The sequence below is a fragment of the Heterocephalus glaber genome, unplaced genomic scaffold, assembly GCF_053883595.1.
Source record: "Heterocephalus glaber isolate CG9 unplaced genomic scaffold, H.glaber_assembly_v1.0 deba00000071, whole genome shotgun sequence".
In the NCBI taxonomy this organism is placed as follows: Eukaryota; Metazoa; Chordata; class Mammalia; order Rodentia; family Bathyergidae; genus Heterocephalus; species Heterocephalus glaber.
This window is the reverse complement of record NW_028258137.1, coordinates 31,419,519-32,324,538: the sequence shown is the minus strand read 5'-3', so window position 1 is coordinate 32,324,538 and position 905,020 is coordinate 31,419,519. Positions and strand designations below refer to the sequence as shown.

Below are 905,020 nucleotides of genomic sequence, written 5' to 3'. Positions count from 1 at the left end.
CATATATCATGACTAAGTAGCTTTCATCCCAGGGATGGGATGGTTCAACATGTGCAAGTCAATAAACGTAACACATCACATAAACAGAAGCAAGGACAACAAGCACATGATTATCTCAATAAACACAGAAAAACCTTTGACAAAATCCAACATCCTTTCATGATAAAAAGCATTGAAGAAAATATGGATTTATGACAAACCTACTGCCAACATCATATTAAATGGGGAAAAACAGAAAGCTTTCCCTGTAAAATCAGGAAGGCTTCCCCCCAAATTTCAGAAGAGGGCCTAGAAGGCCAGGGAGTGTGCTCCTGTGAGAGCAGTATGTGAGCAACCTGGATGCCGAAACTTTGTTTGAGGAATGTTAATGTCAAGTATTGTTTAACCTCTTAAGGTTAAAAACAAAAAGTTTTGTGTTAAAGTCTTGGTACCTGATGCAGTGTTTAGGGGCAGGTCTTTGGAAGGTTGTGGATCATGAGGAGTCTGACGTTGTGAATGAGGTAGGGGATGTGTCACCCTACAACTTGGTGATTTAAAACAATTACAATCACTTTTTCTTTTCTCCACAAATTTCAATTGCTTGCAATTTGGGCAGGGAGGGCTCAGTGGGAAAATTCAACTCCACTGCACACAGCATCAGTGGGTCCGACTGACTGAAGGCAGAGGGTCTGCTTCTAAACTGGCCTATTCATCATAACTGGGACCTTGGGTCCTATCTACATGGTGAGAACTGCAGACTCCTTCCACACATCTGCACTAAGAGACCACCAAACTCTGTCTGCTTCTAGCAGTTTAAGGTTCAATCTCTAGAAGGACCCCAGGCCCCAACACCCATTAAAAAGTTTTCCTAAGAGAGCACCACACTACTACTGCAATATTCAAATTTAACTCCAGAATTCCCTTTCTTAGAACAGTTAGTACAAGGGACTTACAATTTTGTTTTGTTTTGTTTTTTTGGTACTGGGGATCGAACCCGGGTCCTTGGGCTTGCACAGCAGGCAGCAGAACCACTGAGCTAAATCCCCGGCCAGGGACTTACAATTTTGAATTCTTCCTCAGTCCCCTTGACATGTATATGTACCTCTTAAAAAGCAGGAGATGCCGGGGATTTAGCTCAGTGGTTCCATCGCCTGCCTTGCAAGCAGAAGGACCCGAGCTTGATCCCCGGTACCAAAAAAAAAAAAAAAAGCAGGAGAATCTCTCTTAAGGATCTGGAAACCTTTGCCTTGAAATGTAATCATTAGGAAGGATAGGGGCTCAGTCCTTTGTTTTGTTTTTTTTTTTGTACCTGGGATCAAACTCGGGTCTTTGCGCTTTCGAGGCAGGTGGCAGAACCATTGAGCTAAATCCCCGGCCCTGTCCTCTGGTTTTTACAGAATGATACAATACTGATATTCATAATTTCCAGCTAGCAGAAGACCCAACTGACCGAATGATATTAAAATGGATCAGCCTTTTGTAATGTTTCACTTGAACTGGCTCTCTCCTCACCTCTCCTTCAGTCTCCTTTTAAAATACCCAGTCATCTCTGCATAAGTAGGAATGGAACTTACTCTTTCCCTTACTGTCAATAACTACTGAATAAAAGCAGTTTTATGCTCCAATATTGAGGTTTGTTCATCTTTGACAATAGGCTTCTTCCTGTGACCCGGGCCTCTGTCCTATTGTCATAGACTGCTGGATTCAAAGGGTTAATGGGGGGTGGGGCAGAAATGTGCACCACCAGGGGAAAGATCTGATGCATTTTATGCCTATGCAAATCTAACTCCAGGAACATTGCTAATTTCTATGAATTGTATCGAAGATTTCATTGTCTCAAAATTGCTCCTGAGATAATGTGTTGCTAGTCTCTGCCTCCTCTCCTACCTGCTCTCTCTCCCCACTGCTGTTACATCTTTCATAAACTCTGCTGCTGTCCCTGAACTCAGTCCTCTCAGTTTACATACCCCACTGAACAAAACAAAAATAGTCAAACAGCAATGTTGTGCAGTTCCTCCAGCATGAAAATGTTTTATACTACAACTATGCATACATTAAAGAGGATTGGCTATTTAAAAATATTTTAAAGTTAAAAAAAAAAAGATTGGGAATAAAGTGATTGAAGTATACTAGAAACATGAAAGTATAAAGTAAAATAATAAAAATTTAAAAAGGAATAAAGTTAAACCAATCGGGTGTTTGAGAATAGTACAAATACATGGCAGTTAATGTAAAATTGCCCCATGGGGGAGGCGGGGAAGAACTATTGCATTTTTAAAAATCCAATGATTACTCGGAAGGCTCACATAACATTAAAACATTGGAAAGAACTAGAAATTAGGAGCGGGGCCGAGATTTGAATTTAAGCAGGTTAAGCCCTTGCTATTATATTTTTCTGGATAAGGACATACAAGAGATGGGACTGTAATATTTCAGGGAACTGCTTGGCTACTAAACCTTCACATGTTGTGTTTCTAGGACTTTTCTCTTCAGAACTGCCTTCGGAATGGTCTCACCATGGGGAGATCTTAAAATGCGGAGGAATTTTTACTTTTTCATAAATGAGGGAACGTGAGCGGATTGTTTTCCTTTCATGATTTTTGGGCCCCATGGGCTCCCGGCCTAGACTACGTTTCCCAGCATGCCGGGCCCAGAGCTACGGGTGCCTACATGAGATCAAGCGCCAGAGGCGGCGGCGCAGTCGCGGTGCAGGCGGCTGGCGGGCGGGCGCTTCGCGGTTTGAATGGCTGAGGGCCCGGTCCCTCAGCTCAGTTGAGGACCAGCCGCCCAGGGAGTGCTATGCCGTCTGGAGGCGACCAGTCGCCGCCTCCCCCGCCTCCTCCTCCTCCTCCGGCGGCTGGAGCCTCGGAGGAGGAGGAGGATGACGACGGCGAAGCCGAGGACGCCGCGCAGCCGGCCGGGTCGCCGACCCCTCAGATCCGGCAGCGGTTTGACGAACTGTGCAGCCGACTTAACATGGACGAGGCGGCGCGGGCCGAGGCCTGGGACAGCTACCGGAGCATGAGCGAGAGCTACACGCTGGAGGTGCGCACGGGGATGGAGAGTAGGGGTTTTTGGGGCCTGGTTGGCGAGCTTCGCGGCGCAGCGGGGTGCCCTGCGCCCCGCGGAAGCCGGGTCCGGGGCTCCCAGCCTGGGGAGGCATGGGGTCCCCTGAGTGCACCGCTGCCTTGGAAACTCGGCTTTGACAGGCTCGCAGCACCTGTGAGGGTGAACGCGGGCTCGCTGCTTTTCCCCCTCGGGCTCAGCATGGTGTACGCCTTTTGCCCTAACGTAGCACAGCGAGGCTGAGATCGTGTTGGGGTCACAGTTACAAAAATGGATCCGTGAGACCCGTTTGATCTCCCACCCACCCTACTAATAGAATGAACGGGTATAGCTGTCTAGCTCGCACGGAGACTGGGCCATAGCAGCGCAGCGATTGACCGGATTTGAGTGCTCGGGTCTCTAGCCGTCTCCTTCAGTTGTTTTCAACTTTGCTTCCTCCAACTTGACTTTGCCCAGGCATTGCATCCATTTGAGTAAACGCGTTAATATTCGCGCTGTGTTTATGTATAAGTAAACAATTTAATGTTCCCCGGGCTAAATGGACCTTCTGCTTGCCTTGATACAGACACAAGCTCCCACTTGTTACTAAGAATTTGCATTGCCCTTGTGGAATCAGGACTAAAACTACCTTATTGGTTGTCGCCGCGATACAGGCGTGTTAAATCCCCTTTTTCGGATGAGGCTTGCAGATGAGAAAAATAACCATTCTACCAGTGACTGTCAACTCTGCAGGCACCTCCCCTTCATGGGCCAATGGGAAGTGACACGGAAGTCCAGATTGTTTATTAGCTGTTTGACCGCCTGTGTGTGTGGCTTTTAAACATTAGGCCATTTGATTTTCTCAATAGTTTTATATATAGTTTGTGAAAAGAGTAGGACAAATAGGCTCAGGATGTGAAGGGTTAACCAAGGTATTAACTATAATATGGTGTTTTTTTCTCATGTCTTTAGGTTGACTAGGGTTTTTAAAAATCCTTGCATCAAAAGAAATTTTAATTCAGTTACAAGTTCCATCTCTCCATTGTTATATCTACCAAAAAATAGTAATATGATGGCTTTAGAACCTAACATCTTGGTAACTTTGGACTTATTACTTAACCACTGGAAAACTCACTTTTGTTATGTGTAAACTGGGGCTGTTATTTGTACTTACCTCACAGAACTGCCCTGAAGGTGAACTAAGATAATGTGTAGTTGTTAGCACGTAAAGCACTCAAATAGTGCCTCACACTTAGCTAAGCTCAGTTACTGAGGGTTCTGGCTGAAGAGGCCAAGCTCCTCTTTATCTCTGTGTTTCCCTACATGTCAGATAAAAAGAAGGACTCTCTTTGGTTTTGAAGAGTATAAGTGCTTCCAAACAAGCTCTTAGGTGCTTATTTTACCTTCAGAAGACACATATAAAATAGAACAAGCATTATCACCATACAGTTGAACTATTTCAACTCAGGTTAAGTCATGTGAAGTCTAGTGTTACATAAGCAAGTGACACACAGTAGATGGCTAGTAAATTACTTTTGAAGGTACATTTGATTACTTGATTTTTTATTAGTAGGGTTTTTTTTCTTGGTATCAGGCATTGAACTCAGGACCTTTCGCTTTCGAGGCAGGCCACTCAGCTAAACCTCTGGCCCCTATTAGTAGGATTTTAATCCCTGCTTCTTAGCCCAGTTTACCCAATAAATGCATGAATATTTGTTCACTTAACAATTACTTATTTATGTTGCCATACTGGGAATTAAATCCAGGGAATACTGAGCTACATCTTCAACACTTTTTATTTTTTGTTTTGAGACAGGGTCTCAGTTGCTCAGGCTGGCCTGAATTTGCAGTCCTACTGCCTCAGCCTGCTGAGTAGCTGGAATTACAGGGATATGCCTACCACATTTATCAATTTTTTTTTTTTTTTTAACAAGGTTTTACTATGTAGTCCAGACTGGCCTTCAACTTGTGGTGATCTTCCTGCCTTGGCCTCCTGAGTGCTGGGATTGCAGGTGTACTATACCACACCCAGATTAAATATAAAATATTTCTTGACTAATTATTATTTGCCACAGTATATTCTTGGTGCTGGGGATAAAGCAATGAACAAAACCTAAAACTCCCTGCCTTGATGGAGCTTATAATCAGGTGTACCATAGAAAAATGTTGGGATGGCAGTCTTGTGGTGTGTACAATGGAAAATAAAGCTGAGATCATATTTAATGCAGAGTAGCGGTTATAGAATTTTATCTTTTAATTTTCTTTTGCTTTTTGGTTGAATCTTATTTAATTTTCATGGCCCTTAGCTAAGAAAATGGAGTTTCTGAGACTAATTTGCCCATAATGTTATAGCTAACATATGATGCAGTGAAAATTTGAAAATAGATCTAGCCCTTATAGGTGTATGATCATGAGTTGTTAATTTTGAGGATGACTGTTTTTAGTATTAAGGGTTATTTCAACAAATATTTTTTGATATAGTAGAGAAACTCAGTAGTTATAAAGTTAAATTTACTTGAGATTTTTTAAATCAAGAATATTATGAATCTTGGGGGTTAGAGCTATATAGAGCACTTGCCTACCATACATGAAGTCTTCAGTTGAGTCCTCACCACACACACACACACACACACACACACACACACACACACACACACACCATATTACAGGCATGTGTTTAATATACACCTCTATTATTTTTTTTTAAATAGGAAAATCTGTGCTAAGCTGGGCATGGTGGTGCATGCCTGTAATCCCAGCTACTCAGAAGGCTGACTGAGGGAGGAGGATCATAAGTTCAAGGCCAGCTTGGGCAATTTAGCAAGCTCTTGTCTCAAAACACAATTAATTTAAAAAATTTATAAAAGGACTGAGGGTATAGCTCAGTGCTTCCTGGGTTCAATCCCCAATATTGGTGTTGGTGGGAGGAGTGGGGGAGAAAGAAAAAAATCTATGCTATAATAAGTATGATTGAGTTTTAAGATAGACTATTTATAAAGATAAAAATGGAAGAGGTAGTTTCTTTTATTTTTACTTAGACTGGCACTGGATACAGTGAAACTAAAGGACATCTTCCAGTTCAGCCCTTATATGGAAAGAAAAATTAGTCACTTGAAAAGTATTATACAGATGATGTTTTAGAAGTAATGTCTTAAAAATTATTTCCTTTGAGCAGGGTGTGGTGGCACATGCCTGTAATTCTAGTACTCAAAAGGCTGAGGCAAGAGGATTCAGAATTTGAGGCCAGCTTGTGCTGTATAGATAATTCAAGGCTGGCCTTGGACTACATAGCAAGATCCTGTCACACATAAACAAACCAAAATCCTTTAAATGGTATTGTATGTGGTAATGCATCCACAATAGTTCATATGGTTACAAGTTTTACATATTTATGTATGTGTTTTGATTAGGTTTAAAGTTAATGATTGCATATACATTCAAGCTTAATTTTACAATTGTTTCAGTGCTCTAGGTTGAACCAAAAAAAAAATTAATAATATTGTTTCAGTTAAAAATCACTATGTAACAAATTATCCTAGGAGTCAGAGGCATAAAACAATGTACTTTTGCTCACAGGTTCTGTGGGTGGAGCATTGAGACAGGGCTGATTGAGAAGCTGATGTTTCTTATTCACTAGGAAGACTTGGGCAGCTAGGGATTGGCATCACTGGTCCTCCTTGGACATCTCTGTGTGACTCACCTTTCCCAATGGTTTCTCTCCAACATGGTGCAAGACTTCTTACATGTCAGACTAGGACTCCCAAGGTCCATGTGGAATCTGGAATATTCCCTTTTATATTTCCGTGTGGAATATTCCTTTTTATGATCTTTGAAATCACCTAACACCATTTCTACCAATAATATTATTTGAGACAGTTAATCAATGTAAGGGAACATAGACCCCTGTCCAGCTTCAAGGTGAAGGAACACAGACCCTCCCACCACTCATGGGAAAATGTTTGTGTCACATTGTAAGAAAAGCACATGAGCTGGGCATGGTGTCCCATGCCTGTAATGCCAGCACTTGGGAGGCTGAGGCAGAGGGATTGCAAGTTTGAGGCCAGCTTGGGCTGCATAGTGAGTTTAGGACCAGCCTGGACTACATAGTGAGACCCTGTCTGAAAAAACAAAAAACAGAAACAAGCAAATAAACAAAAAAAGAAAACAAAAAGTGTGTGAGATAGGGCCATGACTGGAAAATACAGTTTCCATACACATATAAACAACACTTTTAATTTAAACATAAAAATTTTCTATATTGAAGTATATGTAGCTTATTAGCCAAAATTCTATTTTGTTTTACAGGGAAATGATCTTCACTGGTTAGCATGTGCCTTATATGTGGCTTGCAGAAAATCTGTTCCAACTGTAAGCAAAGGGACTGTTGAAGGAAACTATGTATCCCTAACTAGAATCCTACGATGTTCACAGCAGAGGTAACTATCTTACAGCCTGAAAAGTAGAGTTGGTCATTTTAAAAGCTCATAAATCATAGTGACAACAAGAAATGTCTGTGTTCATTATTTTCTGAGTAGTTATACCTATGGAGTGTTGTATTTAGAAGCCAGGTCATGGTTTTCCATGATGTTTTACTAATTTGGTGAAAATATTTGTATTTTATGTATAGGCACCTGTGTGGAAGAATTTACCTTTTTTGTTTTGTATTGTTTCTTTTTTTTGGAAGAATTTACTTTTAAAGGTTATACTCATAGTATAATATTGAGAGAAATCTAAAAAAGGATCTTGAGAAACTTTAAGAAACACTCTGGATTGAAAGGTAAATAAAATATTAATGATATGGTACTATGGTTACAGTTATATGCACAAGACTAAAATCTTTTTTTTTTTTTTTTTGGTACCAGGGATTGAACTTGGGTCCATGTGCTTGCGAGGCAGGCACCAGAACCACTGAGCTAAATCCCTGGGCCGAGACTAAAGTCTTAATACACATAGAATGTATGATAAAATAGAAAGCATACATTCTCTGACTCTACTTCTTGGGATAGTCCATAAAGAAACTCCTGCGCACATGAGGATGTGTTTATTACAGAATTTTTTGTTGTGAAACATTAAAAATAACCTAAAATTCCATTGGCCTGGAAATGAATGTAAAATGTAATGGTATGTTCATATGAGGGAATGTTTAGCAATTAAATGAATGAATTATGTATCAAAATTTACGAATTTCAAACACATAGAAAGCAAGTTGCAGAATGCTTCTTGAGATACCTTTTGTATAAAATGTAAAAACAAATGCAGAAGATACTGCTTATTGTTTATAGATACATGTGTATGTGTACAGGTATTAAAGATGGATGGGAAGAAATCTAACTTCAGAATGGTGATTATTTTGGGGAAAGAGTGGTGAATGGGATTAGGAAGGAGTACATAGGGAATTTTGGCTGTTTCTGTTGTGTTTTTAGGTCTTAAATCCAAGGCCAAATATGGCAATATTTAGTGAATATATTAATATTTGCTAATCCTGGAAGTTGGGTACATGTGTTATGCTACTCCTATTAATTTTAGTTTGTATTTAAACATATTTCATAATTTAAAAAAATGAACCTGAGGTAGTCACAAAAGAAAGAAACGAAGGAAGAAACGAAGGAAGGAAGAAGGAAAGAGAGAGAGAGAAGAAAAGAAGAGAAAGAGGACCAGAGTAATAAACCAATCTCTTGAGATTATTTAAACTAGTCAAATACATGTGTTGGTATTTTACATTACTGTTTGAAAATAATACCATTAAATGAGATACTTTTGATTTACTTTTAGTTGTTTATATTAGTATACTTATGTTATGAGAACATCTTTTTTATCTTTAATATCAGCTTGATTGAATTTTTTAACAAAATGAAGAAGTGGGAAGACATGGCAAACCTACCCCCCCATTTCAGAGAGCGTACTGAGAGGTTGGAAAGAAACTTCACTGTTTCTGCTGTAATTTTTAAGAAATATGAACCCATTTTTCAAGATATTTTTAAATATCCCCAAGAGGAACAACCTCGTCAACAAAGAGGAAGAAAACAGAGGTATGTTTTTATAATTGTTATTTGGGAATAAACATTTGTCTATCTGTGCTACAGTTTTGATTCCCCAGCTTATTTTGTTAATCTTAAAAAAGCAATATAATTTCCAAAATAATTTTTTCCCCAAGTATTTTCTTTTTTTATTTTTATTTTTTGCTTTTCATTATTTGTTAGCCATAAAGGCTGTGTCTTCTTTTATATTGCAGAATGTATGAGGTCTTTGTTTATATAAACTTTCTCTTTTTATTTAAGTGACAGGAATTCAGACTGCACAAAGTTAGACTGTAGCGATTTTCACTGTCTGCTATCCTGAGTAGAGACCACATATTGATCATTAAATTTTGGGTTATTTCTATTATTTGGTTCTTATGGCAAACAGAGTAATAAGTCATCTCCCTGTAATGACTTCTCTACATATATTTATAACGAAGAATAGAGAAACAAGATTGGGAGAGGATAGGGAACTGAAACGATTATTAGTTTGCACCTTCTGATCTGGTCTGCAAAGTCGGTAACTTCCTCTGGCTCACTGTTTTCTTTCTTTATAGCTCAGAGCAGTTACAGGATACAAATTATCCTTTAATGTGCAAGTTTTTAAAATTTTTTTTTCATAAAATGGAGATCTGTTCTTAAAATAGAATGTGAAAAGTATTGATGAGAAAAGTACAGGCAGGGGCAGGGATGTAGCTCAGTGGCGCTGGGTCTGCTTGCCAAGCGCAAGGTCCTGAGTTCGATCCCCAGTACCAGAAAAAAAGAAAAGAAAAGTACAGGTAAAGGAGTTGTAATTCTTTAACTAGAATGAATATTTGCTTTTCTTTAGCTGTAAAAGTTTGTCAGGTTGTGAAGGATGCTTACAATAATGGTAAAGTTAACAATTAAAACAAACCAGTTACAGCAATTTATAGTTAACCACAGACATGGACCCAGTAGTCTAGTTTTGTTGAAGTTTTGGGGAACTGACTGCTTACAATTAGATATTCTAAAATTTGGATGCAAACTTTTTTGAGTCTCTGCAAGGCCACTGAGATCATTTATGGAAAGACAGAAAATCTCAGTCTCTTTTTTTTTTCTGAGTTGATACTTGCCTGCAATTCCAGCGATTCTGGAGGCTGAGTCAGAAGGATTACGGCTGGAGGCCAGCCTGGAAACCCGAACCCAGACCAAAAATAAAACCACAGATGGAGGGAGTGCTGGAGAGGTAGCCCAGTAGCAGAGTACTTGCCTAGCGTGCCTGAAGCCCTGAGTTAAAATCCCCAGTACTAATATTTTTCCCTCTTGGAGTATCTAGAAAACAATTTTATAGTGTACTGTTTTCAGATTTATTTAGGTATAAAATATACCTAATTTTAGGTCTACAGATGTGGCTTAGTGCTAGAGCACTTGCCTAGTATGTGTAAGGGCCTCAATCCTATTGGTAGCAGTGCAAAATAAATTTATGAAATTATATATATATTTACATAATATATATATTTACATTATATATATATATATGTATAATGTAAATACATAGTTCAAGGTACATAGTTCAAGGCCAGCCTAAACTACACAGTGAGATCCTGTCTCAAGGGGGAAAAAAAAAAGAGCAAATCAAAAAATGAAACAAAAACACTCATAATATATACCATTTACTGAGACTTTATTTTGGGGCAAGGGTCTTGTAAGATTGAAGCATTGAATTTAGTTAATTTTTTTTTTTTGGTACCGGGGATTGAACTCCGGTCCTTGCAGTTGTGAGGCAGGTGGCAGAACCAGTGAGCTAAATCCTAAGCCCTACTTTAGTTAATCTTTATGACAACCTTATAAGACTAGTACTGTTGTTAGAGCTAGGAAAATAAGCCCCTAGAAGAGTAAGTAATTTGGCCAAATCCACACAACTGATGACTGTGCAATTATTATTGAACCTAAGGCAGTCAGGCTGTAGAACCCATGGGCTCTACCACTGTATAATGCAGCTCACACTAAAATTTGAAAATTTGTCACTGAATATTTTTTGAGCACTTATCCACAGGAAGTACTTGGTTAGGTACTGTGTGGGATACCAGTATTCAAAAACAAAACCTTCACAGTTTCTGTCTTTTGAGGATTTATCATTTAGACAGGGAAAAAAGACAGATATGAAGTTTGTACAGTGCAGCACATTATAAAAGGCACACGAATGCAAATATATAGAAATAGGGTTCCTGAGACAAAAAAGAAATCTGGGTAAGCTGGGTTATGGTTACATGGAATAAGTAGAAATAGGGCTTAAAGGATGGGCACGATTTTGACAGGGAAAATTGGAAATGTTAGAGCATTCTTTTTTTCTCCCCTGGTATTGGGGATTGAACCACAGCCTGTTTCATTTTTTATTTTGAGACAGGGTCTGGGTAACTTACTAAATTGCCCTGGCTGGCTCAAACTGGATTTTCCTGCTTCAGCCTCTTGGAGTGCTGGGGTTATAGGTGTGAGCCATTTTACCTGGCTAGGAAATAATAGAGCTTCCTGTGTAGAGGATATCATAAGAATAGAGACGTAAGCAAGCGGAAATTTTGGACCAAAAAGGTTAGTTAGGTTTCCTCTAGAGTTCTCAATTTATAAAGCCAGAATTTAGAGTGGCGTAAATATCGAGCTAAAACATTTGAATTTTCTCTTGGTACACAATCAAAATTAAAAATAGTCTGTCTAGGGCCAGGGATTTAGCTCAGTGGTTCCGGTGCCTGCCTCGCAAGCGCAAGGTCACAAGTTCGATCCCCGGTACCCAAAAACCCCCCCCAAAAAACAAAAAACAGTCTGTCTTGTGCTATATGGTAGGAAGGCTGCTTTATAGAGTATGTACTAAATTAAGTACAGTCAATTAAGTACTGGTGAATTAAGGAGAATAATCTTTTGATGGATGAAAGAGTAAAGCCCAGGGGGAGCAAGTAAACTTGCTAATGATTGTGCTGGAACTAAGCTCAATCCCCTGATCTGCTCCAGAGTGTTTTGCTCTTCTTGGCACCTTATTAGAATGAGGCTGTTGGAACATGGAGACTACAGATGCCTTGTGTAAACACTGGCAGAGGTTTTGGTAAGAAAAGCCAAGGTTAAAGCAGGTCTAAAACTTCCTTTAGCAGAAAAGTTGGAAAAATACAGCAGGTACTTTTAATGAGTAGAAGTAAAAGGGATTATAGGAAGGCCAGAACTGATATGAAATGGCCTTTTTTGATTTTACATATTCTGCAATATTTTAGGAAGAGAGGGTTAAAGTTCACCAGCTATGATAGAGGGGGAAATGGGGAAATACCTGACAGCTGATGTCATCAGAAGAACTATTGTTTTTCATTTTATTTTCCACTTTTGGTATCTTGGCCTCAAAACTTTAAGAATTCTTCAGAATTTTTTTCTTTCTGTGATGAATTTTTTCCCTGGCTTACAGCTGTTACCTTCCAATATTTGTCTGAGGCAGAGGCACACCATGGGCATTTTCCTTGTGAAGCTGAATCTGGTATTATGCCTCTAACTGTGGATTTTGTTTCCTACTTAATTTGTTATCATTTGGGGTGTCTACTTTTTTTATTGTCTCATGACTGTCTTTTCCTCTCCCAAAGGCGACAGCCCTGTACTGTGTCTGAAATCTTCCATTTTTGTTGGGTGCTTTTTATATATGCAAAAGGTAAGAAAAGGGTAATATTTAGATATTAATTAATTTACATTTTCAGGTACTAATTTTATCAACCTGTAATATTATCAAAAAGAAATTCTCACTGGGAATTTTCTCAAGGTTTTTGTTTGTTCATTTTTAAAAATTCATTAAGTTTATTGGTACATTTTAGGTATACAATATGATGACATTCATCATTGGGAATTTGTACCTTTACATGATGTATCTTGGCTCTTATTTTTTTCCCTATTCCCCTGCCCTCCCTTCAACCCCTCTACCCCTCCCTATTTACAAAGACTTTGTTTCCTTTTTTTTCTTTTCTCATATTTATTCCTTTCCCTTCTTTCCTTTTCCCTACCCCTCCCACTTCCCCTTCCCCTTTGGACCTTTTCTTCCTATTTCACTATCTATTATACATTTTGATCCTTCACATTGAGGCCATACTCTTAAGTGAAATAAATAGGACACACATGTGTAAATACCAAATAGTTTCTCTGGTGTGAGAAACTGAAAGTGTAAATAAGGATCTCATGGGGTTTTTAATCCTAGATTCTATTTATTTATTTATTTATTTATATTTTTTTGTACCAGGGATCGAACTCGGGACCTTGCACTTGCGAGGCAGGCGCCAGAACCACTGAGCTAAACCCCTGGCCCCTAGATTCTTTTTAAAGTGTCACCTCTTTGTAAAAGGGTCTTTTGAATTTCTTTACAATGTCCAAATCTTTCTTAGTAAATGGAGAATCTTTTTGTTCTTAGCATCTTTTTCACCCAAAGCTTTTCTTTTTTTTTTTTTTTTGTACCAGGGATCGAACTCAGGTCCTTGTGCTTGCGCAGCAGGTGGCGAAACCACTGAGCTAAATCCCAGGCCCGAATGATGAACTAAAAACACCTTAAATTATGTTTATGCTTGTATTTTGAGATGTATTTTTCATGATACATGTCTTGTTCAACTAAGTGGGGACTAATCATCCCCAGAGTAGTTCAGATTACTTTTTGCGTCTTATTCCGATAAATATACTTAATCAAATGCCTTAGACACTGCTTGTTTTCTCTCCCTTTCTTATTGCATTTAACCTAAGATCTACATTTGCTTAAATACATCTCCATTTTTTGGGTCTCTGTATTTCTATATAAAAAGAATTCTTAGTAATCTGAAGGAGAAAGAACAGTTGTATTAGTTACATAGCTTTTTACCTATAGTATATGTGGCATACCTTTGCCACTAAGATAGCCCAATAAAACACAAAGTTAAAAATAAAATATCTAGAAATGGAGTCTGCAAATATGGTATTGTCCCCTTATCAGTGGGGGATACAGTCCAAGATCCTCAGTGGATGCCTGAAACCAGGGATATTTCTGAATTCCATGTATGCTGTGTTTGTTCTTATACATACTTACACAAAGTTTAATTTATAAATTAGGTACAATAAGAGATTAACAAAAATAATGTATAATATGTAAAACAGAACAATTAGAATTACTATAATGAAAGTCTTTTAAAATATTTTCTTGTAGTTTAGATCTTAGCAACCTCAGCATTTTTTTCCTTATGAAGTCAAGAATTTTTGCCTTTTGCTTAAAGAAAGCACTTTAGGGCTTCTCTTTGGCATAACCAAGTTGTTGGCATCATTATTTTTGCCCTTGGGATTCATTATTAAGAAAAGTAACAGGTATTTGAACAAAAGTATGGTTATATTATGACAATAGATCTGATGACCAGGAAGTCTGCTCAGTGACTGATGGATGGAGGGGTAGTATAGTCAGTGTTGAAACACTGGATCAAGGATGAGTCCTGTCCTGGGTAGGGCAGAGCTGCACAGAGCAGAACAATGAGAGATTTCATCATACTACTCAAAACAGCACACAATTTAAACCCTATAAATTGTTTATTTCTGGAGTTTTCCATTTAACATTTTCAGACCACAGTTGACTGAATGTAACCAAAACCACAGAAGGCAAAACCATGGACATTACTGTATAGGAGACTCTCATTATGAGATTTAATCTCAATTTATTAATTTTAAAGATTAGGCACCTGACACCTGAATGAATGTATCAGGACTTGAGGTAGGATGTGAACTCAGACTCCTGGCTCCTGGTTTCCTGCTGAACGTGAAGGCCTCTGGCAAGAATGTGTCAGGCCACTGGTCTCCAGGTGTAATTTGATTGATTACTGCTGTTCTCTCTAACTAGTAGAGAGTCATCCTTCTTTTCTGAGCTCTGTCCTTGATTGAAAAGAAAAACTTTTCCTCTGTCACACATGAGCTGTTCGGTTATGCTTTTCATCACACAGGCAGCTTTCTTTAGTGAAGACAAAGTGGCATGATCAGGAGCATGAAACAAAGAAAGGTCTGGGAGTACATAAACCATTTTTATAGCAGCTGCAACAAGTTTTAGCTTGTGTGGCTGGTATTATATATAATAGTAATCTTCTCGTGATTGCGTTTGGCAGGTATGTTTAACTTCTAGGATTTTATTTTTTTATTTTGTATATGTTTAGGAATAATTTTATTTGATAATATATTAAACTATTTAAAAATAATTTTACAGTTCTTATTTTGTTTTTACTTGATCAACTGGGGTGGCATATTTTCTACCTTGGAAATTAACTCAGTGGTTTTTTTTGTTTTGTTTTGTTTTTTGGTACCGGGGATTGAACTCTGGACCTTGTGCTTTCGAGGCAGGCGGTGGAACTGCTGAGCTAAATCCCCGGCCCTAGCTCAGTGTTTTGAATGCTATCTTATGCAGTCTATAGTTGATCTGAAAAACCTTTATTTAAAAAAAATTTTTGAGTGGGGATCTCACTGTATTACTCAGGCAGGCCTCAAACTTATGATCTTCCTCAGCCTCACAAGTAGCTGGAACACATCTCCATTATGATCTTTTATGACGCATCAGGATCTTTTTTTGAGTAGCTTAATTGGTTTTATTCTTTTCTTGATTTATTTTGGAGGAAGGTAGACTCTTTCTAGCCACCTTTCTCATATCTGCAGCATACGAACATCCCAGAATATCTTATTCCTAATAAATAAACTCACTCTGCCTGATACCTTTGTTGACTTTAATGACAAGTTTGGGCTTGTCAAATGAAGGGTTTTGTGGCCTGAAGACCAATAGGGACCACTTCCTGTTTTACATGAAATGTCAAATCTTCTCATTCCTAATAAGCCAAGTCTAGAGGTTAAACAGCTTCCTTTTTACCTGTTATATTTGGTGATTGAAAGATAAAATACCTCACAGAGTGAGATTTATAAGGTCAGGACTTGAAATAGAAAGTAAACCATACTGAGACTGTCCTGGAATTTAAATTAGAACTTGATCTTCAGGAGCATTTCAGTTTTTTGTTTGAAGTTACAGTGCTGCTGATTTTTCTATGGCAAGTACACATCAGAGACAAGTTTAGGCTTGTCAGTGTGATGGGCTTTGTAGCTTGAAACTGGTGGGTACTACTTCCTATTTTATATATGAGGAATTGAGTGTATTTTAATACTAAACCTCTTTAGAGTAGAACCACACAAGTTAGTTTGTTTATATAGTGTAAAATTTAATCTATTAATAACCATTTGCTTTTCTGGCAGCAGAAGGATTTTTTTTCTATTTAATTCATTAAAGTTGATTTGTTGAATATTTCTATCTATACAAAAAAGTAAAAAAAGAATTGCATACCTGATAAGCTGAGGTAAGTGGTAACTGTTTGGAAGAAACGGGGGGAAGACCTTGAAACAAAGTCGAAGGAGTTGGTTGTGTGTTTGGGTTGGGGGGAAGATTTTGGGTGTGTGTACATGCATGCATTTGGGTAAGGCAGTAAGTATGAAATGCCAAGTTTTGAATAATTTTTCAACTTTATGTTACCTATTTAAATTGCATTTATCTGATATAAGAATATAAAATCAACATGAAGCATATATGTGCAGTATTTTAATTAAAAAGGGACAGTCCTGAAGTTATTAAAATACCTTAGAAATACTTCTTAATTTCTAAAATTAGTAAAACTAACTATGTAAAAACTGCTTTTAGTGTCAGGGCTTCAAACAACACTGCAGAAAGGAAATGCTTTTGTAGGTTTAGGTTTAGGTTTAGGTTTGTTATATCTTTGTTACCAGGCATTGACAATTATCCTTGGAATAGCAGCCCTAGAATTTACGTATCGCTAGTTAATAATATAATTATTAATTTATATTATTTATATGAGCTTATATAGTATTACTATGTATTAATTTATATGAGCTTATATAGTATTACTATGTAAAAAAGTATTAGAAATGTTACTGTTATGGCTGTGATTAAGGGTTCTGGTCTAAGTTTGTATATGAGAAAAATAATTACATGAATTTTAATTCAGCTGTCCCCTTCTGAGTATTTCTACTAATTTTCTTTTTTAATTTAATAATTTTAATTTATATCATTGTACATGTATTTTCATGAACTTGTGATAGTATCTCTGATTAGTAGTTTACTAAAAGTTTGTGTAAAACTATTTTGTATATTTTGAGATAATTTATAAATCTTTTTTTGTGTTCAGAATTTTCAAAGAAAAGATCAGTGATAAAATTTTAGTCAGCTACTAAGTATTTAATAAATATCGAATGAATGCATACCATTTTTATTAAGGTTTCAGTTTTCATTAAACTCATAGGAGTTTATTAAAATATAAAACTAATGTTTCAAAGTGTATATTTGCCAAAACACTTAATGTAACTCTTGAGTCAACATTGTACAATGTTGTATAATGTGATTATAATTAAAGGAAGAAATTACAGTATTTTTAAAAGATTGTAAAGTTGATGGTAATTTAACTATAACTCTTCATAATCTATAGGTAATTTTCCTATGATTAGTGATGATTTGGTCAATTCTTACCATCTTCTGCTGTGTGCTTTGGACTTAGTTTATGGAAATGCTCTACAGTGTTCCAATCGTAAAGAACTTGTGAACCCTAACTTTAAAGGTAAGCCTACATATCAAAAATTTTTGGATAATTCATATTTCTGCATTATGTTTACTCTTGGGAACTGCATATAATACAGGCTTTCCAGCATTGGAGGACATGAGTATTTGAAAGGCTTCCATCATCGCAGTTACCGAGGGCATTTATAATGAGCAGTCAAACTCTGTATAGTTTTTTTTTTTTTTTTTTACAAAAAAGCAAAGTTTAAAGTCTTCAATGACAACTTTAGAAGTATCTGAAATATATATACAATTAAATATAGAGAAAGGATTTAGAAACTCAGAGTAGCAAAGATGACATTGAACCTGCTAGTATTTTTTAGTATCGGCAAGCTTTGTGCATGACACACACTGTAGGAAGCAAGAAAAGATTTATTAAAAAAATCTTCAGTTCAAACTTATTGCTGAGCTTCAGACAAATTATTTATAGCTATATGGATGGACCTTGAGACCATGATCTTAAGTGAAATAAATAGGACACACATGTTTAAAACAAAAAAACCCAAACTTTTTGCTGTAGAGAGTAGTTATAGTTTTGAAAGTATTAAAATGAACTTTGATCTCCTAAATTGACAGATGTATAGAAATAATAATTATTCTACAAATGGTATTAAATTCAGTGCCCAAATTATGATTTATGAAACAAATATTGAAAAATATTTGTAGAGCTGATATATAATACTGCTGGTATTTGGTAAGATTGTCAGTTTTGGCATGGTACCAGTTAGAATTTAAACTTGTCTTTCTATCCAAGTAGATTTTTTTTTTTTTGGTACCAGGGATTGAACTCAGGAACTTGTGCTTGCAAGGCAGGCACAGTGCCACTGAGCTAAGTCCCTGGCCCCAGGTAGATTTTTTTTTCCTCAGGTAGATTTTAATATTAGTAGATTTAGTTTCTTCAGTTGCTTCTGGTTTGATAAATTAATGTTCCTTGTATAGGTTGAGCATCCCTAATCCAAAATCTGAAAATTTTCAAAATCTGAAATTTTTTTTTCTGGTACTGGGGATTGAACTCAGAACCTTGTGCTTGCAAGGCAGGAGCTGGAACCACTGAGCTAAATCCCTGACCCAAAGTCTGAAAGTTTTGAATGTCAATATGATACTCAAAAGTTTCAAATTTAGGGCTATGGGTGCAGGTCAGAAGTCTCAGATTTTAAAAAAAATTTTAGATTTCAGATTTTTGGATTATGAATGCAAATCCAGTAAAATCTATGCAGATACTCCAAAATCTAAAAAGCTCTGAAATCTGAAACACTTCTAGTTGAAAGCATTTTAGGTAAAGGCTACTCAACCTGTCCTTTCTCTTATTCCTTCTTAGCTCTCTTTTATATTTCTTTTCATGTATATGTAGTTTGAGTGAACCAAGGGCTTCACACATCTGTGCTCTCCCGTGAGCTGTACCTGCAGCCAGCCTTTTATATTTCTGTATGGTTGTTTCCTCTTGTTTTTAACTTCTTTTTATTTTTTTGACCTTTTCTTTCTTTTTTTTTTCCTCTTGTGGTAAGCCTATGGCAAGAATAAACTAAATACATCTAGTATAATTAAATCAAAGTATATAATCTTTGAACTCTGTAATTTATTAAAATTTTTATTTTTATTAGTATATGTTTGTAGTAATGATTACATTCATGATGGCAGTTGGTATATGTACATATCAAATCTCAATTCTGTTTACGTCCCCTTCCTCTCCTTTCCTTCCCTTTGAACTATAATTTTTGAAATGTTTTTGTTTGAATGTAAGGCTGGTTTGCAAAACTATTTTATTTTTATAATTTTTAAATCATGGAGCAATATGCTACAATTAATTTTTTAGTTTTCTCTTTTAACCATCTCCAGATGATTGAATAATTGAAATCTTTTGAGTGGTGATATGTTTTGCCTCTATTTCCATTTTTTGAGGTATGTTTAAGTACATTTCAATTAGGCTCATATATGCTACTTTCTGTACTTATGCTATCATATTTTGAACAGGCTCTATTATTTATATTTTTAGTTTATTACAGTGTGGTTTATCGAGTACCAACTGATTTCCATTTTGTAATTCTATACATCATAGGCCTATCTGAAGATTTTCACACCAAGGATTCTAAACCTTCCTCTGACCCACCTTGTGTCATTGAGAAACTCTGTTCTTTACATGATGGCCTAGTTTTGGAAGCAAAGGGAATAAAGGAACATTTTTGGAAACCTTATATTAGGAAACTTTATGAAAAAAAGGTTTGTAAGTAACAGAAATAATATGAAAATATTTTCTGGACAAAGTCTTGATTTCATATGACAATTAAAGATCTCTTCTTTTAGCTCCTCAAAGGAAAAGAAGAAAATCTTACTGGCTTTCTAGAACCTGGGAATTTCGGAGAGAGTTTGTGAGTACTTATGTTATAAAAGTGTTTTTAACATTTTAAATTGTGTACCTAGAAAATTTCAGAGTTTAGTGGGTTTTTTTTTATTGATTGTACTCTGAAAATTTAGAATGTTTTATAGGAAGATAAAGGAAACAAATGCCAACTTCTGTAAGCACATTTAAAATTCAGTGAAAATTGTTTGACTCTTCTTAAAAGCTTTATTGGTCAAGCTTTTGGATTATACATTTGGAAACAAAGCAGTCCTTTTGGAATTATAGTGAGAAACGATGTAGAATGGAAATATTGAGGTCTGCAGAGGTGCCTAGAACACCTGGGAAAGAAAGCTACACTTACTGGGTGGTGAATGCACATAATGTTGCAAGCTTACATCTTAATCCTTGGCTTTTTGTGATTAACAGTTATCCCACTGAAATGTAACTTTCAAAATATTATTAGAACTTTTAATAAAAATGAAATAATTAAATGAACTGAAACATAACTGAAGTGACAGTATATGTTGTCTGTATTTTTTTTCCTTGTAGTAAAGCCATCAATAATGCCTATGAGGAGTATGTTTTATCTGTTGGGAATTTAGATGAACGGATATTTCTTGGAGAGGATGCTGAGGAAGAAATTGGGACTCTCTCACGATGTTTGAACACTGGTTCAGGAACAGAGAGTGCTGAAAGAGTGCAGATGAAAAACATCTTGCAGCAGCATTTTGACAAGGTAGTTGAGCTGTGCCAGATGAGTGGAAATAGAAGAGCAGATAAGCTGGGGGTTCTGTTTTATTTTCATGATACTGTATGTTTCAAAATACTGTGCTTTGCTTGTAATATGAAGAAGAAAATCTCCATCTTATGTCTCTCCCTTGAAAATCTCCAACATATGTCTTACCTTATTGACTTACTTTTTGCTGACATTACCTTTCAAAGGTTTTAATTAGGTTTGAGAAAAAGAAAATTTGCTATAAATTTAAACAAATGTGTCATGCTGGTAAGTTTTGATTTTGAAAATGTAGGTCAGTAGTATGTATCCTTTTGCATGAGAAATATAGTGGGCATTTAGAAACTTTAATTAACTTGAATTGGGGCCTTCATTTAAGAGACTGGAGACTTTCTGTGTGACAGAAAGAGAAAATAAGGATAATTGTTGGGTGAATAGTACAGAAGCCAAAGTCCTTACACATGCCTTGTAAAGTCTCAAGTGAGCTGATCTGTTACCTCTCTGAATTCATCTCCTGCTGCTTTCCTTCTCACCCATTCTACTCACCTACACTTTCTCTTTCACTCTTTAGATATGTTAGGCATGCTGCCAAATCTAAGGATTTGCCCTTGCCATTTCCTCTGTCTAAAAAATGCTTCTTCAAAATACCCATATGGCATACTTCCTTGCTTCTCACTTCCTTCTGGTCTTGGATAACCTGACTACTATATAAAATAATAACCACCAGTATCTCCTAACCTTCAGGACTTGCTTTCCCCTTACTTGGTGTTAATGTCCTCTTAGTGTTTGCAGCTTTCTGACAATAAGCAGGTAGGTAGGTAGGAAGAAGTTTTTGTTATCTGTCTCCCTGCATTAGAGTACAAGCTTCATGAGGGCTGTGACCAGTGTTTTATGCATTGTTTGTTGTATAGTAGGCAGTTAAAAAATATTTACTGTTGACATTTATTGAAGAAAAAGTCTAAGGAGAAAAATCAACAGTTACAATTATCAGCATAGTTGACTTGAGATGTCTTTTAGACATCCTACTAGAGTCCTTGAGTTGAGAAATTTAACATTGGTGTTCAGAGCAGAGGTTAGGCTCATGTGTATAGTCCTGGTGTCATCAGGGTATGGTTAGCTTTGAAAGTCACGGAATGAAGAGAGATGACCCAGAGGTATGGATTGCTAAAGAGAATGAGAAAGGTCTAAGGACAGATCTCTTGAGGCACTCCAAATTTTATTGAGTCTTCTTGTGGAGAAGGAATGTTCTGATATTTTTAACATCAACTTTCTATTTATACCGGAGTTGAAGAAAGACTCCTCTTAGTCAAAATGCACAGGAAGCTTTAATCTAAGCACGTTTAACAGTGCTACTGTTGTGCCCAGATCGCGAAGTCCCCAAAGACCACCAAGGAGCCGATTCCGATGTAAACACACGAGGATCATTTATTCAAGCTCGAGCAGGGGCACTCAACCGTCACCGACGCAGCGGATCAGGATTGAGAGCCCCGAATTCCAAATCAGCAGGGTTTTTATTGTGGCTACCGCAAGGTTTGGGGATGTTCCATTTAGCAGTTACATGATTGGTTGATATTTAGCAAGCATGGGGGGTTGAGGGGTGGCTACATGTAGAGTTTATGGGAAAAAGGAACAATCAGCACATTGACAGAATGTTCTATAGATAATGGGCCCGGGAGCATCTGTTTTCTGGGCAGACAGAGGATTGAGTTAGGAGCTGTGTCCTTTTTTTATCTGTTGTCCCACAGCAAGGACATTTTATCATTATTCTATGGGCACAAAGGAGACTAGGGGAATAGTTGACTTCAGTGAAGTGGAATTTATGTCAAGGCCACTTCACTGTCTTATTTTAAGATGGAGTCAAACTTTAAAATGGAGTTAGTTAGGTCTCACACTACCAAGAAGCTACGGGCTGACCTTGAGGACTCTGGGCAGGAAGCTGTTTGTGGTTGTCACACCTAGTTTCCTCCACGAAGCCAGTCCTGCCTGTGGGTGACGTGGTTATGTGCTGCTGGGTACTGCATATTCTTTACCTGTCCTATACAAGGTGTTTTTATCTCTCAGTGCAGGGACTGGTTCACATAAAGAAGTTGGCTGCAAGAAACCTAAGGCAAGGAGCAACCTTTTGAGTGTAGTTAAACTATCCAATTTTATTGACTTGATAGAATATTTTACTTTTGAAATTTTTATTTTCATTATTTCTTTTACTATTTTGCTTTTTTTTTTCCCATTAAGTTTATTGGTACCTTTTAGGTTTAAAATACAGTTAAATTCATCATTGGGATCTTGTACTTTACATGATGTATCTTGGTTCTTATTTTTTTCCCCTTTCCCTGCCCTCCCTTCACTCCCTCCACCCTTCCCTATTTGCAAAGACTTTGTTTCCACTTTTTTCTTCTTTTCTCATATTTTTTCTTTTTCCTTCTTTCCTTTCCCCTACCCCTCCCATTTTCCCTACTCCTTTAGACCTTTTCTTCCTATTAAACAATATCAATTATACATTTTTAAAATTACAATATCAAAATTTAGAGGATATTACCATAGATTTTACAGAATTTAAAAGGATATAGAAAGCATATTACAAAAATCTTTTTTGAAATAAATTTGACAACTTCTAAGAAGTACCTTGGAAGACAAATTAATGAAACTAACTCTGGAGGAAATATAAAATTTGAATAGCACCTATTAAAGTATATTCCTAGCTTGAAAACCTAGCTATATCACAACAACAAGCTCATATACATTTTAATTGATAAATTATATCAAACATTTAAAGCAGAAAAAAGGAACACTTCTCCCCTCATTTTAGGAAATCAATATTGTGCTAATACTAAAACTAGATAAAGATAAGAGAAAAGTATAAACATAAATAAAAATTTGTTTAACAAAACAATTAGAAGTCAGATCTGGCAGTATGTAGTAAGTGGTTTTATTATAGGGATGGCAGTATTGGTTCAGCATTGGAAGATCCACCCCCATAAGTCATCATTTTAACAGAGGAAAGGAAAGAGCCATATGATCCTGTCAGTAGTTGCAGAAAAAATATTGGACTAAATTCTATAGCTGTTCATGGTAAAAGCTATCAGGAGACTAGAAGTAGAACAGAACCTTCTCAACAGATAAGCCATGTACTCCATACTTCCAGCAAAAACACCTTATATGAGTGGAAAAGATACAATGCTTTCTCCCTAAGGTGAGGAACAAGGGCAAGATATGCCTACTCTTCATCTGTCCACTAAACTTTGAAACATAGGCCCAAACCAAAATAGTCTGGCAATAAAAATACAATTAGCATAGGATTGGCAAGGTAGAAGTAAAATCTTCGTATATAGATGAAATGACCATCTATAGAGAAAATACTAAGAAATCTCTAGGAGCCCCTAGAACTTGTGTTTGAATTTGGCAGGATTAGAAAACACAAGGCATATATAAAAATTCAGATCTGTGTATACTTGCTATAAATGAAGAAGTGGCTATTGAAATTTACAAGTTATATAGGAGTACAAAGGACCTAGAAAAGTAAAAAGAAAAAAACGTGTTGGAAGACATTTAGTACCTAATTTTAAGACTTCCTCTAAAACTACAATAATCAAGGCAGTGTTGGCATAAGGAAAGACATATAGATCATTGGAATAAAACAGAGAATCTCGAAATAGAACCACACGTATATATATATATATATATGGCCTACTGAGTTTTGAAGGATTATTTAACATTACCATTTTATAGAACATAAACTCAACTCAAGAGCAGAGGAAAAGATAATCTTTTCAACAAAACTGGTAGTAGAACACCTGGTATCCGTATGTAAAAAAAAATTAACCTCAACCCTTTATTTCCATACATAAAAATAACTTAAAAGGACCTATTAACCTAAATATGAAAGACTAAAACTATAAAACTTTAAGAAGAAATTATAAGGGAAAATGTTCATGAATTTAGGGCAGGCAAGAATTTCCTAGGATGTAAAAAACATGCTGTATAAAAGAAAAAAATTGATAAATGAGATTCCATCAAAATTTAGAATTTTAAATGACATCGTTAAAATGAAACGTCCTTAAACAGACCATATTTATAATACATATAAAGAACTCTTACAGCTCCTTAATAGACAACCAAGTTAAAAAGTAGACACAAGAAGATGATAAATAGCCAGTACAGCACAAGGAAAGGTGTGCAACAGTAGAATCAGAAAAATACTAATCAGTACAATAACAAGATTGAAAAAAAAATGATTGAATTATACACTCATTAGGGAGATGAAGTTAAAAGTTTTAAAAGAACAAATGTCAGCCTAGGTGTGAGCCAGTTAGAACTTTCTAATACTGCTAATGTGAATGTAAAATGATAAAACCATTTTGGAAAACAATACAGAAATTTCTTGTATTACTGTTAAGAACCAACAGTTCTGTTCTTAAGTTTTTACTTAAGAGGAATGAAAACACATGTTCAAAATAGATTTGTACATACAGGTTGACTGTCCTTTACCTGAAATTCTTGGGACCAGAAGTGTTTCAGATTTTGAAATCCACTTGATCTGCAAAGAGGATAGCTACTCCTGCCTTTTTTCGGGTTCCTGTCACATGGAGTATTGTTTTCCACCCTTTAACCTTCAGTCTGTGAGTTTCTTTTTAAATTAAGTGTGTTTCTTGTATGCAGCATATTGTTGGATCTTGCTTCTTGACCCATTCTGCCAGTCGATTTCTTTTGATTGGTGAATTGAGACCATTAACATTGATAGTTATAATTGATACATATTGGCTTATCATTGTCATGACTTTTTCTGTTGTTTGGATTCTCCCCCTTTGCGTTTAATTTCTTGTCATGCCCGACGGATTCATTCTGCTGGGCTTCCTGGAGTTGTGATCCTCGTTGTCGTCCTAGGATATTGTCTAAAATTTTTTGGAGTGCTGGTTTGGTAGTCATGAAGTTCCCAAGGTGCTCTTTGTCATGAAAGTATCTTATTTCTCCATCCATTTTGAAAGATAGTTTTGCAGGGTACATCAATCTTGGTTGGAGGCTGTTTTCCTTTAGGGCTTGAAATATGTCACTCCACACTCTTGCCTTGTGGGTTTGTGTTGAGAAGTCTGCTGTGATTCTGATGGGCTTTCCTTTGTATGTGATTTGTTTCTTTTTTCTCACTGCTTGTAGAATTTTGTTCTTCTGTTGGTTTTCCAGAATCTTAACTATTGTATGCCTATGTGTAGATTTTTTTGATCAAGGCTGGTTGGAGTCCTATATACCTCCCTTATCTGTATGTCAAGTTCTTTTCCCCTGCTTGGGAAGTTTTCTGCCATCACTTCTGTGAACAGTTTTTTTGTCATCTACACTGTCTCCTGTTTCTTCATTGACTCCTATCAGTCTTATGTTCTTCTTTGCATCATCTAGCAGGTGCTGGATTGATTTCTCATGGTCCCTTACAATTTTAAAGAAATTTTTCTTTTCCTGGTCACTAATTGCAATATTATCTTCTGTATATGAAATTCTGTCCTCACATTGGTTCATTCTGCTGCATAGACTTTCAGTGGAGTTTCTAATATCCTGGAAATCTGTTTGCATGTGTTTTATAGATCCCATTTGTTTCCTATGTTGGGATTCCATCATGTTCTTCAGCTCCTCTATTTTTTTTTCTGTGTCCTCTCTAGATTTATTAATCATGTCTTGCACTATGGGCACAATCTCTGCTGTTATCTGAGAAATTATTTATGATTTCATTTTTTCCAGATCCTCTTTTTTTGTCAGTTCAGGGAATCCAGGTGGTTGAGTATCACAGTGTTCCATCTCATTTCCCTTTGGGGTTGTTTTAGGTGATCTGGAAGTCTGGTTTTGAAACTTGTTTACATGTCTTCTCATTTCAGGGGGGGATGTGCTGCTGGCGCCTGTGTGTCTCACCTCCTCTGTGCTGGGGGGGTGGGGGTGGTGGTATGGTGGCCCAGAAGCCTCCTCTTGTGCGCTGGGAGCAGCTCAGCTCTGTGCTGTGGGTGGGAGGGTGGTATGGTGGGCCTGGAAGCCTCCTCCTGTGCACTGGGAGTGGCTCACCTCCTCTGTCCGGGGGGTGGGGGTGGTATGGCCGCCTGGAAGCCTTCTCCTATGCACTGGGAGTGGCTCCTTTTTTGTTTTTTGAGACAGGTTCTTGCTCTGTATTCTAGGATAGTCTTGAACTTGCCATCCTCAGGTGTATGCCACCATGCCTGGCTTTAGATGAATTCTCTTGAAAAAAAGTGAATATCTTTACTGCTGTTTGAAACCTGAAGAAAACATATAGATTTAATGTGGAAAGTATAGATATTTATTTCTGTGTGATAAATTTCTCCGCTGTTGTCCTAGATGTTTTTAAACATTTAACACTTAGAGTAGTGTGGCTTCTCTTGAATATTAAAAGATAGTATCATGGGGCCGGGGATTTAGCTCAATGGTTTCGCCACCTGCTGCACAAGCACAAGGACCCAAGTTTGATCCCCGGCACCAAAAAAAAAAAAAAAGATAGTATTACATATTCCTAGCCTTTCAGAGTTTGAAAAATTAGAAAAGATGTTTTGTTATTAGCATATGTACTCATTCTTAAATTCCTTGACCCTAAGTCGTATCTTTTTCATGTTTATATTCAAGAATGCTTATTTTGCTAAGACCTGTCTACTGTGGGGAAATAAACTATGATAGATTCTAGGAACTAAAGATAGAGAAGGGGCAAGAAGACTGAAGAAGACTGTATCAGGATGGCTTTTGGGAGATGTTTGTTTTCTATCTGCAGCAAATTTGATACTTTAGATGAATTTTTCTTAAATTATAGGTTTTATTTGGGTTGATTCAATTCACAGCTTTAATTTGTTAATCTTTGAGTATTTGCAAAAATAGTGGTGGATGGGAGCTGTGAAATTCTGTTTCTTAGAAGTGAGAGTGACATTCTTAATTTTTTCAAGTGTAATACTATCTTTGCTTTGAGCTTAAATTCTGAAGGAGCAGTAATAGGGAGATATACCTTATTTTAAAGTTTAACTTTTAAGAGACAAACTTTCATTTGGCCAAAATTCATATTGCCCTTTCATACATTCTTACATAGAATTTCTACTTCTGAAGTAATTTAAAGTCTTTCTGACCTTAAGCACTTTTTAAATTTAATCTACTTAAATTTCCTCTTTTAGTCTAAAGCACTTACAATCTCCACACCACTCAGTGGTGTGAGGTACATTAAGGAGAACAGCCCTTGTGTGACCCCAGTTTCTACAACTACACACAGCTTGAGTCGTCTTCACACGATGCTGACAGGCCTCAGGAATGCACCGAGTGAGAAACTGGAACAAATTCTCAGGTGAGTTTGACCCCTCTCTACCGTCCAAGATTTGGTTGTTGACCATTTTCCAACTTCCTCTTTTAATTTTTACTACTAGTGCCTTAACTTACCCACTAATTTTATATGAATTACATGTTCAGTCTTGCTCTTAAGTGTAGGAAATAGCGTTAGAAATATAAGTAGACCATCTTTGCTTGGATTTCTTTAATGTGATACAGGAGATAGTAACTAACAACACTAAACCCTGTATAATATAGCACCAAACTGTCTTATTACCAATTGTTCTATCTAAGAGTTTAGGGAAGGTGGTAGCAGGGTGGTTAGTGAAGATACAAGTTGGAATAGGACTTCATGAAGAGGATTGGATCTGAACAAAGTTCTGAACAGAGGATCAGATTTGAAAAGTTTGACAGAGTTCCATGTGTTGATAAAGTAAGAGCAAAACAACTGCCTGTCAGTTTTGTAACCTGTATAAAACACTGTTAGCCTGCAAAGGAAGTTAGCTATTTTGAGTTCCTTTGATCTGCCTGAGACTGGTAGGAACATCAGTGTGTTTTAGTGACAAGCACAGTAGACTTGTGTATAATTTTGTGTAGATTTTAAAAAACTGACTCAAAGACTCTTCCTAAAACTCTAGGATTTGATAACATAAACCTTGTGCATCCCCAGTTTATTTCTGGTAGTATGGAATCAAGAAGACCCATATCCATTTCAGTAGTTTCTCCCTTATAGCTAGGCTCATGGAATTTCAAGGATGACTACTTTTCCTTTTCATTTCCATGAAGTCTACTTTAGTCATAAATTTGATTGTATGTAACACTCAACCAGGTATGTTGTATATATGGTCTCTTTTTAAGTCATATTTTTCAGGTGGGCCACATTTGCCTTGAATTTAGAAGTATTTTATAAATATATTTTTAAGCCTAAGCTCTAGATATCTTTCAGTTCTCTTTATAATCTCTAACCAAGCCTGATTTAAAAAATTATTATTTTAATTAGTACATATTTGCAGTACACAGTGATTACATTTGTCCTGAAGATTTGGTACATGTACATAACATATTGGAAATTTACTTACATCCCCCTTCATCTCCTCTCCCCCTGCCCCACCATGCCTTGGTTTTCCAAGAATAATAACTTTAATCTTAAATACCATTAGTGAGGTTAAATATTACAAATGAATGCAATAGTAGGTAAAACCAAAAGGTCTTGTTTTTAAAAAAGGTGCATGTTTTCATAAAAAAAATCTTGCCTGTGTTATATTCAGTAATTCTCTCTAGTAGGAGTATAATGATTTTAATTTTCTTTATAATTTGTTTTTAAAAAATTTTAACTTTTTGGGCCAGGGATTTAGCTCAGTGGTTTTGTCACCTGCTGCATAAGCGCAAGGACCCGAGTTCGATCTCTGGTACCGAAAAAAAAAAAAAAAATTTTAAATTTTTATTAGTACATGTTTGCACTACATAATGATTACATCATGAAGAGTTGGTACATGTACCTAAGACATCTTAATTTTTAGTTCACTCCCTCCTTCCCTCAATTTTCTAAACTTTTTACATTTTTACACTGAATTTGTATATTTATTATAAAAATGAAAACATAGTTATTAACAAAAGCCCACGTGGTCATAATTTGTATAATACTTTTGTATTGAACATGTACTGCTTTCTAATTTAAAAAAAAATCAATGAAATATACCTCATTTGAGGGGGGAAATGCCAAAACAAAAACAATAAAAGATGCTAGTAACAGTTTATGTGAGTCTAAGTTATATAAGTTATATAGCATAAGTTATACACCTCTTTATTTTATTTCTTCTGGTAGTTCTTATTGGGCATTTTACTGCTCTATTAGGGAAGCAGTTGAGGGTAATTTTAGTACTCGTCAGTGCTGGGAATATATAAGATGAGTGGAGGCCAGTTACAGCATCACATGGGCCAAGCTAAAGCTAAGGCTGCTAAACTTACTACCCAAACAAGAAATATTTTTCTTCACTCAAAATAGTAATTATCACCTTTGAAAAGGAAATATGGGACCTCCTGGATTACTGTGGGAAGTATGTGGCATCTCCTGGAATATTTGGGAAGTATATATTATCTGTTTAAAGTATTTTATTCTTGCATGTTAATGGAATTATAGGGGTGTGAACATTGTATCAATTTGTGACTTGACAAGACTTTTACATTAGATAATTTATTACTTTTGAGGACATGTTCCAGAGATCCATCCCAGGCTATTGCTAACAGATTGAAAGAAATGTATGAAATATATTCCCAGCATTCCCAGCCAGATGAAGAATTCAATAATTGTGCTAAAGGTAAGGTTTAATGTTGTCTATTCTGCTCTCACCTTTGATGTTTAATTACATGGAGTCCTTTCTTGGTAACTGAATCGGAAACATGGGGAAAAGATTTATGATTTTAGACTGAAAGCTAGAGTATAGCTGTCCATTTTCTTCTCTCACACAAGTAATTTCTGGGCCCTTGGAAAGAAATTTTAGACTAATATCTTTATTGTGTTGGCCTTCTGGTACTTTTGTACTTTTAAATTCTTCAGTTTTCACTTGTAAACTGAAAATTAAATAGAAGTATAGTGCTTCTTCAACATAGTAAGAACAAGGACAGGAGATATACAGTTTAAGTGTTCCTTATCTGAAATGGTTGGGACCAAAAGTGTTACAAATTTTAGATGTTTTTGGATTTTGAAATATTGCATTAAGACAATGAAATATTTTGGAAATAGTACCCAAATCTAAATAAAAAATTCATTTAGTAATTTTACACAATATTTTCATTTATTTATTTATTGTGGTGCTCGAGGTGGAACCCAAGACCTTACATATACTAGATATGTGCTCTACTACTGAACTACACACCCAGTCCTATATAATACTTTTAGCATTTTAACTATGACCCATCGTCTGAGGTCAAGTGTGGAATTTTCAATTTGTGGCATTATGCTGGTGCTCAAAAAGTTTCAGAGTTTGGAACATTTTGAATTTTGGATTTCCACACTAGGGATGCTCCCCCTGTAGCTGGTACGTGACCAAATCTGGCTTGGGAATTGTCTGATGTTATGGATTGGAACTAAGTATGTATGTAATAGTAAACCAATGGCATATCTCAGCACGTGTATTAGTCACTTTCCCATTACAATAAGAAAATCATTGAAATGATTAACATAGAAGAGGTTTATTTAGTTTATTGTTGTAGAGGTTCCAGTGCATGATAGAGTAGCTCCATTGTGTTGGGCTTCTGGTGGGAGTACAGATGGCAATCAATGGTGGGAATGTGTGGTGGAGCAAACTTACATCATGGGTCAGGAAGCCAAGATCCAGGGTCCCGCAGTCCCCATCAAGGGCAAACCTCTACTGACTTTACCTCCCGGGGACCAAGCCTTAACACTTGGCCCTTTGAGGGACATGTAGCATCCAGTATAGAAGTGTAGAGCGATTTTGTTCAAATACAGGGAAAAAAGGTTTTGACTCTTAGTAGAATGATATTACAGTTCTTTATATGCAAGTTTCTTCTTTTTTTCTTTGGTACCGGGGATCGAACTCGGGTCCTTGCGCTTGCACAATGCAAGTTTCATAATTTTAGAAAAAAGTGAATATTACCATGAAGAATATTAAGGAATCTAAGGGATAATTGAAACTGCAATTGTAGGAAGAATATATATCTGAAGTCTGTGCTTGGCTTTTAAGTTTTACTTTGTGGGTAGAGATGGAGCAGTGGGCCTTCATTTTCCACAATGTTTATTTTCTTTGTATTTGATTTTTGTGTTGTTTCATTGTTTCTACAGAAATTGCCAGCAAACACTTTCGTTTTGCAGAGATACTTTACTATAAAGTATTAGAGTCTATTATCGAGCAGGAACAAAGGAGACTGGGAGCCACAGATTTGTCTGTGAGTAAAATAATCTGTTGATCAACACAATAAAACACAGCCACACCCCCTGCCCCGTGAGGAACAAATCCTGTGTGGCTTTAGGGAATAAGTCTGGCACCTAATGTAGCTCACCTTCTGAGCCTTCTTACCTTCCACCCCTGCTCAGAGCTTCTCACTGTAGCAGGCCATGTATTATAACTTAGAGTGTCTGGGGCAGGGAGACTCTATAGTCAATGATAAAAACACTCACACTTTACCTAATTGAGTTGTTAAATATCATAGAGGTTTTATTTAGGTCTTATATGAAAAAATAATTGAGTATTGACCAGATGGAGTGTTGACATAAATATTCAACTGTTCTTCTTTGGCTAAGATAATTATTTTTCCTAGATGATATTATTATTATTATTATTATTATTATTATTATTATTATTATTTTGGTACCAGCGATCAAACTCTGGTCCTTGCGCTTGAGCAGCAGTTGGCAGAACCACTGAGCTAAATCCCCGGCCCTTTGTAGATATTATTAGTCAAGAAGTATAAATAGATTTTTCTATAAATGACCCTTAGTTTTGATAATATCAATAAATATTTTAAAGTTTTTCTATAATTGTTTACAATTTTTATGTGTTAATTAAAAAACATTTAAAAAATGACTATTCTATGAAGATGAAACTCCAGTGAAAACTGGAAGAGATCAATTTGTGAATTCAGGCCAGGAACATAAAACATGTGCAATTTGATACATGTGTGGAAATATATTTATGTACTAATATTACATTATAATTGAAAATGAAATTGTAAAAAATTAAAAATTATTTCTAAGATAACATTTTGGAAAAAATTGTAAAATTGACCAATAATTATTCTAATTCCTTAATGTTCTATATTCATATATATGTATATATATGTGGCTATATGAATTTAAAGGGTTGTTTTATGACTTATTTTTTTGTGAAAGAAAGACGGATACATAAAACATAGCTACAGTTTGGAAGCTAATGTTAAGTGTATTCCTATATATCCTTCCAAGTAATTTACTTGTTTAAAAATCCCTCTCCCCCCTTTTCCTGTGGTAAATATGCTTAACAAAACAGCATTTTTGCCATCCTTAAATTTATAACTAGGTAGCATTAAGTACATTAACAACATGTGTAACCATCACCAGCCTCCATCTCCAGAACTTTTTCAACCTTCCCAAGCTGAGTCTGAGCCCATTAAACCCTAACTCCCTGCTCCCCCTCCCCTCCAGTCCCTGGTAACCTCTATGTCTACTTTGTGTGTCTACCAGCTATTTTTTTTTTAGATGAATTTACCTATTCTGGGTATCTCATATAAGTAGAGTAATAAAATATTCATCCTTTTGTGTCTGGTTTATATCATATTTTGGGGTTCATCCTCTTTGTAGTATGTATCACAGGTACTTTCCTTTTGTTTAAACATTTTGTTTACCTGTTCCACTGCTGAAGAACATTTGAATTGTTTGTACCTTTTGGCTACTATGAATATAGCTTCTGTGAATATTACTGTACAAGTATTTGAATTCCTGTTTTCAGTTCTTTTGAGGTCTTATACCTAGAAGTAGAATTGCTAGATCATAAGGTAATTTTTTTTTTTCTGTGCCAGAGATTGAACCTAGAGCTTCATGCTTAGTAGGCAAGTGCTCTGAGGGCAAGCTCAGCCCCATATGGTAATTTTATATCTAATTTTTTGAGGAACTGCCATGCTGTTTTCCATAGCAGTTGTAACATTTTAATTCCCACCAATAGTACATAAGAGCTTCACTTTTCTTATATCTGCAAATCATTTGTTATTTTCCATTTTAAAAATAATATCTATTTTAGCCAGGTGCACACCTGTAATCCCAGCACTTGGGAGACTGAGGCAGGAGGATTGCTATGAGTTCGAGGCCAGCCTGTGATACATAGTGAGTTCAAGGCCAGCCTGGACTACATAAAAATACCTTGTCTCAAAAAAAAAGAGAAAGAAAGAAAAGAAAAAAAGAAACCCATGAGTATGAGGTGGTATCTCATAGTGTTTTTTGATATGTATTTCCTTAATTACCAGTGATGTTGAGTATTTTCCCCTGTTCCTGTTGGCCCTTTGTGTATTATTTTTGGAAAAACATCTACTCAGATCTTTTGTACATTTGTGAATTGGTTTGATTACTTATTTGTTGTCAAATTGTAGGAGTTTTTAAAATTAATTTTGGATATTAATCTTTTATCAGATATATGATTTGCAAATATTTTCTCCCATTCTGTGATTTTTTTTCACTCTGATAGTCTTAATGGACAACTTTTTAATTTTGATGAAGTCTAATTTTTTCTTTTGTTGCCTGTACTCTTCATGCCTCGGTAAGTTTTAAATTCATAAATAATAAATGTTTATATGGAAAATTAATAAACAAAAAGGAGAAAGTAAAAATCATCTGTGATTATGTTACCCTGTAATAAACATAATGACTTTGGTACATGGTCACATAGCCAGTCACCTGCATACTTGCCTTTTTATAACAGTGTCCTGTTACTGTAAAATTTGTTTTATAACATCTTTACACATCAGTATTCTGTGCATGAGGGTGTGTGTATTTTGGCTAGGGATATAATCTTCTATTGGATGTACTTTGAAATATATTTTAAAACATTAAATATTTTAAAGAATCTCACATTAATTTATATTTTTGATAAAGAATGAGCTTAAAAAATTAAAAGTGTTAAAGCAAGCACATGTTATCACTAACTCAGAAACCAAGTCTTTTTTTTATTTAACTGATTGGTTATGAAAAAACAAAAAATAGTAGACTAATGTTTCTAAATGTTGCTAACTTTGTTTTATAGGGTATTCTGGAACAAGATGCATTCCATAGATCACTTTTGGCTTGCTGTCTTGAAGTCATCACTTTTTCTTATAAGCCTCCGGGGAATTTTCCATTTATTACTGAAATATTTGATGTACCACTTTATCATTTTTATAAGGTATTTTTAAAAATATGAACTGATGATTGTGGATGGGACATACTTCTTTTAAAGTCATCTAGTTCATAATAACATCCAAATATATGTATTTTTAATTACACATTTAATAATATCTGTTTAGGGACCAGTGAAGAAACAGGAGAATCTTCAGACTTACATAAATTCTTTTAGTATATAATAGTGTGAAAGCTCTTTTTTGGGTAAAAGCTTCATTTGATTCTCACCCTTTTATCTAGTATTTACTATACTAAATAAACTTGTATAGCTGTGTTTTTTATTTTATAAAAGTTTAATAACATTGAAAGTGTCTTTTAGGAAAAAATAAAATATCACATTTTATAGAGAAATGCAGAGGTGCAGCATTGATTTTTGTAGTGTTTTTTGTCTTGATATTGACTTAGCACGTGGGCCAAACTAACTTCTGTAGTTTCACAGATTTTTAGAAGATTTAATATGAAAATTATTTATTTATTTATTTTACTTTTTTTTGGTGCTAAGAATTGATCCCAGGGTTTCATGCATGCAGAGCATGTGCTCTATTACTGAGCTATACAGCAGCCCTTTAATATAAATTTTAAGAGTACTATTTTCTTTTTCTCCTTTTTTTCCCCTTGGCACTGGGGATCGAACTCAGGACCTTGTGCTTGCAAGGCAGGCATAGTGCCACTGAGCTAAATCCCTGGCCCTAAGAGTACTATTTTCAAACGATAATAAGGCATATTTTTCATTTTAAAATATCGCTACATATTTTATATTCATATATATAAGCTAAATATTTACAAAGTAAAAGGAAAGCAGCTATTTCAAAATAGTTCTGAGGGCTGGGGATTTAGCCCAGTGGTCCCACTGCCTGCCTTGCAAGCGCAAGGACCAGAGTTCGATTCCCGGTTCCAAAAAAAAAAACCAAAACAGTACTAAATTATAATATTTGAATAAATTATTTGTTTAAATATTTTAAAATTAAATAAATAATACTTATTTTACTTTTACATTTGTTAATTTTTTTTGTGAAAAAGCATAGTAATTATAATTAAATTAATTTTCTTCCAGGTAATAGAAGTATTTATTAGAGCAGAAGACGGGCTTTGTAGAGAGGTGGTAAAACACCTTAACCAGATTGAAGAACAGATCTTAGATCATTTGGCATGGAAACCAGAGTCCCCACTCTGGGATAAAATTAGAGATAATGACAATAGAGTTCCTACATGTGAAGAGGTTTGTGAAAATATTTTAACATCTTTCTGTAAAAAAGTACATCAATATCAATTCCATTTATAATCCCTTTTAACAGATAACAATTAAACTTCTGTCAGCAGGTAGGAGATTGGTAGTTGGGTTTAATGTTGTACCCCTATATCAAAGAGAAAACAAGGGTCAGAAGTAATTTGTAAATGTTCCAACATTGCAGCAACAGTAAAAATCCAGTGTTTTTTCTTTATTTCCTGATCACGTTTCTGTTCCTTAGTGTGGTTACTATTCTAATTTGCCAAATAAGTAATGAAGGTTGATTCATATTTAGAATCTGATTATCAGGATTGGAGTTTTAAAAATTTTTTTTGTTGTCAGATGAAAGTGGAAAAGACAGCTGATTTTATGAAGGCAGGGTTTCTAATGAGCCATGATAGTTTTCTATTGCCTTAGATTATTACTGTATTTCTTTGGTACCAGGGATCGAACTTGGGACCTTGGGCTTGTGAGGCAGGTGGCGGAACCACTGAACTAAATCCCCGGCGATTATTACTGTATTTCTAATGAAAATGCTTTTTTGGATATTGCCATTTTATGTAAATAATTATTTATAGGTCATGCCACCTCAGAACTTGGAAAGAGCAGATGAAATTTCTATTGCTGGCTCCCCTTTGACTCCTAGAAGGGTGAGTGAAGTTCGTGCTGATACTGGAGGACTTGGAAGAAGTAAGTCTAAAATATTAGGAGGAATATTTTGGAGACTTGTATCTGGAAATTAAAATTTCATCTAAACCTACAAATGAAATAAGTATATATATGGAGAAGAAAATATTCTATGCACTTTAGCATCACATGGATCATTTAAAAATACAGCTTTTAAAGAAAAAAACCAAAATATATGATAAACACTATTGTGTATGTGTCTAAGGGAGAGAGAGAGAGAGAGAGGGAGAGAAAGGGAGGCACTTTTACCACCAAGCCAAATCTCCAGATCAGAGCAAGCGTCATTTTGAAAGGATAAAATATCGTATCTTAAATGTGATCCTTATTTTTTAAGTGTATTTTTACCTATGAACATACAAAAGGGTAGGGATGGAAAAACCAGACTGTTAGGAATTATTTGGGGCGATAGAATTCCTGGTGATTTGGGTAATGTTTTAGAGGCAAATATATACTACTTTCTAATCAGAGGTAGAAAAGCCTTCTTAAAGATAGAGCTGCATGATCTAACTAGCTGCGGACAAATCAGTGATGTAAGAGAACTCAGTGGGTTGAGTATGTTCAGCTTTGTCAGTTGAGCAGTGACAGTAGTGCTGGCCCGTGTATAGAAAGGGCTAGGTTTGCTATGCATTTGGTTTATATTTTAAACAGTTCCTCAAATCTTTGACCAGATACAAGGTTTCAACATATACAACTCCTTTTATATTTCTCTTTTTTTGGTGCTGCTAATCAAACCCAGGGCCTTACAGGTGCTAAGTGCTAAACATGCATCTACCATTGAACCACACCTCCAGCCCCATAACTGCTTTTTAAAGAAAACTTATAAGGGCTGGGGATTTAGCTCAGTGGTTCCACCGCCTGCCTCACAAGCGCAAGGTCCTAAATTTGATCCCTGTTACCCCCCCCCCCCAAAATCACCATTAGAGAATAGTTATATAAATCCAGACAGTTCTGAATTGTTGGATGCCATTAGAATATTCTTGTTTCTAGATCAGTTTTGTAATGTATGTGATAAACAGTTGCTAAAGAAGAATCTGTTTTAAAGAAAAAATCACTCTAAGTAATGCATAATAAATATAAATGAATGATCCATATGAAAATGTACTCATTTTTGAAAGAGGAGTCATAATGGTTTAACTGTTTTTCTGCTTCTTGTCTACTTAGAATTGTTCACAGACCTGACAACTAGTCTTTCTCAGATCCTAACCTATGGATCATGATTTGACATTAAATTTCATTTTCTTTCTTTTTTGCTGGTAGTGTTGTTGGTGTGATGAGTCTTGAACCCTTGAGCACTGAGCTACATCCTCAGCCTATTTTTTTAGTTTTATTTTGAGACAGGGTCTTACTAAGTTACTCAAACTGATCTGAAACTTGTGGTCCTCTTGCCTCAGCCTTCAGAGTAGCTAGGAAGCTAGGATTACAGGCATCGAACACTACTTCCTGCTTGGTTTTTTGTTTTTTGTTTGGGAAAATTAAAATGTTTTAGAAATAGGAAGTGTTGTTTTTTTTTTTTTTTTTTTTTTTTGGTACCGGGGATTGAACTCGGGTCCTTGCGCTTGCATTGCGCAGCAGGTGGCGAAACCCCTGAGCTAAATCCCTAGCCCAGAAATAGGTAGTGTTGATGGTTACACAGTGTTATAGATGCTACAGAGTTACTCACTTAAAATGGTTAAAATGTCTAGTTTTATGATATATTACTATAATTTTAAAGAATAATGTAATGTACCAAACACCTTGGAATTATACAACTTAGATGGATAAGTGAACTATATGTCAGTAAAGCTGCTTTTAAAAACTATGGGCTGGGCATGGTGATACACACCTATAATTTCAGGTACTTAGGAGGCTGAGGCAAGAGGATCTTAGCTCAGACTGGGTAACTTAGCAAGACCTTGCCTCAAAATAAAATTTTAAAAAGGGGTAGGGATGTGGCTCCAGATAGAATACTTGCCTAGCATGAACAAAGCACTGGTTCAATCTCCAGTACTACAAAACAAAGCAAAATAAAAAGACTAAGATTTTAGCTCAGTGGTGCCGCGTGTGCCTTTCAAGTGCAAGGTCCTGAGTTCAATCTCCGGTACCTAGGAAAATAAATAAATAAAAATAAAAAGACTTAAGATTTATTAAACCTAAACCATATGTGTCTGCCTTGCAAAGGAACATTATTGAATTTTAATAATTTTCTCTATGTGGAAAAAGACAAAGATGAAATTTCATTAAAAACCAGAGGAATATGCTGCCCTGTGATATACAGTGGTACCTCGGTTCACAAACTTAATTTGTTCTATGATTTTGGAAAAGCTGGCCATATTTATGTTTGTGTGGGAAAGATTGCCACAGTTGTGTTACTTGTTGCAGAGTTTGCAAATAAAAACAACATTTTGCCAAATGCTTCTTTTTTTTTGGTACTGGGGATCTAACTCAGGATCTTGGCTTGCGAGGCAGGCTCAGTGCCTCTGAGCTAAATCCCCAGGCCCTGCTTCTTTTTTTTTTTTGCAAACAAAAGTGTTCATGAACTGAGGTACCACTGTATGACCATTATGTCTCCTTATAAATAGTAGTTTTACAGGGAAATCATATCATCGATGAAGTTAGAATTTGACCATGGTAAAAAAAAATATCATAGAGTTGTTTGTGCTTGCTGCTTGCTGTTTTATGCTGCCATGAACTGTTTCTCAGCGATGCTCCTCTGCCATGCCACCCAGTCTTGGAGCCAACCAACTATGAACTTAAACCTCTCCAGACTGTGAGCCAAATAAACCTTTCACCCTTTAACCTTGGGTATTGGGTATTTTGTCTCAGCAATGAAAAAAGTAAGATAGTTAGAAAACACTGTGTGATGTGATCCTCATGGTCCAGGAGAGAAAAATACCTGCTCATTGTGGTGTCCTTGCTGCAGCCAGTCATTTTTTTAACTTAATGTTCACAACTAACGTGCTTGAATCAAAGTCTTTTGAAGTGGAACTCAAAGATGCTGAACCAGATATTATTGAACAACTTGTGGAATTTGCTTATACTGCTAGAATTTCTATGAATAGCAACAACGTTCAGTCTTTGTTAGATGCAGCAAACCGTATCAGATTGAACCTGTGAAGAAAACGTGTGTTGATTTTTTGAAAGAATAAGTTGATGCTTCAAATTGTTTTGGGCTTAAAGAAAAGGGAAGATTAGAACACTAGGAAAGCAAGGAGCAAAGAAAAGTAGAATCAAGGAAATAAGAGAGGCCTGGGGATCTAGTCAAGGCTAAGACTTTTCACCCAACAGCAAGTTGAGTGTTGAAGACATAAAAGCACAGGCTGGTCAAAGGCGCCTAGAGATACTTGAGAACTTTGCAGGCCTCCTGTCTCTGCTTTGCATGCTGTACTCTGTCCTGTGCACACTGTCACTTTTGAGCACATAGAGAACCTGGAAGGCAGGTGAAAAGGAAGGAAAGAATTTCAGAGAAGAATTAGGCAGCCAAAAGGGTTAAAATGAGACTTGTTCTAGTTTTCAGAGAAGGAATTAGACTAGATGGAACAGGAAGGGGAACAGCTATGCATGTGACCATATGGAGGTAGTTTTTTTTTTTTTTTTTGGTACTGGGGATCGAACTAGGGACTTCCCGTTTGCAAGGCAGGCGGTGGAACCACTGAGCTAATCCCTGGCCCTTGGAGGTAATTTTTAAAAGGTAGCCAAGGGTCAACTTAGTGAAAAGAGCACCATACATCTTAGGCACTTTCTTGTTGCTGGGACACAATCCCCAACCCCACAAGCTACAGAGAGGTTTATTTTGGCTCACAGCTTTAAAAGTTTCAGTCTATGTTCAGCATGTTTAAGAAAATAGCATAGTGGAAGGGGCTTGGTGGAGGAAAGCCACTCGTGTTCTGGCAGCCAAGAAGCAGAGAACAAAGGCAGGAGCCAGAGAGGGAGATGCATGTATCTTTCCAGGTCATGCTCACAGTGGCCACCTCCCCCAGCCAGGTCCCACCTCCCAACAGTAGGTCAGCTGTAGTGCCCCATTGTCCATTCCTCTTTCAAACGCACCTTCTCTGAGTACATGAGGCCCTTGAAAGCCAGTCCTTTATCCCATCTAGGTAACAGAGACAATCTGGGAGGAGACTCCATCTCTCTGGGTTGTAGTTTCGGGTTCATCAGTAAGCTTTCTATTTCAGATATTTGATTTTCCCTTCATAAATATTCTCATATAATGTATATAAAGGAAGGAATAATTTTAAAGAAATTTTTGGAAGATGATGGGTTAGGTATATTTTCCTAACTCCCTAGCCCTCTAAATGTCCTACTGAACTGATTGATCTACAAAGAAAAGTGGATAAAAAACAGACTAGATGTGATGGGATAAAGCATAGTACACAGCCTGGAATGAGTTTGTGCTAAGCCCATCTTAGGCTTTGGGCTTCTGAGAATATTTTGGAGTTTTGCCTCCAGATACTTTGTCATCTTTGTTTACATTGGGAAAGGGAGGATGATAGCTCAGTAGCCAAGAAAGGACTATGGTCCTGTGGCTAAGCATGGGATAAAAACCGAAGCTCAGACTAGTTGAGCCAAGTGCAATGCCTCAGGAACTATGAAACTGTTTCTACCTGGTTTCTGTGTATCCCCAAGCATGACTGTCACTACAGGTCACTTGGAAAACTGTCTTAATTTTCACCACCTCTCAATTTTCTGTTGCCCAAAAAATCCCAACAATCTGACTTCCACAACTGCTAGTGGAACCCATGGAAGCTGGCTGAATTGAGCAAAGAAAGACTAAAAGTTCAAGGAAATTTAATAGTTTATGGAATAAAGTCAAGTTGGCCAAAATGAATGGCTTCTGTGGGCTAATTTAATGTAAGAAATGGCTTGCCCTAGTGGTAGGGAACTTAAAAATAGAAAAAAGATGTATTTGAGAGAGGAAAAGAAAACATGATTTTCTATTTTTTAAAATATTTAATCAGATGGAAAAACAGTAAATACTTCTAAAATTCAAACTAAAGAATATTAAACAGGGGAAACGTCCTGAAAAAAATGCAAAGAAAAGAAAGCCATTCAATGAAACAATAAAAGACAAGAGATGCAGATACAGCAGTACTAAAATGAAGTCAGACTTCCAGAAGGAACAGGTAGAGGAAAAGCAGGAATCAAAGAGTAACAGAAGAAAACTTATTTGAGCTTTAAAAAAAAGGTTAACTTTCAGATTTAGTTATAGTGAGTGCCAAGCCTGCTTAATGCACTAAGATTTTCTTCCCTTAGATATATCTTAGTGATATTTAAAGTGTTCTGGAACTAGATAGTGATGATGGTGGCACACAGTATTGTGAATGTGCTAAATGTTACCAATGGTAAATTTTATGTGCATTTTACCACAATAAAATCAAAATATAAGAAAAGAATGTAACAAAAAATATAGAAAAATAGAATAATTCCTTATTTGTTTTATGGTGCAGGCCCTCAGGATGCTAGGCAAGTGCAAGCTACTGCTGAACCACACCCTCAGCCCTAGAATAATTCCATAAATTGCTCCTATATTATGAAGTCCTTGTAGTAATCAACAACAAAGCCTAGGACAAGGAGGAGTGGAGAAAGTAGCACTGTGAGACAAATAGAAATTACAAAATTTTGCTCAGTGTTCATTTGAATATTAGTTGAATACAGGTATACTCTAACCTATATATCTGTAATTTGTGCTTTGCTTTTTAAGTCATGAACTATTTTGAATACTGTAGTTAGTTTTGAACATAAGACCTTGGAGGGAGATATGTTGTCTTGTGTTAAATGGTTTGTACAATCTGTTTTGATCCTAGGTATAACATCTCCAACTACACTATATGATAGATACAGCTCCCCAACAGTCAGCACTACCAGAAGGCGGCTGTTTGAGAATGACAGCCCCTCTGATGGAGGAACACCTGGGCGCATTCCCCCACAACCCTTGGTCAATGCTGTCCCTGTGCAGAGTGTATCTGGGGAGGCAGTTTCTGTCACACCAGTTCCTGGACAGACCTTGGTCACCATGGCAACAGCCACTGTCACAGCCAACAATGGACAAACAGTGACCATTCCTGTACAAGGTAAGGAAGATAGAATTGGGTGAGTTCTCTGGCATTTATTGGAAAGTCATTGAAGATTTGGTTGACATGACGATATGGGATGGAGTGATGGGGAGAGGGGACTTGAGAGAGATGGAAACTTCTCCCAGGAAAGCCTCATGATTGTATTTTCTGCAAACCCTCCCTCTCCCCCCTCCCCCCGGCCCGGAATGAACTGTAGGTATTGCCAATGAAAATGGAGGGATAACATTCTTCCCAGTCCAAGTCAACGTTGGAGGGCAGGCACAAGCTGTGACAGGCTCCATTCAGCCCCTCAGTGCTCAGGCCCTGGCTGGAAGCCTGAGTTCTCAACAGGTCACAGGAACAACCTTGCAAGTCTCTGGTCAAGTGGCCATTCAACAGATTTCCCCATGTGGACAACAACAGAAACAAGGCCAGGCTTTAACCAGCGGCAGTATTAGACCCAAGATGACCAGCTCTTTATCACTGTTCTTTAGAAAGGTAATTTTTCACATACCTTTGACAGAGCAGGAACATGGGAAAAGTAATTGTTAAGCAAAGTAAGAAATGTTTGTGTTTATCTGTTAGGTTTACCACTTAGCAGGTGTCCGCCTTCGGGATCTTTGTGCTAAACTGGATATTTCAGATGAACTAAGGAAAAAAATCTGGACCTGCTTTGAGTTCTCCATGATTCAGTGTCCTGAAATTATGATGGACAGACATCTGGACCAGTTGTTAATGTGTGCCATTTATGTCATGGCAAAGGTGAGTACCATTCAGGTCTAAAAAGATAAAAGCAAAGATGCTATTTCATTACTCAGAATATTTTTGTTTTGTTTTATGGTAATGAGGATTGAACCTCAGGCCTTCACGCTGAGCTACATCCTCCATCCCTTTTTTGTGACAAGACCTTGCTAAGTTGCCCAGAATGGGTTTGAACTTGTGATCATCCTGCCTCAGTCACCTCAGTCAGGAATTACAGATGTGTGCCAGTATACCTAGTCCACTCAGAAAATTTTAAAACAGCTTTACTGAAATATAATCCATCTATTTAAAATGTGCAACCTAAATGTGTCTTAGTATGTAACATTCCCTTGTATAGTACTTTTATCTATTCTTCAGTTGATGGACACTAGAATTGTTTCTGTTTTTTGGCTATTCTGAATAACACTGCTATTAGATTTGTATATGAGTTTTTGTGTAGACATATGCTTTCATTTTTTAGGGTGTATACTGGGGAATGGATCCACAGATCACTGGTAGCTCTATGTTTATTTGAGGAATTGTAAGTCTGTTTTGTAAAGTATTTTACCATTTCACATTCCCACCAACTAATATAGGACAGTCTTAAATTCTCCACTTTCTCAATACATTTTATTATCTTTTTTAAAAAAATTAATTTATTGTAGTGAAGCTCACATAACAAAGTTAACCATTTTAAAGTGAGCATTTGGTACATTTGCAGTGTTGTATGCTCAGCACCTCTTTCTAGTTCCAAAACATTTCCATCCTTGCAAAGTAAAGCCCTTTGTACATTCAGTGGTTTCTTCCTATTCTTCTCACAGCCCCTGGCTACCAGCAATCTGTGTTCTGACTCTATGGATTTATCTATTCTGAATATTCGTATAAACAGGATGGTACAATATGTGACCTTTTGTGTATGGTTTCTTTCACTGAGGATGTTTTCAAGGTGTAGCCATGTTGCAGTATGTATCAGTACTTCATTCCTCTTTATGGCTGAATGATAGTCTACTGTATGGATATATCACAATCTGTATGTCCATTTATCCAATGATGGACATCTGGGCAGTTTCCAACCTTTGGCTATTATAAATAGTGCTTTTGTGAATATGTGCGTATTATGTACTTGTTTGGGTGCTTGCTTTCAGTTTTCTTGAGTTTATACCTAGGAGGGGAACTGTAGGGTCATATGGTAATACTTTATATATGATGTTTTGAGGAACCATCATTTACATTACTATCAGTAATGCAATAAATAGTGTTTCAATTTCTCTGTATCTTTGCGAACTTAGTTTACATGTTGTTATCGTTTTTTAAGTTGTAGCCATACAGCTTTAACAATTGAGTGGTATCTTGTGGTTTTGATGTTTTTGCTTAATGACTAGTGATGTTGAACATCTTTTATTGTTGGCTCTTTTATTTGTTGGCTTTTATTATCTGAGTTGGGTGTTTTGTTTTGCTTTGCAGTACTGGGGACAGAATCCAGGGTCTCATACTGAGCTACATCCCCAACATATATTTGGGACAGAGTACTACTAAATTGTCCAAGCTGGCCTTCACCTTGCAATCCTCCTGCTTCAGTCCCCCAAGTAGCTGGGATTCCAGGTGTGCACCACCACACCCGACCTGTTTTCTGAGTTTTTGATTCTATTGAGTGTGAAGTGCTCTCTCGTTGTAGTTTTGATTTGCCTAATGATGTATCATCTTTTCATTTCCTTAGTGTCCATTTGTGTACCTTTGGAGAAATACCTGTTAAAATCTTTTGCTTTTTTTTTTTGTACTAGGGATCGAACTCAGATCCTTCCGCTTGCAAGGCAGGTGGCGGAACTACTTAGCTAAATCCCCGGCCCCTTGCTTTTTAAATTGGGTTATTCATCTGTTTTTGAGTTGCTGGAGTTCTTTATATATTTTGAATACAACTACCTTGCAAGATACAGGATTTGAAAATATTTCTTATATTCCGTGTGTTTTCACTTGATAGTAGCATTTGAAGCATAAAGGTTTTTAATTTTGATTGTCTAATTACATATTTTCTGGTTTGTTGCTCACCCTTTTCGCGTCATATCTAAGAATCCATTGCTAGATCCGAGAGATCATAAAGTTTTATTCCTGTGCTTTCTTAGTATTACCTCTTATATTTGTGTCTTTGACCAATTTTGAGTAAATTTTTTATATGGTATGAGATAGAAATCTAGTTTCTTTTTTATGTAGCTTTCCAGTTGACCCAGAACTACTGTTAAAAGAACTATCATTTCCCTATTGAATGGTCTTAACACTGTTGTGGAAAACTCAGTTCCCCCTTGACACATGGGTTGTTTATTTTTATTTTTTTGAGACAGGAAATGATTCAGGTTGACCTTAAACTTCCTATGTAGTGCAGGCTGGCCTCAAACTTGTGGCAATTCTGCCTCAGCCTCCTAGTGCTGGGATTATAGGCATGTGCCACCATGCCCTACCACATGGTTTTTTTAATCCAGTGTGATGTCATTGATATAACTGGATGTATTTCTGTGATTTTGCTTTGTTTTTTATGTCTTGTTCTTTTATTTCAGCTTTCTTTTGCATTAGGTAAATATTTTTAAAGGTAGAATTTTAGTAATAATTTAACTTGTTTCCTTTGTATTTGATCTAGCTTCAGAGCGATACTAATTTCTACTGAGATATAGAAGTGTTATGTTTATTTTCCTTTCATCTTTTTTTGTGGTGTATTGTTATACATGTTCCAACCATAAGTACTACAAATCCAACAGTACTTTGTTATAGCTACTTGATATAATTTTATAACTTTAAAAGAGCTGAAAGGAATATGTTTATAGCTTTTGCTAACCTTATTTATCATTTTTGCTTCTCTTAATGATTCCTGTGGATTCAAGTTGCCATCTCTTAGTTTTTCCTTTGCCCAATACAGTTTTGCTCCTGTCTACCTCTTCTGTATTATTTTTGGCAAATACACTACTATTGCTTTGTATAATAAATATGATTTATTGTAAACACTTTTAAATAAATACTAAATATAATACTTTTAAAAAATTATACTTATTGGTACATATTAATTGAATAATTTAGTGGGTCAGTGGCATTTTCATACATGCATATGCCATACTTTGATTATATCTTCCCTCCTTAATGTCCTCTATATATTATTGCTGTTATAGTTCCAACATTGCCTCATATACAAACATACTTGACTTGTATAGTTTCTGACGAGAAGTCAACTTTTATTAGAGTTTCTCTGAAAATGAAAAGTTATTTTTCTATTTGCTTTCAAGATTTTGGCTTTCAGCATTTTTTCAATGGCATATACGTGGGTATGGATCAGAGTTTCTTCTATTTGGAGTTTGTTGAGCTTCCTTTGAATGTATGCACATTACTGTTTTAAATTACCTTAGGGACCTTTCAGTCTATTTCTTTGAACATTTTTTTCTGCTTCTCTGTTCTCTCCTGATAATCCTGTTACACATATGTTCATGTGCTTAATGGTTGCCACTTTTCTCTGAGGCTCTATTTTTGTTTTTCGCTCTTCCTCACATCATGCACTCTCTTTATTCAACTGCTAATTTGTTTTTCACTTATAGCTCAAATCTGTTTTCCTCCTCTGATGAATTTTTCATTTCAGTTATTATACTTTTTTATTCTAGGTCTTGGTTCATATACCATGCTCTCTGCTTTTACTGAACTTTATTTTCTTGAATAGATAGTTCTTGATTTTTGTATGTCTGTAGGACCATTTTCAGAGGCTTTAAATTACTGTTTTTTAAAATATAATTTCTGCCACTTTCAGTGGAGAGCAGGTTCACTGAGAGCCTCACACTATTATGCTAGAAGTTTATCACGGATCCTCCCATTTTTTGCCAGGTCACAAAGGAAGACAAGTCCTTCCAGAACATCATGCGATGTTACAGGACTCAGCCACAGGCCAGAAGCCAGGTAACTACATTTTTTCAGGAATGAAAATAGAGCTTAAAGTCCGTGATGAATACAAAAAAATTATCCACAGTTAATTCTGCAGACTTTTTTTTAGGATAAACAACTAAGATTCTACAGAAGTTGCTAATTTAATCTTTCATCATTAACAAATAACTTCTTGCTGTGTCACTTTTCAGTTTAGCAAATGCAGTACTGTACATTTAACCAAGGTAATGTTAAATTAAAATTATAAATTCACTTTAACTTTAATGTCATTCATCTCTGAAAGGCAAGAATGCTAGACATTTGAATCTGACTTGATTTTATAGTTGGGTACTACTCCTGTTCTGTAGTATTTTAGGTAGTACATAAAGCTAGATAGGCTCTAGTGTAAATCCCAGGTCAGTTATTTAATAGCTGTTATGACTTTGGCTGCATTTAATGGCTTCTGAGGAGGACAACTATCACTACATGGGATTGTTGTAAGAATCCAGTAACATGTCAAGGCCTGTCATCTAGGATGTATCCAATAAATATTAGCTTCTGTCACCTTCTCACTATCTCTTTTAAGGTATATAGAAGTGTTTTGATAAAAGGGAAAAGAAAAAGAAGAAATTCTGGCAGCAGTGATAGCAGAAGCCATCAGAATTCGCCAACAGAACTAAACAAAGATAGAAGTAAGCGAGATCTTTATGAACTCTTATAAAACAAAATTAGCTTTAAAAAAATTTTAAGGCCTAAACCACTATACATTATTAAATGAGATAACCACTACATGAAGTGGTTTATTGGCAAAGGCTTTGCTGGAGCAATAAATCCAATTCTAAATTTAGTGGCAAAGCTGGCCTTCATTCCATAGCTTTGAGGCACAGAGTGCATAACATTTTCTCCAGAGGAATCAGAGAAGTTCAGGCAGGAATCTGCTGGCCTGAGTTCCAGAAAGAGCTGGCATGTCAACTGGAGCCATGATGTGGAAATGCCATCCCTAGTTGCTGCACATAGTGCAGGGCTCAGGTTCCAGAAAACATGGTGTAACTTATTAACGGGAACTACTCAGTAAACCCTTGCTTTGATTATAGCATAGAAGTAAAGTTATTAATATCCTGTCTGATCTCTGACTAGTATAAAGACAAGAGTGCCTACTTACTGCAATTAATTAGTCCAGATAGTTTTTCTTACTGAATTTTCTTTTTTTAAAATAATCCGAATGGCAGTTTTTGCAACTTAACATGCTTTTTCCACCGGCTGCAGCCAGTCGAGACTCTAGTCCTGTCATGAGGTCCAGCAGCACCTTGCCAGTTCCACAGCCTAGCAGCGCCCCTCCTACACCTACTCGTCTCACAGGTGCCAACAGTGACATGGAGGAGGAGGAGAGAGGCGACCTTATTCAGTTCTACAACAACATCTACATAAAACAAATCAAAACATTTGCCCTAAAGTACTCACAAGCAAACATAGTAAGTTTAACAGGGATTATTTCATTCTTTTTCATTTCTGAGGGATGAGGAATCGATTATATTTGTCATGTTCTATATATAAACTAGATTTACAAATAATTGTTCGATTAAAACTAAGGAAGTTTCTAACTGAAATAACTTGCATAATAATTTCTATTGTTGCTAAGCATTAAGAGTAAAGTTATATTTAGATTCCCTACAAAGTATAGTACCAGAGACAGCTACATTAGTTCACATCATAAGAATGGTGGTGACACTGCAAACTATTTAACTTTCTCTTCTTGATTTCTCATATATAAAATGGGAACAGAAGTAGTTATCTAGCTTATGGGACTGTAGTGAGGATTAAATGACATTAGAAAATGCTTAAAACAGTGACTGATATACACTAAGCACTTAATGTTTATTTATTAGTATGATTTTGGGGGGGTTGATCATTATTGCTAATGTATCACTGTTTACCTTTCATAAAACTACTGATTTATCATACCTCTTAAAAATACTAATTTTTCAATGAAAATACCTTTCTAGAAATTTTTTTCTTAGAATGACTGATTTTTGTTTTTAACAGATGGATGCTCCTCCACTCTCTCCATATCCATTTGTAAGAACAGGCTCCCCTCGCCGAATACAGTTGTCTCAAAATCATCCTGTCTACATTTCCCCACATAAAAATGAAACGATCCTTTCTCCTCGAGAAAAGATTTTTTACTACTTCAGCAACAGTCCATCAAAGGTGAGACTAACATAAATTTTGGCCTGTACTCCTCCTAAAATGCTTTCGGATGGTAGAAATAGGCTTTATGCTAAGCCTAGGCACACACGAGAGTGGTAGGAACTGCAGTGGAGCAGGGGCCACTAAGTCCCAATGAAGCAAAAAGCAGGGCTGATTGGCGTGATTTTTTGAGAACCTTGGAGTTGGAAATAGGGTAAGGAATTTGGATTTACTTTTATTCCCTCATTTTCTGTTTGTGCATTTTGAACATTCTGCTGTAAATCTGGAGAGTTGTGCTTTTTATTTATAGAATTTAACTTTTCTAAAGCAACAGAAAATTTGGATCCCTAAACAGATTACCAGGTTGCTGTTTGTGGGATAGGCAGTGGTTCTGTCCTATGGACTCTTTATCTAAAGGGAGAATTGGAGATTGCAGTGTGATAATCATAGAAGCATAGGTTTATTAGTAGCATCTATGTCACCCTGAGAAGAAGGGTGGGAAGCTTGAATCAGGCTGTGAAAAGTTGAAAACTTAGAAACTTGGTAAGCTGTGTGGGTGGTATACACTTGTAATCGCGATTACTTGGGAGGTTGAGACATAAGGATTGATGCCACTCTGGGCAACTTAGACCCTGTCTCAAAATAAAAAGGGTTGAAGATATAGCTAAGTACAAATACTCTGGGTTCAATCCCCAGGGGGAAAAAAAAAAGCTGAAAAGTGAGAGTGTATCCAAGAAGCAGCAGATAAGAAAACCTTCTTGTGACAGTTAAGGTTGAAGCAATAGAGGATGGAGGAAGTACTGCATAGGAGAATATAGAGAGACATGATCTTTGATTGGAATCTTGCACAGGAAAACACTGCTACATGGGACATTATTGGGATAATTTGGAAAATTAAAAATTTCTCTTAAATTTTTTAGCATTAATGCTACTGGATTATGTGGGAGACTATGGTTAAAGTATTCAAAGAGGAAATGTCCCAGTGTCAACAATTTACATCCAGATGGTTCAGCTAGAAAAATATATGTAAGAAGAACAAATATAGTAAAACATTAATGCTTGAAAATGGGAATTTAATGTACTATTCTTTTTTTGGTACCGGGGATTGAACTTGGGACCTTGCGCTTGTGAGGCAGGCGCTGGAACCACAGAGCTAAATCCCCAGCCCTAATGTACCATTCTTTGAACTTTTCTTTAGGCTTGGAATCTTTTGAATAAAAGACTGAAAAAAACAAGTAAAACGAGCAGTAAAAATCTGTTGAAAAACATAAGGAAAAACTTTTCCTACAGTATTTATTACATGTCTTAAACAAATATCTTATAGTAATTTAACCTTAGTTTTTGGGGTTTTTTTTTGACAGATTGAGGGGAGAGGTGCTAGGGACTGAAGCCAGGGCCTTGAACATGGAAAGACAAGCACTCGATTGCTGAATTAGAGATTTTTAAAGACTGGAATAAATGAAGCTATACCAATCTTTCTAAATAGGAAGCCTAAATATTAAAAATATAATATTTTCCATTACATAAATTTAGTTTAATTCCAGTGATATTCCCAGTGGAATTAATCGTAAAGCCTAGAAACAAATTGGCAAGAATACTCCAAAACAAAGTGGGAGGAAATGGCTAATGTTTCTTATAAAATTAAACTTTTAACCTATAACTAAACTGCAAATTGATTAAAGAGTTAAATGGAAAAAAGGAATCATAAAACTGGAAGGTAATATATATTGCTGTTTGACCATACAGCAAGAAAAGACTAAATATAAAAGCATAGAGGTATTAGACAAAAGAGATGAACTGGAATCATAATAATTCAGAAGGTAAGAGCCAGGTATGGTAGTGCACATCACATACAGTCCCAGCATTTGCGAGGCCGAGGGCAGGACGATGGTGAGTTAGAGGCCAGCCACTCTGAACTATGTTCTAAGACCCTGTCTCAAAAAAAGGAAAACAGTAAACTAATAATGAAATGTAAGTGGTCTGAATACACCAACTTAAAGACAGAATTGTCACCTTGGATAAAAAATCAAGATCAACCTTTATGCTGTTTCTAAATAGTTTTAAATGTAAAGACACAAATAATTTAAAAGACAACATCCCAAATGCCCATTAACTGATGAATAAATATCCACACAATGGAATATTGGATGACAATAAAAAGGAATGAAATACTGATAAATGCTTCAATGTGGATGGACCTATATGTTAAGTGAAAGAAGCCAATCATAAAAAAACTACATATGATCCCATTTATGTAAATGTCCAGAATGGGGTAAATATATAGAGGCAGAAAGATTAATACAGGTTTCCTAGGGGAGAAGACAGTTTTTGCTAATGGGCAAAAGTTGAGGAGTCCTAAAATTGAATGTGGCAATGGTTGCTTAACTCTGGAAACACACCAAAAGCCATGTAGTTGTACATTTTAAATGAGTGAATTGTGTGGACTGTGATTAAATGTCAACACTGCTTTTTAAAAAGTTAAAAGGATGGGACAGGCATGATGGCACATGCCTGTAATCCCAGCACTCTGGGAGGTGGAAGCAGGAGGATTGTGAGTTTGAGTCCAGCCTGGGCAATGTAATAAGACCTTGTCTCAAAAAATAAGGAGGGCTGGGAAGTAGCTCATGCAAAGGGTCATAGGTTCAATACCTAGTAACCCCTCCCTACACACACACACAAGTTAAAGGATGGAAAAGTTAGACCATACTAATCCTAAAAGTTGGAGTAGCTGTATTAATATCAAAACATTTCAGAGCAAAGAATATTATCAGTGATAATTCATTTCCTAATGATAAGGATATATAATCAAAGTTCATAGAAGATTCAACATAACTGATAGAATAGAGAAAATCAGTAATGATACAAAATATGTGGACATTATCAAGCAGACTAATTGACATTTATAGAACACATCAATAGCATCAATTGCACATGGACTATTTACAAACAGACCACATTCTGGGACCCTAAGACAAATCTCAATTTAAAAAAAAAAATTTTTGGTAGTGTTGAGGATGAAACCTAGGGCCTTCCACATATAGACAAGAACTGTACCACTGAGCTATAGCTCCTGCCTGCTCAAGATATTTTAAAGAATTCAAATAATGCATTTTATTTTCTGGCTGCAATGGCATTAAATCAGAAATCATTAACAGAAATAACATCTGGGAAATCTCCTAATTTTTGGAAACTGATTTACAGATTTCTTTGGGTGAAGAACAAAATCATAAGAGAAATTAGAGGGCTGGGGATTTAGCTCAGTGGTTCTGGCTCCTGCCTTGCAAGCGCAAGGACCTGAGTTTGATCCCTGGTACCAAAAAAAAAAAAAAAAAACCAAGAGAAATTAAGTATTTTGGACTAAGTAAAAAGGAAAGCCCAAAATATTAAAACATGGATGCAGCAAAAGTAGTGCTAAAAAAGAAATGTATAGCCCTAAGCATCTGTATGAGAAAGACAGTCTCAAATTAGTGGCCTCAGCTATCAGCTTAAGAAGCTAGGGGGAAAAAAGGTAGGAATCACTGATACACACACACAAAAAAAGAAGAACCCACCAAGGTAATCAAACTCCAATTACATTGGAGAAAATGTAAAAAAAATTGATACATCTCTGTCTAAACTTAACAGGAAAATGAAAGAAATAATACATTACCAATATACAATAAAAGTATGATGAGAGTTAAGGAACAACTTTATGCCAATAAATATATGACAGCACTGGGCCGGGGATTTAGCTTAGTGGTTCCGCCGCCTGCTTCGCAAGCATAAGGTTCCGAGTTCGATCCCTGGTACCAAAAAAAACCCCAGACACACACACACACACACACACACACACACACACACGCGCGCGCGCGCACACACACACACTGCAGCATAGATGAAATGGACAAATTCCCTGAAAGACCTAAAGTCATAAAACTCAAGAAGAAGTAGCCCCAATTGCTCTGTATGAAAGAAATTACATAGTTTAAAAAAACCCCAGACACACACACACACACACACACACGCACACACACACACACACTGCAGCATAGATGAAATGGACAAATTCCCTGAAAGACCTAAAGTCATAAAACTCAAGAAGAAGTAGCCCCAATTGCTCTGTATGAAAGAAATTACATAGTTTAAAAATCACCCCTCAAATAAAACTATTTGGTCCAGTTGGCTTTACTGGTAAATTCTGCTGAGCAATTAAGGAAGAAATTAATGGCAGTTCTCTATACAAACTCTTAGAAAAGTGAAGACTGGGCTGGGGATTTAGCTCAGTGGTTCCACCGCTTGCCCCACAAGCGCAAGGATCCAAGTTCCATCCTCGGTACCAAAAAAAAAAAAGTGAAGATGATAGATCATCTTAACAGTTGAAAGAAAAACATGTGACAGGATCCAATATTCATCACATACAAACTCTAAGAACTTCGTAAGAGAAGTTGCTAATGAACATTTGCCAAAATATCTACCGTATCCCTAATGGTAAAGACTGAATGGCTTCCCCCTAAAATCAGGAGTAAGGGAAGGATGTTCACTTGCTTCCTTTCAACATTGTAATCGGAGTTCTTACTGTGTGCAATAAGACAAGCTAAAGAAAGCATACAGACTGGACGGTGTACACAGAGAAATTACAAAGAATCTACAAAAAGTTACTGGAACTAATAGAGACAACAGGGAAAATACTTTGTGTATAAATTGCTAGCACCCAGGTCAGTGGTTTTCAATCCTGCCTCTACAGTATTGCCACCTGGGAAGATTTCAAAAGAATTTCTGCTACAAAGTTGTGAATTTCTCCAGTAAATGATGAGCAATTACTAGACTGTTGATAGGATATCATGATTTAATAAGCGATAACTGAGACCAAGGAGATTCTTACAAAGAAGTGGATTTGGGCTATAGCCAACCTAAAATAAACTAACATTCATACCATCAGGACAAAAGAATCATCAAGTATATCACACATGGTTAATTAAGATGACTCGCCATTGGTGACACTTGTAAGATCAATTTCAGTGGATTTGTACAGCTTGTTGAAAAATAAATTATAGTAGTATTGATTATGGCATTGAACAGTTGGGAGGAAATAATACATCAGTGGGTATAAGCCTACCATGGAGACATACTATAAAAACTGTAGCAGTTAAGAGATTTTGATAGACCCACATAGGCTGATATGGCAAGACCTCAGACAATTGACTGTACAGATTTTCCAAACAGAGCATAAGTTTATCTATTTTTCTTCAGTACTGAGTATTGAACCCAGGACCTGGTATTTGGCTATATCCCCAGGCCTCTTCATTTTTAAAGAAAGGGTCTAAGTTGTCCAGACTTGCTTTGAACTTATAATCCTGAGGAGCTACGATTAAAGATAGGTCTAGCTATCCCATTTTTTTAAAAAAACCCAATCAAAATAGTATTAGCAGAAGGATACATACAAACAAGCCTTTGTTCAGTGGAAGAATAAGACTAGTATGTATCCCTGGGGATTGCAGCTAGAGTCTAGGCACATGCTATATGATTTTTTTTTTTTTTGGAATAGGAATTTATGAATGTTTAAACTATTGTGTATATATATCTTGTTTAATTGAATTACATGCAAAATATTGCATACTGTATACATTTGTATATACATAATAAACACCCCAATGTGCTATATATAGGTGTACTTACATGTTAAAAGGTATCTGATTAGATACTGCATATTAACACGTTGTATAATTTGTTATTTACAATTAACATTTATACAATTAATGGATTCATAGTGAATAATATAAGGAACATTCAGACTGAGAGACTAGAGAGACTGCAAATGTAGACCAGACTTCTGGCAAGGCAAAGTAGAAAATTTTTGTTTTTATGATGTTGGGGATTAGACCCAAGGCCTCATGCATGGTAGGCAAGGGCTCTTACATCCCCAGTGGAAGCTTTCTTATGATGTTTAAGATTATGGAAAGTCCATATGCTGACAAAACTGAACATTGGCGATTTTACTTAAAACCCAAGAGCTGTTTACTATTTCAAAGTAAAGAATAAAAATGACAAGTAATACGAATAAAACACATCTACAGTATGTTTAAAATAATTTAGGGGCTGGGAAATGGAGTATGTAGATCAATAAGACTCCCAAAATTGGTCAAGTGGGGTGATTAGCATATGGATTCATTATACCTGATTCTCTACCTTTGTTTGTTTGAAATTTCCTAAACTAAATATATGTGAATATTCTTTTTATGAGGAAGCATGGATAATGAAGTAGCACATGAAATCAAAATTTTAACCAACAAGCTATAAGAAAACGTGAGCAAAGACTTTTGGGACTCTGGAGAAAACACAATGATGAAGGCACTGAGGAGCTCAGTCTCTTGCTTCTGGAAAAGGGTTTCTCCACTGGGGTTCTTCATCTGAGCCACAGAACTCAGAAAATAATCTGAGCAACTTTCCTCAGTTCTCCCAATGATAACACATAACTAGCTAATACCACTCTAGAGCTTAGTAATTTATTATCTATGGTGGATGCATTAGCAAATTAAGGCTTATTTCTCTAATGAAATCCCAGTTGAGAAGGGTTGCTAAAAACACAAGTAACACTATCCTGAATAAAATAGTACTAAAAATCATGAAGTTTAAAAAAAAAAAAGAGAAGATGGGCATGTTATCTAAATGATTAATTATAGCATAGCAGTGTGGTGCTGTATAGCAGTTATGAAAAATATCTACCAATGTGTGAACCCACACATTGTAGAAATGTGTGTATCAAAATCATCTGTGAAGCTTAATAAGTCTGGAAATATTCTGGCCCTACCCCAAGAGTCATCATTCTTAACCATCTGAGATAATGCAGAATTATGTCACTGTTTCTCTGTAAAAGTGTCCAGGCAAACTGATGAACTCATTTGAGATTAATACATACTGAGCTATGTGCATTAGCATTTTAAAGTTTTTATATCTATTTTTTCCCATCATAGAGACTGAGAGAAATTAACAGTATGATACGGACAGGAGAAACTCCAACTAAAAAGAGAGGGATTATTTTGGAAGATGGAAGTGAATCACCTGCAAAAAGAATTTGTCCTGAAAATCATTCTGCCTTATTACGCCGTCTCCAAGACGTAGCTAATGACCGAGGTTCCCACTGAGGTTAGTTTCTGGTATTGAAACTGTCTTTTCACAAACTCTGTTTAGCAGCATCATTTAATGCATGCTAGATTATGCAGCCCTTTTCCTTAATCTAGCCAGTTATTTAGAGCCTGTTAGAAACAGGAAGAGACATTTTTATGAGTACTTACTCCTTCCAATATCCTTAGGATATTTTTATTCACCCCAACTGCCTTTTCCTCTGCTAGTTAGTGCTTACCATCAACACTTCTCAGAACCCCTGATCTCTTAACTCTGGCAAAGCGTTTATAAGTAGAGAACAAAATGCACTCAAATAGGAGATCTGTTGACATGTTTCAGCAGAGGAGCTGTATTTCACATTTATTCCTACCTGTCCATGGTCAGCTGTAGCTGTTAATGAAAAGCAAAACAAAATTTAGGTATTTTGTCCTAAAACACTTGGTAGGAGTGTGAGTTTTTGCTTTCACAAAAATAGGAGGGTAGCCTAGATTTGGAGGTCCCAAGTCACTAGCCTATCTCCTGTTTCCTCTGCACTTCCTTCCTTTTCCCCAGTAGGTGAGGCGTGGTGTGAAAAGTGCTGATTCATCAGCTGTGCAATGTCTGAAGGAACCTATAGAAGTGGCAGCACTTTAGGGCTGTAAAATGCTTGATTTTGTAACCCAAATTTTGCTGTATATTTGTGACGGCACTTTCTACAATGTGAAGTTTATGAAGTACAGAACTTCTAGGCTAAACAGCCAATATTTTCTTTAATACTTTTGTACTTTTTAAAAACTGTTAATGCCCTGGTAGCCAAACTTTGGGCATGTGGTTTAAATTCTCCAGTTTTTGTTGTTGTTATATAGGAATCAGCTGGCAAAGTAAAAGATTTTTAAATCAGGTTGAATTGAGGGGATTAATATGACCTTTTTAGGAGGTATAAAAAAGACATGTGAAGTATCTTTGGGTGTATTCCTGGCAGTTTAAAAAAATAGGTGGGAGAATATAGGTCTTTATTAGTACATAGTACCATTTATATAAATTAGAAAATGTTATTTAACAGCTATTGAATTATCTATATATACCTTTATTAATCACTATTGTTCCAGCAGTTTTAAAATTGAATTAATAATCTTATTAGGGAGAAAATTTAACTGTAAATTGAATCAGTATAAACAAAGTTACTAGGTAACTTCATATTGCTCTAAAAGAAACATGGATCTTACACTATTCAATTAGAATAGTGTTCTGCAAAAATATTTATAAAACCTCTGAAGATACTTACTGCTACTGTAATTTTATATGAAAATAAATGTATTTTTCAATAAAGCATTTATAAATTAGTCTTTGTTTAGTTATATTGAGAAATGGTATTTAGTTTCCTACATACATAAATGACAAAGAACAATCATTTATTGGTTTATTTTGTCTCTACTAAGCACATTAGTCATTCATCATTTAAATATCTGACTTCATTAGAAACCATTTTAACACTTTTTCCTCCCTCCTGCCATAAAAATACAGTTAAGTAGTTTGCTTTAAAAAGAAAAACCAACTATGAACAAGCATTCTGGTTTCCTCTCACTCTTCTGTTGCTCAGACAGCAGTTTGTAAATCAGTGAGACAGTAGGCTGGAGACTGAAATTCAAACAATCTTCCACTTGAAAGTGCTAAGCTCTGGAATCTGCTCTCTCTATACCTGTCCTCTTCATTAAGTACAACTGAAACCACTGATTTAAAAACTGTTAAATAGTGCTGATTTCGGTCTGCTCTATTAGTGTAAGTGAATGCAACTTACCTTTAGCATTATATTCAGAAAAATACTTAACCCTCAGGGTCCCCAATAATTTGGAGTACTGATCTAGACAACCACCCTAAGACACTTCTGACAGAAGTAACTCATTACACTTAAAGAAAGTTTCTGAAACCTGCTGTTAGAACCTATGCACACATGGGAAACACTGATAACCAGTCATTGTTCACACCGTTTACTCTTCAGGCAGTCCTTTGCCATCAGTCAGCTTTGACTAGGCCAGAGTCCAGCAGGAAAGTGCATGGTGCACCAGATTCATCATCTCTTAAGTTGTTACTGTTTTTTCTTCTTTACTGAAAGGTTGTACTGAGCCAGGCTTTACCCATGACAGGCCAGCAACATGAACACTTTTATTGTGCTGTTCTTCAGGCTTCTAGGCATAATCAAAAACAGACATTAAAAAAAAAAAAAAAGGTAGGTGAGATCAGCATTGTACAGACTTTTTTCCCAAAAACTTATTTGTATATAACAAGTGGGCTCCATGAAGACATCTTAGAAAAAAAATGATGAGTTAAATATTTCAAAGATGGTTGTCTACTTACTTTCTGAGTCAGCATCTTCTCTCTGGCTTCATCGTGTACAGAAGGATTCCATGGAGAAAAGCTTAAGAGACAGAAAAATATTAAAAAGTTAGGCTTTGTAAGTTGCTTTTAACTTCCATTATGCAATAATTAAGCCCATCAATTAGCAATATATATGTTTTAAATGTTACCTAAATTACTTTCTCACGTTTTAACTATCCCTTTTATATTTAAGCCTGAAATACTATTATTTAAAGATGAAGGAAGCAAGGCAGAGTAAAATTAAATAATTGCTCTGGGTCACCAAAGCTAAAAAGTACAAAAGCCAACCGATCTACCTGGTGATCCCACACTCTTAATTACAACATGCTGCCCTCAGCAGTATTAATGTCATCAAAGAACCAAATCACCAGTTCTTCAAGATGTTCTTCCCCGTGATCAAGTATCAAGTGCTGTAGGTCCCACTGTTCTCACACTACCCAGCTTCTCTTTCACCACATCTGAATGTCAACAGGATATGGCAGTTTCAGAGAGTAGCAGCTAAAGCTGCCAAGTGAAAAGTCCTCACATGTGGAAGAATGAGCACATTACAAGGATCCTTAGGTGTCACTAAATATCCTGCCTTTGGCACAGTGTGTAGACAGTGTAAAACTTTTCCCCAAGAGCCATCAGAAACTGAGCTGACACGAACACATAAAGGCTGTAGGCTAACAGATTATACACATTTCTTTAAAATCCTCATTCTTAGGCCACCTGGAAAATGGAAGTCCATAATGCAAAGGACAGTTCATCTATACAATGTGCCACTTACCTAATTGCATAAGGGTCTTCTATTTTAGGTTGTTCGAACAAACGAGAAGTGCACATCTTAACACTGTCGACCACTTTGCTTTTAAAAAGATGAACATCTTTTTCATACCTGTATTAAAAGTTTAAGTCAAAGTTACCAACTTAATCTACTTTGGGGCATTTCAAAATTTGTCTTAACAAAGTAAAAGTTACATACAGTACTGCAGCCTCTGAATTTAAGGGGCTTGCTGTATCAATCTTGTAGAAAACTCTCCTTGCATACATTAATACTTGGCAAATATGATTATGGTTCCGCCTACAGGGAAACACAGCATGAGTACCGAGACTTGTTCTTGCCATCTTGTGTCATAAGAAGACGCACTGATTTACTAACCTCCATTTTGCAAATGCTCTCTTCACATCTAGTTCACCTGAGGTGGGATCAACTAGCGGGTGAAAGACGGGAATATCAAACACCAAGCGCTATATTTAAAGAAAGACATGTACTTTAAAAGGAGCAGTGGAGCTTATTAGACCTGTAGAGACAGTCATAAAAGGAACTTCAGGATAACATAGCAGTCATGTTGTCTGGTCACAGAACTGCCACAAGACAGCTACTTAGCAACTTTTATAAAAATTTTCCTGTAACACTAAATTTTTCAATGAGGGGGAAAAAGGTCACTCTGTTCTACTACAACACACACATCACCATTCATACAGAAAGTGCTGCACTAGAGCTTTCAGCCTCAATGGCACACCTTGAACAGAAAAAAAGAATGAAGCTAGCTATAGGCAGAGGGCAGCTTGACAGAAAATACAACAAAACACCAGAATTCTTTGAAAGACTATTGGGAAGACAAATGTTTTGGGAAACCAAAACTATTAAACCTATTAGGTCAGGAAAAGAAGAAATCTGTAAGCTCTTTAATTTCTCCTCAGTGAATGAAGCCCCACAAATGAAGCCAGACAAAGTCTCCTACTTACTGGACAGTCACCATCTGGATAGTTATCAGGGATGTAAACTGTAAACTTGAACACACCATCTTGATAAAGCCCATGCCGTATGAATATCACTCCAAACCACACTGCAGCAAAAAAATAAACATGGTTAAGACCTCAATTTTTGTAAGAGGAACAGAACATGCCATTAAGACTGATTCCTTATCTTACTTAATGCAGAGCGGTAAGATGGCTGCACATAGACTCCGGGTAACTTCTGCTTCACAACCAAGGTACTAAAATAAAAACAGTATAATCATTAATGTGTATAGATGTCAGTGACACACACGACCAAACCATCCTACATTCATTTTCTGGGACAAGTAAATCGTCCCTCACTGGGCAGCTGATGCCCAAACCAGTAAACCGAGTCATCAGTCTCATCTGGCCCAATTCTAAGCATCACCCTCATCACTCTACTCACTGGCTTCATCATGATGTTCACAGAGAAATGGACAAGGCAGCCAAGGCCCCAGATTAAGAAGAACAAACAAGAATACAAAAAGAATCAAGTAGTAAAATGCACCAGACTCTTAAAACATCTTGGAAAACAGTTTGTAGGTAGTTCTGAACAATGCAACCTAGTGTAAGTATGGGACATAAATTTGAAGTAAATGAAGAGTATTCATAAAATTATTGTTTTGTGACTGTAGATGATAGGTCTCTCATATATACGTACAAAAACTGTTTTTACTGTTAAACATATAATATTGGCAGAGTGGGACATTAATCCCACCACTGGGAAGAGTGAGGCAGAAGGATAAGAGGATCCCAAATGCAGGGCCAGTGAGTTCCAGGTTAGTGTAGTCTACAAGTCTCTCTCTGTCTCTCTGTCCCTCTATGTCTCTGTGTCTGTCTCTCTCTCCAAAAAAAAACAAACAAACAAGAGACACAGTGGTGCATGCCTGTAATCCCAGCATTTTGGAAGGTGATGCAGAAGGATCTTAAGTTCAAGTCCTGCCTGGGCAACTTTCGTCCCTCAGAAACTAAAAAGGGGGCTGGCAACATAGCTCAGCGGCAGAGGACTCATGGGTTTGATCCTTAGTACCACCAAAAATAAATAAAATAAAAATGTCCTGGGCTGGGGATTTAGCTCAGTGGTTCCGCCGCCTGCCTCGCAAGCAGAAGGACCCGAGTTCGATCCCCGGTACCAAAAAAAAAAAAAAAAATAGTATCATTTACTGAAGCTCAGGATATTAACAAATAAGGTACATTATAATAAAATGTGAAATAAAAACAAAGTTTAAAAACTTCTAAAATGCGGGGCGGGGATTTAGCTCAGTGGTTCTGGCGCCAGCCTCGCAAGTGCAAGGTCCCGAGTTTGATCCCCAGTACCAAAGAACAAAACAAAACAAACAAAAAAAACTTCTAAAATGCAATTTTAGTTAATTATAGTAAGATTCCATGGATTGGCCATCACTTAGTTATCCTTTTGAGTTTGAGTCACCAGATCACATGGCGGAGGGCAGTGCTTCAATGTGAAGGCAGCCATTGTGAGCTCTCACACTGTGTACTCTGTCCCCAGATAACATCCTAAACTCAGACACTTGAACCCTGTCGGCTTTGCTAGGGAGTGGGAAAGAGTTTGAGTGCTGAAAAGAAGGAAAGACAGATAAACAAAGGCTTCACTGGTTTTTCCTGGACCCTAAGTGACCCATCAACAGCCATTCTGCTCTGCTCTTTGCAACTGTATTTACGAGCTATGATCCAACCTTGAGGCCTTAAAACACATACACCTGCCAATCTTGAATTGTACCAGGAAGTAATTTATTGGGCCCTGGTTCATTGTTTCTATTACCTAACTGCCATCACATTTAATCATTTTCTAAATCATCTATTTCATTTTTAAGTCACTAAAATTCAGCATGTCAGCAGCAGCATGGTAGATGATGTATCTACCACGATGAGGTTTGTCAGAAAAAGTTTTGTGTATGAATACCCAGCAGATTTAATCAACACAATAGGAGCCTGTCCAACTCACAGTCCAGCCTCAATCACAAGGCTTCCATTATAAAGCTAAAGAAACCATTGCACTGACCAATCACACCCGGCCCATTACACTGGGGCCTCAGACCGTCTGACCATTACCACATTAGTACTCTGAGGAAAGAACTAAGGATGCTTTTAAAATAACTATATATAGAGAGGAATTTTTAAATGATGGATATTAGGAATTGTCCAAATTTTCTACCCTTTTAACAAATTATCAAAACAAATGCCATCTGAATCCACGTGCTAATTGAGTCCCTTTATGTGCCAAGCATTGTGTCATCACTACTAGCACTCTGCCCAAGTACAGCTCCTTGCACACTGCAGGCACATAAAATTTCAGAGCGAGGGCAGACTTCAGTGACTAACCAAGTTCTTACCTATCTGGATTTGGAGCCCAAATCTTCCAATGCCTTATAAACACCAAGCCTGCACTTGGGGGGGGGGTCATACAAAATAAGTTAAATCCCTTCTAATAACAGACCTTCACCTCTGTGAAGATAACTCTAACAAGTACTTCTTAAGGTTACTGTTCTCTAAGCCAGCAGTTCCAGTTCCTTCACTTGCTGATAACTAAAGTCTTCCAGATTTCTACCAGGACTAGTCTGTCAGGATGCCTCCTTCAGGGTGATCACCAAATTGGAATACAATCTTCAAGATGGCTCTGACACAAGGAAGAAAAGACTGCCACTGCCCACCCTCTACAGAAACCTCTTAAGGCAAGGCATGGTAGTACATGCTTGTAATCCCAGATACTCAGCAGGTTGAGACAGGAAGAATGGCAATTTTGAGGCAAGCTGAGGCCAAGTTAGTGAGACCCTGTCTCAAAAATAACAGAAAGGGCTAAGGATGTAGCTTAGTAGCCCTGGGTTCAACCTCTAGTACCACACACACACAGTTTCTAAGTTCTTGATTACTGTAAGTTCTTCATAAATCTTAGTTTCTTCCTCTTCTTGCTCTCTAAGAAAGTAAAAGGGGGATAAATTTGAGCTTTAAGATTGAACTAATTTACTAGTCCATTAGAATAAATTTCATTTTCCAACTCAATGATCATTCATAACCGAACAAAGTAGTCTGTTAAGAACTTACAATTCTGCAAGCAGAGAGTATTCCAGGTAGAAGGGTCCATAAGAAGCATGCGTGCCATTTGTTGACTGTGCCGCTGGGGTGGGAGATGTAGGCTTAGTTATGGGTAAAGCATTTTTGGGAATAGAAGGCAGCTGTTTTTTTGGTGCAGTTCGTGGAGGACTGGTTTTCATGTCCCCTGTTAATGTCTTCTCTTCACCATCAGAACGCTATTCAAGATGAAGTTGTGAGAATGTTAGGATGATTATTCAATAACAAGATTACAATATTAGCTCCAAGACCTAAAAGCTAGAATTGCTCTTTTACATGGACATTCTGACACCATCATCAAGATGACTTTAAAATCTTTCCAGCAGACAGGTCACAGAAAGAGCAGACAAGGCTGAAATAAGGCTAAAGCATTAGAAAAGTGTCATTAGTAGCATCCTGTAAGGACAATACAATCAGTATCTAGAGGATTAAGTGAAACAAAGAAAGAAATGGTTTCTCCTGGTAGCCTCAAGACGCAAGGCATTACTAAACCACTAGACAACTGAAGATGACTAGAAAACTCCTTTTGTAGTATAGAAGGGCAAGCACTAAAAAGATGCTGTAGAAGGGCAGGTGGTAAGTAAAGTTCAAAGTAAATGCTGTGGATGACTGAAATTAGTCACTCCCTGATGTCAGCATCTGGATAAAAACAAGGAATGAACTATTCTCATTTGTCTGATTTTGATCTTGCCCTTAATGGATGTCTCCACATTCGGAGCAACACCAGCATAAACTGTCATCCTTAGTCAAAGAAAAAGTCAAAATGAGCTAGAAACTAAACTACCAGTACTTCCCTTGGCTTGAGTACAGCCTACTTAATAAGCTATATAAAAATGTATAGAAAAAAGTAATCACTGTGTTCTCTGACAGAATTATGGGTTATTTTTCTTATTGTTTCCATAGTTAAAGCATTCCTAAGATGAAAATATATTTTTAAAGAAATTTTATTTAGAAAAATTAAATTAGTGCCCCTCAAAAGTCTGAGTTGACCATAGCTTTCCCAAAGTTTCTCTAACCACTGAATTCTAAAGTTTAACAAAAACTATTACAATGATGTGTCACAAATTTCAGTATGTATAAATATAATCTTAATGAAAAAATCTTAAAATTGTGATATCCAAAGTGCCTTCTATTTGCCATGCAATCTCAGCCTTAGAAACTGACCTTAATGGATAAAGTAATTATTTCTCAAAAATAAAACCTAAACTAGACCATTTTATTAAGATTATAAGTGAATAGGGCCGGGGATTTAGCTCAGTGGTTTCGCTGCCTGCTGTGCAAGAGCAAGGAGCCAAGTTTGATCCCCGGTACCGGGGGGTGGGGTGGGGGGTAGATTATAAGTGAACTTGGTATAGATTTTTGTTTCCTGTGGTTCTGGGGATTAAATCTAGGGCTTTCATACTTAGCTACATCCGTAGCCTTTTTATTTTTTGAGACAGGGTCTCACTCAATTGCCCATGCTAGACTCAAACTTGTGATCCTCTTGCCTCATGCTCCTAGAGTACTGGAATTACAGGTGTGCATTAGCATCCCTAGCTGGTGTCTACTATTTTAGCCTTCAATTTGACCGTCTCTTCTGACAAAGAAGCAAACAGGTTTGCTTACATTTATTGACTATACCTACTTTGCGTACAGAGCTTGTAGACATGCTCCAGAAAGGGTTCATAATGTGTGCTCCAAACAAAGAAATTCACTGGCCTGTGTCATCCGATTCTTCTGTCCTCAGCATTCACTTTACCTTAAAAAAACCAAAAATATAAATATACCAACACCAGTTAAGACTTCTGAAATGGTTAGAAACTAAATCTAATACCCTGAAGATACAGTATAACACTGCATAATATATAGTTACAAAAGCCTAGGCTATGTCTTTAGGCAGCTTCAGAAATAATTTCCTTCTATATTCATTCCTCCTTAGGCTCCAGTTTTTCTGGCACCTTTAGATGTCTGCAAAAATCTGTGCACTAGGTCCCTGGCTAGGATTCAGGATATTTGGTGACACAGTTCAGCTTTAGTGCCAAAAATTCTGAAGATAACAGACCACAATAGTTGCTACTAGCTTGATACCTAGGTGTTTAACTAAGGGGAAAGCTTTTGCCAGATTCAGAATGTACTGTCCTTATCTCTGCAAATGTCCTATCAATGTTCCTCCCGTCATGATAAAGGAACAAATGATAAAGATCTAAGGTGGCTGAGTTAAGAGTGTCTTAAATGAGTTGTCTCAAGTACAAATAGAGTCATCCTGGCAAAAACTGTTAGCCAGAGAAATAAGAAAAAAACAAGGAAAGCATATCAATGTCAGAAAGAAGAGAGGGGGAATAAACTGCTAAAAGTAGGGAAATTCTGCAGGATCCGGCATTTAAAGGGTTGTCAAATGATACAGATGCAAGAAGTGCAAAAGAGACATTTTACAAACAGATCTACTCAAGGCTTCAAGTAGTGGATAAGAAAACATGTTTCAAAGGTCACAAAGTCAGTGGGTCATTTACTAAAAATATGAAGAAGCAAAGGAAAAAGCAGCCCAACCCAGCTGTAAGAAAAGCAACTTCGCTGTGGTGACTGCCCTCCAGCTCAGCAGTGTTTAAAGCAGAGCTCCTGTGAACTTCTATTTATACCAGTCAAGATGCTGAATGGGAAAAGGGTCAAAACTAAGCAACATTTTTCTCTAAATTCCCAAAAAGCAAATCGTGTACAAAATGTCACTTATCAGCACTCATTTGCTTTCTTTCCGATTTGCATGTGAGATCACCAGTGAGTACTAGGTCTATCATACCCAGCCAGTGCCTATTACTGCTGTTTTGCTTTCCAAGAGATAAACGCCACCCATTAATTAAAACAGAACCAGAGGGAGAGGATCCCAGTTCTTCCACAAACATGCTGTTTATATCCAATAACTAGCAACAGCTCTCTGCAAATCCCTTTAAAAGAGACTATGACACATGAAAATAGCTGGGACATCAAAAATGTGGGAGAGCATGTTCCTGTTTGGCCCACTATGACTGGGCCAAAATCAACAACACTGATTTACCCCACTGCCCTTTAGGACATACCTGATTGAACAGTACCCCCACCCCCCACCCCTATGCAGTGGTGCTCCTAGACTTGCAAATGTCCTGGGATGGAGCAGTTACCTATAAAGTCCCTCTCAAGTCTACTACGTTATTATCCTATGATTTTGCCTTTATGAGTCCAATAAAACTTGCCCCTAGTTCTTCCTATCTTCAAGAAGAGGTATTATTAGGGCCGGAGATTTAGCTCAGTGGTTCCGGCGCCTGCCTCAAAAGTGCAAGGTCCCAAGTTCGATTCCTGGTACCAAAAAAAAAAAAGAAAAAAAAGAAGAGGTATTATTTTCTGTCCGGCGTTGTGATGGATTTAACCCAATGGTTCCAGCAGCAACACAATCACGACAAACCCTAGCACGTTTCAGGTGTCAACAACACCATTTATTACATGCCTAGTCTGCGACCGGCATAGTATGACATGGTCCAATAGGCATGACATAGATGAAAATCGCAGGCAACATCCTTGTAATTAGTAAACAGTTTTAGAATTTGTTAGTTTGGCTCTGAGAACAAAACATGATTGCTTTCTGATCAGACAGCTAAGTCAGTCTCTTGGGCCTGTGCGAATGATCTGTACCTGGCAGAGGCCAAATAGAAGCCGCCGCTGCTGTTCCTCCTAGGTGCCTTATTGCCTTCATAGTTGATAACTTAATACATCACCCTGAAAAGGGCTTAAGAAATTCCACATCAAGAGGTGACGGAGCAGAGCTCAGAAAAAAGACGACAGCCCCGGCCCCGGTCAGGCTCGCTGGGCACAGCCGTGACTAGCAGCAGGCTAGGACTGGCACCCTCGCCCGGGGCGAGCACGCAGAGAATCTGGGCAAACCTGTCTACAGGTGATGCGAGGCCGAGGCCTGTCCTGGCCACCCAGGTGGCTCAAGGCCGATCAGGGCCCGCCGCTGGGGTCCAGACCCTCCCAACTCGTTGCCTCTCAGCTAGGGTAGGGGCCCAGGGCCGGGACCTGGGAGGGCGGGCCCCCCGCAGGGTCCAGCTAACTGTGCCCGCCTCCTCCCTCAGGCCCGCCTGGTCCAGCTGTAGCAACAACCTGGGACTGAAGACTGCGGCCGGGGACGGCTGCGCAGCAGGTGCCTGCAAGAGTGCACGGGTGCCCGGCCCCGCCCCCGTGTCCCAGGCTGGCCGTCGCTGTGGAGTAGAGAGCGTTGGGGAGGGCATACAGATGCCAGGCCCGAGGACACAGGCGGCCCGGGCTAGTGGACTCCTCGGTCCTCGCGTACCTACAACCGACTGGGCAGTCCGCCTTACCCTGGTGTCTTCAATGCAGAGCTCCCGGCTGCCGAGCGCGGTCGGTCCTACAGCATCTTTAGCTGTAGCTCCAGCCCTGCCCCTACCCGGCTCCTGCCCGCGCCCGGCCCCGCCCTGCCCTGCTCATTGTCGGGCTCCTCCCCCTACCCACGCCCGCTGGCCCCGGATGCTTCCACGCATCTGCCAGCCGCCAAGTGGCTCCCACACCTGTCAATCAAAGACGTCCTTCCGGAGGCGTTGAGGCGACACCACTGCTTTCTGCCAATCAAATCAGTTTCGCTCGGGTGGGACCGCACTTGACCCTCCCCTTACGTAACAGGGCCTGGCGAACCTTCTGTCTAGGAAGTGTCAGCCCCTAGGGAGGACTGGGCGGAAACAAACAAGAGCCGGGAAACCATTGGTCGCTGCTTCCGCCAGTCACCCTCGAGACTCACCCAGAGTCTGCAGGCCAGCAGCCAACTCGGCCTTTCTGGGCTGTGACTGCGGGTTGTCTTCACCCTGCACCAGGCTGGTCTCTGCGAGGAGCCTGGGCGGGGCCGGCCGCACACCGTCCTCCACTCCGCAGCGCAAGGAGGCCGAGGCGTCGGGTCGGGCCCATCTGGGTCCCCAACTGCTGGAACGGGAAGGGCTAGGACTGCTGTGGGTTGGGAAGGACGCTTTCCGTAAAGTTGAGAAACACTCTGGTCCACATCAGAGGTGGGGGAGCTAACGAAGGGCTGCACAGCTGAATTGTCATCCCTTGGCACAAGAGTGGCCGGGGAGCTTCAAAAAATGAATGTGTCAGCCCAACTGGTAGAATTTGATGGGGGCGGGAGGCGTACCAGGAACTGCTATTGTCACCCCTGGTGGTTCTACTGTGCTCTGAAGTTTGAGACCCTCTCTCTCAGGTGACGTAGCTCCTGGGCTCCCCCACCAGACACAAGCCTGCGCTTTGACCAGAAATAACCCTTTACCCCTGTGACTCTTGACTGCTCAGTAGCTTCCCCTTTAGCATTTGAGACACACTATTCTGGCTTCCTTCCCATAGTCCCATCTGCCTAATACAGTAAACAGCGCCATTGGTTTTAATAGCTCTAGGCCTTTTTTTATAATGGTGCCTCCCCATGGGATGTCTGTCCAGTCCCTGACATCACACCCCCTGGCCACCCTGCACCCAAGTTTCAGCATCTTCCCTGGACACCAGTGGAGTTGACTTGTGTTTCTGGTGCCGTCCAATTCCGTACCTTACACACTTACTCGCAAGTCATATTATCTAACCAGTTTATTCCACTTTTGGTTGCCTCTGAGATTCTGGTAAAGGACTTACTTATTAAATGGCAGGAAGCCAGGCTTTCCTGATGTTAATCCCATGGGTTGGTTCTGAAATCCAGCTTCCTCCCCCAGCTAAAAACTTTACTCCAGTTTGGACACATTCAGAAATATTTTAATATTGGTCTTAATATAAAAGGAAGGGAAGCCAAAGTCCTTTTTCTCTGGCCATAGGGGAGGAAAAGAACAGGTTCCTTTGACACCTCTTGGGCCCACTTACTCCCAGCCTTCTCTGCAGGCTCACTGTTCTCCCTCAGAGTTTTTTGGTTTTTAATCTCATCCCTTCCCCAACCTTCAGTTTTCACCAAGGACTCATGTACATATTTTTCCAGCTCAGACCTCTGCACTGAGCTCAGGTACAGTAACTACCTGTCCGTTACGCACTGGATGCCTCGGATACAGGCCAATATCAGGCTATTCATGGCTGCAAGCTCGCTCCAGAAAACACACCCTGGCTTACATAGCAAGGAAATCTCTCCCATGAAGAGGCAGGTTTCCGGGGTGGCAGTGCTCTTCAAGCACTGCTGTTTGCTTTGCAGTGTGGAGTTCCCCTTTTGAGCTGGTAGCACATTGGGCACATCCAGTGTCTATAGAATAAAATGTTTCCCTTTCTTCTGAGCTATAAGAATAGAAACCCAGAAACATGCTTACATGTTTCAATGACCAGAAATGCATCACCAGGTCTCTGCTTACAACTGAATCAGTCAAAGGTCTGCCATGTTTGGCTTGGCTAATCAAAATTGACCTTGGATTCCTGGACTTTAGCCAGAGGATTTGCAGTTTGAAAACTTCACTTTGTGCGGAGAACAGGTTATAGGGGCACAATGTCTCAGGCAAGAGGTGATTATATTAGTTTACAGAGATGGGGAACTTAATGAGTTACAGAGATATTTAAGAGGTAGACTGGACAGAATTTGGCCGTAGATTCAATTTGGAGGGAGGAGGATAAATGGAGGTATCAGCTGGCTGCAGTTTGCATGCCTGTAATCCCCATGCTCTTGGAGATTGATGCAGGAAGATCACAAGCTGGATGGAGCCAACCCTGGGCAACTTGGCAAGACCCTGTCTTGAAGGCAGGAGGGGGCTGGGCATGTAGCCCAGTGCAGAGGCCCTGGGTTCAATCTCCAATACTGGGAAAAACAGAAGAAAGGCATAACGGATGGGTTGAGCTACTATCAGTGATGGCAAACCTTTCAGAGCTTTCAATGATACAAAGAGCTTGTTGTGGTACGAGTGCCATGGGTTCACCACCACTGTACTAGATAGTGGAATCATGAAGTGAGTTGGGAAATCATGAACCATAAGCAGGTATGGGAAGGTGGGAAATGAGAAAACAATAGTTCTGTTTTGGATAGGTGCAGTTTGGCAAGTTTCTGTAAGCACTGTAGCTCTGAACCTGATACTCATTTCTCCCCTTCATTGCTGTCAGAGCATTGATTTTGAGATTTTCAAGCCCTTCTATGGTTCTCCACTGGTTCCCTTGTAGGCAAAGACCAAACTCTGTACAATGGCGGAGTCCAGCCCTACTGGTTCCAGACTTAGCCACTCAAGCATTTTTTTCAATACTCAGAAGTGTAATGTTCCCCCACCCTGCCCCAGCGCAAGATGGAGCTTTTGTTCGGATTATTCTCTCCTCCCCACAGCTCTCAACTCAAACACCACTTCCTCAGGGAAATGTGGTATTTGGGGGTGGGGGGATGACTCGATTAGTACCCATCTCCCATACTAGTCTGTGAGAGAAAGACAATGTCTGTTTGACTTTTCAGTTTCCCCTGCATCCAGCCTTATGCCTGGATGAAATAAGGATGCAAAATATACTTTGCAAATGAAGGGAAAAAATAAATATTTATTTATTTATTTTTGGTACCGGGGATCGAACTCGGATCCTTGCGCTTGTGAGGCAGGTGCTGGAACCACTGAGCTAAATCCCCGGCCCAGAAAAACTAAATATTTGAAGCAGCAGCCTGTGTATATTTGAAATGGCAGTATTTGTACACCCCCAGCTCTGTGCCGAGAAAGTAGCTTGCTATTGTTGTAAAATGGTTTGTTCCCTCTGAAACTCATGATGAAATTTGATTTCCAGTGCAATAGCATTAAACAGTGGTGGGACTTTAAAGGGTAATTAGGTAATAGAGAAGGATTAGTACAATTCTTGCAGGACTGGTTTAATGAGCTTGATAGTGGATTGTTATAAAGTGAGGCCATGGATTTTGTTTTCCCTCTTCCAAGCCCCCTTTCTGCCATTAGATGAAACTGCACAGTGCTTTGACAAACATTGGCACCATATTTGTGAACTTCCTAGCCTCTGGAACCACGAACTAAATCAACCTTTTGTCAGTCACCTTTCTGTTGGTGGGACAAAATACCTAACATCCACAACTTGGAGGAGGAGAGGTTTATTTTAGCTCAGGGTTTTCAGTCCATGGTTGGCTGGCTCCAAGGCAGAAACAGCATGTGAGAAGGATATGGTGGAGGAAAGCTGCTCAACCCATGGCAGCCAGGTAACAGAGACAGGGAGAGCCACAGAGAGACACACACCTTCCAGAGGGACACCCCAGTGACCCATCTTCCCATCTTCTCCAGCCAGGCACTACCTGCCTTGTAACAGCACATTCAGCTATGAACTCATCAATGGATTCTCCCACTGATGAGATTAGAGACCCCCAAATCCAATCACCTTCCACAGCCCCACCTCTGAACATGGTATCCTTTGGGGGACATTTTAGATCCAAGCCATAGCACCTCAATTCTTTAGAGCAGATACCCTGTTATAGTAACAGAAAACAGCTAAGCTATAGCTCACTAAGAAAATCAAGATGATTTATTTGAAAGGAAATGGTGCCTTAAAGAATTGTTTCTTTAGGACTAAAATATAAAGTGCTGAGAAAAAAACCAAATGACCTTAATCTTTATCTATAAAAACTTTTAAATTGCTTCATATTATATTTGCTATTTTAAATTTTTGGAACATATCTGATATTTATGTCAAAAGGTTCTTTTTGCACTAGATCTTCACAGATGTGTGATCTCCATGAGTATTCAAGATTCCTGGTCATGTTTTAATTAGAAGAATATTCACTGAATCCATTCTTTTGGTCTCTAGAAAATTAATGTACAAAGCTAACTCACTGATTTACTACAAAGGCCTTAATGAAAAGAAGGGGAAAAACAATAAAAGTTAATGAAAATGTGTATGTTGTATACATTTGCACACACAGAGCCAATGCTTTACCTTAATCTATTTGCTCCTAAATCTTTTTCTGATTCCTGTATATGTATCATTAGATGTATCTCATTTACAGTAGATTCTTATATATATATTTCACAGATTACACATATTGCTCAACATATGAGCCAATTAGCTATACATTTATTTTTATATATCTTAGAAAAATATAATTAGCACATCAAAGCCTTGGTTTTATGGATAGTAATATTTAGGATGAGACCAAAATAGGCATTTAAATTTTTTAAATGAATGAATTTAAGGGAGGATATTAAATAAGTAATATTCCATTACTTGATAATGATCTTCAGATAACAGAAATCATGGATTTTTTAGAATTATTGAAATTTGAGAAACTGCTGTAGAGGGATGATGTGAATTTTGTCCTTCCTACATCCTCGGTGATGATTACAATTCTTGTCACCTCACAAATATGCTTCCAGGTTTGGGTTATCTCGTATTTTCTTCCCTGCCTATTCTCCATAACTCCCAGCTTTGACTGAGTGGGTGAATGGATGGATGGCTAAAGGGATCAAATTTACAGACAGATTACAGCATTTCAAAATAATGTCAGAGTACCTGATGGATCACTGGGAAGATTTATTCTTAAGGAAAAGCAACCAGTATATAGTGCATTACTCATACAGGCTGGGAGAGAATTAATTTCCTTTTATAATCAAACAGCATCTTGAACATGGCACAGTGCTACAAATAGCCACCCGCTCTCTCGCGCTGATGACGGTACCGCCAGGCACAAGAGCAATGTGCTCTTAGAAAAACCACACACTTTGTTGTTGAAAGCATGTGGAAAGATGGCAAAAGCTTAAGGTCAGTTTGAATTCAGGTGGCAGACTCAAAACAGATAATGGGGGGTATTCACTTGTAGGTGAATAACAGGGTCTGCAGGTCTGCACGGGAGAGGCATTTCTAGGCATTGCCGCCTCCCTTCTTGTACTAGGTGGGGACAGGGTACTCCTAGTGTTTTAAGAGTTACCCCCAGCAAGCAAATGATACTGTTACTATCCCATATTCCAACATTTTATTGTGAGAAGTATCTGCAATACAGAAAAAGTGCAATAAAGACCCTCACACTCATTTCCTATTGTTTTTCCTTCTGAGTTCATTTAAAAATACCTTGCAGTCACCATGCCCTTCACCTCTAAGTATTTGTGTGTATTTGCTAAGAGCAAGGACATTCCCTTACACTACTACAGAGCCACAGTCGCACGTAAACAAGTTCACTCTAAATTCCTGGCCTTGTCACACACCTAGACCAACTTAAATAGTCCTACTTATCACATAGCAAGAAAAAGTTTTTATAGCTGTTGTTATGAACTGATGTTAACGTGCCCCTTCTAAATCATATTTTATAACCTTAGTCCCTGATGGGATGGTATTAGGATGGGGGGGGGTGTTGAGAGGTGACTAGCTCATGAAGAGAGAGCCCTAATGCATAGAATTAGCATCTTTATTTAAAAAAAATTTTTGATTGGGGCTGGGGATTTAGCTCAGTGGTTTCGCCACCTGCTGTGCAAGCGCAAGGACCTGAGTTCGATCCCCAGTACCAAAAAAAAAAAAAAAAAATTTTGGTACCAGGGATTGAACACAGGACCTTGCACTTTTGAGGCAGGCTCGGTGTCATTGAGCTAAATCCCTGGCCCTTTACTTTTATTTTTTGAGATAGAGTCTCACTATGTAGCCCAGGCTGGCCTTGAACCCACAGCAATCCTCCTGCCTCTGCCTCCCCAGTGCTGGGATTACAGGTGTGCGCCACCACACCCCGCCAGAATTAGTGTCTTTATTGAAGGGGCCTCAGTGCTCACCTGGAGCAGGAAGATTACAAGTTCAATGCCAGCTGGACAACTTAGTGAGATCTTGTCTCAAAAATAAAAAGGGCTGGGCCGGGGATTAGCTCAGTGGCACCGAATCTGCCTCACAAGCGCAAGGTCCTAAGATTGATCCCTGGTACCAGAAAAATAAATAAATAAAAAGGGCTAGAGCTCTTGCCCAGCATGTGGGAGACCTTCAGTTCAATCTCCAGTATAATAATCTTTTTTTTTTTTTTTGGTACCGGGGATCGAACTTGGGTCCTTGCACTTGTGAGGCAGGTGGCGGAACCACTGAGCTAGATCCCTGGACCTATCCAATATAATAAATAAATACATGAATAAATAAGAAGGGCCCCAGAGAGCTGACTCCCTCCCTTCTACCAAGGGAGGACACAGCAGGAGTCTATCAACCAGGAAGCAGGCTTTCCTGGGCACCAAATCTGTTGGCACTTTGATCTTAGTCTTCCCAACCATAAAACTGAGAAATTTCTATTGTTTATAAGTTGCCCAATTTGTAGTATTTTGCTATACCAGCCAAAATAGACTACAATAGGTATCATTTCTTGGAATCAGGATCCAATCAAAATTTAGTCATACTAGGCATGGTGGTGCACATCTGTAATCCCAGCAGGCTGAGGCAGGAGTATTGCAAATTTAAGCCAAGCCTGGGCAACTTAGCAAGACCCTGCCTCAAAAATTGAAAAGAATTTTTTTTTAAATGTAGCTCAGTGTGAAGGCCCTGGGTTTAATCCACACACACACACACACAGATTTAGTCACTGCATTTGATGTTATCATGGGTCCCTGTGTTTTTTATAAACTGTAAGGTTTGAAGGCTTGATTCAGCATGTTTGGCAGCAGGTCTTCATGGATGAAGATTATTATGATTCTGAGCTCTGATTTAGTAGAAACTCCATCCAACAGTTATGTAGGAACCAACAATTAAAAACAGAATTATACTCTGTGCTGACAGAAGTTTCTTAATTGCCTGGTACTATACATATTAGTGAATTTTGAAGCTTTCAGCTAGGTATCGTGGTCATTCCTACTCCTCACTTTTAAGGCTAATTTACTGTCAATAACTTAGTTGTAAAGTCTTTGTAAATAGGGAGGGGTGGAGGGGTTAAAGGGAGGCCAGGGGATTGGGGAAAAATAAGAACCAAGATATATCATGTAAAGGTACAAATTTCCAATGATAAATGTCATTGTATTGAATACCTAAAATGTACCAATAAACTTAATGAATAAAAAAAACTTAGTTGTCACAAATATCACTGGGTCCATGAGTCAGACTTGCTCTTGTGGCCACAGCTGGGTACATAATGCTCACTAGTCAAGCTGAATCTGGTTAAAAACATACTGATCCTGGTGCCAGGGATGTAGTTCTGTGGCACTGTGCCTACCTCGAAAGGTCCTGAGTTTGATCCTTGGTACCAGGAAAAAAAAGTACTGATCATGCTTCAGGAGACATTAGGTGGCAAAATGTAGTTGCTGTGATAATAGTGACAGAGCAGCAGGAATTTAAAGGCAGGTGTTCATGCATTCTGCATGCAGACATTTGCCACATTCTGCCTGTGATCAAGCCAAGGCTCAGGTCCCTGGTAACTGGCACACTGTGAACTCTTTGTTGTTTTTATTTTGGTACCTGAGATCGAACTCAGGACCTTGTGCTTGTGAGGGAGGCAGCAGAACTACTGAGCTAAATCCCCAGGCCCACACTGTGAACTCTTTAAGAATGTCCACACTTCTTTCCTCTCTGATGTGAAAAATACAAAATATTCCTTCATGTGTCCCAAAACAGGAAATACAGACTGCTGGGCCCTTATTATTTATTTGTTTTGGCACCAGGGATTGAACTTGGATCCTTGCACTTCTAGGGCATGGGGTGGCACCACTTAGCTAAATCCCCAGCCATATTTATTTATACTAGGGATTGAACCTAGGGCCTTTGTACTGAGCTTCATCTCCAGCCTGTTTTTATATTTTATTTTGAGAGAGGGTCTTATTAAGCCACTAAGTTGCCCAGGCTGGGCTCAAACTTGTTATACTCCTGCCTCAGCCTCCCAGAGTGCTGGGACTACAGACATGTGATACTATGCCTGGCTTTGAAGGAATGTTAAAGCATCATTTTACTCAGACTCCATTTTACCTCAGAAAGAATGCCCATAATCAAGGAATCAAATAATAACTCCTGGTGAGGCTGCAGGGAAAAAGGAACCCTTCTACATTGTTGGTGGGAATGTAAACTAGCACAACCACTATGGAAATCAGTATGAAGATTCCTCAAAAAATTGAAACTAGAAGGGCCATTTGACCCAGCTAGTCCCCTTCTATGCCTCTTCTCAAAAGAGTTAAAGAAATCATATTGTAGGGACACATGCATACCCATGTTTACAGCAGCACAACTCAAACAGATAAATGGATAAAGAAAATGTGGTATTTACATACAATGGTGTACTATGGTGCCATAAAGGATAAACTTGAGTTATTTGTAGGAAAAGATGCATTTTGAGACCAAAATGTTAAGTGAAGTAAATCAGACATGTGAGCTTAAATATCACATGGTTTCTCTTATATGAGAAAACACCTTACACCCAAAGTATAAATTAAAGTGCAGCAAAATAAAAGACAGATAATAGGCAATAGGGAGACAGATCTTTCTCAAATGGAATGGGGATCAGAGATGAGGGAGGGAAAGGGATGAAAAAGGAATTAAAATGAGTTATGTACACGTACCGACCCCACACAAGAACCGTAACCATTACTTAATGCAAACGCGTACCAATAAAACAGCAGCAGCAACAACAGGCTGGTTGCTTCTTCTAGCAGAGATAGATGCTGTACATCCTAATGGCTTCCCACAAATGACATTTGGACTTTCCCCAGTAACAGGTAGCAGCTTCTCCTGACACTGTTTATACTCCCCCCTCCCCTTTTGCAGGTGACCCCTAACAGGTAAAGTTTATCCTAGCAGCCCGAGCTTCACGCCTGGGAAGGTGTTGGATTAAGGTAACCCAAGCAGAATGCACCCTGGCTCCTCTTGGTGGGTGGTCGAGTGCCCTCTGGTGGACACCAGGAAGAATGCAAGCAGCAAAGCAGAAATTAATTTGTCCAAGTGTATCTCAAGGAATATTATACGTATATTTAAAAACAAATCCATGCTCTTAAAAAATCCTGAGCTGACATTTGAATTTCTGAAAAACTTCATGCTTAAAAGAGTCTTCTCCTTTCTTTAAAGACAGGGCTTAATCGTCTCAAGCAGGGTAACATCTTCACTGAGGGCTCAAGTACACAGGGGTGAGGGATGTACTCAGTATTTTTACTGAGCCTTTCATCTGAGATGCTCTAAACATCTATGAGTTTTCTCTCATGAATCTTCTCTCATGACCATCGGAGCTAAGAAAATTCAAACCTTTAGCCCCCAAACCTCCCTGCACACAAGTACAGATTCCTTCTACTCCCACCAAAGCTAAATTCCCTTGGGATCTTCATTCCCCAAACTTCAATGGCTGTGGCATTGAACCTTTCCACTCACACTAGGGCCCGAAGTCAAAAGTTAAAGCGAAGACGCACTAATGTGGAGTTGGGGGTAGTGAGGAATTCTGTGCTCCGTGTGCGTGTGTGTGTGTGTAAACTGAGGGGCTGGGAATGACTGAAACCGGGTGTGGTGCTCTGGCCAGGTCTTGTATGTGGAATTGTGGCCTGGAGCCATCACCTGGAGGGGCAGCACCCTAGACAAGTAAGTCATAGTCACATAAGCGGCCGTCATCCCAAGGTTACATGACCGGGCTGCTCAAGGCAACTGCTTCCTTTAATCACCAGCTAGGTAGATCTGCACTGGTCACACTGGTTTGGGGTTTGGTGGTGTCGGCCGACTCATGGGGGCGGAGGTGGGGAGCCAGTTAACCCAGGGTGAGCACTTTGGGAAGTCCCAGCCACCCCAAGGCCCTGGAAGAAATCATCCACCCACAGCCTCACAGTGGGTATCAGGGCAGCTGGGGTCTTTCCACCCTGAATCCCGTAGTGGCGGTGAGGAAGGAGGCCTCACTTAACCTCTGACCTGCTTCTCCTTTGGAGCAGCCAAGGTCCTATAATCTTGAGCCTGCTCTACCAGTGGCCATCGCTGATTAGAAGGTGTGTGCTGAGCAGAAATATCAGCAGTATAAAGCAATGTCACCCAGAAAGGGGGAGGAGCGAAGGATCACCTGGGAAGAAGAAGTCAATCCCCACATCATTCATAGCTCCATGGGCCACTGCCCTGGGTCAGCTACCACGACCTCTTACCTCCCCCACTTCCCCTCAAGCAGTGAGAATGCTAAGCCTCCGGGTCAGGTCATGCCACTGCCTGCTCATCCCCTGCCCTCTGGTTTTCCAGCTCACATAGACCAAAGGCGCATGAGGTCCCAAAAAAGGTAACCACACCACTTGGTCATCTGTCTCCAGGTACCTTTCTGACCCCATTCCATACCACTCTTCCCCCTCTAGCCACCATAGACTCTGCTGTTCCTGGACATTCCCAGGCAACTCCAGCCCCAGGGCCTTTGCACTTGCTGTACCCTCTGCCTGGAATGAATTGCTCTCAGATATCAGCACAGTTCAACTCCCTTGAGCCCTCAAGAGTTCTGCTTGAAAGCCCCTAATGTGTGAGCTTTCCTGTCTTCATCTTCTAGTACCTGCTTCACTTTGTTCCATAGCACTTACCACCATTAAGCACCCTAAATAGCCATGTTTATTTAGGGCCCATCTCCCCCATCCAGCCCCATCCACAAGCTATATGAAGCCAGAGAAGGCAGGGATGTTATATTTCTGTCCATTCTGGACACTTCTACAACCCCTGTGGCACTTCTATGGCATCCATCTCTCTACTGTCATCATTGTGCAGTCACATTCCCAGAGTAAGCAGGAGGGCACCTGCTTTTAGTATTCGTTCAAGCAGCACCTAAGATTCACAGTGCATGCATGACAGACACATCATGGGTTGAACTGTACCCTCATCCCAAATCAACAGGATGAAGCCCTGACCCCTCAAGAAAGCGGTTGTATTTGGAGACGTTTCAGTGCAGTCAGCTGGGAGGGCCCAATACAGTCTGACATCCTCATAAGAGAAGGAAATCCAGGCACACAAGTGACACCAGAGCTCCACTCTCACAGAGGGACAATGGTGCAAAGAGGAGAAAGGGTAGCTGCAAGCCAAGGAGAGGACTCAGAGGAAACCCACCCTGCCGGTGCCTTGATCTTAGACTCCAGGCTCCAGAACCCTAATACATTTTGCTGTGCTATTTGTGACATGGCACTGGGCGAAGCCACACAGCCCTCAAGAGTTGACCAAATGCTGCCTTTGGGAGACTGGAAATGGCAGCTTCCTCTGCTACTGCAGATCGGCCCCTTCCCATATGAAGAAGTGCTGGGGATATAGCTCAGTGGTTTCGCCGTCTGCTGCCTAAGTGCAAGGACCCGAGTTCGATCCCCGGTACCAAAAAAAAAAAATGCTGCCTATATGAAAAAGTGTGGCCCACCCTCCTGGGAGAGCCAGCCTGAGACGCTGCTTTCCCCACACTCTGTCTACACGGAGGTCTCAGCGCATGACGATGCCAGGGAACTCCTAACTGGTAGCCTCATGGTGGCAGAGCCGGCTGTTGTCTACATTGATTCCAACCTCACTCAGGATCAGAAAACCCCACAACCAGAAGGAACCGTAAAGGTCACTGTCCCAGCAGCAGCAGTAATCACAGCAACAGTGACCCAAGCTAACATGTGCCATACCCTGACTCTGGCCGCTGCTGAGCCCTGATCCATGTCAGCTCCTAGGTCCTCTGTGTGCCAGACAGGAGCTGCTCCTGCCCTACATGTAAGAGGAAACTGAGGCTCAGAGAAGATGGCTTCAGCCTGGAAGTAGAACCAGAAATGGAATCTGGTTTTGCTTTCCCCTCTCAGCAAAGTGTGCCCCTCCGTATTCTCCCCGGGGACCCCTGTTTCCTAACTTGTTCTTTGTCTCAGTTCAGATGGGACCCACTCCACCCCACCCAGAACCCCACTTCCAAGAGAACCAGGACTGACCAATCAAGAGTTGTCCATTCCTCTCCATCCTTCATACCCCACACTGGTTTGAAGATTCTCAGGTAATACAAACCCCTCGACTTACAATGGGATTTGGTCCTAATAAGGAAATGAAAATATCATATGTGGAAAATACAGTCCACACACCCAAGCTTCCAAGTATCCGGGCTCAGCAGCACGGCCCCCTGTACACCCTGTTCTTCCCCTGTGCGTACAAGGCTGGCTGGGGACTGTGGTTAATCCCATCACCCAGCATCACATGAGACGACTGTACTGGATATTTCGAGCCTTGGAAAAGATTAAAATTCAAATACCGTTTCTACTGAATGTGTTTTGCTTTCATACTGTCCTTAAGTTGAAAAAATATAGGTTGAATCATCATTAAGTTGGGGACCACCTGGAGTATAAAGAGTCTCCATCGTGCAGTTCTGGACTCTGGCAAAGTCCTAGATCAGGAGCTTCCTGTGCTTAAACTGAGAGAACCCTGGTCCCGACACCACCTCAGCTCTCGTGTCTGTCAGGTGTGTGGTCCTGGTGCGCAGTGGTGGGGCTTTCTGGCCCAGGACCGGTCAGGCCTCCACTCTGAGCAGCTGTCTACAGCTTATTCTCTCAGCGGTGGGCACGAGGTAGCTGTCCACAGAGCCCCGAAGACAATGTGACTGTGTGGACCCAGGCAGCTAGATCTAAAACTGCCTGGCTCTGTGGTCACATGGCTTCTAAAACAACACAGGCCAAAGAACAAATATAAAATAGCTGTCAGTTTGCAACCCTTGCCTCTCAATATTACCAATCTGGGCTGGAAACCGGTGTTCCTAGGAGGGAATCAGGGCAATTAATCAGCCAGCCATCCACGTACACTTTGGCAGTGGCACCAAGGAAACAGAAGTAGAAATCCTGTCCTTTCCATGTCAGGAATGAATAAACAAAGAATGGATGTGGTATTTTGACTTCAAAAAGCTTGCACTTCATTCAAAGAGAAGTGACAAATGCAAGAGAAAGCAGTTGTTGCCCCAGACCCTCCTTGGATGGGTCCAGGTACATGGGGAGGCTGAAGCAGTGGCTCAGGCCACTTCGTAATTTGATGTGTGAGTTTTGTACTGGTGAGAAATACACGGCAGGAGAGAGGCAGCTCTTCAATTCCAAAAAACACCATCCCCCACAATCCTCTCGGTTTGGCTGAGTGGCCCCCAAAGGTATCCGTGACCTCTGTCTCCTTTATTCCAGAGAAGAACTATGTCTATTGTTTAGCACTCTGCAAACAAACCCCTGGGCAAAGCGCCACTGTCAGTATTTAAAACCAACTTATAAAAAATGAGAGAACAGCCGATGAGGAATAAGGGGACCTGCCAATGAGTGGTGGTCTCTGCATTTGTAAGCAACACCCACACCTGATCTGAGGGGAGTCTCCATGAGCGCTGCCCTCGGGGCCGCTACTGCAGGGAGTCCATGGGAGGGTGGGGGCCCCTTGGAGGAAACCAGAGCCCTGAGGAGGCCTCCACCTGCATGAGGCACAGCTCTTATCTCTGTCTGTGTGTGGGGCATCCAGCTGCACACTGCAAAAGGGAGCTGCAAGAAGATGGATGTAAGCACATGATCATCTGTGTAACAAGTACCTCTCTGTGACCCCCGGTCTGGTTTGACAGCCATGGGGATGACGTGAGGAGAATCTCTAGGGACAGCAAATCCCTCTGCATTGCCCCTCCCTTCTGCAAATTACACACTCAAGAACCCAATAGTGGAAGAAAAGACAGAGACAGGAATCAAGGGAGCAGCCCTGCTGAAAATAAGAGAATTTAAGATGTCACACATTTTCTCTCCACCCCCCCACCCCCCCCAGCGTGCCAAGCAGGAAGTCGTGATCCATCTCTACAGAATGCGGGGGTAATCTGGGCCAGGGTAGCAAGTTATTAACTGTGCAATTTGGACCCAAAGAGGGGTGGGAACATGAGGAACAGAAGCATGGTGTTACTCAGCTTTCTGGTGCTGTGACAAAACACCTGAGAAAATCAGCTTAAAACAAAGAAAGGTTCATTCTGGCTTCTGGTTTCACAAGTTTCATTCCATGGTTGCTTCTAGGCCTGCAGTGAGGCAGTGTGTTGTGGCAAAAGCACACAGCAGAGGAAAGATCCTCACCTCCTGGCAGCCAGAAGGGGGTAGGATAGAGGGAGAAATCCCTTAGGACCCCCCACAGTGACCAACTTTCTCCAACTAGGCACCACCACCCAATAGCCCATTCAGCCATGAGTCCCTCAACTGATTAATCTACTGGTGACATTAAAGCCCTCTTAATCTGGTCACTTCTCAAGGCCTCACCTCTGAACACTGCTGTGCTGGTGACCAAGCCTCCGGCACATGAGCATTGTGAGGATGTTCTGATCAGGACCATCCACCTCTATGCAGACCTTCGTGCCCCATAGGCTGGCCTTGCACTGTGACCCCACCATACTTGATCCCTCCATGCCCAGCAGCTTCCTGCACCCGGGCGAGCTGGTGTCCTGCTCAGGTTTCCCTGTGTAACACCCTCCATGAGTGCACACACAGTTGCTGAGGTGGATTAACTACTGGTCAATTTGGAATGCCCAGCTGAACTGAGTCAGTGCGGTTCTGGGTGTAGAAGACCCACCTGATGATTGTTGCCAGTGGCAAAAAAAAAAAAAAAACTTGGGCGGGGGGGTTGTTTGCTGTTGATTTTCTTGGAGAAGCTTGCCACAGCTGGTTTTCCTGATATGAACTTGGGTGTTCTCATTGTCAGAGAGCTCTGGTCTTCACCTTGAGCATGGCTTTCTGGCTCCAGTGCAGATCCCCCAGTCTGGCGGCACAGACCCTTCACACCACTGGTGGAGGTTTTCTGGATTCCACCACTGGCCTTTGGGTCTTCCCAGGGCAGATCCTTGATATGGACTTGCATGAGACATTGGCGTGGGCTCTAGGCCTCTAGCAGGACTTGTGCAGGACATTGCCATGGGATCCAGGCCCTTGGATGGATTCTTTGGGTCTCTAGCATGTGGACAGATCTCTTGCGGTCCTCTGTATTTGACTTTTTGGGTGAATATTATAAAATAATCCTATAAATTATGTGTCTTATTTTAAATCTATTCCCTTGCAAACCCTGTCTACAACAGTTGCTTACATTCTCCATGTGCTTACATTGTTTTTCTGACATTCTCCTCATTCAGGGTCTCTGTACCAACCTAGCACCCCAGCAACCATGGAAGAACCCTCCCACAGGCCAGTTTGCTGGAGCACCTCAGAGAAAGTTCTCTGCCTCCACAACTTCAAACCTTTCTGCTGAGAAACAGAGAAGAATCTCAGGCTGCAGGAAGGGGCATGGCAGGCAAGAAATGCATCACAATCACTGTCTTGCTGTGGTTGTCACAATGATCTAGGACTGGGTCCCTTTACTTGCAGGAAGAGTCTCAGGTTCCAGACAGTGGAAGGGGGAGATTGGTCTGGATTCTCTCATTTCTTCCAACTCTACCCACTTTAACTCTAAAGATCTAATGTTAGAGGGCCGGGGATTTAGCTCAGTGGTTTCATCGCCTGCTGCGCAAGCGCAAAGACCCAAGTTCGATCCCCAGTACCAGAAAAAAAAAAAAGATCTAATGTTAGAAAGGATTTTAAAGACAGTGCAATGCTGAGATTTTGCAGAAGTGAAGGTTCAGGAAAAAGAAGAGCGGTTTTGACAGTTCATGGATAACTAGCTGCCAGTTTTGAGGGGGAGGCTGTGTGTGCAGTGCATGTGTGTATGAGTGTGTGGATGGGTAGGCAGTGGGAGGCAGCGAGAGGCGCACCCAGAGAATGTCTCTCTCCTTTTGCAGATCACCCCAGGGATTTTCTCCACTTTACAGGTGGAACAGAAGATAAATGGATTAGCCAGGTAAATAAACCTGTATTAAAAACTTTCTGAAAAATCAATTTGGGAGAGAAGATCTGGGAAAATAAAATATGATCAGCTGTGTCAGATGGCTTGAATAAATCGATGCCTGCAAGTCTGGCAAACTATTTCTGATCTACAGCTCTGACTGGTGATAGTTACCTCAGTAACTGGACCGTGGGGTGAGGCCAAGCCAGAGTGAAAGGCATTAAAAATGCTGTTTCAAGTGAAAATTAATTTATTTGCTGATCAACAAAGACCAAAGTAATTTCAGAATTTTAAGGCTGGTGAGACATGGTAAAATTGTATACACTTTTTCACCCCCTCCATAAATTAGACATGGAAATGAAAAAGAGCCAGGTCTGTCCATCCTGTGCATGGTACACTGGGCACAGAGACATTGCACAAATCGTTAGCGGAGCCCGGAATCCCCAGGTCTCCAACTTCAGGCATAGAAAGGAGGCAAGGGCAGGTTCCTGGGCCCCGAGACACACAACCTGTGCCCACGCAGCGCCAGAGGGAAACAAGATCAACATGGCAAGCAGAGGGGTTTTCTTTTCTGCTCTCGACTTTCTCCATTCAACAGCATGAGAAGTTAAAAAGAAGTAGTTCTTGGCACTGGAATAAATCAGCCTCAAAAAAAGATCAATGTTGTAGTCAAGGTTTTGGCAAGAGAATACATTTACTATAGGACACATAGTTTATAGGATTATTTTAGGATAAGTACCCAAAAAGTCAAATGCAAAGGAGTGCAAGAGATTAACTGCTCACTAGGGGCCCAAAGGATCCAGCTGAGGGCCTGGATCCCAGTAGTTTCCCGCACAAGTCCAGCTAAAGGCTGAGTCCAATGCAATGTCCTCCAGGAGAGTCCAGCCAGTGGCCTAGAGCCCACAGCAATGTCTCATGTTTGTTCGTATGGATCTGCACCTGGAGGGCCCAAAGGCCAGTGGTGGAAGCCAGAAAACCTACGCCAGTCAGATGAAGGATTTGTGCCACCAAGCTGAGGGATCCACATTGGAGCCAGGAAGTGATGCTTATGGTGAAGACCAGAGCTCCCCTGACGAAAACAGCAGCCATTCCCAGTGACAGCGAGGTCCTAAGCTCCTCTTCTGACAAGAACAGCCTAGTTCACATCAGGAAAACCATCCACAGTCAGCTTCTCCTAGAAAATCAACAGCCCACGATCTTCCCCTCTAGTTCCCTCTTTATGGCTACAATCCTCAGGTGGATCCTCCACGCCCAACCATGCTGATTGAGTTCAGCTGGGCGTTACAAATTGACCATTAGTTAATCCACCACAATCCACCCCTGCTCAACTTGACAACCAGACACATTTCCTTAAACCATAGTCTCTAGTGGCAGATTCGTGAAAATTTAACATACCCTGATTTCTTCAGATTTACATTAATACCACAATACATATATAGAATTCTCTTTGTACTCATTTCCACATTATGGCTTCAAATTTTAAAACTCTTTGGGTTTCCATTTATATACATAATTTAACAACCCTTAAAAACAGTCTTATGTACATCAACATATCACTACATTAAAATAATGAGAGAGCTATTAAAATCACAATCCTTGCTTCTCATTAATTTTGACAATAGGTACAGCAACACTAAGACAGCCCAAGGAATCTCCTACATCCCAAATACATTCTTCCCTTCTGACAAAAGGTCTCAGGTCATTTTTCCATTGTCCTGTTCCTTCTCAACAACCATGTTCTCCTCTGTTTCATCCTTGCAATCCACAGCTCTACTGGAGTCTCTCCTCTGGCCAAATGCTTCAAATCACCCTGCTGGTTCTTGGCTCTTAAGTTCCAACATAGATCCAGCCAAAAGCCCTCAACAGCCACCATGCTACCATCCCAATAATATACTGCATTGAAATTTCTTCTGCCACCCAGGCAATGTTTCCAAACACAAGCAAAATGCAGACCTACTCCTTACCGAAGCACAACATACACTGCCAGGGATCCAGCAGTCAATGCAGTCCCCAGCAGAGGCCTCCAACCCCCATCCCAACCAGCAGCAGCATTATTCTGATTTTCTGGGCTCTGACCAGAGTCTGCCATGTAGTTTAGAGCACACAAGAGCTGCCTCTTTGGTCGGTCTCTCAAAACCTTTCCAAACTGGTTCCCAAGGCTTTTAGGCTTAAGCAACATGGCCAGGCAACATCACAGCAAGAATCCACTCTGTCTGTGTGGGTTTGTTCCTGACTCTCGGTACCAAATTTCTGTGTTAGTTACTTTTCTCTCATTGCTGAGACAAAATACCTGACTCCCAAAGTTAAACAGGAAGGGGTTTATTTGGCTTACAGTTCATAGAGGTTTCAGTCCATAATTGGCTGGCTCCGAAGCTGGGATAGCAAACAAGCATCGCAGAGGAGAAACAACATGGTGCCCACACAGTAGCAAAGGCAACAAGAAAGTTTAACAACCTCTTTCTACCCCTTTTATCTTATTCAGGCTACCGGGATTAGGGTGGCGCCAAACCAATCACTCACATGTAGTGGTTTAGTAATCACACGCCCTTAACCCCAGCATCGCACATTCCAGATTCAACTACCTCCGAAAAAGAAAGTCCCACCTCAACCACATGAAGCTTTGGGGGGACATCCAAACACACACCATAGCAATCGAGTTCACTGGTGAACTGAAATGAAGACCTGAGGCTATGGTATGCACCTTAGCAGGAAAGTCAGGCAGGATATGGATGGAAATGACATGCTCTCTCTGCTGAAGGTGCTGAAGACACCTAGGGACTGGAAGGACTCAACAAGGTCCACGTTTTAACAACTTGGGGGTACAAAATGCCTTGAAAATGTGCCAAGAAAATAATAATTACAGTGAAGATGAGGGGAATCATCACTTCAGTCACTGTATAGCTCATCACATGGTGGCCCCTGGGGGCTTTGCTAGCTAAAGGTGCAGCTCAGCCCTAGAGTGTGTGCTTAGCACGTACAAGGCCCTGGATTCAATCTGCAGCATCTCCACACACCAAAATCTCCACACATCGGCCAGGAGGACTAAGCAGTGCATTATTGTAGTTGCTGAATTGAATGAATGAATAGCCCAGAGCCCATGGAGGAGTCCTCCTTATTGGGTATTGCTCCTCCATTTCTGTTTTAAAGGAAACAATCTAAAGGAATGTCCCACTTATACTAAACCCCTTGAGGGAATAAACTTTTCTGTTTCCTCCTGGACAAAGGGGGACAGAAGAGTGTGGGGGCATGAAAAGAGACCAAGCAGAGAAAAGAGCACAAAATACAAAGGTTGTTCCTGTCACCCTCCTGCTCAGTGTCAACGTCTGGAGGCAACTTCACCTGTAAGGTGAGAAACAATCTAGAATTGCATTGTTTAAAATGCCCCGGTGGAAAAGACAAAGAAACATTGGTTAGAAAATGTATGAAAACAAACACATTTTAAATTGCCAGAGCTTAAGTTGTACCTCCTTGGTGACATCTATTAAAAATTCAAATGTATACATTCTTTGGCCTAAGAATTCCACTTCTAGCAATTTACCCAACAGATTTATACGCAGACGGGTGTTCAAGGTCATTAATTACAGCAAAAGATTGGAAGCAATGTAAATGTTCCTTGGGGAGGAGCTGAGTAGGAGAATTTCAGCACATCTGAAAATGGAATACAGGAAAAAGACAGTGAAGAAATTTTTCCATGTGCTAATATGGAATGGTCTTCAAGATGAATTAAATGAACCAGGCATGGTGGCCCACGCCTGTCATCCCAGCATTTTGGGAGGCCGAGGTAGAAGGATCACAAATTCAAGCACAGCCTGCATCACTTAATGACTTAGCAAGAACCTGTCTTAAAATGAAAAATAAAAAAGGGCTGGAGATGTAGCTCGGTGTGAATCCCCAGTGCTGGAAAAACAAAGTTAAGTGAGCAGTATGGATATGTTACATTTGCCCATTTGTGGAAAAGCGAGAGAAGAGACAGGGTTTGTACACACACGTGCCCACACCCATAGTTATGTAGCACACAGTACTTCAGTCAGTAATGGCCCACATGCACGTGGCAGTCCATGGGACTGCAATGGAGATGAAGACTGCCTCTTGCCTAGTGACATCATAGCCACTGTGACACTGTAGCACAACACTTTGTTCCTAGGTGTGTGGAGATGCTATATGAACAATCCTCATGAGCTACCACTCATATAAAAGAACAGCACATGCAATTATATCCAGAAGGTAATACTTGCTAACAATGATAAATGACTATGTTACTATTGTATATATCTACTATACTATGCTTTTTATTGTTTTAGGGTGTGTTCTTATATAAAAATAGTTTACTGGGGAGATGCACAGGGGGCAACCCTCAGATCCAGCCCTACCCCCACAGCAGGGCAGCAGTATGACAGTTGGTACCTGCGGGCCATGTTGCAGCTGGCCAGGCAGCCATGTTTTTGGAGATCCCCCACCGTGGACCCTTGATGCCCCAGGCAATGACAGAGCAGGTGCTTTAAAAAATGTTTGCTTTCAGCTATACCACCACCCCCAGTGCCAAGGAGCAGAGCCATCCCCAGATCTGAGGAGCAGAGCCACCCCCAGTGCTGAGGAGGAGCCCTCTGGGCCACTGTACCACTCGCCCCAGTGCTGAGCAGGTGAGCTGCATGGGTGCCAGCAGCACACACACCCCTCCTTGAAATGAGAAGACACGTAAACAAATCTCAAAACCAGACTTCCAGATCACCTAAAGCAACTCCAAAGGGAAATGAGATGGAACATTCTGATACACAAACACCTGGAGTCCCTGAACTGGCAACAGAAGAGGATCTGGAAAAAACGAAATCAGAAATAATTTCTCAAATAACAGCAGAGATTGTGCCCATAGTGCAAGACACGATTAATAAATCTAGAGAGGACACAGATAAGAAAACAGAGGAGCTGAGTAACATGACGAAATCTCAATATAGGAAACAAATGAGATCCATAAAACAGATACACACAGATTTCCAGGAGGTTAAAAACTCCATTGAAAGTTGACACAGTAGAACAAACCAATGTGAGGACAGAATTTCAGATATAGAAGATAAGATTCGAATTAGTGACCAGGAAAAGAAAAATTTGTTTGAAATAGTAAGGGACCACAAGAAATCAATCCAGCAGCTGCTAGATGATGCAAAGAAAAATAATGTAAGACTGATCAGAGTCAATGAAGAAACAGGAGAGAGTGCAGATGACATAAAAAACTGTTCACAGAAGTGATGGCAGAAAAGAACTTGACATATAGATAAGTGAGGCATATAGGACTTGACATACAGATAAGTGAGGCATATAGGACTCCAACTAGCCTTTATCAAAAAAAATCTACAAATAGGCATATAATTGTTAAGATTCCAGAATCCCAACAGAAGAACAAAATTCTACAAGCAGTTAGAGAAAAGAAACAAATCACAAATCACATCCAAATAAAGCCCATCAGAATCACAGCAAACTTCTCAACACAAACCCTCAAGGCAAGAAGAGCTTGGAGTGACCTATTTCAAGCCCTAAAGGAAAACAGCCTCCAACCCAGATTGATGTACCCTGCAAAACTCTCTTTCATAATTGATGGAGAAATAAGATACTTTCATGAAAGAGAGCACTTTAGGAACTTCATGAATACCAAACCACTACTCCAAAAAATTTTAGACAATATCATAGGAAAAGACAACAAGGATCAGAACCCCAGGAAGCCCAGCAGAATGAATCCATTGGGTACGACAAGAAATTAAAGCAGAGGGGGAGAATCCAACAAAAAGAAAAAGTCATGATGATGATAAGTCAATATGGATCCATTATAACTATCAATGTTAGTGGTCTCAATTCACCAATCAAAAAAAATAGACTGGCAGAATGGGTCAAGAAGCAAGATCCAACAATATGCTGCATATAAGAAACACACTTAATTTAAAAAGAAACTCATGGACTGAAAGTTAAAGGGTGGAAAACAATACTCCATGTGACAGGAATGCCCCAAAAAACAGGAGAAGCTGTCCTCTCTGCAGATCAAGTGGATTTCAAACCAAAACTGATAGAGACAAAGAGGGACACTACATCCTTGTAAAGGGAACAATCCAAGAGGAAGAGATGACAATCATAAATATATATGCACCAAACATTAGTGCACCCAACTATATAAAACAAATACTAATGGACATTAAAAATCAAATAAGCACTAATACAATAGTAGTGGGGGACTTCAATACCCCACTATCACAAATAGATCAACTAGACAAAAATAAGCAATGAAATACTAGAACTCAATCAAACTCTTGATCAAATGAACTTAAAAGATGTTTGCAGAGTATTCCAACCCACAAAATCAGAATACACATTCTTTTCAGCTGCACACAGGTTATTCTCCAAAATAGACAACATACTTGCTCCTAGAACATGTTTAAGTAAGTGCAAAGAAATTGAAGTTATCCCTTGTATATTATCAGACCATAGTGGGATGAAATTGGAGATCCATAGCAAAAGAAACCTCAATAATTTCATAAACACATGGAAATTGAACAACACTCTTCTGAATAACCAATGGGTCACAGAGGAAATTAAAGAAGAAATCAGACAGTTTTTACAATTAAATGACAATGACAATACAACATTATTGGAATCGATGGGACACAATGAAAGCAGTCTCATGAGGGAAATTCATAGCAGTGAATACTCATATTAGGAAAACAGAGCAAGCCCAATTAAATGACCTGATGCTGAACCTCAAGCTTCTAGAAAAAGAAGAGCAGAACAAACCCAAAGCTCATACAAGGGAGGAAATTATAAAGATCAGAGCAGAAATTAATGCAATAGAGACTAAGAGAATGATACAAAAAAAAAATCAATGAAGCCAAGAGTTGGTTCTTTGAAAGAATAAACAAAATTGACAAACCCTTAGACAACCTTATTAGAAAAAGGAAAGAAAAGGCCTAAATCCATGTAATTAAAAATGAAAAGGATGAAATTATAATGGACCCAGGAGAAACCCAGAGGATCATCAATAGCTACCTTGAGAACCTATATGCCAATAACATGGAAAACACAGAAGAAATGGACAGATTCCTAGATACATATGAATTACCAAAGTTGAATGAAGACCTAAAAATTCTAAACAACCCAATATCAATCAATGAAATTGAAAATGTAATTAAAAACTTATCAACTAAGAAAAGCCCGGGTCCTGATGGCTTCACTGCTGGATTCTACAAGACATTTAGAGAGGAACTACTGCCACTACTCTTTAAACTCTTCAATGAAATTGAAAGGGAAGCAATACTCCTGAATTCATTCCTGGAAGCATGATCCCCAAAGCAGAGAAAGATCCAACGGAAAAAGAGAACTATAGGCCAATCTCACCAATGAACATAGATGCAAAAATCCTTAATAAGATACTGGCAAAGAGAATGGAGATCATCAAGAAGATCATACACCTGACCAAATGGGATTCATCCCAGGGATGCAGGGATGGTTCAACATACACAAATCAATCAATGTAATACACTATATCAATAGAGCTAAGGACAAAATACATATGATCATCTCAACAGATGCAGAAAAAGCATTTGACAAAATCCAACACACATTTATGATAAAAATTGCACAAAAAATTGGAATAGATGGTCTCTACCTCAATCTGATAAAGCCATCCATGAAAAACCAACAGCCTATATCATACTAAATGGTCAAAAACTGAAATCTTTTACACTAAAATCAGGAACAAGACAAGGATGTCCAGTATCACCACTGTTCAATATAGTTTTGGAAACATTAGCCACAGCAATTAGACAAGAGAAAGAAATAAAAAGAATAAAGATAGGAAATGAAGAAGTCAAATTGTCATTATTTGCAGATGATACGATACTCTATAGAGAAGACCCCAAGAACTCCACCAAAGCCTTCTAGACTTAATCACCAAATTCAGTAAAGTAGCTGGATACAAGGTCAATACACAAAAATCAATAGCTTTCCTTCACATGAATAACAGACTCACTGAGACAGAAATAGGGCAAATGATTCCTTTCACAATAGCATTAAAAAAACCTGAAATATCTAGGAATCAACCCAACAAAAGAAATCAAAGACCTCTTCTCTGAAAACTATCGCACTTTGAAAAAGAGATTGAAAGGGATATCAAAAAATGGAAAGACATCCCTTGCTCCTGGGTAGGAAGGATCAACATAGTGAAAATGGCCATACTTCCAAAATTGCTATCTATATTCAATGCAATCCCAATTGAAATCCCAGCAGTGTACTTCACGGACCTTGAGAAAACAATTTAAAAATTCATTTGGAACAAGAAGAGACCTAGAAGTGCAAGGACCCGAGTTTGATCCCTGGTACCAAAAAAAAAAAAAAAAAGAAGAGACCTAGAAGGCCAGGGATTTAGCTCAGTGGTTTCGCAGCCTGCTGCGCAAGCACAAGGAGCCAAATTCGATCCCTGGTACCAAAAAAAAAAAGACCTAGAATAGCAAAAGCAATTCGATGCAACAGAGATATGGCAGGGCATATCATCCCCAACTTGAAACTATACTACAAAGCTACTGTGATAAAAACAGTGTGGTACAGGCAAAGAAACAGACCTGAGGACCAGTGGGACAGATTAGAAGATACAGAAACAACTCCAGACACACTCAGCCACCCCATCTTTGACAAAAAAGCTAAACAGCCTCACTGGAGGAAAGATAGCCTCTCTAATAAATGGTGCGGGAAAAATTGGGTTTCAACTTGCCAAAGATTAAAGCTAGACCCATACCCATCACCATGTACTAAACTAAGATCAAAGTGGATTAAAGATCTAAATATTAAGACCAAAACACTAAACTTGGTGGAAGATAAGTTAGGTAGAACTCTTGAAGACATTGGCATAGGAAAAGACTTTATGAACAAAACCTCAGTAGCATGAGAACTAGCACAAAGAATCAACAACTGGGATCTCATCTTATTAAAAAGCTTCTGCACTGTAAGAGACACCACCAACAGAGCAAAGAGACAACCTACAAAGTGGGAAAAAATTTTTAGCAGCTGCACCTCAGACAAAGATCTACTATCTAGAATCTATAAAGAACTTAAAAAAATCAGACCTCCCAAATTTAAAGACTCAATCCAAAAATGGGCATCTGAAATGAACAGACATTTCTCAGACAAAGAAGTAGAAATAGCAAATAAACACATGAAAAAATGTTCAACATCACTGGTCCTTTGAGAGATGCAAATGAAAACAATGCTGAGATTCCACCTCACCCCAGAGAGAATGGCTGCTATCATGAAATCAACCAATAACAAATGCTGGCGGGGCTGTGGGGAAAGAGGAACCCTGCTCCACTGCTGGTGGGAGTGTAGATTGGTGCAACCACTGTGGAAATCAGTATGGAGAGCCCTCAAAGAACTAGGACTGGAAGTCCCATTTGATCCAGCTATCCCCCTGCTGGGGATCTTCCCCAAAGAATTAAAAGAATCATACCACAGTGATATATGTGCACCCATGTTCATAGCAGCATAATTTGTAATAGCTAAAACTTGGAAGCAGCCAAATTGCCCATCACCTGGAGACTGGATAAAGAAAATGTGGTTTTTAATAAAATGGAATACTACTCAGCCATAAAAAATGAGAAATTAGAGACATTATGACTCAACAAATGCACATTGAGGCGATACTCTTAAGTGAAATAAATAGGACACACGTGTAAATACTGAATAGTTTCTCTAGTGTGAGAAACTGAAAGTGTAAATAAGGACTAAAAGGTATAACAGATAATGTGAAGTGGGAAGAAAAGGGGCAAAGGGGAAGTGGGAGGGCTAGGGAAAAGGAAAGAAGGGAATGGAATAAATATGAGAAAATGAAAAAATGTAAACAAAGTCTTTGCAAATAGGGACGGATGGAGGGGTTGAAGGGAGGGCAGGGGAAGGGGGAAAAAACAAGAACCAAGAGAGATTATGTAAAGGTGCAAATTTCCAATGATGAATGTCATTATATTGTATACCTAAAATGTACCAATACAATTCATTAAAAAAAATAAAAATAGTTTACTGTGAAACAGGTAACACTGCCATGTTACACCAGCAACAGCCTCACACAGCGCAGGTTTCCTGCATATTTTGACTGTATTGAGGCCACAGAAAGTGCTTGACCTAGACTGCCTAGGTTTGCATAAGTGCACTCTAGGATTTTTGCACAATGATGAAAGCAACTAACGATGCATTTCTCAGAATGTGTCCCCATTGTTAGGTCGCAGGTGTGTGTAGACACTTAGAACACCTCTAGAGGAATGGACCAGAAACTGGAGTCCTGGTTGACCCTGGGTAAGGAGTCAGGTGGCTGAGGGACAAGAATAAAAGAAAGATTATTACTGTGCCATTTGGTTTTGAGCAATGTTATTAACTTATCTTCTATACAAAATAAATAATTGAAAAAAGTTTAAGCTCTAGATTTTGCACCAGACTGTTAAGGGAGAGGAAATTCTGTATTTTAGTTTAGTCATGTAAATAAGTCAGGAGAATGGGGTTTTTTTACCCAACTTTCCTACTTATAGAACATCAATTAAGCCCAGCATGGTGGCACATGCCTGTAATCCCAGCTACTCAGGAGGCTGAGGCAGGAGGATCACAAGTTTGAGGCCAGGCTGAACAACTTGGTGAGACCCTGTCTCAAAATAAAAAACAGAAAGGGCTGAGGGTACAGCTCAGTGGTAGAGCACTTACCTAGTATGTATGAAGCCCTAGGTTCAAGCCCTACTCTGGCAAAACAACAAGGGAGCACCTTCTAAGCCAGGTGGCACTGGCCTGCTGCTGTCTTCATTGCTGAGGTCTCCACATGTCCCTGGCCTCAGTGTTGGTGATCCCAGCATTCAGTGTGGGGCTTCTTTCCTGTCTACCTGAACACACAGACTACACACTGACAGCCCCAGCCTGGGTCTCCAGCTGAAACTTCCCTCCAGAACCCCTAGCTCCCATCACCAACTGCTCATTCAACCTGCTCCCTTGGGCGAGTCATCTCAGAGGCATCTGCCTCAGTTCCCCAGGTTTAAACAGCAATGCTACCCTTCCAGTTGCTCCAGTCCCTAACCTTAGCGTCATCTTCTCAGCCCACATTTAATTTGCCAGCAAATGCAGGTCAGCCCTGCCTTCAGCTACATCCAGAACCCATCTCCACTCAGCACCTCCCTGGCTCCATCCTGCTCTACCCTGCTCTAGTTGCTCACCTGGAGGCTGTAGCAGCCTCATGATTGGTCTCACACTTGTTCTGCAAACCCAGCCAATAGGACCCTGTGAAAAATGTAACCTGGATCACTAAAGTTTGCTGTTCAGACTCCTGGCACTTCTTGTCTCACAGTAAAACCCAAAGCTGCAGTTCTTGCGATGGGCCTCACTGCGGAACAGTGTGCACTGAGAGAGCTCAGTAAATGCTTGCGGAATGCACCAGTCATCCACCAACTTGGCTCCCTGGGAAGCCCCATTTCCTGCTCAGTCCTCTCTTCCTGCATAACCGAGTCTCCAGCTGCGGCCTGTTCCCACACAGCTGGCAGCACCCTTGAGATTCCCAACTCCTGCCCTCTTTAGGGGCTGTTGAGGTTGTTGAGGTTGCCCTAGAACCTGGCCCAGAAGTGGCACAGAGCTGGGGTTTGGGGAGCCACAGCTGGGTGAGGAACAGACCCAGCCCAAGGGACAACTGCTGCTCAGCTCCTGCCAGCTGGTGCCAGGCACAGATGTAGGTTACTGTTGCCAGGACTTTCGGTTTTTTGAGGGAGATCAGGAATTGCTTTTGGTTTATGTTTTTAAATGGCAGACTTCCTAACTTTTAAAAGAAAAAGAATTAAAAATGTCTTCAAACACTAAGGTCTTAAATTTACTACATCCTTTATATGTGCACCCATGTTCATAGCAGCACAGTTTGTGATAGCTAAAACTTGGAAACAGCCCAAATGCCCATCAACTGGAGACTGGATAAAGAAAATGTGTGTGTGTTTTTTATAAAATGGAGTACTACTCAGCCATAAAGAATGAGAAACCAAAGACATTTATAGCTAAGTAGATGCACATTGAGACCATACTCTTTTTTTTTTTTTTTTTTTTTTTTTTTTGGTACTGGAGATAGAACTCAGGACCTTGCGCTTGCAAGGCAGGTGCTGGAACCACTGAGCTAAATCCCAGGCGAGGCCATACTCTTCAGTGAAATAAACAGGAAACACATGTGTAAATACTGAATAGTTTCTCTGGTGTGAGAAATGGAAAGTGTAAATAAGGATCAAAAGGCATAATAGATAATGTGAAATAGGAAGAAAAGGGGCAAAGGGGAAGGGGAAGTGGGAGGGGTAGGGGAAAGGAAAGAGGGGAATGGAATTAATATGAGAAAATGAAAAAATGGAAGCATCTTTGTAATTAGGAGGGGTGGAGGGGTTGAAGGGAGGGGAAGGGAATGGGGAGAAAATAAGAACCAAGAGAGATTATGTGAAGATGCAAACTTCCAATGATGAATGTCATTATATTGTATACCTAAAATGTACCAATAAAATTAATTTTAAAAATGTACTACATCCTAAAGTGGTGGTGGCGAACCTATGGCACGCATGCCGCAGTGAGCGCACGGAGCCCTCTCTGCTGGCATATGAGCCAAGTCGCCCCAGCATAGCCCCAGTAGCGGAGCATGGATAACAGCACACAAAAGCACTCCAAACACAAACTTTTACCTTTTAATAAAAAGCAGTTTGTATCTTTGAAAGCTCTGTTACTGTGCTTTTCATTTAAGACCAAAGTTGTTAATTAATGGGTCAATTTTTTCTAAACATTATGCAGGTTTAATTGCAGTGTTGGCACTTTTTATAAAGAGTTTTCGGTGCAGTTTGGGCACTTGGTCTCTAAAAGCTTTGCATTCACTCTTTTACGGTTGATAGTTCCTGACCCTACAGAACGCTGACCCCTCCTGCCTCAAGAGGAGACATCCATGAGACAGAATCTACCAGCAGCTGTAATATGGAGGGAAAAATCAGACCTTCTATTCCGTTGTTTTCTAAGGAAGGAGGATCCTGGCAACTGGAGAATCTTGCACACAGTCAGGGTTACCTGTGATAATGGCCTTCAGGGCTCTTTCCTCTGCTCAGAGACAGCAGCACAAGTGCATGTGGGTGCACAAGCTTGGGGAGCCAGAGGGAGCCCTGGTGCATCTGAAAGAAGCAAAACCAGGAGTGAAGATTCAGAGGCAGGTAGAGGACGGGCTGAGGCACAGGAGAAGAGAGATTGAAAATGAAGGGATTCAAAGGGGATTTAAAAAATTGATTGATTGTGTGGTATTGAACGTGGGCACTGAACCTGGGGCCTTTGCACTGAGCTATATCCTCAGTCCTTTTTTATTTTTCATTTTGTGTCAGGGTTTCTCTAAGTTGCCCAGGCCCTAGTTCAAAAGCACAGGGGGAGCCCCCTAAAAGCCCGGGAAGGAGTGAAGGGTAATGAAGAGTGTTCTGGCAATGGGCTACTGTGGGTCCACTGAAAGGAACGTGGTTCTGACACAGGCTGCACCTTGAGAACCTCACGCCAGGGGGAAGAAGCTGGTCCCCAAAGGCCACATAGTACACGGTTTCTCTGAATTGTCCCCAGTAGGCAAATCTATTGGAACAGAAAGGAAGTGAATGGTTGCATACGGCAGAGGGGGCCTCAGGTATGAGAGTTTTTGAGGCAGAGAAAAACATTTTCAAATCGACTATAGTGATGGTTGTGCAACTCTGAATACACAAACATCCACAGACTTGTACACTTTTATTTATTTTTTATAAGTCTATGTCTACATGTAACATATCTTGATTAAATGGGAGGGTCTGTATGTGACTCACATCTCAGTAAAGCTCCTCAGGCATTTCAAGGTTGGTGGTCACCTATGGGTGAGGCACAGGGCACCGACTGCCCCCCAACCACTGCCCGAGCCACACTCAGGCATGGGACGGCCGGCATTGGGAGCTCCTCTAGGGATGCCCACTCACCCCAGCTCATGAAACCTGGGAAAACGCCACCAGCCACTTGGGCATGCCAAAGCAAAGAAGGGACAGAGCAGCAAAGAGCCACCCTCTCCCTGCCACAGGGTCAGGGAAGACCCTGGCAGCCTTCTCAGCCATATAGGAGCTTCTGTGACATACTTTATCAACTCAAGCTGGGGCCCAAGGCAGTGTGTGTGGTTTAGAATTAAGACTCTTTAACTGTGTGTGTGTAGGGGGGGGGGGCGTTGGGGACTGAATCCAGGGCTTTTCCACGGAGCTATCTATCTAGTTTGTTTTATTTTTTAACTTTGAGAAAGGGTCTTGCTAAGTCACTTAGTTACCAAGTTGAGCTTGAATTTGCAATCCTCCTGCCCAAGCCTCCTGGACTGCTGGAATTACAGGCCTGTGCCACTAGTATTGATTTAGAATTAAGGCCCTTTTAATATCAGAAATCAGGGAGGGATCTGCCAAAGGAGGAAGAGGAGGGACACTAACGCTCCTTTATTTATTTGTTTGGTTGGTTGGTAGGTTGGTTTTTTTGAGACAGGGTCTCACTATGTAGTCCAGGCTGGTCTTGAACTCACTATGTAGCCCAGGCTGGCCTAAAATTCACAGTGATCCTCATGCCTTGGCCTCTCAAGGCCGGGATTATAAGTGTGCACGACCACACCCAGCTATTCCCTCTTTTTGCCCTGTGTTGTGACTTGAAACCTGGGAACTCATGTCAAAGTGGGCATAGCTGTGGGTCTGTCCAGGAAGGTCCAGCTTAGGGACTGATGGGGCACAGGACTCAGGTACCCTCAGTGCCTTCTTCTAAGCACTGACACTTTTTAACAGGGGCATAGAAAGTACCTCGTATTCACTCCTGGAGTCTGGCTGCATGCCTTAAAATGTACCTAACTGGGCGATGGCAGGAGCTCTCCTGGGGTGGGTCCGTCCCTGGCCCTTTGAACCCTGACCTTCTTAGAGCGAACCTGGAGGCAAGATTCTGGTCTCGAAGCTGCTGGAGACTGCCTCTTTCCCACAGCTGTGGCTCACTCTTGAGGCCTCGTCCTGTCCAAGTGTCTTAGTCACTTCCGCATTGCTGGGACGCAATGCCCAACATCGCAACTTAAAGGAGAGGTTTCTTTTGGTTTACATTTCAGAAGTTTCATTCTGTGGTCAGCTGGCTCCAAGGCAGAAATGGCACGGTGGAAGGACACATCCCGTCCATCTGCTCAGCTTCTGAGCTCATTGGTGGATGAATCCACTGATTAGGACAGCCCCCCCCCCCCCCCCCCCCCCCCCGCCATCCAAACACCTTCCAAAACACGCGGTTTGCTGGGACAGCTCAGACCTAAACCATCACACCCAGCTCTTGCCCTTTGCCCTCTTTTGGACGAGGCCAGCAGCTTCCGGAGCCTTCATCATTCCAGCCTCAAGTCTCTGCGCTTTCGATTTTCCCCAGCGAGACAAGCTTGCGCCAACGGTGGTCTCCACGGCTCTTTAATGAGCTCGATGCCCCATTGCCCTGCTGTGCAGCCTTGGGTGGGAAGCTGCGTTCCCCGAGTTCACTGCTGCCTGCGTGACCAGGCTCTTGCTCAGCTAGCAGGATCACGAGGAGGTGACGCTGAAGATCATCTGCTCCCTCTGTGGGGACACCAAAGCGTACCCACAAAGAACTTTGAAGTTAACCTGCTTTCTCCCCAGGCTCCTGTGAGCTCCACAGCATCCAGTCACGCAGGTTCTGAGTTGCCTGGCCGTTCGCTCCGCCGGCTGGGATCCCTGGGCGAGGCGGGCAGCCGGGTCCCCACCTGCCTCTGAGCCCGGCAGGTGCTGAGCGGGCCCTGAGCGCAGCCCCGGGCTCTGCGGCCACCTGCATGCCCCTCCCGCTCCGCGCCAGCCCGGGTGTCCGGCCACCATCAAGGTGATTAGGAAGTGCAGAGGCTCTACGCTTTCCTTCCCGCGAAATATAATCACCGGGAGCCCCTTTGATTTCCAGGGAAATTGGGGCTTCTTGCTGCACTTCCTGTCAGGCTGGCCCTTTGAACAAGCTCACTCCATAATTTAGAGTTTGAATCTCGTTTTAAATGGCAGTTAAAAATTGTATGTGGCAGTTCACAATGAAATTTAGCTTGACAGCTTGGACATAAAACTAAAAATAAATGACTTCACATCCAAATAATAAGTAATAACAATGTTAGCCTGCATAAGAATAGCAGGGCTGGATTCAAATACAATATTAATTTTAGGAATATGAGTGACTGGGGAGAGACAGAGGCAAAGAAACAAATCCTTCATATAGCAATCGTCTCCTCTTATCCCCCAGGCAACTGGCTGCCTTTCACCTCCGCGGCACAGCAATTATGTGGTGTAATGGAGGCAGCGCAAATAAGCAGAAAGATTTTATTAAACCAAATGAGCAAATCATCTGCGTATTATTGCGATTTGATTGACACTGACAAGTGTCGAGCAGACGTGGATGTGAATATGATAAAGAAGCTTGCAGGAAAGCTCTTGATAATGTTACTCTTGATAAAGTTGCCTGGGCACCCTCTCTAAGTAAATAAAGAGGAGAGGAATATGACGCATATTAATTCACCCAGTTTGCAGCCCACTGGAGGGACAGGAAGGGGGAAAAAAAGTTGCAGCGGGTTCAGCATGTGGCATTTGATATGAATACCAAAATTGCATTCATGATTCACATAGACTTTACGATAATATATTAATATTAAAACTAAAGGTCATTCCACATAACAGTTAAGCTGCCTGAGCTTCAACCTTTATACCAATAACAGACTCTGGGAAGTCAGTGAGAAATATTTGAATACTCTAAAAATGATTTTTTTTTTATTTGGGAGGATTGCTGGTTACCATCTGCTCAGGTGGCCCCTCACCCACCTGCCCTCTCCGGGGACAATTAAAGGGCTACCTCAGGATGGCTGCATCTGAGACAGCTGGTGCTGCTGAGAAAGGTGATTAATTGCCACAGGCCTTCGGGCCCTCGTATACTGCTGCGTTTCACTAATGATTCCCTTATGAGCCGGTGGAGCCAGTGCTGCCATCGTTGGGCGGTGTCAGCACAAAACTTTACTGGGCTGCTGGGGTGCTCCGAGCCAAGGGCCCAGCATGGGGAAGGCTGTGTCCAGGATGATTTGGGGGAGTCCTGCCCAGAGGGAGGGGGCCGCCACTGTGACCTGTGAAGCCCCCTTCAGGGGGTGGTTTGCTCTGATTCTGTCATCTGGGCTGGCTCAGACACAGGAGCCTGTCCTGGGTGGGTGAGACCTCAGCATCGTCCTGGAAGAGAAGCTCAGAGAAGAAAATGGGGACAGACGAGGTCTGCTGGTCCCTATGAAGGGTAAAGAGCCATTTTCACAATTAAAGTGGCAGCTAGAGAAAAGCATCTTTAGTCCTGGAGAGTTTCAGGGGCCTCGGTCAAAGATGCCCAGCACCGAGTTGGGCTGTGAGAGCAGGCTGGGCCCGGCAGCCAGTGCAGCCACCAGAGCCCTGCGGGGTCAGAGTGAAGATCCGTTTGCCTTCAGTGGTCTCACTGGTGGCCTGAAGTTGGCCATGGTGGGCATTCTCACACCATGAACATTGGCAAACACTGTAAAATAGAAAAACAGATTATCGGATCATCTGTTCCATCCCCAGTGGAAGCATTTTAGTCAGAGCTTCCCACCAGCCCACTCACCAGCATAAGGGGAAATTTCACTTTCACCAAGTTGCTGGTACCAGTACCTCCCCAGGGTGCCAAACCATGGCAGATTTTATCTAGACCCGAGCGAGTGTTCCTGTACCTCCAGTTGGCACAAACTACGAGGGAAGAAAAAGGATAGACTAAGTCCAACCTAATACCACAATTCTAACAACATCTTGGTAACCTTCTGCCTCTTTTGGGAAAAGAATTTGGGCTCTGATTTCTGTTTTCTGCCTGCCCAGTCAGCTCCTCTCCCCCATAGCACTGAAGCAAATGGAGCTCTTCCTGAACGCCTGGGTCTCCCTGAGGGTGGCCTCTCCTTCAGCGCCCTAAAGAGGCAGACTCATGACCTGGCCTCCCACGGTCCTGGCCGTGCTTCCTGAATGGCTCAGCCTCTCCTTGTCAGGTGGGTGAAGAGGCAGGAGCACCTCCTTCCAGGGTCCACGGGAGACTGGGGCAGAAATGCCTCTTCCTTGGCCTCCTCCATCCCTCTTGTCACAGCTTTTTCTCTCTGGGCCAAGAGATGGGGCAGGAGGTCAGGACACAAGTCCAACTGCCTCCCTTCCCCTCCCACATCTGCCAAGGTCGTGGCCTCAGCCTCCGTGGCTTCCAAACTGTGAGTCATGACCCATTCCTGGGGAGGAAATAACCTTACTGGGTCATGACCAGCACTGATTAAAAAGCAAACAATTTTTAAAATGAGGAAATAGCACATCTAACAAGGTTAAGAACTGTTTTCCGAAATTCGCTCTGTACATTTGCATGTGTGTGCTTTTGCCCACGGGTCTCTCTGTGCGTGAGGGAATGACAGGTCTGAAAGCCACTCTTCCGCATGGTACTCTGCAACAGAGCAATACACCCCATACCCCTGGAGGACCCCGGGATATTCTCTCCACTTGGGGAGGTCGCTAAGCCTGAGGCTTCCTAGTGTTTTTCTCTTGATATGCTGAAGAACTTTTTAAAAATCGAGACAATCTTCAAGCAAATCTGGCTTCCCATGCAAAAGTCAAATTGTGAATATCACGAACTGACCATAATGCGTTCCCTTGCATTCCTTCTATAAGCACCGTGCCCTCTCCCTACTCCCCAAGGCAGCCTGATACCTCCAGCCAAATGGTGAGGCTCATACTCAAAAGGCCAAGGAAAGAAGGGGATGAATAGCTTCTCTGGGGACTTCTCCCATCACACCCGCAGGGCTGTTCTGCTGAGCCCTCTACCTCCCTTCTCCCTGACTCCCCTCCCTGCTCCACCGCCGCTCTCAGCGACAGTCACTGGGCTGCGCTTCCCCCGGAGCTACTCAGAGGCCTGCTGATGCTTCCGAGAGGACTCACTCCTGACGCCTGCAGGAGGGAGCCACACTTGGATGGATGAGAAAACCCGGGAGACAGCGAAGAAGCCCATCAAACAGCTCAGAGGTCTCTGCCACCAGGGGGCAGGTTGGGACTGTCCTCACCGCTGCTGTCGCTGCTCCCCTCCCCTCCAGACCGAGCTTCAGGAGGACAGAGGGGGTGTCCACTGCTCTCCCAGCTCCTCCCCCGTCCCAGCAGAGAGTGCGGCAGCGCTCGGGACCAAGTCACGCGGGAGGAACTCGGCTCCCGTGCATTTCTCTAGAGTATCTCTGTACTAGTTGCAGGGAATGCTGTTAACATCAGGACCCCACCGTGTCGTGTCATTATATTAAATACATCCAAAACACCTTCTGTGAGTTCTTTGGTGAATTTGCTGACAGAAACCTGAGAAGCAAATTAAGTGGCTTCTGATTTGTCTGTTACTTTCGATAAAATGTTCTCACTTTCGTTTGTTAGTATTTCAGGAACCCATCACTTAAAATAAATGTGCCGCTCACACTGTGATACAGCAGGGAAATACGAGTTCTTTATTACGCCTTTCTGTACATTCCACTACTGCTAGTAAAAGAGAGACACACACTTGTTAATACACTTTATACCCATCTGTTTAAGAATATACACAACAATAACACTATTCCCTATTTAATTTTTTTGGTACCGGAATAGAACTCAGAACCTTTCTCTTGCGAGGCAGGAGGCAGACCCTATTTAATTTTTAATACTAGTCTGAGAGGAAAACAAATGAGGTCGCATATATATATATATACTATTTTAAAGGTTATCTGCCATTTCCCTGTGTTCTTATCAACTGGAAACCACAATTGTAGAATATTCAATGTCTATAAGATGTGTGTATCCTAATCCTGGCTTTATGGCCTGGTGTAACCAAAGCTTTATTTTGAATGAACAGGCTATTTTCCTAAGGTGCCCTTTTCAACAAGATTTTCCCGCTGGCTAAGCACAGCACAAACTTTGTAACCTGGCACTCACGACTTAATGGAAGCTGAACCTAAGTTACTTTTCTGGTCGTGCTCATCTGTTCCATTAGAAAAATATCTGTTAAGTACTGAGCACTTGCTAAGATTTTGGCAAAACATATTAGACTTCTCCTCCTGGAATTTATATCCCAGGAGAGAAGAGATCAAAACAAATAAAACATGACAGATGGCTATAGGTGCTTTGAGGATAGACACATGGTGAGGGGAGGGGAGAGGGAGCATCTAATGTGGAGGCTCTCTGGGGAGAGGTGGCAGGGACAGGCCCGAGGAGGTAGCACCAGAACCAAGCCAGCTAAGAAAAGAGCCAGGCCACAGCTGAGGGAACTGGGGGCTATGCCCAGAGGTAGGTTTGAAGCCGCCCCCTGGGAAAAGCAGGAGTGGTCAACCATAGCAAGCAGCTCAGACTGGCTTATAGAGTCCCAAGGAGAAAGATCAATTTTATGTTGAAAACTGAAGTTAAATCCATGTCATGGCTTTTTTTCATGATTCCCAACAGATCAAGGAAAACTTAAATGCTCCTGAACTGGTGAGCAGGTTAGCCAGCTGTGCAGACCACTGGCCAATAAAAGGAATTGCTTGTGGTGGCTATGCCTGTAATCCCAGCTCTCTGGGAGGCTGAGGCAGGAGGATCGTAAATTTGAGCCAGCCTAGGCAACTTAGTGACTCAGCAAGACTCTGGCTCAAAATAAAAAATAAAAAAGGGCTTGGGATATAGCTCAGTGCAAAAGACCTGGGTTCAATTCCCAGAACTGCAAAAAGAAAGAAAGAAAGAAAGAAAGAAAGAAAGAAAGAAAGAAAGAAAGAAACTGCTGATCTGTGCAGCAGTGCAGTGAATTTCAAACAGTTTCTGACAAGTGACCAAAACCAAACTTTGTGGCTGGAGATGTCGCTCAGTGGTAGAGCACTTTCTTTGCATGCACAAAGCCCTAGGTTTCATCCCAACACTGCAGAAGGAAAAAAAAAGCCAGACTTTATGTTAGTTACATTTTTTTTTTTTTTTTTTTTTTGGCGACCAGGTCTCGCTATGTAGTTCAGGCTGGTCTTAAAGTCGCTATGTTCCCCAGCCTGGCCTCAAACTTGCAGTGATTGTCCTGCCTCAGCCTCCCAAGTGCTGGGATTACAGGCATGTGCCACCATGCTCTGCTAGTTACCTGTTGTTGCATGACAAGTCATCCTCAAACATAATAAAGGCAGGAAGTACAAGCTACCACTTATCCGGAAGGAAATCTTGGGGCTGGGTGTGTAGCTCAGTGGTAGAGTACTTACCCAGCAAGCCCGTGGCCCTGGGTTCCATCCCCAGCTCTGCCAGAAAAAAAAGGCTGCAAGGTAAACTTGAAGAGCAGCACCATAGCCACTTGTAGAAATCGCAACTAGGTTGCTGTCTTACTTTTAGGGAAGAAGAAAGTTCTGTGATTCTTCCCAAGTGAGCCCATCCCCAGAGCTCTTTGAAGTCAGAGAGACAGAGCCAAGGGATTCACACTGCTCATTATTCACATTACTGGCAGCAAAATGTACAATCACATTGAGTCAGCTGGGAACAGTGAAGTGCCCTGTGACACACGAGCTGGGATATGTGACAAGATCGCTTTGCAGAGGATGCACAGCCATGGAGCCCAGTGCTGCTTTCCCTGGTGACACCCACAGGTTCTCAGCATCGCACCTCAGTTTTACTCCTCTGTCAAAAGTGGCCAGGACCTGGTCTCTAAGGTCCCTTCCAGCCATAAATCCTTAGCTATCATTCTGTGAGTTAATGACAAACAAGCTAGGGGTTCCTGCAGCCCCTGAAGCCCACCACATGTGCTTCTCAGGGACATTTGGGTGCCACCTGTCCCCTTCCTGCCACATCTGTGCACCACCTGCTCACTGTAGACTCAGTCTTTTCCTCCAAGTAAATTCACATTTTAAAACTTAGATTGAAAAGTGTATATCTTAAAAGTAAACTTTGTATCACAATGGTGAAGTGGGAGGAAAATCAGCAAGACTAGCAACTAGAAGACAACTGTAAAATAAATACAATGAAAGCAAAGCAATGTTGCCAGTTTCTGGTTCAATACTGTTGCAGTTGGAGGCTTGGGTTTCCATTGTGTATTTTTTTTTTTTTTTTTGTAACAGGGATTGAACTCGGGACCTTACGCTTGTGAGGCAGGCATTGTGCCTTTTTTAAGGAAGTATGATTGAAGAGAGGCGTTACAGACCTATTAGCATCAAGCTGAGATGTTCTCCTTGTTTTATCCAAAGGCTTAAAAGATAATTGAAAAGGGAATAGCGTTGTCCTTTGGTGATTTAGTGTTATTTAATGCCCTGTCTACGTGCTCCCCAAAACCATTTCCCATTTTATATTGATATGCCTCCCGCACTTTGAGAAATGTGGAATGCGGCACGCATTATAATAATTTAGGAATTGGTTCCTTTGCTTCCCTTGAGTAAGCCTAGGTCCAAGTGGCTCTTGGTTAGCCATCTCTGCATTCCTACCAGATGTTCCTTCTGATCCAGAAGAGCTCACCAGCGACTACAACAGGCCAAACCACAGGGAGGTGTGGCAAGAATGAGGGGGGGCTGAGACCAGGCAGCCACCTTCATGGCTAGGCATGAAGTTTTGGCCCTGTTTACTGTTGACTTGGGGAGGATTCAGTTGGGGGTGGTGGCTAAAGGGCATGGGGTTTCCCTTCGAAGTGATGAAAGTGTTCTAAAATTGATCGTGATGATGGCTGAAAAACTCTAAATGTATTAAAAACCCCTGAACGGTATGTTCAAATGGGTGACTTGTATGGGATGTAAATTACAGCAATAGAGCTGTTAAAAAACAACAACACTTTGCAAAACAGCTGTGCCTGGGCCTGGGTAGGTGGTGGCCACCACACCCCAGTGAGTTTGTGTAGCGCAGTGGTTCCCAGCCCTGGCTATGTGGAAGTCACCTGGTCTGGCCTGGGCCACTCCTGTTGGAAGCTCTGGGTTGCTACTGGCCGCCCCAGGTTTAGAGTCTCCCCAGGTGATTCAACAATTTCCTGGGTCAGGAAACTCACAGATAAGGAGGTAAACTTTACTCTTTACTAGATCAACCCCCTTTGTACTGGATAACTCCTTGGTTACCCAATGCTTCTTCACCATTTTTGTGACCTTTGAATATAAGTCAGGTACATGAAAAGCTACATGCTCAATATCACTACTCATTGAGGAAATACAAATCCAAACCACAAGAAGATACTTAATACCCAGTAGAATGGCCATAATCAAAAAATGAAAACTAAATGTTGACAAGGATGTGGAAAAATTGGAACTCATGTGCACTGCTGATGAGAATGTCAAGTGGTACAGCCACAGCTGAAAACTGTATGAGTGCCTCAAAAAAGTCAACCATAGAATTACTGTATGATTGTGCTTTGACCCCTAGGTATATATCCAAGAGAACTGAAAAACAGGAGCTAGGTGTGGTCATGCACACCTGTAATCCCAGTACTCCGACAGGCCAGGGCAGGAGGATCACAAGTTCAAGCTCAGCCTGAGCAACTTAGCAAATTAGGGAGATGCTGTCTCAAAATGAGAAGTAAAAAAGGGCTGGGGATGTAGCAAAGGCCCTGAGTTTAATCCCCAGTATCACAAAACAAAACACACATGCACACAATACAAACAAAACCAAACAAAAAAATGCAGAAAGAAACCAAAACAGATACTCAAGTAAGTACACCATACATACACAATAGCCAAAGTGCAAAAAATTTGTGTCCATTGACAAGTGAATGCATAAACAAAACATCGTATATACATACATTTATCCAACCACAAAAGAAACAGAATCCTGATATACATACAACAAAATAAGTGAAACTTGAAAACATGCTAAGGGAAATAAGCCAAACACAGAAAGACAAATATTGTATGATTCTACTTATGAGGTAACAATAATCAAATACCTATAGAAACTTAACTAGGACTAGTACTAGTCTGCTTTTCCTCACTATAATAAATTATTCCATACAGTTACTTATGAAGAAAAAGGGTTTATTTAGCTCATAGTTTTGGAGGCTGAAAATCCAAACAGCATAGCATTGACTCTAGTGAGGGGTCCCTTCAGTTGTGTCACCTCATGGTGGACAGCAATGGCAGAAGTGTGTGTGGGAGCCCATGATCACATCTTAAGATAGGAAGTCAGAGAAGCCAGGGCCCGGAAGTCCTTCCAAGGACAGCATCGCCAGTGACCCAAGGACCTCCCACTAGGCCCCACCTCTTCTTCTTAAAGGTTTCATACTATCTCCCCATCCTACCACCCTGGGGACCAAACTTGAGCCATGTAAACCCTTGGTAGAAAAACCACATCCATACCACAGCAGTTACCAAGGGCCAGAGGGAGGTGGGATGGGAGTTAGTGTTTAATGAGTACAGAATATCAGTTTAGGATGACAGAAATTTCTGGCAATGAGTATAGCAATGGTTGTATAATACTCTAAGTGCACTTACTGCTGCTGAGTTGTTCACTTAAAGATATTTGAGCCAGGAGTGGCAGCACATGCCTGTAATCTCAGCATTCTGGGAGGATGAGGCAGGAGGAATGCAAGTTCAAGCCCAGCCTGGGTGACTTAGCAACTTAGCAAGATCCTGTCTCAAAGTAAAAAGAAACAGGGCTGGGGAAGTAGCTCAGAGTGAAGACCTTAGGTCCAGTCCCACACACCACACACACACACACAAAGATAATTATGTAGATTTTGCCACAATTAAAAAAGAACTTCATGAACTGAGAAAAGAAAAAATCAGCTACCGTATCCCACCTAGGTGTAGGGAGATGTTTCCAGACTCCACAGGGCAGACCTGTCAGACTCAGTGGAGAGGTAACTGCCCGTCACCTGGGATCTAATCCAGAGGACAGCGACAGGGTGCTCAATCTTTCTGCACCCTGTCTCCCTCAATAACCTGCTGATAACAATACTGTGCACCCATCTGGGTGTGGTGTAGACCGAAGTCTGTATTCATATTTCATGAATGTGCCTGTGTGCGTGCACAGACGTGCAGCACACTCAGCAGACAGAGCAGCTGCCAGATAGCCAGGGCTCAGGGCTCGCTCCTGGTGCCACTCTCTTCAACACTGTGACTACAGGGAGGGCTACCCCGACTCTGGTCTCCATTCAAAAGGCAGGGAGTGTTTTGGGCATGAAAGCCAGTTCTGCAGTTAGCCACAGCCTTCGGAGTATACTAAAACCCCCGGGGTTGGACACTTTAAGAGGGAGGATTTTATGAGACATGAATTATATATTTAAACAAAAGGTAGGGTGTGTAGTCGTGGAAAGTGTTCCGCAATGTGGATACACAACTGAGAGAGAGAGGGAGGGAGAGAGAGCGCGAGCCAGCGAGCGAGCGCAGGGCCACCGTGCTTGTTAGGCAGCAAAGTCAAGGCCGGCCGGCCGGCCGTGCTCAAGGCCTTCTCCGCTCCACAGTCCTAAAGGCCCGGGTGCTGTCAGAGCGCCCCCTGGTGGTAGTGGGTAGCCAGGGCGGACACCCTGTGAGCCCCGTCACCTCTAGTCTCTGAGGGCAACCAGAAGTCTCTACAGAGACCCAGCCTCTTGCAACGCCTACGATAACCTGCTGTCAGCCACTCATGAGGCCAGTACTGCCACAGGTGTGAAAGCTGGGGTGTGGCCAACCGAGGCTAAGGTCTCTCCCACACCCCCAGCATTGAGACCTGAGGAGTGTCAACATCTGCCTGCTGACGGGCATCTCGCAGGCAGATGACCCCTTTCTAAAAACAAAGCCCACAGATCTGGGACCGGCCATCTCTTCTCAGGCCACCCTCACCTCAGGCTGCAGCCAGCAAGTCTGGCTCTTTGGCTGCATCCTGACCAGGAAAGGTAGAGCCTAGAATTTTCTGACAACAAAATCCAACAAATCTCCCTGGGGAATGTGGGCTCATGATGGAACAGACTTAGGCTCATTAACATCCACATGTCCATAATCGCCACCCCCAACATGTACCATGTCCAGCTCTGCTGCTGCCTCCTCCATGGAAGCCCTCTTCCCCTTGGGGCTGGACCCACCTGACTGCAGAGCAAAAAGGAGGGGGGAAGATGGCCACTAACCAGATCTCCCTGCCTCAGTTTCCTTACTTTGAACCAAGGAATGCTGGCCTTGAAGAGCAGCAGGAGGAGGCGGTGAGATATACATATCACCTTAGGGTGGGGGCCATTAAGTGAATGCTCAGAAGTGCCACCTGCTCCATGGCATGGAGGAGAAGGGCACCTGCCTCTGTTAGGCACAGCTCCTGGAAGTGTTTCAGGCCTGGGGTTAATGCTGAGCGCCCAGTGGGTCAGTGGAGGGCTGGGTGCAGGATGAAGCACTGGCAGGTGGTATGGAAGAGAGGAACCCTGAGCAGAGGGTGGATTCTAAGCTTCTGAAAATGCAGTGACTCCTGGATCCTACATATGAGTTCCAGCAGTTTCCTCCTGGGCCAGGAGAGATCATCCTTACCCACCATGATAGTGAAGTGGGGAGGAAATCCAGCAACACCCAACATGATTCCAGCAAGGGATTGAATAGTGGATGATAAAAAATAGGAGGGGACTCAGTAAAGAGAGAGAAAAGACCAACCAACTGAGCTGTCTGGAGTATAATCTCAGAGGCCCTGATACAGGAACTCAGGGAAAAAATTGCCCAAAGCAATGGAAATGTCACTGCTATTAGGATTATTGAGGAAGGATATTGTGCTTTAAATATTCACAGTTATTGTATGCCAATCATATCTCAAAAAAGTGCTTGAATAAGCCACCTGCCCCTTGTAGTTTACACTGCACGTCTTCTTTACTTGGCAAAACAGGGAGAAAGGGTAGGTGTATCCCAAAGGACAGGTGGAGGTCACACGGCAGAGGGGTGGAGCTGACTTCTGATTGTAGCCCCTGGGAAGTTTTATGAATATTTATGAGCCTTTGGTCAGCTGGATGGTAGGGAAAGTGTCAGGGAAAAATTACAGGTATTGTGAGGAGAGGGTTCTCATTTGAGCTTTGCCTCTGTTTGCTGTGGAACTTACCAGTTGACTTCTCTCTGGGTCTTAGTTTCTCTATTTATAAAATGGGGCTGAGAAAGGTCTCCAAGGCCCCTTTTTGTTCTGGGAACCCTTGGATGATTTGTAAACCTATATTTTTAAATTTCAAAGACAATGCGGCCTCTCCTCATCCGAATATTAGGGAAAAAACTCACTCCCTTTCCAAGGTAAGCAGTTCTTTCCTGCCTAATTAGAACTTCGATTCAGCTTCCATTTTCTTTTACTTTGGATTCTAAAGTTATGAGTTTTCTAATTTCAGTGACTTAGCCATGTGAGTACTGATGAATTATGTTGATAGGAATCAAAGTACGCTTTCAACTTTAAGACTTAAAAGATTTGAGTATCTGGGTTTTGTGCGAATGTGTGTGTGAAGAAAAATGATGAATATCAGCCCTTAAAAAAATCAGCTCACTTCAAGACCTCCATGGCATTATTGCTTCCTTTAATATTGCTGACAGCTTCTTGCAAATGTATCACAAGTTGGCATTTATTAGTGCGAGGCACAAGTAAGGGGCATGTTATTTGATTTGAATAACAGCTTGGAGCTACAGTTTGAGTCCAGAAATATATTAGTCAGAAACAATCTCATTTAATAACACAGAAACTAATAAAAGAAAAGTATTCCAACTGATTCAGAATTGAATTTATGAATATTGCTTTAGCAGGATTAATGATCAAAACCCCAACCTGTTTGTCACGTTATAACTGACTTTTCTATTTAAATGCAAAACCAGAAGTCAATGAGTCCAGAAGATTGTATACTGCTTTGAAGAAAACCAGTTCATTTTACATGTAGGCTTCCAAATTGGCAATAAACTTTAATTACAGGGTCAGATAATCAAATTATAATCAAATAGCTTCACATAAAAATCTATGTTGGAAATTAATGAGACACAAGCCTGCCACTTGGTATCATTGCACCTCTGTAACTTACTAACCGACATTTCGTTTTCATTTAGAAGTCACCTTAAGGACTTTCTCTTCCATTTCCACTGTGTAGTTTAATTGGATTTAACAAACATTTCATTCTTAGACCATACAGCCGAGACTTTCATATTTCTCTCTACATCACCCTCTCCTCCCACCTCAGGGAGGCCTGCCTGATAACTGACCATGGGATTTCCAAATTGGTGCTACTGAAAACCTTTGCAGCCAAGAGGCCTGGGCATCCTGCCTGTGTTGGGGGACCCATTGGCCTGGTCACCAGACAGAAGCAACATCCACGCTGTGGGGCTGAGTGGCCGGAGGAAAAAGATGCACCTAGCTTAGAAATTCTTAAATAAAAGATTGTGAAATCAACAGACATATTGGTAAGCAAATGGTATTAACCCCTGTACCTGTCTCACTGTCTTGTTAGCTATGAACAAACAGAACACTATGCTGTGCTCTGTATTTTATCTTTAAAATGATTTTGTTGTCTTTTGCAGTAACAGTTGTTTGGGCTTTGTTTTTTGTCAGAATGATGAAGGTGAGGGTGGTGATCACAGAAGAAGTGATGAGCCAGAGGCTCCCAGAGGGGAATCTAAACTGGGCAACCCCTGCCATTGACACATTCTTTTTATAAAGATTAGATTGTGTGCCAGGTACCCAAAGTCCCAGCTACTCAGGAGGCTGAAGCAGGAGAATGATTTGAGCTTGTGAGTTTAAAACTAGCCTGGGCAACAAAAAGAAAAAAAAAGATTGCACTTTGCTTTAGCTTTTCCTTGTCATAAAATAAATGGGGCGCAAAAGCATCTGCCAAGGATGACAGACAAATTAAGCTTTTGGTAAAAGCATGTCCCAGACACTGCATAGGATATACTTTTATTAAAGAATCCTTTGTTTATCTGAAGTTCAAATTTACATGACCATTCTGTATTTTTATTTGCTAAACCAGCAACCTTGCCAGAATAATGATAATAAAGGCTCTTTGGCGTGTTCAGAGCTTGATGGCTTCTGAAACATTAAAGGATTTCATGGTTATTAACTTAATTGTTTCCCAAACTTGCCAGATCACCCAACCATAAGAATCAGCTGGGAACTTTATAAGCTGCAGAAGCACAGGCTCCTCCTTCAACTGCTGATTCAGCCAGCCCAGGGTTTTCCCTGGGAGTTTGTAGTTTCACAGGTTCCCTAGGTGATTCTTGGCACTGAACAGCTTTGGAAAACACTGCAAGTATCTCTTGTCACTACATCCCCAGGAACTAGGTTGTAACGGAGTCTGGGAGGTCAGGTGAAATTGTTAACTTGCATTTCCAGCTGGGAAAATCACAGCCCAGGGTAGGAGCTCAGCTGTACGTATGTATAACATGGAACTTACTGCAGTATTTTATGACATTTTATGTCATTGCCGATATAAGCAGTCACACAGACCTGTGGTGATGGACAGGTTGAAGGTATCTGAGCATGGAAGTTATTCCTGACTTTGCTGTTTCCTCCAGCATCCTCCAGGGTCCCACTGGGTGTCACTTAGCATGTGTGCTGCTCCTCTCTGCCTTGAGCGTTTCTCCTGCAACGGGGAGATCCTCCCTATCTCCAGCCTTCTCCAGAAAGAGATAGGCTGAAAACTTGAGAAGTTCCATTCATCAGGGGCTTGAAGAGTGGAGAGCAGGTGTCCTGCAGGTTAGCGACTCTGTCTTCCATAGCCCCAGGTCTCCAGAGACACATGCAAGACATGGGACAAGTAGGTAAACACCGAAGCCCAAGACAGTGGTATGCACTCAGCAAGATACATATGCATTCAAGGGAGATGGCCAGGTGTCAGTGAGATAAGAATATTCAGTCAAATCAGGGAGGCCTTTGGGTTATGCCAGCCTCCCCTTCTCTGTGCAGTTCCACCAGGGCCAGAGTTGAAGGCTTGAGGTCCACCCCTCAACTCCTTCTCCCAGGAGCCAGGGGTGTGAGTCAGAGCAGAGCAGGTCTGGCTCATCCCCCATGCTTCAGAGCACCCTAGCCAAGCACGCAGAAGAAAGCTATTTCTTTGCAAGAATTCTCCAGGAGTCCCATTCCTGATTCCCTTGGTCTACCCCTTTTGGGGTCAACAACTAAGGCAGTCACATTTTACATCCTTAGTAAAGTCACTCCCTTTGGAAAGATCACTCCAGCCATTACCATGACCCGACCAAGACACCTCTGCCTCAGTTTCCACATAGGTAGTTACACATGGCTCAAACATTCTGGGATTCTTTGTTATATTCTTCCTGTTCTTTTGTTTGTTTTGTCATGGTGTTTGAATGACTGATGATAGTCAATAAAGGCATACACTAAAATAAAAGAAATAGTTTCTCCTTTTCACCAGAAGCCAGTTCCTTCTGCCCCTTCTTTCTCAAAAATTAACCTTGAAATGACTTTTGCTGTACAATCCTACTCTTCTAAGATCTGCTTTTCACTACAGCTTGAGTTGTAATCACAACTCTGTGTGAACCTAATAACCAAAGGGATAATATGGAAAATGTTTCAACTCCAAGTTGTCAGGCCTTCTTTGAGCCAGTGCACTGAGTCCTTAGATCACACCTCACTTTCAAGACGAGCCTGGATTTTTTCAGAGCCCTAATGAACGTGGAGTCGGCTCTCATATCCGTGAGTTCCCCATCTGCGAATTCAACCAACTATGGATGGAAAATATTTGCAAAATATTGTGCCCGTACTGAACATACACAGATTTTTTCTTGTCATTATTCCCTAAACAATAGAGTTGAACTACTTACATAGTGCTTACATTGTCCAACCTAAAGATGATTTAAAGTACATGGGAGGAGTGCATAGGTTATATGCAAATACTATGCCATTTTATACAAGGGACTTGTGCATTCTGGATGAATAAATCCCTCACAGATACCAAGGGACAACTGGAGTTGCTTCTTATACTGCTCTGAGGCCTCCAGAGGAGCTCAGATTAACCCTGTGAGGCAAAGTATCCACGGGAACGAACTGTAGACAGGACGTGAGGAATGATGCTACTGGTCATTGGCAACTGGTGAGGTTTGGGTGATAAAATTATACTAGCTCGCTTTCTTCTCTTTTTTAAATTTTCAGTCCTGGAGATTGAACCAGGCCTCTGTACTGAGCTACATCCCCACCCCTTTTTATTTTGAGACAAGTACTCACTAAATTGCTACGTTACCCAGGCTGGGCTCCAGCTTTGATCCTCCTGCCTCACCCTCCTAGAGTGCTGGGATTACAGGCTTGTATTAACTGGCCCAGTTTATCCTATTTTTCTTAAATCTCCTGAGGCATTGTTAATGCTCTATTGACTAAATAATTTATCAGAAACCATTCTCAGCTGCTGTTACGCCACCCTGCCCTGTTCTGGGGGAGAAATGACTTTCGTGGTCAGACATCTCTTACCTGTCGTCTGTAAACCTTGTGTCCTTGCTACCTTAGGAGTCAAGGAAATCCTGCTAGGATGCCCTACACAGCTCCCCTGACCACTGAGGAGCACCCCTCACCATGGTAGTGAAGCCTTCCAGGGAGGTAAATTCTCCCATCCAAGTACTAACCAGGCCTGACCCTGCTTAGCTTCCAAGATCAGACGAGATCGGGCACGTTCAGGGTGGTATGGCCGTAGACAGGGTGGTACGGCCGTAGACCCAGGGAGGTAAATTCTCAGGGCTCCTGAAAGCAGATTTTAGTTCAGATATTGTCTTAGTCACTTTACTCCTCATTGACATAAAAATACCCTGCACCTGCAACTTAAAGGAGGTGGGGCTTATTTTGGTTCATGTTTTACAAGTTTCACTTCATGTCTGGCATCCTTGAAGCGGCATAGCATAAAGGTCTGGCAGAGAGAGCTGCTCACTGTGAGCCCATGCTGGACTTGAACTTTTGATCCTCCTGCCTCAGCCTCCCGGAGCGCTGGGATCACAGTGTGTACCATGGGGTCCAGCAGTTGATAGGATTTTGAATGACAGATTATTCCTTTTTGTCCTGTTTTCCAAGTTTTCTGTACAAAGCAAATAGTTACTATTTTTGTATTACTTTTTTATTTAGGAAAAGCTAATATCGTTTCTTTTTTTTTTTTTTTTTTCTGGTTTCAGGGATCGAACTCACGACCTTGCACTTGCAAGGCAGGTGCTGATGACACTGAGCTAAATCCCAGGCCCTAAACTAATATCATTTCTGAGGAAAAAAATAATAGAACAGGATGGAAATCTTCCTGGCCTTTTTGAGACTGACTTCCAGCTTCCATTCTGTCCTAAGTCAAAGGCTCCCATATCCACTGTTTTTTAAGTTGTCGCAAACTCTTTGATTACTTTGGTCTTTCTCCCTTTTTTCACCAGCCAACAAGAGGAAGTAGTCAAAATATTCTGACGAGTTAATAATGTGAGATTTCAGACGTGACTTATTGTACTTCACATGCTACTAGCCATATAGTAGGTGCTAATTGAATGTTTGTTGAGCAAATGAAAGAAAATGCAATGTTGGTACTTTCAGGGATTTTATGTGTTCCATTGTCACAATAAGGAAAACAAAGTGGTAACAACAATAACAATAAAAGACCAATTTAACTCAACTCATAACAAACTGGTTTAAAATAGAGATTCTGGACCAATTTTGGCTCAAAGCGTTCTGGTATATTCTGAACAGCTGCTGTTGTAGACACAGCCTGAAATAACTCGCAGCGCGGTGCCAAGTCTGCGCTGGGGGAAGAGCGCGCGCGGGAAGGGCCGGGTGTGATGTTGAGCATTAACTGAGCAGCCTGGGCTGCTCCTCTGCAGACCCAGCAAGGCGCTGTGCTCCAGCTGTAGATGGAGCCCTAACCTTACTAAATATGATCCCCGCCTGCGCCCCGAGGTGGGGTGTCCGGTGCGGAGCAGCCAGCCATGGGGACGCCTTCCAGCTTCAGTCTGAGTGTGAACAGACAGAAAACTCAGACTTTTTTATTTTTTCCAAGCTGACTGGGCTTGTGGGGCCGGGAGACTCGCTGAGTGGCTTCGGGTTCCACCCCCAGGCTCATCGTGGCCCTCACCTGCTTCTCTGATGACTTCTCCGCTTCAGGGCATCCCCAGGCTGTCAGTCCCACCTGGGCTGGTGAATTTGTTTAGAAACTCAGGCCCCATCCGGCCTGTCTTCTCATTCTCTTTCCTTCTTTTCACAAGAGCCTGGGACTCCCCTGGCTTTCTGGGTCAGTGCTGTGTTGGGGGGGAGGGTCCACATCCACAGGTGGGGGCTTCCTTCAGAACCTCCTGGACTTGGTTGGTCTTTAACCTTCTTCTGTCCCCTTTGTCTCTTCCTTCTTTTCTAAGGCAGAGTTTTTGCTATGTAGCCCAGGCCGGCCTCGGACTTGTGATCCTCCTGCCTCAGCCTCCTGAGTGCTGGGATTACAGGTGTGCAGCACCTCACCTGGCTCTAATTTTCTTTTGCTTTTACCTCTTGTCTTCTCCCTCTGTATTCTTCTTTCCTCCATCTGATTTTCTTTCTCCCTCTTCTTCATTCTTCCTCTCCCCCTTCTCTACCTGCCTCTCCTCCCCCTCCCCTTCCCTTTCTCTACCCCCTCTCTTCCCACACACAGATCCTTATAGCCGGAGTCCTGACACAATGGCCACTGCCCATTCATCTCACTGTGCCTCCCGCCTGGCCTGGGACCTTTATCACGTCACTCTGTCCTCCAATATCCTGGGGGTCCTCCCTGCCCTCGCTCTGAGCCATCCAACCTTGGGCTGACTTTCCAGGGTGCAGGTCGCCCCTCTCCTGCCCCAGCCTAAATGTCCTGAGCCCAAGCCAGCCAATGCTCCCCTTGTTTCTGGTTCCCCCTGCACTGAGATTTACTCATCCTTCAAGGCCAGGCCCCATGCCCCCACCTCCACGCAGCCTTTTTGCTTGTCTCCAGTGAGACTTTCCCTCTCCTTGGAAAGACTTCAGGACATGCTCTGTACTCACCCTGTGTGCCAGCTGCATGGCTGCACATCTGTCTGTGCATCTGGTCACATTTGATGGGTCCCTCGCATCTCCTTGCCTGCTGGGGCCTTTCCCACTCCTTCACCACACTCTTCTCAGGCTCCTTGTTGCGGGGGAGTGAGGGGTGTCCCAAGGACAAAGGGTTGTTTTCCTGGCACTGGAGCTGCCAAAGTGCTCCCTATGCCCTTTGGGGATGGGGAAGTTGCTGGCCAGAACAAAAGTAGGAGGTGACCATGAGCTGAGAGACTGGAAGTCTTCACATAGCTGGGGTGAGACCCAGCCCTCAGTCTGGTTTGGAGAGGGCAGAAGGAGGGTTGGAGAGGGCAGATGTGTAGATGCTGGAAGGTCCCAGAGAAGGAGCCCTGTCCCTGCTCCATGGACCTAACCTTGGGGCAGTAGGGTGGGAAGCCACTGACCTCCAAGATTCTGTCAGATCTGAGCACCCCCAAACCTGGATCCTGGGCAGCATGTGGACAGGTAAGAGGCCTTCCCTGGTGGGGCCTGGGAAGCAGAGGCCTGGCATGGGTGGGACATTTCCAGGCTCCTGTGGTGGCACAGAGGCACTCAGGGCACAGGGTCTGGCTTGCAGCAGAGGCAGTGGGTGCCCCTAGTCCCCCGGACTGCACTTTCTCCTTGCCTGCTGGTCTGACATCCAGCTGCCAGCACCAGAGGGTTTCCCCAGTTCCCAGAGCTAGCTCTGCCCTTGCACTGGGCAGGCCAGAGTGCTGGGGATGGATGCTGCCATAGCACCAGCCTCATGATAGATGGGGATTGGTACAAATGTTGGCTCTCTTGGCCCTCCTGGGAAGGGCTGCAGGCGCAGGCATACCTAGCTGCACATCACGTTACCTGGGGTCCTCCCGAGACTGAGCTCTGGGCACCCACGCGGTGACTTGCTTGTAATGCAGTTTGCTTCCTTCCTCCCCTTGCCCTTCTCTAATGGTTTAGGGGTCACTTTCAAAGCAACCATCCTGAGTTGTGACTGAGAGGACCCCAAATAATTCAACCCCAAAAGGAGGCTCTTTGAGAGATGCAAGGTGGGATGCAATAGGAACCCCTGGTGTCTGACAATGGGGGGCGACTCTCGCTGCTGATTTCATCACAGACAGGTCCTGAAGTCTTCAGCACAGCCAGAGAGAAAGGTGGTAGTGCTTGAGCTGTGAATTTGGTTGCTTTATCAGGAGGGAAAAATGCCTGGTTTTTCCATCTCATTTTGTGGGCGCGTTCTCCATCGGTATTCCTTCACACCCCCTCAGCTGCTGAAGGTCAGGGAATGGGCTTATCTCAGTGTGTGGCCTCACATACATCTGAATCTCCCACAAAAGTGGCTCATTGAGCCAAACTCAGTCTTCTTGAGGATGTGACCAGACATGCAAATGGCCTTATGGTGCTCAGCAGCCCCACTGACAGCCGCAGGGAACCAGGAGCTTCTTATACTAGGCAGACACTATAGCCTGCCAGCCACCTGAATCGGCTTGGGAATGGATTCTCCCTGGGATCTCCAGATAAGAACCAGCCTGGCCAGCACTTTGCTTTTGGCTGCAGAGAGCCTGAACAGAGGAACCAGTCAAGCCCACCCAGAATTCTGACCTCCAGAACTGTGAGATGACAAATTTGGGCTTGGTTTGGAGTAATTTATTACAGCAGCCATGGGAAACTAATAAATAGTTGGTCAGGGCCAGCAAGGCCCATATTTATGGCCATTTTGATTAAGTGCTGAAGAACAAGCTCCAGAGAATGCCCCTTCGGGTTCTCTGCATCCCACAAAGGGTGCAGTCAGCTGTGGCGAACTTCTCCACAGGATGGCTTGTTAAGAAAGGTGAAGAAAGGACTGGGATTTAGCTCAGTGGCACTGCTCCTGCCTCACAAGTGCAAGGTCCTGAGTTCGATCTCTGGTACCAAGAAAAACAAAACAAAACAAAACAAAAAGGTAAAGGAAGGAAGAAGGTTGGTTCCTTTGGCGAGAGATGGCTATAGGTTCTAGTGGCTTTAGGCAGCATTGCTGTGATCTGGAGGTAACAGATGTTGGTCAGATTTTCATTGTTTGGACAAATTACCTGAGATAATTAATTTATAAGGAGGAAAGTTCTATTCTGGCTCATTGTTTCAGAGGTTTCAGTCCATGGTCATTGACTCTGTTGCTTTGGGCCCGTGGGGAGGTGGAATGTCATGGTGGGGAGCAAATGGTATAGCCAAGTTGCTCACTTCATGGAGGGCAGGAAGCAGGGCCAGGGTCCTCCAAGGCCTCACTTCTTTCCACTAGGTCCCACCTCTTAATGGCTTCACCACCTCCCAATAGCACTGAGTGCTGGGGACCAAGCCTTTTGCACAAGGCCGTTTGGGGAACATTCCAGGTCCACACTCCAGTATGAGGATGAGGGGACCTCTGGAATGGTTGTGCATCACAGAACTTGAGGGCTCCTCACTGCCCTGACTGTTGGCCCGTGGCATTTGGCAGATATACCCTCGCACCTGTGGGCCATCTGGCTGTGTGCACATGCACTGCATTCCATGCACGTGGCTGATAGTGCCCCACCACTTGCTTCTATTATAGACAGCCAAGTTAGATTAAAGTGTTACAGGCAGAAGATAGGGCTAGGCCCTCTGGGAGAGTCAGGGCAAAGGTAAAACACATCGCAACTGTGGCCAGAGACACATGTGCTAGAGGCCAGGCCTCAAGATAAAGACTGAGATGACCAGGCCTGCATTACAATCTTCCTCAAAGGACAAACACTGGGCCTAATGAAGTCTAGATAGACATCAGTCACCCGGGTGGGTGACCAGAGACCTCCGGACCCACCACTTCCTAGAAGTCCTTGTTCTTTCCATCCATGCTTGTTATGTGACTTGTTTCCCAATTGGATCACTATTACCTCAGCTACTATACTTGTACTCTTATTGGTTAATTGTCACTGTAACCCATGTTGTACCCATGTAGATTTTGCTCTATAAAATTTCCCTGTAAAGTGGGGTCCCAAGCCTCCTGTTTAAGGCCCCTCCTGCCTCTCAGGAGCTATCCTATCACTAAGTATTTTCCTACTCTTAACGTCTGTTGTTGCTAGAATTTATTCTTCAATTTTTAGAGAACACGAGTTCAGTGTATCAGACATCTAACAGGTTGGGAGATATAATATTCTCATATTTCTTGTATCATATGATCTCCTGTATCATATCCTGTAGCACTTCCAGGGCCATGAGGTACAGGGGGCTGCTGAGTATAACTCAGGTTTGTTTGAACTCTGCTGTTCCTCTTTCAAGCAAAGGCTTGGAATTTGCTCTTCTTCCTCAATTAAATATTTGTTGCAACAGATTTCAAGCTATCAGTAACCAGAGATACCCACGGAGCTGTTCCTGTGTGTCCTGGGGGCTGTGGACTTTAGCCTGGCTTTCATTCCTCTCACCTACCAGGGTAAAAAGACTCCGAAGTGGGAAGTAATCAAGGATTTCCTTTTCTGCGTGGACAATTCCAAACATATATACATGCAAAGCATACGAAACAACAAACTCCCACATACCCATCACTCAGCTTCAGCAGTTGTCAGTGTTCAGCCTGTCTTGCTCCATCTGTATCCACCTCCACTCCAAGACACATGCAGCACTTTTATATTTAGAAATGAAAACAATTACCTGACTCATTCTGGGACTAAATGCTTCATACTGTCCTGTAAAACACCAGCATGGGCTGGAAATAAAACAAGCTAACTCTTAGTCTTTGGGAGATGTGGAAGATACATGTTTTCTACCCATAACTGTTAACAAGGGTTAATCCAAAGGAAAGGCTGTCTAACAGTGGGATGTTTAATATCTAGGGAAGAGGTTGTGTTGTGGGGCAGGGAATATGGTCAGCTACCTCACTGTGCATGGAAAGGAAATTGCTGTTCACCCACCCAATCCTTCTTGCACCTCATGTTCCAAGTCCCTTAGTAAGTGTTCAAAAAATTATTTTGAATCATCTCTCATCAAACAATAGGCAGTGTTAGACCTCCGTGGGGTACAGTGGGCCATGCCCACCATTGAACTGTGCTTACTAAATGCCACTGCACTCCGAGTTCTGCCTGCTGCCCACTGGGTCTCTCTGTGAATCAACACCAGGTGTGCCTCACTTTCTTGCCTTGTTCCTTCGGATTAGAAACCCCCTGACATCCAACTGGGCTTACATGGTTTTTCTTTTCTTTTTTGAAACAAAAAGCTGTTTTGGAGGGATTCTGGACTGCCTTAGATGGTCATTTCCAACTTCCATGTGAGATATATGGAAAGACTCACCACCACTCATAGCTTGTTACCTGAGCCTGGCCGACTCACAGGGATCACTACAAAATGGAAAGTCCTTCGGGGCAGTCGGCTCCAGCATGCTTCCCATCTTGTCCTGCACTGACCTTAGCACCCAACACCACTCGAAAGAATGCAGGACTTCACTGAGGATCCATACCATGGAAACCATGAGTCCTGGGCTTTCTTCCTCCACATGAAGCCCAGCTCACAAAACTGTAAAGCAAGGTTGGAAGCTAGGCAGGGTGCCCCATGCCTGTTATCCCACCAGTCTGGGAGGCTGAGGCAGGAGGATTGCAAGTTCGAGCCCTGCTTGGGCAACTTATCAACTTAGCGAGACCCTGTATAAAAAAGGGGGGTGGGGGCTTGGAATATGGCTCAGTTCAAAGGCCCTGGGCTCAATCCCCAGTACAAAAAAAAAAAAAAAAAGCAGGGTGTGAGGTTCCTGGGAATGGAGAGGGCTGGGTGCTCCTTGTTTTCTTTTCTTTGCTTATTTTTTTTTTTTTTAGATTTGGTAATTCCTTGTCTCTTTTTTTTTTAAATTAAATTCTTTTATTGGTACATTGTAGGTATACAACACAATTACATTTCTCATTGGGAATTGTACCTTTACATAATGCATCTTGGTTCTTATTTTTTCCCCATTTCCTAGCCCTCCCTTCACGCCCTCCACCCTTCCCTATTTACAAAGACTTTATTTCCATTTTTTCCATTTCTCAGCATTTTTCCTTTCCCTTCTTTCCTTTCCCTTGCCCCTCCCACTACCCCTACCCCTTTGGACCTTTTCTTCCTATTTTGCATTATTGCTTATTCATTCTAATCATTGGTACATTTTAGGTATACAATATAATGACATTCATCATTGGAAATCTGCAGCTTTACATAGTCTATCTTGGTTCTTATTTTTCTTCCTTGCCCAGCCCTCCCTTCAACCCCTCCATTCCTATTTACAAAGACTTTGTTCCTATTTTTCCATTTTCTCATATTAATCCCATTCCCTTCTATCCTTTCCCCTAGCCCTCCCACTTCCTTCCCCTTTGCCCCTTTTCTTCCTATTTCACATTACCTATTATACATTTGAGTCCTTATTTACACTTTCAGTTTCTCACACCAGAGAAACTATTCAGTATTTATACATGTGTGTCCTATTTATTTCACTTAAGAGTATTGCCTCAATGTGCATCCACTTAGGTATAAATGTCTCTAATTTCTCGTTTTTTATAGCTGAGTAGTACTCCATTTTATAAAAAAAACACATTTTCTTTATGCAGTCTCCAGTTGATGGGCATTTGGGCTGTTTCCAAGTTTTAGCTATTACTAACTGTGCTGCTATGAACATGGGTGTACATATATCACTGTGGTATGATCCTTTTAATTCTTTGGGGAAGATCCCCAGCAGGGGAATAGTTGGGTCAAATGGGACTTCCAGTTCTAGTTCTTTGAGGTATCTCCATACTGATTTCCACAGTGGTTGCATCAGTCTACACTCCCATCAGCAGTGGAGCAGGGTTCCTCTTTCCCCACAGCCCCGCCAGCATGTGTTATTGGTGGATTTCATGATAGCAGCCATTCTTTCTGGAGTGAGGTAGAATCTCAGCATTGTTTTCATTTGCATCTCTCGAATGACCAGTGATGTTGAACATTTTTCCATGTATTTATTTGCTATTTCTACTTCTTTGCCTGAGAAATGTCTGTTCATTTCAGATGCCCATTTTTGGATTGGGTCTTTAAATTTGGGAGGTCTCATCTTTTTAAGTTTTTTATAGATTGGAGATAGTAGACCTTTGTTTGAGGAAGAGCAGGTGAAGATTTTTTCCCACATTGTGGGTTGTCTCTTCACACTACTGGTGGCTTCTCTTGCTGTGCAGAAGCCTTTTAATAAGAAGAGATCCCACTTGTTGATTGTTTGTGCTAGTTCATGGGCAACTGAGGTTTTGTTCATAAAATCTTTTCCTACACTGATGTCTTCAAGGGTTCTACCTAACCTCTGTTCCAACTGGTTCAGAGTTTCTATTTTAATATTTAGATCTTTAATCCATTTTGATTTTATTTGAGTGCATGGTGAGAGATACAGGTCTAGTTTTAATTTTTGGCAAGTTGAAGCCCAATTTTTCCAGCACTATTTATTAAAGAGGCTATCTTTCCTCCAGTGAGGGTGTTTGGCTCCTTTCTCAAAGATGAGATGGCTGAGTGTGTCTGGTGCTGTTTCTGCATCTTCTGATGTGTTCCACTGGTCCTCAGGTCTGTTTCTTTGCCAGTACCATGCTGTTTTTATCACAGTAGCTTTGTAGTAGAGTTGCAAGTTGGGGATTGTGATACCCCCTGCCATGTCTCTGTTACCTAGAATTGCTTTTGCTATTCTGGGTCTCTTCTTGTTCCAAATGAATTTTTGGATTGTTTTCTCAAGGTCCATGAAGTATGCTGCTGGGATCTCAACTGGAATTGCATTAAATCTATATAGCAGTTTTGGAAGTATGGCCATTTTCACTATATTAATCCTTCCTACCCAGGAGCATGGGATGCCTGTCCATTTTCTGATATCATCTTCAATCTCTCTTTTCAGAGTGTCATAGTTTTCAGAGAAGAGGTCTTTGATTTCTTTTGTTAGGTTGATTCCTAGGTATTTCAGGTTTTTGGATGCTATTGTGAAAGGAATTATTTGCCCTATTTCTCTCTCAGTGAGTCTGTCATTTGTGTAGAGGAAAGCTATTGATTTTTGTGTGTTGACCTTGTATCCAGCTACTTTACTGAATTTGGTTATTAAGTCCAGAAGGTTTTTGGTGGAGTTCTTGGGGTCTTCTATATAGAGTATCATGTCATCTGCAAATAATGACAATTTGACTTCTTCATTACCTATCTTTATTCCTTTTATTTCTTTCTCTTGTCTAATTGCCATGGCTAATGTTTCCAGAACTATATTGAACAAGAGTGGTGATAGTGGACATCCCTGTCTTGTTCCTGATTTTAGTGTGAAGGATTTCAGTTTCTGACCATTTAGTATGATATTGGCTGTTGGTTTTTCATAGATGGCTTCTATCAGTTTGAGGTAGAGACCATCTATTCCAATTTTTTGTAGGGTTTTTATCATAAATGCATGTTGAATTTTGTCAAATGCTTTTTCTGCATCTATGGAGATAATCATATGGTTTTTGTCCTTGGCTCTATTGATACAGTGTATTACATTGATTGATTTTCATATATTGAACCATCCCAGCATCCCTGGGATGAATCCCACTTGATCAGGGTGTGTGATCTTCTTGATGATCTTCTGCATTCTGTTTGACATTATCTTATTAAGGATTTTTGCATCTAGGTTCATTAGTGAGATTGGCCTATGGTTCTCTTTTTCAGTTGGGTCTTTCTCTGCTTTGGAGATCAAGGTGATGCTTGCTTCCAGGAATGAATTTGGGAGTATTGCTTCCCTTTCAATTTCATTGAAGAGTTTAAACAGTAGTGGCAGCAGTTTCTCTCTAAATGTCTTGTAGAATTCAGCAGTGAAGCCAACAGGGCCCGGGCTTTTCTTAGTTGATAAGGTTTTAATTACATTTTCAATTTCATTGGTTGATATTGGGTTGTTCAGAATTTTTAGGTCTTCTTCGTTCAACTTTGGTAATTCGTATGTATCTAGGAATCTGTCCATTTCTTCTGTGTTGTCCATTTTATTGGGGTATAGGTTCTGGAAGTAGGTATTGATGATCCTCTGGATTTCTGCTGGGTCTGTTGTAATTTCACCCTTTTCATTCCTAATTGCATGGATTTGGGCCTTTTCTTTCCTTTTTCTGACAAGGTTGGCTAAGGGTTTGTCAATTTTGTTGATTCTTTCAAAGAACCAACTCTTGGGTTCATTGATTTTTTGTATCGTTTTCTTAGTCTCCATTGCATTGATTTCTCCTCTGATCTTTATAATTTCCTCCCTTGTATAAGCTCTGGGGTTGTCCTGTTCTTCTTTTTCTAGAAGCTTGAGGTTCAGCATCAGGTTGTTTAATTGGGCTCGCTCTGTTTTCCTAACATGCATATTCACTGCTATGAATTTCCCTTGTAAGACTGCTTTCATTGTGTCCCATAGATTCCGATATGTTGTATTGTCATTGTCGTTTAATTGAAGGAACTGTCTGATTTCTTCTTTAATTTCCTCTGTGACCCACTGGTTATTCAGGAGTGTGTTGTTCAATTTCCATGTGTTTATGAAATTTCTTGAGTTTCTTTTGCTATGGATCTCCAATTTCATCGCACTATGGTCTGATAATATACATGGGATAACTTCAATTCCTTTGCACTTACTTAAACATGTTCTATGTGTATGTGGTCTATTTTGGAGAATGACCCATGTGCAGCTGAGAAGAATGTGTATTCTGATTTTGTGGGGTGGAAGACTCTGTGAACCTCTGTTAAGTTCATTTCTTCAAGAATTCGATTGAGTTCTAGTATTTCATTACTTATTTTTTGTCTAGTTGATCTATGTATTTGTGACAGTGGGGTGTTCAGGTCCCCACTACAATTGTATTAGTGCATATATGACTTTTCATGTCCGTTAGTATTTGTTTTATATAGTTGGGCACACTAGTGTTTGGTGCATAGATATTTATGATTGTCATGTCTTCCTCTTGGATTGTTCCCTTTACAAGGATGTAGCGTCCTTCTTCGTCTCTCTTAATCAGTGTTGGTTTGAAATCTACTTGATCTGCCAAGAGGATAGCTACTCCTGCTTTTTTTTGGGTTCCTGTTGCATGGAGTATTGTTTTCCACACTTTAACTTTCAGTCTATGAGTTTCCTTTTGAATGAAGTGTGTTTCTTGTATGCAGCATATTGTTGGATTTTGCTTCTTGACCCATTCTGCCAGTCTATTTCTTTTGATTGGTGAATTGAGACCATTAACATTGATGGTTATAACTGAAACATATTGACTTGTCATTACCATGAGTTTTTCTTTTTGTTGGGTTCTCCCCCTTTACATTTAATTTCTTGTCATGCCAGATGGGTTCATTCCACTTTGCTTCCTGGGGTTGTGATCCTCAATATCTGTTCCTAGGATATTGTGTAAAATTCTTTGGAGTGCTGGTTTGGTATTCACGAAGTTCCTAAGGTGTTCTTTGTCATGAAAGTATCTTATTTCTCCATCCATTTTGAAAGATAGTTTTGCAGGGTACATCAATCTGGGTTGGAGGCTATTTTCTTTTAGGGCTTGGAATATGTCATTCCAAGCTCTTCTTGCCTTGATGGTTTGTGTTGAGAAGTCTGCTGTGATTCTGATGGGCTTTCCTTTGTATGTGATTTGTTTCTTTTCTCTGACTGCTTGGAGAACTTGATTCTTCTGTTGAGTTTCTGGAATCTTAACAATTATATGCCTATGTGTAGATTTTTTTTGATCAAGGCTATTTGGAGTCCTATATGCCTCACTTATCTGTATGTCAAGTTCTTTTCCCCTGCTTGTGAAGTTTTCTGCCATTACTTCTGTGAAGAGCTTTTTTAGGTCATCTGCACTCCTGTTTCTCCATTGACTGCAATCAGTCTTACGTTATTCTTCTTTGCATCGTCTAGCAGGTGCTGGATTGATTTCTCGTGTTCTCTTATAATTTTGAAGCAATTTTTCTTTTCCTGGTCACTATTTGCAATCCTGTCTTCTATATCTGAAATTCTGTCCTCACACTGGCTCATTCTGCTGTGCAGACTTTCAATGGAGTTTTTCATTTCCTGGAAATCTATTTGCATCTGTTTTATGGATTCCATTTGTTTCTTATGTTGGGATCCCATCATGTTCCTGAGCTCCTCTCTAGATTTATTAATCGTGTCTTGCACTAGGGGCACAATTTCTCCTGTTATCTGAGAAATTATTTCTGATTTCATTTTTTCCGGATCCCCTTTTGTTGCCAGTTCAGTGGGTCCAGGTGATTGAGTATCAGAGTGTTCCATTTCATTTCCCTTTGGGGTTGCTGTAGGTGATCTGGAAGTCTGGTTTTGAAACTTATTTACGTGATTTCTCATTTTGACTGGGGGGCCTCTTAGCGCCTGCATGGATTACCTCCTCCAAGCTGCGAGAGGTGGGACAGGGGCTGGGAGTAGTGGTAGGGATGGTGGCCCCAAAGTCCTTTCCTGTGGGCTGGGAGAAGAGGGAGGGATGTTGGCCGGGAAGCCCCTTCCACTGCGCCATGAGCAGTGGGATGGCGGCTAAGAAGCCCCTTCCTCTGGGCCAGGAGCAGCGGGACAGAAGGTGACCCAAAAGCGCTTTCCTCTGCTCTGGTAGCAGCGTGAGGGTTGGTGACTGGGAAGCCCCTACCTCTGGGCCGGGAGCAGCGGGACTCAGTACCGTGGTCTGGTGGTCCGGTGTCCTCGGCGTCTTTGTAGTGTGGAACCAGGTGGCTGTACAGAGGAGCGGGGGGTCCAGTGGATTGCTGCCGGGGCATGGGCTGATTCAGCGTGTTCTGCGCGACTCAGGACCTCGGGAGGGCGTGGGCAGACCTACCTGTCTGCAGCGGGCTGATTCGGCATGTTCTGTGTGACTCGGAACCTAGGTAGGGCATGGGCAGACCTGCCTGTCTGAGGGGGGGTGATTCGGTGTCTTCCTCACAACTCGGGACCTCGGTAGGGCATGCACAGACCTGCCTGTCTGCAGCAGGGAGATTCGGTGTCTTCCGCGTGACTCAGGACCTCGGTAGGGCGTGCAAAGACCTGCCTGTCTGCAGCAGGCTGATTTGGTGTGTTCCGCATGACTCGGGACATCGGTAGGGCGTGCGTTCCTTGTTTTCTTTGAAGGAGGAAGAAAGACTGTTATCTGTGGATTTCTTTTTTTGCCTACTTTGGTTGGGAAAAGCCATTAAATTCTGTCTTCCCCAGATAGCCTGTTTTCCTTGCAAACACAAATATAAATAACTCTGGCCCAGAGTTTTAAAGGCTGAGTGAATGTTTGACCTACAGTAAGACCCCAGAATGGAGGTGTTTGCCTCGTTAAAAAACACACGTTTGCACGGGACAAGTTAAGGCGAGACATAAGTAAAGTCAGATGGGGCCATTCACATGGAAGGGGGATCTCAGGGTCAGAACCAGGAATATGTGGTTGGTGTGTGATTAGCATCAGCCGCAGAAGAGCCTGTGGGAGGGAGATGCTGAGGGAAAGACTCCCCTGGTGGAAGGAAAGACCAGATCCAAGGAAGCACCTGCTGCTCTCTGGCCAGGAAGGGTGAGAAGTTTTGAAGGTAGAGAGATGTAGAAATATTTTGGAATTTAGAATTGGGGGAAAGACTGAGGGGAGAGAGATATAAGAATAAACCATGCCATTGACAGGCCCAGAATCGCATTGGGTGTTTTCCAAGAACCTCCTGCTCACATCCTGCTTTCTTCTCCATTGCTCTTGGTTGAGACACTGATTGAGGGTGACGGTGTTAGAAGCTGGGGTCTTAAGGTGTCCAGATATATTTGGGTTACAGAAGTTCTAATGGCTCCCCCTTCTGGAAGAAGAGGAGAACAAAACCAAGTGTGTGTGTGTGAGGCCTCCAAAACATTCTCACTGAGAAATGGACTTGCCCTTTGGTTGGTAGAGTAGACCTCCCTTTCCTTTTTTTGAGGAGCAGGTCATAGGATGGCTGCTTCTTGTGTACCTCCTGGCAATACGGGCACCTGCCCAGCCTGGAGCCGATGTCCCGGCCCCTTGCAAGGGTTGCGTGGCCTCAGCCTGCTGGGAAGGGAGGGGACAGAGCAATGAAGGACACAGGCACAGGTCAGCAAGTCCTCCATCCCCTCTGGCTGGGGAGTTGGAGGGCCAGCTCAAGTTTCCTGGCCTTGGGTTGTGAAGTGAGTCAGGCCAGCTGGCTCAGGAGAGTTCTGTGAAGCTTATGTCAGCCTGCATCTTGGGGTCTTGTTTGCTGCGAGGGAGGTGATACTGCTGCTGGCCAAGGCCCAGCAGTTCCTCTGGGGTGCATGTGGAGGCTCTTGCCTGGAGTAGGATTTTCAAGCCAGTAAAGGATGGGGGACAGGAAGGTGGTCTAGGGATAGAACACAGGGTTGGTCTCACAGCCAGAGCTGGTCTCTGGGGCTTCAGCTCATCATCAGCCATTTCAGGAAAGAATTCCTGCTGACCTGCAGGACAGATGGAGCATTTCTCCTTCCCTCCTGCTGGGAAGTATTCTGTGTGAACCTCGGCCTCCCTGGGGGGGCTCTTCCATGTGGGATGGGAAGCATGCTTTGAAAGGCATCTGTGACCCAGTACACCCACAAAGCCTTCTTCTCTGGAAACAAAAAAAATGCTCTAAAGCCAAAATTTACACAAACATGTGAAGAGGCAGTCTTCCTGTCTCTTGGATGACTATAACTTTGACCCGCTCCACTCTGGCTGGTCTTGGGGGGGGAATTTGGCCTTGTCTCTGAAGCCAGGGCGCCATTGCCAGGGATGTTTTTGAACACTTGATCCTCACAGCTCAGGGCTTAAAGGTCATTTGAACCTGTGGGTTCTCCTTTAGAGGAAGGATCTTTTTTTGCCCAAAGCTTCCTACTCCCTGTAATGCTACCAGGAATGAAAACACCCAGGGCAACCAAGAATGAAGGGGGAGCATCCTCAGGCCAGTGTCTCTAGCACATCGTGGTGACCAGCGGCTCTGTCTGCCCTTTCTTCCCTGCAGAATGAACTTTCTACAGGCTGGGAGGGAGTGAGAATGGCTGGTGTCTGCTTGATGCACATTGTGTGCCAGGTGCTTTGCTAGCTGCTTAGTGTGTCCCGTCATCAATTCTTCATAATGATAACGGCTGCAGGAAGCAGTATTCAGGATCTGATTGTGCAGAAGAGAAAACAGGTCTGGAGAGACTGTGTCTCACACACACAAACACACATGGTTAAGCAGCAAGGGAACAAGGACTCCACCCCATGCTCTTCTCTCTCCACCTTGGCAAACTCTGGGGCTTGGAACAGGGAGTTATGCATGTTCTGGGGAGGAGTCTCAGTGGAGGTGGAGCATCCATATTCAGAGAGAAGAGGACAGAGCTAAATCATTCCTGGAAGCCCCTAGGGCTCTGAACCAAAGAACCCAGAATGCGCAATCTTGGCATGCCCATTACTTCCCACTCCCCTAACATCCCGGGTCACCCCACACTCCCCTGGTAGTGATGGGTATGATGGCCTGGCATTTGCTCAGTGCCAGGCCCAGCTCTTGGGGCTGAGGATAGAGAGGAAAATGACACAGGTGACTGCAAGGCCTGTGCACAGGTGATTCCATCCTGTAAGTGACCAAGAGGGACAGAAGAGCTGTTGTACCAGGTGCTGCAGTGGCAGCCAGGTGGCCTCATGGCACCAGTCCTGTATTTGAAGAGCCCTCTTTGGTGGGTTTGCTTGACAAGAACAGGACCTGTCCACTGGACATGACCCAGAGGAAAAGCTTCCATTGTGCATCTGAGAAGGGGCTTTTGGAGTTACCTGCTGGGGCCTTGGAGGGTTGGAGGCAGGCACTGGCTACTGAGATCTAGGAGAAATGGGGACTAGAAACTTCTTTCTGAAAGCTATTTCTCGCCAGCATAGGAATTATTTGACTCTTAATACTCCGCTCCTCACCAAGCCCCATCCCCATGACCTTAATTAAGCACCAGTCATGGAAAGATGGTGGAATTCCAGACAGTGCTGTGCCTGAGGTAGAGCCAGGGTCAGGAGATGAACAGCAATAAAGGAAAAGGCTGTAATGTTAAATGTCTGGGCAACAGATTTGTAACAAACCCTGTTTTCCTCCTCCTTTCTGGAAAGGTGAATCTTGACAGTGTGGATGTAGAGGGGAACTTAAATCCCATTACTGCCCCATGTGAGGTTCAGGCTGTGACTAGGGCCCTCGCCTTGGACGCAACATTTCAGGATGTGCCCAAGACGTACCCTTAAGACAAATCATATTTTAATGCAAGATTTTAAAAAATAATACAAAAATTAATTTTAAAACTCCACAATGAAAAAAATCAACATTTTAAATAAAGGCAGGATCAGCATTACCGATTTTTCCTTTTGCCTCAGGTTCTGACATAGCTGAGCAATGCTGTTATTATAGATCCTATATTTATTTAAAATTTTGATTGTTTACTCATTGTATTTTTTTGCATTAATTTTGATTTTTGGAATAGGTCACATGGAAACATGATTTCTCTTGGTTGTTGAGCTTTGAGGCTCACCCCTCAGTGTTAGGCATGGCTTGTCTTACCCTAGGCCTGTACCAATGGTGGTAAAGAGTAATCCAGGAGCCTGTGGGTTTGTGGGGGAAGGGCAGATGCTGGGAAATACACACTTGTGGTTTTTTTTGTTGTTGTTTTTTGTTTTTTGATTTTTTGAGACAGGGTCTCTCTATGTAGCTCAGGCTGGCCTTGAACTCACTATGTACCCCAGGCTGGCCTTCAATTTGTGGCAATCCTCCTGCCTCTGCCTCCTAAGTCCTGGGATTACAGGCATGCACCACCACACCTGGCTGTGAAATACACACTCTTGCAGAATACTGTTGGGGCACAGAAAATGCTACTTCAAAATGTGATTCTCTGACCTGCTACATGCTCAACTGAAGAAGCAGCTACAGGGTCTCTCTGACTTTCTGTCCTGTCTCTTGTTCCTCTTTCTTTCCTGAAGCACAAGGAGGGGCTTTCTCTGAAGTTTTCCTCATCTGACTAAAGAAAATTTCTCTAGAAGGACTGTGACTGTTGATGCTCTCGGATCCCCTCCCCAGAATTGACATTAATCAGTGAGGACTGACTGGTGAAAAAGAAACTGAAGGCCACACACCACACCCAGATCCTGGGAGACCTTTGTCCCAGGCTGTCATCTGCTCTTTGGGCCACTTTATCTCTCTTAAAACTCAATTACCCTTCCTCTAAAATTGCTTACATCCTGGACTTTTCTCTCCCTTTGGAAGAGAGTATTTAAGTTTCAAACATCTGGCCCTTTGTATTAGTTTGTTTTCTGCTAAGTATAATGAAACGCCTGCTTCTGAGTACTTTGTAAAGAAAAGAGGTTCATTTAGCTCACAGTTCTGGAGGTTGGAAGGCATGGCGCCAGCATCAGCTCTGTTCTGCTGGGTGACATCATGGCAGGAGGGTGCAAAGAGGAGGATGAGAGGGTGAGACCAGAAGCTAGAGAGATATGGGAGGAGCCAGGCCTGCTCTTTTAAGATAACTTTAGGGGTGCTAAGGAGAACTGCATAGATTCCTGCAAGGGCCGGGCTCTCCTAACTGAATCCCCACCACCACCATTAAACCCCCATCTCTTAAAGGCTCCATCAGCTCCCACTTTGACACACTATCAACCAAGCTCCCAGTGCATGAAACTCTGGGGGTATATATGCAAACCATGTCAAAATCATAGTACCTTTTTTTGAATTTCATACTTTGTGTGACTTTTGTGCATGGATTTTTTAATAAATGCATATATCTTTTCTCCTGTTAATCTCTTGTCAGTTTATTTCTGCAGATACAATTATGGATCCTTCAGGGAGTGGAGGGAAGTTTCAGTTATTTCTATAAACCTTTGAGACCCTGAGTCACCATCAACCAAAAATGTCTTTCCAGATGTCTGTTAGTGGCCCCGGCTGGGGTGAGCCCCATGTTCACACATCGCCGCAGGGAGTGGCCCTGGGGCTCACAGGCTGTGGACCCAATGGTGAGCACAGAGCCAAGAGGCCCCTTGATCCAAGGGGGAGGCATTTGGGGGCGGTGAGTTGATTTGATTTTATTTCAATGGGAACTTTCTTTGGATCTCTTTCCCTGACTCCACTGCACATTTCAAAACAACATTCTTTTATGAACAAGCACCAGGACATCAAATACTTCCACACCCTATGCTAGAAGCGCTTCGGGCCATGTTGCTCTTTTCTTTTCAAGAGCTCCATGTAAAATCAGATGTTAACTCTCTGAATAAACCCAAGTGGAAAGGTTTTTTTCTTCTCCTTTAATAATACCAATGACAATCAGAACAGGTTGCAAGAATATGTGCCCCTTGCTGAACAGCACACAATAGTTTAAAAGAAGAACACTAAATTGTTACATATGTAACTAACTTCTTGTTTATTGATGGTGAGAAAAGTGAATAACAAAGCTTCAAGGGAAACTATACAGGAAATATATTAGCAGGAAGGAAGATTTATTTCTTTGAACAGGGCAATTTCTTTTTTAAATGGATTTTATTTGTATCTTGGTCAATTCCAGCGTCTTCCACTTTTTACATATTAATTTGTGGTGGCTTGTTCATGTATTACAGCTGGCTAACCTCGAACTAGACAGAAGGACCAGGATTTGGTTTTTAAGAGATGTGCAGTATCCCTGAATCTTGCCATTAGAGAATGCTGGAACCGGGTGGGATTCTGGAAGTTGACGAGTTCAGTGTTCATATTGCCTACTTTGATTGTGCGTATGCTTCACATTTTACTGTAAGGAAGGAAAATGATAGTACAAAGGGAAAAGATTTAAGCTAGAATTATAAGGTTGGCTGACAGATTTATTTTTTTTTGTTGTGGTACTGAGGACTGAACCCAGGCCTTCCCATGAGGTACATTTCCACCCGTTTTTGAGACAAGGTCTGGCTAAATTGTTCAATTGCCCAGGCTGGGCTTAAACTCGCAATTCTCCTGCCTCAGCCTCGTCCAGTGCTGGGATTGCAGATGTGGATCATTTTTTAAAGAGATGTTTTATAGGGAGACCCAGAGTTCCAGACTTTGTTTCTTTCTCTCTCTCTCTCTTTTTTTTTTTTAGGTTTTCCTAAAGTACAATACTAAAGCACGATGTGATTAGTTGTTATTGACTAGCATACAAGTGGCTTTGATAATCACTCATAAAATACCCAGGAGCATTCAAATACTTCCACAAAGTGCCTCACTCATGTTAGTGTCATAATGTACTTGCAAACACTTGAACTTCCCAAAGAGGGCTGCAAGGAGCCTTAGCAAGACCTTAATTGTTGCCAATGGTGATCAAAGTGAAGGTTAAAATATACCTGCTCCTACAGGGCAAGATAAGGCAGGAAGATGATCTCCCTGTCTACAGCCCTGGGCCTGACAGCTCCAAAATGTTTGTGTTGAACATTATTGAGTCTGGAAAATTTCACACTAAGTAACTACATCTTGTTGCAATAACACAGACTCTTCTCTTGGCAAAATAGCAAGGAGAGAAGGAAAAGTCCTTCACTGCATTCTTGGAGAATTCTGCCATGCTCTGAGGGGTGGCCTTCGGTTTCCTGCAGGTGATTCAACACATTGGCTTTGTGCCCTTTGTCCTAGATGGTGTTTACTTGATTCCTGAGTTTCCAGCCTTGTTCCTTCCTAACTTTTATTGCTGTGGTGATCATTTATTTGTTCTAAGAACTTTTTTTCTTTGAGACAAGGTCTCACTATGCAATAGAGGCTGGTCTTGAACTTGTTGTGTAACTCAAGCCTGCCTCAAACTTGTGATCCTTCTGCCTCAGCCTTCCAAGTGCTGGGATTGCAGGTGAGTGCTGTCATGCCCAGCCAAATTACAACTTTTATTTCACAAATATTCTGTATTTATGTTAGAATCAGAAAGTACAGATATGGGGGGAAATAAATAGGAATTATCCACAATCTCAAGTAGCCAACTATGGACAGTTTGGAATATATATCCTTTTGATATAAATCTGCACACAGTCAAGTCTTTGAATAACATATCATGTAGATGTGCAGCTGTTTTTTTTTTCACATGCTGCATCCTTCTTTTAGAACTCATGGATGTTGGCAATGATTCTCTGGGCTTGGTCCTTGTTTGAACTCTTATTGATTCAAAGAGAAAGCAGTTTCAGGATCTGCAAGTCGGGGATCCATCAAGTGAATTTTTCCCACTCTTCATACTCTGTCCATGATTAGCCGAAGCACTGCTCCTGGCCTTTTGCTGGAAGTGGTATTCTTTCCAGCTTTCAAGAAGGATAGGTACAGTTGGCTCTCTGGATCTGTGGATTCCACACTGGACCATTCAACCAGCTACAGATCACAAATTGTTAGGGGAAAATTGCATCTATACTAAACTGAACATGTATATTGACTTCTTTTCCTTGTCATCAGTCCCTAAATAGTATGCCAATGTAGCTTGACATTATATTACACATGATAAGTAACCTAGAAATGATTTAATGTCTATAGGACAGTGGTGGTGAACCTATGGCACATATGCCACAGCGGGTTGTTTGTTATCACTGAAAGCTCAAAAAGGTTCGCCATCACTGCTATGGGAGAATGTGAATAGTTACGAGGGATGATTGAAATATATGGTGAATGTTTAAATTTTTAAAATTTATTACAATGTGTTCATCAACAGATTAATGGATAAATAAAATGTGATATTTATACACAAAGGAGTACTACCGTGCCTTAAAGATAAACTTGAGGCCTTCACAGGTAAGTGCATGCAGCTTGAGAACATATGTAATGTCAGGTGAAATAAGTCAGACACACAGCTTAAATGTTGCATGGATGCTCTTATATGAGCAACTAAAAAAATATATATGTATATACAAATAGAAGAAGATAGATAAATAGGAAGTAGGCAGTTCATATAATTCCCTAAATTACCTATTTTGCTGTATCAAAAATATTTTAATATATATGCTAATTTATTTCATTCATACTACTAGTTTTTCTTAGTACATTGAAAAGAAAAATTTGTGCTATCATCTGTTCTTTGTAAGATTCTTTTTTGTCTGAGTAACTATTTTGAAGATACATATACAGTGTATTACACACAGTTAATACACAGTGTATTAACTATTGCTATTCATTTATTTTGCTATGAAATTTTATTTTTTTCATAAAATAAAAAAAGAAAAACATTTATTACAGTGAAAGACACATTGCCATTAATCCCCCTCAAAATACTCCCCCTCATTTTGAACGCACTTATCCCATCATTCTTGTCACTTTTTTTTGGTACTGGGGATCAAACTTGGGACCTTGTGCTTGCTAACCAGGCGCCAGAACCACTGAGCTAAATCTCCAGCCCCTTCTTGTCAGTTTTTGAAGCAGTTCTGGCAGTCTTTGTATGTGAATGTCTTTATGAGGTGTGATAAAAAATATGGTGAATACTGCTGCTAAGGGCCATCAGTGGTAAGGCAGGCTGATCAAAGCATTACGGTGTGTCCTCATCCACCTTATTCAATGGATCTGGCACCGTGTGACTTCATGCTGTTCCCCAAAGTCAAAATGACCTTGAAAGAGAAATGTTTTGAATCCACTCAGGGCATGGATGCAGCCACAACAGTGCAACTAAAGACACTCAAGAAAGAAGACTTCCAGAACTGCTTCAGAAAGTACCAAGAGTGATGGGATAAGTGTGTTTAAAGTGAGAGGGAGCATTTTCAGGGAAATTAATGGCAATGTATCTTTTACTGGAATACATTTTGATTTAAATTCATCATATTTTCTGATGACATTTCATATACACAAATTCTACACCATTTAATATAAATGGACTTGGAGATTGGTGGATTTTTTTGAATCCTCAGGGTTCCTGGAACCAATCCCCCATGAATAACAAAGGACAACTGGATTCAGGCAGTCCCCACCTGTCTCACTGCATTGGTACTAAAGGAAAACTTGAGGAATCTGCCCCCCATCCACAGCCACACTCTGGGGTAAAAGACCTTGGGGGAGGCTGTAGTGCTTCTTTTATTGTTAGAATTGGTTAGCTGCTGCAGCAGCAACAAACCCCAAATCTCAGTATCTTCAAAAAGGCTGTTTTCTCATGTCAGTCTGTGTTCTACCCACCTTACTTTTGGAACACATGCTGTCAGCACACTCACTCTCTCAAACATTGCCTATTGGTTTCCATGTCAGAAGGGAAAAGAGTTTTCACTGGATAAATTTTCTCCCTTCCTTTTACCTAGAAATTATCACCTTCAAGGTTTACCAACTTCCCATGGCAAACCTGAGTTATCAGCCTTCTAGACACCCATGTAACAGCTTCTAGGCAGCTGAATGGCTGCCCCTGAGCCCACACCATACATTTCTTTTTGTTGCAATTGTTATGATTTTCTAGGTACGAATTGTTGTACCAGTCAGTGTAGGCTAGGTTCTGCTGTGATAAGAAACAGCCCCCCAAAACTCACTCAAACTATATGTTCACTATAGGTTAGCTGTGGTCTATGCCACCTCAGTGGTTTCATAGTTTGTTTGTTTTTTTAATTATCAGTACATGTTTGCAATACATAATGAATATATTCATCGTTGGTACCAACACATATTGCATCTTAGTCCTTTTTACTTTGTTTTCCCCTCCTCTCCCTCCCCTCTCCTTTCATACCTAAATCCCCTTCATATCTGCAAAAAGTCTACCTCCTTGTTTCTTATCATCTTGTGTTTTCATAATTATGATGGTTAATTTCATGTGCCTACTTAACTAAGCTATGGGGTGACCAGATTAAACATTATTCCTGGGTGTTTCTATGAAGATGCTTCTGGGATAAAATTAACATCCAGTTGTCCTCCCCAACATGGGTGGGTGTGATGGTTAATTTTAGGCATTGATATGATTGGATTAAGAATCATTTAAGAAAAAAAAATAAAAAGAAACAATCATCTAAGAAATGGTAAAGCATTATTTATGGGTAAGTCTGTGCAGGAGTTTCCAAAGGACACTGGCTTGTAAATTGGTGATGGATTGAGTGAGGAAGATCAGGCCTCAATCGGACACTATGCTGATGACTTAAACTCAGAAACCCTTGGTCTAAGAGGTATGAGTGATAAGAGGGGTTTAGGGTGACCTCAGGATCTAGAAAGCAGAAGGAGGGGAAAATATAAAAGAGATGCACAGAAGGGGAGCCTGGGAGTCAGAATATACATCTTGCTCCAATCTCTAGCTACTTTATGATCTGCACATACTTAAGGAAAATTTCAAGAAGTTTAGCTATAGATAAAGGAATAGAACTGAGATATTAGTTGCGGCCCAGAAAAGACAGAATTTAGACTTTGAGTTCACTGGAGTTGACAACTCATCAAATAAATAAAATCAATAAACTTCAGTGGAATATAATGAATCCAGGGTCGTTACAACATATCATTCATAATATGCAGGATATTATCCAGAATTGCTAGATATAGACAAATCTAGGAAAGTGTGATCCATATTCAACAGAGAAGATAACTGAAGGAGACTAATTTCAAGATAACCCAGACATTGGAAATGGAAGACAAAATCTTAAAGCAGCTTTTATAACAATGCTGAATAATGTAAAGAAAATATACTTATAATGAATGAGCAAATAAGAAATCTCAGCAGAGAAATGAAACAAAAAGAACCAAGTAACATTTTAGAATCAAAATAGAAATTGTCTGAAATTAAAAATGCATAGCTGATTAAGTGAAATTGAAGATGTACCAATAGAAACTATCTAATCTAAGGAACAGAGATTAAAAAGGGTCTGCAAAAGCCATCTTCCTATTTTTCCAGTACAAGTCCACTGCCTGACTTCCAAAGTCATGTTCTCTGTAGAATAAGTGGGTCCCTTGTGACAGGGCCCTGGAAGCTTATTACTCACTATGAAAGTTAAAAATAAAAGTGTGACATTTTCAGGGTGTGGGTGGCATTAGAATCATCTCTTCCAACATTCTCCTGCTAGCACTGAGGTGTGAGATCCAAGGAATCTGGCCGAATTATGTGCATGCAGTCAGGAGTGGAAGCAGGGCACCCCAGGCTGGGGACTCTGCTGTCTGAGATTCTTTTTTTTTTTTTTAAGAGTCATTTTTATTTTTATTTATTTTTATTTTTAAATTTTGTTTGGCACCGGGGATTGAACTCGGTTCTTTGCGCTTGCGCAGCAGGTGGTGAAACCACTGAGGTAAATCCCCGGCCCTGCCTGAGATTCTTTCATACAGTTTGAAGCTATATTTTAATGTACTTTGAAGCTATATTTTTCTACTGTTACCCAAGAATCTTATATGAAGGAGCCTTTTAACATACAAACAACTTTAGGACTTCAAAGAGGAAGCCCATGAGGACAAATGTAAAGGTTCTTTTGTAGTGTTTCTTTCTTTTTTTTAATAGACTTTATTTTTTAGAGCAGTTTTAGGTTCCCAGCAAAAGTGGGCAGAAAGTACAGAGTTCCCGTAAACTTCCTGCCCCGGCCCCATATAGCTTCCTCCACTACAAACGTGCAGTTTGAGAGTGATGATCTATTTATTGTTATCGGTAATAAATTGACACATCATTATCAAAGCCTGTAGTGTTCACTTGGTGGACACTGTACCTGTATCCACCATTATAATATCATTCAGAAGAGTTTCACTGTTCTAAAAATCTATGCTCCACGTATTTGTCCCTTTTCACCCTAACCCTGACAACCACTCATCTTTTTACTGTCTCTATAGGTTGGCCTTTTTCTGAAGTTCATATAGTTGGAACCATATAGTACGTAGCATTTTTGGACTAGTTTCTTCACTTAGCAATATGCATTTAAAGTTCGTTCGTGTATTTTCATGGCTTGACAACTCATGTCTTTTTAGTGCTAATATGCCTCTGTCCAGCTGTACCACAGTCATTCCATTCACCAGCCAAAGGACTTCCTGGTTCTTCCAAGGTCTGGCAATTATGGATAAAGTTGCTATGAACACCTTGTGCAGGTTTTTGTGTGGATGTAAGTTCTCAACTTCTTTGGGTAAATACCAAGGCACGTGATTGTGGGATTGCATGGTAAGGGTATGTTTAGTTTTGCAAGAAACTGTCCAACTGTCTTCCAAAGTGGTCATTACATTTTGTATTCTCACCAATGATGGTTTCTGTTGGTCCACATTCTCACTAGCATTTGGTGTGTCAGTGTTCGGGATTTGGAATTTTGGCTATTCTAGTAGATGTATAGTAGCATCTCACTTTTTGTTTTTGTATTTTTCTTTGTTGATGGAAGCCAGGGCCATGCAAATGTTAGCCACACACTTTACCATTGTGTTATACACCTAGCCTCCTTGTTGTTGCTTTAATTTGCAATTCCCTAATGACATATGATTGTTGAGCATCTTTTCATATGCTTATTTGCCATCTGGATAGCTTCTTTGGTGAGTGTCTGTTTGGGTCTTTTGCTTATAAATTAGGTTGTTCATCTTATTTTTGAGTTTTAACAGTTTTTTTGTGTATGTTGGATAATAATAGAGCTTTATCAGATATCCGTTTTGCAAATATTTTTTCCTTGTCTCTGGCTTGTCTATTCCTTTGATGATGACTTTCACAGAGAAGTTTTTAATTTTAATGAAGTCCAGCTTATTATTTCTTTCATGAATCATGGCTTTGGTGTTGTGCAGTTGGTTTTAATAACAAACAATGACAATAACAAGGCTGAACCAAAATGGGACATTAATTGCCATAAAAGCAATCATTCGGCATGAACTCAAGTTCAGTGGTGATGTTTTATTTGATATTTAAGGATCCTTTCATGCAAATCATTTCCGTGAACATGTAATGTGAAAACATGAATATTTACAATTACGCTGTGTATCGGTGGAGCGATCCTAGTGAAATGTCTGCAGTAGAAACAGACCAGGCTGCATATGTCAGTTCTGACTTGGGATGAGCAGGCAGTAACCGAGGTAAGCTGATCATCCTAACATCTTGTTTGACTTAAGACCGGGTATTATTAACAGAGGTGCTGTTCCACCCACAGGGTAGTGTTCCATAGAAGAGCGCTCTCCTCTACTATTCTTGGTAGCAGAGACTACTGCTGCTAATGATTGTACTTTGTAGACATTTTGAACATCAAGATTTGCACTAGGAGTTGATATGCCAAAGCAAGAAATTACAATGATACTAAGACAGTCACTCTGTGAAGGAATGGCAGGTCTCTGAGATGGCTGGCACCACATGAAGGACTCAGTGTTGGTCCATGTTCCGGCAGGCTGAGCATTCAGTGGTGTGGTAGCTAGAATGAGCCTTGGTGAGGAGTCCACCTGAGGTGTCCACCACATTGAGCCCATGCACAGCCTCTATCCCTGCTACCACGAGGATTCCATTCACAGGCTTGTTCAGTTACATAGAAATACTGGCACCAGTCATCCCACCTAATGGACTGTTGAGGGTCTACTTTGTGGTAGATACTTTCTGGTGGGCATTGGCTCTAGACACAAAGATAGGTACTCTTTGTGCCAATTCCATGCTTCTGCTTCAGGCCTCTGCTTATCAATCTGTCCATTTGTTTCATATTGTGCATCTGTAGTGTGGCAGCAATTCATTTTCAGCTCACACCTACAAATTGAGCTTGCTGATCAATATGCCAAGCTTGAGATTTTTTTCTTCCTCTGATATTTGATCATAGCAAACACTCTTCTTGTCCTATGAGATCATACGTGTGAGTTGAGGAAGAGGCATTCAGGTGGCAGTGATGTTTGAGCCATCTGTTTGGGATCTTACCAGTACTCTGTATTTTTCTCTGGATTTTAGACCTGAACGTACTGTTTTCATCATGTAATAGCTTGCTGTGGCATGTGTATAGGCTCAGTAAACTCCTACTGGTGAGCACAACTTCACAGAAGTTCTAGAGCAGGAGGCAAAAAACACAGCAAGAACTGGAGGCAGGGCACTATTAGGGTGAAGTGGCTTGAAGTCTTCCCATATTTGGCCACCAAAGCCATAGCGAGAATCTGAATTGTGGCAGAGTGGACATGAGACAGGGCCTTCATGTATAGCCCATCTGATTCAATTCTATTACCAAAGCAGGTTTAGATTCCCCACCTCTGATTCTCTTTTAGGTTTTGGAGGAAAGACAATGATCAGAATGTGAATGTTGAGCAAGAGACCAAGGAGAGTCTATCTGTAGCCACTGAGAAACCATGTGGCAACCATTATACATTTCCAAAGGTAAAGCCCTCTGTGAAAACACTTCATGTCAAATTTTGCTTGTTTGTGGCTCCTTACTTGTAAGGTTATCCTTTTGGTGCATATGCCCAATTTTATCCCTTTCTGTATCCCTGTAAGATGATTTTGGGTCTTCAAGGTATATACTCTATGCAGTTCTTGTTGAATTTTTCAAAGTTGAGAATTTGTTCTCAGTTTACTGGGTATCATTATATTTACTGAATATCATTGTATTTATCAATATAGATCCAAAGACATTCAGTGAGTTTTTGGGTTTTTTTTTGCTTAAATTCTTTTTTTTTTTGGTATTAAATTCTTTTATTTGTACATTTTAGGTATATGATACGTTTACATTTATCAGTGGGTGCTTGTATCTGTACATGATGTATCTTGGTTCTTATTTTTTCCCCATTACCTGTGCACCCTTCACCCCTCCACCCATCCCTATTTACATAGACTTCATTTCCATGTTTTTTCTTTTCTCATAATTTTTCCTTTCCATTCTTTCCTTTCCCCATCTCCTCCCACCACCCCTACCCCTTTGGACCTTTTCCTATTTCAAAGTATCAATTATTAGTTATTAATCCTTTTAATCCTTATTTGCACTCTCAGTTTCTCACACTAGAGAAACTATTCGGTATTTACACATGTGTGTCCTATTTATTTCACTTAAGAGTATGGCCTCAATATGCATCCATTTAGCTATAAATGACTCTGGTTTCTCTTTCTTTATGGATGAGTAGTACTCCATTTTATTAAAAAACCATATCTTCTTTATCCAGTTTCCAGTTGATGGGCACTTCGGCTGTTTCCAAGCTTTAGCTATAACAAACATTCAGTGGGTTTCTGATATCAGTGTCCAAGTTTACAATTTCTCATTCTGAAGAAACTGATGATAATGCTAAACAAGTTATGGAGAGATTGGTTATCCATCTACCTTTAGAGTTTCCCACATGGGTCTACAATGTATGCCAGAATGTGCCCTGGTTTCCTGGTTTCAAGGCTTAATTGCTGAGTCCTTAGTTGTTCCTTAATTAATGCACCAATATCCCTCCAACTCCATCTTTTCCTTCTCTGCTTCTAAATTATTACTGACACTCTTAGGTGCATCTTTCCATACACCTCTCCTTGCTTATACAATTATCCTTGATTTGTGTGTACATGGTGTCAGTGTTTCCATTTTTCCTTGCTAGCAGAATACTGATTTTATTTGCAATACAATGTGCTTATCTCCAACAATACATGATACATACAATGATAACTCTTTCCCCATATTCCCTAGACTACCTTGCAGATAGAGGTACCCAGATGATCCAGTTTTGGCCAATGAGATGTTAGTGGAAGTTAGATGGGTAGGGCTTCTAGCACATTTGCTCCCTCTAGACCCAACCCAAAAAGAGAACTACAGACCAATCTCCCTAATGAACATAGATGCAAAAGTCCTCAATAAGATACTGGCAAACAGAATACAGAGGTTCATCAAGAAGATCATATACCCTGACCAAGTTGGATTTATCCCAGGGATGCAAGGATGGTTCAACATTCATAAATCAATAAGTGTAATACACTGTATTAACAGAGTCAAGGACAAAAACCATATGATCATCTCAATAGATACAGAAAAGGCATTCGACAAAATCCAACACCCATTCATGATAAAAATGCTACAGAAAATTGGAATAGAAGGTCTTTATTTCAACCTGATTAAGGCTATGAAAAACCAACAGCCAATGTCATACTAAATGGTCAAAAACTGAAAACTTTCACACTAAAATCAGGAAAAAGACAAAAAGGATGCCCACTATCACCACTCCTGTTCAATATAGTTCTGGAAACATTAGCCACAGCAATTAGAAAAGAGAAGGAAATAAAAGGAATAAAGATAGGAAAGGAAGAAGTGAAACTGTCATTATTTGCTGATGATATGATACTTTACATAGAAGACCCAAAAAACTTGGTCAAAAGACTTCTAGACCTAATTGACAGATTCAGTAGAGTAGCTGGATATAAGGTCAACACTCAAAAAACAATAGCCTTCTTATACACAAATAGCAGACTCACTGAGAGAGAAATTAGGGAAACAATTCCTTTTACAATAACATCCAAAAAAATGAAATATCTAGGAATCAAACTAACAAAGGAAGCAAAAGACCTCTACACTGAAAACTACAGTACTCTGAAAAAGGAGATCATGGAGGATATAAGAAAATGGAAATACATCCCTTGTTCCTGGGTAGGAAGAACCAATATAGTGAAACTAGTCATACTTCCAAAGCTATTATATAGATTTAATGCAATACCAATTGAAATTCCAACAATATACTCCACAGAACTAGAGAAAACAATCCAAAAATTCATTTGGAACCAGAAGAGATCTAGAATAGCAAAAGCAATTCTAGGCAACAGAGACATGGCTGGGGGTATCACAGTACCCAACTTGAAACTATACTACAAAGCTACTGTGATAAAACCAGCATGGTACTGGCAAAGAAACAGACCTGAGGATCAATGGAATAGATTAGAAGATACAGAAACAACTTCAGACATACTCAGCCACCTCATCTTTGACAAAGGAGCCAACCACCATCATTGGAGGAAAGATAGCCTGTTCATAAATGGTGTTGGAAAAACTGGATTTCAACCTTCCAAAGATTAAAACTAGACCCATACCTATCACCATGCACTAAACTAAGATCAAAGTGGATTAAAGATATAAATATTAAGACAGAAGCACTAAAGTTGCTGGAAGATAAGTTAGGTAGAACTCTTGAAGACATTGGCATAGGAAAAGACTTTATGAACAAAACCTCAGTAGCATGGGAACTAGCAGAAAGAAGCAACAACTGGGATCTCATCTGATTAATAAGCTTCTGCACTGCAAGAGAAACCACCAACAGAGCTAACAGACAACCTACAATGTGGGAAAAAATTTTTTAGCAGCTGTAACTCAGACAAAGGGCTACTATCTAGAATATACAAAGGACTGAAAAAAAATCAGAACCCCCAAATTTAAGGACCCAATTCAAAAATGGGCATCTGAAATGAACAGATATTTCTCAGACAAAGAAGTGAAAGCAGCAAATAAACACATGAAAAAATGTTCAACATCACTGATCATTTGAGAGATGCAGATGAAAACAACACTTAGATTCCATCTCACCCCAGAAAGAATGGCTGCTATCATGAAATCAACCAATAACAAATGCTGGTGGGACGTGGGGAGAAAGGAACCTTTCTCCATTGTTGGTGGGAGTGCAGACTGGTGCAACCACTGTGGAAATCAGTATGGAGATACCTCAAAGAACTAGGGCTAGAGGTCCCATTTGACTCAGCTATTCCCCTGCTGGGTATCTTCTGAAAAGAATTAAAAGAATCATACCACAGTGATATGTGCACCCATGTTTATAGCGACACAGTTTGTAATAGCTAGAGCTTGGAAACAGCCCACGTGCCCATCAACTGGAAACTGGATAAAGAAGATGTGTTTTTTTTTGTTTTTTTTTTAATAAAAAGGAGTACTTCTCAGCCATAAAGAATGAGAAACTAGAGACATCTATAGCTAAATGGAGGTACATTGAGGCCATACTCTTAAGTGAAATAAATAGGACACACATGTAAATACCGAATAGTTTCTCTAGTGTGAGAAACTGAGAGTGTAAATAAGGATTAAAATGATTACAATGAATAGCTGATAATTTGAAATAGGAAAAGGTCAAAAGTTGTAGGGGTAGTGGGAGGGGAAGGGAAAAAGAAAGAAGGGAAAGGAAAAATTATGAGAAAAGAAAAAAAAAGGAAACAAAATCTATGTAAATAGGGAAGGGCCCACAGGTAATGGGAATAAAATAAGACCCAAGATATATCATGTACAGGTACAAGCACCCAATGATAAATGTAAACATATTGTATACCTAAACTGTTCCAATAAAAGAATTAAAAAAGAGACATTTGTTGGCTCTTTGAGTAGGGTCTTTGTTTGTTCGTTTTGCAGTACCAGGGATCAAACTCAGGACCTTGCACTTGCCAGGCAGGCACTGCACCACTGAGCCACATCCCCGGGCCTGAGTAGGGTCTTTGGCTCTGCCCTTCTTCCTTCAAAGGATGCACACATATAGCCTTAGGTGCTGTAGGCATCTTGTGGTCACAAAATGACAATCCAACATTAAGGATGGTGGAGCAGGAACATAAAAAGGCTGAGTCTTTCAGGATCCTATTGAGTTGCTGTACCAATGCTAGGAATTATCTTCAGACTATCAATTATAGTAAAAAAAAGTCCTGTTTGTTTAAACCACTATTAGTGTAGATTACTGTTTTCTTCCATCCAGAAGCATTTATAACATATAATTTACTTATTTTAGTTTACAAAAGTACATTATTAGTATTATTATTATTTGTCACATATTGGCATTTCAGTGATGAACTACATTTGTAACAGTGACTCTGTTAGATTATATTGCCTATTAATGTAGCCATGTTAATTTCTATAAGTATATTCTGTGACGTTCACATGATAGGTAATCACCTAACTGTGCATTTCTTAGAATGTGTCCTCATCATTAAGTGACCCATGATGGTGTTTCTCTTACTCGACAGTATCTTGCTTTAGATCATAATCTAAATGGAAATAGTGAGAATCTCTCCAAGTTAATGCTTATAGCTGTAATTTACTACTTTAAAAATATTTTACTGATTGTCTTGAATAGGTAATACTAGCACTTGGTATAAAACTCAAAATGTGTAAATGGAAAACGACGTAGCAACTTTGGAAATCTGTTCAGTAGCTCCTCAAAAAGTTAAACATAGAGTTATTACATAACCCAGAGATTTCACTCCTACATATATCCGCAAGAGTAATGAAAACACATTACTTGTGCAGAAAACTTGCACACAAATGTTCATATCAACTTTAGTCATAATGGCCAAAAAGTAGAAAAGGAAACTAATCATCTATAAACTAAAGAATGTTTAAATAATGGTGTATTCATATAATGCAACATTATTAGGTAACAGAAAAGAATTAAATACTGATGCATAGTAAACTATGAACAAACTTTGAAAACACTGCTGTACTATGTGAAAGCCCACATATTATATGATTCATTTATGTAACATGTTCAGAGTGCGCAGATCCATTAGAAACAGAAATAGATTAGTGATTATCTGGGGCTGGGTTTGGGGATCTGGATAAAGAGAATGACTGCTAACATATATGTGCTGTTTTTAGGGGGGCAGGGGGGTTGAAAATGTTCTAAAACTAGACTTTGGTTGCAGAATCTGTGAATACATTAAAAAATCAATGAGCTGTACTTATTAAGTGGATAAGTTTTATGATATGTGTAATACAACTCAGATAAAATATAAAACACACTTTTAAATAGAGTAAAATGTTTCTCTCCTTCACCTACTGAGTCCTCTTTCCTGGAAGCTACAACTTAGCAACTTTTGGGATGTTTTCAAAGATATTTATGTTCAAGTCTTTGTACATATGTATTTTCAACATAATTTATTGCACACACCCCATATTATTCTTTACCTTACTTTTTCACTTACAAATGTATTTTAAAGACACAGATTGGAGAATGCTCTGTGAAGATGGAGGCAGAAGGAAGTGAAAGGTGTATGTAGGAACCAGCCTACGAGCTCGAACCTGACCAAGGGGTGACGAGGATGAACAGTAAAGAGACACAGAATCAGGTTAAATTCTGGGGGACCAGGGAGCTCTTCTCTCCCCTTTGACAGAGAGCCCCGTGTGATGGGCACACCTAGGCTTTATTCTCTCAGATACCAGTACAAGCAATTAGAGTTACACAGGCTTCATCTGTCTCCCTCCCTCCAAGATACTTGTCTGGGTAAACAACAGAATCTCAGCTGTTTTTACTTTTCCATGCAAGCCGCTTTTCTTCATAGTGCTCACCGAGAGGCCAATTAGACCTCAATCTTTCTAGGCCTGGTCTCCCACAGGTGTAGAAGGTAGTGGAGGCCAAGGACTTACCAGCCACCACCACAAGCTAGGAGAGAGGCTTGGGACAGACCCTTCTCTGGAGCATTCAGAGGGAAAGTGGTCCTGCTGACACTTTGATTTAGGACTCCTAGCATCCAGAGCCATGAAAGAATGCAACTCTGTTGTTTCAAGCCCAAAACCAAACAGACACAAATGAATGTTGGTGATTATTCTATACAGCACATTTCAGTTTGCGTATTTTAAATAGCTGCATATTATTAAGATTCGTGACTTACATGATGCGTTGACAAGTTCCCTATTGGATATGTAGAGTTTTCAATTTTTACTTTTTCAAAAAATTCTGCACTAACAACCTTCATTTCTTTGGAAATGCATCTTCAGTGTTGATTTACAAGTGGAATTGCTGATTAAAAGATGACTGTATTTTTAATTTTAATAGAATTGAAAACTGGTCTCCATAATGTTAGTAGGAAACTATCCTCCCACTAGCAGTGCATGTACACAGCCCTACAAACACCATGTATTATAACATTTTTAATCCCATTAATTAGGTAGTTGAAAATTATATATCACTGTGGATTGATTTTTATTTTTTAAATTGAGAAAGTTTGTGTGTGTGTGTGTGTGTGTGTGTGTAACTAGCAATTACATCTAGGGCTCTTGTACTGACTGAGCTATATCTCCAGCCTTTTTATTTTTTATTTATTTTTATTTAGTTTTTTTGCCTTTTTTATTTTTTGAGGCAGATTCTCACTAAGTTGCCCAGGCTGGGGTTAATTTTGTAATCCTTCTGCCTCAGCTTCCTAGAATGCTGGGATTATAGGTATGTATAACTACAGCCCAGCCTTTTTTCCATATTTAATATCTTCAATCAATATCACCCTATTCAATAATAGTAATGTCATATACACTTCATTAAGTCATTTGAATTTTTTGTAACTAGGTTTTCAAATCCTTTACCCATTTTTCTGTGGGTCACTGGTCTTTTTCTTTAAGATCTCTTTATGTATTAAAAACATTAGCTTTGCTTCATTTTTAGCAAATATTTTTTCAAGTTTTTAATTTGTCTTATGATTTTATGATTTTTTTTTTGCCATGAGGAAATTTTCATTTGTGTAAAGTTCTTGCTACTTTCATAGATCCTTGATTTTGTATCATGTGTAGACAATTACCACTTGACATTGTAATTTTGTTTTTTACTTCTAGTGCTCTAGTTTCTGTCTTTACATATAAATTTTTATAAAATTTATTTTGAGTTATGAGATAAGGATCCAATTTATTGTTTTTTCTAGATGATTTTTCAATGATTCCAGCACCATTATTGAGTAGTTTATTTCTCCTCTCTACTTTGCCATGTCACCTCTGATGTGCCAACTTCTTGTATGAATCTGGGTCTGCTTCTGGATTGGAGCCACACCATTTGCATTCCTGAAATAAACACCTCTTAGTCATGATGAATTATATTTTTTAATGTGATTTTCAAGTCTACTTGCTATTATTTTACTTAGGATATTTTGCTTCAGTATTCATAAGTGAGATTAGTCTATAGGGCAGTTTTCTTTTGTGTATGTGGGCAGTGTTTATTGGGCTTGCAAATCAATGACATATTTATTAAAAGATTATGAAAATTTTCTTTTTCTTTATTTCTCTGGAACAGTTTGAATCACATTAAAATGATCTACTCTTTGGAGGTCTTTTAGGATCCCCCCCTAAAGCCATCTGCTCCTATTGTTTTTTGAGATTAGCTTGTTAATAACTATCTTGCATGGAAATCATTTTTTTAAAAATTTGGAGACAGAGTCTAAGTTGCCAAGTTACTCAGGCTGTGCTTGAACCTGTGATCCTCCTACCTCAGTCACCCGGAGTGCTGGGATTATAGGTGTGCACCACTGGTTCCAGTTCAAACGGAAATTGATTTTTAAACTTTATCTCTCCCCTAGACTCTATTTCATTTAGGTTTTCAAACGTATTTGCACAGAATTATACAAGTTAGACACATGCTATTTCAGAATGTAATTTGATTCAATAGTTAACTTCCCATTGTTGTATTTTAATTTGTATGTATGCTTTCTCCTTTTTATAAAGATTTGATCTATTTGGATGATTATTTCAAGAATTATCTTTTTAGCTATTAGTTCTATTAACTGTTTTTTTAACTTTTAAAATTTAAGATAATTTCTGCTTTATCATTATTTTCTTCTCTCTATTTTCATTAGATTTATTTTTTGTTTCTTTTCTGGATTTTGAGATAGGTATTTAACTTAGTATTACCTTTTGTTTCATTTGTGCATTTAATCTAGGGAACTTCTTTCAACCTTTGCTTTAATTATATCTCAAAGATTCTGATATATAATATTTTCATAATCATTGTTTAAAACACATTGTGCAATTTCAATTAATATATATCCTTTGACTGAAGAGTTGCTTGATACTTTTTAGAATTTGCAGATGAAATGGACCTTCCACCTTTTTTTTTCCCATTTAGTTCCACCTTTTGTTTTATTGCATTCTGATAAGAAATTTATTTTTTCTTAACCCTTCAATGCCTACTGATCCATTTTTGGAGTGGAACATAATGAAATGCATTCTCTTCAAATTCTTGTTCTTTGATTTTTTCTAGGTAACATTTTCATTTCATGAAAAAATTCAAAAAATTTCAATCTTTGGCATAATAAGTAGGTTAATGGAATTTATTGATGTTTTCTAGGTGACCTCACATATGGCCAATTTCCATTAATGTTCCCTGTATTTGAAAATAAGATATGTTCTCTTTGATAAGAGAGTTCAATATGAGGTGTGATCAGAAAATACTGTGAATGTTTAAATTTTTTTAAAATGCTGTAAAAGATATACTGCCATTAATCCCTCTCAAAATACTTCCTCTTGCTTATCCCATTGTTTTTATCACTTTCTGAAGCAGTTCTAGAGTCCTCTTTTGTGAATGTCTTTACGTGTCTATCCCTGGTGTAGTGTTGCCCATTCTGTTTCTCAAGTGTGCCTTACAGTATAGAGGTGAGTTTTGCCTTGTAAGCCAATCTGAAAATGTTTTTTCTTTTCATAAGTTGGTTAAGATCATTTATATTTATGACTACAAATTAAAGGTTTGGTCTTAGTTCTATTCTATTATTTTGTGTTATACTTACTGTGCATGTTATATTTATCTCATGTCTTTTACTCTGTAGTCTGTTTTCTTTGCTTCTTTCAATTAAAAATAATTTTTGATAATTGGAATAATTTGTGGTTTTGTTTCAGTAGTTATCTTTTCACTAATATATAAAGCTGACATTTTTCTTTACTTAGGCTTCTATTATATGGTTTTTCTGTGTTAAGTGATACCTTTGAGCCACTTATCATGTTGAAATTAATGAGCATTTTCTACTCTCCCATTTCTTTTTTCCTTTCTTCTAATAATTAAAAAAAACAGGTGGGCTTGGTGGCTCATGTCGGTAATCTCAGTTATTTGTGAGGCTGAGAGGAGTGTTACAAGTTGGAGTCTGTAACTTAGTGAAACTTGTCTCAAAACAAAATATAAAAAGGGATAAGGTATAGCTTAGTGGTACTGTTTTACCAGACAGACAGACAGACACACACACACACAACTTATACTTTGTCAGAATACACATCAACTACAATCTTTTCTTCTACACTTAATCCCACCTTTGGTTTGCTTAAACTCTATAGCTAAATATGCTCAATGCTCCCAACAGTCTCCCCCCCACCCCATTAACTTTATTGGTACATTTTAGGTATAAAATACAGTTACATTCATCATTGGGATCTTGTACCATTACATGAGTGTCTTGGTTCTTATTTTTTTCCCCTTCCCTTGCTCTCCCTTCACCCCCTCCATCCTTCCCTATTTGCAAAGACCTTGTTTCCATTTTTTTCCTCTTCTCATATTTTTTCCTTTCCCTTTTATCCCTTCCCCTACCCCTCCCAATTCCCCTGGTCTTTTAGACCTTTTCTTCCTGTTACACAATATCAGTTATACATTTTTTAAATTACAATATTAAGATCTAGGAGACATTACCACAGATTTTACAGAATTTAAAAGGATATAGAAAGCATATTACAAAAATCTTTTTTGAAATAAATTTGACAACTTCTAAGAAGTACCTTGGAAGACAAATTAATGAAACTAACTCTGGAAGAAATATAAAATTTGAATAGCACCTATTAAAGAAAGTATATTCCTAGCTTGAAAACCTACCTATATGACAACAGCAGGCTCATAAACATTTTAACTGATAAATTATATCAAACAATTAAAGCAGAAAAAAGAAGGAACACTTCTCCCCTCATTTTAGGAACTCAACATTGTGCTAATCCTAAAACTGGATAAAGATAATAGAAGAAAAAAGTATGAACATAGATAGAAATTTGTTTAACAAAACAAACTCTTAGAAGTCAGATCTGGCAGGGTGTAGAAAGTGGTTTAATTATAAGGATGGCAGTGTTGGTTCAGCATTGGAAGATCCACCCCCAAAAGTCATCATTTTCTCAGAGGAAAGGAAAAAGCCATATGATCCTGTCAGTAGTTGGAGAAAAAGTATTGGACTAAATTCTATAGCTGTTCATGGTAAAAGCTATCAGGAGACTAGAAGTAGAACAGAAACTTCTCAACAGATTAAAGACATGTACTCCATACTCCCAGCGAGAACACCTTATATGGATGGAGAAGATAACAATGCTTTCTCCTTAAGGTGGGGAACAAGGGCAGATATGCTTACTCTTTATCTGCCCATTAAACTTTGAAACCTAGTCCCCACCAAAATAGTCTGGCAATGAAATGACACAACTAGGATAGGATTGGCATGGCAGAAGCAAAATCATTTTTTTTTTTTTTTTTTTTGGTACCGGGGATTGAACTCGGGTTCTTGCACTTGCGAGGCAGGCGGCGGAACCACTGAGCTAAATCCCTGGCCCTGCAGAATCTTTATATGTAGATGAAATGATCATCTACAGAGAAAATACTAAGAAATCTCTAGGATCCCCTAGAACTTGTACTTGAATTTAGCAGGATTAGAAAACACAAGGTATATATAAAAATTCAGGTCTGTGTATACATGCTATAAATGAAGAATTGGATATTGAAATTTAAAAAGTTATGTAGGAGTACAAAGGACCTAGAAAAGTTAAAATCAAAAACAAAAACAGTGTTGGAAGATGTTTAGTACCTAATTTTAAGACTTCTTCTAAAGCTACAGTAATCAATGCAGTGTTGGTGTAAGGAAAGACATATAGATCATTGGAATAAAACAGAGAATCTAGAAATAGAACCACACATATATGGTCCACTGAGTTTTGAAAGATTATTTAACATTAGCATTTTATAGAATATAAACTCAATTCAAGAGCCAAGGAAGAGATATTGTTTTCAGCATATGGCACTAGAACACCTGGTATCCGTATATAAAAAATTAACCTCAACCCTTTATTTCCATACATGAAAATAACTTGAAGGGATCTATGAACCTAAATAAGAAAGCCTAAAAGTATGAAACTTTAAGAAGAAATTATAAGGGAAAATATTTTTGAATTCAGGGTAGGCAAGAACTACCTAGGATACAAAAGACATGATGTATAAAAGAAAAAAATTGATAAATGAGATTCCATCAATATTTAGAACTTTAAATGACATCATTAAAATGAAAAGTAGTCCTTAAATAGACCATATTTACAATGCATATACCCTATGACCAGAATATATAAAGAATTCTTACAGCTCATTAATAGACAACCCAATTAAAATGTAGACATAAGAAGATGATAAATAGCCAGTATAGCACAAGGAAAGGTGTGCAACTCTAGAGTCAGAAAAATACTAATCAGTACAATAATAAGATTGAATTATACACTCATTAGGGAGATGAAGTTAAAAGTTTTAAAAGCCTTGTCATGACTTTTTCTTTTTGTTGGATTCTCCCCCTTTGCATTTAATTTGTCACGCCCAATGGATTCATTCTGCTGGGCTTCCTGGGGTTGTGATCCTCATTGTCTTTTCCTAGGGTATTGTCTAAAATTTTTTGGAGTGCTGGTTTGATATTCATGAAGTTCCTGAGGTGCTCTTTATCATGAAAGTATCTTATTTCTCCATCAATTTTGAAAGATAGTTTTGTAGGGTACATCAATCTGGGTTGGAGGCTGTTTTCCTTTAGGGCTTTAAATGCATCACTCCAAGCTCTTCTTGCCTTGAGGGTTTGCATTGGAAGTCTGCTGTAATTCTGATGGGCTTTCCTTTGTATGTGATTTGTTTCTTTGCTCTCACTGCTTGTAGAATTTTGTTCTTCTGTTGGATTTCTGGAATCCTAACTATTATATGCCTATGTGTAGATTTTTTTGGATCAATGCTAGCTGGAGTCCTATATGCCTCACTTATCTGTATGTCAAGTTCTTTCCCCCTCCTTGGTAAGTTTTCTGCCATCACTTCTGTGAACAGTTTTTTTATGTCATCTGCACTCTCTCCTCTTTCTTCATTGACTCCAATCAGTCTTATGTTATTCTTTTTTGCATCGTCTAGCAGCTGCTGGATTGATTTCTCTTGTTCCCTTACAATTTTAAAGCAATTTTTCTTTTCCTCCTCACTAATTGCAATCTTATCTTCTATATGTGAAATTCTATCCTCACATTGGTTCATTCTGCTGCACAGACTTTCGATGGAGTTTTTAATCTCTTGGAAATCTGTTTGTATCTGTTTTATGGATTCCATTTATTTTCTAGGTTGAGATTCCATCATGTTCCTCAGATCCTCTATTTTTTAATCTGTGTCCTCTCTAGATTTATTAATCATGTCTTACACCATGAGCACAATCTTTGCTGTTATCTGAGTAATTATTTCTGATTTCATTTTTCCCAGATCCTCTTTTGTTGCCAGTTCAGAGAGTCCAGGTGGTTGAGTATCAGATTGTTTCATCTCATTTCCCTTTGGGGTTGCTGTAGGTGATCTGGAAGTCTGTTTTTGAGGCTTGTTTATGTGTTTTCTCATTTCCACGGGGGGCGGGGTGCTTCTGGAGCCCATGCGGCTCACCTTCTCTGCCCTAGGAGCCTGGGAGGGCATCGGGGGAGCTTCCTCCCGGGTTCTGGGACTGGCTGAGCTTCTTTGCCCTAGGAGCCTGGGATGGAGGTGGGGGAGCTTCCTTCCTGGTGCTGGGACTGGCTGAGCTTCCCCAACAGTCTTTTTAACTTCTCATTCATCTTTTCTCTTGGATGAGGGTTGTCTTCTACTAAATTTCTCAGAAAGGACTCATCAGTACAGTAGTCCCCCAAGTTTTTCATGTTTAAAGTTTTCTATAAAGAATATGAAAAGATGCTTAGCCTCCTTAGTCATTGGGGAACTTTGGGAGATGTTGCTTCATACTCATAACCAGTAAGTAAGTGTTGCAAGGATGTGGAGAAATCAGAACACTTGAACACTTGTGGTGATGTGAAATGATTCAGTTGTTGTGAAGAATATCTTAGTGGTTCCTCTAAAAGTGAAACAGAATTATGACATATTTCAGCAATTCTACTTCTAGATATATCTACAAAAAAGTAGAAAACGTGTTCAAATAAATCTTTTTACACAAGCGTTCATCACAGCATTATTCATAATAGCCAAAAAGCATAAACAACTCAGGTGTCCAGAAACTGATAAATGGATAAGAAACTGTAGTATAGCCATACAGCAGAGTATTATTCAGTCATAAAAAGGAATTAAGTACCAATACTAATACCAATGGCAATATTGCCCAAACCAATACCAGTACTACAACATGGACAAATTTTGAAAACATTATGTTAAATGAAGAAACCAGACACATGTATCATGTAATTCAATTTGTATTAAAATCCAAAATAGATAAATTCATAGAGATAAAATGCAGGTTGCTCAAGGGATGAGAGTGGGGTTTTATTTTAGAGCACTTGAAATGATTCAGAAGTAGATAGAGATAATAGTATATAATATTTTGAATGAATTTAATGCTATAAATTGTTCACTTTAAAATAGTAAATTTTGTGTTATGCGAATTTCACTGCATTAAAATTATTTTTCTATACCTTTGATATTGGAAGGATAGTTGAGTTAGATAAAAAATCATTGGTTCTTGAGTTTTTTAAAGATCATTTCATTACTGTCTTGTTTTGTAAATTATTCATTTTTTTCTGTTACATTCTTTTATTGGTACATTTTAGATATACAACACAATTACATTTCTTACTGGGAATTGTACCTTTACATAATTCACCTTGGTTCTTATTTTTTCCCCATTCCTAGCCCTCCCTTCAACCCCTCCACCCTTCCCTATTTACAAAGACTTTATTTCCATTTTTTCCATTTCTCAGCATTTTTCCTTTCCCTTCTTTCCTTTCCCCTGCCCCTCCCACTACCCCTACCCCTTTGGACCTTTTCTTCCTATTTTGCATTATTGCTTATTCGTTCTAATCATTGGTACATTTTAGGTATACAATATAATGACGTTCATCATTGGAAATTTGCACCTTTACATAGTCTCTCTTGGTTCTTATTTTTCACCCTTGCCCAGCCCTCCCTTCAACCCCTCCATTCCTATTTACAAAGACTTTGTTCCTATTTTTCCATTTTCTCATATTAATCCCATTCCCTTCTATCCTTTCCCCTAGCCCTCCCACTTCCTTCCCCTTTGCCCCTTTTCTTCCTATTTCACATTACCTATTATACATTTGAGTCCTTATTTACACTTTCAGTTTCTCACACCAGAGAAACTATTCAGTATTTATACATGTGTGTCCTATTTATTTCACTTAAGAGTATTGCCTCAATGTGCATCCACTCAGGTATAAATGTCTCTAATTTCTCATTTTTTATGGCTGAGTAGTACTTCATTTTATAAAAAAAACACATTTTCTTTATCCAGTCTCCAGGTGATGGGCATTTGGGCTGTTTCCAAGTTTTAGCTATCACAAACTGTGCTGCTATGAACATGGGCACACATATATCACTGTGGTATGATTCTTTTAATTCTTTGGGGAAGATCCCCAGCAGGGGAATAGCGGGGTCAAATGGGATTTCCAGTCCTAGTTCTTTGAGGTATCCCCATACTGATTTCCACAGTGGTTGCATCAGTCTACACTCCCATCAGCAGTGGAGAAGGGTTCCTCTTTTCCCACAGCCCCGCCAGCATTTGTTATTGGTTGATTTCATGATAGCAGCCATTCTTTCTGGGGTGAGGTGGAATCTCAGTGTTGTTTTCATTTGCATCTCTTGAATGACCAGTGATGTTGAACATTTTTTCATGTATTTATTTGCTATTTCTACTTCTTTGCCTGAGAAATGTCTGTTCATTTCAGATGCCCATTTTTGGATTGGGTCTTTAAATTTGGGAGGTCTCATCTTTTTAAGTTCTTTATAGATTCGAGATTAGTAGACCTTTGTCTGAGGAAAAGCAGGTGAAGATTTTTTTCTCACATTGTGGGTTGTCTGTTCACACTGCTGGTGGTTTCTCTTGCTGTGCAGAAGCTTTTCAATAAGAAGAGATCCCACTTGTTGATTGTTTGTGCTAGTTCATGGGCAACTGAGGTTTTGTTCATAAAATCTTTTCCTACACCAATGTCTTCAAGAGTTCTACCTAACCTCTGTTCCAACTGGTTCAGAGTTTCTATTTTAATATTTAGATCTTTAATCCATTTTGATTTTAGTTTAGTGCATGGTGAGAGATATAGGTCTAGTTTTAATCTTTGGCAAGTTGAAGCCCAATTTTTCCAGCACCATTTATTAAAGAGGGTATCTTTCCTCCAGTGAGGGTGTTTGGCTCCTTTATTGAAGATGAGATGGCTGAGTGTGTCTGGTGCTGTTTCTGCATCTTCTGATGTGTTCCACTGGTCCTCAGGTCTGTTTCTTTGCCAGTACCATGCTGTTTTTATCACAGTATCTTTGTAGTAGAGTTGCAGGTTGGGGATTGTGATACCCCCTGCCATGTTTCTGTTACCTAGAATTGTTCTTGCTATTCTGGGTCTCTTCTTGTTCCAAATGAATTTTTGGATTGTTTTCTCAAGGTCCATGAAGTATGCTGCTGGGATCTCAATTGGAATTGCATTAAATCTATATAGCAGTTTTGGAAGTATGGCCATTTTCACTATATTAATCCTTCCTACCCAGGAGCAGGGGATGTCTGTCCATTTTCTGATATCATCTTCAATCTCTCTTTTCAGAGTGTCATAGTTTTCAGAGAAGAGGTCTTTGATTTCTTTTGTTAGGTTGATTCCTAGGTATTTCAGGTTTTTGGATGCTATTGTGAAAGGAATTATTTGCCCTATTTCTCTCTCAGTGAGTCTGTCATTTGTGTAGAGGAAAGCTATTGATTTTTGTGTGTTGACCTTGTATCCAGCTACTTGACTGAATTTGGTTATTAAGTCTAGAAGACTTTTGGTGGAGTTCTTGGGGTCTTCTTTATAGAGTATCACGTCATCTGCAAATAATGACAATTTGACTTCTTCATTTCCTATCTTTATTCTTTTTATTTCTTTCTCTTGTCTAATTGTTGTGGCTAATGTTTCCAGAACTATATTGAACAAGAGTGGTGACAGTGGACATCCTTGTCTTGTTCCTGATTTTAGTGTGAAGGATTTCAGTTTTTGACCATTTAGTATGATATTGGCTGTTGGTTTTTCATAGATGGCTTCTATCAGTTTGAGGTAGAGACCATCTATTCCAATTTTTTGTAGGGTTTTTATCATAAATGCATGTTGAATTTTGTCAAATGCTTTTTCTGCATCTGTGGAGATAATCATATGGTTTTTGTCCTTGGCTCTATTGATATAGTGTATTACATTGATTGATTTGCATATGTTAAACCATCCCAGCATCCCTGGGATGAATCCCACTTGATCAGGGTGTATGATCTTCTTGATGATCTTCTGCATTCTGTTTGCCAGTATCTTATTAAGGATTTTTTCATCTATGTTCATTAGTGAGATTGGCCTATAGTTCTCCTTTTCGGTTGGGTCTTTCTCTGCTTTGGGGATCAAGGTGATGCTTGCTTCCAGGAATGAATTTGAGAGTATTGCTTCCCTTTCAATTTCATTGAAGAGTTTAAACAGTAGTGGCAGCAGTTTCTCTCTAAATGTCTTGTAGAATTCAGCAGTGAAGCCAACAGGGCCTGGGCTTTTCTTAGTTGATAAGTTTTTAATTACATTTTCAATTTCATTGATTGATATTGAGTTGTTTAGAATTTTTAGGTCTTCTTCGTTCAACTTTGGTAATTCATATGTATGTAGCAATCTGTCTATTTCTTCTGTGTTGTCCATTTTATTGGCATATAGGTTCTGGAAGTAAGTATTGATGATCCTCTGGATTTCTGCTGGGTCTGTTGTAATTTCACCCTTTTCATTCCTAATTGCATGGATTTGGGCCATTTCTTTCCTTTTTCTGACAAGGTTGGCTAAGGGTTTGTCAATTTTGTTGATTCTTTCGAAGAACCAACTCTTGGCTTCATTGATTTTTTGTATCATTCTCTTAGTCTCCATTCCATTGATTTCTGCTCTGATCTTTATAATTTCCTCCCTTGTATGAGCTCTGGGGTTGTCCTGCTGTTCTTTTTCTAGAAGCTTGAGGTTCAGCATCAGCTTGTTTAATTGGGCTTACTCTGTTTTCCTAATATGCGTATTCACTGCTATGAATTTCCCTTGTAAGACTGCTTTCATTGTGTCCCATAGATTCCAATATGTTGTATTGTCATTGTTATTTAATTGAAGGAACTGTCTGATTTCTTTTCTAATTTCCTCTGTGACCCATTGGTTATTCAGAAGTGTGTTGTTCAATTTCCACATGTTTATGAAATTTCTTAAGTTTCTTTTGCTATGGATCTCCAATTTCATCCCACTATGGTCTGATAATATACACGGGATAACTTCAATTCCTTTGCACTTCCTTAAACATGTTCTATGTGTGATATGTGGTCTATTTTGGAGAATGACCCATGTGCAGCTGAGAAGAATGTTTATTCTGATTTTGTGGGGTGGAAGACTCTGTGAACATCTGTTAAGTTCATTTGTTCAAGAGTTCGATTGAGTTCTAGTATTTCATTACTTATTTTTTGTCTAGTTGATCTATGTATTTGTGGCAGAGGGGTGTTGAGATCCCCCACTACAATGGTATTAGTGCATATATGATTTTTCATGTCTGTTAGTATTTGTTTTATATAGTTGGGCACCTTAGTGTTTGGTGCATGGATATTTATGATTGTCATGTCTTCCTCTTGGATTGTTCTCTTTACAAGGATGTAGTGCCCTTCTTCATCTCTCTTAGTGTTGATTTGAAATCTACTTGACCTGCAAAGAGGATAGCTACTCCTGCTTTTTTTTTGGGTTCCCGTTGCATGGAGTATTGTTTTCCACCCTTTAACTTTCAGTCTATGAGTTTCCTTTTGAATGAAGTGTGTTTCTTGTATGCAGCATATTGTTGGATTTTGCTTCTTGACCCATTCTGCCAGTCTATTTCTTTTGATTGGTGAATTGAGACCATTAACATTGATGGTTATAACTGAAACATATTGACTTGTCATTGTCATGACTTTTTCTTTTTGTTGGGTTCTCCCCCTCTACATTTAATTTCTTGTCATGTCAGATGGGTTCATTCTGATTTGCTTCTTGGGGTTGTGATCCTCAATATCTGTTCCTAGGATATCGTGTAAAAGTTTTTGGAGTGCTGGTTTGGTATTCATGAAGTTCCCAAGGTGTTCTTTGTCATGAAAGTATCTTATTTCTCCATCCATTTTGAAAGATAGTTTTGCAGGGTACATCAATCTGGATTGGAGGCTGTTTTCTTTTAGGGCTTGGGATATGTCATTTCAAGGTCTTCTTGCCTTGATGGTTTGTGTTGAGAAGTCTGCTGTGATTCTGATGGGCTTTCCTTTGTATGTGATTTGTTTCTTTCTCTAACTGCTTGTAGCACTTTGCTCTTCTGTTGAGTTTCTGGAATCTTAACAATTATATGCCTATGTGTAGATTTTTTTGATCAAGGCTATTTGGAGTCCTATATGCCTCACTTATCTGTATGTCAAGTTCTTTTCCCCTGCTTGTGAAGTTTTCTGCCATTACTTCTGTGAAGAGCTTTTTTAGGTCATCTGCACTCCTGTTTCTCCATTGACTGCAATCAGTCTTACGTTATTCTTCTTTGCATCGTCTAGCAGGTGCTGGATTGATTTCTTGTGTTCTCTTATAATTTTGAAGCAATTTTTCTTTTCCTGGTCACTATTTGCAATCCTGTCTTCTATATCTGAAATTCTGTCCTCACACTGGCTCATTCTGCTGTGTAGACTTTCAATGGAGTTTTTCATGTCCTGGAAATCTATTTGCATCTGTTTTATGGATTCCATTTGTTTCCTATGTTGGGATCCCATCATGTTCCTGAGCTCCTCTTTAGATTTATTAATCATGTCTTGCACTAGGGGCACAATTTCTCCTGTTATCTGACAAATTTGGTGTGTTCCACATGACTCGAGACCTCAGTAGGGCATCCGCAGACCTGCCTGTCTGCAGTGGGCTGACCTGGCGTGTTCCCCGTGACTCACGACCCTGGTAGGGTGTCTGCAGACCTGCCTGTCTCTTGTAAATTATTCTTGATAAAGTCGATGTCAACTTCACTTTATTTTCTTTAGAAATGCCTTGTTCAACCCCCACCCCAGAGCCTGCTAGGCAAGCATTCCATCACTGAGCTATATCCCTTGATTTTTTTTTCTTTTTTCTTTTTCTTTTGGTACTGGGGATCAAACTCAGGACCTTGTGCTTTTGAGGCAAGTGGCAGAACAACTGAGCTAAATCCCCAGCCCTCCCTTGACATTTTTATTTTTTTTTGTTTCTTTTTTTAATTTAAATTTTGCTTAAATTCTTTTATTGGTACATTTTAGGTATACAATACATTTACATTTATCACTGGGTGCTTGTACCTGTACATGATGTATCTTGGTTCTTATTTTTTCCCCATTACCTGTGCACCCTTCACCCCCTCCACCATTCCCTATTTACATACTTTGTTTCCATTTTTTTTAACTTTTCTCATAATTTTTCCTTTCCATTCCTGCCTTTCCTCATCTCCTCCGACTCCCTACCCCTTTGGACCTTTTCCTATTTCAAAGTATCAATTATTAGTTATTAATCCTTTTAATCCTTATTACACTCTCAGTTTCTCACACTAGAGAAACTATTTGGTATTTACATGTGTGTCTTATTTATTTCACTTAAGAGTATGGCCTCAATATGTATCCATTTAGCTATACATGACTCTAGTTTCTCATTCTTTATGGCTGAGTAGTACTCCATTTTATAAAAAAACCCACATCTTCTTTATCCAGTTTCCAGTTGATGGGCACTTGGGCTGTTTCCAAGGTTTAGGTATTAAAAACTGTGCAGCTATAAACATGGGTGCACATATATTGCTGTGGTATGATTCTTTTAATTCTTTTGGGAAAATACCCAGCAGGGAGATAGCTGGGTCAAATGGGACCTCTAGCCCTAGTTCTTTGAGGTATCTCCACATTGATTTCCATAGTGGTTGCACCAGTCTGGACTCCCACCAACAATGGAGAAGGGTTCCTTTCTCTCCACACCCCTGCCAGCATTTGTCATTGGTTGATTTCTTCATAGCAGCCATTCTTTCTGGGGTGAGGTGGAATCTCAGTGTTGTTTTCATCTGCATCTCTCAAATGACCAGTGATGTTGAACATTTTTTCATATGTTTATTTGCTGCTTTTACTTCTTTGTCTGAGAAATGTCTGTTCATTTCAGATGCCCATTTTTGAATAGGGTCTTTGAATTTGGGGGGGGGGTCTGATTTTTTTTCAGTTCTTTATATATTCTAGATAGTAGCCATTTGTCTGAGTTACAGATGTTAAAATTTTTTCCCACATTGTAGGTTGTCTGTTAGCTCTGTTGGTGGTTTCTCTTGCAGTGCAGAAGCTTATTAATCAGATGAGATCCCAGTTGTTGATTCTTTCTGCTAGTTCCTGTGCTATTGAGGTTTTGTTCATAAAGTCTTTTCCTATGTCAATATCTTCAGGAGTTCTACCTAATTTATCTTCCAGCAACTTTAGTGTTTCTGTCTTAATATGTAGATCTTTAATCCACTTTGATCTTAGTTTAGTGCATGGTGATAGATATGGGTCTAGTTTTAATCTCTGACAGGTTGAAATCCAGTTTTTCCAACACCATTTATTAAATAGGCTATCTTTCCTCCAAGGAGGGTGTTTGGCTCATTTGTCAAAGATGAGGTGGCTGAGTGTGTCTGGAATTGTTTCTGTATCTTCTATTCTATTCCACTGATCCTTGGGTTGGTTTCTTTGCCAGTACTGTTCTGTTTTTGTCACAGTAGCTTTGTAGTATAGCTTTAAGTTGGGTATTGTGATACCCCCAGCCATATCTCTGTTGCCTAGAATTGCTTTCGCTATTCTAGGTCTCTTCTGGTTCCAAATGAATTTTTGGATTATTTTCTCTAGTTCTGTGAAGTATATTGTTGGAATTTCAATTGGCATTGCATTAAATCTATATAGCAGTTTTGGAACTATGGCCATTTTCACTATATTGATTCTTCCTATCCAGGAACAAGGGATGTCTTTCCATTTTCTAATATCCTCTTCGATTTCCTTTTTCAGGATGCTGTAGTTTTCAGTGTAGAGGTCTTTTGCTTCCTTTGTTAGATTGATTCCTAGATATTTCATTTTTTTGGATGCTATTGTAAAAGGAATTGTTTCCTGAATTTCTCTCTCAGTGAGTCTGCTATTTGTGTATAAGAAGGCTATTGTTTTTTGAGTGTTGACCTTATATCCAGCTACTCTACTGAGTCTGTCAATTAGATCTAGAAGTCTTTTGGCCAAGTTTTTTGGGTCTTCTATGTAAAATATCATATCATCAGCAAATAATGACAGTTTCACTTCTTCCTTTCCTATCTTTATTCCTTTTATTTCCTTCTCTTTTCTAATTGCTGTGGCTAATGTTTCCAGAACTATATTGAACAGGAGTGGTGATAGTGGGCATCCTTTTTGTTTTTTTCTTGATTTTAGCATGAAAGTTTTCAGTTTTTGACCATTTAGTATGATGTTGGCTGTTGATTTTTCATAGATAGCCTTATTCAGGTTGAAATAAAGACCTTCTATTCCAATTTTCTGTAGCATTTTTATCATGAATGGGTGTTGGATTTTGTCGAATGCCTTTTCTGTATCTATTGAGATAATCATATGGTTTTTGTCCTTGACTCTGTTAATACAGTGTATTACATTTATTGATTTATGAATGTTGAACCATCCTTTCATCCCTGGGATAAATTCAACTTGGTCAGGGTATAGGATCTTCTTGATGAACCTCTGTATTCTGTTTGCCAGTATCTTGTTGAGGATTTTTGCATCTATGTTCATTAGGGAGATTGGTCTGTAGTTCTCTTTTTGGGTTGGGTCTTTCCCTGGTTTTGGAATCAAAGTAACACTTGCTTCCAGGAATAAGTTTGGAAGCCTTGCTTCCCTTTCAATTTCCTTGATGAGTTTAAGGAGTAACGGCAATAGTTCTTCTTTAAATGTCTTGTAGAATTCAGCAGGACCTGGGTTTTTCTTTGTTGGTAAATATTTTATTACATTTTCAATTTCACTCATTGTAATTGGGGTGTTTAGAATTTCTATATCTTCTTCATTTAACTTTGGCAATTCATATGTATCTAGGAATCTATCCATTTCTTCTGTGTTTTCCATTTTATTAGAGTACAGGTTTTTGAAGTAGGTATTGATGATCCTCTGGATTTCTGCTGGTTCTTTTGTGACTTCCCCTTTTTCATTCTTAATTGCATGGATTTGAGCCTTTTCTTTCCTTTTTTTGATAAGGTTGGCTAAAGGTTTATTGATTTTATTTATTCTTTCAAAAAACCAGCTCTTCAATTCATTGATTTTTTGTATTCTCTTAGTCTCCATTGCATTGATTTCTGCTCGGATCTTTATAATTTCGTCTCTTGTGCGAGCTTTGGGTTTGTTATGCTCTTCTTTTTCTAGGAGCTTGAGGTTCTGCATTAGGTTATTTAACTGAGTTCTCTGTTTTCCTAATATGGGCATCTACTGCTATGAATTTCCCGCATAGAATTGCTTTCACTGTGTCCCACAGATTCCTCTATGTTGTACTGGCATTATCATTTACTTGTAGAAACTGTCTAATTTCTTCTTTAATTTCCTCTATGACCCATTGGTTGTTCAGGATAGTGTTATTCAATTTCCATGTGTTTGTGGGTGTTTTGTGGTTTCTTATGTTATTGATCTCCGATTTTATTGCACTATGGTCTGATAATATACAGGGGATAACTTGAATTCTTTTACATTTACTTAGATTTGCCCTATGGGATAGCATGTGATCTATTTTGGAGAATGACCCGTGTACAGCTGAAAAGAATGTGTATTCTGATTTTGTGAGGTGGAACACTCTATAAACATCTATTAAGTCCATTTGTTCAATAGCTTAGTTCAGTTCTAGAATTTCATTGTTAAGTTTTTTCCTAGATGATCTGTCTATTTGTGATAGAGGGGTGTTGAGGTCCCCCACTACAATTATGTTATTGTTTACTTGGTTTTTCATGTCCATTAATATTTGTTTTCTATAGCTGGGGGCATTCGTATTTGGTGCATAAATATTTAGGATTGTCATCTCTTCCTCTTGGATTGTTCCCTTCACAAGGATGTAGTGACATCTTTGTCTGTCTTAATTAGTTTTGGTTTGAAATCTACTTTGTGTGCAAATAAGATTGCTACCCCTGCATTTTTCTGGGTTCCTGTCACATGGAGAACTGTTTTCCATCCTTTTACTTTCAGTCTATGAATTTACTTTTGAGTTAGGTGTGTTTCTTGTATACAGCATATTGCTGGGTTTTGCTTCTTAATCCATTCTGTCAGTCTGTTTCTTTTGATTGGTGAATTGAGGCCATTAACATTGATAGTTATAATTGAGAGATATTGACTCATTCTTACCATGATGTTTTATTGTTGTTGGCTTTTTTCTTATTTTTCCCCCTTTCCCTTTAGTGCCTTACCTTGCATGGTGTCTTCTCTCTGTTGGCCCTCATGGAGTTGTGACTTTCATTGTCTTTTTCTAGGATATTGCATAAAATTGTTTGGAGTGCTGGTTTGGTGTTCATGAAATTTCTCAGGTGTTCTTTGTCGTGAAAGTATCTAATTTCTCCATCAATTTTGAAAGATAATTTTGCAGGATACAACAGTCTAGGTTGGAAGTTATTTTCTTTTAGGGCTCTAAATATTTCACTCCAGGCTCTCCTTGATTTGAGTGTTTGTGTTGAGAAGTCTGCCATGATTCTGATGGGCTTTCCTTTGTAAGTGATTTGTTTCTTTTCTCTAACTGCCTGTAGAATTTTATTCTTTTGTTGGGTTTCTGGGATCTTGACTATTATATGTCTAGGTGCAGACTTTTTTTTGATCATGGCTGGGTGGAGTTCTATATGCCTCACTTATCTGTGTGTCCAATTCTCCACCTCTGTCTGGGAAGTTTTCTACTATTACTTCTGTGAACAGTTTTTTTTTTATGTCAATTCTTCTTTCTCCTGTTTTCTCGTGGACTCCTATCAGTCTTATGTTATTCTTTGCATCATCTAGCAGCTGTTGGATTGATTTCTCATGGTCCCTTACTATCTTTAAGAAATCTCTGTTTTCATGGTCCTTAACTGCGATCCTGTCTTCTATATCTGATATTCTGTCTTCAGATTCTCTTAGTCTGCTCTGCATCCTTTCAATGGAGTTTTTAATCTCCTGAATATCTGTTTGAATCTGTTTCATGGATTCCATTTCTTTCTTATGTTGGGTGATCATGGTTTCCATTTCTTTCTTATGCTGGGCATTCATGGGTTCCAGCATGTTTCTGATCTCATCTATTTTCTTATGTGTTTCTGCTCTAGAGCCTCTAATCATGTCTTTCACTCTACTCACCATCTCTGTATTTATCTGGGAGATTATTTCTGCTTTGAATTTTTCTAGAGACTCATGTATCTGCTTTGTTACCTCCTGTGCTATCAGTTCAGGGTGTCCAGGTGGTTGATTATATGACTTTTCCACCTCATTTCCCCCAGAATTTCCTTTTTGTGGCATGGAAGCCTGCGTTTGTGCCTTCCTTAAATGTCTTCTCATTTTTGTTTTTGCTACTGTCCTTGGTTTAATTCCTGGGTTGATATTTCAAAATTGCTTAATGCAGGTATCTTTGTTGCTTGTGTTTAAAACCCTTGTGAAATGATTGCTTTTCAGAGGTGTCTTCCGGATATGGCTTGTGTTTAGGTTTTGAGGCTCTAATGACTCTGAGGCTATTTTATTTTCCTTATACCAGGAAGGAAAACTGATTAGATCAATCACAACATGTTAGGCCAAATGTTACAATCAGCAATACCATAGCATCAAGCACAGCTTAGAAATGACAATTTGTGGTAGTTATTAATCTATCACATTTAACTATGTGACGTGTAATCCCCTGTGCCTCTGTAGTGTGGGACCAGGTAACAGAAGAGTCAGAAGGTTCTGGAGGTGAGACAGTATGGGAAGGCATTGTGCTGATCACAGGAACTAGGAACCTAGGAACGCTCCAAGGAACTAGGTTGATATATCACATCCACAGGGTTAATAGTACTTTTAGCAATCTGTGGCAATACAGTGCAGTGTTTAATTGATTCTACCATGATTTTTGTTGTCTCCTTGAGAGTTTCAATTTTCTTTCTCTGTTCATTATCTTTACAGTTTTGAAGCTTGTTGTCAAAAAGCTTTAGTTGTTCTATCAAGATCTGTAGGTAAGCATCAGCCTCTGTCAGTTTCTTGTGAAAGTCTGGGACACTAGGAACAAATCCTGAATTTAAACCTTGAAGCTGGAGAGTGTAGCGAAGAATTGTTTCTTCTAAGGCATGGATCCACTTCTCTCACTCGTCAGCATCATGAACTTTCCACTAAGAACAACCACAAAGCTGGACTGATTATTAAAAAAACAACCCATTCCATCAAAGAATAGATTTTTTAAATGTAGTCTATATACACAATGGAATGCTATTCAGCCATTAAAAACAAAAGCAATGAAATTATGTCATTTGGACCAACATGGGTAGTACTAAAGACTGTTGTCTTAAGTGAAATAAGCCAGGCACAGAAACCTTCCTGGTTTTCCCTCATGATATTGTTCTCTGTAAGTTTCCACAGCCTAGGTGGCTGGTGGGCATTTTGATGTTTTCAAATAATATATATGTATGTACACATATGTACACACACAGAGTCCAATTTTTGTAGTTGTTCTCAATAGGAAAGATGGTTCAAACCATCAAATTCTTTACTGGGGTAGAACTGTATATCCTATTAAAAGAGATTTCTCTTTTTCTTACCAAGGACTAGTTTATTGTAACAACTGGGAACATTAGGTACATTTCAAAAACATAGTTAAAAATTATTTAAAAATTATGTGAAAAAAGCAACTGTATAAACAATGTCTGTAGTTTGACATTTACTGAAGCAAATAATTTTATACATATTGTGTACAAGTATATGTACAGCATACATACAAATGAAAAGCAGCAGACTGGATTAGAGGTGGTATGTTGCAAGAGGATTTTAACCATCCATATTATTGACAGGCTGTCACTATTGTTATTGTTACAGTTTATATTTAGATGTTTCTCTAAAGACTCATGAGATTATAGACAGGACCTTTGGAAGATGTCTGGATCACAGAGGCATCAGAGCTAACTTGCTGTTAGGAAATGGGTCTGGTTGGAGGTAGGTCACTATGAGCTTCACCCAGGAGGTTATTTCTCCTTCCCAGCTCTTCCTCCACTACTTCCTATCTGCCATGATTTGAGGAGCTTTCTTCTGCCATGCTGTCCTGCCTTTGAGCCAGTGGATTGTGGACTGAAACCTCTAAAACTATGAGCCAAAATAAGCATCTCCTCCTTTAAGTTCCAAGTGTCAGGTATTGTGTTTCAGCAATAAAGGAAGTGACTAAGACAGCTGCTAGTCCAGGCTGACATTGAACTTGTGATTCTTCCACCTCAGCTTACAAGTGTTGGCATTACAGGCATGTGGCACCACGCCTGGCTTGTATTCTTTTTTAGTGAAAATATAGATGTTACTTGTGTTAATCTCAAAAATTTTATGCATTAAAAAGACATGAAACAAATATGCTAGATGTTAATGGTTAATGCTAGGTGGTGGGATAATGGATAGTTATCTTTCTTCTGTTTCTTCTCCAGTTTTAAGTATAATTGAAAAGAACTGAAGTTTTATTCTTCATTTTGTTTTCTTATGGAAAATGGATGCATTTTCAATTAAAACTGCTTTGGATTTCCCTGGACCAACCAGGACAAATAATCACGTGGGTGGAAGAGGGCTGTGTGGTTTGCAAATTCCTTAGCTCAATGGTGTCTTTTGTTGTTACAGCAAAGTGCAGTTTCTTAATAAATGCTTTTTATTGATATTGATGTTATTTAATATTATCTTGTTTCACTGGGGCCCAGTTTCAGCTGTTTCTTTTATTTCTCTACCATGTCTCCAAGAGGTATCTCTCTCTTCCAAAATGTCCCCTTCTCTTCCAGCAGTGCCTTTCCAAAGCTACCACCTCTGGTCTTGTGGACTCTGAAGCCCCTTCCATTTACTTTTCCAATAGCCAATGCTCTGAGTCACCAGGTATGTTAGTCAGCTTTCCACTGCTGTGACAAAATATCCAAAACAGTTTAAAAAGAGGAAAGATTTGTTTTGGCTTAAAGTTTCAGCCCATGGTTCTCCTGTCCTGTTACCTTGGCCCTGTAGTAACATGGTACATTATGGGGGTGGGGGGAGTGTGTGGTAATACAAAGCTGCTGACTTCATGGCAACTGCAAAGCAGAGAGGGGAAGGGGCCAGGGTTCCAATATCCCCTTCAAGGATGTGTCCCCAGTGACCTACCTTCCTCCCTCTGGTCCCACATCCAAAAGGTTCCACCACCTCCCAGTAGTTCCCAGTAGTGCTGGTAGCACCTGAGCCTCTGGAAGACATCCAGATCCAAACACCGGGCCTCAGACCAGCTCTTGGCGTTTCCCCTGAGGGTGGCCTTTCTCCTTCTGTGGGGACCTGCACTGGTATAACCTGCATTTTGCCATCACTAGAATCCTGCCACATTCTTCTCTGTTCTGCTCAACCCTTGCCATGCTCCCCTGTAGTGTGGGCTTCTGAGCTGGTGTTCATTTCCCCTACCAACACATAAAGTACAGTTTGTGCAATTTGCACTATCCTCATTATGCTTCAAGAGTGGGTTATTTCTTTTTCTATTAAAAGCCAGGATAATAACATATCCATAAATGTATATAACTTTTGTCGATTATAAATACATATTCATAATTTTTAGAAAGGATTCTTTCTTCTGGCTATCTTTTTTGTTACTGACTTCTGATTTCATTGCATTTTGCTTAGGGAAATACAGTTTGTAATACAGATTTCAGTTCTTTGGAAATTGAGATTTCCCTTGTGGTTGAGTACACAGTTGATTTTTCTTTGAATGCTTCACATGAATTCTATATCCCTTTGAGTGTAGTAATCAAGCTAAGCAAATCTTGACTTTAAGTTTTTAATCTATCCCCCTCTGTCAGTTAAAACCTACTACTGAAATTGAAGAAGCCATAATATTTTCCACAGTTCTATCAGTTTGTGCTTCATGTATTTTGAGGCTATACTCCTTGGTGGATATGTATTTAAGTTCATATTATCTTTGAGCTGTTATTCTTCCCTTTAACAGTACAAAATATCCTTTGTCCTTTGTTTTCTACCTTGAACTGTAACAGTCTGATATGAAAACTGTCACTGTGCCTTAATGTTCACACTCAAGATGTCTGTCTTGTTTTACTGCTGCGAAGTCTTCCCAGCTTCTAGGTATAGATACAATCACTTGTAGTTTTTATTTTGTTGTTGTTAATAACATATGTAACTGTTGGGCATGGTAGCACATGATTGTAATCCCAGCACTTGGGAGGCTGAGGCAGGAGGATTACCACGAGTTCCAGGCCAGCCTGGGCTACATAGTGAGTTTAAGACCAGCCTGACCTACATAATGAGACCCTATCTCAAAAAACAAAACAAAATAACATGTATAACTCTGATAAAACATAACTATACAAAGAAAGTTTAATTTTAATTAAATATTTCTTTAAAGTCTTTTTTCCCTAAACTTTCATATGGTTTAGTTCCCTGCCAGTGATTCCTGAGAACTTTTTGAGATCCTGGCCCTGTGATTTGTAAAAAAGACACAAAAAGCAAAGAAACAAAAATTAGCTTGTGTTTCTTGTTTTATAATGGCTAAGAGTACACTATCATGTTAAATTAAGTCAAGTCTATTTGTTCGTGGTGTGGTGCTGCATGTCTGTGATCCCAGCTGTTTGGGAAGCTGAGGCAGGAGGATGGCCAGATGAAGACCAGCTTGGACAACATAGCAGCACACTGTCTGAAAGAATAAAAATAAACAAAGATGTCTTAACACAAAAGAATGTTTTGGCAAGGCCCCCGGACCTGTCACAGATGCCAGTATCTTTTTTTATTTTTGAGACAAAGTCTTGCTATACAGCTCAAGCTGGCCTTGAATTCATCATCCACGCCTGGCTAGACATTGACATCAAAAGCTGTGGCACCAAGAAGTGGTAAAAAGGAAGAGAAGTGCTGGAGGTGTAGCTTGGTGGTAGAACACCTGCCTCACATGTATAAGGTCCTCGGTTCAATCCCTATCACCACAGAACACACACACACTCACACACACACACACACACACACACACACACACGCAGAGGAAGAGAAAGAAATGTGCTCTAATTTACTTTAAAAATGAGAAGGATAGACAGCTGGGAGATATTCAGCTAATACAGATGTGAAAAATCAAGATGCTAAATTTTATTTAAAAAGAAAACCAATGGTGTTCAGGGAAGACAGAGCTACAGGGATGAGAACATGAATCTCTAGACTGAGAAGTGGAAAAATGCAGAAGCATCTGCCTCTGAAAACAAGTCATATTCTGTCTAGGAGTTTCAGATTTCATTTCCAAAAGCCTGAAGGAGAAACAGGCTTCACACCTTAGTGAATGTCATGTGGAAAAGGAAGAGCAAGAACAAAAGGCAGCCAATACCTCTAAGATGGGCCCAATTTCCAGGCGGTCACACTGTAAGATACAGTCCACTAGTGGCACTTTGAAATGAAAATGAAAATTCTAGCTTGCAAGATAAAAGAGATTAGCATGAGGAGATGTTTTCTAATTTTATATTTTTAGTTTTTAAAACACTTGTTTCTATTGCTTTGATATTTTTGAGCTTTCTGGTTGACCCAGAGGTTGTTTTTGTTCTGAACAAAGGGGATGTAAAGCTGTGTTTGCTCCCATTCATGGATTTAATTAGGCACGTTGCCCAATCTATAATAAATCACGGGTTTAGTTTTTCTTTGTTAAGGTAGTCAGAGGCCTTCAGGCATGAGTGACTTATTAAAACGTACTCTCATCGTTGGCGAAGAATTATCATCCAGATATTGTCAATCATTCAATAATTTTATATCTCCAAAGCTCTCCCTTGGTTGTTTTGTATTACACAAAGATGACATTTTATTCTCATATTTGTTCACAGACATGATTCACATTTTGCTATTTAGTACATAAGGAAATCATTCTAAATTCGGCAACAGAGCCAGTTTGACTAAAAAAAGTTATTTTCCATATCCACAAAAATGTTAATCAGATTCTTGTTAGAACATGTGTAAGAACTGGTTTTCATTGTCACAGCTCTTGATGTAAGATTACTAAAATAATTTATGTTTTGTTGTGGGAACATGAGTGCATGCAGAACCTCCCAAATCACATGACCACTTCTCAGCCCACACTTCTTCATAACACATAGAAATTATTTGTGTTTTGTGGTAACAAATGAATGGCAGGAACAGCAGAATTTCAATGTGGCCTTTCTTTATTTGATTAAATATATTCCCTATTTATTCTTAAAAAAACTAATTTAAGTTAAATGGCAACAAACCATGATAATTTAGAAAACATGTTGAAACTGAGAGTGAAGAGAAATGTTCTCTATGTAAACCACACTGTAAACCATAAAACTTATTTTTGTCAACTGCTTCTCATGACAGTGGCTGGGAATTTGACATTTCTACTACAGTAGGCAAAAAACCATGTAAAATATACTCTCCCACATAGCACATCACATCTCTATTTATATTTCTAAACTAAAAGCATTACAGTTCAAAAAAGTGCTGAGTTTACTGTCACACTGAGGGCTGTAAGTTCACAAGCCTCACCTTCAGCTGCTGTCTCTGAGTAGCAAGGCCCTGTGGCAGCCCCTGTAGCCCAGGCAGGTGTAGTGAATCAACGACAGCACACTGAGAGAAGAGCATTGCTCTTAATCCAAAAGGTGAGGAACTTTTCAATGTACTCTGATTAATGCAAGACAAAACAAAGAAATATTTAAGACTTCCACGTGAGAGCATGCAATACCATGTACACACTTCAACATTTGTCAGTAGCCATTTTGTGTGAAAACGAGTTGTTGTGAAAATCTGAAAGAATTTGAAGCTGAGTATTTTAAAACTAGAAAAAGAATCTTTAATATAGTAAACATTAATGTGATGGAAACAGGGCTAATTTTCTAATCTTACTGAGGTATATGTTCTATGCAGTTGAGTAGCTCCCAGAAGTTTTCTAATAGAAACTTTCCCTCTCCACTTAAAGATCATAAGAAGCCAGTGCAATCTAGTTCTTCTCCCTGCAGAAAGGGTATTTACTTTGGGATGTAACATTTTAAAACAATAATCCAAACCTCCTGGGAGAATACCACAATAAATGTCTCAAAAACCACTCAGTTAATCCCAGGGTATAATCTGGCTGTTTTAAATTACTGCAGGGAATCTTATGGGCCTTAATGACACTGTAACTGCATAAAGCCAAAGAAAGCTAGAAAGAGAGGCCAAAAAGATGAGCTCAGAGCCAGCTGAAGTGACAACTAACATGTGGTTGTTTACTAGGATTGGAGAGGTTTTGTCTGCAGATGTTTGTGGTCTCTAGAAGGTTCCAGAGGAATGAGTTGTTATGAAGATTTGCAGAGTTTGATGAGAGCAACTTCTCCTCGAGATGGCAGGCCCCAGGACAGGAAGGCCCAATGGTACAGACAGAATTTATAGATTTCTGTGGTCAGATCATACTCTACTGGTCCCACAATGTACATCAACAAATTAATATTGTACGGATGTCATTTCAAAGCCTCCTAAAGACGAGAGTCATTATTGAAGCCATTAGAGCACAGATGGTTCAAACTATATGCAGATATTCATACTTGCATTTTTGCATTATAGCTGCTTTTTTTTTTCTGTTGAACTGTAATGAATTGTCTCATAATCTATTCCATCTTCTTGCCATTAGCAGGCTTTGAATGTTCACAAATAGGAGCAAAGAACTCATTTTCCAGAGCTTTAATCACACAAAGAGGGAATGCCTAATTCTCTAAATGAAATGGTCTGTGATCACTGAAGCAGAGATTTAATATATCACGGCAAATTAGGTAGATTTTAATAAATTACTTATCTCCCTGAATACTTTACATATGCTTAAGAAGGAACATAGCCTGTTTGCAAACAGTGAAAACCCACAGCCTATAAAAATCCTTTGAAGAAAATGACAAATAAAAAAGTAAATTAAAAAATGAAATGCATTATATCCTAGACCTCTAGAGACAATTCCTTTGCAGCATTGATTCACAGCTCCATTAAAAATATCAATTAAATCCTTCAGTAAGATTGGGTAAAAGCTAGAAAATTAACTTTCTGAGCTGCTTTTTGAGGATCTGGTTATCCAGATACATCCCAGCATTGTATAAGCTTGATGTAAATTTTGAAAAAAATGATAAAAAGATACTCCTTTCAAGTCTAACTAAGCATATCAGAATTTGAGTCACAGTTTAAATATTTTTTTCCATGTCCTAAGCTAAGTTTTCAAAGTGTAAATTTCACATCTATCCATTCATCTGTCCATCTCCCCTTTACATACACACATCCCTGGATCCCACATTGTCATTACAAATACATGAAAATACAAATAAGAAGTTCTATGATTTTTAAGAAGGAAAAACAAAGAACTTGCAGTAATTTAATAAGTTGGTGCCAAGTCTCCTTCTTTATTTTTGAAAGAATCTGCATGCATCAAAGAAAATGCATACTGAGCTTTAATGTGCATAAATGGATATTAGCATTTTAAAGAGGAAGATTAACACATTAATCCAAGTAATTTTAATATATTGCTTCTAATAAAATCTTCACAGTATAAAACTCTTAATGAGGCTAATCATAGGCATTCCATTTAGTGGGATGATTAGGGACAACATAAAAGTATTTCTTTTTCATAGGTTGTCTAAGATTTATGCTTTTGCTTATTAAAAATAAAAATGGGAATTGCATTTCAGTTCTTCATAAGAAAATGTTGAAAATGCAAATAGGCTTTCTATTGCTATCATGTAGGTATAAATTATTGAGAAGGTACTGCCCATTCCGGGGAACTTGAGGCCTGAGGGTTAGCAGTCATGGGAGGGAGGGAATAGAAAAATAAACAAATGAAAAACTATACAAAACTTGAACATTTCAAACCCAGGTCTCCCCCTCCCAGCTCACCATGAATTATAGATTATATACACCAGAGTAATTACACAAGATCTCACGGCGGAGCTTTCCTGTGTGTGTTTACTCAGAAGAACCGTAGGACAGGCCTCTGAAGCAGTTTCTTTCAAACCTCTAAGTCCTCTCTGTACTGCTCGTAGACAGACTGGAGGGCATGGAGAGCTTCAACTGTTACCTTGAGCTTGCCAATACTTTCACCATCTGCTCGTGCATCAAAAACTAGGGAGAAAATATCATGGAAGTGTTAGTACTGGTCATCTGATCTTTCTTGAGATAGGCTAGGTGAAATAGTAGTTGAGAAGATAAAAATAGCTTTGGCAAAGCCCCAAATTTACTGGCATCTCAGAGATTTAAAAAGTGAGCCTATCATATGTGCATGAAGTTGTACACTTTAGATATATTGTTTATGAAGCTGAAACTAGTGACCTAATTCTGAAGTTAACCTAGAGAAAGGACAGGATAATGATTCCCACAGGAATCAGGATTTCTAACCTAGCAAGAAATAAAAACTTTAAAAAGAAATTTCTGAACACAAACCAATGTAAAGACCTTACAACGTCATAAATTTGGATTGGTTGTTTATCTTTCTAAGTGAAATATTCCATTTAAATATTCTATGTGAAATTAGAAACACTTAGAATGGCAGACATGGGAATCTTAAGGTCTATGGATTGGCTTTGAGGGTCCTTGAACTTTTTAAGTGTGTATGGAGTTTTCTTGGGAGAGTGGTGTCCCACAGGTTGACTATTTGACTGAAGCCCAGGGCTCTCCAAGGCTGCCTGTTAATTCCCATTTAACACCTGAGACTCCAGCCCCTGTGGACAGTGATACTTGCTAGTGACTCAAGGCTACCATCCTGGACTTTGTAAGTCTGATAGTTTCTATGAGTCTGTAGTTTCCTGTTTATATTACTTGTGGTTTTTCCTTGACCTTAAATAATATTTGTGCTTGTATGTATGTGTTTGAAGAGATGGGGTCTCACTATATTGCACAGCCTGGCTTCAAATTCTTGGGTTCAAGCAATTCTCCTGCCTCAGCCTCCTGAGTAGCCAAAGGCACAGACCAGTGCACCCAGGCCTGTGATTTTTAACTGTAAGAAAGTTTGTAAGAGTACTGTCAAGGGGCCGGGGATTTAGCTCAGTGGTTCTGCCGCCTGCCTTGCAAATGCAAGGACCGGAATTTGATCCCCAGTACCAAAAAAAGAGACAGAAGCAAGAGTACTGTCAAACAAAACTTGGTATAGAAAAACCTAGGCAGAGAAATCAGTAATGAGAAAAGTGAAATGGCAAAATAGTATTATTCCTCTGAGTTTTTACCTCTCCTTTGGGACTGCTCACTTCTATGTGCCAAGTAACAAAGAATTAACATCCTGGCCTGATCAGTGCCTAATCTTTTGACTCACTCCCCAAATATGGCCGTAATAGCTGTCTGTGTCAGCTCTGTGTGATCTCACGGGAAAAAAAGATTGGTTGCTAGTCAGAACTGACAAGAATACAAAGTAGAGATAATTGTGATCATTTTTATCAGGTTCTCTTGGTCCTGAGAATCTTTAATAGGGCTTTAAAAAAAATTTGTGGTACTTGGGATGAGCCCAGGGTTTTCAAACTGAGCTATATCCCCACTCCTTTTTCATTTTTTATTTTAAAACAGGGTCTTGCTAAATTGCTAAATTTCCCAGGCTGGACTCAAACTTGTAATCCTCATGCCTCAACCTCCCAGAATGCTGGGATTACAAGTGTGTACTGGTTTCTAATAACATTTAGATCAACATTTTAATATATTCATATTTTTCTTCTGTATGAATCAAAGTTGTCACAAAGATAGAGATACTTTATAAAGATTTCCCAATTTGGTTATTTGGTCTAATTTGGTCAATTATTTGGCTTGATCCTGACTTTTTAGCACCTGACAAAGATCCATTATAAGCAGTATATAAGAATTTAAGTAAAGTATGATACTTAAGAGATGTTCAATGAAGTGTGTGTTGAATGCATGAATGAATAATAAGCCACAGACATCTTTCCAGAGATGGCTCTGCTAATTTAACAAACGAGATTAGAAATAGCCACGTCCTCCATTTAATGTAAATAGCCCAGGTCTTCTTCTGATTATGATTGTAAAAAGTCTGATTCAGAAAATATAATTCCTCCAGGATGTGCTACATATGTTATACAAGGACAGAATGTAGAAATTAAACATTGCTTGGAATCACACCTGGTGAAATAAGAATTGAAAACAGCACTTTTTGTCAGGAATCCCCTACTCCTGATGAAATCCTAGTGGGAAATGCGAGACCCAAACTACCCAGAGTCACTTGAATGGCCATATCATCGTACTGTAACAATGAATTAACAAGAAGCCATGTGAGAGACACTACAATAATCATTCAGAATAGCATGCTGAAGACTAAGTGCTTGAGCTGAAATGAGCCTTCTATAAACATAAACAGAATAACATACTTAAGGCTAAGTGCCTGTGCTGAAATGAGGCTTTCATAAACATCTAAAAAAAAAATTCCACCCCCTACCAATACTAAAAAATGCATAATTCCTTGTGAAGCTCTATTAATTATTTTAAAATTTCTCTCAGCTCAAAGGAAGGCAGAGGGAGAGGACAGGGGAGGGATGCAGGGAGAGGCTTCCAGCTTCAACAGAAGTTAGCTGGAGCTGCAAAGGATCTCACTGATGTGTGACTCAACTCCCTCAGAGCCAGCGAAAAGAAGGTTTCAATAAAGAGTTCTGACTTTAGCAATTGTTGCTTGTACAAACTGAGCAACACTTCCACTCATACCATCGATATTTTGCTCAATGATGTCTCTTCCTTCCCGAAACAAGTCCGCAAGGTCGACACGGGCGACGCCAATGTCCTCACACTCCAGATCTTGCTCATCTTCCGGAGGGTCACTGACCACGGTGAAGCGAACACTGAGGAGGTGCGAGGACAGAGCAAATCATCACCAAGTAAGAAGAGATCACCACAAAACAAAACTCCCATGTGGGTTTTTTATCACTATGTATGAAATTTTGACATAAGAAAGTTACTGTAGTGTAGACAAGTTCTTACATGAACTATTAGAACTGTTACAGCACACTCAACCTTCAAATAAACATTGATCCACTTTTTCCTATCCATTGACTGGCATTTACCTCTAGAATCAAACAAAATGATGAGGGCAGGAGAATGACCAGTTCACTCTGCTACACACTATCTGATGACAGTCTGATACCTCCACTTTCAAGACTAAAAGTACGAAGTGAATAAAGACCATGCAGGTTATATGGTCAGCAATTTCTATAGAAGGTATCATTTTCTTTAGCAATGTACAGCTCTGGGTTGGAACTAGACAATTTAGCCAACTGTATGTGTTCTACAAAATGTAGAGATCATGCTCTTTGGGCAACATTCTGAGTCATGTTAGATAAATGCTGTAGCTTTGCCCAATAGCTATATCAAATGTTTGTATTACTTCAGCAATCTTTTAACTTACAATCATAGAATCCAAGTTTTATTTTACTTTTAGACACATAATTATAGGTTCTGATGGAACTGATTTGAATTAGTGGCTTGTGTTGAGGCCAAACACACTTGGATTGACCAAATGACAGGAATTTACAGTTAAGTACTCTTTTGATATGTCTTGGCAGCATAGCTTAAACCACGAATGCTTGTAAACTTTACCATTTCAAACTTTTCAAAATGTATCTATCCCAAATCAAAAACAAAACAAGAAACATAAAAATTTAAGTCTCTGAGAAATCATGCCTTGAAAAATATAAATAAAATCCTTTCCAAATATTTATAGGTAAACATGACAATGTTTTTAACCAACTCAGTGAAAATAAACATTGAGCATTTCATTCCTTTACCAAATCCCTGTTTCTAGCTAACAGTAAGTTTTGATTAGAAAATAGAAATCTCTTAAGTCAAGATAAAAATACTTACATAATAATTACGAAGAGTGCACATCCTGGCCTTCACATGGATGAAATGGGTATTTTATATGATGTATAAGATGAAGGGATCAAGATGGAGCAGTTTAGAGCATCGTTAGCTGTGTGACCTTGGATACCTTACTTCACCACTCTGATGTCAGTTTCTCTATCTATGTAATGAGGTAATTATACCTATTTCAGAGGGCTCTTGTGAGGATCAGATGAGATGATACAAGTAAGTAGTAAGAAGAATATAAGCACTAAGTAAATGTTTGCTCTTTTATCACTAGTTTAAATCTAGGCAAAGCAGTTTAAAGGGAGAGAAAAACTTGTCATGGGAAAGTTTTGTTTCAACTGAAAACCTAGATTTGCAAATTATACATTGATTGTATCACTCAATTAGACAAAATGCTGATGGAAGAGGTTTTCCTAAATGAATGTGCTTGGAAGAAGAGGAAGTAAAAGTGATACGTGATGCACATTTTACAACATAAGCACTAAAGAAAACTTAAAGGCTATCCATATTGTAATAGTGATGTATAATTTTCATGAATTTATGCATCTTTTTATATTTTTACATATTTTTATGTCATATGTAAGGATTGGAGCTGCATCACTTTATAAACAAAGGCCATTGCCTCCATCGAATGAATATGAGACAATTCTGAGACCAAATGAGAAGAAAAAAAAAAATCTTCCAAGTTCCAGAGAAAGGGCTAGAAATATAAAAAGGCAGTATTTCTGGCTTTAAATTTTGCAGACAGCAAAATGAGATATCAAAAATTAACTTATAAAACTATAAGCTCAAAAGGGAGGAGAATTCACTAGAATAAAAACTAAAAAATTTGGACGAGGTCAAACTGCACCCACGCACACAGACACACACACAGCTCCTGTCTTACCTTTAACCCTGCTAGAACAAGAGCTGAAACCTTGTCACGCATCCTGAAGAGTATATGGTCTGGTCTGAGGGCCTGGATGGAAACCTGGACCGGTGCCAAGGGCTCCCAACCTGCTCCTGCCTCCTCTCCTCTCCTGCTGTGTTCCACTTCTCTGAAACCAGCCTTGTGATCCTCCCTGGCTGGCCTGGAACACTCGCTATGTATTCTTTCACATGGGCAATTCCTTCTGCCTGCAAAGACTTTCCTTGGGCTCTTGGGACTTGATTGGGTTCTCCCATAAATTAGCTTAAATGTCCCCTTCTCAGATTTGCCTTGGTTTTTTTTTTTTTTTTTTTTTTGCACATTTAACTTGCTTAATTTTCTGTTACTAATTATCGCAATATGTAATGGGTTTACTTGTTATTATAATGCTCTGTCTTCCTCAGGGGCGAATCTGCTCAATAGAACACTGCTAAAGAAAGAGAAAGAAAGAAACTCTGAGTCAGTGTTGAAACTATAACTTCAAGTAGTTTTTAAAGTCCCTTTTCAAGGTGTTACCTACCTTTTAAAGTGACATGTTTCTAAGTACAGCATGGGGTGGAATGCATAGACACTATAAATAATTCACTAGGCAATGTGGATAACTTTAGACCTGTCAGGTGAAGATGGGCCAGACTGGCTTATAAGTTACCGCCACTACTGAACAGGGTTGCTGTTTGAGAAAAAGAATTCTTAGAAGCTAGGAGCTACTCTAAGTAACGTGAAGGAATGTAACCTCTGAGGTCTTAAAAAAGGTGAGACAGCCTGAGGGAATAACAGAGGCCGTTGCCTATGGAAAGTGGTGTAAATGAAACTCTTCTTCCCTCAGGGAAAGTAACCCTCTCCCATGGAGGTCAGCACTCAGCAGCCCTAAGCCCTGGGCCAGTCACTTCACACCTGTGGTTTTCCGAAACACTGACAGAACATTTGTGTTTCGATGGGGTGTTTGGGCATTTTCAGAGAAACAAAGATGGCAGCATGGGAGCCATTATAGTTACTCTGAACTTTTAAAATTTTTTACCTATTCTGGTAAAAATGCATGTATCTTCTGAGGAAAGGCAGGTCTAAAAGGAAAGCAGAATCTGAATTTCAATTAAAAACCCCCACTTTTGAGAAAACAAAACTGTCTTCTCTCAAGGAGAAACATTACTTATACTATGTTCTGCCACACCAGGAACAAAGAGCACACAGAAGGAGACAGAGGACTGCACAGACTACTGAGTTCCAGCCCAGGACCTGAGCATGGGACCACAGCACATCTTGGATGGCGGTGACCTGGCTGGTTGTGGGGAGCTGATGCTGCGGCCAGCCTGGGGTCACCCTGGGGGCTGGTGGTTTCTGAGAAGGCCACGAAAGAAGCTGAAGAATATGAGGTATATAAGGAAAGCTTGAGTGACTACCACCTTGGGAAAGCAGAACCTGAGGCTCATTAATAGGGGTTTCCCATTCCTTTTTCTGAAGCAAAAACTGAGATCCAAAGAAATGATATGTGTATTTCAACAAGCTGATGAAAAGCCACTCTCAGATCTCAAGAGCTAAGAATTGCAGTCTTCTTGAAATGGAAGAGAAAATGCATGTTTGGAAGCAACTTTGAAACATTCACCTCATGGCCTCTTGGAAGAAAGGAGCTTGAGTCAAGGAGAGCGCCAATTTTAAATCAATGAGAGGCTGTGTCATCCCTAGGTCACAAAGGCCAGGAGAGGAGGACAGTGGAGAGATCAGTGCCTACCCAGCCGCTTGGGCAGCAGTGGGTGGGCGTCGGAGAACTCAGCTCAGGCTGACACACACGCAGCTCACACAGAGGTACTAATTTCTTAAGAACAGTGTTTCTCCCTTCGGAAAGATTTTCTCTACTGAACCAGAACTGCAAAATGTCCTATTCAAATTTGGAAAAGAAATGTGTTCAAAAATGATATGAAATGAATTAGTAAGCAGTGATGGTAAGTTAGTCTGAAAGGTTGTTGAACCACTCCAAAGATCACTGTTTCAGTGATTGCGATGAACCTGGGATGTCTCAGGTGCTATTCTATCTGTGCTGTGTATATTACCTAATTCAATCTTCATAATAGCCCTATGCAGCATTATCATCTCCATTTTACAGATGAAGAAAATTAAGCACAGAGAGGTTATGTAATTTGTCCAAGGTCAGAAAGCCAGTTGGTAATGGAGCAAGAATCTATACCCAAGCACGTGACTCTTCCTTTTAACTTGTTTTATTCTTTTTTTTTTTTTTTTTTTTGGTACCGGGGATCGAACTCGGGACCTTGCGCTTGCGAGGCAGGCTGTGGAACCACTGAGCTAAAGCCCCGGCCGCAACCTGTTTTATTCTTTGCAGCTACATTTGGCACAGTGATATTTTCTATATGCTGCAGTTTTTTGGTCTTCCCGTTACTACAGGATTATCACAGTTACTCTGTGGTAGGTAGGACCACTATATTCCCAGGGGTGAGCGGGTGGGCGAGAACCACAGAGGTCACGAACTCAATCGAGGATAGTGAGTCTGCGAACCCATGTGTTCTGAGTCCTCATCTTGTGGCCCCTTCCCTTTCCTAAACCACACCATGCCACAGATACCTACTTATATAAACTGTTAGACTATTTATACTGCTTAAATGTACCTTCTATTAGGCATTTCTTGTTTCTGTAGTACAGCTTTTAAGACGTCTCTCTTTTCTTGGTTGTTTTCTTTATCCATGTAGATCACTATACCAAGAGAAAAAAATCCACAAAAGGAAGTCACTCAGGAATATGCTACATTAGGACCATTCTGTATTTTTATAAATAACTGTTTTAAAGGCACAAGTCATGCCACCTCACTCATATGCCTGGGAAAAGAAAACAGCTCCAGGAACCAGAATCAAATCTGAACAGTCATGTGATCTAATGTCATGTCACTGGCAGGTTTATGTGCACACTGTCAGAAAAGATACAAGTAACATCTAAGAGTGCCGCATCACTGTCACTGCCTGTTAATGGCACAGGCAGTCACGACAGTAAAAGCCAGCAGTCTTTATTGTTTTGTATTTGAGGGATTTACTGCATCTTCTTTCACCGGAGAAGTGAGTGATAATGATAATGTATGGCAGAGTGCTTGTCCTTCCTGACAACCTTAGTAATTTAATCCTCCTCTCCTGCCACAACATGAAATAAAAGAAGCATTGAGTGTATTGGGCTGAGGAAATCCATGGCTGATGTCTGTTGGTGTAGGGTGGAGAGTAAGGGAGAGGAGCGTGGAGGAAGGGAGACAGCTTTTTAGGGTGTGAAGTTTGTCTTTGGTTTTTTGCAGAATGTACACGCTGGCATTCAAGAATGTAGACGGACTCCACTTAGCTGAAATGCCAGAAGATAACTTATCCTAAGCCCCATGGGAAGAAGATGGTAAACATGTGATATTGCAAGTGGGTGTCTGCACTTTGGGAAATGGCATCTCAGAACGTGAACAGGCCAATTTTCATCCTGATTTTTCTCAGCTCGGGAGACTTTCAGACATACCTCAGCTTCTGAAGACATTTTCTTTTTCAGATACTATTTTGGATGTACAGGTTTCCCTGAGACTAGATCTCAGTTTAGAGGTTATCGTTGATCAAAAGTGCACACAGAATGAGAGATACCCTGGCAATTCTATGACCAGTTCTCAGGCTCTGCTGGGAGCTAATTTCATATTGAAAGTGTTTTCCTGGACAATTATACAATAATTCCAAATAATGATGCTATCAACTCATTCATTGGTTTGGGTCAGTTGAGCAAAAATAAACTGAAGGCTAAAGATGTAACTGAGTACTGAGAGGCACACGAAGTGGCAGATAAAGTTGTCGTGATGGGGTGGGTTGGTGTTTTAAGAGAAATAAGAATCACTGAAGACATAAACAAGTTCATAACCACCTCTGGAGAACCAAGATTGAATAGCAACTTCTGGCTTATTACTTTATGCATGATACTGTATTAATAAATGTGACCTATATAATTACATAACTCAATGAGATTAATGAAAGTCAATAAAGTTCAAGGGATTAGGGTATTCTGTTTTTCTTGTCAATGCCAAAGAGCCATGTTAATAGATGAGTTCCACTAATGCTGGAAGGTAAATATCTCATTTTTAGAGGGTGCCACTATACCAAGCTAAATGGGAACTTTTGTTTTTTCAAATGGGATTTTTTTGGGGGGCTGTTAACTAGTAATTCAAGATGTGGTACGCCATATCCTTTTTTATTTGAGTTCTGAGGCTTTTATGCCATAGTGGTTCACATCATTTGAAAACAAGGGGTAACTGCAGTGACTTAAAACAAAAATTTCAAATTCCAGCATTCAAATAAAAATTTTCAATTAAACCTAGATCATTTTTTGATCAATTGTGATAGTTTAAAAATTTAAAAATTGTAGGGCTGGGGATTTAGCTCAGTGGTGCCGCTGCCTGCCTCGCAAATGCAAGGTCCTGAGTTCCATCTCTGATACAAAAAAAAATTAAAAACTGTAGTAAAATATACATAATTTAAAGTTTACCATTTTAACCATTTTTAGGCATATAGTTCAGTGGCATTAGGTACATTCACACTGTTGTTGCAGCCATCACCACCACCAATCTCCAGAATATTTTCAACATCTACAACTGAGACCCTGTATTACACATTAACTTCTATTCCTCTCTCCTCAGTCCCTGATAACCTTTATACTACTTTCTCTCTCAAGGAATTTGAGCATCCTAGGTACCTCATATAAGCAACTGTCCTCTTGATCTGGCTTATTTCACTTAGCATTGATGTTTTCAATGATCATTTTGTGACATATATCAAACTTCACTTCTTTTTGAGGCTTAATATTATCCCATTACATGTATGTATGTACACATTGGTTATCTACTCATTCTGTGATGAACATTTGGATTGTTTCTATCTTTGGCTACCATGAATAGTGCTGCTGTGAACAGGGTGTACAAATATCTGTTGCATTCTTGCTTTCAATTCTCTTTGGTCAGAAGTCAAATTGTTAACCCACACAGCAATTGTATGTTTAACCTCTATTTATTTATTTACTTGTGAGACAGGGTCTTGCTCTGTAGTTCAGGCTGGCCTTGAACTCATTAGGTAGCCCATGCAGGCCTCCAGCTAGTGGTGATCCTCCTATATCAGCCTCCTGAGTGCTGGGATTACAGGTGTGTGCCACCACCCCTGGCTTAACCTCTTTTTTTTTTTTAAAAACTTCATCACTGAAATTAGTTAAAAGAAATGCTCCCCCCAATAAAAACCTCCACAAACTTTGTGCTTCTGCTTCATCTACTTTGCCAGTACACTGGATCGTGTATTTTCTTAGATAATGATAGCCGCATTTACTGAGTGATGTTTATGTAGTAGGCCCTACACTCTATACTTTTACTGTGATCACATTTAAGAACCAGGTTGACCCACATTTTATAGATGATTATACAGACCCAGAGAAGATAAGACATTCGTCCAAGAGGACCTAGTTAGAAAGCGGCAGAGTCAGAACTTGAATCCAACAAGGTTGGTTTGCAGAGCCTGCCCTCTTTAACCTCCATGCTCTAACTCCTCTTTCCAAACAAAGCCCAAACTCTTCCTGCCCTTTATGCTTCAGGGGTTTTGTTAGTACAAGGCTGGAGGGTGTGAGAGAGCTCCATAACTGTACCAAGGGAAGCCACCTCATTTCCCTTTCACCCTTTCACAAAGGGATATTGATTAGAGACACCTAGTCTACCTAGGTGAGTTAAGTCCAATCTTTCAGCTGAAAAATTCTAAAAATTTCTTTTTGAAAAAATTCTAGCTCCTTACCAGTAAACTTTAGTTTTACAAAGTAGACCAAAATAGAATTACAACTCTCCTGCTTGTATAAACACAGACTACATTGGGCATCTTAAGCTAGCCCACTGGTTCTCAGTTTTTAATTTGCATCACAATCCCTTGGAGGGTTTAAAATGCAGATTGCTAAACTGTACCCTCTGAGTTTCTAAATCAGGAGGTCTAGGGTAGAGCCTGAGAATTTGCAATTTTAACACCTTCTTGGGTGTTGCTGCTGGTCAGGGTGCCATATACTGTATTGTGAAACACTGTTTAGCCCAATATTCCTTTGATTAATTTTTTTCTTTTATCAGTTCCTATTTTTTTTTCCGGTACTGGGAATTGAACTCAGGACCTTGCACTTGCCAGGCAGGCACAGCACCACTGAGCTACGTACCTGGACCCTTCAGTGCATATTAATTTTGCAAGACACTAGGTTTCACGGTGGCATTTTCATACATGTACAAAACATATTTTGATTGTATCCATCCCCTCAATACTCTCCTTTACAGCCTCCTTCCTTGCCCCTCTTTGATCAATTTGTAAATGAGACCAAGAACTACTCAACACTTTGTGTTAAATAGGGACATTTTGGCCACCTATGATTAAGTCATGATCCTATGAATACCATGACTCATTTGGTGTCCTGAAACTCATGGTTAATTTTTTTTCTTAAATTTCAAGATTTCAAGTCCATCCTTAAAAAAAGTGATTCTGGTAATTACTGAAAGTATCAGAAATTTCCAAAAGTTAAGATATTTAATGTTTGTTTTGTTTTGAGAGAGGGTCTCACTATGCAGTTCAGGCTGGCCTTGAACTCACTATGTAGCCCAAGCTGGCCTTGAACTTGTAGCAATTCTCCTGCCTCAGCCTCCTGAGTACTGGGATTAGAGGCATGCGCCAAATATTGGCTATGGTATTTAACTTTCATTTCAATCAGAAATCATAGTTGTTTAAGATTTGCTAGAGTTTTGATGTAAACTTAATAAAAGAATATGTCTCAAAAAAGATATAAGCAAGTGGTCCAAATACTTGAGTTGATCTTCCATTGTCTACCATTAAAAATATTCTTCTTACACAGTGAAATACTATTTAGCCATAAAAATGATGAAATCTTTTCATTTATGACAGCATGGATGGATCATTATGTTAAGTGAAATAAGTCAGGAATGAAAAGATAAACATTCACGATCTCACTTATATGTGGACTCTAAAAATGTTGATCATACACTGCACCTGCCTCGCAAGTGCAAGGTCCTGAGTTCGATCCCCGGCACCAAAAAACCACCCCCAAAACCAAAAAAAAACATTGATCCTAGAAGTTGAGTATAGAATAGTGGTACCAGAGGTTAGAGAAAGTAGGAGAGAGTGGTGGGGAAAGTTTGATCAATGTGTACTAAGTTATAGTTAGAGAAAAGAAGCAAGTTCTGGTGTTCTATTGTACAGCAGAGTGACTACAGATAATGTAAGGTACTGTATATTTCATAAAAGCTAGAGGGAAGGATTTTGAATGCTTTCACCACAGGAAATAATAAGTGCTTAAAAAGACAGGCTTACCTTGGTTTGAACATTACTCAATGAATACATGTATAGAAATATCACATGATATCCCATAAAGACATATAATTATTTCACTGATTAAATATATAGAGTCCCTCCAAAAATGTATATACATTTCAGCCAAAGAAAAATATGTTTTTTTCAGCAGATGGTGTTACCCTCAGATGGGGGACCCTAGAAGATGTCATATATCACAGAAAACCCACTATACTGCTAGCCCTTAGAGAAGAAATTGAAAATGCATGTGCAGCAATCTCAATGACCAAGGTTACCCAAGCAGCAGTTCACTGACTAAATAAATGTCTAGGAGCTAATGGCCACCACTTTGAGCACCTCTTATAATTTTAGAGGCCAAAGATAACCTACATTAATTTCATGATGCCTCAATAAATTTAGTATTAAAATTTTTATACAAATTTTTCTTTTCTTGATGTGTGTATATGCTTTTTTGACAGGCTGTATATACTTAAAAAGTCCCTTACTTCTGCAGGTTAGAGAAATCCTTGTTTCTCTATCAATGTCATATGCCAGAGGAAATGCAGATGGTTTAATTATAAAAGGTTGATAATCTTGAATCTTCAATAATTTCTCTATTATAGTATTATCATCCCTGTAATCCTTATCTTTGCCAAATTTCTTCTCCCATTAATAACAAAATCTGATGTTCTACATCCTTTTTATCTTCTGAATTAAACTTTAATTGTTCCAAGAGATAGACTGTTCTGTCCACAGAGGCTCAGGGCCCTGATCTGTATAAGTCTCATAAAAACTTCGGATGATTTCATTAATCTTTTTTCTTCCCACCGTCAGCTCCCTAGAAAGCTTTATTCAGCCCAGACAACATTTTTCAAACCTGCCATTAATCTTTTTCCCCAAAACTATTTTCTTGCTTTCTCATCATTCTCTGAGCAAATATTTTCAAGCCCAATAAAATACAAATGTTGTGTTCTTGCTACCAACTGAATGTCCAGCAAATGGGTTCAAATTCAGTTTTTTTCAGTAAGAACAGCCCTGAGAAAATGTATTTTTGTGTAGGTAGAACTGTTATTAACACCTTTAATATTGAATTCAATTATGAATAATCCTGGGGATCACTAGTCTACACCTCTCATCTTATTTACCTAATTTAGGCCTCAGCATTCAAATTCTTTTTGCATAGAATCAGGTCATAATGCAGGGTAAAATCAGGGCTAGGTTCAGCTAACCTTGTTACCAGCATGATGATCAAAGAGGAGATAGCATGTACTAATTGTCCTCTAAATTTTCCATTTGAATTAAAAAGTCAGTTTGGAAATAAAATTACTTTCATTAACATTTAATGAGATTTGGAAGATGTAAGGTTTTTACTGAATTAACCTTCTATATCAAGTAATAAGTGAATGGCAAATCATTACAATAATTAGATGAAATAGTTGCTTATTAACCAAAGATTCAAGGACATCTTCTTGTAATAGGGACGCAAATATAATAATTTAAAAACATTTCCACTACATTATACTGAAATGAAAAATACAGCCTTTAACAAGGTTAATATTCTCAAATTTGCTAATTACATACTTCATTTTTCAGATATAGTAGATATAAAACAACATTAATTTGCTTCTGAGTACATTCCTTGCTCCTTCCTCTAGATAAATAACATTAAAATTCTTTCCAATTAATCTGCAAATTCTATGTAGTCAAATCTTACTAGTTAGGAATAGAAGTTGAAGAAAAGTATAGTAAATATTTCTATTGAGTTCATTCCTAATAGGTTATTGTTTTTCTTGTTATCAAATAGCTAATTCATTAGAAACATAAACAACTCTTAAAATATCAATTACATAGTATGGTACCTTGCTCTAAAGGAAACAAATTGAAAACAACCAATCAACAACAAAAAACTCCAAATAGACTTAGGTAACCATGTGAGAATGTACTAAATATTAGGCACTTGAGCACGTATCTGCAGCCTTGATCCAAAGAAGGATTTGCATTGCTCTTTAAGCAAATGGAAACATATGTTCTGCTACATGGCCAAGTTTCTCAAAGTACAATCAATTTTTAAAAACAATTTTGTTGCCAGTCCAACTAAACATTCAACTGCTGACCTTTATAAAGAATAATACAAAAGGCAAAGAAGTTTCTTTCTTTTCTTTGGATATGTTCATTAAAATAATTAACTGAATGGTTCTTTCTTTAGTGAGAGTATTTTGATATGGTTTGCTTTTCTATTTGCAGCTACAGATCTCTAGGAAGCTTGAGAAAATATTTTTGGAAACGCTTATTTTATATCAAGTGAATGAAAGGAAGGAGGAACCAAGGATTCTTGTCCTGACCACACTACTTACTTACCATGTTCTTCTCAAGCCACCTGTTATTATAGAATTACGGAATTTGAGCTACAAAGGACCTCAGAAAGGACTTTATTTTTCTGATAAGTAGACAAGGAATCATGAAACTTAAATATCTTGTCTAAATTCATATAATTAGTAAGAACTGTGGTTATGGAGAAGACTAGACTAGATCTCTGGATGCTTAAGATTACTGCTTCAAGTAATGAGCACATTTCTAAAAATGCCAGTTGTAAACAAAGCAAAACAAAAAACAGGTAACCACAAGCATTTGTAATTCTGCTGATACAGCAGAATGATTATACTTGTTTCTTAAAATGCAATTTTTCTAAAACTGGTAAGAAAAAATATTAGTGTTCAACTAGCATGAGATGGTCTGTTTTGCTGAAGATAACGCAATACTCCATCACTATGATTTGTTTTAATACAGGGCTCTAGGAGCACTTACTAAGCAATTTTAACTTACGGGTATGGCATCTTGATATGATTTTTTTTATTCCTCTCTGATGACAATGTAGTATTCTCTAAAACTCCTTAATATTGATTGGTCTAAGAATTTGCAGGGTGCCCATTGGATCTGTGCTGGCCCAGGAGACTTACATGTCAAGTGGGTGATACATCAAGCACTAAAAGAGAAAACCTGCCTGCTGCAAGAAATGGATGTCTGGGCTAGCTGATGCAAAGGCAGTGCAGGAGCTCAGCTTCTTCCCAATTACAGTCTTGAATATCTAGGCACTGGGAGAGATATGCACATGTATTCTAAGATTATCTATGCAATGACATTGATCCAAAAGGTAGACAAAAATTAGGCCACTGAATTATTTGAATGATACTGATTCAAATCCTACTAGTTTTTTCCCCATTGAAATACCATGTTTTTCAATTAAATTCAACTACAGACTTAGGTGGCATTTTTCTATAGATAATATCTGATAGCTGGAATAGCTGGACACACACCCTGTTTTCCCATTGTTTTTGTTTTCTCTTAACTTTAGCATTATTTCAATTTTTTTTCTCAATCCTTATGCTACAGGTTTGACTTTCATTAATCTAGTCTAAGACTTCCATGAGGTTATGTAATTAGAGAATTAAATTTTCTGCTTGTTTCTTCAGCCTCCTTCATAGATCAAAAACGACAAACACAAAAGTCTGTTTTACAAATGAATCATACATACCATTGCTATAGTTATAGTAGACCCATTGTCCATTTCTGGGCTTTGGAAGTGACACAGGTGTCTCTTCAGCAGGAAAGCTGTAGAATCGGCACTCAATGAACAGCCGTTGGATGGTGTCATCCATAGAGATTCGAGAATCATTAAGGTTGAGAGCTATGATTTCAATCCGAATTTTCTCTGCTGGCTATTTAAAGAGCAAAACAGAAAAACAAAAAAGAAACAAAACTACCAAGCAAAAGGCTTTATTCTTTTCCACTATCAATTTAGTATAAAGAACGCAGGCCAATGGGTTTCTTTCCTGGAATGTAGGGTACACTACTGTATGTTACACATGATAGATTATTCACGACAGAGAGAGAGAATGAGATTCTAATGCCCCAGGGTTTGAAGTTAACAGTGTCATGCAATAGTCTCCTGATTTACATTTGAGGCTATAAATACTCCACTAGTAGTCTATCAGGAGTGAAGATTATGAGATCTTCATCTCAGCTTTCAGAATGACAAGCATCAGTTGGCCTTATTTCAAACTATGCAGTGAAGTACATGTTTATCACTGCTCTTATTTTATCTACAGTACCTGAGAAAGTTTCAATTATTCAGATATCAAAGCCTGTTGAATGTTTTATCACTATTATGCCAATAGTTTATGTAGCTATATGAATCTATATTAACTAGAGCAGAAACTATAGCTCATTCTCATATGTTCTGCCACAACATATTTCATTCAGTAAATAATACATTTTCAAACAAAAGAGGCAGAATTTCATATCTAATATAACACATGTAGTCTCTTACAATTTACTTTTATTTTGCATTTTCAGAATTAACTAAAATGATATTTAAATTGCACTTTCATCCTGTTTAATAGTTAGGTGTCAGACATTATTGTGAGTCACAAAGGTTTCCTGGAGTAATGATTTCCAATAAAAGACTATGATTTAAAAATCAGATCACATCAAAATAATTCCTTAAATTCATTTTTTACAATCTAAAATTTGTTCTTTATTGTCAAAATGCCTCTTTACTAAGTTCTGAGACATGCCACTGTAAATTATATAACTTCAATAATAATTAGCAAAGTGTAAAAATAAAACTTGTTTATATGACCTGCTTTGGGGAATTCACTGTTAAATGTACATCAGTGTGCAAATATACCATGATGATTATGTAGATATTTCAGAGTATATAATTAATCAAATTGAAAAGCCTAAGTATCCTATTGTAAAATTATCCCCATAAAGAACAATTTCCATTGCTGTCAAACCCCCTCAATATTTGATGAAGTAATTTTACCCCTTTCTTTCAAAAGACATTTTCTTTTATTATGTATTCTAAGACACTTTAACTAAAAACTCAAATCTGAATATTTCAATAAGGTTATTTTATTATTCAGTAGATTCATGGAAATTTTACTAGGATGATAGAGAAAATTCCACACTATTCTGTCTCCACTAATACAGGTACAAGGCTGCAGCTGGCAATATTACTAGGATTAGCATAGTATGATGAAATATTTAAAGGAAAATTTTTTCTAAAACCTAATAAATCAAATGACTGCCAAATGTCATTAAAGTGATGGTCTTTGACTAGAATATGCTTTTCATATTCAAATTTGAAAAGAAAGAGATGAAAGGCTGGAAAGGTTACTCGGTTTCAACTAATAACCTCAAGTCCTCTCCGTTCACGTGCATAAAAAATGAAGTTGGCTCTATTGTCTAATCTCACTTCAGCAAAGCCCTTCTCCACTTGCTGAAGACTACATGGTAAAGAAAATATGTTAAATGATATTATTTTTTCCTTAAAATGTATTGTAGTAATGAAAAATACTGCACACACATATATTTTATAATTTCAGTCCAAGTGTAGCACAATGCATAATTAAGTCTTTTACATGACTTGGAAATTTGACAAACTTAAGAGTTGTTATAACAAGGATATCTTACAAAACATTCATGCTTCTGCACAAAAGATTAAAGGAAAATAGCTATAAAAAGGAAAAAAGAGTTATATACTTATTTCTACCTTGTAAAGATAGAAATTTAAAGTTGTTTAATACAGAATCTAATGAAGAGACAAATGAAGTTTAAAGTACAATAATCAAGCTTATTTAAGTGGTTATTTTATTAATAATATATTAACTATATAGTCCCTATATGAAAGCTTTCATTATTGTAAGAATTAATGTAGGCTGTCAAAATAAGACTATATGCAACTCTTTAAGGTTTAAAATATAATTCTAGATAAAAGTAGATACCTGAATCCTAGCCCCAAAAAACCGAATAACAAAAACAAAAAGTAAAATTAAAAACACTCAAAACAACAACAAAAAATAAATCTACCATACTATCCAAAGAAATAAAAGAACTTACAAAGTTTTATGCTGGTCTAGTTTTATCTTTTCCTCCATCCCTATTGTTTCTATTACATGACCTTTTCAATTCTCTGACCAATATTAATGACAAAAGTTATGTTATCATTTCTTCATTCATTTGATGCTACATGAAGCAACTTAAATCCAAAAAGGGATGTTTCAAGAAGTATATCTAGGAAAGCAAGTTCTCAATAAAGAATTTTCCTAACATTATAAATTTTGACTAATGAGACTAGACAATTTATCTTTCAATACTGAAACAATTCTGGTTGTATTCAAGCCCTTGTGAATCAAAAGTTCAACTGGATCATATCTGATGATTTGAAGATTAGGAGGCACATAACTTCATAGTAGACAACTCCAACTCAACATGTCAGAAATGAATTCATTATTTCTCCTCTCACTACTCCTCTCTCCCAGTCTCACTCATCCTCTAATATTTCCCTACCTCAGCTGGTGAAATTGCGTTTTAGTTGTTGTCACCCTCAACCAAAAGAACTGGAGCCATTCTTGCCATTTCCAGTGTTTTCACACACACTATATCCTACGGCCACCCACTTCTGTTCATCGTACTTCCTATATATCTCTATGAGTCACTGAATTGTTGAGAGCGTATGGTATTTCAAACGTTGTGCCAGCTAGTGGGGAAGTAAAAAATGCAAGGTATGTTTTCTCATTAGAGGTAACCAATACAACCGCTTTCTAGCTATTAAAAGTGGAAATCTGACAGAATAAGGAGAAACTAGAATGAATTAACATATAAGATAACTGGTTGATAACTGAAGCTGATGGATGGATAGTATAAGGCTATCAGTTCAGTGATGGTAGGGATGATTCTATTGATTACTGTATCACAGGTGTGGGATGCAGCTCACACCCAGTGAGTGGATTTACTCTTATGATTGTGAGAGAGATGAGGCACTCCTATCTTTAATTTCTTGCCTGCAATCCCAACCATTCTCCTTATTGTGGTAGAATTTGGTCCTTAAAAACCAGTCAGGTATCACCTTTCTGCTTGAACACTCTAGCAATTCCCTCAACATGTGGTGTGCTGTTTATATTGCTTGGTTTTTGCATCTGTTGCTTATTGTCTGAAATTATCTTTTCCATCAGACTGAATTTAGGTATCCGAGGCCCTGACCCACACATACTCTCCTTTATGGAAGCATTATTAATTTCCAAAAGCAAGTTACTTGGTTGTTTCCACTCTTGGGCCCTCAATGCACTTCTCAGTCACATTGTACTGCATGAATTTGTTTACCCATTTGCCTCTCTCCACACATGTGAGCTCCAGTGGGGCAGCACTGCATTTTACTCTATTTAACATGCTCCCAGCATCTGGCACATAGTACACTCTCAATAAATATTTAGTGAAATAGAGGAGGTTGAATATGTTCTGTATATTACTTTTTATATATTGTCAGAACTATGTGAAGCTGCAGTTACTACTGCTTTATCATTTAAAAAATATGTGTCTGTTATGTTTTGGGAAGTGGGTGATTAACTACTGGCAAAGTACATAGAAATTTTACTGCTCTAGATTTTTTTCACTGAGTAAGACTATCTCAAAACAGTGTTGAATCTAGATGATAGGGTACTGTTATTTGAACTTTTCTGTATGTATGAAATTTTCACAATAAAAATGGAAACAAGACAATTCAATTAGGAAAATTAGAATGGGTAGTAAATCCTCTACTGATTTTAAGGCAGTGATTGAACCACTCTTTTCAGATACATGCTTTATATGTCTGTTTAGAATTACTAGAGCAAAATGTCAGGTCATATCTTTAAAAGGTATTAGCACCCTTCACATGCAGCAAGTTGGGCAGGTAGCAGAGGCATTAGGATTTTCCAGTTCTGTTTCCTGTCTCTGTGTGTGGACCTTTATTACTAGGGAAGATGCTTTGTCTCAGTAGTCTGTCTTGTTCACCAGATGCTCCATAAGTTTCCTAAGTAGCAAGATGTCAACATCAGCATGTAAAAGAGCATTTATAAATTTTGACTGTTTTGACTGAACAGAAGTAATAGAGAGGATGCAAATAAGAACTACATGCAACTTATTTTTAGTTGCCTATATAGATGGTCACTACACATTACGTGACTGAATAATATAGAAATGTGATGACAGTCTGTATTACTCACAGAGAAAAGTAAATTATAGCACTCATGATTTTGGCTCAATTCCACTGTTGCTTCCTGACTGATGCTAATTCATATTTTAGGTCATATTTTTCTATAGTATTTACTTAGGCTTAATATTGGCAAGCTGAAAATTTTTGTTTTATATCAGATGATTATGTGCTCGCTTTGGCAGCACATATACTAAAATATATCAGATGATTACGCTGAATTCTTTCTCTAGTTTCAGCCATCACAGCAGCCACACTAGTACTGGATTGTTGAGCTTCTAAAATCTAATTCAACCTGACAACCCTTAAATACAGTATTGCATAACTCAGAATGGCCTATGATAAAGGTTTTGCAATTTGTCTCAGTAAGATTTAAATTTAACTGATGAGATTATGGGCAAGTTTAATTTTACTCAATTTCTGTAATGAACAAGCATTTCTTTAATTTTTAATTATAAAACACTTGAAACTGAAAGTACAGAAAATTACTTGATATATTCAAGTACTCACGGTCTTACACAGATGTTACCATTTTGCTGAATCTGATTCAAATCTTTCTGTTGTTGAAGAGATAAAATATTTCAGATCCAGGTAAAGCTTCAGCTGTCAAGTCTTTTTCCTTCCTTTCTCAATCCCGAGAGGTAACCACTATACTGAAGCTGGCTCCAACATGTTTTTATATTTTCTAGTAAATATATATATATATATATATATATACGTATCTTCTAAATATACATACATATATTTCTCCTAAACAATATTTATCTATCCTATATCTCTCTCTCTCTCTATATATATATCCTAAACAATATGTATATCTCCTAAATATATATATATATATCTCCTAAACAATATATAGTATTCGTTTCTGTTCTTAGATTTTATATTAGTGGCATCATATTCTAGTTATCATTCTGCAATTTGTTTCTCACTCAATACTGTTTCTGGTATTTATAATTCAAATTCATTCATATTAGCTTCTATAGAATTCCACATATAATCTGTAGTCCATTTGTTCATTTACCTACTGACAAATAATTAAATGTTTACAGTTTCTATTACAAATAGTGTTGTGCTGAATATCTTTTTATGTTTTCTTGTATATATCCATGATTCTCTTAGGAGTTGGCATTAAACCTGTTCCCTAGGTGACTCTAACGTGCAACAAAGGGTGAGAAGTGCTGCTTTTCCCTAAAGCTCTGGTTCTGACACTTTAGCACACCCCAGACTCATATGATAAATCAGCGTTAGTTCATTAGGGCTGGAGTAGGACCCAAGAATTTGCATCTCTTACAAATTCTCAGATGCTGTTGATGCTGCTGGTTTAGGGATCATACTAAACCAAAGAAAGATTCATCCCACATCTACTGGCCCTTTAAAGATATTTATAGATGAGCTCCCACAGTACAAAAATTAGAATTAGCTAACAAATTATTTCCTTTTTAGAGGCAATCTACATTCATTGTGAAAAATAACTCAGTATATAAATTATAAAAAGTAAAATATAAAAAGCTTTGTTTCATATGTCAAAAGGAAAATTCCTTAGACATTAAACATAGTAGGATTTATTTGAGCAAAGCAAATCAAAACTGATTGGTGATTTAGGCAGTTCCTAGCACCACAGAAGATTCTAAGAACTTCAGCCAACAATGTGACCAGCCAGCATTTATAGAAAACAATTTAACTGGCTATAGTCTAGTCAACCAGTCAACTGGTGACAGCCTGACTAGTTCATTGTTTATAACTTAAATAGCTAACTGGTTATAAAGTCTTGTGCAACTAACCAAAACTCAGGTACTGTGATTAAACTCTATACTGTTTTGTTCTCTTCAGCCCAGTTCAGTTTCCTAGTCCAAATCTATGGTCTCCTACAAAATGTTACTTAGCACATCCTATTCCCTGAGGGCTGGCAACTTTCTTCCATAAAAACCCAGGCAGTAAATATTTTTGGCAATGTAGGTTACATAGTCTCTGTTGCAAGTACTCTGCCCTTGTAGACTGAAAGCAGCTATAGACAAAATGTAACTGTATGGGTGTGGCTGAGTTCCAATAAAACAGGGCTGATTTGGCACATGAGCCATTACTTGCCGATTGGCCTAAAAATATTCAATCCTAAACTGTTGGGCATGTATCCTTCCAGACTTTTTTTTGCTTATATTTTAGCTTATAAATGTTGCATCTGTATGCTCATATAAAATGTATGTACGTAATGTGTATATGAATATACTTTTTATTTCTTTTTAAGTGGAATCACTAGTGAGGTGTAATTTCTTATCCACTAGTTTGGCAAAGTGTGATAGAAGGAAACAGGAATTTTCACACATTTTTATGTACATTTTTGACTAGGAGTGTTTGCATTAGGAAAAACTGATAGAAATGTAAGGGTCCATCACGAGGGATTGTTTAAATAAATGTGGAATACATTTAATGAAATATTGTACATATGCTAAAAGAAATAGGATGCTTTTATGGAAAGATGATCCTAGTATACTTGTAAGAGATAATTAAGTTGTGAAACATAAAAATAGCTCAAAAAGCATTATTATCAGGAGAGTAATTTGAACTTTTGGTTTTATATATTTTAAAACCTACTATATATAGCCTAAGTTTACACATGTAAAACAGTGAGAAGAGTTTATTATCCACTGATAGGATATGTTTGATTCTTAAGTGATTTATAATTTTTCATACATGAATGTACATGCAAAATGCTTTTTGAATTTTGACTTTCAAAGTTTAAAATATTTTGCTGAATGTCATTATTGGAATCACCTGGGAATGTCAGCCTAATGTTCAGAGAATCTGGATACCAGGTGCAATTGCAATTTAGTACAATTGAAGATGGCAGCTTTTACAAAACTGCTATTAGTAGGAACAGCAAGAGAGAATGATGTAAATATGTACTGCACAGAAGTCTCTATTGCTCTTTCAGCCTGTGATTTCCCATTCTCACCTGTGGGCGAATTTTAAGAAATCTGTGAGTTGATGGCAATATATTTTGTTGTGGAAAATGAATGCATTATTTAAATTATAGAATTGGAATTAATGGAAAAGAAGAATCGTTAATGTTTTTAATGCCATGGCAACTGCAAATGTTCATTTTTGATGTCTATTTTGAGGACCTGAAACAAGGCTTTTAATCAATGTATTATACATCAAGTTGATACTGTTAACTTCTGATTATTCAAATTAATAAAATATTCATAGAGAAATGTCCAAAGTTTTATATTTCTCAGACTCCTGCTCCCCCCACCCCCATTAATTATCATGCCTAGAAGCTTTTTAGTAAAAGCAGCAGTCATCAGGCTGACGGAATCTGACAGGCCAGCAAGGCCCAATTACACTTGCGCTCTGTGGCACTTTGATGTCCGGGAAACGAAGAGAGATAGGGGCAAATTGGGTAGCACATTATGTTAATGGCTTGATTTAATCCAGTCACTAAACTTTATGTAGCCTGTTAAAAAAGATGCTAACACTAATTATACCACTTTGGAAAGGAAAGGAGGGGACAAGCATTTCATACTGACAAAGTGAAGCTCATAAATGTTGTAAATGAAATGAAACAAAATGAAGTAATCTGTGATTAATTATAGATCATAGTCGTGAAGAAAAGAGAAAGAACCAAGTAATATGCTGAAGTCCTGAGAAATCTATGACATTCCTTTTAAGGATCAACATTTCTAAGATATAATTATGAGCTGTCAGATTCTGTAACACATACACACAGAAGCTGAATGACCTTAAACTGCTTACACAGTATATTAGATAATTCAAATTCTATAGCATAATTGGCATAAATGGTATCTATCTAAGATACATTTAGTCCTAATTTTGCAACATTGTAGGATGGAGGCAATTTTTAAAAAGTCTATAAAGTGGGGGTAACTATGGAGTAGGTTCATCTAATTATTTTTTAACTTTGTGTCTTTAATCTATTCTTTACACTATTTACAGCATCATTTAAAATGCACTGGAAGACTACAAAGTCCCTAAGAACAGGGGTATATTTCTCTTATTCATTGTTCTATTCCCAATCCTTAGAATAAGGCTTGGAACACTGCAAGTAAATATCGGTTAATCTTCCTCCATTTATTAAAATAACTCAGAGGTGACACAGTAGTCCCACCTCCTTGGGAAGTGGAGGCAGGAGAATTACTTGAGCCCAGGAGTTTGAGGCAGCCTGGGCAAAACAGCAAAATCTTGTCTCAAAAATATTTAAAAATACTGAAAGGCCTCAATGTTAAGGACTGTGCTCATTTTTTAAGCCTATTTTCCTGGGGCACCTCATGTGGACCACAATTGTCTCAGCCCATCCTAACATCTTTCTGGATCCCAGAACAATCCATGCTTTATGTTCTCTCAAATTCTCCTGAGGTTTTTTGTTGTTGTTATTGTTCTTTTGGCCTCTAAAGATCCTTCTCCATTTTTTCCTGACTCCTACTCATCAGAATTTGGTTCAGGCTTTACTAATTCTAGGAAGTCATCCTTGATCAAGGTCCCCAAAGAGGGCACTCCAGTGGCACAATCAGTTAGTCCACGGTACTTATAGGTCCCCAAAGCTGCCTTTGCCACCCCCCACCTGCTTAGTGCTCCCATCATGACTCTGTTTTCCCTTTGCCTAGTGCCAGGACCACTTCCTCTCCTCAGCTACTCAAGTCCCTAATATAAAATGGGGCAACATTTCACACACCCTACACATATTCTCCTACGCATATTGTCTCTAGATAAATGCTATGTAAATAGTTGTTACAATATATCATCTAAGGAACAATGATAATAAAAATAAGTGAAAGTTCAGTTGAGATGTCGCTGGGTGATGAATTTAGTGGATATAACCTAGGCTCTTGTGTGTAACAAGCAATAAATTGCAAGATAGATGTACAGAACCTGTGGATATGGAAGGCAACTGTTAAGGGTGTTTCCTCCACAGACTGTGAGTTCCTTGAGGGAAGGAGCTCCTTCTTTTATGTCTGCCCAGTGTACAGAATATCCACATGAATGAGGAATTGCTGTGAGGAGATATTAGGCAGAATGTGATTAACACATATTAGGCATTCGGTAACATGTTCTGATATAATCTGGATTTGAAATGTCCCCGAAAGGCTTGGTTTCCAGCTTGGTACTACTTTAAGAGGCAGAGCTTACCAGAAGAAAATTGGTTCATTGGTAGCATGTCCTTATAGGGGATATTAGGACCCCAAATACCTCTCTTCATTCATCCCCAATCATGAGACGAATGGGCTTCCTCTGCCTTGTGTTCCTGCTATAATGTGCTGCTTTGTGACAGGCCCAAAATCAACAGGACCAATCTTCCCTGGACTAAACAGACACTAAACCAGAACTATAAGACAAAACAACCTTTTTTTCTCTGTAAGTTGATTATCTCAGGTACTTTGTTAGAGTAATGGAAGCTGACCTACATACCTTCCTTCTTATAAAGACTATGTATCATTGTCTGAGATTTTGGCCCAATGTAGTTTCAAAAGAGACAAATAATCTAATGAGTTACAGGTATTTTTAGGCTTAAAAAAGGGTTTGTGACATAATAATTCAATGAAAATTGATACCATCAGTAATTGGACAAAATGACATTCTGTTCCTTTTTTTTTGGTACCGGGGATTGAACTCAGGACCTTGTGCTTTCGAGGCAGGCGCTGGAACCACTGAGCCAAACCACTGAGCCAAATCCCTGGCCCTCTGTTCCTTTTGATATGATGCAGTGAAAAAGACACAGAAGGGGGCTGGGGATTTAGCTCAGTGGCCCTGCGCCTACCTTGCAAGTGCAAGGTCCTGAGGTTGATCCCCGGTACTGGAGAGGGAAAAAAACCCATAGTATTGTTTTTGTACTATTCCTACCAAAATCTGATCTTGAGGAAACACCAGATGAATCCAAATTGAAGGATATTCTATAATATTAATAAATGGCCTATATATCAGTATTAGGAAAGACCAAAACAAATGCTGAGGAATAATTACAGATTAAGGGAGGTTAAAGGGACATGAAAAAAAATGCAATATGTGATCCGGATTGGATCTTAGACTAGATCAAAATATTATAAATTATACTATTGAGGTAGTTGGCAAAGTTTTAATGAGAACTATAGGTTGCTATGATATTGTGAAATACTGTGTATGTTTGGTCTTTGCCCAGTATCCTGGCATACAGCTAGCTCCTAAAACCTTGGATGGAGCCTCTAGAGTGAGAACAATTCTTTTGTATGCTAAGAACATGACTGACTCCCTGGAAAGATCAGTGTAAGATGAAAGGGTTGGGACTTTCAGCTCAAACCCCTAACCTCCAGGGAGGGGAGAGGGGCTAAAGGTTAAGTAGATCATTAATGGCCAATGACTTAATCAATCATGCCTACCTAATGAAGTATCCATAAAAACCCCAAAGGAATGGGATTGGAAAGCTCTGAGATAGCTGAATATGGGGAGGTGCCCAGAGGGTGATGCACTGTATCCCTTCTCACCCACCTTGTCCTGTGCATTTTTTCATCTGTATCCTTTGTAGTAACCTTCATAGTAAACCAGTGAAAGTAGATAAGTGTTTCTCTTAGTTCTGTAAGCCTCTTTTGCAAATTAATTGAACCCAAGGTAAGGGTCATGGAAACCTTAATGTGCAGCTTGCTGGCTGGCCAGAAGCACAGGTTAAACTACTTGGGGTTGTCACTGGCATCTGAAGGGGAGGCAATCTTGTGGGATTGAGCCCTTCCTTACCAAGGATCTGACATTACTACCTCTAGGTAGATAATGTCAGAATTGAAGTGAAATTAGAGATCACCATCCTTGGTGTATGAGGGAAAAATCTCACATATATCTTGTCACAGAAGTGGTGTGAGAGTGTTATATAATGGGAATATAGCAGGATAAATGGAGTTTTTTTTCCTATATTCTCAGAATTACCTAACAATATTGTATCATTAGTCTTCAGAATTTAGACATAAAGGGGCATGATTTATGCAATTCTCAAATGCTTCATAGCACTTGTGTAAGAATGTGTTTATAAATAAGTACATAGGTGCAGGCATATATACAAAAATAAAAGAGAGACTGGAAATGGATAAGACAAATGTAGCAAAATGTTAACAATTTGTGAAGTTGGGTAAATAATATATAAGAGATCTTTGTATGACTTTTGCAATCTTTAAAGAAAAAGATGTCCTCCACATGGCAGAGGAGCAGAAGATCAAGACAACTCTCCTTTCAACATCATGCTCTATTATGAGGGAGCCAATCTCATTTATGATCATGGTGCCAGCACCATTTAATCACCTGCTAACAGCCAAAGCTCTTAATACTGCTGCACTGGGGATCAAGTTTCAGCATGAAGTTTGGAGAGGACAAACTCATCAAACCACAGCAGGCACTATTATGTTGATTTCTTTAGTTTTTCCCCTCAATGCTTACAGATTATAGCATTTTACTATATTTGCTATACATAATTTAACAAAACTAAATTTCACCTGTTAACATAAGATATTGGCCAGTACATGCTACTGTAAGAACTTTTAAAAGTACATAGAAACTGATTAATGGCTACTGAGGCATGAAGAACTGTTAGCTTTAAATGATGTTCACACTTTGGGGACAGCATCTGAAAAACTATTACAAGAATTCACATTTTAGACAGGAAATGAAGACTGTATTAGGCTGTAGCAAAGTAACACACATTACTTTCCCAGAAATAACAATAAAAAAAGCCTTGGTTTATTACAAAGAGATAATACATGTGCATCAGAATTAGCTGAATATTTTAGAGAACCAGTTCCTACTAATCATGCATCTTTGTTCTACTTTAGGTAAGAGCAATGTACAACTTCACTGAGATGCTAGCAACATTGCCAGCATGGACATGGTTCTATTGTAGGTCTAAGGCAAGATTTCTCAACCTCTGAACCATTAATGTTTCCAGTTAGATAGTTCTTATTCTGGGTTCTGAACACTGCAATGTGTTGAGTGGCAACCTTGATCTCTGTCCATTGGATGCTAGTAACACTTTCTCCTAATGTGACAACCAAACATGTCTGCAGACATGGTCAAATGTCCCTTGGGCAACAAGACTGTTCCCAGCTAGAATCACTGGTCTGAGAGTGTATGATTTAAAATTTTCCATACGTTCAATGTTGAATTTAGATAATGAGTAAAGTGTTTAGAAAATAAAATCGGATATTGCATTGTCTTTTAGTATCTACTAAAGGATAAAATTCAAACTATAGCTGGCTGTACTGTAACTGAAGCCTTCCACATCTTCCCACAGAAAGGTTGCCCTGCTTAGTGCCTTCTGGACTTCTGAAACACACAGTGTACACTCCCTCCCTATATGAGAAGTGCACATGACTTTCTCCACATCTTTGACATGTCATAGTTGTAGCAGGACATGCCCTGTTTCGTGTAACTTGATGAATGGTGCACACCTGGATTCAATCCAGAAGCTAGCTGTAGCTAATTATGTCTCTCTCCTTGGGGCTGGGCATTTTCTCATGACTATCTTTGGGCATTAAGCATGCAGAGAAATTCAGCTCAAAATGATTAAAAGAAAAGCAGCCCATGAGAAAGGGAACGAGAAGGGCAGGCCGGCTCATGGGCATAACTTCCATGATGTCTCTTACAAAAAATCACTCCAAATTTCTCCTTCCCCTTAATTTCCTTAATCAGTAGAATAATTGTAAGCAAGTCACTTTTTCTCTCAAGATCTATCTTATTTTACTAATCTGGAAAAAATGAGGAGATAGGCCACATATTAGCTAAATCTTCTTTATGCTTTATTAATATGATACTAATTATTGACATTGTTGTTATGACAAGAGGTCTGAGTGCTGATTGTAGACTGACAAGATAAATGTATCCCTGGATAACTCATTATAGACTTCTAGCCTGATTTAGTATGTCATTTCTCATATCCTTGTGTTCGAAAGGCTAAATCGTATTTGTAACCAAAAAACTTGCAGAAAAACTATTGATGCATAAGAAGGCAATGTCTGAGTCAAATATGCAGACTTATGATGAATGGGGGGAGGATTGCTAGTAAAATGGTGTGACTGTTAATTTTCTTTGTCAACCTGACTAGGTGCTCAGACATTTGGTCCAATATTATTCTGGGCATCTGTGAGGAGGTTTCTCGTAAAACTGATATTTGAATCACCATAGATCAAGTCAAGCAGACTTCTCTCCCTCATGTAGGTAGGTCAAATCCAATAAGTTGAAGACTTCACTAGGACAAAAAGTCTAGGTAAGAGGGAATTTCTCCTTCCTGACTTTCTTGAACTGGGTCATGGGTCTTTTTCTGTCTTCAAATGTGGATTGGCTCTTCATGGTTCTTGAGTCTGCTGGCTTTCTCACACCATTGACTCTGGTTCTATTAGGCCTGCGGGCTCAGTTTGTCACGGCGCCACCAGTTCTCCACCGGCTTGCTGACTGTAGATCTTAGGACCTCTCAGTCTCTAAAATTACAGGAGCCAATTTCTTTATTCTCCTCTGAGGACTGTCTATCTTTCCTGTGAGTTTTGTTTATGGCTACAAAACTAAGCTCACAAACATATTCCCACTGACACTATTAAAGAATTGTTCTAATGAGAATTGTTCTAATGAGGGTGGAGAATTTCATTCACTGGGTTGATAAAATTACTTAACAATTTAAGATTTGTTTTGTTTTGTTTTTTGGTACTGGGGATTGAACTCGGGACCTTACGCTTGAGAGGCAGGCGGCAGAACCACTGAGCTAAATCCCCAGCCCTAGCAATTTAAAATTTAACTAAGGAAAAAAATAAATTTAATTGAACTGAGTGCTATAATTAAGTTTTTAGGCAACTGTATATATAATTCCTTCCTTATCAATTTTGAACAATGGGAACTACATATATTAGGTTGCCAGCTTAGACAATATTATTATAAATAATAAGTATATAATGATATTGATAAAACTTTGGACAGATGGAATGTTCATCAGGTACATACACAATATCTCTATTTCATGGAGGCACCTGTGACAAAGTTCTGTGCTATGGTTTTTGTTTTTGAGAGATATTAAGACAAGAATGTGTGAAAGAAGAGTTAAAAGAAGTATTGCAATTGTTACCAATAAAGTAGAAATTCTTAAAAAAGGTATATTAATCACTTCAGGAAAATGAGTGCAGATGAACAGAAAAAGCTAAGGTTTTTAACTTTACCTACATTTAAATTACAGAAGCTTTCCCCTCTCTACAATACAAAGTGCTCTGGTAGACATATAGTATGCTTGCCATATATATTTAAAATACATACTCTTCTCAAAATTTCAATTTACATGCTACTTTATAATAATGTGTACAAAACAAGGCAAGGAATACCTGTACAAGATTAATTATTAGCCAATAAGGTTTAATTTTTTTGTCAGAAATGAAATAACCTTAAGTTTATCAGCAGACATTCTTAGTTATGAATAGACTAAGAATTCATATTAGGCAAGCTATCATAGTTTTGAATGCAATACCATATTTTGAATTTTTAAAAGTTGAGATCTGGCCAGGCACTGTGGTGCATGACTGTAATCCTAGCACTCAGGAGGCTGAGGTAGGAGGATCACTACAAGTTCAAGGGAAGCATGGGTTACACAGTGAGTTCAAGACCAGCCTAAACTACATAAAGAGATCCAGTCTCAAAAAACAAAAAAACAAAAAAATAAAATTCAGATCTGACTCAATACATCTCTATACACTGCTCCTGAAAAGGATTCAGAGAAATTGGCTGGTTTTAGCAAGTAACTATCTAAGCTATTGGTGTTAGGTACTTTTGGCAAAAACAATGTTTATATGTTACAGTCCATCACATAATGAAACGATACATGAAATGTCTTGTACTAGAGAATTACTTGGCTGAGATTATGAAAATACATTAAATTTTTCCAGAAATATTTTTGCCTAACTTAAGATTTTCATTTATGAAGACTGATAATACTATGAACAAAAGAGAGCCTTATTTCAGAGCATTCCTAGTTGTTGGCATCAAGATACTGACCTGCTTGACATGCTTGGAGAGAGGACCTGGAATAATACAGTCATCACTGTCAGAAGCTGATCTGTCCTCTTCATCTGTTAAAAAAGTAAAAAGGCAACACTTATCCAAGCTACCAAGTATTTCTTGTGAAACACAAACAAGCACACATCACAGGATAAACCATAAAAGAACAATATGATCGTTATGGCTAGATCTTTTTATGACAGCAATTTGTTCACAAATACATTTTGGAAAATAAAAGATGATTGGAAATTTGAAGATTAGTTTTGGTAAATACAAAGAAAATAAAAAATAAATATACACAGTGATCAAAATATACCGTGAATGTTTAGATTTTAAAAATATTACAATAAAAGACACCTTGCCATTAATTTCCTTCAAAATACTCCCCCTCTCTTCAAACACACTTCTCCTATTCTTCTTTTTTTTTTTAAGGAACCGGGATTGAACTCAGGACCTCACCCTTGCCAGGCAGGCGCAGTGCCACTGAGCTACACCCCGGCCCACTATTATTCTTGCCACTTTCTGAAGCAGTTCTGGAAGTCCTCTTTTGTGTCTGTATGAGGGGTCAAAAATACAGTGAATGGTGCTGCCAAGTGCTTTCTGTGGAAAGGTAGGCTCTAAAAACAGTTAGGTGTGCCTTCATCCACCTTAGTCACAAGATCTGGCACTCTATGACTTCTGGTTCTTCCCCAAAGTCACAATGACCATGGAAGGTAAATGTTCTGAATCAATTCATGATATTGAGGCAGCCACAACAGAGCAACTAAAGATACTCAGGAAAGACAACTTTTAGACCTGCTTCAGAAAGTAGCAAGAACTATGGGATAAGAGTGTCTGACGCGGGGAGAATTTTGAGGGGCAATGTATATTTTGTAATAATGTTTTAAAAATTTAAACACAGACTGTATTTTTCAATCACACCTCATATAGGTTATAGTGTGAAATTTAAAAACTTTAAAGAGAAGTATAAATAGGCTTTAAAGAGAAGCCTAACCAATAACATTGTATCAAAGTCAATGTTATTCTTACTGCTTAAAAGTCTAAAAATTTTTATAGGTTTATTGAGGCAAAACTGACACACAACTAACCATATACATTTAGGCTGCAACATTTGATATTTGACATATATTTAATTCTGTGAAACCATCATTACAGTTAAGAAAGTGAACATATCCATCACTCCCAAAAGTTTCCTTAAGCTTCTTTGTAGTCTCTTCCTTTCTGCCCTTCCCTGTTCTCATAATTTCTTCATCCCTGCCTGCTTTTTGTCACTATGTATTACTTTGCTTTTTCTAAATTTTTATAAAAAAGAAACCCTACAGTAATCTTTGTTTTTGGGTCAGGATTCCTAGTTTTAATTTTTTTTTTTTGGTACTGGGGATCAAACTCAGGACCTTGTGCTTGCAATCTCAATTTTAATTTTTAAAAAGTCAAGCCTGGGGCCGGGGATTTAGCTCAGTGGTACCGCGCCTGCCTCACAAGCCCAAGCTCCTGAGTTTGATCTCTGGTACCAGAAAAAAAAAAGTCAAGACTGTAGAATATTTCAATTGATAACACTGAATCCAAAGAATAAAAAACTATTTACATTATAAATTGGGAAGAAGGTTAGCAATGATAGTTGTACTGTATTCTATTGTGGAGCTGAAAGCTGCCATTAGAAGAGATAAAATTCTTCCTAACCATAGCTAAGCAGAATGAATGAACCATAGACCATCATTTCTGTCAAGAAATAAGTACCATAAGGTACATCCTACTATTAAATGAAGATGTTCTATGTGCATACTGTAGAAGACAAAACAAAACAAAGAGTTGATTAAAAATATGTTGATTTAAAAAAGAAAGTCACCTTCTGGTTCTATTTCTTCTGTTATTTCTGTTTCATCTTCAGAAGAAGCCAAGCTTTGTTCTGCAAGTTGGCCCTCAGATAGTAAAGATATATCCTCTTCTTTTCCTTGGTGTGTTTTCTCAGCATTGTCTTTTACCTTAGCTATAATGCTTTCTTGTGAAATCTGTAGAAATATCACATAGCTATATTTATTATTGCTTAGGTCACATTTTATAGTATTCTTGTTGCAGCACTTGAATAATAAAGCATGTACATGTGAGACAAATACACAGAAATACATTATATATAAGAGCCATATTAGAGAAAACAGAAAACCATTCAAATTGTATAGATAAATGAAAATCTGAATATATATCAAGAATGAGAAAAGCAGTAATCTCAAAATGAGTTTTACATTAAGACTTTAATTGCATTTCTATATATTACTTGCCAATATCAGTATAATTGTAGTTGATCCACTTGTCAAATTTTGATTTTCTGTTGCCAAGAAGTCATATGAAAAAATGGTATATGTGCATGACTTCCTGAGTCACAAGACAAAGTCTTTAAGAACCAAATTAAACCTTCCAAAACAATTTTAATACAAACGCATACCTTGGGAATATGTGAAATAGCTGGTATATTATTATCTATTTCTGGTGTACACTCCACATCTGGTGAAATTTCCTTCATATCTTCAGGAGGGATACAAATCTCCTTATATTAATGTGAAAATGAATGCATATTATTTTATACTTATTAGTAAATACAAAATCATCCTAAGACTTTTACACATGTATGTACATATGTACTAGTAAAAATTGGCAGCAAATATAATAGTTACCCATGTGACACTGAATTTAATTAGTATATATACTTCAATAAAATGATGGATATGCTTTTTTTTTGATGGTGCTGGGGATTGAACCCAGGACTTCATGCATGCTAATCACATGTGCCACTACTGAGCTACATTCCCAGATAGATATTCCTTAAAGTATATGTATATGCAATTGAATAATTGCAAGTATAGTTCATTTAAGCACTGTTTATTATAAAAAAAATGAAAAGCATTGCAAATGTCTAACATTAGGACATTAGTTAAAATATGGTTCATTCAAATACCTGAGTTCTGTATGACCATGAAAAAAACAATGATGTAGATCTGTTCTTACTGACATTACAGAGTATATTATATGCTGTTAAATAGAAGAGGTAGTTATAGAACATGATATACATGATATATACAGTGGTTTCAAGTTTTGTTAAAAAAAAACTTGTGGGGGCCGGGGATTTAGCTCAGTGGTTTCGCTGCCTGCTGCGCAAGCGCAAGGACTCAAGTTCGATCCCCGGTACCTAAAAAAAACAAAAACAAAAACAAAAACAAACTTGTGATCAAATATATGTATGTGCATATTTTCATGGGAAAAAGTATGGAAAGAAACTCGCTAAAACTCTGAGTTATAAGTTTGGGAAATCTTATTTTTTATTAGTTTTTATTATTTACATTTTCTAATTTATCTATGATGATGATATATTACTTTGGAACTTAAGAAATTATACATGCTTGAATAGGTATGTGCTTCTTATGACCAATATTATCCTTTTACTGTATCAAATATCAACTTATTTCAGTTCCTGGTGCATAATAAGCACTCAATAAATGTTAAGGATAAGATGTCCTCTGAGTTATAATTATTAACTTCATTTATTTAGTATACATATATTAAATTTTTTGTATATGCAAAGCATTTTTTGTGGTACTGTGGACTGAACTCAGGGCCCTGTGCATGCTAAGGAAACACTCTAGTGCTAGACTAACCCCTACCCCTTTTCATTTTATTTTTTGAGACAGGGTTTTGCTAAATTGCCTAGGCTAGACTTGAACTTGTGATCCTTCTGTGCCAGGCATTTTAAGTCTTGTGAACACAAAACAGTATTTTGATGGGAGGGGGTGGTTATATAAGACATATATGTAAAAATTTGTCAATCTACACATTTAAAATTTGTGTCCTTTACTATATAATTGTTGAGTATGTAGAAAACGTATTTCTAAAGTCTACAAGATATGATGGTGATGTGAGTGGTAACAGTGCAGTTTATACAAATACAGCATGTATTTTGAAAGTGTATGCAGTTGATAACTTATGGATGAACTGTATGTGGGGTGTGAGAAAGGAAGAAGTCAAGGGGATACCTCTAAAATTTTATGCCTAAGCAGCTGAGCAAATGGTTATGTCAGTTACTGAGGTGGCAGACAGTGGAAGAGGAAAACATTTTGGAAGAGGACTGGTGTAATCAGGAGTCTGGTTTTTGACATATAAAGTTTACATTTCTATTAGATGTCCACTGCATATGAAATACACAGTAACAAAATAAACAGAATTTAGCAGTAAGGCTGAGGCTAGAGATTATAAATATGGGATCATCTACATATAAATGCTTTTTAAAGCCATAAGACTGGATAAGATCTCTTAATGTGAATACAGCTTGAGAAGAGAAGAGGTTTTAGGATTAAGTAGTGAAGCACTTTAACATTCAGAGATCTGGTTCAGAAGAGTGAGAACTGTAACTGTTAAAGTTAGAGGAAAACTAGCAAGGCATGGTATCCAGGGGTCACGAGAAGAGGGAGTATTCCACATATCAGATGTATTGGGAGAGTAAGATGGTAATGAGAATTGACGACTGGATAGGGCAAACATAGTCACTGTGATCTCAGCAAGAGTGCTTTTAATGAAGCTTACTGGAGTGAGTTCATGAAACAGTGTGAGAAAAGTGAGAAAGAAATTAGACAACTTTTTTGAAGACTTTTTTGTAAATGGGAGCAGAGGACTAGGACAATACCTAGAGAGAGATATAGGGCCATAAAGACTTAGATAAAAGAATATGAAGTTAACTTTTATACATAGTGCTAAATTACAAACCTATCATTTTAAATAGAAAGGATATATTTTATTCATCTGTTTCCATTTAACTCAGCTAGGGTATATCTCTATTTTTTAATTTAAAATATTTGTTAACAGAGAAATGCCAGTATTCTGAATGTTTACTACTTACAGAATTGTGATGTGGCATAGTATCCACAAAAGACACCTTCTTATCTATAGGTCTTAAACGTTGTCTTGGTTTAGCTCTTGGTGCCTAAGATAAACCAATATGTCAGACTAAGTTTGATTATTATATTTAAGTAAGTCCAGCTATTTTTTTCTCAGAAGTATTTGGCTATTAAGTTTATATATAAAGTTTTACATTTGAAAGAAATTTTTAAGTCACATTTACTCACTACAACTGGTATGCTATCAGAGGACGTTGGAGGTAATCTTTGAATAATTTCTGGCTCTTTTCTGTGTATGAAATTTCCTAAGTCTTCAGGAGTTACTGATCCACTTGGTGGAAGGTAAGCAAATTTCCATTTCAATATAACATGGATGGTGCCTGCAGGATGTTTTTGATGATCTGTTAACTCAAATATTCCTGTCAGATTACAAAAATAATTTTAATTAATTCTAGTGTAAAGTTTCATTACCACGTGAATTAAAGAGAAACAAAGATTTACCCTTCAACTTTAAAAACAATTTTGACTTCTACTTATAATTCAAATGTCTTAGAGAATAAAATAAAGACAAAGGGTTCTATGACAGGTTCATCTCTTAAACAGATTTTTTTCAGAAGTTAAGACCTCAAAGATTACACTGGTTCAACAATGAGAACATTAATTTATAAATATTTTAATTCACTGAAATTAAATTGAGAGATTATTCAGAATTCCTAGCCTTCTCCAAGACATTATATTTGTGGTATGGCTCATGTATCAATATTCATTTTGACTCGAATAATCTTGTTTCTAAAAAAAATAATACTAAAAATTTCAAATAATCTATGTGTCTAAAGGAGTCTTTATATTATGTCATATTTTAAATGTATTTTATTGGTATTTATTAAATTATTCTAAAGCAAGAGCAGAACAGCAAAAAGTTCAAGAAATTAGACAACCCAGAACAAAGAGCAGTAACAAAAAGTATAACCTAGCTGAATCTAATATTGAGTCACGAATTTTAATCACTGCACTAGATTTTGAGGTATGAAAAACCAGTAACTAACAAACTTCAAGCATAACTTTTGTTTAAGGGTATCCTTTTTTTCGGTCCTTGAGTGATAACATTTCTTTTAATGGCTACCTGGGAAAACAGTGAAAATTCCTAAACACCGAAAACTCGGCTAGCTGGCTTTCTTTCTTTCTTTTTGTTTTTTTGAGATAGGGTCTCATTGTGTAGCCCAGGCTGGCCCTGAACTCCCAGCAATCCTCCTGCCTCAGCCTACCCGAGTGCTGGGATTACGGGCGTGCACCACTATGCCTGGCAGCCCAAAACACTAGGCTTTAGGGAGAACAAAAAGATGTAGGTGGAAACAGAGGTGATAAAGTTCTGTTATAGGCACGAGGAAGACTTTCAAAATGGCTGAATGAATAGTTCAGTAAATACTCTTCCCAAATAGCAATGATAAAAGTGACAAAATGGTAAAAAACAACCATCTAAGGACTCTGGAAATTGATCAAAACTGTTCAACAAATCAAGAACCATTTACTCAAGAAAATATACTGAGCCTTAGTAAAAGCCTTTGTGTGGAACTGCTCTTCTCCTCCCTTCCCTCCTTAAGCTCTATGGTACAGAAGGTCTATCAGCATTGGGTAGACTAGGAGGACTGGCAGCCTCTGTTGGAAGGGGCATACTTTATATGGAACAGGATGTTGATAATTTCATGCCTAAGGGCCCTGTTAAAAATAATAGCAATCTCTGTGCCAAACAGTCAGGGAAGGCCAACATCATAGCCAGTCTTAATTCCGATGGGGTAAGAAAAAGACCAGGAAGTAAGGCAACAATTTAAAATGAATAAGACATCCAAAGTGTAGCTTGATAGGATCCTATTTATGTCTCCTGGCATGGAAGGCTGTGGGCATGTACAAAGCTATGTGCAAGCTCAGAAGGAACCCAGGAGGATTCTACCAAAGTATTTGCCCTTGGTTGAATGATCGGCCTCACACTAGCAAATGCTGAAAGTAAAAGCTAAAGCAGACTTGAAGATTGCCAGAACTTTGAACACATTCCCTAAGCTACAAACTGACCTGCAGGCAAAAACTGAAGCCTGCAAGCTCCAGGTATTTATGTATATCTTTGAACAATTACTGGCAGACCACTAAGATATTCTGACCTGTGCTTAAAAATAAAACAAGAATAAAACAACCAGAACTTAGCAGAGACATCAATGGCTACACACAGTGGGTGAAGCAGACTCTGTAGAATTAATTAGTCCAGGTAAGTCACCAAACAAACAAAAACAATGACAGTAACCACCTGGGGATATTGTATACTGCAATATATTACCCAAAATGTCCAGTTTAAAAAAAAAAAATCATGCATTGTGGCCTGGGGACATAGCTCAAGTGTAAAGCATTTGCCTAGGCAAGGTTCTGAGTTTGATCTCCAATGTGCTCCTCCCACCCCAAACAAGCAAAAGAAAAAAGGAAATGAGAAAGAAATTCTGGAGTTGTAAAGTATAATACTGAAATGAAAAATACTCCAGAGAGGAGCTGAGAAGAAGATTTGAATTGGCACAAGAAAAGATCAACAGACTTGAACGATCTGAAAGATTATCCAATCTGAAGAATGGGAGGAAAAATGAAGAAGAATGGGAGGAAAAATGAAGAAAAATGAACAGAATCTGAGAAACCTGTGGGACACTATTAATTCTACCAACACATGTATAACAGGAGTCCAAGGAGAAGAAAGGGCAGAAACAATAATTGAATAAATGGCAGAAATCTCCCCAAATTTGGTGTATAACAATATGCTGCACATATAAGAAGCTTCATGAATTCCAAGTAGGATAAATACAATGGGATCCACATCTACTCATATCAATTGAAGTGTTCAAAATGAAAAACAAAAATCTTGCAAATAGCATCAAATATAAACCAAAATAAAACAAATAGCTGACTTACTAGAAACAGTAGATGCAACAGTTAATAGTCTGATATAATAAAAGTGATGGAAGGAAAAACAAACAACTAAAAATATATCTTGCCAGACTATCCTTCAAAAAATAAAAGCAAAATAAGAGTATTCTCAAATCGTGATGATCAAGAGGATTTACTAACAGCAGACCTGACTTACAACATATATAATAAGTTCTTCAGCATAAAAAAAAGATAGGAGATGGTGACACAAATCCACATGTAAGACCAGCGAGGGTGATTACATAGGTAACTATAAAAGACAATAAAAATATACACTGTTCGTTTTCTCCTCTTAATTGATTTAAGACAATTGCATAAGTTATAAGATTATATTGTTAGGCTTATAACAAAACACACATGACAGTAATAAGACAAAGAAGGAGGAGAAAGTAAAGTAATTGGAGTAAGAAAATGACATCAGAGTAGGGAAATGACATCAAATCCACAGAAAGAAATAAAGAATACCAGACATACTATGTAGGTAAATATCACAGTCTCTTAAATTATATTATATTCCCTTTTCTCTTAACCTCATTAAAGGAATAAAATTACACTATATAAAGGAATAATTATAACATTGTATTTTTGGGTTTATTTTATATAGTCATACTGTATACATGTATATGACAACAGCATGATTGAGGAGAGAGAATGAAATGTTAGACAGACTTTCTACATTTTAATGGAATTGAGCTAGTATTAATTTTAAGTAGGCTATGATAAAATGCACAATCCCTAGAGCAACTGCTAAGGAAATAACTAAAAACGGTACTGATATAGGACCAAAGCTTAAAGGTTGCTTGAGAAGGGTAGGAAAATTAGTTATAAACAAATCATAGACATAACAATGAGGTATAATTTAGGTTTTTTATAATTTCATAAAATCAAGGACATAGGCTTACCTGAGATGCACCTGTCATGTGCCAGTGAAATCAGAGGCACATTGACTTTTCCTATGTAAATATTCTCCTGGGTATCACTATCATCAAACACATAAAAACCCAGAGACTCTGACTTAAGGTATCGATCCAAATCCATATTCATTGGCACTGGGAAACACATATAGTCATCAAATTGTGGATCACTGCTACTGGGAATGATGGCTGTATCATGGTCTGCAAAATCAAAAAACTTGTACACAACATATGGGTGTGGTTGCAGGTGGCTTGCTCGGGACTGCAGGTGGCTGCAACATCTTATTGTAATGTGAAGTTCATTTAAGTTCCCATCTGTGGAATCTGCTGAACTGAGCTGAGCAGTTTTGGGTACTTGCTGACTTAACTGGAAAAACATACATATTTAAATTATAGAAAAAGTACAGTTAAGAGATAAACAGCAGCTGCCAACCCCCAAACAAAGTAATTTTATAAAATGACAAAAGCTGGATATTTTCACTTGAAGGTTAATTTCTCAGTTAAAAAAAATCTTTGATTCTTCTTTAAAACCAATATTCCTTAGAACATGTGTGATTAGATGATTCTGAGCTATTAGCAATAAACATGGGAGACCGAAGATACATGTAAAAATTGGCACTAAAACCAAATAAAACCAAGAAAGAGTTAACCTGAGTTCATTAGTTTTATTTAGTATCAAAAAAGTAAAGTGAGCAATGCATCTAAGGAAGAATGACTTGACTAAAGGAGATTCATATGGTCACCCCAAGGGATGACTGATTATTTTGTTATATTTGGGTGGCCCTCTTCTTCCACCACTGGGGTTTGAAGAAGCAGATGCAATATCTGAATCCAGCTGCTATAAGAACAGGAGAACAGAGTCACAAATAAACCTGGAAGGGATAAAAAGCTAGGATTGGGAGGCCATTTCAGAAAAGAGATGAGCGAAAGGAGTTAGGAGGCAGAGATGGAAGCTACTCTATGGTCCCTTTCAGAAATGTTACTAGAATGGCCAGCACACAAGAAAAAAATTGCACTAAATGGTAAATCTTCTATAGCTGATAAAATCTGGGACAAAAAATAGTAGTGTGCTGGGTGCAGTGGTGCATGCCTGTAATCCTACTAGGGAGGCTGAGGCAGGAGGACCACCATGAATTCAAGCCCAACCTGGACTACCTAGTGAGTTCAAGGCCAGCCTGAACTACACAGAGAGACCTTGTCTCAAAAAAAAAAAAAAAAAAGTTAGCACTTCAGTGGCTTGTTTAGTTTAGTGCTGGGAAAGTCTCTACTTTTCCACAAAGAAACCCCTCTGCATTTCTGAATCTGGATTGAACAATTAGGACCCTTGACTCCAGAAGTTTATTAGAGAGGGAAAAACAGAGCTGCTGTTGTAAATCTCCTTAGTGGAGACATCTGGTGGTGTGGAGTGGGGAAACCCGGAAAGGAAATCACAATACTGCTTTCCCAGGGTTAGTTTGCTATGAAAGGCTGAATATGATTACTTAAAAGTACCTCCTCTACAAATCTAACCACAAAAGCTGAAATTGTAGCAGTAAATGACTTATGCAAGCCATAATCTGGGGGCATAAAAGTCTTAAAGCTACAAAACCAAACAAACAATGTGGTACTCTAATTTCTAATTCCCATTTCCCAAAGTATGTTGTGAAGCATATTAACCAAAAAGATGATCTATGGGAAGCAGGTGCCATTGTTTCTTAAGTTTGGGAACCAATGTTATGTAAGTCATGGTTGTTTAAGTGAAACTCACAGAAACCAATCTATCTAGCAAAAACAACAGGAAGAGGACTTTAACATAAGGTTATAAGGAGAATTCATGGAGTTCTACAGCAGAAATATGACTGTGCCTTAGAAAGCTAACAAGACTGGAAAACCGCCAGAATTTCTGGTCTCGATTGTTCATTATTCTCTTCAGATCCATGTTTTTTTTCCTTTTGCTGACTAATGTGGTAGAAGCAGCCAAAACTCCCAATTTTACAAGTTTCAGGTAAGAAGAGTTTTGTTTTCTCTTGATCTCAGAAGGTAGACTTTGACTGGTCCAATTGGAAACAGGTGAATATTCTTGAACCCTTAGTTATAGTTGGGTGGTGTGTGGGAGAAAACATGACATAAACCTGGCCAGAGGGGTCAGGGCCCATGGATTGGGGGCGGGTGCAGCTCTAAGGGAAACAAATTATGACCTGGATAGACACCAAAATGTTTCTTCTGTATGCGGTCTGTCACTAAGCATAGGTGCATACTTCATGCCTTTGGGTGAGGCATTATACATAAGAAAGCATTACACACATGAAATACTAAAGTCAAGGATCCTATTTAACTCTGCTCAATTCAGTATTTTCTGCATTCATTAGATCATGGAATTTGTGTGGAAATATGGTAATTAAGATTCCACAAAACATGGTTTGGGGAATGATGTCATGTAAACTCCCAGTTCTCAACAAGAAAATATTTATTTTGGATTCTACTTTGTCTTTCAGAAATCTAACATGAGGAAAGAGTTTGAAAGAAGGACAGTAAGTGTTAGTCAAATATTAGTTGTTTGGCCTTTAATAGTAGAAATTGTTAATGAAAGACTTTTGATATGTGCTTAAATAATACTTCAATTATGTTTTTTCAAACGTTTCCTTACTAAGACAAGGGAGTTCCTTTGTGTTGATGGAACAGGTCTGTATCTTGATTGTAGTGGTGGTCATATGAATCTATTCACATGATAAAACTGCATAGAAGTGCACCACACACAAATGAGTGCATGTAAAACCTGATGAAATCTGAGTAACGTCTATAGCTGAGATATTGTATCAATGTCAATTCCCTGGTTTTATGTCATACTACAGTTATATGTTACAACTTGGGTGAAGCATACCTGGGACCTCTCTGTACTGTTTTTGCTACTTCCTGTGAGTTTACATATTCCAAAATAAAAAGTGTTAAAAAAGCCACTGGACGGCTATGGAAGAAAGTGATTTCAGTTTAAAGCATGAGATACAAGGAAATATTTTAAGATTTCTTTGTCATAAAAGAGTTTTAAACTCAACAAGCTTACTGATTGCATTTGCTCTGGCTCCTTAAAAGTTGATGTTATATATCCCAGAGCCTTTGCTCGTTCTTGATAAAGTCGAATTGCTTGATCCATGGGAACTCTTAATTGGAACCAGTACTCTACTGTGCCAAAATTTGGGATGTCTCCTTTAGTTCCTACAAATGAATACATAACCACTGTTAAAACAGTCTCATAAATGAAAAAAAATATATATATATACCAAGTAAAAAATACATCAATGGTATTATGCATTAAATTACGGATTTTACACTAAAATAATATGACTTGCACAAATGACACATGGCAAATAACAAATGAAGAAAATAGTTACTTCTAAAGTGTGAGTTTCATTGTATATTAAATATTAGTAAAGTGCTGTGTCAAACTATGAGATATTCCAATTCATACTATTTCAATTCTTCTGAAATATAAAGAAAAATCTAAACACTGAATTAGATACTCCACATTCTTTTTGATGGTATAGTACTTTTAAAAAAACAAGTTACACTCAATCTAGTTTGATATTTACAATATGCAACCTCAAAATTATAAACATGACATTCCATAGTCTAATTCAAGTTTCAAGAAATCTTTGGCATCTTCTCAATTCTTGCAAAAAAATAATATAATAACACTCAAGTATAGGGGAGAATGGCATAGGAATGTTAAATTCAGTCTGCCAAAAAATGTATACACACTTCAGCAGTTCACCATACTAATAAATGACTGGCAGCTACTGGCCACCACTTTGAGCACCTTTTGTAATTGTAGAGGCCAAAGGTAACTTGGATTAATCTCATGATGTCTCAATAAATTTAGTATTAAAATATTTATGCAAGATTTTCTTTTCCTGATGTATACATTTTTGGGGCATATTCTATATACCATATTCAGTATACCCTTGCCTGATATCTGCACTCCATGCTCTTGGCATTCCTCTCAACTCAGGCAGCTTTTCTTTTTCTCTGTGAAGACTTCTCTTAACAGCCCTGTGCTTCCTTCACAGACCTTGTATGTCCTTGTTAGAGCACTGACTGCTTTAGCCTGTTCTCTCACAAGTATGCAGCCTGCACACCAACCACATGGAAAGTTTCTGAAGGGGAAGGGCTGAAGTTTCCATTCATATATTTCTACCAGAGGGACTAGTACACTACATTTCAATATTTGTCAAATAGGGACTATTCTTTACACAAACTTTTCTGAACATTCCATTTTATTAAAATATTGACCCTTCATCAGTTTCTTTCTAAGCATCATTCTTAAAGCATACTAACAAAATTTAATACCTGCCATCATTATTTATTTATTTTTTAAAAGGTAGCAGGATTTTACGTTTATTAAAGGTAGGGAAAGAAATACGCTCTGCACAGCGAGTTTCGGCCAAGTAAAAGAAGGGAAAAAGCATGCTCTACAGTGTGAGAGCAGACCACTGTGAAAGAAAGAACACAGTGGTGAGCCATCATTTTTTTTAAAAGTCCTAAAAGAAGACTATTAACATACACATATATTTGCTTATATATGGGTAAAATATCTTTGCATAAATTTGTAGTCTCTGGAGCTGGTGATGGCTAGAGAACAGGAAAGGGAGAAGACATTTACACCTAAATGATTTTTTGAGTCATGAACATATTATATACGCAATCACTCAACCAGCATAATAAAAACACTCCCTAGACTTTAAATCACCCTGCTTCCTTCTTGAAATAGTTCACTTGGCTTCTGGGATACCATATATTCTTAGTTTTCCTAGTATAACTCTGGCCACTCCTTAGTTTCCTTTACTTGTTTTTCTTCCTCTTCCTGAACCTAAATGTTGGAGTTTCCCAAGACTTAGTCCTTGGCCACCTTCTGTTGTTTAGCTGTATTCAATGTCTATGTGATATTATCTAGGTGTGTGGCTTAAAATATATTCTATATGTGTGATGGGTAATCTCGATTGTCAACATGATCACCCTGAGACTCACAGGATATTACTAAAGCACACTTCTATGCTTGTTGGGATGGGTCATGGGGGTGTGACCTTGGGGACAATGTTTGGTCCCTGGTTCCCTTTCTTTCTGACTCTTCCCTTACTCTCTGCTTCCATAAGTTGAGTAGCTCCCTCTGTCACGCCCTTTCTCCATGAGCTTTCTGCCTGAGAGACAGCTGACCATGGGCTGAAACCTCTGAAACCATGAGCCAAAATAAACCTCTCCTGTTTTGTTGCAGGTGTCAGGTATTTTGTCCCAGCAGTGGGAAAGCTGATTAATACCATATGCTTTGCTGCCATCCCAAGCTCCTAGGGCAGAGAAGGTGAGCCGGTCCCAGCACCCAGAAGGAAGCTCCCCTGCCGCCATCCTGAGCTCCTAGGGTAGAGAAGCCGAGCTGGTCCCAGAACCAAGAAGGAAGCTCCCTGCCACCATCCCAAGCTCCTAGGGCAGAGAAGCTGAGCTGGTCCCAGCACCCAGAAGGAAGCTCCCCCATCACCATCCCAAGCTCCTAGGGCAGAGAAGCTGAGCCAGTCCAAGCACCCAGAAGGAAGCTCCCCCGCCACCATCCCAAGCTCCTAGGGCAGAGAAGCTGAGCCGGTCCAAGCACCCAGAAGGAAGCTCCCCTGCCACCATGCCAAGCTCCTAGGGCAGAGAAGCTGAGCCAGTCCCAGCACCCAGAAGGAAGCTCCCCTACCACCATTCCAAGCCGCTTGGGCACCAGAAGCACCCCCCCCCCCCGTAGAAATGAGAAGACACGTAAACAAGCCTCAAAAACAGACTCCTTGATCACCTACAGTAACCCCAAAGAGAAATGAGATGGAACAATCTGATCCTCAACTACCTAAATGTCTTCCAACACTGTTTTTGTTTTTGTTTTAAACTTTTCTAGGTCCTTTGTACTCCTACATAACTTTTAAATTTCAATATCCAATTCTTCATTTATAGCAAGTATACACAGACCTGAATTTTTACATATACCTTGTTTTCTAATCCTGCTAAATTTTAATACAAGTTCTAGGGGCTCCTAGACATTTCTTAGTATTTTCTCTGTAGATGATCATTTTATCTACATATAAAGATTTTGCTTCTACCTTGCCAATCCTATCCTAATTGTGTCATTTTATTGCCAGACTATTTTGGTGGGGCCTAGGTTTCAAAGTTTAATGGACAAATAAAGAGTAAGCATATCTGCCCTTGTTCCCCACCTTAAGGAGAAAGCATTGTATCTTCTCCATTCATATAAGGCATTCTTGCTGGAAGTATAGAGTACATGTCTTTAATCTGTTGAGAAGGTTCTGTTCTACTTCTAGGCTCCTGATAGCTTTTACCATGAACAGCTGTAGAATTTAGTGCAATACTTTTTCTCCAACTAGTGACAGGATCATATGGCTTTTTCCTTTTCTCTGTTAAAATGATGACTTTTGGGGGTTGATCTTCCAATGCTGAACCAACACTGCCATCCTTATAGTTAAACCACTTTCTAGATCCTGCCAGATCTGACTTCTAAGAGTTTGTTTTGTTAAACAAATTTCTATCTATGTTCATACTTTTTTCTTCTATTATCTTCATCCAGTTTTAGGATTAGCACAATGTTGAGTTCCTAAAATGAGGGGAGAAGTGTTCCTTCTTTTTTCTGCTTTAATTGTTTGATATAATTTATCAGTTAAAATGTTTATGAGCCTGCTGTTGTCGTATAGGTAGATTTTCAAGCTAGGAGTATACTTTCTTTAATAGGTGCTATTCAAATTTTATATTTCCTCCAGAGTTAGTTTCATTAATTTGTCTTCCAAGGTACTTCTTAGAAGTTGTCAAATTTATTTCAAAAAAGATTTTTGTAATATGCTTTCTATATCCTTTTAAATTCTGTAAAATCTATGGTAATGTCTCCTAGATCTTGATATTGTAATTTAAAAAATGTATAATTGATATTGTGTAACAGGAAGAAAAGGTCTAAAGAAGCAGGGGAAGTGGGAGGGGTAGGGGAAGGGAAAAAAGGGAAAAGAAAAAATATGAGAAGAGGAAAAAAATGGAAACAAGGTCTTTGCAAATAGGGAAGGATGGAGGGGGTGAAGGGAGAGCAAGGGAAGGGGAAAAAAAAATAAGAACCAAGATACTCACGTAATGGTACAAGATCCCAATGATGAATGTAACTGTATTTTATACCTGAAATGTACCAATAAACTTAATGGGAAAAAAAATACCATATGCAAATGACTCTTAGGTTTATGTCTCCATCTCAGCCTTCAGACTAGTTTATCCAATGGCCTACCTGACATCTCCACTTGGATATCTAATAGACATGTCAATCTTAATTTGTCCAAACAGAATTCTTGATTTTCTTCCTTGGATTTTTCTCCTTTTGTAATCTTCCCTTTTTTGGTAAATGATATCACTGTTCTCTTAGTTATTCATGCTATAAATTCTTGCCTCCTTGGATTCCCTCAATACCCCACATTTAACTGATAGGCAAATCTTGAAGAAAGAATAACAAAATATATACTAAATATGACCATCTTATCCTTTTTACTTATCATCTCAATCCAAGCCATCATTACCTTCCCATAGATAATGCAAATAGCTGGAGAATGGTCCTATTTTCCCTCTTGCCCACTAAAAACTATTCTTGACACAATACTCAGGCTGAATTTTCTAAAACCTAAAAGAAATCCAAACTCCTCACTGTGATGCACAAAGCTCTACAAGATGATCTGGTTCCTGTTTACTGGTTTAATTTTATTTTTGCTCAAGTTACTGGCCCTCTTATTCCAACATTCAGGTTTGTTCTTCCCTAAGATCTTTGCTTTTTGCTATTTCCTCTGCCTGAAACATTCCTGTCCTATATGCTGCCATGAATCTTCATCTAGGTCTTTATCAATGTCAACCTCTCAGGGAAGCCCTTACCTTAATCAGCAACCTTCCAACTCTCTCTTTACCCTCTGGCTTTAACTTTTTGTCATATCTGACAATACACATAAGCTAGTCTTTTTACCACTGAACAGCATTCCTAATATTTAGTACTAAAGATAACATGTCTTAAAAAGAATCTGATGAATGTGGTACAATTAATGTTTAAACAAGGGTATCAATATGGTAAATAAACACCTGAATTTATACTGTCCAAACCCAAAGGGCACTTTTAATGTATGAGAAGATACTAAAGTAAAACACCAATATATAGAGTAAATTAGTGATTTAAACATCCAAAACTTATAAACTATACTTACCAACCAAACTTGCTGTGTAAAATATTCGACCACTTTTTTCTAGAATTTTATGGAATCTCAATTGACATGCTGCGATTGTTTCATAATCTGTGCTGTAAGCTTGGTGGACCTCAAGGGTGACAGTATTCTTCTGAATATATTGCAAAAATAAGTCATTAACATGAACAAGGTATTGGGAAGTGAAGTTATATTTTGGGTGAAGGCCTCGCACTATGGGAGTTGTCTGTAGTTCAAAATCATAGAAGGCATAGGTACAGAAAGTGATAGGCTCTTTATCTCCAGATGCCTGTAAAACTTCTGAAGAAAAGGTTATTTTGTTGATATGGATTTCAAATAGATTTTCGCCTCGCTCTAGGTGGATAGTCTCATCAAATTCATCGACAGAGTCATCCGGCATGATTTCTGGTTTAAATTTGTACTGCTTCGTGCCATAGGCAATATCCTTTAACTGGGCTGCAAGAGGAGACATACAGTTTAGATTTAAAATATTGACATGTGCAAAGGCAAACTGGTCTTTGAAGTGTTAGGAAGCCTGAGTGCTTTTAGTGAATAGTCTCAAACTTAAATTCACTGTTTTTCTGTAAGTTACGCTTTATTAAACAGAAATTCATCATTTGTTTTCACATCACTTATTAAATGACCAAACACTACTCCTTCAAACTATATACAACTATAATTTTTCAATGTAAAATTTAAAAAATAACAACTTCAGTTGTAATATAGCCTAAACCAGGATAAAGTAAAGAAGGAAATGGAGGCCTCTGAATGGACAGGTAAGTTCAGTATTTGGATTTCACCTGATCCTCTGCTGTATTATATTTTGCCCTATAAAGTCAATTGCTCTTTTCACAGGCTCATTCCTTGTAGCTTGATAAGGCATATGAAGTATGATTAAGAAAATACAGTGAATGTTTAAAATTTTATTACAGTAAAAGACCATTGCAATTAATCTCTGCCTCACTTTGAACATTTGTACCATCATTCTTGCCACTATCTGAAGTTCTGGAAGCTCTCTTTCATGACTGTCTTTAGTTGCACTGTTGTGGCTGCCTCAGTGTCATCAGTAGATTGAAAACATTTGCTTTAATGGTCATTTTGACTTTAGGGAAGAGCCAGAAGTGACACAGTGCCCAATCCAGTGAATCAGGTGGATGAGGGCACACTGTAATGTTTTTACAAACCCCTCTTTCTGTTGGATGGCACTTGGCAACCACATTTGCTTTTTTTTTTTTTTGGTACCCGGGATCGAACCTGGGTCCTTGCGCTTGTGCAGCAGGTGGCGAAACTACTGAGCTAAATCCCCGGCCCTATTCGCTGTTTTTGCTCATACTTTATAAAGACATTCAAGAAAGGGAACTTTCAGAACTGCATCAGAAAGTGGCAAGAATGATGAATAAGCGTCTCTGAAGTGAAGGATAGTTTTTCGAGGCAGGTTAATGACATTGTGGCTTTCACATTAATATATTAAAAACATTTAAACAGTCACTGTATATTTTGATGACACACTGTATGGGAGGGGGTGTTATTATCTTTACAGTAGCCTAAGTGCCAGTTAGTCGAATCTACAATGCAGCTTCTCAATTGTACTGCAATACTTTACAGTTGGGGCATTTTTACTTGTCCTACTATCTGGAATACCCTCATTACTTTCACTTAGAGGTAAATTTTGTTTTTTTTGTGGGGGGAGTCATTTTTAAAGATTCCCATATTTACTGTGTGAAGTCTTCCCTGAAACCGGAAGTAGGAATAGCCATTCTCTTATCGGTGTTTCCTAGATACTTGTTGTGATTTAAATGTGTCTCCTAAAAGTTCCTGTATTGGAAACTTAATTCCCAGTGCAACAGAGTTGAGAGGTAAGGCTTTTAAGGGGCAATCAATTCATGTGGGCTCTGTCCTTATGGATTAGAGTTGTTTATCACTGGAGTGAGTCTGTTATCTTGACAGTGGTTTTACTATGAAAGCGAGTTCAGTCCCCTCATGCTTTCTCTGGTACATGTTCTTTTGTCCTTCTGCCTTCTGCCATACCATGAGGTAGTGTAAAGGTGGTTTTCAGAAACAGGACCTTCAACTTGGACTTTCCAGACTCCAGAATGGTAAGAAGCAAATCTCTGGGGCTGGGGGTATAGCTTAGTGTTAGAGAACATGTTTCACATGTGTGAGACCCTGGACTCAATCCCCAGAATCAAAAACCAAACAAAAGCAAAATAAAAGAAAAAACAAAAACAAATCTTTGTTCTTTAGTAATACCTAGTCTCAAATATTCTATTATGGCAGCACAAATGGACTAAGACAATACCTTCTGCATTTTCTTACCTTCACATTCTTTATAGTACAGTATAACCATCTATTTATTTGCCCACATCTTCAAAGCTCCCTGAGGGTGATGCCTCAGTTTTTTTCCAATTCATACTCTTGCTGGCTAGCAGAAGGCATTAGGGGCTTGATCATGTTTATGGAATGAATCAATGAATTTAGGGGACAGATTTGGTAAGACTTGAAAAGGAGGAAAATTCTTAACTCTGTGACCTCCCTTTTAAAAAAGAAAATTCTATTAAGCAAATTTTTATTGAGTACTACTTGGAATAAAAGGTACACACTGCTCCTTGACTTTTGGAAAGCCCTATTCAGTCAGATAAAAATATTTATTTCATCCTTCTTCATATAGCAGTTTCTCAAAGTGTGGCCTGGGAACCCGAGACTGTAATACTGTGTTAGAGCTCTGTGAGCTCAAACAACTTTTATAATAATACTAAGATGTTATGCGCCTTTTTCATTTTTATCCTCCTACAAGTGATATAATGGAGTTTTTCAGAGGCTACATGATGCACAATATCACAAGAGATTAAATGCAGAAACAGATGTAATAATACAGCTATTTTCTATTAAGCCAGGCCCTAACAAGACTCACAAAGATGTTAAAAAAATCTAAAATAATTTTTAAAAATTTAAAATGATGCTACTCACTCTTTTCACAAGTTTTTTGGGCGATTCTAGTAGGGAAGCACAGCTGCTTGTATACTGTTGCCTGAAGGACAGAATTCCTTGTCTGAGGTCTAACATACATGGAGCAGTGAGGCAGGAAGGGGTCACTTGCCTAGCCAGCCAGATCAGCCCAATCAACCCTGGTGATCGAAGAGGTGACTGATGTCACAGCCCAATCATCCTTATATCCTTCACAGTTTTTTGGAAGATATTACTTTTAAAAAATAAATACTACAATTTATGTTAACATATAATAGGTTTATTTAATTGTTTAATATTAATTTAATTTTAATTATGTTAACATGAATTATAAATATTTAAAAAATTTTTCAATTAATATGATAAATATCAGTAAGTACGTCTGTGACAAGAGGCCTTTGGGACCCTCCGTAGTTTTAAAGAATGTAAAATTACTGCTGATATAGATGACTGAATTAAGTATTGCCTGGGAGTGGAAATGAGTCTAGTACTTATCACTGGGGAAGTTATATTATGGTTACACAGGAAATGCAAGGCTCAAACAGCTGAAGATCACTTATATACTCTCCAAACATATTTTCTGAGTACACTAGAGGAAAATGCGTAAGTACCAAGCTAGTGTTTTTAATGTATAGTCTTAAGCCTGTATTTGAATAACTTGCATTTATTTTTAAATATACAGTCATGGGCCCCAGAGCCTCTAGAGGAGGAGCCCATAAGCCATATCCTGAATAAGGTCCTCAGGTGATCTTTGCACTTAAGTTCGAGAATCACTGCAAGGGCATTTTAGGTAGAGGGATGGTTAAGAGTTTTCAGAGGCAGGTTCCTGGCATGGGTGAACAATGAGTCTGAGTTATATTCTGAAGACAAGGGTATATCTGGAGGTCAAGGTAGAAAGAAGGTTGAGGCAAAGCAAACAGCAATAACAGAAGCAGGATAGTGGGACAGAGCAAGACGAAGTTGACAAAAGCAAGCAGTCCTATTTGGCTGAGGTGTGCAGGTTGCTGAGAAGAAAAGTCAAAAAGGTGGTGGTAAATTTGAGCCTGTGGTACTTTGTGAAATTCTTTGAAATCTTGCCTGCAACACTGAATTCAAAAGGCAGCGGGTACTTAACTAAAAATTTTTGAGTAGGAAAGAATCAGATGAAACCACTCTTTCCAGTAACTTATAACTATAAATTGGGAAAACATACAGCAAAAAGATATTGTGAGTGAAGATTTGGATGACATTTCTTACTTTTATAAACCTACTCCTTTAGTTACTGTGGATAAAAAATTGTGCATGCTGTACCTTCTAGTTTCTGGATGCGTGCAGCCCTGATATCAAGGAGATGAACGTATTGTTCTACTTTGAATTCATAATCTTGCTGCAAATTTTCCATTTTATGGGTCACTGCCTCCACTTCCATCTAAAAAATAAAAGATCATAAATTTTGATATTTATGATTAGTTTCATTTTCATTTTCCAAAGCTACTACAATTTAAGCATTTTCTAGATCCTAGAAGATCAAGAGTTATAATCCATGGCTTCCTGACCTCAAATAGCTTATAGTTTAGAATGTTATGTGTGGCAGTGTTCAAAAACCAGAAGTAAACTAAACAAAACTCTAGATTCCTTTTTATTAAGATGAGTTTCCATTTCATTAAAGGCTAACTAAAGGTACTTGTGGCAGGACTGCAGAATAACTGCAACTCCTTTGCAGAATATGCTAACACTATAGAGGTGAGTTCATTGCTACTATTCATTCCCCTAATTTAAAATAAATTATTTGTTTTTAAATTGCTTATTCTACTTAGTTACAGGTCTAATTTCCAGGGATGTGGTAATACATGATAATAGGTGATAAGATAACAGATGATAACACATGATAGTTCTGAAAAAATAAATCATAGTATAATGTGATAGAAGTCCTACCCCCTCAATTTAGTGTATTACATTACCTGATAATCTTTATTAATTTTATGTTGCATAATTAGCATGTTTCTTGTCTTTTCAAGTTCTTGCACTGTTTCTGCATGAGTTGCTTGTAGTTTTCTTATGGAGCATTCTAGATCTTTATTAATTTTACTGTCAATTTTTTCTAAAAAGAAAAGATCACCATTTTTTTGTTCTTTTTGAGCCTAAAATAGAAACATGTTATATTACTTCAACAAGAATTTCTAAAATGTGGTCATATGAATTAATGTAGATATAGCAAGAAACAATCATTGATTAAAAACATATATTTCTCTTTTTCATCAGGAATAAAGCAGTCCTAATACATACTTTTGGATAAACATTTGGAACAGTTACAGAGAAATAAAACAGTTCATTACTTCATGACATGAAAAGAATCGTGTACATTTATTTCTATTTCATTTGATTAAAATGTACAATTCAATCTAAAAAGGAAAGAAGTATGTTCTTTTTTTTTTGTCTTCTTGGAAATAACAGAATATTCCAGAACTAGAAAATATCTTCTTATTATAATTCAATATTTTACTTAAGACCTTGAAAGCCAAAGCCTCTTAGGGCAGAAAATTGTTGATTAGTTTTATAATGAGGCAAGTTAAAGTAAAATGCTTGTTAGAATTAAAGAAAATGCTTCAAATAATATTTTTTGAAGCCTAATTTCATGTAGTCTTGATGTCATTTGAAATATGCATATGCTGTAACCAAGTATCACCTGACCACTTTCCTGAGTCTTAGTAGAGATATGTGATAAGACACACGCACACACAAACACACACACACACTCATTTGTAAAAGATGTACTAAATTTCAGAAGCCATGCACATAATTCACTTTTCAAACATAATGGTTTCACATAAAGGTCATCATTATGTTGAAACAGCTATCCGTAGAGAGCAAATCCACGATGAAGTTCAGAAAGTTACCTTTATAAGCAGGAGAGCTTCACTCAGTTCATCAGCATTAATATCACTCTCCTGCAATAGATTAAGTAACAGCTCAAAATGAGATATTAATGGAAAGTATAAGAGACATTCCAACTATTCAGATTATCCTGTTGGAACATAAGGTGTCTAATAGTATGGATTAATAAACTAAATATAAGAGACATTCTAACTATTCATAATACCCACACAAAACATGAATTTCCTGATACTATGAATTACAGTATCCTTTTGTTTTGCAGAATGATGTTTTCTCTATTATAAAATATGTAAATAAAATTTTTGAGTTTACTTCCTAAATAAGAAAGTAGTTCACCTGGTTGAAAAACTTCATGCAGTTTTTAAGTTCATCAAGTTGCTGCTTTTGTTCCAGATACTGTAATTGTAGATCTCTATTCTCTTGAATGAGTTTCTCATTTTGGTCTTAAAAATAAAATCAATACAATTAGAAAGGTAAGTGAGAATTAGGTCTAAGAACACATTTTAAATTAATTTAATTCCTGGTACACACCAAGCTTGAGCTAGTATTGTTCAGGTCAGAGAGGTAATTGAGCTAGCACCTAAACAAAGGCAGCAGGGAAATGAGGAACAAATGAACACTATCATGTGTCTACCATATGATTCACTTGCTTATCAAAAACTTAAGACTTAAGCTCATAGTATTAATATAAGGAAATTGTGGTCTCTGGGACTTCAAAGGAACAATCTATTTAAAATGCCTAAGATTGCTAAATCTATGATTTTTACTTACGTATTAAGGGTCCTGTAAAGCATGCAAAAAAAAATTGTCTTTTAGTTTTCTAATTGACTGCTTTGAATTTTCTTTTTTGAACTTAGCATAAAGTCTTTGCATTAAAAATAATTTATCTGATAAACTGTCAATCTACAATTTAATCAATCATACTTCTAAAAATCTATTCCAATAGATGAAACAGATTCTCATCCAGTGTAAGGCAGTATCAATAATAATTCATGTGTGTTCTTTATTATGTCAGTTCATACTATTAATTAATAGGACCTAGACTTATTGATATCATTAAGGGAGGGATGACTTTCTTCTGCCTAGGTACTCATTCATCATGACCCACAATCAGAGGTATAAAACAGAGGTACAGAAGACAGCAAATTCATAAAAAGACTAAGCTTAATTTTTACTCTGTATTAAACATATTTAACATTTTTTTTAAAAAAGCACAATAGCTAGATAACAAATGTACTGCATTCTTTAGTCTCATGTTCTTAAGTGTACTCTTCACTTGGGTTCATCATGGCAGCCAGTTATCCTTCTTTGTTGCCTCCCTGTGGACTAACTCTAAACCCTGTCATCCAAAGTGTCTCCGCTAATTTCATTCTGCTCTCAATGATTTATGTTTATCATAAGTCCTCAATTTAAGTTGTACATTTTTGTTTCCTTTTCGTAAAAAAAAAGAAATCAACACATTTGCCAAGAATTCTTTCCGTGAATGCATTTGCATTCTAACTGCATTTTATACAAAAATATGTTTTTGACTTTTGTAAGGCTTTGTGTTCCCAAGCTATAAATATCACATACAAGTAAAAATGTTAAATTATACGGTTAAGAAATGGAATAAAGTTGGATGGTTTGCATGTCACATATTTCCTGACAATCTGAAAAGTTTAAAAAAATGCAACCCAAGGGTATACTGAGATACAGAGACATTTTAATATCAAACATATAAACACTTATTGATAGAAAGTTAAAAGGTTAGCTTACAGTACAAGTTGCTTATATCTGGTGAACTAAAAGAATTTTCAAATGTGTAGAATACTTGGAAGATCTGAAGATTAATATCAAACAGTTTTCTTTAAACTAAAAACTAGGATTAATAAAAATATAAATTCTTATGAGATAAGCTTTTTTTGGTTAGGGAATAGAATAAGAATATAGGGCTTATTATTAAATCAGCAGCTAGATAGAATGATTAGGCAACAAAAACAGTAGATTCAGAAGGATGTAAAACCAGAAATACTGAGGATAATATAATTTCACCCTATGGCCAACAAAATATAGGAGTAAATGCCTAACATAAGAGTAAGCTCAAGTATAAAGTACAAAGTAAAGGTAATTATTTAATCTTAGCTCAAACACAGTGTGTATTCTGATTGTTACTTTTATGCTCCAGTTTTCTATCCTTTGAATTTTTTACATCAGAGTTCCTAAGAATGATGTACTAATAGGTACAAATGAACTTATTTAAACATTTCCATCCTTCACTCATTTCTGTTTCAACAACTATGTTTTTAAACATCTGATATTTTAAAAACTAGGGTATTATTAATGGGCAAATAATTTAATGGGAGAAGACATCGCTGAGTACCAGTAACTGTCTCTCTACTGAATTTATATAGAATTATACACTGTACTTCTCCTTTCTCAAAATGTTTATTGAGGATATAATTCTTGGGTCTTAAAAAGTACTGAAATGTTACAGTTCAAAGAGGAAATAGACTTGCTGAATTATAATATGAAAAATCAAAGTGCTCTATACAAGATGAAAAACAACCTCCTTACGTTATGATTTGACAAAAAGCAGGTTAAGCTAAACAGCATTTTATTCAAATGAGATAACATTTCACTCTTTTAAACTTATGTTCTTCTAGCACACCATTAATAAGCAGAGTGCAGAGACCAATTCAACTAAACAATTTTCAGAGCTCCTTTGTGTTAATATCTTCAGCTGTGATCAATATAACCATATGCATTATGCTGAATTATGCATTTCAGCTAAAGATAGAAAGGAACTTTCAAAAGCAAGCCCTTAAACACATGCAGTTAATTTAAGCATTAACCAAATGCAAGCAGCATTTACATATTCTTCCCCCACATATTCACACAATCTGAAACTAATTTGTACCTTGAATAAAGAGGTGAATATTCTTTAAAAATAATTTGCCAGGTAGATGAATGACTACAAGAAGCAGGGAAACATCTTCTGGCAAAGAACATTTGATACATGAAAAGGTAAATGTGTGAGAAGACTTCAAAGTAAAATTAAACAATTTCAAAATCTGTAACAGAGAGGAACTTTCTCAATATTAAAAGATTTCCTTAGGTAGACAGTTTCAGTTTTTTATTTATTATACCCTTGGAAAAATGGTTAAAGCCTGTAATATTTTTCTTATAATCTATTGTAATTTTTTTTTTTACAAAAAACCAAAAACTTAAGTCTTTGGAATTCTAAGTCCAAATTTTTCAAATAAAAATAACTGGAAAGTAACAAATTTAGCAATTTTTCTTTAGAAAATAATTGGACACACCTGTAAAGATTTGTGTAAAAAGATGTTGCTTATGGTACTTACAATGAAGTTACTTAAATAATCTATGGTACATCCACACACTGAAAAACTGTAACAGCCATTATAAATGATAATGATGCAGATATAAATTTATACTCAAAGTATGAATTTTGCAATACAGTAAATAAAAAGCCCATTATTTAACTGTATCTATACATACAAAAACAGCTCTGAAAAGAGATTCACCAAATATTAGCAGAGATTATCTTGAGAGTTATGAAATTGAGTGATTAGAATTTTTTGTTTACTGGACTTTTTGCATAGTATACATGAATTGTATTTATTAGCCAAAAATCCCCAAAAGATACAAGTCTTTAAAAAGATGAAGATGGAGTAGTTAAATTAAAATACCTTAGCAACTATAATACTTAATGATTAAAAGGGCCTCTCAGAATTATTTTAGTAACAATAAACTGGTTTAGTACAATAAACAGGTTTAGCAAACAAAACAGATCCTACTCCCTTCAGAAGAGATTCGTAGGCTGGGGACATAGCTAAGTGGGACAGCACTTGCTTAGCATATGCAAAGCCTAGGTTCAATCCCCAGCACAACCAAGAAAAAGAAGAATTTGTTTTCCGAAATCAATTCAGATGCCTAGAAGATAATAGTTTTGGAATTCTTGATATCTAAGGAAATACAGAAAGCATAGAAATATTTAATTTCCCTTTCCTTGAAGAATGAGCAATTTATCTGTTTTTGGAAAAGAGAAAAAGAATATGGAGCACTTTCATTCCCTTCAGCAAACAAGAATTTATTGAGCTACTGTTAAAGCATTCTGTTAGGTATTTGATACTGTACAAAAACATTCTCTAGGTCAGAAAACATACAACCATTTTACTGCACTCATAATCTTTTTAGGAAAATTCATACTCTCATCAAATTTAATCACTTGGTGAATAAATACTGACTGTCTTTCCCTGAAATTAAGACTCCATTGATTATAAGATGTGTCTATTTTAGACTTGTTAAAATGTGAAAAATATGGCCATATTTTTAAGATGCTGTCACTTATAAGATGCATTACAATTTTAGCAATATTAAAAGGTAAAAAAATAAGGTCCCCTTTAGTCAGTAAAATATGGCACTATGACCTAAATCAACAAATAAGAGTTCTGGCTACAAATACAATTTTTAAACTGAGTCTATATTAAACTTTTAAACATTCTCATGCAACTGAATTGTCAATATTTCAAAGAAGCAACTTTATCATCACAGTACTTGGTTTATCTAGTGCTTGAGCAAACAGATACAAGACTTCAACCAAATACTGTACTGTATATGTATGTGCAGATATCTTTAAAGATATGTTCAGATGTGTTTAATTATAATCATTTTATTTTTATGAGACAAGAAGGGTGAGCTCTGTAACTCATAACATGATACCTACTGATGACTATTATTTTGGCAGGGGTGTTTTCACAAAGTTTCCTAGTATTTAAGTTCATGATCACAGAACAGAAGTAGACATCTCACAGAGAAGTCTTCCTTGTCCAACCTATCAGAAACAGCAAGCAGTTCCTACCACTCTGTCATCTTAGTTACACTGCTTTTTTTCCCCCATTGCATTTGCCACCACCTGGCATATTCCATACTTATTTAATTACTATCAGTTTCTTTCTGTTAATTTTGTTTTATGAGGGCAAATACCTTTTTCTATTCATTGCTGTAGTCCCATTACTTAGAACACTGCCTACAACATACTGGTGTTCAATAAACATTTGTTGACTGTTGAATAAAGAAAGGCTCAGAATTCAGGAAAATTAAACAAATTTAGGACAACTTGAATAAAAGTAAATCTGAGAGAGACTCCCTCCCCGCCACTCCTTTTTTTGCTTAGTAAGGGAAATTTTGAGCACATGATAAATCCCTGGAAGTGGGTCCCTGGTACATGGCAAGGTAACTGGCAAACAGCAGGCACCACAAGTACTAACTGATTCATAGAATAAACATCAGATGTATGAAATGATAAATAGTTGCATTATATGTACCTCTTTCAGTTTTTAATCTGTCAAGGATTTCAGTTTTGTCTGTTAAATCAGATTTTAAGGCAGTCTCGAGCTGAGCAATGTGCACTTTCAGCTGCTGTTCCTTTAACATCCATTGCTCTTCATGGGCAGCACTGAAGGCACTGCAAAACACACGTGACAGGCAAAGAAAGCTTGGAAATCAGCTTCAACCGAAAATAATAAAGAGAAAAGCTTTTAGTGGCAGAGACCACTGTCATCATGTCTTAGGAATTAAGTAAACATATGCTGGTCTGCTGCTGTTGAAACCGAGGCGCCTTTCTCAGGCTGCGGTTAGGGAACATGAAAGAGTTTGTGGGATGAGCAAAGGAACTGGCCTTAATTTAGAGCTCTAAAGTCAGAAAAGTTGGCAGTGTGTAACTTTTGTGGGACTAGTAAAGGAATTCAGATACTGTACATACTCCAGAGAAATCCACAATTCCAAACCTCAGCAACTGACATTGGATAAAACCATTCTCTCCCATTTACAAACCCTCTTAAGACTGAGAAAATGGTCTTTCCACCTGATCTGTAATTCTGTGAAATTTTTAGAGTCTGTGATAATAACATATTCACAGAATACTGGCCACAAAATTATAGCATACTGAACCACAGGACAGCAATTCTGATACTGATTAAAAAGTAGTGATAATGCACTTTTGTCCTAAAAATCCAAAAGCAATAAGCTCAGGACAAATAATTTTACTTGTAGCACATGACTGGGATGAAAATGAATGCCCTGTGCCTAATAAGAATGATGCAGATAGAATTACTATTCCTCAGTAAAAGTGCAGTAGTTTCAATTTTTGTTAAAATTTGCTAATAATCAAGGCCTAGCATATTATAAGAACCAGATAAAACATATCTGAATGGTACACAGAAGGTATACAATAAACATTTGTTTATTTACTGCTTCCTGAGTGCTGATCTAAACAATGGTGCTTCATCAGTGGTCCTGACACTTAGGGAGATTTAAAAATGGAGGTCCTAGGGCCCAAGGATTCATATTTTCATAAAGCTCCCCAGGTGATAGCCAGGTTTTGGAAAAACTGATCTTGATCTGCATTTCAGCAGAAAACCATTATCTGTGAAGCTTGATATGGCTGAATAATCATCAGCAGCTTTGACCCATCTGCTTAAACCCAGGAATTAAAACAAAAATTTATAACACCAGGTTTTGTGCTGATAATGAAATAAATGGAAGAAAAACACATCATTGAAAATTGTCCTTAATGTTGCTCTCAGCTAATCTTGAGGTTTTATTCCAAAAGAGATACTTTTCTGGGAGGCATAGCTGTGCATTTATTTCACATTTTGAATATTTTTATTGCATTTAAAATAATATAACCTTGAAAATAAGTGGAATTCTAGAAGCTCCTCTAAATATGACATCTGTTTCTCCTATCGATGTTCTCATTTCACATATGGAACCTTAAAAAATGCATGGATCTGATATACCAATATTTTAAGTTAATTTTATCAAAAGTACAATTTACCTAGACTTAAGTGAAATCCAAATGAAATACATATTTAAATACTAATCCCCTTACAAGTTCATTTTAAAATAAAAAACAAATACAGTTTCTGTGTTGGGCCAAATTATATACACCAAACATACATATATACAAATGTGAGTAAATATATGTGTATATATGTGTGTAGGTATGTGTGTCCTGTATTATTGAAAACATGTACCACCCAGAAAAAAATTAGCATGATGAAACAGGCAGTATACATTATATCGGATGCCAAAAATGAGAAACAGTAGTGTTCCAATAGCATTAGTACCAGCAAAAAGATCACCGACAGCTAATCTGGCAGAAACATCAGAAGCTGTATGTGTTTAAATTAAGAACAATTTAGCAGCCTGGTTTTTCCAAACCCACAAAATACTAGTGTAAATCAGCATAAGTCAATCTGAATTTAGTGCACCGCTATCTTCCCTCTAAATTTAGGATTACATTCCAGTGGAGTTTCATGAGGAATTCCTTTTGAATTTACTGTATTCCTCTATGCTTGGAGCCATCTGTGTAACTATAAATGGTGAACCACATCTGGCTCCATTTTCTTTGTAAGAGCTATATACATGATTAAATCTGCATATGAGAACAGTCTTTGAGAACCTCTTATTCAGGAAAATGTTTTCGTATATTGCCAATAGTGATGACTGAAGGAGGATGATAGTTAAGTCTCTGTGCCCATTTTACTGTCACCTTATGTTGCAAAAGTGAGAAAATGTCAGTCTGTAGTGGAATGCCCTTGGTGCCTGTGGTCACTGGTATGTCCACAGGCAGCCAAGGGTCTCAGCATACTGTTAACAAACACTCTTGATCAAAAGCATGATAAGATCAAAATAGAAGCCAAAGAATTCCTCTCTACCTCAGGTCTTTTTTTTTCTGATAAGAAATTCCATTTATTCTAACACTCAAGGGAATCCTAATGTGAGAGATGAGGAAGAATAAATTCTGAATCATCTATAAAAAATCCATACGTACTTTAGATAGGAAGATTGCAAGGGACAGGTGTTTGCTTTACAGAAACAGAGCTCAGAAAGTCTGTGGGTGGTCAGCAGTGCTCTTTTAAATTTTGAATATTGGATAACTATGTATCACAACATAGAAACTTGATCCATCCAATTCTTAAAAAGGTTACTGTCATGAAATACATGAAAACGTTAAAAACAGGCATTAGATCACTGTCTCTCAAGAAGTTAGTGCCTTAAAATCACCAACAAATTCTCTGGACCTAACTTCAAATTGACCAAACTGGAATTGGGTAGTGGTAGTGGTGGAGTGTGTGTGTGTGTGTGTGTGTGTGTGTGTGTGTGTGTGTGCAATGCATATGTGCAGAGGCTCTGCTGGTGTGGTGAAATTTATATTTCAGTAAGTTTTCTAGGTTATTTGCATACATTACAGTCGAAGGATCATTGCATTCACTAGTCACATGGCCCCAAAACTATAAAACTTCAAAAATGGAACCAGCTTTACCATATTATTGTACAGAATTTCTCTCTGACCAAATACGAAGATTTAATTGACAAAAATTTATTCTGAACTTTTAAATCAAACATTTCTTAAAGTTCTTATTTCTTGGCATTGTATCAAAAATGTTTTAACATATTAAAAAAGACTCATACCAAATACTAACAAGAGGGTTTTATCTTACCACATGATTCTCTAATATGTCATATGTCAAGTAATAAACACATTCAACATTTCATTTGAGAAAGGAAGATGAGAATGCAGTCTGTGAATCATATTTTTCTCCTGAAAACTAGCCAAGTTTGAATAGCAAATAAATGCTCTCCTCTTAAAAGCATGCTATCATTATGATTAACAAAGCAAGGAATATATGTAGTTTTTGATGAACATAAGTTGTTCATAATGATGAATAACAGTGCACTGAAACAAAGGAGCTGTAAAAAATCTTAGAGATGGTGTTGACTTTTGTACTTTTTCCAACTATACTTGTGAGAATATTTTTAAAAAATCATTCGAGAATTTTGTAGTTCTATTTACTATATACATGTATTTGTTGGGTTTTGAGTGTGACAATATTTTTGACATTAAATGTTTTGACACTCATTACACATATTTATTTCCATATACCTCATATAAAACTCAAGTGTAAGTAGCATAATGAAGTCTGTTTTTAGTGTGACAGGAAAAAAATGTAGCTTAAGCATAAAACATTTAAAAAAACCCTTCAAAGCCAGATTTACATTCTTAGATCATTTTCTAATATGGAAAGGTAAAGTTTTATGGTGGTTAAGTAAATATGAGAAAAATATGCCTGTCAAAATTCCATTTTTGGATTATTCCCAGCTAAGTTTGATGGCTTTTATTCCAAGAAAGTATGCTCAGTTAATTCTCAGATTGAAGAAGAGTAGAAAATCTATAAGTAATGGCCAAATGGCATTTATTTTCTTCTATCTAGAACATGTCAAGTTATTTGAAATTTTAAGTTGCTTAAGATAAATGTAAATCAGTGAGAATTTCTGAATGTATGAAAGTTCCATTACTTCATGAATGTTTCCCTTTCACATAAACAATTTTCCAATGCAATTACAATTAGAGTGAAACATAGTGGAAAAAATTCAAATTCTAGTGTCAAAAGAATTGTGTTTCAATCCTATAGTTCAGTCTCACAATGCTGTGTGGCTACACAAGTCACTTCATTTTTCTGGAATCTTAATTCTCTCATTTATAAAACAGAGGATAATATTGTCTTTACCGCCATTTAATAAAGTTGTGCAAACTGTATAATAACATTTTCAAACATAATTACTGCATATCTAGATATATACTGATATAAACCTATGCATTATTCTATAGAGATGAAATATAAAACAGAAGGCATAATAAATTCATTAGGTAAAATTAATCAGAGATGATGAAAAAGAGACTGGAATAAAACCCTGGGGCCAAAAGATCTGGAAGGAGGTCACAGCAAATCCCACATAAAGCTTTTTAGCCAGCACACCCTTGGCTGGAGGGCCCTGAGTATTATTTTAACTGATGTTCTATTATTGGTAACCCTTAATATACTGAGCCACTGTCTGAGGCAACATTAGTAGGTAAATGAGATGAGTGATGCAAACCACTGGAATAATGCCTAACATTAATTTAAGTAACTTTTCAAAGTAAACCAAAATAAAAGTCTATCTGCATATTCTCTAGGTATAATTTTTAAAATGTAAATTTAATTTATAAAACATGAAACACAGCTAAAAAGTTAAAGATGTCTTTGCAGTTCAGATGACTGTTTTCTAAGATTTCTATAAATGATTAATAGAAACTGTTGAATATACAGTTTTAAATATATATTAAATTTACTTTCACATAAACCTGTATTTATGATTTATCGGTATAAATTAGAAAGACTTTAAAAATTACATACACACAGAGAAATATGTATGTCATTCAACTTAGGTATGGAGGAGAATTTTGTTTCTAACATTACCAGAAGGGTAATTTCTAAAATACCATAATTATGAAGCAGATTAAGAAAATTGATGCAGTCTTTTAAAATTTATCTTGAGCCTATGTTTGTTATATGCCTATGTTTGTCTTTTAAGGAAAAATGATAGTTGTTAAGTAAACACCCCACCTTTATTTCTGCCATCACAGTCACTGTCAGCTAATAAGCTGAACAGCCCAGTGGAGAGACCAACAGAGGTTCAAATACAAGCTCTATTACTTCATATCTTTAAGAGTATGAAATACCTCTCAGTTACTTAGTTCTGGTTTGTCTATAAACTGGGCATTTATAATACCTATATTCCAAGGTGTTATGAGGAATTTGTAAAACTGAATGTGTTCAACAAATGACAGTGCTTGTTACTGGTAACAAACAGCATGGTTTTCTGAGTAGTTACAGACTATTATTGAGTAATGGTAAGTTAAAAAACTTATTTTTTAAAGGTCTTTAAAAAACCTATCTTTTACAGGTCTTTAAAAAACTTATTTTTCTTTTGTAAATATATTTTTGCTATCCACTGTTGCTAATTCTTTAATCAGTATTATATATTATGACAACAAATGCTTTGATATAAAAGAGCTCAAACAAGAGAATCAAAACCATGGAATCATGATTTACCTGTTATAAAGTTTATCATAGTTTTCCTTTAAAAGTTCCCGTTCCTTTTCTAAATCATTAATTCTATCTTGAAGCTAAAGTGAAAAGAAAGTACACATTAGGTAATTGTGATATAAAACTACATGGAGTAAAAATACCATATGAGAGGAAGATAAAATGTTTCAGCCTTGATTTCTAAACTGCAGCTGCTAACTAGACCACTTATATTGTCTGTATTTAATTCAGCATTGATTTTTTCCAAGTTGTTAAGTAAACATGAAATTAATATTCCTGTTTTAATTTTGTAGTGACATAGGCACTGCTTTATGACAACATGTGGCAGTACTCAATAAAGAATGTGTTAAGAGCTTGCTGTTAAGTCCTGGGAACCATAGCATTTTTTACTTTCTACGATGATGAATTCCATCATTATATTCATTTTGTATTAACTTCCAAATTGGCCCATAAAAAAGAAAAGGATTAACTTTGCCTTAAGTTCAGGGTTTAAATAAATTTTGTCAATCACTATTTGCTTTGAAGACACAATTTGTTGTATTATTTGGAATTTGCAAATAGCCATTAGCACATCTTCTGACTAAACAAAATTAAATACCTAGTTTTAAACCAATGAATATTTTCAAAAATAAACTTGAATAAGTATATCCTTATGACTAAAATATGTATTTTTGCATTTTAGTATTTAAAGTTTTATTTGTAAGTATATTCTATAGTCACAACTTTCCTCCATGGATCAGAGTCCTCTTACAATTCACCTCCATTCTCAAAATTCTTTTTTTTTTTTTTTTTGGTACCAGGGATCGAACTCGGATCCTTGCACTTGCCCAGCAGGCGATGAAACCACTGAGCTAAATCCCCGGCCCCCTCAAAATTCTTTTTTGATGATAGTAAAAGATTCTACGAAGGTCTAAATCAAATGTAAGCATTTCTTTCATATCTGTTCTCCTTAGGAACAAGTTTAAGAGACTACAGAAAAAGATTATACTAGTTGGAGATGTAAGCAGCAACAATAATAGACAAGTTTTCAAACATCTTCATGGGGAAAAAAGTGGTAATTTCACAAAATTGCTCATATTGCAGATATATTCCTATAATTTTGTTTTGGTATCTCAAATGACTAACAAACTGTCAAAGTTGAGAAAGTTAAGTTCCACAAGTAATCTGGCATCAGATGTTATGTTTTCATTTAACTCAAGGATCTTTAATCCGTTACGTAAACAGTGGATCTCAGCACATTTGCAAGTGTTGTTGAACACTGATTTGCCATTCATTTACTGTTATTATATACTATGCTTTGCTGGGCTCAAAATACCCTGTATGTAGCTTAGAGTTTAAAAATAAATACAGTGTTTGAAATGTCTCTGTTTTACTTTTTCAAAAACAGCTACAGAGAAGTTTTAGTATATGTGCTGCAGAAGCAAGCACAGTTACAGAGAAGTTTTAATGTAACAGATTTCTAAACTCTTTGGGAGCTTACCTCTTCTATTCTTCTTTCAGAAAATGTCATGGAATGTAATTGTTTCTCAAGACTGCAGCATTTTAAACGTTGCTCTTTAAGTTGCATATTTAGTTCATCTCCATTTGCCATCAAAGCATCATGGCTGATCCTGAGAGTTCTTTGTTTCTAAAGATCAAAAAAAAAAACTTTTTTAAACATTTTTGCATTGTGCTTTGAATAAATTATTACAATTGTTTGAATGAATTTACTCCTGAAATTGACATTGTACAGCTTATTCTCCACATCATAAACGATTAGGAGATCCTCTTAACCTAAGTGTAACATGAGGAAGAAAATAAAGGGTTATCTCAGTACAAAGTCATACAAGTGAGGCAAGCTCTTCTTGTCCTTTACTTACTCCTAGTTTTTGACTTGTTGATAGTAACCAGTAAGTAAATTGGTATTACCAATGAAATTTTTTCTTTTTACTATGGTTACAGTGGTTGGACACGCTGTCTAAAAATGCTGACCACGGACATTCAAATTGAAAGGATTTGCCACCACACCATATAAACAGACGGGGGTAGTTAGTTTAATACAATTAAATTAAAATTTGCAATTCAGTAAAATTGTTAACTCTTCTTAAGTTTTTAAAAAATATTCTATTTATGAACATACTTTGTTCAGTTTTATAAATTCAAATGCCACACAACTCTTTTATAAATAAAGATAATTATATTCAAGTTTTTTCACAGAGAACATATCATAACATGTAATGCCCCACTTTCTAATTAAAGCCACTTAAGTCTAATAAAATTTTTCTTAGATTATTTGAAAGAAACATGATTATTGGGCCACCTCATGTTAATTTTCAATCTTGGTATTATTAGAAAACATTATTATTAGCCTGTTTTCTCTGGGCTTCCCACTTCATTGAGGCTATTGGCCTTAACCTGTCAAATCTTTAAGTCATTTCCCAAGAGAGACCTGTACTATAACAGACACTTGTTACTGCTGGTATTTAAACAAATACCTGGGGTCACTGTTGAATGGAAATCAAAATAGTCGAAGAGAGAAGAGAATGTAAAATCATTTTTCAATTACTTTCTTAATTCCTCATTTTAGAAATTGCTTTTAACTCCATGTATTTTTAATTTCCCCTATCTATCTTCAGACAGTGCTGTCATTCCCCCTTGCTAATTAGTCTCCTCCCATCCAAACTGTGTGCCAGGGAAGGTAGTTATTAGTTTGCATTTAAGGAGGCTCCTAAAGGATGGAAAACACTAACCAGAGTATGGATGAAAATATTTAACTATTTAATTCAGTAGTGAATTTGGGCTTCAGATGACCCTATGCTTTACATCAATTAACTGCTTTTTTTGTCTCAGTACTTCAAAGAAGGTACTGGTTAATATAAATTCTGCTCATCTGGAATGTTTTGGAGTTCATTAATTCCAGAACCTATGTTAATTATGCAGTGCCAATAAACAGGAACGTTTTGATGGCACATTCTCGTGGAACCACCGTCATTGTTAAAACAACTATGGGCATGAAGAATCCTAAGTACTGTTAAACTGAATTGTTAAGGTTTAAAAGCAGACATCACTGGTATTCACATATTTTCTGATAATGGTGGTGATCAACAAAAGCAAACCAAATCCATATCAAAGAAAGATTTCACAGCATAAGTACTGACCAATTCATAATTCTGGCCTAGTTCTAACATTTTATAAATTCTTACAGTTGAAGATGTATGGAAATATAGTAAATTCTTCAGTGCTATGAGGCCATAATGACTCAGAGAAAGGAGTTAAAAATAAAATTCATGGCATGAGATGGTTTATGACAAAATGTTTATTATTTTAAGACACATTTATATAGTCTAAGAAGTTAATTATTTCTTTAGTAATAAAGTTATTAATAACAATATATGCAGAGAAATTACACACGTTTGAGAATTTTAAAGAGCCAGCTTTCAAAATAACTTTTTAGTGTTATGATGACCATTCTACTTCAAAATACAACTAGGACAATATTTTTGAATACTTTGCATCATCTAAGTGTCATAACAGAATATCAGAGTACCTCTTGAAGCTGAATAAATTTTCCTTCCATTACTGAAAGAGCATTGCTTTTTTCCACGAGTTGTTTATGAAGCTTAATCATTTCTACATTGTCTCGAATATTTGATCTTCAAAATTTAAGAAAAAGAATAAAAGTGTTAAAAGAAAAAAAAAGATTTGAATCAGACTTTTTCAATTCATGTTGCTTAGGAAATATTTATACATTTGCATATCAGTCATCAAGGTTTTTAGATTATTTAAAACTGAACCAATAAACATTTGTGAGCTCACATAAACAAACTCTTAGAATTTGAAAGGAAGCCCTAAACTTGATGACGATATCACCTGTACAACAACTGATAATAAATCATTTTAGAGTGTCCTGAAAGATCAGTTTTTAGCACAGCTATGGTTCTACCACCACACTTGACATTTATTTGAAGAAGTACTATCATGCTACTTTTCCCTAAAGGAAAAATATGTAATACAAGTATTCATCTTCATACCACTCCCTCAAAGCAAATGGTATCATAAGATTACCATTTATTGGAGTTTCCTCTTGGAGTTTAAACTTTTCAAAATATTTCCAAAAAAAGTGACTTAGCATTTTATACCAATAATGCCCAAAGCTGGCATTTAAATATGTTGCAGATGTGCCTTTAGCTAATGTCCACAGGGTATATAGAAACCCTATATTCTGCAATACTATTTTGTATCTTTTCCTACTGAGATTAAAGCAAATTATAGAATTTAACAGGAAGATCTTGTTAAAGGTTAATCATAGATCTAAATGAATACCTGTTTGAAAAGGCACTTATTTTTCTCACAGAAAACGGTTTCTCAATTTAATGTTTTACATTTTAAAATATTTTTAAAGTGATGAAGCTTGGTTTTAGACTCCATTTTTAAAAGAAAAATCAATGTAAAAATTTTAAATTCAGAAAATTATTTCAGTATTAAAGTAAGTGATTTTACTTTCAAACCTTATCTAGCATACACATATTGGAAAAATTGTCACAATGCCCTACTGAAACCAGAAAATGGACTACAAAGCTCACACATCTGTAAACCAGCTGAAGACTTGAAATACTTAATTTTCCTCTTTGATATTTGAAAGTTCATTGTATTTTGGCATTGGATAGTTAGTTGTCCTCACACAGAAGATAAACAAGTCCAAGAGTCTGGATCTTGCCCAGGGTACAGTCTTAACACAATGTTAAAATAATTATGAGTCTAAAACACATTATCTAGCGGTTCTGGGTACATATTTGACAGTATGCTTATTGTTATTCCTCTCCATGTTACCTTTGTTTACCAATATATACATATATATTTATAATATGAAGAAAATTTTAAATAAAATATAAAGAAAACATTCATCTTTTTCATATTTAGAAGCCAAAATATAATTTACCTATTTTCCCTCAAACTACTTGGTTCAATAAGTGAATAACATTTATTGATATGGAAATATGGAATACATTTCAAATAATTTAAAATCTTTCCTTATATTTTATGTTGTTGTTGATTTTTTTCCCTGGTGTTGCTGGGGATTAAAAACCTAGGACCTTATGCATGGTAGGCAATGTCTCTAATATTTTGTTTTAAAACAGATTAATACTTTCAAGAAGAACCATATATATTTGAAAAATAACTATTGCTTAATATTAGTAACAAATACTTAAAATCTCAATTCATTCATCCATATAAGGTCATAGAAACATTTTAATTTTAAAATTTCTCCATAAGGCAAAAGAGAGGAAGCATACTTCAAAAAAATTTCAGTTGTTTAATTGGTAGATGCTTTCTGGAATATTTTCCTAAACTCTTTGGAGTTTAGATTCATTATAATATTGGCAAGAATAATGATGCCCAACAGTGAACATAAACAGTATTTAGAAAACAGCAATAGTAATATGGTACTTTAAAAAGTTGGTTTGCCACAGAATACACCCATTTACGGACAAGGTAAAAACCTGCAAGTCTTTAATAATTATTTTAAAGTGTTAGTTTGAGGGGCTTTATATGTAACATTTATTATTATATCTTTTTTTTTGAGGATAACAATGAGAAGAAAAGGATACTTGTTAAATGATAGTCAGAGATATATAACATACATATAAGTTCAAATTAGTAATGAGATGAATGTGGACTGGCTTTTAAGAAGATGTACAATGAAATCACCTCAAACCTGACAATCATTCAATATTGTTACATAGATGAAAAATGGGAAATAATGGTACAAATAATAAAGAGAGTGGGAAGTACATGTCACAAAAAGATGACAAGGAATATGAGAAGGATGACAGGAAAGAGGGAGCTAGAGTCATTTTTAAGTGGCCAGTTATAAATTTTGATGCCTGTCAAGCAAGGCCTCAGGTTGGCCTCTTGTGAAGAAGAGATGTAGGGCTATTATAGGCAATATTTTAAGTGACCTGGACATAATATTTTTTCTCTCTTCTTCCGTTCTGATAGGAACACCAAATATTCAAAATGATGAAATTTGAACAGAAAGAACAATGCATGGTAAAAACAGTCAGATGAACTCTGATAGTTGTGCACCAATCTGTACATGCCTATTACACATAGAGAAATGATTTGCAGAGTTATCTCAAACACAGTAATTAAGTGTAAAAATAAATTCCTCAAAATTTTCAAGAATTTTGAAAAAAACAACAAAACAAAACCATAAATGATTAAGCTAGAAACTGCAGTTTCTTTTTGTTTTCACTCTTTTCTTTATACAGATGTATGATTCATAATTACACTCAAATCTTCTCAAACTATGAGAAGAGCTGTTGGCCCATCTCTAGATTAAAAACAAACTGAAATAAATTAGATTTTATGTTGAAAAAGTAATCCAGCTCAAAAAGCTGTGTGCCAAGTTTCTCTCATATAATTTGAAACAGTCAAGCAATAAACTCTGAAAAAGGAATTTCTAATGGAAGCCTTGAAAACACTTGACTCCAGCTTTGCTACTGGGTGCCATAATAAATCCAGAAACTTAAAACCTCAGATACACTGGAGAAGGAAAAACTTTCAGTGGACCTATGTAATGTATAGTCTAGTATGAAAGCTTAAGCAGCAAAAATCTTTGCTTCAGTGAAAGTTTCATATATTTCATTCTCCAGGCACTCAACTCCCCTCCTCCACCTCACCAACCTTTCATTCTTTGCTACAGTAAGGATTATGAAAGCTAAAAAAAGGCCTCTTGATTTTTGAGACTAAAATATTATAGTTTTTAATATCATTTAGAAGAGCAGGCTCTAAAACACAAGCTAGGCTATGAAATACTGGGAAGTACTCAGGTCAAATATTTACGAGGTAGAATGCAGAGGATCTTTTGAGTAACAGTTTCAGGTTAAACTAAATCTGGGGGATACAGGTATAAACAACATCAGGGTTAAAAATTAACTTTCATTTTTTCAAACAGTGGCAGATTCTTGAAAGAAGTTTAGGTCATTCATAGTTCTTACTAGAGTTATATACATAACATCACTAGCAATGGTACTACTTTTGAATAGGACTACAGAAGGCTGCCAGGAAAATGAGTGGAATGAGCTTCACAAAGATAGCCAAGGAGTTTATTTGAAAGGTAATGGTTTTGCTCAAAACTGTGATTTGAGATTATGGGTTAAAACAGAGCTTCCTGATTTAGAATAGTGCAAAGGGAAAAATTTGTGTATGTTTATTTGCCTCAGGATCACAGCTTTCCTGTGGTACTGGGTCAAAGTACAAATATGTGCTCAATATTCTGTTACTGCCACCACTCACAGGAATGGAGGGTACAAACCTGTTGGGCTCTCTATATGCATATAATCATACTCATGAAAATGGAGAGGTCACTCCCAAAGACTGGTTGGGGATAGGAGTAACCCAAATCCTTGCTTATTTTCTTAAGATGACCATGTTTAGGATCAAGTTTAATGTATTTCAACTAGAGATTTACAGTAATAGGAAAAGGGAATCTGGAACTATTAGTCAATATTTCAAAAAGCCCAATGGGAAATGTAGATTTATCAGCAATTAAGTTGCAAAAGTAGACAAAAGGATTATGCCAATCTAGTGCAATAGCACAGGTTATTTCATATTATCAGAAAGAATGATTGGCATGATTTACATTTTTCATGAATACAAAATGAAAAATTAATTAAGAAATATAGATTATTGAGTAGGCAAAATCTTTCAGAAATATCAAGTTCTCTTAGATAGAAATGACTATTGTTTACAGAGCAAAGAACCATTCACCCACTTCAATATATTCATTTTACAGTTCAGGTTGCTAACTGAGGTTCACAGAGTAAAGAATTTAGCTAGAGTCCTTAAGTGAGGGAGGCAACATTCAAATGTAGTTTTTGGTTTTTTTTGGTACCGGGGATCGAACTCGGGTCCTTGCACTTGTGCAGCAGGCGGCGAAACCACTAAGCTAAATCTCCGGCCCTCAAATGTAGTTTTAAGGACTAAATCCTTCTTATTCTTTTTAAGTTGCTTCTTTCTTCTAAGATGTTCCTAAGTTTTAACATTCCCTCCACAAACGTGTATGGCAATGATAAACTATTTACTATAAATTGTGACAATTTTTGCAGTTTATATAAAATGTTGGAAAATATGTCAAGCTGCTCTCTAGAAAAATCTTAGATTTTATTTATAATAAAAAACACAGGGATAAAATAAATGGTATTGGGGTGCAATAGTTGTGACTGGACAAATTCTAAGATATTCAAAACAACAGTAAGAGCTTGGTGAATATATTTTTAAAAAATGACAGATCATCCCTCTGTGTAATAATATTTGCAAGGTTATCCCTGGCCCCAGTTATCCTTCCATCAGAGAACCAGATGTGCCCTCTAAATTAGAGGGCTGGGCAATCAGGCAAATCCAAATTGAGGGACATTCTGCAAACAACTGGTCAATGTACCGGAAAAGAGTAGGGAACCACTGTAGAATAAAGGAAAAGTAAAGGACTTGACAATTTAATGTGACACACGACCCTCACTGGATCCTAAATCAAAACCAAAAGATGTTACTAAAAGAAAAAAAAACAAAACAAAACGGTTGGAAAGGACATTACTGAAACAACAGGGGAAATTTGAATATAGACTGTGTATTAGACAATGCTACTGCATCATTCATTGTTAAATGATCTGCATAGCTGTTACAAAAGAGGATGTCCTTGTTCCTTGAAGATACATAAGGTACAGAGGGTGAAGTAACATATGAACTTAAATGGGAGAGAGAGAAAGGGAGAGAAGAAAAGAAGAGAGGGGGACGGAGGTGGGCGATGAGGAAGAGGAGAGGAGGGTAAGGGTTAGAGAGGAGAGCAGAGAGGAGGGGAGGAGAGGAAGAAGTGCTAGTGCAAAAGCATGAAGAATACAGAAACAGGCTGCTATGCCATACACAGATATGCTAAAGGGGTACAAGGTATGTGAGTGCTCACACTACTATTCTTTCCACTTTCCTATAGGTTTGATCTCTTCCAAATTGAAAAGCTGAGGAAGAACTTAAGTGTGCAAGGAGGTAATCCTTTTTTTGTGCAAAGGGGAAAGCGTGAGCCCCTAAAGTCAAGCTGTTTCTTATAGTGCATGGCTGCAAAAGGCCTCTCAGTTGTAAGATTTGACAGTTTGCTGTCTGCCAAAGAGAAAAAGGCAAGTTGGAGTGTCTGAAATATGTATGCGTTAAATTTCCTCCACTGAGACATTATGGAACTTACATGATTTTTAATTAAGAAGGTAAACACTCTAACATTTGCTTAAAAAAACTTGCACAAACATTCAAGTTTCACATTTGGTAAGAGTATAAATATTTTTGGAGTTGAAAAAGTCAATAAAAGGTAAAATCGTTCTGATTTTAATGTTCATGTACATATGTTCACTGGTTACTGCTTTGCATTTAATTTAAGACAGCCTTTTTAATAAGCAGAAAATGTGCATTTTTATATTGTTTAAATTTATTATGGATTTTTGTTAAAAACAACACAGACATTCAGGCTACTTGTAAATGATACAAGATTTTTTGCTAATGAGGCATTATGTAGAACATATGCAAAAATCACAACTCAGTCTTCCAAAATAGACCACAACAACAGGAAAAAACATGATTTTAATAAAAAAGAGCAGCACTGGGCTTTTACTTCAAAGCAATTAAGGGCTTTGGATAACCAAAAGTTTATGTCAAGCTGATGCCAAACCAAACTGGTCTATTAAACACATACTATGAAGAGTTTCTGTAATATTCTATGAAAAGGCTCTTTGCCATAAATATCAAGCACTGCCACTCTGAAGATTACAACTATGTTAGGTTCATGTTTGAGAACAAGGGGTCCAACATCCAGATCAGACTTCTAGAATTTCAAATCTGAAATAATGTATCCGTGAAAGAGAAGTTTAAATATGTTTTCCATTTTGTGATTTTTTTCCTCTATAGTAAATTATACCAAGTTTTATATTCTCTTCAACATTTTTTTCAAGTTTTCCATTAGTCTCAAAAATTGCTGTTATACATAAAATTTTGAACTATGTGTAAACATATTTTTAAAAAAGACTTGAGCTTATTGTAAGTTATTTCTTCAATCTCAAAAACTATTTCAAAAAATAATATGCTTTTCACTAAGCAAATTAACATGTAAACTTTTACTTTTATAAAATCAGTGAGGCTGGCTACAAACTCTTTATTTCTTTGGCCTATGTAACAAAAATTCCTCTACCTACACACTAATTTGTTTCTGCTTCTAATTCTTGATGTCACAAAAAGATTGCTTTTTGTTTATGTGAAAATATAGCTCCCTGAGGAAGGCCTTAGTTTAGTTGACAAGGTTAAACTCTTCTATATATTATATGTATATATGTTGGTCTCTCTTGCTGGTAATATTTATAGTTGCAAAGTATGTGTCCTTGTCTATCACTCTATTTCTGCTGTTGCTCTAGTCCTAGGATTGAGAGACTTTTAGATCTTCCTTTCAACTAACACTGAAAGTGTAGCTCCAAGATAATCACATCCATCTTGGAAAGGAAACAGCTAATATACACAGTCTATCTTACTGTCTGGGAACTTGCAAAGTGTAATAGGGAAAGCAGTCCCTGATAACGTAATGGTTTAAAAAAGCTGATAGGGATGAGCCCCAACTTGAGCTTGGCCCATGTGAATTTCTATATTTAGATAAGTTCTTAAATATGGATGCTGGCAATTAGACTAAGATCACCATATTCAGTGTTGGAGTTTGGTCCTCTGGCACTGTTCCTTACAAGGAACCATTTTTTGATTTTCTAAGAAGGCTGAGTCTAAATCAGTTCTTCCTAAGGGAATGTGACTAACTCCTAAGTATTTGAGCTGTTTTAAAGCCAGGTTTCAAATTAAATCCCCTTATTTTAATATAATTCTCAAAAATATTCACGTTTCTTTTACTCTGTACCTTTTAGGGTATATAATATTATTAGACACTGTATTTGAATTTCCTTATATAATTTAGTTTTACACATACCTTTTTAGAAACAGATATTAGAGATTGTACTAATCTTTTAAGTCTTTTACATATAAAGCGTTCATATTTTTTAGCCCACTTTTTTAAAAAAAAGAAGTCTCAGATTATGCATCTTTTCTTAGCTTCTGCATATATTACTATGCAAGGTTAGTTTATTTTGAGAGGATTAAACTCTGAATCTGCACAGCTAGGAAACCCTGGTCTTTCTATATAAGACCTTGGCCAGATATGTATAATATAATTGGAAAGGGGGAAAATAAGTAAAGGAACTATATCTGATTTTTAAAAAATTAAGAAAGGTAGAGGCAAGAGATACAGTAAATAAATACATTGCATAGGCCTTATTTAGATTATTATTTGGATTCCTGAAAGATATCTTCAGGAATATTCAAATAAAACTAGTTATTAGATGATATCAAAGAATGAGTATTAGTTTTGTTAGGTGTTATAGTGGCATAGTGGCTATGTTAAAAAAACTTATCAGACAGAGATTCATACTGAAGTATTTATGAGTGACAGGCTATCTGGTTGGGGCTAATTACTATAGTTGAAGAGAACAAAGATGAAGGGATAGATGAAATAAGATTGCTAAGATGTTATTAATTATTAAAGCTAGAAGATGGGTAAATGGTTCAATGTATATTACTTGCTCTGGTTTTGGGTATGCCAGGTTAAAAAAAAAAAGGGAAAGAAAGGGAAAGAGGGATGTGGCTTAGGGGGAGAGCATGTGCATGAGGCCCTGAGTTCAAACCCTAGCATTAGAAAAAAGAAAGGAAAAAAGGGGAATAAATAAATAAATCAATAAAAAGCAAACAAAAAACCCCCAGAAGAATAAGCCATAAAGGGAAGAGGAGAATTCAAGAAAGAATATGGTAAAAAGATAGTCTTGATGAAAATATAATATCAAAGCACAAAGCAAGTGAATGGGAATCAGGAACCCAAACATAACAAAAAAGGATATGAATGAAAAAAAATGCAAAGGTGGCAAGGAAATTGCTAATAGATTTCATCATAATCCAAAACAATGATGTATTTTAACGCAAATTTTGACTATTAGGAGACATAACTTCTTTTTGAGATCACAAACTGCTACCATATTATGTAATTTACTACTTTTTAAGGTTGAAAAAAACCTTCCATAAGCATGACTTATATAGAAAGTATGCCAATGGCTGAGTTCTTGGTAACCATACTTCTCTCAGTAGCTATGATAAATTGGTATCAACTTCCTGCAGTCTTGGCAAATGGTGCAAATAACAGAGGAAACAAGATGAAGGTGTTTGCACCTATCAGACGCTGCTTAAAAACTCAACTTGAGGGTAGGCTAGAGAAAACTGCCTTACACAGGAGTTGTGGGCAGCAGTGAGTAGGTCTAAAGCAGGTCTATATGAAGAATATTAAAGAATAACATAATTTTTAAATAAACTAGATGAACTTATCTTTTTATGGCACATGATAAATTATTTTAAACTAATTTTGACCTTATCAAAGTGATTGTTCTAACATACCTTTGATCTGTAGCTTGTTGTTCTCGAATCTGAAGGAGAGATAACTCAATTTCATTTTCTTTTCTTTTCAACTGAGTTTTCAGGATATCAACCAAATGCTCTAACTCTTCTATCTGGGCTCTCTGTGACTGAGTAACATTTTCTCTGAAATGAAGAGCCTTTATAAGAATTTGAAGTTTGAGCAAAAATTTGTGGTATTTAAGATCGGTGCAAAGATAGTTCTTCATAATAGAAGGCAAGCAAAAGTTCAAAATTTCAGCTACTGTCTCTGCACATAGTGAAATAGTACCAGTTTGAATGTAACAGTTTGGAAATATATATGGAACAATTCAAGATATTACTTTTTTTTTTACAAGATAATTCCCTAGTCAATGGATTGGTCTTTGATAAATTCAATGGTGTAAGTATTCATCACCTGAGTGTGTACTCTACGATCTGGTCTTCAGATAATGCGTATGCCTTTGTTCTCATACAGTATATGCACATCTGCCTATAATACCCAAATTAACACTTCAGAGGAAGAGGGCAGGAAATTTGCCAGACATAACTTAGTGATCTCTGGCATGCATTTATCTCTTCCATTTCTGGCAGTATCCCAGTGCAATGAGCCTCAGGAAACTGGTATGAACCCTGGTTTTCAGTTGATTATCAGGTAACAAGATTATATCTAGTCTTTTATTTTCTCACAGGCTAATCATTACTGTAACTGATATTTAAAATATCCAAAAGGAAACATTTTGAGCTCATATTATTCTAAAGAAACTATCTAAAGTATGGTAGTCTTTGTGTCATGTTCCCTTTCCTCATTCAGTGTTGTTACTTTGTGATGATCCAGGTGAAGGCCTATAGATAAGGTGGAACCTTATTTTTTTTTTGTGACTCACAGACCCTGAAATCATGAGGCTTTGATTAACTGCAAAAGAAAGATAAATGTTGCAGAAATAACTTTTTTGAAACCATGATATCACGTAGAATGCAATACTGTAGAAACATGGAGAAACAAAATCTGAAATCCATATGCATCTGATGAGCCACTCCTTTCAATTTTTTAAATTTAAACTACAAAAAGGGCTAACTGATTCAGATTCTTTTTTGTTTTTTTTGGTACCGGGGATCGAACTCGGGTCCTTGCGCTTGCACAGCAGGCGGTGAAACCACGGAGCTAAATCCCTGGCCCCGATTCAGATTCTTTAAAAGAATTATCTGTAATTTTCTGGGGATGAAAATACTGCTTCTAAAGCTTATACTATGTTAAATAATTTGATTTTATGTCATTCCTTTGGGGTAAAATTATAATGAGGACTAGTCTATAAACCCTTCCATCTATGCCATGGGATGTTATTCACTTCCTTTATTTTACTGAAAACATGTCATCTAATACCTGTTATTACCCCACAGAACTAGCTGTATTTTAGTGAAGCAAATTATTTATACATACTTCAATTTTGTTTACAATAAAGGAAAGGGAGGGATTAAAACAAGACATGATCAATAAACAAAGTTCTAAAGTGACCATGAAAAGGAATACATACAAATTTCTTATTTCTCCTCTGGCTTCTTCAAGTAAACTTTTGCCATATTTTGTAAGGATGGGTTGCGCAGTTTCTGGTACATCTATATCTTGGAATCTTATACCTAAAAATAAAGTAATAAAATATGATTACAGAAGTTAAGTTGGAAAGGACCCTTGATTTGCTATCTTAAGAATATTTATAATACAACAAAATTTCTTATTAATACATGTGTTTCACAGTACAGAGAATTAATTAGAAATACACTGGCCCCCAGGAATATTAGATGTTAGTCATCAGTAGACATTAAATAAAATGTAGTAATACGTACGGTCCATTTAACAAATTCTATGGAAACCAAATTTCCTAGAAATAACTGGACTCAACTCAAGATTTAGAACTCCTGCAGTAATTCTGAAAGAACCACAGTGTTTAATTTACAATGTAAGCTGAAGTATGAACAAAATTTTCAAAAACTCGATTTAGTGTTTTTGATAATTTTTAAATTTTACAATTAATTATTCATATTACTTGACCCTACATGGTTAAGTCAAAATGTTTCCTGTACCTTGTTATTCCACCTCAGTGATAAAATCCATATTTAACCAAAGGTGATCAATAGATTTCTTTTAAATAAAACAGTTCCATTCTGAGATTAAAATATAATTTTTATTATAAAAATAGTTATAAGGGCCGGGGATGTAGCTCAGTGGTGCCGTGCAAGGTCCTGAGTCTGATCACTGGTACTGGAACAATAAAAAAGTTGTCTGTGCTGGGCATGGTGGTATTCCCCTGTAGTCCCAACTTTTTGGGAGGTGGGGACAGGAGGATTTCTTGAGCCCAGGAGTTTGAAGCTAGGCTAGGCAACATAATGAGACTTTGCCTCTTAAAAAAAAAAATAAAAAAAAGCTTTATGCAACTTTATAAGGATAGTCCCACTGTGAAAAATGAGACATACTTTTAATTTATGTAAACTACTTTACATTTGTAGAAAATCTGAATTATTAGAGTTTAAGGTAAACAATGACACATTTTTTTCAATGGAGAATAGCTCCAGATAAAAAAGTGTAGAATAGATTCTTTGTCTTAAGAAAAAATTTTTAAAAGTGAGAATTTATTTTTTAATTGCCAGATAAAATTGCATTTACCATATATAGAGCATAATGTTTGAAGCAGAAATTGTTAAAAATAAGAACTTTAATTAGAATAATGGGACTACTTCTTACTCTTTCCAATATGTTTAATATCTATTGCTGTGATCTCTATTAAAGGATAAATATTCAAATAATTCACAAAAATATTCAAATAATTCACTGTTAGAATTTGCCAATTATATTATTCAGGAAGTAATGCTAATTCTTTAGCCTTTTTCTACATCAATCATTGAAAAAAATCTATATTAGCAGAATTAAAAGTACTCAAGACATATCTTAAAACATAGTCTTATGGTGATTCACTAACGGTTATATTTTAAAGCATATACACTTTACAAAAATCTTTGTTCCACAGGTTCTTGGAACTAGGTCTGTGTAACATTGATTACACCTAAGCCAGTGCTTTCCATTCTTTATCCCATGGTACAAATATAAAACAACAGTATCTGTAAAGCAGCTTGGGGGTAAAAGCTCCCTGTGGTTGGAGAGGGTTTGGGGTTCTCACCCAGCCCCCTCAGGCCAAAGCTCCCTCTAGCCAAAGTCCTGGCCTCAAGAGCAGTCCAGAAGAGTCTACTAAGATTACCAGGATATCATCTTTCGTCATTTTGCTCAGGTTCACTCAGAAATACATTATTAAAAGTTTCCAGCACTGTTTAGCTTTGTGCAACTTCCATGCCCTGAACTCTATGAAGTGCAAAAGGTATGAATCACTAAAAGCACAAAAGTAAGGAGCTTTGTAGTTATTTAAAATTTTAAAAAAATTTTTATTTTGACACATGGTCTCACTAATTTGCCCAAGCTGGACTCAAACTTGTGATTCTCCTGCCTTAATCTCCAAGAATGCTTGGAGTACAGGTATGCATCACTACGCCTAGCCATGTAGTCATATGTTTAAAGACTGCTGCTCTGTGGCTTTTTTAACTGTAGGGAGAAACTTCATAGATTTCTTCTATTTAAATAGAAATTTTAATTGCTTCTTGGCCTTTTGGCTAAGATCAAGTGTAAATAGCAATTTAAACACTTGATTCATTTGCCATTTTAGTCTAAAATTTAGGTGTTATTTTTATTCAGTATAAAAAACTGCAGATCTTAGTGATCACCTTGTCCACTTATGTTCTCAGAGGGCAAAAGTAAGGTTCAGGGAAGATAACTGATTAAATTAAAAATATATTATTATGGAGCTACAATATCCTGACCTCTTATCTGGTATTATTATCAGTTGATGTTATAGATGGGGAAAATGAGGTTGAGAGGTCAAATGTTCTCTTCCATATTAAAAAAGTTAATTAATGGCAGAATGTATTTTCTGATTTATATTTCATTATGCTTACTTTGGTTCTATTCACAGTCTACTGCAATCCCACATAGCTAGCAACAGTCAAGCCCTTTCATCCTGCAGCTGCCTCCTGCCTGTGTAGAGGCCTTATTGACTTCAAAGGATCTCTATCTAGGGAACAGATAAGTGTTAACAGTTTGGTTTGGAGAGAAAACGAAAACAAATTTTTCTCCCTTTCTGTTCATATGGTATCTTTTTCTTTCTTAATGAATTGAAACTAATGTTCTACAGGATTTTTTTATATTTCTAAAGGTGTTTGATCTTTACATGAAGCATATTCCAAACAAAAATCAATTAGAGCTAACACTTTACTTTCCCACTAGTTGAAAATATAAAAACTTAAAATATTTACTTTTAGTTCCAGTATAATGATGTTGTCTGTGGGTGGAAAGAACTAATTTTTATTATAAATATTTAGATTTGATGTTGAGTCCTTTCTGTGCAATTCACTTGCTTTGTAACTGGGGTAGGTTGTAGGTTACATGCTTTCAAAATGAAGAAGGTGATTTGACTATGATTATTTTTACATGGAAGAGAACTTTTGGTGACTTGCTTCAATATTTTTTTGTATGTAAGAATAACTAAGGTTCCCAATGATTAGGTGATTAGCAAGAACCCAACTTTTTAAAAACCCTGTATATGCACATTCCATTGTCATGCTGTCTCCACATAATGGGAGAGACTGCAACCATTTTGCAAATTTTATAAAAGGTCTCTGGGTGAAGAACTTAAATGTGATCTTTCAAAATAGGTGTGATCGCATATAAACAAACTAGCTGGTCTTCTGGCTTGCCTGAGTCAATGTGATTTCCATCTGTAATATAAAAACTAAGTCAAATTCAGCTCAGCTCCAATTTTACTTAGTTCTGTGTCTCATATCAGCATGAATCGTTGAGTGTTTTACTAAACAAATTTGAGAATAAGCTAGTGATCTTTTTTCCCCCCAATGCTGGGGATTGAACACAGGGCCTCAGGCATGTTAGGCAGGCACTCTCTACCATTCTGCCAGATTTGCAGCCCAATCTAGTGATTCTTAAATAAAATGATCTTCATGATAATATGATTTTATCAGAAAGCAAGCTAAAAAATGATTTTTCTATTTTTTTGAGACACTTACAATATGAAAATTTTAGAAAGAAATCTGTGTGTGCCTGTGTAAAATTATATAAGACTTAAGTTTATAGCCTTGCTTTACCTTTCTTGGAACACTCCTGTAAGCTTGCATTTTCATTCACTTTTCTACGCCCAGTGTTAATGCGAGATTGTACATAATTATATGGAGTTTGCCTGTAACCCTGGATTTGAAGTTGCTGTTTGGCTGAAATTAGTCTGTTTTTGAGGACTTCATTTTGTCTTTCAAGCTCGTGAACTTTCTCTTGCAGCTGCTCAATCATTTCTTCCATTTCCACATCTCGTCCCAGCCGCTTGGGGCCGCCACCAACCCGCTCATATCTTTTCTTGTCATTAACTAGCCGTATTAACTTGGTGGCCATTCTAGGGAAATAATAAAAAGATGAAAAGGAATGTGAGAAGTCAGCATAAAATGCATTCTGTTGAAAGGAACATAATCACTGTGAAGACTTCAGTGCAGAACCTGAATAATAAATTTCAGGTTTTGATGTAACTATTACTGCCTGTGAAGAATCCTTTGATGATAATTGAAACCACTGGGCAACAATCTGCTTTATAGCACTGACAAATAACAGTTTCCTAAGGCTTATCATTTAAGGTTAGTAGAGAGAGGACACATATTTACTCCATATGTTCCTGAAATGCAATTTTTAACACATGACCTTATATAGGAATGCTATATGCACTTAAATATAGTTACAGATTGTGGATGTGGTGGATTATATCTGCAATCTACAGTATGTTAAAACTTGAAAAGTGTATTAAGACTATACAGCACCTAGGTAATACACAGTTTTCAGTTTCTGTAGGATTAAGACAAATTATAAATATAAACTTGTTAGAATGCATAGATGCACACATGTAAAGTACAAATGAAACTTTTGAACGAAAACAAAATGTGCTGTTAAATACTGCTTAGTGCTGAAGAAACAAATATTTAATGGAAGAAAATAATTAGATACAAGTATTAGTATCATTTTAATGCTACTTTAAAATTTAGACATAAATAGTGTTTCTGATACCTCAGGAGTTTATATCTTTGAGTCTTTCAAGTTTTGATAAAAACTGGTTAGACAGAACAAAAAAGACAGAAAGGGCACATGGGGGTGATGTAATATACACGTACAGAAAACATGCCTGACAGTGAATGGAAAAATCTTGGCAGGACAAGAAAGAAAAGGTGGCTTTGATGAGAGACACAAGTTCAAGACTTTACAAAATTGGTCGCACATCTTCAATAGTTGATTCTAGTTTATAGTGAATCTATTTTTATAAAGATCCAGGCAGGAGAGTGAAAATAAAAACACACTTCATTTTTCTTTAAATGGGGTTTGCTGTATTTTAGTATGGTTATGGGCAGAAGCTTTTACTTAAGAGAACAAAAGTGAAACAAAAAAATCCTTAATAGCTTTGGGATGTTACATAACAAACTTTTTTCTTTTCTTTCTTTTTTGCCATAAGCAGAGTCCTCTGTAAAAGCGGTAGTAATACATGTCTATCTACACTTTTGGCTACTCGGCCTACAGCATGTGGTATCAGGGAGAGCTATGCATAACATAATCAGTTAAGATTGTTTTCTCTTTCCCTTGAGGCATATCCATTAAGCATGCTTTATAAAGGATACAGGATAATAAAAACCAAGATCTAAGGGTACTACAAACATTCTAGTAAAATAATCAATGGATTAGTTCCTTTTCCACCTAATTCAGAGAATGATATATCACTGGGAAATCTGGCCAGGTATTATAGTCCAACAATGCCATGTTCTACCTTGCTCTTTAGTGAGGTTCTGAGGCTCTCTCAATGTAATACCCATAAAAATAAGGTAGTGATCCAAATGAGTTAGTTGAATCTATCTCAGAGTTTAATCTCTTACAGAGAGACTATCACACAGAAATGTAGATTAAATTCAAAACAACGGTACAAATTTAATATGAAAAGGTAGTCAATATCTAAACAAAGAGAAATAATCCTAATTTTCAAGGCAAGAGAAACACATCAGCATTGTCTTTAAATTCATTACATGGCATTCAAATAAACTTCGTTAGGAAAAGTAAGATTGAATCTGTTTTTGTCCAGTAATAATAAAAATATTTGTCATTTGAGTATTTTATGATATTAATGAATCATAAGTGACCTGATAAAGGTTGAGTACTTAAAGTGGTGGTTTATACTATCTACATTTATATAAAAGAAAGTGATGCTATTTACATCTTAGGGATAAATTTAAAGACAGTTCTACGCATGTATGTAGGGCACTGTCAGTGGTGTAAGACTGAGAAGGAATTCAGAGTTTTGGGTCAAAGGGTTCAAGGGATTGCTACTCTCATAGCTGAATAAAATAAAATCCCAGGAAGTTCACTGGCTTGAATATAGTTAGTGATAGAGAGGACTAGGACACATACATACAGCTTGACTTCTTGCCCAGTTCTTTTCCCACTACATAGCTCATTATTAAGTTGTTTTTTATTTTCTGGCTAGGACAAATTACTAATGAGGTCAAAGTTGTTAATTCAATTCTTTTACTGAACAACTAGGCTTACATAGAAAAAAAACCTGTTTGGTGGTCACAGAATACATGCCTCATTCTGCCTAGTTGACATGGGTGTGCTGTTGGTGAAAGGAATTCATGCCAATCTTGAAAATGGCTATTTTCATGACCCCCAAACCAGCTCAAAGGACTGAACTCAACAGATCAGTAGACTGTTAAAACAAAGTCCACAGAGTAGAAAGTGCACTGGAATCACCTCTTTGGAAGAACTCTAAGCAGAAAAAACCCTATCTTCTTTCTTCAACGGCCATCTCACCTTTTCTGAATATGAATACAGCCTTGCTCATGCTTACAAATATGAAAACACTTGTGTTTTTAAAGCTATACATCCAGAAGATAGGCACAGTATTTCTCAATAATAAAGAATATCTATTCTTGATATTCCTGCATAATTTGTTTTTGCCTATAAATCAAAAGTGATTAATTTTTTTTTTCAGAAACAGTAAAGATCCTTTGAAATAAATACAAAATCCAGACTGACCCAAGCAAAGATATATAAATTCCAGAGATTAGTGATGTTTTCAGCCAGGTTTGGGGGCACATGACTGTAATCTCATCACTTGGGAGGCTGAGGCAGGAAGATTGCTGTGAATTTGAGACCAGATTGGGATACACAGTGAGTTCAAGGCCAGCCTGAACTACATAGTGAAGTCTTGTCTTAACAAAACAAAACAAAACAAGACAAAACAGTGATGTTTCCAATAGTTTAAGGAAAGATGCATTCTAACAAGTTGGAATAGTTAATTACTTTTTGAAACTTTCATTTTAAAATTATGACATTTAAGATACATATACTTGGGCTGGGGATTTAGTTCAGTGGTTCTGCCGCCTGCCTCGCAAGCGCAAGGTCCCAAGTTCGATCCCTGGTACCAAAAAAAAGAAAAAAAAGAAGCAGATGCTTTGGCTATTTACTTATTAAACTATAAATATTAAACCAAAAGTTATTTAGAGGTATGATATACCCATGGCACTGTTCATGATTAGCTCTTTTCTTTCAAATAACAACTTCAGACATAATAAACATTCACAATCTTTTTTGGTTTATTATTCTACTTCGTAAGATTTTCCATTTTTAAAAATTCTATTTATTTACAACCTCCCTGTTCCAGAAAAGACTGAAGGTGGGGTTTTCAATTAAGTTTATAAAGAAGCATATCCTCCAAACATTACAGAGTCAAAAAAAAAAAGCTAAAAGCTTTTTATCATAACCTTTTAATTTTATCCTCTTGCTTGCGGGCATGCTGCTTAAGTAAAATGTTCTCCTCATGCAAACGCAAAAATCTGTCTTCCAGTTCCTCACGACTGACACGTGATACTGCCTGGCGAGACTTCATTGTCCGTGATGTTGAAGTTTCTGAAAAAATGAAAAGGTAATCAATTGTAGGATTACTTAGAATAGTCTCTAAAAATGATAACTGTTGTTAATAAAATAGTCTGATGCACTCAGATTTTTCTCCTTGGTGATCTAAAATTAAGATTCTTTTAGCAAATATTATTTACATCAATGAATTGAGGTGAGAATAAAAATCTTTGTGATTAATACAGTTATCTGAGATTTATGCAGTAATAGTATTGATTGAAAAATGCATTTAAGTAATCATTCTTTCAGAGTATAAGGCAGAACTCTGATTCAATGGACTTTCCAATATATATGTTGAATGTTGTAAAAACTAAAGTCTGAAAAGTCAGTGTATCTAAGCTGGGAATCTGGTTCAGTGGCAGAGTGCTTGCCTAACATGCATGAAGCCCTGGGTTCAATCTCAAGGAATTCAAGAAAGGAAGGAAGGAAGAAAAAGAAAGAAAGAAAACAAGAAAGAAAGAAAGAAAGAAAGTATCTAAAAACAGTCATCTTTATCAAGGGAAGAGTTAGAATAATTTGGTGAACCAAATATGATTTTTCTGAACTATGGATGTTATAGAAAATAAACAGCAAGATTTACAAGACTACCCTCCAGAAAAATCCTCAAATTTAAAAACTGTCATCTGAAAGCTTAACGACCATTTCTCTTTAAGTTGCTTCATATATTTTTAAATGTCTTCTATGCCTTTTTAGCATGTGTATACAGTATCTTCTTACAGATACTTCAATTCGGTACTTTCATATTATTGTGAAATACATCAATTTTCAATAATCCTCCAATAAAAACAAAGAACAAACTGACAGAGACTAAAGTCCTATGGTGATTCCTGAGGACAACAATTGAACTCAATAACAAAATCTAATGCCAAGTTTATACATACTTTTTACTTCCAACAATAAAATCCGTATAGTAGTATTTATCTGTTTTAATGAACAAATATATTGATCACTTCTCTAAGGTAGTCAATGTGGCTACTTATGCTATTCTAAAGAAGATTCCTTATTGGCATGTATTTTAAATCACCAACCTTTTCAATGGGATGAGAGTATGGCTGATGTACTGCTTGTACACACAAAGATAAAGAGAGCTCTCTATTTTAAACTATCCTTTAAAGCAGTGCTTTTCTTTTGTAATTTGAATGTGCTCTTTAGCTCTACAGCAGCCACTGAGAAAATAAAACCTTTAATGTATATTAATTTGATAAAAAAAGTCATTATCATTTGCATAAACAAGCCATTGAGAGATACTCTACTTGAAAGGCAAATTTTTAAAAATATGGCATTTCCTCCCATATAAAATTTAAACACAAAGAAATGTTTTAATGGTGAATGTGATTTAAACCAGGAAATTCAGTTTGAAGGCTTGATACATTCTATGTAGTTTCAACTGATGTGTGTAATTTTAAAAAGATGATTTATAACAATTCCTTATCAAAACAGAGGGGGATCTTGCATTTGCTATGAGCTGTTGATAATTAACGCATGCAGTAAAAAATACCTTATGTGTTCTAACTTTCCATCTTGTTTAGTCCAATCAAGAGCTATATAGTTACTTAAATAGTTTGGTTTGTATGAATATTAGAAAATACTTTAAATTAAAAGTAAAGAAATCATAGATCAAAGTTCATGACTATAATAAATAACAGCTGGCTGTACCTTGTAATCCTCCCACTCCAAAGAGGTTTAGACCTATATCTTTCACAGGCAGGTCTCCTGCAGTCTCATCAGCTGGACCAGACATGGCCTATATCTGTGGAGAAAAGAAAACTCAAATAAACTCTTTTCAAGTTATTACATTAACTATGCAATGGAATGAACCAAATAAAATGAATAAGGGACTAAAACTATAATGGACATCTTATAGCCCACATGTGCTGCTTGAAGAAGATGAAAGCTTCTATTCTAAAAGTAATACTAGATTCAATCATGGAGACAGTGTTTCTTTCAACAGTGTATTTCCTATAGGTGGCTTAGGAAATGAGGTAAGATTATCATTCTTCCTTTTCTTATTCCTCGATGTGAAACAAAAACAAACTATTTCAAATTGAAAAAAAAAGTACTTCTTTTCCATCTCCCTCTTCTCCACAAAGCAAGCAGGTATCTTGGGAAAAAGTCAGGAATTTGATTCAAATCATTGTCCTATCATTTTACAGCTGGTCATGTCACACAACCCCTTTGAATATTAGTTCCTTAATTTAAAAGATGGAGCAAATGATATCTAGCTGAAAGAGTTTTCCTAAAAGTAAGTGAGATGGTAAATTAAAACCATTTAGCTCATGTGCCTGGATTGTCAATAGTACTGGAATATTAATTATTTGTTTGGTGAACAAGTTTTGTGAAAAAGATTTCATAAACTCACCAACAGGTTTTGTTTTTGTTGTGTCTTGCTTTTGTCATCATAATGCCTAGGTCTCAGGGGTTACTTACCTCAATATATAAGCTGCCCAGGTAATTGTAATTTTAGTTTCTATTCTTTACAGAGATGCACCACAGTAAATCTATTTTGTACATGGATATTGTCTACACAATGTTCAGTATGCAAAAATAAATACAAAATTTTACAGTTTAATTTCCATCTATCGAAAAAGTGACGTGCAAACTGCTAATGAAAATACTCTAAGGCAGAGGTTCTCAAGTTCTAGAATGTTGGTCCTTGAAGGTGAAGACTAAGAAAGCTGGAAGTTTGTTATTAACCCTCTGTATTCTTGGAGGTTGGCAGGGCTTGGTGCATTCAGAGAGCAGGTATTCACTAAATATTTGACTAAATGAAAGGAATTAGAATCTGAAAATCCAGAGATCATTTACAAAAATGTGTATATACATGTGTATACTGTGAGAGGGCCTGGGAGATTGACCACTCCTTTTGGAAATACTACTACAGAAAAGGTCAATTTTAAGATTCAAATTATCAAGTTTAAACACAGGTCACCTGTGAAAATGACTGTTTTCCGTTAACCTTTAGGTTTATAATAATGATAATGATGTTAACATTTAGCGAATACTTTCTGTTGAGATTGGGCACGTTCAAAGTGGTATGGCCATAGACTTACTGAATGTTTTCTATGCTTACAACGGGCACTTGTAAGTGCTGTACTTAATTAATTAACATGAGTTAATTAAATAACCTTACAATATCCTTGTGAAACTGTTACTCAAATGATTCCTGCTTTACAAATGAGGAAACCGAGACACAGGTAACTTGCCCAAGGATATTCACCTAGAAATTAGTTGTCTGGGGATATTTTTGGTTGTCACAACTGGAAAGGGGAAGTGTTATGGGCATCTATTGAGTAGATGATAGGAATGAGGATAAACCTTCTACAGTTTGTACAATCTATGACAATTAATTATCTGGCCCAAAATGTTAATAGTGTAGTTGAGACAGCCTGCACAATATGGCAATGCCTAACACCATCTCCCTCCTTGCTCATTATTCTCCACTTACACTTTCTCCTTTCCTCAAAGCCATCATACTGTTGTTTTGCTCAAGGCCTTTGCATTGGCAGATCTTCATTGTTTGGAGCTCAGCTCAAAAGGCTTTTCCCGATCATCTTATGTTATAACAGCCTTCTTCCTAATTTCTTCACGGTTTATTTCTTTTATAGCAATGGCCTCTATCTAAAATTATCTCATTTATTAACTAGTATATTGTCTCCACTAATAAAGTATAAACATCATAAGATGGGTATTAGTCTTGTTCAGAGTTGGTCGGAAACAAGTGTCTGCAACACGGTGAGCGGCAACGTTACTGCTTACTTAATGAGTAAATGAATACAAGAAACTGAAACTAGAACTGTAAACAAAATTTTTGCTTTTAAGACATTAACAGGTTTCGGATAGTAGACGATAAATAATTAGGTAACAATAGGTAACTAGGGAGGCTGAGGATCTACCAATCAATTCTGAACCCTGGGTAAATGACCGAGTTGTGTTTGTGACCTACTTGAAGAATCTGGTTAGGGATGTCAAATCTCACCAGTAATGGTTTATGGTTGGGGTTTAACACTTCAAATCGGTCCAGGGCGTGGGGAAAAGGGCGGGCGGTGATGCAGGCCTGAGAAAGGGGAGAGGCTGCTTTTCACGCAAGAACTCCAAGGCCTTCTCCAGGTGCAGAGCGAACCCCATGGCCCTGGCCCATGCTGCAGCAGGAGGGCCCGCCAACCTCCATTTACCCCCATCCTCCCCCACAGTACTCACCTCCACTCTTCCCCGGCCTCTAGCTAGCTACCGTTGCTATGGCGCCGACCGCATGTGTGTCAGCTGGCCGAGAGGAGCATGGAAGAAACATGGCCGGACCCGTTGCCCTTTGGGAAATGTAGTTCTCATTGGGCGCTAGGCTATCCGCTCGAGGCGCTGTAGACTACGCTCACACAGCTATGGGACTTGGGAAATTCTTCGGCTCTCAAGCCCGAGGAGCTTTCGGGTGTCTCGCGGTGCATCCTGGGAATCGTAGTTCTTGAGGCTCTGAGGGAGAATAGCGCGGCGTAGGAGCAGAGAGATGAGAGAACTACATACAGGGGGCGGGGTCCAAGGCGAAGAATTTACGCGGCTCTCTGTGGCGAAGGCGACTTTAGTGGCAGCATGAAGCGCACTCAGACGTCTGAGGAACAAGAACGCGAAGCTAAGGTATGTTGAGCATTTTGGGGTCGGAGTTCTTCGAGCTCCTGGAGCGGAGGAAAAGAGACTGGAAGGGCCTCCCTTGATGGTGAGCGGATGCACGGTGTTGAGTCAAGGGATGACATGGCCTTGTCTGCAAGAGACCTGGAGACTGATGTGTGTATGTGCGTGTGTGTTTGTGTTGCAAATTCGTGTTGCTGGGGATGCAGGCCGAGTCCTGTTGGACCAGCTCAGAAATGAAACTCATGACACCCCTCTCCTTGTCCTACTTCTCCACCTATTCCTTAGTAAAATTTGTATCCACCTTTGTGCCTCAGTTTCCTGGGCTTTTACATGGCTGTGATCATACAAGCTGTGCTTTCTCGTTTTATAATGGTCTCTAAGGATTGAGATCTGCTTAGATGAAATATCTGTTGGGTCAGGTATTTCTATTTGGAATAATTGTCTCAGTGACCAGTTGATAATGGTCTGTCTTCAGCACTGTGAAGAGACTTTACTATATTCTTGTTCTCTGCCTCTGATGTTCAGCTCTGCTAGCTGCCAAAACATGCGATGACCATAACAGCAAAAGCGATTTATTTTCTTCCAACATTTATTGTGTCAGGCACCTGAGTTAGGTGCATATTTACATTATTTCATATTGTTATCGCAGCAGATTGCAAGATATATTATATAGATGGAATGTCAACAGTCCTGTTGCACAGATGAATTAATGAGGCTAAGAGAATTGAGTGTTTTCCTCCCCTCACCCCCATTCCTGAAGTTGTGTCCTGTTGATTTGTCTGAATGTATTGAGACTCTCTTCACTTTTTTCATTTCCAGTACCTTTTCCCAAACTAGATTATGTCTGCAATGGACTGTTGAAACAGCCTCCCACTGGACTACACCAACCCTCTAAAGTTCTGTTTCCTTCACTTTCCCCAACAATCAGTCTCTTCTGTGCCATAAAGAAAGCGATTGTTTTTCAACATTCAAACTGAGTTTTGTTGCTTTCTTCCCTCCTTACTGTGCTTACCACCTGCTTAAAAATCTTCTGTGTACATCACCTGCCTTGCAAAGCGCAAGGACCTGAGTTCAATCCCCGGTACCAAAAAAACAAAAACACACAAACAAAAAAACCCAAAAACTTCTCTGGCTTTCTGTTACTTTTAGGATAAAGACAAAACTTTACCTATCCTGAAGGATCTGCATTGTCTGGGCCCTATTTGTTTTCATAATCTTATTGGACATGACACTGTGCTCTGCTTATCAGCCACTTTAACCTTCTCAAGAGTCCCTTTTGTTTGTAGTTTATCTGGTCACAAGGCCTTTGCACATACTTTCTGATGTCTACTCTATGTTAGACAAATATTGCCATGGAGAATTAGTGGTACATAAAATAGGAATAGTTCTTGCTCTCATAGCAATTAGTTTTTTGAGTGAGTCTGTCTTTGGCCAATACATCTAGGGATTTTAAGATGTAAAATCTGGCCTATAATAACCCAAATTATAACATTTCACAAGGGACCTGAAGTTTCTATGCTTGAGTCTGCATATGATGTGGGTAATACACTATAGATGAGTACAAAGAGAGATAACCCTGCTATGTTAGCCTACATTGTGCAAAGAAACAATTAATGTAACCCAACAGCACTGTGCATTATATCTTTCAGGTTTATTTTTAAAGTTATTTATTCTCTAGATTTATTGAGCACTTATTACTGTATTTGCTCATTGAGAAGATAATTTTAGTTAAGATAGAAACCTGCTCCAAAGAACTCTTATGTCATTGAAGCCATACTGGTCACTTGTGAGGTAGTTATTAATGTTGTCCACATTTTAGGGATGTGGAAAGTGAGGCTTGCAGAAGTCCTAACTTGCTCACGGTAAAATGGTTGCTAGGTCGAACTAGGGGTCAGAACCAGGTCTTCTAACTCTAACTTCAAATGTTTTTGCCATTTTCTGCTTGTGAAACACGTTAAGTTGATAGAGCCTGTTGTCTTTTTTATTTATTTACTGGTACTAGGGATCAAACTCAGGTCCTTGCACTTGCGCAGCAGGCGGCGAAACCACTGGGCTAAATCCCCGGCCCTAGCCTGTTGTCTCTCTATTGCTTTTTTTTTTTTGAGATAGTATGTAGTCCAGACTGGCTTGGAACTTGCTCTGTAGCTCAGACTGGGCTTGAAGAGATCTTTCTGCCTCAGCATCCTGAATGCTGGGGTTACAGTTAAGCGCCATCACCATACCTGGGTTTATTTGCTTTTAAAAATTTCTTTGATCTTTATTTAAAGTTAACTCACTTAGGAATTATTGGTTAGAACAAAGTGCTACATTTTAAATAGAAAATGTGCAATTACTCATGAATTATTCTGTTTTTTTCTAATCAACTTTATTGAGGTATAATTTGTATACAATAACTTACAACCATTTGTAGTGCACAGTTTGATAAATTTTGACACATGTATATCTGGAAAACCATCACAGTTGGCGTAGAGAACATTTCTGCACTTTCGAAAACTTTCCTCTTTCTCATCTGCAACCCCCACCTCGGTCCCAAGACGATCACCGATATGTTTTCTGTCACTGTGGATAAGCTGTATTTTCTAGAATTTCAAATAAATGGAAGAATATGAATTCCATATAATGGAAGTATTGTGATTTATAATAGTGTCTTCTTGTGGGTCTTTTTTCACTCAGCAAAATGATTTTTGAGATTTATCCATGTTATTGTATGTATCTATCTATATACATTTAATTACTAACAATCCACTGTGAGGATATATCACATATTTAGTCATTCACCTCTTTGTTGCTGGATGTTTGGATTGTTTCTGCTTTTAGGTTATTACAAGAAGAGTTGCTAGGATTATTCATGTTTGAGTCTGTTTTCCTTTTTATTGTGTATTGTCTTCATTTACAGTTATTTTCCTCCTCATCCATAGGGAATCTCTTTGTTCTTTAGATTTACCTTTTCTGAACATTTTAATGTAAATTGAATCATACAGTGTGAGGTCTTTTATGCATCCACAGGAAGGGGTCTTAGAATATATCTGCTGCAGATACAGGAAGACTACTGTATTTTAGAGTATGAGGCTTTAGAAGCCTGGAATTGAATTCTGCTATATTACTAACTTTCTTAAACTTCTCTCAGCCTCAGGTTTCTTCTACAAAATTCTACAAAATTGAGGTAACATAGTTGAGGATGAAATGAGATACAGGACATTCCTGGCATATTGTAAAAATAAACATTATTTTTATCATTATGTTATTATCATCATCCTTATCACCTTTACCATCTCCTGTCTGATTTTAGTAGATACTTAGTTTAAGTTCAGAACATACATTCTGGAACCTTGTATTGGGTGTCAGCATAGGCAGGTGTTTTCCCCTGGGCTTTGGTTAACTTCTCTACTATGTGTCTAAAATGCTACCTTGGATACCCCTCTTTGGAAAATGGAAAGAAAATAAAACGTTGCTGAAGCAATGCGTCTGTGGTTCAGATGAGAATCTTGGTTAAGTTCTTCATGTTAAGGCTGGAAACATATGAGTAAAGATAGTGGCTATTGTCCCATGGAACTGGCTGTCTTTCCATGGAAGACAGATAATTAAGAATATACTAACAACAGAGTGGTAACGTTTAACTTGAGAAAGGACATGGTAACAAGGAATATCTAACATGGTTTATGGTTTAGACCAGTGGTGGCAAACCTATGGCACATGCGCTGCAGGGGGCACGTGAGCCAAGGGTATGATTTGTTTTTTCTAAACTAACACCTCAGTACTCGGGTTTAATTGCAGTGTTGGCACTTTATGATAAATAAGTGGGTTTTGGGTTGCAGTTTGATCACTCAGTCTCTAAAAGATTTGCCTTTGCTGGTCTAGACTAAAATTACAGAATTCCTTCCTTAGGGTGATCTGTTTAACCTGGTGGTGGTGCTGGCGGTGGGAAGAGGTTATAGAATCTTTGCTAATGTTTAAGATGTATGACATGTCTGGAACTGATGCTTTTAAGAAACATTAGAACTGTCATTAGTCATGAAATAAAGACGTGTGAATGTTACATTCCAAATTAACTTCAATGATTCTTAGGCTGATTTACAATACATTATCTTTTAAAACACTGAAAATAGCAATAGTTCACTATTGAAATGGTTATACACTTAAGAACATTAATTAATTTTATTTAAATAATATATATTTTTATCAGTGAAGGAAAATACTTAGAATAAATTATTTTTTATATATTTTAAATTTTATTAAATTTTAATTTTTTTATTTGTACATGTTTGCAATACATAATAATTACATTCCTTGTGGGGAGTTGATACAAGTACATAACACATCTTAATTATTTTCTTTCATTCCCTTTCCCTTCCCTCCCTGCCCCTTCACTCCATGTCTTGATCCTCTTTCCTTTTGCAAAAGATCTAGCTCCCTGTTTCTAATTATCTTTTATTTTGCTCTTTATTTATAGTTTGAGTTTCTCATATAAGAGAAATCATGCAATACTTAATCTTGTGTGTCTGATTTATTTCATTTAACATTATGGCCTCATGGTGCATCCATTTTTGTACAGATGACTCAAGTTTATCCTTCTTTATGGCAGAGTACTATTCCATTGTGTATAAATACCACATTTTCATTATCTACTCCGGTGATGGACATATAGGCCATTTTCATGATTTAGCTGTTATAAATTGTGCTGCTATAAACATAGGTATGCATGTATCACTGCAATATGCTGTCTTTAACTTTTGGGAAGATACTTAGGAGGGTAATAGCTAGGTTAAATGGAATTTCTATTTTTAATTTTTTGAGTAATCTTTATACAGATTTTCATAGTGGTTGTACTAGTTTACATTCTCGCCAACAATGTAGAAAGGTTCCTTTTCAAGCCCAGCCTCCCTGGCATTTGTTATTGGTTGATTTCTTTTTCTTTTTCTTTTTCTTTTCTTTTCTTTTTTTTTTTGGTACTGGGGATCGAACTCGGGACCTTGCGCTTATGAGGCAGGCAGCGGAACCACTGAGCTAAATCCCCAGCCTCTTTTTTTTAAAATTAATTTTATTGGTACATTTTATGTATACAATATAATGACATTCATCATTGGAAATTTGCACCTTTACATAATCTCTCTTGGTTCTTACTTTTTGCCCCTTCCCCTGCCCTCCCTTCAACCCCTCCATCCCTCCCTATTTACAAAGACTTTGTTTCCATTTTTTCATTTTCTCATATTAATTCCATTCCTTTCTTTTTTCCCCCTACCCCTCTCACTTTCCCTTCCCCTTTGCCCCTTTCCTTCCTATTTCACATTATCTATTATACCTTTTAGTCCTTATTTATACTTTCAGTTTCTCACACTAGAGAAACTATTCGGTATTTACACATATGTGTCCTATTTATTTCACTTAAGAGTATTGCCTCAATGTGCATCCATTTAGCCATAAATATCTCTAATTTCTTGTTTTTTATGGCTGAGTGGTACTCCATTTTATAAAAAAACCACATTTTCTTTATCCAGTCTCCAGTTGATGGGCAATTGAGCTACTTCCAAGTTTTAGCTATTACAAATTGTGCTGCTATGAACATGGGTGGACATATATCACTGTGGTATGATTCTTTTAATTCTTTGGGGAAGATACCCAGCAGGGGAATAGCTGGGTCAAATGGGACTTCCAGTCCTAGTTCTTTGAGGTATCTCCATACTAATTTCTATAGTGGTTGCACCAGTCTACACTCCCATAAGGAGTGGAGCAGTGTTCCTCTTTCCCTACAGCCCTGCCAGCATTTGTTATTGGTCGATTTCATGATAGCAGACATTCTTTCCGGGGTGAGGTGGAATTTCAGTGTTGTTTTCATTGGCATCTCTGGAAGGACCAGGGATGTTGAACATTTTTTCATATGTTTATTTGGTATTTCTACTTCTTTGTCTGAGAAATGTCTGTTCATTTCAGATGCCCATTTTTGGATTGGGTCTTTAAATTTGGGAGGTCTCATCTTTTCAAGTTCTTTATAGATTCGAGATAGTAGACCTTTGTCTGAGGAAGAACAGGTGAAGATTTTTTCCCACATTGTGGGTTGTCTCTTCACACTGCTGGTGGGTTCTCTTGCTGTGCAGAAGCTTTTTAATAAGAAGAGATCCCATTTGTTGATTGTTTGTGCTAGTTCACGGGCAACTGAGGTTTTGTTCATAAAATCTTTTCCTACACCCATGTCTTCAAGGGTTCTACCTAACCTCTGTTCCAACTGGTTCAGAGTTTCTATTTTAATATTTAGATATTTAATCCATTTTGATTTTGGTTTAGTGCGTGGTGAGAGATATAGGTCTAGTTTGAATCTTTGGCAAGTTGAAGCCCAGTTTTTCCAGCACCATTTATTAAAGAGGCTATCTTTCCTCCAGTGAGGGTGTTTGGCTCCTTTGTCGAAGATGAGATGGCTGAGTGTGTCTGGTGTTGTTTCTGCATCTTCTAATCTGTTCCACTCGTCTTCAAGTCTGTTTCTTTGCCAGTACCATGCTGTTTTTATCACAGTAGCGTTGTAGTAGAGTTGCAGGTTGGGGATTGTGATACCCCCTCCCATGTCTCTGTTACCTAGAATTGCTTTTGCTATTCTGGGTCTCTTCTTGTTCCAAATGAATTTTTGGATTGTTTTCTCAAGGTCCATGAAGTATGCTGCTGGGATCTCAATTGGAATTACATTAAATCTATATAGCAATTTTGGAAGTATGGCCATTTTCACTATATTAATCCTTCCTACCCAGGAGCAAGGGATGTCTGTCCATTTTCTGATATCATCTTCAATCTCTCTTTTCAGAGTGCTATAGTTTTCAGAGAAGAGGTCTTTGATTTCTTTTGTTAGGTTGATTCCTAGGTATTTCAGTTTTTAGGATGCTATTGTGAAAGGAATCATTTGCGCTATTTCTCTCTCAGTGAGTCTGTCATTCATATAGAGGAAAGCTATTGATTTTTGTGTGTTGACCTTGTAACCAGCTACTTGACTGAATTTGGTTATTAAGTCTAGAAGACTTTTGGTGGAGTTCTTGGGGTCTTCTATATAGAGTATCACGTCATCTGCAAATAATGACAATTCGACTTCTTCATTTCCTATCTTTATTCCTTTTATTTCTTTCTCTTGTCTAATTGCTGTGGCTAATGTTTCCAGAACTATATTGAACAAGAGTGGTGATAGTGGACATCCTTGTCTTGTTCCTGATTTTAGTGTGAAGGGTTTCAGTTTTTGATCATTTAGTATGATACTGGCTGTTGGTTTTTCAGAGATGGCTTTTATCAGTTTGAGGTAGAGACCATCTATTCCAATTTTTTGTAGGGTTTTTATCATAAATGCATGTTGGATTTTGTCAAATGCTTTTTCTGCGTCTATGGAGTTAATCATATGGTTTTTGACCTTGGCTGTATTGATATAGTGTATTACATTGATTGATTTTCATATATTGAACCATCCCTGCATCCCTGGAATGAATCCCACTTGATCAGGGTGTGTGATCTTCTTGATGATCTTCTGCATTCTGTTTGCCAGTATCTTAGTAAGGATTTTTGCATCTATGTTCATTAGTGAGATGGGCCTATAGTTCTCTGTTTCAGTTGGGTTTTTCTCTGCTTTGGGGATCAAGGTGATGCTTGCTTCCAGGAATGAATTTGGGAGTATTGCTTCCCTTTCAATTTCATTGACGAGTTTAAACAGTAGTGGCAGCAGTTCCTCTCTAAATGTGTTGTAGAATTCAGCAGTGAAGCCATCAGGGCCCGGGCTTTTCTTAGCTGATAAGTTTTGAATTACATTTTCAATTTCATTGGTTGATATTGGGTTGTTCAGAATTTTTAGATCTTCTTCGCTCAACTTTGTTAATTCATATGTATCTAGGAATCTGTCCATTTCTTCTGTGTTGTCCATCTTATTGACGTATAGGTTCTGGAAGTAGGTATTGATGATCCTCTGGATTTCTGCTGGGTCGGTTGTAATTTCACCCTTTTCATTCCTAATTGCATGGATTTGGGCCATTTCTTTCCTTTTTCTGACAAGGTTGGCTAAAGGTTTGTCAATTTTGTTGATTCTTTCAAAGAACGAATTCTTGGCTTCATTGATTTTTTGTATGGTTCTCTTAGTCTCCATTGCATTGATTTCTCCTCTGATCTTTATAATTTCCTCCCTTGTGTGAGCTCTGAGGTTGTCCTGCTCTTCTTTTTCTAGAAGCTTGAGGTTCAGCATCAGGTTGTTTAATTGGGCTCGTTCTGTTTTCCTAATATGCATATTCACTGCTGTGAATTTCCCTTGTAAGACTGCTTTCATTGTGTCCCATAGATTCCGATATGTTGTATTGTCATTGTCATTTAATTGAAGGAACTGTCTGATTTCTTCTTTAATTTCCTCTGTGACCCATTGGTTATTCAGAAGTGTGTTTTTCAATTTCCACGTGTTTATGAAATTTTTTGAGTTCTTTTTGCTATGGATCTCCAATTTCATTGCACTATGGTCTGATAATGTACACGGGATAACTTCAATTCCTTTGCACTTCCTTAAACATGTTCTATGTGTGAGTATGTGGTCTGTTTTGGAGAATGACCCATGTACAGCTGAGAAGAATATGTATTCTGATTTTGTGGGGTGGAAGACTGTAAACATCTGTTAAGTTCATTTGTTCAAGAGTTCGATTGAGTTCTAGTATTTCATCACTTATTTTTTGTCTAGTTGATCTATCTATTTGTGACAGTGGGGTGTTGAGGTCCCCCACTACAATTGTTTTAGTGCATATATGACTTTTCATGTCCATTAGTATTTGTTTTATATAGTTGGGTGCACTAGTGTTTGGTGCATGGATATTTATGATTGTCATGTCTTCCTCTTGGATTGTTCCCTTTACAAGGATGTAGTGTCCTTCTTTGTCTCTCTTAATCAGTGTTGGTTTGAAATCTACTTGATCTGCAAAGAGGATAGCTACTCCTTCCTTTTTTTTGAGTTCCTGTCACATGGAGTATTGTTTTCCACCCTTTAACTTTCAGTCTATGAGTTTCCTTTTGAATTAAGTGTGTTTCTTGTATGCAGCATATTGTTGGATTTTGCTTCTTGACCCATTCTGCCAGTCTATTTGTGTTGATTGGTGAATTGAGTCCATTAACGTTGATGGTTTTAACTGAAACGTATTGACTTGTCATTGCCATGACTTTTTCTTTTTGTTGGGTTCTCCCCCTTTACATTTAATTTCTTGTCATGCCAGATGGGTTCATTCTGCTTTGCTTCCTGGGGTTGTGATCCTTAATGTCTGTTCCTAGGATATTGTGTAAAATTCTTTGGAGTGCTGGTTTGGTATTCACGAAGTTCCTAAGGTGTTCTTTGTCATGAAAGTATCTTATTTCTCCATCAATTTTGAAAGATAGTTTTGCAGGGTCCATCAATCTGGGTTGGAGGCTGTTTTCTTTTAGGGCTTGGAATATGTCACTCCAAGCTCTTCTTGCCTTGATGGTTTGTGTTGAGAAGTCTGGTGTGATTCTGATGGGCTTTCCTTTGTATGTGATTTGTTTCTTTTCTCTGACTGCTTGGAGAACTTTGTTCTTCTGTTGTGTTTCTGGAATCTTAACAATTATATGACTATGTGTAGATTTTTTTTGATCAAGGCTATTTGGAGTCCTATATGCCTCACTTATCTGTATGCCAAGCTCTTTCCCCCTGCTTGGGAAGTTTTCTGCCATTATTTCTGTGAAGAGATTTTTGATGTCATCTCCACTCTCTCCTGTTTCTTCATTGAGCCCAGTCAGTCTTATATTATTCTTCTTTACGTCATCTAGCAGCTGCTGAATTGATTTCTCATGTTCCCTTATAATTTTGAAGCAATTTTTCTTTTCCTGGTGAATAATTGCAATCTTATCTTCTATATCTGAAATTCTGTTCTCACATTGGCTCATTCTGCTGTGTAGACTTTCAATGGAGTTTTTCATTTCCTGGAAATCTATTTGCATCTGTTTTATGGATTCCATTTGTTTCTTATGTTGGGATTCCATCATGTTCCTCAGCTCCTCTCTAGATTTATCAATCATGTCTTGCACTAGCGGCACAATTTCTCCTGTTATCTGAGAAATTATTTCTGATTTCATTTTTTCCAGATCCCCTTTTGTTGCCAGTTCAGTGGGTGCAGGTGGTTGAGTATCAGAGTGTTCCATCTCATTTCCCTTTGGGGTTGCTGTAGGTGATCTGGAAGTCTGGTTTTGAGACTTATTTACGTCTTTTGTCATTTCAACTGGGCCAGGGGGCTGTTAGCGCCTGCATGGATTACCTCCTCTGTGCTGGGTGAGTTGGGACAGGAGCCACGAGCAGCAGTAGGGATGGTGACCCAGAAGCCCTTTCCTGTGGGCTGGGAGCAACGTCAGGGATGGTGGCCGGGAAGCCCCTTCCTCTGGACCAGGAGCAGTAGGCTGGCGGCTCAGAAGCCCCTCCCTTTGGGCTGGGAGTGGTGGGAGGGATGGTGGCCTGGAAGCCCCTTCCTCTGGGCCAGGAGCAGTGGGGCAGAAGGTTTCCCAAAAGCCCTTTCCTCTGGGCTGGCAGCAGCGGGAGGGATGGTGGCCGGGAAGCCCCTTCCTCTGGACCAGGAGCAGTGGGACGGCAGCTCAGAAACCCCTACCTCTGGGCCGTGGCGGGACTCAGTACCATGGTCTGGTGGTCCAGTGTCCTCTGCATCTTTGTAGTGTGGAGCCAGGTGGCTGCCTGTCTGCAGCGGGCTGATTCAGTGTGTTCCACGCGACTCACGACCTCAGTTGGTGTATGTATATTTATGATTGTCATCTCTTCCTGTTGGATTGTTCCCTTTACAAGGATGTAGTGACCTTCTTTGTCTCTCTTAAATAGTGTTGATTTGAAATCCACTTGGTCTGCAAAGAGGATGTCCACCCCTGCTTTTTTTCGTGCTCCTGTCACATGGAGTATTGTTTTCCACCCTTTAACTTTCAGTGTATGAGTTTCTTTTTGATTTAAGTGTTTCTTGTATGCAGCATATTGTTGGATCTTGTTTCTTGACCCATTGTGCCAGTCTATTTCTTTTGATTGGTGAATTGAGACCTTTAACATTGATAGTTATAACTGATACATATTGACTTATCATTGTCATAACTTTTTCTGTTTTGTTGGATTCTCCCCCTTTGTGTTTAATTTCTTGTCAAGCCCGACCAATTCATTCTGCTGGGCTTCCTGGGGTTGTGGTCCTTGTTTTCTTTTCCTAGGATATTGTCTAAAATTTTTTGGAGTGCTGGTTTGGCATTCATGAAGTTCCTAAGGTGCTCTTTGTCATGAAAGTATCTTATTTCTCCATCAGTTTTCCATGATAGCTTTGCAATGCAAATCAGTCTGGGTTGGGGGCTGTTTTCCTTTGGGCCTTGAAATATGTCACTTCAAGCTCTTCTTGCCTTGAGGGCTTGTGTTGAGAAATCTGCTTTGATTCTGATTGGCTTTCCTTTGTATGTGAATTGTTTCTTTTTTCTAACTGCTTGCAGAATTTTGTTCATCTGTTGGGATTCTGGAATCTTAACAATTATATGCCTATGTGTACATTTTTTTTCATCAAGGCTAGTTGGAGTCCTATATGCGTCACTTATCTGTATGTCAGGTTCTTTTCTCTTGCTTGGGAAGTTTTCTGCCATCATTTCTCTCAACAGTTTTTTTATGTCATCTACACTCTCACCTGTTTCTTCATTGACTCTGATCAGCCTTATGTTATTCTTCTTTGCATTGTCTAGCTTCTGCTGGATTGATTTCTTGTCATTCCTTACAATTTTAAATCAATTTTTCTTTTCCTGGTCACTAATTGCAGTCTTATCTTCTATATCTGAAATTCTGTCCTCACATTGTCTCATTTTGCTGCATAAATTTTCAATAGAGTTTTTAATCTCCTTGAAATCTGTTTGCATCTCTTTAATGAATTCCAGTTTTTTCCTGTATTTGGATTTGATCGAGTTCCTCAGCTGCTGCATTTTTTTATCTGTGTCCTCTCTATATTTATTAATCATGTCTTGCACTATGGGCACAATCTCTGCTGTTATTGGAGAAATTATTTCTGAGTTCATTCTTTCCAGATCTACTTTCGTTGCCAGTTCAGGGAGTCCAGTTGGTTGTGCATCAGATTTTTCTATCTTGTTTCTCTTTTGTGTTGCTTCAGGTGATCTGAGTCTGGTTTTGAGACTTGTTTAAGTGTCTTCTCATTTCAATGGGGTTGGGGGATGTGTGCTGCTGGCACCCATGCAGCTCACGTCTATGGTGCTGGGGGCAGTGGCATGGCGGCCCAGAAGGTTCACCACCTCTGGGCTGGGGGCTGTTCTCCCCAGTGCTGGGAGCGGTGTTACCACAGCTCAGAAGGTTCACTTCCTCTGCGCTGGGGGCAGCTCTGTTCCTTGGCTCTAGTGGTCCTGGTCTGGTGGCCCGGAAGGTTCTCTTCCTCTCTGGTGGGTGCAGCTCTGTTCCTCAGCAACTTTGTAAAGGTTGCAGTCCATAATCACCTGGCTATAAGGCAGGGTGGATGTCAGAGGGGCATTGCAGAGGAGAAATAGTTTGTTGCAGGCAGAAGGCAGGAAAATTATCCAAGCAAAAAGTGAGTGACAAGAGACACACATTGAACTGCTTGATTTCTTGATGATAACCATTTTTTCTAGAATAAGAGGATCTCTGTATTGTTTTAATTTTCTAATGGCCAGTGATATTGAACATTTTTTCATGTTTTATTGGTCATTTGTACTTCTTCATAAAAAGTGTCTGTTCATATCTGTTGTTCTTTTGAGTTCTTTTTGTATTCTAGATGTTAATCTTTTGTCTGAGGAATAGCTGGAAAAAATTTTTTCCCATTCTGTAGGTTGTCTCCTCACTCTGTTGGTTGTTTCCTTTGCTATGTAGAAGGTTTTTATTTGATATAATCCCATTTGTTGATTTTTGATGCTATTTCTTGTCCAACTATGTCTTCAAGATTTTTACATTTTATCTTTTAGCAGATTGTTTCTGTTTTCATATTTATATCCTTGATCCATTTTGATTTTAGTTTAGTACATAGTGAGAGGTATGGACGTAAATTCAGTCTTCTGCACACTAGATTTTCATTTGGTTCCTTTGTCAAAGACCAAATAGTTGAATGTGCTTGAGGTTGTTTCTCGATCTCTTTTGTGTTCCACTGATACACAAGTCTGGTTTTTTTTTTGGTGCTGGGGATCAACCTTAGATCTTGCTTGTGAGGGAGGCAGCAGAACCACTGAGCTAAATCCCCAGCTCCACATGTCTGTTTTTGTGCCTGCCCCATGCTGTTTTTTTTTATTGCCATGGATTTGTAATATACCTGAAAATCTAGGATTGTGATGCCTTCTGCTTTGGTCTTTTTGCCCAGGATTGCTTTTGTAGTTTTCATATGAATTTTAGTATTTTTTTCTCTAGTTTTGTTGGAATGCTATTGGTATTTTGATTGGGATTGAGTGAAATAGATATACTGTAGTAATTTTGCAAGTATAGCCATTTTTACAATATTGATTCTGCTTATCCTGGTACAGTGGATTTTTTTCCATTTTCTGATTTCCTCTTCAATCTTCTTTTTCAGAGTGCTGTAGTATTTGTAGTAGAGGGCTTTTACTTCTGTGTGGTTAGGTTAATTCCTATGTATTTAATTTTTCTTGATGGTATTGTGAATGGTATTGCTTTCCTAATTTCTTTCTTGGTGATTTCATTATTGGTGTACAGGAATATTGATTTTGTATCTTTCTATAGTATGAATTTGGTTGTTAATTCTAGTCTTTTTGTAAATTATTTGGGTCTTCTATGTAGAGGATCTGCAAATAATGATAATTTGACTTCTTCCTTTTGTATACATATCCCTTTTATTTCTTTCTTGCCTGATTGCTCTCATTAACGTTTAGAGTACTGTGTTAAATAGGAGTGGAGATAGTAGACATCCTTGTCTTATTCCTGACTTTAGAGGGAAAGCTTTCAGCTTTTCCCATTTAATGTGATGTTAGCTTTTATCAGATTGCCATAAGGCCCTTCTATACAGCTTTTCTTCAGGGTTTTTGTCATGAGTGGATGTTGGACTTTGCTAGAGGCTTTTTCTGTGTCTATGGTGATGATCATATAAGGTGTTTGTCCTTGCCTCTGTTTATGTGATGTACAATATTTATTGATTTGCACACGTTAAACCATCCTTGCATTCCTGAGATGAATCTACTTGATCTTGATGTATGAACTTTTTGAATATTTGTTGCATTCTGTTTGCCAGTATCTTGAGGATTTTTGCAATTATGTTCATGAAGGTTTGGTCTGTAGTTCTCTTTTCTGGTTGTGTCCTGATTTTGGAGCCCAGGTAAAGTCAGCTTCCAGGAATGACTTTGAGAGTATTCCTTCCCTTTCAGTTTCATTGAAGAGTTTGAAGAATATTGTCGTTAAATCTTCCCTGAAATTTTTGTAGAATTCAATGGTAAATCCACTGGATCTCAGGCTTTCCTTGGTAGGTTTTTAAATACTGCTTCAGTTTCATTGCCTGTTATTGGATTACTCAGGGCTTTAAAATTATTTAGTTTTGACAAGTTATATGTATTTAGGAATTTATCCATCTTTTTCCTCTGAATTCTCCAATTTATTGGAGTATAGGTCTTTGAAGTAGTTACTAAGAATCCTTTGGATTTTGTCTTTTGTTATTTCTCCTTTTCCATTTCTAAGTGCATTGATTTGGGTCTTTATTTGGTAAGACTGTCTAAGGTTCTTTCAAAGAACCAACTCCTGATTTATTGATTCTTTGTATTTTTTTTTTTTTTGGTCGAAGGGTTTTTAAAAATCTATTCTGCCAATCTGTTTCTTTTGATTAGGGAATTGAGTCCATTCATTGAGAGTTATTACTGAAAGGTATTGACTTATTCCTGTCACTCTACTGTTTTCCTGTTGCTGATTCCCTTGGCTCCCCTTCTGCTTAACTGCTCACTCTGCCTGGTATTTTCCTTCTATTAGACCTTTTGGCATTGTTGGCTTCACTGTCTCTTTCAGAATTATCGTTGAGAATTTTTTAGAGTGCTGGTTTTGTGATCATGAATTTCTTAAAGTGCTCTCTGTCATGGAAGGACCTTATTTCTTGATCATTTTTGAAAACTAGTTTTACAGAATATATCAGTCTGGGTTGGCAGTTGTTTTCTTTTAGGGGTTAAAACTCTTCCCTCCAAACTCTCCTGGTCTTTTACATTTGTGTTTAGAAGTCTGCTGTAATTTTAATGGGCTTATTAACTTTATAGGTGAGTTGTTGCTTTTCTCTAACAGTTTTAAAGATTTTGACCTGGTTGGACTTCAGGAATTTTAACTGTGGTGTGTCAAGGAGAAGTTCTTTTGTGAAAGAGCTTGAGGTTCATATGTCATAAATATCTATACGTTAAATTCTTTTATTTGGAATATTTTCTGCTATTGTTTCTGCAATTTGTTCCATCTTCTAATTATTTACTAATTCCAGTGCATCACTGATTAGTCTTCTTTGCATCATTTAGCATTTGTTTGATCTATTTTTCATCTTCTCTTATTGTTTTTAAGATCTGGCTAAGTAATTGGTTACTGACATCAGCTCTGTCATCTCTTTCTGACACTATGTCCTTACATCAGTCACTTCTGTTGCCCATACTTTCAATAGAAATTTTAATCATCTTGATTTCTTTTTGGTACCTTCTCTTGGAGTCTTAATTCTTTCCTGAACTGATCATTCATGTTTTGTTTTGTTTAGCCCAGCTAGTTTTTTATTTGTGTCTTTTGTAAACTCATTGATCATTTTATTAAGTCCATTATCTGTTTAGTTATATCTTCTTTGAGCTTGCTGATCACTTATGATGTACTTTTTTCTCCTTCTTTAACATGTCAAATAATTAAGCCATGCAGGTTTTGATTTCTTCCCTCTGATATGCCCCATGTATCAGATTTAGGGGAGTTGGGAACTTTTGGAGGTGTTTTAGTGCCTTGTCTTTTCATGTTTGTATTTTGTGTGGGTGCTGAGGTTTGTAAGTCAGTTACAGTGGAGTTTTTCCACTAGTATGACTATCTTTTTATTTAGTTTAGTTACCCTGGGAGTGGGTAATTATAGGCCTTTCCCTCTGTCCCAGGATCCAATGACCTCAATTAATTTTGTGGGAGAGGATGCAGTGTAATTGGTCCAGCAATCAGTTCTCTGGAAATGGACCACAGTGTTGTTAATGACACAAAGGCATTCCAGATATGGCATACAGAGAAAACCAATGAATAACAACTATGCCACCCTGACAATAGCAACAAAATCAGCAACAGTAATAGGGTCAACAGCAAACTGGCTATTGACATACCATGAGAACCAATAATGTACCACCCTTAACAGTAGAAAAGAGATCTAGAATTGTAGTGTAAACACTAAGACAAACTATTGATTACAGTAAATATTTTAAAAATACAACTATACTTCCACGAACAGTGGAAAAGAATTCAACAGTGAAAGCATAGAGGTAATTAGCTATCTAAATATTAATGAAACCTTATGATTATACTAATAAAGAGAGTTGGGTTAGGGAACACGAGAATGAAAGAAACAAAATTTGAAAAATTAAGCAATGAAATATAAGAAAAGTGAGATAAAGGAGACTATTCAGGAGTAAATGGAAATTAACACATTCCCACCAGTTTGTGGTGATACATGCATGACTCTGCTATCAGGTAGCTTGTACCACTGGTGGTACAAATAGATCTAATCACTTTTATTGGTCTTTTTACTAATACAGTGGACTCTTGACTTACGAACTCGATTGGTTCCTGAGGGCTGGTTGTAACTAAATCAGTACAGGTGAGATCTGGATGTTTACCTGGGTACATGCTATAGCTAACAAGAGGCAGATGAATCTTCATTAACCTAATTAATCCAGGTTATGTCAGGCTGGTTGTTATTTGAGGGTCCACTGTGAAATTAATAAAAAGTCTATAAATGGACCAAATCTACTTAGTTGCTTGAATTTGAATAATTACTGCCCAAATATAAAAATTAACACTAATCATACTAATTAAAATATTATAATAGTGAACAAATTTATTTCATTAAATTAAAAGAAGTTTATATTGTGAATTTCTTTAAAACATATATAGGTGGCTGATTTGTGCAAAACTTCATAATGTGTTTTGCTTTTTTGTGGCCACAGTTGCACCTGTTTTTTTAGATAATTTTCAATAACATTCTGTACATTACTTGTGTGCATTTCTTGCTGATTCTAAATAAGCTTCTATAAAATGATTTTTTTTTGAGTAATTTGTGCCTGTGGCATTTCTTCACTGGTTAGTAGTTTATCAATAACTAATTCTCTAAATTTTAACATGGAAATCTGATGAGCACCCCATTGCTGGTTTACCACAAATTAGCTGTATTACAGTTTTTTATATCATTTTAATGGTTTCCTTGAAGAACTGTAATATGACATCTGACTGCTAAATCAATGCCTTCTTTTTGCATTATTGTAATCAAAGAGAAGATCAGGTTTTATGTTTTCAGGTTTTCCTTTGATCAGTGTGTATGTATGACTTTTTACAAGTCATTAACAGACATATGGTTCTTTTATCAGTTCATTTAACAAATTTTATACCAGTTTGATTTTCAAAATTTATGATTTTGCTGTGCTTTTGCTTTGTCTTTGCTTGTACTGCTAAAAAATTTTCAATTTGGCTGTATTGTGCTGCAATAATAATTTCTTTTTGTAAAAGTTCTTGTGCTAATGTTATATGGTGCTTGAATAATAACTACATGTATATATGTGCAGTGTCCAAATAATAAGCTGTTCATTAATTTCAAAACAACATAATAAGAATGCTCATGCATTGAAGAGTTTGCACTCTTTCCAGTAAAGATATCTAAATCATAGGTATAACCATTAGGCAAACATAATTTATATAATTTTGTCCCATATTTGTGCCATTTTCCTTTGATGTATTGATGAAAACTTAGATGTCCTCTCCATAAAATCATGCTTTCATCTACTGTTATGTTTCTTCCAGGTTTTACTGCATTCTTGAGTGAACTTATAATTTTTTCCATGATTTTTCTAAATTTATTCAAGGGATCCTCAGTTTTGCATCTGGTGTTGTCAGAGAAATGTAGACAGTTTTAAAATAGCCAAAAAAAAAATCACATTGCATGGCATTCTTTAGATGTCCTTTGGCATAAATATTACTTCCAGATCAATACAATCTAATATCAGGTAATGGTACTATCCTTGTAATTAATAATATACCTATAAAATTTTCATCTCTAATGGTAACAGCTTCCCAGCATTGCTAGTATTTTCTTCTTTTTGCTCTTAAGCTGCATTGTACAGCATATCTGCTTGTTTCTACAACTATAATTTTGAGTATATTATTGGATATGAATAATTTATACACACAAAAGAATCACTGCAATTAGTATTTCTTATTAGAAGTTCCTTGTTTCGAAGTTTCATATGTTCAGGTTCTGTAACATTTCTGTTATCAGTTTTGTTATCTTCCTCTTGATCTTCATTCATACCCAAATCTGAACTATTCATTGAATGTATTGGCTACAAGATTACATTCATCTAACTGTAATTTATCTTCATCTGAAGATTAATAGATGGGTCATGACCTTTTCCTCTGGTAAGATATAATTACAAATTCATCTAGTCCATTTTCTGTATTTGACACTCTAAATGAGGAAAAAAATTTTACAAAATTGAAATACTCTTAAAGTTGAAAAATGAATAGGTTATAATATGCATGTATGTATATAAAAATTATATGTTACTTACAAACAACCCCAAATGAAGATAAGGACCACCAAGGAACAAGAAATGAATAATAAAAGAAAAATTTACCACTGAGCTTTATAATAATCTAGCTGTGAAATTGTAATGATGCTTTTTGTTTTAGTGTCTTATATTAATAAAACAATATACACGGGATAGCCGTATAACATCAGATGATCAAGTTCAAATCAGAGCCTTCCAGTGAGACATATGAGTTATGGCCCCATCATGAATGTGTTAATACAAGTAATAGAAAAGAACAAACAAGAAAAAGAAGGAAAAAGAAAAAAAATTAAAAGAAAAAGAAAATTAAAAGGAAAAAATATCCCCCCTCCTCAAAAAAAGGAACTGGTTCCATCAAAATGTGTTCTTTATTTTTGAATGAGGGTCTGCAGTCTTGGAATCCAGCAAGTCATAGTTTTGTCTAACTTTATGACATGTGAATTTGTCATCCCTTCTCCCCTGCCTGTCTTTACACCCCAGGCTGTGGCAACTGTCCAAGCTGAGGTGTGTCCTTGCTCATGTTGGTAGATGGAGAAAGCATGAAGAGATCACTGAGCTCTGTGCTGGATGTAGGTGGATGTAAGCAGATTGCTGGGTTTAATGCCAGGACTTTCAGACTCATCCACCTCTGAAAGCCTTACATGCTGGTCCTGGCTTCTCACCATGGAGAGCAGGGCCCCATGTTCCTCTGGGCCTGAGCTTGAACTTTCACGTCTAGCTTGCACCCTCTCTGTCTCTGTCTCTTGTGGCCATCCATCATTCCTGTAACTGTGATAGGGTAACAATGGAAACCCTGAAGTGAAATTGTTCCGTGGCTCAGTCTTAAAGCAGCCCCTTCCCAACATTGCTCCAGATTAAACCCTCTAACATAGAGCAGGTGCTGCACTTGGTTTCTTCTCTAGGTGTAGCCTGATGTACAAAAGGAGTCACTTTTGGAGTAAAACCCCATGCTGTTTTTGTAGTTTATGATAATCTTGGCTTGTTTGTTGTTTCTCCTGGGAGATACTGACTCCACAGCCATACCTTATGTCATTAAGACAGATCCCCCACCCCAGGAGCCAGGGTGAAGTTCCAGACTGCTTTGTTCTTTTCTCTGCATTGTGCTCTGTTTGTCCAGCTTCTCTGTAGTTTTTAGTTTTCGTATCAACTCCCTCCCAATTCCTGGAGATTTTTTGTTTTTCTTAATCAAATTGTTGTGTTGCAGGTGTCTTGATTCCAAGTCCCAGAAAGCCTGTATTTTTCTGATTCCTACTCCTCCATTTTTTTTTTTTTTGCCCTGACCTAGTTGTTTTAAATAAAATTATTAAAAATATCTTCTAGTTTTGATAATAGTTGTCTTAATATCATTTAATAAAACAAATCTCAAATTATAAGATTTGTTGAGTTATAAAATAACAAGCCAATAAAAGTTTATTATGTGCCCATTAAGTGATTTAACCTTATTTTCTGTGATTTGTAACTTTATTATTTTTATTTTTATTTTTTTATTGTTTAATTGATTTTAATAACATGACATAAAGCCCCTAGAATTGATATAATCATTATGCAAAATACATAGATGAATACTGTCCTCTTTAAATAAAAAATAAATAAGCAAGACGTGAAAATAGGCAAGTTTCCACTAAATAAATGAAAACTTTAAAAAAAGAAAGTTTTCCTTTCCACGTCATTTGAAGGGAAATTATCATTTTAAACAATATTCAAGTTTATTAAACAAATTTAAAAAGGTATTATAAAATGTTTAACTTTCATCAGCTTCAAAGTTTATGTTGCTGCCGAATTTTGCATATAACTGAACTTTCAAATCTGCTAACACCCACTGAATTGATTCTACTCTGGATTTTAAGGCATCAGTTTCTTCCTGCAAATTTTTCTTTGCTTCTTCTAACATGTCTTGTGTTTCTTCTTGAGAATGGCTAATGAAAAGGTCACCAATCTGGTAAGGTATCATTAAGCTGTCATCATCTGCGAGCATGATGTCATCACAAGCATCTTCTAAATTCTGGAGTTGTTTCTTTTTTACTTTTATTTCTTCCTTTAGCTCTGTGATTCTACTCGCATTCCGCACAAATTTTTTTATCTTTTGTTGATCTTTGAAAGTAACATTGACCTCTTCTGTAGCCGCCTTCTTCATGGTGGCCACCATCTTCTGTAACTTTATTTTTATTTAAATGTTTATTTTTATTAGTACATTTACAGTACATAATGATTACATTGATCTGGGAAGTTGGTACATAACACATCTTAATTCTTTTTATTTCCTTTTCCTCTCCCTTCCCTCCATCTCTTGGTCCCCTTCTCATTTGCAAAATATCTGTTTCCTGTTATCTTTTAATTTGCTCTTTTTTATTTATTTATGCTTTGATTTGGTATTTTTTTGAGGTCCTTTATCATGGGCAGGGTTATATAATGCCATTAGTTCATCTGATGGTAAATTAGGAAACTAAATGGAGGATATTTTTGGTAGTAGGCCAGTGTAAGAATGGAAAAATAAAGTCAGTGTCTTCTGTGCCCTCACAGAACACGTTTTTTTTTTTTGGTACTGGGGATTGAACTTGGGTCCTTGCGCTTGCGCAGCAGGCAGCGAAACCACTGAGCTAAATCCCCGGCCCTACACAGAACACTTTTGTAACCAAATGTGTAGGATTTTTTCCTCACACATCAAGAAAGCCATCAGTTCTTCAGTAGTCATGACTGACTGTTTTAATTCAATTAAATTTTGACACTATCAGAGAGTGTCAGATCCCATAGGTTGAAAGATTATCCCCATAACGCTGATGTCCATTTTATTGTTGATTTTTTTTTTTGTTTTTTTTGGTTTTTTTGGTACTTGGGATCGAACTTGGGACCTTGCGCTTGTGAGGCAGGTGCCGGAACCACTGAGCTAAATCCCCATCCCTTGATGCCCATTTTAGATGTTGATTACAATTACAAGCCCACGTTATTAGCCCGGTGACTCTGACTAACTTGCTACCATTTGGGATTTTCATGACTTCCTCTTTGGTTTCCATGAATTTGCTGCAATGGTTCACAGAACTTGGGGAAACACAAATATTTATTGGTTTATTACAAAGGATACTGCCAACAATACAGATAAACATCTGAGCCTGAAGGAAGAGATTCATAGGGTAAAGTATGGGACAGGGCAGAGCCTCCAAGTCCTGTCCAAGTGTGTCACTTTCCAGGAACCTTAACAGGTTCAGCTATCTGGAAGCTTCCTAGACCTACTCCTTTTGGGTTTTTGTGGAAGCTTCATTACATATGCGTAATTGATTGTATCACTGGCCATTGGCTATCAGCTTACTTTACAGTCCCCTTCCCCTCTTTTGAGGTTGATGGGTGGCTCAGAAAATCCCAGCTCTTTAATCATGACTTAGTCTTAGTCTTAGTCTTTCCTGAGGTCAGCTTTTATCCTGAAGTTACTGTAGGGAAAGAAAGAGGTAAAACTTTTCCTTTCTCATTATAATGGCCACAGCCAACAACTCTGTGTAGCAAAAGACAGGTTAACAAGAGAAAAGCATAATAAATTTATATTTAATCATAGTTGTATCTTATCTGGGAGCCTTCAGGATGAAGACCCATAGGTCTAGGAAAAGCTATCCATTCTTATGGTTAGGTTGGATGAAGAATGGACAGCCTTTTAGAAATATGATTGGACAAAACAATGTGATCTAATGTAATACAGTGAAGAGGGGAGAAATTTATCAAGGTCTGTCCAGATTCTTCTTGGCTTCTCTGTGTAGCATTCTTTCTTACCAGGTGTGGGTCAGGACCCCTTCTGAAATGATGGTTTTAATGATCTCTTATCAGACTAGGTAAGTCAGAGAATTTCTTTATGACTTGCTCTTACACAGAAAAGTAGGGCAAGTTTAGAGTAATATTTTTAGGTTTTATGGTTTGTCTTGGGTAAAGGGGTTCAAGTTACTGAGACCCACCTTGGGGAAGAGTAATTGAGGGTTTTGATTTGCTTCAGGGTAGAAGGAAGGACAAACGATAGGGCAGGAGATCAGAGACATCTTGGTTCCAGGTTTGTAGTCTTTTGGTATACTTTCTTTTTTTTTTTTCAGAATACTCAGCATGACAAAAAATTCTACTTTGGGGTATTATTTTCTATGTCCCAACGTTATTAGGGGCTTCTAGACACCAGTCATTTTATTAATATGCAAAAGACTTCCCTTATCACTCCTGTGATCCTAAGGGTTTAGCAGCTGTTCAAGTCTGGAAACAGGTCTGAGCACCAAAAGTACATTTCACAATCTTATGCCCAATGACCAAAAGACTTAAAAAAAATTAAAACCTCACCTGAAGGACTCTACTGTGCCTGTCTCTACCAATCTATCTTTATCTTTTGCTTAATCTCTCCTCTAGTGTAGTAAGAGTCTTTAATCACTATTTTGTAGGTTTTACTGCCTTCTGTAAATGGAAGAAAGGTTAGCTTATTTGACCATAGACTCTTAACTACTTTAAATGCCTTCCTTGAAAATTAATTAGCTAAACCACAGAGTAAAGGTGTATTCTTACTACTTTGTATTATCACTAGGTCTGTTTCTTTACTATGCTAGTGGTGGTTTTGAAAACTAAACTTGACATTCAAAAAAAGTCTTAGACACTTTGAACAAACATTAGCTTCCCCAGGACAGCATTTGTGTCTAATTCATCCTTTTATCTCTCCAGTGTACCTGGTGGAGTGTCTTCCACACAGGAGACATTAATAAGTATCTGTTGGAAGAAAGATTGAGTGATTGAGACCCTCCAGTATTGATACATGATACATGTGACCCTTAATAATGATGATACTGGCTCCCTGGCTACTGGTTAGATTTATTGTAGTAGAGTTTTGCAATGCAGGTTTGGCATTTAGATTATATGCTCAAAAAAATCAGAGATTGTGGGTTTTGAGGTTTTTTTTTTTAAAGTTTTATCATTTACCATTCTATTCCTAGCATTTAACTTTTTGGTAGGCACATTGATATTTCATAAATATTTATCAAATGAATGAATGCTTAAAAGGATATCATTTAATACTGGTAAATAGGCTCTCTAATAAAAATGGAACTGAAAGTTGAAAGAAATAATGGAAAATGGTTGGGTACTTGTGGGTTTTAAATTACTTAACATACACATACTTTGGCAACAGTCAACAATTCTTTCTGTTTAAAACTCTTGTTTAGCTTCTAGGTTTAGTGTATTTTGTTGTTATTTATGGTAGTTTTTTTTTTTAAGTGTGACTTTCTGACTTCTAGAAGAATTTTATCATTAAAATGGTATTTTTGGAACTTCAAGGAAAAGACACAGTTTAGAGAACATGAATATAGAGTTCTAAGTTAATTGATTTACTCTATTATAAACTAGCTTTGTATTATTTTATCAAATTGTCTAACAGGTTGATTTCACAAGGTAAGCTGGGAGGAATCTTGAGAACTCCTGGGTTGGGTCAGGACCTGTTCAGGAGATGAAGATTTGCATTGGTAGGGACTTGTTTCCAAACATTTGTTCCTGGCATGTTTGCAAGGCTAAGCACATGTTTGAAAGCCAAGCTTTGAGTAGGTGATCTAGGCTTGCAGTTTGAAAAATTATTTTATTGTAGTATAAGCACATTTAACATGAGCTCTACTCTCAACACATTTTTAAGAAGGTATCATTAACTATAGACACTATGTTGTTCAGCAGATCTTTTAGCACTTAGCTTGCATGCCAGTTGATTGGCAATTTCCCATTTCTTCCTCCTCAACCTCTAGTAATCACCATTCTATTCTGATTCTACAAGTTTAACTATTAGGCTTGCATTTTTGTTTATGTAATAAGCATCTGTCCTGTTGCTAATCTGCTCATTTTTAGTCTGTAGTTTTGTCAGTGACCTGTCTGAAAAATGACCTTGCTTTCCATTTTGTTCAAGAACTGGCCTTCATAGCTGGTAGAAATCAAGTGAAAAACTCAGTTTGAAGGACTAAATTGGGTTGTGTCTGGTCTGAGGAGGAGATTTGTTGCCACTGCATGAGGGTTTTCCTAAGTGTTTGTGATCAGAAAACTCAGCGCTCTGATTTCTGTTAGTCCTAAGTCTGCCCTTTGGCACCCTCATTTAGTGTCTGGATCATTTAAGGCTAAGCCTCAAGGGCCAGCATTTCTCTGATAATAATATAAAACGGGTTGATGTCGCAACCTTAACTCACTCTGCTGATTTGGGCATGATTAAAGTCCCGGGGTTGCATTAATATGGATTTTCTATTTCTAGGTACAGCAGCCCATTATCTCACTGTTTTCCAGTTTGCTGTTTTTTGAAATAGAGATGGAAAATTATATTGATGAATTTTTTTTTTTGTTAGTATGAACATTTTTTTTTTTCTTGAGAATATGAGACCAGCACCAGGCAAACGAATGCAAACATTACAGTTCATGTGGACTGTAGCCTGTTGTCACGTCAATCTTGTTATTTAGGTAAATAGTGTGCAGTTTTTTACCACTTCAGCAGCCAATGTGCTGCGAGCTATTTTTGTTTTAGTCACATTATTGGCTGGTAACACTATTAATGAGACAATAATTGGGAAATAGTGGTCATTGTTCTCATAAAACATGATCATTGTATTGGAATTACAGCCAGGCAGGGGAGTTGCATATGCAGACTGAAAGGGAGGAAAGGATGAGTGGCCAGTGTTCCCAGCATCTAAATTCATCAGACCCCTGCTGCTTAAATTGTCCCAGCTGTTAATGCTGGAACCATTACAGTAATGGACTCGGCAAATGAAGGAGAACGAAGACACGCACACTTTATTACCAGAGGGGCAATTTTCTCTTCATCTATAATAGCAGCGGTGCCTCATATTGATCAGACCATCAAGATACTAATCCTCTGTAAAATTACTTGTTATAACTGAAAATGTGTTAATCCAAATCAGTCTGTGTCCTGACTGTCTACTTACTATTGAATACAAACTATTAGATGGTTTATTTTTCATGATTTAGAGCCTTTGCCCTGAAAATGGCTGGCGTTTCCTTTGCAACACTGAGTGCTTAATCTTAGCTATGGCCCAGGGTTGTCTTTTTGTTTTAAGCAGAACATCACCCACTTAATTAAGGAGTGAGTGTCTATCTTGCTGTCTGAGTTATGCTGGTGTTTTATGTTCCTCTGGATTTATTAAGCAACTTGTTTTACAATCAGTCTGTGGTTTGTGCTGTAAATAAAAATAGGCCCACCTTGCACATATTAGAAATTTGTAGGTAGCAAATGTCAATAAGTACCAGGGATGTAAGGTTCTTTGATTTATATTTCAGGCACCAGGTTGTGCTTTGTTGATTGAGCTCATAGGCAGGATGCATCCTGGTGTCTTCTGTGTAGCAGATGTGCTTTTGCATCGTTGTCTGAGAAAGTTTATGGTTATTTCTGCATCCGTGCTTCAGTAGATTGCTTTGTAGACAATGAGGCGTATCTACTCCCCCCTTGTGTTTTGTGAGAAATGACTACACATGGACATTATTTTAAGAAGACCTGTTAAAAACTGATTTCTATCTTCCTTCCTATTGAGAGAATTTTTGGAACTGCTCCATAAAATTTCCTCTCATTTTCATTGTAGTCTCTTTGCAAATACCTTTTCTGCTCATTTGTTTATAGTCTCAGATGCCCTTGTGGCAGGATTTTTATTTATTTTAATATACTGACATTGCTGAAAGCATTTGTATGGCATTCACTGTAGAATTTATTCAGGAGTGCTTATTAGTACTTTTTGTGTGCCATGACTTGTGTTATGGGTTGGAGACTCAAGGATAAATAAAACATAACCTTTGCTATAAGAACCTCAGTTCAGTAGCAAGATAGTAATGTAAACAAATAATTATGGTAATGCAGTATAGTAAATGGTAAAATCCACTGTGAATATCTTTTGGGTGCCATAGTAAAATCAGTTTGTGTTGCTGTGTTTCCAAAATCATGCCTTAAGCAAGGCTTCAGAATGACTTCTAGCTACTTGAAAGAAATCTCTTCTTTCTTCCTAGGAGACGTGCTTACTACCCGCTGGGGACAGTCAAAGGAAGGATTTCCAAAATATTTTGATCAGTGACCACCTTTGGCTATGTATAGGTTTTCCCAAGGAGACTGCTTTAAAGAGGATATTCATTATTTTATTGTATATGGCATTTATATTATAAACCTGTGTTATTGCTTTAGAGGGTAATTTATCAGAAGAAACAGTAACCTGTGGTGCTTAAGCGCCTGGATTTTGGAGCCAGGAGCCCTGTTTTTTCTCTAGCTCTGCTACTTATTAGCTGAGTAGTCTTGGGCAAGTCACCTGATCTCCTTAAACCTCACTCTTTATCTTTGAAATGAAGATAATAATAATAGTGAAAATTAAATGATTTAATATATGTAAAGCATTTAGAATAGTGATAGACTTATGTAAATGTTAACTATTATTACCATGGATATGACTGTAAAGTAATGAAATTATTTTTCACATGTGAATTGAACCAGCTTTATAAATGTATAACCCCAGTGTGTATGGTATAAGGTAGTAAAGCATTTCTTACCTACAATATTTTTTCTGGTTATATAATAATCTATTTTAGAAAAAACCAGAAAAATACCAAACAGAAAAAAAGTTTTTGATAATTCTTCAGAGATAACCATGGTTACTTTATATTTGTGTCCTGTTTAGAATATTGTTATTATGTTTGTTATATGTAGCTGTGTATATATACAACATGCAGTGTGATTCCTATTTTATTTGAAATATTTTTATGATCTACATTTATACAAAATATATTTTAGGCAAAAATTGGAATTGTATATATTTTCTACTTTGCTTTTTAAAAACTTAAAACAGTATACAGTATGTTGCGAATGTTTTTTCATGTTTTTACAATAAATAATATTTTATCATATGGATTTTCCTCCCCTGTTATAGATTATCATTTAGTAAACTTCTTTTGTTTTTTGTGGTACTCACAATGATGAGCTATATCTTACCCACCCTCCTTTTTAAAAAAATTGTGAGATAGGATCTTGCTGAATTTCCCAGGCTGGCCTGGCACTTGCAATTCTCCTGCCTCAGCCTCCTGAGTAGCAGAGATTATAGGTATGTGTCACCACGCCCAGCTAGTGAATATTTTGCACACAAATCTCTGAAATTTTCCATAATTAAATAAAAAGAAAGCAAATTATATGAATTAACAACCATAAAGCTATTTGCCCTCATTGGCATAACCTTCATGGTTGGCATTTGACAGTCTAAAAAGTAATATATGAGAATTTTTTTGGTACATCCTTTCTAAAATAGGGAATTACTGTATCATAAAACAAAAAATATTTGCCAAATTGGAGAAATAGGAGCTTATTGTAAGACCAATTTGTATTTTCTTAATTATTATACTTGGATGAATTTCCTATAGTGTTTATTGGCCAAATATAGTTCTTGTGGATTTACAGCATTTGTTTGGCCTGGCTTTGTGGTGCCTGCTGTGATCTCAGCATTTTTGCAAGGTTGTTGCAGAAAAATCAGGCTTTCTAGGCCAGCTTATTTTACACAGTGAGTTCGAGACTAGCCAGGGTTACATAGTGAGACCCTGTCTCACAAAAACAAAACAAAACAATGAAAACATATAGTCTTTGTTCATTTTGCTATCATGTTTGTCTTTTCTTACTGATTTATAAGACTATTGATATCGGCTTTTGTTAATCATATAATGAAAGTACTTTTCCCAGTTTGATTATTCTCTTTTACTCTTCTGTATTTTATTCAAAAGTTTTGTTCATGTATCATTTATGTATAGGAATGCTTTTACTGCCTCAACATTAGATGAATGGTGGGCTGGGATTTAGCTCAGTGGTTCTGCTGCCTGCCTCGCAAGCACAAGGTCCCGAGTTCAATCCCTGCTACCCCCAAACGCCCCCAAAACAAAAAACAAAACAAAATAAACAAACAAAAAACCCAAAACATTAGATCAATGGTCATTTATATCTGTTTTTCTAGTTATTTTATGTTTTAATTTTTTCATGTAATTTTTATAATGCATCTGGAATTTAGTTGGTATTTGGTGTAGAAGAGATCTGTTCCCTCCCAAATGCTTCGCCAGTTATCTCTGCTACATTACTGACTAATATTTACAGACTGATTTGAATACTCAAATACTCGGATCAACTTTTTATTTTGTTTATTGTTCTTGACACACTTTTTAATTACCATAGTTTATGATACCTTTCAATATCTGGCAATACAAGGCCATAGAATTATTCTGTTTCCAAACATTCCTTAGTTCTTTTCTTGCCAAGACAACAATTTTTTCCATATAAATTTAAAAATCACCTTTTCAAGCTTTCCCATGTGCCTCATCATACCTTTGGTATTATAATTGTTATTTCAGTAAATTTATAAATTAATTTGGAAAGGACTGAAATATTTATAGCAAGTAGTTTCTCTTATACCACCTGCCTTTACATTTATTTCAGTTTTCTTTTATGGTCTTCAGAAAGCTTTGTAATTTTATTTCTTTAGGCATTATTTTATTACTTTTTGAGTTTATTCCTTTTTACATTTTTTATTTTTTTGGTTACTATTACAAATGGGATATTTAAAAGTTATATTTTTATTTATTTTATTTAATTTTTTTTGGTTATTGGGGATCTAACTCAGGACCTTGTGCTTGTGAGGCAGGCGCTGGAACCACTGAGCTAAATCCCTGGGCCTAAAAGTACTGTTTTTAAATTGATATGTAAGAAGGGTTTGTGTGTGTGCTCTTTTTATACTTGGCCACCATACACAATGCATTCTTTTTTAATTTATAATTTTTAACTAGTACATGTTTGCAGTACATCATGATTACATTTCACTGTGGGTAATTGGTACATGTACATAGCACATCTCAATTCTTTTTTTTCCTTTTCCCTTCCATCTCCCTCTTTTTTTTGCCAGTATCAGATTTATTTATTTATAAGTCCTTATAAAGTTAATTATTATACATATAGATTAACAACCAGACTAACAGGCCGAAAAACATAAAACACATAAGACAATTATACTAAATCAAAGTACACTTTTAGATACATTGTCCATGCCGGATTACAATAACTTGTTTTTCCCTGCTGTCTTTTATTTTACACTTTATTTATATATTGAGTTTCTCATATAAGAGGAACCATGTGATATTTAAGCTTGTATGTCTGATTTACTTCACTTAACATTCTGGTCTCAAGATGCATCCATTTTCTGATGGATGACTCAAGCTTCTTTTCCATCGTGTATAAATACCACATTTTCTTTATCTGTTCATCTATTGATGGACATACAGATTGCTTCCAAGATTTACCTATTATGAATTGTTTTTCTATAAACATGGGTATCCATACATCATTGTAGTGTGATGTCCTTAACTCTTTTGGAGAGATGCCTAGAACAATAGCTAGATTAAATGGAATTTCTATTTTTAGTTTTTTGAGGAATCTCCATACTGATTTCCATAGTGGTTGTGCCAGTTTATTCTCCCACCAGCAACGTGGAAGGATTCCTTCTCTCCAGAACCCCCACCCCTAGCCTCCTCAGCGTTTGTTATTGGTTGATTTCATGATAGCAGCCATTCTTTCTGGAGTGAGATGGAATCTTAGTGTTGTTTTAATTTGCATTTCTCGAATGGCCAGTGATGTTGAACATTTTTTCATGTATTTATTGGCCATTTGTACTTCATCTGAGATGTATTCACAGAATGCATTCTTATAATTCTAATATTTTGGTTGATTTTCTTTGGCTTCTAAAATATATATTAGGTAATCCACTCTTTTGTAAAGATAATTTGGCCTTTCCCTTTTCAGTAGTTATTCTCTCTCTCCTTAACGTTTTATATTGTTTAAAACTTCTAAACGGCAATGGCAATAACAGCCATACCTTTAATAGTTACATTTTGGGATCCTTGAATTTAATATATTCATAGCTGTTGGTAGTAATCTCTGATTCTTTAGTTTACTTTTAAAACTTTTTTTAAGGGACTGACATTGAATTTTATTATTTTTTGACATCTGTTTACAGGATAACATCTTTATTTCTACTAACAGACTGTCATTTATTTAACCAAGGATTTTTTTTTTTTTTTTTTTTTTGGTACCAGGGATCGAACTTGGGTCCTTGTGCTTGCATAGCAGGTGGCGAAACCTCTGAGCTAAATCCCTGGCCGTAATTTATTTAATAGAGTTTCTAATAATGGTTCCTTGGGGTAAATCCTACTTGGTTACATTAACATACTGCTGAATTCAATCTTTTTAGTATTTTATTTAGCAAAGTAAAATGAGTCTGTAGTGGTGATTCTTTTAGAAGCTAAAGGTGATACCTCCTGGGGGTATACCTGAATCTTAGAATAAGGTATATTTAACACGTGTGTTGTGGTCATAATTCAAACTGTAGTTGCTAAAGCCCAGTAAAGCTCTTTAAAGGATAGGCTAACAGTAGAGGGCAGTAAAGTAAATACAGTGGACCCTTGACTTATGAACTCGATCAGTTCCTGAGGGCTGGTTGTAACTCAAGTTGGTTTTAAGTCAATACAGCTGAGATCTGGATGTTTACCTAGGTACACACTATAGATAACAAGAGCCAGATGAATCTTCCATTAATCTAATTAACCCAAGTTGTTCGTTTGTCAGGGCAGTCTTGAGGGTCCACTGTAAAGCATTCTTTTTGTAAAAAACATTCCTTTTGTGCCTTCTTATGTCAGGTTTTGGTATCATAAAATGAATTGCAGTTTTCCTTCTCATTTTGAGCCTGAAACCATTACAGTGTATTAGAAATGTTTGTCTCCTGGAAGTTTGAAATATCTTGTAAAAGTCTTCATATAATGTTGAAGAAGATAATTTTTGGATGACTTTTCTAATATCATTTCTATTTAGATTTTTTTTTGTTGCTTTGAGGGGGTGGTGCTGGGGATTGACCCAGGGCCTCCTGCATGCTTAGCAGGCACTAAACCTTTGAACTACATTCTTCAGCCTTATTTAGTTTTCATCTTGACTAGTACACTTTGGCCCTTATAGTTTCTCAGAAATGAAGATCTGCAGATATGTTGATATGACATAACATTTTCTGGTTTACTAGTATAGAATTGTGCATAGTTTTACAATTAGAAATTTCACAGCTGAGCATGGTGGTGTACAGCTATCATTCCAGCCTTATGGGAGACTGAGGGAGAAGGATCACGTTTGAGCTCAGCTGGGGCATTTTAGTGACTTAGTGAGACCTTGTCTCAAAATTTAAAGATAGATAGATAGATAGGCTAGATATGTAACTCAGTGTGAATCCCCAGTACTGCCAAAATGTACCCCCATTACATTTTATACTTCCTTTTAAATTGTATCCACTTTTAAATTAGAACTCTCTCTATTTAAGTCTCCTTTTAAAAAGTGGTTTATATTTGGCTATGTGTGATGGCGAATGCCTTGAGTCCCAGCACCCTGGGAGTCTGAGGCAGGACAATTGCAAGTTCCACCCCAGCCCAGGCAACTTAAGTGGCTTAGTGAGACCCTGTCTCAAAGTAAAAAAATAAAATAGTGCTGGGAGTATAGCTTAGTGTGAAGGCCCTGGTTCAACCTCCAATACCTCTCTCCCTAAAAGATTATATTTATTGGTAGTTTATTTAAGTTCTTTAAACTAGGTCTTTAATTTGTGTTCTCATTCATTCATTTCTACTTTATTTTTGTTGTTTTGCCTTGATGTGTTTAAGCTTCTTTTGATAACTTCTTGAGATGAATACTTTGTTTTCATTCTTTTTTGTTTGTATAGATAATATTTCAAAATCTTAAAATCTTATTTTTGGAGTTCCTGGAGCAATTTGCAGCACTTGTCACTCAGTATTGTAATGATTTTTTCCTTATCTTTATCCCTTGTTAGTTATACTGACTGTATTTTATTTATCTTTCTACCCCAGTACATGGACAGTTTTGAACACAATAGGCAGAACTAATGTTTCTTGAGTGAATTCCACATATTAACAGGTGTGGCTTGCTGTGGTGGAAGGAACATGTCACTGGCAGTCAGGACACTGACACTCAGGAATGCCACTTTCAAATCATCACTTTGGATGAGCCCTTTAATCTCTGTGATATTTCATCTGTAAAATGGGGATCATTATCAACTTCCCTCTCTGCTTGATCTGATTTGTTGTTAACAAAAGATAAGGAATGTAAAAGAACTTTGAATACTAAGATTGTTATGTAGATATAAGTGTGATTTAAGGGGCTGGAGGCATAGCTAAGGGTTAAGAGCTCGTGTCTATCATGCACAAGGCCCTGTGTAAAAACAATATGAAGGCTTTTAGTATTCTTGTTAAATCCATCAACTAGCAACTTCTTAAGAGCAGAAACTATTAAAAAAAACTTGTGTCCTCTGAAATATTTAGCACAGAACTTTGTTGACGGATACGCAGTATTTGTTGATTGAATGTTTTCTAAGACCTACTTTTTAAAGGCCCATGACCGAGTGATCCCTGAGTGTACTGAGACCCAGCCCCCTAGCCCCCAACCATATTGCTAGGACTGTGTTGCTTAGAGGTGACCTAGACAGATAGATCAACACACAGTTAGTGTGTTACATGCTTAGCCTATGATATAAACCTTGAGGTGCAATTGAATTTCTTCCATAGAAGAAAGCTGGAGACATACTCTTGTTCCCAAAGTATAGGCTGATAAGCTACTGTAATTGATATAAATTGATTGATACAACTTCATTTCCCATTTTGTAATTCTTAGAGCAGCTATTTTAATTTTATTTTTGTTTGGAGAAAAAAATATGATTATTCTTTCCCTTTATAATTACATTTTCATTGCTTCTCTTGCACTGAGTTTTATTTTTACTTTTATTTTGTTTGTTGGTACGGAGGGGTGGTATTGTATCAAATATCTTCTACTTGAGATTTCCCAAGTTCTCTGGGAAAATGAATGCTATCTAAGAAGTTAGAATAACAAGGTTTTTGAGAATTGCTAAACTATATCCAAATGCAGAACGATAATGTTTGCCTGTGTATTTAACATTCTCTTTCAGAATATTGTTCACTGAAGGATTTCACATGACTGTTGACATTTTAGCATTGTGACTTTGGGTAGAGCGTATGAATGTGCAACACCCCTCTTACCCTACTAAACTATTCACTGCAGCAGGAAGAACTGTAACTTTTTGAAAATAAAGATATTGCTTTTCAAGATTTCTATTAGACTTTATATTTCAGATATTTGTTGGTTAAATTTGATGGTTAAATTTTGATGGTTAAATTCTGCTACTTTTTTTGGGTGTGGTATTGGGGCTGGTACTAGGGCCTTCACCCTGAGCTACATGCCCAGTCCTTTTTCTGTTTTTTAATTTTGATTTTAATTTTAATTTTGAAACAGGATCTTGCTAAGTTGCTCAGGCAGGGCTTGAATTTGTGATCTTCCTGGCTCAGCCTCCCAGAGTGCTCTACTACATTATTTAAAGCTCAAACTCCAAAGATTTACAAAGAGTTTCATCAGAGAAAAACTAATTTGATGGTATTGTGTTAGATCCACCAATCTTTGAGGACTTTTCTCAAGTCTCTCCACATTTATGAAGCTTTTCAGGATTTTCCCCTTCATTTGTCCTAGCAATCTTACTTCTTTTATCAAAATGTTTGGGAATGGAATTAATGTGAGAAAATTAAAAAATGGAAACAAAGTCTTTGTAAATAGGAAGGGATGGAGGGGTTGATGGGAGGGCAGGGGAAAGGGGAAAAATAAGAACCAAAAGAGATTATGTAAAGGTGCAAATTTCCAATGATGCATGTCATTATATTGTATACCTAAAATGAACCAATAAAATAATATTTAAAAAAATGTTTGGTACAAACGGTAGATATGTATGGTTGACTTAGTGGTATATAGTACCATTTGTCTTGCCATTTGGTCATATTAAATTTGACATTTTATTATTGCTTATGTCTATTAGTTTTTAATGTAATTCTCTTTTCCCTAGGGGGATTATAAGATCCCTGTGGTAAAATACACATTGTAAATTTATTCTTTGTGTCTAGCAATATGCTGAAAACATGGTTGGCTCTCAATATTTCTTGTCAAAAAGAAGCATATGTAGACTAGAAGTTGAGAATTTTTTCTTTTGTTTTACTTCAGAGAATACTTATTTAACCTTGATTCTTGCTATGTTCTTTATTGACAGTAGAAAATATTTTGATCAGAAATGTTTTCAGTAAAACCATATGACAGAATAGGTCTCAGGGAACTGAGAAACTGTTTCTGTAGCCATAAGAAAACCTTATATTTTGGCGGCCCATTACCTATCACTGTGTTTTTTAAGAGTTATGTTTGAACCACCTAGTGTCCCGATTCATTTTGCCATTTCATCTACTGCTCTTCCTCCTGTTTTTATTTAAGACTATAAAGTTACTTTAGTGTAACTGCTGCTGTCACCTTTGCCCTTAGCTAATCAAATAGTTTACCTTGAGGGAAGCATTTATCTCCCACTTTCATTATTATTATTTTTGTAGCTGTAAAGATATATATTTTATGTCTGCAGAAGGCTGTAACAGTGAAACGAGGTATTGATCTGCTGTATTTAGCAATTTCTTTCCACCTTGCCATCAATAGCATGTCAGCATCTGTCTGTACCGTGGTTGACCTCACAAATAGCTCTTTATGCTCCCATTGGATCCAAATGATATAGTATGCTGAAAACTAAATCAATGAATGATTATAAAGTTTTTAGTATTATTTCATGACCTGGAGGCAACTGGTACTTCTTGCACTGAATAGTTCCCTGTACAATGAATATGGTAAAATGAGTGTGTCTGGCCTTTGTTCAGCTGAAAGGAGGAAACCAGGGCACCTATTTAGGTTACTCATACTTAGAAACTAATGGTCTCCAAGCACGCAGGCGCTTCATTCAGTGAAGCATCTTGCCTTACACAACCAGACACAGCAGAGCAGGGCCCTCATTCAGCTTCTTTCCTTGCTCCCCACCACAAGTATTCAGGAACAGTTTCTACAATTATTAGAGCTATAATCACATGAGCTCTTCCTTTCATTTACAAAAGAAAGTCAAAAAAACAAAACAATGATATGGCTTTGTTACCATATTGCTGAGGGCCTAACAAAAAAGCACAAGGAAAATCAAAGGAGAGTAACTGTGGTATAGTAACTGATGGGATTCCTGGAGGCTCAGCACCTGGAACAAATACTACGACACAGTTGTTGAGGCCATAGTTGCTGCTGTCCTCCACTGATACAGCAAACACTGAAATAGCACATGTTACTAATTTGCTTGCTTTTGAATGTTGCTGAATCCAGCAGCTTCTTTCGACTTTTGTTGAATCATACATTCACATGAAAGAACCTCCTAGATATTAAAATTGACATCTGGGGTATGTAGAAAGGTGGGAGGGTGAGAGTGGTTGAATGGGGAGGATAGAGAGAGCACAGTGGTTGGCAAGCTTATTTTTTGAGGATCTTAATCATATGTATTTTTCTTTGACAGACGCCATTTGGATGCATTGCTTTGTTGGTCAGCTCAGTAGAAAGTTTGCTAAGGAGCACTGGGGAGTTCACATATTGATTCACACTGAGTACCATCTTTGTCCTGGCTTAGAGAGATGAGATGTCAGGAATAGCCCTTTTACTTGAATGTCATGAAAAACTTTTATGCTCAGCTTTATCAAATCTAAAATATATCTACCTGTATTATTCCTCAGTTGCCCTCCTCCCTCCCCCAGTAAGATATTTGAATAAGTGATATAGAAAATTGGTTTTATGATCACAGGCTTATGTCCAGTCAGTTTCTCATCCTGTATGTCATCTCTGTGATAGAATGAAATGAGGACCCCTTCATATAAAGCCACAGAGCAGGAAACCTAGAGGAAGGAATTTAGCTTGACCCTCTGCATTTGGTTTTGAGAACAAACTCAGGCACCACACCTTCTTTTTCTTGTTGTGTAGCCTTTACTGGTCATTAATAATTTGAGCATTGATTTTGTCCATAAAGTAGGTTTTTTTTGGGGGGGAGGGGTTTGGTAAGGGACCTACCTCTCCTAAATTCATGGTTTTCTTTCGTTATTATAGATTTGTGACTAATTTGTGATTAATCAACTAAACTGTTTTCAAAGTACAGTAATTTAAATTTTTGTTGTGTACTATCCTTCAGGAATATGGGTACCATTAGTTGACTGCTGTCTAAAGGAGACTTCCTTTTATTTGCCTTGTATCAGTTTACATTAAACTTGGAGGTTCATGACTCAGTTACAGAACACCAGGATTTGGAGACAAAGTTCCTATCTTTGAATTCAGTCTTTGTGCTTTACTTATAATATATTACTTAAAATAACTTATCTTGTTGCTAAAAAATAGGATAATTAGTTGGCCTTTGGCCATACAAGCTTTAATGATGGGATGTCTTGGGTTGGATCTTTATAAATAATGGGTTATTGCCTCTTTCCAGGCTCATTTAAGGAAGAGTGGGTGCTAGTGATCAGAGTTGACTCTAGTGACACAGTTGGTATAGACCAACCCTTAGATATAATGTTCATTTCAAGTTCATATCACTTGAGGCTGTCTCTGATGAGGGTTACTTAGGGCTTTATTTGTGGTTGGAAATCCTAACGTTGGTGAAAAAGATAAAAAAAGATCTACCCACCTTAATTCTTGATTCTAGTCAGTCATTTTTGGTGGCAGTACTATGGTAGCTAAATAAGATAAGACATTTCTTTTTGCTCAATAAATATGAAGAAGAAATTTCTTTGCATGTTATATGTTAGTACATATACATCAGAGTAGTATCGTGTAATTCTAGTATATGTCTATGTAGATATATGTAGCACTCTAACTTAGAATTGGATACTTGTGTCAAATGCTGATTCTGAATCATTTGTGCACTATGATTTCTATAATGGACTAAAAATTATAAAGTATGTTGAAGAACTAACTAGGTACTAAAATTATATTATTTTCATTAAGATCCTGTATGTAGTTATATTCTTAGTTGTTGTAGTATGATAATATGAAATTACTCCTTTTTAAAAATTATTTTCTTTTGTAGACATATATGAACTTTTCTAAATTGATATGTGGGTTTTCTTGTGTGATTTGGAATTATATAACTTACTAGAAACTTCCTAAAGAAGAATAAGTTAATTTTGTATTTTTTTTCTGTTTTTAGGTTCTGAGAATGCGTATGTGTCTGAGGCTATGTATGTGTCTAAAAGCATAGCATGCCTAAAACCATGGCTGAAGAGTTATGCTTAACTGTATACTTTGCATGCATTTGTGATTTGAAATAGGAAAAAAGTCAAATTTGAGACAGCTTGAATGGCATGCTGTCAGTTTGGAGCTTTGTGAATTGGCAATGGTCTCATTTAGGACCTTCAGATGTGTCTCTGCCTGGACAGAATGAGAACGTTTTGCATGTTCTGGTGGAGACAGCCACTCTTTGCTGCTTCACAATAGGCAGTGGTGCATGACAGTTGCCCTTCACTGCTGGCTTCTTGGAGCTTAACCTCTGACCCTCCACTTAGTCGCTGCACAGCAGTTGGAGCAGGTTGGAGATGTTGGTGAATGACGGGCAGTGGCCTGCAACGTGCTTGTCATTATTTGACTGTCAAAAGGAGCCTGCCATTGGTTTCCATCAAGGTTTGAAACCTCTGTGCAGCAGTCCATATTACTTAACTTCCAAGGCTGTCAACAGGATGATCAAGTGTGCATAAAAAATCAGAGTGCTGAATATATCTTCAATCAGGAGCTAGAAGTTTTTCCCTCTTTCTTTTTCTTTTTTTTCTTTCTCTCTTTTTATTTTTCTTTTGGTTAAATATATTCAGATGACTCTCACAGGGGCAAAAGGTTGAATCTGTTGCCACGGTGAGGAAAGTGAACTGTTGTCTCAAGTGGTCTGAGTTTCAGATAGCACAGTTTAGATGTGAGCAGCTCTGCCAGTTAAACTCCCTGACTTGTCTTGCATATTCTATCAGTTTTTGACTATTGGTTTAAGGGACTAGATGCTCGCACATGGGTGCCTGGGGTTAGCTCACAGGATAGAACATTTACTTTGGTCTTCATGTAATGTTGCAAAAGGGTGGAAAGGCTACTTTATGTGATTGTGAAGCAGGAATCAAAACTTAAATAAGTTATATTTAACTTTAAATAACTAAAAAAACTTAAATAATAGTATCTTATTTAAGGTATTTTTCCTTTCATAGAAATTTCAAACATAGAAAAGTTTAACTTATTAGCAATCAATTCTAAGAAAGTTAAGAGGTCAGTCTTACCTTATGTATTTGTGTAGTTTTTATATATAAAAAAATGACTGTGAAAGCCATCTGTGTCAGTCAACTTTCTGTCACTGTAACATACCTGAGATAATCAGTCAGCTTTTAAGAAAAAGGTTTCTTTTGTTTCAGTTTTGAAGGTTCCTTCTTTTGGGTCTGTGTCGCAGCAGCACATCCTGGCAGCAGCCTGAGGTGGAGCAAAGCTGCTTACCTCATGACTGGGAAGCAGAGAGAGAACAAGAGAAAGGTGCTGGGGTCACACTGTTTCTTTCACAGGCACATCCCCAATGATCTAAAGACCTCTCATTAGACCCCCTCTTAAAGTTTCCGCCACATTCCAATTGCATCTCCCTGGGGACCAAGCTTCCAACAGTGGGCCTTTTGAGGGGCCCACTGTCCCCAAAATAGTCTTATCTTTCCTTTTAAATTTGAGAATTAGAGTTGAGAAGCATCCTGAGGTAGAGGGGGCTGAGGGATAAACCTAACAGTATTCCTCAACTGTATGAAAAGTTCTGGTAAATAAACTAGATTTGCTTCTAGCATTGTATAATGGGTGGGGTAGGAGTTGTATAATCTGAGTTTTAGTTTTGCTTCTGCCCTTTCTCAGCTCTGTCACCATGGATAAATCCATTAACCCCTCAGTCTGTTTCCTCATCTGCAAAGTAGAGATGCTACTGTGGTGAAGATGAAAGGAGATACTGTTTATGAAATACTTTGTGAAGTTCTATAGGCTCCCGGGGGTACCCCCGATCACCTTTTTGTCCTTTTATTTTACACCAAATATTGAGTACAAAAGATTTATTAAATAATCATAAGACAATGCTTAAACTGAAAAAAATACTGAAGAACTCAATATAATCTTTGTATTTTGACTTTTTTCCCTCCTATATAACTGAGTTTTGCTTATGACATCAGGTTTTAAGTTAAGCACTCAAACTACAAATCTGAGGCTAGTTTGTGTGTCTTCTCATTTCCACGGGGGGGGGGAGTGGGTGCTTCTGGCACCCACGCGGCTCACCTTCTCTGCCCTAGGAGCTTGGGATGGCAGTGGGGGAGCTTCCTTCTGGGTGCTGGGACCGGCTGAGCTTCTCTTCCCTAGGAGCCTGGGATGGAGGTGGGGAACTTCCTTCCGGGTGCTGGGACCAGCTGAGCTTCACTGCCCTAGGAGCCTGGGATGGAGGCGGGGGAGCTTCCTTCTGGGTGGCGGGACCGGCTCAACTTCTTGGCCCTAGAAGCCTGGGATGGCAGCGGGGGAGCTTCCTTCTGGGTGCTGGGACCGGCTCAGCTTCTCTGCCCTAGGAGCCTGGGATGGACGCAGGGAGCTTCCTTCTGGGTGGCGGGACCGGCTCAACTTCTTGGCCCTAGGAGCCTGGGATGGCAGCGGGGGAGCTTCCTTCTGGGTGCTGGGACCGGCTGAGCTTCTCTGCCCTAGGAGAGACAAACTACAAATCTGAGTAGCCTACCTGTCTTCCTTTTCTCTCTTGCATTCATTCACTTACTCATTAACTTAGCAAGTATTTATTGAGCTCCTACTATGTGTTAGGCCCTGGTTTAAGTTTTGGAATACAAATATAAAACGGACAAGCAATACCTGTCATTATGGGGCTCACATTCTGGAAGAAAGGATAGAAAATAAACAAGTGAACACATACCTACTTTTTGGTAGTTCTAAATACTATTTAGAAAAGTAAAGCAGGTGAGAAGGAAAGGAGTGATTTGAATGGTCAAGAAAGAGTTTTGAAGGAAGACCCTTTCCAGCAGAGAACTGACTGAGGGCAGGAAAGAGGCCTTTATCCTAAAGCCTTTCCTTCTTTTATCTCTTCATCTTCATGCCACTGCTGTGCTCAGATCCCTTTTATTTCCCTAAGCTCTCATCCTATGATTTTCATTTCAAGTTCTTCTTTGTCATTTTTAAAAATGTAAAGTAGGGGCTGGAAGTGTAGCTCAGTGGTGGAGCTTGTACTTAGCATGCAGGAGACCTGCACTTCAATCCCCAGTACAGCAAAAGGAAAAAAATAATAAACGTGTCTAGGTCACCCCACTGTTTATTGTTTCTCAGAGATTTGCTACTGGCTGCATATTAAAATTCATCCTCCTGGGCTTGGCATTTGGTGTTTCTGTTGTTTCATTCTCGACTTTTGTGGCCAACCTTCTTTTCAACCTTCTCACTCCTATAACTTCATAGCTTATACTCGTGCTGTAAAAAAGTTGTACCTCCTGGAACATACTGTACATATATCTGTGCTTTTCACACATGAGTTTTTCTTCCTGCAGTGTTCTCCTGCCTTTTCCTCTGCGTCTACAAAAAGACATTTCTTTCAACAATTTTCTCAAATGCCACTTTTGAGACATCTCTGATTCTGCCATCCTCAATTTTATATACATTTCCTTAGCTCATTCCTCGCTGTTTCTTTGTCCATGTATTTGTCTAGTGCCTGAGTTCCTTAAAGACAAGAAGTGTGCTTTTATTCATCTCTTGTCTTTTTAATATCTGGTGTAGTGTCTGGCACAAAACAGGCACTCAAGTAGTTGTCACTTGTTACAGAATAATCTACAGAAATATTTAGGGCCAGATTTATCAGGGAGTTTCAGTACAATCTAATGTGAATTATCAGTCAGTGCTTACTAGAGAAACAGATTTAATGAAAGATATACAAATATATAAGGATTTACAAAGTAGGCTTACTGTGGCCACCCACAGTCATGTGTGGAAGAGTGCAAAAGGACTATCTACACCACACCGAAGATTCAAAGGATCCAGCTGAAACCTTGGAGCTCACTGTAGTGTCCCGTAAAAGTCTGTATCAAGAGGCTGAAGGGTATGTGAGGGAAGCCAGAGGACCATGTTCAAGGTGAAGGTAAAGACTGGAGCTCCTTCAAAGAAACAGAAGCAAGGCTTCCTCCTTCATTTCCCTTTTGTTCTATTCAAGCAACAGGCCTATTGGTTGGTGCCACTCAAAACCAGGGGGGTATTCTTTCTTCAGTAAATCCCTTCAGCCACACCCAGAACTATAGTGTTCCAATTTAGTTGGGCATTTCTTACTCATGTCAACACAATCAGTTTATTATCATAGGGAACTTTGAAGAGCTCCTCAGTTACCATAATTCATTATTGTTAGTAGGACTTCTTCCTATAGACCTAGCTCAGATTACTAACAACATATTAAAAGGAAAGGAAAGTGATAGATGACGCTAGGAAATAAAAATATTATGTTAAAATGAATTAACTTCCCAGTAATAATAATAGCACCGGGATGTTATGTCATTGAGCATGTAAGCGTCACATAAACATTTATGTTGCCTTTTTTAGCCCAATATATAATTTGTCTTTTGCAAAAGAGGAAGTGTTAAATTTGGTATTCCAATTCAATAAGTAAATTTTGTAACTTGTACAACCATCTCTTTGTATTTTTCTGATTATACTGTATAGCGTTGTCCTGATTTTTGCATTTTAAATTAAACTTGAAGTATTTTAGTGCCAAACCATAATAGACTTATTTTATGGAATAATAATTTACTTAAAGAGTTCCAAATTGCTGGCCACTTAGTTTTTTTTCTTTTATTAGTACAAATAATGCTCTGTTGAACTGGTGTTATTATTTTTTATTAATAAATTCCTAGATGTAGAATAACAGGATCAAAAGGTAGGAATGTTTTTTATGACTTTTGTGTATTATTAGATTACCTCTAGGAAAGGTGTATAAATCTGTGTTGTTAGGTTGTGAAGAGGATCTTGATCTATCATGTGTTTCCTAGATTATCAGTGAGTGAATTTGGGATTAATTGCAGATTTTAAGTGTGAGAGGTGATCTAGAGAACAGTTCAGTCATGGATACAAAGAGAAGAAGATAGAAGAAAAGAAAGAACAATAGAATCTCAAGTTTTGAACTGCTCAAGTGGTATGTACTCTGTGGTTTAGTGATTTTTTTCAAACAGCTACACCCAGGGTACTCTTAGGGCATTGTTGCTGGAGGTATGAACCTGAGCTTCTGTTAATTTGTTTATGGTTTTGGTAAGATTTCTTTCATATTAATGATTGGAGGCTTGAAAATTTGAAAACCATTGAACAGGTTTCCAAATTTACTACTAACATTTTTGAACATATGATTCAAAATGGAATTCTCTTGTTCATGCCTCTGCTGTTTGAGAAATTAATGGCCTACTTCAGTGGTGGCGAACCTAGGGCACGCATACTACAGCAGGCAGCTTGTGTCACTGAAAGCTTGAAAAGGTTTGCCGTCACTGGCCTAATTCATTGTTGTCTCCTTAAAAAATTCATGTTGCTAACCAAAATGACAGGAGTAATCTGAATTTTGTGCCTCTACTGTGCTTTACAAATATCCTCATACCTGGTTGAGATCTGTGTGGGTAATGTAGTTTGGTTTCAACTCTGGTGCAGGAACTGTGAAGTATCTTTTAGGCAAAGTAGAAGTTAAGGCACCTTAAGGGCAGTCACTTCTTATCTCGCTTTTATTAGCAGCGGTGTCAACATGAACTAAAATGTGATGACCCACTCTCGTTTCTGATAAAAGAAGAATGACCTGCCTGGCATGGATGGAGAGAGGTGCCTGAGGCAGATTACATTGTCACCTCTCATAATAACAGCAGGCACTGGGGGAAAAAAAAAAGGCCAGCAGATTTCTGTTTACCCATGGAAATGTTTGACATTTTTGGCTCCTGATGAAATGTACTGGGCAGAGGGGAATAAGGAGCACTGTATCAGGGGAAGGAATGAATGAGTAAGGAAAACAAGGAGTCTGACTTCATGTGAGAGATGGAAGACACATCCCGGACTAGAACAGTGTATTGGCAGAGCTTTAAGACTTCAAACCCTAGAGGGAGCCCCACTTTCAGCCTGCTTTTTATTTAACCTATGTTTGTTAAGAGCCAGGATCTCTGACATGGCTTGGCTGAATTTCTAAAGGTGAAACAAACACAAGAGCTACCTGTAGAATTTATAGTCTCCAAGGAGATGCCAGTGTGGAAAATTAGAGACATAATTACCCTCTCTTTAATGAAGGAGAATTTTCTAACTTGGTTTTGAGGACTCTTGGAAAAAGTTGTGGTTATTTTGAGATTTTTGGTATAATTTAAGGCTTTCTTTAGACAGTAATTGTGTGATTTAACCTGTCATCTTGAAGTATGAATTATAAAGAAAAAAACATTAACAAAAAGTTATACATGACACATTAAGGTATCTCAGAAGAAGGTTTGAATTTGTCTCCTGTATACCATGGCAATATTTTTGAATAATTATACAGAAAGTTGTGTAAGGATTTACTCTAGAAATTGTAAATCTTAAAATGTAATGTATGTTAGCCAAAATAAAAGTTTTTTTAAATGAAGAATTGACTTTAAAAAGTTTTAAAAAGTAATAATGACAAGAATACAAATGCTATACTAAAGCACAAAATTCTTCAATTTGTGCACACAAGTTCTACAAACTGAAAGTATTTTTTGAATTTTAATTTCCTCATATGAATCAACTCAGTACAAAACATTTTTAAAAAGTGTACTGAGTCATAGCATTTCTAAATGTTAATAGTGAGCTATCTGAGAAAAAAATCAGGAACAGTTCCATTTGCAATGGCTAAAAAGAAAAAAAAAGCCTCAGAATAAATTTAGCTAAAGAGGTGAAAGATCTCTACAATAAAAACTATAAAGCGTTAGTGAAAGGAACTGAAGAAGATACAAATAAATGGAAAGATATTATGTGTTCATGGATTAGGAAAATTAATATTGGTAATATGTCTTTACTACTGAAAGTAGCCTATAGATTCAGTGTAGTCCTCCCGCAAAATCCAAGGTCATTCTTCTTAGAATTAGAAAAAAAATCCATCTTTTTGAATCCATATGGAATCAAGAAAGACCCCTCAAATAAACAAAGCAATCATAAACAGAAAGAATAAAACTGAAGGTAACATACTGTTAGTAATACCAAAATATACTACAAACCTATAATCAAAACAGCATGGTATTGTTATAGAAACAAACATACCCATCAATGGAACAGAAAAACCCAGAAAAAACTGTATGCATTTATAGCCAACCTTTTTTTGTTTCTTTCCAGTTTTTGGAGACAGAGTTTCTCTGGATAGTCCAGACTACCTTTAAATTCACTATATTGCCCAGGCTGGCCTTGAACTCATGGCAGTCCTCAGCCTCCTGAATGCTAGGATTATACAGGCATGTGCCACCATGCCTGGCTAGCCACCTTATTTTTGACAAAGGAACCAAGAGCACACATTGGGAAAGGGCAATAAGTGGTGCTGTGAAAACTCGTATTACCATGCAGAGGATAAAACTAGACCTTCGGTCTCTCACCAGTTATTAATATCAACTTAAAATAGATTAAAGACTTAAATAAAAACTTTAAACTATAGAACTACTTGAAGAAAACATAGGGGAAACATGTCAGGATATTGCCTGGCCAATAAGTTTTTTGATATCCCCAAAAGCACAGGCAACAAAATAAAAAATTGACAGATAGGGCGACATCAATTAAAACACTTCTGTACAGCAAAGAAAGCAGTCCACAAAGCAAAGAGACAACCTACAGAATGGGAGAAATACTAATGTCATTAATCATTAGGGAAATATAAATCAAAACTATAGTGAGATAACACCTCGTCACAGTTAGAATGGTTTTTATTATAAAGACAAAAAAATAACAAATTCTGGTTTGGATTTGGAGAAAGAGGAACTCATATGCTTTTGGTGGAAATGTAAATTAATACAGGGATTATAGAGACAAAAATCTAAGAGTAGAATTACATAGTATCCAGCAGTCTTATTACAGGTTATATACCCAAAGGGAATGAAATCAACATGTAGAAAAGAAACTTACACTCCCACTTTTATTATGCTGTTTATGCAGCACTATTTATAATGGCCAGGATATAGAATCAGCCAAAATGTCCTTCACTGGACAAATATAAAGAAAATATGGTATGTATACCCAGTGAAATACTTCAGCCATAAAAAACCATGAAGTTCTATTATTATATGCAACAACACAGATGGACCCAGAGGAAGTTAAAGTTAAGTCAAGTAAGTTAGGCACAGAAAGACAAACACTATGTGATCTCATTCATAAGTGGAATCTAAAACCTTTGATGTCATAGAGATTGAGAGTAGAATAGTAGTTACTGGAGACTATGATAAACAAGGGAGTGGGAAGAGGAGTAGTCAGTCAACTAGAACAGTGTAATTTGTTGAGAGGAGTAAATTCTGGTATTCTGTGGCATAGCAAGGTGAATATAATTTAACAATCCATTGATATATTTCAAAATAGTTTAAATTGAGTTTGAATATACCCACCATAAAAAAATGATAAAAGTTTCAGGTGATGGGTGTGTAATTACTCTGAGTTGCTTAAAACATATATATATGTATATATATATACATATATATATATATACATATATATATATGTATATATATATACATATATATATATACATATATATATGAATCAAAACATTGCATGTACAAATATTGTGTGTCAATGAAGAAATGTACAAAATGGAAAAATACTAAGAAAGTATTTCTTGGTTTAGTAGTATTATCCAGGTCAAATCCAACAATGAACTTCTTTGCTTCTTTTCTTTTTCCTAAATACATGAAGTTTTATACTTGTTAACATAATTTGGAAGAGGTAAAAAGGCTAAGTAATACTGCAACTCCAGATTCTGGATTTCTGGTCTACTATTTCACTTTCTTATGAGTAAGAGATTCATTCTCTTCTTTTTGTTTTGGCATCGGGGATTGAACTCGGGACCTTGTGCTTGCAGAACCACTGAGCTAATAAATCCCCGGCCCCCATTCTCTTCTTTTTAAAAGGAAGTTATTTAGATTCCTAGTGCTGTTGATTCTGTCCTGCCTGTTAGGAACCTTTTGTACAAAATTTGAGAGGAACAAATGTGCTATGGTGATGTAGGGATTCTTTTATGCTTCCAAAATAACTGTTCTTTCCTCCTAGAATAGAGAAGTATAGTATTCACTTGGTTGCAAATCTTAAGTGCCTACAGTTCAGGCTTGGGTGGCCAATACCAGATTAGAATGTGCATTAAAGTGTTTTGTGCCTTCATTCAGTATGTAAGTTTGAAAAATGTTGGCTGCAAATAACAATTTACTATTTCCATACAATAAACTGTCTGAAAGAACCAGGGGCTTCATGATACAATCAACTGCTGGTATTTTCTAGTTTTCTACTTTGGCTTTTTTAGCCTGTGGGCTCTTTGGCTCTTTAACTTGTAACCAAGTAATCACAAGACAGCTGCAGTGGTGCCAACTATCATGTCCTCATGTAACTGTGTTCAAGGCAGAAAAAAAGGATGCAAAGATACAAGAGTTTTATATTAGGATGAGAATCTTTTCCACACATCCCTTCCTCATTATGTCCCATTGGCCATATCAACATTAGTTGACCATTCCTAGTTACAAGTGGACTAGTAGAAGAAATCTGAGAGAAAGCAATGAGATTTCCATGCGTAACTCAGACAGCTCCTGATTCCGTCCTTGAATTGGGCTTATTGTCACCCTTTTTAGCACAGAGGGAGAAAGAATAGCTGTTGAGTGGGCAGTCAGTGTATGACTGGAAATGGGATTTTAATCTATTATTTCAAAGTGGCCAAGGGATGTGACTTTTGTTACCATGTAATATAATGCTTTGAGATAGATACTTTAGGGCCAGGATTAGGATTTTGAATCGTCTATTTAGCATACTTAATTAGTACTTACTGTCTTCTAGTTTGTCTCTAGAAGCTGGAGTTATTACTGTGAATAAATAGGATAGTCTTTGGGTTTCATAGAGCATATAGTCTAGGAGGACAGAGAGATTAGGAAATAGTTTCAGAATATTGTGATAAATGGAAGGGGGAAAGCACAGTGCTGTGCAGGGAGTACAAGTCAGCCAACACCGTCTCACATGGATTCAGGGAAGGGCTCTTGGAGGAGGTCACATCCTTTCCAAGTCCTGAGGCAGGACTCAACTCACTGCAGAAAATAATGAAGTAGCCTCTATTTTTGGAAATCAAGGCAAAACAAATCTGCTCTTCATGTGGAAACTGGCATCTTGAGGATTTCATGTGCTTCATGGAGTGGGTAATTCAATCAACTGTTCAGAAAGCAGCACAGCATGGTGTAAATAGCATCATCTTTGAAGCTATACAAATAAGGTTTTTCTGTGTAAGTAAAAGGATTTCACTGAGCCTCAGTTTCTTATACTATCAATGGAGATAACACATTGTTGTGTAGATGCCATGGTAGAAGTCATAGGCACTATGTGCAAGGCCCTCTTCTAATTGGGTTATCTCATTTAATATCATGATGACCCTATGAAATAGGTTCTATTGTTATCTCCATTTTACAGACAAAGAAACTGGGACCAGGGAAATAATTAATGTGCTCAGAGTTTTCCAGCTCGTAGCTGGTAGAGCTGGGGTCTGAAATCTGTGTATTGAGAAACCTCCACATTGTACTGAGATAAGTTGTCATTCTGTACTCTGCTATCTGAGGATAAGCCAGGTAAAACTCCTAGTCTTTGAAAGACTCCACTATTAATTAATAGTTTCTATTCATGCCATAAGTCAATTTCCAGTCCTCTCTGGAAATCTTGAGGTCCTTCTTCCTTTTTCTCACCTTTTTTCTTCAACCACTCACCAATTCTCTTGGTTTGTCAGGGGCTGAAAAACTGGACCCCACCTTCTCATTCCTACTGGCTCGGCTTCAGTTTAGGTTAGCTCATAATTCCTCCTTCCGATAAAACTACAAGTCTCCTTACTTCTGCCCCTATTTTTCTCTTGTCCAAAATGTCTTCTTTTTTGGGCAATCCATCTTTCACTTTGACGTCAGAGTGTTTTTCTTATTAACTCTGGTTGGACTTCAATTCAGTGTAGGTCTTAATTAAATGTATCTTTATTTGCTTAGGATAAAGTCCAAGTGCCACAGGTTTCCAGAGTACTATCTAGCTTAACTAGCATCTTTTCCCGGTTCTGATCCTCCCTCCCGCCCCTCTTCCAGCCCTACCTGTTTACTGTCTCTTTTGTCAGATATCTTCTTCAACTTCCCTTTCAACACTCATCCCCCGAAGTCTCCTTTTCTCCAATTTATGTGAATGAAATTCAAGCTCCTTCTTAAGATTCACCTTTAAAGTTTTTACCTCTGTAAATCCTTCGCTTCCATAGAGCCCATTTATTACTTTCCTCAGTTTTGGGTCACTTTGTACTTGACGGTTTATCTCATTGGTGTACTTGGTGTCTGATGGTCCATTCCTGGAAGGCAAGAACCCTGCCCACCACATCTTTTCCACGGAGCACAGTGCAGTGTTTGCCAACAGAAAACCTGTCATAATACTTATGGAAGGGTTGACTGATGTCCTGAGACTATGCTTTTAATTTTGCATGGTGGATGTATTTTATTTATTTCTTTTGCAGAGAGAGATTCCTGAATAAATATGTATCTTTATTTGTGGGTCTATATCCATGCATATATAGGAAGGTTGCTTCTTGTTACCCAGAAGCAATATGAGCTTTCATTTATTTTGCCTGAGTGGTACCTTCTAGCGAAACAGATTGGCTGCTTCCCTTAGATTAACTTTTATTAAAAATGAATGTGTACTCTATGATATCTATATTGTTTCGCATGTACTTCTTCAAATAAATTTTTTCATCACATGAATGACATTCACATGTTATAAATTATCAGAAAAAATGTACAGGAAAGGGGCTGGGGATTTAGCTCAGGGGTTTCGCCACCTGCTGCGCAAGTGCGAGGACCCGAGTTGGATTCCCCGGTACCAAAAAAAAAAATGTACAGGAAAATTATAATGGAAAATAACAACCCTCCTCCAACTTTTCCCAGTCTCATCTACTAGAGATGATCATTTTTTCTAACAGCTTCATAGAAATGTAATTTATGTAACATGCAGTTCACCTATTTGAGGTACGCAGTTCAGTGTTTTATATGGTATATTCACAGATTGTACGCCTGTCAGTATTAAAATATTTTTAAAGTATCCTCATCCCTTCCGAAAGAAGTCCTGTACCCATAAATTGTCACTCACCTAGGGGCTGGGGATTTAGCTCAGTGGCAGTGCGCCTGCCTTTCAAGCGCAAGGTCCTGAATTCGATCTCTGGAACCAAAAAAAAAAAAAAGAGTGACTAACAATAAATTGTCACTCACCATTCTCTCTCATCCATCGCCCTCTTCAACCCTAATGAATTATTTACTGTCTGTATTTATAGATTTGTCTATTATAGACATTTCATATAAGTGGAATCATACCATATATGGTATTTGTGACTGGCTTCTTTCACTTAGCATAATGTTTTCAAGGTTCATCTGTGTTGTAGAATATACAAGTACTTTATTTTTATGGCTGACTAATATTCCATTATATGAATACACTACACTTTATTATTCATTAGTTGATGAACTTTTGAGTTATTTTCACTTTTGAGCTATTATGAAAAAAATTTTAAAGGGGCATTAAAAAAAGAGGTTTATTAGGCAGAATTTAAAGTACACATTGAAAGAAAATAAGAGTGAAGCCCCTCAAAAGAGAGGTGCCTGCATAGTGCTTCCTTAACCATTCATAAATACATTTTTTTGGTGGGCATATGTTTTCATTTCTTTTGGTTCATCGCTAAGAGTGGAATTGCTAGATCATACGATTACTCTATGCTTACCTTTTGGAGGGACTGCCAAACTGTCTTCCAGAGTGACCATATCAAATCATATTCTAACTAACAACAAATGAGAGTTCCAGTTTTCCTGCATCTGTGCCAGTACTTGTTATTGCCCATATTTTTACCTCTCTCATTGATTCTCTTATTTCTATGAGTTAGCCAAAGAAAAATATTCCTAACTTTATTTTTTTATATGAACACTGCCAAGTCAACCACCAGATTTAACGAGATGCCATATATATATATACATACACACACACATATGAAAAAAAGAAAAAAAGAAAGGAAGAAGTGGTGTGGGTGGTTCAAAACAACAGATGATCCAAATTTAGAAGTTTTTGAATCAGAGAATATTGGATGTTGGAGATTGTATCTTGTTTCTTGCCCATATTTTAAAAAATCAGTGGGCCAGGGATTTAGCTCAGTGGTTTTGCCGCCTGCTGCGCAAGTGTAAGGACCCGAGTTCGATCCCCGGTACCAAAAAAAAAAAATCAGTATGACTTATCTTTTTCCTGTATTTTCTTTATCATTATGATGTAATTCACCTAAAAATACTAATTTTGAAGGTGTACATGATGATTACTCTGATCATGCCAATTTCCTAGTGCTTATAATAGTGATATTATTTTAAAAAATATTTATATGCACTTAGAAATACTTCTTTAAAAATAATAATGACGGGCCGGGGATTTAGCTCAGTGGCATTGCACCTGCCTCACAAGCACAAGGTCCTGAGTTCAATCCCTGGTACCAAAAAAAAAAGTATATGTATGTGTGTGTATATATATATATATATATACATATACACACACACACACACATACACACACACATATATATATACACACACATATATATACACACACACACACACACACATATATATATAAATAATAATGAAAAAGAAAAATGAAGTTTTTTTCTCCCAGTGAGCCCTCATAGATCTGTAGTGGGAACAAGATTATAAAGACCATAAGGCAAGCCAGAAGTCACTTGTTTTAGGGTAAATAAGATTAACTCTTGAGTTTTCTCTATAGTATAGTAGGTATAACATTTTCAAAATTAGAAGGATATGTCTTCCTTGTTACTGTGACATGAATATTTAGCAGTGCCATAGCTAAGCCGAGGATCATACAGTAAATGTTAACAAGAAGCACCAGAACTTGTGTTTTCCCTGTACTGTTGTTTTTCTACAAGAATGCTGACAGCTAGAATGGCTTTATGACATTGTGCCTACAAAGCTGAATATTACATGTGTAGTTACCTGGCTAGGTGTACAGTATATATATATTTTTTAAGAGCTGGACATAGTGACTGGATGTCATCAGTTACATCTGTTTTATAGTATGAAGAATTTTGTGTATATTTTGAAAACAATTGCAAATTAAAATTGCTTAGTAAATTTTAGCTCCATGATGTATTTCTGCATAGTAAAGAGAATATTTTCTGAGAGTAGAAACTTTCTAATGTTCACATAGGATTGAAGATGTGCTTTATGTAATATTTTTAGGTCTTTTTTTTTTTGCCTTTCTACTCAGTATGTCATAGTTTATTTTCCAAGGAAAAGTATGTATCCTGTAGCAGACCCTTTCAGTTCTCCATCTCATAATGTCCCTTAGAGCTACATGGTTTGTTTCTACTTTGGAGGATTATTTAGGGGCACTCAAAATGTTATCTTGGGCGTGAATGATAGATTTTATTGCTGATCTGGTGGGAACCAAGTCTGTTGTTTTTTAAGTGCATTTAAAAGTCCCAATGTCTCTTTAAACTTTTTTCTCCCTCCCTTTCCCACCTGAAATAAATAAAACTTTACTGTATATTTTCATTATAAGACACATTATCATAAATTAAAATAATACTGGAAGATTTAAAGAAGAAAGTGTAAAAGTCAGCCTTAATCTTGGTTGCCAGACATAATCACTGTGAACATTATGGTCTGTAACTGGGGTTGACCAGCTGTCACCTGTGAGCCAAATCCAGCCTGTTGCTTCTGGATGGCCTGTGAGCTAAGAATGGTATTTGCATTTTTAAATAGTTGAAAAAAAATCAAAAGAAGACTATTTTATGATGTGAAAAATATATATTAAATTCAAAATTTAGTTTCTGTAAGTAAAATTTTATTGGAACATAGCTATGGTCATTTATTTGCAGATTGTATCTGACTGCTTTCATATGAAAATGATAGAGTTGAGTAGCTGTGACAGTAAGCCTCCAAAGCCTGTTCACACCATTTACTGTCTGGGCTTTTACAGAAAAGCCTTTTTCTGTAAATGTGTATATATATATGTATATTTTTAAACAATGGGGTTATTCTATATGGTTTTGTAATCTACCAGATTTATAATATTGTTTATTAATAACTGTGTTCTTTTTTATTTCATTGAAATAAAATTTGAGTCAGTACATTGTTCTTTTTATATTATTATTATTATTATTTGGTACTGGGGATCGAACTCGGGACCTTGTGCTTGTGAGGCAGGAGGTGGAACCACTGAGCTAAATCACAGGCCCACTGCATTTGTATTATTAAACCTGTCAGATATTACCTGGGAACAGTAATAAAATTACTCTATTTGTTTGAATTGATTTTTTTTTTTTTTTTTTGGTACCAGGGATTGAACTTAGGTCCTTGGGCTTGCGCAGCAGGTGGCAAAACCACTGAGCTAAATCCCCGGCCATGTTTGAATTGATTTTAATTACTTAATGAAATGAAGTTTTATTTTTCTTACATAACCTGAATCATGAGACAGGTAGTGGTCAAGGTGTCCAACAAAGTGTTTGAGGAACCAAAATTTTTCTAGCATTCTGTTCTGACATTGTGTGCATGTAATTTCATTGAAAGATGCTGACTAAACTGTCATTGCTGTGTGGTAGACCACACAAAACCTAGCAATTTGAAACAACAAATATTTATTATTCACAGTTTCTGTGGATTAGGAATCAAAAAAGAAACAGCAGTTATCTCTGGCTGGTTATAATCTCTTTTTGAAGTTGCTAAAGATGTTGGCTGAAAGTTAACTTCTTTAAGGATCTGACTGTGATAGAAGGGCAGTTTCCAAGCTCCCTCATGTGCTGTTGGTGGACTACACAGATCCTCACTGGCCCTTGGTTGGAGTCACCAGTTCCTTACACATGGCCACACCATAGGACACCTCACAGCATGTATGTCAGCTTCCTTCCTAGTGTCTCTCTCTCTCTCTCACAGATGTATGTCTTTTTTTCCCTGTTATAACAATAGTTGTGTTTCTTCTTCTTTTTTTATTAGTATATGTTTTCAATTCATAATAAATGCAGTCATAGATTTACATTTCCATTATATCAACTAGAACAGTACATCATTTCCAGCTTTGGATAGCCTCTTGTTATTACTCCAGCATGCAGTGAAAATATAATTTTTTATATTCTCCATGATGTGGAAAATATTAAAGCGTATTGCTGGATTGACAGGTAGATGGTAGAATTTGAATTTGAACCTTGGTATGTATGTAAGCCTATCTTCCTCCCACTACTAGGTTCCTTCTAGTCTCTAGAAAGAGTAAATTTTAGTTAGGCTAAAAGAGGAGTTAAATTCACTATTTAATGCATATATTATATTTGTTTTATATTCATATTTTTCTCATTTTTTTAATAGACATAAGACATCTTGGATTATAATTTAATATTTCTGGCTCAGTTATAATCTGAGTGGAAATTTACGTGGCCACTAGGTGTCTCCCTTTGGTTCTCTCCTTTGTCCTGTGCCACACTCTTGGTGGGAAACTCAAATGGATATAAGAGATTAGACAGCAGAGATATGTAAAAATGGATAAGATGAACACTGATGATTCCAGTTGTCTTTTCCATCCTATATTCTCCACTTCTGTTGCTCCTTTGTTCACAAACTGATGGTTCGATGTAGATCAATTCTTTAGAATCTTAGATGAGTCTTTGATATCTTTTTCATTTGTAAAAATGGGAAAGTTGAAGGGAGAGAACTTTGGTGCTCATCTAGATATGTTACTTATGAAATAATTGCAGTATGTTTGCAGAGAATTTTAAGCACAACTTTTAATATAGTTTATTATCATGGGAATATTTGTGTTGCTAGGACAGATAATAATTGCATTTATTACTATTAATTTCCCTGTTCCTTAATATAATAATACTGGTTGTAATTTACATGTATTATCTCTTATAATCCTCATAGGAACCTTGCTTGTATAGTTACCATTTTCCTCCCCTGATTTTAAGATGAGGAAATTGAAACTTACAGAGGGGAGTTAATTTGTTCCAAGATTAATAGAGTTTATTTGCTTTCAGGTCGTCCCCCCCCCCCCCCCCGCATCATTTGGAAGTTCATTGTAGTGATGGGGAGAGTTTGACTTAAGTTAATAGATTTAAGTATTCTTATGAAAGAACTTGGAAAGTGCTTGTGGAACACAGACTTCTATTTTCTGCAGTTGTCTTGTAGAAGTGAGCAGTGTGCTCTGGATGTGGGCTCCCTTCAGGAAGGCTACAGGCTCTTTGCAGAATTACAAATTGTGTACACTCAGGGATCACTTCCTTTTACTTGCTTACAAATGCAGCACCCCTTATCATAGAAACTGCCGGGCATTTGACAGCTCGAGTTCAGACCTGGAGCTTCATAGAATGGAACATTCTTCTTTTTCAATTAGAGGCACACTAAAAAGATGGGAAGGCAGCTAGGCCTAGGGTTTCCTTTGAGACTGCTGACTGGTATGTTCTCTTTTATCTGAATTTAGAATTTGCATTAATTTCCAGGTTTTTTCAATCATCTTAAAAAAATAGATCAGCTCACTGTAGGTTTTCTTTAGTCACAGATAATTTAATTGCACTAAGTATCTCTCCAGTTGACTCCCCAGGTGTGGTGGTGATTTCTGCAGACCATAGGAAAATGTCTGACAAATGTGAGATAACAGCATTGTCAGGCAGGGAGCACTTTCTCTGGGAAGTCAGAGCTGGCAGTGGGAGCAAGCCCCAGCACTAACAGGCACACCCACAAGATCTGCCTCCAACACTGTCACTTCTACCTCTTTGTTCCCCTTTCTGACTCACTTCCTGCCAGTGATTTGTGACATATTTCCTAACAGATCAAATGCACCCCTGACACCTGATTGCCGAGTGCTTCTTGTTTACAGTTGCTTTCCAAGGTACACCTAGACAAGATGGAAAGCTTAACGTGCAGCAATTAAATTTGCATCTTCTCAGTGACAGGACTCAAAGACCCCCCCCCCCCCCCACATATGAATCTCATTGTAGAGCTCCCACTGTCTTTGACCGTAAGGGATCTACAAAAGGCAAGATGTGGACAGGTAAACAAACATTGGTTCAGTCTACTGCCTGTCATTAAATGATGAATATTAAATAAGATTGCTGATATCCCTTTCTTATTTGACTTTCTTCTCTTCACCTACTTGTTTAGCCAGGTTTATAACTGATTTTAAAAACAAGAACTGTAGCTTGGAGGTGATTTTTTTATTTCAATCTTTTTAAAAGAAAACAAACATTGCCAAACAATCTGGATTGGTTTAACACCCTTTGGATTGTACATTTCTCACAAATGCTAATGAATAATTCAGCAAAGCCAAACACAATCTGCTGGTGGCATCTAGTGTTATTCACACTTGCTAATGAATAATTCCCTTTGGCTTTTATAGGGCAGCTCTAAGGAGTGACTTCTGAGACTCAGATGGGTTATTATTGGGCTATTTGTCAGTGTCCTTGGGGCATTGTGCGCCAAAGCCCAACTTGGCTACTGGCTCCACATACCTTCTCCAATTCTTCTGGGAAACATGCAGCTCTCTCTGTCCCAGCTTTTCAGCCCTAGAATGTTGCTATGAAAGAAACTGTAGCAGGACTCAGTTCCATGTATAATTTCATTGATTCAGTTCCTTCATTGTTTTATTCAAATAAAGAAGTATTTATTGAGCTCCTTAGGAGTTACAAAGTACAGAGCATAGCATTGTGTATATACAGAGATAAGAGCAGTTTTGTGGATATGTCCTCAGAGAAAGTATAGGTTATAGGGTCCTGGTGGTGGACACTCAGGGTTTATTTATTTATTTTTTGTCAAAATAATTAGTTACCATTTTCTCACTGTGTTTTCAAATATGCATTTGCGTGCCTATTTACTGTTGATGGTGTTAGGTAAGGTTTATGTTACTTTGGTTGAGCTTAAAATTTTATTAATCTTAGAACCGCATACAGGATGAACCCTATAGTGGTGGTTTCAGGATGGGATAAGTGATATTTGTTCATTCTGCTGCATTGAATTTAGAAATGTAGTATGACTATTTTCTGTTTTGGAGAGTCCGGATGGCAAATGTGGATTTATGTATGCCTGAGTAGTTTACATACCTTAGCAATCACACTGCATAATGTATAACTCCAACATCAGTAAGGTGCACTCAGCTTTGGTGAGTTTTCTTTTTTTTTTTTTCCTGGCAGCCTGTATCTGCTTCAACTTTTTCAATTCAGCTCTTCTTTTTTTTTTTTTTTTTTTGGCACCAGGGATTGAACTCGGGACCTTGTGCTTGCGAGGCAGGTGATGGAACCACTGAGCTAAATCCCCGGCCCTACTGTTCTTTTTAAACATTTTGAAAAATTATAATGATAGGTTCCATACAGTTAGGTGGGAATCATGTGATTAGTTCTAGCCAATGAAACCAAGTAGAAATGATGGGTATCCTTTCCTTGTCATCATATGTAAGAGCTAGACTGCCATTGTGTGCTTTACTTTTCCTTGCTACCTTGAGGCCATGAGTTCCAGGTGGCGACGTCTCCCTTAGACGCAAATGAATGATTATGTGGAGCACCCTCCCTACTTTGATCCATACTCGAACAAGAAAAAGGTCCTTATTGCATTAAGCCCCTGAGATTGGGGGTTTGTTTGTTTCTTACACAGTATATAACCTGATAAACTAGTGCAGAGGGATTAGAGGGTTAGCAAGGGCCTGTTGTTCAACAAGATTTCAGCTAGCTTTGCAGAATATAATTCCTTTTATTAAAAATAATTTTTAATTGCAAATTGACAAATTATAGTTGTAAGTATTTATGAGGCACAGATAATGAAATACTTATGAATATATTATTAAATAATTAACTCAAGCAAGTTACCATATCCATTACCTCAAATAATTATCATTGTTTGTAGTGAGAATATTTGAAATTTATTCTGAGATTTTGAAATGTTCATTATTTACAGTGTTCACCATGCTGTGCAATAGTTAGCAAAATGAAACAAAAATAAGGAAATAAAGGAATATGTGAGACCCTTTCCTTAAGTAAGGGCAGCAAAAACATATTCTTTCTGTCTAATTGAGGCTTTGATGATTTTGATCATCATTTAACCATTCTCTTTCAATGTGTTGTACCCACTATTCTGCTCTGCTTCTTTGTGTTCTTGTTTTAGATTCTACATGTAAGTGAAAGTATGTGATACATGTCTTTATGTGCCTGACCTGTTTCATTTTACATAATGTTCTCCACTTTCATCCACATTGGTACAAATGACAAAATTTCTTTTTCTAGGCTGACTAGTATTCCACTATGTATTTTTGACATTTTCTTTATCTGTTCATCTCTCTATGAACATAACTGGGCTGTTGTAAATAGTACTGCAATGAGCACAGTAGTGCAGACATCTCTTTGACATACTGATTTCACATCTTTTGGTAGATACTCAGAAGTGGAATTGATAGATTGAATGTTAATTGTATTTTTAGTCTTTTGAGGAACATTCATAGTTTTCCATAATGACTGAACCAAGTTACATTCTCACCAGCAGTAAACAGACAGTCCCCTTTCTCCATGTTCTTGCCAGTGCTTGCTATACTTTGTCTTTTCAAAGTGACCATTCTGACAGGTTTGAGGTGATATGTCTTTGTAATTTTAATTTTGATTCCCTTAATTATTAGTGCTGTTGAGCATTTTCCCATGTATCTGTTATCTTCTTTTGAGTACTATCCATTCAGGTCCTCTGCCCACTTTTTAATTGCATTATTTGTTTCTTTTCTATAGAGTTGCCTGAGTTCCTTATACATTTTGAATATTAAATCCTTATCAGATGTATGGTTTGCAAATATTTTCTTCTAATCCATAATAGATCGTCTATTCACACTGCTATATCCTTTGTTGTTTTTTTTGTTTGTTTGATTTTTTTTTGTTTTTTCTTGTTTTTTGAGACAGGGTCTGCCTATGTAGTTCTGGCTGGCCTTGAACTCACTATGTAGCTCAGACTGGCCTTGAACTCATGGTGATCCTTCTGCCTCAACCTCTCAAGTGCTGAGTTTACAGGCATGCACTATCATGGCTATCTGTTTCTTTTGTTATACAAAAGTATTTTTCTTTTTAATTTTGATGTAATACCATTTGTCTATATTTGTTTTCTTTGCCGGTGCTTTTGAGGTCAAATCTAAAAAAAAAAATTGTCCAGACTGTTATCATGTGGTTTTTCTCACTATGTTTTCTTATAATAGTTTTGTGGTTTCAGGTCTAATGTTTACGTTTTTAATCCATTTTGAATTCATTTGTATATGGTATGAAGTAAGTGTTCACTTTCATTCTTTTCCAAGTAGATATCTAATTTTTCTTGCAGTGCTTACGGAAGGGACTGTTCTTTTTTCCAGGTGTATACTTAACATCTTTGTTGAAATCAGTTACCCACAGATGCATGGGTTCATTTTTAAGTGCTCTATTCTGTTCCATTGGTTAATGAGTCTGATTTTTATGTCAGTACTATGCTGTTTTATTTACTATCAATTTATAGTATAGTTTGAAAAAGAGTAATGTGCTGCTTCCACCTTTGTTCTTTTGCCTTGGCTATTCAGATTTTTATGATTTTTTTTCTATTTCTATGAAAAATGGTACTGGAATTTTGATAGAGATTGCACTGAATCTAAATTGCTTTGGATAATATGGATTTTCAGGCGCCTGCTTCAAAAGCACAAGGTCCCGAGTTCGATCCCCAGTACCAAAAAAATAAAAAAATTAAAAACGAAATACGGATTTTCACCAAATTAATTTTTATAACTTATGAACATGAGATATCTTTTTATTTATTTGTGTCTTTTAAAAGTCTTATAGTTTTGTTAATGGCTTATGGTTTTCATTGTACAAGTCTTTTACCTCTTTGGTTAAATTTTTGAGTTACTTTATTTTAAAAATTATTTAATTTTTACATTTTTATAATTAAGATTATCCCCTTGATTTCTTTTGGGGATAGTTTATTATTGGTGTATTGTGTGTTGATTTTGTATCCTACAACTTTACTGTATTCATTTATGTATTAGTTCTAACAGTTTTGGTGGACTCTTCAGGGTTTTCTTTTATATGATAATGTCATCAGCAAAACCAGCAATTTCATTTCTTCCTTTTTGAGTCTCTTATTTTTACTCTCTTGACTGGTTGCTCTGCCTACTGCTTCCAGTACTGTGTTGAAAAGAAGTGGAAAGATTGGACATTTCTGTCATGGTCTGGATTTTAGAGCAATGGTTTCAGTTTTTCACCATTGACTATAATGTTGGTTGTGGCATATCATATTTGGCCTTTATTGTATTTAGGTACATTCCTTATGTATCTATTTTGTTAGTCTTTTTTTTAAATCATGGAATGATGTTGAATTTTGGTAAATACTCTTTCTCCATCTAGAGAAATGATCATATGGTATTTGTCCTTTATGCAGAATATTGTTTACATTGGGATTTTTTAGTTTGTTTTTTTTTGGTACTGGGATCGAACTCAGGACCTGCGCTTGCTTAGAGTCAATGGAAATAAAAGAATAATTAGTAAGTAGAGACAGAGTTGAGTTGAGGCCATCAAAACTAATATTCATGGATTTTGAATTATATCCATCATGTTAATTGGTAAGAATGTGAACCTATAATTTTCCTCTTTGCTCATAGCTTATATGAGGGTCTAGAGAGCCCTTAAACTAAGGATAGTTTTTACATTTTAAAAGATTATAATGAAAAAGGAATATTTAATAGGGGAAATATGTGACCCACAGAGCTATTTCCTGGCCCTTTATAAAAAAAGTTTTACTGACTGGGCATTTACACCCTGGGGATCTTTATAAACTATTACCAAGAAATATGAGTTTTTGCTGGATTCGGAAGTCAAAGGTTTTATTAGTCTTTGTATCTTTTGGTCTAGCATTGGCCATGACAATAAAATATAAACTCAGAACAAGTTTATTGAATTGCACACAGAATATGGAAGATGTGGATGATATTTCAGAGGATGAGAAATGAGAAGAAGTCATGAAAGGTCATAGATTTGAAGGAATAGAACTTTTCTTCCTCTTGTGGGTGTTGACAGTTCTGGATTTGCTTAAGGCTAATAAACATGGGCATTTATTTAATCTTCATATTCACTTTTAAATCAGTATCATATTTTGGAAGGTTTTAAAAATATGAACTTGTACTCCAGTATTGAAGTATTATCAGATTCTTCTTCCTTATTTGTTAGATGTTGGTATTTTGTTTTCTCTTCTTCCCCTGGCAACACTTTTTTTTTTTTTTTGGTAACTTAGGTAAGTTGCTGTCTGTTTACACATTCATTGTCCATTTATTTATAGGTATATATATCCAGGATAAGTGAAAACATATGTTCTATAAAAACTTGTTCTTCGTGGAATTATTAACAATAGCCAAAACAATAGAAATAAGCCCAAATGTCCATCAATTAAGAAGTAGATAAAATGTGGTATGTCTCTATAATAGAATATTATTCTGCAAAAAAGAATGAAGTACTGATTCATGCTGCAGCCTGGATAAAGATTGAAAACGTAGTAAGTGAAAGCCAAGCACAAAAGACTACATACTGTATGATTCCATTTTTATAAAATGTCTACAGCAGGAATATTTATGAAGACAGAAAATGGGTGAATAATTACCAAGGGCTGGGGACAGGGTAGGGTGGAAATCAAGACTGAGTCATAGGCACAAGAGTTTCTTTTTAGGAGGTTAACAAAGTTTTATACTTTATAGTACTTACTCCACAACTCTGAATATATTAAACTATTGAATTGTACACTTGCAGTGGGTAAATCCTATATTATATGAATTATATCTCAAATATATTAATAAAAATAATTATGTAGTAGATTTCTTATTTTTCAGTAATACAGATGATTTTACATCCTCTTATTCAAAAAATATCCAGGATTTGAATCTGTTACACAGTATTTTACATTCTCTAAGATCTTCTAAAAACAACATACAGTCAAATTCTCTTTGATCCATCTGTTCGGCTTACTTTATCTGCTGGCATATGTGCACAAATATATAAGCATACTCATTGTGATATTATTTGCAGTGGCAAACATAATAAACAACCTAAACATCCATCAATGGGGACATAGTAAGTTAACAAAGATGAAGCCAATGGGAACACAAAACAATCTTCAAGATATTTAAATTTAAAAAGAAAGGTGCAGAGTACTATGTGTAAATGTTTGTGTATAATTATGGAGTATGCTGGAAAGATTCAACAATAATTAACTCTTTGGTAAAATTTGAGGGAAAATTTGAGTTGGTGTGGACAACCTTTTCCAGGATTGGAACTTACTGTATTTTTTAAAGTGGCATTATTCATAGTAGCCAAATAGTGAAAGTAACACAGATGTCCATCAATTAATGAATAAATAAACAAACAAAATGTGGCATATTCATACATATCCATATAAGTAGGATCAAAGGGAATTTGAAAATAAGTCAGTTTTATTTTGAGGAACTCTTACTTCAAAAAGATAGTTAAGTGTTCAAGTATTATCTTTAAACTTTTAAAAGTTGTTTTTTATATTGCAGCTCAGCAACTCGATCTTGCATGTTTGTGCATACCCCTTTTCAGTGTATGTGGAATAATTTGTTTTAGGACTCATCCCTCTTCACCCCCAGCCCCTGACCACTAATGGTACAGCAATTATGTGGTTCCACAGTAATTTTAACACTGTCTTCTGACCTAGCTGTGTAGTGGTGTATCTACAGGGCAGGAATGTGGCTTGCAAGGGACAATATCAAACTGCCCACAATTATTTTAATGTCTCCCCTGAAATGGTAAAGTTTATAGTTATCATAAAAAACCCATTTCCCCAAGGTATAAAGTGTGTGTAAGTAATTCACATACCCAAATGTGACTGTTTTTCCCTTTGAAAAAAGAATCTTTCTTTGAGGATTTAAAAAAAAAAAAAATCAGGGATATTTCCAATGTGAGCATTTATTTAATCCAGCCCAAGAAAGATGAATAAAATAAAATATGAATTATGCTCCTCTAGAAACTTACTCTTTTTTGTTATTGAAAAAACTTTCTAAGTTGCATCAGTGTCACTCATTTTGTAAGCACAGAAACAATTTACAAAACTTCATGTAATTTACAAAATATTTGTTGCTATTTTTTCTGGTTCTAGGAGGATCCATAATTGGGTTGTAATTCCTACTTTTTATTCTTTAATGCCACTTTTGGTTTGGGTCCTTCCTAGTTAATGTAAATCCTCCAGCCTGCCTGCACATTCACTGTGAGCAGTGGCTGTTCATAGTATATATCAGGGTGCCCACCATTAAAATTTAGATATCTCTTTGAAAAAGAGCTCATCATTTCCTCACTTCAAAAGTGTGGGTTGTGGAAGCAGTACATCTGAATATTTCTCCTATCACATGAAGGCAGTATTTCCACGCTGTCTTTCCAACTGTAGGAGATCTTGCTGCTTCCAGGGACTGCGTTTTCTCTTAGAGATATTCCACTTTCTTCATGCTCCTGCTGCTTGCTACCACTGACCCACAGTCAGAGACTGCCCTTGCTGCGGATTCTGTTTTGCATAACATGGCACCTGGCTCTGTGTAATTGAAACTTTTGTTTCATTTTTATATCTTGTGTGTATCCTTAGAGACCTGGGTTTGGAGGAATCCTTTTATAACTAGTCTTTCTCTCAGCTAGGCGCTATTTATGAATTTTGGAAGATCAATTATTGTGATTATTATTAGGTGATATAAACCCATTCATCTGAACTGTTAAAGCTGTAAAGTATCACATGGCATGTTTTGAATCAGACTTTCTTCCATCATACAGCTGAGTTCAGTGAGTCCCAGAGAGCTTTTTGGTTTCTTCAAGACTACGGAGCTATGTTATTTCAGAACTAAGTCTGTAATTTAGAATTCCAGGTGTAGAGTTTTTTTTTTTTTCCTATAAACTGAGTTAAAAGCTTGAAGATGTCTGGGAGTGTAGCTTAGTGATAGACTCCTTGCCTAACATGAACCCCATGAGTTCAGTCGCCAGCACTGCAAAATAAAAAATAACAACCAAAAAGCTCAAAGATACTGTGAATTTAAGGATACATTAATGAATTAGGAGAGGAGGGCCACACAGTTGGAACACAATACTGCATTAAAATACCTCAGCAGTGCTGGCCTTGTTGGCACATGCCTGTAATTCCAGATACTAGGGAGGCTAAGGCAAGAGGATCACAAGTTCAAGGCCAGCCTGAGCAATTTACTGAGACTTTGTCTGAAAATTAAAAAATAAAAAGGATGGGCATGTAGTTCAATGGAAGAGCACCCCTAGTACCACAAACAAACAAAATTCCTCAACTGTGAAATAACTTTATAATGCTGAGATGTTTAACTTTTTGCTCATTTCTCTTTTAATCAAAGGAAATAACTCTTCCTGTTTTTGACTACAGGCTATTGATAGTCTGATAATGGTGGTAGTTATTTTTTGTTTTGCTATCAGAGTTAGAGAAGACAGACCATACAGAACTGATGAGATGTTTGTGCTAGCACAGCTGTGCAGACAGTATTTAGGATGGCTGTAGGAAAGCCACAAGTCACAACTTTCCTAGGTAAAAGGGCTGACCTGTTACTATTCCTGGTTGTGTGTACAACATGTGTTAGAAGAAGTAATTATTTTTAGCCGACTGACTATGACCAAGATTAATAGCTCTTGAAAGGGCTGTAATGAAAGGCTGCCCCAACTGACTTCTACATTTTTCTTTATTTATCCTGCTCTCATCCCTGTCACCTTTGGGCATCAGCCAAATGTCATTTATGTGAGATTTGCCCCTTGGATGTGAAAGGCTTCTCTTTCTTAATGATGGGAGGCGATTGGGCTGCAGGGCTTAGGAACTTGGACAGTTGATGTGACCCAGAGGTGAGTTCCTTCAGGTCTGTGGATGTCACAAGAACAGGATACTTGCTCCTGAGGGAGAAAGAACATGAGAATATTCAGCTGTCTAATCCAGGTTATTGAGGTGTACTTGAGGTTTAACAGAGAAAGGATCAAGGGCTGTGTTGTCAAGTCCATGTATTTCACTGGCTCTTCTGTTTGGACCATTTGAAAGTTTCTTATTCTGAAGAGGATGTGTTGACTGAATTGTCAACTCTTTTTAGTTTTATAAAACTTGGGAGTCTTCATATGCTACTCTGCAAGTTAACTCCCAGTTCCCTCTCACTCTTTGTCATGGACTTTTCAGGGCACATAACTACCCAAAATGCAGATTGTGTTTCCCAGCCTCCTCTCCAGCAAGGTGTGGCCATGTGACATGGGGGAGAGGGCTTGTCCTATGCTAGTTTCTAGGAAGTTTCCTTAAGAGAAAGCTAGTTTGTGCTCTCTGCCTTTTTCTTCCAGACCCTTCCTTTAATCTGGCTGCCTAGAATGGAAATACAGCATTTGGATGCTGAAAGTGAGGGCCAGTCTTTCAAGTGGTGAGCTAGAAGGGGATTGAGTCTTTAAGGACTTCAGGAGAGCACCATTTCAGCCAGGTTAAGCCACTGCTATTTTGGATTTTGTGGCAGTCTAGGGAAACCTAAACATAGATAATATACTATTTCTATGCATTGCACAAGAAGAATAAAAATCTCTAGCCCTTAGATTTCCCTTTTTCATCTTAAATATTAACACAAAAATTTAAACAGATTCTTTTCTCCTCCTTTCATCTCCTACAAATTAAATCAACCTACAAAGAAGATAATGCAGTAATTTAACAACTGGAGACATTAGAGATATATTAGCATGTGAGGGGGATTAGCAAGAGGCTAGAATAGAAAACAACACATTGAGGAGAATGATAGCCAGGACTGCTCTTAATGGTGCCTGTAATAGGTCAGGGAGCCCTCATCACCTTCCAGTGTTGGTGGCAACAACAGCGTCTTTTCTTAGATTTTTAGAGGGCCTCAGGGACTCAACTTCATCTGCTTTCTTAAGGCCTTGGGGAGCTTTTTTAAATTGTAGGTTTCAAATGTCAAGTCTCTATTCAGGGCTTTTAGGTCCCTCACATGATACTGCTGTTTCTATTTTGCCTGACCATCTTTGCATGTGGCCGTCTTTCCTCTAGTATTATCTGTATTAGATAATATGTACTGTATTAGCTATAGTGGGTCACAAACTATTATCAGCACAACCTTTTAAAAAGAAATGCTGAGATGTGTTATTATTTTTCACAATTTTGAAAAACTTTTGACAAGAAAAGCAGCTCTTTGGTCCACTGTTCTCATTAGCATTTATAAAGTGAACCAGGAGAGAGGTATTCTTTGCAATGTTTTTCCTTGCTGTTTCTTGCCTTTTAATTTGAAGAATAGCAGGATCTTGTCTTTTATTCACACCAGCGAAAGTCCATTCAGCTGGAAAAAGAACAGTGTGCTCTTTGTGTACTCAGAGCATTTGAATGCTTTTGGTCACACACTAGTTGCTGTTTAACTACAATAAAATTGTGACCAAAGGAGATAAACATTTAAAGCATAAATGACAGGGCTGTTAATCTGAAAGCAAGTTTTGTAGCATTGTTGTTTTTAGTTAGCAGGTATGTAGTCAGCAGTCACGGAGATAACTTTTAAATCTGAAACTGAATGAAGTCTACATTTCCACACAGTTAAAAAATGTTATCAGTAGACATTTTCTAAAACTTATTTTTTAAAATTGATAAAGGAAAACTGTATGTATTTATGGTATACAACATGTTTTAATGATATGTATGCCATACTGTAGAATGGCCAAACTCAGTTAATTAACATATGGATTCTTACCATATTTTTGTGGTGAGAACACTTAAAATTTACTCTCCTAGCAATTTTCAAGTATGCTCATGTTGTACAATAGATCTGTGGAATGTCACTGGACATTTTTAATGGCTAATCATTTTGTGTTTTAAAAAATCATTTAAACATATCTAAATTATCTTTGGAAACATTTAAGAATTTCCTTGATGTATTTTCTTAGCTTAGTCATGTAATATATGTATATATATATGTGTGTGTGTATCTTTGTGTTTGTGCGTGTGTATGACTGTATAGATACATGAATATATGTATTCATAATAAGTGTGTGTATATAAAATACCCAAGTATATTATCTAAAAAGAGAGCTTTTGGGGCTTTTATAAGCCTGTAATTCAGCATCCGATCTATCTTTAACCTTATAAAGGATTATAATTTGGGTGCCCTTTGGTTGAGGGGAAAGTACTTCTGAGAATTTCCTTTCTTTATGGAAATGCAAATGACAAATTCCTTTCTCTTTCCTTTTATTTTCTTCTTTCCATTTTGTATATCTAAAATCTTCCATATGACTCCTTGAGCAGAGCTGGTTGTAAGGTTGCTTAGATATTGGAATGCTATTTATTTTTTGAGGTATGAAATATATGAAGTTTTACTTGTCTGTGTCACAGTATGTTGGGGTGCATTTTGCCTTATGTGACTGTTGCATTGGATTATTCAGCCTTTTTCCAGGATAACAAAAAAATGAATTAACTAATTACAAAATTACAAAATTTTTTTATTTATGTAGTCACCTCTTATTATACAACAGGAGCCTTAACCTTTTCCTGCCTATCACCTACGCATAAGATGAATGAAAGCTGAAGCTGTGTCTCAACTTAGTTATACCACAGGGACTAGTGATGCCAATGGTGAAATAAGAAGAACGTATGCTACCTATTATGGACCCAGTGTTCTTAGATACTCTAATTTATCAAAAGAAGCTGAAAATTGTGGTTTTTATTTTGAAAGGACCTTATTTTAAGGAGCTGTCTACTTATTGAAATTTAAAACCCATGTGCTTCAGATATGTCATATTTATAATCTGGAAGAAGAGGAGATTCTTTTTTTTTTTTTTTTGCAACCTGTATACTTGGAGAGGTTATGTAATGCCAGTATTCAGAGATGGAAAAATTGGGATTCCTCTTGAAGGCAAGCTTACCAGTCTAATGCAAAATATATAGGTTGACATTTGGTAATATCTAAAGGGTTGGTTTTCATGTGATCATCCATGGTGAGGCCCACCAGTTGACAAATTAAACTATTGCACATTTAGGTTTCAATAGATTTTGTGTTACTTCACTTTAAGTTAGGAACTCACAATCAGTGCCCATCAAATATTGAGGAATGCCTGAGACAGAAATGACAGAATACAAAGCAAAGACACAAAGGAATCCAGAGAAGTAGGACAGCATGGGGAATAGAAAACAATTTCAAAGCTCAAAATGATGATAATATTCTCAGGGAGACAAAAGAAGATATTAAATGTAAGAAACAGTGTTAACTTTTTTAGTTATGATAATGTATAGTCATATATTTTAAAAAACTGTATATATTAGACATAATATGATAAAGAATTACAGTTGAAACATTATGATGTCAGTGGGTTACTTTGAAATAATGCATCAGAAATGGTAGATTGGGGAAGAATAGTTGAAATAAGATTGGCAAAATGTTGATAGTTATTGAAGCTGTTTAATGTGTACCTAGAAGTTACACAGTTCTCTTGGCTTTTGTGTGTTTGAAATTTTCTGCTATAAAATGTTAAAAAGGGGAACATTTAGGGCCGGGGATTTAGCTCAGTGGTTTCTGCTGCCTGCCTCGAAAGCGCAAGGTCCCAAGTTCAATCCCCGGTACCACCAAAAAAAAAAACACCAAAAAGGGGAACATTTAGAAAGCAAAAGTTTTGAAAATTAAAAGTATCATAGCAGAAATAAAAATTTCAATAAAAATGTTAGAAAATAAAGTTGAGACACTTTGCAAGAAAGTAGTGGCAAGGAAGAGACAAAGAATTGAAAATAAGGGAGTAATTTCTGAGCCTTTCTGAAGATGGTGACATAAACAAGCTCACTTCTTATTGGTCTTCCCCATTTTCCCCTTAATCCTTGTCCTGTGAGTAGGCTTCAGCTTTCTCTGTCCTGTTAATATTAGTTATTGTTCCCTTTGCATCCTAAATATGGAGAAGTGTTTCTCATTTGCTGTCAACTTCTGTCCCATTCCTTTTGCCCCAGATTTTGTTTTAATTTCTTGACAGGCATTTCAGTAATGTTTTAGGAAAGAGTCAAGGGCATGTTTTGAATCCTTCATGTTTAAATGGAAGTTAATTTGTTGTGTTAATCATTAATTTGGATATCAGTTTATTTTCAGAGTTTTTTTTTTTTTGGTATCGGGGATCAAACTCGGGACCTTGTGCTTGCAAGGCAGGCATCGGAACCACTAAGCTAAATCCCTGGCCCTTTCAGATTTTTTTTTTTTTTTTGGTACTGGGGATCGAACTAGGGTCCTTGTGCTTTAGATTTTTTTTAAAATCAAATCAAGAAAACAGTTCAATATGTAGACATTTATTCCTTCTATCTTAAAGTCTTACTTGCTTACCACTGTTCAAATTGGTTTGTTGCTATGGTCTGTCAAATACTATGACCATTGAAGACTCCCACTCAGTTTAGTAATGAGTTTTGTGCTACTTTGGAATTTACTCTCCAAGCACTTGATGGCTGCTTTGCTACCCAGCTAGATTATGTAGATTCTGTGAAGGTGGAGCCTTAGTTTGTTTGTGTATTCCCTGTGGTTTCTGATGAGTTCAATAAATACTTGCTGATCAAACTGTACAACTTGAACTTTTATTGTTTTTTTTTTTTTAAGTATGTGTTATGTGTGATTCTGTGTCACTATCAGTCTGTTCCTTAGAAATCAGTAGGTAGGAATAGGTATAACTAGTAGACTTTGAGGGGAACATTGATGTTGAAAATGTCATTGGTCTTCAACAAAAGTCTTTTATTGACATTGTAAATTTTTTGTTGTATTTAGAAAAGAGAAATGGAGACCTGAATAATTATTGTCCTGAGAGGGGAAATCTGAGACTTGAGTTACGATTTTAGACTTCCTTCAGTGGCCTATTATTTCACAGTGGGTTTGCTTAATGACTTACCTGTAAACAGCCACTCCCTGTTTATTTTAGCTCTTGCCTTTTAGCACACAGCATAGCTTCAGTTGTTCAGAGTATGCCTCTCTTGTATAAGTAATCATGGTATCATTTTTTCACAAGTCACCCTTTTTATTAAAGAAACTCTTTAATAGTTTCACATATTCTGTAGTTATGCATTTCTGTGAGTGCTTACCAATCCCAGCACAGTGTTTAATAAATTATTGAACTTTGAAGAACCTTTGAGAAGCAAGGGCTTTATGTGACTGAGCAGCAGACATGAAAAAACATTATCCTCCAGAGTATCTAACAGACAGAAATAGAGGCTTGATCAGACAATATAAGCACCGAGTGAATGATGGTAATACCATGAAATATTTACACCCCCAGAGCATGCGAGGGTGGGGAGAAGAGCGTGTGGATTTTTATCGTTTTGGGTTGAACCTGGCACCATACAACTCACCACTGTATGATCTTAAAAGCAAAACAGAAAGAAAGAAAAAGAAATGAGAAAGAAAAGAAGAAAGGAATAGGAAAATAAAGAAGGGAATGAAAAATATTGATTTGGTGATATTTTATTGTTTGTGGTATCTTATCATAAAAGCAAGGCTCCTTTTGTACATAGTAACCTTACCCAGGGTTAGGTTTAAATCAGTCCTTACATAGAGACCAAAAGTATTAGAAAGGGTTTCTTGCCACTAAAAGTTTAAAGTTTTAATTTAATCGATATCTCATTATTTAAAAGCTGTCATTTTATTATCTGTAAAAACAGAAAGTTGAAAAGCAAAGAAATTAATAGCCTAATATGACCATACTTTCAAACAGAATATGCAATTTATTTGTTTTCTCATGTAATGCTATTTTAGATTGGGTTATGATGTATTTCTTTAATAATGATCCCCAGAGAATATTAACATAACAGAAATGGTGTCTCAAATACTTAAGAAAGGTTTGGAAGATACTTATCCAAGCTAATAGATTTAGATAATTTCTAATATCTTCCAAGGCTAAAGTAAGCAGGCTAGGCCAATTCATTTTGCCCCTCTTGCCAGTACTTTGTGTGTTATTTTTCTCATAGTGATGAACCTTTTATGATTTTATGATGTTACACTTCCTTTCTTAAGTTTAATTCATGATTTAACTAAAAAACCCATAAATCTGTTTGGGAGGTGTTTTAAAGTGGTGTTTCTGATTTTTGCTTTTTAGTTGTGGAAGAAAGAATTGAATCTTATATTAATAAGAAAATCGAGATTGACCATAGGTCTTTCAGTGGGATCATCTGGCCCTGGGAGTTTTCATTTTTGTCATGAGCATCCTGGAAGATTGATATAAATTATGCTAAACTAGGTCACTTGTCCCTATTATCATGTCGACTTGAGTTGGCAAGTTTCTGTCACTTTTCAAGGCAGTAATGTTGGAAGGGAAACTTTAGTAAGATTGTCCTTTGTAACTATAATATTTTGTCAGTAAATTGTAAAAGTATGGGAACTTTTAAAGGACTTTGCTATTTTTAATGCAAGAACTCATTGCATTTGAAGAAGTTTCCAGTTTAAGAACCTCATTAGCAATGACATATGATATAGATCTGTTTGTGAAAGGACATATCAAATTGAAACAACAAAAGGAAGATATTTGATTTTTTTAGACAGGGTTTCCCTATGTTGCTCATGCTGGCCTTGAACTCACCATGTAGCTCAAGCTGGCCTTGAATTTGTGGCGATCCTGCCTCTGGAGTGCTGGCCCTACAGGTGTATGCCACCACGCCAGCTACAAAAGCAAGATTTATTTGTATATTTTATTATTTTGGTTGCTAAAATGATATCCTAGAGAGAAGTGGGCTTTTAGAGTTTGAATGATGTGGATTTCAATCCCATCTGTGCCTTTTAGTTGACAAGTCATAGACCTAATACTCAGTTTCCTTATCTAAAAATGGCGCTAATGATAATTTATTTCTCTGATTTACTAAAGTTTCTAAGCATATAGCACAGTCCCCTGAATGTGGGAGGCACTCAGTAAATATCAGTTCTTTTTCTCTTTTCTTTTAAGCCAAAAAGGCTTTATCTAGAAGTTGAGACTTTTAGAAGCTCTTGGTGGAGGGAATGAGTCAGTGAACTGGAAGAAAGACACTCAAAGCCTGTGACCAATTGTGAGAAGGTGAGAAGTGGGGTGTTGTGTTGGAGGACAGGAGGGTGTGAACAGACAGACAGATAAAGGATAGACTGAATTCACTGACTCTAGGCAGATCAGTATTGATGGTTTGAGATATCTGAAATTTCAGTTACAATTTGCTTTTTAGAATTAGAGTTAAGAGCATCTGAAAGGTTGAGTATCTGTCTCTTTTTGTCCCTATGTTAAACATCTCACTCTTTTTTAAGGGTAAAATGTTAGAGAAGTTTAATCTTGTAGGGCAAATCAAACAAAGGTTTATCTGTTCTCAAGTTCTATCTCTGGTCCTAATACTTTGCTAATACTTTTAACAATACTGGTAGCAATACCAGATTTCCAGGCGCTTCTCCTGTATTTGTTTTGCAGATGTTAACTGAGTCCTACATATGCTAAGTGCTGTACTGTTCTCTGGGGCTTCTGTGGGGACAGAAAGACCGGAGCCCCTCTTCTCAAGGAGGTTAACATTTTCTGTTTAGGAAAGCAAGGCTAATCAGTAGTAAACAATATGAAGGCAATAAATAAGACCATGTGTCATACTGGTGAATATGGTATGTTCATGACTGAAGAGACAGGATTATGTTATACTGGTCTTAAGTGGCCTTTGATGTGAAATTGAAAGGATGACAAGGACTTTCATTCCAGCCACAGGGACAACACAGGGACAGCTCCAAGGTGCTGATAATCTTTGCATATAGGAAGAAAAGAGGTATAGTCAGTAGCTAGAATAAGGAGAAAGAGACAAAATGGAACGAGGCTAAGTCACAGTAGGGCCTTTAGGCTGGGATAGAGGTTTAGGTTTTATTCTACTTCCACTGGGAAACCATTGGAGGGCTTTAGGGTGGGAAGTGGGTGGTCTGATTTGCATTTTGTAATGCTTGCTCTAGCTGCTGTGTGTGGAATATTGGAAAGCCAGGGTAGAGTTAGGGAGACACATCAGGAGAGAGGTGTGCTGATGGCGTGACCTCAGGCGATGGTCATGAAAGTGGATTGCGTGAGCAGGATCTAGGTATGGTTTGCAGGCAGAGTTGCTAGGGTTTACTCTGAGACTGGATAAGGAAAGAAAAGAAGACTAAAGGATAATGTCAGGTTTTTAGTTCAAACAATTAGGTTGTGGCCATTTACTGAGGTCGGAAGACTGAGGGAGGAGCAGGTCTGGGGTGAAATCAGGTGCTTCCCTTTGGGCAGTCACCTATCCTGTGACTGGCTAGCAGTCAGAGGGCTGTCAAAGAGGCTGTTAGGAAGGAAGAATCTGAAGGTCAATGTTGGAGGTTAAGCATATAACCAATAGAGAAAAGCCTCAGAACGCCTCTTTTCAGGAATCATTGTTCTTTAGCTTGTAATGAACTTCTAGGCCTCAGCTTTCCCGAGATGACTTGTATTCCTTCACCTTTTCCCTTCTTTGGGCTGCATTGCCAGACTGTCTCCAAGCTTAACAAGCATGTTCCTTCCAGGCAAAAGCAAAAGATGACATATACCATGAGCCAGATTTTCCATGACAGACTTGTAAGGAACAAGATAATCTCATTGTTCCTCCTGCTACTTAAAATAAAGGTAATATTGATTTTATAGTAGCAGTTTAGGTCCTAAGGCATGATATTGATTAAGCGTCTGATGAGAATTTGCAGGGTAGCCTTCTAGACCTGCAGCTACAGGGCATCTCTTCACTGGGCCAGGCCTCTTTGCTGACCTCCACTGTTAGAAGTGGTATTTTTCTTAGGAGTTCTTGGCCCTGTTTAGTCTAGGCACTGTCCAGAGCATTTATTTTACCTGATGGATGGCTTAATCTAGCCCGTTACCTTAATCTGACCTTAAAGATGGGAACCTAACTCTTTGGTGTTTACTAAATGTAAAGACTAATTTTTACACTGTTTAAAATTATCAGTAGCAGTAGATTTCATAGTGAATCTTCGGCTGTGAAAATTCCTCTTAAAATGCTATAATGTGATCTGCCTCTGCCTCTCTCTCTGTCTCTCTGTCTCTCTCTTCCCTCTTTCCCTTCCTCCCTCTGTCCATCCCTTCTTCCTTCTCTCTCGAATGCGGCTTTGGAGTAAGATTTACTTTATGGATTTTTTTTTTTTTTAACCAGGAGAAGATATCATTTAAAGATTTCATTATTAAGCCCGTGAGACTCCTCAATTTTAATGTTACATCAAGGAGAGTAATTTCCTTGTGGTTATTGTGATATGATGCATTCAACATTATCAGTCAGGCTTTATGACATTTATAGATCATGTGCTGTGGATATCTTGAACAATTTTATAACAAGGGGTAAATTGTTCACTATTCTAAGTCTAGAAAGAGTTTCCAGAAATCATCTAAAAATAATAGTTTCATATAAAAAGTTTTGACTTTCTACTCTAATAAATTCATGCGTTTTTCTCCTATGTCTAGTAATTCTGACTGGAGTGTTCATAGGATTAATGTGATAATTAAGTGAGCTACTACTATAGGCTAAAGCAGTTAATGTTTTGCCTGACACGTAATAAATGCTTAATCAATATCAGCTCTTATTAGCTGCTATAGTGTAATGTTAGCTGCAGCCTCCTTTTATGTCATCCACTATTCCTAGTCCAGGCCTGGGCACATAGTATATTTTGGTAGTGACTGATGTCTCCAACATTAGGATTTCCTTCCATACTTGCAATATCATAGCTTACTTCATATCTTTTCTAAAATGGTGTAGGTACCTGACATCTTTCGATTCTTCAGATGGGTTGCTCTCAGAAGGAGCCATATGAATCTGTTTCCACATCTGCCTGTCTTCTTTGGTAGCTGCCAAAGAGAGCTCAAGTTTTAAATCTTTTGCAGTTAAAGCAGACATTCCTAGCACATGTTAACATTCCTAGTACAGTGCCTGGCCTAAAATAGCTAAATGTATTTGACTTAGTGTCACTGATGCTGGTCAGTCCTATCTTTAGGGAGACGATGCTGGGGCCTGAGCTTGTGGGTTCTTTTAAAGAAGGAGGTGAAATAGTTGTTATTTTCTCAGTAGATGATGATGGGAAAGAAATCCAGTGCTGCTTTTCAATTTTCCTGTTGGTGCACAACAGGTAGCTCTGTGTGTGTAGCAGGACTTGGTGGAAATGATAGGCAGCTGTGTGTAAGTGGAGAAATGGCCTCTGGCTCATAGCACAGAGTCATTTTGGGGGTGGTTTATGAGTCATCTGAAATATGCATTTAATCTAGACTTGTGGCCTGCTGGTGAAGCTGCTGCTTTTATATGATCTCAAATGTCTTGTCCATGTCAAAACTTGCCTTGTTTCTGTGTTTACTTTGAATCAGGGAAATGTTCACAACCACACTTGGAATTCCTTCTCAAGTGTGTATTTGGTCACATCACCCCTGGCTACCACCAGTACATGACTGTTTATTTTGGATGTCCTTTTTTGATGTTCAGCTAATTTAACCCACAATGAAGTTAATCCTTGCTTCTTTGGAAAGTACAGATTTACCTATTAGCTGCTTTCAGAGACATTTGCATTTTCGAGAAAGTGAGTGGGCCCATCTCCCCACATATGCTGTGGATGGCTTTTTGAAATCAGGATTCAGAGAAAATCAAAACTTTCTTGAGTTATCTGAAGTTCTCTTTTAGGTTAATAATAAACATGTATTTGATAAACATGTGGAGGTGTATTGCATATTTTGTTAGGTCTATTTATATTGCCTTTTTTATGGGTGAGAGAGAAGAAAATAAAGCCGCTTTTGAGTAGAGGTTTTCACTTGTTCCTTTACTTTTATAGCGTACTCATTAAATGCATGGATGCCAAAGCAATAGGACTTGGGCTTGAATACTGGCTCTGCCACTTAACTGCTTGTGTAACCTTGGACAGGTCTTGTAATTTCTTTGTATATTAGTTTCATTATCTGTCAAATAGGGATAATTATAGTAACTACCACTGAGGATTGTTTTGAAGATCAAATGAGTTAATTTAGGGAAAGCATACAGTACCTAGTACATAGTAACTGCTATCCAAGTGTTAGCTATTATTTTTATTAATAATTAGTAATTGCACAAATGAAAAAGATGAAGGTGTGAATTATTAACCCACATGACTTGTCTGTGAGTCACTAAATGTACTGGGTCTAGCGCTATGGATTTATATTAGTTGGGGAAGCTCCTTAATGTCACAAAAATCATATTAAAATATTATACTATAATGGCTTGAATATAATAAAAATTATTTCTTGGTATGTAACAAGAATGATTATGGTGGTGGGACATTTTCCAATATGGATTCGTTTAGGGATGTAAGTTAAGGAGGCTCTGCCATCTTCAATGCATGGCTCCAAAGGTTGCCTTAGATTATGTGCATTCTAGCCAGTAAGAAGGAAAAGGAGCATGCGGAGATGTATTTAAGAGTTTTTAATGGGCCAGACCTGGAAGTGGCACTCATCACTTTAGTTCACATTTCATTGGTAGACCTCAGCAGGAAGAGAGGAAAACAGCAGCTATTGGTCTTTCCAGGGTGTTTCAGGGATCTGTAAGATTGTGTGAGATCGGAAAAAAATGTATTAACTCCAAACATAAAATTACAGAATTGAATAATTCTTTTATTAAATGTTTATAAAATGTAGGCTTATATAAGCTTTGTAAAATGTCATATTTTGTAAACCAAAAATACTTTTACATTATGCTGGATGTGGTGGTGTATGCCTGTAATCCCACCACTGGAGAGGCTGAGTGTGGGAGGATCACAGTGAGTTCAAGATCAGCTGAACTACATAGGGAGACATAGAAGAAATAAAAAGACTAAAAAATGTTTTTACATTTGGAAATAATTTGTGTGGGTTTTTTCTTTCTTTCTTTTTTTGAGACAGCGTCTCTCTATGTAGTTCAGGCCAACCTTGAATTTACTGTGTAGTCCAAGCTGGCCCACCTCCCAGCATTCCTCCTGCCTCAGCTTCCCTAGTGCTAGGATTACAGCCACGCCTAATCATTTGAAAATAATTTGTAAATAGGATTTTCTAGTTTCCAGGAATTGTCATGTTTGCCCAGTAGTTGCTGGGAAGTGATAGTTAATCATAAATAAAAGGCCAAATACAGTCTAAAGTAAAATTATAAAAGTTACTGGCTCAATTTAATTTATAGAGAAACTTCAATGTGAAACGTGGGTACATATGTTTATTTTGATGGTGAGTGGGAATAGTCAGCAGGATTGTGGTTATTTTGATTGCTTTTAAAAGATGTGCGATAAAGGTAACTAAAAACTTCTTGTTCTTTAAGCTCAGGTATTTCCTCACTTAGGCTCCTCTTTTTCTTTTTAAGTTACTACTAAAATATTTGCTGCTATGAAATCCAAGAACATGAATTATATTGCATTTAATAACACAGGTGCTTGGTCTGGTAGGTGCCAGTGCCAGAGACGAAAAGTGCTCTGTCTTTTCAATTATCGTGTTTCAGGGCTAGGCTTTTGTCTTCCTTCTGAGTCATTCCTGGTTTCCTGGACTCTGATTTTTTTCCCTAAATTCTCCTGTTCTTCAAAAACAACGCACCACAGAGTCAATATTTGGGAGATAAAACCACTTTTTATGATGGATCTTGTGAAGGGTTACAAAGTTACAGTAGCTTTTCATTCTTTTATTTTTTGCTCATTGGTAGTTTTAGCAATAGTCCTGCTGATTGGTATTTGGTTGGTTCATTACAAAAGTAAACTGTCCAGGATGGTTCCAAAAGGACTTTGATGCAAGTTGGGCCAATGAGATACTTATTTTTTCTGTGGTACTGGAGACTGAACCTAGGGCCTTCACACTGAGCTACATCTCCGGACTTTAAAAAACAATTTTTTTTGTGACAGAGTTTTGCTAAGTTGCCCAGACTGGGCTTGGACTTGTGATCCTCCTGTCTCAGCTTCCCAAAGTGCTGGGATTACAGGTGTGCACCACCAAGGCCAACTGAGAGACTTTTTTTGAAAGAGTTTGGCCAATAAGAAATGTGGGAGTTGCTTATAATAATCAGCATTGCAGAGATCTCTCAAACTGTAGTGTGGGGAACCTTAAGAGATGGAAATGAGTGGGGAAGAAATGAATATTGATTGTTCCTTCTGTTGTCATCTTTGCCTCAGTATATAGCAACTTCACCTACGCTCAGGCCAAAAATCTTAGAGACATCCTTGGCTCTTTCCTATTCCACATCTCATCCATCAGCAATTTCTGTTGCCTCTGTTTTCAAAATATATCCTGGTATCCTTCTCTAGGCTACTAGCTTCTTTCTCTTGCATCAGTGCAATTTCTTCATAACTAGGCTCCCTGCTTTTTTCTTGCCTTTCTCTACAAAACAACCAAAGTAAGTCTTAAAAAAAAAAAACAACTATGATCATGTCTCTCCTCTGTTGCAAATATTTCTTCCAAATGTTAAACTGAGTTACCACACAATCCAGCAGTTCCACTTCTGGTTACCCAAGAGAAATGAAAACATATGTTCATATAAAACATGCCCACTACAGTACACAGCATCCCGATTCATAATGGCCAAAAAGTTGGGAAAAGCTAGTGTTCATTAAGTGATGACTAGATAATAAAATGTGGTATATCCATACAATGGAGTATTATTTGGCAATAATGCTGCAACCACATTAAGTAAATGAAGCCAATGACAAAATACCATATATTATGTGATTCCATATGCAGTCTAGGCAAACCCACAGAGATGGAAATAGAATAGTAGTTGCCAGGAGCTGGGGAGAGAAGACGGTGAGGGACTGTAATAGGTGCAGAGTTTCTTTTTGGAGTAATGAACATGTTTGGGAATTAAATAACGGTGAAGATTCAGTGATTCGGTGAATATATTTTCTGATTTGTATACTTTAGAAAGGTAAATTGTTTGGTATGTGAATTTAAAAAATGCTGCAAAACCTTGTCTTTCTCTCTAATCTATTTGTCATATCATCTCTGACCTGTTCTCCCTTTCTTTTCTTCCTTCCTAATCCACTCAGACTGGCTTCCATTCTGTTTCTCAAACAGGGCAATTACTTCCTGCCTCACTTCCTTTTTACTTGCTGTTCTTTCCTGTTTGATTTTTCTTCCCTGACATACCTGCATGGCTGATTCTGTAGTCTCCTTTGGAGGCTTGGGAGATTTTCTCCGAGTACCCCTAAAATAGCACTTCCCATCTCATTGACTGCTGGCATTCTCTGTCCCCTCTTCCCTGGTTTATTTTTCTCTGTATCACTTACCATCATCAAATACACTACCTGTTTTCTTATTTTTTTTTCTTTTTACTGTCTTTCTCCTGTAAAGTATAAGTTGCACAAGGCAGTGAATTTACTTTGTTTATTACTGGTAATGTAGACCAGATCTCTTTTCATCAAATCATTAGCATGAGAAGACATGATTTTCCTGGCATGGGTGCCACTCTGAAGATACACTGTATTTTCACAGAACGTTCAGTGTATCCGTCCAATGCTACCTTAGAAACCAATAACTTGGAAACACTGTCTGTGGGAAAAGTAATTCTCTGAGGTTACGTAATTCTTTATTGTCAGATACCTTTTGCTATAGAGATGGGGGAATTTTCCTACTTTTTAAATCATTTGCATTTGTATTAGGTAAAGTTTGTTGCTTTTCATATTTGTCTTGTACCTTCAAAAACTTTGATTCTGTTCAATCTTAACTCAGCATCCCTGTGCTGCCTTTTGCTCCTTAATTTTGAAGATTAAAAAGATTCTTGGCAAAATAAAGATAAAATAAAAAGATGCTTGGCAAAATAAAATATATTTCTGGAAAATGGCTGATTTACTTTGGGCTTTTGAATTGATTTTGGAGTTTGTGTTCGGACATACTTCCATAGGAAGGCTGAGATGGGGAAAAAAGGAAAGAAGAGATATTATATATGCTTTGAAAAGCAAGTATTTAGTTTGAAGAGCTCTCAAAACGTGATTTCTTTTTTTGGTTGGTGCTAAGGACCAAACCCAGGGCCTTTTGCATGCTAAGCATGCACTGTACCATCCAACTACATCCTCAGCCCCTCAGAATGTGATTTCTTCTAGCCCCATTTCCTTTTCCTACTTCCAGGCTTATGTTGAAGAGCCTCACAGTCGCCCTGAGTGCCGCTCTTTAAAACGTGCAAGTCACTAGGTGGCACTGAAGCATCGTTCTTCACACAGCCAACCATAGCACACTTTTATCTTGCTCCAGCTGACTGGATTTCTAGGTGTCAGGGAAATTGTTTTATTGGTAAAGGGCATAGTGTAATATATTCCTCTCTCCTCTATGCAGCTATTTAATGTCTTGAAACATGCCCCTCTTGTGGCCATGGCCTGTTAACTATGCTTATTTGGTGTAATAATTAGCAGAATTTCTCACTAACAGGGGTACTTACCAACACCTCACATCTTCACTGTGTTTTTGTACGTGATGGATTGTACATTCTATGGAAAAAATTGAGAAGGTCACAGCTTAACCTCTGTCTAACAGAGCAACTTTCTGAACATTTGTTCAAAGTAGGTTTATATTAACTTGCTTCTGAGTGTCTTCAAACCAGAGTTGTATGTAATATAAACATTTTTGAGCTTTTATGTAAGGGCCTAGTGAAGGTTTGTAAACATACCACTGTTAATTTTCCAACTCATAGAATGATAGAAAAGTAAAGGAATAGTTGTCTGAATAACTGAATGACATTTGCTACTCAGAATTGTGTGTTTGGAAGTGTATGATGGGAACAGTGGGCCTGCCACAAGCACCACATTTTAGGTAAAATTGGAGAAGAAAGTTGCCAAGAGAATTTTAATTTTTTTTCCACGATTGTAAGTTAGGCCCCATTTAATTCTTTGTGGTTTTACAAACCCTGTTAGGCTCCTAATATTTCTACACCAACAATTTTAACATTTGCTTTAGAACATTGTCAGAATTAATTGACAGAAGACCAAACTGGAAAAAATAAGTTAAAACAGGAAATGCTTTAGTTGGACCCTCACTTATCCTCTGTGACCTTAGGCAAACTGTTGACTTTCTCTGAAGCTATGATTCTCTCATATCTTAAAACTGAGATATTAAATACTCACCCTTTTGGTCTCCTATGCCCGGTAAAAATGAAAGGAGATCTCTTCAAAATACCTTTGCTTATGCTTATATTCACAGTTCTAGATAGATGTAAGATATTGTTATAATCACTTAAGATGAATAAGAGGATATTTTTTCTGTTCCAGGAGGAATTGTAGAGATTTTAGAGAATAGATTAATATAGTCTGGGATCTCAGACTTCTGTATGTGTGCAGGTAGTGCCTATTTGCTGTGGCCTGTCTTTGTTTCCAAGTTCTAGTTCCTTTCTTTTAAATATGTATCAAATGTTTTTACTTGGCAAGTTCTGTCTCTACTTAAACCCCATTATGTATGTCTGAATTTAGCTACAGGGAACAGAACTATGTAAGCTGGGAAATAGATTCCTGTCAAGTCTGCAGGAGGACCAGGGGCTGAGCCAGTAAAGGTGGGCTTCTAAAACAGCATTGCAGATCAGCTTGCTAGGTGAGCTACAGATCTGTCACACAAAGGAAGGATTGGAATCAGGAAGCCATTGTTAGAACTGTTGATTTATTAGAACATAGAACTGTAGCTGCAACTGGGGATCAGGACAGTACCACCATGACAGCTGGTATTTGATAACTACAAAGTTAACGGCCAGATTCTGGAATGTTGTGGAAAACCCAGTGTTTCCCATGACTGTGTTGTCTGCAGAAAAAAGTCAAAACACCAGGATGTTGGCCTTCATTTGATTTCTTGCCTTCTAAATCTCACACAGGGTAGATTAATCAGTGGAGCCTAATCCTTGTGTAGAACCCTTGCTGCAAAGGTGACTGGGAAATGAACCTCTTATCTTTCCATTCTATGCAGCATAGGAATGTGCAGTAATAGGAAATTTTAACAGTGCTGAGTGCTAGTCCATCTCATGTACCTTTTTCCTCCAGCATGTTTAAAGTGACATCTTTAGGGCACATGTGGTGGTACAGGTCTATAATCCCAGCACGTTGGGAGGCTGAGGCAGTAAGATTGCAAATTTAAGCTCAGCCTGGGCCACTTAGTGACTTAGTGAGACCCTATCTTAAATTAAAAAGGCTAGGAATGTAGGTCAGTGTGAAGACCCTGCGTTCATTCTCCAGCATTGCAAAACAAAATGAAAAACAACTCACATCTTTGCCTCCAAAAGTCAGTATTATATTTTTATTTACTGTCCTGCAGAGTTATTAGCTTAGTAGGCTTTCTGTAGTTGTGTTGTTAGTAACATCGATTTCCTTATTTTTGTGTATCGCCTCACTGCTCCTACTCCTTGACTTGGCATCATGTTAGATTTCACATCTGTTTACCACCCTATAACTTTTGATTCTGTTTCAAATCCATTGCCATCTCCTTGTTCAGGTCTAGCTCATGCCTTTCTAGGTGTTTTTCAGTAGTTTTCTGATCTGGCCCTCTGACCTCCAGTCTTGGTTTCTTTTAACTCAGTCATATTATAAATAGGTTCGTGTTTAAAAAACAGGACAACAAATTAAAAAACATGCTCTCATTGTGTTCCTGCTCTTCTCAAAAGCCTTTTGTAGCTCCTTATTACATTCAGGATACAATCCAGACTACTTAGCTTGACTTTCAGGCCCTTCCACAATCACAGTACAATCTATCATTCTATCCTTATCTTCCATTTTCCCCCTGCTGGAACTGAATTTTAGCCAAAAGGTATAATCACTGATGTTTGATCACTAACTTTGATTACTAACTTTTTACCTTTGCAACCCTTATTACTTGCTTTAAATTTTTCTCTTTCTTCTTGTTTATTCATACCCTCAATCACTTTGACCCATAGTTCTTTTCTCTTTTGTTCATACTTTTTATTGCACTATTTACAAAGACATTTTATTTTATTACCTGGATTGTTAGTTTTCTTTTTATGACTATATATCCTCTTTTTTCATGTAGGCAGTATAAATATTTGTTATGAATTGATTGATCTGTTGATTCTTCATGGCTTAGACATCCACTTGCTAGGGAAAAAGGGGATAGCGGAGGGTCAGTTTTGGGGCTGAAGCAATACTCTAGCTGTGTGATTTTTGTCCTTTGGATTTCTAATGAAAGGACAAATTAACTATTTGCTTTGAGCAAACTAATGCTGTGTTTTGTGGATTTAGTATTTGAAAAGGACCCAGGGAGGAAAACCCTGGAGTTGAGCTCCTTATCCTTGTTTGTCAGGCTGGATGAGCTCCATGTCTATACCACTGCATTGCAGTTTGCTTAAGTGCGGGTTGTGAAATAGCAATGGAATTTGTCTGTGGTTTCTTGCCAGAGAAGAGGAGGAAGAAAGGATTGTGAGTAAATCAGACATGCAAATTAGCAAGGCCCATGGGCTTTAAGCAAATTACACAATAAAGTTCACAGAAATTCAGTTATGTTCTCTCTGGCTTTTGTTTTTACAGGAGTTGTGTGAGAAGGTAGCTGTTAGATATTTGGTTTAGGCCAGAGGTTCTCAAATTTTTTGGCTTCAGGACCCTTTTATACGCCTAAAAATCATTGAGGACCTCAAGATCTTTTATTTCTATGAGGTTATGACTATTGATAACTACTAGTGCATTAGGAACTAATACAGAGGAATTAAAAATAATCCTATTTACTTAAGAATAGCAAAAATATCCATCACATGTTAACTTATTTTGAGAAATATTTTCCAATACCAAAAAATTAACATTGTTTTTCCTTTTCCAAATTTCTTTAATGTCTTACCTTAATAGAAGCTGATTCTCATGCCCACTTTTGCATTCAGGCATTGTAATACATTGTTTTGGTTGAAGTATATGAGCAAAATCAAGTCTTACACAGATGCTAATTGAAAATAGAAGTATTTTAGTTGATTCTCCAGCAATTAAACATGAATATTCTTGTTTGATACTATATTAAAACTTGACAACTTAGTTTTAAAAAGTTATTTTACATTGACAAATATTTTATGTATTTATGAGGTACAGTGTGGTGTTATGGTACGTGTATACATTGTGGGATGATTAAAAGGGACTGATTAGCATATCAATAACTCACATACTAATAATTTGTTGTGATTTAAAATCTATTCTTTCAACAGTTTTGAAATATACATTAACTGTAGTCAACATGCTGTGCAATAGATCATCAGAACTTATTTCTTCTAACTCAACGTTAATACCCTTTGACTAACATTTTCTCTTTCTTTGTTCCTTCTCCCCACCCCTAGCTTCTGATAGCTGCCTTCCTCTAGTACTTTTGTGAGTTTAACCCCTGCACTCCACATGTAAATGAGATCATGCAATATTAGTCCTTCTGTGGTTGACTTATTTTACTTATCATACTATCACCTAGATTCATCCATGTTGATAAAAATGATACTACTTTCTTCTTTTTATAGGCTGAATAGTATTAAGTTGTATATACTTGCTACAATTTTTTTTGGACAAGTGATAGTTTCTTAAGGGTTAGTTGCAAGGTGGACTCTGGAACTGTATCCAATAACTTTACCTACTCTGGTATATTAAAATCTGATTTATTTTTCATGATGAGTGGATCTCCTACCCATGCATGAGTTTATAAAATCATATTTTTGGTCATTTGGAAAATGATTGGATCATTGAGTTATGCAAATCTTCCAAATGTTGATGTGTCTTGTTATACAATGCAAAACAAGAATGACACTCATTAATATCACTATGAGTCTCCCAGAGAAGTCTTTATTGTAGAGCTGACAAATTCAAGGTGGCAAATACAAATTTTCCAAATTTCTGATCTTTGCTTGAAACTTGAATTTTATCATTGGCAATAAATATGGTCTTTTTTCCCCCCTCAAAATAAAAGGTTCACTTTATTAATTTTGAGAAAATATCTACTGAATATTGAAGTCTGATTAATTAGAAACATTAACAGACATGTTTCCAAGTAAAAATGGTATTCTGAGGGGGTTACAGCCCACAGCTAAAATAATAAATGTGCTTTGCTTTGAGATGACAACCATTCTATTTTCTTATTTATTAGAAGTGCTTATGTATATTTCCTCTTTTATCACACAGAATAGTAAAAAAGATAAAGTCAGATGTTTAAAAGATTAGTATTTCTTAATACTTCACAATGAAAATGAAACTTTCATTTTCTTTTTTTCTTGTTTTACTTGAATGCCTGGGAAATAATACAGGAATAGCTGTGTTTCTGAGACCTTTTGCACAGGATGGTGATTGTTGTTTATAATATATATTTCACGGTCCTGGGGGTGTAGCTCAGTGGTACAGTGGTCATTCCCTAACACCAAAAACGAAACAAAACAAAACAAAATGAAATATATATATATCTCAAAACTATTAAAAGAAGGTTAAGATAGGTTAGGTAGCTTGTTTTAATTATTCTACAATATATCCATATATCAAAACATCACATTGCACTCCATAAACATGTATGTAGTTATTGTTTGTCAGTTAAAAATAAAAATAAAAAAGAATACCATTAATATAACTTAACGTCTGTGCCTTGATTTGTGCCAAGGCTCCTGCAATTTTATCATCTTCTTTTTAAATTGTTAATAGAAATGTCAACTTTGTGAAAAAAAATGAATAGTAATAGTATTATTAAAAAAATAGTATTGATTATCTGGATCCTTTGCCAAACCACTGCACTAGACCAATTAGGAAAATTTAATAGTTCAAATTTCAGAGTAGAATAGGAGTTTCAGTAGGTATTTTTTGAAGGCCAATTCCTTCTTTGACCTAGATTTAGGCAATCTCGGGGAGAAAATTTCCCTCCTATTCTGGGATTGCCAAGTGTCTGAATTCTTGGGGCTCAATTTTTGAGCTTAAGAACACAGGCAGGCTTTTCTTTTTACACTTGCCTTTGGTGATAATTAATGTTTAACTTAAATCAATATAGTTGTGGTTTTGTCACTGTTTTCATTGTTCATGTTAGCAAAATAAGGAGGGACAAGTGCTACAGAGATCAGTTATTGATGTGATGACTGACCCTGCCATACATCTGTAAGGAAAGCCTCTAAAAAAGGACCTATTTTGGGTAACAGATTCTTTCAGTCACTTGGCCTCATCGACAAGCCTTTTTTTGTTTGTTTTGTTTTTTTTTAATTTGCTTGCTTATTTTATTTATATTTGGCAGTCTTTCTGCCTCTCCAATTGATGTTAGATCTCCAAATAGCATCTCTTCACTGCTGTGAATAGAGCCCAGATTTAAGGCAACAATTAACTAATCATGTAATAGAAGAATCCCAATTTTCCAGTTCTTTTTTTAACTTCTTGGTGGGTGGTTGGAGCAACATGATTGAAACAATTATTACATTTACTCAAGAGTTTGTCTTTTCTATTAAAAAAAAAAATTCCAGCCAAATGACTTATGGTGAAGAGGAGGGGATTGTGTAACTGGAGTCTCCTCTTAACTGGTCTTTATTGTTCAAGAAGACTGATCCTTTGTGTTTCACCTTGGCACACAGAATAGGTTTTAATTTAACAGGCCAGCTCCTTTAATAGATCAGTTCTTTATTGTGTTTTGAATTTGGTGCACTACAGTTTACTCTCTAAATGATGAGCTTCTTTGGGGAAGTTATGGCTGGGGCTTCAGAGGTTCACTCATTTGGATATGATTTATAGCTGTATCTCAAAACTCATATTCATTAATCTTCTCCAGGGAAGGTATCTCATATGTGTAAATGCCTGCTGTGTAGTGGATGTGATGTTCGGTATACTATACACCCTCTTCTATGGTCATGGTGACTTTCTGATAGAGGTTTCCTTTCCTCACTTTTACTACTACTACAGGCCATATCACACTTATTTCTTGCCTGGGATTAGGTTTGCCTGCCTCAACTTTTCAAACCTCTTCTCACTCATAATCTATTCAGCTGGATTTATGTTTTCAAAATGTAAATCAAATTATGTCAGTCTCCTGCTTAAGGCCCTTCAGTGACTTGGTATTGCACACAGAATGAGGTCTTTCTCCTGATCTAGCTGACAAGTTCTACATGGTCTGGCTTTTTATCTTTAAGAGCCCACCTGCCAGCCCTCACTGGCCTTCTTTCTGACCCTCAGGAAGCTGGTCTTTGTACTAGCTATTCTTCCTACTTGGAATACTCCTTCCCTAGTTCTTTACCCTAAGCTTGGCTGCTTGTGATTTGTCTTACCCAAAGGGGCATCTGCTCAGTGTGCTTCTTTAACCAGCCAAGGATCTGCAACTTCCCTCCATGGAACCATTAGATTCTACTTTCATTAAATCACTGGAGGTAATATAAAGTGAGGGTTTGCAATGAGATTATCTGGCCTCCTACCATGGCCCTGCCACTTACTGGCTGTTTGACTTTGGATGAGTTATCTGACCTTTCAGGGCTCTAGTTTCTCATGTTTAAAATAGAAATAACATGTCTCCCCATTGTGAAAATTAAATACATAGAGTTTCTTACAATAGCTTCTGACATATTATACATGACCAAGAACTGTTAGCCATTATTATTTTAATGTAATCAGTGTTATTAAAATCCATTTTGTATTTTACTGGTTATTTACAGTTTTTGGCTACTTTTTTTCTGTATAGAACATAAGCTTATAAAGGAAGGAACCTTATTTATCTGATTCACATTTGTACCCCTAGACCTTGATACAGTTAAGTACTCTTAAATCTTCATTGATTATTAAAATATGAAATATCATCATCTTTTTACAAATGAGCAGTTAGGGCTCAGAAAGGTAAAAATTTACTCAAAGTTACACAGCTACTAAATGGTAGTAGCCCAGAGATTTAGACTAGTTCCTGATTCCAAACACCGTGTCCTTTCCATTATGCCACAGCATTTAAGTGGAAATTAATTTATTTCAGTTTCCATCATGTTTGGAATATGATTTTCAGATTGCCTTTTTATGTAAATGACTCATGAAATAGAAATAGTCACTTGTGTGAATATGAGAGGACAAGGCCAAGAGTTAGGCCCAGAGGCAAGTTAAGAGAGTGAGATCCAGGCATACTCACCAAATTCAAGGCGTACAATAAAAGTTACCCTTCCTCTTGCCTTGGGGATTTGCAGGATAGAGACCTTGGGTTTGGACTGGCTGAGCAGACCCCTGTGCTTTGCCTTGAGAAAGGAAAGGACCCCTAAAGTCATATCTTAGTTTGGGCCCTCATATTTCTTCTTATTCTAGTGAACAGAGGCAGAAGCTGAAAAACAGATGTTGGTTCCTGCAGCCTCTAGAAAATAGTAGGCTTGGGTTTGCCTTGTCACTAACAGCACATAATTATGGCCCCTTGTCCATGGTGGCTTCTCTTACTCATTCTTTTAAATGATTTTTTTTTTCCTTTGTAAGTGATCATAGCATGGAGGAAATAAAATAGGCTTTGGAGACTGGCAGATCAAGGTTTAAATTTCTGCTAATGCCACTTTGTGTTTTATAATACTGGGATGGAACCCAGGGCCTCATGCATGTTAGGCAAGAGCTCTACCATGAGCTACCCCCTTATCCCCTTGCTGTGTCATTTCTTGGTTATGTCTTGGCATGCTGCATGACTTCTCTAAACCTTAGTTGACTTGTTTATGTAAAGGGGATTCATATGAGAAAAAGAGCTTGTCTAAAGTGTATTGTGTAGTGTCCCTGGATTGACCCTTTTAAGAATCTGATGAAAGCTGTAGACTCTGTCCCTATGAATATCCCTGTATACACCAAGCTTTGCATTTACTTTCATGAAGCTTCTGAAAGCCAGTTTAATGACTGTATGCATCAGACCAAGGTCCTTAAGGGAGAAGCCTGTATTTTTTTTTTATTACCCTCCCCACTAATGCCTGGGTTATTACAGTCTCTTAATAATGTTTATTGAATGAGGGAGGGAAGTTGACTAATTTCTGGATTCCTTCATCACTTTGAACTCAACATTTGGTTTCCTTGCCCTAGGACTTGTGGCAGTGCCACCTTTCTAATCCAGTCTGGGTGTGCCAGTAGCCATTGCTCTGTGGCAACAAATATCTGAGCCTGTGGTTTGTCCTTAGGTAAACTGTAGAGGTGGACTCATGAAATGGTTGGAAAATGTTTTCAATTTATAATAATGTGTAGATGTCAAGAGCTAACCTGAGAGGAATTGCATCTCAAAGTACTTGGGCATTGTGGATTGGGCATGTTCATCATACTTTATGCAGTTTTACTAATGTATCTTTCCTAGAATATATCAGATCTTAAAGCTAGAGACTCTTAGAGATCATTTAATCACACTCCTCTAGATTGATTTAGTGATTTGTTCAAGGTCTCTTAATTGTTATGGTGGCAGAGCTCAGGGTATTTAGCTCTTGACACCTCTCATTTTCCCCACCCCCAGTCAGGTGAATATGTTTTTCAGTTCCTTTTAAACCAATACCTTTCACTAACATTGGTGTGGCTTAAACACCTTTGAGATAAAATGTAGCTATTTTCATGCTGAATGAATTTATTTATGAATGTTTATTCCTGTCTGGCCCCATCCTTCAAAAATGTAAATTCCCACAGGCCAGGATCTTGTTTGTCTTATTCAGCTTAGTCTTTAGAGCCCTGTGTAGTGTAGGTTTGTAATAACTTTGATTGAATAAATGAATGAATGAGGAGTTTCTTGTCAGAGAGTTGGGAGTTCATTCTATCGTTATCAGTAATTTAACTTCAATTGAACCTATTGTGCCTCAGCTACTATAGGCACAGAAATAAATGAGATATGATGCCCAGCTAAATACAGAGTCTAAATACAAACAAAACAAAAGAAAAAACCAAAACAAAGTCAAGAAGAACAGAGGAAATTGAGACCATAGTATTTTTAAAACTTTAATTTGAATGCACACTTTATTACTTCATAAGGCTTTTGCCCACCTGCTTTGCTCATTTAACTGCCTGACCCCTGTGGCATTAGGCATCAGTGATTTCTGAACATGAGGATCACCACTTCACTTGGGGCTTTAGGAGAACACACACACAGGCATCCAGACCTTACTCTTTGACATTCTCAATCAGTTGGGCTGGGATAGCCTTGGCAGCTGTACTGAAAAACGATAACTCAGTAGGCAATTATAAAGAGCAACCAAATCTTCCTAGATATCACTGCCCTATAGGTGAGTACCGGTCATGAGTATTTGATCTTAGAACTTGGGGCTGATAATCTATATTAATAGCATCTTTCTCTTCCTCAAATATTTTATGTATTTTTCAATACATGGTTTTGCAAAGCCAAACAGTGTACTTGATGTCTGTATATTTACACTCTGAAAACTTCCTGAAATATATAGATAAATGAATCTAAACATCAAACTAATAATACCTGAATTGGTAATATTCCCGTGTGGCTCTCCTTGTGTCGTTTCACATGTGTGGATTAGCTCTTTAACTAGATTTAATGTATAAATTGAGTATGGATCGGTTACATGGGGACTTTCCAGAGTGAATACTTTTTGTGGAACAAAAGAGATGATTTGTGGTTTTCCAGGATTTCTCTTCCTTAGTTTGGAAGAAAGATAGCCAGGTACCTATCAGCACACTTGCAAATAGGCGAGCTGTCAAGGTGTTGGTAGTGATAGGCTCCTCTGGGTGGAACTTAGGGCATCCTACCAGCGGAAGGAGACTACACTTAAGTGATCGCACATTTGGGCTTTACTTATTATAATTGCTGAAGTGCTTAACTGGGCACTGTGACAAATCTTACAGGTAATTGCAAATAGGTCTTTGAATAGATAAAGGAGGTTCCTTGTGCTAAAACTATAGAACAAAATTAGACTGTACAGTATTTGGAGTTAGAATTCATACACTGCAGATGTATTCACAATATATCCACACTATTTCAATGTATCTGTTAACTCAGTTCTTTTGCCTCTGTCAGGGTGGTATGTGGGGATGCAGACAGGGTAGAAATGTATGAGGGTGTTGTGATTGGTGAGAAACTACAAAGGAATTTAAGATTTGGAAGCAAAGCTTTTTTCTTATCCAAGTGGTATTAAGTAGCCTCTAAATTGCTGTGTTAGACCTAAGCTTTTGGCAGTATCACAGCTTAAATATTGCTTATGAGACCAGACTCAGTAGATTTCATTCATTTGTGACTTGAATGGTTTAATGAAAATTATTTTCAAAAGTCATACTGAAGCACAGTCAAACCTAAAGCTCATGGGCTGGGGATTTAGCTCGGTGGTGCTGCCACCTGCCTTGCAAGTGCAAGGTCTTGAGTTTGATCCCTGGTACCAAAAACGAAAACAAAGACAAAACCCTAAAGATCACATCACTGTCTAGGAGGGATTTCTGCCTCCTGGGTTCACTACTGAACCCCAGTAACTAAAAGATGATGCCTTGCATAAAGTAGATGCAAAATATTATTGAATGAAAGAAGAATGAAATATGTACTAAGTCTCTGCTTTTGTGGAACTTATATCCTACTGGGAGAAATAGATGAATGCTAAGTACAAATAAAGAAACAGGATATATGATAGTCTATGATGTAGGTGAAGGTCTGCTATATTTTTGACAGCATGACTGGGATTAGGCCAGTTTGGAAATGAGTAGATAAGAAAGAAAAAAAAGTTGTGCAAAGTTGGGGAGAAAGGTCTTATATGAGGAACAGAAAGAAGGCCTGTGTGACTAGAAACTGGTGAATGAGAAGAAAATTCACTATGTTTAGGAAAGACAGTCATGATAAAGCATGTGGATTTTATTGTTTGCAGTGTGAACTTGTTAAAAAAGTGAAAGGTTTTAAGCAAGGAAATAGTGTGGTTTGGTATATTTTTAAATTAATTAACTACTATTATTATTTTTTTGTGTGCCAGGGATGGAACCTAGGACCTCGTGCATGCTAGATAAGCACTTATCACTCATCTACACTCCCAGCTGTTGATCTACTTTTTAAAAAGAGATTGTTCTGATTTTTATGGAGAACAGACCGTGGCAGGGGGAAAGAGAAATACTAGGAGGAAACTGTTGGAGTGTTGTAGGAGACAGGTGATGGTGGCATGCCCCAGGAGGGTGGCAGTCGGGATGAGGAGAAGTGGATGGATTTGGAAAGTATTTTGGAATAGAGAATATTGTTTGGTGGTCTCAGAGGGATGCATAAGATGGTTGATATACATCTGTATGTGCACACACATTCTTTTTTCATGATAAACCTTTTAAAAAAAGTATTTATTAGTTATGAAATTATTGATCATAAAAAAGAAAACTGCTCTTTTTGAACTACAGAGAATAAATAGTAGGAGCGGAGAAAGCGAGTTCTATGTGCTGTTCAAGGTGGCAGGCTGTTATGGTTCTTTGGTTCCAGGCATTTTTGACAATGTACATTCAAGACAGAATAGTCTGTGTATCTTTTGGCAGATCAGAGCATAATGAAAATAAAATCAGAAAATTCAATTCTGACTTTCGAGAAGTAGGATTCTATAGACATTATCTCAAATCTAGTTTATGAGGTAATATGCGTTCTTATAAACACAAACACCAGGTATGCATTTAGAATGTCTGAATTATTCTAGATTCCTTTTGACTGCTGTGAATTCAATGATCCATTTGGATAGTCTCTGTTACTATGAACATTTAATAGGTTTCAGTCAGAAATGGAGTGGAAGAACATAAAAGGAAACTGAAATGCTAATCTCTGATACTCTCAAACCATTAACTCTAAGCCTGTAATTCTTGACCTAGTGTTAGAACATGACAGAGAAGCTAAGTATGACTTGAGCAGTGGTTCTTTAGAAGCATCATCCTTGTAAGAAGCATACACCTTCAATTTCTAGGGCAGCAGCTTTTGCCTTACAACCTGCATGCCTTGATTAGGCGTGTTTGCTTTCTATACCGTCACTGTGTGAACCAAAGGGACAAAGTCAGGTGAAAATGGCTTGAGTGTTGTTGGAAGAATCTGATTGTTTATTTTGAACTGACTTATATAGTTACAGCAGATTAAATTTGAGATCTGATGGTGAACAGAGAGGGAACTGACAGTGGTACAAATGAATGAGTTTAACATGATGTTGACATGTGAAAATTTCCCCTAAACTTTCAAGTCCTTCCCCGTATTTTATCTCCTTTGCAGAGTCTGGTATATTGAACTCACCATATAAACATCTTTCATCTTAGACTGTATGGTGTGTCCCTAGCAAAATAGGTGAGTCAAATGAAATTATAGTTAAATCAAGCCAATAAGTATAATATGAAAGAGAAGGCAAATGAGTCTGTACACCAGTCGTGGAAGTTCAGACCAGTCAGGGACAGTGAATTATTCACTGTGGCTGGTTTATGGAAAAACAAATCCAGAGATATGATTTGCTGATTCTGTGTGATTGGTTTATGTTAGGGCTGGCCTCTTATCTTTCTGTCTCACTCAAACCACTTTCCTTCATTTAACCACAGTTGTGGATATTCAGAAGTGCCATGCTTTTGTTTAGAGACTGGTGTGAAGATCAACAAGAAGAAGCAAAAAAAGCTATATTTCTTTCCCACAAAGTGATATTCTATCAACATTTGTAGAATATGCCCCCTATATGCCTAAAAAGTACAGATTTCTGAGTTTAGAAAATTATAGTGTGGGTCTTCAGATTCTGTCATTACTAAAGTGTATAAACTCTTTCATCTGTGCTTTTTATCTACTCTTAACTCCCCCCCCTTGCTATATATTATTCTGCATTTGATACAAAATTGACCATATTTGTGTTCTAATCTACCTATCTCCATTACTTTCTCTTGTTGGAAAGTAGTTGTTACTGGAACCCCCAATCCTCTTTTCTTTTACCTGTGTGGTGTTTTATGGTCTCACGGGGACAGTTACTTCCAGGGGTATAGGGAGACCTTGGGTGTGTGACCTTTACCATATATACTTTGTTCTGCTAGTAAGCATGCAGATACATTGTATAGTATTTTCTCATTCAAGCATATTGTGTAAGTAATAAGAACCAGCTATTGAAAAAATTAATCACATGCCAATTTCACTTTGGAAATTAAATCATACTGTATAAGACTGTAGTACATTGATAAGGTTGAAATATATTGCAAAGTGACAGCTTTGTAATAGCTTAAAATCTTTTATTAATATATACCTTAAAGTTATTCATTATTGCCTATCCAAATATGCTCATAAACACACATGCAAACAGAAAAGATACTCTGTGAAGTGAGGATTTCACATACCAAATTTTAGTCCCTGATTGAATTTTATGGATGAGAGATACCCTGAAAATAGAACCATTGGCATAACCTTGTATATACTGTAACTAGCAGCCAGCACTATAACAAACTGCAACATGAGCTCAGAGCTGTAAAATATTTGGAGAACATAGCCAGCCCTCCGCCTCCCAACTATGTTTTCTCCAAAAGCAACAAGTAGTACTTGTCTTTTCAGAAAGCTGTCATGGAGCTGTAAGACTCTTGTGGTTGGTTTAGACTTAATGTGAATAAGATTTCTATGCACCCTCAGCATGGAAAAACTTTACAGTTCTCTTAGGATTTGATGAAAATTTCCAAACTTTGAAGATAGAGAAGACTCTCATTTCTGACCTGGCAGTTGTTAACATTTGTTTCTGCTCTAGTTCCACAATGCTAAAAATTCATGTATTAATTGTCTGAGACTTCTGTGATGTACTAAGTTCCATGAAGACAGGGATCATGTTTATCAATCACTGTTGATCCCTTGAGGCTTAGCTCTCAGTAAAGGTATAGCTTAAATGTACACCTTTACGTTAAAATAACCGTTCCCCATGTACTGTAATGGACAGCCTGGACCTTGTAGATAGGAGGTGAATTCAAATCTTAGCTCTGATACTTATTGGCTCTGTGATCTTGAACCAAATATTTTATGTCTAGATCTTGGTTTTCACCTCTGTAAATGGAAATAATGATACATGTTTCATCCTTATAAGATTTTTTTGTAAGGATTAAAAGAATTAGCAAGCTGGGCGTGGTGGTACATACTTGTAATCTTAGCCCTCAGGAGGCTGAGGCAGGAGCTTAGTGAGTTTGAGGCAAGCCTGGACTACATTGTGAGACTATCTTAAATCCATATAAGACTACAGAGCAAGGGTGCCCCCTCTCCCTCATTTTTGGCTGGCTCCCGTACCTCAATCACTTCCTTCAGGTCATGAAAATATTTAGGAGTTAAAAATTACATGTGGCACACACCTGTCATTCCAGCCTCTAAGAGGCTAAGGTAGGAGGGTCCAAATCCAATCCTAGTTTGGGCAATTTAGGAACTTAATGAGAACCTGTCTCAGTAAAAAAAAAAAAATTCAGAAACACAGCATAGATTAAAAAAAAGTGCCTTCTTGTGGTTAATAAAAATGAGTGAAATGAAGGAGAAGGCGCAGGGGATGGAACTCCAACATTTGTAGTCTGGTTGGTGATGACATTAAGATTAAAAACAGAAGAAACAGATTTAAGAAAGTCAGGAAAGGAATACGTTGACTTTGATTTTGGTCTTATTGAATCTCAGGTGGCATTGGGAATTTTCATGATGTGATATCCTGGAGACAGTTTCAGATATAGGTTTGGGCCACAGATGAAGATTTGAGATTTATTTGTAATGAACTCATTTTAAGAAGATGAGATTGCCTAAAGGAAGAGTGTTTTATAGAGCAAGAAGAAGGAGAAGGATAGAGAATGTCTATCAAGGGCCAAAGAAGAAAGACTTGAAACAGGTACAGAAGTGAGCTTATACTGGAGTAACAAACTAAAGAAAAGAAGATTTTGTGAAAGAGATGCAGGTAACTGGCCATTGTTTCTCTAATGACTGAAAAGGTAATGCTGGGTTTTAGCAAGTAGGGTTGGCCATTGACTTTGGGAAGAATTGTTTTGGAGAGTTGGCAGTGGTAGAAGTCCCATCATAATGGAGACCAGAGTACAAAGAGGCATTTATCTTAAAGTGCCGTTCAAGAAGTTTGGTAGGAAAAAAAGGATGCAGATAGGGAAACTGAGGTACATGTAGTTTAAATAAATTGCTCAAGGTCACACAGCTAGTAAGAGGCAGAGGTAGGATTTAAACTGATAAGGTCTGATTCTGAAGATTGTTCTCTTCGCCATTATTTAGGCTTTAGCCTTGTACCTTTCCTTCTTGTGTTTGAGGCTACTAAAGAAACACCTGTAATTTACAGTTAAAATCCAAATAACTCAGTGGAAAGCCTGGTTCTCCGGTTGTTACATTTCAGATTAGAGTTTTATATTTTACAGCATAATGAAATTGCACAAGTGATTGTTAAGTGGCAAACCTTGGCGTATTGGCAGAAGAATAACTTTATTAGAATTATTCACCTTTTATCACACAACATGGTAATGGTAATTTTTCATTGGTGGTGTAATTGGAAGAAAGAATTTGAGAACATAAAATGCACATATTGAAATAAGATTTAATACATGTTGATGAAATTACAGAGTTTTACATAATACAATCAAGAAATGGTAGAGTATGTATTGACTTTGGAATGAATAAATGAATAAAAGAAACATCTATGTTGTATTATAAACATCTAAAATAGTTATTAAATAAGTTACTCTTTCAGATATTTTTCTTTTAACTTTTCATCACACTTAGACAAAACTAATAGTTGATAAAGCTGTATCAGCAGCCAAGGGATTTGTTGTTGTTACAGTGTTATATCATGTCTTGTATAACTCAGTTGCATCCACACAAGGGGAAGTATTTAATGTCTGATTATGCAGCACTTGCTTTGGAAACAGTAGAAAGCCTGAGAGGGTCAGTAAATAACAAAGAATTATTAAATGGACAGTCACTGAGGCCACTTACTGATGACTTTGCTACAATATCACATGCATCTGCTTTCCCATGGCAAGTTGTTTGAGCATAGTTTAATGATTAAAGCTTTGTAAAATTACAAAGAAATCAGAAGTCCTAATGGTCTCAAGTGTGACTGCTAGCAGGAAAGTGCTAAGCTTGATCAAACTAATGCTATGTGGGGCAAGGCACATGGTGAAAGCTTATGGGGCTTTGTGCTCTGACCTTTGAGTAGACTGCCAAGGTATAAGGATCCTGAAATACAACTGAGAGAATTTGGTTTTTTCATCTGAACAGGTATGCCCAAGAGGAGGGATTTCTCCTTTTGGAAATATCAAGGGATGTATTACTAGGTTTTTGGAGCTAGAATGTAAGTAGAATGGCATTGAAGGAGTTTTATTTAATTCTGTTATCTCTCTTTCATGGTTTAATCATGTATTCACTTACAGTATTAAGAGCAATATTTGACTGTGAGAAAGACTTGGGTATGTGGTATCTCTGTTTTCAGTAGAATTCAGTAGAAATGGCTTGAGGAAGTTATAGATTGCTAGGCAGTTATAATGAATGGGATCAAAGGAAGTCACAATTGTTCTGAGTCATTCCCCTTAGGAAAGAATCTAACATTTTCTTTTGTTTTTACTTAGGCTTTCATATTGATATTATATTCTTCATATATATATAAACTGTCTTTCCCTAATGTTCTACACCAGTGGTGGTGAACCTGCGGCATGTGGGCTGTAGCGAGCTATTTGTTAATCATGAAAGCTCCAAAAGGTTCACCATCACTATTGTAGTCCTTTCCACAATCTTTTCCCAACCACTATTTCTCTTTTGATCAAGTTCAATTACTTTTCATCACAGAATTTTTTCTCTTCAGGAGACCTTCTTTGCCCTTTTGAAACATGTATTACATTCTTAAAATTGATGACTATAGATGAGAATTTAAAACCAAGTTTTGAGACAAAGTCATTTTGATATTCAAGTTATCTGAAGAGCTAAAGTATTATTTTTATATCTGTGATTTTTATTTTTTAAAATTCTCCTTAAAGAGTACTTTTTGAGATCAAGATAACTTTGGAGAATCCTTAGTAAAGTTTGCATTTCAGTGAAAGGTGCTGTCTTCCGGAGAACATCTAAAAAGTATTGGAAAATGTAACATTATGGCTTGGTACAAGCAACGTAAGGTCTGATAAAAGAGACTCTTACTTTTGAATGGTGTTCATTAAAAACAGAGAGGAGGGCGGAGGATTTAGCTCATTGGTTTCGCTGCCTGCTGTGCAGGCACAAGGACCCGAGTTCGATCCCCTCCCAGTACGGTACCAAAAACAAAACAAAACAAAACACCAGAGAGGAGCCAGGTGTGGTGCATAGGCCTGTAGTCCTAACACTGGGAGGTAGAGGCAGGAGGATCACAAGTTTGAGCTTAGTCTGGACAATTTAGCAACTTAACAAGAATTTGTCTTAAATTAAAAAAAAAATACACAAAGGGAGGTATGAAGAAAATTCTAACAAAATTGTGTAAAACCTAGATTCAGTGTTTTTACATGACAAAATATAGATTCTTAGATTTAGAATAGGTAAAGATAAATATCCTATGAAAAAATAGACAAAACAGGTGAGCAGATATTTTAAAAAAAAGCTACTACAAATGTCAGTAAACATATGAAAAGTTACTCAACAAGACTAACAATCAAAGAAATAGAAATTATAGTGAGAGAACTTGTGCTTTCATTTGTCAACTCGCCAGAGATTTAAAAGTTTGGTAATAACTGGTGTTTGAATAAATGAAGAAATGGGTATTATCTACTGACCGCATGTAAATTGATAGTATGTTTCTGGAGGGCAGTTTCACAATGTGGACCAGAACCCTCAAAAGAGCATAACTTTTGACCTAGTGAATCTCTAAAAATGTTTATCTTAAAGAAATCTGTGCATTCTTGTCAAGTTGATGTGGTCTGTGCATACCCTCTGCTCCAAATATGTAGCAATGTCAGATAAATTCATTAAAAGAATAGAAGAAAAGAGAAAAAGTCATAGCTGGGCAAAGTCTCCATGGAAACAGAAAATTGAAATTTAGCACTGATAGGGTAATAGAGAGTCAGTGTTTACTACTTGAGATGGGCCCAGAGCTAGGGTCACTCCTTGAAGCTAGGGCCTGGGGTGAATTGTCTCATAAAAGGAGACCAAAAGAACCCCACAGGACAGCTACAGTTTATATGGTGCCAAGGTATTAAGGAGCAGGAGAAGACAGATGCAGTATAGAAACTGCATCAAGTTGTGGGTTAAAGGGGAGAGAATGTGGTGCTACATCAGACCATCACTTTAGGCCTGGTCCTACATGGTGGTATAGGGGTCCTGTTGGAGGAGACTGAAGAACCAGGCTGGAGGAAAAGTGAGCATGGATGAATAGATTTCCATAGTGATTGTACTAGTATACATTCTCACAAACAGTTGAGAAGGATCCCCCCCCCCCAGCCACTCACCAACATTTGTTATTATATAATTTCTTTTATTTTTTGGTACTGGGGATTGATCTCGGGTCCTTGAGCTTGCACAGCAGGGGGCAAAACCACTGAGCTAAATCCCTGGCCCTATTATTTGATTTCTTGATGATTGCCTTTCTTTCTGTAGTAAGATAGTGTCTCAGTGTTGTATTAATTTCCATTTCACTAATGGCCAGTGGTGTTGAACTTTTTTTCATGTATTTATTTGCCATTTGTACTTCTGAAAAGTGTCTCTTCATTTTGGTTCCCTATTATTTTGATTGAATCTTTTATTTGGGGAGGCCTAATTAAAATAAATATATACTCTACTCTTGTAAATGTTATGAGACCCAGATATGGGTCAGTTGTGCTATGAGTTCTTTATTTATTTGGAACAAATGTGGCTTTTGCTGTTGTTTGGTGTAGCATTATATGTATGCATGTCAATTAGATTGGTTGAAAGTGTTGTTCAAGTCTTCTATATTCTTACCAAGTTTTTAACTACTTGTTCTATCAATTATTGAGGCAGGGATTTTGAAATCTTTTTCTATAACTATGGAATTATCTATTTTTTTATGCTCTTTCATTTTTTTGCTGAATGTATTTTGAATATCTTATTAAGTGCATAGATGTTTAGGATTATGTCCTCTTGAATTGATTTTTAAAAATCATTACTATGAAATTCCTTTATCTTGTAATATTCATTGTTCTGAATGCACTTTTGTAATATTCTTTGTTCTGAATGCCTTTTTGTCTGATATCAGTGTAGGCACTTCAGCTTTCTTTTGGTTGTTACTACTGGGTAAATATTTTCCTTTTTCTCTTTATAAAAAACATTTTATTGTGATAAAACAGGTATAACATATAATTTATTTAAAAAAACATTTTTAAGTATACAGTTCTGTGACGTTAAATACTGTCACATTGTTATATCTTTTTGCCTTTATCCAGTTTGTTTTTTATATTTAAAGTGGGTTTCTTATAGGCAGCATGGAGTTATGTATTGTTTTTTTAAAAATACAATCTGACAGTCTCTGAATTTTGATCGATTGTTTAGACCTTTGCACTTAATGTGATTATTTTTATGATTGGATTACATTGTATTATTTTGCTGTCTGTTCTTTGTTCCCTTTTTTTCCTCTTGATTTCGTTCCTGTAAAATTTTTTTGTGATTCTGTTTTATCTTCTTTATTGCCTTATTACTTGTAACTCTTCATGATTTTATGGTTGTGTTAGAATTTTTACAAACACCTTTTATCTTAATGTCTTTTATTGTATTTCACATATAAGAATCTTAGAATATACTTCTCTTTCTCTTTGACCTTTGTGCTGTTATTGTCACATTTTACTTCTAGATATATTATAAATTTCACAAGGTACTATTATTTTTGCTTTCAATTGTCAGTAGTCAATTTTCTTTTATAAAAATCTAAACAGTGAAGAATACAGTCTTTTTTCCTATTTGGTTACTTTTTCTCATACTCTTCATTTCTTATGTAGATTCAGATTTTACCTAGTATCATTTTCTTTCTGCCTGATAGTCTTCCTTTATCACATCTTAACAGTGATGGTTTCTTGGTGTTGAACTCTTTCTGCTTTTTTATATCTGAAGTGTTTGTTTTTCCATTGTTTTTCAAAGATACGGCATTTCTCTACCATTTTCTGTCAAATGTTCTTTCCAGAAAATATTTAGGTATTATTCTTATGGTTTGGTCCTGTGTAAATAGTGTATCTTTTTCTCTGTCTGCTTTTAAAATTTTTTCTTTTTCATTGGCTTTAAGTAATTTCATATTCATGTACTTTGGTTTATATCCTTATTTTTTTTGTGCTTAGGATTCATTGACTTTGTGAATCAATAGATTTTTATCAAATTTGGAAAATATTTGGCCACTATTTTTTCTTTCTCTTATTATATCTCTCCTGTGCTTTGGTGACTATAATTATATGTATTAAAGTCGTCCCACAGTTCACTGGTGCTTTGTTAATTTCTTTTCCTGACCTTTTCTTTTCTGTATTTCATTTGCATAATTTTCCTTAACATGTTTTTGGGTTTACTATTCTTTTCTTTTTTTTTTTCCCGTATGGTAACCAATCTTTGAATCCTATCTAGTGTTCTCTCATCTCATTGTGATTTTTTTCTCTAGAAACTAGACTTAATTTTATTTCTTCTGTTTCTTTACTTACCATGCCCAACTTTTCCCCAACTTTATGCATTTATGAACTGTAGTTATAATCACTGTTTTAATGGACTTATCTACTAATTGTCATCTGTGCCATTTTTTGAGCCAGTTTCAATTTGTTGATTTTTTTTCATATATTCTTGCCTTATATTCTCTTATATTTTATGCCTCATACTTTTGATTTGATGATAAACATTGTCAATATTAATATTTGAGTCCTAGATTTTGTTCTCTTAAATCTTCCCAGCCTTTGTTAAGTAAGTAATTCATTTAAATTACTTAGAAACAGTTTGATCAGGTCTTGCTTTTCATCTTTGTTAGGAAAGAGCAGAACAGAACATTAGTTAGTCTAGGGCTAATTTTAGGTCAAATCCTTCTAAATCCTGATGTTGTATGAATTATGAGGTTTTGTATTCTGACTGGGTGTTTGGTAGTGTAGGCTCTTATTATTGGAAATAGAAGGAGGCATGCTAAATAATAATAAAAGCGATCCCTCTTGGAAGCAGTGTGGAGCTATCAAAGCAGCCAGGGACTTTTGACCGTCCAAGAGCAATGGCTATAAGCTTTGACTTTAAAACTTTAAAAGTAGCATTGAGTTTAATTAAACTTCTAAAAATATCTTGTTATATATTCTTTTAAAGTTAAAAATCAAGCAATTTTTGACAGGTAATTTCTCTTGCCATAAGGATAGAATGATGATGTATAGTGTGAATGACCATATACAATGCAGTATTTGAGAGATGAGAATATAAATTGTGATTCTCTCGGGACCAGTAGAATAATCTCTTGCTGGGTCTGAATGGGTCTTAACTTCTTCATCTGTTCTAAAACTTTAGTTTTGTTATATTTAAATTTAGATGATCACTACAGTGCAGTTAATTGAGGCTAAATATGTATTATATTATATATATACTATCTAAACTTTTAAGAACAATGTTTGTAACTTTTCCTCGTAGTTCATTCAGGCAGTTAATATCTGGATTTGTCAAGTAACATTGATCTATGGCCTGAAATATAATTATATGGGTTTCACATAAATTGCTTTATAGATAATTTATAACAAGCAATTAAAACTATTTAGTCATGAATTAATAGTGGCAAATGTTTGAGGGCTTTTTATGTGCCAGACACTCTTAGATCATTATGTGTTACTTCCTTTGCAGCTCATAGAAAAATAAGAAACTAATGCCAATCTTGTAACTAAACTGGCAGAACTGGCATTTGAACTCTTTGAGTTTGGCTCCTTAGTGTTTGCTTTGTTATACAGAACCCTCCACTTTGAATGCCATTTGCCTAATATTTGCATAGTTCATATTTTTCGAAGTATACTAGTATATATGATAAATTTTATCTCTCCACAAAAAATCATATGAAACTTTTTTTTAAAGATTAGGAAACTGACGTTGAGAGACATTGATTCAGGTATGGCATGATACATAAGAGTAATAGAGTCTGTACTCAACAGTTCACTCTTACCTTCCAATCCTGTTTGTGCCATATTTTTATGGAGAATAGGACAGGAAATGCTAAGTTTATTGAAATGGTTGAGATACTTGAAAAATTTTTTATTCAAAATAAATACACATTATATTATATATAAAATATTTATCTATACTTATTTAGACTTAGCTACTTCTTATGGATCTTTCTAGTGTTAATTTGGAGGTGTCTTCCTTATCTAATCATGCCCTATTTAAGGATTAGGTCAGTCTTACCATGTGCTTGAAACTTTTACAAGATCACATTTTTATGGTCACAGTGAACATTCACTTGCCTTTGTGATTATATTTTGAAAAGACTCAGATAACAAAATTAAATTTTTATTGAACTTGACAGAATGTGATGCATTTAAAAACTATTATGTGGAGAATAAAAAAAGGAGAAAGAATAAGAATTGTTAGCATTGTGTAATGAGGCTGAAGAGACAGAAGTGGGACAAGATTACACTTCATTTGTAGGTGAACTATACCCTGATTATGATTCATAATCCAGTTAACCTTTCAAAATAATTACTGTAAGACTCTCAAACTATGTCTTGTTTGGCAAGATACATAAGCTCAGATATACTTCCACTTTTCGCATTGAAAACAGAGGGTTAGGCCCAGAGTAAAGTTCTGTCATTTGACGTCAAACCTTTATGGTTTTGATCTCCCACCGTATTTTATGTAATCTCTCATGTCCTGTTTACTGGCTAGAGCTCTGGAAATGAATGGGCAATGACACATGGAAAACTCTCCATATCTCCCTCCTGCCAGGTGGGAGAGCTGAGGCTTTGCACTCTCTTTGGCTTTCTGTGTGGCATTTGTGAGCAGCTTGATGCATTTGACACGAGTGTGGCAGAAAAGAAGTTTGTAGGCAGAGCAGTGTGCTGCAGGGCCCAGCTGTGTGGATTTATCTGTACATCAGGCCAAGGAGCAGCGGTTAGCCAGATCTGACAATCAAGTGTGAGCCCTTCCACCTTCAGCACAGAGTGCATTTTAATGTTGTGTGTGTTTGTTTGCTGGCTGGCATTTGACTCAAAGGAATTGTCAGAGCTGCTTTCAACTCTCTTCAGTCTTTAGTATGTTAGTCTACGATGGTTTCCTGAATAAATACTTTATTGTACGTGGATGAAAGTATGTACTTTTAAAAATGGAGCAAAAAATTCATAACCTCTTCAATTTTGTATTGAATTGCATTAAAGAATTAATATGTAATATGTTTGAATCAGTAATAGACAATGTATTGAATAGCTAATATGTTTACATTGAAAATTTAAAAAATAGAATATTTTGAAGAGGTTGCTCTCCTATCTGCCCCCTTCTAGTCATTTCCTGCCTAATTTTAACAGATGCACTTTAATAGTTTGTCTCATATCCTATATTTTTTTATGTGAATTCAAGCAGATGTTGTATCTTTTTTTTTTTTTTTGTAACTTTCCAGTAACTCCTGGAGAACTTTTTATTTCATGAACAGGGAGGTTTTTGTTTTGTTCTTGTTTACTGTTGCATTGTTTTATGATGTGAATGAATCTTAGTTTATTTCACTATCCTCTGTGGATGAACAGTTCATTGTTTCTAATCTTTGTGCTTTATTGAGATGATCCACATACCATAAAATTCACCCTTTTAAAGTGTTCAACTCAGTGGTTTTCAATATTTCCAAGCCTTATTCTACAAATAATCATGTAATGAGTCACCCTGTACATTTCATCTGAACCATGTTACAAGTATATCTGTAGGATAAATCCTCAGAAGCATGATTCTGGGTCAAAAGGTAAAAAAGCATTTGAATTTTGAAAGGAATTGTAAGTTGCCTTCCCAGGTGCTTATACTGCTTTATACTTTCCATAGCAAAGTGTGAGAGGACTCATTTCATTTAACCTTACAGTGACTTTGCTTTTTTAAAAGCAATATTTAATTTTATAAAGCAATCGCAATTTTAAATTTTGATGTTCATAAATTACCAGTGTAAGTTAACATTGATTTCTGATTGATTTCACCATGTGATCATGAGCCAAACTTCTTTTTAAGTTCATCAATATTGTTATTTGTAATTGATCTTGTCAGTTAAATGGTGAAATTGCAAGTAGTGGAGGACGTACAGAGAAGATTTCATCTGTGTGGTCTTAAGTTGAGTGGTTTCCTGACCCCCATTCTCCCTTGTCATGTAGATATAACGATCATCGCAGCCTTAAAATTCCTAGTGGAGGAAAGCCATTTATATTCTCCTTGCTCTACAGTGGGAACATTCTTGTAGAATTTTTTTCTTTTGATACATCCTTCCAAGTTACAATGTTTTATACTTGTTTCATGCTCTGAACCTCATTTGAACTGAGAAGTGGTTGATTTCACAATAATTTAGATGAAATGTTAATTATAAAAAGTTAAGCCTCCATCAACACTTGTTGATCTATGGGTCAGATCTGCTGGTGTTTTATCTGATTTAGATGGAGAATGTAATTTCTTTTGGGAGTCTATACCTTTGTGCTCCTCCTTATACACAAATTAGCTTTATTGATAGACTCTCATGAAGAGATTTTAAGGTGGTATTTATAGAGTCTTTGAATTATTCAAGGCTTACATTTTTTGGTGACATTTATAAATATTCTAGCACTTAATATTTATAAAAGTTTCTAAGAACTGGTAAAAGGTACCTAGGAAAATGCAGGCTTTTCTGAGCTCAAAATAAAAATTGAAGTATAGGTTTTTGATTGAATTAGCAGTGGTGTGCATAAATGTGCAAGTTCAGTGTATGCATGGAAATATCTTTAATTCTTTTTATGCTGCCCAAAAGGGTTGATACTGAAAGCAGATAAACAAATTAACCAATTAGTGAGTTACCCAGACTATGGTTTGTGCTGTTAGTGTTATGATGGTCCTTAATAAGGGAAAACTGTTCAGAGTTTAACAGAAAGAATTTGAGTTTTACAGAACCAAAATGATTTGTTCTGGACTACTCTGATTATGGTGCATTTGTGGTGGAAGAGGACAGGACTTTGTTCTTGGTTGAGAGATTGTGTACTGTGTAGACAATGGCTACGGGCATGAGGGAGGCTGAGATGCAATTAGTGTTTACCAAGCTGTATTCTATCAGGTGGGGCTACACTGGCCCAGAGTAGGTATGCAGCTTTGTAATTCTTAGAATGATACCTTACTGGCTAAGAAGAGCCTTGATGATACATTGTTTGGGTAGTTTTATTTGAAAACTGTTGTTGTTTCTGCCATTTTTGTTTTTGATACAAGAAATTAGTATGTATATGTCTATCCACATTTGTTTGTATATACACACATATATACCACACACATACACAGAGACTCCATATATACTTGAATGTAAAATTAGGTATCATTTTAAAAAATCTCTCAGAAAAAGAGAGTGACCTTATATGTATTTGATTCTTTATAAGGTGCCTTATAATATGGGGCTCTCTCAGTTAGTTTGTTTGAACAGAAAAGAACTGTTTGAGGAAGACATAGTTTTCTGAAACAGTCTCAGACAGCACTAGCTATGGATGTTTAAGTATACGTCATAAAACTGGAAAAGAAGGGAAGCAAAGAGGCAGATTGAACCCAGATTTAGAAATTCTTATAGAGATGAAAGGTCATTTTAAAAAAGAGGTACTATAAGTGGGCATGATAAAATAAATGATTACAGGGTGAATAAATATTCCAAATATCCTGAGGTTATACAAATAGATAGTGGTGGCTTAGTTTGGTATTTTAATCTATAGCATCATGGTAGGGATGATAAATACTGTATCTGAAGCAGATTGTACAGGCAGATGATTGTTCTGGAAAACTGTATTGGATGACTCAAAAAGGGACCCCAGCAATGAAAAAGACCCTGATAACAAATATATATATGAAGAATCAGTTGTGTTGTTTCATGAAATGGGAATGAGAATAAAAACTAGTGCTTTATACAATGTGTAACCTAAAATGTGTATAATTCAATTAATACATTTCATAATTGGTGTTTGACCAATTTCTAGTGCTAAAAGTTTATACATTCAAGTTTGGCATACATTTTTGTATTCTGTTATTGGGAAAATAAGATATTATCTTATATTTTTGGTCTTTTTATATTCAATCACATATATTATTATTATTTTAAATCAGAAACTGAGGCTTCTTGAGGAGCTTGAAGATACTTGGCTTCCTTATCTGACCCCCAAAGATGATGAATTCTATCAGCAGGTAAGACATTTTAATATTTTTGCCATTTTGTAGTGATGTGTTCTGATTTCCCTTCTTTTACCTGTAAGTCTACTGGTTTAGTGAGGTTAAAGAATGGGTGAGACTGAACTGATCACCAAGTGACTGCTGGTCCATACCAAGTGTACAAATTCCTTCACAGTCTGCTTTCTCTGTGAACTAACTAGTGCTTTAGCACAGTGCACTGTTATAATTTCCCCCAAACATTGCATGGTTTTCCCTGCTTCCTTGTCTCTGCTCATGCTTTTTTTTAATGGATAGAATAAACTTTCTTCCTTATGCTGTTGCTGGATGGCTAATTCTTTTAAGAGATGAGGTAAACATTGCCTTTTTTGTGAAAATTTCCCCCACCTACCTTATCTACAAGTTGAATTGACTTGCATTCTCCTCTGTGTTACTTATATTTTATCAATAACTCTGTTGTACCACCACATTGTGTAGCAATTACAGGATTCTGTGTCTCTGTCCTTGAATTCATTAGCACTTTTTCCATTACAAGTGACAGGAATGCAAATCAAATTCATTGTGGCAAAAATAAAAAGTGTGGTTTCACTTAGAAATCTGGGAGTACGTGGCTAAATCCATCCGTCCTCTAAAAAATTGTCACTCGATCACTGTTTTTTTTTTTTTTTCTTTCAGTTTCTTGAGTTGGTTTTTCTCTGTTACTTACCTGATAGCATAGTAGCACTTGGACAGCTCACTGGATGTGTGGTCTTTAGCGTCTGGTATCTTAGAAGAAGGTAGTGAGTTAAATAGCAGTAAGCATGCTAGGCTAGCCAAGCTAATAAATTTTCATGTATCTTTTCTTATTAGGCTAGATGCTCTTAACATATAGGAATAGGACTGTATCACATCTATAGTACCTGCTTATATGTAGCAGACCTTGAGGAAACAAGAAAGGAAGATAGGAAAGGAGTTTACCCACCTAGAATCCAGGTGTTTTGACTTCTAGTTCATTGTCATTTCTAAGATATGGTCTCTCTCTCTCTCTTTTTTTTTTTTTTTTTTTGGTATCGGGGATTGAACTCAGGACCCTGAGCTTGCAAGGCAGGCGGCGGAAAAGATATGGTCTCATTCCTATTCACATTAGATTTTCACTATCTTTTACCTCTTCTGTCTCCTTATAGATCACTCTAGTTTTCCTCTCTGCCCCTCTCAGACCTTCAAGTCACTGTACAGTGGACCCTCAAGTTACGACCAGCCTAACATATGAACAACTTGGGTTAATTAGGCTAATGGAAGACTCATCTTTTTCTTGTTATCTGTAGTGTGTCAGGTAAACCGCCAGATCTCAGCTGTAATGACTAACAACCAATTGAGTTACAAGGAACCAGTTGAGTTCGTAAGTCAAGGGTTCACTGTATTTTCCGAGCAGGACATAACTCGGAGTGTGTCAAGCCCTTGGTTCACATCCACAGTGGATGCTCATTGCTTAACTCTTATATTTCCAGCCTCATCTCCCCTGCTCTTCTACCTTTTTGTCCACATTTAATTTTTGCACTACCTCCAAGAAGCTATGTAGTTTCATACTTGGGGCCTTCTTGCTATGTCCTCTGACAAAGTGTGTCCTTTCTTGTTGAACTTCTGTGCTTCCTGTTAGTAACAGCCCATATGTCATCTCTTGTAGAAAGCATCCCTGACACCTTGGTGGCCCAGAGTTGTCTGTACTCCTTTTGTCATACTTTGTATTGGTCAGCTTTCCATTGTTCTGATAAGATGTATGGCACCTCTAATTTAAAGGAGGAAAGGTTTATTTTAGCTCATAGATTCAGAGGTTTCAGTTTATGGGTGATTGGCACCAAGGCAGGAACATCATGGCAGAGGAAAGCCACACAACTCATGATATCTGGTGTTATGACTTGTATCTAGATGTCCTACCAAAGCTTCATGTGCTCATAGGTGCAGGCCCACTCCCAATATGCAGCAACCCTACCCTAACACAAACAAGCAGTTCCACTCTGGAAGAGCAGTCCCCTGTCTCCCACTGCAAGGACTAACCAAGTCACTTTATCCTGGACAAAGATAGTGCCTAGGAACAGAAGGGAACAACCACACCCAGTGACCATTTATGTTAAGTCCAACAACTGCACCCCCACCACATGGTCCACATCCAACAGAAACCAGAGGGCTGATTGCATTTCCCATCTGCCATCAGGAATGAAGGATCTGCCTTGGTTTGGATAACCACAGTCTAGGGGGAACAGACAAAGGGACCTCTGGTGCAGGGAAGGTGCCTCAAAAACTCGTTGGCCTGAAAACTAGGTGGAGAAAATTGTAACCAGCTTGATTCCAAGAAAAGAAACTATTCATACAGGAATTTTTTTCTTTTATTCCATCTTTTTTCATTTCACTGGTTTTTTTTTTTCCACTACTTTTTTATTTCCTTCTTTGGGTTTTTTGGGGGTTGGAGTTTTTTCTCCTCTTTTGGGGGACTTTTTTTTTTTCAGTGCCAGGATCAAACTTGGGACCTTGCTCTTGTGAGGCAGAGCTAAATCCCTGCCCCGGGGGACTCTTTTAGTTTCTTTTCTGTCCTTTTCTCTTTTTCCCTTTGAGTTTTTTTCTTCCTTTTTATCTTTATAGTATTTCCTATATTTTGCTGCAGGTTTTTGCTTCTTTTTCTTGTTTGTTCTTTCATGCTACTGTTCTCTAACATTATTAATTTCCTTTTATCCTCCTTAGGACCCTCACATCTCACTTTTCTCTCCTTATATTCCATTGATGAATTTCTCAATTTTCTTTCATTCCACAGTTCCTCACCATCTTGACCTTTGCTGGTATATCTACTAAGTTTATGACTCACTAGATAGGTAATTGACTTACACTATTGCTATTGAATACTGTTCTATTGTTAGTAGAGGTAAAGTCCATTTAGTACATATTTACTGGAGGTCAATAGTAGGTCAATATTTGGTTTGTTTTAGTATTCATACTATAATTACAGATCTCTTTTCTATGGTTAAGGGTAGAACATTATGGGTCCTTAGTATTTATCAATACTTAGTTTGTAATTGACATTATAATTGATGCTGATTTTATTGCTATAGTAAAGGTGACATAGCTGTTGCTATTAAATGGTTTTCTTGGGAGGCTAATATCTGGATTATTTTGGGGTCATTAACAGTATTGTGGCCCATTCCTGGAGAACTGGGTACTAGGCCAAATATGCTATAACTTCCCATCCCAAGTAAATGAAGATGGTTGGATCCTAGGACAAAGACAAAGGCCAATAGTTAGCCATGACCGGAGGACACCACTGAAAAGTAGACATTAACTAAAGAGGTCTGCAAACTAGAAACAAGGCTTTATATTACAACTCAAACTCACAAACCTCAACACAAAAACAAACAAACAAAAATAGAGACGAGAAGACAAGCTAACAAAATTCATCCAAAAATTGATCCACAAGGCACTAAAGGAGAGGGAAGCAAAAGCCATATACGCAGGTTATTTGAAATAATATCAAGGGAGATAACCAAAACAGATCAATAAGGCATTTGACTAGCTCACAGAAGATCTAAATAATAAGTTATTAGGCTAAATAAAATGATCAGTGAGTCTACTAGTAAAAAGGTAGCAGAGCTAAACAAAGCAATCAAAGCATGAATGACCAACATAAAAGAGTTTTAAGAGTCTACGGAAAGGCTCCAATTAGAAATTCAGAAGATTAAAAATTCTGTCAAACATATAGGCAGCAGAAGTGACCAGAGAGAAGACAAATTATCAGAACTAGAAGGTAGGGCTATTGTCATGACTAGTTAATGAGAGAAACCTTAAAAAAAAAGCAAGAGAACATGAAAAATAGATCCAGCAGCTCCTAGATGACACAGACTAATCTAAGATTAATTGGAATTATTGAAAAATCAGAAGATGGTGCAAGTGACAGCAAGTGAACTAACAGCGGAAAACTTCCCGAATAAGGGACACGAATTTAACATATGGATGAATGAGGCATATAGAACCCCTAATAGCCACCATCAGAAAATAACTTCTCTGTGGCCCATTATAGTAAAAATCCCAGCAGTCCAGTACAAGAACAGAATCTTAAAAGTGGTTAGAGAAAAACAATGAATAATTTATAAAGGTAAGCCCATTAGAATTATAGCAGGCTTCTCAACACAAACCTTCAAGGCAAGGAGCTTGGAGTGAAGTGTTTCAATCCCCAAAAGAAAATAATTTCCAACCCAGGCTGATAGATTCTGCAGAACTTTTAGATTGATGGAGAAATAAGATATTTTCATGATAAAGACCACCTAAAGAAATTCATGACCACTAAACCAGCACTCCAAAAATTCTGAAGGATGTCTTACAAAAACACAATGAAGCTAACAATGACAAAAGGTCTAACAGAATGAATACACCAGGTAGAGTGAACAGTTAAGTAGAGGGGAAAGATAGGAAATCAACAATAGGAAAATAAGGTAATGACAGGAATAAGTCAGTGCCTCTCAGTAATAATTCTCAATGTTAACGGGCTCAATTCCCCAGTCAAAAGACAAATTAGTGGGATAGATCAAGAAACAAAATCCAATAATATGCTGTATACAAGAAACACATGTAATCCAAAAAGAACCAAAGGCTGGGTAACAATATGCAATGGAGAACCCCTCAAAAAAGCAAGTATAGGTACCTGTATTCAAAGTGGACTTCAAGCCAAAACTGATCAAAAAAGCAAAAAAGATCACTACAGTACTTACTGACCAACTGAACAATCTAACAGGAAGAAGTAGCAATTACTAACATATATGCACTAAACTATGGCCTACCCAACTTCATAAAATAGCTACTACTGGACATAAAAGAGCAGATAAAAATAAACACAATGATAATGAGTGACTTCAATACCACAGTGTCACAAATAGATCAACTAGACAAAAATCAACAAAGAAATATCAGTGTTGAATAAAACCTTTGAACAAATAGATTTAATGCTAGGTATCTACAGTGTCCACCCAACAAGAGAGTAGTCTTCTCAGCAGCACATGGAACTTACTCCAAAACAGACTGCCTGTTAGCCATTAAAGTAAGCTTAAATAAATGTAAAAGAATTAAAACTATACCATGCATATATCAAATCATAGCACAATGAAAGTAGAAATCAATGACAAAAGAAAACACAGAAATTATGCAAATGTGTTGAGACTAAACAATATACAGTATACGCCCGCGAAGTTGTGGTTCAGAGTTCATGGTGTCAGTTGTTTGTGGTCTCAGTTGTTCATGGATTTTTCCTTAGAACCTAACTAACAATTGTTCACAGAACCCCCTGCGATTTCCCTGGCAACCGCAAATATATTCCACAATTGTCTTTTTGGCGGAAGTTTTGCAAGTAGCCAATCTGAGAGTGGTATTCAGTTCTCCTTACTGGTGATTGGCTGCTGCCCTGTAACCCATCCCTGGCAGATGCACCAGCATTCCTGCATCAAGATAGGTTGCTGTACCACTTGTAGCTATCTGGAATGTTCTCAGTTTTGTTGTTCTTAAAGCCCTAAGATCCCTAAGATGCCACAAAAATATCCTGCATCTTCTGAGGCTTCTGGCTATGAACCTAAGCACCAGAAGAAGTTTGACACTCCAAGAGAAGGCTGAACTACTGTATAGCATTTTCATTAAATTAAATTATTACAGCATTGTTTACAGTATTTTATTAAATTACATAACTGTGGGGGATTTAGCATATTTAGAGTTTAAACTGCAAAAGTAGGCATTTATAGGCATTTTTCTGACCATATCTGAAATTTGCATTTTTTCACAATTCTCAGGTGCTCTAGGAGTCTACTGTAATGTAGCAGAACACAGAAATCAGTAGCATGCCTATACACTAATAATGAACCCACTGAGAAATAAATTAGGAAAAAACACTTACAATAGCACCAAAAAATGAAGTACTTAGGCATTAACCTAACTAAGGAATAAAAGACCTCTGCAACAAAAACTATACTACACTGAAAAGAGAAATAGAAGGGGACATCAGAAAATGGAACCATATCCCCTGTTCCTTGATAAACAGAACCATTATAGTAAAAATGGCCATAGTTCCAAAATTGGTATACAGATTTAATGCAATCCCAATTAAAATACTAACAGCCTTCTTCAGAGAACTGGAGAAAACAATTCTAAAATTCATCTGGAACCACAGGAGACCCAGAATAGGGAAAGGAATCCTGGCTAAAGAGAGCAAAGTGGGAGGTATCACAATCCTGGACTTGAAGTTATATTATAAAGCTACAATGATAGAAGCAGCAAGGTATTGGCACAAAAACAGATACATGGATAAATGGAACAGAACAGAGGGTATAGAAACAACCTCAGTCAAATTCAGCTATCTGACCTGTGACAAATAGTCCAAAGACCTACTCTGGAGGAAAGACAGCCTCTTTAATAAACAGTGCTTGGAAAACTGGCTATCTATATGCAGAAATGAACCTAGACCAATGATGATGAATCTTTTGGAGCTTTCAGTGATGTAAACAGCTTGCTGCAACACGTGTGCCATAGGTTTACCACCACTGATAGACCCATATCTCTAACCATGTACTAAATTAAAGTCAAATGGATCAAAGATCTAAATGTTAAAACAGAAACACTTAATCTGCTGAAGATAAAATAGGTAAAACTCTTGAAGACATAGATGTAGGCAAGGACTTTCTGAAGAGAAACCTAGTTAAACATGAAATAGCACCAAGAATCAACAAATAGCATCACATCAATTCAAAAAACTTCTGCACAGCAAAGAAAACAATCAACAGAGAGAAGAGACAACTTACAGATTGGCAAAATTTTTTTTTGCCAGCTATGCCTTGGACAGAGGACTAGTGTCTAGAATATAAAAAATTAGATCCCCAAGTCATAAAATGGGCCACCGAAATGAATAGACACTTTTCAGAAGAAGTACAAATTGCCAGTAAATACATGAAAAAATGTTCAATATTGCCAGCCATTAGAGAAATGCAAATTAAAACAACACTGAGATACCATGTTATTCTAGAAGGAATGCTATCACCAAGATATCAAATAATAACAAATGCTGGCAAGGTTGTGGGGAAAAAGGAATGCTTCTACACTATTGATGGGAATGTGAACTAGTACACCCATATGGATTCTTCAGAAAAGTGAAACTAGAAATTCCATTTGACTCAACTATACCCCTTCTAGGTATGTTCCTGAAAGAGTTAAAGACATCATATTATAGGGATACATGTATACTCACGTTTATGGCAGCACAGCACATAATGGCTAAATCTTGGAAGTGACCTATGTGTCTGTAAACAGATGAATATATAAAGCAAATGTGGTATTTGTGCACAATGGAATACCACTCTGCCATAAAGAAAAATAAACTCAAGTTATTTCTAGAAAAATGATTGTACCCTCCTACCATAGTGTTAAGTGAAATACATTAGACACAGAGATTTAAAGATCACATGACTTCTCTTATATGAAAAACCTTAAATATAAAGAACAAAAGATAGAAAATAGAAATAGGGAGATAGATCTTTTGTAAAAGAGGACCAAGAATTAGAGAGTGCCGGGAAGGAGGGGAGAAGAAGGGGATGAAAAAAGAATTAAGATGCGTTATGTAACTATACCAACTTTCCACAAGGAATGTAATCATTAGGGACTCCAAACATGTGTGAATAAAAAATGAAAATAGAAAAAAAAAAAGCTCAGTGTTTTTGGGCTCTAAAGTCCCATGCACTTTCTGCTCTACTGTTCTGTTCCCCATATACTGTACCATGCTTCATTCAGAGTATCTGCAGGGAAGTTTTGCAGTTTCTTTTGATAAGACCATAGAACAAAAAAAGAAAAAGGAAAACAGTAACAAGAGGTTGATACATAAAAACGGAGATTTCTGTCCGTTAGCTTGCCATGGAGCACAGGAGATGAGCAGTGAAATTGTCAGAGGAGGAACTCTGGTGGCCACAATATGAATGCGCTTTCTCTTATCTAGAGAAAATGCGGTTCTGCTCACCATTTCCCCTTGGTTTCATTTGTTGTGCACTTTCTACCTGCTATGTTTTCTGGCACTGTTCTAAGTGAATTAGCTCATTTAAATATTACCATAGTCTTCCGAGGTGTGTGTTGCTAGAGATGGGCAAACTGAGGCATAGAGAGCTTTAAAAATTTGTGCAAAAAATTTAGGAAAGAAGTATCAGGCATAGGATTGAGCCCACACCAGGTGGTTTATTCGTCTAGGCTCTTAATATTTTATTGCCATGCTTTCCTGTACTCCAAATCCTTCTAAGAATGCTGTGCCCTTATCCCCATGACCCCAAACTCTGTCTCCATCCTGTTTTTCCTTGTGACCTCTGTTGCTCTAATCCTTATTGCCTACTGGGTAGCTCTACCTGAAAGTTTTTCAGGTATATCTAAAACAATATAATCTACATTAATTACTTAATTAAATAAATGTATTTAGGTTCCACATTCAGTGCCAGGTTAAAGTTTTATGTATGAAATTGTGGAAAATGACAAGTTTCTTTGAGCTTATTTCCTGTGGGTGGACAGTACAGAAGTGCCTATGTCTCATAGAAATCTAGGAGCAAACCATGTACACACTTAGGGTAGAATGTTCTGCAACAGCAAATCCTCAGATATGTTTGAAATGAAAAGCCCCTGAGGCTGACATAACTCATATCTAAAGGTGAGTGAGAGAGATGGAAAGAGTAGGAGATGAGATCGGACAGCCAAAGGTTTGATTATACTAGAACTTGCAGTCTATTGCAAGAATGTTGGCTGTTTTCCCAAGTGAGATGAGGTGACAGGAGAGGAATGAGAACACAAGTATGACAGGATGTGACTTACATTTTAGTAAGAATCTATGTCACTTGATGCCTTCCTTTCATTCTCTTCTCAGTGGGTTCTTATGCCATTCTTCAGGTAATGAACCTTGTTATCCTCACCTTCTATCCAGTGCTTCTATCCCTTGGTCAGTCTTTGGGTTATGACAATTTTACTTCTTCAGAATCTCTTGAATTGTTGTTTTTTTTTTTTTTCAGCCTCACTGGCGTTAGGTATTTCAGAGCCCCCACAAAGCAAGCACCTTCCTCCCCTTTCCCCCTGCCCCACTCCAGCTACAGAGAATAGGGAACTTCTGCATAACTAAGGCATGACCTCTTTTTGTTAGTGACTCTCTGCCTAGTTAGAGACTTTCTGCCCCACCGGTTTCATGGTCAGATGTTCCCGTAAGATAGGGGTTTCCTGGAAACGGTTACTCCATCCCCCCAACCGAAACTTGTTGCTACATGCCCCAGCCTCAATCACCCATCCTCACCAATGAACTAGTGCTCTCCCACCTGCAAAACCCCATATAAGCCTCCAGCTCAGCTCATGCTGCTGCTGGTCTCCCTTCTGTAAGTCAGCCCGGCAGGCTGCAGACTGTTGCCCCAGTAAAGGCTTGCTGCTTGAACATTCATGTGTGCCCATTCTTCGGCACTTTTCATTCTGGTGCCGAAACCCGGGGAGGTGGCGCTATTGGGACCTGCAGGCTCTGGAGCTGCACTCCCTATCACCCCTTCCCGGACCTGCAGCTGCCGAACCGGGGCACACACCTCCAGGGCTTTCAGTCCTTTGCCATTGCTGATGCCACATCCAACACCGGCCTGATTCTTTCAACGGGTGAGTCAAGGGTCTCCCTTTTGGGTCTCCTGTAGTTTGGGCTCTGGTAGCCTCATGGAAAATCCTAGCACTAGGTCAGGAGCATCCGGGTGGCCTTTCGGATACCGGACAGACCGAACAGTCCGTACCTTCTCCACCTCGGAGACATCTGACTGGTGAACGGTTCACCCCTGGGCTGGGTTAGCCCTCAGTTGTGGAAAGGGATTAAGGAATGAGGATGCTCCTTCCCTACCCCCTTTTCTTAGGAACCTTTGTCCTCACTCTTTCAATTTGCAGACACCTAATGGGGACCACTCAGTCATGGCCTCCTTGGGACACCCCCCTGGGTTGTCTTTTAAAACACATTAAGACCCTCGGCCTTGGGGACTCGGTTAAGCCAAAATGGCTAATCTTTTACTGTAACACTGCCTGGCCTCACTATTGCTTAGATAACGGGTCCCAATGGCCCGAGAATGGCACTTTTGATTTTATCACGCTCCGCAATCTGGACAATTTTTGTCACTGCAATGGCAAATGGTCTGAAATCCCTTATGTTCAAGCCTTCTTCGCTCTCTGCTCTTGCCCCTCCTTGTGTTCCTCCTGTCCCACCTCTCAAATTCTCTTAGCCCATTCCAAGCCTCCTCTCTGCCCAGATCCCAAACCTTCTTTTGACCCTGCCACCAATCCCCATACCCCTGACCTTCCCTCTCCTCTGCATACTTGGTCTCGGGGTGGCCGGCTCCCTCCCTCACCCCCATCCTGCCTCTCCGTGAAGTGGCGGGAGCTGAAGGTGTTATTAGGGCCCATGTCCCTTTCTCCCTCACCTATCTGTCCCAACTTGAAAAATGCTTAGGTTTTTTCTCTACAGACCCCGATACATACCTTAAGAAATTCAGATATCTGACCCAATCCTATGATCTCACCTGGCATGATTTCTATGTTATTCTCTCCTCCACTCTCCTCCCAGAAGAGAAAGAGAGGGTCTGGCTGGTGGCCCAGGCACACACAGATGAGGTCCACGAGGCAGATAATACCAATCCTGTGGGCACTACTGCCATCCCCTGGGAGGACCCCAATTGGAATTATTAGGTGGGCCACACAGCCCAGTTTTTGGCCCACTTAACTGAGGCCCTCCAAAAATTCACCAAAGTTGATCCTGCATTGGCTGAGGGAACTTTAATTATGGCTTTTAAAATTTTCAGTGTTCACGAGGATCAGGCAAAGGCAGAAAAAGCCCAGCATGATCGGGCTAAATACCAGCTACTGGCTGCTGCCCTACAAGGCTCCCCAGACCAGTTGGCGGGGACCTACAAAGATCCCTTCAGGTCCCTGTTTTAAATGTGGGAAATCCGGCCCCTGGGGTAGGGACTGCCAGTCCCCAAAACCACCGTCAGGACCCTGCTCTCTGTGCAAACAGAAGGGACACTGGAAGGTAGACTGTCCTCCCTCCCCTCAGTGTGGAAGGCCAGTCCCCTCCTCCCCAAGAGGAAATCCAGTCCAGCTCTGCCTGACCTGTTGGACCTAGCCATGGAAGAGTGACGGTGCCCTGGGACATTGGCCCCTTCGCCCATCACATCAAAGGAGCCCAGGGTAACTATCCATGTGGCAGGTAAGCCAATCTCATTTCTTATTGACTGGGGCCACTTATTCTGCCTTTCCTGAATGCCCCGGACCTACGCATCCCTCAGGGGTCTCGATTGAGGGAGTTGACAGACTTGTTTTCTCCCCGCTAGCCCCTGAGCCTTTGTCTTGCCACATACAGGGTCTCCCTTTCTCCCAGTCATTTCTCCTTTTACCTCGTTGCCCCGTCCTCATTCTGGGAAGGGATCTGCTCTCCAAATTTAAGGCAGCCGTTTCTTTCCAATTACCCATAGCTGAGTCTGCTTTCATCCTGGTCCTCCCCCAGCCAGACCTGCATAGCCATAACCTCCCACTGCTGCCTGATGTGATAGATCCAATAGTGTGGGATAACTCCTCCCCCTCAGTCGCAGCCCTGCAGCCCAGAGCAAGTGGCAGCGGCTGGGACAGCCCAGCTCGTGAGGAGGGTGTGGTGCGGCAGGGAGGAGCCAGGGCTGGGCTGGGGGTGGAGATGCCAGGGTCCCAGAGGCTGGGGCAGTACAGAGGTGGGGTGCGCCGAGCTCCCACTGAGGTGCCTGTGATGCCCCGGCATGGCTAGGGTGCAGAGCGCTGGAGGACACCAGGGCGGCAGTGGGCAGGCGGCGACCTGAGCAAGCCCCATGCCCCACGCGGGCTGAACCAGGCCGACAGGTCCTGCTGGAGCGACATGATGGTGGAATCAGCCTTAGAGACAATCAGATCGGCTCTGTCTGGACAGAAAGGCATGGGCAGCCTCTCTGGGCAGGCAGATGGCGGTGGCAGGACTGGGGCTACTGGCACCACTGCAAGTGGCCCAGGCAGGGACAGTGCTGGCAGTAGGAAGGCAGTGGCTGGAGCAGATGAGCCCTTCGGAGCTTCTACACTTCCAGCAGCAACAGGCCCTTGTCCCTGATTTAACATCCCTCTCCCTGACCACCAGCTCTGTCCTCCAACATGTTGATGATCTCCTCTGCAGCCCGTCTCTCGAACTCTCATGCCGACATCTCCTGAGAAAACATGCAGACTCTTGTCTTCCTAAATCTCTCCCTACCACTCCTGCAGTTTTTTTGTTCTCTAGGACCTACCCGGCTTAAGCTGACCAGGACTGCAGAACATCCTTCTCCCACGGCTGAAACCTCACGATAGGCTGTCATACATGAGGCTGAGTAACTGTGCCCCTTTATTAACTATATCTTTCCCTGCTTCATTTGTTTTGATATTAATTCTGTGTGCCCTTTTGATATTTGGTATTTGTCTGACACCTGCTAACAAAAAGGAAAAACACTGTCTTTTCATGTGTTATCTAGGTGCACAGGGTTTTCTGATCTTATCCTGTCTAGAGTAGGTTTTTTCCGCCCTCTCCTACTCTTTTCCTTCCCATGTCCTCTGCCCCTTCTGGCCACCAGTCATTGGACCTTTGAGTTATATGTCTATAAGCCAAAGGATGACAGGTTTGATGCCCAAAAATGCTTGATTAAAGCAGTGAGATGGGAACCCAAAGGGCACCCCCTCTCAATTACCATTGATGCCTGCCCCTGCCAACATTATGGCTGGCCGGGGGTCATCGATTGTGGGGGGCAGTCAAAAGAACGACACTGGTGTTCTGAACCATACCGCCTACTTTCCCAACCTGTTGGCCAGGGAGCCTTCATTTTTGCCCTAGACTTTCTAGCTCAAACTCAAAAGATAAGAAGAAAAATGATTACCCCTCCCAATTGTCAGTCATGTCCCCAAGGACAATGCAATCCTTTAAAATTCACCATTCTGGATCCTTGGGCCCCCAAATGGTTACAGGGTCAAACTGTTTCAGTACAACAGTTTAAATTCCTGCAAAAATCTTCCTCCTTGGGCCTCTAAACCTTTATAGCAAATGGTCCTCAGTGGGTGCTCTATATCCAAAAGACCTGGGCCATCCCCCAACCAAAGCTTGGCGACAGTCCCCGGATTCCCAAAGGGACGCCAATTCCCCCTTTTGTGGCTAACACCTTCCGAGTGGAACTTACTGAATTCTCCCCTCGCAACCTCCGGCCGCCCTCACAGTGGTCCTGCTGTCCACAGACCTTTTACCCTCCTCTCACCAATCCTCTCTCCCTGTTAGATTTGGCCACCCTGACTGTCATCGCTGCTCCTAAAGAACTGGCACTCTGGGAGTACCATGTCCACCAAGAGTGGCAACATCTACGAAAGCGTGGCCAACAAGAGCGCCGCAGAGGCTCCCGCGCTGTGCCAACTTCCCGACCACCTCCCACTCCCCCCACAACTTCGTCCCCGATCAGCAGAAAGTAGATACGGAAGAAGAGACCGCCACCCCAGTTCCATAACAAATCAAAGGCTGGGATGTTAGGTATTTCAGAGCCCCCACAAAGCAAGCCCCTTCCTCCCCTTTCCCCCTGCCCCACTCCAGCTACAGAGAATAGGGAACTTCTGCATAACTAAGGCATGACCTCTCTTTGTTAGTGACTCTCTGCCTAGTTAGAGACTTTCTGCCCCACCGGTTTCATGGTCAGATGTTCCCCGTAAGATAGGGGCTTCCTGGAAACGGTTACTCCATCCCCCCAACCGAAACTTGTTGCTACATGCCCCAGCCGAAATCACCAACCCCCACCAAGGAACTAGTGCTCTCCCACCTGCAAAACCCCATATAAGCCTCCAGCTCAGCTCATGCTGCTGCTGGTCTCCCTTCTGTGAGTCAGCCTGGCAGACTGCAGACTGCTGCCCCAATAAAGGCTTGCTGCTTGAACATTCCTGTGTGCCCCTTCTTCGGCGACCCTTTCAACTGGCACCATTGTAGTTCAGACCTACATTTACCTTCTACTTAGTTTTAATTCTCCTTATTGATGTTTCTTATGCCCTCTCAATGCCATTAGATCTTTGCTCCTATAAATATATGTGAAATACACCTCTTTACTCTATAAATTTTGCTGAGTCGGGCCGGGGATTTAGCTCAGTGGTTCTGCTGCCTGCCTCGCAAGTGGAAGGACCGAAGTTCGATCACCGGTACCAAAAAAAAAAAAAAAAAAAATTTTGCTGAGTCTTTCTTGTCTCCAAGGTAAAGTTGAAACTCTCCAGCATATCCGTCCTATAAGCCATTAACTCTATGACCCCAAAGATTTCCCTGGCCTAATGTCTGCCTACCCATGGTCTGAGATGACATCCAACCTTAAGCTCTTGTCAGAGGGTAGCTTTCTCCATTCTGACTCAATGTCCCCTGTAGCTCTTCTTACCTTTGTGCCTACTACCACCCTGTTCTGCTTTTCTTTTTTTTTTCTTTACACCTACTTACTCTAAGATTGTTATTTAAATACTACACATTCTACAAATATACCAGGAAATCCCACTTGTTCTAAATATATTACAAATCTGACTACTTTCAAAATATATTAAAATTTTGACTACTTGTCATCGCCTCTTCTGCTTATTCTGATGTCCAAATTATGATGATCTCTGTTGCAATTGCCTCCTACCTTCTCCCTCCCTCCCTGTCTACTCTATTTTAACATAACATCTGGAGTTGTCTTTTAAAAACATATCAGCTGGTGGGCCGGGGATTTAGCTCAGTGGCACCGTGCCTGCCTTGCAAGGTCCTAAGTTCCATCCTCAGTACAAAAAAAAAAAAAATCAGCTGTTAAACTCTTTCTTGTTCCCATCCTTTCTATAAATAGCTTCCAGTCTTATTCAGAGCAAAAGCCTAAAGCCTAGGACCATGCTTTCATCTAAAAAGCCTTGTATACTCTGGCTCCTAACTGCTTCCCTCCTCTCCTTTCCCACCTCTTCTTACTCCTGCTATCCTCATTTTGCTCTTCCCATTCTGGCATTCTTACTCTTCTTATGATAAGCCAAACACATTCCAACCCAAGGGCCTTTGCACTGAATGTTCCTTCCCTCTGCCTGGAACTCTTTCCCTCAGGTTCCTACAGGGCTTGTATTCTCCTTACATTCTTCTGACCCATGTCTCCTCATTAGAGGCCTTCCTTGATCACCCTTGAAAAAGCAGGATAGTTCTCACCCTAGCAATCCTTATTTTACTTATTTGGCTTTACTTTTTTCCCCATAGAACTTACTACATATAAAATAATTGTATGTTATTGACTTATATATGTCAGGCTCTTCTTACCAAAATATAAGCTTTCAGAGAGTAGACAGACATTTTTTTGTATTCCTGACACTTAGTTCTTTGCAAACAATATGTGCTTGATAGATATATATTACATAAATGAGGATTTTACATATTTTCCTTCTTAGATTATTCCCTGTTCCCATAGCAGTGTACTCATACTAGTGAGTGCATGATTGAGCAATCTTTTGGTCACCATGAAGTGTAGATATTTCTCGAACCTGGTTGCCACAGCTAGCCTAAGCAGTGACTTAAGAAGTGTGCCTCCTCTGGGCTACTTATTATCCAGCAGGTAGAGATTATGCCAAGTAAGTGGTAGGCCTTCTAGTCTTGCGATTACTGTCAAACTGGAATCATTTTACAACAAAAAAATATAGAAAATATTATGACTGATGGTATACAAGTTGGTTTTATAAGAGTGCAAAATATAAAGTGTTACCTGCAAAATATAATAATAGCCAAATTAGAAATATACTCCACTGAAATCAGAGTATTCTAACACTTTGAAGTGAAGGGCATTTTTCTCAAGTCATTTTGAGATTGTAAATTTTATTTCACTTTTCCAAAGGTGGAATTCTATTGGGCTTCATATAAGTGAGATTCCTATAAACTAGTATCTTATTCATTTAGCACCATGTCTGACTTATTTTGTGTGAAAAATGTCTTTCAGAAGTATCCCCTATATGAGAGGGAAATGTAGAGTTTTTTATTTCTTTTTTTTTATTAAATTATTTTATTGGTACATTTTAGGTATACAACACATTTACATTTCTCATTGGGAACTTGTACCTTTACATGATGCATCTTGGTTCTTATTTTTTCCCCATTCCTAGCCCTCCCTTCACCCCCTCCACCCTTCCCTATTTACAAAGACTTCCTTTCCGTTTTTTCCATTTCTCATAATTTTTCCTTTTCCTTTTTTCCTTTCCCCTGCCCCTCCCACTACCACTACCTCTTTGGACCTTTTCTTCCTATTTCACATTATCAATTATTCATTCTAAACATTGGTACATTTTAGGTATACAGTAAAATGACATTCATCATTGGAAATTTGCACCTTTACATAATTTCTCTTGGCTCTTATTTTTCAGCATTGCCCTGCCCTCCCTTCAACCCCTCCATCCCTCTCTATTTACAAAGACTTTGTTTCCATTTTTCCATTTTCTCATATTCCATTCCCTTCTTTCCTTTCCCCTGCCCCTCCCACTTCCCCTTCCCCTTTGCCCCGTTCTTCCTATTTCACATTATCTAGTATACCTTTTAGTCCTTATTTACATTTTCAGTTTCTCACACTAGAGAAACTATTCAGTATTTATACATGTGTGTCCTATTTATTTCACTTAAGAGTATCGCCTCGATGTGCATCCATTTAGCTATAAATGTCTTTAATTCCCCTTTTTTAGGGCTGAGTAGTACTCCATGTTATAAAAAAAACCACATTTTCTTTATCCAGTCTCCACTTGATGTGCATTTAGTCTGTTTCCAAGTTTTAGCTATTACAAATTGTGCTGCTATGAACATGGGTGGACATATATCACTGTGGTATGATTCTTTTAATTATTTGGGGAAGATCCCCAGCAGGGGAATAGCTGGGTCAAATGGGACCTTTAGCCCTAGTTCTTTGAGGTATCTCCATACTGATTTCCACAGTGGTTTCACCAGTCTGCATTCCCACCAGCAGTGGAGCAGGGTTCCTCTTTCCCCACAGCCCCACCAGCATTTGTTATTTGTCATTGGACCCTCTTGAGGGAGACCTGGAACCCTGGAAAGCACCGACTTTTAAAGAAAGAAAAGGAGACAGCCTGGGGGATGAACAGCAGTTTAATTCCTCTGGCACTATTCGACAATCACAAAGGAAAGAAGCAAGGCTTATATACATGTAGGAAAGCAGCTTAGTTATTCTGGCTATTATCTTTTTGATTTTCACCTCTGATGATAACCAGTGACTTTAAGTGACTCATAAAAGCTACAGGAGAATTCACGAGTCCCCTGTTTCTATTCACCAATCCCATACATCAAAGAGCACACCACAGCCCTCTTCTTATCAGATAGTATCAAGAAAGCAGAATGACTTTAGCCAAAAATCAAGCCCGCCGACCCACCATAAACATCACAGATGTGCATAGTGAGTCATGTATCTCTCTTACCACCCGTAGAGTCATTGGGTCGTGGTCCTCTGATCCTGGAAAATGGTAAATAAGAAAACTAGGAAAACCTGTTTTTCTCCTGTGAGACTTTTACAAGGTCTCAAAGTTTTCTGGCATTGTTTTAACAAACAGACTTGTGGAATTTCCCAGAAATGACTTAATTCTCTTAGTTAACAAACTTGTTGTGATCTATTCTTACAACTAGATAGCTGAATTCTACCATTTCCCACAGTTATTGGTTGATTTCATGATAGCAGCCATTCTCTCTGCAGTGAGGTGGAATCTCAGTGTTGTTTTCATTTGCATGTCTTGAATGACCAGTGATGTTGAACATTTTTTTCATGTATTTATTTGCTATTTCTACTTCTTTGTCTGAGAAATGTCTGTTCATTTCAGATGCCCATTTTCAGATTGGGTCTTTAAATTTGGAAGGTCTGATCTTTATAAGTTCTTTATAGATTCAAGATAGTAGACCTTTGTCTGAGAAAGAGCAGGTGAAAATTTTTTCCCACATTGTGGGTTATCTCTTCACACTGCTGGTGGTTTCCCTTGCTGTGCAGAAGCTTTTTAATAATAAGAGATCCCACTTGTTGATTGTGCTAGTTCACGGACAACTGAGGTTTTGTTCATAAAATCTTTTCCTACACTTATGTCTTCAAGAGTTCTACCTAACCTCTGTTCCAGCTGGTTCAGCGTTTCTATTTTGATATTTAGATCTTTAATCCATTTCGATTTTAGTTTAGTGCATGCTGAGAGATATAGGTCTAGTTGTAATCTTTGGCAATTTGCAACCCAATTTTTCCAGGACCATTTATTAAAGTGAGTATCTTTCCTCCAGTGAGGGTGTTTGGCTCCTTTATCGAAGATGAGATGGCTGAGTGTGTCTGGTGTTGTTTCTGCATCTTCTAATCTGTTCTACTGGTCCTCAGGTTTGTTTCTTCGCCAGTACCATGCTGTTTTTCTCACAGTAGCTTTGTAGTATAGTTGCAAGTTGGGGATTGTGATACCCCCTCCCATGTCTCTGTTACCTAGAATTGCTTTTGCTATTCTGGGTCTCTTCTTGTTCCAAATTAAATTTTGGATTGTTTTCTCAAGATCCATGAAGTGTGCTGCTGGGATCTCAATTGGAATTCCATTGAACCTATATAGCAGTTTTGGAAGTATGGCCATTTTCACTATATTGATCCTTCCTACCCAGGAGCAGGGGATGTCTGTCCATTTTCTGATATCATCTTCAATCTCTCTTTTCAGAGTGCTATAGTTTTCAGAGAAGAGGTCTTTGATTTCTTTTGTTAGGTTGATTCCTAGGTATTTCAGTTTTTTGGATGCTATCGTGAAAGGAATCATTTGCGCTATCTCTCTCTCAGTGAGTCTGTCATTCATATAGAGGAAAGCTATTGATTTTTGTGTGTTGACCTTGTAAGCAGCTGCTTGACTGAATTTGGTTATTAAGTCTAGAAGACTTTTGGTGGAGTTCTTGGGGTCTTCTATATAGAGTATCACGTCATCTGCAAATAATGACAATTTGACTTCTTCATTTCCTATCTTTATTCCTTTTATTTCTTTTTCTTGTCTAATTGCCATGGCTAATGTTTCCAGAACTATATTGAACAAGAGTGGTGATAGTGGACATCCCTGTCTTGTTCCTGATTTTAGTGTGAAGGATTTCAGTTTTTGATCATTTAGTATGATATTGGCTGTTGGTTTTTCAGAGATTGCTTTTATCAGTTTGAGGTAGAGACCATCTATTCCAATTTTTTGTAGGGTTTTTATCATAAATGCATGTTGGATTTTGTCAAATGCTTTTTCTGCGTCTATGGAGATAATCATATGGTTTTTGTCCTTGGCTGTATTGATATAGTGTATTACATTGATTGATTTGCATATGTTGAACCATCCCTACATCCGTGGGGTGAACCCCACTTGGTCAGGGTGTATGATCTTCTGCATTCTATTTGCCAGTATCTTATTAAGGATTTTTGCATCTAGGTTCATTAGTGAGATTGACCTATAGTTCTCTTTTTCGGTTGGGTCTTTCTCTGCTTTGGGGATCAAGGTGATGCTTGCTTCCAGGAATGAATTTGGGAGTATTGCTTCCCTTTCAATTTCATTGAAGAGTTTAAACAGTAGTGGCAATAGTTCCTCACTAAATGTCTTGTAGAATTCAGCAGTGAAGCCATCAGAACCTGAGCTTCTCTTAGTTGATAAGTTTTTAATTATGTTTTCAATTCGTTTGGTTGATATTGGGTTGTTTAGAATTTTTAGATCTTCTTCGTTCAACTTTGGTAATTCATGTATCTAGGAATCTGTCTATTTCTTCTGTGTTGTCCATCTTATTGGCGTATAGGTTCTGGAAGTAGGTATTGATGATCCTCTGGATTTCTGCTGGGTCTGTTGTAATTTCACCTTTTTCATTCCTAATTGCATGGATTTGGGCCTTTTCTTTCCTTTTTCTGATAAGGTTGGCTAAGGGTTTGTCAATTTTGTTGATGCTTTCGAAGAACCAACTCTTAGCTTCATTGATTTTTTGTATCCTTCTCTTAGTCTCCATTGCATTGATTTCTCCTCTGATCTTTATAATTTCCTCCCTTGTATGAACTTTGGGTTTGTCCTGCTCTTCTTTTCTAGAAGCTTGAGGTGCAGTATCAGGTTGTTTAATTGGGCTCGTTCTGTTTTCCTAATATGCATATTCACTGCTATGAATTTCCCTTGTAAGACTGCTTTCATTGTGTCCCATAGATTCCAATATGTTGTATTGTCATTGTCATTTAATTGAAGGAACTGTCTGATTTCTTCTTTAATTTCCTCTGTGACCCATTGGTTATTCAGAAGTGTGTTGTTCAATTTCCACGTGAAATTTATGAAATTTTTCCAGTTTCTTTTGCTATGGATGTCCAATTTCATTGCATTATGGTCTGATAATATAGAAGGGATAACTTCGATTCCTTTGTACTTACTTAAACATGTTCTATGGGCGAGTATGTGGTCTATTTTGGAGAACAACCCATGTGCCTCTGAGAAGAATGTGTATTCTGATTTTGTGGGGTGGAGCACTCTGTAAACATCCTTTAAGTTCATTTGTTCAAGAGTTTGATTGAGTTCTGGTATTTCATTACTTATTTTTTGTCTAGTTGATCTATTTGTGACAGTGGGGTATTGAGGTCCCCCACTGCAATGGTATTAGTGAATATATGACTTTTCATGTCCATTAGTATTTGTTTTATATAGTTGGGTGCACTAGTGTTTGGTGCATAGATATTTATGATTGTCATCCTTCCTGCTGGATTGTTCTTTTTACCAGGATGTAGTGTCCTTCTTTGTCTCTCTTAATCAGTGTTGGTTTGAAATCTACTTGATCTGCCAAGAGGATAGCTGTTCCTGCTTTTTTTTTTGGTTCTCATTGCATGGAGTATTATTTTCCTCCCTTTAACTTTCAATCTATGAGTTTCCTTTTGAATGAAGTGTATTTCTTCTATGAAGCATATTGTTGGATCTTGCTTCTTTACCCTGTCTGCCAGTCCATTTCTTTTGATTGGTGAATTGAGACCATTAACATTGATGGTTATAACTGAAACATATTGACTTTTCATTGTCATGACTTTTTCTTTTTGTTGGCTTCTCCCCCTTTGCTTTTAATTTCTTGTTGCGCCCGATGGGTTCATTCTGCTTTGCTTCCTGGGGTTGTGATCCCCATTGTCTGTTCCTAGGATATTGATTAAAATTTTTTGGAGTGCTAGTTTGGTATTCACGAAGTTCCTAAGGTACTCTTTGTCATGAAAGTATCTTATTTCTCCATCCATTTTGAAAGATAATTTTGCAGGGTACATAAGTCTGGGTTGGAGGCTGTTTTCCTTTAGGGCTTGGAATATGTCACTCTAAGCTCTTCTTGCCTTGATGGTTTGTGTTGAGAAGTCTGCTGTGATTCTGATGGGCTTTCCTTTGTATGTGATTTGTTTCTTTTCTCTAACTGCTTGTAGCACTTTGTTCTTCTTTTGAGTTTCTGGAATCTTAACAATTATATGCCTATGTGTAGATCTTTTTTGACCAAGGCTAGTTGGAGTCCTATCTGTATGTCAAGTTCTTTTCCCCTGCTTGGGACGTTTTCTGCCATTACTTCTGTGAACAGTTTTTTTATGTCATCTGCATTCTCTCTTGTTTCTTCTTTGACTCCAATCAGTCTTTTGTCATTCTTTTTTGCATCATCTAACAGCTGCTGGATTTATTTCTCCTGGTCCTTTACAATTTTGAAGCAATTTTTCTTTTCCTGGTCACTAATTGCAATCTTATCTTCTATATCTGAAATTCTGTCCTTACATTGGCTCATTCTGCTGAGTAGACTTTCAGTGGAGTTTTTGATCTCCTAAAAATCTGTTTGCATCTGTTTTATGGATTCCATTTGTTTCCTATGTTGGGATTCCATCACGTTCCTCAGCTCCTCTCTAGATTTATTAACCATGTCTTGCACTATGAGTACAATCTCTGCTGTTATATGAGAAATTATTTCTGATTTCATTTTTTCCAGATCCTCTTTTGTTGCCAGTTCAGTGGGTCCAGGTGGTTGAGTATCTCAGAGTGTTGCATCTCCTTTCCCATTGGGGTTGCTGTAGGTGATCTGGAAATCTGGTTTTGAGACTTATTTATGTGTCTTCTCATTTTGACCCATGTTGGGGGGTGCTTTTGCCTCCCACGTGGCCTATATCCTCTGAGTTGGGAGCAGTGGGACAGTGGCTTAGAAGTCCCTTCCTCTATGCCGGGAGTGGTGGGACGGATGGTGGCCCAGAAGCCCCTTCCTCCCGGAAATGTAGAGTTTTTGTGTAATGGTTTAAAATAGCAGAATGAAAATTAAGCCTAATCTCCAGAGAGTTTAGCATTCCACATCTTTCAGCCATTGATTAGGGCCTGGCTTATTGACACTTTATATCTAACATACTTTTCCAGTTATTTATTAAAGTATATAATCATAATTTCTGCCATAGAATCATTTGTAAATCTCAAGAAATATAGCATATGACCAGACAACTATTAATATAATTTCATGACTGTATATGCTCTGGAAAACTTTAGTATGTTTAAATTAAAAAAACAAAAATTCTGAAATATTTGAAAATCTGCCAACAGCTCTTCCAAATTATTTTGTGATATCTGACATTCTGCATGTAGCTGTCCAAACTTGAAAGTGAACTTATTTGAAAGAATGAACTAATATTATGTTATTTAATGTATAATTCTTCAAAGTTACTTCTTATTCTCTTTAAAGAGAAAAAGTGCTACATAACACTTTTATGCCCAGTGCTATTTTCATCACTATAAATAATAAAAGAGGGCATTTAGGGTGGGGGCTTTGTCTCTTGCATTTTCTTTGAGATAGTGACAATATTAGCCAATTACTATTTTCATTGTGATAAAATTTCCAAGAGCTTTGAACATCAGATTCAAAGAGTAGCAGAAGTTCTCTTGAGAATTTTTGATAATTCAGGAGCATCAAGAAGAATTTCCTGATAAATGTAAGAAATGTCATGAAGATCAAGAATTTTAGAGTGCTGTATCCTTTTCTTGATTTTTCTCCCTACGTTTATTTTGGAAAAATGTGAAAATGATATAGATATTAAAAAAGAATATTATAAGTGCCTCCAAGTACACTGTCCAGAGATAATCACAACTTTTGACCACATTTCCTCCAAGTTTTTTTATCTGTATTTGTATATACACATTTCTTTTTCCTTTTATGAAACCAGAATCCTCTTGTCTAATTATCTTGTTACTAATTTCACATTTAACCATAGATTTTTGCTTCTTTTTTTCATCAAACAGTATAAAAATCCTAAAATTTGTTACTTTAGTATTTCTTTACATAGATATTCTATATTTTCCCTGTAATCCCCTTTTGGACATTTGCTGGTTTTCAGTTTTAATTATTACAAATAAAATTATTTGAACAGTCATAACTCTGTGTATGTCTGATTACTTCTTTATAATAAATTCTTAGAAATAGAATAACTGGATAAAAAGATAAATGTATATATTCAGCTTCTGAATATGTAATCTTGCCCAGTTGGCTTTAAGTGAGGTGGTAATATTTTCCATTTCTAATTATACACTATCAAAACACTTAACTTTACTCTCATCAATAATGTAAATTACTACTATGGAATTTTCTTTTTTGCAGATTTGATAGCCAATAATTAAGTATAAATTAATACAGATTATATTAATTTGTATTTTTTCTTACTCTAGTATATTTTTTCCTATATTTTAAGAGACTTCTTTGTTAAATTTACTTGTGAATTTTTCCATTGTGTACATACTTATATGTGTATATGTATAGTTTTTATATATATTTAAGTTTATAATGGCTCAGCATTAAGACTGTTAAGTCCATTTTTGCCATATAGGTTGCAAATACTTTTTTCCAGTTAGTGTTTGCCTTTTAATTTTGCTTATGATTCATATTATACAAAAATTTAAATTTTATATATTCAGATTTCTCAATCTTCCTTTTAAAAAGTATTAATAAACTATATACATGTATGTATAATTTATATAATGTAAAATAGACCTCTTAATATTGCACAGTTCAATGTATAGCTGTGCAACCATCATTATAGTGTTTTTTTCAATTTTTAAAGTTCTTTAATTATTCGTACATATTTGCAGTACATAATGATTAAATTCCTCATGGATAGTTGGTACATGTACATAACACATCTTAAATTCTGTTTTCATCCTCTTCCCCTCCCCTATTGTTTTAGAATGTTTTCAGCATCTCAGAAAGACCCTTCATGTCTCTTTGTACTGTCTTCTTTTCTGTCTGCAGCCCAGGCATCCACTAATCTGCTATCTGTAAGCTTTTCATTCTTTATTTTTTGGAGATGGGGTCATACTGTGTTGCCCTGGCTGTTCTTGAACTTGTAGGCTCAAATGATCCTCCCTGTCTCAGCTTCCCAAATAGCTGTGATACTCTTTTATTCTTAAGAATTTTGATCAGTTACAGTAAACCACGTGCTTGCGATATAATGGGGTATGAGATTGCCACCACTTTCTTCTAGAAGCTTGTGGTCATGCAGGACAAATTATTAAATAATATTTCAAATAAATATATAGTTACTAACTGGTAAGTACTATAACAGAAAAATGAAGTGTGTGATGAATGATAATGGAGGGATACCTGCTTGGCAATGGCACTTCAGGGAAGGTTTTCTTGAGAAAGTGACACTTTGTGAAAGAGACTTGGAGACTAGGAAGGACCAGTCAGGTGTGGGACAGGGAAAAGAGCTGGCTTTGCAGGGGAGGCACTGAAGTGTCGCCCTGGAGGACTGTGGGAAAAGAAGAAGATGTTGTTAGGGGAAAGGGACATGAGAGATCAGTGGAAAAATGTTTTTAAAAGTTTCCTATGTTATTATTATTATTTTCTCGTTATTATGCTGCTTTAAACATCAAAGTATTTGTGTGTAATATTCATATGGTTGTGTGGATTGTCTAGATTGTTAGGGTTATATTTGGCTGGGTTAAGTATGTCTTCTGTAGTCTAGCATCTATGTGTATTGAACAGAGCAGCAAGTTGTGTGTGTGTGTGTGTGGGTGGGTGGGTGTGTGTGTGAATGTGCACACATTATTTTTGGTGTTCTCCTCTTTCTCAGTCCTAGAGGGAATGTGTTGAAAAATAAAGTTTTTAGAAATTATATAACTTCCTTTAATATTCTGTACTTAGGACCTTTCAAAGAAAACTGGCATTGTTAAGAAAATATGAAGGAATTTCCTTCTTAATCACTGCTGCTAATTAGGTGTATGAGTTTACTGATGCCTCAGGGACTTGCTCAGGAAATGCCAGTTAGTGATAAAATTAGAGTTACTGCTCATGGCTCCAGAATGTTCAGTCTCTGCTTACACCATTGTATTGGTCTCTTCATTGACTGTGTAAATAGAAAGTATGATATCACTGTTTTGTTTGCCATTTGGGATAAATGAAGTCTAGAAACTATAAATCCTAATGGATCCCTGACAGTCTCAATGACAGTCCATAATGGTATGCCACATGTCTCTGATCTTTTCATTTTCAATTCTTGAACACACATGTCAGCACTGTGAAAAGCAGGGCACTCCTACTATGCTTACTTAGCGAAGTCATTTTCCACATTCAGACTTAACTACTTCATTTTTCTTTGCACGTCTTCCAATTTCCTAATGGCCTTTTGTTTCTTGTACGTGGAGAAAGCAGAATAGGCTAGATTATGCTGTAGTAATAAACAATCCTCAAATCTCAGTGGCTTTGCACACCAGTATTTCTTGCTCACTTTGCATATCATTTGTGGGTTGGCAGAGAGGTACTGCTCATTAATGTAATTCAAGGATCCAAGAGCAGCTACTAGATGGTACTGTGCCAAAAGGAAAAGGTGTTCTGGAGGGTCTTGGCCTGGCAATGAAATGCACCAGGCTGGCAGTGACAGCCATCATCTCTCATTGTACAGAAGCAATCACGTGCCTCATCCATCATGGGTGGGCCAGGAAGTGAAATTCTACATTGTGCCCAAATATCTGGTGGTAGCGAAAGATTCTGCAACTATTTGGCAAACAGCTTTGATGACTAAAACACACTCACAGCTAGAGATCCATTTGTATTTCATTGAGAAAACTAAAGTGCTCTCCAGTCACCAAAACAACACAACGATAAAGCCACACCAAAACAAAACAAAACCAAAACTCATGGAAGTTATTCATGTTACAATTGTCAAGTTAACCATCCTGCCTGAATTTATATCTTTTTAGCCTATTGCAATATAGAAAGTATCTTTTCTTATATCCAAATGTTTGGATTGCATTTTTGTGTCAGTAACAAATTTTGAACACACGCAGTGGTGTCCCACTAAATGTTTACCAACTGACTGTCTGTGGGGGAAAAAAAAAAGCTTTGCTTTTTAGTGTTTTCTGATTTTTGTAGTCTGAACACTATCACTGTGGCCAGTTTCAAGGTATCAGCATGGTGTAACTGAATGAGTAACTGGGAAACATGTACACAGAAGGCTGTCAAGAGTGGGTGTGAAGAAACTCCTGCAGAGTCTTTTTTATGATGTTACTTATACTAATCATATATGTATATGCATATATATTTTTAGGAGATCTTGAAAAACCCATCTTAGATGAAAACCCCACAAAACAACAAGTTTTATTATTTATTCCCTTCCCTTTCTCTGAATTTTAATAGCAAATCCCTGCATGACCCACATGGCAGATTGCTCCTCTAGATACTTTTGAGCTTAGGTCCTTCAGTTATTTACCCTCTCTTCTGCATCACCAGGCTCTTCCTCTTGTTTATCATATTGACAAGCTGTATTGTACACTAGAGTCTTCCACTATTAAAGATGGACCCTTGATGTAGCATTCCCCTTTATCCTTAGCTCTGTTTTTGTATTCCCTGTCATAGCAAAAACACTGAAAGACATCTGTTCATGGCATCTTCACTTCTTCCTCTTGATCCTACTCTAATCTAACTTCTATCCATAGTACTTTGCTGAAAGTGCCTTGTCACTGTCATCAGTGAATTGCATCTTGCTGAATCAAATGGGTGATTTCTGTCCTCATCTCACTTAACCTCATCTCAGTAGATATAACTGACTACTGCATTCTTCTTGAAATAGTCTTTTCATGTGGCTTCTGCTTTGATACATTCTTCTGGTTTTCTAATTGGTCTTGTGCTGAACCTTTTACAACTCTGGAAATAATGTTGGTCCCTCTTTTGTATTTTGACTGTTTCCCTTGGTGATTCATCCATTTCTAGGCCTTTATGAATCAGCTGATGGTTCCCATAGTGAGCTCCTGGCCCCACCTTCTCCTCTGGGCTCTGTGTATATCCAGTTCCCCTTCCTGAGATTTCATAGGTAGATAGCTTAATGGTGACAGCTCCAAAATGAAACTTTTCATTCCTCCTATTCTTGTCCCTACTTTTTGTCTCAGTCTTATTTATTTCAAAAAAAGTAGTTCAGTTATTGAATCCACAAATCTGGAAGTCATTCTTAACTTCTTTGTTTACTTCTCACATCCAATCCATAACTACGTCTCCTCCCTATAAAATACACATTATATCAGTGCTTCCACCTTAATCCAGACTCTCAATATTATTATCATGGATGGTTAAATAGAACCTTGTAGGATTTTCTACATTGTCATTTGCCTCTTTCCAATCCATGCTTTATATAATAACTAAAAGTGATTTTTGTAAAATATAAATCAAATATTCTTCTCCCCTTGAAACTCCTCAAGTGTACCGAGAGATTTCTTAATGTGACTTTCAAGGCTGTGTGTGTTCTGCCTCTGCCTGCCTCTTTATCCTCATCACATATGATTTTCCCTTTGGCCCATATACTTTAGTAAAACTGGCTTTCTTTTTGGCCTTAGAACTGGCAGATAATTTTCTTCAGTGCCTTCACATTTTTGGTCTGCCTTCCTGTATCTCTTTTTGAAGTTTGTCACATGGCTAGTTCCTTCTTTTTCTGAAGATCTCATCTTAAATGTCATCTCTGAAGAGATTCCCTCCTATCCTTATGGCAGGTTTCCTGCTGGTTTGTTTCTGTCCTAATACCTAACACAATTTGGTTTTTTTTCCCCTTATTTATTGACTTGATTTGGTAGAAAGCTATGTGAAGGCAAGAACCTTATTTCTGTCTGCTAGCCATAAAATTTACCATTTTTGCTTTGGTTTTGTTTCAGTGGCAGCTGAAATATCCTAAGCTGGTTCTCCGAGAAGCAGGCAGTGTGTCTGAGGAACTCCATAAAGAGGTTCAGGAAGCCTTTCTCACACTGCACAAGCATGGCTGCTTATTTCGGGACCTGGTGAGGATCCAAGGCAAAGATTTGCTCACTCCAGTGTCTCGAATCCTCATTGGGAATCCTGGCTGCACCTACAAGTACCTGAACACCAGGCTCTTTACGGTACCCTGGCCTGTTAAGGGTTCTAATGTAAGCTACACCGAGGCTGAGATTGCTGCTGCTTGTCAGACCTTCCTTAAGCTCAATGACTATCTGCAGATAGAAACCACCCAGGCTTTGGAAGAACTTGCTGTCAAAGAGAAGGCCAATGAAGATGCTGTGCCAGTGTGTATGTCTGAGTTCCCTAGTGTTGGGATGGGTTCATCCAGTGATGAAGTGGACATGAAGAGCAGAGCAGCCTACAATGTAACTTTGCTGAATTTCATGGATCCTCAGAAGATGCCATATTTGAAAGAGGAGCCTTACTTTGGCATGGGGAAATTGGCAGTGAGCTGGCACCATGATGAAAACCTGGTGGACAGGTCAGCGGTGGCAGTGTACAATTATAGCTGTGAAGGTACAGTCTGCTCAGGGAAAAGCAGCCCTAATTGTAATATGACCAGAGTTGTTTAAACTCTTTAAAAACAAACAAAACAAATACATATGCCTCTGTGTGTGTGTGTGTGTGTGTGTGTGTATTTGTGTGTTGTGTGTCTTTTTGAGGCATGTCTCACTTATGTGTCTGCAGAATATATCTCTTTCTCATCTAGCTATGCTATCTGGCTCATTGCTATACTGCACTCAGTATATTTTTGCATACAAGCACTACGGTCACTTTGTCTTTCCCATGCTCAGGAGAGCAGCATCTTGGATTCATAGAGCCAACTGCCTTTCTCTAAAGCTCAGAGTAGATTGTACAGTTGCTATAATTAACTTGCTGATCAAGGGCCAGGAAAACAGAAATCTGTCAAATCTTTCCAGGTTCTCACAGGTGCACATTTCTTGTCTTGCCAAAATATTTTATTATGGTTGACATCACTATCTTGATGGGCGTTATTTGTCAAGTATGGACTTGTTCTTGGTTTCATATCTTATTTACCACTATATCCTTCCTTACCAGAAGCAGTTGAGGTGATTTTTATAAGCAGACATTCCTCTTTTTCCACAAAACTCTCTAGCCCTCTGCATAGTTCTGCAGTTTTAGATGGCATAGGGTCGCTGTGGCAAACTTGATCTTCTTTTTCTAAAATCTTACTGCTTTAGAATACAGATTATAGGCCAATCTTTCATGGCCTACCTAAGTTTTCCTTCTTCTGTTGTTCAGTTTCCGTGTGTTTGCAGGGTTGGCGAACCTTTTAGAGCTTTCAGTGATACAAACAGCCTGCTGTGGCATGTGTGCCACCACTGGTTTAGGGTTTCCATAATTCCTCAGAACAGGATTACACAAAAGGCACTCAGATATTTAAAGGCCAGCCTGGCCATCACTTTCTTCTTTGTCTGATTATTTGACAGAGGAATATAAGATATGGTATTAACTCTTCTGTTTTATTGATAGATATTTGAAAAACTGGAGTTTTAGATGTCCATCCAGGTCATTATTTTTGGACTGCTCTAGTTTTTTTTAATTGGATTTTTATTGTTACTTTTAGTGTTTTTTGTTTAATAAAGTTAATTGTTTTTTGAAAAGAGATATTAGAGAAAATATTTCATGGTACTGTTAAATTTCTTAGTCTCAAACTTTTCTCCAGGATAACTAGTGTCTTTACTTTATATTTTCAGTTCAAAACAACGTGCTAGTTTAGAGCTTGGAAATTTCACCAGTATCCCTGGCCTCTCACATAAGTAACACTGACCCAAGAAAATCCCTTGAAGAGATTCAATGCTGTCCTAATGGAATGAACTGAGATCCTCTGATCTTTAGTAAAGCTTTACCAGGGATTTAAGAACTATCACATCCAAGAACTCTGAAGTGAAGGAACAATTGAGTTTGTTACTTTCTTATGGAGGCCGCTTTTAGAAACTCTAGTAGTGGCATGTGATAGCACGAACTGCCACAAAGGTGTCTTTGTACTCCCATTTCTTCTCAGTCCAGCAGTTTAATAGTTCTATTGTACTCCTTTCACGTGGGTGATCAAATTGATTTTGAAATCTAGAATATCTTTCAGAAAGGAATTTAAATTTTTGACAATAGCTTCTATAGTTGAGAGTAGTCAAGACTGATAAAATATTCAATTATAAATTATATCTAAATATAAATATGTTTATGCTTGCAGTCATCACCTGAAAGAAGGAACTACAGAATTCAAATCTGTAAGAGCAATGTAATTCCTTTGTTTTCTTAACCTCTAAGATTCCCAGAATTATAATAATAAGGATAGTACTGGGAGCTCCTGTTGTTTGAGTACCTACTATATGGGAAGCACTCAATTATAAGCACTTTACCTGTTAACTCATTTTATCTTTTTCACAACAACTCAATGAGTGAAGTAATAATGAAGAATAGTTGTGCTCTGCATAATGATATTTTGGTCAGTGAGGTACTGCATATACTGTTGGTAGTTCCATAAGACTATAATGGAGCTAAAAAATTTCTATTGCCTAATGGCTTTTTAATATCGTAGAACTATGAATTACTATGAATTTTGGTGATGCTGGTATAAACAGGCCTCTGGTGCTTCCAGCCGTATAAAATAATAGCATATACAATTATATAATAGTGGATAGTGAGCATACAACTGTGTTATTGGTTTATATATTTACTGTACTATACTTTTGTTATTTTACAGTGTACTCTTTATATTTATTTAAAAAGTTTACTGTGAAACACTGCTGTGTTAAGTAAAAAGTAGCATCATACATCTGATGTTTATCTTGTCTCTTGATTGGATCAAGAGGCCATGCTGAGTGACTATCCTGTACCATCTAGGTTTGGGTAAGTACATTCTGATATTCACACGGTGATAAATATCCAATAACACATTACTCAGAACATATGCTTGATGTTAAGTGTTGCATGACTGTACTAATATTCTCATTTTACAGATGAGGAAACTGAGGCACAGAAGGATGATTAACTCCTTCACGGTTATACAGTTAGTAATTAGCAGAGGTAGGATTTAAACCTAGACCTTCTGGTCTCAGAGTCTTAACATCTAAGCTTGTATACCTTTTGAGTTGGTATCCAAGTGGTGGAACTGTCTTTGGGATTTGAGTTTTTAAAATGTCTACTTTCCAGAAAGATTAAGGGGATCTATTTGTCCTCCTTCAAAGTCCTGACACCTTTCTTTCTTTCATTCATTTATTTATTTATTTATTTATTTATTTATTTTGGTACCGGGGATTGAACTCCCGTCCTTCCACTTGCGAGGCAGGCGGAGGCTAAATCCCCTAAATCTTTCTGCTTTGAACTTCATTTCTCCCCTACATCTACTATAACTTTCTAGTACATACTCTCAGGTCATTAGAATCTATTAAATTAGCTTATTCTATGAAATGGAACCTTTTTCCTGGTCTCTATTTATGTGATTTTGGGCCAGATGTTACACAAATTAGGTGCCTGGAAACTTTCTGGTGGATGCCTTTCTTCTAAAAGACAAGATGTTCAGTTCTCTGGCCTTATATTCCTTCCAGAACTATGGTAAGGGTGGACCTGAAGAGAGCCCTTTGGGTTAAAATCCTGGTCAGGGTTGAATACAGATTAAAAGGGTTGCACAGAGTGGAAACTTAAGAAACTCAACTGTTTTTCATATCCTTAAACATGTTTGTTGAGCAATTGCTAAGGGAAGTTTTCAGTTAGCTGTTCTAGATAGTATATATGTCCAAAGACAAATTAAGTGCACACCTTGCCATGAGAAAACATGTGATGTGGGGTGATCTTGTGATTATAATTATGAAATGGTGAACCTTTAGATCTGGAGAAGACTTTTTAAATCACCTGGTTCTAGCCTCTGAGGGGAGCAGGAAAGTAGCTTGTCCAAGGTCCTGTAGTTACTTAGTGACAAGATCGGGCATGTCAATTAGAAAGTGTTGCTTGCCACTGGAAAAGCTCACATCATATGCATTGGGAGTTTAGATTCAGAAGTGATTACCTTCTGCTGAAATTAAATTCAGTTGAAGCTTTAGCTCTTTCAGGACTTTGCTCTCAATACCTTTTCCCAGAGAAATCTTCTCATAGATTTATAATGAGCCAATCGTCTCCCTTTGGCTTATTTTCATGAGTAAAGGTCATTGAGAAGTAATTTGTATAGGATATGTGTAATTATATACTAAATTCGTTGGCTTTCCCATGCATTTCTAGTTAATAGATATCTCCAGAAGGAAGATTGAAATGGTACAATTTTTAATCAGGAATGGCTTCAGGGAACCATATGTAAATATGCAGAGTATTTGATTTTTCTATTCCAGCTTTGCTGGCAATTGCTTGCTACTCCTAGCTGTAAAAAATGGATTTCAGCAAGAAATGCATTAAAAGCCCATTGTTTAATATGGTCCAATACCTTGTTCTTTAACTGGGATACCTTCAAAAACATCACTTAGACAAGAACTGATAGTTAACATTTTTGTTTATTTGTATTGAAGGAAACATTTTCTAGGCCATTATCTTTATTATAGCAAAAGTAGTTTTAAAAAATTTTAAGTAGTGCCTTGTATTACAGATTCTCTTCATTATTTTCCAGATCTCCTGTAAAGGGCAAAGGAGGCTCATAAAATGTGTCCTGTTGAATACAGTATAACCTATAAAGTTGGAACTTGGCAATGATTTTCCTGGAACTCGAGGATTTCTGATCTTGTCTCTGATGTGGGAAAAGTAGAATCCTCTTAAGGATAGAAATTTGTTTCTATAATTCTTGAGTGTCAATTTAGAAATGAGTTTCTCTGTATTCTTTAGTTTGTCATTGAGATCATGAAACAACACTAGATTGTAATTGCAGCTAGGTTTTTTTTTTTTTTACCCACTGTCAGCATCACTGTCTCAAAGCTCATTTGACCTTTTTTTGTTTTATTTTATCATGCCGGGTCTTGACAGTCACATTTTTAAAAGTCACATTTACTACCCAGTAAAACTCATTCGGTCCTACAAGTCACTTTCTTTTTGCTCCTCTATGAAATTATTCATGTAACAATTCACATCTCCTATTTGACAACCACTCTTCTAAAAGTTGAGCACATAACTGAAAGTAACACAGACATCCTTGCCCTCATTGAGTTTACATTTCAACATGAGACAGAAAATTAAAAAGTAGGTTGTGTAACAAGAGTGAGGGGCAAGCTTGCAGCCATCTATTGTGATGTTATATGAGGCCTTATTCAGAAGGTAGCATCTGAGCAGAGGCTAGAAAGGATGAATCATTTGGAAATGTAAGGGAGAACAGTCTAGTAAGGAACATGGAGTGCAAGTGGAACTTCATGGAACATGATTGAGATGTTCCACAAGCAACAAGTGTGGATGGAATAGAGTAAGAGAAAGGGGAAAAAGCAGCCAAAGTGAGGACAGAGAGGCAAGGATGTGGAGGGCAGAAGATAGAGTTGTGTGATACTGTGATACAAAGTTCTGGGCTCATAGTTGGAATGTGATTGGGAGCCATAGCAGAATTTTGAGTAGAAGAGAAGCTGCACTGCAGTCAGGGGAGTTGAGCGAGGGTGACACAGTAGTCCAGATAATGGACCAGATTAGGAGAGGCAGAGGTGGTGCAAAATGTGTAAGTGCAGTCCCAGTTGTTTTCACCAAAAAAAACGAGAGTTGGCCGAATTTCAGTGCCAGCGAGAAAGGAAGACCAGAAGTATTACCCTACATTTGTCAAGAAAGACTAAGCCAATAAGAATGGGTGAATTCTTTTCTTCTCTCAGTAATAGCTTTATCCAGGTATAATTGGTATATAGGAAGCGGCATACTGCATACTGACATTTACAGTTTCCTGCATTTAAACACATCTGTGAAATTATCCCCACAATCAAGATAGTGCATATATCCAGGAACCAGCAGTTTCCTTGTGCCCCCTTTGCTGTCCCTCTTTCCTGTACTCAGGCAACCGCTGATCTGCTGTCACCACTTGGCAATTTTCTAGTATTTTATATAAATTTTATGTATAATTCTAGAATTATATATAGGCACTGGTTATTTTGGTCTGGCTTCTTTCACTTAGCATAATTATTTTGAGATTCATCCATATTGTGTGTATCAATAGTTTATGTCCCTTTTTACTCTTTATTGTGGTAAAAATAGTTTATATGTAAAATTTACTATTATAATCATTTGAAATATATAGTTCAGTAGCATTAAGTACATTCATGTTTCAGCCATCACAACTGTTTATCTCCAGAGTATTTTCATCATCTCATATGGAAGTTCTGTCCCCATTAAACAGTGGTTCCCATTCCCCTTCCTTATCTTCTCATGACCACTTTTCTACATTCCATCTTTGCATATATGACTACTCTGGTACCTAATGTAAGTGGAATCATACATTTTTTTGTCTTTGTGTTTGTCTCATTTCACTGAATATATTGTCCTCATGGTTTGTCCATAGCATGTATCAGAATTTCATTCTTTTTAAAGACTTAATAATATTCCATTGCATGTGTGTACTGTATTTTGTTTATCCATCTATCATATGGATATATGAGGTTTTTTTTGTCTTTTGTTATTGTTAATAATGCTCTGATTAAGTTATCTGTTTTAGTCTTTGCTTTCACTTCTTTTGTCCTTCGGTGGAATTGCTGGATTAAATGGTAATTCAGTATTGACCATTTTGAGGGACTGTTTTCCACAGCAACAACACTATTGTACATACCCATCAGCAATGCACAAGGATTCTTTTTTCTCCACATGTATGTTAAAATGTCTTATATTCTGGTGTTTGATAATAGCTGTGCTAATGGGTGTGTGATTTTGATTTACATTTACTTATTGATTAATGATATTGGTCATCTTTTCATATTCTTATTGACCATTTATATATCTTCTCTGGAAAATGTTCATTCAAATCCTTTGCCCATTTTTGAGTTGGGGTTTTTATGAATTCTTTACATATTCTAGGTATTAATCCTTTATCAGATATGTGGTTTGCCAATATTTTCTCTAAAAATGGCTATTTTTTTTTTTTTTTTTGGTACTGGTGATCGAACTTGAGACCTTGCACTTGCGAGGCAGGCAGTGGCACCATTGAGCTAAATCCCCGGCCCAAATGGCTGAATTTTTAATGTCTTGATGTGATGAGTCAGGGATAACAGGCAAATTGGAGTAGAACAGTTTTTATTGTTTATGACATCAGGCATTTTAATTCTGTACTATTGTTTGACATAATTTATATTGATATTAATTATTTGTAGGACCTTAAACAAATTACTTGATTCTTTATGACTTTTTTTATTTGTAAAATAATGATAAGAACAGTACCTGTCTCAGGATTGTGAGAATTAAACATGTGAAGTGCTTAGATTATAACTACAATAGTTAGTACATACTAAGCATTCAAAAATTGTTACTTTTAGTTTTAATTAAAACTAGTACATTGGTATACTTTCAAAAATTAAAAAGTTTCTATAAAGTTTGTTAAAACAGTAGCTATCTGTGCCTTTTCTCCCTATTTTCATTTCCCCAGAGGCAGTTATTTCTAATCTTTCAGTCAGTGCTCCTAGGAGGTAATAAAATACTGTTTTGAGCATTTTTTGTGGCTTTCTGATATGTAAGTTAAGGATTTACTTAACTTTCTTCTCTCTGCCTGTTTGTCTACACATGCATACTCTTCTGATTTCCCTATATTCCTATTATAGATGTGTTATAAGTTTGATTATATTTGTATTCAGCCTTTGTAGTTATCATGTCCATGAAAATGAAGTTCAGAGCTTATACTCATTTGTGGTCAGTTTACCTTTTCTTTGTTTTTTTTAAAATGAACTTTATTGGTATATTTTAGGTATACATTATGATCATATTCATCATTGGGAATTTGTACTTGTACATGACATATCTTAGTTCTTGTTTTTTTCCCATTCCACTCCCCTCCCTTCTACCCCTTCCTATTTACAAAAGCTTTGTTTCCATTTTTTCCTTCTTCCCCCCCCCCCGCCCCGAACCTTTGTTTCTTATGTCACATTATCTATTATACATTTTGGTCCTCATTTACACTTTCAGTTTCTCACACCAGAGAGGTAATTCAGTATTTACACATGTGTCCTATTTATTTCACTTTAGTGTGTGGCCTCAATATGTATCCATTTAGCTATAAATGTCTCTACTTTATCATTCTTTTTTTTTTTTGGTACTGGGTACGAACTCCGGTCCTTGTGCTTGCAAGGCAGGTGGCAGAACCACTGAGCTAAATCCCCGGCCCTCTACTTTATCATTCTTTATGGCTGAATGATACTCCATTTTCTGTGGTTTTAACAAAACCACATCTTCTTTATCCAGTCTCCAGTTGACGGACATTTGGGTTGTTTCCAAGCTTTAGCTATTACAAACTGTGCTGCTATAAACATGGGTGTGCATATATCACTGTGGTATGATGCTTTTAATTCTTTGGGGATGCTACCCAGCAGGGGATTAGCTGTGTCAAATGGGACTTCTAATCCTAGCTTTTTGAGGAATCTCCACACTATTTTCAACAGTGGTTGCACCAGTCTGCACTTCCACCAACAGTTGAGAAGGGTTTCTCCTTTTCTTTTAACTTATAATTTTTATTTTAATACTGGTCTTGGTTTTTGTATGTTTGGATAGCTTTCTGTGCACTTACCACCAATTAAATCCCAAACTCTCTACTGGTTGCCTAGCTGTCCTCTCGAGCTTCAGAACCATCAGATATTGTGTCAGTTTCTTGCCTTGGAGAAATCTCTTCCAGAGACTTCTTATGTCCTCTTATCAGAACTGGTTGCCTTCTATGCATGTTATATGGCTTTCTTATTTTGTATTATATCTTCATCATAATCCAGAGGATTCTTTTCACCTCTTTTGTCTACTCTTCATATTCCTGCAACCTATATCTCTGTTTCCTTATTTGAAAAAGTTACTAAGAGGTTAATTTTTGTGACTTTGAATGCCTTAAATTATCTTTATTGTACCTTGAAAGATGTATCAGCTAGCTTTTTGTTGCTGGGACAAAAAACCCTGAACACACAACTTAAAGGAAGAAGGATTTATTTTGGCTCACACTTTCAGAGGTTTTTAACATGTTTGTCTGGCTCCCAAGCAGAAACATAATGGTGGAAGGGAGTGGAGAAGGAAAGGTGCTCATCTCATGACAGCCAGGAAGTAGAGAGGGTTGGAAAAGAGCCAGAGAGAAGACATACCCTTCAAAGTCACTCCTCTAGTGACTTCAACCAGGCCCTACCTCCTAATAGCACATTCAGCTCTGAACTCATCAACGGATTGATGAGGTTAATATCCTCCTGATCTGTCACCTTCTGAAAACATGAGAATATTTTTCTAAGAGAGATGAGAGATTTCCTTGACTTTGTCTTCCAACCTATCTTTTCAAAAGTTATTAACATAAATGTCATGAATAATGTATTTTAATGAATTGCCACTAGGTATGTCTGTATACCTACCACCCCAACAAAGAATGAAACATATGCACATCCTAGAAACAATCTTTTCCATTGTCTACTTTTCCACCCCCAAAAGTAAACACTGTCCTGACTTCTGAAGCTATAGACTCATTTTATGCATGCTTGAATTAAATTAGTTAGCTTCTTAAAGGGATGATTTATGTATTGATCCTTTGTATCTTCAAATAACGGAAAATGAGCATTTGTTGCCCCAAATCAGTATTTGTTGTTCTTTTTCTTCTCAGTTTTTTTATGAGTACATATGCTTGTGATGCAATAGTAAATACATTCACCATGGAGGAATTGGTACATGTTCATGCACATGAGCCTTTGTATTTCCTCTTTCCCTTACCTCCCTACCATCTACCCCTTGTCCCCAACTCTTTGATCCATTAATTTTTTGTATTGTTTTTTTAGTCCAATTTTCACTAATTTCCATTCTGATTTTTATGAATTGTTGTTCTTGAGAAGTATTTGCTCTTGTGTAACAGTGTGGCCACTGACCAAAAACTTGACTTCTACAGCTTCAGTCTCTGTGCAGTATTAGCATTCTTTTGATAGCAGACAACCATTATTTTGGTAGCAAGTCTACTTACTGGACCAAACAGGCTTAATTTTAAATGGTAAGGAGTTATCTCAGTGCCAAGACCAGAGATCTCACTGACTCCAGGTGGACCTTGTTTCAGTAATGTGGTGTGATAAATGTCCAATGTCTTTCCCTTCAGTTTTTGCCTTTTATCTCATAGCTTCCAAATACCTGGCCCTACCTTTTGTGGCCAGAGTCATCCTTTTTTATAAGGATTGGGAAAGAGGGAAACTGGTTTATGAATATGTATTTTTAACCCTGGATAAAACTTTACTCGAAACTGGATGAACAAATAATTATCTTTCGATTAACCTAGTTTGGTTCTAGTCTTCTCTATTCTTTACAATATAAAAGTTTTCTGTAAATCTCCATGACTCTCTCTGCATCTCCCTGAGTTTGCCCAGGAATTGTATCCTCTTGTTATAAGCTCAGGTTTGGAGACTGTATTTTTGAGAAGTGTCTTGCTTCCTTTCCTTATTTTATATTTTATTTCACATAATGTCATGATTTTGAAGGTTTAGTCAAGGGCCCCCAAAGCAATTTTTCTCTCCCTTTCTCCCTTTCACTTTCCCCCTAAGTCCATGAAACATAATGTAATGAGATTCTCCTATATATTTGAATATTTTTAGCTTGAATTTTTTTTTCCCAAATCCTTAATCTGAAAGCTGACAGAGCCAGACAGCGTGTTGAAGGGCTTTAGATTTCCCCATAAAGAGTTCTCAGTATTTCGCCTGAAATCCCAGAAAACTTGTAATTAATTTTACAATTTATCTCTGTCAAGGGACTTCATTTTCCTAAATTGTCTGTTTCGAGGCACATGGGCACAGCTTCTTGTTATAGATTCTTAGCTGAGATTGATTGGTTTTTTCTCCTTTCGAACTTTTCTAAATTCTTTATTTCTTCAGACTATTCATTCCTCAGCAGCTGAGAAAGGAGTATGCTCTGTGTCGGCAGCAGGCTCAACATCTTGTTCCTAGCAGACAATCAAGGGAAGCATTTGCCACTACTTTAAGAACTTGTCCAGAAAAAGTATATGAAGTCTGCACAGAGAAGCTTATATCTTCCAGAGGGATCATTCTGAAGAACAGGTCTGACCTATGAGAAAGTCTTCAGTGTCTGTCACTAGCCCATAGTCTAAGAGGTACTTTTCTAGCCTCTTTTCTTCCATGTCGATAGGATTCATGTGACATTCCTGTAGCCAGAACTGATTGTGTTCTTACACTTACACACACACACACACACACACATACACACACACACAAAACCATGTCATTTCCCTTCAAGAAAGTGTCTTCTCTGTACTTTCCCCTTTCACCTTTTGCCTCCCTCCAGTTTAAAAAAAAACAGATTCTCATCCCAGACACAAGAATGTCATAGATCACCACTGGCCAGATAAGACAGCATTACCAACGGGCCATATTTAACTTTTGAATTTCTTCTGCCTCAAGATCTGTGACATGGTAGGAAAGGATCTGCTACTATAGGACCCTCTAGATGTAGGGGTCAAGGGAATAGAGAAAATAATTAGCTTCAGTGGAAGTCTTAGAACTCTTACCTTTTGGCCCAAAGGGAATAGAGGCTAAGAAATGGACCCATTTTTTATTTTGTGGAGATGAATGTGTAGTTACATCTGTTGAAAATTATTCACATATAATATTAATTATGTATCTTATTTAATATGGTATAATTTTTGCAATATGTTTTATCTGATTAACACTAATTTCATTGTCATACTAAGGCTTCTGTCTTTGTTTCTTTTATAACAGTGGTTGCATATAGCTTTAAAAATGTAAACAAAAATATTTGATGGCATTACTCTTTAATAGAAAATTTTTTCCTCAAAAATAATTAGCATAAAAATTAAACTGATTAATTATTTTGAAGTTTTGGACATTTTAAACTTGACTTTCAAACAGCATTCTTTTGTATTTTTGTTGCATCATTTACTTTTTCTTTTTTTCAACAGTTTGGATAGTGGGAGCGCACCAAATACACTGAGAAACTTTAAAATCTTTCCAATTTTACTGACGCTTAAAGGCAAGCAGGAACCCATTGCCTCTGCTTGTTTCCAAAATAACATGGGGCAAAAGTAATAAGTTACAGTTGCTGTAGATAATTACAAGTTGACTTTACTGAGAAAGTGAGCAAAATTATGCTTAAGCAATAAAATATTTATCAGACATACAACTTCTCTCCTCCTTCTGCAGCCCAAGGGGGGAAAACCCTCAACAAAATATCATTTTAATGAGCACATTTCAAAGGTGCTGGATTTATGGGAGACATAAGGAAACACTGATTGCAATTGCTGTCTCTTGTTGTTTTCAGGACTTTATTGGTGCCAGATTGAGAAAAGTGCCAGGACGAAAGTTAGACAGGAAAGTAGCCAACCAGCCTGTTAACTTATAAAGAGATTGCCACTTACTAGAAGGTCCAAACTCAGGGGTGTTTCAAGCGTCTGAGAAGCATTGTACTTTTAATTTAAAAATCATTTCTTTTTAAAGTTACTGTTGATTTGAACAAGACAGGGACACATAAAAAACCTTGAAATATTTGTTTGCTTTTCTTGTGTTATTTGTTACATCTCTTGTCAGTAGGATCCATTGGATGAAGCATTCTGGAAGGCTTGGGATAGTAGAAATAGAAACCTATGATTTCTTATATCATAATTCTTTTGCTAATTGATATGGATATCAACTAATCTAGCATTAATTATTATTCTTATGCTATTATTAGTCATGTTACATTATTAGGTATTAGTCATATTACATCATTATTTCATGTTGTCTCAGCTTCTTCATTAATATGTACAGTAAACATCTCTATCAAATAACAACTATCAATACTTTAGAGAAGGGATTGGTGTTTTCTATGAATTTGGATTTTTTTGCAAAGTGCTTTTGTCAGTTGCCAACTAATTTAGATTTGTTAAAATAATACAGTGCAAGTGACGTTACATGCCTTTGAGAATTCTTTTCTGTTTCATAAGCCATAGTTTAGTGAATTCTGGTATTTTCAAGTGTGAGTATATATTATGTATAAAGGAGAAGTGCCATCAGACATGGAAAGCAGCTCTCTGGTGCCACTAACCCTCCTAATACCCTGACAGACATCAGTAATTGATTATGCCACTTTTCCCCCTAAGCCTGGAGAACATTTTGGAATTCTTCTCTACCAGGACTCAAGCCACAACAAATCAGCCATGTCCTCTGATATGTAAGATATTTATCGTCCCTATTCCAGAGGATTCTTTTAAAATGTTTTTGGGATTAACTGAAGAAATGGCTTTGGACTTTTTATTATATGATATTATTCTCAAATCTCCTAAAAGATACTTTTAACCAAAAAGTAATTGAGAGAACATGTATTAGAAGAACAAAGTAGAAAGGTGATACAATTTTGTTAATACTGCAGTATTGGATTTTAGATTATAAATTTAGTGAATTGAAGAATATCTGAAGTTGGATGTATCTTTAATGGTTATTCAGTAGTGTTTCTTTCTTGCAGAGATCGTAAACTTGGATTTTTGGTTGGTTCCTTTTCATTATACATACTTAGTGCAAAGTAATGTGAATGAATAGTCGTAAGGGGAAGTTTTTTTTTTCTGCTTTTTGTTTTATTGCTTTTGACCATTTGTGTATGGTTATTGTAGAGTAGGATGTTTAGAATTTGGTGATTCTGTGTATAGGTACATGCGATCTGGAATGAATATATTTTAGATTATTCACATGCTGTGTACATAATGTAGCTTAAGTAAAATATGCTTTAATGTCCAGTTTGATTGCATACAACGTTGCATCTTCTTGCCTTCTCTCATTACTTCTACTCTCTGCCAATTTAAATCTTACTGTCTTTTAAATTGCACCTTCTCCAGGAGAGCTTTCTCTTCCCTAATCCTTGTTAGTGTTGAGGGCTGTACTAGTTTAGGATTGTTATGATTTATTACGTTCTTTGATTTAATTTGAGGTAGTTTTACTTTTTCTTCATAATTAACATCTTGCCATGCTGTTGATCATGGTATGGACTGTGAATAGCGTGAACCAGAAAGAACATTTTATTTAAGCAAGCAGTTTAGTACAGGTGTTTATTGAGTGCCTTCTCGGTGCCAGTCACTAGGGCTTTACACGGGGATGAAACAGAGAAATGGACCTTGTCCTGGTAAGACCAGAGTCTAGTAGAGCAGTTTATGGTCTGATGGAATTTAAATTTAAAATGCCCCCTTAATAGTAATCAGTGAGCTCATGAACAGTTCCACTAGGAAGAATGCTGCACTAGGGTACAGTTCTTCATTTCAGTAAGATATATTCAAAGCACCTGGTACAGTGCTTAATATATAGAAAGTGCTCAATAAATATTTCTTTAAAAATTTTTAAAATTTTTTATGTAGGGCCATGCTTGCAAGACTGTGAGTGTATGTGAATCATAGTGTATACCTTCTGCTTCCTTTATGTGCCTCTTCTGCTCTTACATCCTCCAAAATCAGTCTTGATTATTCTCCCATGAATATTACATGTACTGCATTTTTGTACAAATTTTAACCTATTAGTTTTTTCTCTCAAAGGCAAATCAGATAGTTCCATATCAGTACGTATAGTTAATGGCTACATATTTTATTGCCTAGATTTTATTTAACCAGAACCCTATAAATGGACTTTTATTTCTGATCTTTTTCTTTTATAAACTTCTATAATAAACAGTATGGCAATAAATATGTTTGCTCATAGTCATTTTGTATCTTTTGCACATAGGGATTTTAGTCTACTTTTCTAAAAGTGGAATTGTTGATAAGGGTAAAAGGGTTTATGCAGCTGTAATTTTGATAGAGAATAGTGACAAATTAACCTTCCTCTACAGAGATTATTAAGATGCCATCTGCTATACTCTTACTAATACTGTTTTTTTTTCTAAATATCTGTAAAAACACACAAAAACAAGTATATTTTCTAATTTCACAGATGAAAAATACCTCTTGTGACTTTAATTTGCATTTCTTTTATGTGAATAAATTGGACATCTTATGTTTATGAGCTTGTTCTCTCTCTCTCTCTCTCTCTCTCTCTCTCTCTCTCTCTCTCTCTCGTAATGTTGGGGATCAACCCAGGCCTTGTGTGTGCTAGGCAAGCATTCTGCCGCTGAGCTAGAGCTACAGCCTGATCCCTAGTTTTGTTGTCTTTTATGTGTTCTGTCTATATAACATTTGCCCATTATTCTCTTTAGCTATTGATTCTAATCATATTGGTGTATGGGAGCTCTTTATGGAGCTGGGGATTTAGCTCAGTGGCACCGCGCCTGCCTCACAAGCGCAAGGTCCTGAGTTCAATCCCTGGTACCAGAAAAAAAAATAATAAAAAATAATAAGAGCTCTTTATATATTAAGACAAACATTTCTTCTTTTTTGTATTTTCCTGTATACAGTAGTCCTTCCTTATCTTTGACCTCAATGTTTGCAGTTTCAGTTACCTATGGTGAACTGCAGTTCAAAACTATTAAATGGCAAATTCCAGAAATAAATCATAAGTTTTACATTTCATGCCCCCTCTCTGAATAGTGTGAGGAAATGTTATGGCATTCTATTTCTTCCCACCAAGGATGTAAGTCATCCCTTTGTCCAGCATATCCATGCCACAGTATGCTTCCTGCTTCTTAGTCACTTAGCCCTTTTAGTTATCAGATCAGTTGTTATATTGCAGCGTTTGTATTCAAGTAGTCCATATTTTGCTTAATGTCCCCAAAGCACAAGAGTAGCGATGTTGGTAATTTGGATAGGGTGAAGAGGTATAAAGTGCTTCCTTTAAGTGAAAAGGTGAATGATAAGATATTTTAAGATATTGCTTTATTTTTATGTTATTGTTAATCTCTTATGATGTTATTGTTAATCTCTTTAAAAATTAAATTTTATCATAGGTACATAGGTATAGGAAGAAGCATAACTTATAGGATTCAGTAATTTCCCTAATTTCTGCCATCTACTGGGGGTCTTGGAATGTATCTCCAACAACTTAGGCAGAAGAGGGCACTGCTGTAATATAGCATCAAGTTGTTCAGTTGCCAACACCACTTACTCACCTAAAACACAATCTTGTTGATCTTTGTTTTATTAAGTCAAATTTATGAGTAAATTTAGGAATCCATGATGTTCCATCTTCTTTTCCAAGAACATAGTTATGTTTTCACATCTGTTATAACCTTCTTTTGTGCCCTATAATATAATTATAAAGATTTTTTTCTATAAATTAGGTGTTTGTTTATATTTTTAGAAGTTATTAATTACTGTGATTTAATTTTGCAGCTAGCATTTTAAACTTTGCCTATTGGATGGAATGTATTTTCATCATTGATTTGCAGATAAATAATGATATCATCTGCAAATTTTTTTTCATTTAAACATTTTTGTATCTCTTATTTTTCTAAGTTGGGTCACTCTAGTAGTCATCTCCAGAGGGTACCTTCAGGAAGGCTGTTCCTTCCAGAATAAGGATAAATCATTGTGGTGCCACATCCTTTCCTAATTCTTAACTATGGGAATGTTTTTAATGTTTCCCTATTAAAATATGATGCTGGCTTTGGGATTGAAATGGGTCTGTATTTTATCATGTTGAGAACATATTTATTTGTTCTTATTTTGTTGAGATTTTTCTCATGAAAGGACTAGTTAGGACTCATAGCCTTTTTATTTTGTTTTATGAATATGATGAGTTTAATGAATATGATGAGTTTTGGATATTGAGCTACCCTTGCATTCTCACAATAAATTTTATTTGGTAATAGAATGTGTTCTTTTAATATGCAGCTACATTGGATTCTATTTTCTTATATGTGTGTGCTTTCTTTTTTGAGTTTTGATACATAGTATTTTCATAAAAGGAATTTGGAATTTTGAAATTTGAATTTGGAAATTTCTGTGCTCTTAAAAGATTTAAAGTACATCGAAAATGTCTACTCTTTAATTGTTTGGTAGTGAATTCTTTGAAGCTCTCTGTGTCTGTGTTTTTCTGTGACGGAATTCTTTGACAATTTCTTCTGTACTCTCTGTGGTTTGTTTAGCTCTTCTACTTCTTCCTAGGTTGCTTTTGATAATTAATATCATCCTTAAAAGCTGTCCATTTAATTCAGAATATCTAATTTATTTGCTTAGAATTGAACAAAATAATTTTTTATCTTCTTTGGTATCAGTGGTTATTTTCTCATCATTTTAATTAATACTTTTTGATGAGAATATACATGACGTGTTAAAATAGTTAATCTTTTTAAAAACATGACATGAAAGGAGGAAATACTCTTAATATTTATACTTTATTAAAATATCAATTATTTCTTAGAAAACAATTGTTGTACTCAGAGATTTAGTTTATACATTCTTTTCCTGATCACTTTATTCTCTTTTGACAGATTCTGAAGAAGAAAGAGAGGATGATTCTCATCTTGAAGGCAGAGATCCAGATACCTGGCATGTTGGTTTTAAGATCTCGTGGGATATAGAGACGCCTGGTTTGGCAATACCCCTTCACCAAGGAGACTGCTATTTTATGCTTGGTAATGTCAGGAAGATCAAAATTATATTAATGCTCTAGTATCTATATTTAGATTATTGAGAACATATTTTTAATATGTCTTTTGAAATAAGCTTTTTGAGCATTCTGTATTAATAATGGATATTCTGTATGAAAACAGATAACTAGTTGTTTTTTGTTTTTTTAAGATACTGCTAAATTTTAAAAAGTTGCTTTTCTTTTCATTCTAAATGTTTAGCACATTTGGAGTTCCCACATAAACTATTTTCATGATTCCTCATCAGAGCTAAGTCTTCCAGCTCAACTTATCAGTTTAACTTTGAAAAATATTTCCTTGTCTGTATAAGTTTTAGTAGTGAGAACATTTTTTTCTAGGCCACCCCCCCCCCTCCCCGCCACACACACTTTGGCAGTAGTAGGAATTAATCAGGATCAGGGTCTTGCTAAAATACTTGAGGTGGCCTCAACTTCCTTAGCCTCTTGCAGCTACTTTTGAAATTAGTTTCCTCTCAGAAACATTGACCTGAGGACAGGATCTTTCTACTTGTCATTTATTTGTTTGGTAAACAGTGTTTCAGTTGTGATTAACCTAACTGCAGCATGGAGTATAGGGGCTACACTTGTGCTTTGCACTGTAACATTTTTGTTTTGTTTTGGGACTCTCTACTTGTTAACCAGTGCAATGTACAAGCAGTATCCTTTTTTTCCCTCACAAAGCTCCTTAGAATTTGTTCTATCCTTTGGCTCTAGTGTCTGATTATCCAAGGTTTATCTCATTCTGATCTGTCTGGGGAAATCGACTGATATGTTGGTTTTGGAGCCAGGAAGAACCAGGCCTCAGCCCAGTGTTTATGACAAGTACTAATTCCTAGTTAATTGAGTATTCATATAGAGCTCTGTATTCCAGGTACTGGCTAAGATCCTGGGAGAGATATTGAAAGTATGTAAATCTTAGTCCTTTCCTTGAAGGAATTTACCATATGCAAAGCTCTTTGACATTTTCCAATTTTTATTTCTTTGTACATCAGTTTTCAGATTCTTGCTATATCTACCTACCTGTACTATTTTTTTTCTGTACTGTTTCTCTCTAAATAAACTTACTCTTTTTTCTTTCACTGATATAAATACATTTATTTATTTATACATTTATTGTGGTGGGGATCAAACCCAGGGCTGTATACTTGCTAGATAAGTGCTCTACCATTTAGCTACAAACGCAGGTTATTTTATTTATTAACTTTTAAATTTTGAGACAGGATCTTGCTAAATTGCCCAGTCTAGACTTGAACTTATGATCCTCCTACTTCAGCCTCCTGATTAGCTGGTGTTTCAGGCATGTGCCACTCTTGGCTGGAATAAATTTATTTTAAAAGGAGATTTACTATCACTACTTTAAGTGGAAAACCAGTATCACTTGGGCATAGCCAAAAGGGTTTTAGAAATATAAACATAGAGAGACTAAAACAGCATTAAGTTCTTGTTACTTTCTTTGCTAGTGATCTCTGCATTTAAAAAAAAAAGAGAGAGATTAGTAACTATTAGAGAAGTGTTAACTATGTAATGGTACCATTCTTATTAATGTCTGCAGGAGGATTGTAAGGTGATTATGTGGAGACTTTCACATAGTGATTTAGTGGTACTTAATGCTGTGTCCCTTTACCTCTTAAATTCTTCTCATGGGGTGATGATTCCTACTTTTGTTGAACACTGATCTTAATCTGTTGCTTCCATCTGCATGTTGCTTTACAGTGTACAGATGATTTACTTAAGCAATCTTAATCGCCAAACAATCTTCTGAGGGAGATGGCAGTGATTGTTCTTAAGTAATTTGTCCAAGGTCACTCCATTAGTATGAAGCAGAGCAGAGGGCAGAATGGATTGCAGGCTCCATATACAATGCTTTTTCCACTCTAAATGGAACCATTTCACCTGGATCCCAATAGACTGACATTGCTATCTGGAATGTTCTTAGTGTTAGGAACATTCAGGAGTTTCCATTAGTAATTTGCAACTCTATAAGAGATGAGAACCCAGGTGTGTTGGCACATACCTGCAATCCCAGCACACTGACAGGCTGAGGAAGGAGAATTTCAAGTTCCAGCCCAGCCAGGACAGCTTAGCAGCTTAGTGAGACCTTGTCTCAAAATAAAAAATATTAAAAAAGCACAGGGTTTGTAGTTCAGTGTGAAGGCCCTGGGATCAACCCCCAGAAATAGGGAAAAATAAAAATAAAGAAGGCCAGAATGATGCCTTTAAAATGGGTTTATTACTTTTTGTCTATAAAAAAAAAGATATGCATTATAAAAGTTCATCTATCTTCTATATATTTAATAACATCTTATGTGTTTTCTTCTGATTAAAAAAGCAGTATGTGTTCATTATAGAGAAGGGAAACTCTGAAAGTGTAACATGAAAGAAAAATATGTAAATTATTCATGATTAGTGTATTCCTTTTCAGTCTTTTTTGGTGTGTGTGTATATGTGCAATTGTAGTAATATGAATAAGAACCACATTTATTGAGGACTAACAAGTCAAACATTCTTTTTATGTGTGTGTATGCAGTACTGGGGATTGACCCTAGGGCCTTTGTACTGAGTTATATTTCCAGTCTTTTGTTTTGAAACAGAGTCTCACTAAGAGACCAAGTTGCCCAGGCTGATCTTAAACTTGAGGTCCTCCTGCCTCAGCTTCCCAGAATACTGGGATTACAGGCATGCTGGAAAAGTTAAGCATTCTTTTAATGTGCCCAGCAGCAAATACTAAACAAATATTAAAACTGTTTTTGCAAAAGAAGAAATTGAGTTAAGACTGATGCACTTAGCTGTGGTTACACAGCTAGTAAGAAGCATGAATTGGAACTTGTCATTTTAATCCCACTCAGGGTCTGGCACCCCACATCAGCCCTTGCCCCTAGATGGATGCATCCATCACCCTCACCCCACTCAAGTACTGACCCTTGGTCTGGGCTTTTGTGCCTCCCTCCCACCTGAGCAAGATGCCTCTGGCTCACCTAATGGCTTTTCAGGAAGGGGAGAAAAGATGATGGTTTTCTCTTTGTTTCTTCTGTTCTTTTTAAAGTTATGTTTTTCCCAGAGTTTAAGAACTGGATTAATAATGAAAACATTTAATAATTTCATTATTCTTTTGAAATATATAAGGAATATACATTTAAAATAGACATTGGGTCCCTTAATTCATGGTAGGTGGTAAATAGAAGAAATTTATGTTATCACTTTTTAGGACCTTATATACAAGATATGAAATCTCTTGCATTCTTAACTCCTGCCTTCAGATGGAGGTGAAATAGTTCCAAACCTAGCTGTGATAGGTATAGGATAGTGTATCCCAAGTGTGCATTTAGAATATATTTTTTTACAAAGATGTCATATGTAATTTCTAAAATGAACCTTCCTCTATCTCCTATTAAAAAACAAAAATAAAAGCAAATATAGTCTAATGCTACCTTCTTTGTTTATTTTTTAAAAATCCAAATAACAAGGAGCCCCATGGAAGGACCCCAGCCCTGTGTTGATACCTGAACTTCATAGCACTTATGAAAAAGAAACAGTTTAGCTCAATTTGTAATAATATATTGGTCTGCAGAGGAAGTGCAGACTGAACCCTGCTGTCTCAAGTAAATACTCCAGGGGTGTCTGATGGGGAGCGAGTCGGGTACCCGTAATAAATCCACTACCCGTGGAAGTGAGTGAAGGCCCTGCTGGCAGTGCCTGAGGACACGCTTAACTGGGGTTGTCACGGTTTTACTTTTAAATTGAAATCTTTGCCCTAATCTCAGAGTTAGACATGACCAGATTTGCAAACAGATTTACAATTTTCACTAATTTTCCAACCAGGACTTCAAAACACACTTAAAGAAAAAAAAATACACTGTGGTCTTTCTCAGGGTAGGATGATTTACTTTGCCACAGCTGTTTTCCATAGACTGCATGTAACCAGGGAGTTAGGGACTTAAAAGTAGCTTGGAGACAAACTGGGTTTGTTTTTGTGGAGCAGATTATACAGTTCAGGAGACATCAACCAAATTATGTTCAATAACCTGAAGCTGGGTGTGGAGTGGGATGTTTCAGGACAAAGGTGAGTGTAGTAGGTAAATATCTGGGGCAACCCCCTGTGGGTCCCCTTAATTTATTATTGCTATTTTTTTCTGTATTACTATTGATGAAATCTCTGTGGTCTCTTTTATTTTTTTAAACCCAGTTGAATCTCACATTCATGTATCTGTAGTTATTATCACAATCAGCTATTTCAAAGCTTTAGTTGCCAAGCAAAAATTCCACTGTAAAAACAGAAACAAAAAGGAATATAAACTGAAATGCATAGCATTTCTTGTTTTGACTTTGCTTAATCTTATGAGTGATTTAGAGTAATAAAAAGTCTGTAGGACTTTCTTTGAGGTGGACAGGTTCCAGACTCCCTGCATTATATATTGGCTCTGCATTGTGAGCACCTCTGTAAGTCTCTGCCTCCACTGTAAAATGGGGCTTCATGATGCTTCCTAACCAATGTTATTGTGAGTCCCTTGAAAATATATAGGACTGTGCTTTACAAGCTACATTTGAACATGGGGACTTACTACAAAGATTGGGACCAGGGCCATGGCATATTGGAGAACCAGGGAGTTGAGTAGGTGATATAAGAGTGCTGAATGTTAAATTCTTATCCCGCTTCATACCCTGAGTTTTGTCAGCTTTGTAGCTGAATGTTCCATACATGTATTTCCATAGCCACATAAAGCAACTACAAGAAAGGGAAATCTCGCCAAGTGGTTCTTGTGGGTGAGAAGAGTTAACATCTGGTCGCTGTTGATTCAGAGCTCTGTGGTGACCAGTCTTTGGTTGAGGCTGACTTTACTTACAGTATGCGGTCAATAATTTGTTATAGATTAGTTTCACCTTCCATGAAATACCATTGGCTTAGAGGCAGCAAGACTCAGAGCACTGTGAACGTTTGATGTAGTATAGCCTGAATCTATGCTGTGCTTCTAGTTTTCAAGTCAACATGGGTACTCTAGTTGGAATCTTAGCCCTGTTATCAGAAAGAATAGAGGCTTCAAGTTTAAAGTCTCTGAACCTGGGCCTCCTTTGGGACTTAGCTTGGACACTGTGGCATCTTTGTAAATCTTCCCTGTGTTCCTCGATCTTGTAGCAATTTAGACATTTTATTCATAGGAAAAGGCTTTTGTCAGGCTTTCCTCTCGCCCCATTCCCTTCCTCCCCCAACCTGTGCCTGACCAACTGAAGTCAAAAGTACATGTAATTTATGGCTTAATCATAAACTGAAAATAATTATACTTTATTACCTCTCATGGGTCTTAAAATGTAGGTGCTGTGTTCTGCTTTCTGCCGAGGCAAGGGAATAACGCCGCAACAGTAATAAATTATAACTTCAGGCTGCAGTCGGTAAGCTTGAGGAATTGCCATTTAAGTGGAAAGTGCTTGAACAGCCAAATGAGCACCTGTCATGTTTATTCTCACTTTGAAAAGTACAAACATGACAGTATAGTTTCGACTGCTTGTCCAAAATGAACTTTCGGTGTTTTTAATTTCTCAGTAACTGCGAAATTTGCTTCTTGCTACTCAGATTTCTGTAGGGGTGAGGATGTAACTCTCCTCCTGAAACTTTCACACTGAAATATGTCCTCAAATGCTGACACTTTTGAACTTGTGCTTTTTGACTTCTTACCTATGGGGGATTTTTTTGGATTCAGTAGAACTCAGGAGAGGGGTATGACTTGTGGAACATGCTTTGAGGATAGGAATCTGGGTACTTGAAAGGATTTACTTCTTATACTTTTTTACATTTTGCTCATTTCTGTGTTATTTATGTCATGAAATTTACCCAAAATGCATGTGATATGTAGCTAGTGATGGCCATGCACTGTTTTGGAAGCTTTCATGTGTATTTACTACTCATTAAAAGATTGTCAGGTAATAGTCATCTTACTGTGATAATCCATTTATTTTTCAGAATTGATATTGTTGGAGATTGACTGCTAGTGGGTAGAGGGTTACTTTTGAAGGGTATAAGAATGCTCGAAAGTTAGTTTGTGGGGATGGTTGCGCAACAATGTGAACACACCAAAATATGTTGAATTATATGCTTTGAATGAGTGAAGTGTATGGTATGCGAGTTAGAATTCAGTATAGCTCTTTAAGAAATAGAAATGAGGGTTAGAAAGGAATAATACCTATTGAATAATACCTGTTGAAGTTTCTATTTGAATCCAAGTTTTTCTGAGACCACAGTTGTTCTTTCTTCCATTGACCTATGCAATCTCTACTAATTATGTAGTCAAGTATCACTTTTCTTTAAATATGTGGGCAAGAAAATTAAATAAATAATAGAACATACATATATATTTTCATTCAGACAATTGGAACTTTTTCAACTAAAACAGGGAAGTTCCTTTTACCTTGCTCTCCCATGTGGTCTGTTTTTAAGCATTAACACAAATGTACAGTTTGAATATCCCTTATCTGAAATGATTGGGAACAGAACTTTCAGATTCCAGAGATTTACAGATTTTTGGATATTTGCTTCTACTTGATGAACTGAGAATTCCTAATCTGCAGATCCAAAATCCAATACTCCAAAATCTGAAATATTTAAACACTATTAATATATGTACACTTATGTGGGTTCTTCTTTTTTTTTTTTTAAGCATAAAAGGGACTCTATTATACACATTACTGTAGTAGTGCTTTTTAAAAACTTAATAACATGGCCTGGACATGTTTTTGTGTCAGTACCTAATTCATGCTATTATTGTCTTATAAAAGTAATAATACACATACTAAGAAATACAAATTCAAAAAGTTGAGGAAGATTTGAACTGCAAAGTGAAAATCTTGCCACTTACCTCCAAGTTCTATTTCTTACAGGTAACCACTTCTGCATTTGTATTTTGTTTTTGGATTATCTCTATCCCTCTTAAACATGTGTTTATACTTTATTTCTTTCCATAACAAATTTAAGCATTTTGGTTGTTTATCCATTGAGAAAAATGGAAGTAGCTGTTTTATACCATCATTTTTATTGTTTTGATAGGTAACACATACTTTTGTTTTCTTAATTGTTTACCTTTAGAACTAATTTATAGATGTCTTGACTTTTGGTGTGTTAGATAGGTAATTAAAGTTCTCCTTCAGCAATATCATTACTTTGATGTTGTGGTTTATAACCTTTCATATGAATCTATAATTTTGATAAAACTAGCATACTGTCTCTATAAGTTGATTCTGAAATTGGAATACCACTGCATTATGATGCTACTGCCTGTGTTATTTATTGCAGACTAGATAATGATTGGATCCTTAAATGGAAAGTGTAATCCACTGAAATCACCAAATCTATATCAATTGAAGGGAATTTTGCCAATGTCAGTTCAAGATTTTATACATCATAAAATGCTCACATTTAAACCACATTTTTGCTTCCCTTGTATTTGAACCATGACTTTTAGGGTAACTTTTCTTCTTCCCCTGGAGTTTATAATTTATTTTCTTATTCTCATTGATAGGAGATGCATGTATCTCTAAATGTCACAAGATATTTTGTTATATGACTTCTTTAATGTTTGCTAAATCCTAGTTTCTTCAAACTCCACAGCCATAATAGGATTTCTTCTCATCTAGCTCCTTTGAAAGTTCCACTTTTTAATTTGGCTCTTTTTGTGTTCCTCTTTCTTGGGATTTTATATAGACTCCATTATATTTTAGATTCCTCTGCAGCACCTAATATAATACTTTAAAAATGATAGGTGCTTAGTAAGGAATTATTGAATAGACAAGTGAATGAATAAACCAAAGATCTACTTTTGTTTCATCTCATGGCAGTATGTCTTGGCCACATTGGAAAATGGGAATATTGTATTTATTTTGTCCTTGAAAGCTCCTGGCTGGGAAAATATTTGAAGTTTCTTCCAAACAAATGTTCTTTCACCTAATAGTTGGAGATCATTAGAGACAGAGTTAGAGTCTTTCATGGTAACCTATTCCTTTATGTAGTAATCTATACTTATTTCCTTCTATCTAGTCTAAATAACAATGTGGAATCACAGAATTTTTTTAACACTGTCCAGGTCAGTCTGTAAATTCTCTTTTAAATCTTCTTTAGGAAAATCACCATAGGTAAAAGTAATGTATTGGTTTTTTAAAGGATGGATATATTATTAGGAATTATGAAATTTTCTTGTTCCCTTGTATTTCATTCCCTCAGAGTTACACAGTCAGTTGGGGGTAATTCTGCATCTGGGCTGGGTTAGTGAAATTTTTCCCATTGGCTAGCAGTCTTAGTATACTCTCTTTGGCTGTCTCTGTAACATAATTCTCAAAAGCATGAGTTTTAGCAAAGTTTTTCAGGATTATAGTTAGATTGTATATGCTGTGAGTATTAATTTCCACACTGTAAAGACAGAAGAAAAATGGCTATAAGGGTAGCATTGTTTTTTTGTTTTGTTTTCAGTTGATCCTCATTGAAGTTTTGAATTGACGACTTGATTAGGAATTGAGTTTGACTTTCCTGTTTCGTTCAGTCCCTGTGGCTGGTTGCAATGCTGGAAGATTCTTTGGACTTTTAGACTTGCCATCTAGGCCCAATAAACATCTTCATTTTTTTAGAGATATAAATTATAGTCCTTGGTCAATTCATTATGTGATTTTGTTGTTTGTCCTAAAACTAATAGTGACACAAGCCATTTTTCTTTTCTTTGTTCATACTGTTATCTTGTCATGTTTTTTCACACATGTATGTATATGTATGACTCAATTATTCAGGAGTGATGTTAAAAAAATTAGTACCTACAGAAACAGGGAACCAACTAATCAGTGTGAATGCCATGATTCTCTTCTCTGGATTATAGTTATTGATAACCAAGTTTTATCTCACCTTCTATGGCTAAGCTTTTTGAGAACCATTACACACACACACACACACACACACACGCACACACACATATATATTTGTACTGCATAACACTTTGAGCTTTCTACATAATAGGAACTTATCATCTATCTGGACAGAGCATATTTTTTTCCTTCCCCGGGTATTAGACAGAAACCATAGCCATTCTCCTCAACTGCTATTGAAAAATTGGATGTGCAATAAGAGTTAGTTAAAAGGAAAGTCAGAAGGTACACGAAGGACCAGAAATTAGAAGTGTAAGTGACTGCTGCTGTTTCGTTCATTAATTTTATTTGGGAAGTTCTGGTCTCTCCATTTTGTTGAAGCTGTAGGCAGATGTGATGGCTCTGTTTATACAAAGGGAAAAAAGAAGAAAACTACTCCATTCAGCTTTTGGTTAACTTTTGTCACTTTTATCTTGTCATTTCCCTAACCCCCATGACCTGCAGTTTCTTGGGGAGAGTTGCAACCTTGAAGACTAAGGAGGAAGGTAGTCCTTCCAAAAGTGAGATTAAAGATGTTTTTGCATATTAGAAAGTGAAAATGAATTATTAACTTCAAGACTTCATTCTCTTTATAACACAAACACAACCTAAGCATTTCATAAAAGTTAATTTTAAAAGAAAGATGAGGGAAAGGAAGCAGTCTACTCTGAGGTCATTGTCTCTATACTGTGTGTGTGTGTGTGTGTGCGCGCGCGTGTGCATGTGTGTGTGTGTGCGCGCGCGTGTGCGTGTTGAGATTGAACCCAGGACCTTGTTCATGCTAGGCAAGTGCTCAACTGCTGAGTTACACTTCCATCCCTGTACTTACTTTCATAAAACATTTTTTACCCCCATATTTGGGCATGGTGTTGCATGCCTGTAATCCCAGCACTTGAGAGGCTGAGGCAGAAGGATTGAAGGGAGATTGAGGCCAGCCTGGGCTATATAGAGAGTTCAGGCCTGCAGTACATAGTCTGTATGTACTACATAGTCTCTCTGCACTACATTGTCTCTAAAAACAGACAAAGAACAAACAAATTTTTTACTCTAATGGAAAATTGTATTTGGGGGAAGATTTAAAAACTAACCAAAGCTTTTACTCCCTTCCCTGATGGCTATATACCATCCATTTATTTGCTGAATGAATATCTCTTTTCTAAGATTCTCTTCATTGAACATTTCCATTTGTATCTTTAAAGCACAATATTTATTGTTTTTGTTACTAAGTCTAATGGTACAAAATAATAGTGTATTGTTTAGTCAAAGATGCCATCAGTTTTAAGATATATTTGAATTTCAGAGATGTTACATGTGAAGAAAAATGTCTGTTTTGATAAAATATGGTCCATGCTTATTGTAGAGAATTTACAAACTATAGGAAAATGTAAAAAAGAGATAATATATGTAGTTAGTTGGTCAAATTTCTTCCATTTCTTTCTATGCTTGGTAACATGTTTATTTTTAAAAATTAATATAATGTTTTGCATATTGTTTATCCAGTGCTTTTGTATACAGAGCATTTTTCTTGTTAAAATTTCTTGAAAATGTAATTGATTTAAGGGGCTGGAGGTATAGCTCAGAGAGAGAGCACTTACATAGCATGTGTGAGGCCCTGGGTTCAATCACTAGCACCATGAAAGTACAAACAAACAAATAGAAAAAAACTCATCTGGCTTAAAAATTAATCCTCTGCTTTCAAGGATTATAGTAAAATAGATATCCCAGCACCTGTCTCTTCTTAGAAACATCAATTTGAGCAATTATGCATGAATGAGAATACCTTCCTAGGAACTAATAAATCCAGATGTGAAATTACAACATCTGGGTGGAACACAGGAATAAAATATGCATTGAAGAGGGTAGAGAAGGTAGTAAAGACAGTTTCAATTACCATTCTCTACTTCAAGGCTGGGTCGCACAGAACTGAGAGGGATACCCAGTATATGGATGAAGGAAAGTGAAGTGAGTACTCTACCTGACTATTTGGAGGATGTGGGAACAGGTGAACCCTGGTGACTGGCTGGCCTCTACAGACTGTATGTCAAGGCGGCCCCCACAGGTCTAGGCTCCAAGCTCACCAGTACTCTAGTGTTAGGCCCACCTCTCCTGATTCAAGATCCAGGCTGATCTGTGGGTATCCAGATACTAGGCTGGCTCCCAAGGGTTCAGTATCCTGGCTTGCCCCTGTGGACTCAGTTTCTAGGTAAGTCCTAGTGGCAGGCTAGTGTTCAGTGGACACAGGGGCCAGGTCTGGTCCAGTGGACCCAAGGTCTAGAACTGTCCCTGTAGACTCTGGCTCTGGAGTGGTGAATGTGGACCCAGGCTTCAATCCCATTCCTACAGACCGAATTTCCAGGCTTCTTCCCATAAATCAAGGACAAAGGCCTGCCCTAGTGAAAACAAGGTCCAGTCTTGCCTCTGAGAACTGAGGAGCCAGGCCTGTCCACCCTCTAGCCCCAGCATCAGGTCAGTTTGCTTGAAGAATCCAGCAGCAAGTTGTGAGGCCAGCCTGTAATTTCTAGATAGACTGATTAGTGAAGGGATTTTCCTGCTAACACCAGTCTGTAAGATTAGAAGAAGTGTCTATGTTTTTAAATGTGCAGATATCAAAACACAGCCCCAGGGACCACAAATAATCTAGGAAACATGACACCACCGAAGGCACAAAATAAAATGTCAGTAATTGACCCTAAAGGAATGGAATTTATGAGCTATCTGACAAAGAATTTAAAATAATCATCTTAAAATTCATTGAGCTAGAAGAAATTACTGATAACCAAACTAGACAAAGATAATATAAGAACAAATTAAAAACTTCAACAAAGTAATATACACCATAAAAATCAAACAAATTCTAAAGCTGAAGAACATGAATTATAGAACTGAAAAATTCCTTAGTTTTGACATCTGACTTGCTTAAGCAGAAGAGTAAGCAAGCTTGAAGACAGATCGATTAAAATTACTTAGTCAAAGACATAAAAAGAGGGAAAGAACCTGTGGAACTGAATGGAACATCATCAAGTAATTTAGTATATACATTACAGAAGTTCCAAAAGAAGCAGAGAGAGAAAATGGAGCAAAAAGCTTAATTTATAAAAAACAGTGATAGAACAGTTCCCAAACATAGAGAGAAATGAACATTCAGATTCAGGGACAATAAACAACAATTCAATAAAGAACATTCAGATCCAGGAACAATAAAGGTTAAAGATATATTCACCAAGACACATTATAATTTAGTTTTCTAAAGTCAGAGACAAGAAAAATTTGAAAGTAGCAAGAGAAAAGCAAATTAGCCTATATAAGGGAACTTTTATAAGGCTATAGTCAAATTCCTCAGCAGATAACTCATAGACCTGGAGAAAGTGGGTTGAAATATTCAAGGTGGTGTAAGAAAAAACTGCTAACCAAGAATGCTGGCTGTTATTCAGAAATTAAGAAAAGATAAAGACTTTCCTAGGTAAACATAAGCAGTAGAAGTTCATCACCACCAAACATGTCTACAAGAATTGCTAAAAGGAGTTCTTCAAGTTGAAATGAAAGCAGACTTTATAAACTTAAGCTATAAAATCAATAGTAAATTCAAAATATTGTAGTGTGTTAAAAATACAGTGAATGTTTAAATTTTTAAAATTATTACAATAAAACGTATATTGTCATTAATCCCCTCAAAATCTTACCCCTCACTTTGAAAACTTCCCCCTTGTTCTTGCCACATTGTGAAGCAGTTCTGGAAATCCTTTTTCATGAGTATCTTTTCATGCCTGCCTCAATGTCCTGAATCCATTCAAAACATTTACCTATGTTGACTTTGGGGAAGAGCTGAAAGTCATATGCTACCAGATCCACTAATAAGGGGAATGAGGACACACCATAATATTTTTATTCGACAACAATGACTGAGAACATTTTGAACAAATTCAGGACACTCAAGACAGTCCTGAAAGAAGACTTGCAGAACTGCTTCACAAAGTTACAAGAATAATGAGATAAGTGTGTTTGAAGCAAGAGGGAGTAGTTTAAGGGGGATCAATGGCAATGTGTCTTTTGTTGTAATTAAAAAATATCGCCATATTTTTAGTCACATAATTGTCTTGCATGAATGCTTTTAATTCGCATATAAAAGTTAACAGACAAAATATAGTATTAAAATACAATAGCTGAAATACTTCGACATATCAGCAATATATAAAAGATATAAATTGTGATATAAATTACTTAAAATATGAGAGGAAAAGTTAAAAATGTAGAGTTTTTATTTGCAAAGTTAAGTTATTATTAGATTAAAGTAGGCTATTACTAGATATTTTATGTAGGCTTCATAGTAACCACAAATAAAAAACTTGTAGTAGATTCACAAAAGGTGAAGAGAAAGGAATCAGAGTACACCATTACAAAAAGTCATCAAATCACAAGAGAGGAGAAAAGGAATCAGGGAACTATAAAACTGCCAGAAAACAATGAAGAAATGGGCAATAGCAAGTTCTTATTAATAATTACTTTAAATGTACATCGATTAAATTTCCTAATCAGAAGTCATAAAAAGCTGAATAGTGGATTTTTATCTTTAGAGAATGCATGCTAAGCTCTCCAGTGGATGCCTGAAGCCACAGATAGTACAGAACCATATTTATATGCATTAAAACCATGGAAAGTGAAACTGCAGGTAGGGAAAGATGACTGTATATGTTGCCTAAAGAGACTCATTTCAGTGAAGAACACGCGTACACTGAAAAGGAAGGGATAGGAAAAGATGTTCAGTGTATATGGTAACCAAAGAGCAAAGGTGGCTATACTCCTATCAGATGTGTAAGACTTTAAAGTAAAAAACTATCACAAGATACAAAGAACATCAGAGTATAATGCTAAATAAGTCAATTCATCAAGAAAATATAAGTTATAAATACATTCTCAACACTAGAGCTTCTAAATATATAAAGCAAATATTGTTAGAACTGCAATGAAAACTGACAATGTAATAGTTCAGTACCTACTTTCAATAATAGGTAGACAGAAAATCAGTGACGCAACAATAAATTTGAACAATACTATATGTAGACCAAATGGACTTAATACTGATAGACTATTTTATCCAATAGCAGAGAGTATACATTCTTTTCAAGTGTACATGCAACATTCTCCACATTAGTTATATTAGGCCACAAAATAAGTACTAATTTCAGAAGCTTGAAAACATATCTAGTATTTAAAAAAAACTGCAGTGATAAAATCCTAGAAATCAATAATAGGAAAATTATAAAATTCACAGATATATGAGAATTTAAGAAATCCTGAACAATAAGTTTGATAAAAAAGAAATTAAAAGAGAAATCAAAATGTTATTGAGAGAAGTGAAAATGGAATGCATCATACAAAATCTTTGGGGATTTAACAAAGTATTTCTCAGAGGGAAGGTTTTAGCAATAAATGCCTACATTAATGGAAAAACACCTCAAATGAACAGTCTATATACTTCAGGGAATTAGAAAAAGTAGAATAAATCAATTGCAAAGTTAGAAGGAGCAAGGAAATAACTTAAAAAACCCAGCAGAAATAAGTAAAATAGAGGCTGGAAAAATAATAGAAATGTAAATAAAAGTAAAATTTGGGGTTTTAAAAGATAAACAAACTTGATAAACCTTTATCTGGTTTAAGAAAAGTAAAGAGAAGTATTGTAACCGAAAGCAAAAGTGTCATGACTTATACCCCAAAGAAATAAAGGATCGTAAGAGACTGTGAACAGTTTATGACAATGAATTTGATAGCCCAGCATAAATGGATAAATTTCTAGACAAATGCAGTCTACCAAGACTGAATCATGGTGAAAAAGAAAATCTAAGGAAACAAAGAATGAGTAATGATATTTAGTCAGTGATCAAAAATTGCTCAACAAGGAAAAGCCTAGGTTCTTATATTCTTACTGGCTTCAATACCATACATTTAAAGAAGTAACACTAGGCCTTCTGAAATTCTTCCAAAAAATTTAAAGGTAAAGAATACTTCCAAATTTCTCAGGCCATCATTACCCTCAGACCGTAGCAGAGAAGGACATGGTGGAAAAGATAATTACAAGCCCTATATCTGATGAACATAGATGCAAAAATTCTCCACAAAGTATTAAGAAATGATATTCAATAGCACAGATACCATGAGTCGTATGATGCAAGATGGTTTAACATATGCACAGTCATCATTTTTGTGTACCACACTAACAGAATGTAAAACAGAAATCATTATGGTTGAAGCAGATCCTTTATCTATTAACAAATCTTTGTCTAAACTAAGAATACATTTAATAACATTCAGCATCCTTCATGACAAAAATTCAACCAATTTAATATGCTCATAGAGGAAATGCACCTACCTTAGTGTAATACAGGCCACATATGGGAAGCCTAAATGACCCTTATAGTCAAGATGAGGAACATGACAAAGATACCATTCCTATTCAACACAGTACTAAAAGTCCTAGGTAAAACAATTATACAAGGTAAGGAATGAAAAATTATACAATATGAAAAGCTAGGAGTAAAACTCTGTTTACATATGACATGATGTTAGATATAGAAAACTAAAGATTCCACCAAAAATCTGTTATAACTGATAAAAGTAGTAGATGCAGGATATAAGATCAACATTAAAAAAACCAGTTGCAGATCTACATACTAGCAACACACAGTTCAAAAGAAATTACTTAGGAATAAATTTAACCAACGAGGTGAAAAACCTATACACTGAGAGCCATAAAACACTGATGAAAGAAACTGAAGAAAATACAAATATATGGAAAAATATCCTATGTTCATGGACTGGAAGAATCATGTTCATTTAACCCCAAGAAATCTATAATCTATAATTATGTCAAAATTGCAGTGACTTTTCTTTTACAGAATTAAAAAAAAGTTACTAAAGTTCCAGTAGAAACCACAGAAGACCCCATATAGCAAAAAGAATCTTGAGAAAGAATAGTAGAGCTAGAGATATAATGCCTCAAAATACCCTTCAAAACTATAGTAATCAAATCACCATCTTTTTTGGCATAGGAAGAGATATATAGGCCAAGGGAACAGAGTAGAGAATCCAGGCGTAAATACACACACACTTATATCCTAGTGATCTTTGAAAAAGTGACAAAGATTCCAATAACACAAAATGGGAGAAAGGACAGTTTCTTAAATAATAATTGTTAAGGAAACTAGCTATCTACTTGCAGCAGAATGAAATGGGATCCTTACTTCATACTATATATAAAAATCAACTCAAATGGATTAAAAATTTAAACCTAAGACCCAATGACATAGAACTACTAGAAGAAAACATAGGGAAAAAAGTTTCTTAATGTTCAAATGGGAATAGAAACTAGGAAGGGGGGAAGGGGAAAGGAAGGAAGGGAAAAGAAAAAAGAATAGAAGAAAAAATGGAAACAAAGTTTTTGTAAATAAGGAGGGGAAGGAGGGTTGAAGGGAGGGGAGGAGGATGGGGAAAAAAAGAATTAAGATATATCAAGTACAGGTTCAAATTGGTACATGACGCATGTTATGCATATCTAAAATATGTCAATAAAATTAATTTAAAAAATACATAATCAAAGAAAAAATGTTGATTTGGGTGATTTTGGGGGTGGGGTGGGGATATAAAAGCACAGGCAGCAGGCATAAATAGCCAAATGGGATTGTGTCAGATTAAAAAGCTTATGTACAGCGAAAGAAACATCAATAAAGTGAAGAGACAGCCTATGGAATGGGAGAAAATATTTGCAAACTGTACAACTGATAAGGGATTCATATTCAAAAATATATAAGGCACTCAATAGCAAAATAAATAACCTGATAAAAGAGTGGGCCAAGGACCTGAACAGTCATTTCTCAAAGAAGACACACAGATAACCAACAGGTAAATGAAAATATACTTGCTATCACCAATGATCACTGAAATATAAATAAAAGCCACAATGAGATATCACCTCATACTTGCTAGAATGAGTATTATCAAAAAGCCAATAAGTAGATAACAAGTGTTGGCCAGAGTGTGGAGAAAAGGGAACTCGTTGACTGTTGGTGGGACTATAAGTTGGTACAGCCATATGGAAAACAATATGGAGATTCCTCAAAAAGTTAAAAACTTCCATAAGATTCAGCAGTTCCACTTTTAGGTATATACAGAGTCCACCAAAAAAAAATGTATACACACTTAAGGAGTTTGCCATACTAATAAATATCTTGAAGCTAATGGCTATTACTTTGAGCACCTCTGTAATTGTAGAGGCCTAAGGCAACTTGTATTGATCTCATGATGTCTCAATGAATTTAGTATTAAAATATTTATACAAGTTTTTCTTTTCTTGATGTATACATTTTTGGCAGACTCTGTTTATATCCAAAGGAAATAAAATTAGTATATTGAAGGAGATATCTGTGTGCTCATGTTCATGGCATCATTTATTCAATGTTCAAGATAAAGGAGCAACCTAAAGGTCAACAGAAAAATGGATAAAGGAGATGTGGCATGCTCTATATGTAAAATAAAATATTAATCAGCCTTAAAAAAGGAAGGAAATCGTCATTTGTGACAACTTGGAAAAATTATACTAAGTGAAATAAGGCAGGCACAGAAAGATAAATATTGCATCATGTTACTTACGTGTGGAATCTTAAACAGTATCGTAGAAGCACAGGGCACCATAATGAGTGCATTCATTATGTATCACAAACATATACCAATTTAAAAAATCAATAAAAAAGAGCACAGTGCAGAATTGTGGCTGCCAGGGATTGGGGGAGAGAAATAAGGAAATGTTAGTCAAAAGGAGGGAAATTTCAGTTATGTAGAATGAATAAATTCTGGTGACCTAATGTATAGAATGATGATTATAGCTAATAGTAATGTATTACATCTATGAAATTAGATAAGATAGTTCTTAAATGTTCTCGACACACACACAAAAGGTAGCTATGAGATGATACATTTGTTAATTAGCTTGATTCTGGGAATCTTTAGAATATATATATATTAAAATGTCTTACTATATATCATAAATATATAAAATTTTAATTTATCAATTATACCTCAGTAAAGCTTGGTAAAAATTTTAAATAACAAAAATGAATCCTCTGTGTTTCGTTTTCATTTCTAGCTTTTGATACCATGTATATTGCTATAATAAACATCTATGTATGTGTGTCTGTCTTTCTGTTTGAAAGATTACTAGAAGTGGAATGCCTTGGTGAGGAATGAGAGTGTGATCTTTTAAGAACTCTACATATTTTACTGTCAGTCTGTTATTCAGAAAGATTGTTTTCAGTTTTCATTTCTTCATGTAATATATAAAATGTGATCATTGACTCCTTTCACCAGCCTACTTTACCTTGGTCTAAACAATGCTGGGCATTACAATTTTAAGTATTTTGCTAATTTGATGAGTAAAAATAACATGTTTTTAAAATTTTTACTCCTTTATATATTCATGAGATTGAATTTGTATACTTCTATTTTAATTCATTGGTTCATCAACTTTTGCCCATATTTTTGTGGTAATATTAGTACTTTTCTTAACATACACTTTATCCAATTCCTTTGCCCACTTTCCTGGTATTTTTTTAATATATGGTTTTCGGTTTCTTAGCTTTTTAATATATATTTTAGGTGAATCATCTTTACTCAAGTATTATTTTCAAAACATGCATTAAAGTAAATAACCTTTTAATTTAAGAGGATGTAATGGTTAATAATTGCAATGACTTATGTTCTCTTATACTTGTTGCCCTTCTTTGTATACTGGATGTTCTTATTTGTTTTGTTTTTCTTGCTCTCTTGGTCAGCTACAATATAGTTTTTTGCAAATTTCATGAAGACTAATGGCAGGGGATTGGTGGTGACATATTAGCTGGCTCTTTGCATTACCTGTGAGTGACTTCCTGTACATTCATGTGTTGCTATCTCCTTGAATGGTAATAGGATTCTTGGGTAATAAATTTTTCCCTTAAAACTCTATAGATATTGTTCCCATGGCCTGTGATATTTTATATTTGGATCTGTGTGAGGTTATCTTCATGTTGTTTTCATTTTGGAAAGCAACAGTCCACTTTGGACATGTGTAGTATGTCACATTTAATTTTTAAGCAAAATAAGTTTATATACTTGGCCAAATCATTTTGTAGTGCAGACTCAAGTCTTTTCACCACTTGGGGAACTATTCTTTTATTTGATTGTTCTTTCACCACTTTATATTCTGCTTTCTGTCCAAGATTCTTGTTATATGTACTTTGCCGTCCAGAATCTGCCCTTCATGCTCTGTCTTTCCTTGACTAAGTTTTCATTTTCTGAGTTCTAGTATTTCTTGAGCTCATTTATCTAATTCAGTATTTTGATTTTTCTGCAGCATGCTTCTGCCGTTTACTCCATCATTTTTTTTTCTTATAAATCAATCTATCTATCTATCTATCTATCTATCTATTTATTGGTACAGGGGATTGAACTCGGGTCCCTGCAACTTGCAAGGCAGCCGACAGAACCACTGAGCTAAATCCCCGGCCCACTCCATCATTGTTTTAAATGAAGCAATTCTGTTGAAACACACCAACTCCAAGCTGTGTTTCCTGATCTTGTACTCTTCCAACTTCATGTCTACTTGTGCCATTTTGACAGATGCAGTGTCTTCTTGAGTCATGTCTTCTTGCAAAATTGAGAATTTTCTTAATTTTTGTTGTCATTTCAAAGGTGCCTTTTTCTAGTCAACATGGTTCCATTCCATTGAACTGTAGCATTTTTCATAAGTATGGTGATTTCTCTTTATACAGTATAATGTGATCAAAAAATATAGTGTAGGTTTAAATTTTAAAAGATTATTAGATTTAAAGATACATTGTCATTAATTCCTCTCAAAATATTCTCCCTAGCTTCAAACATATTTATCCCACTGTTCTTGTCACTTTCTAAAGTAGTTCTATAAGTACTCTTTTGTGAGTATCTTTTATTGCACTGTTGTGACTGTCTCAATATCCTGAATAGATTAAAAACATTTACTTTTTATGGTCATTTTGACTTTGGGGAAGAGCATGAAGTCACATGGTGCCAGATTCATAAATAGGTGAATGAGGATACACTGTAACCTTTTTGCCAGCCTGCTTTTCTGTTGGATGGCACTCACTAGCAGCATTCACTGTATTTTTTTATTACACCTTGTAAAGACATAAAGGAGGACCTCTAGAATTTCACGAGAAAGTGACAGGAAAAATGGATAAATATTCAAAGTGAGGGGGAATATTTTGAGAGGGACTAATGGCACTGTGTCCTTTACCATGATAAATTTTTAAAAATTTAAACATTCACCATATTTTTGATCACTTCTTTTCTAATGCAGAATAGTTGTGCCTCAAGGGCAGATAGCTGAGATTGGTTCTATGGAAGATTAATATGAATTCCTGGCAGAATTCTTCCCTTGAAGAAGGAAGGAAGAAAATGTATTCTTACATTGCCAGATGAGAGATTGGATAAATTGAAGTGTGCTTGATAACTTGCCTGTCTTTACATGAAATGGATACTTGCAATATAAGCAGACAGTGATAGGTTTTGGTGCACTTCAGCATAGCTGCTTGGTCCAGTTCCTCACCTCAGCCATGTCTATTTCCCTTCTCAGAGTGGCAGCTTGTAATGGCAACCCAACCCGACCCGTGAGCTCCATGGATTATGGGTATATAATGCTGCCCTATAGGAGCAAGACTCCTGCCTGTGAGTGCCCTGTAGTATTCCTTGTTCTTTTGCTCTCCACTGTCTTAGAATGTGAATCCTTTTCTCTGTATCTGATTATGTATTTATTGAGCATGCTGCTTTTCAGAGAGACAGCCATGTGTCTTCTTTGTCCTTTCATCTAATTCCACCTATATTATATGAAGCACAATTCCTTACCTCTTTGGCATGGGAACACCTTTTCTTAATATTTAGCACTACCAGGAGGGTTGCGATCTATTTTTAATCTTCCATTGAACATTGAACATGTCTTTGACAATCTAGGAATGGGGAAGGTAGCGTCTGATCTAGCATCTTGCCAGGAGCTTCTCCTTTCATTGGCTATTAAATTCTGAAAATATCCTCACTCATGGATGTCTCCAGATCTAGGAAAAATAAGGTCATAAATATTAAGATTGAGAAATGAGAACGGACAGGTGAGTAAGAATGAAAAGGTTCAGTGATTATTTGATGCTGGGGAGATTGGATTTCAGTATTGGACTTACTTACCTCAAGAGTGCCTTTAGCAAAGCTCCTGATTGTTACTTCAAGAAATTTGGGTGAAATAGCCTTGGTGACACACTGGACCACAAAACCAAGGAGATCAGTGTGGGAGTAAATTTAGGGTGACCACCTGTCCTGATTTCTCTGTGGGAGGGGGAAATTGCGGGATGTAACAATTTTAGTATTAAAACCAGGAAAGTCTTCCATGTGAATTGGTTACCCTGTTTAATTGTGCTTTTGCACCTGTGGTCTTTCATATGCGAGATGAGATTTCATGCTACAATGAATGTTCAGAGCTTTCTTCACCGACTTCCATGGCGTGCTGCTGTTAGCCAGCAAAGACTGAGAGTTTATTTATGTTTTTTATGTTTTCTTGAATACTTTACTAACTGTAATTCCAGCAGCAGGTAGTCAGTTTTTAGTTGAATTCTGATTGGTTTGACAGACATTCTTTAATGTATTTTTATGTAAAAATCCTGAAGAATAGTCTTCCAAAGCTGGGAATGTCTTTAGTATATCTTTTTTTTTTTGTACCAGGGATTGAACTTGGGTCCTTGTGCTTGCGCAGCAGGTGGCAAAACCACTGAGCTAAATCCCCGGCCCAAAAAGTACATTTTCTTTTTTGTTTTTGGTACCGGGGAACAAACTCGGGACCTTGAGCTTGCGAGGCAGGCGGCGGAACCACTGAGCTAAATCCTTGGCCCTTTTTAGTATATCTTTTAAGGTATGCAATCCATGAAGCTTGAGCACTTTTATAGACTTGAAGTTTTAGATAAATTAGAAACTCTTAAATGAAAATTACAGTGTTTCCCTAAAAGTCATGAAGGATTAGAGACAGAAACAATTTCAAAAGAATTGTTTGGTTACAGAGTTTGCCAAGGATTTAAATGAAGGTGCAAGCCCCAAAGTATTAATGATAATGTTATGTTTACCAGCTGACCTACATCACTTTATCACTCAGTGGAATAAAAGCTCTTAATAAATATACTCATTAAGATGATTTTTTCCCTCATGATGTCTGTGAATTCTGATACTAGTAGCATAAAAGTAATAATGCTTTTATTTTGGTAACTGAGATTGGCATTTGTGTATTTCCTAGAAATTGTTCCAACTGTTTATGGGAATCTGGCCTGGAAAAATCTCTTCTAATTACTGCTTTTACTTTTTTGATTTATTCTGAAACCCCCTTTAGGCAAAATAGTTGTAATCACTCAGAAATACTGAGGGGTGTCTTTAGCCAAATTCCTCAGAGAATACAAGGTGGTAGAAATACGTAATGGTCAATCAGCCTTATCAGACAAGATTGGGCACGTTCAGCTTGGTGTGGCTGTATTTATATTTTCATTTAAAGCTCCAAATATTTTCCTCTTTACCTCATGTTGCATTTTGTAGTATTATTTATATAGTGACTTGAAGTTTGTTACTTAATTCACCTTTAATCACCTTTCACAGGAAAAGCTGCTCTTGATCCAATTCTTTCTTCCACTTTGATTATTCAGTCTATTTAAAAGGTCCTATTGGCTTTCCAGAAAACATTCTGAATCTAATCACTCCTCCTCATTGCCTGTGTCATTGCAGTCCAAGTCACTATCAATTCCTACATGACCTACTGCGATAGCTTTCTGACTGGTCTTCCTGTGTCAACTCTTAATTGCCTGCAGTCCTCTCTTGTATTAGTCAGCTTTCATTACTCTAATGAACTACCAGAGGCAGGCTAACTTCACAAAGCAAAAAAATTATTTCTATTATGGCTCTCATGGTTCAAGGTCAAATTCAAGCCTTCTGTGGCATTGTCAACTGGAAGACACTGGAGGAGACCAGGAGTGGCTACAGGTGGAGTCATCTGAGATTTGGCCATGCTTCAGGTTTGCTGCCCTCAAGGCTGATACCTCCTGAAGCAGCTGGGGCCTCTAAGATAGCTGCAGCAGTAGCTGTCAGAGGATGCTCCCTCTGGCTGTCAGAGGGAAAGGGAAGGGCTGGTCCATTTCTTGTTTTTATTAGCACCACATGGCAAGAGACAGGGAGTGTCTTTGTGCATGTATATGTGTGCCTGGTTTCTCTCCTTCTTATAAAGCTACCAGGATTCATGCATGGGATTCTATCCTAATAATCTTACCTAATCCCAGTAATTTCCCCAAAGCCCCGCCCTCTAAGTACCCAAGTTAGATTAAGTTTCTGTGCTCTTAATTACTTAACAATGAGGATTAAATTTCAACACATGAAGCTGTGAGGGACACTGAGATCATCTCCACACCACAGCATCTCTCTTTGCTGTAAAGCTACATATACACTCCATATACTTACGTAACTACATATTATTGTTCTCAGGATACTGAGCTAGACAGTCTTAAAGAATTTGCCAAATGCTTTCAGTTCATATATGTATATTTTAAAGTAGAGGTATGTGTTTATTTTAGAACAATTTCAGATTGCAGCAAAAGTAAGCAAAGAGAAAAGCGTTCCCATAAATGCCTGGCTCCAGGCATGCACAGCCTCCCCAACTAGCAACCCCACACTGGAATGATAGGTTTATTACAATTGATGAACCCATATTAACATGTCACTATCACCCAAAGTCTATAGTTTTTTGAAGGTTTACTCTTGTTTTATATTCTATGGATTTTAAAAAATGTATAATGATATGTATCTACCACTATAGTATTATACATAACAGGTTCACTACGCTTAAATTGCTTTGTTCTACCTGTTCATGCCTTTCTCCCTATAACCCCTGTCGACCATTGAAGTTTTTTTAAAGATTAATTTTATTGGTACATTTAAGGTATACAATATGACATTCATCATTGGAAATTTGCACCTTTACATAATCTCTCTTCGTTTTTACTTTTTCCCCATTCCCCTGCCCTCCCTTCAACCCCTCCAACCCTCCCTATTTACAAAGACTGTTTCCATTTTTTTATTTTCTCATATTAATTCCATTCTCTTCTTTCCTTTCCCCTACCCCTCCCATTTCCCCTTCCCCTTTGCCCCTTTTCTTCCTATTTCACATTGTCTATTATACTTTTTAGTCCTTATTTACATTTTCAGTTTCTCACACTAGAGAAACTATTCGGTATTTACACGTGTGTGTCCTATTTATTTCAATTAAGAGTATTGCCTCAATGTGCATCCATTTAGCTATAAATGACACTAATCTCTCATTTTTTATGGCTGTGTACTACTCCATTTTATTAAAAAACCCTGCATTTTCGTTATCCAGTCTCCAATTGATGGGCAATTTGGATGCTTCCAAGTTTTAGCTATTACAAATTGTGCTGCTATGAACATGGGTGGACATATATCACTGTGGTATGATTCTTTTAATTCTTTGGGGAAGATACCCAGCAGAGGAATAGCTGGATCAAATGGGACTTCCAGTCCTAGTTCTTTGAGGTATCTCCATACTGATTTCCACAGTGGATGCACCATTCTGCACTCCCATAAGCAGTGGAGCAGTATTCCTCTTTCCCCAGAGACCCTCCAGCATTTGTTATTAGTTGATTTCATGTTACCAGCCATCCTCTCCGGGGTGAGGTGGAATCTCAGTATTGTTTTCATTTACATCTCTCAAAGGACCAGTGATTTTGAACATTTTTTCATATGTTTATTTGCTATTTCTATCTCTTTGTCTGAGAAATGTCTGTTCATTTCAGATGCCCATTTTCAGATTGGGTCTTTAAATTTGGAAAGTCTGACTTTTTTAAGTTTTCTTTTTTTTTTTTTTTTGGTACCAGGGATCGAACTCAGGTCCTTGTGTTTGCACAGCAGGCGGCGAAACCACTGACCTAAATCCCCAGCCCTTAAGTTCTTTATAGATTCTAGACAGTAGACCTTTGAGGAACAACAGGTGAAAATTTTTTCCCACATTGTGGGTTGTCTCTTCATACTGTTGGTGGTTTCCCTTGCTGTGCAGAAGCTTTTTAATAAGACGAGATCCTACTTGTTGATTATTTGTGCTAGTTCATGGCAACTGAAGTTTTGTTCATAAAATCTTTTGCCACACCAGTGTCTTCAGGAGTTCTACCTAACCTCTGTTCTAGCCGGTTCACTGTTTCTGTTTTAATATTTAGATCTTTAATCCATTTTGATTTTAGTTTAGTGCAAGGTGAGAGATACAGGTTTAGTTTTACTCTTTGGCAAGTTGAAACCCAGTTTTTCCAGCACCATTTATTAAAGAGGCTGTCTTTCCTCCAGTGAGGGTATTTGGCTCCTTTGTCGAAGATGAGATGGCTGAGTGTGTTTGGAGTTGTTTCTGTATCTTCTAATCCATTCCACTGCTCCTCAGGTTTGTTTTTATGCCAGTACCATGCTGTTTTTTTTTTTTCCCAGTTTGGTGATAATTTTTTTTAAATTTTATTTTATTGGTACATTTTAGGTTTACAATATAATAATATTTATCATTGGAAATTTGCACCTTTACATAATCTCTCTTAGTTCTTAGTACCATGCCATTTTTGTAACAGTAGCTTTGTAGTATAGTTTCAAGTTGGGTGTTATGATACTCCCAGCCATGTCTCTGTTGCATAGAATTGCTTTTGGTATTCTAGGTCTCTTCTTGTTTCAAATGAATTGTTGAACTGTTTTCTCAAGGGCCATGAAGTATGCTATTGGGATTTCAATTGGGATTGCATTGAATCTACGTAGCAGTTTTGGAAGTATGGCCATTTTCAATATGTTGATCCTTCCTGCCCAGGAGCAGGGGATGTCTTTCCATTTCCTGATATCATCTTCAATCTCTTTTTTCAGAGTGGAATAGTTTTCAGAAAAGAGGTCTTTGATTTCATTTGTTATGTTGATTCCAAAGTATTTCAGCTTTTTGGATGCTATTGTGAAAGGAATTGTTTGCCCTATTTCTCTCTCAGTGAGTCTGTTGTTCGTGTAGAGGAAACCTATTGATTTTTGTGTGTTGACTTTGTATCTAGCTACTTTACTGAATTTAGTTATTAAGTCTAGAAGGCTTTTGGTGGAGTTCTTGGGGTCTTCTATATAGAGTATCACGTCATCTGCAAATAATGACAATTTGACTTCTTCATTTCCTATCTTTATTCCTTTTATTTCTTTCTCCTGTCTAATTTCTGTGGTTAATGTCTTCAAGACTATATTGAACAAGAGTGGTGATAGTGGACATCTTTGTCTTGTTCCTAATTTTAGTGTGAAGGATTTCAGTTTTTGACCACTTAGTATGATATTGGCTGTTCATTTTTCATAGATGACTTTTATCAGATTGAGGTAGAGACCATCTATTCCAATTTTTTGTAGGGATTTTATCATAAATGTGTGTTGGATTTTGTCAAATGCTTTTTCTGCATCTATTGTGATGATCATTTTTTTTGTCCTTGGCTGTATTGACATAGTGTATTACATTGATCAATTTGCGATTTGCATATGTTGAACCATCCCTGCATCCCTGGGGCAAATCCCACTTGGTCAGTGTGTATGATCTTCTTGATGATCTTCTGCATTCTATTTGCCAGTATCTTATTAAGGATTTTTGCATCTATGTTCATTAGTGAGATTGACCTATAGTTCTCCTTTTCAGTTGGGTCTTTCTCTGCTTTGGGGATCAAGGTGATGCTTGCTTCCAGGAATGAATTTGGGAGTATTGCTTCCCTTTCAATTTCACTGTAGAGTTTAAACAGTAGTGGCAGTAGTTCCTCTATAAATGTCTTGTAGAATTCAGCCATGAAACCATCAGGACCCAGGGTTGTCTTAGTTGGTAAGTTTTTAATTACGTTTTCAGTTTCATTGATTGATATTGGGTTGTTTAGAACTTCTAGGTCTTCTTTGTTCAACTTTGGTAATTCATACATATCTAGGAATCTGTCCATTTCTTCTGTGTTTTCCATCTTGTTGACCTATAGGTTCTTGAAGTAGATATTGATGATCTTCTGGATTTTGTTGGGTCTGTTCTAATTTCATCCTTTTCATTTTTAATTGTATGGATATGGGCCTTTTCTTTCCTTTTTCTGATAAGGTTGGCTAAGGGTTTGTCAATTTTGTTGATTCTTTCAAAGAACCAACTCTTGACTTCATTGAATTTTTTGTATTGTTCTCCTAGTCTCCATTGAATTGATTTCTGCTCTGATCTTTATAATTTCCTCCCTTATATGAGCTTTAGGTTTGTCCTGCTCTTCCTTTTCTAGAAGTTTGAGGTTCAGCATCAGGTCATTTAGTTGGGCTTGCTCTGTTTTCCTAATATGAGCATTCACTGCTATGAATTTCCCTCGAAAGACAGCTTTTATTATGTCCCATAGATTCCAATATGTTGTACTGTCATTGTCATTTAATTGAAGGAACTGTCTGTGTTCTTCTTTAATTTCCTCTGTGACCCATTGGTTATTCAGAGGTGTGTTTTTCAATTTCCATGTGTTTATGAAATTCTTGTGCTTTCTTTTGCTATTGATCCCCAATTTTTTTGCACTATTGTCTAATAATATACAGGGGATAACTTCACTTCCTTTGCACTTAGTTAAACATGTTCTATGAGTGATTATGTGGTCTATTTTGGAGAACAACCTGTGTGCAGCTGAAAAGAATGTGTATTCTGATTTTGTAGGGTGGAACACTATAAACATCCTTTAAGTTCATTTGTTCAAGAATTTGATTTAGTTCTAGTATTTCATTACTTATTTTTTGTCTAGTTGATCTATCTATTTGTGACAGTGGGATATTGAGGTCCTCTACTACTATTGTATTAGTGCTTATTTGATTTTTCATGTCCGTAGTATTTCTTTTATATAGTCAGGCACACTAGTGTTTAGTGCATATATATTTATGATGGTCATCTCTTCCTTTTGGATTGTTCCCTTTACAAGGATGTAGTGCCCTTCTTTGTCTCTCTTAATCAGTGTTGGTTTGAAATCTACTTGATCTGCAAAGAGGATAGCTACTCCTGCTTTTTTTTTGGTTCCTTTCACATGGAGTATTGTTTTCCACCCTTTAACTTTCAGTGTATGTGTTTCTTTTTGATTTAAGTGTGTTTCTTGTAAGTAGCATATTGTTGAATCTTGCTTCTTGATCCATTCTGCCAGTCTGTTTGTTCTGATTGGTGAATTGAGACTGTTAACATTGATGGTTATAACTGATATGTATTGACTTATTATTGTCATGACTTTTTCTTTTTGTTGGATTCTCCCCCTTTGCCTTTAATTTCTTGTTGTATCTGATAGATTCATTCTGCTGGGCTTCCTGGGGTTGTGATTCTCATTCTATTTTCCTAGGATATTGTCTAAAATTTTCTCAAGTGCTGGTTTGGTATTCATGAAGTTCCTAAGTTGCTCTTTGTTATGAAAGTATCTTATTTCTCCATCGATTTTGAAAGATAGTTTTGCAGGGTACATCAATCTTGGTTGGAAGCTGTTTTCCTTTAGGGTTTGAAATACGTCACACTCCAAGCTCTTTTTTGCCTTGAGGGCTTGTGTTGAGAAGTCTGCTGTGATTCTGATAGGCTTTCCTTTGTATGTGATTTGTTTCTCTTGTCTAACTGCTTGTAGAATTTTGTTCTTCGGTTGAGTTTCTGGAATCTTAACAATTATATGCCTATGTGTAAATTTTTTTTTATCAAGGCTGATTGAAGTCCTATATGCCTCACTTATCTGTATATCAAGTTCTTTTCCCCTGCTTGGGAAGTTGTCTGTCATCACTTCTGTGAACAGTTTTTTTATGTTGTCTGTACTGTGTCCTGTTTCTTCATTGACTCTGATCAGTCTTATGTTATTCTTCTTTGCATCATCTAGAAGCTGCTAGATTGATTTGTCTTAATCCCTTACTATTTTAAAGAAATTTTTCTTTTCCTAGTCAGTAATTGCAATCTTACCTTCTATATCTGAAATTCTGTCCTCACTTTGGTTCATTCTGCTGCACAGACTCTCACTGGAGTTTTTAATCTCCTTGAAATCTGTTTCCATTCGTTTTATGGATTCCATTTGTTTCCTATGTTGGCATTCCATCATGTTCCTTAGCTTCTGTGTTTTCTTATCTGTGTCCTCTCTAGATTTATTAATCATGTCTTGCACTATGAGCCCAATCTCTGCTGTTATCTGAGAAAGTATTTCTGCATTCATTTTTTTCCTGGTCTTCTTTTGTTGTCAGTTCAGGGAGTCCAGGTGGTTATCAGATTGTTCTATCTTGTTTCCCTTTGGGGTTGTCTTAGGTGATCTGGAAGTCTGGTTTTGAGATTTGTTTATGTGACTTCTCATTTCAAAGGTCTGGGGGAGGTGTGCTGCTGGTGCCCATGCAGCTCACCTCCTTGGCGCTGGGGGCAGCTCTGCTCCTTGGCACTGGGAACCATTGAAGTTTTATTGTGTTAATAATTCTGTCTCTTTAGGAATGTCATGTCATTGCAGCAGTACAGGATGTAGCCTTTTCAGATTGGCTTCTTCACTTAGTCACGTGCATTTTAAGGTTCTTCTATGTCTTTCCATGGCTCAATGGTTCATTTCTTTTCAGTCTGAGTAATAGTCCATTGTATAGATATACCACAACTTATCCATTCACCTACTAAAGGATACTTAGTTTTCTTTCAGGTTTTATCAGTTATAGACAAAGTTGCTATAAAAATTCCTATGCTGCTTTTTACATGAACATGTGCTTAGCTCTTTTGGGTAAGTACCAAGGAGCACTACTGATGTCTTGAATAATAACAGCACACTTCCTTTTGTAAGAAACTACCGAACAGTCTTCCAGAGCGGCTGCACATTTTCTTTTTCCTCCAGCAATTAATGAGAGTTCTCATTCTTGATAAAACCTCTCAACATACTAGAAATAGAGAAAATTTTCCTCAGTGTGATAAAACATGCCTTAAAAATCCTACAATTAGTATCATATTTAAGGAGGAGGATCAAGAACAAGGCAAAAATATCTCTTCTCCTCTCTTCTTTTTGATATTATAATGGAAGCCTTGACTAATTCAATATGCAGCTAAAGGAAATGGACATAGATTGGAGAGAAAGAAATAAAACTGTCTTTTTGTACAGGTGATATGCCTGTTTATGCATAAAATGTAAAAAATCAACAAGGCTAAGGTTAATATTAAAAAGTCACTCTCCCATATACCAGCAATGAACAGATGAAATTTGAAATTAAAAACATAGTATCATTTACACTGGCATGCCTCAAACTAAATGGGTGTTGTATTTTTTTTCAGATAGTTTTCAGCATCTCTTGGTGTGATCATGAGGTTTTTCTTCTTTTAATTCTTGCTTTGGTGGATTACATGAATTGATTTTCAAATGTTGAGCCAGTCTTGCACACCTGGAATAAATTCCACTTCATTGCAGTGTATAATTCCTGTGTACATTGTAATGAATTCAGTATGCTAATATTTTGTTGAGGATTTTTTCATCTGTGTTTATGAGATATGTTGGACTTAGGTTTTCTGGTAATGTTGCTGTCTGATTTTGGTATTAGGTAATGTTAGCTTTGTAGATTGAATTTCAGTATATTCCCAATGCTTTAATTTTTTGGTTGAGATTGTAAAGTATTGGGTACAATTTCTTCCCTAAATGTTTAGTAGAACTCAATAGTGAATATTGTCTGGGCCTGGTGCTTTCAATTTTGATTCAATTTGTTTAATAGAGACAGGACAATTTAAATTGTCTATTTTTTCTGGTGTGAGATTTAATGTGTTGTATGTTTCAAAGAACTGGTCCATTTAACCTGCATTATAAAATTTGGATGCATAAAGCTAGTTGTAATATTTACTTATTATCCTTTTAATGTCCATGTTATCTGTATTGATGTTATCTCTTCCTTTCTGGTATTAGTTATTAATATCTTGTTTTTTTATAGTCTAGCCAGAGGCTTATTGATTTTATTGATCTTTTCCATGAACCAGCTTTAGGTTTCATTGATCTTCTCTAATAGGTTTTTGTTTTTTATTTTATTGATTTGTCTTAATTTTTTTTCTTGTGCCTACTTGATTGATTTGCTCTTCTTTTTCTAATCTCCTAAAGTAGACATTTATATTAGATTTTAGATCTTTCTTATTTTCTAATATATATGCATTTGATTATATAAAATTTTTTCTAAGTATTCCTTACACTATATCCAACACATTTTGATGACTTGTGTTTTCATTTAGTTCGAAATACATTGTAATTTTTCTTGAGATTTCTTTTTTGACCTATGCATTGTTTATAAATATATTGTATGGTATCTACATATTTTGGGATTTTTTTAGACACCTTTCTGTTTTTGATTTCTGGTTTATTTCCATTGTAGTCTGTCCATTGTTTCAAATTTGGTAATGTGTCTATCTTGGTGGTATATCTTGGTGACTGCTCCATGTGAGCTTAATAAAATATGTATTCTGCCATTATTGAAGTAGCTGTTGATATCAATTATAGTTAGTTGTTTGGTGGTGCTGATTTCAAATATATCCTTACTGAACTTTCAACTGTTGCATCTCTCCCTTTCTGTGACAAGAATGTTTAAATTTCCAACTATAAATCATGGATTTGTCCATTTTCTCTTTGTTCTTCTACTATCTTTTGCCTTAAAATTTTTCTGCTTTGTTGTTAAGCACATACACATTAAATATTGTTATATTTTCTAGGAAACTTGACTTCTTTGTCATTATGCATTACCTCTCTATTTGTGACACTTTTTTTTGTTCTGAAGTTTTTTTTCTCTAAAATTAATATAGGTACTCCAACTTTTTTTTGATTAGTGTTGATATGGTGTATCTTTCTCCATCCCTTTACTTTCAGTCTCTGTTTCTATATTTAAATTTAGTTGCTTATAAACAGCATAGCGTTAGGCCTTGCTTTTTAACCTATCGATCTTAGCTTCCCAGAGTGTTGGGATTGCAGGTGTGTGCTGTCGTACTTAGCTTTTCTTTCATTTCTTATCATTTCAGTGATGCTTTTTAAAAATTTGTTTTTGGTTGTGTCCTAGAGTTTACAGGGTATGTTTATAACTAATCCAAGCCTACTTTAAGATTCCGCTATATCAGTTCTCAGATTATGCAAGTGCATTAAAGTAACAAAGTGTTCCTAATTTTTCTCTCTACATAAACATATATATTCATTTATACCTAAATATACATAAGCACATATAGTGTATGTGCATATACAATTGAATACATTGCTCCTAACATTACTTGAACAAATTGTTAGATCAATTAAGGGTAATGGATTTTATTTCATCTTTACTTGTTCCTTCTCTAATGCTTTTTCTTTCCTTATATAGATCCAAGTTTCTGACCTCTGCCATTGTCCTTCTGCCTTGCAATGCAGGTCTGCTGGTAACCATTCCCTCAAGTTTTCTTTAGCTCAGAAAGTCTTTATTTCTCTTTTACTTTTGAAGAATAATTTCTCAGGGTACTGAATTTGAGGTTATGTGGTTTTTTGTTCATCAACACTTAATATTTCACTTTACACTTTTGTATTTCTTAAGGCAGGGCCTTGCTATATTGCCCAGGCTGGTCTCTAATTCTTGCACACAAGTGATCCTCTTCCCTCAGCCTCCAGAGTATCTAGAACTAAAGTGTGCACCACCCCACCTGTCTCACTTTACACTCTTTTTGCTTGCATGGTTTCTAGAGAAACCAAATTTAACTTTTTAATTTTGTTCCCTTACAGATAATTTTTTTCTGGCTTTGTTCAAGGCATTTTATATTTGATTTTCTGCAGTTTGAATATGATACTCCTAGGTGTTGGACATAATTAGTAGTAGCAGTATTTACTTTGGTTGTTGTTCTCTGAATTTCCTAGGTCTGTGGTTTGGTGTCTGACATTAATTGATGGAAATTCTTAATAATTTTCTTCTGCCCTTTTCTGTCATGTCCTTCTAGTTTTCCCATTATACATATATTCCACCTTCTAGAGTTGCTCCATAGTTCTCAGATATTCTGTTCTTTCTATTTTTTTACTCTTTTTTTTTTCCTTTTCAATTTTCTGTTTTAGAAGTTTCTATTAACATATCCTCAAGCTCAGAGATCTTTCCTCTGGCATGTTCTGTTTGCTAATGTGTCCATCAAAGGCATTCTTTATTTCTACTACAGTATTTTTGATCTCTAGCATTTCTTTTTGATTTTTAGAACTCTATTTTGCTTGCATTACCCATCTGTTCTTACATGTTTTCTACTTTGTCCTTTAGAGCCCTTAGCATATTAATCACAGTTTTTAAAGATTTATGGTCTGATAATTCTAACATTCCTGTCATATCTGACTCTGGTTCTGAGTTTTGTTCAAGTTTTTCAGGCTGTATTCTTTGCCTTTTGGAATACCTTGTAAGTTTTTTTTGATGGGCAGACATGATATACTTATAAATGGAACAGCAACAAGTAGACCTTTAGTGATGTGGTGGTGCCGTATGTGGGAAGGGGAAGAAGTCTATAATTTTATGATCAGGTCTCAGTCTGTTCATTATACTGTGCCACTGGAATGGTGAAGTTCATGAGTGATTCTCAGTTTTTTTCTCATTCTTGGTTAGGATAGGATAGATAGTGGAGATTCAAGGTATATATTTCTCTTCTTCCACATTGAAGGGTAATAGGAGCTGAAGTTTCTATTCTTCCACATGGGTGGCTAGATCTAGCTGGACTAGGTAGATATTTTCCCTCCCCAAGTCAGCTGGGCACTGATAAACCTCAGTAGGTTAAACTCTGATAAATAATTTCTCTTGAGGGCAGTCCTTGTTAAGAAGAGCAGAATGCTCTGGTATAGTTCATAATAATTAATTTCCAGTTCTCTTGGTGAGGAAATTTTTCTCTTACCTTCACTCTGAGAATCTGGCTGAACTTCTGGAAATAAAACTCATAAAAATATGGGAGGGCTGGGCATTTAGCTCAGTGGTTTCGCCACCTGCTGCACAAGCACAAGGACTCGAGTTTGATCCCTGGTACCCAAAAAAAAAAAAAAAAAAAAAATATATATATATATATATTATAACTAGATCCCCTTGCAGTTTTTAACTGTGTGTATTGTCCTTTTTGAATCTTAAGGGTTTATTAATGCTTCAAGATTTCGTACTTTGTTATTTGTTCCCACAGATGTCTCTTCTTGTTGGGTTTCTAGCTGTGAACTTGTGATTGTCAGTTTCAAGCCTGTCTGTCTCTCCCATGTTTTGGGGCAATGGCTTACATTACATTCTTCTTTAATGGGTCATAGGAGAGTTGTTTTATTACTGTTGGCAGACTGGAGTGATGACTCCTAAGCTCCATATGTGCCAGACCAGAAACAGGAAGTCCTGGCAATTTTTTTTGTTTTTTTTTTTGGTATTGGGGACTGAACTTGGGCCCTTGCGCTTGCAAGGCAGGTGGCAAAACCACTGAGCGAAATCCCCAGCCCTTGGCAATTTTTAAATTGTCTTTATTGAGGTTTAATTTAGATGATTAACATGTAGGGATGTCCACCAATTTAAACTCTACAATTAGATTAGTCTTAAATATGTGCCTTTATGTAGCTACTACAGCAATCATTCATATAGAAAATATTTTTCAGCCCTAGAAAGTTCTTTTTTGTTCCTTTTGAGTACTTTGGCCTGATACATTTAGATATATCATCACCTTTGAGTGACCAGGATAATTTTCCTCTTATAAAATAATTTGTGAGATATTTCCTCTGCCTCTATTTTCTATAAGAATTAGGGTAGGCCTTATAGTACTTTTTCCTTAAGTATTTGTTAAAATTCCACAGTGGTGTTGTCTCAGCCTGAAGTCTTCTTTGTGGAAAGATTTTTAATTATAAATTTTGTTTCTTTTATAAAATAGGGAACTATTCTTGTTTGCTTCTTGTTCAGTGAGATTTGATAGTTTATCTTTCAAGGAATTTGTCAGTTGCATTTAGGTTGTTGAATTTATTGTCATTAAATTGTTCACTATATTCTCTTATCATCCTTTTGTCTATAGGAACTATGGTGATCTTCCTTTGATGCCTGATATTGATAATTAAGATCTCTTTTCCTGATTAATGTAGACAGAGGTTACTCTATTTTATAACATCTTCCTATCTATTTTTTATGGTTTTATATATTCTTTCCTTTTCCCTTCTTTTCCTGCTTCTTTTGGATTTAGATATTTTTCTTATTCCTTTGTATTTCACTTTTGCCTTATTAGATATACTTCTTTGATTGATGGATGGATTGATTGATTCTGTTAGTAGTTTCCTTGGGATAGGATTTCTTAACCTCAGCACTATTGATGTGTAGGCTAGATAGTTTTTGTTGTTGTGTTATCCTATGAATTGTAGAATGTAGCCTCTATGAGATTTCACTAGAATCTCTGTTCCCTCTCAATTGTGACATCTAAAAGTATATCTCCATACACTGCCAAAGGCCCCTGGAAGACTGAGAGGGAGGTGGTAATGACAAAATTACATTGATTGGGAACTGCTACTCTTGTTTATAGTATGCATCTTTAACTTACCACAATTATCATCACGTTATTTTACTACCTTTCCTATAGTGTCAGAATCTTTAAATAGTATAGTTTTATTATTTTCCTCATGGCCTTTGTGCTATTTACATGCATTTTACCTCTATTTTATGTTAAACTTTAGAATACGGTCTTATTATTTTGGCTCTAAATAATTTATTGTAGTGAATTTTTTATTGATGGCACTTTTATTCCTTTGAGCGGGTCTAAATTCTGATTTTTTTATTTGCTTGAAGAATTTCAGTCTATTGAATGCAAATTCTTTTAGCTTTTTCTGAAGTCTTTATTTCACTTTCATTTTGGACTGCTATTTTCATTTGGGACCAAATTTAGATTGACAGTTGTTTTCTTTGAGTATTTTGAATATGTCACCAGATTGTCTTCTGATTGAGAAGTCTGCAGTCATTCTTGTCTTTGACCCACTGTATTGAATATGTTTCCTTTTCTGCTTTCTGTTAACATTTTTCTTTATCATCAATGTTGAAAATTTCAATATACATTAGTTTGGTCTTGTTTATTTTATTTTGCTTCATGTATTTTGAACTTTTGAGTCATTGAGCTTGTAATTTTCATCAAACTTGCAATTTGGGGAATATTATTTCTTCAACAATAATTTTTTGGGTAACTCAAGTTACATTTATATTAAACTACTTAATATTGTTTAATAGGTCATAAACTGTCTTTAATTTTTTGTTAGTATTTTTTCTGTTTCCTTTATTTTGGATGCTTTCTATTTTTGTATATTCTAGTTCACTTATCTTTTTTTTCTGTAGTACCTAAATTTCTGTTAATTTCAATGTAATTTTAATTTCAGATTCTATACATTTTAGATGCTTCAATATATATAGAGGATGAAAGATATACACACATATATTTATATATATATATAAAATGTGTGAATATGTGCATATGGATGTGTTCATTTCTGTCTTTTACTTTTTCAGTGAATGCTAGATATTGCAGAATGTATTTTTTGGGTGCCTGATTTTGTTGTGTCCTTTTAATTATTCCTGGATTTTTTTTCTAATGAATAATTAAAGTTATCACTAAATTGAATCCTTTTGAACCTTTGTTTTAAGTTTTGCTAGGTGGTCTAGAACAACCTTTAATCTAGTATTAATGTGGCCTAACTATTAAGGTGATGTTTTTTCTAAGGATTACCTAGGATCTCGTAGTAGAAACATTCTGGCTACTGGAAACACAAAGTATTCTGGTCCTGGGTGAGGTCTGAGATTTGTTCAGTCTACTGCTTTCTGCTGCTTGCTTTTGACTGTTGGGAATTTTCATTCATGCATACACACATCAGTGCTTAGCTAAAGACTGGAGGAAACCCTTCAGTAGATCTCTACTTGCTCTCTTTCTGTACAAGTTCTACTGTTCCTATAGCCTGCTTTGCAAAGCTTGCTGCTTTTGCCTTCCTATCTCTGTTCTTTCAATTGACTTCCCTTCTCCTACTCAGGCTTTGAAACTGTTTCTAGTCAGTAAGTAATGGCAGTGCTAGGCCCCCCTATTTTGTTTCTTTTTTCGCTGGTATCCCATCTTCCTGTTTCTTGTTAGAAATCTTTGATTCGTATTTTTGCTTTGTTTTGTAGTTGTTTAAAGCTGAGAGTAAACTGTGTCACCATTACTCCATAATCTGGAAGTGGAAGTCCTTCAGTTGTCATTTTGCATTTCCTTTCTGTAATTGGAGATTACATTATAGATTGTTTCTGCTGACATGCATGGGGACTGGTTGCCTTTGATTCATAGTTTAAATCATTATCTTTCTCAGTATCTTGGTAAGGGGCTTGTGTTGCCTATAAAGGAAATTGTGTGCTGGGGAACATACTGTTTATCTATATTCTTTGTAATAGAGGAAGTAATGCAGTAGGCAAAGGTGGTACTAATTTTGCCTAATGTATACCATAAGTTCTTAGAATATGCAACAACTTGGTCATTGATATTTCTCCCGCTGCTTGTGGTTTTAGGAGTATTCTTTAAGTGATAAATTCACCATCTACTTCATTCTTGAATCATGAATCTCTATGCTCAGATTCTATTTTGAGAGCCAGACATTCAACATGCTGAGTTTGTTGGTTTGTTGCCTGGAAAATTGTTAGGGCAAAATTGATACTTTGATTATGGAGAGAAAGAGGCAGATTTCAGATGAAAATGTTCATCTCTGACTTACTGTATAAAAAAGACATACTGGGGCTGGGGATTTAGCTCAGTGGTTCTGGCGCCTGCCTTGCAAGCGCAAGATCCCAAGTTCAATCCCTGGTACCAAAAAAAAAAAAAAGAAGACATACCTAGAAGTATGCCATATGAAAGAGAAAGAAGCATAAGGTATAAATAGTAAACTTTGCATTACTATCAGTAGGTAGACATCATAAGACTGCATAAGAAGGGTGATTATATATCATGTTGGCTGAGGTTAATCCAGGTTTACATTTGTTGTTCTGGAATAATTTAAGGACATCCCCTTTCACTTTTGAAAATGACTTGATTTGGATGATATATACATATGTATGTGTAAACATATAATCTATATATTCATCCTTATAAGGAATGGATTAAAGTAATCATTGGAAATTCATCACTGGAATCATTGGAATTTCCAATGATGAATGTCATATTGTATACCTAAAATGTACCAATAAAATTAATTAAAAAAATAAAGAATGTAAGGTAAATGTTAATTCTTTGGTTACTGTTGTTCCTTGAGTGATAGATTTACTGTTTACTTTGTATTTTAGTTAAATAGTAGATAATATGTACTGACTAGTACATGTGTTTAAAAATTTGTTTTGGTATTTTTGCTGCAGATGATCTCAATGCCACCCACCAACACTGTGTTTTGGCTGGTTCACAACCTCGGTTTAGTTCCACCCACCGAGTGGCAGAGGTAAGTATAAATAAAAATGTGATTCACACTTAATTGGATGTGACAGAAGTGGTTGACTGAGCAATTTATCATAGAGCTTTGGAAAAGTATTTGATAGGAAAATTGCTTGACTGTAGTCTCTATCTATTTCTCTTTTTAGCTTTGGGGTTGTATTGGTTGCACTTTTAAAGTGTGTTCACAGCATGGGATAGTATATTTTGTTTTGGGGGTTATTTCTTGGAGAAGGTAAACACCATCGGTAGGTGCCACTAGTTTGAGATTTTCTTAGGTGTTGTATCTGCCAGATCAAGGGCAAGAGTTGGCCAGAGGAAAGGGAGTGAATATGTGAGCTTGTTCATTTGTCAGCTGTGGGTGGGTTCAAACGAACATTTCCCTGAACTTTTTGTTGAGGCTTTGGGCATGTGAGTATAAACGTAGGAGAAACTTAGAGTGGTCTAAAGGGATTTCTGAATATCCGAATTGTGTTTATAGCCCAAATTTTATTGCTAAATTCTGCCACCATTTGGCAGTAGCTACTGGCCAGCTGATCAGACTAGCTCAGAAGGCAAAGTTAGTAAATGAGGAAAAGCCATACTAGTCACTTTAGGGTTCCAAATGGATTCCAAAGAGAAGACAATAATTATGAGAAGACTCAAGATGACTTCCAAGTCAAGCTTGACTATTATGTACATGTAAATGGAGATGGGGATAGCAATCCTACCTAATTCATAGGGTTATTATAATGATTAAATAAGTTAATGCATAGAAATCTTTTAGAACAGTGTATAGACAGGCTTGCAATAAAAAATAAAAATAAGTTTAGGTGGCAGGATTATTCTTTTATCTTATTTAAAATTCATCTTATGTTATTGTTTCAAATAGTTGGAAGGGGGAAATGATTTTCCTCAATACTGAAGTTATTATTTTATGCAAAATTATTTGATTTGTAATATAATTTATTTAATGTATTTATAATAATTACTACTGTATTCTTGCATAATTATTTTTTGAATAGCTAGTTACTCAGATGGTTTAAAATTCAAAACCTAAACTAACCTAAACTAACTTAGTCTCTTTTTCCTCAAGCCAACTAACTTCTACTTCCCAGAGATAATCAATGTTGTCATTCTTATTATCTTTTAGTGACATTACTCATACACAATGATAGCTACCCTGTACACTATTTTGTACTTTTTGCTTTGTTTCAGAAACTTTGATGATAATTACTCATCAATCCGTAATTATTTTCTTGGCATGGACAATGGCTAAAGTTGGTTTTTTGTTTGTTTGTTTGTTTGTTTGGTACTGGGGATCAAACTCGGGACCTTCTGCTTGCGAGGCAGGCAGTGGAACCACTGAGTTCAATCCCTGGCCCTAAAGTTAGTTTTTGTTGTTACTATTTTTCATGGTTTTTGGCATAAGGGATTGAACCCAGGGCATTATGCGTGGATCTCTTGCACACAAGGCAAGAACTGTACCACTGAAGTACATCCCCAACCTGAAAAAGGCTGTTTAGATAGGACACCTAAAGCACAAACAAACCAAGAAAAAATTGAAAAACTGGACTTCATCAAAATTAAAACCTTTTGTGCTTCAAAGGATACCATCAAGAAAGTGAAAAGAAAACTAGTGAATCGGAGAAAATATTTGCAAATCATGTATTTTGTAAGGTCTTTATGTTTAGAATAAAGAATTCTTAGAACTCAGTCATTAAAATGAGAAATAATTCTGGTTAAAACGGTGGGCTGGAGATTTCTCTCAGTGGTGTCACCACCTGCCTCACAAGTGCAAGGTCCTGAGTTTGATCCCCAGTACCAGAAAGAAAAATTTTAAAAAATGGTGAAGGATCTGCATAGGCATGTCCCAGAGAAGGTATACAGATGACCAAGAAGCACATGAAAAGTGCACAGCATCATAGAGAAATACAAATGGAAACCATGATGAGATACCACTTTACTCCCACTAGGATGGTTAGAGTAAAAAAGATAACACATATTGGTGAGGCTGTGCATAAAGAGGAACCCTGTGCACTGCTGGTAAGAGTATATAAAGATACAGCCACTTTGAGAAGTAGTTGGGCCCATCCTCAGAATGTTAAATGTAAAGTTACCCTACGACACAGCAATTCCATGCCTAGGTATATGCCCAAGAGAAATTACAACTTGTACAGCATTGTTTACAGTAGCTTGATTTACCTAGCCAAAAAGTGGACACAATCCAAATGTTCACCACTTACTGAGTAAGTGGATGAATAAAATGTGATATAGCCATACAATCAAATATTTGACAATACAAAGGACTGAAGTACTGATATATGCTGCAACATGGATGGACCATGAAAGCATGCTAAGTCCAAGAAGCTAGTCACAAAAGATCATGTCGTGTATGATGTCATTTATCTGAATGTCCATAATAGACATATATATGGGTATAGAAAGTAGATTAGTGGTTGCCCAGGACAGGAAAGGTTGGTGGAAGTGGGAAAGAGTGACTGCTAAAGTACACAGTTTCATTTTGGGGTAATAAAATTATTGTAAAATTAATTGTAGTTACAGTTGCACAGCTCTGTGAATATATGAACACACATTGAATTGTGAGCTTTAAATTGTTGAATTTTATGATATGTGAATGATATTTCAATAAAGTTGTAGCAAAATAACAAAGAAAAAAACCTTAGCAGCAAACCCAAGTCTGATCCTAGGTTCTTTACAAAATAGTACTCTATATATCCAGAAAAAATTTCACTTTCCCCTTTCCCTTTTATTGGCAGCAAGTAAGGTTAAACTGTAGTTCATTTAACTGGTTTGCTAATCATGGGAAATTTAGATTGTTTCTCATCTTTAGCTATGATAAGTGGCCACACAATTAATAACCTCTTACATACTTGGGGAAAAAAAGATTCAAGAAGGACAACTTTCTAGGCAGATTGTCATTTAAAAATATGTTGTAGGAGGGGCTGTGGGACTAAAGTGAGTGATAATTGACCTCTGTTCTTTGTTTTCTCTTTGCAACAAATTGGAGTTGCCTGCCCTTGTGCTCTCCATATCCTGGGGTCATCATATTAAAGTACATATCAGTCAAGCTTCTGGTTTTGTGGCACAGAAACTTTGTTTTTCCTCGCTTGTAGATGTCACATTGTATAAATAGGCAATAACTATGCAAAGAATTTCTATACCAGAGGTTGTTTCCAAGGGCTGAGTTGAAGTTATAAATATGAAAATAAAAATATCTTAGAGATATATTTCCCTCATTGTTTCTTAAGGAAATAGATAGATAAATAGATAGATAGATAGATATTGCTTTTTATCATTCTAGAAAATCATTTAATGATGGAAACAAATGGATGCATGCTTCATCTGTATCTTCTTTTCTGACATATGATCGTTCCAAAGAGTTTGTCCATTTAACCTCTGTTTTGTTTCCACAGACTGAGAGGGGGATTAACTAGTTACCTTTGTGCTCCTGATACCCAAGTACTAAGTTATACCTTTGAATGTGCTTTGAGGGCATGAGCCACATATTCTTTATTATTTGAAGAATTTATTATGCCAGTGATTACAACCGCCTAGTGAACTTTTTTTTTTTTGCGGTAAAAAGAAAAACATTTTTTGCCTTGTTTATAAAGTTTAACCCCCTACCCCCACCCTGGCCATTGCTGTTCTGTTTTGAGTGTTTTTACACTCAGGTTCTACAGCTTGGCTACCTTTCTCTTCCGTGGTTAAGTTCATGGCACTTGATATAAAATCAGTGTCCTTCATTCTTGGTTAATGTTATTTATCATGTAATCTCTCTCTCTCTCTCTCTCTCTCACACACACACACACACACACACATCCACACTCATACACACACCAGGCCTTGGTCTCATGTTGCTTATTTTGGTTTCAAATAGGAGGTCCACATAATAAAAGAATACCAGCAAGCTGAGTGGCCCAGGTGAGGCTGAGCTGGCAGCACAGAATCCAGTGAGCAGGCCACTGTAGTAATTGCTGCGCTAAGGAGTATGGGCTGTGGGGACAGAGGTGAATGTGGAAAGCCATAAGAAGAGTGGCACAGTTGAGTATGGATTTTGCTCTTAATCTTGATTGCTGTTGTGTCTTGGCAGTGCTCTTCGGGAACCTTGGATTATATTTTACATCGCTGCCAGTTGGCTGTGCAGAATGTCCATGATAATGTGGATAATGGTGATGTCTCTTTGAAATCCTTTGAGCCTGCAGTTTTGAAACAAGGAGAAGAAATTCACAATGAGGTGAGAACTGTGAAGAATGAGATTCTACCCTACTTTCAAACTAACAAGTTAATCTGCCCTAGTTTCATGCTGGTCTAAGATATAAGACTCCAAAGTCAGAGGTGAAGGACAGGTTATTACAACAGTGGCAGTAGACAGAGCCTCAGCTCTTTGTGCTAATTCTCTGTTGTGGTCCTTTTGAAGTACTGTAACAAAATATAGCATCCCAGGGAGCATCTAGACAACAGGAATTTATTCTTACAGTCCCGGAGGTGAGATAAAGATCAAGGTGTTAGCAGGCTTAGGTCCCTGGTGAGAGTGTTTCCTAATTCATAGATGGCACCTTCTTATTGTGTCTTACATGATTGAAAGGGACAAATAAGCACGCTTGGCCCTTTTTCCTATGTGTACTAAGTCCTCCCAACTCACTGTCACTTCCCAAATGCCTCACCTCTTATTAGTATCACTTGGGGATTAGAATTTCAACACAAGAATTTTAGGGGACACCAGCATTCAGACCACAGCCTTCTCCAAGCTTCTGTTTCCACAGGGTGATGCAAAATGGGCTAGGTAACTTGTGACATCAAAGGAATTACCTTGTAGGAGAGGGACCTTGAGCTAAGGTAGTTTGTGTCTAAGGTAGTAAGCATGGCTGTCCTTTGTTCCAGACGAAGATACTGTTTTAACATTCTGAGTTCTTAAAGCAAACCTGCCCTCTATCCCGGAGGAAGAAACTTATTTTCCAAGGGTATTTGTTATATAAACATCCCTGCAATGAGCATGTGAAACATGGGGCCATCAGTGCCACTTACAACCCATTCAGAAAAACAAACCAGTCAGAAAGAATAGTCTTCCACCAAAGACTGAGGATGAGCCCAGAGATCAAGTGACAATAGTTTACTTTTTATTTAGGTAATTAGTTGCATTTCTGTAGTCTGTAAATTCAGCAGGAGTGCTAGATTACATGAGTTAATGTGTTTCCCAAGCTTTACTATTCTTGTTAACACTCTTTCAAACTTAATATATCTTTGAGCTACATGTATTGATAACTATTTTACCTTTTTTTTTAACCTCCTCTTTTTTTTGCTGTTGTTTGAGACAGTGTCTTGCTATGTAGCCCAGGCTGGCCTTGAACTCATTGTGTAGCCCAAACTGGCCTTGAACTTGTGGTGAGCCTCCTGCCTTAGCCTTCCAAGTGCTGGGATTATAGGCCTGTGCTACCACACCTGGCCTAAACCATCTCACTTTTTACATAAATTAATTTCTTTAAAAAGGAAACTTTATATTGTTTCTTTTAAGTGGAAATCCAGAATTACTATCCAAAAGAAAAAGTAGCCAGAAAAATATACCCAGTGAAACTAGAGCAATGTTATGACCATGTAGCAGATCCCTGGCCTGGAGAAGGCTCTGATTAGGCAGTCTCCTTTCTTGGTGTTTAGAGAGATTACTGGTAATGGTTACACAACTTTGTAATTTAAAAAAAAAATTGTTGAATTCTCTAGTTCAAAGGAATAGATTTTATGGTTGGTAAATTATACCTTTAAAAAAATTAATTTTTTTTAGATCAGCAAGATTGACAAAAGGCAGAAAAGTATTGAAGAGTGTCACCAGTGGAGACTTTTTCTTTGATATAATCAAAATGATTGAGAGACACTTTGGAATATAAAAATGTTCTTATTCATCTCTTCAACAAATAATTACTGAGCATGTGCCTGCACTCTTCTGGGTGAATTATGATATGTTATTCCAGTCCAGGGAGGTGATGATAATTAATAAATATAATACATTGGTGAAGTATATAGTATGTTCGAAGTTGCTAAATGCCGAAGAAAAAAAGCAACCAAACAGAGCAAGGAAATGGAGATTGAGAGGATTAGAGAGTATCCCTGTTGAAAAAAAATGTCTTTTGAACAGATTGGAAGAAGATGAAGGAGTGAGCCGTGTAGATATCTGGGGAAGAGCATTTTGAACAGAAGGACAAGCAGTGCAAAGGCCATGAGGTTGAAAGTACCTGGTGTTCACAGAGTGGTTCAGGGACAGATTGCATGGAGGGAATGAGGCTTCGAGGTTAGGAGATGAGATCACAGAGAGTATCAGGAGACCGGGATGGGCAGAATTTATTGGTCCTTGGAGACTTCCATAAGGACAGGGACTTTCCTTTTTACTGTGAAGGAAATAGAGAGTGGTTGAAGAATAAATAATTTCTACATTATTTTTTTAATATCCCTTAAAAATTAATAGCTTGTGAGTATGCTTTACATTTTTGATACACTGTCAAAATTTCTAGAACAAAGCCAAAGAAATTCTACTTTTAGGGGGAATAGTAACCTCCCATAATGCTGAGCTGAACCCAGGGCTCTTTTCTTCGTTGTGCCTAGTAAGTTCCTATGTTCTTGATCATCAGTCTCTTTGAAGACATTGCTGATAGGTAGGATTGCAGGAAAAATACACAGTTATGGGCCTGATGACCTCACTGAATTATACCTAAAAGGAAAATTGTATCTTCCCCCATATTTGTGGTATAGAAATTCTAATCTGGAAATTTAGTTATTTCCTGCTCTAAAAACCTCACAATTTTAAGAGTCAGATTAGCAGATTAGGTGCTGTCTTTAGCATGCATATGAGCTATTTTATTTTGCTATGCTTTCTGATCTTCTGTGACTGATGTTTTGTTATCATCAGAGGACAAGAGAAATCTGTAAAATTATACTGCTTATCTAAGAGAGGAATACTGTCATCCAAATCCACATTGAGAAAGTGGCTGGCTGCTTTTGATATTGTATACCTTAGGAGAGGGGGAAGACATGCATCAGAAGCCTTAGCCCTTTGAGGCTAATCTGGGGTTGAGAGAGAGAGAGAGAGAGAGAGAGAGAGAGAGAGAGAGAGAGAGAGAGAGAGAGATCTTGAATCTAAATAGCATGTGTGGCAGTCTTCATCACCATCCGCCATCTTTGATTTTTCAAGGTCATCTTGTTACTTAAGAATTATTTCCATATGTCAGGGCACATCATCAAATATTGTCCTCTTGCCATATTACTGGCCTAGGGTCAATCACTTACATGCTTACTTTGTTGTGTTCTATTGTTAGATGAAAACATGAATATCCATAGTAGATACCCCAGTTTCTTGTTTGCTTTCCTCTGTCTCCAAGGCCATTATGCTTTTGCTGAACTAATTTAATTATAGGATGAAGCACTTGGTTTTCAGTACTGTAAAGTTTCAGGCTGTCTGGGTTTAGGCGTGGCTTGTTTTTCTTGTCTAGAATGGTTTCTAACTAAGCATTTTGGGAACTTTAGACATAGAAACTGAATACCATTTAAAGTATTTCTTTTCCAATGAAAGATGCTTAGAAAAAAATTTATGTTTGTTCATAAGCAGAATCTTCCTCTGTGTTACTAAATTGTTTTCTTTTTAAAAAATAGTAAAATGTGGAATCTGAATCTTTTGTGTATTTCACCTGGAAGAATGTACTGTTTGATAATATTGTCTGGTCTTATTTGCCTTTGATCAGATCTGTATCTTCCTATGGGTCCATAAAAGGGTCTTCATAGAGCATCTCTTTATAGATTGAGTCTTAGCATCTTCCCCTGGTCTAATTTTTCAGTGAAATAAGTGAATTCAGTTACTATAGTGAGAGATCAATTCTAAGGGACATGTTCACATATCTCTTGAAGGAATTATGTGGCTGACCTGGGACCAAAGTAAGAGCCAAAACAAATGTGGCAGAAAAAAAGGAGGTGTTATTTGCTTACCTGGAGGAGTAATAGAAATGATGTACAACTATGTGGTCATATAGCCAGTGTCTTAGAAATATATGTTGGAATCATATATGCTTTTTTTCCACATTACCTGAGCACCTAGTGACTTAGATTCAGCTGGTAGATGGATCCTGTTTCTTCCACCTCTTCAGATGTTCAGTAGGTATTTCTGGGAGGAAAGGTTTTCATGGTTGATCACTCTTTTGACTGTTCCATCAAGAAAGGAGATACAGGGAAGAAGGTTACAGAGATGGTTTTCTGGGTCACCACTATGAACCTAAAACTACGCTGACCATGCGTTCATCTTTCTCTGACAATGCAGAGGGTCCTTTAAGATCCAGTATGGTCTGTTGACTGTCAGTGTGCCTTTTGATGCCTGTGGACCTAAATTCTCTTTGGGTTGTAATTTGCTCAAAAGATTGGATGATGGTGAATTTTCATTATGTGCACATTAGTTATCAAGGAGTTTGGTTTATAAATATAAAGAAGACTGAGAGAACCTCAAAAGAGCTCTTCCATGTTGTTTCCTGTTGTTCTTGTCTTCAGGGACCTGCAGCTCCCATGGAGTGTTTTCTGGCTTCTACTCTCTGTCTGTTTGCGATTCTGATGGCTTGTCTCTTATTTCTGCTCTGTTAGCTGTGAGGCTCCCTGGGGGGACCTCACTCTGGGAAAGGGATGAAGACCCAGTCCTTGTCATACTTAGAACTTTATCAGTCAGATATTGTGGTGGGGCTTTTTTTAAAGCTCTAAAGTAATAAGGCTTCCATTATATTCTGAGTGCTGACCCTCAGGTTTTTCTACAAAGTCCACCCTGCAGCTTTTTTTCCTATCCTCCCAGAGTTTAGGAGGAAACAAAATTTTCTTTTAATCTCAATCTCGAATCAAACAGCTGGAAATATTTTTTGCTTCCTTTCTTAATGCTTCTTTTGGCAGTGGAGTGAACTGGTAAGGGTAGCGTTTGATTAAAAAAACTCTAATTTTCCCCCCCATAGTGTAGAAGTGAAAGAGTCAGGTCATGGAGTTGAATAAAATGCATGTTAGTGGATTTGATGTCCACAAAGATTGCATGTCATGGGCCATGCTTCAACTCATGGACAAATTGAACTAGGAGTAGATTCTCAGTGTTAACAGGTTTTTGGGTGGCGCTAGTGGGCAAGGGTGGGTATGAGTTGACATGGTTGTTAAAACTTTCCCTGCTCAGAAAATTTCATAACATTGTGAGATGCTTGTAGACATAGTTCTAGGGCTTGCAGTCTTGGCTAGTTTCTCTTCCCACCTAACAAGTATGTATACTGAATAGCTTACTACTTACAAAGCTATGTAGCTAATATGTATTATCCCAGTTTCGCACTGACTCCAGAGCCCTGTTTTGTTGTTGTTGCTGATTTGAAACAGGGTCTCTGTGTACTTCAGGCTGGCCTCTAGCTTGCAGTGATTCTCCTGCCTCAGCCTCTCCAGTGCTGGCATTACAGGTGTGTGCCAGCATGCTCAACTTAGAGCTATTATTCTTAAGCATGACAGCGTCTGCCTCAAAAGATAGCATCTGGGGAGGAAGATGAAGGCAGTATCTATTAAAATGGATAAAGCTCTTTATTTGCTCTCTTGTCCAGTGGCAGAGTCCCCAGATATGTCCTTCTCCTTGCTGCTCAGTTTTAATTTACTGAAATCTGGAGTCTAGTGTACCCTGATAGGTTGAATGAGCTCATTACATATGATAATCTGTTTTAGTTCCTGGGATACCATGGCTGCCAAAGTTTGTGCATTTTGTCCTCTTCAATGGAAATAACCAACCCAAAGGTTGGAAAATCTTTTAAACTCTCCTTAATATAGGGCTTGATGCTTTACTGACAGGCCATTCTAAAAGTGTGAACAAAATTCGAGTGAAATCCACGAAAAAGAATTCATTGTTTTCTTGAAATAAATGTTGTTAGACCTGAATCTTCCCCTAAGTTTAACTATGTTTATGTTCATTCTCCTTTCAAAATATCTAAGTTTATTTCTGTTAACCACTGTCTTTTAATACCATAGATAAGGTTTAGCAACTGTTGTCTTAATATTGTCTACATTCCTTTTTTATTTTGTTTAAACAGCTTCAACTGAAATCACTTCTACATATCAAACATTTAGTTAATGTAAACTAAAACCTTTTCATATGACTTGATGTTCTCCAGTTTCTTATTTCAGCCATTTTTGCCATTGTTAAATCTTCACAAGCTGCCTTTGTTTGCCTCATGAAAGTTCAATATGGATAAACAAACAAAAAAATTCTTTGTGGTAACAGGTGACAATTGCAATAGGTTGGCGAGTCTGTATATGGAACGTAATCACCTTAGTAAAGCCAGACAGCCCAGCTTGAAGCTGTGATTGCTGTACATTTCTTTAGTGGGCAGAGGTAAAAAGAGTTTTTAGGATAAGTGGCACTATACTTTGATGGTAAAAATGTGATTTTCAAGTTGAAAATGTGTGATAGAAGACACAGAGAATAAAGAACAGTTTGTAAGCTTCCAGAGTGTTATTTAGCCTCTTATCTGTATGTGTTGGGATTGTTTCACTTGCAAGGGACAGAGACGTGAACCTGAACTGGCTTGAGTAAAACGAGCTTCAGAAATAGCTTGATTAATAGTCAGTTGATATCACTAGGACCTGATTTTTAATCTTTTCACTTTATAGTCAGTTACCTCCTACTGTGTTGGCTTCATTCTTTCCATTTGATAGCGCAATGGCTACAGCCTTTTTCCTGTATCTTCTGTCAGTCTTGATAGCTATTCTGATTGAACACTTGCCTAATTCCCATACCCAAATCCAGTTCTGTGAGTAGAGAAATGGGATGAGCTGATTGACTTAGACCTAGATTTCCAGTTCTACTCTTAGTATTGGAGCTGAATCTCTACTTAGCCCACACGGAGTGAAATCTAAGGAAGGGAGAGTTGTGGGTTAGTAAATGCATAGTAAAATTTTGGTAGAATAGGAGGAATGCTAACATGGCAAATAATAAAAACAAGTCCACAGGAAGGAACATAAATTAAAGGTATCTTTGCTACTCTTTACCTGTAGGCATTAGCCCTTACTGAGTTGACAAGTGACAATTTGAATGGCTTTTTAGGTTAAATATATGCCTCCATAATTAGTTTTATGTTGTTTGGTTATATGGGCTAAGATGATCACCAGCTCCTCCTGGCCCACGAGCAAGTTCTTTATTTTTTTTATTTATTTATTTATTTATTTATTTATTTATTTTAGTATTGGGGATCAAACTCTGGTCCTTGCACTTTCAAGGCAGATGGCAGAACCACTGAGCTAAATCCCTGGCCTCAACTTCTTTATTTTAAATCTAGAAAATTGCGATTGATAATCATAATATGTGCTCATGTCTTGGTCTTTAACTCAGTCTTTAATAAAGATGTTTAATAAAGTATTTAAAAATTGTCTTTCTTATCATGCACAATACAGGCTGCTTATACTTTAAGATCTCAATATTTGTTGTCGTTTGACTTACATAGTTTCCTCACATCTGACTAAAAAATGTGCTTGAAAATCCTTCCCTGACCTGAGCAGATTGTGTCTCTAAGACCTCAGCTTTAAGACTACTCTCTCCTTGGCTTTGCAGAAATGCTCTGGAGATGCCAGGGGATACTGGGAACTGGTCAGATCAGGCTTTTCTCACCTTTTGTCACCTTATGGCTATTAAGTTACCAGAGCAGAATTGAGTGAGGAAGTCACTGTCCTTGTTTGTCCATCACAAGGACATCGTAACCACTATCTTCGGTTTCTGGTCCACAGGTCGAGTTTGAGTGGCTGAGACAGTTTTGGTTTCAAGGCAGTCGATATAGAAAGTGCACCGATTGGTGGTGTGAACCCATGACTCAACTGGAAGGGCTGTGGAAGAAGATGGAAAGTGTGGTAAGGACATGAGCTTGGGAACTCTATTTTCTGGGATGCTTTGTTATACAAATCCTCAGCTGCTCAATTTTATTCCAAATTATTGCGTTAGATTATTCTTGGTAAGAACAGCCAGAATTTGTCAGTATAACTGTAGTTCAGTTCAGTGAACATTGATTGAGAATAATCTGTATAGAAGGCACCATGCTAGATGTATGCTGGGTAATGGCAGTGAGAAAAGTTCAACAATCATATCTAAAATTCATTTTCATTTTTTATGCACCAGGCACTATTTTTGGAGATTTTCCTGCATTAACTTTTAAAATTCTTACAATGATCAGAGATGTAGAAACTCTTATGAGCCTTAATTTATAGATGTGAAGACTGAGGTAGAGAGAAACTAAGTGTTTTACCCAAGGTCCCTGAGTAAGTGGCATGGAAAGATTGCTACCCAGGAAGCCTGGCACCAGAGCTCATCTTCTTAGCCACTGTGATCCAACAGTTTAACAAGGAGAGAGACATGAATATCACCAGGTATTGTATTACCTAAAATGTAATCCTATAATAGAGGTGAATTAGTCAGCATTCTTGTGGCTGAGACACAATGCTTAACACTCACAGTTTAAAGGAGGGGACTTTTAATTTGCTCACAGTTTCAGTCTTTGATTGGCTGGCTCCAAGGCAGAGACATCTTGGCAGAAGGGTGTGGTGGAGCAAAGCTACTTAGTTCAGGTGATCTAGGAAGCAGAGCAGAGAGCCAGAAAGGAAGGGTGAGGGGGACCAGATACAGACCCCAAGGCCACACCCCCATGACCCACCCCTACAGACCTAGGAGTGTTCCACCAATCCTTGGGGCAGATCCCAAAGCTCATCAAGTCAAATCCCCACCCTAACCACTACAAGAAGTTTCAAAAAAAAAAAAAAAATTACAGTTCAGAAAAGAGAGTATTAAATTCAGATCTCTGAAACTAGGACTGTTGTGAAACTACAGATGTGGCTTTTAGGGACCTTGTATGGTAGGAGCATTAGGTGTTTGGAACTATGAAACAAAATAAGAAGTGAGGAAGTATAGCTTAGAGAAAGGACTACAAGGGAAACAAAGCTTGAAACAAGTGGAAACCACATAATTAGGTTATAATTTAAACAGTAGTAATAATAGCAAGCACTTCCATGATACTTGTGGAGTACTAGACACTACTGCAAGCATTTTTTGTATAACTGATTTAAGTTTTATGACAAACCCATGAAATCAATTATTTTCTCCTACTTTTACAAACAAGGAGAATGAAGCCCAAAGGGCTTATGTAACTTTCCCAAGGTCATTCAACTAATAGATGGGGGAGCTGAGATTTGAATTTAAGAAGGCTGACTCTACGGTTCCTTGCCCTTCACTGTCTCATGTTCAGTCTCTAAACAGTTGAATTTGGAATGTAGTGGAAAAGTGATAAAAGCCTGCTAAAGCCTGGAGAGAATACCACTGTACAGAATTTGAAATGTGCTGGGAACAATGAACTAATCTGCAGAAATGAGTAACTATTGCTAATATGTATTTTATTTTGGAAGCTGCTTTATTAAGGTATGTTTGACACACAGAAAGTTGTATGTATTTAATGTATATAATTAAATGAGTTTGCAGATATACATATACCCATGCAACCATCATCATGATCCATGCTGTATAAATCAAAACTTTCTTCTTGACTTATTATCATGATAGCAATATTTAACATAGAATCTACCTTCATCCTTATTTTATAATAATGAAAATATCAAGTCACAATCATGAAAAGCCTCAGTTTAAAAGTCTGGCTCAGAATCCAGAAATCGCTGCTTTCAAGACATCTCCTCAAATCTTCAAATCATGTCTTTCTATGAATTTGTGCCTGAGGAAGAAATATTACCATCCTTCTTTTAGTGTATTCATAGCATCACAAATATTGATTTCTTGAAGATATGGATCTATACAAAACTGTGCATTGTATTACTAAGGTGGAGATAATGATAAGTCCATGCCTACTTCTTTATAGTTAGTTTGAGTCTGAGTCAAGGATGTTCCATTTTTGTGACATGTGTGGAGTTTCAATTTCAGGGCAATGTTTGTACCTCCATTGTGCAATTCTGAATTTGTGCATCTATGCTTGAGTTTAGAATGTCTTTCTTTGCTGAGCCTTAATTCTAACACATCAGCTTGACTTTGAAATTATAATTTGACAGTTGTGAATTAAGAGTTGGAAAATAAATAAGCAAGGATCTTATTAATTTAAAAACTTTTAAATTACTTTTGTTCAAGATTTTTTAAAAAAGGAAAATCTGTGGTATTGTGATTGTAACAATGATGTGATTATAAATTCATTTACTCTATGTTAAATATATCTATGTATTTGGTGGTGATGGCACATTGGTTAGGAGTATCTTCTACTTATTCTGTAGCTCTCATATGAAAAATGTTAAAAAGAACAGCAATCCTGGGAATTCTCCAGAGCTAGTTTCCTTGTGCAGTAGTTGGTGTGGGATTCCTCAGTGAGCTGTAGGAAATCAATGGCCTAGTGTCTCTCCTCAGCAGGCCTCAGGATGATCATTATCAGCAGAGTGAAGGTTTGGGCTGAGATAAAAGGGACAGTCCTTCTAAGTTAAATTTAAGTATCGCTTGAAGCCTTTTAAAATGACTTTTAACAAACTCATAATAATTTATTTTAGCTATTGAAAGAGACAGAGAGAACACTCATTTGAAAGGTCTGTGCTTCTGTGGCCTTGTCAGTTTTTGCATATTGAGAGTGCCATGGGCTCTCTGCTCTGTACCAGCCCACCTCCTCTTTTTTTAGTTGCAAGCAGTAGGGGGCAATGTTGAGCTGCTAGTTGAGGCCCCAGGATGCTAGCCCTTCAGGAAAATGCATACAAATGTACCATTAACTGTCAAGAATTATTCCTGTTGCTTCAAGTTAGCTGTAATCTCCAAGATTCTATAACACAGGAAATCAGCTGTGGGTTAACAAATTCAACAGCAATTTAACATAAAAAGTGCAATGTTTGGTACACATTTGGGTTCTATAGAATTAGGCTAATCTAAACGGCATATCTGAATGTACTAAATTTACTTCCAGGGAATATATTACTCAAAATTATTATCATTTTAGAGGAGTGATTCTTTGTTATCATTATACTTTTTTTGAATTGCAAAATCATTGTGTGTGTTGTGGAAAGATTTCTTTAATCAATGCATTTTGTCTGTTCTGCAACATAACATCGATCTCTTTCAGTGAGAAAATAAAAACCTCAGGCAATATGTGCATTACTTTTCCCCTTTTGCTTATGAGTAAGGCAACCTTTGACAGCTCTTGTACCAGGGAAGAGACTTACGTTATAATTTCTCTCTGTCTTTGTATTCTTTTTTTCACTTTGTGGTTGGGATATGTAGTCTTAGGAAGGATATAGGAGAATGGAAAATGAGCTTTGAAATAGTTTTTCTTCCATTAATGGTAATTGCTTCACATGTCATAACCAGCCACATATTTCAGAAAGTTTAGTCAGCTGTCTCTAAAACTCCCCCAGCCTCTACTTCCTAGTCCCTGTCCCAGCAAGCACCTTTTTTTTTTTTTTTTTTTTATCATACTGTTTATTCTCACTGTTTCTCTCCCGGAGGATAGTTTTACTCAGTGCATGCTCTTGTGATGTAAATGTTAAACCTTATATTTGAATGACATTCTGATAAAATATCACATTTTCCCTGAATATTACCTCATGAATGTATGAACCATTAAGCCCAAAGTAACAAAACCCTTTCTTACAACCCAGGAATTTAACCTGGCCTTTCTTCTCCTCTTTGCTCCATATGCAAGAAGTAGTATAACACTGTAATGCTATTCAAATATTTGCATTTTATTTTATTTTTGAACCAACCCACTACCTCCCATCCAGGATTATTGTATTATGAGGAGACTGTTCAGGATAAGAGAGAGTTACCATTTGAAAGAAGCTGTATAAGCTGTGCTTTCTGGGTAAAGAGGAATATGAAAAGCTGAAGTCTCCAGTGAGGTGAGGAAGTCCTGCTGCAGCCAGAGATTGAATGGATAGGCCATTTGTCTCTCAGGGTCTGGTATCGCTCTTTGCAAAACTGACATTTATTTTACCTATAAAAATGTTTTAACACTATCAAATTCACAGCGATACTGAAAAGAACGCTAGGTGTGAAATCCTCTAAATTGATGACATTTATTCATTTCCTTTTGACCTTAAAAAAAATAAAAAGAAAGAAACAGAAAAAGACCTATTTGGTACAATCCAATGGAAATATTCTAGAATAGTTTCCAGACTAAGCATTTTCAAAAGTACTGATGATTTATATACTGGAGAGAAATTTCTTCATGATGTTTTCATTGCTTTTTCTTTTTGAAGAGAAATGTAGATCCTGATCATTTTGAATGTTTTGCATTGCGTTTCCTGTCCTGACAGTTGCTTGTGCTGCCATAGCAGTGCCTGTATATGGCAGTTGGCCTTAATAACCTTTATTGACTCGAGTGGGTAGGAGCCAAGACTGGATTATTTTAATGTATCTGTTTTGAAACAGTGTAAAACACAACATATAATTATGTTAGGTAAGCTATGGGCTACATTTAATTCTACCCATTTATGTTAAAATTTGGCACAGGGGAGGACAGTGAGATGTGGAAAATGAATAGGTGTTTTATTTAATAATGTAACCAGTTTCTTGCTGTTAAAGTTTTAAGAGAAAAATGTACTTAAGAATGTAAAGGTTGTCCCTGACAAGTTATTTATAATAGTTTAATTCCAAGATGACTCACACCTCTTTTCATGTCATTGTGATCTGTGTAAATCATCAGGGAAAGCTCTTGCTCACTGCTGTGTGGATGAGTCCTCCTCAGTGTGGGTTACATGGCTGTAGGAAATGACTGAGTCATTTTTAGGAGAGCCTGACAAAACTATCATCACATTGCTGTAGGTTAAATTCTTTATCATTGAATATAGGAAAAAGGCTGAAATATATCCCAAGTATACTATATTTGCTGTTGTATAATAGTTCAATTAGCTAAATTCATCTTAAACTTTCTTCTAGATTAAAGAGTTTTGGGGTTATGAGGACTAAAGTGATAAAATACAATTTTTTGGTTACTTTAATGGTGAGGTCATATATACATCTATACCCATAAATATACAGATAGGGAAATGTTTGCCCTCCCCATTGGTGTTAATATACATACTAAGTTACATGTACTAACATAGTCCTGTCTCCTGCTTTTCAGGGTTAGCATTTCTGATTTAGGAGCAGAGTATATTATAGTAATTTAGGATCTGTTTTGAGATGTCTGGTGGTTTAAAATTAAGATTTAAATTCCCTTCATTTTTTGACTGGGACCACGCTGAGTGGCTCAGGATAATCACATATTGAAAGCAGGTTAAACAGTCACAAGCATCGCATATTGCAAATTCTGGAGCACGGTGTTTTGGGAAATTTATGTTTATTTTTTAAAAATTGGAAAAAAGAAAAAAGTCACTTTCAGCCATAATAGTTTAAATTCCTCGACTCACATTTTCTCTTGTTGTAAACATGTTCACTGAAGGCTTGTTCTTTCCATTCTCCTCCCTGCCCATCTACCCACTCCAGTTCCTCACAGCTGTATTGTTCTATCAAAAGTAAAGTATGGGGGGGCGGTGCAGGGACGGGTATTTTACATGTAATCCAGCAATGGGTTTCTAGTAAGTTGTGGGTCCTTCTTTGGTTGCTTTCTGACTTTCAGATTTTTCTACCCCCTCCACCTTATTTGCTGCAGATTTAATAATGAATTTTTAAAAAAGTATTGTGTACCCTGTCTTTTTGGGAAAAAAAATTACAATTCCTAGAGAATTCAGGCTTATGCCTCAAAAACAGAATGTGCATGGAAAGCACAAAGGACTGTGTTTATGATTCTCTTTGAAGTGTTTTTGCAACTGGATAAGGAAAATTTTAGAAACCGTCTGATAGTGTTCAGGGTAAATACTTAAACCCCTTTAGAGAATTTCACACACAGATACTGTGCAGCAGAAAAAAGGGATACTTATGTTTCTTAAAGCAGCTACAGCCTACAGCTTTGTACTTAAAGACAGAGGTGTTGAATAGAATTCTACTGAGGATACATCCAGTGACAATATCTCCAGGAATATCAGAGCAAACCAGTGGGTAGGAATTTCTGTTTTTAACCCTTACATGTGCTGTGTGAGTTGAGCTTTATTGGAATCCAGTACTAGGCTTTGCCTGGTACATCACAGGAATGTTAAGAGGACAGACAGACAGACACTTCTGCGGCTTCTGTTCTGCACACAACAGAAACAAGACCAGAAATGCTGAAGATGGTGAGCCAAAGTGACAGGAGTTAGAAATTCCAAGTGAAAGCCTTGCTATCTCTCTTAACTCTTGTTAGTATGTGGAGAGGAAAACCAGAATAAAGTTTCTATTTTAGCATTGATTTCATGAGACTTGGCTGAATCTTGCCAGTCTTCATTAAATTCACATGTGAACACACACACACACACACACACACACACACACACACACGCCCCGTATTCTGTATGTTAAAGAAAAAGATGAACTCTGTTGTTCTAAATGTTTTTAACTATGCAGAAATTGAAATTAATGTAAAGGATATGAAGGTCTCTTTTCCCTGGGGTCCTAGCTGTGGGTGCTGGAATATATTTTGTATTGCCTTGACTAGCAGACCATCATAGCACTCAGATGTTAATTCAGAAACTCTGGTGCCAGATTGAGATGTCAGGAACTTTCATTTTTTGGGGAAAAGATGTAGCATAAAACAAATATATACCTTCTTTTCTCTTTTTGTAGGGGTGGTTGGTGAGGTGATTAAATTTAGCTATCATCTGTCATTTGCCTTATTACTTTTTTAGTATATAAGAATCTCAGTCTAGAAAAATGAAGTTATTTTTTAAAAGGTCAGACCTACAGTTTTGAAAGAAGCACAATATTTTCAAAGGAAGATTTGCTATTTATTTGGAATGCTCTCCAGATTTGAGGTTCTTTTTTCTCCAAGCTGGTTAACAAAGGGCCCTAAAACTGTTACCTTCTGAAGTTTCTTATTGTAATGATTGTATGAAGAAGTTTGTAAAATATAAATTACATATAAAAACTATCACCAGTATTTTTTTTGTATTAAATTCTTTTATTGGTACATTGTAGGTATACAACACAATTACATTTCTCATTGGGAATTATACCTTTATATAATGCATCTTGGTTCTTATTTTTTCCCCATTCCTAGCCCTCCCTTCACGCCCTCCACCCTTCCCTACTTACAAAGACTTTATTTCCATTTTTTCCATTTCTCATCATTTTTTCCTTTCCCTTCTTTCCTTTCCCCTGTGCCTCCCACTACCCCTACCCCTTTGGACCTTTTATTCCAATTTTACATTATCGATTATTCATTCTAATCATTGGTACATTTTAGGTATACAATATAATGACATTCATCATTGGAAATTTGCACCTTTACATAGTCTCTCTTGGTTCTTATTTTTCACCCTTGCCCAGCCCTCCCTTCAACCCCTCCAGTATCACCAGTATTAAGAAGAAAGTGAACAGTCCTCAATTTAGAAACATTTCAGAGAGGTCATTTGAGTCCCTTGTTAGAGACAGCATTCCTCTTCTTTATTCATTTCCCTGCTTCTAGAATAAAGGTTCAATCCTGGAGGTAAAGGGACTTGCAACAATTTGGAGTACAGTGCTACTCTTGTAATGTTCCAGCCCATGGTAGGTTAAATACTTTGGGAGGCAGCGCTGGGAATCTCCATATTTTGTAAAAATGTCTCTGGAGAAATGTGCTGTAAGTGCCAAAAACTGACTTACCAGAGAGCTCTGGGAACACATTAAGTTGGCTCTTCCATACATTAAGGGTAATATAACCATCATCCTGCTCGCCCCTCATTGACCTCTGTAAAATAATGATCCTTTATTTTTAAACAAAGTAAATCATGGTATGTTGCTTTTTCTGTATTCCTGAACATATCTCTGTGATCATTTGTGGATGATAGTTTCAGTTCTTTTTCTAACAGATATGTTGGATTGACTTTTTTTCTTTGCATTTTTTTCTACATGATCTCAGCCCATCTGAAACCACCTGTGACAGTCTTGCTTGTAAATTTTTCCTTTATATGTATAAAACCCGTAGATATATCTTTAAAATTTCTTTTATTGATTGACAAAATTAACCTTCAGATAAAAATCTGGGATACTAAGGCAGTATTCAAAATTAAATAATGCTGTTGACATTGGTTGTAAAGACTTGCAGCTGGTGGTAGATTGATGATATATAGCCCTGTTACTTAAATATTGCTGATTTAAATGAGAAGTTATTAACTACCCAAAATCATGCATCAGATGTTCTTTAACAGATATTGGAGGATTAAGAGGTTTTATATTTTATTTAATGATGTAAACTTTTCATGTAGTTAGCAGTGAATCTTTTGAAGGGTAGGAGTGTCAGGATATGCCAACACCCATGATAAATTAATATTTTCTTGGTACTGAAGCCACATATCTTAGGGCACCTGAATACTGTATTAGATGGGAAAGATGGTTAGTATTCAGCCGTCTAGTAATAAGCATCTCACACTTAGCATATCCAACACCAAACTCTTGATTCCTGTAATTCTTCAGTATTTCCCCTAGTTTCTCAGAATTCAGTAATTCGATTCATCTACTTGCCAAGCCTAAAACCTCAGAATATTCTTGATTTACCAGTGAATTTAGTTAGCCCTACTTTCAAAATATTCTCATGACCTAATGCACGTTTACCACCTCCTAGCTACCACCTTGGTAAACGACTGTGTTTTATAGAAATAGCCTACTACCTAGCCTTTCTGACCACTGCAGTCAGAGTTCCTCTAAAATACTACAAGTGAGCTCATTTCACTTCCCTGGTCCAAACCTGCCATCAGGTTTAGAAATCCATCTTCTTGCAATGGCCTGATGCCCCTGTGTGATCAGTCCATACACATCTCACCTTCCCATGCTTTCTCCCCCTCTTCCCCTCTACCGCGAGCTGCCTTGCTGCATTTAGAACATCCCTGGTACACTTCTGCGAGAGTTTTTGTTTGCTTTTGTCTCTTTCTGGAGTAGTCTTCCCTCTGTTATTTGCTTGACTCATTGTGTCACTTCATTTAGGTCTCTCTACTCATTTCCCTTCCTTGGAGAGAGTTTCTTTGACCATGCTCACTCTCAAGGTGCCTTTCTCAGCTCTACCTTGCTCCATACCATTCCCATAATCTGCCATTAGACTATGCACTTATTTGTGATTTGCTCATATCTGATACCATCCTCATGAGGGTATTTGTTAGGATCACTTTGATTTCCCAGCTCCTAGACTAGTGGCAGGTACACAGTGGGTACTCAATATATGTTTGTTAAACAAACGAAACTGTGAGGTCATTGTTCTTCTATCCACCCTTTTCCTTCCACCCATATTGCTTAGCATGGCCTCTGACAAATTCTTTTTCAGTCTACATTTCCCTAAAATATTACCTCCTATTTAACAGGAATATTTTTGGATTAGTTCTATTTTTAAACAAACATAGACCTCTCAATACTCCAAAATATCTTTAACTTCTTTAAAAAAAAATTGAGGGCACAGAGGTATGTCCTTTTTTATGCCTTTGGCATTTCTAGCTCAAAAGATTGAGCAATCAGTGGCAAACAACTTATGTAAATATGGGAATTTTTTTAAAATGAGAGGAGTAAGTAGGTTATTAGTTTCCCAGAGTAGCAGTGTTGGTAAAACTTCCTTGCATGGTGTTTTGTCTCATTTGTTGGCATCATTCATAGTTTCGATTTCCCTACACTTAAAAAATGTAATAGAGTAAAATTATCTAAAAATGAAATGATTTCTCTAACAAAGCTTGAACTTGGTTGTTACTAATTTTCAAAGTAATATAGTGAAAGCAGCATGCACTGGACAGGTTTTGGGCACAGCACTAGGGAAATCCCTGAGGAGTAAACTGACTTCCGCTAGACAGGCTGGAAACTGATTAAAATATTTATCATCCTTTGGGTATGCAATAGCTTTTGATGATGGAAGTCATATTAATATTCATCCTTGCTGCTTGTCTACACTTCAGACAGATCCCAGGAAAGGATGTTCAAATGACCAGTTTTCTTTCCTCACCAGGAGTCCTTCTGCCCCAGTACAGCTTGGAACCAAGAAATGCCTTGTGAAGTGATTGAGCTTTTCCTCTGGGGGACAGGGATGGGGAATACAAACCAGGAGAGACCTTTAGACTGGAAAGCTTTAAAGGATTACTGCTTTCTCACAGGAAGTCTTTTGCTAGAACAAAGGAAAAAGTTGGGACCTAATTTTATAAGCAGTGGAACTATTGTTGCTATCTGAATACAGGAAGTGGACTTGGCTCCTAGGTGAAGTTGGGGATCGAAACCTTATGAAGGATTTTGATGTGATGCCACTGGGAGCTGGAACCCATTCACCCCCAACCAGTTTGTTGAGAACAAAGGAGAAAAACCAGTTTGCGTTTTATTCCAAGATCTTACGACTGGTTGTTCAGAGTGCTCCATCTCTCTTTCATCCCCAGACAAGAGTCAGAATGATATCTTCATAGCCATGCTGGGGTTCTCATGACCTGCTTTTTAAATTATTTTTCCTTTAATGGGAGAAAGAATCCGGCTTTATTGGTTGTGTTAATTAAGCAGTGTTGTTTTCTGTCTCAATTGGAATAGCCTTGATTACATTTTTAGGTTCAAATATGAGCTGTGAAGGAACTTGACCTTTTTATTGATTAGTCTGAAAACGTGAAAGTTGAATATTCTCATAACAAGACCAATGTGTTAAGACCCTTAGTTTCCATCTTCAAATTTGAGAATTTAGAATCGTCTCCTTTTACATTTTAGTTTTTGTTTTTTGTACTCCTCAGATATTTTCATGAAAGGTAACTTAAAAATTGGACAATAATTATATTTGAGATATATTTCAATATAGTAATATCAGAAGAGAAATATTTATTTTTCCTAGTCATTTAATCACACATCAGTTCCACATCGTGTAGGTAAATATGAAGTTATACAAAGAACAGGACTTCTGTCTCCCAGGTTGATAAGGTACAAAGCAGTGCAAAATGATTCAGAGGAAGAAAAATCAAAAGAGAAAAGTGGATTCTGACATAGGTCTTCGGGAATAAGAAAGATCTTCATAGATGGAGATGGGCAGAGGAAATTCAAAGATGGCAGAAGTAGAGACACCTGAGTGGGAAAACACAAGGTCTACTGACAAACTTGGTGAGTCTGGATGGGGTTTGGTTTGTGAGTCCAGTAGTAAGAGATGAGGAAGATTAGCAAGGACCCATTTTTTTCTAGTGCATGTCTTTCTAAGGCACAGTGCTTTTGCCTCTTAGTGACTGCCCTCTTATCAAAGTTGTGGGAAATGAAGTATTAAATAAGTCCAACAACATCAACCAAAAAACAAAACTTTTATTATCTTGAATTTACAAAGGTTTTACTTGGAAAACAAAAAAAATTCTTTTTCCTTAATTTCAAGACCTATCCATATCTTGAGTACAGCAACGAAACGACACTGTAGACTTTCAGAATGGAAATTACAAATGAGCATAGGTATTTTTCCTACCAAAGTCTCCCCTCCCCTCTTTCGTAAATTGAATGCTAGATTAATAATTTTGGACCTTAGCCAGAGGCAGGTCTTCCCATGTATGAACCACTTAAGAAATTCTGTTCCTTGTTTAGGAACCTTGTGTATTTCATTTTATCTTTCACTATTGGATTTGTGGTTTCGAGGAAATGACATCTCCTCTGCTTCTTGTTGGGTGACAGTCTTGAGGACTCAGTGCTTGCATGCAAGTATTTTGAAATACAGCTAGCATGTCATTCATGAGTTATTTGATTGATTCAGGATAGCAGGTGTGGTAATGTCATTCCCAACTGTTGAAGTAGAATGGTTTTTTTTCCCACGCATATCTCCCTGTTCTTTGGCTAACAGCTCCACACTCAAGAGAGTGCACCCTGTGCTGTCCTGTCTTTGCCACTACACTTTGGCACGTCAGTCACACCAATTGCAAAACCCAGTAAATGTTCGGAATGTAAATGGTTGTTGTTCATTCTGCTCCCTCCCACTTTTATATATAGATTTCTGCTAGACTCTCACTTTTCACTCCCTCTCTTTGATACGTATTATTTTCCAATGACTAGTTTTATTATTTCTAAGGCACGAGGTGTTAATTCCTGAGTGATTAATAACTCCCTGTTAGTTTGTTCTTCAGATGTGGGCTCTGGAAGGGTGCCTTTACTTTGATTCTGTTTAGGAATCCAAGGTCTCGGGGTTAATGTAGAGGCCCCTATTCTGCTTATATCGTAGTGCGATGGGGAAATGATATTACAGGGCTGTTGTGTCATCTTCCCAAACAACTTTGATGGTCATCCTACACTGGCATTTGACTAGAGAACAAACAGGCCTCATGCTTTTTAGAGTGCCGTCTTCTTTGATATCTCTTTATTTCTCATATTACTAAAGAAACAAGTAACAGATATATTTGGCATTAATTTTTTCCATGACCTGGAACATTTATTCTAAGTTCTTCATTTAGTATCACCCTGGTGGTACCGAGTGCTGGGCATAATAAACGAAAGTTCAGCTGTTATAAAGTCATGAAATTTCAGTGTTGTAAGGAAACTGTCCTCTTCCTTTTTGAAAAAGCAGGGTTTAGAGGGTGTTGAGACTTTTCTGGGAGGATAGAGCCAGACACAGTGGATATAGAAACTGTATTTCCCAATTCCCAGTTGGTGTTTTCTGCCACTCCCTGAATCATCAATGGTTGTGCCTTTTCTGTGCTTTTACCAACTTTCATCTGTATGCTAGTAGAAAAATATAAGGAACAGACTCAGAAACTTTTTCCTTTACCCTGTGCTTGGGCCTGGCATATCAAAATTGGACAGTTTGATGTTGAGGTGGACACTTGTTTATGCACACTCAGCATCCATTCCTCCTTCTCTGACAGTGTCCTGATGTTGTCTTGTGTAGCTCCTTCCTTCCTTGGATACAGAATGAGGTGCATTGTCTTCTTGTGGCCACTCTATGAGCATGGGACCTGAGCTGGGTCTCTCAGATGAATTCTCTCATGGCTGTGCTTACACAGGCACATGGTGAAGAATTTGAAAAGTATATAATCATTTTCAGTGAAAGTACCTTTCTCCCCACTCAGTCCCCCAGCCACCTGTTTTCCTTCCTCAGAGGCTAGAGCTACTCCCAGTCTTTTACCTTTCCAGAGATATAGTACATAGTTATAAACATCTATATATTTTTACATGAATACTGTAACATTATATCTTAGATATTTTCATATTTGTGTGTTCTTTAAATTACTGCGTAACTTTTCACTGTATGGTTTTGTAGTTTATTTAGTCAGTTTCCTACTATCTTTAGTCTTCTTTTACAAATAATGTTGTGATGAGTGTTCTAGTATATATAACATTTTTCGTAGTTGAGATCTATGGAAATACATGAGTAGAATTATTGTATCAAAAGTTATATGTATTTTTAATTTTAGGAAAGATGGTAATATTACCCTCCATAGTTTCTAGCAGAGCTTATATGTGTGTATATGTGTGTCTCTGTGTTTGTATTATAAGTAATATATAATCAGAGTTTATGTGACATAGTCTGTTTTCCCACATCCTCTCAAATGCATATGTTATTATACTTTTTGACTTTTTACAAATAAGATTGGTGAAATGTGGTGTCTCATTTGTATTTCTCTCATTCCTGTTCCACAGATGAAGAAAATGAGACGCAGTGTTGTTAAGTACTTTGAAGTAGTGAGTGACAGAGTTGAGGTTTACAGTTAGGCAGAGGCAACTGTTCTCTTAGTCACTGTAATGATCTCGGTCAGAGTGCCATTCCATTACTGCAACAAAGAATCCACATAGATCCAGAGCTTCCAGAAAGGAATACTTATGTACACTTCACTGGTTACGCCGCAGCCAGTCATGGCTATCTCTTATAACATAGTAAGAGACAACACAGAAAAAGATGAGGTCCTGCCACCCACTCAACACATTGGGTGGCCTACGAACTCTGTTTACTGAGTGGTCAAAGGAAAGCTTTCCAGCCCTGCTGAGATCTCTTTTACTAGAAAATATACAGTGATCCTCAAGTTATGACCCGCCTGGCACACGGACAACTTGGGTTAATTAAGTCAATGGAAGATTCATCTGCCTCGTATACCCAGTAAACATCCAGATCTCAGCTGTACTGACTTAGTTAGAACCAGCCCTTGGGAACTGATTGAGTTCATAAGTCAAGGGTCCATTGTAACTCTAATTGCTCTCCAGTCATCTCAAACCACCATCCCCCCCCCCCCCAAAGTCTTCTCAAAATGACCTCTTACCTAGGAACTCTATGTGCAGGATAAAAGCTTCAACCCACACTTCTGCAGCCAAGCAGGAAAAGGCCCAGTACAGAGAATGAGTCACCATTGAAATGACCCTAATAAAGACTGACAGGTGGACGAAGAATGATGGAACAGGAGAGGCCAAGGAGGCTCATCACAGCAGAACACAACATGAGTAACTCAAAGTTGAACAGAATCCAACAGGAACACAACTTTAACCCAAATCAGGCAACATGCCATGTTTGCAGGCACAAGGAGCCCTCATTTTGCTTCCATAGATGAAAATATTCATAGCAGAAAGCCACAAAACTCAGCAGGGTGAAGGGCTACCTACACCCCATATAGTGCCAAATTCCACTGCATAATAGCAGCAATGGGTGTCATGCTAACTACACTCACAACCTGGACTGGTTCACTTGACTTAGCACATACCAAGCAACTGTGAAAGAGAACAACCTTCCCAGATTTATCAGTGAAGGGTATATAAATATTTGTTGCTGGAACCTCTGGATCTATGTGGAAATAGCTAATTGGTTCAAATCTAACTTTGGGAAATGTCAAGTTCCTGTTTAACAGCAGGTCTCAAGCTTGAACACACATCAGGATCACCTGTAAGGCTTTTTAGATACACTGCAGCTTGACAAAATATTAGAATCAACTGGAGGCCATGGCTTAGACCAGTTAAATCAGTATCTCTGGAGGTGGTGCCTAAGTGATATTTTTAAAAAGGTTTTCTTGGCAATTCAAATATGCAGTCAAGATTGGGCTATAGCTACTGAACCCAAATGCCTGGAGATGACACTTAATGGCTTTAAAAATTTGCAAAGTTGTCTCCAGTGTTCATGCCAGTGTTGAGCACCTCTAGTACAGAGAAATTACTTTGTGGAAAATGTTGAAAAGATAAGATTTTTTGTATCTAATGTTTTTGAATAGAGGAGAGTGACAAGTGGATTCAGTAATGAAGGGACAGCAAATCATTCAACAATCATCACATACAAAGGACCTCAAGTATCAAAAGGTGTATCAGAAAAATCCTACACCTAGGAAACATTTGTTTCCTCTTGGCTCTCAAACACCTGTTGTGCTGTGGCTTTGTATGCAGGATGTGGCAATACACAATCATAGTCCCTGCCCTCAGGGTGCTTCTACTCTAGCTGCAGAAGTAAGGAGACATGTAAGACATAATTTCAGATGGTGATAAATGCTCTGAGAAATAAAAAGCAGGGTAAAAAGATGACTTTTGAAGAAACATTTGAATGGAAACGTGAATTATATGCATCTATAACCATAAGTTGAGAATCTAAGGGAGCAACAGCAACTCAGGTGAAAAGGAAATGGTATTGAATTAGCAGGATGGCAAGAGGAATGAAAGAATAGGATAGGTCTAAACAATTATGCTAAAAATGTGCTAGACGATGTGCAAAACATGAAGAGTGTTATCTCAAGTAACTCTCACAACAATCTCATAAGTGCTGGGGATTTAGCTCAGTGGTTTTGCCGCCTGCCTCATAAGCTCAAGGACCCGAGTTCGATCCCTGGTACCAAAAAAAAAAAAAATCTCATAAGTGAGGTACTATTGTTATCCTCATCTTAAAATGAGGAAATTTGAAACTCCTTACATAATTGTTCATTGTCATCACAGCTAAATGATGAAACCAGGGCTTATACCAGTTTGACTCACCTGAGAGCAGAAGCCCTTAACCCAAGAGTATCAGGAGCTGACCACTTCAGCTTTAATGAGGCTCACACTGAAATGGCTTGTGGCTGATTCCATGGGGCACCACCTCCAGAGATACTGATTTAACTGGTCTAAGCCATGGCCCCCAGTTGATTCTAGTATTTTGTCAAGCTGCTGTGCATCTAAAAAGCCTTACAGGTGATCCTGATGTGAGTTCAAGCTTGAGACCTGCTGTTAAACAGGAACTTGACATCTCCCAAAGTTAGATTTGAACCAATTAGCAATTGATTGGAAGGGCTCTCTCACTTTAAATTAGCGCAAATGTATTAAGTGCCAGTTGTCTTTCCTTAATTCTCTGGGAGATTCAGGGAGGAAAAGCTATATTTATAATTCTTATAAAGGTAAAAAAATCATTGATAATAAAGGTATAGGCAGCTATGAAAGCTTGGAAGGGAGTGGGATGATTTACAAAATGCTTTATAGTCAGTCTCTGGGGACTTGAGAATTGAGTCTTAGGTGGGGAGAGTTTGCACAAGTGGTGACAGAGGAAGGGAGTGGATGTTTCCTAGGGAAGGAATAGCATATATAGTGGTAGAAGCAGGAAAATGCAGGTTATTTTCAAGGTTCTTCAGGTGACCCATGGCTGGGAGAACTTCCCAAACTAGTCCCTTTCTAGAGTTCCCAGGAAATGGTACCACTCCCCACCTAGTTCTTCATGCCAGGAATAGAGGAATTGTCCTTGGAATCTCCTCTTTCTACACTACATATTTAGTTAAAGAATTTTTACCTCTGGAATAGCTCTCAAGTCTGTCCATTTCTTTCCATATCTCTTGCTACCAGCCTAGTCCAGGACACCGTTATCATTCCTCTAGGTGTAGCAGTAGCTCACAGACTGGTTTCCTGTGTTCTTCGCAAAGCAGCGAGGACAGTGTTTTCAAATGCAGATTGAATCATGCTTCTCTCTGTCACCTCACTTGGGGGTACCAGTTGCTGTGAAGTTAAAGACTGAAATATTTTATCCTCAGTCCACCTCTCGCCTTCCTTTCCCTCCAGGCCCTCCATTCCCTAGATTCCTGCCACACTGACTTTCAGTCCGTCCCAAGCATCAATCACCCTTCTTAGAGGACACGCCTTTCCTCTTCCCATAATACCTTTTCCCACCAAGACAGACATATGAATTATTTCCACTCCTATTTTTCAGATATTAGCTCAGTTGCCCCTTCCTTGAGAAAGAGTTCCTTAACCTGTCTGACTAGGTGAGGTTGCTATGGTCTAATTTTACTGTTACCCCAATGAGAGCCCTGGCTGGGGGCCTAAGCCTTATTTTGCAGGTACTGAATTATCTTTGGCAGGTGTAACTTGGGAGCACTTATCTGTTTCATGAAGATCCAGTGCTTTTAGGAACATTGAAGTAACTGAAGTGAATTTGTCAGGTACTTTGTGAATCTTACTAATCACCCCTTGTCGAAGAACTGGGAGTTGTTAATCATATGACAAAACAGAATGTGCCTGCTACTTGGGAAGTTGAGGCAGAAGGATCACAAGTTCAAGGCCAGCCTGGGCAAATTAGCAGACCTAATCTCAAAATTAAAAACAAACAAACAAATAATAATTAAAAAAACACCAAAAGGGGCTGAGGATATAGCTCAGCAATCTCTGGGTTCAATTCCCAGTACCACAAAACAAATGAACAAACCAACCAAAACAAACCAACAAGACAGACAAAACAAAAAACAAAACAAACAAAAAACACACGCCCCAAACAACGGAATGTGAATGGCCATATCATTTCTTTATGTAGATTCCTTCTAGTTAGCCTAGGATAAGCCAAGGCAGGTGCTGGAACCACTGAGCTAAATCCCTGGCCCCTAGATTTTTATTTTAAGGGCCAAATCCCAAATGTACAACCATTCACTGCAAACTTTATAGAAAAGCCAGTATCCAGTACTTAACAATGAGCAGGTGAGCAAATTAATGAGAATCGTGCTTCTGGAATACGGTGCCTCTGGGATAACTTCAGTCATGCCCTTTTCCCCAGTTTTACTATCTTCCAAATATCATTCACCTCAGACATTAAGAAAGGCTAGGCTTCCTGGAGGCTGCCCTTCTTTTTCTTTCCCTTACCTGATATACTTGATCCCAGGCACCTCAGCTCTCAGCCTTTTCCTATTAGGAAGGTCTGCAGCCATCCTTATGGGTAGTGCCCTTGTGCCTGTCTAGGTTTGGAGTCATCTGACAAATCAGAAACTATCCAGGATCTGTATATTTTAGCATTTAGGAACCACACAGAATCTGAACAGTGGTTTGAGAAACATCATTTAGATGCCATTTTTTTTCTTGTTCTTCTTGTGTGGATGCCCAGACTCACCCTCCAGCTTGAAGGAATCCTAGGAGGATTTTTAGCCTGGGGTAGGTCCCCTTGGCCCAAGTACAAGAATCTTCATGCTGACCAAGTTGGAATCTCTTGGTGAAAAGTGATTTGTTGTCCTGATTAGAATGTAAACTCTTGCTTATGTCGAATTTTGTCTTTCACATGAGTTTTATTATAGCCTTCTGTGTTTATATACATGTCTTGAGCACAAGGAAAAAATGTGGGAACCTTCAAGCTCTTAGGAGAGTGTACTTTTTTTTCTGTCTGGGACAAGGTGAAGATAACTTAGCATTCTCTTCTGAGAATGCTTCTGTGTCCCTCTGACTTTTACCAGCAGCCTTGGCATGGTGCCCATGTTGCCATTCCCCTGTTGTTCTTTCTTCTTCTGCAAGATTCAGTGAAGTCTGTGAGAAAGTATAGTTCACATTCAGTTCTCATCTACTAGGAGAGCACAAAGCCTGGTAAAGTCCTCAGTTCTATGTAACAGACAGATACTGGATTTTGTTCTTTAAGGTTTAATGTGTTAAGCCTTATAGAAAGCTGAGTTGCTTTCCTTGTGGAGCTTACATACATGTGAAGGAAACAGAGACGTGTACCAAATAAGGCATGATGCAGACTGTCAAGTAAGAAGTAGAAACAATGTCATTTGCCCCAGAGAACACAAGTGAGACTGAGAGAACTGGGGAACACTTCATGGAAGACGTGAGTCTTTCAATTGTGACTTGAAGAGTGAACTGAATTTTAATAGGCAGAAATTTGGTAAGTGGAGAGGTGGGACCTGTTTTAGACAGTGTGAAGAGTAGGCTCAAGGGCATGGCTCTGTAAAAGAGTGGAACATGTTTGCAGGAGAGGACATAGTGCTCTGTAACCGGTACTTCAGGCACCTGAATGGGGTGGAGTAGAACCGGGCAGGGGAGGTACCTAATAACTAGAGGACAAGCGAGGATGGGGAAATGGGGCCATCTGATGAAGAGCCCTGAATGATATGCTTAAAAATTTGGAGACTGTGGTGGGAGTTGGATTCAAAGTCTTTTTTGAATAGGAATGTGGTATAGTCTGATCCACTCTGTAATATTATATTCAGTACAGCATAGAAGATAAATTATAGAGAGGAGAGGCTGAGCTGGAAGACCTGTTGCAAAAATTTGGTGCAAAATGATGGGGGCAGTAATAGAGGGAACAAAAAGGAGGGATAAATTTGGAGTTTTATTTTGCTTTTAAACAGATAGCGTAAAACTTGACTATCAATTGGATGATAGAGATGAAAGACAAGGAAGAAGCATAGGCAGTTTTACAAAATCTCTAGTCTTAGTAATTAGTCTTAGTCGTTAGTTATTAGATGAGCTAAGGAACATATACGAGGAGGAAGTTTAGGGGCATATGAGTTTGAGGAGCCAGTAGGATATCTAAGGAGAGCCGAAAACTCTAGTGTGGCACTTGTAGATCTGAGAGTTTGATTCACGTGTGTATATAGACATCACATGCCAGGCATGTTCCCTCATATGTTAACTCATCCATGAAAGTGCTTCACACATGGCGGTCATCAACTCAGAGACTGAAGCTGAAGTGACAGGAATGACAACCAAAAGGGTGGCATAAAGAGTAAGGAACAGCAAGGCTGAGTATGGGGACAAGCACAGGATTGGTAGCAGCAGAGCAGATAGATCATAGAGGAGAGAGGCTGGGGCTGGAAGACCTGTTACAAAAATTCTGTTGTAAAATGATGAGGGCAGTAATGGAGGGAACAAAGAGGGAACAATACATTCATACTTTTGATTTCATTTTTTGTTGCTTTTTTTTTTTTTTTTTTTGCTTTAAACAGTTCATTAAACTTCACCATCAGTTGAGCTGACTGTTGAATTCAGGGTAGAAAAGACTTTCAGTAGAATGGTAGGTAAGACCAGAAGGAGGAGTTAGGGAAGACAAGAAAACCTGGTTTGTCAGTGCTGTTTGTAGGTCCACCTGAGATATCTGAGAAGAAGCATATTTTATCCAGGTGGAATGTTCTAGCTAGCCTTATTCTGAGTTCCCCCAGGAACATTCCCCAGCCTAGACATTCAGTTGTCTGGTAGCTGACTAAATAAAAGCTGACCTAAAGCCTTAAACATTTTAATTTGCAAAACTATTGTTGTATTAAATCATAGATGGGAGGCAATTAAGCAATGGATTTCCAAAATTGCACTGGGCTCTGGCTGTGGCTTTGAAATTTATGTGGAAAACTAACATTGAACTCTGTGGCATAAAAACAGATTGTTTTACTTTGTGATTAATTTTGTCTCTAAGGCCAAGGAAACTGTTAATGCTGTATATCAGTTATAAAGTTATGAAAGTATTTGTGGAATAAAATGATAAATCAGTATCATAACTACAGGATAGTTCTCTTAAAATCTAGCGTATGTTTTGTTGCAAATTGAATGGAAGAAACAGACTCTCAAAGGGACAAACTTTCATTTTTTTCACAAGTGTGTATCTAGGGCAGAAAAGCAAAGAAAAGGGCTGGGTGTTTTTAGTGTAGCTGAGGATACTAAGAGAAGAATTAAACTGTAATTTAGAGTAAAACCTCACTTATAGATCTGTGTGTTGTAAGATAGCCTCAAGGAGTGATCTGTAAGGATTGTGCAAGGACATAGCTCTGTGACACTTTCACCTCTGCTAATTTCATACTGGTGTCGGACTCTCTCTCTCTCCCCTATGTGTTTTGTGGTTTTATGGGTTAGTACTTCAGAGATGCATTAACATTCTTGAGTGAAAAAGAGTGTCTTCTAATACCATCATTATGAATAAGACACCCTGGGGCTTAGGCTTCCTTTTCCTTTCTTAGAAGTGGGAATATATTTTTCTTTTGTGTGTGTGTGTAGGGGGTGCTGGAAATTAAACCCAGGACCTTCACACTGTGCTACCAGCCCTGTTTTATTTTTTAAAATTGGAGATAGAGTCTCACTAAGTTTCCCGGGCTAGACTTGAACTCCCAATCCTCCTGCCTTGGCCTCTCAGAGTTTTGGGATTACGGGCATGCTTCCTCACACCCGGCATATACTTTCTGTTAATGCTGCACATTTAGGGGCAGATGTAGAGGATTCCTTTCTTGATTTTCTCTTTTATTTTGACAAAAAGTGAATGATCTCTGTTTTCCATGGCAAAAGAATCATCATCGACAGACTGCATTAGATGCATAGAATGTGGAATACAGAACCTTTATGGAGGAGTTGGAAACCAGGACACAACTTGTTTGTAGATTCATTTTAGTTGACAACAGTGTCAAGATCAGCACAAAAATTCTATTCTGTGATCTCAACTGCTCTTTTCCTAAGTATCACTGGAATTAAAGTATGATCCATGATCCAGCTGAAATTTCCTATCAGCTTCTGAGCCTAGTAGATCCTTACAGGTTAAGTCTTCCCTTGCAGTCAGAAAAGGAGGCAGCCTCAAGAAAGAAGTGTTCATGGAAATACTAAGAGCTCCTTCCAGTGACCTGTGCCTCGCTGGCCCTTTCCAACTGCTTCTGTTGTGTGTGACTTAGAATTCTTTGAGTGCCAGGATTAGTGGTGGATGATCTTAGATGAATGGGCACATGTGGTGATTTGTTTCTTTCCTCATCTCTTTTTCCTTCTCTCCATCTCCTCTGAAGCAATGAATTGTGTAGTCTTTTATAATATGGAGATTAGTGCAGCCATTTTTAGTCAACTTTTGTCATCCCCCCCCCCCAGGAGCTGACTCTTTGCAAAAGAAACACTTCTGTCTTGTCAGAATGACACTGATTACTCCACAGTTTGGATCATCTCCAGCAGCTTTGTTCTCTGAAAAATGAACTTGATTTGATGAATAAAACTTTGGTGTATTTAATGAGTCAGAGGGCAGGAAAATGTCCTTGTTTCTGATGAGGCTCTTACAGTCAGACACATTGAACATCAGGGATAAAATAAACCTTAATCTCTGAAGGAAAAACCCTGGAGCATGAAACTATTCCCACTAGAAATGCTGTAAATCTTGCAAACCCTGTAGGTTTTCTGTTTGGGGCAACATCAAAGCTCAGTGACTTTAGAGATTAAAGTGTGTTTGACAAGCAAAACTTTTCCTATACCTTGCTCTTTATGAGATTTGGTCTGTCTCTTGCTCGTGTTTCACCTCCAGATGACTTCCTTTCTTCCCAAGGAGTAGGAAGTATCACCTCCTCAAACCTAGAGTTGGCTGCCATGGATTGCTCATTTAAAGTCAATTCTAGACCCAGGCAGCAGCCACATCAGCATTGTCCTGTCCCAGTGGAGGACAGTACTTTCGCACGGCCACTTCCCAGGGACCCTCTTATTTGTGAAAGACTTTCAGAGCCTTTTGCTGACTCTGAGATCAAACAGCAGGAAGACAGTGGTTTCCCTCAGCTTGGACAAAGGACTTAGTCTTTTACCTTAGAATTTCTATTTCTTTTAAAACTGTCTACTGTGATGTCTCAGAAGAAATGCTTCTTTTTTTTATGGGTTTTGTTTTTTTTTTTGCCTGTTTCTAACTGTTTTTGGGATGTCTCAGTGCTTTCTCATTTGCAGACAGGAAATAAGTGACTGTATTTTAGTTTAAATAAAATATTTTTATGACAAATTACTAACACAGTAGAAACTTTTCTTCAGTAACATCTTTGTTAGAAAGTAAAGTATGATAACATTTTACTTTTCAGAAGGAAATAAAAACTATTTTAAAGGAATTGTGGTCTCTAAACTCAAACATTCCTGCCTCCTGCCAAGTCCCTCTAAGATCTAGCATTCGGCTGCTTCTCAGGGTGGTCAGATAGCAAGTGGGGGACAGATTGTGAAGGCAAATGGCTTTAAGGGTAAAGCCCTCAGCGTAAAATCTCATTACTGGAAAAGTGCTTTGTGTTTGAGGATAGGTATTCCCAAGTGGAGGGATGGTGATAGTGAATGGTTAAGGGACTCGCTAAAATATCTTAAATTGTCTTCGTTAAACATGTAGCATCCTTAGAGGTCAGACAGAGCTGAAACTTGAACAGCTGTACAACAAGCATCTGAGATTGTTTTTAATTGTGTCCCCTTTCTCTAACAGCAGTAATTCTTGTTTATATTGTCAAGAACCTTTCCACTGAGCACAAGCACACCATACTTGAAGGTCAAATGCTTAACCCTTCTGCATGGTTACAATGAAAATGGACCCTTTTGTTTTCATTAATGTATACCCCAGCCGCATATACAGGGAGAATGGGAGCTCCAAGCATTCACCAAGCTGAAGTAACTTATTGTAAAAGAGCCACAAAGAGAGCATATTTTTGTTTCCATACAACAGTTGTTTAGCCTTTGCCTTGTGCACCCAACCACAAAACAGTATGCTCATTTATCAATAGGCAGAATTTTTGGGTGCCATTTTGTTCCTTTGACCTGTGTTACTTTTTACTGACCCGACCAAATTGCTTAAAATTTTTCCCTTTCTGCTGTCAGTGTTTAAAGCTGCTTAATGTCTCTGAAGTGATCCCTCCTTTCTTTTTAACACTTTACATTCCTGTTTACCGCAGCACCTGTTACTGTAGTGAACCATGAAATCACAAATGTTATGCAGCCCTTATTGACCGATAATACTTTATTAAATATAAATAGAGTATCCTCCTGTCTCCGGGGGGTGGTGCATAAAGGTAGACAGGCAGATGCACAGATGTCCATGGAGACACATGTATTGATTTGTGGGGGCCTGTCAGGAAAGGAGGTTGGTATATTTGTTTGTTTGTCAAGCAAGAAATATTTCTTTTTCTGTTCCTCAAGAGTTAACCAAAACTCAAGGGGCCAGTTCAGCAAACATTAAATATGAGCCTCAAACATGAAGGCCTCTTTGTTACTGAAACAAAAATACCGCAGCAGGTGGTAGACTTGAACACAGGAGGGAGGAGGAGGTTCAGTTGTTGCCCATTTTTCTAATCCTTTCAGAAAACCCATTGTTTAAACCCCAAAGTTGAAGTGTTCCTGCTCAGTCTCATGGAGACAATTGCAGCGTGAAAGGGCTGTACCCATCGTGGGCTTTCTACAGCAGTTTAATCTTTGGGTATGGAATGTATAACCACCAAACAAGGCAGGGGAGGCAATTATGTCTCTCAGATGGGCCAATAATATCTGCTTATCAAAGCATAAAACTGTTCTCAGTGTGGCAAGCTAGAGTTAAGTAGGAATTTGTGCCAACAGCAGTAGTAGCGTGCAGATTTTATACTGTATTAATCAAGACAGAAATGTGGCTTTTGTTGTCCTTGGGGCTCTTAAAGCAATTCTGTGGTAACCACATTAGCTTCCCAAAGCTAAGGTTAAACTCTGCACAATCCATGCCTATTTATATTAAGGTGCATCATTAGAGATGTAACTTTTTAAAGGGATTAACCATTGAAGTTGGAATAATTTCTTTTTTCCTTAAAAATGAATAGAATGTAGTTTATAACTGTAGACCTCAGAACATTCTAAAAGGTGAACTGAAGGGCAAAGACAGGCTACCAGACAGATTCCTATTGCTGCTCTTGAGCAAGGGTACCAAATATCCCATTCACGTGCCAAGCCCTTCTGTGTTCTCAGTGAGCAACCAGAAGTGTTTGTTTTATTTTAAATCACAGTTGAGATAGCTGAAGAAAACGAAAACAGTGTAATGATAGTTTTCTATTATAAATTTGTGAAAAGGCTAAAGTTGACAATTTTGTTCCTAAAAACCTTAACACAAATTCTCATAATTGGACAGATGTTCCTTAAATCATGTTTTTACCCTTATTGCTTCTGTGAACACTGGATATTCTTTCCTAGCAGAATGAAGCTACTTTTCTGCTGCTCAAGCCACACATCAGGCCAATGACAGTTTCTGGCAGAGGAACTAAATGTATAAACAGAATGGCATTTACTAAATTACTAAAGGACTCTGTAACCTTCTTGGTTATATTGGCATCAGGAGTTAGTGTTTCCATCTGACATTCATATTCCTTTCATATGTAATTTTCTTCTTTTTTTTTTTTTTTAGAAACTAACAAAAGCAATGATGTTCATGTAGTTTTACCAAGACATTTTCAGGATAAGCCTATTTTTTAAAAATTTTATTTTATTGGTACATTTTAGTTATACACTATAATGACATTCATCATTAGAAATTTGCACCTTTACATAATCTCTCTTGGTTCATATTTTCCCCCTTGCCCTGCCCTCCCTTCAACCCCTCCATCCCTCCCTATTTACAAAGACTTGGTTTCCATTTTTTCATTTGCTCATATTAATTCCTTTCCCTTCTTTCCTTTCCCCTACCCCTCCCACCTCCCCTTCCCCTTTGCCCCTTTTCTTCCTATTCCATATTATCTATTATAACTTTTAGTCCTTATTTACACTTTCAGTTTCTCACCATATGTAATATCAAAAAAGGAAGAAAGGGTGAAAAATTCCCAAATGATTTTATCATTTTCATCCTTGACTTGAGATGTTACAACTGCACAACTTGAGTGGTTCTTTGTGGGAAGAGAGCTTGGTAGAGGTGAGGCTCAACTATCATTTGGCTGTTGTCTTTCTCTATTAAAAAATTAAATTGTTCACTGTGACCTTGGGTCCCCTGTCTGTGTGTCTGAGTGAGACCCCAAAGGACGAGAGAAGGAGCCACTGTCCCACTAGCACATACTGTCCCTGAGCCCTACAAGAGCTTAGCATCCTTTGCCCCAGTTTGGTTAACCATTTCTTCTCTGCCACCATCTGACAGTGAGATCCTTGGCCAGTTACTGAACAATCCAAGCCTTGGTTCCTTTACTTGTAAAATGAGTTTGCTGATGGTGCCAACCTACCTAATCAGGTTGTTGGAAGGATTAAATGAGCTGCTGTATCCCCCACTTTACAGAGTGGGCTTTGTATTTTATTGGTCACTGCATTGTTTAGTGGGTGAGTGAACTCTGCTACCAGACTGCCTGGATTTGAATCTTGGCCCCACTACTCACTTAGATGCTGTGGATCTGAGGCAAGTAATGTAATATCTTTGTGCTTTGATTTTCTTATCTATAAATTGGAATAATAGTAAAATCTATCTCACTGAATTTTAGGATGATTTAAATTCAGAATGCACAAAAAATGACTAGAACAGGATTTGGCACTTAGTAAATGCCAAATAACTAATAGTTATGAACACCTTTCCAATAATGTTTTTATGTAGCTACAGTGATGTGTTTTTATTTTCATGGCTACTACTAATGCTGTAATGATATGCACATAAGTTGTGGATTAAAAATTTCTGAATTCCTACTTGAGGACTCTATCACAAAATTATACAAATGTGTGTGTGTGTGTGTGTATGTGTGTGTATGTGTGTGTGTATTCATCCCTGTTTATCCTCCTTCTCTTGGTAAATATGTGCCAGAGAGCAGGTTGTGCTGTCATCAGACACTTGGTAGGGACTGCATTTGTCTGAAGTAAATTTTACCTCCGCAACTCTGTACATGTGATTTTTACCAAATTATCTTTCCTTACCAGATTGTTGTTTCTTTTAGGGTTTTAATAATAACATTGTCAATAGCTGGTTCATTTTTCACCTTGGGACTTAAAAAAAAAAAGGTAGTTATGAGTGGCTGCATTTTTGTGGTGATATTTATTAGTTATATCATTGTTCTTATAGGTATACATGAAATGGATAATAGCACTCAGCAGATTAATGTTAAATGATTCTGTTAAAGTTATAAAAGTCAGTGAACAGCACATTCTAGTAGATCAGAATAACTGCTTTATAAATTCAAATCAATTCTAAGAGCTTAAATTGAAGATTTATTTTATGCAAGGCTGTTGGTCATCTTCTATCCTTTGTATGTACTTTATTTCTCTAGCCCAGTTGTAAGCCACTAGTGGCCAAGTGTTATGACCTTCTAGATGTCCACAAAATAGCAAAGACTCAAATATCATTGATTGACTTATCACATGGCAATTTATTTTTGATACATTTTGTTCCATGTGTTCAGTATAAGATATACTTGGCCTGGACACCACCTGATTTTTATCTTAGCTTAACTCCTAGTCTAATTTTGGTATTCAGTGAGTTATTTAATTTAGCAAATTTCCAGTTTCCTTATCTATAGAAATGTGGTTAATAATACTTGGCTTATTTAAGTCACAGTTTTTATGAAGGCCAAAATAGACATGTTCACAAAAGCACTTTGCAAAGTGTAAGTCATTTACACACGTGTTAGCTTTAGGCATAGGAATTTGATGCCTGGGTTAGATTTGCTCGTATTCCTTATTAATGGTATAAAATTTGTTAAATTACTTCATCTTTCTGAGTCTTTTCTTTCATATTCAGAATGAAAATCATAATACCTTTGTCTCATAGACTTACTATTAGGTTTCAGTGACAACTACGTATGAGCACCTGCCATGTAGAAAGTGCTCAATAATGTTATTTCCTATATCATCATAATTATTATTTAAAAAGCATTCAGGTTCAGCTTATCTGATATAGATACCCTGTTCACATTGAATGAGAAGAGGGGGAGGAATGCAGAAAATCTTAGCATAAAAAATGATGCCTTGTTTTAGTAATTCTAATGTGACTCTAAAACAATACTCTAGGTTTATCTTAAATCTCAGTAGCAAAATTCTAGGGGAGAAAAGTAGCTAACACATACTGGCTGGTTACCATATATCTAGTACTATCCAGCCTTCTGTATAAAGAACAAATCCTTTCAACTCTCTGAAGTAGATCCTATAAATACTCTCATTGTAAAGGTGAGGAAGCTGAGGTCCAGAGAGGATATGTAACTTATCCGTGGCCAACTTGGTCATGAGGGAGTTCATCTCTGGAATCTTTGTTCTTCCTTTCCATACTGAAATACGGAGAGACAAGGGGAACCTCCTGACTGGCCTGCCATGTTTTTTTTCTTTATTGCAGCCAAGAGCTGAGAATCCCCCCTCATCGGCTTTGCTCACATTTGAATTTTGTACTGTCTAGATTCCAGCTCAGAAGCAATGACATTTAAAATGTGCAGTAGTGTGTGTGCATGTATAATTTCCCCAAGTCTTAGTTTCTAGGAATATCTTTTTCCCAGGTTTCAAACTCCTGACTGCCTGAATGTCCCATGGGCATCTCCAACTGCACATCTCTAGAGCTGAACACTTGCCTTGTGGCTTTGGGAAGTAATGTACTCTATGTACCTCAGTTTCCTCATCTTCAACATAAAGATGCCTCTCATATGCTGATTACTAGATTAAAAGAGACAGTGTTGATGAAATGCTGTTGCTTTGGCAGGTAGTAAGCATTTAACAAATGTAGCTCTTGTTCTTAGTGCCACCGTGGAGGGGGCCAGTTCTCTAGGCCTGGGGGCAGTGGTAAGGTCTCTGCTGGGCCTTCTGGCTTCACTCTCCTGAGCCGTTAAAGTTTCCACTGGGGCTTTGGTTTGGATGTTACTGAAAGAAGGGGCGAGTAGAAGGGGGGCAGATATACACAAAGGAGTGAATTATAACAAAGAGCCTTTTCTGCTTCAGTTCTTGTGTAGAAAACATATGTTCAGTGGTGCAGGCAGCAGTGGGTTAAAGACACACTGTAGGGCTGCAGACAAAAGGCCCGCACTCTTCCTGCATTCACAATGTTTCCAAACATATTCACTTGTCTCACTTGTTAGGGACTGAGCTGTCAGCTGGATCCTCTTGCAAGTGTGATTTCTTTTTCCCATTCCCTTTCAAAGCCATCCCTCCCTCCCCTCTCCCCCAATGTTTTACACTTCATATAATCCAGTGTGCACGACAGACCACTTCAGTCTTTGTGCTACTGATGTTTGGGGGAAGGAGGGAGCTGATCTGATGGAGATCCTGGATAACTTTTCACTTGCCCAAGAATTGGAAGGTGCTAAGCCACTTTTCAGGCAAACATCATCAGTGGGTTGGTGTAGTTAGCCATTGCTTCACCTCCAATTAACAGTTAGGCCAATGAACGGATTAGTGCAGTGAGATTCTTAGAAGTGGCAGTTGAAAATTAGTGACATGTGTGCGTTGTGGTGGGGCTGGGAAAGCTCTTGCTTTTATTTATAGGCTGAATAGTTTTTGATGAAAAGACAAAGATAAGGTAAGACATAGCTAAAATAATTGGAAAGACATGAGATGTCATTCTACTTTTCATTATGTGAAATATATGGTCATGCTCCTACTTAATTTTAGATCCAGATAGTATTCTGTCCCATAGCTGTTGATTAAATCTTTTTATTTTCTTTATTGAGAGTTATGCAGCTCTATTGGGTTTATTTCCATGGGTGAGATTTTAGAAAGATACTTTTATATGCATTGATGTTTATTGTTTATATATGTAAAACTATTAGGCATAATACTTTTATGTATAATTTATTAGCACTACAGATGCAGTAACGAGTTAGAGATTTGCAGAATTAGTATGCCACTGCTTCTGCCACTGATGTGTGTCTCTCTCAGGTATTTTATCCTCCTTAAATGGGTAGGTGAAAATCTGTGAGATGAGAATTACATTATCATCACACTTTATATAGAGTATACTATAAATTAAAATATAAGCAATTTTATAGACAGTAGTCAATAAGAACACTTTTCTTGTTTGTGTAGACATCTTGGAGTCTGTCTTCACTGCCTTATTATTTAGTTAGTTTTAGTGCTGTTGTCTCTTTTTCTTTCAAGAGTCTTCCTCATGCTTTCTGTTTATTATCTTGTTTATTAGTTAAGTTGCACATTCGGGAAAGTGCTAGCATATTCTGAGGAAGAAGAGGCAGCAGGGAGGCTGAGAATTTCCCATTGGCATGCAGCTATAAATGGGTTGTTAGCTCATTTCAGCAGTAGAGGCAATTACAATCCTGCTAATGAATAGGCAGTCAAGTGGAATTTTCTATATATGGTATCTTCTGGAGTGAGGATAATTGTAACACCTGAAAATCCACAGACAAAAGATACTGTATAAATATTTTCTAATGGAAAGTGCCAACCAAGTCATCCCCACCAACATGTGTCAGAACTGATAAAGGAAACAACTGAGGGGATCATAATTTTTAATGCTGTCATTTGAAAATCCTTGAAAGGAAAATATTGTGGAAATGTATACATATTCTTAGGCTGCAAGGATTTTAGGAGTGGATGAAGTGAATATACTGCAAGTTGGGATAGAATTGCACTACAGGTGGCACCTTCCTCTGTGGCCTAAAGTGTAGTATCATTCAGCTAACAGCACAACAACTGGGAAACCAATCAATATTCTTTCTCATATTGAGTGAGTTCATTTTAGAGTAGTGGGAAAGAGGTATGGGTAATAAGAATATGTTTGTGGGGCCTTCCTCCCATTGTGGAAGTTTTGTTTTCTCTTGTTTTTAAAGGAAGCTAATGTTTCAGAAGCTGGAATGATTCCTGAGCTGTCTGGGTAGGAATAATTATGTTGTGTCTTTCACCTCTCCATGAATCAGCTTTATTATATAGACTGCGGATAATAGTGACGAAGAGTAGACTCCACGGAAACAAACAAATCTATTAGGCTACTTGGAAAAGAGAGGGAAAAGAAGAACAATGATTTTGTAAACTCCATAAAGGTCAAAAAAAGGCTCTGAGTAAGTAGGCAGAGACTAGAAATCAAATCCCATTTCCTATCATAAGAAGCCCGTTGTTTCAGCTGCAGTAGTTAATGTACTGTATGTGAAAGATTTAAGACTAGTTGGAAAGCTCTGCTTCTGTTTTATTAGGCTGCTATTGAAAAGCCAACAGCATAACTTCTACTAGGTGCTCTGAGATTTCTTAATGGGCTGTCAGGGGCAAGACACCAGGGCTGTGCTATACTAGCTCTTTCCTGTACATTAAAAAAACAGGGGCCAAGTGATCACATACAGAAGTATGAATTACTTGATGCTTTCTTTCTCTGTTCCATATGGCCAGCCATGTCTTTGGCAATTAATCATGTACAAAATCAGTCGGTGCTCTCTGAAGCATTGAAGTCAACATTTAGTTGTACCTGTGCCAGTGAGGGCAGTGGGGTTGCAAGCGTAAAATAGCGGGATGAGGAGCTGCTGGCGCCAAGGCCCAAGCAGCTGGCTTCTATAAACAACACTTTTTTCCCCCTCTTCACCTTTTTAAACTTTTTCTTTCTTCCTTTCTTTTTCTTCTTGCTTCCCTTGACAAACACATGGGGTGTTTTTCACCATCATCTGAAACACCAAAGTTGCCAAGTGGAGCTCTGAGGTCTAGCTTTCATCCACTGCCCTTCCCCCCAGCAGCCTGACCATCCCAGTGGTCATCCATTTGACCATCCTGAGACTTCATCCAATGCCAGATAAGTTGCTGTGGCTCCATGGCTTTTAGGGAAACAGATAAAATGTAGTGAATTTCCTGCTATTAAGAGGAGAAAAATGGCACATACTGTGTGTTTGGGGGAAAAAATATAAGTCATCACTCAAAGTCATGGCTGTAGCATTTTAACATTAAAAAAAGTATCTATATCTTTTTTCTGTGATATTTTCCTTAATTTTTAATATACAATAACAATTCTAGCATTTATGAAGCATTTTGCATATGCTGAGAATTGTGATTTTGTACTTTATATAGATTAATACTTAATCAATAAACTTCACAAGAGCCTTAGGAATTAGTTGCTATAACCTATGGCACTGTACAGATGAGAAAACTAGTCGAAGAAACATTTTTCTGAATTCTTACCCATCAGACATTTTTGATTGCTCTAAGATAACTCCCTTGGCTCTAGACTAGTATATGATGGAAGAACACTAAGGTACACCTTACTGCTACATGTTGCAGGACCCATTTTGTTCAACTCTATTGAGCCATTCATTCAAATACAGTGGATCTTAGATCTAAGACCTGAAATTGTGAATTGCTAAAAACAAACAAATAAACAAACAAACAGCAACAACAACAAACCCCCAAGAGAAATAACTGAATCCATGTGCACAGGCAAAGAGTTCGTGAATAGGACTCTAATAGCACAGGAAATAATAGCAAGAATCAACAAATGATACTATATCAAATTAAAAAGTTTCTGTACAGCAAGGGAAATTATCAACAGAGTAGGGAGACAACCTACAGAATGGGAGACAATCTTTGCTAGCGACTCTTCCAACAGAGGATTAATATCTACAATATATAAATAACTACCCCAAAGCACCACAAAACCATATTGCCCAATCAATAAGTGAGCAAAAGAAATGAACAGATACTTCTTTAAAAAAGTACAAATGGCCAATAAATATATGAAAAAATGTTCAACATCTTTAACCATTAGGGAAATAGAAATCAAAACTATATTGAGGGTGGCCGGGGATTTAGCTCAGTGGTTCCGCCACCTGCCCAGATACAAGGTCCCAAGTTCGATCCTCGGTATCAAAAAAAAAAGAAAGAAAACTACACTGAGATTCCATTTTACCACAGTCAAAGTGGCTATCATAAAGAATATAAAAAGTACACGAATACAAAGAATATAAAAAACACATTAATTAATAATAAGTGCTGGTGAAAATGTGGGGAAAAGGGAATCCTTCTACTCTGTTGGTGGGAATCTAAATTAGTATAGTCATTATACAAACTAGTATGGAGGTCATTCAAAGTACTAAAAATGGAAATACCATTTGATCCATTTATACCACACCTTGTTATATGCCCAAAGGAATTAAAGTCATCCTTCCATAAGGATACCTGCATACTCGTGTTTATTGTGGCACAATGTACAATAACCAAGACATAGAACTAGCCTAGGTCTCCATCAACAGATGAACTGATAAAGAAAATGTGGTATATATATACACAATGGAGTAGCAGTGGGCCACAAAAAAGAATGAAATTTTGTCATTTGCAGAAAAATGGATGAATCTGGAAATCATGTTAGCAAAATAAGCCAGACTCAGAAAGACAAAGATCAGCCAGGGATTTCGCTCAGTGGTTCCGTCGCCTGCCTCGCAAGTGCAAGGACCGGAGTTTGATCCCCGGTACCAAAAAAAAAAAAAAAAAGACAAATATCACACATTTCCCTAATATGTGGAATCTAAAAAAGATAATAAGAAAGTCAAGGGAGACTATTTTAAACAAGGGAAAGGGAAGAAAGGGGAAGAAGTGGGATGTGAGGCCATGAATATGATCAAAATACATTATATGCATTAAACCCCCCCAAGTATGTGAAATTAGAGGGTTGGGGAACAAAGGGGTTAATGGGAAGAATGATTAAGGTATGTTATATCCATGTTCAAATCTGCCAAAATACATCCCATTAATCTGTATAACCAATATGCACTAATAAAAAATGTGGGGAAAAGTAACAGATGAAGCTAACACATTTTGTTAATGATTTTATTATATATTCTATTTTCCTAGAATTTTCCAAGTCAAATATTGAACAAGAATCAACTCTTTATTTGTCCTGAGTTTTACTCTACAGAACCATATCATATTACAGTTGCTTGATGTACAAGACCAAATGATTCAATAAATACACATCCACACAGAAAACGTGGGTCTTTGAGATGAACTGACCTGAGTGTGTCTTCAGGTAGAAATAAAAGGCTGGATTGTTGGCAGCCTCTTGGAGACGCCTGCCTTTGAGCCTCCCTTTCAAGACAGTCACCTTGTCTCCAGCTTTCCTTGTGCTTAGACTCTGAAGGGGGGAAGGGAAGGAGGATGAAGACAGCAACCCCAAGTAGTGCGGTAGACGCGGCACCCAGTGGTGACTTGGTGTTATCTCTTAGCCGAGGTCATCCAGGATGTGCTTTCTCAAATTCAGGAAACAGGGGAAAGAAAGTTTTAACATTGTGTAAACATTGGCACCCCCAAAACCTCCTGCTCCCGGACAGGGAGATAAGGTAGGCAAAAGGGCTGGGAGGAATGTTTATTTGTTCTGCTGAGCCCTGGATCCAGGCATGCTGGAAATCTTTGGTGGTGCCCAGTCCAGTTTAGAAAATGTGAAGGCATCACTCAGCATTGAGCCACAGAGGCCTCACCAAAGAACCATCTTAAACTGACAATCAGTAAATGAAGGAAGACCCGAGATCGACCTTTCTTTGATGGGACTAAGCCTATCTCAGTGGGTTCTATGTCTTTCTTCTTAAAGGGGAAGGAAAAAAAGGAAAGAAAGAAAAAGAAAAAAAAAAGTGCTCCTGGACTTTTGAAGAGGGGAGCCCTGGTTAGGCTTTTGACAGCCTGTGGCAATGTTGATGTGAGGAAATAGCTTTCCCAGCCGATAACATCTTAAACCAAGTTTCTTCACAAGTTGAACCTTAGCCTTCATTATCAGTCAGACCATATCTTTGTAATTTGTGTGTGCAGAGGGGAAATACAACCTTAACATGAGACAGCTATGTATATAAAGTGTTAAGAGTGGCCTTTTTCCTGTAATGACAGTGTTACTTCTTTGGTAGTGGTGATGGGATGTGAGATGGGAAGATGGGAAAGTATACAATTCCAGAATCCTGGTGTTGATAGGCCTTTTGAATTTGTAGTTTTGTTTTTGGTACCAGGGATCAAACTTGGGACCTTGTGCTTGCGAGACAGGCAGCAGAACCACTGAGCTAAATCCCGGGCCCTGATATGCCTTTTGAAATTTGAAAAACAGTAGTGGAAGTCTTTTTTTTTCCTTAAATAAGTTAAGCTGAATAATTACTTGCCATAGTTGCAGAATGCCATCTTGTTGTCCTATATTTCCTCAGATAAAGTTCTCTCATTTTTAAAAGGAAAAAAAAAGATAGATTAAATCTGAGTTTCAGAATTATGGGCCTGTCAAAAGCTGTTACTCCATGTCAGAGAGGACCTCAATGAATTTAAGACTTAAATAGAATTATTAGTAAATACACACTTCTTTTAAATCGGAGTGTTTCCTCTCTGAAACCTGATGTGAGCAAATGGTGCATTATTGCACATATGCTCATGCGTGCTTTCATTATGAAACTATAGAACTAGGGCACACTGAAAGTTACTGACTGTCTAACAAAAATTAGGTAGATTGCTCTGTTTTAGTTGAATAAATTCAGAAGTGGAAGACCTTTTTTTCCCCTAAGAAAAATGTAACACGTAAACTTAAAATTCAAAGCTACTTAAAGCTACTACTTTTGCCCCTGCTCCTTCATGTAGAATTTTTGTTTTCGTTTTATGCATGATGTTTGAGCCAGGAGAAACTAAAGACACTGGGGAATTCTCGGGGGCCCTTAGTATGCTGTATGTTACCAGAGTCCAAAGTAGTTTTCTCAATTGAAATGGAGAAAGTGGGATTTCTTCTTTTGGCTTATTAGGAGGGTATGCATAGATTAAATGTGATCATAGTGTAGTGCAGTGAGGGAGAATCTTTTAGAGCTTTCAGTGATACAAATAGCCCACTGCAGCACCACTGATATAGTGAAACTCTGTGCTTTTAGACACCTTCATCCAAATGAGTACTGCTCTTTTAAGTAGTCACTTAGGGAGGGTATATATTTATTTTTCCTGATTCTGTGGCTTAAGAATAGTTTTTACAACTTCTCTTCTAGAATTGTATTCAGGAGTAGTTCTGATCAAACCAAGCTTGCTTCACCTATTATTTTTGACTTTAAATAGTACTGTCTCACTTGATCATGTTCACCAGTCATCTTCAGCATTTCATTTGTCTTCATAGATTTAAAGGCATCCATCAGCAATCTATGACAAAGGTGTGCTGCCATAGTAGGTGCCTTGAAAATGGATAGGGATCCTGTGTGTTATAAGAGCGCTTACACTGTGGGAAGAGGAAACCTCTAGATGAATATATAAGTGGAGTAGAATGTGATGTGGTTTATGAGATGCTGCTTGGGGAGATGCATAGGAAGGAGTAATCAACTTCTTAACTTGGTGCAAGGTTGTGGTTTATAGCAGACTTTACAGAGGAGATACTGTATGAGATGTTTCTTGAAGAATGAATAGTTACTGGAAAATTATGCAGGAAGGGTATAAAAATAAGGTATAGTATAGAACAACCATGTGTTTTCAGATTGTTACTATTACTTTTATATGGGATAGATGATGGCAAGAGAAAGCAGAATTGTATTAAAGATTTTGTTTTTGTTTTGGCCTATGCAAAGGAATTTGAGCTTTTATTTTAAAAAATCATTTCTTTTATCCCCCAATGTCAATAACTAAACAGAGGTATTCTGGTGTAGGTGGGGTTTTGGAGGCCAAAAGTTCTTGACTCCTTGGTGACCATGACATCCTTCTTAGAAGCACCAGGACATCATGAATATGGTTTAAAATCCACAGCTGTAGGTAATGCTGAATTACTTGAAAGGAAGTAATATGGTCATGCTTGTACTTTTCAAAGGTCACTAAAATTCACAAAAGGGGTGAGATTGATGTGAAGAAACCAGTTGAGAGATAGGCCTGAACTAAGCTGGAGGCAGTGAGGAAGGGACAAGTTTGAGTCTTGTTGAAGAGAGAGGAATGGCAAGATTTAGTGGTTAGCTGTAGGGAGTACACTGAAGGGAAGGAGACTAGAGTGATCCCCAGCATTCTAGTTTGTGTTCTTGCCTTAATAACAGAGCTACTCACTTTAGGGAAATACAGGACAAGGATTGGGATGAAGAAGACAAAAGAGATTGGAAAGCAAAGATCATCAGTTCAGATGTGTCCAGTTGAAGCTTGAGATATCGTGTGAGGTGAGACGCTTAAGCAGAGATAGTCACTGGGGCCAGAGCTCAGTGGAGAGGTCTGCTTGAGGGTAGAAGTGTAGATCTCATTAGACCACAGAGGACCCTTAAAGCTATTGGAGGCAAAGATCACCCACAGATAGAGCAACCAGAAGACATGAGAGGAAAATGAAGGTTATTACTTTGTAATAACAGTAGTTGAGGATCCCAGAATGAGGAACACACCTGGGAGACTAAAGAGGACGGTAAATTTTGGGCAGTGCTAGGAGAGAGAGGCATCCACTGATGGAGGGAGGGCAAGTAAAATCAGGGACTGATTCCAAACACAAAACCCACCTTCAAATGATAGTCTTTGTACCACTGGGGTTAAATAAAAGAATATGTTCTGGTTCCATGTGGTACAGATGGAAGTTTTATGGTTATGATGGTTTAACGCCCAGTGTCTTTTTGAAATTTTTAATTTAATGTAATAAACATTTTCAAGAAATTTTTTGTTAAACTAGCACAAACTTGCACAAGGTAGATTAGCAGAGTTTAAGATGAAATGAAACAATAATAATCAGAATGGTATATGTACCAGGAAGCTTCTCCTCACAAGAACCCATGGGAGTGTTCTGTTCTCATAGCCATTTGCAGTTACAGAAAGGATCCACAGTTAGGAGATAAGAACTGGGATCTTAAGATGCTTAGTCCTATGATCAGTCCTAGATCCATAGATTTCTTGTGAAAAAAATTATTAATGAAATGAAATTTGACCTCCAGAGCATGTTTCCTAAACCTGTATCTTTCCCTATATTTTGAGGGGAGAGGAGAGAGAGTATGTTTTGGTAATAGGAGATTGTTTAAAAATTGGAACTTGTCTAAAGACAGTTCTGTGCTACTATTGGTGGAAAAAATGGCCTATTAACATTTTTATGGGTAAAGTCAGTCCAACACTGTTGAGTATCCAACACTATTTAAAGAGAAAAGTATCATTGTCAGTTGTCTTATAAAAAGAATGATCTCTTGACCCCCTGAAATTCCCTTTTTGTGCAGTGACATTTTTTATCCTAAATTTTATAAAATACTATATTTTAGGGTCTGAATGCTGAATCTAAGTTCTTCTTTTCTAATATTAAGTAAATTTGTTTTTGTGATAGAATTTTTTTTATCATCCAGATATATTTCTCTGTATTTTTACTGAATAGTTATTAGATGTGTTTTCTTGTAAACTTGTGTTTTGTATTAATTCTTGTCTTGAAAATGTGATGGAGATGAATTTTTATAAAATTTATTTGTAATAAAACTGACTTTTGGGGGCTGTAATTCAATGAGTTTTAACGTATGTTTAAACTTATGTAACAACCACCACAATCAGGATACAGAATAGTTCTGTTATCACCAAAATACTCTCATGCTGTCCCTTACGTAACCAAATTCCTCGCAACCAAATGGAATCATGCACCATTCAACCTTTTTGATACTGGCTTTTTTCACTCAGCATAAGCCTTTGAGATTCATCCAAGTGGCTGCATGTATTAGTTAGCCATCACTTTTTCTTGCTGAATAGTAGTCCACTGTGGTGATGTACCACAGTGTATTTATCCATTAACCTTGTGTATGAGTTTATAATTTATGTAACAATAATTTCTTAAGACTCTTCCACTGCTCTTTGGTTTTACAGTATTTGTTTTTCAAGTTCTTCATTCACTGATTGACAAATATTTATTGAAAAGTATTAGGCAGACAGGAATATAGTGATGACCTGAACAGACAGCATCCTCTGCCCTTATGAGACTTTATTCCTTTAAGTCCTTCCTCCTCAGTCTTATAGAGGCTGCTCAGGATCTATGGAAAACAAGATCCTTGGATACAATTTAAATGATATGAAAAGCAAGGAAGAGGTAATGGCTTTTTAAAAAATATTTTAGTAGGTTCAAAAGGGAGAATAATTTATTTTCACCGTGTTTTTGGAGCCATCTAGGTGTGTACTTTGTCTTCTATTTTATATATTTTTACATTTTGCTGAAATACTGTGTAGCCATGGACATCATGATGCACTACATGATTTTTTGAGGCTCCTTCCAACTTTACATGAAGTAGGGTGTCTCACACAAGGAGCAGTACTGTTGTTAGACTACCCATCGATGCCCAGATGTCTCTGAAATTAAGATTAGAGGTCACAAATTGGCTGTTGCCCAAGTACTGATCAGCCCATTGGTGTTTCTTGTTTGGCCCCCCTCCTATTTTTAAATACTCTCAAGTGAGTTTCCAGAATTTACAAAATCAGGAGTCTTTGCATTAAAAAAAAATGTAGATTTTTTTGTTTACATTGAAAATTCATGAATCTAGCATTGCTGAGCCAGTTTTTCTGAACTGAGCGGAAGGGTTGGCTGGAGCTTGAATAGTGGCTGCCGTTTTAGACAAAGCATGTGCTCTGTTTGGGAAACCTCTGCTGTACTCATTCATGTTATCTGCCTGGCCCTAGTGAGTACCTGGATTTGCAAGCCTTGGATGCTGGGTTTCATGTATTGGAGAAGTTGAGCATTCTTCTCTGTGCTGGAGGGCTAAGAATATTCTTATCTTAGAAACTGATTGGGTGTCCAACTGGGTACATCTCTTAGTATAGTATATATAATACTGGCACTCTTAAGAGGCAGAAATCAGGGTCATTTTCCTGACTGGTGCTATCAGGTTATCTTGGATCCTTCACAGTGGAGATACTATTTCCTGCCTTATCTGTTCTGTCAGCTAAAGGAGTTATTGATTCTAAGCAACAGAAACAGATTCTGGTGAATTGGAACAAAATGAGACTTTATTAAAAGGGTGTTGAATAACTCATATCAGAGAAAAAAGAGCGTGATCTGCACTCAGAAAGTTTGCAAAACCATGGATACTCCAAAGATCATGGGTGGCAGAGATTAAGGAATTAATATATTACCTCCAGGGGCCGGAGATTTAGCTCAGTGGTTCTGAGTCCAAGATCCTGGAAAAGAGAATCGAAGCACACTTTGATTGATAGTACCTCTAAGACTATAAGCAATAAGAGAAAAGATTGTCCTAAGAGGGGATCTAGGTGCTGTTTTCAGACAAAAGGGAACTGGGTTTAGATATAAGCAACAGAAACAACAAATATGCACTATACTTCTCAAGGTGATCGTGAAAGTATTAAATAGACACTGTAAAATGCTGCAGAAGCATAAAGAAGTGATATTTCAAGTTACACGAGAACTAGTAATGAGTGTGCTTTATAAGTATGCAAAAGTACTGACATCCATTAATAAGGATTATATTGAATAACAGAAAGTAACGATTTCATTGCTTGCAGCCACTGCCTTGGTTATAAAATTGCCCAAGAAGCTGCACCAACTTTGAATAACATTTATAAAATCTAAAGATATTTGTGAAGGTATAATTTTCTTTTTGATTTTTGCACTCTTGTTTCTTTTTTTTCTTGGAAGATCTTGATTTGCAACAAGCAAGGAAAATGAGCACACCCCGCCCCCCCCCCCATCACTGATGTGGGTAGAAATTGAAAGTAATGATTCAAATAAGAGAGGCAGAAGAGAAAGCCTCAGCTGGGTGGTGGGAAACAGAACGAAAGTCAGACTGCTCTTTTTTAAAAAGGCAAAACAAACAATTCACGGTGAAGTGTACGTGAAAATCATTTCTAATAGTAGCTTATGGTAGGCAATTCCCAGGAAAAAAATCATTGGTGTGCTGAGAAAATTAGAGTGAGAATGCACAGTGTCTTGATGTGTTACTTAAGGCAATGGAGCTTTAGAGTTTACCTTATGTGCCATGTACATTGATTAAATACAAAATATATGCTGGCCATTTTTGACCATCATTTACCGTATTGATTTGTTAGCAGGGGAACTGTAATAAAAAAGCCATTGATTTACTGTCCTTATTTGCTTATGGGCTTTTTTATTATTAATTTTTCACTTTTTCTTTCTCTTTTTTGGATCATTTCTTCTAGACAAATGCTGTGCTTCAAGAAGTTAAAAGAGAGGGGCGCCCTGTGGAACAAAGGAATGAGATGCTGACTGCCATCCTTGCCTTGCTCACCACCCGCCAGAACCTTAGGAGGGAATGGCAAGCCAGGTTAGTTCTCTAATGAAATGGGATCTGTTGTTCCTGACAAACAAGGGCCATCTTTGGCTAAGCCCTTCCTTATTGCTGGTCTCATCCCTCTCATTTTAAGGGGCCATGAAAAATCAGCAAGTTTAAGATGTTTTCAACTAGTTAGCTTTCCTATCCATGGTAACCTACATTAATTATAATGTTCTATGACATCTGTATGTGTAGATGGTTTTTTCCTGAGTGTAACAATTTTCATACATGTCTCCATCTTGAGCATAATGTAATGTAAGTACCTAATGTTGAAGAGCCCCTTTAATTCAGCGCTCTAGGACTCTAGCACTGCCACTTAGTTAGAGCAGATGTTTGGGAGAGCCACATAGTGCTCTTTTGTCCCTCTATTTAGGGAAGATTATTTGAAAGTCTATTTATCAACCCCAGTATTAGAATTGACCAAGTTGGAATGATTTTTGCTTCATTCTAGTTTCTTTCCACATGGACTTACCTGTGGTTAGAAAACTGTAACTGGCAGAAAGTTTCAGTAAATTATCAGCTTTTATAGAAATAGAAATAGTGTGTGCATAATAAATTTGTTATCCTGCTCCTTTTTTGGGCGGGGGGGGACCAGGGATCGAACTCGGGACCTTGGGCTTGCTAGGCAGGCGGCGGAACCACTGAGCTAAATCCCCGGCTCTATCCTGTTTCTTTTTGAAAAACAATTGATATGTGGAAAATTGGAACTAGTTCCTCTAAATGTTAGAGTTATCCTTCACATCTGTGGTTTGTAAAAATTAATTCAGTAATAACTCAGTATCATCTGTCTCTGAGCAAAAGGGAGAGGAATCGGGTAAATTATACTGTATTTTGTCTTAGAGCCTTATTTGATGGGGAGGAAGTCTATGTGCCTGAGAGTCAAGAACATTTATTGATAACTGCAATATTATCCAAGTGACTTCATACAACAGAATTTACAGTCATGATAGCTTTGCTAGTAATAATTGTCATAAAAATAGATTTGTTTGGACAAGGCTGGACAGATGAACATTTTTCAAGAACGGAGACAGTGTGAACTATTGATTTTGATTGGATATCAGAAAGCTGCTTTTTCAAATGTGTATTTTATCTCTAAATTTAGACTTGCACATAAGAATCGTTAAGAAATTCACAATGATATTTTCCTGCTTTTTTTTAGTATGGTCATAGTAAATGGCACACATTTTCAACCACAGTAAGGACTGAATAATTTCCAATTTAACTTTTAAAGGGGAAAGGGAAGTGGGAGGGGTAGGGAAAGGAAAGAAAGGAATGGAATTAATATGAGAAAATGAAAAAATGGAAACAAAGTCTTTGTAAATAGGGAGGGGTGGAGAGGTTGAAGGGAGGGCAGGGGAATGGGGAAAAAATAAGAACCAAGATCATGTAAAGGTACAAATTTCCAATGATACATCTCCTTATATTGTATACCTAAAATGTACCAATAAAATTAATTTTAAAAATCATTAATACCGATGCACTACTTGCTAGGAAAATTTAGCATCCAACTTGATAGACTATGTAAGTGTAAAATAAACAGTAATTACAAAGGCTAATATGAAAAATATAAAATAATGAATAACTTTTATATTGATAGTGTTTATATAACACCATTTTGGCTATAGTAGATAAGATAAAAGCAGTATTAAAATGTTAAAAATAGTTAATTTAAAATTTTTTATATTATAATTTAAGTGTTATTTTCATTAAAGTTTGCATATTTTATTAAATAATGCAATATCAGTGTGGGGATATTGAAGAGCTTTCTGTCTTTGTGTGTTTTCTGTCTTCCCATGGTGATTCTTATTAAATAGGAAAGAGAGGTAGAATTCCCTTGTAATCTCTTTTTCATAACCCTTCCCTCCAAAGACAGTAGGGCCCAGAGAGAGCATACTTTGAGAATGGATGTCTTTTGTTGAGTGCATTGGCTTTGTTAACAATAATTTCCTAATACACCAAATCATCAGACAACATGACCAAAATGGCCTGTTTAAAAGGAGTCTGGTTTCAGCATTTCTGGCCCTTACTGCTAACAATTTAATCAGGAGCTGGAGCCAGTGTTGAAGTTGATGTAGTCTAGCATCTGAAACAAAAATTCTCAAGTTCTCTGTGGCAGGGAAGGAAGAAAGAAAACACTTAGCTGCTGACACTCTGCAGGCTCCGTTAAAACCAAACACCTGAAAGAAAATTTCAAGAGGGAGATGGCCTGAGAGCGCAGAAGGCAAAGTATCCTCAGAGTATTAAATAACCATAATCCTTCCTCTCATTTGATGTTTCTCATTTCGGTGCCCTATCTAAAAGACTCATCCATATGATCCATATAAACAGACAGTCACCATATACCTCTCTTTTCCTCATCAAAGTGTCATCTGGACGTCTGGAATCAGGCATTGCTGGAGTAGCCATCGAGCCTGTGGTGGTGAAAGTTATAAAACATCCACAGCAGCACTCACTGAGCTGCCTGTGTTGTAGCAATTGGCCTATTGTGTACTTTGGAATTACATGAGGAAAAATGTGCTTTGACAGAAAATAATTAGCACTCACCAAAGGCCAAGCAATAGGTTAGAGCATTTTACTTTCATCAAAGCTATCAGGGGATCAGTTAGATTAGATAACAGAAATTTTTTCCTCTGAAAGTTACATACAGATGACTCTAATTAACTTATATTACACATTAGAGAATGCATTATGAACTGTACAACTTCAAGAAATTTAGGTCAGCCAAGACTCTGCAGCTGGCAATAACTTTAGCTTGCGTCTATTGTAATAAACCCTCTCTTCAGCAGGTTCATTTGCAATCATGGTATCAGAAAGAATATTTTCAGTGAAACTTGTAACTTGCTCCTAAAACATTGGTTTCTCTCTGAGGCCAGCAACTGAGCCATTGTTTGGGACTCTAGGCAGTCTCTTTAAACTGAAAGCATATGTTCCCTGTAATTTAGTGTCTTGAGGAAAGTGTCAATTCTGCATGACTCGGGGTAACTGAGTTTGTCACAGTGTCACACAACCCTGCGATTCTAGAGGCACATCTGAGTGCTGTGGGTTTCCTTCCCCAAACTGAGTAATCCCATAAACAGCCCTCTCCAAATAGGCTTATTAGGGCTGTCTATTCACTTCCCCAGAGTTGAATGATCCAAAGTACATCAGGAGCCGCTGTGTGAATGCAGGGTAAGTGTTAACAGAAGTGGTACAGAATTTCTGAAGATTTGGCTTTGTTTATACAGTCCACTCTGCCTGATGGACAGCTTGTTATAGCTTTTAAAGAACTGGGCAAGCCCTCTGATCTGACCCCTTCTTGACCTCTACAGCCCAAAGGTCAGCCTGCAGCTAATAAACTCAAAGGTTCTTAGGGTCTACTGTAGGAAAAGGCAGAAAAAGAGCAGCTGCAAGGACTAGGTATCCCAGGATCGGCTGCTTTGGGGTCACTCTCTGATAATGAAAATGATTACCAAATTATATGGAAGTTTAACCGCAATAGTGAGTGAGAGGAGGGTGGAGCCCAGCGTATTAAGTTTGATAAATGAACTGTGAAGAGGCCCATCTGGCTCTCAACATCTCTTCTCCTCCTCTTTCCCTACCAAGGGGAAACATTTTAAAATAACAGCAGTACATATAGACTCAATGACCCATGCAAGGAGCTGGAATGGATTAAGATTTAATGGTGACAGTGGAAGAAATTATCATTTGAAAAGTGCACCAAAGAAAAGGTACAGTTCAATGTCCATGCATGAGTTGTTTTTCTCTATAAAATATAAAAACCTGTGCCTTTGTTTATTTTATGCACATCCTCATTGTCTTACATAGATTGCTGAAAATTTTGAGGGTATTTTTTATCATGGGATAATTATTTATGGGTCATCTTCAGGGAAGAAATATGCCTCCTTTGCTTTGAACATGTCAGAATGAGAATCAAACATTTTGTTTCTGCCTGCTTGCTCAGTTTCAATGATGTAGGTTAATCAAGTATTACAGAAAATGCTTTACAAAAAAAATTGGTGTCTATTTCAGCATCTGACTATTATGTTATTTTTAAAACTATTTTATATTTTCTTTTTATTCTTTCTTAAAACATTTTTATTAGTACATATTTGTCATACATACTAATCACATTCATCATAGGGAATTTGTACCTGTACATAACATATCTTAATCTTTTTTTCCCATTCCCCTCCCTTCAACCCTTCTTCCCTTTCCTATTTATACGTTTTGTTTCCTTTTTTCCTTTAATTCTTTTTTTTCCTTTTCTCTTCCCTTTGACTCATGAACGGTTTTATTTCTACTATGACTTGGCATGGTTTTTTTTTTTTTGTAAAAACTAAAAGAAAGCACGTCATGTTAATTGAGCAGATTATGTTTTTCCTTTCTTTATTTCACTTTCAAAGAAACATCACAGTAATGGTAATTAGTGCTAACAATGGCTAGGTCACTAAAAGCTATATGTCTATTTATTGTCAGTGGATAAGTGTAAGTTACTTAAAGCTTTCCCCCCAGTTTCCCATGAACATGGAATATCCTGGTTTCAGACCAGTGATGTTGCAGTCCAGAAGCTCAGTGCTTTTTCTGCAGTGATGATTAGCACTTGCTATGACTCTACTTCCTGAAACAAGAATGGTCTTATTCAGTAAGCATCTTTTGTATATTTTGTATTCTTATTGTGAACAAAATACTGTGTGAGAGGCTGTGTGTACTATAAATTGTTTTAAGCAGCCAGTTTTAAGGGTTTATCTGGTGATAAGAATGTTGAAAGTTCCTAGAAAGAGGTAGAAGAAGACAGTGGAAAGGAAAGAGGTGGAGCCATCATTACCACCACAGAGTGGAGAGTTGCTCTAACCTGTCCAGGAAAGTATTTAATTTTGGATGTCTTAGTAGACTAGATTGTTGTGGTATTGAAAACCTCTTAAAATGAACTACATTGTCTACATAAAAACCTCATGCAGACTGTAATTATATTAAAAATAGAAATGCAAACCTTCTAAACATTACCCAAAGTTAGCATATTTTTTACCTTAGGTTTTGACTTGACTACTTTTATGTGTGTGGGTATTCAGACAGCTGGGTAAAGAATACTACAGAGAGATGAGAAACACTTTGAGAATAACTGTGCTTTTTAACTTTAAAGAAGTACCTCTAAATTTTTACTATGCCAGGTGCAAATAAGACAAAAGTAAGCCCATTAAGGAGTTTGAAAAAAAATTGAAATACAATTAAACACAAAATTTTATGTAACATAAAAGCCATCATTGTAAAGTATACAATAAGTAATTTTTGAAGTATCAGCACAAGATTGTATAACTACCACCACTTTCTAATTGCAGAGCATTTCCATTACCCCCAAATGAAACCCTGTATCTGTTAATAGCCACTCAATTTTCCCTTCTCCCACAGTCTCTGGCAACCACTAACTTATATTCTATCTCTATAGATCTGCCTATTCTGGACATTTTTTATAAATAGAATCATACACTGTATGACCTTTTGTATGTGGCTTCTTCCACTTAACATAATGATTTCAGGGTTCATCCATGTTGTAGCATGTAAGTACTTAATTCCTTTTTAGTTCTAAGTAATATTCCAATCTGGATGAAATTTTTATTCAGTCATCAGTTGATGGACCCTTGGATTGCTTCCACTTTTTGACTATTATAAGTAATGCTCCTATAAATATTTATGTGCAGTTTCTTAGAAAAGCTTTTGAAACTACTTCAATGAAAAGCAACTCTCCTAAGACCTAGACAGCTTTATTGACACATCTTCTTCATATTAGGCTTGTGCTGTTTTAAAAACTGTCTGTTAAACATTTCTATGGCTATGTAGAAGAAACATCTTATTGACTATTTTCCTATTCTCTATGATCCCAACCATCACCACTTATAGGGCCCACCCTGGACGCCTTTATGAAGGCTCTAAAATCTGAATGTGGGTTCTAACACCAGCATACTCAGGTTTTTTCCTCAGGCTTTTGGTCTCTCCTTTTGCCTTTGACAGTCTTGGATTATATTTAGAACTGACAAATCGGCAGCCCAGCTTTGCGATTTATTATTTAGTGAGTATTTATTATGAGGAAGTGAGTGTGTTCGATGCTGTGGGGAGTATCACTGAGTACAACTCAGTCTCAGCTCTGAACTGATGTATAGTTTCATGTGGGGGTGGGGACAGTTAGCAAGAACATAATGGCTAGCATGCACATTTCCATTCTATTTTGGGTGAAGCACTGTAGGGAGCTTAAAAGTGATTTAGCAGTGGTCTGCTCTAAGAGAACTTACACTTTGGTAGAAGGTTATGAAAGAGCAACCTGACATTTATTAAATGTGTGCTTGATTCCATGTTTACGTTTTTTCCCTCCTGCCAGAATATAAGCTGCATGAGGCCAGGGCATTTGTCTTCACCACCTGTGAAACTTGCACCTGGACCTTTGTAACATTAAGCTGTCTCCTGCGTGAGAATAATGCCCTGTACAACCAAGGGACCTGGCCACCTTGTTCATGGTGTATTCCCTGGTCTCTAGAAGAGTGCCTGGCACCCAGATATATTGAATAACTGACTGAATGGAAGAACTTTTCCCTTACTCCATTCTTGTATTTGTAAGTACTTTGTGTTTCTTCTTGTGAAGGGGATGCTTTTTTTCTTCTTTTTCTCTAATCTTGCCAGTGGTGGAAACTTTGAAATTGGAAGTAAGGATAACCTTTGATACTGGTAGTAAGACTTGGTTATTCATCTAACCTTGTCAGGGGTGGAAACATTGAAACTGAAAAACAGGAAAGATCTTTAATCCATAGTTTTCTGCTGTTTAAGCTCCAAGACAGGCCTCAGGCCCTTGTTGAAGCTTGAGAGGGGCCAGGGAGATAATAATGCTTTGTGCAAAGGCACAAAGAGGTGCTGGAGCAAGAGAACAGCAAGAGACTGGTCTGGGACCAGGACAGCTGTTCTCTGCACTTCCTGAAAGTTAAATAGAGTTTGGTAAGGAAAAGAACTGGGGAGAGTCAGTTCAGGTCATTAAGGCCTCTCTAGGACAGTCCAGACCAAAGCTGAGGCAAATGTAGCTTCCTCTCTGTTTTTTACCTGACCTAGGCAGCTGCTTTTGCCTACCTACTTGCTGAGGCCCTGCTGTGGCTTTAGTGATATCAGTGCAGTGATGAGCATTGGCCTTGTGAGTTGGCATTTGGGCCAGAACTTGTGTTCTGCTCTAGGGAGTTGCAGTCACAAGAAGTGGAGTCATTGGCCTTGGGGATGGATGCAGGAATGATGGGGCTGATGCAGTTATCTGCTGTGACAACCTGTAACCACATCCCCTGTCCATGTCAGCTGCTGTCATTCATGCTTGAGAGAGTGACTGCTTTTTGAGGCAGAGTTGGTTGGGCACTAGAAGCTGTTGTAGAGATAGTTATAGCTGTCCATTGTAGCAAGCTGAATTTACAATGTTAGTAGTGGGCATGGGGAATAAATGAATGAGATTCGAGGAAGAAGCAGGGAGGTGCGAGCTTGCTAATTGCCATTGATGTCTTTCTTTTTTGATGCATCTGTCCCTCCACCTTTAATAATTGCAATCTTTGCTTTCTGCTGCCCTTAGCAGAAGAATGTCCTTTGTGTCTCTGAACCAGATTACTCCATAAAACCTGGTAACTCCATAAAACCTCCTCATAAATGTGTAGGAATTGAAACATTGTATAAATTTAGAGCAAGGATTAAATGAGTCTAAAGATAGTGTTACCTCTTTTCCAAGATACAGCAACTTATCTTAAAAAGGCAAGTGTTGTTAATATTATTACCATTGTTACTGCCATTATTTGAACAGTTTTATGGGGGACAAAAGCCAATTGACTTCTGTACATCTATTTATAAAATCAACACGTGGACTTAGCATGAATTCTGGCAGACTTCTGACTGTGGTTAGTTGCTGGCTGTTCTTATGGGCATAGCTTAAATTTTTTGAGAAAAATTGATTCATGCATTTATTTATTCAACAAATATTCATTAATATTCATTATACCTGGTGTTTTCCATGTATTGTTATGGGTTCTAGGAATATAGCAGTGAACAAAAACTGTAAAAATTCTTCTCTTGTGGAAGTTGTTTTCTAGTGGAGGGACAGAGAATTGTTTTCCTCAGTGGAACCCTGAAAATTTCTCCTACAAAATGTATATAGTTGCCATATCCTGCATATTGAGTAGAGATACCATACAACATTTTCTTTTATGATCATCACAAAGCAATCACCTGTGATAAATCTTGTACTTCTAGCTGTAATGTGTCATATATGGGAGGTCTTCATGGGATATTAGTGTTCTGAGGAACCCTATTCTGGGGAATTAATTTCTCATTCAGTTATTTGCACAGTGGTTCCCACTTACTTAAGCCATGTGTCACTTTAAAGTTCTTCACCTTAAGAAAGGCTTAAATTTGGGTCATGTGATATTGACAAATCTCTCTTAAGAAAGAATTGGGAAAGCCACACCTATCTCACAGTTTTTGGGAAGGAGTTACCAGTGAAAAAGCACTGAAGCACTTCATCAGTGTGGTTATTGTTGCTGTGAGTGATCTGTCAGTGACGAGTTTCAGCAAACATTTACTGAGTGCCTGCCTGGTACGAGACACTATCCTTCACCCTGTGGCTGTAGAGATGATGAGTAATACCTGGTTGGGGAAATGTATTATACAATATAGAATAACGAATACTTGGAAAGAGATTCAATCATGATTTCTTGGAAATTCATGTCCCAGAGAAGGAAGAGGCAGGTTCTTCTTAAGTCAACTTTTGTGACTCATTGTATACCAGCCACTGTAAGGACTACTGTTTCATTGCCAAATTCTGCTGCCTATAAATGGCCTATTTATTTCCAAGAATGAGTGAGAACAGAAGTTTATATTGTGGGTCATGAGATAGAATGTGTGCTACCTTCTCTCTAGAGGGATGTAGTTCTCATTGTTGAATGGGGGAAAATGTTTTCTTCCAGAATAGATTCCCTTAATATGGTGTAGTGGTTGGTTACATAGGTTGTGAGTCAGACTGCCTAGATTTGAATCTTGGATCCACGTCTTTTTTTTTTCCACTTCTATATTTCCAAGCAAGTTGTGATTATAGATTGTAGCTAGACAAATTACTTAACCCTTCTGAGCTTCAAGTTTCTTGTTTGTAACTTGCCCAGGGTATGATAACAATAGAACCTATTTCATAGAGTTGATTAAGTGATCTCATGTAAAACACTTAGAGCAAGTATCAGAAACATAATAGATAGGTGTTCAATAAAATTACACATCATCATCATCATTTTTAGATCCAAATAAAAAATTAAGAATAAACCCAGCTTCCCCTATCCAAATTGGCTAATCCTTTGAAATAGTGCCCCTATGTAAAATCCTGACCTCATAGTAGGGACCTAATATTGCTGAATTGGTGTCAGGAGGAACTCTAGACAGAACTCTTTCTGTGCTGCACCCTGCATTAAGTGTTGTCACACAGACTTGACAAATACAGGACTGGGCTCTAGATGAATCCTATCACCAGCTGACTGTAGTAATCTGGGCATGTCACACACACCTTGGATCTTAACAACTTCACCTAGAAAAGCAGACTTGGCCCATGTGACTATGAAGGCAGAAGGCATCTTCCAGCTCTGAAAAGGCATGGCTCCCTATGTTAGAGAACAGCCAAAGTAGGTGTTAACTATGGATAACTTTTGCCTTTCTACCTCCACTTTCCTTGAACTCTGCAGTGGTACTAATTTTAACAATAATGGTAGATAACATGTCTCAAGAATGCCATTAGTGCTAGGCAGAGTTTTAAATGCTTTCTGTGATGAGAAAATAGGGGCGAGAGATGCAGAGTAACTTGCCTCAGTCAAGAGCTAGTACTAGTGGAGATGAGAATCCACTCAGGATGGCCCAACTCAGCTGCTGCAAGGGCAGTAAGAGCTTTGTCAACCACTCATAAGGTTCTGTAAGTACTGTACTTAGACTCCAGGCTCACAATCCAGGGCTTAGAGACCCAGGATCCTCCCTAGCATGGAGATGAGCAGGTGTATATCTGTAAATATTTTTGCTTCTGGTATCCAAAGACATTTCACACTTTTTAGTAGTGGGTGCACCCTTCTGTAGAAGGAAGTAGTTTCCAGCTCATGCTTTTAAAATCTCCCTACTATAAATCTTTTGAGGGAAAGTTATTACCTTTATAACTATATCATTTCTTTTATATTGGTTACAATCTCTTTAGAAGGTGGGAGAGTAGGGGTGAGGAAGAGAACATCAAAGGTTAGCCTGCAAGAATCTGTAAATCCTCCAAGTCAAGTAATTTTGGGGCTGTATTAGTCAAGGCTGATTTGAGTAGATGCCCTCAAGGTGAAAGGGGAGCTATTTATCTACCCCATGGTGGGTTAATCACCAGCTGTATGCTATGTTTATATCTAGGAAACAATTTACTGCACACGAAGAATAGTAATTTTATTCCATCTCAGAAGTGTCCCCAGTGTATTTTACAACTTTACAGTGTAATGTATATTCCAGGTTATAGATAAAAGTTTCACTCTGGCTTTCAGTTAAGGACCTAGTAGGGTGGGGTAGGGGGGAAGAATAGCTCTGTTAGCCTGTAGGGGACACTGTTGTATCATTTATCAGATTTTTTCAGTATCTTGTCCCAGGACAACAAAACAAAACAAACAAATCAGAAAACAGAAATAGGTCAGCCACCATAAATTGCTCCTTAAAATTAGTTGAATGGTTCCAGTGTGTTTAGAATATTTACTGTTTCTCTGCTGTTCCTCAGGCTCTTTAGTATCCAGGCTTGAAAGGAGTGGTTTAGTGTTTCTGTATGAGATAGGAGTGATTCACACAACTCCTCCAATTAGCTCTTTTTACATATTCTTCTCTGGACAGGGTGCTCAAGAGGTTACTTTTTAATTTAATAAACCTCCAGGTTTAGTTGATCATCTTAATTGGTTACTAAGATATGCCCATGTTCAGTTGAAATGCTTCAATTCTCTGGTATTCTAAGTAAATACTCTGATTCCTGGAAGGTCATTTTGGAAGTTCTGATTCTCTTCTTTTTATTTTTATTCACGAAGAAAGATACTTTTTTTTTTTTAACTGAAAATGAAATCATGTATACTAGGAATGCTTCTGTAGGGCCTAGTCTGAGCTTTAGGAAGCCCAGTGCCCAAAGCCTCAGTGGTTCCTTGTTCAGATACTTCTCTTTCCAGACTGCCAACAGCCTCTATATCCCTCCAGGTGCCAGGGCCTTTTCAGGCAAACCTCCACCTCCCTGCCCAGCTCTGGGCTCTTCTCTACCAGAATCTAAGCCCTGCAAGCTGATTGTAATTAACCCTTGGAAAGCAGAGTTTTTACTAAGGCAGTGTGCGCAGTAATGATATTGTTGTTAGCTTGCTTCATTTCCAGTTTCACCATCAATTATACTATGTGTTTCATCCAGTTGGTGCTACCCTCCCAATGTTAATTATAACCTACAAGACTGTTACAGTTAATTTTATGGCAAGCATATTGTCTCTTCAAGGCTCCAGAGCAGCTCATAAATTATCTTGAAGGTAAAATGTAACTTGGGGAACTAGTTATGAAAATTCCATCCATCTCGCTTAGGAGCTGCAGCTGCTACTGTCAGCTGCCTCGCTGCTACATTGTGAAGGAATTATGGTGGGTCAAGTTTAAGAGGGTAGGCCCAGGCTGTCACTGAGGAGAAAGGCTGTCCTGGCCCTGTCAGACAAGTACCTTCTGCCAATCCCTAGTGGTTTCACTTTCCAGGCAGGAAGAGGCAGGCAGCGCAGGTGGATGGTCCCCAAGCTGTCTGTATTCATTACTTTACAGAAACTTGTTGTAGGTAGGCAGGTCCAGAGACCTTTCCTCTTCTCTGTTGTCATGATGTTAGGCATTATCTGCAAAGTAAGAGAGAGATAACTCTATAAGTAAGTCTGGGCTTAGTGCAGGAGATTGGGAGAGTAGAGAAGTAGAATGTCTTACTGGCAGTACCTCCCAGCAGCCCCTCACTGGCCTCCCACACGGTAATTTCTATCTTGCAAAAGCCATTGGCTTGCATGAGCATTTTATTTGTGGTTGTTTTTTTTTTTTTTTCACCTAATCTGATAAAGTGAGATTTCACTGTGAACGAGTATACTCTAAAATTGCCTACTAAATAAATTAGCAGGTTATCTTATTGGGATAATAAACACACTCCTTTCTGTTTCCTCACATGAAGTATAAGCTTTACATTTCGGCCCTCGGGGCTTTAGCATTATTATTTTTAATGACTGAACACAAGTCTTTCATTTAGCTTGTTTGTATAGTTACTGTAAATGATCTTTCTGCTGTTGGTTCTTCATTTGAAATTCTGCATGTTATGCCAGCTTTAAAAGCTTTGAGGGGGCCTCTGAGAATTGGGAGCTGTATTAAGCGCAGCATCTTCCAGAGCATTGAAAACAGGCAGTGGCAGGAAAGTCAGAGACAGTGTGTTAAGAAAGTATGCCTGTGTGTGTATATCTAAGTGTGAATTTGAGTGAAGCATACACAAACAGTTCTGGCTTGGGTGGCAGTTTGAAAGCTCTCTGTATTGTAAAGGAAAACAGCCATTCTCTGAGCCAGGAATTTTTCTGTGTGTTTCTGGGCATTTTGATTATATTCAGACATTGACTAGCTCTTGCACGAAGGGTACCTAAGACCAAAACACCTAGGCCAGTGATGGCAAATCTTTTAGAGCTTTAACCATGCAAACACACGTGCCACAGGTTCACCATGACTGACCTAGGCCATGTAAATAAAAGAATGAGACCTGGGGTTTGAGGGATTACCAAAACACATGGAACGGTGAAATCATGCTCAAAGCGGCACAGGGCTTTTCTAGTGAGTACTGGTGAATTCAGACCAGGGCTTGCAAACTCATCTACAGGGCCTGGCAATAAACAGGATGAATGAAGCCATAGAGCTGGGACTGAGATTGAATGGGGGAATTCACACACTCTGTGAAGTAGGAAGCTGCTTTTCAGCCTTGTAAGGAGGCAGGATCCATGTTACTGGGGCTTCCACATTTTCAAGAGAAATGGAAAATTCAGACTGTGTGTATGCTTGTGAAGTCTCCCAACTGTTTAAATGTTAATGCCTATTTCAAATATTTGTAACTACTATTCAGGATAAGCAAAGCATGTCTGGAGCCCTATTGGTGTGGATAGGACTCTGGTATAGAATGGAAATCTGACAGCTTTGAATTAAAAGCCTTCTCAGTCATCTCACACTTCTCTGGTATAAAGGCAATGACCCTGGCCAGGAATCCAGAACACAGTCACCTCTGTGACCTTGTAACATAGTTCTACACTATGTAGGTTCTGGCCCGGAGCAGATATTTTTGTAGGGTTTTTGTTTGTTTATTTGCTTGCTTGTTTTGTTTTGTTTTTGCCATGAACTTGGCAGCGTTCATCTTTCCTTTTCCAGAGAAAGTATATGAGAATTTTAAAATGTGAACGGGGTGTATTTGGTGCTCATTGTCACCATAAAAAGGGTGTCTGCAACAATGTTGGCAGTTTTGAATCAATAAAGGGCTTAATACTCAGAAAGAGAGGGCCAGGACTTCATTGCCAGCGAATCACCATTTCTCCTGTTATACCTTCGAGCTCCTGCCTTATCTGCAGCTCCTCTATGGGGAACCCAGCTGTTCGTTTGGGGCACAAGTGAAGCTAGCAGGAAGATTTCATGTGGTCAGAATAATCTTTTTGTCTCACTGCTCCAGACTGATGGCCACATAGAGGTATGGTTTGGGAAATTTGTTAAATACATGTGAGTTTGATCTTCTAGGGCAGAGGAAAATATAAAAACAATTGCTTTCCTTTAATAAAGAATAACAGAGTATACCTAAACCTTGGCTGCCTAAAGTCAGCTGTTACACATGCATGGTTAAATTTCACTGTAAATATTTCATAAGGGTTATTAGAATGCGGGTAGGTTGACGTCACAGCCTCAACTGTACCAAAGGAACCATTTCATTAAAATAGGCCAGCATTTCCAGAGAACCATGAATTTCTATGGCAAAGCTAACATAAGGTCAGAAAACCCTCTGGAAAAAATGTCTTTATCAGTGTTTACAATCTCTGCATTTATGGATTTGATGTTTGTAAAAAAACACTCCCCAAATGACTTTATCTTGGTTAAATGAGGCTAGTTTGTGAAATAGTCTGTATATCCAGATCCTTCCCAGCCCAACCTCTTGGCAGCCACTTGGATAAATAATGTCTTTTCCAAAATGTGTGTATTTGAAGAAGGAAGAGGGAAATTAAGTGGCAAACTGTGTCTCTGAGTTGCCATAAACTGACAGAATCCTAGAAACTGAGAGTAAAGGCTGATAGTTCATTCATTCTTTGAGCAAATTAAAGAGTAGTACATTTATTTATTGATGCATTGAAGGTTATAGTGAAGAGCGAAATGTTTCCTCTAACCTCCCTCCCCCTATAGAGTAAAAATTTAATCATGCCTTTTTTTGTGTCATGAAAAATGTGTATGAAGTTTAAAAGGCATGTGGCAGAAAAAAAAGATATTCATATTTTGTGAAAATCTTAATCCATGCTCACAGATGGTCCTGTTCAGGTGCTATTTTAATTATGAGGTTAAAATAGCCCCACACAGTAGGAAGTCATATTAATAAATGGAGTGAAGCTTTTGTCTTTAGGTGTCAAGAGAGCCTTGTAACTGAGAAATTTAAATACTTGTGTTATAGGAGAGACTCTCAAAATGACCAAGTTATTTGGAGAAAGCAGAATGATAGACTCTTCTAAGGATCAAATGAGTACACTAGGAATGTTTTACAAGTGTACAGCTTTGGACTTCCTTTTGTATTGGTGATTATAGTGATGGCTGTTTCAGTAATAAATGTCTGTCATAGATATGATTGTGGAATCAAAGGGGAAATAAACAGAACAAATTGCAAATACATTTTTAAAGATTTTTAAATGCTAAATGGAAGTACGTCTTTACTTTTCTTAAACTCAAGTGCTACTTTGTCCTTCAAGTGGTAAGGTATCTAGAAGGACTAATAATAATTCAGAGAATGCCATAACTTACAGTTTGCATTAATAACACACAAATAGAACAATCTTCTTATTAAATATTAGTAATGTATTATAATAACATTTTACTTTCTTTCCCTTAGTGGGGAATTATGAGGACCTCATGTAAGGACCTCAATGTCTTGACATGGTTAATTGTCCATGGATAATGGTTTTCAGCCATTGCTGTTCTGAGTGATACAGCTTTGTTGTTGGGCCTTATTAAGTGTTTGCAGACTCCATTGCAGTGCACCCAGGCACTTCCCTACAGAAGCAAACAGCTGTGTTTTCCTTACTATATTATACATCACATAGAGCAACTCATTTATTATAGCTAGGCTAATGATGCAAGTGCAAACCTTTATGTCCTGCTTTATATGGTGGTAATATATTTGCTGTAGAGATGTTAGCTTGTTTTTCATAAGTAATTAATCTTTACTTATGCCAAATGCATCATATGAAAATGGGTTAGCACAAGGGTCAAAATACATTTAAACCAGTCTGCAGAGATTGGATAAGACTGCTCGATAAAGGATCATTTTTTTCTCTTTCACAAGGGCCTCATCCTGTCTCCAAGCTGCCCACCAACACAATGCCCACATTACTAGCAACTTCGGCTGGTGAGAGGGAATTGTTTTCAGTCCTTAGTGTTGAGACAGGATTCAAACCTGAAGACCTGCTGGACATGGTGAGAGATATGCCTGTAATCCTAGCACATGGGAGGCTGATACACCAGGGTCACCGTGAGTTTGACACCAGCCTGGGCAACATGGTGATTTCAAAATTAGCCTAAACTACGTGGTGAGACCCTGTCTCAAAAAACAAAACAAAATAACAAAAAAAAGCCTTGAACATGTGCTAAGCAAAGTATTTTTAGTGACAGGCATCCACACTCAGTCCCTTGACAAGGCTATTATTAGCCACAAGGATAAATGTGGTGGTAGGTGTCTGCAGCTCTAAACTGTCTCCAGGTTCATGCATAGGCAGGCCTTTCTGGAAGCATGAGTCCAGTGCCCAGGCCCAGCCTGGAGCCTCCTGAAGTATAGTATGCACACTCCTGGTGTCATAAAAGATGATTTACAAATATGACTAAAAATCATGATGGTGGATTATATCATCAAAGCTTAGGAAATACTGGCCTTACAAACTGGATGGGTCTGGAGATGTGTGGCTCATTCATAATTGCACTATCGATAATGAAGATGATCATTATAATAATTCATAGTAACCTCTAACTTCTACTGGGCCTTTACTGTGTAACAGGTACTGTTCTAAGTGATTCGTCCATATTTCCTTATTTTCTCTTCACACTAACCTCATGAAGGTACTATTTTTTGTTTCCATTTTACAGGTAAACTAGTTAAAACCTAGGGAATTTATCTTAGGATATCACAGATTGTAAATGGCCAAGCTAGGATTTGAGCCCTGGAGTCAGGCTCTGGTGTCTTTTTAATCACTTCATTTTTCTGTATCTTGATGAATTAAGAATATTATATCCTGGGGCTGGGGATTTAGCTCAGTGGTTCTGCCGCCTGCCTCACAAGCTCAAGGTCCTGAGTTCGATCCCCAGTACCAAAAAAAAAAAGAATATTATCTCCTGCCTGATCACTAAAGAGGAGAAGTAGAGAAACATGAAAATATGTAGCACTATATATAATAATACTGTAATCAGCCATATTTTATAAGAATTTAGAATTCTTTTTCAGAGAGAGAGAGAAATGAATAACCTTGTTTTTTGACTTATTACCATTGCAGCCTCTGAGTATGTATTATTAGGAGATAAGTAGTGTACTTCGTGCTATACGAAGGTCTACGCTATAAAAAGTCTTCAGCAACTTTCCACATTTCTGTATTTAGACAAGTATCCTATTTTTTTTCCCTAGTCTCTTCAAATATGTGCAAGCAATGTTTAATCCAGCAGGAAACTTAAAGTGAGACTCTCTAGCTAATAGCATGGTTGTATTTCCAAAAAGAAAAATGGAATTAACCTGTGAGAATTAATTTTGACTGTTAAGAAATGTGCTGAAATGACTGGAAGAGCACAGTCCACAAGACTGAAATGCTTTTGGGAATGTGGGTCTTCTAGGTCACAGAGCCAGACCTAATGTACACATAGTTGTTTTGTTGTTGTTGTTGTTGTTGACTTTTGATTTCTCTTGCTATATCAAGTCTCAGGAAAATGCTCAAACAGACAAGAATTCTCCTACCATCCTTCTCATCTGATATTTTTCTGAGCCAAAGTATGTCATTTTCGTAAGTAGTATTTATGACTAGTTACATCGCATAGGGAAACCTGACTTGGGTGAAGCATTAAGGTATGGAGAAATGGGTAATTGGCATACTTAAAAGAAAACTGTTCAATGAACGTTTCAAATCTACCTCCCCTGTGGGCCCAGAGTCATCATGAACAATTACTTGAGAATTGTGTGATGCTCAAAGAAGAAAATTGCAGAACAAAATGAGTTGAAAGAATTTATATTTTTGTCCTTTCCACATGGAGCCAGGGGCTGAAACTCATGTCTTGCACTGTTGTAATCTACAACCATTTAATTTGCTAACAAGATTTAACTGATCAGGATCTGCAACCTCGTCCTCCACTATAATCAAAACAAGAAGCATTTGGCTCTGGAGAGTAAATGTTGTGTATCTTTTATTGTCCAGCCCCACCATTTTCTTTCTGGCAGGCTGAGATGAAACAGAAAGCTGATATTTGGAGCCACTGGAATTGTAGGCCTTGTAATTTAGAAATATCCATTTTATCCCATGTAATTTCTTCCCTAAGATTCCTCAGTCTAAATCTGATACAGGTAGGAGCCAAGACAAACAGTAACCATTTATAGTCACCCAGAGCAGTTTGAATTTCACTCTAATGTAAAGCAAAGAGAGTTTTTGGCTTCATTTCAGGTGTGTAACAGGGGCAGAAAATGCATTTAAAATTTAGCAGCAAATGTTACCATATGTTTCCATAACAACTGCAAACTTTTATGTTAGAAAAGCAATAATATAAACACGTAGGAATCTTGGAACAGTAAACTATTAATTTACCAAATATAAAAAAATTCAGCATGAAGGGGCTTTTATAGCCACAGAAGCCATGAGGGGCCCAACATCCTGTGAATTTCTCCATTATGTGGCAGAAAATGCTGCTGGTTGGTTTAAATGAGCAAATCTTTTAAAATTATAGGTACATGTCAATTCTCTACAGAGCATTTTTCTAAAACAATGTATGGTGGTGCCAGCTATGACTGCTTTCTTTTACCATATTGAACTAGTAAAATAGCCTGTAGTAGCTTCCCCCAGTGCACATCTGTAAAGAAATTATATTTTCTTTTCTTCACCCATAGCTTCAAACTTAATGATGAATGAGGGATCCTGCAAAAAGTACTGGCCAGTAGCTGACTCTAGTGCTTGGCAAGAATAGATAGATGTTCATAGATATTTGATGTATGTAAAGACATTTCAGTTTTCTCACCTGTTTCCACTTTGACATATAAAAGAGACAAGGGGAAAACAGGAAAAATGGATCTACGTAACCACAACTTAAGAATGAGGAGTTAGTAAATAGAGTTGTTAAAATCACTACCAAGGGAAATTCAGTGATCTGATTTTTCTGTGAGTCAAAGACATATCTTCTTTCAAGGGATATATTGGAAATATGTGTGGATAGGTCTTTTATTTATTTGAAAGGCGCATGAGGTTTTTGTGGGGTTTTTTCCTTAAATGCATAGGGTTATCTTTTCCTAGAACACAACCAACAACGTTACCTAGTCATTTAAAGTAAGATGATGCACCTTGACTCATCCTGAAACATAACTATCATCAAACATACTGGTCAATGAAGGTTAAAATTTTTTTAAAAAGGTCAAAGGGAAGTGGCTGACCTCAAAATTGGGAGCAGAATTTCAGAGAGGGTGTGCATTCAAGAAAGGCTCTGGCATAAATACAGGGTGGACAGAGATATCAGAGCCTCAAATTTTCACCAGGTCGAGTGAGGAGATGAGTGTTTCAGCTGGAGTAGGACGTATACTCTGGGTTCCCTTTTTTCTTCGTGGTAGAGCCCCCAGTACTCTGAGCCCAGAGGGACAGCAGAGGCATTGCTTAAGCAAGCCATACAGTCTTAGTGAAGTCAAGGAGAAGATAGAAGCTAAGGTTTAAGGAACCTGGTCAGTTAAGAAAACTTGGCAGAACAGGAGTTGAGAGTAGGAGTCATGATTTAGGGCAGCAGAGATGAGACTAGTGAAAGAAGAGATGCATTGAGTGGACATGATTCACTCTTGAGTCCTTGGTGGGTCTCGTTGTAGAGAAGTCTAATTTCACCCAAGTTTTCACCTTCTCTGACAAGAAAGATGAGTAGGACTAATAGGAAAGGTTCTCATGTTCCCACAGATGCTTGACTAGTACTGTACCAGGAATGCTTTATGCTCTAAAGTGTCCCGTGAAGCGTTAGTGTCATTGGAGACCAGCATTGATCCTTTGGTTCCTTAATAATCCAGTAGCATGAAGGTGGATGGTTAAGAAGAGAGCAAAGTGCCGTTCATTTATTCTACAAATATTTATTCAACTCTGAACAGTGTACCTGGCCCTGGGAATAGAAGGGTGAACAAAAACCACAGCTGTTTCTTGTGTTAGAGGAACTTAGAGTGGTGGTGAACCTATGCCATGTGTGCCACACTGGGCTGTTTGTAATCACTGAAAGTTCTAAGAGGTTCGCCATCACCGGTAGGGGAAAGAAACAAACTAAAAACAAGTAAACAAATAAACCAGGAGGATAATAATACATTCTGTGGAGAAAAGGAAACAGGTGCACAACTGGAAAGAGCCATGGAGTTTTTCAGGAAAGCTCTTGGAGGATCTTTGAGGAAACCTTTTTGTTTTGTTTTGTTTTTTTGGTACCGGGGATCGAACTCGGGACCTTGCTCTTGCGAGGCAGGCGGCGGAACCCCTGAGGTAAATCCCTGGCCCCTGAGGAAACCTTTTTTTTGAGCTGAGCTGAACTGAGGGGGAGAAGAAATTAGTTTGACTGAAGCACAGGGATGGGGAGAAGAAAGATGGCCTCAAGGAGGCAGGAGGTGGGGTAAAGACTTGGTTCTTCATGGTGTTTGCTGACTGGGATTAAAATTAAACCAAATTCCACTTACAAAGGATTGTGAAAGTTTCCACTCGGTGACCAGTGCTGTGGAAAACACAGTCCTTCTAATCAAGGCTATTGTTTAATTATTAGAAAACAGACATAACTAATTGTGAGATAAATGACAAATTAAATGATAGAAACCATAAGTAAACCATGAACTCTTTGAAACAAGGAGTCATTAAGAGCTGGAAAGTTTTTTATAGCAAGAGGAAATATCAATGGAATCCAAAAGCAAAAGAGCAACTTATGTCAGAACTTCATAGTATTTTTGCTTATTCCTTACAATAATCATACAAGTGTATTTTCCCCATTGTGTAGATATGGAACTTAATTTGGAGAAAAATAAGATGGTAAATGACAAAATTGCAATTCAAACCCATTTCACATCTTGAGAGGGAAGCAAAATGTAAGTTACTGACTGCTGATGAAAATATTAAAGGCGTTTGAATATCCCTCTATCTCTACATATATATATGAATATACATAGTTATGCTAAAATATCAAAACACAAAGGATCTATGCTTGTTTTTAAGAACATAGGGAAGAATGAGGACAATAGGGAGATTGTGGCCTTTTATGAAGCCAGCATTGGAAGAAGAGCCTCTCAAATCAAGCAGGTAATGGCAGCTACTCAATGATAAGGAAAGCAGACCTAGACCTTGTAGAAGGAGCGAATTAATGGAAGATGTAGGTGCCAGGTGTGACCTTGTAGGGTTGAGGCTGGCACCAGGATGGAAAGACCTTGAAGACACTGCAATGTAGAACATATCATAACCAGTGTTTTTTCTGGAGAAAAAACATACAGCCATGAAACACCAGTATTTTTCAGAACTAAACTACCCTATTTAAAATTTGTTTCTATAATATTTAGGTGTTTGCTTCGGAGATCTTTGCTTCACATTATCTTTTTGAGGGATGGCCCTATGTGTACATAGGCCAACTTTAAGGTAACCTTTTCCCAACTGAGGGCATATCCCACTTTTTGTATCCCCTGGCTTAAGCTGGGCTGGCACTTCTGACAGACTTGTAAACAGATGTATGCATTGTTGCTAATGACAGGTGATTATAAGAGGCATGGGGGCCAAGGTAATTAAACTGTGATTTGACAGGAACATTTGGCAATGTAATATTTCAGCATTAAAAATATCTTTGCAGCATGCTTTCCCCACGTGGCTTGGTGAATATCATTCCATTTTTATTCTTTAGAGTGTATTTTGAAGTCTCACACTGTCATAATTGAATTCTTTTCATGGTTCATTGTAGAGCTGCAGAAAATGATGGCCATTGGACTGTGTGGGGATCTAGTCAGATTGTGAGACTTATCCAAGGCCTGCTCTAGTGTACTAGTGGAATAAGGTCAGCGACCCTATTGCTGACATTGTATTTGGCATGTTATTATGTCCAATTTAATCATGATAGTAATGCCTATGGAGAGAAACATGAATTATTTTCATACCTCTGTAATTTTTCTCTCTATTGCCTATACTTACCTGAGGTTGTTCCCATGGATCACAAGATAGCTTATTTAGTTTTCTTGTCCCCTAAATTCCCACTATTGGAAATAGGGGGAAAAAATTCATATTACCAGAAACGGTTGTGAGGATGTGCAGTGTTTTTGTAGATTAAGACGTAATATTTTTTAAACACCAGTACATTCTTTTTCCTGTAGGATAATTAGCAATGCCTATTTATATATTTATAGCCTACCTTCTGCTAGCTGCTAATGGTGACTAATTAACTGCTAATAGTCGCTATGATTATATCTGTGGGGAAAATCATAGCTTCTATTAGATGAATAGGAGATGCTTATGCAGTTATATTTATAGGATTGAGATGTGTGTGTGTTTGTGTGTGTGTGTGTGTTAATGGGATTAAACCCAGGATCTTTGCGCTGAGCTACATTCCCAGCCCATTTTATTTTGAGGGAAGGTTTCAATAAGTTGCTAAGTTGTCTAGGCTGGGGTGAACTTGAGATCCTCTTGCCTTGGCCTCCCAAAGTACTTGGATTACAGGTGTGCATCACAATGCCCAGCTATATTTATAGTTTTGACTGTTGACTGGCTATCCGAGTCTTACTTAGAGTGAATGTCATAACGTAGTTTCATAGAATAACAGCCAGCATTTACAATTTATTATGACTCTGGCACTTGTCTAAAATGGGAACTTTTCCCAAGCAGGTTGGCTCATTTCTTGCTGCAAAATCAGCCTTTTAATACTCTCGGTACAGAGTATACCTCGTTATTTTATGAGATGATTGAAGCAGACCATCCCAAGGAAGCCAGATTGCTGTTTCTTTTCCTCGGCCAATTTTGATTTTCTCTAGGAAGTGCTATAGAAGGAAATGCACTTGTGAATACCTTTTGGCTTATGCCAGAGGAGTGCTGTGGGACCATGGATCTTTGTGGGGCTGCCGCCTCCCTGGCAGAAAACTCAGGGCCAGACTTTACATTCTGCTTCAGGCTGCAGTCGGTTTCTAAGCAGAGGCTTTTAAAGCTTTGTCAGATAGGTTAAAAGGTGTCCCACCTCCAGTGTATAAAAGAGAGAGAGAGATTAAACTCAATAAGCCTGCCATGTTCCCTGTAAAATATCAAGTCAAAGTGATTTTTAAATCCAAAGTTACTAGGCTTAGGGGGTGTGACCTTGAGTGAAAGTAGCCTCGGTGCTGGGGAGGAGAGGTCTGTGCACAAGACAACTGCCCCACAGGCTGATGGCCTTAGGAAAGCCGCTGATGCCAGAGAGAATGGCCTTGTTTTTCTGCCTCCTGGCCAACAGAGCACTAACCCCAAATAATCACCAGCCTGACTCCTAGGCCCCTGGATTCCAGAGGGTTCCATCATCAACCCCTTTTCCAGAGTGACTGTTTAATCAAATCTGGGGCTAAGCCCCTTAGGTGCTTTTGGAAATATGAAGACATTGTAACCCTCAAGAGGCTTAAAATCCCATGAATACTACAAATAATTTAAAATTCTCATTAAACCTCTGCTCAGGCATTTGAGTGCTTTGCATATATTGTGAAGTCTTTTAATCCTAAATGTTGATAGTACCAACTAGTCCTTATTGTTTCTCTGGGCCTGGTTGTTTTGAATTTGCTGTTAGAATACTAGGTGTTTTTATTAACCCTAATTTTAAGGAAAGAAACCTAAGGCAAAAAAAGCTATCAAGTAGCCAACCTCCCAAGGGTATAATGTTAGGAGGCAGAAGTGCTGACATTCCGAAGCAAGAGGTCTACTTCCTAGCCCACACTCTAGGCCAGTAGTTGGCCCTCTAGTTTTAGTGTCATACTCACCTGTGGACTTGTGAGGTAGATTGCAAGTTCTTCCTTGGTGGGGCTGCTAAGTTCTGCATTTCTAACACATCTTCAGGTGAGGCAGATGCCCACAGCTGTGAGTCTTTCCAGATGGGAAGGACAATGGAAACTTGCCAGTATAGAACAAGGAAAAGCAAGGTATCCTATTATTAATGTAAATAAGAGTGCTTGAAGTATACCAGTGCCAGCAACAGCAGTGTTATTTGTTCTTATTATATCTGGTATTTACTGAGTGCTTCTTCTGGAACCGGACACTGTTTTGTAACCATGTAGCCACTGTAACTATTACTATGGGCCACATCATTCACCCAGTATAACAACCACATGAGATGCTACTGTTTGAAAAAACTGGAGCACAGTTTTTTAAATTGTTTAATTGATAGATGGAAGATTCAAACTACTTCCACCTGATTTCATAGTCTTAGCCAGTGGTGACAAACCTATGGCATGCATGCCACAGCTAGTTATTTGCTATCATTGAAAGTTCTAAAAGTTTTGCCATCAGTTTATAAGCGATTAATCACTAAGAGATCAGTGAATAGCTGAAGAGAATCAGAGTCACATCTCTAGAACAGCTAGTTCCTGAGCCAGGCCCTGGAGGAGGAGGCAGCTGAGGAAAAGCTTTCTGAATGGAGTGGGTGTGTGCAAAGGCCCAGGGGCATGAAGGCACAAGATGTGCCAAGGAATGAATAATATGGAGACTTCCAGGTAAACTTGTGACAAGAAATGAAGGATGGTAAAGCTGGAAAAGTAGGTTGAGCAGCCTTGAAAATGAGGAGACTGACTTTGGGCTTTGAACACCTGTCAAAGGCACAATGACTCTTCCTTGGAAGTCATCCTTGGAGAGTTCCAAACAGAATGGTGGATTCGTTCTTTGTTGAAGATGGTTCCAGGCCTTTTCTTTTCTACCTTGTACAGTTTGAGAGTCTTGAATATGTTCAGAAAAGAGTTAATTTCTAAGGTTAGTGATCTTATAACATGCCCTGTCTAGGAATAAGTGTTTTGTACCCAGTCACGTCAAAAACAAGTGGGAATATGTGCATATGTCTGAGTACGTCTGTGTGTAAATCCATATACTACACTTAGAAAATGCTTGCCATGGCACTAGCACACTGGTATCATTGGAGCTGCCAAATTGTTTTATTTCTGATATTGCCTGGCAGCCCCTGAAGGAGGGAAAGTATGAATTTTTATCTCCCATTTACTAGACTTTCATTATATTTTGCTTACAGACACAGTGTCAGCACATAAAATGTTAAACATCACTGGTCTGAAAGAGGCTCCCATTGTCTTACCTCTGGTGCTGGGGGAATCTTGCGAGCTTTGCTGTAGTGGTTCTGTCAGTGTAATATGACATGAAGCATTTCTGGATAATGACAGACATTGAATATGAGTGACAGGAACTCTGACCGTAAGGAGTGGGTTCAATTACCGGAGAAGAGAGGCTACCTGAGATAAAACCAAAGGGCCCAGTTGTGCTTGCTTTTGACCCCTTGACTCCCAGATCCAGAGCAGCAAAGACAAATGGCTGATTAACCAGCCGCTAACCCTCTTTTTCAGTGATAAACTTGTTTGGATTTCCTCATCCGAAAAAAGATTCTATGGGTGGCATGTTTCTAAAGGTAATATGATCAGAAAACAGTAGGGGCTGTGCTTGGTCATTTTTTGTCTCTAGAAAGCATGAGACTGAAAACTGTCATTCCATCTTGGAAGGGATCTAGGACAGTGTCCAGGAATCAATACAAGATAAATGATTGCTCTCTTAACCCCACTTTTCTTCTGCTACCGTGGTTACATTGCTTCAGTTCACCTGTAGCCAACCTGACGCCAGTGTAAATGAGAGATCCTGCCGTCAGAAGCTCTCCCTCTCCCTCCCTGCAGGCTGTTCTGCTGAGCACCCAGTGCAGCTTTCTGCCTGTTTATAGTCCACTGCTCAGAGCCCCAGATAGAGTTATAGCAAGCAGCCCAATTAAACTGTCGCAGGCTGCCCTCACTTGACTATCTCTGCAGAGTCATTTAGCCAACAGACATTCCTGACTATTAAAGCTAGTAGCAGCATGTCTCCAGTACTGGAGATAAAATGAATGAAATTTGTTATTCTGGGCTGACACTTGATCCCAGCTGTTGAACTAATCCTGCTACACCTGAAGTTTTTCTTTATGGTAATTGCTGCCTGTGTTATTATTTCATATACTAAATTGGAGAAAATTGCTACAGGTATTAAATTCTTTGAGCTAATTCATGGGAATTCTATTGTGAATTCTTTCAGGGTAGATTCCAACTTCTGTTCAAGGCCAGGAAGATGGATTTTGCTAGCCAGATGCACTGGCTTGAGTTTCATTATTATCAGAGACATTCCAATTTTAGGTCTGGTCAGGCATTTATCAGCTTTTCTGGAATCTGTTTGAGAGTCCACTTTTCCTCCTAATTTAGCCAGCATGTGTTGGGACCTGCCCTAGGGAATTCAGTTATGATGACCAACATTGACAGTGGTTAGCACTAGCCTGGTTGATCCTTGTTGCTTACTTGGTGGTATTGGTAAATCTCTGGCACTTTTTGAATCTTCAGCTCTAACTGGGAGTCCTTGAACACCTCAGTAATACCACTTCAGTGAGATCTCATTGGAACAAGTGTACTGAGGCTATAGCATACCCTCCAGAAGCATCTGGATTACAGTTCCTCACTGCCAATGAAGGTCTTCTGTGTTCCAATCTCTGTTAACCTCTTTCACCAGGTCTCTTCCCATAATTAGAGGAGATCATTGTAGACTCTCTATAGGAGCACATAAACCATATTCACACTTTAGTGCAGTATCCCAGGGCTCCATTCTGTGGTAGATAACATAGGTGACTGTGGCCTAAGTAGTATTCGTTGCTATGCTTGACTTGTAGTCAGGACCCAGAATGAAACTTCAGGTCTGGTTAATGTGGCATATACTTTGTCTGCCTTCAAGTTAATGCTTTACAGAGACAATCATAATATTACTTTAATTTCTCACTGCAGACCACACCTAACAGATGTAATAGGGTTCTGTCAGTTACAGGGCCATACTAACATATCTAGAAACCCAAGCCACTGCAATGTTGCTACTAGGAAGCAGTAGACAGGCTCTAGTCCATATTTTGATTAGAAGCAAATGTGAGAAGCTTGAATCTCAGAGTAATGGAAGTTAGCCATAGGGACCTGTGATTACATTTGCTTCCTCATTCTACTCCCATGCTTAGGGACAGTCTACAATCTACTTCATGGGTCCTTTAATACAAGGACACTTGGGAAGTGCAAAAAATGTCACTGGAAACTGCTATTCAGATGCTTTCTCTCCTGATGTAGACATCTGTACTTTGAATGCTGGTGGTTGGTATTAGGTTATCTATGGTGGAGGATTTGTAAGTTGAATGCTATTTAGTTTGTGAGGCCTCAAACATACTGAATGTATGGTGGTCTGCATTATTTCTGATATTCATAAGCTTTGTTTAAATACGTTGTTTCAAAAACTCAAGTCTGTTGAAATTGAATTACTATAATTTACAGCAAGAGAAATGTATATTTTCTTTCCCTACTGAGAAAATGAAAGAAGCATTAGTCTCTCATTTATACATGATGTGTATAGAATACATAGAGAGGGTATCAAGTATAGAATGTTTTAAACTCTTAGTAGATTTATTTTCCCACTCTTAAATCCAATAGGAGAATCTGGCATTTTCATTAAAACCAAGATTAATCTTTGTTGTATTTTCTGAAGTTACCAAATGTACACCAGTTTTAAGTATTTTAAAACAATATATTCAAGACGAACATTGACTTGCTTCCAGAGGTCCTTCAGGTGCACATTCATTCTTGTGTTTGGTATTGGAAGAACCTAATGTATCATAATGAAACAAGTAAAAGTTGCCATGTAATAAGTGCATGTGTGTATTGCAAACTCAGGTCTAATTCTTCATGTTTCTGTCTCTGTATCTCTCAGGCAGGGGTGGTAGTTCTTCTCCAAATCTTCCCTGGAGTTATTCTATACATTTTGAGTTGTTGGGGCCTTGATTATTTGACCTATGTTGTTTTTGTTTCATGGAGAGCATAGTAAAGACCTTAGCATATAAGCCTATAAAATGTAGGAGCTTGTTTGGAAGCTAATTATTTTAATAGTATATTTAAAATAAGAGTCATAATTTGGAATATTTCTGAGACAACGACAACAGAGAAGATAACTAAGTTTTGGGCTCTCTAAAGGCAAAATTAGAGAAAAACAAAGAGTCTTCTCCATGGAGCTAGGAATTCAAACACCTACATATTGAAAGGTCACTAAAGTAAAAAGATTCCTAAGATGGCAAATATTTGGATGAGGTGAGGGAACTGCATAAAGGGGAAGAACACCTAAAAGTTTATCCTACAAATCTTGAAATAGTTCCCTTCTTCTTTTGTGAAATACTCAATTTTAGACAGCCAAAGACCTTGCATTAAGTGCTTTACATTCGTTGTAACATTTCATCTCATTCCTTCATTCTTTGAGGTGGAATATCCTCACTTTAGCAGTGAAGAAACTGAGCCTCTGAAGGCTAAAGTATGATTCTCACCAACCAGTGATTAAGAAAATTTGTAAGGTTAGAATTCTACCTGAGTCTGTTGCTTTTAAAGTCACATCACCAATTTGGGATGGCTAGAACTTTGTGCCTCTGAAATTACTTGTTCTTATCTTGGAAAGTAGTAGAACTTTCAGCAAAGAAGTTCAGGCACAGGACTAAAATTTTTCATTGCTGTTCCTGATAATAAGGGCTACTCAGTACAAGGCTTTTCAGTCACTGATGTGACTATGAACTCCTGCCCTGTATTTTAAAACTTTAAACCAATTTCCCTATCTGTGAATTGTTCAGAATTGGTTGAGCAGACATGCACCTTGCCATATGGATCATAGTAGGTATTTGTCTATATCAGGGGCTGGCAAATTCTTTAAAAGTCAAGATAATAAATATTTTAGGCTTTGTAGTCCATATAGCCCATCATAACTATTCTACTGAATTGTAGTGCAAAAGCACCAGTAGACAATATGCAAAGAAATATGTGCCTGTGTTCCAATAAAACTTTATTTACTAAAACAAGTGGCAGTATTTGGCCTTGGGCCATAATTTACCAACCCATTGGCTTAGGCTATGAGGAAGAGTTACATTTAAGGGAACTAAAACATACCATACTTTATTCTCTTCTGATTCATTAGTTCTTCATGTAGATTCTGGTGAAAGAGATGACCTCTCAGCATAAGTTGCAACTCTGTTCATTGAGTTGGCTTTTAAAGGTTTTTGTTTTGATTTTCTTTTTCTTTTAAATCCCTTGGTTAAGCCATGTTAAATATGTCCATGTTCTTTCTATTAAATATCTTGGTTGCCTTCCCAGACTTCAAATTGCAGTGAATTTATTCCCAGAAGATGTTTGGTATCAATTCTCAAGATGCAGTGTAGTCTGCTTCTATAATGGAAACAGAATTCTAAATCTTTATTATTTAAGTTCCATAGAAAATAATGAATCATTGAATTGGCTATTATTCAGCGCTGTAAAGCTGTACTAAATCCTTTGTTTTCTTGTCTTACATAGCTTTATATCAGCTCAAATAATAAAATAGTATGAAGATTTCATTTTAAGGCTGCATATGGGCATTATATTTTGATTTTCTAGCTAAACTGAGGTAAATGTGGATTATAGTATAATGAAGCATTTTTTTGTTACAATAAGCATTTTTTAATAGGAAAACCCCACAACAAACCACCAAAAAAATTTTAAGTCCTGGAATAATTTATCCTAACAGTTGTAATAGTTTCTTGTTTTTCCATTTCTGTAGAACAACCCCTTGTGTTTTGTTATTTTTTGGTACCAGGGATCGAACTCAGGGCCTTGCACTTGCAAGGCAGGCACTGTGCCACTGAGCTAAGTCCCTGGCCCCAGAACAACCCTTTTTATAAAACACTCCATTGGGTTGTCACCATGTATTAAGGATTAGTGGGATCAACTTCTCCTACAAAGGGAATTAGTGGTGGTACTCATAGTGGTAGGAGTAATATTTAACTAGGTAGTGTGAGTAGTTAGCTTTTCTCTTTAAAATTCCTTTAAAAGACATAACTGGGAGCCTCCCTTTCCCACCCAAGGGCAACTGTGTTGATGGTGGGATGAGGGACACAGGTATTAGCAGAAATTTCATTCTCAATCCTCAACTTTCTTGCTCCTGGCCTTCATGCTGCCTGCTGATCCCTAGTGTTCCTGTGACTAAAGCACTTGTGTTCTCTTGATTTATCCAACACTGTATCTGTACAGTATTTAGTTTCCTTCACTCTGTCTCTCCTTTGTATTTTCTAGGGCAACGACAGAGGACAGTAGGGAAAGTATGTTTTGCAGTCAAAAGCCCTGTTACCTTAGAGGAGCTGTTTTTATTTCTCGATTTCACCTCTTCTGTAAAAAAAATCAGAAAAATGGTATCAATCATTTATTACAAACTACATTTGAAACTTAATGAAGATGTATTTTTAAGTACCTTACAAATTGTGCTGATCATATATGAGTTAATTTTACTGTTTAACTGTCTGGCCCTGCCTTGTTCAGGAGAATCCTCTACCATTATAAAAATAACTAAATCTATAGTTCTATTTATCTTGGAGCCCATGTGAAAAGCAGCTTAATTATGACAGAATGCCAGGGGGCACTGTTCCCATTGTGTTGAATAAATGACACCCCTGAAAACACAATTTCAAATACTAAAATCAGTGAGTAAAATTTAAAGCAGCTACCTTCGTAACTTCTGATTTGGGGCTCATTTTCGAAACTGCCGCTTTCTCAATGTATATTTATTACACTGGGCAGAACTTTTTCTGTTAGCACTCTCTCAAGATCTTTTGTTGATCCAGAGAACAGCTGCCTTCCAAAGCTCTCTAAAGCAAATTTTGTATTTGCTATTAGCCTATATTTAGTTTTGGAGGAAGCCAAAAATAGTCTGTAAGTTTGGTGACTGGCTTTGCTTATGATGCAATCATGAAAAGAAAGAAACTTGATTTTTTTAATAAAGTTTATTTATTGGTACATTTTAGGCATACAGTATAGTTACATTCACCATTGGGATCTTCTACCTTTACATGATGTATCTTGGTTCTTATTTTTTCACCATTACCCGGCCCTCCCTTCACCTCCTCTACCCTTCCCTATTTACAAATAAATTCTATTTTTTTTCTTTTCTCATATTTTTTCTTTTTCCTACTTTCCTTTCCTACTACCCTTCCCATTTGCCCTATTCCTTTAAACCTTTTCTTCCTATTTCACAGTATCAATTATACATTTTGATCCTTATTTACACTTTTAGTTTTGCACACCAGAGAAACTATTTGGTATTTACATGTGTGTCCTATTTATTTCACTTAAGAGTATGGCTTCAATGTGCATCAACGTAGGTATAAATGTCTCTAGTTTCTCGTTCTTTATGGCTGAGTAGTACTCCATTTTATAAAAACCCCCCAAAAAACCACATCTTCTTTATCCAGTCTCCAGTTGATGGGCAATTGGGCTGTTTCCAAGTTTTAGCTATTACAAGCTGTGCCGCTATAAACATGGGTGAGCATATATCACTGTGGTATGATTCTTTTAATTCTTTTGGGAAGATACCCAGCAGAGGAATAGCTGGATTAAATGGGACTTCCAATCCTAGTTGTTTGAGGTATCTCCGTATTGATTTCTACAGTGGTTGCACCAGTCTGCACTCCCACCAATAATGAAGAAGGGTTCCTTTCTCCCCCACACCCCCACCACCGTTTGTTATTGGTTGATTTCTTGATAGCAGCCATTCTTTCTGGGGTGAGGTGAAATCTTAATGTTGTTTTCATCCGCATCTCTCGAATGATCAGTGATGTTGAACATTTTTCATATGTTTATTTGCTGCTTTTACTTCTTTGTCTGAGAAATGTCTGTTCATTTCAGATGCGCATTTTTGAATTGGGTCCTTATATTTGGGGGGTCTGATTTTTTTTTCTTTATATATTCTAGAGAGTAGACTTTTGTCTGAGGAACAGCTGGTAAAATTTTTTTCCCGCATTGTAGATTGTCTTTTAGCTCTGTTGGTGGTTTCTCTTGCAGTGCAGAAGCTTTTTAATAAGGTGAAATCCCAGTTGTTAATTCTTTGTGCTAGTTCCCGTGCTAATGAGGATTTGTTCATAAAGTCTTTTACTATGCCAATGTCTTTGAGAGTTTTACCTAACTTATCTTCCAGCAAGTTTAGTGTTTCTGTCTTAATATTTAGATCTTGAATCCACTCCGATCTTAGTTTAGTGCATGGTGAAAGATAGGGGTCTAGTTTTAATCTTTGGCAAATTGAAATCCAGTTTTTCCAACACCATTTATTAAATAGGCTATCTTTCCTTCAGTGAGGATGTTTGGCTCCTTTGTCAAAGATGAGGTAGCTGAGTATGTCTGGAGTTGTTTCTGCATCTTGTAATCTATTCCACTGATCATCATGTCTGTTTCTTTGCTAGTACCATGCTGTTTTTATCACAGTGGCTTTGTAGTATAGTTTCAAGTTGGGGATTGTGATACCTCCTGCCATGTCTCTGTTGCCTAGAATTGCTTTTGCTATTCTAGGTCTCTTCTGGTTCCAAATGAATTTTTGGATTGTTTTCTCTAGTTCTGTGAGATGTACTGTTGGGATTTTGATCAGGATTGCATTGAATCTGTATAGCAGTTTTGGAAGTATGGCCATTTTCACTATATTGGTTCTTCCTACCCAGGAACAAGGGGTGCCTTTCCATTTTCTTATATCCTCTTCTATCTCTTTTTTCAGAGTGTTGTAGTTCTCAATGTAGAGGTCTTTTCCTTCCTTTGTTAGATTGATTCCTGGATATTTCATTTTTTGAGATGCTATTGTGAAAGGGATTGTTTCCCTAATTTCTCTCTCAGGGAGTCTGTTATTTGTGTACAAGAAGGCTATTGATTTTTGAGTGTTTGCCTTGTAAACACTTCAGCTACTCTACTGAATCTATCAATTAAGTCTAGAAATCTTTTGGTGGAGTTTTTTGGGTCTTCTATGTGGAGTATCATATCGTCAGTGAATAATGACAGTTTACAAGACTATAATGAACAGGAGTGGTGCTAATGAACATCTTTGTCTTGTTCCTGATTTTAGCGTGAAGGTTTTCAGTTTTTGACCATTTAGTATGATATTGGCTGTTGGTTTTTCATAGATAGCCTCTATCAAGTTAAGATAAAGACTATCTATTCCAATTTTCTGCAGGGTTTTTATCATGAATGGGTGTTAAATTTTGTTGTATGCTTTTTCTGCATCTATTGAAATGATCATATGGTTTTTGTCCTTGACTCCGCTAATATAATGTATTACATTTATTGATTTATGGATGTTGAACCATCCTTGCATCCCCGGGATAAATCCAACTTGGTCATGGTGTATGATCTTCTTGATGACCCTCTGTCTTATTGAGGATTTTTGCATCTATGTTCATTAAGGAGATTGGTCTGTAGTTTTCTTTTTCGGTAGGGTCTTTCCCTGGTTTTGGAATCAAAGTAACACTTGCTTCCAGTAATGAATTTGGAAGTATTGCTTCAATTTCAATTTCATTGAAAAGTTTAAGAGTAGTGGCAATATTTCTTCTCTAAATATCTTGTAGAATTCAGCAGTGAAACCATCAGGACCTGGACTTTTCTTTGTTGGTAAATTTTTAATTACATTTTCAAGAGAAACTTAATTTTATGTAGATTATATGAGATATAAGTGTGAGGCTCTAGCACCTTCTGCCATGTCAGATAAACTAAACCTTGCCCAAAAAGCCACCCAGGAAAACATATGATACCATTTGCAGTGGTAGAATGTTGCACGCTGTTCTTCTGTAATTATAATGGCCTGATCCATGTGGGGTGGTTGAGTCTTACTTAACGATCATTAATCTACTGAGTCTTAGTATCACCGTCCCATCTTGAGGAGTAGCAGTACTTGGCTGGATGAGTAGGGCTTTGATTTCATTGTAATAAGGGCAGCTTTGTTAAAATTCTGCTGCGCTGTAGTCCCTAAGGATTCTGGGAAGAGAAGGTTTTTCTTTCTTCTTTCTGTTTTTACGCAGCAGGGATGAATTGTTTCTCTCTCTCCCATCCCCTAGGTTACTATTTGTGCTCTCCCTTGATCTCCTGCTTGTCCCTTTATTTGCCCTCGTTGTGAAAGTTTCTTTCTGTGTGACCAGGAATCTGTTTAGCAGACCATATTGTGAGTGAAGGGCCAGTGTTTGTTGCCTGATTTTGGCAATGCAGGGCAGTCAGCTGGGATGTAATTAAGACTCTGAGAACAGGCTGTCTTCTCCACGGGAAGGGCATGTTAGATGGTGCTGGGATTTGGGGCTGTCAGTTTGGCCAAGGCTAGAGACAGAGAGCTAGGGACCGAGATATTTCTTTTCATTTATAATCCCTTTATGTACAGTGTATGCATTTGGCAAAGTTTACATATAACCTAGTAGCTAGAGTTTACAAGCCAGCGCAGTGAAATTAGCATATGTTACATGTATATTTTAGTAATATTTTAAAGCAAGTGCATATTTCCAAAGTGAATTATGCATGGATGACAGCAGTAGGGTTGTGTTGCACTGGGTGTCAAATCCCACAACTTTTTGTCAAGACTCTGGATTTTACACTAAAAAGGCAGAAAGACTAAACGAAGTAAAACAGTTTTAATTTTTAACAGTTTGGTTCGGCCCGAGGAGCTAGGCTGTGACAGATATAACTGACATTTGAATAATTGGATTAATTTAGAGAAGGGCAAATCTGGTTTTGACGGTTGTGCTTGTGTATATGTCTTTTTTTTTTTGTCTGCAGGAATGGCGTTGTGTGGTTTAAATATGTACTTTATGTGATGCCAAGCAAAGCTTGAGGAAATATCTTTTTATTAGTTTGTTTTACTATATATATATATGTGTGTGTATGTGTGTATTTTCACATAGTATTACACATTCATTATACTTTGGATAAAAAAATTCACCTTGTATACTTTATTCACCTTTACAGTGACAAATGTGTATATAGCATGCATATATAAACATAGTGTATGTGCACTTTGTATGTCCAGTTTGAGGGTAATGTACACCACTTCATAAGCCATATGAAAAATGTGCTGACAAGGAAGCTCACTATCATACTGACAAGACCTTTTCTCCCGGTTCAGTGTGTTGTAAAACATCACAGTGTAGCAGAAGAAACACTTAATTTTGTATCTGGGATATCAGTAGCCAAATTCTACATGGGTAATTCCTCAGCCCTAAATTCCTTCAGATCTGTATGGCTCTTTTAGCTCCTTATATGAAGATAATCTCTGCAACATAAATCCAAGTACAACACTGTAATATCACCCTTCTCCAGAAATTCTGTTAATAAAATGTGTCATCTAAAATCAGCAGGCCAAGACCAGAATGTGTGGCAGCCAGTCTTGAATTGTGGCTCTGGGCTGGCTCTCAGAGCCTTTTCCTCAGCAGGACATTAATAGACATTAACACTCGGGCAAGAAGTGTTGATGTGTGGTTTATAATGTTAGCACCCAGTTAGGCAGGTATAACACATGTGCTAGGAATCTTGTACCAACACATGTGTTTGTTGAGTCAGATTAATGAGAACCATAAAAGGAGAGACATTCCACCCGAGCTGGGGACCACATCCTATCTTCCTCTTACCAAGCAAATGCAGTGCCCAGCTGAATGGGAAGGCCTGATGGGATGTTTTCAATATTAGCGTAAGGAGGATGTCTGAAAGTTTTATTCCACTGTGCAGTTATGTGATCATGAAGTCCAGAGTGTTAGTACTTCATATTAAAACTCCTTTTTATCTAGTGCCACTCAGGCTAAGAGGAAAGGAAACTTTTACAACACCCACTACTAGACTGTGAGGCAACAGTTATTGTATTCCTCTGTCAGATTTACCTGGCTCTTCTTCAAGTGTTTCTGAATAGTTCAGAGACACTTTCTGGTTTACTTTGTAAATGGGGCAATGAAGCATTCTTGTCTCCTGACTGTCTCTCCTTAGAGGATTCTCAAAGCCTTTTAAAATTGTGTGTTTTTCTGGGGCAGCCTTGAAAGTCCCAGGGGTGAAGTTGCCATCTGTCCTTTATATTAAAAGAATCTTCTGTATTGTATACCTGATGTGCTTGTCCTAGAGATAGATGTTGTTAATTAAAGGACAGCATTTTTCCTTTATCTGAAATAAATCTTCTTTCTTGCCTGAAGAACAGTTTTCTGAGCCTTAGGAAGCAGGTAAGGAATTCTACCCAATGGCCTGGTGTTTACTAATGGTCCTAGATCCAGTGTCTGTCACTCAGCATTCACTGGATCAGACATGCAGACTAGAATCGTATTTGCCTTATTTTTGCTTTTTTTCTATTAATTTATTCACCGAGATTATGGCCTTTGGTAGGGTTTATGTAAATAAATTTAACATATACTGGTGATGGTAATTGGTGACCATTTTTGAGGAGATTCACAAACATCAAATTTGCAGACATTCTCCCCGCTCTGCATCTTTATCCAATAGATGTGACAGCACCTATATCCTCCAGGGCCTCCTCTCCACTTTGCTACTGCACAGTCTCTGTTCCTATACCTTCTACCCCTGGGAGAAGAAAAAAAATGCAAACATCTTCCTTTAGCAAACAGAGCCAGGGTTCTGCAGGACCATAGCTGGAATATATACAGGGAGAGAGGAAGCATCTTCCTTAACCTGTTCAATAACTGTCTTGGGAAACTCAGAAAATAATTTGAACTTGCAATATGGAAAAAAAGCTAGGGTAATGTGACTGTGAACTCCCTTGAAAGCAAGTTAGCTTCTGTAGTTCTGTTGAGCCCTGAAAGAGGGTGCAGGGCCCTTGCCAGGGACTAGCTTCAAGGAGAATCTGAAGACAGCACCAGTAGAGACTGTTCACTCGGGAACCGTCCTTTTTGTTGGTAGGAAATATCCGAGAAATGCTTGTGGCATGTTGAGAAAAATAGTGGATTGATTAGACCATGATTTTTTGGTGACCTGTTATCTAAACGAAAGCTCAGGTTTAATATGCAATTATTCACCTTTAAAAGGGCATGCAAAATTGGTACAATACTCCATCCTTTTTCCTCTCCATCATATAGATTTTAAATTGGGTATGTGACATAAAAAAGTGCATGGCTTGGCTTAGAAGACAACAGGAATGGTTGCAGCTGTGTAAAACAGGAGAAACTTTGGTCTACAAGGGGCTGTTGCCTCCCAACTCTAAACACATGTTACATTGTGGGGCTGTGGGCCCAGGATTGCAGGTCCTCACATTTTTTCAGTATAGCAGTCACTATGAATGTGAAACTTCATGAGTCTTCAGATAATTCAGTTTTAAAATAGGAACAGGGCATGTAAAGCTTACCTATAGTGGGATGTCATTTATGGGCTGCTAGTTTGTACTCACTGATCTACATAATGCAGTAAGATTTCCTAAGTGGGGGGTATTCCAAATAATAAACTGACAATGTGGAAATACAGAAAAAGAAAAAAATCTCAGTCTCAATATTTTTGGACATGTCCCTTTGAGTCTTTGTTTACTGCATATGCATTTTGTATGCATGTTTTAAAAGATTTATAATCATAGGTGCCTGCAGTTTTTCACTTACACTTATAGGCAATTTCCTTATGGAGTTTATAATCACTATAGGGTATTCCATCAAAGGAATGTATTAGAATATACAAGATCATTTCCTTATTGTTGGACATTTAAATTGCTTTTGATTTGACACCATTGTAAGTAATGTTGCAATTACATGTTTGCTCATACTGTTTTTCTCCTCATTTTGGATTAGTTCCTTAGAATCTGAAAGAATTACTAAGTCAAAAGGCATGAAAGCTTTTATGGCTTTCAGCATATATTGCCAAATTTGCAAAAGTGTTTTACCAATTTAAATTGTAATCAGCCAAGTATATGCATTTTCAACATATCTTTGCCAGCATTATTGTATTTTAGTGACACCCACCCAACTGATAGTTGAAAATTAGACTACATTGATGTTTGAGTTTGCAAATTTTTTAGATTTTCCCGTAAATCTCTTGACTAATTGCATTTGTTCTTATAACATCTGTATTTTCTAAGGCCAAATGTTTTAAAGGTTTTATTTGCTTTGTGTGTGTGTGCTTTTTAAAGTTCTCTCTGCTAATAATTGATAAATAATTTGGGAAGAGACCCTGGCAAAACCTTACTCCAGGGGACCCTCTATCTCAGCATTGCTGCAGCTGCTACTTTTAACTGTGCATTAACTTGGAGTTGGGCCAGGGCCCAAGCAGGATCTCCTTCTTCAAGAGAAGCTCTTGTGTGTCTGGTGAACCACAAGCTCAGGGCTGTATCTGCCAATATATTTTTGGCAGAGCTGTCTAATAAAATCCCAGCCACACTGTTCTATGAAATGCAGTCACAAATTTGGATGATGACTGCCTGATGCCATTTTTTTTGTAACAGCTAATCTCCATGTCTTAAATGTTTTTTGTCTATTGCCTCTGCCCTTCTCTCTTTCACCACTCTGCTTGGTGCATGTTCTAACTACAAACAATACATAATCTCAGTTTCTTGTAGCATGGTCTAATGAAAAGGGCACTGAGCCAGTAATATGGAGGCAGGGGGTTCTCTTATTGGCTCTGCCCTTTGTTTAATAATAGCTTAACAACAGCGGATACTTATCCAGCACTGAAATGCATTATAGCATTTTTTCATATATTCTTAAATCTTCATAACAGTCCAGTGAAGTAGCCAATATTATTATTCCCATTTAAGTGAGAAAACTAAGGCTCAGAGAGATGAAATACTTGTTTAATATCACACTTCATCTTCCTGAACTAGAGTGAGTTTGTCATTTCTCTAGCTCTTTCTCCCTGTCTGCAAAATGAAATTACTTCTCTTTAACTCATTGTGGTGGCATAAGACTAATATGATGTCACGTATGTGTTAAGCTACATTGAGTACTAAAACCAAGCACATATAATAAATTGTAGCTATTAACTGACTTTCCTCTCTAGCTCTCAGTTTCTTCATTCATAGAACATGGAGACTGAACCAGATTTGTTTCATTGGTTCCTTTCCACTAGAAAATTTCCTCATTGGCTGCATATTGAAAAACTTGGTGAGAAAAGGCCTCTGGTTCCCAGAGGCTGTGCAGACTGTCTACCAGCTCTATACTCTGCAGGTACATTTGTTGCCCTCAGCCAGTTTTTTTTTAGGCGGGCGGGGTGGGGGGAGTGGAGGATTGGAAGGAGCTGTAGACCTTTAGGGAGGAGGAATTTTACTCTTTATTGTGCACATAGAGGGAAATTCTCATAATGGTGTAGTTGAGATACCAGCGTCCACTGGCTACTTTAAAGCCACATGGAACTGCTTACTGTGGCTCTGAGGATACTGTGACCCTTTAAAATATAGAAAAGGGAATTTACTTTATTTCTGTTTTTCCTCATACCTCACCAGCAGGTGGGAACTTAACCAAGATAGTTAATGGAGAAATAAGACATTGAGTCAGGTCCACATAGAAATGCTTAACTCCATACACTGTTAAGTTTTTCAAAAGTAGGGGGAGGGTGTTTAAGATCCCATATGGTGCTTAGTCTTCTAAAAAAGGATCATCAGGCATAGACAAGAAGCAGGTGGCCTGGCACAGAGAATAGAAGTTATTTTTGCTGCTGGGCTCTGGCCATTTCAGAGTTTAACAGTGGCAAGACTGCTCAGCAGGAAGCTGACCCCAGATGCTCTCCCTGTGGTGGTGGTGAAGTAGTCCCACCTCCGCTGCTGGGAATGAACTTGATCAAATCTAGTTCACAGTTACACTCTCAAAGCCTCGGTCTAAACTTATTCCTATTTACTACTTGATTGCTTCCAGATCTGATTATTTAGAGTGAAATAATAGACTTTATTGGTCACCCATCCTAGGTACCTATTTAAAGCCTGCAATGATGGTATCTTGACATTTTCTTTTGGGTCAACCCTAGGGCAACAGGTTGCCTGTTGATATCCTTTTTCTTTTACTGTGCAGTACACTATCTTACTTTTGAGGATGGCAGTATAGACTAGAAATTTGGAAACCTGGATTCTACCTCTGGCTGTGCCTTTCCCTAGGATTTAGTTTTACTGTCTGTAAAATGAAGAGATTTAGACTAGGTCATGGATTTCAAATTCAAATGTTGATGGACAAGTAATAAAAATGAGTGAAAAGGGAAAAGAAAGAAAAAGGGACAGTAATGGGGAGGGGCAAGAGGGAATTTTAGGGGAAAGGCATAAAAGTGCATCTTGATGGGGTGATATGCATATACATTTTTTAAAAACTTTTAAAATGTATTCTTAAGATACATCCATTTTACCATATGTAAAGTAAGTGTAAAAATGAATGAAATGAAATAGACTAATAAATGGCAGAGCGTATGTTAAACTTAAAGGGGGCAATGATAAACTCTCGCAACTGGTTTCTCTATAAAATATGGGCCTAGTATTGCTACATTTTCAAGAAAAGCCAGAAGTTTCTATATTTATATAAAATCTCAGAATTTGTAGGCCTATGGGTCCTACCTGTTTGGTCAAATAGAACATCAGTTTGTTATCTCTGAAGTAAGCCTTATTAATTTGACCCTAAGGATTGTTTCAGTTTCAACATTGAATGATTCTTGCTTGCCTCAAGACGTTAGACAGAAAAATTAAACTTGCCTACACCTCAGCTTTTCCCACCTATAAAATGTTGATGATGCATGACTAATCTTACAGGGGCCTGATGAAGAGCACAGAAGGCACCTTGTACAAAAACCAGTAAAATAAATAATGTAAAAACCAGTGAAACAAGTAATGTATAAATGCAAGTCACTATTACCTTATAATGAACATAAAGAATTATTTGAATTCTTAGAATTACTATTATTCAGAATTAAAACACTAAGCTCTCTGAGGATGGCTGATAAAAACATCAGGAATTCATCATGAGTAAATTACTTGGCTGCAGATATGCAGACTTTTCATTATCTTTAGACGGGAATGTTTCTCTTGTGTGTGGAAAAGAGAAGACATTTCATTTGTATAGCTGCTCATATAAATCACAAAAAACTGGGAGCTGAAATCTGAAATACAGCAATATCATATAAGGAAATGAAGTTGATGCTATATTAAAGATTCCTTGTCATATGCTCTCACTGCCTAGGAATCAGAATGCTCCAGCCTTGTCACTGACATTTTGTGAACAAGCAGCCTGTATTGGATGGTGATAAATGGATTATCTTAAATGTCATTCTGCACTGTTTTAGAGTTGCAAGGAGAGTTTTGATATTGAGTTGTTGGTTAGGATATTCTATACCAATCCTTTATGATGAAATAATCTCCTCACGTTACATCCAGAAATGTCAAAGTTGCTTATTTCTTCAATCACCCATAGCAATCTTTCCTTTACATGATATGCAGAGAAGATTGTGTAATAATATCAAACTATTTATAGAAACAGTTCCTATGAATCTCTACCCCCTTGAGTTGTTTGTGTATTTAATACAGAGATTTGTTTTTATATCTATATGTGCTTTTCTGTTTCTAAATTGACATTAGTTGAAGATGTTGGAGTTTAGTTTTTATATGGAGCGCATTTAAAAACTGATTAATGTTAGCATTGAAAAACTAAAAGTAAGGTCAATCTAATTTTTTTAAATGTAAAGATTTGCTTAATTTGGTTTCAAATATTATAATTTTCTGCTGCTATACCTATATCCTAAATGTTAAAAGGTATTATAATCATAACATATTAAAAACCTATTTATTTAATATGACGTGTGGTATATAATATATGCCAAAATAAGTTTTATTCTTTATTTTATGCAAATTTATGCATGATTTCTTCTTTGATATTTCTTTGAAATTTCACATTTAATAAATATTCCCATTACACAAAATTAGTCATTTGTATAATGATTTGGTCATGTGGATTTGTTTTGCTTTGGTTTTGTTTGATTTTTTGAGACAAGGGCTTAAAGTATAGCCCAGCCTGACCTCAGACTCACTACATAGCCCGGGCTGGCCTCAAACTCTTGATCTTTCTGCCTCAGTCTTCCAAGTGCTGGGGCAATCATAGGCATATGCTGGCAAGCCTACGGGTCTTATGGATTTATATGGAAATAAATACAAGTAGATTTTGAAAGCATGTCTTAAGTTTTGCTTTGCAAAATTATTCTAAGTATTGGCTTTCTTCTCCAAAGATGAAATCTTTCTACACACAGATATTGAAAATACTCAATTTGTCTGTGCATAGTGACTCCCTCCAGCTCTCTCAGCTCTACTGTTCTTACCTTCATACTCCCCACTGTACAATCCTTTTAAAATGTATGTAACTTGCACTTTAAAAAATCAAAGCTATCAATAATAACATGAGATTGAACTATATAAATTACTGTTTTGTAGATCAAAACAGTCGCACTTCAGCAATTTTTATAGCTCACTCTAACAGCTAATATTTGTATTGCATTTACTGTATGCCAAACATGCACTTGATGTATATGAAGCTCATTTACCAATTACACCAACTCTATGAATTGACACTATTATTACCACCTAGATAGGCTCACTGGCAGAGCCAGTCAGCTGCCTCCAGAAAGTTTGTTCCTACTCTGAGCTGCCCCTATAGAAAAGGAAAGTTCCCTGCTTTCTCACCCAAAGGTACAGTATTGTTCTCTACTGAAAAATGTATGTAATGAAATCAGCTTGCTCTTTATTCTTTTCGATCTTCCTCTTAGGCATTTGCACACATTTGTATGTGCACCAATAGAAAATATATTTTGTCCTTTTAATTCCTTTTCCTATATAATATCTCATTTTCATTCCTTTCCTCATTTAATCTTTCTTTCCTTCTCTCAGTTATACAATGGTTAGATCCATATAGTCTTATAACTTTACTTATTTACTTTACTGACTTAGAAAGCTATTTATGTTAATACATAGAAATTAATTCATTCCTTTTGACTGTTGCATGATATTCCTTAATATAGATGGTAAGTATACCCTGCTTTATTTAACTGCCTTATTATCAGTGATGTTTGAATTCTATCCCAGTTTTTGCTCTTGTAATCCATATTATAATGAATGTCCTTTCTCCTGCTTCTATGTTTCTCTAGGATAGTTACCAAGGAATGGTATTAATAGGTTAAAATCTATGCACATTTAAAATTTTGCCAAGTGTCCAATAGCTCTGTAAAAAAATTATTCATTCTCATTAACTCTGATGAAGAATTGATTTAAATTTATAAGTCTTATTTTTGCCACTTTGATAGGTTAAAAAATACTATCTTATGGTTGAATTTGCCTATCATTAATTATTGGTGAGCCTCTTCACATTTTTATCTTCTCAAATCGCCTGTTTATGTTTTTCTATTAAGTTGTTTAACTTTCTCTTATTGACATACAGTTCTTTTGTGTGTTCTGGATATTAATTCTCTTCTATTTGATGTGTTACAAATATATTTTCTCTGTTATGATTTACTTAAATTTTCTTATGTCTTTTATTTCGCATGTCTTAATATTTTTCAGATATTTTTGTCAAATATTCTTTTATGTCTTTCTTAAAACTTCCTTTGTATTTTTAAGACTACCTTTAAGACTACCGTGACTTTAAATATATTCACTTTTATTATATTCCAATGTTTTTCTAATTTTATTTTTTGTACTCTTTTTTTTTTTTTGGTCCTGGGGATGGAATTGAGGACCTTGCGCTTGCGAGGCAGGCAGTAGAACCACTGAGCTAAATTTCCGGCCCCCTAATTTTATTTTTGATGTTTACTTCTTTAATGTACCTGAACTTCACCTTTGTGGTTGGTCATTATGCACAGATTAACTTTATTATTATTACAGTAAGTTGGCACAGCATCATTTATTTTTAAAAATTCTTGATTTGAAAAGACACATGTATCACATACTGGATTCCCAGAAACTTATGTACCAGTTTTTGTACTCTCAATTCTGAGATATATTTATTTGCCTAACCATCTGAATTTAAACTTGAAGATATTATAGGGCCTGCCCCTCTCTGTTTTCTCTTTCTTTCTTCCTTCATTTCTTTTTTTGTAATTTTGTTAACTGTTCTTATTCCTTTTTGCAGATAAATTTTAAAATCGGGTATTCAAAGTTCATTTTAAAAATCCTCTGAGTATTTTTCTCGTAAATTCTTTGAATGTATAGATTGATATATTGGAGAATTTTTAAAAAATGTCTTCTCATCCATTAATATATCTGTTTATTTGTTTATGTCATCTTCATTGTCCTTAGTAAGTTTACAAAATCTTTTTCTTCACTTCCTCCAAAGTTTTTTCAAAATATTTAATAATGTTTGTTTCTATTGTAGTGGAATTACAAGAATGTTACATATCTTTAGTTTTTACATTTGTCTAACTTTGTTCTAATACTTTTCCTTCAATTTCCTTGGGATTTTAAGAATAATGTTGAATAGTAGTAGGGTTAGTAGGCATCTCTATTTTTTCCAGTTGTTAGTTGGAATAGTTCTAATGTTTTACAGTTAATCTTGACACTTGCTGAGATTTCTGGTAAATGCCTTTTTAACGTAGAGGAAGTTGCATTCTTTTTTAATATGTGTTGACAGACTTTATTTTAGGGGAGGGAGGGATCTACTGAGATGATAAACATGGCTTTCTCCTTTAATCTTTAAATGTGAAATATTACATCATTAGGGCCTCTATTCATGAACAAACCATCCTTGCACCCCTGACATAAAATTATTTGATCCTGATGTTACATAATCAGGGACTTGGCATTTTATTTACAGTTTACACAGGTGAAATTTCTTTAAAGAGATATTTTCTGGTGCCCTCTGACTCTTCTTAATAGCTCTCCATAGAACTCTTTCATTCTTAACTTTCCCGAGATACCCTTTTGAAGGTTTGTACGAGGCTTTTTTAACTTTTGGCCATTTAAGCATCAAGGGTTTTGAATGCAAGTTCCCTTAATTATTTGCAGTATCTTTCTATTTACAGCTTTCCAGAAGAAAGACATGAGTTTGCCCTTCAATTTTTGTTCTCCCTCCTGTCAAAGAATATAAATGGGCAGAGAGTATAAATTTTTTGTTGAAGCATCATACTACATCTTAATGAAACCTGTAATTACCTTCTTTCAATTGGAAAATGGGAACTTTTCTTTTTCTTCATTCTCTGTGCATTGAAGCTATGGTTTGTTAGTCCTAATTTATACCAAATGTTCCCCTAAAATAGATACTTACTATTTTATAGTGAGAAATACTGGGTTTGGCAAGATTTGTGTACTTTTATGCAGGTATGTTGCTTATTGCAAATCACTGATCTCTGTGCAGATTTTTTTCCCTGAGGTAGTGCATAACCTTCTCAATAAAGCCCATTAAATAGCTACCATACAATTTAAATAAAACTTATTTGCCATCCCTTATATTATGGAAACAACATAGATTGGGAGCCATGAGGCCTAGGCTTTTTGTCTCTATCTTGCAGTGCCAGATAGAGACATAACTAATAACTAATTCTTAGTTTCCACACTATATAAGGAAGGGATTAAACTGGGTGCTCTCTAATGGAGCTTCTGTTTTAAACATTTTTTTCATTCTGTTCATGTGTGTTCCTTCAGCATTATTTTAAGGCCCAGCAGTTTTCAAGATTTTTAAATCTACACCAAACTGTGTACTTGTAATTTTTTATTGTCACTATTTTTTATTTTCTTTACTTCCATGTTTTTGAGATTTTAAATACATTTGCCCTTTAGCTAATTTCTTTTGTTGCTCAGAACTTCTAAAATTAATAAATGTTTACCGTAGAAAATTTGAATATTATAGAAAAGCATAAGAAGTAAAAATTATCCATAATTCCACTATCCAGACTTTTAACATTGATATTTGAAGTATTTCTCTCTGTATTTAATATTTTTATACTTTGCATAGAATATTATTTTATTATTTCCTCATTTATTACATATCATTTAAAGATAGTTTCAAAATATATAATTTATTTTTACTTTATCTCAGTTTTTACTTTTAAATATTATGGCAAACATCTTTTAATAAAGATCTTCGAGGGCCAGGGATTTAGCTCAGTGGCACTGCACCTGCCTCACAAGCACAGTGTCCTGAGTTCGATCCCCAGTACCAAAAAAAAAAAAGTTTTTTTTCAACACTTTTTTGAACATATTCCTAGATACCAAATTACTGGGTGAAAGAGAATGTGCAGTTTTAGTACCTAACAATTCTAGATAATAAATATTCATAACACGAATATTTGAATACAACATTGCCAATTTGTTTTCTAGAAAGATGTCTTAATTTTATATTTTTAACAGTATTTTTTGAGAGTGTCTGTCCCTTCTCATGTTTGTAGCATGGAATATTACTGTTAAAGAAAAATTTTTTTCCAATTTTATGGGCAAAATGTGACATCTCACTTTTTCTTTGTCATTAAGATAGTTGAACATTTTTCATGTTTATGGATTTATCTGTGTGTGTGTTTGAGTTTCTTGTCTTCCACTCATTTTCCCACCTTTATTGAGACATACATGTCAATTGTTAACAGCTACATTGGCTTTGAGCTTATTAAAAAATTGTTGCTATGTAATTTATAGTTATACCTAACTGTTGGTAGGGAAGGTCCCAACTTATAAGTCAACAAGAGACTTAAAAATTCTCTGTACATCAGATATGACTTTACTTACCTTAATTCTGCTTTCTTAAATCACAATCTGTAGTTAAAAAGTATTTATCCCCCAGCCAACTTTTAACTATTATTTTTAAAGTTCCTTCAGTGCTTGCATCTTTCCTGAGAGGTCATCACTTTGCTGTCTTTCCTGAGAGCTTGTTTGCTGCCTCAGGCAGACTTAAGTCACAGAATGCTGGTTCCTTAAGTCAGATCTCTGGATATTAAAACACAGCCTCTTCATTTGTGATGTTGACTAGTTGCACACTCATGGCTCATGGCACACTCCCCTGAAAAAAACAGGCTTGCTGATCCCAGCTCCCTGTGTATCATGAATCAAAATAGAAGGAGAGAACCAATCCCATCTTTGAGTCAAGGAGAACTGGTTAGTCATGAAGAAAACCACATGGCTTTGTTCTCTTCTTCCATTGTGCCTACCAATTATTTCTGGCTATGGAATTCCTTGACTCTTCTTTCTTTTTCTTTTTTATTGTTAGCATATGTTTATGATACATAATTACATTCACCTTGGAAAGGGAGAAATATATATGTCACATACACAGACACATATATATATACACATGTATGCATATATACATACATATATATAATATTATCACATATTGATCATTTTCCCCTAATTCTTCTTGATGCCCCAGGGTCATTTTACCAGGCAGTTGTGAAATTAATAACTAACCTGCTTTTTGGTGAGATTGCTTGACGTACTTGATACCTGGAAACCAGATTGACTAAAAAAAGTCCTACTTTAATCCTTTTTCATGTTTAGTCCCGGCAAACAGATTACACCCTGTAAGGGGAGCCGACAAGAGGGATTGAGATGCTGAAGTCCAGCATACACTTCCCTCTTAAACCTGGAAGACACTGTTTGCCCTTTGGAGATATCTTTTTTCCATTTGCCTAAAGGTGCTGAAAAGGTGAGGTGAAGCCCTGATCTACAACAGGTACAACTTACGGAAGTGCCTGTCCTCTCAAGAGTGTTGGAATCCAAAAAGCTGTCTGTAAAACCTTTCATTTGTAAATCCAAGGTGGCGTGAAGCAGTCACTAGCAATACAATCTGTGGGGTTTATATACCTTTGCTTTTATATTTGTTCTTATTGACAAGTCTTCCTAAAGTAGAGAAGCTGCCATATTTAAATAGATCAGGATATAACTTTTTTTTTTAAATAAAAGAAGATAATTGATTTGAAAGTGGGAAGAGTAGGGAAGAGAGAGAGAGAGAGATGGCAGACAGTAGTGTGGATGAGTAGGGAGTATGTGAAAGGGAAATATTGCAACATTTAAAAAATTATAATGTTGTTCCCTACCTAAGCTGCCAAAGCTGATATATTGGTTACATGCAGAAACAATCTTCTGATACAGCTTAGAATTCCAATTTCTAAATTTCCACAGATTTACACTGTGCACAAGTCTAAACTAAGGATACAGCCAGTTTCCCTCACGGAGCTAGCCCCTATTCCTTTATGGCAATGGTGGCGAACCTATGGTACACATACCAAAGTTGGCTGTTATCACCGAAAGCTCTGAAAGGTTTACTGTGACTGCTTTATGGTATTTTAAGTCTCACAAGCCACTATTAAGATTCAAATACATCTGAATGTAGGGTCCCATATTCCCTGATGTTCTCCCAAATCATCACACCAAAATATAGATAGATAGATAGATAGATAGATAGGTAGATAAAGATAGCTATCTATCTCTCTATATAAATTTACCCCTTAAGTAATGTCAGTTGGCATAAAAGGAAACCTGTAGTTGTTCTGTGTATTAAGAACCATTCAGAGCCTAATTTCAATATCTTGCTTCTGGGCCTCAGAAAAAAATTCAGCAGTGACTCACTCACCTCCTTACCCCTCTCCGTTATTAGAAATCATTATGGAGGAGTTATTGGGGTTAATCTCAATCTTATTGTGGATGAAGGTTGAGGATCACACCCTTATGAAAGGGCAGTCTACCTGTTTTCTTTTGTTCGCCCAAATTTTTTAATTTGATATAGTATGAAGCATTTTAAGATTTCGATTTTTCTTTTTCAGGCTATAAATTAAATACTACATAATTTTTATTGGACTTTTTTCCCCCCAGAATATAGCCAATGAATAGATGAAGAAGACCCAGATGAAACTCGTGTGCTCTAATGTTGCCACCAGAGTTGTTTCCATGAAATAGTTTATCTTTAGGGTTCCCAGAGGCTTCAAGCTCTTCCCCATCAGGTCTGATAGTGACCATTATAATGCCCACTTTCAAGAACTTGCTCATCTCCACTGGCACAAATTCATCTTGTCAAGCGACAGAAAGCTCAGAAATACTGCTGTCTTGGAAGAAATGCCCAAGAAACTTAGTTTCCTAACTGGGCTTTGCAGCTCTTGAAACTTTGTCACCTTTCACCCGAATCTCTGCTGTGTTTTGCAAATGAGGAGCTAGTGTGAAAAATATGCAGCTCGAAGCTGGCAAAGTTTTAAGTGAGTAAAGCTTGTAGTGTTAAGATCATAGCCCCAAATTACTGAAGGGCTTCTGCTAACATGGAAATAAGACTCTTTACTGCAGAGAGATTGGATATTCAGATAGATTTTTTATGAAGGAAATAAATATTTCAACATGCAAACACTACCCAAGCGGGTAGGGATGCTTCAAAACAAGGTCAGAGGTCAGGGTTTTTCTGTTTGTTTTTTGGGATGGCTCCAAGTTTAAAGGTATTCCACGTTACTACCTACCCTGAGCCTCACATGGTAAAGTAATTACTGCTAGCTAGTGCAAAATATGTACATTCATTTTATTTCCAAAGATCCTGAGATTTCTTTCTGCATTTTTTGTGGTCCTCATTATAAAAAATATATCATGAGGAATGATGATTTTTCTCCATCATAAGTGTAAAAGAGTCAAGCTGAGAATGTATGTTTAATGGCTTAACTTTTTAGCAAACTTAATTTTGGAGAAGTAAAATAAGAATAAATAAGACTAGAATCTGGATTTTTTTTCAGAGAATAATACAGTTCATTTTCATAGTTTGCCTTTAAAACATGCAACAGCCCCTTAGGGTATTAGATAATTTTTAGAGGAGACGCTGACCTAGTGGTCAGCCAGGCTTGCCCCGGATGTCTGCAGGCGAGCCTCAGGACGCCTGGCATGCATTGTTCTGAAAGGCACATACTCACCCTCTTAGTGGAGTGCAGTTTTGGTGACTTTTGGGATTTCTACACAGGATTTAGAGTTTTTGAAACCTTTTTCTATCTGCCTTCAAGTAGGGAAAATAATTATTTTCTGGGCAGTTAATTAGTAATCACAAAAGAATCCCTCCAAAAATGGTAAGCTCAGAGCCCGCAGGAGCCAGTGGGTCATGCCACGACTGAAGCAGGCCAGGTGTGATACAATAGGGAGTTGGGCAGACAAGAACTTTGAAGCACATCTCAGGCTAAAGGACTAGCCAGTACTCTGCTCCAGCCAGCTGTCACAGTGTGGGAATGTGGGCCCATTGCTGTGGACTGCTCAGGTTTTTTTCCCCAGCAGAGAGCCAGGAATCTATAATTTTAAATGAAATATACACATAGAAACACTTGGTAACATGTTTGAGGCCTTTATTTGGCTTATGGAGCACACGTTTGTGACTTCAACTTTAAAAAATTGGCAAAAGACATTATCTTCCCATTCTGCAAGGAAGGTGATATACAGCCTGATGCATTCTGAACAACTGATGTTCTGTGACTTAAAACCCTATTATGAAAAAGAGTCACTCTAAAATGAGGGCATCTTGTATCACTTATTTCTTTTTAGTGACATAGACTTTTTGTTAAGACTAACTTTTAAAGGAATAGAGTTCTACAAAAGTTTATAGGACAAAGTCACCCTCAGCTTGCTTTTCTTAGTTTTAACCTGTCACAAAGTGATTGTTTTCTCTTTCTCCACTGGTCTCCCCTAATCAATTGGGCTTTGGAATATGGATAAAGTGCATTCTGAGGCTGGAAAGTATTCCCATTTCCTTTCCCTGAGCTCCAAAGCATCAGCAGAAGAGTTTTAGCTCCTGAGTCAAGCAGAGAAACCATCACTTTAATGTGCAGTTTGAACTAGTGTTTGGTTTCATACTGATCATGTAGATAAGAAAAGACCTTGACTAAGTCAGTGATACTGTAATATGATTATTTTAGTATCGATTCTTTTGGTTTTTTTGAGTTTCTAGCTGTCACCTTTTCTCCTGGCATCTGAGTTTCTTGGGCAGAGAGTGTTATGGTAGAAATGTGTTTATTTTCCAGGGCAGAGACGTGCAGTGGTGAGTAGCAAAATTACAGTATGTCCTCAGCTGTCATTGATGTCCTTCCAAATAGGTAAAGTTGAGTTTAAAACCTGCCATTAATTCCTGGCCTCTGGCAAGTGTGGTACAAGGTTGCCTGTTGGGTCCAGTGTGTGTATGGAGAGGCTAAAGGGAAGAAGGAGAAGGGTGGCAATTAGTCAATGACATTTATGACCCATTTATAAAATACAAATGAAATAATTGGTTACAAAATCATGACAAGCCTTTACTTGTCTTTTACAAACATGTTCTCAACACATTGTGAAACTTTATGAACACTCTTTGCAGAAGGTGAACAGCAGCCAGTCTAAAGAGACCAAGCCAAGGCACTCAACCTGAGACTACTCTGTTTTCCCAGAGACGGTCCCTTTAGTTTTTTAATTCTTAACTACTTCAGGCTGCTGATCAAAAATGGCCATCTGGGGTTAAGGCCTTAATTTTCTACACTGCTGAGCAAAATTCAGAAAAACTGGCTGGTCTGGTTTAGAGAAGAAAAGTGATGTGGGAGTATTTCCATCATGCTTTCCTACTCTGAATCTTCTTTGTTTAGCGAGAATCTATCAGATAGACTATTCTGATTTTGAAATAAGTTTACATTACTCTGACACGCCACTCTCATTCTGTTTAAAATGAACCAATGTCACCAAATGCCTGAAATTCACTTTAGTTAAAAATGTGATTGAAATAGAAAAGGAACAAGTAGGAATGTACGTCACCTAGCCAACCTAGGTTAAACAGGTTCAAGTTTGTCCAGAGTACTCTGTTTAGGATTTCAGCTTCCCATGCAGTGATCTGACTGACAACATGGTGTTCCCCCCGCTCCTTTGTAAAGGCTGGGCATGTGTCCCCTTCCCAGTGCACCAATGAATGTCATCCCAAATGCTTTGGATCCCTCTGCTGAGCCTTTGTATGGCACATAGGAAAGGATGGGTCATGAATATGCAATCAGTGATGTACACTGTTGTCTTCTGCTAAAAATACAGAAAGGTACTCTGATCTCTGAGTTGGGAACTGAATTCTGATTTCAGCCTAGACAAGTCTGTTTAAAACTGTAATCAAGCTGATTGTATTGCCCTGGAATTCTGATTTCCAATTTAGGGTTTTGCTATATAATCTCTGGTAGAGTGTGTCTAATCTTCATGAAAACTAGAGTCTTTCTATAAACTCTATGATAGATTTTCTTCCCTATGTCTGAGCTGAGCCAAGCTGCATCTTTAGCCTGAGCTGTAGAGACATAAAATTACTGGGTAAATGAAGATTGTGTTGTTATGTCACTCTGTCTTTTTGAAAGACCAACTCAAATTCTGACTGCTATAGCTTTGATCCTTTTCATTTAATTCTAAGTACACTTGTTATTATAGTAACTGTTGTTTGTATGTTATTTTAGCTTTTTACTTAAGTAGCTATTTAGCAATTTAAATGAAAATGTAATTAGGTTACATCTGTTTTACATGCATGTAATACCACACAGATGTAAACGTCTATTAAAGCCATATTTCTGTTTGGCAAGAAAAGGCAAAAACAAAATTGCACCAATCATGGAGTATGTCTTACTTAAAAAAAAAAAACAACAACAGTATATACCAAGTGCAGTGCCATTATTTGTAGTGGTAAGAGTACATCACTTCTATGTTTTGAAAAAGTAAAAAAAAAAGAGTAAAAGTAAGAAAACAAATCCATCCTTTATAATGTATCCACCACAGTGTTTAAAATGACAGTAGAGCCTCTCCCACACTATGGGTTTGTGCACACAGGGATATACCCATCTCTGCATCACAAACACTGGCTCTTATACTCACATGAATTGGGAAGAGTCAAGCAGCAGCCAAGATTCTAACCTAGCTCTGCTTTAAACTGACTTTGGTAAGAAGCCACTATAAAACACAACAACAAAATCACCCAAGAGTAATATTTGTTCAAAATATTTGTTCAAAAGCCTCATAGGCTTTTGTGAGGATCAAGGGAGATAATGAGTATACAGGTACATTGAAAAGTATGTAATGTAATTGTTAGAGTGGTATCAGTATATTAGTTTGAAAACAGTATGAACAAGTAAGCCCCCCAGATACCCCCACAGTTTTGCATGTTCAGTAGGGATTGAACTCAGAAAATTAATCCTCCAGTTTAGAGAACCATTCCCTCCCTCAGAGCCCATTAATGGGATTTATAAAACATAATTTCAGACGAAGTCATTTATCTTATTTGCTAATGAGACACAAAATTTGGACTGTCTGGAACCAGGTAACATTTTAAGAGTTGCCCATTTGTTTCATACATGTTCAGCTTTTCAGTGCAGTCATTTTAATGGCGGCTTTTATAGCATCAATAAAAATATTTTCATATAATTCTTCCTTGTAAATATGGTAAAACTTTCAGCTTTCTGCTACTTGGTGACCTGTTAAATACGTTAATGTACTTTCAAATTGCTTGTTCACTGCCAAAACAACACAAAGCTAGGAGGAGCCAGCTTTATGGCACCTTGCTCTTTTACCTTGGGGCCTCATACTGAGGATGAAGAAAGCATTCCAGCAGGGTTTGCAGCATTGCAGGTTTTTAGGGTTTCTTCCTCTCTGGTTCTGAAAGAAGGGGCATGGACATAATTCTTACATCTCTTTCATACCAGTTTTAAGAAGTTAGTATTTTAGATGGTGAGAAAAGGAAATAACCTTCCCATATGATAATATATTTGCCATTTATTGCACTTCTTATGTACCAATTGCTATTTTAAATGCTCCCATACTATCTCATTTAATCCTTAATGGAAAATTCATAGGAGAGATACTATTGTTACCCCCTATTTTGTTGATGAAGAAATTGAAGCCCAGAGAAGTTAAAAAAATCTTTCCCAAGGCAATATAACTAGTAAATGGTAGAGGTAGAGTGTTAGCCCTGGAAATCTGGCTTAGATTTTTACCCACTATCTTTTGCCATATAGTACTAAGATTATTGTTCTTTATTTCTGTTAGTTTGTCATCTGCATCAAATGTCTATGATACAGAAGGAAACCAGATGTTCCTGTTTCTCCTCTCTTCCCTTTTTCCCAATTGAGGAAACAATGTTTAGAAGACCTACATACCATAGAAATGAAAAGACCTTGAGTTCATGGTACTTAGAGTTTAGTTGTTGGGATTGGTGGTAGTGGTGGGAGAGAAAGGATGCCAACGAGTAGCTGATTTGCTAATAAAGACATGCTAATAACGATTTGGTAGTGTTTACTGGGAACACAGAAGAGAGAGTAACCAAAGTCAAGTCAGCTTCCTTTGAGCTGGGCAGGCCAAAGTCTATAGTATTGTGAGAGGCAAAGATGGAAGGTGGCATTTAGGCTTCCAGAATAGAATGACCAGAGACTTGGAGGAAAGAAAATGCAGTAGTTAAAGCAAGAGGTGGTGAAATCCTCAACTTGGGTGGGGCAGAGAGAACACAGAGCAGGAAGTAGAAGGATACGGCAAATACAGGGTGATAAGATTTGATAGTAGAGTAGCAGTAGGGAGAGAGAGGGGATTTAAGGAGGGTAGTGAGCTCTCTAGTTCAATTTTCTAGTAGTGTTAGTCTTAAAAAAACAACTTAGATTCAAGAACCCTAAGGCAGGTAGAAGGTAAAGACAGGGACCTGTATTCAGGCACTTATTTGGTACAATGACTTTCAGCAAGTCATTTGTTTAAACCCTAGTTTCCTCATCTATAAAATAGAAATAACTTTAATATCCTTCTTGGTATTAGAGGTAAGTTAATACCCGTAGAGTCCAACTTAGCACAGTGCCTCAGAGCTCATTGAACGAGTGGGCTTTTATCCTCATTTTATAGATGAGGGCTCCACAGTTTGGGTAGGCAGAGTAATTTTCCAAAGTTTTTTCTCCAGCAGTGAGGACTTGCAGGGATGAGTAGAGCTCTAGACTCCTGCTTCCAGAAGGAGTCTCTGTCTTGCTCAGTTTTAGGTGCCTCACTGCCCTCCCCTCAGTCAGTGTCAGGCTGAGTCTTACGGTGGAGTCATTTTGACCTGACTCATGGGGAGGTGGACAGAGTAGAGCCGAGTGATGTCTCCTCTTATCTCTGTGGCCATTTATGGAGCACATATTACATGCGTGGCATGTGTTACATGTTCTGTGTATATTTCTACTGACTGAATGATGTAGGTTTTCATTTTTCTCCTTTTACTTTCTTCCTATAAAAATAAACATGCATGTTTCCAGATCCTTCTGGGCACACCAGAGGGAGTTGTATCCTTTTGTATGTGCCCTGTAGAATTTTCATGACAGTATAAAGTGTATTTCTTCATGACTACATGGCGCTACACGAAGGCCACTCAAAACATACCCTCTTCTGTAACCTGTGTCTCAATGTGTGTTCTTGCTTCCCTCCTTTTTCATCTGTCCAGGTTCAGCTAGTAAGTGGATAATACACTGTTAAGCCCAGATCATGGTACTTGGGAAAACAACACAGAAGACTTGTGATTAGTACACAATGTTAATTGTCAAGCTGAGTGGCAGGATTTGTGGTGTGACAGCTCTTTTGCATGGGTGAGGCACATGAGTGTCTGCCCCAATGGCGGGAGACCCCGGGACACAGTATTAGATCGTGTTTCACTAGGAGAACAAGCTTGATTTATTGTGTTACATGAGGGTGAAGTGGACCCGGCACCACATGCTTTTTTTTCTCCTTGTCTGCTGAGTATGCAAGTACAAACAGTTTTAACACAATTTTTTACCTAGAAAGGAGCCTGGGGCTGCATCCAAGTACATTTAACATATGAAAATTGAGCTGCTTTGAACTTGTATGTTTTTGATAACTGCTTGGTATGCTTCCTGGAGGATCACCTGTAGGCTTTTCTTTCCAAATCCTAATCCCTTTGATTGAGTGCCAGGACAGATAGCTCTCACTGAATAGCTCCAGTCTCATAATTCTTCCTTCATTCAGAGTTGAAAGGAAGCAGCTACATATTCAATAGGCAAATCCTTAGATTTAGCTAAAGCAATCGGAACACTTTAAAACTGAAATTGTTTTGTTCTAAAATAAGGTTCAGATGGGCTACTGAATGTTTACACAAGTGAGTTGCTGCCAGGTACTGCAGGAGGGGAAAGAAAAACCACACTTCCCACACTACCCTTTTGCTTTCCTCCCCGCTGTCCCTGAGACCAGGAAAGATAAAAATGACAACTTTAAGAGAAGTTTCAAAGCAACCTTGCATGATCATTTTAAACGTGGCCATAAGAAAATGCCTGACTCTTCTTGTTCTCTCTCCTCCATGCAACCAGCCTGAACATTCCTGTCCTCTCCTCCCAACCCCCTTTCAGAGGAAGGAAAACAACCATGTTCTTTTTATCTTTACAAATGTGCCTGGTGGGGACAAATCTAAACTGGTTCAAGATGCTTTGATTTAAAACTGTAGAGGAGTGGAAAGTGCTTCAGTATTAGAAATCAAGTGGCATGTGGGCCTCTTTGCTCTCCTGCTCTGAGCTGACTGCCTCTTTTTGTGTTTGTTTTCTTGTTTTGTTTTTTTTTTTTTTTTCTGGCAACTACCTGGATTTCTGCCGAGATCTCTGTTTCAGGTCTTTTCAGAGATCACGTTTACTAAAAGATGGTCCCTTTCTCCAGAACATCCTGTGTCTGTCCTATTTGGCCAGATAGCACCTCTGTTGAGAACAGCCATCTGCTTTCTCTTTGTGCCTGGTGCCCCATTTCAGAAGGAAGCCTGAAAAGCCATTTCCATGTTCTGTGTTGGATTGGGCCCTGTGCTGCTTATCAGGTGGGTGCTCCCTCCCGGGTGAACATCACCTACCTTCCTCTTGGCCCCCAGATGGAGAGAACTGTGACTCATTATTAGGGTATCGGACATCTGACTGCCTCACATAAGAGCAACTTGAAGCCAAACTAGGAGATTTATTTCCCCCACCCCCTGCCACTGATTTCTTACTCACAAAATGGGCCTACTTTACTGGTCATTGGTACCAAACCTTTGTAAAGAACATAATGTATTAATAAAATGAATGATGCTATGTACTCATGAAAGAGATTCAAGACTAAAATCTACCCCATAAGGGAGGACGCAGAATGATTCACAGGGATCCACACAAATCTCATCTGAACACATTTTATAGACTCCTGTTAGACTAAAAGTTTTATCTAGGTCTATATTAGAACCGATTTGGCCCTGCTTAGCTTGTGAATTTTGACCCATTGATGGTATAAGTTTATTAACAGCCTTGTTCATTAGATCCTTCCTGATTCTCCTTTTCTGTTTCTATCTCTGGAAGGTTTTTAATGACATAATAATCATTTATAATTTTAAAATACCTTCAATAATGCTTAAAAACAGTGCTTGATTTTAATGGTGCTGCTTCAACCATAGAAGAATTGTGTCTGTATTACTGTCAATTCTTACAACAATACTTTGAAATAAAAGCAGAAAGTTTATGACACATTTTATTATATTCTTAAATGTGAAGGAGGATTCTAATTTAAAAATAAGTGGCTATACTTTTTAATTCTTATTTAGCCTCTGTAGCTGTTTTAATATCCCTTTTATGGTCGACTGGCTGATGTTTTAAAACAAGTTATTCAGGGACTCTATGCCCATTAGTCCCTGGCAATAAAATCTGAACTTTACTAAAATAAAACATGATGCCATGGAGCAATTAAGAGGAGAACTTTCAGAGATGACTGTGAATATGAAATACTGTGATTTATATTATTAATGGATATAAGGGAAACCAACTCACCTCTTTTAAGATCAACTATATGTATTTGAGGGTTTTTATATTTTTAATTTATTTCTTTGTTTCTCTCAAGGCAATAGGGATTCCATACTGGGCTCTTAAGGTACACCAATCCTTCTTTTGTAGCTTGCTATTTCTGAATATGAGCCTTTATTTCTTTATTTTAAACAGAAAATGGGGTGATGTCACTTAGGAAAGCATTTTTCCCCAAAGTGGTTTTGGGAACCAGAATCTGGTGAAGTGTTATTTAAAAGCGATAACGTAGTCAAGCTGGGCTTTGTGTTTTAAATAATTGTGGGATTTACAGGCTATATCCCTAACCTGTTCAGTTTTATGGAAGGACAAAGTACAGGGATTCATTTTATCATAGTTTCTTTTAAAACTTAGAAACACAGTTGACAGTTATTTCTCTAACATTATAATAAGTTCTTTGTCTTTATTAAGCTTAGCTTGTAATAATTTAGGAGTGCTGCAATTTAGTAGTTATTTAATTTGCAAATGGGATTGGCCTCCATAACCTCTGAAGGAAGGAATGACTTTTAGTGCTTTAAAACTTTCATTGACTCTCAATTGCCAGCTTTGGGATAAAGTCAGATTTTAAGAAGCTTTCCATGCCTTTCAGCCTCCTCTTCTGTTTCCTCTACAACTACCCTTTCCTACCTCCTTTTCTCCATAGCAAATCTGCGCCAGGACATTTATTAAACCCCAAACTTCCCATATACTGTGTATGCTCCTAAGTTCCCTTGCCCCTTCTCATGTTGTTTTCTCTCCAGTTTCCTCGTGTCTTTCCAAGTTGCACTGTTCCTTCGCCTCTAACTCAGATATTTCTTGAAAGAGACTTTTTGACTCAGTATCCAGGCCTTTCTCACATATATATGGAAAACAGTCTCTAAAGCTGTGTGCACCAGCCCAGTTGGGATCTTTGCGTTGCAGTCCAGCAGACTGGCCCTCCTCTCTTTTCCATGGCATTTCTACACTTGTGTACTTGCCTTGTGAAACCTTGATGAGCATGAATGTTTGTCTTATTCACCTGTGAGTCTCTTGAGAACAAAAGTTGTTTAAATTACCTTTGTTCCCCAAACTGCCACAAGGGACATGCACAGTGACTATGAAATGATTGCATGAACGAATGGTTTCTTGCCTTTAAAAGTGCCAGGAAATGTCTGACATAAGAAGCTAGGTAAATAGAAGCTTTTTTACTGTCTTCCAAGTCATCAGTCAGTCCACACAATACCACTGAGGAGACAGCATGATAGGGCTGGTGAACATTATACTCAGACCATCAGGAGCTGACCAGAAACTGGGGTCTAGAAACTTGATCTTCAGTTTCACACCCAGGTACCTGGCAACCATACCAGTGTTATTCTGGCAGGCACACGTTGTTACCTACCCAGCAGCCAACCCCTATTCTCACCCTGCCTTCTTCACTTGTGCTAACAGAATCTGATTTTTGTTCAGCTGGTAGGCAGCTTGATTTCAGAGGTTACGGCCCCTTCTTCCAGCCTAGGTGGAGAATCATGCATTAAGCCCAGCCAGAGTATTTTTTATTTCCCTTTGCTAGATGCTCACTTTCCCAGCTTCCCTTGCAAGTGTGTGTATATGTGTGGGGGCGGGCAGGTTTGGGGGAGAGAGACTGACAACTTCTGACCTGTGAGACACAATGCAAAGAGCTTCTGGGAAGGATTTTTCTCCTGGTAAAAAGACAGAGCCTCATGTTGTTAAAAGAACCTTGTTCTCTGCCCTTTCAGAGGTTCCTGCTTTTGCACATAGTGAGAGAACTTGATGCTGGAGTTTAGCAGCCAACTTTCAACCAGGAGATGACAAGAACAAGGACAAAAGGCTATTATAGTCGTGTTGGGAGAACAGGACAGAAAGAGTCTGGGACCATGGTGACCAACCTTGAAAACTTCCACCTCCAGACTTCTTGTTAAATAAGTAATAAGTGCCCTGATGGTTTAAGCTTTTGATAGTTGGTTTTTTGCTGCTGGAAACAGAACACATCCTAACAGAGTCACTTGCTTTTAGAGGGAAAAATAAAAATGTGTCCAGCATCCTAACAGGAGTGGCAACTGGTTAAAATATATAAACAGCATTACAACATAATACATGAGAAATGTGGTGCCTGTCTGTCCTTCTAAGAATAGGGCAGACCCACTGCATCACCCTGAGACATGGATCATTCAAGACACATTAAATTTTTATCTCTGATATTTTTGGCACCTTAGGATTCTGAGATACAGAACTGAAAAATGGTTTTTGTCCCTAAGGAACATGGAATGTAATAAGGCAGACCGGTGAGTGAAGAGACAGTTAACTAAGGGTATGAGGGTTGCCATCTTTTGATAAGGTATATTTGAGGTACTCTGGAAATTCAAATGAGGAGGCAGTGAAATCCTGGATAGGCTGAGGAATAGGAAGAATCAGGAAAAGTTCCCTGGGTGGAAAGAAGAGGACACAAAGGCAGAGGGAATATGTCTGAAGGCCAAGAGATATTAAAAACAACAAAAAAGATTCAGAAACTGTAAATCATAAGATTTTTCATATTTAATTTGAATACTTTCTGTTAAGGTTTGCCAAAGCTTATGGTAGCTACAAATATGCTTATTATTTTATTCTGTATTTTTGTTTTAAAAATGTTTTATAATAATTTTGAATGAATAAATTAAAGGTGAGAAATGAGAGACAATGCATATAAACCAGTTTTTCCAAAGTGTGTTCCTCAGAGCCCTAGGTCCATGAGATGTTAAATGATTCAAGTAAAATAAAAGAGGGAGTTTGTTTCTATGATCAAGTGATAACAATGGATTAAATAAAATTCCCAGAGCCCTTAATGCTCTCATGTTGAATGTTACCGTCCAGGAGGAAGGATGCTACCAAGTTAAGTCCTGGAGCATTTCCCAAAAGTTCTCTCTGTTTCTCCCTCTCTCTCTCTCTCTCTCCCTCTCTCTCTCTCTCTCTCTCTCTCTCTTTCCTGTCTCCCCTCTCTCCTCTCTCTCTCTCTCGCTCTTTCTCTCTCTCTCTGTCTCACACACACACACACACACTTTTTTTTTTAATGAAACCAACTGCAGCACTGAGGCATTAGGCAGGTTTGAGTAGAATACTTCTTCAAAATTGTGACTGTGAAGGGAAGGGTAGTTACAGGGGACAACAGACCAGAACATGGGCAAAGGAGACATTTCGTAAGAGGAAAGCATTGAGAGCTTGTTGACAGGGCAAGAGTGAAAAACAGTATACAGGCAAAACACAAAAAGCAGTTGAAGACACGGGAGCAGGAGAGGATGATTGATAAGGTAAGCAAAGGTGTATGAGGTGACAGAAGGGATGAAATATGAAAGGATTGCTAGTGTCTCTGTTCAAGATGTGAAAGCATTGTGTAATACCGTGTTTCTGTGCTCTAGGGGGAAGGCAAGACTCTAGATCAGCAACTTAATCTATATACCAGGAATCTATTTAGTGAACCTAGCTGTCTGTTAGTACTCTTCCCTTAGAAGAAACAGAAATCCCTCCTCAAATTAACTTAGTTAAAAAGAGTTCGATTGGTGTAAATTAAAAGTGCATGGTGAACTAGCTTCAGGAATAGCTTGGTCCAGCTATTAACCATATTACCAGGACCCATCTCTCTGCTCTTAGACTCTTCTTAGTTGGGTTCATTCTTATATTCCTCATGGCTGCAGAAGCTTTAACCTCTTCTGTCCTGCTTGCAAGATACTTGTAGCTCCCAGTTTCACACCTATTACTTATATTACCAGTCCTAGAAAAGAGGGAACACTTTTGTTTCTCAGAAGTCCCAGTTTCTTACCACCATGTCTCCCTAGTCTGATTGAATCATATGTCCATCGCTGACCCAATTCATGTGACTAGGAGATGTGGCACATGTTGATTGGTTCCATGCACATGTGCTCCTTCCTCTGAATTGTAGATACTCCCAAAGGAAAACCACAACTACCCTATCTAAAGACTAATGTATGAAAGTACACCTCCCCTCAAGAACTCTACCAGAACCCTCAGATTTTACACAACATGATTTGAAGTTCTAAATGTTAGGATGTTTAGGATCCCATATCTGACAGCATGAATTAGATCCCTCCATTTGGAGCACCCAAGTAGGTCAAAGGTGTTGACAGCCATCATGGGGAATGCAGATGCTCACAGAAGAAGTCATGCAGTAAATCCTCTTTGGAAATAAGCAAAAAACAGCCTTGGGAAACCCAGCTTCTACCCAGGACCAGGACCTGTCAGCCACAGGCAGAAGTCATTAGCAGGATTTATACATGCCTGTATCCAACATCAAGTCAAAAGGAGATCCACAGAGGGGATTTCTCTCTTCCAGAAACCCTGCAGAGGAATGGGGAAGACTTTCTGGGTAAAGTTTCAGAGAATCTAATGCATAAATCCCCTTAACAAACACTGGGATTTGGGTTTGTAACTCATCCCTCTCAGCTGAGGGCCTTAGCAGACAAGCTGCCATAGGGCCAAGGCCACCAAACCAATGGAAAAAAAAGGGGGGAGGGGGTTACGGTGAAAATTGGAAAACTGCATAAAAGAGTGAGTTTTCGTAACTTGGCGTTGTATGCATTTTTGCTTGGTAGTCCCTGTGAAAGATCCCATGAAAGCAGCTGGTCGCTGGCTGGCAGACATTGTTTTCTCTCTTTTCCATTTACAACTCCACTGAACTTCCTTTTCCTCTAATACAGACTGTGCCTTAATTGTCCAGAATCTCCCACACTTTGTGGCAAGTTAGAATGGAAAAGTCTCGATTCTGTCCAGAATACATTGCAGAGGATCTCATTAATATACTGTTTCTACCTCTCAGGGAAATTTAAAAATCAACATACCTGGACTTTTTCCCCCTCTGGATTAACAGACATTCCTTTTGTCTGTACCTCTGGCTTTGAGAAACGTAGCCAGGGTTTATATCCAGACAGTGTGCTATGGTCTCTTTTTACCTGCTTGCTGCAATAGATATAAGTTGGGAAAATGGTGAGTCCCAAAGAAAAGGATCCAGCATGTGAGTTGCTGAATATGAAATCAGGAATGACCTTGTCCGAGGATACATGTTTGTGCTCTGTTAGTGCTGTGGCCATACATTTGGCCTCTCTTCAACAAACTCTCCAGTTGGCTTTTTATAAGGTTTTTTTTTTCTCCTCCTGTTTGATTGCAAACTTATTTTGACTGAGGATTTACTTGTCACCTCATGTTGACATTTCAAGTTATTGCATTAAGAAAAACGTAGGCGAAAGCAAACAAGCAAGTATAGTCTAACAGGTCAGCAGGCACAGGAGTCCTACTCAAATTTCAAAGGAAAGGAAGGGGTTTAGGGTGGAGAATGGAGAACAGATATATTTATGAGGGAAAAAAATCCTCTTGGTGTTTTGGTTCTAAGTCAGATCCTGGATTGTGGATATTTTTCTCAGCTACTGGTAATTCCTAAGACGGCTGAGGGGGAGAGATTCTGGTCCATCTGAAGCTACCGTGTAATTCTGTGGAATCATGCTAACATTCTGATTTCTCTGATTATAAGTGACTGCAACAACAAAGAGAATAACTCTGTTTTAAGAACTGTTGCCACAGTGTCTGTAGGGGACAGGTTTGCTTTGGTCTGTAAATTCCCCAAAGGCAAGCTGAGCCTATGTAAATTAAAGAAGTAGAGCCAGTGACAACCAGCTCTGTGGTTTTATTTGACTTTCCAAAACACATGTCCATCAGCATGTCTTAGACAACACAATATGATTAAAGCACAGCAATAATAACCCATCTATTGCCTTTTAATTGGTATAATGTGTAGTGAATGGTAGAGTTGGAACCACCAGGTATACTTTTACCTTTGAGCTGTTTCTTTGATTCATCAGGATTCCTAACAACAAAAAATAGGAGTCAAGAAGTGTGTACTCGGAGCTGAACCCTGCCACTCATCTGTGTGTGGATAAATCACTCTATTTCTTTGAACCCATTTCCACAGCTATAAAATAAGGGCTTTAAGCTAGATAAGATCCACAGAACCTTCCACTTCTGAGTTTGACCTTTCCAGGGTCTTTTCTAGTTTTTTGAATGCATTTTTATCAAATTTTAAGCCAAGTTGTGTTCTACTTTATCTCATTGCCTTTATTTCCCACTTGGCAGTTTCATAGCAGAAGATATCTACTTCTCTTGCTACTACATTGTCCTTTAGAATTCCAGCACCTTCAGATCTTCAAAGCTCTTAATAAGCAAATCAATTTTTATAATTATTTTTAAAGCATTGATAACTTTGAAAAAATTTTAAGTGCTGTCTTAAAAACTTATGTCAATAAAAAGACAGGTATTAACAAGTGTTGATCAGAAGGGAGGAAATTGGAACTCTCATGCATTGTTGGTAAGGATGTAAAATGGTACACTTTAAAATACAGTCTGGAAGTTCTTAAAAAGGCTAAACACAGAATTACCATATGACTCAGCAGTTTCACTCCTAGTTACCTATGAGAAATGGAAACCTGTGTTTACCCAAAATTTGTGCACAACTTTTCAGAGCAGCATTATTCATACTAGCCAAAGAGTAGAACTAACCTAAAATGTCCATTTAGTGATGAATGGTTAATCCAAATGTACTATATTCCAGGCATGGTGGTACATGCCTGTAATCCTAGCACTCTGGGAAGCTGAGACAGGAGGATCCCAAGCTCAAGCCCAACCTGAGTGACTTAGTGTGATCCTGTCTCAAAATAAAATAAATAGAAAGGCCTGGGGATGTAACTCAGTGTGAAGGCCCTGGGTTTAGTCCCCAGTACTGGGGGCAAAATGTGATACATGTGTGCCACTTGGCAAGAAAATAATGAAGTACTAAAACAAGCTGTACCATAGATGAATTTTAACAACATAGAGATAAGTAAAAGCCAGTCACAAAATACTTCATGTTTTAATTCCATTCATATGAAATGTCCAGAAGCTGGATGTAGTGGTGCATGCCTGTAATCCCAGCATTTGAGAGGCTGAGGCAGAAGAATTGCTGTGAGTTTGACGCCAGCCTGGGCTACATGATGAGTTCGAGGCCAGCCTGAAATAATAGCAAGACCCTGTTTCAACACACACACACACACACACACACACACACACACACACACACACACACACACACAAAGAAATGTCCAGAAGAGGCAAATCTGTGGAGAGAGAAAGTAGATTGGTGGTTGTCAGAGGCTGGAGTGAGCAGGGAGGAATATGCTTAAAAACGCTGAAGTCTACTGTTGAAATGAGTGAATCCTATGGTGTGTGAATTATATTTAATTAGTTTTTAAACAAAAATAACATAACTTTTAAGAATCTATGTCGGACCATGCTGTTACCCTGCTGAAGACCCCTATCACAGCAGAAGCAAAACCAATCTTAACAGCATGTGGGCTGCCGCCACTATGCGCACTCGGACCTGTTCATCCTGCCACGCTGGGCTCTGCTCCTAGGCCTTTGTACTTGCTGTTCTCTTGGCTGGAAATCCCCTGCTTCTCTCACCTCTGGATTTTTGTTCCTCAAATGTCACCTCCCTGGAGAGGCCTTTCTTGACCACCCTCGTTAAAGTTACCTCTCTGTCCTCTTGCACCTTGAGACAGTTCTGTCATGCTGCTCCTTTTCCTCTGAGCACTCAGCTGGACCTGAAAGACCCATTTGTTTCTTTGCTGATTTATCCTATGTCTCCCCCTAAGGTGAACTCTGCCTGAGAGTAAGGACCATGGCTGTCCTGTCCACTGTTACATCTCCAGGGCCCAGGTCAGGGCTGGGGAGTTGTGCACTCATTGCCTGTGTTGAGTGAGTGAATGAGTGTTGCTGCTGCTCTGCCTGTCTGCTGAGAGTCTGCTTGCTAGCTCAGTGTTGTGAGAGCAGCAACCTTATTGGGAACTGCAGCGAGCCTTCTCTCTGGGAGCCTTCAGCTCCTGTCTGAAATATCCTGAGATGTAGGAAACACAGGTGTATTGCCCTCAATTGCCAAGGGAACCCAGAGGCATGTAATAAATGGACTTTGAAACTGATCTAATTAGAAATTTGTAAAAATATTATTTGTAATCCACATTACTCATTTCTGTTCAGTCTCTGAAGTACTTTTTCCTCTTATAATTTTGTAATCATACCCTATTTCTGTTGACTGGGGGTGGGGGTACTCATATTGGAAGCTCCTTGAAGGCAGGAAATGTGATTTTTCCTTAGTTCTCCAAAACGTGTATAATGTGTGTCTTATAGGCACACCATACATGTGGGACTTTTACTCAAGTCACTTAGTCCTCAAGTGCCAAAGAGGAAATTCTTTCTTGCTTGCCTTTCTTTCTTTCTTTCTTTCTTTCTTTCTTTCTTTCTTTCTTTCTTTCTTTCTTTCTTTCTTTCTTTCTTTCTTTCTTTCCTTTCTTTCTTTCTTTCTCTTATTCTTTCCTTTCTGTTTTATATTTTTTTATTAGTGCATTTGGTTGTACAGATTGATGGGCTTCATTCTGGCAGATTTGTACATGCATATAACATGCTTCAATCATTTTTACCTCCCTTCACCCACTTTGCCCTACCCTCCTCTCTGCTTCCACATTTCTTGGAGAGGATGTTTAATGCATATATTTTTATCATATTCATCCTCTCATAACCTCCCTTATACTACTTTTTTTCCTCCTTTTTATTCTCTTCCTCTTGTCTAATAATAATCTCCCTTCTACTTTCATGTCATCTTTTTTAGAGTCCACGTATTTGGGAGAACATCCTATATTTGTCTGAGTCTGGCTTATTTTGCTCAATATAATCTTCTGCAGATCCAACCATATGTCTGCACATCACAAAATTTCACTCTTTTTAATGGTTAAATAGTACTCCATGGTGTATATATGCACCACATTTTCTTTATCCATTCATCTATTGATAGACACCTCAGCTGATTTCTTGTGAATTGTGCCACAATCAACATGGGTATGCAGGTATCTCTATACTATGTTGACCTTACAAGGATGATTCTACTTTCTGTTGATCTCAGAGGTGCTAACAAGAGTTTTGAGATTACCTTTCTAGCACCTGACCCACTCAAAATGAGGAGAAAGTAGCACAGCTTCTATTGACTCCCCACTGGAAGCAGGCAGGTTCTCTTTGGCGGTTCCTTCCTCGGGTGGTTCTGGGACAGCTCTCCTACCATTCCACAGGCAGCCTTGTCTGGGATCTGAGCAAAAGGGAAAATACTGTGGAATAGATGATTCTCCTTTCCCAGATACATCCACCCACACTTTCCAGTGGTGAGCCCTTGGAATTGTGAGGAAAACCTAAAGAAATACTGGTAGCAAGAAATGCTTTCTTGCTTTACATCAAATCTGGACGTCAAGAGAGATTGTGAGGCTTGGGCCTGGCTATATTGAGGAGTTGTTGGACTTCTGCTGAGCCAGGGCATACACATTTGTGAAAAAGAAGACCTTTTCAAAGAGTTGTTGATATGAGCCCCACATTGCATCATGAGACCCTAGATAATGGATTTATGGGAAGAAGAGAGGATCTAAACAGAATGTTACTATGTTTCAAAAAGTTTATTTAGATTCCTCCTCATCCTGTGTCACCCACTTAGCATTTAGTTAACCCTTAAGCACATATGGTAAAATCAGGTTCATGTGGATTTTCCTGAAGTTGCATCTATGTCTCCATCCTCCAGAATTTCTCTCTCTCTCAAGTTTTCTTGAGAGATATTGTCCTAGGAAATTAAGATAGAAATAATTCCAGTTTTAAAAAGGAAGGTGCTGTGTCTTCTCAGTACATATATAACCTGTGGTTGACAGCTTTGCTATACAAAAGAGATCTGAAGTCATTTTATATTTTATATTCTTTCTTTAAAAAGATGGTAAAACATGTCTTCAGTAGCTGTGTGTTTAATATTGTTCCATCCTAAGAATAAACATAATTTCTGTGAAAGCATTAAGCTGTAGTACTCTGAAACAGAAAATATTAGCCCCTGTCCTTTCTCAATTCTTGATAGGGTAAAATATTATATGACTCATACACTACCTTCTATTTGTATAACACTTCATATTTTTTCAGTGACTTCCCTCCAAAGCTTTTGTTAAATCACAAAAGTTGTATACCAAAATTAATTTTGCATTTAATTCTGGGCAATAGATCATTGTTTTTGCACTATAACTTTTAGGAAACAATTAAGAAATAGACATTTAAATATTTGGTGATATTTATTAGAATGTTATATTTTTAGAGAAAAGACCCTATTAAAAATTCACCAAGTAAAGTGGCAGAATATCCAGTATTGTGTTATTCTATGGATTTGACTGTCTTCCAGATCAAATTTAGGTTGATATTTGCTCATCCTCATCATGAGCTAAGCTACTCCATGAAACTAGAGTATAACTACTGTATCAAGTATGATCCATATTAAGCATCACAAGCCATTAATGAGTTTATATCCTTAAAAAGAGAGGACAGATTCAAAATGAGACACTTCACATATACACATGAGAATTTCCCAAATGCCAGATAACCCCTATTTTGGTGTTGGTGCCAGCCACCAATTCTCATATGATAAAACTATGTAGCCTGATAGTGTTATGGGCTATCTCTAGGCAGTATCAGGTCTTTGGTTTTCACATCAAGGTAGAGCTTAAAGGGAGGAGAACCTTATTCCATCTCATTTTCTAGAAAGTATTCACAAGACTTGGCTATATATCCACATACTGTATATGATTATTATATTATTAGCTATATTAATATATTAATAGCAATGTATCATTGCTACGTCCCAAACACTGTGCTAATATAATGCATGTAATACATATTACTTGTATTACCTCATTTAATCCTGACGAGCATTTTTTGAGGCAGACATTATTACTATTTTTCAGATGAGAAAATCTGAAGAGAATAGAAGTTAACTAGCATGCAAACTTGCCCAGCAGCTCTCATTCATTCATTGATGATTCATGAAGCATTTATTAAACACTGGCATTAAATGGATCAAACTCCCTGTCTTCAAAGAATCTACAATCTAAGATTAATAACTGCAACTGGAGCAGAATTTAGTGATACCATTTCCCTGGTAAATGCACCAAGATTGAGAAGTTTGCTGACAGTTGCCTTAGTACTCTTTGGCCAAGATTAATGTCATATGTAAATGTAAGCAACAGTGTAATGATGGGAAGGCGTGCCCCAGAAAAGCACTTTTTAAAAATGCGTGGATGACCCTTGGGAACTGCTGATTCATTATTAAGTTCTAAATGATGCAGACCGTTGTGCAAAAGTTTTCTCCCAGAGAAATGTATAAATACCAAATAATTTTTGATGGATAGTTCCAGAAAGGGTTAAAGTTAGTTTCTTTGGGACACATAATAGGAAAGTAGCTGAACATGATTTCAAAAGGTTTTTTTAGGACAGAATTCCAATTACAGAGAGGTAATTTCCCTTTCTAGCTTACTAAGCTCTATTTCAGACTAAAGCAGTTTCAAGATCCATATTCCTTCTCCCCTTATTTCAACAGATATTTTCAATATGAAAATCTTATGTCAAAACTTAGCTGAAGCCTTCATCAGCCTTTTGAAAAGCTAAGTAAGAATTCTGTTTCTAGGAATAAAAAGATTTGGATCAGAAAGATTCTTTGCTGGCTATAGTTCCTTTTTTGGATGGTAGTTCAAGCAGTCTTTAATCATATTTTTTTTGATTATTTATTAGTTTCCCCAGGAAATCAAAGACTCAGTAACATAAAATGTGTTTTTCCTAAGATATTTTATGAATCAGAATCCACAGTAAAGAAATAATGGAAAATACATTTCCTTTGCTGATACAGACTAATTGGGAATTAAAATACCTTTCTCTAGTCAGTGTCCCACATGGAAATGCTAAATGACCCAACTGGCAATTGTACCAACCACAGTATCTGCCTAGACAAAACTCTTATGCCACTAGCAGATAAAGAGAATGCTTTGTCAGTAAATCAGAACTGTAGAGAAGTAGAACTAATTTAAGTGAAAGGATAGGCTCCCAGGCAGCTGTTTGGGTAAACCCACACTGAACCAAATGGAGGGTTGATGAAACTTAATGCGTGTGTATTCCCGTCATCAGCCTAAAGGATATGTAACGCAAGCCGGTGATGTTTGTCACTGTGAGAAGTGTGAAGGCAGACTTCCACCCTTCACTGTGTGGGGCTGCCAGCTTATGGCAGCTTTGGTCAATATTGGACTTGCTGTTGGGGAGCCAGACTTTGGCTAGTTTCCTGGTGTGGTTAGGGGTATTATGAAATGTATTTACTTATGTACCTACTCCTGATTAAGTGAATCAAGAAGGTATTTGGGGGAAAATACGCTAAGTAAAATATAAAGGAAATGTGATACATTTCATTCCTTTGAAGCCAATATGGTTTGGAGGGTGCAAGATGTTCATACGTGAAAAATTTGGAAGCAATTCAGATTGTCTCAGTTATAACCATAGAGTAAGAGACAGCAGGCCATGGTGGTGAGGAGCACTACTCTGGAGCCAGATCGTCTGAGTTCCAAACCCACCCCGTCACTTACTAAATACAAGAATTCTGGAGCAAGTTATTTATGCTTTGTCTGTTTGGTTCCTCTGTAAAATGGGTTGTTGTGAGTTAATAGATACAAAGGGGTTTGGAATTACTATCATTAACTATTGTTAATATAGATCACAAGCTCAAATGCCCGCTATGCCCGGGAGCACCAGCACAATGATCACTGGCAACCAAGACATGGCCCTAGTGGCATGCAGGTAATAGAGAGTGGTAGGGACATTGATAGGCTGCTCTTCAACCACAGCCTTTTTGCTGCATGGACCATGGCCTTATGGGAATGCTGACCCTGAAATGTTGCCTAATCTTCTGATATTTAAGAAGCAACTTGAAATCTGGATTTTGTCAAAAATCTCCCAACTCCTAAATGTTATTGGCTTATTTTTAAATACTCTGTATTTTAAATAAGACATTGTCTGCAGGCTGTGGGTCGCCAGCTAATGATAATGAAAAATACCTTATAGATAATGAAAAATAGCTTATAGAATTTCATCTGATTAATTTACCATTACCCTGTAAAACTGGTTCATTTTCATTCCAGTACTAAGCAAGCTCCTACTATGTGTCAGTCCCTATGCTAGTGCTGAGGATACAGTAGAGAATAAGACAAGTTTCATCTAAGAAACCACCTGCTTATGTTACAGGGTTTTAAAAAAGCCAACAACTAGCACTTAATAGACACTCAATAAAAGTAGGTCCCCAGCTCCTTCTGTTATCTTTGATAAGTCCAGACTTGACACAGTGAGTATTTGGGAGCTAATTTAGATTTCTGAGTATTAATAGTGATGCAGCTAAAAACTAGTGACTGTACACTGTTAAAGCTCTGCTTTTTCAATTATTAGTCATCCTACCTCTTTTATTTGGTACCTGCCTAGCACTTGTAGACTTGGGCGTGATATTTTGCAGTTATTTGCATGTTGCTTCACAGATAATTCTGGTTTTTTTTCTTTGAGACTGTAAAGGTCCTTCAAACTTCCAAAGGATGTTCAGTAAGTTGAACGATGGTCCTGTGAGCTAATCCAGTGTCATTTGAGAAATGGAGAATATTTTATACCCCCTCTTTGGAGATTCACAAAACCCTTTAGCAGAGACCACTAAAGACTCTAAGGAAAAACTGGGATTTAGAAAGCTGCCATTGATAAACTTTGTCTAAATAAATATAATATTCCCCAAATTTATTTGTCCAAGGAAGACCCTCACTTCCTTTCCCCAACTCAGTGTACCTTAATATGCTGAGTTACCATTATAATTGGACCTTTTTGAAGAAATGCTGGATTGCCAAAGTGTCTTTCCTGCTATAAACAATAATTTGTTCTCCATGCTGGCATCTACAGACAAGCATATCTCCAAAGGCCTAGAGTTTATTTTCAAGTAATCTAGCAAGTGGAGTGCAGCAGTGGCCAGCTTGTTGGCACCTACCAATTGGACTATAAATTCTTTGAGGCAAGGGTCTGTCATTCTTTTACCCTGAACAGCACCAAGCACTGGATCCTTATATAGTGGGTGTCAGTAAATCCAACTGAGCGCTGCCAGCCTCCTTTGTCAGTGTTGTAACCTGTGGTGGTTTACTGAGTGAGTAGTGGATGGTTCCAGCAAAGAGAATATTGCAAGAGATGCTCACAGTACATGAAATTTTAAAAAATAGATTTCAATTCATCAGACTGTACACATAAAATTAAACCTCAATTTAAAAAATTATGTATGGATATATATTTCCAATCTTGGCGATCTGAAAGATAGGAGGCAAAAAAGACAAATGGAACATGCTCATAAACAGGTCAAGAAGAGGGAATGAGAACTTGTCAGGAGGAAGAATAAATGGGCAACAAGATCTGCAGGTTAAAGTTTTCACAAAGATCAGTACCTCACACTGGTTCAGTGATGATTATCTCCCAGGAGTCTAGTTCCCAGATCACATTCTGGAATGAGTCTGCCCAAGCCTCCTACCAAGTCCTGTGTCAGTGAGATTTGCCAGCATATTCTGCCTTCATATGCTGGCTCCTCCACCACCACCCTTTTCCATCTGCCTCCAAGATGCACATGTAGTTTTCTGTTTTGAATCCAGCCCAGTAATCTCCCCTACTATCATGTAGCTTCCTCTTTGTCTTACTCTACCCAGCCACACTCCTTAGTGCTTCATGGCAAGACTCAACCTGACCTTTCTTGGGAAAAACTAGAATCACTGTCAGAGTTGAAGGTTCAGCGGTAAAGCGATGTTTTCTACTCGTAAGCTTGCATGCAGATGAGGAAGTTGAATCTATTTCTGACTTGTTACTGTGAGCTTTGGGCAGATCTCAAAGCTAGGGAAACACTGAGGAAATGTAACCACTGTAGGAAGCCTTACTACCTCTAATATACCTTATTGGTTATAGCAGAGTGCTAACTCTTTGGCTTTCATACAGTTCCTTCCCCTGGCCTTTCACATTTGTTCATCTTAAGTGAAATCTACATGGCAACTCAATGTGGCATGCTCCAATCCAGTTGTTGGGGAAGATCATCAGTCTTTAGAGTCAGTCCCATTGACACCAATATTTTCACAATCACAGTCCTTCCTCACCCTTCTCCATCTCCTGCTTTTTATGAAGGCAAGCAGTTCAGGACAGTGAGAGTCACAGAATTTTAACTGACTTAATTCCTAGGTGTGTTTGGTATGGAAACAAAGATAACCCTGTTCTGTAGTGAATTTATGCCCCTGGGTGAATGGCCAGGTGTTCTTTCAACTGAACTGTGAGACTAATTTCTTCCTGGCCTCTGGAAACCAGCTGAAGCAGTGGGCCAGCTGGTATATCTTCAATCTTGCATACCAACATCTTTCTCTGATTCACAGATTTCCTTTATCCCCAGCACTTCCTCTGGTATGTGCATCCCCGACAGTAAATGATATCTCTTATTGCATTTGGGCATTTTTAAATTGTAAGTCTTCTGAAGGGGAGGGGAGAGGAAGGGGGTAGTGGGTTACATTGGAATATTTCCAGAGGGAACCTCACTTCCACCTCATCTGCCCTGACTCCCGAGCATCTGATGACCCCCATACTCATAAGGGGATGACACTGAAGTAATTGAGGGTGGCATTATAAACATTATTCTTTTTAATATTTAAATGATGCACAATTAATCTGAGAGAAAACAAAATTAATTTACACCTAGCTGTAATTTCCATGACTAGGAGCATAAAACAAGAAGAAATGGAGATTCTTATCGGGAGGAAAAATTTCTTTTGCAAAGTTCCTGATGACTTTTAGTATATGTGCTGCCGAAGCAAGCACCTGATGACTTTTATTTGCAAAGCACAGCTCTTTCATATTTATTAACTTGTTTTTGGTGACTTGAGATTCAGAGAAAGCCAGCTAGAGATTTACTTGGTGAATTACAGAGTAAGACTGGACATGAGAAAGCAGGAGCCTATACCTGACAGTCTGATGGTTCTCTGAATAACAGATTATATTCATAATTTACTTTCTCAAATAGCTGTAACATATAAGATTCTCCATGCACTATGAAGGGTATTTGAAAGTCATAAGTAAGTGACAGAGGACTTCTGTTGACTTGAAGCATATCCACTCTCAGCAGTGTGCTCCTGTTGACACTTGTAGTATGATTGGTATCCTCCCTCCTTCATGAGTGTTTTATGGGAAATGGGTCTGCCTTGGATAGTGTTAAGTGTGCTGTGGTTTTCAGGAGCCTCCAGTCCTTTGGTTGAAGCTCTCTATCTGTTTTAAAGAGAAGACTTTGAAGGTTCCTCCATCTGAACTTGTATCATGAGGCGGACTGGGAAACTTCCTTTAGTCTTGTGTGCAAGAGAACTTTGGTTGACTGAACAAAGGACTCACCCTCTTGGCTCCACTGGAGAAAGTCATTTTTATGTACACAAGCCTAATCTGCCTAACGTGTGTGCTGTAAAGAGTATGTGTATTTTCAGGTCTTTATTAATAGAGAGTGGAATCCTGGGTATGTCATCTATATACTCCCTTAAACTGGATATTATTAGATATTTACAGATTGCAAAAACAATCATGGCAGCTAGGCATGGTGGTGTGTGCCTGTTATTCCAGTACTCTGGGAGGCTGAGGCAGGAGCATAGCAAGTTCAAGTCCCATCAGAGCAACTTGGCAAGACTTGTCTCAAAATAAAAAGGGCTGGGGATCTAGCTCAGTTCAAATGTAGTGTGTCTGTGTTTGTGTGTGTGTGTGTGTGTGGATGTGTGTGATGTGAAGTAGTGGACATCAGCATGACATCACCCCAAAGGATGATATGGCAGCATTCACTCCTAAGATGGTAGAGTAAAGGACCCATCCAGGCAGAGTTGCTTGCTTGCAGCAGTTTGTTGCACTTAGGAGCAGTTGAAACAGTTGAAGGAGCTCCCTAAGAAGCAATTCTTAAATGAATAGATCAGTTTTTAAAAGTGGATTCCTTGTGATTAATGAGTGTAATCATAATGCTATGCCATGGCACAAATACCTATGGCAGAAATGAGACAAAAGCAGAAAATTTAGACCATCTTCGAAAAATAGATGTAAAGATTCAGAGGCTTGGGAAACAATAAAAATGACAATATAAGTAATGATTACTAATATTTACAGAGTGTTTTATCCTGTGCCAAACACTGTGCTATCTGGTTCATATAAATTTCATCCTAGGCATTCTATGAGAGAGGTGCTTTATATCCCCATTTGCCAGATGAGAAAGCTAAGATTTCATAAAGTGACTTACAAGGCTACACAGCCTCCAGCAAGTAGAGGAAATAGGATTTGAATCCACACAATTTGCCTCAAACCAATATTCTTGGCCATTTCTGTATCCTGCCTTCTATATGTCATTTCCGCCTATAGCACAAGTCACAAATTAAGTGCCAGCAGATCATACCTAGTCTTAGGTAACAATAATAACCACTGGCATTTACTATGCGTCATTAATTTTTTTTTAAATTCCTTCATTTAATCTTCAAAATAATTCCATGAGATAGATGGTCGTTATTATGAGTTAGTAACATATCCCAAATGTTAGCAGAGCTAGCATCCAAATCCAGCCAGTCTTGTGGCAACCTGGATACTTTGCATAAAAACAAAGACCCCTGCCTTCTTGAAGAAAACAGAACAAACAATGTCCACTCTGACCTAGCAACAATCTCTTAGCCACAAGAGGGTAGCTACCCATTTTGAAGGGTATCTCTTACCTATGTGCTGCTACTCCTCACCCAGGCTGCTTTACTATGGTTGCCTGCCTGGACTTTGGGGCGTTTTATTTGGCAGTCTCCTAGTTCTGGAGCTGCATCTGTACCAGGGTAAATTTTGTATGTTTTATTATAATACAAGTTCTTTAGAGCTCCCTGAAAGCATTCCCCACAAGTCATGCAAACTCCTCCCTTCTGTCTCCCATATTCTCCTCTTCCTCCAAAGAAGGACAGTTTTTCAGAACTGGTATTTGTGCCCAACTAGGTGGGAACATCTGAAGTATGTATCCTTTTATCCCTTATCCTTGTTGGTTGCACTCTGGTAGTGCTGGATTGGCAGTCATCAAGGTGCTGACAGCACCTTCAAGGCTTTGGCACACAGTGTTTGTAGGCTGTTGTGTGACATAGAGACACCCTGCTGCTGTACATGCCAGGACAGAATGCAGCTCTAACATCCAGAAATGGAGAGCAGGATATTGGCAGGTACATGACTCCTTCGTGAGCTGGAGATTTATATATTTTAAAAGGCTTTCCTAAAAACTCAGCCTTGATTATTTGTTCCATGTTGGGCCAAGCCAGTCCATGATTGGGAAGATAATGAGTGGCATGCACCCCAGAGTAATCCTTTCAGGGCTTTTGATGATGCAGTAAATCATGAGTGTAAAGCCTGAGTGGTTTATGCCATTAAAACCTCAAGATAGAATTAGACTTGTAATCACCACTTGCCCATGTTTTGTCATTTATGATAATTATAGTAGTAATAATCCATGTGTTGTTGGGAAGTAGCAGTCAGAAGCATCTATCAATTTTTTATCGACACCAAATCAAGTTGATACTTCATCTTTGCTGCAAAAATGTAGATTGCACCAATTAGTCTAAAGAAATTGGGCAGTCATTAGCAATGAAGCAGGCACTTAATCTACAGAACATTTCTGGTCCCTCTGATGCCAACAATCCCTCTTAATTATGTGGGATATTGTGAGCTTCCCTGGGACTCTGTCAACATGCCTTTGTTGGCTTAGATTAGAAGAAACACCTATGTCCTTACATTTATTTGGAAGAATTCACTAATAGCTCCCAGCCCCCACTGTGCACCCTTCCAGGCAAATTCATTCTGAAGCAGAACCCTTGAATCAAGGCAGCTGACATTTTCTTTCTACTTAGAAATAGGAATTTCCCCAATGGGCTTCTTTCAGTGGTAGTGTATTAGCTCACCACTCGCTATATGTTAACTGTTATTGTTCACCTTACCCAAATCATGGAATAATTATCTGCTTTAAAAAATAGAGGGAAGGAAGAAGAAAAAAAAATAAAACGAAAGAAAAGTCAGAGTTTAGAAGAAGAGTCCAAGAAGTGTAAAGAAATCCTGGTGCTAATGAGCTTTCTGCATTAGCCTCCAGTATTTTCCCCAGGCTAGCCCAGCCTCCCTCTCTAGACATTTTTCAATCAGCCTTGTCCAAAAATTGTACTAAGCAGCTGAATAATGCAAGGGGAATTTCAAATATATATGTGTTTTTGTCTATTTAGGAAATTTGGAAAAGAAAGCAGAAAAAATAACACCACTCAGTCTCACATTGTGAAAACTTACCTGTACTGTAAACGTCTTGGTGGATATTCTTCTAAGCTCTTAAACACACACAAGTTGAGTTTTGGGTTATTATCATTTTGTGTGTGTTGTTATTATTGTATGCTGCTTTTCACTTAAAATATTTTTCCCTTTTCTAACAATTTTAATCACCATTTTAATGCATACATAATGCTCTATCAAGTATACAGAATATTATGCCCAATGTTTTAGATTCTTTCTTTGGAAGAGATTCCTCAGTGTGAAATACTGGGACAAAATTCACAAGCCTTTTATAACTCTTAATACATATTGACAAACTACTCTCCAAAATGATTGTACTAATTTTAAAAATTCTACCAGTAATGCATGCAAGTACCAGTTTAATTTTAGTGCCCGAGTTTTAATTTAGTTGTGTTGGCATACTTGTGGTTAAGCTAAAAATATGTTACTGCTCCATAATGGGTAAATGGGCACAGTATCAACTTGTGCCCTGACAAGGGCAATTACTATCTCATATTACAGGAAGTTCAGAAGTAGGCTAGCTGTAGGTACAATATGATCATACCCCCAGTGATGTCATTGAATACTTGGGTTCTTCTCTTCAAGCCAGCCATTACCCCCTTCACCCTCATGCTGTGTTTCCAATGGTTGCAGTAGCTCTGAGCATCACATCCACATGTAGAAACAACAGACATGGAAGGAAGTCAACTTCTCTGGAGTCTCCTCAAGAGTGAGGAAATTGTTCCTAGAAGCTTCTAGTTACCTTTCCTCTGGTCCTACTGCCCAGATCTGAATCTCATGCTACCTCTTAAACCAAAAGCTGTCAAGGGAAATGAAAGCACTCTTATTGGCTGATTAACAAAGATTTACTTCTGAGCTGGCAATGGAGTCAACTTTCTCTGAGTGCTATATACCTAAATAAAATGCCTAAGTAAATAAAAGTGTTCAGTTAGCAAGGAAGCAGGGGGGGAATGGTTGTTGGCGTGTTAACCAGTAATGCCTCCCTTGGGTACCATGGTTTTCTTTTCAGTCTCTGGCATACCTTTAGAATTTTTGAGTAGTAACAATATATGTGCAGAAGCAATGACAGATCTTCCAAGCACAGGGCTTTGTCCTACCTTTATCCCTTCCTGAATACCTACGTCGGTGCTGGTCTCTAACATACAAACCAGGACCCTCTCTATATATACCCCTGGCCTCTAGGGCTCCTATGGAAAAGACTGGAGAACTGGCTTCCCTTTCAGAGGATTTCCTTCTGGATGGTGATCTGACATCTAGTACTATAGCATCATCAGGGCTTCTGCTGAGATGAAGGTTTACAGCCTAATGAAACAAGCCTCGCTTTCCAGTCTGGATTGTGCAGGCTCTGAGCATCTTATTCCACCACACAGCCCAGAGCTTTGAGCATCTCACCACTCATTAGCGCCTCCAGGGAAAGGCCAGGAAAGAAGGAATAGGAAGATTGAGAAATGTAGGTCAAACACTTCTTTCTCTATCTAGATGGAGAAATACCTATAATTACTGTCTCAAAAGATGTTGGAAAATTATCTAGTGTATTTCTATACTTATTTTCCTAATAATAGTATCAATTATTAGTATTATATTTTAAAGTAAAATAAATAACAAAAAAAGCATTGACAGAAGAAAACGTGTTCCTAGGTTGAAGAAACCAGCCTAGATATTATATTTTATGCCTTAGAAATTCAATATCATTTTGGATTTTATATATGTATATATATATATATATATAGTTGGATTATAAGGTATAGATGTTATTTCTTTATTATTACCTGGACATATAAAAATTACGTGACACTAGGACTATCAAGAGATTTTGGACCAAGGCTGCCCATCCCTTCACCCTGATAAATGAGAGCCCCTAATATACCCATTTCTTTTTTTTTTTTTTTTTTTTGGATACCGGGGATCGAACTTGGGACCTTGCGCTTGCGAGGCAGGCACTGGAACCACTGAGCTAAATCCCCAGCCCGATATACCCATTTCTTACCAGACCTTGAAAAGTCATTACTTCTGCTGCTTTTCTGGATGGAAATTGGGGGAGAACAGAACCACCTAGTATACTAGTGCACTTTCTGTTTTACAATTTCATAAGGATTTTTACAACATAATTACATGTCCTAATTATGAGATTACATACACTTCCACCACTTATATAATCAAGTGCAATTAGACTGACTACTTGAATAGAGGATGGTAAAAATTACTTGAAGCAAAAATTACACCACAAAATGCTATTTCAGACAAGCTTTTGGAATATCTGCTCCACAGACCCCCAAAAGAGGTAGATGGAGATGATTATAATAGCCTTCAAGTAGGTAGTAGAATTCTCCTAGGTTATGGCACCATGAATGACTTGTATCATTTTGGAATATTTGTCTTTTGGAAACTTTTTCAAACATAGCATTCATCACAGATACAGATATGATTGATAGATCAATCATATATATATATATATATATATATATATATATATATATATAACTATAACCTGTACAGAAGTCACTTAAGCTCTGGTTTTGTCCCCCATCCTCTCCTTCTTTCCTTCTATAATTTCTCCTCTTTTCCCTTTCTATCTTCTTTCTCCCTTACCTCCCCTTCCCTTCCTTGTAGGGGCTGGGAAGAATTTAAAAGAGTAAGTAATGGGGAGAAGTAGAGTAGACTTTATTTCCCACTAAAGTAATCCTTGGATCAGGAGGTTTGAAGGCAGCTGGCTTACAAAAGTTAATGTGGTCCTTCAAATGGTCTGACTTAGGCTGGGCATATAGTCAAGGCCCTTTAGGTTTCGTGGCCTTTCAGAGAACTTTTAGAGTAGTATCGTTGTTATATATGAGAAAAAAAGAGAGAGGAAATAACCCAGAATGTATGCAAAATTATAGTGTATGTTTTAAAACCAAGTGTGATATTACAGATAATTCCTTAGAAACACAATAATTTATTATAATTGTGTCTTTCATTACTGAAAACAAAGTATTCTGAAAGCCCCATTTTTCTCCTAAATAACTGTTTTTCTTTGGCCTTTTTTCAAAAAAAAAATTTAAAGCAAAATATTTTTAAATAGATTTTAAAAGTAATTTATTTGTGAGTTACTATTATATCTGTAGAATTTCCCTAGAACCTCTCCATGACTTCACCTATTGAGTTTTCTTTATTTAGAGGCAAAAGAAAACCAAACTCAATCACCTGCTCTGTTTGCAGTTCAGAGAAGTTTTTGGACTAGGCAGTCATATTCTCCTAAGGACAAGGTCTCTTAGGTGTACTGCTTATAGCCCATATGGAACAAATTAGACAGCCAAGGAACGGGGATGCCACTGGTTCTGATTGGTTACGGTAGTATTAAAAAAAAAAAATCTTGCCCCACTGTGGAGAAGAAAGATGGATAAAATGCTCTTTGAACACATGGGTCTTTTTTTTTTTTAATGTCAGTACAGAAGGGTTGCATTTATATTTGGCTTTCTAGACCTGTCTCTTGACCTTCTAATTACTTTATTTGAAACAGCACTGAGGGTATAATAAACCTGAAGGTTGCCGCTCCTTTGCTTTATCATAAATTAAAGCTGCTGGTTTGTTGAGGTGAAAGTGGAGGCAGAATGTTCATTACTGCTCAAGTGACGGCTTGTCAATAGCAGTGCTTTTTAGTTTGTTCTAGTCAGCACTTGCTGTGCATTTTGTTGGACCACTGGGAAATAAATACAACAAGATTATACATTTGGAATACCACAAGAGTTCAGGAAAAAAACCCACAAATGATAAATTATACACTTGGTAGAAAGTGACATGCTATCTTGTGCTATTAACAACCAAAGATAATTGCAACGAATTGTAATTGCAGTTTGCAACTTAGAGTACAGTGTGTCCAACATCAATCTTAATAGTGAACAAAGCAATTTATATTAAAACTTAATTCACTTGGTAACTTTCTGCTGTATACACGGGAGCTAACAGATGTAGCTTTTCAAAAAGTTCAAAGGCATTTGAAACGTGGAGAGAAATGCTAATGCAGTAAGCCTTGGAGAAATATTGCCTTACTACTTGTAATGAAAACAAATGTATGTCATTATCTCCTAGTTTGTGTTTATTTAATAAAATATGCAGTTTGCACATTGGTGAATTCAGTGTTCTTGAATGGGTATGGAATGATGTTCTATTTGGAATCAAAGGCCAAACAGGCCCAGCAATTATGCATCTTCTGTAAGTTGTCTACATTTTAGTATTGTGCACCTTAATGCATCAGTGGGTTTTGTATGAGGCGTAACAGCAAACTGGGCAACTTTATTCATGTCTTTCCTTAGATTGGATGTCTTTGAAGCAAGAAGGGGAGATCTCCTAGAATTACTTAAGAGAACAAGCATATTTGTTTTGTGAGCTTGACTGATGGCCAGTAGAGCAGTTGAGTAAAATCTCTAAACTGATTAGGGCTTTCATTCAAATAATCTTCTACCTTTTTCATTAATTTATTCCTTAATGCTATTTTTCTGCTCTTCTACCAAGGATAATAATCTCACACTCTCTGACCTTCGTGAGTGGATGACCTGGAGCCCATAACTAATCTTATTTACTCTCCTGACCAGCAGAACTTCATTTACCTTGCCTTGCCTTGCCTTGCCTTGCATTGCTAAGCTTCCCCTCCTTCCCAGCACTCTGCCTAATCTGCAGTGAAGGGCAAAAGACAGTCTTTTCCGGTCAAGTCCAGAGGCATCCTGAGGCAGAGGAAACTGTGCCATTTCTCTTTTTTATAAAGAAAGTGCTTTCTCCTCTTCATTTCCCTCCCTCCTTTTCAAGTTTTGAAAATAATAGAAAGAAATTGGGGGCAGGACTTAATCTGTAGTCCACTCCCCTAACATAATTATTTTTACTTTGACACTTTATTTCCAACCATTGCCAAAGGAATACAGTTTAATTTAGGAATAATTGTTGAATATGTATAATTTTGCATTCTGCTTTTTTCATATCAAAGTGTTTCCCATGGTACTTTGTTTCCCAAGCATTACAGTAGCTTTGGGTCAATCCTGGTTCTTCCATTTATAAACTAGATGACGCTGGGAAAATTACTTAATCTCTCTGCCTCAGTTTTCCCATCTGAATGAAGGGAATAATAATAGTGCCTACCTCATCTCATGGGCTGTTGTGAGTATTGTATTAATTTATATATTCAAGTTTGAGGCATAGTGTCTGCCACATAGGCAATACTTAATAAAGGTTACCTTTTATTATTATTATTATTATTACCAAAATTTAATTTCTCCTAATTTAACAGCACCTTCTATTTAAGGTGAAATTTTAAAGGAAATGTAGTAAGTAGTCCATTGAAATTAAATAGTCAATAGACTCCATAATCAGCAACTTCTGTATTCATTGAAATTTTTAAATCACTTAGGCAACCATCCATTAGAAAGAACTTCACAGTGATGAGTGTTCTGTCTGTAAGGTGCTGGCTTTCGGATGATGCATCTTTTAATTTATAGTAATAAAATAACTCTATTCCAGAACCTTAAAGCCTTTATCAAAGCCTGATGGGGCTTAACCTGGATCTGATGCCTGTTTCTCAGTTACAATGACACTTCCACTCAGACGGCACATGATAGGGGAAGGAAATCTCTCAAAAGAAAATTGGAGTCCTGTTACAAGAAGAAGAGGGGGTAGAGGTGAAACAGCTAAAAATAACAAAGGGTCACTGAACTTCTTAAAGTCCCGAAGCAGTTCCTAACACTAAAATTGGGAAAACAGTAAAACGAATGTAGATACTTTGAGGTACATATGTGGACCATCCAATAGCCATAGCCTAGGGATAGAAGAACCAAGATAAATCCCCAGGCTACTGTAATAAAATTGTATGTACCTACACTGCTGGCAATATAAACTATCTCATTAGCCCTGGAGATAAATCTTCCTTTTTAAAAATTATAACTTGACATGATATTGAGAACTCAAGTGAATAGACATTTGCAAATATCAGAGTCCTGACAAACAGTGACTTAAACCGCATGGGAATTTTTTTTTTCTTCCTCTTTATATGAAAGAAATTTAAAAAGAATAGCATTATACATGGCTCTACAAAGTCACCCATGTTCATGGCTCTTACCCTACCATAGTTTGGGCATGGTTTCTAGTATCAGATTCACCTCATGGTCACAAGACAACTGCTGCAGCACCTAAAATTTCATCTACATTACGTGTAGGAAGAAAGGCAAAGAAGGGCAAAATGTGTCTGGCAATTGAATAGATCCCCACCCACTTTTAAAGAAACTTCTCCAGAAGCCCTGCCCAGTAATTTCTGCCAAATAACTACATTAGCCAAAACTTAATCCATCAAACCAATCAGAGAAAACAGAAATATTTTGCAGCTGAGTACATTGCTGCCTCCAACAAAACTAGGACTCAGTAAAGGAGTGGGAAGAGAAGGATGGCTGTTAGGAAGGCGACCTGCAGGACAGTCTTCTGCTCTGTGAACTCTCCTAGCAGCCCCAATGTCTGCCAGTGTTATAGCCAAGAAGCTCTATGAGTGGTAATGAAGTGCTTTGCAGCAGAGAGAAAGAAGAAAGCAAATTGAATGATGCAAACTTTGGGTTATTAAAGTTCCAACATTTCCTTCTTGCCCAAAACATTCACAACAAACTCTGTGGAATAGGAATTGAAGGAAAATGTGCTGTGCCATTTTTCTTGAGCCTTTTTTGCAATGCAACAGGACAATCAATACAAATCTTTGCAGTAATCATATATTGATTTTCCTAGAATATAACTCCATTTAAAGCACTTTTATCCCCAAGAGTAGAAACATTGGAGGCTATCAAAGGAGGAAGTAGGTTTCCTTGACCCCCATCTACAGTGCACAATTGATTAACAGAGCATAGTTATGAGAGGTACAGGGAGAGAGAGAGAGAAAAGTCACTGAAAGGTTAATACCAGTTAAAGAGAAACATGATTATAGGACATTAGCTTTTTGTAAAATCATAAGGTCAGGATAAGATAACAATGCCATCAAAAATGATGTAGGATTTTGAGTCCTTGGCATCCTCAGACTGTACTCACTCTCCAGTCCCCAACAACAACCAGAGCCAAATTTTTGGGATTGGCAGAGTGATGCATGGACATGGACTGATAGGTTGAAGTTCAGGGCTCCTGAGCTGGCTTGGTAAGGGAATTGGTGATGCTGTTGGGGTTTTTTCCTGAGTCGTGGTTATGTCTTAAACCAAAACTGAAGCAATCATACTGAATGTTTCTTTGTTTCAGACAGTGCTAAAAGAAAAAAGGGGGCTGCCATCATAGCTCAGTGGTAGAGCACACACTTAGCATGTAAGAGGCCCTAGGTTCCATCTTAAGCATCTAAAAAAAAAAAAAATAGAAAAGCATTAGAAACCCAAATTTTTATGCCTTTTCTTAATAAAACAAAAGAATTACTCCCTTCATCCTCATCATTTTACTTTCCAGAGATTGTTTTATAAATTCTACCTTCTGAAAATCCCATGAGTTCTCTGCCCAGATGTCTTCATCCCAGAGACAAGGGCATAATTGGATGGCAACACTGGAAAAAGCATGTATGTTTTGCTCTGTCTCTGGCCTGCATAACTGGGATGTTGCCAGAACCGAGGATGGTGCCTCGTGCAGCAATCTCAAGTTCATGCCTCTTACACATTCCTTGCTGAAAAGGCAAGAGGGGCCCTGGTGTTCTATTGTTTACAGTGTATTGTTCTCCATATATTTCATCTCTCTAAATCCCTCTTGCTTTTTGAATCAAGGCTGAGTTCTCACAAACAAGCTCTTTATTAAATTAAAAGGTGCATGTTGCCTCATTATCCTTCTCAATGTGCTATGCTTGATATTTGCTAGCAACTTCAGAGTTTATATGTTTGGGCTTTGTGTTTTTTTTTTCTTTTGGCTTCAGGCAAAGCAACTAGTACACATTGTCAGATAAAGTATCTTATCTGTCAGCAGCACCCTTGTGAATTAATCATAATTCAATAGGCTTACTAATCAAGATTTGAGATGAATGTTTTGATAGAGCAATCAGATTTGTCTAATCTATCATTAGTTGACAGTCGCTGCGGGCAGAGTGCAGAGTTGGCAATAGTAGACCTGTTTCTGATCCCTTTGGCTGGGCCCACCAGTTGGGTAGCTTCACTGATTGTAGCAGTGGACCCAGAAGGTTCTACTAATTAAGTTCTGTTTCTCTCTCTCCCCCAGTCTCCCTCCTCCTCCCGCCAGTACTCAGAATAGGTGGGTAGAGATCAGCTCTGTTGAACCTGCTGTGTGATGAACAGATTTGGGAACATGGTGTTCCCTTTGTTGTTTTCACCTGATAACAAAAGTGTGTCCAGCCAAGTGACAGATCTCAAGGGGATTTGTGGTGTCATTTGAAATAGTGGCCAGAGAAAGAAGATAAACCTAATATATTGTTAAATGTTACTGATTACAGCTCCTGTCATATATCACTGTACCCCATTATTCTGAGTTGAACATTCTTGGAGGTAATTTATAGCATAGCTTGCACATTTGTTCAGTTTGATTGGACAAGTGAATTTTTTGATATACATTGATATTATACTGTATACCATGTTTAAAGTTCTGATATAAAGTTCTGAATTAATAATATATCATGCTGTAAATATGAGGTAGGAATTAATACCATACATAAAATGATGGTTTCATTTTATGGAGGAGTCTTTTTTTTTTTTAATTGATTTTTCCTTCTCCTCCTGGCATTGTTAATAGTATAAAGATATTTTGTTGTAGAAAGCTTGGCAAATTCTCAAAAAATCTAAAAAGCAATTTTTAATTTCTCAATCTCATCAATTCATTTATGTCAGTATTATATCTTCTTAGTAAAATTAACTAAATATCAACACAAATGCCTTAGTGAGTAATTGCTTGACATTGTTGCCAATAAATACACTTATACTGGGCATTTTGCTCTGAAATTGGTGGTATACCAGAAGACAATCCAAAGGTGTCGCAGAAGATCCTACTTTTTCTCAGAGTTCCACTTTCTGGATGAAAAGGATATGGGAAAACTTAGCCTATTAATGTACCCCACATGTTGGAAGTGACAACTTTTCAATTTCACAGGCATGTCACAGGCCTAAGAAAGTCCTAGCCACACTCTGAGAGATTTGTAGTTTGGATGATTTAGACTAGGGATACTGGAGTTACCTAATTAGAATCCAGGTGTAATTATGTAAGGCTTCTCAGGCAGTGTGCTGTGTGTTAATTAACTTTCATGCTGAACATGCAGTAACACCTGACAAAGAACAATTCACGGAGGAGGAAAAGCTTCCTCACTTTGCTGTAGCTTTAGTTTTGCTGTTACTAAAGTTACCTCTCATGTTCTCCTGTTTTGTAGTTGAGACATGAGGCATAAGGCAAGCTGTTTTACAAAAAAAAAAAAATCATCATTTATCCCTATAACTTTCTACTTTCTTAATCTTAGCATATTCTTTGGAATGATCTTTTATAAATTCAAACTTGTACTTTTTTGTGTATAGATCTGTAATTGGCTTGTAAAATCCAAGTGATTTCTAATCGTAGTTTTTGGTTTTTTTTTTTTTAACTCCACATATACCTTTCTGTGGTGAAGTGGAAGAATGGTACTGTATTTACTTACGGAACCACAGGATCAGCTAATATTCCATCAACATTTGTGATAGACCTTCTCAGTTGACAACAATAGGAAGGGCAACAATGGGAAGAGTATTCTTTCTCTGTCAAATTAGTGTTTGGCTTCATTTGTGCTGGCTTCTGCTGTTGCTTGCTGCCCAAGTTTTTAACTAATACAATAAACTTTGTAAATCCATATTAGTCAGCTCTACAACTTGTATGAGCAAATGTTTTAGGGAACCAATGCAACACTGTGCACAGCTAGTGGAAGATTCATTTTTGCAACCCTCTCTTAGTGCTCAGGTGGGAAGGTCTTATTTTGAGATTCCCTGCTCCTCCTAATCCTGACTCCTTGACCACTCCCTCAGGCATCATTTTTCTGCTAGTAAAGTCTAGAATGACAAACGGAACCACCTTGTTTGTATTGTGAGATGAATGATTGTTCTAGAATTCTCTCTTACACTAACATGAAATTAATATAGATCAAGGATTTACTGGAAACATTCAGAACACATTGGATTCAACAAAGTTTTTTCATCACTCTGGAACCTCTTATCTGTCATGAGAAAGAAATGCTTTAGTTTTATTGCTTAATACTAATATCATTTGACTTTACTAGAAGAAAGGAATAATAAAAACCTTTGTTAGAGAAAAAGGGAGCCCTTGTGACTATATAGGAAATGTGTCTAAGAGTTGGAACATTGGACAATGTTAGTGCTCCCTTTCCATGGTTCTAGGTTAGATGTCTAGTGAAATTCAGTCTCCATTGTGTGTTTGTTTGTTTCCCTTTGACATCCTGTGTGGACATATCAGGCCTTCATAGAGTAAGTAATTTTGACCAAGTACATGCTTTTTGTAAGATTATGTTTGGTATGTCAGGAATCCGAAGACCTCAGAGAGTTTACTCTCTGTTTGGGAAGATAAAACGTAAAAACATGAAAAATAAAACTAAAAGATTTAAAGAACTTTTCCAGACAACACTAGAAAAGATATATCACATGACTATATGTGATTGTCAGATGCATTTACAGATTTCTTTTAGAAGAAAAAGGTGTTTTGGGGCCCTTCCAATAGTAAGGGCTCATAGAGACCATTATGATCCCTAAAATCTCAGTTTTACTCTGTAAAAATTCCTTTAATTTAGAAATCTTAAAAGAAATCTGGTGAATAGTAGTGACAAATTAATTATTTTAGATTATCACTAAAATGAAAGTACAAAATGTTAAAGTTAAAATTTATTGTTAAGATTACAATTAAAATATTTAATTATATTAATGGACCTCTGAGAAAATGTTGGAAGATTCCAGGTTGGTTAATCATTTCATTGTTAATAAGTTCCATGTGTAGTGGATTCATTTCAAACTCTATCAGTAAAAATATTAAGGGAAAGATGGATTTTTGAGTTAGTTAAGACATAGGTGGATGGGGAAAGATCATTTCAGTTAGACAGAATATAGTACGAGGGCAGGAATAAAGTAGTACAACCTAGGTTTAATGTGTCAGGCTTACCTGGTTGAACATGAAAGTTCAGGAAACAGACCCATATATGGGAGGCACAAAGATGGCCGAGTTCTGAGAGCCTGCTCACATTTCCAAGTGTGAGAGTGACTTAATGCTGGTGGGAATGTAGGAAGATTAGCCTCGTGGCAGTGTACTCTGTGGATTTGGGTCATTCTTGCTGGAGGCAGAATTGGGTGCATTTGGAGAAAAGCAGTGTTCCTAAGATGAGTGGGTGTGAGGATGCACTGGATGGAGCAGTGAGAACAGACAAGTATGAAGTTCAGGGGACTTCTAAAGTGAGAGAACTTCATCATCAGTTGGGTATAGGGATGAAAAAGAGGAAAGAGTCAAGGGTGATTTTCTGATTTCAGACTTACAAATAAACATTTAGGGAGGCAGCTGCATACCCCAGCACCAGTGTGAGTATGGGAAGAAGTTTTAAGCATAGTGCCATCTAAATTATCTACTAGAAAGGAGCCATAGCATTCTCCTTGTTGTGAAAATTATGAAATAATTCTCCAAAGCACTACTGATACCTTTATGCCACCTCAATAACCTGAGATAATATTGGTAACCAGAGTACAAACTGAGTAATTAAAAGGACAAATTTTCACTAATTTTGGTGATTTTGATATAGACATTCCCTGACTTATAGTGGATTTCACTTATAATTTTTCAACTTTATGTTGATGTAAAAATGATATGCATTCTATAGAAATCATGCTTTGACTTTTGATCCTTTTTGGGGGTAGTGATATGCAGTAGGATATTCTTGCAATGCTGGTCAGTGGCAGCAAGCCACTCCCTGCTGACCTCATGATCACAAGGGAAACCACCAACAGGGAAACTGCAGTGGACTGTGTTACTGACCTGGGATGTTGGCGGGTTAGGTGTGTTCAGTGCATTTTCAACCTGTGATACTGTCAGCAGAGGATAAGCTTATGGGACCCTAGCCCCCTGCGTCAGTCAGGGAGCAGGTGTGTGTCTTGGGTTGTGAAGTAAAAGCTGCCTTGACTGTCACCTTGAAGGTTTCCAGGACTTGCTCATTTCTTATCAGTCAATAGGCACATTTCCTCTTCATTCCCATTTGCTTAAAAGATTTTCCACATTACCTCGGTTTGCAGAAACCAGTGAATTGCCAAGGACCCGTCAATTCTGGACTGTGTTTTATCTATTTAAAGAGATACTGTTGTATCTTAAGAACAACAGATTTTCTTCAGTGATGTGACTAAGCTTATGCAATACTTGCAGAGTTGGGCACTTACATCTAACAGAAAAATGACGTTGAGCCTGTGGGGCTGGAAGTCTCCAGGGCAGGATAGTGAAGTTTGAGAAGTGAGGAGAAATGGAGCAGAAAACCCCTGTACCTTTTGCCAAGTCCTTTGCCAAGACCTAGGAATCCAAATCTCACAAAAGGTTGACCTGAGTGCATGGAGTTGTCCAGCATAAAACTCTGTACAAAAGTCACACTCATCTCATTCCAGGGAGCAGGAAAAGTTCCAAGTTGGCCAGAAACAATTGAGTCCTTTGAGCCCCAAACAATGTGACTATTTATAAGCAATGCACCTGTAAAGTCCTTTTCATTGCAACTTCCCAAGTGTCTACCTTAGGATATATTCAGTATCGCATTGCCTTGTCCACACTTGAGCTACTGAGGTATCACTTCTGAACAGTGTAGGTAATAGCCGTGCGACAGGTCCCACCACCACTTCCTTGATATTGCATGGTTTCTCTTCTATGAGAAACCCAAAGTTTAAATGATTAAAACCAGGAGATAGACTGTGTAGAGATGGAATGGGTATCTGGGAGGGAGAGGGGGGAATGAGGGATCAAGATGCTATATATATATATATATATATATATATATATATATATATATATACCAATTCACTATGATGAATGTATTTATGATGTGTGACAACTGTATACTAATAAAAAGGGAAATAAAATAAAAGCCATTGAGCCAGGCATGGTGATGCATACCTGTAATCCCAGCTCTTGGGAGGCTAAGGCAGGAGGATCCTTGTGAGTTTGAGGCCAGCCTGGGGCTACATAGTGAGTTCAAGGCCAGCCTGAACTTCGTAGTAAAGCCCTGCCTCAAAAAACAAAACAAACAATAAAGAAAAAAAGAAGAGAAAAGAGAAAAGGGCTGGGATATAGTTCAATGTGAAGCTCCTAGGTGCAATTCCTAGTACCAAATAAATAAGTAAATAATAGGGTGGTTATTTCTCTTATTAATAAATGATATGTATGAAATCTTGTGTGTTCGTTCACCTTTTAAAAATCTACTAATTTTTTTTTTTTTGGTCCTTCGCCTCCCGAGTGCTTTTTGGTCCTGCCTTAGCCTCCTGAGTGCTAGGATTACAGGCATGAGCCACTGTGCCTGGCTTTAAACAGACTTAAACATTGACTTTCTTTTCTCTAGGAAGGCAGATGTTTCTGTAACTAGAAAATAAAGCTACTCTTCACAGCACTTTTCTAATAAAATGCCTAGTTGCTTTTCCATCTTGAAACCAGAGTTTAAGAGCTTTGTTACTCTAAAATGAAAAGAATACCCTTGCTAGATAAGGAAAGGAAGAGAGATGGAATATTTTTGCAAGAAAATATACCTCACTGGGCCACCTCACTGTAGCCTGTTAACACAAGTACATTGGGATTCAGAAGTTTTTATTCAGGAGTAATTTTTAGTACTGTTACAGCATTATCCAAAAAGCTTCCCAAATACTGTGTAATGTATTGTGCCTTGGAACCTCTTCAGCCCCAAGTAGGGAATGAACTGAGCTTGTGACACCAATAAGATGGTGTGAATATAGGTGACGTAACAGAGCTTTTTCTTCTACTGGTTTTAAGGACTTGAAAAAGGGTCATTAACTTTCAAGCCACTGAACCATATTTAAAGTTTCAGAGCTCTAATTTCTAATCATACTATTATATATTATATATATTATATATATAATTTCTAATCATGCTATTATACATATATTTCACATTTGCACGTAGCCTGGCTTGAATGAACCTTTAATAATCAACTGGTGTTTATAACTACTTAGCACTTCAGGGATGAGGCACGTGGAATCAGCAGCAAAACATAACTGAGAAAGCAAATCCCTTCCAGAATGATGCACGTGGTCACTGCTCCAAATCTATAGTCTGAGATTATACATTTTGGTATCATTTTTCTTTTTTGCATTGTGTTGCTATAACCATTCAGTTTAGAAAATGCGGAATTGGTTCCACGCTTTTCCTCGTGGTTTGAAAGAATTCACAAATGTCCCCAGGTGACTGCTCAGCAAGGAAGCACCTTATTGATTAAACAGGATCTATTTTGCTATTTTTGTTACTTTGGCTGTAAAACAGATATTCACTTTAGGATATCCTCTACTTTTGTTTAAAGGTAATTCTTAATACAAACTTATAAGAGAAGGAGGCACATTGGTTCCTTACAGGAATAAAAATTAATCAAGAAAACAGGTGTCATTTCCAAGACCTCATAGCCATTCACATCCAGAAATGAAATGAGACCTCACCTTCATTCTGATGGAGCCATTGTGGCTCTGGCCCATTCATTAGTTTGGTGTAGTTCAACATGAGAGGTATCTCATCTAAGTGCAGAGTTTTCATTTCCTGTCTTGTAACTACATCTAAAAGTGACTTCACAAAGATCTCCTCACAGACGCTGACTAGAATAGCACCTCCCCTGGGAGAAAATGGTATTTTGAGGGGAAGAGAAGGATTAAGAGATCTAACCCATAACTGTAAATCCTAATGCTTGGGGGAGCTCATTGACACTATAGATTTTAAGGGCTTCTTTGGAGCCATAATGGTTTGTCATGCTAAGACTCATGGAGAGCAGTTAAATGCAGATCATTGTCCTAGAGTGTTGCAAAGACTTTAGAGGGTCTTTGATAAAGTAGCTTCTTGTCACCTACTGGGAAATCTTGGGCGAGCTTTGATGCAGACAAACCCAAGAATACTTTTTTGGTTTGTGCCTTTAAATTAAATAATTGTCAGGCTTGGCTTGGCTTGGCTTGGCTTTCCTTTCCCTTTCCCTTTCCCTTTTCCTTTCCCTTTCCTTTCCCTTTCCTTTCCTTTCCTTTCCTTTCCTTTCCTTTCCTTTCCTTTCCTTTCCTTTCCTTTTCTGTCTCCCTCCTCTTTAAAGCCAACTTCAGTTGTACATGGATAGATCCCCAACTGCTGGATACATGTTGAATGCATTTCTTTCCCTTTCTAATTACTCTCGTTGTGTGTGTGTGTGTGGGGGGGGTGTTGGTAATAGAGATGGTACAATATAATGAACAAACACAATTATCACACTGAGGGCCTGCGAAGCTTTAATTTAGAAATATAATTCAATCACATCATTTCATATGGAAACAATTCCTCCTTGCCTCCTTCCCCCAGGAGTGAAGGAAATGTCTCTGGTGTATGGTTAAATACCTGATACATTAGACTTTCAGATAGGTTGGCAGATTAAGACAAAACATTTTAAAAACCTCATGTTTTCAGCTGTCTATCCTATTTTAAAGTTTCTATTGCTCCTCAGTATTCCGAATTTACCAGATTAGCCCTAATCTAATATTTAGTTCTTTAATGTTTGCAACCTTCTGGCTGGCCTTCTTTCCCAGCTTCCATGTTGCCTATCTCTGCTAACATCTCTGCATGCATAAGGGGCCATTCATTAGCCTGAATTGAGGGGAAACCACCAAAACTCTGGGCCCCATTTCTTGGGGTTGGGAATCTAAGGCCCCATCACAGAGAGCAGAATGGATTGTGACGATTCCTGTGGGTCTTAAAGATAGATTGGAGGGTCAAAACAAAAAAATCTGGAGGTTTTTGCTTGAAAACCCAGGCTTATTCAGAAATGTATTAATTTCTGAAAATGTTGAAGTTTATTCTCATGGCTTTCTACACTGTAAAACAGAAGTTAAACTATAGGATCAGAAATAATAACAAAGAGAATCTTTGTGCTAAGCAGAAGTTTATGGATTAAGCCAGAACATTTCTATGCTGTTTGACTTTTCCAGCCTGAGGTAGATGCCCACTTATGGAACAAGCCCCTGTGGTCAGGGAGTCAGACCACACTGAACACACGTGGCTGCCAGGAACCTGCTACTGAAAACATATACACACTAAGGAGGCTAGTTCCCCCCAAAGGCAGAGAAGGGACACAGCCCAGTGTATTTCCATTGGACCATTACTTGAAGGAATAAGTTAGAGTACCCAGAGTTCTTTGTATTCCTCTGAAGGTTACTTTAAGGAATGAACATAAAATTTTAGAACAGGAAAGGATTTAGAAATTCACCTCCAACCCTGCCCTCCATGTCATACTGAGGAAACTAAGGCAAAGGGAGAGTAAGTCATTTTCCAGAGGTTTTAAAACTAGTTATTACTGTCTGGTACTCGTGCTTTTAGTTAAGAGCATGGAACATATCCTGTATTCAGTTTCTGCCATCTCATAGCAAGCATTTTAGATGTTATTCTTTCCTACTGTCTAGAAGTTTTCAAATTATAGGGGATTTTATTTATAGTCCTTCATTTAATTGATCATTTGTTTTATAGACTTTTACTTTAGAAAAATATAGGTAATGTTTATGAAGACAACATAGACACATAGAAAAATGTTTGTGAGCTACTATTAAGTGAAAAAAACAAATGAATGCTCGTGCTTGCTTCGGCAGCACATATACTAAAATTGGAATGATACAGAGAAGATTAGCATGGCCCCTGCACAAGAATGACATGCAAATTCGTGAAGCAAATGAATGCTCATACAATGCATAAAAATTATGTATGGACATCATTATCAACTAGACTTACTAGAATGGTGATATTGTGTGTAACTTGAAATTTTCCTTAATGCTGTCATTCAATTGTTTTTAGACTTAACATCTTTAATACAAGTATGCCCCATTCTACTTCTCATCTAGAGCTACCTGGACCTGTGTGCCCAATACTCATGGAGGTAAACTTTCTCTAGTGCAAGGCATATATATTTTTGGCACAAATGGAAACTATTTTAGTACTGAAGACATTAAAAATGAGATACTCATAGCTATGGCTACAGCTGCATTAAATTAGGGTCTCAGTGGAGACCTGGCCTCAGACATGATGACCCATAAGAGGCAAGCAGAGGATAAGATGTTTTGAAGCATGAACAGAATCAGAATCTAGAGCCTAGGAAGAACCTCATGTCATGTAACTTGACCTCTTCAGGCTTCAGAACTGTCCATAGATGCATAGAAGAATTCAGGTATTGGGAGGCAGAACTTGGCTAAAATCCAGAGAAGCTGGATAAAGCTCTTCGAGCTGCACCATGATTATCTACTCAACCTGCAAAGGGCCATCCCAAGCCACTCTCTTCCTTTCCCTACCTTCCCAGAAGCCTCCTTGTCTCTCTCAAGGGCAAAACGGGGAGAATATCAGTGCCTTAGATACAATGTGATTTCTAATCTTCTTCCAGGGCAACCCACATGTAAAGTAGGGGTAGGCCAGTAAGAGCAGCCAGTAGGGCTTGTGGAGGCAAGAGGGCCCACTCGAGGTAGAGGACCTCCTGGTGACATGGCTCCCTTCTTCTCCTTGAAAGGGCCAAACTAGATTTTCAGGGAGACAGAATTGGAGAGAAAGGGTCAGAGCAGAGCTGAAACTACATGTACTACACCTGCAAGATGCCTTTAAGCCCTTAATTTTCAGATCCCAGGAACTGCTCTTGCTAGCTTTTGATACGTCAAGTAGCAGAGCACTATGTGATGGTGGTTTAATGAAGATGCCCTGTGAATGTTGAGGAGGAGAGGGCTGTCAGAAGCAACCTCAGAGATGCCTGTGCTTCTCCAAGAGTAGGAGTCTCCCACACACATGGTGTGGGAGTAGGGGGAGGAGGATGGAAAAGAGAAAATGATTTGCATTCTGGAAAGAGACTATGTACAGATCAATGGAGGAACATGAGGTTGAAGGTAGAATTTCCACTCTGCAAGATTTTCACCTATCTTAGCCCTGCAATACCATTGTGCCCCATTCACTCATTGACCATTTAATTCATCAATTTGTAGTTTTCATTCAACAAACATCTCCTTAGCTGTGCTGACCTCTGAGCATACAGTGAACAACTAGAGAGAGTGGGCTTATCCTCATGGAGTTTAATCAACCTCAGTCCACCACAATAGCTTCAGCTCTTGGTACGTTTAAGGTACTATGGAGGAGCAGCAAAGATGAACCAAACACAGTTTTCAAAAAGTACAGGGGTCAGGGTGGATTTATCTTGATCATAATTCCTCCAAAGGTTTGGTCACTTCTCTAGTCACTTATCAGGTCTCATTTCCAATTTTAGTATATGTGCTGCCGAAGCAAGCACAGGTCTCATTTCCTTTAGGAAGTTGTTCTCAATATCGAGTTCACATCTATTTGGTCTAATCCAAACTTCCTTTTTCCAGGCCCTGATCAGTCCAAAGTGCACAGGATTGCCATGGATACCTGCTGGGTTCTTGCCTTGGCCATGGTTGCACTTAGATGCTTCCTTGCGGAATTGAGTTTGATGGGGATTTGGTTGAAGCCCTGTAAATACTGACTCAAATTCAAGTTCAAACCTGGTGACTGGTTGAGGCAACTGCTTAAATACTAGCAATAAGAAAACTGACTTAAAGTAATCCTTTTAGATGCACAAGATATAGTGCTTTAACCTTTAAATATTATTTTTTTCAATAATAATGGTTTTAAGTCAACGTCTTTTTAAATTTGGTTAATTCCATTAGAATCATTTCAAAAAAGGGGTTCATCAGTGGCTTTGAAATCTGAATGTAATGAGAAATAATTTTTATGGCAAAATCTCAGCTACAGTAACTAGATTAAAGACTTTGCTGAATTAAAGAAAAAATGACATATGGATTATTTGAAAGTAATTGCAGATTTGTTACTTTTAAGCACATAGAGCAGTCTACCCTAATGTATTTCCAAGTTCTCTTAGAGCATACATTCCAATGGGAGAGGCCCATGTTAAAGAAATGTGTAATAAGATAATTTCACATGATGAACTAGAAAATGGGAAAGGGATAGGTAATGGTGTATTGACAGGTTAGAAGTCTTCTCTAAGAGGTGACCTGTGAGTGGAGATCTGAAAGACAAAAACACCACAACTCCATGAAGACCTGGAGTCAGTGTTCTACACAGAGGGACAATTTAGAGCAGAGTCCCTGAGGTTGGAACAAGCTTGATGTTTTGGAGGAACAGGAAGAGAACAAAGCAGTGTTCCAGAGGAGTGAGAAAAGAGAGCAAAGCAAGCAGGGCCATGGAATGAAGTTTAGCTTTTGAAATACTGAAAGTACTTTACAAAGGGGACCAGTGATTTTCTAAGCCATCAACAAAGAAAAAAAATGTTTATTTTATTTAGGACTGAAGTTCTGAGGTTCCCTGTCTTTTTTTTACCTGTCTATTGAGTTCCACAGCTAATAGTGAAATGTTGGACATTTGAAAGCACTCTTCTCTATAAACTTAAGAACATTGTTCTAAAAATGTTTAAAATAGCTGAGAGTACTATTACTTGTTTGTCATGTTAAACTTTAAGCAAAGTCTCTCACCCTACTAGACCCATCTGGCCATTCTCAAAACACATTGCCCTGAGGATTATTTCATTGCTATTTTCCTTAGCTGGTGCAGCTTTTAGGAAGGACAGTTCCCATCATGTACGGCCAGAAGCCCCTGAGGAGAGAACCCCTTCAGGCTGCTCTGCTGTCCTGTCTGTCCACAGTGGCAAAGGTGAGGCTATCCTGAGGCTGTGATTCCCAGGACATCTCCACTTCCGGGGCCCTACAGGCTACATGGAAATTATGAAAATATCCAGGGCAAGGAGCTAATAAATAAGAAGTGACAGGCATCGCATATTAGGGGATTATTGTGCACACTGACTATTCTGCAAGGCGCTCACTGAAGGTTGAGGGTGTCTAATAATCCCCTGAATGTGCTGCCTGATACACTGATGATACAAAAAGAAATCTGCTTTATTGGAAGAGCAAACGAAAAGATTGATAGCATGTGGATGGCTGTTCCAGAACCTTCGCTGTGGATTTAAAAATGTTTCTAAGAACTTTTTCATGACCTTTGATTTCTAAAGGTAGTCCCTGGATCTCTGGAAATGAATATGTTTGAGGCTTATTCATGGTATCAGGAATAAAGAAGCTAAGATCTGAGTTTCTGAGCTTGTGTGGGTAAAAATGATTCACAATGGCTGCTGTGTAGGGATGGCTGTCTTTATGGAAGGCCCTGGCAGGGAGACCTCAATCATGTGCTCAGTGAAGGCAAAAGTCATTTCAGTATCTTTTTCCTAAATCATTCCACCGGTGCTGCCCAAGCCATAAGTGTGGCACAGATTAATTGACCAAAAAAAGTGACTTGGGTACTGTTGGCACTTCTGTTCTTATTAGATTCAGAAAGAGCAGTTGGATGACGATCATTTCTGGAAAAAGAAAAAAGCATATGTTACTTATTGTTTGGGGTGAATGTTTTTATGAGAAAAGGGGATGCCGTGTCATTAATAACTGTGGCATGCCATACCAATTCTCGTCGGCCTGATAGATTAAACATGAGCCCTCTCTCATTATGCTGGTAGCTGTGGAGCATTGGCTTTTCCTCCAGTCTGATATGTATTCCATGCACAGTCAAGCCTCTGAGTTGACATCTTCTTCTAAAATTGTTTGGCTGTAATAAATATAAAACTTTCACCACTGATGTAAAGCATTGCTAGTTGGCATCATTTCCTACCCCCTTTTAATTATTCCTGACACTGTGGAGAAACATCTAATATAAATCTGTAATGTGCACTGATGACAAACTACACGGTTGAAGGACCATGTAATTTCTCCACAATTAATTAAAGTGCATGGAGATTTTTTTTTCCTCTTTCTTTCTTCCTTTCTTTCTTTCTATTTTTTTCCCCCAGCAGCCAGATGCCACTGACTGGCTCAAATAACACTGCTGTCAACTGTAAAAAATTAAGATCCAAACCGTAAGAAAGGTACTTAGATAAAGAAACCAGATGCCAGGTTATTTGTGATACCACTGCATACATCTTGATGTGAGCCACCATTGTTCAACATCTGTAGTTCCACAGCCTTAATTACGCACTTAACTCAGCGAGTCTGTCAGCAGTTTATTTCCACAAGTATCGTCACTTTTGTAAATCTTTTTATTAAAAATTGAATGATGCCAATCAGCAAAGGGAAAAGAGACAGAGACACTAGAGGCCCTTGTGCAAAAAAGAAGGGGCTGCCTGTTTACACCAGTAGTACATGCTGGTATTTATGGGCACGTGTGTGTGTGGTCACTCAGAGAGGAAAAAATGCTCTGCTCCTGTTTCAGGCTGATCTACCACCTGGAATTGATCAAAAGCAAGTTAATTTTCATTTTCAATTAGGAATACAATTAAGTCCAAAGTGGTGAGGGGAAAGTTGTAATGTTTACATACAGCTCATGTGGTGGGAGGACTTGAAGAAAAAACCAGATGAAATGAAATATGTGTCTTTGTATCTTTGTATTTAATTCATGAAAGTGTTAGGGTGGTGGCTTGGGCAGCAGCAGCTGCTGCTATTGCTGCTGCTGCAGTCCAGTTTACCTTCCCTGGATCCCTTCCTCCTTCCCTCCCTTCAGATGGAATTTAGGAAGTGGGAATAGAGAAAGGGAAAATCAGGAGGTTAAAACTCCTAGGTATCCATTCATGGGGCCCAGCCTTGTTTGGAGGGCTTTTTTCCCAGGATTAGGCTGTGGACCATGGATGTGAATGTTTTAATGAAGAGCCTGCATTAGGAAACAGAAATTTGGCTTTGCATTCTGCTGACTTTCAGTGTCAAAGCATTACCTGGCAAATAGATCCCCCTTCCAAGTATGGCCATCATCAGAGATATTGAGTGATTGTGTGAAAACAATCTGGCTGTTGAATGCCTGGTGTCACAGGATCCCAGCTCTTTTCACTTGACTTTTCTCTACATTCAACTGCTGCCTTTTGTTGGAGTAACTGAGTGAGAGCCTGTGGGGCAGACAGGATTCCTCCTGGCTGCCTGGGAACAGTTGGCCCAGTGTGTTCATCACCAAGGGTGGTAATTTGGGGAGCTTTGACCCTGATTTTAAGGAAAGTCAATTATTTGTCAATTATGAGTCCTAGGAATCCAGATATGAGGCTCAGATGTTAAGTGCCTCTTTCTTTGGTTTGGAAGCAGTCACATTTGGCTTGCCATAAGCATGCTGTCAAGCTGATGAGAATTTTCTAACTATCCATCTCAGAGATCAGCTTCTTTGAAAAGGCAGAGTGGGTGATAAATATTTCGTCATATGAATAACAATGAAGATAGCTTCAGATAATAGCTTACATCTTCCTAAAGTCCTCTGGGTGATGGATTAAGAAGAGAAGATTCTGGGTCATAGAAACAGCTGCTTTGGGTTAAAGATTATCCAAAGCAGTATGGTGACCAACAATTGCTAGTACTCCAGTCCATATTTTACCTCAAACCACCCCCACCTTCATAGTCCCAATGCAAGGGTTTACGTTTCCTCCCTGCATGGTATTTGTGCTTTAAAAGAAGATTTTATTACTTCTGCTACAGTGGAATTTCTCTTTTTACTAGACAGTTGGCATGACCACAGCCTGAAACCGCAATGGAGTTGTTAACACACTGGGATCAGTTTTTCCCCCTTTAAAGCTATTCTTTTCTTTATTTTCTTAAGAGGGGAAAAAAAGCTCCAACAAATCAACAGAACTATTAACTTTCTGATTTATTTGCTACAGAGAGCAAAAAAAGTCAATATGAAGTGACAGAGAACCCAGAACAGACAGTATGAAAACAGTCTATGTGAAAGTTTCCAAACGAAATCGCACCACAAGCAGTTGGTTATCTGGAGATAGACATCTTCAATTTCCTGATTGCATAATAGAAATGGGATTTCTTTTTCCTCTAAAAAAGCATTATCCATAATGTTGACATTAGTTTTCTGTGCTTTGGGTTCCAAAAAGTACTAACTCCTCTCAAGTATCTTCTCAACTGCTAACAGTGTCCGACATTTCTTCCCCTCCAAGGGAGAAGGTCAGGGTTTCTATCTTGATGGCTGGCCTATCTCAGGGCATTTAGTGACTAGACAGATCTTCCACCATAAAGTGAAATAGCACCCAAGAAAATTAATCTGGGTATTGATTGGCACCTTAATAGATGCACTGCCAACAAGTGTTATGGCTTTGTAAGTCTGTCAAGGTTAGAAGTTATGAAGAATTGAGACCATGGTTCAGGGCAATCCAGAACAGCCATACTGGCTGGGTCTGTGCAAGGTTTTGCAGGTTCCTTGGTATAGTTATTGTGTGCTCTTCAAATTCATTTGGCTTCCTAATCCAGTTAGTGACCAATACACTATGTTTTCCCCACTCACCTAAGTTCATTTTCCTTTGGGGGGGCGGCTTGAACCTGCTGTGTAGCCCAGGCCCAGTCTTGAGCTTGCAATCTTCCACCTCAGCCTCAGTGCTGGGATCACAGGCATGTGCCACCACACTCAGCACCCTAGAGTTTCTGATGACTTATTTGTGAGATGGAAAATTCTTGGCTTGGCCTGCTAGGTGACATCACATTGGCCTTTAAAAATGTCTCAGATCTCAAAAGCAGACCTCATTTTAAAATCTACCCTGTATATGAATACTTCATTTTATTTAATACAGTGTTTTAAAATCATATTTAAAAAAGCAGCTTCTTTTGTCTCATGTGCCCTTGGCTGGGAAACAAAGAAAGTCTTTTTTAAGAGGTGTTTTACATTTTACGACTACTGAGAGAGAACATAGTTCTTTAATGAGTATATATGTAAGAGTTCCACATTGTATGTTTTCAGAGATTGGGAGTTCTGGAACAAGGTTGTCCGATAATATCTCTGAAGGGCAAAGGAGCAAATGGAAACCTCAGAAATTTGGATACCAAAATAGAACACTCTCTAAACTTGTGGGCAACAGGAGCTTTTCTGAGATCATATTATTCTCACCGATAATAGTATCCTACCTCGAGTGGGGGGTGATGGGTATGCAGGATGGATTGTTCTCGTCCTGTACTTCATGGTTATGGGCATGTAATATGTTCTTCATTGAGCCAGTCAATTGACAGAGACGCCAGTGCATTTAAGACTTGAGCCTACTGGAAATGAGACTTTCATTCCTGCCAGAAATGGATGCTTTTCTGTGTCCACCACTATCACACATCTTGATTTTTTTTAATCCTGACTCTTAAAACAATAATATCAGACAACTCCAGGGGAAAAAGTTAAATATTTCCATATGAAGAGCTGATTAAATTTGTATGGTTTTCTTTTCAGTAAAAATTGATATGTGATGAAACACAGTGCAGCTGCATGTCTGCTTTAGGCTGATGCTCCCACATCCTCTGATCTCTCTACCCAGCTCTAAGGTCCAGTGCCCAGTGCCCACCATGCTGCAGCCCAGGTCCCGAAATGCCCTTCCCAGGCACTAAAGACAAAGTCAGTGGTCACTGGCTTAGGTCTTTCTTTGTAAGACACAGAATTACTCTTCTCTGTGTCATTTTATTTAATATAGTATCCTCTTCAAGGTCAGACTGAGTCTACATGGAGCCGTAAGGTTAATGTTCCATCAGGATTCTTTCAGTTGAAAATGGGGGACGGAACCTGATGGAGCTTGAAGAGGGTGGTTTTATCATGGGGAAAGTGATGTGTATTGGCTTAATTTTCTGAAAAGGTCAAGAGTATCTGGCTTTAGTACAGTGTGATTTGAGCACCTCCAATGAGGTGTCCTCTGTCATTTTGTTCCTGCTTCTCCTTCCTTAGTATTGGTTCTACTTTCAATCAGACTGTCCTCTCTTGATCACCAAGAGGTGGCTACAGCAGCTGCCCCCCATTGTCACATTCCTCAGGGAAAGTGAGAGACCTCGTCCTAGCATTCCCAGCAGAAGTGTTCATTTGCCTCATTTCTAGCCAGAAGAGTGGGATGTTGCTGGATTAGATAAAAGTGACTACACTGGAAGGCCTTGTGCTATGAGTCAGGGAAGAAGAGTTTCTTGGAGGGAACCTGGGGCAAGGTTACAGACTAAGCTGGCTGGATATAGGAGACGAAGCCAAGAATGTTCCTCACCTTATGCAAAAGGTTAGTCTACCTAAACAGTAAGACAGAGAAGTAAACCTCTGATCAGGAAACCTGTGTGTTTGGGGAAAACTACTTTATTGTTTATGTTTTCATTCTCCTTAAAATATGGATAATAAGAGCCAAGGGCTTCCTGAATGTTGGTGTGGGTATATGGATTTGACTTGATTTACCCAGGATTTGGGGTAAATGGGTTGCCTGCTGCCATTGGTGGCCAAATGTAAAACAGTATATTTTTATTTAGCAGACTTTACAGAGGTGAAACCATCCTACCACTTCTGTGTTTAAAAACTGTGTCTGTCTTTCCTCTCTGCAGAGAGGAAGTTGCCAAAGAGCTTGGCTCCTCCAGGCTCATGCTACATCCTCAAGACTCTGAGGTGGGCTACCACTATCTTTAGCCTTTATTCTGGTCCTTAATATCACTACCCATCCTCCATTTCTTCTGAAAGAAGTTTTATCGATGACCAGTTTTCTTGTTCCCTTCCCAATTTCCAAAGATATTTCCTGCCTGATCTTGGTCCAAGGTTAACCTAATTCTGTGGCCTTCCTTCCCAGAGTCCAAACTGCCCTGACCCACCCCCAGGAGTAGTGACTCCTTTCCTGTACCAGGATAGACACTCAAAAACTTGATAGGTGACATTCACCCAGGGCTCCTCCTGTAGATTCCTTAATCAGAAATAGTAAAGTTCCCCCCACTAAGGGACTTCAAAATTTGTGACAGAGAAAAAGACAAATTTGACTCTCAACATTTGTTAGGCTCCAGGGAAGTCATTTGCGCCACAGAGCTATTATAGATCTTTGTTTGTCACACTGAGTGTTTACCATGGGCTCCCTTACAGCCCCCCACCCCCACCCCACCACTGAGAACCTGTCTACAAAGCATTCACCCTCTGAAGATTTCTTTCTAATTAAAATTTTACATATATCAAATAAACAAGGGCACTTTTGAAATGTAAATTTGTCATTTTCCTAGGTAACTTAAATCGACTCAACCTACCTGGAGACTGTTTTCTCCTTCAGCACAAAGAGATGTGTTCCCTGCTTCCCTTTAGTCCTGTGCCTCTCAGATTCCCTGTACACTTAAATCCTGGTGTGGTTTTTTTTCCTTGAGCACTTTCTGCAGTTTAGTTATTTGTTGTAATTATCAAGTTCATTTTTCTCTAATAGATGTGATTAAGTATATTTAGCACTGTGTAATGAGTTTTCTGCCTGGTTGCATCTTAGCTAGTCAAGAATTCCTTAGTGGTATCTTCTGACAGCTGCTGCGAATCCCAGGTCTGTGCTGCCACAAGAGACCCCTTCCATGAACCGCTAGCATTAGAGAAATTAACTCCATTACACTAACCATAAAATTGAGGCTGAAATTTGATTACTAATAGATCCTCAATTCAACTAGAAGCTGTAGTAATGGGGAGGGTACCAGTGGGGAGGAAGGTGAATGTGTGTGAAATGCCGGTACCCACGTTTACATCAGTGCATGTGTTCAGATATTTTCAGCCATACCTCCAATTTATCTCCTGAGCAGGAAAGAGAGGTCAGTGCCAAGCTGATGGGCTTATAAACATGCAATGATTTGGTGAGTGTGAGCCTAGAAGTCTTTGTTACTGCCATGATGATAGTACATTGTTATTACTGCCTAGATCTTCACTGAGCTAAGAATCCTCCACATATGATTTTGGCCATCAACCTACATGCCGTTGTCACAGGCAGTCCAGAATTGTGAGGCTAAAGTGCTGAGGACAATTAGTAATTGGTGACTGGCTGCTATGATGTATTGTTGCTTAGCAACGTTCCTTGAATTAAGTCTCTAGAAGGGGTGTACAGGAAGAGACAAGACAGGAAGATGAAATAGGTACCATTTCAATGTGTAGGTGACTCTGTAATGAAAAAAGAGTAAAAGATATTTATAATCATAGAAAGAGCTGAGTGGGAAATTGGGGCTAAAAGAAAGAAAAGGCAGATCACAGTCCCTCCTTTGCTAAATAAAATAAGAGTAAGTGGCAGTTGAACAACCCCATTGATGTAAGAGCTCATTCTCTTCCTTTGACACTCCTATGATTCCAATGTGAGCAGAACCCAGGGAGTGTTATTTATCCAAAATGCAGCATGAAATTTCATGGGAGGAAAGGATGGAGAATCAAATCATGCTGCCTTGAAATCTTGAGAATAAGATTAATTTAGCTTCAGTTAGCCCATACCAGTGCACTAGGATTCACAGTGACAACAGGGCCCAGTTTTTGTCCAGGCTTGCCTCATACCCAGGTAAAATGAGTGCTCTAATATCCTGATGTTCAAATTGTTCCATTTGAAGAAGGGAAGTATCTTGAAGAGGCCAAAACCAGCATATTTATTTCAGAAGAAACTCAGCTGAGGTTAGACACTTTCAACAGACTAAAGATATCACCCTGAACTACATGATTTAGTGAACAGGGTTAGCCTCTGGAAGGCCAGATGAGCAAAAGAAAGTGGAAAAGCAGTAAAAGACCTTGATCCACTTGCAGAGCTTTGTTAAGGGGCAGCCTTATCTATGGCAAGGAGCTATGTCTGGAGGTCTGCAAAGGGCCAGGGGCTCATTACTGTTAGTGAGGGCTGTTTTGCAATTAGTGTTGAAACACTGAGATAAAGAAAGGATATATAGGAATTAAAAACAGATAACGTAAACACTAACAAAGAGTCTTAATCCCCTTGGCTGTGTATTTTTGCATGTTTACCTCTGATCAGAATTCTTAATAATATTGAGTGTGTTGCAACTCAATAAAGATTCCCTAGGAAGAAACGAGTCGATTCTCCGATTAAAACACACACACACACACACACACACACACACACACACACACGGAAAAACCAAAAAACTTACACTCTTGTATTTCCAATACATACTTTAAAATAAAAATTAAATTACATGGGAAGTTTTGTTTTGGTTTAGTTTGGCTTAGATCTCTTATGGGCATAATTTACTCCCCCATTACCTAATGATTTAAAAGATATCTTTAGGGCTCAGAAAGCGGAATTTCTATCTGTACCAATGATTTGTTTTGTGTCTGAAGAATAAAGGTGTTTTATTACAAACTTAATATTGCACAACTGAGAAAGTCTCTGCCCTCCTGCCCTGAAGTTCCTTAAGAGTGAAAGCTGATAACTATCTCTGATTCTTTCTTGGTACCTAGAAAGGGCTCAACATCACAACAGAGCACTGTATTTTCAGGACAATGTATAATTCTTCCTTGAGGAAAAGGCTAAAAGATGGCTAGTGCGTAATAATAGCATACAAAATACTGCAACCTGTCTAAATATTCATGATTCCAGTGTATATATTTTAAGCTTAGGGTGCTCTGTGCTTGGACATTCTTACCTCCATCCCCACCACTTTCCCTTAGGGGAAATACTCTTACTCTGGTTGTTTAATACCCAGCTTCCCTGTTGGACTGTAAACTCTGGGAGGGGTGGAGCCATATACCTTGCTTCCCACTGACCTTTTCTTTAACTTCTGTTTTTATTAGTACATGTTTGCAGTACATAATGGTTACATTCATCAGGAGGAATTGGTACATATACACAGCAGCTTAACTCTTTGTAAGTCCCCTTCCACTCTCCACTCCTTCCACTCACTGACTATTATATCCCTAGCAGTCAATGCAAGGTGTATTCAGTAAAAAAGGACACCCAATAAATATTGGTTGAATTCAGTCTTTAAAACCTGGCAGTGGTATCCAGCATGAGGATGGCCCCCAAAGGTCCCCATCACCTAGTATTCCTGCCTTGTGTACTCCACTCCTTTTTAATGGGTGTGGGGGCAGACCTGGTGACTCACTTCAACAAAGGAATAAGGGGGAGCAACTAGATCATAAAAGGCAGCATAGTGACTCGTGATCTGATTCTATCTGGACCACTGACCACAGAGACCCTAACCAGACTACCCAGCTCCTGAATTCTTGACCCACAAAAACTTTAAGCCCATCATTTTGGGGGTAATTTGTTACACAGCATTAAATAAGGAACGCATTAGCCATTTTACCACATGCAGCAACTCACTTATTCATTCAATAAGTGGTTGTCAAAGGCCAGCTTTGCCAGGGACTATGTTAGGTGCTGAGGAAACTACAACAAATAAAGCAAGGTCCTGCCTTCAAGATGCTTTCAGTCTAAGAGACAGATGTATTTGTGAACAAATAGTACTGAGGAACCACACAGGTGCAGTGAGCATACAAAGAAGGACTGGAATGAAGGACCATCAGTTGACCATGGTTTCGTGTAAGTAGCCTTCTTTCCCTTCCTCTGCACAAGCTCATCACGAATAGCTCTTCCTTTCTCACTGTGCCTCGGCTTGGATTTGGACAGTTCTGGCAAGCCTTGTTTAGCACTGTTTCCCATTGCCTTGTTCATTGTGGAGCTGATGAGCATCCCATGCTGAATGTGACTCACTTTGAGTGGCTCTTGGCAGTTTTGTCAGTTTTCTTTACTCCTCCTCCTCTCCCTGTCATTAACACCTTATTCCTGGGGATTCTTTTGATAGAACCCGGAGGTTTGATTAAAGGACAAAAAAAAGTGGGATTATTTTAATGCTTTGTATGCTTGCTAGATGTATAAATGTGACTTTCACTGTGACTCGAGGCTAAACATGGCAGGTGGGTATGAGTCACAGCCTGAGCCCAACAGAATAAGGAATGCAGTGAAGATAAAGACATCAGACAATAAAGCCCCAATACATTGATGATTGGTAATAAATCATAGTGGAGGAGCACATCTTCATAGGGACCCTTATCATGGCTGATTCCTTAGTAGACCTCTTTGCGGGGCCTTGTCTTTGGGGCTCCGCAGAGCATTTCCTCCCTGTACGTGGAAGGTGTTGTGTGGCTGACTAAGCTTGTGAATGGGAGGGGTAGCAGAAGTTGTGGAGAGGAAAATTCACTGTGCAGTCAAGAAGCAACTCTGCGAGGCCTGGACCCTTTCCCCTTGGTGGTAGGGCTTAGGAAGGAGCAAGAACCAGGCACCAGACAACCCCAGTAATACTGTCAGGATGACCCAGGCTTAGAGTAGGCTTCAAGGGGGAAGAAAGTCAGCACATTCTTTTTCCCTTTGCCGCAGGCCCCAGTGGGAAAGCAATAAAATGCTGATACTATCCTTCTGCAGGTAGAACTGACTTAAGTGGGGAAAGAGAGACAATTTAGGAGCCACACTGAAGATTATTTGGCTTTTCCCCACCACTGTGCATGAACAGGAAAATGATGGAACAGTTGGTTATATTTGGGGGCTTTATTGGCTTTCTTCTGCTCCCTCTTTTTTTTAAAAAAATTTTTTCTTTGTATGCTACTGCTATGTCTATTTTTTTGTGGTAGTGGTTGTTTTAAATAGGAAAACGTGTGAAATGAGACTGCATAAAAGATGGACTTGTTTTATATATGGGATATTGCCTGTCCTTCAGATCTATGTGTCTCGCTTATGGAATGAACCAAAGTAGGAGAGATAAACTAATATTTTGTATAAGCTCAGCCAGACAATACAGATGATAAAGATGTTTCATCTTCTTATGCATGCAGAAAATATGAAAAATCGTAGTTTACACATATTTGCTCAATTCAAGTGTAAAATTGGGCCCCTCAATTGCCCTGGGCCACAGTGGCTGTGTTAAGGAAGCTCGATTTACCTTGCAGCCGAGTGAAAAATGATCAGAATATTAGACTCATCTAGCCCACATTAAGGAGCCATTGCATTTCCTGACAATTTTATGCTATCTCAATATGAAAACAGAGCAATTTCAACTCATATCAGGTTATGATCGGCAATTACAGTTGCATAATTCACCTAGTCGTCTCTTTGCAGGGCCTTTATTTTCCCTCTTGGTGACATTCCTGAGAAAGTGCCTGATAAAAATGTCATATATCATCCCAGCTTTAGAACTCGTAAGGGGGTAATCTGCCATGCCTTGCTGAGCCCATATTCATCACTGGATTTTTGACTTGGAGGGGTCATGGCACTCATAATTTCCTGTTTGATATTGTCCTCAGCAGCTCTGACAAGAGGCTGTAAAAGCTCGGTTGTAGGCAGTGGTTAAGCGCCGTTCCGGTGGGGCCCATCACCAGCAATAACAGTGCATTACTGTGCCTCGTGCAGTAGTTGGCCGTTTCGAAGATAATTAGATTTGATGTCAACATTTCTTTATCACCTGCATCCTTTTGTGCATCTGTGTGTCAAGTTGTTATTTCCGGATTTATTAGCACCCTCAGAGCTACTCTCTATCTGTCAGCCTGTGTGCTGTTTGTGTTGACAGTTGTAAAGTTAATTACTAGTACTAATGAGCATCGGGCTTTTGGTGGACATGGCGTTTTGGACATTTAAAACTATAATTAGTTTTTTTTTCTTGTGTAGTGCTTCAGTACAAAAAAAGTAAAAAAAAAAAAAATAGCTTCCTTCCATTTCATTTTGACATTCTGTGTGCAGTCAACTTATCTTTTATTCAAAGGCTCCAAAAACTCAGTTCTGTTTCTTTTTAAAATAGACTTCCTTTCTATTATAACTCCATGAATAATTTTGTTTCTTGCTTCTCTTTAAATTTGATAATGTGACCATTTTATATGGTTTGAGAATTAAGGGGAGTAATGGTGGAATGGTCAAAAATTGTGCTGGATAAATGTTGGCGTCTGCCTAATGGGTAGACGGTAGATTTTCTACTTTTAACTCTCCTTTTTTTAGATCTCACTCTGGGCCCAAGTGAAAGATTCAGCAACTGAAGAAGACTTGATAAAATTAGAAGTGTAATCCTTTTTTGGGTGACTAGTCCCAAAATGCTAGTGATAGCTAATCTTGATGTAGCATTAACTTAGTGCAACAAATCATGTGAGCTGTTTCTTATTGCCTCATTTAATCCTTGGCACAATGCTCAGGGGTCAATACTATTACCTCCATTTTACAGATAGGGAAACTAAGGTTTAGAAAGGGTAAGGACTTACCCAAAGTGTAACAACTAGGAAGTTGTGCTGGATTTAAATCCAATCAGGGTAGCTTGGAGCCTGTGCTCTTACCCTCTGTTCTATAGACACAAAGTATGCTTTCAAGGAAAATTAGCAGACTCCTGGGGCATGTATTCTAGAACAACAAAAAGCAATCACTTACTAAATCAGATTGGCTCATTTGTATTTCACTCCCAGTCATAGAGGGATGCTAGTTTCAGTGTAATGGCAATTATCTATGGCATGTACTTTATGGAGGTATTTTGTCTGGTCTGTTGCGGAAGCAAAGCACCACTCCCTTGCTGCTATTCATATTTACTTTCTATTCATCATTATCTGCCATTTTGCTAAATAACTATCCTTCGCAGACATAAATCATCTATAAAAATACTCTGGCTCAGAGAAAATTTCACCCTGGCACTGCAATGATGAGATAACCATTTTCATCTCTTGTTGAAGCATTGAGATTTATTGGCTTTCGATGGGCAAAAGCCCAGGCATCATTCTCTGCTAAACAGACTCCCACTTGCATTTATTCTTATTGCATTTAGTGATTCAAAATGGAGCTCTCAGAATCCCTCGAGGGTCCATTCCCAGCCTGGGTGGGGTGTTATTACTTTATATTAGATAAGGGAAGGACACACAAAGAAACATGCGGTGATTCAGATGATTTTTTATTTCCGTTTAGCAGTGATGACAGAATGTCATAGTGAAATGACTTCAAAAGTCATTTTTCCCCACTGCCCTGGTTCTGCAGCCTTGTCCCTTGAGGGCTCTTCCATTGTACAGTGTTATTAATTCTGCTAACTTTCAGACTTCATTGCTGACAACAGGCCTCTTGGCTTTCGCAGCCTATTACATTAAATTTCCCATCAAACCATGTCAGCCTCTGAGGTCACAGATTTCTAGAGAAGCTTTAGATATTTTGCCATCTGACTTCATGGGCAGGTGTTTTCTAAATTGCTTTTAGGTTTGTTTTTCCAGTGTCAGAAATCAGCTTGAACCTATTTAAAAAAACTCCCGACAGTGAGTGCTCATCAGGATAAGAACAAAAGCAGAGTTTGAGGAGCGCCTGATCTGGTGTGTGTATTGTATGTATGGGGCTGCACGTGTGCACTTGTATTTCACTTGACCTTTCAGAGGAAAAGCCAAGGCTTCCAACTTGACTTCATCCCTGATTCCACCTGGTGAGTAGAGCGCCTTGTTGACTATCTATTTTTCCAACACTTAATGAAGCCCCAAAGTACAGTGTGACTGCCCTGTGGACAGCATTGTGCTCCACTGACCTTGATTTTGGAGGGATCTGTGAAACTGTTGAGTGGCATTAGAAGGTCATGCTGAGCAGGCCAGTGAAATATTGTGGACCTGGTGCAGGGCCAGCATATCTGTATGTAGGATCCTCGAGCAAGTTCCTGATGGCAATAAAATTTCAGTGTTTTCTCTTGATGCGTTAATTTTGGCATGCTGTTGTGGGATTAAAATAAAGGAAACGCAGAAACCTTCTTTCCAAGTAACATGGCCACAGGCACCACATTGCTGTCAAAATTACATTTCGAAGGAAGCCTGCAGAGAAAAATAGAACTGGGGCTCCATTTAAAAACAGAAAAGAAATGAGATGTTATTTTTGAAGCAGTCAACTCACAAAAATGATTACAAATCATTTGGCAAACCCAAAGTACTCTTGAAATTCTTATTTATTATTAGTTCCAGTTAATATTTCTGCTCCCAAAATGACAACATTCAAATCTCAGCTTGACATTGCAGTCCAGATTTACAGGCTTAGCAGTCAACAGCCTTTCAGGTCCTTTGGCTGTGTACTGTATGTGTGCTTGGGGAAGGGGGGAGTGACAGGCCTTGGGAGTGCAGGAGGAGGGAGGACCCACACTCTGGCTTCCTCGGTGATATGCTTCACCCAAGAGCAGGTGACAAGAGCCTTACACTTTGCAGGAAGCCCTGCAGTGAACTTCAGCTCTGCCCTCCCCTTTTTAATAGAATTTCTGCAGGCCATGGGAGCTGGTCTTACCCGAACCATCATTAGCTAGCTCTACCTGCAGGAGGAGATGCTGGACCAGGCTAGGGCTAGAGAAGGATGAGGGAGGCGAAATAGTGTCACTGTGTTTCCTCCTGCTAGCAGCCATAAGGAGAGAGAATCATTTGTGGCACTCTGGGGACAGTTTTGTCACCCTGACAGTAATGCTGTTATGCGCTGGCTTGACACACAGGATGAATCCATAAAGACAGATAAGTAACTGTGAAAGTGGCTGGGGATCAGGCTGAGTGCCACCACTCACCTGCAGTGACAAATAGATAGTCATGAAGGATTGGAAATCCTGCCCAACATGGTGATCTGTCAGCAAGGAGATGGACTGCAACTCTGGTGACACAGGCAGCTGGAGTAAAGTGCGGGTGTGCATACTTGGCCTGCAGAGTGTGTGAGAAGGTTAACTTCAGAGCCTCATTGGGAGACATAGACTTTGTGTGTGTGTGTGTGTGTGTGTATTGGTGCAAGTGGGAGGGAAGGATTTCAGCACTCTATTTTTTCCTTACAAAGTAGAGCTGCAGATGCTGTGTATTTTTATTGGTAAGTTCAGGCATATTGAGTTAAGAAAACTGTGCTTAGTTTCCACTTTCCCTGGGATTTTCCTTAGACCAATAGGGGTCCCCATCTGCAAATCAAATGAGTCCAAGTTATGATAGTTAGCAAAATATTGCCACTACACTGGGTAATATCAGTGGCACCAGGCAAAGGGCAGACAGAAGCAGGAGCCTTATATTTATATTTTATGCTGGCAAGGTTTGCTGTTTCTGGTGGGGAACCTGCTTGGCTTCAGGGGAGGAAATTCGGAGGGAATCATTAGAAAAAACAGGCTCAATGCCAGCAGACCTGCTCAGGCTTTAAATCTGAACAACACTGTTTTACAGTTAAAATCCATTGTCATTAGACAGAATATACCATCTTCTTAAAAATTATCCTGAAGATCATAAATGCCTAACTATATTTTGTCATCCTCTTGGAAGGTTATGAAATAGATTTGAAGTGAAAAGTAAACATAAGTGTAAAAGTAAAACCTACTTGAGTCTCCATCAGGGATTTGGACAGAAGGCTAGAGACTCTGTACAGCCATTTGAAGCCCTTTTCTTTCCTTTGTATTGAACGATTATTTTGACCTCAGAGATAAGCATAACTGTATCAGAGATCTAGAGACTTCAGACAGGATAGTCCCTAAGACTTCTCTTCAGTTTAGCAGAGGTAGGAATTGGAGTAAAGCAATATTCAAGCATCTGTTTCTCTATCAGCTATCAAGATTGCTAGCCTTAATAAGATGGGTGGATGCTGAGCAGTGAGGCTTATCTATCAAGTCCTTGTTCTGACTATTTTTAATGTAATGCTTTTAAAAAATGAATTGGAACAATAAACTGCCTTTTTCCCAGGTTAGTCCTCTTGCCCTGCTCTTTTACTATCACTTTTGCCAGTATATATGATCTATCACAACTGTACAATATCTGGCTAATTTTACTTATAGGAATTTAACATAGGGTACTTGTGTTTCTGGAACCCTGATTCCTCAAAAATGATTACATGTAACTTAAATTACTATTACTATTACCACTAGTACTGTTGCTGCTATTACTAGTACTACTTCTACTTGAGTGCTATGTATCTAGACATTTATTCTCCTGTCAAGGTAAGCCTTTGTGACCAGATATTTATTCAGAAAACCCTGGAGTCTATTTGTTGGTTTTAAGCTTCTTGATTTTTTTAGTTTATCATTTTGAGAGGCTGAAAATATTTTAAACCAATTCAGCTATAATGAAAACATTATTTTTTTGACCTTCGGTGCTTAGTTTGACATGTTTTGACCCTATCATTCTAACTGTGATTTAAATTCTGAATTTCAAGAAGCCTTATTAAAGATGTCAATTTGTGCACCAGAATGGTAAATGTTCCTGTGAACTTTGACTCCTAAAGGAAACTCTATTTTAAAAGAATAGAAGATTTTCCTGATAAATATGTTCCTCATTTTGGCCTAATATGTTCAGTCTGAATGCTGGAGTGGGCAACGGCTACACTGCTGCCTGACCCCACTTGCTCCCTCATTCTGTGATCCAACGCTCTTTTACAACTCAAAGCATTAGATTTTTATTCTTCCAAGAACACTTGTGTAATGGGATATAAATCTCCCAGTGCACACCTGATTAAATAGGCCTGTACATGAATTTAAAGAGGGTGAGCTACTTGCCATCACAGAATGGCAGGTAAGCACACCAGATAACCAGAGCCCCAGCGGCTGTAGGGAACTCTGTGACTGCTTTTATTAACTTGGGACCTAAGGTCATGCTGCTTCCTGGGCCTTTGTGATGAAATGCAAGTAAGAGGCCTTTCTTTGGCTGCATATCTTTCCACTCATTTGGAGGGGTTCTCCCAGAAGCTGTCCAGCCCCTTCCTGCCTGTTCTGGCCACTTAGGGCACCGAGGCAAGAGCACTGGCAGGAGGGATGGCTGACATGTGCTGACACCACCCTTTCTATTGTCCTTGGCTGCTTCTTTGCTGTTCTTCTGTGCTCATTCCAAGTTGGTAGGCAGGAAAAGTCAGAGCACTGTCACATCCTTTTTTTTTTTTATTCTTCCTGGTACAGGGGATTGTACTCAGGACCTTGCGCTTGCAAGGCAGGCACAGTGCCACTGAGCTAAATTCCCAGCCCAAAGTCAGAACACTGAGGACCCAAATTTTTCAATAAAAAGTGTTGAATGATGCAAATTTCCTTTCATTTTACTTCCAAACCTAACTTCTGAATGAGTGTGCCTTGGGAGAAGAACTTCTGAAGAGCTTAACTTACTGTGGCTCTCCTACTCATCATCATGTAAAGCTATTCGTGGAGAAAACCGAGTACCTTTTATATCTTTCTAGGAATGGAAATTTATTTTCGTGGTGAGATACAGTTTTTTTAAGTTGACATGCCCAGCCCATTCTAAGGGGCCATGGCATGGTTCCCATCAACACTTGGGATCACCTGTCTCCTCCAGGTCTTCTCCCCATCCCCCTCTGATGTGAGTGACTCTGAGGACTTTGGTATATTTGGAACCCAGACTCCAGTAGCACCTCTGGAAGCTATCAGGAGGACACCTGGCTCAAATAACTGACACGGTTAAAGCTCTCTCCAGTTTACTAACCACTTTTGCACATAATATATCTCTTGACCCTTATAACACAGTGAGGTACACAACGCAGGTATTATCAGCCCTGCCTTACCATGGGGAAACTAGGGCCTAGAGTGTTTGTCACCACTAGTGAGTGGTTGGGTTGGAACTTTGTGCTGTCTCTGGAGACCTTTGTGAGCAATGCTTCCCAGGATCCTCAGCAGTAGTCCATGCAGTAGATGGGGCAGATGATAATGTCTCAATTTACACATGGGAAGGCCCTTTTGGGGACATGACAGCTGATGAGTGACACAGCTGAGAACGTAACCCAGACCTTCCAACTCAGACCAACACCCTTTCCATTACACCGGGATTAACTCCACAATCATGAAAATCTCAAGAACAAAGCTAATCTTAAGCCTCCATATAGCTTCACCTTTAATATGATTCCAAATTCTCACATCAATCAAGCTGCAGTTCCCTGGGGAATATCCTGGGAGGGGAATTCTCCTTTGGCTGACTATTCCAACCAGGCCAGGGAGGATTTAGCCCTGCACCTAGTTCGTGCTCACCAACTAGTTAGCATCGAAGATGCTGACAGTCTGCCCCAGGTCCTTACATTGCTTGTCTTTTGCTGACTCATGCCTGGTGCCTGCTGAAAACATGGGCTATACTGCAAAGATGAACAAGATGTATAGAAGAAGAGCAGCAGGCGTAGCTAGGCGACAGCACAAAAAGTGACCCATCGGTGGTGACCTTAGCAAGAGTGTGACGTTGCCTTACAGCCTACGTGGCAGGCAAGAGACTGCTGCGGAAACCTCCCGTCTCTGCAGCCTGAGGTTGGATCACAGGGGAAGTTCCTGCGAAGCCGAGTGTGCTACATTTGCAAAGGTCAGGCTTTAATTACATGCACAGTTAAATGGAAATACTGTAGAGAGGTCATGCTCATATTTCTTTGGCGTTCATTAATGTTATTGCTCTGTCACTTTCTCTTTCCTTGGGTTTGTAAATGAAAGTTCCTTCAGTACATTTAAAAGGATTATTTACTTTGAATTGTCTTACCTCTAGAGAGGAGGTTACTTTTTTTGGAGCAGATTTTTTTTTAAACTTACGAATTTCTTGTTAATTTATTTTGAACCTTGTGCTTTTTATAGTCTTATCTACTAATGCTTTTGATTAAAACATAAGCAAAAACCAGCCAACATGAACAGGTTGAATGCCACATCTGTGCTGAAGATAGCAGCTCACTTATTTATGGCTCAAAGAAATGGAGCCTAAATTAAGCTAGCTATTGCTGGAGAGTGGATAAGCAGCCATTATGAATTATCCTTAATTATAGCGATTTCCTAAACTAATAAACCTGCTAAATCTTTATTGCAAAGGTTAGTTTACGCAGTGCATATAAAATCCGCATGTGCTCCACATCAGCCACCAGCTGTCTGACAGTGTGTTGCTATTTCAGTGAGTGTTCACATAAATTTTATGTTGGTTATATTAACAGTCAGTCCATATCACTACCCACAGATGCCAGTAGACATAAAAATTGCTCTCTAGTGAGCCTAAATATCCCTAGAAGCTAGTTGTGTCTAATGTTCCATGTAGTATTTGTACGTGAAAGCACCAGATTGGAGGGTTATTTACAGATGAATATTTCAATCCAGTTAGTTCATATAGGCCTACTTAGCCTTCTTTGCTGGTTTATTTGTATGCTAAATAATTCACCAAAGGTTCTTGTTTACTTTCTATAGTAGTTTCTATGAAATGCAAACAAGGGAGCCAACTTTGGGTGTTCAAAAGGCTAAGCAGCTCTGTGTTTAAATGCAGGTCAGAGCAGCAAATGCAGTCTTGCAGACAGGCTGTCACTCAGTTTTACACATTCCTCTAGTTTTTTTCTTCTTATTCCTGCCATAGATATAACTAGAGCTTGCTGCTTTCATAGGCATTTTTGGCTAGACTATCTTTTTTTTTTCCTAAATTTATCGTTCTCAGTACCTGCCTATGTGCCACCTTCAGCTTGAACAATTAACTCCGGCAGCGAAGAGCACATCCTTGGCTTTTGAAATGTTTCCCCCTAATCCTCTAAGCTAACAAGAACAGGTCAGTTCTCTCCTAGAAATGTTCTTATTTTCTTTCCTGTTCCTCTTTTTTATTTTCTTATTTTTCTTTTTCTTTTGCTTCTCTCCTATCATATTTTCTGGTGAATTTCCAGATATCTGGATTAGAAAAGATGACAAACGGGGCCTTTCTCTTTTCTTTGAAAGCCCTGAGCTCGCCCAGCTTCTCTCATCTAGGACAGAGGGACAGTCTAGTTCTAAAACATGCAGCTGTGGTGGCCCTCAGAATAGTTGTCCATCCAGGAGTGAGAAAGATTATTGTTTTCAGAAGAAGTTACCAGGCCCCATTGTTCACATGTTCCTGTGGCTCACTTTATGTGTGAAATACCTGTCTGCCCCCACATTTTGGAAATGTTTATGATCCTAAATATTTGCCCCCAAAGACATTAGAAAACAGCCTCCTTCGTTTTCAGCCAGGCACTGCCAAGATCATGAGAGAGTTCAATAGCAGTGCTAACTTTTTATTTAATAATATTGATTTTATCATTTTTACTACTTACAGTGGGGATTGGTCGGCTGATAGTTATTTGACCTCCCTTTGTGCATGGCTGTGGAGTGCTTCGTTAAAGCTATTGACATATATCTCTCTTCCCCCACTTTTCTCCCAGCAGCCCATCTCAGCAAATAATATTGAGATGCAGTAACTGTTCCCTGATATTGATTTCAGATTGTGTTCATCACACTCTTCCCGGGGCCAGGCAAAGAGCAGCAGCCCCAGTTCTGTAAACCCGTCACTGCTGTTGGCTGAAGTATCATTGCCATCTTTCAACAGTTATATAGTTCCCCTCCTCCTCAGAAATCACCCAAAAAAACAAAAGCATTTTAAAAATTATTTTTACACATACATAATTAAACTGATCTCTTCAGTTTTATGTTGAGCTTTTTCTGTTAAAAGAAAATAATTCAAGGAATGGTAGAAAATTTGTGGGTCCCTGAGCTGGTAGGAAGAACTCTGGTTACGTTTTAGTGTTTACGGTTGAGCATACACAGCCAAACTCAGGACCTCTTTAACCTTCAGTTTCCAGCCAGCTGGGGCTGTTCTCCCCACCTGAGCCTAAAAAAAGTTCCATGTTTTGCCTCCATGGAGTCACATGAGCTGGCAGGGTGTTTTAAAGAACCAAGCATTTAACATTTAGGGAATGGGCCACCTAATCCAGTGGTTATAATCTTTTCGTGGGAAGGACATGACACATAATTTGAGTGAGTTTGCATATTCATTAAGGAGAAAAAAAAACAAGCACAAAGAAAATAATATTAGAAACTATAAATTTCTTGTGAGAAAAAAGGTGATACTGAGAGTCTGTACCAAGCATGACTGTGTCTGGGTGGGAGAATTGCAGTTTATGCATATTTTTTTCATTGGGAGTTTCTACATTTTGTATATTTTCTTTTGTAATTAGAAAAAGAAACCTTGTAAGTGTTATTTTCAAAAATGTGTGGATTAGTAGAAGGACTGAACTCCAGAAGATCCCTGTCTACCAGTGAATGCATTAGCCAGGGTGCACATTGACTCAATGGCCATGCTAATCTCAGCCCAGAGGGATGAGGGTGGCCATCCCTCCTACTACCATACACCTGCCAATTTGCGTTTGTGAATCCAGTGGAGACTGTGCCAGCCTTGCTTCTGAAGCAGAAGTACAAAATGGGCAGGAAGAAGAGCTTTGGAAACAGACAAGCCTAGGATTGGTTCTTGGTTCTTTCTTTTGCCCGCTATGATTTTGAACAAGTTACTTAACTTTGGGTCTCAGTCTGTTCATCTGGAAAATGGGTTATTGAGAAGATTAAACAAGATGGTATACAAAGCTTTCAACATAGTGCCTGGCATCTATTGAGCAATCAATAAATGTTATTCGTCATTTGAATATCCATGTAGCAATTTCCTCATCAAACCACAGCTACAGTGGAAGTTAACATAAACACAGTCCACTAAATGAACATTTTTCTCTTTAAGCCCAAGTGAGACTCAGTTGAGATCTAGCTGGTCTATTACATATCAAATTCTCTAAAACAACCTGATTTTAAATAGCACTTTTTGGTTTGAGGCACTTAATTTTTAAATATAGATCTAGGTAGAAACTTATTTTTATATTTTTAAGGGTTTTAAATATATCAGGAAAGCACATTATAGTTCTTTATTCATGGTTCTGAAAATATGGTCACCATACTCAAAGATTCTTTAGTATACAGTTTGTCCCTCTTGCACAAACACACACGTCTTGTATTTAAAAGAAGCATTATTCCGGAGAATCACTTGAAACCTCATAGGAATCCTTACAGGAGCACCTAATTTTTGTCATAGAGTCATTTTGCTAGTCAGAAAGACTTCCTAAGAGCATGGATGGCCTGGAATTCTTCCCTGCAGGCAGCCATCTTCAGGGCTGAGAGCACAGTATAAAGAGCAGCTAAATTAGAGACTTTACACAGTTGCTGGAACCTGCTTAATGAGAGACAGCGAACATTTTGCAGGCTACTGAACTTCTGAAATGTGACAATCCAAGCAAATGAAATCATGGTACCTTTCATTGTAATTTAATTGGACTCAAAGTCAGCAAGAGAGACTGCTGAAAGCTGCATGCAAGGAGACAGACAGGAGTCGTACAACGAATTCAGTCCACACAACACTTCCTAAACAACTGACTAAGCTCCACACTTGCTCTCAAGACTGACTTTAGGTCAAGAGAGAGAGAACTGTAGCAAACAAAAGCCAAGCTGATAAGGCAGGGCAAATACTGGCATTGTGAATGGCATAGCTGTCACCCCAAGTTGTGTGTTTGAAATAGCTCAGCCTCCTGGCAGCCAGTACAGTCCAATTTATTTTGAAGAAGCAAAAAGAAGTGAAACAAACTTAGGCCCTCTCTTCTGCCTGTTAGAGTGTCAAGATATCCATGTCAAGGAGTTCTGTTAACAGAAGGGTGAGGATGAGTTGAGCATAAACACTAACAAGAGAAGAACTAAGCACAAGCCTCCTGTTGAGTGGAGCTAAATGGGAATCCCAAAAAGCAGAAAATTGCCATAGCTGACAGGGGTGAGACCAAAATCCTGTCAGACAACAGTAAAGAAATGGAAATTGCTAAGGAAAGGTAAGTTTTTAAGGAGAATGGTGTTAACAGATTGTTTTAGGATGAGTATGTATGGAGGAGTTCGGAGGCCCTTGGAAGGTTCAGAAGGGCATCTTGGCTTCCTTGTTCTGTTCCTGTATCATTTGAATTCTTCAAGTTGAAACTAATTTTGTAATCACAGCCTCTTCTTATCTAATCATCCCTCCTGACCACTTGAGTCCATTTTTACTGTCATTATGGCTGTAGGTTTAACCATAAAGCTGAGAGTGGACAAATTGGGTGCTTGCATGTAACAGGCCATCCTGGACATTGATTTTTGAAGGTTCATTAGATAAATGCTGACATCACAGATTGATGTCTCTTTAAACCAGTACCTCAAGCAGGACTGTCTGGGGAATCAAAAAGTATCGATGTAACATGTTTGAGCAGAAGGCCCATCAGAGAATTCCCCTGGCTAGATGGGATCCATCAATTTAGGCTTTCTTTAATTGTTCTAATTCTATGCATCTCACTGGAAGGAGGATTTGTCCACAGAACCAGTTTTTAAGTGGGATGCTGCCCCCACTTCAAGAGCAAAAGAAGGCCAAATGGGGTTCCAATTTCTATTTTTCATTTTTATTTTGAGCTGCTGTTTAGTAATTAAAATTTTTGATCATAGAGTAATTTTCCCATACAGTGTGGCCATGCAATTGACAAGGGACTGATTAATGGGCCGACCCTGGGGCCAGGAGGCTTCTGGGTTGTTCTCTTGTGGAAGGCATGCCGGCAAAATAAAGTTGATGGTTTTGTTTGTGTTTAACCCTTCACCTTGGCACTATCAATAGATTGAAGACATCATTTGTATCTGCAAGTGTTTCTTTAATTAAGACCTTCTAAAAATCTTTCCTATTGATTCATTCCATTATCCTATTGATTAACTGCAGTGGATCATGTACTTGGTCTTCAGTGGAAGGCAGCATTCTCAGCCGTCTGTCACAACTGCACATGCAGACCACAGGCAGACGGCAGCCAGAGCCCAGGGCTGGCAGGAATGTCTCACATTCTAATGAGGCATCCATGGTGGCTCACTGAGCACTACAGAGAAAGCCAGTCATCTCCTGCTGAAGGGGTGACCAGGCAGAAAGCCTTCCTTGCAGTCATTTGTACTGCAGCCACTTCGCTGGCAGTCATGGGGGAACTGGTGGGCTTAAGCAGATGGGGAAGGATTCTGCTCCTCATCAGAATTGGAAAACTTTTTTTTGGTCCTAGGGATCAAACACAGGACCTTGTGCTTTTGAGGCAGGCATCGGCACCACTGAGCTAAATCCCCAGCCCCAGAATTGGAAAATCTTGAGCTTTGAAAGAAAAGCACATTCAGAAGTCCAGTTGTTAGGCATGGTTCAGAGGCCTACTGCTCATCACCCTTTCTGTAGGCTGTAGCCTCATACCCTTCTCCCATACCCTGCCAGTCTCCTCCCTGTGCCAGAAGAGGGACTACAAGGGTTTCCTGTCTTAGAAGCACTTCCCTCTGACTAGTCCAAAAGGAAGAGCTGCCCACTTTTTATGCCTTCTGCCACTGGACACAGGTCTGAATCATCCCCTAGTACTAGAAATGAAGGAACCCATCGTTCAACTACTTCTTAAACTTGGTGTTTTGAAATCTTCTTTAATATTAACAAAAAGAATTATGTGGGTTGCAGCTTATGTGGGAGCAGAGAAGGACTTTATAAGGCTATAGTTTGGTATACTTGGATACATGAAATCAAGTGAGATAAGGCACGAATGAGATAAAACACAGCACACAGTAGGTGCTTAACAAATGAACCAATAATTGTTGATCCATCAAAAACTCATTTATCTTCCTCTCATACATAATGCTTCTCCCCTGCGTTTTCCACCTCCACATCCTTCAAGTGGACCAGAAAAGATGACTTTCACAAGGAGCAGGACAATCCTTTCATTCTTCCCAAATGAAATTCAGTAGAAAGGAGACAATGTAGACTCAAGGATGCTGAGCAGGAAGCAGATTAAGTTAGAGACTATGATGTCTCTCTGCTCTGACTCTTTAGTAAGAAAATTAGTTAATTTCACTCTCAGAATAAAAAATCCTAAGACTGAAACATCCCATCTAAGCAGAGTCATGATGATCTTTATGGTCAGGCCTAGATGTTCAGTAATGTTTTGTCCCTGAGTTAATGCCAGTGGCTTCTTTGTCATCACTGAGAAAGGAAACCAGAAAGTCATCCCTCCGTGATGTGTGTGTTTTGGGCTTGAGAAGGTGGGGATGGGAAAGCTAATGACTGCTGGGAAAAGCTCTTTGTTAACATGAGTATCTAAAGTAAGAATTTCCCCATTTATGGAATTTTAAAATCAAAATCGACTATAATTTCAGGGCTGACTTGTGCTTCTATCAGCTGTTGTTAATCACCAATTGTCTGTTCAGCTTCCTTTGGCACCATGTCCTGGGAGTTCTACATCTTGTCCAGAAGTTTCTCAGGCTTAGACAGTCACACGAACCACCAGCTCTAAACTTCTGAAATTCCTTTTCCACATTTCTGTGAAATTTTTCATTGTGATGAAACTCCAAACTCTTCTCAAAAAAAAAAAAAAAGAAAGAAACTTAATTAGATCTAAGTATACTTTTCTTTAGCCAAATAAGTGACTTAGAAAATATGGTAGGAAACATTTTTAAAGCTCAGTATTTCTGGGTTTGCATTTTCAATTAACATGTTTTAGATCAGCATTTAATCTGTGCTAATTTAAAAGTTTTTGAACATTCAGAAAAGTATAAAATATGAAAGTTTCCTGTAACCCACTCTGAAGTACCACTATGAATATTTTCTCTCCCACTATGAGTATTATCTCTTAGTCTTTTTTTCAGTGCATATATACTTGTTACAGCACAATTAGGACCCTCACATTTTATAACCTGCTTCTGTTTAGTTTCTGTAGCACGATTAGTTTTTGATCTTTAAATATTCCTTGGGAAGATGATTATTATGGAAACTACAATTCCTTTGTAAGGATATACCATAATTTATTTAACTTTTATTCTATTATTAGACATTTAAATTGTTTTTTATTTTTTTCCTGTCATATAAAATACTGGGATGAATATCCTTGTCTAAAAACTTTGTGTGAATCTTTATTACCTTAGGTTGAACTCCTAGAAATTGAATGACTGCGTCAAAGAATATTTAAGGTTTTTAGCACATATTACCAAAATATTCTTCCAAAAAGTGGAATCAGTATAGGATCCCCCAACAGCCTATGAGCATACTGTTTTCCTGTACCTTTACCAGCACTGCAAAGTGTGTTTGTATAAACTCAGTCTGATAGATTTTAAAAAGCTGGTCTGCCATTGATTTTATCTGTATTGTTTTGATTACTAATGAGGTAGAACTATTTCCTTATATTTAATGACTGTTTATATTTCTTCTTTTGTGAAGTGTTTGCCTATGTCTTTTGGCCATTTTTATTGGACTGTTAGGCTTCTCCCAATTGATTTAAAGAAATGTTTCTTTTTAATTAAGAATTGTAGCCCTTTTATAGATAATCAGATTGTTACAGACAATCAGATTGAAATTTTCATGTAGACATTAGTAATATTTGGAATATCTATTGATAAAGGCAATGTATTAATGTGCTTTTTACTTTTAAAAAATTGCTGTTTTGCTCTGATAAAAAAGATATATGAAAAAGAATCTGACAGTGTCAATCCAGCTCGGGTTAACTATCCCAGGACACTACCAGCATTTTATTACAGTTGTCAAGGAAAAAAAAGCCAACAATTTTATTGTTTTGATTATTGAGATCTAGCCACAGATCAACTGAGCAATTAAAATCTCTAAATAACATTCTCTGAATTGTCAAACAAAGGATTAGTTCCCAGTAGAAAGGACTTTTTAAAGAAGAAAATAGTTTTCACTGTAATTTCTGTGCCAGGAAATGGTTGCACTAATTGGAATATACAGAAATATTTTACCAGTTTAGCAATGCATGACATCCTAATAAGATTGTGATGACAAGCTTTTCTTTTTATGAAAGGTGATGTTACTGTATGCTTCTAATATACATGGATTCATGTATCTTTTTGTGACATGTTATAAATGAAATTTCTAGAAGAAATTAATCTGCTCTACTGAATCTTTGCTTTATATGAAATTATTTTTTACAGAGAAGACAACAGAATTCTATTCTGTTTTTATTTACAGTTCTTGGAATAATAAATATCAAGGAACCTTGGAGTTGAATAGAAAAGAATCACAATTAAATGCATATTAAAGTGCTGGTTCCAAATCCCACTAATCTTCCACCAGAATATGGGAGGCCAGATTCCTCATCTTCCTCTAGCTCAGGTGGCTGACTGAGTGCAGGCTTGGGACAGTTAATGACAATCTTCCAATACAAGCAGGACTTAACATCAATATCCCTCTCCCTGATAATCTATATATTCTAGAGGTGGTGAGTACTGGCAGGGTTTTGATGATTTTATGATGGCTTGTGTATATTTACAGTGTGTTTAAAATACTCTTTTTAATTATCATTTGAGTGACAAAGCTTAATCTTTCGATCTTTATCTGCACCTCCTGGTGATGTATGTTTGTTAGGTAACTCCAAAGAGGAAATTTAGCAAAGCCAGAGCTTTATGCTAGTAATAAGACAGAGGAGTCAATAGATGATTAACCTGCCTTTCTCCTCTTCATGAGAATAAAGGAGTCACTTTAGAAAATCTTTCCAGGTGGCCCAGATTTTTTCAGAGCAACATCCTAGAAACAGTAGCTCTACAGAAAAGGGCAGCATTTGAATTCCACAAAGGATGGAAAAGAATAACAGGAAATCATTTGAATACTGTTCTTCTAACATAGAGTTAAGTATCCACTATTGAAACTGTCTATGACAGCTTGTTCTTCATATTTTATATACTTATGTGTGTTTGTTATGCATATGTGTTTATGCATGTATGTGTATATACATACTTCATGTGTATATATTATGTACATATAAATTACATGTGGAATTAAGCAACATGTATGGATGGATACTGATGTTTTGTTAGATTATAGTGACAAAAAAAAAAGATACAATGATTATCTTGGCCCATCAAAGCCACACTTTAAAATACTTCCCTACTATTATATCATTTGAAAAGGAGTAAAAGGTTAGGATTATTATTCCTTACTGAACATGAATAAATTGAGCCACCTTTGTTAATAAATGGTTAGGATTTAGAATTAAATATTGAACCTCTGGCTTGATTTTCCTGAATGATGCAGCATAATCACCACTGCTCTTGTATCTTATAATAGTGGGCCAAGATTTTAAGGATAAGCAGAGGAAAATAATATTGGCTAACTGGCCCATGTGATTATTTGATATATGTGATTAACTGATCAAGTTAAATAATCACCATTATTGTCACATATAAAGAAACTGCAGCCTAAAATTGCTGTCAGAGAAATCTTAAAAATCATGGATTGATTTGCAGATTTAGTGAGATATTAAAAGCTGATGTTGTGCCTGAATAAGATAAGCATTCTATATTAGACTGCACTGGAGAAAGCCCTCACATGGCCATATGATTTTATTGACAGCTCAGAACTAAAGAGCATACATTTTGCTATTGGGCAATATACTATCCTAAGAAATGGACATCTTGAATCCTGAAGCTGCCTTTGGGAGCTGAATAGATGCAGACCAAGCCCAACACCTGCAGAGTTATCTTTTGTAGCTGGTATTAGTAAGACTTGGTTGTCCTTTGTAATGCATCCACTGCCTTGAGCAGTTTCCCTCTAGTTTCACCTCTTAAGCACATGGAAGGCTAAGTATTCCCCTACCAAGCTCTAACCAAAATGATGCTTACCATATGATTGCCATTTTGAAATGTAGGCAGCAGTAGGATAGTATAGAGTTTGTGCCAAGAGTTGAGCTAGACAGGAAAGACAGTTTATCGGGTCCATTCAGCCAGTCAGGCAAGTGCTCATGCTTGCAGAAATCATCTAGTGCAGAGAGGGAGAGATGGGGAGCTGAATGAAGCAGATAGCGAGGGTGAGATACCAAGGACAGGGCAGTGGGAGTAGTCCATCTCAACTCCCGCTTTTCTTTGCTTTCCATGTTGGCAGTACAGGGAGTGCACTGTCTATTGGAAATTTTAAAAACAATAATAAAACTTGAATTGGTCTTTTTAAAAATTATCATTATTCAGCAGTTCAGAATAATATCAGTGATTGATGACTCCTTGATCTTAGTGCTGAACAATTTCTAAAATTATTCCTAAAGTTTACTAATACATACATATGTATGTATATATATGCTTCATGTACATATAAAGCTGTACATAAAGCTTAGTGTATATAATATGTGCTTCAAATTAACACATTTTAGTGACATATCTTTTAATAAACATAGTATTCTACATAGATGTATTCAGAGAATTCTCAGTTACACAGTCAGCTGCTGTCACATGTAGACCTGGCTTCATGGCATTTGTTTGAAGTATATCTTTATTACCATTTGGAATTATTTGTACTCACTTCAGGTTTGTGTAGTTTGTTTCTCCAACCATTATGATGACTCCTACACTCAAAATAAACAGTGATGGTGATTAAAATGAAGACATCATACCGTGTGACTACTTAAAGTTTTTATTTTTGTTTACAATTTAAAACAGAAGAACTATTACAAACTACCAAGTATTACATTTTCATTTGCTAAATGAAAAATTTAGTTCCATTCATATAATATTTTGTTGAATTTTAAAAATGTTTTTGGTTTCAAATTATTTAACTGTAAAGCAGTTGTTTTAAGAGTATAGAATACATTTTAAAATTACTAATGTTATATTATTGGTATGGAAAATAGTTTTGTGAAGAAGAAGGGGAATATAAAAAATCCTCTACTTAGCTGTCAGATATGCTGGGTCTGTTTTGGTGGTGGGGTAGCATTTATGAATACCTAGTAAATACAGTACTGATGAGATAACCAATGGTAGTAAGGTAATACAGGCACAGGATGGCCAAACCAAGAATGAAGCTTGATTCTGAGCTTTATGAGCTGGTATTTTTCCATATACTCTGTGCCTAAACAGGCCTCCAAGTGAAGCCAGGGCAGAAGCCACAGAAGGAAATATTTTGATAAACTTTACTAGAGTTAGAGAATGACCACAAATCATAGACAGACTATTAGTGATCAATATGAGAAAAACATGTAGATGCCAGTCAAGTAACTATTGTGGGATAGAGGGAACTCCTGACATTATGCTAAAGCAAAATGGCAGAATTGTGGAAGAAGGCAGATAACCATCTACAGATTGCTAAGGCCAAGACTAAATGGCCTGGTGCTTTACAGCCTAGTAAAGTGAGCAGGCAGGCCAAGCTGAGAAAGGTGAGACTTATTTCACATGGGAGTGTATGTGTTCTGTGGGAAGGAGTCCGCCACTGCCCAGCTCTGGCCAGTTATTATCATGGAGGAAGAGTGCTCCAGATAAGCAGGTCTTTCCATTTTTTCAGTGAAGCCAAAAAGCTAGATTTTTAAATGAACCCTCTGGATTCCTTCTTCTCCTTCTCTTTCTCATTCTCCCCCTCCTCCTCCTCCTTCTTTTTAACCAATTCATATTTTAAAAATTTGCACGAGTCAATATTGTTAGGGTCACAATAAATGTCTATAGCAAAATGTGGCCCTTGAGGTGCCATTTTGTCACCTCTGCTCCAGAGCCTTAAACCATTCCCATTTTAACTGTTGATGGCTCTCAATGCCAACCACAGGATGGTTTTCATGCTTTGGAATATCAAAGAGGGCTAATAATTTCCAGAATATTAAAAGACAGTAATAGACTGTCACAAAAGTAGTCACAGCTTTCAGTCACCAGGCTCTGGGGAGGATACCATGCTAGTTATAATAGTTGTCATTGATTGAGCTAGTTACTAAGTGGCAGACATTGTGCTGTATGCTTGACTTTCATGATCTCATTATGGACTCAGTGAAATAAACATTTGTGTCCTCCCTTACAATTGAGGAAAAAGTGAAGTTTTGCCAAAACTCCAACCCAAGCCTCTCTTGGACTTCAAAGTTCAGAGTCTCAACAACTGCGATGAATCTGCCAATGGGTAGGGAACTCTGTTAGCAACACCAGGGAGCCATAAGGTGGGTCACCTTGAGTATCAGTCAGAAGGACCTGGCAACCCAAGAGCCTTGGTGACTTCCCCAGCAGCACAAAGAGCATCAGTCTCCTTAATTTTTGCTACCTGATTAGTAATTATTTCAACAGTAGAGCCTGTTACTCTTGTCCTGTTACTGAGAATTCTCTTCACCAAAGCTCATGGGAAAAGGGACTGAGTTGTGTACCGTTTGGCCTGCAGCATTTGTGTCAATGCTCTACGCCTGGAAGGGTAGACTTTGAGTTATGCATTGCTTGCTTAATAGACCACAAAAGTCAACATCCTCTGGAAGAACAGCTCGTGCTTGGAGACATCACAAGCTCCAAAAGATCCTGGTGAGGCAGGATGTTGTGTGAAAATCAGAAGTGGAGCAAAGCCCCATGTCTCCTAATTATAATGTTAATATTTAAGAAAGCTTCAGAGACTGCCTGTGTGCTTCATACCATGAAGAGTTGAGGGTATTTTGTTTTGTTTTTCCTCCTTTTGCTTTTCAGACTTGGAAGTGCATCAACATTTTTTTTAACAAAAGAATGTGTCCCTTGTCCCCCTGTATGGCAAAGATACAAAGAAGTCAACTTATAGAAGGGAGAGAGAAGAGGTGACTGACAGAAATCAGCACAGACTGGAAAGAGATTCAAGAATAGGAGCTCATGGAACAGTCTCACCCCTCCGCAAAGGAGGCAATTAGATATTATTTGCAGTTTTCTAAGTGTATCCCCATTGCTTTTCCCATGAATCCCATGACAGATCTCCAACTTTTCTTGTCCTCCAGCCGAGTCTGGGTTTGGGCTCCTATGGGTGACCGAGCTGGCTGTGTGGATATTGGTGTAGCAGACACAGAAAGGAAATGCAATCTGATACTGAATCAGGACACATTCTTGAGTGGTTGTGTGGCCCCAGAGTGCCCAGGAGACTGCCTCTTATGCACAGTGTATCTAAATCAGCACTGGCTGTGTTCAGTGCACGCCAGGCTCTGTCTCATAGCCAAAGAAGAATCAGCTTTGAAGCAAAAATAACAAGCACTATAAATCATTAAATGCTCCCAAACACTATGGCTTTGTTTGGAGATTATGTTATGTATAGGAATAGCAGGAGGCATCTAATCAGAAACTCAAAATGAACAGCCTCATGGAACAGATGGGCAAAGTCTATGGACTTTCCTTCCTTCGTGGAGGAGGGGCCATTATTTAAATTTATATACAGTAGAAGCCACCAGAACCCCATCCTGGTGATTAAATCTGGATGATCACAACATCGAGATGCATTAAATAATGACCTTTCCAAATCAGATATGAGCAGAGATGCCACATGATCCTGGCCAAGGACATAGAGTTTGTTCAATAGCCCTGTTAATTCTAGTGCCAGGTCAGTGGGGACATAGCAGAGAAACAGACTAAGTTTCACCAGCATCTATATCCTGCTTCAGACAGGGAAATTTAGCTCTTCCACCCTAGTGAGACTCCACCTACCACCCTGCTTATCACTAGAGAAATTCAATCAGATTCTTCTATCTAAATAATTATGCAGAGGCCTGGGAACTGCATCATCAAGTAAAAAAAAGGACATGGCTTTTTTTTGAAATTCAATTTAAATTCAATCTGAATCAAGGTTGGTATCACTCTTTCCAAAGTATCTACCCTCCCAGTAAATCTGTCAGGAGCAGAACACTTGATGCCTCAAATAGTGTGGACTCAGTCCCTCTTGAATTTGTTCTAGACCCTGGGAACTTAAGAGCAACCCCAGGTGGAAACCACCATCATCCCCTCCCTTCCTGAAGTTTTATGTTGGAAGCATGACCTCCAAGAATTGCCATGTTAGTGAAATCTGAGGCCCTGGCTGTCCAGTCCAGAATTCTCCCTTTTCGAGAAAATGAAGGACATCCCCAAAATGTCCCTGACTTTGCTTTAATACATGTTATGGGTCACTCGTGTTCCATTACCGTGTAACACTCTTTTAGAAGTTACATACTTCCAGAAACTTAGTTAGAGGAGAGCCTTTATCTCCACTTCAGGGTTGGCTGATAATCTAAGTGATAAAATTGCAATTCAGTTGATCAGAAGTAGCTTATCTCTTACAGTTTTATAAATCCTTAAAACTTTAAAGTCCATTTCTTATGGTCACCAAATTTTAATTTTAAAACTTTATAAGATAGGCACGACCCTTCTTCATTTTTTTCATTCAGGTTCAAGTACCCCTTTGGGTTGCAATTAACAAAAGAAAACCTTTTAAAACAAACTTTATTAGAAAAGAAAAAGGATTGTGATTTGAGGGCTTTGTTTTTATTGCTACTTTTGCCTTCTTACCCTTCACCTTGTATGGAAAATAAAACATGTCACATACATATATTTTCTTAATTGTAAAAAGTAAGTACTCTAAAATGTATTTTTAAAATTGTGATTATGTTACAGTGGTTTTTCTATGTAACATAGATTAGATTTTTATTAAGGATTTTATTAAATAACTGGTGTTTCACCAACATCTAATTAAATCTTCTATCTAAATTGAACAGAAAATTATGGGGGAAAAGAAAGCATTTGTAGCAGACTTTATTACAGATAAGGCTATTATTTGTTCATCTTAAGAATTTGAGATCAAATTTACAAGAAGCATCCTCATCAAATTTCTTTTCTGGGCTGCTGAGCCCTGGCCCCTTGAAAGCAGCCCATTATCTCCCCTCTCCCCCTTTTTATTATAGTGTCCTGGTTGTTGGCAACACGCCCGCTGTTTAAGGTTACTTTCATTAATTAACCGAAAGTTAATTTCTTTGCAAGCAAAATCTCTGATCTCATTATGTTGTCTTTAAAGCTGAAAGCTTCAGGTTTTCTGGTCTCCTTTGATGACACAATAAAAAGCATGCTCTTTATCTTAAGGGAAACTGTCTCCAGGGTTTAATTTAATAGTCCTTGAAATAGTTACAGCACAGCCAGGCAGACTACAATAATATGCCAGTTCAAGAAAACCTTGGCTTTGTCATGGTTACTGAGCCCAATGGCTAGTACCGATGTGGACTATGAAGGATCCATTTCCAAATAAGTGCAGCATTTTACCTCTTTCGGTCCCAGTTTTATACATATCCACTGCCACCGCTCTATGTCCTATTTGAGAATGAAACACCAACACTGGTGTTTTCTCAAATATGCCACTACCCAGCCATAGTATTCTCCAGGATTTTAGGAGGTTCATGGGTTGGTATTCTGTTTGCCTTTACACCATTTGGTAAGCTGTATTTTGTTCCCTTCTGCAAACAAGACCATACTGGGTGGTACAAAGAGTTTGGGGTAGGGCTGGCAGGCCCTGTTTGAATCTCAGTCTTTTCTTGCACTGCCTCTGTGTTCTTGGGATATTATTTAATTTCTTTGAGCCTTAGTTTCCTTATCAATAAACTTTGAATTATATAAACAGAATTCAGTGAAAAAAAATGGAGTAACTGATTCATAGCCGGTATTTAATACATGGCCATCCCCTTCCTTTGACAGTCCTTTTGTAGTTCAGGGTTTGTAAAGATAGAGTTCATCCTGATATTTGGGGATACCCTGCATACAGATTACTTTGCCAAGAAGAACACATTTGGGTAGATGCCAGATTCCACAAAGCATATTTGGTGTGGATTTGATGACTTAGGTTCCATATCACCCCAAAGGCTCTTTTATAGATGTAGGGGCATGAACATTGTATACTCTTTGTCTCTCTGAGTTAGCTTCATTCTCAGTGATGAAATCTTGTTGCTTTCTGGAGCATTAAATTCACTGATTTGAGAGTGGCCAAAATGTCTTTTCAGAGCCACCAGGTGTAGGTCACACAGAGGGGACAGAACTCTTCAGGTGACTCAGGTCTCAGGAGCAATGCAGATACATGGAGAAGCCATTTGTATCCCACTGAGTCCAGTGATATTGGGCACACACAGCTGAGATTTACAGGTTCTGAAAGAGAGGGCTGCTGAGAGGGGTAATGGAATGACCCAGCATGCTGCTTCAGATGCCTGGGAGACTGGGTCTTTGCTATTTGCATATGTCCCCTGTACTGATTCCTGATGAAGGATGCAATTGACTCAACTCAAGCAGGTCAGAATCACTTAGGCAGAAAATCCCAGGTCTTGGGAAGAAAAGTCATGTGCCTCTTGGGCCCTTGCCAGAAGTCAAAGGTCCAAGGTAATGTATTGGCAAAGATCCTGTCTGCTTTGGTGCCTTACTCACTGTTTCCCCATGCTTTTAGGCAGAAATATGGTCAATGCTATTGATTAGTTGATCTGATAATCCAGCAGGCTCCCTGATGTGTTAAATTACCTACTTTTGGATGACTGCAATTGTGAACAGAGTAATACTTCTGTTGGGAGGAACTCTCAGTGGGCCTTGCTAAGACACTGCTTCTATGGTGAGATTGCTACAGGCATGACAATTCCAATTATTGTTTTGAATGTCACATTTAACCCTTCCCAAGACACTTTCCCCCTACTTAGCCATTTTTCTAGCCTTATTTAGATTTGGAAGAAAACTCTTTTGCCTTCTTGTTTGGGGCCTCTAAGGTCTCTTGATTTATTGGCATGTTTCATGTTTATATGTTTAGATTTTTGTTTAATTTACCTTTCTACTGTGAGTATACTCTAGTCCAGTGGTGGTGAACCTACTGCATGCATGCTGCAGTGGACTATTTGTATCATTGAAAGGTCAAAGCCATCACTGCTCTAATCTCTAAATCTTTCCCTCCTTTACATGCCCTCCATGGCAGTGATCATATTTGACTTTCTCCTTGTGCTATACCAATCTTCAAACATCCCCTCAGCCATATCTTTTATTTGAAAAGTATACAGCACCTTCATGCAAGGCATATAATTCATGGAGTATAGGTATTGAAGAAAGGGCGGCCTTAGGACAAGGCACTGGAATTTTCCAGAAGGAGCATAGAGATGATAAATAAACCTAGTCCTGAGAAAAAAGCATTGAAGTTTGTTTGCAAGTTGTCGGTATAGAGCTTGCTCTGGAATATCTAAAAGCTTAAAAACCCTTGTATTGTCTATCTTTAGTTGTTGCTTTTTCACCCCACCTCTCTCTGGCTTCAGTCTCCAAGCTCTTTGGCCTTGTTGAAAGGAGAAAGAGACACCCTTGCACATCCAGACTACCACTTGGACAAATTATGCCTTCAGCCACTGGGGTCTATACTGCCATTTGTTCTACATTCCAGCTTACTGTGCTTGACACCAATTACATTCTCCACCTTGGTACAAAGAATGCAAGGTGACTACCTTAATCCCCTTTGCAAAATAATAATAATAAAATAATAACAATAAAGCCTGCAGGCAAAGCATGTTAAACCTAATTCAAATTTTTAAAAGGTGGAAAACAAATCATAAATACCTGAGAAATGAGGTTCATAATGGAAGCCCCAAGAAGCCCTTTAACCTGGGCAAAATCCTATAACACAATTATATACAATTTCACACTTGACTGGAGCTGTTATTTGAGCAAAATAACCATTTTTCTGCTTGCACTAAATGAACCACAAGATGCATGTATCCAGCTGCAGAAAAATGTAGTATTGCCCATTCAGTCTGCATATAATCAGCGTACTTGATAGCAGGGGCATTGTAGGATCAAAAGAGTTAATAATTGGATCCTGCCCACAGCAGCCACACAATTAAGGGCAAGATTAGCAGAGATGAAAAATTTATTGTGAAAATGCAATGATAGTCTGAAAAACAAAATGATTTCACTGAGCAGTCGTTCTGTTGCCATAATCCTAATGATCAACTCTATTACACTAATAATAGGAGAAAAACTAATTGCAGTGAGGACAGGACAAATCTTTTTTAATCTGCGTTGTCATCCCAACTAAGTCCCAACCCATTTGTATTAACCTTTGCTGACAGAGTCACATGATGGACATAATTTCTTATAATTTACCAGCTATGGATCTAACCTTTCTTCATCAAATATTCATAAAGGCAGGATTCTCAATGATTTTCTGTCTCTCTTCATATTTACAGCTTGTTGTCTTCTTCCTTTTTACAGTAATTTGGACACAATTGAAGTCAAATGGAATTAAAGTTAAATGCCTTTAGCAACAAAGGTGCCTAAAAGCAGAGAGTCAGGGGAGGGGTCGTGAACTGAAGGGGGGAAGTGTGTTTTCCCAAGCCCCTCCACATCCCCAAGGACTCTGCTAGGCTGCCTTTCCCCAGAAGGGAAAAACAACATCAGCCACAGGATGAAATGCTGTTGCCTTTTTTGGGGGCCTTGCTAAGAATGTGCTCAGGCCTGTTGTGTGGGTGTTCTGAAGATGGAGAGCCCCAGGCCTTCCCGGGTCTTCAGTGCTTGCTGGGAACTTGGGCAGCTCTGACCAGGCCCTGTTTGAGCATGTGTGCCTTGAGGGGCCCAAGAAACATGCCAGGGGCTGCACAGTGGATGAGAAAAGTTGGTTAGTACAGTTACTTAGAAAACAAATGTGAATATCTGAAACCATTCCTGAGAGCATTTTTGGTAGAAAAATATATGTTTCCACTTTGCATCTTTGTTGGTTTGACAAGTTTTCTTAGCAGGCATGTAGACAAGAAGAAACGAAAGCCTTAAAGCTTAGGTGTTTAAAGTAAGTATAGTAACTGTTCCTTGATTTTCACTTTTCCACTTGCAAGACCTCAGTTTCACTGCAGTGGCAGAAGTTTGGGGAAAATGAGATGGACAATCAATAGAACTCCCTTTTTCTACTCCAATCCTCAAATGACCCTGCCTTTATTAAAATAGTGAAGAATGTTGTAGATAAATTTTCTCTTTAAGATTCAGAGGAATTGTTTTACCTATTTGACTTCAAAGCTCCAAATTGACCAAGCCAAGAATTTACTTCTTGCTGAATTCACAGGATTTTGATTAGTTAGAAAGGAAATTAGAACTGAAGGCAGTTATAATCTTTAACAACTGATGCACTTCCCTAGCTAAGGTATTTAATTTTATTCACCACCACCGTTTGTATCTTTATCTGTTTTTAACCGGCATGAGTAAGGTTAAATTTCATGACCAGGAGTGTAAATTATGGTCTGGTTGTATTTCACCCAACCTTATTCATGTTTTTAACTGCACAAGTAATATGCAAATATATTCTCTTTATAAAAATTTAAACTTTTCATTCACTGCTACTCCCAATCTCAGACTTTCTTGTCTTTCCAAATATTCTATGCCTTTATACACATAGATGTATCTACAGGCAAATGGTTATTATGCTATTCAAATCAATATCTAAATTTCTTTTTTCACTCAATAATATGTCTTGTATTTGGAAATCTTTCCATGTTAAAACATATAAATCTATGCTTTTTAATTGTTGCAGAGAACTCCATACTATGGATATACTGTAATTTAGTATCATTCCCTCAATGATGGACATTTAAGATGTTTCCAGGTTTCCAGATTACAAGCACTTTTGCAAAACATCAGTGTCTATTTGAAAGTAAGATTGTTCAATATAATTGTCTTAACAGCTTGCTGGCTATTGCAGATACAATTTTGAAAATGTGTATACTGATCTGACAGCTCAGAATACTTTTTTGAATTTCTTTTACCAAGCCACACTTACTTTCTGATTGCAAGGACAAAACAGTCATGAGATATTATTGTCCTGAGGGCCCCACAAATAAATAGGCATTCCAAACATGGCAATGAATTAAATGTCTTCACTATGGAAAAAATGATAATCTGCTGTCAGAAATGGCCAAGTAAAGGTTATTATAAAAAGGAAAATATCATTAAGATACCCATTAAGGTTTCTAGTTACACAGATTCGGTTATACAGGTCAGACCGTGTCCCCCGAGCTGTGTACTGGAATAGCCTTTATGATACACAGTATTCTCCTACATAATACAGAACTGAGTTCTCCATTTGCCTTGTTTTCCAACATCTGTGTTTTAGAGTGGCATCAGTGACTTATGTAAAGAATGGCTTGCCAATTAGTATATCCATACATGGCCTTGATAACCACTCCCCACAAACCTAATAGATGGCATCTTTTAAAGGATGAGATTTTGCCAGAGTGTTTAAGTTCTCAATCTCATGAGAAGTTTTCCATTAGGGATCTCATATACTATCAATCCTTTGGACTAGAAAAAGTGCAAAGATCAGGCCTACCAGTTTCCTCTGGGTTAGTGAAAGAAATAAGGCACATAGTCTGATACAAAATTTATAGAAGTGGAGAATGGAAACTTCAGTTGATATCAAACATTCTGGATATTTTAAAAATAGTTCACACTAATTACATTTAGGGTTAGGACATAACTCAAAATTGGGTTAATGGTTGTGAGGGTTAAGTTTAATTGTCAACCTGATTGGTTTGGGAGCTTATGAGGTTAGTAAAGCACACTTCTGTGTGTGTCTGTGGGTCATGGAGGCGTGACCTTGGAGTCTGTATCTGGTCCCTGGTTTCTTCCTCTCTGGTGCTGTTCCTCTGCTTTGCTTCCTGGCCTCCATGAAGTTAGCAGCTTTGCTCCACCATGCTCTTCCGCTGTGATATTCTTGCTTTGGAACCAGCAATCATGGACTGAAACTGAACCAAATAAACCATTTCCTCCTTTAAGTTGTAAGTGTCAGATATTTGGTCCCAGCATTGGGAAAGCTGACTAATACAATAGTGATGTCAGGTAGAGGTTTTGCTTTACTGAAAACCAGTAACTGACTTGAAAATGGCACAGATAGATATGGAAATAGTTCTCCCAGAGTGTATGAGATACTGGTTATCTCATGTTCCTTTCATTCAGATTCATTGCTGTTAATTGCCTCTGTCTTTTATGTTGAGCATGCTTATCTACATCTTATAAAAGAGGAGCTGAGAGATACTATCACAAGTTAATGGAATCTGGCCGGGCATAGTGCTGCACATCTGTAATCCCAGTACTTCCCAGGCTGAAGCAGGACAATTGCAGGGAGTTCAAGGCCAGCCTGAACTATATAATGAGATCCTGTCTCAAAATAAAACAAAACAAAAAGTTAATGGAATCCAAGGAAAAAAATAAATGATAAACTGGGCTTCATCAAAAATTGTAAACTTTGTGCATCAAAGAACATTATCAAAGAAAGTGAAAAGACAACTGGCAGAGTGGGAGAAAATACTGCAAATTATATATCTGATAAAAGTTTAATATCTCCACCATGTAAAGAACTCCAAAAAAAAAAAAAAACCAATAACAAAAAGACAAACAACCCAATTTAAAAATGGACGAAAGACTGGATTTGATATTTTTCCAAAGGAGATATACAAATGACAAGTGTATGAAAATGTTTGGTATGTTATTAGAAAATTCAAATCAGAACCATAATGAGAGATTACTTCACACTTACTAGCCTTGCTGTAATTTTTTTAAAGCCAAAATATAACAAGTGTTGACAAGGATGTGAAGAAATTGGAGCCTTTGTAGATTACTGGTGGGAATGTAAAATGGTACAGCACCTCTGGAAAACAATTTGGTGATTCATCAAAAAAGTAAATATAGAATTATATATGACCCAGCAATTCCACTGCTAGGTATATACACAAAAGAATTGAAAGAAGTGACCCAAACAGCTATATGTACACTGGTGTCCATTGAAGCCATTATATTCACAGGTGGAAATGACTCAAGTGTTCACCCACAGATGAATGTATAAGTAAAATATATTTTATGCATGTAATGAAATATTACTCAGCCATTAAAGAAATGAAATTCTGATATATACTACAGTATGAATAAATGTTGAAAATATTATACTAGGTGAAATAAGCCAAGCATAGAAGAACAAATATTGCATGATTTTACTTATATGAAATATCCAGAATAGACACATTCATGGAAACAGTAGATTACAGGTTACTAGGGACTTGCAGAGTGGGAACAGGGAGTAATTACTTAGTAGGGACAGCTTCTGGTCGGTGTAATGGAAATATTTTAGAAATAATGGTGATGATTACACAACATTGTGAATGCAATCAATGCACCAAATTTATATTTTAAATGATTAAAATGGCATATTGTTCATATTTTATCACAGTAAAAAAAGCTAACAGAACTAGAAATAGAATTTTAGCTTATCGTCTAAAGTTACAAAGAAAACCAGTGAAGAAACTAAAAATACCAAAAACACTTATTGCAACATAACAAATCACTCCAAAACCAGTGACTTAAAACAAGTACAACAGTGTATCATTTCTACATAGAACTCTGTCCTTCTGTGGGCTGAGTAGGGCTCAGGCAGGTTCTTCTGCAGGGCTCAGGGCCGGTCTTTTCTGTGACTTGTGAGGTCTCAGTGGAGGAACAAAGCCTGGTTCAGCTGTGGCCCTGGGATTGCTGTGCTTCTCTTTCCCCATGTGGTTTCAGGCCCTTTCTCTGTGGTCTCTCCAGTGGGGTAACCAGTCTTTTAGGACTCAAGACTCCCAAGAATACAAAAACAGATATTGCCAGGCTTTTTAAAGAAATTAGCCCAGCATTGCCTCCTACTGTATTTGGTCGTTGAAAATAAGCCACAGAAAAGACCAACTCAGACTCAGCATGTGAGAGGACACTGGTGGTGTGGTCTGCTTGGGATGGTGTTTGGAGGCTCAGCATCACAAATACCTTCAGCGTGCACACGGAATAAGGAAGCCAACTGATAATATCTAAGTTGATAAACCATGAAAATAGAAGTCTGCATATTAATTAGAGGTACAGAAGGTTACCATAAGATTTAGATCTGGGGGGTTTGATGGACTAGCATGGGACACTCTTGCTTTTCGTTGTTACGAACATTTCTATATTATAGAATTGAAATGATATGCACCATGTTTCCATAACATTATAGGGTAGTAGTTTAGAGTATGAGTGCCTAGGGTCATTTCAGCCACATCATTCAGAAGCCGCAGTAATCTGGGCTTGTTGCATAACCCTTCAGTGCCTCAGTCAAGAGCACACAAACTTAATAGTGTGATTAGGATTACACAAGCAAACACTCACAGTGCCATCTGGAACATAGTAAATGCTCAAAAAGCATTAGTTATTAACAACTAACAACATTAAAAAAGAAAAAGTAAGCAAACCCACAGTGGACTCAGGATCTCAAGACTTGGATTCTAGTCCCCTGACTTTGTCACAGTGTGTGGAGCAAGTCTATTAATGTCACCTTAGAACTGAAAGGGTAGGAAGTAAGATTAGCTCCTAAGGGCAGTCTCATGGCTGTCCTTGCTGAAAAATGAGAATTCTCTCCTTTTAGAAGAGATCTTCAGATTCTTTACAGTAAAACCTGTTCCTTCATCTCCATGCTATTCCTGCTATGGGGAAATCATTCAAAGACTCACTCACTGCCTACCCAGAGACCTTTCTCCCGGGAAAGAACTTTATAAATCATTTTTAAAGTGGTAGTGACCATAACTTCCATGCACTTACATGAGGCCAACTGGAAAAGGACATTAACTTGGAACCGATTAAATTGCTCCTGGTCTGTATATGCTGGCTTCTGAATGAATCTCCCAGAAGGCCATGAATGTGTTCAACCCTGTATGAAACCATACAGACTTTTACCTCCTCTTTCCTCCCCAGGGAATGCAAAGGTCATGTGTCTCCCCATCACCCCAGCAAGCAGCATGATCTATCTGAGAGGCAGTTTAAAATATTATCCCCATAGAAGCAGTTGCATTTCAGAATACCTTTCTCTAATTTTCCTCCATAGTCCTGAAAAAAATGAATTACTGATAGACTTTCTCGCATTGATTGAAGGCCAGAGGAAGAGCTATTTTGGGAAGGAACACCATCCTGGTGTTCACACCACACAAGTAGGCCACTTGCTAATGGCTCTTGTACATGCTAGCTTTGGGACTTACTGGCAGGTACCTTTGGGCCTTAGGACCTTTCTGAGGCAATCTCTAGCTAGAAAGAACAATTTAAGTTAAGAAGAAGCATGCTTTCCCAGGTCCTGCAGTCTTGCCTCACCTGAGCTATCAGCCCTCACAGCAGAAGAAGCATAATGGAGCCCTCAGTAAGGTATTCTGTGCCAACTCCCAGGTGATCTCCCCTGCAAAAGTGTTCTTCCAAAAAGTACAAATTCTAACTTAGCAGTCTGCAGAGAAGCCTGGCTGCCTGGCAGCCCAGGCATGGGGGCAGGAGGTCACGGCAGCTAATCAAGTCCTCACTGTGCTGCCCTGACTCACTGCTGAGCCCTGACCATTTCCCAGCTGACCCCACTCCTGTGATGCTCAGTAAGAAGCCACTCTTCTCCACTCATTGGCCTGTTTTCAGGAGCTGGAAAGGTGACTTGTAACAGGCCTCTTGTTCCCGGCCTCCTCTATAGTGACATTCTGCACAAGCAGATGTCATCCTTTGATTCCTTATGACTTTCTGGATTTTGGCAAATGAGAAAGCACCAGGGATCCCCAGTGAGGGTCTAAGGGTGTCTTTCCTATAAAGAGCTACTCTCATCTTCCTCCCCACCCCACTTCATCCCCACCTCCACCAGACAATGTGGCAAGGACATGGCCTCACTCATTTGTTGTGTAGGAAAAAGTCTTCTTCCTGGAGCCAAGGCCCTGTACTTCAGTATTTACCAGACATGACTCTGGGTCTCTGTGGCTGTCTTAGCTTGACAGATGAGAAAATGCTGCTTCAGTGCCCTTCCCAAGGTCATTCCACAAGCATACACTGGTGCTAGGAAGATGAGATCATCCCCAGACAGTGAAGCAACTACAGCCCCAAGCTGAGTGTGAAACTGTGTACCCACCATTGCCCAGGGAGCACACAACAGTGAAAAATAGATCAAACCTGTCTCAGCTTGCCCTTGCCTCAGAGGTGCCCAGGTGGGAAACTTAGGGTTATGATGATTAATTAATTAATCCTCCTTGTCACCCTGAAGTTTGGAGGCCATACTGCAACCCTAAGGGAGTCTCTTTGGCAACCCATCCTTCCTTTCCAAGGCTGCAGTGGGCTGTCTTCAGTGGTGGCATCACTAGAAGCATGTGTATGCACACATGTGCACATGTACACACACACACACACACACAGACACACACAAACACTAAACTTCAGTCATGCGATTTTAGAATTTGGTCTGCTCTCTATTTTTAAAAACTCCTTTCAAGCCAAGTCATTTTAGAATCAAACCCAGTGCTGACTCAGAAGGCCTGTTCAGTCTTCCATGACTCTCAGCATATAGGGTTACCTTCTTCCTCAGCCTGAATCCACAGCACCAAAAAGAAAAAGAACAGCATAAATTGGATGTGAATTCCGTTCTGATGATATACATCAGGTAGGCTTGGGAACACAAGAGGCTTTGGTGTTGTTTCTTCTCTTCTGTTCTAGCACAGAGGGGACAGTACATCAAAGCCATCAGGACAATAAGGTTCACAGCCATCCCTCCCTTTCAGCCCCAGAGCAGACAGAGCCACTGAGGGCCCAGAAGAGACTTAAGAAAGATATTTTGCTTCATAAGACCAATTCTGTGTGTGGTTCAAGTATAGAGGCTTTCTCTCATGAAATGACCCAATTCCTAAAGGAATCTAGAGGCTTTCGGCACAATAGTGAGTCAAAGATCTTATCACTCTCCTACTTAAACCCTCCAGTAATTTCCTGTCTAGATTAGAAAAAAAAAAAAAATCCACTCTTCACAGTGGCTTCTGAGACTCTGGAATTAACTTACTCTGTCTTCTCCTTCTTGTCTCCTTAGTGCCCTTGGCCAGCCACAGTGGCTTCCTTGCTGTCCTTTGTGGACACTTACCCCTTTCTCACCCACAGCATTCTTTCACCAAACAAACTCTTATGCTACCACCCTCACTGCCCAAGGCCTTCCACCTGCCTCCCCATTCACTCTTATTCCTGTCCCCATTTGATTTGCTTTAGAGCAGTTATCTCTAGCTAAACTTATCTTAACGTTTATTTGCTTACATCTTGTGGCAAAAATACTGATTTTTCTATCCTATCCCAATTCTTCCCCTTTTCCTTAGGATAGAATGTCAATTTTGACAGGAATAAAGTGGCAGCATATCCAGCTGAAAATCTATACCTCCCAGCCTACTTTGCAGCCTAGTGACTAAGTTCTAGTGGCTGACTGTCCTCTTTAAAAAGAGGAGGTAAGTTCATCTTTTCCCCTTCCACTTTCTTCTGTTCTCTGCCTGGGTCTCAGATATGGTGGCCTGAGTATCTTGGAACCACAGGTAACCTCATGAATGGCAGCTATCTGCCAAAGATGGCAGGAGCAGAAAGGTAGATGGAGCAGCCTGGGTCCCAGGCATCCAAGGACTGCTTTCATGTGACCACCTCAGACTTCTTGAATGTGAAATAAAGATAAAATGTTCATCTTCTTTAACCACTATTATTTCTAGTCCCTCTTGCTAGCAGATTATAACTGAAACATTACCTGTCTGTCTGCCTGCACCAAACAAGTCCCACAAAACCTGGAGCCTGGTTCACTTCACTGTTGTATCTCCATATCCTGATGCTTAGTAAGTATTTGTTGAGTGAAGACTGAAAGCAGTAACAGAAATCCTTGTTCCCAAATTCTGGCTTTATCAGTGCAAATGTCAGTGATCACTTAGTAAGCAACATGGAGTTGGTATTACTCTTGGTCACTGGGCCCAGTGGCCTAAGTATTTATATGGGCAGAAGCAATGTTAATTTCTAAATATTAGCTATGGGAACTGTCATGCAGTTCCTAGGGGTATGGAATGAAGATTTGCTTGGGTTTAAGACTATGGAGTGTTTAGGGTGCCTTTGGAGTTCAAGGGGCTTAACATTACAGCCTTGATCCTATAGTTTGGACTTCTTCTGCAGAAGAGCTGCACCAAAATCTAATGCTGTTTCTATCCTAAAATGGATAGTTCACAGCGAATGGAGTAGTTTATTGTCTCCAACCTTGGGATGAAGCAGCAGCTTACAGAGTCCATGGACTCTTCGGCTGGAAGAAATAGTGCCCAGGAATTTGTGGAGCCTACGATATGCATGTGTTACCTCTGAGGGAATTAGAACTTGCCTGCAAAAATAGTTTTTGAATCAAGAATGATAATGACTGCTAGTACTTTCACTTCTGCTGAAAGAGGAAGCTCAGTATAGCAGAATAATCCTGACTAAAGAATGCCCTAAGTTCTAGACCCAGCCATGTGACATACTAGCTGTGTGACCTGGAGCAAGGCTTGCACTTCCTTGTCTCCAAAGCTGATTTAACACCTGTCTTTCCTACCCCACTAGAGGGGATCATGTGAGATAAGGTATATAGAGATAAACCTGATATTTATATTTAGATGTCCCTATTTGTTTAGATATGGGAAGAAAGTTAGGTGCTGTCTAATCCAACCCCTCATTATAAAGATCCAAGTAAAGACAGCCAGAAAGTCGAGGGTTTGCCCAAAGTTACAGGGTAAAATAGTGGCAGAGCTAGATCTTGAATTCTCAGAACAGTATTCCCCCTACCGTGCCATCCTACTTTTCAGTGGGTAATGATCTGATTGCTGTTATTCCATTTGAAGGAGTACAGTTCAGAGGCAAATTGCTTTCAATCATTAGTGCATTCCGCAGTATTTATCCACGTGCCAAACTCTGCTGTAAGCTTGGAGGACCTAGCAATGAGAAAAACAGACAGAAATTCCTGCCTTGAGGGAGCCTAGCTGACACATACACACACAGACCCCCACACACATAGACATACACAGAGCAGATGGCACTAAATGTTACAGAGAAAAATAGGGGAAGGGGAAATGCTATCACCTTAAATTGGAGTGGCTGCGGGGCTCCCTGACTTGATTTTGTTTACACACTGACCTGAGGGAGTAGGGGAGTGAGCCACATGGATATCTTGGAGCAAGAGCTCCAGGTAGAATAAACAACAGGTACTAATACACTGAGAGTGTTCTTGGCCTGTTCACGGAACGGCAGTCAGCCAGTATGAATGGAGCTAATGCACAAGGGACCAATGTGAGAACCCAGGATGGGGAAAGGGTAGATCCTGTAGGGCACTGTGTAAGAATTTTGACTTGTACTCATTCACCTGTTGAATCAGGGCAAAGCATAAATCCATCAGAAGATTGTCATGCCCTTGATAACACTGCCATTTTTATTTTAGCCCACCATTTTCTCTCCAGCACTAAATTTGAACTGCCTCATAATATTTGATAGTGGATGCCATTGAGTTTTCTCTCATAAGTGCTGTTGACCTGTTAATGAATGTCCTTAAGAAAGAGGAGAGAAGTGAGGCCCCAGGTAGCCTCAAGTTTCAAATAAGGTCAAAATAAACCGGGGAGAGGTTTCTCATCATCCAAACACCAATTAAGCAGGTTACACAAAAGCATTTCTAAAAACAGCAGTGCAGTGGAAATAGACTGACAGGTGAGCAGATGGGGAAACCATCAACTCAAATTTATTTCACAGCTTACAACTCAAATGAGCATCCCAAAGTCAGAACAGCTGGCCTTTTATTCTGTAAGCCATTGTCCTTTGCTTTGCTCATCTGTCAGGAGTACGAGTGGATTATGCTCCAATGGCAGTGTGTCTGTCAGTCTTTGACTTTGCAGAGAAAAATCCTTTGTAGAAAAACAGGCTGTTTGTGTAAATCAGACTTTTCTATAATGTCTGCTCTACCCCTGGTCTTGAAGTTTCTAGGTTCTTAAAATCAATGGCTTTTTAGCGTTTATTTTCATAACTGTATTTGTTGTTATCCATATGACTATCATTATCTGATTCTGAATAAATGGAATTAACCGGATAGTCAAAAGGCAAAACAATCTTCAGCTTTGCAAGAAGAAATGTTTTTAAAAAGATGTTAAAGTGCATCTAAAAACAACAGCAACCTTGAATTTCTAGTCATAAGTTTTTCTGGAATCTTTCTGAAGTTTGAGACTATCCCATGCAAACTTTACTTAAATTTCAAGCAACAGGGAAGTCATGAAATTTGGAAAGGGTTATCTTTTGTCAGTCATGCTCCTTTGTGGGGTACTGTGCTGACAGAGGACAGCAGAGAGACCGTATTCTGTGACTGAAAGGAGGGCTTGATACTACCCAGTGGGGATTTTGTTCCAGTAATTGCATCCAATTGGACCTTCTGCCGTGTTGCAGGTATAGCATTAATATCACTCATTAAGTCATACGCCTGTATGCTTTCCCTCCCAGTGGCTGAGTCACTGGCAGAATCTATTTTCTTCCAAAGTGTTTGTTTTCATTGTTGCCCTTTAAAAATAATGAGTTCATTCTATTCCCTTGCAAGGAAAGTTACTCTAGACTGCTTTGAAATTGTATATCTTTTGTTGAGCACATTTCTGCAATGGTTCCCTAGCTTTGTATGCTGGGGAACCCAACCCGGCTGCTCTTAAAGCTTCCAACCAAGCTACCTCAGACGTGATACATATCATCAGCCAGCCCATTTGACCTTTATATTGTTACCCTTGGGCAGGTAGAAGTCAAGCAAGTTTCAGGTGACCCTATCATGTGACCAGAGATCAAAGGTCAGCAGCTCCTAAATGTTCAGCTGTCAAGGTAGCCCATTCATCACTATCATTATGTAACTGACAAGCCGACAAATGAACCTGGGATAAAATGATTCTCAACCTCCTGGATTTACACCCCAGTGGTGGGCCAAGCAGTCTCACATATTAAGTGGTTCCAGGGGCCTGCCTGAGTCCCTTAAGTAGGGGGAAAGACTTCAGGAGACCTGTTGTGTGCACTGGACCCTGGGAGGTCACCAGTCGCCTGCTTGTGGGGCCAAGTTGCAGATCTACAAAAGATGCTGCTGTTCTGGTTTCCTCTGAAAGGCAGATGAGTCAAGTGTTAATTCTTTATAGATCCAAAGATACCAATCAATATGTCCCCACCACCACATCTTGCCTTTGGCATTTTTGTGGCCCTTTGGAACAGGTTAATACGGCACAGTGTTTTTACCAACTGGCCTGATCCTAGGAGTCACTTAGGAAAACTAAAATTCTCAGGACCCTCTGCTGGAGTCTGAGTGCCTTGGGGGCCAAGTGCCTTTGGGAACATGTTTTTAACAGGAGCTAAATGATTCTCCTGATGTACGTATTTTGAAATAGTACAAAGAACTTGAGATTTGGAATCCAGTGATTTAGGCACCAATCTCTTGTTTGGCTACGAAAACTTACTTGGACAGGCTAGTTAATCTCCTGGCCCCCTTTCCACTTTGAGAATAAACATTTAAATAAAAAATACTCCCAGGGCACTCAATATTTCTATTGATTATCTTTAACTATTTATTATTATTATCATTACTGGTATTCCTTTGGTCTCAGAGATGGCATTGGAGGAGCACTGACATGAGATAGAATAATTTTATAGTATTTTCCAGGGCAACAAAAGCTCTGATAAACCTCTAAAGGCAAGTGCAGAGGGACAGGAGTGAGGAGATGGTGAGAGGACAACACAGTATAATCATATAAGTAGGGAGGAGCCTTGGCCGAGGGAGCAAAATGTGCAGGGGGTAGAAAGGGAAAGGGCAAGGGCCTGGCCTCCTCTGGACTCTGAAAGAAACAGTGGAGATGTCTGAGCCACCCCGTGATCTAAAAGTGTCCCTGACTTTTATACCAGCAAGATGCTCTTACACCCCTTGTCTCTTCATCTCCTGACTCCTGGAAATACTATGTGAGCACCATTACTCACACCTCAGCATCCTTTCTTCTTGGTAGAGCCTTTGCCATAGGTCAAAGGAAATCTTAGCAATGATTCAGAGTGGGAAGGAGCTCTGGTTCCATAAGCTAGGAGGATAGGAAGTCTTCATCACAGGAAATCTCTTCTTACAATCCAAAGTTTGACCTCTAAATATTCTTTCTCATCGAAAACAACAACAGCAACAACAAAAAGCCTTGATATAGTTCAGAGAAATTATTATAGGTCATACAGTTGCTAAGGACAAGATTAGGAAGTATGACAACCATTGTTTATTTAGGAAATGCCTTTTGAGTTTCAACAGATGTGGAGAATACACGCTAAATACAGTAGCTTGCCTTCACCCTTAGGATTTCCTTCTCATCATGAGCCGGACAGGGCAGTAGGTCCTCCGTTCATATGCTGATTATCTGCCCATGGTCCAGGCAGCAGGGTTATCCATGCTGAATGGCATAACAATTTCCTGGAAAGTGTCCAGTTATCCATGTGGCTCAGTGGCTTCATCTTGGTGTTCAAAAGCATTTTCAGTGTATTTGGTAGTCATTTGTACAGCTATTAAATAGCTACCTTATATTGGACTTCTCACTTTGTCGTATTGGACTTCTCACTGAAGTATGAGGATCAGAAGTAAATTTGTGTATGACTAGAAGTTAAGCCCAGCTTCTCAAGGGGTCATGGTTGAAAAGTACTACTTGGAAAAAGGTGTATCGATCCCTCCACCCAAAAAAAGGGCTGACTTGTGAACACGTTTTCCCTTACTCTCTGATGTGTGTTGACTTTACTGATCTGAAAACATTAACATGTGGGACAGAGATAAGAGGTTAAAAGCTTTTCAAAGGGAGAGTGAACATACCTTTGTTGAAACTCACTTAGAAATTGGTTTTGCTAAGTTGTTCTGAATTAGGTAAACTGAGTTATACAAATTTGTTAAGCTGGTTTTATAAAACCACCTTTGTCAAAGCAGACCATTATGGCAGATACAAGTAGGGTGGTTGTCTGCTGGGTGTGGTAGCATATGCCTGTAATCCCAGCACTTGGGAGGCTGAGGATAAGGAAAGATCATGAGTCTGAGGCTAGCATGGGCTACATTACAAGTTCAAGGCCAACCTGGACTATGTAACAAGACTCTGCCTTTAAAAAAAAAAGAAGCACACACACACAAAACCAAGTACAATGACGTAGAGTGACTATAAAGTTTCCATATCATCATAATAACAGTATTAAAAATCAAAGAAGATACATTATATATTAACTCATTCTTTTCTTTTCAGAAGATGCAGGTAAGATTATTATAAACTGAACTCATACTCTTCTCATCAGTGACTAAAACAGATGATTTAAGGCAAAGCATAGTAGGGACTTTGAAAAGCCATATAATAGAGCAGCTCTTTGAGGTTAGATTTTTAGATGTAGTGTCTGTAAGGCAGACAACTTGGAGAGTCAAAATTACACGTGAAAATCCCTAAGATTGTACTATTGGGATTTAGATAACTATGATATATGAAAAATACATCTTTAAATGCTGGAATCACAGTGTGTGGCAGATGCTCTGACTCTGGGGGCCCAGAGCAGCTGAGTTGAGCAGAGAGCATTTGGGTGCCATATTGGTCTTATGCTCCCTCCAAAGCGCAAGGTCTTGAGGGAGTTGGTGCCCTTTTTACATCATTATTTCCCACCTGTTTTTCCATACTGATCCTAGGACTTGGGTTTTACAGGTTAATGCAGATGTGATGTTACACCGGTGTTTTCTACCTGAGGCCTCTTAAGCCTTGAGACTGGCATTGTGTTGCTTTTGAAAGAATGTGTTCTGCTATGGCTGATATCCTGAAACACACAGACCCCCGAGTGACTATGAACTCCTCGTTGTAGATGAAAATGCCAGGAAAAAAACGTGACTTAAAGAATATACTTTTTTGGTCACTGGATATTTTCTGATGAAGCTGTTGGTTTAAACTGCTCACACTGTTAGAAATGTGATGTTTCATTTTTACTTATAAGCCCCCCTGGCTAACACTGCATGATCAGCTGTGTTTCTAAAAGTAGGAAAAGTCATACATGCAATCATGTGTTCGTGTACTTTACATATTTTGCAAGCCTTTCATATACATTATTTGATCTTCACATAACCCAGGGAAACAGAGGAGCATGAACTTCATGTAACAACTAAGGAAACTGAAAAATTGAGATATTTTCTCAAGGTCAGACAGAGAAGCCCTTAAGCACTTATGAGACCTCAAAATCATTAGAATGAAAAGAAGAAAAATAAGTTTTTTCAGTCATTTGGCATAATAGTAGTTCTTCTAGAAATAAAACCATTTTGTTCCTCCCCCTAAAATTGTATAGAATCTCTTAAATATCTAAATTTGGCATAAGCAGCTTAAATGTCAATGGATAAGATCTATTTTAATCCAAATGGAAATCCATGAAAAAGATGGAATGAAGTAGAAAGGCGGCCAGCCAGCTGTCCAGGGCCTGGCCCCACCCTAGGTTCCCCTGACCAATGGATGAACCTTGGGTAAGGCCGTCCTCACACATGAAGGGGATCCAAACACCCACCTCAGCCATCTTTCCCAGGTCATTGTGAAAGTCAAACAGAACAGTGTTGTGTATTGAAATTCTTTGGGACATTTGAACAATATACAAAATGTAATTGTTGTTTTTATCAGTTGTTCTTTTCTTCACTAGTAAGGAATTCTCTCTTTAGGGTTCTTTTTTCTTAGCCTGTGCATTTTCTTGACCTGTGTTTGGTGATATTTCTCCACAAAGTTCTAACTTGTATGAGAGTGTGTGTTTGTGTGTGTGTTAAGATTGTTTATCCCGATGAATCTATTAGCACAAACCATTTCTCCTGAAATCATTATCATTGCCTCAAGAGTGATGGAAATGTTACCTGTCCTTTATTTGTTGCAAAATTTAGAGACAAGGAAGAAGACCGTATATGTTTTCTTAAAATCAATGACCAGCACATTACTGTAAAACCTATTGATTAAAAACACAAAGTATAATGTTAGTCATTTAGTCTGTGAAGTGATGCAATAAGGGAAGAAATTTATCCTTTGACTTTTGCATTAACCTTTTATTGACTGCTTGCATACCCATAATTAACACACACTTTAGCTAAAGTGGTTAATTTTAGCATGGCGACCAATGTCCACTAATGTAGCTGCAATCTTGATCATCCAAATGTAAGTGCAGCCCTGGGGGAAATCAGTAGGCAGCAAGGCCCTGTATGAGTTACACCTTGGGGTGGAGACTGGGGGGACCTCTGAACAATCTGCTAACAGATCAGCCAGTGTGACACCTCTTGGTCACTTCTGGTTCTGTCAATAAGGTTATTCAGGGAGAACCGTTCCTAAGTAGCACACAGTTTTGAGCGTGGCTTATGGAGTCCTTTGAATTGAAATAATAGAATTTGGAAAGGGAGTATTTCATGAAAGGGACAGCATTTTCCAAATAGATCCAAATTTATTGGCTGACCTTACAATCATCAAAAATAACAGGTTTCTCTTTAGAAGAGTAGTGAGGACAAGGTGGAAAGGAGAAGCTATAACTTTCTTAGTAGGCTCAGTAGCTGGAGAATGATACTAAGTTGGGGTCTCTTTTCAACATTTTTTAGAAAGAGCATCCAGCTGGTCATGAAAATTGGTTTATTTCCTGCAAAGACCAATGGAGGATGGCACTGGCATTCCCTCACTTTTGAACCAAATCGAAATGTGATTTCAACTAAAGATAAAGGCCAGTGTTTTTATGCTGTCAGACTCAAGTAATCTCTGCACACATTACACTGTGTTGGCAGCACACCAGATTCATGGCAGGGCCATGGCCGTGGGTGTTGTAAAAGGTGGAAATAATGGAAAGGTAGGAAGCATGGCCAGGATGTCAGCTAGGATTCTTAGGGTTGCAAGTAACAGAAAAGCCTAACTCGGGCAATAAGGTCTGACATAGCTACTCCAGCAGTATCATCCAGACCCCTGCTCCTTGGTGCATGCTAGAAAAAAATGACTATGTCTTGAAGAGGGGGATATGCTTAGCTTATGCCAGTCAAGGTTCTCCCTGGCCTTAGATGTGGACCCCAGTCCACATGGCTAAGCATGGGGAAGGGATAGATTCCCTACAAGAAAGCTAGAATCCTGTTGGACAGGACAAAAAATACCTACCACAGTCAGCCTTAGGCTGCTGTTGACCTTCTGACATAGCATCAGAAGGAGGATCATCTTCAAGTGACTTTAGATCATGAAACTATGATTCTGGGTGAGTAGCATATTCAACACAATTATACTGGACAAAGGAGTGACTCACATCCTGTGCAGGACCGAGCTGGATGGCACAAGATTTCATCATGCTACTCAGAACAGCACACAATTTAAAACTTACGAAGTGTTTATTCCTAAAAATTTCCTTTTAATATTTTCAAACCATGTTTTGTTGTGGATAACTGAAACCACAGAAAGCAAAACCACAAAATGAGGGGGGTCTGCTGTATTGTCATCATTATCATTATTATTATCATACCCACTTACAGACAAGAAGCCAAGGCTCAGTGAGGTAAAGAAACTTGCCCCAGATGTCATGTCCTACCAGGATCCCAGAGAATAAACGGTCTATAATGGACCTACTTTCTCATGTCAGGACATTGAGATCCAAGAAGGCAGAACAAGTGATTGGAGCAAGAGAAATCAAAACCTAAAAAGGGTCATTCCTTCAAGTCATTCTTCAACCCTTTCTTCTCCAGTTCCATGGTCTACCATGATTCTGAATCAAACAGCATAATCTGAGTTGAGGGTGTCTGGCCTTTCCCGTAAATAAAAAAATACATCACTTCACACAATGAGCCCTCTGCTGGACCCTTACACTGTATTTGGAAATTGGCAGGGCACACTAGGCATTAAAGGAAGAACTTTAAAACAATCTTGAATTTGCCCTGAAGAAATCCAACAAAGTGTTCTCATCCAAGCCCAGATGGAGGCAACAAACACATGCAACTAGGGTCTGCATGGGTGGAAGTAGCTCCCACCCCAGCCATCCTTTGATGCAAAGAATATGGCAAACAACTGGGAAACAGCTTTCCCAAAAGCAAAGCCAGTGGCATTGGGAAGCTTGTACAACAAAGCATAAGCAGATCTCTGCTGCGGATTTTAATATTTTTAATACTTTCTCAAAGTGTGAAGGCAAAACCATTTGACAGGTGAAAAAGCATCTCTATTGACTTTTTGCACACCTTATGATATTCTAGGTGGATCGACACTTATCATAGCCCTTTAATCTGCCAAGCAGGATAATGTGTGCACGGATAATTTATCCACTGTGAGATTGAAATGCTCAATTTGGAATAACTTTCCCTAGCCAGTAAATTGAGCATCACTCAACAATTCTGAGGCAGAGAGAAAGCACAATTTAAAAAGCTTTGCATAGTTCTTTTGTAATTAGTCGCAGCTTTCCTTGAATATTAATTTCCCCCTCATCTCTTTCAAGTGATTTAGAGACTGTCACTGGAACTATGGCGATGCATCTTGAGCAAGGCCAACACGCGGCGTGGTCCCCAGCACCTATTGTGAAGTAGTCTACAGAATGCACCCTCTGTCCCTCCATGTATGCATGCTTATCAGCGCAAACAGTTTAATATTTATGCTAAGAGGATTGTCAGAAGCAGCTTCTGTTGCTTTAATTCTTGTTTTAAATAAATAATGAGAACATTTAAACACATTACTCTTCTTGAGGCCCTGAGGTCAGCTAATCTTATTATTTATGAAGTGATGTGCTACATAATAGTACTTAGTGCATGTTAACAGGCACTATTATCAGGGCCTGATGCGGAGAGCTGAAGATATATTGGAATGTTATGTGTAATGTACGATGGATTGAGTGCAGAGGATGCCGGTATAGCAATTAACCACATGCGAAAATAGGTGTAAAGTTGAAGTATGTTTTCCCCTGGGGTTCCCCTCACCATTAATAATTCCCCAGAGAAGGCGATGTCTTTTAGTTAGGAACCTTCTCTACCATTGGGCTTAGAGTGGGGCTAGGCTCTCCCAGTCTTTGATCTCTTCACAGTCATTCCCTGTACAGTCAGAGGATGAAGGGTGGGTATGACCACTTTTTAATTGATCCTAGAGCAGAGTTCAGAAAAGGGCAAGGTAGGGGCAGCTTTGTGACTCCCTCAAAATGTGTTCATAGCATTTGATTTAGGTACACGTGCCATGCATTCTCCAAGAGAGTAACGAAATTGTTCATTCCTTAGTGCAATTTGTTTCCTTTTCTCCGATTTTCATTTTTCAGATAAATAAAGCTAACACCACTGAGCTCTCCCAGTCCAATATTAAATAAACTAGACTCTGAGAGGTAGATCCCTGCCAAGGTATGATGATGTTTTCCCAACTTTTTTCCTATGAGGCTATCATTTAGCTGCATATGATAATTAATTTCTCCACTATTGATGAATAATCCATTTAATAAAAACCATGATTTAAGTGTTTTCCTTGGGGACTAACTCTTGCTAGCCTCTTAATTTAATTTTGTGGAAGTTTCCCCCACCCATTCATCAGTGGAAATGATTATTAACCTCTATTTGCATATATCCTTATAAACCAGTCTCTCCTTGGAGTGCCTTTTCCTGAGCACAGCAAGCTGGGACACTTGTAAATCTCCAGGATCTCCAAAGTCAATCCCAGTCTGTAATATTGTTTAATCTATTCTTGGATGTTTTAATGCAGTAAATTCAATTTAATCTTTCCCAGTAATCTAGTAATACATCGAAATCCCACAAACATTTAAATCTGATAATGGCTTAATCACACACTTTAAATAACAGTGGAGATAATGAAAAAATAATTCACCATTTTAAAGGCAGAGTAACTGAATTTCCCTGATGATTGGCTTTTTCGAAGTCACTTGAGATAATACAAACCTGGGATTGGAAAAAAAAAAAAGCCCAGCTTGATAAGGAACAATTCTTCATTCTTATAAACACTGCTTTCTGCCTTGCAGCTCACTCTTCCTGATCATCACCATGACCTTCAACAGAGAAGGCTGTTTTGGGAGCATTTTTAAATATTGGCCTCTAAATGTGCCATGAGCTTGACTCATTCAGATATTTTCCCCAATGGATTAATTACCTCTTCTTATGCTTCCAGGTGCCAGTCCCGAGTTGCTCGAACTTTACCAGGGGATCAGAAACCAGAATGTCGGCCGTACTGGGAGAAGGATGATCCCTCAATGCCTCTGCCCTTCGATCTCGCAGACATTGTTTCAGAACTCAGAGGTCAGCTTCAGGAAACAGAATCCTAGAAGGGGCACAAGACATGGGTGGAGAGGGAAAGATGTCTGGCTTTTTTTTCTCCAACCTTACCATGGGCTTGATCGGGGGCAGACTTCTCTTAGCCCTTAGGTTGTACCTGGGTCCCAGTTCAAAACAGCTAGGGGATAGCACCCATGAGCATTAAAATGTTGAAAAATGACACAGCGTTATAGTCTGATTTAGGAACTTTCCCCCAAAATAACTGTTGCCACTCAGATTCATTCATGGGAGCCCTTCACAGGCCAAGCCTGTGACAAAGCCTCACCTTCTTCCCCTTCAGAGCAGACCCAGTATCAGGGGAAAGACAGAGCTTGGAGACATCCATCTCAGCCTCTCACCATCCCCTGTTGTACCTGTGCCACCCAATATAGTGTCCCAAGCTAGCTGTGGCTACTCTAATTTAAATCTACTTTTAATTTTAATTAAAAATTCGTTTCCCCACATGCCCTGGCCACATTCAAGTGTTTAAAGGCCACTTGTGACTAGTGGCTGCTCCTGTGGACAATGCAGCTGTGGGGCATGTGCATCACTTTAGGAAGTCCTCTTGGATGAGATGTCTGTAAAAAGTCCAAGAGCAGCATTCTCTTTTCCAGTTCCCTGTAGCTGCTATTCCCATAAAAGAGATGAGAGAGCAGTGTCTCTCTGACGATGAGCCTCTTTCCCATCTCTGAGACAGAGCTCAGTAGAAGCCCACCCTTGGAGCCCTGAACCCGGGAATGGGGAGGTGCCAACAAATAAAACAAAGCTGACAGCCTGTCTTCAGGGAGTGTACCTGATCTAGTGATAGGGACAGAGATCTAGTCCTATACTGCTTTGTGGATTTAACCAGCATGGGACAGTTTTTTCTATAATTCCCCCTTTCTAGATAATGATAGGTGGCAGTGAGGTTTGAGCTACCCCAGTGCCCATCCCAGTGACATTGGAGCCAGAAGGACTGTGCAGAGTGGAGGTTAAACCCGGGCTCTGGTTTCAGAGTGCTGGGACTGAGACTCCAGGAAACTGTGTGACCTTAGCAAGTTATTGTGCCTCAGTTTCCTTTGCAGTGCGCCGAAGACACCACCTCCTTAAGATGAAGATTAAGTAATCTAGCTCCATACCTAGGACACTTCCTGGCATAGCATTAAATACCCAATGAATCTGGCACTGTTATATGCCAGTAAGGTGAGCTAGAAGGGGACACTTTTCTCTTCCTCCACCCTAGGCTGGTTTTGTCTCATGCCACCATTAATGCAACTCTCACTTTCTACCTTGGTGTCCCCGGAATCTGTGAGAATCATCAGCCCCTCTTCTCAACCCACTGCCTTCCCTTGTCTCTGTTGAGAAGCTGGGGAACTGTCACGCACAATGCTCTTTCCTTCCAACAGAATCTCACTGGCTGCAAAAAAGTTGTGTTCACAAAGCACTCAGGTTTTTATCATGTTGAGACTCGAATTTCTCAGGCCTTAGATTCCTTCCTTGATGTTTCCGAGCCTCAGTTTCCTCAACAGTGAAGGAGAGGTGAAGTGCTACCTCCTAGGGTATTGACCAATTATATGGAATAATGTAGGTAAGGAGTACATGGCATACAGAAGTCAGGCTGGGCCTCCTACCCTGGGCCATCCAGCCCAGTGTTCTATTTAGCTCCCACAACATTTGTTCTTCATTATATTTTAAAATCAGGAGATTTCACATCAGATTCAAATGTCTCTATTCGCTTTAGAACTCAGAACATCCAGCAGTCCCTGACCTCCATCCTAGCATGGCAGCACACCAAGCATCATCTTCCGGTTCAGAAGCAGGCTGTGGCCCTCGGTGGTTTGCAGTAGACCCCATGGCTCCCTATTACCACTTATTGCGGACCTGACCTACACTTCCATGCCAAAGCTTTCCAGACTTTGTTTGTACCCCTGTAGGAGAAATGAGAGATGTTTGTGCTCACCCCAATCCATGTGTACACTTGCTGAACTGTTCCTGTGAACTGCTTGTACTAATGCCATGTGCGTCATTAAACATTCGTATACAATAAAGATATTAAAAGGATAAGAAACCAAGTAAGATTTTGCACTTTTCTCCTTGCTTTGCTGGTATGGATGGGGCCCAGGTGGATGGATGGAATTCTCAGGTGCAGCCAGGTTATATACAGTGGAATTGGAGGAGCCTTTCCCTTAAATGAATCCGAAAGACAAGGTCACATTTTTCAGAAGAAATGGTGGGCTTTGGTTAGCATGAGTTCAGCGTGCCTGAGAGTTACATGCTCCCCAGGGGGGTTCATGTGGCTAGAAGGACAGAAGGCAAGAGACAACAGAAAGGCAGTTGGCAGGGCAGTGAGTGCCAGCTCGTGGGCTGCAGGCCACAGGAAGGCCTGGTTCCCCCAGTGAGCTGGGCAGGACTCTCCTGGGAACATGGGCCCAGAGTCCCCAACAGCTATAGGAATGAGTGTAGAAGAGGGGAAAGCCCGGCCCTGGACTACCTTGCATCAGCCCCAGCCCTGCCTGCTTTCCTGCCAGACTGCCCTGGTCATCGGGTCCCTGCTATCTTGAGAAAAGTGATCTGAGAAATCCCTTTGTACCTAGGTACACTGACCTTCCTCTTTCTGGACATCTTAGCACTATGGCAACTCCTGGAATCCAGGGACAAATCTCTGCCTTCCAGAGGCTTCGAGACTCCTAGAGGGCCAGGAATATGTAGTGATGGCAGTAGGAACTTAATGCTGTCAGGGGGAGACAGGCTGTAAGCCAGCAAATAAAGGGTGAGATCATTCCAGGTGGTCCCAAGTGCTAGGCAGGATACTGCCTCACTGGAGGAGAGAGGAATCAGCTTGTGACCAATGACCGAGGAAGAGCTGTAGGCCAGCCAATTGGGGATGGGGTGGTAGAGAAAAGCTTTCCAGAAGGAACAGCTAGCACAAAGGCCCTGAGGCAGGGAAGTGCTCAAGGAAGGCAAAAGGCTCTGATGGCCCAGGCAGAGAAAGTAAGGAGGAGCCCTGGAGATGGAGCTGGAGAAAAGCCAGGAGCAGTGCTTGGGTTTTCTTTCACTGACCCTAAGAAAGAGGTTTATGAAGGGAGGGCAAGGGGTAACTTGAAGCACATTTTTAAGCTTTGGACCATTGCTCTGCCTACTCCCTGGATTCCAAGGGTTTCTGAGGGAGCAGAGGACTCAGTCCAAAGGAGCTCCTTTCCAGTTGGGTATTCCCCACCTCCGGGGCCTGCAAGGGCCTGTGGGAACCTCCTGTTTGGAGAGTTCACACTGCCACATGCACCCTCACCAGCACCTTCCAGCCCAGGAGAGTTTTCTAGACAGAAAAGAGCAGGGTCATAGCATCATTTGTGACACATTTTAGTAATAAGCTTCTAAATCCATCACTTAACTCAATCGAGGGATGCTGGAAATGAGATTCCATAGGCTCTACTTAATGGAGGCCCCGTGCTAAGTAGAAGAGTGTGTGTTTCCAGGGCAGGTATTTTCAAACGCAACTTTTTTTTTTTTTGCTCTAGTTAAGGCTGATTTTACCACTGGGCAAATTGCATACATTTGGATCTGTGCCATGCTAAATACTGTTTGTTTCGGAGGTCTGTCAGAGGCAAGCACATGGAAGACAGGGGGATTCTGATTTGAAAGGGCAATTCTCATTCAGACAGATCCAGTTGGAGCAAAGCAGTGCGGATTAAAATGCGCCGAAGTGGTAATGCCATTTATCCAGTTTGCCTTTGTTACTTTGTGATTAAATGGTATTTTTAATTAAGTTTCATTGGGAGCCATAGGTATCACGGTGGTGAAATCAATTTGACAACCATAAAGGCACAGGCATGCTATAATGACTGTGGCAGTGAGGAAGCCAGCAGCTTTTAGGGGACAGGGTGGGAAAGGCAGGAGCAGAGCCGGCCAGTAATGACTTCCTGTGAGGCCACACGGGCGCCCAGGGCAGGGCTGCACTGGGGAAGCAGGTGTCAGTGGTTGTCAGGGAAAGGAAGACACACTGGCTCTCTTACTTGCCTGAAATACCCTTAAATATTCCGGACCTCCAGGAGAGAGCCTGAGGGTCTGTCCCACCCCACACCCCCCACTAGACCACTGCAGCCAGGAGGGAGACTGGGTGTCGGCCCCCCATTCCTACAGTTCTGATTCCCACTCACTGAACAGAAGCATGTTCTTCCTGGTGTCTGGCCTACATCATTCTGTAACAAAGACGAGTCCCCTTTGCACCTGCCCCAGTCTGTTTTGGTAACAGTCATTGGATTTCTCAAATCTTCTGATTCCTGAGTGACAACAGAGGCTTCTGGCTGCAGATTTTCTGGGTTTGTCCTGGTGCTCTATATGACCCTAAAGCTATCAAACCTCTGTTTTCTTTCGTGTGTGTTTGTGTGTGTGTGTGTGTGTGTGTGTGTGTGTGTGTGTGTGTAGTGGAACATGGAACCCAGGGGCTTCATGCTGAGCTACATCCCCAGTCCCCCTCCTTTTTTAAAAATTTTGAAGCAGGCTTTCGCTAAGTTGCCCAAGCTAGGCTCAAACTTGGAATCTTCCTGCCTCTGTAGAAAACTGTCTACAAAATCCGAGTAATGTAACTCACATAAGAAAACCACTATTTCTTCTTAGAGAGTTGTATAGCTCTTACCTAAGGTGACTGTGGAGATTCAATAAATTAACGTGGATATAGATACCTCTAGCCATGCCTGGCATACACAGGTCTTCAGTGAAGCAGTAGCTATTAGTATTAACCCAGTCTCCTGTGATCAGAGTTGGAGCTGTGTGACTTGGGCAAAGGCTTAACCTCTCTGTGCTCTAAGCCATTGTTGATATAATGGAGAAGATAATAACACCTTCCCAGCTCATCAGACTGCTCTCTCCCTCATGATCATGATGTCGAGTCCCCTCATATCCAGTACTTAGTAATCACTCAATACATATAAATTATTATTATGATCAGTGATGTCTCAGCTGAAATATTGGATAGTCACCAAAAAAGAGGCTGCAGGTAGCTGTGGTTTAAGAAGAATAGCATGTTACCAGCACATATTATTCCACTTGGTCTTCACAGCTTCTGGTTTTTTTCTAGGCAAATGGCCTGGAACTTTTTATAAATAAGATACTATGAAAAATGGTTCCTTAGTACTCCCATTAGTACAGCAGGAATAGGTCACCCTTTGCTATTTTAGATTTGCTTAAAAAATTCTTGCCATCACCTTCTAATGGATGATCTGTGTACAACAATTGTTTATTGACTCCAAACGTCTAAGTACTAGGGTCGGTCTATTTCAAGGGGAGGGAAGCATTAATTAACTTCCAGCATTAGATCCAGTGATTCTTTTCCAATGATGCAGTTCATGACTTTGTTCGCATTTACTTTTCATCAGTCCTGAAAGAATCAAGGTAAAATAGTTCTTCTGCACATGTGTGTCGGGCTAAATGAATCACAGCAGATACAGATCTGTTTGCCTGTCTGCACTTGCCTTTAGACAAAATTCATCAATTTTACAAAAGCCACCTACCAAACATGTAACCAATACAAATGAAGTGCTTGGAGCACTCGGGTTTTCCCTTTGTTTCTGATCTGTAAATGCAGTAACTTCCTACTGAGAGATGGGAAGTGTTGGCCTGGGAGAGCACCATGCCCCAAGGATGGGGACAAACGGTCAAGGCTATTCAGGACCCCCTGGGTTCAGAGTAATTCTGACCCTCTTGGTTAGTGACTGTGGCACAAAGCTCCTCTACATGGTCTTGCTTGGTGTTAAAGCTCAAATGAAGACCACAACAATCACTGCCTTCACAGTGCCAGTTTTGAAGGTACCCTGCTTGCCTTTCCCCACTGCTGAGACGTGGGGAAAGAAGGGTCTATAAGCTGGGGAAGCTCCACAGGGAAAACTTGCCAGCACTGTGCACTCTGCGCCTTTACCCAACAGCGGTATAGACACCCACATCCTACATAGGTCCAAGGGAAGTGGTTTGACCTCCATGGATAATGGAAGAATTTCTGCATGCTTATCACTTCTGATGAGGCAAAGGCAGGTCTGATCCAGGAGCAGCATATAGCTCACTCCTGAAGCCACAACAAGCAGCCAGAGCACCTCTTGTACAAGAATAGTCACAGTGAATTACGTTAAAGACTCCTCTTTCATTTTTTTCAGATTCCATAAGTCCTGTCAAAAATACCACACCCGAGCCGAGTTATGTCCAGCACTTCATAAAATGATCTGGAGCCTCACACAGGTGGAGGGACCATGTTCTCCTTTGCTTTTTTCCAAAACTACTGCCTCCCACTGAACAAGCCTGCTTTCCTTTCAAATGAGGGATTCAGTTCTTCACTTTGGAGCAAGCATAGTTAACCTACCAACCCCGGAGCCCCACAAGGGATGAATCGATTTCTCAGAGCAGCCAAAGCTACTGCTGGTAACTCATCCAACACAGAAAACTGGACCTCTGGTCACCCTCCTTCCCCCTCTCCCCCAACTCTTCAGACAGAAATTTCCACTTGATTACGCCTTGATTAGAGTCGGGACAGAGGCAAGCCAGGTATATAGGATTCCCATTGTCCTCTGCCTCTGCTCCCAACCAGGGTCAGGCTGAGAGGGGATCCCGGTGAACGTGAACAATCAAGCCCTGTTTACCATGGAAGTTTAGTTTTCTTTTCTTAAAATCAAAACAGAGTTTAGTAGGCAGCGTATTTCATACATGCCCCTTGATCAATGGAATGATCTGTCAGAAGCCATTAAAGCCCCCATTAGCTTGAATGCATTCAAAGCTAAACTATTGGATCATTTAAGGGCTGCAGTGATTGTTTTTAATATACTGTACATTGATTTCGCTCTGTGAGAAGCAACATAAGTTTGAAACTAACTGTGTATGACTAAGGCTCCATTTGCTGTCTCCAGCCCTCGGTGAGAAGCATGGTTTCACTTTGAGCAGAAACGTCTGAGTCTAGTTTTCAAAGGGATGCAGACCTTGTTGGATTTCCCAAGGTTTAGACTGGGTCGAGTTGTTGGGTTTTTTTCCCTGCACTTTCTCCCATTTCTTTGTGCCCATTAAGTGAGCTGGGCGTGCAGAATGGGACAGGCATCTCTGCCAAGGACCTCAAGTGAAAGGCAGTGGGGGAAATTTTTCTGAAAGCATGAAGCCCAGCTGAGGCCAATGCTGAACTGAGTTTGACAGCCTTGGGCCAGCAGAAGCCTGGGCCAAGCGTGATGCAGCAGGAGCACATCCTTGCTGGGCACAGCCTGTTGAGCTGAAGGTTCTGTGAAGCTACCAGGTACAGAAGCAGGCCAAGGCAGTGGAGTTGGCAGCCATATTGCCAGCTCTTGATGGTATTGACTCTTTTCAGCCTCAGCCAAAAGGGTTTCATCCAACAAATACTTGCTGGCTTGTTCCTCAATATTAGATCTGTGCTAGAAATACCAGGGCCCTGTCCTTTAAATCCTGCTCTTGACTTGCATTTCTAGGTCCTGTCCTTTGCTTGTTTTAATATAGAGCCTGAGAATGGGAGAACATTGGCCAGAGAAGCAACAATCACTCCATTTGCAAGGGCATGTATCCCAAAGAGAAGTTTGTATACATCACACCCATTTTACAGGTGGGGGCAACTGAGACGATGTTGGGAGGAGTTAAGTTGAATCATACAAGTTGGGTTTCAAGTTTTGGGCATATACTGAAATTTGATAAGGATGTGAATTTCTTGATCTCCCAGATAAGCTTAAAGCATGTTAAGGAAGTTGATTCTGGTCACTTATAAGAACAGGAATCGCTAGCTGAATGTAGTGACACCCTCCAATAATCTTAGTACTCTGGGAAGCTGAGGCAGGAAGATCATAGGTTTGAGCCCAGCTCAAAATATAAGGTTTTTAAATGGGGTTGGGGATGTACAAAGGCCCTGAGTTCAATCCCACTACAGGTGGGGGAGGGGAGGAAGAGGAAGAGAAGAAGGAGGAAGAAGAGGAGAAAAGAAAGAAAGAGCCCTAAATTTCTGCACGGGAAGGTGAAACTTTGTCTACAAAACAGTTTGTATGCCAGTATGTTTTCCTAAGTTCCCAAAGACCCACAAGCTTTTGGTGACTTTACCCAAAGAAGCTATCAGAATGCATGAGGCAGGATATAAAAATCAAAGAGGCCAAGATTCATCATTTAAAATCCTGGTAGGTCAAGAAAAAGTCACAAAAGTAAAACCTAGAGCAGGATTCAGCAGAGTACACCCCACTGCCAAATGGAGCTCACAGCCTATTTTTACAAAATAAAGTTTTATTGGGACACAGCCATGCCCAACATACTATCTGTGCCTGCTTTCTCACTGTTACAGCAGAGCTAAGTGGTTGTAATGGGTTGTAGGGCCCACAGGCCTCAACCATTCACTATCATGCCTTTTACAGAAAGTTTTCCTGGCTCACAACCTAACTCAAAGTATTGTTCAATTACTTGTGATCATGCATTAAATAACTAACTTCATTTATCACTCAATGCATATATAAATGTGATGATAAATATCTTCATGTTATCTCAACCAAAATACTCATGCCAAGAAACATGAGGGGAAGGCAATCAAGAGCTTTAAGGGAGCAAAATAGACTCAGAACCAAAGCCTAAGACTGGACCTGAATTAAAAAGCCTGAGTTAGGCAATGAAGGGAGCAGGAGAAGTCATCCTGAAGGGGGCACAGCCAGCCATGACTTTTCAGCTCCCGGCATTGTCTCACACAGGGCAGATTCACAGGCAAGCAGGCTGCAGTCCATATTCCATGTGCATCTGCTAAACTAACCAGCAGATACTCTTCGAGCCCTTCCAGTCCTCCAACACTGCTAAGATTATTTTAGTGCCTCATCAGGAGAGGAGGTCATCTGGTCTATGGTTCTGGGATTTTTTTAGAGAGAGAAGGACATGTCCATGCTCTCTAACTTACAGGGATGACTAATACGTCATTATGAAAGAGTCAGTGATGCATAGCTGCATCTTACCCTGGGCTGGACTTACCACCCAGAAGGCCCTGGCTCTTAGTTTCTATTCACAAATTCCAACACTCCTTTATATTTTGCCATTGCAATTGCATCGAAGACTCCCAGGGTATGCAAAGTGATCCTTGCTGTCTGCTGATTTATTCTCCATCCCACGGCACACTGTTGAGTCCTTCTAGCCCCCAGATCTGCATTCTGCCCTGCTGCCCACTCTCCAAGGTGTCCTGATCCTGGCATCCATGCTGCCTCTTCCCCTGGAATCCTCAAGTCTCTTGGAAGCCACTTCATGTGGACCATTTTCATTTTCTCAGTTACCAAAGTGTTTATGCATATAATTTTGCATGTCAAATTTGGTTTCCACATTAGACTAGATGGCAAGGCTACAGGATCAAATCTTTATTTTCATTTTATTATATTCCACAGTACTAACAATTCATATCCCTCAAATCATTCAATATGTATTATCCTTCTCCAGCTAACTCTTATCTCATACATAACCGGTGCTCAGTAGGTATTTGGTGGCTGATTATTTGCTGGAGCAAAATTAATCTGGCCATTCCCATCCTCTGATTTAAAAGCTCCCCCAACTCTGCTTTTCCCTTGGATTTTCTGCCCAAAGCTTACAAGGCTGTTGAAATCCACCCCAACCTTCCTCCAGCTTCCCCTCCCAAAACATGCTTCATTGTTGACTTTGTTCCAGCCCCATCTGCTTGCCCACGTGTTTCGAATTTTCCCATGGCTGTGGTGCCATGTCTGGTTGAGTTGGCCATGGTCGTGGTGGATCCTTAGCAGCAGGTAGAGGATACAGCTGAAAGTGGGTGGGGCCGGGGAGAATTTGGTCAGCAAAGTCAGTGCCCAAAAGAGCACTTGGTCAAGGAGGCACTGGTACAAGAGCCTGGGCATCTGAGCCAGTGGTCAAGTCATGGCTGCAGGAACTACTGAAGGTCTCGATTTTGTCCAACATTGAAAGGAGGCTGAGGAAGCACCCCAACAAAAGGAAAAGCAGAGGCTCCAAGTGGGTTGAGGGTGCACCCAAGTCACACGATATTCAGTACAGTATATAGATCCAGCCTCAGCAAACTCCCAGAGAGGAAAATCACCAGACATAGACTGTCTTGGCTAAAAGAGGCTGGTGGGAGACTGGCAATGCCCAGCAGTCACAGACTGGGGGCACTGGCCTTGGACTGGTGAGACCATTTCAGATCCCACTGGCCTGGGCTCATCAGCTGCTAGGACAGTGGGGTCAAATAACAAACATGTAACGTGAGGATTAGGTGTGAGTGCTCAGCAAACATACACCAAAGGGCAAACTAGCATATGGATTCCAGCCCCATGCTGCGCTTGGGTAGAGCACAGCCCAAAGCGCGAGGAGATGGGGACATCATTTGAGATGTTAACATGTGGTTTCTACGTACAAGCCAAGCACCGCACCTGGAGCTTGACTGTTGGGCACTGGGTAAAAAACTGACCAGACTTTTCACCAAAGGGGGCAAGCAGGTGAACAGCTGTGCAGCATCACTAACCACCATGGAAATGCAAACTAAAACCTACAGAGAGATACGCCTACACCCGTAAGAATGGGTGGGACGTTAAACCCAGCGACAACAGCATGTACTAGGAGGATGACGTGAAGACGCTGGGTCCCTCATATATCCCTAGTAAGAAAGTAAAATGGTTCAGCCTCTGGGAAAAATTAGGCTGGTGATTTCTTATAAGGCTAAACATGTGCAAACCTCATAACCCAGCAACTGCACTCATGGGTGTTTGTCCTGGAGACGTGAAACCTATATGCATGAAAAACCTATACATGAGTATTCATAGCAGCATCATTCATAGCCTCAAACTGCCAACAGGAGAATTAGTTCAACAAACTGGTACAGCCGTGCCATGGAATGCTACTCAGCAATAAATAAGGACTAAACTATTGTATGGATTTCAAGAGAACTGAGCTGAGCCAACCCCCTAATCTCAATTGGTTATATACTATATGATTCCATTTCTGTAACCTTAAACAACCGAAGTATGGAGCTGGAGAGCAGATGTAGGGACAAGGAGGGTGCAAGTAGCTACACGGAGGCCGGCAGCACAAGGGACCCCTGTAAGGATGGAACAGCCCCGCATGCACCTGGATTATATTGGTGTTTGCACAAGTCTACACAGATGATAAAATTATGCACAACTGTGCACACCTACACAAGTCAATGCAAAACTTGGCAAATTGGAGTCCATGTACTAATGTCACTTTCTTGGTTTTGATACCGTGTTATATTTAGGCAGGACCCTACTATTGTTAAGGGAAGCTGGCATGGAGAATACACGGGACCTCCTTGTCCATTTTTTTTTTTTTGCAACTTCGTATGAACCTATTATTCCGAGATAAATACCAAATGAAAACTAGGTCAAAAGACAGGATGCCCACTTCCAACATGGCACCTTCCTGGGGGATTCTCATGAGTCATTTCCACCACACATGGTTTCATGTGCAGCCTTCTCATAGGTCAGGCTCACTACTGAAACACAGCAGCTCAAACGTGCTGTGTCTTTGGACTAGTGACATGACTTCCCTTGGATGTGGCTTCCAGAAGAGCCATCCCCCTGCTGCTGGGATGAGACTGGATGGGGTAGGGTGTTCAGTTACAGGGACCCTTGGTCTTCTGAAACCCATGATGGAAACAATAAACTGCCCCATGCTGAGAGTCCTCCACATGCCTGGCCAAGTTCTAAGTGCTGCACATTGCTGTCTTGAAGAATTTTCACAACAGCCCCATCTGCTTGTTGCTATCTTTATCATCATTTCTCAGGTGAGGACATTTAGGCTCAGGTCACACAACTCGTATCTGGCAAAGATGAGATTCAAACACTGGCAATCTGGCTCCATCCAGAGCCTGAGCATATAACCTGTGTCTCCCAACTTAACCTTAGTGATGTGTTCAATCCCATCCAAGTTTCTAGTTCCACCAAATATAGAAGATCTCACACCTGTCTGATACCACTATTGGAGAGCAGTGCACAGTGGTTAGGTACCTGAGCTTTGGGGACCGTCCTACCCAGATTCCAGGCTGCTCCTACACACATGCGTGCACGTACGCACACATGCACAGAGTACATATGACCACAGGCAAGCTGATGAATCTCTCTGTGCCTCAATTTACCTTTGATAAAACAGAGCTACTAATAACACCTATAACATAAGTTTGCTTGAAGGTAAAAAACATAAATCATACAAAACTCAAGATAGTACAAGACTCACCGTGATTGTTCAGAAATGTTACCTATTGTTGAATGAGAAACCTGGCTTTTATTTATTTATTTATTCATTTATTCTTGGAGTGCTGGGTCTTGAACCCAGGACCTTGTGCATCTCATGCCTGCTAGGGAGGTACCCTGCCACCGAGCCACACCCCAGCCCACAACTGGCATTCCGAGGCTCGGTGCTGTTTGTTCTTTGGGGCTGGGTGGAGAGAGGGGAAGGAACTGCCTCTGGCTTAGCATTATGGTATAAAAGGGATGATTTCTGATCCCTGATGAAAAGCAAAGGCAGCATCTCAGGAGTCCATGACTCTGAAAGTAGCCCAAGCACCTCACACCTCAGAGGTAATAGCAGTCACATGTCACATTGAAAACAAAGGGAATGATGGGATGGAAGCAAGGGCTGCTTCCAAGCACTGCCTCTGTCTGTGAGGAGGGTTGCCAGGGGAGGACACTGAGAGGGTGGCAGAGATGGCAGGCAAGCTGATCCTTAAACCACGCTAGAAGCTACCAAAGCAGGGTTTTGCGGTAAAATGGATAGATTACCCCACTTTCCCCAAATTAAAAAGAACATTCAAAAACATTTTGTTCAACTTCATAGAAAACTTTACTTTGCTGTCACCTCTTGGATTTCATTTTCTATGACCCTCTTGACCCATCCCAATCCTCCTCTATCTCTCTGCACTGTTCAGTCTGGATTCCCGCACCAAGTACTCACACACCCCAGGGCCTTTGCACTGTCTCCAAACTCTCTTTTTGTAGACATCTGTGCAGCTGGCTCACTCTCTCATCTCCATTTGACCCTTCCACACATGTCACCTTCAAGACGAGCCCTTTCTTGATCACTGTCTACAAAATTGAATTTTGGGGATTTTCAACATACAGTTCAAAATAATATTTTTAACAACTTTATTTGGATATTATTCACATACTATCACCAAGAGAATAGTTTTAAGAGTGACATCTACTTACTTCATGTAGCTTTATGGATTGTATTTTGCAGATGTTAATGAACAATTTTTTTCAGCTCTAACACCTCTGACATCAGGATGAGTCTTAAAATGCTATATATTATTATTATATTTATATATTTAATAATATAATATAATAATATTTAGTATATTATCAGTTAATTGGCGCTATTTTATTTGGTGCACAAATAATGGCATCCCTTAAAATCAAAGAAATCTTTGAATTGATGGAATAAGATATCTAACATTTCGTTAATCATGTATTCTAAATATTTCACGTACAAATTTCAGCTGGACTGCTGATAAAGATGTAAAATATATTCTTAATTTCCATTTCAGGGTAAGTAGCATCATTGGAGTGGGATGAGGGTGGGGCACTGAATCTGCAGTTGCTTCTAAATTTGTGTGTATTGGAGGGTGAGAAACTTTTTCATGAATTTTTAATTCTTACTATTCTCTTCAGAATCTCTTCCTTTTCTTCTCTGCTGTTTGCTTTTCTAATGCTTGCTGGAAGGGGGTTCTTTTCTTTTGAGGCTGCTAAAAACAATAATAATGAAAAACCTTCACAGTGACTCTGTCTTTGAAAACTGATATCAAGGTGAATGTCTAGTGGAAATTTGGGGCTTGCCAGGCTGCCATGGGCAGTTTGCATTTAAACAAGTTGTGACTTTGATTTAAGAATTTGACTCGATGGGTAATATATCCAAAGCAGGAGATGATGTATATACTGTTTCCATCAGAAATATCAAGCTCTTTATGCAATGTGTTTATTTCTCTGAGTGGTTATGTATTCAATAAATAATGTGTTTCAGAGGGTATTATTTTCATTTCAGTGTTTAATACCTCCACAATATGTCCCAGATTCAGGGTTGAATGGCACCTCATAAATTATGAGCCGTTACTAGCTGCTTTCTTGTTGCATCTTAATTATTAGCTTGAAAAGAAAGGGCAGACTTTTATAAGCATTCATATTTTCTGTTTACAACGCTTTTACTGACGTCTAATAAATTTAATTACCTCTAATAAGAAGAGGAAATGAAGTACTATTTAGCAAATTCATAGCTTTGAAATGCATCTTGTAGCTTTATGAGGACGGCAAGCTCCAGGAAGGTGAAAGCTATTTAGGGAGCTGTTGCTGAGTTCAACTAACTGCAAAACTGTTAAATTATTTTTGTTTCCATTTTATTGCTTAACCTCCAGGGTAAACTTCAGGCTACCTGAGAAAGCCTCTGCTCAGGAACTTTAAACTCTACATGTTTTACCCCACAGGGCCATGCAGCCTCCTGTATTAAAGGTACATTTTTCAAACCTAATTTTAAATTTGGAAATTGATTGTGTCTTGACCTACTTATTTCCAAGAGTTGTTCCTTCCTGACTCCTTTGTTTTGTTCATATTATAAATCCAGCTGGGTAGGGGTGGAGAGAGGAATCAATGCCAGGGCGAAGAAGACCAAGTTGTATTGGGGCCACGATTACCCAATCAGTCCCATGAAGTTCATCCCACCCCAGCAACTGCTTCCTACAGGGCACCAGGTCAGAGATTGTCTGCCAGGTTATAAAGATTTTGTTTGGGGGAAAGGAACCTATAAAATATTTAAAGACTGGTTTTGTAGGGCATCGAATCATTCATTTTGGATTTACTTTTTGGTTCAGTATCTTTCCAAATAATACTTTACAAGCATCTAGATTTCCATTTATTGTAGCGTATCATAAGCAGACAGACCCATGGGAAAACCATACTACTCAATGAATGATGGCTTCCTTTACTTGCTCTTTATTCAAAACCTAGAAACCAGCTGAGTGGTGATACGAAAGTCTTGGGAATGAATTACCCTCCCTTCTGGTTGCCCTCTCGCCCTGTGACAGTACAGGTTCTCCTGAGCTGAAAAGGGTTGACCCAGGTCTGTCTGCTCCCCGTGTAGGCACCCCTCCTAGGCTATCAGTCCTCATCACTGCCTCACAACCCTGCCTTTCCTTCCTTAGCGAGCTCCTTATTTTTGCTCCCCATTATTTCCACGGAGACAATGTCAACAGTCACATGGGTCTTTCTGCCTCTAGTCTTGGCTGTTCCACTCTACTACCCACAGCAGTGACCAAAATTACCCCTCTCAAAAAAGAACAAATGCATTGCCCCCTCCCCAGCTCTGCCAGACCCCAGAGCACCCCCTAACCTTGTCTCCATCTCTGTGTTCTGCTCCACCCCAGGCCCACCAAGCCTCTTCTGGTTCCACAAATGCACCTGGTCCCTCCGGGGAGTTAAACTGATGTCTTTGCTCTAGCGGCTTGAGTGGCAGGATCAGGGTCAGACTTGGTTACAAGGACCAAGCGGACACACAGGTAGACCATCTTGCTGCTTCAAATGATCTGTGTTGGGAAAAAAAGAAGAGAGAGAGTTAAGAAAGGATATCTGTGCATATTGTATGGCATACTGGCTGTGTCAATTTCTTCTTTTGTCTATTCAGAGCCTTTTTTTGTTTAAAAAAATTCTGTCTTTTTTTATTGATTTGTAGAAGCCTTTTGTATAGGCTTGTAAAATATTATCCCTTTCTCTCTTGTATGTGTTACAAATATTGTCTTCTAATCTATCATATGTTTAAATGCTATTTATGGTATCTTTTACAGTGCATAAACATTTGATTTCCAGTAGTCAAATCTGTTAATATTTTTCATTATCGTCTCTTGTTTCTGTCTTACAAGCTCTTCCATAACAAATTACTCCTTGTTTTTGTCTTCTTCTGGTATTTGTGGTTGTTGCTGAATGTTTTTACTTTCCAATCTCTATCATTACACATTTATTTTGATGAATGAAGTAAGAGGTTTTTGGTTTTTTTAGTACTGGGGATTGAACTCAGGACCTTTGTGATGAGCTTTAGCTCCAGCCTATTTTGAATTATTTTCTTTTGAAAAGATGTCTGGCTAAGTAGTGCAGGCTGGGCTTGAATCTGTGATCTTTGTGCTTCAGGCCTCCCATAGTGCTGGGATTACAGTGTGTGCCACCATGCCCAGCTCAGAGAGAAGGTTCTTCACACACACACATGCCCCCCCCACACGTGGCCATGAATCCAATTGCCTTAGCGTCATCAGTGGTTCTCAGATAGATTCAAAACTCTATCTTTTCCATATTCTAAATTCTAGTTTTTTAAAGGAGAATCATAGTGAGCATGTTTAATGAAAGGATCAAGTGTGTATGGGATGAGGTTTAAGAATTCAAGAGAGCTCAAAAAATACTGGGAGAGATTTGACTTTGGAAGATGGGAGGGAGTCGAGTTGGAGAAGGGATTCATCTTTAGTGGAGGCTGGAGACAAGGTGAGCACGGGTGTCCAAATGACAACATGGAGGTGAGAAGAGGGAGTTGGTGGGTGCATCTGAAAGCCTCCATTTTCTCTGCGAAAGAGTGGACCACCATTTGCTGGGAACAGCAATTGGGTAGGAGATTTATGGGAAGTAATTCCACATGAAGGTTTCAGTTAAGGCAGAGTGCGAGTGTCTGGAATGATGGTGGGTTTTGTCACATGTACTGTCATCTGAGTACATCTCATCACCTCCACTGCTATATGCCCTACTACGTCCTTATACCTGGGTTACTGCAGGAGTTCTACATGGGCAGGGACAGCTGCCATCTTGTTCACTGCTGTATCCCTGGCAAATAGAATAGCACCTGGCAATAAGAAAATGTCCTTTAAGTGTTTACTGAGTAAATGAATGAATGCTGGAAGATTTTTTTGCAATGGAACAAACACTGCAGAGGACACAGTAGAAAGAAGGAAAAAGGAGGAGTATGGAGATGAGAGGTTGATGAGAAAGATATAGATGCCAAGCCTGCTGAGCTCACTGGCCAGCAAGTTCCAGTAGTTGCACATTGTTATATGACCATCATCAGTATTCTCCTCCAGAACTCTCTTACCTTCTCATACAGAAAACTTTTGCCCATCAAACAATAACTTCCCAACCCTTCCCTCCTTCAAGCTCTTGCTTACTACTGTTCTGCTTTCTGTCTTAAGAATCTGACTATTCCAAGAACCTTGTATAAGAGTAATCATATGGTGCTCATTTTTTGTGTCTGATGTATTTCTTTTAACACATCTTTGAGGTTTATCCACTTTATAGTATGTATCAGACTTTCATTCTTTTCCAAGCTGAATAATATTCCATTTTAGCCACATACCATATTTTGTTCATAAATTCATCCATACATAGACATTGAGGTTATTTCCACCCTTTTACTACTGTGAGCAAGGCTGCTATAAATGTGTACAAGTATTTGTTTGAGTCTCTGTTTTCAATTCTTTTGTGTCTATAACCAGAAATAGAATTGCTGGATCCTATGGTGACTCTATGTTTGTCTTGTTGAGTATCCACCAGCCTATTTTCCACCACACCTGCACCATTTTGCATTCCCACCAGCCGTGTGCAAGGGTCCCATTTTCTCAGTATGCTTGCCATCTTTTTGTTTTCTGGGTATGATTTTCGTTTTAATATTCAAATTAGTGGGTGTGAAGTGAAATCTCAATATGGTCCCAATTTCTTTTTTACCCTTTTCCAAGTAAGAACAAAGTCATAGTTATCACTGTCCCCACAGGTTAGAAAAATACTTCTCAGTTTGGCTGTAGGTATGAGAGAGCCAAAATGACAAAATTATGACATGGATGGATTTAGGCTCTTCTATCTATTTTTCCCATATCTTATGCCTCATTCCAAATGCCCCTTTCTGACCACCCCTCTTCCCACTCAAGTACTCAGGTACTTGAGCAAGAGTGAGACCTCTCGGGAGTACTTGCTATTTAAATGCGGGGGAGGGGCTTCATCAAAAGAAACACTGCCAATGGCACAAGTCCTAGGTTCAGTGCAGAAAATGTTTTGGGGTGGGGCACCACTGAAGTTGAATCACACACTATAACACCTCACAGAAATGATGCCCCATTCCCACAGGCCATATCCTGAACCATGACTACATCCATTCATTGTCCTGCTGTTTGCTTTACTGTATTTGGAATTAGGCTCTCCTGGACATGCTATTTAAATGACAGTATGACTTTTCCAAGACATTTCCAGCACCGCCCACAAAGTCCAGCTATATAATTTAGCATCTTTATTGGAACTACATATGCCTTTAATATGACTGAGCCTGAGTCCTAATATTCTGGGATGTTCTTGGGGCTCTGGCAGGTGATGGTTCTGAGCAGAATCTCTGGAGCTGATCTGAGCACCTTGGGGCTGAGGCTTCATGATGTGGGCACAGGGCGAGTCTGGTCACTTAACCCCTCCACATTCCATCTTCAAGTATGGCATCCATTGGCTCTGGAGGTGCTCCAGGTGGCACCATGGCTCCTTAGCAGCACACCTTTGGACATAGACACTGCAAGGAGCTGTTTCCTGTCCCCGTGGGGAGGTCCAGGATGTGGGACTCTGGCCAGTGAAACTGGGGAGACCAGGAGATGAGCCTCCCCAGCTCCAGTCAGTTGCTTGACCTGAAGCAGCTCTGATGGCTCCTCACAGGAGTGACTGCTAGAGCCATGGTCTGAGGAGTGGAGCTGGCATGGGGAGCAGTGGGGTTTGTGGGCAAGAGCCATGTGGGCATTAGCCCCACTGTTGCTGCCTCCTACTTCACTCCACCTCAAATGCTCCTCATTTTGCTCCTGGGAGCCCCCCGCCCACCACCACCTTCTGAGACTCCAGGGCTACATCTCCTGCCTTAAAAAAGAACCACCATGGAGAAAGACACTTTCTTTTAGGTTCCTACCTAAAAGAGAAGATGAGAGCCCATCCCATAGTTCTTCATGATGCTGAGACCATGTAGCCATGATGGCTAAGGGCTGAGCAAAGATTTGATAATAACAACAGGGAGCTACAATGCCAAAAAGAAAAATGTAACCTTGAGACTCAGATTCCCTACACCCAGAAACCAGCAGGGCCTCCACTTCACAAGAGAGACCCCTGCCACCTCTCTCTTCCCCTATCTGTCTGTTTCAGGAGCTAGATTTTCTTCCCACACAGGAAGTCTCTTCCTAAAGGTCCCCTCTTTCCTCACCCTTGGTCCAAAGGCCTCATTGTTTACCCTTTATAAGAGGAAGTTTTAAAAAATCAGTCAACATAATAGTTTTCCTGTCACTGGCCTGTGAGGTCAGCCTTTGACATGACAAAGCAGATGCCTCAACATCTATCTGAAACGTGTGTCTCTGGGTGATTCCTTTCCTCCAGCATAGCAGGGAGGATCTTATTCTAATTTCAGGCTAGATAAATCCACCCATCAAATGGTCCCTCCAAAAGTGGAAGTTGCATCAAAGATAAACTCAGCGTCCATTCTTACAACTCCCAGGAATTCAGAAATATTAGTCTTGTCTCAGACTGCCCTAAAGATAGGTCCATTCCTCAACCCACAGAGTGGTCTGTCTCCCCATAGCTGCATGGGGACAGCAGCCAGAGCACCATATCGCATCCTTAAGAGCCTTTCAATCCTCCATCCAGCCAGCATGTATTAAACACCCACCCAGGGCTTCACCTCCTGCTAAGTCCCATGGAGAATTTGACACTCTGACCCTGACAAGCCTCCAGCACAGTCTGATAGGAAGAAGAAATTCAATGAAATAACACAGTGTGATTCACCATCAAAGACTCATTGAGAAAAATGAAACTTCAATTAACAAGAAAAGTGTCATCGAACGATATCTTAGAACACATTTACTCTGGAAATTTATAATGGGGACTTGGGATTCTCAAGCTATGAAGTTCTTGAAAATCAACTCTTTCCATTTTATTGTTTTTGAAGGAGGTTGGGATCCCGAACATTCCTATGAGTTGCTTTTGTCCTCCTGCTAGTGAAGTCTAAACTGGGCCTATTGCTTTGTTTTCCTTACTCATGGCACATGGTCCTTTAAAGGACACAGAAGGATTCCTCTTCCTTGGGCTCACTAAGGCTTACAGTGGCTGGAAGTAGAAGGCTCCTCTTCTGGCTCTGAAGTCCCAAGTCTGATTTTTTGGTGACTGGATCACTCGCCTAGGAACCCAGGGCATCTGACTGATTTTCCTGCTTCTGTTCACAGCAGTCTTCCTCATCCCTGTTCAGGTCAGTGCCAGCCCCTTACTCACATTTATGTATTGGCTCCCATTACTCTCTTGAGATCTCCAAAAGTTAGTGGATATACTCTTCTCCAGGTTAAGTCTTCCATTATCTTTTCATCCCTGCCAGAGTTTGCTTTGTAAAAATTGAGATATAATTCATGCACCATAAAATTCAACCTCTTAAAGTGTTCCTTTCAGTGATTTTTAGTATATTCATGAAGATGGGCAACCATTACCTCTCTATATTAAGAATATTTTTATCACTCCAGAAAGAAACCTCATACCATTAGAAGCCACTCCCCAGGTTCTTTCTGTCCGGCTCTCTGGCACCCACTGTCCACTGACTCCATGGATCTGCCTATACTGGACATGTCACATAAAATGGAGTCATTATGTTATGTGGAGTTTGTGTGCCTTTTTAAAAAACTTAGCATAACATTTTTTTAGTTTCATCCATGTTGTAGCACATTTTAGTACCCCATTACTTTTTATGGCTGAATGATATTCCATTATATGGTCAGACCACATATTTGAAAATTTGCCATCAATGGTAGATGTTTTGGTTGTTTCTAATTTTTGTCTATTATGAATAATGTTACTGTGAACATTCAGGTACAATTTTTTATGTGGATACATGTTTTAAGTTTGCTTGGATATATGCCTACGAGTGAAATTGCTGGGTCATTAGTAATTCTACTCAGCTTTTTGAAGAACTTCTAAACTGCTTGCCAAACAACTACACCATTTTGTATTTCCTCCAGAAGTATATAAGGGTTCCAATTTCTCCACATCCTCTCCGATATTTTTTTATTTTCCATCTTTTTCATTATAACTATCCTAGTGGGTGTGAAATAGTGTCTCATAGTTTTGATTTGCATTTCTTTAATGACTAATATTGTTGAGCATATTTTCATATACTTATTAATTATTTATACATTGTCTTTGGAAAAAGTCTAATCAATTCCTTTGCCTGTCTTTTAATTGAGTTATTTATGTTTTATTGTACAGTTGTAAGTGAACTTTATATATTCTGTGTATTAGTCCCTTATCAACTATATGATTTTTAAATATTATCCCACATTCTCTGGATCTTTCTTTTACCTTATTGACAGTGTTCTTTTAAATACTAAAATTCTAAATTTTGATGAAGTCCAACTTATATTTTTTTTGGTTCCTTGTACCTTTGGTGTTATATCTCCAAGGGCTTTCAGGAGTCCTTTTTAATTGCCCAAAACAATAATGAGTGGCATTCAGATGGCACCTTCACACCTCTGCTGAAGGAGTGATCTTATTTGTTTGAGCCACCTGGGATTCCCACAGTGGTCTTCATGGAAGACCCAGGGGTGCTCAGCTGGGCAACTGCTTCCAAAGGGAATGTGGGAAGGTGTTCAAGAAATGCATTGTGGCCTAGTGTGATGTACAATTACAGCTCTCATTTACCTCACTTGGGAGTAGCTAGTAGTTCATATTTGCTTTAAAGCTCCTTAAAAGCTACGTAGGCAGAAACAGAATTTGAGCTTTCCCCTGTGGGGTTTTCCAAATCTTCTGTTGGTCCCTTGGCTTGTGGCCATGGTTGGACCAAGGGGCTGTTTGCTTCTCCACGGACAGCAGGCCTGGGGTGGGCACAAGGTCTTCCCGCTGGGGATCTGTTCTGTCATAGGGAGGCAGGACCTGACAGAGTGTGGGTAGGTCCTGGCAGTCTGAAATTTGGGGGATTTCCTTCCACAGCCTGCTCAAGGGGGCCATCTTGCTTTCCCATTTGACTAAGATCCTTGAAGTCTGATGTGTGGGTTTAGAGTAAGATTATTGCTCTCATTCATCTCTTCTTTCTTTTCTCTCCCCACCAGGTTTTCTTTCCTCTGCCAGTTTCCAGCCAGCAGCCCAGGCACAGCCAGAGTTGCAGATTTGTCATGGAAATAAATGAAGTCAGACCTTCAAAGAGGAAAGCTCTGGTATTTTTCAAGTGAAGCCTTTAAGTCCACTGTCTTGTGGCTTGGCCAGTGGACGGGCCATTGAGTAGCGCTTAGTGAGAGGGAAGCAAGGCAGGGGTTGGTCAAGGAAGCGCAGGGAATGGAAATGGAAGATGTGATGAATTCACTGCCTAATGAGATGGATCTGTCATGCTCCCAGCCTCACGGCCACATCCCCGGGATGGATTGTGCAATTGAAACTCGAGAGCTGAGACACCCTGCCTCCTTCTCATTTATTAGGACTTAGAGAAAATGAATTGGATTTGGAGCTCTCTGGGGTCAGCACTGAGCAGGATTCCTTTTTAGCTGGGAGGTGGCAGCTCTGGAAAGGTTAGCATCCTGTTCCCAAAGCTGTTAACCAGCATGCGGGGAGGCAGAGGAAATGGGGAGGGGGACACCACAACATTAGGGAATGAAGTCTGCTGTCTGACATCACTGGCCAGGAAGGTTAAGGAGCGGTGACAACTGATGATTTCTCAAGGGCGTTTTTGTTTGCAGATGGCTTTCTAGTGATTTAGGCAGGTCGTTAGTGGATCAATACTTTTCTCAGGAGTCCCTGAAATCCCTGGCTGCTTTAATAGTTGAGCCTGGGCAGTTATTTCTAATAAAGTTGTGCCCAATGGTTAGGGAGCCGCCTTCCTCTCTGTAGCTGCCATCCGACAGCCTACTAGGTGCCAGACACTACATGGGAAGCTTAGTGAGTTTGTGCCATTACTTTGTATCATTCTGTAAGAGTCAGCTGAGACGAAGGAGGATTAAGTATCTTGTCCAAAGCCCTACAGTCAAACTGTCCAGGCTGGAATGTTGCCTCTGTTTGCGAGCTTATGGGACAGACTTAACTTTCCCAGGCCTTGGTTTCCTTATCTGTCAAGTGAGACAACGTGTGTTCTGCCATTGGCCCTGTGCCTGGTACAGTCAGTGCTTAATAATGACAGCTGAGGGGCACACGTAGGCCTGGCTGGCTCCAGACCATATTCTTTTCATGATATCACAGGTCCCTGAGCAGGAAGGAAGCAGTGTGCTTGGATTTTGCAAATGTATAAATTTCCTTGACTGTTGGTGTTATTTCCAGTTATGTGTGCACTGAGCCACTGACCTAGTTAGGATAACATAGTACTGCCCAGGATACCCAGCCAGGCTGGCTGGGGTCAAATCCCAGCTTTATTACCCAACAAACTATGTGCCCTTGTGCAAGCGAGCTAACCATTCTGTACCTCCAATTAATCATCTATAAAATGAAGATGATATCAGTACCTACTTCAGAGGTTGCTAGGGAGGTGAAATGAGTTAATACTTGCAAGGAGTCAACAAATGCTGGCTGTTATCATCACCACTTGATTATAGGCAAGGAGTGAAATCATGGTCAGATTTTAATATGTCAATGAACCACTGAGTTCATAGGAATTTAAGCTGCTCTGTGAGGGCTGTGAGCCTTAGGTGGCACCAGGAGGCCTGTGTTCCCCTCCAAGCTTGGTCACTAGCTACCTTGGGGGCCTGGCCAGGCACAAACCCTTTGGAAATCACTTCCTTCATCCATAAAATGAGAAGATTGACTAAAGTCCACCCATTTAGCCTTTTATTCAACAAATATTTATCAAGTACCCATGTGCTAGTCACTGGGGGTCACATGAGAGGAAAGACCTTTGTCCCTTTGCTCAGTGGTTGCACTCAAGTCTGAGGCATAGAGGGCAGATAGAAAGCAAGTAATCCAACAAGCGAGATGCATATACGTGGATATAGGAGCCACACCACACTGAAATAGAGTTGTGGGGATCCAGGGTGGTTGGGAAGACCTCTCTGCAGGGTGACTTTTGTCCTGATCCTGAGGGAGGGGTCAGATCTGAGAGAATGTTCTAGGCAGAGATGTGGGTGTGGCACAAGAGCTGGCATGCTAGGAGGAGGAGTGTCCAGGTGGGTGCTGGTGGGACTGATGGAGGGCACACGAGGTATAGAGGAGCCGTGTGAAGGACTCGGTCACTGGGAGCTGTGCAGGCCGAGGAGGTGGGTTTGCTTACAAAGCCCCGGGAAAGCCTGAGAAGAGGGCTTAAGCATGGAAGTGGCAGCATCTGATTTTTACAATTTGAAAAGCAGTCCCACCGAGGAGTGGAGAAGAGCAAACCGGGGATGGTCTCTGGGAGTGGCCCGGAGATCTACTGGGGCAAACAGTGGCAGGGGATGGAGAAACAGGGCTGAAGGTGAAGTCTGATGGCAGAGACAGTCAGCCTTGGGACAATGGATGAAGAGGCTGAGGGAAAGAAGGTAATAAGGACCTGAACATGGCAGAGCACACCTATAATCCCAGTACTGTGGGAGACAAGCAGGAGGATTGCAAGTTAAATAGAGCCCAGCCTGAAAAACTTAGCAAGACTCTGTCCCCAAATTTAAAAAACAAAAAGGATTAGAAAAATAGATCAGTGCAAACCCCTGAGTCCAATCTCCTGCACTGCACACACAGAGAAAGAACAAAAGAAAAGAAGGAGGAGGAGGAAGAGAAAGAGGAGTGGGAGGAGAAGGAGAATGGGAAGGGGAAGAGGAAGGGGAAGGAAGAAGAAGGGGCAGAAGGGGAGAAGAAGAAGAAAGAAGAAGGAAAAGAAGAAGAAGAAGAAGAAGAAGAAGAAGAAGAAGAAGAAGAAGAAGAAGAAGAAGAAGAAGAAGAAGAAGAGGAGGAGGAGGAGGAGGAGGAGGAGGAGGAGGAGGAGGAGGAGGAGGAGGAGGAGGAGGAGGAGGAGGAGGAACAGGAGGAACAGGAAGAGGGGAGAGGGGAGGGGGGAGGGGTGAGAGGAGGGGAGGGCGAGGGGGAGGGAGAGGGAGAAGGAAGAGTTTCCTGGGGAATCTGTGCCACATATTTTTTCATTCCAAGACCCAGCCTGAAGGAACAGTTCCTACTTCAGATAGATTTTTAAAACTAGGAGACACTGGCAGAACCTTGCAAAGACTCTTGGAGCTTCTAACTACATCATGTCCACTCACATACCATTGGCTAAAGCGAGTCACATGGCCAAGTCCAGCGTCAAGGAACATGCTGCATCCTTTTCCTGACCATTTGGGAGCAATGACAAAACTCACTGCAAGGCCTAGGTTACCAAGTGGATGTCGGTGCCATGGGTTAAGCTAGTAAAGAAAAGTGGGGAGGGGAAAGAAGAATAGGGAGCAGCATGTTTTCTGGGTGCCAGCCACAATTGTCCCTTCATCTTTTGTCATCTGAGAGTCCAGCAGGGGCTTGGATCAAATGTTGATTGAAAGAGTGGGACATGGACCCACCTGGATGTGTTGTGTCAGAGACAGCATTCCTGGTGGTTAGACTGTTCTAGAACAGGCAAAACAGGTATTTCAGGGACCTGAGGGCATCCAGGTCAACTTCCTCCAAGAAGAAATCTGGTAATGTGAGCCCTTCTGCTTTATTGGTCCACTCATTTCAGTCCAACTGCTGAGTTCTTAGGTTGAACCAGGCCCCCTCTTCTTTAGCCTCTATTCTCTACAAAAGGGTCAGGTCTCCAGGACCTCTGAGGAGGTCAAGTGCTAGTTCTCTGCCTTCCTTAGAAGAGATCAAAAAATGGTTCCATGGTTGAACAATGGCCCGACCATCTGCGAGATGTTAACTGCATAATGGAATGGAACTCGAAGAGCTTTTAAAAACAGGAAGAGAGATTTTATTGTAGCTAATCATGATGGATGGTGAGTGTGGTCACATTTGAGACATAAATCTTCATGCCAAGCCCAGGACTAAAGAGCCAATGAACTCCACAGTTCAGAGAGCCTTGTTCTCAGCCATGGGCAAGTCACATGGGAAAGGTCTTGGGACCTCACTGCATTAGGGGCAGATGGCCTCTTCCCAGAGGCCCTACCCCCCCAGCTCTGGGCTCCTCCACTGGTGAAGTCACTCTGGCTGCCTCTGCTTAAGTGATGGGCTGGCCTGATGCCTCCTCTCTTGGCTCCCAGGAATGGACAGGGAGGCAGGCTCCCAGCAGAAGGGGCTGGGAGCAGAGGAAGCCCTGACTCCTCTCCCATTCAGTTAAAGAGAAGAACGAGTCAAAGATCAGGGCAAGCTCTCAACAGAAAAGTTCGTGTGTAATAGTTGCTCTTATTAACTATGTTCATCCTTTTAGAGCCAGCTCAGCTCCCGTGAGCTTGACCAAGGCTCTTCCTTCACAAGCCTTGTTGACTAATCTGTCGAGGTTTTATGGTCTTCAGTGAAAAGCCAAGAACATTGGACTAAAGATCAGAGATTCTGGACTCAAATGTCAGCTCTACTACTCTGTGAGCCTGGGGAAGCCACTTGACCTCTTTGGGCCTCACTTTTCTCATCTGTCATCTGTTAAATGGATGTAGCCAGACCAACTAAAAGGGTATGTGCAAGGGGCATATGATATCCTGTATGTCTCAAAGCATTTTGTAGAACTTTAGAACATAGCATTTTTATTCAATATGAATTTGGAAAACAACTCCAAGATAGCCAAGATATCTATTTTTTCTAGATAAATAACAAAACACAGAAAACAAAAGGGAAGTGAGAAATGGAAAAACTGACTTGGCCTCTCTTTCAGAGTGGAGCTGTGACTTGGCTTCCTGTGCCTCCTACCACCTACCTCTTTTTTATGTTTAAACCTCTGAAACTCAGCATTTTGGCGTCTGAGAATGCTGTGGTCTGAATGTCTGTGCCTCCCCAAAATTCATATGCTGACAACCTACTCACCAAGGTGAGGAGAATTGGAAGTGACTTTGGGGGGTGATTAAGTCATTAGGGTGGAGCCCTCTTGAATGGGATTAGTGTCCCTTCTGCCATGGGAAGACTCAGCAAGAAGATATGATCTTCTGCAGAAGACGCCGTGCTGGCCACTGCCCACTCCTTAACCCTGGACTTCACAGCTCCAGGTCATGAGACCATGAGAAATAAAGTGTGTTGATTATAAGACTCGGGATTATGAAATTTTCGTTACAGCAGAGCAGCCTGAATATGCAAAGACCAACAATATGCTGCATTTTTCCTATGAAGACTGTGGCCAGTCTTTGCTGTGAAAAAATACTCTCTGGTAACTTTTCTGTGGGTCCTCATCACACAATTTGCCTCATGTTGTACTGCGATGAGGTCAGTGTTTTCTAATAATGAGAAATTCTCCATCTTCAAGGCCAGTAGCTAGTGCCCAGGGGCTACAGGAAGGACATGTTGGTTTCAGCTGGTGACAGTCCCATCCTACGGTAGCAGCTGGCTTGTCGTCTGAAGGAGCCAGGCTCAACAAAAAGAGAACTGTGAGCTCTTTGTGGGAGCCTTTGGGCTGCCCATGGCCTATGCTGAGCCCCACCTTTCTGACATGAGGCCTCCCCAGGGCTCCTTAAGCTTCTAGATTTTTCTCAGGATTCCTCTGTGTCTGGTGTTGAATATGGTAAGTTTATTTCCCACTTTGATTTCTTCAGCTTCCAGAAATACTTTAAAATTTTGGGCCTATTAGTTGTAATCTCTCCAGTTTTCTAAAATAGTTGTAGATTGATTCTGATTCATAGATATCTTCAAACATTTCTGTGGTATTTTGGAAATTAAGAGAACATAATGGATGGGCTCAATTCTTAATTTTAAAAGCACCTCTCTGGAGTTACTTAATCCTTTCTGAATTTGTAAGGAGCGCTCTTGGAACTGACAAGACAATATTTTGTGTAAATAGTCTCTAGAAAGTTTAAAAGAATATGATCTTTCTTTCCAGGGGACACAATATTACATGCCTCAACCTTATATTATTAAATCATTACTACTCTTGAATCCTTTGATTTTAGGGTTATTCACCTGAATAGCAATTAAAAGAAAACTCTGAGAATCTCTGAATTATATACGACTACCTCATTTACATGGATTTGTATTTAAGAGTAAATCTATTTATATACAGTAGCTGTAACATTTGATATTCTATTATTTTGATTTTTAAATTTTATTTCCCTTCATTCCTACTTTATATGCATTGTGTTTACTACCTTCCTTGTTATAAAAATATTTGGGTGGACATATTCCATTTTTGCTGTTAGTGGCAGCCTTTAAGTTGTTCAGATGGATCTTTGATCATTTTTCTCTATTACTATAAATAATAGTATCAAACTTTCCCATGTGTATAAAGGAAAATGTCTTGAATTTGTCTCTTACCTCATTAAATTGATTTTCTGTGGTATCCTACCTGCTGTTCATATGAGAGTCTTTAATTAACCAATTGTGTTTTCTCTCCATTCAGTCTCCCCTTATCTCAGATGCTTTCTTTCTCCTCGTGCTTGGTTTAGCTTTTGGATTTAATGTCTTGTTGGATATTATTGAAAAAGCAAATCGGAAAGTTCCCCAAGCTGCCTCTGTTTTGTAATTCTATACAGCAAGAGAGGTCTCTCCCCCGCTCCCTCTGCTTCTCTCATCTTTGTGGTACTGGGAATGGAACCCAGGGCCTTGCATTAAGCTACATCCCAAACATTTTTTTTGTTTTTGAGACACAGTCTCACTAACTCACTGAATTGCCCAGGCTGTGCTTAAACTTGTGATCCTTCTGCCTCAGCCTCCCAGAGTGTTGGGATGACAGGCCTGCTTTCTGTGGCCCTTCATTTGATTGCTTTCTTCAGACATATAGAAGCTCCTCACATGAATAGGCTCTTTCTGCTCATCTATCAAGAAGCCTGGTGAGAACAAAATGAAAACAAGCTGGGTATTTTGGATATATTATTAATGAGAAAGTCATATTGATATTTGCCATTAAAATCCTGTTATACTGGAAGGTTCTGAAATAACTTTTGAATTATCAAAAAAAAAAGCAAAGTGTAATTCTCTTCCTGTGTATGTGCATTTAGGTTTTGTTCAATTCTCTGAAATCTGGGGAGCATGTATTTGTTCCATTCATAAACTCAAGGAATTCTTGGACTTCCAGAGGTCTTCAGGGCAATAGTCAGAAGGAGCTGGTTTGGGTTGGCTCAAGGCATCTCTCCCCAAATATGCATTCAGGAATGTCAAATTGGTAACTCAAAATCAGATACCATGAGGGTATTTACACCATGGCAATTGGCAGACACTTCAAATCAGGACGCACCTTTTTAAAGCTGGTTGCTAAACACTTCCCAGAAACCATTGCTTTAGGGACCATGTAATTGATGAAGAAGCTGGGGCTGGGAGAAGCAAAGTCAATGGCCTGAGGTCCCATGAAAGCTTAAGGAAAGAGTTGGTGGGACAGGCAGGTCTCCTGCCTCACCCCACCTCCACCTGTCCCAGCAAGGACAGCACAACTCAATCTTCCTGGTGCCAAAGTGTGTTTGCTGCAATTAGGAGCGGGGAAAACCTCACTTCTAGAGGCTAGAAAAAAATGAACAGGGGGCCCATAAACATTATGTTGTTTTATGTGAGTGTGTCTTGAGACTCAAAGTGGTGAGTAAAGACAATTAATCTACATGTGAAACTAAGCATTTCTCAGATAATTGTTTTAAAAAAGCAGCTTAAATCCTTGTATTAGACAACACAATATTCTTACCATTTGTGCAATGATTTGTTAATTAAATTGCTGCTAAAACAATATTTATTTTTCCCCTTAAAATCAGCTGAATATCAATCTACAATCAATACAGTGTTGCCTGGAGGCACCTCTTGCTTCAAATTTGCTTCACAAATCTGCTGCAGGTAATTTATACCCAGTCAATAAGACATGTTTCAAAAGCCACTTTTCCCTCCCAACAGGCAACCCTGGTCTAATTTACAATTGTATAAGAACTGGCAAACTATACACACCTGAGTTAAATATAATTTGTAATAGGATTTTTTTAAAAAGCAGTAGTGAAAGATTTGATTTTTGTCTGTTCGGTATGCAAGTAATCTTTGGCTATTTCTGGAACGGTAACTGGAAAACATAAATTGCTTTGTTTCCCTTTCAGGCATAATTTTTAGTTGTTGTTCTTTAGGCAGGGAGGGGGAGGAACTTCAGGGACAGTGAACAGAATGATTGCTGTCTCTGGTACACGTTTGCAGAGTCCATGAGTAATAAGTGGAGAAGGCATTATTATTGCTTGGGTTTATTTTTTTTAAGTAAAGGAATTTTTGAAAATTCCAAGACAGATCTTTCCCTTGTTCCATTATATTTTGGAGGAGGCAAAGGCAAAGCAGAAACTGTTAAGGTTTGGCTGAAGGAAATATTTACAAATTAATCCCAGGGCTTGAAATCTCAACAAGGATTGCAATCTATAATTAGTGTTAGAAACTGTAATTAACTTATTAGGAAGGCCCGTGCAGCGTGGGCCCCTCTTCCACCGTGGGTAGGCACCGTCATTAGAAACCCTCTCTAGGAACCGGGGCTCTCGGCGCTTCCCTCCATTTCATTCCACCAGCTGCCAATTTGATTGGTTAAGTAGTTTGCACTGTGCGATCCTCTCTTTTTCTTTTGGATTGATGTGTTTATTACTTTTTGTGACAGTGGCTCCCAAGGCAGATGTTCAATAAAGGGAGAAAAAAATCTGATACAGACCCAAGTCAAGAGAGAAGTGGTGGAGATTGCAGAAAATTGGGAAAGTTATCATAAGCATGGAGCTGTTATTGGAGATTTTGCTCCCAGCGTTTGTAACTATTGTGTTATTTACTCTTCCGAGGACGGAAAGCTAGCAAGGAATTATTGCAAACTGAGTTTCCTGAGTTTTAAATTACACTCGTTTTGCGCACATCGTGGCAGCAGCCCATCAAAGGGAAAGCCAAATTGGAGCTCTCAGCAACGGGCACTCTTTTGAGTCTCTGTCTCTCACTATCTCTGTCTCTTTTTTTCCCCCAGAATGAGGAGAATGGATTTAGCTGCCTAATAATGAGGTGATGCTTATTTAGAAGCACCTGGGGGCAGGGTTGGGCTCTGGCATAACTGTCACCATGTAGCACATCTTCAGGGTTCCTTGGGCCCCAAAGATGACTGGGGAGTGATCTATTCCTCTGCTGGGACCTGGTGACAAATCCATGCAAATCGTCTTCCTCTAAAGTCCCATCTCTGCCTTTCATACCTTTGTCTTTTCTACCCCTGATGTAACTGAGATAGGTTGAACCAGCATTTCCTCTAAATGGGCCTCAAGGACAGCCAGCCAGGATTCCCAAACCTCCTCACTTCCTGTCTGGGCACCTGCCTCCCAAGTCACCCAAAGGCCATTTACATCAGTTTATGTCCTTCACTCCCCCTTTAGCTTCCTTCTCCAACACAACTCAGAAAGCTCTTAAATCTATAAAACTACTCTACCACTGGACAACATGACCTCAGCCTGGTGGCTGACTGCAGTTTGGAATTTTAGGTCCAAATCAATAGATTTTCAGAGCAATTCTCTCTGTTGACATTTCCTACCATGTATCTGCTCACCAAATCTTTGAGAAGGCCCAAAGTGAGAAAACCCACTTAGCTTTGACATTATGGTGTTTCCCAAGTTTATGTGGTTATTTAATCATTCTGCATAGATTTGTTGAATACACTATGTGGTAGTCTTCATGCTAGTATCTAGGAAGACAATGTATACAAGAAAGATATCCTGATTCCCTTCTCTAAAAGAACTCTTTCCTGTCTCCAAGATATAAATCTGTGCAAACCTACTGTTTTAGACTTCTCACTCAGATAAATTAAGTCAAAGAAGTGGTTTAATAGAGGCCTTTCAGTGCCCTTAGATCCATACCTATCTGAGTACGGCTTACAAAAAGACCCAGCCCCAAGATCAAGGGAAGCTTGTAATGGTTGAGGAGAACATAACACACTGGATGGTGCAGGTTGTAGGATCGCCCAACACCCACTTTCCTCCAAGCCACCTGACCTGACCAGAGTACTGCAGCCTCTTCATTGCGTCCTTCAATAGGGACTAGGGAACAGGAGCTTGGACTGGTAGGCAAGACAGTCACATCCTGACATTATGGCTCCCATTCTTTCTGGGTGAGCTGGGACACATACAGCCCAGCAGGATAGTCTGCATAAGTTTAGATATTTATCACAGACTGAAGAATGATCTTGGAAATTTAGAGCAGGGGCTATTGTCTTTCCTCCTGAAAACATGCAATAATTTGAGACTTCAGAAAGAGGTCAAACACAGCAAACCATGGGGACTATCAGTGTTTCCCCCACTTAAAACTGACAGATTAAAATCACCATCAGTACCAGTCCTGATATGTACTTCTTTTTCTGTCCAAAGTGGCTTTGTAGTTAGAGAAAGGTGACCTATGAGAAGGTAACATGGCTGGGCATGTGCACATGAGTGAAATTTAAAATGTAGCTATGACATAGCAAGAATACCGAGTACTTAACAATCACATTCCTTAAAGACAATTCACTTATCACTGTCCCTCTTGTCTTCTCTTTGGGTAGCCCCTTCTGCTTTAGGAGCATTGGGAGCCCTCCAGTGTCACAAGAGCCATTTGAAGATAAGACCCTTCTTGTTAGTAGAAGTCTGAGTGTCTGGTCTGGGAGGTTGCAGTGGTGTGATTGTGTCACCCCAAAATTCATATGTTGAACCCCTAACCCCCAGCACCTCAAAATGTAATTGCATTTAAAGGGAACATCTATACCAAATATAAAATGAAGTCTTGGGGTGGGCCCTAATACAATATCATTGATGTTCTTATTTAAGAAAGGAAATTTAGACAGCAGACTGTGTGTGTACATAGAAAAAAGATCATGTGAGAACCTGATAAGAAGACAGCCATCTACAAGTTAGGTGAGAGGCCTCTGCTGTAGTTTGGATCTCAAATGTCCCCAAAGATCTATTGCCAAAGGCTTGGTTCCCAGCCTGTGGTGCTCTTAGGAGACGGTGGAACCTTTAAGAGGTGGGGCCTAATGCAAGGAAGTTAGGTCACTGGGAGCATGTCCTCAAAGGAGATCAAGGGATCTGATCGTTTCCTCTTTCTCTCTCTCTCTTTATTTCTCCCTCCTGTCCAAATGGTAAGTGACTTGCCCAACCCGATGCTCTCTTCCATGATACAGTGCCTTGCCCCGAAGCACTGGGGAATTGAACCTAAAAGCAACTGGGCCAAACAAACCATGGACTCAAACCTCCAAAACTGTGAGCCAAAACAACCTTTCCTCTTTTGAAGTTAATTGTCTCGTGTATTTGTTGCAGTGACAGAAAGCTAAGACAGCTGCAGAAAAAGCCAACCCTGCTGATTCCTTCATCTTGGACTTGCAGCCTCCAGAACTGTGAGCAAATGAACATCTGTTGTTTAAGCCACCCAGTCTGTGGTACTGTGTTATGGCAGCCCCAGCAATCTAATGCAGAGGGGAAAGTGGGTTTGGGTGCAGAAAAAATTATATTTAAACATCAAATTGCTTCTAGAAAAAGCCAAAGTATAAACCATGATAAAGGAGAGAGAAGAGAAGGAAGGGGCTTGGCAAGGATCCGGCAGTGGAATGGGACAGACTTTCAACACCTTGCCATGCGATCTTTCCCCACAAACTCCTGTGTGACCCACATATGAATTCTCACTGAGAGACACAGACTGAAAGAGGCTTGGCCTGAAGAATTTGCCAGAGGGCACAGGGAGCATGGCTTATTTCTTGGGAGATGACAACAGGTCAATTTGATCCTACACTGTAGAATTTTCTCCAGATGAAAAGTGAGTTTTTGAACCTGCTAATAGCAGCACCATGGAATGTTTTCAGTTATTTTCAATCTCCATGTTTGACTACTTTAGACCTAGAAACATCAGTGCTGGTTCCAGTTGGAAAGAAATAATGGAAGAGAGATGTGAAGATGCCCAGGTACTTGTTACAAATAAATTAAAAATAAAAAAGAAACTGTCATGTGGCCAGATGATCAACAATATAATGGGTATTTGATTGAAGCTAGAAATACTCTAAATAGAACTGAAGATTGCCCTTTAAAAATTGAAAACAAAAACAAACCAAACCTCTCTCAGATGTCTGCATCACATAAACCTAATAAGACAGAGTAAAAAATATTGGATTTATTTTTACAAGTTAGCTGTGACCTTCTCAACCTTCTGAATGGATTCACTTGGCACGGTTCCTCTTAAGGGCCTTAGGGTTATGACTAACTCATAAAAATAAATCCAATATTTCCCCCTTAGCCATGTCATAGCCAATGTAGGAATTCAGATGATAGGGCCAGGGAGGTGGGTTTTCATTTCGCTTGACCTCTCCTTATGAGGGATGCAGAGCCCTCAGCCTTGGCAGAGCCTCCAGCTCCCAGGCCCTCCCGGGAACCTGTGTACAAAGGGAGAGAAACAAGGCACCTGTGTCAGGGTCAAGTCCAGGACAAGGCTTGATGGAGACACCATGGCCAGATGCAGGGGCTGTGGTGGGCTTGGGGAGAGAGACAGGCTTTGGGGAGCGGGAGGTGGGTAACCAAGGCGGTCTGAGAAGAAAAGCCTTCCCTTTGAAGAAGTGAGAGGGAGCCAGCCTCTGTAGGGCTGTCTAGGTCAGGACTTCATTAGGCAAGACATGCCACCTGGGTCACAGGCAGCCTCCATTCTTGTCACTCCCAGGGACCTCAGAGTCCTTGAACAAATGTCTCCTGGTTACGCACTGCAGGCCGGGAACCTGAGAGCACTGAATGTGTAGGTGGACAAAGTCAGATGTGGTCCCTGTCCCCAAGAGTCCTGTGAGCTAATGCAGGATTCAGGCCCTATCCAAACAGGCGCAGTAATCCCTGTGTAATCAAAAGCTGAGATATGTCACATGGAGAGGATCCTGACTAGGTGGATGGGGGAAGGAGGGACAGTCCCAGGAGACTTCTCTGAGGAAGTGACCTGGAACTGAGCAGTAGCTGGGTGCTAATTAGTGAAAGGAGTGGAGGAGAGACTTCCAGCAGTAGGCACTGGTCTCTCTGAGGCTCCCTGAGAGTGGCTGTGACACAGAAGACATTTGTCAGGCCGTACACTTAGGATCACCACCCAGGGAAAGGGAGAAAAGGAGAAGGAAGGCAGACAGAGAAAAGGCTGAACTCTGGTGTAGGCCCACTGAAGGCCTCAGCCAATCCTGGGGAGCCCCTTGGACCAGCCCTGAGCTGAATAAGGGTACTGGGCCTTTAGACACCATGCTGCCTGGTCACCAAGTACAGGACACTCTGAGAGGGTGTGAGCCATAGACAAGGTGGCTTTCTCCAGTCCAGGCAATTCTTGAAGAGGGTGGAGAGTGAGGGCTATCAGCCACCAGGTTGGGGTGGCTCATCATAGCATCCTCTGCGTGGTACAAAGGTCTCTTGTAGGAAGAAGCAATGGCAAAAGGCCATGGGCAGGGGGTGGAGGACCCCAGATCAATGGGCCTGGAGTGTGCAGCACTAGGGGCCAGCAGGATGTCACTTCAGAAGACAGGAGAAGACTCTGGCTCTCTGTGCAGCAAGGACAGAGAGCCCGGACTGTGGACAGCACTAAATGGTGCCCACTGTGGAGAAAGAAGCACGAGAAAGACTCCAATACTTCAGCAGCTTGTACTGTCCTGAGGGAGACCACATGGGCATGTGCGCACGTGTGCGTGCACACGCACACACACACGCGCGCGCGCGCCTCCAAGAAGCTAAACCAGGGAGATATGTCCTCAAGCATTTGGGAATTGGGTGAGTTGCTGTCTGTTCTCATCCTTGTCTATAATTCCTCTTGTCCTATCCCTCTTAAATCCATTCCAGATAGGCCAATCTGTGGAAACTGCTCTCACCAGAGACCAGATGACCTTCAGACTGCTAAATCCAGTTCTCAGCCCTCAGCTTCCATGACCTGTCATGCACGCGTCCCTGCACATACTGGGCTACTTCCTCTGCCCAGCACACCTGCCTCCTGGTTCCTGACCCTGTACTCCTGCTCCTCTTGCTACCTGGTGGGTCACTCTTCCTCAGCATCTCTCACTGGCTCCCTCCCCACCTCTTCAGGTTGGAGTCCCCGGGGTTCACTCCTGGGGCCTCTTTTCTTTTCCCTCCTCATTCTCCGCCTGGATGATCACATCCTTTCCTGTTGCTTTGAATTCCATCTATATGCTGATGACTCATCCATGTGTGTCTTCTGCAAGCTCACTCCCAAACTCCAGGCTCATATCAGTGGCGACTCTGTGCCACCATGTAGAAGTCTAATCAACCTCAGCAGGTCCTGAATTGACTCTGGATCTCCCTACTCTGCCAACCTTGCTTCCATCCCTGGTAGCTCCATCCTTCTGGTTACTCAGGTCATAAACCTTTGTGTGATGCTCGATTCCTTCCTTCTCATTGCCCGCTTTCAATTCCTCAGGAAATATGTTGGCTCTCTTCTCAAACTATATTCAGCAACCAATCACAGCTCAGCATCTCCACTGAGCCCATCCTCCACTGAGCCCTGGCCATCTCTCACCTTGACAACTGCAGAGCCTTTGAATGGGTCTCTGTGCTTCTGCCTTTGTCCCCTCCCCTTGGGCTCTGCTCCTAACACAGCATCCTGATCACGATTTTCTGCTTAGGACTTTAGTGGCTCCCCCTTTCACTCAGGGTAAAATGGTGAAGGTGTAGAATGGCCTGTGAGGCCCAATGTGACCTGCCCTGTTTCCACTCTGACCTTTCTTCTGTTGCCCTCCAATCATGTGTTCTGCTTCTGTGATGCAGGCCTCCTCATTGTTCCTCCTGCCCACCTCATGGCCTTTGTACCTCTGTTCACTCCTCCTGGTACTTTCTTCCCCTGATTTGCCTCTTGGACAAGGCTCCTGCCTTCTTTAAGATGTTCTCCCAGCCTCCCCTACTTATGGTCTTCTGTGATGATTAATCTTGATTGTCAACTAGATTAGATTGAGAGATGCCTAGGAAATTAGTAAAAGCACACTTCTGGATGTGGCTGAGTGAGTCATGGAGGTGTGAGTTTCTGGCTATAACTGGCCTCTGGCCGCTTCCTCTTTGGCTCACCCCCTGCTCTCTGCTTTGTTCCTCCTCGCCCTTCTGTCATGCTGTTCCTGCCTTGGACCCAGCCTATCATGGACTGAACCCTCTGAAACCATGAACAGAAACAAATTTCTCCTCCTTTAAGTTGCAGGTGTTGGATATTTTGTCCAGCAATACACTTATACTTACCTTGACCACCACACCTAGCACTGTGCTTTATCCCTCCCTCTCTTCTGCTGGCCTCTCTGATTATATTCACTTCTCCTTTTTTTCAAAGCGTTAATCACTTTTTAGCACTTTATTATGTTCTCAGTTGCTGTCTTTGCTGTACACTCCAGTGTCTCACTAGCAGTTTGGCTAAGTGGGTGTCTTCATTCACTGATGTAGCCCAGTGCCTAGAACATTGTCTGGCACATAGTAGGCGCTCAGTGAATGTTTGTTGGAGCTGATTATGTAGATCAGTGGTAGAGCCCTTGCCTGGCATGTGCGAGGCCCTGGTTTCCACACTCAGTACCACAAAAATACAGTGAAATAAATGTTTGTTGAATGAGTGCTGAAATCCAGCCTGACCTGTTTATAACCTGTTCTCCCTTTGTGGCAAGCAGCCAAAAGTCAAGGTCTCCACCTCCTCTGGAGCATGGGCCTCGGTAACTAGATTTTTAAGTGTTATTATGGCAAAATACGCATAACATGAAATTTACCTTTGCACTATTTTTAGGCATGCAATTCATTGGCAGTAAGTACATACCCAAAATGGCATAACTGTCACTGCTACCCTTTCAGAAATTTTTATCTTCACAAAACTCTGTCCGCATTAAACGCTATCTCCCCATTCCCCCTCGCCCCAGCCCAGTAGCCTCTACTCTACTTCCTGTCTGGATTTTCCTGCTCTAGGGAGACTCACTTCTAATGAATAAAGTACCACAAAGCACAGGCTGTCACTTCCAGTGTTAGGCTGTAAAAGAAGGTAGCTTCTGCCATGCTGTGCTCTGAGGGAAACCAGCTTCCTTCCTTCCTAGGAGCTGCCCTGTGAAAGGCCCACAGCACCAGGCACAGCAACCCTGGTGAGGGCCTGAGCACTGTCAGCAGCCTCCTGAGTGAGTGTGGAAGCCACTCCTCTGGAAATGGGACTTCAGGCCCAGCTGACCCCCGAGTGTGGCCTGGTAAGAGATGCTGAGCCAGAGGACCCGGCTGGCCTGCAGAAATGACATGATACGTCTTTGCTGTTGTAAGTCTAGATTGTGGGTACTTTACACAGTAATGGATAAAGACTATGCCTTTGTTCCTTGAATTTAGTTAAAGTACAGGATTCCAAGGCTCAGGCTCCTTCTTCCTCAATGGCCTGGCTGCCTTCTAATGTGAGGGTATATCTGAGCTGCATCGTACCCGCTTTGTTTTTGTACTAACATCATTCTGGACTCATGGAGCACTTGAAGTATCTTTGCTCCCTTCCATAGGAGGGTTATTTACCCTTGGACTAATCTTTCACCGAGGCCAGAGAACAGAGAATGGAGGGACCCACATGCTGTCCTCCTAGGTGGACCTGCTGCCTCCCGTCTCTTCTCTGGGTGCATGGTGGTGTTGGGATTCAGCAGGGCTCAGGGGCCATGTGTCAATCAGCACTTTACATGGGCCCAAGGAGATGTTGACTGTACCTGACAAAGAATGGGGGCACTGTTGGGGTGTGGTTGCCTAAGAAGACGTCTCTCACCTTGCTTTTTAGCCACCACTAGAATCCAGATCCCATCAGGGCACAGATGCCCCTCCTGCCTGCCCAGTAGGGAAGAGAGAGCCCAGCTATCTCTCTGGATTCTCCTTGTCTTCAGCGCTATGGGTTCTATCTCCTCCACCCCCAGGTGTGGTAGACATATGTCACAGGGCCCTTCCTTGGGGAAGATGTGGCAAATCCCCAGCACTATCTTATATAGTAATACTGGCTTTTATTTGTCCCCAGACAACCTCTTTCAAACTTTGGAGTGCTGGGGGGGGGGACCTATGGTGACTGATGACCCCAAAGTAGGGGTCTTTCATCTAACAGAAGCCCTTTGACCTCTGGGCTTTCCCTGAATCTTTGCCTGTTCTATCGATGGCTACCCCGATAGTTAACATCTTTCTAATTATAAAAATAAACATTTTTGTTTTGGTAGATCTTTAAATAATTGAGGGTTGTGTGAACCATGAAAATGAATGTTGATGTCTCTCTTAGGGGAGATGATAAGAATTTCATGCATTGTGCATCTAGGTAGAGACACATAAAGAAGGATTTTCCATGAGGTAAGATCACTGAGAGGGCGAAGTGCCATGGCTGGCTCTTCTTTTGCACTTCTGTGCCCAAAGGGTCTACATCCCATTTCTGGCTGTGCCACATCTCTCTCTAGCTGGGTGATCTCTAGCAAACCATGGACCTGCCCTGAGCTCTACTAGGCTGGTTTGATGAAGACCAAATGATGGAAGTGAACCATGAAGCACACTGAGTACTCCATTAATAAAAACACACCCCAAACCCAACTCATGGTCAACCCATAAACCTGATCCTCTTCAGAATGGCCATCCCAGTGTTAGCCCATTCTTTACCCAGAGCCCAGGTGCCATCTTTGACACCTCTTCACTTCTTGTCATTTGTAGTCAATGCACCTGTTATGTTGCGTTCATTGTCTGGCTGTATATTTGTCTCTTCAGATCTCTTTCTAAGACCCACTGTGCCCACACGGATTTTGGAAGTCTGAAACATTGCTCATGGGAATGTCAAATGGCAGCTCCCCAGCAAGTTAAACACAGAGTTACCATGAGACCCAACAACCCCACTGTTAGGGATGCACTCAGAAGTATTGAAAATAAGCCAGATGCACATATTCTTAGACACTCATTCACAATAGGCAAAAAGTGAAAGCAATTGAAACATTCACCTGCCAATGGATAAGCAAAATTTGGCTTTTCCCTATAATGGAATATTACTCAGCCATAACAAGGAATTAAGTACTGATGCATATTACAACATAGATGAACCCTGGAAATGCTACACCAAGTGAAAGAAGCCAGACACAAAAGATCACATATTGTGATTCCATTTGGATGAAATACTCAGAATAGGCAAATCTCCAGAGACAGAAGTAGATCTGCCAGGACCCAGAGGAAGGGCAATGTAGAGAGACGGTCTAATGGACTGCTGTTTGGGGTGGTGAAAAAGTCCTGAGACTAGATAGTGTGATGGTTGCACAGAATTGTGAACATAGTTAATGCCATTGCACTGTAAACCTTAAAATAGTTGATACTGAAACCTTTATTTTATATGCATTTGCCATGATAAAGATTGTATTGTTTCTTTGAAATTCAAATTTAACTGGACACCCTGTATTTTATTGGGCAACCCTGACCCTGAGCACTCCAGAGTTCACATAGTTGTTTGTTAAAGCTCTGAGGTCATCTGTCAGGGGCATCTGGATGGGGTCCCTGTTTCCTGGAGGTGCCCCAATCCAAGGCGGGCTGTTTCCTTCTACCCACACCTCTATTTACCTACACCGTGGACGGTGGGAAGGTGACTCCAGAGCCACTGCTCAGCTCTTACTCTTTGGTATTCACCTTCTGGTCAGCAATGACCTTGCTTCCCAGTCCTCTGGGCTTCACCTACAGGGGAACCCCAATATTTCTGCACACTTCATGCATGTCTTTTGGATGAGTTAAACAGTTCATCTTGGTGCAAGGGCTTGGGGGAGATATTGAATTTCTAGAAGCTATGGCCCTTCTTTCTACATCTTAGATCTCCCTTCAGATGTTCAGTAATGGACTCCTATGTCCTGGAGTTGCCTAATCCGGGCAATCAGCTCTGGCTGTGTTGATGCAGGTCAGAGCTGTTTCTCCTCCATCCTGGTCTTTAATATAAACCATATCCTTCTCACCAGGGCTACTCCAATGGCAGTTTGATTCAACTGCACAAATTAAAGTGATGCCACCAAAGGTATTAATGGTTTTAGCAGAATCAACATGGAGAGCATCGTGAGCTCCCTGTTTAATATGAAGAGTACTGAGTGCAGTGCGGCACTGCCCTTCCAGCCAGGCCTGCCCTGAATACCGAAGAGTCACAGTGCGGGCAGAGGAGGAGGGAGGAGCCCAGAGCTGCCACTCAAGCACTGCTGCTCAGCTCGTCTGCAGCCCTGTGGGGCTGTGGGAGAGAAGGTAAAGGTCAGGAACTCTCAGCAAATATTTGGAGGGCTGTTCCCACGCCCAGTGGTGGTTTGGACACAAGGTAATCCTATCCTGGAAGGGGCCCAGTAATCCCTGAGCAAATGCCTGGCCTAACTGGTAACTCTATGGCTGAGCCAGCCCATCTCCCCAGGGACAGTTAAGAAAGGAGAAAGTGAACCTAGCACCCAAGTGCAGGTTCCAATGGGAGCAGAGGAAGCTCCAAGAAAGAGCACAGCTTTTGTGTATGATCTGTTGCACGCAGGTGTATGAAATTTTGTTATCTATAAAACTGTTTATGGAGCAATACACTTGCATACCAGGGTCTGAGATGGGGATGAAGCTTCAGAGATGAAAGATATGGTGTTAGGAGACTAGATCTGGTCGGAAGCCAGGCTGCAAGCTCCTGAGGACAGCTGGCATCCCTGAGCTCGCTCGCTACTGGATCCCCAGCAGTTAAAATGATGAATGAATGAGTAACTGCAATTCAGTGGAGTCGGTTGACTCAAGGATGGACTTAAGTCAGAGAGCTGAGCAAGAGGCTCGGGAAGGGAAGAGCCAGGCAGGAGGAACAGCGTGTGCAAAGACATGATGGTGAGGCTTGGATTGGGCAAGAGCTTGGATTCTTTCAGGAAGCCCTTGGAGGATTCTAAGTATCCAACCAACATGATCTGATTTGCATTTTAGATCATCTATATGGAGAATGCCTTTGTTCATTCTACTTCTTAACACATTTCATAAACAAGCCCTGCTGTACACGAGCGCTGCGCTGGGTCTAGACAGGCCCCATCCAGAGGAAACACAATGTGAGCTGTATATGTAATTTTATGTTTTATATAATATAGTTTAATAATGCATTCTATTTAATAGTATATTTAATTTAATAACATTTTATTTAATCCAATATACTTTATTTAATAATTTATTTGGTCATTACATCTGAAATATGATATATTTTACTCTTTGTTTGTTTGAAGTCTTTGAAATCTGGAGTTTTACTTGTACAGCACATCTCCATGTGTCCTTGGCACATTTCAAGTGTTCAGTGTCTCCGAGACAAGCCGCTGCCATACTGAATGGTGTACGGGGTACCAAACGTGTGGCCAAGGTGAGTGGGGTTTCTGTGTCACTGAGCTTAGAGCCCAGCAAAGAAGACTCAGGATTAAGCTAGCAAACAAAACAGTGGGTTGGAGTTAGCATGACTGAGGGGCAGAAGGGAGGTTCGTGCCCCTCAAGGAGCATGAGAGACCTCATTTAGGTTTGAGTTCTCACAGGTGAATGGGGTCAGGGAAGTGAAGGGGATGAGCACTCCTGGCAGGCACAATGACTGTGTGAAGGGCCAGCAGCTACACTTGGTGAGTGGCCCTTGGCTCAGCGAGGAGCAGTTTAAAATGAGCTTTCAGGGACAGCAAGGCCAGATGGGGCAGGACGGTAGCCACTGTGGGCATTTATTGGAAGAGCAATGGGAAACCACTTGAGGGTTCTAAGTAGGCAGCAACCTTGGTCAGATCATAACACACCTGTTGCTGAGGGTAGAAGGGGGCAGGACTGAGCTGCCCAGCTGTTTTCTCCTGCAGTAGCTGTAGCAGGAGACATGGTGTAGATGAGGCTGTCGGCAGTGGAAATGGGGTGAAGAAATGAGGTAGATGAATGCAAGAGACAGGCAGAAGCTAGAACCAATAGGACTGGATTGGAGGTGTATGTGTGTGTGTGTTTATGGGTAGTGTTGTGGGTTGACAGAACACAGGCAATAATGGATGGATCAGGATTTTGATGCTGCTTCTGAGATGGGCAATGTGTCCCCCCAGGGGCAACTGGCAATACCAGGAGACATTTTGACTGTCACAACTTGGGGAAAGGGTACTCCTGGCATCTCATGAGTAGAGGCCACAGATGCTGCTAACATGGCGCATGGCACAGCAACAAAGATTTATCCAGCCAGAAACATCAGCAGTACTGAGGTTGAAGAACCCAGATCCAGAGAGATGCCATAGAGTCTTGCAGTGAGCCCTGAGATGCCCTGGCATTTAAGGTAAAATGGGTAGGTAAGAAAGGAAGGACTGATCAATGAGGTAGGAGGAAATGCAGAGGAGCCAGGGAGAAGACAAGAGCAACCGAGCCACAGTAGCTCCAGTCAGGAGGCTATGAGTTTAGGGATCGGGAACTGTTATACTGCTGCATCTTTCCAGCTCAGACCTTTTCCATTTTCACTGTCCTTCTCCAAGCCTGAGCTATGCACACCCCAAATTTCAAGCACCTGGGATATAGAATTCCACATGAATGGGAAGAGCACAGGCTCTGTATTTGCTAGCCATGTTTGCTTGGGGGAGCAGCTCAGTCCCCTGGAGTCTCAGTTTCTTCACCTGGAAAATGGGTTTATGGCATGATCAAGAGAGATGATAACTTTGGCACACAATAAGTACTTAACTGGTGGCACTGATTTTTCTTTCATTTATCATATTCTAGCAAGGCTTGATTATAAATTATTCTTAGATTTTTTTTTCCTACTCTCATCTGAGCAAAAATCCTGCTGAAAACAGGACTGGGTTTGGAATAAAGTCCCTGGCTATCCCTTACCTTACAATTAAAGTCTGGGTGGTTGTCGTGTGGCTTGTTTTTGAAAAACACACACTCTTTCTTCCTTTCTCCTCCTTACTTTCTCCACCCTGGCTTTTTCTCTCACCTCATTAAGGTCCTGTGCATTAATGCTGACCTGATTGGCAAGCCCCAGCCATGGGTGATGGGAGTTGGCAAGTCACTTATCCGACTAGGAAGTTAGAAAAGCGTAACTGACTGAAAACCCTTTGAGATCCATGGGATACTGGATCTTTGTGCACTTACTTACTATTACTCAGCACTGGAGAATAAACTTGAGCCATACTTTACCCAGCCTCCAGGGGTCTGGGTGTGATGAGGATTTGGCAAGATACTCCAAAAGTTTATTTTCTTTGAAGTCTCCTGGTTCCTCTGAAACATTTAATACATTTAAGTTCTAATCCATAATATATCACTTTCCATTTCAATATAGTATGATTATGCATCATCATCTAGTTGAGTTCTGTAATCTACCCTCCCCATCAGTTTTTCAAGACTCTGGGTCACACTACCTTAGAACTCCTGGAGAAAGAAGGAGCTTGGTTTCAGACCAGATCCAACACCTGAACACTCTCCTTGGGCACCAGGAACCCCTCGAGCATTTGACAAATTCCTAATGATGTAGGGGATCCTGAGCAGGTAAAGGTGATCAAGCATGGAGACCATCATTCTGTAGTAAAGGACTCTCCTGGGAAATGGGCAGATTCCTGAATTCTCTACAGTTTTGAAGAGAATTTTGATTTTATTTTTCCAGTTTATAAGATTTTTCTAAGCAGACCCTTGGTAGCAGAAAATATTTCCAACCTATCTGGGGGCTCTGTTGAAGATGGTGGGTGTCAGGAATGCTTGGCAGTGGCGTGGTCCTCACAGTTGGGAGGCATTTGTTTGTTCAATGCAAAGCCACCCATGCTAGACACCCTCTGCCTTAGCAGACGTGGCCAAGCAAAGAGCTGTCACAGCCTCCCGTGAATGATGCCAGGAGAAACAGAATGTCAAAGACAATGTCCTATTCTTTGTCACTTGAGAAAGAAGTTACCCGAAGATGTGCAAGGATGGATGATGGCACTGACTCTTTGAGGAGATTGCAATCGGGATGAACGCACCCTGGAAGGAATAGGCTGTCTGCTTATTCTTTGCTCATCAGAACAAAATGGCTCTGAATTTACATAATTAAAATGCTGGTGTCTCTTCAGATCATAACAATAGGTAATTAACATTGTTACTTGTCAGCTGGGAAATACCTCGCGAGGAGGCGCTCAGAGCCCAGACGGTTTATTTCGGGCCACATCTCTCCGACAATCAGGGCTAATTGAATCACCCCCAACTCATCGGAAATGAATGAAAGAACGTTGAGTATCGCCAGCCTGGTTCACAATCAACCCAGAAAGCCTACTTGCTCAAACAAGCCTGCCCTGGATCAGAACCCCAACCCTGCCTGGAGGATGGCAGCCTGACAGTCTAATTTAGAAGCGTTGCTTAAAATCTTAATCAGTCCGTTGAAATTAACAGAGGCGAGTTTTGACACCATGTTTGTTGTTTATGGTTATCATTTTTAATAAATGTTAAAGTGTTTTTACAGGTGTGGAAAAAGGCACATGCCTGGGACACAGCTCTCTTAGGTCTGTATGCTGTAGCAAGAAAAGAAAAATGTCATTGTCGAGAATGAAGACGTAACGTATTCATCAGAGGTTGCTGCCTTTTATTTTGAGGTTCCCTGAAAGCTATCTGCACTCCTAAGCCCGAGTCCATCTTCCCTGCACAAGTGATATCTTGATTGACACATCTCCAAATAAGCTTCTGAATAGCTTTCCGTATTAGCCTCAGAATAATTCAGATGTCAAATTACGGCTCGCAGACTCTCTGACTCCTTGAGAGCCCCAGAATGAATTTTTTAAATATTTGGGAGAAAATATTAAATTTTGTTCAGGTTGGGTCAAAGTTCATATCACTTGGTAATAAAAGAGCCACACAGGGTGTTTGCCCAGGGTGGGCTGCGTTGATTTTATTTTGTGCAACAGCTGCAGGTCTGGCTGACCCTTGGTGGGCAGTTTGGAGTTTGCTTCCTTTGCCTGCAGCTTTCGGCATCTTTGCAGTTTGCCGTGGGTTTCCTTTGGACAGAAAAAGGAACGAGAAAAAGAAAGAAGGGGGGAAAATGCAATGGATTTTTCTCTCTGTGCAGGACTCCTGGCTGATGTCATCTCTAAATATGCAGCTTTAATTGCTCCTCTCTACAGCAGCAAGGGAAAAGGAGATCTTCGTTTCTTGTTTTCAGCACCATTGAAACTGCGCTGCTGATTCAGCCTGAATTCCCGTCTTGCAAGCTCCACAGAAGCATCCCTTGCCGGCAAGAAGGCAAAGCAACGCTTCCCGGGTTCATAATGACCATTTTTCATAATATTTGTTGGGTGTTCTGTAATGGGCGGCTGAGAAAACTCTCATTATTGCCAGCTGTTGGTGTAGCTGTAAATATTTAACCAAGAATGCTACCTGCTTTGTGGAAAGACTTGATAATTACACCTGCTTCTCTCCATAATTACATATTGTTGTAAAATTCTATGATAATGACACAACTGTGTCTTGCTTTTGCAAGGGGTAAGTTTATACCAAGTGTGGCACCTGAATTTCCATAAGCAATTAGCCTACACATTTACATCCCTGTGTTTTCCTGTGATTTTATTGAAATGAAAGATAATGAATTAAATCCAATTATAGCAGGAAGACATCTAGGAACTTGATGTTGGTTTTTGAACTGCTGCTCCACTTCATAAGAAAAGCCAGGAGGAGCACGAAGCTGCTGCTCCATACAGTAGAAGCATTCTGATAAATTAGAATTATCAGTCTGATTGAAGGGTCCCTGATCAACAGCCCTTATTGGAGACTGAGGTTCCTTTGACAAAAATGCTCCTCTCCAGGCTGCTTATGTCTAGTCCAGTGAATGTGCAGTACTGCTCATTGTATATAGCCTGATTCTTGGTGGAACATCTCTATTAAAAAATAAGCTTCCCTAGATGCCATAATAAAGCCCAGAACAATTATCCATCCTCCTCAGGGTTTGTTGTGGAGGGCAGGACGTAAACCTCTGGAATTCTGGAAATAGGAGACAAATTATATCCTTATTCTAATATTATAAAACGTAAGCATTCCTATTCTTTTGGAAATCGTAGCTCTTCAGGAGATGGTGACAGAGGTAGCCTCTCTCTGGGCTACCTCAAGGTTTATCTGCTTTAACCAGGAGACTGTTCAAAAGATACAGGGCCCAGGTGCTTGCAAAATGACAGGAAGCAAACCAAACAAGTGGCGTGATAGTATAGACTAGCAAAATGAATACATCTCTGCGACTTTATTGTTTTCTTTTCTGCTTTGCTCCCTTGCAATCTTTTCTCTCCAAGTCCCCTTCTCCCTCTCTATAAATGCAAAAATCTTAAAATGTCAAGTGGAAGGAAGTGACCCATCCTTTAATGGAGGGATGATTAGGCACTGATTTCCATATCACTTTAAACACAAACACAATTCCCACGTTACAGGCTTTCCAGAACAGGTTTAAATCTGATGATAAATTTACTTATTTGTTTAGTGGTCATGACTATTCCTACTAACATTTTTAGCAAATACGTGGGTGATGGCATGATGTCATTACACCAAATAGAAAGAGGAGCCGGGCCTGGAGTTTGCTCATCAGTGACAGCCAGGTTGCCCAAGGACCAGGGACTGATAAGTTGTCCTGTCCAGGCCTGCTGGGGAACTACGCTCTTCGATTTCCTCTCAGTGGCTGGGCTGGAGTGTGGCTGCCTAATGGTTTGCTGTCGATACAGTAAAAATGCTAACCCATCTTTACATCTAATCCATTCTAAGAGGGCTCTTTACATAAATGGCCTCTTCCATTTCTTCATTTTCAGAAAAGGCAATCAAATAAGATTGAACCGTATGGGCTGCTGTACAGTGCTTTTGTAAGTGTGTGTGTGTTTAAAAACAGTACAGTGATTAATTTTGAGACGCAGCATTTTGTGTTGTCTTTGACTATTTTCTTCCTCACCATTCTTTAAAGGGCTCTGAAAAATCAATGCAATGCTTCACTACCATTCATCTTTATATAGTAATAAATTAAGTGGGAGGTATTGATATTTTTGACTGAGCTTTTAAAATTTACATACTAATGACAATTATACCCTGGTGACCGTTGATTCTTGCTGGTGTTTACTGTTTGGGACTTGAGGAAGAGTCTTGCCTGTTTGCTCAGAGGTTTCTGAGTGTCACAGATCCCAGGACAGTGGAACAGAACCTCAATCCCAAGCAGGTGTCAGGGAGGCCCCTGGGTTGCATCACATGTTAACCCTTTAGGTGCTGAGTCAAACGATGGGGAGGAAGTATTGGGAAAGGGCTGGGGCAGTGGGCAGCAGAAGGCTTGGTGGTGGGGTGGGGGTTCTTTACCAACTGGTACCAAAGCAGTCCAATATTTAACATCGATGCAGACTGGGTAGATTTTAGGTTTGGAGAGGAGCCTCCTTTCTGAGCCCCCTTCTGTGCAAATTTAAGAATCTAGAGAAAGTTGTAGACGTATTGTGTGCCCTTCCTATTCCTTAAGAAAAGATAAATGAGATTTTTGAAACCTTAATTAACACTTGATTATCCTGGCTTCCAAACTATTTCTGGTAAACTGAGTTTGGGCAGAAATGGAGACAACCGCCACCTGCTCCACTCTTGCCTTCTCCCTCCCGCAAGATGGGGAAGGGCATCTTCTCGGTATAAAGCGTGTGCTTATTCTAGCACTCAGATGAAGCCCTAGCAGGGAGGAAATTAACAGGGCGAGGCCTGGGACACTGTATCATTTGATTTTCCAAAACTGAGTCCCTACAGGCAATCGGGTGCCACCCACAGGTAGATGATCACAGAAAATACCAACAAAGTGGTAAAAAGCCCTCAACTCCACATACAAAATTATTCTAGGGACAGGGACACCCAGGAAGCGAACAGCAGTTTATTCACAGAGATTAATTTGTCAGTAATATTGATTGTCTGGGCCCTGTTTCATTCTATTTAAGATTCCACAAGGCATAGATAGCAGCAACTCAGGCATGATTTGTCCCTCTAGAATTTCCAGGATGTGGAGGAGACAAGCAGAGAAGGCACCTAGCCGAGTTCTGTCGAACTAGATATTGCCAGGCCAATCCCGGGGGCAAGGTGCATGGGTTTTGTTTACATTTTGTGAAGGCAGCAATAAATTGTTTGTTTACATACAGGGTATTTTTTTTCCTCTTTTTATTCCCCCTCTCCCCAAAGCAGGTCACTCAGCGATCTGGTCCATATATATAAAGAAGCCAATGGAGTTTCCCATGATTCAACCCTGAAATCATTAGACAGGATTACCCAAATATGAAGGCTGCTGAAAGTTGGACTTCTCCAATTTCCCACTGCACAGAGCTTGCTTGGTTACATCCCACTGTCCAGGAAGTGCCTGCGCGAGAGTGTCTGCCGAGAAAGGGCAGACCATCAGAGAGGTGTGCAGGGAAGCACACTTTCATCAGCCGATCGGCTTTTGAGATGGTTCGGGAGCCCAGAGCCCGATTGTATTACACATTGCCCTGAAATGCGCCTTGTTCAGTTTTCTCCACCTCCCCCTACTCCTTTCTTTTCTTTGAGTGTTTTCAAAATGAAAGAGTTTTTTCTTCCAAATTGCACTGGGAGGCAAATTCTTGAACGGTGTAATAGAAAATGTTAGACAATATTCCTTACCGGAGCTATTGACATTTTGGATAGTTGTGACACTTTGATTTTTCTCAAAACATATGGATCAAGCCTGGCTGCATTATTGGACAGGAAGTCCTGATGAAAGGCCTTCCTTTATCTTTCTTTGTATTTCCCCCCTCTGTTTGCTCATGGCTTTCTCTCTGAATATAATCGTGGTTTTCTTAAGCTGTCCGGGGAGTCGTTATTGCCTTACTAAATATTTCATGGTGCATAGCACACAGTATCTGCCAACTGCCTTTTATTTGTTGTCAAAAATAAAGGGTTCATCCTTCGGAGGGGGGAAAAGATAGCAGGCTTATTCTATTGTTTTTATTTTAAAGTTTCTCCTATGCACCAAATGCATAGGAGCCCCAGAAGCCTTGGAAGGGTATCTTTTATTTGCAGGGGACAAGACTGGCCACTTATTTATTTATTCGCGGCTTATTTATTTGCTGCGTGCTCTTTTCTATGATTCCCAGCACTTGTTTTCTTGCAGTTTCTCTTCCTATTTGTTCAGAAGGGAAAAGTTCAAAGCACTTCTGTCAGCTGAGGGAAAAGCTCGCTGAATACTAACCCTCCAGCGCCCGCCTGCGCTGACCTTGAGCGAGGAACACTAAACGGTCCCATTGCAAACCGCATGTGTGTTTTGTTAGACCAGGTCGGCAGGGGTCAGGGCTCACCTGAGGCCAGCGGGGCAGCCGGACCTGCCTGAGCAGCGGGGTAATGCATTTTTAAAAGGGACATTCTCGCCTTTGAATGGGCCTAATATGGTCTCTGTTTAAAAACCTGTCAGAATCCCAAGCACACACTCCATAAAATATAAATAAGTACTTACTGTTTGCAGATGTTGCTTGTTTTTCATAATGTTTGTATTTGAAGTCTCGAATCCTCACTTCCTGTCAGGCTCCCTCATGCCCCTCTCCTCCTGTTTCTGTAGGAACAAGGGGGAACTTCAGATGGCAGTTTCTCAATGAAGACACTTTCTGTCACATCTGTCAACGTCCCTGGCACAATTAGCATTCTCTGTCTCTCTTCTCTCTCTCCTCTCTCTCTCTCTCTCTCTCTCTCTCACACACACACACACACACACAGACACACACACACAAACACACACACTCACACACACCAGCGGGTGCTTATCTCTTACCACAGCTTTACCTGTGGATCAACAACCGTTGCTCTTGTTAAGCATTGGAAAGATGCTTAAGTCTCAGGAAAGTGTGATTTTCTGGGCCTGAAAAGTGATGCTATAACTCAATAGGCCCGTGGTCTTCACATTTAGATTAATTGGAAGAAATCAGAGAAGGAACCATGGGACCTCTGTCATCCTTCCTGGGGAGATTTGTAGATGGGGGCTCATATGTCTCTGCCACCTCCATCCTGAGAGTCCCACTGATAAATTCATGCTGCAGGTGTCTGATTGATTTCTATGTGCTCTGGCTGCATCTGGGCCACACAGCCTGACTGACTCATGACTCCCAGGAAGGCTTGTTCTTTGTGTCTCCACCTCACCCACGAGGTTCACCCCACAACCAAACCTTTTCCCAAGAGAGCGTGGTGGAGCCTCATCTCTTTTGAGTCTAAATTCTCCCACTTCTGTTTCCTTTCTGGTGACATTCTTTTGCCCCATGGGGTGGTAGGTGATGGGGGAATAGAGGCATACCTACTTGCAGGACAAAGGTCATTTATTCCAGAGTCTCCAGTGAACAACAAACACATGAAGAGGATTGAGGAAGTTGGTATTTGTTCCACATCCCTCTTGCAATTTGCCTGAACGTTTTAATAACACACTCTCCGGGGTTCCCGACATACATCCTTAGAAAGAAATTCCCAAGCTCTCCCTGCAAGACGCTGTCCTTGCTGAAATCGGCAGTTTACACCTGTATCTTTAGGTGCTTACTTTTTGCTATTTATGTAGTCCACCAGTTTTAAAGGTCAGCACAGGCCTTGTTTCTCAGCCCTTTCCATTCTGGTGGTTCAGTTGAGCCCCATGAGGGCTCCCTGCTCTGCCTGTGTACCTCTAGTTCCTAAGTTTCCCTCTAGAAGCCTGACCATCAATATCTTCAAGAACTTGAAGCCTGCTGCCTTGATCCCAAAGGACTGCAAGAATCAGACTCTTTCATCCACTTTAGCAGAAGGGTGACAAATGATATTCACTAGCAATTTGCCTTAATATCTATTATTTTTAAAAACACAAACACACACACACACCATACACACACACACACACACACACACACACAGCCTTGGCTGGTTTTGTGGTGGTTCTGGGAGGACCTGATTATAAGCATGAGCCCAGGACAGCATTGCCTCCATGCTCTGAATCAGGTCAGTGGAGTCTGCTTCATCTTTAAAGCCCAGAAACCATAAATCAAGATGAAAATCCTGCAGCCCAAAAGCCTTACCAATTGATACAATTTGAAAATGGGCAGCTGGAGAGGCTGGGGAGAAAGCTGACATGATGACTTTTATAATAGCAGAACGTTTAAGGTTATAGAAATAAAAGGCAGAGGATGAAATCAGGCCCGTTGATCTCTGCCTGCAGGCTCTCTCTGCTCACTGGAAGCTCCAGCAATTATTTCTGCTCCGGCTTTCCCCTCCTTTTTTCCAGCAGTCTGTTTGAAATGAAGCAGAACCGGGCATGGCAGGCTTATCAGTGTCGTTAGCTGACAGGGCGCCCAGCACACCTGCTTTTACTTGCTGCTGTTTCAGCCACTAATGCCACAGAGAATGTTGCTGGGGTCCTTATAATGTGTAAAGATTCATTTATTTCACCTTTTGAACCTGCCTGAACCCTTGGGCTTGTGCTGGGGAGGGGGGGAGGGCTGGAGAGGCTTTTTTCCTGGCACTTAGAAGAAGCTGGTAATTAGGGGTCTGGCCCTGGGGCTGTTGCTATGATAGAGACTTAAAAGAGAGGTGTGGGCTCTGCCAGGAAGGTGCAGAGCCGGGACTGGGGGATGGAGCAGATGGCTGTGGCCTCCCTGGCTGGGCTCCGCAGTGTCCCACGGGCAGGCAGGGCTGTTCAGACATCCAGGTACCTCACTTCCCAAGGCACCCCCATCACATCATCATATGGATTCAAATCCACCCACCTCTCCCTTTCACTACGATGCTTGAAAAGGGTTTTTTAAAGATCATTTTGCCTTTGAAGTGACTTGACTATGAGGACCTCATTTCACATACAGGGAGGCTGAGATTTCTTGACAACCATTGTGTGAATTTAGGAATTCTTACAAAGCAAGCAATCTCTCCCGTTCAAGTTGTTTTCCAATAGAATGGGGTTTTACAAATATTAAATGTAGCCACCCATGAAGGTTATCTGATATTCAGCTTGGCAGACATTCTCACATTCAATTAAGTACTATTAGTTTCGATTTTATGGGCTTTTTTCATAGCGTGGAGCCAATAAATACATATTTTTAGACCTTAAACATTTTTAATAGGTCCCTGAACAGGAACAGTGTTGTCTGACACCTGATGCATCAGGTATCTAATGATATCTTTTGTTCCCTCTTGCTTTATTTTGGTATGGATTTGACTCATACATTTTTTTCTTTTAGAAGTCTAAATTTAAGGCCTTAGTTTCCCAGGAATAAAAAAAATAATTCTTACTGGTGGACATGAACTCTTTTTGGGGGGGACTTTGATTCTGGTTCCTCCAATTTCATATGTCATGACCGTATTGGAGGGAGTGGGGCACATTCCTTCATCTCTGCCTGGGAATCTGGGACTCCCTGTAGTTTTAAACTTTTTTCCTTCTTTTAAAGAGGTCTAGCCTTCCGTTGTTTGTGTCCATTAGCATTTCTCCTCCTTCATCTGTGAATCAGAATCCTTATTTCCCTTAGAAAGCAAACCCTCCTCATTAATTTAGTTCATTTGTCTTCAGGAACAGGTACATGACTCAGGCTTGGCTAAGTAGAGCATCCTATCACCCTGTCCACACTCATTGCTTTGGGGATTTTAATAACTACTTGGAAAAAGAAACCTTTGTTTCTAGGTAGCAATTACTAGCTTAAAGAGCTTCCAGGAGAACCACTATATAGAGAGACTCTGACTAAAAAGAGTCAATGCAGAGAAAAACAGAGCTAACATATTGAGAAAGAGAAGTTAAGTCTTACTATCATGAGAATCCCTCGATCCAGTCACGCCTGAAGCCACACCACCTCTAAAATACTGTTATATAAACTGGCAATTCCCTACTTTGCCTAAGCTAGTTTCACTTGGGTTGCTGTCACCTACAGCTAAAGAAACACTGACAAATACATATTCTGAGGTAAGTCCTACTAGGGAGATTCCATTTACTCCACTCTATTAGAGAACAATGTAAATTAGAAAGTGGGAGGGGTGAGTGCAGGAGTGAAGGGCATGAGAACAATGTTAATACTAAGGAGAATAATAAACATGAAAATTTTCCCAGGCATGTCTCCCAGCTCTCTGAGGTTCATCATCTCCATTTTACAGGTAGGAAAATGAAGCTCAAAGCTACCTAGAAAATGAGAGCACAGCCTGATTGGAGTCAGGTCTATTACATTCTAAAAGTGCGTGAAACCAATGTGTAGAACAAGAGTTTAAAGCTCACGTGTAACCCCTAGGGCACAAGGACACGGAGGTTCAAAACTAATGTTAATTCCTTTGGTCTTGCATTAGATGTTCTGGAAGGTTTTATATCCGTTATCTGCTTTGTTCTTTGCGCAACCTGTTTGGAGTCTCAACCATTACAACTTCCATTCTTTCAAGTTCTGAAACATTTTATCAGGTTAGAGTCTCTTATTAACTGTGAACCAGTGAACAGCTCAGTGATCTGACTGTGTGGAGTGTGTATTTGAGAGGAGTCTGTGGAGCATGGTGGGTGGAAGTAAGAATAAAAGAAAGAAGAATTTGCTATGTCATGAGATTTGGGCCCATAAAACAGAAAGAGGTCTGTGTGTGATGAAGAGGGAAGGGTCTGGAGTAAGTGGGTTTGGGATTATTTTTCCAGTTTTATGTTTCTGTGTGACTGAGTTTTCTGTTGTACATGCCCCTGCCTTTCCTCTCCCCAGACTCCTCCATGAGCTTCTGCCAGCTTTCCACCAGCATCAGAGCAAAAGACTTTACAGCCGATCTCATAAGATGCTCTGTTCAGCCGTCCACTTGGTCTCTGCATCCTCTATTGAGAAACTCCCAAAGAGATCCCAGGTCTTCCATCTCAGTAGCAGGGCAGGTGCACGTTCAGGCAGCTTGATTATTTCCCAGGCTCTCCAAATGAGGCGGGTCCCCAAAAGAACGTCACGAGAGGAAGCACACTCTTGCTGCTTCTACTACTGTGGAAGCCCTTTAACTCACTGTAGCTCAGTCTGAGAGCAGCTAAGGTGTCTTCCCTCTATGCCCCTCCAGTCTTCTCCACCACCAACTTTCCAACTCCAACTCCACCATCTTTCCCATTTCTTGCTTTCAGTTGTTTTCTGCCTCTGCTGCTGCTGAAGGCATCAGATGAAGACTTCCCACTTCTCCACTTTGTACATAGGATCTTCTGTCTTTGGAGTCCATTCATCCCCTCCAACACTAGCTCATTCCCTTAGTCCACACACAGTGCATCAGTTACAGAGCATGTTGATATATGCTCACAATGCTTTACAGAGAACATAGTGAGCCAGCTCTTCTGGTTTGAAATTACTTTTTCTTTTGACTTCTTCCTAGAATTCAGGTCTTAGTTCCTGGGCCTGGGCTGGCCAGCCACCTGAGCAGTGGATGGTCCTCCTTTCCCACCTTGAACCATGTCCTAGTGCTGTAGGTTTGTAGCTTAGCTGTAGGTTTACAGCTGTAGGAGACCAGAGTGGGTCCTCCTCTCAGTTCTGCAGTGCTCGTGTTGGCTTTTCTAACCAAGGGTGTCAGTACTGTACATGTTGATGCCTATTGAAACTTCAAAGAGTCTGTGCCAAAAAGAAGCTGGCCTTCAAACATAATCTGGATTCCTTTGACCTTCCCCAGGTTAATGATTTCAGAGGTTTTGCATGTTTTTGTGAAGGTCTGACTTTCCAATGGTTTTGTGTTTCTACTCTTGGTGACAGAGTATTTCTGAATTTGTGAGAAGATTTGTTTTATTTTTAAAAGTGGGAAATGCCAAATGGAACTGTTCTTCGGTTGAATTCTATCAGAATTCCTTGCCTGGTGGAATTTCATTCTTGTAGACTGCACAGGTCAAAGTTCCTAGAGTTGAATTCTGAGGATATCCTGGGATGGAAGCATCTTAGCCTGTGGTGAGTATAGCTTTTTAGAGTCTGGGCATGTATCTGGCTGCATTGAGAATTAATATGTGTCAGACCTTGTTATTGTGAAATAGCTGTGGCAGGGTAATGACCATCATTCATTTTATTTTATTACTTTTAAAATTTGATTTCATTTGGCTTTGGCAAAGGTGAGAAGGCTGACTTGTATTTCCTGTTTATGTTTGATAGTAAAAAGCCCCTGAGGGGAAAATGATGCTAGCTGGAATTATGTAAATTAAAGAGGCAATTTGCCAACATACCTTGGTAAACTCAGAGATAAAAATCCAGAGGTTTAGCTGGTCATCTTGGTGCTTGCTCTTATAGTTAGTGAAGGAGGTCTGGAGAGGGTAGGGAGAAGATGAGTTGCTTGTAGTGAGTGGCTTTTTAATTTGGATGTGCAATAGTGGTCAAGCTTTAGTGTCCTTAAGTAGAGAAGCTAAGTCTGGCTTAGCAGATAATTTAGTCTCAGAAGCCAACTGAATGATGAAGTCTCAAGTCAACCTAAAAATTAGTCCTAGATCTGTTAAAATGCCAGAAATTAGAAGCTGGAGGGCTGAGAGAGGTCTTGTGGGGAGAGTACCCCCAGGACAAGTACTTCATCTCAGTGGAGAGACTAGGGAGCAGATGTGTGAGGCTGGGGCAGGAAACAGAAATGGTTCAGTGGGAAGCCATATCATTTCAAATCTCCTCCCTGACCTTCCTAGGTATGTGACTAATTTAAAAATAGATTATTTTATCTCTTCTTATAGAAGCTATAGTTTTGTATAGAAGCAAAAATAAGGAGGAAAACACCCTTAATCTCACTCATTCAGAAAAAAAACCTCAATTCTTTCATGGCTTTCTTTCTAAATCCTCTTTCACACACACACACACACACACACACACACACACACACATCTACCTATGTTACAAAACTAAAACTGCACAAGGCATTTGCTACCTTCTCTTTATATTCAAAATATTATCAGCATTATTTTTAATGGCTATATAATGTTTCATCTTATATATTTACTTTATTTACCAGATCCTCTATTGTCGGGTAGGCAGATTGTCTCAAATATTTTATAATTACAGAATGGCTGTGATAAATATTTGCAGCTAATTTTTCACCCAAGTTCAAGATTACAGTATTCCCTTAAGGAAAAATTCTCCGGAAGTAATATTTTAGATGAATAAGCATCCTATTTGGATATTTGTTGAGATTTTTGGATGTGTGGACCCATATTGTTCCTCAAATTTGGGAAGCTTTTGGCTATTATTTCTATAGTTCATCTCCTTGCTCCCTCCTTTCTTTCCTTTCTTTCTAGGACTCCTATAATGCATATATTGGTCTGTTTGATGGCATCCCATAGGTGCCTTGGGCTCTGTCCACTTTTTCACTCTTTTTTCTTTTCAGACTTTAGAATTTCAAGTTATTTCAAGTTTGTTGATTCTTCTGGTTGCTTAAATCTGCTGTTGAATTCCTAAAGGAATTCTCAATTCAATTATATTTTTCACATGCAGATTTTTTTGCATCTTTTTTGTAACTTGTATCTCCTTGTTGATACTCAATTTTTTTCATATATCGTTTCCCCAACTTCCCTTAGTTCTTTGTATTTTTATCTCTTTGAGAATATTTAAGACAGTTGTTTTAAAGTCTTATTTTGGCAAGAATAGTGTCTGCTTCTTCAGGGACAGTGTCTAAAGATGAATTTTATTCCTTTGAATGGGCCATGTTTTCCTATTTCTTTGTATGTCTTATGATCGTTCATTGAAAAGTGGGCCTCTGAAAACAAGTATCCTGGTTTTGTATACTGGTAGATAAGACGTTTACTAATTCTGGCTATGTGTCTTTACTAATTGTGGGTATGTTAAATTTCTGTGTACAATTTTTTTCTTCCAATCTCTCCTCATATATGGATGCTTTTAAATGTCTTAAATTTCCTGTGAGTCTCACCTGTTTCTTCTTGGTATCTTGGATGTTCTTTTGTTTTCTCTAATCAGTAATTGTAGTCTTAGGTGGCAGCAGGTCTGTAGTCCACCTGTGTTTCCATGAGCCATACCTGCTCCTTCCTGAAGTCTCCTCTAGACTGCAATCTATCTAGGCTGCACCACTTTGGGTTACCTCAGCTCCAAATGAGGTGACACAGGAAGGCCCCAGGCAGGCTTGACCATTGCCAACTAGGTCCACTTAACTCCCTCTGGTTCAAGAATGCAAACTGAGGATTGGAAGCCACTTCCCTTGGACCATATTCACGCCACATTTGAGAAGAGATAAGGCAAGGATGGGTGAACACATCATAAAATGTTTTCCCATTTCAATGTGGATTATTCTTGATTAGAAATTTGCTTGGTTGCTGTAAATTTTTGACTGATTTCCAGAGCTCATATAAAGTTATTTGACCCAGCCTTGTCCTCTATGATATTGCCTGTGGACAGAGGCACAGTGATATCCCCAGAAAGTTCTACAATAAATATTCAATTCTCACTATTTTTTTTTTTTTTTTGGTACCAGGGATCGAACTCGGGATCTTACACTTGCGAGTCAGGCGGCAAAACCACTGAGCTAAATCCCCAGCCCAACATTCAATTCTCTTAAAGCCAGCATTTCCCAGACTTGATTGACCACAGAATATATTTTTTCTTCAAAGGAACAATATCTGGAACTCATGTTTCTGAACAAAGTGAGGAAACACTGCTTTGAGCTTTTTGAGAGTTCTCTAGGGCTCCTACTTTACACAAAGCCAAACTGAAAGTTTCATGACATTTTCTTGAATAGTCCAGCAAAACTACAGTGAAACTGAGGTCTAAAATCCTCTGTATGTAGATTGCAGCCCTACTTTGTTCCTTGTATCTGCTTCTGGAAGCCCCAAACTGCCAGCCTCTAGGACAGCAAGAGGTTTTAGGTGAGGCAAGCTTAGACAGTACCACCCCTATTCCACTGACTATTTGTGGACATTGAGAATTTGTCCCAAAGATCAGATCTGTGTTTTCAGTCTTATTGGAGAACACTGCACTATTTCCACATTGACTTTTGCTTTTTGAGGCTTTTGCTTTGACTTTTGCTATTTTTGTCTGAAAAGGCCTTTCATACAAGTGTTTGTTTTATCGAAGCATTAGCTTGCTTCATGTCTAATTGCATGGGTCAGTTTATGTCCCCTGAGAGGTCCACCATCTCTAACATCTGCCACCAAGGTCTGTTGAAATTTTCTACATTGGATTGTCATAGGACTTCATGGCATAGTGTAGGAATTTTACTTTCTGAACTTTGATGACAGCCAGTCATATTTTCTCTGTTTGTTTGATATATCTTTTTCTTGGCTTCTTAATAAAGGGACCAGAATTCTCAAAACATGCTACTTAGCCAGGAAAACAGGAGTTACTGTACGTACTCAAGGTATGGAGGTAATATCAAGATTGTGGCCTTGCCTGGCCATTGGAAGGAGGCAAGGAAGGTGAGGGGAGTTCCCTGAAGTCCTCATACTGAAGCACTACATGAGTGATTCTCAGAGAGCTTGCTGGAAAGGGCCTGCCCTTCCCAAGATCACCTGAGAAGCTCCTATCATCTCATTCAGTCTGCAGCACCAAAGTGAGCCATATCTGAAGTCCCCTGGAAAGCTGCAATAAACCTCCCATCACCCCATGCACTTGGCTGTAACTGCCTCCCGAGAAAAATGTCTGCTTCTCTCCTTCCTACTCTCTTAGGCAAATGGTAACCTAGAGCCACATGGGGAAGGGTCTTCTGGGAAATGTAGTCCCTGGCTTGCCTGTGCTACAGAAGGATCTGTGGGAGGAGACTGTGGTAAGGCTGGCATAAGGACAGGTAGCAAGAGAAGAGTTAGAAATCATCTAACACAGTAATTGGCACTAAGTATCTGAGAGAGATGAGCCAGTGAGAATCGTGCATTGCTTGTAGGGAGAGTTGTCTGTTAGAACACTTGCTCCCAACCTTACTGTCTTGACTGCTAGACTGACTTATGACAGATCTGATATTATTATTTACTTAATACTTCTTGTGCAAGTGGTTCCTCTTTTATTTAGACCAATTATTTCAGAGGCAAGTTCATGTCAATACTATATATAGAAAAATAGTACCATTTGTACTGCATAAAAGATATATGTTTAAAAATATGAAAACTGCACTGGAAATGTAGCAAGGTAGCTTCATGGCATGGAGTATGCCTGACACGCACCTAGCACTACTGTGTAGACAGACAGACAGACAGACAGACAGGGATTAGATAAATAAGTAGACAAAATAAAAAGCAAACCATGCAGCAACTTCTACCTGAATACTGCCAGCTTTACCCAGTTCTACCTCTGAATGCCCCCAACTTCCATGTATACTTGAGCAAGTCTGTTTTTGTGTGATCAATATCCTGGGTTTGTTATTGGTGGTGGGTCCGCCCTCAGCTAAAAATGTCAGTTCCATCCCTGAGCAATAACTAAAACTATCTGAGTCCCAATCACATGGATGTGCCATATTGGAAGGTGATTTACTGATGTGACAGTGATGAAACTCCTGGCTAGTGCTGAGTTTGACCTGAAGGCAAATAGGTGAACTGGGTGAAGAAAATGGCTCCATGCTGTCCCTAAAAAGGAGGAACCTGTTCAATCTGCAGTGGGACAGAGTCAGGGTTGGGGAATTCACTGTCTCTGATATGAATACTAATGACTGTGGTGGCCAAACTTCAAACGCCCCCTCTGACCCCCACCTCTGGTATTCATGCCCTTGAAGGGTTCCTTCTTACACTGAACAGAGATGAGCTGAGGAAACAGTAAGATACTGGGCAAAGAATGGTGTGTGACTTCTAAGGCCAGGGCATTCCAAGCATCTAGATTCCCACTTACTTTTTCTTGGATCCCTTGTTCTGAGGAGCTGGCTGCCATGTTGGAGGAAGCTTAAGCAGCCCCCTGAAGTCCTTGTGGTGACAACGGAAGCCTCTGCTCACAGCCACAGAATGAGCCCAACCCTAGTCAAGCTATTGGATCACTGCAACCCTAGCCCACATGAGACCCACCTCATAAGAAGTGTCTGGGCCAGCACCACTCTGAATTCCTGCTCTCAAATTCTTAACCAAAAAAAAAAATGTGTGAAATAATAAATATACATTTTTTGTTGTTCAGTACTAGGAGCCTTTGCACTCATCTGTACCTCCAACCCTTTTTAATTTCATTTTTTATTTTGAGATAGAGTCTTGTTAAGTTGCACAGGCTGGGCTTGAACTTGTAATCTTTCTGCCTCATCCTCCCAGAGTACTGGGATTACAAGTGTGTGCCACCATGCCCAGTTTATATTGATTGTTTTTTGTATATATTTTTTGTTTTTGTTTTGTGACAAGGTCTTGCTATGTAGTTCAAGCTGGCCTTGAACTCACTATGTAGCCCAGATTATTCATAAATTTTCAGTGAGCCTCTGCCTCAGCTTCCCCAGTGCCACCATGCCCAATATATGTGTGTGTGTGTGTGTGTGTGTGTGTGAATTAGGTGGTGTGTGCCCGTTGTGAGCTCCCCTCTCCACACGCTTCCAGGCTTCCCCTCTGCATTGCCCCTGAGGTGCCTTACAGTCTCACCAGAGTGCACCCCTTCCTGGAAAGCAGGCAGGAAGATGTTGGGCCTTCCAGAGTCAGGGCAGACCTCAGACCTCCAGGGGAACTGTGGGGCTTTTAGGCAGCAGCAATGGCACCCCCAGGTGGGCTGATATCCTTAGACACCTGGTAAAAAATAGGAGGGACAGTGATAGACTTAGAGTCCGGAGCCCCAACACAGGAAGTAATTTGGGCTCCAGGTCACGAGCCATCACCTATTCTCCAGTGGTTTGGGTCTGGAGAAGTCATCTGGTGTTAGGAGTAAACAACACAGCCAACTAGGGCAACTCATAGACACATCTCACACCCCCTGGCCAAACTGCCTGACAGTCTGGGGATATTGAGATTTCTCTCCCTGTCTGTCTGTGTCCCCTTCCACCCTGAGAAGTGGGCACTGCCAGGCACCTTGTTTAGCAATGGGAACTGGACTTGGGTAAGCACATGTCCAACGCAGTCTGCGGGAACATAAGGCTCTAACTGGCACTGCACATACCCTAGATGTGCCCAGACGGGTGTGGATAGCCCAACCAGGCACATGGCCATGTCTTCCGGAAACAGCCGCCCCTCCCTAACCAGCAGTTGAGCCATGATTGTGACAGCACCGGGAGGGTGTTGTCTGGGGGTTTCCTCCTGGATGGTTTCTGTGCCTGGGCCTGAGTGAATCCGGGATAAGGTGCCACAAGAAAGGAACAGGAGACACAGGACAGGCCATTCCTCTGAGGCCACATTCTTTACACTCCAGGTTTGATCCTTGGCAGGGTGCCTGGCCCCCTCCCAGCTCCAGCTCTGTCTCTGCTCCCTGCAGGACCAGGGCACTGTCTCTAGCAGACCTGGAGGTGGGAGCAGCCCAGGGCCACTGCACCAGGAAAGAGGGCCTTCAGGGAGCCCAGGAGGAGCCAGAACCAGGCAGAGTCCCAATCCAACCTCTCCACAGTCTCATCACTCCTGGCCTCCTTCCCGTGTGCTTTGTTTGGCTCTCAAGGGAAACGGTGTCCCAGGGGAGCTGTGAATGTGTTTTCAGACTGAGTGACAAGGAGAGGGAGGGAAAGAGAAGGGGAGGACAGGAGGAAGGTTAGGGAATCAAACAAGGGAAGGGTTTGAGCAAAATGGGCTTAGGCAGGGGACCCAGGGCTCTTTCCAAGATGACCTTCCATGAAGACTAACATGCAGTTGAAAGACTCTGTGAAGAACCAGCATGTGGGTCGGAGGGACTGCTCCTTCCAGAGGCTGCAGATTGGCTTGTCCTTGCTAAAATTGGCTCCTTGGCCCAAGGGCTGGGAGGGAGGGAGCAACCTCTGGGACAAGCCTGGCCTATGGTGGGGGACATTAGCAAGTCCCACAAGGGGAAGAAGGCAAGGCGAGCTGAGCCTGCCATATTCCCTTCAGCTCCATGATTGTTGGGAGGGCCTCGGCATTTGCAGCATGGCGTAATACACGTGCAAAATGACTTTCACTGGGCTTCTAAGCCACATTCCTCAGCCCTGTGCACATCAGCCTGCCTACCCAGCCACGCATGTGGCCCACCGAGGGATGTGGGATAGACGAAATGGCAGCCAGTGTGAAAGAAGGCCGTTTGTGCTCTTCAGCTAGCGAGGTCTCCTGTGCTGCCCAGAGAAGGGGATTTGTTCCCTTAATTGATAATGACTAACAGAAAGGTCATATTTACATTATGAGCTGGGAGGGAATTGTGTGTGGGCGAAGGTGGGGACAGAAGCATAAGAATAAATGACAGCCAGCTCTCTGCATCTGCCGGAGGTGAGGAGAAGGTGCTGGGTCCAGGGGGACTGAGAGGGAAGAAGTGGCAGACAGGGCGGAGGGAAAGGGAGAGCAGAGCAAGAGGAGCAGGGGAGGATAGGGCAAGGGCAGCAGGGAGGGAGAGAAGAGGGAGGAAATAGGTGGGGAACCCAGGAGATGGGGCATGGGGGGCAGCAGGTGCCAAGTGGGAGCCCCATGTGTAGCTCTTGGACTAGAGCAGCTTGAGTGACAGTCATCAGGAAGAAGCTGGGCCATGCCCGTGGCAGGAGCCAGCCACCAGCCTGTTATGGTCTTTTCTCAAATACCCGCAGGTGGCCAAAGGGAAATGCAAACAGGATCATGCCACTCTCTTGTGCCAAGCTGCTCAGTGGCTTCCCACTGACCTCTGAGTCCAGCCACATGGATGGCCGAGCCCCTGCCTCTACCCTTTCATGTCCAGTGTGTCACCAGTTGAGCTCCAGCTTCTTCAAGTACCTTGCCTCATTCCTGAGACTCTATGTTATGACCTCCCCCTCCTACCAGACTTGTCCCCTGGTTGTGACTTCTGTTGAATTGTCAGTTTCTCTGAGAACTCTGTGCTCCCTGATTATCGGGACCTGGGGAATGGTCACCATGGGATGCACACATACATAGTCACCAGTGGCTGTGTATTTGTGGAATTGTGTGGAGCCCTTTTAATCACTGCTAGTGGGGTTCCCAGAAAAGGGTCTTCTCCTTGTTCTTATGTTCAGGGGCTGTGTGATCTTTCCCCAAGATCTTTCAGAACAGAGTCCCTAGGGTTTTTGGAAGTTCCACGGGGGAGGAATGAGCCAGCAGAGCAGAAGATTCTCTCTGGCTGTATTTTAAGTGGGAAAGAAAAGAGTATCCAAAGGAGGGAATCTCTGTGTCCTGGGGACTGGCAGCCTGAGGAACTGCCCTCTTTCTCTTACTGACTTTGCTCAGGACAAAGGTCAGGATGCAGGGGAAGAAGCTGCAGGCAAGGAGGAGCCTGTGGCTGGGCCATTGCAGAAAGGCCCATTGCCCAGGCTGAGACAGCCACTGGGGTTGGTGTGCTTAACCTCCAATCAGTGTGATGCTCCTCAAGGCCACTGGTGACAAAAAGTGAGAGTCAGTGATTTGAGGATATTGCTTCTAGCTGGTCCCCAAGGCAGGCAAGGGAAACCCAGTTTCTGTCCCATGGGAAGGGAGGAAATTAGTGCAGGAAGAGAACTAATGGTATGTGTCTGTGTGTGCATGTGTATGAGTGTGTGAGCTTATATCTGCATGCATACATATGCATATATATGTATGCATGTGTGTGAGTGTATATATGAGTGTTAAGTGTGTGTGTGCACGTATGAGTATGCATGTGTATATATGTGTGAATATATATGTGTATGTATATGAGTGTGAGCACAAGTGTGTATGTGAAATGAAGACCCGGGATGGTGATGGAGGAATATGGGAGACATTGACCCAACTGTTTTAGAAGTAACGTACTTTTGTTTATTTTGGAAGTAATTTTATCACTTTACTTAAAAGATATAATCTAAAAATTGCTTTTCATGTTTATTCTTTTCCTAATGGTGTCATCTGACAATCATCCTGTCAAATAGATTTCCAGGTGACAGGGAGGGACCCTGGCTCTCTGGCTATGCCCATGGGTTGCCCACCGAGGTGGGAGGTCCTCAGGCTCCTGTGGACGGCTTGGGAGTTTGAAGCCCAGCAAGGCCCCTCAGCATGGAGGAAAGAGGGCAAGGCTGAGTGGACCCTCCCTCAGGTGACCAGGTTTACTTTACCTTTGCATGCAGAATGAGGCGGGGGTGGAATTGTGCTCAAGCTGTTACTATGCACCATTCTTGGCTGTCCTAAAATTTCATTTCCCTGCCCTCGGAGCATCACCTACAGACAGCACAGCTCTAGATACTTGGAGTACAACCTTGTGCAGAGGAGACAGTGCATCTTGTATTCTATAATAGTAGTCTACAGTCATAAACAGTTCTGTTTAGTAGCATGTTTTATAATAAAATATGATATCTGTTATACGTGCCTGCTTATTGTAACATGTAGTGATTACTGTTAATAACAGCTCTCATTATTTGACCTCTCAGTGTGATCAAGGCTTTGCCTGTGTCATTTGATTTAATCCTCACAGCAGCCCATTATGCAGATATTTAACATCCCCATTTTACATGCAAGAAAACCGAGGCTCTTAGAAGAAATAGTGGCCAGATCTGAGACTCAAAGATAGAACCAGGCTTTGAATCTAGAGTCCAGGGTCTAGCATCATGTCCAGTTTATTATGTATTAAAGGAACTCAGAAGACAACAGCAGGTCCCCTCCAACTGTGCTGGAATTCCTGGGCTGGCTGCTCTGGAATCCTGGGACCCTGGAAGAATCAGCCAGAACAGGGAAGCCCAGTTCCACCAGAGACAGGCTGCAATTAGTTGGTTCCTGCTTTTTGATTTAACTCTTCCCCTAATGTGTGCTCATCATGTAACTCGGGAAAGATTGGTATTCAGGGAAGCAGTGACAAAGACGGTAATTAAACTGTCTCTGCCAGCACGCTTAGTCTCTGGGAACAGACCTGTTTGATTCCGCAAAGGAAATCATTGGTATTTTAACGGGGGGCAGGAAACTTTTGATTAGCAAGTGATAGATAAACAGATCGATGCCTTTTCTGTTGACATCTTCAGCTTCATTATTGTCACTGGGAAAGGGACAGAATGGAGAGCAGAGGCAGAGGGGGGGATGTCCTGGGCATCCTTCAGGGCCTGATGGCAGGGAGGTGCTGGGGAGGACAGGAACAGGTGGCTTGGAGTACTAGGAAAATGATGCTGAACCCTGATCCTTGGCTGGGGTAGTGGGAAAAGAAAAGCCTAACACCCTGCTGCCGAATGGCTTTGGGAACTGAGCTGGCCCTGCAGGAACATCTCCACCTGGCCTCAGACAGGGGCCTGATGGGATTCTCCTGGCAGCTGAGCTGCTCCATGATTGTCTATGTCGGTGTTCCCAGCCGCTGCGGCCCCTCCACTTTATTGCTGCTCTCTCAAGGTCAGGGGGAGTTAAGACCAGAGATTATACTGTGTCAGTCGTGCCTTTTTGAAATATGACTCAGTGTAATCTCTTTCCACACCAGAGGAAAGATGCCAAAATCGCACTTCAATCTCTAGCTCACAGTAGGCTTATTGGGATTTTAGCAGGGCTCTGGCTAGATAAGACTGTTTCTTCTCCCAGGGTGCTCTTTTACAAACTTTGGTTAAGTGGGGCCGTCACTTAGTGAGGGCAGGCTTGCAGGTGTCAGGGACCCTGAGCCCAGCAGACAAAGCAAGGGCTGGGCCACCCAGCACCATCAGTCCTGGCATCGATGCCAGACAGAAAGGTGAGCTTTAAAGTAGCTGTCTTCTCCCTAGTAACCACACCAAAAAGGAGAAGAGACCCTAGCTCATCTTCTTTGGCTTCAGGATCAGGGTACAGAAAATGGAGATCAGCAACCTCACCTCTCTGGATTACCCTGAGCTTAGACATGACACAATGTAGGAAAAGCACCTGGCTCTTAGTAGGTGTTTAATCGATGGGAAATCCACTCAGTTTTCCCTGATTTTGACCCTTGGGTTTTAAGAGAGGAAAAGCAGAAAGCACCAAAAATTCCAGGATGTTATCTGGAGCACAGACAGCTGAGCATTTGTCATCCCCATTCTGCCCCAAGATAATTGGGGACATCCACATGTGGTGCAACAGCCCCCAGTGACACTGGTCTATGCGGTTGGGTCACAACCGGGAACTGTGCCTGCTACCTTATGGCAAAAGGAAATGGGGGCTGGAGGGAGTCCGACAGTGAAGAGAGTTGGTGCTGGCAGCAAAAGGGACATGCCCAGCCTTTGGTTCCCTCCTTCCCATGTTGGCCCCTTGTGTTCTCCCCCCAAGCTCACTCCTTCTCTTGCTTTTCTCCCTTTTCTTTATGGTCTTCCTTGAATTTCTCCCAATTTGTGCTCCCATTCTGCCTCCTGGGAGTCCACATGGCACAGTGTTTTATTACACAGGCTTTAGAGTCTGACAGCTCTACCTGCAGTCCTGACTCTAGGAACCATGTGCTCCGGGCAAGTCCCTTAGCTGAGCTCCAGGGGCCTCATTTAAAAGCCCATCACCTCGTGCGGCTGTTAGGAAGTTGACATGAGATCATGGGTGCAAATGCTCTCAGCTCCCTGCCCAGCACGAGGTGAGGACTCGGTAAACGCAGTGACAGTGCAGCTGTTGTGGCTGGTCCCTTTCCCTCCTTAGTCAGGACTTGGAGAGTCTTCCTAATCACTCAATCTGGTCTAAGTAGATCCTGGGTAATGTGGGATTCTTGGCAAAATAATCTGTCCTGAGCTGGAGCATTAATGACTCTTGTCCTGCTAGTTGTTGTTTGTTGTCTAACATCCACCTCTCCTGCCCTTCCACTCCATTTCTGGTAAGATCATTGGTTTTGCTTTTAGTGATGGACCTGCCTATCCCACCCACTATGCAGTGCTGTCAATCAAGTGTTTGTAAATGGGCAGAATAGGGAGTTGAGCTTAGCCAATGAGAGTCTCCTATTGTTTGCCTTTCCAGCCAATGGGTGGGCCATGTGAGTGGCAGTCAGTAAGAATCACTCTCTCAAGATGAAAAATGGCTAGAACCTGGCTCCAGTCCCAGGAGACTTTGTGCGGACTCCAGCTCTCACATCTCTCCCCCTTGCCCTTCTGAATGCAGTTCTGTACTTTGGCTTTTCCTCTCATTCCAAGAGCTGCCTCACGCCTTCTCGGGGAGTCTCCTCTTGTGGTAATGTCAGCAAGGGTTAGTTTCTGTTGCCTGTCCCCAAAGAACCCTGAAAGATCCAGCCAGCCACATTCAGGTGTTAAGAAAGCAAAGGGCCCCCATCTCTTAGCCACAGAGTGGAGGACAATCCCTGTCCTTGTTTCTCTTCTCCTCACCCGCCATCTTCCTCTTCATTCTATAGCAATGGGTTGATCATCATGAGAACAGGGCCAAGAAACTGAGTCACATCAGTCTGACTTCCCCGACTGCAGAAAAGCTCTTCTGAGAGAGGTCCTTATCTTTGCCTCGTAATGAATCCCCACATTCTCTGAGGCCCAGCTGTGACCCCGACTCTGGCACTGAGGCTCACCTCTGATCTCTCCTGCCTTTGCTTGACTTTTTGCTGTTCTGTGCTCTGTCTTCTGTCCCTTTTTTGTTTCCCAAGTTCCCACCAAGTTTACCACTGGGGACACTCCTGTGGAGGCTGCTCCCGATCTATAGCAAGGGGATGGGAGCTCCCCTGGTCACAGGGGCTTGCTGTGATTTTCCTCCTCTCCCTAAGTTGCCCCAAATCCTGCCAGGCAGGTGGACTGTGTATGGGAGCAGCTCTCTCCTCCCAGTCTCCATAGAAGACTCAGCCCCTTGGGCTCAGGCACTTTCCCTCTTTGGTCTGTGAAGGATCCAGACCCTCATGGCCCCCAGGCCAACCCTGGAGCAGCTCCTCTAGTCCTGATGCTAAGTGAGGCTTGGGGGCAACAGGGGCCTCAGCTCCATCCTGATTGCCTATTGAGTCCTGATTCATTAGCTGTTTGGAGTCAAATATTTCTGACCAGCTAGCTTTGGCGAGTGCACAGCCATGAGATCAGTCAGGCTGGCTTAATAAATCTGTGGTCCAGCTCACCCAGAATCAATGCCATGCTCCTTTCAAATGGAGGCTCCCTGTGAGGATGCATTGATTTCTGGGCCATAAAGAACCCAGTGTCTCCAAAATGCAATGCTGAAATTCCCATTGTCCTTTCTGGCCCGGCTGGGGGCCAGATGTGATACTTCACCCCACTTCTTTGGAAAGTCCTCTGCTATTTCTTGAGTACGGCTCTGGCTAATGCTAGAACTCCCCATGAGGGAGAGGAAGGTCAGAGGTGGAAGCCAGAAAACTTACGCTGGTGAGATGAAGGGTTTGTGCCACCACGCTGAGGGATCCACATTGGAGCCAAGAAGTGATGCTCATGGTGAAGATCAGAGCTCCCCTGATGAAAACAGCAGCCATTCCCAGTGACAGCAAGGCCCTGAGCTCCTCTTCCAACGAGAACAGCCTAGTTTGCATCAGGAAAACCATCTGCAGCAAGCTTCTCCACAGGCCAAGATCTTCCCCTCCAGTTCTCTTTTTATGGCTATTGGTAACAATCTTTAGGTGGATCCTCCACACCTACACCACGCTGATTCAGTTCAGCTGAGCGTTACAAGTTGACCATTAGTTAATCCACCACAGGAGGCCATGACTCTCCCATCTCCAGCACACCGGACAGGCAGGGCCCTAAACCCCTCCAACTCTATTTCAGAACTTTTCATTCTTTTCTCCTTACTTCTATTGTAAAGTCATTTTCAAGTCACCAAACCCAAGAGAAACTATCAAGGAAGGAAATATTTTCGTTTAGGTAACTATCGTGCCTTGGAATTGTCTTCAGGTACAGCTACATTTAGGACCTAGAACAATGCTATTGTGACTCTGTTTCCCTTGGTCTCTTCTTTGGCTTTCTTTTCATGGTAGCAAGATGACACCCATTGGCTCCAGTCTCATCGCCTGTACCCTCAAGTTTAAATTCAATGAAGAGAATTCCTCTTCCCTAATTATGCTAAAAATAATCCTGGAATTGACTCTTTTTTGCTCTGATTTGCCTGGATTCTGAAATGTAGCCATCCTTGGATCAATTACAATAGCTAGAAAGGTGTGGTGTTCAGATTGGTCAGTCAAAGTGAGGTCATGTGATTGCTTGGAGTGAGCCCTCTGTTCCACCCGAACTGAGGACATGAGAGGTGGTTCCCCAAAGCAACCCCAGACACTGTTTCCAGAAGAATGGGATAAATGCTGAGCAAGCAGATGTTTTACCACCACAGCCTCGCTATACGGACCAGAACCTGGTCCTACTCCTTCCGATCCAGTTAGGGCAGGAAGAATAACCCTGTGCAGCTCTTGAGTGGTCTGGTGGAGCCCCTCTGACAAGGACCAGAGGCCACATTACAGTCACATTTGGCTGTGTGTGCTCTTCCCTGGTCCCCCACCTGGCTGACTAGTCCCTGCCTCACATTTCCAGCATCTCACACAGAGGTAGGAGAGGAACCTGCTGTAGATGGAGGCTCCTGGTAGAGACAAAGCGGAGGGAGACCTCAGCCAGCTCCCCAAAGGAAGGGCTCCCTGTGCTTGGCACCAGCCCCTGCCCGTGACCAGAGCTGCCAGTTTCTCATGCTCTTAGGGGTGTGCCCATCAGTCACAGAGCACTCAGGGTGCCTGGCAGGGGAAAAAAAGCACCTTTGATCTAATCGAAAGAGTCAAGCATTCAGCATCAAGTTATAGCTAAGAGCTTCGAAGCTGGTTCACATCTCAACTCTGCCACTTTCAAGGGCAAGTGTTGCAGCCTCAGTATTCTGTGGAATGAGGTAACATTGGTAATAAGATGGGTAACATTTATAGAACAAGCTATGGAGCCTGGCTTTTTAAAAATACTCACTATGTGTATATATGTAAAATCATATTGAAATCTCATAACTCTCTAATGAGAGGTACTATTATTGCATTAAAAAATTTTTTTTAAAAGTCTTTTCACCACTGGGAAACCAGGGCCTTCACATTGAGCTACATCCCTAACCCTTTTTTATTTTTTCTTTTGAGATAAGTCTTCACTAAGTTATTAAATTGCCCGGACTATCCTTGAATTTACAATCCTGCTTCGGTCTCCCAGAGTGCTGGAATTACAGGCATGTACCACCATCCCTGGCTTTGTTACAGCATTTTACAAATAAGTTACAGGAATTTGAGACCCAGAGAGGCTAAGTCACCCAAGGTCACACAGCTAGTAAGAGGCAGAGCTGAGACTTAAAGCAGAGATCCTGGCTCCAGAATCCAAGCTTTAACCATTAAACTGTACCTACTGGACAGGCTTAGTTAGTGTGTGGAATAAATGAGATGCTATGTGCAAATGACTTATCACAGTGCCTATCATTTGGAAAGTGTTCAGGAAATGACAGAAATCCCTCTTTCTCCCAGCTGAGCTGTGTCCTTATGGGCAAGACTGGCTGTTCTTCCCCAAGCCCACATGAGCTGGATGAGGTATACTATGGGGCTTCCCTGGCAGGTGGGCAGAGCAGCCCTGCAGCTCCAAGCTCCTTCAGCACATCAGTGACCTGGTGCTGACTTCCTGTTTGCCCATCTCACCCATCACCAGGCAACAGGAGTCTCTTGCGGGGAGGCTGAGCAAGCAAGTGGGAAATGACTGTGTCTTTGGAAACAAAGAGCCAGCTTGGAGGGATGTTTGACTATAGGATCTTGCTTTTTAGGTACCTGGCAGGGTGGGAATGGTTGTCAGGATGAGTTATCATCAGGCTGGTTGGAGGTCTTGGGTGGCAGTTTAGGGGTTCAGATCTGATGGCTGCCCCATTGGCTTGCAGCAGCCTCAACACCAAAGCTGTTCTTCTCTTACGGCAGCATGGTCAGCAGTGATGGGAAAGCAGAGGGTGGAAGTGGAGAGGTTAGTGAGAGGAGAGGCCAAGATGCCAGGAGCAGAAGCAATGCGGTGAGGGCAGGGCTGGCCACTCAGGGTGGACAGGGGTAGAAGGTGCCCCGCCAAGTCTGGATGGACAATTCCCATCTAGTCCCTGAAGCCCATCTTTAAACGTACTCCCATTGTGAAGTCTCAAAGGGGACAGTCCTATATGTGAGATTGTCCTGCATGACCTGGGGAGGCGTCGACAGGAGAGAGACCCTTCAAAGTCCCCCAGTCTCCTTTCCCAAGGCGGCCCTGGCCTTGAATGGACAGTCTGTCTCATTCTACCTGTGATGGAAGGTGGTTATTAACAAAAGTGGGACTTGCTGCTGATTACCTTCCCCACCCCATTAATTTTCATTTTCCCCGAATCCTTTGAGGCGGACTGTGGGTCGAGGCAGTGGGAACTGGTTTGTGTGTGTTACACTGAAATGTGCCACCGTGAACGACTTGCTTCAGCCATCTGAGTTAGAACACCCTACCTCTCGTGCTTTCTGCTCCATGTTCTGACCACACATCTGTGTTTACTTGAGTCAGCCAATTCTCCTCATCCCCCCACAAAACCCAGAGTTCTTAGCCTGAGCCCCTCTGCCAGGAACATTGTGAAACCTCAGGGAGGGTAGGGGTGCCATCTCATCGCTGGCTGAGGGTTCCTGCCAGCAGAAAGAGCCTAGCTGTAGGAGACAGCCCAGGCCCCAATCTGAGCAGTACTGGCTTCTCCTTGCATCAAGTGTAAGTGGTCAATGAGGTGACATTTCAGACAGGGAAGTTCTGCCCATGGAAATGGCTCTTGGCACTGACCTTGCACCAGAACCACCCAGGGAGTGTGCACTAACTGCAGATGCCCAGGTCATCTCCAGAGAGCTGGTTTCCACTCTTCTCCAAGGGGCCAAGTTTGAGTATTTTTAAAAGGTGTCTCAGGTGATTCAAAAATGCAGCCAAGACTGAGAACTACTGTTCCATAGCTTCTCTTCTTCGAGAGAGTGCATACATGACTTATCAACTGTTTTTAAATACTGCACCCGGGAAGCACGAAGCAGTGAATCCCTAATGGTGAGATATAGGGAAAGTAGAAGTGATGCCAGGGTAGAGTGGTGGTGGTGGTGTGCTTATCTTTTGAATGGCAGAAATTCCCCTGCAACTTGCCTCACAAGCCCTCACTGCCATGATTTGTGCTGTTGCCTGTCTTTAGAGAGGTGTTGCCCTGCTAGGGATTAAACTTGTGTTTTTTCCTTTTTCACTTGGTGGAGTGCCCCCAAGACAGGAAGAGGCAATTTCCTTCGACTCAGTGAGAGCAGCCTCCTTGGACAGGTAGGAGGATAAATAGTCCATTTCTGCTGGGGGTGTAGCCCAGTGGTAGAGCAGTTGCTTAGCATACATGAGGTCCTGTGTTCCATTCTCAGCATTGAAAAGAGAATCATCCAGTTGCCCTGGGAAAGGAAGCAGCCCCAGGAAGAACTGGGTGATCACCATGGGGTTAGGAGGTGGTGGTCCTGGGTCTGTGAGTGATGAAAAGGCCCCCAGGCTTTGGCTTCTGCTGGAAAAGCCAGGTGCTCAGAGGCTGGCCAATGGGCTGTATTTGCTGGGGACTGGATGGACCATGGGAGCTTGCTCATCTCCCAGTGGGCCTGAGCTGGGATGCTTCTTCTGCTGTGTTTTTTCTGAATGGAAGTTGAAGAAACGTTTCTGGTCATGTTTCAAGTCTCTCATCTTTGAAGACATATCGTCGAAGTATGTGGCAGCCATTGATGGTAGCTTTTCTTTCCCGGGCTTGCTGAGACTACACACTCTCTGTGATTGGCACCTGGGACCACCACACACCACCTCCTGGGGGCTGCAGAGGGTGGCAGGGAGCTGCCAGGGAGCTTTACAGATCTGGGCATGTCTGGACTTCAGGGAATGGTGCATGGGCAGTTACGGTCCAAAAACACACACTTATTTCTTCCTTCAATGTGCAGGTCTTAGAGACCATCAGGAGCAAGAAGACATGTCCCCACCTGATGGCCCTGCTGACCGGCTCCCCTCATCCAAGTGGCTCTCAGTAGTCCCTTGGGCCCCAGATCTCTTCTTGACTGGCAGTGTCCTCACACATGACGCTCTCCACTGGCACACGTTTCATTTGTCCTTCTCTGGCTGAAATCCCTTCATGCTATCCTTGCTTTGGCTTAAATATTCAGAGGGCCCTCGGTGGTAGCTCTGTGTGTGTCCCGCTCTGGACCCTTGCCTCACTTTCCTTTGTGTCTGTGCCCTCTGTGTTTCCCGAATTATACGTATCCTGTTTGTACTTTTCTAGGTGCTTGTTTCATTCTTCTCTCTGTCTGTTTCCCCCATGGGACTGTCAATGCCACAAGGACAGAAAGCAAACCTGTTCCATGTCCACTGTGTCCCCAGATCCTAGCACAGGCCAGCATACACTTAGGCCCTTAGGCAGTGATTATGAAATAAACGAATGAACAGTTGGAACCACCAAAGAAAAATCCAAATGTTTAAGTGTTATAATGCTGGAAAATGGAGAATTTATAGCTGTGGGGAAGAGGGAAGAGTTCCATTTATATGCAGCATTAGAAACAATAAAATTAAACAGGCCAGGGATTTAGCTCAGTGGTGCCATCACCTGCCTCCCCAGCTCAAGGTCCCGAGTTAGATCCCTGGTACCAAAAAAAAAGAAAAAGAAACAATAAACTAATGTGAACAGGAAGAAATAACAGATCTATTGTGTGTGTGCATGTGTGTTCTCCTTTTCACTGAGCATCATTTTCTAAATGGCATGAATATTAATCTCATCTCAATATTAATAATCCCCATTTTAGAGATGCAGAAGGCTGAGGCCCAGCTTCGTTAAGCAGCTTGATCACCGTCACAGAGTCATTAAACAGAAAGGCCAGGGTTTGAGTTCTGCTGCTCTGTGACTCCAGAGTCCGTGCTCCCAACCGTAGCACAATTTAGAAATCAGCCTAGGATATTTGACACTAGAAACATCATTCTCATCCCTAGGGGCTACTTTTTTGGCAGCTGTGTTGGGGGGTACAGGGCCCAGAGATGCCCTTGAGGGATGCTCCCAAGTGAAGCGGGGGCTAATGGACAGAGGGGATGGGAGGACTCAGGAGGGGGTGGAGACCCTGTAGGAGACCCTGCAGGGCCACTCTGTGCAGGGCTCCAGAAGCTTCAGGCCTGGCCTCCCAAGTGGACAGACACCTATGTGCTGCAAGTGATGTAGGACTCCTAGTGGGACTTAGGTTGGGCCTCCTAAGGGCACAGGAAGGCAGCCTGCAAACAAAGCTGCGGAAGACAGATCAGGACACAGCAGGAGCAGAGGCTAGTGCTCATAACTGTGCAGGTGGAGAAAAGGATGTCAAGTGGGAGGAGTCTCTCAGCCACGTGCGCAGAGCCAGGACTTAGAGGAGGCGGTGCCTCACTGCTGAGCTTGTTCATTCAGTCCTCTGCCAGGTGTTTCCTGGGCTCCAGCTGGGTGCCCTGCACTGCTCTGAGCGGGAGCGAGAGGAAGGGCTCTGCCCTGGAGAGCCAGCATGCTGGTGGGAAGGGGCAGTGGAATGCACACAGATGGGATGAGGCTCTGAAGAAAGTAAGTCGTAGTGATATGCTAGAAAGGATGGAGTGGGATGGAGAGATAGCACCAGAAGCAATGTTGGTTGGAAATCAGGGAGGGCTTCTCTGAAGGGGTGGCATTGAAACTAAAGCAGGGGTAAGATAGTTATAGATATAGACAGATGTAAACTTTTATATTATAATACATATTTGGTACATGCATGTCACACATGTGTTGTATTGCGGCCAGAGGGAAAGTGGCAAGGGCAGACCAAGCAGAGGGACAGCCTTGGCAACGGCCCCAGGATCACAGTAAGATGAGTATATGCTGAGCACAGAGAGAAGACAGTGCTCGCCGGCCCAGCTCAGAGGCAGAGTAGGGGTGGCCACCCCCTGCAGAGCCTGGTGGTTCCAAGGACGAAGGCAGGATTTTAAACACAGGTGTCTGAAGATGCGGTTGATAATTTTTAAAAGATCACTCGGTAGTCCCATGGAGGGTGAACTGGGGTGGGCCAGAGTGGCAGAAATGGGGTCGACCAGAATGCTCTCAGGAGCACCTAGAGGTGACGCAGATTTGGTGAACCAGCAGTGGACCTGGACCAGTGAGGAGAGTGAAAGCCCAACTCAGTATGGAGCAGCCTACTGTACTGGGATCCTCTCCCACAGGGGAGGTGTCCACTGGGGTCCTTTGGGGTGGCCACCTTCCCTGGCTTGTCAGTGTCCCCACAAGCCCAGAGCAGCAGGCCCAGAGTACTGAAATTGGCAGCACAGCCTTTGTCTTCAGCCTGCTCTGCTGCCTGTGTTTGAATTGATCTGCATGTAATTGATGCCTCTCCTCACCAACCTGCAAACTGGACCCTCGTTCACGGGGTAGCATAGTTTTCTACAGCACAAAGTCCTCCCTCTCCCTCCTCCCAGACTCAGAGATGAGGATGGGGATATCACCACCACCCAGTCACGAAGAGAAAAGTCTCGGCCCCTGCAATTTGTGTGTTTCCTGGAGGGTGCCATGCAGGGTTTTCAAGGCAACACATGAGGCCGGAATGTAGCCCTGGCTTTGCCACAGTGCGGGCATTATCCTATTCAAATCACAACAAATATATCACCGCTCCTCACCGTCCCCTGTTAGTTGCATCGGAAATTAGAAAAGCTTGCATTTTCACTGTGGTTGGGCTCTGTCAATTTGGAAATGCTTATGATAATCGGGATGCGGCACAAATGCAAAGCTGCGGAGTGTGTAAATAACCAATTATGAGGTTTTTAAAGGAAAAGCTTGTTTGGTTCTGAGAGACAGATTCTCCCCAGTGGAACTCGCTTTTGCCTTTGCATGATATGGATGTAATTTAAAGTATCCCTGGGTGTTCTCCTTGCACTATTTATTTAAGGTATTTATACAAGAATAAACTCTATCGAGATGAAGCAGGGCAGACTGAGAAGGGCTCTGCCGGGCCAGAGTGATATTGATTACAGCTGCAGAAGATTGTGGTGTCAGGTCACCTTCTCACCATTGATTGTTGATTGCTCTATAACACCCCTCCCCGCTGCCAGTCACAGGCACATTAATTGTGGGGACAAATTTAATCATTGGTCACTTGCAGGACTGTTGTGATGCTAAAGCCATTTTTCAGAACATGTGGTTGGGATGTGGAAAGGAAATTGTGAGACAAGAAGGCTGATATAGAAGACACCATGAATCCCCATCTTTAATGAGCAGAGTTGCAAGGATGGTTAATTTGCTCTGATTATGCTACAATTCTGTCTGGGTGCTGGGCCAGGCTGAAGTAACTAAGACTGACTCGACTGCTTGGAAAAATTTCCCGACTTTGTCAAAAATGGGCTGCCCTCCACCTTCTGGGGCTGAAAGTTCAGAAACTACAACAGCCTTGCAGATTAGCTACCTGCCTCCTTACCCAGCACTAAACATAGCAAAGGCCAAGCCAGCAATTACCACTGTGGTTGCTATTAATTTCATCATTCGGGGGAAAAAATGAACAGACTATTTAAATACTTTTGCAAAGATTTTAATCTTGTCAATCTAGCTAGCTAATGGAAATTGAATCCTTAACTAACTGTGTACAGTGGTAGGTTTTAAATGTCTACCAGGTCAGATTTTCTTACTGTAATGGAAATAGTGTCTATATTATATTGTAAGCAGTCCTTCATTCATTGTTTTTGGTAATTACTTTGGTGTTAGGTATTGAGAATATAGAAGTGAATGGGGCATATAAGTTCCCTGCCTTCATAGAGTTTATATTCTGAAAAGGATACTAGTTTTCAAGCAACAGTTTTTTGAGTTGTTTAAACATGGATTTCTAGCCTCACCCCCCTGAGTTTCTGGTCCAGTAGGTCTCCAGGACTTTGCACTTCTAACAAGTCCTCAGATGTTGCTGATGCTGTTAGCCAGGGAACTTGACTTTGAGAACCACCACACTAGCTGAGTCCAGTGGATCTCAAATCTGGTTGCACATTAGAATCTCATTTTAGCTGGGTGTGGTAGTGCCTGCCTGTAACCCCAGCTCTCTAGGAAGCTGAGGTAGGAAGACTGCAAGTTCAAGACTAACCTAGGCAACTTATTGGCTGAGACTCAGCCTCACAATAACAAATAAAATTAGGGCTGGAGATATAGCTCAGTGCACAGGCCCTGAGTTTAATCCCCAGTACTGTGAAAAAGAAAATCACATTTTGGAAAATACCAATGTCTGGGGGGGATTTAATTCATCTAAGCTAGGGTCTGGGCCTTGATGTTTTTCAAAAGGGCACCCCAGGTGGCTGTCTCAGGCGGCTGGACTCAAGAACACTGCTCTTAATCTACATGTGAAGAATAGAGGATGGAAACATTTAGCGTAGAAGCTAAGAGCCTGACAGCTGTCGTTTGGCACTCTGCTCTGCTCCCAGCACTGGCAATTTCATTAATCTTCCTGCCCCTCCGTGTCCTCATCTATAATGATAAGAATATCTAACTGAGAGCTGGAGTGAGGACCAAGTGAGGTTAGACAGATGCCTGGCCAACCACAAGCCCTGAGTACAAGCTCATTTTCAGCATTGTTCTTAGAGTGGGGTATGTGGTGGGGCTTGGCCCATTTTAATTTAATTGTTTGGTATCTGTCCAGTTAAATCCCTTGCCTGTTAAGGTACTGGGAGAGGTTTACTCTGGCTTTCTAAGACTCCCCCCCATTTGGCACCTGGAGGAATCCCTGCCACCTTTCTTCTCTTCCTTCAAACACCAGTAACCAGGTTGTCAGCCTTCTCCTGCAGCCCCAACTTCTTAGCGAAAGTTCTTCATCTGCAGCTGTGGAAACATTCGTTATTCCGTGTAACAGTGCAGCACTGCACCCTGGGAGGCGTCTAATACACATGCTGGTGGGGTGGTGCCAGCAGTGCAAATGGTACTCGAGAATAATTCCCCAAATGAGCCACAGGCACGTAGGGCAAGATGAAGGAAGCCAGAGGACCCATTTTTAAACATTTGATTGTCAGTCAAGTTTACTGCTCATTCCATAGCTTTCTCATGACCTGCTGTGGTTTGTGCTGTGTGTGTTTGAAAAAAAAAAGTTCTTCATTTTCCGATGAGAGTGGGGGGAGGTGATGGATGGGCAGGAAATGGAAGAAGGAGACTCTCTGTGTGTACAGGTGAGTGTGCACGGGCTGCATAAAGTGTGTAAAGGGTTTCACAAGGTGCAAAGCACTGCAAGAAGGCCCTGGGCTGTTACAAGAAGGTGGTTTGGGATGATGTAGGGGTTCACAGCGAGAGGGTGGGGAAAAAGTTGTGCTTTCTTGAATTAGTCTTGTTAGGCCTCACATAAGCTAAACTTATATGTGGCAAACATCCAGACCAGCAATCCAAACAAGTCTCAGGACGGGGAAGACAGCAAAGTGTTTACAAGGTTATTTGTCTAAGAAGCTCTTTTAAAATGGACCATCATGCCTTTTGGTGGGTTATCTGGGAGACAGGTCACCGCCAGTGGGTTACCCATGAGCTGAGGTTAGTGAGCCACCCCATGGAGAATGCCATCTCTGGGGTCAGGAACAACTCAGAGCTCGAGTCCTGAATGCACCCTCTTGTTGGATTATGTGTCATTGGGTAAGTGGTTTGCCTCATTAACTTTGTTCACTTATCTGGAAAATGGGTATAACATGGTATGCCCTCTGGTATGATAGTCAGAGGGCAGGATTATTGCAAGGATTAAGGGAGATTGTATTTGGAAAGAACTTAATGTACCATCTTAGCATGTAGGTTGAATGAAGGTAGCATGAAGGTTAGCATGGTAACTGCTAACCTTCATCCATTCAAGAGTGGTTGATTTGTTAATCCCTGCTGGACACCTACCTGTCCCTGCTTCAGGAGTTGAGCACACAGGGCTGAACAAGGCAGGCAAGTCCTTTGCCCTCAAAAGGGTTATATCCTCTTATGGAAAGGCTGAGTAAACAACGTGAATAAACAAGGGGATTTCCAAATGGTATGCAAAATAGAAGCTGTCAAAGAAAGTGATGGGGGCCATTCCCATGGGATCACCATGAGGAGGGGACATGGAATCAGTATGAAGGGGCAGGAACCAAATGATGTGATGATCTGAGTGAGGTGGGAAGCCATGGAGGGCTGGAGGAGGTGAAACAATGACTTAGTTTGATTTCTATTTTAAGATAGTTCCTAAGGTTGCTGTGAGAGAATGGATTGAAGGGGTGAGAGTGGAAGTAGGGAGCCCAGTAAAAAGCTCCTACAGTCTTCAGGACAGGAACATGGCAGCTGTGTTTCATCTACGGTTGTCATCTACTTCCACCTGCCGTCACTTAGGGTGAGAAGCAGAGAGCAAAGCAGCCAGTGTGATTCCCCCCTCACCTACTGCAGCAGCTGGAAAATGGCTTGGATCCTCCTGCTTGTGCACTCTCCTGCCTCAGGGAAACCAGCTGCGATGCAAGAGAAGGGAAGATCCTGCCGGATGACAAGTCCCCAAATCTCTACTTTCCCTCAGGGCAGTGGGCACTAGCCTCCAGATACCCTAACTAGGAAGCAGCTCCTGGAATGGGCAGATTTTCCTGGGGATAGAGCTGGGTGGCTTCCAGGGGTTTTTTGGAATCACTTCTGTTCCTGGAAGCAAACATTTCACCAACATGTGTAGGAAATATGAACGCTCTGCCTGATGCCCAAATGCCTGGCCAACCATTAGGAAGTTGCTTGGCATTTTTATGGTCATCTTGTTGAGTCCATCTGCTTTGGATACCAGAGGAGCAGACCCCAGATGTGTGACTGGCCCTGCCCCCAGCCCTGTGGCCCTCTTGAAGGCTTGGGTCTATTTGAAGGCCATGGGCCTTTGCAGTGGAGAGGAATTATGGAGGTGTGGGGAGGAAGTATGGCCAAGTGGAAAGCACCTCTTGCTCTCCCTGGGTGGCACGGAATCCCATTGGTAGGCTGTCAGGCCTGGGTTTATCAAGCTAGGCTTCTAGGGGCTCCTGCTCTTCAGCTTCCTGCCTTATGCAAACAGAGAATTAGATCCTCCATTAAAATACATTTCTCCTCCTCATCTGGTCTCCTCTCTAAGCCCCCAACTTGAAGAAATCTCTCCCTATTCTGCGCTTTCTCTAGCCCATCTTTGTATTCCTTCCATTTTTATAGCCGACCATTTTGTACGTGAACTAAGTACTAAACAAGCATTATCACCACTTTGTGCATGGTACACCACAGAGGCATAAATCCCACATTAACCTCATCCTAAAGAGCGGCTGAATGCATTTTAATAAATGTCCCAAATGGTTTCAGTGCCTAGTAGCCAAATGGAATAAAAAATGCACACACATTACAGGATGTTATGAACCTTTCTATCAAAAGTAATAATAAACAGACTGCTTGTTGGATTTGGTGATTGGGTTACATTTTTAAACAGTATATTGAGAGACAAATCAAAGTAGAGCTGAGATGATTATGTGATATGATCCAATGGGGCCCAGCAATTTCCAGGGCTTTGCTTGAGCAGGTAGACATCTCTCTTGGTTTTTCATACATTTTTATTCCAAGCTCTTATTCTACATAGTTTCAAGAGAAATGAGCAAATTAAGAAATCTTTGCTGCACTCAGATATTTAATATAGCAGCCAGATAAAGGCAGAGACGCACATCATTTGTCAGCTGAATAAAAATTCAGATGAGGTATTTTCCTGAAGCTGTGCCAGGCACCATTAGGAGAGCATTTTATTTTCATGTGTCAGTGACGGCATGCTGTTGGGGCCAAACTTCATCAGGCTACAAGGTGTTACTTGATGTCAGGCACAGCGTGGCTTTCCGTCTTGGGCAGCACATCCCAGATGCTGTGATTCCATCAACAGCATGCCTTTTCATTCCCTATATGGGATTTCCACTCTGAAAATTTCAGAAGTTAATTAGCCATTTTGGTTATCAACCCAGAGTAGATAAAATATCATGCCAGTGGCCATTTTGGATGTGCAGATGTTTTGGTTTGGGCACATCTGTAGGCAATCATTGTGTGTTCTGGGCAGGAACGGTGTTTTATTATGGGATTATATGTGTAATCTTGGATAAATAGTAGAAATTGGAGTACTTCAGTTGGAAGACTTGTTTTCTCTCCCAGAGAGCAGTGTAAATAGCAAACCAGAAACCATTCGCTCATTATTGGAGCAATAATCTAACTTGCCAGCCTTCTCCCTTCAGGCAGGACCTCAGAGGTCAGTGAAACAGCCTGGCAAGTGAGATTCTGTGGGGTGTCAAGCCAGGCCTTGGGGCCAACAACTCTGGCTTCTGCTAAATTCTAGGAACAATCATTTGCCTCCCCAGCTCCCAGCCCAGTGGAGGTTAAGGGGGTGGCTGTTATTTCGTATCTAGCCACCAGGGAATGTGGACTTTGTCTCAGTGCCTCCTTGCATTTGGGAGGGCAGATCTCCCACCATCCCTGGGGACAAATGTCTTCCCACCAAGGGTGAGGAATGCTGCCATGCTGAGGTAGCATGGGGCGGCCCAGCCTGGTACTGGCCCTTTACTCCAATTCTGGTAATACACATAATGATGTTACTTCGTTTTGTTTTACATCTCTAAAACAGATGTACCAAATCCCTGTAAACTGATCTATGGTAATGCACTTAATTTTAATCTTCAATGTTAAAAGTAAGAACTGATCGCTTAAAGCAGAAACATGTGTCACTTCACCAGAAGTTGGCACAAGGCGCAGTGTACCCCCACGCTGCTTAACTGCTTTGGCTCTGCCAATGGCTTTCTCTTAGCTTTTGTTTTCCTCCTCTCCTCCACATAAGGCTCTTCTTTTGGAACCCCTCAGCTGCCAAGTGTCTTCTTTGCTGCTTTGGGTGTTTCCCAGTATTGCTTAGCTCTAATTTTGGGCCACAATGAATAGACTCTGCAAAATCTGGTTTGAAAAGTTGGAAAAAGACGTGGCATAGTTGTGTTAGATTGTAGTTACAGAACTGTGCTAAAACCCAGTGAAAAATGAGTGCTCCATGACCAAGACACTGAATATTAAACCATACTGTGATAATTACGAGACATCATTATACATGAGGAAGGACTTGGATAAAAATCTCTAATTTTTATTTCTAGAAAGTCAGTTGGAGCTTCTTGATAGTGAGACGAGACCAGTGCCATACACAGGCCAACATGGTTGGCAGTGGGTAAAGTCAACCTAGAAACAAGGAATTCTTTGGAGTTAAAGATTGAGACAAGCTGGAGGGGTGCTTCAGAGGAGCTTGGAGTGGTGGAATGCAGGGTACTCATTTTTCTCCTAGTACAAGGTCTCGGGCTTCAATAATTCACTCAGTGCTGCTAGTAAGGATGCATTACCTTGCATCCTTAAACTTTAAAGTTAAGAAGAGTCGAAGGCAGGTGGATGTCTTTGGTAGCAGAATTGTGTGTGGGGTGGGTATAGTCATTAGCTTCCGTGGTGACCTCTTGGGAATGGTACTCATATCTGTAGATAATCCATCTGGGCAGAAGGTCAAAATTATTAGCAGGGACAAGACCAGCTCTGGAGTCCAGAAATCCTGGGTGCAGTGGGAGACCAGGAGTGCCTGGTAGCCTGGGACCCTCTTCATCAGAGATGGGGCTGAGGTTGGGGGACAGCAGTGGCCAGACCCTGAGCTAGGGAGTCGTAGACTTAAGCCTGAGGTCTATGACAAGCCTCGAAAGGACTGGTGTAATTGACCTGTGACTTAGTGAAGTCTCGCCGACAGCTCTGCAGGCAGGAATGAAGTGACAGAGACCAAGGAAGAGACACTGGTTGATCCCTTTCAGCGCTGACATTTCTTACTTTGGTTACTTGAAAAAAACCAGTGACACTGCAGGGATGTCTCATCCCGGCTCCATCTTCTTCCTTTGCTCATATTCTTCCCTTTTCATCCTGATTTTGGATACCCCACTCTCCTTCTGAGCCATCTTGGCTAAAATTGAAAGAGCTCTTTCCTTCAAGTAGTGAATCCCATCAGAAGAAACTGCTGGAGTCCAGTGTCAGACAAGTCCAGTGGAATCAGAATCCCCCAGAGGGCTCTTGAGAACAGACCTCTGGACCCCCACCACCACTCTGGGGGTGCTGAAAGCATGAATTTCTAATGCACTCCTAGGTGCTGTGGGTATAGGGACCACTTGGCAAGCAGCAATGGCAAGACTCTTGGTGTCTTCAGCTCCTCTTTGTCTTCCATGGTAGGTTCCAGAGCCTGCAGAGGGATGGCACCAGTGAAGATGTTTTCTCAAGGGAGTTTCAGACATTCAAGGCACAGCAAGTGTCCCAGGGGCTGGGCCCAGGAGAGCCGTAGTCCTGTTCTTGGGGGCAGATTTATCTGCACTCTAGCCTTACACTGAGGCCCCATGCTTCATCCAAGAACAACAGGGCGAACCAGAATTCAATTTGGCAGGGACGCTTTCTGTTTAAGCATACTTTCTCTTAATTGAATCACCCTTGCAAGGGCCTTCCAGACATTTGGATGTACGGTTTTAGAAATTCAGCTTATTTTCTCAGATATTTTCATTCTTGAACATCTGGTGGGGGATGGAGGCTAAAAGGTGCAGACAGAGTCAGATGGAGATTATTCAAATAGGATCGGAATGCAGATGGCAGGGTTTTTGAAAGATACAAAAACAGAGTTGTGGGAAAGATGCATGTACTGCAGCCAGACTCACCGGAGTAGAAATCTGCTGCTCATTGGGGTGTAACCCTGAACAAGCCAACTGACCCTTCTAACCCTCAGTTTCTTCATCTGGAAAATGAGTAACAATAGTTATCCTGCAGGGGTACTGCCAGCATAACATGTGGATTGGAACCTGGTAGGTGCTCAATTAATATCATCTATCATCCTCATGTTGTCGTCATCATGCTGCTTATTATTTTAATATTTACCCACCCAGCCCTAATCTGTTTATGTTGTAGAGTACAGAGAAAATAAAGGCATCTGAGTCAATGGGCTACCTCAGTAGTTATCACCTGGGGGTGATTTCTCCCTTCAAGGGTGTTTTGGGGGGTTTGTTACACTGGGAACTGCCACTGGCATCCAGTGAGTAGAGGCCACAGGTGCTGCTAGTCATCCTATAATGGGTAGGACAGCCAGGCATGAGGAAGAATTATCCAGTCCAAAATGTCAATAGTGCTGCTGTTGAGAAGCCCTGAGCTACTTGCTTGGGGTTCTAGGATTTGAAAGAAAAACAAAATCTGAGTTATTTGTTATTAAGCATTTTCTATGTGCCAGGTATTGGGTTTGTAGTCTGACACATTTAACCCTTACAGCAACCCATGATGCAGGTGTTATGATGGCCCCCAGAGAGTGGAAGAGAAGCCAATTATCCAAAAGGCAGAGGGGATTTCAGCACAGGCCTTCTGCAAAGTCTGGCCTCTCGTTCCTGCACACTGTATTCTTCCCGTCAGCACCCGTGCTGGGTCTGCTCTGGCCAGGCTCTGTTCTAGGCAGCAGGGACAGAGCATGAACAAGACGAGAAGAGTCCTAGTCCCAATCCCATGGGACATGACCCAGGTAATCAGGAAGCCATGTGGTGGTGACAGCTGCTGTGAACCAGCAATTAGCACTATGAGAGGGAACACGGAAGGGCCAGGCCTGACCTGAGTGTGGGGAACTTCAGGGAAGGCCACTGCAAGGGAGCACGCCCTCAGCAAAATGAAGTGGGAGTAAGGGGCCTCTCTCCCCTGTCTTTGTAACAATCCAGTCAGAACCCCTGGAACCATGGCTCTGTCTGCAGAGAGCGAAGTGGGCCTGGATGACTTCTCTGCAGCAAGGCTGGCCAGTGGTACAAGCTGGGTGACCTCAGGTAGAATATGTACCCTCTCTCTGCCTCAGTTTCCCTGTCTGGGCAGAGGGAAGGCTGAGATGAATGCAGTAATTACAGCTGCAGCTCACCTGCATTGGGCACCTGCTACATACCTGTCACCAATTCACGGCGGTCACCTCATTTCATCCTCAACACCTCCCCATGAGATCAGCACCACCATCCAGGGCCAAGACTGGGGTGAGGCTAGGGAGGCACTTGCTTCAGGCACAAAATTTAAGGGGGCACCAAACCCCTCAAAATCAAGGTCATATTTCACTACAAGTTTTAAAATCAAAGTGAATGCAAAAACTCCATATTGAACAAATTACCAACATTTGAAATAAAGGTGCCATCCTTTTCTCAATTTGCAGGACCCAGCTGTACTCATCCCACCCTAATCCTGGTCCTGTGCCACCCCCCATTGTACAGAAGAAGAACTGGGAGGTTCAGGGAGGCACTGCTCCTCCTGGCGTGTGCCAGGGCCTTCCAGTTGGAGCTGTAGAGAGGAGGCAGGCTGAATTCCTTCCGCTTGAAGTGTTCTTCTGTGGGCCTCTGTTTATCCAGCCCTTGCAGGAAGAACAGGAAAGGGGATAGCAAATAGCAAGGAGGCAGGGACAGCTGGCCATCTCTGTGGTAGTCGTTACTGTTTAACATGCATTAAGAACCCGCAGTGTGCTTTGAAATCAAAATGCACCAGGAAGCATCCTGGTAAACTTAGCTCTGTTGTCTTTTGGGGATACCTGGCTGTACTTCAGAGAGAAATCAGATAAAGCAAAGACAGGACCATTGTCAGTGACCCCAGATGGGAAGAAAAGAGAAAATTGGACACCAAAAAAGAACATGTGGATACTTGAAAGAGATCACCCAGGCAGAAGGAAAAAGCAACACGTAATAACATTCTCCCCTTTTGTAAATGACTCTCACAAACATTAATTCATCATCTGTTCACAACAAGATGGATATCATGATTTCCGTTTTACTACTGACAGAACCTAAACATAGATAAGGTATGGAATAAGCTTATTGCAAGATGGGGTAGTGTTTCGTTGAGTCTTGGAGAAGATGAGGAATCAAATCTTATTTCCACGTCTGCCCTTCTTTCTAATAATTCCATTCCATCTGCTGCACTTACCAGTCAATTCATTCTACAGAGTTGTTTGTATTAAACTCATAAACACAGTACATCTCTGAATTGGAAGGGAGCAATGGGTGTTGTACCCAAAATCTTTTGGCCCCAAACCTGTACCTTTTCCCTTTCCTGTGTAAGTTACCCTTTTCACTCAGGGCCATTTATATTTCTCTGTGCTTCTGCCAGGATTTGGATGCCAATGTTGTCATTTTCTTGAGTAGTAGATCTTTGTTATAAAGGGCCTCCCACCAGGACTTCTTGTGTCATTGCTACTTAAAAATGTGATGCTTCTGCTTCTCCCATTGATTGGGAGAGTATATGTTGCCACCTTCTTGAGTCTTCCCTGGTCTTGGAACATGCTTTAACCTGTAGAACATGGCAGAAATGAGGCTATATTAAACAACCTAAATGTCTTTCCGGCATGAATGGATAAACAAAAGTGGCACAGACCTTCAAAGGGAAGGACATTTGGACATCTGCTACAATCTGGATGAATCTTGAGATCATTATGCTAAGTGAAAGAAGCCAATCACAAATGCCACATACTATGTGATTTCACTCATATGGGGTTCTTAGATTAGACAAATTCATAGAGATTAGGATTGTTATTGATAAGGACTGGGCACAGGGACAGTGATGAGCTAGTGTTTAATGGGAACAGAGGTTCAATTTGGGAAGATGTGAAAGTTCTACAGACAGTTGCATAACAATATGGATGTGCTTAATGCCATCGAAATGTGTGTATGCTATGTATGTTTTACCACAATAAGAATAAATTTGGAGAAAACTGTAGAGATAAGTGAGCTGGGAGGTGAGGGTGTCAGAGGCTTGAAGCTGTATCTTAGCCCCCTGGGAATGCTGCCCCAAGGTCACCAGGTAAGCAACCAGGCCACTCCCCAGAGGGAGAGAGGGCAGTGGCGGACAGTGAGACTGTCTGGGACCTTCTAACCTGGTGACCCTGCCAGTCATTTCGGCTGCATGATCTGGCAGGCCCACCCATGGAACGATGAGCTAGAACAAACACATCCCGGTTTTTATATCAATCCATGCATCTTTCCTTCTGGTTACCCAGGCACTCTCCTCCATCTCCCTGCTGCTGTGTCCTGAGATTGAGGGGAATTTATATTCTTATTCCACCCAATTCCTTCTATTGGGTATGATTTTTCCCCTTTTAAACAGAGAATAAGATCTTCTCTTTCATTGTCACATCTCAGCCAGGAGTTTTCACCGTACCAAGTGTTAGAGGGGCCAAGAGGACAAAAAGTAAACCTAGAGGTAATGGCCTAGGCCTAATATCACCAAAAGGGCTCACAGGTATCACATTTACAAGCCATGGGCTCCCTTTCCCACTCTTTCTTTTCCCAGCTCCTCCATCAAAGAGGCTGACTTCCTAGTAAATCTACTGTCTATGCTTCTTCTAGGCTCAGCAATAACTTAGCAGAAGTTTTTTTCACCCATTGAATTAGGGTTCAGATCAGTGAAACATGGGAGTCACACCTTGCTGATGGAAGAGCAACTGGTACAATCTTTCTGCCACCATTTTGCAGACTTAACCCAAGTCTAAAAAATGTTCATATCTCAAGATCCCCTCATTTCACTACTAGAGATTTGCCCTGAAAAAATAGTTCTGGATATGAGGAGGTACAAAGAAGATATTAATTATATTAGTGAAAAATTGGGAGTAACCTAAGGGTCTTAAAAAGGGAATTGGTTAATTACTTGAAGGTATAGCTTCAGAGGAATGCTATCTAATTGTCAAAATTGCATTGTTGAAAGTTACTCAATGTTGGAGATGCCTATAACCCATTGTGAAGCAGTATATTAATAAAACAGCTTAGTAGGATTTAAATTTTAGGAAAAATATATTTATATAAAATAGAAGTTGTTATGATAGATTTATATATAGAAAGATTTTCTGTCAAAATGTTAAAAATGGTTACCTCCGTGGGGCTAGAATTAAAATTGGTTTTAATTTTCTTACAGTTTGTCCATCATTTCCAAATAGTCTACATTCAGTAGTTACTGCTTTTGTAATAGGAGAAAACACATAAAAGAGATAGTGAAACAATTAAAAAGGGTGATGTAATGTAACACTTTAAATCATAGGCGAGAAGGTAGGAAAATGTTGGTCCTCTTCCTTTGCCCAAACTTTGCAACACAAAATTTGGAAGCAGTGAGGCCCCATGTCCCCATCCTGACTGTGGAGCAGAGGCAAGGCATCCTGGGACCTGCTCATTGTCATGGGGTACATTTGTCTGCTTAGATTCCTACAGATCCTTGTCCAGGGAGCATAGGTCAGAACATGAAAATGTTGTTTCCATCTGGATGCTCCAGGCAGCTGAGGAACGCTGTGTGGTGGGACCAGACCTGCTGGGTTGGAATCCTGATTTTTGCCTCTTACACCTTTAAAGTCTGGGCAAGAAAGGAGACATCCAGTCCTTTGTTAACATGAAGCCACCATCGATTATCTTGCTATTGGTCCATCTGTTGGTCAGAGCTTCCTGGGGATCTATATTTGATACATTTTCCAGGAGAAAGCCCTGGAGATAATTTTAAAATATCTAGGGCCAAGGTTACTTTCTGGATGAATTAGTGGGTTCACCCCTTCCTACCCTCCTGGGGGCCAACCCCAGCTAGCCCGTGGGCATCCTCAGGTTGGGCATGCAGTGCCTTTGGGACACTTCCTTTCAGCCTGAGCTCTGTTCCTGAGTCTGTGTCAGGTGCTGAAACCTCAAAAGCTTTCTGGAGGGGTTGAGATGCTAAGGAATGGCCTGTCTGTGCCCCACATGGAGAAGCCAGAGGAAAGACAAATGTTTTAAACTCTCAGCCACCCTGCCTCCTGTTCTTGATATTTCCCTAACATATGCTAACATATGCTTTCCTCTAGAACTTCAAAAACATGCTTTTAGCAGCAATGAAAATTGGACCATGCGTCCAATTCAACTCTAGGCTTCATAGTTGCTCTCTAATACCATTACCTCATGTACAGAAGAAAATGTAAATCTAAAATATGCTGGTGATTATAACCTTTCTTCCTGACAGACATTGTAATATAAATGCACATAAATTGAATTTCTTCTTTAAAGAAATTTGAATACCTTTGGAGCACTTTAGCAAATCATCTGCAGCCCTCGTGGCACCGCATCAATGATCTGTGGAAAAGCGATCTGTCTGTAGCGTTGCTTCTGCCCTAGAAGGATGGAGCAGGGCTGGGACAGGCCAAGAAAAATAGAACGCACTTTCTTGATATTCAAAATTTATTTTATTAAACTTGCACAAAAGACAGAGTCGTGGGGAGCTGGTTGCTACCAGGGAAGGAGCTTCAAATATTAACTCCTCGAGTCCTGTTCCTTTCATCTGGCTGCTGGCTTGGGGAGGATGGAGAGGGAAAGCTAGTTATAGTTTTGCTACATTTGTACTGTTTGCTCGGGCAACCTTGTGTTTACAGAAGTGGTAATAGTGGTGGGCACTGGTGGGAGTTCTTAGCTCCAGAGGTCCCTTGGGTGCTACGGAAAGAAAGTTTGGACAATCTTGTGCTCACCAGCTTGCATCAGATGAGTAGGGGCGTGTGGTAGCTAAAATCTTGTACAGGTCAGCGTCTACCAGCAGAAGAGTCCAATAATGTCTGCAGTCCTGGCTGCAGAGTTCTGTTTTGGTAAATAACATTGCAGTGGTCCCTTAAGATTACAATGGAGATGAAGAATGGTTGTTGCCTAATATTTTTCTAGTAACTTTTCTACATTTAGACACACAAATACCATTGTGCTGTAATTGCCCATAGTATTCAGTACAGTAACATGTCGTACAGATTAATACTGCAGAAGCAAATAAGCTAGACCATCTAGGTCTGTGTTCATACAATCTGATGTTCAAAGAATGATGAAATCTCTTAATAATGGATTTCTCAACCATATCCCCATCATGAAGCAATGCACAACTGCACATCTATACATATCTAGTCTTCATAATCTCTCCATATATATGTATGTTTATATTTATAAATTTATACTTAAACATATATAAACATGTAATATATATATTTAAACATGTATAAATTTTTATTTATACATATGTATTTATATATGTATATTTATATATACATAAATTTATTGTAAGACATTGGCTCATGCAATTTCAGACCTAAGTCCTACCAGCTGGAGACCCAGGAAATCTGGTGGTTTGGTTCAAAGGCCTGAGAACCAGCCACGCTGAGGGTAATTGATTGATGTTTCAGCTCACGTAGTCAGCCAGAGAATGAATTCAACCTTCCCTTCCCTTTTGCTCCATTTAGGCCCTCGTTGGATTAAAAGATACCCACCCACATTGAGAAGAGCAATCACCTTTACTCACCAATTTCAATTCCAATGTTAATCTCTCCTGCAAACTCCCTCTCCCACATACCCAGAAATAATGGTTAACCAGCTACTGGGGGATCTCATGGCCCAGGCATGTTGGCACTTAAAATTAACTATCACCACTCTCCTCTGCATCTCAGAGGCTGAAGGTAGGCTTCTTAGGGATAGGCTGCCATCTGTCACTGCTGAGGTGGTAGAGTTAAAGGTAGTAATGATGCAAAGAGCACCCAGACCTCAACCCCCTGCACTTATGGCTCAAATGCTGTCCCTGTGCCTGGTTTTGTTGTTCAGTTCTGGGTTGGCATCTTTGCCGCTGATGAGTGCTCTAGGCCCAATGCCTCTTTAGATCCAGCCATGCTCAGAGGCCCTGTAGTAGGGACCCTATAGTGACTCGGCCTTGGGTCAGCCTGGTGAGTTATCTGTGGGGTGTTAGGGGAGGAGAGGGCAAACTCCAGCCTGTGGTGGAAGTTCTGTCAGGAATGTTGTGTAGGTGTCCTCTACCCACTAGTGCTGGGACAAGCAGGGGACTGCAAAGCCCAGCTGTCCTTCAGATGCAATCATGGGTCCCTCTTCCCCACGGCCCAACTGTCCCGAGGGAGCCACCGTGAGTGATGGCTCGTAGTGCTCACTTCCACCCTCACCTCCTGACCTCAGACCTTCCTTCAGCAAAGCAGCAAGAAGCCACATATCCTGGGGCTGCTGGGGATGCTGGAAAGGGGAGCCAGGAGCTCCTTTCCAGGGCTACTGACCCTAAGGAGGGTCAAAGCTCCTGGAGAGCTCTTTCTTTTAAGTTCTTTTTAAAAATTAATATATTTTTGTGATGTGTAATAAGTAATTGCAGCCGATCATTTTGATCATTTTGGCTCCCCCCTCCCATTGTCCCATTTCCTCCTTTCCCAGATTCCTTTCTCTTCTCCACATAGTCCACCTCCCTGGTTATTTTTTTTGGTTTTTTTTTACTATTTCTCTTTACTTTGCTCTTTAAATTATATTTTGGATCTCTCATATTACAGAAACCAGGTGATATTTAACCTGTGTCTGATTTACTTCACTTAGTGTTATGATTTCAAGATCCATCCATTTCCTACAAATAACTCAAATTTCTCCTTTTTATGGCTGAGTAGTACTCCACTATATATCTGCACTGCATTTTCTTTATCCATTCACTTGTTGCTAGGATATAGACTGCTTCCACAATTTAACTATTTTGAATTGTGCTGCTTTATAAACTTGGAGATGCATGTATCTCTGTAATAGGATGACTTCAACTTTTTCATGTAGTTCTTCTTTCATCCACCCCCCTTTATAAAGTACTGAACTCCAGCTCTGACCCAGCAGTACTCTGTGCTTGGTAATCACATGACAAATGCATTCATGCATTCGGCCATGGCTGTGAGCAGGGTGAGCTAAGCAAAGCCAGATTTAAGTGGATGCCAAAAGACTCAGTCATCAGGCAAAATAATGTCTTATGGAATCAAAATTATGCCCCAAATGGTCACGATAAGCAGAACATCAGCATGTCAGAAAAAGCAGTGGCAGGAGTGTGGGGCTTGGAGATGCGGCAAGGCTGGCAGCGGTGGGGTGGGAGCTTCGAGGAGTGCGGGGTGAGCTCAGGGTGGGCTGGTGGAGAAGCTGGCCGGGGGGCTCCGCCCTCCCTGTCCCTTCATTTCCTTTTGAACCCATCCTTATTTTTCCACCTGTTCTTTCCTGTTGGGGCTTTATTTTATTTTACTTTTCACGAATTTTGATGATTTATTTTTGTTTGAAAAAATATAAACCATCTGATGTGCCGGGTGCAGGCTGCAGTCTACCCCCTGACAGCGCTTGTTCCAATCACATAATTACTTGTTAGACTGTACTGTGCTGATTTATGGGGATCCATCTTTCTGCTGGTCTCTGGCTGGGACTCCCACACCAGGAATTGGTCAGAGGAGCTTGTTGGACTGGAATATTGGAGACAAATGGGGAGAGTGCGCTTGTGGACGTGGAGGCCAAAGGACAGTTTTCTTTCCTCCATTTCCTATACTTTCCATTACTGAAAAGTCACATAGCCAGGAGTGAGGGGGCGGGTCTTCAAGCCTAGGCTCTTTCCCAGGTCACCTGACTGCCTGCAGCTCCCCCTTTCTTCTGGAACATGCAGAAGACTTTCCTGAGCTGTTCAGGTGCAGATCCTTGGAAGAGCTCACGAAGGGAGATTTGCAGAGCTCTTACTTTCTGGGAGACAGGGAGGCTCCAGTGGGGGCTGGCAAGAGACTGCTGGTCCGAAGGAGGCAGGACAGCCTGGAAGCTGAGAACACAGGCTCTGAAGTTATATGACTTCCCTGGGAATCCAGTTTCAAGACCTTCTAGGCTGGTGACCCAGGAGGCTACAATCGGTGCTTAATAAATGCTGGCAGATACAGAAAGGTCGCAGTGCTTCAGGAAGAATCACATGGTTCTCTCTCCCCGTTTTTACCTTCTCAAGGGTGGACTCTGGGGAAGGGGGACATGTTATTCTCTTCTGCATCTAGCACAGTGCTTCCTATCTATGGAGCATCAAAACAATAGGTGACTAACGAAGGGTGGAAACTGGGGAGCTGGAAAGTGTAGTTTCTGTCCAGCTTTGTAACTTTGGATAAGACCCTTTCCTTTGGGACTCAGAGTTCTCACCCTGGAAGCAGCATTTTTCAATTTTCCCTGGGATTGGAGGGGTGGCAATTTGTGTTAGATTTCAGCAGGGCCAAGGAAAGGGGAAGAAGGAGTCTGCAGTCCTTGTGTTCAGGAGAGTTTGAGGTAAACAGGCAAAGCCAGTTTCTTTGCAGGACTTCTCAGGGCCGATGCATTCTGCATTTCCAGCATCTCTGAGCTCACAGCTCACCCTGGGAAGAGGTTTCCAAGAAGCCCACTTTGGGAAGTGCTGAACCCCATTCCATACTCTCCACAGGGTGTCTGGGCCTGGATGGGACAGATGAGGCAGCCCAGGGGCAAGCACCATTTCATTGAGCTCAATGCTCAGCCTCCTGAGAGAGTGCAGCAGGCAGGGGACAGCCAGGGGTCCTGCAGGACTTGGACCATCCCTGGCTGACACAGTGGCTTCCTCAGCAGGGGCAGGGTAGTAACCTGTGAGCTCTGCCTGTGTGCCCAATCTGGGAACGCTTTGGACCCTCAGGTCTGATGAGGATGAGAAGGACTCTGAGTGCACAGGAGAGTGAGAGGCCCATCCAAGAGCCAGGCCTCCCAGGAACCTGGTGCAGACCCTGTCATGTAGCCAATGCCCACGATTTCCTTGAGACTTTCTGAGAGATGAGGTGACTGCGGCATGGCAGTGGCCAGCAGGTTGAGGGAAAGAGAAATAGGGAGCTGTTTTCTCAATACTGAAGAGGAATATGTTTAGAAGCTTGGTGGAATGAAAGAATGGGGACAGTAAGCGCAAAGGCCCTGAGGCACAAATCCCTCTGGTATGGTCAGGGACTGGGAGGAGGCCAGTGCAGCTTGAGTGGAGAGAGCAAATCAAAGAGATGGGAGAACAAAATCATAGAAGCACCTGTAGGGAAGCATGTACAGCTGTGTAGGCTGTGTGAGAACTCAGATTATGTTTTTTAAAAAAAACTTAATTGAGGCATATTTTCCACATCATAGAATTTACCCCTTTTGAGTGCAAAATTCAATGCTTAAAGTAAATTTACCAAGTTGTGCAACCATCACCCTGATTCTATTTTAGAGTATTTTCATTACCCCAGTGTGATCCTTCGTGCACATGTACTGTTGGTCCCCTTTCTCCCCTGCCTCCGGCTCTGGCCACCGCTGTTATGCTCTGTGTCATCTTGATGGCATCGTCTTTGTCTTTTCTGGATATCCCACATTTGTGGGTGCTCACAATGCCCTTGCTCTTCTGTCAGCTTCTTTGGCTGAGCACAGTGGTTTTAAGATGCATCATTGTGGCCAGACACAATCAGAGCGTGTGCCTCTTGCTTGCTCACTGGTAGTCCAGCCTGGGAGGTAGGGGAGACAGAGACAGGGGCCCCGCAGGGTCTGGTGCTGAAGACAGGCTCTGCCCACTGCACCTGCACAGGTCATAGGCTGGCAGAGCTTTGCTGCAGGGTGTCAGTTCTGCCACTTACCCACTGCTGCCCTTGACCCAGTCATTTCACCTTTCTGAGTCTTAGATCATTTATTTTAATTGTGGCAAAAACAAACCCACTGTAAAATTGGCTATTTTAGCCCATGCTAAGTGTACAGTTCAGTGGCCATAAGTATATTCCATCACCACCCATTTCCAGAACTTCCTCGTATTCTGAAACTGAAACTCTGTGCTTTTTCCTTCTCCCTCTCTCCAAACCATGGTATTCGTGCTTCTACTTTCTGTCCCCAAGAATCTGACTGCTCTAGGGACCTCAGATGTGTAGATGCATACAATATTTGTCTTTTTGTGCCTGGCTTATTTTATTTAACATACTGTTTCCAAGGTTCATCCACACTTAGCCTGTGTCAGAATTTTCTTCCTTTTAAAGACTGAATACTATTCCATTGTATGGACGTACCATATTTTGTTTAACCATGCATCTGTTGATGGACATTTGGATTTTTCTCACCTTTTGACTATTGTGCATAATGGTACAATGTGAGTGTATACTCACTTTGAAAATGATACAACTATCACAAGGATCAGGTGAAATGATTCACATGATGTGCTTAACACACAGCCTTGCAAGTGCCAAGTGCTGAGTGGATACTTTCCACAATGACGCAATGATAGCCGAGCTGGTGTTATTAACAATGATCTGTAGCCAAGCACTTGACAGAGAAATTCACAGGCTGCAAGCTCAAAGAGAGGGCAAGGGAATTTTCTTTTTCTTTTTAAAAAATATAAACAGCAAAGTGATAATTCATTTTTTAAATTTAGAAAATCAAGAAGTAAAAAACACCACTGATCATCTAGTCACTTGAGCTGGGTTTCAATTTCCTTCCAGGGCACAGGATCAAGCAGACTGCGTTTCAGTAGATCAGAGGGAAATTGGAAGAACCAGGGCTTGGGGGCTGGCCAGGGGCGAAGGAGCCCGGTGGAGCCTCTGTTTTTGGAGAAATTGTGTGTGTGCTTTGCTTTGGAAAACTCAGAGCCTGAAGGCCCAGCCAAGAAAGGATGATTTTTGGCTTAGGCACTGAAAGAGAGAAATTTTAAAAAAGGAAATATCGTTTCCTTAACTACTAGGTATTAATATCCTGTTTAATTTAATTTCGGCTCTCTGTGCCGGTGAGCTCTTTTGCCTCTAACATACAGTGTCAGCTTGGCAGGGAGTTTCTGACAGTATCAAAAGAGGATTTAGCTCTGAACCCTTGCCATGAAAGTGTCTCTATCTGCGCACAGAAGAGAGCATTGTGTCCCACGAAGATGGTAATTGAGTGAATGGGGCTGGCACCTGGGCCTGCCGTGGAGCACTGATAAGGACATAAAGACAGGCTTAAAGGGCCTGCTTGCCAGAGGCAGAGACGCTCCTGTGGCCGTGGGAGGAGGGAAGGCCAGCAGTCCCCGCCATCCCCGCAGAGAGTGGAGAGGAGACCCGCAGCCCTGCAGCCCGCGGAGAGAGGGTCCTGGGCAGAGGCAGGCTGGGGGCCTTCTGCACTGCAGTGCTGTAGACTGGCACGGGAGGAGATAAGCAGGTGGCTGGTGGGCGGAGCCAGCCCCAGCTGGCTGATATGCCCTTTCTCTCTTGATAAATACCCTGTATTCTTACTTGGCCAGCCCCCAGTGAGCAGGCTGCATGGGGGTAAAGATCCAGCTTTAGCTGTCTGGACTTGTGTTCAGTCTTGCCTTGGGAAGCTGAGTGGCCACTAGAAAATGGAATCGAGACCCCTGTGAGTCTGCATGGATAATTTCCCTGGTAATTCCAGTGGGTATCCAACTTCACTTGCTTGAGCCTCACAGCCCTAAACCAGATTGCCTGTCTCTCTGAGAATTCTGGGCTGATCACATTGTTTCTTCCCCCATTTCAAGAGAAACAAACCCTTCCCGGTCCTCCCTCTGTGAACTGATTGACAAGTTAGCCGATAAATGAGCACAGGATCTATGTATACCCATCATCCATCCACCTAGCCATCTGCCCATTCATCCATCCATGCCCTCACCCACCCATCTATTCCCATACATCTAGGCATCTATTCATCCAGTCCCACGCATCCATCCATCCCATCCCATCCCATCCCATCTATCCATCCAACTTACAGAGCCTGTTGTGTGCCAGGAGTTGTTTTTTGTTCACAAAGAAACATTGAGATGTTAGATATCAAGAGAAAGAGATGGGTCAAAGGCTTTTCAATATCCTTTACTCCCTAAGTAGAAAGCTAGATGTTACGTATATTACTTCCAACTGTAGCCAGAAATCAAGTGTGCTGATAGCCTGGGCATCAGGGCTGGTGTGGTCAGGAGTGGATGGCATTGGAGTTTTTCTGACACCTAATCCAAGAACCTTTTGAATGAAACTGGAAGAGGCCATGATCTGACCTCTTTAAATAGTTGACTTTGGGAAGAAATGAAAGATCACAGTGTTACCTACTCATCATCTTCTTTTATCATATGTGGAATTCTGGTGGACAAGTTTTCATCTAGTCTTTTTCAGAAACACGTTTACATATAGATGTCATAACCATCACCACCACTATCATGGTGATCATCATTACTGACATTTACTGGGTGCTTTCATGCACTCTTATGAGTCTTATATTATTTAATTTACTCATTACAACAACCTTAGAAGGCAAGAGTGATTATCATCCCCATTTTGTAGAAATCAATAAAAGAAGGATGTTGGCCCAAGGTCACACAGCTATTAATGATCAAGATGATCTTGGTAGCCCAGCAGTGTCAAGCGGGCCTTGATCTCAGTGCAAAAGATTTTCCTTAGGGTCCTGTTTAAGGCCACTATGTGTCACTTTTCTCAACCATAAAATGAAGATGCTGGCTACTGTCTTGACTTTGAGGGCAACTTTAGTGAAGAGAATGCTTGAGAGAGTAAATCTGGAAGCATCGGCCCAAGTAGATGATGCTATGACAGTGTAGAATCATTACTATTATTTGTTTGCAGGTCTTTTGCTGCCCTTGGCTTCACAGTTGCAGAAGAGGCATTCACTGAGTCATTCAGCAAAGTGAGGGCTTATGACAGAACATGGTGTTCAGATGAAGTCCTTGCCTCTGGAACACTGACTTTGGGAGGCGAGGGGGAGCTTAGAAGTTCAGCTCCTTCCCTGGCCCCTGACAGCTGCTCAGCTGAGTGTGTTTTTTCAGCTCCAGGAGAGACAAGCCACATGTCCACACTCCAGATGTTTCCAGCCCTGGAGAGACATCAGCGTCTGCAGCAAGCTGTCGGGCACTGACTCTTTGGACTATATTCTCCCAAGGGTTCCCTTTCCCCTGCTTAGCTTCACTAGGGGAATGAGGAAGACACACAAGTGATTTTTTTTTCTTAAAAATCCAGAAACTATGAAAGCTATGGATCTGTTTAGCATCTGGATCTGCCTGCAGATAAGCAAGAGTGAGTGAGATGGGATAACAGGTAGTTGATCTGCAGAAAAGGGGCATACACCTCTGCTGAGCCCACACCTGTGCAGGTGGGGCGGTGGTCACCATGCAAGCAGACCTGTGTCCCCTCCTGCTGGGGTGGGAGAGGGGGTTGTTTTGTTTTCTGTTGATGCTGGGACCTTTTTCCTTGGAGCCTGTCTGGTTCTGTTTGGGTTCTCTGGAAGCAGTTAGAAGAAACAGCTGGATGTTTGAGGGAAATTGTCTTATGTGCTTAACATCTTCATAAAGCCGGTTCACATTTAGAGAGATGATTTATCAGAATTGATTCTCCCCAAAGTGGGCCCATTCTCCTTATGGACTTACCCACAACTTCCAAATGTTTATAGGGAGGATTAAACATCCTTGAGGTCAGAAAATGCAGCTGCAATTGAAATATAAGTGTCTAGGGCTCAGGCATCTGAGTATGGATAGGTGCTGAGTACCACTTGCAAAATGTGCAGCTGACCTGCTTAAAGGACTCTAACTAGGCCCCAACAGTGCTGAGGAGGTTTCTAGGATTAGATCACAGCCTGGCAAAAGCCAACAAGGGTCTGGAAAAGTCCTACAAGAATTTTTACGTATTGTCCCCTTTTGTTTCAAATCCATCAGATCAAGCAACTCATGCAAACTTTGGACCAAATTAAACATTTCAATAACTCATATTTTTAAATCATAATCAGCTGGAGGGATTCAGACTTGCAATTGGCCCAGGAGAACATGCGTGAGGCTCTTTTGAGTGAGTCTCACCAAGAACAAGGCTGGTGAAACAAATGACTGTCATTTTCCTCTAAGGGAAGCTTCATTGTTGTCCTGGCTTCAAGCTACTCTTGCAGGTTAGCTGGCAGATGGAAAAGAACCTTACCAAGTTACCTCTTGAGACCATCAAAATATTTATTAAACCAAGATGTAAATGCCTGTCAAAAATTATATCTGTGAGATGTACCTCTGCAGTATGAAGCACAGAAGGTTTAAGTGTCCTGTCATCAATGAAGGCAATGCTGTCCCCCGGGAAATGCCACTCTGAAGGCCTTTGTCCACATCTGTTGTGGATGTTAGGAGTTAGACAATGCTTCATAGGCAGGCCTGGAACAAAGTAAAATGCAAAAGACCGGCACCATCGTGGATTCTCCTTCCAAGTCTATTCCATGAAAGAGAAGTTTTGTCCTCTGGAGCCTGTAATTGGAAATAAACTTGCTGCCCAGGTAAACTCTTAAGAGGCAGGCTAATGCCAGGTGATTCTCTCAGCTTGTGAAATCCCAGGCTTTTACTTGGCCATATTTTCAAAGGAGAAGACAGCTAATGGGAGTAAGTTCCTTACATTAAAAATATACTTACAGCTAACAGCATCAAACCACTTAAGTTGGCAGCAGACCAATTATTAATGAGATGAATGGCCTTTTATAAATCCCCCTGCTGCCTCAGGACAAGTGATAGGTTTATGGTCTGTGCATTAGGGAACATGGTTCCTTTGGGGTTATAATTATCCACAGTTGCTGGCAATTTGGAGGTTACCATACCGAAACCAGCTCCCCACTGGACAGGTGCTGTCCTGTGCTGCCATGGCGGTGGCGGGTGAATAGCTGAGGATGGTTCTTGCCACTGTCCTTTCTACCTGTATGCTCTTGGGAAAGTCCCTAGAGTTTCCCTCTTTGTGTGTGATTGCTATCTCTAGTTCTTAACTGCCCAGCATCCATTGCCCTTTTCTTTTGGTAACAGTATCTTGGTTTCCCTTCCCAACTCTCAGCCCATTTGGTTTGGGGAAATTGACTTAAATTCTAAGAATGGACATGTGAACCAACCAGGGCTGATTGAAATATATCTCTCTAGTTTCAGCTATGGATTCAAACCTAGTCAGAAGCAAAGAAACTCAGTTCTCTGGCAGCACATAAACAACTGTTATTCATGTGGAGCAAACCTAACGTATTTGCACGTTGGTGCTCAGCTCTGTTCATGCCTGGCAATGGTTGTAAGTTGGGAGCTTTGGAAGTTAAGTTTCTGTAAGTCTCTTAAAGATATCTGAAAGAAACACATTGTTTTTATAAGACAAGCTACAGAGCATAGAGTCCTACAAACTCTTAGCTGGTGGGGCTATAAAGCACCACTTTAATGGATAACCTCCTAGCCCTGTACCAGTCAAGGATATAGCTACTGAAAAATACAGTTCACAATATTTAGTGGCTCAGCACACACACAAAGTTTAGCTTTCATTCATGACAAGATCTTCTTGATAGTGGGTAGGAGGCAACTCAGTGTTCAGGCTCTTTCAATCTAGTGGCTCCACTATCCTCTGTACCTGCCAAGCCCCCATCCATCTTGGCTTTGTGTTTTGACAGCAGCTGGTAGGAAGAGAAGCACAGAGTATCTTGCTAAGGTCTGGTGGGAAGGGGGGTATAGGGGGTGCACATTCATTCCACCAGCATGCCATTGGCCAAAACTCAGGCACGTGGTCATCTTACTGCAAGGGAGGATGGGAAATATAATCCAGCTGGTTTACAGGAAGAAAATGGAAAAACTGTTAGTGGACAAAAACTAGCTGACATCTGCCATGCTCTAGCAACACAATTACAAGTTGGTGGTTAAGTGGAAAGCGTGGGTTAGTTTTGTGAATACAAGAATCACAGGTGTGCTTTCTTTTGGGGACTGAGAATACAAAAGAAAAATTCAAAATCCAAAAGAAAAGCCATTTCTTAGGCTTTCTGGTTCCATATGATTGAAATCAGAGGCTTCTTGGTACCATTTATTTAATGTCACCCTTGTCTTAAATGATCTACTTGACATTGAGTAACAGAGTTGAAGGGTCCAGTATTGCTGTAGTCAGAACTGGGGTTCCTTTAGCTGCACTAAGTCTGGCATATAGTATCTGTTCACTTGTTTATGACTGTCTAGGCTGGAGAAAATCTAGTCCCCAAGAAAGATGAAGTTTCATATGTGTCAAATCATCTTAGGGCTCCACTCTAGCTCTATGGGTGACATTATATGTGTTCATGAGAAAATCATTTCAAGGGCTACAAATGAGTCCTTTAGTAATACCCAGGAGTCATAATGTCTGTGACATAATGAACCTTCCTAAATTACAACCTACACTAATTAGATCACTTATTGCTACATTCCAGGCCCTGAAACAATTTGCTTAAAGTGATAGTTACCTCTAATGAAAAGATACATAACGGAAAATGTCAGCAACCTTTTAAGTCCCCCACGACTTATCATGAGGACTGTCTAGTGCAAAGTGCTAGTGGGGCAGCATCTTGTGTCACCATTTCCTCCTAAATCAGGTGAGTATTTTATGATCACTTGGACATAGAAAGCATTCCCCAGAGGAGGATGATTAGGTAAGGGTTGACTGCATCCTTCAGCCCTCTTCCTCGGCTCCTCTCTGCACCCTTTCCCCAGTGCATGCTGGGGCCAAACTGCCAGCACCCTGGGTAGGAAAGATCCATGCTTGTCAGATGCAGGGGACATGTTCCTTGGCTGCTACACTCCCACTCCCCAAGGAGAGCATGTTTCACAGTTGCGTCTCTGATGAAGTTGGATGGGAGCCCTGCAACCTCTGGGAACTTCTGGGGACTCCAGTCTTGAAGTTGGTGGAAAATGGGGTTCATGCTAGTACCAGGTCAAGCCCTCAGTAGGCCTGGATCATTTGAAAAGATCTTCAAGAAACACTGTTTATACCTACAAGGAAACCCAAGGTGTGGCAGTGGACCTGTTGCCACCTTTAGGCCCAAAGAGTCAAAGGGAGGGAATGGTTATCAGAATCCAGGAGAGAGAGGTGGGCAAAGTGAGCCATGACCTTGAGCCATCTGCTGAGGTCCACAGCCTGCCCTTGGTGCCCCACAAGGAAGGAGCTTGAGAGGAGCTACCCCACTCCCTCCTCTTCCCTTTCTGGCCCTCTTTCTTCCCCAGCAAGTCCTCTTGGGGACCCAGTCTTTTGCTGGTTGTGTGTGCTGGGCAGAGGAGGGGGTGGCTGGCACAACACAACATACTGGAGCTCTTTGATTCTGACCTTTGGGATCAGCCTCCCAAGGGCATGGACAGAGGGCAAGAGTGAGGAACGGGTCTGGGAGAGGGGCACATGGATCCCACTATCAGGTTCTGACTGGGGTCCTTTTGTTTTGCCCACCTGCCACAGCTCTGCATTGTCCTTTGCCCCAGGTCCCTAAGCTGTGTCTGGGTGGACAAGGACCAGTCCACCCGGCAAGACCAGAAGCTCATCAATTTGAGGCCCTTCAGCCTGGGTCTCTGCTCTCTCCTTCAGCCTTGACTCTTTTGGGGGCTCAGTGAGGCTGACTCTTAGGGTACCTGATAGCCCCTTATCATCAGGTATCCTGCTCCTAAAGCTACCAGAACTTGAGGCATCCCTGACTTTAAGGGTCTACTGCAGTAGCCTAAGGGGCTTGACCTTGAGAATGAAGGATTCCATTAGAAAGAGGTAGAAACCACACCTGTTTAGAAAATAGGATCTCTCTGTCACGCTTCTAATTCTTGGGGGGAAAAAAAGGGAATTAGTTATAGCTTAGATATTCTAGCTAAAAAACAAACAAACTCAAAAACCAACCAAACAAACCAAAACAAAACAAAAGCCAAAAAACATATTTGACAGCACCCAGAGTAAAAAATACAACTTCTGTGACAGCAGCTAAGGTGCCACTTAGTACACAGTAGGTGCAGAGAAATTGTGAGGGGAATCTGGGCTGCAGGACCTAAAAATTATTTCCATGACTGTTGAGTGCTTAGTAAAATCTTGCCTGATACCCTGGAAAGAACAGAATCCATTTCATAACTAAAACCATTTATTTGCCTTCAGGTTTGAGTGTCAATAATAATTGTCATAATTGCAATAACTTCTTTTCATACATTAGGTAATTTACTTATGTTTTCCCATTTGGATCCTCAGAACAGCTCTAAGAAATAGAGGTGAGGAGAGAAGCACTGAGTGCTTATGGCCCTTGCCCAAGGCCGCACAGTTCCGTGTGAGCCTGCTCTTTGTTGACACTGATGTTGTGGAGGGCCACGTCCTATGTCACTCCTTTGTGGCCCCAACTTGGGAAGGGAAAAGTCCAGAGGAATTATAAGATGGTGTCCCTGCCTCCAAGGAGTTGATTTCATTAAGAAACCTATGCCAACTCTTAGAGGGGAATTGTGAATGTTGTAGGATTCAGATGCCAGTGTGTGTGTGTGTGTGTGTGTGTGTGTGTGTGTGCCAGTGGGAGTTGGTTGCCCACTGGGGGGAAATAATTCTGCTGTTCTCTCATGCTTTGTGAGTCCACTCAAAATCTGAAGTCTCAGGGAAGAGTCTGATTGGCTGAGCTGGGGTCATGTGCACACTCATTGGACAGATAGGTGGGACATCTTGATTTGATTGACAGTCATAGCAATACTGCACATATTGGAGGAGAGGAATCCACCCAAAGGAAATCTAGGTGCTATTATTAAAAGAAAATAGAACTTATTAGAGGAGATTGAAAAATCAACAAATGTCTATTATGAAAGACATTGTCACATTTCCAGACTTCTAAGCTCATTCTTCTGCTTCTCCACAGAGTAAAACAGGTGCCATTGTCTTGTGGAGGGATTGAGGGGGCGTGACTTGTCCATGTAATACACAGCATCAAACTTTGTCCTGTGCCAGACTTGCCCCTGCCTTCAGGCTTCACAGGCTGTGTGTGCCTGCTCAGGACACTCAAGTCTTGTCTGGCGAAGGAGATGCTGGGGTATGTCCAAGAAACCAGTGACATGCCCTACACGCAGGATGGAGGCAGATAGGTTGTGGCTCAGGGCAGGCAGAAGGTGCCAGGCTTGAACAGCTTCCTGGTCAGCATGGGTCAGCACCAGGTCCTACCTGGAAACTGTGGACCTCAGTTCAGCCCCAGTTCCTACTGTGACTCTTGCTTTCTGGAAGAAGGCTGGGGACCGAAAAGGCAGGAGGTGACAGTGAGCTGGGACTACAGATGAGCAGTGCAGGTTGGAAGATTTAGTTCCAGAACCAGGAGAAAAAGCTGAGCTTCCTCTGTCCTGCAAATTTGTGAGCAGCCTGAAATGTTGGCTTCCTAAAATCTGGGGAGCAAAGCTTTCAAAGTCCCCGTCCATTTAAGCAAATGGCCCAAGTACAAATTTATTCTTACTCCTAGCTTCCTGAGTGGGTTGGAGATCAAGAGGTTTTGTTTCAATGCTAGTTCTACCACTTAGCTGTGACCTTGCACAGAACTCTCTGGATGTCATTTGTTCACCTGGAAGGTTGGATTAAACAATAATAAGTTAAAATAATATTAATAAATATTAATGTTAAATGAGCCACACTATTCTAAGTGCTTTCAGTAAATGATAGCTACCTGACCATTTGAGCTATCTGACCTTACAATTTGAACTGTTCTCACCATCATATGAAGTTCTCCCTGGCAGGCAGTAACTCAACCAGGGACTACATTTCCCAGCCTCCCTTGCATACAAGTGGACCTGTATTCCAATAAAACTTTATTTGCAAAAACAAACAGAGGGCTGAGTTTGGTCCATGGACCTTCACCCCTGGTACAGAGAATGCCTACATACCCTTTCTCCAGATTTACATAGCATTTAAAAATGACTTGTTCTGCAACATTTACGAACCTGCACCTACCATGTGTGGGAATGTGACTGTGTTCTGAATTTTATTGTTAAATTCTTCTAGTCAATTTTTATTAATTCCTTCTGTGTGCCAGGCACTAAGTTTTTCTGGAATGTGGCTATGAACAGCAGAGGTGGTGGCTTTGGCCTCAAATCTTACATTCCAGTGGGTATGGCTGATACAGGTGGGCCCAGGTGTGAAGCAACATAAAGAAAGGGCATCTCTGGAAGCACAGAACTATGAGAAATGATGGAAGAATTTTGAACCCCAAAGATCAGCACAGTTACTCTTTGACTAGGAACAACTACCTTGAACTCTTACATGATTGTGACAAAAAGTCTCATTATGTCATGCTACTGAAATTGTAGCAGTTTTTACAGAATCTAGTATCACCCTAAATAAAAAAGTGCTTTCTGCATCTCATTTAAGATTCTCAAAAATCCTATGAAATTGGGTCTCTAATCACCCCAATTTTACTGATGAAGAGGCTAAATCTCAGAGAGATTTGGACAAGTCACCTCTCTGAAGTCACATAGCAATTGAATTAAACAGCCTGGACTCTAACTCAGGGAAGCCTGTGTCCAAAGCCCATGCTTCTGACCTCTGGATCTGTTAGTTAAGGGTTCCATTGGCTCTGATTCTGATCGATACATAACCCAGCCTTCCAGTCCAGTTCATGAAGTAGAGCTTGTGAGAAAGCAGGGGACAGTCTTGTCCTGGAACTTATATTAATGGCATGAGACAGGATTTTGCCAGGCAAGTCTTTGAAGGCCAGAGGCCAGGGAGTGAACAGCAGTCTTCCTGCTTTTCCAGGGCCTTGGGGATTGTTGCCTGCAGACCAGAGCAGGGCCACATGCCCTGAACCCCAAATCCCCGGATCCCCAAATTCCTAGACTGTGGGTGAGAGATGGAAGGGAATTCAGGATACCTTCTCAATTCCTACTCCCTGGAAAATGTTTTTCCTTGTGGGACAGTGAGGTACTTCGCTCTTTGTAGCCAACATGTCCAAGGCTGACAGGCTAAAACTGCTTGCTTGCTTTTAAGTGTCAGGAGATGTAAATAGTTTTAGTCTTCAGTGGTTTCTGATTGAATATCCTTTTGAAGTAATGATAGCTATAATTTAAAGCAACAGTTACCATATTTTCCTTGCTGGCTGGCTTTCTTTGAAGCACTAAGTATAAATCTGCTTAAAATCTTAAAATAGCTATAGTTCTGTCTCAATATTCTACCAGGAGCCAGGGAGATTTGGCCTCTAATTGCCATCATCTGTAACTAATATGAGCAGCGCAGCAGGCTCATGACAAGGTGGTTGGGAGAGTTGGTCTGACATGGACAGGAAAGTGGAGGCAGAGACATGGTCTCCCTCTGGGGATCTTGGCTTTGCTTGGAGTTCGGAAGAAACCCATTCTGAAATTAGGACCAAATGGGCTTTGGGCTGTTGGAGATTTTCAGGACACTCTTTCCAGACCCTTTCCAGAAGCCTGGGATGGAGAAGAGGGGCCTCTTGAAAAAGGAAGTCAGAAAGGTGGAGGGTGGGTGAGGCCCCAGTCCCAGCCAATGGGACCCCTAGGCACTGGCCCATTCGAGGGGAGGGATGTCTCTGAGGCCAGTAGGGCTGCTGCAGTGACTCCAACATGAGTGATTGCCAACAGAGCATAATAACGTGCAACTGCTTCTGCACACACCAGGAAATACATTTCAAATATGGTGTGGATTTTAAGTTGGCAACCTTCTCATTCATGCATAAGTGTTTATTCATTCAACAAATCCTGATTGCATTCCTACTGTGTGCCAGGCAGTGACCAAAACTGCAATCCCGGTACTCACAGGCTCAGGATAAGGGCAACAGAGCGAGGAGGCTGATGTTAAGGGCCTGGGAGTAAAATGAAACAAGGGAGGAGCTGGGGAGTGGTGGGCTGCAGTTTTACAAAGGCTTGTCACCGAGAAGGAGGCATTAAAGTATGGCATGAAATGGCACTTTTCCAATCTCATTTTTGTATAGACTTTTAAATTGAAAGTGTCTGAATAATATTTATGTATTTAAGCATTCTAAAAAAATCCTGCTGGGAAACATTCAGAAAGGTTGATAATATTATCATTGAGTGCCAGGACTGTGGGTGATTTTTAACTGCTTCTCTTGCATGCTTATGTTTTCCTAAATGCCTTATGATAAAGATCCATGTATTTTGGGAAAAAATGGTAATTGGATATGGAAATTCCTCAATAAATTCAAAACAGAATTACCATATGATTCAGCATTTCTACTGCTGGTTATATTTCCAAAAGAGTTGAAAATAGTGTACAAAGAAAAGCTTATACATGAACGTACACAGTGTCACAATTCACAAAGGCCAAAAGGTAGAAACAATTCAAGTGTCCATCAATAGGTGAATGGAGAAATGACATACGGTATATCCATATAATATGGAGTAGTACTTAGCTGTGAAAAGGAATAAAGTGCAGAGACACACTAGACCATAGATTAACCCCAAAACATCTAAGGGACACAGAGGCCATATATTGTATGATTTCATTTCTATAAAATGCCCAGAATAGGCAAAATCATAGGGGTAGAAAGTAGGTCAGTGGTTGCCTGAGGCTTGGGGGAGAGGGGACAGGGAACATCTGCTTAATGGGTATGGGGTTTCCTTTTGGGGTGATGAAAATATTCTGGAACCTAGATAAAGGTGATAGTTGTACAGTATCGTGAATGCCGTGAATGGCACTGAATTATACACTTTACAATGGTTAAGGAGGCAGATTTTGTTGTATGTATTTGAATACAGTAAAGAAGTGGTATGGAGCCACTCCGGGAAAGCCTGGTGACTGTATATGCCCGGTGACCGGGGTGTCAAGTGTAGTGAGATTTAGCAGAGGGCCTGTAACAAATTGGTACTTTATCAAACCAGTGTTTACTGAGCACCTCCTAGGTTCCAGGCAGGGGGCACAAGACTGAGTGACCCCAGGCCTGCTCTGTGGAAGGAAGCTGCAGGTGGAGCTGGCCCGGGCAGGACCGGCAGGGGCACCAAGAGGGCAGCCGTTGCGGGGCCGGCTGCTGTCAGGCTGAGGACCCGATGTCAGGAGAGGCAGACCGCTGCCCCGGGAGGCCAGGCCCAGTGTATGATGGGAGTTAGCTGGGAAGCGAGCAGGGTGGCTCCGGAGCCCATTAAGGAATTAGCGACTTCCTCAGATGATCCACAGGAAGGGTGACTCGGACACAACTGTGAAAGCGCCTGTTCTCCTCAACCTGAGCGTTCCAGTCCTCCTCACCGAAGTTCCCATGCGTTTTAGGGTGGTGGGATTCAAGACGCCTTTCACACCAACGGGGACGGGAGAGCTGGCCCCTTTCCGTCACCTGGCTCAGGGGGATGGACCCTCTCTCCATACCTGCCATCTGGTGTCGCCTCCCCAGAGCCCAGGAACCTGTCCTGCGATGCCACTTCCTGCGTCCTGCGCGGGGGACTCCACCTGCCTGGCTCTCACTGGCTAGTTCTGGCTCACACTTCTAGGCAACACACAGAGCAAGGCCCAACAACCTCTCGCCCTTGCCTCTTCCCCGCAGTTTCTCCAACGGAAAGGGCAAGGGCCGGCTCAAGCAGATGTGGCGGCTGGGGGGCCTGGTGCTCTCGCTGCCCCATGAGAAGCCTCCCTGGCCTCCGCCCCTCAGGCCTCCCCCACGCCCTTCTGCATGCGTGCGTGCGTGACCCCTGCCTGTCCCGCCTCTGAGCCCCCCCCCCCCCCAGGGCACCACCTGTTGAAACCCTGACGTTCTTCAGGTCCCATCCAGAATGCAGCCTCCAGCTCCCAGAGCCCTTCCTGGGTCCACTTTGTCCCTGCCCAGCGCTCCTGTGACCCTGCCACTCCGGCTGTGAACCAATCCGACAGAGCGCCAGGGTTTGCAGCACAAGTTTGGAGCCGGACTGCAAGGCTGTCGAGTCCAGACTTAGCGCAGGCTGAGCTTTCCCTCTGTAAAGTGGAACGGCAGCGCTAAAAGCACCCACCCACAACGACGCACACTGCTTGGGCACTGTGAGGAGGTAGCCCAGACTGGGAAGGGAGGCGGAGCCGCACACGAAGCACTCAGCTGTAGGTGCTGGATGGAAGAGCTGAGAAGCAGCAGGGAGCCAGAATCGAATGGGCTTGGCCATGATTAGAGAGGGCCACCCCACCCTAGTGCAGGGAACTGGGGAGGGATAAGGGGATTCCTGAGTGGAGGGGTGAAGAAAATGTCCTGAGGCCTGGGAGGACAGTGGCCTTGTCCCAGATAGTGGTGTTCTGTCACCAAGTTGGGTTGGGTGTACTGAGTTGAGAGGCCCTGGGGATCAGAGACCGTTGGAAATATGAGGGTGTGGCTCCAAAGTTACTTGATGTCAGCTTTCCTGTCACCTTGAAAATAGGCTCCTCATTTACACATCCTGAGGTCTTGGAACTGGCCGTTAAAATGTAATGTCACATGGGCACCGTAGCTGCCTTTTCTAAAGAATTATCTTTAGAAAGGGATGATGGTTCCCTCTCTTTCAAGGAAGGGTGATGTTTCCCTAAATATATTAAACAACTTGGTGTTCTAGGAAAAGAATACTCAGTAGTCAGTAAGTTAGGGAGGTGTTCACCCAAACAAAAATAAACATGTTTCTTCGATGCAGGCCTTATCAGGGCCTTTAATGTGCTGATGTATTTTTGTGTACTCTGGGGAGGATCCTGACATATAGTATTTCTGAGACTTATGTACCTGCAGAACTATTTATCTTTGAAAAGTGCCCAGCCCTGAAAGCTAAGTTATCTGAAAGTCAGTTGGAAGTTGGGGAAGTCTTTAGGTTTTCAGTGTCTCGAGGATCCAGGCAGGAGCCTGGCCACCTCCTTGCTCCCTTTCTATCCCCAAAGCCCACATCAGGATGCTGGCAGGTCTCGCTGCCTTCCTGCGGGAGCAAGGAACAGCGGGGCCCTAACAGGCTCAAAGCAGGACGGCGGGTCTGAGAGCAGACCCTTGGGTGGAGGCCTGGGTGCCCCAGGGTGGCCCTGAAGTCCAGGGTGGCAGCGTGGGAGGGGTCTGCAGCGTGGGAGGAGCGTGTGTGCACTGCGTGCGAAACACCTCACAAGCGTCTCTATGGACAAAGCAGCTGTGCGGGCCTCTGTTTAGAGTGGAACCCAGGGCCTGAGCTGTGATGTCGGGACCTGGAGGATGGCCGCTCCTCTCTCCCATCCACATCTCACATCTGAGCCTGTACAAGCCCCTGCTTCCCAAACGGCCTAACTTTTTAAGGCTGTAGGGGTCATGGGGCACTAGGTTTGGATCCCATGCTATTTACTGGCTCTGTGACATTGGGAAAAACCTCTTAACCTCTCTGATTCATCCTCAGGAAAATGGGAATGACAGTAGCACTCCCCATACCCTTGGTATGGTTGAAGAGTGACATGAGAGGATGCATATGAAACATGGGAACATAGTAGGTGCTCAATAAATGGCAGCTTTGTTTGTCCTTTTCTAAGAGTCTAATGAGTAAAAACTGATGGGCTTCTCAGAACATTTGCTGTTTGGATATTGCACCCATCAGTGTTCTTATTGGCTTCTCCAAACACCGAGAGGGAAGGGAGAATGGCTCCCAAAGACTGAGATGTGGCCAGGGCTGGACACCCACCACTCACTATGACAACACTGAATTTCATGCTGACATCCGGGGTCTTGAGTAAAGGAAAGGGATTCCTTAATAAACAGCCCTCTGGGGGCCCAGCAGGCTAAGAGGAGAAAAGGAGCCCAACACCCTCCTCCACACTGCTGGGAAGTGGCCCCTGTGCCCCTAGGCTGGCTTGCTGTGTGGCCCACCCTGGGGGCTGGGTGGTGCTCCACCCTGAAAGGAGCAGTGAAAGATGCCTTCCAAGGTTTGTCCTGTGGGAGGAGAGAGCCCCCACCTGCATCTGGCTGTGGTGGCTGAAACGCCTCAGGCCGAGTCAGTTTGTACAACTCTGGGGGGGGTGTGGTGCAGCGGTAGGGCGCTTGCTGCACACGGGGACACACACATATATCATTTTGCTTCCTTTTGAATCTACTGTTTAATGGTTTCTGCAAGTTCCATGAAGCAGGTAGATGAGAAATCAGGCCCCAGAGAGGCGGAGTGACTTCATAGGAGCGCTGGGATGTGAACTCAGCTCTGCGGAGGCTCTGTGGGACTCCACGGGACACTCCCTGTATGGGTCTCCTTCTCCTTACACCCGGGCACAGTCCCACGGCTCCGTGACCCCCTGCCCCCCACCGACCGCATCCCTCCTCCCCGCTCTCAGACTCATTTAAACCCGTCTGCTACCTCTTGCATTGTTCAGCTTGTACTTGGTGCGGCTTTGGATGACAGTCATTGTCCCTCTGGGATGAACCTGGTCCTTCTTAATGTCTCTCCATGAACCTGCTTCTCTGGGGACATTGAACGTACTGGCACTTTCACCCCTGAGAAAGAAGGCGACTTCTGTGTCTGGCTTCTGCCCTGTAGGTGTAGAGGAGCCTACTTTCCTCTTCTTGTCCCTCCTGGTGGCTCACGCACAGGGTGGTCTGGTGGCTGCTTTCTCCTTGTTATTCCTGTAGAGTCAGGGCCATCTCCTCAATTGGCCCCCAAAGGGAGCAAGGCCCTAACTGGTTCCGTGCTAGGAGAATGTTCTCCAACTGTCTCAAAGTACTAAAGGGGCAGAGGTGATTTTTTTGGTACACTTTTTAATTGGTGTATATTTGTGAAACATAATAAATACATTTATGGTGGGAACTTGTTTATTCTTTTAAGAAACGATTGGCTGTGTAGTACCGACGGAGACAGTGACAAAGTGATTGCAGTGGCACGTGACAAAGATTGCCAGTGGCCCACCCAACATCCATCTGTCTTCCTGACAAAGAACCCCAACCACCGAGGGCAGTGATATGACAGCTATGTTCCCCTGCCTCCCTGGTATCAATGTTACCAGATTCTAGCCAGTGAGATGTACCTAGAAGTTGTTGGGAGAAACTTCCCACGTGTCTTCAAAAGACGGTCACAGCTGAGCAAAGCCTTTTGTCTTTATTTCTCCTAGAACATAAATGTAATGGCAAGAGTATCAGAACGATTGCAGCTCATGAAGCAGATGGGAATAATGTGCTAAGATGGAAGAGTGCAGGGATGGAAGGAACTTGTTTCCCGATGACCATGGGGCCTCAGTGACAACCTATACTTTTTCACTCAGAATGTTTGTATATGGATAGCAATGACCCATTTTATATTTCATGTATTTTGCATTTTCTATCACATGCAGTTGGATCTGTTTCTTCCTGATACACAACACTTGGAAGAGGCTGACATTCCAATAATGTGAAGCCGTGTATGCATGCTGCAACGTTGTTGTAAATGCAAGATACTGGAAACATTTTAAGTGCACATACGAGAGGTGGTGAAGCGATTGTGTGCACCCACCCAAGGGAGTGCTGTGCAGCTGTGAAAAAGAGCAAGGGTGGTCTCTGTGGACGTCTGTGGGTGAGTCCTGGGAAACACTGCTAAGCCAGAATGTTACTCTGTGTGGGATAAAGGAAGAAGCATAAGAAGATGTACCTGTATTTGGTCATGGTACAAAGCATGCTGAAAGGCTGAAGCAGAAGCTAATGAGAGTCTAGGGGCAAGTGGATTGGGGCTGAAGCAGAGGCAGAATGGCGGGAGGCTTCTCCAGGGGCACTGTCTGTGCACAGATCTGCCTCTTGGAGCCGTGTTAAGGTTTCCAGTACTGAAAAAAGAAGGGAGGGAGAGGGGGCGGGGACGGGGAGGAGAGGGAGAGGAAGGAGGAAAAGGAAAGGATGCCAACAAGGATATGGAAAACAATCTTAAGGTGGGAAGCAAGTAGGAAGAAATGAAATGTATTTGAGATGAAGCACACCTTCCCCTCACAGAAAGGAGGCGTGAGGGGCACTAAGCCCAGTGACAACAACGGTATTTCACTAGGGACGGAAGAACCCTAGAGAGTCTGAAGTGTGGCTGGAGAGTAGGTTTCTGTAGTGTGGATGGATAGAATAGCAATTGTTGCAGTCAAGGTCTGCAAGGGAAATAGATTGAATACAGGACACATAATTTATAGGACTATTTTATAACATTAACCCAAAAAGTCAAATGCAGAGGAGTGCAAGAGGTCTAGCCGAACACTAGAGACGCAAAGAATCTAGCCAAGGGCCTGGATCCCACAGTAATGTCCCACACAAGTCCAGCTGAAGGGCAAGCGTTCAAGGTAATGTCCTGCAGAAGTCCAGCCAGAGCAGTCTAGAGCCCATGACAATGCCTCATGCAAGTCAGTATTGAGGATTTGCACTAGGAAGGCCCAAAGGCCAGTGGCGGAAGCCAGAAAGTCTACACCAGTGCAGTGAAGGATTGGTGCCACCACGCTGAGGGATCTACATTGGAGCCAGGAAGCGATGTTCATGGCAAAGATCAGGGTACCCCTGATGAGGACAGCAGCCATTCCCAGTGACATTGAGGACCCAAGCTCCTCCTAGGATGAGAGAACAGCTAAGTTCACATCGGGAAAACCACCCAGGCAAGCTTCTCTTGAAAAATTAGCAGCCTACAATCTTCTCCTCCAGTTCTCTTTTTATATCATTGTTGGTGGGTCTTCCATACCCAACCACACTGATTCAGTTCAGCTGGGTGTTCCAAGTTGACCATTAATTAATCTACCACAGCAATTCTGAAAATACTGTGTATTATGGGATTGGGCAAATCAATGAATATGTTGTGTAAAATGGCAGTCAGGCTTTTCATCAAAGAGAAGCAAGATAGAAAGATGGAAAAGAGGAGGAGCTAATGCTGGGTGCTGCAGTGTTGAACTGGAATTGGAGGTACTCTTGGGTTTTATCATACATGGGCATATCCCTGTACAGTGTATATGTACAGTGTGTATATATGCACACATACGCATTTACACTTCTATAAACACTAAATATTTATATTTAGGTATATATGTACTTGTATACACCTGTGTATGTATAACTATGTGTGTATATGTGTATTTCTAAATCTATTGAAAGGAAAACATGGTAAGATGTTTATATGTGGGGCATCTGGGTAAAACATTAATGGGAATTCTTTGTACAATTCTTGCAAAATTTTGTACATCTGAAATTATATCATAGTAAAAATGTGAAAAGAAAGAAGGCAAAGCAGTTGCCCATGAGAGTTGATGCGGAGATGTGACCTGGGTCCCTCAAGGCCCCATGTGACCCCAGTCTCCTCCTGGCCCAGTGTGGGTCGCCCCAGGAGCTCCCCATTCAGGGCAGTGCTGGGCAGGTGTTTCGTAAGCTCTTCTCCTTCACCCACAGGTGGGGCCCTCAGTGGGGTGCAAGGAGCAGGAAGAGAAGGAAGGGAGCCCTCTGTGGAGCTGAGCCCTGCCCCTGGGGTATCCCAGCTGCTGCTGGAGCCCAAGGAGAGAAACCTTGTTGGTCTCGGTGTGGATGCAGGTGTGGTCCAGCCTTTGAGGGGTGTCCTCAGGCTGCTCTCCGGATCTCTTGCAGCATGTGCAGAGAGGCTTCTCAGGGTAATAGATCCTCCCTGTCTAGCCTCTGCTTTTTCTCAGATGGGCATCTCTTTCACATGCATCCTATACTCAGAAACATTGCTTCTCGGGAGTTTCAAAGATGATTCAATTCAATGGCAAAGGACAAAAGCACTGCACCACTCCCCCTTCTGCTGTTCCTCCCCTCTTTGTATGTGAGTTGTGTTCAGCACTCCTGCTTTAGAAGCATAAGCGATTAAGAGTTGGCAGTGGTGTCAGGCAGAGCTGGGCTCAGAACTTCACCTGGCCTTGGACCTCAGTTCCCACCTGCACAATGCCCCTGATAATAGCCTTGAGCCCACTGAGTGGCTTTGAGGATTAGAGAAGCTAAGCATGTATGTGCTCAACACAGTGCTCAACAAGTGGGAGACATCAGTAGCAGCAGCTCCAGAGACAAGGACAGAGATGTGATTCAGCAAATCATTGAGACCATATTGCTTTTTCTGAGGCCAAACTCATCTCCCAGGGAATTGCACTTAACCAGTGAGTGACTCTTTCAATAAAAACATGGGTTACTCTGCCCAGCACCTAGACATTCCCAAGTCTCCCCTCGAAAACTGCCATTTGGAGTCCTGGTACTGTAGTAATGAGGATGTGGGCCCAACTTCCGGGAGCATTCCAAATAAGAAACTTCCAGAACTTAATTATTTTATGGTACAAAAGCTTCTTATTCTTTTTGGAAAGTAAAATTATATATAAGTATTTTCAATGGACTTACTATGCCAAAACTATGCATTATCAACCTTGGAAAAATACTCATAGCTATTTATATTGACTTGAATCTCTCATTTTTTTCTTGTGTTTGTTTGCTTGGGGTGGTGTGTGTGTGTGTGTGTGTGTGTGTGTATACGCATGCAAGCTCCTGAGTCTTTAGATGGTATGTGCTGGCCAGTGTGGCACATCCAACAGCTTTCCTGGGATATAATTATACATTCATTCACTTGTGGGTGATACATTTCAAAGGGATTTAGCATATTCACAGAGTTATGTGACGATCAGCACAATCAATTTTACAACATTTTCATCACTCCAAAAAGAGACCATCTATCAATTTGCAAGTCACTCCCCATCTCTTTCATGACCCAAAGCAACCACTAATTTACTTTCTGTTGCTATGGATTTGCCTGTTCTGGACATTTCACAGAAATGGAATCATATAATGTGTGATCTTTTATAACTGGATTCTTTCACTTAGCATGTTTTATCCATGCTATAGCATGTATTAGTATCTTGTTGATTTTTATGGCTAAATAATATTCTGTTCTATGGCTATACCATATAGTGTTTATCTATTTATCAGTTGGTGAATATTGGGGTTGTGTCCACTTTTTGACCATTGTGAACAATGTTGCTATGAATACTTATGTTCAATCTTTTATGTGGATGTGTGTTTTCATTTTTTTTAGTACACACCTAGGAGTGAACTTTCTGGGTCATATGGAAACTATCATCAATTTTTAAAATGACTGTCAAAACTGCTTTTCAAAGGGATTACATCACTTTACATTTTCATCAAGGTTGTATAAGGGCTACAGCTTTTTCTTCTCTTTGCCAACTCTTGTTATTTTCTGATTTTTAAAATTATAGTCATACTAGTGGACTGAACAGGTATCTCACTGTGGTTTTGATTTGCATTTCTCTGATGTGTAATGATGTGTTGATTGGCCATTTGTATATAATTTTTGTAGACATGCCTATTCATACACTTTGTCCATTTTAAGTTGGCTTATTTATATTTTATTAATGAGTTGTAATAGTTCACTATGTATTCTAGATGCAATTTCTTTCTCAGATATATAATTTGCAAAAAATTTTTTTGCATTCTATTGGACACCGTTTTACTCTCTTGATGATATCTTTTGTAGCACAAAAGTTTCACATTTTGATCTATTTCTTTGTTCTTTCTGTTTTTGATGTCATGCCTAAGAAGGTTTTAGTTAATCCAAGTTGCAAAGATTTACATCTATATTTTCTTCTGATAATTTTTGTAGTTTTAGCTCTTTCAGTTAAGCTTATGATACATTTTGAGTTAACTTTTGTGTGTGGTGTGAAGAAGGGATTCAACTTCATTCTGCTGTATATGGGCATTCAGTTGTCTCTGTTTATTTTGGTACCAGGGATAGAATTCAGGACCTTGCACTTGCAAGGCAGGCACGGTGCCACTGAGCTAAATCCCTGCCCCTCAGTTGTCTCTGTTTTTTAAAACGTCCATTCCAGGTGGTAAATTGTGCTGCTTTGAGATCCTTGTATCCTCTTTTCTGCTCTGGGTCTTCTTTTGGACCTTCGGACATTTCCATTTCTCATAAGATAACCTGTCAATGTCTGTTGTAACTGTAAGCCTCAGGACTCTGCCAGTTCTGGTCCTGGTGAGGCCCCAGATATTAAATCTTTTAAATGTCACACATATGTTAGCATTTTATGGCCCATTCTCAGGTGTGGAGGTGCTGATACTAATTCAGAGATGTCCCATAACTTGTTACTAATAAGCATGCCATGCACCTCCAGGGGGCATTATTAGTGCAAGGAGAAATGCCCCTCTTTTGTAATTATCACCCCAGTGAGGACAGCAAGAATAGTGCACGGTGACCCAGAATGAGCAGAGCAGTTGCTCAGGAGCCTCTGAGCCAAAGACCTGCAAGAAAAGAATATTCCACTGTGGTTTCTCCACTGGCCAACCTGTCATCCATCTTTTGCTCCTATCACAAATGTCCTAAGGACCAGGGAGATTAGAAGGTTGGACTCACACAAAATGAACAGAGGAGATCTAGATGGATCCCCACTTTGCTTCCCTCTGGGGAGATGGCCTGACTCTCCTTTTGCAAAATGAGTTTGACTATCCAGTCGTGCAGGATAGAAGGGACTTCTGTCTTTTGTGAGAGGCTGAACAGCATCTTGACTGTCAGGCTTCTGTGGAAGCCTGTAGTTTGCAGATCAATCTTCCTGGGGCCTGCTATCCCCCAGGGCAGCTCACTGGGCCACTGAAGAGTCCTTTGCCTGCCTTTCAGCACTAACTCAGCTTCTACCAGCCTTCTCCTCCCTCCTCCATCCACTCTGCTCAGCCCCTCTCCCCTGCAGTGATTTGGTTCCACATTTCTGGATAATTATATTTTTGGCAATGGCTCTTGTGCGTGCTGTGGAGCAAGCAGTCAAGTCGGTGGCCTCTTCCCAAGTACTATTTCCAGCTGGGCCATGCCATCCTCTTCTGCTGTATTCCAGGACACAAAAGGTCAAGGGCCCTACTGGGAGGACAGACCTGGGGTGGAGACTTCCTGGCATGAATACTATATGGACAAAATAAAAAGGAGCATCTTAGGAAAATTATGAAGGGCATATGACACACACAGCCCAGCCCCGACCTCACTGGCTGACCTCATAAATGGCCCCAACTGTGCCTTAATATTTTTGTGGGAGTCAGGAAGGACTGAGTATATATTTAGAGTGCTCAGGTGTGGCAGGGAGAGGTTACCAGACAACTAAAAATAGAGTGATTGCTGGTTCAAAGCACACTCCTGTGCTGACTTTGTATGTGAGAACACGATGACAAATCCTTGTCCTGTGGCAAACCTGAAACACAGGGAAACTCTTACTCTCTTTTGTGATTACTCCATTTTTATGATGGAATTTGCACTGTGATATTATGATATTTAATAATTCTTAAAATGTTGTAATAAAATTATATTTGTAATTATAATATTGAATTGTCCTTGTTTTATAAGCTATTTGTAAATGGTCTTCCTAAAGAGCTAAAGGGTATGTATGTTCAGGAAAGTTTATCTTTTACTTTGAATTCCAAAGCAGCAGTACCGTTGGGGAATATTTACTGATACTAGGCCCTGGGATGTACCCAGTGCCACTCCAGTCCCCAGCACTGACATGCGACCACCAGCTCAGGCTCAAGTGTGAAAAAGAGCTGGAGGCCCCGTGAAGAGAAGGGAAAATGTTAAGTCCTTGACCAGGAGTTTAGCTCAGTGGTTCCGCCACCTGCCTTGCAAGCACAAGGACCCAAGTTCAATCCCCGGTACCAAAAAAAAAAAAAAGAAAGAAAATGTTAAGTCCTAAAGTCCTGGTGGTTTCAAGGAAAGCATGGGTCTCCCAGAACTCTCCCTCTCCAGCCTGCTCCTTCTTACCTTTGTTACCTCCACTGGGGCCCAGTGTTTGCCCACCCCACATGCCCAAGCTTCTTGAATCAGTGCACCAAGAGCTCCATGGTACCTACCAGCATCCCAGCAAGTATCAGAGCCACAGGATAAAGAGGGTCTTGAATTACCCAGTTTCTCTGCAGCTCCTTCAAGGAAAAACTGCCTTTATTATAAGACAAGCAGAAAAACATCATGGAGAAAGATGAAAATTTCTGTATATTTAAGATGAAAAGGGAGCCATAAAAGAACTTCCACTCCTGTGGATAGCTACTTTGGATCTGACCTCAGATTCTTCAGGCTATGGGTCTCTCCTAGAGATATTAAGATCGAAAATCTTGAGAAGTTGCAGGACATTCAATGTCCATCCCAATGCATTACCTAACAGAGACTGCAGGGCTGTGAGGTTGAGTGGGTTTGGTTTCAGCCTTTGCTCAGTACCCAGCCCTGCATGACCGGTCTTTGGTAAGATGACTGATTATGCTCCCTCCTCATTTGTCTCCCAAACTTGTCGTAGATCTTTTCCCTGGGCTCTCCACCACCAGTCTCCTCCTTCTGCAGTGGACTAGACACCCATGATTATGTCCACCATGCATTTATGGTAGTAGCACTCTTACTTTTTCCAAGGAAATGCCACTCCTCAAGGCCATTGTGATTGGTGCAACAATGAACACATGACCCGAGCTGAGCCAATCAGAAGAGTTCCTTGGGATTTGACAACAGACACTGAAGCAGAAACACCACTTCTTTCCTTTTGGATCACCAGCTCTAAGGCCATGACCACAGACATCATGGTGACTGTGTGCTTGTCACCCAGAGAAGTCTGGGAAAAGATAAGTGCTACAGCAGAAGCTGAAAAGAACAAGAAAGTACTGATAACGTCAGATTTCTGGCTTGCTTTCTGCTTTACATTCAGTATCTACTTTATTAAGTCTGTGAGGATTAAGTGAGTTAAAACATGTGCTTAGCACATACATAATGCATGCTCAATAAAGGCTAAATATTATCATTATTACTATTTATTCTGCCATTGATTTAACTACAAGGAACCCATTTTCAGGAAAGACAGTTTGAACCGGGCTTCTGTCCTTTGTACCCAAACACCCAGAGTCTCAGCATCTCAGGAGCACTCTTTCTTAGAGGGGAATCGCGCCTTTAGTCACACAAATGTCAGCCAGCTTCCAAGATGGCCCCAGTGACCCCTGTCCTCAGTATGAGTGCCCCTGTATAGTCTCCTCCCATACTGACTAGATTTGACTTGTATCACTGCAAGAGGATGTTGCAGAAACATGATCTGACTTCCACAGCTGGGTTATAAAAGACACTGCGGCTTTTGTCTTGCTGTCTCTCAGATCACTTGCTCTGGGGGCAGCTAGCTGCCATGTTGTGAGGTTACTCAAGCAGCTCTGTGGATAGGTCCCTATGTGCAGAACCCAGGCCTCCTGCCATAGCTATGTAAGTACCATTTTGGAAGCGGATGCTCCTGCCCCAGTCCAGCCTCCGGCTAACAGCAGCCATTCACATCATGACTGCCCCTTCGTGAGAAACTCTGAGCCAGAATGACCTGGCTAAGCTGCCCTTGAATTTCTAATGTACAGAAACTATGAGATAAAAACTGTTGTTTTGTACCACTAGGATTTGGGATAATCTGATGTGTAGCAGTAGATAATTAATGCAGTGTCTAATGTGTGACTCCTGCTAAAAGCAGACCAGTGTATTATTATTATTATTATTATTATTATTATTATTATTTTATTTTTGGTAAAAAGTTCTTTGTGAAGGCCACTGTCACTTACTGAGCACTTATATGGTGCAGGTGCTACATCTAGTGCTTTGCATACATTTTGCTGCAATGAAAACCCTCTATATGTTATAATTTGGTCCTTCAGTGTCCTCCAAAGGCCTGAGTAGTAACAGCCTTGTCCCCAGTGTGGCACTATGGAAGGCAGGGAAACTTTTACAAGATGGGGCTAGTAGGAGGTCTTAAGGTCACTGGGGCTGTGCCCTAAAGGGGACAGTGGGACCTGAGACCCTTCCTCTCTTTCTTTCATGGACCAGCCATTGATGAGTGGCTCTGCTTTATAATGTGCTCCCAACCACAGTCTCAAAAGCAATGAGGCCAGCTGACGATGTACAGAAGCCTCCAAAACTATGAGGCAAAATAAAGCTTTTTTCATTATACAATGATTGTCTCGGGTATTTGTTACAGTGACACAGAATTGACCGACACGCTTGTGGTCCTGTGGAGCAAGTTACCGTAGCTATGCTCCTGGCAGCGTCAAGATTTGTAACAGAGGCCCTGGAACCGGATGGCCTGGGCCACATCCTGTTTCCCCCACTTTCTGGGGATATAAATTTGAGTGAGTCACATCTCAGTGAGCATCACTTTTTCCAGCTGCAAATGGGGAGAACAGCAGTAACTATCTCCCAGGACCTTGTGAAAACTGAATGAATCTCAGCATATGCTTAGCATAATCAATCTGCTCCTTAAGTGCTAGGTGTAGAAAGGTTGGCAGAGAGGCTCAGAGAAGCCAAGCTGATTTGTTCAAGGGGCCGTAGCTGGCAAGCAGTGGCACTAGAATGCTGGCCTCCTGGCACCTCAGTTTCCTGAGAGTGGCACTGCCAAGAAAAAATATGCTGTGAGCCATATATGTCAAAAATTTAATAATTGTATTAAAAGAAGACAGGTGAAATTGAGTTTAATAAAATATCAAACTTAACAAGATGTGTCCAAAATTTTATTTCAGTATCTAAAAACAAAATGCTTGGATACTTTTCATTCTTTTTTTCCTTCCATATTCTAAATCTTTGAATTCCAAAGAGTATTTTGCTTTTATGTCACATCTCACTTAGTCCCAGTCACACAGCCGAGGATGGTTCATGGCTACTGTATTAGGTGGCACAGGTCTAGCATCCTGCTGTGCCACAGGCCTCCTGGGAAAGCAGCACATGGACATGTGGCCCTATCTGTAGCAGCCGCCTTTCCCTCCCCACCCCAAACTAGGTTAGATTCCTCTTTATGGAGTGCTTATAGCATCTTGTTTGTATATTTTAATCCACGAAATGCAACACATTATGATAGCTGTTAAATTATTTGTTTCCAGTAGACTAAATGAATAGAAAGAAGTGAATGAAATAGTCTTTGCCCTCTTGGGATCCTACCTGTTTTGTGCCATTTCAAATGGTCCGTCCTCCCCCTTCCTTCCCTTCCTCTCTCTGTCCCTCCCTTCTTTCCTCCCTTCTTTCCTGTCTCCCACTCTGTCTTTTCCTCCCACTTCATGAGATATATCTGAGTTTGGTGACAATCAGACAGGATCCCTGATGCAATAAGAAATCAGTGACTTCTGTTGCTATGTCCTGAAGTATCCAGGAGGACCTGCCGGCTGAGGATGTGGGCGTGAGGATCCCAATGTTCCTCACAGCCAAACACACATGTTTAAAGGTGGTGAAGAAGGCAAAATACATCTTGGGTCCTGCCTAATCAGTTAGTAGTTGGCATTTTCCCTTGACCTCCCTTGCTCCTTCATCCCCTCACCTCCCCACCCCAGCATTCCCCAGCTCCATGTGGAATCCCAAGTCTCAAAGACAGTTCTGGCTCCATCTTGGTGGGGCCACACATTTTACTGGGGTGTCTTGAGGACAGGGCATCTCATACTTTAACCTGCAGCTATGTCACTCACATTCAGAAATGCAGATCCTAACTCACATCTGGAGAGGGGCCCGAGCATCTGTGTTTCTAACAAACCCTCTGTGCTGATGATGCTGGTCCAGGGGCATGTTGAGTAGCAAAGACGCAGAAGTGGGAGCAGCCTCCTTCTGCTGATATGGATGGCACACACAGCAAAAACTTGATGTGTACACACACTGTAATGAAGACCCTTCCACCAGGACTGAAGATGAGGAAGAATTTATGGATGGACAGATACCCTCATCCTGTCCTGTACTTACTTAAAAAAAATAATAAAAGGCTGGGGATTTGGCTCAGTGGTTTCGCCGCTTGCTGCGCAAGTGGAAGGATCTGAGTTTGATCCCCGGCACCAAAAAAATAAAAATAAATAAAAGCATCCCGGGTGGTGCATGCCTGTAATTCCAGAACTCTAGGAGGCTGAGGCAGGAGGATTGCAAGTTCAAGCCCAGCCTGAGATATTTAGTGACTTAGGGAGATTATCTCAAAATAAAAAAATAAAGAAGGACTGAGGATATGTAGCTCACTGTGACGACCCTGAATTCAATCTAAGCACCACAAACAAAACAAATAAACAAACAAACAAACAGAAAAGCAAAACAAGAACAAACTCTAACAAATTCAAGGTTACCCATCTGTCATAGCTGCAGTGGAAGTGGGTGGGATGAAGTGAGAACCTGCTCAGGACTGCAGCTGCCCATGACCTTGGCCCATCTAAGAGAGTCAGGCCCATGAACATCAGGTAGGTCAGACAGCAGGGTGCATGGGAATGAGACAGGGCTATGTGCTCCAAATCCAGGCTCATAATACAGTGGGAGAGTACAGTGAAGGTAAATGTGTGGTATGCATCTAGGGTGAGGAAAACAGAGTCAGACTGTGGGCTCCACCACTTACTGGCTCTGTTGAGCAAGTGGCTGAGCCTGGATTTACCTAGCCATAAAATGGGGACAATGCCTATCACCTAAGGTGGTTGTTAGGGTTAATATAATGTAGTTTATTAGGTCATTATCATATTTAATGATTAGGCAAATCATTATGCAGGATGCATTGTTCTTAGTATGAATTAACTCGTATAATTCTCTCAATGGCCTGTGAAGGAGATAATATAATAATTACTCTGCCTGCTTTAGGATGGAGTAAAGTTCACAGTGGCACAGGTAGTTCTCCAAGGTCACACAGTTAGGAAGTGATGGAGCCAGGATTTGAACCAAGACAGTCTGACTCCTGCTTCCTGGACCACCGGAAGTGAGGTGTGTGTTCCAGCACATGCAAATGCTCTGTGAATGTTACAGTTTGGATCCTAAGTGTCTCCCCAAAGGTTCATGAGTTAAAGATTTGGTCCTCAGCTGATGGTGCTATTGAGAGCTGGAAGAATCTTCAAGAGGCAAGGCCTGGTGGGAGGAAGTGAGTCACTGCGGGTTTGACCTGGAAGGAGATATGGGACCTCTGCCATTCTTCTTCCTGCTGCCATTAGGTGAGCAGCTTTGTTCCACCATCTGTTCCCATCATGATATGTTGCCCAAAAGCCATGGAGCCGACCAACTATGGGTTGAAATCTCTGAAATCATGAGCTAAATAAATCCTTTTTCCTTTTAAGTTATTTAACTTGGGCATTTTGTCACAAGATACAAAGCTGACTAACAGTGAATATCTGTGGGTGTCCAATGAATGAATCATTTTTAACGCCAGAGAAGTTGGTGTCTGCCTGTCTCTTTCTTCTCCCACATGCATTTTAGTTGCTTGAAAAAAAAAAGGGTTTTACAGAACTAACACATTAACATAGCCTAAAAGGAACATTCCTCCTGCTGTTGATCCCAAGCTACCGGATCCTTCCCTTGAGGCACCCACTCTTACCAGCTTCTTGCACAAACAAATGTAGCACACTACGTGGAGTCTTCTGCTTTTTCTTTTGTTTTTCACTCCATGGAGTGGATGTTGCTCTATGTTTCTAGAAGTTTCTCAACATCCTTCATCCCCTCTGCCCCCTCCTCTAGGCTCTGGTTCCTCATTTGTGAGAGAGATAATAATGGCCTCTTCCCCCAGGGGGCTGTAAACATGAATAAAATGCAGCGAAAGTGCTTAGCATAGGATCTATCAAATCATAAGCACTTACTTAACTCTATTTTATTTTAAGCCAGGCAAGGAAGTAGGGCTAAAATGGCCTCCACAGGCCACTGAGGCTGACACAGTCTCCTGAGAAGATGAGACTTCCTGTCTGTGTTTGTCCACAATCATGAACCACTCACTCCCAAGAAGGAGGAAGCAAAAATATGGACAGAGAAAACTTCAAAGTCACCCTAAAAAATAGAAACGAGCCCTGCTTCTATCAAGCAATCCAAGCCACTGACTCTCCTCTCCTCTGCAACAGTGCCCAGGTTGACACCATCTGGCTTCAGATACTTTTCCTCAACACCTCAGTGCCCAAAGTGGGACTAGAGGAAAGAAATATGTGGGGCTGGTTCACATGGAGCCTCCAGATTCCATGGTACAATAATAAATAATTTACAAAGCCCAGCGACATGGCTCTGTTGAATATGGGCCTCTTATTCCTGAGGTGTGAGGTAAGGGAACAAAGCTTGTCTTCTAGATGTGTGGAGCTATGATTCCAGGGGCATAGCGAGGGTTGGGCAGGCTGCATGGGCCTCACCCACCATGACCTCAGCCTGGTGAGAATGTCAGTGACCCACCACACTGGCAGGGGGACTCTGCCTCTTGCTATCATTAATCTTTTTCTCCCCTCCTGGCCATCAAAATCCCATTTTAAAAAATAACATTACAATAACAGTAACACTGCTTTAATTTACACACATTTTTACCATCATTTAAAGGATTTTTTTGACCTTATCCTTGGAAACTCTCACTATGTAAGAATTATCAGAAAAGAGAGAGGAAAGGAAAGAGAGAGAAAGAGACAGAGAGAGAGAGGTGCAGCCACAAGAGGCAGGGAAGCTCTGCTTTGCTGCTTTGTCAGGGAGAAGAAAATAAAGAGAAATCAGCCCAGCTTCAAAGGGCGCATTTCCATAATTGCCCTGTAACTTTGGCAAAATAAATCTGAGTGGCTGAGAGAAGCACAATCTGCCAGATGAGTGCACTCCAAAGGCCCCTGAGGGCTGTGGCCCACTTGTTAGCGGCCTAGTGCAGTGAGAGAATGCAGGGCTCAACACCCAGCACAAAAGCCATGAAATCACGGCCTTCCCGGCCAGGCTGGCTGGTCAGACCTGACCCTGCCTTTGTCTCTCCCCACCCCCCACAGGACACACACACCCCTAGGTAAAACAACCAAGCAAGTAAATAAACAGACGCATTTATGTGCAGAGAGAAGCTGGCAGCAGCTAGAAGATGGAGGTAATTTTGAGGCAAAAACCACTGGACGCCAACTTTCATCTTCAAGAACCTTCCTATCACTTAGCCCTGACATCAGTATCCACGAGAAAGGCCAAACTTTGCAGACACCCATCCTCTTTGGGGCTTGCCCGCTCCCATTCACCCTCAGCTGGAGAAAGTTTCGCTGACAAACCTGCTGTGAGATCCATTCTGTCATTTTCCCAGGCTTGAAGAGTTTCCTGTTGGCTGTCTCTTACCCTTACTTCCTCCTTCCAAGGCCAAGTTTTTTAAAGAACGAAAATACTCCACTTAGCACCCTGTTTGAATATTTCTCCCGACAAAGCTGTGTTTTCTGGGAGCAAACACTTATGGGACTATCCCAGACACTTCTCCATCCTCAATTCCAGAGTTTCTCAGCCTCAGCCCTACTGACATCTTGGGTTGAATGATTTTCCAGTCCAAGTACTTGCCACATCTGACTTGATGGCTGATGAGATCAGGTATGTTCAAAGTGGTCCCCATAGGCTGGGTTGGGTCATTCTTTGTGGTGGAACATTGTGATGACTTCTAGGACCTTTAGCAGTGTCTCTGGACTGTACCCTCATAGATGTTGGTAGCACCCCGATCCTAGTCATCTCCAGACATTGTCAAATGTTTCCAGAGTGAAAGGGGAGACAGAATTGCCAAGCTTAGGATAGACTACTCTATTCCCAAGATCTCTCCCATCCCAACCTGAGGAATGGATGCTCTTACAGTGGTTTCCTGTTCACACAGAGGAGTTGGCCTTCAGAGGGGATAGGACTTCCTCAGAGGGAAGCAGCAGCCACATTAAAGCTAGGCTGGTCACACAACAGGTGGCCATTTTTAATGTGGTCAAGCTAGCTTGCTGGGTCAGATGACAGTGGCCAATTAGAACCAAGAGGAATATCCAGAGAGCATAAGGGCCCCCTTAACCCCCATAATGATCTTTGAACCCACTCTTCTCTATGCCTGATCCTGGATTCTGTTGGATTTGTATGAATGTTTACATAAATTCATCTAATACACCCCTCCATTTTTCTAGATGATGAAATTGGGGCCTAGAGACTGTACAAGACTTGTCCTCACTCAAAGTTGAAGTAAGTGCAAAACACAGACCTAAGTTTTACACACCTGCAATTACCTACTTTTGCTGGATAGGGGTGGGGAGAAGCTGCAAAAAAGCATTGTGGGATACAGAAAACATTTCGAGAAGGATATAAACATTTAGGCCCAAATCGAGTCACTGGCAAAAACTCTCGATAAACCAAACCAAAACAAACCAATCAAACAAACAAATAGAAAATGAGGTCCACTTCTTTCCTATGCAAGCAGTCAATCATTCTGGCTGACTTGCAAAAACAGCAAGGCCTTGGGCTGGCCTGGCCTCCAAGTCCCCAGAGAACACCAGCCCAGTAGGTTCGGCTGCCACTTCCTCACTCCTCACCTGGCAGGTGAGTGGTCCTCTGTGCTCAGCCCCTGGGCCTCCCTTCCATGGTACCTTCCTCCTCCTCATTCCTCTGAAAACAAATTCAATTGGAAACCATTAATGTGCTGGTCCCTGAGGTGGATGGTCACTTAGGGAGATTATTTTATTCTCCTTTGGCTCCCTGGCCCTGTGATGCAGTTCCCCTTCCCCCAGCTCTGTACAGATAATGAGGGAAGCAGCCGCACACTCCTTCCTCTGACCTAATTGATTATCCCTGTACACCTTGAGTGCTTTGCATAACCAACCCCGACAGCAGAAACCCCTTCCTGGCGGGTGATTGACATATTTTATTTCTAATTGAAGCTTAATCAGGACCATATATACCCATATTCACTCTCCCCCCACTGCTTTCCTTTTACATTTTAAGGACCAACAATAAGGGATAGAGGCAGTTCTTGGGGTCCCTGCGAAGGTGAGGGCCGAGGGGGAGATCCTGGGAAGGCAAGAAATAAGACTGCTGTCCCTAGTGAGACACCATGAAGGGGAGATGCCTGCTTTTCCTTCTTTGCTGAAAAGCTGAGACTCTGTCTTGTTTTGATGAGACGATCTTATTGGGGTCAATTTAAGGCCATTTGAAGAACCCAAGTATTGTATGGGAAAAGAGAAATCCCCCACTCGAGTCACCCCCAGATTTATGCCAGCTCTCCCCTGGTACCAACAATTTGCTGCTCTTGCAGTGGGGTAGAATTGATCATTATCTCTGGAATGTGATGGTCGGAAAAGCTCAAACTTAGTTTCCCCTGGCAAGAGCCCTAAGGACCTTAATCAGACCGCCCCCCCCCAAGCTGGCACTGCCTCTTGATGGCCATCTTACTCCTCGGGTGGGTATTCAGTGAGGACAGGCTGCCTAACTTCTGTAGTCATGACCATGTTCACAGCCCTCCCTTGGTTGAGTTGGGTTTGCAGAGGGCCTGGAGCTGCCCAAAGGCAGACACCTCAGCTTTCTGGCCAACAGGAGGGTATGCAGGATACTGCTGGGGGTGTGTGCGGTGGGGTCTGGGATTTGGAAGGCTGTAACCGAGTCAGCACAGGGCATGCTTTACTCTCATAGTCAGCACCATCACTTGCCAGGAAGGCAGCATTGTCTCCACCCTCTAGTTGAGGAAGTAAGGGCATAGAGAAGTTAATCATCTGCCTCTGTTTCCAGGAGGTAAATGGGGAGCTGGGTCAGTCTATGAGGCTGCACTGGGGAGTGTCTAGGGTGTGTATCTTGTCAAGACAATCTTGGTTCTAACCCAAAGCCTCGGCCTGGTGTCATGGTCCCAGCCTCAGAGTTGTGGCCCAGACAGTTGAAATTCTCCCACCGCGGGCACAGGTGGCTCCACTTTTGGGGGTTGCTGTGTGCATGGATACAGTGAAACCTCAGGCTGCACTTCTGAGCTGGGAAGGAGCTGAACCCCCCAAATACGACTGACAACAAGGGGGAAGAGGAGGGGGCTGCCCAGACGGCTCCTGCAGGATGCCCTTACTAGGGGTTCGCCTCCACGTTGCCAGCCTCGCGCAGCTGAAGCCCCAGGCCCCATTCACCCTGGCCGTCGCCCTCCGAACAACCCAGCCTCGGTGCGGGTCCCCAGGGCCGCAGTGCTGGCGGCTGTGCCTGCGTGGGCCTGACCTCGCCAGACTGCCCAGCTCCCGCCGAGCCTCGAAGGTGGACAGTATCGCTCTGTGCCTCGCTCCGTGGCCTCGGGTGTGCGAGCTCTCCCCACACTTACTGGGAGCCCGAGACATGGTCACACCGGGGGTCGGGCCATTTACTAACGAGCGGAAGAGGAGCGCAAAAAGATGCCCCCATTTGGTACCTGGGGCGTCGTTCTCCTAGCCATCCCCGACAAGGTCTTCAAGTCAAAGTGGGCACCACTGCTGACGAACTGAAAGAGGAAAAAGAATAAGGAGGGGCCGCGATGCCCGCGGAGCCTGGCTGCCTGGGCTTCGGAGGCGGGGCGCCTAGCGTCCCTTTCGTCCTGTAGAGGGAGCTCCAGCCCCAAATTTCCCAGTTCCCTCCCCCGGCCTACCCACCCCCGCCCGCATCCAGCCTGAATCTCGGCAGCGAGGCGCAGCCGGACTTCACCAACCCCGACTCGGGGACCCCACAAAGCTGCCCCTTTCAGGGCACGCGGGGAGAGCCCAAGTGGGGGCCGCTGGGCCTCCAGCCCTCTACCTCTCTACTCCAGCAGGTACACGGCTCTTTGGGAAGGATAGGTACCCCAGGCTCCTCTTGGACGCGTCCCCCGACACCACCCCACAGCCTTGGATCTGTGAGGAGGGGGCAGCGTGGGTGGAAAGGGGCCCCGAAGCTGAGCCTGCGCCGCCCCTTCTACTTAAGATCGAGAAGACCTTGACTGTGCGCGTCGAAGAGTGGGAGCCGGGAGAGATGGGGCAGAACATCCCGCGCGAAGCCTCTGCGTCCAGATGCGTTCCTTAAGTCCTGCTGCTATGTCGCTAGAGAAGGCCCCAAGGCCTTGCCGTGGCTCCCTCGGACCGGCGGGTGGGACCCATTTTCCCACCTCTTGGCAGGGAATCTCGCTCAGATTTCTCCACCAGTCACTGCCGCATCTCTGAGACGCCCGAAACCGCTCCCACTGCTTCACCCCAGTGGTGTTCCCAGTCCCGCCACTTCGCCATTGCTGTCCCCTGACCACAGGTTCAGGTCTCACTTGTCCTTTCCTAATGGTTTGGGAAATTCTTCAACTCGGGGAGGGGCGGAGGTGGGGACAACAGAAACCAAAACCAGCCCCCAAAGAACCACCAAACAGAGCCATCCCTGGGCAGACAGGCCGGTTGTATAGTCAAAGTGGCAACAGCTCATTTATTTAGCCAAAAATAGATACTTTCTTGTACAATTCGGTTCACACATATGTACATTTATCTGTATATACAAAAATGTCAGGTACGCTTATTTGCCATGAACACCCTCCCCCCATCAACTGAACAAACACACCTCACAATCGCAGCGAATGTGGGGTGGCACAGAAGCGACTTGGGGAGGTTTGAGGGGGACGGGTTTTATTTCTTTTTCTTTCTTTTTGTTAAGTTCTCTTTTTAGGTATTCATACACGGACATGCTTACAAGTCGTTAACTATACAGAGGGATTTGATTTTTACAATTATTACAACGATTTAAAAATTGTTGTTGTTGTTGTTGTTGTTGTTGTTTTAAACAAACTAGGATGAGGAGAGAGCCGATAAGACCAAAGCGGCGTCGAGGTGGTTCTGGGCCCTGGAAGAGAGAGACAGTGGTAGCAAAGAAGGCGAGATTTAGGGGACGCCGAGGCCACCTAGGGCCAGGACACCCTGCCTGGGACTGGGGCCAGGGGCAAGGAGGCCTCTCAATGCGGAAACAATGCTCGGTTGTGCATGTTGGAGTTGAGGATTAACTACAGGATGGGCAGTAGGCGTCAGAACCGAGGTCCCGGCCGGGCGGGAAGGTGGTGGGCGTCACAGACTGGCCACTTGCTCCAGGGCCCTCTTAGGCCCGGCAGGCTTGGGAGAGCGAGCAGTTTCTGAGCTTGCAAGGAGTGATGGAGTGAGTTTTGTCCCCTTTTTAAAAATGCTTCCCAGCTACGTTCCCCCTAAGGGGCAAAAGAGCACGGATTTGGCTCCGCTGCTTACTGCTTCCTCCGGTCAATCTCCCGCCCCCTCCTCAAGCTCGGGGTCTCTTACCGCCTGGGCACGGGCTGGAAAGCTGTCTTGAGTAACTTTTTCTCCACTTCCAAGGCACTACAGCGATCTGGAGGAAGCGAGGGTAAAAAAAAAAGGAGAGCCTTTAGAAAGCTCGGTTCAGGCGCCCAGGGCCTCGCGGGCGCAGAAGCAGAGAGAAAAGCACGCCGTCCCCTCCGGGCACCCTGAGCGCGACCCCCAGACCTCCTCCCTCAGCGCCCCGCGGGCCGCAGTCACCTGTTCCGCCCTCGGGCTCCGAGGGTCGAGCGTAGGTGGCTGCCGCGGGGTGGCCCGCAGCTCCGGGAAGTCCCAGCAGGTGCTGAGGGGCCGACCCGAGCAGGGAGAGCGGGTGCGGGCGCGGGCCGGGCGGAGGACCTGGGAACGGCCGGTTGGTCCAAGCGGGGAATTTGCCCAGCGGCGCCGAGACAAGTCTGTGAGCCGCGGCGGCGGCAGCGGCGGCGGCGGCCGGAGAGAGCTGCAGGGCTGGGGGCGCGACGGCGGCCCCGGGAGGAGAGCCTCCTGCTCCGGGAGGCGAGCGGCGCGGGTTGTCCGGGCTTGTGGCCGTCTCGGCCAGGGACCAGATTTTGGGCTTCTGCAGGATGGACGAAGGCGCTGGTGCCGGAGCGCAGGGGTCTAAGCCAGGGGGAGGAGAGGGCGGAGATGGCGGAGCCGCGGCTACCGGCGGGGGCGCTGGGGCCAGACTCAGGACCGGCAGCGGCCGCTCCTCCAGGCCCTCCGAGCTGTCTTCCGAGTCGCTATTTTTGGAGTCCGAAATGGGTCCCAAGCCGAGGTCGCCGTCCCTCCGCGCCGCCCCAGGCAAGGCCACCTCAGGCCCAGCAGTCGCGCCGTCTAAATTTTCCAAATCGATCTCCTCGTCCTCGTCGTCGTCTGCCAGGCCCTCGCCCCCCGTGTCCTCCTCCTCCCCCGCGAGCTCCTCCTCCTCCAGCTCCAGTTCGCGTTTGCCGTCCTCCTCGTCCTCCTCCTCGTCTTCCTCCTCCCGCTCGCTCCCATAAGCATTGCCCTCCTCGTCGGTGCGGCTGCGGGGCGCCCACGTCATCTTGTTCTCCTTCTTGAGGCGCCGGCGCGCGTTGGCGAACCAGGTGGACACCTGGGTGAGGGTCATCTTGGTGATGATGGCCAGCATGATCTTCTCGCCCTTGGTGGGGTAGGGGTTCTTGCGGTGCTCGTTGAGCCAGGCCTTGAGCGTGCTGGTGCTCTCTCGGGTGGCGTTCTTGGGACGGGACGGGTCCCCGAACTGGTACTGGCCATAGGGGTAGAAGGCGGGGTGCGGGTGCGGAAACGCGGTGGCCGCGGCCGGATGCTGCACCCCGGGACTGTCTTTCAGCTCATACTGCGCGCCCTGTACGCACATGGGAAAGGAAGGAGACACGCGTTGGGGGAGTGCGGGGGAGCTTCTGCCGTCTCCGCCTCCACCCTCTTGGCCCGGACCGCGGAGTCTACGCCCCGCGCTCACCTCGCCCAGCGCCCCAGCTCCAAGCCCTCCTTCCCGGATCCCTCCGGCTCTTACCAGCTGCGGGAAGATAGGCAGCTCCGCGGCGTAGGGCAGGAAGGCGCCGTAGCCTTGGGCAGCGGCCGCCGCGGCGGCGGCAGCGGCATAGGGCGCCCCGTACACTGACGAGAGCACGTTGGAGAGGGACCCGGAGGCCGCCAGCTCTGAGGCTCCAGCTCCCGGGCCGCCTCGGGCCCCCGCGCTGCCGCCCCCGCCTGCAGGGCGCTCAGGCGGGTAGAGCGGGCGGATGTACTGGTATCCGAGCTGGGGGAAGGACATGGTGGCCCGCGGGGGACCGACGGAGAGGGGGCCCGGCCCCCGGGGCCGCCCTACTCAGCGCCGCCCGCGGGTTCCGGCGCGCATCGGGGGCTGGGCCGAGCTTGGGCCGCGCTGCCTCCCGCGCTGTGCTGCTCTCCGCGTTCGCCTATTGCTCTGCTCGGCGGCGGCGGCGGCGGCGGCTAGGAGCCAGGTCAGGTCCGAACAGATTGGCGAAGATTCCCCGGGCTCCGGGCTCTGATTGACATTTCCACGGGGCCGCAAGCCCCTCCTCTCGGCGCCGCGCACCCTCCTCTCCGCAGCCGGACGGCCTGTGCCCGCGCCGCGCCCGCACTGCCCTCCTCTCCCCGAGCAGTGTCGCGCCTCGCTTCCTTTCGCCTTCCTCTACTTTTCACGCCCCCTCCTCTCCCTTCCTCTCCCCTCCCCTCGCCGCGTCCCTCTTTCCCCCCAGGACCGCTTCCGCTCCTCGAGCGCTGTCCCTGTCCTGGACACTAGGAAACTCTCCTGTTTTCTTTCACCCTTTTCTCACTATTGCCTTTTCTCCTCTTTTTGTTCTCTTCACTTTTTCTTCTCTCGCGCCTCTTTTAAATCCCTCTCTTTACTCACAATACTCTTCCTTCCACCTTCCTGCCCTCTGTGCCCTGGGCTCGGGCGGCCTAAAGTTGTGGGCACTCAGGGTGCCGCGCGGGGGTGTGTGTCCCAGTCCGTGAGTCTGTCTCCGCCCTTCCACCCCTCCCTCGCCCTTCCCTAAATCTCAGGTCTGACGTCGCGCCCTCTTATTCGACTTTTCCTCGAGTCTCCTCCCCGAGTCGCCAATCGCTGGGGCGCCTTCCGGGCGAGGCCGCCCACCCCCGCGGAGAGCGCGCGTTGGGCGGGGCGCCGCGGGGCGGGGGCCTGGCGCAGCGAGTCCCTGCCCGCCCCTCCTGCCTGCGCCTGGAGGGGGAGGAGAGGCGCAGGCACGCGGTTTAGGCCTGGGTCAGCTCGCCCCTCCCTGCTTCCCGCTCCTCGGTGCCTCTTCTCCCGCCGCAGCGATGGGCCGGGGTCGGGCCCGGAGCTGGGGCCAAGGCAGGCTCCGGGACTGTTCTGTGCCCAGGCCCCCTTTTCTGCTAGCACCTCGCGACTGCCAGCCGCTCTCCGTGGCTAAGGGACGGAGCTGGAAGAGCGAGCAGGGGTGAGGGAGAGGGTCCCAAAGGGCGTTTTTAAAGGTCATCCCACGCCCAGGACGCGGGGTGACAGCGACCTTCTCCGGAGAGCCAAACCGTGCAGTTTGCTGCATTTGACGTCTCCCCAGTGTCCGGGTGCGATAGCCCTAGTTAGAAACGGCGATCTCAGCTCGGGGGCCAAAGGGTGGACGCTGCGGCGGTTTCGGGGAGCCGGGAAGAGTTAGTAAAGACTGAGGGCTGGCAATGGGGGAGGAGCAGGGAGCGGGACGGCGGAGGCCCGGGTAACTTTCAGAGAGCACCGGGAGAAGTTTCTGAACCGGCCTTGTCTGCTGAGAGCCTTCGTCTCGCTACCCCTTCTCCTGCTCCCCGTTTCTGGTGCCAACCTGTTTTCCTTCTTCAAGGATCCTCCCACCGCTGGGGGAGGGGGTTGGGAAGCAAGACTTCTGGTTTTATGGTAGGATATTTCCTAAATCATACTTGAAATATCAGTATCTAAACTCCCACCTTCGCGGGTTACAGCGTGCAGTCGAGAGCGGCATTGAAATTCCCGGAATTGCTGCGGCTCGGGGCTAAGCGCTTTTGGGCCGCCGCGGGGACCCACGCGCGGGCCAGGCCCGCGGCAGGCGTGCCCCGGGCACAGTTCGGGGCCGGCGACTCGTCGGGAGAGTGGCCTGCTCCAGCGCAGAGGCGGAAGCCGGGTGCCCAGCACTGATTGATGAAGGAATGGAATCCGAATTCCACCGGAGTGGAGGGATCCAAGTGTCTTGGCCCTCGCTGTCTGGTCACAGCTCCTGTGGGGAGGCCAGGGAATGAAAGTTTCTTCTTCCACTCCTGCCTCGGCACCCCGTTTTAACCTCACCCCCACTTCTTGCCACTTTCTTCTCACTGGTCTGTGGCTCCAGTAGATTTGAACTGGAGAAAATTAAGGGGGAAGGGTGGTGTCACAGAGAGTTTGGGAACGACCAGGTTTAGGGTTCCATGGGGGGAAAAGTCTTCGCAGAATGAGTCTGAGCTGCTCCCCTGCCCCCTCCACGCCTGCCTCTTCCTGGCGCTGGGCATTGGCTTTCAGCGAACCTAGCCTTAGGAGGCGACTTCAGGGGGGAGCTCTGGCCTTCAAATGTGTCCCCAGAGCTTGATTTCGTTTCCAGCTAAACCTCTCAGAGCGTGCCCTAGAGAATCTTAGGCTTAGCTTCTCACACACAATCTGAGTTTAAAAATTGTGGGGAACATTACTTCCCAGGATATTTCTTACGCGTGGCCCCCGAGCCTGGACAACCCTGAAGTCCTAAAATTTGCACAAAATGGTAGCACTGGACAGGAGGTGGGGGAAGAGCAAGATTCCAGGGTGGGAGAATTGGGGCTGCACTGTAAATGCCCAGGTGAAACACCCGGTATTTGATTTAGTTCTTTCAGAAGGAAAAGGAAAAAAGAAAAAGAAAGAAAAGAAAACAAGTCATGAGTCTCGGAGATGCTCCTTCCGCATTAACCAGTTTATCGACCTGGCTGTGTCCAACTGCAGGCGGCAGGAAAGAGGACGGAAAAGACAAGGCTGTACTCAGGAACCAGTTAAGCCAGCCGGGGGCCGCCCTTGTCCCAGAGGTTGAACCTCCAGAGCCAGACGCGAACCCCCAACCTCACTTGATTAGATCCCTCCAGGTTCTCTAGGCCCCAAGCAGAAGCAGCCTTCCCTACTCTAGTCTCCCGCTGGGAACAGCCTGGGCCTGGTCCTGAGAACCGAACCTCACGTCCGGACTCAGCATCCTGGGCAGCCAAGCCCCGACGTGGCGCTGGTCCCCCAACAGGACCCAGCCAGTGGAGCCAAGCTCTGAACTGGACACGCGGGTCCGCCAGCAGCCGAACCATTTCCAGGGAGTTTTAATCCAAGAGATTAGGTCAAAGTGACCGGCTCGCCCAGCAAGGAAAAGCAGGTGCCCTGGCATTTGGTTTGGAAAAACCATGCGCCCCGCACTAACGCACTGCACGCAGCTTCTCCATCATTTCTTCTTCAATATTTCCAGCTCACAAAGCACCTTGGAGACTCGCTGTGGACGCTCTCCGAATGCGACCAGGGCTCAGGGCGTGTGCAGAAACGGTGTCCACCGAACACGCGTGGCGCACATAGTGCGCGGCGAGCACGCACAGGGAGCCGCTACCCGATGTGTGCCCAGGGCAAGAGGCCCGACAGGTTCAGGAGCCGCGTCTCGCACTCCACGAAACCCGGAGCCACCAGGCCCCCTTTCAGCCCTTTTCGCCAAGCCCCTCGGTGTGCGCACATCTGTGTTGGGGAGTAGGGGTGGGGAGCCGCTGCAGCTCCTGGTCTCCCAGCCGAGGCCCACCTCCTGTCCTTTCCTCCCGAGCCCGGAGTCCCCCGGTGGCAGTGCAGGTTAGCGATCCCTGAGCTTCGCACAGACGCCCGGCGCGCGCTCCCACCGCTCCCACCCCCGCGCGCTCGGGTTACAGGTTAATGAAATGCTCGTTTTCCTCAGTCATTTGTTTTGTTTTCCTGCAAAGTTCTGATAAGTAGCTAACCAACGAAGCTTGTAATTACAATCTTACAGAAACCGGGCCGATCTGTATATAAATCTCACCATCCAATTACAAGATGTAATAATTTTGCACTCAAGCTGGTAATGAGGTCTAATACTCGCGCATGCGATAATCCCCCCTGGATGCTGGCTTGATCAGATGTTGGCTTTGTAATTAGACGGGCAGAAAATCATTATTTCATGTTCAAATAGAAAATGAGGTTGGTGGGAAGTTAATTTCTCTCCGCTCTGTGAAGCGTAGACAAGAATTTAATGATTTAATTACAGTTGTAAGCCCTTTCCATGAGACTTAAATTGAGCTGAGAATATTTTTTTCCTTCTCTCACTTTCTCTCTCCCTCTCTCCCTTTCGCGTTCTCTCTCTCCGATATTAGCAGCAGCGCGGGCTCCGTATGCTTGGCCTGGCAGACGCACCGGGAAGAATTCGGTTTTGGCCAGGACTCCGGGCTCATAACATCTTAGGAGGCGCAGGCCAGGGGCGCGCAGAGCCACCCGGGAACGTCCCGCTGCTCTCTACGAGCCGTCAGGTCCTGGGAGACCGCCCCTGGGTCCGGACAAGTGACGGGGAAACTTTGGGGTAAACTTTATCAACTTCGTTTTCAGCGCGGAAGAGGCCTCCTGCCCGAGTGGCTGCTGCGGCCGCGGGGCGCGGGCCAGGCCTGTGCACCGGGAGCCCAGGGAGAGGCGAGGTCTCCAGCCGGGCCTTCTGCTCCTGTGCTCTGCCTGTGCGACTCCCGCACCCAGCTTACCACACCGGGTGTCCGAGCGGCCTGTGGTGCTCAGCGCCCAAAACAATGGCCTGGATCGAAAACCAGCCCCTTAGAGCGAATGATTTCCTTCACCCTTTCCCACCCGCAAGCAGTTTCACTGCCCTCACTGCCTTTGTGTTTCTCTGTCCATCGGCCTACCCCTCGCACTTTCTGAGTGTTCGATTTCTAGTTCATTCATTTTTCTCAGTCCTCCGCTCCCTGATTCCTTCTGTTTTGTACTATTTCTCAGGGCCACGGTTTAGTTCACTTTTCTCAGTTCTACTCCCTCCCTCTCCTCTTATTTTATGTTCCTTTATTCTTCTCCCTGGTTGCAACGGTGTCCTTTTCCCTCCCTCCCTCCCTTCCTTCCTTCCTTCCTTCCTTCCTTCCTCCCTCTCTCCCCTCTTTCATGCTAACCCTCCCTCAAGTCTTTCCTGGATTTCCTAGTCTTTCTCAGGCTCTCCTCTCCTCTTCTCTCCGGGATCTGTCCCCCTCCCCCCGCGGATCGGCCTCCCTGTGCCCCCTCCGAATCCATCTTGGGAGATGAATATGTTGCCTTATTGGATGCCGAGGCCAGAGCCGGGTGATGGGGCTCGGCCAGCGTGGCGCATTTTCTTCATGCATATTGAGGATATGGTAATGAGAGCGTTTGCATTGTTGCATGGAAATGCTGCGTTTCCTGCAGCAGTTTGGGGGTGGTGGGGTGGTGGTGGTACCGGCCCAAGACAGCCCCGAAGTGGGCGCCCGGGCCCAGAAGCCACTCCTCAAAGAACGCGCAGGTTCCAGGGCTCTGGGGAGGAAATGACCTCGCTTAGCGCTGGACCCGGCCGCCTTCCCTGCTTCACAAAGACCGGTCGCGCTCCCCTCATTAAAGCCTCGTTACGGGAACCCCCGCCTCTCTCGCTCGCTGTGATTCCTCAGCGCCCCCAACCCACCCGCCCCTGAGCCCCTCCCCTGATGTTTAGAGGCTTGCGATGGGGCGCCACCAGGAAATTAGTGCTTGACGACGTCGTCCAGTGGCTATAAATTGTTTGCGATTCCCAGCGACACGTCGCGGGATCAAACACGGCAGCATTGTGTGCCCTGCCCCGCTGGCTCCTCGTTAATCTTGAAGGCGCGCTGGTATCGCTTGGCCTGGGGAGGTTGCAGTAAGGTCCTTCCACAGTCGGGAGCCCGCTCGCTGCTCCACTCCGGCTCCGCAGGAAGGACAGAGTCCTTCCTGGGTCGCTGTAGAGCCGAGGTCCCTCGCTGAGGTCAGAGGAGCTCAGAAGACAGGACCCAGACTTGCCTCGCAAAAAGATGAAGGCTCGTGAAAGTCAGCGTGCAAACTCTGAGTTGAGTCCCAAGGAACGGATGTGAAAAGACGACCTCAGGATCGGCAACGTTTGCACTAATCCCCTCTTCTCTGCTTACTAATGTGTTAGAGAAGCCCAGAACTTCTCGTTCCAAAGCAAAATGTAAAGATCTGGCCCTGCCTAGAATTGTGTGGGGTCAAGCTTCTCAAACATCAAGCCTTCTACTCCCACCTCTACTATTATTGATTTAAAAATTTCCCTGAAATTAAGTCATTTAAAAAACTCAAATACATGCTTTTAGAAAGAAAAGTTGGTACTACTACTGTAAATTGAGAAGTAGCTGTTACTACAAAAGGAAATTCTAAAAGATAAACAGCTAAAACCAAGCACTCTTGGTGCCCATGCTTGCTGGGGAAAGACTGTAGAGTGTCATTAGAAAGTGTTGCAGGTGTTAAATAACAAATCTCCGAAGAAAAAGATGTTTTGTACTAGTCAGAGTTAATTTAATTCTTCATCCTCACAATACTAAAAATCATGTTGTTGACCCCAAGAGCTGCTGTGGGGTAGGATTTTTCCATATCATTCTCTGTTGCAAACAATTTGAGATGAAAACGTAACATGTTGAATAACTAATATTTACAAAATAAGTGTGCTAAGTGTTTTCAAATGACACCACATTCAGTTCTCACAGTGGGCTCACGAGGAAGAGGCCCTTCAGGTGGCCAAGTGTGGGTGTCATCCAACAAGGTGGCCAGGGGCTGAAGTCACCTTTTTCTGTGCTCACCCCTCCCTCCCTTTGTGTGTCTTAAATAAAGCTATCCTGGGGAAAAAAGTATCTTTCTTTAATTTGCACCGGTTTTGCACAAAGTTGGGTATGAGCTAGTTCTTACCTTCGAGATTAGAAAAGTGAAGCTTAGAGAGATTGGCCCAGACTGGAACCTGTCCAATATTCTTTACTGTGGTCCCTCTGGGAGCAAGATCCGATCTTCAGAGGTGGTGCTAGGGGTTTGGATGGGGGATACTAGAAGAAAAGTCCTTGGATTGGTTGCAGGGGCAATCAAAGCTCCCACATTCCCCTTTCCCTCAATCTCCACATTTATGCAAATGTTTGGAGAGGATCTGGGGGGAAATATAACTGGAGTTAAGGAGCCATTATCTCTACTAGGGCCGTGTTGGGGGAAGGGAGCAGGGTGTTGTAGGTGCTGCAGCCTAATAGCAGGTGTCTGGCTGTGCTTTTTACATTTTTGGAGTGTTCAATTAAAAAAATTTGCCCTGAGTTTATAGACCAGAGTTCTGCCTTGTTCTGATCAACACAGCTTGAGAGTTTCAGATCCTTGAAGACAAATGGAGGAATTGCACTGCACGGGAGGAAGTCAGTCATGGGTAACCTCTGCCCACAAGTTTTCTTTTTCTTTTTTGGCTTCCATCATGGGGGGTGCTTTGATTAAATTGCTTGAATTTTATTTGACAACCTATCTAAATATTTAGATCTCAGGGTTCATTTGAAAACTAGGCAAGATAGAGTTTGTTAGCCCTGGTTTGCATGCTCAGCTGTGAGAGGAGACAGCATGGTTGGCACACGGCGCTCCTCCTATGGGAAGGAAATGGCATGGAAGGAGACCAAGAGGGCAGGAAGGGCAAGTCTCTCTTCTCGCCTTTCCTCTCCACACCTCTCCTGGTTTCCCCCTGGCTGCTTTTCCCAGGTTGGGTAAGGTTGAGGACAGGCTTCCAGCAGTCACAGGAATGAGTAGCTCTGTCCTTTCTTCCAGGTGGTCCAGGAGTTACAGAAAGAGACTGTAGAGAGAATAGAAAGGCTGGTCTGGAGGCAGAAATAAGTAGGGATCCCCAACCCCCTCTGAACCTGCCATCCCTAACCCCAGCCCTCGGCTGATTTTCTCATCTTTTTTGTTTTTTTCTTTCTTTCTTCAGGACATGGGATTGAACCAGGGCTGCTCTGCCACTGACATACCTCTTGGCCCTTTGCATTTTAATTTTTATTTTGAGAAAAAGTTTCACCCATTTGTCCAGGCTTGCTTTGAACTTGTGATCCTCCTGTGTCAGCCTCCTGAGTAGCTGGGATTATAGGTGTGTGTGGTAGCTTGACCATCTTAATTAACACGTTAAAACAGAAAGTGTCCTTCTTCCTTCTTTTCCCTTGCTCCCTTTCTCTTTGCCACACAATTTATTGGGGGTTTTTATGTACCGCATGCTGTGCTAAGGGGTGGGATAAAATGGTGAGCTCACTCAGGGCCTTGTTCTAGGAAAGCTCACATTTTAGTGGGGGCAGTCAGACACTAAACAAAAACAAGTAGTATAATTTGATAGTGCTAAATTCTACAAAAACAATGCAAACAACACTATAGATAGTGTCCTTCCCCAAACTTCAGAATATAAACTTGTTAGGAAACAGAGCTTTTGCAAATGTGGTTTGCGGGAGTTTCATCTCATACTTCAGTGAGGCAGGATCTTAATCCAATATGACTGTGGTCCTGGGAAGAAAAGATACACTCCAGGGCACAAGGGAGAGGACAGCCATAGGAAGAGGAAGGCAGAGACGGGAGGGATACGGCCACAAGCCAAGGAGTGCTACAGAGAGTTGCCAACACCAGAAGCTGGTGAGAGAGGCAAGGAAGGCTTTTCGCCAGGAAAGCACAGTCTTATTCATGCCTTGATTTCACATTCTAGCTCCAGAAGCACAAGAGAATACATTTCTGTCACTTTAAGCTGCCTTGTGTGACAGCAGATGACCTGGGAAGCTGATACCACAGGCAATGAGCTAGGAGATGGGAGAACTGTGACTGCAGGTGCCACAACCGAGACAGCTGGCTTGTGAGGAGGGGACATGATAGCTGAGAGGAACACAGTCACAAAACCTGGAGGGAGTGTATCTTAGGGGTGCTCTGTCCTGTATAGTAGCCACCAGCCACATGTGGCCCTAGGGTCCTCGGGATGTGATAAGTTGAGTCTTGCTCTAAGTAAAAAATATACACCAGATTTCAAAGGCTGAGCATGAAGACAAGAATCTGAAAATCTTAGTTTTTAACCATCAATTGCATGTTGAGATACTAATACTTTGGATATATTGGGTTAATTAAAATATACCGTTAAAGGTAGTTGGGCTGCCAGTGAAGCTCAGTAGGCATGTGCAAAACTCTGGGTTTGATCCCATGTATGCACACCCACACACACACACACACTCACATTTTACCTCTTCCTTTTTACCTTTTTAAATGTGGCTACTAGAAAGTTTAAAGCTACATTTGTGGCTCACATTATATTTATTTTCTGTAGTGTTTTTCTAAAGAGAAAGACAGCAAGTGCGAAGGCCCTCTGGTAGACTGAGCTTCATGTGTTTGGTTTGTTTGTACTTAACGACTGCGTGTTGATATTTACTTGGTGATGTCACTAAACCTGGAGAGCTAATCTGGGAAACCTTGCTGAACTTACAAGTAGTAAGTATATCATATGAGCATATGAGTACATTGTCCTTTTTGAAGAACAAAGGTAAATGATGAAATTCTGCCCTTCAGCCTGATGCCTCCTTCCTGCATTCCAACCACATGTGTTCCCTGAGGCCGTAGATGGAGGCAGAAAGCAGGCCAGGCCCTTGCTGTGTCCATTTCACCTTCTCCCTAAGCTCTTCAGTGGGAAGGACTTGGACATAGGTTGAGTTCCCCAGCACTCTTGTCTATTGCTCACTGGCACCAAGCCCTCGGGTTATAGTATGCAGAAGAGGTACCCTTGCCCAAGTCCCTCCACATCTTGCAAAGTGAACCTGTAGGCCATGTTTGTTCCTTTTAAAACTTGACTTTTGCTTTCCTAAGACAGAAGTCACACAAGGGCCTTCTGGGCCCAACACTCACATGTTCTGATCATCTTGCACGGTTTACAGTTCCTTCCAACTTTAGCAATTGTGTCCTCAGGTGAGCTGGCCTTTCCCTCGGTAATACACACAGCTCAGATCTCAGTGGCTGCTCATCACCCAGGCCGCGTGTTGGCTGTAGCTGGAACCTGTGTCATCTTCATTACCGGACCCAGGCTAGCAAAGTTGCCTCCTGCTAGAGTGTTGCTGAATGTCCTGGCCAAGGGCCAGTAAGCAGCACACTGGGTCTTGATGTCAAGACTGACATCATGTGGCCATGCTTGTGGTCACAGCCATGGAATACCTTGTGCCCTGCAGGGAGGGGCACTCTGAGGGACCCCACTTGTGTGCCACCTGAGTCCTTTCAGCCCTTCCTTCTAGTCTAGCCACTTTGAATAGGTCCATCCTAATGTCACCCATGACATCCCTCTCACTTCTCTGCTGCATTGATCTAGGATGTCAGCAAGACCCTCACACATGTGTCACCTGCAGGGCCATGGCACTTTTGTGGCCACTCTTGGCCAAAGGAGAGGGAGCCAACGACTCAGTGTTTCCTCTTCATTCTCTGGGGAGATGTTTCTGAGATGCTATAAAGGGCAGTGGTCAGCCCAGTGACATGTCCTTGTGTGGCTTCCCTCTCATCTTGAGTCATGCTCTGGGGTCATTTCTCCCCCAAAAAACACTTGCACACAGGCCTTTGCAGGCAGGACTCACTATCAGGAGAAAGAGCTGAGACAGAAAGGACATTAATCAATGATACAATCTATCACCACTGCCATTTTCAAAGTTAAGGGATTTAATATAAAATCTCTATCTCCCTCTCACCCTTTTTTCCTTCCCTATTCCCCCTTTCTTTCCTTCTGGAACTGTGGATTAAACCCAGGCTATCACGCATGCTGGGTAAGCACTCTGCCACTGAGCTTTATTCTCATCCTTAAATGTTCAACTTAAAACTTTTCTTGAAAAGTCAAATCTGGCAGCCCTGAACCCACTCCTGGGAAGCCCACGTGAGCTGGGCTTGAATAGGGCAGGAGCTCCTCTGAGATGAGACCCACGCTCTCCACTGACCACATCTGCTGTCGGAGGGCAAAGTCTTCACCTTGTCATGCTGTTTGCCTGGTCCCAGTATACATTTGGGTTTTTAAAACTCTTTAGTATAGGGGTTATTGCTTGAGCTGATTCTTGGAATTTTTTTTACTATACAAGAATCCTACTTTTATTTTGTTTTATTTTTTTCTTTCTCCAGTTATTACAAAAGTGTCAATGAAAAAAATTAGGCTGGCAGTACCAGGAGGGCAGAGACAGTGTGAGTCTTGTCACCATTGTATTCTCATTACTTAGTCCTAGGGCTGGTGTACAGTAGGTACCTAAAGGATATTTGCAGAAGGAACAGGATGAATGACTGCAGTAGTCAGCCTCCACGAGAGCCCAATGATTCTGGTGTCTAATGGCCATGGTCTTGTGGAGTTGTCTCCTTTTGAGTGAGGGCTAAATTCATAGTTTGTTTCTCCTGAAGCAATGAGATGCCACTGCTGATATTAGGTTATAAAAAGACTGCAGCTTCCTTCTCCACATGCTCTGTCTGGCTATCTCTTCTTGGATCAAGTAGCTGCCCTGTCATGAGGACACTCAGACAGCACATAGAGGACCATAAGGCAAGGAACAGGCACCTGCTATCAACCAGGTGGGCAAGCTTGGAAGTAGATACTCCAGTCTTATGTCCATCTTCAGGTGACTGCAGCCTCATGAGAACCACTGGGCCAGAGGCATCAGCTATGCTGTACTTAGATTCCTGACTCACAGAAACTGTGAAGTAGTAAAGATTTATAAATAAATAAAATTGTACTGGAATCCAGTAATGCACATTAGCATATAGTGTGTTAGCTGCTTTTGTACTATAACAGCAGTAGGCATTGAGCAGTTGCAACAGGACTCTATGGTCCACAAGCCTAAAATACTTACTATCTAGCCTTTTAAGGAAAAATGTTGCCCATACCTGGTTTAAGTTGCCAAAGTTTGGAAAAAGTGCTGCCTGGCAATATGTAACTAACATGATGACTTTCACATCTAGAACAATGAGCTCCCTAGGCTTGCATGTCTTGGGGTAGGGCCTCTCATTTCAGTTGAGCTCCATTTAATGGATATTAACTGAGCACCTATGATGTGTCAGACATAGCCTTGATAGTATTCAGAAGATGCATTTGTTCCTTTATCCTTTGTCCCCTCCAACATTTTCTTGGTCTGTGGCATGCTATATATATATATATGTGCCAAATATTTGTGGATTTAACTGAAATTCAGAGATTGGAATTACCAAAACACTCTTAGGGAAGCAATGGAGAATTCCGTATCATGGAAGCTCAGCAGGAACAGGAGGACATATATCTCTGTGTCCGTGCACAGTCATCTTGATTGGGTCTTTCCGTCCCACCTTCCTGTCCCAGGGCCCCAAATGTCCTACCATCTTCCCTGTACAATGACTCAGCAACCAAATGGGTCACATGTGGCCCAGCAGGGGTCACCTAAGCTGAGCTCGACTGACAATTCCCAGGCTGAGATGCTGTCTAACTATTTGCATGGCACCCAGGACAAGCCCCTCACTACTTATTAACTCTAGCTGCCCCTCAACTTAGGCTTGGAATGTGGGTGAAGAAGGAAAATGCCTGCTTTCCAGAACAGGACCTCTGGCCTGGTCCAGAAGAGATGATCAGTGATGCTGCCTACAAGAGGAAGTTCATGGATGTCAACTGGATGCTGGGGCCCGGCAAGGAAAGAGGATGCAACAGGAATGAGACTCGAATCCCAGGCAGTCTGATTGTGTAAATATTGCTCATTTAACTTAGCAACAGGGCCTAACTCAGCAGCCAGAACTTCTGGGTTGAAATCCAGACCCGCTTCTCCCCAGCTGTCTGACACTGAGTAAATGATGCAGTTCTCTGTGCCTCAGTTTTCTCCTCTGTGACAATGACAGTTCCTGCCTCCTAGCATTTTAGAGGAGATGAGCTAACAGTTAAAGTGCTAAGAATAATGCCTTGAACCTAATAAGGGCTCACAAATGTTAGAAAAAAATGACCCCAGTTCAGGGACCAAAGGAATGTGCTCAGAGATCATGACAATGGCAGGACTCACATTCAGCACCAGCTGGGTTTCCGGCTATAGTGCAGGTCCTGTATATACAGACTGGGCCAGCTTTGTGGTCTGTGGCCTGCACACAGGGCCCCGGCTTGAAAGTGTTCCACACTTAGGTTAATGCTCTGTGGTCACCATCTCAAAATTGTTGAATAAGTGTTGGAAAGGGGCTCCATATTTTCACTTTGCCCTGGCTCCAGCAGATGAGGTAACTGTTCCCACACACACAGGTGCATCCTACAAAGGCCAGCTTCTCAAGAGCTCATGTGCTGTTGGGTGGCAGATGCCCCCCCATTACATCACAGAGTGATGGATGTGCTGGTGGAGCACTGGGCAGTGACAAGTGCTGCTTGGTTGGATGGAAGCGTCGAAGAAGATCTGCTCGAGGCTGCAAAGAAAACCACAGCCAAGCCAAGCCTAGCTCATGCCATCAGCCCCCTGAGAGGAAAGCCAGGTCCCATGATATGGCCAGTGAAGGCACTGCTGCTTGGATTTATTTTCTGCAGGAGGCATGAGGTCTTGAATTCTGAAATATTTTTGAAACCTTTGGAAAATCCCACTTTAATCACTGATGACAGTTTGACATTTTTCCAGCTGTTTAGAAGCAGTAGACAAGTCAAGTCGCTCCACGGGGCACAGGCTGCCATGCTGGGAAATGTTTGGGTTCTGACCTCCCTCCCCCTCCCTGGATCCTTGTGGCTTTGAGGAGAAAGAAAGAGAAAAAACCCCAAATCCAGGGTCTTGCAATGTTCATGGTGACCCATGCCATCTGCATTCGGGGATTTCTTCCTGCAAGGGAAATCACTGGACAGATTTCCCCTCCTCTTCCCGGATCCATGGGCTCACCTCCTCACCAGGACACCACTGTAGTAGCTTTTGTGTCTTTCTGGCACTAAACCCACCTATTCATTTGCATGGCTGTGTTAATGGCTCATCTGGCACCAGTGAGAATCCTTTATCTCCTCCCTTGTGTCTCGACATGCAACCGGGATGTGGGCAAGGGCTATAGTCCAGGCTGCATCATGAGCTGGCCTGTTGTGTCATAGTATGTGCTCAAATCCCAGCTTGGCTTCTGACTTTCTGGGGCACTTGAGGTGGTAACATGGTCTTTCTGTGCCTCAATTTCCCCACCTGTAAAATTCCATCAAGAGAATTAGATGACTTGGGACATATAAAGTGCTGATAACATAATTAAGTGCTCAGACTCATAAATGTGTGTTTAATCCATTTTGAAGACATCTTTCCTATTGTTAGGATGTATGGAGTAGCACTACCCCCATTGTCATGTTTCTATCTCCAAAGCTAATAGGTGTGTAACAGTTTATGACAGGTGTGGTTTTAAATCCTTTGCAAATATTACTTAATTTAACCTTAAAACAAGTTTATGGGGTAGGGCTACTGTTTCCTCCATTTTACAGATGAAGAAAACTAAGGCACAGAGAGACTGAATGATTTCCCTGAAGTCACACAGCAAGTAAATGAGAGGGCTAGGATTCACACTCAGGAAACCAGCATTAGAATCCTCCTACTCAGAACCACTGTGCTCTGTTGCTATATATAACTCATGTCTTACTTGGCATTCAGGGTTTTGCCTTTTTCAAGAGAATTTCTAACTTCGTTTCATCTTTTTTTTTTTTTTTTTTTGGTACCAGGGATTGAACTTGGGTTCTTGTGCTTGCAAGGCAGGCAGCGGAACCAGTGAGCTAAATCCCTGGCCCTAGAATTTCTAACTTCTTACGAAGAATACCATCTATACACAAACTGCATATATCACAAGTGTAGAAGGCACACATTTTCATACAGTGAGACTACTCACATAAGCACTGTGTAGATCCAGAAACAAGGCAACAGCCCTGCAGAAGCCCTTGGGTCTCCATCCAGTCATTCCTGTACTTCATTTCCTTCTGCCTTCTTTTTCTCAACGTGACATTTGTGACAGCTCTCTGGACTGTTGCACATGGCCGCAGAGCTCTGAGCTCTGTCCACTCAGAGCTCGCCCAGCTACTCTACTGCTGGTGGGTATTTGGGGGTGTTTTCACTAACAGTGCTGCCAGGAACATTCTGGTGTGCCTTCCTTTGAACATCTGTCTGCATTTCTGGGGTCCCATGGAGGGGAACCATGAGGTCAGAGGGATGCAAGTGTCCAGCATCAACAAATTCTGCCAGTTTGCCAACTTTTTTCCTGGACATTGAGTAGTGGTATTGGAGGTGAAATCGTATGATATTTGGACCTGGTAGAAGTTAGATTCATCAGGTGAGGCCAGAGGCTTATTAATGGGGTTTTGTTGAACATCCCACCTTTCTATAATTTCAGCAGGATATCCTCTTCCTGTGAAGAGAGGTGAAGGGGCAGACCATTCAGGTTTCAAGATGTCTTCGATAAGAACTGTAAGCAAAGGACTCAGCCAAAAGACTGGGGCTGAGGCTCATCCATTACCCCAGGAGGTGGGAGCATGGCACACACCTCTGAAGAGCCTCCAAATCCAGGCCGTGTGACCAAGTGGCTCATCTGCCAAGCATCATGGGGCAGTCTGTTTGGCCAGCCATGCACTGGGTGCCGGGGGACCCAGCGACATACGAGACCGGCCAGCCCCTGCCCTCTCTGAGCTTGCATTCACTGGAGGGGACACAGATATACACATGGACATGATCATGTTTAAAAGATTACTTTCAGAGCATGATGGTAACATGGAGTAAAACAGGCCAACAGGAAAACAAGTGCTTGGGGAGGAGGGAAAGCTGTTTTCGGGTCACACAGTGCATGGGTTAGAAATATCTGTAGGGTGGAGAAGCCCTGTGCGTGTGCTTTACGGCTCTGCTGTTGCTGTCTTAAAAGTCTTAATAATTTTTGAACCAAGAGAGCTGTGGGCCATGTGAATCATACAATCGGTTCTGATGGGCTGTTGTTGAGAAGGTGAAAGAAGCCATTGTCTTTTCATGGGGAAGGGATGGAAGGACTGCACCTCAGCCCCCTTCCACTAGCCATGTAATGAGGCGGTCTTGTGTTTCCTTCAGCCCTCCATTCGCCTTCATTTTTGTGGGTCTCACAAGTTTGGAACCTGGTGGAAGCTTCAGTGACAAAACAGAATCCACGTGGAACACTTGCTTTGGATGTGGCTTCCAAATCCTGTGCTTGGCCTCCCTGGAGGCTGATTAATGACAGTTGGTCTTTCTCCACTGTGAAGGCCACAAGGAAGGAAGGAAGAGCACTTTAAAAGGAGAGAGTGTCCAAATGCTGGGCCCTTGCACTTTAAGGCCCTGGGAGGGAAGTTTAACCCTTCAGTATAGGGTCTGGCCAGAGTAGCTCTGAGGAAGTAGATGGGATGGTGACCTGGGTCGGGTCAGCAGGCTATGACCCTGGGTCACCTCTGTTGTGCTTTGATGATCAGCTCTTGCATCAAGTCCAGCTGAGGCCCAGAGAGCTGCTGCTGAAGATCTGAGATGCCACGAAATCCAGGGGCTTGTTCACCAGGATGTCTCCAGCAACCTAGGGTCCCCTACATTCCACGAACACCCCCGAGACCCAGGACAAATACAAAGGGGACTCTTCAGAGTCTGAGAAGAACCCGACTTCTGGTCTCATGAGATCTCCAATTATTTCAAAGAGTGAGCAAATGCCAACATAAAGTTCCAAAAGATGTGGTTAATTTTAAGTGTTTGTCACCAGTGAGTGAATGCATTTGACAAGCACACAGAGAATGTTATGTAGCATATTTATACTAGGTGGGATTTTTATATTTCCAGTCATATTTGTATTTATAGTTAGTAATTGATAGGGCGCAGGATGCACATTCTAGATTTCCCCTCACTCTATGAGAGAAATCTGAGTTGAGTTCTAACCCAGGTGGCTCCTCTGGGGGTGTTAGGCCCAGGGCTAACTCTCCCAGCCTTGATTTCCTTAGTGCCTCACTTGTGCCTCCTGGGATACTCCCACCCCACCACACTGCAGTAAACTCCCTGTACCCAGGTTCTTTTTGCACGGTCTGCTTTTAGGGGAACCCAAATTGGAATACCATCTTAGCAATTTAGATCTGCTACCAGTCCTAGAAACCATCTGCCTTGCTGCTAGGCTCCCGATTTGCAACCCTGTGTGAACTTTTAAAGTATCAACAACATACTTGGAGACTTTAGATAAGTCACCCTGCCCCTCAGGAACCCAGCTTCTCTACTCATTCAGTGAGGCTAACAACACTCATACCTGCACTTCTGTGCAGCATCAAATGCTGTAATACATGGCGGCAACAATGAGCACAGGTGGCAAGTCTGAGGCTGGGTTGCGTATGGTGTCTGCACTTCCCAAGACCCTCCCCACTTCCAGAAACAGCACCCCATAAGTCTTTCCAACCTCAGGCTTTGTTTTGGGATAGCACAGATCTTTCCTGGCTCCAAGGAGAGAGATGAGACCTAGGCTGTATTAGTAAGTGTAGTTTTGGCCACAAGACATATTGATGTTGATGGGTTCCAAATTGAGCAGAAGACTCAAATTAGTCACAGGATACCACATTCTGTTGCTATTGCTCTGTTCTACTTTAAAACAGTTGAGAAAAATAAACCTCTTCCTGTGACAGGCAGCTGAACTGGTGGGATGCAGGGTGGAGCCAAGGGTGGTGGTCTTCCCACCACAAGGAGAAGGCTCTAGTGGATAACACACATGGAAAAAGGCAGAACTGAGATGCATAGGGAGCATGGGAGGGGGAAGGAATGAAACTTGATGACATTCTTAGACCTAGCTGGAGGTCCTGGATGTAGCCATGCTTGAAATTCATACAGTGTCCTCATTTGCCCGAGTCTGAGCTGAGTGTTTATTTCTTGAAGGCCCAACAAATTTATCCAGTAAAATATTAGATGGTTAATGTTTGACCAAATATTTCTAATTCTATCTCTCCAGCTAGATTATGAAGTCCCTCAAAGGCAGGGGTAAGGCTCGGTGCTGTGGTCAATAGGTGAATGTTGACCAGTGACTGAACAGAACTGCAGATATAGTGAGGTGGGGTCAAAGGGACTGGGAGGGGGCATGGAAACAAGGTAGACCAATGGCTCCACATGACTCTGGCAATCTGTGTTGCAGGCAGAGGCCACATCAGTGGGTCGTCAGCACAGTGTGCCCTCATAGCATTCATATTTGAATGGGAAAAATAGATGTTGTCAGGTCAGTAATAATGTATTATAGCTGTGTGTGCGCGTGTGCACGTGTGTGCGTGTGTGCGATATGCACTATGACTAAGGATTGATCAGAAGCATTAATCTTCTCTGTGGCAGTAACTTGGAGCCCGAAGGTCTCACGTGGGCCATGGGAGGGTGGGGCGGAGCGGGGAGCACCTTCTCAGCCCCTGGAGTGAGGGTGGAGGGGCCAACGGGATTGGAGCAGCACCATGAAGGATGCCGGGAGCAGGGCGTGGGAGGGGATCAGGGCGCCAGAACTGCGGAGAGCAGAGCAGAGGCCTGGAGGACAGATGCCCACACCAGGGGAAGTTTGGACTTGGCTGGCTATTCCCTCACGTGGCTTGGGACAGGAGAAATAAGAATGGTCACACTCGCAGAACCCCAAGCACCTCCAGCCAGCCCCATTCTCTGATTTAAGCCAGCTGCTCTGCTGGGCTTCTGGGTCTGAGAGAAGGGAGTCTCTGTTCCAGTTATTATCATAAATACAGTGCCTGGCACATTGAGAGTGCACAAAAACTCTTACTCTTCAGCTGGCTTAGCCCAAATGTAAGCCGGGACCCTACGTAGCCCATCTTACCTCTGTGTTGTGTTTAGTGAAATGGAGTCCAAACTAACAACTATATATAATTTAAAAAGGATTCGCATCTTTGGTTGTGAAACTCAAAGCACTTTAATGCAGTAGAATGTGTACTCCAGAGAGCCGTTTCCCCAAGTCCCTTCCCTTCTTCTTCCTCCTCCACATCCGGCCTGCCTGGAGGCCCCACTGTCCATTGGCCCCCAAGTCTGCTCCTCACCTCCAGCCTGCGTGGCGCTTCCTCTTCCTCATTTCATTTCCACATGTCGCACTTTATTGCCTCTCTGCCAGATGTCCTTGGAATTTCTGCTCTGGCCAAAGACACTAGAAGGATTGGAGAACTTGAAAGCGCTTTGCCTCCACGCCCTTCCTCGTTTTTTTTGCGGAGGGATTCACACAGAGGTCAGAATCCAGGGACTTGGCTGAGGAGGATCCGGCCGGTGGCAGCCTGGGTCGTCCTCTTGCTCACCATGTGGCTTTGCACACTTCATGGAACTATTTCTTTTTTTTTTGTAGCGGATTTACTAATACTTGTGGAAATTCTTGCAGCAGAAGTTTTGAGATTTTTCCCTGGGCCAGTGGGTGGGAGACCCTGTGTTGGCAGAAATCGCTTGCTTGGAGAAGACTTGGTTGGAAATCTAAGAAAGTGACTGCAATCTGGAACTTCAAAAGAAAGGGGAGCTAAGCAGCAAATTGACTTTTTTTTCTTTTACCACTCCTGTCTTTCTCTTCTGGCTTAATTTTTCTCCCTGTCTTTCTAGGATTCCTTGTCCCATTTCTCTCTGTCAAGCTACTTCTATTTCTTACTTCAAAGTCCAGCTCAAACCTCTAGGCTTTTTGGGAACTCTCATTATTTCTGATTAAAACCTTGTCTTAGCCTGGAATCCCCCCCCCCCCCCCCCCCCCCCCCCGCAACCCCAGCAGATTCTACAGCAGTGGTTGATGTGCAAGTAGTTTATTTGGGAAAAATCACAGGGAGCAGGCGCACAGGATGGAACAGAGGTGTGGAGGGGAAGCAACACAGGTCTGGGTCCTGTGAAGTGAGGGAGGGGGAGCCACATCTTCCTTTTCGCTTCCTACCTGGCTGGGTGATGGTGGCCCTATTGGCCTTACCTCTGAGCATTCCTGGGATAAATGCTAAGCAGATCCCTACAGCCTGGAAGCCCCCAAACTGTCAGAAGAGCCTTAGAATGGGAAGTGAAAAGAATATGCTGGAGTCAAGGACAGGGCCACCCCTGTGACTGAAAGAAGGTGGTCACACCTGTGTGGAACTGCCACCACAGCCATGGCTAGAGTGTGTGTGTGGGGGGTCCTCATGTGGAACTGTAGAGGCCCAGGGCTCTGAAAAAGACAGGGACATCAGAACACAAAACTAGTAACCTGTGAGAGAATTCACCCAGGCCTGATTTCCTCCGGTGCCTCTTTCACTGACTTTGGAAGTCATGTCCATCAAATGCTTCCAGTTGGCACTCTGATTTTGGGTGCTTCCGCTCTACTTAGGCCTCATGACACATGCTCAGTCTACAGGCAGGTAACACCTGCAAGCAGGGCCAAAGGCAAGACCACAGCCACTACCGACAGCAGGACCCTCATGGACTGGCTGTGCAATCAGACTCCAGGATGGACTTGAAGTATCTGGCCACTGCCTTTTAAAATGACATTAAATTATCTTAGTTCTGGAATCCTGGATATTATGGAGAGTTGAGAGAAAGGATTTTTTAGAAAGTTCCTTATTTGGTGGGGAAGAGAGGAGTTCCTAGTCTAGTTGAAATGTCTGTATATTACAGTTGGCCCTTCTATCCATGGATTCAACATTTATTTATTCAAAATATTTGGGAAAATAAGTGCCTGTAATGAACATGTACAGATTTTTTTTTTAAACTTTGCAGTACAGGGATTGAACTCAGGGCCTTCGTACTGAGCTATAGCCCTCAGCCCTTGTGTTATTTTTTATTTTGAGGCAGGGTCTTGCTAGGTCACTAAATTGCCCAGGTTGGACTCCCACTTGTAATTTTCCTGCTTCCTCCTCCAGAGGGATGGGATTATAGGTGTGTGCCATCATGCCTGGTTTATGTAGAGAAGATTTGTTGTCATTTTTCCCAAAATGATACAGTGTAATAACCTTTGGAGGTGCACAGATTCTATTCAAATATTATGCCATTTTATATAAAGGACTTGAGCATCCATGGGTTTTGCTATTTGTGGAAATTGGGTGTTTGTGTGTGTATGTGTAATTATACATACACACTGTATATTTTGTAATACTATACATATTCTCCAAATCCTGTACTATATTATACTGTATATACTCTCTTATGTATACTATATTATATTATATATAAATACTATACATTGGATGTTTCCTGGGTCCCTAGCATGGGCTCAACCCTACATGGGGCATAATTGAATGCAGAAACATACTGTAACAGAAGCAGTTGGTTTCCCACACACATTCGCAGTGTCTAGTTCAGAGGTCACATACAGCCTCTGTGGACAATCTGTGACAGTGGCTTTCTACTCAGCACCCTCATGCCTGGCCAGAGTGCTCTTCCTGAGAGGAGCATGCTTAGTGACATGGAGCATGCTCCAGGTGTCACAGAGTTGCGGACACTTCCTGGAGTGGCCCTTAGCCGCTTTGCACTAGAAGGTAGTGAGGAAAGACCCCACCTTCCCCACTGTTCATGGAGCGGATCTGACATGTGCTCTCAAGCTCCCTCAGGGGGGAACCAACTCCCAGTCACTCACTGTGGGCACACAACCATTGCCCACCTGCTGTAGGCTCTCCACTCCTTCACTAGGCTTCCTGGTCATGATGTCTGCCCAGGAGATGTAAGTTATTTTTCTTCTTATTATAGAAGTAATTTTTGTGGATTATTAACAATTTGACATCAAAAACACTTAGAGTGTAGGAAGTGATAGTTGTTTTAGACGTCAGACTCCTGGCATATTAGCGACAATCACCCTTAATAGCCTGTTGAGCATTCTTCCATGCTTTAACAAAGATAACAATTTTTATTATAAAAATGGAATAATATAATAATAGTCTGTTACTTCTTCCCTTTAATATATATTTCTCCCTACACAATCCAGATAGCTCTGTCCCATCCCTTTTAGTAGATGTACCGGTAACAGAATGTACAGAACTTTGTGTAACTAAGGCCCTTTGAAGAACTATTGGATTCTATCTGGTATTTTGTTCCTGTAAACAATGTTCCGTGAGTCTGTGGACATTCTTTGCACCTGGTGCTGGTGAGCCTATAGGTAAGGTCTTAGAATGGAATGGAATTCCTGGTTCAAAGAGTACATACACCTAAAATACTAATATTGTCCATTTGTGCTCCAAAATAATTGCATCAATTTGCACTGATGAGCTTTACTGTCACTGGCTACAGGCTGGGAGTTTGCTGGAATTGGAGGGCTGTCATGAACCAGAGTGAGGACAGACTCTGCCATTCCAAATATGTTCCTGCCACTCTTTCCTTATCATCAAGATGGCAGGCTCCTATTCTCCCCAAATCCCACTAGAACCTCACTCTATCTTGGAGACAATGGAGTGCAGTATTGCAACATCAGGAAGACACAGGGTGAACACTTTTATGTTTGTGTATGTGTTTGTGGCCAAGCAGGAGAGAAAATGGTGTCTTGAGTCAAGTAGTTCTGCATTTGAATCCTAGCTGTTCCACATCCAGTGTACAACTTTGGGAGTCACTTTATTACCAGATGCTTGCTGTATCCGGATGGAATGTTAGTGAGGTTAAGGTGTAGCTGCTATAACAGAAAGGCCTTCAGTCCCAATGGCATTCCCCAGTGGAGGTTTATTTCCCACACAAGTGATATTCTCACAGTGGTGCTAGCTCTTCTTCAAGTGAACCTCTTCTATCTCTTGTTCTTCAGCATGCAATCTCCCAAGATTCCCAAGCTTGGCTGCCTCACACTAACAAAGGGCAGTGGTTTTGAGAATGGCCCACGGGAGGTTGTGAGGAGCAGGGCTGGGTGGGGCACATCAGCCCTGTCCACATTCCTCGGGCCAAACCTTGGCCATGTAGTGTGGTGGGTATGCAAATGCATCTCATATCTTCTGCTGTAGGGAGCCCAAACAGTAGCCTTAGCTTTACTCTTTGATGGGTTTACTATTGTGCTCACATGGAGAAATGATACACTTCTGCTGGTCCAGCCCCAGCAATGACTGAGCACAGTGGAAGGATAAGCCAGGCCCATCTTGGCAAGACTGGGGACCCTTCTAATGGAAAACTCTAGCTCAAAGACTTCCTTTTGGCATGGGAGACACTTTCTTTGAAGAGTGATGCAATCTGACACTTTCTTACTCAATCTTCCCTTCTCCCTGTTTGGTCCTATGGGCCTCAGGTGACATATGGCCTGAAGACTTTCCCTGCTGTCTCTTGCTCCCTCCCCCAATAAAACTATTGTATATCTAATGCCCAATCCCATCTTGGTGTCTACTTCTCAGCCAACTAAGTTAATGCTTAGGACTACACTTAACTGCAAGGGACTCTGGGAAATGTAGTTTAGCTGTATGTCCAAGAGGAAGAGGAAGTAGGTTTGTTAGACAGTGAATCAGTGTCTGGTGCAGGCATTACAAGGGTTACGATACTATGGAAAGTCCTTAGCTCTGGGCCTGACATACAGTAGTGCAGTAAATGCCATTTGTACCAAGATAAAGAATCTCTACAAGCACACAGTGACTGGCATAGTGTGTCTCCTTGGCCCAGCAGATGGTGGGACCATCCCAGTGAGGTTCCTCCAAATCAGAGAAGAGATAGTGTCAGCAGGTGCCCACAGCGCCAAGGAATGGTGTTAGCAGACAGCAGTGCCTCCTGGATCATCTGTCTGGTAGCAGCTCCGACTCACCATCCACAGTTGCTGCGCTTGACTGGGTCCCTGGATGAGCTGAGTCCCACCACGTGATGCAGCCTACTTAGCCAGCACTGGCCCTTGGGAGCAGCCCAGACATCCTGCAAGGACATCTTCGCCCATCCCCGCCCATCCCTTGCATCTCCCTCCATGTCAGCTTCCAAAGGCCTCCACTGCTTTAAGAGTTCCATAAATGCTGATAATTGCCACATTAAACTTCAGTTTATTATTTTCTCTGGGTGCAGGTATGCGGATGATATGAGGTCTCACTGAATTTACATACAAATTGAAGATTTTTATTAATCAGTCCAGTACCAGGAATCCAACGTTAACAGTCCATCAGGTCCTTAAATACATTTGGTGACATTTTTACCATGCATTAGCATGATAGGGCAAGGCGAATATAATGTACCAATGATTGCTTTTCCATTGAAAGCACAAACGGTTTCATTTTTCCTGTCATCTCAAATAAGTGTTAAAGAGGGTTTGGAAGCTGTTGTGTCCTCGCCGTATGCTCGGGACTTACAAACACTGATGAGCGCATTAAATAACCATTAGCATCTGGGCCTGGACCACAGGACCGTCCCTCCTCTTCAGAATTTATTCTTTGATTTAAAGTGAAGGCAATCTGTGGTTGCTTTCATAAAGTCCTGGGGCCTCTCCATTCTCCCTCCAACAAAATGCATTACAACAGTAATTTTATGACTGTTAAAATAACTGTCGTTAACAAGCACTTAATTAAAATGTACAATAAATAGCCGACTGCAGTCTTATCTGCTCTCCGGAGCAGCCTCGGCCCGAGACTGCAATGCCCAGGCCTGCTGTTGCCCAGCTTGTTTGCAGATTAATTGCTTTTTGAGCTGGCAGGAGTTGCCTCTTCAGCAGCCAGATCGTAAATGACCAGATAGGGACTTTATCAATCAGGCAAGTGCGTCTGTGACCACGGCTGGATGGGAAGGAGGGCTGGGGAGCCGTTGGAGGACACACCTTAGACAGGTGCTGTTATTGACCAGGGATGGGGTGGCCAGAGTGGACACCAATGGAGGTGGCAATGGTGAAAACCCAGATTTCTGAGCCTCTATGGGCTGGCCTGCTCCAGGCCTCATTTTGGACATTTCTGGCATCATAATTATTTTGATGATAATAATAATGATAGCAGTTATCATGTACCAGGTACTCTTTTTAACAGCTTATTCAATTCACACAACAACTCTATCAGGTTGTAACTATTAGGATTCTTATTTGTAAATGAGGAAACTGAGGTTCTTATCCAGGCTCACACAGTTACTAAATCACTGGGCTGGAATTCAAATGCAAGCAGCCTTGCTCCACGGGAGGGACACTTAGCCACTGTAGTAGGTGTCTCTCTTAGTAGATGTGAATTTATCTTGTGCCTGTCAAGTGCCTGGGGTGGTGCTAAACTCCATGTAAGCATTCATTCTTTTAGTAAATATATAATTATTAATTACCTCCTCTGGGTCAGGTATGCGCTAAATGATGATGGTGGTAAACTTGGGGATGGAGTCTGGTTTCTGCCCTTCTGCAGCTCACAGGCCAGTGAGCTACAGCTGTTGAGCAAGTAAAGGGGCTTCAGAGCAGAAAACCTTTAAAAGGTTGTGCACACTTGTGTGAGTGAGGTTCTGCAGAGCTTCCGGAAGTGCCTTATCAGTGCAGGCTGCAGCAGAGCAGGGACTAGTCAGGGCAAGGACAGGGGTGGGGGCATTCAGACAGGGGGACAGAGCATGACGTGCCTGAGCAGCTGAGGCCATTCAGGAGAGCTGGGCCTAGAGTGGCTTGTATGAGCAAGAGATGGGGCTCAGAAAGCCAGCCAGTGCTAGGTGGTGGGAGGCTGTGTGAACCCCGGGCGCTGAGCAGGGACCTCGATTTGTGCTGTGGAAGGGGCTTTATCTGGAGAAGAGCCAGACAACAATTTTGTAAGGTACGTTCCTATTTCATTAGGTAGATTCCTATTTTTACAGCCAAGTAAAGAGAAGCACAGATTGGGGTGGAGTGGATTTGCTGAGGTCACTGGATCAGAGGTGTCTGGGGCAGAGAGTGGTAGGCAGGAGGTCAGCTTCCCAAACAGATGCCCAGAGCTTGCTCACCTGCCCAAGTATCTCACAGTGACTCTTGTCACATCCCAGGATGGAGATTCCTCTGTGTTTTGGAGCTGTTATCTTGGAGCCATGTGAGCTACTGAGTCACGAACAGAATGATCTTTAAAGATGTGGATTAATTTCCTTTTTGTTATCGTTATTTTTTTTTTTCTGGAGCACTGAGCAGATAGGTAAGTAGGAGTAGGTTTAGGATTTGTCGCTAGGATTGCTTTGGGCTGAAAATAGTAGAATGAAATAAAAGACTCAGGCAACAGGCCGAAGCGATGCAACTCTTTTATCACATCCATCATGAGAGATCATCAAGGAGGTCTACTGTGTCACTCACGTAGCCTTCCACGTTCTCTTCTACTTTCTTTGGCATGCTGGCCTTTCATCCTCATACTTCTTCAGAATGGTCACAAAATGGCTTGAAGGCGGGAGGAGAAGGGGTCAGTGGGAAGGAGTTTCTCTAAATATAGCCTGCACTCTTCCTCCTGTGAGTCATTGGTCAAATCAGAGTCATATGATCATGGTTGGCTACAAGAAAGGCTGAGAAAGCGACTCTTCATTAGCCAGTGCTGGCCTTTGGGTTGGGCTGGGCACTGAGCACGCATCACCCTGAACCAAATCAGAGTTCTCAGTAAGAGAGAGCTGGATGAGTGGGGAGAAAGCTTCCAACAGAGACTAGGGTAGCACCCGGTAATTTACTCGATGTCAGGACCCATGTTAATAGCTTATATGGGTTCTCCTTTAACACTTATACCTCTATGAGTTAGCTGAGAAAACTGAGGCTCAGAGAGTCCCAAGTGGGCAGACTCCAGCTTGGACTGAGATCTCTCCAACTTAAGATCCCTGCTCTTAAGCTTCTGGCCATAGTTACGAGGCCACTGCAGCCTCCAAAGCAGGTCATGTGTAAAGGGGGCCTCCCCAGTCTCCAGATACCTTCCAGCAGGTACTCTGATGGCCAGTCCGTGCCAGGCACCCTGAGCCTTCAGACATGGGCCTCACCCCTGGTTTCTTTCCTGAAGGCAAAGTTCGTCGAGCTGTGACTCCTTGGCAGGCTGACAGTGAGCATAGCTGCTCTCAACATCCGGTGGTGAATTTGGTTTGAGAAAATCTTAGATCTTAGACTCATTCTTTAAGAAGTCAATTTTATATTAGTAGGGGAAGCTCACACCCAAATAATTTAGGAGGCAATGATAGCTCTCTTTAACAGGTAGACGATCAATTCTTTTTTGAGATAGTCGGCCCTCTGCATCTGTGGGTTCTGCATCTATGGATTCAAGTAGTGGAGGATCAAAAATATTTGAAAAAAATTATATGTGTACTGAACACGTACAGACTTTTTTTCTTGTTATTATCCCCTAAACAATACAGTACGACAGTTTACATAGCACTTATATCATATTAGCTATTCTAAACAATCTAGAGGTGATTTAAAGTATACAGGAGAATGAATGTAAGTTATATGCAAATACTATGCCATTTTATATGGGGAACCTGAGCATTCACGGATTTGGGTTTCCATAGTGGTACTGGAGCTGATCCCCTGCAGGTGCTGAGGGAAGACTGTATTTGTGTGTGATGTTTCTATCTCAGTCTGGGGAGGGCTTTTATAACAAAGCAAATGCAGGCAGCAGAAGGGTCAGGCCAGGTACCCGGCTGCATCTCTCAGCCTGGAAATGCATGCGACACCTACTAATGTGCAAGCTTTATGCATATGGATCCATCCCAGCCTCACAAATAAATGGAGACCAGCCAAAGAACTGATCTGGAGGCCACTGCAAATACAGAATCAGCTGTAGGGTGGGGTGGAGTGGAGGGAAATGCTTCCAATCTTGGCATCTCGGAAGATATTTAACTAAGGTCTCTACCTAGATATTATTTAAACAAACACAAAAGATAAAGGTAAGTAGTCCAGAGAGGATGCTCAAAACCCATCAGCAAACAGGGGAGCTCAGCTGGGAGGAAGACGCTGTGTCTATGTGTCAAATCCATTTGCATCAGATTCCTGCAGGGGCAAAAATACCCAAATGTGGAGTGAGTATGCACAGCCATTTGCTGGTATGAAGGCCTGAGAAGGAGCTGGGTGGGCCCCCAGAGATGTGCAAAGGAGTGCATCTTCAGTGCCAGTGTCTCTTGTGCATTCATTAAAGGGCCAGGGTGGTGGTCCCGTGGCCAGAGAGTGACAGGGCTATTTATGCACCAGGAAGAGCTTTACCCACGCATGTACCATCCCTATTTATTTTGATTAACTTGTTAGGAGTCTGCTTGCTAAGTGTGCTCTGTGTTTACAGAGCAGCCTCTTGGCTGATGTTTTTTGCATTCTTGGGCTTTGTTTCTCTTGCAACTTGCCTCAGGGAAGTCAGTATGGTGGGACTGAAAGAGCAGCTTGTGGTTGGATCTACAAACCCTGGTGTGAGCTAGTTGTCTCACTTTGGGTAAATTACTGCCTTGCTGAACTATGGTTTCCTCTTTGTTCAAATGGGAATAATTTTTATTTCTCCACATTGTTGGGAGCATTAAAGGAAATCATGGGCCTGGTGAGGGCTTCTAATGTTTGATGCAGATTTTATTAGGTGCTTGCAGCAAGGCCACAGCTCCAAAAGAAAAGCCTAGGGAATCTCTCATAGTGTTTGAAACTTTTGGGACAAGCGCTAAGGGTTTAGGCCATGGGTGGAGACACACTGGATGACACAGGCACTTTGAATGACATAGAATGGATGGAACTGCCAGGGGGCTGGAAGGAGGTCAGAATGGGAAGGTATTATTTCAAAGGTGTGGAATTTTAGGTTGGAAAAATGAAAAAATGTTCTGGAGATGGTGGGAACTGTACAATATCATGAGTGCCACTGAACTACAAACTTAAAAATGGTTAAAATGGTCACTTTTGTGTTGCCTATAGTTTACCACAATAAAACCAAAATACAACAATCATCTAACCAGATCATCAGATCTCTCTCTCTCTCTCCCTCCCTCCCTCCCTTTCTCCCTTCCTTCCTTCTTCACTCCCTCCCTCCCTCCCTGTGGTAGGGACACAACTCAGGACCTCATGCATGCTAGACAGGCATTATACCACCTCAGTTCCTCATATTTACTTTTTTTTGATACTGGGAATTGAACCCAGAGCTTTTTGGACTGAACTACATCCCCAACCTTTCCTTTCTGTTTTAAGACAAGGTCTTGCTAAATTGCTGAATTGCCCAGGCTGAGCTTGAACTTATCATTCTCCTGCCTTAGCCTACCAGAGTGCTGATATTACAGGTATGCATTGCCCAAATTCATACTCAAAGTACTTTCGATTTAGGACAAGGGACACTGGCTTTCATTTCCAAATACCACTTAGTATGAAGCTTCCTTTTGAAATGCATTTCTCTATGCTAGAGAAGATAGTAAGTAAGTAACAGCACTGGATAGGGGAAAATTGTGACACTGAAACTTAAAGTCAAGCCCCCAGGTAGGGAATTGGTGCCTGAGCCCCATTTTCAGGTATCATTGAATCTTGGAGGGCAGAGCTGGCCCACACCCTCAGCACACTGCACCTCTTCCCTCTGCTTCCCTCCTGCATCCTTTCCATCCCTCTAATTCTTCACCTTCACCCACTGCCCCATCGGGACTTCTTTGCAATGACCAATGAGGAGGCAAAGGAAACTCCCTTTCTGCTCAGTCTGAAGCTTCCCATGGCTCTGATGGCTCTGAGGTCTGAGCCCAGTGCCAGGCTGCTTAGGTGACAACCAGGCACTGTCTTCTAAGGTTCTGATGACAACTCAGGATTACCTGGAACAGGGGTTCAGCAGCCTGGCACTGTAGAGTAATTCAAGCCTCACCCCAAAACTGATTAAACCAGAGCCTGGACATCCCAAGTCTCCAGAGCTTCCCTGGCCATTCTAATGTGTGACTGAGAGCTGCTGATGAAAGCAGAAGTGCCCTTGCCTATCAATACCTTGTCTCTTCTCTCAGAAATGCTTTTTACTTCCTCTTAAGGAATTCTAAATTCTTGCTGGGGATAAAGCTCAGTGACACCACACCTGTCTTGCAAGCACAAGGTCCTGAGTTTGATCCCTGGTGCCAAAGGGGGAAAAATATTCTAAATTCTGTTTTAAGACTCAGCTGAAGTGTTGCCACTTCTAGGAAGACCTGTTCAATCTTCCAGGCTGGCCTTCCTCCTCAGCTAAGAAGGTTGAAAGAAGCACTGAACTAGAATCTGCCATCATTCTGACATCAGCCAATCTCAGAATTTGTTAGTTTTTGCATAGCACAACTTGGAAGGTGTTGGTAGGCAAAGGGAGCAAAGGGAGCCAGAATGGAGTCAGACAGTGGGGTTTCCTGCCACAGTGGGGCTGGTGGAGGGCAAGGCAGGAGGTGACCCTGGTCCCAGCCACTCCAGCTTTGGATGTGAACAGAACATTTTGCAGCCGACACCCTCAGCCCAGCCAGTGACTGCAGATGTAATGTGGGAATTTCTACTGCCACCTGGTCTGATGAAGGGTCATGTGTTGATGTTTCTGCAGCTAAATTTTGTCTCTAATTTTAATTTTAACATTTGGATAATGTTCTGGTCAGAGTGGAAAAATCTTTCTGTCATCTACAGAAAGAAAAGCTATTCTCATTGAAATCTAAGTATCAAGACTCCCCAGTGTCTGAGAATGGAAGCCCTTCTTTCTTCCTACCATATGTCAACCCCGAAAAGCACCAGACTACTGGAGGCCTGAACTTGCCTCATTTTTTACTGAACGGCCCTCTTAGACCAGTTGGGGAGGCTGCACTGCGGTAACAAACAGCCCCACATGTCATTGGCCTTTCAAGCTACTCACACTTCACCTCCAATCCACCTTGATGCTCAAGGAATAGGCAGGGAGGAGGGAAACACAATTCCATGCCATTTGTCACATGGATCTTTAGGCCAAGGATGGCTCCTCCATCTTATGCCATTGCTGTCCTCACACCAGACTTCTAAGGCTCTTCATGTCTTCAAAGTGCTAACTGGAGATTAGAGCCTGCTCATGCCTCCAGCCATAACTAGTCACCTAGACAAGGAATTCCAATTCTCTTCGTGTCCGGAAGTAGGTTCTGATGACCTATGACAACCTGCTCAGAATCAGCCTTTGCCTTTTGGTCCTTCTGCAGGACCCCCTCCCTCAGCTCCAGTGCATTTGTTCACCAGAGCAGGCCTTTACAAAGAACTCATCTGATTCTCTTGAGGGACCATGTGGTGCAGTGGTTAGAACAAAGTTTCTAAAGCCAGGCTTCGTGGGTTTGAATATGGCTCCAAGCAAATGTTCTACCATTTCTGACCTTCCGTTTCTCATATGTAAAATACAGACAATGATAACACCTGTCCTCCAGATGTTATAGATATCTCTAGCTGTATCTATCATAGATATGGTATGTGTGCTTAAGGAAGTTGCCACAGAAAGTGCTAGATAAGCATTGTTTTAATGACATATGTAACCTGTAGCACTGAACACCTGGGATGTGTCGGGCTGAAAGGTACACAGGAAAATGAGCCATAGGACAGCTTGAAGCATGGGTGGGAGTGTTGAGGTCAGGAAAGTATTGCCATGTTCAGTTAGCCTGTTATTGCTTTCTGTGATTGTTTACTGATCTGCCAACTACCTCACACTCAATGAAATAAAAATCCATAACCATGGCCAGTATGTTCCCTTACCCATCCATTCCTTCTGGAGTGAGGTCCAGGAAGAAAGGGAGCTTGGTGTAAGTTTCTAACATCTCTGCAAGTGCTGCTCCCACAGAACAGCCTGGCTCACAGTAGAGGCAGAAAGTAGGAGTGGGCTTTGAATTCTTTAATTCTTTCTCTGCTGATTATTTCTCTGCTGTGACCTTGGGCCAAGCTGTTTTCCTAATCTGTACAATGGGAATGACAATGTCTATCTTGCAAGGTGGTCATGAGGATTTAATGATGCAATGTAAGCCATACCCTCAGCCTTGGTCTGGCACACAGCTAGTGGTGGCTATGATTATTCTCATTATTACTGATGACCCCTGGGGGAAGAGGAGGCTGGAGAGTTACACATAGGCTGCTTCAGACAGGGCCTTGTAATCAGTGGGGAGTTTAGCTAAGGACAATGAGCCACTACTGAAGAGTTGAATCCAGGGGTGACGACTGAGGGGTTTACACTTTGGGAAGATTTCTCTGCCTTCATTATAGAATGGATTATTAGTGGCTCTAAATGGGTGCAGAAAGCAGCCAGAAAAATATCCTGGATGATGAGGATGACTGTTGGTAGATAGAGAAAAATGAATTCATAACATATTTTAGCAGATAGCATATTAGTGGTAAATATGTATCCAGAATCCTGTCCTCAGCATCTTATGCCTTGTCCTCATTTAGTCAGGACAGTGACTCTTCTCATAGGCTCTTCTACCAGTGAAGCCCATTTTTAGGTGAGGAAATTCAACTAAAGTCTTGAGGCACCAAAAGGTTAAATAACTTGCCCAGGGTCACATAGCTGGTTGGGGAGGAATTGGATTTGTAACCAGGAGGACTGGCTTCAATGTTGGCCTTTCAACAGCTGTGCTTCACTTTGGTGATGGATTTGGTTCATTGGAGTAGATCAGTTGATCACAGTGATACCACGGAATAACCGGAGACCTTGGGGTCATACACAGGTCGAATATTTCTTTTCTGAAATGCTTGATTCTGGAAGCATTTTGGATTTCAGACTTTGAAATAGTTTTCATATATGAAATCAGATATTTTAGGGAGGAGACCCAAGTCTAGACATGAAATTCATTTATATTTCCTATATATCTTATAGACACAGCCTGGAGGCAATTTTATACTATAGCTTTAGCACACCTGCATTTTGACTGTGTGGCCCATCACACGAGATCAACGTGTGGAATTTTCCATCATGTGGGTGCTCAGAAAGCTTCCAATTTTGGAGCATCTTGTATTTTGCATTTTTGAACACCTATTATCATTTATTTGTGCTCACAAGGCTGTCCATTGCCTGGGTGGCTCTGCAACTCTGAGCTTGTTGGTGGAGCTCTGTCTCTTGTCTGTGGTCACCTTTGGGCCAGCAGGAACTTTGTTCGTCTGGGTCAAGCTCTCCTCTGTGTTTCCATGGTCAGGTGGGCTCTGTGCTGCTCCAAGAGGCCAGCCCAGGCCTGTTCTCATGGGAATGCAGAGGTGCAAGGGAGCCAGCTGAGACAGGAGCCATGAAAAGAATGGAACACTGCCCCTTAGCTTGTGACAGTGGCCAAAGCCGGTCCCCTGGCCACCCCATATTCCAGGAGTGGTGAAATGAACTCCATCTCTCAATGGGCCAAGAGTATGGGTGCAGGGAAGGTGAGAAATGGGAGCTGTTTTGCCTGTTAATCTTCCACAGGGAGAGCATCGTGCATAGACTCCCAGAGGGTTTGCTTGGGCAGCTCAGTGCAGGCTGTTACAAGTCTCCGAGAGGGTGAAGCAGAAGGAAGGGTGACTGGGAGGGGAAGCTGAGGATGGTGAGGCTCAGCGAGGCCAGGTGTATGCCTCAGGTTGCACAGCTGTATAAGCAGGGTACAGACTCCAGCTGTTCAGACCTAAATGTTACCCTAGGAGCAGACAGGTGCGATCGTGTGCCGGTTAATGACTTTGCTGAGCAGAAGTAATTACTTGGAAGAGCCATATAGGAACAATTCTGCACTCACTATCCAGGTTTGCTGCCTCTTATGTTCTGAGAAGGTTGATTTCTGTTTGTGTTCTCAGAGTTCTTTCCAAGAGCATCCCTGAAGGGGTTTCCTTCACACTGCAGGAATTGAACAGCTGCTTTTCACCTCTGGGGAAGATCTGGTGTTGTTTCTGCAGGTGCTGGCCTCTGGGGACTGGAGCAAAGTGTTCAGCTGGGACTCCAGGCTGCAGCCACACACAGTCCACTCTGGCACAAAAAGAAGCTGAGCCCTCTTCCAGTGTAACTACTACAGGACAGTCCTTCCCAGATAGGACTTGAAGGTGTATTCTGAGTGGTGGCCATAAGTGATCCTGGCTTTTCTTAGATTGCCAGCACCTGAATCCTCGGGGGTCATTCCTGACACCCAGAAGTGCTTTTAATTCCCCCAGTTATGGGAAATGGCTCCCCTTCTCAGGCTGAGCTAACGCCCCTGCAGAACTCAGATTTCTCAGCCTCTGTGGCTTTAGCATAGCCTCGCTCTAAACTCCAAGCTGCCTGCCTCTCCACCATATTGCCAATGGGCTTTCGGGGTTCTAACTTCTCCCTCATTTTACCCTTCTCAGGGAAGGCTGAGCAAGTCTTCGGCCCTGTGAGCAGCCATTTCTCCTGGAAATGTCGGTGCAGGCTAGGAGACACCAGTAAATGACAGCTCAGAACAGCTTTCTTTCCAGGAAATTATCAGTAATTGTCTGAATTCTAACTGATCTGTATCACCATAGCTAATTTCAATAAGCACTTACTACATACAAAGCACCGTGTCCATGTTTCTCCTGTCCTCTTTCTTCCTTCCTGTCTGCAGAGGGAGGCTGTGGGCTTACAGGGCAGGGCTCTGAGATCAGCCAGGCCAAAATCTGGAGCGAATGATTACTTAATCTATCTGGAGCTTGAATTTTCCCCTCTGTCAATATAGACAACATCCATCCCTTTAGGATCATCAAAGGAATTAGAGGTGATGTGTGTAAAGGACCTGGTATACAGTAGGTTCTTTGTGGTTAAGTCTATTTTTATGGTTGTTCTTGAGCCTGGGGTCTCTGAATACTCTGTGGCCTGCTTCTTTCTCCCACCACCTTGCTTTCTTCCCCTGAGGCTCCTGGGGGAAACTACCTACCCTGCTGAGATGGGGGAAGGCCACATGGCTGTGACTCACTCTGCCATCTGACAGGTGGCTCCAAAGGCTGGGGAAGCTCATGCACGGGGCTCATCCCCTCTGTGGAAATGATTTGTCAGCTGGCTGTGGGTCAAGTGTGGCCTGAGATGCAACCCCAGTGGCCAAGGACCAACAGCACCGAGCAGGGCTGGCTGAACAATAGGGCTGCTGTGACATGGCCATGGTCTCTGCTGAATGGCAAGCTTTCCTCCTCCTGGAAACTTCTGCCTTGCCTAGGCCTTCTAACTGGCCTGGCTGCCATTTCTTCATAACCCCTTGAAGTTTATCTCCACCCAACTCTTTTTCTCCATTAAAATGTCATCCCAAGCTGATATCCAACTCTGAAAAAAAAGCAAACAAAAACAACAATAACAACAACAAACAAAACAAAACAAAAAACTCAAAGACACAAGGCTTTCGCTGAGCTGCTAGGTCATTATCAGCACTGAGTTCTGTGAGGTTTGACCTGCTGAGGGCTGGTTTCCAGCACAAGGAAACAGTGGGAATCCTCCTGTCACACCCTACCCCACCCCTGCCCTAGCTCCCTGCCCCGGGAGACCTGTCTGCTGATTTATTTTAGAATGTTTGGGTTTGATGCTTAATGATTCTGTTTTCTGACTCTAAACAGATGAGTGAGTGTGAAAAACAAGTCAACAAATAAACACAAATTCCTGGAACAAAGCAAACAGCTGGTGGCATTGCTGGAAGAGCCATCCTCAGTGTCATCTTGTAGGAGGCAAATTCCACACATTGTCTTGGGGCTAGAAAAGTCAGAACTGGGGCAGATTATGGCTTCTCCACTTACTGGCTTTGTAACCTGAGGGAAGTGACTTACTGTACCACAATTTCCTTTCTGGTAAAATGAGGTAATAATGATGCCTGTTGCATGGAATCCCTTTGCAGATGACGTGTGATAATACACGTAAATCAGCTGAGTAATGTCCAGCATATAGCGTGCCTAATTAATTATTCAAATGGTGTTGATAGAATCTGAAAAGTTAACCAACTTTGCAACCCATTTCCTCATCTGTAAGCAAAGAAGCAATCATATCTTCATTCTAGGGTTAGTTATAAAAACTATTAAGTGGGATTATATTTATACAAGTTAGCCCAGTATTTAATGCTTAGCAGGATTGCAATAAAATCTACATTTCACCTAGGCAGAACCCAAAGAACTAGAAAGTCAAGATGGCAAGATTGATTCTTTAGGGCTGGGGATTTAGCTCAGTGGCACTGCGCCTGCCTTGCAAGCACAAAGTCCTGAGTTTGATCCCTGATATCAAAAAAAAAAAAAAGGATTCTTTAAGAAAATGCATTATGTTTTTAAAAATTTTTCTTTTACTCCCTCCTCTCTTCCCTATTTACAAACACTTTGTTTCCATTTTTTTCCTTTTCTCATATTTTTTCTTTTCTCTTCTTTTCTTTTCCCTACCCCTACCACTTCCCCTACTCCTTTAGACCTTTTCTTCCTATTTCACAATGTCAATTATACATTTTGATCCTTATTTACGCTTTTAGTTTTTCACACCAGAGAAACTATTTGAGTGAAGGGAGGTCAGGGGAATGGAGAAAAAATAAGAACCAAGATGCATCATGTAAAGGTACAAGATCCCAATGATGAATGTAACTGTATTGTATGCCTAAAATATACCAATAAACTTAATGAAAAAATCTTTTTAGTAACTTTAGTAGAATTTTTAGTTTATTTTTAGTAAACCCATAAAAATTGATCTACCATATGCAACAAGATGTTTTGATGTTATACATATTGTGGAATGACTAAATCAAGCTAATTTAACATGTTCATTACCTCACATATTTACCTTTGTGTGTGTGAGTGTGTGTGTGTGTGTGTATGCTCAAGCTTGAATGTGCACGTGCTAAGAATATTTAAAATCTAAGTCTACTTTCAGAGACTTTCAAGTACACAGTATTGTACATTATTGCCACCTACAATCACCATACTATTTCATAAATTTCTTGAACTCATTCCTCTTATCTAACTGAAAGTTTGCATCCTTTGACCAATCCAATCTCTCCCCCCTACTTTTAATTGTAGTATGACCAATAGAAAAGTACACAGCTATTAAGGCTAAGACTAGACGCATTTGGTAAATATATCTGTGTTCCTGATGCAGACAGGACATACCCAACACCATAGAGCAAGCAGGGCTTTCCCACCACCATGCCTCTTCCCCACAATACTCCTAGACCTATCCACAATTCCTGATCTCTGATAAGTCTAGTTTAGTTTTTCCCATTCTGAATCTATACAAATGGGATGGCAGAGTATGTTCTTTTTTGGGTCTGACTTCCTTAGTCCAACACCACGTCTTCAAATTCATCCTTATTATTGTACATGTGCACAATGTAAATTGGCACACAATTTTAAATGATACAAATAAACATTCTCTTTCCTGACTTTTCATGGATATGTGGATAGTTTGGTAGATTCATACCATGAGAAATTGCTGTGTCACAGGTAGGGGTATGTTTAATTTCAATGAATCTTGTCAAACATATTTTTGAAGTGGTTGTTCTCAGGCAACTTTTTGAATTTTTTAAAAAGGAGGAATTTTGTGTGAAAGATTTAATGCTGTATTTATTTGGCTGTATTTTTGTTGCATTCTATTTTTCTCTTTGTTACCTATCACTATTCATAATTCACTGAGAACTGACCATTTTCTATAGAAACAGTCGCGATTGTAACTAAATTATATGCTATAAAATATTCACTACTTGTATGAACAAAAATGAGAATAATCTAAATGTCCATCAGTGGAGAGATAAGTAATAAGTTAGAGTATACATATATTGTGCAATTGCAAGATGTATGAAAAACATCTTGTACAAGCTATTACAGGTAAGAACAAAAGCATACCAGAGAACATTATGTAGAATATGTTTATTGTATGGCTAGAAATATTTCATAGTATGCTATTTTTACATTGTTTTAAGAACAATATATATCAATATATAGCTTTATCATTTATCTATTATCTATTTATCTATCAGAATCAGGCAGAGAATAAACAGGCAAATCACAGGGCAGGCAACTGGCAAGGCCAGTAAATATATGAAAGACACTCAATCTCTTTAATTATGGAAATACAATTGAAACAACCATGAAATATCAGTTCACACCCAATAGATTGGCAAAAATTTGTGTGTCTGACAACCCCACATTGGCGAAGATGTGTAGCAACAGGAACTTTCATGCACTGGTTATTACCAAATTATTCTCTAAAGTGATTGTACTAATTTATATTTGATGGTAGAAATACAAATTAGTGCAGCCATTTTGGTAATTTGTCTATGTTTAATAAAGTCAAAGATACTCAACCATGACACAGACATCACTTCTCTAGTTGTACACTCTGAGAAACTCCTGCACATGTACCCAAGGAGTTGGATACAAGAATGTCCATCATAGCACTGTTGGTAAAGTGAAAAAATTCAAAACAAGTAATGTTTTTCAACAGAAGAATAGATAAATACATTGTGGTATAATGAGGCAGTGAAATAGGACGGTGTTAAAATGAATGAGATAGTGCTACAATGTTAACACATAAACTCTGAAAACAGTGTAAAAGGAAAAAGGCAAGTTGCAGAAAGCTACAAACTCCTGCTATTGTAAGTTAACCATGATACTATTTCTATAAGGGTAAGGTATGGCATATTATTTATATATGCCACATATCATTTATGGATACAGTAATCCTTTACCCAGTATAGGGAGAAAGATCTCCATTGTGTGCCTGCAACTGGATAGTACTGAACTGCATAGATACTAGGTTTTTACCTACTAAGTCAGGAATCACAGTCTTTTCATTTAAAATAAGTCCAATATAGCTTTTCTTTGGCATGTCCAAATAGCCAGAATCTTTACTCTTGCACTTTGGGGCCATCATTAAGTAAAATAAGTGTTACTTGAACCCAAGCCCTGCAATATTTGGACAGGTGATAACCAAGATAACCAAGAAAACTACTAGAGATAAAAGGTGGGTGGAATATACAGTGTCAATACACGGGGCAAAGGGATGGCACAAGATTTCATCACACTATGCAGTAAGGTGCACAATTTAAAATTCATAAATTTAATATTTTTGGACTGTGACCCTGGATAGCTGAAACAGTGGAAAGGAAACCCATAGATAAGGGGAGACTACTGTGCAAATATATGTAATAGAAGTATAGCAGAGCCATGAAAATGATAATTTCTGGAAAAAGGTTAATTTTGAAGAGGGAAGGAATGATATAAGAAGGAAGTATGGGAAATATGGGAATCAATTTCATCTGTGATGCTTTATTTTTTAGGGGTGGTGTGTACTTGGGTATTCACTCCATTAATCTCCAAAAGACTTGATATAAAAACTAAGATTTGCAGCCTGGTGTGGTGGTACCCGCCTTTAATCCCAGTAACTAGGGGGGCTCGAGATAGGAGAATTGCAAGTTTGAGCCCAGCCAGAGAAATTTAGTGAGACTGTGCCTCAAAATAAAACCCAATAAGAGGCCTGGAATGTAGCTTAGAGGTAGAACACTTTACACGTGTGGGTTCACCCTCAATACTGAAAAAGAAGTAAGGTTTGTCCACCCACTCATCTGGAAAACGGCACATCAAAATGTTAATTTTGATTAATTCCCAAGAAGTAAGATTATGAAGAAGATGTAATTCGTTTTCAAACATTATGTATTTCTTTAATGTGTGAATTTTAATGAGCAAATATTGTTTTAAAAAACATAAAAGCAAAAAAGGTTGGTGGGGGTGAATTAGTAACCTATGCACGGTAGATATGATCATTCTCAGTTGAGGTAAACAGCCCCATTTTGGGTAAAACCCAAAAACAGGTTGAAAAGAAGGTGGCTACCTCTGTTAGGTGGGGACAATTCTTCCTGGAGGGGTCAGCAAGAAAGGCAGAAGCAGCCTGAGAGACGATGAGCAGGTGGGATCTTCCTGGCCCCAGTGTGGCCCCACACTCAGCAGGACAAGAGGTTGGGCTAGGGCTTGAACTCTGAAATCTTTGAAATTCCCCTCATTATCTCAAAACCTGTATCCTAGTGGACCATTTAAAGACCAAGACACTCCTTTAATGAAAACTCTTAAAAAGCAGGCAGACCGATAAAATCCTTCTGGGTTATGGTCCATTCACTTGGAGCCAAATGGCTTGCTCATTAATACCTCTCCTCCTTTCACCTTATGACCAATTAGCAGCTATTAAGGCCCAGCTCATCCTGGCAGGAAGCTTATCCCTACAGCAGCTGCCACAGCAATGAGGGCTTTGGGGACATGGAAATTCTCTGACCCAGAGTGGATTTCCTCTCCACCCTCCTGGGGCCCAAACTCACTCTCGGATTAGGCTCAGGGAGGTGCTGCTTTCTGGGCATCAGATCCGCCTGAGTCTCTCAGAGATCCCACCGGGGTTGGGGAAAGGCTTAGGCAGGTGTCTGCCAGAACTACCCTCATTCTCCTTGCCCAGGGCAGGGGCCATCTTGGTATGGCGTCCCACAGGTCACACTGTGTGCAGTAAAATATCCTTCCTTCCCTCTTGTTTCCTTCTTTCCTTCCTCCCCCTATATTCTGATGCAACAGACAGAGACTGAATTGAGTGCTTGCTGTGTGCTGGACCCTTTGCTGTGTGCCACCATGTTTTCTCACTCCTCATCCTAACATCATGAAAGCCATTACACCCATTTGCAGCTGACTTATTCGAGGTCACATTTGGAGATGCTGCCAGAGCTGGACTTTTTACTGTGGCTCTGAGATCAGCCTCTTTAATGACGACAAGGTCTCAGTGCAAGATATGAGCAAGGAGAATGACCCTTCCAGCCAAGAACATTGCTTCTCGAACCCTGGCTAAGACAGCACCCCTGCACTGCAGATGGAGTTTTATCTCTTCAGCAAATGCCAGTACAGTTCTGGGTGCTTAGAATTTGTCAGTGAATTAAATGTATACATGCCCCCCCGACTCATGGATTGCACAGTGTAGGGAGGTAGTGTAAAATTACAAAAGAAATAGTTCAAAAATAAGAAACGACAGCAGAGAAGCATAAAACATATGTAGAGAAATTAAATCAGGTGATAAAATGAGAGGGAGACAGGTTGTGCCTCTCAAAAAGCCCTGAGTGTTGGGAAGATGTTGAACATGGGATAAAGCAGGTCCAGAAGGACACAGCCTGCTGGGTTATGGCTGTTTGATTCCATCTCCTACGGGAAGCAGTGAGAAGATTTTGGGCCAGGGAATAATGGGATCTTATGCTGATTTCTATAAGGTTCCCCTGGCTGCTATATGGATGCCAGCAATAAACATCTCAAAACTGCTAGTGTGTGGGCAGGAAGGTGAGCAGGCCATTGGTGATGGGAGGGAGAATGCAGAAGTCAATCTCTGATGGCTGCCTGGGGTAGGGTGACTGTGGCCAGACTGGGAAATCTATGCTCTTTGAGGGTCAGCAGTTGGCAGAAGCACAGTGATGTCTAGACTCTGAGTCACAGGGCTGGATGGACAGACACCCAGTCAGGGCTGAGAAATGTAGGGGAGTGCCTTGTTTCATGGGGCACCCTCTCCGCCCTCAGCTCTATCCTGGACCTTTGCGGTCAGTTGTTTTATCGATTTCTTCTTATGGAGAAGGTATTTTTATCTTCCCTGTGCCAGGTACTTTATCTGCCATGGAGGCAATCCCATGGAGTGGGCAGTCTTACGATAGTGGAGGATGGAGTTCCGGGTCCAGATGGTCCCGATGGCTATGGGATCATACGCCGGTGAGTTAATCTCTCTGTACTGCAGAGTTCCCATTTGTGGTCTTAGGACTGTTTTGGCTACAGGTAACTGGAAGGATCAGATTTAACAACAAAGCAGTTTATTCTTTTCCACAACTGAAAGGGGCTAGGCTGCTGTCATCAGCGGCTATGTGGTGCCCTTGTACTTCTGCTCTGCTGTCTCCCTCTCAGTGTTATTCTTGGGCTGACACTGCATCACATCCAGGTGTGACAACATCCAAAGGAAGAGGTGGGCCCATTGTTCTAGAGCTTTCTCTAGAACTTCAGGATGGCTTTCTCAGAAGACCCAACAGATATCCCTTTGTGCCTCATTGGCTGGAATGGGGTCCCATGCTTATTTATAGCCCTATAGATAAGGGAGCTGGGATTGCCTGGCCTGTTTTAGATTAAACAGGGGATATGGAGGAGGCAGGTGGGGCTGGGTGAGGTCAAGTCAATCACTGTGACCACTGTCCTTCATCAATGGATTGTTGTTGAGATCCATGGCCAAGTTCTCGGGATGGTACAAGGTACATAGTAAGTGCTTGATCAACCTTAGCTCTGAAAAAGGAGGAGAAGACCAGGCAACAAGTAGCTGTGACATCAAAGTCAGTGTTGTTTTCATTTCCTTGTGTGGCCTCTGGTCTGAGTCCTGTTTCCATGACCAGGGCTGACGGAGGTGCAGGCAGTTTGTAGCTGAGTTGCTTGGCTCCCTGAGGGCAGGCCCTTGGCTTCCAGGCCCCTCCTGGAGCCTGCAGTTCTCAGATAGACCATGCTCAACATGAGTTGTCTCTCCCTGAGGTCCTTGCTGTCATTCTCAGAATTCCAGCCACCCTAAGCTGCCTGGAATCCAGGAGACCCTTGTTCCTCACCTCCCAGGTCAGGATGTACATCCTCAGCCTTCTGCAGAGCCATATTACTCAACTCTGAGGAATTTCTGGGAAATCCAGAGGCTGCTCTCTTTAGGGAGGGAGTTCTCTGCTCTGCCTTGAGCAAAGCACAAGCTCTGAGGCCTTGGGCAAATTATATCACCTCACTGGACCTCAGTTTTCTTATCAGTGAAATGGGGTAATAAATCTCTACCTCATAGGCCTGTTCTGGAGATGCAATGAGATCATGTGCTTGAAACACATGGTCCAACAAGAAGGAATTTCTTGGCTCCAATCCATTCTTTTCTATGGAGGTGAAATTCACATAAAAGTAACCATTTTATACTTTAAAATTCAGTGTCATTTAGTACAGCTGCAAGGTCATGCAACCATCAACTCTATCTAGTTCCCAGACATTTTTATTACCCCCTCCCCCAAAAATCCAGTACTCACTGAGGAGTCACTCGAGAGTCCCTTCTGCACCCGATCCCTGGCTTCTGTCTCTGTGGATTGACCCATGCTGGGTATTTCATATAGGTGGAATCTTACAATAAGAGACCTTTTATGTCTGGCTTCTTTCACTTAATGTAATGTTTTCAGGATTCATCCACGTTATACTATGGAGTAGAACTTCATTCCTTTCAGCAGTGAGGAATATCTTATGAATATACTTCATTTAAAAACCCTTTTATCTCTTGGTGGGCATTGGGACTATTCCCACCTTTTGTTTATTATGAATAATGCTGTTGGGAATCTGTGCATAAGTGGGCTTGTTTGAGTGTCTGTTTTCAGTTCTCTGGGACATGTTCCGTGGAGTGGAATTTTAGCTTGTTGAGCAGCTACCAGACTGTTTGGGGTGGCACTGTTTGACTTTCCACTAGCAGGGTCCCAGGGTTCCAGCTTCTCTATGTCCTCACCAACACTCACCGTTTTCCATATCCTGCTGGGTTCTAAGTGGTGTCTTGTGCTTCCTTTACCCCCAGAAGTGTGGAGAGAGAGGGTTTTACAGGCCTGATGGTGCACATTCCTGAGAAAGAGCCCTGTCACATGGATAAGCTGTGGCCAGCGTTGCCTGTCCTGAGGTGTGATGTACAAGTTCTCACTGTCTCCCAACTCTGGGGGGTGGGTGCACCTCTCCCTATCCCTACTCCTCCCTCTCATCACCAGAACTGGAACTCAGGGGAACCTGCATTCCTTCCCAAGTGAGGAAAAGCAGACTTCCAAGACACTTCCTGAAGATGCCAGGACAGCCTGCTCTGGGTCCCGCCATGTTGCTGTCCCCGAGATGGTAGTGAGGTGCAGTGGGATGGGTGGAATGAATGCTGTGGGTTTCTCCTCTCTGGTGGTGATCACTTCCTGGTTTGGAGGGTGCAGACTCAGGCCAGGCTTGGTGTGGTGAGCCTCCGAGGTTCCCCTCCTTAGGGTTCTCCCTGTGTCCTGAACTTCGCTTGTGAGAATCAAGCCATCTACACTCTCACCACCAGCGTGGGGCTGGGGCTGGTCCCTGTCTCTGATCTCCAGGCTGCTTCCCTGTCTGTATGGCATAGGGAACCCTGCCCCTTCCATCGTACCCCACCCCGTCCTGGCTGGAAGCTGGCTTTCCAGGCCCCTGGTCCTTCCCTGCTGCTGGCCACTGTTGCCACACCTGGGTGACCTAGAAGATGAAGTGTAATTAAAGAGACTCTGCAGAGCCTCACACGCCTGGCCTGACTCTGGGTATGGGAGATTGTGTGAGCAGGTTCTGTGCACTTCAGCAAAGGGGCCAGAGAGGCTGAGCCGGGACGCTGTGCCTCTGACCTCGTGGGCCCCTTCGACAAGGCAGAGGCTCTCAAATCTGAGTTTTCTGGAACATGCTGAGACCCCAGAGCTCCTCATAATTCCTACCCCCGACATCCCCCTTTGGCTGGGATGTGCTCCAGTGGCCCTTCCTCCACATCTCAGGACCCTGGTTCAGTGCCTCTCCCCCAACTCAGCTCTTCCTCATTTATTAGTAACTCCTTTCCTTCCCATTGCTGGTCCCTTTCCCACTCCAGCCAAGGCTCTGACACCTAAATTCTGGTAAGAGGCAAGATGGGTGGGACACAGGGAGGGGGGGCCTCGCACACATGACTTGTTTTGCAGAATCCAGAGCCATCTATCCCAGCTTTCTCCAGGTCTCCTCTTTCCAACTGGGGTCTACACGAGCAGGCTGCCATTTAGCCGGTTCCTTTCTGGGTGGTAGATCTACCAGATCTAAGAGAACGAGCTCTTAGGGCCTACCTGCTGAGATCACGAAATATGACTCATCTTTGTTTCCTGTGAAAACAACAGGTTCTTTCCCTACTGTAGCAACTCCACTAGCTTAAAAAAATTCATTTTGCACTAGGCAAGCAGAGACAGTAAGACAGAAATGAAGAAAAACATCCATAGTTCTACCATCCAGCATTGGCCATTTTATATATTAATAACAAAAATCACCATTTATTGAACATTTACTTTATGTCAAGTACAGGGCTAAGACCTTTGTGTGAGTAATTTTATTTAATACAATATTTACTATAACCCTAGAAAGCAGATGTTTTCTGCATTTAAGAGATAAAGAAACTGAAGCATAGAGCAAAGTTATATAAGTTGTCCAAGGACACATAACTCATAAGAGTCAAACCTCAAACCTGTCTGTCTGTCTGTCTGTCTGTCTGCAGAGCACACCCTACCTCCCATGCACTGTTCAAGCAAATATACTTATATAAAATATTTTAATGGCATTAACTGTAACTATTGTTTTGTAACCTGCCCCTACTCCCTCACTGAACAATAGATGATTAACATTTTTCCCATGACATGATCTAGTCTACATAATATTATTTTAAATGGTTGCTTAGAATCTCCCTGTATACTTGTTCCAAGGTTTGTTTAACTAATCCCCCTATTGTTACTCAGGTAGGTTGCTTCTAGAGTTTTGTTATTATAAACAACACTACTTTGAACAGACCTGTGCTAATTTTCTTTTGCCCACATTCACTGTAATTTCCTTAAGGGTAAATTCCCAGAAGGAGAGGCTGGGAGGTAGGAGGCATGCCCTTTGTTGTTGAAATGTCTGTAACATCTTTGGATCAATTACATATAATTTGCAAATACAAGTTATGTCATTCACAGGGAGAAGGCTGACACCTTCCCTAACTTGTTGGGCTTTGCAAAACCTAGAATTATAGGAGTTGTAAACAAGGCTTCTAATAGCCCCAGATTATCTGTGGCTATTGTCAGGTCATGTAGAGGTGGTGATGTATTAAACAGAGCCCTGAAATGTGTCTAAGTACACATGGGTGGTTTTTCAAGAGTGGGAGGGGTTCCTGGGACAAGAGGGGGGATGTGACATTTGGTGGGCCCATGGGCAGTTGGGGGTCATTTGTCCTGGGGTCCTAGCACCCGACAAAGATGTGGCTCAGAGCCCCTGGGTCCCACAGCCCTTGTGATAGTGTCACTGCCCTGGAGTGGGCTGCTGCAGGGGGCCTGGTGAAGAGATATGTGATGGTGGAGGTGAAGGCTGTGCAGGAGGAGGTAACAAGTTGTGCCCTGTTCTTACAAGGCTGTGGGTGTCATTTCAACATGGTTATTATCTTGTTTTGGCTGCCAAAAAATACCAGCTGGTGATGGTGAAATTCGCCAGAAGAATTTCTTCTGGGAAGTTATTTACCAGCCCGACAGCCTCTTGTTCCATGAACACTGGGAGGGAGAATTTCTCTGCCTGTGAGGGACGCCCTGCTGCATGCTATCCCCGTGGCTCCCCTGACCCATGTGGTCACGTTCTTTGGCCAGTCACTTGCTAGTTACAAGGCTTCCAGACCACCTGCTCGGAGAGCTGGATGCAGGGGCCGGAAGGGTGTGGGGGGGATTAATGGGCACCCACGCCAACTGAGGCAGGGAGAGACAGTTTGTACTTCAGTCCAATGGTTCTGTGAGGGTCTGTGCAGGCAGGGTGCACAGAGTGGAGGACAGTCCCTGGCCATGAGGGGCTGGGGCACAGACTCAAACCCTAGAAGAAACTTCCTTGGGCTGAGGTCAACATGATGTGTGGAACCCTGTTGGCCTTTGTATATGAGAACTGGACAAACCCAAGTTTGGTGGGTGGTAGTGTGTGGGGCACCATGATGTAAGTCTCCTTATACAATTCATAATTTTCCTGCCCGCCATTTCCTCCTTCCCAGGCCCATGGGAACAGGTCATTTTGCAAGGAGCAATGGAGCATCAAGTTTTATTGAGCACTTATTATGTACCAGATAGCACCATAAACACTCTGCATGTGGTATGTATTTCATTCCCCACTAGTCCAGCAAGGTAGACCCTGTTACACATTTAGACTACAGATAGGTAAATCTGGGCCAGACAAGTTTGTCATTTACCCCAAGTCACCCAAACATATAAGTTGTTCTTCAATCCTAGGCTTGTAGAACCCCAGACTTCAGGCTCTTGAGAATGAAGGGCTTAAGTTTCTCACTCACATCTCCTAGCAGAGAGATATAACCTCCCTAAACCCAGAGTGTCCTTCCAGGGCCTCCACTGCTGTCCTATAATTGCTTTTTATTTGTGATGTCTGTTTATTTGTCCTGCTAGAAGGGGATGCTCCCTGGAATCAGGGATTGGTGCCTCATACTTGTAGCCCTGCATCTGGCTCAGGATTGGCATAAGGTAGGTGTTGAATAAATGAATCTAAAAATTATAATAACTCAGCAGGATGTCTGGATATCTGTTGGCTTTAGCTTCTGGCAGCTTGTTCTGGAATATCCAGAAAATACAGTAAATCCAAGGAATACACAAACTCTCCAAAATACTAAGTCAACACTGAAGGTTTTCTTACATCTTTTTGACAAATACCTTTTTCTCCCTTGATATTCCTCCTTCTGATTTTTGTGACATTCTGGAATAATAATGTGTTTCTTATTTGTGTATTTCTTGATCTTCACCCCTAACCTGCAAGGTGAGTATAGCAGGTATACAAATAGCCTGTCTTGTAGATGAGATCCCTTGATGGTAGGAGGAGATATATTTTTAACAGCAAGGTTTCACAGGAGCTCATGGAGTGAGGAAGACTCTGGGCCACCTGACCCTCCAACCTGGCTCATTCCCTAGACACTAGAGGTGCCTGTGGTGTCAATCAGCTCTCTGTGGGACGGCCTCTGATGGTCTGGGGAGGATGACAGAATCCAAGGGCAACTATCCTCTATGCAGAGCTGGAGTCTTGTCTCATATGTGGCATCCTTTCTCCTAATTAAACTGAGTCCCATTTGGTAACAGCAGCCTTTGGCTTGGGGACCTCCATGGATTCCTATTGGTCCTTCCTAATGCCATTGCATCTAAGTTCAGAAACCGCTAAGATCAATATGATGCCCAATCATCTTAAGACTGGGCCCCATTAGACTCTAGTGTCTCCTTGTAGCCAGGGAAGGTGGGCATTCATTAGGACTATCCATCCTGCCCTAGCCATCCTCACAACTCCTGGTTTTCACAGCCTTGGGAGAGTAGAGGGATCTTTATGCAAGCCTGATAATTGGGAAGAAAGGGGCAGGGGGTGAACAGAAATGTTGCAGGGGCACAGGGTTCTTAAACTTGTGTCTGTAGGAGCATTGCTTTTCCAGAATAAAAAAATTAAAGATGCATCTAACAGTACAGGGAAAAATGTCACTTAGAAGCATTAGTGGGGCTGGGGTGTAGCTCAGTGGTAGAGCTCTTACCTAGCGTGTGTATGAGCCTGGGTTCCATCCCCAGCACTACAGAAAAGAAAGGAAGAAGGAAAGAAAGACGGAAAGAAAAGAGAGCAGTATTAATAACTTCCAAAGAGGATAGGTCTTGTTAATTGGCTTCCTAGGGAAGGGACCAGGCCAAGGACTCCCTGGTATTCTATCCCCGCTTTTCTGCAGGAAATACAAGCCCACCTGGTTGCTTCTATAACCACAGTGTGGTTCACTAGAGTACCTTTTAAGAAGAAAAAGAAAAGAAGCTGATGCTAAAACCCCTTGGCAACGCTTCCCACGCAGCTGTGAAAGCTGCCATGGGGGCAAGGGTTACGACAGAAGTCACCTGCACTGGCATTGCTGGCTGGCTTCTTCAGGCTCCCCCAAACCCTCTGGGATCACACAGTCCGGCAAAGCTGGTCGGAGACAGGATGCTGCTGAAGACTCCACTCCAGCGTCCTTCCCAAGGACGTGCCCAGTGTCCAACATGGTTCCCTGTCAGGCAGCGAACTCAAGGCAGACGAAAGTGCAGAGAAAGGGGCTGGCTGCCAGCAGCTGGCCCTGGCAGGGTGGTGGCTTCCGGCCTGGCTGTCAGGGGCTTCGAGAGGCTGCCTCGGCTTTAGCATGCAGCACTGTCTCCCGCAGAGCTTGTAGGCAAGGCCAGTGCCCTGCAGGAGAGAGGTAGCAATGGGTCACCACTGCTTTCCAACTACTGCTTTCCAGCGACATGTTCATTTTCTTGTGGTTCTTAGGGCTGGGGAGGGTTTGAAGCAGTTTTGTTTTGTATTGTTGACATATACTTCACATATCATGAAATCTACCCCTTGAAAGTGTGTACGTGTATTTCAGTAGATTTGTAAGATTATGCAACCATCATCATGGACTAGTTTCATCTGTCCAAAAAGAAGTTTCATTGCTCCCAAAAGAAATTCCATGTCCACTAGTGGTTACTTTCTGTCCCTTGTCTTCTTAGTCTCTGTCAACCACTAATTTACTTTCTGTTCCCATGGTTGTCCCTGTTTTAGGCATTGCACATAAGTGGAATCATAAAATATGTAATCTTTTGTGATTTGTTTCTCTCATTTAGTATAATATTTTCAAAATTATTCTGCACTGTAGCCTGCATCTATACTTCTTTCCTTTCTATGGATGAGTAATATTCCATGAACATATATAATCCATTTTATTTTTCTATTCATCAGTGTGTAGATATTAGTATTGTTTCTGCTTGTAGGCTATTATGAACAATGTGATCATTATCATTTGTGTAAAAGTTTTTGTTAGAACATGTGTTTTCAATTTTCTCAGGTGTTTCATTGGGAGTGGAATTGCTGGGTCATGTGGTGAATCTGTTTAACCTTTTGAATAACTTTCAGACTGTTTTCAAAGCAGCTGCACCATTTCAAATTCTCACCAGCCATGGATAAGGGTTCTTATTTCTCCATATTCTGGCCAACGTTTCTTATTGTCCATTTTTTTTTTTGTTTTTTTTTAAATTGTAGCTATGCTGGTAGGAGTGAAGTGGAGGGCAGGAGATATGCAGAGATGGTGCATGAAATTAGAGTGATAAGAGTGTGGAGTGAGGGAGACAAACTGGAATGTTGGGAATGTCCCAGGTAACATTCCTAAGAATTTTGGGGCCTGTCTTGAGAAAATGCTAGGAAACTTGTTGGAACCCTCTTGTGTTGATCATTGCCCCCTTGTATCCCCAGCACCTAGCAAAAAGCTGACACTTGTAGGCAATCAAAACTATATGTTGAATGAATGATTGACTGACTTAATAAATGAAGATCCTAGTCATTGTGGATCTTGTGTGCATGGATGAATTAGGAAAGAGGCCAATATTTTGTATATTTCAGGAAAGCAGCACTTTCCTTACTGTCATGCCTTTGGTCTTCTTGGGTAGGGTAGGGGAAGATGCAACAATCTTCTTTCTTGCAAGCGAGGGAGAGAGGTTGGTAAGAAGTTGGAGTAGGAAGGCCAGGGCCTACAGGGTACACTGAGCAGGTTTGAATTATGGAAAACCACCCTGATAGCTTCCCAAAGCCTTTACCAACCATCAAAGCTGTTCTGTTGCACTTGGCTTCCCAAGTCTTCTTTCCATGGGAAGATTTTGTTTCAGCTCTCTTCTCTGTTGCCTTCTTAGATCTTTCTTTGCAGACACCATTGTGATTGTTGCTTTCCTTGGTAAGAGAGAAGCAGCCATTTGGCTGCTGAGCATCCCCCCAGGGGAACTCCCTGGTTCTTCCTGGTGTGGCTATGTGGGTGCAGAAGAGATGCTGAACTGGAAGCCTGAGGGCTCTGGCTCTCCTTGAGGTTCTGAAGCAAGTAGAGGAAATGTACTGGGAAAGCCACTCTCTACATAATTGGCAGAACATATAGTCAAAAATACTAATACTTCCAGGAATTTAATGTACCAATTCTGCCAAGAGAGCTTTATATAATCTGGCAACTGCTGTCTCCCTGGAGGTCATCTTTGTCCAAGTTCCTGGTACTAGAGGAACAGAACATAGAGCATGATTGGCTTGCCTTCCCTGCATCCCTTGCAGCTAGAGATGGTCATGTGATCAAGTCTGGCCAATGCGGTGTAAGAGGAAGTGTGCTAGTGCTGGGTGCTCTTTTTAAAAGGAGAGAGATGTGAGGATGAAAGTCCTTTATGTGGAAGGTTTTGTTTTTTTTTGCATTTAGGGCTGCTGTAGCCACATTGAAACCATAAAGAGAAGGCCAAGTTCATGGCAGAATCACTGAACTAACTCTGGAATTGCCTACCTTGACATCTAGCTATCTGAGGAAAATATATTCCTCTTTGTTTAATACAGCAAATAGGATTTTCTCTCCCTTATAGTTAAAAATCACAGTTGACAAACATATTTTCTGATTAGTCCTCATCATTGGCCTAAAGGGGAAGTGTACTTATTTCCAAACTAGGTGAGAGAATTGATGTTCAAAGAAGATAAAGTTCTTGCCTGATGTCACACAGCTCGACTAATTGGGTGAGTCAGAATTTGGACTCAGGTCCACCCTTCTTCAAACTCTTCGTATTTTCATTGCTCCAAACCTCTGGTCCCAGAGAGGGAAAGAATGAGATCAAAGACTAGACAGAGGTTTTGCCAGAAAGAGAAAATATGTGTTGGCCTTTTAACCCCCCAAATGTACCTTGAGTCTCGCAGGCATATTTTTCCTATGCTCTTGAAATCAGCAGTTCTGTGCCCTTCTGTGACAAAGGCTCACAGCCATCTGGTGGGGAGAGTCATGGTGAGGGAAAACACACTGGGCTGGAATAAAAATACCTGGCCTTGAACCCTAGTTCTGCCTCATACTGGCCCTGAGACCTTGGTCTGCTCTCTGTGAACCTTGATTATTCATTTGTAAAACATAGGAGAGAGCTCATTCAGACAGAAATCTTATATCAAGCTATCTTCACCAAAAAGAACTTGTTGGCTCTTTGCTTTTACTTAAAAGTCCAAGGGTCTACTTGGTGTCCAGCTTAGAGACAGAGGCATGAGTAGAAGGAGAAACATTCCCCTGCCTCTCCAAATCACGCTGCTCAGCTTGCCTTGATTTCCCTAGGTGGAGGATTTTTCTCTCTCCCCTACACATCATGTCCAGGCCCTTTATTCTTCAGCCTGGTGGGAAGCATGCCTGGTTCCTGGTGGCACTGACAACAGTTCTTCAATAAATACCAGTGACTCTGATTGCCCTGGGTTGGTCACATGACCTCTCCTGGAGTGCAATGGGAAGTAATTCCACTAGTACCTTCTCTGAAAATGTGAATGGGTTGATTTCCCATGGAAAAGGGTGGATTCCTATATCCAGAACTGGGAATATACTCTGGACAGGAAAAAACCCAAAAGGTATCACCTCTTGCATCTCAGGGGGTATTTGATGGGGTAGATACCTTTGGTGTACATGTGTCAAGGTCACTAAGGGTTGACCCTTAGCAAATGCTAGCAGGCCTCTTCCTAGGACTTGGCCGTGTCCTCTTGGAAGCCTTTGGCCTGTTCCTTTATGTCAGTGGCACATCATGGGGGTAGGGCAGAGGGCCATCTCCACCAGAGCAACCCCTCTCCATCACCCCAGGCTTTGTCCCCACACTCCATGTGACAGCAGCAGTGTGGCCTGAGATGAGGCTCTCTAATCCTATTACTCATTCATCAACCAGCAGATGAGAACAGGCACTGGATCGAACTCTGCCAAAGAAGCAGGAGAAGCCTTCTCCACTGCTGTGAAACTGGGCTTAGCTCAGGCACAATAGGTGTGTAATTTAAGGTTTTGTTGAGCTGAAATCCAATCACATACTTGACTGGTGGATCACAGAGACTCACAGTCTAAAAGAATGAGATAATTCCACCTCACACAAACACTGAGATTCGGCTTTGACTTAATGACAAATGTGTGACCAACCTTACACTACTGCATTCTCTCTTTCCTTTTTGTTTTAATGCATTTCCACCTCCTTCCTCTCTCCTCCCTCCTCTACCCTCCTTGACTTCCAGAGGTAGAATGGGACTCTGCAAGTCTGGGAATCAGAACACAGGGAGGAAGCAGGAGGAAGCTTTTTAAATGCTGACCTTCAGGTAGGGCTCACTCAGTTCCCTGTGCCTGGTGGGCTTCCTCTGTACATAGCCCACGTTGCAGTTTATTATCACAACTGATTTTGCATTTGTCCTCCTGGGAACACAGCTCCCCAGAGCTGAGCACAAGCACCTTACATATCACAGATGGCCAGCCAGTTTGTGTTCATGGACTACATGGAGGTTAGAGACAGCTTCTAGGGATGGATTTATTCTAATTCTGCATGATCTTGTTTCTTCTGTTCCAGGAGTGGCTAGAAAAAAGACAGCAGGCAGGAGAGGAGTGTGGTCAGTGGTCGTGGTCATTAACCATTTCCTTTATTCACTCAGTGCCTTTTGTGTAGCAAGCATTGTTCAGTGCGGGGTGGCTAAGGGCTGGAAGGAGAAATGGAGTTTCCAGTGTTGAGTGATGGGATGGTTTACTTATGTAATTTGAGCTAACACTATAGGTGGATTTGTTCAATTTGAATGCATTCATTCAACCAACATTTATAGAATGACCACTGCCTGTTAGGACTATGCTCAGCAGTGATGAAGAATGGGTAAAGAGAGGCTCTAAACAAGCAGGAAACTGTGTCATTAACAGTAGCAGAGAATGCTGCTTTAGAAGTGGCAAAGACACAGGGCTGTAGAAAGATAAATTGGAAGATGTCAGGGAAGATCTCTGAGAAGGGAACATTGGAGATGACACCCAAAAGAAGAGAAATAGCCATGTATTTCAAGATTTGGAGGAAGACTACCAGAAGTTCAAGGTGAGGTCCCAACTGAGAGATGATGGGAACTGCGTTCAAGTTCTGGACTGCCACGTATGTGTGCTAAATCGCAGCGAAAGTCATTCATCTTTCTCAGTCCCTGGTTCTCAGCCTGTCCTGCTAACTTCACAAAGGCTCTGTGAAGCCCTACTGTGATCATAGTATGTGGCTTTGTACCCTGACAGAGGATGATGATTAGACTCGTGTCTCTTCATCACACAGGCCTTTTGGGTGTATGTAGGGGGTGTTTGCCCAGACATGGAAGTAGCCTGGGATCAAATCTGAGGAACCATTTCCATGGACTGTCATTGTTAGCACTGCTCTGAATGTCTGCCTTTGGGTGGTGTTTTCCAAATAAAATTTTCCCCTCAGCAGAAACCAGAACTGAGCTTTAAAATGGGAATCCAGAGGAAGCCGTCTCTGGGAGTAATTTGAAATGAACTTGACCCTCATCACTCCTGCCACTCTGGCCTAACGGGGCTGATTTTGTAGCCAACATTAATGGAACATTAATTAAGTGCTGTATGTTGTGCCAAGTATTTTGCTTCCACTATCTCATACCATCTTCACCAAAATCCTTTTCCAAAGACAAGGAGACCAGGACTTTGAGATCCTAAATGAGTTAGTTCTGGTCACAAAGTAAAGACAGTGGCAGAGCTATTTCAATACTTCTGCTTCTATTATTGCTGCTATGAGCAGTAATGGTAATAGTTTCTATTTACTAAGTGTTGTCAGTATGCGATTACTATGTTGGTATTGAGTTGTCAGTTATTTTTCTAGTTGCTATTCCTTAATAGGTAGTATTTCTTTTAAGATACCTTTTTCTATTTTCTGTGCTGGGCATTGAACCTAGGGCTTTGCGCATGCTAGGCAAGTACTCTACCACTGAGCTACATCCCAGGCCAAGATACTTTTACAATCTCCTCCTTGTCTTTGGTTTTCTTTCACTAAGATCTATTTAGGTGTAGATTTTGTTTATTCAATTTGGCATTCTGAATCTGAAGATTGGTGACTTCCATCAATTCTTGAAAATTCTCAATCATTTTCATTGAATATCACCTCCCTTGTAACTTCTTATTCTCTCTCTCTGAAACTCACATTAGATGTATGTCACATATTTTCACTCTAACTTTCCTGTTTTTTTAGCCTTTCTTACCATTTTTCCAACTCTGTTTCTCACTATGCTGCAGTCTAATTCCTTCATACCTGTCATCCAGGGCACTAATTTGTACTTAGTTGTGCCTAATGCATTTAAGTCATCTATTTTCCCTTTTAAACTGACCTACCGCTTACACGGAGGGAAGTATAGACATTGTAGGCCTACAGCTGGATGAACTTTCACAAAGCGAGCACACAGAACATAGCCTAGAGCCCCCAAACTCCCTCACCTTCTCCTGTCACCACTGCCTTCTTCACAAAAATCACTCTCCTTCCTTCTAACTTATAGATGGGTTTGCCTGTTTCCAACTTTACACAAATGAAATAACACAATAGAGTCAGCCCTTTATATTCACAGGTTTTATATCCATGGATTCTACCAACTGTAGAATAAAAATATTTGAAAAAAATCACATCTTTTCTGAAAATGTACAGATTATCTTTTCTGTACTTGTTCCTTTATCAGTGCAGTATAACAGTGACCTACATAGCACGTACATAGTGTCAGGCATTATAAGCAATGCAGAGATTATTTAAGGTACAGTATGCGTGAAGTGTTATATAAAAACAATATGCCATTTTACATAAGGGACTTGAGTATCTCCTGATTTTTTTCTATTTTTTTATTGGTACATTTGCAGTACATAATATTTACATTCCTTGTGGGGAATCGATACATGTACATAACACATTTTCATTCTTTTTTCAGTCCCCTCTCCTCCCCTCCCTCTCCTGTCCCTCCGTGTCTCGGTCTCCTCTCATGCAAAAGACCTATCTCCCTAATTCTTCTTATCTCTTATTTTGCTCTTTATTACTATTTTGGGTTTCTCATATAAGAGAAACCATGTAATATTTAAGCCATGTGTCTGATTTATTTCACTTAATATTATGGTCTCAAGGTAGATCCATGTTCCTACAAATGACTCATTTATCCTTCTGTATAGCAGAGTAGTACTTCACTGTGCATAAATACCACGTTATCTTTATCCATTATCTGTTGATGGATGTACAGGCTGTTTCCAAGATTGAACTATTATGAGTTATGCTGCTGTAAACATAGGTATGCATGTATCACTGTAGTATGATGTCTTTAACTCTTTGGAGAAGATACCTAGAAGAGGAACAACTGGATCAAATGGAATTTCTAGTTTTAATTTTTTGAGGAATCTCCATACTGAGTTCCATAATGGTTGTACTAGTTTACAATCCTACCAATAATGTAAAAAAGATTCCTTTTTCTCCACACCCTTGCCAGAACTTGTTATTATTTGATTTCTTGATGGTAACCATTCTTTCTGGAGTAAGGTGGAATCTTAGTGTTTTTAAATGAGTGTTTCTGTAATGGCCAGAGATGTTGAACATTTTTTCATGTATGTATTGACCATTTTTACTGCTACTTCTGAGATGTATCTCTTCATTTCAGTGGCCCATTTTTAATTGGGTCTTTTATTTGGGGGGTCTAATAGTTTTGAGTTCTTTATATATCCCCAATGTTAGTTCTCTGTCTGAGGTGTAGCTGACAAAATTTTTTCCCATTCTGTAGGTTGTCTCTTCACTCTGTTGGTTGTTTCCTTTGCTGTGCAGAAGCTTTTTAATTTGATGTGATCCCGTTTGCTGATTTTTGGTGCTATTTCTTGTGCCACTGAGGTTCTGTTCAGAAAGTCCTTAGTTATGCCCATGTCTTCAGCAGATTGTTTCCATTTTAACATTTACTCTTTCCATTTTGATTTTAGTTCAGTACATGGTATGGGTCTAGACTCAATCTTCTGCATGTGGACAACCAGTTTGCCCAGCACCCTTTGTTCAAGAGGCTATTTTTCCTCCAGCATATGTTTTTGGTTCCTTTGTCAAAGATCAGATAGATAACTGTATGCGCCTGGAGTTGTTTCTGCATCTTCTATTCTGTTCCATTGATCGACATGTCTTTTGTGTGTGTGTGTGTGTGTGTGTGTGTGTGTGTGTGTGTGTGCATGCCAATACCATGATATTTTTATCACTGTAGCTTCATAGTATAACTTGAAGTCTGGGATTGTGATGGCTCCTTCTTTGCTCTTGTTACCCAAGATTGCTTCTGCTTTTCTGGGTCTCATCTGGTTCCATAGAGTTTTAGGATTGTTTTCTCTAGTTATGTGAGGAATGCTATTGGTACTTCGATTGGGATTGCATTAAATCTGTATGTCAGTTTTGGAAGTATGGTCATTTTGACCATAGTAGTTCTGCTATCCAGGAACAGGGGATATCTTTTCATTTTTTGACGTCCTCTTTGATTTCCTTTTTCAGAGTACTGTAGTTTTAGTTGCACAGGCCTTTCACTTCCTTTGTTAGGTTAATCCCTAAGTATTTAACTTTTCTTGATGCTATTGTGAATGGTGAGCATCTCATGATTTTGGTGTCTGTGGGGGGTCTTGGAGACCACAGCCCATGGATACCGAGGAGTGGCAGTGTGGCTTCTTTTATCCAATTTCATTTACTCAATGGTATGTCTTTGAAACTCATCAATATTGTGTGTATTGCTATTTTTAAAAGTTTCATTCAGTTCTTTTGCTTTTTTCTTTTGCAGTGCTGGGGATGGAGCCAGGGCCTCACACATGCTAGGCAAGTGCTCTACTACTGAGTTACACCCCTAGCCCTCATTTAGTTCTTAAAACATACCAAACATACTTAGCTTTGCATTTTTTCCTCTTTGCTCAAGTATCTGCAGACTTTGCAGGTCTTATTTGTGGTGGTTCGTTTCCTTGTGATTGTGTAATTTTTAGCTTGTGAAGTCATGTTCTCTGGCCCTTTACTTGTAAGGATTTGTCGAGGTCTGGTTTGCTGGGCTTTACTCTAGGGCAAATTTGTGTTTGTTTCTGCCAAGCTTCCTGATTAGTTACCAACCCGAGCCCACTGTGAACTGAACATTTGGCTTAGGGCTTCTAGTGCTGCACATGTAAGGATAGTGGGTGACTCCACACTGGAGGTAGGCGGGTGACCTGGAGTCCAAAAAGCACTGGCAAAAATCCCATGGTCTCTCCTACAGGGAAGAGTGGCCTTTTGTTATGGTTATTGTTCTTTTGTTTGTTTTCTTTTTCTAGTAACATCTTTATTGATATATGGGATTTTTAAAAAACCCTAATTCACTCACTAAGTGTGTCATCTTTCTGGCTTTATGTGGGGGGATTCCAAGCCAAACAACCACCTTACTTAAGTCCCAAGACTTGTCTTCCCCCCTCCACACACCAGTGACTAAAAGGCCTAAGAGCACCAGGTGTTGGCAGCTGCTCCCAAGCAAACACTAGTTCATTCTTTTTCAGTCTCTGCTTTTGAGATTTCTCATTGTTTCTGGCTTCCAAGGATTTCACTTGCTTTTCCTGCCAGTCACTCATGCATTAAAAAAGCCTCTAAAATATTTCATCTTATATTTTTGTGTATGTATATATATATGTATATATATGTGTATATATACACACACATATATATATATATATATATATACACATATATATATATATATATATAAAATTACATGGGAAGGAGATTTTCCCTTACATCCATTCAGCCATAATACTGGACCAGGTAAGCAAGCTCCTTACATACTGTGTCTCATTTAATTCTCAAAAAAACCCTCCAAGACCAGTAACAGCAGCATCCCCATTTTATAGATGTGGAAACTGAGACTCAGATAAGTTGCCCAGTTTATATATGGCAGGGGCAGAATGTGAACCCAGGTCATGTGCATGACTGTGAATCTTGCTGAAGTCAGTGTGTCAGATGGGTCAGGTTTCACTCCAGTTCTCTGGGCCAATAGCACAATCAAACTATTAAGAGAAACCAGCCAGTTGCTGAGGATGATGACTACAGTACAAAGCAACTACTGTCTTTCAGTCCCTGAATCCATGCTGGACATCAGATTAGTGTTGCAGGGTTCTTGGGGAGGTAGAGATGGCCACATGGAAAGGTGGTGTTTGCTGAATTAAGCCTCTGCAGATACTCTGAATGTGTCAGTTCAGACCCTGGATGCATCCAGGGGAAGCACACTTGGCAGATGGAACATTTCAGGCCATGAGGTCCTGTGGTCCTTCAGGTATAAGTTCATGGCCAGGCTTCTGGGGTCCCCAGGGAATGCTCCAGGGGCAGCCTCCCATCTGAATTCTTGGTGATGTTCCCAGCCCAACCGCACCAACCTCACCGGTCCTGCAGGCCCCAGAGTGCTGTCCCCTGCAGCCGCCTGCTGGCCCAGAATCTGGACTCCTTGGCTTCATCCAGGCCTGGTGGATGGGGCAGCACAGTATCGGGGTGTCTTCATTGCTTTTGTACATGTCCTGGCTGCAGGGCAGGAGCCCATTAGGCCCTCAGTTCTCAGAAATGTTGCCTTGGGCTGGAGATTTAGCTCAGTGGTTTCACTGCCTGCTTCGCAAGCACAAGGTACCATCCCCGGTACCAAAAAAAAAAAAAAAAAGAAATGTTGCCTTTTCCAAGGGGCAGCAGTTTGCATATTAGTGAAAAAAGAAGCTCCAGGGGCTGGAAGCATGGAAACCAACCCCTGTTTAGCATCTGCTGTGTGCCACGCACATGTATCATCATAACAACACAGGAGTCACCTTACTTTGAGATTTTCTTTTGTGTGGATGCCATCAGAGATCACTTTTGTCTCACATCCTTTTTCATATCACTGTGTGTAGAGACTGGTACACAGGGCAAGCCTGATGGTCAGAACAGGAGCTCTGGGGTCAGTTATGATGAGGCTCAAGTGCCAGCTTTACTAATCTCTACCTGTGTGGTAATGAGTCTGTGTCACAGTTTTCCACCTGCAAGATAGGGATGCTAAAAGCAGCTACTTCAGATAGCTACCTGCTGGACTGCTGTAGATGCCACACACCCGCAGCCTGGCTGGGAGGTCATTTGCAGTAGGTTCTCATTCCTGCCAATGTCATTGCATCTCATGTTCTGCTGAGAATAGAGGAGCAATCTGGAAAGTGAAAGACCTCACCCAGTGAGGCATAGGCTCCTTTGCCCCCTGAGGGACCATTTTGAGTTGCTTTCCATATCCTCTCTGAGGGTCCCCAGCAAGACCGAGGCCCAGCTGGTAACCTGCTTCTGAAGCCTTCCCTTCCTTCTTGTCTCACTTCTCCACCCCCTCACCATGCTGCCTGAGATCCCCTTCCAAATAAATCCATGCACCTCGATTCTTGTCTTGGGGAAATGAGAGATCGCTGAGCACCATGCCTGTACCTGTTCCCTCGCCCCCCAACACACTTGCCTTGTTGGTTTGCTTCTTTTTGCATAAACTGTGCTCTGAAATATGATTTTTGAGTTGGGTGTGGAGGTGCATGCCTGTAATCCCAGTGTTCTGGGAGACTGAGAAGGATCATCGTGATTTTAAGCCCAGCCTGAGCAAGTTGGTGAATTAGTGAGACCTTGTTTTAAAATAAAAAACAAGCTGGGTGTGGTGGCACATGCCTGTAATCCCAGCATTCAGGAGGCTGAGGCAGGAGGATTGCCATGAGTTTAAAGCCAGTCTGGACAACATAGTGAGTTCAAAGCTACCTTGAATTACAGAGCAAAATTCTGTCTCAAAATAAAATAAAATAAAATAAAATAAAATAAAATGAAATAAACAAAACATAAAGGGTTTGGGATGTGGCTCAGTGCAAAGGCCTGGGGTTTAGTACCAATCCCCAGTGCTAAAAATTAAAAAAAATAAAGAAGAATTTTGTACTTGGGTATAAAAGGACCCTGGGCCTTTTAGGGTAAAGGGTGTGATATTGGGATCCCACAGCTCATTGTCCTTAACAGCAGAATCCTTTGGCTGATGATGTTCTCCTCCCTTATCCTGATGGAGCTGCCAAATGGGTGGCACGGTGTTCTTGATCTGAAGATCTTGCTCTGTGAAGTGGCAAGAGAAATTTTGTTCCGCTTGGATCCAGTGTGCTGTGTTTGCTGATGGCAGGCTTTGGCTGGCATAATTAGGGGTAGGCCCTTTGCTTCCTGTGGACACAGAAATCTAAGTGGGGCAGTGGCCGCGGGGTCTGCTTGTGATATGGACGGAGCTATCCTGGCTCAGTGCGCCTTGGTCTGGACTTTTGGTCTTGGTCTGTGGGTGGGCACCAAAGGCCAGTTCTGAATAGCTGGGGCCTGGTACATGGTAGCACTGTCCCTGTTCTGTGGTTTGCCACTAGCTACCCTGATCATACTCTCCTGCAAGCTGCATGGCCTTGAGCAGTGGGTATTCACACTACTCCCCTCTCAGAGATGAAGAAGTGGAGCTTCGGGCATGACAGGGACCTGCCCCAGCGCACCCTGGTGGAAAATGGAGAGGCCTGATTTGAAGGCAGGATGTGGGTGGTTTGGGCTGGAGCTGGAGGGACAGAGTGCGAGCATGGGCCCTCTCGGAGGAAGGAGTGATTCCTCTCTCCAGCTCCCTGGAGCTCCAGGCTGCTGGGCTCTCAGGAACTTGACCTTACGAATGGTCTTCTCCAGGAATGGTGAGGCAGGGAAGCCAACACTGGGGGGCGTTATGTCCCCTTCCTGTGTGGTTCCTTCCAAGTGGAGAGAGGGAAAGGAGAGGTTGCCCCCAAAGGGGCCTCCAAGCACGAAGGGCAGGAATCTGGTCCCAGCTGTGCGAGGCTGCCTAGAGCTGGGGATTTACTGTACTGCAGCCAGCTGAGTAGGGTGTGGCGGGAAAGAGTATTCCAAACCTAAAGGCTTCAGCCAGGCTGGGATCTTGGAGACAGTCTGTGAATCCAGAGAAATCACCTGGGCTCCCATCGTACAAAAACCCGAGTCTCATGGGGGCAGGTCTTGATGATGGGGTCCCTAAGTGGAGAGAAGCTGAGACACTTCCTACAGGACAGGAAATACCTCAGCAGTGTGCCATGTCATGACTGACTCATTGTCAATGCCATCCTCCTCCTCCTTCTGAGGCTCACGGCCCTCCCTCTGAGGCAGGCGGATCCCATTCAATGCCTCCTTAAGGGGAAGGACAGCAAGGCATTTCCTCCAGGAAGGAGGTGGTGGGCCATATCCCTGGCATAGCAGGTGACAGGGCTGGATGTCAGCCTCCGTGGGCCTCCTTGGTTGGGCAGCCCACAGACCGCAGAATTGTAATGATTCTGGGTAAGAGCTTTCGTGATTCCCATGTCACAGATGAAGAAACTGAAACTGAGGAGGTATTGGCTGGAGGTCACATAGCCAGTAAATGGCTGAGTCAGGATTCAAACCAAGGCCTGACTGAGTGCAAAGAGGATGAGATTCACTCTGACACCGTATTTTATGACTGCACCATCGAGTAGGTGTGCTGGGGGTAAGAGATCTGAAAGAAGTGTCAGTCCTTAAAGATGCCTTTCATTAAGACCTTCTAATTACCAGACTTGTATAAAAAGCAGGTCTGTTACAGTTTTAAAGTTATCAGTGGAGGGGGAGAAGCACAACTTGTAAATACTATTAGCCACTCTCCAACTTTGTTGAATTTAGTCCATGTTTTCGATGTTGACTTTCCCAGCTATCAGCTTAACTATATAAATCCAGTTGGCATGTCTTTATTCAGATAAAACCCTAACACTGCAAGTGTGGCAAATTAGATGCAAATACCCCCTTTTTATTTTAAGTATACTTAAGGCTGCCTTGCCAATGCAAATTTTATAGGAAATCTCAACCAGCTAGGACAGACTTAGCTGTCAGCAGGCAAATGCTTTCATTTTGGTCTCAGGCAAGGGAGCTGCCTGCTTTTTTCCTTTCTGCCCCTGCAGACTGAGATAATTAAAACTACAGAGAAATAGTTTTAAATATACATGATATACAGCTCCTTAAATTATGGGATAATGCATAAATTCACCCATTATCATATTTGATATTGGTCTCATTGACCAAAGCTGCGAAGTAGGGGCAGGGGGCAACGAGATTTTCTTCAACAACTTGCTTCCTTGGTCAACAACCTCCTGGCTCCTGTCACTCCACCTGGTGTGTCCTGGGCAGCCCTGCTAAAGGTTCAAATGCTGTTGTGAACATGCTCATTAAAAAGGGATTGCTACTTTTTTTTTATAAAGAAATAAAAATGTTAATGGTAACTTTTTTTTCCATTTTCCCCCAGCAGTTCTCAGTCTCTTTGGAATACATATCCATTTCGGCTTTGATTTGTTGAGCTCCCCGAATGAGTTTATCCAAACAATGTGAATTTACTCAGATCTCCTTCAAATCCCACATCTCTTGTGGTTGATAAAGCTGACTTTAGCTAAGAAGTGCTGGATCAGTGTGATTTGAAATTCATACTGAAAATGATAAGGGTTTTGCTAGAAATAATAAGCACAGTCAAACGCTGTCAGGAGGAAACAGTGAAGCATGCGGGGAGAAATTTGGTAAGGCTTCACCCCCTTTTCTTTTTAGAACGCAGTAGGGAAATAAAGTGAAAGGTGAATGGGCTTGGCATAGACAGGCACTTAAGCTTTGCAGATGATGAACATGATCATTCTAAAGAGCTTTCTGCATTGCCTTCATTTTTAATGATTAGAAAATGACAGCCATCCTTTGGTGGGTGATGAACTGTCTCCTCCCACCGTGGGGTTGGGGTGGCTGCCATCATTGCATATCATGGTGCCTAACACCAGTTGGAATCTCTCTCTTTGTCCCCTCTCCCTCTCTCCTCCCTGTCTCTCTGCTCCCCACCCCCCATTCCTTTTTGAGCACTCACACAACACAACTACTGGGCTAAACATTTTCTCATTTCCTCCTCACATCCATATGCACTGGCACAATTATTACATCTATTTTACAAAGATGGGCACTGAAACCTGTCCAAGGCTCCATCACGATTTGCGGGTCCTTGTGGTGATGCATGGAGGACATTGGTGTCTTGAAATGAAGGGCCAATGGGCCTCTCAGACCTCTGCCAACACTCACCCTCTCTCCCTTCACTGGCCGGGAGGAGACTGACTAGGCCCATAGGGGAGAAATTGCTTTGGCACATGGTTCCTCAGACGTCCTGAGGGAAGCTGATGTTCTGGAATATGTGAACTAGGAACTGAAGCAGTGGACCAGGAGCAGGGTGTGTGAGGGTGGAGACTGTATTTCTGGGGACAGAGTGATCCAGAGTCAGGTTCTCACTCAGTATGATCTGAATAGACCAGGCTTTGTGACCCTGTCACCGTGACCTAGGGGCAGGGTGGTTCTTTGTTGTGTCTGTGATGGGGGTGGGAGTGTGGGGAGGTGTTGTCCTGTGCACCATGGTAGGTTTAATATTGTCCCTGGCCTCTACGCACTAGATGCCAGCCATACCTCACCCTCAGTATGACAAGCAGAATTGTCCTCTGCCATTGCAGAACATCCTGTGGGAGGCAAACCGCCCTGGTAGAGATGCAGTGGTTGAGACATGGATCCTCCAGAGCCTGGAGTCCTCATTTTCCTTAAAAGGCAGGTAACATGTGGGTTCTGTCCCTCCTCCCATTTCCTTTTGTCTCAGAAGATCCCACTTTCACACGCCCTCCTAAGCAGCTAAGCGACCTTCCTTGGAAATCGGTGGATCAGAGGAGCTTTACCACGGAACCCTCATTTCTAATTACAGTAATTACTCCCCCTTGTCTTCTCCATAAGGGCAGTCGGATAAGGCGCTGAGCTAGCTGCTCGCTGTGCCGTAGTAATCTATCCAATACCAACTGGGATTGATGAATGACTTTTTCTAATGTCCTGCCCTGCGTGTGTGTGTGTGTGTGTGTGTGTGTGTGTGTGTGTGTGTGTGTTGGGGCACAATGGCCAGGCTGGGGCTGGGGGGTGGGAATGAATTCTTCCAAGGGTCTCTGGGACCCGTGCAGGCCAGGGCCGCCTGATTGCAGCTATTGGTTTCCCCTGAGCTGGGCACAAGGCTGACCTCTCTTCCCTTTCCCTCAGCGCCCCTCCCCCCCTTCCATCCTCCACCTGGGCCTCCCCTCCTGACCCCTTGACTCGTGTTTCCTAACCTACCTCACTAATAGCCACTGATCACCGAAGGGCACTTTAAATTCTATTTAGCCTTTCAAAAAAGCGGGGAGAAAGAAAGCAAAAACTTCAAAAGGTGCTGCCTGCAAGAGAAGCCAAAGCCAAGTCCAGCCACATTATCAGCAGAAGCCGGATCGATATTTCAGCACCATCTCCTGGCTGGGTTTTCGAGGAACTTTTATTATGATTGTGGTTAAGCTGTTCTAAAGTGGAGCATTATTTATAAAACAAACAGACCCCTTCCAAATAGGTTATTTTCCTGGTTAATGACCGATCGTCTGCCCTCGGGTCTGTCTGTGTTTCGATTCCAGATGGGAACAGGCACTACCAGCCCAATTATCTTTATTAAATGTTTTTCCTCCCCCTCTCTGAAAAATGAAATGGCAGCCGGCTCAAACGTCCCCTCTGTCCCCTCTGTCCCCTCGCGCTCACCCCTGCCTGTTTCCTGCATTTGCCTCATTATGGACAAGTGTGTCCTTTAAGACACAGAGACTAATGAGGCGGTTTTATGAGACTAATACATTTTAAATTTTAACACTGGTGCTAGCATCTTTAATTGTACAATTATACATTCATTTAGCACACACTCTCCACCACTCTCTTTTTGCTTTAAAAGATAACAAACCACAGGTGACCAAAAGCATGTGAAAAGACAGAATTTGTGTCTTGCCGTAGGATACTAAATCATGCAAATATAGGGACTGCTTTTCTCCTGATAGATTTCTGAAGCAAAATTAGTTACTGTTTCAGAGAAGATGATTTTTAAATATGAGTGGGAAAGGACAGGAAAGGGTTAAATGATAGCTTTTTGCAAGCTTCTATCTTCATTCACAGTGCTCCATTTCTACAGATAAAAGAGTATCTAAAAAGCCTTTTGAGAATTAAAGATACGTTGATGTTTTGTGTGAGAGAGAGAGAGAGAGAGAGAGAGAAAGTATCTGGTCTCCAACAAAAACCCTCTATGTACCCTACCTGACAGGACTTTATAGGGTGGTAATAAATAAGGCTGAATTATTGATGATGAGAACTGCTAATATTATTATGACCTCAATTAAGTGCTTTTTTCAGACACATTAGTAACAAAGGGTCTTCCCTCTCCTGCTTGCTGTTTTCCCCCCCAGGCCCCACTTTACATTAAAATCTAATTGATCAAAACTGGTTGCCATTCGCACAAGAGCGATCACCATAATGGGTCATCTATCAGCATGGCCTCCTGATCAGGCTGTTAACACCTTTTGTTGCTGGCCCCATTCTGTACCAGCTGAGTGGATCAGAAAGGCAGGGCCTCCAATCTGCTAGGATGCTTTGTGTGTGTGTGTGAGGTCTGACTTGTGATACCCTTTAATTACCCTCTTTAACACCCTTGCAAAAACACATAGATATTCTTGTTTTTTGAGGAAGTCCCATCAGGTTTTGAGTAACAAGATGGCACCCTCCTTATCTGGAACAGAGGGTGTTACTGTAGGTGTCTTGGCTGCCTCTACCTCTTCCACTCATTGCCTCCTTCTTCCCTATCCCTCTATCCAGGGCGTGTCAGTGTCCTGTTTTGGAGGAGTTGGGACTTTGGTGGTGGGCCTGAAGGTGTGGGAAGAGGGGAAGGAAGCCCATATCCAAAGCAAACTGGTGCTGGTCTACAAATGGAGACCAGCTCCCACTGACTACAGCCTTCCTATGACTTGCTGCCTCATAATCCCCGGAAATGGTCACAAATTGTGTTTACATGTACTTTTCTGAAAGAAAGTTAGAGCTTCCCTCAGATCCTCAAATTTTTCATTGACCCCAAAGAGGGTTAGAATTATCTTAGGAGCTTCTTAAATGGAGAAAGTCTTCTGTCTGTCTGACCCTCAGTCAGGATCTTGGGCCTTGGCTTTGGGATATGTCAAAGGCTTCAAGATGAGCTTTGTTCTGGGTGTACTGTCTGATGTGAGTGAAACTCTTTCTTTCTTTCCCACACTCCTGCTTTTGTCTTTTCTGCCTATGAGGTCAAAGAAAAATTTCATAGACCTTCTCTTCTCAAAGTGACTGTGAGATGGGCTTTCTAAAAATATCACATGGCAGAAGCTTTCCTTGAATGGCTTTGAAAAGTTGGAACATCTTCGGGGCCACATTTTTTCTTTTAAGGCAACTCCACCTCCCTCCTCATTAGAAATGAATACATTCAGAAATTAGTGAGTGATAAGGAAGTTAAAAATTCTCTAATTCTTAACATATTAACTTAGGTCAATTTTCCCTTCCTTCCTTCCTTCACTACCTCCTTCCCTTATCTTCCTCTCTCTTCTATTCAAATAACAATAGGAAAATATCTTGTAAATTAATTTTTTTCAAAAATGAAACCGTACATACTGTTTTCTTGGACTTTTCTTATTTATTTGGCAACATGTATTGTAAGCATTTTTCCATGTGAATAAATATCATGCAAGATCATTTTGAAATGATTGTATAATATCTAATGGAGTAAGATATTTGCCAGTCCCCTCTGGTTGGGTATTCTGGTTGCTTCCACTTTTTCTATTATAAACAGGCCTGTAATGAATGTCCTTGTATAAACATTATGCACTTACCCGATTATGTTCTTAAGACAGATTTGTAAGAGCAGAATTTCTAGTTATGAGGTTTGTGTTCATTTGTTTTTATTTATGGAGCAGATTAAGGGATAAGATATATCATCAATGCAACTTTTAAGCTGTCATTAAAAGGAACTTTCTGTCAAGATTTGTCCAAGGTAAGGAGCTTTGGGAGAGCAGAGAGCTGAATGACTCAAGGGTTGACTCTGAATCTTCTTTTTGCAAGTGTGAGTCTGAAGGAACTAGGTTAAAATTAGGCGCAGTTTCCTGCCCAGTGGAGGAAGAGGTAAAGGCAAACTTGCCTTTTCTGGAAGCATTGTTTAAACACACAGCTTCTTCAACAAACACATCACCTTCAAGTCAGTAAGGAGGCTTAAGGCTGGCTGTTGTCCTGAGGATGCTCAGGCTATGGCTCATCTCAGAGCTGTCCTGACTCCAGGAGACCCGGGCCTGGCCCCCAGGCTGGGGCGTGTCTGCCCCTGGGTCCTTGGAAGAATGGAGGAGGACAGGAGGCTGCCAGTAGGGGAGGCACTCTGCCTGGAAGCACTGGTTATCCATTTAGCACTGCCTGGTGGCTCCTCAGCCTGTGTGTCTTAATTCAAATTGTCATTCATAGACCTGTAGAAAACTAAAATCAATAAGTGGTGGAAATAGGCTTTAAAGGCAAACTAAAGTCACAGAGAAGGGGGGAAAATAGCATCTGTTCTCTCAGGGTTATGTTTTGCCTAGATATTTATAATGACTGAATCTGGAACCTGTGTCTAAAAAAGGGAAGGGAGAGAAGACAAGTGAATTTCTTTTTTAAAGATATCAGGTGTCCATTGGTCCATCTTAGGGCCAGACAGTTCTTTGATTGGGCCACAGAGAACGATGGGCATGATAGCAGTTGGGATGAGTCTACATTTTCCCCTAGTGCCCCAGCAGGTGTGTTTTGGGGTGTCTGCCTGCTCACGGCTGTGCTACTTTCTGCAAATCTGACCACTACGCTGGGCCACAGTTTTCTTAGTTGGATAATGGAGTCAGTGATTTTCAGACTGTTCTCTGGTGGAGAAACACACCAGATGTGCTGTGGGGAGCCACAGGATGGAGTTGAGGTCAGGTGTCGGGGTTCAGGTCCTGCAGCCCAGCCTCGACAGAGCAGCTCAGGGCTTTGGGTTCCTGCCAAAGATTTCATTTGAAGTAGGAATTTCATAGCAGACAAACATTTGGAAACAAATCAATGAAGAAGAGGGATTCCAAATTTCCTTCCGCTTCTGAGGGACTCTAAACATCTGTTGCATATCTATTAGTTATGTCTGAAAACCCAGTTTGGACAGGCTCCATCTTCCTCCTAGCTCAGCATGGAACTAGCAGGAGTCAGGAGGGTACCAGGCCCAAGTGGGTGAGGAGGACAATTCCCAGCTATTCCTGGATATCCTGTTGGGCTCCTTAGGGTTACCTCAGCTGGATCATTCTCCATCTCAGAGGTTCAGAGTCAGAGATGGAACCAGAGGAGCCACAGGTCAGTCCAGGAAAAATTGCACAGCAGTGACCACAAATATATGGCAATGCTGTTTGTGCAGTGGTAAAACTCTAGGACATGATCTGTATGGCAAAGGTAGTAAATAATTCCCTGGACCTCTTTTGAAGGAACCAGACTTTCTGTACATCGGCACCAACAGTATTGCCTGGAAGGGAGGGAGGAGGAAGCGTCATCATTGGCAGTCCCAATCTTAGCCATTGGCACACGCCCCCAGTCAGGCCCCTGGCACTGTCCTTTAAGTCTGCCACCATGGTCTCCTTCTACTTCAAAATTCTGGAGTCTGTGAGAAGCACATGGATTCACTCAGGCCACATACAGGAAATCATGAAGGGTTATTTTAAAGGAGAAAAAAAAAAACAAACCTCATTGGCAAGAGAGTTGTCAGAAATAGAAAAGTGAGATTACCTGTATTTATAACATGCAAAATGAGCCAACACTTTGTGGAAACCTTCTAAGAAATTTAGCTCAGAAAACTTAAATAGTAGCAGGAAAGCTGGCTTTGACTTGGAGCTGATTTTTCAAGGCCAGAGTTGACTTTCCCTGTGGGTGGGAACTGAGTCCTGGAGCTGGGAGCAGAGGAAGGTTCCCTGTGGCTGCAGGACTGGGGCTGAGTCTGCCTTCAGGCACAGCAGCTGCTGTCCAGAGGGCCTGGGGCTGCCATATGTACTTGGCTGCAAGAGGGGTGGATCACAGGAGTGGAGAAAGAGCCTCTGCTGCACACTGGCCTCATTTAGTGATCTGTGCCTTGGGGTGATCCAGATGCAGCGGTGGCCCCATGTTGGTTTATTGGGTCTTGCCAACAAGGGACCCCTCTTAGCATGTCACATTCGCTGAGCATTTTCCCCATGCCATGCCACACACTGTTCCATGCCCTGTCCATGCTGATCTGCTTAACAGTCCCATTTCACAGATGAGGACACTGGGCCTCAAAGAGGTGAGGAGACAGAGCTGGGGTGTGCCTCCGAATCTGGAGTCTGGGCATGGAATCAGGAGACTGTCTTTGAAACTACAGATTTCTACATTTAAAGGGAGAGGGAAACCTAGGACCTCCGTACTTGATCTTGGCCATTATCTGTTCTCCCTTTCCATGGGGTTCTTGAGAAACATTCACTGTGGGCAAAGGGCTTCTCTGTGCACCCTAGCAGACCCCAGTCCAGCATTCAGCTGAGACAGGAGGGGCTGCACTGCACCCTTCCTTTGCCCAGATGATAGCGAAGGCCAATGAGAGAGGAAGGTGGGGAAGACTCCTGCTCCAGACCTTTGCAGGTGGAGACCACTGAGGACGCAGAGGGAGACAGGATGCCAGTTCCTCTCTGGAAAGCGAGGTCCCAAGCTCCTGGGGCCCACCGGAAACTCCCCCTCTGAGGGCCTTGGCCCTTGAGCTGTCCCATGTCCTAATTGGTGATGATGAGGAAGACAGGATGACTAGTTCCTGTTTCTTCCCCAGAGGCCAAAGGCCTTGCTCATAGCCTACACCTTTAGGGGACACCCCATCCCCTCTCCTAGCCCCACTCTGCCCCCAACATTGATGGCCAAACTCTGTTTCCCAGGTAGCAAGATTGAGCCTCTAACTAATCAGGACAATGAAGAGTGTTCGCTGTGGAATGCTTTTTTTTTTTTTTTTTTGAGTTGCAGAGTCCTATTTATTTTATGTGACAGTCCCTTCCTTCCCCCTACCGTGACAGAATGTTCTGTGGCGTATGTTATGATCTTTAATTAAAGGGAACTTAATTTGGTTTTGAGGCATCCTTTGTTCGTTGGCGACACCCCAGGGTGTTTTAAAACCAGGTTTTGGAACCGTTGGACATCAAAGCCTGCAGTCTAAAGCGGACTCCCTCCTCTGGACCAACACTGGCTGCCTGGATAGAGAGGTGCTTCCCCCCAGCTCCATATCTCAGTGCAGAAGCTGGAACTTTCCCAGACTTTCCACTTGCTGTAGGAGTTTCTGCCCATCTTCCAAGGAACATAGACCCTGCCGGCCCCATGAATGGACCATGGGCCAAAAATCATGTTAGAGAAGGGGACGGACCATTTAGATGACAAATGGGCTTCCAGACACTGTCAGAAAGTCCAGGCGAGGAGGACTATTAACGGTCACATGCAGACAGCCACATCTGTGATGCCAGAGCCAGTCGGTGGGTCCCCACTGCTGTGTTTACTGCTTCTTAATTCGGTATTGTTTACTCACAATTAAACCCTTTACCATTAATTTAACTTTCAGATGCTAAAATTGGTCACACAGCCTCGAGTCCCAAGGCCCGGACAGATGTGTTCTATACACTTGTTTAAACACGGCGCTCATTAGGAGGTAATGCATGTATAGCAAGATGATTACACCACAAAGCAGGATGCTTTATCATGGGGGCCTCTCCGGAGGCAGCGGGAGGGGCCGTCAGCTGCCGCTGTCACTCTTCTACTCCTCGTGTCCTGAGTGACAGTCAGGCCCGCCACCTCCTCAGCTGCCTGCTCGGAAGTATACAGCTTCCCGTCAGAGCGCCGCCGAGCTGCCTGGGAGGAGGTATTAATTGTTGTCAGCCTCCATTTCACACCCCAGATAACAAACGAGAGCCACCCCGGCAGTGTTTAAGGAAGATAAACAAGTTGCCTGAGCCCCTGCAATTAAACATGTTCGCATATTTAACTGAGATGTTTCCTGGAAAAGAGCAGAGCCACCCTGAGCTCAGTGCCTGCTGTGGCCTTCCAAGTGGCACAGCAGCATCCTGTGGTCCAGAGGCCGCCCACCCCATGAGGCTCAGGAGTGGATGCCAGGTTGCAGTCTCTCAGTAAAAAGGCATTCGCCTTCTTGACCCAAAGAGACATCAGAATTCACGGTGATGTGCAAAGAGTAGACTCTTATTTCCCACCTCCTAGGAAAGAGGTGGAATAGTACACTGGTGCAAAGAAGGGATTCTGGATCCAGATTATCTGGCTACAAAGTTCAGACAGATTATCCATTCTTTTTTTCTGCCTTTTTCACTTTTTTGGTTTGGTGTGATCCTGGCTATAAAATCCAGAAGCAGTTTACCACCAGGGTACTCCCCACCTCTTTTTCTCTTTTTATTTTTGAGACAGGCTTCCTGTCTCAGTCTCCTGCATAGATGGGATTACAATCCTGTACCACCAGGCCTGGCATAGATCTGCCTTATTAAACAGTCTGACTTTGGACAAGTAGCCTCTTTGAGACTCTTTTCCTGCTCTATAAAATAGGTATAAAAATAACAATAGCACACATCTGTTGTCATGGAGATTAAATGAGTCTTATGTTTGTGGGTGGCACTGTGCCTGAACTATGGGAGATGTTGACAAAGTGCTAGTCATTACTAAATGTAGTCATTAGCAGATTTTACCTTTCGCTTTCAATAAACAAACTTGTTCAGAAACAGATGGTTAGAGGAAAGAGGTACAGGTTATCCCTAGACTAAGTAATGGGACTCTGGTTTGCTATCTGGTTCTTCTCCCCCAAGGAACCCACGAGGGGGCGTTGCGTGAGCTGAGCCCAGAAGTTGCTGGTGAATGTTTACCCCAGGGCAGATTCAGCAGGCCCAGTACTGGGACAGAGCGCCACCTTCTCGATATTTTCAGATATTTCTGCCCCAACTCCTGATAGGATTTAATCTATCAAACAATTTAATTTGCTTCCCAAGTCGTTCCTCCTCCTCCTCCCTCTTCTCATCCTTCTCTTCCTCTTCTCCCTCTTCTCCCTTTCCCTTCTCTTCCTTTCCCCTCCTCCTCCCTCTTCTTCTCCTCTTCCTTTTCTTCCCCTCCCTCTCCCCCTTCTCCTCCTCCTTCCCACCGCTCTTCTTAAAACTTTTAAAATTATTTTTAAAATAAATTTTATTTTATTTTATCCCATCCCCACAGCTCTTAAGCAAAGTGCCAAATCCACCAGTAGTCTGGCCTGGCGTTGCCTGCTCTGGTTGACTCCTGCCTCCCAATTCAGTCTAGACCCTGAAGTTCAGACTATGCAGGGAAGCTGAGTAGCCAGGATGGAAGCTCTCTGCTAATCCCTGCTGACTGTCGTGTCCCTGTTGGGCGAGTCCCAGCTCATGCTCCTTGTCGTGGGACCTCGTGCTTGCTGTTTCTTCTGCCAAGGCCAGTGTTGTCCCTCCCAGTGTCCCAGACCCGGTTCTCCCCTGCTTTCCCCACACACTAGTCTGGCTGGCTCTCTCTGTTTTAGGTCTTCAGAGCATTGGTTTTTGTTTTTTTTTAACCTTTTCCAGCATTTCTAAAAATACTCATTATTAGAGTAATGAGCTATCTAATTTCTATCATCCCAGTACAGATGAGGGCTGTGCCTGTCTTATTCAGCTATTGAGGCTCAGGGTATAGCACCAGATAATATGATGACAGGAGACTAGAATAAGCCACCTTAAAATATACTTCTTTGGCATATTTTGAGCTGGTTATTTTGAGAAACTTTCAGGGTAGGTCTGAAAGGCTGTCTTTTTGTAAAAGAAATTTACCTCTCTGAAGGAAATCTACATCAGCGGGGTAAGTCTACCAAGAAGAAGGTTGCTTTGACAGTGCTTCTGATACCTGAAAGGCTTTGCCTCTGCCCGGCTGGGTGGCCTTTCTTCATCAGGCACTTTCTTGTGGCCAACCCACTCCTCCCAGCCCTGGGGCCCCTTCTCCTCTCCAAAGCTCAGAAACTCCAGATCTACAGTAGCCTTTCCCCCATCCACAGTTTTGCTTTCAGCACTTTCAATTCCCTGCAGCTAGCCACAGTCCAAAAATATTAAATGGAAAATCTCAGAAGTAAACAATTCATAAATTTTAAGTAATGTTTATTATAATGTATTGTTATAATTGCTCTATTTTATTATTTGTTCTTGTTTTTAATCCTGTGTTGTGCCTGATTTATAGATCAAACTTTATTGTAGGTATGTATGCATAGGAAAAGTCATAGTTATGGGCTCAGGCATCTTTTGAGGTCTTGTAATGTGTCCCCCCTATAGATAAGGGGAAACTAGTGTATTTGCTTCAATAATCCTACTCTTCTCGGGGTCTCATATTTTATGGGACTCCCTTGCTTGTGCATGTAATTAAAATGGTTTTCCCCTGTTAATCTGTCTATCATCTGTTTATTTTAGAGACTCAGTTATAAACATTCAGAGGGTAGAGAGGTTCTTTCCCCTACAATCATACAACCCCAATATACCGCTTATAGATGCTCAAAAGATGTCTGTGACTCGGCAGTGACTCACTCCTAGAATGAATCAGAATATTATCTTTGGGGATCTGGAGGGAGGCAAAGTCCTCCTGATTGCTAAAGCCTCCTTCGTCCTTCCTTTATGTGGCTCAGTGGCCACAGTGCTGCTGCTTCTTTGTTTGGGCTTTGTGGTGGAGAAGGAGGCCGGAAAAGTTAGCTTGGATCTCCATCAGCTATGGGCTTGTATGTCCCCTCTGGTGTCTGTCATCACTTTTTCCTTCAGCCATGCTGACACCACCAACTGCTCAAGAACCCACAGTGATTTGTCCTTGGACAATGCAAAGGATGTGGCTCTGCCTCGTGGGCACATTTTAGGGACGTGGGACTTTCATTTACTTCTCTCCACAGCTGCTTCCTCTGGGCTTTGCAGTCCCCTGTTCACCACCTTCTCATCCGATCACACTACCCTTAATAGCCGAAGGGGTGCCGAATCGTGCGTCCTGTGTGCATGTGTGTGTAAAGCGCCAAGCCAGTGATCCTAATGATACATTTAGCATACCGCTCCCCCAAGACCCAGCTCCCAGCTTATCCAAAGCCATTTATTTTCCCACTCAGACCTTTGGGATCAAAATTCCTGACCCTTTTGTGAAAAGCAAAAACACCTTTTAAAAAAACTAGAAGAGAGAGGTGAAATTCCCCAAGCTTTCATTTCCCTTCATGGTTGAACTTCGATGACTCAAGTCATTTGCAGTCAATCTATTTAGCTGATTGTCCTGCCGACTGCCAGGAGGTCAGCACTTCTGGATCTGCCCCTCCAGGGGCAGCATGTGGCCCCAGCTGGTTGTGCTGTGGTGGGAATGGGTGCTGGCGGCGGGTGTTGTCTGGAAGCTACTTTGGGGGCTCTTCTTTCCAACTCGTGCTCTGTGCCCTGGGAAGATGGTATTTCTTGGGAAGAGCTTTTGTTTGCTGTTTATTTGTGTTGGGTGGGATTAATGTGCTTACATATTAATAACCTGGAGCACTATCTAGTAATTAGATGTTATCTTCCAGATGTTTAAAAGGAACCTTTAATATTTTAAGCTGCTTGGAGTTCTCTCAGCACTTCATTAAAATGGCTAGAATTGAAAATGTGACTCAGTCGTGATGCTTTCTCTGGATTCTCTTGCTGGCTAAGGCTTTGGAGCCCAGGGTACCCATGAAAGGACCCAAAGCATTTATTGTGGTGGCCCCTGTTTGGGAACAATTGGGGCAGCCACCCATTCAAAGGATGGTAGAGGGATGGCCAGGGCACTTCTGGCCCCTGTCAATCGGCTGGAGCAGCTCATTGATTTTTTTGAATCACTTGAGTGAATCTCTCAGAAGTTCCCTCCTCAGAATCCCACACAATCGCCTGTTCTCTCTTTATTAGGCGCTTTGAGGGACAGCCTGGTCTACACCTGCCTTTGAAGGGGCCCCCACCACAGTTTTAATGACCTCCATCCGTCAAAAGAAAAGTTCAGAGTTCATTCTTTTGTCCGAGCCCCAGCAACTGAGGAGTCCAGGGTGCTGGCTGGTCAGAGCTCTTTAAGTCACCCGCCTGAAAACTTTCCCTGTGACCCCGCTCATGTCAAAACAGGGAGCTGGCCGCTCTGGCCATTGTCATCGGAATAAGGGCTAAGTGATGCTGCTTGGTCATTACGTGTGCCCTGCTTGGCAATCAGGGTACAATGGGAGGTCATTAAAGGCCATAAAACTGCCACCGCTCTGAAAAGGGGATTTTGAATGGAGCCAGAGGGCTCTGGGAGCCGGCCTCGCTGGCCTTCAAGGAAAGGGGGCCTAAGCTGATCCAGGAGGGGAAAAGTCAGCTCAGTCTGGATTAAGAAGTTTCTCCCCTGTGACACCAGAGAAAACTGATGCCCCCATGTCACTTGCCTCATGCTGGTTGTTCCATTCTTCAGTTCACTTGGAGCACCAACCCAATAGAGCTTCATGAAATGGAGCCTTCTTCTGTAAGGAGGTAGAAGTCATCTGTCAGGATGTAAATGACCTCTGGATTAAGCGGTTAACATCTACCTGTGTACACACACAGCCTCCTGTGAGGAGTGAGCTGAGCGCTGACTTTCTACCAGGCTTTGTTCGGGTGCTCGGGTGGGGGTGTTAACTTAGTGGAGCTTCATGCCAGCCCATGGAGGCAGTTGACACCATCAGAGCTATAACAGGTGTTCTTGGAGCACATCCCCAGCATGGTGGCCTTGGAAAGGAGCCCTGGACGGAGGCAGGGAGCCCTTTCTCTTGCATAAAGATGACAGTAGCATTAAAGGCTTTGTTTTACTGAGTAAATACTATGTTCCAGGCACAGACCGTATCTTGATTAATCCTACATTGAACTGAGGAGTTCATGCTGTTACCATTCCCATTTTATAACCTGGAAACTAAAAGCACAAAGAAGTGGGGTGTGGGTGGCACTGCCCAGCTCCAGGGGTGCCAATTCCATCCACAACATTGTCAGTGACACTCTCTAGAACTGCTAGCTCCACTTCCTGGGCTGTTGCCATTGTGTCAGAAGTGGTATCGGAGTCCTGGATCACTCTTGGAAAGATGTGAATCCTAGACTACCCTGCTGTGCAGCCTTCAGAAACTAACTCCTCCTCTCTGTGCCTCAGTCTTGTCAGCTGAAATGTGGTAAGGGCAAGTGGGAAATGGACACTTCCTGAGCTTCTCAAACAGTTCTTCTCTGACTTGGAACATAGCTCCAGGATACACTTGGGTCATTGTTTGAGATCATCTGTTTCATTTCAAGACAAGCCATTAAAATATTACTTTCCATTTTCTTGGAAACAGATTCTGTAGTAGAATATAAAACTTCGATGAAGTTTTCAGATGAAAAATGAGCCTGTGTAGAAGTCTGAAGCTTGCTGTGCCTGCCTTTGGGCTCTGTGCACTAGATATCCACGTTCTGGCTGTTCCCTCTCCTCTGCCTACATGGGAACTTTGGAAGACAAAGTAGGATCCTTTAGTTCACCTGGTACAGGGCAGTTTGAAACCTTATTGGGGTCATCATTTTGTTGGTAAGTGGGTTCTTTTGGTCTGCACAGTGGAGCCCTCCAACCCTGTTGAGGAGACCAGCTGAGAGCACAAATGAGAAAACGAAGTGTGAGTGCTAGTGGAAGGAGGTACCTATGCTGAGATGGTTGGGATTCCCAAGGCTGTGGCTCCAAGTTTCATCTGATGCTAAGGGGCAAGGGTTAGGAGAGGGCCTAGGAGAGGGCCATCAGAGTAAATTCTGGCTCCACACAGGGATTCTCCACACAGAATTCTCCATACAGAATTCTTCTGGGACCCTGAATTCTTCTCTGAACCTCTATGTCCTCACCTATAAAAAAGAACAGAGTGCACTCGTAGTCTGGAAGCGAGAAGATTCATTGAGAAAAATTCATACCAGGCAATTAGAGCAGAGCTTATTCAGACAACTCTCAGCAAATATCAGGTGAAGTCACTGTGATCTTTACTGTGTGTTATCACTGGGGTTAAAATCACTTCTTGGTAGAGCTGAGTGCACCACCTCTGCTGTGGTGCCCAAGGCATAGGAAGAATAAAGAATGAAGGGAAGGAAAAAGGGAAGAGAAAGAGAAGTAATGGGTTTTTTATTTTGGCTTTTCCTCATTTAAGTGTTCTCTTGGAATGAGTTTTTTTCTCTTCCATTTGACCTTGAAAACAACTGTAATTCTGTCCCATTGTCTCTTTGTGGTTGGATCATTAGATTGTCTATGTCATCTATCTCTCAGAATCTATCTTTTCCTCTCTTAGTCTCTGGGAAACTTCCTCTTCTCTCTCTCTCTTGGTTGGGGAGTGAGAATGATTTCCTTTGGGATGTTAGAAGCAACCCTTCATCTTCTCTGTAGGAGAGGGTGGGGCTCCAAGAATGAGGAAAATTTTGGTGTAGAAGTATTTCTTGATGGGTGAGAGCCTGGAGCCTCAACAATATTCAAAATGCCCATTCCACCCCTAAATGGCTTATCCCCAGGAATCTTCTGGAATGTGAAGGAACTATCCTGGATTTCATTCTTCCATCTGATTTAGGGCAGACTTGCCTCTACAGATGGAGCTTCCCCATGATGCCCTCCTTCCCTCCGGGAATTTTCCAAGCACATTTGTCTCCTTCTCAGAGACAAGCAGGATTTCCTGCACTCCAGTCCAAGTTAAGAATGCCCAGAACATGACACCATTTAAAATCTCATCAATCTCACATCCTATTCCCTTGAATAAATGGGAACAGGTTCTGGCATGGATGTTTGCTGAAGTTTGCATTATCCCCATGATGCCTTTGGGGAAAGGGCCTATTGACTTCCTATTCAGATAATCTGAAAATGTACTGAAATTGCCAGTTTGCTTCTAGTCCTTTTGACATGATGAAGATCTATAGATTCTGTCTCAGCTGGACACTCCTGCTTCTTGACTGTGGGCTATACCCTTGCTTTGCTGAGCCTGTTTGGTTTGTCTGTAAAATGATGACCCTCTGAAGTTTCTTCTAGCTCTAAGATGCTACTTCAAACATTACTTCCTTTAGTTATCCAACATATACTTAAAAATATGTGTACCTTACACAGAACCTACTGTGTGCTAGGCACTGTAGGAATTGAATTTGGCAGTGAGTAAGAATAATGTCTCAACTTCAAGGGAGTGAAGAAAATCTGAGTACCTGGAAGGGAATTTGGGAGACAAGGAAAGAAAGGGTTACCCCAACAAGATGAGATTCAACATGAAGGGCTGAGTTTTCCATCCCTGAAAGTATTCAAGGACATCAGAGTGACAACCTCCAGACTTGTGCAAGAAATTTCATCACTGAGAGGGGAGAGAGAGAGTTGGCTCAGGGAAAGGCTTGGAAGAGCGGTTTTAGGTACTAAGAACAGCATACGTGAAAGCTGGAAGCCGAAGCTTGACATTTTGAGGCTCAGTTTCATCCCTTAGGTAATAGAGATCTACTGAGGAGTTTCAAGCAGGGTGGTGCCATCATCAGAGTTCTGGGAAAGCTGTGTTGACTGTGGAGAAGTGGGCAGGTGTGGGGAGAAGGCCTAGGGCAAGAAAAGGTCTTCATGAGGCTCCCAGAGCTATCCAGGTGAGAGGTGTTGTGATGGTTGATTAATTGTGTCAACTTGAATAAGAGAAGCTCAACTACACTGGCTCAGCAGTTCCACACCCTAGAGTGTAGAAGATCCTGCCCTAGGGTGGCTTGTTACCTGGATGGATGGCTCTGCTTCTGTTCCTTCAGAGGAGGTCCAGTCTTGGCCTTCACCTTGGATGTCATCTCCTGGCTTCCAGTGCTAGCTCTTCAAATTCTGGGGCAGATCCCTCAGCCTTCCAGTGCAGACTCTTCAGCCTTCCATTGCAGACCTATAAACCTCCTGATACTGACTTGCACAGGACACTGCAGTGAGCTCCAGACCTTTGACTGGCTCCTTTGAACTCCAATGTGTAGACAGACCCTCTACACTCTTCCACATCCAGCTCTGTGGGTGGCCATTGTAAGCCAATCTTGTGAATTCTTATATATTTATATATCATATGTTATATCCATTTCTCTAGTAAACACTGACTAGTACAGGGGTTATCTCCAAGCCAAAGGAGCATCTGTGCTGGTGGAAAGAAGGGGCAGGTGCTAGATGACAGGAGGAGGTGGGCTCTAGGGGGCTGGAGGTAGATCTCAGAGGCTGCATTTTGATCCTGTACCAGGTAGCTTTGGAAGTCAACTGGAAGAAGTGAGTGAGTTGTTTTTTTTTTTTTGCAGGAAAAGGATTTAAGCAGGTGGAAATGAAGTTGGCTTCTGTATCTATAGGTTTCACATGAGCAGATTCAATACACTGCTGACTGAAAATACTAAAAAAAGTTGCGACTGTATTGAACACATACAGACCTTTCTCCTTCCAATACATTATTCCCTATACCACACAGTACCAGCTATTTACATAATGTACACATTGTATTAGGTGTTATAAGTCATCTAGAGATGATGTAAAGTATTCTAGAGGATATACATAACTTATATGCAAATATTATACCATTTTATACAAGGGACCTGAACATCTATGAATTTTGGCAACTGGGGGATCCTGGAACCAATGCCCCACGGATATCAAGGGATGACCAAGTTTACCAATGGTAGGAGGCAGGGGAACCAACACATCGAAACAGCCAGTGCATCAGCCTGTTGGGTCACCATCACAAAACACTGTGGACTGGGCAGCTTGAACAGCCCAAATCAGGCTCACAGTTCTGGAGGCTGGAGTCCAAGATCAAGATCCAACGTTGGTTTCAGGTAAGGCCCCCCTCCTCAGCTTGCAGACAGTGTTTCCTTGCTGTGTCTTTTGTGTGGGTGCAGAGCAAGATCTCTGGTGTCTCTCTATCATGTTATAAGCACACAGTCATATTGGAGTCCCATTAGGACTCATTTATTTATGGCCCCTCCTTATGACTTATGACCTCATTTAACCTTAATTACTCCACCAAAGGTCTTATCTTTGGATATAGTCACATTGAGGGTTAGGGTTTCAACAGAGAAATTTTGGGGGGGGATACAATTTGGTCCAAAACAGCCTACCTGCCTCCAGACTGTTGGGTATTAACCTCCTAGGTAAGGGTCACAGAGTCACCTGCAGATGCTGGGGAAAGGTCAGGGTGCCAGACAGTGGGCCAAAGAACTCAGGGTCCCAGGCTATTTAGTAAGTGGTATGTAAGTATTTTAATTTCTAAGAGCTGGTAAGGCTTCACTCAGGCAGGCCACAGAAATGGCAGCCTTCTGTGAGCTGCCTGAAACAGTGTGGAACAGCATTGGTGAGCTGCATCAGGTCACTGAGCAGCAAGTTTCAGGAAAAAAGCCACATTAATTAGAGATTGGTGGTGTTGAAACATACCTTTAAAATGCAGATTAAACACTTGCTTTCAGGAGTACTAGAGCTCAGCACATGTTCTATGGTTGCTTTTTAAAAGCATAACAATTATTTTTTTTCCTTCGACTAAATATCTGTCTTGATGAGTAGGAAGGGAGTAACTACATCACACATCAAAGTCCTCATTATTAACCAGAGGGAGGGGGTTCTTTCCTCTCTCCCTCAATCATAAGCCCAACCTTATCTGGAGAGACCTCTGTCCCCAGAGCTGTAAAACAAGCTTTTTTTCTCCAAGCTAACGGTGCACAATAGTGTCAAATTAAGTATAATGATTTCGTAATGTGAACTAATGCCACCAGGGACCTCATGGAAAGTACCACTTTCATTAAACTTATCCAGCAACAGGGTCTGAATACAAATTTAGAGGTGGTGGCAATTCACAATGCACGTTTATTTGAGACATTTGCCAGTGGCTTCTCTCTGCAAAGGCCCATTGGGCAGAAATCCACAGCACTGGATCATTTTTAGTTTCTCCATGTGGCCAGGAGATGAGGCGAGAGTGACTTACCCCTCCCTTCTCTGCACTCCAGGACTTCAAGCCTTGTGAAATTCTCTACCAGCAGATGCGGGCTGGCTGCCCCTCTTTGTTTTAGACATGCTACCATCTCCTGGCGAGTTCCACCACCCCTCCGATGGATCAGAGAGGGCACCTGGGCACCGCCTCAGAATTAATGAGACTCCAATTACATGTATTTGCTTCAAGGAATTGTACCCAGCACTGACCCCCACATACCAGAGTTTCCCACCTTCTTAGAAGAGTGAGCTAATTATAAGGAAATCATATCCGAGAAAGACAAATGGAAGAGAACTCAGAGGAAAATAACAAAGAAATGCCACCTCTCTAGTCTGGTCCTTGCCCCGGGAACCCCACTCTGGAAGCCTGTGTCATCACGCTGTGACCTGACAGAGCTAAACCCCACTTGTGTTCAGGCCACCAGCACCAAGAGACAAGAGGGAAGACAATACTCATCAAAATGAACCCATGCCATTTCTCCACTCTGCTAATCTTAATTGAATCAATCTCCCAGCCTCTCTTGACAGTGAAAGATTACTCAAATCGGGGAGGCCAGGCTGGACACGACTCCTAGAAGAAAAAAATCTTCCTTAATCATTAATTTGTCCGTTCCCTCCCATTTGGCCCCATTCTTCACTGTCTTGCTGGTCCCCTCACCCCAACCTTCCTCTCTTAGTAATCACTCCTAAGTGTTCTTCCCAATACAATTCCATAGTAGTAGTTTTTTTCTCTCTCTCTGTCTCTCTCTCTCTCTCTCCCTTCTTTCTATGAAGTCTAGTTTGGTTTTAATTAAGTCCAATGAGATCCCCAGCAGTATTTGCTTGATGCATTGGTAAACAGGTTTCCAGCAGACTTTTCCCAGGAGCTGGAACCACTGGGTAACAAATGGGTCTTAGGTAAATCATTGGAAAGAATGCAATGTAGGCTGCAACCTGAACCTGGTGGATGGGTCATGTAAGGAAAGGAACTGCAGTATCCTTGCTATGTCTTCAAGGGACGAGGACTTCTTTATGCTCCCTGGAATTAAGACTTTTCAGAAACTGTGTCCTTTTTCAAATTATCCAGAGCTCGCATGCTATAGATTTCACTGTGACCTTTGCCTTTCTTAACATAGGTCCAGTGGGTAGTGAGAAATTTGTGGGTGGTGCACACAGCGAGCTGAGATGAAAGCAGAGGTAGGGAGTTTGTCACCGCTTGCCATTAGCTCTGGCTTGGACTATCGAAGTAGTATGTCAGTGAGACCATCCAGCCCCCACCTTTGCCTCCCAGTGCTCTGTCCTTCATGAGGAGATGGAGGTTTCAAAGCATAGGTCACACTGTGTGGTTTCTCTCCTCAGACATTCTTAAGCTGCTCATCTCACGGAGAAGTAAAATCTATTTCCTCCGTGTGGCCCACAAAGTTCTGCATGCTTTGGTCCCCAGTCACATGTCTGCTCTCCTCATCCCATTTAAAGATGTCACTCTTCTCCCTCCCTCCAGCCTTTGTGCTGGCCATTCCACCACCTTCAATGTTCTTGCTTCTCTGGTCTTTTCTTCACTCAGGCCTCTAATTAATGGCCACCTTGTCACAGACATTTCCTGACCCCTCTGTCTAATAAATCACTGTCACCACTCTACTTAATTTTCCTCTTCGCACCTGTTGTCATCTGACCTATTATTTGTTTATTTGCTCTTTGCATCTATCAGATTGTAAACTCCATGAGAGATTGCACCTGCCACATAGTAGATGATTACTAAATATTTGCATAATAGATGATTGTTATATCAGTGACAAGATTCACTGAAAGCCACTCATGGGTTGGGACTCTTGAAGGCAAGTTTTTGTCATTTCAAATTCATAAAATTACCCTTAAAATGTTTCAAACTGGTCTCAAATCTCTAAATACCATCAACAAAGACTGGGAAAAGGGTTGGGATTTAGCTTGGTGGCACCAAGCCTGCCTCAAAAGCGCAAGGTACTGAGTTCGATCCCCGGTACCAAAAACAAACAACAAACAAACAAACATGGGGAAAGTCCAAAAAAGGATTCTCTCTATTAAAAATTGGCAATGTTTGAAGCTAAGAAAAACATGGCAGACATCACACCAGGTCTCCAATCTAACACCATCCCTGCACAGTGTTAAGCATCTTCCACCACACAGCACATCTTTGTGGTTGAATCCCAGTTCTTAACCCTAAGTGGGTTGCCAGTCACCAGTGGATTTATTGCAGCCTAGTGGGTTGTTCCCCGGCCCTTACAGGCCAGCTCCCCTAAGGCTCCTCAGTGTGTAAATGCCAGGTGGTAAAACAAATAAAACCCACTGTTCCTCTCCCACGCCTTGCCATAAATCGGTCCCAGCCTCACTCATGGGGCTGGAGTGAAGTCTGATTTATGCACTTCATGAGATTTATAGTGTAGTCATTTAACATAAGAAATAAGACCTCTCAAACATGAATTCTTACACATAAATTCCAGAGCTAGCAAATGCTTGGAAACTTGTTTTCTTTAGATGACATTGAACATGCCTGCCTCGTCTTAGGGATCATTGAAGGTGGGAGCCTTCACGTTTGCAAGTCCACAGAGAAGTGGAGAGGCTGTTGAGTGTAATGAGCATCACACTCTGTACCTAGTAGGCACTAAGTTGATTTGTTGTTCAAAGAGGAGTCTAAGCTGTGAGTCATTTCAGTTTGGTCCCCAGGTCCCCCAGCCTTGCCTCAGTGGAGGAAGTGAGATTTTAGGTGGAAATAGTTGACATCAATCAGAGGTCATTGCACCTTCACTGGCAAAGTTGGAGGGCAGGGTAGGGATGGAATTCTAGAAAGTTCCCTACCTTAGATGTAAGAAAATGAAGCTTTGAATGAGTTTGCCATCTTTAAGCCTCAGGTTCCATATGTATAAATTGTGTGACCTGATTATGATGCCAGAGATCTCTTTTCGTATTGTATTTTGTGATCCTATGCTCTAGAAGGAAAGCAACCCTCTCCAATGTTCTTTGTATTTTCACAAGATTTGGTACAAGGAATCCACGTGTTGATTGAATAGAATTTGATTTTTTTTTTCTCCTGGAAGGTTGAACTGGCAGTGGAGCTGGGGAAAGTGTATCCTTTAAATCTGGAAAGTTCCTCAATGGCTCATGACAATGAGAATGATTCTCTATTTGGCTTGCTTTGTACATGCCATTTGAGAAATTCCAGAGCACCTCAGCCTCAGAGAGGTTTAAATTAAAAAGTAAGTCAGAGCAACCCCCTCTTTTTTCCACCTAAAATGTGGTAGTTTTCCTTGTCATATATGGCTATCAAAAATTTTAAATTTACTCCTCCAGGGCCAATCATTGTCATTTTGACAGCAGTGTGTGTGTGTGTGTGGGGGGGGGGTTGGTTGTTTTCTACTACTCAAAGAACAATCAATTTCACCATATGCACTCTTATATGAAATATATATGTATATGTATGTATGTATATGTAATTTTTTTTCCCTGTTTAGGTGATAGTTAGGATCCTTCTAAGTGGTGATTAAAAAAAAATACTTGCAGTTACAATGTGTGATCATTTTGCCTTTCATTATAATGCAGAATTTCTTCATGCAAAATCAGGCCAAGATATAAGCCGAAACCCAGGGGCAAAATTCATTCATTATGTATGTACATTATTTCCCCAAAATATTGATAACACTTTTCATAATAATTATTTTACATATATTAGCTCTTGCTGTTATATTAGTATTAAAGATACCTTTATTAATCTTGAATTTTTGCTGAATAATAAATAGGATCTCAGAGGCTTGAGTTAAAAGCTGCTCTTAGCTAGAATGCTGTAAATCAGTTGTTTTATGAATAAAATTGACTTCCACATTATTTCCTCGGGTTTGCTGATTTAAATAATTTTTCCCTTTATTGAATGTGTTGAATGTGGTTTTTTTTCCAACTAGAGACAAGTACCCCTACTGCCAGCCTTCCTCTTGGTTCTCTCTCTCCCTCTCTTTTGGAGGAAACTGCAAAGCCAGATAAGCTTTCTGAACCTCATTCTGAAAGGGCAAATACCCTGCATTACTTAGAGGCAATAGGCATCTTTGGTGCAGTGGTCATAGCAGCTGAAGCTTGTTTGCAGCTGATGGACCCCACAGCAAAGTAACATGCTTGTGGACAAGGTCACTGGTGAGATATAAGATACATTCTCTTGGATGGAAGCATTGCAACTTGGGTAGCAAGATCGAGTTCTTTGGTGTGAGTGTGTGTGTGTGTGGGTGGGTGGGTGTGGGTGTGGTGGGGGTGCAATTTAACCCAGGACCTTTGGACTGAGCTACATCCCCAGACCTTATAATTTAATTTTAAAATTTTGAGACAGGGTGTCAGTAAGTCACTAAGTTGCCCAGGCTGGGATCAAACTTGGGATCCTCCTACTTCATGCTCTCAGAGTGCTGGGATTTTAGGCAGGCACCACCATGCTTTGCTATGAGCAGGTTCTTACCTTTTGGATCTACCACACAGAATTGACCTTTCTCCTCAGCTTTCTTAAACTGAGCACCTGCTCCTCCAAGTGCCCATTCCTTTGCCTACTAAGGACTGGAGATGGCACAGAAAGGAAAAAAATGGCACTTAATTATCTGCTATGTACCAGCCACATTTGTGGTTTTCATGTCTCATCTCCAAAATCGGTAGTTCTATCTTTGTTTAATAGATAATAGCAACAAAATGGGTTGAGGATGTCTTATCTGAAATGTTTGGGATCGGAAGTGTTTTGGATTTCTGATTTTTTTCAAATTTTGGAATATCTATGTATATACATATATGCATGCATATAAAATATATACACATGTGCATAAAATATATATTTACATATATAATATATTATATTATGCTTACTAAAGCATATTATATAAAATATATAATATACACATGTATATGAAAACATATACATATATATGAAAAAAAAATATATATAGAGAGAGAGAGATAGAAAGAGAGATATCCTGGGGATGAGACCCGAGTCTAAACACAAAATTTATTTATGTTTTATATATACCTTTTGCCAGAAGTTAATTTTTAAGAATATGTTTATTAATTTTGTGCATGAATCAAGTTTCATGCTGTGAAATTCTCCACTTGTGGTATCATGTCAGTGCTCAAGAAGGTTTAGACTTTGGAGCATTTTGGGTTATTGGATTAGGGTTACTCAACCTGAAATAGTAAATAGTATTTATTGAGAGCTGTGTGCTAGGCTTTGGACATATTAGCACACTTAACACTCACCCTGCCAAGTTGAACACCATTGTTTTACTCCTTTTGCATATGATGAAACTAAGGCTTAGAGAGTTTAGGGTCACACTGAGTCAAATTTCATCTCAGGTTGGTCTAACTCCAAAGCCCATGTAGTGTTGCCTCTGAGATGGAAGCTCAAAGATGGGTGACTGTGTGATAGTGATGAAGGGATGAGCCCACAGTATCTGCCCTTGTGGACCACTGAGCATTCCAGCTGGGAGCCCTGCGCTGCCACTGGTGGGCAAGATGTCCATGGGAAGAGGATAAGGCTGTGGGAAGGATAAGCTTGGATGTGGCACACACCATCATGTAGAGCAAGTCAGTAACTAGCTCTTCTGGTTGTGCCAGCAAACAAAGAAATCTTGTATATTTTTTAACTTTCATCCTTCCATCCTGCGTAGAGGCCAGGAACTAATCCATGAGGGCCTGGTCCAGTTGATTTGTAGAGTCTATCTGAGGCAACATCGGCATGGATTGATGATCTCTTCTGGATTAGTCAGCTTTTTATTACCATGGCAAAACATCTGAAACAGGCTATATGTGAAGAAAAGAGGCTTACTCAGCTCACAGTTCTGGAAGTCTAAAGTCCAAATGGCAAATCACAGGCTTGGTGGTGTGTTCCACCTGTTGGCTGCATAGCTATGGCAGGAGGGGATTCAGGGGCAACATTACATCTTGAACCAGGAAGTAGGAAACTGAGTGGGGCCAAATTTGTTTCTTTTATGACAAGGACCAGGGGTCTGACCAGAGATACCCGTCCCAGCACAGCCTCAATGACCCAAGGACTTCCCTTTTGGCCTCAGCTCTTAACCGCCCCCCACTACCCTGAGGACAAAGCTTTTTATCACAATGGACTCACAGGCCTGAGAGAAGGGCTTGGCACTGAGCGTCCTGGGTTATACATGGGTTAGACTGTAGAACTGTGGGGAAAGGATGCCTTCCGAAGAATTCCAAGTCAAGGACTTGGAATTGTGGGTTATCACATTCTGAAAAGAAGAAAGGTTCTGGAAAAGTGTGGTTTTTGCTGAGCCGTAGAGGACAGAAAAGAGGAGAGTAGAAAACAGGCTCCTCAAATGCCTTTGAGTTGCTCCTCATTGCTTATTCCTCTGAGAGAGAAAGAAACAAAGTTGGTGCCATTTTCTTGCAGCACTGATACCTGATTGAGATGGTCTCACTCATTGTTTCTTGGTTCCATCTGTTCTTGCTGGGGCATGTAAACCTCATGACAGCAGAAACTTGGTCTGGCCTCTTTACCAGATAATCCCAACACTTAGGACTGTACCTGGCCTCTAGTCAACACTGAATGAATGAAGGGTTCTAGTGATTTCCCCAGGACCAATGCTCTCCTTTGAGAAAGTCCCACTGTTCATCTCAGGCTCATCCTTCCCAAACTCCATCTTTTAGATTTGACCACTGTCTGAGGTTCTGGGTTTTATTTCTCAACTAATGTAGTATCTTCCAGTTTTGCCATTTAATTATGACCCACATGTCTTCCTTGGGAGCAGTCCAGGTCACAGAGACATATTCCTGAAGTAATTTATATTCCTAAATATGGCCTGCTCAGCTCCCACAGCTAGGGGCAGCCTGGTTTAGTCAGGTTTTAGATATGCATATTATTATGATAATGTATTTGAATTGAATATAATTTCCTTGAAAATATTTTCCAGTGGAAAATAGATCTTGCAGGGGAAACCTAGCCAGGCATTATCTAAAGAAAGCTGCCTTGTCTGCACCAAGCAGACACAAGGCATTTCAACAGGCTATTTCAGAACCAGTAATGGTATTAACAATAGCTAGAATTCATTGAATATTTGCTAAGTGCCAAACACCAGGCTAAGCCCATTAAAATATTTCCTCCTTTAAACTTCTCTACAACCTTAAGGAGTCCTTACAATGATCACTTCCAGGTTGTAGATGAGCAAACTGAGGCACAGGGATGGTTTGGAACATATGCCAAGATTATCTGCTTGAGGCAGCGCTGACTCCTAATACAGTTCAGGATAACCCCAGAGTCCCTATCTAACCTCGCTACAATCCTGGCTCCAGGTATCAGTATTTGAGACATCTTCAAAGATATCTCAGGAAGTGTCTAAGCAGAGATAGAGGATTAAGAAAGCAATACACAGGGCTGGAGATTTAGCTCAGTGGTTCCAGCGCCTGCCTCGCAAGCGCAAGGTCCCGAGTTTAATCCCGGTATCCACCCCCACCCCAAAAAAGAAATCAATACACAAAGTCTAGTGCTCCTCATACCTCTGTTCCATCATTGCAGCTGGTTCCTTTGCTTCTCTCAGGGGTAACTGGAAGAGGCCAGATATTTCTGGTTAACACATTGTATGAAATAAATCAGAATATATCCCAGCTTCATCATGACAAACAGACTCAGGCCCACTTGGCTTACTAAATGGGAATTATATATGCATCAACAGAGCCTGTTGTTCTCCCTCCTAAACCTCTGGAGGACAAATTCCAAGGCAGACTCTGCTTCTTTTTCTAAAGAGGCACTGGAAATCCCTCGCACATAGGCATCCCATAGACTTTTTCTTCACATGACTAATCTAGTCTCCTGTGACCTCTCTTTAGCGTGGCGGGGACGCAGGAACAGAGCCTGCAGCTTCTGCCGACCCCAAACATTTAGTTACATTAATCATAGAGCATTTTTGGGCTTTGAGTATCCAGAATGAAAGACACTTTCTCAGGGAGACATTGATCAAACAGTCTACAGGTATCTGTACATCGAGGGACATTAATCATTTCTGCATTATCTCGCCCACCAGTAGAATATGTAAATGTGATTCCTGTCAATGATAAGGGGAAGTGAAATTATTCTTAGAAATTGGTCCATCTGGAGCCCTTGATACAATCTTACCTAAGACAATAGGTTGTAAAGATAAATTTTTTAGCATTACTAATCCAGTGTTGCCAATACTCTCATGGAGAATGGATAAATTTAAAACCAAACTAAAGATGTACAGTTGATGGGAGAGAAGAAAACAAGTTCCAGTTTTGCTTTAGTTCTTATAATATTATTTGGCAACACAGCAAGAAAGATGCTTTTTGCATAATTAGGGAGGACATCTTTGGAAGGGCTTTGGTAGGCTTTTGGAGAGAGTGCTCTGGAAGGGTTCACATCTGGCCAGAGGTTTAACTCTTAACACAAACAAGACAAAAGCCTGAAATGCCAGCATTGGATATACATGGTTTCTGCAGATTCAAAGTCCAGGAGTTTTACCTTTGCAAGAGAAACTTTTCTAGAGCTTTCTGTCCCATCAATGCCCCTAACATAGTTGATAAACATGCCCAGTAGAGGAAGGGACAGGAGTGAAGGGACAGACTTCTGCTGTAGAGGAGACGTAAAGTTCTCATTTCAGCCAAGCAGCTTAGTAACTTGCAACTTGAGGCAAATCTCTCCCATCTCTGGTTCATTTCTTTCATCTATGAAGCAAAATGAGTTTCCTCAGCTGTTGTCTTCTCCCGGATAGAATGGTAGGCCTTTCTACCTGATCTATCTTCTCTGCCATGGTTGAGAAAGTTAGCAAGTGTCACAGAGATCGGGGTGCTGACCTTCTGGGGAGTTCTATGCCTTATCCACTGCATGCGAGGTGCCCAGAGACTTAGGGCTGTTTGGTGTTGGTGATCTTGTGAGATGCTCTGTGATAGAAGAGGCCTCTGGAAAGAGGACATATATCCTCGAATGTACACTATTCTAATTGAGTTTATATTGCCCAGGAATCATCGAAAGCAGAAGTGCACCTTGGAGACCTGTTCCTTTTTTCAAATAGGAATGCTAAGCATGTTTTGGTAAAATTTTTGAAATTCAGCATTACTCTGGAAGATTACTGAAAATCAATAGTAAGAGTGAGTTCCGGGGTCTTCCTCACACTCTAGCTGCCCTCCCTTCCTTGTAAATCAAAGAATTCTAAACTATTACTCTAAAGTTCTAAATTGTTCTAAATTGTTATTTTTCAGCTCCAGGTAGGAAAGGGAGATGAAGGAGTTTCAGTGGGCCTGAGAAGGGCCATTATTGGCAATTAATGATGGAATAGCATGAGGTAGATTGCTAGGGAGAGACAGGAGCCTCCCTTCAGAAACCTTTAGGAGAAGGACTAAGTGATGATTCCCTTTGAAAGAAGGAACAAGGTCATTTCCTTCTCTGATGTCAGCTTCCTAAAGGTCACAGATGTTTTCTTCCCCTGAGTCCTTAGATTTCTTCAAATAATCCATTAGAATATGACATCCACAAATTAGGCTAAATGTTCCTTGGACTTTGTGGGGTAATGAGTTCCCCAATTTTGTTCTCTCCTTGTGAAGGTTAAATGATGCCTCTGAAGCTCTTGGACTGTCTACTTTATACTCCAGCATATGGTAATTACCTGTCTTACTTGGTTATACTCCCTTCAACCTCCCTTTTTCCAGAATTAGCAGTCTTTATTTTTTTAAGCTTGCTCTCATATCAAATTGTTTTATAATTATTAATAATCTTTTTTTGAATTTGTTATGTTTACCATGCTGTTTAGCAGCAGCATTCCTGGGTGGGAACTCTAACATACAATGAGAAGATTATGCTTTTTGGCCATGTATTAGACCTGGTTCTCCAAACTTGTTCTGACAAAGTAGTCCCTTGAGCCTCTAATAGACATTACCTGAGGAAAGGATTTTATTTGGGAAATTCTGGGTTAAAGAGCTAAATGGTGCTCAGTGGAATGCAGGCCTTTTCAATGCTTTCAACATGCCAGTGGGCTCTGTGACTCTTAGAGATGGAGATGACAGGGCTAGGCATTTATGTTTATTTGAGCACAGGATCCTCTTTTCTCAATACACCTTCTGTGACAAGTGGCCCCAGAGCACACTCTGGGGAAAAGCTAAGTAGATAATCACACGCCTGTGATATTATGAGAGACAATAGATTACATTAGCCCTGGATATTACCTATGAGTTTAACAATTCATGATAACTTGTGACATTTATTTAAAAGATTAGCACTAAAAAGACCCTTCGCAGAAATGAGATATTCTTATATTCTGCAGGTGAGATTAGATATGAGTATAGTCTTTCTGGAAGTTGATTTCACAATGCTTATGGAAAATCAAAACACCTGCCTCTGAGAGGGCCCTGGTGTGGTTGGACCCACACACACATAGCAATTAAACTTCAGCATTGATTTTGTATGGTGAAGATTAAAATTTAAAAAACATTCCACAATAGGGGGATAAATATGTAAATTGTGATATATCTATACAATAAATTATTTCATAGCTATTAAAACTAATGTTATCAAAAACAATTCAATAGTGTAACTATTCTTGAAATATTATGTGGGAAAGCCAAGTTAAAACTATATGTAATTGCCGGGGATTTAGCTCAGTGGTTTCAACACCTGCTACGCAAGCACAAGGACCCAAGTTCGATCCCCAGTACCAAAACAAAACAAAACAAAAAAAACTATATGTAATGTGGGCTGGGGATTTAACTCAGTCTCACTGTGCCTGCCTCGAAAGTGCAAGGTTCTTAGTTCAATCCCTGGTACCAAAACAAAAACAAAAACAACAAAAAACAACAATATGTAATGATTCTGTGATTTTTTAAAATAGTATTGCAGATTGAACTCAGGGCCTTTGCATTGAGCTATATCCTCAGACTTTTTTTTTTTTTTTAAACAAAGTCACTCTAAGTTGCTAAGCTGCTCAGGCGGGACTTGAATTTGTGATTATCCTGCCTCAGCCTCCCAGAGTGCTGGGATTATAGGTGCTGCCATGTCCAGCTGTGATTCTACTTTGAAAATAAAACATATATATATATATATATACACACACATATATATATATATATATGTATATATATATATGCATTTTTTAAAAAGGCTGGGAAGATATCCTGCTACTGACATTGGTGGTAGGATTACAGGCCATTTTGTTTTTTCACTATAAACTGTGGCTTGCAAACCAAATCTAGACATCCACTTTCATAAAGTTTTATTAGAAACGAGGCAGGCCTATTCATTTATGTGTTGCCTATGGCTACTTTTGCACTGCAACAGCAGAATTGAATGGTGTAATAGAGACCAGAAGATGCAAGAAACCTAAAATATTTGTTAGCTAGTTCTTTATAGAAAAAAATTACAATCTGCTAGTCTACATTATATATAATGAAAAACTTTTACTTGTATTATAGTGAAGCTTAACACTAACACAGAAAATGATGAACTATGGGATTTAACTATCAAAACTGTCCCCTTTTAAAGATAAAAATATAAAGAGATAATCTTAAAACATTTAGTAATTATTTTGAATATTCATGCCTTTATGAGAAGTTTCAAAGGGAGAAGTGACAGAAATCAATAGCCTACTAGATGCCATCTGAGATGAAAATCACAGCATAGAATGTGTAGATAAAAGTGTTGGAATTTTTGGACAAAAATAAGTTTTTACGAAGACATCTCTACATTATATGTTTTCCTTCTCCTGTTCTCAATAAATTTCAAAAAATAATAACACATTTGTTACAGGCTGTTTGTATCCCCTCAGATTTCATATTGTGAGCCCTATTCCCCGATATGATGGCATTTGGAGATGGGGTCTTTGGGAGGCAATTATGTGATGAGAACAAAGTCCTTATGAATGGAATCAATTACCTTATAAAAGAAGCCCCAGAGATTTCCCTCAGTCCCTCTGACATGTGAGGACAACACAAAAACAACCATCTATATACAGATCAGAAAGAAGATCCTTAGTAGATAACAAATATCCTGTTTCCTGAATATCAAACTTCCTTGCCTCTGGGACTGTGAGAAATAAATATCTGTTATTTAAGCAACCAGGCTATGGTATTTTGTTATAGCAGCCTGAGCAGACAAAATATCACATTCAGACTGTTGATTGGTTGATCCTCTCTCCTGCTCCTTGAATTCCTACTGCTTGTCTTGTGAGTGCACCTCCATTTTCTCCAAATCCTACATTTTAAGAGGTTAGAAGATTCTCCTCTGGAATATAGGAACATCCCCCAAAGGAGGGCTAATAGCTCTCAATCCATGGGAATCTCCAAAACAAAATATGGTCTCTGACCAATCATCAATACTGAAAATCTCTATTAAATACAAACAGACAGCCCGGGATCTTCAGATCTTTGGGAAGTCTTGAACATGAAAATAAATGACATCTTCAAAAAAGGACAAGAAATAAAGATAATATAGGAGCTGGAGGAATTTTTAACCCTAAATCATCTTCAAGATTTTAAGAGAGTTATTATATCTATGAAAAAAAGACTATGAAGATAAGGTTTAATGAAGGAGTTCTTGAAAGGTGAAAATATGATTGGAGCAATAGAAAACTTAATAGAAGAGTTGGGTGATAGAAATTGAGGACATCTTTCAGAAGATCAAATAACAAAAAATGATGATACTTGGAGGACAAGGAGAGGTTTTTTTCTGTTTATTTTAAAGAGGCTAAATCCATGTGTCATTTACCTCTCAGAAATCCTAGGGAGAATTCAGGCAAAAAATAGAGACAACGAACTTATCAAAGAAAGCAATATTTAAAAAAACATATCCCAAAGTCTTCCAATTAAATGACTCACTGACTTCCTAGTGACAAGAATGAAAAAAATTGACACTAGACTCATGAAGGCAAAATTTCAGAATGACATAGAGAAGATCCTAAAAGCTATCAGAGAGAGAGAGAGAGGAGAGAGAGAGAGGGGAGCATGTCATACTTGAAGTTTGGGGTTCTAAATAAGGGAGACTTCTCTAGCAACAGTGGGAGTTAGACCCTATTGGAGTATCTTGAGGAAAGTGTGAGAAAGGCTTCTTCCAATCCTATAATTCTCTATCTAGCCAATTATTTATCTAATTTTTTTAAAAAATCGAAGAGTTAAAAATATTCCCAGAAAGCTACTAAAATTTTTATTTTGGCAAAATGAGGGCTTTATCAGGCATCTTGGGCTTCCATAACATGATATCATAGACTGGAAGGTTTCAACAAAAATTTATCTCCTCTCCTTTCTGGAAGATAGAAGTCCTAGATCAAGGTCTGGAGAGGTTGGTTCAGGTGAGAGTTCTCTTCCTGGACTGCAGATGACTGCCTTCTCCCTGTGTCGTCATGTGATGGAGGGAGAAAGCTTTCATGTCACTTCCTCTTTTAGTCACTGCACAGGCTTGTCACAGTAGGATCCCTCATGACCTAATTTGATCTTTATCACCTCTTTACGCCTCTGTCTCCAGAACAGTCACATAGAAGCCAGTTAGGGCTTCGATATTTGAATTCTGGAGGGACACAAACTTTCACTCCATGACAAGAATGTAAACTGAAACAGAGGAAGTCACAGAATCCAAGAAACCTGAGGGAGAGGCAAAGGGAAGCCCAGGGACACAGCCAGCTAGATCCCAGGGGCTGAGGATCCAGGGGTGAGTTTTAGTGCAAAATATGTGTTTGAGGCTGAAAACTTGTATTGAGAGTCTGCTGGGGTTGAGTGTAGGGAGGAAAGAATACTTAGCACTGGGTATAGAAGACTAAGAAAATGGAAAATGTGATTTATTTTTTCCAGGAGGAAAAAAATAAGGTATACAATGCACATGACTGTAGCATAATTAAATCATAGCACAGTGGCCGAGTTTTAATTCTAGTTCAGTAGCTTCTGGGAGCCTCAATTGTTTCTTCTGTAAAGAAGACAAGATAATGAGATAATAACCACTCAGAGGGGTGCTCTTAGGGTGAAATGAGATAATAGGCATAAACCTCTTAATACACATTTTGGCCCATAGCGCCTGCTAAATTCCCTATAATTATTAGGGCTATTACTGGGGAAGAATATGCTGGAACTAGCGACTGTTCAGTAAGGCTGTTCTGTGTTGAGTAGTCTAGAGAGGAAAGGAAAGTCAGGGCAGGAAAGAGATGAATAGTTCAGCCTTCATGGAGCCAGGCCTTCATGGAGTTTTCCACATGTTTCTCATAGCACCACTGGCACCCCCATTTTACAGATGAGGAAACTGAGCCTTGGGAAGGAAAAGTCACTTGCACAGCCAGGAGCTGGTGGAGGCAGGTGGGCTAGCTGCATTTCCTGACTTGAAGACTTGTGAGCCAGGCTTGGAGAGGTGGAGTGGCACAGGGCTCCATCCCTGCCCTTCCTTACTCTGGTTCTCCATTCAGCCCTCTGGGGCCAATGTGGGGAACTCTCAGGCCAAGCCAAGGGGAAGTTAGATCATCAGCCATCCTTCAAGGGGATAATTAGCTGACTACAGAAACAGCTTCTTTAACCACAGCAATTCACCCTGCCAGGGGAGAGGGGAAGCCCATGTTTTTATTACAAACAGAATCATAGAGGGGTTTAAGGCTTAGGAGTGTTTGGTTTTGTTTTGTTTTTTAAAGACTTGAGGTAGAACTTGGCATCTACAGCCCTAGCCCAGAAGAAAGGAAGTTCATTTTCTGGGTCATATTAAAAGACTTTGGCTTTCTTGACTTTTATTTTCATGGAAGAGAAGCAATTTGCTGCTTTTGCTCTATCTCCATAGCACTTCTCCTCTGCTTGTCCAGGCTTTCTGCTGCTTTCCAAGCACATGATGGAGGAGTATGGAGAGAGAGAGAGAGAGACAGCAAGAGAGAGAGAGAGAGAGAGAGAGAGAGAGAGAGAGAGAGAGAGAGAGAGAGAGCGAGAGAGAGAGAGAGAGAGCAGACAGACAAAAGTAGAGAGACAGAAAAAGTGACACATAGAGAAAGCCTTGCCTTGCAAGGTTTTGGGATTCAATAGGAACAGAGTGGAACGCAAAGTGGGGGTGCTTCAGAGGTCAGTGACCTTGACCAAGTTAGTGAACCTCTCTGAGTCTAATTTGTACACCCTATGATCAGGGGGTGGGTATTTGTAGCTTGTCCAGAGGACTGTTCTACCCAAGATGATGTTGTGGTTTAGAGCATGAACACTTGGCTTTGAATCCCAGCCCCAGCCCTTACATGTGAGATGAGCAGGTGGCTGGAGTCCTTGCTTCCTCATCCACAAAACAGGAATGACATTAGAACTGTGAAGATCAGATGAAAAAAGTGCTTAAAATAATGTCTGTCACATGATAAGTGCTCAAGGAACACCAGTAGTTTTATTTTATTATTACTATTAACATTGATAACATGCTCCATTTTCAAAAGGGGAGTAATGGATCATAAATCAAGTTTAAGGTCATATTATGGAAAGATTTAAATGTCAATTTTTAAAATTTGGCTTCAGGGAACCAACTTTTGAGTTAAAGAGACTTAAGAGGCCATTTGGTTCAACCCACTCAAGTGCCAGAAGGAAAACCAGGGCTGTAGGCAGGGACAGAGCTTGATCAATGCCCACTGTGGCTGGATAGTAACTAAGAGGGCACTTTAAAGGGTGCCCAAAAGACCATCAGGGGAAGGCTTCCTTTCACCAAGTCTCCCAGATTAGAGTCTCATTGCTCGTATCTACAGTCCTTCCCAGAGGACTTGGATTAAACATCTCTCACATTCTGTGCAAACACATTAAGCCCATATAGGACTATTCATGCTTTGATAGGAATGAGTGTGTGCAATGATTTCCAGTGTGGTATCTAGCTGAGAGCAGGGTCCTGCTGCCTAGGTCAAGGGGCAGATCAATTGTGATCCTGAGTGGAGGTGGAGGCTGGAGGTCTTCTAAATCAGCTGCAACATCACTGAGGGTAGGGCAGCTGAGAAGCTAGAAACCAGCCTGAAGATCCTACCACCCCTCTCTCCCAGAAACATCAAACCTAGACCTCTTAGTTTCAACCAAGGCTTTTATAGTTTGGAACCTCCTCAGTTTTGGGCAGAAATTCCTCATCCTTCCTGACCATTCAGAACCAAAAAATGTTCCAAAAGTTTGGTCATTGGTGGCTTAAACCTCAGAAGCCCATTTGCAAATGAGTCCAGTGATTGGGTTAAACCATTTCCCCAACCCACAGTATCGCTGGGTTACATCATGTATGCGTTCATTTGTTCAGATCTGCTTCCAACCAGAAAGGACTTTGGGCAATTTATAAGGAAAAATGTTAAATAAAACAAGTTGGTCTCTTTATCCTTCCCCACCCCCACCTGAAGGAGCAAAAGAAGGGGAAAAATGAGGCTGGTGTAGAAAATTCAATTAGGATGGAGGCTGAAAAGTGGTCCATTAATTCATGCAACTCGCCTGACAATGAGTTGCCTCTCACTTGATCCCAGGGGTGATTTCTGGCTTCTGGAAGAATAGATAAAATCTGCTTCCTCAGCCAACCCTTTAAACACCATTGCTATTGTCACCCCTCACCAAGAAGCAGCTGAGATAAAGGGTTATAGTTGTTGCCCCCAGCCAACTCCACAATATCCACAGACCCTTCTTGTGAGAGGGCGCTGCCTTCCAATGGGCTCTTCTTTCAGATCACTGGTTGGTTTATGTACTGCATGTTTATAGGATGCCTGTTGTGTGCATGTGTGCCTGTGTGCATGGGTGTGTATATACAAGGATTACCCAAACTGTTATCCCAGGCCCTCCACTCATGGAGCCTAAGGTCCAGCATATCTGTTTGCTCATTATCTATTGAAAGTTAAATGCTGAGCAGCTCTCCAGGACTTCTGTGGATACAGCAAAGGGCTTTGGGGAGGGAGGGGATGGGTGGGAGTCCAGGAAGGATCACACAAGGGCCTTGAGTATTTTCATGGAGAGAAATTAACACAGGAATTGCCTGTAGTTAGAGGAGGAACTAAGGCTTCAAGCAGGGGACAGTGAGTAACTCAGAGATTAGCAGTAGCTGGATGCAGGTTAGAGGGCAAAGGGTGGAGGCTGTGTCTCCAGAGCCCAGGGACCAGTGGAAGCTATGGCGAGACAGGGAATCTAGGGGAGCCTGAGCCACAGAGGAGATGAAATTACCCTGGGGACCATCTGAGAAGACGGAGAAAAGCCCTGTTTGACTCTCAGGCTCCCAACAGGGCCCCTTTTGCCAGGTGTGCTTGGAAGCCAGCTTCCACGGAAGTCCAAGAGCCACAGACAGCGCATAGAGCCAGCCTTCTCTCCTCTCCCCAGGATGGAGTGCAGCAGCAGGACAAGCAATAGATGCACTTACAAAGCAGGTCACTGGCCATGGAAAGCACCCCTTAATAAGGCTTTCTGTGGGAGCCCAGGATATAAACTTCCTCTAATGCTCAATCAAGGGCATTACAAAATTCAATGGCAGGTTCTCCTGGAATAATGATGATGGTGATGATAACTCCCACCAGCACCTCCTCCTCTGTTGAATACAGTCCTTCCCCAGTGGGAATGTGAATATGTACACACTAGGGCAGACTCTGGAACTGGACCATTTTATAGGTGAGGTTGCCAAGGCTGAGAAAATCTCAAAGTCACAGAGTGAGCAAGAGGCAGGACTGTATCAGAATGCAGTTTGTTAGAGTCCAAATTCAGTAATCTCAACCACTGAACCTAACCCCCTGAGGCTTCTGGGACACTGAGCTCTTGAGCTAAGTCAACCCCTGGGCCTGGAGACTCTTGAGGAGGAAAAGGCAGTTTTGTAGGACTCAGGGGGCAGAGTCTCCTTTGGACACCCTCTCCCTACACCAAGCAACATCTGAAATTTTGTGGCTGGCAAAAGCCTGAGGGACAGGCCAACAGGCTGTTGGCAAGACCACAGCTCTATTGCCCAGAGATCTTTGAGCCAGAGACTCAAAGGGCAGTGTGTGCTCATTTCAAGGTGTAGTGGGTATCCCCAGTGCCTGAACGTCTGTCCTCAGGGTCTGGCCAGTTGGGCTGGAGGAGGCTGATCTGCCTGGGATTTTCCTGGCTGGATCTGCTTATCTGGCCCTCCAGCTGGTGTCTTGGAGTTGCCTGGTGTCTACAGGGTGCCTGTCACTTGTAGGCCGAAGGTAGCAACTCTCCCTGCCTTTTGAACTCTGGGTGACTCCACCTTCCCAGGTGCAACACGTCCACACTGGGAGAGAGGCTGGGAGGAAGCAGAGAGCCCTCAGCCACAACAGATCAGCCACTTCTTTAAGGACATGGCCCTCAATTCAGTGCCCAGCAATTCTTAGATATAATCCAGCTCTTCTTGAAAATGTCATTGTCCATAAGAAGAGAAGTCAAACCAAGATGGGGATCTGGGAACCTGGGGGCACTGGAAGTTGCCTTTGATTATTGTGCCACACTTTGAAATAATCAGGTCCTGTATATTACAGTGTCCACAGCATGAGACTCTAGCTTTATCACTCTCTAATCTCAGTTTAATTGCTGTGGTCAGTTTACTCTGCACTTAATAACCCACAGCTTGGTGTATTGTTGAATATGGTTGACACACACTTTGCTTTAAATGTCAGCACTGGCTGGGCCTGGGGACTTGGCAGACTCCCTGGGAGAGATGGCAGAGGAGCAGTGTCATCTGCTCAGCGTCTGGGATGCTGGTATGTTGGCTGCAACTTTTCTTGGCTTGAAGGCTCAGCCACTGCCAAGCCCTGAGCTCCCGGATAGGAACTGCCATATCCTGCCTGGATCGGAAGCCCACTCAACCCTGGTCTGCTGTATTCTTGCTGCTTCACACCCAAGGATCCCTGGGGAAGGGGTGTCTGTGAGGTAGGTGTGGGGAGTCCAGGCACCAATTGTGGTCCTGCAGCCCCAGGTCTAAGTGTGGGCTGGTCCTCATTGTGTATTTGTAATTAAGAACCTGGGGACAGCCACTGGGTAAATATCACACTCTGGTCAAGAGATTGCAAGCAACATTAGTGATGGCAGCTGTGCCACAGTGGCTCTGCCCACCGCCCTATGTTAGACTCAGCCAGCAAACTGGATGCATTTCTGCTGCCCACTCAGCCTCCCCTTTTGCTCAGGATGGACTAAACAATCCAGGTGGATGGTTTCAAAGTGACCTCCCAGTGCAACTTTCTGCAGGAACTGTCCTTCCATGTTCAGGGCAAAGGCAACCAGAGTTGTTGGCACTGGGTGTCCCTATCTCCCTGGTAACACCTTTGACCCAAGTTGGGTAGGCAACTTCTGTCTACCGGAGCGTAGGATTCCAAACGGAAGCAATGGCACAGAGGTGTCTGTGGGTGCCCTAAATGGTACCTCACAGATGTCGGAGCCACAGCCTGTCCATGGAGCCAGCTGCAGAGGAAGCTGCTTGTGGCATGGAAGCACAAGGTGTATACAAAGACACATGGGCAAGGGAACCAGAAATGGCCCGCCCTCCAGAAGCTCTCCAATTCCTGATTCCCAAAGAGAAAGCCTTACCTTGTCTTCAGCTTCTCTGAGGCACCTAAGCCTTGTAATACATTCCTCCTTTTCAATTTAAGTAGTTTTTTGTTGCATTTGTCACTTTCATCCAAGACTCTGCCTCCAGCAATGAGGTAGTGCTCAGCACACAGCAGGCCAGAGCAGAAGGCCAATGCTGTTCTTAAGTTGTATTTGATGTATGGGTTGTAGGGAAATGCAAACTTCTTGGGTGGGAGTGTGCTAAGTTTCACACTGGCTTGGAGTGAGGGAAGCTCCTTTCTAGGGCTGTACATCCACTGAATTCCTCACCTTGCTTGGTTTCCCTTCCACCCTAGACATTTGGAATACAGCTGGGATCTGGTGTCTGTGACTCTAACCACAGCCCCAGGGTGGAGGGGGGTGGTTTTTCCAGTCTCTGGTCTGGATCCATGATCTAGGTGATGAAAGCCCCTTCCAGGCTGCTTTGGAGACTCAGGCTTTTCCTGGAGAACCTGAGAGTCCATCTGGGTAATTCTTCCCCATGGACATTTTCTCCTTTGAGCTCAGCCCTGGACATCACCTGTGGGTGCTGACAGTCCAATCCCCTAACCTAGAGATGGCTGACACTTTAAGCATAGTAGCCATAGTGTGTAGGTCTATGGTTCTTCTAGGGAGCCCATGGAACTGTCTTGATGTTAATTTCTTTTCAAATCAGAATAATAATGAATACAATAATAAATATATAATAATGAGTCCAATCTGGATTCTACTTGTTTTAATATGAACACAATTGTAAAATACACTTTGATTTTTTTTTTAATAGAGGCAAGGAGCCTCATTTTCCCACTCCTAAGTATAGATAAGGATGTCAGCTTCTCGGGTACCCCAGGTGGAGTCCATCACTGAAGCAAGTAGATGGTCCTGGACTGTTTCGGGGGGGGGCATGGAAAGGGCAGTGGCTGTGCAACACTGACTCACATGGCCCAGTCTTGCCAACTCTGTGCTACTGACCGCAATTGATGCGGTGTAGGTTGGAGGCTGACCTGTTGATTTGGAGTCATTACTTTGGGCTGAGCTCAGAGTTCAGCCAAGCAGACTTGAGCCTAATGCACAAGTTCAGGTTTGCCCTAAAATCTGCCTTAACCTGGGGGGACAATCGGTTCAGGGCTGAACACCAGCCCTTACAGAGCAGCAAGGATTTAAAGACCCCTCCCTGACCTCCTGTCCTGCTTCTCTTCGCCAAGACCACAGAACCAGAATGTTATGATAGCCGCCGATTCCCAAGTTCACCTTGGGCATTCTCTTGTGAGTCACCACAGCAGCTCTCTGAGGAGAGTGCTCTCACTAACACCATTTCTTGGACACAGAAACTAAGGTTCCAAGTATGGTCAAGTTCAAAAGGTAGTATGTAAGTGGCAAGGCCAGGCAGGATTTGAATTCATGTCTGGTGGGCAGCAGTGCGTATATGTCCCATTTTTGTCCGGAGGGGAGAAGCCCAATCTCGGGTGTTGTTTCCAAGATGAGATACAAATGCGGTATTCTGTCCATATATAAGATTTTTTTGAGTGATATACAAAATAAACTCTTAAAAACACCACATGTGGGCATATAAGTAAACATATACAGTTTATATATCAATCCCATGGTTTCCTGAATTCTTGCTAGATTGTCATATAAGTTTTTCCAGAAGAGTTGATTTAAAAAAAATATTCATAAATAACTGTACAGCTGACATATAGGTAAAGCAAAGCAAACAAACAAAAACCCAACTTTGAAATACTGTATGGTATGAGAGAGAGAGAGAGAGAGAGAGAGAGAGAGAGAGAGAGAGAGAGAGAGAGAGAGATCTATCTCTGGGGTTGAGTTATTTTTTGAGATGTGTGGCTTGAGTAAGAGTCTTCAGCTCTCAGACTCAGTCTGCACATCTCTAGAATGGGGAAGGTTGCTGTAAAGATTCAAAGGGGCTAACACAGAGTAGATGCTTTGCTAAGCTCTGGGTGGAGACTTAACAGAAATAGGGCAGGGAGCCCCTAGGCAAGACTTCTGACTACTCTACTAACTCTTTGGCAGGGAGTGGGAAAGGCATTTTGGATGGGAAAGACATGGGAGGTTTGGGCTCAGGACTTGGAGTTCTCTGTGCTTAATTTGGCCTGAGACCCGCCCAGACTGCTAGCCTCCCAAGTAACATGAGGCTAATCCATTTAATTGAACATGACTCTTAATTGCCAAAATTACCTGTAACCTTAGCTTCTTTCGCAGCTGTGCCTGCTTCTGGGGCTGGTGCCAGTTCTCTGGGGATCACTGGTTCCCGGGGGAGCCTGGCCCTCACTGGGTGGGGAAGCAGAATGTCATCAGGCTGAGGACTCAGCACCAGGCATTGGAGAGGTGGGAGCGGCCAGGGTGGGAACCTGCATTGTGATACCAAGATCTCTCATCTCTATCTTGCTATTCCCAGGATGGTCCTGGCTCCTTGTCTCACAAGGTCCAGATTCTTCCCTCAAGAAGTCTTCCTTGACATTAAATGTTGGAGCAAGCTTAACTTTCCTGGAATCACCTCAGATCCTGGAAGGCAGGACCCCTTCCTGCTGTTCCTATTATAACTCTCTGACCATAGAGTGCTGGATGATCAGCCAGTGGAGCCACAGCATTACCTCAGGTGTAGTGTGACCAGAGGGGACAGGACAGTGAAATGAATCCTGAGGAAGTGGTGACTATCATAGGTCCCGTGTTAGTGCTTCAAATGACCTTATCTTTATTGAATAACCTGAGAAAATGAAAATGCCTAGGAAAAAAAGAAAAGATAACAGATTCACTAGTTATCAAGAAAATGCAACAAATAAAAACTACATATTATTTATTCAGCCATAAGATTGCAAAAATTTTTTAAATTTAATAATTTAAAAACTGTATAACGTAGGAAAATGGACTCTTCCTTTTTGCAATGCTGGGGATGGAACCCAGGGCTTTTACATACTAGGCAAGCACTCTACCATGGAGTTACTTCCCTGCCCCTGCATTTTTCCTTAGTCTTTAAGAAAGTAATTCAGGTGATAAAAATTACTAAAATTAAAATGCCCTTTTATCCAGCTATTCTGCATCTCATTATCTATACTAGAAAGTACTTGGACATGAACCAAAGACACTCTGCACAAAAATGTTCATGGCTGCATTGTTTAGTAGGAAACTCGAAACAACCCAGTGAAAAGTAGTTAACACATAGAACTGTGGTAGTTGTCATACCCCGGATGCACTTCATATCTCTGGTCTCCTCTGGTCAGCATGAATTCTTGCTGATGACTACGAGGTAGAACTCAATGTACAGACTGGGAAAACTCTCTGAGACTTACTGCTGGTGAAAAAGGCCGTGAAATAATGTACATAAGCAACGTAGCATAAACAAACACAATTGTGGAAAACCCCCAAATAATATAATGTATATTTCTATTAGGAACACAGAAAATCTATTTACAATGTGTTTTTATAGGTACATGGATATCTATAGAGAGGATCAGGAAGGGAACCCTGAAAAGTAACAGTAGCAGTCACCTTTGGCAAAGGATGTTGGGTTAGGGGAAATGTTTGCAGGAGATCTCAGGCTTCATATCCACTGTTTGAAAATAATATTATGAATGACTGTTTGATGTACTATTTGCGAAATTAAAAGTAAACTTATTGGTGGGATTGGGTGAGGTATATCTGGAGGTGTGGGTTATATTGTGACAATTTGTGTATCTGTCCAAATTCTCCATAATAGAAATTTAAGAACTAAGAGATGTTCTTGATGCGTCCATCTCTGCCCTTCAGATGAACTTGGCTGACTTTTGTCCCTCTGCATTATGGGCAGTGTTGTTGATGATTGTTGATGATGATGATGTTGATAATGAATGAATGAACAAAAAAGTGGGTAGATAGGCCACCCCACTGGAAAGGAGCAGAAACTTATCCCTTGGTGATCCATTTCTGATACTTCTGGAGCCTCCTGGGATGCTGGGACCTATGTGGGCTCAGTAAAGAATGTGGCTCATACTCTTTCTCGGGACTGGAGAGGCAGATATAAAGGCAGTGGATGTTTCTAACAGAGAAATGTATTGGTCAGTTTTCCCCTTGCTGGAACAAAATACCTGAAGCCTTCAGAGGAGGAGATGTTTATTTGGCTCACAGTTTCAGTGGTTTTAGTCCATGATTAGCTGGTTTTAGTGTAGAAAACATTGCGGCAGAAAACAGCATGGCGGAGCAAAGCTGCTCACTTCATGGTGGTCAGGAAGCACAGCACAGGGGAAGAGTGCCAGGGAGAGGTGACCAAAGGAGGTGACCCACCTCATCCAACTGGACCCTACTTCCTAACAGTACATTCCGCTATAAGTATACTACCTCGGTGATCCAATCACCTCTCCTGGAGTCTCTTAATTCAGCTGATAATTAAGGTTAACTGGCACAAGAAAGAAATTTTGGAATTCCTTCTCCCACCCTCATGGGACATAGATTCCCTTGTAAGAGCTCCAGCTGTTCCTTCCCAGGGCTCTGGGCTAAGCTTGTGCACACAGAAGAGGCTTTGTGGTTGGTTCCTACAGGACTGAACAGGCTGAGAAAAAGGGCTTGACAGGAGGAGCTCCTGGACAGAACTCTTATGCCTAAGAACCATCCTCCTTTGGAGTGACATCACACCTCCTCTACACCATCTGGGCTCCGGATTCACACTGATCTCTCCCAAGGAGGTGTTACTTGGCTTCATATTCTTGTGCCAATAGTATATTAATTTATAGGACTTACCATAATGATAACAAGGTATTTGCCATTCTGACTGGATGTTATCAGTAAGAACCACTTTTCTCAACATTCAGGGTTTGAAAATGGAAATGGGAGAAAGGAGAAGGGTATGTGCAGCTGTCTGTGTGTGTTGAGGTGGTGGTGGTGGTAGGGGGAATAAACTTGGAAGAAAGAGTAGGGGAAACAAATGGAGAAAGGGAATACAGGTCCTTGAAGGTACACTTTGGGTGCATCCCAAAGCACAAGAGGTAATTATAATGCAGTGGGTGCTACAGCTAGACAAGATCCTTTCCCACTGGGCATTCACTCTCGGAGGTCCTGAAGTTTGGGATTGAGAAAGGAAGGAAACCTCCTCAGGGCACCCCTCCAAGCCCTGCATAGATCCTTTTGTCTTTGGCCTCTTTGTCTTTGTGATTGTCACATGTTGCAAACATCTTAACACACACAGGTGATACACCCCAAACCACATGCACACTGAAATCACTAGTCTTGCAAAAGATGCAAGATTTTCTGAAGGCGATAGAGGTGATGTTGGAGAACTGCTTGGAATACTTCTCAAAGCTGATGAACAAAGACCTGCTGGTCAAAGTGGAGTGGTTGGCAAACAAAGAAGAAAACAGTGAACAGGGATAATGACATGCTCACTGCATCACAAAGAGTTGAGTGGAATATCATGGTTGTGAACATTTCTTGAGAGGATGAATGAAATTCTCTGATATGCTTAGAAATGGCCTTTCTAAATAATCTTGCTCTTATAATTAAATGTGGAGTCAATACAGTCTTGTTGGTTTGTCATACAATTTTATAGGAAATATAAATTAAGAACAGGGATTGTCAAGTTGTCAATTCTCATAGTCATAATGATAGCTTAGATGTTGTTAAATAGCAAATAAATGTGTTTTGAAATGTTTCACTTGCATTTTTCAAGATAAAGATAAAAACCAACCCTTGTGAACCTTTAACATGAGCTTTTCTTCAAGACTTTAAAAAAGAAATACACATTAATTTTGAATAACCCAGCTTTGTTTGGATGTTTAAACAGAGCCACTTCAGTGATTTTCTGCTGTGTCAGAGGCCTAACCTTGCCCAGGCTGGAGAAAGGATCAATGAATTTCTCTTGAGGAACTGATCTTTGAACAAGTCTTGAAACCTAGGCATTTGCCCCATGGGTAAGACGAGAGAGGTGTGTCTGGCTCAGGTGATAGCAAGAGCAAATGCACGGAGGCCTGAACCAAGAAGGTGGATTTGGGGTGCATGAAGGAGGCAGCACAGGCAACAAAGGACAGGGAAAGAAGTAGAAATTGAGTAGACACAGGACACCAAAGCTGTTGGGGGCTATCACGAAGGGTTCAGATTTCATCCTACAGATCACCAAGGGAATTTTCAGCAGGAAATGACATAGATCCAACTCAGCTTTTGGAACCAACATTCCAGGGGGTGTGCGAGATAGCAGGACCATAGTTTGGAGCTCCCCAAAGCAATGGTGCTGCAGAGTATGAGCAGTGTAACTCTTTAAGATCCTGGGAGGGGCTGAGAGGCTAAGAAACCTGCCCAGGTGGCAAACCACAGAGCTGGTTTCAGACTCAGGCATGGACTCCCAACCAGTGCACCGTGCAGGCCTCTTCCTTGCCCTTTCTGCATACCCCCAGCTGGCTCTTCTCTTATTTACCTTTCCAAAACAGAAAGGAACTGACTTTTTCATTTAGAGATATTCATTTGTGGCTTAAGGTCATAATTGTAATTGGAAAAACAGTTTATTTTCTATTACCTATTAAAATAAAAATCAAACTATTAATATAAAAACATCTGACCATGAGAGGTGTGTGTAAACTAAGGCCAGGTGAGGCCGTGGCCAGACAAGGAAAGGGCACTCTGGGGACCTGTTTTGGAGGCTTTGGTGACAGGATGGCATGATGACTGGCTGGCAGGTGGTGAGGGTCTCCTGGCACACGCTTCACACTCCTGGGGGTGGGCAGTGAGGACTGTAAGAGTGTCTACTGTGTGCATTAAAGTTAAAATCCGACGTAAACTGCTTCGGGGGGTGGTTCCACGGAAAGGAGGAGAGAGGTGTGTGGCAGAGGACTGTCGCTGGCTTCCTGGATGTGCTAGAAAGGGCTTTGACTCAGGAGACCAGGTCCTAGAGGAGGCGACAGGCAGTAACCATCAGGGGAAATGGAAATTCCCAGCAAGCGCGGCAGAACAGCAGAAAAAAGGCCATGAAGCTGGCTCTGGCATGTGCACAATCCCAGCACAGCCTGTAACCGGAGGTCATCAGGAATGTGACAGGAGGCTGCTTTTGCAGCCTTGCCCAGCAGGTGGGTGGGGT

General features: G+C 40.0%; 5 protein-coding genes, 4 long non-coding RNA genes, 1 other non-coding gene and 1 pseudogene across 38 annotated transcripts; 5 read left to right on the top strand and 6 right to left on the bottom strand.

The window, feature by feature from the left end:
- The first annotated feature begins 2,661 nt into the window (after nt 1-2,661).
- Rbl2 (RB transcriptional corepressor like 2) lies at nt 2,662-58,022 on the top strand. Of its 5 annotated transcripts, none has more exons than XM_021260900.2 (23): nt 2,662-3,024; nt 7,330-7,460; nt 8,853-9,053; nt 12,617-12,681; nt 17,492-17,620; nt 19,676-19,836; nt 19,921-19,985; nt 20,507-20,693; nt 27,830-27,996; nt 30,186-30,295; nt 31,780-31,883; nt 34,706-34,843; nt 35,894-36,058; nt 36,646-36,757; nt 42,535-42,801; nt 43,001-43,281; nt 43,369-43,545; nt 47,377-47,448; nt 47,999-48,104; nt 48,679-48,884; nt 49,456-49,620; nt 56,550-56,721; nt 57,256-58,022. In XM_021260900.2, exons 1-22 carry the CDS (start codon nt 2,779-2,781, stop codon nt 56,718-56,720), a joined length of 3,426 nt encoding a protein of 1,141 aa, XP_021116559.1. In that variant the 5' UTR covers nt 2,662-2,778; the 3' UTR covers nt 56,721; nt 57,256-58,022. The 5 variants fall into 5 exon arrangements, with proteins under 5 accessions (XP_021116559.1, XP_004847979.1, XP_021116558.1 ...); XM_004847922.4 differs by having other exon boundaries at nt 57,253-58,022; XM_021260899.2 differs by having other exon boundaries at nt 56,550-58,022.
- A 63-nt stretch (nt 58,023-58,085) lies between these two features.
- Nucleotides 58,086-86,972, bottom strand: Aktip (AKT interacting protein). 4 transcript variants are annotated; one of them, XM_021260903.2, is made up of 10 exons: nt 86,846-86,972; nt 65,531-65,644; nt 63,880-64,085; nt 60,973-61,037; nt 60,787-60,887; nt 60,197-60,285; nt 60,020-60,118; nt 59,825-59,932; nt 59,035-59,095; nt 58,086-58,865 (listed from the first exon to the last, which is right to left on the bottom strand). In XM_021260903.2, the coding sequence occupies exons 2-10, from the start codon at nt 65,570-65,572 to the stop codon at nt 58,758-58,760; spliced, it is 879 nt and encodes a 292-aa protein (XP_021116562.1). In that variant the 5' UTR covers nt 65,573-65,644; nt 86,846-86,972; the 3' UTR covers nt 58,086-58,757. The 4 variants fall into 4 exon arrangements, with proteins under 4 accessions (XP_021116562.1, XP_004847976.1, XP_087062634.1 ...); XM_004847919.4 differs by lacking the exon at nt 86,846-86,972 and adding an exon at nt 68,232-68,375; XM_087206508.1 differs by lacking the exon at nt 86,846-86,972 and adding an exon at nt 68,204-68,346.
- An 89,548-nt stretch (nt 86,973-176,520) lies between these two features.
- Nucleotides 176,521-267,882, bottom strand: Rpgrip1l (RPGRIP1 like). 14 transcript variants are annotated; one of them, XM_004847916.4, is made up of 26 exons: nt 267,734-267,881; nt 265,193-265,286; nt 263,386-263,530; nt 259,690-259,988; nt 256,026-256,128; nt 254,494-254,637; nt 245,531-245,636; nt 243,485-243,631; nt 242,011-242,084; nt 236,398-236,537; nt 231,407-231,513; nt 231,073-231,123; nt 230,137-230,316; nt 229,487-229,604; nt 225,236-225,688; nt 220,045-220,196; nt 216,993-217,371; nt 213,361-213,551; nt 213,135-213,218; nt 210,693-210,794; nt 210,099-210,261; nt 208,250-208,323; nt 192,755-192,938; nt 184,516-184,600; nt 179,836-179,969; nt 176,521-177,264 (listed from the first exon to the last, which is right to left on the bottom strand). In XM_004847916.4, exons 2-26 carry the CDS (start codon nt 265,275-265,277, stop codon nt 177,152-177,154), a joined length of 3,813 nt encoding a protein of 1,270 aa, XP_004847973.2. In that variant the 5' UTR covers nt 265,278-265,286; nt 267,734-267,881; the 3' UTR covers nt 176,521-177,151. The 14 variants fall into 14 exon arrangements, 13 of the variants coding, with proteins under 13 accessions (XP_004847973.2, XP_087042268.1, XP_087042247.1 ...); XM_087186142.1 differs by lacking the exon at nt 236,398-236,537 and having other exon boundaries at nt 267,734-267,831; XM_087186121.1 differs by lacking the exons at nt 213,135-213,218; nt 213,361-213,551; nt 216,993-217,371.
- Nucleotides 267,883-267,981: 99 nt separating this feature from the next.
- Nucleotides 267,982-667,252, top strand: Fto (FTO alpha-ketoglutarate dependent dioxygenase). Of its 6 annotated transcripts, XM_021260894.2 has the most exons (11): nt 268,035-268,162; nt 375,076-375,153; nt 386,222-386,374; nt 403,324-403,939; nt 420,878-421,021; nt 459,316-459,395; nt 463,479-463,622; nt 471,140-471,259; nt 512,217-512,341; nt 665,059-665,186; nt 666,922-667,252. In XM_021260894.2, the coding sequence occupies exons 3-11, from the start codon at nt 386,366-386,368 to the stop codon at nt 666,945-666,947; spliced, it is 1,392 nt and encodes a 463-aa protein (XP_021116553.1). In that variant the 5' UTR covers nt 268,035-268,162; nt 375,076-375,153; nt 386,222-386,365; the 3' UTR covers nt 666,948-667,252. The 6 variants fall into 6 exon arrangements, 5 of the variants coding, with proteins under 5 accessions (XP_012928768.1, XP_021116553.1, XP_087042672.1 ...); XM_013073314.3 differs by lacking the exon at nt 386,222-386,374 and having other exon boundaries at nt 267,982-268,162; XR_015440988.1 differs by lacking the exons at nt 268,035-268,162; nt 386,222-386,374; nt 666,922-667,252 and adding exons at nt 312,663-314,379; nt 518,700-518,931.
- Nucleotides 288,583-289,040, bottom strand: LOC101699690 (prefoldin subunit 4 pseudogene; annotated as a pseudogene).
- Nucleotides 605,509-605,615, top strand: LOC147830682 (U6 spliceosomal RNA). Its single transcript, XR_015449704.1, has one exon. It is a non-coding gene; the product is annotated as a U6 spliceosomal RNA (small nuclear RNA).
- LOC147830681 (uncharacterized) lies at nt 609,069-617,636 on the bottom strand. Its single transcript, XR_015441136.1, has 3 exons — nt 614,963-617,636; nt 609,387-609,530; nt 609,069-609,288 (listed from the first exon to the last, which is right to left on the bottom strand). It is a non-coding gene; the product is annotated as an uncharacterized LOC147830681 (long non-coding RNA).
- Nucleotides 630,666-734,716, bottom strand: LOC101699098 (uncharacterized). Of its 2 annotated transcripts, XR_015441093.1 has the most exons (5): nt 734,163-734,716; nt 715,514-715,609; nt 680,523-680,715; nt 665,041-665,208; nt 630,666-647,880 (listed from the first exon to the last, which is right to left on the bottom strand). It is a non-coding gene; the product is annotated as an uncharacterized LOC101699098 (long non-coding RNA). The 2 variants fall into 2 exon arrangements; XR_205390.4 differs by lacking the exons at nt 630,666-647,880; nt 665,041-665,208; nt 680,523-680,715 and adding an exon at nt 714,282-714,420 and having other exon boundaries at nt 734,163-734,708.
- On the top strand, nt 691,510-698,525 carry LOC110349910 (uncharacterized). Its single transcript, XR_002396103.2, has 3 exons — nt 691,510-692,762; nt 694,930-695,008; nt 698,449-698,525. It is a non-coding gene; the product is annotated as an uncharacterized LOC110349910 (long non-coding RNA).
- Nucleotides 734,717-795,162: 60,446 nt separating the features above from the next.
- Irx3 (iroquois homeobox 3) lies at nt 795,163-798,551 on the bottom strand. Its single transcript, XM_004847915.4, has 4 exons — nt 797,570-798,551; nt 796,279-797,401; nt 796,045-796,111; nt 795,163-795,601 (listed from the first exon to the last, which is right to left on the bottom strand). Exons 1-4 carry the CDS (start codon nt 797,828-797,830, stop codon nt 795,547-795,549), a joined length of 1,506 nt encoding a protein of 501 aa, XP_004847972.1. The 5' UTR covers nt 797,831-798,551; the 3' UTR covers nt 795,163-795,546.
- Nucleotides 798,552-798,735: 184 nt separating this feature from the next.
- Nucleotides 798,736-809,202, top strand: LOC147830680 (uncharacterized). Of its 3 annotated transcripts, none has more exons than XR_015441073.1 (3): nt 798,736-799,444; nt 800,395-802,920; nt 803,329-809,202. It is a non-coding gene; the product is annotated as an uncharacterized LOC147830680 (long non-coding RNA). The 3 variants fall into 3 exon arrangements; XR_015441066.1 differs by having other exon boundaries at nt 798,736-800,918; nt 801,009-802,920; XR_015441064.1 differs by having other exon boundaries at nt 798,736-801,373; nt 801,910-802,920.
- Nucleotides 809,203-905,020: the final 95,818 nt, after the last annotated feature.

What these genes read in the sequence shown, in the direction of transcription:
- Rbl2 (XM_021260900.2), top strand. Translation starts at nt 2,779, where the DNA reads ATGCCGTCTGGAGGCGACCAGTCGCCGCCTCCCCCGCCTCCTCCTCCT. An exon ending in GCGAGAGCTACACGCTGGAG is followed by an intron (nt 3,025 to 7,329) that starts GTGCGCACGGGG and finishes TTTGTTTTACAG; the next exon opens with GGAAATGATCTTCACTGGTT. An exon ending in TCAGCAACAGTCCATCAAAG is followed by an intron (nt 49,621 to 56,549) that starts GTGAGACTAACA and finishes TTCCCATCATAG; the next exon opens with AGACTGAGAGAAATTAACAG.
- Aktip (XM_021260903.2), bottom strand. Translation starts at nt 65,572, where the DNA reads ATGAACCCTTTCTGGAGCATGTCTACAAGCTCTGTACGCAAA. An exon ending in AGAGCATTTGCAAAATGGAG is followed by an intron (nt 60,119 to 60,196) that starts GTTAGTAAATCA and finishes GTTTCCCTGTAG; the next exon opens with GCGGAACCATAATCATATTT. An exon ending in GAAGACCCTTATGCAATTAG is followed by an intron (nt 59,096 to 59,824) that starts GTAAGTGGCACA and finishes CTGTCTCTTAAG; the next exon opens with CTTTTCTCCATGGAATCCTT.
- Rpgrip1l (XM_004847916.4), bottom strand. Translation starts at nt 265,277, where the DNA reads ATGTCTGGTCCAGCTGATGAGACTGCAGGAGACCTGCCTGTGAAAGAT. An exon ending in AAGCTCTCCTGCTTATAAAG is followed by an intron (nt 230,317 to 231,072) that starts GTAACTTTCTGA and finishes TTTCTATTTTAG; the next exon opens with GCTCAAAAAGAACAAAAAAA. An exon ending in CTGATAGCATACCAGTTGTA is followed by an intron (nt 213,219 to 213,360) that starts GTGAGTAAATGT and finishes GGTTTATCTTAG; the next exon opens with GCACCAAGAGCTAAACCAAG.
- Fto (XM_021260893.2), top strand. Translation starts at nt 314,284, where the DNA reads ATGATAAACAAGGGAGTGGGAAGAGGAGTAGTCAGTCAACTAGAACAG. An exon ending in GTATTCTGTGGCATAGCAAG is followed by an intron (nt 314,380 to 375,075) that starts GTGAATATAATT and finishes ATTTTAAATCAG; the next exon opens with AAACTGAGGCTTCTTGAGGA. An exon ending in GTACAATTATAGCTGTGAAG is followed by an intron (nt 403,940 to 420,877) that starts GTACAGTCTGCT and finishes CTCTTTTGACAG; the next exon opens with ATTCTGAAGAAGAAAGAGAG.
- Irx3 (XM_004847915.4), bottom strand. Translation starts at nt 797,830, where the DNA reads ATGTCCTTCCCCCAGCTCGGATACCAGTACATCCGCCCGCTCTACCCG. An exon ending in GGAGCCCGAGGGCGGAACAG is followed by an intron (nt 796,112 to 796,278) that starts GTGACTGCGGCC and finishes CGCTTCCTCCAG; the next exon opens with ATCGCTGTAGTGCCTTGGAA. An exon ending in TTCCAGCCCGTGCCCAGGCG is followed by an intron (nt 795,602 to 796,044) that starts GTAAGAGACCCC and finishes TCTCTCTTCCAG; the next exon opens with GGCCCAGAACCACCTCGACG.